The sequence below is a fragment of the Typopeltis vanoorti genome, chromosome 10 (genome assembly GCF_054136105.1).
Source record: "Typopeltis vanoorti isolate ZY-2024b chromosome 10, IOZ_Tvanoo_1.0, whole genome shotgun sequence".
NCBI lineage: Eukaryota > Metazoa > Arthropoda > Arachnida > Uropygi > Thelyphonidae > Typopeltis > Typopeltis vanoorti.
Window position 1 is genome coordinate 47,431,524 of NC_143558.1, and position 878,992 is coordinate 48,310,515.

General features: G+C 35.4%; 4 protein-coding genes, 3 non-coding genes and 2 pseudogenes across 7 annotated transcripts; 5 read left to right on the plus strand and 4 right to left on the minus strand.

Moving 5' to 3' along the window:
* Nucleotides 1-8,548: 8,548 nt before the first annotated feature.
* Nucleotides 8,549-696,441, minus strand: kst (spectrin beta chain, non-erythrocytic 5 kst). The gene is made up of 80 exons (XM_090398802.1): nt 696,326-696,441; nt 587,316-587,469; nt 583,388-583,555; nt 576,166-576,282; nt 564,817-564,893; nt 555,341-555,537; nt 554,256-554,368; nt 547,959-548,146; nt 542,084-542,309; nt 534,543-534,674; nt 531,211-531,293; nt 513,734-513,872; nt 504,674-504,882; nt 500,095-500,272; nt 499,387-499,587; nt 496,024-496,119; nt 490,485-490,601; nt 482,265-482,459; nt 476,784-477,006; nt 469,275-469,381; nt 465,414-465,500; nt 461,670-461,732; nt 454,958-455,088; nt 450,801-450,860; nt 447,154-447,280; nt 441,626-441,690; nt 438,185-438,266; nt 437,932-438,009; nt 430,305-430,432; nt 420,509-420,668; nt 411,542-411,619; nt 401,379-401,518; nt 388,835-388,958; nt 388,366-388,512; nt 384,642-384,905; nt 379,129-379,259; nt 373,351-373,537; nt 365,749-365,949; nt 357,151-357,267; nt 353,359-353,472; nt 349,330-349,512; nt 348,682-348,827; nt 333,011-333,236; nt 318,156-318,335; nt 304,717-304,920; nt 299,687-299,836; nt 299,063-299,167; nt 283,611-283,705; nt 276,840-276,930; nt 276,122-276,280; nt 263,075-263,266; nt 261,028-261,111; nt 258,902-259,020; nt 249,340-249,454; nt 229,575-229,688; nt 223,594-223,715; nt 219,941-220,001; nt 212,846-212,947; nt 194,041-194,229; nt 187,085-187,162; nt 184,510-184,773; nt 178,339-178,623; nt 176,306-176,431; nt 168,798-168,928; nt 162,253-162,439; nt 159,225-159,425; nt 149,729-149,824; nt 139,730-139,864; nt 129,438-129,620; nt 122,145-122,336; nt 109,935-110,090; nt 98,704-98,921; nt 98,311-98,599; nt 86,620-86,802; nt 82,523-82,645; nt 58,466-59,609; nt 45,881-45,985; nt 32,666-32,803; nt 24,548-24,603; nt 8,549-9,238 (listed from the first exon to the last, which is right to left on the minus strand). The coding sequence occupies exons 2-80, from the start codon at nt 587,433-587,435 to the stop codon at nt 9,005-9,007; spliced, it is 12,531 nt and encodes a 4,176-aa protein (XP_090254928.1). The 5' UTR covers nt 587,436-587,469; nt 696,326-696,441; the 3' UTR covers nt 8,549-9,004.
* A 48,516-nt stretch (nt 696,442-744,957) lies between these two features.
* Nucleotides 744,958-760,483, minus strand: LOC150102397 (uncharacterized). The gene is made up of 4 exons (XM_090399482.1): nt 760,335-760,483; nt 752,419-752,527; nt 746,363-746,478; nt 744,958-745,346 (listed from the first exon to the last, which is right to left on the minus strand). The coding sequence occupies exons 1-4, from the start codon at nt 760,386-760,388 to the stop codon at nt 745,308-745,310; spliced, it is 318 nt and encodes a 105-aa protein (XP_090255608.1). The 5' UTR covers nt 760,389-760,483; the 3' UTR covers nt 744,958-745,307.
* Nucleotides 760,484-777,844: 17,361 nt separating this feature from the next.
* LOC150102398 (U2 spliceosomal RNA) lies at nt 777,845-777,927 on the minus strand (annotated as a pseudogene).
* Nucleotides 777,928-781,356: 3,429 nt separating this feature from the next.
* Nucleotides 781,357-824,645, plus strand: LOC150102399 (cytochrome P450 2U1-like). Its single transcript, XM_090398892.1, has 6 exons — nt 781,357-781,758; nt 796,501-796,831; nt 809,218-809,417; nt 813,067-813,327; nt 815,962-816,138; nt 822,911-824,645. The coding sequence occupies exons 1-6, from the start codon at nt 781,413-781,415 to the stop codon at nt 823,087-823,089; spliced, it is 1,494 nt and encodes a 497-aa protein (XP_090255018.1). The 5' UTR covers nt 781,357-781,412; the 3' UTR covers nt 823,090-824,645.
* Nucleotides 824,646-830,178: 5,533 nt separating this feature from the next.
* Nucleotides 830,179-830,411, plus strand: LOC150102400 (U2 spliceosomal RNA; annotated as a pseudogene).
* A 4,621-nt stretch (nt 830,412-835,032) lies between these two features.
* Nucleotides 835,033-835,223, plus strand: LOC150102401 (U2 spliceosomal RNA). Its single transcript, XR_016548978.1, has one exon. It is a non-coding gene; the product is annotated as a U2 spliceosomal RNA (small nuclear RNA).
* Nucleotides 835,224-835,544: 321 nt separating this feature from the next.
* On the plus strand, nt 835,545-835,686 carry LOC150102402 (U4 spliceosomal RNA). The gene has a single exon (XR_016548984.1). It is a non-coding gene; the product is annotated as a U4 spliceosomal RNA (small nuclear RNA).
* Nucleotides 835,687-842,658: 6,972 nt separating this feature from the next.
* Nucleotides 842,659-842,801, minus strand: LOC150102403 (U4 spliceosomal RNA). Its single transcript, XR_016548985.1, has one exon. It is a non-coding gene; the product is annotated as a U4 spliceosomal RNA (small nuclear RNA).
* Nucleotides 842,802-869,236: 26,435 nt separating this feature from the next.
* On the plus strand, nt 869,237-871,055 carry LOC150102404 (beta-1,3-galactosyltransferase 5-like). Its single transcript, XM_090399408.1, has one exon. The coding sequence runs from the start codon at nt 869,588-869,590 to the stop codon at nt 870,716-870,718; it is 1,131 nt and encodes a 376-aa protein (XP_090255534.1). The 5' UTR covers nt 869,237-869,587; the 3' UTR covers nt 870,719-871,055.
* The last annotated feature ends 7,937 nt before the right edge of the window (nt 871,056-878,992 follow it).

Below are 878,992 nucleotides of genomic sequence, written 5' to 3' on the forward strand. Positions count from 1 at the left end.
TTATTTGACTTAAGAATTTGGGCACAATGCCTTACAATCTCTTACTGGATACTTATATAGCACTACTGTATGACATATCTTCTTTTTTATTCACATTCCACTTCTAACTCCTCTGTCACTTTTTCCTTTTGTATCCATCCTCTGAAAACCTACAGCCTTTTATATATACAGTATATTCTCAAAATTCCTTGAATCATGTAATGTGCTTTTCATAGGTGGTGCTGTTTAATCATGTCACCTGGTGTGATTAATTGTTCAAATTAATCTTGCAAGAATTCAGTTCTGTGAAAAGGTTTCAGCCATAGAGCTGAATTCTAACATACTCCAAGTTGAGAAAATGCAGACTCTCAAAGAAAAATTAGAGGTCTTTCATTGTTTATAAATAGTTAATTCTTTTTCTTGCCAAAGTGCATGAGACGTCATAAAGAATTGTCCAAAGATCATGGCCGAGCGTATCTGAATATAGAAACCAGTACCAGTATAGAAAACCTCTCACTCCAACACACTGACATAATGGTCAGTTTTGACGTTTCCTCCCTATTCACTAATGTCCCACTCAAAGAAACCTTAGAGCTCATCCCAGCCAAGTTTCCTCCCTATATCTCAGCCCTATTTCAGTTCACAGTGAACTCAGGCTATTTCGTTTGGCAAGGAAAATTCTACAAACAGATAGAGGGGACATCCATGGGTTCACCACTTTCCCCACCCTTGGCCAATTTCTTTATGGAGACCTTTGAAGCCTTAAGCTCCGCCCCACAAAAACTCACTATTTGGCCTCGATATGTGAATGATGTGTTTGCTATTTGGCCACATGGCTCAGATACACTCCACTCCTTCCTAACACACTTAAACAACCAACACCCCAGAGTCCTGTTCACCTTAGAAAAAGAGGAAAACAACATCCTCCCTAGACACTTTAATCACTCGCCAGCTTGATGGATCTTTGGTTTTCTCTGTTTACAGAAAACCAACCCATACTGGCAGATGCATTCACCAGCAATCCCCCCCCCCCTCACAACAATATGGGGTTATAAAAACACTATATAACAGGGCAAAATTAATCTGCTCAGATGACAAGCCCCTAACCACTGAACTAAACCACATCCTCAACATGCTATAACTCCCAAAAAATCCAAAGAATACTAAAACCAGTAAACCACAAACCCCCCTCCACAATAGAGATTAAGCCAAATCTATCACCATCCCCTACATCCAGGGCACCTCTGAGAAAATAACCAATACCCTCAAAAAATATGACCCTACTTCTTGTTACAGACCATATAAAAAGTTGGCATCCCTTATCCACTCTACCAAAGACCAACCACCTCCCCTAGACCTACCTGGTTTATACCAGGTCCCTTGCAGCTGCAAATTGTCCTACTTTGGCCAAACAGGCAGGACAGCAAATATCAAGATTTCAGAACACAAAGACTACATCTGGTTTCACCAGTACAGTCACTCTGGGCTGGCAGACCATGCCTTAGATACCCACCATAGAATTCGTTGGAAGAAAACTAAAATAATACACTGCAGCAGTACGAAAGATTATTCAAGGAATCATCAGCAGCTCTAAAAAATGTTCCAAACCTCAACAAATTTGGGTGCATGAAACTACCCCAAATTTGGGAGACTTACATTATGAGAACTTCAGCCAAGACAACAAAATTAGCCTGCCAGAGGGCACCATTAGGACTTTAGGAACAATATTAGTTTCTTGCCTTCCTCCTCATTTGCTTTTGTTAGTGCCTGCGTGCACATACCATATCTTTATGTTCCTGAAGATGGCAACGTGACGTTGCCAAAATATAGAAGTTATTCATTAAAGTTGCCTTTAATTAATATCTTTCATATGCGTTGTTAATGCCATAAGCTAATTACCAGTACTGTTTATACTATCTACAATAGGGCATAAAGGTGTACCTTGTTTGTGAATTTTTGGAGCTCCATATATCTTGGGTGTTTTAACATGGAAGGGCTTCAGTTGTTGATTGTTTCTTTAGACTAGGAAGTGACTTTGTTCAATAATTTGCACACCCTATTCTTTTATGACTTGTTGTGATCCTGATCTATAATTTGGTATGTTGACTGTGCATGCATTTTGCTTTCATATTCTGTTGTATCCATCACCTTTGGCTATAATCCTGATAAGATAAAATACTAAATGCCCCCACCACTGTCTACCACAGAAGACTACAACAAAACTGTCACCATCCCATACATTAAAGGCACACATCTGAAAAGATATCTAGAGTGTTTAACAAACACCAACTATGCACCATATTTAAACCTTATGTGAAATTGGCAACTCTCATCCATTCACCTAAGGACAGATTCTCTCCTTTATCACATCCAGGAGTCTATGAAGTGCCCTGTTCATGTCATCAAGCCTACTATGGACATCTGCCTCAGTGAACACAAAAAATATATCCGGCACTTTGCTATGGCAAGTTGGGTCTAGCAGACAATGCTTTGGATACCCCCACACACACTGGATCGATTGGAAAAAAACAAAAGTGCTGCACAGAAGCTTTTCCAAGTTATAGAGGTTGTTCCTGGAATCAACAGAAGCCTTGAAACATACTCCAAACCTCAACAAGTATGGCTGTATAAATCTACCAAAGATTTGGGAAACAGTCATCCTAAGACCAAATTAATACTTCTCTCGTTTTTTTTTTTTCTCTCCCAACTTAGATGGTGCCTAATTGGGACTTTAGTCTGTGTTGCACGCTACAGTTGCTCATACTAGTCCCATTTTTATACCAGATTGTGGTTGTCTTGCTACTGTGACAAACTTTGTGTGCTCTGAAGATGCGGAATAGAATATTAGCAATTAAGTCAATAAATAGTTATTTTCTTATAATCTGTGTTCGAATCTATACCATTAAAATCCAATCAACATCCCATACAGAAGAACCTTAAAGCTGGCAGTCTTATTTATCATGGCTCATAATATTTTTTTTACTTTTTGTTTATTGTGTTTAATCTCCACTCAAAGAATTCTTATCAGTTTCCCAGTAACTACTGTGCTACAAACTTGAGCCACTGTGTGTGTATATGATGATATATTTTCACCCACTATAAGATGAAGGCTTCTCTCATGATAACCCAGTCCATCTTTGGAGAGTGTATACATATTTCTATGTATACACTCTCGAAAGACACCCATGCCCTAGGCAGGATTCAAACCTATGGCCTCTTGGCCGGAAAGCAGATGCACTACCACGCCGGCATGTGTATGCATATCAAGGTCATTTTAAAAGTTCTGCATAACGTATTTCTGTTAAACTTTAAACAAAACAGTTATTTAACAATACATTTACTGGCCTTCAATTCCATTCTATCTGCTGCTTAAAGTTGGGTAAATATTGTATCCTTATCATAAAAACCTGAGTTAGATTCATTTGGAAGTTTTATTTTATACAGCATGAACACGACAAAAAAAAACAAGCATATGCATTTTATCCTAGTAATTATGAATGCACAGAACTTTTGAAATCTATTGTCTTGAGAAAAACATTGCTAATCAGTTAACTAAGTGTAGAGTTACATAATTATTTGATACGCTAATCCCCATTTTAGGATTGAATAATTAAGAGATCATTGTGTGTGTGTGTGTATATATATATATATATACACACACACTCCTGAAAATAGCCTTGACACAAAAGGCTAAAATGTAGAATGCATTTAATTATAATAAACTTACATTTTCTCTCTCTCACAGTCAGATCTTTAAATTATTACAATAATTTACAGGATGGCTTCTGCTACTGCATGAGGAATATACTTGTCTTTTTTCATTCCAGGCATTATCCTATCTCTAAATAATTATCACTTCTATATAGATCACAAAAAAATCCATGCAATCACTGAATACTTTTATCATTTGAGGTAGAACCTCTAAGAGCTTCCCTAGAGAGTGCCTTGAGACATTTGCTCCTTATCAGTTACAACTTGAATTCTTTCTGTAGCAGTCTAATTGAGTGTTGTGTGTGTGTCTTGTAATTTGTACAACACACACACATGTATGTACTTACTCACCAACAAACAGGATGCTGGTTTGAATCCTACTGTGGGCATGGATGTTTGTGATTCCTTTTAGGTGGGAGATTGGGACCATTGCCCTACTTATTGGAAGTGGCTTAAAAATTTGCATGTTTGTTCTAGTACCACATCTTACTCTAGATGAGTGTAGTGGCCCTTCCCTTAATGCATAGTAGTATACATGTCTGCAAGGAGATGTGCTTTGCATTATGGGAGATACTAAGACAAGGAGTGATGAAAGCTTGGTCCACCTTTGCTCGGAGTTGCACAACCTTACCTCAGTCCTGAAGATATTTTCAGGCGCACACTTGGATAAAGGATTAAACTAAATTTATTATAGTCTAACCAAGTGAAAAATAAACTTTCACCATTTCTCACATATTTACTAAGCACTCTATCACAAAGGCATTCAGTTTCTGTTATGTGTATTTTCTGTATATATATTTCTCCCCATGCCACACACTTAGAAAATTTAAGACATAAGCAATAGCTAGCTACCAGCCCTTCATACTTTCAACTTACATTCATTCCCTTTATGTTGCACTGTCTTTTGGTATAACCTTCCTCAGTATTTTATAGGTCAAACAATCTTTTGTGTGTATGTGGAATCATCATAATAAAAATAATATTTTTTAAGAAAACAACATTTTATTTGTAGTCCAAGTGTTACATGACAACATAAATTACATTTACAAGACAAAGGAAGACAGAACGTTTTTGGACCCAATCATTAATAGGCAACCTCTGAAACTCATAACTGTAATAAACATTCAAATAAGTAGTAAACAATCAAGAATTTACAAATTTAAAAGTTAACTATACATGATTAAAGTACATTTATATATATATATAAAAGAGTAACCACTTCAACGAAATTCTAATTTTTCTTCAAAGTTTTTTTTTTTTTTTTTTTTGATAATACAAAAAATATTTGCTCTGGGAAAAAAATGGAATAAACTGGAAATATTAACTAATTCAGTATTTGTATTACAGCATTAATGATATATATATGTATATCTTCACATTTATATAAACTTAATATACTGATTTACATCATATATAAAGTGAAATTTTAATGTAAATATATTTTAACATGAAATTTCAGACCATGACTAGAAAAATTTTGAATATACATCAACATAAAAGATATAAATGGCTTTATTTCTGTATTGAAATGAAATGCTATCCTTCGGCTTTTGACTTTCCGACTGTATGTTTGATTTGAAAATGTGCACAATAAAATCTAATTTATCACCAAGTTAGTTTTTATATATATTAGAACTTCAAAGGTAAAATTAAGTATCTGATATTTAATACTATGGAATTTTTATAAAACATTCATTTCCCTCTTTCTTTTCCCCTTTGTTTTGCTAATAGCTCAACAAAAAAAATCCCCAGTAGTAACATGATGTAAATTACATTATCAAATGCATAGCTGTATAAATAATTGTTCATGTTTGTACAAATTAAAAATTTTGTTCTGAAAAAAATACTACCTTGATTGTGGATTGTAAATAACATGAAGGATGGAAATGTGGACTGTACATAATAAAAAAATCAGCAGTTATATTATCTGTAATGTATTACATAAATGAATCTAAATCAGTCATGTCCGATATTAACAAATTTAGATATATATTTAGATAAACTGCTATAGTAACATCGGGATACATATCACTTTACAATTTATCTAGAAAAATATACTTCCTATCTTTATCCCTCAAAAAATGCATAATTTAAAAATCTTAAAAGAGACTAGACTTGAGAATCTCTTAAGTCATTCTGAAAACAGAAAAGTTGATAATGGCATAAATCATTTTGTGAAACAATTTAAAAAAATATGAGAAGAAACTTTCCTAATATGTATATTTAAAAACAGGTATGCTGGTATAAAAATGGCATATATAAAATCCATCTTATTTATTTAATAGTAATATTTATTGAGTTAGCAGAACAACTTGATAATGGATCACTGCAAAGCTAAATTCTGAGATCTCACTGAATATAAAAATTCAGTGAGATCTCTAAAACAATGCTTTCCCTATACATTTTATGCATACGTCATTATTTAGCATAGTGTTGTTTATTTTGAGTTATTGGACCTGCAACTTGATACCTACCATTCATGCTGTTTTAATTATCATTATGGTAAGAGGTGTTGTGGATAGTGCCAGCTACTAAAGGCTATTTATTTTTACATTTCCTGAAATGCTTAAAAATATTAAATGGACAGTGAAAAGTATATGAAAAAAATTTTGAATTTATTAAATTAGTGTCTGTAGTGATGATATAGTTGGGAAGCTTGGACTTTGAATCTTATCTGGGATACAAGACATCTTTATGAGCACTTTTGTCCACCACTAATATGATAGAGATTCTGTAGAATTATTAAAGATAAAAGGGGGAGTACCCTAAATAAGTTACCAATCTTATACAAAATAACAGGGTTTTCCTTCCTGGAAATACAAATTTCAGTTTCCCAACACATACAAATGGACCAGAGAACAGACATAGCAAATATATAGATAGGATAACTGATCAATTGAGGCATTAATAAGTTATATGAATGCCAAGTTGCTTGGATGTAACAGATTAATATATTGAACCTAATATAATATATTAAGAGAAAGTGAGATATATAACTTATACAATTCTTTTTTCTCTATTTATCTGGTGTGCTCAAAATAATGCTAAACTTACTTACTACAATTAAACACCACTGTGTAATTGTATTATTTAAGAAGATTTATCTCTGATTCCTTTGTCCTAAATATGATGCTATCCTCATACTCATTTTCTTGAATTGCAAGAAGCATATTCACACTACCTAAGGAGAAGAACCCTTGGAAACCCAGTGAAATGAAATTTAGTATTTTTTAGCCAGTCCTTAATGTCATTTTATGATAAATGTACTACTTCCTAGATAGCAGAAAATTCTTTATTTTTAAAAGGGACAGATTTTATCTAAATATAATCTTATATGATTTTGTCCCACACATGGCAACTCGATGAAGAAATCAATTCCAAACAATTTTGGTTTGGAGCAAATGTTAATTTATTCAGTGTGTTTTCCTCAGTATATATTATTCAAACAAACTGGGAAGGTACACTTTCTGGTGCATTGTTTATTGTTTACTAGGAAACTTATTTGCTCTAGTTTTTCAATACATAGTTGGACTAATTCATTCTCATAAGGACTTTAGATTATTTCCTGTCTTGCTAATACAGTATTACATTACTTTTGGTGATCCTGTTATTTCACAGAAATGTATATATTGTTACTAGCCTAATGAAACACTCAGAACCTTTGGGTGTTCTCAGCAGGTGAATGCTTAGATTTGAAAATATTAAATAAGAATTATATTCTTTTATTGAATAACAGCATTTTCTGGTTCAACCCTTGCTTTTGGTGAATTTTAGTAGAGTTTCTTCAAAATGTATTTTATATACATCAATAAAATAATTTGAGATTAAAATTTGGAAGAGATGCAGCATTACCATAATGCATTCTGTTTGCCAATGCTTAGTGGAAAAAGCCAAAAATCCTTTTTTGCTATGGTCTATTAGACAAGAAACAGGAATTACTAAATATTAAAATTTAATCATCTTGAAACTTAATAAATTAATGAAGTTTAAGTGATGTTATGCAATTATTTTTAGCTTGCTTTTTTTTTAAATGAAGAGATTATCTGGTATATATATTTTTGAAGTGCATAGCCCAATCTTCCTGCAAGTTATTCCATTTTTTATTATGGGTGGGTGGGTAGGTAAAGGAAAGGAAAAAGAATAATACTGATCTTGTTCTTTATTAATGTATCCATTTGTAGGATGATAATCAACTAAATAAACAAAATGTTTATTTAGTATAGGTTAGAAATCATGTAGCTCGCAGCTCCAACCACGCTTAAAACACACTTTTGTTTTCTTGAGGTGGGATACTTCTCTCAGATGGTGATAATATAACTTAAATATTCCTTTCTTTTGCCATTTGAAACATCAACAATGAATGTAGAATCTTACTACACTAAGCAAGGTGCCATGTATACACGTTCTGAGGCTCACCCAAACCTTTGTGTGCACAAGGTTGCATTGTATTACAATACATATTCTGTATACAAACCTATGCATGATGGTTGCTTTTTTTTTTCTTTCTATACACTTAAATATACCTGTTTTTAAATTTATAAATTATGTTGCACTTTTATTTTTCTAATTTGCTGCTCTCAGAATTTGTTTTTGCTGTTGACTTATGAATAATGAAAGTTTCAATCTATGGTCCAGGATATCTATAATAACTTTTTTTTTCCTTAAAAAAAAATATAATTTGATAAATTCTAATTTATAAACTTCGTGGTGCATCTTATGCTATTTTTTCATGAGTGAATGCATTAAAAATATATACTGATCAAATGTTATGCTAAATTAGAAATTAACTCATATTTTAATGTAGTAGGAAATGTGAGAAATATTTAACTGGTGCAATGAAATAATTAAATAAACAACATGTAAATTATGTATCCATGTTTTTACTGAAAACTTAATTCTGTACATAGACCAAGCCTTGGCTTTTACTGAAAAAATATTTTCATAACTTACCGGTAAGTAGTTACACAAAACATATGTTAATTAGTCACAAAGATGGTAAAGTTTTTGTATTATCATTTCATTTCCTGCAGGCTTACAACCTAAAAAAGTCAACACTATCAACACTAGTGCAGTGTCCTACTTTTAGGAAATAACAGTACTTCATATTCTGAGATGTGTGTGTGTATGTATATATACACATATCTGTACAGATAATACACACACATACAAAAATAGAATCTCTTGTCTTTATGCGTTGAGTCACTTCACATATACACATGCATCCAAGCTTTAATATCCGTTTTTATGAAAGTAAACTATATATGTACAATAAAACAGGCACTACTTTTCCAGTAACTGTGAATGAATCGAAATGCTACTTTTTCCTAAAAATGCCTAACACGCCGCCTTTCTTTCTGTCTTTTCTTTCTGATTTCTTTTCATTATGAGTATGCTCTCCTTCAGATGACCCTTCTGATGAAGTTGCTCGTGTTGTCCGTGCATCTATGGTAGGATAGTGATGGATAACATGCCCACTTGTAGGAGGAGCAGCATTATAAGGAAGAGAAAGGTGACGAGCAGGAAGTGATGTATCAAAACCAGGATAGGTCTGGAAAGTAAAGAACCAAAAAAAAACTCATTATGTCAAATGGGTTCAAGATAATGTAATGATTATTCTTTAAATAAAGTGTATTTCAATTTTCAAATATACACACACACACACACTGCTTGGAAAGAAGCCAATGGATACAGTTGTGTGAGGAACAAACAGCCATAGCATCGACCCTAATAAGATGCCTCCTTTTGCTGTAATAACTGCAGCGATTTTATGGGACATATGATATTGATCAATGGAAATTTTGGACCATTCTTCCTGCAGGCATAAAATGAGATCCCAGATTTGCATGCTATAACCATGCAGTTACAGCAGCAGCCTTATTGTGTTACTGAAAGAGACAATGGTCAGTTCCATAGGAAGCATTGCATTGTCCAGAATGTTCAGATAACTCACGGAGTTTAATGTTTGTAGCATCACAAACAGAAGTCCAAGGTCAAACCAGGAAAAATGGGACCATACCATCAACACCACCACCTCTGAATTTCATAGTTGGGGTTTATGCATTCTGGTAAGAGATGTTCATTGGGAATCTGCCACACCCATGCCCGTCCATCTGCTCAGTAGTGTGATTAGCATGATTTGTTGCTCCAAAATAGTTTTTCTCAAGCTTCTGTATCCCACTACATGCTCTGTAGGTAATGTGGGGCTTGCATGGAAACCCATGTTGTGAGCCTTGGTTCTGAATTTTTTATTTTTTTCAGATTTGTGTTCTAGTTGATGCCCAGGACTTGTCATTCACTGTGTCAGCCAACAATGGCAGTTTTTACATATTATCCTTCGTAGCACCTTATGGTCACATTTGGCGGGAAGACCCGCCAAATGTGACCATAAGGTGCTACCATACTGACATGCAAGGTAGCACTTGCATGTCAGTATGGCTTAATTTGTCAACAATTTGCCAAACAGATAGGCCTATAAAATGGCATCCTATCACAATGACTCTTTCAAACTCCATCAGTTTCCTTCTAGCAGCCATTTCACATGAACACAGGCACTAACTTGGGAGCATCATAATTCTCCAACTTATACTGGCTACAAACATGACTCGTTACATGGTATGATGCAACCTTCCCCGGGGGGGTCTGTTGACTTCTTTCCAAGCAGTGTGTTATAGAGAAAATGTATTCATGTACCTTTTCCAGATCTACCAAACTTTACTGCACAAATAAACCAACTCAAAAAGAACAGCATTAACAGATACACCCTCTGTCCAAAAAGAAACCAAACTTTTGATAGAAAATAAAAACAAGCCAATTATAATTATTCAAATCATTTATTTCAATCAATATACTCTCCTTCAGCTTCGATACAGTATTTGATAGTCAATTAATTCGTTAAATGAGGTTTTTTATATCATTTTTGGGATACTGTTGAGGGTCGTGGTTACTCTGCTTGAACGTTTTCAATGGTTGTTTTCCTTTCATCAGCAAATGAAGTTGAGAGAAGACAAAGAAGTCACAGGGTGCTAAATCAGGTGAATATGGCGAGTAATCCAACACACAAACTTGGTTTATGCTCAAAAACTGTCTCATAATTTCAGCAAATGAAGTTGAGAGAAGACAAAGAAGTCACAGGGTGCTAAATCAGGTGAATATGGCGAGTAATCCAACACACAAACTTGGTTTATGCTCAAAAACTGTCTCATAATTCGAACGATGAGATGGTGCATTATTGTGCAAAAAGTGACCAGCTGCCTGCATCACGATATTCATGCCGTAAGCGACGAATTCTCACTATCAATCGCTTCAAAACTTCGAGATAAAACTCACCATTGACCGTTTGGCCAGGCGGAACAAATTTTTTGTGGATAATACCCTTGGAATCATAGAAACAAATCAGCATTGTCTTTACTTTTGACTTCTTCTCCAAGTGACTTTTTTTCAGATGCCCCTCTTCTAGTGGTCTCCACTCAGCACTTTGGCGCTTTGTTTCGGGCTCATACTCAAAACACCACGTTTCGTCACCACTAACGATCGGTTTTAATGAAGTCCTTGCATTGTTCAATTCAATACATTTTTTGGTTGTCGGTCAACTTGCGGGGAACAAAACGCAAATTCAATTTACGAAGGCCCAAACTCTTGGTCAAAATTTTGTGCACAGTTGATTTTGGAATCCTCAATTCATCTTCAATCAATCTAGGACAATTTCGGGTTTTCTTTGATGAAATCGCGCACTTTTGGGATGTTAACTTCGCTCAGTCCACGACCTGGCTTTTCGTTGTCCTCAAGCATCTCACGACCACTTTGAAATCGCTTAAACCACTCGTAAACTTGAGTATGGGATGAGCATTCATCACCGTATGCATTTTGGTAAAACTTTTACTAAGTTTAACACAAAAGTAAATCGCAGTCCTCTGTTCAAAACTCATTTTCCAACCGTTCGTCAAAACACACTGTCACTCTTGGCACTATAACTCAGCTTCTAATGAAACAAATGTCATAAACAGTTGAGGTGAACATAATGAATGTTGCTGCTTTCAACAACAAAAAGATACAACAGGTGGTACCATTAGTGTCTTCTATTCTCCAAAAGTTTGGTTTCTTTTTGGACTGAAGGTGTATAATACATTGTTCCTTGCAATATCAGTTATTTCAGCTGTAATTCCAAAAATAAACTACCTTGACTATTTCTCTTAAAGTAAAATATGATCCCGAGAATGTCTATTTGGACAGAATCCATTTCCCTAAGTTTCTTTTCCATAATTCTTCTCAGCTTATGGAACTATTCTAATTTTCACATTCAGTTTTATTTTATTTTTTTAATAGATAATATTTACAGCCTTGGGTGGAGTGGAGACTGTATCTCATAAATATCAGAGTTTTGTAAGGAGGAAAGCAATACATGGAATATCATGAAAACATTTTTGTTCACTACTGTTTAATCTGTGTATTATTATTTTCCCACATGAAAGAGAATTCCTTTCACAGTGAGAAAGAATGACAAATAGTAGTTCCATATACAATTGGATTTCAGAGAAATCCAATTGTATATGGAACTACTAGAAAGAATTTAAAAGCAATTAACAAAAGGTAATATGATTAAGACAAATTACTGAGCACAGCTTATCAAACAGATACTGTTGGAATTTTCCAAAGGACAAAAAAAAAAAAGAGATAAGAAGAAAGAGTTGCATAAGAGTGTGGTAAGAAAGGGAGGTAGAATATGTTTTTTTCATGGAAAAGTAATAATATGGAATGCCATGGTAGAGAGGGCTGTGAGTGCACAGTTAGCAAATGAATTTAGAGTGTAATGTGGTAGATAATGTAGCAGCTAGGTGTAAAAACTCATGCAGTAAGTGTTTTGACTCCATGGAGATTCAAATTTAATAACAGTCTGCTTCAATCTTCAATGACAGCTTTGTCATAGCTTTTAGAGGTATATCTGAATACTGTTTTTCACTAAAATACCATAATGCTGTAACATTAGCTGGATCACTAAGGTCCTATTATATAACTATTGCAATTTATTTCATAGCCATACCCATCACTAGATTTCTCTCTGTGAAATTATAAGACCAAGTTCATATTCCTCTTCAACCAAAAATAATTGAACTGACACAACATATTACCAAGCAACAATCAAGGGAAAAAATGATGCAATCAAAATATCAGATATTTAAAATTTTTATCTAAAGGAATGTTAGTCATCAACATCTCATCATGCTTTCAATGACAGATTATATAGATCATGCAACATGGAAAACTGACTTAGGAATAAAAATAAGACATTTAGATATCTTATAAAAAATGACTGAGTACTCTGCAGTTCATAAAATTTTCCAGAGATAATATATATTTCAAGCAGAAGGCATGCTTCATAGTTCTAATATGCACTCTTCCTAGAAGTTTAAGCATTATTAAAACTAGTATTCTCTTCGAGATGAATGTATGCAGAAAGTTGGCCTGTAGCAACGAAATCCTTTTCACCTTCAGTACTGCTGAAAAGCAGTATTGAAATTAAAACTGTATCTACCATTTTCAAATTACATTAGCCCAGCTAGTTGGAAAATTTATTTGTTTTAAAAATCTAACAGAAACATGACTTATTCTTTTATACCCAATTTGATTGTAATGAGCAAAATGCATCAGCAACATTCTTAATTTACTAATAAATGGAGTACTGTTAACTTATCATTAAAATACCTATGTTATAATATAATAGAAATTTTCTTCATAACAAATTGTATACCAGAATTTGAAAATAACTTTCAGTAACTAACTAACTAAAAGCCATTATTCTGAAGTTATGCAGAACATTACAGTATTCAGAATTTTAAGTATTCCTTGATCATCCAGAGACAAGATAAGATATAGTGATTTGCATGATAACCAACCTCCTAATATGTAACATTGCTAAAACTCTGAATAGTTGATGAATAATCCAAGTAATATCAGTGTCCCTTTATGAAGCTCACATATAAATTCATGCTGGTGCCTTCTGGTTGGGATCCCTCCCCCATTTTTTTTTTAAATACAAATAGGATGATCTAAATAATTTCTATTCCCCTCTTAACGTGATTGAATTATTGCATTAAATCTCTTCCATCTACTCATAAATCATGTAAGCATTTTACATGATGCCATGCAAAAAATCTAGTGTGATTTTTTGCTCCAAATATGCTCTAAATTTCTTGCTGTATTGCCATTTGCCCATCAAAACAAATCTAATTACATAAAATGTAACACCTGCATCACTAAATTATCTAGAATTGATATAAATAATTTTTCTACTTATACACTTGCAACTTCTTTGCAGTTGCAAAGAAGTTAAATCTAAAACTAATTTTAAAAGTCTGAAAACAGAACATTTGTCTTGGGTAAAAATGATAATTATATGTATTATTTCTGGAAAAATTCCCATGCTACTCCTCTAAAATAAACTATTATTTTTAAAAGAAAGTAGGCTATATTAGCCATAAAAATAATAGACAATTATATCTAATTCCTAAAGCTAACAGTAATTCTAACATATAATTTTTTTTTTCCCATTAGAAATTATCTCCAGAGCTTTTCTGATCCTAAATTAGCTATCACCATTATCATTTTACTGATATGTACAAGATACTATGACAGTACTAAATTAAATTACGTGATTAAATTTACATTATTACTCAAGTCCTGTCAACAATATTGGTCCCAATTAGTCTATCAGTTGTCAGTATTACTTTCCAATACTGTCAATCTTATTCCTGACTTCCAAAGCACTCCTGACTGCATCATTTCACCCAGATCTTGGTCTTCCTCTGGATCTTTTTCTTATTATCATGGTCAAATTACCTCTTCCTTTCCTCTTCCATTTGTTAACTAGGAGAGGAAAGGTTAGGAAAACATTGTCAATATTTGACAATTGACATTGTCACATGAATGCAACTTGAATATTGACAATGTCAAGTTGCTTCTTAATCTCAATATCTTTAATATTATTCTGCTATTGATGCCATCTGGTCACTCTCTTAATTTTCTCAGAATTCTATATCTGTGGCATCCAGTATTTGATCAACTGTGTTTCCAACCTAATTCTCAGAGCCACAGTATTAAAACTGGTTTGAAAACTGTCTTGTATATAGATAGTTTAGTGTTTTGACTAATTTCTCTGTTATTTCATATAAATTTGGAGAAGTTGGTAAGATCTCACATACAGAAATGTGTTGACAACCAAGCTATACTCTGCAGGGAACATGGATTCGTTAAAAGGAGATGATGTTTTAGCAGTTTGCTCATATTTCATAACAGTGACGCCACTGAGTTGGATAAAGAATACACCATGATACTGTGGGATTTTGACAAGGCATTTCATATTGAAAGTTTTTTTTCACTTGGTTATACTATAAATTAAAGATACCAAGAAATTAGATTCTTGATTTCATCTTTTATCCAAGTGTAAGCAAACAAAGTTCGCATGTGAAGTTTCTTCACAACAGTGGGCTACTTAGTATATTATAGGGACTAATGACTTCGCATCAAATGCCTTAGTATCCCATAATGCAAGGCACATATTCTTATGGACATGTACAATGCTATGCATTATGAGAAGGGCCACCATCCAGACTAGTTTCGATCTTTATTAAGGTCTCATCAGGGGGGGAGCCACATCCAGAAGAGATACCAAGGTTGAAGTACTTTCAACATCTATCTGCAATCCAGGTATCACACCATTAATAGGGTGTGATACCTTTTGACTACTTGTGTATTGGAAATATATGACTTCTGCATTACCAGTTGAAACCAATCTGTGTAGTGGCCCTTCCCATAATGGTAAGGGCCATATCCTTATGAACATTATACATGTTCGTAAGGATATGTGCCTTGCATTATGAATACTAAGGCAATTAATGTGAAGTCATTAGCCCCTATATACAAATAGCCCAGTCGTGAAGATACTTCATGTCCCAACTTATTTTGCTTACACTTGGATAAAGAATGAAACTAAGAATATAATTTCTTGGCATCTTTAATTTAAAGTTTGATAAGTTACTACATAAAAGGCTGTTGCATAAACTGAAGAATATAAACCCATAAGTGGATGGTTGACAGACAAATATCAAAAAGGTGTATAAGGTTAGGTGTGAATCAGTCAGATTTAAGTTGACCAGTAATGTACACCAGGGATCAGTCCTTGGACCACTATTGTTCAATTTCTACATTAATGACATTAGGAGGGATGTCATACTTAAGGGTCAAAGCTGTATAACTGAGAGGAGATCTCCACATAACTTTTACAGGAATGAGGAGAACTGACCAGGGCTTCTGACCTAATGTCCAATCCTCACCTTTTTGTGGTGCACCCTGTTAGGTATCTACCTGGATACTGAATGAACAAGGGTGAGCTGGCAATTTGGGATTTAGCTGACCAAACTATATTCTTATTGGCTTAAACCAAAATATAAAATGATGGTACAACATGACAGAATTTCATGCTGGCTGGGGTGTTACTTGGTTAAACAAGACCTCCATTGTTTTTTCGCCAGGGAACCAGGATGAACAGTGAAAAGTCAGCTACTGGAACAAATTCTGAAACACACCCCAACTCAACATCACCAGAGTTCAAGATTGGTACTATCAACATACGAAGTACATGAATAGCAAAGAAATGGAGCTAGCTGAGGAATTGGATTAGTACCAGATCGACATAATAGGGGTAACTGAAACAAAAAAAAGACAAAAACTGGTGAGATCATCTTTCTGAGCAATAAATATAAAATGTTATATTCAGGCAATGACAATCAAGGAAAAGAAGGAGTAGCTATAGTATTGAACACTAAATACGAGGCTAATCTTCTTGAATGGTAGGCAATATCAAGTAGAATGATGTGGGCAAATAAAAATGGGGAACTGAACAATAAGACTTATTTGTACCTATGGTCTCACAGAAGGTTCTACGAAGGTAGAAGTGGAGGAACGTTTTGAGGCTTTAGAGAAAGCAGCTCACACAATGAAAAAAGGAAAAGTTGGTCCTTGTTGGGAATCAGAGTAGGAAATTACTGTCAGATATACAAAAATATTTTGGCAAAATTTGGAGAAAAGAGCAAAGGCTAATAATAACAGCAAATACCTGCTGGAATTCTGCTCAGAACATGGACTGGTTATTAATAACACAATGTTCCAACATAAAAATGTGCACAAATTCACATGGAGAGAAGAGGTAAGGAATTAGAAAAGTCTCATTGACTATGTTATTGTTGATAGTGATGTTTTCTCTCTGGTTCAGGACACCAGAGTGTACAGAGGATTTGAAATTGGAAGTGATCATTATTTAGTCTTGAGCAGGATATAATTGAATTTCATATTGAAAAGAACATATAAGAAAGTTTTAAAAGTGAATAAAAGTTGAGCAGCTCTCAGATTTGAATTGTAGACTAAAATACACAAACATTATTCAAGAAAAAATGAAAGAGTTTGAGAACAGGAACCAAACCTTGGAGATTCAGTGGCGAGCCCTGAATAAAACACTGATTGATTCAGCCAGAGAGGCATATGGTGAGGTTGTCTGTAAGGATAGAAAAATCAGAAAAATCCATGGTGGACACAAGAAGTTAAAGAGGTAGTGAAGGAAAAGAAAAAAGCATATCAGAAGTTCCTGTCAAATAAGTCAGCTTGTGCTCTTAGAGAATACAGAGACAAATGTAAGAAAGCTAAACACCGTGTAAAACTAGCAAAACAAAACTCATGGGAAGACTGTGGTAAGAACATAGAAAATAAATATGCAGGTGGCAAGATATTCTGGAGATTGTTGAAGAAGCTCAGAAATTGAGGGAAAAAAGTGCTGTAAAAGGATTTAGAGATGATAAAGGTGACATTAAAATAGGAGAAAAAGATATCCTTGAAGTATGTGGACTTCGAAAAATTGCTAAATGAAACAAGCAGTGATAGCACAAGTGATGCACCCAGATGGGGGGGGGCTGCCTCCTCAAAGAAAAAGGGGAAAAAAAAGACTAGAAAATTTTCCAGAAATCTTTTTCTCATTAAAACTTTTTTTTTTTTTTTTTTAAATTTATGTTGTGTGTCTTCTATTTCTATACTACTTATGAATTAGCAATCATTGCAGATGTTCAGTCATAGATTGTATGCAATGCATAGCGTTTATTCTCAAATCGTCTACATAGCTCGGGCCAAAAAGTGGTAAAAAACACTCAACAGGCATGCAGTCAGGAATACATATCCATACTTGAAATAGAAAAAATCAACCAAATGTGGAAAGGCAGCAGGAGTAGATGATATTCGACCAGAAATGCTCAAGTATGGGAGTATAAAATTCTTACAGTGGCTGCCCTACATATTCAGTGAAGAACAAGCTGGATTCATGCCAAATAAAGGCTGTCAGGATCAGGTCTTCACTTTATGACAAATAGTTGAGAAATCATGGGAATATAACAAAGATCTGTATTTAAGTTTTGTAGATCTGGAAAAGGCATATGACATGGTACCAAGAGAGAGAGAAGCTATTCAATATACGCTACAGTTATATGGTGTCAATGGGGCATTATATTAAGCAATACTTAGTCTTTATTTGAGTTGTAAGTCAGCAGTTAGAATTGAAGGAAGTACAAGAAGATGGTTTAATGTGAAATCTGGTGTCAGACAAGGATGTACATTATCCCCTCTGTTATTCATTATCTATATGGATCACATTATGAAGGAAAATGGTATTAAACCTGATATCAAAATTGGAGATGTTAATCTCAGGTCTTTGCTTCATACCATATGTGGATGATGTTATACTTCTAAATAAATCAGCTAGAAGTCTGCAAGATTTCCTGACTAAATTCAATAACTGTTGTAACAGATATGGTATGAAGGTCAGCAATAACAAGACAAAGACAATGAAAATAGGCAGAACCATTGAAAATATCAACTGCATTGTGAATGGAGAACCTCTAGAAAGTAAAACATTTCAGCTACTTCAGCACAAATTTTAGTGAAGATGGTAAATTAAATATGGAAATAGACAACAGAATCAACAAAGCTGATATGGTAGGAAGTCAACTGAATAAATTTATATGGAATAAGAGAGAAATTAATTAAACACTAAATTAGCTGTATACAAGACAGTGTTCAAACTAATTTTAACGGATCTGAGAGCTGGGTCAGAAGCAAAACAAAAGACTAGAGACTGCAGATATGAGTGCTTAGAAAGATTACTGGCATGCACAGATGGCATCATCATTAAAAACGAGGATATTAGGAAAGAACTTGACATTGTCAGCATCCAGGAATGCGTTAGCAGAGCTAATCTCAGGTGGTAGGGCCACTTAAACAGAATGGGAGAGGAAATATTAGCAAAACAAATGTTCTCTGCCAGGATGGCAGGAAAAAGATCCAGAGGAAGACTAAGATATAGGTGGATTGATACAGTAAAAAGTGCTTTAGAAGATAGAAATATAAGATCTGATAATGTTGTAATCTTGACAGGTAACAGACTGATTTGGAGGAAAATTGTAGATGGGAAGTTAGTAATGATGTAAATTTTTCATGTAGTACTATTGTATCCTGTACACTCCTTGAGGGTACATGGCAGGAATTTGATGATGATGACGACATTAGGAATGCTCTAAGAGGAGATGTTCAAATGTTTGCTGATGATGCAAAGATAGGCAAGGCAAGCAGGTATGCTACTAATATACAGCACTTACAGAACGATTTGTATAGGCAGGAAATTTGGACAAATGGTAATGACCATCAGTTCAACGTTAGTAAGTGTACAGTTATACACATCAGCACAATGAGATTTCTAACAGCATATTATGTTATGTTATGCTCAAGAAACTGATGAGACTTGAGATCTTTGCATTACAGTGGATAGGAATTTGAAGTTCAGTGGTCACAGCAAAAGTTGCAATGTTGAAACAAATCTTGATATATAAGGATAAGGATATCATTTTGCCTCTTTACAAGGCTGTGGTTTCTACTACATGCAGATTTGGTCTCTTGGGTTTGGAGAGGATAAAAGTTTCTCTGTAGAAAGGATGAAAAGATTTAGAAAGATTATGTCAGGATTATGGAATGTAGTGTATGTGGTCTCTGGTTAACAGGAAAAAGAGAGTGATATGATAGAGGTCTATAAACTTCTGAATGAATGTTATGGGATATTGCCTGATGAAATTTTTTGTTATATGGAAGGCAGGGAGAGAACACAGGGGCATCCATGGAAGTTGAGTTTGTTCACAGTTAAGAAAGGGGTAAGAGCTAGATTTTTCTCTCACAGAGCAGTGAGTGGTTTGCCTGTTGAGGTTGTGAGCATATCTAGTGTGAATGAGTTTGCATACCTTGGTTTGGGTGATGTGTTATATTATAATACATCATACCCTTGATGAGTCCTTGATTTCCCAGAGGTCTCAGATAATAATACTAATAATAATTTATTCAGTTGCATTCTTATCATACTACCTATGCTTATTGTGTTACTTATTTCCATATTTAATTTGTGATCTTGATTAAAACTGTGCCTAATTATCTGTAACATTGTATTTGTTCTATACAAGTAAAACATTCTGAATGTGGTTGAAGGTTTCCATGTTTCTACCTATTTTCATAGTTTGATATCTTTACTTTCAGTTTTCATGCCACCTTTATCATCTTTGATTCCTTTCAACTGCCCCCAAAACATTTTACCAGCTTCTTGATATTTTATTTATATATTCCTACCAAAGTGTTCCCATAGTTTTGTTTAGTTTGCTTTTACACATAACTTAGCTATCTTACATTTTTCTCTGTAGTAACTTTCAATATGCTTTCTTCTTTCTAGCACTGCTTCTTTTTGTATCCATCACAGAGCTGTGATTCTGCAAGGATAGAAAAATCACACCTCCATGGTGGATGCCACCACATGCCATTATGACTGAATCAATTAATGTTTTCTTCAGAATTTGCCACTGAATCTCCAAGGTTTGGTTCTTGTTTTCAAATTCGCAATTTTTTTTGGAATAATCTTTGTATATTGAGTCTACAGTTCATCAGTAAAAGCTGCTCTACTTGACATATTTTTCTTTTCAATATGATATTTATTTTTATCCTGCTTAAAACTAAGTGATGATCACATCCAATTTCAAATCTCCACTATACTCTTGTATCCTAAGCCAGAGCGAAAATATCAACAATGTAGTGAAGAAGACTTTTTTTTCTTTCTTGTGTCTTTTCTCCAAGTGAATTTGTGCACGATGAGAGAAGGCATGTTGACATATGGTGTTAGTGATGACTAGTTTGTGTTCTGAACAGAAATCCAGAAGGCATTTGTCATTGTTATCAGCATTGTTCTTTCTCCATTTTTTCCTAAAACATTTCTGTACACTTGGAATTCATTTCTTTCCCAACTGTTCAGATTTCCAACAATTAGAAGCTTTTCTTTGTTTCAGCAGCCTTCTCAAAAAATTGATTTGTCCACTTCTTCCTTAGAAGAACCTTCTGTGGGATCATAGACAAGTAAATTTAATTGTTCAATTCACTATTTTGAAATTTGTCCATATAACTCTATTTGAAATTAAATTAAATTTGGCAAGAAATTATATTCTTGTTTATTCTTCATGTATATGAAAACAAAATTTGCATGTGAAGTATCTCGATAACTAGGCTACTTGTATATATAGAGGCTAATGACTTCACATTAATTGCCTTAATATCCCATAATGCAAAACAAACATTGTCTGCTCATCAACCAGTTTGTCTCCATGTTTGTTGTTGAGCTGTCGCTGCTCAGGAATCTCAGTAACACCAATTATGGCCACGTGGAATTTTTTTTCTTCTTTTCTGTTAATGCTTCTTATGTCGACAGTGCCTGTCTTCAATTGTGCTGATGTTGAATTTGTTCCAGTAGCTCACTTTTTACTGTGCAACCTGGTTCCCTTAAGAAAACAAGGGATTTTATTTAATCACACAATGCCCCAGCTGTTATGCTATTGCATTTATTGGTTTAAACCAATACAGAATACAACTTCATCAGCCAAGTCCTAAATTGCCAGCTTATCTTAATTCATTCAGCATCTAGAAGATACCTACTAATGGATGCATCACATGAAGGTGAGGAGTGGATATTAGGTCAGAAGCCCTAGTTGGTTCTATGCATTCCTGAAAGGTTATGTAGCTTTGATCCTTAAACTACCAAATAATTATTATTAGTTCCTTAAATAAGTCTCTAGCTCCAATGGATGTTTTATAATCAATATAATTCCATTGCCAATATACTGTAGCTTCAAAAATGAATTTACAAGTAAATTAAAATAAATATTTAATAAAACAACTTACAAAAATAAGCATTCGTTTAAGGCAGTGTTTCTCAAACTTCAGATATTCGCATACCCCTTCTTAAATTTTCATTATTACCAAGTATCCCCTTACCAAAATAATAATAATAAAGTACATTTCATTGTAAACATCGATTTTATCTGAATTTATATGCTCATGTAAACAAAAAATATGATTTATTTTTAATAAAACAAAATTTGGAATAGGTTCCTCTTCATTTTCCTTCCATGTAAATTCACATTTCGAGTAATTCATATCATACTTATGAAGATTTTTCATCTTCTTCCTAGTTGGTTCTCTAGAGATGTCAGACGACACACCCTTATCAATTTCATTTGATCCAGATACAATATCAATGTTTTCTTGTTGCTTACAGCTACTTGTATTTGCTATATTGCTTTCTTTTGTGTGTTTTATAAATCCAGTCTTTAACCAATGATCCATACTTAAGAATTTGAAAGCTAAAAAAATTACTATATTTACTCGAATATAACTCGCACTTTTTTCCCAAAATTAAAGCTAAAAAATTGTGGTGCGAGATATATGCAGGGATTTCAGAAACTAAAGTTTTCAGAAAAGAACTGAAACTGGTGTGACTTACCAAGAAGCTCCTATTTGCTATCGCTACTTTTGGCATCGAGAACAGTTTCCTTGTATGCATCATCAAAGTCATCTACCCAAATACTTCATCTTCTTTCCCATTATTTCAAACAAAAATTACCAGATAATTTACTTCACAAATGACTAATGAGAAGTAAAAGCAGAATGTGAAACAGACACCAATGGTAGGCCAGTAGAGATAGAGCAGCTATGAAGTGCATATGATTGGTGCAATATTAACAAAAGACCATGCGAATCAAAGACAAGCCAATAGTTGAGTTGAAATGCTAATTCTCTTCAACCGAATTCCATATATCTGAAACACATTCACTATATATTTCTTAGTTTTAACACGTTCATGACGGGGTGGTGTCAAGCAAAACCATATGTTGCACTGGCAACATATGGTTTTGCTTCAGTCTATACAGCAGTTTCTGTTGGAGGGGAGATGTGATTCATTAGTTAGTGCTGTTTTTATCCTAGTTGTCTCTAATTGCACTATTTGTTGAGATATATATTACACAGACTACAAATGTCTCTGTACCTTATTCAGTGATATAATAAAACTACTTGTTTTTCTTGCATCTTCAGTATAGTGACGCTGTTGGGGAGGGCATGTTGTTTACTGCAGGGAGCGAGTTACTATCGCCAGGACATGAACGTCATGGCGACAGTAACTCGCAATGCAATTCAAGTAGGAGAATTCATACACAATATATAATTTATTGAGAAATATATACATTTAAAATAATTATTTTTTTCTTAATAATGATTCCATGTGTTAATGATGCATAGTCGAAAATTGCCATGTACCCTCTGAAGACTTTTTGCGCACCACACTTTGAGAAACACTGATTTAAGGTAACAGAATTAGCAGTACAGTAATATTAAGCAAATTTGGAGTTGAAAATTAATTGGAACAACAAAAGTTAACAAATGTCAGTACTAGACAGCTTGCTAGTGTGTTTTAAAATAAACAAATAACAGGAATTGAGGAAAGCCCACTTTGTTGAGTGAAATAAATGGGAGAGCTTGTCAAAACATTGATCAAAGTATGCAGTCATTGTTCAGACTAGGGGCATTTTTCAAACCAGCACAAATTCATCAACAGTCTTTTAGAGTTTTTCCCACATAGTACTTGTAGAGCTGCTGAAGGTTTGAGTCTAGATGAGTAGACCTTCTGAGCCAAGATCCAATTCTCACAATACTCTCTCTATTATGACTTAGCTAACCAAACTGTATTCTGTAATGGCTGAAATTATGCATTATATTATGATAATGCTACAACATAATCAGATACCATGCTGACTGGACTATTACCTGGTCATAAAGATCCCATTATTTTCATCTGGCAACCAAGGTGAACAGTGAAAAGTCAGCTACTGACACATCCTCAACATAATTGAAGATAGTGTCTAACTTCAATCACTGGAAAAGATGTGGAACCAGCAGATGAATTACAGAAATACCACATGGACAAAATTGGTATTGTGGAGAGTAAGAAGACTAAAAAAAGAAAACTAGAAGAGTATGTTGGTAAATTAGAAAATGCAATACTTCTGGTTTCAGCTTATGTCCATTCTCTCCCTGCCCCCATCCCTCTCAATAAGGGCTTAGTCTAACATAGGATGATAAAATTCATCTGTCACCTAAAAACATTCACAAAACATTTGTAACCATGGTGGGACACAGCCTATTCATTGGAAAGTGGATATACTGACCACTTAGTCAACCAGCCAGCAGAAAATTATATTTTGTAAGCACAAATTTATAGTGTTAAGAAAGAGGCTTAAATTGCACTGAAGGAAAAAGCAGCAGCAGTAATAGATACTTTTCTTTCTGTTAGCAAAATAAAGATACAGCATTTATTTAAATTCTAAGCAGACAATGATATATTGATCAATAACATGAAATATTAAAATTTAGCATTAAAAAGCATTAATTATAATAAAAAAAAAAAGCTTACTTGTCGATACTTGCCATCCACATCATTTCCCATGGACTCCTTCCTCCGATATATTCCTAAAAGTTTTAATAAGCAAAACTATTTTAAGAAATGAACACTAATCCAATAATAAGTTTAATAATTATTAATAAAAATTTGTTTTAATAAAGAGGAATCAACTAACAAAAAACTTGAAACAAAATCCGTGGATTAATATAAATCTAGCTTAGACCACAAAAAATCACTTTGATTCCAACCTTTAGCATGTATTTTTGTGTTAAAAAAAAGAAATGTATATAGCTATTACTGTTCTATATTTAAGTAACCAGATTAGGAAAATGGGATATGACAAACGTTTTGGCCACAGTTAAGAGTATTCAAATACATTAAGAAAGGTTGGAAAAAAAATCTCTTCCCTCCCCCCTCCTTCCCCTTATTTAAGAGCTGTACCGTTAGAATCAGCAGAAGTAAAGTATGCAAGCAATTATACATAAAAACACTAACATGTAATTATTTGGCATACTTAACAAGACTACTTCCCAAAACTGGAGAAATTTTGAGATGGCCATTCGTATTTAGGTTTCGTTTGATGAGCATAGTATTCTTTAGACATTTGTGATAGTAACTAGAAAAACTAACTTTTAAGGATTTTTAGTTATCCTCCAAAGAAACCTGTGACTGGAAGAAATTACATGCTAAGCATGAAATGACTGATCAGATTTGGTATCTTATAATCTTGATGTTCTTTTAAATGATTCTAAGTTGAGCTCACAGTTTGATCATAATAGACAGACCACACAAACAAGATACCTGATAGACTTCTACATGGGATTTAAGGGGTAGGAATCTGCTAGTCATATACTCCTCAAGTTAACCCATATCTATGCACCTTTTTTGTCTCAGATTTTGATATGCATTCCCTAATCTAGGTTCTCCTATTTTTTTTTCTCCTTCCAGATAAGACTAACTCATCTTTTTCATTATTCTAGTCTTCCAGTCTCTAATTCAGGTCCTATCTATCTATCTGTGTACCTCCAAGTACACAGATCTCAGTCCCTTAACCATTGACTATCCAATACCCTGCACTCAGACAACCTGTAGTGGACACACATTATATGCCCTGATATCTTGTTGGGCTTCACTGTGTGTGTGTGCAGGATGAAAACATGAATAATTCCAGGAGAATAATTCCACTTTCCCCTCTGTATTTAGACCTGCTAATTTACCCTTTGTTAAAAAAAAAAAAATCGTTTTATTTCAGAAGAATGTTTTTTGCATCAGCAACAAGAAAATTTACATCAGATTTTCTCCAACCAAAGGATTGTTTGGAGAAAATCATTTATCTAACTGTACTCTAGAGATGCTCCATCATGAACAGAAGATCAAGTTGGTCTTCAAAAAAATGCAGAAAGGAAGCTATCTCGTGAATGGATTGGAAAGTGATATGTAGATTTATAGAAAGTAAGAACCCGTTGATTTGTCATGAATGTATGAAGTGGAGATTCTACAGATGTCTTTTCAACCTCAATTGCAGAACAAAGACTAAAGATAATAAAGTTATTTATTATCTTCTCTATAGGTTGAGGATTTTAAATATTAGAGAGAGAGAAAAGCAAAAGAATATGAAATAACCTATCTGGGAATTAACAACGTATATAAAGTATATTAATTAAAGGCAACTTTAATGAATAACTTCTATATTTCGGCAATGTCACATTGCCATCTTAATGAACATAAAAATATGGTATGTGCACGCAGGCACTAACAAAAGCAAATGAGGAAGAGAGCAAGAAACTAATATGGTTCCTAAAGCCCTCTGGTGGGCTAATTTGGTTGTCTTGGCCATTGGGCTGAAGTTCTCATAATGTAGGTCTCCCAAATTTGGGGTAGTTTCATGCACCCAAATTTGTTGAGGATTGGAACGTTTTTTAGAGCTGCTGATGATTCCTTGAATAATCTTTCGTACTTAAACTTGCTGCAGTGTATTATTTAGTTTTCTTCCAATGAATTCTATGGTGGGTACCATAGAATTAACAATACATTTATATGCGTTGTTAATTCCGTAAGCTAATTACCAGTTATGCATGACCAACGTATAAGCCTTGCTACTAGAAATAACCTATGTACAAGAAATTTTCTGGTCTTCATGGTATCGTCCCAATTATACTCAAAGCTGTCCTATCAGAACATTTGAAAGCAAGTCTATATTTAACCCATACCAAAAAAAGAGATAAAAGTTTGCTGTCAAACTACCAACTCATTGCACTCAAGCCAGTCCTCTACAAAATGGGGTTCATCAATAATCCAACTTCTCTACTATCTTGAGGACACTGATTAATCAATGCCTACTAATATTGATTCTGCCACTCTAGATCTCCAGTGGGTCTCTTAAACTACATCAACTACCACCTGGACACATGCTCAGTAAATTAACATTATTTGGTCTACCTTCTATAACTGAGTAGCCAGCTTTTTTTCTGGTCAACTGCTGTGTGTCATGGTGCAATGAGTTGGTAGTTTGACAGCAAATTTTTATCTCTTTTTTGGTATGAGCTGAATATAGACTTGCTTTCAAATGTTCTTTAAGGACAGATGTTAGTTCTGGAGCACAGCTTTGAGTACAATTGGGATGATACCATGAAGACCAGAAAATTTCTTGTACATAGGTTATTTCATATTCTTTTGCTTTTCTCTCTCTAATATTTACAATTTTCAACCTATAGAAGAAGATAACTTTATTCTCTTTGAGCTTTGCCACTAATGCATGAGTAGCTCAGAGTTCTGTTCTATCATCTGCCTAATGTCTTCTATACGCAAATGACCCTCTATAACCATAAACCTACCCACTGTTTTGTCAATGACAGAATTCTGTTCCTCTTACTCATTTGATAAACCCTGCAGTGTGCAAACATCCCAAGCTTCAAGATCATCTGCAATCCTAAATACTTATCTCCATACCAATGGGTGAGAATAACCTAGTCATCTTCACTGCTACCAAAATGCAGTTTGCATTTTGTTCCACTCCCCCTCATAAAAATAAAAGTGATCTCAGCTTACCAACCTTTACCTCCAATAATACACAAATTTCAGATCAGATCTCTTCTTTGACTCACATATACCTCCATGCTAATGTTACTGATGTGATTGCCTTTCTTTTCCATAAACACAACACATCAGTAACTTTCTTAGCCTCAAAAAATGCTAGAGTCTGATTGCAAAACCATCCTTTTCTATTCTAGATGCTACTTTTCACCCATCTAGTTACTGATGCTGTACCAATCCGAAATCTGTTCACATGTTTGGAGTGGCACACCAAAAACCTCCCTAAAAATTCTTGCTGTTCGGAGGAAGATGACAGTTAACAGAATGATGCATCTCTCTCTCAATAACAACCAATATCTCAGACTGTTTCAGCTCTGTACCATTCATCATTTCTCCACTTTTCACTGGACTATAATGTTAAAATGCAAACAGCATCTGTCCAACATCCATTCACAGTCCAATTGCAAACCACTGAACCTGCTTCTTCTCTTCCTCTTTTATTCCATCTGCTTCTGTTCCCTGAAATAGCATTCTTTACAAAGTGTTTCCCAATAATAACCACTTCTACTTTTCAAGGAAAATGTCAATAGGCTTTTTCTTTCTCAACCCTCCCTACACCCTTATACACAGCCCTAATGTGCTATAGGTTCTGCCACCTCGTGTGTGTGTGTGTATGGGGGGGGGAAGGAAGTGATATATAAAAACCCAACAGCCTTCCTATATGAAATGTATATAAACAGCTCTAAGTTTGCTATGAAACTAGTGAGTAAACAGTAAATTCAGAACCACCTTCAGCTGCTGAAGGCATCTTGCTTGGTATTTAACTAAAAATGAATAAGATTCTGCCCTTCTAATGCCAGGCTAAAGGCTTCAAAATGCTATTTAATTTTTATTTATTTTTAAACTGCAGTTTTTCAAAAACAGTGAAAGTTATATATATGTGGCATATAGATTCAAAACAGTTGTCTAGTTAGTGAAACTTAAAAAAACATTAGTACATTATACCTGAAAAGTAAATGCAGTCCCAAATCATAATCAAACAATACTGAAGTAATTTTGAGAGAAAATTTGTGAATATTGAGGGAGTGTTGAGAGCAAGCAAGTTCTCTGTTGGCTTAAACAATTTTATGATTACAGAATATCTCTACTTATCGTTATAACATGGTTATATTTTATAATTGTTTTTATAATTTTACATTATCCTGTAATTTTTTAAAACTACTTTAACAATTTTTTTTTAACTTACTCAAGGTCATGATTCATTAACAAGCCTTTAAATGGTCCCCACAAGAAAAGATCAAATGGGTTCAAATCCCTTCAAGAAAACATACATATTTTCCACATAAAAATGTAGAAAATAGGATATTACATCTTGTACTATGTACCTAATCTGATCAAGTGTCACTTGCACAAAGTTTTGAGAGTTCAAAAACCACCATTGTATACAGTAACAGAAATGTCTGCTGAAATAAAATTATGTAAGTGGCTTGTGATATTATTATTATTATTATTACCCCAAGACTCATGGAGTCAAAGACTCATCAGGAAGGTCCTTTTATCACAACAAGCCACTTAGTTTTATTTCAGCAGGCATCTTTTATTTCAGCAAGCATTTAAGTCATTTCTCTTAGTAAATACATTAAGAAACACAAATAAGATTTGTGTTTCTTAATGTATTTACTAAGGATGGTGCTAATGCACAGTGAAAACATCTTATTTTCTCAAAACCAAGACAAAAATTCATTAATCTAGCAATCACTGTTTTATTATTTTTAGTACTAATAATATGACTACTAGTCCCAAAGCATTATCATACACACATTTATTTGATGACTACACTGGTGAAGAATAAATGGTTAACAGTTCATAGTATTTGATTTAAGGACTTGCACCATTTCTGAGAAGGTAACATTTCAACCATTATCGTGGTTTTCTTCAAAAGCAGTATATGATTGTAGATTAGAGATACAAGGTAAAAAAAATAAACCGTAACTGACATATTTGGCTGGCATCTAGTGATTACAAAAGAAAAGGTACAATTGAGAGACCTAATGAATTATCACACTCAATTAAAAGATTGTTTTTTAATACAAGGATGATACAGCTTCAATTTACAGCCTGTCTTGTAAATTATGGTAATTGTATATTCTGATAATCATAATAGTCTACCCTGTATTAGCATAATATGTAATGATACCACAATAAATAATCATCAGAGTATTATTACCATAATAAGTAATGATGTAGCATTTTTGTGTGATTTATATGCAAATGATTGATAACAATCAAAATAGGTATCAGATAGGTGTGGTGTCCCCTAGTATCACAGATAGTTAATGAAACATAGATACAGTGGTTTCCTGAAAATTACATCTGGTGTACATGGAGCCTAGATTGTGTATGTAGCTTACTACAGTGAAATATCAAAATCCTGTGCAGTTTGCTATTGTGTCTGGATCCTTTCCAGTATATCCTTATCACCATGAAAATCAGGGTACCAAATCTGTGCACAATAATCTATGAGGTCTGATCAAGCCCTCATATGGATTATTGTGCAGAACTTGTGTAATATGTATGACCTCTGAATTTCAGATCCTTGTCCACCACCACTACAAGGTCACATGGCTCCTTAACTTCCTCAAAAATTTCCCCACCAAGTGTATGCTTTGTATCCCATTGTTGCCTACCAAATTTCAGAATCCGACACTTTGCAACACTGAAATGACAGTTCCATACTGTTATCCACTTAAATCTGCTTGATTCCTCCTCACTCTCTACACTTTTGAATAATCTACAAAACAGTTGTGCATCACCAGTTAAACCCATCCTAATATTGTTAAATAACAACAGTCCCAAAACCCTTAGGCACACCACTAGCAATATTACTCTTCAAGGATACTGCACTCTTATACACAACTTGCTAATATCTATCTGAGAGCCAGTTGCCTGTCCAACTCACTATCTATCATCTAATCCCATCTGCATCAGTTTAGTTACCAGCTTGTAGTGTGGCAATCTATCAAAAGCCTTTGCAAAAGCTAAGTATACCCCTATATATGCATATCACTTGTCTAATACATTCGTCACCTTGTTATAGTGCATAAGCAAGTTGGTAAAACACAACCTCCCTTTAACAAACCCAAGCACAGAGAATAATGCTTCACTTCAATCCAGTTTTGTATCCTAGCTCTCACCAACCTCTCCAATACTTTAACTACAACTCCAGATATACAGATTGGCCTATAAGTTGTAACCTTATCACCATCTTTGTGAAGTGGAACAATTTTACCTTCCTTTCACTCCTTTTGGGACTTGTGCTGTTGCAAGACTCTTAGCATCAGCCTGGCCTACCTGTTTGACAACTCTCTGGAACATTCCTTTAAATCATGGTGATATATCATAAGTTCTGTCTTAAAGACTTCTAGCTTAGTTGACTCTTCATATACTTCTTTCTCGCTCACCAGTAAGTCTTCTCTCATTTCATTCTCTACACTTCAGCTTCTGATTTCACATGTGGATGAAACATTGTGATGAACTGCTCAATAAACCTTGACTATGTCATCCGCAGCAGTTACTAATTGTTCTTCTTTCTACCTGCCACATATCAAGAAAATTTGCTAATTTCTGCTCGTACTGCACTTTTGCTGTCCTTACCGAGTCACTCTTCTTGCCTGCTCTTTATACTCTTCATGCAATTGATTATTATTATTATTATGTAATACCTCCAGGGAGTCAAAATAATCATCGAGGGAGAGTGTGCCAACAGCATCGAACGATTGATTCCCTTCTAACTACTAACCGTGCTCAAACTTGCTTAACTTTTTGCGAGAGCCATTAGTAGCAGAAACTCTACCAATCGACCAACCTTTACAATTATTCATCTTGTGCTGTCTCCAAAGTGCCTTCTTCAAATTTCACCTACCTTATTCAGTCTTTTGACCTTTGGAATACATTCACATATTCATGTTGTTAAGTATCTCTTTGTCAGTCCCCAAGCAGTGTTTATTTCTTTTCTGCTCAGTCCTTCCTGAAGATAGGATGAAAGTGATGTTGATATGGTCATTCCATGATAGGTCTGTAATGCTCCTTATGAGAATAGATTGAAGTTTTGTGGGTATTTATGGGATTAAAATAGAAAAAAAAAAATTCTATACATGACAGGGAGAGAACAAGGGGTCACCATCACCCCTGAAATTGTGTAAAGATATAGCAAGGACATGAGTACTAGATTTTTTATTTTATTTTTGCATGGAGAGTGGTGAATGGGTGGAATGAGGTTATCAGAGTTGATCATGAGCAATTTATTGATGAATAAGTTCAAACAGAAGTGCAATAAGTATTGTGTGAATAATGGGTAGTGTAGACCTCCCATGATGAGTCTTTGTCTTCAAGGAGATGCCTGAGAAAATAATAATAATAAATCCTGTGATGTGTTTCAAAGGCAAGAGTTCTTTGCATACATGCAAAGAACTCATGCCTTTTATTCCTTCCTCCTCTCAAATTGAAAGAATATCGCCTGTTTATCCAATGCATTGGATAAAAATAGAAGCTAAATATATTCTAGTATATACAGAGATGCTTCATTGACTAGTCATACTCATGATACTATACAGGCCTTTAGATAACCTATTGTGTGGGAGGTCATGCATTAGAAGCTAAATATATTCAGATGCTTCACTGACTATTCATACTCATTATCCTGTACAGGACTTCAGATCCCTATTGTATAAAGCATTACAGCTTCAATTCAAGGTGTGCTAATTCATCATATATCTCAACTGTATTTTTGCTTTACTAGTTTTGAAGTTTTATTTTTAATCGCTAGGTGTTGGTCAACTAGGTATGTGGTTATGCACTTTTTTCTTTAAGAAAACAATACATACTTTGTATTGTTGTCTTACCTGTTTAGCATAATGGTTGAAATGTTAAGTAAAATGTTAAATTAATAAAGTTATTAACTGAAACAGTACAAGAATCGTTCAATCAGTGCAATTGATGACCAGATTTAAAGGTTCGGTGCAAAGACAGTCAAAATATACACAAAAAGCAAGCAACTTTACAATTTTAGCAGTGATATCAAAGCAGCGCATTACTCACCATGCCTGTCATGCTCTCCATCAGATGATACATGCCACCCTTCATCTGAATCTTCATGAACTGGAGCCCTTATTGCATTAGGAGGTGGTGGATTGTGTGGGAGGGGTGGTGGGACAGTGTTGGGGGATGATGGGATATCTGAGGATGCAACAAAATATAACATACAGCCAAGCCAACAAAAACAAAACAAAAAAAGAAAAAAAAGAAATGCAGACTGAACACATGCAGCAAAGTTCCAAATTAAAATATATTCATTATGCTCAATACATACCATTTGGAATATGAGCAAACATAAACATTTGTCTGTAAAAATGTGGGTTCATAATGTGTTTTAAAGATATTTAAAACACATTATGAACACCTTAATCAAATTATCTATATTATTTACATAATATAGGTAATATGATTAAGTTCATTATTCATAAGTGACAGTTTACTCATCTAGCTGCTCTAATATCTCAAGGATCAGTTTGTAGTCATAACTGTGCATTATAATTGAAGTTGTATCCAAACTTAAAATACACAAAAGAACCATGCTTTTCATTTTTATTATCTAATAATTTGATAAATTATTCAACCACTGTAGATGCTAGTTCTCCCATGTGATTTGGTATGTCGGGATTATTACAAAAATTTATTTTGTTTTTTTATTATTATTATTTCTTCTAAATAAGTTAATGAATCTACATAACTTAAAATTGAATTATCAATTGATTTATCATAATAATATTCACAAAAATGGTCTGACAAAGTGTTAGCAAGAACTGATATTTCAATTCTTTTTGTCAGAATTCTAATGTCTGTGATCTCTAGTCTTCTGATGAACTGTTTTATTTCTAACCCAACACACAGATCTATAAATTAAAATTGGTTTATAAGACAATGTTCAAACCAATTTTAATTGGTTGCTGTTTTTTTTAATGATATTATCTCAAAGCACCATATAAGGACAAAATAAGCTATGAACTTATTAAGCTGTTGATATTTTACTGAATTCAAATCCATTTTCTCAGCGCATAAAAGCATATGTCAGAAAACGAGGCACTACATTACAAGAGCTGAAGTCCTAGTAAGCAGACTTTTAACTATTTCCAATATCATTTTGAACTGTTTCCTAGTTACTTGAATGTAGTGTCTTGTGGCTTCTGAAAGGTTGATGTACTCCAGGGATGCAGTTTTGAATCAAGTGAAATATCAGCAGCTTAATACTTCCTTAAATTAAACTTGCCAAGAAATTATATTCTTGTTTAATCCTTTATCCAAGTATAAGCAAACAAAGTTTGTGCATGACATATCTTCAAGATTAGGCTACTTGTATACAGAGGCTGATAACTTTACATTATTGCCTTAGTATTCCATAATGCAAAACACAATTTTTTTTTTCTTCTAGAAATGCATAATGTTATGCATTAAGGGAGGACCACTACCCTCTACCCAGACTGGTTTTGACCTTTATTGAGGTTCTATTAAAGTGCAAGGGGGGGGGGGAGCAATCACATATCCAAAAACTCTGAGTGATGTACAAGAATACTCTAATCTCACTGAGTGACCTGAAAGGATCACTCCTGACTTGTATCACTTCAGGAGAGGAAACTCAGCAAAGGCAAAACCTACCACTGAGCTGAGCTGAACCACTCTACTACAGAGAAAGCAAGCCTGCCATTAATGGGACTCTGAAGATATAGCAAGGTTACGGTTAATAGTTAACACTTCTCACAGAATGGACTCAATCTTTGGTTCTTTATTCCTTTATCGGTTTCTGAAAGAAAAAATGCAAATTAAGTTTGTTTAGTGAGTCTGGCTTGCCCACTGTGGGCTGATTAGCAGCACATTTCTTCATGTGTCTTGAAGATGTGTTTGTCATAGTCCACTGCCTGGCAGCTTAATGGGGTTAGAGTGGATGGCTGCATTTGCAAAAATGTTTGGGCCATTTTGCATAAGGAGGTTGCAGTATCTGGAATATTGGCTTCTTGATGAAGCTTTGCATTCCCCATGAACCACGGAGCATTGAACACCATGCAGATGTACTTGTTTTGTATGATTTGTATTTTTTTGAGTTTGAGTCTGCCATGTGTCCCCCAGATTGGTGATCCATATATCAGTATAGGTTTCATTATTGTTTCATTATTTGTATAGGAGTAGCTTGATTTCTGTGCCTGGCCAACTACATCAATTCAATAATGGGTAAAATTGTCCTATTTATTTGTTTACGTTTTGAGCAGGCATAATCTATATGGAATGAAAAGTAGAGTCCTTTGTCTAGCTGTATCCCTATGTAGTTGGCGACTGACTGCCAGGGGATGAGAGTGTCAAGCATGATTGCCTTCAGGGTGTGCCTGTTTCCTTGTGAAGATGACAGCGACACTTTTGTCTGTGTTGACATTGATGTGCCGTCTCCTAACCAAAGTTCTAATTCTGGGATAACGGTCTATGGCTTTTTGGTTACCAGTCTCAGCCTTAAGGATTGGGCCAGTAGTGCAGTTTCGTCAGTGTATAGAGTCACTGTTGTGGTGGCTGTGTGGTGGACGTCAGCCATATAGATGACAAAGAGCAAAGGTGACAGTAGGGAACTCTGGGAAACTCCTGCATTCAGATGATCTGATTCCCTGTAGTTTCACACAAAGCTTCCAATATTCCAGATAGGAACCGATAAAGCTCGTCAGGCCTAATGAGAGTTTGATGTCAATTAGTTTATCGAGTAGTCCTCTATGCAAAACCTTGTTGAATATGCAATGTCAAGAAAGATGGCACTAGTGTGCTGTTTCCAGTTGTATCCCACACTAATTTGTTGTACAGTGGAGTGATTCTTGTGGAAGCCAAACTACTTATCGAATATGAGTTTTTTTCCCTCATGATTTTTTGAAATCTTTTCTGTATCACTCATTCAGCAATCTTTCCTAAGTAGGAGAGCAGGCTAATTGAACAGTAGTTCTGAAGGAGCCACTTTGATTTCTCTGGCTTCAGGATTAAGATCATGTCAGCCTCTTTCCAGCATGGTAGAAAATAGTGAAATCTTAGCATTGCATTAATGATTGCTACATGTGCATAATGGCTTTGTAAAGTAGTTGGATATATTAAGAAAAAGTCCTTTTTAGGATATCCAGGGTAACAAATGGCAATGCTGTAGCCAATGAAGTTTTAACTGAGGCTCGGCTATTGCCGTTACCCAGCCATGACTAGAGCTTTTAGCTCAATAACACCCCATCCACACAGATTAAGCTTGAATTAATTCAGAAGTCATATATTTCCCATATATGAGCAGTAAATTGGTGTATCATTTATAACTAAAATACTCTGAATCAGAGATAAAGGTAAATTTTTTCCCCTTCATTACAAATTAAATTAAACTTGCTAAGAAATTATCTTTGTGTTTAATCCTTTATCCTAGTTTAAGCAAACAAAGTTTGCACATGAAGAATCTTCACGACCAGGAGGCTATTTGTTAAAGAATAAGTAATACCTCACCTTATGATGCTTTGCTTTATGACAATTTGTTCAGATGACACTTTTCAGTTATGACCAGATAATCTCACATCAATTGCATTTAGTATCCCATAATGCAAAGTACACTTCCATAATGCTATATATAAGTAGCCTAGTCGTAAAGATACTTCATGTGAAAACTTTGGTTACACTTGGATAATGGATTAACTAAGAATATAAGTTCTTTGCAAGTTTAATTTAATTTGTAAACAAGTGAAAAATATTTTTATAATAATTCCTTAGTTTTCATGTGGTGATGTGAGGTAATACCATTAAAGATATTTAATGATTGCCTTCAGGGTGTGCCTGTTTCCTTGTGAAGAGGACAGCGACACTTTTGTCTGTGTGTTGACATTGATGTGCCATCTCCTAAACCAAAGTTCTAATTCTGAGATAACAGTCTATAGCTTTTTTGGTTACCAGTCTCAGCCTTAGGGATTGGGCCAGTAGTGCAGTTTCGTCAGTGTATAGTCATTGTTGTGGTGGCTGTGTGTGGGGTAATACCCCACCTTATGATGCTTTGCTTTATGACAATCTGTTCATATGACACTTTTCAATTACGACCAGTGCCCATGTGTATATGACACTGCATTCACTAATATGGCAGTTTTAGTGACATGATGTTCCTATGACTCAACCAATGCACATTTTTGTGAACTGTTTATTTTATTTTTAATTAATTAATTTGTTTTTACCGCTACAAAAGATCAGGCTCAGCAGGTTAATCAGTTTCAAATAGTATGGCTTTTGGGATATCAGCAGATTATTGAGGAGAGTGAAAGACAATGGTGTGGTAGGAAGGGTAGTTTGTGTGTTGCTATATATATAAAAATCAAAATAATAACAAAAATCATACATGAAACATTTGTTAGAAGTATACAATTTAATAAATAAGTAAGATAACATAAAATTAGTGTAGAAAAACAAATGAAGGGTGCAGGGGAAAAACAACTTCAGTCCACAATATTGACTTGCGAAAAAAACGTAATTAAATCCTTGTTGTCAAAATGCAAGTAAATAGCATAACAAAATAAAAAAATAATAGATATGGTACATTCATGTATATTAAGCATAATTAATTTAAATAGTACTTAAAAATTAAAAAAACAAATGGCAAATAATGGCCTGAAGGCCAAATTGGACTGAAGTTGTTTTTCCCCTGTACCCTTCAAATGTAAAAGATGCATATAAAACAGATGTAAAAAGTATAAAAAATATTAAAATTCTTAAAATGCACATAAATCTGAGGTTTTTTAAAAACATATTTACAAAAACTTAAACTAAAAAGTATATACTTTATATAAGGTGGTAAAGATTAATGCTCTGTAAAACTTAAAAACAATGGTGACAGTTGATGAGCCTGATAAAACCTGCCTAAGTGTGTGTGTAGGGCTCAGACAGATTATAAGGCTAAAATAATGACTGCACTTGTTTGCAAAATAAGGGCAGTTGATCAGAATATGAGTGATAGATTATTTTTTTTTTATTGCTGGTGGATCGATATAGAAGTAAACTGGATCTAGGATTACTTTTGGCTCTGATGCCTGATGTATCTTGCTTGGGCTTGAGCTCATTTGAAAGCAATTAGATTTTTTGTTGTGGGTATCTACAGAAAATACCCAAGCTTTCTTCTGGGATTTTTGGGTTATGTGCAATCATCATTCCATCATGAATTAGGAAAATGTGGGAACCAACTAGATGGTTTAGCAACTGACGTTATAGTTGCTGCTATAATACACTCTGTTACATGTTGCATTGCATCATTGATAGGAGATGATCTGACTGTCAGAATCAAAAACTGCTAATGAGGGGTGGATCAGTCAGTGTGTCCAATTTTCCACCATGATGTAATACATGTTGCCCATGTAAAAAAGTGGATATCACAGCAAAGCAATCGCTCCCAAATAGCTTGTCATCAGTTTCCCACTTAAACAATGGGTGAGCAGATTAGTTAAGTTGATGTCAGTGAATGTTTGGGCAGGCATATGGAAGAAATATTGCTTCCCGTGTTTAAGAGGGAATATTATTGTTGTTATTGAGCATATACTCAACTTTTCCTGTGATGTTTGTTTGGGTGCTACTCCACAGAGTGTTATGTCTATTTAAATCCCCCATTAAAAGTAAAGGAGATGGTAACTGTGATATGACATCATCAAGATGATCTTCAGAAAAGTCTGCAACAGAAGGGAAGTAAATAGCATACTGTTATTATATTTCCAACTGAGAGTCTTACAGTAACTGCTTCTCTGCTGGTGTTAATTTGGATTTGTTGGAAGAGGGGTATGGTTGCCTACAAGGATGATGACTCCTCCTTGAGCAGGTCCATCTGTCCTGTCCTTATGAATAATGGTAACATTACAGAAAGCCAGATCATCACTTAGTTTCAGGTATTTCTCCTGCAAGCAGAAGCATATTGGTTTATACTTCTGCAATAGAGCCTTGATGTTGTCAGAATCCACAATTCCATTGTAGAAAATGTTTCCATTATTTCTTTTTTGGTGATATCATCTGACTTCCTACAATGAGTGGGAATATTTATAATTCATATTTTGTTTTCATTAGTCTTCAATTTTTTCTTTTTTGAGAATTGTAAATGGCTGATATCTATCATTTCTTCTTCTGGAAAAATATTCAAGACATTGTCAAATTCCACTGCCTCTAGTGCACTCAGTGTATTGATTGCTTTATCTTCCTAAAGAAGAGCAGAGGTACCCATGCTATCTGCTGATGGGCTATCTAATAAAGGGTCTGGAGGCATATCTTTGATTCTCTTTGGTGCATGTTCCAATTTATTTTTTTTTTATAAACCAATTTTCATGTAGTAGGACCTTTTTTTTTTGTTGTTTTTGTTTTATATCTTGACGAGTGAGTCCATAAAGATTTCTTTCATTCACTCATAGGAAATAGCAAACAAATCATATCTTTCAGGGATGCTGTAGTGGTGAGAAGGTGGGATTGACATCACTGTCAAACCTTCTCAGCATAAAAGGGTTTAAGCTGATGTTGTTGCTACTATTATAGCATACTGCCTCTTAGCCTCTAGGTGTATGATGCATTGCTCTCTTTTTAACTTTTGTATCTCCTTTTTTGTCCTTCTGCCTTGGGTATGCTCGGGAGTATGCCAGGTGGTCTCCCTTACAGCGAGCATTTTGGTGTTTTGCTCTTGCAGTCTTTATTTTCATGTTTTTTTATTGTCACATTAGGCACAGACAGCAGAGCCATGACACGCAATTTGAGAAGGACCATATTTCTGACATTTGAAACACCATAAGGGGTTTGGATATAGAGCTATACTGGACAGCTGAGATATCCTACTTTGTCAGATGTTGGTGGTTTTGGTTTGTTAAAGGTAAGGATGATGTTTCTAGTGGGAACTAGATACCCATCCTTATGTACCACTATTCTTTTTATGGCTGTCACTCCTTAGTTGCTGTATTTGGAACATCTCTTCTTCAAGATACAACTCAGATATTATACCTCTAGAAAGTGAGGGAGTTAACTGTAATCGGTACTACTCCCCCAATAGATGTGGCATGGAGTAATTTTTCTGATTGTGCTACTGTAGTCGCTTCAATAAGGATCTGAGCCCAGTTACTTTACATTTTTTAGCAATCCTGCCAACCCTTCTGAATAAAGAAGAGTGACATTTTTCCAACTGGAAGTTTATCTGTTGAGTGCATGATTAGGAACAGTGGTATATTTATTGCAGCATCTGATGTTTTATGTTTCTTACTTTCTTTTCCTCCTAATGATTCTATGGTTTCTGTATCTCATTGGGGCTGGTGAGGTCCCCCATGAAAAACAAGAGGATGAAGAAATATTCATTGTCAGGAGAAGCTGGATTCAGCAACAGAGTTCACCACCCACCATGGAGCCACATATGGATGCCTACAGACTGGTAAGCAATGATTACACTCGGAAGTGCAATGCCAGGGCTACTCCAGACACTATATAAGCACCACAGAAAGCCCTGTCATCAGACCATAGGGAAGGAGACTTACTGCAATATCCTTTACCCTTGCATGCAAAGTCCACTATCTGATTGATCTTGGCTGGGTCATCCAGGATTGCCCATCTTGCCAAAGCAGTGCAAGACTACCAGGATCCCCTTTTCCATATGTCAACAGATTGTACCGCACTGCAAACATGGCAGAAAGGCATTATATCCAACTGATGGTTATATAATTTTTGTTCTAGATGTTTAACAGAACTTCCCCCCCCTCCTCACAATTTCCTTCAGGAAGTTGATATTTGAATAGATTTTTGACTTGGACAAAGGAGTGGGGTTGTAGCTTTAATATTAATAAGTGCAAGGTGTTGCATTTTGGACTGCAGAAATATAAAACTGTGTACTATTTTGATAGTGTTATACTGCAGGAAGTGGATGAAATTCGAGATTTGAGAGTGATGGGGGACAGTAGACTGAAGTTTAGAGGGCATATTGCAAGTGCTGCAAAGACTGCACACTGCAGTGCCATTATGATAAGAAGTACACTAACATGTAGGGTTAAGGAGGTGGCTGTGCCACTGTATAAAGCACTGGTCAGACCACACTTGGAGTATTGTGCTTAGATTTGGTCACCTGGTTTTCAGTGTGATGTGGAAACATTGGAGAGGATCCAGATACGAGTGACCAAGACAATATCAGAACTCTGATACTGCATGGATTGCAGAGTTTGGTGGAGAGGAGGTAAAGAGATGATTAACCCAATAAAATCCTCTCACTAACTTAAATGTCTCTATGTTAGTGAGAGGATTTTATTGGGTTAATCCAGGGGGATATTTGGAGAGGATCTTATAAAAAGAGTAGAAGGTGAGAGGAGAAGAACTAGAGGCTATCCCCAGGGCCAGTTTTATCATTAGGCGAACCTAGGTGATTGCCTAGGGGTGCTAAGACTTCGGGTATGTGTAGGTGTACGTATGCTTGTGTATGACAAAATATATATAGAGAGACGATGTATAGGGGTGCATAAATTTTCTTTGCCTAGGGGCATCAGATACTCTTGGACTGGCCCTGGCTATCCCTGGAAGTTATGTAACAGTTTGGTGAAGAGTAGATTTTTTATATGGAGAATTGTGAATGAATGGAGCACATTACTAGAATATGTTGTTAATGCAGGGAGTGTTAAGGATTTTAAGATTCGGTATGATAAATATGTTGTCAGTAGAATGAACTTCCCAAGATGAGTCTGCCAGCTCCATGGAAGGTATAATAATAATATTCAAGACAGTCCTTTATTAAATTCACTGATTTGGTGTTTATTGCATTTAGAGACATTTCAGACTATGCACAACAAAATAATTATGACGATGATAATATATATTTTTGTACTTTGAATGCTGGCTTGGTTCAGCTTGCTTAAACAGCAACATACAAAGTAAGACTATTAAATAATGTGTTTTATCTATTTAATTATAATATAGCAATTTATGCAAAGTTATGTATATGGATAGAATACTTTGCACTTAGTAAGTAAAATAAATAATTTAAATACCATAAATAAATAAACTTTTCATCAATATCTTTCAGACATTCTTTAGGCCATAAAAATACAAATTCTTTTTCTAAACTCATGCAAGCAATGATAAAACTTGTAAAACATTTCTTTTCTTTCTTCTTCATCAGCTGCTCCCACATAAGTGGGGTCACTGTTGATGATGAGTCTCCTCTACATCCTCCTGTCTTGGGTTGTCACCACATCCAAGTTCTTCATCCTCAAGTCCTCTTCTACCAGCTCCCTCCATCGCGTCCTCCTTCCTTGCACATCCATCTGCATGACCCTTCTTCCCACATATTCGTCCTCCCTCCTCATCACATGACCAAACCATCTCAACCTTGCCTCCTGTATCTTTGCTCCAAAGTTCGTAACTTTCACTGTTCCCCTCACATAGTCATTTCTCAGACGACCCTTTCTGGTCACACCACACATAAGCATTCTCATCTCTGCTACTTCCATCCTGCTGATGTTATTTTTCTTCAGGGCCACAGTTTCTATAGCATACGTCATAGCTGGCCTCACTACTGTGCTATAGATTTTGCCTTTCAGATTGATCGGCACCCTCTTATTGCATAACACTCCAGCCATTTTTCCCTCTAGTTCCTCCAACCTGCTTGTATCCTGCATCCCACTTCCTTCTCAGCTCCTCCATCTTCTTCCACTGTTGAACCTAAGTATCTAAAGTCCCTCACCTTCCTGATGACATTTCCTTCCAGCTCCAGATCTGTCTCCTGGCCGCCGCCTACTGTGCAACACATATACTCTGTCTTACTTCTGCTCAGTCTCATACCCCTCTCTTCCAGTACTTTTCTCCATCTTTCCAGTTTAGTTCTTGCTTCTTCTCTTGAATCTGCACACAGCAAGATGTCATCTGCATACAACATTGTCCAAGGCGCATCTTCACTCACCTCCTCCATCACCACCTCCATAATAATGTTAAACAGAAACGGACTTAATGCTGACCCTTGATGCAAGCCAACTTTTACTTGAAAACTTTCTGTCTGTCCCAGACAGGTCTGAACACTTGTCTTCACATTTCTGTACCTCTCCTGCACCAACCTGACATATTTCTCCGGAACCTTCTTCTCCCTCAGACACCTCCAGACTTCTTGCCTTGGCACTCTATCGTATGCTTTCTCCAGATCAATGAATGCCAGATGTAGTTCTCGTTGTTTCTCTCGAAACTTTTCCATCATCTGCTGTAACCCAAAGATAGCATCTGTTGTTGATCTACCAGGCATGAAGCCAAATTGTTCCTTTGCAATCTCCACTTCCTTCCTCAATCTTCCATCAAGAACCCTTTCTAGGATTTTCATTGTGTGGGACATCAACTTTATTCCTCTGTAATTTTTACAGTCTTGTGCATCCCCTTTACCCTTGTAGATGGGGACAAGAGTACTCTCCCTCCATTCCTCGGGTATATTTTCCTGTTGGCAAACTTTCATGAACAGGTCCCACAGCAGGTCAATTCCCTCTTCCCCAGTGCCTTCCATGCCTCCATTAGAATCCTGTCGGGGGCCCACCGATTTTCCATTCCTCATCCTCTTCATGGCCTCCGTCACTTCCACTCTACTGATGTTCTGCACCATCCCCTCAGAAGGCTGCCCATCTTCTCTGCGAGTCCTTGCATTTTCCTCATTCAAAAGCCCCTCAAAGTAATGTCCACATCCCTCCATAATACTCTTCCTTCAGCGTCTTTGATCTGCCTCACATGTAAGATGTCCTTTGCTGCTTTATTTCTACATTTCGCTAGTTGGTAAATTTTTCTCTGTCCTTCCTTTGTTTCTAATTGGTCATACAGATCTTGATATGCCATGGCCTTCGCCTATGCCACAACTCTCTTGGCTTCTTGCTTTCTCTCTCTCTGTACACCACTCTGTCCTCTTCCACTCTTGACTCATCCCACTTCTGCTTTGCCTTCCTCTTAGCTGTCACTGCCACTTGTACATTATTATTCCACCACCAACCCTCCTTCTGCTCCTCTAATCTTTCCAGATGTCTCACCAAGCACCTCGATTGCACAGCTCAGGATTACTTTTGAATTATGTTTCCACCAATCTTGTACAATTTCCAGTCCATCCGAAATCCTCTCTAACACCATCTCCCTAAAACGATTCCTCGCACTCTCTTCTTTTAAGCGAAACCACTTAATTGTCTTCATCCCATGGCTTCCAGAGGTTCTTATCTTCGATCTTATTTTAAAGTCTGCACACAGCAGTCGGTGTTGCTGTGCCACTTGATCTGTTGGAATTACTTTACAATTTGTCACAACCTTAAGATGTTTTCTTCTAGTCAAAATGTAGTCAATTTGTGAACTGTTGTTACCACTCCTAAATGTTATCAAATGTTCTTCCCTCTTGTAGAAAAACGAGTTCACAATTGCCAGATCAAATGCTACTGCAAAGTCCACAACCCTCTCTCCTTCCTGGTTCATCATTCCCACTCCGTGGCCACCATGCACCCTTTCACAGTCTCTATTCTGTCTCCCTATGTGTCCATTCAAGTCTCCTCTGACAATCACCATCTCGTTTTCTTCCAGTTCCCTCATTTCTTCATCTAATACGTTCCAGAACTCATCTCTCATCTTTCTCCTCTGCTGTACAGCCAACTTGCAGGGCATATACACATAATACGATCACCCACTCTTCTCCAAGACCCAATTTCATTCGCATGATCATGTCGTTCCTTCTACCCACTTCCAGTACTTTGCCCTTCATTCTGCCACAACCACAATTCCTACACCAATTCTTCCCTCGTTATTCGCTCCAGAGTAGAACAATTTATATCCATCTCCCAGTTCCTTTGCCTTTCCCCCCTTCCACCTTGTCTCCTGCACACATAAAATGTCCAACTTCCTCTTCGTCATCATGTCTGCCACCTCTCTTCCCCTTCCAGTCATGCCTCCAACATCCAGTGTTCCCACTCGCAACATCCTCTCCACCTGCTGGGCTCGCTTCTTTAACCGCACCTGCCCTTGATGCGGTAACCCTCGTCCACTTCTCGCAGCTGTAGGGCGATGTGGCTGCGCATTGCTTAAGGGGTACGCCCTAGCCCTTATATCATTTTCTCTTTGACTCATATCATAGCTAGAGCTGGCAGTGAAGTTTTACGACTGGATGCCCTTCCTGACATCAACCCTCGCCATTTATCCGGGCTTGGGACCGGCACCTATTGAGGCTAGCTTGCCTCCTTCGGTGGCTGCATAAGACAAAATGACTTAGCAAGATAGATAGGAAATATTCACCCCTAGTCCTCAAATACTCTAATAGCATCAGGGAGAAGGAGCAAGGAGAGGAGAAAGAAGCAAAGAAAGAAGGGGAGGGACCAGTCTACAGAATAATATAAGAGATGTATATTACATGAAGTAAGGCATGGTCCAGCATCTGTACCTCGGGTTTGCCATGCCCGTACTCACTAAAGTGAGCCTCAAGGTGTTTTTCTGATGTTTTTCCACCAGTATTAAGGCAAAGCCTAAGAGTGGTAAGTTTGCAGAGTGGCAAAAAACAGCAAAATTTTATTCCAACCATAAAATTACTGTTCTATTTTTACATATTTTCATGAATTTAGGGGAGGCAAAATAGCATTGCCAGAGGCAGCATATACCCTAATGATGGCCCTGCCAGTGTGACAATTTCATTGTAATCCATTAAACAGCTTGACAATGATTTTTAATTTTGAAGAGTTAATTCTGTCAAAGAATGTCTGCATTAGCAACATTTCTATCATAATATGGAAATTATTAAGTGAGTGAGTGGACTCTATGCTGTTAGTAAGCATAAATATTTGTTTTCCTCACTAAGTTTTCTGAGAGTGGAGAAACAGAACCTTTGGTTCATTGTTCATTTTTTATTTGCCAAGTTCTGACCAGAAATAAAACAATATTGAAACTCTCTTCCATATGTTCACCATATTATTATTTTATATTCTTGGTTCTTTATAATATTAGCAACTTTCTTTTCAGGTATCATGTAAATCTACATGTAACATACTGAATGCTTGAGTGCACTAATCTTTATAAAGAAGTCACTCAGTTTAATATCAGGTTTAAAATATGAGCACACATAAAAATCAGATTAAACCAATCAGATTAAATATTTTATTTGATTCATGAATGGGGGAAAAAAAGTATCGTCATCATCCATGTATTATTTACAATATATTTCACTTGAATGTACTAAAAATGTCATGCTTAAAAACTTGTTAACTGACAGTTAAACAGTCTAAGATATCTTACCATCTGTGCCTACTGAGCTAATGCTGTCATCAGATGTTCTATGAACTAAGTTTCCCTGAAATATCCTTCCACTTGAAGAAATGACACCATTTAAATTTGGATGGCCTTTGAAAACAATGAAAAGGAATACATTTGTGGAAAGTGTTCATTAAAATAAAAACATTAAAAGTGTTAAACATCCTGCTTATGATAAATGACAAATTCCTAAAGTCTGGTTGGCTAAATGAACATTGAAATGGATTCAAATCCCACTATGGAATCGATGTTCATAAACATATTTAAGTAGTAAGTGAATTTTATCACTCAGTGTGAAGCCTTAATAGGCTTACAAGCATAAAAAAGTATTATGCTTGATATCTCGAGCAGGACTTCCAAGTTATCTAATACCTAGTCCACCCACCCATGGAACTAAAATGTACTATACATTTTTTAACTTTTTTGGAATAGGATTTACATAATATATTTAATTGCTTTATAGCATATGCCCACTTTTTAATTCCAAAACTGATCCAGTATAAAAATTCTTCACAAGGTAAAGCTTTTAAAGACTGAAAAACATGGATTCTTTGATTATGTCTTTTAAGTAGTGCAGCATTGAGACAACTTATGCTGAAGGTAATGAAACTTCATAAACCAAAGATCACTTCTGAGACTTTTTTATAGTTTCAAAGTACATATGCTGTTTGCATATACTCAGTAAAATAACAGGAATCCTCTGATGCTTTTCATTCCTCAAAGGGAGAAAATGTAGAACTCTTTAATCCTAACTTTTGGAAACTGGTAGGTAGATGATTTCCACCTTAGCCATCACTAGTAGCTGAGAATTCATGGCTACCAATGATTTGAAGACTTCATGTGCATGATTCCTAAACCCTAACTAGCATATTGTTGCCTGAAATAGAGTAAGTTTTACAATCAATTACTTCAGTTGTATGATTAGAAACCTGAGATTTTCAAAGAGGAAAAACTCTACTTGTATGAAAGATTGAAAATGGGAACTGGAAAAAAATTTCTCTAATTAGCAACTAGAACTGAACTTACATTTGTCTTTCTTCTAGCAATTCCTGCATTATGCATGTAAAAGTGTTACTACACAGTTACTTATAAAATAATAATGGATATTATTATTGATATAATAATGAATATAATTATAGGGGTTGGTCACTAGGTGGCAAGAGAGTCGTGTTTGTCAAGATCACTGTGAAAAGATTAGTTTAAATTTTAAAATTGTGTGTGTGTGTGTGTGGGGGGGGAAATAGCAGTAATTAGTTATTTAAATAGTTGTACGATAGTTGTGATCATTAGGCAGTGTTCAGTATAGTTAAAGTTCTGTATTTATTAAACTTTGTGTTTCTTGTGTGCAGCTTTGAGCATAAGAAAAATGGCAGTGAAATGTAAGACAGCACAAAAGATGAATGCAAGTGGCATGGATGTTTCAAAAACGGTGAAATGCCATGAATGCAGTATGTATGCTTGGGAAGAGATTGAAAATATTTATGTGGACAGAATTAATAGGAGAGAGAAAGAGTTTGGGTGTGCAAGAAGTGTAGCATACTTATGGATTACGAGATATTGAATGTAAGGGGTAGTAGGCAAGAGATCATGGATGTAGCTATGGTGGCAAACAGAGTTGATGGTATGCCAAGTGATTGAACAGTCTCCGTAAGACAGTGGATGAAAGTGGCAATGAGTTAACGATATTGATTGGTAAGACAGTGTGCAGAGATGGCAGCAAGTTAGAAGCAGTGAGCAGTAAGATGGTGGACGTGCAAGGTAATGAAAATGTGATTTGCATAAACGGCATTGAAAAACTAACTGAAGACATGCAAGCAGAGTTGATAAAGTTGAGGCAAGAGATTAAATATATGAGGAATGAACTGAGGAGAATTATGGATTTGTGGGAATGTGGGGAAGAATGGGATGAAAGATTTGAAAGAAATATCGAATGATTTAAAAGCGATAATAGATGGCAATTCAATTATAAGAGGTGTGGCGAGTGAAAAGATGCATAAGGCCTGTTTTCTGGGAGGTAGAATGAGCAGGATGGTTGATGCAATAAGAGGAGTAGGTGAGCAAAAGAGTTGATAGTAGTTGGCATGAATGATTAACAAGAAGAATGTAAGGAGGGATGTCATGAGGCTGTTAAGGAGAGTGAAAGATAACAGTGGAGTAGGTAAGGTAATCAGCATGTTTACCAGGTATGATAATGAGGAGTTGAGCAAAGATCATGAATGATATGCTAGCAGAGTTGTGTGAGGAGAAAGGAGTTCATTTTGTGAATCTGTGGGATGAGTTTGAGGGGCAAACAGAGCTATATAAAAGAGATGTTCTACATTCGAATGGATTTGGGGCGAGTCATTTGGAGAAACTGGAGCTGCAACAGAAAATGACTGAAGTGAATGTAAGACCAGAGGAAGCAAGAAGTGTTGTGGAAGAGCAAGAGAGTAAGGTAGGCAAGTTTGTGAATGGAGAGGTGAGTGGCATGATGAAGAGAATGAGAAAGAAGAAACACAAAGTGAACATGGAAATGGGAGGGGGGGGAGGTCAGGGTGGACAGGGAGACACTGAATGAAAAGTATAGATGATGGTTTCAGAATCCTTACCTTTAGTGTTACACAGTGATCAGCATTAATTTCAGACAAATTATGGAGACAACAACCATGTTAGAATGGCACCTGATCATGTCCTGAATACTCTACATAGAATTGACTGGAAAGGCACTTGTTTACCTCAAACCAAAATGTGGTATGAATGTAAATTTAAGGAGGCCTGTGAAATTATTATCAACCACCCTAATATTAACAATAATGATGGTCTAAAAATCCCAAGAATATGGAAGGCATATATTCTATCCACATAACCTTTTCGTCTAAGAATTAATTGTAAATAGGATTGTAAGTAATCCAGGATCTTAACTCTAATATAACAACTCTCATGTTAAATTAGGACACCACTTTTGATATAATAAAACTATCCATATGAATTTGTTCTCTGATGATATAAATAGAATATACCTTTGATGTAGTTTTTCCCCCCACCAGAGGTCAAGCCAGTAGAATAATGGTTGATCAAATCATCATCTCTTTGGCATACTATTTGAAATGTAATATAGCTTGTCTCTGTATATAAGAGTCTTGTATATGCGTATACTTCAGATGCTGACCTTAATATGAAGGTCAAACATTGGGAAATTAAAGTAATTATTTTTAACATGTTGTAGTCACCATAATTTGTCTGAAATGAATGATGGTTTCAGGAGTAGATGTGTGAGTGCACAAGAAAGGATTAATATAGTCAATGATTTGGAGGTGACATTTAGGTCTGGGGAGGAGTCATATCTGAGAAGTGGGATTAATGGGACTTGTAATAAAAATGAGCTAGTGTGTATGCTTACAAATGCTAGAAGTATTCAAAACGAGGAGAATGAAACTGTAACATTGCTAGAGTTCATTCTCCCAAAAATTGTTGGTATAAGTGAGACATGGTTGAACAAGGATAATTCTGAATGAAGGGATACACAGTCTTTCATGAAGCAGACAAGGCAAAAAGAGAGGAGGAGTGTCGTTGATGATGGCAAAGATGTGCCCATTTAGGCTCCTTGCCCATGCAAGGACAAATACTGGCAGTGGTTTTGAAGCAGTATGGCATTTAGGTGGACAGAGTGAAATATTTAGTAGGGTGTTGCTATAGAACACGGGTATTGACAGCTAACACTGGGCCTAGGGAAAAGAATTCACTGGGCCCTCTGAAATGGGAAAAAAAGTAGAAAAACCTTATGCATGGGTAATTAAAAATGGCAGGCCTGGGGAAACTTACCCCTCCTCCATTCCCGTCAGGGATGTAGTGGACTATATACAATGATATTGCAAAAATTCACATCACATCAAGGAGTTTTGGAAAAGTGAACATTGAAATTTTATAACCGATCACAACTTAATTGAATATGATAAGTGGTGACACATTATATTGTTGGATTCTGAATGAAGAGAAATTAAAGGTATTGGTATTTCTTTCAGAATCCAATATGATCTTCCATAACATAAGCAAGACTTGTAAATTATTATTCATGTAATTGCCTTGAGTTTATTTATTAAATTTTATTAGTTAATCTAAAATATGTGTTAGCAATGATAGGAACTTGTACTGAAATATTATTCTGTTTATTTTGATTATTCCTAATTTAATATTATGAGGAATTGTATATATAAGTTTAATATGCCTTATGTGAATTATAATATTTTGATTTTTTATTTATCACTACCAGTATGCAAAGGTATAATGTTATGCAATATTTCTGTTTTTATTTTAGTTTGTTTGTTACTATGGAGATGGGCTAGAAATAGCTAGCGCGTGCATGGATCGCGAGATATGGTATTCAACTGCAGAGAAGGAATTGACATAAGAGCGCATGAGAAAGAATTTTGGACGGGAAAGAAAGTGAAGGTGAAGGTATGTAAGCGAAAAGCGAGAGTATACAGGGGGATCAGTAGACCAGGAACATTCACGATAGTGCGGTGAAGAAAGGGGGGGGGAAGCACTCAGGACAGTGCGGAGAGGTGGGAAGCAGGGAGCACTCATGGCAGCATGGAGTAAAATAAGAGGCTGTAGTAATAGAAATTAGGTGCTGTAATTAGATTAAAAAGAGATGAGGAGATAGCTTATTAGCAACATGGAGTAAAGTAAGAGGTTGTAGTAATAAGAATTAGGTGCTGTAATTAGATTAAGAAGAGATGAGGAGATAGCTTATTAGCAACACTGAGTAAAGTAAGAGGCTGTAGTAATGGGAATTAAGTGTTGTAATTAGATTAAGAAGAGATGAGGAGATAGCTATTTAGCAGCACGGAGTAAAGTAAGAGGCTGTAGTAATAGGAATCAAGTGCTGTAATTAGATTATGAAGGATCGGGATGTAAATTGGCAACTCAGAATATTGATAAGGAATTCTAAAGTTATGACGAATTCCAGAGCTTTTAAGGAAGATTAGTGAAAAGCTGATTTTATTGCAAAGTAGTAAATGAGGAACAAGTGAATTTTCTAGTGAAAGTGTGTCTACATTTGTGATGTGCAGAGATTAATGATTAAGTTATTTTAAAGAAGATTACTTTTGAAATATGTAGCTCCAGTGTGATAGTTAACTAAAGTTTTTAGTATGCCTCAGTGAATACCATGAGCAAAGGATTTATCCGGTAAGAACTATCCAATTTTATATTACTTCAGTGCAGAGATATATGTGTAATTCCTCCTCTTATTCCCCACATTAACCATAACGTTTTTTGCTGAAATCAGCCAGAGTATGAAGTATGAAAGTGTATACTCATGAAGCAGTTGTTGCCACCATTAATGTATTGAGATTTTACTGACTGTGTGATAATAGTAAAATTTGTTACTAAGAGATTTTGTGATATTGAACTCTATTAAAAGTTATTTTAATAATGTGAAAGCTATAAGTCTGATAGCAGAATGCCCATAGACTGAATCTGTAAGATGTTGTGACCAGTTAAGCTAAGACATTTATATTATCTTGTTCTCAGAATTGAATTTATATGTATAATATATAACCCAGAATTAAATGTTTTGTTTTGATGATTTTAAAATTGTGTTTGCCTGAATCTCCCTTACTGCACCATTCATGAAATTATCGGACCTAGCAGGAGCTTCAAAAATAAGAGATAAACTCTGTCTACGTAAGAAATAATATTGATATAAAATTAGTTGATGTTTGGTTTCACTACATTTCATTAGACTAATCTAAATATAGAGTGGCGCAGTCTAAAAATATAAATTTTTCTATATTTAAATTAGTAATCGACCAGCAACTTATTACTTGTTTAAGAACAGAGTTGAAACAAGATGGCGGATCAAAAACAAGGAAGTACGATCCAACAATATCATATGAAACAAACTGCTTCTTATGATATCATGTATCATATTACGAGATGATACATGAGAGAACAGGTTGAAGATTTGTGGGTTACAGAAACTGGTATAGGCAAAAAAGAGATGATATGACTGAGACATAGAAATTACTGAGGGGTTTTTACAAGATTAATTCAGAGAAAATTTTTCAGAACAGGTCTGGTGGTGGGAGAACTAGGGGCCATCTATGGAAACTGAGTGAGAGTGTAGTTAGCAAGGATGTTACACCCAGGTTTTTTGCCTGGAGAGTAGTGAATGAGTGGAATAGGTTGCCAGAGTATGTTGTGGGTGCCATGACTGTGAATGAGTTCAAAGCAAAGTATGATAGATACTCCGCAAATGTTAGATAGTTCTTGACATGATGTTTAGGACTTCCCTCGAGGAGTCTAAGGACTCCTTGGAGTAGCCCGTAATAATAATAATAATATTATTATTATTATAGAAGTTTTAAAACTTTGCTAAATTACAGAAAGAAGGATTAGTCGATGAGCAGTTTGTTAAGCAGTATAGTATTATATTAGTGTTAGGGCCTGTAATTTCTTTGTTTTCTGGCATGGGTAGGAAACATGCAAACAAATGAAAGCAGTTAATTCTGATAAAATAGAATTTGGGCAGAAAGGTCTGACTGCATGCATACTTCAGCCCTTGACTTATAACCACTTGTACTTATGATGGCCATCCCATTAATATGAATAACCCTTCTCTCCTGCAAAACATGGATCAGGGTGTTATGCTGGCTTCAAAACATTATTTCAGAAATACTTCTACTCAGGCTATAGCTGACACTAGAACAAGAAAACCCTCAGAGACTTTTGGAAAGGACATAATATCTTGCACTGTAAAAAGAATGTAGATGCAGCATAGAGTATTGACAGCAGAGTGTACAATGGTATTTGGATGAATGTAGATGCAGCATGGAAGAAGGTAACAGTAGAGTGTATGATGAATGGAGTTTGTAAAAAGTTGCTGCTGCAACTATATGTTCGTACATTTACAGGATTCAACAAAACCTTAGAAGACTTTAGTGACAAGATAATGCTGATAGCTAAAGAGCTCTCAAATGAAGACAAGTTGAGCTAGAAGCACCGAAATAAACAATGAGAGAAAAACAAAGGAATAATGAGGAGGAGATGGAGCGCCCCAAAAAACAGTCGACAGTGAAGAAAATTAGCAGATGCATTTGCTAATAAGGCAAGAGATTTAGCAAGCAGATAGATTGTGCAAAACTGTAATTGCTCTATAGAGAAATATATAAAAGAAAGAAAAGACAAACTGTTAACTATGTTGGATGTAATGTATGTATGCATTTTTAAAGAAGCTCACTATTGCTACTACCCAATTCCTGGAAATGAGTCTAGACCCACAAAGTATGCATCTGGTTAACCATCCTCAAAATGCTTTGTTGCAATAGCTGAATTGGAAAAATTTGTTGATGACCTCCTATGCCTCCTCTAATGAATTGTCCAATCAATAAAGCAACAGCTTTGAAGAATTACTTTGCTTTCTGTGTTTCTAGCTGATTATTTTACTGATAAGCACACTGAAGCACTGTACACTCATGTTTTATTATTTATTATAGTATGCTACTCTATACAGTAATATAATAACAGTATTTATTATATCATAATATAATAATTAGATTATTATTATATTATAATAATAATTGTAATCATTGTATCATTTCAATCATATGATGGTGATGAAAATGATATTTATCTGTAAGCAATATTTAGAAACATCCAGATTATATAACAAAAAAGTCTGAGGCAGATATTATTTAATCTTGGAAAGAGAATTGAGACTAAGAGGAGAAAGGATAAATTAGAAAACATCAGGAATGAGAATTAAAAACAAAAAAAAAAAAGAAACTTACAGGATAGAATAAAAGACTTAAGCAGAATGACTGGGAGATATTATTTAACAAAACAGACACCTATGCAAAATGAATGACACTGACAGATATCTTGCATAATTGAATGTCTATAGCTAGAAGTACATTTCATAATAAACCTGGAGTCAGCTAGATACATAATCAAGTTCTTAAAGAAATATAAGAAAAAGATATGGAAAAATTATCAATCTGATAAATTAGCTTTAAGTTTGACAGATTACATTACATTATATATATATGACAGATACAGAGCAACAACTGTATATGTATCTGTCATATAGATACAGAGCAACAACTATAATAACTAAATTGTTAATTAAAACTTATAAATCAAAATTTGAATCACACCTAGCTAGGATTTCTAAAATTAATCTGAAAAATCCTTCATAGAAATGTAAAAAAGGATAAGTAATGAAGTAAGAATTATTACTAGCTCCTCTGTAACAACTCTGAATAGCCAGCTGTGGTTTCAGAGAATTTCATAAGTATTTTGCATGGGTATATATGTACACTGATCAGTTAGAAGAAGAAATACTGCTTGAGAAAAAAGTTTTACTGAATTACATATATAATACATGAAGTGGAAATTGCTGATATCTTAAATCACTTGGAAATTGATTTGGTAGATGGGGGGGGAGGATATATCTTCCTCTTTGGTGGTAAGATCTATGTCAGAAAATGGCTTTCCTTTCACTGTCCTGTCTCACTCACCTCAGTCCTATTTCAAGTAATTTCAAGTAACTATCAATTCCCAACTCCTTCAGTACCTTGAAGGCACCCAGATAATAAATGACCACTAGTATGGATTCTGTTGCTGCACATTAAGAGAAGACCTGGTCACGTCACCCATCGCTGAACAAATACCATGTAGAAGTTTGGTGAATCTCAAGTGGTTGCACTCGATATCTCTAAAGCTTTTGACTGAGTCTGACACAAAGGTCTACTAAGCAAATTCTCATCATTTGGTCTGTCCTATGACTTCTGCAACTGGACTGCCAGCTTTCTGACTGGACACGTGCTATGTGTGATGGTGGATGGCTCCTTATTCTTTCATAATTGAATTCAACTAATGCTGGGGGTTAAACAAGTTTCTGTTCTCTCACCAACCCTCTTCTTTCTATCTATCAATAACCTACTTCAATTGACCTCCAACCCAATACACAGATTGCAGATGACAGCATATTGCACTCCCCACCCCCTTTCATTTGACAAACCTTACTCTACACAAATCACTTCAACCTACAGAACATCAACCACTGCCCTAAATTCTGATCTCTAAAGCCATCCTTCAATGGGATTCAGATAACTTTGTCAATGTCAATACTAGTAAAACTCAGTTCTACCTTGTTTCCCACAAAAAAACAAACAAACATTTTCTTCCAGTATTATCCTTGAAAACATTCAAATTTCTAGATAATATGAGATCTCTCTTCTTGGAATCACCCTGACATCAATCACAAATCTGTCTAGCTATTGAATACTGCTCTAACATTTTGGGTGGGACCACTAAGAGCTTCCTCAAAATGCTCGACTCAGTACAGAGGAGGGCAATTAGATTGATTAATAATCCATCTCTTACCAACTCACACCACCCACTTTTGCAGAGGCATATAGTTTCTGCAATATATGTGTTCTATAAATATTTCCATGGCAAATGTTCACACAAAATAGCATCGATAATCCCCCCCCCCCAATGAGTACTAAGTCCACTTGAACACATGCAGCAGCCACCTATTTTATTCCAACATCCATTCACAGTACAACTTGAAACCCACAGAACAAGGTTTAGGTGGATTGATATAATAATTGCCTTAGAAGACAGAAATATAAGACCTGATAATACTGGAGTCTTCACAGATAACAGATTAATTTGGAGGAAAACTGTTGACAATAAGTTAGCAATGATATATTTTTTCATGTAGCACTATTGTAATATCCTGTACCCCCTCTGAGAATACATAACAGGAATTAGATGATGATGACGATATATGTGCAATGTCATCATATTATAGAATATTGAATTATTTGGTAAATGAAATTAAAAAAAAGTATATGATTATTTCATAACAGTAACAATGATTATGTTGTGTGTGCATGTTTTTACAACAATGTTTGATTGATTTTTTGGTGATCCTAAGGAAATAAGAACAGAAATTTTACCCTTCAATTTAATACTAATAAGACAAATTAATTAAAGCTAAGCAGTTGAGGACATCCTGACGAGCAAGGATAAAGAAGTTACTATTCCCCTTTGCCATCATCCCTTCCAGTAGGATTTAGTGGTCTGTTAAGGTCTCAAGCCATCTCTTGGCTGTCTTGACAGCAGTCTCTTCCTCTAGTGATGTATCGAAGAACCTGTTGAGTTATCCTAGTTGTGTCCACATTTGTAACCACTTTTACCTATATTGCTATTTATACTGTATTCCCCCCCCCCTTTATTAGGCTTTAATAAGGCCAATTTGGACTACTGCATGCAGATCTGGTCCCTTGGATACTGTAACATAAAAACGTAATGGAGAGGATCCAGAGGCAAGTGACCAATTGAATGCTCCTTATGAGAACAGATTCAAGGTTTGTGGGCTTCAAAAACTACTTGATAGGGGAACATGACAGAAGCATATACATTATAAAAGGGTTTTTTTTTTTTATAAGACATTGACACAAAAGACTTTTCAATATGTGGCAGGAAAGAAGAGAACAAGGATCATCCCTGGAAATTGTATGAATGTGGTTAGCAAGGGTATAAGATTTTTTTGTTTGGAAAGTGGTGAATGAATAGAAAGGGTTGCCTGAGGTGGTTGTGAATGCTTTGTCAGTGAATAAGTTCAAGGAGATGTATGATAGGCATTTTGTGAAAACTGGTTAGGGTGGGTCTCCCATGATGAGTGTTTGACTTGGAGAGGCCCAAGAAATAATAATAATAACAAGCATACATCACCAGTATATAAAATCCTTCTAAGTTAAATGAAATGAATGATAATTAGAACACATGCCAATTTTTCTTTCAGTGGAGTTCACCTCACCCCTTCTGCAAAGCATTTTTCCAAGTACTGAATTAGTCCCCTTGTGCTTGGAATTAGTTTATCACTTGGTGCTCTGGTTTTCTCTTCATAAGCACGTGGAAACTGACCTTGAACATTTAACAGTGGTATTACACGCACTACAGATATAAAGCATGAATTTGGATATTTATGCTGTGCTATCCTACATAGATTTAAGTCTCTTGATAGAATGCCAACACAGTAATAATAAATAATGTAGGTCAGTTTCCCTCCCAAAAATCCAGGTGTACAAATTATTGTTATTATTATTTTCCTGACCCCTACCCCCCATGGAGTTACAAGACTCATTGAAGGAGGTCAACACTAGTGAACACAAAGTTGATCATACCATAGTTTGCATGTTTACCACCCTCTCAGGTAATGCATTCCATGCTCCTACCACTCTCCATGCAAAAAACTTGCTTCTTATCCTTTTATGCACCACCACCTTTTGCAACTTCCAGGGATGGCCTCTTCTCCTTGTTCCTTTCCCTCATTCCACCATATGAAAAATCTCCTCAGTGTTAATACAATAGTAACCCTTCAACAGCTTAAATGTCTTAATCATATCCCCTCCTTTGCCTTTTATCCACCAAACTGCAGTCTGCATGCCCTCAGACTATCCTCATAATCAACATTATATAGTTCTGACATCATTTTTGTTATCCGTTTCTACACACTCTCTCCAAGGTTACTTCATCTCATTCAAATCCCAGCAACCAGATCTGAGCACAGATTTCCAGATGTGGTCTGATCAAAGCTTTATACAATGGGACCAGCACACTTTTATCTCTTGTGGTCAATGTTCTCCTCAACATTGCTGTAATTCTCTTAGATATCTTCACAACTTTTGCAATATGTCCCTGGAATTTAAATCTCTATCCACAATTACCCTAAAATCCTCTGCTTCCTCCACTTCTTCCAGTATAACTCCACCAAGTGAGTAGGAAGCATCCCATCTGCAGATCCAAAATTTTAAAACCTTACATTCAGTTGCATTAAACTGACATCCCCATGCCTATTCAAATCCTTTTGAAGAACCAAAACATCACCACTATTACTAATAATCCTCCCAAGCTTCATATTATCAGCAAACACCTGAATCTACCTGTAGTCCTGTGACAATATCATTGACATAAAGACTGAACCAGCAATGGTCCCAGGACTGAACCCTGTGGAATTCCATTGTAACCTTCCTACAGCCTGATAAGGTTGTAGGAAGGTTACTCCCCCCATATACAACTTTCTGATATCTATCAGAAAGCTAATCAATCCAATCCACTAATCTAATATCCAAACCCATATAATGCAACTTAAAAATCAAGTTGTCGTGTGACACTTTGTTAAATGCCTTGAAGCATCCAAAAAAAAAAAAAAAAAAAAAATGACAGTGCATTCCTTATCTTCATCCACTGCTCTTGTTACTCTATTGTAAAAGGTAACCAGATTAATAAAACAATAGCAACCTTTGACAAATCCATGCTGGCCTGAATAAATTATTATATCTACATATGTGTATTATTATAATTCTCATTAAGAAATACTGTTACAAGCAACTATTGCAAAAGTTCTGATTAAAGTCTGATCAATGCACTGTTTGTAAGTTATTACAGATAAATGACATATGTAATCTTAAACAATTATAACAATTTTTTTTCTCTTATATAACTATATATCTAATTACAATAAGTTTGCATTAAAAGTTGTCTTACTTTTAGTATTTAATAATATGACTATACCTTGAGGATGGCCAGATGGGGCAGAGATGGATGAATGACCCTGAAAAATTTCAATGCGACTACGAACTGATACTCTGTCATCAGAGGGTGGCGGTTCTGAGACAACTCGAGAAACATTAGTTCGTGGTGGAATTGAATTTTTATTCCTTGAGTTTATGGCTTCATCATATGGAGGAGGATGAGGTGGTTGTAACCTTTGCTGTCCATCACGTGTAGTAGCAGATGGATGTGAAGATATAGATCTTCTTTGTTCAGGTGAAGAACCTTGACTGGATGTACCTGACATAGTATCATGTGACTTGTGATCAGCAACTGGAGTACTGGTAGTGCTTTCTTCACTACCTGGTGATGCTGTCTTTCCCTGACCTGGCACAAATGATTTGCTGCCTTTATGTGTATCATAACTTAACAGTTGCATGCTAGGTGGAAGGGCAGCATGAAAAGCAATTTTATTCATCCAGTCCTGCATTGTCTTTTCATCATGAGCAACAAATAAGAATTCTGCCCCATCTGAGAGTTGAACACGAAACACATGCTTCTTCTTAGTGTAATCAGAAGCCTTGGTGCACTTGGCTTGTAGGAGACTGACCGGTGGAGCTGCTGCATTATTATCCAAAAAAGAAGGTTTGTCCTTAAAAAAACACAATAATTGTCCACAAACCACTGTATAATATGTTTTCCAAGAACGTATGGTAGCCCGTTTACCACCACTTTGTAATTCTTGCTTCCTTTCCAAAAAGCCTTCAATTTCTACAGGTGGAAGATCTGCAGGTGTTTTCTGACGTCGAAAACTCTGGGGCCGCCTTCTTGTTGTGAAACTAGGAGTACGTTTTGGTTTCTTTATGCGCTCATCCAACTTCATACTTTCTGACCTCTTTACCATTGCTGGTGATTCAGGCTTTTTAGGAGTCAAAATATCAACTTTCATACTTTCCACTCTCTTTACCATACTTAGCTTTTCACCATCTAAGGACTTCTGGCTTGCTACCCGAAATAAGCCACCCGGTAAACGAATTTCTGATACATTAAGTGATATGTCATCTTTTCGTTCAGATTCACCATCAATATCAATGGGTCTTTCTTCACCTGGCTTCTTTAGAACAATTTCTTGAGTTCTTCTCCTTTCATCTTCTTTACGCCTCTCCTAAAAATGGCAAAAACCTAATTAACACAAATCCTCATAAAATATATTACTTGTAATTACCTCTTTAAAATATAAAAATAATGATACGAGAGATGGTCTTTTGAAAAGATATAGCCTTCAATCTGATTTTTTTCTTTCGTAAAAGTATGTTCTAAATTGAACTTGAAATTTAGAAATATAAACTGAAAATCAATAACAATAACATAGTGAACAGTTACAATCTCCACCAAATAAAGACTATATCAACACCCTCTTCTACTCCAAAACATAACTACATTAACTCTATATCTGAGGCACATCTGAATACTAAACTGAACATAAGGAGTATACCGATTTCCATCACTACAGCCCATTCAGGACATGAAGACCATGCCTTGGACAGCTGCCACAAGATATGATGGAAAAAAGTCATTGCAACAAATATAAATATAAGAGACTATTCCTGGAATCTGCTTTAAGAAACTATCCAAATCTCAACAAATATGGATGCATGAAACTGCCTTAATTCTGGGAAATGCATATCCTCAGACCATCAGCACAAAGCAAGGAACACCTAATCTAATCTTCTAAGTGACACTATTCAGGAATTTAGGCCTACCCTTGTTTACTCTGCTTCATTCTCACTTATTCAATGTAGTGTCTGCATGCATGGTATTGCCTATATGTTGTTCCCTGATGATCGCAATACATACATACTACATCTTCAAGGCCCACCTTTCCTAATTGGGTTGTGGGGCAACAGCTGCAAGAGGAACATGATCCTCTGCCACCAAGCTCAGGTGTTCTGGTGTGATTCCCAAATGTGTCCACCCAAGGTTTTGGATATAATCTATCCAGCGTGTCCTTGGCTTTCCACGTGGCCTCCCACCCTCTGGCTTGGCAAAGAGGGCCTGCTGAGGAAGCCTCTCTTGTGGCATTCTGACCAGGTGCCCGTACCAACGTAATTGTGATCTCTCAACACGGAGAAGCAGCGGTTGAGTATTGAGGGTTTCCCGAATTGCAGAGCCTCTGACTCTGTCGAGTCTTGTTAGCCCCGTAACCCCTCGAAGGAACCTCATTTCAGCCGCTTGGATTCGTGTCCGCATTCTTTCGGTCATTACCCACTCTCATGACCATAGGTGAGGATGGGGACATAGACTGTATTGAAGACAGCCAGCTTTGCCTTCTAACTTAACTCCCACTTCAATACTACCGAATGGCCAAGCTCCCGCAATATTGAGCTTGCTAAGCCAATTCGAGTATCCAGCTCTACGTCCCATTTTCCATCATTCATGAATATGGACCTAGGGTATTTAAACTTCTCCACCTGCCTCATTGGGACTCCACTTACATGTAGAGTGCACTGGGATGGTTGTCTTGAGACCACAAGTGTTTCAGTTTTGGCCACACCGATCTTCATTCCGGCGCCTGTACAAACAGCTACAAACCTATCCAGGGTCCGCGGAGGTCATCTGTGGAAGAGCTAAGCAGAACTAGGTCATCTGCAAAAAGCAGACATCCAATGCTACATCTTCCAATTCTGACACACTCACTGCCTCAGCTGTGCCTATCAATCCAGTCCATAAATATTATGAAAAGGAGAGGTGACAGAACACACCCTTGGCGGAAGCCAATGGAGACTGTGAAAGGTTCAGACTTTGTGCTGTTTACCCTGACACAAAACTCCGGGCATTCGCACAGGAACTTGATGGCAGCTAATAGTTGGCCATCCACTCCATACTCCTGTACTACTTGCCAAAGCTTATCCCGAGGAACCCGGTCATATGCTTTCTCCAAGTCCACAAAACATTGTAGACATTCTTGGCATATTCCTAAGATTTCTCAAAGACTTGTCTTAAAGTGACGATTTGGTCAGTTGTGCTTCTACCAGGACAAAAGCCACATTCTTCTTCCTGGAACTTTGACTCAGCTATGCTCCTGCACCATCTTTTCAAGCACCTAGCATACACTTTCCCAAGTAGGCTGAGCAGAGAGATGCCACGATAGTCACTGCAATTCTTCTGGTCTTCCTTCTTGAAGACTGGTGTTATTATGCCTGTCTGCCATTGCTTTTGTGCTCGCCCAGATATCCAAGCAGCCTGGCACACTCGAGTCAGACAGAGAACACTGTCCCGATTTAAGGCTTTTAGCATTTCGGGCCAAATTTCATCATCGCCAGCAGCCTTGCCTGATTTTAGCGATTTTATTGCTAAATGGACCTCTTCTGCTGTGAAACTAGTAATTTTCCCGATCTGCACCTCTTGGATGTCCACAACTGCTGAGCCACCCGAGTTAAGAAGGCTCTCAAAGTATTCCCTCCATCTGTGGAGGATATCCTTCTCGGTTGTTAAAAGTGCACCATCAGAGGCCTTAATTGCCCTTGCTGTGCACAATTTCCTCCCTCGAAGGCAGCGGATGGGCTGCCAGAATACTTTGTTTGCATTTGCATAGGATGAGTCTAATCTTTCTCCAAAGGATTCCCAAGCCTTCTGTTTTGCTCTCTTTACTGCCTCAGTAGCAGCTTTTCGTGCCTCAGCATACCGCAAACGCATCTCAGGTGATCTGACCCTAAGCCATGTTAGGTAGGACTCCTTTTTTACCCGGACAGTTTTTTGGACTTCTTGGTTCTACCAAGGTGTCCTTTTCTCACTGACCGTTGCCACGCCGTGCTGCTTTCTGCCACAGCATGAGCATGCAGAGGCAGTGACAGCTGTTCTGAACAGCTTCCACTCCTCAACATCTGCAGTATGCTTGGGAATCTCTTTGAACCTGGAGGAAATGTCATCTGCAAAATTCTTCCTCACAGCCTCATTTTCCAATGCCTCCCATTTCACACGGTATAGCTGCTTAGGCCTACCAGCATTGATGGTAGCATCTGGTTTCTGAAGCCGTAGAGTGCACACAACAAGGTGGTGGTCAGTTGACATTTCTGCCCCTCTTCTCACATGAACGTCCAACACTGAGGAAAATAGGTCTGCTGAGACTATAAAGAAGTCAAACAAGCTGTTAGTACAGCAGAAGTCCAATAATTTCAACCCATTCGTGTTAAGGTCAGGGGTGCTGTTCCTCCCAACCACACCCCCTCCATGTCTGGTCATCTGTTCCAACATGTGCATTAAAGTCACCCATTAGCAGGACTGATTCCATGTCTGCCACCCAGTCAAAAGCAGCATCCACTTCCTCTAGGAAGGCAGGGTATTCTGACTCCAGATTTGGTGCATAGGCTTGCACCACAGCCAAATCATGGTTTTTCATCTGAAGCCTTAACACACATACCCGTCCCCCCAACGGGATCCACTCAACAACACAGTCTGACAGCTGGGGGCTTGTGAGTATCCCCACACCCGCCTGAGCAGACATTGTCGGGCTCACACCAGAGTAGTAGAGCTTCCACCCCTTATCCAAGTCGACAGTTCCGGAGCCTCTCCTCTTGGTCGAAGAAAGCGCGACTAAGTCTAGCTGGTAGCACTTGGCTTCCTCGACCAGTTCCAACTACTTCCCTGTCAGAGAGAAGATGTTCCAGTTGCCTAAAGCCATAGTCTGGTGCCATTGTCGTTGCCATTTCCGTCCTTTTGCAGAATCATTTCTTTGCGCTGCCCCTAAACACCTCCCCAAACAGGTAGCAAGCCCATTGATGAAGTTTCCTCTAGCAGAGTGCTGAGGAGTGGTGTCTAAGGGAGACTGTAACATATTTTTCGAATGGGTCCCTCTGCCTAAAACCCGAACACGTCCCTTGGTAATCCATGCGACGGACGATGTGGTATGAACATTTTTTGATGGCCTGATCGTGTTACAGTGTTTGATAATGTCATGTTAGCACAAGACGAAATGACACAGTAAAACAGGAAAGATTCCCCCCAAATAGTCTAATAGCATTTGGGGGAAGGAGCAAGGGAAGAAGAAAGAAAGAAAGAAGCAAGGAAAGAACCAGTCTACAGATAATATAACAGATGTATATTACATGAAGTAAGGCATGGTCCAGCATCAGGTACCTCGGGTTTGCCATGCCTGTACTCACTAAAGTGAGCCCCTGAGGCTGATGATGGCAATGACTTTGGAAAAATATTGAAGTATTAAATAAATTTCTTTAATTAATATATCTTCTATATATAATACCATTATTAAAAATACCAGTATAAAGGTTAGATAATCAAGAAACGCTACTCTAGAGATTAAATTTTTTTTTTTCAAGCTTCTTCAGACCTCTAATAAGCACAGGTGTTCACACAGCAAGCAATGAAATTCGTTTATCACCTAAAGAAATTTACAAACATCTGTGGCATGTGGAGGGATTTGAACTCACAATCTCTTCAGGGTAAAAGCATTACCTATGTGACCAACCAGTCCAGCATTTACTTAACACCTCAAAGATCCCATGATCACTCCATTGCAACTCATCACCATTCATCCTTACTGAAATTCTGTATGTTCTGTTTATTTATATTTTGATAAAACAAGCAATTCTCAATGAATTTTCAAAAATGCGGTACCAAGCAAATCCAATTGTACATAAGAAGAATCAATGTCAAAACTTTCTGCATTATTTATTCTTATATACAATTGAAGTTAGGCTGTTTGTTATGCCATTTCCAGTTGGGATATAATGATGGTATATTGGCTCTAAGTTGTACAATCCTATTTAGAAATAAGAAACATCAATAATCATTAAATACTGAAGAAAGAAGCCAGAAAGTATATTCAGCTTAGCAATAAATATTATTAAAAGGAAGGTTAAGAAATATCCATTATTATTTTATGCCAAGAAGTCTCCATAGTGCAGTCAGTAAAGACGATAGCCTTTGTTTGGAAAGACCTGGGTTTGAATTTTGTATAGAATGCAAAGAACCTTTATACCTGCTTTTCAATCTTGTGAGTCAACCAGTCTCACACAGATGTTGCAGGTTTTTATTCCCAGATTTCATCCTGACACACAAACTGGCCAAAATAATAGAATATTTGTGAATGTTGTATGACACACATTGCAGACTATACAGATAGAATTAACTGCTCTATCAGAGCATTAATGAGATTTCTATGAAGCCAAGTTACTTGGTTATCACAGGTCATTGAGTCTAACACTTAAGAGGAAGATGAGATTTTATGCTAACTAGGCATTATAAAAATTTGTAAGTTTCAAAATGAATATTTGATAATCAATTTGGTATTAAATCATAATGAATATTCTAAAAAAGAAAAATGATTGGTTCCTTCTCTCTCTTCACAACTTTTAATACATATGAAACTACTATTGTGTACTATAGATTCTATACCTTCATGTGTGAAATTGGCATTAAAAGACATATATATATATATATATCCTTCCTTTAAAGAAATCAATCATTAACATCAGAAAAACACCTCAAAAAGAGCAACAAAAAATTACATTTTACATTACATTAGTAATGGCTTAAAAAGTTAAATATGAGTTAGTTAATAGCTGGTTAGTATATTTTTCAACATGGAAGTGGTCTCAATTCTCAACTGTGAAATATCTTGATGTGGTAACAATATTTCACTGCCCAGTGCAGCACCACCAACCTGCTATCTGATTAAACAGCACAGCTTGAAGTCACAAGTGACTTTGAAAAATATTCTTCTGTGTTTGATTTTTAGAGCAGGGTTTCTGGATTACCTTATCCTTAAAACTTTCTGCTATAAAACTATATGGTAAATATTTATATAAAAACTTTACTATTCAACTAATTTTTGTGTGCCATCAGGTATGCTTCTTCTTGAGGTTTTAACACAAAAAAAGTTAGTGTTAAACCATATTACAGGTTACAAGGATAGAATACAACAGATGAAAATTAAAGTAAACAGTCAACATGTGATGACACATGCACTAGCTATACTAGCACTGTATTCCATCACAAAATGCATCATAGCTCAAGTCTGTATACATGAAGTTTTGATTAAAATTACTAGACTTAGTACAGGATGATCTGGTTTTTATTCAACTAAACAGGCATGTGTAGCATTTCTGAAGCTTCTTTGCTTTCCTGGAAAAACAGTTCCTAAGTACAGAATGTCCTTCACTGGTTGTATGAAATGCTAAACTAGATTTACATTTTCTATTTTTCTCCACCTTTTTTAAATGAGCTAATAAGATCTCTCTCTCTCTCTCTCTCTCTCTCTCGTCCTGGAACATCCCATTTGACCTACATTGCATGAACAGTGTGTCTTGTAGAAACCTGGCTTCTTAAGGGAGAAGAAGACAAAATCTTGAGATTCCATATAGTGGAATGAAAGCCACATTTATGTCATATCATTTAAATATCTGAGGAGTTTTGTCTATTATATTGTGGATGAAAGGAAGGGTGACATCTTTTATAGTCTTGTTTATTTGTCAATATATTTTTATTCATGGAGGGGTAGTGAAATTGTGATGACCATCTCACAACCTTTCATAGTCATACAAAATAAATAAATAAATAAATAAAATTTAAAGTTAATGCAAGAGCTTGATTCAAATACAGCAGTGAGAAGTACTGGGTTATGACAAGGGTGCTGAAGGAATGTGAGAAATACTGCAAGAGAGCAGTGCCTCTGACTTAGTTATTCAACTTGAGTTTCATCACAAGCACAATTCCTAGGAGGAGGATAAGCGAGGACAGAAGCAACTAATATAGACCAATCAATGTCTCTCAAGTGGTCATTAAGATACTGGAGAGACTAATTAAGAGATCTACATCCAGAGCTACATTGGTAGTACCTTGATGAGGATAACATGGCAAGTTGCTCATGTTTTATAAAACAGGCTGCAGAGTTTTATGAGAGAATTTGCCAAGTCATTTAACATGATTCCACATGGGAAGTTATGCAAACTCAAAAGGAAGTATCACGAGTCCAAGAGAAGCTAGCTGACCAGTGGGGGTATCATAGGATTTTGTACTGGGGTCAATGTTAGTTAATTTGTATATTAATAATATCAGGATTGATATGAATAGTAATATGCAATTATTTGCCAATGATGCTAAGAACCTTGATAAAGGATATTTCTAATACAGAATACTTACGGCTGATCTGTACAAACTGTTTCTATAGACAAATGACAATGAATATCAGTTTGATGTTACTAAATGAAAGATTAGGTTATGTATGCATTTTAGAGGACATTGCCAGAGTGTTATATTAATGGTATTTTTTTTACAAGTGTGACAAAGTTTAGGGCTCACTGGTAAAGTCACTGCATTGGATAACTGCAGTGTTGAAGAAAACGTGAACTGGTAGGAAAAGCAAGTTATTTTTCCACTGCATAAGGTTTTAATAACATCACATTTGGACTCCTGCTCAGATATGGCCACCTGGGTTTAGAGGAGATAATTGAAAAGATCTAGTGAATGGTAACCAAGAAATAATATTTAGCATATGGAATTGTGCAAATGAGGACAAATTGTAAGGACATGGTCTTCAAAGTTTGCATAATAGATGGAAAACAGAAGATATGATAGAAAGATATAAACTGTTAAGAGGATCTTATGGCACAGATACAATGATACTAAGCTAAGTTACATTAGATTTTGCAGCTCATGATAAGTTGGAAAAGAACTCAGGGTCATCCTTATAAACTAAGTTGGGGATGTAGTTAACAGCACATGAGATCTGGGTTCTTCTTATGAAATGTAGTAATTGTCTATACGGAATGACCTACCAGCATCTTTGGTGAATATTTACAAAGAAAGATATGATAAATATTTAAGCACAGTATGATCTGGAAGAGATCTTTCCTTGATGTGTTCCTTGACTGCCTGGAGGAGCCTGAATAATAATAATTCCTCCCCATTTTAAAAACCCTGCCTTTCCCAAACACACTACAGAAGAAAGAAAGTTGAAGTCACTGTTTATTATTTAGGTTCCCTCCTTATTTAAACTTATATGGGGAGGAGGGGCAGAAAGTTCTGATAAACACCTAGAACAAAAATGATATTAAAGCAACAGATATAATCACAACAAAGAACATATCTGAAAACCCTTTAACCCCATGTTTCATTTGATATAAGCAACTGATATAACCATCCATATGATGGTTATATCAGTTGCTTTAATATCATTTTTGTTCTAGGTGTTTATCAGAACTTTCCAGCCCCAACTCATATATTTCACTAAATGATTATTTTTAGCACTATGCAGATTTTAATTTCAAATCTATAGTTTTACTAACTATTCTTCATTTCAGTTTAAAGTCTGAAGTTAAAGACTTCAAAGTCTTTAACCTCAAGATATTTGCAATCTATCTATATGAAATCTTAGATTAGATAATTTGCAGAATTGATTTCAAAACAGTAATGATATAAATTTGCAAATTATCCAAAACATTATCCAAAATTTTGAGTATCAACTGAAGATAAATAATATTTATCTTCAGCAGTGGCAAATTCTCCATGCTTGCTGAGCAAGCTCATTAATTGAGAAAGAAGTAATATTTATTTGTTAATAAATGCATGCATTTATAAGCATTCCATTTAGGCTTTTATTTTTGTAGACAGAAGATGTCTTAAGCTTGAGCAGCAATAATTTAGCTTTGCATTGTGTATCGAAGGCTGATGCTTGCTCGTCTAGTTAAAGCTATTGGCTTGCTTGGTTGTAGGAGCTTTCAGGTCCTCGTTGCGGCACTGTGATTTCATGCGCACGCATAACCATTTCCGTTCCCTTCACATCGTCTTAAACACAAGGCCATATGCAGTCAAAGTAGCTCTAGCCAGTGAGCTTCAGCTAGCCTTTACAAGTATGCGTGTTGCTTGGGAAAATTAAGTTACAACCAACTTTTTATGACAATGTTATTGATCAGCTCATAAAGAAGAACCGTAGGGTAGAATTTGTATTCAAGTGGCTAAATTGAAAAAGATAGAATATCATTTGTAAAATAAATGTTGTATTTGTATAATTAAATGTACATAAATTTCTAAATACAGGTGATCCTTGTATAACGCGGATGTTAGGTTCCACAAAAATGCCACGTTATATAAATCGCATTATGTGAGACTCAGATCACATAGAAAAAGTAGGGTTAGGTTCCGAAATCTTTTTTTTTTAAGATTATATAAACAATGACATATCCAACAAAAAAATATTTTTATTTAATTCAGGTTATTCATGTAAGTTAAGAAAACAAATAAACTATGAAACAAATACATAGTATAAAATTATAAAAAATTATAAATTGTACGTAAACTTCATTGCACATAATACATAAAAGTTATTTAAGCAAAATAAAGTGTATATTTTAATCGTCATCACTCTTTTCAAAACTAACATTTTGTAGATGTTCTTTATTTACTAGTGGCCGGACGTCATCATCACTTGAAATCTCTTGGACATCATTTGTATAATTCTCATTTTACTTCGGTTGGTTTAGTTATCAAGAAGTCAGTAATAAGATCTTGCTTACTACTATGTTGCAATTTTTTATTAAGTTCATAAAACGGAGCTAAACAAATATCCAATTGTCTCGTGAATTTTCTGGCGCACGCCATTGGGAGACTATTATCTTGCCAAGTCCAATCCTTCTGCTAATTTCTTTAAACTGAATTCTTTAAGGGATTCATCACAATCAGAATCTTCGGCAGAACTTTTCCCGCCATTTGGTTCGACATTCATCTATTAATTGTACCAGTTCCTCCTCATTTAAATCTATTTCTCCATCAATTAATTCATGCCATTTTCAACCATATTGCAAAAGCGCTCTAAATTGCCATTACTATAAAAATATTTTTTTTTACATAAAAGAAGCATTACATATTATATGTAACTCACCAAAAAATAAAGTGCTCAGCTTGAGATTAACACATGTATGATTTTTAATGCACTTTCCTGGCAGAAAACGAAGACAATTTTCAACAATAAATACTTTATATGGTAAACAATTACGCTAAGAGGTATTTCCCCTAATATATATTTGCTACTTATAACTACATGCGCAATACAGGCAGATGCAAATTTAATGAAGATAAAATTTGATTTTTAAGTCGATTGTTGAAAAATATATGAAAAGATAAAGGGTTACTACAGTTTGTAGACCGTCTTATATCAAAACTGCGTTGTATAAGTACCGCGTTCAACAAGGGTTACTACAATTTGTAGATCGTGTTATATCGAAACGTGTTGTATAAATACCACGTTATACGAGGGTCACCTGTATATAGTTTTAAATGGTCAGTAATTCATTATTCCGCTGATCAGACTTCAATCACACCTCTCACTCCCTGAATGATAACAAGAGCAAGCGTGAATTTCAAGACCAGCATTCGCCCATGATCTTCAGTTGATACTCGAAATTCCAAGTTATGTGTTTATTCCTAGAACAACACAGACTAATTCATATTTAAAAAAACAAATACTTCCTCTAACATCTCCTTATTCTTCAAATGGACTAGACAGCATTCCTCCCCATCCTCCCAACTTTTGAAATCAGTAGGAAGCTGGTCTCCACCTACTACTACTTTTGAGATTAAGTACGTTCCCACAGTGTGCTGGATAAGAGGTAATAATGCTTCCGAATCCTTACTTATATTTCTTCGTATGTACTTGTAGGTTCTATGGTCACTGTTACTGAATTGCTAGATTAAAATCCCAAGTTTCTTCCAACTCAATATTTAGAAGAAAAAGAATAATCCAACTTCAGAAGAACTGAAGATAGGAACCATCAATATAAGGAGTATTAATGGAAAGGAAATCAAACTTGCAGATGAGATCTTATAAGTACAGCATGTCATTTTCAGGCAATATTGATCAAGGAAAGGAAGGCATAGCAATAACATTCAACACCAAAAATGAAGATAAACTTCTCGATTGGAAGGCAGCTTCAAATAGTGATGCGAGCACACTTCAAAATGGGGAAATGGACAATGCAACTTATTTGTGCCAATGGTGGTGGTCCCACAGAAGGTTCTTCTAAGGAAGAAGAAGACAAATTTATCGAGTCATTAGAAGAGGCAGTTGACATAAATAAAATAGAAAAAGTGGTCCTTGAAGAAGATCTAAACAGCATAATATGAAATGAATTCCACCAGGCTTATAGGAGAGCTTTGAGAGAATTTAGCAAAAAAGGGAAAAGCTAATAATAATGGTAAACATATGCTAGACTTCTGCTCAGAACACAAACTAGTTATTACTATAGTATGCCCATGCTTTTGAGATCTCCACTTGGAAACTTGCCAAGAATAGTCGATTCATGCTGAAGGGGAGAAAGAAATGAAGGACGTACGAATTGGCTTGCCAACACGCAAAATCACGTGCTTTATAGGTAAATTTTTCCAACTGTTATACAAGCATAGTTAACTATAATGATCATAAAACAGAAGTTAATTTTCCGACATGTAATAATAAACAACTCATCCCGCAATATGGATTGATTACCCTATTATCGGAATGGATTCTCCTTTTTTGTGACATGTGCAGAAGTGTCGAAGGGTCTCTAATCTGTGGGCGAACTATAACATCATGTTCCAACATGTGCACAAGTTCATGTGGAGAGAAGAAACAAGAAAAGCCTTATTGACTACATCATTATTGATAGTGATATCTTCATGCTGGTTAGGATACACAAGTGTATAGAGGATTTGAAATTATAAGTGCCATTACTTAGGGCAAAGCAGGAAAAAATGGATATTAAATTGAAAAGAATAGTAAGAAAGTTTTAAAAAGAATTAAAGTTGAGCAGCTTTTACAGGTACACTGTAGACTCAACTATTATTGAAGAAAATTTGAAGCAATTTGAAAACATGGAGTTTCAGTGGCAAATGTTAGTTAACTTGTTAACTAACTAAAGTAGCTTTAACAGGTAAACTGTAGACTCAACTATTATTTAAGAAAATTTGAAGCAATTTGAAAACAAGAACTAAACCTTGGAGTTTCAGTGGCAAACTCTGAAGAAGGCATTGATTCAGAGGCATTGAATCAAAATTCATTGATTCAAAGGAGGTATGTGGTGAAGATGTCTGTAAGGATAGAAAAATAAAAACCTTCTTGATGGATACAAGAAGTTAAAAAAGCAGTTCTGGAAAAAAAGAAAGCATACCAAAAGTCTTAGTGGTTCACGGAAAATTCAATGAGAGGAAAAATCATCATGGGGAAAATTCATCACAGAAAAATTAAGTGACCGAATTACTGATTGCGGAAAAAAATCACTGAAAATGTTATTTGCTAGAAAATTGAAATGATACTGCATTAATACCAATATATGAAAAGTAAATGCAGGCCAAGATAAATTTCACAAAATATAATTTTATTATTTATCTACATATTAGTCCTCGTGGTTAGCCGAGTGGCTATGCACTTTGCAACCATATGCTTGGGAAAGGAGTATTCTGGTTCAATTCCCGTTGCTGATGTGAGTAGCTTAGGATCTTTCTCAGACATAGCCAAGTTATCCAGTCTTGGGCGTGGACTGCAAGGCTTTTTTCCCCAGTTTATCTGGGGCTTTTCCTCCCGCAAACAGGCAAACCAGCCTTGAGAACATAATGCTTCTACACACATAGGATACACTGGGTGGCATACGGTTAACCACCTATAACCTCGTATAACAGTTGCAGTTATAAGGAATATAAAACCTTGACACTGTACAGGTATAAGAGGGAAGATTAAGAAGATCTATGTATTGTTTATTTAGATTTTAATTAGATTTTTATTCTTATACAGTGAAAGTAATATTTTATTGATCGGTGAGTTCTGTTTCGTCTTAAAGAGGTATAAATATTCTTTCTTACTTTGATACTACAGGTTCTGTAGTTCTTAAATATCGTGTACTCTTTCTCCTTAACCATCCCATCCCAGTTTTTAATAATTAATGTTTTGTCTACAGAGACTGTAGTAAAAAAGAATATTAATAATTTTATATGGAATAAAAAATTTCACAATGCTACATATAATCGAAATAATACATAAAATATTTCTTTTTTTTTTTTTCATATATGGGAATGATATTAAATAGGATTTCAAATTTTTTTTGTGAAGAATTTTCTCACGATTAATTGTCTCCGCAATGAATTATCTGGACATGGTAAGGATAGAAAAATAAAAACCCCATGGTGGACACAAGAAGTTAAGAAAGCAGTTCTGGAAAAGAAGAAAGCATACCAAAAGTCTTAGCAAATAAGTCTGCAGATTCTCTAAAAGAATACAGAGAAAAATGTAAGACAGCTAAGCTTGTGTAAAGTATCTAAACAAAAGAAAGACTTTGGTAAGAATGCAGAAAAGAAATATCAGGAAGGTGACAAAATGTTCTGGAGGTTATTGAAAAAGCTTAGAAATGGAGGAAAGAGTACTGTAAAAGAGTACTCAAATCATCTGGAATTCACCTTTCTGAATTTAGAGCAGTATAATGACATGAAAACTGAAGATAAGGATATCCTAGATTTCTGGAGTAATTACTTTGAAAGACTTAAATGAAACAAGCAGTGACTGAACCACACTAAAAAAGTTCCAAGCAGAATGCAAAGAGGAGTACACATCAATACTTGAGGTAGAAAAAGCCATCAAAAACTTGAAATTTGGAAAGGCAGCTGGAGTAGGTGATATTTCCAAAAAAAAAAAAAAAAATGCTTATGTATGGAGGTATAAGAGTTCTGCAGTGGCTACACTGAATAATGCAGAGGGCCTTGTCAGAAAGTTGAATTCTAAATGATTTGAGTAGAACTTTAATAGTTTCCATCTATAAAAAAAGGAAATAATGCTGAATGCAAAAATTACAGAGCAATTTCTTTACTTAGTGTTCCAGGTAAGATTCATCAAAACATACTTGAAAAGAGGTTGAGAAAGATTGTGGAAGAGAAACTTGGAAAAGAACAAGCTAGGTTCAGGCGAAATAAAGACTGTCAAGATCAGATTTTTACTTTATGACAAATAGTTGAGAAATCATGCACATATGGCAAGGATCTGTCCTTAAGTTTTGTAGATCTGGAAAAGGCATATGATAAGGTGACAGAAAAGTTTTCCAAAACTACAATTATATGTGATAAATGGTACATTATACAGAGCAGTACATATTTAAGTTGTAAGTCAACAATTAGAATTGAAGAAAATATAGGAAGATGATTTGAGATAAAATCAGGGGTAAGAGAAGAATGCACATTATCCTCAAAGGGATGTCATAGCTGTCTGATGTCTTATTCATCGTTTATATGGATCACATTATGAAAGAAATGGCATTAGGCCTGATGTTAGAATTGGAGGTGTTAAACTTAGTTCTTTGCTTCATGCAGTGATATTGTACTCCTAAAAATATCTACTGCAAGTCTCCAAGATTCTCTAACTAAATTGAATAAAAGTTGTAACAAATTTGACAAGGAAATCGGCAATAAAAAGACCAAAATTGTGAAAAGAAGTAGGAATAGAAAACTTCAGCTGCATTCTGGAATGGAGAGCCTATAGAACAAGTAAAACATTTCATCTATTTATGCACTGTTTTTAGTGAAGATTGGCAACTTAAATTTGGAAACAGACAACTGAATAAGCAAAGCTTGTATGATGGGATGCCAGTTGAATAAATGTGTATGGAATAAGAGAGAAATTAATCAAAACATCAAACTAGCAGTATACAAGACAGTGTTCAAACCAGTTTTAAGTTATGGATATAAGAGTTGGGTTAGAAATAAAGCACTTGATCAAAAGACTATAGACCACAAATATGAGGGTTCTTAGAAAAATTAGGGGAGTCGACAGATGGCATCAACAGCAAAATCATATTAAAAATGAAGATATTAGAAAGGAACTTGACATTGTTAGTATTTAATAATGTGTAAGCAGAGCTAATCTAAGGTGGTATGGCCACTTAAATAGAATGGGTGAACAAAGGTTAGCAAAATAAATGCTAGATGTCAAGGCAGGAAAGACCCAGAGGAAGACCAAGATGTAGGTGGATTGATTTAGTACGAAGTGTCTTAGATACATGAAATGTTAGATACGATAGACTAAATTTGGAGGAAATTGTGGATAGGAGATTAATAATAATGCAAACTTAATCATGTAGTGCTCTCATAGTAGCCTGAACATCCCTTGAGGGTGCACATCAGGAGATTAATTATGATGATGATGGAAAACAATCGAAAGTAATGAAGTACAATTTGGCAATTTGGGATTTAGCAGACCAAATTGTATTCTTATTGGTTAAACCAAAATAAAAAATGATGGTACAACATGACAAAATTTCATGCCGGCTGGGGCGTCGCTCGGTTAAACAAGACCCCGTTGTTTTCGCCAGGGAACCAGGGCGAACAACGAAAAGTCAGCTACTGGAACAAATCTGAAAACACACCCCAACTCAACACCACCAGAGTTAAAGATCGGTACTATCAACATAAGAAGCCTGAATGGCAAAGAAATGGAGCTAGCTGAGGAATTAGATAAGTACCAGATCGACATAATAGGGGTGACTGAAACAAAAAAGACAAAACTGGTGAGATCTTTCTGAGCAATAAATACAAAATGTTATATTCAGGCAATGACAATCAAGGAATAGCCATAGTATTCAACACAAAATACAAAGCTAATCTTCTTGAATGGCAGGCAGTCTCAAGTAGAGTAATTTGGGCAAATATGAGAATAGGGAACTGGACAATGAGACTTAATTGTGCCTATGGTCCCACAGAAGGTTCTACTAAGGTAGAAGTGGAGGAATTTTTTGAGGCTTTAGAAAAAGCAACTGACACAATGAAAAAGGAAAAGTTAATTCTTGTTGGGGATCTAAATAGCAGAGTAGGAAATAATTGTGAGACATACAAAAATATTTTGGGAAAATTTGGAGAAAACAGCAAAGCTAATAATAATGGCAAATATCTGTTGGATTTCTGCTCAGGACATGGACTGGTTATTACTAACACCATGTTCCAACATAAAAATGTGCACAAAATTCACATGGAGAGAAGAAGCAAGGAATAAGAAAAGTCTCATTGACTATGTTATTGTTGATAGTGATGTTTTCTCCCTGGTGCAGGATACCAGAGTGTACAGAGGATTTGAAATTGGAAGTGATCACTATTTAGTCTTGAGCAGGATAAAACTGAATTTCACATTGAAAAGAATAACATATAAGAAAGTTTTAAAGCGAATAAAAGTTGAGCAGCTCTCAGGTGTGAACTGCAGACTAAAATACACAAAGATTATTGAAGAAAAAATGAAAGAGTTTGAGAACAGAAACCAAACCTTGGAGATTCAGTGGCAAGCCTTCAAGAAAGCCCTGATTGATTCAGCTGGAGAGGCATGTGGTTGTCTGCAAGGATAGAAAAATTAGAACTCCATGGTGGACACAGGAAGTTAAATTGGCAGTGAAGGAAAAGAAGAAAGCATATCAAAAGTTCCTAGCAAACAAGTCAGCTTGTGCTCTTAGAGAATACAGAGACAAATGCAAGAATGCTAAACACTGTGTAAAACTAGCTAAACAAAAGTCATGGGAGAACTTTGGCAAGAATATAGAAAATAAATATCAAGAAGGTGGCAAAATATTCTGGAGGTTCTTGAAGAAGCTTAGGAATGGAGGAAAGAATGCTGTAAAAGGAATTAGAGATGATAAAGGTGATATGAAAACGGCAGAAAAAGATATCCTTGAAGTATGGAGTCATTACTTCGAGAAATTGCTAAATGAAACAAGCAGTGATAGCACAGTAGTAAAAAACACTGACCAGACATGCAGTCAGGAATACATATCCATACTTGAAGAAGACTTGAAAAAGCCATCAAAGGCTTGAAATGTGGAAAGGCAGCAGGGGTAGATGATATTCGACCAGAAATGCTGATGGTGGTATAAGAGTCTTACAGTGCTATGGTGGTATAAGAGTCTTACAGTGGCTGCACTGCATAGTTCAGAAAGCCTGGACAGAGGGATGAATTCCCGATGATTGGAGTACAGCTCTCATTGTACCCATATATAAAAATGGAAATAAAACTGAATGTGAGAATTACAGAGGTATTTCCCTAATGAGCGTTACTGGCAAGATCTATGCAAGCATACTTGAGAAATGGTTGAGAAGAATTGTAAAAGAAAACTTTGTGAAGAACAAGCTGAATGCAGGCCAAATAGAGGCTGTCAGGATCAGATCTTCACTTTACGACAAATAGTCGAGAAAGCATGAAAATATAACAAAGATCTGTATTTAAGTTTTGTCGATTTGGAAAAGGCATATGACAAGGTGCCAAGAGAGAAGCTATTCAATACACTACAGTTATATGGTGTCAATGGGGCATTATATCAAGCCAATACTTAGTCTTATTTGAGTTGTAAGTCAGCAGTTAGAATTGAAGGAAGTACAGGAAGATGGTTTAATGTTAAATCTGGTGTGAAACAAGGATGTACATTATCCCCAATGTTATTCATTATCTATATGGATCCAATTATGAAGGAAAGTGGTATTAAACATGATATCAAAATTGGAGATGTTAATGTCAGCTCTTTGCTCTATGCAGACAATGTTATACATATCAATAAATCTGCTACGAGTCTGCAAGATTCTCTGACTAAATTGAATAACTGTTGTAATAGATATGGTATGAAGGTCAGCAATAAAAAGACAAAGACAATGAAAATATGAACTGGCCCTGAAAATATAAACACCCTGGCAAAGTGGGGTGCTTAAGGGTCAAAGCTGTATAACTGAGGGGAGACCTCCACATAGCCTTTAAAGGAATGCGGAGAACTGACCAGGACTTCTGACCTAATGTCCAATCCTCACCTTCTCGTGGTGCACCCTGTTGGGAATCTACTTTGATACTGAACGAACGAGGATGGGCTGGCAATTTGGGATTTAGCCGACCAAATTGTATTCTTATTGGTTAAACCAAAATAAAAAATGATGGTACAACATGACAAAATTTCATGCCGGCTGGGGCGTCGCCCGGTTAAACAAGGCACCCGTTGTTTTCGCCAGGGAACCAGGGCGAACAGCGAAAAGTCAGCTACTGCAACAAATCTGAAAACAAACCCCAACTCAACATCACCAGAGTTAAAGATCGGTACTATCAACGTAAGAAGCCTGAACGGCAAAGAAATGGAGCTAGCTGAGGAATTAGATAAGTACCAGATCGACATAATAGGGGTGACTGAAACAAAAAAGACAAAAACTGGTGAGATCTTTCTGAGCAATAAATACAAAATGTTATATTCAGGCAATGAAAATCAAGGAAAAGAAGGAGTAGCCATAGTATTCAACACAAAATACGAGGCTAATCTTCTTGAATGGCAGTCAGTCTCAAGTAGAGTAATGTGGGCAAATATGAGAATGGGGAACTGGACAATGAGACTTATTTGTGCCTATGGTCTCACAGAAGGCTCTACTAAGGTAGAAGTGGAGGAATTTTTTGAGGCTTTAGAAAAAGCAACTGACACAATGAAAAAGGAAAAGTTGGTCCTTGTTGGGGATCTAAATAGCAGAGTAGAAAATGATTGTGAGACATACAAAAATATTTTGGGAAAATTTGGAGAAAAGAGCAAAACTAATAATAATGGCTAATATCTGTTGGATTTCTGCTCAGGACATGGACTGGTTATTACTAACACCATGTTCCAACATAAAAATGTGCACAAATTCACATGGAGAGAAGAGGCAAGGAATAAGAAAAGTCTCATTGACTATGTTATTGTTGATAGTGATGTTTTCTCCCTGGTGCAGGACACCAGAGTGTACAGAGGATTTGAAATTGGAAGTGATCACTATTTAGTCTTGAGCAGGATAAAATTGAATTTCATATTGAAAAGAATAACATGTAAGAAAGTTTTAAAGCGAATAAAAGTTGAGCAGCTCTCAGATGTGAACTGTAGACTAAAATACAGAAAGATTATTGAAAAGAAAATGAAAGACTTTGAGAACAGGAATCAAACCTTGGAGATTCAGTGGCAAACTCTGAAGAAAACATTGATTGATTCTGCCAGAGAGGCATGTGGTGATGTTGTGTGCAAGGATAAAAAAATCAGAACTCCCTGGTGGACACAGGAAGTTAAAGAGGCAGTGAAGGAAAAGAAGAAAGCATATCAAAAGTTCCTGGCAAATAAGTCAACTTTTACTCTTACAGAATACAGAGACAAATGTAAGAAAGCTAAACAGTGTGTAAAACTAGCTAAACAAAAGTCATGGGAAAACTTTGGAAAGAATATAGAAAATAAATATCAAGAAGGTGGCAAAATATTCTGGAGGTTCTTGAAGAAGCTTAGGAATGGAGGAAAGAATGCTGTAAAAGGAGTTAGAGATGATAAAGGTGACATGAAAACAAGAGAAAAAGATATCCTTGAAGTATGGAGTAATTACTTTGAAAAACTGCTAAATGAAACAAGCAGTGATGACAGCACAGTGATAAAAAACACTGACCAGGCATGCAGTCAGGAATACATATCCATACTTGAAGTAGAAAAAGCCATCAAAGGCTTGAAATGTGGAAAGGCAGCAGGAGTAGATGATATTCGACCAGAAATGCTGAAGTATGGTGGTATAAAAGTCTTACACTGGCTGCACTGCATAGTTCAGAAAGCCTGGACAGAGGGACGAATTCCAGATGATTGGAGTAGAGCTCTCATAGTACCTATATATAAAAAGGGAAATAAAACTGAATGTGAGAATTACAGAGGTATTTCCATACTGAGTGTTCCTGGCAAGATCTATGCAAGTATACTTGAGAAACGGTTGAGAAGAATTGTGGAAGAAAAGCTTGGTGAAGAACAAGCTGGATTCAGGCCAAATAGAGGCTGTCAGGATCAGATCTTCACTTTACGACAAATAGTCGAGAAAGCATGGGAATACAACAAAGATCTGTATTTAAGTTTTGTCGATTTGGAAAAGGCATATGACAAGTTGCCAAGAGAGAAGCAATTCAATATGATGCAGTTATATGGTGTTAATGGGGCATTATATCAAGCAATACTTAGTCTTTATTTAAGTTGTAAGTCAGCAGTTAGAATTGAAGGAAGTACAGGAAGATGGTTTAATGTTAAATCTGGTGTGAGACAAGGATGTACATTATCCCCTCTGTTATTCATTATCTACATGGATCACATTATGAAGGAATGTGGTATTAAACCTGATATCAAAATTGGAGAAGTTAATGTCAGCTCTTTGCTTTATGCGGATGATGTTATACTTCTAAATAAATCTGCTACATGTCTGCAAGATTCTCTGACTAAATTGAACAGCTGTTGTAATAGATATGGTATGAAGGTCAGCAATAAAAACACAAAGACAATGAAAATAGGCAGAATCATTGAAAATGTCAACTGTGTTGTGAATGGAGAACCTGTGAAACAAGTAAAACATTTCAGCTACTTAGGCATGATTTTTACTGAAGATGGTAAATTAAATATAGAAATAGACAACAGAATCAGCAAAGCTGGTATGGTGGGAAGTCAATTGAATAAATTCATATGGAATAAGAAAGAAATTAGTCGGAACACTAAATTAGCTGTATACAAGACAGTGTTCAAACCAGTTTTAACTTATGGATCTGAGAGCTGGGTCAGAAGTAAAACACTTGACCAAAGACTAGAGACCGCAGATATGAGAGTCCTGAGAAAGATTCGAGGCGTGAACAGATGGCATCAATGGCAATATCATATTAAAAATGAGGATATTAGGAAAGAACTTGACATTGTCAGCATCCAGGAATGCGTTAGCAGAGCTAATCTCAGGTGGTATGGTCACTTAAATAGAATGGGAGAGGACAGATTAGCAAAACAAGTGTTCTCTGCCAGGTTGGCAGGAAAACGACCCAGAGGAAGACCAAGATATAGGTCGATTGATACGGTACAAAGTGCCTTAGACGATAGAAATATAAGATCTGATAATGTTGGAGTCTTGACAAGTAACAGACTGATTTGGAGGAAAATTGTAGATAGGAAGTTAGTAATGATGTAATTTTTTCACGTAGTACTGTCATATCCTGTACACCCCTTGAGGGTACATGGCAGGAATTTGATGATGATGATGATGATGAGACAATGAAAATAGGCAGAATCACTGAAAATGTCAACTGTGTTGTGAATGGAGAACCCGTGGAACAAGTAAAACATTTCAGCTACTTAGGCATGATTTTTAGTGAAGATGGTAAATTAAACAGAAATAGACAACAGAATCAGCAAAGCTGGTATGGTGGGAAGTTTAATTGAATAAATTCTTATGGAATAAGAGAGAAATTAGTCAGAACACTAAATTAGCTGTATACAAGACAGTGTTCAAACAAGTTTTAACTTATGGATCTGAGAGCTGGGTCAGAAGTAAAACACTTGACCAAAGACTAGAGACTGCAGATATGAGAGTCCTGAGAAAGATTAGAGGCATGAACAGATGGCATCAATGGCAATATCATATTAAAAACGAGGATATTAGGAAAGAACTTGACATTGTCAGCATCCAGGAATGCTGACAATGTCATTCTGTTTAAGTGACCATACCACCTGAGATTAGTATGGTCACTTAAACAGAATGGGCAAAGAAAGATTAGCAAAGCAAGTGTTCTCTGCTAGGTTGGCAGCAAAACGACCCAGAAGAAGACCAAGATATAGGCGGATTGATACGGTACAAAGTGCCTTAGACGATAGAAATATAAGATCTGATAATGTTGGAGTCTTGACAAGTAATAGACTGATTTGGAGGAAAATTGTAGATAGGAAGTTAGTAATGATGTAATTTTTTTCATGTAGTACTATCATATCCTGTACACCCCTTGAGGGTACATGGCATGATGTACCCTCAAGGGGTGTACAGGATATGAATCAGCCTCAAGTGTAAAATCAGCCAATAGAAGGCCTACAAAATTTTCCTCTAGTTAGTGGTCTCTTGCAGACTAAACATTATGTAGGCTGTGCAAATCTTTTTATAAGTATGAATAAATTTTTTTTAAATTTTTGATTTTTCTAAGATTAATCATTAAATCTTCCAATTTTAAATAGGCACTTATTAATGCTTGTTAATTCTAACTCTAGCAGCAATTTTAAATACTAGATATCGTGCATTATAAGAATAATATTGGTTAGAGCATAGTAATCATAAGCTACTGAAGTGATCCATTCAGCCTCTTCTGTATTTGACTTCCTCTAAAGAGGGTGTAAGTCACTGAAGATGAAGAAGAATCTGAATTGCATGATGCAAAATTAATATCACTGTAATATAATCCTCCGAAATTAGATGATGAAAGACTGTTTCTGAGAAAATCCCTTTCCGAAGAACTGAAAAAATGCAAGACTTTTCATTGGTAGATTCTGTTGTTCAGTAATGATATTATAGGATAAACATATTTAGTTGAAAATTTCAAATATTAAAATCAATGTTTCTCTTCATTTTGAAACCAAAAAGTCATATTTCTCAAACCATTTCCTAAAAAGATTTACAAATAAAAAAGGCTCTATTTTCATGTGACTGATAAAGTAGATAAAAGAAAAAGTAGATAAAAGCCTTTTATGGGTTTCAACTATAATCCTAAAATTTAGATATTTCATCTTAACGAGCATTTCAGGTCAAATTCTCCGTTATGGACAAGTAATTAAAAAAAATACTAGAAAACAGCAGTTAATTCTATTCTACAATCTGCATTTCATATTTTGTGTGTGGAGAGAGTAACATAAGTTTCTGGAATGAAACTTCCAGAAACTTATGTTACTTCATCTCTATTTCATTTCTTGTTGAAAAGTCATTAATTCTGGTATCCATCCAAGACTTTTCCAACCAAAATACATTACACTTCCAAAATGCTCTAAAAATGTGCAATTTACAGTTTATTCTAACTAAAATAAACTCATAGAGACCACAGGAACAGTTTGGTTTAGTTGAGACCATTCAGTAGTTTGTTACAGCAAATGTGTTTCAGCATTTTTTCCTGCAGTGAGAGCCAAATGTACAAATTTCAATACCATAAATGTTATTTGTTTACAGTTAAATAACAATGTCATAACAATCAGAATTAATATTTTATTCTTATTTATTATTATTAACCTAAGGAAACATATTCTAGTTATCTCTTTGGCTTACCTCAAGTATTCGCTTTTGTTCCTTACGTTTCATTGCATCCACTCTTTCTTGTTCACGACGCTGGACTTCTGCTTTACGATTCTGTTCTTCCTCCTCCTTCTGCTTTCTAAATGCTTCTTCAATCTAATAACACAATTTTTTTTGCATGGAATCACTTTTTTAAAACTTTACAGATGTTTATTTTAGAATGATGTATGTATAACTTCAGATATCGGTAGTCATCATGGTATCAGCTATGCTAATATCATAAAATGACTGCTTTCAAACCTACATTGTTCAAGATTATATTTACGTGAACTCATGGGGATCCCATGCTCAAATTTCAAACTACTACACAAAAGTGCATCCAAACAGAAAGTTATTCACATAATGTTCAGAAGCATTATCACAATACCTGAAACTGAGGACTCTATATCTAAAATCTAGAAAAATATTATACATGTTGTTTGAGAGAAGTGATTTTTCTAATTTGAATTATTACAACTTTATCCTTTCTTTTTTTGGGAAAGGATAGTATCTTGTTTCATCATATTCTATCCTTCTCCTTTCCCAAAAATTTTCTATCTTTCACCTTCTTCCTAAAGAATTCATGGTCCACCCTTGAAACCAGAGTTTTAAATTCACATACTTATGTGACACATACTTCACGGGTCTTACATGAAGTGGCTAAAGAATTATCAGTGCCCTTGACCATGTTGTTTAATCCGAGTCTCGGGTCTGGTTTGGTCCCGAAGGTATGGAAAGAGGGGAAAATAGTTCCACTGCATAAAGGAAGATTCAAGACTACTGTTGCAAATTACTGACCAATCAGCATATCAAGAGTCGTTGTCAAGGTCCTGGAGAAAGTAGTCAAGGGAAAAACACAGGAATCGATTGATGAAAATAAGATACTGTATGGGAGACAGCATGGCTTTGTGAAGGGTAGATCATGCCTCAGTAACTTGCTCAAGTTTTATAACACAGTGACGGCTGAACTGGATAAGGGTAATGGGTTTACAGTGATACTGCTGGACCTGGCTAAGGCCTTTGACAGGATACCACATGGAATTCTAATCTGTAAACTGCAACATATGGGAATGAATAAAGGGTGGTTGATGGAGAGATATCAGAGAGTAGTTTATTCATGTGTAGAGTCCAAAAGATGGCCTGTGACTAGTGGTGTGCCGCAGGGTTCTGTTCTTGGACCACTGCTGTTTAATTTGTTCATTAACGATATAGGGAAGGATCTAAGAGGGAACAGTTCATTTGTTCGCTAATGATGCAAAGTTGGGTAGGGCAATAGTGAATGCAGAAGATGTCAAAATCTTGCAGGATGATTTGGATAGATTGGAGGTCTGGGCTAAGGAGAATGGATGTCAATTTAATGTGACAAAATGTAAGGTTATGCATTTTGGGGTGAAAAAATTAGCAGCAGTATACTACATTGGTGGAACTGTACTCCAGGAGACTGATGAGGCCAGGGACTTGGGAGTGTTAGTGGATATAAAGTTTAGGGGGCAGATTGCAAAAGTGGTTAAATCAGCTTATCAAATCACTTGGTTGTTGAAGAATACTTTGATGAGCAGAGATAAGTAAGTTATTCCTCTGTACCAAGCCTTGATAAGACCCCATCTTGACTACTGTGCCCAGATTTGGTCACCTAGGTTTCTTCTTGATGGGGAGGAGGTTGAGAGGATCCAGAGGCGAATGACCAAGATAATAGCAGGTCTATGGAATGATGAGAACAGGTTGAAGATTTATGGGTTGCAGAAATTGGTTGATAGGTGGAAAACAGGAGATATGATTGAGACATTCAAATTGCTGAAGGATTTCTATAGGATTAATTCAGAGGAAATCTATGGAAGCTGGGCAAGAGTGTGGTTAGTAAGGATGTTAGAGCTGGGTTCTTTACTTTTAGAGTGGTAAATGAGTGGAATAAGCTGCCAGAGTCTGTTGTGGGTGCTATGACAGTGAATGAGTTCAAGGCAAGGTATGATAGATACTGTGAGAATGCCGAATAGTTGTGTGGACATGATGTTTAGGGCCTCTCTCGATGAGTCTAAGGACTCCTTGGAGTCTCCAGTAGTAATAGTAATAATACCTTTGTCTTAACTGCAATTCTCCCACATCTCTCTATCTCCACATTTCCAACCTCATCCCTCCTTTCAGTCATACTTCAGCAGTAATATAAATGTTTATCACCAGATGCCGGATGTCACTCAAAAGAAGATAACCAAGAACATCCTACAAAGGTATGTCCAAAACTATTCCTTCCTTATATTCTTCGTGCATCTATGTCTTTAAAACATTAGTAATGTCCAAAAATTAAGTAAAAAGACAATGACATCATAAAAGGGGTACTCCTAATGAAAAATAGGCAAAATAGCAATAAAAATTAAAATTTATTTATTTAGAGGAGTAACATGGAAAATTTTCCAGAAATAATATCTCTTAATGGATTTTTAAGAAATCTATTAAAGGTGTTCCTTAAAGTCTATGAAACATTCCTTAAAAACTCCCCATTTTGATTTTTTTTTATCACTTCACATTATACTGATAACTCAAAATAGTTACTATCAGACCTTAATAGATTCTTAAGGAAAAAAAAAAAAATGGGGAAATTCACTAAATAATTTTATCTAATGCAATGAATGTTTTCCTCATAGAGATGATATTATTATTATTATTACATAACACCTCCAGGGAGGCCAAAGACTCATCAAGGAAGGGCACCTACTCTACAACTCTCCATCTCCACCACTCCAACTACCTTCATAATCTACACCAATGCCATATATCGCCGACCACCACCACCAGTATTTTCACGGACAATCACAAACATCCATGCATTCCCTCAGCCTATCCTCATAACTCCTCATAACTAACATCGGACAGTCCTGATATAATATCAGAACTGTGCGCTCTGCACTCACTCCATGGCTAATTTATCTGCTCCAAATCCTGGGGACCAAATACGATCGCAATAGTCCAGGTATAGTCTGATTAGGGCTTTATACAATGGAATTGAAGTGAAGGTAACCCAGAGGATTGCTGCAACATCTTTGCAATATGTTCTCTGAATTTCAGGTCTCTAATAATCACCACCCTCAGATCCCTTGCCTCCCCCACTTCCTCCAACAGAGAATTGCAACAGAAATGCAACTAATGCAGCCTCCCATCAACGTATTCCAAACTTCAAGACTTTACATTTAGCTGAATTAAACTGACACTCCCATTCATTTGCTCATCTGTCCAGTCTATTCAAATCCTCCTGCAGGGCATTATTGCAGGTCAGCATCCTTCTAAGTATTACAGCAATCCTTAGATATCCAAAATTCAAAATAATTACTAGAGGAAAATAGAGCTGCTTTTCAAAATCTGCTTCAAACTTGTTCTTTCTTACCTGTCATCTGTTTTTGGATAAAGACATGGATCTACTTTTTATGATATTTTTAATATTTAAGAAGCACACAAGATTACATTTATGTTGTTAACAATGCACAAAAAAACACATTTCAACACACCTTTCTAATCCTTATTTTCAAATATCAAAACCTTCAAAATACAATAATGAATCCATTATACAGGGTGGTTCAAAATTCCATGTACAAACTTTGAGGGGAGGTAGAGAACACCAAAATCAACCATATTCACATAGGAAAGCATGACCGGAAACACCACAGGAAGGTACTAACAGGGACACAAAGATACAGAAATAACACAAGACAGTGAGTAGTGTAAAAAACTTTATTAGGCGTAACTGAACAGTTCAATAGTAGTTGGATACATAGTATGGTAAACGAGGCGCATGTTTGCCATCTCAGCATTCGTAAAATGACGCATGTTCTTCGTACGACGTCGAAAGCTTGAATGAGGAAGCCCCAATTGCTAACCTGGAGTGCTGGCGAATAGTGCCACCTATCACTATCAGGTGGCATTTCCGATCATGCTTTCCTATGTGAATATGGTTGATTTTGACGTTCTCTACCTCCCCTCAAAGTTTGTACATGGAATTTTGAACCACCCTATATACATCAACATTACTTTTCGAAGAGGAGTGTTTTACAAATTTATATTTGAATATAATCATTACTGAATTTAAAAAAAGTATCCATTACCTTCGTAATTCTATTCAAAGAAAGAAATTTATCTTCTTGTGCATCAATAGTTTTCTGGAAGTCTTCATGTTTACGTATCAGCTCTTCAACAGAAGAAATAGTGTCTCCGTACTGATCATCATACAAAATTGGTTCTCGACTTTGCAACCAAGATTCAAGCTGCTCGGCATCTCTTTTGAAGATCTGAAATAGTTAAAATTAATGAATTTTAACTATGTAAGAGAATAACTAAAACATTTATAGTTATGCTAATTAAAATCTTACAGACTATATGACATTCCAGAACCAGACCCTGTTTATAACATTATAAAGAGGGGTATTAAAAAATTTTCATGTTATTAAAAAACTATGTCCATCTTAAAAATCTATCATCATCATCATCAAATTCCTGCCATGTACCCTCAAGGGGTGTACAGGATATGATAGTACTACATGAAAAAAATTACATCATTATTAATTTCCTATCTACAATTTTCCTCCAAATCAGTCTGTTACTTGTCAAGACTCCAACATTATCAGATCGTATATTTCTATCGTCTAAGGCACTTTGTACCGTATCAATCGACCTATATCTTGGCCTTCCTCTGGGTCATTTTGCTGCCACCCTGGCAGAGAACACTTGTTTTGCTAATCTTTCCTCGCCCATTCTATTTAAGTGACCATACCACCAGCCTGGTTGGCTAAATAGTTAGCATATCCACTCTCCAGCCAAAAAAGGTGCAGGTTTGAATCACAATAGGATATGAATGGTTGTGATTGTCTTCCACCTTCATACATTCATTTCCTACATATATACACTCTCCCAAGATGGAATGGGTAGCCATGGGAGAAGTAGACCCAACCCTCCTGCAAATGAGAGAGAGGCTTTCATCCAGCAGTGGGTATGATACAGGCTGAATATCAGTTTTAGCTGAAATAAATCAATATAGTTTAAAGATTTCAGTCGGAAATCTGTTAAAGTGCAAACTTCTACTGAGAGAGAGAGACTCAATACAAACTCTTAGATACTACTGATGCAGTAATGCTTAACTTTTCCTTTTCAGAAAGGAAAGTCATCGGCAGCAGGCTTCAGAATTTAAAATTAGCACTAAGAATTATTTTTGCGCAGGATGTGTATGGAAGATGTAAAACAGTTTTACTTAACCCTTTTTAGTCTAATACTTTAAAATTTGATTTAAATTTTTTTAAAATATTTCACTCTAGGCTTAATGAATTTTTATAATAAATTTATGAAATGCTAAAAGGAATACAAAGAAACTATTCAGAAATAAGAATATATGGTGGAAAGATACATACATAAATGGCTTTCTGTCATTTCATTTAACATATTTTAAGTGACGCTATTACTCCTTTAGAATTTCACAACTGGTATAATAGTTTTTTGAATTACTAATTATATGAAGAGCCAAATGCTTCAATTTGGCAACATGAACTTATTTAAATTAAGGGATATTACATCCCATATTGTTTCTTAGTTGAATATAGAAACTATATAAAGTTCGGCGATTCCAAGCATAAGCAAATACCTGGATAGTGCAGCACCTGACCCATTTGGTAGTGCAAACTGAGGCAACTCATAGTAAGAGTGGAGCAAGTTCCGATCACTATTCTTGGTATTTTTACCCATAATGTGAACTTAGCTCCTAGGAGTTGTATTACTCTTCTACATTATGAAAGAAGGTCACTACCCAGACCGGTTTCAACCTTTATTGAGGTCTCAAAATGTTGAAACCGGTCTGGGTAGTGACCTTCTCTCATAATGTAGAAGAGTAATACAGCTCCTAGGAGCTAAGTTCACATTATGAGTAAATACCAAGAATAGTGATCGGAGCTTGCTCCACCCTTACTATGTGTTGCTTCAGTTTGCACTACCAAATGGGCAGATGCTGCACTATCCAGGTATTTGCTTATGCTTGGAATCGCCGAACTTTATATAGTTTCTATATTCGGCATGAAACTCTTTCAGTTCTTATTCGGCTAAGAAACAATATGGGATATAATATTCCTTAACTTAAATAAGTTTTTTAAATTATATCAGTGATACAAATAGGCAAAGGAGATATAAGAAGGGATAAGATGATGCTTATTTCACACTCACACACACACTATAATTCGATTGATAGTGCCCTAGTGCTTTAAATTTTTACTGGATTTATTAAGGAGTAAAACATCATCTGCACAAAATAAAATCTGAGTTGACTAAAAAACTGCCCTAGTGCTGGTGAACCAATACATTTTATTACAAAAATCTGATGATGATTTATGGTATGATGAAGGTATTCTATCTATCTAATCTGATGATGAAGATATGGTATGATCATCAAAGCACTGCTGATATTTACCCTCAAAAGACGTACAGAATAATATGATAGCAATAATATAAACTTATCATGTGGTACTAACTTCCTATCAGCAATTTTCTTCCAAATTAGTCTGTTATTTGTCAGAACTCCAATACTGTCATGTCATGAGTATTGGCATCAATTCATCTAGATATTGGCCTTTCTTTTTCCTTTCATTCTGGCATCAGGTGCCTATTCTGCCAACCTTTGCTCCCCCAACCCCATTCTCTGATGTGACTGCATTACCTTACCTTGCTCTACTCACATTCCTGAATGCTGAGAGTATCTTCATTTATAAATGCCATCTGGTCAAACACCTAATTTTTTCTTAGATTTCTTCTCATATCTCTGGTTTCTATCTTTCTTTGTTCAACAAATTTATTTCTAACCCAACTATCAAATCCATAAGTTAAAACTGGTTTGTATACAGAGCTAGTTTAGATTTGACTAATTTTTCTTTATTCCATATAAATTTATTCACTTGCCTCCCCATGATACCATCGTTGCTTATCTGCTATGTATTTCTGTATTTAATTTGACTTCTTCACTAAAAATTGTGCCTAAATAGTTGAAATACTTTATTTGTTATAGAAGTTCTATTCAGAATGCAGGCGATATTTTCTATATTCCTGCCTATTTGCATAGGTTTGTCTTTTTATTGCCGATTTTCAGAACAAATTTCTTACAACAGTTATTAAATAATAAAGTAACACGTAAAAACCACAGTGAAATCTTTAATTAGTAAAAAGACAGATATTTCGTACTAAAAATAATAGTACATCTTCAGTGTCTGTAACAGTAATAGGAATGGAATACAGGAAAATGTTCGGTGGATCACCTATTAAAATACAATTGTTACTGCGTGCTAGGAAATAATAGAAGTAACAAATTTAATCTATTAAGAAAAATGGTTTTTTACATAAGATAAAAGTCTCCCAGATCTTTGAGAGAGACATACAGTCATTTCTATTTAAATTCGGTCAGTGTAAGATAGTTTCACAACTTTCTTTAAATAAGCGTTCATATTTGAATCTGCATCTATGGAGGAGAACTGCTTTATCCCATTGGACACTATGAGTAGAGTCAATACTGTGTACACCAGACCAGACTTCAGAGGTTTGTTATAATCAATATAATATTGATGTTCTTTTATTCTTTTTTTCCAAAGAACGGCCAGTTTGTCCAAAATAAGAGACATCGCATTTGCAAGGTATTTGGTAAACGTCAGCCAAAGATAGAGAAGACAGTTTATCCTTTGTAGAAGGTAATAAAGAAGAAATTTTGTTGATAGGAATATATGTTGGAATAGTTGATACTTTTCAGAATTCTACCTATAGGTTCTGAGATTCCTGGAATGTACGGAATAGGAACTCTGTAGACTGTTGAAGAAACTGTAGGTGTTTGAACATAAGAGTCAAGTATCTGTTGGATTTGATATTGGAGTTGTAATCATTTGATTCCATTAACTTTTTAATGATGGAAAGTTCTTGTTGTAAGATTATTGGGGAAGAGCAAACTTTATGTGCTCTATGAATTAGAGATTTAAGAATGCCAAATTTTTGAGACATGTGGTGCGCAGACTTTTTGTGAATGTATCTGTAAATGTATCAGTAAAAGTGGGTTTTCGAAAGACGCTTGTAGATAAGGTACCAGAAGACGTTCTAGTAAGGAGAATGTCCAAAAAGTGAAAGGAATCATGACATTTTTACTGGATTTATTAAGGAGTAAAACATCATCTGCACAAAATAAAAAACTGAGTTGAATATTGCCAATTCTGATATTAGGTTTGATGCCACTTTCCTTCAAAATTTTATCAATATAAATTATGAATAACAGCAGAGATAGTGTGCACTCCTGACAACCACTATTTGGCCAGATACAAGTAGTTTCCTTCTTAAGTTTTCTTAACCTCTTCTAAAGTATGCTTGCATAGATCTTATCTGGAGCATCCAGTAAGAAATTCCTCTGTACTAGTCCATTTCCTGAACAGAAATCCAGCAGGTACTCATTATTATTATTAGCTTCCTATTTTTACCAATTTTTTCCAAAACGTATCTGTATGTCTTGTATTAATTTCCTCTCTGCTGTTTAGATCTCCAACAAGGACCAGTTTTTCCTTTCTTCTTTATATGAGATGTCTTCTCTAATACCTTGAAAAATAACCTACTTGAAATTTTCTACCATTCAAGATTAGTTTCATGTTTTGTGTCGAATACTACAGCTACTCTTTCCTTTCTTTGATCTCTATTTCATGAATATAACATTTTGTAGGTATTATTTAGAAGAATCTCACCTTGTTTTTGTTTTATTTGTTTTGAGACCACTAATTATGGTTATGTTGTATGCCTCTAATTCTCCTTCTGGTTTCACTTCTTTTCTACTGATATTTCTTACAATGATAGTGGCTATCTTGAATTCTGCTGATGAAGCATTTGAGTTTGTTCCAGTCACTAACTTTTAACTGTTTGCTCTCGTTCCCTGATGAAAACAGTAAAAGCTTTATTTAAATAGATGACATCCTGACATGACATATCATTTTCTTTTGGTTTCAGCCAACAGAATACAATTGAGATGACTACATCCCTAATTGACAGTCTATCATCTTTGTACAGTATCCAGGGTGGATACTTACTAATGAGTTGCAGGAAAAGAAGGCGAGTTTTGGACATTAGGTCAGAAGCTCTGGTTGGCCCTCCACATCCCTTAGAAGGCTATGTGGAGGACTCCTCCTAGTTAACTAACTTGATTTTGACCCTTGTTTTATTATTATTATTTTTTTTTATGTTGTTCTCGCTCATGGAAGGTTATTTGTAAACCTACAGTACATTTTGTACTGTGGATTTTTTCTATTTTTAATAGTTTTATATATATTTTTCATATTTTTTTTTAAAATTTTAATTTTCCGTAGGCCAAAAACCCTACTCTAGAGACCAAACACGGAACGTTTTCAAGGCACTTAAGGACTTCAATAAGCAAGGTGGTAATCTCACACTACTTCACTTATTGGAGGTCTGAAGTGAATGTAACCTCCAATGAATGTATCCTCTGGTTTTCTTGAGGTAAACCTATTCATGTATGCAGTTTTTTTTTTTAATCTTCAATTATATTCTTGATTTCATCATTCCATATTCAGGGTCCTTTTTTTTTCCTAGACTTTTTTTCTGCTGCCAGATTTTTCTATCTTCTATTTCTTCTGTTCCTTTTAAATATTTATTTATGTTTTTTTTTCTGTTTGTAATAAGAGATTTTATATACATGTTCATTGTCATTCAATTTTTTTTTTTCTTTACCCAGTTTGGTAGTATTGCTATATTTCCAATTACCAAAAGATGATCTGAAACAATATTGTAACCTCTGTAAACTCTCATATCATTTATGAATTTTGCTAGTTTATTATTGCCTATTAAGAAGTTAATTATTGATTTTTGACCCCTAGCTGACCAGGTAATTTATGAGCATCTTTATGTCTCTAAAAGAAACTATTCATTATTCTTAAGTTATTGTAAGGTGCAAATTCTAATAATCTATTTCCATTTTCATTAAGACAATTTTCTCCACAATTACCCATCACAGATGATATTGGTTCATTACCTGTTATTGCATTTATGTCACCTGCTATTAGTATAAATATTGGGTTTATGTCCTGTAATAACTTATAAAATTCTTTACTTTCTTTATCTTCTACTGGGGCATATACTTCTATAACTATTAGGTGATCTCTTTTTGTTTTTGTACTTGTTTCTAATAATCTTTTGCTCCACTCAGCTAAGTAATACCAGCAAAAAAGGATGGGATATGATACTACTGATATAATGTTCACTTGGTTTGGCCTGCCCCTATTGCAATAAAAATCATATATGAAATCATAATTACAATAAAATAGGACGTGTGCAAATTATACTGCTGTACTTTGTTATTGCTTTGGGTTAGCAAAGTCATAGTAAGAGATACTATAACCACAATTTGGAGATGAGGCATTAATTATGAATGCTGAAATACTCAGTTCCTGCAAAAGCTGATCTGAAATGTCTATGTTTATCACAAAATTTTTGAAATTCATATATATATATATATATATATATATAAATTATTTAAAAAAAATTAATTAAGAGTTTGTTTCAAGCTTTCAAACAGAAGATACAGCAATCCCTCGATTAATGCACCTAATGCGTTCTTTAAAACAGGTGCATTAATAGAAAATGCACTAATTGAATATAATAATCAGTGAATATATTATATGCACTAATTCAGTATTAGTGCATATAATAATGCACTAATATTGAATATAAATATAATAATGGGAAAAAGTATAATTCGTTCCTCAAATTTCTTTTTTGACACTTAATTTTTTTATAAATGAATTAGAGTATGTCTCAGGGCCTAGTTAAAGGAAAACCATGAAGCTGAAAGACAATAAAAACATATTCAGAATATAAATTTATTATTCTGATTCTTAACAAAGAATTCAGCTAACATAGTTTGGTGGGCATTCTGTTTCTTTTTTTCATACAACTGACGGTATGACCCTATTGCCTCTTCTGCAAATTTTACTGCTTCTCTCTTTATCAAGGTCAGCCTCTAAGCATTGCTGCTTAAGAACTTTGGTTGCACGAAAAATATTTCAATTTGTTTCTGAGAAATCTCTTTGGGCTTGTCTGTGATGAAATTTTCTTCATATTCTTTGGGATCTTCCTGCTGTGCATCTAAATTTAGCAGGTGGGAATCACTCAGTTTCTTAGAATGAGATTTAATTGGCTTAAATTCATTTGAAAAGCTTCTAAAATCATTTGCACAATGTGGAAGAATGTGTTTCCAAATGGCTCGCATATTGCTCGCAATAATTTCATTCGACTTTGAGACTTTATAACCAGGCTGAGATTTCTCTGATTTGGCCAGAAAAGTTTTGGAAGGCATTCTTTATTGGTCAAAATAACCCCCTTTGTCCACAATTTTCTTCAAAATCTCTGGATAATTTGCAGCCACTTCCTTATCTGCATTTGCAGCTTCACCTGTGATTAGAACACTGTGTAGGCTATTTCTCTTTATGAAACGTTCAAACCACCCAGCTAGCGTGGAATTCTTCTTTTCCATCATTGATAGCCCTTTCTTTTAAGGATGCAAAGAGATGTAATGCTTTTGTGATTTAATAAGGTCAGTGGATCCGTTTTTGGTTACAATCTTCGATCCATGTAGAAAGACGTCTCTCTAATTCAATGATTATAATACTTTGATTTCGGGTGCATGCATGATGAACTTGACGCAACCTTACCTTTCTTTATGTATTCAGCAGTTTTGCTTAAAATTGCTCTTATAGTTGATTCACCCATTTTTGTGTTCTTGTCCTATCTTTGCTCTGGACTCGCCTTGTTCGTTTTCTTTATTATTTCAAGTTTTTCTTCCAATGAGATTACTTTTTGAATCATTTTCACGCTTCCACATTTTTGCTCACTAATTCTTTTACTCATGATAAAAGATTGGGAAAATACTTTAAAATAAAAAAAAGTAAGGGAAACAATTGCAATGGAGGCACAAGATATGATCATCAAAATGCTATGTAATTATTCTAGTAGTAAGACTTATACGTTGGTTAGACATAACTGGTAATTAATTTACGGAATTAACAATGCATATGAAGTATTTAATTAAAGATAACTTTAATGAATCACTTCTATATTTCGGCAATGTCACATTGCCATCTTCAGGAACATAAAGATATGGTACGTGCACTAAGGAACTAACAAAGCAAATGAGGAAGAATGTAAGAAACTAATTTTGTTCCTAAAGTCCTAATGGTGCCCTTTTGCGGGCTAATTTGGTAGTCTTGGCAGTTGGGCTGAAGTTCTCATAATGAAAGTCTCCCAAATTTGGGGCAGTTTCATACACCCAAATTTGTTGAGGTTAGGAACGTTTTTTAGAGCTGCTGAAGATTCTTTGAATAATCTTTCGTATTTAAACTTGCTGCGATGGATTATTTTTGTTTTCTTCCAACGAATTTTATGGTGGGTATCTAAGGCATGGTCTGCCAACCCAGAGCGGCTGTACTGGTGAAACCGGATGTAGTCTTGGTGTTCTGAAATCCTGATATTTGTTGTTCTGCCTGTTTGGCCAAAGTAGGACAATTTGCAGCTGCAAGGGACCTGGTATACACCAGGTAGGTCTAGGGGAAGTGGTTGGTCTTTGGTAGAGCGGATAAGGGATGCCAACTTTTTATATGGTCTGTAACAGGAAGTAAGGTCATATTTTTTGAGGATATTAGTTATTTTTTCAGAGGTGCCCTGGATGTAGGGGATAGTGATAGACTTGGTGTAGTCTTTATTGTGGAGGGGGGGAGGGGGGTTGTGGTTTACAGGTTTTAGTATTTTTTGGATTTTTTTGGGGTTATAGCCATTGGCTAAGAAAGTGTTGAGGATGTGGTTTAGTTCCATAGTCAGGGCCTTGTTATCTGAGCAGATTAATTTTGCCCTGTTATATAGTGTTTTTATCACCCCATATTGTTGTGAGGGGGGGGGGATTGCTGGTGAATGTATCTGCCAGTGTGGGTGGGTTTTCTGTAAACAGAGAAAACCAAAGATCCATCAAGCTGGCGGGTGATTAAAGTGTCTAGGAGGGGGAGGGTGTTGTTTTCCTCTTTTTCTAAGGTGAACTGGATTCTGGGATGTTGGTTGTTTAAGTGTGTTAGGAAGGAGTGGAGTGTGTCTGAGCCATGTGGCCAAATAGCAAACACATCATCCACATAACGAAGCCAAATAGTGGGTTTTTGTGGGGCGGAGTTTAAGGCTTTCTCTTCAAATGTCTCCATAAAGAAATCGCCAACAACGTGAGACTGGATGTAGTCGGTGTTTTCGCTAAAGCCAAACCTCCGAAATCCAACTTATCCAAAAACGAATATACAGCCCTACAAGAATTAAAAAACAACAAAAAAATAGTAATCACCAAAGCTGATAAGGGAAGCGCCACTGTGGTACTCAATCAAAAAGACTACAAAGGTAAGCTAAATTCTTTAATACGAGACCGTACTACTTACCTCCCCATTGAATATAATCCGACCAACTCTCAGATTAGAACTATCCGCAGACTCCTTCAGAAGGTCACTTCTTGGCCTGTGGAAGTCACCAACAAACTTAAACCTTATAACTCTAGACCCCCCCCCCCGATTATATGGACTCCCAAAAATACATAAACAAAATGTGCCATTGCGTCCCATAGTGGATGGCATTGATTCCCCCACATATAAATTAGCCAAACATTTAGCCAAAACGCTCACACACTACACTGGCAACACACCATCACACATAAAAAACTCAGCCCACTTTAAAGCCAGTATAGAAAACCTCACAATCCAACACACTGACATAATGGTCAGTTTTGACGTCTCCTCCCTATTCACTAATGTCCCACTCAAAGAAACCCTTGAGCTCATCCAAGCCAAGTTTCCTCCCGATATCTCAGCCCTATTTCAGTTCACAATGAACTCAGGCTATTTCGTTTGGCAAGGAAAGTCCTACAAACAGATAGAGGGGACAGCCATGGGTTCACCACTTTCCCCACCCTTGGCCAATTTCTTTATGGAGACATTTGAAGAGAAAGCCTTAAACTCCGCCCCACAAAAACTCACTATTTGGCTTCGTTATGTGGATGATGTGTTTGCTATTTGGCCACATGGCTCAGACACACTCCACTCCTTTCTAACACACTTAAACAACCAACATCCCAGAATCCAGTTCACCTTAGAAAAAGAGGAAAACAACACCCTCCCCTTCTAGACACTTTAATCACCCGCCAGCTTGATGGATCTTTGGTTTTCTCTGTTTACAGAAAACCCACCCACACTGGCAGATACATTCACCAGCAATCCCCCCCCCCCCTCACAACAATATGGGGTGATAAAAACACTATATAACAGGGCAAAATTAATCTGCTCAGATGACAAGGCCCTGACTATGGAACTAAACCAAACCCCAAAAAAATCCAAAAAATACTAAAACCTGTAAACCACAACCCCCCTCCCCCCCCTCCACAATAAAGACTACACCAAGTCTATCACTATCCCCTACATCCAGGGCACCTCTGAAAAAATAACTAATATCCTCAAAAAATATGACCTTACTTCCTGTTACAGACCATATAAAAAGTTGGCATCCCTTATCCGCTCTACCAAAGACCAACCACTTCCCCTAGACCTACCTGGTGTATACCAGGTCCCTTGCAGCTGCAAATTGTCCTACTTTGGCCAAACAGGCAGAACAACAAATATCAGGATTTCAGAACACCAAGACTACATCCGGTTTCACCAGTACAGCCGCTCTGGGTTGGCAGACCATGCCTTAGATACCCACCATAAAATTCGTTGGAAGAAAACAAAAATAATCCATCGCAGCAAGTTTAAATACGAAAGATTATTCAAAGAATCTTCAGCAGCTCTAAAAAACGTTCCTAACCTCAACAAATTTGGGTGCATGAAACTGCCCCAAATTTGGGAGACTTTCATTATGAGAACTTCAGCCCAACTGCCAAGACTACCAAATTAGCCTGCAAGAGGGCACCATTAGGACTTTAGGAACAAAATTAGTTTCTTACATTCTTCCTCATTTGCTTTGTTAGTTCCTTAGTGCACGTACCATATCTTTATGTTCCTGAAGATGGCAATGTGACATTGCCGAAATATAGAAGTGATTCATTAAAGTTATCTTTAATTAAATACTTCATATGCGTTGTTAATTCCGTAAATTAATTACCTGCTATGTAATTAGTAGAGACATTAATTAAGCTTTAAATTTGGAACATAGTGTAGATAGAAATAATGTAGTATTTCATTAAAAAATAACTTTGTAAAATGTTTTAAATTGGTAGCTAAATTATTTCAATTTAGCTACCGATTTATTTCAATTATTTTAAATGATTTTTTAAAATAGTTAGCCATAAAAAATGTATAGATAGAAAATTTTTAAAATTGGTAACATTTATTTCTAAGATGTATATAGGCACACTAATCAAATTTTAGAGGTGCACTAATCGAATTTGGGTATAGAAAAAAATTATGCACTAATCGGGGGCACATTAATTGAGGGATTGCTGTATATCTTTAATTATAACAGCAATTATAACAAATTATAAATTTGTTATAATTTGTTATAATTATAACAAATTATAACAAATTAAATTTGTTACAATTATAACAAAAAATTATAAAATTAATTATAACAAAATTACTTAATATAATAATAATTTTGTAGAAGCCAACTGGATATAACTAGTGATTATATACATGAGGAATGTAATATCATATTTTTACAGAAATATCATTTTTACAAATTTTATTTAAATATTAAAATAAGTCCTAATCTCCCACCTGCGCATCCAAATTCTGTTCATAAAGAATCTGCCTTTTGGACCATGTATCCAGAAGAATTTCAAGTGCAGAATTCAATCTCTGTACTTTATCCCTAATTTCATCTGCCATAAAATGTCCTCCAGCAATGATAGCTTCTCCAGTTTCTTGAAATCGTACAAAAGTATCTAGATGTGTATCAATCTCTGCTTTATGTTCTTTATGCCTAATAAGTAAAGTCTCTGCACCAGGTACATCTCTAGCAAGTTCATCTGATGTAACAAGTGCCATCATTTCATTAATCCATGCCCTAAAGGAAACAAAGATCATAAGGATCAAAATCAAGACAATATTTAAAAATTCTGAATTACTGTTATACCATTCCACAACAAAATTACAATCCTTAATACTCACATTAATTCTCTGTATTCATCAAAGTAAGCTTGCAACTTTTCAGCTTGGTGTAATCTGTCTTTTCGTTGCGCTGATTTTTCCAACAACTGATTCCATGTCTCTGCAACCTCTTCATGTTTGGCATCAATGTGCTCCTTTGCATCTGGAAATGCTGCTGCTAAACGTCGGGCCTCTTCTACTAAAGCTACAACCTGTTCTTTTACTGCAGCCAGATCTCTCTGATAGAGTAAATATTAACTGTTAATTATGGTTGTTAATTTTATTGGAGTAACTAAAATAAGCAAATTTATTTTTTATAAAGAAAAACTAGAAACACTGAAGAAATTAAAAAAAAAAAAAAAAAACTGGCAAAGCCATATATTTATTAAGACGTTATAACATAATCAGATGCCATGCCAGTTAGGATGTCACCTGCTTAAACAAGACGTTTGCCATTTTTGTCAGGAAATCCTGTACAGTCAACTATCAAAACAACTTCAAACTCAGAACTGATGATACAGACATCAAATGTGCCTATTTGGTTCATAGAACTAATAGGAGAATCGCAAAATTAGTGGCTACAGAAACAAAGAAGATTAAAACTAGTGAGATGCTTCTGAATAATAAGCATAACACAATTTATGGAGTAATGGTATATAGGCAATGACAGCAGGGATAGTCCAAATATAGTTACCAAGGTTAGAAAAGGCAACAAACTTAAAGAAAGACTGTTTGTGTTGGAAAAAAAATAAGACCTAAGTTGCAAAGTAGGCAATGATTGACATGCCTACTCCTTGTTCCCTACTCTTATACAAGTTTCAGGAATGGTCTCTTGTTCACCCTCCACTCTATGTACAACTCTCTCATTAATACAGAAAGGGATAATCTCCTTACCAACTTAAATGTGATCTCTTTTATACCTATTCACTAAAGTTTGCAATTTGCATTTCCACCTCTCACAACCAACATTCCAAAATTGTCCCAATACTGTCTTAATTAATTCCTTGAACCCTCTCCAGAGTTTCTATATCACAAGAAATTGGGTGACCAAATTTGTGAACACTGCTCCAAGTGGGTTGATTAAGTCTTTATATAGTGGTCAAATCACCTTTTACCTTTATTTGTCAGTGGCATCCTGATCACAGCAACGTGTTATGCAGTCTTCACAACTCATGTAATAAGCTGTTTATACTTCAGATCTCTGTAAACAAATCACCCCATGAACCCAAATCTCGTCTACTTTGTGGAGCACAGTTCCTTCAATATGGTATATTACACCTCAGCATTCTAAAATGAAAAATCTTGAATTTATTAACATTATGACAGCAATCCCACTTATCTATTCAAGTGAAAAGATTTCATTTCCAAAAGTGCCAAACATCAGTTCTTCCATTAAACATGCCAAGAAATTATATTCAGAGTCTATGTAGCTCGGTGGAAGTGGTGTTTGTACCTACAGTGCTAGACCACCTGAAGAAAGACAAAGTTCAATTCTAGTTGCATGACTAGAGGAACTTTTTCTAAGCCTTTCTTTGACTGGCTTAGAAAAAGCCAGTCAAAGAAAGTGATATAATTAGTGATAGTCTTGGGCCTGCTATCGCTGAGAACTAAATTGGCCTCGTCTACCACCTATAGGGAAATAAAAGATAAAAGGCATTAGTGTTTTTTTTTTTTTAGTGGAGAAATTATATTCTTACTTTATCCAAGTGTAAGCAAATAAAGTTTGCATGTGAACTTCATTCACAACTAGGCTACTTATATACAGAGGCTAATAACTTCACATCAATTGTCTTTGTATCTCATAATGCAAAGCACACACCCTTTCAGACATGCATAATGCAATGCGATAATAAGGTAATACACCTCTTTACTACTTGTACATGGGAAATATATGACCTCTACATCAATTCACCTTTGGTATCTCTTCTGGGTCTGGCTCCTACTGATGATATTTAATAATGTTCGTCTTTGGGCTTGCTTGCTTCCTGGGGAGTAGAGTGGCTCTGAATGGCAGTTGGTTTTTGCCTGACACTGAGAGTGAAGCCACTGCCAAGTTTCTGTTCTGGAGTGATCCTTTAGAGTTACTCAGTGAAATTTAGAGCGATCTTGTAGATCACTCAGAGTTTTTGTAGAGGTACCCATGCATTTTATTAGTACCTCAATAAAGGTTGAAACCAGTCTGGGTAGACCCTTCTCATAATGCATATCATTATACACATCCGAAAGGGTGTGCCTTGCATAATGGGATACAAAGGCAATTAATGTGAAGTCATTTAGCCTCTATATACAAGTAGCTAGTCATGAATGTATTTCACACATGAACTTTGTTTGCTTACACTTGGGTAAAGGCTAAACAAGAATATAATTTTTTGGAAAGTTTAATCGATTTTACAACCAACTAAAAAAAAACTTCCAACATTAACATTTTTCCTTATAAATCTCTCCAATTTTTCATTATTAGCAAACACTGAATACCCCCCCCTTCTCCCAATCAATCCACACACAATATCATTAACAAATAAGGTGTAGTGAAGAACACAACCCTATGAAATGCTACTGGTTATCATCCTTTAAGTTGTGACATCATGCAAAGACAAGGCCTAACCTATTGGCATCCTTCTCCTTCAACTTGCACAGTGAGCAGCTTAATTATCTCTGTGGTCTTTCTTCATCAGAAGAATCCTCAACAGCTTGGCTGTCCAAGTCTTTTGATTTTGATGTTATCTCAACTGTGCTAAAAACTTATGATACAGAATTAGCATCCACCCTATATAATTTTTAGTCTTTCATATTTATTTATTGTCTATCCTACTGCACAGAAGCAAGCTTATATTCAAATGATTCCACAGAAGGAAAATGAAGGCCTGCCATTAAGATATCATGTCATTGTCCTCACCTCAATTCTAATAAAAACAATGGAGAAATCATCAATAGGCAACTCCTTCATCACCCAAACGTCCAACCAGATAATCAGCAGTCACCAACATTTATTTTGCTACTTTCAATACACAGCAGATCTCAGTGCCAACATCACCCATCTATGAATAAATAATATGAAAAGGAGGTTTGATGAAACACATGCTCACTATAGACATTTCCAGAGTATATGAATAGAACTGGCATCTAGGTCTCCTTCAAAGATGTCATCTTATAGTTTATCATCCATCCTTTTCAAGTGGATTGCCAATTTCCTTTGATCTTTCATTCATTGTGACTGAAGGCTGCCTTTCTTCAGAGCAGGAGCACTGAAGGACTTTTTTTTTTTGCCTATGCTCTTTCTCTTATTCATAAATGACTAACCTCAAATCCTTTCTCTGTTTTGCTGACAACAGTATATTCCATTTCTCTTTTATATTTGAAAGACCTTTCCATGTTCAAATATCCAAAACAATAAGATCTATTTATTATTGTGCTATCTTCTATCGACGGTCAACGACCATCTTGGCGAACAAACTGCGTTCCTCTGCTAATCTGAGCAGTTGTGCACTGCTCTTTCCTGTCCACGTCTTGATGTTGTCAAACCATGATATTCTTTTTCTTCCTCTAGTTCCTTTGCCATCAATTCTTCCTACCAAAATAGTTTGTAGAAGTTGGTATTTGCTGTTTCTCATGATGTGGGCATGATATGATGTTTTTCGTTTCTTGATTATTTGTACAAGATGTTTAGCTTTGCCAATGAATTTTAAGACATCTTCATTGGTAATTTTTTCTGTCCATGATATCTGTAGCATTCTTCTGTATAGCCAAATCTCAAAGGCTTTGATTTTCTTGATGGTTGTTGCCTTCAATGGCCATGTTTCAACTCCATAGAGCAGAATAGACCACACGTAGCATTTCAGCATTCGGCATCTGACTTCCATGTTTAGGTCTTTATTGCAGAATAGTGTTCTCATTTTCATGAAGGACTGCCATGCAACTTCAATCCTTGTCTTTATATCTATTTCTGGATCCCACCGTTCATTAAGCTAGCAAGATCTATAATCAATCCTTAATACAGATTTCCTTGTTATATTCAATTTGGGTGAGGAAAATCTTGTCACCTTCAATACTATCAAAGTACAGTCATATCTTATTCCATGAGAAAGTTCACACTTCTCCTCCTCTCACCTTTGATAATACCATGAGAGATTAAACTTCTCTTCTTGAACTGACTTATATCTCTAGCCTTTCATGGCATAAGTGCATCATATCACATCAAGTAGTCTCCTCTGCTTCCAAAAAATTAGGTTTCCTTTTTTGCTTAAGACATTACTATTCACCCCTGTACAACTCAGAACAATGTATAAATCCTAAATCCATCCTAAAATGCTTGACGCTATTCAGAAGAGGCTAATCCAGTTAACTGGTGATCCTCTCTCACTGACTCATCAATTACTTTCTCATGGACATTTCTGCATTATGCCTCATCTAGAAGCATTTTCATGGTGCTGTTCCACTGGTTGTTACTATTTCACCAATTTCCCTTAAGCCTGTAAACACATGAGCAACTTCATTCTGTTTCTGCTTTGGTTTTCTGGAGCAGTCTTTCCCACAAAATGTTCTCTAGCAACATCGACCCCCATTTAATCAAAAACCATATAAACAGGTTCTTTCTTTCTTTCTTCTTAACCCCCTGCTCACAAAATCTATAGTACTGATGTGCTATAGGTTTTGCAACCTCTCATGTGTAGGGTTCACGTATAAAAGAAATAAAAAAAAGAAAAATAAATAAAAAGATCTGCTGTTTTAGTACATTTTATGTGCCCTGGAATTATTTTATCTTTCTCCTATTCTTTCCTACTGCAAAACTAAACAAGCAGGTCAAGAAAAGAGTTACCCATCACATGCTACATAAAAATATCTAGTGATATATCACTCTATCTCAGAGCCTTATTAATGTCAGTCTACTCAATACCTAGTTCCTTCTTCTGAGACCTGAAGCATTTGTGTTCCTTCTAGATACTGCAACTTTCATTCACACCAGTATGTGAAAAAGTGATGACTAATAATTCTGCTGCATTATCTGTAGTGATCACTTTGCACCATTAGCATCTACAACTATAATCCTTCCATCATAATTAGTTCCCTTTTGCACACATGCACACACAAAAAAAAAATAATAATAATAACGATTTCCTTTGGCACGATTGACTAATCTCATCTCATACTTTGCTTATTTCCCTATTTTTTAAAAAAATTATGCTTGTCGCTTTTTTTTTTTTTTTTAACTTTTTGCTATTCTTCCATTTCACTCCTACTTATTTGTCTAATACATTGGTTATGAAAATAACAGATTATATGCAATTTGGCATTGCCTTCACAATCAAATATACTTTATCAACTGCTTTCTCTAGCAACTCATCATCTAATGGTACTAATGCAAGGTGACTATAAAACTTTCCCTTTCTTTTGTTTGATTAACTCTTAAGTCAAAGCTTCAGTAATAAAGGGATATATGTAGAAGAATATAAGTTGGATGATTGTAGAACATTTTATAGTCACCTTGCACCAGTACCATTGGATGATGAGTTCATAAATAGAAAATATAATTAATAGGATGTTGTTATAGATCTAGGAATGTAGAAGGTAATCATTTGTAAATATTTAGACAAATTGTCAAGCAAGTGTAAAAGGTAGTGATCCTAATGGGAGGTTTGAATGATGGAAATATAGACTGAAAAGAGGAGATAAAGTTTAGTGAATTTATGAAGTTTGTGAATGACAGTTATTTTAGGCAGCATGTAGAAGAAACATGCATGATGTTTTCTAGTGTTGCATTAAGCAATAACAAACGAGATGTCAGTAACACCTAATGCAACACTAGAAAATATCATGTTGTTTCTATGACTAAAATAACCATCATTCATAAACTTCAGAAATTCCGTAAACCTTGTAATCCCCTCTTTCCAAACTATATTTTCATCATTCAAACCTCCCATTAGGATCACTCCCTTTCTACTTGCTCAACAATTTGTCTAAACATTTACAAGGTCATTACCTTCTACATTCCTAGGTCTATAACAACATCCTTATTAACTATATTTTTCTATTTAATCTAATAGACAAGCTTAGATGTTTAACGTTATTTATAACTTATTTTATTGATATTACAATACCAAACCAACTAAATTATAAAAACATGTTTATTAACTGGCTTATATTTCTCTGGATTTCAAACCAGCATCTTCAAAGCACACTAATGTCACAATTAGCAGATGACAATGAATAAGTGAAACAATTCAAATTGTAATGGACAAAAGGCCTAAAGTCCTATTTTGACACCCTCTAATGTTGTGTGTGTGTGGTGTGGTGTGAGGGGGAATTACAGCTATGTAGGAGTTGATCTTAACATAATAGTCTCCCAAATTTTTGGCAAATTAATGCAACCATACTCGTTTAGGTCAGGAGAATGCTTCAAATACATGGCAGACTCTAAAAATAACCTTTCTGACCTATAACGACCTCTATAAAGCACATTCACTTTTCTTCCATATAATCTTATGTGAATAAGTGATCAAAGCGTGGTCTGCAAGTCCAGACATGCCATAATAATGGTAGCGAATGTATTTTTTATGTTCTCGAAGACGGATGTTAACAGATCTTCCTGTATGTGCATAGTATGCCAAGTCACAGTCGCACTGAACTTGATACACTCCATGAAATGAAAGGGATGGATATTTTTCCTTAGGAGAGTGGATCAGAGTTGCTAATTTAACAGGGTATAGTTCGTCCACCATTTGTAGATCTCTCCTTGGCATTTTGCCAAGAATAGTCGATTCATGCTGAAGGGGAGAAAGAAATGAAGGATGTACGAATTGGTCGCCAACATGCAAAATCACATGCTTTCTTGTCTGTCACTGTACTAGCTTTATTTTTGTTGTCGCTTTTTTGCATTTTTTTTATTATTAATTTGTATGATGGATCCAGTACAGTCAACAAGTTCTGTTGTTAAATGTTTCAGTAGCTCTTGCAAAAGAATATCGAATAATGTGCTGACATTCTGCGAAAAAGAATCGTCTCCTTGTTCCCCTTTCTCAAGTCATAAAACGTGCAAGTGCAATTGCAAGCGTATCGGGGTCGACTGTTAAAAAAATTCGGGAATCAAAAGGTGAAGGTAAGCCAAAATTTAAATCTCCTAAAAAAAAGCACCAGAGTAAAGAAAACCATCGAAACCGTAGCTTTGAATGATTTTGATGTAGACATTATAAGAACTATTCACGAATTTTATGTGGTCGAGAAAAGAGTGCCAACTGTTCCGAAATTGATTCCTGTGCTTAAATAAAAAAATTAATTTTCCTTGGAAAAGAGAAACTTTAAGGAAAATACTTCATAAAATCGGATTTTGTTACAAAAAGTCCCAGAATAAAAGGAAACTTATCATGGAGCGAAGTGACATTGTTTTATCTTGAACACAGTATTTGAGAGCAATAAAATGTTTCAGCGAGGAGAAAAAACCGATTGTGTATCTAGATGAAACTTGGATTGATAGTAATTTAACTTATGGAAAATGTTGGCAGTCTAAAGAAGAATGTGGAGTGCTACAAACCAGAAATGCCTCGCGGCGCATAATAATTTTGTGTGCGGGTGAAGAAATGGGTTTTTTACCGAATTCAAACTTACTATACGAAGCCAATTCAGCTACTGGAGATTACCATGGGCAAATGAATTCTACGATCTTCGAAAAGTGGGCAGAAGAAAACTGATTACAAACCTTCTGAAAAAATGCTGTTGTTATAATTGATAATGCTTCATATCAGTCTATTCGATTAAACAAAGTTCCAAATTGGTCTAATAAGAAGCAAGTTCTTATGGATTGGCTCTCTGCAAATAACATTTCTCATTCCCCAGATATGCGAAAAATTGAATTGCTTAATTTGGTTAAAAGAAACTCACCCACAACTAAACTATCTAAATTCGACACGATGCACAAAGAGCATGGATTTCTAGCTTTGAGGCTACCACCATATCATTGCGATATTAATGCTATTGAGTATGTTTGGGCAGAAGTGAAAAGTTTCATTCGCCATCGCAACGTAACTGGAGATATTGACATGTTGAAACTTTTTAAGCTTTCAGAACAGGCAATTGAAAGTATTACAGTTCAAAACTGGGGAAAATATTGCTCGTGTCACCTCATTGGAAAATATGTATTGGGACAGAGACGGAATTATCGAAGAATTATGCGAACCTTTGGTGATCAGTTTAAGTGAAAGTGATGGCGATTTGGATACCGATTCAGATGACTCTGAAGATTAAAAGGATTTGATAATGGTATTTTTTCCAACATTTTTTTTACATGGGTTTGTTAAAAGAGTCACAACAAGTTATAAATAATTAATCGGTTTAGGACATTAAAGTGTCTCAGTTCTCTCAACTGTAAGTTTAGAATATCTAAGTTCACTTGAAAAAATTTTTTGTTTTTCTGTATAATTATTTTTATTTTATAGAAAACTTTCTTAAAAATAAAAGTTAAATTTTTGTTTTATGCTATACCTTTTTTAATTTTGTTAATACTCTACGTACATTTTTCCAACTGTTACACAAGCAAAATAGTTACGCTTTAAAAACTACAATGTTCATAAAAGAAAAGCTAAATTTTCCGACCTGTAATAATAAACAAACTCATCCTAGAAGACAGATTGATTACCCTATTATCGGAATGGATTCTCCTTTTTCTGACATGTGCAGAAGTGTTGACAGATCTGTAATTGGTGGGCGAACTATACAAAGGTTATATTTTATTAGTAATTTCGCTATCTTTCCAAATGTACCTCAGACACAGACATATAGTAAGAGGGTCATATAGTATCCTAATGTGTAAGTGTTCAAAGAATGCCATACTGTTGGGTTGGATGATGAAGTGATTGTTTATGTAGATATCATCCTCTTGTGTTAGTTTTCTGTAAATGGAAAAAGATAGTGAACCATCTGAAAGCCAGGTGACTAATGTGTCAAGAAAAGGCACTGGATTCTTTTGTTTAGTAGATAACAAAAGAATCCAGTGTCTTTTCCATGGAGCCAAATGGCAAACAGATCATCAAGAAAGCATAACCACACTAAGGGCTTGTATGTAGCCGTTAAGTATTTTGTTTTCAAAGTATTCCATGTAAAAGTTTGCTGGGAGGTGGGGGGGGGCACCCCATAGCAGTACCATTAGTCTGTTTGTAGATTTTTTCTTGCCATGTAAAGTAATCTGTATGTATAGTAAATCTGAATAATTCAAAGATATCAAGAAGGGGAAATTAGACTTATAGAGTGTCTATTGGTGGTACATTAGTAAATACAGATGTGACATTGAAACTAACCATTATGTCTGTATTTTTAAGGATGTGGTTTGAAATGGACAGAATTTTTTTTTATAAGTAGAGGAATTGCCAATAAGGGGGACAAGTAACTTAGCTAACTGTTGAGCAAGTTTATAAGTAGGACTATCTATGCTATCAACTATAGGGCATAAGGGAATATTAGATTTGTGGAGTTCAGGTACTCCATAAATACAGGGTGGTTTAAAAAGAACAGGTTTTATTTTGTTGATGATTTCTTTGGGCCAAGAAGTCACTTTATTCAATAATTTATGGAATTTTTTTATTCTGAGACATAGTAGGATCTCGATCAGTAATTTGGTAAGTAGAATTATCACATATGAGATCCTGCATTTTTTTGTTGTAATCCTCTTCATTCATGATAACTGTGGTATTACCCTTATCAGCTTTAGTAATCACAATATTTTTATTTTTATATAACCTTTTTAAAACAGGTATTTCATTCTGTGGTATATTGTTTAGATGGTTTAGATTTATTTAGGACACTAGCTTTGTCTAAATGCACATTGTTGGCTATTGGAAGTGGAAGATTGTAGTTGCTTCATTCTATGTTCATCATAATTTCTAGTTTTGGAACCTGTTTAGATGTAAGAGCGAAATTATGTCCATGACTGAGAGTGTTCTTAGCTTCTTCTGTAAGTACCTGTGATGGTAAATTTATGACCATGGTCATAAATTGACCATGGGTCAATTAAAAGTCACATGGATAAAATGTTGCAGTCAGAGTATTGCACATTGGGGCTGCTGTTGTAGGATTTGAATTGTTTCACTTATTCATTGTCGCATGTAATGTGCTCTGAAGATCCAGTTATAAATTTAGTTGGGTTAGTGTTGTAATACCATTAAAATAAGTTATATGAGTATTTTTCTATTTATTCAACCTTTCACCAAACAGTCTTAAGTTTCTTTCTATTCTTTCTTGTATATCATTCTCAGTTAACTATATGCCAGTAACTCTTGGATAAACTCAATCAATGTCTTAATCCCCTACCCTTATTTCTAATACACTTTGAATTAGTATACAAACATAAAAGTCCATGTGAAGTCCAATAGGTTATGACCTGCACTGCTTATCAACTCTTGTTCTGTCACATCAGATCACAAACTCGCCAACCTTCACTTCCCTGACTGGCCAAAACAGCTCTTTACGCCTTTTCAACATCTTTTCCTCATCTTCATTTGCAGCCACCAACCATTATTATTTCTGATGCACGATTCTTCCTTTGGTTCCAAGTCTTAGTGATCTGGCATTGTATGGCTATTCAGTTTTAAATGAATATCCATACACAGCCACTTAATCATCCTTTTCCATATTAACTCTCTCTCATATCAGCAAAACACTTTCTTCAAACAACCAATTTCATCCTCCACATACTGTATTCCACTCTTCATTATTCACAACTCTCAATTCTTCCAACCTCCATTATTATGACCAGCCCAGAAATATGTAAAGAACTAAATATAGGCTCAGTATTGGACAAAATATATGAATACTGAAACAAGTAGAGTGAACATATTGAAAGAATGAACAGTTCAAGACTACCCAAAAAAATATTTTTTGTCACATGACAGAAGTCGGGGATGACCAAGGAAAAGATGTAAAGAGACTGGAATGGGCCACCAGGCCTAAATCCCAGAAAGGTTGTTGATGATCTTTTTATTTATTTATTTTTTTATTTTATTGTTCACTCATGGCTACATTGTTCTCTTTCTTGAAGCATTCTATTTTATCAATGCACTTCTTGCATTCCATCACAACCCAAAATTCTTCTATATTTAAGACAGGTATGTAAAGCAATTGTCATGCTGCATCCCTGAGAAAAGTTCAACACAAAACTTAATCTTCAAGTTATTGGTAAGTTGTACCAACATTTGTGTTCAAGCATAAGCAGCCTAACCCAAAACTATAAAATTATTCCCATAAAGTGGATATAAAATCCAAATTCTTACCTCAAAGCCTTCATGATGCCTAACCAAAGCTTGGATGCTTTCAAGGTCATGCCCATAGTCCTCACTTGAGAGAACAGCATCCTTCTCATGAATCCAACTAATAGTCTCATCAGCACTGCGATCAAATGTATGTACTTGTTTTGCTCCTGTCAAAGCCTAAAAGCGAAAAAAAAAGTATATAAGTAATTTTTGGAAGATAATTTCGACATTTTTCTTTATAAATTGAAACGTTAACAGCAACATCAACATCTGCAAGCAAAATGCACAAACAAAGTGATTAAAAAAAAAAAAAACTATTGTAAGAATTTTCTCTTATAAGCCACATCCCTATGGTGTTCACCCCATCAAATTTCCTATCAGGTGCAGAATATATCTTCTACATATGACAGACCTTATCTAGGCCTAATTCACCTAGTTTAATAGCCAAATCTTAAATAGGCCAAAGTGCTAAGTTCTGAAATCTGAAACTGCACATCACAGAGATGTAGCTCATAAGACCTGAAAATTTGGAGTAACTACATATATCACATGTCAACCATGTTTTATTCTGTTTGGCAGAGGTAAGAATTATTTAGTATTAATAGAAAGAATATAAACTTACAGTTATGTTAATATAACTGTATTATATTAATGCTATATTAAATAATTGTATAAGAATATTACTTATACAAAGGACTTCTTTCCTATGTGCTTTCTTCTTCTTCTTCTTTACCATGAGTTCCAATTTAGATGAAAAAGCAAGTGCATTTTACTAACTGTGGATCCCATGTCAAGGTTTACCACAGTTCTTTCTTCTACCTCTAAATCTTGACAGGGATCCACAGTTCAGTAAAATGCAGTTGCTTTGTCGTCTAAATTGGAACTAATAGTGAAGAAAAAGAAAGAACATAGGAAAGAAGTCCTTTGTATAAGTAATATTCTTTCATTCTTTAGCATAACTTAGCATTATCATGTACTACCATTAGCAGCAGTGTCCTTGAATCCACTACGAAGAAGTTTTTGTGATAGTGTTTTTTGCATATCTCAAGCGTAACATTTTTTCTTGTAGCTATAACTGAACTTTCAGAATTACTGAGGCATTTTAGCTACACATTCTCTTTATGTTAGGGAATTTTTTTTATATTGGAGATGAGAAGAATTGCTTTGTATTTATAATTTATAATAATTTAATAAATTACTATGCTTTCATAATTTTTTTTTTTTTATATTTGTCAGAAATTCCTTTGGCTAGCATCTGTTTCTTGTTTGCTCTACACTGATGATATGCTGTTAATTTCAGTATAAAATATTTGAACTACTTTCATTAAAGTTATTTAGTGTTTGCTCTCTCTATTTTGATGTGAGGAGCTTAAGGATCTTTCTCAGACATAGCTAAGTTAGCCGGTCTTGGGTGTGGACAGGAGTGTTTTTCTCCTCAGTTCATCTGATGTTTTTCCTCCCATAAGCAGGCAAACTGGCCCCATGAACACATGCAGCTATAGCCATAAAATATACCAGGAGGCATAGGACTAGTCACCTTATTCTCGTGACTTAGAAGAGCTTAAGATAGCTCTGTAACAGCCCAGCCTAACACGTAGAAGGGAGAAGAAGATGGATCTCTTTATTTTGAAACAACATACTTTTCATAAATAACCAAATATAAAACACAACTGAGTCAAATGTTCAAAACATATTATCCATCTATCATCTATATAGTTTTTGTAACTTTGTCTATTTTCTGTTAATATTCTTTTAGTTGTTGTTGTTATTACCACAACTTTAAAACAGTAGTTGGCATTCATATCTAACTTGTTTGAATACCAGATCTTTGTTTTACTAATTATGTAATTAGTGCCTTCTTGTTAGTGGTATTGGACTTTCATCCACCAAAACCAGAGAAGGTTGTATTCATTACAGTAATAATTAGAGCAGTTTCAGTATCTTTCCACCACTCTAGCTATCACTTGTACCTTAATTGCTTGCCATCTTGTTTCTTGAGTACTGACATTGTCTGCATGTTTTTCAGGTTGTAATCAACTCTTAGAGGAACAGGTCTTTTGCTCCTGTGGCAGGGTTGACAGTCTCTTATGAAGCTATGGCCTTAAGAGAGAAGAAGACAGGAAAGATGAAGTGAAGTGGTCTGTCCTGAAGGAGATGGGGGGGGGGGTTGAATAATTATAGATCATATAGAATTTTTCTATTTAATTTTATTTTTAAGGGACTCTCTCCAGTTTTGGGGGACAGTTTCCCAAAAGTAGATTCTGGCAACTCAATGGACTAGACAGTTTTGTCTTTTTTAATTTGTTTGGTGTTTTCCCTTACTGTTAATGTTTTTGCCTATGTTATATAATTTTATTTTAAGTTATTTTAATTTATTTTTATATTTTAAGTTATTTTAATTTATTTTTATATTTTAAGTTATTTTAATTTATTTTTATATTTTTAGTTTTTAGTTTGATTTTTTATTAATTTTTTAATTGTTTAATTATTTATTTAATGATTATTTAATCCTTAATTTTGGTATAGGATAATGATAACTAGCTTTTCTTCTCTGCATCCAGAGAGTTGCTCAGAAGTTGGTTATTTGGGAATTTTGAATAATTATTTTCATTCCCATATCTCTGCATTAACATTGGTTATTAGGTGTATGTTAGAGGCTTGGGGAAAACACTTCTCTAAAAGTGATAGAGATATTGGTGTGCTTGTTAGCCTAGTTAACATATGCTCTGGTGGCATTATTTAAGAGTATAGTACCATAGGCATTAAGTAAATAATGAACCTAAGAGGTTGATTAAACCTGAGCATGGGGGGCCAGGCTAACATAAAGATATGTTTAGATTAAATTATAATCAATTTTAAAAGTGAGAATTTGGGGATAAAAAAATAATAATGATAATAATAATAGTAAAAAAAAAAAAAAAAGTTGTGGCCATTTTGTTTACTTTTCTTGGAATTGATCATGGGAGTTTCAGAATGATGCTGCCTTCAGATAGGTAGCATAATGCAAGTGGGGAACTCCATCTTTTCCTGAAAAGATTTGGTCCCAGTTCTGCTAACTGTAGTCTCAGGTAGTTTTTGATTGATGCTCTTGAACTTCTTTTAATATCCTCTATTGTTTTCTTTTGTTTTTGATATGTTACAATATTCCTAATTTTCCAAATGTGATATTTAATTTCAATTAGTAGGTAGAGCAGTTGATTTTTCAAGCTTCCTTTCCCTGGTAGGTCTTGAAGGTATAGTGCTTGTTCCTTCCTGAGTGTGGGTATGTTGAAGGTGCTGCTTACATTAGCCCATATTTGTGATGCCACTGCGCATTCATAGAACAGGTGTTCTTGGGTTTCTTGTAGGGTGCAAAAGGCACAATTTGCACTTTGAAGTATTCTCCATTTCAGGAGTTTTGCATTTACCGGTAAGATGTTGTGTAACATCCTCCAGTTAAAATTGTGTCTGGATGGGTAGGTGTACTTGAAGTAACAGTGTTTCCATTTTTCCTTTTCTTGGGGGAGTGTGTTTGTTGGAATGTTGCTAATTGCTTTTAATATGTCCTCTTTTTTAGTTCTTGAAGGTGCTGTTTGTTCTTCTTTGTGGTGATGATTCTTGCTTGTCTAGATATGGTTCTGTAGTATTCTGATGAAATTTTTGCCTTTTCACCACTGTGGGTTTGGCCTGTGAACATTTTGTACTTTACTCCTAGCCAGTACTGGCACATTTCATGGGAAGGGTGTGCAGTTTGCATAATCTTAATTACCTGCATAATTTTCTCTACTGAAAGCATGTCTTTTATTCTTGGGATGTTCAGCCCCCCTTGTTCCTTTCTTTGGGCCAATTTGTCTTTACTGACCTTTGCCTTTTTATTGTTCCAGAAAAAGCTGTAGATAATGTCTTCCAGTCTTTTAGTTTGTACTTTTGCTGAGTGGAAATGGAGTTGTGTAGTATTTTATCAAGGGGATCATTAACTGTTTGATGATTTGTGCTTTTCCAGTGGCAGTTAAGAGTACAGATTGCCAGGTTTCTTTTATACAGATGATTTTCTTAATTAATTCTTCTTCGTTTTCAAGTTGGCCTAAGTGGTTGAAAGGAATTCCTAGTATGGTGATTGGTGCTGGATGTTGTGTTGCACCAGCTCCTAATACTTTTATTTTTGTTTTTGATTTGTTAATCTGAGATCCTGTTATTCTGTTGTACTTTTCTGTTGTCTGGAAGAGAGTTTTAAGGGCAGTATTGTTGGTTATGATGCAAGTGACATCATCAGCATGTAGAACACATTTTATTTCATGTTTCTTTGTTGGTGTTATAAATCCTCTAATTTCTGAGTTCTGTCTGATCATTTTTGCAGGCAACTCAATTTGTGTTACATATAAAGCTGGTGAAACAGGGCAGCCTTGCCTTACACCTTGCATTATGTTGATGTCTTCAGAGAGGTTACCATTGATGCGTATTTTGCTAATTATATTCTAGTATAGACAGTTTATCATACGTTGGAGGTGTGGGCCATAGTTATGTGCTGTTAGGGTTGCTGTTAAGAGTTCATGGTTAACTCTGTCAAAAGCTTTGCTTTGGTCAAGGGAAACCAGTGTTACATTTATTTTTTTTTCTTGAGTGTACTGGATGATGTCTCTGATTAAACTAGTTGTCTGGAAGGTGTGTCTGCCTGGTATAGCACAGGTTTGATTTGTGTGTATTATTGTTTTTAGTGTTGGGCTCAGTCTGTTGGTTATTATTTTGGCTAATATTTTGTAGTCAGTGTTCAGTAAGGTGATAGGCCTCCAATTGCTGACCTGCAATATGTCTGTCTTAGGCTTTGGGATTAGGGTTATAATTCCTAGTTTCTGTGAAGGTGCTAATTCACCATCTTTGATGAGTGTGTTGTAGACTTGTGTCAGGATGGGAGCTAGATTTTTAAATGTTTTGTAAAAGGTACTCCCAAGTCCATCTGAGCCTGGTGATTTATTTACTTTCAGTGTGGAGATTGCCTGCTCTACTTCTGTTTCTGTAATTTCTCTTTCCAAGTCCTCTCTGTCTTTTTGTGGTATCGTAGGTAGGTTACTGATTATTTCCTCCCATTCCTTTTTGTTTGATTGTTTTGTGGCATGTAGTTCTCTGTAGTAAGTTGTGAAGATTTTACTTATTTCTTTAGAATCTGTAACTGTTAGGCCTAGGTGCTGTATTTACTCTATTGCCTGTTCCTGTCGTTTTTTAATTTGGTTGTAGAAGGGCTTCGTGAATTTTATCTCTGCTGTTATGTTGGTCAACCTGCTTTTTAACTGTAGGGTGTTTAGTTGTGTTTCTTTGATTCTTTCTATTTCTGATTCATACTTTTTGATCAGGTCCTTCATTCTGCGCATGTTGTGGTTGTTTGAGCCAGCTTTTAGTATATTGATTTTCTTGTAGAGTGTGGAGGTCATCTGTCTTTGTTCTTTCTTTTTGTTTTTTTTCCATTCCATTATTATTGTACGACATTTTCCCTTTAGGATTTCCCACACTTCCATTAGTGGTCTTTGAGTTCTGCTTTGTTCTGTTTTTACTGTTTCCCAGTTCGCAGATACAGTCTCTTCCAGTGTTGCTAGTAGATCTGGCTCTTTCATTAAAAATGGGTTCATGCGCCAGAATCCAGGCCCATGATTTGGTGGTTTGTAATTTATGTTGATGATTACCATCATGTGGTCTGATAGATTTTTACTGTTATTTACTGAGACTGTATCTGTTGAGTCTAGGAGGTGATGTAGATTTTTACTGAGGTAAAGCCTGTCTATTCTTGTGGATACTCTTCCATTGGTCCAAGTGGGTGGGGGTTGGGTTGTATTTAGGATTTTGTGTTCCAGGCTGTATTTCACACACAGAGTGTTTAAGTCGGTTCTGCCTTGTATTCCTCTATGGGTGTTGCCTCCTATTTTATCCGATTCATCTGTTAAGCAGTTGAAGTCACCTCCAAATATGTGCTCATGGGGCCCTTCCATGTAAGTGTCAAGGTTGCTAAAGAAAAGTGATCTTTGGTGTCCATTGTTGGGTGCATATATATTTGTGAAGTTTACTCTTTGGTTCCCCAGTTTGGTTATTACTGATATTATTCTTCCTTCTTGGTCTCGTGTGCTGGAGATGATTTTTCCTGGAAAGTTTGCTGCCAGGATTATGGCTGTTCCCCTGGCAATATTGCTTCCTCCACTCCAGTACACTGGGATGTTGTGTATTTTCTCCATTTTCTTGATTTCTGTGAGTTTGGTGATATGAGTTTCCTGAAGGAAAATCACATGGATGCCTTTTATTTTCATTTGATTGATTATTTCCCCTTGTTTTTGTGTAGTTATGCAGCCCCTTGTGTTTAGGGTGCCTATTCTGAGAAGTGTTCTAACCATTGTTGAGTTTTAGGGTTTTTTCCCTTCTATTTTGATCTGGTTCCTTTTCCTTTCACTTTCCTGCTATTTTCTTTGGTCTTTTCATTGACGGTAGTGGAGTTGCTGTGACATACTGTTTCAAAAGGCATATCTAGAATGTCAATTTCTGCTATATTTTCTCTGTTTGTTGGGCAGTTTTTTTGCCTGTGATCTTTTGTTTCTGAAAAGGTTTCTGTTGTACTATTAGTTTTAGTATCATCCTTGGTTTCTTGGTTTGAAGGTTGGTTCTGTGTTGCTCTATTGTGTCTTTGTATGGTGAACCGGGGTTGCTTTTGGGTTTGGGTATGCCTCTGTTCTGCTTTTAGTTGTATTATTTTGTTTTGAGGCTTCTCTTGGCTTGCTCTTGATCGAGCTAATCTGTACCTTGGAAGTAGTTGATGGGTTGGACTGTGGGGTAGGCAGTGATTGTGTTCCACTGCTTCTCTTGGTTTTGATTTCATCATCAAGTGGGATACTTCCCCTTTTTTCTCCATCAGTGTCATAGGCATTCATATCTAACTGTTGGCTTATCTTCTCCTATCATGGATCACCCCTCTGAAAGAGAGAGAAAGTGAGAGGTCTTTTTTCTCTTCAGCACAGTTTATTTGAACTATCCTAGAACTCAGTACGAAATTGAAACTATTTATACATGCAAACAGTTTTGACTTCATAATGAAGGTGGTCTTTCATATTTATGAAAAGTTCCAGTATTAAAGAAGAGCATAACTTAATGACTTGATATTATTATTATTATACAGTAACCTTAATGGAATCGGAAGACTTATTGTGGTAGGCCTATTTAACTAGCAACATATCTATCATACTGAACCTTGAAATCATTTGCATCCACATTGATTCTACAATGTGTCTCACTCATTCACCACCCTCCATGTAAAAAATTACTCCTCATACCCTTCTTCGTCACACCTTTACATAACTTCTAGAGATATTTCCTTGTTCTTCCCCTCTCACTCTCCACTCATTTTATAATACCTTCTGTATTAATCTAGTAAAAATCTTCTTGCTAACTTTGTATCCCAAAATGCATAAATTTATATTTTTCCACATTAAATTGACATCCATTATGTTTTGTCCATAGTGTCAGCCTATTTAAATCATCCCACAAAGATTTCTATATCACCTTGATTAACTATTACTATAGCTAATTTTGCATCATTAGCAAATAACTGAATATTTCCTTTCAGTTATTTGCTGATGGTTATTTACTATATCATTTGTGTACAAATTAAAAAGCAGTGATCCAAGCACAGAGCCCTGAGGCACACTACTAGTCATGCCTTCTCCTGGATTTTGTTTCTCCATATACTACTTTTTTGGTATCTTTCCATCAGCTATCCTTTTATCCATATCACTAGTTTCACATCTCTCCCCATTTGTTGAAGTTTGCATAACAGTTCCACATGGTATCCTGTCAAATGCCTCTCCCAAAATCCAGCAGTATTATCATGTATCTATTCCCTTTATTTAACACATTTGTCAGTCTATCATAAACAGTTAGTAGATTACTAAGGCATGACTTACCCTTCACAAAGCTGTGAAGGGTAAGTGCTTCCCCCTTGTAGAGTATGATATTCTTATCCAGACATTACTGAATTCTCTTTTAGAACAAATTTTCCAGTACTTTACCACAACTGCTGATTGGTCTATTATGTGCTGCCACAGATTTAGATCCTCCTTCATGCAAAGAAATTATTTTGCCCTCCTTCCGTCCAAGATCACACATAGGATTACTTGGTTATTGAAGAACACACTAACATCTAGAGATAAAAAGGTTATTATTCCCTTTATAAGGCATTGATACTTCCACATTTGGATTACTGTGTGCTCAAGTCTGGTCCATTGGATTCCTTGGAGATGAGAAGGTTGTGGAGAGGGGTTCAGAGGAGAGTGACCAAGTTGGTGAGTGATGTAAAAAAATGCTCCCTACATTGATAGATTGAGAGTTTATGGATTGCATAGGTTGGTCGATAGGCAGAGAAGAGAGGATATGATAGAAACATTTAAATTACTAAAAGGTTTTTATAAGATTGATGAGGGGAAATATTTCAGCTGTGTGATAGTGATGGAAGAACAAGAGGTCATCCCTGTAAATTAAGGAAAAGTGTGGTTAACAAGGGTGTGAGAACTAGATTTTTCACCTGGAGGGTAGTGAATGAGTGGAATGCATTGCCTGACTCAGTTGCGAGTTCTTTTGTCTGTAAATGAATTCAAGAAGAGATATGATAGATATTGTTCTGATAGTTTGGGTCTCCTATGATGAGTCTACTGGCTCCATGGAGATACCCATAATAATAATAATTCTCTTGGACTTTGCCAGAGCTGAGACTTGCAGCCTAGTCAAAGGAATAGTCTCCTACACATTCTCCTAATATCCCATCCAATACTACAGCTATATTTGCATTCAGATTCTGCAATATCCTAAGTACCTGCAATTCACTAATCTCTGTCCTCACATCAGGCCCTGTCACCTTTGCCATAATAATATCTTCACTCGGATGATATAACTTTTTAAAGTGGTTGCTAAATAATAGCTCAACAATTTCATCTGCCTCTGTTACTTCTCTACCATCTGCACTCATTAAAGTTATCCTTCCATAGTCATTCTCGACTAAATTTAACACACGTGAACCACAGTAGTAGGTTTTTTATTACGTAAATATTTCGTCCTAGGTATCTTAGGACATCATCAGTACAGTAGAACAATACTAGGAATGACCCAAAGGATAGGGCGCGTACGTACAATGGAATCCAAATTGCATGCAGTGGCATGTTGCAGCCTGAACTTAAATGAAATTAAATTGAATTAAAGTACAATTAAGTTGTTTTTACACAATTTTGTATGACAATTTCCCATACTTGAGGGATGGCAAGAACATCACTGCGGTTTAGATTTGGTCTGTGAAGTAGGGCTTCAGTACTTTCTTTACATAAGGGTTCATATTTATATGAAGATCTGTGTAGGAGTTTTGTCTTTTCCCAGTGGATCTTGTGGTTTGGGTTTTCAACTCCGTGTTGAACGAGGCCTGATTTTTGCAGTTTGAAAACCCAAACCACAAGATCCACTGGGAAAAGACAAAACTTCTGCACAGATCTTCATATAAATATGAACCCCTATATAAAGAAAGTACTGAAGCCCTACTTCACAGACCAAATCTAAACTGCAATGATGTTCTTGCCATCCCTAAAGTATGGGAAATTGTCATACAAAATTGTGTAAAAATAACTTAATTGTAATTTAATTCAATTTAATTTAAGTTCAGGTCGCAACAACCGACACTACGCAATTTGGATTCCATTGTGCGTACGCGCCCTATCCTTTGGGTCATTCCTAGTATTGTTCTACTACTGGTAATGTCCTAAGATACCTAGGACGAAATATTTACGTAATAAAAAACCTACTACTGTGGTTCACGTGTGTTAAATTTAGTCATGAATTCTCCACAGGTTTCTCTATATAATCATAGTCATTTTTCTTCCTACTTGCCACATAACAAAAAAATCTGGCATTTTCTTCCACCTGCTTGGCTAACTTCTCTTCATAATCTGACTTTGTCTTCCTAATCATGCTGTTCACCTTTCTTGCCTGTTTCTTGTAATGTTCATGAGTTACCTGACCACCTTTTTCTTTATATACCCTAAACAACATCCTTTTTTGTAGCTCTTACTTAATGGTATTACTCATTCATCTGTAACTCCCACCCAATTTACCTTTCTAATCTTGGGTATACAGTGTAACCTTCTTTGTAGTTCCACATATATCACTTCTTAACTGGAATTTCCACATTTTGCTACCTCCCAAGTGAAGACCACATGATCACTTTCTTTAAGTGAAGAAAGTGAAGACCACATGATCACTGCATAAAGGAGGATTCAAGACTATGGTTGCAAATTACCGACCGATCAGCATATCAGGAGTTGTTGTCAAGGTCTTGGAGAAAGTAGTCAAGAGAAAAATACAGGAATGGATTGATGAAAATGAGATACTGTACAGGGGACAGCATGGCTTTGTAAAGGGTAGATCATGCCTGAGTAACTTGCTCAAGTTTTATAATAAGGTGACGGCTGAACTGGATAAGGGAAATGGGTTTACAGTGATACTGCTGGACCTGGCAAAGGCGTCTGACAGGATACCACATGGAATTCTAAACATATGGGAATGGATATAGGGTTGGTGAGATGGATAGGTGGATGGTTGATGGAGAGATATCAAAGAGTGGTTTATTCAGGAGTGGAGTCCAAAAGACGGCCTGTGACTAGTGGGGGTGCCGCAGGGTTCTGTTCTTGGACCACTGCTGTTTAATCTGTTCATTAACGATATAGAGAAGGATCTAAGTGGAACAGTTCATTTGTTCGCTGATGATGCAAAGTTGGGAGGGCAATAGTGAATGCAGAAGATGTCAAAGTCTTGCAGGATGACTTAGATAGATTGGAGTTCTGGGCTAAGGAGAATGGATGTCAATTTAATGTGACAAAATGTAAAGTTATGCATTTTGGGGTGAAAAGATTAGCAGCAGTATACCACATGGGTGGAACTGTACTCCAAGAGATTGATGAGGCCAGGGACTTGGGAGTGTTGGTGGATAGGGAGATGAAGTTTAGGGGGCACATTGCGAAAGCTAAATCAGCTCATCAACTCACTTGGTTGTTGAAAAATACCTTAACGAGCAGAGACAAGCAAGTTAATGTTCCTCTGTACCGAGCCTTGATAAGACCTCATCTTGACTACTGTGCCCAGATTTGGTCACCTCGGTTCCTTCTTGATGGGGAGGAGGTGGAGAGGATCCAGAGGCGAGTGACTAAGAAGATAGCAGGTCTATGGAATGAACCATATGAGAACAGGCTGAAGATTTGTGGGTTGCAGAAACTGGTTGACAGGCGGAAAAGGGGAGATATGATTGAGACATTCAAATTGCTAAAAGGATTCTATAAGATTAATTCAGAGGATATTTTTGAGATCAGGACTGGTGGTGGGAGAACTAGGGGACACCTATGGAAGCTGGGAAAGAGTGTGGTTAGCAGTGGTGTCAGAGCTGGGTTCTTTACTTTTAGAGTGGTAAATGAGTGGAATAAGCTGCCAGAGTCTGTTGTGGGTGCTATGACAGTGAGCAAGTTCAAGGCAAGGTATGATAGATACTGTGAGAATGTCGTATAGTTGTGTGGACATGATGTTTAGGGCCTCCCTCGATGAGTCTAAGGACCCCCTGGAGTAGCCCGAAAATAATAATAATAATAAAAAAATAATAATAATTAATTTGAAACAATGCGGCCACCTTAATTCAGATTTATTCCATAACTTGGTGTCTCACTGATGAGTTGTCTTGTGGTCAGCTGAAGAGAGTACACGTGATAACTAAACTGAGGATTCACTTCTTTGGTATTCAATATCTCAGATGTGGTCTTCAATGTGTTGCCCAATAGATTTTTCTGTCTGTCCATAGTATGATGTCCTACATTTGCACCACACACACACACACACACACACACACACGTGTGTGTGTGTGTGTGTGTGTGCGTTGTGTGCACTACAACTACAAAAAATACTGCAGGACCCTGGTTGGCAAATATTGTGTTTTCATTCGTTGTTATAGCATTAATGCCATTCTAAAGGAAATTAATAAATCAAGCATTCTGCTATAAGAAAATATTCATTCGGTCTTTACACATTCATCACAGTGAGAGTTGAATCGAGTCTTATTATTATAAAGTCTCAATATATGTAGAATTTTATACATTTTATATAATGTGTGTATGTGCATAAGTGCACATATGCATCCAAAATGCATTCACAGAAAAAATAAATACTAGTCTCGTTTGGCCATTTCCAAATGTAAATACTTACATCTTGTCTTGACTGTGCAGTGTCTTTTAGTTCTTCCCAAAGTTGTGCAACTTCAGCGCTTTTTGCTTTAATCTGCTCAGAATCAAGGTGGTTTTCATTGATTAAGGACTTGGCAATGTTCTGAACTGTGATCACTCTCTCCTCACTAGTATGAAGAGTACTTAAGAAACCTTCAAATTTTTGAATAAGAATCTGCAATAAAACAATTAATTTAAAAAACCTCATAAAACCCAACAAATAGTTGATACAGTCAACTCTCACTATAGCAAACACCAATATAACAAACTATCTGACCAAAGTTCCATAGAAGAAATTCACTATTATAGTGAATAGTTTGCTGCTGTAAACTGATTCCTATGAGATTGCTACAGTGAAAGTTGATTGCATACACATAAAGCAGTTTAGATATTAATTTTTCTTCTTTCACAAAAGAGTATGAAAAATATTGTGCATCAGTGAATAATTATTAAGTATGCTTTGTAAAATGATTATATAGCAAAATAAAAAATTTTTTTTTTTCAAATTAACACAAAAAAAAACCCACAAGGAATAAGTAAACTGTTTATTAATACTATTTATAATATTAATATAAATAATAAATATCACAAATATAAATAGTAATACTATTTATTTATTTATTCAATAGCTTCTCAGAAAGGACTGCACAACAGTTTTTTAATTCCTATAATCCTGGCTCAAATAACAAGGAAACAGTATGTCGAGTTCCAATCCAATACATTTCTTGCATCTCAGAACACGTCCACAATTCTCAAGAAATACAATTTAAGATAAATGGCCTCTTCTAACTCTCCCTGGTATCTACCGAGTTCCTTGTGACTGTCACCATTCTTACTTTGGACAAACTGAATACTCAGTAGAAAAGATAATACAAGAACACCAATCTTATATTAGCAACAGTAAATCAGAAAAATCTGGATTGGCACAGCATGGAATAGATACAGACCACAACATCCTATAATCTGAAACACACTTAATTCATTGATTTGGATATAAATTTGAATGCTTGCTTAAAGAAAGCATTCAAATTCTTACTTCACTATCCAAACTTAAATCGGAAGAAATGTCTCTCTTTAAGATATATAGCAAAGTATTATTTTAATCACACAAGAATACTTATTTTAAAATGAATAATTAATATTGCAATATTTCCTCATATATATCATTGTTGTTTTATGTATAACATCATACTGCTTTTATTTTTTTCAAATCAATCCATTGTTCGAGTTCTACTTTGTAATTAACTATTGTTGCCACTGATGATGGCCTGTAATATTCTAGATGAAATTATATGGTCTTAAATAAATAGTATTACTTATTCCTTGTGTTTTTCATGTTAATTTGAAGAAACCTCTCATGGCACAAGTATCTCTTAAACAACAATTAATAATCCTTCATGGGGAAGAAATAGCCAAGAAGACTGATAAACTTCGAAAATTATTGTTGTTACAAGGTAAGCTGAGAGCTAGGATTTCCTTTTTAAAAAAATGCTGCAATCTCAAGATTATTCAAAACTTCACAAAGTGAATTCATAGTGAAGAATTTATGGAGACACAACATAAGTGTTAGAATAATTACTTTACTTAACATTAAGCAAGTAACAATCGACGTTTTGACCTCTGTATTGAGGTCATAATTAGACATTTTAAATTACTTTCATGTTTATATATTAACACATTCATGCCAAGCTGTGTCTCACACAAGGCTGTATTTTAGTGTTACAATAAAACTTTTACTCTGTTTGGTTTGCAACTAGGTAGCATGTTGTTCATCCCATTTGTTTCCAGTTACACAAAATACTCTAATTACTCTATTTTTCACTAAATACAGTATGCACTGACTGTGAGTACTTTCTTGGTGCAACAATAAAACTTTACTGTTTTGCTTGCATTTGTGTGGTATAGTGTTTGTAGAGGGAGATGTTTTTTACAATACAGAGTCATTTCATTCTAGTGCTAATGAAACCAGATACACATGCAACACACACACTCGATAAATTCTCGCATCCTGCCTCCAGGTCCAACATAACATGAGTTAATTTGTTCTTTCCCTTCGAACATGTTAAATACATCATTTTTACAAAATTTTATCACACTTTCACAGAGTTTCCATTTATTTAATGAGTAATAAAAAAACTGTCATGAACCATAAAGTAAAAAAATGAAAAGAAATGCTAGTCTAGTTTCTATTTCCCTTCCACAGTTTCTCACTTATCACAAGTAAGAAAGTGAGGGAAGCATTAACTACAAGACTGTATAAGACTCTTTTTGTTACCTGATAGTTCTGTATTCAATAGCAAAGAATGACTTCACTCTGAAGTATAACTGGCTAAATTATCAAAATAAGAGACTTGGATGTATATTATGTAAAAGAACTAGCATTCTTGCAGTGGAAAAATAAATGGGCATGAAGATTATTAAGGAATGAGCAAACAACGAATTGTCCTATTTTGGCAAAAGTAGACAGCAACAAATACTATCTTTAAGAAAGAAATCATTATCACACTACGATGTAACAATTAGATGAATGCTTTTTTCTTTTCACATCCTTTTAACCTACAGTTTTTTTTGCTGGCAAGGAATGAGTACCAGCAACTATTTTTTTACAAAAAAAAACACTGCTCATAACACAAAATTATAGTCAGATAGCTGTAAAGAGGAAATTTCATACTATTTCTCTGCTTAAAGTCTTCAATGGAAGCTACACACTTTGTATAGTGTATAGATCAAGACTTCAAAGGCAAGTAACACTAGAAATCTGTCTTCACACCACAGGGTATTCGAGCATAATGGCTGAAACTCAACTGATGTTCATCATATATTAATCATTACCTAGCAGAGTATTCAAAACAATGATGTAAACTACATAAATATTATATTCAGAAGAATGATAAACGAAACACGACCTGATTTGAATAACTAGCAGAAGGAAAAGAGAATCGTGTTCCATTTTCTCTCTCTCTCTCTCTCCATTCTCACTTGTTACCACAAAGTTTTCATGGCCCCCACCTATATGACCTGGGGGGGGCGATGAGAGAGAGACTATAAGTTAGGTTTGGATTCAAAAAAGAATGGTTCAAAGAGAATGGTTTATTATATAGATATTTTTCTTCCTTTGTTGATGTGTGTGACAAAGTCACAAAGAAATTTTTTTTGAGTGACAAATGACAGACTGAAAAATAAAAGTCATGTATGGCAGCATTTTTTTTTTGTCATATTTATTTAGCGTATGGCTCACACATGAAAAGTTACATTACATGAATCCTTAATATATATGAACATAGTAATATGTATAATAATAAGGCATAATACGGTCATAAAAGAGAACTCAAGAATTTCTGTCATAAAAATATTAATTTAAAAATAAATACTTAATTTTTCCCACTAAACTATGAAAAATTCACAAAACAAAAATACTCTGAATTTATGAGGTATTAATTTTCAGAAATACCACTGAAGGAAAGTTCTGCTGATGATGATTTTTAAAATTGTAATTGTAAAAGTTATTTAATTATTATCACGGGCGACACCAGGGAGTCCTTAGACTCATCGAGGGAGGCCCTAAACATCACGTCCACACAACTATTCAGCATTCTCACAGTATCTATCATACCCTGCCTTGAACTCATTCACTGCCATAGCACCCACAACAGCACGTCCACACAACTATTCAGCATTCTCACAGTATCTATCATACCCTGCCTTGAACTCATTCACTGCCATAGCACCCACAACAGACTCTGGCAGCTTATTCCACTCATTTACCACTCTAAAAGTAAAGAACCCAGCTCTAATACCCTTGCTAACCACACTCTTGCCCAGCTTTCATAGATGTCCCCTAGTTCTCCCACCACCAGTCCTGATCTCAAAAATATCCTCTGAATTAATCCTATAGAAACCCTTCAGCAATTTGAATGCCTCAATCATATCTCCCCCTCTTCCGCCTATCAACCAGTTTCTGCAACCCACAAATTGTCAACCTGTTCTCATAAGGTTCATTCCATAGACCTGCTATCATCTTGGTCACTCACCTCTGGATCCTCTTCACCAAGAAGAAACCTAGGTGACCAAATCTGGGCACAGTAGTCGAGATGAGGTCTTATCAAGGCTCGGTACAGAGGAACAATAACTTGCTTGTCTCTGCTCGTCAAAGTATTTTTCAACAACCAAGTGATTTGATGAGCTGATTTAGCCACTTTTGCAATGTGCCCCCCTAAACTTCATCTCCATATCCACCAACACTCCCAAGTCCCTGGCCTCATCAATCTCCTGGAGTACAGTTCCACATTGGTAGAACTGTACTCCAGGAGATTGATCTTTTCACCCCAAAATGCATAACCTTACATTTTGTCACATTAAATTGACATCCATTCTCCTTAACCCAGACCTCCAATCTATCCAAATCATCCTGCAAGATTCTGACATCTTCTGCATTCACTATTGCCCTACCCAACTTTGCATCATCAGTGAACAAATGAACCGTTCCTCTTAGATCCTTCCCTATATCGTTAATGAACTAAACAGCAGTGGTCCAAGAACAGAACCCTGCAGCACACTACTAGTCACAGGCCGTCTTTTGGACTCTACTCCTGAATAAACTACTCTCTGATATCTCTCTATCAACCATCCACCTATCCATCTCACCAACCCTATATCCATTTCCATATGTTGCAGTTTACGGATTAGAATTCCATGTGGTATCCAGTTAAATGCCTTAGCCAGGTCCAGCAGTATCACTGTAAACCCATTACCCTTATCCAGTTCAGCCGTCACTGTGTTATAAAACTTGGGCAAGTTATTGAGGCATTATCTACCCTTCACAAAGCCATGCTGTCCCCCCCATACAGTATCTTATTTTCATCAATCCATTCCTGTATTTTTCCCTTGACTACTTTCTCCAGAACCTTGACAACGACTCCTGATATGCTGATCGGTCGTTAATTTGCAACAGTAGTCTTGGTTCCTCCTTTATGCAGTGTAACTATTTTCCCTCTCTTTCCATACCTTCAGGACTAAACCCGAGAATCAGATTAAACAACATGGTGAAGGCACTGATAATTCTTTAGACGCTTCTCGTATGACACGAGCTGGTATACCACCAATCCCGCAGATGAATTGACATTAAGGTTTTGTAATAGACTACTCACCTCCACTTCATTCACCACAATTCCCATATAAACTAATAATTGCTTCATTCTTTCAATGTCACCACCTGGATGATATACTCTTGCAAAGTGCTCACTCAGTAATTCCACTATATCGACTGATTCAGTGACCTCCTTATCATCGGCGTTCCTTAAAATCATTCTGCCATGTAGGTTTTTTTTTTTTTTTGCTTGCAGCATATTGAAAGAACTGTTTGGGATTCTCTTTAGCCTGCATGGGTAATGTTCTTTCATAATCTGCTTTTGCTTTTCTTACCACACTTGTTACCCTTCTGGCCTGGGCTTTATACCGTTCATGTGCCTGCAGGTCACCTTTCACCTTAAATTCCCTCCACAGTTGTTTCTTTTTTTGCAGCTCAAGCTTAATGGTGTTATTCATCCATTTAATCCCTACTTGATTTAATATTCGGACTCTAGGTATACAGTCAGCCATTGCCTCATGCAAACACTTCTTGACTGCCTCCCATGCACTATCAACATCCAGTCCTTGCAGTTTTACATGCATGGCACTGAACCAATCAAACTCCTAAGCTTGTTATACTTACCAGCCTGATAATTCCACATGTACCCTGTCTTAATTGTAAATTCCACACCTTTAGCCATCTCCCAAGTCAAGACCTTATGATCACTCTCACCAATAGGTGGCAACATGGTCATATTCATTACAGTCAAATTCTGAGATGCTATTACCAGGTCAAGCACTCTCAAACCCCTAGTATTTTCAATTACATGCTGTCTCAGATAGTTATCCTTTAATAATTGACTAAAATCCAGTTCCTTCCTCACATGTGTCCTCTCCTCCTTCCAATCAATGTTACCATAGTTGAAATCCCCCATAATAATTACCCTCACTCATTTCATCAATTTGTTTATGCATACTATCCCCACCATCTATTCCATCCCCTGGTCTATAGCAGCACCCAACTGTATATTTTGTTCTGCCAGTCTCAATCTCACACCAAATAGCCTCAAATGAGCTCTTTTCACTACCCTGCAATACTACTTCAATTCTCCTTGGCTGCAGTTCATCAGCTATCATCAATAACACTCCTCCCCCCCCCCCCCATTTTATTCTCTCTGTCCCTCCTAAACACACTATAACCTACACATTCTATTCCACTAACTATATCATCTTCCATCAGCCATGTTTCACTAATGCAATAACCTTTGGCCAGGAAGAGCCAACCAAGGCCAAAAATTCTTCCTTCTTGTTCCTAATACTCCTGGCAGTATACATGAAATGCAGAGGTCCCTTTGTCCCACCCCTATCTTGATGCGTTATTCTAACTATCTAACTATCCTAACTATCCCATTCTGATTACTTGTCTTGGTACTGGCTCAGGTACATTATATACATTCTTACACTCAACTGTCTCACTGATGTCCGCATATCCACTCCCCCACCCCTGGTAGTTCTAGTTTCGCTGGTTCTGCACATCCATTTTCACTTCATTCAGCAACACTTTTTCCAGTCTCCACACACCAAATCCATTCAAATGCAGGCCATCCATCTTGTATAGATCCTTTCGCCCATCAAACTCATTCCCCACCACACTGTCTGCATAACCTGCGCATAAAGTCATTTGCAATTATGGCCCTCCTTCTAAACTCCTCTCTGTCGTACTGTGGCAACAGACTCACCATTCTAACTCTGTCACTCTTTTCTTTCGCTAACTTTAACAATACTTTCAAGTACTTTTTCATAAAAAATTTATCTCCTTTCAATTCATTCATACCTGCCACGACTATCAATTTTTTCACCCTCTGTATTTGCGCTCTAATACTCTCACTTACATCCTTAAATTTTGCACCCGGTAAGTACGATTTTGTTAAACTCCCATCTACCACACCTCTTAATAACGAGTCACCGTATACAACACTCTTTCCTTCATTTCTGAAACTCTCCCACTCTTACGTTTATTTCCCCCCCCCAATACTTTTTTTAGTACGCATATCACCTTCTGATATAATTTATTCCTGAATAAATACCCCAAGTCAAAAGTGGTGTAAAAGAAATTTTTGTATAATATTATTATGGGGCTCAACTACTGATCACATTTAAATTTTGCTATAGATAAAGCAATGCCACTCAGTTTTAAAAAAAAACTTACCTCTACATGTTCAACATCTTTACCATAGTCTTCAGAACTTGCCACTATAATCTGATCATGAATCCATGTAGCAACTCCATCTGCATCTCTTAGAAATGCAAATAATTTCTTACTTTCTTGTAGCCTATAAGTCCTCTCTTCAGCTAATGTTTTTAACTCTTGGTAACTACCTTCTACTTCTACCTGCATTAATACAAAAATATATATTTATATTCATTTTTCTTTTCTATCATGAACAATATGAAGATCTGTTAGTAGGTATAAAATGAAATAAAATTATATATATGGTAATACCTCACCTTACAACACTTCACTGTATGATTATCTGTTCATTAAACATTTTTCAGTTATGACCAATGCCCATTTATATGTCAACTACATTTGCTCATACAACAGTTTTAGTAACATGGCTGATCAAATAACAAATCAACCAATGCATTTTTTTTGTAGACTAAAAAGTTTGTTCGCATCATCATTGCTCACTGCATATCTCTCTCGATCTCTCTGTGTGTGTGTGTGTGTGTGTGTGTGTGTGTGTGTGTGTGTGTGTGTGTGTGTGTTTTGGTGTTTCGCTGTGAATTATCAACTGTTTATAACTATTATTTTATTTTATTCTTTTTAATAATGGCAGATAAAATTCAAGGTAAAGGTGCAATTATTTCTAGTGAAAAGAATAAGACGCAAAAACCCATTACATTAGATACTAAGATTAAAAATGATTAAATTCAGTAATGATGGTGTATCAGACACTGAGAAAGGCCGCACTTACCTCACACTACTGTTGTTACACTTGTTAAAAACAAAGATAAAGTGAGAAGTGGTACACTAGTTAATACTATTCTTCTTCAACTCATCCACCTCTCAGGGGAAGAAGTAGAGATTCCTGATTAGGAGTTATGGTGAATTAATGCATCAGGCACATAACTCCTCTGCTGCATCCCCTCAGGGCAAGTATTTTGCACTGTAGATATGCATATTCATTGGTCTGATTTGCCTTGTTTTTTAGGGATGAAAAACATGCATTTCTGGGAAAACAAATCCTCCACCTCACTATTTGATTGAAAAGACCTGATAAATATTCCTCATGTCATAGATGGGATTTAAACTCAGGCTGTTCCAACCAAAGGGCTTGTCTATACCAAATGAGCTACCCATAAACATGACAATCTTTTTGCTGAAGTGGAAAAAACTTTTAATGATGAAGATTGATGATGAAACTGGGAATATTTCCTTAAGTCAAGATATTCAGAATAACTTTTCTGTTTGAAAAAAATCTATCAAATGCTTTTGCCAAGTCCAAGAATATCACTATATATGATTCTCCCTTATCTAACACATCCATTACCTTATCATACAATGCAAGTAAATTGCTAAAACAGGAACTATCCTTTACAAATCCATTATTTAAAATTTTTCATTTGCATATCTGAAGTAAATAAATGCTTTACATCATTTATGTCTATATATGATTGCTTAAAAAATACATTATTAAACCATTATATACATCTACAAGTTGGGAAGAAAAAAAGAAAACACATGGATTTGTAATATGATGAAATTCGCTATATGCTGATGGTCTGGAACCTAACATGTCATATGGCAGGGGTGTGCCTGTACAAAAAAAAAAAAAGGATCACATTAAAATATTAACTTTTTTCAGCAGAAATTAATTTTATCTTAGATTATTTTACTATTATTATTATTACTGCATCCTGTATGGAGTCAGCAGACTCACTGTGAGAGGTTCATTCAACTGACAATATATTTATTATACCAAATCTTAAAATCTTTAATACTCCTCATATTAAGAAGACATTCTGGTGATGTGTTCCCATTCACTGACAATTCTCCATGTACAAAATCTACTCCTCATGCTCCTCTTCACCACACTCTTACATAACTTCCAGGGATGACCTCTGGTTTTCTCTCTCTTGCCTTCTACTCTTTTTATAATCTCATCTGGATTAATTTGATAAAATCCTCTCACTAATTTAAATGTCTCTATCATATCACCTCTCTTCCTCCTATCCACCAAATTCCTTAAATCCACAAATCTATTCACATTTTTTCAACCTCTTTCCATAGTCAGCAGTCCTAAGTCCTGATATTGGCTTAGTCGCACATCTCTGGACCCTCTCCTATGTCTTCACATCACACTGAAAACCAAGTGAGCAAATTTGAGCACAACAGTCCAAGTGTAGTCTGACTAGTGCTTTATGCAGTGGTACAACCACTTCCATATCCCTACATGGTAGAGTACTTCTTATCATAGCAGCATTATGATGTGCAGCCTTTGCAATGCTGGCAATATGTCCTCTAAACTTCAGTTTACTCTCAACCATCATTCTCATCCACTTCCTGCAATACGGCACCGTTGATATAGTACACAGTGTTATATTTCTATAACACTGTGTACTATATCAACGTGTACAATGTCAACTCCAGAATGCAACACCTTGCACTTATTGATATAAAACTATAACCACACTCCTTTATCCAAGTAAAATGTCTATTCAAATCTTCCTCAAGAGAATTAACATCAGCAGTGCTACTTATAATTCTTCCCAATTTTGCATCATCAGCAAACAACTGAAGATCCCTAGTCAGTCCACATGATATATCATTTACAAACAAGTTAAACAGCAGGATCACAAAAACAGAACCCTGGGCACACCACTGGTTACCTTCCTTTTTTGAGACACTGCTCCATCATACAAAACCTGCTGGTATTGTTCAGAGAGCCAATCTCTGATCCACCAAATCAATATACTATCTATTCCCATCATCTGCAGCTTGTACACCAACTTATCATGTGGTAATCTAACAAATGCTTTTGTCAAGTCCAAGAATATCACCATATATGATTCTCCCTTATCTAACACACCTGTTACCTTATCATGCAATGCAAATAAATTGCTAAAACAAAACCTATCCTTTACAAATCCATGCTGACCATCATAAAGAATGCTATGTCCATCAACCTAATCCTGTATTCTATTCCTAACCAACACCTTGATCACAACTGCAGTTATACAGACTGGTCTATAATTGGAAACTTCGGTCCTAGAACCATGCTTGTCAGGTGGTACTATTTTGCCTTCTTTCCACTTCTTAGGAACCCTACCCACTGCAGCACTTTAATTAAATAACTAGGTCAAGGGCATAGCCAACTGTGGTGCACATTCCTTCAGAATATGTGGTGATTATGTCACCCATTCCCACAGCCTTATTAACATATAACCCAACCAACACCTGATACACCTCTGATTCTTTCATTTTCAATTCTCCAAATACTTGCCTCCCTTCTATATATTGCACTGTATCATTTATACCAGTATATACAAACAAGTTAAACAGCAGGATCACAAAAACAGAACCTGCTGATAAAGTGCTCATTCAATAATTCCACTATATCTCCTTTACAACTGTTATTCTGTTGCTATGACCATCCACCAATGTCAACCTGCCATAATTATTCCTTCTCTTGCTTGCCATATAGTGGAAAAATTCCCTGAGTTAACCTTGGCCTGACCAGCCAATCTCCTGTCATACTGCACCTTGTCTTTCTTTACCATGCTTGTCACCTTTCTAGCCTGCACTTTATACGCTTCATGGATCCAATCACCACCAACTGTCTCGTACCCTTTCCATAGCATTTTCTTTTCCAGCACAGTTTGCTTGATTTCACTGTTCATCTATTTCACTCCCACTCTATTTACTCGCTTAACCCTTGGTATGCAGTTATGCATTGCTTTTGTCAGATACTGCCTTGTGAGTTTCTATGCATTATCAACATCTTTTCAGCTCAGCTCATCCACCCAACATACTGATTCTAACTGACTACAGAGCTTCCAATAATCACCTGTTTTATATTTTCACATATATCCATTGTTGGCAGTAACCTTTTCTTGTTTTATCACTTCCCAAACAAGTACCTCATGATTACTCTCATCAATTAGCAGCAGTGTCAACACCTCATTAACAATTCATTGCAAAAATTATGGAAAGAACTAATGTGTTAGAGAAAAACTTCAGTTCAATATAAGCTAAAATAATCACTCGATTTGGTTTATATTAAACTGAAGTTTTTCTCTAACATGGAAGTTGTTTCCATAATTTTTGCAATTAATTTCGATCACCATGTAACAATGAAGGAAAGGAATCGCAATCCAAAACATTAAAGCCTCTAGTTGCTTAAGTTATTTATCTCTCAGAAATTCAATAAACTCACTCTCCTTGTTTCCATACACTATCTTCTCCTTTCATTCTATATTCCTGGAATTAAAGTCTCCCATTAGGATCACCTTCTTTTTGCCCAACTAATTTGTCTAAACGTTTCAGAATCAGTATTCTCTGCATTCCCTGGCCTATCACAGCATCCTATCAGATATATTAACCCATTTATTTCAACTTCATACCACACAGATTCAAAATCTGTGCATGCACTATCAACTTCCACACTTTGTGGACACAATTCTTCTGCAATCATTAACAGCACTCCCCCCCCCCTCCTCTTTTCACATTTCTATCCTTTAGGGAAATTATATATCCTTCTATTTCTAATCCTGACATTACATCCTCCTCAGACAACTAAGATTCTCTTATTCCAATTATCTTTGGGAATACTGACTCAATTAATGCAACAAACTCAGCTGTTTTGTTTCAAATACACCTTATATTTGTGCACAAACATAACAATACCTGTGTTTTTGAGGCCATTCTGCCAGCACCGACATTCTCTATTCTAGCTGCTATACCACACACATGCGCACGCGTACATATCTTCAGTCTGACCACTCCCACTTCCCTGATCCTGAGTCTACTTTCCATTCCTACCTGTCTCATCCTCACCTTTAAGATTCCACCATCATGTGCTGCTGCAACAACATCAACCTCAAATCCATCTTCCTCGTGTTGTACAATTTTAAAGAGAAAGGAAAATTTTAAAGCAAAGGAAACAGAGGTATATGGTATTAAGTGCATATTCAGAAAACTATAAAAATTAATAATACTTGATAACATAATAATGAAAATAACCATGGTAAAAATATAATATAATCTACTCTATAATATAAAATGATAAGCTTTTTTTGTAATGTTTTTGTGTCACGTTTTCGTGTCAAGTTATTTGAAACCTTTTGAAACTCAGGGGCTATCCTGAAGGGGGAGGGGGGCACCATAGGAGCCAGGGAGGAGAAACCCCCTCTTTCCAGTTTTCAAAATTCGAGTCATCAGAATTCAAGGAGAACCGGCCTATCAGTCCGGAACTCGAGGGGGGGGGGACAGAACCCCTTTCTGAGTCATCTCCTAGTATGGCATAAAATAATAATATTATTATTATTACGGGTAGCTAAAAGGAGTCCTTAGACTCATCGAGGGAGGCCCAACATCATGTCCACACAACTATTCGGCATTCGCACAGTATCTATCATACATCACCTTGAACTCATTTACAGTCATGGCACCCACAACAGACTCTGGCAACTTATTACACTCATTTACCACTCTCCAAGTAAAAAACCTAGCTCTAACACCCTTGCTAACCATACTTTTACCAAGCTTCTATGGATGGCCCCTAGTCCTCCCACGTCCTATTCACAAAAATATCTTCTGAATTAATCTTATAGAAACCCTTCAGTAATTTGAATGTCTCAATCATATCACCCCTTTTCTGCCTATCAACAATTTTTGCAGCCCACAAATCTTCAACCTGTTCTCATAAGGTTTATTCCATAGACCTGCTATTATCTTGGTCACTTGTCTCTGGATTCTCTCCGCCTCCTACCCATCGAGAAGAAACCCTGGCACCCATATCTGGACACAGTAGTCTAGATGGGGGTCTTATCAAGGCTCGATACAGAGTAATAATAGCCTATTTGTCTCTGCTCGTTAAAGTGTCAGCAACCAAGTGATTTGATGAGTTGATTTTGCCACTTTTGCGATGTGTCCACTAAACTTCAACTCCCTATCCCCCAACACTCCCAAATCCCTGGCCTCGTCAATCTCCTGGAGTACAGTTCCACCAATGCGATATACTGCTGCTAATCTTTTCACCCCAAAATGCAAAACCTTACATTTTTCCACATTAAATTGACATCCATTCTCCTTAGCCCAGTCCTCCAAACTATCCAAATCATCCTGCAAAATTTTGACATCTTGAGCATTCCCTATTGCTCTACCTAACTTTGCATCATCCGCAAACAGATGAACTGTTCCTCTTAGATCCTTCCCTATATCGTTAATGAACAAATTAAACAAAATGGTCAAAGGCACTGACAATTCTTTAGCTGCCTCTCGTACGACACGAGCTGGTATACCATCCAATCCCACAGATGAATTGACATTAAGGATTTGTAATAGACTACTCACTTCCACTTCATTCACCACAATTCCCGTATAAGCTGTTAGTTCTTCCATTTCTGCAATGTCACCACCTGGATGATATACTCTTGCAAAGTGCTCACTCAGTAATTCTACTACATCAACTGATTCGGTTACCTCCCTACCATCAGCATTCTTTAAATTCAATCTGCAATATATATTTTTTCTTTTACTTGCAACATATCAAAAAAACTGTTTGGGATTCTCTTTAGCCTGCATGGGTAATGTTCTTTCATAATCTGCTTTTGCTTTTCTTACCACACTTGTTACCCTTCTGGCCTGGGCTTTATACCGTTCATGTGCCTGCAGGTCGCCTTTCACCTTAAATTCCCTACACAGTTGTTTCTTTTTTTGCAGCTCAAGCTTAATGGTGTTATTCATCCATTTAATCCCTACTTGATTTAATATTCGGACTCTAGGTATACAGTCAGCCATTGCCTCCTGCAAACACTTCTTAACCGTCTCCCATGCACTATCAACATCCAGCCTTTGGAGTTTTACATGCCATGGCACTGAACCAATCAAACTCCTAAGCTTGTTATACTTACCAGCCTGATAATTCCACATGTACCCTGTCTTAATTGTAAATTCCACACCTTTAGCCACCTCCCAAGTCATGACCCTATGATCACTCTCACCAATTGGTGGCAATGTGGTCATATTCGTTACAATCAAATCCTCAGATGCAATTACTAGGTCAAGCACTCTCTGACCCCTAGTATTTTCCATTACATGCTGTCGCAGGTAGTTATCCCTTAATAACCGCATAAAATCCAATTCCTTCCTGCCATTGTCCTCTCCTCCCTCCAATCAATGCTACCATAGTTGAAATCTCCCATAATAATTACCCTCCTTCCACTCATTTCTTCTATTTGCTTATGCCTACTATCTCCACCATCTTTTCCATCACTTGTCTACAGCAGCACCCAATTGTGTATTTTGTTCTGCTAGCCTCAATCTCACACCAAATGGCCTCAAATGTGCTCTTTTCTCTATCCTGCAATTCAACTTCTATTCTCCTTGGCTGCAGCCAAGGAGAATAGAAGTGTGATATATAACATAACATATATCACATACAGTAACTTGCACCATGCACTTATTGAGATTAGTTATCAAATAATTTGTTTTGATTTCATTGGAGATAAAAGTCTTGCATTTTCTTGTCATGATAATTTTTTTAAGACAAAATAAGTAGAGAAGATATCAAGCAGTCATAAAAATTATACATTTCTGCCTATCGATATTTTTTGAAAGCCATCATACTGCTATCAGTTTCAGACACTTGAACATCTTAATGCAAACATCACTTTGACTATATTGTGAGAAAATGAATATTTTATTTAAGTTAAGGGATATTACATCCCATACTGTTTCTTAGCCGAATAAGAAACTCAAAGAGTTTCATGCCGAATATAGAAACTATATAATCCTTTATTTATATAATATTTTATCCTTTAATAATTGATTTAATACCATGATGTTCCTTTTCTCTTCCAATTCACAATCTCTAATCAACAGCAAACTTAAAGGTAAATAACCATTTTTGCGAAATTTATCTACCTTTAAGTTTGCTGTTGATTAGAGACAAGCCACTGCCTCCATGGTGAGAAAGGGACATTTCCTTCTCACCAGTCTTGGTATTTCATGAATTTTATCCCAATCATGAATTAGCAATATAAAAGCCCATGATAATTCTCTGCAGTATAAAGGCTGCTTAAAGTTAATTTAATATTAACTTTAAGCAGCCTTAAAGTTAATATCGCTTTAATTGCTTTAGCATCCAGAGCCTACAAATTTAAATTTGTAGGCTCTGGATGCTAAAGCAATTAAAAAATAATGTAGAATTCCTATAACTTCTTTCCTAAGAATATAAATGCACATTAATATATTTGCTGCCAAAGAGTATTTAATCTATTTCAGTATAAGATGACTGCTCAAACTGAAAAGAAGGTACAGCATAATGCATGATTGGTGTTTAAACGTCAGATTTTGTCTAAATATTATAGCTTTCTGAAACTAATTAAGCAAAAATCTATGCACTCATAACAAATATTAACAAAGCGCTTTAATCACCTAAGTTTTTGAACACAAGTTTGACATGCTCTTAAAAACAACATATATTTTAAATATATATATATATACACAGGTAACCCTCGTATAATACAGATGTTAGGTTCCATAGAAATGCCGCATTACATAAATCGCATTATGTGACACTCAGATCACAAGGAAAAAGTAGGTTATGTTCCAAAATCGTTTTTTTTTTTTAATTATATAAACAACAATGACATATCTAACAAAAATATATTTTTATTTAATTCAGGTAATTCATATAAGTTAAGAAAACAAACTACGAAACAAATACATGGTATAAACTTATAAAATTACAAATTGTACGTAAACTTCATTGTAAACTTCATAAGTAAACTTTAAATTAAGTTTGCACCTCAAGTATCTTCAGGAATGAGGCAACTCGTGGTAAAGGTGGACCAAGCTCTCATCACTTGTCTTAGTAATCTCCCATAATGCAAAGCACATACCCTTGCGAACATGTATAATGCTATGCATTAAGGGAAGGGCCACTACCCAAACAGGTTTCGACCTTTATTGAGGTCTCGTCAGTGGGAGTCAGACCCAGAGGTGGTGATACTAAGGTGGAAGTAATGGAGAAGTTATATTTACCTATATTTCGCAAGGAGATGTGCTTTGCATTATGGGAGATACTAAGACAAGTGATGAGAGCTTGGTCCACCTTTACCACAAGTTACCTCATTCCTGAAGATACTTCAGGCGCAAACTTTGTTTGCTTACACTTGGATAAATGATTAAACTAAATTTATTATAGTCTAACCAAGCGGAACAAAACTTCGAACAACATTTCATAGATGTTCTTTATTTACGAGTGGCCAGACATCTTCATCACCTGAAATCTCTTTTGACATGATTTGTATAATTCTCATTGCATACTTCGGCTGGTTTAATTACCAAGAAGTCAGTAATAAGACCTTGCTTACCACTATGCTGCAATTTTTTATTAAGTTCATAAAACGGAGCTAAACAAATATCCAAATGTCTCGTGAATTCTCGTGAAGAGCGCTCCATTGAGGGATCATTATCCATAAAATAACTTCCTAACTTTCTTGCCAAGCTCAATCCTTCTGCTAATTTCTTTAAACTGAATTCTTTAACGGACTCATCACAATCAGAATCTTCGGCAGAATTTTCCCCACCATTTGATTCGACATCATCTATTAATTGTACCAGTTCCTTCTCATTTAAATCTGTTTTCCCATTAATTAATTCACTAATTTCGTTTTTAACCATATTGCAAAATTTTGCCACTCTAAGCCATTACTATAAAAATAAATTTTTATATAAAAAAGCATTACATATTGGATGTAACTCACCAGAAAATAAAGTGTTCAGCTTGAGATTAACACACTTAAGATCTTTCCTGGCAGAAAACGAAGACAACAATATTAACGTACATGCTTGCTAAAGGGTATTTTCCCTAATGTAAATTCGCTACTTATAACTACATGTGCAATATGGGCAGATGCAAATTTAACGAATTTAATTTAATAAATTTAATTATTTGTTCTAACTCACGGATCTAGTCAGTATATAAAAATATGAACACACACACACACACACACACACACACACACACACACACACACACACACAGGAAACTACATTTTAAAATAATGTGCACTAGTATATAATGTCTGGCTAAAAATTAGCATAAACATTGAAGAACAATTTAATTATTAATATATATCGCCATTTATTAACAGTATTTGAGCAGTTCAAAATTTAATTTGTTCAAATGCTTACATTTATTTATAAAATAAAACAGATTCTACAGCTAAACTTAACAAAACAAAAAGAGAGCTATGCAAATATCATACCTGTTTCTTCTGGATGTTTTCACTATCAAAGTGCCTTCGTTCAATAAGCCCTTGACTCAGCTTAGCTAATTTCATTATTGTATTAGAAAAGTTTTCGATATCCCTTTCAAGTCCATCTAATTTCTTCATCAAAGCCTATATTAGAAATTATATTGATAAATTTTGTTTAAATAGCTCAGATGTTTTTATAATTATTTAACTGCTCACAGCACTCAGTGTTTATAACAGGTTATCTAAGTTCACGATGCTTAATTGCTTTGCCACACATTAATTGGCTTAATGAGGCGAAGCAATGACTGCTAACATTACAGCTAATGAAGTAAACAGGTGAACAAACATAAATATCTTGAGGAAATAACTTCTCATCAATAAATGCTATTTTCACATCTACAATGATGGTTAATATTTATTTTTGTAAAGTCCAAAAACAAACTGTTCCAGACAAATTTCATTCAGATAAGATCATATTAAATTGTAAAGTGCATTTTCTGATGTTTCTTGCTTGCTCCAAGAGGTTGATATCAGTGAAATAATAAGTGATATCAGTGAAACTTGTTATAGATCTAGAAATGAGCTGTTATATTTGCATACAAATGCTAGAACTATCAGAAAGAAGTGAAATAAAATGATTGCATTGATCGGGTGATTTTTGGGTGATCCTTCAATCACCCAAACACTGTTGGAATAAGTCAGACATGGTAGAATGAGAATGACATCCTGACAGAAATAGAGAATGAAGGATACGATGCATTTTGTTAAGACAGAAAGGATAAAAAGGGAGATGGAGTGCTACTGATAATAGAAAAAGAGTTATGTCCATACAAGGTAGAAATACAAAAGGGAAACAGTGGTAGTGGTTTTGAGGCAGTATGTGTTAGCTAGATGAATAGAATGAAATACTTCATTGGATGTTGTTATAGACCTGGTAATGTGGAGGATAGTGACCAAGAATATATAAGCAAATTAGTCAAGAAAATGGGAAAAAGAGTGATCATTATTGGTGATTTTAATTACGGCAATATAGATTGAGATGACAAGATAGTGAACCATAAGTAAAGAAAATAAGTTTTTGAGGAACAGCTACCTCAGGCAGTATGCAACAGAGGACACACAAGGATTAAGAGTCTTAGATTTGATCATTTCATCAGAGGATATCATTATAAGCAAGGTGTCAAATCTCCCTTCAGTTGGGGAAAGTGAACCATGAAGTGATAAAATGGGTGGTTGCCACCAATATGAGGAAAGGGTATATGTGGAACTACAAGGCTGGTGATTATGAGAATATTATAATCACCAGCCTTGCTGTAGTATGGAATGAGGAGTTAGGTGGATAGGAGATCAATGCTGCTTGGGTGATATTCAAGAACTATCTAGTCTAAATGTATTCCAAAAGTCATAAGATTAAATAAGGTAGGTGTGAAAAGATGAATGAAGAAATTAAGGGAAGCAAAAGTTCAGTATGAGCAGCAATTAGCTAATGAAGTAAAAAAAAAAAAAAAACAGAATGAATATTCTGAGTGTCATCAGAATAAGACAAATTTCATTTGTCTTCTTCTGATGACTGTCAGAATATTTTCCCTTTTTCTCCCATCTATTGAGTCAATCAGTTTTCGGACATTTTCATTGGTTTCGTGAGCGGTATAGGGAATTCTCAAAAGTCTTCTGTAAGTTTTCATTTCGAAAAACAGGAGTCTCCTCTCATCTTCCTTCAATAAAGTCCAGGCCTCACAACCATACAAAAGGAGAGAATTCACCAAGGTGTCATTTAGTCTTAGTCTGGTTGTGATTGCTATTCTGTTATCTCCCCACAATGGTTTTAACTTCTGTAGGGCAGAGGATATAGTTGAGATATTTAATGAGCAGTTCGTAAAGATCTTTCATCCTTGTAAATGTGACATCATGAAGATTTTGAGAGCAGTGGATGAGGAGGAGGAGAGATTGACTGTAAGGAAAGGCAAACTTAATAAGGCTGTGGGACTTGATGATATATGTAATATATATAAATTGAAGAAATCTGCTTGAGAGTTGCTATCTGCCTTGACATATTTGTTTAATACGACTCTTACATTGGGTCAAGTTCCAAAGGAGTGGAAGGAAGGCAAGACTGTACCACTTCATAAAGGAGATCACAGAATTCAAGCATCAAGTTATAGGCCAACCTGTGTGTCAGGTGATGTGATTAAAGTATTGAAGAGGTTGGTGAAAATCAGGATCCAGAATTCGGTTGAGAGAAATGGTATTATTTTGATGGACAGCACTGATCTGCTAAAGGGAGTCATGTTTTAGTATCTACTTACTTATTACAATAAGGTGACAACAGCATTGGACATGGGAGATAAATACACAATAGTATAGCTAGACTTGTTGGCAAAGACTTTTGATAGATTACCATATAATAAGCTGATAGCGAAACTATAGCGGATGGGGCTGGATATTAGACTAGTGCAATGGATTGGAGATTGCTGTCTGAGGTATCAACAAGTTGTGTATGGGGAAGCAATATTCCAGAAGAGGAATGGCACTAGTGGTGTACCTCAGGGGTCTGTTTTAGGGCCATTGCTGCTTAGCCTGTATGATAATGATATTGGAAAAGATTTGAATAGGGATATACAACTGTTTGCAGAAGATGCAAAGTTGGGATGAACTGTGAGGAGTAGAGCAGATGTTCTGGCCTTACAAGAAGACTTGAATAGATTAAGTGAATGGGCACAGAAGTTGGGATATCACTTCAATGTTGCAAACTGTATGGTTTTAAAATTCGGAAAACAAAGATAGGATGTAGAATTTACTCTTGGTGGGAATATATTGTATATTTTTAGAGGTGGAGGAAATAAGAAATCTTGGGATGATGGTGGATAATGATCTAAAATTTAGAGGACACAATGACAAAATTGTGAGGACAACACAACGAATTCTGGCAACGATGCAGAGGACACTGATTTGTAGAAGTAAGGAGATTCTGGTTCCATTGTATAAGGCTCTGATTAGGTCACATATGGACTACTGTGCATAAATTTGGTCACCTGTTTTTCAAAAGAATGAAGAGATTTTAGATAAAGTTCAGAGGCGATTGACTAAAATAGTTTCTAATCTGTGGAATGTTGAATATGAAGAAAGGTTGAGACGATGCAAGTCGCAGAGTTTAGTGGGAAGAGGGTTGATATGATAGAGACAAGTTATTAAGGGGTGTTATAGGATTAATATTGAAGAGGTTTTTCATCAAATGATTGGAAATTGGAAGAGAACAAGAGGTCATCCCTGGAAGCTGTATAAGGCAAGTATGAGCAAAAGAGTGAGAAGCAGATTTTTTGCATGGAGAGGTGTGAATGATTGGAATACATTGCCTGAGTGCATGTGGTGTTTGCAGAGAATCTGAATATGTTTAAGGCATGGCATGATGAGCTATATGACAAAAGGGACCTCCTAGATGAGTCTGTGACTCCATGGGGTCTTAGGATAATAATAATAATAATAATAATTATTATTATTATTATATTATTCTTTTACCTTTTTTATATCAAACACACAAGAAAAGCAAAAAAACTACAGCACACTAGTACCCATGTATGGGAAAGAAGTTGATGCTATGTTATGTTTCTTACTTACGTGAGGGTTGTAGCCTTTAAAGGAAGACAAAGGAAGGGAAGTTGTTTCATAGAATAAAGTATAGAGCATAAAAGAATGTTCTATACTTGTATTCTATTAAATATATTCTGGTAACAGAAGGTTTCCAGAATATATTTAATACATCTCCTAAATTTATAAACATTGTCTCAATTCAACTTTCTTCAGGTGGAATGGAAAAAACAAACAACTTTCAGGCCTTGTGATGGGAAGTCTTCTATCTCCTCCATGCGCAGACTTATTCATGGAAAATTCCGAAAATGACATCTTATTACGTACGGATCCTAAACCATCAATGTAGTGGAGATATGTTGACATATTTGTAATATGGAAACACAGTGGGGGTGCTTAGCCGACCAAATCGTATTCTTATTGGCTTAAACTACAATATTAAATGATGGTACAGCATGACAGAATTTCATGCTGGCTGGGGCATCACCTGGTTAAACAAGGCCCCCATTGTTTTTGTCAGGGAACCAGGGCAAACAGCAAAAAATCAGCTACTGGAACAAACCCTAAACAACACCACAACTCAACATCACCAGAGATCAAGATCGGTATTATCAACATAAGAAGCCTGAATGGCAAAGAAACGGAGCTAGCTGAGGAACTGGATAAGTACCAGATCGATATAATAGGAGTGACTGAAACAAAAAAGGCAAACTGGTCTTTCTGAGCAATAAATATAAAATGTTATATTCAGGCAAAGACAATCAAGGAAGGAGTAGACATAGTATTCAACACTAAATATGAGGCTAATCTTCTTGAATGGCAGGCAATTTCAAGTAGAGTGATGTGGGCAAATATCAGAATGGGGAACTGGACAATGAGACTTATTTGCCTATGGTCCCACAGAAGTGGATGAATTTTTTGAGGTTTTAGAGAAAGCAGCTGACACAATGAAAAATGAAAAGTCGGTCCTTGTTGGGGATCTAAATATACAAAATATGAGATTTAAAACATAAAAATGCACACAAATTCACATGGAGAGAAGAAGCAAGGAATAAGAAAAGTCTTGTTATTGTGATAGTGATGTTTTCTCCCTGGTGCAGGACTCTAGAGTGTACAGAGGATTTGAAATTGGAAGTGATCACCATTTAGTCTTGAGCAGGATAAAATTGAATTTCATATTGAAAAGAATAACATGTAAGAAAGTTTTAAAGCGAATAAAAGTTGAAGTTATCTGCAAGGCAAATAAATCAGAACTCCATGGGGGACACAGGAAGTTAAACAGATAGTGAAGGAAAAGGAAAAAGCATATCAAAAGTTCCGTTGTATATTGGCAAATAAGTCAGCTTGTGCTTTTAGAGAATACAGAGACAAATGTAAGAAAGCTAACCACTGTGTAAAACTAGCTAAACGAAACATAAATATCAAGAACGTGGTAAGATATTCTGGATATTCAAAGTAATTATGGAGTAATTACTTTGAAAAATTGCTAAATGAAACTAGCAGTGATGACAGCACAGTGATAAAAAAATCAGGAATACATATCCATACTTGAAGTAGAAAAAGCCATCAAAATTCTGAAATGTAGAAAGGCAGCTGGAGTAGATGATATTTGACTAGAAATGTTCAAGTATGGAGGTATAAAAGTCTTACAGTGGTTGCACTGCATAGTTCAGAGGGGCCTGGACAGAGGAACGAATTCCCGATGATTGGAGTAGAGCTCTCATTGTACCCATATATAAAAAGGGAAATAAAACTGAATGTGAGAATTACAGAGGTATTTCCCTACTGAGTGTTCCTAGGAAGATCTATGCAAGTATACTTGAGAAACGGTTGAGAAGAATTGTGGAAGAAAAGCTTGGTGAAGAACAAGCTGGATTCAGGCCAAATAGAGGTTGTCAGGATCAGATTTTCACTTTATGACAAATAGTTGAGAAATCATGGTAATATAACAAAGATCTGTATTTAAGTTTTGTAGTTCTGGAAAAAGCATATGACAAGGTGCCAAGAGAGAAGTTATTCAAAACGCTACAGTTATATGGTGTTAATGGGGCATTATATCAAGCAATACTTAGTCTTTATTTGAGTTGTAAGTCAGCAGTTAGAATTAAGGAAGTAGAAGATGGTTTAATGTTAAATATCGTGTTAGACAAGGATGTACATTATCCCCTCTGTTATTCATTATCTATATTGATCAAATTATGAAGGAAAGTGGTATTAAATCTGATATCAAAATTGGAGATGTTAATGTCAGCAATCTGCTTTATGCAGATGATGCTATACTTTTAAATAAATCCAATACAGGTCTGCAAGATTCCCTAACTAAATTGAATAATTGTTGTAATAGATTTGGTATGAAAATCAGCAATAACAAGACAAAGACAATGAAAATAGGCAGAAGCATTAAAAGTATCAACTGCATTGTGAATAGAGAACCTTAAAACAAGTAAAACATTTCAGCTACTTTGGCACAATTTTTAGTGAAGATGGTAAATTAAATATGGAAATAGACAACAGTATCAACAAAGCTGGTATGGTTGGAAGTCAACTGAATAAAATTATATATGGAATAAGAGAGAAATTAGTGAAAACACTAAATTAGCTGTATATCAGACAGTATTTCAAACCAGTTTTAACTTATGGATCTGAGAGCTGGGTTAGAAGTAAAACACTTGACCAAAGACCAGAGACTGTAGATATGAGTCCTGAGAAAGATTAGGGGCATGAACAGATGGCATTACGCCCCCAATCTTTCTCAGGACTCTCATATCTGCGGTCTCTGGTCTTTTAATATGATATTAATATGGCAATATCATATTAAAAACGAGGATATTAGGAAAGAACTTGGCTTTGTTAGCATCCAGGAATGTGTTAGCAGAGCTAATCTCAGGTGGTATGATCATTTAAGCAGAATGGAAGAGGAAAGATTAGCAAAACAAGTGTTCTCTGCCAGGTTGGCAGGAAAAAGACCCAGAGAAAGACCAAGGTATAGGTGGATTGATATGGTAAAAAGTGACTTAGAAGATAGAAATATAAGATATGACCATGTTGGAGCCTTGACAGGAAAAAAAACAGATTGATTTGGGGGGAAAATTGTAGATAGGAAGTCAGTAATGATGTAAATTTTTCATGATGTACTATCATATCCTGTACACCCCTTGATGGTAAATGTGATGATGATGGAAACACAGTGTGGCAGAGCAATATGATTTTCTAACTTCCATAAACTTTTCACCATAAACTCAAGTTCACCTTAGAACTTGAAAATGAAGAGAAATTACCTTTTCTGGGCATATTAATTACAAAACAAACAGATGAAAGCATTTGTCTTAATGTGTACTGCAAGCCAACCCATACAGGTCATTACCTGCATTTCACCTCATTACACCATATTTCACAGAAATTAAGTATTATACATATTCTGAAGAACACAGGGTAATATCTATTATAAGAGATGAAAGAATATTAACAGAAGAATTAGATTTTATTCTCCAAATATTAACCAACAATGGATATCCAAAAAAAATAACAAAAAGAATACTATCCTCCAACCCATCTCTCACAGCAAATCCAGGGTTCTCATTACAGGACTTCAATTTTCATTCCTTTTGTTGGCATACTTGCACAAAAAATTGCCAACCTCCTAAGGTCTCAAGACATTCGGGTAGCCTTCAAACAGATTAGGACAATACGGAATATGTTATGCTCACCTAAAAACCAGAATTCTTTCAATAAACACCCTGCAGTTTACAACATTCCTTGTTCTTGTGGCTGAATTACATCGGACAAACTTCAAGAAGTCTAGAAATAAGACAAAAAGAGCACAATGGAGACATAAACAACAACAGAGAGGACAGTCCTGGTTTTGCATTCAATTTTTCCAACACTGAATGGGATAAAAGTACTATGCCATACATAGAAAATGACTACAGCTCTTGCAACATAAAAGAAGCCACAGCAGTAATCTGCTCACAAGGAACCTAGAACAGAAACCAAGGGGATGATTCTCAGTGATATCTGGAAATCACTCATAAGATCTCTCCAAACATTACAGTTTAATTTCACAGCTAATTATTGGACGCACCTGCTTAACAACGACTGACCAAGTGCTAGCATCCACGCTCCACGTATTTGTACTGTGTAACGGTTCCTAAGAATTTGATATTTTTCATTTAATCCAGTGGGTCTTAACCTTTTTTAGTGATCGGCACCCCCTTGAAAAATGTGTTTCTATTTCTTTATTTAGGAAATTACATCTATTGCAAGATAATTTATTTATTGAAAAATAAACACATACATTTACATATACATACAAAACAATATCTCAATTTTTAATGGCTGTGTTGTTGTTATTTATTCATAATAATACTTTTGAAGTGAGGCTCCTGTTTTTTGAAAGAGCCATACGTAAGTCATCACTTGCATTTAAGCGATTTCTGGCTTTTGTTTTTATGTGCAAAAGTGATGAAAATCCCATTTCACACAGGTAGGTGGTGACAAATGGTAAAAGTGTCTGCAATGCATTGCTTTTGCCAGCTGTGGATAAGGTTCTAACTGTGTACACCAGAATTGTTCTAAGTCCAGTTTTTCAAAATTCCATTTGAATACATGCATTGGCTTGTATTTCAATAAGATCATCTTTTATTAAATAGCTGTCATCCATTGAATCTGAGTCTAAATTTAGAAACTTCTCTCGCACCCCTAGAAATGCTTTCTCGCACCCCCAGGGACACACCCCAGGTTAAGAACCACTGATTTAATCTAAACTTGTTTGTTTTAAGCTGTTATATGTATATTCATCTAACCCAGAAGAAGCCACCAGTTAATGTGGCGAAACGAAATTAGTAGGTTACTAGTTGTATCAAATTTCCGACCAATTAAAACCCAATTTTCAGTTATCTTATTTAAGTATTTAGTGGTCGAAAAAAACACTGATCATAATCTTAGCCTATTTTTATTCTGATATGTTTAACTTATGTAGTAATTTTTAGTCTGTCATTTAAACTCATGTTTTAATAATGATAATATTTAACTAGTTGCTGTACTTAAAAATGTGTCCTTCAGGCTATCTTTTATACAATATACATATTCATTGTTAGAAATGGTAGCAAAAAAAAAGCTGAGATATACTACATTAAAGCCAGTTGGTTGGAACAACAACAATATGGAAGCAACTTGACAAATATAACTAGCAAGACAAAAACACTCATTTTTGGTGCTTGTACAATAATTAATATCAGATGAAACTACAATAGTAGTGTGCTCGTTCGAATTAGCAAAAAGTTCGTATTAGCGAATTTCTCCCCCACAAGAGACAACAATAACTAGCGTTTAAGACAAAAATAATCAGATTCTAATGATACATCAATTTAATTCTGTAAATAAATGAAGCTGATAGGAAAAAAGCTACTATACTGTCATATAATGCAAAACTTAAAAAAAATAATATAGTTCACAAATTTATTTTAATAAAAAATGTAGTTTGTACTGCATTGTTGAGGATTCTGATATAAAATTGTATACTTCAGTACATAACATAATTTGCATAAAAAATATCACATTTTTGCACATATAACACAAAAAAAATTTCACAAAATAATACAAAAAAGTTTTTTTATTTCTTTGTAAAAAAGTCACTGATTTTCTTTGTTTCGTGGAAGCTAAACTTTTTTTGAATGCTTCTTCTCAGAGCTGCATTAGCAATAAAATTTTGTGGAATGGCGTATCATTCTGCTTAGCCCATTCTATACGCATATTAAAACTGTCAACTGCCACTTCATGTTTTACTTCTTTTTTTTTTCAAGTTCTTTATCGTCATCATCGTCTTCTAATTCATTCCAGCATCATATTTATAATTTCAGCATCTAATTTGATTCCAAATACACTTTCGGTTCTACCTGTAATCCATTCCGTAACATCTGTTTGTGAAATTTCAACATCTAGAGTTATATTTTTAACCAAATTATGTACGTTTTGAATTTCCTCTTTTTGTGTATCACCATAGTTATACTGTACTGTAATAATAATAAAATAAATAATAATAGTTAAAATAATAATTATTAAATAAAAATAATAGTACACAAAATAATAATACGTAATAAAACTTTTTTTTTTCTTTCAAACCGCAGTTTGGATTACTGAAGGGTTCAGACTAAAGAGGTTCGGATTAGCAAGATACCACTGTATATTCATATATAACTACTTAAGAGAGGCCTCATAAAATACCCTGCATCTTATTCAATTAAAATCTCAACAACTAATCAGCAAAATTAAATGAATATCTTGCATAAATTTCTCTCAAGAATTGAAAAGTAACTGCAATGTGAATTTAATTAGTTCACTACTTGTGAATGCTCAGAGTTTCCTATATATATATATGTTATCAGTATAAATTAAATATATAAACTAATATGCAATTTGCCTCACCTGAACAGAAACCTCATCCTTACCAACATCTGGACTGGTAAGCAAAGGTTTCTTTTCCTTGATCCATGTTTCAGCTTCTATAGCTTCTGAGTAAAACTAACAAGTGAATAAAGATATCATATAGTCAGATTTCATGCTGATGAAATTTGATATTTTCAATATAAATGATCAAAAGACAAATTTGCAAAACAGATAATTACTGTACACTGCATAAACAGAAATGATGTTAGGTTGATCTGGATATCACAAAAAGTTCCACTACGGAACTGGTGAAGAACCAATTTCATATCAGTTGTTCAGTTTATGGCAACTAATCTAACAATTGAGTATCTTCCACAAGTATACAAAGTAGAAGTCTGTTCCACTACCTGGTTAAAGTATTACTGCACACCTGCTAGCTTTGACATTCAGAAGAGTGAAAGACTGAGTTTTCAAATTTAAAACATCAGGTTTTAGTTTTCTTTTGGATATACCAGAGTGGAGAGCAGGTAATCATTATGGGGGATTTCAACTATGGGACTATAAATTGGAAGAAGAAGAGGACATATAGTAGGATACAAATGTAATTTATGCAGTTACTAAGGGATAATTACATGAGATAACATGCGATGGAATATATTAGGGTTTGAGAGTGCTCAATCTAATAACTGCATCTGAGAATTTGTCTATAATGAATATGACTACATTGCTGCCTATTGGTGAGAGTGATCATATGATCTTATTGGAGTTGGGAGGTTATTAAATGTGTGGAATTTTCAGTTAAGATGGGGTATACGTGGAATTACAGAGCTGGTAAGTATGACAAGCTTAGAGATTGCTTGGATCAGTGCCATGGCATGTGAAACTGCAAGGGGCTGGATGTTGATAGTGCATGAGAAGTGGTCAAGGAGTGTTTGAGGGAAGTAATGGCAGACTGACACCTAGAGTCAGGAGTGTAAATCAAGTGGGAGTTAAACGGATAAAAATCATCATTAAGCTGGAGATGCAAAAAAATAAACAGTTGTGGAGGGAATTCAAGGAGAAAAATGACCAACAGACACATGAATAGCAAAGCACAGCTAAAAGGGTAACCAGTGTGATAAGAAAGATAAAAGCAGAGTATGAAAGGAAGTTAGCAATGCAGGCTAACGATAATCACAAACAGTTCCTTCGATATGCTGCAAGTAAAAGAAAGAATGCACATGGCAGAATGATTTTAATAAATGCTGATTGGAGGGAGGTAACTGAATCAGTCGAAATAGTAGAATTACTAAGTGAACACTTTGCTAGAGTATATCATCCAGGTGGTAATATTACAGGAACAAGAGAGCCAAAAGTTTATATGGGAACTGAGGTAAATGAAATGGAGGTGCATAACATATTACAGAACTTTAATGTGAATACAGCTGTGGGATTGGATGGTATACAAGCTTGAGTTTTACATGAAGTGGTGAAAAAATTGTCACTGTCCTTGACCATATTGTTTAATCTAAGTCTCAGCTCTGGGTTAGTCCTGAGGGGGGTAAAAAGAGGGGAAAATAGTTCCATTGCATAAAGAAGGCTCCAAGACTGATATAGCAAATTACCGATCGATCAGCATATCAGGTGGTGCATAAAAGACTTGTCAAAGTATTGGAGAAGTTGGTCAGGAGTAAAATACATGAATGGGTAGATGGAAATGGGATACTGTATGGGGGGGGGGGCAGCATGATTTTGTGAAGGGTAGGTCATGCCTCAGTAACTTGCTCACATTTTATAATACAGTGACAGCTGATTTGGATAAAGGTAATGGGTTTGCAGTGATACTGTTGGACTTTGCAAAGGCATTTGACAGGATACCACATAGAATTCTAATCAGTAAACTGCAGCACATGGGGATGGATATATGGTTGGTGAGATGGATAGGAGGGTGGTTGAATGGAGAGGTATCAGAGAGTAGTTTGTTCAGGAGTAAGGTCCAAAAGAAGGCCTGTGACTAGTGCCCTTATTTGTTTTCTAGAGATAGAATTGGAGCAGCACTGCATCTCCTTATTGCATCCCAAACGTGTTCTATGGATTGAGATCTGGGGAGCTTGCTGGCTACTCAATTCAATTAATATCCTTGGTCTTGAGAAGTATCACAGGCTCTCCACTGCTCATGTACAATGTGGTGTGGCATTGTCATCCTTAAAAATGAATTCTTTGCTTACAGCATCACGGAACAATCGAACATGACACTGAAGACCTTTGTTGCCATATCGTTCACCAGTGATAGTCCATTTTTACCAGCATTTGTAGCTCGATGCATCTATTAAGCATAATGCTTCCCCACACCATAATCCCAGCACTGCTGTATCTATCCCTTTCAAAAACATTCTCGCGATAGTAAGCAGAACCTTCATAACAGATCAGGTGTTATCTAGAATCGGAGGAAAGACTAATTGTATGTAAAGATTACATTCGTGTGTTGGTGTCTTGTCCAATTTTTATGGATACAACACCACTGTAAACGTGTCCTATGATGAGCTGTGGATGAAGGCATGCAGACTACAGGCCTTTGGGCCTATACAGCTACTTATTGCAAATGTCTTGCCAGAGTTTGTCGAAATAGCCACATACTTGTGCTTGAATGGAGCTGACCTGCTGTGGTGCATCGATTACATTTCTGTTATAACCAAAAATCTGTCTTCGTGCTCCATGGTACAGTGAGGGCAACCTCTTAGCAAACATCTGGAATATATTCCATTGGTTTGAAACACTGCCCAGAGCCTTGATACAGTGCAACATGAGATTCCAAACTCTCTGGAAATATCAGTAATTTTGCAGCCTTTTTCAAGCTTTCCAATAATTCTTCCCAGTGAAATTATCTAGATGATGTCTTTGACACATTATAAGACATCCAGTCTTGTAAAAAAAAAAAAAAAAAAAAAAAAAAAAAAAAAAAAAAAAAAAAACATCCAAGTTTGCAACTTAATTCCTTCACAATAAGAGGTGCCTTCCAACACAATTCACTTAGTGGAGCCTTTTGCCTTTTATCCTGTTGAGTGCTACCATGTGACTCCTTTGCATGCAATGTTATATAAATTGCCACAAACCGATTCGTGCGAGTTTGTGTAATCTTCAGAAATGGTGTTCGTCCTTAGGTGTTGGACACCAGTGTATTCACAGCATAGAAAAGTTATTTCATTATATCATTTTTTATGAAACAAGTAGCATTTATAACCTTTCTTCATTTCATAAGGTATATACAATGAGGTGAGTTCACTTAATTATTACAATAGTGACTTTTACTTCGCTTATGAGAGATGGAATTCATTTTTAAGGATGATGCCACACCACATTGTACATGAGCAGTGGACAGCCTGTGATACTTCTCAAAACCAAGGATATTAATTGAATTGAGTAGCCAGCAAACAATTCAACATCTGAGAGCACATACAAAAATATAGTTAAGCTCTAATATCTAACTAACTAAATTAAATTTAGTTCTAAGCAAGACTTCAGGAGCCAAAAATAAAAATTATGTCAAAAAATGTCTTTGCTCACAACATACAAAAAGAAACAAATATTTAACTAAACTTTACAAATACCACAAATATATATCTGAATACAGATATCCTACACAAAACTATTTGTCCTGTAGACAATCCCACTCAAAAGTTAGTGCTGATTTCTTCTCTCATGGAGAAGAAAGCTATGTTTTGAATTATCAGAATACCAAGTAGTAGGATGATTTTTAAGCTTCATTCTCTTGGTTGTATTATTGTTTCCATTTTATGATCCAAACATTTGTATTGAATGCATCACAGAAACAATTCCCACAGGTATGTCCTAGTTTACAAAGTGGGTAGCATCTTCACTCTACAATCTAATAGGCTATGAGTACAAATCCCATGGTGGATGGATATCTGTGAATGCTTTTAGGTGGTAGATGAATTTCATCACCCAGACAAGTCCATAATCCTAGTTATGGGAGAACTGAAGTAGTTTAAAAAAATCCCATGTGTAGTCTCTAAAAGCAGGGTTTCCACACATTTCACTAAATGCACAGATTACCAAATCAAACATTCATCAGTGAGATACACATAAGAAAAGGTAGGACAACATTATTCCTATTTCACATTAAATTCTCTGCCCTTTTCTAAACTTTAGTTCTCCAAGAAGTATGCAGAGGCTATTCAAGAGAAAAATCAAGCTCATCACAAGTGGATTTATTGGAAATCTCCACCTTGCATTTCAGCCTATACTAAAGTTCAAAATAGCTATAAAATAATGATCAATACACATCCAACAACTAACTCTGAAAAGTCCAAAGTCAGGAATCATACATCATGCCAAAATCACAGTTATGCTTTCTAAACCCTTGTCAGAGCTATAATGTTTATGAATACAACACCACTGTATTGATATATAATGAGATGAATCCAGATGGCTCTGTAGAAAAGGCCAACCTTCTAGATTCTTACATTTGCTCCAATTTTTTATTGTCTCCCATTCTAAACATACAACAATCAATGCTCACATTAATATTTTGTATGAAACAATCAGAAGAACCTTATAATCAATTTAGTTTAATCCTTTATCCAAGTGTGAGCAAACAAAGTTTGCACCTGAAAGTATCTTCAGGACTGGGGTAAGGTGGTACAACACCAGGGCAACTCGTTGCAAAGGTGGAGCAAGCAACCAACAACTCCTGTCTCAGTATCTCCTATAATGCAAAACACATCTCCTTGCGGATATGTCTAATGTTATGCATTAAGGGAAGGGCCACCACCCAGACTAGTTTCGACCTTTATTGAGGTAGAAGGGGAGTTCATGCCTTTCATCACTGGCCTCTTTAGATTTAAAAAAAAGTTGTGCTGAGAGTCAGCTTGATAGTGAGAGAGGAGAAGAAAGATAGAGTGGATAGTAGTAGATAGTTAAAAGAGGCCTCAGTCGATCTACTTGGCCTGACTTAAATGTCAGCACCAAGCAGATCTCCGACATTATCGCCCTCCATCCGTTCTTTTCAGCTTTCCCCGGTCAGTCACCTCTTCAGGTGTCTGCCCGAGGAAAGTGGGGAAAAACAAATGAAAGAAGCACCACATGATAAAGAGGAACTAGTAAATAACAATAAAAATTACATATAACAATTTGTAAGAAACTAGGTAAATTCTGAAATTTCAACCTGAATTACCAGTTTAATACTGAGAAGAGCGGGGGCAGAGCCTGGCCTGGGTGATGCAGCCCACAAGGAGCTGCACCGCCTCGGTGTAAGCCTTCGCAGCCCAGGTTCTCAGGATACCCCCTCCTGTGTGGAATAGACATAGACCTTTTTTTACAACAAAAATTCTAATCTGAAAGAGGACAAAAAGAAGAAAAAAACAAACCAGAATTTTTTTTTTTATTCCCCGTCTGGCAGATCTCTACTAGGAATGGACTGACTTGCCAGCATGTTAGGAGAGGTTTGAATCCTCCTGCTGTCTATTTTTGTGGGTTCTAATTATGTGATCGGCTAATTTATCTCCGCGGACGTAGTTTAGCATGTAAAGGCCTCTGTACAATGCTAGTCCCACGTCGTCCCCTGCATCAATAAAATCGTTAATCTGTTCAGGAGTGATTTCATTTATGTCCTCGACAAACATATCGTTCCATTCTGCGCTGACAACTTTAGGCCCGTTTTTTCCTGTGAGTATGAGTTGAATGTCTCCGAATGTTTCTATTGCTGTTCTTAATAGCTTCACATGCTCGAGGAAGTCCTTTAGGAGATGCAGTATTGGTGCATTGGCTTTCGCGTGAGGGAACTTGGTGGGTTCTGAAGTTGCCTTTATATTTCCAACTTGTGCTGGACTTCCTTGTTTCGATTTTTTAATATTTACTTCTTCAGGGCTGGCTGGCCTCTTTTGTGCGGTTTCTGCATTGTTGATTTCCATATCTACTGCCTCCGTGTTCTCTTCTATTGTGACTGCAGTGATAGTTCCGTTTTGTTGGTGCTGCTGGTTATTTTCGGTTGCTACGTCTGTAGTGGCGGTTTGATCGGTGGCCAGTTCCTCCTGCCCTTCATCTCTCCTGGTTGCAGGCTTCTCCACTGGTGTACTTGGCAGTGTTTCGGAGGTGGCGGCATGATTCTTTGTTGTTCCCTCATGCGCAGCCTTCAGGGTGGGGAAATCCTTTGGTTCTGTGCCAATAACATTTTGGGCTGTTGTTTCCGTGTTGGGCATAATAGTGCCTCCCAATTTTTCGGCCAGATTTCTGTCCGGACAGGTGTCTATTTTATGGCCGTTAGTGCCGCATTTTAGGCATGCCGATTGGCACTGTGCTAGTGTATGACTTGCTGTTAGGCAGTTCTTACACATTAACTTCGGGCACTGGGCCCCGAGATGAGTTAGGGCACCACATTTAAAACATTGCCTCTTTACTCCCGGGTAACTCACCATTACCCTGGCCAATCCGATCATTACAAAATTCGGAACTTCTGTTTTCATCGTTAACGAGAACGTGACTTCCCCCGACATCCATTCAGGGTAGTCAGCGTCTTTGCCTACTTGGACATCTCGTACGGTTCCCCATTTTGAAAAGACTTGATTAATTATGTCGTTGCCTCCTAGGTATTCCAGAGGGAATCGCTCTATTCTCATCTTTTTAGAGATGCTACCAACGACAAAAGGATGGCAAAGTTTCCCTTCACACTCACCCTCTTTGAGTAGTTTCTCCCTTGTTGTTGTATTTTTACAAACTACTTGATATCTGCCACCCCCATAGGGGATAAAGCCAGAAATATTATCTGCCCCTACGCAATCAATTAGCGCTTTTGCAAACGTCCTCTTGTGTACACTTGCGTCGATTTCGAACCCGAGGGTTCTTACTCTCGGGTAGAGCCGAAGACATACTTCAAAAAAAAAAAAAAAAGGGAAGAGTAGACCCTTGTACGATCCAAGTCCACAAAAAGACAGACCTGTAGAAAAGGCCAAGTTTTCCCTGTTTGCAGATAAGAAAAACCTGTTAAACTTAGGTACAGGGGGAACACAAAGAACCAAAGAAGAAAAAAAAGACAAAGGGTTCTTACCAAGGCAGCAGGACTGTAATAGGAGCTCTCTCTCGGGGTCTGGAAACTGGAATCCAAGGCTGGGATACTTTCACTGCAGAGTTGGAACATGGAGCTTTCTCTCGCGGCCGCTAAATCTGGGACTTGTCTCATCAGTGGGATCTAGGCTAGAAGCATTAGCAGGTCATCTCTACCTTAATGCATAACATTAGACATATCCGCAAGGAGATGTGTTTTGCATTATAGGAGATACTGAGACAGGAATGTTGGTTGCTTGCTCCACCTTTGCAATGAGTTTCCCTGGTGTTGTACCACCTTACCCCAGTCCTGAAGATACTTTCAGGTGCAAACTTTGTTTGCTCACACTTGGATAAAGGATTAAACTAAATTGATTATACTCTAACCAAGTGAAAAATAAAATTTCAACAATCAGAAGAACCTTGCCTAGTCAAGATATATCAAAAAATTCTCCTGGTCTTGACAGTATTTTTCTGATTATTTTGAAAGTTTGCACTCCAAAGTTGACTCCTAATTTGTGTCTCCTTTTTATATTCTTCTATTTCATTAGTATTTATCCTGCAACTTGAATATTAGTCCATTTCTGATCTATTCTTAAGAATAACAAACCTTTGCCATTAAATTACCATCCATGGCTTCAATTTATTTTTTTTTTCTTAAATAATGAAGACATTTATTTATGAGATTACTTCTAAACCTTAAAGCCTCTCAATTAAGTAGCTGTTCTTAATATCTTCAGGGTTTTTTTTTAATCAGGTATGGCACAAAGGCCTAATAAAGTAACCACTCATCTTAGGATCCTTTTCTGAATTACACAACAAGATTGATAGCTTTCTCTCTAGTTGCACATAATGCTGATTAGATATCACAAGGCTCTGTTTTTCATCTACTCTTTTCCTTCTATATCAGAACCCTGTGACATCTCCATTTGGCAGAAATAAATCTACAGTTTTGCTGATAATACTGCATTGCTCTTCTCTTTTAAACCTTAACTAATAAAGCTTTCAGTACACACACACAATGAACAAAACTTCCCAAGAATAAATACTTTTACACAGAAATTCTGACTTCCAAATCATTTTTAGCATAGGGATTCTGATAACTGCAATGCTAGCAAATTCAATCCAATTTATTTCTCAAAAAACGAACCCTTTCCTTATGACCTTACTTTGGCAACATAAAAATCTCCAGCATGCGAATTCTCTTCTTGGGAATGCTCCACACCTCCAAATGATGAAAAATGTCAGTTCAATGTTGCTAAGTGTAAAAGTATGAATTCTGGACTGAGGACTGTCTATCGTAAACCTACCTTCACTGGTCACTACATACTGCAGTAATCTGCTCATCATCCTTCCCAAAAAAAATTGGAATCATAAAAACTCTATTGCATCATGCTTACAATGTGTGCTCTAATCCACAAGATCTCAAGCAAGAACTTCTCATTATCCAATATGTTATGTAACTGAGTATTTCTCAAAATGGACCTTACAATGTATTTTTGATTCTTACAAACTAACAACCGTGAAACAGTCTGGAGAGCACCAATTCTGTATATATTTCTGGCATTTCCAAACCAATTTCAAAAATCCTTAAGAAATATAACCTAGTGCCTACATTTATTCCATTCAATAAACTCACCTTGTGGTTTCCTTCTAAAGATAAACAACCTCCTCTTCCTGGCATTTATCAAATTTCCTGCCACCTTTCCCATTACAGATCAACCAGATGTGATACAGAAAAGAAGATTACAAGAATGCTAGTCTTACATCATTAATAAGAAATATGAGAAACCTAGAGTAGTGCAGAATGGAATTAACACCAATCACAGAATCTTCTGGTCTAAAACACAATGCAGCTTCAATTTCAAATGTTTATTTAAGGAAACCATGAAAGCTCTGCTTCAACGTCCTAATCTGAATTGAAAGAGCTGCCTCTCCTTAACAGAAATCTGGAAAAAAAAGTTTCATTCTCATCAAACATTAATAATTGTTGATGATGAATATTTCTATGGTTTAGCAAATCTTCATTTAATTTCAGGTATGAAGACCACATGCTTCTAAACAGAAACAGATTTTATTAAAATAAACAATATAACCATATAAGGTTCATAAGTTGTTTGATTTACATTGTCAAAGGTACAAGGCATGTATTAACAAAAATACTACAAAAAATAATTACACGAAGCAGATGTTACATGAACTTCAACATTCTAATACATATAAATATGGTTTTTCTAGTCTGTCGAAGTTTATATGTGTTCACTGTGCAGAAATGTTTTTTACAATTTCATATGAAATCTTTTTCCCTCTATATTTCTGCTACAACTGAGGAACTGTATTTGTTGATTTTGTCATACATCCACTGAGAATTCAGTATGAATTCCTAGTGTATTGAGAGGGAATGCATTCCCTCTCAATACTACTTTTTACTATAAATGTGTTAGTTTAGAATTTTAAGGAGTATTTTACAAAAAAAGGAGATGTAAAAGAGTTATACCATTTGTGACTCCACTGCATCTAGCAACCTTAATCTACGAACACTGGTCAAATCTTTCAGTTGCTGCAAGCGCATCTGCAATTCCTGAAGCTTGGTTTCTACATCAGATGAAGCAAAATGGCCACTTCGGATCATCTGCCGTCCTTTACTGCTCACGGTGGCAATTAAAGGCTCATGAGAATGAATTTCTGCTTCTAAAGCCTACAGGAAAATAATATTTCAAGAATATGTGCAAAGCATCATGTTATCTGAAACTATTTTTTTTTCAAATATTTTTCATCAACAAATAAAGCACCAATTACTAAATATTCAAACTGATTTGCATTTCTGAATTGTTTAAGAATTAAGAAATGTAATAAGTGAATTCTTGTTTATATTCTACAATGTAATTAAAAGCAAGAGGCTTAATACACTACCTCTGTATTAAGTATTTAATACAAAAGGTAGTGTATTAATTGTATACACTACCTTTGTATTTTGTATACAAATCCAAAATTAAATTTTGTATTTAATACCTTCATATTAAATTTATTGGAAAATACTGTCCAATAAATTTAAAATCATCTAGACATGGATTAAATAAAGCTCTTTAATGATGTGTGATAAATTCTAATGACATATATGACTGAATTTAGAAAACTTTTACAGTTTTTAAGATTTCAGGAAATAATTTCTTGAAGAGGAAGTAAGACAGTCTACTCAGAATTTAATTTCAATCTTTCAATCAAGATTGAAATATTCCAATCTTAAAACTGTAAAACTTAAAACATGATGTTTCTCATCTAAAAAATCTGAAGATTATGTTGTATCTTTAGCTAAGTTATTTTAAAATTCATTTTTTCAGAAATCTAAATTAAAAGTAACTTTTGCATTCAAGTCATGTGTGTACATGCAGGTGTACATTCTAATTTTATTATAAATTACATAAAAGGTCAAATTCCAGATGGTTGGAAGAGCTCTAACAGCACTCATATATCAAAAAGAGAAATAAAACAATGTAACTCACTACAGCAAACCTGTAGAAACCATTGGAATAGTTTGTCATAGTGGATAGTTGGGCTGTTGTTAATTTCTTTTAGCATAGCACTGTGCCTGTAGAGCTTTGGTCGGGACTTTTCAGTAGTTAGAGTAATACAACGTTTGCTATAGTAAAATTAATTGTAGACAGAAACGTCCCTAGTGAGTGTTCCAGGTAAAATCTATGCAAGCATATTTGAGAAAAAAGCTAAAAACAAACTGTAGATTTGGTTTAAATTTTGTAGATCTGGAAAAGGTGTATGTGCCAAGAGGAAAGCTGTTCAAAGCTATGCAGTTATATGATATAAATAGTCAGCAATTAGAACTGAAGGACATGTAGGAAGATTGTTTGTCTCTAAAATCAGGCATAAAGAAAGGGAAAACACTACCTTGGCTGTTATTTATCATCTAATATGGATTCCATTGTGAAGGAAAGCAACATTAGACTTGATCCAAATCAAAAATATTAAATTAATTTAATTTCTTTATACAGATGATATTGTTCACTGAAATGAATCCACTACAAGTCTTCATGACTCTTTCATACACTGAATAACTGCACTACCAAATTTGGTATGAAAATCAATAATAAAAAGATGAAAGCCATGAAAATAAGTGTGGATACAGAAAACATTTTCAACAATGAATCTATAAAACAAGCATAACATAATTTAGGAACAATTTTTAAATATGAGAGTGCTGGGAAAACTTAGGAAGTGCACAGGTGCATCAATGGCAGAATCATATTAAAAATGAAGATATTATAAATGAGCTCGACATCAGTAGTATTCAAGAATGCATGAAAAGAATTTATCTAAGGTGTATGATAACTTAAACAGGATTTGGGAGAAAAGGTTAGTAAATTAGCAACTTGATGCCAAGATGGCAAGAAACAGACCCAAATGAAGTTCAAAATCATCTGGATTGATGCTGCTAGTAATACCTTAGACGAATGAAATGTAACATATGACAATATTGGAGACCTCATACCAGACTAATTTAGAAGAAAACTGCTGATAGGAAACTAGCAATAATATAAACATAAATGTATATTACAATTAGAATATCACACCACGATGATATATATATATCAGAAAGTGATGATGATGATGACCCTCTGAAACAGCTTAGACAATTTAAAAATTCAATATGATGGATTGTGAGAAAGACTTAGGTCTATTCATAACAGGTGTTATAGCAAAATCTTATACATAGATCACCTTATTTGACAAATTTTCTTCAAACAAGGATATAATCAAGGCTGTCAATGACTATTTTGCATAATTTGATAAATCCAACTTTTTAGATGGGATGAAAAAATTGGAAACTCGCTGGACCAAATGTGTAGACCTCGATGGAGACTATGTTGAGAAATAAAGGTAATTTTTTTCCAAAAAAATGCATTTAACTTATTTTTTGTACCAAACTTTTCAAACAACCCTCATATATTCTGACCATTTTATTACTATGTGAGATGAATCCTGCCACCTATATATGAGCATTTCAACTTACTAATCTTCAAATGAAAAAATCTCTCTTATACAGAATTTGCATGCCCCAGATAAGAATATGAGGGCATCATGGAGCTACCAAAGCTTCAGCATTACCCACAAAAAACTTCTTTTTTCTTCTTATTTTTTTCTCTACTTTATGTATTAAGAATCATAGTAAATGTTCTCCTTCCATTTTTTTTTTCAGCCAGCTCCCAAGTAAATCACAGAAGTAGAAGTCATTCTATTGACAGCGGTTGCTGTCTCCTGTACTCTTACTTTGATGTCCCTCTAAAATCATTGATAGTCATGGGCTCAGCCACTAGTGACAGCTAAGAGAAGAGACCAGCAGCCTACTGATTTTCAAAAGTGAGGGTTAAAAGACTTTGGTGCCTTTCGATTAAAAAAACAAAAAGAAGTAGATGATTTATTTTATATAGATAACTATCTCCATTTCTCATACTGTCCAAATACAGTTAAAGGATAATGCAATTACTAAAGGGAAAATTAAAATAACTGACCTGATGTTTTTTCTGGAGATTCTGAACTGAAATTAAATTATTGCCCAAGTCTTCAGAAGCAACTAAAGGTTCTTTTTCACTTATCCAAGACATTTCATCATCTACATCTCTGTAGAATTGCTGCAAAAGAAGAGCATCTTCTAGATTTTCCCTTCGAATCTGCACAGGTTCATGGAGAGATTGATATCTATCAGAAAGAAAGAAATAAGAAGAAAAGTTTACTGAATAAATCTGTCATACATAGCTGAAATATATAAATCCAAGCTTTTTTAGGATTCCAAAGGAATTATCATGATAGACTATTTGGAAAAGAGTAAGCCTGTTATGCATTTATATCACTTCTAATTCAGAGGAAATTTCAAAAATATATAGTATACATTAACCAAAAATTAATTTCACAGCTAATTAATTTCTTTCAATTTTACAAGTTTACAAAATTATCAATTTCAAAATTTAATCCTCTATTTACTAAACAGTGTTGTGACGTCTTTCTTCTCCGTTGTGTATTCTGGCTGTTGACTGACTCCACTTTTGAACACAAAGAAAATTTATTTTTAACTGCACCACTCTGCGTTCACATTTGTATGAACAATACTGTGGAATCAATCATCAGCAAGCACAATATTATATAATCTAATTCGGATCAAAACTCTCCTTAGACATTTATCCTTAAATTATATAGCAATCGTAGTTCTCTAGTCTTATATTACTTTCTCATTAAATAGGGTTCCTGCTTAGATTTGAACTATTAAATGAGCGGTGCAATGAAATGAAATCAGGCAAGCACAAGAGTCAAAACAAATGGAAACATTTAATACATTAACACATGAAATTACATTAATCCAAGAAGTTCTAAACATAAATAATATGATCATGAAATAAACAAGTTCTTATTGAGACAATAATAACTTCACTGTAGAGTACACTGAGCACGATTAGATTTTTAATATATAGATTTCTACCCTTATTGTTAAAAGCTTCTAAGCACAAATAATTTTTTTAGACAAGGTTAACTATTCTTTGCATCTTAATAGTTTTCTCTCTCTCAGCTCACATTAGTACGAAAGAACCTTGGTTTTTAGTAGCGGTTTGGTTGGCTCGGGGAACACATGCCTCCTTGCTATAAATTGGCTATCCTTCGGGTTTCCTTGGCAATTCTTGTCATGCCTCTTGTCCTTTACTATTACTGGACGAGGAAATAGAATTCTGGATATGAACAAGAGCCCGAGAAAAGGTAAGTCAAACGACAGAGAGCTCCCTTGTCTCTTCCACTCGGATCCACTAGTTTCTGCTTCGTTCTCCTCTCTTTATCAACAGCGCATGTCTCTTCTCTCCCATTTTCGTGCCAAAATTCGCCTCGTGGTTTCTCTGTTAACACAGCATAGTAACTAGTGCCAAAATGTACACTGGCGGATAACTTCATAATTTCTCACAGCACTTAATTTCTGTTATACTGGCTAAGTCCTTGGCAATGGTTTACACAAACGGATTAAGTTCCGAGTTTCCATGCACTTACATAGGATATATACACTCTACAAAGAATTAGCACAAGATAAATAACTAACAACTATTAGAATATATAATTATTTTATAATTATGGAATATACAGCAATAAGTAATAATTTGATATTTATCTGATGAGCAAATTTGGCTCAGGGAATGGCAGATCATGTTAAATCCTGAATGAAACACTATTATATCATAATTCTCTTCATTCAGAATTTAACAACAGTGCTTACTGTTTGATTAAAACAATAAATACTTTAAATGACTATACATGTAAATTACATAAGCAAAATAAAGAATTTAATGTAAACCACTAATATTTCATGATAAGTATTGCACCACATCATCATCGGAGTGAAAACACGATGGGAACTAAAGCTACATGAAGAAAGAAAGAAATGAACAAAGGTTCCAGAGTGCTTTTGTTCTGCAGTTTTCCAGCCAGTCATATGATGCAATCAAGAACCCATGGGAGCTGAGAACATAGTTATTATCACAGTTGTAAACAGACATAACCAAAAGGCACAGGAGCAAAAGCTTGTTACAAGATGTAAAAGTGCATGACACAAGGCAGGTTTAGCAAGAAAATCGTTAAATTAAAATTAACAATTAAAATTAAGGTATTTGCATATAGAATTTCATATATAGACATAATAAAAAACGATTATTCATGTACAAAGAGAAAGTGTATGTATGACATGCCTAATGAATCAACCTGGGAATACATATATATAATTAAATATATAAAAAAATATATATTTAATCACATATACAGGGTGTTCGGGATAAATTTGACATATTTATAATTAATTATATTTTTCCGTAAGTTACATGTATTAACACACACTTCTCTTCATTTAAAAGTTTGGACCCTTCTTCATTCATATACAAGATGTCAGAAAGGATGGATAGCTGGAACCCACCTGAATCATGGAAGAGAATAACTTGTATCATGATGATTCGTGCCCGCCATCAAAATAAGGATATTACGACTGCTGCCCAATGCTCCCTGAATACAGTAAAAACAATCAGGCATGAACTAGAGACTTGCAATGGTGACTACGAGGATGTAGCAAGAAGAAAGATCCCTAGCAGACGATCTGATTGCGTTCGTACAGCAGAATTCCTCGCAAATCTGCAGGAACAGGTGTTGAAGAACCCTGGCATTGGAATTCCGGCTTTGTTCGTGGAGTTGCTAACTGTAGTCAAGCCCTGGATAACAAGGGTAGCCAATGGCAGGCCGTATGTATGGCAGCAGGATTCGGCCCCTTGCCACACCTCTGGGAAAAGTCAAAAATGGTTGTCTGAAAATTTCTACGACTTCACCAGTCCAAATGTTTGGCCTCCAAACTCCCCAGACCTTAACCCCATGGATTATTTAGTATGGGGCGCAGTTGAAAAAGACACCAATCGCACTTCCAGTAATACAAAAGCCCAGTTAATGGATAAAATTAAAACAGTTTTTGCGGCCCTTCCCAGGGAGACTGTAGCATCAGCTTGTTCGAGGTTCCGAAGCAGAATTGAAGCTGTGATCGATGCTAATGGTGGTTATTTTGAGTAAATCTTGTTGATAGTATTGTAATTAACTCTGCCTGTAATTTTTTTTGTCAATTCATTAAATTTAATAGATACAAAGAAGATTTTCTTTTTCCTTACGAAACTGTCAAATTTATCCCGAACACCCTGTATGTGTATTAATATACATATATTAACCCACAGTTTTTTTTAAAAAAATAGGTGCATGTGTGTAATCTTATATATATATATATATATAAAAGACTCTGTATAAGTATATCAAATATATGTTACAATTTGAATGTATGATTATTGATGAGAGTTCAAAGTCACTAATTTAGAAAATTGTAAACTGTCATTCTGATTAGATTGGGCTGTTGTTTAAGTCTGTCTCAAATTTGAAAGGAGTTGTGTGAAGAATTTTTGCATTGTCCCATTGAATCCTCTGGCTAGTAGAAACATAGATACTCCATGTTCCAAAAGATTAGATTTTTCAGCTTGGAGGAAGTGGATGTTTTTCATATGTTCTGAACATTGGACGTCTACATAGACTAGTAGGACTAGTCTAGCCGAAATAGGAGAGATTGTAGGAACAAGGAATCTGGTACATTCCCAGGTGAGCCAAGCAAGGAAATTTGTCATTTGGGGAAGGCAGAAATGGAAGAAATCTTGTTTATTGATTAGAAGGTTGTCTGCAATTCAGTCATGTCAGTTACTCGATGCATAATCCCACAAATATAACATGGTGTTGGATATCCCATCACATCAAAGTGCAGAACTTGACACTTTATTATCTGACAGTCATTATCGTTTTTCCACACTTCCAGCCTATAACAAATAATCCTGTAAACGATATATATCAGTAGCAACTCTGATTTCCCTGCCTATCTTTGCATCATCAGCAAACAGGTGAAGATCTCCTGTCAGGCCCTTTCCAATATCATTGATATACAGAATAAACATTAATGGTTCAAGGACTGATGCTTGGGATATAACCCTGGTCACCTTAAATCTGGCAGATTCACTCCCTCCATATACCACTTTCTGATACCTGTCCTCAGCCACCCACTTAACCAAGCCAATAGTTTACATTTCAATCCCATATTCTCTAGATTATCATACATTCTTTTCATTTCTGTGGGATCTTTTCTGAGTTAAGATTCAAATTATACAAAGATGTCAAGGACCTGGCCACCAGTTGAACATTCCTTTAGCAATGTGCTGATATCCCATTTGTCCCTGTTGCTGAATTCTTATCCATGCAAGATCTTTATAGCCTCATTGTCATGCACCGCTATCTTTTCATTTCATGTAGTGAAAGGACTGCACACTATGTTACATACATCAGGTTGACAGATCTTGACAAAGTCAGCACTCATTATTCAAATGATCACTTCTAACACAAGGATACTCTGCAAAGTTATTCTTCCACATTCATTCTTTCTTTTATTTGCAGTATAACAATTAAATTATTTTGCGAGCACAGCCAATTTCTTTTCATACTCCAGCTTAGCTTTCTGTACACTAGTCGTAACTTTTCTGGCTTGCACTTTATATATTTCATACTTCATCTCTCATGATATTCCTTCCACATCGTCTTCTTATGGATCTCTTGCTTAATAAGTTTGTTAATGAAATATCCATTTCATTTCAATCTTATTTCTTCTTCTTCAAACTCGAGAGACACATTCAGATATGTCATTCAAGCATCTTTTCAAGGCTTCCCATGCACTGCTGGTATCCTTCCCCATTCAGTTACTGATAACATAGAACCAAAGATAGTATTTTCCTGAGTTTGTCATAATTTATAGTCACAGTACAGGTTATATGCTACATCGTTAACTGAGACCCTTCCCAATACTAAATCCAACACTCTTCGTCCTTGACAAAACTGTTAATTTTTAGGGAAAGACAACGTATACTATTATATTAATTAAAAAATTTTAATTAATACTTCCTATATTTCGGTAATGTTACATTACCATCTTCAGGTAGCATAAAAAATAATGATATGTGCACGCCGGCACTAACACTGAACAAATATGGCTGAAGACAACAACTGAAGTTGATCCTAGAGTCCTAAAAGGTGCCACCTAGTGGGCTAAATTCGGTAACAGTAGTCTTGGCTGTTGGGCTGATGTTCTAAGAATGCAAGCTTCCCATATTTGGGGCAGTCTCATGCATCCAAATTTATTGAGGTTTGGGGAGGTTTTTTTTTTTTTTTTTTTTTTTAGAAGAGTGAGGCTGATTCTAGGAATAATCACTCATATTTAAACTTGCTGCGGTGTAGTAAGGTGGCTTAATTCCAGCATATTTTATGGTGGGTGTCCAAAGCATGGTCAGCAAGTCCTGAGTGGCTGTATTGGTGGAAATGGATATAATCCTTAAGTTCAAATATTCTAATATTAGCTGTCCTGTCTGTTTGGCCATAGCAAGACAGTTTGTAGGTCCCTTGTAGTTGCAAACTGTCTTGCTACAGCCAAGACATATACTGCTAGTTTCTCTTGTATACTCTTGGAGACATATACTCCAAGAGTATATTCCAGGTAGGTCTAGGGGAAGTGGCTGGTCCTTGGGGGAGCGGATAAGAGATGCCAATTTTTTATATGGTTTGTAACAAGTTGTCAAGTCATATTTTTTTAGGATTTTTGTTAACTTTTCAGAAGTACCCCAAATATAAGGAATGGTGATAGATTTAGAGTAGCCCCTGTTATGGAGGGGATGGGGGGGGGGGGTTGAGGTTAATTAGTCTTAATATTTTTTGGATTTTATGGGGGTTGTAGCCATTGTAGAATATATTCCATAACTACAAAGGTGTTAAATTGTAGAACATTTAACACCTTTGTAGAATATACAAAGGTGTTAAGAATATAGTATTAAGTTTAGTAGCAAGGGTATTGTTATCTAAACTGATTAATTTTGCCCTGTTATATAGGGTTTTTATAATCCCATAATTGTTGGGGGGGGGATTTGCTGGTGAATGCATAGGATTTTCTGTAAACAAAAGCCAGGGATCCATCAGGTTTGCGTGTAATTTTTGTCCTCGAGTTGTTTCTATCATATGCTGCTCGAGAAAGTTGTCTCACAACAGCTCGATAAATTCTCCTTCCTTCTTATGAGTTTTTTCTGCTACCCAATCAATATTTGGATAATTTAAGTCACCTATAATAGTTATTCATTTATCACCCACCAAGGTAATTTGGCAATGTATTTATTTCTTCATCCCCAGCAAATGAACCACAGATCTATAACAACACTGTACCATATATTTCATTCTGTTAGCCTCCACATCACACCAGATAGCCTCAAATTCATTTTATTTTTTATTTCAAAAATGAATAGAATGATGTAGCAAAATCTGTTATCTTAACTAGGGCATGTTAAAACTAATGAACAGAAAAAATATAATTTATTTATCAAAGTCTTTTTCCCCCCCACAGGGAATTTTTGTTTCAATTCCCATGATTAAAAACTAACCTTCTGCTAGTTAATAATAATTAGCATCTAATCATGTAATAACTCACCTACTCACCACTCCTTTTGCTCTTTCATCAATCTCCTCCTTCATAAAATGATTACTATGTTGAAAACTACTGGCTAAATCCTTTACTTGCTCTATATTTTCTGCATGATTATTAATATCTGTTTCTAGAAGCTGTAATACAGATATAGATATATATATATATTTTTTTTTTCTGCCATAATTATACAAATAAAATTTTATACAGTATGACATTTATATCGTATATAAAATATACTACATACTATGCAAAAATGTTTACACTAGACATTAAGAAGTGAAGGTAGATATTAATTAAATGGAAATTCAAAATATTTCCATGGCAAAACACCACTGAAATTAGAAAGTGGGAAAAAAACTTAACCAAAATTTAGAATCCAATCAAAACTGTAAATTTTATAAACTAAATGAAAATTGTGACACGTGCATATGTGCATGCATGTGCACAGATATATAAAGTAATACACTGTAAAAAAAATAATATCTGATTTTGATTCCATGATGTCTTACATAATACACTGTTTTCAACAGATGTAGAATATAACTAAGTTACAAAGTAACTGAGTAGCATTTCTCAGAAATGGCTACTCTACAAGAGATCTAGAATGCATGTTAAGTGCCACACCAGCACAAACACACACAAAATGCCACATAAACCAGCAATTTAATAATACAATTTCACAGTAAATTTTGGACACCTTCTCTGAAGTTTTAAAATTAAAACTATGCAGTCTCTTTCGTTAAGCAGAAACACCTGCTCACTAAAACACATAGTAGTTACAGAAATCTTGCACATCATGCAAGAGCATGTTATATTTGTGCAGAGTGTTTTACATAAGTAAAATCAAACTAACCACAGAAGAGAGAGAGAGAGAGTGGGAGGCAATGGAATACAGCACAATAAAAAAATATGTAGAATATAAAGAATATATAGTATCCTTTTCAAATACATTTTAACAACATGCACCTTGGATATCAACAATGGAGTCTAGGAAGAAGAAGGAAAAAATAATTACAGTATCAATCACATTCAAAGATAATTCTGATGGACAAGGAATTTCTACAAACTAAGGTGGATATAAATACAGTCAATTCTCTGATATGAATGCTTAGATGTTAATTATCACTCATGTTCATGTTTAATCAAAAAAGCACACATCCCAAGATAATGATTAACTAAATTTATTTAGCTAATTAGAGTACTAAGCCGATATTTTGCCTTGTTACTTATCTCTACACATCTCAAACCTACAATACTACTATGGGGTGGCATGTTCTCCATTTCCATTTGGCCACATGGCAGGGACATGTTAAAAATGTTTTAGCACATCTCAACATCAGAGGATCCATTTCACAATTAAAAATGAAATCAATAATTGTTTACCCTTCCTTGACACTCTAGTCACACAGCTATCTAATGGATCCTTATCCTTTTCAGTCAACAAAGAACTTACCCACTAGAAGGCACATTTTCAATATAGAAGAAGACTAGAAGGTACTGGATTTAATAGGTAGCCAAGGTTTTGGCCACCAATATTGAAATTATGCAGAACACAAATAGCTGCTGGGTCTTATTTTATATAAATCATGTTCTAAATTAGAAACAAAGTTGTTCCACAATTCTCTGTCTTTTTCTGCCTTCTTTTTACTAGGGCTCTTATTCTTTTATATTCTATTTCATCTTCTAATCTTTTACTGCTTAACCATTTATGATATGCTTCTTTTTTCATTTTGATTATTTCTTTGATTGAATCATCCCATATCTTCAGTTTTTTTTTCTTTTTATTGAATTTTCTGATCTTTTTTTCTGTATGTAGTGTCGTTTTAATATTAAGCCATTCTATATCTATTTCTTCATTTTGTTTTACTTTTTCTAAATATTGGTTAATTCTTTGTTCATATAGCCATTGTATATTTGTATAATTTAATAATCTAGTTTTATAAAAAAAAAAAATTTTTAATTTTCTTTCTGTTCTTGTTATTTGGAGCCATTTAGGTGGTAGTCTTAATTTTATTTTAACGAGGAAGTGATCACCACTTATTCATATCCTCTGTGAACTCTAACATCTAAAGAAAACTTTGATGTCTTTTCATTTAAGATAAAATAATCTAATATTGATTTCCATCCTCTTGCTGCCCAAGTATATTTATGTATGTCTTTATGTTTATAGAAAGAATTAATTATTATAAGATTATTATAAACTACAAAGTCAATCAATTTTTTACCATTCCTGTTTAGGGAATGTTCTCCATATATTCCTATATTATCATTAATTTTCGTGTTTCCAATTCTTGCGTTTAAGTTTCTTGCTAATATTACATAATTATTTTTATTTATTTTATTATATATATTTTGACTGATTATAAAATTCAATATCATCATCTTTTCTTCTTTCTTCTGGGGCATATAAACCAATTATTGTTAAATAACCTCTATCTATTTTTATTCTAGCTTCTATTATTCATTCATTCCATAATTCATAATATTTTGAAAGGGAATTATGAATCCATATCACAACACCTGCTTGTGTTCTTTGGTCTTTGTCGACTCCACTATATATTACATTAAAATTTTCAGTTCTCATGGTTCCTTTTAATTTCTTTTTTGTTCCAGTGATTACTACTATTTGAAAAATTCTTTCATTTAATATTTGATCTAATTCTATTTCTTTATATGCTATTCCTCTTATGTTCCAGTTTGCCATATGTATTATATTTTGTCGTTTCCATTTTCGTTTTACCTTTTTCGTTCCAGGGTCATTTTCCATAGATTCATTTCGAATACCTTTCTCTGGTGGCTTAAAAGTAATATAGTGTTCTCCATGTCAGCTTACTAACCTGGTGATGGATAGTCCAGTGGTAGGGCTGCTACTTTAAGGCTTCTGAACTTGCCTTCTTCCAAATTTAAATCCATAGGAGAAATAAGGTATATTGAAATGGAAAGAGCAGATTTTAGAGGGGAGATAAATTTAGGCCAGAAATGGGAAGACCCTATAGCCCCCGAGTACTCTATATACATTGGGTCTTATTTTATATAAATCATGTTCTAAATTAAAAACAAATTTGTTCCGTGATTCTCTATGTCTTTTTCTGACTTCTCTTTTAGCAATGGCTCTTATTCTTTGATAATCTATTTCATCTTCTAATCTTTTACTGCTTAACCATTTATGATATGCTTAAAATAAGAAGAGTTGGCTGATAAGGCCTTATAAGAAAGATTAAAGTGAGTGGATCTTCCTCAAAGTAAAGGAAGAAGAGGATAGATCCAGCTAGGGGACCATGGGAGTGCCACTAACCTTACAATGATGATGATTGCCCCTTATGGCCCTATTGGTCCACAAGTCCTTATTCAATATATTCGGACCACCCCACCATATCTGGTGGGCTCCTCTATCTGCCACTTAGGGGACATGCTCTCCAGAGGTTAGAGGGTCCCCCGAAAGAGGACTGACCATTTTGATAAAAAATCTTTTTAAAGAATTAAAACCTCTTTTGTAGGCACATTAATAAAGAGAGAAATAATATCAAAACTTGCCATAATTTTTGAATATGCATGTCTTTAACAAATGAAACAAAGTGTTCCGAATTCTTGAGAAAGAAGGTGGTCGAGCCTGTTAAACTTTTTAAAACCTTGGTCAAATGTTTTGAAAGATATTTCAAAGATGTTTCTTCAGGCTGAAGGTCCATCTTAATACTAACCTTAGCTATAACCTATCTGATTGTCACTCTTCATCTATCCAGCTTTGGTGTTCATGAGAGATCATGCTCGAGTGAATGCACCCAACAATACTATGGCATCCAGAATGCTTTCAAATGTCAGTAACACATTTGAAAGGTAACTTATACTTGTTGTTTCTCTTGTAATGTATATTTTTGTATTTGTCTTTTCCTGTTATGAACCCAATTAAGTTTTCTAAGATGAAACTAGTTGTGTGCTCAAATAATAAATTTTTTTCTTCATATTTTGGTATTTCTTGGCTTCTAGTCATTAAATTTATTTAATTATATCATATAGCCTAGTAAATCCATTGCATCAAATACAAAACCTACACACACACACACACAGGTACTTCACAAACTTTCTCATCCCTCCCCTCAACTCCTAGCAATATGGTATTATAAAAACTAATCAACAGAACCTTCAAACTTCTTTCAATCATACTTCTAACCAGGAATCCCTCAGAGATGAACTTAATCATATCTGCCCACATCTCTTTATCTAATGGCTACAATATCAGCAGAAGTAACAAAATTCATTTTCCTCCTTTCCCTAATTCATGACCCTCTCCATATGCAAATTACTGTAGTACTATCACTATTACCTATATGTGGAGTATTTCTAAAAAAAAAACAGCCATAACTTTAAGAAAAGACAATCTCTGTACTGCTCTCAAATCTTGCATAAACTGGCTGCTCTTATCTGCTCTCATTTCCTAGTTGTTTATAAAGTTCCTTGTTCCTGAAAGTTAGCCTATTTTGACCAGAAGATCAGCAAAAATCCAGTTGGAAGAAGAAAAGAAATATATTCACTGCTACAACTATGGTCACTCACATTGGTCTAACAGACTAAACCTTGAAACTACACAGAGAACTGCTTTGTTTCATTGCTTAAATGTGAGGGGATTTTTTTAATTTGCAGTTCCCCTTAAAAACAACCTTTAAATATATGAATATCAATATATATATATATATATATATGGATATTTACAATGAGTTGCCCTGGTGTTGCACCACCTGTAGACTTGAACTACATTCAGGCGCAAACTTAACTGTTTGCTTACTTGGGATTAGGAGAAAAATAACCAAGTTTATAAAATTACTTGGTAACTCTAATATGCATTACCCAAGTTAAAAAAACTTATTTACATATATATATATATATATAAACTTTAAATATCCTGTTTTATAATTATAATTTTTTTTTTTATAATATGGTTGCGAGAAACTACTTCAGATATTCAGCACTGTAATTCTTAGGTGTTACATATAATACCCAAGGCTTCCTACAAGCGTGTACATAGGATGATCTTCCTAATTAGATTATAGACTAAATTTCATTTCCATTTTGTGTTGCTGGGGCATGTGTGTGTTACACACACATGCATATATTTATTCATTTATTCATCTTCAAGGTCCACCTTTCCTAACTGGGTGTGGGGGCAGCAGCTCAAGAGGAACTTCCAATGGTCACGATCCTCTGCCACCAAGCTCAGGTGTTCTGGTGGGACTCCCAAACGTGTCCACCCAAGGATTTGGATATAATCTATCCAGAGAGTCCTTGGCCTCCCACCCTCTGGCTTGGCAAAGAACGCCTGCTGGGGGGAGCCTCTCTTGTGGCATTCTGACCAGGTGCCCGTACCAATATAACCGTGATCTCTCAACATGGAGAAGCAACGGTTGAGTATTGAGGGTTTCCCAAATTGCAGAGCTTATGACTCTGTCGAGTCTTGTTAGTCCCGCAACCCCTCAAAGGAAACTCATTTCAGCTGCTTGGATTCGTGTCCCCATTCTTTTGGTCATTACCCAACTCTCATGACCATAGGTGAGGATGGGGACATAGACTGTATTGAAGACAGCCAGCTTTGCCTTCTGGCTTAACTCCCACTTCAATACTACCGAACGGCCATGCTCCCTCAATATTGTGCTTGCTGAGCCAATCTGAGTATCTAGCTCTTCATCCCACTTTCCATCACTCATGGATATAAACCCAAGGTATTTAAACTTCAACACCTGCCTCAGTGGGACTCCACTCACATGCAGAGTGCACTGGGATGGTTGTCTTGAGACCACAAATGTTTCAGTTTTGGCCACACTGATCTTCATTCCGACATCTGCACAAACAGCTACAAACCTCCAGGGTCCACTGGAGGTCATCTGTGGAAGAGCTAAGAAGAACTAGGTCATCTGCAAAAAGCAGATGTCCGATGCTACATCTTCCAATTCTGACACGCTCACTGCCTTGGCTGTGCCTATCAATCCAATCCATAAATATTATGAAAAGGAGGGGTGACAGAACACACCCTTGGTGGAGGCCAATGGAGACTAAAAAGTTCAGACTTTGTACTGTTTACCCTGACACAAAACTCCGGGCATTCACACAGGGACTTGATGGCAGCTAATAGTTGGCCATCCACTCCATACTCCTGTACTACTTGCCAAAGCTTATCCCGAGGAACCTAGTCATATGCCTTCTCCAAGTCCACAAAACATGTGTAGACATTCTTGGCATATTCCCAAGATTTCTCGAAGACTTGCCTTAAAGTGAAGATTTGGTCAGTTGTTCTTCTACCAGGACGAAAGCCACATTGTTCGTCCTGGAACTTTGACTCAACTATGCTCTGCACCTTCTTTCCAAGCACCTAGCATATACTTTCTCATTCAGGCTGAGCAGAGAGATGCCACAATAGTTGCTGTAATCTCTCTGGTCTCCCTTCTTGAAGAATGGTATTATTATTATGCCTGTCTGGCATTGCTTTGGTGCTCGCCCAGATATCTAAACAGCCTGACACTCGAATCAGCCAGAGAACCCAGTCTCGATTCAAGGCTTTTAGCATTGCGGGCCGAATTTCATCATCACCAGCAGCCTTGCCTAATTTTAGCGATTTTATTGCTAAATGGATCTTCTGCTGTTAGACTAGTGAGAGCATATATTTATATTGTATATAAATACACACATAATTTATGTGTGTTTATATTGTATATAAACACACAATTTATATTGTACCCAGAGACGTCTTTGTGATAGGATTGAAATACTGAAAGCATTAAACTGAAAATTCTGTTTTGGGGACCAATCGTTCGATGCTGTTGGCACACTCTCCCTCAATGAGTCTTTGGACTCCCTGGAGGTGTCAAATAATAATAATAATAATAATAATAATTCCCCTAAATGTTCAACCTGAGTTTTAACCAGGCATCTAAGCCTAAACATACATTTGTGTGTCCAACCTTTCTACATTTAATAAAAAACTGAATTGCCTTTACTTTTTTTTATTTACTCTTATATATTAATAAGTATGAAAATATTTATATGATTTTGCAAATGACCATAAAAAAATATTGATCAATCCATCTGACATTCCATGCATAGGCTAAACTGAAATCTTGAAGTTTGTTATGAATAAGGAAAAAGGAGAAGAGAGAAAACTAAAAGAGGAATTTTAAATTAGAAACAAACACACACACACACACACACACACACACACATATATATATATATATATATATTTTTTTTTTTTTTTTTTTTTTTTGCAGGCATTTGGATTTGAAGTTTTGTATAGGTGTTACCTATATAAAATTATAAACAAGGAATAAAAAAGCAAGTTAATTTCAGTATTACTACAAAATATAATGCATGCAACAAAATTAAATTAATTGATAAAAACTATGTATTATAATTTGACTAAACATTCAAGCATAATTAAGTATATTCTCCTCCCTACTTAATACTGAACAGTATAATATTAACTTTCTAGTATTTTACTGTAACACATAAAAAATCTTATCATATACTTGGTGCTTTTTCAACAAATTTTGTACAGATGTCAGATCTTTCCCATGGTCTTCAGATTGTAACTGATTTTCAACATCATCCATCCAGTAATCCAGATCATCTAGCATTCGGTTGAACTGCAGAGCCTACATGAAAACAACAACAACAAAATTACATAATGAAACAGATGAATGGTTACTACACTACTTTAACAGTTTAATGAATGAAGTTATTTTTGAAGGACACCATTTCTATGATATATATATGAATATTTTTAATATAGGCAGATATTTATGATGAAGATTTTCCAGTAACTGAAAATTATCAAAAAAGCATGCACATAAAGTAACTTTTATGTGCATGCTTTTTTGATAAATATTCATATAATATATATATGAATATTTTTAATATAGGCAGATATTTATGAAGATTTTCCAGTAACTGAAAATTATCAAAAAAGCATGCACATAAAGTAACTTTAAGAAAAAGAAAAAAAAAAGTTTTTTTATAATTAAGTCTATCCTGTTTTATAATTATAAAATAATAATTATACACAGGAATATTGTTAATTAATTATATTACTGTTCAGTCACTATCACTTAAGATGATGTACCATTTATTATATATGATTATAAATATTTTGACTATTATGTAAAAGAAATTTCCTTATGTTTTATAATAATTACAGCATTATAAATGTTATGACGCTATTGAACAATATGGAAAAAATAAGAAAATATACTGATCTCTCATATTCACACAAAAAAAAAAATAAAAAATACTGCATTGATAGTTGCTTTATACTTTTAAATATCCATTTGTTAATGACAGCTAGGATTTCTGGATCATTAAAGTTCACATATCTTCATTTGCAATAAAATTTAGTAAGCATTTTGTTTTATATATCTTATTTTATATGATCTATCCCCAACACAGCTATCCTTAAATTTAGGTTAATAAATCTACAAAATGTTAAAAAGTTTTCTTAGAATTTTCGAAATACAGGTTCATGTTACTCATTTCATACAGCTTTCATACTTGATTTTCAAAATATTGAAGATCTAAGAAACCTTGGCCATTACAACCTATCCTAAAGCTATAAATATCCACTGACCCTACATTATACTAACTAATTTGCAATGAAATCAAATAAAAATAAAATTCGATCTGAAACTTCCATCAAATCAGAATCCATTCCCAATTTTTTGTATCATCTATATAGGGAACATGCTCATCTATATACTCACTCACCCTTCATAATTTGAGGACAACTGCTTCCTCAAATCAGCCATAAAGATTCTTTTCCACTCCCCATATCTCATTATTTATGATCAACTGCATGCTTAGCAAATATTGGTCATCCATAGGTAATTTTAAATATTTTTCTATTCGAGATACCATTCATGATTTTATTCTACCATAATCAATTTGTACAATTATCCAGTATCAGTTTACACATTATTTATTTACTTTTGTTGGTGCTATTTTACACTATTTATTTATTTTTCTATTATTTATATATCAAACAGTTTTTTTATGATCTTGGTCAACTATGATTCAACTCTAAACAAAAGAAGCAACTAAGCCATTCAACATGCTTACAGCTCCTGAGGATAAATCTCATCTTTTACTATCTATGAATATGATATATCAATGATTCAATTTTTAGTCTACAATATTCAATTGAATCCTATGCCTTAATCACAGTAGCCATAAGGATGATTACTTAGGTGCACTCTTAAATGTTAAGCTTGCTATATATACTGTTAAAATGTTTACTTATTAACTTGTACTTATTAAATTTTTCTTGTTAAATATTTTTATCATGATAAAAATATTAAATAACATCTTATGATTATATCCAGGTGTAGAAGGGGAAGTGTATGGACAGCATCTGACAATGTATTACAAAATACAAAATCAAATTTAAATTTTGTGAAAATGGTACCAGAGATGAAAAAAATACAATTACCGAAATAAGCTATGAAAATACTATTCAAAACTATGATAAATAATAACAACATCGGATAAAATTCTGGACAAGCAGAAATACCTGGTAAGCATCCTGCAACCGCTCTCGTTTTAAGGCAGCCTGGTCTAGAAGCTGCCTCCATAATGTTTCCAATTCCTGTAGCTGAGTGTGTATTTCTGTAGAGGCAAAATGACCACCTCCAATAAGTTTCTCACCTTCTTGTGTTACACCATCAACTCTTCCTTTATTAGCTGAAAGTTCAGCTTCAAAAGCAGCATGCTTCTGGATTTTGCTAAGAAGATTAGATGGATCCTGATATGATTCATCAAGTGCAACTTGCATTTTTTCATTAATCCATCCACCAACCTAAAACAAAATAATTATTTAAATTTAAACTCCAAACTTTTAATTTAATGCATACTACATAATTTAATGGATCATTAAAATAACAAATTTGTTTTACTTTAATTTACATCAATTACTTACTAGAAATATAACAAAAATAATTATGCCAGTGCCAAGCATGCAACGAACAGTCATGAGTTAATAATGAAAAGACTACAGAAAGTCTGCAATAAGTTGAAGCATATAATAGGAAGGGAATTATCTCCAAAATGCAAAATAGGTACAGAATTTAATATGAATTGAGAAAATAATGGTTTTGTAGACAATTACTTTCTTTGCATCAGTTTCTATCAGCATCATTTCCTGAAATCCAACCTAAAGAATTCTCCTTTTTTTACTCATAACTCTCAAACTAGTGAAATCCAGTCTTTGTGATCAGTGTTTCTATTATTATTATGTGACACCTCCAGGGAGTCCAAAGACTAATCAAGATCAACCAATTCAAGATTGATCTCCTTCCAACTACTAACTGCATTCAAGCTTGCTTAACTTTTTGCATGAGCCATTAGTAGCAGAGGCTCTACCAATCGACCAACCTTTGCTGGCAAAGGTTGGTCAATTGGTAGAGCTTTATTTCTAGAGTTTTATTTCTAAAATGTTTCATTATGAGCTACTTCCATATTTAATTCCATAACATAAACCACACTTCCATTTGGATATGCATGTATATGGATGTGCATAATGTATAGCATTATGCACATCCATATATTTCACATATATGTATTCATACCTATATATATGAAAATGATATCAACGGATGGTATGTTTTATTATGACAACAATATCATGATAAAAGGTAAGTGAAACACCTTTTATTTTCACATTTATGCCACAGTGCCTTTCATATTCCAGTAATGAAAGAAAAATTATCATTCTCTAAAATTCAGGTGGAAGATTATTTTCATATTACAGAGTGAGACCATCATCCTACTTAATGGAGGCCTGAAGTAGTTTAAAATAGTTCTGTTTGGTTTCTTAAGTAAGATTTCCAGATTATATAACTCTTGGCCCATTCACAGTCAAACTAATGAACTAGTTTACATTTTTGTTGATAGTATTATTACTAAAAAATCTGATTAAAATATGATTATATACCAAAGTTAAAATAAATAAGCTAATCATAAAAAGATAAATTGAAACACTAACCTTGTTTATTATTATCATCATGATAATTTCATCCACAAAAGATCAGAAATCTATAATATATTAGTGTCAGAGTAGGCTAAGAATTAGATAATCTGGAAACCTGCTCTAGAGACTAAACAAGATATTCATGCCACTTACTACTTTCTGTAAGTAGTGTAGTGGTCTCACACCAAACAGTGAAAATCAACTCTCATCTAACAATTCCATGCCACAGTGGGATTCAAACTCTCAGTCCTGTTACTTGCAAATTGGAAATACAATCCACTCAGCCATGCAGGTCAGATAACTAATAGTACTAAAACGTGTACTTTCAACAGTAATGAAAACTTCAGTTATTAAACCATTTTTGTCACTAACAGTGCAGTAGTGATAGTCATTAACTCATTTTAATGAGATGTCTTAAGTGAAATCCATTAAGCATTATGAAATCCATTAAGCAAGCGACTTGGTGGTTGCTTGGTGTCGCACGGATTAGATCGTCGGCTTGTCGAGAGCTCCTGAAAAGATCAGTATTATTTTGTGTTAACATTAGATATTTTACCAGAATTTTAAGTAGTATTGTTTGCTTTTTGTTTCTTGGTGTGTCTGTGCAATTTTTGCGTGTTTTCTGTTATTTTAACTATTATTTTTAAGAAAAGATAGTGTACACATGGCACCGATAAAGAAAAAAATGGCGGCCAGGTCGCCATGCTTGCTTAAGAGTTTTGATGTAAAAGAATTTATGCAATGTGCTGTCTGTGAGATGTATGCCTTGCGAAGAGCGGTAGGAGTCTGGTTAGAAAGTGATAGTGGAGTTAATATGTGTAGAAAGTGTAAAGAGAATGAGGACTTCAAGCGTGTTTCGTGTATCGAGACTGATATCGTTAACGGTAGTCAGAATGCAGAAAATGGCGGTGTACTAGAGAATTGCGTGGTAGTGCCAGATATGTGTGAGAGTGTCGCTGAAAGTGTAAATGAAGGTAGAAACACCGAAGGAATGGATGATTTGATCGATAATGAAAATGGTGAGATAAATGCGAGTAGCGAAATTGCCCGTTTAAATGGCGCGATACACAGAGCCAAACGACAACTGGAGCGTATGCAAAAATGTGTTGAACGTACCGACAAATAACCGGCGGAAGTTTGTGACGGCAAATAATAGAATGTACGTAAACGTCAATAAAATGAAGGAGTGAGTGCTGTATGGGGATTCGCTATTAAGAGGCGTAATAATTGAGAGTTTAACGAAGTCGTACCAGCCGGGTGCGAACATAAAGGACGTCAGCGAATCTATTCGACTGCAAAAACAGAGGGTGAAAGAGATGATAATAGTGGCAGGAACGAATGATTTGAAAGAGGACAAAATGGAAATGATAGAGGATGTGAGGGAGTTGTTTGAGGTAGCAAAAGAGAAGAGTGAGAGAGTTAGGATGGTGAGTATCTTACCGCGGTATGACAGCGAAGTGTTTAGAAGGAGGGCCATAATTGCCAATGACTTTATGCGTGGGTTATGCATGGAGAGTGGTGTGGAATTTGTGGATGTGTGGAATGAGTTCGATGGGCGAAAGGACTTATATAAGATGGATGGGTTACATTTGAATGGAGTTGGTGTACGGAGACTTGAAAGAGTGTTGATGAATGATGTGGAAGTGGATGTACAGAATCAGGGAAACTAGATTTATTAAGAGGGGGGGGGGAGTAGATATGCAGACTTTAGGGGGGGCAGTTAAGTGTATGAATGAGTATATTATGCCCGGGCGAGTACGACGGACAACAAATCAGAATGGGATAATTAGTATAAGGAATCAAAGTAGGGATGGGACAAATGGGCTTCTGCGATTCATGTACACTAATGCCAGGAGTATTAGGAACAAGAAGGAAGAGTTTTTGGCCATGGTTGGCACTTCCAGGCCACAGGTTGTCGGTATTAGTGAAACATGGCTGACAGAAGATGATAAAGCTAGTGGGATTGAATGCGATGGGTATAGCGTGTTCAGGAGTGACAGGGTGAATAAAAAGGGGGGAGGAGTGTTATTGATGATAGCTGATGAGCTTCAGCCAAGGAGTACAGAAGTTGAACTGCAGGATGGGGAAAAAAGCACATTTGAGGCTGTTTGGTGTGAGATACAATCTAGCAGAACAAAATATACAATTGGGTGCTGCTATAGACCGGGTGATGGAGTGGATGGTGGGAATAGTATGCATAAGCAAATAGAAGAAATGAATGGAAGGAGGGTAATTATTATGGGTGATTTCAATTATGGTAATATTGACTGGAAAGAGGAGAGGGCACATGGGAGGAAGGAATTGGATTTTATGCAGTTATTAAGGGACAACTATCTACGGCAACATGTATTGGAAAATACCAGGGGGCAGAGAGTGCTGGACCTAGTAATTGCAACTGAGAATGTGGCTGTAACGAACATGACCATGTTGCCACCAATTGGTGAGAGTGACCATAAGGTCATGACTTGGGAGGTGGCTAAAGGAGTCGAATTTACAATTAAGACAGGGTATATGTGGAATTACAGGGCTGGTAAGTATGACAAGCTTAGGTGTGTGCTTGGCTCAATGCCATGGCATGTAAAACTGCAAGGGCTGGATGTTGATGGTGCATGGGAGGTGGTCAAGAACTGTTTGCAGGAGGCAATGGTTGAATGTATACCAAGAGTCCGAATAATAAATCAGGTAGGGGTTAAATGGATGAATAACACTATTAAGCTTGAGCTGCAAAAAAAGAAACAATTGTGGAGGGAATTTAAGGAGAAGGGTGACCATCAGGTGCATGAACAGTATAAAGCTCAGGCCAGGATGGTAACAAGGGTGGTAAGAAAAGCAAAAGCAGATTACGAAAGGAAATTGGCCATGCAGGCTAAAGAGAATCCCAAACAGTTTTTTCAATATGTTGCAAGTAAAAGGAAAAATGCTCATGGTAGAATGATCTTAAAAAATGCTGAGGGTAGGGAGGTAACTGAATCAGTCGATGTTGTGGAATTACTGAGCGAGCACTTTGCAAGAGTATATCATCCAGGTGGTGGCTTTGCGGAAATGGAGGAACCAACAGCTTATACTGGAATTGTGATGAATGAGGTAGAGGTAACTAGTCTATTACAGAACCTCAATGTCAATACATCTGTGGGATTGGATGGTATACCAGCTCGTGTCGTACGTGAAGCGGCCAAAGAATTGTCAGTGCCCTTGACCATTATGTTTAATTTGAGCCTCAGGACTGGGTCAGTCCCAAGGGGGTGGAAAGAGGGGAAAATAGTTCCACTGCACAAAGGTGGTTCCAAGGCTGCTGTTGAAAATTACCGGCCAATCAGCATAACAGGAATCATTATCAAGGTCTTAGAGAAAATAGTCAAGAGGAAAATACAAGATTGGATAGAAGAAAATGGGATACTGTATCAGGGACAGCATGGTTTTGTGAAGGGTAGGTCATGCCTCAGTAACTTGCTCACGTATTATAACACAGTGACGGCTGAACTGGATAAGGGTAATGGGTTTACAGTGATTCTGCTGGACCTTGCTAAGGCCTTTGACAGGATACCACATGGAATTCTAATTAGTAAATTGCAGCATATGGGAATGGACATAGGGTTGGTGAGATGGATAGGAGGGTGGTTGACGGAGAGATATCAGAGAGTGGTTTACTCAGGAGTAGAGTCCACAAGACAGCCTGTGACTAGTGGTGTACCACAAGGATCTGTTCTTGGACCACTGCTGTTTAATTTGTTCATAAATGATATAGGAAAGGATCTGAGAGGAACAGTTCATTTGTTTGCAGATGATGCGAAGTTGGGTAGGGCAATAGTGAATGCAGATGACGTCAAAATTTTGCAGGATGATTTGGATAGATTGGAGGTCTGGGCTAGGAAGAATGGATGTCAATTTAATGTGGCAAAATGTAAGGTTATGCATTTTGGGATGAAAAGATGGGAGGCAGTTTACTGCATTGGTGGAACCGTGCTCCAGGAAATTGATGAGGCACGAGATTTAGGAGTGTTGGTGGATAAGGAATTGAAATTTAGGGGACACATTGCAAAAGTGGCCAAATCAGCTCATCAAATCACTTGGTTGCTGAAGAATACGTTGACAAGCAGAGACAAGCAGGTTATTGTTCCTCTGTATCGAGCCTTGATAAGACCTCATCTCGACTACTGTGCTCAGATTTGGTCACCTAGGTTTCTTCTTGATGGGGAGGAGGTGGAAAGGATCCAGAGGCGAGTGACCAAGATGATAGCAGGTCTGTGGAATGAACCGTATGAGAACAGGTTGAGGATTTGTGGGTTGCAAAAATTGGTTGATAGGCGGAGGAGGGGAGATATGATTGAGACATTCAAATTACTGAAGGGTTTCTATAAAATTAATTCAGAAGATATTTTTGAGAACAGGGCTGGTTGTGGGAGGACTAGGGGACATCCATGGAAACTGGGCAAAAGTGTGGTTAGTAAAGGTGTTAGAGCTGGGTTCTTTACTTTTAGAGTAGTGAATGAGTGGAATGCGCTCCCTGAGTCTGTGGTGGATGCTGTGACAGTGAATGAGTTTAAGGCGAGGTATGATAGATACTGTATGAATGTCGAATAGTTGTGATGAAAATGATTTGGGGCCTCCCTCGATGAGTCTAATGACTCCCTGGAGTTGCCCGTAATAATAATAATAATAATAATAATAATAATAAATGTAAAAATGCTATAATAAAAAAGTTGCAATATTGCATACCTCATATATATTGCGCAAAAATTGTTGAAGTAATTTTGACTCTTGGAGTTTTTTACGCTTCAGCATGGCATTTTCTTGAAGGCGATCTCTTCTTTGACAAATGGACTGACATCTTGCTTGAACAGCTGAGCTATCATAATGTCTATTGGCAACAAGTTCTGCAGCAAATTTCTCAAGTTGATCTATCTTGTCACTTTGGGCACTCATAGTTTTCTCAAAATTGCCATGTTTACGTATAAGTGCTTCTACACTGCTTATGGATTCCTATAATAAATTAAATCATATGTAAGTTTTCATTGTAACTGGCAATATAAATTATATTTTTGCAACATCAATAGATATTAATACCTATTTTTATAAGCAGGAGTCACTTGATGTAGCAAAGCTAAATAACTAAAGATGCCTCTCCCTATAGCAAACGTCATTATAACAACTCACTCACTATAACAAACATTATTTAGAAATTCTAACCAAAGGTCTGTAGGTCCAATATTATACTAAAAGAAATTCACCACAGCAAAAGTGGAAGGAAAGCAAGATTATACCACTTCATAAAGTGTTGGAGGGGCTGATTAGAATCAGGATCCAGAATTGGGTTAACAACAAATATTATCTTTGATGGACAGCATGAATTTGCTAAAGGGAAGTCATGTTTAAGTGATATACTTACTTATTATAATAAAGTGACAGCAGCATTGGACAGGAAATGGATACACAGCAGTATGGTAAGACTTTGCAAAGACTTTTGATAGATTACCACATGATAAGTTAATAGTCAAACTAGAGCAGATTGGGTTGGATATTAGACTAGTGCAGTGAATTGGAGATTGGCTCTCTGATAGGTATCAACAAGTTGTGTATGTAACTTGTTGATACCTATCAACAAGTGGTGTATGTAAGTACAACATCCCAGAAGAGGAAAGTCACTAGTGGTGTGCCTCAGGAGTCTGTTTTAGGGCCATTGTTGTTTAACCTGTATGTTAATGATATTGAGAAAGATTTGAATGGGGATATACAATCATTGGCAGATGATGCAAAGTTGGGATGAACTATGAAGGGTAGAGTAAATGTTCTGGACTTACAAGAAGACTTGAATAGATTGAGTGAATGGGCATGGGAGTGGGGATGCCAGTTCAATGTTGAAAAATGTAAGGTTTTAAAATTTGGAAAGCAAAGATGAGATGTAGAATGAACTCTTGGTGGGGATATATTGTTAGAGGTGGAGGAAATAAGAGATCTTAGGGTGATGGTAGATAAGGATCTAAAATTTAGAGGACACATTTCCAAAATTGTGAAGACACCACCACAAATTCTAGGAATAATGCAGAGGACACCGACTTGTAGAAGTAAGGACGTTTTGGTTCCATTGTATAGGGCCTAGATTAGGCCACATATGGACTACTGTGCACAGATTTGGTCACCTGTTTTTCAGAAGGATGAAGAGATGTTGGATAAAGTTCAGAGGCGATTGACTAAAATAGTTTCTAATCTGTGGAATGTTGAATATGAAGAAAGGTTGAGATGATGCAATTTACAGAGTATAGTGGATAGGAGAAAGAGAGGTGATATGATAGAGATATATAAGTTGGTAAGGAGTTGCTATGGGATTAACGCTGAGACGTTTCATAAAATGGTGGGAGATTGTGGTAGAACAAGATGTCATCCCTGGAGGCTGTATAAGGAGGGTGTGAGGAAGGGACCAAGGTTTTTTGCTTGGAGAGTTCTGAATGATTGGAATGAATTTCCTGAGAGCATGGTATCTGAAGAGAATTTGAATGTGTTTAAGGTATGATGAGCTGTGCGTATGATTAAAAGGGACTTTCTAGATGAGTCTGTGACTCCATGGGATCTTAAGATAATAAGAAGAAGAAGACTTTGATAACATCACATATGGAGTCTGTGCTTGGATATGGTTACCTATATTCTATGGAGATGGGAAGACAGTCAAGAAAATTTAATAGCAAGTAAACAGAATAATATTAAGCCTATGGAATTTTATATATGGGAACAGACTGAGAGAATATGATCTTTGAAGTTTGGGAAATAAAATAGAGAAGATATAGCAGAAATACAGAAACTGATAAGGAGATATTATATTATATATATATAGACACACAAAGAAGAATTTGTAGCTCAAATTCAAGGACATCCTTCGAAGATAAGTAAGTAAGAACATAGGGTTAGTGTAGTCAATAAGCAGCCAGTGGGGGACTGAAGCAGATCTTCTCTGAATGTGTTCAGGGAGGTATATGTAGGTACTGACCCAGAAGGAGGAGATTCATTTGAAGGACAGTCCTTTAATGAATCCTTGGAATTCTGAAGTCCATATAATAATAATAACAACACAGAAATACTTTGATTCAATCTGAAAGAAACTGTCTTATATAGTTGCTATATAGGAAGTATACCATATAAATTCTCAAATTGATATGACAAATTATCATTTTGTCATCAGAGTTCTAATTAGAAAAAAACTTTCCATTAAATAAATAATGATATTTCCAAAAATAAGTTTATTCATAAATAAATAATTTTAACTACCTCAAGTAAATATATATAAATATATATATTTTACCCCAAGATCTTCATTGTTAAGAAATGCTTCCTTGCTTGACAACCACGAATCAGCCTTTTCCACTTGCTCCTTAAAAACCTGCATGTAATAAAAAATTTTACTTCTTTCAAAATTATATTTCAGTTTGATTTTTTTTTTTTTTTTGAAGAGCATTGTTTGAATTCTATAACCTACTGCACATAAAACTGGTACTATATATAATTTTAACTGTTAAAACATATATTACAACTATGTATTAATATAAAGATTAGTGAAATATACAGGCCTCTCTAAATTATGCTAACACATACAACTTTCCATTTGGTTTGTATGTGTCACATATCACAGGCTTGAGAAAGTGGAAGTCATACAAAAACATGTTTAATGTGTTCACTATTAACACTGAAAACTACTTATAATTTTTACCAAAAAAAAAACAACTATTAGTAGTTTTGGTAGAAATTATAAGTCATTCAGTGATGGTGAAATCCAAAAGTTCATATGAGAAGAAATAATGAGATCGGGTGAGCATGCTAATCAGAACTATCCGTATCTGAATGAACAAAAAATAAATTAAGCAGAACTTGACTTTGAAAATACTAATCAAAGTAAGGTGCCACTCATTTATTCTATGCAACTGTGGTCTATCATAAAAAATATTTCCTAAAAATTCATAACCACATCTTAGAGAAAGAGTAAAAACTATTATGTAAGGACATGCAAATAATAGTCAGCATTCATTGTACTGTAGAGAAAATCTGATTCCAGAACATATGGTGCCCAAAGTAGTGCACTTCTCAGTGGAAAATTGTTTTATAAATTTTAGGAGAGAAATTTTGATAATAAACTTTAACTTGATTACCAGATCAAATTAGTTGATGGAATGAATATCATCTCTGCTCTTCAACAAACAAGACATGAATTCAAATCCCACTGTGGTATGGATATTTATGAAAGTCTAAATTTAAGTGATAGATGAAGTGGTTTGATCATGTTTGGTCTCTGAAACAGAGTTCACCAATTATCTAATCCTTATCTGACCCATAGTATCAAATGTACTATAGGCTTTCATGGGCAGTATTGCCAAAATAAAAAAATAAATAATAAATAATAATTAACACATTCATATTGGGGAGATTGACACTCTCTCTCTAGCCATCACCTTAACTCTCTGACAGGTCAAGAGAAAACACTGTGTTCCATGGAAATTTAGTGCTTGCATTTCAGCAGATGTAGCAAATATGACGGTTCTTTGATTGTAACACAATCTGCATTGGGGGAGGGGTAGATATTGATTGTTATTAGTCATTATTTCTACTTAAATTTTTATTGTGTGTATGGCATTCTAGTTAAAAAAAGAGTATATTTTATAAATGATAGATGTTCCTCAGAGAATTACAATAACACTGAAAATAATACAGTGGAATAGCAGAAACATATGAGTGCAATACAAATGTATGTGCAATGTTAAATTATTCCATTTGAAGTAATTAATCATACAGAAAAATGTATTCTGCACATTAATGTGAAAAGAATCATTGTAGTTTAGATCAGGATAATTAAGGCTTTAATAGCTAGTAGTGTCTCAAAAAATCTCAGATTTAAAATTTCTAATTTATGAATGAAAGCAGTCTTTTTTTCCAGTTGACACACATGACATACCAGCAAGAATATTCTAAGTGAATCACATGATACTGAGCTCCCCACTCTCTGAACTTTAGCAGGATAATAAACACAAGCTGTGAGGGAGGTTGTGGGATGAAAGGTGATAAACTGCAGTTCATGTATACTAATGCCAGAATGATTAGAAATAAGGGAGAAACATTTCTGGCATTGGTGAGTTCAATTTGGCCAAATTATAGGCATTAGTGAGATATGGTCAACAAAGCCTGATATAGCCATAAGGATAGAATGCAAGGGGTATAGTACTTTCAAAAAGGACAGAAGGAACTGGATTGGGGAGGGGATTTGCTAATGATAGCAGAACAACAAAAGCCAAAGAAAGAGCAGGAGTGTATCAAGAGAACAAGGGGATAGTTCAAGAGGATAGTTCATCATGTGTTGTGAGATGGAGGACAACAGGAAGAAATATATAGGTGGTTTCTACTTCAGGCCAGAGTGAACAAGGAAGAATGTGGATACCAAGCATTGGCAAACTGACACAATGAGTACAAGACAAGTAACTATTATGGAAAGCTTCAATTATGGAGACAAAGATTGGAAGGAGGAACAGCCACAGGGAGGGAAGGAAATGGGATTTATACAGCTGCTAAGAGATAATTACCCGAGACAGCATGTAATGGAGGTTACTCGAGGTTCAAGAGTGCTAGATCTCAACAGCATCAGAGAACTTAACAGTAACCAAGGTAGCCACACTCTCTGCTTGGGGAAAGTGATCATGTGGACTTGACCGAGGAGATTGTCAGACACGCAGAATTTTCAGTGAAGAAGGAATATATATGGAATTACAAAGCAGATGATTAGAACAAACTCAGCTTAGAGTCAAGGAATATTTGAAAAAAGCCGTATCAGACTGTATACTCAGAGTCAGGAGAATAAATCAGGGAAGACTTGAATGAAGAGCACAATTAAGCAGCAGTTGCAGAAAAAGAAAGAGCTGCAGAAAGTATATAGAGAGAAGCTGATCCCACAAGTAGTACAAAGCATAGGCAAGAAGGATGACCTAATGACCTGTATCGTAAGGAAGACCAAAACTAATTATTCAAGGAAGCTAGCTGATGAAGCCAAAGAGTTATTCCATATGTAGCTAGTAAAAGGAAGAATGACTATATATGGAATATATAGTCATTCTTCTAGGATGTTAGTCATTCAAGGATGACTAACAAGTGCTGATGTGGTACACTACTAGTCACATGCCTTCTCCCAGACTAAACTCCTCCACAAGCCAATCTTTGATATCTGTCCATCACCCACTCCCTAATCCAAATCGCCAGATTCATATCCATCCCCATTTGCTTTAATTTACGCAACAGAGTTCTACGTGAATGCTGTCAAATGCCTTGCAAAGTCTAGCAATAGCACTGTAGCCAATTCCCTTATCAAACTCCACTGTCACTTTATTATAAAAAAAAAAAAAGTAAACAAATTACTAAGGCAAGGCCTATCATTCACAAAATCCATGTTGCTCATTATAGAGTATCATATTCCTATCCACCCAGTCCTGAATTTTGTCTTTCACCAATTTCTCGAATACCTTAAACGCCACTCAGGAATGGTGATAGTGAGTGGCCTGTAATTTGCTACTTCCATCTAGGTAACTCTTTTATGCAGTGGGACTATTTTGCTCTCTTTCAACTCCACTGGTACCTTCCCTGTACTGAGGCTTAAATTAAACAGCTGGGTCAGAGGAGCTGATAATTCCCTTGAAAATTCTCATAATGCATGGGCCAACATGCAATCTAATCCCATGGCTGCATTTGCATTGGGATTTTGCAATAATTTAAGCACTTCCATTTCTTCAATTTCTCCCATTAATCCTTTCTTTTAGTGTTACACAGTGATCAGCATTCATTTTAGAAATTATGGACTTAAAAACCTCCCATTAATCAATGTTCACATCTGGCACTGCAACATCATCACCTAGAAGGTACACTCCTGCAAAATGCTGACTCAGTAATTCAACTATTTGATTTGGATTTGTTACCTCCCCATCATCAGCACTTTTTAAAGTCATCCCTCCACAGCCATTCCTCCTTTTACTTCCCACATAGCAGAGGAACTCTTTATGATTTCTTATGGCCTCACCAACTAGCTTTCTCTCATAATTGGCTTTGGCTTTCCTTACCATATAGGTCATCCTTCTTTGCCTACAACTCCTGTTTAATGTTGCTATTCATCCATCCAAATCCTATATGATTTATCCTTCTTACTCTGAGTATACATTCTGATACTGCTTTCTTCGAAAATACCTTGACCACCATGGCTCTGCTGAAAACTTACTCAACTAGTCATAGACACCTGCTTTGCAAGTCCATATATCCCTTCTTAATAGAAAAATCTGCATGTCTATCAATCTTCCAGGTCAAGACTACATGATCACTTTCTCCAAGCAGACACAGTGCAGCTAGGTTGGTTAGTGTTAAGTCCTTGATGCTATGATGAGATCCAGCACTCTCAAACCTCATGTCCTCCCCATTACATGCTACCTTAGGTAATTATTTCTCAGCAGCTGTATAAATTCCATTTCCTTCCCTCTCTGTGACCATTCCTCCTTCCAATCTACGTTCCCATATTGAAATCCACCCCCCATAATAATTATTTGACCTGCACTGTGCTAATTTGCCAATGCACATCACTATATTTTCTCTTACACCCCATGAATTATAGCAGCAACCATTTACATATTTCATCCTGTTGGTCTCTATCTCACACCAGAGAGCCCCAAATGAACTGCCCTCTGAATTCCCATTCTCTTGATGTACTTCTACTCTTTTTGGCTTCAATTCCTCTACTATGATTAGCAAAACCCTTTCCCATTCTCTTCTGTCCTCTCTGAAGATACTATATCCTTTGCATTCTATTCCTATGACTATATCATCCTTGGTCAATTAAATCTCACTGATGCCTATAACGTTTCGCCAAGTTGAGCTAACCAATGCCAAAAACTCCTTAACCTTATTTCAAATACATCTGGTATTAGCATACATAAATGGCAATACCCCGTTCATCCCACAACCTCCCTTACATCTTGAGTTGCTTAGCTCACAAAAGTTAAGAATCTAGGGTGCTACATTTAGCATCCTGTGATCACTCTCCCACATACTAATAGGTTGCCTGGATTCACACCCATAATCCACTTAAACATTCTTTCCCTGACTCTTCACTCCTACTGAACAACACTTTCTTGAGCCTCTTAATCCCAAATACATTCAAATGCAAACTTTATCCACACATCCACCAACTCCATACCATTTCTCCTGCACAATCTGTGCATTCATAGCTCTCTGCCTCAGCTCACCTCTATCATACTGTAACAACAGACTCACACCTTTTACTTTCTCACTCTTCTTTTTGCATGCACTAGCAATTCTTTCATATCATCTCACACACCACACTTGTCATCTGCTAAATAATTTTACCAGCCAAAATAAACATCTCTTTCACCATCACTCTCCATTCTTACAGCATCACTGACATCCTTAATCTTGGCACCAGGAAAACATTCTTTTGTCACACTCTCCTCAAGCACTCATCTTATCACTGAATCACCATACAAAATCTGATTCTTATTTTTGCCTTTTGTTTTCTTTAATACTTTGCTTTCTCTCCCTTGCATTTCTCCCTTCTGTGTCATACCATCTGCTAGGCATTTCTCCAACCACATTACGGGATAGTGATAGCATCTTTCCAACTGTATTCAAACATTATGCTCCAGATCTAACACCTATCTTCTATTACCTCTTCAATCTTCTGTACTCAGCTGGCACTTATCCCAACACATGGAAGCAAACATATAATCAAACCTATTCGAAAAGGAGATAAAAGCCTAACATCCAAAGATTAAACAAGACTGTAATTTCTTTGCAAGTACAACTTAATTTGTAACCAAATGAAAAAACTTTCTAAACAGAGGAAGTTATCAGTAGCTAACTTCTTCACTACCTAAAAGCTTGCCAGTTAATCAGCAACCACCAACATGGATTCCACCAAAGATCCATGGCTGAGCTTACATCACCCACTGCTGGACATGCGCCATGAAAAGGTTAGAAACATGCACTGCATTCTTGACATTTCCAGGGCCTTTGATTGTGTTTAGAATCGAGACCTGCTTTGCAAACTGCCTTCCTTCCGTCTACCTGTCACTCTCTGGAATGGAATAGCCAGCTTTATCTGTAGTCATTCACTGCATGCAAAACAGATCTCTCTCTCTCTCTCTCTCTCAGTGAGCTTGGCCACCGATGTAGAAATGCCTCAGGGCTCTCGTCTATTACATATTCTCTTTCTCCTATACATAAATGACCTACTCTCAATTGCCACTAATCTTATCCCCAGCTTGCCGATGACAGCATACTCCATTCTTCTTACTCTTTTGACAAACCATGTGTTCTCAGACATCATGAGCATCAAGGTCACCTACAACCATACCATCCTTCAGTGGGGTAAGGATAACTTGGATAACCAGTGTGAATAGTGGATCAGGTAGGGTTGTGTAGTGTAGAATGATCTCCTGGAATCAGTCCTCAGGACTCCATGGAGATGTCATAATAATAATAATAATATCATATTCATGCATAAATTTTAAATGAGAAATAATAAATTTTAAAAGTTTGTCATTCCTTGTTCAAAATTTATCATTCTCTATTTGCACTGGAATTTGATGATCTCTTGTATGGGATTCTTTCTAAATGAATTATGACAATAAACTTTTTGTGTTTTATTTTTGCAATAAAAAAGACTGGATGTTAAGATGGGAAGAATGAGAGGCCTTCCCTGGAAGTTGTATAAAGATATGGTGAAGAAGGGTGTGAGGAGTAGATTTTTTATGTAGAGAGTTGCTGGTGAGTGGAATGCATTGCTGGAGTGCTTTGTGAATGCAGGGAGTAAAAATAACTTCAAAGTTCATTATGATAGACATGTTGCTGGTTGATTGAGCCTCCCATAATGAGTATATTGACTCCACAGAGAAATAATAATTCATTACTGACTGGTTATTACTGTACATTCATTCATTTATCATATGGCAACATAAAGTTTATCATATGCAAGCCATGTCTGCATGCCTGCCCACTGACGACACCAAGGATCTGAATAGAGACATTAAAATTCATTACAAAAACATGAGTTTAAATTACACAAATAACTTAAATAGCTACTATCCTGATTTTCATGATCATCTCAGACCACATTCTGATTTAGCTCATATAAATTTTAAAATATGGAACACAATACAAGATTAATGAAAGATATGTTTACAAAGAAAAAAAAAAGGAATGAATGAATTCTATCTTCTTTACTACCTGAAGATCATAACACTGGGTTAGCATCTGTCTTCTTTCTTCCCAAGCCTGAATCAAGCTGCGCCTCAATTCTTCTAAATGTTGTAGACTTAGCTCTATTGTTCCTCGTGCTGGATGTTTTTGTTGTAATAAACGATGACCAAACTCCTTCAAAACCTTGAATGACTGCTGCCTTCCATCTATCTCTGCCTATGAACAGATAATTAGGAAAGTAATTTATTATTTATTCTACATATTCAAATTTGCATATTTAATAAGGTATACATATTTCTGTATTTTGCTATACACATGCATACAATACAATGAAGTATCCATTGATATAAGCAGAAATTTAATTGTCAAGATTATGCATTAAAAATATTAACAGAAATGTGTGTGCACAGATTTCTTAATATACACAAATGTAGGAGAAAAGGGGAAAATAACATTTAGTGTGTGACCTGACAGACAGCATCAAGTCTGGTGTTAATTCATATAAAATGCAATATTTTTTTTTTTGAAATATTATTATACAGGTATCTACAAGGAATAACAAGACTCATTGTGGGAAACCATACTAAACTTTATACACACAATACCTATTATACCTCTCCTTCAACTCATTCACTGTTAGGACAATCACAACTCTTCTGGCAATCCATTTATTCACCACTCTCCATGCAAAAAATGTCGTCTACACACACACACCCTTATGAACCATACTCTTACGACACTTCCATGAATGACCACTCGTTCTCTGATTATTTGTCATATATTGAAAAATTTCCTTTGCATCAATTTTATAAAACCCTTTTAATATCTTATAAGTTTCTATCATATCTCCTTTTTTGTCCATCAACTACAATTTGTAACCCACACCTTCAACCTATCCTCGTAGAGAGCCTTCCATAGCCCTGTTACCAGCTTGGTCACTTGTCTCTCAATCCTATCTACCACCCTGATCCCCAAGAAACCCAGGTGACCAAATCTGACCTTCTTATCTTTACTGGTCAATGGATTCCTCAACATCCAAGTAATCATTTGAGATATTTTTCCAACCTTTCAAATATGCCTTCTGAACTTCAACTCTCTATCTACCAATATTTCTAAATCCCTAGCCTCGTCAATTTCCTGCAATCCAGTATAACATCAATGTAACACACAGTACTGTGTATCATGTATCACACCGTATATGTAACCCTTTCATTCTGAAGTGCATAACCATACATTTCGCAACATCAAATTGCCAACCATCATCCTTCACCTACAATGTCAATTTAATTATATCATCCTGCAAGATATCTACATCAACTATTGCCCTTTCCACTTTTACTGCTGCATCAGCAAAAAACACTGAATATCTTCCTATAGAAATCATTTCCTATATCATTAACATGCAAATTAAAGAGTAGTGGCCCTAGTACAGAGCCTTGAGGCACTTCACTAGTGCCTCAAAGCTTTGTCACAACTCTTCACAAGTCACCTTGAAGTTCTCTAGAAAGTTTTTTTTTATATACTACTCTCTGGTGTCTGTCTGTCTATCAGCCACCAGAAATTAGGATATGCTGGGATGTAATCCGAGTCTTTTGAGTCCATGATAGTCTGGTGTTAATAATAATACTAATTTGGTAGAATGAAACTGTATCAAATAGGCTGCATTGTAATTTAATTTAATTTTTATTTTCAGCCAAATAATGTTTTTAACCTAAAGAACTTGAGACTGCATATATAAAGGGATTCTAATGCAATGCATGCAGTGTGCTGTTTTCTTCTGTTTCAAATTCTTTACTGTTGTTCTTCATTCACACTGATGATATCTTATGATATGTAATTCGAAATATTTGTACAATAAATAATTTTTAATGTGGTACATGTGTGATTTTATAATTATATCAACTCTACCAGTCTCACTATACAAGATTCCAAGAAAGTGACCCTACATGGTTCCTGATATACTGTACAGGTTATGCTGCCCAGCCCAGTCAGATATGATGAATTCCTACAGTTCCAGATTTGCTGTCAGTAAATCTGCTATCCAATTTGCTGTAAATTTGCTGTCCACTACTTCTCAAAAGATAGTTGATTGAATTGAGAGCCAGTGACTGAAGAAGGGAAGCAATCTGTTAAAGTAAAGTCACTATCATGATCCTATAACCAATTTTATATGATATATATACCCTTAGAATGTTATCCTGTAGGATGTGTCCAGCACATGCAACAGTAGTTTCCATAAATAGATGCAGCTGGTTGGTAATAATGTTCACATAGACAACATTATTCAGTCCTTAGTATTATGTATGAAGGGATAAAAGGAATGTCAGGAAACATGCCCTAGACCAGGGGTGTTCAACCAGTCAATCACGGAGCGATTTTTGGTCAATCTCTTCTGTATTCCTCCTTACTTACAAATTTAATTAAAACTGAAAACATAATATTTTATTTATCATTATTTTGTATTATTTTTAATTTGCTGATATTGCTATTGTTTATTTTTTTGTTAAAATTGTCAAATCAGTAATTTTCTTATAAGTCCGGGTAAATGAATTAATTTGGATCAGTGAAAATCAAACAGTGAGCCGAATGAATACAATTATAAGCAAAGTGTAAAAACTCAATTGTAGCTTAAATATTAAATATTTCCAAAGCACATTATATCGATTTTTTAGTTAGGTTAAGTCACATGTAAATATTGTAAAAAAAAATAAAATTTGTTTGTCTCGGTACAGTTTGTATTATATGTTTTTGTAAATAACTCTTTTGAAGCTAACTGTATATACTGCTTTAATAAGAATATGTTAGAGTGTTAAAAACAAAGCCAATGTTTTTGTCACCAAAGCTGTACCTGACGGCATTAGAAAGATTGTTATTGAAACGTGTATGTATGAGAAAGGCTTGCAGGCTCTAAGTGTAAACATCTCCAAAGTCAGTCAGAAAGAGTTCAAACAACTTTTTGATGGTGGGCAACTTACAATCAAAAGAAAGTGGAGGAGAACAAAAGGCGTGCTGAACTTGAAACTTAAGATGAAAGACTCATACCAATTCTTTGGGGGTTGCCAAATTTCATGCGAGGTCTCAGAGGAGGCCTAATAAAAAGAAAAGGGACTGAAGCAAGCAGAAGGGGTCCCGGTTCCAGAATTGCTGTCAGAGAGGAGACTACACGGTCCAGAGTCGACGTCAGAGAGACTGCCTGGATCCACGTTGCTTTGAGAGAGGAGTTTCCCACTTCCAGAAAGGAGCTTCTCGGTTTGAGACGTCGCTAGAGAGAGAGACTACTTCTAGGCCACAGACAAGGTTTCAAATTGCCAAAAGGAAGAGTTCCAATTGCCGGAGAAAAGTTTCCAGGCCAGGTTAATGTCAGACATTCACCAGTGTGTTGCATTTTCATTACAATTTGATGAATCAAACGACTTCACTGATATTGTTCAGTTAATGGTATTTATTAGCATGGTATTTCAAGATTATTCAAGTAAAGAAGAACTTTTGAAAATTATAGCATTATTGGGAAGGACTAGGGGAGAAGACATTTTTTTGGCATTTGATGAATTTATAAACACAACAAACTTTTCAAACTTGTGTCTATTACTACTGATGGTGCTCCTGCAAATTTCTTGATGAAAAAGGAGATATTTATCCACAATTGAGTGATAAAAGATGGTTGTTACACTTATCATTTTTAGTAGATTTCTCTACAAAATTAAGCAATTTAAATTTAGAGTTACAAAGTAGAGATAAAAATTTAATCAACATGTTAAGCTCAATAAAAACTTTCCAACAATACTTACTTTTTATTAAAGAAAAATATAAATTACCACAAATTTAGACATCTCCCATATTTATTAAAATTTTTTGAACAAAATCAAGAAATGCTTCACTATGATTTAAAAGAATTTATTTGTAAAATAGAATTAGTTGAGGAAGAAATAAATTCAAGATTTAAAGATTTGAATAAAACTGAAATGATTGTATCTTTTATCAATAATCCATTTCAAGAAAATTTGAACATCACAGAAATTTCAAATAAAATTAGTGGGCTGTTTGATATAAACCAAGCTGAAGTAGAACTTGAGACAATAAACATTCAGAATAGTTTACATTTAAAATCAATAAACAATGAAGTCATTTGTAAGTATGCACATGAAAAATTCCCACTATTAACTGATATTGCGTTAAAAATTCTATTGTGTTTCGGATCGACATACTTGTCAGAATCCGCTTTTTCAAACATGACCGTCGTAAAAAATCAATTAAGAAACCAAATTACAAATGATTGTTTGAATGATTGTCTGCAATTGGCCACTTCTTCATATCAACTTGACTATGAAAATATTGTGAGGTCCAAACAATGCCAAATTTCACATTAACTTTTTTTTTTTTTTTTTAATCGACCAGCATTTCCTGTAACTTGTGAGTTTGTAATCAATCTGTTGTTTTTTCTAACTTTGGTTTTCCAAAATAGAAAAATAAATATTTTATTCCAATATATTTGTTTTTTTTTTGTTGTGTTAAAATATTTTGTATTAAAATAATTAAAAGTGATAAATAAATTTTTAAAATTTTAGAAATAAATATTTTATTCCAATATTTGTTTTTTTTTTGTTGTATTAAAATAATTAAGTGATAAATAAATTTTTAAAATTTTAGAAATAAATATTTTATTCCAATATATTTATTTATTTTTGTTGTATTAAAATAATTAAAAGTGATAAATAAATTTTTAAATATTCAAATAAAGTTATTAGTTGTTTATTTGTACGTAATCAGATATCAGGTTGGGGGAATGTGATATCGCCGAATAACTTTTTATAGAAAAGTAGCTCACGTAGTAAAAAAGGTTGAACACCACTGCCCTAGACTATCACTCTACTACTGTGCCTCATTGCAACAAAAAATGATAGGTCCATGCTTTCATACTACTGTCACCATGCATTTTTCTTGAAGTGGACACAAAATAACATAGATAATTAACACTATAATTAATTATGGATCCAGCAGTCCCCTCCATTTCAGAGGATATAACAATAAAGTGGATTCACAGGCTGGCCACAGTACATGAGACTAACCCTCATAATGGTGTAAAATCTCATATAAAAAAAAAAATAAAAAAATAAAATTTCTATGTCGAATTTACATAGGAATTTAAATTTTACATAATATACTTGTAATTAAAATTAATGTAATAACTCAATTTGCGGTATTAAATGTGGTAACAAATTGTTAGAATATTTTTTTGTAAGAACCACTAGATTTGTGAAAACAAAAGAATAAGCTCAGACAGGATTAGACAAATAGACCTAAGGCTAGTGAAAATCACTGGATTACTAGTTTCCTGCCAAAACTCAACGATAGCGTAGGTGGTGGAGAAAAACCCTCCAGTAAATCCAGGGGACTAAATTTGAAGAAGAGCCAAGGTCGAGAGAGTAAGATAAAAGGCAGAAATTGAGGGCCAAAGGGCTCTCGCTTCGAAGTTTTGTTCCTGTGTCAAGCCTTTCCGAGGATGGGGAGAGTCACGCAGTTTGACGTTAAATAAATATAAATAGATATTATTACAATGCACAGTCGACAGGATTTAAATTCACTTAATAACACAGAAAATATTGTGGATTTTTGAAGCAGTTTTGGTAACAGGTCAGGAAGTTACAAATTTTAACTTTGAAAAAAAATTTTTTGTAAAGTAATAATGGATTGTGAAGTTACAAGTATTGACCAATCTAATAATGCCAAAATGGATGATGTATAGTTCTTTTGTACAATTAACCCTCAACTTGTCATCCCCAAATTTTCTGGTGACGACAACAACAATGTATTAGCATTCTTTAGTTTTGCTGAAGAGCTAAGAAAGGTTTGGAAGGTGGTCAGACTTCCAACTGTTAATTCTACTTAGGAGCAAACTGGTTGGAAAGGCCAAGAACTTCCTGTATTCATCCCCAATACTTAGGGACACCCTGGAATACTCAAAGTTTAAGGAAACCTTGATTACCCAGTTCTCCAAAGTAAGAAGCTTGAGCCCTAACCTTTGGAAATTGCAGAGGTGTGCTCAGGATAAGAAAGAAAGTGTGATAGAATTTTACAACAGACTTCTGACCATTGCAAACAGTCTGAGCATCTCCAAGGAAGATAAACCTCACCTTGACTTGGCAATATTCCACCAGTTTAGATTAGGAGTCAAGGAAGAACTGAAGGAGACTGCTTACAAAAAGCGGATCACAAATCTTGAGGAATGTTACCTCGCTGTGAAGAAGAGAGAGGAGAAGTTTGGAGACATTTGTCCCACTTCTATTAACAGTCAAATTAATGTAATTAAAAAGGCAAATGATTCCTCTTGTGAAAGTAAGTGTGAGAAAGACTCAAGCAAGGATAAGGGAAAGCAAGTTATAGATCGTAAAGAAAAGGAGGATGAAGGAGAAAATTCGTTCAAAATTAAACAAATAACTGACAGTGAGCTAACCATTCCGAAGGACTTAAGACCTACTAACATGGAGGAATTAAGAACGATAATAAGACAAGAAGTAGAAAGGCTAGAACAGCCTATGATGGAGCAATTTGATGCAGTTAATAAGCAGTTGGGGGAAATAACAGCAAGGACCTCTGAATTAACTCCACCTCAAAAGGAGGGAAATAATGAGGCAAAGAACAGAAAGGAGCCTCTCAAATGTTTTGTTTGTAACAAATATGGGCACATGGCTCACAAATGTTTTAGAAATAAGAGAACCCTCCAAGAGAAATGCTAGATATGAGTCTAATCTTGTGCATACTTATCAGGGTTATGCAAACAAACCATGGAAAAGAGAGAAACAGTTCAGAGAATACCCAAGGAAGTCTATAATGACCATAAAGGGAAAAGTTCAAGGAATACCTTGTGATGTTTTATTAGATACTGGTTCCTAGGCCTCTATCATAACTGGAAGTTATTTTCAAGGAATAAAATCCTGTGTATGGAAGGGTATAACTGAACTGAAGAGACCGATTAAACTATTGCATATTTCAACATCCGAGATATGGGCGACAAAGAAAGTGAGAGTTAAATTATACTTACCAGAGTTTAATTTGTGTGTCTGGCAAAAGTTATTGGTCCTTCCTAGGACATCTCACCCAAGTGTACAAATAATTTTGGGAACCGACTTTCTAGAGAAATACAAGTTCTATTGCGATTTTTCTAGAAATGAGATTTTCCTAATGGGTAACAAACATTCAGGAAAGGGGAACAATGTTTTAAAGATTTAGATTTAGTAGATACATAGATCTAGTTTACCAGTATAGGCATGAGTATGTAGCTTAGTTCCTTATAACTTGTATTCTTCCGATGATGACCTCGATACAGGGGTCAAAATGTCAAGTTTTATTTTATTAGTAATTAATAAAATAATCTGTTCAACACATGTGTTTTTGTGTCCCTAAATTTACAAATATGAGTGCTGATCACCATGTAACCTTAAAAGAAAGAATGTTTTAAAGAATCAAGTAGGGGGGAACAAGTGATGAGAGAGAACAACAGAATGACAATAAGGTCAAGCTTACTGAACAGAGAGAGAGAGATAATGAAGAATGTCAAAATGACCATACCGATTCTTCAATATGTTCATCATCTGAAGGGAACAGTCACTCGGAGACTTACTGTATCTCGAACGTCAAGCTAGTGAATGATCAGAAAGAGACAGGAGAGCTTTTAAAGGAAAGTAAGCAAAGTACAATCGAGATAAATATGATTGAAACACCTAGACCTGACCAATGTGGAACAGGCAAAGAAAAAATAGTGTCGATAACCAAGCTCAGCAGAGGCTTAGTTTTACCAGTATCCTCTGTTTTCTTTTTATGATAAGAGAAGCAGTGGAAGGATTGTTAGCTCGGATTTTAGCTATTGCTACAGATGCTGTACACTTGCTAACTGATTTTGCAAACTTTATATTTAGTTTAATAGTTCTTTATTTAGCTTCAAGGCCTACAATAAAGAGAAATAAGTTTAATGCCAAAATTAGAGGATATGTTTTTAAACATGGTACAACTTGAGACAAAGAAAAAAAATGTAGTCATGACTTCTCCAGAAAATGTGCAGGTGAAGAGTTAAGAAAAATTTTTTTGCAAAAAAAAAATTTTTTTTTGAGAGAGTAGGACTTTGTAAAATCTCGTATAGAAAAAAAAAAAAAATATAGTAAAAATTTTCTATGTCGATTTTATATAGGAATTTAAATTTTACATAATATACTTGTAATTAAAATTAATGTAATAACTTACTTTGCTGTATTAAATCTGGTAACAAATTATTAGAATATATTTTTTGTAAGAACCACTAGATTTGTGAAAACAAAAGAATAAGCTCAGACAGGATTAGACAAATAGATCTAAGGCTAGCGAAAATAGCGAGGGTCATCGGATTTAGAGTTTTCACGCCAAAACTCAATGATAGCATGAGTGGTGAAGAAAAACCCTAGAGTAAATCTGGGGGGACTAAATCTGAAGAAGGACCAAAGTCGAGAGAGTAAGATAAAAGGCAGAAATTGAGAGCCAAAGGGCTCTTGCTTCGAAGTTTTGTTCCTGTGTCAAGCCTTTCCAAGGATGGGGAGAGTCACGCAGTCCGACGTTAAATAAATAAATACATACATACATCTTCAAGGCCCACCTTTCCTAATTGGGTTGTGGGGGCAACAGCTGCAAGAGGAACTTCCAATGGTCACGATCCTCTGCCACCAAGTTCAGGTGTTCTGGTGGGATTCCCAAACGTGTCCACCGAAGGTTTTGAATATAATCTATCCAGTGAGTCCTTGGCCTTCCATGTGGCCTCCCACCCTCTAAAGTGAGCCTCAGGGGCTCACTTTAACGAGTACTATCTATCCCAATACGTGTGTAGAGGCTTAAGTGCTGTGAGGACATCATGTTGGAGGCTTAATGGATTTTTTTACAACACTCAAAAAGAATTAAAATAGACTTTAATACTTCCTATATTTCGTCCTAGTCACTAGGACATCTACGGGGATTACAAAAAAATTAATGTAACATATGCACAAATAACAAACAATACTAAGCCCAACCACGTGGGTGACACTAAAGTCCTATCTAGGTAGAGCGCCCTCTAAGGGCAGTATTAGGTGGCCTGGAATGTAAGGTGGGAACTCTGGTGATGAGTGTTTCCCAAATCTTCGGAAGCGTAATGCAACCATATTTATTGAGATTTGGTTGGTTTTGAGAGCTGCTGCTGCTTCTAAGAAAAGTCTCTCTTTCTTGAATTTGCTGTGGTGGAGCATGGTGGTTTTCTTCCATGATACTCTGTGGGTGGTGTCCAAAACATGGTCAGCCAAGCCTGAATGGCCATAGTTGTGTTTGAAGATGTAAGACTTGTGTTCCTCTAGACGGATGGACGCTGATCTGCCTGCCTGTCCAAAGTACGCCAGCTTACAGGAACAGGGTACTTTGTAAACTCCAGGCAGAGAGAGAGGAGGGAGCTGATCTTTCGTAGAACGGATAAGGGTAGCAAGTTTGCGGTGGGGCTTATATGCTGTGTGTAGATTGTATTGTTTTAGTATCTTGGCTATTTTTTCAGATGTGCCATGGATGTAGGGTATGGTGATGGCATTTTTAAAATCTTGTTGACGAGAAGGAAGGGGAATGGGGGAGAAGTTGATTATTTTTTTGATACTGTGATCGCTGTAGCCATTGGAGAGGAAAGTGCTGTGTATGTGGTTAAGCTCATTAGGGAGGGCGGTTTCACTGGAACAAAGATTGTGGGCTCTCTTGGTAAGAGTTTTAATAATGCCATATTGTTGAGAGGGGTGGTGGTGGGAGAGTTTGTGAATGTATCTGCCTGTGTGTGTGGGTTTTCTGTATACGGTGAAGGTAAGTGTATCATTAGGCAGGCGTGTGACTAAGGTGTCTAAGGAAGGGTAAACAATTGTTCTTTTCCTTTTCCATAGTGAACTGGATTCTTGGATGTAGACTATTGAGATGACTGAGGAAGGAGTCTAACGTGTCTGGGCCATGAGGCCAAATAGAGAACACATCATCTACATATCTTAGCCAGATAGGAGGTTTGAGTGGGGCTGAGTCTATGGCTCGTTTTTCAAAATCTTCCATATAGAAATTGGCAAGGGGGGGTGAGAGGGGGGAACCCATGGCAGTTCCCTCTATCTGCTTGTAGATTTTGTTGTTCCACGAGAAATATCCAGAGTTAATGGCAAAGGAAAAGAGATCTAAGATGTCAGAGGGGAAAACGTTTTCTAAGAGAGATAAGGTGTCAATTAAGGGAATATTGGTAAACAAAGAGGAGATATCAAAGCTTACCAATATGTCTGTCTTCTTCAAGGTTAAATTTTCTGCGAAGGCTTTAAAGTGGGTCGAGTTTTTTATATAGGAAGGGGACCTTCTGGTGAGGGGGATCAGAGAGTTGGCCAGCTGTTTAGATAGTCTATAGCAAGGTGCATTGGTAGCATCTACTATAGGCCTGAGTGGAGAATTCGGTTTGTGGATTTTTGGTAAACCGTATATTCGGGGGGGACGGGAGCGGAAAGGTTTAAGTTTTTTCATGACATCTGGGGGCCAGGAAGATACTTTTTTGAGTAAAATTTTTTAAGTTTCTTAACTTGTATTTTTGTGGGGTCGTGTTCTAGCGGGATGTAGGTAGCGCGATCGCAGAGGATAATTTTCATTTTACGCTTATATTCACTGGTATTAAGAACGACTGTGGCATTCTCGTGGAACAACAAAATCTACAAGCAGATAGAGGGAACTGCCATGGGTTCCCCCCCTCTCCCCCCCTTGCCAATTTCTATATGGAAGATTTCGAAAAACGAGCCATAGACTCAGCCCCACTCAAACCTTCTATCTGGCTAAGATATGTAGATGTGTTCTCTATTTGGCCTCTTGGCCCAGACACGTTAGACTCCTTCCTCAGTCATCTCAATAGTCTACATCAAAGAATCCAGTTCACTATGGAAAAGGAAAAGAACAATTGTTTACCCTTCCTAGACACCTTAGTCACACGCCTGCCTAATGATACACTTACCTTCACCGTATACAGAAAACCCACACACACAGGCAGATACATTCACAAACTCTCCCACCACCACCCCTCTCAACAATATGGCATTATTAAAACTCTTACCAAGAGAGCCCACAATCTTTGTTCCAGTGGAACCGCCCTCACTAATGAGCTTAACCACATACACAGCACTTTCCTCTCCAATGGCTACAGCGATCACAGTATCAAAAAAATAATCAACTCCTTCCCCATTCACCTTCCTTCTCATCAACAAGATTTTAAAAATGCCATCACCATACCCTACATCCATGGCACATCTGAAAAAATAGCCAAGATACTAAACAATACAATCTACACACAGCATATAAGCCCCACCGTAAACTGGCTACCCTTATCCGTTCTACGAAAGATCAGCTCCCTCCTCTCTCTCTGCCTGGAGTTTACATAGTACCCTGTTCCTGTAAGTTGGCGTACTTTGGACAGACAGGCAGATCAGCATCCATCCGTCTAGAGGAACACAAGTCTTACATCTTCAAACACAACTATGGCTATTCAGGCTTGGCTGACCATGTTTTGGACACCACCCACAGAGTATCATGGAAGAAAACCACCATGCTCCACCACAGCAAATTCAAGAAAGAGAGACTTTTCTTAGAAGCAACAACAGCTCTCAAAAACCAACCAAATCTCAATAAATATGGTTGCATTAAGCTTCCGAAGATTTGGGAAACACTCATCACCAGAGTTCCCACCTTACATTCCAGGCCACCTACTACTGCCCTAAGAGGGCGCTCTACCTAGATAGGACTTTAGTGTCACCCACGTGGTTGGGCTTAGTATTGTTTGTTATTTGTGCATATGTTACATTAATTTTTTTGTAATCCCCGTAGATGTCCTAGTGACTAGGACGAAATATAGGAAGTATTAAAGTCTATTTTAATTCTTTTTGAGTGTTGTAAAAAATCCATTAAGCATCCAACATGATATCTATCCCAATGGCTTTAACAGGCCTTTAAGGCCCACAACCTTCCAAGCATGCTTGGATTTCGTAACCGAAATACGAGGATAGAATGGTCTCTCCTATGCCTCAAGGTATTCTTGGCTGTATCCCTGTGTGTTCACGGGATCGGTTTGCCTGCTTGCGGGATGAAAAACACCAGATAAACTGGCGGAAAAAACCCTACCTGATGCTGGACCATGCCTTATTTCATGTAATATACATCTGTTATATTATCTGTAGACTGGTCCCTACTCTTCCTCCCTTGCTTCTTTCTTTCTTCTCTTCTTGCTCCTTCCCCAAATGCTATTAGAGTATTCAAGGGAAATCTTTCTTATTTTGCTATGTCATTTCGTCTTGTGCTAACAAGACATTATCAAACACTATAACATGATAAGGCCATCAAATGTTAAATAAATATAAATAGATATTATTACAGGAGATTTCGTGATCAGATAGTGAACAACATTACTGCCACTTACTATGTGCCAAACCATGCCTGGATAGAGTGAGTATAGTGGCATGGAGAAGACACAATCAAGATCACATGCCTACTATTCCTTGTGTAAGAGACATTTCCATGAGTTTTTACTTCACATTGCTCACTCCTGCTCTGTAATTAATTTTTTGAGATGACAAACCATTAAAAATATAGTTACGTTCCAGATGAGAAAAAAAAAGTCTCCCATAAAACAAAAAAATACTAAAATTAAAAACCAAAAATCATTTAGTAGGATGGCCTCAAACACATAGCGATTGTTATGTTTATACACAAATGTAAGGAGTATTCAAAACAAGAGAGCTGAGTTTGTGGCATTAATTGAGACGATATGCCCAAAAGTAATTGGAATAAGTGAACCTTGGTTGTCTGAGGAGGATATGATACTGGGAATAGAATTAGAAGGATATATAATTTTCCGGAAGGATAGAGATGTGAAAAGAGGAGGGGGGGTGCTGTTAATGATTGCAGAGGAAATGTGTCCACAAAGTGTGGAAGTTGATAGTGCATGCACAGATTTTGAATCTGTGTGGCAAAGTTGAAATAAACAGGTTAGTATATCTGACAGGATGCTGTTATAGGCCAGTGAATGCAGAGAATACCAATTGTGAAATGTTTAGGCAAATTAGTTAGGTATGTAAAAACGAAGATGATCCCGATGGGAGACTTTAATTACAGGAACATAGACTGGAAGGAGGAGATAGTGTATGGGAACAAGGAGAGTGAGTTTGTGGAATTTCTGAGAGATAAGTATCTTAAGCAGCATGTGATAGAAGCAACTAGAGGCTTTAACGTTTTGGATTTGGTGATAGCTTCACAAGATGTAGTTATTAATGAGGTGTTGACACTACCGCCAGTTGGTGAGAGTGATCATGAGGTACTTGTTTGGGAAGTGATGAAACAAGAAAAGGTCACTGCCAAAAATGGATACATGTGGAAGTATAAAGCAGGTGATTATAGGAAGCTCTGTAGTCAGTTAGCATCATATGTTGGGTAGATGAGCTGAGCGGAAAAGATGTTGAAAATGCATGGAAACTCATAAGGCAGTATCTGACAAAAGCAATATATGACTACATACCAAGGGTTAATCAAGTAAATAGAGTGGGAGCGAAATGGATGAACAGCAAAATCAAGCAAGCCATGCTGGAAAAGAAAATGTTATGGAGGAGGTACAAGACAGTTGGTGGTGATCAGATCCATGAAGAGTATAAGGTGAAGACTAGGAAGGTGACGAGCATGGTAAAGAAAGAAAAAGTGCAGTATGAGAGGAAATTGGCTGGTCAGGCTAAGGTTGACTCGAGGGAATTTTTCCGCTACATGGCAAGCAAAAAGAAGAATAATTATGGCAGACTAACACTGGTGGATAGTCATGGCAGCAGACTAACAGCTGCAAAAGATATAGTGGAATTATTGAACGAGCAACGTTCAATAATTCAAGTGGAATTATTGAACGAACGGTGGAAAATTTTTTACTTGATAGCGATGTCCACGCGATAACGCGTGATCGGCCGTCTGGTGAGAACTCGCATCACGCGATATCGTGTGATTGGCAATGAACGTGTTAAACAGCACAAAAGAAGATTGTACACATGGATATCACCTGATGGACAATACAGAAATCAAATTGACTATATACTATATACAAGGATGTATTTTATCTCCATACCTGTACCTCTCCATACCTTTTATCTCCATAACTTGAACAGCAAATACATTTTAAGAATGACAGGGCTGGAGGAGTCTTCAGTTGGAATTAAAATTGGTGGAAGAAATATTAATAATTTGAGGCATGCAGATGATACCACCCTGCTAGCAGAATGCAAAGAAGATTTAGAGGAACTTATTATGAAAGTTAAAGAAGAAAGTGCTAAATATGGCCTTAAACTTAACCTCAAAAAGACAAAAGTTATAGCAACATGTGAACTTAATGATTTTGAAGTAGATGGGGAAAAAATGGAAGCAGTTAACAATTTTGTGCTCCTAGGATCCCGAATTGATAAAGATGGGTATTGTACTGAAGAAGTTAGAAGAAGATTATTACTCGGAAAAAAAGCAATGACAAATTTAAGCAAGATCTTTAAAGATATTAGCCTCACAACAAAAATCAGAATATTGAAAACAATGGTATTCCCTGTGGTACTGTATGGATGTAAAAGTTGGACCCTGAGAAAGAGTGAAAGAAGGAAGATAGATGCATTTAAATCATAGGTTTGGAGACGCTTACTAAGAATACCATGGACTGGAAAGCAAACCCATAAATCAGTGATAGACAGAATAAAGCCAGATTGCTCCCTCAAAACTATGATCATAGCAAAAACATTTTACTTTGGACATATTATGCGAGCAAATGGCAGTCTGGAGAAGATGATGATACTTGCTAAAGTTGATGGAAGTAGGAGAAGAGGAAGACCAAGAATCAGATGGGTGGATGGAGTTAAAGACACAACTGGAATGCACCTGGAAATTCTGAAAGATATGGCCAGGGACAGATCTGAATGGAGAGTGTATGTTCATAGAATCACCGAGAGTCAAAAATGACTCGATGGAACCTAACAACAATAATAATAAATCATCCGGTACAATATATAGAAGAGAGGCAAGCATTAGGAGAATTTGAAGAGAAAGAAACAGAGGTGTGTCAGGTGTTGGTTGGGTTATATGTTAATAAGGCTGTAGGAATGGATGACATATCACCATGTATGCTTAAGGAATGTGCACCACAGTTGGTTATGCCCTTGACCTGGTTATTTAATGAAAGTCTTTCAGTGGGTAAGGCTCCTACGGAGCGGAAAGAGGGCAAAATAGTACCACTCCATAAGCATGGTTCTAGGACAGCTGTCTGCAACTATACACCAGTCTGTATAACTGCAGTTGTGGTCAAGGTGTTGGAGAGATTGATAGGGATAGAATACAGAATTGAGTTGATGGACATAGCATTCTTTATGAAGGTCAGCATGGATTTGTAAATGGCAGGTCCTGTTTCAGTAATTTACTTGCATTTTATGATAAGGTGACAAGTATGTTAGATAAGGGAGAATCATATACAGTGATATTCTTAGACTTATGCAAAATTGATAGATCACCACATGATAAGTTATGTCATGTCACCACATGACAAGCTGCATAGAATGGGAATAGACAGTATATTGGTTAGATGGATCAGAGATTGGCTCTCTGAATGATACCAGCAGCTTGTATATGATGGAGCAGTGTCTCAAAAAAGAAAGGTAACCAGTGGTGTGCTCCAAAGTTCTGTTCTTGTCCCCTGCTGTTTAACTTGTTTGTAAACGATATATCATGTGAACTGACTGGAGATCTTCAGTTATTTGCTGATGCTGCAAAGTTGAGAAGAATTATAAGTAGCACTGCTAATGTTAAATCCCTTCAGGAAGATTTGAATAGACTTTTCTTGAACAAAAGAATGGGTTTTAATATTAATAAGTGCAAGGTGTTGCATTTCGGAGTGCAGAAATATAAGACTGTGTACTATATAGATGGTACCGTACTCCAGGAAGTAGATGAGATTAGAGATTTGGGAGTGATAGCTGACAGTAGACTGAAGTTTAGAGGGCATATTGCTAGGGTTGCAAAGGTTGCACATCACAATGCTGCTATAAGAAGTACTCTAACATGCAAGGATAAGGAAGTGGTTGTGCCACTGTATAAGGCACTGGTCAGATCACACTTGGACTACTGTGCTCAGATCTGGTCATCTGGTTTTCAATATGATGTGGAGACATTGGAGAGGGTCCACAGATGAGTGACTAAGACAATATCAGGAGTTTGGAATGTTGGCTGTGGAGAGAGAGATTGAAGAAATGTGTATTGCTGAGTTGGGTGGATAGGAGGAAGAGAGGTGATATGCTAGAGATGTTTAAGTTAGTGAGAGGATTTTATCAGATTAATCCAGAGGGGATTATAAAAAGAGTAGAAGGTAAGAGGGGAAGAACCAGAGGTCATTCCTGAAAGTTATGTAAAAGTGTGGTGAAGAAGGGTGTGAGGAGTAGATTTTTTACATGAAGAATTGTCAGTGAATGGAATGCATTACCAGAATGTGTTCTTAATGCAAGGAATGCCAAGGACTTTAAGATTCTATATGATAAATGTGTTGTCAGTTGAATGAACCTCACACGATGAGTCTGTCGACTCCATGGAGGGTGTAGTAGTAGTAATAATAATAATAATAATAAAAAAATATATTAACAACCAAAAATACTTCTGTATTAACCTCATTAACAATTCATTCATGGGCTTTAACATAAATGATATGGACTACAAGTTACATGCATAAAAACTTCTTGTTATTTCCAACAGAACCTCAAATGGCAGCCTCAACAACTATTCAGCATCAACTATCCCAAATTACACTTTACATGTACATCTGTTGATGGTATATCAGATGCACATGTAGATCTGACATCATGTGTAAGAGAGGGCTGCCCTAGGAGATCCACCTCTTTATGATGTATTGTGGCTAAAAATTTCCTTATAATACTTTGTTGCAAGTAATTGCTGTATTTATCACTCTCCAAATTCCAATAATGATCCCTGCATAGTGACAATTATCTCCTCTTAACCTTCACACACACACTAAAAAGTTAACATGTTATTGTAGCACTAAATATAGTACAGTGTCCTAACAACCAATTCCAAAATAATTGATATTGAAAATTTATTCTAAGAATTTTCATGATTTCACATCCTATCCTATTCCTTTATTATAGCAGAGAAAGGATTTTAGTGTTTGGAATTTCTTTCCAAAAAAACCCATCTTAATTTTTTTTTCCCCCTCTTTGGAAGTCACATGAGGTAAAAAATAAGCTTAATACAAAATCTGCATTTCAAAACTTGTTAGTATATAAGTGCTACTCTATCTGATACAGAAATATATATGAAATGTGATACTATGTGATATTACAGGATTTTCAATTTTTCTTTTGAAATAACATCAAAGAAAGTAAGGATTACTTTATAAAAATAAGACTGCAGTGTGGTGTTTTTAATGCAATGTTTGATTGTATCAATAACTGTAAGGAGATAACAAAGGAAACTGTACCTCCTTTTTAACATTTATGTTCACCAACATAAAATCATCGCAAGTTCAATGAACTGATAATAAGAATGACATATGCACATTTTTCCTCGCAAGAAGCTTGCATCCTCCTCCCTCCCTTTATCAAAGAAACATTTTTTCTCATCTCATCTCCCCTTTTGTGTAAAGCTCAATGGCCTGTCACAGCCTTAGAAACTCAATTCTGCTTATGATAAGGCAATTAATCCTATCTGGAATGTGTACTATGGCTATAAACTGTATGCTCCATGGTATGAAAAAGTCTTTCACCTCCACGTAAGACGCACTAACTCATCTCCAACTGAAAAGTTCTGATAACGGTTCTTCACATCCCAGACGGTATTTGTTAACTCAGATGTTTCCAACCAAAGGAGTTCATTTGTACCAAGTGAGCTACAGAGACTGCATTTTTATTATTAAAAAAAAAACAAAAAAATTTCAGTTGTAGAAAATATGCAATCATGATAGTTCATGCAAACTAGAATTGGGGGATGACTGATTTTAACAATTGTTTTTGTTTTCTTTTGTTATTTTTGTATATAACATAGGATAATTTCTTTTCTTCATGGTTTTCAGAAGGATGAGGAGATGTTGGAAAGGGTCCAAAGGCGACTGACTAAGGTAGTTTCTGACCTCTGGAATGTCGAGTATGAGGAAAGATTGAAAAGATGTAATTTGCAGAGACTAGTGGAGAGAAGGAAGAGGGGAGATATGATAGAGACCTACAAGTTGGTAAGGGGTTGCTATAGGATCAATGGTGGAGAAGTTCTACAGCGAATAGTGGGAGATCAGGGGAGAACCAGAGGTCATCCCTGGAAACTGTATAAAGAGGGTGTGAGTAGGGGAGTGAGAGGCAGGTTTTTTTCGTGCAGAGTTGTGAATGATTGGAATGCCTTGCCTGAGAGTGTGGTGTCTGCAAGGAGTTTGAATGTGTTTAAGACCCGGTATGATGAGATGTGTGTGAGATAAAAGGACCTCCTAGATGAGTCTTTGACTCCATGAGGTCTTGTTTAATAATAATAATAATAATAATAATAATATAATCATCAAAATGAAATATTGCTAGGCATTCGTACAGACTTCACTAGGGTGCAAAAATCAATGTCTCATAGGTACAATGGCCAGCAAAAAGAAATGCATCATAACAAACTATTGTATTATAATAAAACTATCCCAAGTGGTCCCCTTATGAGTTTTATATAGTGAGTATCAATGTATAAATAAAAATGTTGTCATTTTCAATGGTATATTTTTTAACATTAAAAACAAATTTCATTCAAAAACTTTAATTACCTTCCTTTCTTCATGAAGCTGGAGCATACTCTGAGCTTCTGAAATATTGGTAGCTAATTCACCTGAAGTTGCTCTGTTAGTCATATCACAAACCCAAGATTCCTAATATATAAAACAAATTTCAAAAAAAGTCTTTTCAAGATAATTAAATAAATGAAATTTACATTATGGTAAAAACTGAAAAGAGAAATTAGATTGAGAAGGGAAGCTACTTTCCCTATTAACAAACCAAAGCTAAGAAAAATCCTTAGAGCTTTTATGTGGCCAGTAAAAGAAAGCAGATAATGTTGTGGGCTGATGAGAATGGTAGACTGGTTATAACTGCAGAGGATATAATTGAGATATTTAATTAACTTATCAAAGCATTTTACCCTTGTGTTACATTATGTAGAGCTTGAGGACAGAGGGAATGGAGGAGAAGGGATTGGCAGTGAGTGAGTGAGCAAGAGGTATACGAGGAATTAAACTCAATGTCAATAAGGCAACTGGAGACTCAATGACACATCACTGTGTTTCAAAGGAATGTTCCAGTGAATTAAAGGCAGATTTGACATACTTGTTTAACAAGAGCCATGCAACAGGATAAGTCTAAAAGGAGTGGAAGGAGGATAAAACTGTTCTGCTTCACAAAGGAGTAATAATGAGGTTTCAAATTATAACCCAATATGTGTGTCTGGAATTGTGGTTATGGTGTTGGAGAAGTTTATGGGGGCTAGGATCTGGAATTGATAACAGGTTTCTATGATGGTCAGCATGAGGTTGTTAAATGCATATACAATAGTATATTTAAATTTTGTTTAAATTAAACAAGTTAGGTTGAGGTTAGGTTAAATAATAGATAAGATAAAGTGAGTTGTATAGGAGATTGGCTGTCTGACAGGTATCAGCAAATTGTGTGTAAAGAAATGGTATCCTGGAAGAGGATATTACCAGTGGTATGCTAGAGATCTATTTGGAGCCATTACTATTTAACTTATATGTTATTGATACTAGAAGAGGTTTAAATGGAAATATGCTAGAGAGAATATGTTTTAAAAGATACTTGTGTGATGAGAGAGAGAGTTCTTCAATTAACAGACACAGACATACAAAAAAAAAGGGATAAGTAATACTATTTATTTAAGATCATATATTTCAGCCTGAATATTACAGGCCATCATAAGTGGCGACAATAGTTAATTACAAATTAGAACACAAATGGATTGATTTGAAAAAGTAAGAGCTGCGTGATGTTATAGACAAAAATAATGCAATGGTATGATAGCTATTATAGCTATTTAAAAAAATATATACTGTATATATTTTGATGTGTGATTAAAATAGCACTTTCCCATATCTAAGAGAAAGGCAGTCATTCCAACTTAAGTTCGGACAGTGAAATAAAGCTTCAGCGCTTTCTTTAAACAAGCATTCAAATTCATACTGACATTAATGAAGTTAGCGTGTATAAAAAAATATATACTGTATATATTTTGATGTGTGATTAAAACAGCACTTTCCCATATCTAAGAGAAAGGCAGTCATTCCAACTTAAGTTCGGACAGTGAAATAAAGCTTCAGCGCTTTCTTTAAACAAGCATTCAAATTCATACTAACATTAATGAAGTTAGCATGTTTTAGAACATGAGATGTTGTGGTCTGTATCTAATCCATGCTGCGCCAAGCCAGATTTTTCAAATTTACCATTGCTAATGTAAGATTGGCATTCTTGTATTCTCTTTTTCTACAGAGCGTCCAGTTTGTCCAAAGTAAGAACAATGACAGTCACAAGGAACTTGGTAGATACCAGGGAGAGCTAAAGGAGAGAACATTTATCTTTTGAAGATGGAAACCATGCTGATAATTTGTTGGTGGGAAGAAAGGTAATAAATTGTATTTCTTAAGAATTCTGAAAATGGGTTCTGAGATGCCAAAAATGTATGTCGTATTGGATCTCAACATACTGTTTCTTTGTTATTTGAGCTAGGATTATAGGAATTAAAAAACTGTTGCATGGTCTTTTCTGAGAAGCCATTAAGTTTCGTATATTGTTTGATGTTTAAGAGTTGCTGCTGTAATAGTTGAGGTGTAAAACAAATAGTGTGAGTACATTGCAATAAAGTTTTCATAATTCCAGTCTTCTATAATGGATGGTTAGCTGATTGCTGTTGAATGTAGCATACAGTGAAAGTAGACTTTCGAAGGAGTAGAATATCTAAAAAGGACAATTTGTCTTTTTCCATTTCCATAGTAAATTTAATTCGTGGATGTAGATTCTCACTAGATAAAGTGAATAAGTTCCATCCAATGTTGAAAAGGAAAGCTAAGTAAGGTATCCTTTTAGGAACTATGGAGAAATCTTGTCCTATTTTATTTCTTATTTTAATCACAGAGCAATACATTTTTTTAATAGCTAATAATTATCAATATTGCAATATTTCCTTAATTATATCATTGCATTGTTTTATGTATAACATCACCTGGCTCTTTTTCAAATCAATCCATTGTTTGTGTTCTACTTTGTAATTGACTATTATCGCCACTGATGATGGCCTGTAATATTATGGCTGAAATATAGGACTTTAAATAAATAGTATTACTTATCCTTGTGTGTGTGTGTGCGCGCGCGCGCGTGTGTGTGAGAGAGAGAGAGAATACGTATTACTTATTCCTTGTGTTGTATCATAATGGAGGATATTAACATATAAAAGTAAAGAAGTTATGGTTTTATTGCATAAAGTCTTGATTAAGCCACACGTGAATTACTGTATGCAAATTTGGTTACCTGGTTTTCAAGGGAATGAGGATACATTGAGAGGGGTAGTACAAAGAAAAGTAACTCAGATGAGTGTCAGGCCTCTGGAATGTTTGGAATAAGGATGTATTGAGGGACAGGGATTTGCAGTCTTGTGGATGTTAAAAGACAGGGTGATATTACTGAGAAATACAGGTTGATAAGTAGTCATTACTTGATTAATGTGGAAAGATTTTTCATAGACTGTGGGGGAGGTAAGGGTAGAGTAACAGACCACTGAGCAGAAGAGAAAGAAGCAAGTTTTTTTGCATAGAAAGTGAGTGGAATTCATTGTCTGAGAGTGTGGTACCTGAGGAAACAGCAAATGAGTAATGATTTCAATAAATTTTGTGCATGATTGTGAGGATCTCCAATGACTGTATTCAGATGATATGTTATAACAAATTAAATCAAGATCAGATATAAGAAAAAAGTAGAATATGTAGACTATTAAACTAATAAGGAAAGGAATGACACATGAGTCAAGAAACTTTTAAGAGAGTATCAGTAAAAATGACATAAATATAAATTAAGTATCAAAGGGATTGTAAGAAAATGTTTGCAAAAGTCCCATTTAAACTAGAAACCTTAGCACTAGAAAAAAGATGTACAGTGGAATATATACAACTTGTTGAGCCAGTATCCTATTTTTAACCTTTGGTGCTTTGTTTCACTAGGCTACATACATGAAAACTAAGTTTTCTATTTTTATATATGTTACATACTCGTTGAATTACATAACACACAATTGTATATACACAACATATAAAATAAAATTATATTAAAACTATAGCGACTCTTTTACTTGCTCACACACAAACATTCAAAACATAAACCATTAAATCCTTTCCGATGTCAAATGCAAAATATCTGTCTAAGGCAGGAGTCAACATATTTCAGTTAGAGATTCAAGCAGGCATAACAGAAAACTTGGCCAATCTTGCTCTCTGGAAAGTCAAAAACAGATCTTCCACATTAAACAACTATTTTGAGTTAATGGAAGTTCTCTTAGAGAACTTCCATTAACTGAAAGCAGCAACAGATTTCCTTGCACACAATCACACAAGAAAATGACAACTCATACCTATGTGGAATGCATTGTCTGAGAGTGTGGTATCTGAGAAAACAGTGAATGAGTCATGATTTCAATAAGCTTTGTGCATGATAGTGTGGACCTTCAATGATGAGTTTTTCTGAATTTCTGTTTAAAGCAGATGTTAAAAATGTGAATGGTCATAAGCTTGAACTATCCAGTGTTATGTCGTGACATTTCCTTATTATTATATTTTTATTGTGTTCTTCTTCCTATTTTATTAGTCTTAAATTATCACTGTGTAGTGTTATCACTTTAACTAAGCACTTCTATGGTCTATACTCATGAAACTAACATAACACTGCACTCTCGCATTTGCTGTAAAATCTATCCAGACAATTAAGGATAGACCTCTAAATAGAGCCCTATCCTCAGTAATAACGGTCTGGAATCACCTCCTAAATCAGGTTCTGGCAATATTTATTTGATCAAGCTGCACCAGCCAGATCCCTAGGTTAGAAATTCCTCTTAACCAAGGAGTAACCCTCAGAAAATATACTAAGCTAATAAATTTACTAATTGTTTCTTATCTCAGTTTTATCTATGTCACTTAATTTACTTTAGTTTGCAGTCATGGTCAATTAATTCTATCCTGATCAGATTCAGATATTAGCAAGTGGTGCATTAGATTCAATTCAAGGCACAAACCAGGTTAAGATGTTCAAGATACATTTATTAAATTCCTAAGGTTACACATTTACAAGAATAAATTCAATTGGAATATAGGTATCCTAAGTAAAAAGGTTAAGCATAGCAACTGAATTTTATACGACAATTTAAGCATAGGCTAATTCCATAGCACAAAATTTTGTTAGTATCATCCAAATATCCTCACTACTATACACATTCTCTCAAATTAATTCAATCACATTGGTAACTCTATAGATCATTACTCACAACAATTCAAACTATAATTCATTCAATTAATTACTTGAGAAATGGCCCAAAGACTTAAAATACTGCTATTCAATTTTTGCTATAGTCCTTTTCCTACAAGTATAGAGTTCTGAAACATAACATTTCTGTTCTTCTATGTCACAATATTCCTCTCTTTCTTAACAAAGAATTATAAAAGTTATACATTACCATATTTCTGGAAGTATATTCATTCTGTCATCTTATCCTTACTTCATCCCACGGAATGTCCGGTCCTCTTCTAGACGATTGTCTCACAGGCTAGGCTCGGACTTCTTTGTTCTGCCCTTCTTTCCCATCGTGGACTAGAAACAGCATGGCTCAGATCGATCCTCATGGACGTATATGACGGTGAGTTCCTTCAAGCTTGCTCAGAATGCTGCCGATTATCCCCTTGTCAATTCCTTCCATATGACATCTCGAAACGATGGCCATGAATAACTACACGCTATCGATAAGATCCTGAACTCGCCCCGACTTCACAAGAAATTTCAAAGCAGAACAGACGAAAAAGCAAGACTCCTTGAAAGGGGGACAAACTCTTTTTATATCCACTACCTTTGGCACCCTCTTCACTCCCATACCTCTCTGCCTGGCACTCTCTTTTTGCGCACGTGCCATTTTTTCTATTCGCGTCTTCCTGGAGAATTCCGTGCGCATGCCGCGTCTTCCTGGAAAACACCAAGTGCGCCGCCCGCACGTAGGCAATTTTTCGTAGGCTATGCAATTTACCTGAGGTTTTCGTTAGTGGACTTTGAACTTCTATTACATGCCTTAACATATATCTTACAAAGAATACTTCTTCCATTACAAATTCTTACAAAAAATTGACATCGTTTACCTTTAGTAATATTACATAAAATAGTACAAGCATATGATTCATTAAACAATTTGTATAATAAATTTAGTTTAATCCTTTATCCAAGTGTGTGCAAACAAAGTTTGCGCCTGAAAGTATCTTCAGGACTGGGGTAAAGTGGTATCATTATACATATCCGCAAGGAGATGCGTTTTGCATTATGGGAGATACTGAGATAGGAGTGTTGGAGCTTGCTCCACCTTTGCAAGGAGTTGCCCGGTGTTGTACCACTTTACCCCCAGTCCTGAAGATACTTTCAGGTGCAAACTTTGTTTGCACACACTTGGATAAAGGATTAAACTAAATTTATTATAGTCTGACCAAGTGAAAAATAAACTTTCAAAACAATTTGCATCTTTACCTATGTACAAGCATTTTCATTGTTGTTTAGCTAAAACATATTGAATCCTGAATAAATTATTTCTTTAAGAAAATCTTTTCATTCAAGATCCAACACCAGAACTGAAATAGAAAACAATAACTATTTTGGAATGTTCCTGTGTTTTTAGTTGACAGCAGTCAATTTTTTAAACACAGAGAATAACTTTCTACCAAACTTCATTTCAATCAAAAAAAAAAAAAAATCGCAACAGTGAAGATACACTAACTTCTAAAATATGAAGTTAAATCAGCTGTTCATTTCATATCATAATAGAAATTTAGCAGCAACAAGAATAATTGGCAAGATATACATACCTTCCTACATTGTTGGAATTAAAATAAATGTAGAAGTTTTTAAACTAAGTGCATGAAATCATCATCAAGTGGAAAAGAAACTTCATTGAACTGCCAATAAATCATACACTGTATTCTCTGATTTGTGACTGCGTGAATGATGTCAGGCAAGAGTATCACAAACAGCAAAGAGAAGTTTTCAGTAATGGCAGATTGGATATATTTATTGGCAGTTCAATGAAGTTTCTTTTCCACTTGATGATTTCATGCACTTAGTTTAAAAACTTCTACATCTATTTTAATTCCAACAATGTAGGAAGGTATGTACATCTTGTCAATTATTCTTGTTGCTGCTAAATTGGAAAACTAATTCCACTAGTGATTAACCATGAGAAACAGGCTTAATGGCCTTGCAAGTCAACTAATAATGAGAAACTACAAGTGCTGCTGCTATATTCTTATTACAACAGAATGTCATTTTGACAAACAATTTTAGCAATAGAATGATATTAGTAAAGATGTTTAAATATTTTTACACTATCTATTTCTTCGATAACTCAAAAAAAAAAAACATTCATGACCTTTGACTTTCTTTCCTTAAATTTAAAACTGTTCAAATTACCTTCCCAGAAGCAGAGTTATTCTCTTTGGTGACATTAAGAAGCCTCTCCTATTTGCAATGGCCCAAATCACTTATTTAGCCATTAAAATTTCCAATAATTTCTATTCATTTACAAAATACACCAAATTTTTCATAAAAACATAATAATAATAACTTACCAGTTCTTTAAGATCTGCCAAAAATTTATGAAGTGTATAGGAACTGGCCAAACACTGCATCCTGAAAGATTAATGTAATAGTTTAGATATATTTCTTTAAATCATATAAAATATCTTACAGCAACAGGTATCAATTACCTAAGTAGCAACAATTCAGATAAGAATATTTAAAAAAAAAAAATAATTACAGAATGTACTGATATAATACATGGACATAATTGGACATGGATACACACACACACACACACACACACACAGACATACATATATATAACGGTCTCACCATAAAGGAATGCATTAGTTGAACCAATATCCAGTATTCATTTATTCATTAAGGATAAATAACAGACCAAGTCCTTTTTTCTACCCTGGCATGCTACAATCATTGGTTCTGATTGTATTTATGAGATATGAAGAATAATGCCTCATCAAGCTAAGTCTCCATTACTCTTATTCGATTATACAAGGTAAATTTGAATTCAGCAGGATCGCATTTTCATAGGTCCAATTCGTCTGCTCTATGCTCATTATTATAAGAGGATACTGTCTTGAATTGAATTTATGGCCTGTTACTTGACTCTATTCTAAACATCATACTACTGCAGTTCCTAATGATACTGATAATCCCTTTTTTTCACATCGAGGTATGCAGTATATGCATTATTTCAGAATAGTGCTCTTATTTTTACTAAATAGACTAAATGTTTTTTCTGCTTCTGTTGTAAAACCTCTTATGTTATAAATTCTCTTGTTTTCCAGTCTGAATTCTTGTCGCCAGTATACTAATGACATCTATTTACACTAATATTTCAGCAATGCAGCCTATTTTCTTCAGTGGCGAAAAATGTTTTCATTTTCTTAGTTTACAGTAGCATACTAATTAAAGCAAGAGAAATGTAAATAAGAACAATTTTCAATGATTATCATTACTTGACTGAAATTTATGCAATAGGTATATATTACTTTCCCCTCTCTAAAATATCAATACAAAAATAATTTACTGAAAATATTACATTCTCAGATAGAAATGATTAAACAAATATGAGTTACAGCAATTCCCCTCCCCACCTTGCGTTTCAAGAGCTTTTGCTAGGCACGTGATGAATATACTACATTAAATAATAATAATAGTAACAGATTAGATAACATGCAAGAAAGGTGTACATGGATCAAACTGGGAGAAGTTTTGAAATTCATAAAAAAAAGAACATACAGATGATGTTAAAAACAAGTGAGAAGAAAGAAGCAGACTCATAGCACACATCTTCACTGAACATCACACAGTAATTGGCAAGCTTACTCCATGCCATGCCTTACTTAGAAGAGAATATTTTTGTCAGATTGTTCAAGGAGTCTTCTGAGGTTATTTGCTCACATGGCACACGAAACAGAAACCAAGGACTTATACTTCATGTGTTTGTAATTAGTGTTTGTAACATTCACTACCTCTCATCATATACAGAGTTTATATGGAAATGTACAGAATGTGCATGATAAGCCTAATGATGCATGTGATTAAAACTATCAATCCAGTATTTTTCAATTCATAGAAATAATGGCAATTAGAAACATTTGAGTTTCTTTTGTTTGTGTTAAATATCTTCCTGAATATGCTGTAAGCCATAAAGACAGTGAAACATGTTGGAGAAACATTAAGTTTCTCCAACATGAATAAAACGTCTACAAGTCAAACCTGGTTAGTCATTCAAAGTTGGCAAACTACTCATAATGAATTACTTAAAAAAAATGGAATAATTTAGTCAATAATTTGAAAATTATTAATTTTCATCAATCAAAAAAAATAATAAATAAAATTCTAAAGCCTTTTTAAAAGGATAACAAATATAATATATTTACACCACGTAGCAAAGCAATGTTTGTCTTGAAACTTAAAAAGTTTTGAAAGTAACTGTGGCTAAAGACTTAAGGAAATATGCAACCTTCAGCATGAGAGTTGCCTTGGTAATGCACTATTGAAAAGATGACAAACTCGACCCATACATATATTCTACAGCTTTTTTTAATTTATGTGACTTAAATAATTACAACACTTATTTATGTAGAAGATTTTGAAGTCTCAGTTTCTACTAAAAAATCTAATAAAGAATATATAAAGCATAGGTGGCCAACAGCAGGCCCACGGGCCACATGCGGCCCATAACGTGATTTTGTGCGGCCCACGGCAGGATAAAAACTATATTAAATTATAGGTATTATCAATTTAGCTATTAGTTTTAACCACAGATTTTCTGACTGATATACTAGTTATATTCATTATTTCTGATGACGGAAACAATTTATATTTTCAACACAGAATCAAAATTGCTTTAAAAAGATTACTCGATTTATAAAATATACTGCTTCTCTGTGCAAGTTGTAGTACTGGGAGTGGTAGATTTCTATGTGCTCCAGAGTAGCGCATCACTGAAAGTCACTTGCTCTGCTCTGGTTACAGTGATCAGTTTCACACCTAGATGGGTTCATAAGTTGACTGAAGGTCTTTAAATTCATCCTAGTCAGAGGAAACTTGGTACATTTCCCTTCCTGCAGGGAGTTGATGGAGGAGAGCCATGGCATTGACTTCAAGTTTTCTGTGCCAATGTTAGACCAACTTTTGGAGCAATTCAGTAAATGATTTTCTGACTTCAGTGACATGCGGCCACAACTGACATTATTTAACAACCCAATGAAATGTGACATTTCAGAGCAGCATGACATTATTCAATTGGAGTTGTGTGACTTTCAAAGTGATGACCCTTTTTTTCAGTCAAGGGTGGAGATAGGCATTGACTTTTGGAAACTGGTACCAAGGGAAAAATATCTTGCATTGAGTGATTTCAGCTTGAGAATTGCATCTATGTTTGGAACCAATACATATGTGAATGCACTTTCTCAACTATGAGAGCAGTTAAATCATCACAAAGAAGTCGACTGACTGATGACCACCTTCAGGATTTGTTATGAATATAGTCATCATCGTTGAAAATCGACTTTGATGAGCTTGTTGCTGCATATGAATGCCCACAGTGTTCTCATTAAGTTGTGTTACATGTAAAAAACCAGAAATATGTAATTAAATTTAATTTAACAAGATATTTAAATCAATCTAGTATTTTATATTATTCTCCCAGTAGTAAAATGATTTAACAAATATAGTAATTCCATACATATAACTATTGCCTTGAAAAAATGCAGAGTTTATTTTTATTTAAGTTCTGCCTAAAAGTGTGCAGCCCGTAACGCTACCACTCATCATATATTGGCCCTCATATAGAATGAAGTTGGCCATGCCTGATATAAAGTATTCTGAAGTAATTCATTGATGCCATGCATTTTTGGCAAAGACTTTTTTTTTTGCAGTACTTTGTAATACTAAGTAAGTTTAATATAACAGTGCATGATGACTAGCAGCAATTCTGTTCTTAGTTTTTCATACTTTATTATATCTGATATTTATTCTGGTATTGATTTATTTATATGAAAATAAATATATTTACCTGTTATGCATACACTTGTCTCCAATTATCTTGTACTTCTGAAATCTTGAATCTGATAGTCTAGATCTAGATTCTGATATACCAGAATAAATATCAGATAAATATCTGATATTTATTCTGGTATTGATTCATTTATATGAAAATAAATATATTTACCTGTTATGGCATACACTAGTTAATTGTCTCCAATTATCTTGTACTTCTGAAACCTTGAATCTGATAGGTGCAGCCATGTCAGGATATTTTTGAATTAGCTTTCTAGCTTCAGCATCATGTTCCTAAAACACGGAAATAAATAAATGCATGCATTATAGATTAACATTAAATTCTCTTTCAATACAAGAGTGTGAAATTACAAATTGAGTCTTTAAGGATTCAAGATAAGCACTCTCTGCACTTCTGATACACGTACGCATTTGCGCTTAAGTCAAATATGAAATACTTTGAATAATATAAAATGAAGAATGTATTTGGAAATGGAATAAATTAAGACCCCAAGAAATCATATTCTTGGTTTAAAACCAAGCAAAGGTTGCATCTGAAGTATTTTCAGGACAGGGCAAATCGTAGACAGAGGCTAATGACTTCCCACCACTTACCATAATGAAAAGCACATATCCTTACAGACATGTATAATGCTATGCATTATGGGAATGGTCACTACCCAGACTGGTTTCGACCTTTGAGGTCTCATCAGTAGAAGCCAGACCCAAAGTGATAACAAAGTTGAAGTAATGCAGAAATCATATTTCCATATCCAAGTAGCCAAAAGGTGTCACACCTTATTATTAAATTACTCTGGATTAAAGATGGTTGTTGGAAATTTTTCCACTTGGTTATACTATAAATTAAAGAGCCAAGAAATTATATTATTAGTTTAATCCTTTATCAAAATGTAAGCAAACTAATCTATCTCTAATCCAACTATCTCTTATCTATAATCTAAATACCTATAATCATATGTGTAGATATAAAATATCTGTTATCAAACTATCTTCTCTAATCCAGAGTAATTTAATAATAAGGTGTGACACCTTTTAGCTACTCGTATATGGAAATATGACTTCTGCATTACTTCAACCTTGGTATCACCTCTGGATCTGGCCTCCACTGATGAGACCTCAATAAAGATTAAAACTGGTCTGGGTAGTGACCATTCCCATAATTCACAGCATTATACATGTCAGTAAGGATATGTGCTTTGCATTATAGGATACTAAGGCAAGTGATGTGAAGTCATTAGCCTCTATCTATGATTTGCCCTGTCCTGAAAATACTTCAGGTGCAAACTTTATGTGCTTACACTTGGATAAACAATTAAATCAAGAATATAATTTCCTGGCTCTTTAATTTATAGTATAACCAACTGGAAAAACTTCCAACCATTTGTAGATGGTGCTGATCATGAAGGTAATGCACTGTTGTTGCTGCTGAAAAGATGTGCTTTCTTTTAATATTTAGCAGTATATGAGTGTTTTTAATGGAAGTGGTTAGAAGTCAAGATGTACAAGTGACAAAAACCTAGTTCTGAGAAAGTCAAAGTTTGGTACACACAGAAAATTTCAGGTAGCATCTTATAAGCCTATTATTATGTGGTTTCCTTATCCATGCTTATGCTTACTAAATAACTTGAGGAAATTACAACGTACCATAGAATATACATTAAATTAAACTTTAATATATTTCCAATATTTCGGCAACGTCACATTGCCATCTTCAAAGGAACTTACAATAAAGACATGTGCACATAGGCAATAAACACAGTAAATAAACACAGAAACGAAGATGATGCCCCCTAGCAGGCTATGTAGGTATTCTTAGCCGTTGGGCTGAAGGTCTCCTGACATAAGCCTCCCAAATTTGGAGCAGCCTCATGCAACCAAATCTGTTGAGGTTTGGCATGTTTCTTAGGGCCGAGGCTGATTCCATGAATAGTCTTTCAAATTTAAACTTGCTACAGTGTACTATTGTGGCTTTCTTCCACCATATTCTGTGGCGTGTATCCAGAGCATAGTCTGCAAGACCAGAATGGTGGAATGGTGAAACTGGATGTAGTCCTTGTGTTCTGAAATTCTGAAATTCGCTGTCCTGCCTGTTTGGCCAAAGACAACTTACAGCGGCAAGGGACCTGATATACATCAGGTAGGTCTAGGTAGAGTGGTTAGTCTTTAGTGGAGTATATAAGGGATGCCAATTTTTTATATGGTCTGTAACAAGAGGTCAAGTCATGTTTTTTTAGGATTTTTGTAATTTTTTCCAAGGTGCCTCGGATGTAGGGAATGGTGATGGATTTAGAGTAATCCTTGTGGTGAGGGGGGGGGGGGGGGGTTGTGTTTTACTGGTTTCAATATTTTTTGGGAGGGATAGCCATTGACTGAGAAAGTGTTGAGGATGCGATTGAGTTCATTGGTTAGGGCATCGTCATTTGAACAGATTAGTTTAGCCCTGTTGCATAGTGTCTTAACAACTCCATATTGTTCTGAGGGGGGGGAGAGAATGGTGGGATTGTTGGCGAATGCATCTGCCTGTACGGGTGGGTTTTCTATAAACTGAGAAAACCAAGGTTCCTTTAGGCTAGTGGATGACTAGTGTGTCTAAGAAAGGGAGGCTGTTGTTTTCCTCTTTATCCAGGGTGAACTTAATTCTGGGATGTTGGTTGTTTCAGTGTGTTAAGAATGAGAGGAGTGTATCAGAGCCACGTGGCCAAATAGCGAACACATCATCAATGTAGTGAAGCCATATGGTTGGTTTTTGTGGGGCAGAGTTTAAGGCTTTCTCTTCAAAGGTCTCCATAAAGAAATTGGCCAGAGGTGGGGAGAGTGGTGAACCCATGGCTGTCCCCTCTATTTGTTTGTAGAATTTCCCTGCCAAAAGAAATAACCTGAGTTCATTGTGAACTGAAATAGGGCTGAGATATCGGAAGGGAATCTAACTTGGATTAGCTCTAAGGTTTCCTTGAGTGGGACATTTGTGAATGAGGAGATGTCAAAATTGACCATTATGTCAGTATGTTGGAGTGTAATTTTCTATGCTGGCTTTGAAGTGAGCTGAGTTTTTTTATATGTGATGGTGTGTTGCCAGTATAGTGCGTGAGCATTTTGGCCAAATGTTTAGCTAATTTGTATGTGGGGGAATCAATGCCATTCACTGTGGGACGTAATGGCACATTTTCTTTATGTATTTTTTGGAGTCCATAAATACGGGGGGGGGGGGTTATAGAGTTATATGGTTTTAATTTGTTAATAACTTCCACAGGCCAAGAAGTGACCTTCTTAAGGAGCCTGTGGAGTTTTCTAATTTGTGAGTAGGTGGGATTATATTCAATGGGGAGATAAGTAACCTGATCTAATAATAGGGCATTAAGCTTACCTGTGTGGTCCGTTTGGTTGAGTACTATGGTGGCATTTCCTTTATCTGCTTTGGTGATTATTATTTCTTTGTTTTTTCTCATTTCATGCAGTGCTTTATACTTCTTCTTGGATATGTTGATATTTGGTGGTCTTGCTTTGGAGAGAACACAAGCTACATCTAATCTAATATTGTTTGCGATGTGGTTTGGAAGGTGGCGGATTCCGCTTTCAATTTTGGATCATAACATCCTCAGCTGGTATTTTCCTGGGAGCAATGGCAAAGTTATGGCATTTGAAAGCCCATTGAGTGCTTCAGGCTTCAGAGTAATTGAAGAAAGGTTGACTGCCGTGTTGATTGGAAGTTCTGGTTCGGAGGTCAAGTTAGCATAATATCCCTTATCCGCTCCACTAAAGACCAACCACTTCCCCTAGACCTACCTGAAGTATACCAGGTCCCTTGCAGCTGTAAGTTGTTCTACTTTGGCCAAACAGGCAGGACAGCGAATATCAGAATTTCAGAACACAAGGACTACATCCAGTTTCACCAGTACAGCCATTCTGGTCATGCAGACCATGCTCTGGATACATGCCACAGAATACGGTGGAAGAAAGCCACAATAGTACACCATAGAAAGTTTAAATTTGAAAGACTATTCATGGAATCAGCCTCAACCCTAAGAAATATGCCAAACCTCAACAAATTTGGTTGCATATGACTACCCCAAATTTGGGAGGCTTACATCAGGAGACCTTCAGCCCAACAGCCAAGAATACCTACATAGCCTGCTAAGGGGGGGGGGGGGGGGGGGAATCACCATCAGGATTTTTAGGAAAACCATAGCTTCCTCGCTTCGTTTCTCATTTACTGTATTTAGTGCCTGCGTGCACGTGTCTTTATTGTAAGTTTCTTTGAAGATGGCAACGTGACGTCACTGAAATATTGGAATTATATTAAAGTTTAATTGAATGTGTATTCTATTGTACATTGTAATTTCCTTAAGTTACCGAATGTGAGAATTACAGAGGTATTTCCCTATTGAGTATTCCTGGCAAGATTTATGCAAGTATACTTGAGAAACGGTTGAGAAGAATTGTGGAAGAAAAGCTTGGTGAAGAACAAGCTGGATTCAGGCCAAACAGAGGTTGTCAGGATCAGATCTTCACTTCACGACAAATAGTTGAGAAAGCACGGGAATATAACAAAGATCTGTATTTAAGTTTTGTCGATCTGGAAAAGGCATATGACAGGGTGCCAAGAGAGAAGTTATTCAATACGCTACAGTTATATGGTGTCAATGAGGCATTATATCAAGCAATACTTAGTCTTTATTCGAGTTGTAAGTCAGCACTTAGAATTGAAGGAAGTACTGGAAGATGGTTTAATGTTAAATCTGGTGTGAGACAAGGATGTACATTATCCCCTCTGTTATTCATTATCTATATGGATCACATTATGAAGTGGTATTAAACCTGATATCAAAATTGAAGATGTTAATGTCAGCTCTTTGCTTTATGTGGACGATGTTATACTTTTAAATAAATCCGCTACAAGTTTGCAAGATTCCCTGACTAAATTGAATAACTGTTGTAATAGATATGGTATGAAGGTCAGCATTAAAAAGACAAAGACAATGAAAATTGGTAGAATTGTTGAAAATGTGAACTGTGTTGTGAATGGGGAACCTGTGGAACAAGTAAAACATTTCAGCTACTTAGGCACGATTTTTAGTGAAGATGGTAAATTAAATATCGAAATAGACAACAGAATCAACAAAGCAGGTATGGTAGGAAGTCAATTGAATAAATTCATATGGAATAAGAGAGAAATTAGTCGGAAAACTAAATTGGCTGTATACAAGACAGTGTTCAAACCAGTTTTAACTTATGGATGTGAGAGCTGAGTCAGAAGTAAAACACTTGACCAAAGACTAGAGACCGCAGATATGAGAGTCCTGAGAAAGATTAGAGGCACCAATGGCAAAATCATATTAAAAATGAGGATATTAGGAAAGAACTCGGCTTTGTTAGCATCCAGGAATGTGTTAGCAGAGCTAATCTCAGGTGGTATGGTCACCTAAACAGAATGGGAGAGGAAAGATTAGCAAAACAAGTGTTCTTTGCCAGGTTGGCAGGAAAAAGACCCAGAGGAAGACCAAGATATAGGTGGATTGATACGGTACAAAGTGCCTTAGACGATAGAAATATAAGATCTGATAATGTTGGAGTCTTGACAAGTAACAGACTGATTTGGAGGAAAACTGTAGATAGGAAGTTAGTAATGACGTAAATTTTTCATGTAGTACTATCATATCCTGTACACCCCTTGAGGGTACATGTCAGGAATTTGATGATGATGAACTATCCGCTACAATCAACTAACTCTGAGGTACCCATGAGTCTGCTATAGCAAGAGTTAACTCCACAAATTTATAATTACTTCAAATGTTTCAATTCCGTTTTAGGTGCAATCATGGTCATTAGGGCAAATAAACATAAGAACAGTAAGAATACCAATCCAAATTAAATAATGAAGACCTTAATAGTTATTATATCAGATGTGTGTAGTAACAAACATGATTTTTTAAAAATTTAAGATGCAGAATATACTGGTCTACAGTTGATTGTATAGTGTGCACTGCTGCTCTAATATACCTCAGAGGGCAAAATGTAATAAATTTAGTTTATGTATTTTATATACAGGATCGTATTAGCAAATTCCCCTTCCACAGGCTATACTTAAAAATCACCGAGTTTTCCCGAGTCCCTGAAGAAAAATATTCCACTTACTTTAAGTTTTGTCTCAATAGCAGTCATATCTCTTTCTACTGCTTCCTGTTTCCTCTGTAAAGCTTCCACAGCTTGCAAATCTTTACCTTCATCTTCCATTGACAAAGCCAGAGCCTAATTTAAAAAATATAATTATTACTAACTTTTCACTAAAAAATAAAATTAAAGCACAATGCTTGTAAAACAGATTATACATTTCATGTTCTTTCATAATAATTGTTATCTATTTATTTTTGTTTATTCCACTTGAGTGACATTAATTATATGAACTAAGAGACAATTAAAAATTTTTCAGTTGAGCTGATTGTTCTAACACAATATTTATATCATGTTTTCAAATTTACTTCACTAGGTTGTGGATAATGTAAGCATATTTCTTAATCAATATAAACATTATGTAAGTAAAACCCTGAAAGTTTATTAATTAAAAAAAATATTTTTTATTAATTTAGTATGATTATATTTTAACTCATATAATGGTTTAAGAAAATGAATATAGCACAAAGAATGAATTAAATAGGGGCTTAATGATTTTAATATTTTGCCTCTGTCACAAGACATTATTAGAGTACAATATAAAAATTGTAACAGTGTGCATGCACGTGAACACACACACACACACAAAGCTACAAACCAATAAGTGGAAGGGATTAGACTGAAAGCCTGAAGTCCTAAGAGTCCTGCTGTTGGACAGGAGATCTGAGAATTACTGTTTCACAGATGAGTAGTTTCACACAACCACATTTATTGAGGTTCTGTTGTTGTTTTTTTTTATATCTGCTGCTAATCCCACAAAAAATCTTTCATGTTTGCATTCACTGTGGCAAAGCACAATAGGAAATAGAAAAAACTAATTTCCTGCACACCGTGCGGGAAATAGAAAAAATGATAAGAACTGTGCAAGCAGAAATACCATATTAACTCGAATATAACTTGCCCTCGCATATATATATCGCATCCCTGATTTTATTTTAGGAAAAAAGAAATTAAAAAGTTTCGCATATACCTTGCACACGAAAAAAATGTAAAACTTTAAGAAATAGATAGCAAATGTTGTTATGGCAGTTTCAGATATTTTAGAATTTGGTTGAAGAGAATCAGCATTTCAGCTCAACAATTTGTGGCTTGCCTTTATTGTTGATTTGCGCATTCTTTTGTTAATACCGCACCAGTCACATGCGAGACCGGAAATAGCGATAGCGAATAGTAGACTCTTGGTAAGTGATACCCATTTTCAGGTTTTTATTTAAATCATGGTGATCTTATGATTCTGAAATGATAAAAGGACAAGCAATAATGAAACTGTTTAATTTACTTACAGAAGCATTGTCACTAAAGTTCAAATATATCGAATGGTGAAGGCGAGCTGCCAATCACATAAATAATGTTGATAATTAAAATTTAAATTTGTTCATTTTATAAATAATGTGAACAATTATGAATTATAATGAATACAGAGAATTTAATTATAAACATCAATTTAATTTTTTCCTGAAAAACTTTAGTTTCCGAAAATCACCACATATATCTTGCACCATGATTTTTTAACTTTAATTTTGGGGAAAAAATGGGAGTTATATTCAAGTAAATACGGTATTTTTTCTATTCTTCAATATGATATTGGCAGATGATTTTTCAGGATGATATTTGATACTGCATCAAAATATCATCCAGTATGTCCATAATATGACAAACTGCAAAGGATAAGAAACACTGTGTACACCTGGGAATGAAAACAGAGGGAGCTGGTATTGTTAAAAGAGTAAATAATGGCATACGGGATTTTAAAGCAATGCAGAGATATATTTCTTTCAAATTCTAGCCGATTTTTTTGAGCTGATTCCAAATATAAGGAATAGTATTAACATTACATTAATCTGTATGCTAGCAGAGCTATGGAAAAGACAGAGAGAGAGAGAGAGGCACAAGTATTTTTAAAACAATTTTTTGGCATTGTAGAATTAGATAAGAAGATGTGAAATGTAAAGATAAGTTCACCTTAAACATACAATTATATTTTGATTGTTAACACTTAAAAAATGCTATGTCCTCAAATAATTAAAATATATCTAATCATTTAAAATATCAGTTGTTTTAATATTTACATATCTCATTGTTTTTATAATATCTTATATTTAACAAATATATTTAAACATCTACAGAAATGATGACAGGCACTAATACCATCAACATAAGAATATCAATGGCAAGAAGTAAAACTAGCAGAAGAATTATGGAAATAGCATAATTTGTATTACAGAGAACAGAGAAAATTTGGAAAAAACAAACTATGTTCAGACCAAATAAGGGTTGTTTGTCAGGATCGGATTTTCACTTCAAGATAAATCTTGGAAATCATCAAATATAGCAAACATCTCTAATTTACGGTTTTCTGGATCTGGAAATGGCATATGACATGGTGCTAAGAAAAAAGCAATTCAAAATGCCACAATTATATAGTGCAAATTGAACTGAAGGGAATGTGGCAAGATGATATGATGTAAAATTAGGTACAAGTCAAGGGTGCCCACCACCTCAACTCTTATTCATCATTTATGTGGATCACATTATTATGAAGGAAAGTAGCACTAAACCTAAGATCAAAACTAAATCTTTCTCTTTCTTCAAACTAAATCTTCATCTTTCTCTAAATCCAGAGTAATTTATTAAAAAAGGGTGGCACACCATTTGGCAACTCCTATAGGTAGAGATGACCTGTGAATGCTTCTGCCTGGTATCTCAGCTTGGGCCTGGCTCCCACTGAAGAGACCTGTTTGCAGTGGCCCCGAGAGAAAGCTCCATGTTCCAGTCCTTCTTCAAACCTGTTCCAGTAGATTCCAGCAACAGTTTAGGTGAACCGAAAAGAGAGCTCCGATTGAAGTCGTGCCTTAGTAAGATTCCTTTGTTCTTTTTTGTGGTTTTTTTTTTTTAGGCCTATACACGGCATTCTGCTACTTTATAGGAAAGGAATAGACTATCCTTGGAAAGTCTTCTTCCTTTCTTTGTTTAAGTAATGTCTTCGGTTTTGCCGAGGGTAAGAACCCTCGGGTTCGAAATTGATGCTAATATTGAGAAGCGGACGTTTGCGACGACTATAATTAACTATGTTGGGGCCGACAACATTTCTGGCTTTACCCCTTACGGGGGGGGGAGGGTTTCAAGTTGTATGTACTAACGTTGCAACTAGAGAAAAATTACTGACAGGAGTCGAGTGCCAGGGAAAAGTTTTTCATCCTTTTGTGGTAGGAAGTCTTTCCAAAAGTGTAAGAATAGATCGCTTCCCACTAGAATATCTCGAAGAAGACACTGACATCATAACTAAAGTCTTCTCGAAATGGGGAGCCGTGCGTGATATAAAAATTGGCACGGACGCTGACTTCCCTCAGTGGAAGTCAGGTGAAGTCACCTTTTCCATCATGATGAAGGCAGAAATTCCGAATTTCGTCAAGATAGGATCGGCCAGGGTAATGGTCAGCTACCCTGGCGTAAAGCGACAGTGTTTTAAGTGCGGTGCCCTCACGCATCTCGGGGCTCAGTGCCCGAAAATGAAATGCAGGAACTGCCTGACAGCGGGCCATACATTGCAGAATTGCCAGTCGGCCTGCTTAAAATGTAGTAACACAGACCATAAAGTGGACACCTGTCCAAGTAGAAACCATGCAGAAAGAGTGGGAGGTACTATTACGCCCAACACTTCAACACCGGAAAACAATATCAGTGGCATGGAGCAGAACGACTTCCCAACCCTGGAGGCTGCACATGAAAGGGCAGCAACAAAGAATCACACCGCCACATCGCAAAAGGAAGTAACAGAGAAACCGACAGACAAAATTGTAGAAGCAGCCAGGAAAGACACAAAGCATGAGGAGCCAGCCAACGACCAAACCACCACCACAGAAAATAAACAGAAACACCAGCAGGAAGGTCCTATCATGGTAGTTGAAGAAATAACAGAAGAAGAAACAGTAGAAATGGAAATTCATAGCGAAGAAACCACACAAAAAAGGCCAGGCAGCCCTGAAGAAGGTAATGTAAAAAAACCAAAACCAGGGAGTCCGGGCATAGCTGAACCTGGAAAGGTAATAGCAGAACCCACAAAGTACCCTTATGCAAAAGCCAATGCGACAATACTACATCTACTAAAAGACTTCCCCGAGGAAGAGAAGGCTTTACGAAATGGTATAGAAGCATTCGGGGATATCCTACTTATCCTCACAGGGAAAAACGGGCCTAAAGTGGTAAGCGCAGAGTGGAACGATATGTTTGTTGAAGACATAGACGAAATCACTCCAGAACAAATCGAAGAATTTATTGATGCAAAGGATGACGCAGGAGCAGCATTGTACAGAGGCCTAGGAATGTTAAACTACTCCCGCGGAGAAAAGTTAGCAGATCACATCCTCAAAACCCACAACAACAGAAAGCAGGAGGATGTAAGCCTTGCTTAACAGGCAGACAAGTCAGTAGATTCGTCGTACTGAGCGACCAGACTCGGGGGGGGGGGGGGGAATCCCCTTTTTCTCTTTCCATTTCACATTAGAATTTTTGTTATGAAAAGGTATTTGTCTATTCCACAGGAGGGGGTACCCTGAGAACCTGGGCTGCGAAGGCCTACATCGAGGCGGTGCAGCTCCTTGTGAGCTGCATCACTCAGGCCAGGCTCTTCCCCCGCTCTTCTGGTCATTCAGTTTGAAATTCCGAAATTCACCTAGTTTCTTATTTCTTTGGTTCTGTCTTACAAATTGTTATATGTACGTTTTAATGTTATTTACCAGTTTCCTTTTTCATGTGTTGCTTCTTTCATTTGTTTTTCCCCTGCTTTCCTCGGGCGGTCATCTGAAGAGGTGACCGACCGAGGAAAGCTGAAAAGAACGGATGGAGGGAGATAATGTCAGAGATCTGCTTGTTGCTGACATTTAAGTCAGGCCAAGTAGATCGACTGAGGCCTCTTTTAACTATCTACTACTATCCACTCTACCTTTCTCCTCCTCTCTCACTATCAAGCTGACTCTCAGCACAACTTTTTTAAATCTAAAGAGGCCAGTGATGAAAGGCATGAACTCCCATTCGACCTCAATAAAGGTCGAAACTAGTCTCTGGGTAGTGGCCCTTCCCTTAATGCATAACATTAGACATATCCGCAAGAGATGTGTTTTGCATTATAGGAGATACTGAGACAGGAGTGTTGGTAGCTGCTCCACCTTTGCAACGAGTTGCCCTGGTGTTGTACCACCTTACCCCAGTCCTGAAGATACTTTCAGGTGCAAACTTTGTTTGCTCACACTTGGATAACGGATTAAACTAAATTTATTATATGATCAAAACTGGAGATATTATTATGATTTATTATTATGCGACACCTCCAGGGAGTACAAAGACTCATCGAGGGAGGGTATCTACTCTACAGCTGTCTCCACCACTCAATCCACCTAATATAATGACCCGCAACTACACCAATGCCATCACACTAGTATTTTCAAAAACAATCACAAACATGCATGTTCACGGCAGGATTTGAACCCACAGCCTTTTGGCTGGCGAGCAGATACGCTAACCACTCGCCCCAACCAGGCTGCCAAAGAAAATTCTTCATCAGGTGAGTCTCCAATTCATAACCTGGCATCACTCACAAGTACTGTCTTATAAGTACTGTGCGCTAACCAATTGCACCACTGGGGAGTGCTACTTATTTAACTTAGTTTTTGACTTCATATACATGCTGTTATACTCCTCAATATATACACAGTGTGAGTCTACAATTTTTAGAATTTTGGCATTAATATCATCAATAAAAAGACAAACTATAAAAACAATTTGTTTTCATAGTTTATCTTTTCATAGTCCCAAATGAGAATCTATAATAAAGATTCTCATTTGGGAATGTATACAAGATGTTGTCCAAACTAATCAGTTCTAAGAAAAATGGGGAGGGAGAGGTGAAGATGGCAAAATAATATGAAAAAAAAATGAAGTTATTAGTAAGGAAATTGGCACTGTCAGCATTCAAAAATGTGTGTAAGCAGTGCTTATTTAAGGTGGTATGAGCACTTTAACAGAATCGACAAGAAAAGATTAGAAAACCAGTTGTTTGATGTTTTGGAGGCAGCAAAAAAGAGGAAGACCATGCATTAGTGGATTTATGCATTCAGAAGTACATTAGAAAATAGAAAATACAAGATCTGAAAATACTGGAGTCCTGACAAAGAATTAATTTGAAAGAATTATTATTAATAACTTTCTATTATTGACACTGACACAGACATTAATATTTGTTGACATTGACATTAATACACTGACACAAACAGAAAAAATTCAGCATAACACAAGTGAATTAGACGAAAACTCCAGCACCACTCAACCCGTATCGCAAGTCAAGAGTGGTATGAACCAAGGTCACTGGTTCAAAAAACAATAAGAAATATAAATCTGATTTTGAAAGGTCGAAATGCTGTAAACTTGTCTCATTTTCAAATACTTCTGGTCCCTTGCAAGGCCAATGGTGTAATTTCTGCCTATCCATGTGTCATACTCTCATATCTATATGGTAACATTTTCCAAAGACAAGACTTACTGGTATCACTCTGTTTCTCAGAGCAATGTTCCTCTATTCCATATGCAAGTAGCAAATGGTATGTTGTCATATTATTAAAATATTCTATATTAGGGATGGTTGTATAAACTTTTTTCCCCCTTGTACCAGACAAGAAATTGTATTCTTGTTTTAATCCTTCACACAAGCATGAGCAAACAAAGTTTGCACATGATCTTCATGACTAGGCTACTCTTAGATGGAGGCAGATAACAACCATTTTACAGCCAATCTCTATAATAAATTTAGTTTAATCCTTTATCCAAGTGTAAGCAAACACAGTTTGTGCCTGAAGTATCTTCAAGACTGAGGCAACTTGTGGTAAAGGTGGACTAAGCTCTCATCACTTGTCTTAGTATCTCCCATAATGCAAAGCACATCTCCTTGCAGACATGTATAATACTATGCATTACAGGAAGGGCCACTACCCAGACCGGTTTCAACCTTACTTTTTTTCATTGACGAGACCTCAATAAAGATCGAAACCAGTCTGGGTAGTGGCTCTTCCCTTAATGATTAGCATTATACATGTCTGCAAGGAGATGTGCTTTGCATTATGGGAGATACTAAGACAAGTGATGAGAGCTTAGTCCACTTTTACCACAAGCTGCCTCAGTCCTAAGATACTTCAGGCGCAAACTTTGTTTGCTTACACTTAGATAAAGGATTAAACTAAATTTATATTAGTCAAACCAAGTGGGAAAAAACTTCCAGCAATCTCTAACTTAGTGTATTTTAATAATAAAAATAATGGGGTTGGATATTAGACTAGTGCATTGGATTGGAGATTGGCTGTCTGATAGGTATCAGCAAGTTGTGTATGGGGGGCAATATCCCAGAAGAGAAAAGTCACTAGTGGTGAACCCTTGAAGTACATTTAGGGCCATTGCTGTTTAATGGCCCTAAAACAGATTCCTGAGGCACATCACTTGTGACTTAATATGTTAATATTCCAGAAGAGGAATATTAACATATTCCTCTTCTGGAATATGTTAATGATATTACAGAAGATTTTGATGGGAATATTCAGTTGTTTGCAGATGATGTAAAGTTGTGAGAAGAGTAGAGTAGGTGTTCTGGACTTGCAAGAAGACTTGAAGAATTCACTCAACAGATTGAGTGAATGGGGATGCCAGTTCAATGTTGCAAAATGTAAGGTTTTAAAATATAAACAAAGAGGGAATGTAAAATTTATGCTTAGTCGGAATATATTGCTGGAGGTGGAGGAAATAAGAGATCTTAGGTTGATGGAGGATAAGGATCTAAAATTTAGAGGACTAATTGCCAAAATTGTGAGCACAACACCATAAACTCTAGGAATAATGCAGAGGACACTGACTTGTAAAAGTAAGGAGATTTTGGTTCCATTGTATCAAGGCCTTGATTAGGCTATATATGGACTACTATGAACAGATTTGGTAACCTGGTTTTCAAAAGGATGAAGAAATGTTGAAAAGATCCTGAGGCAATTGACTAAGGTAGTTTCTGATCTCTGAAATATTGAGTATGAAGAAAGGTTGAGAAGAAGCAATTTACAGAGTCTAGTAGATAGGAGGAAGAGGGGTGACATGATACAGATGTACAAGTTAGTAAGGGGTTCTTATAGGATTAATGTTGAAGAGGTTTTTCATAAATATAGAGAGTTGTGAATGATTGGAATGCATTGCCTGAGAATGTGATGTCTGCAGAGAATTTGAATGTGTTTAAAGCATGGTATGATAAGCTGTGTGGATGACAAAGGGACCTCCTAGATGAGTCTTTGACTCCCCAGTCTTAGGATAATAATAATATGCTGATGTACTATGTTGTTATTTACATGTGGAAAATATGACTTTAACAGTGATTTAGCTCTCAGTATTTCCGTAACTAGATTCCTGATGTCAAAATTAGTCTAAGTAGTCACCTAGATTAGTCACCCTCCCATAATGTACAGCAATATTCACATTCAAAAGCAAGTATGCTGCACATTATCTGATATCTAGTCAACTACCTCATATACAAGTAGCCTAGTCATGAAGATACTTCATATGCAAACTGTTTGCTCATGCTTGGATAAAGGATTAAAACAAGAATATACTGCATTTTTCAGAAGATAAGATGTACCCCAAATTTATGAGACAATTTTTAGAATAAAATATTTTATTATATAAAGATATTTACAAATTCTTACTTAATTTTTATTTATTGTTACAATCATTTGTATTAGCAATATTCAGTTCATCTTCACTCTTGGTACTATCACTGGTCTCGTTAATGTCACTGTTCATATTACTTTCGTCTGAACTATTGTTGTCACTCCCTTCAAAAACTGCGTCATCTTTGGTACCATCCATTGCATTGCTTATCTCGTATTTCTTAAATGACTTTATAATCGTGTCTTCTTTCACAGCTTCCCATGAATTTTTCACCCAGGTACATACTTCTGAAATTGTTGGAGTTTCATATGTCCTGTTGCTGTAACATCGTGATTTGGCTTTGTATCTATCCATTTGTTCCACTCTTCCCGCATAAAATTTTTGAATGGTTTATTAATAGATCCATCCAAGGGTTGTAATTGACTTGTAAGGCCTCCAGGAATGACAGCTAATTCTGATTCTAATTCTAATTCATTTATTTTAGAAGCTTATTGATTGATTCTGTTTTATGTGCTCTGAATTGATCCCACACTAACATTGCAGGCTTTTTAAACAATGCACCTGGACGTTTTGCCCATATCTTTTGTATCCATAATTTCACTCCTGTTTCGTCCATCCAGCCTTTATCTTGAACATGGATAATAATGCCACGTGGAATTTCATCTCTTGATAAAGTTTTTCTCTTGAAGATAACATGGGGAGTGATTGACATGGGGGATAGTTTTGTTCTGTCCGCGCAACAAGCTAAAACTACAGTGTAGTGAGTTTTTTCATGACCTGTTGTTTGATCACTATTGATTTGGTGCCTTTTGAATCTACTGCCCGATTTGAAGGAACATCAAAAGTTAGAGGCACTTCATCCATGTTCGCAATTTGATTAAGCTCAAAGTTAAATTTTCTTCTCGTTGATATGACAAATCTATGGAATTCTATAATTTTAGCTTCATAGTCAGCCGGCATTTTTTGGGCTAGAGTGGTTTTTGTACACATGCATAACCTGTGTCTTTTCATAAATCTAAAGCACCAAGACGGTGATCTGGTAAAATCTAAAATTCCATTAGCAGTTGCCCATCGTTTCGCTTCAAAAATTATCATTTTCGTAGAAACAGATATTCCCATGTTTCGATGATTTGTTACCCAATTTTTCATTTGTATATCTAATTTTGGCCATTTTTCTAGAAGCGAACGGAATGTTTTCTTGTGTTTACATAGCAGTTTTAATTGTTCCTCTTGTTTTCTCCACTCGCGAACCATTTTTTTCTGTTAGTGGTGGACCAAAATGTCTTTCTGCTGCTCTGTTTCCAGATTGTTTTGCATAATTTATCACATTTAATTTATAACTCACGTTATATGAAAGTCTTTTTTGTTTTACACTCATTTTTTCTAATTTTAAGATAAAAATTTTAACGCCTTATAAAAAATAATTCAAATGAACCTACAAAAGCACATATGTTTACACACTAATGACTACTGAAGCTCTAAATCGGTGATTCACCCACATGCAGCGAGATAACTTAGGTACCTACCTTCAGTGGCGTACTTACTAATTTTATTAACATATTGCACCAGTAATTGAACTTTGCTAACAGCTTCGGTACAGTGTAAAGATTTGTATTTTAATGTTACCTTTGGACCATAAGACGCACTCCAATTTTAAGTTGATTTTTCTAAGTAAAAAAATGTGTCTTATGGTGCGAAAATACAGTATAACTTTTTCTTTAGTATCATTTACTTTGTAATAAAAACAATAAAACTTATTTTACAAAATTTTTGGATGTTTAAATAGAAAAATAAGTATTTGCATATTTTAACTAAAACAAATATATAAAAATAGCATAATAAGACAAGATTTAGCTTATGCAAAAAATAGATAAAATCAAACAGTTAAATACAATTACAGAAATGAAAACAGGAAAATTTGATAACAACAGAATGAATGCAAAATAATGTACAGCAATCTACATCATGTCTTAAAAAGTGAGGGTTTCACTATAATGCAGTTTGTAATTGGTATAAAATGCATTATAATACATTTATTGTAATTTCATCAGAAAGGCAATTATATTGATTACTTTTATGTTAATATAAAATTAAGGTAGAACACATTTCCAAGCATTACAAAAAAAAAAAAAAACTCAAGTGTTCTGCATTCTAAAAGTTCTCAAACATTTTCTTGTTCACATATAACTATGAACAAGAAAATATGTTAAATAAAATCTAGCCACAAATATCATTCAAATATCTAACCACAGTGCAGGATTGCAACAGCAAAGATGTGGCCATTATACAAACTTTATTATTATTATTATTCAGGCCTCCATGGAGTCAAAAGACTCATCACGGGAGGTCCTTCCTAGGAAACACAAAGTGTATCAAGACTCATCGTGGGAGGTCCCTCCTAGGAAACACAAAGTCTACCATACCACTCCTTAAACTCATTGACCGTTCTCACTCTCACTACTCTATCAGGCAATGCATTCCATGGTTCAACCACCGTCCATGCAAAGAAACTACTCCTCATCCTCTTGCTCATGGTTTCCTTTCATAACTTCCAGGAATGGCCCTTGTCATCACTACTTCCCACTTCAACCAAGCGAAAGAACTCCCCAGTGTCAACCCTGTAACCACCTCTCAACAGTTTAAAAGTCTCAATCATATCACCTCTCCTTCTTCTATCCACCAAACTCTGCAGTCTGCATTCCCTCAGCCGATCCTCATAACTAACATTGTACAGTCCTGAAACCATCTTTGTTATCTGTACCCTTTCCACAGTTAATTTATTCCTTTCAAATCCCTGAGACCATATATGAGAACAATAGTCTAAGTGTGGTCTGATCAGGGTCCTATACAATGGAATGATAACTTATCTCTGCAGGTCAGCATCCTTCTCATTATTGCAGCCATCGATGTGTCCCAAACCTCAACACCTTATATTTTGCTGCATTAAACCAACACCCCCTATTCATTTGCCCATCTGTCTAGCTTATTCAAATCCTCTTGCACTTGCAGGGCTACCACATCTGCACTATTACTAATAATCCCTCCCAGCTTCACATCATCCACAAACAACTGAATATCCCCATTCAATCCACTAACAATGTTATTGATATAAAGGTTAAACAATATAGGTCCCAGTAATGAGCCCTGTGGGACTCCACTTGTAACCCTCTGCCTCCTTGAAACTTCCCCCACCATACACAACTCTCTGATACCAATTGGATAGCCAATCCTGAATCCAGTTGACCAACCTGACATCCAAACCCATATGCTGCAACTAAAATATCAGCTTATCATGTGGCACTCTGTCAAATGTCTTTGCTAAATCCAAGAAAATGGCAGTATATCCCTTTCCCTCATCTACTGCTCTTGTAACTTTATTATAAAAGGCTAGCATATTGCTAAAATAAGCATGCCCCTTCACAAATCCATGTTGACTCTCACAGATAACATTACCCTCTCATCTGCCCAATGCTGTATACTGTCCCTAACTAATTTCTCCAAGATCTTAACAACTACTGATGACACACAAACTGGCCTATAATTAAACATTTCCAGTCTGTTACCACCCTTATGCAATGGCACTATCTTACCTTCCTTCCATTTCCTGGGCACTTTTCCCATAGCCAGATTTGCATTGAAAAGCCAGTTCAAAGGCACTGTCAGTTTTTTAGCACATTCTCTCAAAACTCACGGTGAAATACCGTCCCGTCCCACAGCTTTACTGACATCCAGAGTACTCAGTATTTGGAAAACACTTTCCTCCTGCACCTCTAAACCTCGAACCTGCCCTATCCCTCTCGTATTAAAATTTACTCCTCCAGGATGAAATATTCCAATAAAGTGTTCATTGAACAATTCCACTATGTCCTCTGCATCGGTCACTCTATTCCCAGTTTTATCCCACAATGTCATTTTCCACAATCATTTCTCCTCCTACTGGCCACATAGCTAAAAAATTCCCTAGGATTTTCTTTGGATCTTATCTCTTCTCATATTCCAGTTTTGCTTTCCTTACCATACTAGTCACTCTCCTGGCCTGTGTCCTATCTTCTTCATGCATCTGCTCTTCGCCTATCTCCTTATATCTCTTCCATAGCATCTTTTTCGCATGCAATTCCTGTTTAATATTGTTTGTTATCCACTTTACTCCAAATTGTGTCCTCTTCTTCACTTGTGGAATACAGCTCACTATTGCTGCTAACAAATATTCCTTCACAATTTCTCAAGCACCAATGATATCCCGGCCTTCCAATTCCTCCCTCCATGAAACTTCCTCAAGTTGACATCTAAGACTATTATAATCTTATAATCACCTGCCTTATAATTCAACATAAGTTCTTGTCTCTTTGATACTCCTGCATGTATATTAATGCAGGTCAAAACCACATGGTCACTCTCTCCAACTGGTGGGAGAGATGTCATCTCAGTTATTATCAACTCTTCTGATGCTATGACCAAATCCAAAACTCTTGAACCTCTGGTTCCCTCTATTACATGTTACCTAAGACATTTCTCCCTCAAGAATTCTAGAAATTCCATTCCCTTATTGCTACATGCATCTTCCTCTCCCCAATTTATATTGCTGTAGTTAAAATCTGCCATAAAAATCATTCTTCATGCACTTGCCAAGCTCAACTGTCTAAACATCTCCTGGTCCCACCCTCTGTGCTCCTTGGTTTGTAGCAATATCCCACTAAATATCCTGTCTTGCCCACCTCTACCTCACACAATATGCTTTTAAAATCATTAGTGTCACTGCCTTCCAAAGCCTCCACTCTTAGAGGACATAAGTTGTCACTTATCATAAGCAGTACTCCACCACCATGCTTTCCCTTCCTATCCTGCCAAAAAATGCTGTACCCTGCTACTTCTATTCCTGTTATTATATCCTCTTCTGTCAACCATGTCTCAATGATCCCAGTAATCTTTGGCCAGGTTGATGCTATCAGCACCACCAATTCCTCTCCTTTATTCCGGATACTCCTGGCATTAGTATAAAGCATAAAAATGCCAGTTTCTATACCCAGCATTATCCCCCCTCTAGACTCCACTGGGTTCAGCATTACCTGATGTCGTCCCCCTTCTCCCAAGTACCCATTCCCACAAGAGGCCACCCCTGCTACCATCCACCCTGGGCATTCTAGTTTCCCTGCATTGACACACACTGACTCATTCAGAACAGCAATCTCTCCAGATGCCTACATCCTTCCTCATTCAAATGAAAGTGGTCTCTCGCATACAATTCCTTTCTGTCCTTCCTCAGATGCCCTCCAAGCATCCACATATTTCAATCCTCTCTTCTGACACATTCTAGCTATTATGTTATTCAATATTACTGCTCTTTTGCTCAGCTTGTCACTATCATACCTAGCAATTTATGTGATTTAAACAAGTTATGCAATTTATTATCTCGTTACGCACAATTATGAGATAGAAAAGGAAATATAAAGGAGGTGATGGACCTGAAAATGTAAATCGTTAACCAAAGAACGAAAGCTTAAAAAGTATATATCTTCATAACACTTTATAAAATGGCAGACTGTTTATAATGCCTTTAAGGATCTGACTAATCATGATTTTTGCACCAATAAAGTAGCTGTTTGTTTGGAATGCATTACAATTCACTATTTGAGATAGTGCTGTACCTTACAACCAGCAAATTAATAGATAGCAAGTGAAAAATAGAATAATTAAACAAGAAAAAAAAATAATAATAAAGAAAAAATAGAAGGCAAAAACGTGAACAGAACGAAAAAAAAAAAAGGCAGAATAATTAGAATAACAGAAACATGGAAATTAAATACCAAAATAGCAGTTGGAAGACCAAGGAAATGGTGAAAAGATGGAGTGCAGTCGACATTGTTGCAACAGGCTTAAGATCTAAAATGAAAGAAAAGAACATCAACATTCAAGACTCATTAGCATCATCCTCAATGCTATTACATATAACTCTTATAAAACCATGTTTAATATTGAATGAGAAAAATATGAGCAACTAACAAGAACAGCAGACTACTACTATCTTAAGGAAGCAATGTTGTCCCCTACAGTGGATTGCAGATGAAAACTTATCTTAGAACGCTCTGCTCCACCCTGCTTCATTTTAAGCAGGGTGAAAACAAGCATGTTAAAACAAACAAACATAGATCCAGTAACTATCAAATATCAGTCTACATATTAACCACAAAGAGGGCTGTAGTACATTTGATGAACAAAATTGAAGAAAAAACAGACACATCAGAACTTGCAATCCACCAATGCTATATTTGGAATCCCACATTAAAATTCAAGGAAACACTGATTTTTTGGAGTTGTTATGCTACAAATACCATTCATGAAGGTAATGTTGTGAATACAAGGGTGGAAAACAATGCATCCCAATAGCACTCATTGGATCAAACAGGAAAGAAAGCAGAATGCAAATACTGGGTGAATTTTGATAAGATCAGAACTAATTAATACAAATGTTTCAACTTGATACACAGAAGGAGATAGAGACTCCATTATGTGACCATGCAAGTCACATAATGCCAAGAAAATCACCTTCATCATCAAATTCCTAATATGTACCTTAGGGGGGGGGGGTAAACAGGATATTATGACAGTAATAAATGAAAAGTTGACATCAATACTAGCTTCCTATAGACAATTTTCCTCCAAATTAATCTGTCATAAAGTAAAGAGTTGAGACTAACTTATCCACTTTTGACATCAGGTTTAATGTCTCTTTCCTTCACAATGTGATCAATATAGATGATGAATAACAGTGGAGATAGTGTACACCTTTCTCTCATATCTGATTTTATCTCAAACCAACTTCCTGAAAACCTCCTCTATTTCTAACTGCTGACTTGCAATTTAAATATAGGTCATGTATTGCTATGTTAATGTTCCATTTACCCCATATAATTGCAGTGTTCTTCTTATAATGTTTTTATATTTTTAGTGAGATATTTCAATATTAAATACAGATATAAAATGGTGCCAAAAACACACAAGCTGAAGTGGACATCGAAAAAACAAAATGAGAAGTTGTGTCCCACCTGGCATAACTTTTCATCTTTTTGTACCATCATTGTCTTTTGGTTTAAGCCAATAAGACAGAATACAATTTGATCAGCTAAACCCCAAATTGTCAGTTCATCCTTCATTCAGTATCCAGGTAGACACTGAATGAATGAGGCTCAAAACTACATTGTGAGCAGTCAGTGTATTTAGTGCTCAAGTAGAATTGGTGATTTTAATATGTTTTATTGTGTTTTTCCCCTTAGAAAATTAGTGTTTATAGTATATTAACAGTATAGATTTTCTTGTTTTTATATTTTTAGTGAGATATTGCAATATTAAATACAGCTATAAAATGGTGCCAAAGACACACAGGCTGAAGTGGATAGTGAAGAGAATACCAAAAATAATTGACAGTGTAAAATTGCAAAGTTAAAGCAGATTATTAGACAGACAATGCAGGAATTACAGAAAGTCAAGTGGCATTTAAAGGTACATAGGGAGAATAAGAAAGCTAAGCAGCAAAATGGAAAGCAACAAAGAATGCAAATCAGGTAAGTTAGTGCAGAATGAAAATCAGGTAGGTAAAGTTGATTGTAAAAAGTAGGATATTTTGCTGGCTTGGTTGGCCAAGTGGTTAGCGTATCTGCTCTCCAGCCAAAAGGCTGCAGGTTCAAATCCTGCTGTGGGCATGGATGTTTGTGATTGTCTGTGAAAATACCACTTGTGGTAGTAGTTGGCAGTAGATGGCATTGGTCTAGATGATGCAGTTCACTGTAGCTGGTGAGCTGATTTTGACTGGAGATGGAAATTTGTAGAGTAGGTGCCCTCCCTTGATGAGTCTGGGACTCCCTGGAGGTGTCAAGTAATAATAATAATATTATTATTATTTGGTATGGCCACTTTATCATAAAACATGCCACTGATGATGAGTTGTAACAAGTTTTCCCAAGCAAAAATTAAAAATATAGCACAGGCAATTGAAAAACAGAAAATAAAACAAAAGAGATCATAATTCTAGTAAGTACAAATGGCTTAACCAAGAATAAGTTCAGTATGAGAGAGAATACGAAAAGATTGTTGGAAGAAGAGAGAGTGAAAAGTGAGCAAGTCAAAATCATAAGTATATTACCAAGATATGGCAGAAATGAATTAAGAAGGGCTATGATGGCAAATGATTCAATGCATAGACTACACAGAAGGAATGGATGCGAGTTCTTGGATATGTGTGGAGTAAATTTGATGAAAGAATGATCTGTATAAGCCAGATGGCCTATAATTGAATGCATTCAGTATCAGAGTCTTGAGAAATTATTAATCGTCATGAGACCTAACACAGAAATTCAGGAAAACTAAATTATGGTAGGAGAAATGGTGAGAATCTTTGTGTAATTGCAACAATGTTATATACCTGTGTTAATGATGGGAATGGACATTATTATGTAAATAAGTAAGAGGAGAGACAATTTTGTAGACCAGTTTGGACGTATCCAGCATGCACAAGGAGCTCTACATAAGTAAAGAACTAGACAAGAACAGAAATCGGCAAGTTGTTCAACTGTGTCATGTAGACTACAGAGAAGAAGAAGTATACAAAAAAAGGAGACAGGTAACTCTTGAGCAGTCAGATTATAGGCATTAGTGAGATCTTGCTATCAGAAGCATAGGAGAGGAGGGGGGGGTGGTAATGATACTGGATTATTTGAATCCTATTAGAGTTGAGACCTATGACTATAATATCAGTAACAGTTTTTTCATGTGGCAGCGAGTTTGAAGACTGGCGTGAGGCAGAGTCTAACAAGATCAAATGCATAGTGGGTGTTGTCACAGACCTAGTTGATCAGTTGCTAGTGAAGAAATGAATTATCAAATACACATGAGGAGTGCAAAACAAGTAAACATCATGCAGGACTTTAATTATCCAAACATTGATTCGGTAGTGCTGAAATTTCATGAAAAGAATGAAACTGAATTTATTGAGCTGTTGTGATACAACTTCCTCAAGCAGCATGAGAGGGAAAGAACTTTAGGTCAAAGAGTGTTACATCTGATTATAGCATTAGAGAGGATTTCAGTTAAAGACAACTATTCTGCCTCTGGTTGGTGACAGTGATAATGCAATACTTCCTTAGTAAGTGGCTAAGTTTGTGAATGTTCAATTCAGAAAAGGTTACATGCTGAACTACAAAGCAGGAAATTATGACAATCTGAGGAGTACATTGAGTTTTGCACCATGGTATCATTGTTGGATGAGAAGGTATCAACAGTGCATGGACAGCCCTGAAGTAGGGGAGAAAGAGGAGGATTAGATTCCCAGACCCATGGTTTTTAAGGGCCTAGGCATACGTTTTTTTTTTCTTTGTAAATAAAAAGAATAATAAACTACAAAATTCTGTTGTTGTTGTTTTTTTCCCACTTCGGAGGGCTTGGTCAGTTATCTTACGCAGGCTCAGCATTAGCTGTCAATGCCACTGTGCCTGGGAAGCATTGAAAAATTACTTAAACAATGCAATATCAGAATAAATCCCTAGAGTTCAAAGAATAAATAAGTTAAAAGTGAAATGGGTGTGTAATCTTATTAAGCAAGCAATTTGTAAGAAAAAGATGATGTGGAAGGAACACTATGTGCATAAGGATGATGTCAGTTATGAAAATTATAAGGAGCAGGCCAGAAGAGTCACAACTGGTGTACAGACAGCTAAGTCTGATTATGAAAAGAACTTGGCTCTGCAAGCTAAAGACAACTCAAAAGAATTCTACTGTTATGCTGCAATTAAAAGAAAAAATGAGTATGAAAGAATGACTCTACTGGATGCAGATGGTTCTGCACTCATTAGTGTTCCCAATTTTGCTAAAAGTATGGTGTGTGTGAAACACTGCACTCACTGCTATTGCTTCACTAAATGAAGAAACTCAGATGCTTGAAAAGGAGATACCAGAACTGTTCCACAAATTTAAAAATTTGACAATATGGAATGATGGGATATTGGCATGGATACAAAAAGGATGTTCAGAAGAATTGGCTATATAATTTGAGTCTCAGAACAGAGAAAATTCCACAAAAGTGGAAAGAATGTATGGTAATCCCATTGGGATTACCATTATCCAACTATCGACATATCAGTATTTCTGAAGTGGTCGTGAAGAGTTTAGAAAAGTTGGTTAAGACTCGCATACAAAAATGGGTTGACAGAGAATCTTTACTTTGTAATGAACAGAACAGGTTTAATAAGGGAAGGTCATTTTTGAGCAACCTGCTCACATTCTATAATAATGTTACCATCAAGTTAGACAAGGGGAATGAATACACCATGATACTTTTGGATTTTGCTAAGGCTCTTGACAGAATACAACAATATGGGATTGGATTATAAAATACTGGCTTGGATAAGAGGATGGCTGATTGACAGATATCAAAAAGTGGTAGATGGAAGATGAGCATCTGCAAGATTTAAGGGGGTAACCAATGGTGTACTGCAAAGATCAGTCCTTGGTTTATTGACATACAAGTATTTGCTGATGATGCAGTACTTGCAGAATGATTTGAACAGCCTGGAATTGTGGACATCTGAAAATTGCTTCCATTTCAATGTTAGTAAATGTAAAGTCAGGTACTTTAATGCGACGAAATATCCAATGTCATTATTATATTGGTGGAATTATGCTGGAAGAAACTGATCAGGATAGGGATCTTGAAATTTTAGTAGATGGGAAAAGGAAGTTCATTGAGAGTACAGCAAAAATTGCAAATACAACTCGCAGGGTAATTTCAATGCTGCAACGAATCTTGTCATATAAAGATAAGGAAGTCATTTTGCCTCGTTACAATGACTTAATAAGACTTTCCCTTGGACTATTTATTGGGCACAAATCTGGTCTCCTGGTTTCTGTGGTGATTTACTCTATGATTATTTGCACTCTTTTGCTATATCATTATGATATAGGGAAAGAGTGCAAATACAGAGATCCAGAGATATAAAGGGACACAGAGATCCTGACACAAAAATAGTTTTACCTAAATTTCAGGATTACTTACTTTTTCATTAATACGATCATTAGTGTCATCAATATCTCTGTTAAAGGCATGAATTTCAGATGCTCCTCCCAGTCGTTCCCGATACTCTTCAAGAGCACCTTGCAAAGCTTTCCATCTAAAGTATAAAGAAAAGAAATGTACAGGGCCATAATCCAAAAAAGTTGTTTTAGTTTTAAGTTATTATTATTATTTTTTATTTTATATATGTAATGTATGAATGATTACTTAGAAAGTAGAACTGGGAGAGTATGTTGCTGGCAGTGGAAATTTCCTGAAATATTGTTTGACAAGATTGCACATATGCTAGAACAATCTGAGTTTATAGGAAAATATTCATTCTACTCATAGTGTGAATTTTGCAAGAAGTCAGCCACAGTAACAGGTATGTGGGTTACTCTTATTGTGGAAAACACTTGTTATAACCAACTTGTTCCATAACAACCTACCAAAGCCATTCATCAAAACCCCATAAAAGCACAAAGCCATTCTAAAGGAAATGCACTATAAGAATCTATTTGCTACAAACTTTCTGAGGTTCCCATGAGTTTGCAATAGTGATAGTACACTACACTTTCACTATGACTGAAAATAAAAGATCTAAAAATGATTTTGCATAAGATTCAAATGTGCCACAGCATCAGTGAAAGTATTTTTAGTACATTTATTGAAGCTAGTCTTTTGATTTTTAAGATGCTCTTTAAAGATGATCAAGCTGTACTGAGCTATAGAGTACTGAGAAATGAACCTGAATATTAATGATTCCATTGTTTTAATGACTAAATACATCCAGTTTCTTATAATAGCTATTTGTGGTCATATAAAGACCACTTTCAACATTAATAATTCCAGTATTTAATTTCTGTATCTCTGTCATAAAAGACATCATTAAGATTAATATAATAGGATTAATTAATATTAAAATGCATGTCTATCTATCTACACACACACACACAGGCAACACAAGAAGTGAAAATGGTTCAGACTTAGAGCAGATACTCTTGTGCAGGCCAGATGGCTATCTTTATCAATGTTTTCAAGCAAGGATCAATCTAATCTCTAGTTCTAGAAGTAAACAGAATTCCTTTCACTTGTAAGCTTGCCTATTATGGGCAAACAGGTTTGACAAACTATGTGTAGGATACCACCCAAAGAATTAAACAGGGAGTGGGAGGTGCCATACTTCAACACAGCCAATTGGAACAAAACAGACTTTTTCTGGAATTAGCAACTGCTCAAAAGTCATCTACATATAATTAAATATGGAGGCATAAAGTGCTTTCACACCCAACAGCTAAGACCACTTGCTTGTAGAGAAAAACCTTCCTAGAATTTTACATTCAGTCAGAGCCATTTTCACTTCAGCTGTGTGTTGCCAGTGTTCATATTTTAGAGTCTTGCGCTAATGGAATCATTAAATTACGTTTATTTCTCAATGTTGCGTATTAATTTCACTAAACCTGCAAGATAAGTTTTAATAAGAATTTAAGCTATTATATTATATTATAATATATAACGACCTAGGATATTGAAAATATATTATAACAGATATTATATTATATTTGTGACATGTCTACAGTTTTTGCCTCATTGATGATGTAAACATAACCAGAATGTGTGAATATGGATCACAGAATATTCCAACATATTAATAGGAATACAATTACATTTGTAAAGATGCAAGTATGCTGCACTGTTTCAGTCATAGTAACTGTTAGACCAATTGTCCTCATTGATACAATGACAGTATCAATGGCATCATCAGGCTGCCAAAGACTTCATGCACATCTCAAATGCACGAGTATTAAGTTTGAGGAATTATTTTTTGACAAGATCTGAATCAAATTAAATGAACTCTAGATGTTTCCACTGAACATTCCACTCTTGAATCACTTTCATTTCCTAGGATATTGTCAAAAAATATCCTAGGAAATGAAATTTCCTAGGATATTTTTTGACGAAGTATGGTGATGACTGATCACCATACTCTCTCTCTCTCTCTCTTACTCACTCTCACACACACACACACACTCCTATATTAATTTCAATGGGAATATCTGAAAGACAGTGTACAGAAATGATTTAAAACAATTCCTACACAGCTGATGAGCTGAAAAAAAAAGAAACTGCATCTGATGTTATCACTTCCTAACACTGTAGTTAGAGGAGCTATCAATTTTAAAATTCAATTAAAAATGTGGACTTGAATGCTAGTTGTTGATATGTTGAAAACACACATTTTCCAAGGAATATGTTTATCAATACTAAAATTATTCTTGAATATTAATTTTATAGTGAAAATATAAGCAATTTAAACTAAATTATCTATTTACATTATGATATGCACATTAATATTTACTATTTTCAAACAGAATGACAAACAAAGAAATGGTCATACAAGTAAAAACCATTGAAAAGTTTCTTAAATGCTGAAATAAAATAGTTACAGCACACACGGTCCCATTTTTCTTTTGTTTATTCAAATGCAAGTAAACAATTTTTTTCATTTTTAATTACATAAAAATTCTTTTAATAAATCGGATAATTTTTATGTAAGTAAAAAAATACAATTTTTTCCTTTCCATATATGGCTTAGTATTTTTTTTTTCTTCTTCTTTTTCATCTCTCAGATGATAGGTTGAGTTCCCTATGGACAAATTTTTGCAATCTGGTTCTATCTCTGGCCATTTCTGTCATCTCTCTGAAGCTCAATAATCGTGGCCTTTTCTTCAGAGACTGTAGCCAAGTTCTTTTGTTGGTCTGCCTTTCAATCGTCTTCTTCCAGTGATTCCATTCAAGACTATATTTGGTAATCTTTGAAAGGGCATTCTCTGGAAGTGTTCAAACCATCTTAATAACCGTTTAAGAATTATAGCTATGATATTTTCTCCATAGTTTAATTCAGATTTGACTTGCTTATTTGTTTTGTGTTCTTATAAGTAGCCTTATTTTATTTTTCTTAAGCATTCCATTTAGAATGCTCTGATTTTCTGTATTTCTTTCTGAATGAGTGTCCATGTCTCAGCTTAGCACAATGCTGAAAGCAGGTGTAGCATGGAATGAGGAGTTAGCTGGAAAAGAGATCAATGCAGCTTGGGGGATTTTCAAAAAATATTTAGTGGATGCAATGTCTAAATGTATACCACGGGTGAGAAGGTTAAATAAGTTAGGTGTGAGATGGATGAATAAAGAGATTAAGCATGCAATACAGAGAAAAAGGGCATTGTGGAGGCAGCATAAGAGAAGTGGAAGTAACCAATTTCATGAGTTCTACAAAGACCAGGCAAGGAGAGTGACTTGGTTGGTGAGAGTAGCTAAAGAGAGGTATGAACAGCAGTTAGCTAATGAAGCTAAAAAGAATCCTAGGGAGTTCTTTCGATATGTAGCCAGCAAAAGAAAGAATGATTATGGAAGGATGACATTGATTGGAGGAAATGGTATAAAGACAGCTGTTGCAGAATGTGTGGTGGAGATACTTAATGAGCAGTTCATAAAGATCTTTCAATCTTGTGAATGTGACTTCATGGAGAGATTAAGAGCAGTTGATGATGGGGAGGAGAGACTGACTGTAAGTGAGCAAGAGGTGTTTTGGGAGTTGAGTAAACTAGATGTAAATAAGGCTGTGGGACTTGATAATATATCACCACGTATTCTGAAGGAATGTGCCAGAGAGTTGACACCTGCCTTGACATATTTTTTTAATACGAGTCTTGCACTTGGTCAAGTCCCTAAAGAGTGGAAGGAGGGCAAGATTGTGCCACTTCATAAAGGAGGTGATCGAACTCAAGCATCAAACTATAGGCCTATCTGTGTGTCGGGTGTTGTGGTTAAGTTGTTGGAGAAGTTTGTGAGAGCTAGAATCCAGAGTTGGGTTGACAACAATGGTATAATCTTTGATGGACAGCATGGATTTGCTAAAGGGAGGTCGTGTTTTAGTAATCTACTTACTTATTACAATAAAGTGACTGCTTCCTTGGACGGGGGAGAGGGATGCACAGTGGTATACTTGGATTTCGCAGGGGCTTTTGATGGAGTGCCTCATGATGGGTTGACGGTCGGGCTGGAGCAGATGGGGTTGGATATTGGATTGGTGCATTGGATTGGAGGCTGGCTATCTGATGGGTATCGGCGGGTTGTGTATGGGGGTGCGGTGTCCAGGAGGGGGAGGGTCACTGGTGGAGTGCCTCGGGGATCTGTTTTGGGGCCATTGCTATTTAACTTGTATATTAATGATATTGGCGAAGATTTGGATGGAGATATTCGGTTGTTTGCAGGTGATGCGGAGTTGGGAAGAACCATGAAGAGTAGTGGAGATGTTGTGGCCTTGCGGGAGGACTTGAGTGGATTGAGTGATTGGGCAGGCGAATGGGGGTGTGAGTTCGGTGTTGCAGAGTGTGGGGTTTTGGAATTTGGAAAACAGGGATGGGATGCGGAATTTGTGCTTGGTGGGAGTGTGTTGTTGGAGGTGGAGGAGGTGGGAGATCTGGGAGTGATGGTGGATGGGGATCTGGAATTTGGGGGTCGCATCGCCAAAATTGTGAGGACAACACAAAGACTTCTGGGAATGATGAGGAGGACACTGACGTGTAGAAGTAGGGAGATTCTTGTTCCATTGTGTGGGGCTTTGATTGGGCCACACATGGACTATTGTGCCCAGATTTGGTCACCTGGTTTTCAGGGGGATGAGGAGATGTTGGAGGGGGTCCAGGGGCGGCTGACTGGGGTGGTTTCTGACCTCTGGAATGTCGAGTATGAGGAAAGATTGAAAAGATGTAATTTGCAGAGACTAGTGGAGAGAAGGAAGAGGGGAGATATGATAGAGACCTACAAGTTGGTAAGGGGTTGCTGTGGGATCAATGGTGGAGAAGTTCTACAGCGAATAGTGGGAGATCAGGGGAGAACCAGAGGTCATCCCTGGAAACTGTATAAAGAGGGTGTGAGTAGGGGAGTGAGAGGCAGGTTTTTTTCGTGCAGAGTTGTGAATGATTGGAATGCCTTGCCTGAGAGTGTGGTGTCTGCAAGGAGTTTGAATGTGTTTAAGACCCGGTATGATGAGATGTGTGTGAGATAAAAGGACCTCCTAGATGAGTCTTTGACTCCATGAGGTTCTTGTTTAATAATAATAATAATAATAATGGTTTTATAGAGTTTCAGTTTGAGGCTTTTGAAATGCTGTTATTTTTCATACTTTGTTTAATTTATTCATATTAGACCATCCTTTGTTAAGTCTGTATTTTACTGTTTCTGTGTTGTCAAGGTTGTGAGTAATGAGACTGCAAAGATGTATAAATTGCTTTTTGTTCAAGTATGTGATCTTCTAAGTTTACTGAAATTTTGAAATTTTTTTCCTCATCTCTTCCTATTTTCATTGTTTTAGTTTTCCTTAAATTGATTTTCATTCCAAAGGTTTTGCACTCTTCATTTAAAATTTTTATTGTTTATTTTCCAATCGTGATTTTGATTCTGCAAGAATAAAAATATCGTCTGCACATGTAATGTGATTGATATTTGTGTGATTTATTTGTAGATCTGGTTTTTCATTCAGCTATAGTTTTGCATATTTCTTTCAGATAGATAGTAAATAAATTTGGTGAGAGTGAGCAACCTTGCGTGACTCCTTTTTTCTCTTGGAATTTATCTGTTTTTATGTTTTTTAAATATGACAGCTGCTTTGGTATCTTTATAATAATTCATAATAAAGGTTTGTAGTTCTGAATCTAATGTCATAGATTTTAAGATGTTTATCATTTTGTTCCTGTCAATGGAACCAAATGCTTGTTTGAAGTCAATAAAACTGAATTATATAGGTAAGCAGTATGCCCAGTATTTTTCAGCCAGGCTATTAACTATAAAAATATTGTCTATAGTAGAGCTTCCAGGTCTGAAATCTGCTTGATCTTCTATTATATAATTCATTAAAGTCTGAATTCTGTTTTGAATAGTATGTGAATAATAATTGCTATGACTTAGCAGTGTTATGGGTCTATAATTTTCATACTGTCATTTATCTCCCTTTTTGAAAATTGGTATTATAATGCCTATCTTCTAGTTATTTGGAATTTCACCAGTATATAGTATTTGGTTAAAAAGTTCAAGCAGGAAAACTGATGGCTGATATGCCACTATATTTCTGCAGTTCAGTAGGAAATTCGTCATTCTGCTTTATCTTTATACCAGTGACTTAGATAAGTTCGTTTGGTTGACTGCATTCAAAATTTCTTCTTTTATTAAAAATAGTGCGTTTTTTCTCTTTCTGTCCCTTTGTGTTTTTCCAGTCTTCTTCCCTCCAAAAAAGTATCTGGTAATATTCTTTCCAAATTTTTTAATCTCTTGAATTATTCCAGTTTTAATATTATCTTTCAGTTTTAGTGGTCTGTTATGGGATGTTTCTGTTAATTCTTTTATAATTCTGAAAAAGCCAATATAATTGGCTTCACAAATTTTTGCATTTTCTAAAAACCAATTGTTTTTATCAGATCTGCACAGTATCTATTTTGTTCTTCAATTTTTTATAATATTACTTATTTTCCTATGTATTTTCTCTGTTCTAAGTATTTTTTTCAGCTCTTATTTTCTTCTAAAGTTTCCGAAATTTCTGTGGTTATCCACTCGTTTGCTCCAAATGTTGTACCAAGTGTTTTACTTCCAGCATTTATCATAACTGCTTGGCCCATTTTCCATGTATTGCTCCATTGTTAAAGGTTGTTTTCTTTAACTCTATTTCTGTGGTTGCTTTGTATAGTTATGTCTTTCAGTTTTGTTGACAGGATACCCCATGGAATACTGTTGCGCAAATTGGAGCAGATGGGGATGGATACTAAACTGGTGATGTGGATAAGAGAATGGCTCAGGGAGAGACACCAGAAGGTGGTGTATGGAGGGGCAGAGTCCAGGATGAGGCAGGTGACCAGTGGTGTACCTCAGGGCTCTGTGCTTGAGCCGTTATTGTTTAATTTATACATAAATGATATAGGAAATGACTTGAAGGGAGATATTCAGTTGTTTGCTGATGATGCAAAGTTGGGCAGCGCAATAAAAAATCAAGCTGATGTTGAGAGTTTGCAGGATGATTTAAATAAGCTGGTAAAATGGGCAAAAGGTAATGGATGTCAGTTCAATGTGGAAAAGTGTAAAGTTATGCATTTTGGGATTAAAAGATTACCAGCTGTGTACTACATTGAAGGAACGGTACTCCAAGAGATTGATGAGACTAGGGACTTGGGGATGTTGGTGGATAGGGAGATGAAGTTCAGAGGACACATTGCTAAGGTGTCCAAGATTGCAGATAGGATGACTTGGTTATTGAAGAACACACTAACATCCAGAGATAAAGAGGTTATTATTCCCCTTTATAAGGCATTGATACTTCCACATTTGGATTACTGTGCTCAAATCTGGTCACCTGGATTCCTTGGAGATGAGGAGGTTGTGGAGAAGGTTCAGAGGAGAGTGACTAAGTTGGTGAATGATGTAAAAAAATGCTCCTTACATTGATAGATTGAGAGCTAGTGGATTGCAGAGGTTGGTTGATAGGCAGAGAAGAGGGGATATGATAGAAACATTTAAATTACTAAAAGGTTTTTATAAGATTGATGCAGGGGAAATGTTTCAGCCATGTGATAGTGATGGAAGAACAAGAGGTTCTTCCATCACTATCACATCCCTGGAAATTAAGGAAAAGTGTGGTTAACAAGGGTGTGAGAATGAGGTTTTTTGCCTGGAGGGTGATGAATGAGTGGAATGCATTGCCTGACTCAGTTGTGAGTTCTTCATCTGTAAATGAATTCAAGAAGAGATATGATAGATATTGTTTTGATAGTTTGGGTCTCCCACGATGAGTCTACTGACTCCATGGAGACACCCGTAATAATAATAATAATAATAATAATAAATATGTTAATAATATTGCTTAGGATTTTCGGTTTGCTATTTTCAAATTTCAACTTAATTTTTGCAGCTAGTAATTCATGATCAGAATCAAAATCTGTTTTCTTTAGTGTTCTTACATTCTTGATTGAGGATTTCCACTTATTTTTGATCAGAATATAATCAATACAATTTTTAATCAAATCATCTGGAGATGTCCATGTGTATTTGCATGATGGTTTATGGAAAAACATGGTGTTTGAGATGAACAGATTGTTATGTTTACAGAATTCCAACAGTCTTTCACCTCCTTTATTTTCCTTATCCACTCCAAATTTACCCATCACAACTTTCATGTCTAGTGTAGATCTCTTAATCTTGGTGTTGAAGTCTCCCATTACTATTAGGATGCCTTTTTTGTTTGTTTTGTCAATAAAGTTTTGTAGTTGCTGGTAGAAAGTATCTAATTCTTCATCTTTATGTGATTGATTTGGAGCATAAATTGGATAATTTTGAAAAAACAAATCCTTTCTTCTTTATCTTTTAATCTAATTGTTATAATACTTGGACCATTTAGTTCTAAGGTTAAGATGGGGTCTGCAAGTGATTACTGACTAATATTGCGACTCCCTCTCTCTGTGGACATTATTTTCTCTTCCCTTCCATTCTTCAAATTTACCACACCTTCTCCAGGCCAGTGTGTTTTGGCAATGCCTATTATATCCCACTTAATCCTCTCTAGCTCTTTCTCCATCAATTTGATCTTACCTGGTTTAAGAAGAGTCTTTATTTTCAATCTGGAGGTGGATTATTTTTTTGAGCTGACCACATAGCATATTTCTCAACTGTTTCCTGTGATCTAAAAACAGTCGTGTTGGCTTCCCCAAATGCGATAGCATTATCTTGGGTCTATAATGATTCTTTATTCATAAGAGGTTTGCGCAATTTTAATGCAGCCAGTTTGCTACTCTTCTGCTGCATTTGTCTTCTAGCTTTAGCTGGGCATGGTGGGAGAGAAGGCAAACTCCTACTGCACAAGAAGAACAAAGTAAGATATGAATGGTTCATCCCTTGCTAATAGCATTTGGGGGGGGGGGGATAAGAATAAAAGAAAGAAAAAAAGAAAGAAGGGTAGGGACCAGTCTACACATAACATAACAGATCTATATTAAATGAAGGCATGGTCCAGCATCAGCTACCACGGGTTCACTACTCCCATACTCACTAAAGTGAGCCCTTGAGAGTTTAGTATTTTTAGATAAGTAAAAATATTAAGCCATATATGTAAAGGAAAAAATGAATGGAAGAAAGGTTGTCTATCTTTCATACCTGTGACTGTAAAATTATTTAGCTGACAAAAAATGTAGTTAAGGGATAATAAATATGGGTTATTAATACTTTTAGATGCCTATACATTTAGATTTTATCTGAAGAGTGGAGCTTGATTAATTCTACTGTTGTTTTCTACTCCATGTGCTAAATTATTATTTTAAGCTGAGAAAAATTATAACAACATGAGGTGAATTACATGAGTTTAAAATTAGGTACTTGTTATGAACCAAAATAGCTAATTATAGCTTGCCTTTTAAGTTATGATGAAATGGTGCAATAAAGCTATTTATCATTTTCATACCAGTATTTTTTAATTAAACTTAAAGTTATCTGTTCACTCAATTTCAGAAACAAATAAATTACTTACTTTTTATTTAGTTCCTCTCTCCTTTGCTGAACTGATCGAGTGTCAGAGCGACCTTGCCGAATTAATTTATTAGCCAAAGCATTGATGGTTTTCATCCTTGATTCATCAACTCGCATATCCTATAACATCAGAATAACATCATAATTCTCTCAAAATGCTAATGGTCACTACTTTTTAGTAATGTGTCTTGAAATTAAATATTATCACCATTATTATGATTATTAGCCATTTTACAATAAAATTATTTTTTATCTAAAAACATTTCTGTAAAAAGAATAAACTCTTTAGCACTAGCAATCCAAAGAATAAATCAGTTACATGGAAAATAAATATCCAAAACAATTATATCTGCTCTGCATTCTAAAATAGTTTATTTATGAGACCAAAATTATATTTATTAATCATATATCGATAACATATAATGCTTAAATTGCCCCCCCCACACACACTTGTTACTGCTGTTGAAAATGATTGGTTAAAATCATCTAATTTGAGGACTTTTGTGTTATATGTTCAAAACCTATACATACTGCAATCCAAGCAGTCCAAAATATCTGCAAAACAAAAGGACAGAATTTTGTAAAGAACAATGCACTTACGCATGCATTTTTTCTAAAAGAAAGGAACAATGCACTTAACTGATTTTTAAAAAAAAAGTCCAGACAACAAACAAACAAGATGACAAATGTATTCAGCATTACACTATTTCCTGTATAAACTGCTCAACAATCCTTAAAATAAATATCAAACAAACTGCTCTTGAAGAAAAGTGGATGTCCTTCAACAATCTAAATGGACTGACCTGCATGAAGCAGCACTTCTAGTCACAGTAAAAAGTTATTTCTGAACAAGTCATATTTTGCATTTGATGGAATTTTGAAGACTGTAGTCTACTTAAGTTGGTTTGAGAAGGTCACACTCATTCTTAATGTTTCATCCAATACTCAGAATAAGCATTTCACTAAGTGGTAGATGAATTTCATCACCTGATATGAGATTATTGTTCCACTTATTAGTGAACTAAAATGACTTGAAAAGTTTAATTTTGGTCTCCAGAGGTTTTCTGGACTATGTAAAAAATAAACAAAAGTACAAAAAAAACAAAGAAAAATAAATAAATAAAAACAGGAAAAAAAAAGCTTAGCCACCCATGAATGTACTATACATTTATGAAAACTTTTCATGAGTGGGAGTCACATAAAAAGGAGAGACAGCATTAGAGTCTCAATAAGTTGATTCAAGAATGCACACTTTGCAATTTTGAGAGCATAGTCCACTTTAAGCTGGTGCCAGAGTGGTGTATCACTAACAACTTCTATTCTCAATAATTAGAGTAAATACATGCTATACAAGTGCAACCCAAAACTGGTCAACTGAAATTAAGTGCTCCTCCAACAAGAAACACTACATAGAGTAGTTCTGATGTTCAAAATCAAACAGTCAAGATAAAGCATCTTCCTCACCCAGCATGCAGTCTAGACTAAGCACCATCTGATTATCATTTGATCCAATCATAGCTCATTTCTCAAGATTTTTCTCCTCAAGAAGCTTGGTATCTTAGAGGGATTGAACTGCTTGCAGAGAACAAGACCATCAAGCATAATGGCTTACATGTTACTGAATAATGTTTTTCAAATATAATTTAAGGAAGTGTCAAAATGCAAATTCATTCAAAATTTCAAACATATTTGGTTACTCTTATATTTACAAGAATGTATAAAGTGAAAGTGGGCAGCAAAGTTTGACATTAATAAGCTAATGGTTATATATGTTATAAGCTCTTATATGTCATATTTATAAGGATACACAAACTGAAAGGGAACAGCAAATTCTGACATTTAATATCTCAGTTGATGTTATTAATACAATAAGAAGTTTTACTACATTAATAGTAAAATTTCATTGTTCTAAAAAACACCAAAAAAAAAAAAAATAATTTCATAATCACCTGTCATGTGATTGTGATAAGATGTATGATATTATGAAAAAAATTTCCTGCAGCATCAAATAACATATCTCTGTAAATTACATACATGGGTAACTTGCAGAGATATATTTGCTACAATTTTGAGGCCTAATTAATGAAATGTTCAGAAAAAAATTATTTAAACCTCCTCAAAACTTACAGAATCAACATCATCCAGTTTCCTTTGAAGTGCTTGGCAATGCTCATAATCAATGCCAGTTTCACCTGCTTGAACCATCATCTCCTAAAAGAATTAAAATAACTAAAATTATAAACTGTTTTTCTAAAAGCACTAAGAATAGAAATCAATCAATCACTGCAATAATCAAACTACATTACTTACAATGTCATGTTATAAAATTGTCAGCCTTGATAATCTAAAAGCATTACTTATAATAATAATAATATCCATGGTACTTACAGGTCTTTAAGACCTGCAATCTGCCAGATTGGCTTCGGTAAATTGATAATGTTGAATAAGGTAATTAGTCTAATGCCTAAATATATACAGGGCATTTCAAAAGGGGGTACACAACTTTGAATAACAATAGAAGGTAAATAGCAATAGATGAACAATTTTTATTACCATGCAAATGTAGTGTAACACTTGAAGTTTCAACACAGACAGTTAAAGTTCGATATGACTGTCTCCAGTAATTCTGCAGATGTTCCATCTGTAATCAATTTAATGCCACATGCAGCAGAGCATATCTGACATAACTTCAGCAATGAAGGCAGTAATTCTGGAAAACAACTCATCCAAACTGGCTGGTAGTGGTGGTACAAACACTCAATCTTTCGTAAAGTCCTACAAGAAAAAATCTAATGGTGTAAGGTCGGGGAACATGATGGCCATGCTACAGGCATCCCTCTACCAATCCATGTGTCTGAAAAATGGGTGTCAACATACGACCTTATGTTTATTAGGTAATGAGGAGGTGCTCCATTTTGATGGAAATGTAAGCATCCATTGTGGTCATCATAATCATCTAAATCGTGGTATTAGATACCCAATTAGAATGTCCAGATACACACCACCAGTAATGGTAGACTCCGAAAAAAAAAGAAGGATCCATACACTTTCTTCTTGCTTATGGTGCAAAAAATGTTAGCCTTTAGGGTTCTGCGAACATATTCTACAATGGTGTGTGGATTTTCACTTCCCCACATTCTGCAGTTGTGAGTGTTTACTTGTCCACTTACGTGAAAAGTGCACTCATCTCTGAAAATGATCATGTCCAAAAAAGTCCTCATATTGCTCTATTCTACTGATAATTTCCGTACAGAAATCCTGGCATATCTTCTTGTCTTTTTTCAAATGTTGTACAAGAGTAAATTTGTAGGGCCTTAAATGTAGACACTGTTGTAAAACATGCCACACAGTCACATGTGGAATTCCAATTTGACAAGATGCCTGGTTGACTTTCCAGGGCTTCTCTGGAAACTTTCCCAAACTTCTTCCACAACAGCAGCATCGGCCTTCCAGTTGACCTTGGATGACACACAGAACAGCCTTTCCACAAAATTCTTGTGACATGTGTAGATCGTGCACCTACTAAGAAGTTCTGTGCCATATTGTGTGTGGAAATTCCTCTGCACTTGTGTTGCAGACTTCATTTTCTCAAACCAAAATACACAACGTGCTCGCTCTGCACCATTGAAAGTCACCATTTTCAAATAGTGATGTATCATGATATCTAGTGTTGTCATTTGGTAATAAAGTTATGTGACCAAAAGACTGATGTGTTTCACTACATTATGACACTTACTCATTCAGCTTTTGTACATCTTCCAAGTTATTCTCTGCCCTACTGCATAGTTGTGTACACCCTGTATTTTTATGTATGTTCTTTTAACCAGTTTCCCTGATTGTAAGATGAACATTCCAAGTTTTCAGAAGGAAAAAACATCCTGCCACTGCAATAACACTGGCTAACTCACTTTCAACTGAAAAATCCCAATAAAGGTTCTATGTGTCCTAGATGGAATTCACACTTAGGTCATTCCAACCAAATGGTTTTGTTGTAACGGTAAGCACACAGAGGTTCAAAAACAAAAAGCGTTTTAATTGTCAAATAAGTGTTATAATAACACTTATTTGACAGTTAAACTTTCTTTGTTTACATTCACATCTGATATTAATGATAAGAAACTAAATTTACTTTAAATTTATTTTTGTTTGTTGCAACAAAAAAATCAAATAGTACCTTATCTCTTATCCATGCTTCCACTTTCTCAGCTTGATTATTAAACTCAAGAATATCTTGGGCTTCTTCTAATCCTCTGCCTCTACTACTTGATGCTGCAAGGAGTTCATTCCATTTTGCTAACAGTCTTTCTAACTGGTGATGAATTTCACGGGAAGCTTCATGTCTTTTAGACAGCAGCATTTCTCCTTTCTGTGTTAAAAAAAAAATCAATTTATACTACAAATCCTAATTTAATTTAGAAGGATTATTAAAAATTTAAATTATACTAGTCTGTTGTTTTAGAGAGACAGCATATATGTGTTAAAAATCAATTACATATGAAAAACATAATTTGTAGTTAAATTTGTATACATGTAAGATATGTAGGGCAGTACTGTTACAGTTCCCTTATGGATTTATATTAGCAATATCTCTCTAATGCCGGCATTCATCAAAATCCATCTAGTAGTTCGAGAAAAGAAACTTGCTGCTCACTGGGACCATGTAAAACTTTAAAATCATTATTATTATTATTATTATTACGGGTATCTCCATGGAGTCAGTAGACTCATCGCGGGAGACCCAAACTAGCAAAACAATATCTGTCATATCTCTTCTTGAATTCATTTACAGACGAAGAGCTCACAACTAAGTCAGGCAATGAATTCCACTCATTCACCACCCTCCAGGCAAAAAACCTTGTTCTGACACCTTTGTTAACCACACTCTTCTTTAATTTCCAGAGATGACCTCTTGTTCTTCCATCACTTTCACACAGCTGAAACATTTCCCCTGCATCAATCCTATAAAAACCTTTTAGTAATTTGAATGTTTCTATCATATCCCCTCTTCTTCGCCTATCAACCAATCTCTGCAATCCACAAGCTCTCAATCTATCAATGTAGGGAGCATTTTTTATATCACTCACCAACTTGGTCACTCTTCTCTGAACCCTCTCCACAGCCTCCTCATCTCCAAGGAATCCAGGTGACCAGACCTGAGCACAGTAATCCAAATGTGGAAGTATCAATGCTTTATAAAGGGGAATAATAACCTCTTTATCTCTGGATGTCAGTGTGTTCCTCAACAACCAAGTAATCCTATGTGCAATCTTGGACACCTTAGCAATGTGTCCTCTGAACTTCATCTCCCTATCTACCAATACTCCTAAGTCCCTAGCCTCATCAATCTCTTGGAGTACCTTTCCATCGATGTAGTACACAGCTGGTAATCTTTTAATCCCAAAATGCATGACTTTACACTTTTCCACATTGAACTGACATCCATTTTCTTTTGCCCATTTTACCAGCTTATTTAAATCCTCCTGCAAACTTTCAACATCAGCTTGATTTTTTATTGCACTACACAACTTTGCATCATCAGCAAACAACTGAATATCTCCCTTTAAGCCGTTTCCTATATCATTTATATACAAATTAAACAACATTGGCCCAAGCACAGAGCCCTGAGGCACACCACTGGTCACCTGCCTCATTCTGGACTCGGCTCCTCCATACACCACCTTATGGTATCTCTCGCTGAGCCATTCTCCTATCCATATCACCAATTTAATATCTATTCCCATCTGCTCCAATTTGCGTAACAGTGTTCTATGGGGTATCCTGTCAAAAGCCTTAGCAAAATCCAGAAGTACCACTGTGTAGCCAGTTCCTTTGTCCAACATTATATATACTGTTTCTTTTCCATTAAAATAAATAAATAATAAAATTATGTGCCACCATTATATCCTATACACTCCTAAGAGTATATCAGGAATTTGAGGTAAATAATTGAATTCCCTCTCCCCTTTAATGGAGAGATCCCAAACATGAAGACAATGAAGCATTTGAGGATTTATTTACCTTGTCTAATTCTAAAATGGAATCATCCATTGGAGCAAATGATATCAACAACTATTTTGCAAATAGCTGATAAAAAATTATTTCTTGTCATTTATAATCTAAGTTAGTTTATTTATTATTTTTTTTTATTTATATATTTATATATTATTTACAATTTAAGTTTATTTAAGTTGGTATTGTCTTACGAATAGAGAAATATATACCAACATTCATATAACAAAAGTTCATTGAGATAAAGACTTAAATGAAAGTGCGGCAGGTTGTTCTGTTTTGTAACAAATGATAAATATCAGATGGTTCATGAGACTCGTATTCAAAAAGAAATTTGTTTATGTATTGCCAAAACTCTTTGCTTTGTATTCTTCCTTTGTGTCCATTAGTTAGCCTGAGGAGAGCAAAAACAATGAACACAGGTAAATGTAGGTGAAGCTGGTGTCCCAACAACCTCAGCTGACTTTTTTGAATTGTTTGTATTAGGGATCTTTGCTGCCTTTCTTCGAGAATGATCATATTACAAATGTGATCTTGAAATGTGTATACTAGTATAGATTGAAGGCATGTTGTCCCAAAACTATTGATGATATTAATTGTTTGTTGAGTAGTAATATGCCATGTCTAAGCATCATATGTAAATATGGCTTGACTAGTGGTTTTGTACAGACAAATTTTGGTATTTATGGTAATGAGATAAGATTTCCATATATTGTTAGACTTTTATGAAATTGAAGAGCTATGTGCTTTCTTTTCAGTCATTTAGCGTATCAATGTAGGAACCAAGGTACTGAAAAGCACCTTGGTTAATACAAAATGTGGTCATTTAGCCTAAAATGACCACATTTTGTATTAACCAAATGTTTCCTTCTACTCTGCTCTTTAGAACTTGAGTTTTACTGCTATTGACTCCCAACCTCTTTCTACTCTGCTCTTTAGAACTTGAGTTTTACTGCTATTGACTCCCAACCTCTTTCTACTCTGCTCTTTAGAACTTGAGTTTTACTGCTATTGACTGCCAACCTCTTTCTTGTCAGATGTCATCTCCTTCCAGGAGGTTGACTACCATGAGCTTCCACCATGTATGGCTTTGTGCTTCTCTTTTGCATTCTTCATAGGTCCACAGTCCTTGATATTTCCCATCCAATCTGTTCTTTGTCCTCCTCTTCTTCTTTTTCCTTGTATCATTCCTTCTAGAAATGTTTTTTGTAGGGATTCGTGCCTTAGTATGTGACCAAGGTAGGTAGTTTTCCTTTTCTTAATGGTTTTCAACAGATTCCTATCTTCTCCAATCATCTCTAATATTTTTAAATTAGTTTTTTTGGCAGGCCATGGAACTCTAACAATTCTTCTGAAGATTCACATCTCAAAGGCTTTTAGTTTATTTTCACAATTTTTTGATGTTGTCCAAATGTCTGCTCCATATAGACCATACGCAGCATTTGGACAGCCTAATTCTTGTTTTTGTGTGAATTTCCCTTGAGGTCAGAATGTTTTTCATGCTAATAAAGGTTGATCTAGCAATTTCTATTCTTCTTAATATTTCCTTATCACACTTTCCATTCTCTGTAATTAGTTGATCCAAATATATATAACTACTTGATCTAGGGTATTTCCTCTGATCTTAATATTTATATCGCGTATTTTCCCTTTCTCTCTTGTTACCAGCATGGTTTTGGTTTTTTTGAAGTTGAAATTAAGTCCATGTTTCCACTTAGCTTCAGCGTCTCTTCTAGTAGGTTTTGAAGATCTTTTTTATTTTCAGCTAGCAATACTGTATCATCTGCATATCTTAAGTTGTTTATATTCCTGCCTCCTTTAAATTTTTCTAATTGCTGAAAGATATTTTCAGTATTGAGGTTAAACAACATAGGAGAAAGAACACAACCTTGTCTGATGCCCTTCTTTACTGAGAATTCCTCCGAGATTTCTCCTGATATTTCTATTGAAGTAGCTTGCTCCCAATATAAATTTGGTATCTTTACCATTTACTCCTAAATTTCTGATGTGTTTGATTAGTTGTTTATGATGTATATTGTCAAAGGCCTTTGTGCAGTTAATAAAACATAAGTAGACTTCTTTCTGCTTCTCCAGATACCTTTATATAATAGTTCTAATGTTGAAGAGTCCTTCTCTAGTTCCTTTATTTTCCTGGAAACCAGATTGTGTTTCATTAATTTCCATTTTGATTTTGTTTATTTCTTTCTAGGATGATATATAACATAACTTTTGCTATTTGACTGATCAGACTGATTGTTCTGTGTTCTTTACATTTGATTGTCTTCGATTTTTTAGGTATTGGTAGGAACATTGAGTGCTTAAAATCTTTTGGCAGGTGTCCAGTTTCGTATATTTTGTGACATATGTCAGTCAGTGAGCTTGTAGCATTATCATCTAAAGCCTTTAGATATTCTGCCATAATTCCATCCATTATTGGAGCTTTTCCTGGTTTCAGTTTCCTAATGGCATTTGTTACTTCCGAGGTAAGAATAGTAGGCCCCCCTCCAAATCTTCTTGCATTGGCTTATCTATTCTATCATGATTGTAGAGTTCCTTTGAATACTCTACCCATCTATCCCTAATTTTGTCTTTCTCCATTAAGGTGTTTCCACTCGTATCTTCTATGCAATGAGAGTCTACCCTTTTGCAAGATGTGTTAGTTAGTTCCTTAAATTTTGTCCAGAAGTTCAATTTCCTTGCATTTGTTGTTGAGCCATAGTTCTTTTGCAATCCTACATTCTTTCCTGATCTCTTTGTTTAAGTTCTTGTATTCAGGACGATTTTTGTGTTTCTTTCTTTCCTCCATCATTTTCAGTATCTTGTCATTCATCCAGGGTTTACTCATTTTCATCTCAAATTTGGGAATTGTTTGTTTTACTGCCTTTTTTATGCCCTCTTTAAATTTCTGCCATCTATCATAAATCTCATCTTTAGGGTAACCTAATCAGTGCTGAATTTGTACATAAATTATCTAAGTGGTTTTGAGCAGTCTAAATGAGCCAATCAATCAATACAACATCATCTGTAAAACAAACTGTGTGTGTGGAGGTTTGTTTTGTTGAATCCTTTGAGTTTTTCTGTACTATTTCCTGCGAGTCTGAATACATAATCAAGGTTAATAATAAAAAAAAAAAAGATATGGCACCAAAGAGTCTCTGAATGCCAATGGAAATAGAAAAGATCTCAGTCAGCTATTACTTTTTTTTGTTTTTTAAGAGTATAGTATAATAACCGAGAATCTTAAAAATCTTTTGTTTATTGATTGAATTGAAGCCTTTTGAGAAATGTATGAAGTTTAAGATTAAAGAAAGATTTTTATCTCATGCTCCTTCTAAGGAAATGGATGTTGAAAGTTTTTTCACTTGGTTATACTATAAATTAAAGATGCTAAGGAATTATATTATTAGTTTAATCCTTTATCCAAGTGTAAGCAAACAAAGTTTACATATGAAGTATCTTCATGACTGGGCTACTTGTATATAGAGGCTAATGACTTCACATCAATTGCCTTAGTATCACATAATCCAAAACACACAACATCCTTTCAGGTGTGTGTGTAATGTTATGCATTATGGGAAGGTCACTACCTAAACCGTTTTCAACCTTTATTGAGGTCTCATCAATGGGAGCCAGAACCAGACCAGTCATCATCAGCAAATTCCTGACATATTCCTTCAGGGAGTGTACATGCTAGTACTACATGAAAAGTTACATCATTAACTTCCAATCAACAATTTTCCTCCAGATTAGCCTGTTATCTGTTAACATTCCAATATTATCAGATCTTATATATTTCTTTCTTCTAAGGCATTTACTGTATCAATCCACCTACATCTTGGGCTTCCTCTGGGTCTTTTTCCTGCCACTCTGGCAGAGTACACCTGTTTAGCAAATCTTTCCTCTCCCATTCTGTTTAAATGGCTATACCACCTGAGATTAGCTCTGCTAACACATTCCTGAATGCTGACAATTTCAAGTTCTTTCCTAATATCTTCATTTTTAATATGATACTGCCATTGATGCCATCTGTTCAGTCCCCTAATCATTCTCAGGAACCTCATATCTGTGGTCTCCAGTCTTCGATCAAGAATTTTTTCTAACCCAGCTCTCAGATCCATAAGTTTAAAATCAGCTTGAACACTGTGTTATATGCAGCTAATTTAGTGTTTTGACTAATCTCTCTCTTATTCCATATACTGTATTTTTCCATATATAAGACGTTTTGGTCTAAAATTTTTAGACCAAATATTGGGGGTTGTCTTATACATGGGGGTAGTAACCAGTTGAGAGACCCGCAGTTGCTGTGGCGAAACTGCCGGTATCTTGTCACCGTGAACAGGCTTCTGCCAATCACTAGCATTTATTAACTCTGTCAATTGATGTCATTAACAGCTGATTCTGAATAAACCAATCAGAACTCTGAAAGCATTCATACATCTGCAACTCGTTGATGGGATAAGTTAATGCATTAACAATATTTTGAGCACCAGCCTATAAAAATGTCCGAAAATAAAAAACGATATGCCCAGAACTGAGAGTGATGTATAATTTCTTAGTATGTATCTTAAAAATATTACCCAATTACTAAATATACTTTTGAATATTTAAAAAATATATCAAATGTGTTCTTTTATGTTTAAAATATTGATTTCTTAATTTTAGGTTCGAAAAAGTAGTGTTCGTCTTATATGCAGAAAAACATGGCAAATTTATTCAGTTGACTTCCTACCATACCAGCTTTGCTAATTCTGCTATCTATTTCCAAATTTAATTTGTCATCTTCACTAAAAAGTGTGTCTAGAAATGTTTTACTTGTTCCACAGGTTCCACATCATGTTTTCAATGTTTCTAGATATTTTCGTTTTCTTTGTCTTACCAAACTTATTCAATTTGGTCAGGGAATCCTGCAGACTTGTCCTGTATTCATTTAAGAGTATAGCATCATCTGCATAAAGTAAAGAGCTGAGATTGACGTCTCCAATTTTGATATCAGAGTTAATACCACTTTCCTTCATGAAGATACTTCACATGCAAACTTTGTTTGGTTACACTTGGACAAAGGATCAAACCAAGAATATAATTTCTTGGCATTTTTAATTTAAGGCAATGAATGTTCAACAGTGTACTCTGTTTTTCAAGAAGTCTGCTTGATTTCTGAGCTTGAATTGAATTGAACCGTATTGCATATGGTTCAATTCAGTTTAGAAGCATCCTGTTATAGATTTTCAGTGTGGTAGGAAGTAATGTGATTCCTCTATACTTTTTCTGGATTGTTTAGATTATGCAAGTAATAATATCTTGAATAATATCTTTTTTTGGATATTAATATCATCAGGCCTTCTCTCCATGGTGGTAGAATATTGGATGTACTAGCACTATATTACAGATATTTAACAGTTGTTTCCAAAGCATTTTACCCTCCATGTTTAATAGCCTCTACTGTTGTACCATTCAATCCAGGCACTTTCTCATTCTTTTGAGTTTTTAGTGCAGTTTCAAATTCTTGCATTGTAAAATTGTTACACATAATGGAAAGTTCTTTTTTGGATTATGAATTATTCAACAGTTTTTGAAATATTTCTTCCACACTAGAGAGGTCTTCATTTTTGTCTTCAGCTATCTTGCCATTTTTAGCTTTTATCTTAGTCTTTTGGCCTCCTTTTTTGTGATGCACAAGAAATTAGCTACCTGGTACATTTCTCTAGCATGGATATGATTTTCTTTGTTATTTCTATAGATCATATATACTTGATCATTGAGCTCTTTTAGCTGAGTATGTAAGCTGTGCATCAACTGATTCCATGGAGAGAAGGCCTGCTTAATGTTATTGCATTTCCTTAACAATTCTTCAGTGGCTTGTGTTACCCATTTCCTTCTTACTATGCTACAAAAATGCCTAAAAAGTTTAGTAGACCACAAGATTATTCAACATTGATGTTATATAGGATTTGCAGTCTATTATGTGTGACACACACACACAGATAATTTTCAGAATAAAAAGTAGTCTCTGGCATTAAAAAATATAAAAATAAAAAAACTGGACACTCCTGGCCTACAATATGTTCTAATCAACTACCTTGAAGGTTGTAGTTGATTTTTTGCTTTATGTAAACTTGTAATTAAGAAACAGCCCAAAAGTTTAAGGCTAAACATATAAATGCATTTTAGCAATTTTTGTCTTGGAAGAGTCCAGTAGCTTAAGAGATGAGAAAGAACAAATAGTTAATCATGTAAATAATAATAATTTTCATTTTCTGATTGGTGACTGCATAGTCTTGTGACAAGTATGTCTGGTGCAATAATGCTAGACTACCAGAAGAAAGAAATATCACATATGGTTCAATTCAGTTTAGAAGCATCATGTTATAGATTTTCAGTGTTGTAGGAAGTAACGGGGTTCAATTCTAATCATCAACCAGAGGAACTTTTTCTACATTGTTTCAGATGGTTTCTGAGTCAGTCAATCTCTGCCATATACCAGGCATATCTCTGATACCTTGACAAATCAAAATAGTTGTGAGCACAGCTACTGGTGAAAGCTAAGGATGGAGAATTACTGCCTACCAAATTACAAAGTTAGAGCTAAAAGTTGGAGCTAAAAGAGCTCTACTCTGTTTGGGAAATAAAAGGCATTAGATGATTTGTTTTAGTGATGCTTTTCAGCTTGATCTAGAAAGATTGGGGGGGGGGGGGGGGAGTTCAAATGATGATGTCTCAGCAGACATTTTTCCAGCAGAAAAAAAAAAATCTGATATTCATTAGCATTACAGAACTGCAATGCTAATTCAAGTTCTTTAAGAAACTTTTGGTTTCTAGGAGGAAACCTTCCCCCTTTCACTAAGCCTCCCTCCCACAGCAAGGAAGGTGGTTGACTATACCGTGGTACATCTTGCTCCTTCAGGTTCATAGTCCTCTGTGGTGCTGCTTATGGTCTGAAATGATGCAACTTATATGTTACTTCCCAATACTTCATAACTTTATAAGATAAAGATATTTACAGGGCTGGTATTCATCCAGAAAAAGTTTTGACTAGAATAAATTATCTGCTATCTTTGTTTTTACCAATAGTTGGTGAATGATTAAGTGACCCAAATATTACACTCATGGAAGACTAATCATACAGTGAATAAAACTGAATGAGTTACAAAAGAGGATGTGTTCTATGTTATACACTCAAGTAAATTCTTGAAGCAGAGCTACATTTAGCAACTCAGTCAAAAAAAAAACAGATTTCAATTTGTTTCTACTGCAAATGCCTTTCATTTTCTAAAGAAGGCAGTAATTTTTTCTTAATTTGCTTTCAATTCATATAAATATTCCAGCTTTACAAAGCTGGAAAAATATGTAGTTTTGGAAGTTTACTTCCAAAACTACATATTTTTTTGGTTTTTGTTTTGTTACCAATTTCTCCCTGTTGAAGCAAACCATAGAGTTAATAGAAATATTTCTATGGTTTAGCAAATCTTCATTGTGTGGAGATTCAAAGATTGTGTGGAGATCCAAACTATCCACACAATCTATCAGAATTCTCCTTGAATCCATTAACAGAAAAAGCACTCGCAACTGACTCTCGCAACCCATTCCACTCATTCACAACTCTGCAAGCAAAAAATCTAGTCCTCTCCCACTAACCCTATTAAAACATAACCCAGCAAGTTTTGTAAGTCATTGGACTTATATCATCAGGGGTACAAAACTTGTATAAAAGACTAGAAAAAAATTAATTACATATGATTACAATCCATGTGGTAGTTTATGCTTTCCTCGAGCTAATTTTTCTTGTGACATACATAAATGAGCAAAAAAGACAAAAAATTATAGAATTAGTAAGAAAAGTATGGCATAGATAGGGGTTTCCAACTAGTTTCCAAGAAAACACTATCTGATATGTTATTTCCCAACTATTTATCATTTTTAGTGACATATTAAAAAAAATATTGTAACCAAGGACTTATATGAAGAAAGAAAATCCAGTCTTAGGAATAAAAATATGTCATCCACCTGATGAATAATCCTGTCAGAAATAATTTTATGTCTTGTCACTCTTTTGTTGAATTTCACAGAAAGCTTGCAGTTTAAACTATTTGTATACAGTTTCCACTATGAAAATTTTCAGCTAGTCACAGAGTACATATGGAAAAGTTAGTGTTATTGATTACACTGGCCAACAAAAAAAAATTTTTTTTTCTGCTGATTATGATCTGACACTTGTTTTTTTACTAATTTGGGTGTGCTGATTTCAAATATCAAATCCATTTTTCTCTATCACGTCAGGTTTTTTCTCTATGGAATTTTCTTTTTGCTAATTTGTAAGTTTTTGATAGTTTTAAGGAGGCAGTACTATTTAGAGGATCAAAAAAAATCGACTTTTTAATATTATTTTCTGAAAGTATATACTTTTAAAAATCTGTTCCTAACTTTTTATCAAGAAATTCGAAAAATTCCCGAAGATATAGCCTATTATTCAAAGCGGTGTGCAGATCAGAATCGGAGCGCTCACCGCTCTCGCTTGTTAGTAAATGAATAAATGTGTAAGAACCTGCAACGGCACGTACTGGCGCTTTGAATGCGAGAGAGGCCGATAACCAACCTAATACATTTAGGTGATGAAAAGTAGGCGATGACAACTGCCTAAAACAAATGAATGCTATATGCATCATAGCGGACAAAGAACAATCGAAATCAGTCAATCTTTAATCGATCGTGAAAGTATGATGAGCGCTTATAACATTTCAATAAAGTCTCTGGTTTTTTTTGTCTTGTTAATTGCATGTTAGTCGGCAGTGAAGAAAATACATCATGTCTACTACTCGAAATTGTGTCAATAGTGTAGATTCCTTCTGCTACATTTGTGGCAGCTTTACTGTTCCCAGTCAAAGGACAAATATCACTGATTTCATTGAGAAAGTGTACTTTGACGTAAAAATTGCAGATCAGGACAAGTCATGGGCTCCAAATAAAGTGTGTAAGTCATGTGTAGAAAATTTACGACAGTGGAGCAAGAGAAAAGCCAAAAATTAGCTTTTGGCGTTCCAGTGATTTGGCGTGAACCGAAAAATCACGTAGATGATTGCTATTTTTGTTTAGTTCAGACTTCTGGTTATAATAAGAAGAATAAGAAAAAAATTGTGTATCCAAATCTCGACTCAGCAATTCGGCCAGTTGCTCATTCCAATGAAATAGCTGTGCTAATTTATAAAGGACTTCCTTTACTTGAGAACGAGCATGATCGGGATATGCCAGATGTTCTTGAGGAGCAAGACCTGGATGTTGATTTAGACAATGAAAATTTAATTTCTAGTTCTGGACCGCAACGTTTTACTCAAGCGGAATTGAGTTAGGAAGTTAGGAACAGATTTTTAAAAGTGCATACTTTCAGAAAATTATATTAAAAAATCGATTTTTTTGATCCTCTAAATAGTACTGCCTCCTTAGAAAATATCAAAAACTTACAAATTAGCAAAAAGAAAATGCCATAGAGGAAAAACCTGACGTGATAGAGAAAAATGGGTTTGATATTTGAAATTAGCGCACCCAAATTGGTAAAAAACAATCTCATATAAAAGTCAGCAAAAATTGTGTTGGACTGTGTTATTATTAATAATAGCACTTCATTGTTTGAACAACACCAAGAGAGGAATAAAATACATTTATTGAACTTACTAATATTTCACTGGTTTTCTACCCGGGATCTTCAGAGCACAAATTATAACTGTGACAAGAACAAATTCTGAACCAAAGAACTGTGGAAAACAATTCAAAACAGAACTAATATCTTTTGCAAATTAATGCAATCATACTTGTTGAGGTTGTTAGAGTGCTTCGTGCTGATGCTGATTCCAAAAATAGCCTCTCAGACTTATGTCTTTTATGTAATATCAATGCCTTCTTCCATCTAATCCTACTATGTGAAGGAGTGTCCAGAGCATGGTCTACCAATCCAGATTTGCCATACAGATGACCGTGGTTGTAATTTTTGTGTTCTTCAAGGCAGATGTTTGCTGAACTACCGGTCTATCCAAAGTAGGACAAACTGTAGCAGGCACATGGAACGTTATATAATCCAGGATATACAAAAAGGATGAAGTTGATCTTTTAGGAGAATGGAGGAAGGTAGATAGCTGAATGAGAGGTTTCAAAGTGACAGAGATCATATCTGCAGAGAAGTTTTGCTATTTTTTCTGACATACCCTTAATATACAAGATAAGAATAGTTTTGCTGTGATCGCGTGTATGTTAGTTGTAGGAAGGATGGGAGTTTCATGCATTATTTCTATTTTATAGGGGTTGTAGCCATTGGCTAAAAAGGTGTTGTCAAGAAACCTGAGCTCAGATTCAAGGGCTCTGTCATTGGAACAAACAGCTTTAGCTCTGAGTTAGTGCTTTGAGGATGCCATACTGTTGGGAAGGGTGGTAGTGTGTTTTCTATAAATGGGAAAGGATGATGAGCCATTAGGAAGTTGTGTCACTAGAGTATCTAGAAAAGGGAGACAACTGTATCTTATTCTATGGTGAAATTCTTAGGATGTTAGCTGTTAAGATGTATTAAAAGTGTATCCAATGTGTCTGGACATGAGACCAAATAGCAAACCCATCATCAACATAGCAGAGCCAAACCATTGGCTTAAGTGGGGCTGTGTTGAGTGCTTTACTGTTATCTGACCATTATCTGCCAGGTAAGGACATTAATTCTGTTTCAGTTTAATTTGAATTGTTTTCCACAATTTAGTTCAGTGCTGTGTGCTTGACACAGTTATAATCTGAACTCTGAAGATACTAGGTGGAAAATCTGCAAAATATTAGTGTGTTCAATAAATTCATTTTTCCCCTCTCTTGTTGTTAATACTATGAAGTGCTATTATGAACAGTCATTATTTGCAAGTAGCAGATTTTGCTTTCCTTCCTCTCTTTCGTTCCGAAAATAATAAGAAAGGCAAAAAAGAAAAGCCCTTTACACATTAAGGAATCCCATATGATACATTACAAAGTTAGTTTATTTAAGTTATGTAAAACTTTATATGCCAAAATTTTAAATATTTAAAATGTAATAATAAAATATACAATATAAAGGCAAAAATCAGTACTATTTACATGCTATTTACTAATGAATGTCATTTACTATTTGAGCAATGATTTTCATTGTTGCTTGGATAGTTGACATATTTTGTACTACAAAAAATTACACAACACATAATAAAAATGAAAGTCCTACCTGCTTAATACTACAAATACTACTCTCATGAGCTGCTAATTCTGCTTGAAATGCCTGATGTTTCTGAAGTTTCTTCATTTTATCTTCTAAACTAGTCACTTGACTCATGCTTTGTTCAGCTTCAAGCTTTTTTTTTTTCTCTTCGATCCATGCTTCTGCCTAAAAAATAAATATCACCATAATTTTGATACAAAGAAAAAAAAATTCTTTGAGAGCCAGCCTTTTCCAACAAAAGAATGTATACACATGAAATCAGGGGTTTCAGATTCCTGTATCTAGAAGCTGTCATCATAACTGTGTAAAGTGATAAAATTTGATATTAGAATGCAGATTTTTCCCAGTGTGGAACTCCAGATTTCAGAGATCCCTGACTGACTGATGCACTTATTAAAGCTTTTTTTAAAGTGATCTTAATCTTTTCATAGAAAAAGAGTAATAAACTATGAGACTCATTCCCATTAAATATCATAATATAACATATAAATAAGATATAGATATGGGCTGCATATGCTTACAAGATTAAATCAAGCTTAATGGTCCAATAAAGTATGAGATTTCTGTGTAAAGCATTGTTCTGACATCTTTTAAAGAAAAATAATAACCTAAAAAGTAACTGGAAAAAAATAGCACTGTTAAATTAAAAAAGTTTGAAAAATATTTTTAATCACTATAACCCAACAACATAATAGAATTTCAAGATAATGACAGCAATATTTACCTCTGTAGTATCTCTGTCAAACTGTGCATGAAGTAAAGCATCAGCAAGCCTTTGTTTTCTAACAGCACTCATAGCTTTAACTTTACTTCGTCTAAATCATAGAAAAATATGACTGTGTGAAAATTAAACTGACCTTGTTAAAGTTTAGAATGAAACAGTAGCTTAAAATTAAACTTCATAATTAAAGAACTCTCTAAAGCTCTAATAGTGAAAGTCTCTAAAGCTCTAATAGTGAAACCCATTATTCTGACCAAAAGAAAGCAGAAATTATACATTAAGAGTATCTCTGTATTATTCTTACTAGAACTAAACTCAATAACTCAGTATACTTTGTACAACAGATATTAGAAATGAAACATTGTCACATCTATAATTATGGAATGGAGAATAAACTGCATGTGAAGATTATGATTCACATGCAGTATATAAACTGTTTAGTTTATATTTGTGTAAATGTTTTTTCCTCGTGCCACTATGGTGGTTGATACATCTGTTGAGCTGAAACATGTAGTATACTTTGAGTCATAACAGATTAATTTGGCAGAAAATTGTTGATAAGCTTGTAATGACATATAATAATAGTACTATCATACACCCTGTACACCCCCAAAGGCACATATCAGGAATTTGATGATGCTTTGAGCCATCATAAACATTTTCAAATCCAAATATAAACCGTAATAACCAATATTTCAAGTGAACAAACTCTCAGGATGATTCTTCTCCTACAAGGATGGCGCATGTGCCTTTGTATGATCTGATGTCTCATGTTAGAGAATGCCAAATAAAGAATCTTCTATTTTTTGACTTTCTCTGGATTAAGGTTTCCTGATCCCCATTCACTGTTGTCTTTACTTTCCATTAACTATTAAAAAAAAAAAAATCACTCTGATCTCTTCAACTTTCTATCAAGTCCAATTATCGAAAGCACAAAGTCATATTCCTAAGTGACTTCAATTTCCATGATTTAACTGGCTTCCCTATTCCAATTACACTGAGCAAGCTGATAGCTGATAAGTGTTTGCTGTCAGCAATGACCTAATGCAAATTCTCTAGCTTCTTCACTTATCCAACATCCATCTTCTCTTAACCAGTTTACCTTACAAATGTACTGCAGAGGTAACCTCTTTCAGCAACTTATAATCTTGTGCAAGTTTCATTTTCCAAAAAAATGTCCTTCACTTTGCCAGTCTTTGACTTATAATATTATTAGTCAAAGACTTTTGACTATAATTTTTGGACCCTCCAGGGAGTCCAAAGACTCATCGAGGGAGAGCGTGCCAAAAGCATCAAACGATTGGTCCCCTTCCAACTACTAACCACATATTGTCATGTATATTTCATCTCATGTAGACTTCGTGTTCTTTACAACTGCACCAAGTGAGATAACCTCTAGAATTTCTACTTTTCCTTTCCATTATCAGCCGACTGCTACCACTCTCTTAATTTAAACAGTTGCTGTAAACAAGGATCTGAAATTATCCTTGCTGAAATTAAAGGCCTTCATTTCCTACTGAATTCAATATTTCCATCAATTCCCAAAGTCCTAGTTCATCAAGTGTGCCAAGGCAGTCCAAGAGAAAAACTGTGCATAACAAAAGTGATCACAAGAACTTCAGTCTCATTCTCAGCATACACTGAAGCATGCAAAAAAAAAAATACAAATGTGACTCAAGATGATCAAGACTGGTCATCTTTCTGGCATGCTGGTGTAACACAATGGCTGCTTTAAGTGAGAAGTTTTTGCTAAATCATTTAATCAGAATTAGCAATGGGTAGTGTGTACAAAGTACAGCGATGTAATCAACATGAGTTTATGACTTATGCTCACTGGGAATTCCTCTATCTTCATCATGAAGGAGGCATTCATTATTAGAATTAACCAGACAAACTACTTCATCAACTAAGAATGGCCATACATCACCACCCACTGGATTAAGAAAGAGTTTTTCATAGTGAAGAAGTTATGAAGACAACACACGTATTAGAAAAATTACTTTACTTAACATTAAGAAAGTAATATTCGACGTTTCAACCTCTGTATTGAGGTCATCATGAGGAAAACATACATCTGTAATACAAGCTACATGACAATATACTGCACAAAAGTAAGATGTTTGTTAACCATGTCTGTTAATCATTTACCCTAGCCTGACCTCTCGTGGAAAAAAAAAATATTATAATAAAATAAAATAAAAATAAATAAATAAAATACAATAAAAAATAAAATAAATAAAATAAAAATAATAATTACTTAAATTAAGGGGATATTAAATCCCACATAGTTTTAAAACCGAATAAGAAACTCAAAGATTGGAATCAGAGAGTTTCTTTCCGAATATAGTAAATTATAAAGTATCGGCGACACTAGCGTTAGCAAATGCAAGTGATCCTAGTATGTAGTACAATACTGGGCAGCTCGTTGCAAAGGTGGAGAAGTTCATATCGCTATTCTTAGGTATTTTCCTCTTTATATTTAAGTAACTTAATGGTTGCACCTGTTTGGATAACTCGTTCGCAGAGTATATAAGTTCTTTTCGCTATACACTTTGGTATTGTTAGGTCTAGCTACTCACTGATGAAGCCTCAAAAAAGGCTGAAACCGGTCTGGGTAGTGACCTCCCTCCATAATGTAATAACAGCATACATTTCCTAGGAAATGTGTTTTTACATTATGGAAAATACCTAAGAATAGCGATCTGAACTTCTCCACCTTTGCAATGAGCTGCCCAGTATTGTACTACATACTAGGATCACTTGCATTTGTTAACGCTAGTGTTGCCGATACTTTATAGTTTACTATATTCGGCAAGAAACTCTCTGATTCCAATCTTTGAGTTTCTTATTCGGTTTTAAAACTATGTGGGATTTAATATCCCCTTAATTTAAGTAATGTTTTCATTGCCGAAATGAAGCTTATTAGCTCTTTATATTTAAGTAAAAATAATAATAATTTCTAAACTCCTCACATATTAAGATTTTCTTCAGCTTGGGATTGTTCTGGATGTAATACTGGTTGAAGATGGATGACCCTTCCAAATTCTTGGAATAATTAATCCATCATTCTTGTTCAGATTTGGATAATGTTTCAGGATTTCACAGGCTTCTTTCAATTTTCTTTCAAACCAGGTTTTGGTGCAGTGTAGGAACTTGGTGCCTTTCCAGTCAATTCTGTGACATAATTGGAGTGTGTGGTCTGACAGGCCTGTTTTACCATAGTGGAGACATTTTATGTGGTATTTGTGTTCCTCTTTTCTAATTGGGATGGTACGTCCTGTTTCCCCTATGTAAGGTAGGTTACAGGTACAATGAATTTTGTAAACCCCTAGGCAGGCAAGGTATGGAAGAGGATCTTTGAAAGAGCTAAGTAAATTTCCTAATTTTGCAGGGGGTTTGAATGCTGTCTTAATTATTGTATTTAAGTAGTGTTCTGTCTATTTTTTCTGAAATGCCCTTAATGTAAGGTATGGCCATGGCATTCTTGTAATCTTTTTTGCTTTAAATGGGATCTTTTTGGAGGATTTTGTGATGATTTTTTATTGTAGCCATTTTTTTTTTTTTTTTTACAAAAGTTTGGCTAATAATTTCAAATTCTTGGTTCAGAGCCTGTTCACTGGAGCAAATTGTTAGGGCTCTGTATTTGAGGATGCTGATGACTCCATTAAAAGGGGAAGGGGGTACTGAGAGACAGATGACTCATCTTGTAAACAGACAAAGTAAACTTACAGAATCGATAAATAAGGTACAGTACTGTAAATGTATTTTCTCTTCCTTATGATTTTTTTAATATATTTTCATTTCTCTAGCTTACTTTATTGTAAGCATATTGCCTTAATTCTTGCAGATGCAAGATTTAAAGCAACCAGTATATAATTTTCCATATACCACTTTTTGATATCCGTCAGTCTGCTATTCTCTTATTCATGCTAATATTTTAATCCAATCACATTCTCCAATTTGTGCAACAGTTTTCCACAGCTCTAGTGTCTCCTCCTCATACACCTGAGTTTCTTCATTCAGTGAAGAGGTAGACGTGAGATCAATACACCAGGTTAGAAGCTCTTAGAAAAATGGACAATCAATAATTGAATAATCTCTTTTACATCTGTTGCACACATACCATCTACATTCAGCAGAATTTCTCCTTCATACTCATTCTTTGTTTTTCATGCAACATAACAATATAATTCTTTTCAGTTGTCTTTAAGTTGAAGAACCAGTTTCATTTCATACTCAGACATAACTGTCTGGACAACAGTTGCGACTCTTTTGGCCTGCCCCTTATAATTTTCATACCTGATATCATCTTTATGCATACAGTATTCCTTCTACATCATCTTTTTCTTATGAATCTCTCTTGCTTAAGATTACACATCCATTTCGCTCCTGCCCTATTTATTTTTTGAACTCTAGGGACTCATTTCGATATTATCACACTTAAGCATTTTTTTAAATGCTTCCTCTCACTACCCATATCCTTTCTGTCTAGATGAACATCCATAAACTTAGCCACTTCCCAAGTGGCTAAATATACTGCATGATTACTGTCACCAACCAGAGGCAAAACAGTCATGACTTTAACTAAAATCCCTTCTGACACTATAATCAGATCCAACACTATTTTACTTCAAGTTTATCCTTCCTCGCATGCTACTCGAGGAAGTTGTCTCACAACAGCTCAATAAATTCTGTTTTATTCTTCTCATGAAATTTCACCACTACCTAATCAATATTCAGATAATTAAAGTCACCCATGATTATTAACTGTTTCGCACCCATCAAATATTTAGTAATGCATTTCATTGTCGCTAGCAACTGATCCACTAGGTCTATAACAACACCCACTCTTGGAGATGTTACAATGTCCAACTGAGTGCAACAAAAACTCAAGATTTCATCCTAAACCATGTTTGGTCTGCTTTTATATAAGGCCTACAATTCATAATGTTCCTTATAACCTAATTCTAAATTAGGTTATAAGGAACATTACACTGTACAGAACAAAATGAAACCCATGTGACATTGACTATTTTTTTAACTGCAATTCTATTAAGGTTTCTTAATGTTTCAAGATTTATTCTGCTTTTATATGTATTCAATACTTACATATACAGGCAGTTACTGACTTAATGAGTTAACTCATTCCTAGTGTGAGCTCATAAAGTAAAAACTCATAAAGTGGGAATTTATTTCCCATAGAGGTAATGTTAAAAACAAAGGTTAAGTTCCCAACAATGAAATTTGACCATAGTAATATTAAATAAATGTCAACAAAATTATTGTTTATGCTTAAACAATGAATTTATTTATCCAAAGAAATGAAACCATGGCCTTTAAAAATCAAGCAAATTATAATAATAAAGAAATTGAAGAGTGGGGAGGAATATGATTGAGCCATGTAAGCTAGTCAAGGGTTGTTATTGCGTTGATATGGAGGAGATTTTTCATAGAATGGAAGAGAGGGCTAGGACAAGAGATCATCACTGGAAATTATATAAGGAGGGTATGAGCATAGGGATGAAGAACCTACTCCTCATCCCTATAGAGAGTGGTTGGTGAGTGGAATGCATTGCCTGAGTGTGCTGTGGGTTTAGACACACTGAATCAGTTTAAGGCATGGATGGTTGGATGAGCATTGTGTGCAATAGTGTGTACCTCCCACAATGAGTCTCTGACTCCATGGAGGTTAAATGTTAATAATAATAAATTATTTATGCTATAATGTTAAACAATGTTCATTCTTCATCATCAAATACACACTTATTGATGGCTTGTTTTCACTGTTTCTTTTTATTAACATCACATCACTCTATCTATCTCAATGGCTTTAACAGGCCTTTAAGGCCCACAACCCTCCAAGCACGCTTGGATTTTGTAACCAAAATACAAGGATAGAACGGTCACCCCTATGCCTCGAAGTATTCCTGGCTGTATCCCTGTGTGTTCACGGGGCCAGTTTGCCTGCTTGCGAGATGAAAAATGACATATAAACTGGCAGAAAAAACCCTGCTGTACACGCCCAAGACTGGCTAACTTGGCTATGGCTGAGGAAGATCCTTCAGCTCCTCACATCGTTGACAGGAATCGAACCTAGAGCACTCCTTCCCCAGTCATATAGTTGCGAAGCGCAAAGCCACTAGGCTAACCGTGCGGACATCACATCACTCTCCATATACTAATTCATTTTGGCTTACTGTACTGTATTAAGAGGAGAGATACACTGAAATAAGACAAGACAGCAAAAATGAAGAACAACACAACCACTCTATGTAATGTCAGTGTGGTAGTCAGTCAGTTATTTTATATTATATGAGTGAGTGAGGTGCTCTGTCATCTGTCTGTCTGAACAAATGCAGAGTATTACTGTATTATATAACTATATGCATGGTTTAAAATGCTGTAGTTATGAATGTTTAGCATTTATTTATTGCAATTAATGCTCGTATTTTTGATTTTTTTTGTTGATTGATGGGGGGGGGGGGGAGACAAACAATAAAACTAATAAACCCAGAACTTCTAAAGTGAGAACTGCCTGTAATTCAGGTCTTAAAAATATAACTGTTAAAATTTTCTAACCTTCATATTCCTGAAGAAATATGCCACTGTATAGGAAACTAGTACAGTAACAAAACATAAGATTTTATGAGGTATGAATTATTTTAATGGTAATAAACACAGAATATTAACATTCAAATTGTACTGATCAGATGTACTTAATACCATTTTTTATTACTAATGATTTGCATTATTAAAAATACTGTACTTGTATACCTGGAAGCAACTTCATCCATTCTATGCTGAATTGCATTACTATCAAAATGATTCTGCTGGAAAAGTTTTGCACCATGTTCTTGAAGGGCAGTAAGCTTGGAAAAAGAAAGTTAATAATTAGTGATAAAGCCTGAGTAATAGTTGTACATGCACACACACGTGCACTATTATGTGCATGATACACTGATAATTAATACTTAAGGAATTGACAGCGTACACTAGAAATATAAATTAAATTAACTTTAATATATACTTTCTGATATTTCGGTAAAGTCACGTTGCTATCTTCATGGGAACTTAAGATAAAGACACGTGCACACAAGTACCACATAACAGCAAATGAGAACGAAGCGAGGAAATTACCATTTTCCTGAAGTCCTGATGGTGCCCCCTTGGTGGGCTATATTAGGTGTTCTTGGTCTTTGGGTTGAAGTTCTTCTGATGTCTGTTTCCCAAATTTGGGGCAGCCTCATGCATCCAAATTTGTTGAGGTTTGGCATGTTCCTAAGGACTGAGGCTGATTCCATGAATAGTCTTTCATATTTGAACTTGCTGCTGTGTATTACTGTGGCTTTCTTCCACCTTATTCTGTGGCAAGTATCTAGAGCATGGTCTGCAAGCCCAGAGTGGCTGTACTGGTGAAATAGGATGTAGTCCTTGTGTTCTGAGATTCTGATATTTTCTGTCCTGCCTGTTTGGCCAAAGTAGGACAATTTATAGCCGCAAGGCATCCCTTATCTGCTCCACTAAAGACCAACCACTTCCCCTAGACCTACCTGGTGTATACCAGGTTCTTTGCAGCTGTAAATTGTCCTACTTTGGCCAAACAGGCAGGACAGCAAATATTAGAATCTCAGAACACAAGGACTACATCCGATTTCACAAGTACAGCCACTCTGGACTTGCAGACCATGCTCTGGATACTCGCCACAGAATAAGGTGGAAGAAAGCCACAGTAATACACCGCAGCAAGTTCAAATATGAAAGACTATTCATGGAATCAGCCTCAGCCCTTAGGAACATGCCAAACCTCAACAAATTTGGATGCATGAGACTGCCCCAAATTTGGGAAACATACATCAGAAGAACTTCAGCCCAAAGGCCAAGAACACCTAATATAGCCCACCAGGGGGCACCATCGGGACTTTAGGAAAACGGTAGCTTCCTCGCTTTGTTTCTCATTTGCTGTTATGTAGTGCTTGCGTGCACGTGTCTTTATCTTAAGTTCCCATGAAGATGGCAATGTGACGTTGCCAAAATATCGGAAAGTATATATTAAAGTTGATTTAATTTATATTTCTAGTGTATGCTGTAAATTCCTTAAGTATTAATTATCATGTTTAACCAGCGTATAAGCCTTTCTACAAGAAGTAATGATACATTATATAATATTCAGATCAATATTTTAAGTTTGATTAAGACAAATTCATATAAACCATGTCACATGGTTCACATGAAACATCTGAACCATGTGACATGGTTAACCACAAATTATTTACTTATTATATGTGTTGGAAAACTTTTCATCTTAACTACTTGGTTCCCATATCTTTATAGAATAACTTCAAATATTAAGGCATATTTCTGGATGTCAATACTACAAAGACTACACATGTTGAATGACATGATCACAGACATGAACTCAAGATGGATTATTATATATAGAAGGTTTAGTTGACATCAAGTTGGGATAAATTGTAATACACCGATTACACTGTAAGTGTTTTACTGTGCAGAACATATATCTTTAAAACAGAGAAAAATACCCCAGTATGTTTTTGCTATGTATAATCAATGAATGAAAACCTGTACATGCATGTGATCGTTTGATGGACTGATTTGTGTTTTTTTGACCTTTGCTGCAAGGACAGCAAAGGTCATACTGCACCAGGACACAAGTTTTAGCAGTACATGGGGTATTCATAAATAAACAGTTACAAGGAGATAAATTAGTGAATAATATAAAATATATGTACTAAGTTATAAGAAGATAAATAAGTAAATAAAATATATGTACAAAGTTTAGTATCTGCATATAAACAAATCCATAATCAAATGTCTTAGAATAAATTAATGTTTTGTAAAAATCCCAAAAGGTCATGCAATTTGTTCAAGTCTGATAACATCTGGCTGAGTGTATAGGGCTCAGTCAAATAGGCAAAAATGTCATTTCTCTCTATGTGTGTGAAGTGCTGGCACTCCACCAGAATATGAATTATGGTAAGAGGGGAGTTGAAGTTCTCACACATCAGCTCTCAGTAAATAAAATGTGCGAGATGACTGAGCTATTGGCTTTTCACCTGTTGCACAGATGATTAGAAATATTGGTACATTTGTACTGGTATCACATCTTTTGTTTCTAATTTCTGTTACCAAAGTACTGCTGTAAATTTGCTATGGTGCAGTATGACCTTTGCTGTTCTTGTGTCAATAAACCACAAACCAACCAACCAAGCAATCTATTATCAAAAGGTGTATCAATGGTATTGTTACTTGGTTGGGACTTTGTTAGGGCCCTAAAACAATTGAGTATGAAGGATTTATACTTGAGAGGTTTTATTTTTAATCGCACCAGAGCAACACATGGATGTCCATTCACTGGCAAGCAATGACTCTGCTCAGGAGTGGAATGCCAGGGTTACCCAAGATGCTATAAGAGCATCACAGTGTAAAATATCGTGAGAAATAAGTTTTGTTTAAAGAATTTTCGCTAAATATTTTACAATAAATTTTGTCTATAATAATAAAATAAAAGAATGTACTTATTTAGTTGCAATAATATAAAATTGTAAAAGTATAAATGCTGTTGCACCTGCACGGCAGAACTCCAGTGCATATGTCGAAAGAAAATTATCGAGGATTGACCTGATGAAAGTATCTACGTGTATCACTAAAGAAATCAGACTTTCCTCTAGAGATTTGCTAACAAGTAAGCCTTCATTTTGTTTGCAGTATGTAATACAATTGTAACTAAAAATCATAATAGAAAGAAAGAGGTTATTTGTTAACTGGCGGTTATATGTGAACATTTTAATAAGGGAAGGAGTTGTTTTGTTAAGGTTGTCTAATTCATAAGATGCTTGAAGTAATGTCTGAAATAGTCTTATATAAATAGCGAATGTGTTGGAAAAAAATTTAGTGTAATATCCTTCCTAGAATAATTGTGCATGCTTATGAATTCAATTGTGCCATAGAAGATACTTTTATGTCAAGCAAGATTGAGTCATTCTGCTAGTGAAAGTATTACTGTTTATGTTGTTCAGATAACAAATTAATTTGTGATTTAAAGTGCATTTTGTTTAAGTTAATAAATAACCTCTTTCTTTCTATTATGATTTTTTCTATGCTCTGTATTATATCTTTGACTTAAAAATAAATGTTTTGTTTTTATAACTACCTGGTTCTCATTCCTAAGCCACTGCACCATCCCAAAAAATATTGACGAACCTGCGGGAGTAAATTATAACAGCGAACCACGACTTGCATTTTAGAAATTTGTATAGAAGTGTTAGATTAAATTTTGTCTTCTTCTCGCCCTGACTTTCAAACAAAATTATATCAATTAAGTGACACAGTCATTAAGATAAATACATTTCTTAATTGATATTGTGCAATTGCTCAGGGACTATCACATTAGATAGATCTATAAAACGAGGTCTAACTAGCAGCAGAATAAAAGGGGCAAGAAGTAATGCTAAGTAAGGAAATAGATAGACAGATAGATAAAGGAATAGATAAAATGAAGAAGAACGTAGAATATTACAACAGTAAGCCTTGGGTCCTGCCAGTCTTGCCAAAGCAGAAAACAAGGTAGTGCAAGATTCCCCTTCTCAGATATCCATTGGTCACACTGCATAGTAGCAACCACAAACACAGCAGCAAGGCATTGGATTCCAGAGATTGTAGTCTGCAAGATAGGATAGTAAAAAAATACTCAGGAAAAGTAGAGTGAAGAACATGGGAAGAAAAGCAAAGAAAAAGAAGAAGAATGAAAAGGGAAAGTACCATCACTGGGAGATCCCCTCCACCATGAACAGGTGCCTCACAGAGAAGGACATGTCATTGCAAACATACCAGTAGACAAATGAAAACTTGTAAATATATGTGATCACAAACATAACAGTAAATGAATACATTTCATCAAACCACTTCCCTACAGAGCATGAGTATTATTGTCTTCAAGTGTGGTACTTCTTAAACTCCTTTGATAAACTCTTGGATGTAGAAAGTTTTTCACTTGGTTACTGAGTAAATTGCAAAATATTAGAAATTATATTCTTGTTTTAATCCTTTACTCACGTATAAACAAACAGAATATGCACGTGAAGAAACCTTCACTAGACTGCTTATATTCAGCACAATATCCAACCAACAAGATGTGGGTTTGAATCCTACCACAGGCATGGATGCATGCGATTGTCTTTAAGCATTAGATGAATTTCATCACCTGGTACGAGACCACTACCCTGCTTAATGGAGGCCTGAAGTGACTTGAAAAAGGTTTGTTTGATCTCTAGAGCAAGCTTTCTGGAGCAGGGAAAAATGAAAAAAATCCATAGCCCATTCACAGTACTAATGCACAATAGATTTACAATCATACATGGGTAAGAGTTGCATAAAAAATAAAATGAAATAACACACACACACACACACACACACACTGCTTGGAAAGAAGTGAATGGACACCATACTGTCCCACCTTAATAAGATGTAGGAACTCCTTTCACAGCGATACCTGCAGCAAACCTATGGGGGCATACTTTCCACAAGCATATGATAATGATCATTGAAGGCTCTTGGGAGCATCATATTCTTCCAATTTATAATGTCTACAAACATGGTAACGTTCATATCCAAACACCACACAGTTACAGCAGCAGCTTTATGACTTGGTGGTGTCTTGCTGAAAGAGACAATGGTCAGTTTCACACCACAAAAAAACACCACCAAGTAGGAAGCATTACATTGTCCATAATGTTCAGATACCTCTCTGAGTTCAATGTTTGTGGCACCACAAACAAAGGCTTAAGGCCAAACCAGGAGAACCAGGACCACACCATCACACTGCCACCTCTGAATTTCATAGCCGAGGTTATGCACATGCACTCTTGTGAGAGACATTCACCAGGCATAAGCCACAATCCATCCATCAAACCCATCCATCTGCTCACTAGAGGGTGTAATGTGATTTGACACTCCATAACAATAGCTTTCCAAGTTTCCATGTCTCGCCTGTACATGCTCTTTGTACCACTGAAGATGACTGCATATTGGTTCAGGTAATGTGGGCTTGCATATTGCAGTCCCAAAATGGAAATCCATGTTGTGAGCCTTGTGTCTGAGTGTTTTTGTGCATATTCATATTCCAGTAAATACCCAGAATTCCGCATTCAATGTGTCAGCTGATGAACGATGCTTTTTACATATTATCCTTCATAGCACCCTACAGTGACATTCGGTGAATGTGATAGATCATTCACTGTAGGTAGCACTTACAGTTGACCTCCTGCACTTCCATCTGATTATAGTATCACTTATTGTTGAACTGGGATGGGCCATTCGTCAACAATTTGCAGATAGGCCACAACATGGCATCCTATCATCATAACACTTCTTTCAAACTATCAAGTTCCCTTCACCTGGACACAGTTATACTGACTTGGGAGCATCCTAATCCTGTGGCGTCCTCTCTTTGAGAGGGTTGCAACTGATTACTAGGGAGTATGATGCAAGGTGGTTTCCAGTTGTCTTCCTTGCAGTCATGTGTGTTCATGGGGTTTTTAAAATCTAAGTGTGTTCACTTAGATTTTTGAGTGATGAAAAATCTAAGTTACTGGGAGAAAAAATCCTCAAACCCTCCACCTCTGTATGAGACCAGTTAACTCACCTTTAGTCAGAAGAGACCAGATAAAGGTTCCTCACATCATGGACAGGAACCCAGATGTTTCTGACCAAAGGGCTGCGTCTAAACTGGTTGAGCTACGGAGGCTCTTGGGAGCATCATATTCCTCCAATTTATAATGCCTACAAACCTGCCACTCATTACATGGCATGATGCACCTTGCTCATGGGAGTGTCTGTTAACTTCTTTCCAAGCTGTGTGTGTGTGTGTGTGTGTGTGTGTGTGTGTGTGTGTGTGTGTGTGTGTGTGTGTGTGTGTGTGGAGAGAGAGAGAGAGAGAGAGAGAGGTGAGGATTGGATGTTTATACTAATATGCATTATGGGAACAGTCAATAATGCTTTGCATTAAAGGGATATCAAAGAAACTGATGGGAAGTCAACAGCTTCTATGTAGTGAAGACATTTTGCATTCACAAACTATGTTTGCTTATGCTTGGGTAAAGGATGAAAACAAGAATGCAATACCTTGTCCTTGTCTATTGTGTGGCATTCAATATCCAGAAATCAACAGGAGTCAATCAGCAAACATGACAATATCAAAGGTAATGACAATACTTGAAAAATGTTCTAATGAGATAATGTTCACATCACAACCAATGTATGATGGAGCCTCAAAGTGCAGGTAAATCATTTTTTCTAAGGTCTATCTTCCCATAGAGCAAGCATACTGTGGCAACTTAGTAAGTTGTAATGCTAATCTGCTGTATTCATGCATGTTCAGATAATGTTGTTTTTTTTTTAATTTTCAAGAATTTTTAAGAATTTTTGTCTTAATGCTGATTTATTGTAATTTTCATTTCTTCATTTGGCATGAACATTTCTTAAAGTCTTTAGGTGGCAGATCAGTTTCATCACTTATTTAGTATGAGACCATCATGTGACTTACTGTGGCTTGAAAAAGTACTATGGGTGGTCTCTAAAAGGCAACATAATAATAGAATGTAATAAGCTTCTAACTATGTTGGGTAGTTGGTTGTTATATTGGAGGATGAGATGGGGTGGGGTGGGAATGGAAGGTCCAGATCCTATCATAGACAATCTTTTAGACATGAAAAAAGAATTTCATGCAGTGATTCCATGAAAGAGGAGTGCTTTCTAGGTACAAAGATTAATGATGGTAGTAAGGTATTTAGGTTTCTTTTTGCAGGTATGAATGATTTGAAGGGAATATGGTATTAGGAATGATATGAAAAAAGTCACTGAATGTAGCAAAACAAAAGAGTGAGAAAATAAAGATAATGAATCTACCGTGGTAAGAGAGAGAGAGACGAGTTGCGAAGGAGGGCCACGATTGCAAATGAGTCAATGCTGAGTACCAGTAAGGCAACTGGGCATGAGAATGAACAAGAAAGGTAGTACCACAGGTAAAAAATCAGAATGGAACAATTAATATCATGGATAAGGGAAGTTGCAGGTAAATGGAGCAGCAGCATGTGTACACTAATGCCAGAATCAGTCAGAGCAAAGTGGAGGAGTTTTGGGCACTGGTTGCTTCTCCTCGGCATTGGTGAGGCATAGCCAACAGAAAACGACATAGTTAGTGGGATAGAATGCGAGACATAGTATTTTCAGGGATGACAAAGAGAAAAGGATGGAGGATGATAGGTGATGAATTGCAGCCAAAAAAGGATTAGTTATATGCACTACTTTCACAGCAGGAAATCTGTGAAAGTAGTACGTATGAAGCCATCTGGTGTGAGATAGAGGAGAACTGGACAAAATATACAGTTGTTTGCTGCTACAGGCTAGAAAATGCAAATGATAATGTGGATAGTAAGCACCCGCAAATAAGTTCAATGAGTGGAGGGCAAGCAATTATTGGGGGGGGGGCATCAACTCGGGTATATAAATTGGAAAGAAAAATATACACATGGATAGAAGAAAATGGAATTTAGGCTAAGGAGTAATTAATCAAGTCAACATCTGATTGAAGGTATCAGGGGTTTGAGAGTGCCAGGACATAGTAATTGCATCAGAGGATTTGTTTATAACTAAAATATTGCTTCCAAGTAGTGAGTGTGATCAGCAGTCTTGGCTTGGGAGGTAGCAAAATATGTTGAATTTTCAGTTAAGAAGCACATGTGGAATTACAGAGCTGTTAATTATGAAAAACAGAGATTGCTTAAGGCAGTGCCATGCCATAAGAAACTGCAAGGGTTAGATGTTTACAGTGTATGGGAAATGGTAAAGGGAGTGTCTGAAGGAAGTAGTAGAATACTGCATATTTACAGTCAGGAGGATAAATTAAGTGGAGTTAAATGAAGAGTAGCATCATTAAGCATGAGCTGCAAAAACAGGAAAGTTAGTGGAGGGAATTTAAAGGAAAGCAGTTATCAGCAATCACATAAGCAGTGAAAAAACACAGGCTGGAAGAATAACCAATATGGCAAGGAAGACAAAATCTGAGTATGAGAGGAAATTAGCAAGACAAGCAAAAAGTAATCCCAAAGATTTCTTTTGTTATGTGGCAGGAAGCATCATTAGCAGGCCATGAACAATGCACTGTCTGCCTGTTGTGATGAGTGAGAATTTTTAGCTTAAAAATAATAATAAATTCTGTTTCAGTTTAATCATTAGTTTTATTTACATAACACCTATTCTGTTTCGTGTTTTATTTGTAAATAGTTTTTTGCATGTTTACCTACTTATTGCATATATTGGAAAGCTGGATATTACAAAAACTTGTTTTGTCAATAATTAGTGATTTTGCCATAATAGAATATGACCAATGAGAGGATAGGATATGCATGCATCATTTTATCTTTAGACAGTGCTCAGTCACACTGTGGGATAACCAATCAATTGTGATATGAAACAGATGCACAGCAAACAGCAGTAATTAGCTTATTTCTTACCCAGAATTTGATTATTAATAGTAGATATTAAGACTTGGAGAGTTGAGAAAGAAATATTTATTTTCCCAAAACATTTCTTTATATTGATTTGGACCTAAATGTTTTTCAACTGTTTTCTGAGTTACCATTGTGTCATATGACATCACTAGCCCTGTCCATCTGACAATGTTTCGGAACTAGTCAGAATTTTGAAATGCACTAATGTAGAGACATTAGTGTATTTTGTAGACATATGTGGAGAACCTAAGTTTTTTTTTTTTTTTTTATTGAGAGTTGTCATGATAGTGAAAGTTTTCAACCTTACTTATAATGGCAGAGATGAAATTGTTTGCCTCAAGCCCCATAAAAGCAATTCAAGGCATGTTAGAGCAAAAACCTATGACAAATAGAATTATTGATAATAAATGGTCTTATAATGCTTATAAAATGAACAAATTGCTTCAACAGTAATAGTTATACAGAATTTAAATTAGCCATGACATTAACAAAAGCTTATGAACTGCTAAGATCGGGGATTAAACATGTGACTATGATAATAATAGCCAACAATGGTAGAGTACATCCAGGCAAACATCTGAAAAGTGAGGTAGATGCCTGACTGGTAAGCCAGTACAAAATTTTCCAAGCCCTGAACAATATGGTAGAATAATTTTGATAACAGTTGATGGTAGGGAGGTAACTGAAGAAGACAAAATACTTGAATTACTGAGTGATCTCTGCATAAGAGCATATTACTCAGGTATACTACAGTAATAAGAGTGACAAGGGCTGATATGGAAAAAATGAGGTAGATGAACTCGAGATACACAGGATATTACAGAACCTTGATGTGAATACAGCTATGGAATTGACAGTGCCTTTGGTTAAATTATTTACGTCTCGACTCTGGGTGGATCCCAGGGGATGTAAAGAGGGGAAAATATCTCCATTGCACATGGTGGCCCATAAGTCATGAAGGGGATTAAAAGGTGAATAACTCATAACTAATAATAAAAAAAAATCTCCAGATTCTGTATCTCATTATAAAAAAAAAAGACTTAAAAATAATTAATAAATAAAAAAAAAGAGTTATTAAATGTTTAACCCCCTTTGTGACTTCTGAACCGCCCTGTCTAAATCAGACTCCATGACTGAGGCAGCAAGTTATTAACCAATCAGCATCTCAGGAATAATGGTCAAAGTATTCAAGAAGTTGGCTAAGGGAAAAATCCAGGAATGGAAGGCTATATGGGGGGGGGGGAAGCATGGGTTTCTGTGAAGGGTGGTAGGTCATGCCTCAAGTAACTTACTCAATTTTCATAAAAAAAAAAAGAGCTTTAAGATATGTTCTCTTTCTTATGGTTATATCAGTCGCTTTAATATCATTTTTGCTCCAGGTGTTTATCAGAATTTTCCAGACCCCCCCGTAAGTCCATCTAGGTGGCAACAGCATAAAATTACCCAGATTCATACTTTATTGCTTAACAGCAGATGCAGCACTACAACTAAATGCATTCAGTTTGGTTTTAAGCCTATGAAAGGAAACCAGAACATCATATTATTGGACTGTTTTGGACTAAATAAATGATAAATGAGCATATGGGGAATCCAAGCCCACAGTCCAAGACTTGATTAAATTAACTCAGTATTGGAACAAAAATCAAACTACTAATGAACCATATGCAGCCAATTCTCACTATAGCAAAAACAACATTATAATTAACTAACTAAAAGTCTCAACCATCAAAGTCCCATAAGCACAATGCTAAAGGAAATTCACCATAGCAAATTGTTTGCTATAAAAATCTATTTCTGAGGTTTCCACCATCAGTTTACTATAAAAATAGTCTACTATAACTGAGTAATTATCACCATGGTCAAATTGATTCACATAACACAAAATTCCCAATCCTAGATATTTCTTTATATAAAAATTAAGACATTCAGGAAATATGGTTCATAATTAGAAAACAGAAACTTTGAAGTACTTCAATACAATGAAAATTGTATTGAAGTACTACAAATACCTCACACTTTTTTGTCTTGAGAGGCTGGACTTTTTAAATTACAGACAAGCAATAATTCACCACCCTACAATATTATCTTACTAAAGAAATAGTGTTTTGTTAAGACATTTATTATTTATTTAGTGAATATATATATATATATATATATATATATATATATATATATATATGGGGTGCTTAAGGGTCAAAGCTGTATAACGGAGAGGAGACCTCCACATAGCCTTTAAAGGAATGCAGAGAACCAACAAGGGTTTCTGACCTAATGTCCAATCCTCACCTTCTCGTGGTGCACCCTGTTGGGTATCTACCTGGATACTGAACGAACGAGGATGGGCTGGCAATTTGGGATTTAGCCGACCAAATTGTATTCTTATTGGTTAAACCAAAATAAAAAAATGATGGTACAACATGACAAAATTTCATGCCAGCTGGGGTGTTGCCTGGTTAAACAAGGCCCACGTTGTTTTTGCCAGGGAACCAGGGCGAACAGCAAAAAGTCAGCTACTGGAACAAATCTGAAAACATACCCCAACTCAACATCACCAGAGTTAGGGATCGATACTATCAACATAAGAAGCCTGAATTGCAAAGAAATGGAGCTAGCTGAGGAATTAGATAAGCACAAGATCGACATAATAGGGGTGACTGAAACAAAAAAGACAAAAACTGGTGAGATCTTTCTGAGCAATACATACAAAATGTTATATTCAGGCAATGACAATCAAGGAAAAGAAGGAGTAGCCATAGTATTCAACACAAAAGGTGAGGCTAATCTTCTTGAATAGCAGGCAGTCTCAAGTAGAGTGATGTGGGCAAATATGAGAATGGGGAACTGGACAATGAAACTTATTTGTGTCTATGGTCCCACAGAAGGTTCTACTAAGGTAGAAGTGGAGGGATTTTTTGAGGCTTTAGAAAAAGCAACTGACACAATGAAAAAGGAAAAGTTGGTCCTTGTTGGGGATCTGAATAGTAGAGTAGGAAATGACTGTCAGACATGCAAAAATATTTTGGGAAAATTTGGAGAAAAGAGCAAAGCTAATAATAATGGCAAATACCTGTTGGATTTCTGCTCAGGACATGGACTGGTTATTACTAACACCATGTTCCAACATAAAAATGTGCACAAATTCACATGGAGAGAAGAGGCAAGGAATAAGAAACGTCTCATTGACTATGTCATTGTTGATAGTGATGTTTTCTCCCTGGTGCAGGACACCAGAGTGTACAGAGGATTTGAAATTGGAAGCGATCACTATTTAGTCTTGAGCAGGATAAAATTGAATTTCATATTGAAAAGAATAACATGTAAGAAAGTTTTAAAGCGAATAAAAGTTGAGTAGCTCTCAGATGTGAACTGCTGACTAATATACACAAAGATTATTGAAGAAAAAATGAAAAAGTTTGAGAACAGGAAAAAACCTTGGAGATTCAGTGGCAAGCCTTGAAGAAAACCCTGATTGATTCAGCCAGAGAGGCATGTGGTGAGGTTGTCTGCAAGGATAGAAAAATCAAGACTCCACAGTGGACACAGGAAGTTAAAGAGGCAGTGAAGGAAAAGAAGAAATCATATCAAAAGTTCCTGGCAAATAAGTCAACTTTTGCTCTTATAGAATACGGAGACAGATGTAAGAAAGCGAAACACTGTGTAAAACTAGCTAAACAAAAGTCATGGGAGGACTTTGGCAAAAGAACATAGAAAATAAATATCAAGAAGGTGGTAAGATATTCTGGAAGATGTTGAAGCTTAGAAATGGAAGAAAGAGTTGTAAAAGAAGTTAGAGATGATAAAGTTGACATGAAAAAAGGAATAATAGATATTCTTGAAGTATGGAGTAATTACTTCAAAAAATTGCTAAATACAGTCAGGAATACATATCCATACTTGAAGTAGAAAAAGCCATCAAAGGCTTGACATGTGGAAAGGCAGCAGGGGTAGATGATATTCGACCAGAAATGCTGAAGTATGGTGGTATAAGAGTCTTACAGTGGCTGCACTGCATAGTTCAGAAAGCCTGGACAGAGGGACAAATTCCCGATGATTGGAGTAGAGCTCTAATAGTGCCCATATATAAAAAGGGAAATAAAACTGATTGTGAGAGTTACAGAGGTATTTCTCCACCGAGCGTTCCTGGCAAGATCTATGCAAGTATACTTGAGAAACGGTTGAGAAGAATTGTGAAAGAAAAGCTTGGTGAAGAACAAGCTGGATTCAGGCCAAATAGAGGCTGTCAGGATCAGATCTTCACTTCACGACAAATAGTTGAAAAAGCATGGGAATATAACAAAGATCTGTATTTTAGTTTTGTCGATCTGGAAAAGGCATATGACAAGGTGCCAAGAGAGAAGCTATTCAATACGCTACAGTTATATGGTGTCAATGGGGCATTATATCAAGCAATACTTAGGCTGTATTTGAGTTGTAAGTCGCCAGTTAGAATTGAAGGATATACAAGAAGATAAGTTAATGTTAAATCTGGTGTGAGACAAGGATGTACATTATCCTCTCTGTTATTCATTATCTTAATGGATCACATTATGAAGGAAAGTGGTATTAAACATGATATCAGAATTGGAGATGTTAATGTCAGCTCTTTGCTTTATGCGGACGATGTTATACTTCTGAATAAATCTGCTACAAGTTTGCAAGATTCTCTGACTAAATTGAATAACTGTTGTAATAGATATGGTATGAAGGTCAGCATTAAAAAGACAAAGACAACATTGAAAATAGGTAGAATTGTTGAAAATGTCAACTGTGTTGTGAACGGGGAATCTGTGGAACAAGTAAAACATTTCAGTTACTTAGGCATGATTTTTAGTGAAGATGGTAAATTAAATATAGAAATAGACAACAGAATCAACAAAGCTGGTATGGTGGGAAGTCGATTGAATAAATTTATATGGAATAAGAGAGAAATTAGTCACAACACTAAATTAGCTGTATACAAGACAGTGTTCATACCAGTTTTAACTTATGGATCTGAGAGCTGGGTCAGAAGTAAAACACTTGACCAAAGACTAAAGACCACAGATATGGGAGTCCTGAGAAAGATTAGAGGCATGAACAGATGGCATCAATGGCAGTATCATATTAAAAACAAGAGTATTAGGAAAGAATTTGACGTTGTCATCCAGGAATGTGTTAGCAGAGCTAATCTCAGGTGGTATGGTCACTTAAACAGAATGAGAAAGGAAAGATTAGCAAAACAAGTGTTCTCTGCCAGGTTGGTAGCAGAACGACCCAGAGGAAGACCAAGATATAGGTGGATTGATATGGTACAAAGTGCCTTAGATGATAGAAATATAAGATCTGATAATGTTGGAGTCTTGACAAGTAATAGACTGATTTGGAGTAAAATTATAGATAGGAAGTTAGTAATGATGTAAATTTTTCATGTAGTACTATCATATCCTGCACACCCCTTGAGGGTACATGTCAGGAATTTGATGACACACACACACACACACACACACACACACACACACACACACACACACATATATATATATATATATATAGAAAGCAGGAGTTACCAAGAAGGAGTTTTAGAGAGCTTTTATGGACTTCAAATACATATACAAAAGTAGTATTCTATGCTTAAGTAAATTTGGAATTTGTATTGTTGTGCAGAAGTAAAGTAACACCAAGAAATTAATAAACCTAGTTTCTTGGATGCTGAAAGAGGTAATATTTGTAATGACTCTTTTTTTAGAATTTGATCACAAGAAGGGAATCTAATTCTATCTAGCACATCTGGGTATTACTAAAAGTAAGCATGAGGGATCAAAAAAAAAAAAAAAAAAAAAAACCTATTATTATCCTTTTTGTGAAACCAATCAGGACAAGATTCATAAAATTAAAGTTAAAAAAAGTTATACAACTCCACTGAAAAATAGTTGGAAGATAACAGTATTTAAAGAGATAGAGGTAGAGATTATATTTTTATTAATCCGTATGATACAAAATTTATCTAATGGGAAAGAATGTAGTTTTGTTATCAGGGCTATAAGTCCAGTCTATGGACTAATAGCCATGAAAAAGGCTAGTGTCATCATCGAGAGGTATCTGTAGACTAGACTGAACTTACATCTCTCTTTCTCTCTATGTAATCTGTTTACATGAACTGTGTAAACATTTCTTGTATTTTTTTTTTTTAAATGTGAATCCCACAGATGAAAGGTTGTGTGCATATAAAATACAAATTAATTAAATGATAATATATATACTTAAATGTTAACTTCTTCAATATTATCTATCATGTAAATAAACACTGACAAAAAAGATTGTGGTGGTTTGGTTGTGGCTTGGAATTATGGCTGAAGCAACTAAGATGATGAAGTTGGTGCAATATGTCTGTAAATTTTGTGCATTCTTCTGGCTGGTTTGTCTGTTTGTGGAATGAATAACATGACGTTCCAAGAGGGAAAACATTGCTACCTCAAGAGGAAAAAAAAAAAAACATATTCATTTGTAAACATATGAAATTTACCAAGTGAAAAGTATCATGAATATGAATATTATTGCATATAATATTCATATTCATGGAAATTATATGTAAAAATATTCATATTTTTGCATATAATATTCATATTCATGGAAATTATATGTAAAAATATTCATATTTTTACATATAATTTAAATAATTTGAAAATAAAATTTTACTTAACAAAATAAGTCTTAAAGCACCTTATCATCCTGAGTAGAAATTAATTTTTCAAAAGCTTCATGTTTTTTCACTAAAACATCAACATCTTCTACAGTACTGCCCATGTCAGAGCTAGAAAGATACACCTTAAAGAAAAGTAAATTAGAAAAAGTGATCAATGTATTTCAGAGAACAAAACCTTGATTATTTGACTTTAATTCAATTTCCAAGAACCACTGTATACACTAAAGGATTTTAATAAATGGGTTAAAATCAACTTGCTATTCAGAAAGGAAGCATTCAAATAATCAAATTAGAATTTCATTATTTGAATAATTTAGGCATGTTCAGATTAAAGTGAATAGTTAGGGAAAAAACTGCATAAATATAAGGCAATTTGCCAAAAATATTCACTATTATATATATCATTACTGTATAAAATTAAAGAGCCTATTTTTTTTTCAATATCTGAAATATTTAGATTAAATTAATGATTACTAATCTTATTTCTGACTTAAGAAAGCAATAAAAAAATATTTTTTGATTGCTTTTAATTCTTGAAACAGATGGCCTTATTTCGTGCAACTTGTTCAGTTTACACGGAGAGAGTTATCAGTTCCTATTTTCAGCATTTTGCTTATTGTAACGAGAAACTTTCTTCTTACCTCTTGTTGGCTACTAAGAGTATCCAGCTGCTTAGCATCTCTCAGAAAGAACTGCAAATCACATAATTGATCCAAGTATACTTTCTTCTGGTGCCAAATTGTATGCAGCTGATCGCGAACTTGTAATAACTGGTTCAACCTATCCTGAATCTAAAAAAGAAATTTAATTAATGCAAAAATTAAATATATTTTTCAATATTCATTTATAAAAATAATTAGCAATGACCAATAGTGACCTTGTTAACAAATTGTCACTTAGAGTATTACTGATACGCAGGCTGGTAAAAAAAAACATGTTGCAGAAGCATAGGCTTGGGACCCATAATCAAACTTTGGGTGAACAAGTGCACATTAAAGGCAAAGCAAAGACCACTACTCAGCACTCGATTCTGTAGAGGAAAAAGTTGCAAAGGATATTCAATACTCTCTTACACTTTTCTTTTAGTTGAAATGTGTGCAAAGAATGGAAGCTTTCTGTCAAAAATCAGTCCTAAGAACTTTGCTTCTGTTGCTACTGGGATAACAGTTTACTCTACCCTTAACTCTGGGTGAAGAATGTGCTTCCCACTCAAACTGGGAGATTTGGGCTACAGAGAAAGTTTTTAATAAGAATAGAAAGATGCTCCTTCCCAAAAGCTAGATTATAGAGGTCTTTTAATATACTATATCTCCAGACTAAGTTTTTTCCATGTCAAAGAAAATTGAAACCAGGTATTCATATTTCGGGAATGCATCTCTTATGGATGTCTCTAGATGGATCAAATAGTCTCCAATGTCAATCATTGTCCACAAAAGCAACACTGTATATTGGAGAAAAGATCACTACTTTCTAAATACTGTTAAAGTCTGACATTAACCATTTCCATCAATATCCTACAAAGACAGCTGGTCAGAGCAAAAGTGCAGTAATTGATTGTGCTGAACCTTTTTTCTGAGTTTAAGATGGCAACACAATTGACTTATGCCATGAATCCAGAGACTCTTCCTGAATAAGTATTCTGCTGTACAGTAGGAGAAAGAGATCCAGAGAAGATGGTGAAAAATGTTTTATCATCTCATGATGGACATCATCAGGCCCTACTGCACTCGCATGAGAGAGTAAAAGTTCTCACTTTAGAGATAGAGATCCAGAAAAGATGGTGAAAAATGTTTTATCATCCCATGGACAGCAGCAGGCCCTACTCCACTGACATGAGAGAGTAAAAGTCCTATTTTAATGTCTAATGCTCTTTGGCTTTGAGCCCTGTCATCTGCCCCTGGAGAAAGAAGACTCACTCCAACACTACTGACCTTTGCAAGCAAACTCACTAGATCAGTGCTTTCCAAACTTATGGATGTAAAGGTCCCCTTTGGAAAAATCAAAACATTTCATGGCTCCCCATTAAAAAAAAAAAAAAAATCGTAATACAGACATATATTATTAGAATATTTATTGTATTTATATTCAATACTTTGCATTTGTAAGCTTATTTGTGCTTCTTATCAATACCTTCAAAATGAAACTAATATGAATAAGCATATATTTACTAATATTCATTAAGCGACGAAATATGCAGGAAGCAAAATTTGTGAACCAACACCAATGTGCGATTTTTTCCATTAAAATATAAAAAATAACAAAAATAAATAATAAATAATAATAATTAAATATGTTTCTTTTAAGATTAAAAAAAAAAAAGAACTACTTAGTCTTAAAATATTTTAAATTTGTTTTCATTATTTCACAGGCCCCCCCTTCAACAAAACTTGTGGCCCCCAAGGGGGGATGGCACAGCCCACAGTTTGGGAAGCAATGCACTAGATGATTTATTTTGGCTAGCTCATCTAGGATTATCTGTCTTACCAAAGCAGAGACAGCCAAAGTAATGCAAGACTGGATGTGCATAGGTGCACCACACAGCAAACATGGCAGCAACAGTAGCAGGGCATTGGATCCTAGTGGTAGTCTGAAAGATAGGATAGGATCTAATGGTAGTCATGAAGATAGGAGAGTAAAAAACACTCAGAATTAGAGTGAATAATATAGGAAGAAAATATAGAAACAGAGAAAGAATTAAAAGAAAATATGTCTATTATTCACTGGTCGTAGTAAGTTTGAAAATTACCGAAAAGTAATCCATTGTCATGCCTAAGTATATTGATTTTGATATATATATATATATATATATATATATACACACATACATACACGTTTTAACCATTTGATGACATATATATTACTAGAGCAAAATTGTAAATAATTAAAGATGCCAAGAAATTATATTCTTGGTTTCATTCTTTATCCAAGTGTAAGCAAACAAAGTTTGCACATGAAGTAACTTCATGATAGGGAAACTCATATACAGAAATATGACTTCTGCATTACTTCAACCTTGGCTTCACTTCTGGCTCCCACTGATGAGACCTCAAAAAAGGTCAAAACTGGTCTAGGTAGTGGTCCTTTCAATAATGCTATGCATTATAGGATACAAAGGCAATTGACGTGAAGTCAGCCTCTACATACAAGTTGCCCTGTCATGAACTTACTTTATGTGCAAACTTTGTTTGCTTACACTTGGATAAAGGATAAAACTAAGAATATAATCTCTTGGCATCTTTAATTTATATGATAATATAACCAAATGGAAAAGCTTTCACCATCTAGAGCAAAATTGATTATTTTGAAGGTTAGGAATTTATTTTTTAATGTAGATTTCAAATAAATCTAGCCATGAACATAACTTGTTTATGATTTGTTAAACATTGCAAGTAAAAATCAGATTTAAACATGGTGACAGGTGAAAAAGATGACTGTTAAGGAGCCACTAGCATTAGTTTTTACCTCTAGTTCTGATGATGGAAATCAGGCATCTGGTAGTAAAGCAGTAGTCCATTCTAACAGCTGTTCCTTAGAATTGCTTCAGAATATTTTGATTGTACACCAACAAGTCAGGTTGTATTCCATTAAAAAAAGTGAATCATAACACAAAGTACTGAAATAGTGATTACCAGAATAGAAAATGATTGTGTGATAAACCTTGTTAATTATTATTATTATTACATGGCACCTCCAGGGAGTCCAAGGACTCATCGTGGGAGGGCACACTACTCTACTTCGCTAATACATCTCATCCTCTCCACTACTAATTAATTCTCCAACTATGACACTACTACCATCAACGGCATCTATCACCTATCATCACCATCAATAGTATTTTTTGTATGTAAATTACGTGCGTTCTGAAGGCCGATTTGTCTGTGCACGGGATGAAAAACCTGAGTTTCTGGGAGAAAAAATCCTACTACCACCATATGAGATCGGCTAACTCACCTTCAACTGAAAATTATATTCTCATATCGTTTATAAAGTATTGGAAAATCCTTTTTTACTTCCATTTTGAATACAGATAATTTGAAGTCTTCACAAAAAAAAGTAGCATGGCCAAAAAGGATGACCATCAATGTAAACAATCAATGCAAACCTGTTTCAGTTTAGAGAATGTGTTGGGCATGGACTTCTAAAAACCTGAGTTTCTGGGAGAAAAAATCCTACTACCACCATATGAGATCGGCTAACTCACCTTCAACTGAAAATTATATTCTCATATCGTTTATAAAGTATTGGAAAATCCTTTTTTACTTCCATTTTGAATACAGATAATTTGAAGTCTTCACAAAAAAAAGTAGCATGGCCAAAAAGGATGACCATCAATGTAAACAATCAATGCAAACCTGTTTCAGTTTAGAGAATGTGTTGGGCATGGACTTCTAAAAGGATGGTCTTTATTGAGGTTTAACTTGTGGATCATCACAGAGTATTGTGGTCTATTTGGAAAAATTTCATATTAAGTGGTTTTTGGATTTTTATATCATTTTTATTGAAATGCAATATCAGTGCATATTTTAAATCTAAACTTTGATCACCTATTTTAAAAAAATAAGTATTATAGTATTACTTTGTAACACAAAAAATCTGACACATAGCTGCCACCAGCAGGTTAAACATCTGACAATGAGCATATTAAGGCTCATTATCAGAAAAATTCTAACTCTAAACAAGTGATAAAGCAATGTCTTCACTGAAAACGTTTTTTAATATAAAATTTGTAGATCAAAATATACACATTTTTTGGTAGCTAAGCTATATATCGGAGGAGTTATTATCATAAGGTTAACTCCCATCATCCCTTTGATCACCATTGAATGTGACATAAATTGGACCATTATTACTAGTTGAAATATGAACAGAATTCACATAAAAAATTTGTAAGATCCAATTTTTTGACTGTCTAGATAAGACTAAGTTTGGTTAGGCTGTTAGATGTTAAGGAGACAAACGCATGAAATATTGAGCCTAAAATGTTAAGAGGAAAATGAAACATCCACTGATGTAATTGTTGACTCAACACATTCAAATTAAACATAATGATTAAATAAAAATTAACACACAATTCTTGTACTATCTACATTAATTATAGTGCTATCTTAAGAGGCATATAAATGACCATACAAACCCTAAGGAACATACAGAAAGGATTTATTGCATAAAAAAAAAGAATAGAAAATCGACATTTCTAAGAATAATTGCGCAAAAAAAATATGCTGCAATAACACAAAAAATTACAAAGTTAATCTAATGATGCACACATTAAAACATTATGGAAAATCAATTAAGTTTTAATAATGTCACTACTAGCCAGCAACCATCACCTGTATAAATTATGCATTACTGAATCATTGAAATAAACGTTTTTTTTTTTTTTTTTTTTTTTTTTTTTTTTTTTTTTTTTTTTTGTAGTGCAAATAAGGGTCTATTTAATTTGGACCAGGCACTGTACTTTTAAATACGAGCCATTTTGTATTTAAATTAATGAAAATTCAAAATAATTCAAAATTCAAATAAAAATTAATAATGAAAATTTAAAAATTCAAAATTAAAATTTTAATCAACATAATTTATTATTAAAAAAGTATAATGCTTACTTGAAATGTCTGAACAGAATAACACATAAAAATCTATGCAATTATTATTATTTCATAATTAATATTACCTCCTCACTTGCATAGTGCTCTGACTGAATCAGATCCTCCCCTAACTGCACAGCAGTTTTAAAGTTTTCTTCCCGAGCTTCTATCTCTGCTTTTAACTGTTCATTTTCATCTTTCAATGTCTGTGCACCGGCCAAATCTCTAACTTTTTCTTCAGTCTTTAAAGTTGAGCAAAGGCCTAAGGCCCAATTTTCTAGATCTCGAGCCTAAAGGTAAACATTTAAGTTATAAGCAAATCAGTACATTATTAATGCAAAAAAAAAAAATAGTAAAGAAAGATGTTTAACGATATCTACATTCCCATTATTATGAATACTACACCACCATCAAAAAATATATTACAGAAAACTAGCATAAACAATAGAAATGTATAAAAATGGTTATGCAACCAACCAAGATAATAGCTAAGTCAGATTACAGCAGTAGAATGATTTTTTTGCTTTTCACAATGAATGCAGCCATAAGAAATGCATCATTATCACATGCATATGATAATATTCATTTTATTAACTGTTTAATGCTGTCTTTTAAAGCCAAACTCAACATCTTTGTTGAGGGAAGTTGAAGAGAGGCCATACATCATCCACATTGCAAACTAAATACACTCACTACTTCAGCAGGCAAACCATTCCACTCAGTCAAAAGTTTTTTTCACTTGCTTATGCTATAAATTAAAGATACCAAGAAATTATATTCTTAGTTTAATCCTTTATCCAAGTGTCAGGAAACAATGTTTGTATGTGAAATATCTTCACAACTGAGCTACTTATATAAAGAGGCTAATGACCTCATGACGTCTGCATTAATTCAACCTTTGTATCACTTCTGGATTTGGCTCCCACTGATGAAACCTCAATAAAAATTGAAACTGGTCTAGTTAGTGGTCCTTCCCATAATGGATAGTATTATACACATCCAACAGGGTGTGGGTGATCTGCATTATAGGATACTAAGACACTTGATGTCAATAGCCTCGATATACAAGTAGCCCAAGTTGTGAAGATACTTCACATGCAAACACTTGGATAAAGGATTAAACCAAGAATATAATTTCTTGGCATCTTTAATTTATATTCTACTCAGTCACCACTATGTGAAAGAAAAATCTAGCTCTTACCCCTTTCTTGACTGCACACAAACTTAGCATCCATGATGTCCCTATGTTCTGTCCCCACCTTCCATATAGCAAAAAATTTCATCAGAATATCCTATAACACTCATTCAGAAATTTATAGACCTCAATCATATCATTCCTCTTTCTCCTCTTTACTAGTGTCTGCAAGTCCACATACTCTCAGCTCTGTCTTTATAATCTACATTCCATAATATTGATATCATCCTTATTACTTTTCTTTGCATCCTTTCCACAGCTTCTTTATCCCCTTCAAACCCAGGATACCAAATCTACACACAGTAGCCCAGATGCCATATCAAAGCCTTGTAAAGAAGTAAAATACTTTTTATCTTTACATGCAAATATTCATTTCAATATTGCAATTTATCCTCTGGGTTGTATTTGCAATTTATGCAATGTCAACTCTGAAGTTCAAATTCTTATCCACAAGGATATATTGAGAGAGAGAAAGAAGATACTAACTTCAAGATCCAGAGCCTCATCATTTTCATGTAGCATAATCCCATCAATATAATAAGCCAGAAATCTCATCAAGATAAAATGCACAACTTTACACTTACTCACACTGAATTGACAGCCATTATCATTTGCTCACATGTCCAGCCTATTCAAATCATTTTATAAATGCTAGACATCAGTAGCATCAATGTTGTATAGGGATACTACTAATATCATTGGAATAGTTGTATAGTCAACTCTCACTAACAGAGAAGTACTACAGGAATGATTAGTTATAGCAAACAGTTTGATACAGTGAATTTTCTTTAGAACAGTATTATGTCGATGGGGACGTCAGTCAGCACTTCTTAGTAGTGTGTTAAAGTGAGAGTATTAATATCACTACCATACATGAGAAGTCATAAAGCCTATAGCAAATAAATGCTGTTTGGGGGCTAGAACAGGTGTTGGATTGACTGACTGGCTTCAAGTTGGAAAAGGAGTTAGGCAAGGATGTTTACTTTCTCCTCACTTGTTTAGTATATATGCAGAGGACATCATGCGTGAAGTATTGGATGAGCTCAGGACAGGAATTACGATAGGAGGTAGATTGATCAGTAATCTGAGGTACGCTGATGATACAGTACTCCTTTGTAATGACATGGAAGAACTAGGACTAATTCTTGACAAAGCTAACAAGATCAGTAATAACAGAGGACTTCAACTCAATTCTAGCAAGACGAAGATCATGGCTCTCAAAGGAAAAACAAACAGAGAAGCTCTTGAGAAACAAATGTATCTTAATGAAGAAAGAATTGAGGAAGTCAGCAAGTTTCAGTACCTGGGATCCATTATTAATGTGAAGAATTGCTGTTCAGAAGATGTCAGAAAAAGGTTAGGAATGGCTAAAACAACAGTCAGAGACCTGTCTAAAATCTGGAAGGATGGATCTATCTCCATGGGAACAAAGTTGAGGATTTTGGATGCAGTTGTTTTTCCAACAGCAACTTATGGATGCGAGACTTGGAACCTAAAGAAGTCAGATAAGAAATGGATATCTTCTTTTGAGATGTGGTGTTACAGAAGGCTGTTGAGGATATCATACACTGAAAGGAGTACAAATGAATGGGTGTTAGAAAAGATTAGCAGAACTTTAAGGCTTCTTAAGGATAATGACAGAAGAAAATTAAAATATTTTGGACACATAGAAAGGATGGAAGGAGGACTTCTCAGAACAGTAATAGAAGGTAAAGTTCCTGGAAAAAGAGGCAGGGGTAGACCATCAATGAGATGGATGGATGGCGTGTGTGGAGTGACTGATCTTCAGAGAGTTGAGGCTGCCAGAAGGGCAAACAACAGGACTACATGGCAAGGCCTAGTGTGGAACATCATTGAGCATTGGAGTGACCATACGGCGTCTGTAGATGCCCAGTGAACACAGACGCAGACATGGGGGCTAGGGATAACAGCAAAGTAATCTGTTAACATTCTCTGAAGAGCTGGAGGTTGTAGTCCTGGGGGAACATTTTATGAGGAAAGCCAATCACAAAACTGAGGTTGATGGAATGAAAGATGAATAGAAATAGTATATTCTGTGAGTCAGCATTTCAACTATATAAAGATGTTGGAAAGTTGATGCTCAAATTACTGTAGGTTCAGCAGAAATTGGAAGTATGATGAATACCCAGTTCTGATGAACAGTAACAACGGAAATATCTGTAGAAAAGAAACAATACAGAAACTGATCATCTATGAGATATCAACTTTAAAGGAGATCTGTAAGAGAGGGATGATTAATCAGCCAAACAGTTCTCGTATGGACAGCATCAAAAAATTTTACAGGCATTTTAGGTACACCACCCTAAATACGATAGCAGTATTCCAAGGTCAGATGGATTTGTACATAGTAGGTAGCTAGACAGATTAAAAGTAACATCCTGAGTGGAATAACATACTAATTTTTTTGGAAGTCATTAATAGTATAGGCCTCTGATGGTGCACTTTTAACAACTGAGAAGGATATCCTCCACAGATGGAGGGAATACTTTGAGAGCCTTCTTAACCCAGGTGGCCCAGCAGTTGTGGACATCCAAGAGGTGCAGATCGGGGCAATGACTAGTCTCACAGCAGAAGAGGTCCATTTAGCAAGAAAATTTGCTAAAATCGGGCAAGGCTGCTGGCTATGATGAAATTCGGCCCGAAATGCTAAAAGCCTTAAATCGAGACGTGTTCTCTGGCTGACTTGAATATGTCAAGCTGCTTGGATATCTTGGCGAGCACGAAAGCAATGGTAGACAGGCATAATAATACCAGTCTTTAAGAAGGGAGACCAGAAGGATTGCAGTAACTATCGTGGCATCTCTCTGCTCAGCCTGCCTGGGAAAGTGTATGCTAAGTGCTTGGAAAGACTGTGCAGGAGCATAGTTGAGTCAAAGTTCTAGGAAGAACAATGTGGCTTTCGTTCTGGTAGAAGCACAACTGACCAAATCTTTACTTTAAGGCAAGTCTTTGAGAACTCTTGGGAATATGCCAAGAATGTCTACACATGTTTTGTGGACTTGGAGAAGGGATATGACTGGGTTCCTCGGGATAAGCTTTGGCAAGTAGTACAGGAGTATGGAGTGGATGGCCAACTATTAGCTGCCATCAAGTTCCTGTATGAATGCCCAGAGTTTTGTGTCAGGGTAAACAGCACAAAGTCTGAACCTTTCACAGTCTCCGTTTTCGAGTTTTCTTCATTGTTATAACAACCATTTACAACAGTGCTATAGTCAAAGTTGGGGGTAAGAAAATTATTTAAATAATTTCTTCTATGATCACAAACATAAAAAAAGTTAATTTAACAAATTTAATTAAATTGTTAAAATTATATAATTATTAAATAATTAAATATCATAATCATCATAATGTTAATTACGGATATAGACCATATTGATCTGTTCCGGTCTCATTATCCATCCATAATCCTTTTTTTTAGGTCTACCCTGCCTTTTCTTTCCAATTTTGGCTTTTATTTTAGTATTTGTTTGGGATATCAGGTGTTGGCCATTTTATATTATAACATGGTTTACATGTTATAATTTTTGTTTATAATTGTTTAGTTTTTGCAGTTCTTCTCATAAATCTCATTTCACGTGTTTTTATTCTTTGTTTTTCTTGTTTGTTTATTGCCCAAATTTCACTGCCATATAATAATATGGGCAGTGCTAAAGTGTTATATATTTTCAAGCATGTTTCTTTTTGTACTATATTTGGATTGAGTGTTCTATTTATCAGGCTTATAATCTGTAAAAATTTTGAAGTTTTTAATTTTGTCTTTTTCTCCTTCAAATGATATTTCACATCCAAGATAACTGAAAGTATTTATCTGTTCTATTATTTTATTATTAATAACTATTTTACTTCTAACTGGAGTTTGTCCAGAAAATGGTATTGTTTAAGTTTTATCTATGGAAATTTTCATTCTAAACTATTCTACTATAATGTTTAAATTATATATTGCTCTTTATAAATTGTCTTCCTTATCTGATATTATTACCTGATCATCTGCAAAGAATAGCATATTATTTTGTTATTCTGGGAAATTTCTATACCTGAATTGTTTAAGGTGTTCCACTGTATTAATATTTCATTAATGTAAATATTGAAAATTGTTAGAGACAGAGGCATCCCTGTATTACTCCTTGCTTTATAGATGGTTTTTCAGACATTTTTAAATTTATTTTTATTTCATTATCTTTGTATATATTCAATATTGCATATAGTAAAATATTAGGTATATTTATTCTTTGTAATATATCAAACAGTATATATCTTTTTACTTTTTCGTAATCTATAAACAAAAGATGAGTTTTGTTTATAGAATCTAAATTAAATTATCCTCTTTTTTCAATAAGCAGTTTTAAATAGAAAGCTGCATCCATTGTAGAGTGTCCTTTTCGAAATCCATTTTGACATTCTAATAACATTTTTTCACTGTATATTTTCAGTTTTTCATTAAGTATTCTACTATACATCTTGTAGCATGTATTCAATAAACTAATACCTCTGTAGTTAGCAAGTTTTGTTTTATCCCCTTTTTTTAAATATAGGTGTGTTACTATACTTGTATTTCATTCTATTGGTATTTGTCCATTTGTATATATTTTGTTTAAAAATTTTAATAATCTTTGATGAAATTTTTTTCCAGCAAATTTTTACAGTTCAGAATTTATCCCATCTTCTGCTGATTTGCCATTGTTATTATATTATTTAAAGTATTGTGCAATTATTTTTGATGCCAGTATTATCCATCCAAAGATCTGTAAAGTAATCCAAGAATTCTTTTACATCTATTTCACAATTTATATTTACAGTTTCTTTTATATCCACATTCATGTGTTTTAGCATTTTGTAGTATACATTGGTCTTATTTTGTATATGTCATTTTCCAGATATGACACAAATTTTTCCCAGCTTTCTCTGTGTCTCTTTCTGGTTTCTCTTTTGGCTATTACTCATCTTATTTTATATTCAATTTCATCTTCCTGATTTATATTCTTCTTCTCTCCCGTAGTCCTAAATGGACTGTTGGGTCACTCATGGCTGGTAGGCGGTATGCTTTGTTAGCCTCCTCCAATCATCTCGGTCTCTTGTTCTTGATGTCAGTTGAAAAAGGGAGGAATCTGTCCATTTTTTGATGTTATCAGTCCATTTTAATCAAGGTTGGCCCCTAACCCTTGATCCCGGAACGATTACTTCTAGTGCTTGCTTTGGAATGCCATTAGCCCTCTCCACATGTCCAAACCATTTCATCTGTCTGTCTTCTTCTGATGACTGTCAGAATATTTCCCTTTTTCTCCTGTCTATTGAATCAATCAGTTTTTGGATATTTTCATTGGTTTCATGAGTGGTATAGGGAATTCTCAAAAGTCTTCTGTAAGTTTTCATTTCAATAGACAGGTCTCCTCTTATCTTCCCTCAATAAAGTCCAGGCCTCACAATTATACGAGAGGATAGAATTCACCAAGGCGTCAATTAGTCTTACTCTGGTTGCGATTGCTATTCTATTATCTTCCCGCAATGGTTTTAACTTTTGTAGGGCCATGGTTGCCTTAGCAATTCGGTATTTAATGTCGGTTTTTGAGCGACCATCTTGACTCAACGTGCTTTCTAGATAAGTGAACTTGTTTACATTCTCGATTTGTTTATTGCCAATTTGTATCTTTAAGAATTCAATATGTGATTTTGAGGTTATCATTGTTTTTTTGTAGGTTTATGTATAATCCATATTTTTTTTAATGTTCCAAAAACGCAGCTGGTTATCTCTTGTAATTCTTCTTCACTTTCTAACAGAAGATCGATTTTTGTTACTTAACCATCTTTTAAAAGCCAGCTTTCTATTTTTAGTTATTGTTTTTATTTCATTGTCCCATATATGTAATTTTTTATTTTTATGATATTTTTTGTTTGTTCCTAGACTTTTATATGCTGCTGATGTAATAATTTCTTTAACATTATTCCATTCTTTCTCAATGTCTTCATTTTTGTGCATTTTTTCTAAGTCGCTTTAATCTTCTATTGGTATAAATTTCTTATATCATTTAGTAGTCTTAACTTTGCAATTAATTTTGTTCCTCTAGTTTGTTTATTTTTTTTTATTTTTTGTAGCCAGTTTGGTGGAAACCTTAGTTTTGCCTGCACTAAATAGTGATCTGTGTCGATTTCTAGCACTCTTCTAACCTTAACAACTAGGAAGAGGTTTGCAACTTTTTCATGAGCTATAAAGTAGTCTATTATCGATTTTTGTCCTCTTGCACACCATGTCTATTTATGTATATTTTTATGTTTGTAAAATGTATTCATTATTTTTAAATTATTATATATTGTATAATCAACGAGCTGCTTTCCATTTTTGTTTACTCTTGGTTCTCCAAATTTTTGTATATCGTTAATTTTATTCATTCCTATTCTGGCATTAAGATCTCTGGCTATAATTATATGGTCTGTTTTATTTAATTTTTCATATATCCCTTGTAACTCTTTGTAAAAGTAATCATTTTCTTCTTCTTCTTCAGGGGCAAACACTCCAACAACTGTTAAATTTTCTTTATTTAATTTTAATCGCACTTCTAATATTCTTTCATTCCATGAAATGATGAGTATAATGAGTTATTTTTGCTTTAATTGAATTATGGATCCAAATCATTATACCAGCTTTTGCATGTATTTGTTTGTCCATTTCACTATACATGATTTTGTAATTAGCTGTATCTTTTGTTCCTTTAAGTTTCTTTTTTGTTTCTGTAAGAACTGCAATTTCTATATTTTCGGCATCATCATCAAATTCCTGCCATGTACCCTCAAGGGGTGTACAGGATATGACAGTACTACATGAAAAAAATTACATCATTACTAACTTCCTATCTACAATTTTCCGCCAAATCAGTCTGTTACTTGTCAAGACTCCAACATTATCAGATCTTATATTTCTATCATCTAAGGCACTTTGTACCATATCAATCCACCTATATCTTGGTCTTCCTCTGGGTCGTTCTGCTACCAACCTGGCAGAGAACACTTGTTTTGCTAATTTTTCTTCGCCCATTCTGTTTAAGTGACCATACCACCTGAGATCAGCTCTGCTAACGCATTCCTGGATGTTGACAATGCCAAGTTCTTTCCTATTATCCTCGTTTTTAATATGATATTGCCATTGATGCCATCTGTTCATGCCTATAATCTTTCTGAGGACTCTCATATCTGCGGTCTCTAGTCTTTGGTCAAGTGTTTTACTTCTGACCCAGCTCTCAGATCCATAAGTTAAAATTGGTTTGAACACCGTCTTGTATACAGCTAATTTAGTGTTGTGACTAATTTCTCTCTTATTCCATATGAATTTATTCAATTGACTTCCTACCATACCAGCTTTGCTGATTCTGTTGTCTATTTCTATATTTAATTTACCATCTTCAGTAAAAATCGTACCTAAGTAGCTGAAATGTTTCACTTGTTCCACAGGTTCTCCATTCGCAACACAGTTGACATTTTCAATGATTTTGCCTATTTTCATTGTCTTTGTCTTTTTATTGCTGACCTTCATACCAAATCTATTACAACAGCTATTCAATTTAGTCAGAGAATCTTGCAGACTTGTAGTGGATTTATTTAGAAGTATAACATCATCCTCATAAAGCAAAGAGCTGACATTAACACCTACAATTTTGATATCATGTTTAATACCACTTTCTTTCATAATGCGATCCATATAGATAATGAATAACAGAGGGGATAATGTACATCCTTGTCTCACACCAGATTTAACATTAAACCATCTTCCTGTACTTCCTTCAATTCTAACTGCTGACTTACAACTCAAATAAAGACTAAGTATTACTTGATATAATGCCCCATTAACACCATATAACTGTAGCGTATTGAATAGCTTCTCTCTTGGCACCTTGTCATATGCCTTTTCCAAATCGACAAAACTTAAATACAGATCTCTGTTATATTCCCATGCTTTCTCGACTATTTGTCATAAAGTGAAGACCTGATCCTGACAGCCTCTATTTGGCCTGAATCCAGCTTGTTCTTCACCAAGCTTTTCTTCCACAATTCTTCTCAATCGTTTCTCAAGTATACTTGCATAGATCTTCCCAGGAACACTCAGTAGGGAAATACCTCTGTAATTCTCACATTCAGTTTTATTTCCCTTTTTATATATGGGTACTATGAGAGCTCTACTCCAATCATCTGGAATTCGTCCCTCTGTCCAGGCTTTCTGAACTATGCAGTGCAGCCACTGTAAGACTCTTATACTTCAGCATTTCTGGTCGAATATCATCTACCCCTGCTGCCTTTTCACATTTCAAGCCTTTGATGGCTTTTTCTACTTCAAGTATGGATATGTATTATTGATTGCATGCCTGGTCAGTGTTTTTCACCACTGTGCTATCATCACTGCTTGTTTCATTTAGCAGTTTTTCAAAGTAATTACTCCATACTTCAAGGATATCTTTTTCTCCCGTTTTCATGTCATCCCTTTATCATCTGCAGGAATGGAAGAACCAACAGCTTATACTGGAATTGTGATGAATGAAGTAGAGGTAACTAGTCTATTACAGAACCTCAATGTCAATACATCTGTGGGATTGGATGGTATACCAGCTCGTGTCGTACGTGAAGCGGCTAAAGAATTGTCAGTGCCCTTGACCATTTTGTTTAATTTGAGCCTCAGGAATGGGTCAGTCCCAAGGGGGTGGAAAGAGGGGAAAATAGTTCCGCTGCACAAAGGTGGTTCCAAGGCTGCTGTTGAAAATTACTGGCCAATCAGCATAACAGGAATCATTATCAAGGTCTTAGAGAAAATAGTCAAGAGGAAAATACAAGATTGGATAGAAGAAAATGGGATACTGTATCGGGGACAGCATGGTTTTGTGAAGGGTAGGTCATGCCTCAGTAACTTGCTCACGTATTATAACACAGTGACGGCTGAACTGGATAAGGGTAATGGGTTTACAGTGATTCTACTGGACCTTGCTAATACCTTTGACAGGATACCACATGGAATTCTAATCAGTAAATTGCAGCATATGGGGATGGACATAGGGTTGGTGAGATGGATAGGAGGGTGGTTGACGGAGAGATATCAGAGAGTGGTTTACTCAGGAGTAGAGTCAACAAACCTGTTACTAGTGGTGTGCCACAAGGATCTGTTCTTGGACCATTGCTGTTTAATTTGTTCATAAATGATATAGGAAAGGATCTGAGAGGAACAGTTCATTTGTTTGCGGATGATGGAAGTTGGGTAGGGCAATAGTGAATGCAGATGATGTCAAAATTTTGCAGGATGATTTGGATAGATTGGAGGTCTGGGCTAAGGAGAATGGATGTCAATTTAATTTAGCAAAATGTAAGGTTATGCATTTTGGGGTGAAAAGATTGGCGGCAGTTTACTGCATTGGTGGAACCGTGCTCCAGGAAATTGATGAGGCACGAGATTTAGGAGTGTTGGTGGATAAGGAATTGAAATTTAGGGGACACATTGCAAAAGTGGCCAAATCAGCTCATCAAATCACTTGGTTGCTGAAGAATACGTTGACAAGCAGAGACAAGCAGGTTATTGTTCCTCTGTATCGAGCCTTGATAAGACCCTATCTCGACTACTGTGCTCAGATTTGGTCACCTAAGTTTCTTCTTGATGGGGAGGAGGTGGAGAGGATCCAGAGGCGAGAGACCAAGATGATAGCAGGTCTGTGGAATGAACCTTATGAGAACAGGTTGAGGATTTGTGGGTTGCAAAAATTGGTTGATAGGCGGAGGAGGGGAGATATGATTGAGACATTCAAATTACTGAAGGGTTTCTATAAAATTAATTCAGAAGATATTTTTGAGAACAGGGCTGGTTGTGGGAGGACTAGGGGACATCCATGGAAAATGGGAATAAGTGTGGTTAGTAAAGGTGTTAGAGCTGGGTTCTTTACGTTTAGAGTAGTGAATGAGTGGAATGCGCTCCCTGAGTCTGTGGTGGATGCTGTGACAGTGAATGAGTTTAAGGCGAGGTATGATAGATACTGTATGAATGTCGAATAGTTGTGATGAATATGATTTGGGGCCTCCCTCGATGAGTCTAATGACTCCCTGGAGTTGCCCGTAATAATAGTAATAATAATAATCTCTAACTCCTTTTACAGCACTCTTTCCTCCATTCCTAAGCTTCTTCAACAACCTCCAGAATATTTTGCCACCTTCTTGATATTTATTTTCTATATTCTTGCCAAACTCCTCCCATGACTTTTGTTTAGCTAGTTTTTCACAGTGTTTAGCATTCTTGCATTTGTCTCTGTATTCTCTAAGAGCACAAGCTGACTTATTTGACAGGAACTTTTGATATGCTTTCTTCTTTTCCTTCACTGCCTCTTTAACTTCCTGTGTCCACCAGGGAGTTCTGATTTTTTTATCCTTGCAAATAATCTCACCATATGCCTCTCTGGCAGAATCAATCAATGTTTTCTTCAGAGTTTGCCACTGAATCTCCAAGGTTTGATTCCTGTTTTCAAACTCTTTCATTTTTTCTTCAATAATCTTTGTGTATTTTAGTCTACAGTTCACATCTGAGAGCTGCTCAACTTTTATTCGCTTTAAAACTTTCTTACATGTTATTCTTTTCAATATGAAATTCAATTTTATCCTGCTCAAGACTAAATAGTGATCACTTCCAATTTCAAATCCTCTGTACACTCTGGTGTCCTGCACCAGGGAGAAAACATCGCTATCAACAATAACATAGTCAATGAGACGTTTCTTATTCCTTGCCTCTTCTCTCCATGTGAATTTGTGCACATTTTTATGTTGGAACATGGTGTTAGTAATAACCAGTCCATGTCCTGAGCAGAAATCCCAACAGATATTTGCCATTATTATTAGCTTTGCTCTTTTCTCCAAATTTTCCCAAAATATTTTTGTATGTCTCACAATCATTTCCTACTCTGCTATTTAGATCCCCAACAAGGACCAACTTTTCATTTTTCATTGTGTCAGTTGCTTTTTCTAAAGCATCAAAAATTCCTCCACTTCTACTTTAGTAGAACCTTCTGTGGGACCATAGACACAAATAAGTTTCATTGTCCAGTTCTCCATTCTCATATTTGCCCACATCACTCTACTTGAGACTGCCTGCCATTCAAGAAGATTAGCCTCGCATTTTGTGTTGAATACCATGGCTACTCCTTCTTTACCTTGATTGTCATTGCCTGAATATAACATTTTGTATTTATTGCTCAGAAAGATCTCACCAGTTTTTGTCTTTTTTGTTTCAGTCACCCCTATTATGTCGATCCTTATCTAATTCCTCAGCTAGCTCCATTTCTTTGCCATTCAGGATTCTTATGTTGATAGTACCGATCTTTAACTCTGGTGATGTTCAGTTGGGGTTTGTTTTCAGATTTGTTCCAGTAGCTGACTTTTCGCTGTTCGCCCTGGTTCCCTGGCGAAAACAACGGGGGCCTTGTTTAACCGGGCAACGCCCCAGCCGGCATTTAAATTTTATATTTTTAATATTTTCAACATTTAAAATTTTATCTAATTCTTTTCTTTATGTGCTATGCTTCTAATGTTCCATGCAGCATATTTCACTAGGTTTTTCTTTTTCTAAAGTTTCTTAACCTTTTCCAGTTTGTGGACCTTTCCCATGTTTTCTGTCCGGTTTGGGTTTTCGTTGAGACTTGAAAGTAATATTTATTTCCCTATGTCAAGTGACTAGCTTGACGATAAGTATCCTAGTGGTGGGGCTGCAACCTTAAGACAATTAGGCTTGCCTTTTTTTTAGTATATAGTGGAAACTATAGTTTGAGAGGAAAGAGTCACCCCCTCGCCTTCGAATTACTCTAATAGCACTGGAGGGGGGGGGGGGGAGTAAGAAGTAAGAGAGAGTAGAGGAAAGAAGAGTAGAAGACCAGTCTACAGGTATGATATACCAAGTGTATATTGTATTAATTAAATACAATCCAGTCCATCAGAAATAATATTCTGAGTCATATGCCTTTAGCTTCAATTTAAACAAACATGCCATTCAAATATACCAGGGCAGTGGTTAATCAAGTGCCACAACTATGAAGTAAAAGAGTGACTCCAAAAATATTTGGCATTCTTGTGACAATGGGAACAAAAAAAGATGTTACTTATTAACTCATGTCCAAAGAACAGAATTGGCTTATGCAGTTCCTGGAAATTACTCTTTATATATGCTTACTTTTAGCATTTTGATAAAATTCATGAGTATACAATATTGAATGTTTAATTGGAATTTGTTGATCTCTCGTCTTTTTCTTTTATAAGTTCTCTCTCTTCTTTTAAATTAAAAAAAAAGTTTATTAAAAAAAAACATACCGAAGCTAAGAATTTCTGAAGCCCATATGAAGCATCAAGCTCTTCTTTACGTTGATGAGCTCGGTCTCTTAAAGCATTCCAGTTTTCAACTACTATATTTTGTTGTTCTAAGATGTGTTCAGCATTTCCACCAGGATAAGCTGCTTGCAGTCGTGCACTATCATCAATTAGGACTTGTAGCTAAAAGAGAAAATTTAATCATGAATATTTGAGAAACACGAGACTAGAAGAATCATTAAAAATTATTAACATACCTAACTTGTAAACATACCTAATTTGCAAATATCAAAATCTAATGCATATACTTTTACAAATACAATTAAAAAGTTCACACATTTTTTTTTAATAAACACAGATGCCAAGCTACATCAAATATAATTATTTCTTAATTCTTCAAATAATGGAAATTTACAAAAGTGGGGCAAAGAGCCATCCTGGTTGGCCAAGTGGTTAGTGTATTCACTCTCCAACTAACTGGATGCAAGTGTGAATCCCAGCATAGACACGGATGTCTCTTTTGGTGAGAAATGAATTTCATCACCAGGTGTGAAACTACTGCTCCTCTTATTAGAGTCCTGAAGCAGCTTGAAAAAATTGTGTTTGGTCTCTAGAGCTGAATTTCTGGACTATGTAAAAAATAAATAAAAATACAAAAACCATTGTATGAAGTTAATAAAATGCTGAAAAAAAATCCTTAGTCCATTATAAGCTAAAGAAAAAAAGCAATGCAAAGCAAAATAAATTTAATATACAGATATTTGAAACTGCTAGTTATCTATGCTCAGTCATACCTCTGATACAAGATACAATTTTAACAGTTTTGAAACAGAATTTGGAAAAATGCCTGATTGACCTTTAAATCAGACGTTTGGTGACAGTTCCTCATCAGTATTAAAATAATATACATATGTGAATCTTTAGGAGACCAAATAAATAAGTCAAGTTCAATTTTGGCTAGGCCATGTAATTATTGTCCAAACAAACTTTAAAATTTCATGGACAATCTGGTGAGTGGTATGCAATATAGCATTATTATGTTGTAGAGTAATGCTTGATAACTTTTTCTCAGATCTGGTCTTTTTCTTTGTAGGGTGCTTTTTAGGTTTTTTAAGTTTCACAATATTTATTTTTTTTTCATTGTTGCACCTTGATTTAAAAAATCTATAAAAATAGTCTCTCAGGGGATCCCTGTAACCCCTAGAGAGTGTCCCCTGGGTGGCGGATAGGGGAGCCCACCGTGTGTGTGTGTGTGTGTGTGTGTGTGTGTGTGTGTGTGTGTGTGTGTGTGTGTGTGTGTGTACATGGTGGGGTGGTCTGAATATACTGAATAAGGACTCGTGGACCAATAGGGCCATAAGGGGCAATCATTTTGATTGTAAGGGAAGCGGCACTCCCCATGGATCCCTAGCTCTCCTCTCCTTCTACTTTGAGGAAGATCCACTTACTTTAATCTTTCCTATAAGGCCTTATCAGCTAACTCTTCTTACTTTATGACCCTTATGCTATTAGAGTACTCAAGGGCCATGGGGTCTTTTCATTTCTGGCCTTACAACTATGCCCTCTCTATAAATCTTACTATATTTCTTCTATAATCTACTCTTTCCCCTTCAATATACCCTATTCCTCCTATGGGTTTAAATTCGGAAGAAGGCTAGTTCAGAAGCCTTAAGGTAGCAGCCCAACCACTGACCTATTCCATCGTCAGGCTAGTCCCCTGACATGGAGAACATGATCCTACTTGTAAGCTGACAGAAAAAGATAATTGGATTGAATCTATGGGAAATGACCCTGGAATGGAAAAGGGAAAATGAAAATGGAAACGACAAAATATAATACACATAGCAAACTGGAATGCAAGAGGAATAGCATATAAAGAAATAGAATTAGACCAGTTATTAAATGAAAGAAATTTTAAAATAGCAGTAATCACTGAAACAAAAAAGAAATTAAAAGGAACTATGAGAACTGAAAATTTTAATGTGATATACAGTGGAGTCGACAGACCAAAGAGCACAAGCAGGAGTCATGATTTGGATTCATAACTCCCTTTCAAAACAGTTAAAACATTATAAATTATGGAATGAAAGAATAATAGAAGCTAGAATAAAAATAAATAGAGGCTATTTAACAATAATTGGTTTATATGCCCCAGAAGAAGGAAGAGAACAGGATAATATTGATTTTTATAATCAGCTATAAAACATATATAATAAAATAAATAAAAATGATTACATAATTTTAGCAGGAGACTTAAATGGAAACATGAAAATTAATAATAATATAGGAATACATGGAGAACATGCTCTAAACAGAAATGGTAAAAAATTGATTGACTTTGTAGTTTATAATAATCTTATAATAATTAATTCTTTCTATAAACATAAAGACATACATAAATATACTTGGGCAGCAAGAGGATGGAAACCAATATTAGATTGGGATAGGGCGCTAGTGGGTCAAGCGCTACGGACGTGTTTTGAAGAGCTCCTGATTCAGATAAGTTTTACTAGGAATAATTAAGTATATATGCGTAATTGTTTAAGTAAGAGCGGCTGTAAACGTTGTACGCTACCGATATTATTAGTGTGGGGTTTTTTTTCTTGCTTAAACTAAATACGAAAACATTAATATTAGACCTAGTAACCTGCAGTGAAAAAAAAAAAAAACAATGGCGGCGGCATTGTCATTCCATGATTTTAATTTGAATTTCAGTCGGTTTGTTAAATGTGAGGTCTGTTATATGTATTCCTTCGATTACATAAATGATTTGTGGATGTTTAGTGCGGATGGAAGAAGGGTGTGTGCGAAATATGACCTGAATGAGGAATTGATGAATGCGAATATGAAGTTGATGACAGAAAGTGCTAGTACCGATTGTGTCGCGAGTGCACGTTTGAAAGAGAAGGATGGTGAAAAAGACAGGTAAAATTTTTAAAAATCAGGAAAAAAGAAAAAGAGCGATTTGACCACCGTAACGGATGTTAAAAGGGACGAAAGTGAGCGGAAAGAAATGAAATTGAGAGAACGAATGAAAGTAGAAATGGCGTGATGCAGAAATCGCAAGTAAAAAAAATCGAAAGAATGAATGATAGCGAAAAAAGAATGACTGATGGCGAAAGTTGGACGCATGTTGGAACGAAAGTACTGAACCAAAGAAAGATGAATGACAGTAAAAGTGAGAAGAATGATAGCGAAAGTTGGACGCATGTTAGTCCGAAAGTACGGAAACAAAGAAAGATATATGAGAGTGAAAGTGAGAAGAATGATAGTGAAAGTTGGACGTATGTTGGACCGAAAGTATGGAAACAAAGAAGGATGAATGAGAGGGAAAGTGAGAAGAGGGGGTCGAGAGTTAGAAAGTTAGAAAGATTTAATGATAGAGTGAATGTGTCGCGAGGTTCGGAAGGTGAATTGGATTGGATGAAGCAAGAAATGAAATGGATGCGGAATGAAATTAAGAGAATTCAGGTCAAAACTATTAAAATAAATCATGATGGCATGAAAGAGTTAACAAAAGATGAGCGAGTGGCATTGTATGGCGACTCCATTATTAAAGGTGTGCTAGAGGATAAAATGCACAAGGTGTGTTTTCCAGGCGGTAAAATGAGTAGAGTGATTGAGGCATTGAATATTAGGCGGGAACGAGCAAAAGAGTTAATTGTATTAATTGGTACAAATGATTTGAGAGAGAACAAAGAGCATGTCAAAATGAATGTCAGGAGACTGCTTGGAAAGATAAAGGAGAATAGTGTGACAGGAAGGGTGGTCAGTGTGTTGCCTAGGTATGATTGTGGTGAAATGAGGCGGACAGCAAGGATTATGAATGATATTCTGGATGAAATGTGTGAGGAGATGGGAGTACAGTTTGTTAATGTGTGGAATGAGTTTGAGGGACGAAGTGAGCTGTATGGGAGCAATGGACTGCATTTGAGTGGTTATGGTGCGAGTCGCTTGGAGAGACTGCTGCTGGAAAGTGGAGAAGTGAATAGAGAGAATGAATCAGATCGAGAGGGGAGTGATGTGGAAGAGCAGGAGAGTAAGACAGGAGAGATTGAAGGAGTGGAAATGAATGGGGAAGTGAGTGGTATGAGTATATAAAATGAGAGAATGGGTGTGTAAGAGGAGCAGGGAAACAAGGAGGCTCAGGGTGGACAGGGGTACACAGCGTGAGAAAGGTGGATGCTCCAAGAGGAGGTGAGAGCATGTGTAGGCAGGAAAGTAATGGGATGATCAGGGATCAAAAGGAAACAGATGGAATTGCAAAGGGTTCTAAAATGAAGAAGCAGAAAGGGAAATAGCCCCAGTCCAGCATGGAGAGATCATATCGAGTGAGTGGGATCAGTGGAACTAGCTGTAGATCCAGAAATGAGTTGTTGTGTTTGTATACCAATGCTAGAAGTATAAGAAACAAGGCGGATGAAATGGTTGCACTAATTGCGTCTGTGCACCCAGATATTGTCGGAATAAGTGAGACATGGTTAGATGAGGATGACATCCTGACAGGAATAGAGATGGAAAGGTATGATGTGTTTCGTGAGGATAGAAGGGGTAAAAAGGGAAGGGGGGTGCTATTGATGATAGAGAAAGAGTTATGTCCATACAAGGTAGAGATGCAAGAGGGAAATGGGGCCAGTGGTTTTGAGGCAGTATGGTGTGAGATAGAGGTGAATAGAATCAAATACTTGGTGGGATGTTGTTATAGACCTGGTAATGTGGATGGTGGTGATAGTGAAATGTATAGTCAAATAAGCCAAGCAAATAAGAAAAGGGTGATCACATTATGGGTGATTTTAATTATGGCAATATAGACTGGAATGAAGAGATAGCAACTGGAAGTAAAGAAAATGAGTTTCTTGAGTTTTTGAGGGATAACTACCTCAGACAGTATGTAACAGAGGGCACAAGAGGATTAAGGGTCTTGGATTTGGTCATCTCATCGGAGGATGTAATTATCAATGAGGTATCAAATCATCCACCAATTGGTGAAAGTGACCATGAGGTGATTACTTAGGTGGTTGCCAGCAGTGCAAGGACCCCTGTGAAAATAGAGTATATGTGGAACTACAAGGGGGGTGATTATGAAGAGCTCAGGAGACAGCTTGCAGGTGTAGCATGGAATGAGGAGTTAGCTGGAAAAGAGATCAATGCAGCTTGGGGATTTTCAAAAAATATTTAGTGGATGCAATGTCTAAATGTATACCACGGGTGAGAAGGTTAAATAAGGTAGGTGTGAGATGGATGAATAAAGAGATTAAGCATGCAATACAGAGAAAATGGGCATTGTGGAGGCAGCATAAGAGAAGTGGAAGTAACCAATTTCATGAGGTCTACAAAGACCAGGCAAGGAGGGTAACTTGGTTGGTGAGAGTAGCTAAAGAGAGGTATGAACAGCAGTTAGCTAATGAAGCTAAAAAAAGAATCCTAGGGAGTTCTTTCGATATGTAGCCAGCAAAAGAAAGAATGATTATGGAAGGATGACATTGATTGGAGGAAATGGTATAAAGACAGCTGTTGCAGAATGTGTGGTGGAGATACTTAATGAGCAGTTCATAAAGATCTTTCAATCTTGTGAATGTGACTTCATGGAGAGATTAAGAGCAGTTGATGATGGGGAGGAGAGACTGACTGTAAGTGAGCAAGAGGTGTTTGGGGAGTTGAGTAAACTAGATGTAAATAAGGCTGTGGGACTTGATAATATATCACCGCGTATTCTGAAGGAATGTGCCAGAGAGTTGACACCTGCCTTGACATATTTTTTTAATACAAGTCTTGCACTTGGTCAAGTCCCTAAAGAGTGGAAGGAGGGCAAGATTGTGCCACTTCATAAAGGAGGTGATCGAACTCAAGCATCAAACTATAAGCCTATCTGTGTGTCAGGTGTTGTGGTTAAGTTGTTGGAGAAGCTTGTGAGAACTAGGATCCAGAGTTGGGTTGACAACAATGGTATAATCTTTGATGGACAGTATGGATTTGCTAAAGGGAGATCATGTTTTAGTAATCTACTTACTTATTACAATAAAGTGACTGCTTCCTTGGACAGAGGAGAAGGATACACAGTAATATACTTGGATTTCGCAAAAGCTTTTGATAGAGTACCTCATGATAAGTTGACAGTCAAACTAGAGCAGATGGGGTTGGATATTAGATTAGTGCATTGGATTGGAGACTGACTATCTGATAGGTATCGACAAGTTGTGTATGGGGGTGCAATATCCAGGAAAAGGAAAGTCACTAGTGGAGTGACTCAGGGATCTGTTTTAGGGCCATTACTATTTAACTTGTATATTAATGATATTGGCGAAGATTTGGATGGAGATATTCAGTTGTTTGCAGATGATGCAAAGTTGGGACGAACCATAAAGAGTAGTGAAGATGTTGTGGCCTTGCAAGAAGACTTGAATAAATTGAGTGATTGGGTAAGCAAATGGGGATGTGAGTTCAATGTTGCAAAATGTAAGGTTTTAAAATTTGGAAAACAAAGATGGGATGCAGAATTTATGCTTGGTGAGAATATATTGTTGGAAGTAGAGGAAATAAGAGATCTGGGAGTGATAGTGGATAAGGATCTAAAATTTAGGGGACACATCGCCAAAATTGTGAAGAAAACACAAAGACTTCTGGGAATGATGAGGAGGATACTGACGTGTAGAAGTAGGGAGATTCTTGTTCCATTGTATAAGGCTTTGATTAGGCCACACATGGACTATTGTGCCCAGATTTGGTCACCTGGTTTTCAGAAGGATGAAGAGATGTTGGAAAGGGTCCAAAGGCGACTGACTAAGGTAGTTTCTGACCTCTGGAATGTCGAGTATGAGGAAAGATTGAAAAGATGTAATTTGCAGAGTCTAGTGGAGAGAAGGAAGAGGGAAGATATGATAGAGACCTACAAGTTGGTAAGGGGTTGTTATAGGATCAATGGTGGAGAAGTTCTACAGAGAATAGCGGGAGATCAGGGGAGAACCAGAGGTCATCCCTGTTAACTGTATAAAGAGGGTGTGAGTGGGGGGATTGAGAGGCAGGTTTTTTTCGTGCAGAGTTGTGAGTGATTGGAATGCCTTGCCTGAGAGTGTAGTGTCTGCAAGGAGTTTGAATGTGTTTAAGACACGGTATGATGATATGTGTGTGTGAGATAAAAGGACCTCCTAGATGAGTCTTTGACTCCATGAGGTCTTGTTTAATAATAATAATATTACTTCATGTTAAATGAAAAGACATCAAAATTTTCACTAGATGTTAGAGTTCACAGAGGATATGAAATAAGCAGTGACCACTTCCTTGTTAAAATAAAATTAAGATTACCACCTAAATGGCTACAAGTAACAAGAACAAAGAGAAAAATTGAAACATTTGTTTATAAAACTAGACTATTGAATGACACAAATGTACAATGGCTATATGAACAAAGAATTAACCAATATCTAGATAAAATAAAACAAAATGAAGAAATAGAAATAGAATGGCTTAATATAAAAATGATACTAAATGCAGCAGCAAATGAAAGCTTAGGAAAGACCAAAAAATTCAATGCAAGAAAAAAACTGAAGATCTGGGATGATACAATCAAAGAAATAATCAAAAAGAAAAAAGAAGCCTATCACAAATGGTTAAGCAGTAAAAGATTAGAAGATGAAATAGAATATAAAAGAATAAGAGCCATAGCTAAAAGAGAAGTCAGAAAAAGACAGAGAATCATGGAATAAATTTGTTTCTAATTTAGAACATGATTTATATAAAATAAGACCCAATGTATATAAGATTTTGAAACACCTAAATGCAGATACCAAAGAAAACATAAAATTAAACACTGAATTGAAATTAGAAGAATTTCTAAATTACTAACAGAACTGTGGACAGACAAATATTTTAAAAAAGACAACTGGCAAACAATTAACAAAAATGAAAAGGAAATAACTGAAGAAGAATTAGAAATCAGCCTGAAAGAAACAAGAAACGGAAAATCACCTGGCGAAGATAAGCTAGGTTCAGAACTATATAAGTACGCAGGAACAAGATTCAAAGAAAGACTCTTATTATTTTTAAATAAAATTTACTCAACTGGTATCCCCCAAATAGAATGGAAAAAAGCAATTGTGATTCCTATCTTTAAGAAACGTAATAGAGATAACCCTAAAAACTATAGAGGTATCAGTATACTAAATTCCTGTTACAAAATATATAGCAGAATCTTAAATAACAAACTAATGAAATATTCAGAAAACTTTATTCTAGAGGTACAGAATGGATTTAGAAAAGGACGATCATGTACAGACCCAGCCTTTTGCCTAAAATTAATAATAGAGAAAAGAACAGAGTATAATTTAGAAACACATATTGCATTTATTGACTTTGAAAAAGCGTTTGACAAAGTTAAAAGAAACATATTATTTAACATATTAAAACAAAGACAAATACCAAATAATATCCTTAAAGCTATCACAAGTATATATGAAAATAATCAAATACAAATAAGATTAAATCATGAGCTATCATATACAAGAGAGATAAACCAAGGGATCCGACAGGGATGTCCCCTCTCAGCAACTCTTTTTAATATCTACTTAAATGAAATAATAATAAAATGGAGTAAAAATTTACATCAAGGAATTAAACTTTCACCTACAGTTAACTTAAACACTCTCCTCTTTGCAGACGACCAAATACTAATTACAAATTCCGAAGATAACTTACAGAAAGCTATTTTAAATCTAAATGAGATATCCAAAGATTATGGTATGATAATATCAATGGAAAAATCAAAAACTATGGCCTTTAAAGGACAAGATCCAGCAAGAACCAAAATAGTAATAGATAACAAGATCTTAGAACAGGTGAATTTATTTAACTACCTAGGATGTATGATCACATATGAAAATGAAAAAGATATAAACGTAAAAATTGTAAAATATTTAAAAATAACAGGTGTAATTAACTCTATATTTAAACCAAACCTAGTTCAAAAACAAACCAGGCTAAAAGTATACAATACATTAGCCCTACCGGTCTTAATGTATGGAAGCAAAATCTGGACAATAAAACAAAAAGACAAACAAAGATTACCAACAGCAGAAATGAAGTTTATGAGAAAAACTGCAAAGTATACCCCATTTGATCACAAAAGAAATGAAGATATTATGAAAGAATTAAACCAAGAACCAGTAATAGAAAAAATTAAAAAATATAAACATAAATGGATGGAACACGTTCAAAGAATGAAAACAGAAAGATTACCAAAACAAGCCTTAAAGTACAAGCCATTAAGAAAAAGAAAACCAGGACGTCCTCTTAAACGATTCAACGATGACGTCTAAGGCCGGAACAGGCCATGCTAGGCCTAAATCCTTGATACATATGATGATAAAAATAGTGAATTTGGTTCTTGGACTTGGAAAGCATTGGTCTTTTTGATGCAGGTGAAGATGGACTTGCACTTCATTCTTGAGATTGACACCAGCTTGCAGTCAGAAATTAAAGCCTCATTACCAATAATAACAGGGGGAGAAAAATGAGGATTCTTCGCAAAATCAGAAATCTTTCACCTCTCTTTGCAATCAATAATGTTAACAAATTTTCTGCTATCCTATCCTTTCTGCCTTTCTATCATCTGACACATTATTCTTAGAAAACCAAGCCTTAAACAAAGTTCTTTAGCAGCTACACAGCAGTTTTTCTGAACCCATTCATCATTCACCTTTCTATAATTATCAGCTAAGATGACTGGTCCTAGTCTAAGATGACCTGGTCTGAAAGAATTTAGGCAGGTCTTCTAAAATACATTCTCACATTTTTATTTTGCAAACTCATCTTCTTACATTATAGATAAACACCACATATGCCAATCAATTCCTGATTAATTAACAGAGGCTTGTCTTCTCATAAATTTACTAGGAGTTCATCAACATCTCTTGCTACATGTGCACAGATTGGTAATCATTAAAAACGCATAAGAAGAAATACAAATGTAATATTAATATGTTTTATAGAAGAGAAGTTAAAAATTTATAAAAGAACTGAGGTCAGTAGATAGGCATTCAGGATTTTATAAGACAACAGATATGATTTTCAGTCTTATATTTAAATATATATATACATAAGACCCCAAGAGATGATTTCTTTTTTCTCAATGGTCAGATGACAGGCCGACTCCCCTATGAATAAGAAATCTTTGCCGCTGGTTCCATCTCTGGTCATTTCTGTCATCTCTATCAATCTTGATAACTGTGACCTTTCCTTCAAAGACTGTAACTAAGTTTTTTTTTTTTGGTCAGCCTCTTGATCATCTCCCTCCAGTGATTCCATTCAAGACTATATTTGGTAATCTCTGAGAGGGCATTCTTCGGAGGTGTCCAAACCATCTTAATTGTTGTTTAAGAATTATATCCATGATATATTCGCTATGGTTTAATTTGTGTATGACTTGCTCCATGTCATGGATATACATGTTGTCATAGATAGTTTGAGACTTTTTTGAAATACTGTTATTTTTGAACATTTCATTTTGTTTAATTTATTCATATTAGACCATTCTTATATTATCTGTATTTTATTGTTTCTGTGTTGTCAAGAGAACAGTCATGAGACTGCCAAGATAAGTAAATTGCTTTACTTGTTCAAGTATGTAACCTTCTAAGTTTATTGAAATTTTTTCCTCATCTCTTCCTTTTTTCATTGTTTTAGTTTTGCTTACATTGATTTTCATTCAAAAGTTTTACCCTTCAACCTTTTCCAATTGTACTGAAGATTCTGAAAAAATAATAATATGGTTGATATTCATGTTGATATTAATGTGGTTGATATTCGTGCCATTTATTTGTAGACCTGGTTCTTTGGCTATGGTTTTGTAGATTTCTTCAAGAAAGATAGCAAATAAATTTCATGAGAGCAGGCAACCCTGCATGACTCCTTTTTTATACTTTGAATTTGTCTGTTTTTATTTTATTAAATTTGAGAGTTGCTTTGGTATCTTTATAATAATTCATAATAAAGGTTTGTATTTCTGAATCATCATCATCATCATCAAATTCCTGCCATGTACCCTCAAGGGGTGTACAGGATATGATAGTACTACATGAAAAAAATTACATCATTATTAATTTCCTATCTACAATTTTCCTCCAAATCAGTCTGTTACTTGTCAAGACTCCAACATTATCAGATCTTATATTTCTATCGTCTAAAGCACTTTGTATCGTATCAATCCACCTATATCTTGGCCTTCCTCTGGGTCGTTTTGCTGCCACCCTGGCAGAGAACACTTGTTTTGCTAATCTTTCCTCGCCCATTCTATTTAAGTGACCATACCACCTGAGATTAGCTCTGCTAACGCATTCCTGGATGCTGACAATGTCAAGTTCTTTCCTAATATCCTCGTTTTTAATATGATATTGCCATTGATGCCATCTGTTCACGCCTATAATCTTTCTCAGGACTCTCATATCTGTGGTCTCTAGTCTTTGGTCAAGTGTTTTACTGCTGACCCAGCTCTCAGATCCATAAGTTAAAACTGGTTTGAACACTGTCTTGTATACAGCTAATTTAGTGTTCTGACTAATTTCTCTCTTATTCCATATGAATTTATTCAATTGACTTCCCACCATACCAGCTTTGCTGATTCTGTTGTCTATTTCTATATTTAATTTACCATCTTCAGTAAAAATCGTGCCTAAATAGCTGAAATGTTTTACTTGTTCCACAGGTTCTCCATTCACAACACAGTTGACATTTTCAATGATTCTGCCTATTTTCATTGTCTTTATCTTTTTATTGCTGACCTTCATACCATATCTATTACAACAGCTATTCAATTTAGTCAGAGAATCTTGCAGACTTGTAGCAGATTTATTTAGAAGTATAACATCATCTGCATAAAGCAAAGAGCTGACATTAACATCTCCAATTTTGATATCATGTTTAATACCACTTTCCTTCATAATGTGATCCATATAGATAATGAATAACAGAGGGGATAATGTACATCCTTGTCTCACACCAGATTTAACATTAAACCATCTTCCTGTACTTCCTTCAATTCTGACTGCTGACTTACAACTCAAATAAAGACTAAGTATTGCTTGGTATAATGCCCCATTCACACCATATAACTGCAGCGTATTGAATAGCTTCTCTCTTGGCACCTTGTCATATGCCTTTTCCAGATCGACAAAACTTAAATACAGATCTCTGTTATATTCCCATGCTTTCTCGACTATTTGTCGTAAAGTGAAGATCTGATCCTGACAGCCTCTATTTGGCCTGAATCCAGCTTGTTCTTCACCAAGCTTTTCTTCCACAATTCTTCTCAACCGTTTCTCAAGTATACTTGCATAGATCTTGCCAGGAACACTCAGTAGAGAAATACCTCTGTAATTCTCACATTCAGTTTTATTTCCCTTTTTATATATGGGTACTATGAGAGCTCTACTCCAATCATCGGGAATTCGTCCCTCTGTCCAGGCTTTCTGAACTATGCAGTGCAGCCACTGTAATACTCTTATACCACCATACTTCAGCATTTCTGGTCGAATATCATCTACTCCTGCTGCCTTTCCACATTTCAAGCCTTTGATGGCTTTTTCTACTTCAAGTATGGATATGTATTCCTGACTGCATGCCTGGTCAGTGTTTTTTACCACTGTGCTGTCATCACTGCTTGTTTCATTGAGCAGTTTTTCAAAGTAATTACTCCATACTTCAAGGATATCTTTTTCTCCCGTTTTCATGTCACCTTTATCATCTCTAATTCCTTTTACAGCACTCTTTCCTCCATTCTTAAGTTTCTTCAACAACCTCCAGAATATTTTGCCGCCTTCTTGATATTTATTTTCTATATTCTTGCCAAAGTCCTCCCATGACTTTTGTTTAGCTAGTTTTACACAGTGTTTAGCATTCTTGCATTTGTCTCTATATTCTCTAAGAGCAAAAGCTGACTTATTTGCCAGGAACTTTTGGTATGCTTTCTTCTTTTTCTTCACTGCCTCTTTAACTTCCTGTGTCCACCAGGGAGTTCTGATTTTTTTATCCTTACAAACAACCTCACCACATGCCTCTCTGGCAGAATCAATCAATGTTTTCTTCAGAGTTTGCCACTGAATCTCCAAGGTTTGGTTCCTGTTCTCAAACTCTTTCATTTTTTCTTCAATAATCTTTGTGTATTTTAGTCTACAGTTCACATCTGAGAGCTGCTCAACTTTTATTCGCTTTAAAACTTTCTTACATGTTATTCTTTTCAATATGAAATTCAATTTTATCCTGCTCAAGACTAAATAGTGATCACTTCCAATTTCAAATCCTCTGTACACTCTGGTGTCCTGCACCAGGAAGAAAACATCACTATCAACAATAACATAGTCAATGAGACTTTTCTTATTCCTAGCCTCTTCTCTCCATGTGAATTTGTGCACATTTTTATGTTGGAACATGGTATTAGTAATGACCAGTCCATGTCCTGAGCAGAAATCCAACAGATATTTGCCATTATTATTAGCTTTGCTCTTTTCTCCAAATTTTCCCAAAATATTTTTGTATGTCTTACAATCATTTCCTACTCTGCTATTTAGATCCCCAACAAGGACCAACTTTTCGTTTTTCATTGTGTCAGTTGCTTTTTCTAAAGCCTCAAAAAATTCCTCCACTTCTACCTTAGTAGAACCTTCTGTGGGACCATAGGCACAAATAAGTCTCATTGTCCAGTTCTCCATTCTCATATTTGCCCACATTACTCTACTTGAGACTGCCTGCCATTCAAGAAGATTAGCCTCGTATTTTGTGTTGAATACTATGGCTACTCCTTCTTTTCCTTGATTGTCATTGCCTGAATATAACATTTTGTATTTATTGCTCAGAAAGAGCTCACCAGTTTTGGTCTTTTTTGTTTCAGTCAAACCTATTATGTCGATCTGGTACTTATCTAATTCCTCAGCTAGCTCCATTTCTTTGCCATTCAGGCTTCTTACGTTGATAGTACCGATCTTTAACTCTGGTGATGTTGAGTTGGGGTTTATTTTCAGATTTGTTCCAGTAGCTGACTTTTCGCTGTTCGCCCTGGTTCCCTGGCGAAAACAACGGGTGCCTTGTTTAACCGGGCGACGCCCCAGCCGGCATGAAATTTTGTCATGTTGTACCATCATTCTATATTTTGGTTTAACCAATAAGAATACAATTTGGTCGGCTAAATCCCAAATTGCCAGCCCATCCTCGTCCGTTCAGTATCCAAGTAGATACCCAACAGGGTGCACCACGAGAAGGTGAGGATTGGACATTAGGTCAGAAGCCCTGGTCGGTTCTCCGCATTCCTTTAAAGGCTATGTGGAGGTCTCCTCTCAGTTATACAGCTTTGACCCTTAAGCACCCTATTTCTGAATCTAATGTCACAAATTTTAATATGTTTATCATTCTATTCCTATCAAAACAATCGTATGCTTGTTTGAAGTCAAGAAAACTGAAGTGTATATGTAAGTTATATGCCCAGTACTTTTCACCAGGCTATTAACTATAAAAAATATGGTTATCAATCATGCTTCAGACCAAGGAGGTTCTAAAGCATGCTTGATCTTTGCCTATAGTCTCATTTATTAAAGCCTGGATTCTGTGTGTAATGCATGTGAAGATTTTGTAGCTATGACTCAGCAATGTTATGGGTCTATAATTTTCACACCTTTGGTTATCTTCCTTTTTGAAAATTGGTACTAGATGCCAGTCTTCCAGTCATCTAGTCATCTGGAATTTTACCAGTATATAGTATTTGGTGAAAAAGTTCAAGCAGGATGATTTATAAAAAAAGATGATTTATATGCAAGATTTATTTCGATTAGTAAAGAAAATATAATTAAAAATAAAACAAAGACTAAAATAAACCTTACCTGTGCTTCTAAAGCTACCAAATCATTTTCAAATCCTTCATGTTTTCTTTGCAGGTTCTGTACTGAATTTATGTCTCGTCCCAAGTCACTAGGAATACTCGTGTACTTTTCTTGAATGCGAGACAAAGCATCAGCAACATCTCTATTAAAGCGGTGAATTTCTCCTGCAGCATGCAATTTTTGATCTCTAGCATCTATATATTCTAGGAGAAGGTTCCATGCTTGACTGTAATGAAAAATATGCATAATATGTATATAAAAAATATTTGAGATTCTGATCTGATTAAATTAATGTATTCCCTGAGAAAACTAAAAGAAAAACATAACAAAAAGCTGGAAATGTACTTTTTATGTTACAACAAATTTATACAAAGCAAAAATTCATTGAACACAAGCAAACTAAAATATTATAAATTTGTGTTGTGGAACTAGATATCTTTCCAACAGTATTTTTATGAGACATAATGATAAACATGGATTCTATATTTTGGATTTTAATCACATATTATACATTCTAATGTAATAACTACTATGAACTATAAATTAAATATCATGATTAATGCTATGAACTAATATTTACATCATAAATATCTAAATGCTAATAAAGAACACATATATCTAACCTGGTTGGCCGAGTGGTTAGCGTACCTGCTCTCCAGCCAAAATGCTGTGGGTTCGAATCCTGCCATGAGCATGAATGTTTGTGCTTGTCTGTGAAAATACTAGTGGTGATGATGGGCAGTAGATGCCATTGTTGTTGTTGTAGATGATCCAATTTGCTGTAGTTGGTGGATTGAGTGGTGGAGCCTGAGAGTTGTAGAGTAGGTGCCCTCCCTTGATGAATCTTTGAACTCCTTCGAGGTGTCACGTAATAATAATTATCATGCATACATCTCATGCAATCTAAGTCTGAAACATTACAGTTACATATTATTCACCTATATCTTCTCCTTCACATGTTAGGCTCAATTATCTGTCAGTGGTAATTAACTTTGGCTTTATATAAACTAACTTAGAGCTTCAGCAGAAGATTGTAACATAGCAGCCAAGTAAATAGCATTTTCACTTTCAAAACAAAAGTAGTATGTTGCCAATGAAATCATGGATGTTGGTGCATGTCATTAGGTGACAGATGATTTTCATATCTTTATATGAGATACTGTCTTCTTTACTGGAGGATAAAGCAGTTTGAAAAAAAATTTCACATTGATTTCCAGATTATCTAAACCCACCAGCACCACCTGCTTCTATTGCACATTAGTGCAATAGATTTGCAACTTTCCCTGGGTCATTTTCGAACAAGAAAAAGTTAATCCTACTGTGTGTGTGTGTGTGCTCCTAAGTTGGACTGTTTGTTCTGCATGACAACAAAACATGCATTTCTGGAAGGGGAAAAAATCCAACCATCTGTGAACGAGACCAACCAACTCACCTTCAGTTGAAATGCTCTTACAAAGTTTGCACATTTTTGTTTGCAAAAGTTTGTTTACTTCTTAAATGGAAGCAAACTTGGATCTTTGCAACCAAAAGTTATTTTATTTGAGTAAGTTTTTTAATTTTGCAGGAGGTTTAAAGGTGGCTTTAAGGTGTTGTATTTCTGTAGTATTCTGTTTATTTTATTTGATATCCCTTTAATGCATGCAATGATTACAGTTTTATAGTAGTCTAGTTTATTTGTTTTTAAGTGAGGCCTTGTGAAGGATTTTATTGATGGTACTTTAGCTGTAGCCATTTTTAATGACACCTAGTTTTTTGTGTTTGGTAGTGGTAGGAGCTTGTGTATGTATTGGCCAGTATGTGTAGGTTTATGGTAAACAGTGAAGGAAAGACTGCCAGAAGAAAGACACGTGACAAGCGTATCTAGAAAAGGAAGTGTGTTCTGCTTTTCAATCTGAATTGTATGCATTTGTGTTGTTTGTTCAGGTGGCTGAGGAAAGTGTCTAATGGCTGGTGGCCATGGGACCAGATAACGAAAACATTGTCAATGTATCTAAGCCAGACTTTGGGTTTTAAAGGAAAAGACTCTAGATCATGTTGCTCAAAATATTCCATATAAAAGTTGGCAATTGTGGAGATAATGGTGACCCCATGTCTGTGCCTTCCTTTTGGGTAGAAAGTGTTTTGCTACACAAAATAGCCAGAATGTAGTACATGTGCAAAGAGTGCTGTGATATCAGGATGGAATTTGTCCTGTAATAGAAGGATTGTGTCGTTGATTGGGACGTTTGTGAAGAGGATATATAAGAGACAACATGATTTTGTGAAGGGTAGGTCTTGCCTTAGTAATTTGCTCACTTTTTATAATAAAGGGGCAATGGAGTTTGATAAGGGAAATGACAAAATTTCACAAATAATTCTGTTGTGTAAGTTGGACAAATGTAGATGGATGTGAATCTGGTGATTTGGATTAGAGGGTCACTGATAGAGAGATATCAACGATTGGTTTATGGAGGAGTCGAGTACAGGAGAAGGAAGGTTTCAGTGGTGTACCACAGGTCACCTTCCTTTATGATGCTAAACTGGGAAGAGTGATGGAAAATGAAAGTGATGCACAGATCCTGCAGGAAGACTTAAAGAGACTAACAATATGGGCAAAGGTAAATGGCTGCCAGCTTAATGTGGCCAAGTGTAAGGCGATGCATTTTGAGAAGAGATAACAAGATGTGTACTATATTGATGGAACTGAACTGAAGGAAACTGGTGAGGCCAGAGACTTGAGGATAGTTGTGGACAGGGAGTTCAGAATGCATATTGTGAAGGTAGTGTTAACAACACATCAGATTACATAGTTGTTGAAGAACACACTGACAAGCAGGGATAGAGTAGTTATTGTTCCCCTATATAAGGTTCTAATAAGGCCATATGTGGACAGATCTGGTCACCTGGGTTCCGTGGGATGAAGAAATGGTGGAGAGAGAGAGAGAGACAAGTGTCAAAGATTGTTGCAGATCTATAGAATACTCCCTATGAGAAGAGATTGGTCGTCTGTGGTGTTCAAAAACTAGCTGATGGGCAGAAAAGAGGAGAAATGATGGAAGCCATAAGTTGTTAAAGAGAATTTATAGGATTGAAACTTTTTTTTTTTCAGTACATGGCAGGAAGAGATTGAACGAGAAGTCATCCATAGAAACTGTATGAGAACATAGTTAGCAAGGCAAGGGTGTTAGGATTAGATTTTTGACTTGGAGGGTGGTGAGTGGATGTAATGAGTTGCCAGAGATGATTATGAGTGCTTTGTCAATGAATAAATTTAAGGAGAGATATAATAGGTATTGTGTAAATAATGGCTAGTGTGTGAATAATTGATTTCCTGAGTTGAGTCTTCTGACTCCATGGAGAGAGCTGTATAATAATAACAATTTTAGTTTTTATATACCTGGCAGCATTTCTCCTGCTGAAGCTGTTTATAACTTCAACTAAGAAATCTGAAAGATGTGTGTTTGTTGGGGACAGGGGGAGGTAAAAGGGAGAATCTCCCTCTCTCTCCTTCCTATGTGGCACCAGCCAAAAAGTGCTGTCTGTAACATTGTGGGATGGTGTGTGAGAAAGAATCCTGAATTTGGCAATAGTCTTCCCATAGAAGGAAGTGAATAGTCTGTTCAGTCACCTCCTAAATCCTAATGTTTATTCAAAAATAGTCTTATGATCTAATTCACTGTTTTCTTCATACATTTTTGATATAATTTTAATAGCTAGAATGCAAGGCTTTACTTTCCTGCATAAAGAATAGTTCTATGTATATATTTAATGTAATGAACATTGCATGTGTCATCATTAAGTATAAGGTCAGATCATATATTTTAATGTTAATATATATTATAACACAGATGTTTGATCACATCAAGAACTATATATATTATAATGTAATATTTTTAGTTCATAGTTGTGTTAACAAAAACTTAGAATGAAACTACATGTCATTTGAAAATCACTTTTATGAAACTAAGGGTTCTTCATAACACATTTGATAGTTACAACTCGGCCAACCAGGCCAGCTAGCGGCCTGGTTGGCCAAGTGGTTAGCATATCTGCTCTCCAGCCAAAAGGCTGCGGGTTCAAATCCTGCTGTGGGCTTCGATGTTTGTGATTATCTGTGAAAATACTAGTGGCAGTAGTGGGTGGTAGATGGTGTTGGTGTAGTTGTGGTTCATTGTAGTTGGTGGATTGTGGAGATAGAGAGTTCTAGAGTAGATGCCCCCCCTTGATGAGCCTTTGGACTCCCTGGAGGTGTCAAGTAATAATCCACTTCCTCCACTGGCCCACCCTGGAGTATACTGTATCCACTGCACCTGTAATTTGCCCTATATAGGGGAAACAGGATACACAATTCCTATCAGAAAAAAGGAACATAGATGGCACATTAAATTTAATAACTACGGTAAAGCTGACCTTTCTGATCATGCCCTGAATACTTTACATAGAATTGACTGGAAAAGCATCTGTTATTTACATCACACCAAAACGTGGTATGAAAGTAAATTTAAGAAGGCCTGTGAAATTCTTATCAACCACCCTAATTTTAATCTAAAAATCCCAAGAATATGGAAAGCATATATTCTGCCTGCATAACCTTTCTCCCTAAAAGTTAATTATAAATAGGACTACAGGTAATCCAGGATCTTAAATCTAATATAACAAGTCTCGTGTTAAATTAGGGCATCACTTTTGCTGTAATAAAACTATTGAAAATTTATTTTTCACTTGGTTAGACTATAATAAATTTAGTTTAATCCTTTATCCAAGTGTGAGCAAATTTGCACCTGAAAGTATCTTCAGGACTGGGGTAAGGTCGCACAACATCGGGCAACTTGTTGCAAAGGTGGAGCAAGTTAACATCACTCTTATCTCAGTATCTCCCATAATGCAAAATACATCTCCTTGCAGATATGTATAATGTTATGCATTAAGGGAAGGGGCCACTACCCAGACTAGTTTCGACCTTTATTGAGGTCTCTTCAGTGTGAGCCAGGTCCAAGTGAAGATACCAGGCAGAAGCATTAGCAAGATCAATTCTACCTATAGGAGTTGCCAAATGGTGTGCCACGTTTTTATTAAATTACTCTGGATTTAGAGAAAGATGTTGAAAGTTTATTTTTTGCTTGGTTAGACTATAATAAATTTAGTTTAATCCTTCATCCAAGTGTGAGCAAACAAAGTTTGCACCTGAAAATATCTTCAGGAATGCTTCTGCCTGGTATCTCCACATGGGCCTGGCTCCCACTGAAGAGACCTCAATAAAGGTCGAAACTAGTCTGGGTAGTGGCCCCTTCCCTTAATGCATAACATTATACATATCCGCAAGGAGATGTATTTTGCATTATGAGAGATACTGAGATAGGAGTGATGTTATCTTGCTCCACCTTTGCAACGAGTTGCCCGGTGTTGTGCCACCTTACCCAAGTCCTGAAGATACTTTCAGGCGCAAACTTTGTTTGCTCACACTTGGATAAAGGATTAAACTAAATTTATTGTAATAAAACTATCTATGTGAAAAAAAAAATTCTCTGATGTTGTCATAAACAGAATATAGCTTTGATGTAGTTATTTTATTTTACGAGTATTTCATTATTTTATTTTTTTCACTAGAGGTCATGCCAGTAGAATAACTGTTGATCAAATCATTGTCTCTTTAGCATACTATGTGAAATGTAATATAGCTTGTCTCTGTATATATGTGTGTGTATGCTCCAGATCATGACCTTAATATGAAAGTCAAAACATCGGGAAATTAAAATAATTATTTCTAACATTATTTCTAGCCTATATAGACTACGAAAAAGCATTTGATTCAGTTATAACATCTGCAATGCTAAAAGCTCTTGAAATCCAGGGAATTGAGAAACCATATATTGAAACACTAAAACATATTTACAATAATGCAACCTCTGGATGGATAATGAGACTTCTGTAATTAAATTATATAAACACAGTGATAATTTCCCAATACAAAAAAGGCATCCAGCAAGGTGACACCATATCTCCCAAATGATTTACAGTTGCACTAGAGGAAGTCTTTAGAAGCCTTGATTGGGAAACAAAAGGAATAAACATAAATGGAGAAAGGCTGCATCATCTGAAATTTGCAGATGATATTGTCCTAATAGCAGATAATCTTGAAGATCTGGAAGAAAGGCTAAATCAGCTAAATGAAGCCTCCAAAGTAACTGGATTAAAAATAAATAGAGAAAAAACAAAAATAATGATGAATAAATACATAAACCATAGAACTGTCAAAGCCGAAAACCATGAAATAGAACAAGTTACTTCATATGTATATTTGGGCCAATTGTTATCCTTTGAGGATTACCAAAGAAAAGAGATTGAACGAAGAATTCACCTTGGATGGATGGCTTATGGGAAAATGAGAGACATATTCAGAAGTGACAACCCTATGAGTCTAAAATTATAAAGCTTTCGACCAGTTAATACTTCCTGTCCTAACATACAGAGGAGAAAAATGGACTTCAGCAGAAGCCCTAAACAAAAAGCTGAGAACAACACAACATCACATGGAGAGAAGTATGCTAAAAATAACATACGAAGACAAATACCTGGATAAGATCTCAAACAGGTATCATGGATATTGTAAAATACATTAAACAGGCTAAGTGGAGATGGGCTGGCCATATAGTCAGATGAAGTGACGGGAGATGGACTAGAAAAACAACAGAGTGGCTGGAGCAAGACAAAGAGGAAGACCAAGAAGAAGGTGGAGGGATGAACTGAACAAATTGCAGGAGTGAGATGGATGGGAGAGGCAGAAAACTGAGTGGTCTGGAAAATCATGGGGGGAGACCTTCATCCAGCAGTGGACAGAACCAAAAGGTTGAAGATTTCTAACATGGTTGTAGTCTCCATAATTTGACTGAAATGCCTCTTATAGAGTATCACATTCCTATCCACCCACTCCTGAATTCTGTCTTTCACTAATTTTTCCATTACCTTTTAATTACCACTCCTGAGATGAATCATGAGATTATATTTTTGATGAGAGTGGTAAAAGTCACATACTTTAAAATAATAAACAGATTACATTGTTCATTATTTTCACCTAAAATTTGCTATTAATCCACAATTTAAACTTTTAAATATGCCAAATTGTTAAATTCTGTTTAATAATTCCACATATTAATGAAAAATGTCTTGAACTCGACATTTTTTGCAGGAAGAAAAGCATTAAACTTTCCCAACTTCCCCTTACATGTTAGTCTGAATGGCCTCTCATAGAAAAGTAACTTGGCTTCTTTGAAACCTAAATGCTCTAATAGGGTGGGTAATCCTATCTGTATTATGGCTATCAATTGCATGTGTTCTTCTGGCCAGTTTACCCATTTTGCAGGATGAAAAATATGAAATTTCCAGGAGGAAATTCCCTGCCACATCTGTATGAGATTGGTTAATTCCCTTTCAAGTGAAAAACCTTGATGAAATGTCTTCTTATCAAATTATTAAATTAAATTTAAATTCGAATCACTAGAATATGAATTCTAGTGATTCAAACCTGGGTCTTTCCAATCAAAGGACCCAGTCAAAATGATTCAGCTACAGATGCTCAGCATTAAACTTTTACTATCAATATTACATAAAAAAATATTCATTTCAATAAATTACATAGACTACAACTGTGTTAAGAATAATTACTTTAATTTTCCGATGTTTCAACCTTCATATTGACGTCATCACCTGGAGTACACACACACAAAGACAAGCTAAACTACAATTCAAACAGTATGCCAAAGTAATAATGATTTGATTAACTATTGTTATACTGGCCTGACCTCTAGTGGGGGGAAACCCTACGTTAAAGCTAAATCCTATTTATTTATAACATGGTCAGAGAACAAATTCATATTAATACTTTTAATACATCAATAGTGGTGGCCTAATCAATAATTTAACATAAAAGTGTTATATTAAGACTAAGATCCTGGATTACTACAGTCCAAATTATAATATTACATCAAAGTCTGGTGGCCATGGGGCCAGATAAAAAAAAATATTGTCTACATGTCTAATTATAATCTTGGAACAAAAGGTTATGTGGAGAGAATATGTGCCATCCATATTCTTGGGATTTTTAGACATCATTATTGTTAAGATTATGGTCGTTGATTATAATTTCACAGGCCTCTTTAAATTTGTACTCATACCACATTTTTGTGTGATGTAATAAACAGGTGCCTTTCCCATCAATTCTATGCAGGTATTCACAGGGAATGATCAAAAAGGACAGATTTACCATAATTATTAAATTTAATGTAGCGTTTATGTTCTTTTTTCAGATAGAAATTGTACTTCAAGTTTCACCTATATAAGGCAAATTATTACAGGTACACTGAATATGGTCTACTCCAGGGTGGTCCATGGGAGGAAGTGGATCCTTGCAGGAATTAAGCTTCAATTTTGCAGGAGGTTTAAAGGTGGCATTAAGGTTGTATTTCTGCAGTTTTGTTTATTTTATCTGATATTCCCTTTAATGTATGGAATGGCTACATTTTTATTGTAATCTAGTTTATTTTTATTACTGGTACAGTCTTGTGAAGAACTTTGTTGCTAGTATATTTTTTTGCTGGAGCCATTTTTTAGGATGTTATTGTTGATAACTTTTAATTTGTGCTTAAGTGCTTGATCATTAGAGAAAATATTTAAAGCCCTGTTTTTTTAGTGTGTTAGTGACACCTAGTTTTAGTGCTAGGTGATGATAAAAGCTTATGAGTATATATATTGACTAGTATGTGCAGGCTTAAAGTAAACAGTGAAGGAAAGACTGCTGGAAGGAAGATGTGTGACAAGTATATCTAGAAATGGAAGTGTGTTCTGACTTTCAATTTCGATTGTGAATTATATGCATTCGTCTTGTTTGTTTATGTGGCTAAGGAAGTTGTCTAAAGTCTGGTGGCCATGAGGCCAGATAAAAAAAATATTGTCTACATACCTAAGCCAGATTTTGGGTTTTAAAGTAAAGGAATCTAGAGAATGTTGCTCAAAAGCTTCCACAAAAAAGTTAGCAATTGAGGAGGAGCCCATGAATGGGCCTTCTTTTTGCAATGTAAAAAGTATTTTGCCACACAAAAGAACCAGAACATAGTACATTGGCAAAGAGCACCATGATATCAGGTGGAAAATTATTCTGTAAAAGAGGAATTGATCACTGACTGAGACATTTGTGAAAAGGACAGAGAGACATCAACCTGTTTAATTTTAATTTTGTTTACAAAGTCTTATACACACACACACACACACACACACACACACACACACACACACACACGGGAATCTGCCCCCCCCCCCCCCCCCTAGCACCTTAGGACAATATCATCTGCAAATTTCAGATGATGCAGCCTTTCTCCATTTATGTTTATTCCTTTTGTTTCCCAATCAAGGCTTCTAAAGACTTCCTCTAGTGCAACTGTAAATCATTTGGGAGATATGGTGTCACCTTGCTGGATGCCTTTTTTGTATTGGGAAATTATCACTGTGTTTATATAATTTAATTACAGAAGTCTCATTATCCATCCAGAGGTTGCATTATTGTAAATATGTTTTAGTGTTTCAATATATGGTTTCTCAATTCCCTGGATTTCAAGAGCTTTTAGCATTGCAGATGTTATAACTGAATCAAATGCTTTTTCGTAGTCTATATAGGCTAGAAATAATGTTAGAAATAATTATTTTAATTTCCCGATGTTTTGACTTTCATATTAAGGTCATGATCTGGAGTATATACACACATATATATACAGAGACAAGCTATATTACATTTCACATAGTATGCTAAAGAGACAATGATTTGATCAACGGTTATTCTACTGGCATGACCTCTAGTGAAAAAAATAAAATAATGAAATACTCGTAAAATAAAATAACTACATCAAAGCTATATTCTGTTTATGACAACATCAGAGAATTTTTTTTTTTCACATAGATAGACCAATCGCCCAATCCCCCAAGTTCCTGGCTGGTAAGCGGTTAAGAGCAAGTAAGCCGGTAAGACAAAAAAAAGTGACATGAAAACGTTTCAAATTTCGGCTTATCTTTATATATATATATATATATATATATATATATATATATATATATGACTACTACTATTAACTCGGGGTTGGGATATGTTCATTTTTAATATTAACTGACTTAAAACCCGAGAATTATAACAAAATGAGATTTATTTGAAAACGCAACATGTTTTGTCGATATATATATATATATATATAGAGAGAGAGAGAGAGAGTAGTTATATAGGGGGAGAAATGACCTACCTTCTTGAATATTATGCTAGTTTCTTGGCTATATGATAATTCAAGGAGGTAGAAGGTCATTTCTCCCCTACTGGCTGAAGCAGTACACTACTTATGAATCTTGAGCAAACCATAAATTCTAGGGAACAAGCATAGTGTGGAAGTAGTTTTTTAATTTAACTATATATGGGGCTAGGAAGTGACTGATTTAAGTAATTCTAGTGTTTTCTTTTTAATCTGATTAGTTGGGTTATATTCCACAAGTCGATAAGTGCTGTTGCCTGAGACTGATTGATTCACTTTTTTCAAGATATATTGTTTGGCTTAAAATAGTTCAGACTTTGCAGAGTAAATTTGATGATTTCAAATGTAGAATAGAATCTGGATCTGAGCTTGCATCCAGTGGCAATCCATTTGGTGGAGGCACTTAATGGCAATGCCTTTGTGGGCTCTAGTAATTATTACAATATCCTGACTTGCTTTTAAAGATTTCACAGCTGCTAATGAGTTTTGGTGAGACTGCTTGTTATTCCTTTAGTATTATTTAAAATTTTAGAGGTTTCTACTCATATTTTATCAGCTATAGTAGTTGGAAGAAATCTTATGCTTCTTTCAATATGGTAAATAAAATCTAATTTGTTATATGTCCTGGGTGCAACAGCAAAGTTTAGGTCTTTACTAAGTAGCGAGAGTTCATCATTCAGGGAGTGGCTTGGGGGTTAATCGCATGACTTTCAATGAAGGCTATTAGTTGCTATTGGTTACTACTATTCTCTCTTGTAAATAGTTGGGTGCTACTGTTATCAATGGTTGGCTATTTTCAAAGATACTGAATGATGAGAAATTTAAATTGGTCTGTTGGCTGTTTAAATCTTGCCATGGTTTCAACCTAAGAAATTTGACTATAAGTTTTACTTTGTTTCCAGGGTATGTTTAGCTAAGCTGTCAGTAATCCACTCAAGGATATCCCAAATATCTGGATTTAAATAACTGAAAAGTTCTGATTTCCAATTTGGAACCTGATTTTCAGCAAATGCTAAGTTCTTGCTAGTAGTTGAATCTGCATTGCTATCACCATACGGTTGCAAATTTTTAGTGTTAAAGTGCTTTTTCTTCCACTGGAAGTCAGGCCAGTAGAATAACAGTTGATCAAATCATTGTCACTTTGGCATACTGTTTGAAATGTAATGTAGCTTGTCTTGTGTGTGTGTGTGTGTGTGTGTGTGTACTCCAGATGATGACCTTAATATGAAGGTTGAACCATCGGGAAATTAAAGTAATTCTTCTTAACACCATGGTTGTAGTCTCCATAATTTATCAAAATGAATGCTGATCACCAAGTAACATTGAAAAAAGGGATCAAGAAAAAAAAAAAAAAAAAAAATATATATATATATATATATATATATAAGAGTACATCCCCATGGGGCTTGCAGGCACGGGCATGGCTAACCCGGGGTCCTAGAGCTAAGTATGATCTATTTCAAGCTTCTGATCATACTTTTCTCTTATTCTTCCACTCATTGCTTCTACCCTCATACTAACATTCCTCCTAGTGAGGGTTCTTTACTTTAAGCTTTCTATCTATCTCTTGTCTCTCTTACTAACCTCAGAGATCCTCCATTCTCCATGAAGCTATTAGCGTATTTGAGGGCTAGGGGTGTTTCCTCCTTTTCCAACAACCACTAACATACCTAGTAGTGGGCAGCAGCGCTAGTAGTTGTAATCTCTTGTAGTATCACATGCTATATGAGGCAAAGATCCAGAGGACTGACTTGGCTCAAAAATGATAACCTTGGGCTATGACGAACTGTTCATCTCTCTGGCCAGGATACCGTGGTAGAGAAAGCAATGGGAAACCACTCTACTATTATCCCATGATAACCTTCATGCTGATGCAGACTTATAACAGAGGGGAAGCTGCCAGCCTGGCACACCAAGGTGGTACCTCTAAGCACAGAGGGGAAAGAATTGTGCAACAAAGACCAAATCTGACTAGACTGAGGAACTATGACATCAACAAGACTGATGACAATCCTAGCCCAAACTCATCAATCAGATCATCATACAATAACTCTCAGAAAGACTTTCAAGATAGGAACATGGAACATCAGAGGACTCCTGCAAACTGGGAAACTAGACATAATACAGAATGAAATGGAAGACAATAAGATACTAATCTTAGGGTTGGCTGAAACTCACTAGAAAGAAGGTGGTCATTTTACAACACATAAGGGAAACAAGGAGTTTTTCTCTGGTCCAGACCATAACAGTGAAAAGGGAGTTGCCATCATTGTTAATAAAAACATTAGTAAAGCAGTAAAAGGATACAACTCAGTCAATGATAGAATCATAACAGTAAGATTAAACACCATCCCAATTCCAACAACACTGATACAAGTTTATGCACCCACATCGAATGAAGAAGATGAAGTAAGTAAGGAATTCTACAAAGACCTAAATGAAACTATGGATACAATACCAAGAAAGGACATTCGAATAGTTCTAGGAGACTTCAATGCTAAGGTGAGATTCAATACACATGATAATCACTTATATGGAATCATTGGAAAATATGGACTGGGAATTAGAAACAAACGAGGAGAAAAACTATTGGAGTTCTGCATTGAAAGGGAATTAGCAATCACTAACATAATGCACAAATAGCACAAAAGGAGAATATACACATGAGTAGCACCTGGGAATCGATGTAAGAATCAAATTGACTACATTTTAATTGACAGAAGATGGAGGACATTAATCAATAACACCAAAACACTGCCAGGAACAGATTGTGGATCAGACCATCAATTATTAACCTCTAATTTAAAGATCCATCTGAAAGCAAATAAGAATAACAGCAACAAAAGATATGACTTTTCACAAATGAACAACAAATTTACAATGGACATTGAATCAGAGCTCAAGAAACAAAAAAGCACACCTCAGGAACAAAGCATTGAATCATATTGGACACACCTAAAACAAACTTACAAAATCTGCAGCCAAACACATCCCAATAAAAAGAAGAATGGTAGTCTATGGATTACAAAAGAACCCCTAGAACTAATTGAAAAAAAAAGGAAACAAATTAAAATAACAAATTGGAAAAACCAAATTACCTGAACCTGAATTAAGAAATCTTGTTAAAAAGATAAAAATAGCTATATCCAAAACATCTGTAAAGAAATAGAAAGACACTCCAACTCTAATGAAACAGTAGATTTATTCAAGAAGGTTAAGAATAAAACCAAAAAATTCAAAACTTAATATAATTGCAGAGGAAAATGGCAAGATCTTAAATGACACTAATGACATAGCCAGAAGATGGAAAGAGTATTGCACCGAGCTTTACAAGGATCCAGCTATTCAACAGGAAGATGAAGGAGCTATGGAAAACATGGAAACAGAACCAGAGATCCTCATAAGTGAAGTAGAACAAGCAATCAAAAAATTAAGGAAAAACAAAGTCCCAGGTCCTGATTCAATACCAGCTGAAATGTTGAAAAACTTTGGAGAGAATGCAGTCAACCGGATACACGATTTATGCAACAAAATCTGGAAGATGGCTGAATGACTGGACCAATTCCATCATTATCCCAATCTACCAAAAAGGCAATCACAACAACAACAACTGAAAACAACCGCATAATTGCCTTATCTCACATACCAGCAAGATTTTACTACACATTATTAAGGAGAGATTACAAAGTTTTATAGACCATCAGATCCCAGAAGAACAAGCAGGATTCAGAAAAGGTCGAGGGACTAGAGATCATATATCTAACATCAGACAAATAATTGAAAAAGCAAGGGAATTCAACTTAAGCCTTTATCTATGCTTTATAGATTACTCCAAGGCCTTTGACTGCATGAGGTGGGATATCTTATGGGATATCATGCAAGAATCAGGAATACCAAACCATCTAATAACCCTCATAAAGAACTTATATCAAGGAAATCAAACAACAGTAAGAATTGAAAACTCACAGTCCCCTGCATTCCAACTTGAAAAAGGATCAAGACAAGGATGCATATTCTCACCATTACTATTCAGCCTTTACAGTGAAACTATAATGAAAAGATCTCTAGAAAAGTGGAATGGAGGCATTAAATTAAGTGGCCGAACAATCACTAACCTATGATATGCAGATGACACAATGATAATAGCAACAGGCAAACAGGAATTAAAATCCATCCTGAATCAATTAGAATGGGAAAGCCTAAGCCACGGTTTAAGAATAAATCAGGATAAAACAAAAATAATGATTTTAAACAACGCAGAAGAGATAGATGTAGAAGGAATTGAAATTGTCACCCATTTCAACTACCTTGGAGTGATGATAACAAATAAAGATGGATGTAAAAAAGAGATAAGAAGAAGAATAGCACTAGCTAAAAAAGCAATGACTGATTTAACCAAGATCTGGAAAGACAGACACATCTCCAAAAAAAGACAAAAATTAAGCTTGTAGAAATCTTAGTTTTTTTCAATCTTTCTCTATGCTTCTGAGTCTTGGACAATGACAAAAGATGACAGAAGAAGAATTCGGGCGTTCAAGCTCTGGTGCTGGAGAAGATTGTTAAGAGTGTCTTCAACAGAAAAGAGAACAAATGAAAGTATTCTAGAAGAACTGAATATCCACACAAGACTGATAAAGATAATCGAAAAGAGAATACTGCAATATTTTGGACACATGTGCAGAAGGGAAGGCAATTGCCTAGAAAAAGTAATCATCCAAGGTAAACCTCATGGGAAAAGAAAAAGAGGAACCTCCCCCCCCAACAGGTGGATTGACCAAATATCAAGAATCACTGAACTTAAACTAGAACAAGCAATAAGAGAGGCACAGGAGAGAAAGAAATGGTGAAGCATCATCAGGAAGGTCACGAGTCCTCAGACATGAGAAGATCCGAGAGAGAGAGAGAGAGAGAAAGAAAGAGTACAGTGAATTACAAGCTATATGAGATGACACATCTGCAATTAAAAAAAAAAAAACTTGTCTGAAGAAATTAGTAGTTTAAAGTTTAAATTTATGTAACTGTTCATCAGTTGCATGCCTCAAGTGAGTCTTTTAGATTAGGACTTAACTTTTTGTGGCACAGGTAACTCTAACTCTTCAAATATGCAATTATAAGATTTATAAGTAAAATTTCATAAAATGTCAGTTTGTTTTACATGATATGCATTTAACACTGAACAAGAGGCATGCTACCACTTTGAGGTCATATCAAAGACTATGTGGTAAATTATTTATGTGTTGAGGCAAAGGAAAGGAAGCATTTATATATTCTTAAGCTAAAGTCATACAGCAACCCACAAAAAATATAAATTATCAACCAAGCAGCTCAATATTATATAAAAAAAAGTTTATTAGCTGAGAATTTAATTTCTACTACTCTATTTCTAATTCATATGATTCTTAAACTCACGTTAAATGATTTTGCCTTTTCTCAATGTCTCCAGCAAATGGATTGTCGCTAGATGCAAGCTTCTTTGCCAATTCTTCGCACTGAACAAATCGCTCAGATCCAGATTCTATTCTATGTTTGAAATCATCAAATTTACTCTGCAAAAGCTGAAAAATAAATATAAATAAAATTAATGAAAGGAAAACAAAACTGAAACTATATTATGCTATTTATGAATTTATTTTGTTAGAAACATATGCTATCATTCTACTTTAAAAAAAATAAAAAAGAGTAAATTTAGCAAAAGAATATCAAAATGTAGTGCTTAACCATCAAGATAATACTCACTTCAAAAATGAATAATAAAATGCAAACTTCAAAATGCTATTAGCAAAATAATCACTTTTATGACATGCAATTAAAATTTGAGATTAAAAAAAAATTATTAAATCTAGAATAAGAAAATGCTACTTTAAAAAAAGAAAATGTGTTTTCTTTGATATGTTTTTTTGCTTCTACAAAACATGTTATCTGATATAAAAAAGAGATTAAAAAATATAAGAGGCAACAATGAAAACCATGACAAATCATTAAAATTCTGCATTTAGATTAAAATTGCTATGTAAAAATTAAATTTCAGTTTTACAATTTAAACCATCTAACACATACCAAAAGGTGCTCATAATCTTGCCCATATTCTTCAGAAGCTGCCGTAACCATTTGTTCATTAATCCAATTCTCCAAATCTTCTATCTCTCGAAAATATTCAAGACGATGCTTTGATTCCATTAATTTCTGACGTCTAGTTGTAGACAATTTCTGCAGATTTTTCATTTGCTGGTATATTACTTGCTAAAATTAAACAACAGCAAACCATTTAACTGTTTTGATTTTTATATAATTTATATCACATTATTATTAATATCTCAAATTTTAATCAAGTTATCAAAAAAAAAATTACATTTTGCAAACACAGTAACTAGAATAAAAAAAAAATCTATAACAGATGTATAAGTATAGTTTGTTTTTAATTATATTTTAAAGAATCAATTATTGTAATGTAGCTTCTACAGAATGATCAAGATACTACTAGCCACTTCTGGATGAAGATCCTAATTAACCAATTCAACACTTTAATGATTGCTACAGAGAGATTGATTAGTTGTTTCTATCCTAGCTTAACTCCCACAAAATGAAATTATCCTGTCCTTCTTCCACTCCTTATGAATAACGTTTGTGGTAAGACTCAAATTGAATAACCAAGTTAGACAAACTGCTAATTCTATGTGCATTTCTTCTGCACCCTTGCCAATATCCCATCCAACTGCAACAGTTTGAATAGCATTCTTGCTATAATTTGAAAAGCTCTGAATCACCCATCTCTATATGTTTATCTAGTTTTACCTCAACATCCAAATAGCTAATGAGTCTGTCTGGGATGTATACCTTACTAAAGTGATTGCTTAACAGTTCATCAATTTATAAAAACATCTGATAATTTCCCTGCCTTCTGCATTCATTAAGGTTCTTCTCCCATGGTTATTTTCCCCTTATATGGGGAATGTAAGGGGGAAATTAACCATAGTTATTTTCCCCCTATATAGCAAAAAAATCTTGGATTTCCCTTTGCCTTAAGACTAACTTTTCACAGTGTGATTTCATCTTCCTCCTCACTATGGCTGTCTCTCTCACACAGCCTGCTTTTTTATACAACTTTTTTGGCCTAATCAATCAGCTTTCTTCCAGCATTGAATCCATGCTATTTTCTTTTCATACAGCTTTTGCTTCAGTCTTATTCCATCCACGTAACTCTTATTTAATTTGTTCTCTCCTAAGTCTAGGAATGCAGACATCCTTTGGCTACTTTCTTAGCACTACTAATTCCTCTGTCCAGGACTGACTTGGGAGAGGGTAAAATTACTGGGGCCCAGGGTTGATTGTGTTGCGTACATTTTTGCCTTTCTGTGCAATGCCATTATTAGCTGTTACCCCAGCAGGAGCAATTTTCTTTAAGCGTGAATCCCCTCTCATCAGCACTACCTTTACCATGCCAATTCATCACTTAAAGCTATTTTCTCAGTCTATCATTATCACTTCCCATATAGTTCCACACATACACACACACACAAGGTCTGACACAGAAAAAACGAGACTGTGCCTGTATCTCTTTTTATTTAACAAATTGAGAAAATCAACTACACTCTCCTTCAAAATAGTTCCTTTCTGAGGTGATACACACAGCTGCATATGATGCTGTCAACATTCAAAGCAATTCTGCAAATCATTTTCTGAAAGGCTGTTGAGGATCTCCATCGTTTTTGCTTTCACATCTTTAAGTGACAAAAAATGGGTTCCTTTGAGCACCAACTTGATCTTTGGGAAGAGGTAGAAGTTGCAGGGAGGCAGGTCTGGCGAATAGAGTGGGTGCTCAAGCACAGCGATGTTGTGATTAGCTAAAAACTGCTTCACAGACAAAGTGTTGTGGGCTGGCATGTTGTCTTGATACAAAATCCAACCATTTCTCCACAATTCTGGTCATTTCCTTGTCACATGTTTGCACAATTTCGCCAAAACTTCAAGGTAATGCTGCTGATTTACTGTCTGGCTGCTGGGAATCCACTCGGCCATTACAATACCCTGGATATCGAAGAAAACAATCAACATGGCCTTGAACTTCTAAAGACTCATAGGTGCTTTTTTTGGTCGTGGAGATGTTGCTGACTTCCACTGCATTGATTGTCGCTTGGTTTCTGGATCATACGTAAATATCCAAGTTTCATCACAAGTAATTACCGAATTCAACAAATCTGGTTCATCCTTAATGCGTTGCAAAAGGTTCAAACACAGTTCCTTGTGACATTCTTTTTGTTCTGACAACATTTTTGGAACCATTTTCATGTTCAATTCTTCCGTTAAAATGCATCAAACACTTTCCCCGTCCAAATGAACTTTCTCAGCTACAGCTTGAACACCCAACCTTCTGTCTTTTCGAATAACATCTTGCACTTTTTTAATGTTGTCATCGGTAACTGCTGTGCATGGGCAGCCTGGGTGATCACCATCTTTCACACTTTCTCTGCCTTCCGAAAATCATTTGTGCCATTCAAAAATGCATGCATGAGACATGCACTCATCACCATAAGTCTCAGCCAATAATTGAAAAGTTTCCATCATGGATTTCTTCAGTTTCACAAGAAACTTGATGTTAACTCACTGTTCACTCTTGCACTCAACATTTTCCGACTGAGGGCAAGAAAACATCTATATTAGAACAAGCATCCACTCATACTGAGTAAAGTGATGGAGTTGAGCCTTGTCTCACAGTGATAGGTTAGAATATGCTCTATAACCATCTCTTTGTCTCTCCATTCCCAAGCTGTAGGGTTAGTCTTATTTTTTTTTGTGTTGGACCTCATATATATATATATATATATATATATCCTTTTTTTATTCATAGCCCTCACATTATTTATCACCTTCCAACTTAAAATGGCATGATTACTTTCTCCAATTGGAAGCAAACACAGGTATCTTATTTATATACAGATTCTCAGATACTAGTACTAAATTCAATATTTGTGCGCTGCAAGAGTTTCTTCTATCATGGAAGAGATGCTTGTACTCAAAGTAGTTATTCCTAAGTAATTCTATAAATTCTCTTTTCTTGCATGTATTCTCCTCTCTCTACTCTATATCCACATAATGATAGTCCTACTGATATTCATAAAGTTTTTCTATCTATGAAGTTCACAGTCCTTTTCAGATAACTCCTGCAGATGAACCATGTATTTTGTTCTGTTAACCTCAACTACTCTCACATCTAAGTGCCTTGAACCACTTACTGTATCTGCATGTGATAGTCTTAAAAGCTTCTTAATAGTTTATAGTGCATTTTAGAATTATCTAAGCATGAAGTTTAATTTTCAGTGCCTTTTATTTTAATAACAGCTAACTTGTACTAACTCATTTTTGTTGTCTTATCTTGTTTATTAATATTATATTATTATTATTCTATTTAGCATTAGCATCATATTATATCAGAAAACTGCTGCAAAAATAGTCTTGCATTATTATAATGCAAGCTGAACAAAATGCTTTTAAAATTATCACTTCTTTAGTTATAACATCATGTATCAAAGTACTTCTCACAGACTACAACCTTCAGCTCTTGAAAAAGAACAACTCATTCTTTCTTTCTTAACTTCTGCTCATGAATGGCAATAAATCTGGTATAGGTTCCAAAAAATTTTTGTGTATGTGTGGGGATGATATATATGGTGTAATATATATATATATATATATATATATATATATATATATTTTTTTTTTTTTTTTAATAAGCAGATAAATGGAAGAACAGCAATTTGTTTCTTCATATTTTTTTGCCATTAATGAAGGTTAACTGATCTGAAGATAGTTCATGTGTACATAAGCAAATAAAATGTATATTAATAAACATCCAAAACAGTACACACGAAACATGTAAACTTTTACATTGGATAAAGCTACATTACTGAGTTGCACCAGCAGAGCCAACATATGCTTCACCTTGTAGAAATTAAGTAATTTTAAATACTTCACTGTAATAAACTTTCAAGAAAAGTACCAATACATTTCTAAAATAAGCATGCATGAAAAAAAAATAATAATAAAGAAAAAATTATTATCATTGAAAGGGAGAAAAAAATAAAATATTACCATCCTGCTATTAATCATCTTTGCATCAGGATGCTCATTATCTACCATACTTTGTGCTTGGTGACCCATTTCAGTGATTAGTCCTGAATATGTATCTATTTCCAGTTCAACTGCCTTTGAAAGAAAAATGCATTAACAGTCAATATTAAGAAATTCATTCCATTTTGAAAGTAAAAAATAGCACTGAAAAAAAAAAAAAATGCAATCAAGCATACTTAACCACACACATTCAAAGATATATTTGATAATGGTCAATGCATCACAACACAACTCATAAATCCTCTTATAATTTTGCATTCTATTCTCAGCAAATTATGGGTATTACCAAGTTTGAACTCTTAAGCAGAGAATGAAGGAATACTTTGAGGGTTCACCAGATTCTAAGACTATGAGGTGATTGCATTATATCAATCAATTATGCAGACTAGTTGACTGAAATAAACAGAGTTTTTCCTCCTGTAAACCAGAAAGAAAACTCTGCTCTTCTAATCTCAATGATTAACTTAGCAAACTGGAAGTGCCTATGTCCACCCTTGAAGGGATTCAAAAATCTTGATCTTTTACCCAAAGAATACAAGTTATTATTCTGACTGCACTATAAGGGTGTAAAAGAAAGTAAAGATGGTCTATGAAATCTTATTTTGCATATAACCTGAAGTGACCATATCATGCATCAAGTATAACCTCCAATAACTACAAAAAAAAAAATTGCAGAAAAAAGTTAGATAATAATTATATTAATTTCAAGAAATAAAGAAGAAATATCTATGGTATAAAGTTGGCCTTAAAATTTCCAGAAAAACTATCCCATTCATCAAAATAACATACCTGAATGTATATACCATTAGTAAAAGAGTAAGCAGCTAGGTATTGAGTCATCAAGGTTTCTCACCCAAGTACATGACTGATCAAGATAACAATTAGTCAACTCATTTTTCTATTGCCTAAAGTGTGTTCAAGTGACAATAAAAACCTTGAACAAAATGCCTTAAGCCAACAGAGAAATTCTGCTAGGAAATTAATACACAAAAGGATTATTTAATAATAAAAAAAACATGTTCACCCATATTTCACAAGCACCTTCAGTATGAAATAACTGTGTTACAAGTGCATACACATAACAGAAATTCAACAATATGATATAAATTAGTCAGTAGAGCAATAATTATCAAATAATACTAAAGTAAATTAAGCAAAATGTAAAAAATTTAATTAATTATGAAAAGCAGAGTAAAGGAGCACTATTTCCAAATTTCCAACACAAGAATTCTCATAAAGGGGATAAATTTAGTTCAAATCCATCAAACCTGTTAAGATCAGAGTGATATAATAATGTCTCACACCTCTTCTTTTAAACATTGGTGCCCTGCAGGTTAAATATTTCTTGTCAGAAAAAAATCAATCATTCTTTTCCACTGATCAGAGGTCCATTTGCTATGCTCTTTGCACCTATTTAACTGAATCAATCTCATTTTTTTTTGGGTTAAAAAGGGCTTCTTTTTAGGATACTAGGCTATCAGTTCCTGTCAAATGAGTCTTCTTCTGACAGGTACAGAGCTTGCCACAACTCCTGTTCGTTCTTCGTCCCATTTTAATTCTTTGGACAATGCATGTCGATATTTAAGGCAGAGCCACCCTAAAACTTGATCTTGGCATGGCATAGACAGTGGCTGTCTTCCTTTCAGCAGATCCAGTTTCCCTCACTTTTGACAGCAGCCATAGATTGACTACAGGACACCCTTTTAGCTATTTCATGAGAGGAACAGCGTTCTCTGTTCAAAGCTTGAATCAAACTTTTTCTGCAAGGTCTTAACTGCATGTCACTAGTCTTAGCAACCTCAGAACAAAATGCAAAAACTAGCTCTCACTGTCTATTAATAGCATAAAAAATTCTGACACAACAGCAACAACTATTACATCATACAAAAACCTGTGGGAATGATAGATGATGCAATACAATGGAATATCTAATGATAAACTAATGAAAATGACCATTTAACTATTAAAAACTACATTTATGTAAGGTGATGTGGTTTCTAGGAGCCTCCGCAGCTCTCAGTCAGTATAGATGAAGCCCTTTGGTCGGAAAGACCTGTGTTCGATTCCCATGCGTGACATGAGGAACCTTTATCTGGTCTCTTTCAATGAAAGGTGAGTTAGTCGGTCTCATACAGAGGTAGGGGGTTTTTCATCCCCCAGAACAGGCAAACTGGCCCCGTAAATACACATGGATTACAGTCATGAATACATCCCAGCCACATGCCAGTCCCAAGCCCAGATAAAAATGGGGGAGTTGGGGAAAACAATTGTGAACTATCCTGTAAAAATTTCACTAGGAACACTTTGTGAGCATACCTACAAAGTCATCTAGGGTCGGAAATAACTGAAAGGGGAAAAAAAACATGCAGTTTCAATTTGATTTTTTAATGATACTTGTGACATAATGATTAGAAATATATACACGTTTGCACAAGAATAATGTTTAATTTGCCAAATATTTCAGTTGGAATATTACAGACCATCTTCAGTGGCTATATAGGAATAGTTTTAAAAAACAAAGTGGAATACGAACAATTGATCATTCAACACATAGCGATATGACATCACGCAGCTCGTTCTAAGTATTAGAAGAGTAAACATTTTTAAAGTCATAATTATTCATATAATAATCTTAAATAACATTAGACTAATATAGGAAATTTACAAAAAATAAAATAAAAAAATAATGTGTTATCCTGATTAAATAAACTTTCCCAAATTTTTGATATAGATATACAGTCATTATGATTCAAGTTAGGACATTGAAGTAAGGCCTCCACACTTTATTTAAATAAACGTTCAAATTTGTAGTGACATCTGTGTAGGAAGAGAGTCTTGGACCAAAGGATGTTGTGGCTTGTTTCTAATCCAGGCTGAGCTAATCCAGATTTCTCAGGTTTGTTGTGTTGAATTGATGACTGATGCTCTTGAATTCTTTTTTCTATAGAACGTCTAGTTTGTCCAAAGTAGGAAAGAATTCAAGAGTATCAGTCATCAATTCAACACAACAAACCTGAGAAATCTGGATTAGCTCAGCATGGATTAGAAACAAGCCACAACATCCTTTGGTCCAAGACTCTCTTCCTACACAGATGTCACTACAAATTTGAACGTTTATTTAAATAAAGTGTGGAGGCCTTACTTCAATGTCCTAACTTGAATCGTAATGACTGTATATCTATATAAAAAAAGTTTATTTAATCAGGATAACACATTATTTTTTTATTTTATTTTTTGTAAATTTCCTATATTAGTCTAATGTTATTTAAGATTATTATATGAATAATTATGACTTTAAATATGTTTACTCTTCTAATACTTAGCGATATGACATCACGCGGCCCGTTCTATGTGTGAATGATCAATTGTTCATATTCCACTTTGTTTTTTAAAACTATTCCTATGTAGCCACTGAAGATGGTCTGTAATATTCAGACTGAAATATTTGGCAAATTAAACATTATTCTTGTGCAAACGTGTATATATTTCTAATGTAGTTTCAATGAACATGAGTGTACATTCTCAGGATTTATGTATAACAGGGTATGAATAGTAGATGTCACAGCTGTAGCATGCAGTATATTGTAGTGATTCTACTAATAATACTAGCAGTATAGTTTCACAGTACCAAGTGTTATATCAACTAATAAATTTTCACTTGTAACATAATTAAACTAAGAATGCAAACAAATTAGATCTGCAAAACTCCCAATAAATTCAGCATAATACAGTATCTCTAAATTTTAAACGTACCTTATGTTTTGTCAGAAGTTTAACAGCTGCATCCTCATCTTTTCCATAATCAGTACTTGTTAACATATCCATCTTTTCATTCATCCAAGACTCTACCTCATTTGCTTCAGAAAAAAACTGCATGAAAAATACAACCAGAATGTAAACATTCACACAAAGGCCATACAATGTAAATATTACTGTAAGTCTTTAATACTAATAATATGTAATAAATCCTATAGGACTAATTATTTAATTGTTTTGATTGTAACACCAAAGAGTGAAAATTGAAAACTTTTACTACTCAATCTAAACAATGAAAATAAAATTTATGAAGAACTGATTACCCAATCAATTTTGTTAAGTAAAATCAGTTAAAACAACAAAGGCATATTTAAATTAGTTAAATATGTTTACTTTCAGTGAGTGAAAAATATATATAAAAGTATATTAGCATTATTAAATAAAAATTTGCATAATTATTTTTTTTTAATTCAAACTCTTAATATTTTTTTTTTTTTTTTTTATCAAACCTTACTATCTAACTGATTAGTTTATATAAATTTTACATACACTATGCCTCTTTAAGTTTGTGATATAAAATACTTTTATTTTATTTTTATTTTTTTGATTTTCATATAGCTGAATGTGAATATAACTCAGTTCACTAAATGAAGGCAATTTGATGTGCAGATCAACTGTTTGCAGTCGGAAAGGCTCCTGCAATAAAATAATCTATAATGAACCTTAAATATTTTCTGAAAGAAATTAAGGAAAATGCTTAACTAACACAGTTGCGATAATGGCATTTTTAATCATAGGTATTGTTTATGAACATCATGCTTCTAGATCTGGAAAAGGTTTGCTAAAATTTATTTACATAATCAAACTCTCGATTTGTACACTCCAGGAGTATATGCAGAAAAATAAGTACATTCAATCTCTCTCCCCATTTCCCCTTCACGAATAACGTTAATATTTTTCTAACCATTATCATTATTAGTAGTCTGTCTCTTGATAGGTCCAACGATATCTCAGCAAATTCTCTTCCTCCAATTTCCTCTGTCGCTTGCTTCCTACTTCATTTTTCCCTAATTCAATTTTCCCTTCTATCATTCTTTTCAATAGGCTGTTTCCTCTTAATACATGTCCTATCCAGTTGTGCTTTCTTTGTCTTATGGTCTTTAGTAAATTCCTTTCTTCTTCATTGGTAATTTTTTCAGTCCACTTTATTTTCTCCATTCTTCTCCATAACCACATTTCAAATGCCTCCAACATTTTAGCTTCTTTCTTCCCAACTGTCCATGTTTCTGACCCATATAAGATCATACTCCAAATATATCTCTCTTCTACCTCATTTTCATCATGGTCACTTGTGGGCATATATATCTGTATAATCATTATGTCCACACACTTTGCTTTCAGTTTAATCATAATCACTTTCTCACTTTTATATACTGTTTTTTACTGAATTTTTAACCTTTTCAATTCAACACAAATGTTACTCCATCTTTTCCTCATGTTCTACAGAAATATATAATTCTATAACCATCACTTTCAAAATCTCCTATATCTTCCCATCTAACTTCACTTAGACAACCACATCCAATTTATTTCTCTCCATTTCTTTCTTCAAGTTCTCTAATTTATTAGCTCTCAACATTGTTCTTATGTTCCAAGTTGCCACTCGTATAGTTTCTATCTTATTCTCTCCTGGACATCTTATTTTATTCCTATTTTCCTCAATACTCAGGATCCCATCTTCATTGTCCATATAAGGGTTTTGTAGGTTAATGACCTGAGAAGCCCCATTTCTTCACCTGCCGGGCATGACATCCATTGTTTGCTGATAGACACCGTTTTTGCCAGTTGTGGAAACTAAATTTGCTGAGCTCACCATATTTCTTGGAAATGATACTGAGGTGGTTTTCCATTATCTTTCCCAGGAAACCATTATGATATGGTCTCAAATCTGGAAGAGCAACAGACTCCCACTGCTTAGAATAGGCTACACCTCTCACTACTAAAGGTAGAAAATAAAGTAAATAGAAAAGATTCACCCCTAGCCCTCAAATTACTCTAATAGCCCTGAGGGGAAGGAGCAAGAAGAGAAAAAGCATAAAGAAAGAAAGAAGATAGGGACTAGTCTACAGATAATATAACAGATGTATATTACATGAAGTAAGGCATGGTCCAGCATAGGTACCTTGGGTTTTCCACTCCCTAGAAAATGATTGAGCCCTTGAGGTCTCACTAATTTTCTAATTTCACTCCTTCACTTATTTTCTAACAGTAATTCTTTTCCTTGAGTAGAAGCTTATTACAGTCAACTTTCATTATAACAAACGCTGCTATAGCAAAATACCAAAAAAGTCCTGACTAGGGTTTCCACTCGAGAATTCCTGAAAAAAATTCATAATTTTAAAATATTCCCAAATGACAGGAGTAGTAAAAATATTTCCCAAGAAATTTGAAACATTTTATAATATTCTCTGATCTTAAATTCCTCATCCTCATTGCATAAGAAATAAAATAATCAGAGTTTCTCTGAGTTCATCATAATCCCAGTCTCTTCATGAGTGCTGTACACATGCAGCATGAAATAAAGGTTAGTAATATAGATATTTAATTATTAATATTTTTTTTGAATGAACACTAATGTCACTTACTTTATTGTAGTCACTCCAAACAACGAGTAAAATGTACAAGAATGATTTGTGGTATTTAAAAATAAAGATTACAAAAAGCAGACGGCTCGTTATCATGTTCCAAAAACACTGCAGTGCAAAGTGGCATGCATCATCAAAGACTGGACCTCATCACCATCTCAAACATATTAAAGAATGTGAAAAGAAAAATAAGGTAGAAAAGATGCAAATGATATCCCCCTTCAAAAAATAAAGAATTTTTCAATTTGTCAAACAGTACATGTCAGAAATATATGAATTAGTTCCTAAACTTGCAACAATAGATGGAATTTCTAGCATTACTGTAAAAATGATTTTATTAGAGAACGTTTCCCTAAAAGAGCCCTGCAGTTACCAATAAGGATAATAAGTTAATAAGAATTCATGTACTTGTCCTTCAGCAAAGGCCTATTATTTAGTTAAAGAAAGATTGGCAACCTTTAAGATTTGTTTTGAAACAAATGTAATTCTAACTACTTGTCACAGAGCTGCAATTATGAAAATATTCAAAAAATTTTTGCTAGTCTTTCAACACTTATGTTACAACCACATATTTCATCTTGCAGTGATAAAAGTATTTTATGTCAAAAAATCAAAAGATAGCAAAATAGCAATCATAGTTGTGAAAGTGAAAATTACAATGATGTTGTAAAACAGGATAATAAAGAAACACAATGAATTAGATTCATATAATGTAGATTATGCTTTAGAGGATGATGTTTCCTCTTCAATATCTAGTGTATAAAAAATTGTTAAACCGTTTAAAAATTCTTGAACAAAAAATTCTATTTTGCAAAAAAGAAATAATAAGGAGTGAAAAAATAGAGTTACAAGTCATTTTGGACTGCAAAACACATGGAATATGTTAGAAAATATGACTGACATTTTTATGAAACCTCTCTTATTTATGAAAGGATGAATATTCAGAAATTACAGAAAATATATTAAATTGTTCAAAACTCATAAATTTTGCACTTGAAGTACTAGGTAATCATGATGCCAATCCAATAACAAGTGGAGAAATTTTTAGATTCCTCTTTTGTAATTTTGAAAAACAAAATTATGTTTTGAAACTAAACAGCAACTTTAAATGTAAAATCTTAGCATCAGCTCAAGCAAGGTTAATAATGATGTTTTTTATGTTTTTTTTTGTAAAGGAGCTTTACTTTTTATATTTAATACTAATTAAATTTTACTTTTTTTCCTATATATTAAAATATATAATTCATTATTATAACATTTTATCAGTAGAACAAACACAAAATTCTTAAGAGGAACTGCAAATATTAAATCAATAAAATAAATTTTTTCTGAATTCTCGAGAATTGCCATTTCCTGTTCCCAATTACTAAAGATTAAAAAAAATGTTAAGAATTTACAAACCTTAGTCTAGACCAAAGACTTACAGGTATAATGTTATCCTAAAAGAAATTCAGTATGGCAAACTATCCACTATAACAAACTATTTCTGCAGTCCTTATACATTTTCTATAGCGAGAGCCAACCAGGAGGTGGCTAATGGTACCAGGCTTCCAAATGATTCAATTTAATCACTAATTAAGTGTTAGCACTATCTCAAAATAGCTCAAACTTGCAGAGCTTACAATAATGTAGAACTAAACTCTGATCACAGAATTGAAAGTGCACATATAAAACTTAGTCTCAGTGCTTTTAAACCTAAAACAAGAACAGCACATAAAACTAAAACAATACATATCAATAGAATAAATATCACTAGTTCTTCCTACAATACAAACTCAGTATAAAGAAGTACTACAAAACAAACTAACGAAACACTCAATGCCTGAAGAACCATCCCAGACTTTTTGCTAATATCGTACAATCCATCCATGAAGTAATATCAAAATCTTTGGTTGCCAAGACTCATATTCTCAAAGGAAACAGGTAACACATACCATTGAAGAATTGGTAAAAAAACACAATGACATTAATCAGCAATACAGGAATCAGAAGACACACAATCGAAATATTCAGTTAAAATAATTAAATGATCAAGTATATATGGCTTATCAACATTGCAAGGAAAACCATATCCAGGCTATCTGTCAAAAACTAGAACTCTATCAAAATACCCATAAAACCAGAGAAATGCACCAGGTAGCCAATTTTTTTATGTAGCAAAGAAAGGAAGCCCAAAAGACTAAGAATAAAAGCTAAAAATGGCAAGATACCTGAAGATAACAGTGAAGAACTCTTTTGAATAAAACTATTGAATAATTCATCAGTGAACTTCTCTACAGAAACCTTGCTAGAAATAATAATCCAAAAAGAACTTCCCATTACATGTGACAATTTTATGATGCAAGAATTTGAAACTGCACTAAAAACCCAAAAGAATAAGAACACACCTAGATTAGATGGAATAACAGTAGAAGTTATTAAACATGGAGGAAAAGAACTTTTGCAAATAACTGTAAAATATCTGTAATACAGCTCTAGCTACAGCCAACATTTCAACACAATGGAGAGAAGGCCTAATAATATCAATACCCCTCCAAAAAAAGCAATCTGAACAATCCAGAAAATTACAGAGGAATCTCATTACTTCCTACCACACTGAAAATCTATAACAGGATACTTCTAAACTGAACTGAACTATATGCAATGCTTCCACTCAAAATTCAAGTAGATTTCTTGAAAAACAGAAGCATTGTTGAATACATTCACACTGTCTTAGAAGGTGAATTTCATTGGTACCATATCTTTTCATTATTACCCTTCATTATGTATTCAGACTCACAGGAAATGGGTAAGGCATAACTCTCAAAGATTCAGCAGGACAAACCCACATATGCAGTCTGTTTTACAGATGATAATGTTGTATTGATTGACTAACATTTAGACAGCCCAAAACCATTTAGATAATTTATGTAAAAATGCAGCACTAATTGGGTTGGCAGTCAACAGCAGTAAAACTAAAGTCCTAAAGAAGAAACAGAAAGAAATCTTAAGCTAAATGACCACATTCTTCAAGAAGTAAATAATTTTCAGTACCTTGCTTCCTACATTGATAATCTAACTGATATAATGAAAGGAAAGCACAAAGCTCTTGGTTCCATAAAATTCTAACTAATATCTCAAAATCTAATCTCATCACCACAAACACCAAAATTCGTCAGTACAAAACCAGTAAAGCCATATTTACATATGGTGCCCAGACATGGAACATCACTAGTCAACACCATTAATAGCTTTGGGAGAACATGCCTTCAAATACTTATAGGACATACATGACAAGATCATGTTCCTAATAGTCATTCTTGAAGAAAGCAGTGAAACATCACTGAGAAAGTATTAAAAATATTTAATTCTGCCAATATTTCATCTCAGTCACTGAGACATCATCTCGGAGTACAATGAGATTTCTAACACACACACACACACACACACACACACACACACACACACACACACACACACACACACACACACACACACACACACAAAAGCAGCATAAAACAAAGTGAAACACATGGATACTCTACGGATACTGTTGGCAGCCTAGAATGCAGGGGCTGGGATCTCAAAGTATTAGTTTTTCCCATATTTTGGGAAGCTTAATGAAACCATATGTATTTAAATTAAGCTGATTTCTAAAAGCAGCTGCAGATTCCAAAATTAGTCTTTCTCTTCAAAGTTTACTGTGATGGAACATGGTGATCTTTTTGCAACTGATTAATTATCATCCATATCTAAAGCCCGATTAACCATAGTTATGACTACAGATGTATATTTTATGTTCTTCCATGTGGCTGTTGGCTGATCTTCCTGTCTGTCCATACTAGGCCAACTTGCAGGAGCAGGAACAGGTAACAAACACCATTGAAGAATTGGTAAAGAAACACACTGACATTAAGCAGCAATACAGGAATCAGAAGACACAATCGAAATATTCAGTTAAAATAATTCAATGATCAAGTATATATGGCTTATATTTTCCATGGTAAACTGGATTCTAGGGTGAAGACTATTGAAGTGAGAGAAGAAAGTCTAATGTGTCTTAGCCATGAGGCCAAATGGAGAACACATCATCCACATATCTTAACCAGGTAGAAGGCGTGAGATGGGCTGAGTCAAGAGCTTGTGTTTTAAAATATACCATAAAAAATTGGTAAGAGGGGAGTGAGAGAAGTACCTCTATCTATTTATAAATTTTGTGCTTCCAAGAGCAATATTCAGAATGGATAGAAAGGAAAACAGATCAGTAATATCAGGAGGAAAAACTTTCATTATAAGTGATAAGGTGTCATTGAAGGGAATATTGGTGAACAGTAAAGTGATATCAAAGCTAACCAAAATATCTCTATTATTTAAAGTTATATTCTCAATACAAGTTTTAAAATGGATGGAGTTTTTATATAGGAAGTGGTATGACCAGTGAGAGGGGAGAGAGCTTGTTAACTGTTTTTCTAATTTATATGCTAATATAGGCCTTAGGGGAGGAATTGGGTTTGTGTATATTTGGTAATCTGTATATCCGGGGGGGGGGGGGTTGAAAAATGAAAGGTTTGAGTTTTTTCGTGATTTCAGGTCAGGAAGAAACTTTTTTTTTTAAGCAGACCTTTTAATTTTTTTATCTGAGATTTGGTGGATCATAATCTAAAGGCCTGTAGTGGAGTAATCTCTGAGAATGATGCCTATTTTTGTTATTGTATTCACTGGTATTAAGAATAACAGTAGCACTCCCCTTATCAGCTATAGTAAGGTATACAAAATAGGTTTGTGACATGGATAGGAGGGTGGCTGACTGATAGGTATCAGAGAGAGAGAGAGTGATACAGTCAATTCTCACTATAGCAAACTCATAGGAACCAGAGAAATGGTTTGTTAAAGTAGATGGTTTGCTGTACTGATTTTTTTTTTTTTTTTTTTTTTTTTTAAACATAGCATTGTGCTTTTAGGCCTGTGGTTAGGATTTCTCAGCACTTTTATAGTGTTTGTTATAGCAATGTTTGCTATATAGAAAGAGTTGACTGTGCATGGAGATGTTGAGTCTAAGAAAAGGGGATTGACCAGTAAGGCACCACAGCAGTCAATGCTTCGACCACTGCTCTTTAATTTGCATATTAATGAAAAAAGGAGATGGTCTGCAGCGGAATATTCAATTATGTGCTGATGATGCAAAGTTGAATCAGGCGATAAAGGACATATCTGATATAAAACCTTGCAGGATGACTCGAAAAGACTGATGCTATAGAGAAATGTTAATGAGTGTCAGTTTAATGTTGCTAAGTCCAAGGTTATAGACTGAGTAGAATATTGCAGGTGAGTATTATATTTATGTGAATTTGATGCAAAGGGTTGATGAAGCTAGAAATCTAAGGATGACAGTGAATAGTAAATTCTTATTTATTGGTCTTTTTGGTCAGGGTTTAGGTTCTTCTCATGGGATGAATAAATGGAATAAGCAACCAGTGGGCATTGTAAGTGCATCTTCAGTAAATATCTTCAAGGAAAGGTATGATAAGTATTCATGTTTTGTATAATATGCAAAGAGCCCTCCTTTGAGTCTCTGAGAGACTCAAAGGAGGTAGCAAATATAATAATAATAATAGGACAGGCATAAGGACATGACTTGAAAGTGTTGCTTTCAAGTATTATTTTAATTCTCAAATGGAAAAATTGAAGAATTTATTTGAATTGTTAAGAAAATTAGTCAGAATAAATGAATTTTTTCAATATTAGGAAATAATACTGATTTTCACAATTCACATCTGTTTCTGTTATATGAACAGACATAAAAAAATAATAAATGACTGCATAGTACATCTATCATATCTACCAAAATAAACTAAGAGCTAAACCAACTAGGCATACAAAATATACTTTTCATAAATTTAAAAGCTATATTAATTTTTTATAGTATCTTCTATTTAATATCCAGAAAGAGGACACAAAAGTCTAAACATACTAGCTGTGCTTTAAGTGATACTTCAAGTTTCTTCCTTCTGACCCTAGCAAGTTCCAATAATTCTTGCCAATTATCCTTTAGTTCTTGACACTTTTCTTTCACTGATGCCATGGCAAAATGTTGCTGGTCAATTAACACTAGGCCATTTCCTAATGTCTTTTCAATAATTGGTTCATGGCCTTGAATTTCTCTCTCTAGTTTCTAAAAAAAAAAAAGTCAAAATAATTAAAATACAGAGCTTCGAATTTCAATATTTAATCTAAAATGAATTTTCTATCAAAATGTCAAATATTGCAAAAGCTGCTTACTAGCAAAAGTTGTCCTACTGTGAAGCAGATGGCAACTACTTCGCTAGTGCTGAACTGGACATGGAGTGCATTTGCTTATACATACGGCAACTCCTCTATAAGTAGATCCAACCCTTTTTTTTTCATCTGTCCTTATGTAATATACTGTAATAGCATATCAAAGCTGATGTACAATAATATAAGGTTCTCATCAGGTTTCAGTAAGTATCCTACAAGCAAAAGTACACTGCTAATGCTTCTGCAAGAGGAACTTGATGTTGATGATATTTTACTGGAATCTTTCACAATTCCATTGTAAAAATATATTAGTAAATCATGTTTGGTGAACCTTTTTGGCATCTTGTTTTAATTTTGTGTTTTCCTTTTATTGTTTTGGAATTTATTTCTTAAGGAATTGTGAATGGCCAATTTCCATGTCTTCCTCCTCAGGAAAAATATCCATGATATTATTGAACTGTCATCCATCCAGCATACCAGTAATTTAAATAATTTGGGACTCCTCTGCAGATGCAGGGAGTTTTTTTTTTTTCCCTCTAGCAGGGATATCTGGAGGATTTACCTTAAGTGATCATCCTGTGCCATTATTTTAACCAAAAAAATTTAGTGTTTGTTTCAGGAATGAGATCGTATTAATTAGAATCCTTGATTTATTCTAATGAAATGATACTAATTCATAATGTTTTCAGGCATGATATAACTGTGAGAAGATAGGATAGTCCTGCATATTAATATCCCCTTAACTTCTCTTCCCCCCCTTTCTTACCTTCTCAGTGTAAGAGGATTTTCTGTTATAAGCTGCTGCCGTAAACCTCTGCTTAATCACCTGATGTGGAATGCTCTACTCTGTCTTGATCTAAGGAATATACATATATGTATATATATATGGTTTAACTTTTGTTACACACAGTTCTTACACTTAACTTTATATTTGGCTCTCTTTTACATTTTTCTCTCTATCCTCTAAGTGCATTTATCATCTTACTTGCTAACTTTCAATGTGCTCTCTTCTTTTCCAGGATTGTCTCTTTAACTTCTTGTGTCCAACATAGAGTTCTGAATTTTCTATCCTTGCAGACAACTTCATCATATATTGCCCCAGCTAAATCAATCTATGGTTTCTTCAGTCAGGTTGCACTACACAGTTAACATGGTACAAGAAGTTGGATCCCAGTTCACTTGAAACAGCTGCTCAACTTTAAGAATTTTAAAAAATTCTAAACATTTCTCTTTTCAATATGATATCCAATTTTATCCTGCTCAAAATGGTAATCAGTTCCTATTTCAAATCCTCTGTATACTCTGGTATCCTAAACCCATATCACTATTAACAATAATATAGTCAATGAGGCTTTTCTTATTTCTTGGGTCTATTCTCCACATGAACTGCACACCTTTATGTTGAAATATGGTCTTAGCGATGATTATTCCATGTTGTGTTCAGAAATATAGGAGGAACTTGCCATTATTGTTCACTTTCTCTTTTCTCCAAATTTTCCTAAAACATGTCATTATATCTGTTATTCATTTCCTGCTCTGCTGTTTTGATACCTGACAAGAAGCAGCTTTCTAGTTTCTTTATGTCTGTTGCCTTTTTGAAATATTCCTCCACTTCTTTTTTTAGAACCTTCTGCTGGATCACAGGCACCAAAACGTTTTGTGACAAAATTCCTTGTTTTGAAATTTTTCTGATGAAAACAACAGGAGCTATCTTGAAAAATGACGGAGGATTTTGGAGGATGAAAAATTCATCCTCCAAAATCCTATAACCAATTAAAAAAATTACTCTAACATTGACTTTTGTAGATGAATCCGTTAGCCAGAATCTGGATGTCCACAGGTTGCACTACACAGTTAACATGGTGACAACAAGCTCGATCCCAGTGATGGATTTCTGGAGATATGAAAGAAACTCAGAAGTACAGGAAAGAATATAAGATAAAAAAAAGAAGAAGAAGGAGGGAAAATATATATATATATATATATATATTTTTTTTTTTTTTTTTTTTTTTTTTTTCCCAGAATTCATTTATACTCGGTTGGAATATTATGAAAAAGCTTTAATGATATGACATGATATATTTGAAAAGATACTACTAGTTTACTAGTTTCGTTGAATTGATCAACATCTTCAGGTATCACAATCAAAGAAGTATATAAAGAATTACAGAGTATATAAAGAATTACTTAAAATTGTAATAACAGAATTACTAACACCATGTTCCAACATAAAAATGTGCACAAATTCACATGAAGAGAAGAGGCAAGGAATAAGAAGTCTCATTGACTATGTTATTGTTGATAGAGATGTTTTCTCCCTGGTGCAGGACACCAGAGTGTACAGAGGATTTGAAATTGGAAGTGATCACTATTTAGTCTTGAGCAGGATAAAATTGAATTTCATATTGAAAAGAATAACATGTAAGAAAGTTTTAAAGCAAATAAAAGTTGAGCAGCTCTCAGATGTGAACTGTAGACTAAAATACACAAAGATTATTGAAGAAAAAATGAAAGAGTTTGAGAACAGGAATCAAACCTTGGAGATTCAGTGGCAAACTCTGAAGAAAACATTGATTGATTCTGCTAGAGAGCATGTGGTGAGGTTATCTGCAAGGATAAAAAAAATCAGAACTCCCTGGTGGACACAAGAAGTTAAAGAGGCAGTGAAGGAAAAGAAGAAAGCATATCAAAAGTTCCTGGCAAATAAGTCAGCTTGCGCTCTTAGAGAATACAGAGACAAATGCAAGAATGCTAAACACTGTGTAAAACTAGCTAAACAAAAGTCATGGGAGGACTTTGGCAAGAATATAGAAAATAAATATCAAGAAGGTGGCAAAATATTCTGGAGGTTGTTGAAGAAGCTTAGGAATGGAGGAAAGGGTGCTGTAAAAGGAGTTAGAGATGATAAAGGTGACATGAAAATGGAAGAAAAGGATATCCTTGAAGTATGGAGTAATTACTTTGAAAAACTGCTAAATGAAAGAAGCAGTGATGACAGCACAGTGGTAAAAAACACTGAAAGACATGCAGTCAGGAATACATATCCATACTTGAAGTAGAAAACGCCATCAAAGGCTTAAAATGCGGAATGGCAGCAGGAGTGGATGATATTCGACCAGAAATCCAGAAATGGTGGTATAAAAATCTTACAGTGGCTGCAATGCATAGTTCAGAAAGCCTGGACAGAGGGACAAATTCCCGATGATTGGAGTAGAGCTCTAATAGTGCCCATATATAAAAAAGGAAATAAAACTGATTGTGAGAGTTACAGAGGTATTTCTCCACCGAGCGTTCCTGGCAAGATCTATGCAAGTATACTTGAGAAACGGTTGAGAAGAATTGTGAAAGAAAAGCTTGGTGAAGAACAAGCTGGATTCAGGCCAAATAGAGGCTGTCAGGATCAGATCTTCACTTCACGACAAATAGTCGAGAAAGCATGGGAATATAACAAAGATCTGTATTTTAGTTTTTTTTGATCTGGAAAGGCATATGACAAGGTGCCAAGAGAGAAGCTATTCAATACGCTACAGTTATATGGTGTCAATGGGGCATTATATCAAGCGATACTTAGGCTGTATTTGAGTTGTAAGTCGCCAGTTAGAATTGAAGGATATACAGGAAGATAGGTTAATGTTAAATCTGGTGTGAGACAAGGATGTACATTATCCTCTCTGTTATTCATTATCTATATGGATCACATTATGAAGGAAAGTGGTATTAAACATGATATCAAAATTGGAGATGTTAATGTCAGCTCTTTGCTTTATGCAGACGATGTTATACTTCTGAATAAATCTGCTACAAGTTTGCAAGATTCTCTGACTAAATTGAATAACTGTTGTAATAGATATGGTATGAAGGTCAGCATTAAAAAGACAAAGACATTGAAAATAGGTAGAATTGTTGAAAATGTCAACTGTGTTGTGAACGGGGAATCTGTGGAACAAGTAAAACATTTCAGTTACTTAGGCATGATTTTTAGTGAAGATGGTAAATTAAATATAGAAATAGTACGCTAAAGTTATATGGTGTCAATGGGGCATTATATCAAGCAATACTTAGTCTTTATTGGAGTTGTAAGTCAGCAGTTAGAATTGAAGGAAGTACAGGAAGATGGTTTAATGTTAAATCTGGTGTCAGACAAGGATGTACATTATCCCCGCTGTTATTCATTATCTATATGGATCACATTATGAAGGAAAGTGGTATTGAACATGATATCAAAATTGGAGATGTTAATGTCAGCTCTTTGCTTTATGCGGATGATGTTATACTTCTAAATAAATCCGCTACAAGTCTGCAAGATTCTCTGACTAAATTGAATAACTGTTGTAATAGATATGGTATGAAGGTCAGCAATCAAAAGACAAAGACAATGAAAATAGGCAGAATCATTGAAAAATGATTCTGCATTTTTCAATGATTCTGCATTCTGTGTTGTGAATGGAGAACCTGTGAAACAAGTAAAACATTTCAGCTACTTACGCACGATTTTTAGTGAAGATGGTAAATTGAATATAGAAATAGACAACAGAATCAACAAAGCTGGTATGGTGGGAAGTCAATTGAATAAATTTATATGGAATATGAGAGAAATTAGTCGGAACACTAAATTAGCTGTATACAAGACAGTGTTCAAACCAGTTTTAACTTATGGATCTGAGAGCTGGGTCAGAAGTAAGACACTTGACCAAAGACTAGAGACCCCAGATATGAGAGTCCTGAGAAAGATTAGAGGCATGAACAGATGGCATCAATGGCAATATTATATTAAAAACGAGGATATTAGGAAAGAACTTGACATTGTCAGTATCCAGGAATGCATTAGCAGAGCGAATCTCAGGTGGTATGGTCACTTAAATAGAATGGGAGAGAAAAGATTAGCAAAACAAGTGTTCTCTACCAGGTTGGCAGGAAAACGACCCAGAGGAAGACCAAGATATAGGTGGATTGATATGGTACAAAGTGCCTTAGACGATAGAAATATAAGATCTGATAATGTTGGAGTCTTGACAAGTAACAGACTGATTTGGAGGAAAATTGTAGATAGGAAGTTAGTAATGATGTAGTTTTTTCATGTAGTACTATCATATCCTGTACACCCCTTGAATGTACATGGCAGGAAATTGATGATGATGATGTAATAACAGAACAAGTACAAAAAGACAGTAGTGTGTTTGAAAACAAAATGCGAGTTTGAGTTACAAACAAACGTATACTACGCGCTGTCGTGAGTGTGCCAGTACTGAACAGAGGCAACGTGTGCATCAGAGAGATGAAAACTCAGGCTGTTGTTGATATGAGAGGAATCTAGAGAAATTTCCCTAGATTCGACAATCTTTCTCTCGAGTTCATCATAGCACACATGGATGTTAGAAGTTCGAGTCCAGGTCACAACATGTTGGCAACCTTCGTCTGAGTTAGCTGAAAAGAGAACGTGGCTAGAGAGAGTGCTAGTCCTGTTATATGAGATGTCTCGACGATGTTCTTCCAAACGTAGAAGGATGGATTTAGCAGTCTGGCCATAGTATGGCTTTCCACAATCACATAAAATCTTGTAGACTCCTGGAAACTGAGTTGGAAGATGTTTCTCTTTAGATTTGCTAAGTATTGAGCGAAGTTTTGGAAGCATAGTGAAGCAAGTTTTGAAGTTAAACTTCTTGAGAATCTTTGACAGTTTTGATGAAATAGAGCTGATGTAAGGCAAAGAGATGTAGGCTCTTGGGGAAGAGGGATCTTCAGAAGTAGTTGAGTGACTGGGGGAAAGAAATTTGTCAATTTTCTTAGGAGAGAAACCATTATTAATAAAAGTTTTTTTTAAGAAAAAGGAGTTCATTTTCAATTTCTGTTTCTTCTGTAAGTAATGATTTGGCTCGGTGAGCTAAGGTGGAAATAATACCAAATTTTTGTGGGGGATAGTGATGGGAGGAAGCATGAAGGTATCTATCAGTATGAGTAGGCTTTCTAAATATGAAAATAAGATCTACTTACAAAACACAGGTCTGGCCATGAGCAGCCCGCTCTCTCTGATTCTCGCAAATACATTTCTCAACGATTTTGAAGAAAAAGCTATTAACTCCTTCCATCTTAAACCAAAATTCTGGTATCGCTATATTGATGATATTTTCCTCATCTGGGAAGATGGTGTCAACAACCTCAATTTATTTTTAGACCACCTAAACAAGTGCCATGGAAAAATCTCTTTTACCTTGAACTGGAATCAGATGACTGTCTCCCCTCTTTAGACCTGAAACTTACCAGATTCTCAAGAAATTTAACTTCAAAACTTGCTTCACTATGCTTCCAAAACTTCATTCAATACTTAGCAAACCTAAAGAGAAACATCTTCCAACTCACTTTCCAGGAATGTACAATATTTTATGTGATTGTGGAAAGCCATACTATGGCCAGACTGCTAAATCCATCCTTCTACGTTTGGAAGAACATCGTCGAGACATCTCATATAACAGGACTAGAGCTAGCTCTCTCTCTCTCTAGCCATGTTCTCTTTTTAGCTAACTCAGACGAAGGCTGCCAACACATTGTCAACTGGACTCAAACTTCTAACATCCATGTGTGCTATGATGAACTCGAGAGAAAGATTGTCGAATCTAGGGAAATTTCTCTAGATTCATCTCATATCAACAACAGCCTGAGTTTTCATCTCTCTGATGCACACGTTGCCTCTGTTCAGTACTGGCGCACTCACGACAGTGCATAGTATACGTTTGTTTGTATCTCAAACTCGCATTTTGTTTTCAAACACGCCACTATCTTTTTGTACTTGTTCTGTTATTATAATTTTAAGTCTCTAATTCTTTATATACTTCTTTGACTGTGATACCTGAAGATGTCAATGAATTCAACGAAACTAGTAAACTAGTAGTATCTTTTCAAATATATCATGTCATCTTTTTATCTCTTAGTATCAGTCATTAAAGCTTTTTCATATATATATATTAAGACAGATAGATAGAATCATTGAAGATCCCTTCCACAAAGAGGCTCTCAAATGGAGAAGGGTAATTTAATAAATATACTTGAATTATACATATGCAACAATAAACTAAAAGCTACTATTGTAGTTATATGTTTATGATTTCACAAATATACAGAATCATTTTCATAAAGCACTTAGCTTTTTTAATAATAATTTATTTTTTATTTACATAACAATATACAGCTGCTTATTAATATAACTGACTGGAATGAATAAGTATAAAATAGTTTCAAGTGAAAATTTTATGAGTAGTTTTTTACTTATTTAATAAAAAAAAAGTGCTTTCCACCTCCATACCTGATGCTTTTTAAATAGATTCTGAGCATCAATAAGATTCTGGCCAAAGTCTTGTGAAGAAGCTGCAGGCAAGTGTTCTCTTATCCACTGCATTTCTGTATCAACTTCAAAATTAAACTGATGAAGTTTCAGTGATTCTTCCAATTTATGATGTCTTTCTGCTGCAGGAGTTTTTAACTTGCCAAATCTATTGGAATTTATTAAATCACTGAAAACCATTCACCAATGATAAAATTAAAATTTCTTTATATAATTTTTTTTTTTTGGGTTGTTGTTCATTATGTTAACTGTTTCATCTAATGAAAGAATTTTTTCAAGAGAACTAGGGCTAGGCATTTTTTAATCCATAACTAAAACATAAATCTGAAATTAAATAAGAAAAAAATGATATTCAAAACATTACAAGAAAAAATAATTAATTCCGAGGTAAAAAAATACACACACACATCTTATATATATTTTTTTTAAATCTAAGAATTTAAATCATTCCATTATTAGCCTGGATGATGACTAAGAAATATTAAATGTAAACTATTTCACTTGCAAAAGGAGTTAACAAATTATTATTATTGTACAGGCATCTACATGGAGTCTGAAGACTCATCGCAGGAGACTCAAACTATCCACACAATCTATGATACTTCTCCTTGAACCCATTAACAAAGCACTCATGACTGACTCTGGTAACCCATTGCACTCATTCACAACTCTCTGAACAAAAAAATCTACCTCTCCCACAACTACTAACCACACCTTTATTCAACTTCCAGGGATGACCCCTAGTTCTGATTAATCTAGCCAAGCGCTGAAACATTTCCTCTACATCAATCCTATAAAACCTTTTAATCAACTTAAACATTTCTATAATATCCTCCCTTCTTCTCCTATCAACCAACTTCTGCAATCCACACACCTTCAATCTATCCTCATAGGAAACAATCCACAGACCACTCACCATCTTGGCTGCTCATCTCTGAATCTTCTCCACTACTACTTCATCCCAGGAGACCAGATCTGACACAGTATTACTGGTGTGTGAATGCATAAAGGCTTTATAAAGAGGAATAACAACTTCCTCATCTCTACTTGTTAATGTGTTCTTCAATGGCCAAGTAATCTTATGGGCTACCTTAGCAAAATGTCCTCTGAACTTCAACTCTGTCTATCACCACTCCTAAATCTCTAGCTTCATCTATTTCCCAGATTACAGTTCCATCAATGTGGTACATAGCTTGTAATTTACTTATCCTAAAATGCATAATTTTACATTTTATCACATTAAACTGATACCCACTATCTTTTGCCCATACTTTTGCCTATTTAAATCATCCTGCAAGCTCTCTACATAGCCTTGATGCTAATTTCACATCATCAGCAAGCAAGCAACTGAATATTTCCTTTTAGGTTATTTCCTATATCATTTATGTACAAATTAAACAGTAGTGGTCCCAGCACTAAACTTAGCAGCACACCATTAGTCACCTGTTTTTGCCTTGATTCTGCCACTCCATATATCACTTATTGATATCTCTCCAGCAGCCACCCTCTTATCCACATAACCAGTGTCATATCCATCCCCGTTTGTTCTAAGTTACGTAACCAAGTTCCATGTGGTATTCTGTCAAATGCCTTTGTGGAATCCGGCAGAATCATTATGTAGCCATTTCCTTTATCCAACTCAGCTATAACTATTATAAAAAGTTAGTAAATTACTAAGGCATGACCTACCTTTCACAAAGCCATGTTTCCCTTCATACAGTATCATATCACTATACACCCATTCAAGAATTCTCTTTTTGACCAATTTTTCCAGTACTTTTACCACTATGCCTGGAGATACTGATTGGTCTATAATTTGCTACTGCAGTCTGAACTTCCCTTATGCAAGGGAATTATTTTGCCCTCTTTCCACTCCCTTGGAACTCTACCAGAGCTGACTTAAATTAAAGAGCCTAGTCAGAGGCACTGCCACTTCCTTTGCACACTCTCACAAAACCCAAGCTGATATCCTATCTAATACCAAAGCTGTATTTACATTGAGATTCTGCAATATCTTAAGAACCTCCAATTCATCCACCTCTGTTCCTACACCAGTTTGTCACATATGTTAAAGCAATAAACTCACTAGGATGATATACCCTTGCAAAGTGGTCAATTAGTAACTCAATTATTTTATCAGCTTCTGTCACCTTGTGACAACATCGCTATTAAAGTTAATCTTCCACGGTCATTCTTATCTGTCACGTACTCTTTGGGATTTCCTTTGGCCTGCTCAGCTAGATTCTTTTCCTAATCTGATTCTGTCTTCCTTGCCATGCTGGTCACCTTTCTCCTTATATACTCTCCACAGTATTTTCTTTTTCTGCAGCTCATGCTGAATGACACTACTCATCCATGTAACTCCTACCTGATTAACCCTTCTTACTTTAGGTATACAATTTAATACTCTAGATGATCCTCAACTGTCTCCCATGCACTACTAACATCCTTATCCTGCAGTTTTATGCCATGGCATGGATTTAAGCTTCCTCCTAAGCTTGTCATAATCACCTGCCATGTAGTTCCACATGTACCCCTTCTTGGCAGAGAATATTCCTCATGTTTTACAGTCTCCCAAGTCAAGACTCCATGGTCATTGGTGGTCACATTGCCTCCTATTGAAGGCAATGTGGCCACCTTGGTTATGGATAGCTCTTCTGATCCTATGACCAGGTCCAATACTCTCAACTCCCCTGATCACCTCCATCATATGCTTACTCAAGTAACTATCTCTCAGTAGGTTTATAAATTCCATTTCCTTCCTGTCATGTGATCTTTCTTCCTTTCAGTCTATATCTCCATAGTTAAAGTCTGTAATAATCACTCAACCTGTACTAGTACTAATTTGCCAATGCATGTCTTCCAGATCATCCATGGAACCCCCATGCTATAGCAACAACTGACTGTATATTTTGTCTTACTGGCCTTGATCTCACACCAGACTGTTTCAAATGAACAGTCACCAGCCAAGAAGAAGACTTCATTGCAGCCAAGAAGTCTTCTTCTTGGCTGCAATTTATTTGCTATCATCAGCAGCAACCCCCCCCCCCATCCTATCTTCTCTATCTTTCTTGAAAATACTAAAACCTTCACATTTTATCCCTGCAACTACTACATCATCTGCTGTTAGCCAAGTCTCACTAATGCCTATAACGTTTGCACTAACCAATGCCCAAAACTCCTCCCTCTTGTTTCTGATACTTCTGCCATTAGTATATAGAAACTGCAACATCCCTTTAGGCCCCCACCCACCTTTACTTCCTGAATAACCATATTTATTATTTTTGCTTGAGAGCTAGATTCTGCACTTGGTCATTCTCACACTCACTCACTCCAAGAGTACCTTCACACAAACTCGCCTGTTTCTATCTTAATTGCTTAAGTTTTCCTGAATTTGCACTTCAGCATGCTTGGTGAACAAAGCTCTCTCTAGACACCTAATACCAAAACCATTTAGATGCAGTCCATCAGCACTATACAAATCCTTCTTTCTGTCAAATGATGTAGGTTTTGTGATCACAGATCTACAAATCCTACATCATTCTTTCTGCACAACCCACATATTGATTCATTAGCTATCAACGCCCTCCTCCTCAGTTTGCCTCTATCATAGCTTGGCAAGAAACTTACAATCTTATCTTCACATTCTCACTCTTCAGTTTTGCCTCTTTTAACAACTCCTTTATATCCTCCCTCATAGAATACTTCTCGCTTCTCAAATCATTACCAACCAAAATAATCAGTTCCTTCACCTTACCTTTTTACATCCAGATGGCATAACTAATATTGCAAATTTCTGCATGAGGGAAACACAATTTTGTCATACTTTCATTAAGTACTCCCCTGATCACTGAGTCTCTGTAAATAATAATTCTCCTTAACTTGTTTTTCTTTTTTGTTTGCTCAGTCTTTATTACTACCCTGGAGTGCCTGCTTCTTTTTCTTTTCAACCCAGATTATCTCTTGCCACTTCTGCAATTTTTCCAATTTTGTGCTTTGTCCTGTGAAGGATAGCATTCAATTCAAGAGTGCTGTTTCTTTATTTATCTCCATTTCATTCTCCTCTATTTCCACAGCCACACGTTTGACATTAATTCTGATATTTTCTATCCTACCGTTGATACTGTCCACTCTACTAACATTTACTGCATCCTACTCACCTAATGTGTAGGATGCATCCTGCATCCTACACACACACACACACACACACACACACACACACACACACACACTCTTTCTTCAGTTTCAATTTCCTTCGACATATCATATCCTTTAATTTTCTCGACAAATACATTTCACACACATTGCACTGCACAAAATCCCACAAATTCAAATCCCCTGACAATATGGACTTTGCCGTCATTGTTCTACCATGACTACTGTATCGTATGTAAACAAAAAAAATACATGGTTTACTTGCAAACTAATTATCACAGTCAATCACATATCCGTTTAAAACAAAACACAATAAGTTTGCCTAATATTATCAACTAAAATCCTTCTAGAGTGCTAATAACCTCTCTGTATATACCTTGTGCGTGCAGAGAGGTTATTAGTTTTAGTATTAATTTGTTATTAATTTGTACTAATAATGCTTCTTTTTTTTAATACTGTATTACTGTTATTTTTATGGTTAATTCATGAAGACAGATTATTCCATATATAATTTATATATTTCTAAATTTCATTTAGGTAATTATTAAAAGTTACATTACAGAAAAATATATAATAGTAAATAAAATTTTTAAAAAATTAATGCCTACCTGTTACTAAAACTCTTTTGTGGATCTTAACCAAATAGTTCTGTGAGCTTAGATATATTCAAAAATTATAAAATAAAAATAGTAATTGTTAAATTTTTGTTGTAATGGAAATGATTTTAAAAAAATATAAGATCTAGAAAAAATGTCCAACCGGTCAATAAAGAGAAACTATCATGGAAAAATGAAAATGTGAGAATTAATATAATGAGAACCCTTATCTTTATTTTATTTACTTATTTACAACATGTTTAAATCCATCCCATAATCAGAAGTGTGTGTGATGTATTAAACAAGAAACTGAGAAATAGCTTACTGACATTTATGTCAGTTAACATTTCCCAGCAAAAATGGAATTGAAAGAAAGCAGATAATTATGACCTTCTTATGAAATCCATTTTAACATGCATGAAACTTCACCTTATAGTAGAGGAATGAATATTATCATTTTACTCCTAAATGTCTTTGGTTCTGAAAGCAGTTTTAGAATGCAGCAATACACATAGATTGCATTCTAGTAATACAGTTACCATCTGTTAAAAGGATGTTCCTGATTTATCAACAATAAAATCATTAACTGATTTATGAACATCCTATATATTCTGCATATCAAAACATACTCTGACAATATACTTACATTTTCAAGAAAAATTTCTTAAACATTTTTGTTGGACATTCAGCAATTTTAATTAGAACAGAGATTATAAAGTGCATAAAACTAATGTTCAATGCCAACGGTAAAATAACATGAAATATTCAAATAAGTTCAAAAATAATGATTAGGAATAGTAAAGACTGCATATATAAAATAATGCTTCTTATTTTTATATACTGTATTACTATTATTTTTATGGTTAATTCCTGAAGACAGATTATCCCATATATAATTTATACATTTCTAAATTTCATTCAGCTAATTATTAAAAGTTACATTACAGAAAAATATATAATACTAAATAAAAAAAAAATTAATGCCTACCTATTACTAACACTCTTCGTGGATCTTAAGATATTTTGAGCATCAAAATGTCCTTGTTTAGCCATTTCTTCACCAAGTCGGACCAATTCACATACTTTGTTTTCCCAGGTAGCTAACTCAATCTCTAACAACTGAAAGAAATTATTGAGAAAATAATATACTTACAAGTATAAATAAATATAAAAAACAGTATACAAAGTTTGAATGTGTAAAATAAAAATATTTCAATGAAGCAATAAAAAAAATAATTTAAAACAGAACTGATTAACTATTAGAATCCAATAATGCATTTCATAAAAGTATATGATACAGAAGGAATCATTATTTTCAGTAAGCATTCCTAAGAATTTATTAAGTGATATTAAACTACATATAATAACATATTCTTGAAAAATGATCCATCCATTTAACCAGTATGAAAGATCAGAAATAAAAAGATAGACTACTTGTCCAACTAAATAAATAAAAATGCATAATAAAATATACTTATTGATGCAATTCATTAATAAGTAGTTCTCTATTCAACAGCCGGCAGTCTATGATTCTCCCCCCCTCCCAAATGACTAAACTATTAATGTTATCACACAGATGTTCAGTTTCCGCCGCAAGTCTTTTCTATAAATATACCATTGTTCAACAAAACTGGCAGCTATAAATCTGCATTCTCATTAAAAAACCTGTTAACACATAAGTAGTAATGTACATCACTACCCATCCATTCACAGTCAAACTTCAAATTCAAAATAACTTTTTTTTCTCTTCTCATTTGTTACTGATACATCTATCTGAGAAGTCTTCCCCATCAGTATTCATAATAAAATCTACGGGTGTTTAAATCATTAAAACATTAATAGATCTTCCTTCTACCCAGTCTTTAGCATATTCATTTACTAATGTACTATAGATTTTAGAACTTCTGCTTCTACATCAATAATCGTCTTCCTCTTTCCCACAAAACTTGATTAACAAATGTTTCCCACATAAAAGATATAGGATTTCGTGATATAATTATTTGAAAGTATCATAAAATAATCTAATTTGGGCAATCTAGATAAAATAATGCCCCATTACATTAAAAAAAGTTATTTTAAGCTCCCATAATTTCAAAAAATGTTTTTTAAATCCTTAACACATTTTTTAGATATTTTATAACTTGAACTGAAATTTCCAGAGGAATTTTTATATTCTAGGATTCTGATATTAGATCTTGTTCGTAAAAGTGAATCTCTCCTCAGCGTCCTTGATGCCCTTGTTTCAATAAATGAAAGTAATGACAAAACATGATTTTTTTTTTTACCAGCATATATTCATTCAAAATGGCCCTATGAGACACACCATTAAAGACATTTAGAGTACTTGACAGTATTGGCCAGGTTTGCAAATGGATAAGATCATTGGATGAAACAACTAAAATGAATATCAACATCACTACAGATTAAGAAAAGATGCAAAAAAAAGTGTAAGGATAATAATAATAATACAGTATAACAAAGTAAGTGCTGAAAAAATTTATGATGAAGTATTAATGCTATAATGAGGTAGATACTTATATCATTTTTTAAAAATAAAACAAGTGAATCTAAAGTAATTCTTTCATTAATAGCATACAATTGCTTTCTTTTGAATTCCAAATGATTCATACAGAACATGCTGTTCTGGTTGGCCGAGTGGTTAACATATCCGCTCTCCAGCCAAAAGGCCATGGGTTCGAATACCACCGTGGACATGGATGTTTGTGATTGTCTGTGAAAATAGTAGTGGGTGGCAGTAGATGCCATTGGTGTAGTTGAGGCTTGTTGTAGTTGGTGGATTGAGTGGTGGAGACAGAGCTGTAGAGTAGGTGCCCTCCCTTGATGAGTCCTTGGACTCCTGGAGGTGTCAAGTAATAATAACTGCAGACATACAGATCAAGCCACATCCTCATCTTTTATTACTACAATTTGTTCCACTGCGTTCCTTCCATACCCTGTTAGCTTTAGGCTCTCTATTCAAAAATCCTTCTTTATTTGACCCATTCCATTCAATCTTTCTTGGCATTTAAGCTAATGGCCAAGTAACTTAGTTTTTCAAAAATCTAATTGTAATGCAAGGGCAATTAATTCAATCACCATATTTTGTTATGCTTATCCTTGCTTGTGTTCTCTGTCCAGTTTACTGTTTACTATCCCTGAAAGAAACATGGCATTACTGACAAGCCAAAAAATAAAAAATATAGGTATTCATGTTATAGGAGATAATGATAATAAAAAGAAAAGAAAAAAAAAGAGCTTGCTCTTTTATACAACCAATTCATTAGAAGTCAAACTTTTCTTTTGTAGAAAAAGAAATATCCAAATAATGTCCAGAAATATCTTGATATCTATGAAATCTACTGTTTCTGAAACAAGGCTTACAAGCAATGGTCATTGGCTTTGATGACCATTTGAAAATAACCTCCTATCTTGTCTTTTTGAAGTAGGCTAGTTAAGTTTTTTGCTTGCATGTTAGTCATAATAGGAACCAGTTCTCATTCTGCACACCATTTTGAAGTCAATCATCCATTATATAGAACATGAGATCTATATTTCCTATGTCAACAATCACAATGAGCTACACATAGAAAATTTGTTGAATGTATCATGCGTATTATTATTATCATTATTACTATTATTATTATATGGTAACCTCCATGGAGTCAACAGACTCATCCTGGGAGGCTCACTCAACCAGCAACATGCCTATCATAATGGACTTTGAAGTTATTTACACTACCTGCACACTCACAACATACTCAAGCAATGCATTCCACACACACACTAACAACTCTCAATGCAAAAAATCTACTCTTCACACCCTTCTTCACCACATCTTTATACAACTTCCAGGGATGACCTCTCATTCTTCCCATCTTAACATCCACTCTTTTCATAATTTCTTCTGTATTAATCTGAAAGAATCCCTTAACTAACTTGAAGGACTCTATAAAAACATATCATATCTCCTCTTTTCCTCCTATCCACTAATCTCTAATCCATATTCTCTCAAACGCTCTTCATAACCAACACGTCAGAGTCCTGATATCACTTTGGTTATTCAATTTTGGAGCCCCTCTAGTGTTTCCACATCACAATGAAAACTAGGCGACCAAATCTGAGCACAATAGTCCATATGTGGTCTGACCAATGCCTTATATAGAGGTGCCCATCACTTCCTTATTCCTATATGTCAATGTATTTTTTATCATAGCAGTAATAGTGCAGTCTTTGCAACATGTGATGTGCCCCCAGAACTTCAGTCCACAGTCTACCATCATTACAAGATCCCGAATCTCATCCAGTTTCTGAAGTACAGCTCCATCAATGCAGTACGTACACTTATATCTCTGTATCCCAAAGAATAACACCTTGCATTTAGTAATATTAAAACTGCAACTCCACTAATTTGTCCAAGTTAAAAGACTATTCAAATCTTACTGTAGTAAATTAACATCAGCACTAACCCTGATAATTCTACCTAACTTTGCAAACATTTGAAGATCCTCAGTCAATCCACATGAAATATCATTAACAAATAAGTTAATCAGTAGGGGTCCTAAAACAGAATCCTGAGGCATACCACTGGTCACCTTCCTTTTCTGAGACACAGCTCCATCATACACAACTTGCTAGTATTGTTCAGAGAGCCAATGTCCAATCCATCTAACCAATATACTATCTATTCCTATACTCTGTCTCTTGTACACCAACTTATCATGTGGTAATCTATCAAATGCTTTTGCAAAGTCCAAGAATATCTCTGTATATGATTCTCCCTTATCCAATTGTCACCTTGTCATAAAAACATAAGCAGATTGCTAAAACAAGACTTGCTCTTCACAAACCCATGATGACCATCATAGAGGATCTTATGTCGATGAACCCAATTCTGTATTCTATTTCTAACTAATTTTTCCAACGCTTTGGTCATAACTGCAGATATACAGACATGTCTATAATTGAAAACTTCTGTTCTCAAATCATGCTTGGGGAGAGGTATTATTTTTCCCTTTGGGCACCCCTTACTTTTCGTAAAAAACGTAGTTAAAATTTAACCCAAATGAAGGTCCCTATCAAGGTTAAAAAAAAAAAAAATTAAAATTGTGTACTTTGAAACATACATATATGAACAACACAGCAAAAATTGCAAAACATACAAAAATGCATACAGACCAGAATTACAGATACATAAGTTGCCAATTACTGGCTATGAGCTATTATAACTAGAGATGTACAAACTAAAAAATTTGCACAATGACAATAATCATTTAATTTTTAATGGAAAAAGAAATATATGAAAAAATGAAATGATTAAAAGTTTACTTTTCTTGATTTTATGGAAGGAAATTCATCCAAAATTTCACTTGTTTCTAGTTTCTCACAAATATCACCTTCTGTTGTGATCATTAACAGTCCAACCAATCTTTCTAGATCTAGATTTCTAGATTGTAGATATTTTTAATTAGTTTCAGTCTTGTAAATAATTGTTCGCCACTTTATTTTTATTATCAAAAAATATTTGAAATAAAAGTATTCCTGGTATTATTTTTTTAAATACAAAACTAAGATTCCTTTGTCTTCAGAGATTTTTTTATACTTGTTTTCTAGATATTCATCTTGATGGTATTGCCAGATATTTGACATGACGATGAAACACACTGGTGTTCTTTTTATTATTAAAAGATATTTGAAATAAGAGTATTCCTGGTATCATACTCCTTTCTTTGTGATAACTTCCTTTAAAATGTACTACCTAAAGGCAAATACTAAGATGCAAATTGGAACTAAATTGAAATATACTGGAACAAGTAATGAAATTTAAAAGTTAGGAATAACTGCGAACAGTGAAAAATATAACATAGAATGAGGCAAAAGAAAATTCTTGAAGACATAATATATCAGGATGTTTAAGTTTAGCTATATGAAAAAAGTAAAAATCTAACAAAAGAAACAAGAGCAAAGAAACTATAATCAGAAGTCTGGCTACCTATTAACTTATGCATGCAATACAAGAATAGAAACATCAAAAAAATACCACAGATATATATACTATATGTGAAATGAAAATGCTCAGAAAAAAAGTTAAAACAAAATTTGAGAGAATAAAAAATTAAAAGATTTATGAAGATTGGCAATTACAATCCAAATGAATAAATAAAGAAAAGAGAAGATTAGAAAGGAATAAACATGTTAGCAGAAGGGATGTAAAAAAAATAGTAAGAAACTGCAAACCAAATACAAAAAAAAAAAGATCAAGAAAATGATGGACAAACTGTATACATTGAAGTGTTTAAAATGCAACATGCTGAAGCTTAAAAGAAGAGACAGACATCCACAAACATCCATGTCAAAGTGGGATCTGAATCCACACCTATAAGTCTGAAAGCAGAGATGCTATTTATTCAGTTAATTAGACTAGCAATTCAAGGTGGGTCAGTTAATTAATGAACATATGCTGAATATAAGAAACAGAGAATAAGAACAAAAAGGAAATGTTACCTGATGTCGTTTAAGTAACTGCTTGACACTTCGTAAATCATGTCCAAGATCTTCAGATGCTAAAGCATTCTCCAGTTCATCCAGTTTTGTACGTGCATCCTCCAAAGTATGATTATAAGTGTGTTGGGCTACAGCTTGTCTTAGTTTTTGTCCTTTATCTTCTGTTTTGGCACAAAGTTCAGCCCACTGAGCATTCAGCTGATTCAAAATAGAACCAATGTTATCTGCAGCATAATGGTTGCTTGAGATCAATCCACGTCCAGTCTGTAAATATAACAAATCCATATAAAGAGATGTCTATAAAAAATAAGAAGCCATAAAGGATTTTACTGACAAAAAAATCTTGAGTTTATACAAAATTAGAAAATTATTATTATAATGAAATAATCATTATATCCAAAATATGCAGGATTATATTAAAAAAAAATACACAGTATTATCTCTCTTTCTTATTACATAATGTTTACCATTCATTATGAAAAAATATTATAGAGACTAATAGTGTTCCAGTAACAACTTTAATTAACGTAAACTTAGTTACTCAACCTTTCTTTTGATCTTCACATCGATGTCATTGCCTACATGAATTCTATTCTATTCTATTCCCTCAGCCATATGGCTGGTGGGGGTAGCTATATATGCTACCATACTAGGGAAATGATTATGAGCAAGGTGGTTTCCCATTGCCTTCCTTGCCATACTATATCCTATGACTAGCCTGTGTGTTCACGGGGCCAGTTTGCCTGCTTGCGGAATAAAAAAACCTCAAATGAACTGGTGGAAAAAACCCTGCTGTCCGCGCTCAAGACCGGCTAACTTGGCTATGGCTGAGGAAGATCCTTAAGCTCCTCACGTTGTCGATGGGAATCAAACCTAGGACACTCTTTCCCCAGGCATATGGGTTGCAAAGCGCATAGCCACTAGGCTAACCATGTGGACCTACATGAATATATACACAAAAATATTACTTATGAAAACTATATTTAAGTGTATGGGTGTTATGTCAACATAGTCCAGACACTGACACATATAGACTACTTCACATCAAGGTCATAACAACCTAGTATGCATTTGAGATGACCTTAATACAAAGGTCAAAGAGTGGATGAACTGAATTTATTTTAATGTTATTTTTCAAACATGGTAGTAGTCTCCATAATTTTTTTGTTAATAATGAATACATGGTATTACAAATCAAAAGTTCTCTCACTTTCACACACATTAGAGTGAAGGTCTAATTACAGACTGTAATATTACACTTTCAATATACTTCTGCTTTATCAAATATCAGACAAGTGCTCCTTGCAACAAATTCTAATTAAAGACTGCTACCCTGAAGTGCCTATAAAAAATGCCTAATTTAAGATTTCTCTATTTTATGTGGTACATTTATAAACAAACAATAAATAATATTTGCTTATTTCCATAAAATTAACCAAGAATATCTTATAACCAGCAGTTCAAAATGTTTAACACTTCTATGGCTAAGTGAGTTTGTCATGCCACTTGAATTGAGTAATACAAATTCAAATCTTACCTGTTACAAAAGAAATTCTTATATGATAAACTGTCAAAACCCAATATAGCATCACCTCTCCCACCCCACAATGCAAGAAGAAAAAGAATAAAGGAATAGTTAACAAAAGCTTTTTTAAAAGCTGAATTTTTAAAAGCGGTATTTTTTTAAAGAATTGGATGACAATAATATAACTAAATAAACTCTAATTACTATTTCCAATATTAAGCCAAAGTCAAACCAGCATCAACAGAAGCAGTAGATATATGGATATATGCATTTAAGCACTACATGATAAGAAAGACAAATGCAGAGAAAAATGAACCTGGTGGGTATCATTATACACTCAGCTGTAGGATGATGGCCAAAGAATGAGTGTTTCCTAGATATGTGGCAATTTTTTGCATCCAATCTTGAGGTTATGTTTGAGGAAGGTCTTCAAAACAAAAGCATGTTTTTAAGGAAAATGCTTTCAAATTTGTATTTACTTCTTTGAAGTAAGAAAGCTTTCTTCTGGCAAATTCTGTGGTATGTATAACTATAAATGGTTTGCAAGATTCAAATAACCATAACAACAAAATCAGGTGTAATCCTTATGATTAGTAATTATGATGATATCAGAAACCTCACAGTCTGGCCATAATGACCAAGTCTGCAATTGCAGAGCATTTGGTAAATTCAAAAGGATTACAAATGTTCCTTAGGAAAGCAGACAAGGGATGCTAATTTTTCTATATGGGCTAAAGTTAGAAATCATCTTGTATTTTTTTTAAACAGCTGCAGTATTGTAATTAGTTAAGATATATAAGTTGTCATCTGATTCCTTAAATATACCAACATAAAACTATATCTTAGTAGTCTAACATTACCAATGTGTGTGTGTGTATGTCAGTCACGGAACCTTGATGAGCCATTGCTCTCGAGTTATATGTTACTTTACTCCTTGAAACTGTATACTGAAATTTGAAAATATAGAAAGCCTTTGTATCTGGTATGTTTCGTGATTACCCTTTGGTTGGAAAGATCTAGGTCCAAATCCTGTTTGGACCTAGATCTTTCAAAGGTGAGATAGCCAGTCTCATATGGAGGCAGGTCTTGTCCTCTGGAAACTCAAATTTTTGATCTACAAAACAGAAGAAATCATGCAACGGACAGTCATAATTACTATGCAGATAGAATTAACTGCCCTATCAGAGCATTAACCAGACAAATGGCCTAAATGTGTATACATATCAAGTTTCCCATGGACACGAAGTGCCCATTAAAATTGCAATAACATTGATATTCTATTGAAATAACACAGATGAGATGTTTAAGATGACTGATGTATTTCATCCATATGCGTGTTTATGTGGTTATTTTTGTTTCAAAGAGATAATAAAGATTTGTTTGTTGTGTGGGGGTCCCCCCCCCCCCATTTTCCCCATCTGTTCCCCTAAGGACTGGTTGAGGTTGTGCCCCCTAATGGGGGACTTCTATGTTTGAATTTTTGACTAGATCGTGTGTGTGTGTGTGTGTGTGTGTGTGTGTGTGTGTGTGCGCGCTTGTGTTCATGGGGCCGGCGTGCCTGTTCTGAGGGATGAAAAACCTGGGTTTCTGGGAGAAAAAACCCTCTATATCTGTATGAGACTGGCTAACTCACCTTTAGTCAAAAGAGAAGAGATAAAGGTTCCTCACTTCATAGATGGAACCGAACCCAGGTCTTTCCAACCAAAGAGCTTCGTCTATACTGGAGTCAGCAACAGAGGCTCTAGATAATGAAGGTGCAAAGTAGATAAGCAAGATAATATTTGAATTATAAAATGTTGACACTATGAAGATGGATTAAGGGAATGTGAGTTACAAATTTTGGTAAAAAGGCAGAATATAGAGGATATTACCCAAGATGAATAAATTGGAGGAATTTTAGAGGATATGAAAGACAATTTTTTTGAATTTTTTAAAAAATACAGTGACTGGGAAATCTAAAAGAATTTACTATGGTGGAGAGGGAGGAATGAATTATCAGAGGAAAGGCAAGCACATGGAAAATCAATTTAAGGAGAAACATAATAGGCATTGTATGAAGCCCTTGGAACCACTTTCACAGTGAGTCTAAGGTACCAAAATTATAATAAAAAAATCATAAAACTGGCTTAGATCTCATTAAACAAAAAAAAAAAAAGATTAAATTTAACAATTAAAAGAATATTACAATTTTTAACCTACAGCATTAATGGTATCCAATCGTTCTTCGTTAGATTTTAATTCTGCTTCAAAAGCTTCATGCCGTTGCAATTTTCTTTCCAAATTGTTCAAATCTCGATATGATTCATCTGATGCTGTTTTCAGCTTTTCTTGAATCCAAGAAGTTAACTATAAAAAGAAAAAAATACTTTCCTTGTTTAGATATGCATTTTAAAAACATTGCTATCAAAAATCTCAAATTTAGTATTCAACAAAAAGATGTACAAGGAAAAGCAAGCACATAAACTTGCAGGCATATTTACAGACATAATAATAATAATACATCACCAGTAATAGTAATCCATTTCTTACCTAAACCAAAATCTCTTTTTTGTATAGACAATTTTTTTTCATGGATATTTGTATCATCCATGAAAAAAAAAAAAAAAAAAAAAAAAAAAAAAGACAGATTTACACATCATAAAAGTACTTTAAAGAGGAAAAAACACACCTCATTTGCATCAGCTCTAAACTCCTGATATGTATATGAAGCTAGAAGCAGATCTTTTCTATGCTGTGCTTTTTGCTTGACCTCCTGACGCCTTGCCAAAACTTCATCTCGTCTCAAGTCAATTCTAAAAGAAACAAAACTACTGATAATTTCAGTTTATTAAATGATATCTAAAATGTATATTTTAATAATTAAGGAAAACTAAAGTCAATAATTAAAAAAAAAGATAAAATATCCATAATTTCCAATCAAATTGGCATTTCAGGTAAAAAACAGTTTCTGAAAATGATTCAATTCTGGTTTTCATTGGAACAATTCTTTTAGGGCTCCATCCAAATGACAACAATGTTTTGAATTCGGTTTTATTCAAAGGGGCTAAAGCCATTTAAGTTCACACTTTATAAATAACTTCATCAATTCCCTGATATGTATCCTCAAAGGGTGTACAACAGACTACTATGACAGCACTATATGACTGAGTCTGTATTATTATTCATCTCCTATGACCAATTTTTCTTCCAAATTAGTATATTACATGTCAGCACTCCAATATTGTTGTAACTAATATTTTGGTCTTCTAAGGCACTTATGACTGAATCAATCTATTTAAATCTTGGTCTTCCTCTAGTCTTTTTCCTGATGCCTTGACATCAAACACTTGTTTTCTGCCATTCTGTTTAAGTGACCTTATCACCTTAGATTACCACAGCGCACACATACTTGAATGCTAACAATGTTAAGTTCCTGATATCTTCATTTTTAATATGATTCTGCCATTGATGACATCCGTTCAGCCCCCTATATTTTCTCAGAACTCTTCATATCTATGGTCTGTAGTCTCTGATCGAGTACTTCAGTTATAATCCAACTCTGAGATTGTTAACTTAAAACTGGTTTGAACACTTGTATACTGCAAGTTTAGCATTTTGGCAAATTTCACTCTTATTCCATATTAATTTATTCAACTGGCTCCCCAGCATACCAGCCATTCGATTTGCCAAGTCCAAATTTGGAATTGGAAAATGGAATGGCAGAGGAGAAAGGCTCGTCAAATTCTGCAAAAGCCACAACCTAACAATAATAAATGCACTATGTGAACAGATAAAAAGAACCCATGGATTGCTCCAGGCAACAGATAATCTAACTGGCCACAAAGACTAGAGAAGAAACAAACTAATTAATAAATTCCAGGTAGCCACATGGAAAAGAAATGAATGTTGTTGTTGTCTTGTCCTTTGAAGAGTCTTAGATGTTTCCATGCGCTCCTTGAACTGCTTTGGCTATGTCGATTCTTTTGTTTGTATAGAGCCTGTTATTCAGGATTAGGATCTATTTCTTGCAAGGCTGCTGTAATTGCTGGACAGGTAAAGATGTGAGTGGGTGTCAGTTCAGTATTGGGGCAGTTGTTGCAGTTTCTATACGTTCTCGTATCATCTGTATTGATCTTCATTTCTCTATAATGTCCTGTTCGTAGTCTTGCTATCGTGGTGGAGATCTTTCTGTCAGCATTGACTTAGGGAATTTGATGTTGTATCACTGATTTCAATGGAATTAGTTTAGCTTTTGCTAATGCGTTAGCATCAGCAAGAGTTAACACGTGAGTTTCTTGGTTGAGTTCTCTGGCCTCTTTTGCTAATTTATCAGCTGCTTCATTGTAATCAATGCCTACATCAGCAAAAATCCATTGTAAAATGCAACTTTTTTCTAAACACTTTAGTTGATTCAAGAGTTTATGGGTGTCTTGTGTGAGCTTGGTATTGCTATTTTTGATTGCCTCCATAGCTGATCTTGAGTCACTGTAAATTATAATTCCCTCAGATTGTTGAGATGATGATAATTTTAAGTAGACATCGAGTACTTTGTTTATTGAGTAAAGTTCGCTAGTAAAATTGGAAGCAATTCTCCCAGATCCAACTTTTATTGAAAGTTTTTCACCTTTAAGAAGTAGAAGGAGAACACCAGCACCTCCATTAATCATATTGGTGTCTGATGATCCTGTTTGGAGGATTTCTTTGAGCATTTCTTTTGATTCTTTTTTGTAGAGAATATGGCAAGGTTTAGATTTATGGAGGTATTTGAAGGTAAAGGACTGGAAAATAGAGGTTCTTTGTTTATGTGGGCATTTAGCTGATCAAGACCTGCTTCCTTCCTGATAGCGTCATCATATTGTAAAGTTGAGGATCTATGAAGTCTGCATTTTTGATTCCAGTGTTCATAAGCTTGTAGGGAGATATGATCGCTTTGGTAGCTTCTGATATTATTTATGAATTTTATCATCATCATCATCAAATTCCTGCCATGTACCCACAAGGGGTGTACAGGATATGATAGTACTACATGAAAAAATTATATCATTACTAACTTCCTATCTACAATCCGTCTGTTACTCCAAATCAGTCTGTTACTTGTCAAGACGCCAACATTACCCGATCTTATATTTCTATCATCTAAGGCACTTTGTACCGTATCAATCCACCTATATCTTGGTCTTCCTCTGGGTCATTTTCCTGCCAACCTGGCAGAGAACACTTGTTTTGCTAATCTTTCCTCGCCCATTCTGTTTAGGTGACCATACCACCTGAGATTAGCTCTGCTAACACATTCCTGGATGCTGACAATGTCAAGTTCTTTCCTAATATCCTCGTTTTTAATATGATATTGCCATTGATGCCATCTGTTCACGCCTATAATCTTTCTCAGGACTCTCATATCTGTGGTCTCTAGTCTTTGGTCAAGTATTTTACTTCTGACCCAGCTCTCAGATCCATAAGTTAAAACTGGTTTGAACACTGTCTTGTATACAGCTAATTTAGTGTTCAGACTAATTTCTCTCTTATTCCATATGAATTTATTCAATTGACTTCCCACAATACCAGCTTTGCTGATTCTGTTGTCTATTTCTATATTTAATTTACCATCTTCACTAAAAATCGTGCCTAAGTAGTTGATATGTTTTACTTGTTCAACAGGTTCTCCATTCACAACAACACAGTTGACATTTTCAATGATTCTGCCTATTTTCATTGTCTTTGTCTTTTTATTACTGACCTTCATACCATATCTATTACAACAGCTATTCAATTTAGTCAGAGAATCTTGCAGACTTATAGCGGATTTATTTAGAAGTATAACATCATCCGCATAAAGCAAAGAGCTGACATTAACATCTCCAATTTTGATATCATGTTTAATACCACTTTCCTTCATAATGTGATCTATATAGATAATGAATAACAGAGGGGATAATGTACATCCTTGTGTCACACCAGATTTAACATTAAACCATCTTCCTGTACTTCCTTCAATTCTAACTGCTGACTTACAACTCAAATAAAGACTAAGTATTGCTTGATATAATGCCCCATTGACACCATATAACTGCAGCGTATTGAATAGCTTCTCTCTTGGCACCTTATCATATGCCTTTTCCAAATCGACAAAACTTAAATACAGATCTTTCTTATATTCCCATGCTTTCTCAACTATTTGTCGTAAAGTGAAGATCTGATCCTGACAGCCTCTATTTGGCCTGAATCCAGCTTGTTCTTCACCAAGCTTTTCTTCCACAATTCTTCTCAACCGTTTCTCAAGTATACTTGCATAGATCTTGCCAGGAACACTCAGTAGTGAAATACCTCTGTATTTCACTCTCACATTCAGTTTTATTTCCCTTTTTATATATGGGTACTATGAGAGCTCTACTCCAATCATCAGGAATTCGTCCCTCTGTCCAGGCTTTCTGAACTATGCAGTGCAGCCACTGTAAGACTCTTATACCACCATACTTCAGCATTTCTGGTCGAATATCATCTACTCCAGCTGCCTTTCCACATTTCAAGCCTTTGATGGCTTTTTCTACTTCAAGTATGGATATGTATTCATGCCTGCATGCCAGATCAGTGTTTTTTTACCACTGTGCTGTCATCACTGCTTGTTTCATTTAGCAGTTTTTCAAAGTAATTACTCCATACTTCAAGGATATCTTTTTCTCCAGTTTTCATGTCACTTATCATCTCTAACTCCTTTTACAGCACTCTTTCCCCCATTCCTAAGCTTCTTCAACAACCTCCAGAATATTTTGCCACCTTCTTGATATTTATTTTCTATATTCTTGCCAAAATCCTCCCATGACTTTTGTTTAGCTAGTTTTACACAGTGTTTAGCTTTCTTACATTTGTCTCTGTATTCTCTAAGAACACAAGCTGACTTATTTGCCAGGAACTTTTGATATGCTTTCTTCTTTTCCTTCACTGCTTCTTTAACTTCCTGTGTTCACCATGGAGTTCAGATTTTTTTATCCTTAAAGACAACCTCACCACATGCCTCTCTGGCAGAATCAATTAATGTTTTCTTCAGAGTTTGCCACTGAATCTCCAAGGTTTGATTCCTGTTCTCAAACTCTTTCATTTTTTCTTCAATAATCTTTGTGTATTTTAGTCTACAATTCACATCTGAGAGCTGCTCAACTTTTATTCGCTTTAAAACTTTCTTACATGTTATTCTTTTCAATATGAAATTCAATTTTATCCTGCTCAAGACTAAATAGTGATCACTTCCAATTTCAAATCCTCTGTACACTCTGGTGTCCTGCACCAGGGAGAAAACATCACTATCAACAATAACATAGTCAATGAGACTTTTCTTATTCCTAGCCTCTTCTCTCCATGTGAATTTGTGCACATTTTTATGTTGGAACATTTTTATGTTGTGTTAGTAATAACCAGTCCATGTCCTCAGCAGAAATCCAACAGATATTTGCCATTATTATTAGCTTTGCTCTTTTCTCCAAATTTTCCCAAAATATTTTTGTATGTCTCACAATCATTTCCTACTCTGCTATTCAGATCCCCAACAAGGACTAACTTTTCCTTTTTCATTGTGTCAGTTGCTTTTTCTAAAGCCTCAAAAAATCCCTCCACTTCTACCTTAGTAGAACCTTCTGTGGGACCATAGGCACAAATAAGTCTCATTGTCCAGTTCCCCATTCTCATATTTGCCCACATTACTCTACTTGAGAGTGACTGCCATTCAAGAAGATTAGCCTCGTATTTTGTGTTGAATACTATGGCTACTCCTTCTTTTCCTTGATTGTCATTGCCTGAATATAACATTTTGTATTTATTGCTCAGAAAGATCTCACCAGTTTTGGTCTTTTTTGTTTCAGTCACCCCTATTATGTCGATCTGGTACTTATCTAATTCCTCAGCTAGCTCCATTTCTTTGCCATTCAGGCTTCTTATGTTAATAGTACCGATCTTTAACTCTGGTGATGTTGAGTTGGGGGTTTGTTTTCAGATTTGTTCCAGTAGATGACTTTTCGCTCTTCGCCCTGGTTCCCTGGCAAAAACAATGGGGGCCTTGTTTAACCGGGCAACGCCCCAGCCAGCATGAAATTTTGTCATGTCGTACCATCATTTTTATTTTGGTTTAACCAATAAGAATACAATTTGGTTGGCTAAATGCCAAATTGCCAGCCCATCCTCATCTGTTCAGTATCCAAGTAGATACCCAACAGGGTGCACCACGAGAAGGTGAGGATTGGACATTAGGTCAGAAGCCCTGGTCGGTTCTCCGCATTCCTTTAAAGGCTATGTGGAGGTCTCCTCTCAGTTATACAGCTTTGACCCTTAAGCACCCCCTATGAATTTTATAAATAATATAAATAATATCACAAAAATGGCAAATTTTCGTCTATCCTCCAACAGGTCGAGCCCACATTCCTGTTGGGCTCGAATGTTGTTAGTGGATGAGACTGCACCAATGATTATCTTGGATGCTTTTGCTTGTATTTTGTCTAATTTTTCCTTTACCGATAAGGCCAAAGGTGATCAGATAGGTGTTGCATATCCCATTATTAGTCTTATTAGTGTAGTGCAAGTAGTTTTGAGGATTTTTGGCTTTGCGCCCCAATTTGTTCGACAAAGCGTGTTCAATATATTTAATTTTTTTTAGAGCTCTATTGGAAGTGTTAGAGATGTGTTGTGCAAAACACAATTCCTGATCAAGTGTAATACCAAGATATTTTGGATTTGTGACTTTTTCAATTAGCTTGTTGTTGATCATGACTTTGGGATTGTAGGAATATCTATTTTTCCTGTCTGTACTAAGGGTGCTTAGTTTTGTTTTGTCTGGGTTGATTTTGAGTTTAAGTTTATCTGACCATTTTTCTAATCCTCTCATGGATTTGTTGAGATTCTTTGATTTTAGCACTTGTGTGCCAGATGGCTATATCATCTGTGTAGAGCTACTTTGGTGTCTTCTGTAAGGTATGGATGAATCTTATTGACATATAAAAGGAATATGTAAGGGACTGAGTACAGAGCCCTGGGGAACAGCAGCCCAGATTCTCTGCTCTCTTGATATTGCTGCATTGATTCTAATCTTGATCTTTTTTCCTCTAATGAAATCAGCAATCCAGATTAAAGCATTTCTTCTAATTCCAATATCATGTACTGTTTGTATTAATTTTTTGATCCAAACATGATCGAAAGCAGCAGTCATATCAAGGAATATGGCAGTTGTCTTTTTTGTTGGTTTTTCCTGAAATGAGTCTATTATTGTTTGGCAGAAGTGGAATAATTGATCTGTTGTTGAATGACGGACTCTATAGGCAGTTTGGTAGTAGTTAATTTTCTTATTTTTTGTCAGCCAGTGCATGAGCCTGGAGTGTACGATTCTTTCACTAATTTTACAGAGTATGCTAGTTAATGTGATAGGTCTATAGCTTTGACATTCTGCAGCATTTTTGTCAGGTTTCAGGATGGGTACAATAACTGATTTTTTCCATTCTTTTGGAAAATTGCCTGTTCACCAAGAGGTATTGAGAATATCCAGAAATTGTTCCAAGATATTTGACCATGTGACCAAAGATAAGATCATTACCAGGAGATTTATTAGGTGCAGTTTTCTGACAAAGAAGAAAGCACAAAAATGCTTAAAACCAAGAGGAGTATACAACATAAAAACATGGTGAAAAGATACATTTACTTCTAGTTTTTTTAGGAAATGGCAATGTAAACTAATTATAATTAATAACTAACACAGCAATGCCACACTGCCATCTTCAGGGATCACAAAACCAGAAAGGCAACTGAAGTCGATCCTAGAGTCCTAAAAGGTGCCCTCCTAGAAGGCTAAATTGAGTTGTCTTGCATGGGGCTGATGATCTTAGAATGTAAGCTTCCCAAATTTGGGACACTCTCATGCACCCAAATTTTTTGAGGTTTGGGAAGTTTTTCAGAGCTGAGGCTGATTCAAGGAATAATCTTTCATACTTGTACATGCTACAGAATAATAAAGTGGCCTTTCTTCCAGCATACTCTGTGGTGGGTGTCCAATGCATAGTCAGCAAGTCCTTACTGGCTCTATTGGTGGAACCGGATATGTAGTCCTTGTGTTTGGATATCCTTATATTGGCTGTCCTGCCTGTTTGGCCATAGTAGGACAGTTTGCAACTGCAAGGGACCTGGTATACTCTAAGTAGGTCTAAAGGAAGAGGTCTAGGGGAGCTGGTCTTTGATGGAGTGAATAAGAGATGCCAATTTCTTATGTAGTTTGTAACTAGTTATGAGGTCATATATTCTTAGGATTTTTGTTAGATTTTCAGATGTACCCCAGATATATGGAATGGTGATAGATTTAGAATAATCTTTGTTATGAGGGGGGGGGGGGGTGCAGTTAACTAGTTTTAGTATTTTTGAGAGTTGTAGCCTTGTTGTAGGTTGCAGTTAACTAGTTTTAGTATTTTTTGGGAGTTGTAGCTAAGAAGGTGTTAAGGATATGGTTAAGTTCAGTAGTTAGGGCAATGTTATCTGAACCGATTAATTTTGCCCTGTTACATAGGGGTTATATTCCCATACGGTTGGGGGGGGGGGGGGGCTGGTGAATGTATCTACTTGTATGTGTAAGTTTTCTATAAACAGAAAAAGCCAGAGATCCATCAGGCTGGCATGTAATCAGAGTGTCTACGAAAGGGAGAATGTTGTTTTTTCCTTCTCCAAGGTAAACTGGATCCTGGGGTGTTGATTGTTTAAGTGTTTGTGAAATTGTGGAGTGTATCCAAGAAATGCAGCCAAATGGGAAACACATCATCCACATAGCATAGTCAAACCATGGGTTTATGTGGAGCAGAGTTTAAGGCTTTTTCTTCAAAGGTCTCCATAAACAAGTTGGCCATGGGTGGAAAGAGTGGAGAGCCCATGGCTGTCCTCTCAATTTGTTTGTAGAATTTTCCTTTCCAAGCAAAATAGCCCGAGTTTATGGTGAACTGAAATAGATCTGAGATATAGGGAGGAAATTTAGCTTGGATGAGGTCTAAGGTATCTTTGAGTGGAACATTGGTGAAGAAGGAAGAGACATCAAAACTGACCATTATGTCAGTGTGTGTGTGTGTGTGTGTGTGTGTGTGTGTGTGTGTGTGTGCGTGTGTGTGTGTGTGTGTTGGAGTGAGAGGTTAAAGTGGGTCAAGTTTTTTACGTATGAAGGTGTGTTGTCAGTATATTGTGTAAGCACTTTAGCTAAATGTTTGGCTAATTTGTATGTGGGGGAACAGATAAGCCAAGAAAGTAAAATAAAAATGGACTGAACAAACATGCCAGGCAATAGATATAAACATGAGTAGAGGTAACACCAAAAGGGGGCATACAATGATATACAAAAACACTTCAGAGAAAAGATTAAGACACTGAGCATGATCAAGAGTAAGGATGGAAAAGCTAATTGAAGATGATGAAATAATGCAAAGATGGGTATAGTACACTAAAGAACTTTATAGAGGCAGAGGAAGATGAGAAAGGACCACTTTTCTTAGTCAGATTGATAAGGCTCTTAAAGAACTGAAACAGTCTGAAACACAAGAATAAACCAAATCCTAAGAAAAATTTTACAAATACTAGGCGAAGAAGCAAAATGTGAACTATTTAAATGATCAATGAAATGTATGCAACTGGAGAAATAGCAACAGATTTTGAGAAAGCATATGTTAGCAATTCCAAAAAAACCCCAAGCATAAGCATGCAAAAAAATCACTAAATGTTAAGCCTATCATTCCACAGTCTTAAAATCCTAACTAGAATTATTTATTACCATATTTAAGGAATAGCAGAACATTTACCTGATGTCCAGCTTGGCTTCAGAAGAAATAGAGGGACAAGAGAAACTATACTAACTCTCTGAATGATCATAGAAAAAGCACTTAGAATAAACATTCCCATACTCATAGCATTCATTGATATAGAAAAAGCTTTTGACATCATCGACTGGAATATAATGTTCAAAGTCCTCAAAAATCTGAAGGTAGATTACATTGACAGAAGATTAATATATCAACTATATAAAAATCAAACCTGCAGTCATAGGAAAACAAGGGACAGAAGCTAAAATAAGTAAAGGCATTAGACAAGAGTATGGACTATCAGCATTACTTTTTTAATAATTACATAAAAAAGACTCTGAAGGAAAATTGAAGAAAAAAAACTATAAGAATCACTTGCAGAGATGAATAAACTCCTAAATGAAAGATGAAGATTAAAATTAATGAGGAAAAAAACAAAAGTAATAAAATGTACCAGGGATGGAGACCAAATCATAAATGTCACAATAGATGGGAAAAGATTAATGCAAATAAAAGAATTTACCTACCTAGGAAGCCTAATAACATCAGATGGGAGAAGTGAAAGATATTTGAGAACAAGAATATAACAACAAAAAAGAAAGACATTTAACAAGAAAAGAACACCATTAGCATCAAAGAATATGTCATTGAGAACAAAGAAATACTTTATTAAAAGCTCTGTCTGGAGTGTGACCGTCTATGGATCAGAGACATGGACTTTCCAAACAGTCAAACTAACAGCACAAAACAGGTCATTATGAATAGCCCAGTCCATGCTACCCCACCAACCAGCAGGTTAAGGAGAGTGAAGAAGTTGTTCATTATCTATGTGGATCATATTATGAAAGCAAGTGGCATTAGACCTGATATCAAAATGGGAAATATTCAACTCAACTCTACCTTAATCCAGATTATGGTGTACCCCTAAACAAATCCAGTAGAAGTCTGTAGAATTTCCTAACTAAATTGAATAACTGTTGTACCATTTTTATTTTTATTTTTTTGAAAGAAGGCAGGAGTATAGAAAACTTAAGCTGCATACTCAATGGAGAACCTATAGAAGAAGTAAAATATTTTAGTTATTTAGGCTCAGTTTTTAGTGAAGATGGCAAATTATAAGCACAGCTAGTATGCTGGGGAGCCAGTTGAATAAAAAAGTTGAAACTGGAGCAGATGGGATAGGATGATAGATCAGTGAGTTGAATAAGCAACTTGTTCTCAGATAGGTATCAGCAAGTTGTGCAGGGTGCAGTATTCCAGAAGAAGAAAGTCACTAGTGGCATGCCCCAGGGGTCTGTTTTGGGACCAAAGTTGTTTTATTTGTATATTAATGATATTGGGATGGGTTTAACTTGATATGCAACTGTTTGCAGATGATGCAAAACTGGGGAGAACGATGAGGAATCAAGCAGATGTTTTGGCCTTACAAGAGAACCTGAATAAACTGTATAAGTGTGGGCAATGGTATGGAACTATCAGTTCAATGTTGCAAAGTGTAAGGTTCTGAAATTTGGTAGACAACAATGGGATGCAAAGTACACACTTGGTGAGAAAATTTGGAAGTTGAGAGATAAGAGATCTTGGAGTGGTCGCAGACAAGGATCTAAAATTCAGAGGTCATATTGCATAAATCATCACATCAGATTATAGTGATGATGCAGAGGACTTTAATATGTCAAAATAAAGAGGTTTTATTTCCACTCTGTACAAGGACTTGATCAGCCCTCATATGGATTATTGCACACAGATTTGGTTCCCTGGTTTCCATGTTGATGAGAATATGTTGGAAAGGATTCAGAGAAGATTGACAAAGGTGACATCTGATCTTTAGGATATGGCATATGAAGTCAGATTGAGGGAATGTAGTTTGCAAAGCCTTGTGAATATGAAGAAGAGAGGGGATATGATTAATACATTTAAGTTGGTAAAGGGTTGTTACTGGGTTAATGTGGAAGTAATATGTCATAGAATAGGAGAAGGGGGATAGAACAAGGGACATCCCTGGAAGCTGTATAAGGAGGGTGTGAGCAGGGGCATAAGGAGCAGGTTCTTTGCATGGAGAGTGGATGGTGAGTAGAATGCACTGCCTGACACTGTGGTGAATGTGGATATATTGAATAAGTTTAAAGCATGGTTTGAAGGCTTTGCATGGTACATGTGTATGTCACATGATGAATCTTTTGACTCTAAGGTCTAGTGTTAATAATAATAATTACCATTCCCTATGCCTGAGGCATATCAGAAATAATAGCCGTAATCTTAAAGAAATACAACCTATGCACAGGAGACTAGCTACCATTATCTGCTCTGCTAGAGACCAACTCCTCCTCTCTCAGTTCCTGGTGTATATAGACGTCCCTGTTTTTGAAAGTTATCCTACTATAGACAGACAGGAAGATCCACAACATTTACATAAAAAAAATATATCTGCAGTCATGACTATGGTCAACTGAACCATGAAGACCATGGTTTGGATATGCTCATAGAATCAACTGGAAAAAGACTAACATTCTCCATCACCTCAAATTTAGAAGAGAAAGACTGTTTTTAGATTCTGCAGCTGCTGAAAAAAAAAATCAGCTTAACCTGAATAAATACTGTTTCATAAAACTTTCCAGTAATATGGGGAACACCAGTACTTTGAGATCCCAGTTTCCACACTCATTGGTCAACAGGTACCCACTTAATGGGCATCCCACCTAGTATTTTGTCCACATGTTTCACTTGGTTTTGTGTTACCTTTGTGAGTGTTTGTTACAAGTCCCATTTACTCCCTAAGATATCTCTGTGACTGAGATTAAATACTGGAAGAATTAAATAGTATTTTTAATCCTTTCTCAGTGCTGTTTCACTACATCACCTCCAATATGAGCTGATGTATTATTAATAAACAGAAGAGCCTTCTTTGCCAAGGTCATGGTCTGAAGATATTACTCTACTGTTGGTGTAAAATTCACAGACCAATCTTAAAATTTTTCATAGGTTCACCCACACATTTCAATTATTACTATTAAAAATCACTGGGAGTTGAACATTCTTCCATGCTCGAGTTCTCAGAATTATGGATAAGGAGTGATTTCATTTTGAAGTCCCCATCAGCAGTGTTATATGTTCTTTCACTACCTATCAATGGGAAGTTAGCTGAAGTAATTTGCATTCATTACGCATTGAATTCAAGCTATTATTAAGTTTTATTATTTGAGCTAATGTGAGGATATACACGATTCATTCTGAGACTGCATTTTAAACAACTGATTTACCATCACAGACCATCAAAACATTCATGAACAAAATTACACCTCATCACCCAAAAAAGAGGCAACTGTAACCTGATTCAGGTAACAAATCTTTTTGTCACATTGCTAAGATTATTATAAAATCCAACATTTGAAATAATTCTTTAAAAAAGTAACATTAAAAAGCTACACTTACTCTTTGCTAGCATAGTGTCTTGCAGCAATTAATTTGTCTGCCATTTCACTAAATGTTCGAAGTCGTTCATCTTGAGCCAGCAAGGTATTGATGAAGTTTTCATGTCGTTTCAGTAAAGCCTCAACATCATCAAGAGTTGTCTTTAAAAAAATAAATAAATAAATAATAATTAAAAAAATTAAATGCAAGTTTCTGCAAATCTTTACATGCATGAAGTGGAGACCAGTATGAAAATTGGTCATAAATGATCGCCAGTTATTAAAGAAGAGATACTTGCATGGAGATCAGCAACAGTTTTTATCCTGTCTACCATAATTTGTGCAAGTGAGCAAAAATACACAATGCTGATTTTGCAAATCTTATGGTCAGGACTCAACAAATACATTCACCCATGACAAATGTATTTTGTTAGCTAGCAAATAGCTGCAAAGTGAACAACACAAAAGATTCTTTTATTTAATAAAAATATCTTTATTTGCTAAAAAAATAACTTATCCAACCAGATACAATAATTTGATCACTTTATGCAAATCCTGCCACTACCACCACATTATGAAAAAAAAAAAAAATGGTTAGTTTGCATTTAATTTCCAGTATGGAAACCATGTGTTTCTAAACATAATATTTATTAAAATAAACAACATAACTCAATAAGTTTCATAAGTTATCAGACTTACATCATCAGGGGTACAAGACTTGTATATAAAAATATTAGAAAAAAAATTAATTACGTATAACAGATACTATACATCAACAAACTAGTACATATAAACAATGTGACCAAAAAAAAAAAAAAAAAAAAACGTTGTGTTAATTATGTAAAAGCATTTGAACATTGCCAGTTGTTGCTGTCATTTTTTGCATATACCAGTTCTACAGTTGTTAGATTTTTTGAGGAATGCAGACCAAACACATTTGGGAACAGATGTAGGATTTTTGTTGTGGGGAACATTTCTGAGAATTCTTTAAATTTTCTTATAAAACAGTTATGATCAATATATGGCATTTCTATTTTTTGCAAACTGCTTGTTTGGTGGCCTGTATTTGTTGTGTGAAAGGTTGATCCTGATCTACACTTTTTTTTTTGCTCAAAGACCTTTGTGTTCAGACATGTGTACCTCTATAGAATGTCCATGTATAGACTACATAGTAAATGCCAAGAGCAATGAATTTTTTATAATCCTGGTTTCTTTATGAGAGAATGTGGATGTTCTGGAGAATGTAAGAACCTCAAAATCATATAAGTCAGGAAAGAAGTCACTTTAATGTTGTAATTACAATGTTGCAACTTTGTCTGTAACATTCTTAATGTGAGGTAATGTTGTGAAATCTTATTTGAAGGAATGTCAAGGCATATCAAGAATTTTGTTAATTGTCCAGTTCATACCCGCTGAGAGAAAGAGTATGCCTAAGGTAATGCAGTTCTTCATTTATTTTTTCTGACATATGAAAATTTTGAAGGCTCTGTTGTGTAATGCTTTTATCATTATGCCAATCTTTTGTAATAGATGGTGATGTGAAGTAGCATGAAGAATCTTCCAATTATGGTCAGTTTTCTGTATACTGAAAAGATAAAATTTTTTTTGTAAGATTTTTCATTTAAACATGTCAAGAAATCATATTCTTGCTGAATTCCTTATCCAAGCATGTAAGCAAACATAGTTTGTGCGTGAAGTATCTTCCCGACTAGACTACTTGTATACAGAGTATAATGACTTCATATTATTAACTGTTTTAGTATCCCACAATGCAAAGTACACATCCTTTTGAGTGTATGTAATGCTATGCATTATGAGAAGAGCTACTATCCAGACTGGTTTTGACCTTTACTGAGGTAATGTTAAGGTGCAGAGGGTACTTCACCAAAAACTCTGAGTGATCTACAAGATTCACTCTAAATCTCACTGAGTGACTCAAGAGGATCACTCCTAAATTCATCCAACTCTTTTTACCTGTCGCTGTACTCAGTGACAGGTAAAAAATACCACAAGGCAGAACTGCTCTACTTCCTAAAATAAAGCCTAAAGAAGAACATTATTAAAACATCATCAGCATTAGTCAGACCTAGAATGAATACTAAGGTTGGAATAATGCAAAAATCATATTTCCTATATTCAAGTAGTAAAATTTGTAACAATTTATTGTTAAAATACTCTGGATTAGAGCTAGTTGTTGAAAGAGTTTTCACTTGGTTATAAATTAAATTAAAGATGCAAATAAATTATATTCTCCACATTGTGTAATTCCTCTGGAGTTATTATTTTTCTGTTTTCACATACCACACTGCATTAGGTAAGTAAATCAATCAATGCTTTCTTCAAATTTTGCCATACAGTCTCTAAGGTTCAATTATTGTTTTTTGCTCTCCTGTGCTATTTCTCTAATGAGATTTGTATATTTGAGTGTACAGTTCACATCTGAGAGTTTGTTCACCTTTGAACATTTTCAAATCTTCAATATACATGTATCTTTTCAATGGGATACTCAGCCTCTTGTCATGCTCAACACTAAATTCCTATTTCAAATTCTTCTACAATCTTGTATCATACACCAATCTGATGACATCATTATCAACAATAAAATGTTAAGAAGCTTCTTGTTTTGTGTTTATTCTCTTCATGTGACTTTATGCATATTTTTATATTGGAATATGATGACAATATCAATTATCCCACATCCTCATCAGAAAGTACTTCCCATTATTATGAACCTGTAAACTTTTCTCTTAGCTTTTCCCAAATCATTTCCATATGCATGGCTCTTTCCCTACTAGAATCTTCTACAAATAAATCTCACTGTCCAATTTCCCATTTAGAATAATAACTAATATTTAAGGAATTGACAGCGTATACTGGAAATATAGATTAAATAAACTTTAATATACACTTTCCGATATTTCGGCGAACGTTACGTTGCCATCTTCTTGGGAACTTACTAAAAGGACACGTGCACACAAGTACTAATACAACAAATGAGACTGAGGCTAGGACGCTAGCGTTTTCCTAAAGTCCTGATGGTGCCCCCTGGCGGGCTATATTGGTAGTTCTTGGCCTTTGGGCTGAAGTTCTTTTGATAAAAGTTTCCCAAATTTGGGGCAGTTTCATGCATCCAAATTTGTTGAGGTTTGGCATGTTCCTAAGGGCCGAGGCTGATTCCATGAATAGTCTTTCATACTTGAACTTGCTGCGGTGTATTACTGTGGCTTTCTTCCATCTTATTCTGTGGCGAGTATCCAGAGCGTGGTCTGCAAGCCCAGAGTGGCTGTACTGGTGGAATCGGATGTAATCCTTGTGTTCTGAGATTCTGATATTTGCTGTCCTGCCTGTTTGGCCAAAGTAGGACAGTTTACAGCTGCAAGGGACCTGGTATACACCAGGTCGGTCTAGGGGAAGTGGTTGGTCTTTGGTAGAGCGGATAAGGGATGCCAGTTTTCTATGTGGTCTGTAACAAGTGGTCAAGTCATGTTTTTTTAAGATTTTATTGATTTTTTCTGAGGTGCCTCTGATGTAGGGAATAGTGATGGATTTAGAGTAATCTTTTTTGTGAGGGGGAGGGGGTGGTGGGTTGTGGATGACTGGGTTAAGTATTTTTTGGATTTTTTGGAGGGGGTAGCCGTTGGCTGAGAAAGTGTCACGGATGTGATTTAGTTCAGAGGTTAGGGCTTGATCATTAGAACAGATTATTTTTGCCCTGTTGAATAATGTTTTAATAACTCCATATTGTTGTGAGGGGGGGTGGTGGGATTGTTGGTGGATGTATCTGCCAGTATGGGTGGGTTTTCTATAAACTGAGAAAACCAAGGTTCCATCAGGTTGGCGGGTGACTAGTGTGTCTAGGAAGGGGAGGTTATTGTTTTCCTCTTTTTCCAGGGTGAATTTGATTCTAGGGTGTTGGTTGTTCAAGTGTGTTAGGAAGGAGAGGAGTGAATCCGGGCCATGTGGCCAAATAGCAAAAACATCATCAACATAGCGAAGCCATATGGTAGGTTTTTGTGGGGCTGAGTTTAAGGCTTTCTCTTCAAACATCTCCATGAAAAAGTTGGCCAAGGGTGGGGAAAGTGGTGAACCCATGGCTGTCCCCTCTATCTGTTTGTAGAATTTTTCCTGCCAAACGAAATAGCCTGAGTTCATTGTAAACTGAAATAGGGCTGAGATATCGGGAGGAAATTTAGCTTGGATTAGCTCTAAGGTTTCTTTGAGAGGGACATTCGTGAATAGGGAGGAGACATCAAAACTGACCATTATGTCATTGTGTTGGAGTGTAAGGTTTTCTATACTGGCTTTGAAGTGGGCTGAGTTTTTTATGTGTGATGGTGTATTGCCAGTATAGTGTGAGAGCGCTTTGGCTAAATGCTTGGCTAGTTTGTGAGTGGGGGAATCAATGCCATCCACTATGGGACGTAATGGCACATTTTCTTTGTGTATTTTTGGGAGCCCATATATGCGGGGGGGTCTAGAGTTATAGGGTTTTAGTCTGTTGGTAATCTCCACAGGCCAAGAAGTAACCTTCTTAAGGAGCCTATGGAGTTTTCTAATTTGTGAGCTGGTGGGATTGTAATCAATGGGGAGGTAAGTGGAGCGATCTAATAATAAAGCCTTGAGCTTACCTGTGTAGTCTTTAAGATTGAGTACCACAGTGGCGTTCCCCTTATCCGCTTTGGTGATCACTATTTTTTTGTTTCTCTTCAATTCTTGTAGTGCCTTGTATTCACTAATGGATATGTTGGATTTTGGAGGTTTTGCTTTATTGAGAACACAGGCTACATCCAATCTAATGTCGTTGGCGATGTGGGTTGGAAGTTGGCGGATCCCGCGTTCAATTTGAATCATTAATTCCTCGGCCGGTAATTTCCTAGGAGCAATGGCGAAGTTGTGACCACGTGACAGAGCGTGGATTGCTTCTGGCTTTAAGGTAGCTGACGATAGGTTAACAACAGTGTTGGTTTGTAGTTTCGACGCCGAGTTCTTTGTTAGTTTATCAAATTTGTTGATATGTCGGCTTCGTACTCGTTCAAATTCTTTTTTAGCTGCCGTACACGAGACGTCATGTAAGACCGACCAAAGCTCGTGATTCAGCGTATGTGAAAGCTCGTTTTCCAGCGTTGCTATCGCGGTGTTTATATCGGCTAGGGAACCGCGTGTAGCGGTAATTTGTTCCCGAAGTAATGCCTGGCTAGCGCGGTTGTAAATACGGAGAGCTTTCTGTGAGATGAAGCGGTGTTTGAATTTAACACAGTTCGGGATGACATGATTATCCCGGCAGCGTTTTAGGAATGCCAGACGGTTGAGTTGTCTGGATAATTTCAGCCTCAGTTTGCCGTAATGGCGGGCCTTGCGTGCGAAGAGTTTCTCAGTTTATAGAAAACCCACCCATACTGGCAGATACATCCACCAACAATCCCACCACCCCCCCTCACAACAATATGGAGTTATTAAAACATTATTCAACAGGGCAAAAATAATCTGTTCTAATGATCAAGCCCTAACCTCTGAACTAAATCACATCCGTGACACTTTCTCAGCCAACGGCTACCCCCTCCAAAAAATCCAAAAAATACTTAACCCAGTCATCCACAACCCACCACCCCCTCCCCCTCACAAAAAAGATTACTCTAAATCCATCACTATTCCCTACATCAGAGGCACCTCAGAAAAAATCAATAAAATCTTAAAAAAACATGACTTGACCACTTGTTACAGACCACATAGAAAACTGGCATCCCTTATCCGCTCTACCAAAGACCAACCACTTCCCCTAGACCGACCTGGTGTATACCAGGTCCCTTGCAGCTGTAAACTGTCCTACTTTGGCCAAACAGGCAGGACAGCAAATATCAGAATCTCAGAACACAAGGATTACATCCGATTCCACCAGTACAGCCACTCTGGGCTTGCAGACCACGCTCTGGATACTCGCCACAGAATAAGATGGAAGAAAGCCACAGTAATACACCGCAGCAAGTTCAAGTATGAAAGACTATTCATGGAATCAGCCTCGGCCCTTAGGAACATGCCAAACCTCAACAAATTTGGATGCATGAAACTGCCCCAAATTTGGGAAACTTTTATCAAAAGAACTTCAGCCCAAAGGCCAAGAACTACCAATATAGCCCGCCAGGGGGCACCATCAGGACTTTAGGAAAACGCTAGCGTCCTAGCCTCAGTCTCATTTGTTGTATTAGTACTTGTGTGCACGTGTCCTTTTAGTAAGTTCCCAAGAAGATGGCAACGTAACGTTCGCCGAAATATCGGAAAGTGTATATTAAAGTTTATTTAATCTATATTTCCAGTATACGCTGTCAATTCCTTAAATATTAGTTATTATGTCTAACCAGCGTATAAGCCTCTCAACAAGAATAATGATCATCCACGGAGATCTCTTCGCACGCAAGGCCCGCCATTACGGCAAACTGAGGCTGAAATTATCCAGACAACTCAACCGTCTGGCATTCCTAAAACGCTGCCGGGATAATCATGTCATCCCGAACTGTGTTAAATTCAAACACCGCTTCATCTCACAGAAAGCTCTCCGTATTTACAACCGCGCTAGCCAGGCATTACTTCGGGAACAAATTACCGCTACACGCGGTTCCCTAGCCGATATAAACACCGCGATAGCAACGCTGGAAAACGAGCTTTCACATACGCTGAATCACGAGCTTTGGTCGGTCTTACATGACGTCTCGTGTACGGCAGCTAAAAAAGAATTTGAACGAGTACGAAGCCGACATATCAACAAATTTGATAAACTAACAAAGAACTCGGCGTCGAAACTACAAACCAACACTGTTGTTAACCTATCGTCAGCTACCTTAAAGCCAGAAGCAATCCACGCTCTGTCACGTGGTCACAACTTCGCCATTGCTCCTAGGAAATTACCGGCCGAGGAATTAATGATTCAAATTGAACGCGGGATCCGCCAACTTCCAACCCACATCGCCAACGACATTAGATTGGATGTAGCCTGTGTTCTCAATAAAGCAAAACCTCCAAAATCCAACATATCCATTAGTGAATACAAGGCACTACAAGAATTGAAGAGAAACAAAAAAAATAGTGATCACCAAAGCGGATAAGGGGAACGCCACTGTGGTACTCAATCTTAAAGACTACACAGGTAAGCTCAAGGCTTTATTATTAGATCGCTCCACTTACCTCCCCATTGATTACAATCCCACCAGCTCACAAATTAGAAAACTCCATAGGCTCCTTAAGAAGGTTACTTCTTGGCCTGTGGAGATTACCAACAGACTAAAACCCTATAACTCTAGACCCCCCCGCATATATGGGCTCCCAAAAATACACAAAGAAAATGTGCCATTACGTCCCATAGTGGATGGCATTGATTCCCCCACTCACAAACTAGCCAAGCATTTAGCCAAAGCGCTCTCACACTATACTGGCAATACACCATCACACATAAAAAACTCAGCCCACTTCAAAGCCAGTATAGAAAACCTTACACTCCAACACAATGACATAATGGTCAGTTTTGATGTCTCCTCCCTATTCACGAATGTCCCTCTCAAAGAAACCTTAGAGCTAATCCAAGCTAAATTTCCTCCCGATATCTCAGCCCTATTTCAGTTTACAATGAACTCAGGCTATTTCGTTTGGCAGGAAAAATTCTACAAACAGATAGAGGGGACAGCCATGGGTTCACCACTTTCCCCACCCTTGGCCAACTTTTTCATGGAGATGTTTGAAGAGAAAGCCTTAAACTCAGCCCCACAAAAACCTACCATATGGCTTCGCTATGTTGATGATGTTTTTGCTATTTGGCCACATGGCCCGGATTCACTCCTCTCCTTCCTAACACACTTGAACAACCAACACCCTAGAATCAAATTCACCCTGGAAAAAGAGGAAAACAATAACCTCCCCTTCCTAGACACACTAGTCACCCGCCAACCTGATGGAACCTTGGTTTTCTCAGTTTATAGAAAACCCACCCATACTGGCAGATACATCCACCAACAATCCCACCACCCCCCCTCACAACAATATGGAGTTATTAAAACATTATTCAACAGGGCAAAAATAATCTGTTCTAATGATCAAGCCCTAACCTCTGAACTAAATCACATCCGTGACACTTTCTCAGCCAACGGCTACCCCCTCCAAAAAATCCAAAAAATACTTAACCCAGTCATCCACAACCCACCACCCCCTCCCCCTCACAAAAAAGATTACTCTAAATCCATCACTATTCCCTACATCAGAGGCACCTCAGAAAAAATCAATAAAATCTTAAAAAAACATGACTTGACCACTTGTTACAGACCACATAGAAAACTGGCATCCCTTATCCGCTCTACCAAAGACCAACCACTTCCCCTAGACCGACCTGGTGTATACCAGGTCCCTTGCAGCTGTAAACTGTCCTACTTTGGCCAAACAGGCAGGACAGCAAATATCAGAATCTCAGAACACAAGGATTACATCCGATTCCACCAGTACAGCCACTCTGGGCTTGCAGACCACGCTCTGGATACTCGCCACAGAATAAGATGGAAGAAAGCCACAGTAATACACCGCAGCAAGTTCAAGTATGAAAGACTATTCATGGAATCAGCCTCGGCCCTTAGGAACATGCCAAACCTCAACAAATTTGGATGCATGAAACTGCCCCAAATTTGGGAAACTTTTATCAAAAGAACTTCAGCCCAAAGGCCAAGAACTACCAATATAGCCCGCCAGGGGGCACCATCAGGACTTTAGGAAAACGCTAGCGTCCTAGCCTCAGTCTCATTTGTTGTATTAGTACTTGTGTGCACGTGTCCTTTTAGTAAGTTCCCAAGAAGATGGCAACGTAACGTTCGCCGAAATATCGGAAAGTGTATATTAAAGTTTATTTAACCTATATTTCCAGTATACGCTGTCAATTCCTTAAATATTAGTTATTATGTCTAACCAGCGTATAAGCCTCTCAACAAGAAAAATTCCCATTTAGAAATCTACTGACATTACTCTTTTCCATATCATTTTATACTTATGATTTATGAAGATGTCTTCTGTTTGGTTTTCATGTGCTAAGACCAATTAGGTCAACATGGTATTTCACTAATTCCATAATAATAATATAAAATAGAATATAAATTTACGTCATGAAAATTATTATTATAAAATTGCTATTATTGTTGTTGACTCAATAATAAACACACACCCTAAAATTGTTTGACTGGTATATCACTATATTTCTATAATAGTGAAACATCTTTTTACATATTAATTATATGTGCTAAATCCAACCACATGTTATCAGCAATAGTATGTAATAAAGAATTAATGCCTGTTAAAATCTTGTATCACTATAAAATAGACAATTATTAATACTATGCAAGGTTAATTGATCCTTTTTCTTCTCGATTTAATACAGGATCAGGGATTGATTATTAGTTTGTTCAGTAAGAAGATATAATAGTCTTGCTGTATATTTATGAAGTCTTGAAATATTCTTTTTTTTTTTTTTTTTTTTTTTTTTTTTTTTTTTTTTTTAATCAGACTTCTATTTTTATAGAATTTTTTGTTGACTATAGACATAATCCATTAAACTAATTTAAGTAATTTTTTTTAATGTGAATCCACCCATGAGAGTTAAGTCTTCAGTACATTTGTACCATAAGTGTGCTAAGGATTTTTTGTCTCTATTTTTATTAATTTTTACATATTTTCTTGTATTTTTATTTATTATTTATATAATCCAGGCAAGGAAATTCATCACTCACTCTAAGGATAATCATAAACATCCAGACCAACTGGGCTCTCTTTCTCCCACCCCCCTATTGTAGGCCAGTAATGTAAATTCTCATATTTGTATCAATCCTGCATTAAATGCATTAATAATAAATAACAATGAACTCCAGAAGTTTTCATGCTTTTGTTTTTTTTCTCATGTCAATGAAATTAAATTAAACAAACCTTCAGTTTTTCATAACGGGATGCATGCTTTTGGTTGTAACTTGCTTGTTACTTGTTAGACAAAACCTTTAAACCATTGTTTTTCCAATGATTTTTCTAAGGTACAAAATAGTAATGTCTAATATGAAGATCATGCAAAAACATGTTTTTTTTAAATAACATATCAAGAAAACTTACACAAAACATAATGCCTATTAATTAAACATTACGAAATGAAATACTGACTTATGCCAAAACACTTACTCCAAGATCTTCAAATTCTAAAAATGCATCATGGCTGTTAGTGATGCTGTCAATTTGGTCTGCCTCTCTATTGAACACCTGCAATAAAACATGATATTTTTAAATATATTTTTTCAAATGAAAAAATAAAATTGCACATTTAAAAAGAAGTTTCATCTATATATCTCAAACATTATAAAATTATAAAAGTGATTGATTTGATGCCTGGATTACCTGAATCCTGTGCAGTAGAAATTCCACATGAATAGCAAATACTAGTTATAACCTGTCCATGCGGTTAGCCTAGTGGCTGTGCGCTTCACAATCATATGCCTGGGAAAGGAGTGTCCTAGGTTCAATTCTCATCAGTGACGTGAGGAGCTCAAGGATCTTCCTCAACCATAGCCAAGTTAACTGGTCTTGGGCGCCAGCAGTAGGTTTTTTCCCTCAGTTTAGCTAGGGTTTTTTCATCCTGCAAGCAGGCAAACCGGCCCCGTGAACACACACAGACTACAGTCATGAATACTTCCAACAGGGATGCAGCAGAGGAGTGGCATGCCAGCTGCATTATTTCACTGTGACTCCTCATTAGGAGCAGACCCAACTCATCTGAATCAGATGGAAGGGAGAGATAGATAGATAGTTATAACCTATGTAATGTTCTGGAAAACAACAGAACAGTTCTATACCAAAACAGTTTATACCCAAGTGTCTAAGCACTGATGCCTGCGAAGCCAATGCATTACTTAAGTAAATCAAAATTAGTAAGGCAACTGGTGTGCAGAACAGACAATCTGTAGAAATTACTGCGAAAAATTAACGTCAGGACAACCTTGAAACCAGAAAATAAATTTCAGATAGAAAAGATGATCAGAAACTCTTGTTATTCTTTTTTTTCCTGATCCCCATGGAGTCACTAGACTGAATGCAAGAGGTCAACACTAGTAAACACAAAGTCTATCATACCACTCCTTAAATTCATTCATAGTCTGCACATTCACCATCTTCTCAGGCAATGTATTCCATGCTCCTATCATTCTCTATGCAAAAAATTACTTCTTACCCTTTTACTCACCACCTCCTTTTGTAGCTTCCAGGGATGGCCTCTTATTCTACCAAATGAAAAATCTCCTCAGTGTCAATATGATGATGACCATTCAACAGCTTAAATGTCTTGATCATATCCCCCCCCCCTGCCTTCTATCCACCAAACTCTGCAGTCTGCATTCCCACAGTCTATCCTAATAATCACCATTGTGCAGTCCTAACATCATTTTTGTTATCTGTCTCTGCACGCTCTCAAACGTTACTTCATCCCCTTCAAAATCTAATGACCAGATCTAAGCATAGAAATCCAGTGTGGTCTGATCAAAGCTTTAAACAATAGGACCAGCACACTTTTATCTCTCATGGTCAATGTTCTCCTCAACCTGAGATGTCTTCACAACCTTTGCAACATGACCTTGGAACTTTAAAGCTCTATTGCCAATCACCCTCAAGATCCCTTGCTTTCTCCACATCTTCCAGTATAACTCTACCAAGTGAGTATGAAACATCCCTTCTGTGGATCCCAAATTTTAAACCTTACATTTAGTTGCATTAAACTGACATCCCCATGCCTTTGTCCACCCTTCACTATTCAAATCCTCTTGAAGAGCCAAAACATCAGCACTATTACTAATAACCCTCCCAAGTTTCACATCATCTGCAAAACAACTGAACATCTCCCTGTGGTCTTGTGACAATATCATTGATATAAAGATTGAACAGCAATGGACCCAGAACTGAACCCTGTGGAACTTCACTTGTAACCTTCTTACTCCCTGATACTGCTTCCTCATATACAACTCTGATATATATATATATATATATATATATATGAGGAAGCAGTATCAGGGAGTAATATCAGAGAGCCAATCACCCCAATCCAATAACCTAATATTATTATTATTATTATTATTAAAACAAGACCTCACGGTGTCAAAGACTCATCTAGGAGGTCCTTTTATCTTACACACACATCTCATCATACCGTGTCTTAAACACATTCAAACTACTTGCAGACACCACGCTCTCAGGCAAGGCATTCCAATCACTCACAACTCTGCACGAAAAAAACCTGCCTCTCACTCCCCTACTCACACCCTCCTTATACAGTTTCCAGGGATGACCTCTGGTTCTCCCCTGATCTCCCACTATTCTCTGTAGAACTTCTCCACCATTGATCCTATAACAACCCCTCACCAACTTGTAGGTCTCTATCATATCTCCCCTCTTCCTTCTCTCCACGAAACTCTGCAAATTACATCTTTTCAATCTTTCCTCATACTCAACATTCCAGAGGTCAGAAACTACCTTAGTCATTCGCCTTTGGACCCTTTCCAACATCTCTTCATCCTTCTGAAAACCCGGTGACCAAATCTGGGCACAATAGTCCAAGTGTGGCCTAATCAAAGCCTTATACATTGGAACAAGTATCTCCCTACTTCTACATGTCAGTGTCCTCCACATCATTCCCAGAAGTCTTTATGTTGTCTTCACAATTTTGGCGATGTGTCCCCTAAATTTTAGATCCTTATCCACTATCACCCCCAGATCTCTTATTTCCTCTACTTCCAACAATATATTCTCACCAAGCATAAATTCTGCATCCCATCTTTGTTTTCCAAATTTTAAAACCTTACATTTTGCAGCATTGAACTCACATCCCCATTTGCTTGCCCAATCACTCAATTTATTCAAGTCTTCTTGCAAGGCCACAACATCTTCACTACTCTTTATGGTTCGTCCCGACTTTGCATCATCTGCAAACAACTGAATATCTCCATCCAAATCTTCGCCAATATCATTAATATATAAGTTAAATAGTAATGGCCCTAAAACAGACCCCTGAGGCACTCCACTAGTGACTTTCCTTTTCCTGGATATTGCAACCCCCATACACAACTTGTTGATACCTATCAGATAGCCAGTCTCCAATCCAATGCACTATTATAATATCCAACCCCATCTGCTCTAGTTTGACTGTCAACTTATCATGAGGTACTCTATCAAAAGCTTTTGCGAAATCCAAGTATATTACTGTGTATCCTTCTCCTCTGTCCAAGGAAGCAGTCACTTTATTGTAATAAGTAAGTAGATTACTAAAACATGACCTCCCTTTAGCAAATCCATGCTGTCCATCAAAGATTATACCATTGTTGTCAACCCAACTCTGGATCCTAGTTCTCACAAGCTTCTCCAACAACTTAACCACAACACCTGACACACGGATAGGCCTATAGTTTGATGCTTGAGTTCGATCACCTCCTTTATGAAGTGGCACAATCTTACCCTCCTTCCACTCTTTAGGAACTTGCCCAAGTGCAAGACTCGTATTAAAAAAATATGTCAAGGCAGGTGTCAACTCTCTAGCACACTCCTTCAGAATACGTGGTGATATATTATCAAGTCCCACAGCCTTATTTACATCCAGTTTACTCAAATCCCCAAACACCTCTTGCTCACTTACAGTCAGTCTCTCCTCCCCATGAAGTCACATTCACAAGATTGAAAGATCTTTATGAATTGCTCATTAAGTATCTCCACAACACATTCTGCAACAGCTGTCTTTATACCATTTCCTCCAATCAATGTCATCCTTCCATAATCATTCTTTCTTTTGCTGGCTACATATCGAAAGAACTCCCTAGGATTCTTTTTGGCTTCATTAGCTAACTGTTGTTCATACCTCTCTTTAGCTACTCTCACCAACCAAGTCACCCTCCTTGCCTGGTCTTTGTAGACCTCATGAAATTGGTTACTTCCACTTCTCTTATGCTGTCTCCACAATGCCTTTTTTTTCTGTATTGCATGCTTAATCTCTTTATTCATCCATCTCACACCTACCTTATTTAACCTTCTCACCCGTGGTATACATTTAGACATTGCATCTACTAAATAATTTTTGAAAATCCCCCAAGCTGCATTGATCTCTTTTCCAGCTAACTCCTCATTCCATGCTACATCTGCAAGCTGTCTCCTGAGCTCTTCATAATCACCCCCCTTGTAGTTCCACATATACCCTTTTTTCACAGGGGTCCTTGCACTGCTGGCAACCACCCAGGTAATCACCTCATGGTCACTTTCACCAATTGGTGGATGATTTGACACCTCATTTATAATTACATCCTCCGATGAGATGACCAAATCCAAGACCCTTAATCCTCGTGTGCCCTCTGTTACATACTGTCTGAGGTAGTTATCCCTCAAAAACTCAAGAAACTCATTTTCTTTACTTCCAGTCGCTATCTCTTCATTCCAGTCTATATTGCCATAATTAAAATCACCCATAATGATCACCCTTTTCTTATTTGCTTGGCTTATTTGACTATACATTTCACTATCACCACCATCCACATTACCAGGTCTATAACAACATCCCACCAAGTATTTGATTCTATTCACCTCTATCTCACACCATACTGCCTCAAAACCACTGGCCCTATTTCCCTCTTGCATCTCTACCTTGTATGGACATAACTCTTTCTCTATCATCAATAGCACTCCCCCTCCCTTTTTATCCCTTCTATCCTCACGAAAACACATCATACCTTTCCATCTCTATTCCTGTCAGGATGTCGTCCTCATCTAACCATGTCTCACTTATTCCAACAATCTCTGGGTACACAGACACAATTAGTGCAACCATTTCATCCGCCTTGTTTCTTATGCTTCTAGCATTGGTATACATACACAACAACTCATTTCTGGATCTACAGCTAGTTCCACTGATACCATTCACTCGATGTGCTCTCTCCAAACTCAAATGATGCAACTTAGAAATCTTCTACTTCTATTCTTTTTACTTCTTTTCAAAGTTGTCACTTTCAAAAAGTTGTCATATCTTCGAGATCCTTCCATGCTTTTTTTTAAGATGTCATTGAAAGAACTCTCCTTCATAAGTGTATAAATTTCGGGGGGGGGGGGGGAATTCCCACTTATTCTTGAGAACTAGGCATTAAATACAGGAAATCATCACTATTAACATAATTTTTCACAGTGTAACACATGCTCCATATACTGTAGCAGCAACAACTTTTTCAGAATGGATGATGCAAAATACTGCTTTCGAGCCACTAAATTCTATTAAACTCGCTCATTTTCTAACATCATAATGCTGACTTAAGCATAATTAAGTGACAAATATTTCAAGTCTAACTGTATGTTTGTTACAACTGCTGTCGCTGCTATTATCAATGCAAACATTCTAAAAATTTAGTACTCTATTCTGCTAACACTGCATAAATAGAAAGAGAAAAGCACATATTATCCTTTAGTTTGCACTGCCATAGGTATTTCAAAAGCATAGCTTTCTTAGTTTCTTTGATACCACATGACTTTAATATAAGCATTGTACTTTCTTCTTTTTTTTTTTAATGTTTTTTTAATGTTTTTGATATTTCTAGGCTACACAGTTCGTCTGAGTTTTTTCAAATTGTTACAAATCTCAAAAAAATTTTCCAATATATTTATTTTAAAAAAATCCACATGTAATGGTGGTAGATGGTGTTGGTGTAGTTGTGGTTCATTTTGTAGTTAGTGGATTGAGTGGTGGAGACAGTTGTAGAGTAGGTGCCCTCCCTCGATGAGTCCCTTGGACTACCTGGAAGTATCACATAATAATAATAAGCGGACTGGTGCAGTTCAAACCTGCATTTTTCAAGAGTCAGCTGTACTTAGCATACCTCTCCTTGAATTCATTCACTGATACAGCATTCACAACCACCTCCGGCAACCAATCCCACCAAAAAAGCAATAAAAAAATATAGTCCTAACAACCTTACTTACCACACGCTTACACAATTTCCAGGAGTGATACCTTGTTCATTCCCTTCCTGCCAAGTACTGAAAAAATTTTCAATATTAATCTCATAAACCCCTTTTGATAACTCACGTGCTTCTATCATGTCCTCTCATATTTGCCTATTAGCTATTTTTCCTCTATCCTCATAGGAAGCATTTCATAGACCTGCCACAATCTTGGTCACTGACCTCTGGATCATCCTATCAGAATCCAGGTGACTAGATTTGTGTGCAGTAGTCCTACATGTGATTTTATTAAAGCCTCAAAGGGAAATAATAACCTCCCTATCCAGCTTGTTAGTGTGTTCTTATACTAACACATAATCTGATGTGTTGTTTTGGCCAGTTTTGCAATATACCCTCTAAATTTCAACTCCCTACCCACAAAAAACTGATGACACCAAATCACATCTGAGCTCTTCTTCTTCCCAAAGTGCATCACCTTACATTTGCCTACGTTAAACTGGGAGCCTACCTTTGTCCATACTGCCAGTCTATTTAAAGTCATTTTGCAGGATCTCTACATCATCTTCATTGACTATTAATCTTCCCAGCTTGGCATCATCAGCAAAAAACAGAATATTTTTTCTTAAATCATTTTCTATATCATTGACATATACAAATTAAAAGCAAAGTTCAGTCACCTGCTTCCTCCCAGACTCAACCCCCCCCCACTACTCTTTGATAACTATTCATTAGCAACATTTCTAAATCACCAGCTTCATATCCATTCCCATTTGCTCCACTTTATGCAACAGAGTTCAACATACAATCCTGTCAAATGCCTTTGCAAAGTTCAGCAGTACCACTTAACACCCATTTCCTTTATCCAAATCAAGTGTCACTTTATTATAAAAATTAAGCAAATTACTACAGCATAACCAAACTTTCACAAAATCATGCTTCCCCCTCCCCTTATAAAGTATCATATTTCTAACCAGTCTACCCAACCCTGAATTCTGTGTGTTACCAACTTCTCAAATACCTCAGCCACCACTATTAAGATAATGATTGGCCTATAATTTGCAACTTCTGCCTTGGAGCCTCCTTTATGCAGTGTAACTGTCTTACCCTCATACTACCCCCTTGGCACCTTCCCAGAACTGAGTTTCAAATAAACAACTTGGTCAGAGGTGGTGCCAATTTCCATAACACATGGGCTGGTATACCACTTGATACCATAGCTGTTTCACATTGAGGTCTGCACTATCATAAGCACCTCCAATTCTTCTACCTTTATTCTCCAATCAGTCAATGTTACATTTGCATTTAGCACTGGAATATCTCTACCTGGATTGTACACTTACAAAATGATCACTCAGTAACTCAACTATTTTGTTTACTTCTGTGACTTCCCTACCACAATACTCAAAGCCTACCTCCCAAAATCATTCTGCCTTTTAATTGCCACATAATAAAAGAAATATTTGGGATTTCTTCTGGCACCATCAACTAGCTCCTCTCATAATTGGCTTTGGCCTTCCTCATCATCATCATCATCATCAAATTCCTGCCATGTACCCTCAAGGGGTGTACAGGATATGACAGTACTACATGAAAAAATTACATCATTACTAACTTCCTATCTACAATTTTCCTCCAAATCAGTCTGTTACTTGTCAAGACTTCAACATTATCAGATCTTATATTTCTATCGTCTAAGGCACTTTGTACCGTATCAATCCACCTATATCTTGGTCTTCCTCTGGGTCGTTTTCCTGCCAACCTGGCAGAGAACACTTGTTTTGCTAATCTTTCCTCTCCCATTCTATTTAAGTGACCATACCATCTGAGATTAGCTCTGCTAACGCATTCCTGGATGCTGACAATGTCAAGTTCTTTCCTAATATCCTCATTTTTAATATGATATTGCCATTGATGCCATCTGTTCACGCCTCTAATCTTTCTCAGAACTCTCATATCTGCGGTCTCTAGTCTTTGGTCAAGTGTTTTACTTCTGACCCAGCTCTCAGATCCATAAGTTAAAATTGGTTTGAACACAGTCTTGTATACAGCTAATTTAGTGTTCCGACTAATTTCTTTCTTATTCCATATGAATTTATTCAATTGACTTCCCACGATACCAGCTTTGCTGATTCTGTTGTCTATTTCTATATTTAGTTTACCATCTTCAGTAAAAATTGTGCCTAAGTAGCTGAAATGTTTTACTTGTTCCACAGGTTCTCCATTCACAACACAGTTGACATTTTCAATGATTCTGCCTATTTTCATTGTCTTTGTCTTTTTATTGCTGACCTTCATACCATATCTTCTTTGGCCTTCCTTACCATACAAAATCACTCTTCTTGTCTGTGTCTTGCTGAAACTGCTCATGGGTTTGCTGATCATATATCTTTACATTCTTTCTTTATATTTTCTTTATATTTCCTCTACAACTTTTTCTGCAACTCCCACTTAATGATACTATTCATTCATCTAACTCCTAGCAATTTGAATAATGCTGTCTTCAAACACCTCTTAAGAGGACCATCTCCCATGTACTGCTAACAACTCTTCTCCTCCAAATTCTCATAGTACTGCTCTAAGATGATTCCTCAGTTTGTCATAATCACCTGCTTTGTAATTAATTTGACATACACTCCTTTTAACAGAAAATTCTGCATGTCTTGCAGTCTCCTAGATATGATTGCTATTCCCAAACAGAGAGTGTGTGGCCTCATTGGTTACTCCTAAGTTCTCTGATGCCATGACTGGATACAGTATCCCTGAACCTCATGTTCTTTCCATTGCATGTTGCCACTGGTAATTATCTTTTAGCATTAGATTCCATTTTACATGAATCAAACTTAGATTTATTTAGGACACTGGCATGTTACAGAGTAAAATGGGGGGGGAGAGGATTACGTATTATGCATTTTTCTTTGCGTCTTAATTCCAAATTTTTTTTAAAAACAAAGAAGACAAGTAATAAATAAATAATTATATTTTCTTATTATTAAATATTTTCTTAACCTCCAAGCTGTAAATGCATGCATGTACCTGGAATTCAAAATCTCATAATGTTCTTTTCATTTTAATATGAAGTTGTTAATGCATAAAATAAACATTGTGCATACACAATAATTTCCGATTCAAATTAAAAAACAGAACAATTTCAAGTATAGTGAAAATTATGAAAATTACCTGTAAATCCATACACTGTCGGAGCCAATCTCCTTTCTCCTGCCATCCTCTGTGTATTGCTTCTTGCTCTTCCTGCAACTGCACTAGAGTGCCATGAGTTTCATCTCCTTCTGGGTTTTTTCTAAATAGTTTCCTTCCCAGCTCTTGAATATCAGAAAATCTCAAATAAAATTAAAAAAGAAAATTATACTGAAATGTAACTGAACTCATCTGCAACACCAAAAGTAATACAGAAGCAATAGATATAACCAGATAAACAAATTATAAATGTAACACACTTTCTTTGTGGAGATACTGCTTTTTCCCCTAATGATAAATGGAACAAAATATATCTGCCCAAAAGTCAAACAGAATTTTCAGAATGTGGTTTATTGGTACAACAAAAGTAAAGTCATATTGTGACATTTCAAAAGCTATAGCTGTATACAAAGTAATAAAAAATAAATAGGAAACCAGTAAATAATATGCAGAAAAAACAAATTTTAAAAATTAAGCAATGCTGTATCTACACATAAATAGCATTTATGATTCAATGTGTTTGTATAAATTATGTCTCTATAAAAAATTAAAAACTTCATGCAATTTTCCGAAGTCTGACAACATTGCCTCAGTGTATATGGCTCAGCCAAATTAATAAAAAAAAATTATTTCTTTTTTGAGTGAAGTGCTGGCAATCTGCCAGAACATACCAAATTGGTAAGAATGAATGTTGCATTGTTCACATATAAGTAGGTCATCATCCCTCAACAAATAAGAATGCGCAAGATGAATGTGACTTACAATGGAGCCTAGTAAGAACAAATTCCTCTTTTCTATTTCTATGTTGATTAGACTTTTCTATGCTGCCAATGCTTAATTCAGGATTAATCCCAATTTATTTGTCTGTGCTGCTTCTTGCCAAGGACTACCATTTATTAATGAGTTTTGACTTATATATTATCTGTAGTCTGTATACAGGACTGACAAACAGTATGTGGAAAAGCTGACCTAGCAGCTGCATGGGCAGTCTCATTTCCCTTAATTCCAATAAAACTGGAAATCTAGCACAACTGAACATCAAAATTACACATCTTCATTTTATACAATAGTTACAGAACAACATAAAGAACTGGATAAAGACTGTGCACAGGAAAGGATATTATTTGCAAGGAACTCGATGAGTCTATTGTATCCACACAATGCTTCGCAGCCAGTTCACCAGTTCACCATGGGAAAATTCTTTGCAGAGAATATTCTTCACAGGGAAAATTTAAATATTATAACAATACACATGTATGAAAAATAAAAGCAAAACAAGAGATGTTGTAGAAAATATAGTTTCTTTCTGTATTATTCATTGAATTATATTTAACTTTTTTTATATTTTTATTCTGCATAAAGTGAAATTAATATTTTGTATTTTAATGATTGGCGAGTTCCCTAATTTCTATTTATTTCTTAAAATATTTATGTTTTTTCTTACTTAGATACTACACAGTCTATAGATGAGATATTAATATTTACAAAAGTGTCATATAGTGGATAGGGAGTAAGAGAACCAAACTTAAGAAAGTTTATTTATTTTTGTAACCTTTCACTATTTTTCTATGCACTTAAGACACTCGTGCAAGTGTGATTTTTTTTTTTTTTAAAATTACTGAACTAATTCAAAAAATCAGGTACTTTCAATTATAGGATATCTATATATTTTGGAAGTCACTCCACTTTTCCTGCATAGCAAAGAGATTTTGAAGGCTATTATTGTTTTAGAGGGAATAGTGTAACACTATATGTGCACCTCTGAGTAAATTATATTAAAGAAAATAACAGTAAAATTACATAAATTCTTTCATGGTATAAATCAGCTTAAAGCAAAATTCACATCTGCAAATGAAACACTAATATCCACCCTATTTCCCCATTATTAGCATTTTATAAAATGAAGACATTTAAAAATTAATATTCAATAATATTTGTCTTCTTGAATGAAAAAAAAAGTATACATGCTCTTAGAAATACATAGGTAATTATTCTACTGTGAGAATTAATTAACTATATGGTTATAAAGCAGGTATGTTAACCACTCAGCCAACCAAGCCAACTATTCCACCTATTTAGCCAACAATTCCGACAACAGATATTTCTGATTAAAATTTATTTTTGAACTGTTTGCAAGATAATTAACTAATTATGTATTTCCCTTTGGGAGAATACATTTAGGCATTTTTTTTTTCAGTCAAGAAGAAAAAATATTATCAAATATTAATTTTAAACTTTCTTTGTTTCATAAAATACAAGTACTGGGAAATGAGGTGAAGTTAGTTCTAGTAGCAAGGCTTATACATTGGTCATACATAACTGGTAATTAGCTTACAGAATTAACAATGCATATGAAGGATATTAATTAAAGGCAACTTTAATGAAAGTTGCCTTTAATTCTATATATTTTGGCAATGGCAACGTTCAGAGGAAGAGCTTTCAGATACGCGTGGCCATGATCTTTGGACGATTCTTTATGACGTCTCATGCACTGCAAGAAAAGAATTCAAAAAATATGTAGTCAGCACTTGAAAAAATACGAAAACCTGATAAAGAATTTACTTCTTTACCACAGCCACCACTCAACACTGTAGTCAACCTCTCGTCCATAGTTTTAAAGCCTGAAGCACTCACCACACTTTCACATGGCCACAATTTCACCCTAGCTCCTAAAAGAATACCTGCCGAGGAAATCATGATCCAAATAGAATGTGGGATTTGCAACCTTCCTAACCATATCGGCAACAACGTCAGACTGGATGTAGCTGGTGTTCTCACCATAGCAAAATCTCCAAAAACCAACTTATCCAAAGACGAATATGCAGCCCTACTAGAAATGAAGAAAAACAAAAAAATAGTAATCACCAAAGCGGATAAGGGAAACGCCACTGTGGTGCTCAATCAAAAGGACCACAAAGGTAAGCTTAATGCTTTAGTACTAGACCGTACTACTTACCTCCCTGTTGAATATAATCCTATCAGCTCTCAGATTAGAACTTTCCACAGACTACTTAAGAAAGTCACTTCTTGGCCTGTGGAAGTCACTAACAAACTAAAACCTTATAACTCTAAACCCCCCCCCCGATTATATGGACTCCCAAAAATACATAAACAAAATGTGCCATTACGTCCCATAGTGAATGGCATTGATTCCCCCACATATAAATTAGCCAAACATTTAGCCAAAACGCTCACACACTATACTAGCAACACACCATCACACATAAAAAACTCAGCCCACTTTAAAGTCAGTATAGAAAACCTCTCACTCCAATACACTGACATAATGGTCAGTTTTGATGTCTCCTCCCTATTCACTAATGTCCCACTCAAAGAAACCCTAGAACTCATCCAAGCCAAGTTTCTTCCCAATATCACAGCCCTATTTCAGTTCACAATGAACTCAGGCTATTTCGTTTGGCAAGGAAAATTCTACAAACAGATAGAGGGGACATCCATGGGTTCACCACTTTCCCCACCCTTGGCCAATTTCTTTATGGAGACCTTTGAAGAGAAAGCCTTAAACTCCGCCCCACAAAAACCCACTATTTGGCTTCGATACGTGGATGATGTGTTCGCTATTTGGCCACATGGCTCAGATACACTCCACTCCTTCCTAACACACTTAAACAATGAACACTCCAAAGTCCAGTTCACCTTAGAAAAAGGGGAAAACAACACCCCTCCCCTTCCTAGACACTTTAATCGCTCGCCAGCTTGATAGATCTTTGGTTTTCTCTGTTTACAGAAAACCCATCCATACTGGCAGATACATTCACCAGCAATCCCACCCCCCCCCCCCCCCTCACAACAATACAGCATTATAAAAGCACTATATAACAGGGCAAAATTAACCTGCCAGATGACAAGGCCCTAACCACTGAACTAAACCACATCCTCAACACTTTCTTAGCCAATGGCTATAACCCCCAAAAAATCAAAAAAATACTAAAACCAGTAAACCACAATTCCCCCCCCCCCTCCACAATAAAGATTACACCAAATCTATCACCATCTCCTACATCCAGGGCACCTCTGAGAAAATAACCAATATCCTCAAAAAAATATGACCTTACTTCTTGTTACAGACTATATAAAAAGTTGGCATCCCTTATCCGCTCTACCAAAGACGAACCACTTCCCCTAGACCTACCTGGTGTATACCAGGTCCCTTGCAGCTGCAAATTGTCCTACTTTGGCCAAACAGGCAGGACAGCAAATATCAGGATTTCAGAACACAAAGACTACATCCGGTTTCACCCGTACAGCAACTCTGGGCTGGCAGACCATGCCTTAGATACCCACCATAAAATTCGCTGGAAGAAAACTAAAATAATACACTACAGCAAGTTTAAGTACGAAATATTATTCAAGGAATCATTAGCAGCTCTAAAAAATGTTCCAAACTTCAACAAATTTGGGTGCATGAAACTACCCCAAATTTGGGAGACTTACATTATGAGAACTTCAGCCCAACGGCCAAGACAACAAAATTAGCCCACCAGAGGGCACCATTAGGACTTTAGGAACAAGATTAGTTTCTTGCCTTCTTCCTCATTTGCTTTTGTTAGTGCCTGCGTGCACATACCATATTTTTTGAGGTGAAGTTAGTGTTTCAGTCCCATGGGAATTTTGCTTTAAACTGATTTAATATTTACACCATGAAAGGATACAAGACAGTATTCAAACCAGTGCTTTTTTCCTGGTGGTATGCAGTACCGGCACTTTTTTTCTTAAGTTTCTAAAAATTTGCGATTTATTGACAGCAAAATGTATTATAAATATTCCAGTAGGTGGTACTGTGTTCACGAATTGAATTTTCAGTTTTGATTACTCATAAGTTGGTACCCTGCTTTCCTGTTTCATAGGTTGGTACGTAACCAGAAACAGGAAGTTGTGATCACTTCTGATTGCTTCCAATATCAGTTTATCAATTCTATATTCACCCTGCAACAGGCAGGTGTTCACGTGAGTTTTGAAGTAATCTAAGTTAAATCAGTGCAATCATTGTTTAAAATGAGTAAAATAAGTAAGGCTGAAGAAGCAGAAATTGTTGAATCTACCTGTGATCCTGTAAAACAGAAAACTAGTACCGAAAATACACTTGGTGAAGAGAATCACGAATCCAAGATGAAGATCCACGTGGTCAAAAGGAAGCAGCTTCTGATAATGATTGGCCCGAATGTTGGACATTTTTGCAGAAAAATGACTTCTGCGAGAGAAACAAATGGCTGTATATCAAGAATAAAATGTTGGGCTGCAAAGTGTGTTGTGATGTCGGAAGTCTTGTTGTCGATAAACACATGGGAATGAAAATTTCAGCAGAGTAGTCAAATGGTAAAATCAGTCATTTTAGAGACTCTTGCAAACAACAGTTAATGTCATTAAGAAAAAAGATTTATATGATCATATAAATCTTTTTTCAGATATGATCATAAGGAGAGTGCAGCGCACAAAGTGAGATGACGAGGGTATATCAGAGAATATGTTAAAAGCGTGAAAGTTGCTCTAATAACATCTTCATGGTGAGCACTGGCACCTTTTTTTTCCAGAAAAAAAGCACTGGTTCAAACCAATTTTAACTTATGGATCTGAGAGCTAGGTTAGAAGTAAAACACTTGACAAAAGACTAAAGACTGCAGATATGAGAGTCCTGAGAAAGATTAGGGCATGAACAGATGGCATCAATGGCAGTATCTTATTAAAAAACAAGGATATTAGGAAAGAACTTGACATTGTCAGCATCCAGGAATGTGTTAGCAGAGCTAATCTCAGGTGGTATGGTCACTTAAATAGAATGGGAGAGGAAACATTAGCAAAACAAGTGTTCTTTGCCAGGTTGGCAGGAAAAAGACCCAGAGGAAGACCAAGATATAGGTGGATTGACATGGTAAAAAGTGCCTTAGAAGATAGAAACATAAGATCTGATAATGTTGAAGTCTTGACAGGTAACAGACTGATTTGGAGGAAAATTGTAGATAGGAAGTTAGTAATGATGTAAATTTTTCATGTAGTACTATCGTATCCTGTACACCCCTTGAGGTACATGTCAGGAATTCGATGATGATGAAGGATTTATATAATTTCACCATCACTTTCCTTAATATAATTACATATAGTCTTAACAAATGTGCACTAAAAAAGTTCCAGTGCACTATATGTGCACTGGAACTGACTTCACTAAAAAGTGAAGTCAGTTCCAAAATACAGAAATAAAGAAAGAAGCTATAGTTTCTAAAATATTTCTTGTTTTGCATTCGTTTTTCATATATGTGTATGATTACAATATTTCAATTTTCTTGTAAAAAAATTTTCCATGTGATGAATTTTCTGGCAAAGAATTTTCTCGTGATGAATTTTCCCTGAAAATAATATTTTCCATGATGAATTTTCCCTGAAAATAATATTTTCCATGATGAATTTTCTGGCAAAAAATTTCTCTGCAATGAATTTTGCCTGCAAAGAATACTCTCTGCAATAAATTTTCTGATGAAGATTTTCCTGCAGTGAATTTTCCCTGTGAAAAGTTTTCCCACAATGAAATGCCTATGAAAAATTATCTCAAATCAGTGTAAAAACAAACAGACCAAGAAATACTCCAACATTACAATATTGTTTATTGCTTCCCATGCCAATCAAACTGCACTTCTTTTTACATCCATTCTACCTTCAGAAGTCTAGGTTCACATCTATATGAACACTTTCATGACTGCTGGGTTCCCACTCCTGATAATCTTTATAAAATTACAAAACAATAAAAAACATACCAATAAAAATTCCAAATTGCCACTCAATGCCATCAAACACAACCGTGTTCGTTGAATGGAAAAGGACAGCATCCTTGACTTTCAATCAATGAAACTAAAGTATGAAGAAAAGAATCAGCAGCTATCAAGACATATTGCAACAGCATTAATGTCCACCATCCTTACATCATTTCAGAAGATGGGCAGCTCCTCACATAAAAATGAATACAAAACTTTTGAGCAAACAAACAGAATGATCCATGTCCACTGATGTAAACTATATAGGGAGTGCTTTCAACCTTTCTGCTTCCACATTTATGAAAAAGACCACATTCGAAATGGCTCTCAACCCATAAAGTAAATATTAATATCATGATTACTTTCATACCAGTCATCCATTTCTTGTTCAAAACTTGCACATACTTTCTTTTGTTTTATTCTTTTTATCGTAAGGCATTCTTCTAAACTAGGTTTTATGCATTTTTAAAGCTTGGATTTTATACATTACTTTTTATATCTCGGATTACTCATTATTTACATCTTGGGTGTTTATTCAGTACTTTTGTATCTTGCACATACTTTCTTTTATTTTATTCTTTTTTTCATAAAACATGCTTCTAAACTAGGTTTTAAACCTATAATGAATTATATATAATGGTTTTAAACCTAGCAAAAAAAGTAATGAATAAACATCCCAAGTTTATTCATTACTTTTTCATATCTCCAAGTCTTCTTATTACATTTTTTCAAAAAAAAAAAAAATATATATTTATCCTATTTTAAAGGTAACCTACCCCATACTACACAGTTAATCCAGTTTGCATACTGTTCCTTACATCTAGAAGAAGTTTATGCTACCAAGGTAGGTCCATGATAAACGTGTGAGCAGAAAGTATGGTCCATTCAGAATTTACTAGTAAATAAGATATGGGAGAGGGATTGTGCTTATGTATTAGCATAGTGACTCATTAGCTAGCTGTTGACCATTTTACTTTCATTCCATTATCGTTTGTTTCCACAAATAATTTATCATGAGTGCTGTGATAAAAAAATCCTGTCAGTTGTGAAGTTTGTGTGATACCATTTTTGTTGGCAGAAAACATTAGTTCTGTAGAAATTCACTGACAACTGTGTAAGGTTTAAGGGCCTAACATAATGAGTGACTGTAGAGTTAGGCAATGATGTCATTTGTTTAAAGAAGGTTGCAACAATGTTCACGATAAAGAATGCAGTAGCCAGCAAAGTGTGGTAACAGACAATTTGGTGAAAACAGTGAAAATGAAAATTCACGAGAATCGCCATTTCACAATTATGGAACTTTATTTTGAATTCCCAGAAGTTTCACACTCAGTCATTCATGAAATTGTGAGAAAAAAAAAGCTGGGTATAAGAAATTGGGTTCCAGATGGATCCCAAAATTGCTGACTGATGTGCATAAATAGCCACAAATGGGATCAGCTCAAAAATTTTTGGAGTGTTAAAAAAATAAATGAGATGAAGTTCTTTCTCATATTGTGACAAAACGTGGATTTTGTACACAAACGTTGAGTCAAAACAACAATCAATCAATGCACTGGCACCATTCATCATCTCTGAAAGCACAAAAATTCAAACAGGCACCATCGGTCAAAAAATGATGGCCACTGTCTTCTGAGACTGAAAAGAGGTCTTGCTCATTGATTTTCTTCAGGTAAGAACCACAATTAATTTTTGTTTCACTGTTTCCACCAAATCGTCAGTCATGACACTTGCTCTTCATCGTAACATTGTTGTACTCTTATAAAAAAAAAACCATTGCATAACCTTACTGCCACTCATTACATTAGGCCCATAAACATTACAGAGTTGTCCATGAATTTCTGCAGCACTATTGTTTTCTGCCAACAAAAACCATATCACATGGCGAACCTCACAACCAGCGGGATTTTTTTTTTATCAAAGAGTTTTATTAAAGAGTTCAGCACTCATTATTACTGACTATGCTACTACCATGCATGCGTGACCCCTCTCCCATATCTTATTTGGTGGTAAATTCTGAATGGACCTTACTTTCTGGATGTGCCTCATATTGCTATTTTTATTAATCATTAAAATAGATACCTACTCTAATGGAAATTAAGCAAACTATAAATTTGCTTCATTGCTAAAGATGAAAAACGAATTCAAACAGCAGAAATGAGGTTTCTTAGAAAAACAGCTGGATATACCAAGTGGTACCATAAAACAAATGAAGAAATTTTACAATCCCTGAATATAAAACCAATTAATTACTACATAAGACACTATAAACAAAAATGGATAGAACATTTAAATTGAATGGACAACAGCAGACTACCAAAAATATTATACAGATATAAAATAAGTGGAAAAAGAAGAATCAGAAGACCAAGAAAGAGATTGCATGAGACCGGAACAGGCCACCTGGCCTAAAATCCATGTTAGGAAGAAGAAGTTATCACCAGTCATGCTCTTTCCTTTTCACCCACACTCTGCTTACTTTATCCCTTGATGTTCTTGATCATTTAGATGTTACTATAAGGGGGGAGGGAATTTTCACATGCATAGGAAAAACATTAACACAATGCAAGAATTTGTGTGTCTGCTATATATAGCATACGTACTTCATAAGAATAGCATGAGGATTATGACGGGGTGGGGTCTGGAAAGTTCTGATAAACACCTAGAACAAATTATTACAATTTGATGAAACATGGAGGTTAAAGGGTTTTAAGATATGTTCTTTCTTGTGGTTATATCAGTTGCTTTAATATCATTTTTGTTCTAAGTGTTTATCAGAACTTTCCAGTCGCCCCCCCCCTCGTATATGTAATATGTTGTATGGTTTACATATGTATGATACATAAAGATATTTTTTGATTGCTTTGTCTTAAAATATTCTTGCATAACAATCTTTTTTATTCAAACTTCACATTACTGTATTACATTTTCATGAGCTCTATCTATATCACTTTTATATATAATAACATTACCTTGATTAAAAATAATAATAAAAATAAAAGATTTTAACTTACTCATCTTCATGAGCTCTTATATCATCTCCAAGGTCTTGATGGTGTTTTAATAAATTTTCAGCTGTAGTGACATCTTTGGCAGGTTCATCACTATTCAGAGCTTGCTTTACATTAGAGACCCATGCAAGCTACAATAAGAAATATAATTAAAACACTATTACTATAAATTATGATTTTGGCTGCTATGTTTTTTTTTTTTTCTTATATAAGATATGATCAGGAATCTGCTAGGTTGCCCAAAACAGCATTCCTATAGTCAGTAGCCCTAGGTTCCTTTTGCTATATGTAGATAAAGTATGTTGAAACACTTAAAGATTTCATACTTTTTGAATTTTAAAGTGCAGACTGCATTATTGAGAACTAACACTTTGTAAAGATGAAATTGTTTTGTGCCCATATAATTTACACTCCATCAGAAAATGACAGCCTTCAAAGGAAAAAAAAACTAAACTTTGCTTCAAACTAGGAAAACTGTTACAGAAAGCACCTCCATAGTACAATTGGAAGAACAATGGGATATTGCAGCTTTCTGTTGGAAAAGGCATGAGTCCAATTCTCATTGTGATGAGAGGAATCTTTATATGGACTTTTTCAATTGAAGGTGGATTAGCCAATGTCATATAGTAGTAGCGGGGCTTGGTTTTTCCTCCTGGAAACTCAAGTTTTTCATCCTGCATACAGGCAAATCAGTCAAGAGAACACAAAGCAATTTTTTGAGTTGTTAAAATCTATTCTTTCAAAATGCAAAACTCAAACATGCAATTAGTTTGGTATTCCAAAATAAAAAGCAGAGTGGTAACATCTGCTGATCATGATGAACCAACAATGTTCATCAATGAAGAAAAGTTGAAAATGTGGCAAACTAATGAACCTCTCCATGAAAACAGAAATACCACTTGCGAGTTAGCTAATCAGAATACTCATTTGGATCATGCCAAAAGGAATCTTATTACAGATATGTTTTTATTTTATGTTGGGCCCATACACAACAGGTTAGTTGGTCAGCCTACAGTATGTTAGTATTGTGTATGGGAAGAGATTTTGGAAAAGGAGGAATTTGTTCACACTGGATTTAAAGGTCTGTGCATTGAATTCCTTGGGAAACACATGGGAGGTGGGAGACTGTTCCAGAATACAGCAGCAGAAGAAATAAAGAAGGGGAAAGAAAAACTTTCTATGAGTATGGAGTTGGACTGTGAAGGGATGCTAGGTGATAGATGAGTGTTTCAATGGATTTGGTAGAGAGACAGAGAGAGAGGGGAAATTGTTGATGACAGTTTTCCAATGACCATTTACCATGGAAGTATTTATAGAAGATGCATGCAGTACACACTAAATGCCTGTGTGAAAGTGGTTGGAGTGAGATGGTAAGAGATGAGTCATTAATCAGTCTGTTTGCTCTCTTATATATTACACTGAGTGTTTTAAGGGAGCTCTTGGGGGACACCTACACAGATATGTGAGCAGTACTCAATGGATAGTAAGATTTGTCATTTATACAGGGTTAATAACTGGTCAGAGGTAAAGTAATGCTTTGAGTGAAAGAGGAATCTTAATTTTTTGGAAGCTGAGGGGACAATGGTTGTAATGTGTTTATGCCAAGAGAGAGAGAGTCTGATGTCAAGGTAATCCCGAAGGAGAGAGAGAGAGAGAGAGGGATCTCATCTTGCCTAGAGATTTGGGTGTTGTTAAAGGTAAGGCTGGTAGAATATGGTTACTTTTCATTTTTATTTTATTTATTTATTTTTTGGGGGGGGGGGGGGAAATAAGGTAGAACTGATTTGCAGGCATTGAAATTGACAAGGTTATCTGAGTCCCATTGAAGAAAATGGTTTGGAGATCAGAATTTAAGCTTCCAGAGGTTGTTGCTCTGTGAGTTGTGGTAGTTTGATTGACGCAAGGTTTGTCAAGTGAGAAGGAGGACTGTAGTATGCTGTCATTAGCAAAACTGTGTACTGGATTAGTGATCAATTGGAGCAGGTCACTGATGTATAGAAGAAACAGAATGGGTGAGAGGACAGAACCCTGAAAGATTCATTTGTTGCATAGTTAGAAGATAGGGAACCATCCACCATCATGTGCAATGTGCATCCAGTGAGAAAACTAGCCACCTAGCTGCAGAAGTCATGGAACAGAATGAATGACTGAAGCTTACTTAACAGGTCCTTGTGCCAGACCTGGTCAAAAGCCTTGGAGTTATCTAGAGCAACCACCTGGGGTTTGCCAAAATTTTCCATGGTACTAATCCAGAGGTGGGTGACATAGGAGAGCAGATCCCCTGTTAAACAACATTTGTGGAATCTGTACTGGAAATCATTTATTAGTTGAGTACTTTCAAGGTAGGAGTAGAAGTTAGGTGTTGATGCTTCTCTCCATTACTTTGGAGAGGACTAAAGTAGGAGAGAGATTGGGTGATAGCTCGATGGTAAGGATCTGTCACCCTTCTTGGGAACAGGTCGTATATGAACTAAATGCCAGTGGAGTATGAGTGCATAAAGAGGTGACGGTGAATATGAGTAAATACTGGAGTGCAAATTTTCAGGACAACTGAAGGACTGCTGTCAGGGCCAAGGGACACTTCTCATTAAAGGTCAAAGGTGCTAGGCATTGGAAATGTTAGGGGACATTTACCAAAATCATTTATGCAGGCATTTGAGAAAAAAGTTATGATGCTAAGAAATTAGTTTTCTCTGTGGGTGACAATATAATAGATCCATCTGGGTGCAGTTGTAGTTGTTGGAACACTGTTGTGCAAAAATTGTAGCCAAGTGGTTTGGCAAGAGAAGAGACCAAAATGTGTGGCTGCTATTTGGGCATGATGCAAGTTTCCTGCTTTTGGCTCTTTGAAAATCAGTTTTTGATGCACTATTTTTCTTGCAGCAGTTTGGGGCTTTGGTGTAAATAGCAAAGAGAAGGCAGAGGACATTTAGCCAGTTGCAGTATGCTTGGTTCTTCATTTGTACAGCCTTGGCACATCTTTTGGAGAACCAAGGCTCAACTTAAGGGATAAGAATTTAGATTTAAACGGGGAATATATGCTTCCATTCTACTTTTTTTATAAGAACTTTTGGCAGATAATGGCACCACTTTTTTCTTCACCTTTCTTACTCCCCAAATTTAATATTTAACTTTTTTTCCTCCCAAAAAAAAAAATTCGAATTGGTATTGAAGGGATAAAAAGATTTTGCATGATATCATGATTTGGGAAGGTAGAGGGTGAACACAGGCTATACTGTCTCAGTTCAAAATACAATGCTAAGGCTAACAAATGTCTTCAACAATGCCATGAAACTTGCAAGAGAACTACTCTGAGGAGAACAGTATGAAGATAAAGCCATTATCTTAAAAGAAAATTCATAAAATTTTTTTGGATTTATATCACACTTATATTTTTAAAATAAAAAATAAGATATGTTAAGATTAAATAATACACATTTAATTTCATATTTAATTAATAATGCTTATTAGTATATATTTATATCACTTCTATAGTTTCATAATTTCACTTAATTTAGATTTTATATTTAATTATGGTTTAATTCTGGAAAATTTTTCATGTTATTCCTCTAAATAAATATTAATTTTTATGGCTATCTTTGCCTATTTTTGTTTAGGAGTACCACCTTTTATAATGTCATTGGCTTTTTACTCAATTTTTAGAGCATTACTGGTGTTTTAAAGACAGATACATGAAGCATATATGGGAAGAATCATTTTGGACATGCCTATGTAGGATGTTCTTGGTTGTCTTCTTATTGAGTGGCATCTGGTATGGTGATTTACATTTGTATTACAGCTGAAGTATGAATGAAGGGGGGGGGGGGATGTGGAGATAGAGAGATGTGGGAGAATTGTAGGTAAGGCAAGAGGTATATGAATTTTAAAACCCAGGTTTTAAGGATAGCTCCACTTTTCCCACGAGCTCTGAAGACGATGCAAGTCCACTCTTAAAATCCAGGTTTTAAAATTCACATACCCCTCTTATCTCACCTGCAATTCTCCCACATCTCTCTCTCTCTGCACATTTCCAATCTTCCCCCTCCTTTCAGTCATACCCCAGCAGTAATACAAAAGTATTTTGCCATATGCTAGATGCCACTCAATAAGAAGACAACCAGTGAATTGGAAATGAATTATTCTTCCCATATATGTTTCATGTATCTGTCTTTAAAACATCAGTAATGCCCTAAAAATTGAGTAAGTAAAAAGAGAGTAAAAATTGTTAGGAGTACCCCATTATAAAAAGAGGTACTCCTAAACAAAAATAGGCAAAAATGGCCATAAAAATTAATATTTAACTAATATTAATATTTAACTAATATTTAAGGTTCTTAGCTGCAAGCACCACAGTTCTCTATTAAAATAGAGAACTGTGGTGCTTGCAGCTAAGAACCTTAAGGGTTTGTGAACCTTAAAAAGAAGAAGAATATTAAAATAGATACTAAAATATGAGCTGCATTAAAGTTTTATAGATCTGGACAAGGCAGATTATAACATCCCAAGAGAAAAACTATTAATAACACTATTACATGATACCTTCAAGTAGTCAGGACTCATCGTGGGAGGGCACCTTATGCAACTTACCCTCTATCCGCACAATGCCAGTCCACATTCTACATAATTACACACAATGCCATCTATCACAAACAACAATATCCTGTCTTCTTGTTTTACTCCCTTCCCCAATTTAACGAAAAATTATTTCTACATTAACCCAGTAACAACCCTTCGCCAACTTAAATGTCTCAATCATATCCCCCTTTCTTCCTCCAATTCACAAGGCTTTGCAAACTGCATTCCCTCTTACTGATTTTCATAGCTGAAACAGTACTGAAGACTTATAATAAATTTATTCAAAAATAAAAACATCATTTGCAAAAAAGTAAAGAACTACATTTCATATTGCTGATTATGAATACCAGGTTTAATGCCATTTTCCTTCATAATGTAATCTCTATAGATTATGAATAACAGCTGAGACAAATCTTTCTAACTTCTTAATTCATCTACATAATATAATTCCAACTGTTGACTTACAAATTAATATATATTGCTCTGTATAATATAATATATATAATATAATATATATTAGTAATACATATATATTATATAATATAATATACCGTATTTTCCGGTGTATAAGATGCACCCAAGAAATTTAATACAATTTTCTGGAAAAAACCTAAACTTTAAACCATTTCAAAATTGTAATTTTTTCGATGTTGAATCACATATTTATGAAAAGAAATAATTTTGTCTTCATATTCTTTTGGCATTTTTTGACTGATTTTTGTTTTTGTACACATACAAAGCCCACTGCGTTTCATGAAACGGTAACACCATGACGCACCACCTTTAAAATCTTCAATGTTACACTCACAGGCTACTTTGACTGCATGTGTACGAATCAGTTTTGTTGAAATGGCAATGCCATTTTTCCGATTTCCTTGCACCCATTTCAAAACTTCAGTCTCTAGTTCTGGCCCACTTCGCAATTTTTCCACGCTCCGCGTGCTTTTCATTACGCAAATTGTACAAAATCTCCTTCTGACCACACCAAGTTCTAATCATTTTTTCTGTAGGCAGAGGTCCAAAATGTCTTTCAGCTTCCCTATTCCTGTGTTCTTCCGCATATTTTACAACCTGCAATTTGTAGCTTGAAGTATATGAATGTCGCCTGGTTTTTTCCATCACTTTACTATGGGGAAATATCAAACTGAACACAAAATATCTCAACACGTCAACGCAATACTGATAAACATCGGTAACTGATTACTCGGATAAGATATTATGAAACTTGAATAGGGACTCCCCGTTCTTAGCTAATGACGCACAAGAAGTCACGTGAAGGTCACGCATCAATTTGATTGCACCATTAACCGCCTACAAAGATCTTGGAACATAAAAGGGAGTGCGTATGACTTTGAAAAGAGGAAACAATCTTTACCTTCATTATATAAGACGCACCCCATTTTTAAGATGAATTTTTAAGGTAAAAAAGTGCATCTTATACACCGGAAAATACGGTAATAATGCTCTGTATAAGTCTCCAAGAAAGAAGACTGTGATGGTTTGGCCATGTGACCAGAATGGGAACAGAAAGACCACCATATAAAGCACAGAATACAATGATGGAAGGTAAAAGATCCTAAGGACAGCCCAGAATTAGATGGATAGACAAAATAAAAGAGGACCTGAAAACCAAATCACAGCAAGCGACACCAAACTGGACAGAATTGTTCGGACTCTCCCAGGACAGACAGAAGTGGAAAGAGTTCATTTGGCCTCATCATCATCCACATAGATGATGGAAGAGAGAAGAAGCTCTGTATAATTATCCATTTTAAATTATTTAATGGTAGTAATTCTGAAGAGCCTTTCTTTTGACTTATCATATCCCTTTTCCAAATCTACAAAACTTAAATACAATCCTTATTTCACCTGAACCCAACTTATTTTCCATGTTTCTCTTCTATAATATTTCTTAGCATTTTCTCAAGAGCATATGCAGTGCATAAATCCTACCTAGAACACTCATTCAGGTAACTCCTGTAATTCTCATATTCAGAGTTTTATTTGCCTTTTTTTTTTTTTAAATGGCTGAGTACTAAAAGAGCCCTCTTCCAATATCATCCAGCATGTGATCTTCTGGCCAAAACTTCTAAATTATGCAGTGCAGCAGTAAAACTTTTATACCTCCACAGCACTTCAGCAGTGCAGCTGGAAGAATAACAGTAGAGACCCTTCCAGTGAAAATACATGAGTTCAATTCTCTTCATGATATAAAGAATCTTTATATGGAATTTTTTTTCAACTGAAGGTAAGTTAGCCACTCTCACAGAAAGGTAACAGGGGCTTTTCAGAATGCACACAATTAACAGAAAAAATACTCTGTTGATGAAGGTGTAGGGAGATTGTAAATCAAGTAGTGTAAAGGTGGATCATGTTGTAATGTGTAGAGCAGAGGTGTCCTGTCAAATGTCATCTAGGTCGACTATATCATGGATCTCTAAGATCCATAATATAGTCGACTGAAGTGTAGTAGAAAGATAACATGGTGAGGTTCTAATTTCTTCCATATCACAGTTAGTATCCCATGTCTGTAGATTTGTGTGTTCATGAGGCCAGTTTGTCTGTTATGAGGGAGGGAAAAACTCACTACTTCTGTATAAGGCCAGCTAACTTACCATTTGATTGAAAACACCTGATAAAGGTTCCTCTGGTCAAAGACAGGATTTGAACACAGGTCTTGTCAACCAGAGCTTGTCTACACCAAATGATCTACGGAGTGTAGAAGTGGATCATGTTGTAATGTAATGTAGTGTAGATTGCCTCCTGTGATGAATCCTGGCGCTCCAGATTTCTGATCGAAATCACTGAATATCATTCATTTACACATTTTAGATCTCTGATAGTTTTAACTCTACCTCCAACATTGAAATATACTTCTGACTGTGTTTTTCTACCACTGTTCCGTAACTACTTATTTTTTCATTTTATAATTTTTAAAATAATTCAAAAATGATTCAATAAGCATGATTTCTATGGCTAAACATTTTAAAAATAATTTTGTAACAGTGTAAAGGGAGGCAGGAAATACATGCAATTATTAAAAAAATAATCCTACCAGACTTTTGGAACCATTGTTAAAAATTTGTAGACCTAGTGATTCATCTAGCCTTGCTCTTCTTTCAGCAGCTTTGGCCTATAAAAAATAATTTTATGTGACTACATCTAAAAAACTACATACATATACAAGTGATACTAAATAACAGAGAGAGAGTCCTTAAAATAAAAATTTTAATTTTAGTATAAAAATTTAGTCATGTTTATATAATAGGGTGTAACAAAAGTTTTTAAAATGAATACGACTGCTTTACCTTTACTTTATCCCACAATTCCTGAAGTTCTCGTTGCCTTGCAGTAACATTTGCACGCTCACTAGGATATGAAACTTTCACTCTATTAAGTCAAAATAAAAAAAAAAAAACAGTATTTCATTATATAAGTATTTGTATGAAAATTTTATATCAATAATTTTAAGTTTGTCATACTTCATAACAAAGATGAAATTTTTTTTACTACTTTTTAACATCCCACCACCAATTATAACAAACTTTCACCATATCTGGAGTCTACCTTCATCCTTGACAAATTTAATTAGGCTCTTTGGGTCTTGGTACATGCACTGTGCACTTTAAAGTAAACGAAAGCAGAGCAGTTGCAGGAATGCAGGTTACAGAGTTTGGTGAATAGGAGAAAGAGAGGTGATATGATAGAAACCTTCAAATCAGTGAAAGGATTTTACCAGACTAATACAGAAGGGATTATAAAAAGAGTGGAGAGTGAAATTGGAAGAATGAGAGGCCATCCCTTGAAGTTGTGTAAAGATGTGGTGAAGAATTGTGCGAGGAGCAGATTTTTTTCACATGGAAAGTAGAGGGTTGAGTGGAACACGTTGCCAGAATGAAAGAAGTGCAAATGATTTCAAGGTTTAATGTGACAGACATTTTCTAAACCACTATGCATTACTTAAAATATACTTTACTTTACTCAATACACAGACCAACACCCAAAGAGCCTAGTTAAAGCTGCCAAGGGAGTTGAATGAAGGCATAATCCAGATATGAAGTGAAAGTTTTTTATGCGTGGTTGCTAGTTAAGTGGGCCTCCCATAATGAGTCAGTTCACTCCATAGAAGTTACTGTAATAATAATGATGGTGATGATGATGGTAAATAAATGTGAGAGATTGTAAGGATGTCATTGAAAAATTAAATAAGTTTGTCTGCTTTTACAAAAAAAGTTGAATAAAACAGTTTCAATGAGAGAAAGTAATAAATAAATAACTTATAAGATGCATAATAGTTCTGGGTGAACAGATAAAAATTTATAATGTAAGAGTAATCCTGTTACTTTAAGGCTTATAATTATCACTGTTACTCACTTGAAAATTATATTTAAAATTGCAAAATATGATGAGATATCCTGAGAGAAGATATTAACAAACAAATACTAAGCAGATGATAGCTGGTTATGTATGACTTGTTGAAATAGAGAAATTATGAGTATGCTTTTTGAGAAAACAAGAGGAAGGAAATTGGAATTAGAGAAGATGAGAGATGAATGGCAAAATGAAAAGTAGAACACAAAAACGAAGTGGCTTCCAAATATGTTGTTAATATCAGAAGAGTTGGAAGAACAGTTATGGAAACATAGCATCATTTAAACCAACAAATTCCTGGTATGTACCCTCAAGGGGAGTACAGTATTTTATGGAAGTACTACATGAAAAGACTGCATGATTACTGACTTCCCATCAACAATTTTCATCCAGATTAGTCTGTTAACCATCAGGACTACAATGCTGTTAGATCTAACATTCAAATTTTATGTTACAGCATTTCTAACTGCATCAATCCACCTATATTTTTTTTTGTCTTCCTCTGGGTCTCTTTCCCATCATCTTGGCATCAAACACCTGTTGCTAACCTTTCCTCTCTCATTCTGTTTAGGTGACCATACCATCTGAGATTATCTCTGCTCACACATTCCTGAACTAACAATGTCAAGTTCTTTCATATCTTCATTTTTTTAATATGATTCTGCCATTGATGACAGAACTTTGTGGTCTCTAGTCTTTGATGAACTGTTTTATTTCTAACCAAGGCTCTCAGATCCATAAGTTGAAATTGGTTTGAACACTGTCTTGCTATAGTACTTTTACTAATTTCTCTCTTATTCCATATAAATTTATTCAGTTAACTCCCGATCAATACCAGCTTTCTTATTCTGTTGTCTATTTCCATATTATGTTCTTCATGAGAATTATGACTAATTAGCTGAATTTTTTTTTACTTCTTCTGCATACTCTCCATTCAAGATGCAGCTAAAGTGATCATTCCTTCCTCTTTTTGTAGTCTATTTTTATTGCTGATTTTAATACCAAATAGAGATTGTTCAGAATGAGATTTTCACTTTAAAATAAATAGTAGAGAAATTCTAGGAATATAACAAGGATTTGTACTAAGTTTTGTAGATCTGGAAAAGGCAGATGACCTAGAAAAGGATAGCATCGAATTAAAAATATTTAATAGAGAAAAATATATTTTTGGTACTAGGATATAATACACTCCTAAATTTTGAAATTTTTGTATATTCTATTCATGTTACAATTTTTGCTTTCCCAATAGTTGCAGATATTATAACTAAGAATAATATCTGCAACTATTGGGAAAACAAAAATGTTAGAACTATTTGCTGACTGAAAGAGAGAGAGCATGGGTATGAGCGTGAGTGAGTGGGCATGGATGTTTGTGATTGTCTGTGAAAATACGAGTGGTGGGTGGTAGATGGCATTGGTGTAATTGCAGTTAGTTGTAGTTGGTGGGTTGAGTGGTGAAGACAGAGAGTAGGTGCCCTCCCTTGATGAGTCTGTGGACTCCCTGGAGGTGTCGTGTAATAATAATAATAATAATAATAATAAAATGCAAACTTTCAGAGAATTATTTATTGTTCTAACCTACTCTAAATTATGCATTTATGTACTGCAAAAGTAAAATAAATTCTAAATGTACATGTTAAAAAAAAGTCTTCATAGTTCAGTCAGCAATGACCATATCTTTTTGGTAATTTGATGAAGTCTTTTGACTTCAGTTCAAATTTTGTTTTTGTTAGGACCTATTTATTAGAGATTTTCAACTGAAGGTGAGTTAGATAATTTCATAAAGAAGTGGCAGAGTTTCCCTGAAAAACCTGATGCTTTTTATTTTTTTTTCCTTTGCAAAACAGACAAATGTACTTAATAATTAAATCAACTAACAGACATATCAAACCATGCAAGCAGGAGAAAGTACTCTATCATAATCAAATAATTCTAATATATCAAAGAAAAGATAAGAATGATGTATTAAGACATGAAGTTATGACTAATTAATGTACAGTGAGATGATAAATGGCCACACTTGACTTTTTTAATGATATTTTAATGCTCAGCATGTGAACACAAAATTTAATGTATTTTTAAGTTATGCTTTTAACAATATATGAAATTCATTTAATTTAATGGAAGTATATTTGAAAGGAACAACTATTTTCAAGTGCACCTGAAAAAATTTTGATTTGCAAAGTATTAAAAAGTTATAAACTTTTGATGTTTTGCAAATCAAAATTCTTTTAGATAACAGTATATCAAAATCTCACAGAGAGAAAAATATTGATAGTATATATGAACTAAAATAATAAGACTGAAGTTTTGTTATTTGTTTAGTTTGAATTAAGTCAAATAAATAAAAGTCACATTTTACAGAAATAAAAACTTACGAATCAGCTAAAAGGTTGACCCTGTTGAATTTTTCTTCAACTGGTGCCAATTCTCTTTCCAAATTCTAGAAAAATAAAAATATATATCACTGGAATAAATATTATATATGATGATCTAAGAATAAGTTTAATTTTAAAAATGAGAATATTACTTGGCAAAAGTAATATTAATCTTTACTTTTGCCAAGTAAAGATTACAAATCTTTACTTGGCAAAAGTAAAGTATTCTTCTCAGCTTAACTATACTCTTTATAACTTATTTACAATTGACACACTACAAAGAAGTCCAACTGAATCTCTGTAAGCAAATTGCTATTCTAAAAAACTTTGCTATAGCAAACTATCCCTCTGGTTTCGATGAGTTTGCTATAGTGAGAGTTGAGTGTAGGTAAAAATATATATTTCACAGGTTATGAGCTTCCATATCAAAATTTCTTAATTTGTCTGGACACAATCACATTGATGTCATGTGTAAATGGCATCCCTAAGTGACAAATTCTCATTGATCAAAACTTATTTTAGGGAACACAGAACATACTCTATCTTTGATAGAGTATGTTCTGTGTACAGTAAACAGAGTATATGCATTCTAAGGTGCCTCTTGTCCTCCCCCCCCCACAATCCCATAACACATGCACTATCTTCATTTCCATTTTGAGTATATTTTTTAGTGTAGCCTCCTTTCTATTAATGTGTGTATGCGCATGCACGTGCATCATGTAAATCTTCTTATGTCTCTTCTTTTTGGTTTTAATTAAACAAGAATTTATTATTTATTCTACATTATTCTCATCATTCTATCATCATGAAGGCAGCAATGGTCTATGCTCATGGCATTTTAAACACAAGGGTAAGCAGTAGCAAAACAGCATGTGCAGGAAGTGGTAGTTGTTGATAGTATGGAGCAGTAGAGTCTCTCTAGCATAAGCCTAAACAAGTAGCCTAGTATACCTTGGAATCTACCAAGTAGCAAAATGTATTTGTTTCTTTCTCTGTGAGATACATATTCCAAGCCTCACTGTTTTCTGATATCAGTGACCAAATGTCATTGATATTTAGTCTATTCACTAAAAATTTTCTTTATTTTTTTTATATAGCAATCGCAATTATTATTCGAAATCTAAATAGTACAACAATGCTGTGATAAGCCCAAAATTAGATATAGGAAAGGAAAAAAACTTTGTTTTATTATTTTTTTATTTTCCTTATTTTTTCCTTATTAGGTAGGGAGTAACTTTGTTACTCCCTACCTAATAAACAAACTAATCTAGTAAATAAACTGACTTTTTTTTTAATCACTATCAATTATAGTTTCATGGAAATACAGCTAGAAGAGCCTGCTCCACAGAGGTAGGATGAATGAATGAAGAGGAGGCACAGTTACTTTGGAGTGAGTTTAAAGTTTAAATGAAAATATTAAATGCTTATCTACTGGTGCTTGGAGCAATGTGCAGAAGCTGTATATTTAAGAAGAAACAGGAAACATAGGATAAAGCAAGAGAAGGGGAAAAAATTATGTGAATTCTATGAAAAAAGGAGTACTTAACAAGAATGTGACTAAATCTTATTTCTCTGGCACAAAAATTAACAATATTAGTGAAGTTGTCAGGATGTAAAAGAGGTAAAGTGAAAGAACTGATTGTTTTAGCAGGTACTAATGACTTGAAAGGTGAAAAATATTGTAGGAGAGAAGATGTGAGTGTGTTATTGGAAGAAGCAAAAAAGAAGAGTAAAAGGGAGTAAACACAGTGCATCTACTGCCATGCATTAATAGAAGTGAGTTGAAGTGAAGGAGAGAATAATGACTATAAATGAATCAATGAATAGGTTGTCCAGAAGGAATGGTGTGCAGTTTGTGAGCCTATGAACTGAATTTTGACATGTGAAATATATATATAACTGACAGATTGAACTTAAATGGGTGTAGAGTTAAGTATCTCAGAAAAGCATTGCCCACTGAGAATATGGACATGCAAAGCCAGAGAAAAAGTTATTGGGGGGAGGGGGAGGCAACTTTGTGTGTGCAGGTACCCATCAGGCAAGTGAGTGTGTGAGAATGGCCAAAAAAAAAAAAAAAAAAAAAAAAAAATGTGGAATCTAGTCTCATAAATGACAACATTGAATGTAATAGTTAATACATGGTGTAAACATAGTTGTGCACCTAAAAGAATACTGCAGTTTATGTATACTAATGACAGAAGCATCAGGAATAAAAGGAATTTTAGCATTGACTAATACAACCTCATCAACAGCTATTAGAGGCATTAGTGAGACTTGCTTCATAGCAGATGATGTCATTACAGAGATGAAATATGAATAGGTATAGTACTTTCAGGGAGGATGGAGAGAATATGAAGAAGGGGTGCTCCCAATGATAGAGATATGAAAGTAGTTCATTTGAGGCAATCTGGTATGAGATAGAGACCAATACAGTTGGTTGCAGTTATTACAGGATAGGATGCAAGGGAAGGGATGGTAAACATACATTGGTAAATTAGCAAATATGTTAAATAAAACAACATTAAGTGGTGTGCCACATTAAAAAATAACATTTATTTTACAAATATGTTGTTTTATATATTGTAAGACATCAGTGAGTGCATAAAACAACAGTAAGGAATTTGAACAATAAAACAGTATAGTGCATTGGCCATATCTGAATCCCTCTCTACAAGTAGTTGCATGTTTATTGAGTTAAAATTATTGAACTGAAATGATAAATTAAATATTATGATATAATCCATTTAACACAATATTGAGTATAACAATTTCTCAAACTTTTGGGATAGTAAGGTAATAGTTACTATTAAGGTTTGGTTTATGAAGTAGAGCTTCAGTACTTTCTTTGAATAGCCTTTCATATTCATACACAGATCTATATAAAAGCTTTGTGTTTCCCCATTGGATCCTATGGTTTGTGTTTTCAATTCCATGTTGTGCCAGACCCAATTTGTGCCCAATTTGGTGTTCAGAAATACATTTGTAGACTGATCTTTCTGTTTTCTCAGAATAAGACAGACTGCATGAACATGAGACTTGGTATAATCCAGGTAACATCATTGTTGAGAGTATGTGTGTAGAGGCTTAAGTGCTGTGAGGACATCATGTTGGAGGCTTAACGGATTTTTTACAACACTCAAAAAGAATTAAAATAGAATTTAATACTTCCTATATTTCGTCCTAGTCACTAGGACATCTACGGGGATTACAAAAACAATTAATGTAACATATACACAAATAACAAACAATACTAAGCCCAACCACATGGGTGATACTAAAGTCCTATCTAGGTAGAGCGCCCTCTAAGGGCAATAGTAGGTGGCCTGGAATGTAAGGTGGGAACTCTGGTGATGAGTGTTTCTCAAATCTTCGGAAGCTTAATGCAACCGTATTTATTGAGATTTGGTTGGTTTTTGAGAGCTGCTGCTGCTTCTAAGAAAAGTCTCTCTTTCTTGAATTTGCTGTGGTGGAGCATGGTGGTTTTCTTCCATGATACCCTGTGGGTGGTGTCCAAAACATGGTCAGCCAAGCCTGAATGGCCATAGTTGTGTTTGAAGATGTAAGACTTGTGTTCCTCTAGACGGATGGATGCTGATCTGCCTGTCTGTCCAAAGTACGCCAGCTTACAGGAACAGGGTACTTTGTAAACTCCAGGCAGAGAGAGAGGAGGGAGCTGATCTTTCGTAGAACAGATAAGGATAGCAAGTTTGCGGTGGGGCTTATATGCTGTGTGTAGGTTGTACTGTTTTAGTATCTTGGCTATTTTTACGGATGTGCCACGGATGTAGGGTATGGTGATGGCATTTTTAAAATCTTGTTGACGAGAAGGACGGGGCATGGGGGAGGAGTTGATTATTTTTTTGATACTGTGATCGCTGTAGCCATTGGAGAGGAAAGTGCTGTGTATGTGGTTAAGCTCATTAGGGAGGCCGGTTCCACTGGAACAAAGATTGTGAGCTCTCTTGGTAAGAGTTTTAATAATGCCATATTGTTGAGAGGGGTGGTGGTGGGAGAGTTTGTGAATGTATCTGCCTGTGTGTGTGTGGGTTTTCTGTATACGGTGAAGGTAAGTGTATCATTATGCAGGCGTGTGACTAAGGTGTCTAAGGAAGGGTTAAACAATTGTTCTTTTCCTTTTCCATAGTGAACTGGATTCTTGGATGTAGACTATTGAGATAACTGAGGAAGGAGTCTAACGTGTCTGGGCCATGAGGCCAAATAGAGAACACATCATCTACATATCTTAGCCAGATAGAAGGTTTGAGTGGGGCTGAGTCTATGGCTCGTTTTTCAAAATCTTCCATATAGAAATTGGCAAGGGGGGTGAGAAGGGGGGAACCCATGGCAGTTCCCTCTATCTGCTTGTAGATTTTTTTGTTCCAAGAGAAATACCCAGAGTTAATGGCAAAGGAAAAGAGATCTAAGATGTCAGAGGGGAAAAACGTTTTCTAAGAGAGATAAGGTGTCAATTAAGGGAATATTGGTAAAGAAAGAGGAGATATCAAAGCTTACCAATATGTCTGTCTTATTTAAGGTTAAATTTTCTGTGAGGGCTTTAAAGTGGGTCGAGTTTTTTATATAGGAAGGGGACCTTCCAGTGAGGGGGGGATCAGAGAGTTGGCCAGCTGTTTAGATAGTCTGTATCAAGGTGCATTGGTGGCATCTACTTTAGTGTCACCCACGTGGTTGGGCTTAGTATTGTTTGTTATTTGTGTATATGTTACATTAATTGTTTTTGTAATCCCTGTAGATGTCCTAGTGACTAGGACGAAATATAGGAAGTATTAAATTCTATTTTAATTCTTTTTGAGTGTTGTAAAAAATCCATTAAGCCTCCAACATGATGTTAAGAGTATCTTGAGAAGGTATCTGGTACCCTCTCCAAAAGACAAACTCTCAATGATGCTATCTTGAGTATACCAAGTCACATGTTCATACAATCTTGTCATACTATGAGTAAACAGGAAGATCAGTCTACAAATGTATTTCTGAACATCAAGATCACATCTGGCTTATCAAAATGCACATTGTTCAGCACATTGAGCGTGTTTATGCATTCTCATGCATACAGACAAGTCGATACATGGATTTATATTTAGATGTTAAAGATCTAATGCCATTTTTCAACAAAAGGAGGTCCTACATCTTATTAAGGTGGGTGCTATCGCTATTTGTTCCTCCCACTATGGTGTGTCTGTTGACTTCTTTCCAAACAGCATACTTACATAGAAGATAACTGCACATAGTACTATCATAGCAGTCTGTTTACAAAACCTTCCTATACAGCTGGAAACTACAATCCATAAAACAAATGCTATTCATTAATACTATGCTATATAAAATTAAAGGATTACCTTGAACTTGTTCTAAGTGTAAATGCAAGTAAATCTCCAGAAACTAATATAAGAAATATGATGTATATATTATAAGTGTTACAGTTCATATAATATTGCATTTTTTCTTTGTGTTATCCAATGCATAACCAAATATTACCATTTAATATTTCAGAGAAAAAATTTAATTTATACCTGGTGTCTTCTCTGCAATGCTTGCACTGTTTTCATATCCCGGCCAAGATCATCTACATCCATTTTATCTAATTTTTCCATCATCCATTCACATGCATCGTCACAAGTTCTATTAAACAGCTCCACACTTGGTACATGAAAAATTTATAATTATGTTATGCAGCTGTATACTATGAAGATACCAAACCTTAAAATAAATATGTAAATATAATTTAACTAGAACATGCATGCTTATTTGAAGAGGCAATGTTTTGCAGAAAAGATACGATGATTCAAATTTATTCATATGTAGGACAGGTAGTCCTACATGTGAATAACTACATGCAGGACTAACTGTATTATATCAGAAACTATAACAGCTGGTGACAAGGCTAAGATGCTACTGAACCTGCATGAGGTGAAAATGTTGCCAGAATCTGAAGATGAAATACAGTTTAGTTTGTTCATATTCAGATATTCATGCTGGCTTCCAGACTCATGAGCAGAATTATGTATGTACAATTGGAGCTCACCGTATTATTACTAAAGAGCTGCATGTAGGTGAAGAGCCATGGAATTTTACTATATACTCGTATCATTAAACATTGTAAGTGCAATTCCAATCTGTGAAGGATGAATAAGTTAATCTCATGCTTTAAAAAAAAATCTAAAATTTTGTGTACTTTTGCACAATACTTTTATAATTTTTTATAATTTAATAATTTTAGTAATAATACAGTGAAATGAAGCAGCATTATTATCATCCAAGATAGACTTCTGAGAAAAGATGAAATCTAATGAAATTACTGAAGTTAACCAATTCCAAAGAATGCATATAATATTCTAGGATCTATCACCTCCATCATAACCTTTTCAGTCCTTCCAAGAACTGAAAAGATTATTGGACTATCATCATATGAGCATTTGACCATTCACAGAAAGCATGCTGAAAAATGAGTCCACAAATCATATGATATAACTCTCTCTCTCATACACACACACACACACACACACACATATATATATATATATATCACTCTTCTTTTCATCTTTTCCCAGATTGATAGCATTTTCAAAACAGCAGTTCAAGAGAAAATGTTAGCAATCGCTGCAAGTCTCTCTCTCTTAATGAAAGATCAGCAACAATTACATTTCAGAAAAACTCACTGAAATATCTTTTTATAGATATGCTGGATCTATATAATGCACTCAAGACACAGGTCATGTACACACGTACACACACACACACATATATATGGTGTTTATTTTTTTTTAAATTCTATTTGTCTGATCTAAATATTTATGAAGAAAAAAAATCTGTTAATTTATAACCATAACTTCCTCTTTTTCATTTAAACAAGTTCTTATATCCAGGCCTATATGATTATAGTTTCACCAAGTTCACACTTAAACTTCGGATTAAGTTTTCAAATGCAATAAAAAATAAAAACAAAATACTAACTTTTCACAATTTATCATTAAAATATAAGAAATAGCATAAAAAAACTATATAAACTAATGATGTTCTACTCATTCACACATTCTTACATATCTTAAAAAACCTGAAGTCAATAAAGTCATAGTAACAGTACTTTTAAATTATCTAGAATGACACAGATTCATACAACTAGATCTATGGAGTATATTAAAAATAAATAAATAAAATCAAAAATCCTAATTTAGCTCTTTACTGTAAAAAATGTAGATTTTACAAAGCTTTATAGACCATATCATCCTATTTAATGCTGGGGATGCATTCCTTAAAAAAAAAAACACTAACTGAGTCAGGGCTATACAAGGTCATTATAGCAAGTTTTCCGAACATCATCATTAAATTCCTGATATATACCCTCAGGAGATGCACATTATATTATGATTGCACTACATGAAAAAGTTACATCATTTACCAACCTCCAATCGACAATTTTCCTCCTACATACATCTTGATCTTCCTCTGGGTTTTATTTCTGCCAACCAATCAAACAAATGCTTTGCTAATCTTTCCTCTCTCATTCTGTTTAAGTGACCATAGAACCCGAGATTAGCTCTGTTAATATATTAACGAATGCTAACAATATCAAGTTCTTCCTCATTTTAATATCATACTGCCACTGATGTCATCTGTTCACTCCCCTGATCTTTCTCAGAACTCTCATATCTGTAGTCTCTAGTCTCTGATCAAGTGTTTTATTTCTAACCGAACTTTCAGATTCATAAGTTAAAATTCGTTTGAACACTGTCTTGTATACAGTTAATTTAGTGTTTTGACTAATTCTTCTCTTATTCTATATAAATTTATTCAGCTTACTTCCTACCTACCAGCTTTACTACTGCTGTCAATTTCCCATATTTAATTTGCTATCTTAACTAAAAATTGTGCCTAAACAGATGAAATGTTTTACTTGTTCTATAAGTTCTCCATTCAGGATACAGTTGATGCTTTCAATGTTTCAGCCAATTTTCACCGTCTTTGTCTTTTTATTACAAAATTTCATATAAAATTTATTACAAGAGTTATTCATTTTAATCAGGGAATCTTGCAGACTTGTACTGGATTTATTTAGAAGTAAAACATCATCTGCATAAAGGAAAGAACTGAGATTAACATCACCAATTTGATACTGACAGTGTGCTCCTGCACACTGTCAATATCAAATTCATTCATTCATTCCTAAGATTGGCAATTCAACAGTCTCTGGAAACTTCATTCTCTTCAAATCCTCTTCCAGTTACCATTCATATAATCAGTTGTCACTTCCTTCCAGGCTGCAATGATGTTTCTAATACCATTCATAATACCAAAGCCCCTTACCAATCTCTAAGTGGCTGCTTATTGTTAATTTTCTCAACCAGTTCCTTAAAGGGGCACTGCAGGTAGGGCATGAAATTTGAAATGACATTCTGGCCATATTTGGTGGAAAGGAATAGTACTTCTACAGGAAGTAAAGATCATCAGCCATTCAAATTCTTGGTTGGCCATGGACAATGTCAAGCACTAACAATGCTCTGAGCTACGATAATTTATGCAGCACATCACAAAGCATACAGTACAAGAAACCCTATGAATAGGTATAAAAGCAGATGACCTCACTGATATTTCCTCTTGTCAGTAAAAAAACAAGTGGGCACAGGAACAGTGATAGAATACTTGATGGTTTAGGAGTGGGAAACAAAAGTCAGCTGGTCTAATGAATCCTGCTTCTAGTTTTCTATAATGAAAGCAGCATGACTCAATGGACTCAATACATCCTTTCATGCTCATCTTCATTCATCTAGTAACAGTTATGTCCAGCAGGATAATACACAGTCAACAAGCAATGCTCATTCAGGAATAGTTCCAGGAGCATGACAAGTGACTTCGCCTTATTTTACTGGTCTATTCAGTCACAGGATCTCAATGCAACTGAACTGAAAAGAGTTGCTCACAACAGAGATCATCCCACAGTCGAACTCCTCATGTTTAACTCCTCCTGAACATCATACTTCTTCCACCACACTTGGCTTCTCTGAGAAATAACAGGGTTACTGCTCACTAATGAGTAGGTGTAATAATAAACTATCGATGCAGTGTGCAGAGTTCAAATTATATTTGCTGTCACAATCTAAATATTACTAAAAACATAACATAGCTTGATATACATAGAGATATTAAATAATGCTCTTGTTACCTGGTTGCACCTTCCAAGCTTCTTTCTTTTTCATGCTTTAAGTGATTCAAAGCATCCCACCTATTTATATGTTACAAAGAGGACTTTTACTATGAAATATATAATAATGCTAAATGCAAAATAAAAAACATAAACTAATAACATAAATGATTTATTTACATTAATATTACCAAGAACTCTACTTGCTAACTCCAGTAGGAGACTCCTCCTCTTTCCTTCTATACCATTTTGCTAGCAATTATAAAAATGTTGTCTTACCATGTAAAACCAATGCCCAACAATACTCGAACTGCTTTAGCCATATCACAAATTTATACTAGTTTCATCAATATTTTGGAATTGCCATTTGATGTTTTCTCCTAGACCGCCAAAAGTTAGCAACTCATAACTGTATGTGCACATGCATGTGCATGAGCACGTACACGCACGCACGCACACAAAGTAACATTCAATCAATTTGCAGGATCATATTCTAAACAGGACACTGCAAGTTCTGTCAGTGTTGAACTTTCTTAGTGAGCAGATCTTCAACAAATCTTTTATCCAAAATTGTGTGTATATTTCATTCTATGTAACTTCTTTGGCATTCATTCTCAAGACTTTCAATTTCATCCAAAATAAAACTGAATGAAATGGTTTCTGTAGGACAAGAATGTTGTTTGCATCTGTGCAGTATTATGGTGGGAGGTAGATGTTTTTCACCACAGAAGGCCATTTTCATTCCAGTGCTAAGATACCAATATATGTCAGTATTGTTTATTATTAGTTAGTTGAAATATAGTTTCAATATACCAACCAATTACAAAATTTCTCTTAATTACTGGTTTCTAATATGTCCTGAAAGAGATCCCCCCCCCCCCTGCAACACACATCTATATAAATTTGGTTTTGATGGAAGTACATACCACAATTTGTGAAGTGCCCTCCCAAGATCAAATACAGCAAAAAACAATTTGTCCTCACTTGTTGAAAATGAGCAGGTAGGGCAAATTTTGACTTCTGATGTTGGATCATAAAGTCTAATGACAACCACAGTCTCTGTTGTAAGATAACATAACATTTGTACCTTTGTGATTTTTTAGTGGCATTATTTTTTCATGTAAATGGCCAAGTGAAAAAAATGATTCTTCTACTGGTGTGGAAAGGAAAAAGAGAAAAACAACTGATTTAGGAAGAAAGTGAAAATAATACATATATTATTTTCACCTGTTCACCTTATTTTCAGTTGAATTCTAAATTCTTTTGTAATCCTCCTACACACCATGCCAAAGAGAGTATGTGAAAAGTTATATCACCATTCTGTATATCAGCTTTATTTCTAACAATTGACAAAAATCGTCAAGAAATATAAAATTCATACCTTATTCACCCCCCCCCCTTAAGAAAGCTTCAATCCTGGCTTCAACCAGAAAAGCCTAAAGGTAACAACTTGAAGTATCCAGATGTGTACCATCTTTGGTGTGGCTGTAATTCCCCATATTATGGGCAAACAGAAAAATCATTCATGTCAAAGACCATCTTAGAGATATCACCTATGGAAGAATCAGGGCCACAGCCTTATCAAGTCATGTATTTAATTCTTCTGATCCCTGTGACCATCAATCCACTATACATTATACATTCATTAAACTGGGATAGATAGATCCAAAATTATTTACACATGCCATGATGAACATGAAATAAAAATCTTAGAATCAACAGAAATTGCACTAAATCCTGTTCACTTAATGTCTAACTCAGCCACAACCTTGCTGATTGTTACTCCTCTGCTTTTCAGCTATGGCAGTTGCAAGACCATCCTCATGCATGAGAACAACACAGCTAGCCTGTGAATTCATTCTAATATGAGCAATCCATTAATAATTTAGAACTTTGGTGATGTACCCAAGTAATGTTTTTTTATGTATCTCGTTTTTTTCCTCTATGTATTCTGCATCCAATGAAGTCTTCTAGAAAGATGAAACTAGTAGTGCCTTTGAAAATAAATTAGGTATTTTTTATTTTAACATTAAGCTATGAAAACATTTTATATGGGATTATATCAGACCAAGTATTGCCCTACGTGATGACAATATAGCCTGATGGATCTCGACTCTTTCAGAAGATAATGCTCCATGTTGGTTCCCATTGTGCAAGCATTGACTTAGCATTGAAATATCTTCAAAAAGCATATCAAAGCATTTTGTGTGTTTCCTTAGCTGCCTAATTCTCCTGCTTTGGATCCTATTAAGCATTTGTGGGACAGTGTGGAACATAGAATCTGCTGGTTGATGCCAGTGCTTTACTTGGTCACTGACCTTGAGGACATTATTCTGCCTAGTTGGTCCAGAATACTTCAGGATACCTTCTGTGGTTTAGTGGAGTCAATGTCAAGCTGGACTCCACTAAACATTTATCTCAGTCAAAGAAGGCCCAATACACTATTAGGTAAATGGTCATGTTTTGGTTCACAGGTGTGTGTGTGTAAATAAACTCTACACATGGGGAGTGGCACCTGTTGATATGTTTCTTGAACACTTAAACGAATAGTGAACTGTGACATTAGCATACTTTCATTAAATGTGAGGGCAGGTATTTTAGGAAACAGTCTTGTAAGACTGCATGTTCTTCCTAGCAGACTTAAAAGACTTAAGAGAACTGTCAATTAGTTTTCTCCTCATAGAAGTACAATAGTCTCTTGATTTATATCAATATGAATATACACTGGTTTCAGCATTTTCTAGTAATTTCCTTAGTTTTCCTCAAAAATGCTGGAATATTGTATTCATACTGCTGCCACAAAAAGTCACTACAAAGCATTACTGAGCAGACCAAGCACTATGTCTTATGTCTTGGATTACCATGTTGTGTTTGGTAGTAACTCTTTACTTAATGATGAATTTATTTTAAATCTCATTTGTGAACTTCAATACTTTACTGGGTTTATAATATCTATGCTACAATTTATAGAGGTTTACTGTACACTTTAACACTGTGCCTTTTTAATAAATTTGTTCTTTATTAAAAAAAAAAAAAAGGCACAAAATGAAAACTAGAACCATGTCTGGTCATAAGAGCAGAAGTGCAACTTGTAGTGAAAAATACTGCTAAAATACCATGCAAATATATAATTCAAAGAAAAGATTAAAGCCATTAGAAGAATGGAGGATGGACAATCAAGTTCTGCTTTCTGTACATAGCTACAGAAAGTAGAACTTGATTTCCCTGTATAATATACTGGTACTATCACAAAAGGACTGTGAAGGTACCAGTATATTATACAGGTATAAATGTAATTTTAATATATGTATATAATGTTTATGCTTCAAATATTAAAATTTTTATAATATTGTATGAGAGGGTCTCACCTGGAATGCATCTCATTGAAATACATTTATAATTTTGGTTTGATTTACTTTGATTTGGAGGCTGGTACTTGGGCATAAATCAAAGGAATTACTGTACTCCTTTCATTCATTTGATTATGTATCTTTTCAGTATACCACATCTTCTACATCTATACATATATTTTGGACTTTTTCCCAAGTACAATAATCTTATGTTTTTTTATTAAAAGATCGCACTTTCGATGTTGGTGGTTATAATTATAACTATTCTATAACTTTTCATATAAAAAAATTACAATAAATAATTGCAATTTAATTAAACATAAATATAAAGGGGGAGTCTCTGTAGCTCAGTCAGTTTCAAAAATGCTCTTTGGTGGAAAGACATGGAATTGAATCCTATCTACGATGCAAAGAATCTTTATCAGGGCTTTTCAACTGAAAGCAAATTAGCCAGTCTCATAATGGAGATGCCAAGTAAACTATATAAAGATTGATGCCTCAATCTTTATATAGTTTATAAAGATTGAGGCATCTTTATAACAATGCAGAAATATTTCCTCTCTTGTTCTACTATTAATGTGTGTGTTAACCAGAAATGAAAAGAATTACAAAAAAGAAAACACACACAGATGTGTGTTCAGACTGCCTCTTCACTAATGCCATGGAAAATTCACTGACATCTAATACTTTTTTTTATGTTCTATTATTCAATGTTTAATTCATATATTAAAAAAACTCATTTTGAAACTAAACACAAAAAATCCCTTCAGGCTTAATAAATTTCTAAACATTAATTATAATTATATTTGAAACAATATTTATACTGACTGGACATGAATCTGTCTCTGTCGGGCTTTAATGGCATCTAGTTGGCTGTGTCTGCTAACCACAAATTCCTCAACTAAGCGATCAATGTCTTCCACACGTCGACTACTTGCAGAGAGATCAGTTAAGAAATTCTGTAAAAATAATGTCAGCTGTAATCAGTAGTTCTGAGTATAATGATTTTAAGAAATCTGTTTAAAAAGTATATTTTATTTATTATTATGACAGAGAAGATTGTCTGTGAGGGGTTAGTCAAGTTAAACCAAAAGTTGCTGGTCACTGAGTAGTGTTTCATTACTTTGCTATGATGAGCCAATAAAGCTAAAATATGTTTTCTTTTATGTGTAGAAAGGCTTATGTTTTCGTCATATACATGTTGATTAATTTTGATGGTATATATTAGAACACAGACATGAAAAGTAAGTAATTATTTATTGACTTACTGCTGATATTTCGTTGGTATTATAACCAGCCTCTTCAGAGCACAAAAAACAGTTTGTCACAGCGTGCGAGACTACAACAATATAATGTAACAATGGGACTAGTTTGAACAATTGCAGCAAAAGACAGACTAAAGTCCTAATTAGATGCCCTCTATGTTAAAAAAAGAACAGACAGAGAAAGCAGGTACTAGTTATGTCTTAAGATGACCGTCTCCCAAATCTTAAGCAAATTTATACAGCCATATTTGTTGAGATTTGGGGTATGCTTCAATGCTTCTGTTGCTTCTAAGAACAATCTCTCTGACTTGTAAAAGCTTCTGTGCAGTACTTTTGTTTTCTTCCAGTTGATCCTGTGTGCAGGGGTATCCAAAGCATGTTCTGCTAGACCCGACTTGCCATAGCGATAGTGCTGGATGTATTTTTTTTTATGTTCACTGATGTGGATGTCCACAGTTCTTCCTGTTTCACCATAGTAAGCTTGATCACACAAAGGGTACTTCGTAGACTCCTAGATGTGATAATGGAGAGATGCTGTCCTTGGGTGAACAGATGAGAGTTGCCAATTTGACACACAGTCTGAATACAGTGTATAGTTGATGTTTATTGAGCACTCTAAATATCTTTTCCAATATGCCTTTTATGTATGGAATGGTGACTGTTGTGGTTCTCCATGGTGGTGGGTGTGGAGGGGGAGAGCATTTAATATTTTGTCTATCTTATGGGGATTATAGCCATTGGCTAAGAAAGTGTGTGTAAGTGAGCCGGTTCAGCAGTAAGAGCATTGTCACTTGAACAAATTGCTCTCGCTCTGTGGGTTAGTGTTTTTAGGATACCATGCTGTTGAGATGGTGTGATTGTTTATGTAAATATCTCCGTGTATATGTGGGTTTTCTATAAAGTGAGAATGATAAGGAACCATATGGAAGATGTGCGATTAGTGTATCCATGAAGGGTACAGTTATTAGCAAATATTGGATACATTCTTAGCACATTTAAATAGCAAACACCCAAAAATTCACTTTACAATGGAACTGGAAGCTAATAACTGTCTGCGCTTCATAGATACACTAATCACATATCTTCCAGACTGTGACAAATTGTTTTTTTGTGCTCTGAAGATGCTGGTTATAATACCAGCAAAATATCAGCATTAATCAATAAATAATTATTTACTTATCAGTCTGTGTTCTAATATATACCATCAAATTTAATCAATATGTTTTCTTTTATTCTGTGGTAATTTTTAAATAGTTTTATGATACAGGTACATATATGGCTTATTTTATAATTATTATCAGACCTTCACAGAGTCAAAAGACTCATCATGAGAGGTATCATTCTCTCTCTCACACAGTTTATCATGCCATGCTACCTTAAATATATTCCTCCATACACATTACACTCTTAAACAATGTATTTCAATAATTCACTGCTCTCCATGCAAAAAAACCCTCTCTCATCCCCTTGCTCACACCCTCCATATACAACTTTCTGGGATGGCCTCTTGTTCTCCCCCTACCTTCTCGATTCTATGTAAAATCTCTTCCACCTTAATCTGGTAATAAGCCCTTAGCAACTTATATGTCTCCAGCATATCCCCTCCCCTCCCCCCCCTTCCATTATCAGACTCTGCAAATTGCATTTTCTGGATCTGTCTATTCATACTCAACATTCCAGAGGTCAGAAACCACTTTAGACAATCATCTCTGGACTCTTTCTAATACTTCTGAAACTGAGATGCAAAATATACAGTATACGGTAATCCATATGCGACCTGATCACAGCCTTATAAAATGTAACCATAACCTAGCCAATTCAACACATCATTCCCATAATCTGCTGTGCTGTCCTTTCCAGACAATTTTAGCAATGCATTCCCAAAATTTTAGGTCCTTGTCCACCTTCACCCCTAGATCTCTCATTTGCTTTATCCCCCTCCAAGATCTCGCTCCATGAATTGTATCCTCTGCATTTCATCTTTGCTTCCCAAATTTTAAAACCTTATACTCTGCAACACTGAACTGATAGTTCAGACCTTCACAGAGTCAAAAGACTCATCATAAGAGGTCTCACTCTCTCTCACACACACAGTTTATCATGCCATACTTTAAATAATTCACTGTCTCCATATACATTACACTCTTAGACAATGTATTTCACCAATTCACTGCTCTCCATGCAAAATATCCTCTCTCATCCCCTTGCTCACACCCTCCATCCTCAATTTAGCTTTCAATTTTCAATTCAGTGCATTCAAGCCCTCTTGCAAAGCCACAGTATCCACTCTACAACTGATAGTTCTCTCCAACTTGGTATAATCTGCAAACAACTGCATATCACCATTCAGACCACTCCCAATATCATTTACATACAAATCAAACAGGAATGGACCGAAAACAGATCCTTAGGTACACCACTAGTAACTTTCCTCTTCTGGGATATTGCTCCTCCATAGACAACTTGCTGATACCTATCAGACAGCCAATTACCAGCTTTTCATGTGGCAATCTATCAAAGGCCTTTGTAAAATCTAAATATACCATAATTTATGCATCACTTTTATCCAACTCATTTGTGATCCTGTTATAATCTTCCTTTAGCAAATCCATGCTGACTATCAATATCTCTAGCACTTTAACCAACCCTCCAGACAAACAGACCAGCCTATAATTCAAGGGCATAGTCTACCTCCTTTATGAAGCAGAACAATTCTGCCTTCTTTCTACTCCTGTGGAACTTGGCCAAGTATAAGACTCATGTTAAAAAGGAATGTCAAAGCTGTTGTTAACTCCCAGGAACATTCCCTCAAAACACATGGTGAAATGTCATCAAGTCCTACAGCCTTATTAACCTCAAGTTAATTCAATTTCTCATATATACCTCTTACTCACTTACTAATGATTCCTCCTCCTCCTTCCATTCCTACTGCATTCAAGTTCTGCATGATGTCACATTCATAAGAATGAGATATCTTTATGAATTTTTCATTAAATACCTCAACAGTACTTATCATTCTACCATTTTCACATGTTTTTTTAGCCTCATTAGCTAACTGCTACTCGCACTGCACTTTTGCTATTCTTATCAAGCAAGTTGGCTTCCTTGGCTGCTCTTTGTATTCCTCATACAATTGGTTGTTACCACTCATCTTGTGCTGCTTCCATAATACCTTCTTCTCCCAGACTGAATACTTCTTTTCAATAAATTCCAGGCTGTGTTATGTATATTTAATGTCTGCAAGTCAGACAGCCCACACAGTGCGTGCGTGCGTGTGTGCGCGCGCACGTGCCTGTTATTAAGACAGAAATTTCTAAAAAGAAGAAAGAAGGCACTATTCAGTCATCTCTTGATAATTTCTAAGGAAGGTTTAATGACCAAATTAAACATTTTTTTTTAATATTTTTCTATTTTCTCATGTTATTTATAGTATATAATATTACTTTACATTAATAACAACATATTTGAAATGTAATTTGTGTGTGCATCCTCTGAATAAAACTACAAAAATAACTTTTAAAACATGCACTACTGTATACATATGGAAAGGTATACACCATTAATGTGTGGAACTCTTTCATAAGCTTGAGTCTGTCCATGTCTGTTTCACTAGATATTTTGCCAATTTTCAAACAAAATTTAATACACTAGTTTTCATAAATTAATGAGCAAAAAGAAAAAGGCAGACACCCACTATACCTGAGATGTGTTTGTGCCAAGAGAGGCTGAAGGTCAGCCAAGAAGAGAAATCTGGTCGTGTTTTAATACCTGAGTATTATCAAAAGTAAGGGGAAGTTACCTGAGATCATCTTTCTTGTGGGAAATTATACAGGACTGTGTCTTAGTAGTGTTGAAGTTCACAAGGCTTTATCTTTATCCTATTGAAAAATAACAAGGAAATCAGAATTTAAGGCATTAGTTATGGAGGATCTCGAGGCTATTAATGACTGGGCATTACAAGATTTTTCAAATGAGGAGAAAGACTGGAGTGTACAGATATGAATCAGCACAGATATAAATAGGAATTGAAGTCAGTGAGAGGGAGGTCTTCGGCATCAAATGCTGAGAATAACCATGTGTGTTTCTCCATGTCAACCTGTCACTCTTTGGTACCCTTGTGATACCAAAGGACATGAGGTAGAGAATTATTGGGTGGAGGTTGTTCCAAGATGAAGAAAACTTAGATGAAGTTATGGTCTGAGTTATAAAAGAAAAACTGATATCTACACTGCATTTGGAAGGGATATTGTTAAGAAGAGGTCAAGGTCATAGGCTGGATGATGAAGGGAAATCTCGTATTCTGGTAGATAAATGGACTATCTGTATTATGTTGTTGTTAATGGCAAATACCTCGCATCCCTACCTATCAGACGAGTGGAAATGGAGAAGGGAAGCCAATTTGAGTTGTGGACATCAAAAGTTCCTAAAGAAGATGATCTCACTATTTGGGTTTTGACTGCAGAAAATAAAGCTCTGGAAATAGATACTTGAAGGGACCAAAGTGATTATCAGTATTTGGTAAGTGGTAGAGACAGCAAATGAATGCAACATGAGTTGGTAGGGAAATTTGGAGCCAAATCAAATCAATTCTAATGAATGAAAAAGTGTTGCCCTTGTGGCATGCACGGTGCAGTTTGAGCAATGAGGTGACCAGCTAAGGTTCCATTAGGAATAATAAATCTGGTTTTGTTGACTAGATGGTAGCATGCATTGTTTTTATTACTGTTGAGGCCACAAATGTTCATAATGTAAAGATGATTAATATCTGGGTTTTTCTGGTGGGGGAGGATATTTTTGGTAGGATTTTTGTAATTTTTTTTATTAAAAGAATTGGGCTTTTATTGGTTGTTAATAAATAAAAACATTGGAAGATTCATTTAAAAAATAAAATTTTGTAAACCTTGACATTTGATATAGTCATCAAACTTCTCAAAATTCAAAACATCAGAGTAGCAAATAAGCCTATCCTTACCATATGCAACCTTCTTTGGTCTCCAAAGGACAATAACCCTTCTGTAAACATCCAGGGACCTACAGAATTTCTTGTTCTTATAATCTTCTCTACATTGATGAGAGTTGCAGAAGTTTTGAAATAAGAAATAAGTAACATGTTTTATATATATATATATATATATATAAAACAGAGAGGAAAATTTGGGGCTGGCTTACCCTACTTCTAACACATGCCATGACATCGATTGGGACAAAGTTCCTATGCCATATCTTGAAGAAAACTTTCCTTTTAGGATTAAAGAATCTACTGTCATCATTTATTCACATGATTTGCTCAACAAAAACTGAGGACTTATGCTAAATGATATTTGGAAATCACTAATTAGATTTCATAACATATCTGACTTCAATTTTTCAGCCAATCATCTCCAAACAATGCTAAAAAACAAATGATGCATGTCATGCTTCACTGGCTCTACCTGCTTCGATTGTTAATACTATAACAGTTTCTCTTTTTTTTTTTTTACAATAATTTGTATTCTGTTATTTTTATATTTATTCATCCTGAAGAAGCCAATTGTCCTTTCTAGTAAAATTAGTTTCTTTATATGTTTCTATTTGTTAATTACCCATAATAACCCAATTCTTTTCATAAGTGAACTCATGAGTGTCAAGTTTACAATTTTAGGTGTTAGATTTTTTTCTGTTCTGCAGTAAGACCACATTTTAATGTATGTGGGATTAAATAAAGAGTAGGGACATGCAACAGGAGGTGAAAGCATTGCAGATTTAGTGCCCACACAGAATTAAGACTCCCATGCATGACTTGGACAGTTCATAATATTTCCATTTACATATTTCACTATACTTGGACTCTGTCTAGGCACTAACTGGCAGAGTAAGTAGCAGCAGGATTTACTGCTAGCTGATTAGGAAGCCTCCAGATTTGTTATTATCAGGTTCTGTCCCATGTACAGGGGTCAGTATATTTTACTGACAACACAAAAATGAAATACATTTCAGAAAGTTTGTGCCACTTCTGCTAACAGAAAAACAACATTTTCTAATGAAAAATGGAACACCACAAGTAAAATTTGGCTCTGTGACTTTTTATGTATCTAAAACAAAAAAAATGGGCTGTGATAAATGTTAGAACAGTGTCAAAAATTATGAACAAATGGAAAAATCCTGCTGATTTTTTATTCTTTGTAAAATTACATCAATCCTGGTAATTTCTAAACAGATCTCTTAAATTTATTAGCATGCCTTTAAAATAGTAAAATTACGTACTTTTCACAATTGATATAATTTATATTAGTTACCTCAAACTTTTTTTTCATAACCTCAACACCTTCTTTTGGATCTTCAGATGTTAGCATTCTTTCCTAAGAAATAAAGTATTAATCAAAGATCCTTTCAATTAAAGAAAAATACTTTCATCTGTTAATAAACTTGTAAATAATTAATACACTTGATGAAAAATTAATTAAAATCTGTTTAAGAAAAACTCCATGAAAGAAATGTGCTAGCATAATATTTTAAATCATTTTACTTTCTTGTCATGGCTAGGAAATTAAACAAGAAAATAGAATGTAGCTACTATTTAATATTTAATAAAATAGAATGTACTACAGGTTTACAAAAATCTTTCATGAGTGGGAGTAATATAAAAATAATAATAATAATAATAAATATATATTTAATAAGATTAAACAAAAGAACAAAAGAATCATATAGAAGACTGAAAAACTTTCATATTAATAAATAAATAAAAAAAAACATTTGGATTCAGGGCCTTTCTGTTTAATAAAATATATACTTTTGAGATCTATTTCTAATCATAGAATTAATTATTAATTTACTGATTCCCATTATTAATATGCTGTTTTTTTACAAATTAATAACTATTATTACATAGCGATAACATCACAGGGGTTCCTTAAAGATCAAAAATAGATAACTGGAAGAAGACTTCCACATAATTTAAGGAATGCAGAAAACTGACTAGAGTTTCTAACCTAATGTTTAATCTTCACCTTCACTTTGTGTGCCCCATAGTTGTTATACACTGGATACTGAATGAACTGGGATGGGCTGGCAATTTGGGACTTAGCCAACCAAACTGTATCCTGTATTGGCTTACATCAGAGACAAACGATATTTCACAGGCTGAGGCACTGTTAGTAAAACAACACCCCACTGTTTTAGTTAAGGAACCAACGAGAACAGTGAAAAGACAGACTGTAAGAAACTCAGTGTCAGCAGAATTCAAGATAAACAATGTCAACATAAGAAGAATCAATGGAAAGAAGCTGAACTGGCAAAAGAAGTACCATGTGGACATATTCGTACTAACTAGAGGAAGAAGTGTAAAATGAGATCCTGCAGAATAATAAATAAAAGATGATATACTTAGGCAACAGTGATCAAGAAAAGGAAGGATCAAGTTCAGCACCAAACACAAAGACAAATTTCTTGACTGCAGGCAATTTTGAGTTGAGATATGTGGAAACAAATTTCAAAATAGATAATTCAACAATGAGACTTATGTGTGTGCCTATGGATCTACAAAAGATTCTCTAAAGGAAGAAGTGAAGGAATTTTTCAAGTCATTAGAGAAGGCAGAAGATATAAAGGAAAAGCTGGTCCTTGTTAGTGATCCAAATAGCAGGATAGGAATGAATCCCAGGCATAGGTTTGGGAATTTAGAGAAAAGAACAAAGCTAATAATAATGGTAAGTGGCAGCTGGATTTCACTTCAGGTCATCACCTTTCTAGTCATCACTAACATCATGTTTCAACATAAAGATGTGCACAAATTCACATGGAGAGAAGAGAAAAGAAATAAAAAGAAGAAAGCCTTATGGTCTACATTACTGCTAAAAGCAACATCTTCACACTGGTTCAGGACACAAGTGTATGCAGAAGATTTGAAATTGGAAGTCATCATCACTTAGTTTTAAGCAGGATAAAAATGAGTACCATACTAAAAAGAAAAATATGTAAGAAAATTTTAAAGAATTAAAGTTGAGCAGCTCTTTCAGGTGAAATGTAGATTCAACTACACAGTTATTATTCAAAAAAAAAAAAAACTTTGAAAACAAGAACCAAACCTTGGAGACTCAGTGACAAACTCTGAAGAAAACAGTAATTGATTCAGTTATGGGAATATAGAGTTAATCTGCCTAGGAATAGAAAAATCAAAACTTCATGGTCAACAGAAGAAGTTAAAGAAACAGTCCTAGAAAAGAAGAAAGCATATCAAAAGTCCCACCAAGTAAGTCAAACTATTTTTGGTGATTGGTTGCTCCTCTGGGCATGGCATTCAGACTGTCTATTGCCTTTCTTGTTGTTTCAGTCTTTGGAACTCTGCTATTTTCATTGTTTTTAAAAACAAAGAAAAGCAAAGTTTTTCTCTGTTTTTACAAAACACGTGCTTTGCAAAGTCACCTATGATCCTCTCTACTAACAAAGCATTTAGATTTATGTAGTGTCTTTAGATTTAGATTTATGTAGATAAGCTACATGACACTACACTTTTGTGTAGTGTCATGTAGCTTATCCTGTGCATATGTATGTTTTCCATATGATGACTTTGATACAGAAGTCGTAATGTCGAGTGTTATTTTCATAATTATAAGTAAAAGTAATTACTCCTATACGTGTGTTATTATCTCCATAAATTCTTCACAATGGAAAATAAAAATATTCTGGAGTAATTACTTTGAAAGACTGTTAAATTAAAGAAGTGACAGAACCATGATAGAAAATATTCCATTGCTACTACATACTCTCGACTGCATTTGAGGAATGCAGTCAAGAGTACATAATAATGGAAATGTTCAAATACGGAGGTATAAAACTTTTATAATAGTTAAACTGCCTAATTTGAAAGGTCGAATTCAGATTTTTTTTTTTTTATGGTGCAAAGACATCAAACGTTATACTGCATCAGGACACAAGTCACAGCAGTACATATGGTAATTGGTTAGTAGGACAATCACAAGCATCCATGCCATTGGCAGAATTCAAACTCGCAGCCTCTTGGCTGGAGAGCAGATATGCTAATCATGTGGCCAACCAGGCTAGTGTTGAATTCAGATAACTGGAGTAGAAATCTCATAATTCCCACAAAAAAAAAGGGAAATAAAACTGAATATGAAAATTACAGAGCAATTTATCCACTAATGTTTCAGATTTATGCAAGCATACTTGAACAGAGGCTTATAAATAATTGTGAAACAGAAACATGGAGAAGAACAAGTTAGTTCAGGTTTGTCATAAGGTTAAAATCTGACAAACAGGTGAAAACCCTGGAAATATATAACAAAGATCTGTACTTAACTCTTGTAGATCTGGAAAAGCATATGACAAGGAGCCAACAGAAAAGCTATAATTATATGAGGTAAACTGAACATTGTACAGAGTAATACTGTATATTTAAGTTGTAAGTCAGCAGTTTAGACTTGAAGGAAATACAGGAAGATAGTTTGATGAAAATCAGGGATAAGACAAGGATGCACATTATCTCAACTATTCATCACCTATACGGATCACATTATGAAAGAAAGTAGCAATAAACATAATATTAGAATCAGATATATCAAACTTAGCTCTTTGCTTTATGCAGATGATGTTTTATTCCTAAAAATAACATCCAGTGCAAGTCTTAAAGATTTTCTCTAACTAAATTGAATAACAGCTATAACATATTTGACATGAAAATCAGCAATAAAAAGACCAAAACTATAATGAGTCCTTGACTCCCTGGAGGTCTCAGATAATAATAATAATATAGCTCACCTAATGCTAATAATTTAACCTAAATACTAGAGGTAATTAATATGTTTTAATTTTTCTTTAACCAACATAAAACCAAACTTAAGCATTACAATCTCTCCCCCTTTTTTTTTTTGGCAGAATTATTATATTTACTTGGGTATACAGCAGGAAATTGAAAATTCACAGTCTATTGTAACTGCCATCATAGACAGATATATGGCTCCTGAAAGAAGGCTAAAATAATAACAATAATTATCCAATATAACATGTCTGTTTTTGTTTACCTTATCTTTCATCCATGTTTCAAAATCATCACATTCTCTATAAAATCCAAATAAGTGCATTGCATCTTCAAGAAAATGACGACGAGCCTACAAATAAAAATGTTTTTAAGATACCGATATTTTATATTAACTTCTCATTAAATAAACTATATTGAAAATATAATTATCAACTTCACATTTAATAGGAAAGTACAGGGTAACAAATTTTGAATTTGTTTTAAGATAATTTAGTTTGATACTGTTTACATTAAATGCAACCATACGTTTTTGTATGACAGAGACGGTTTTTGAAAGGCAACCGCATAAAAATAATTCAAACCATCAGTATTTAGATTCCTACAAATACTTTCAAATTCACTGCAAGACAGTTAAGTACATATATAGACAATGTTTAGATGAGTGAAAACGAAAATATTCATGAATGCTGAATGCAGTTTCTTAAATATCAAATCTGAATGAGACTGTCATTAAAGGATGCAAAGATATCTGTGGGCCAAATAAAAATTGCATGATAATGACAGAAGCATCAGGAACAAGAGGAAGAAATTTTTGACACTGGTTACCCAAAAATTATAAGCATCAGTGAGCCTTGGTTGATGGAGGAATATACTATTACAGGAATAGCACATAAGGGGGAGGGGAGAGCATGGGGAGGAATGAAGTATTGATAATGATAGCAAAGAATTTTGCAAGGATGAAGTTGTTTAATCTAAGTCTCGGCTCTGGTCCAAGTGAGTGGAAAGAGGGTAAGATAGTTCCATTATATAAAGATGACTCCAAGACAGAAGTAGCAAACTAAAGAACAATTAATATATCAGGAGTAGTTGGAATATTTAACATGTACTCCTCTACTTAATTTTAAATGGGTGATTAAAAAGTGATATTTGTTGTACCTTCTTTGTACATATCTTTTATGAGCTGGATATATACTATTTCTACTCCTTTTTTTATTAAGGCTTGAAATAATGCATTATGTTCAGTGTCACATGCCTTTAAAAATCTATAAAAAGAAAACAAAGTGGCATTGGATAGTCTCTGCATCTTTCTGTTAGTTGAGTAATAGTTCGAATGTGATCTATTGTCGAAAAGCCTCTTTTGAAACCAGCCTGTTCTTTGCAGCTATTTCCATTGATGAAGGTTGTATTCTGTTTAGAATGATTCTGGTAAATACTTTATATGTATGTGATAATAGACAGATGGATCTGTAATTACTGATGTCTTCTTTATTAGCTTTTTTATGCAGAATTACGGTCTTTGATGTTTTCCCATTCGATAAGTGCTTTCCTTAATTGTATATATCGAGTAAATCTTTCTGCTAAAGCTTTAAAAAGTACTTGTCCACCCATTTTTAATTAATCAGATTTTATACCGTCAATTCCTGGTGATCAGTCAGTTTTCATCTGGTGGATAACCATTTTTACTTCTTCAGGTAGGACAGATGGTATTTCCAAATTTTCATCTAGTGCTGGAGCTGTTGCTACTTGTTTAGATGAGTAAAGATTCTCATAAAACAATTTTATTATTTTTTCCATCTCACCTCTATTTGTGTGCCTGTTTCCTTGATTATTTATGAAGGCTAGTGGGTAGTGGTTGCTTTAGACTTATTTCTTTTTTCTATTTTTTTTTAGACTACTATGGAGAGTAACTGCTTCTGCTAATTTTGTCATCCTATATATATCACAGTCATCTTGGTTGTTGAAAAATACCTTGACGAGCAGAGACAAGCAAGTTATTGTACCTCTGTACCGAGCCTTGATAAGACCTCATCTCGACTACTGTGCCCAGATTTGGTCACCTTGGTTCCTTCTTGATGGGGAGGAGGTGGAGAGGATCCAGAGGCGAGTGACTAAGATGATAACAGGTCTATGGAATGAACCATATGAGAAACAGGTTGAAGATTTGTGGGTTGCAGAAACTAGTTGATAGGCGGAGGAGGGGAGATATGATCGAGACATTCAAATTGCTAAAGGGATTCTATAGGATTAATTCAGAGGATATTTTTGAGATCAGGACTGGTGGTGGGAGAACTAGGGGACACCTATGGAAGCTGGGCAAGAGTGTGGTTAGCAGGGGTGTTAGAGCTGGGTTCTTTACTTTTAGAGTGGTAAATGAGTGAACTAAGCTGCCAGAGTCTGTTGTGGGCGCTATGACGGTGAACGAGTTCAGGACAAGGTATGATAGATACTGTGAGAATGTAATCGCATAGTTGTGTGGACATGATGTTTAGGGCCTCCCTCAATGAGTCTAAGGACTCCTGGAGTCGCCCGAAATAATAATAATAATAATATTCTGCCTCAGACATCAATTGTTTACAGATAATTTTATATTCTAAACAGCTTTTCCTGTATCTTTCAGTTTTCTTCTTTTCTTCAATAGTTCTATTGTTCTTGCTGATAGGTGTTTCCCTGGTCTTAGGAGGCTCTTTCTTTGAAATTTAATAAATTATTATTAAAATTTGTTAAATCTGAGTCGATATCATTTTTTAATTTCCAGTCAGTTTCTTCCATATTTTTTTGAAATTCTTCTGAATTTATCTGATTTGAGTGTTTTTTATGGTTGGACTATGCTCGTTTACGTTCTTCATTTTTTCTATATTTTGAGGGTGGCTAATATTGGATGGTGGCATGAATGAATATCACAGTAGGTTTTTCCAATGACTTCAAAATTTTTTACCATCAATTTCGTTTCTTGTCTCTTCATTTGGAGATGGCCAAGTCCATTTTTTTCAGTTCTCTTTTTAAAAAAATCTATTCACAATGTAAAGCCTTTCTGCTTCACCAAATTCTGCCAGGAGTTTGCCTCGTTCATTTCTTTCCCCTTTCCCACGGTCCAATGTGTTTTTCTTCACCAGATCCTGTACTAATCTTTGCATTGAAATCAACACACACACACACACACACACACACACACACACTACAGTGTATGCTGTTTCCTTCTGTAATGTTTCTGATAAGTGTTCATAGTTTTCTTTTTCTTCTTTGTCAGTAGGTGCATAAACTACTATTATTTTTATTGTTACTGATTCTCCAATTTAATTTTAGTGTCCCTAGTTGTTCAGAGTGGATTGTGCAAGAAATAATATATTCAGTTAGCATTTCATTTATGATGAAACCAACTCCTCCAACCGTTGTAGCATTGTCTGAAGCTCCCAGGAAAATTTGGTTGCCATTGTTCCATTTCGCTGTTAAATCAGAGCTTCTTTGGGTTTCACAGATAGCAAGGATATCAAACTTTACATTTTGCAGTTATCGAAGCAGGAAATCAATATGGGAGTCTGAAGACAAAGTTCAGGTGCTGAAAGAACCAATAAATAGGATCAAATTTCCAGATGGTGGTATACCTTCCTCTGCGAGATTCTTAGCACCCCCTGCTCTTGCAAAGAGCTGCACAGGACTGGGGGCCTTCTTCTACTTGCTGACATCTTTACAGTGGTCTACAACAGTTCTCCTGATGGTTCTGAAGTGTGCCTTTGGTCTTTGGCTCCATATTCATTATTCAGAGTGGCCCCACTTGGGCTTCCCTCATCTGCCTCCTGAGGGATGCAGTTGGTAGGGGTCCCTCCCCCAAATGGAAAGTTATGATAAACATCTAGAACAAAAATGAATTAATTTTATGTCTTCTTATATATATCCTAAAAGAAAAGAACTAATAATATCAATTTGATGAAATGTGGGGAAGGGGTGGGGTTAAAGGATTTTAAGATATGTTCTTTCTTGTGGTTATATCAGTTGCTTTAATATCATTTTTGCTCTAGGTATTTATCAGAACTTTCCTGACCCCCCCCCCATGTATAAGTGTGTGTGTATATACAACTTTTAAGTACTACAAATAAATTACCAAATTTTCTGTTATATTACATACTTTTGATAACTGAATCAGTTCAGAATAAGATGTATTAATAGCTTTCTGTCTTTGCTCCACACTTTCACTTTCATGTAATTTATTTGAAGACCGAGCAGGCGAGTTTTCTATGAAAGAAATACTTTAATTATAAATTGGTCATGTGTTTTTATATATAAATTCAGAAACTTATGAAATGATATTTTTATGACAATGGTTCATAAATTCAGAAAAATTATGAATATTATCACTAAACAGAAACCATTAAACTTGCCATTCATGCTTTTTTAAGAATAGTTATATCGAAAAGTTACAGAAAGAATGCCATTTATATTAAATGCAATATTTATCTGAAAAATTGAGATAAAGCAGAACACAAAAACTCTGTGAATGATAGTTTAGAATATAAACTTTTTCCACTCACCCTTTTTTTTTTTTTTTTTTTTTTTTTTTTTTTTTTTACATAACTGTAGACAGAATGTATTCAACGTAAGCTTCATGTTATGTGGCTCAGCATAAGTATATCCAACCTATAATACTCTTGCCATGTGCACTCCAATATTTCTAAAGTAACTGTTGATGCAAAGTCCAATTTTGTCTGTCATGAAGTCACTTTTTTTTTATGTGTAACACATATTTTATGTAACCCCAGAGAAAAAATTTAAGGGTGCAAGATGGACATGAAAATAAGAAGATATTAAATACACTATCACATAAGGAAGCATCCTTGGACTGTTAATTTTTGAACTAAGATATCAACTATTAGTTAAGGAAAAATCTGTTCAATTGCATATTTAAAACAAAAGAGTGACTGATTTACACACACACACACACACACACACACACACACACACACACACACACAGAAATTTAATTATCTGTAAACAACTGTTATTCTTATATGATTTGTAAATAATTTATATTTTTCTTGATTTAATTAGAGCCTAGATTCTTATTATTTTTTTCCAAACAAGTATTTATGCAATTCCGAAACCAGATACAAATCCGATTATGAGAAAATTTTTCTTTGTTATATTAATAATAAAGATTATTGATGAATTGTTATATTAATCATGAAGATTATTATGGACCATGCCTTCCTTCATGTAATATACACCTGTTATATTATCTGTAGACTGGTCCCTCCCCCATTCTTTCTTTCCTTCCTCCCAATGCTATTAGAGTATTCGAGAGCTAGGGGTGAATCTTTCCTATCTTGCTATGTCATTTCATCTTATGCAGCCACCAAAGGGGGCAAGTATACCCAATAAGTGCTGGTCCCAAGCCCTGATAAATGGCAAGGGTTGACGTCAGGAAGGGCATCCGGTCATAAAACTTCACTGCCATCTCTAGTTATAATCAGATGAGTCAAAAAGAAAATGATTCAAGGCTAGGGCGTATCCCTTAAGTGATGCACAGCCACATCGCCCTACAGCTGCAAGAAGTGGACGAGGGCTACTGCGTCGAGGGCGGGTGTGATTAAAGAAGTGAGCCCAGCAGGTGGAGAGAATGTTGCGAGTGGGAACATTGAATGTTGGAAGTATGACTGGAAGGGGAAAAGAGGTGGTAGACATGATGAGGAAGAGAAAGTTGGACATTTTATGCGTGCAGGAGACAAGGTGGAAGGAAGAAAAGACGAAGGAACTGGGAGAAGGGTATAAATTATTCTACTCTGGAGTGAATAAAGAGGGAAGAAATGGTGTCAGAATTGTGGTGTGTGGCAGAATGAAGGGTGAAGTGCTGGAAGTGGGTAGAAGGAACGACAGGATCATGCGAATGAAACTGGGTCTTGGAGAAGAGCAACTCGTCGTCTTATGTGTATATGCCTCGCAAGTTGGCTGTACAGCAGAAGAGAAAGATGAGTTCTGGAATGTGCTAGATGAAGAAATGAGGGAACTGGAAGAAAACGGGATGGTGATTGTCGGAGGAGACTTGAACGGACACATAGGGAGACAGAATAGGGACTGTGAAAGGGTGCATGGCAGCCATGGAGTGAGAATGATGAATCAGAAAGGAGAGAGGATTTTGGACTTCGTGGTAGTTGTGAACTCCTTTTTCTGTAAGAGGAAAGAACATCTGATAACATTTAGAAGTGGCAACAACAGTTCACAGATTAACTACATTGTGACTAGAAGAAAACATCTTGAGGCAGTAACAAATTGTAAGGTAATCACAACAGATCAAGTTGGTTTATCAAAAGTTCTGATAAACACCTAGAACAAAAATGATATTAAAGCAACTCTTCTTATATATCCTAAGAGAAAAAGAACAAATTATTACAATTTGATGAAACATAGGGGTTAAGGGTTTAAAAGATATGTTCTTTCTTGTGGTTATGTCAATTGCCTTAATATCATTTTTGGTATAGGTGTTTATTGGAACTTTTCAGCCAACCCCCTCGTATACCCTCAAGGGATGCTCACAGGCTACTATGACAGCACTACATAGTTAAATTTACCTTATTATTAATCTTCTATCAACAATTTTACACCATATTAGTCGATTACCTGTCAGACCTCCAATATTATCATATCTAACATATTATTCTTCTAAGGCACTTCTGAATGAATCACTCCAACTAGACCATGGTCTTTCTCTAGGTCTTTTTCTTGCTGTCTTGGCATCAAACACATTTTGCTTTCCCCTCCTATTCTGTCTAAGTGGGAGGGGAAAGCAAAACCACCTTAGATTAGCTCTGCTCACACATTCTGAAATGCCAACAATCAAGTTCCTTTTTGATTGTTGATATTTGGTCCTTTTTACTAAATATGAGACATTTTCTTTGGATTTTATTGGACCATGATTTTTTATATAAATATATGTATACAACTGTCAACCAGTTTCGCCAGCTTGGGTCTGTCTGGCTTCTTCAGGACGAGAATGGTTACATTAACATTAAATGCTACAACAGAAGAATGCAGTAACGACCTTAAAATCAGTTAAAAAAATTCAATCTAAAGATATGTAGATGATGTGTTCATCATTTGAAAAGACATGGAAAATGCCTTACATGAGTTCCTTCAAAAAATAAATTCTTTCCACCAAAAAATTAAGTTCACATTAGAGTTAGAAAACAACCATCAATTACCTGTTTTGGATGTATTAGTAAAAACAGGATAATGGACAAATCAAGCACACAATCTACCACAAACCTACAGACACTAGATGTTATCTTCATTTTAAATCTATTCATCATTATGCACAAAAACTTAGCATCATTCATATGCTCAAAAACAGAGCAATAAATATCATACAGAAGAAGAAGATCTACTTGATGAGCTCTCACTAATATCGAAAACGTTATCCACAAAATATAATTCAAAAGATTCTCTATAGAAACAGCCCACGGCGACAACCTCAAGTGACACAGTACACATTGTCCATCGTCATACCTTGTGCAGGCTCAGTCTCCAACAAAATAGCAAAAATCGTGAAGTCTTTCTACATCAGGGTTGCCTTTAAACCTATTTTACCTACACGGCACATGTTAAGATCTCCTAAGGACAGCATTGCTTTCTACAAATAAGCAGAAGTATACAACATCCCAGGTTCCTGTGGACCGAACTACGTAGGCCAAACATCATGAAGCCTAGAAATCCGAAAAAAAAGAACATATCAGAGATGTCAAAAACAACAACAGAAACCTCAGGATTAGCCCATCATTTCTCAATTTCGAACCATTCCATTGGTTGGGACAACAGCTCCATGCCGTACATTGAAGAAGATTTCAAATGTAGAAACTTTAAAGAAGCTGCAGTGGTACTCCGTACAGGAGACAATCTCAACAGAAATCAAGGCATGATATTAAAAGACATTTGGAAAAGCTTAATAAATTCACTATGTTTGGCAGAACTGAATTACGCGAAAAACTATAAAACGCAATCTACTAACAATGATTGATTCTCTATGCTTTATGCTCTTAATGTCGCGCGTCCTTTTCAATTTTTTTAACTGATTTTAAGATCATTACTGCATTCTTCTGTTGTAGCAATTACTGTTAATGTAACCATTCTCGTCCTGAAGAAGCCAGACAGACCCAAGCTGGTGAAACTGGTTGACGATTGTATACATATATTTATATAAAAAATCATGGTCCAATAAAATCCAAAGAAAATGTCTCATAATGTCAAGTTCCTTTCTAATATCTTCATTTTTAATACAATTCTGCCACTGCTGCCATCTGTTCACTTCCCTAATTTTTTCAGAACTCTCATATCTGTTGTCTCTAGTCTTTAATTAAGTGCTTATTTCTAATCCAACTCTCCAATCCATAACTTAAAACTGGTTTGAACACTTTCTTATATACTGCTAGTTTTTGTGCTGGCTAATTTCTCTCTTATTCTAGCTTTGCTTATTATGTTGTCTATTTCAAAATTTAATTTGCCATCTTCACTAAAAGCTGTGCCTAAATAGCTGAAATATTTCACTTGTTCTAGAGCAGTGTTTCCCAAATTGTGTTCCGCAGAACACTGGTGTTCCACAAAAAGTGAATAAGTGTTCCATGAAAAATTATCAAAATTAATATTAATATGAGCCTGGAATGGTTTTAAATGCTGCGACTCTAAATTTTAGCAAAACCAAGGTGTTTCGCTAAAATTTCAGGAATTTGTGAAGTGTTCCATCATAGGAAAAATTTGGGAAATGCTGTTCTAGAGGTTCTCCATTAAGTATGCACCTGAAGTTTTTTTATGTTGCTATCTATTTTCATAATTTTTTTATTGCTAATTTTCATGCCAAATTTGTTACAGGTGTGTAATTTAGTTTGAGAATCATGGAGACTTGAACTGGATGGATTTAGGAATACATCATTTGCATAAGGCAAAGAGTTAACTTTAATATCTCTGAATTCACATATCAGGTTTTGCTACTATCTTTCATAATGCAATCCACACAGATGATAAAAGAGGAGATAATGTGTATCCTTGTCTTACCTCTGATATTACATCAAACCATCTTGCTGTATTTCCTTGGATTCTAACTGCTTACTTACAACTTAAATATAGACTATATATTGCTTTGTATTATGTTCCATTTATCCCATATAGCTGTAGCATTCAGAACAACTTTTCTCTAAGCATCTTGTCTTGTCATAAGCCTTTTCCAGATCTACAAAACTAAAGTAGAGATTCTTGTCATATTCCCATGATCTTGACAACTTCTATTTGGCCGAAACATAGCTTGTTCTCAAAGTTTCTCTTCCACAATTTTTCCCAGCGTTTTTTCAAGAATGCTTGCATATATCTTACCTGGAACACTTAGAGACATTTCTCTGTAATTCTCATATTCAGATTTATTCTCCTCCTCCTCTCCTTTTATTTGTACCAATGGGAACTATGAGAGTGATACTCAAATCATTGGAATTTGACATTCTGACCACACCTTGTCTGAATTACAGTGTGGCCATTGCAAAACTTTTATACCTCCATATTTGGGCATTTCTGGTTGAATATCATCTACTCCAGCTGCTTTTCCACAATTCAAAATTTTGATAGCTTTTTCTACCTCAAATATTGATATGCACTCCTGATTGCATTCCTCTTGAAAATTTTGTACTACTATTCTGTCACTGCTAGTTTTGTTTAACAGTCTTTCAAAATAATTACTCCAGACATCTAGGATATCCTTATTTTCAGTTACCATGTCATCAATCGCTACTCCTTCCTTTCCTTGATCATTATTGCTTGAATATAACATTCTGTTATTATTATTTCGATTAAGCTCTCACCTGTTTCTGTTTACTTTGTCTCAGTAATGCTAATTATGTTAGTATGGTATTTTTCCAATTCTTCTGCAAGTTCAATTTCCTTTCCATTAATACTCCTTACATACGATGGGGTACCCAAAAATAATCAGAATTATTTTTTAAATTATATATTTGGTTTAATCCTTTATACAAGTGTAAGCAAACAAAGTTTGCACCTGAAGTTTGCTTACACTTGGATAAAGGATTAAACCAAATATATAATTGGTAGCATAGCCAAGTGAAAAAACTTATATTTTTTTTTAATTTATTAAAGTTTAAAATACCATATTCTAGTCTCCTTCAAAGTACTCTCCATGTGAGTCAATGCACTTGTTCCAATTTCTTCCACTGCTGGAAACAGTTCTGGAACTGATCAACTGGAATACTGTTTATGGCCTCCAGTCACTTTTCTTTCACTTCGTCAACATCAACAAATCGCTGCCCTTTCATAGTTTTCTTTATCCATGGGAATAAATGAACAACTGCCATGTTGTTTTTCATCAAAACCTGTTGGACAGACAAGGCCATGTGGGCTGGGGCTTTGTCATAGTGCAGCAACCTCTGCTACTCCACATTTCTGGATGTTTTGTTGCATGCTATCACTCAGTCTTCTCAAAACATTTGGCAAACTTTTTCGATGTTTTCATCATTTCTGCTTGTCAAAGGTTGCTTAGATTGTAGTTGGTCTTCAACTGACATGTATCCATTTTTGAAATAGGAAAACCACTCAAACTTGCGTTTTACCTAAAACATCACTTCTTAAAAGCTTGCTGAAATATAACAATAGTTTCACCCAAAAGAAAACAAAATTTCACACACACTCTGTTCTTTGTGGTCAACCATCACAAAATCGCCAAACTTGCTTGTAAGCACTAAAAAAAGAGCAGCCAGAACAACAAACCAGTTCACACAGGATGCTACTAGCCAGACTGCCGTGGAAAACTGCACATTCACAATGCTAGCGGTATCATCCATAACTAGAAACTGCAGGCGCACCAAGTTCAGATTTCGGTTATTTTTGGGTACTCCATCGTATATTGATGGTTCCTGTCTTCAGTTCTTCTGACAATAGGTTTGTTTTTCTTCTTCTTCTTTTAGATGTTGAAATAGAGTATGTTCCTGCAGCTGACTTTTCACTGTTTGGATTGGTTCTCTGATGAAAACAGTAGGGCTTTGTTTAACTGGGCAATACCATAGTCAGCATAAAATCTCATCATGTTGTACTCTCATGTGCACTTGTGGTTTAAGCCAACAGATAGTACAATTTGGTCAGCTATGTCCCAAATGTTACTAGATCATCCTCATTCGTTCAGTTACCATGTGGATATCTACTAATTCGACACAACACGTGAAGGTGGGAGGTGGACATTAAGTCAAAAGCTACTACAGTCATTTTTTACATTCCTTCAAGGCAATACAGCAGTCTCCTCCCAGTTATTTGGCTTTAATCCTTATGAAATAAAAATCTTATCACATAGAAGAATGCTCTTATAATTAAAAAATAAAATAAAATAAACATTTCTGTTAAAAATAAATTAACAGAAATCCAAAGCATATAACTATGATATAGCTAAATGTCTGATATGCTAAAACTATAACATGATTTTAAATCTGTAACCATAAAATAAATTTACATATGCCTAACAAAAATTTTCATGAATTTATCAAACTATGATTAGTAATATTACTTGTTTCTGCAAGAAAATTTCTGCAAAAAGAGGTAGTAATGATAGAGGTCTGCAAAAGTATGGCAATATTTATAAAAAGATCTTTTCAAACTTGCTCACTATTAAGCAGAGATTTTTCCTTCTTTTTCCTAACTACTTGTTTCTTCATTAGTATTTTCTTAACCCTCTGTTTTTCTGGTACCTTGACTGGTCGTTTAGCTATTTTCCTTACTAATTTTGGCTCAATCTCTTTCACATAATTGGCAGGAACAAATCCATCTTGACCACTAGCTTTTCGAACATTCCACCAGTCTAAATTTGTCTTCTGAAGAAGTATCATTACCTAATTAAATAAAGAAAATATTAATAAAAAGAAAATACATTAATGCTGGAATATATGCTCTTAAATATACAGGAATCCCTCACTTTACATGGTCTTGAATAACAAGCTTTTCAAATTAATATGGTTAATAAATTGAAACCAAAATTTATTTAACACAGGTAAAAAATTCACTTATCATGCTCCTTTCATGCTGGTCTGGTTGAAACTTCTTAAAACATTTTTGACGTTGAAGTGATGCCTAGCTTTATCATACCACTAAATATACAGAGACAATTAGAGTCTATGTACCATAATTAGAAAATTATGTAAATGGAAACAGTGAATGAAAAGCACCTCCCCTCCAACTAACAGTATACCACACACATGCAAGCAAAACAAGTTTTTTTGTATATTATGTTTTATGTAACTAAATGCATTGTCCTAACATCCTATTTCAAATTTTCAGCTGCAGAAAAGAAGTGGTAACCCTCTTTATAATATAGTCATTGGGTGCAGAAACCAAACCATTTATGTAAATGGTTTGGTTCTCATAAATCAAAAGCAAATAAGATTTATATACTTCAAGTCATAATTAGATTTGAGATTTTTTATATAATTAAGACAGTTCACAAACAATTTTACAAATAAAATTTAGCTGAAAACATTCAGACTAGCATGACATTTACTGCATATTGAAAACGTAAAAACGTGCCTGCCCTATGTGGAAGGGTTATGATACACTGTCAAGTGAATTCCAACTTGAAGCAAAAAAAATGAAGATGTCACACTATTATGAGCTAATTCTTAAACAAACCATCTTGTTCAAATAGTTCTCATAATTTGCTTTTAAATATATTTGTGTGTGTTTAATTATAAACACATAGTTTCATCCATTTTTTAATAAATTTTCAGCTGTTTCAAACATTATCCTTTAGTTATATCAGTTGAAAAAAAGTAAAAATAAATGTATTTTTAAAAAATTTGAAATATTTGAAAGCCCATAGATATGCTACTTTTTTTTCCATTCCTTAATATATTGAATTAACATTTTTACCTAGGAATGGTGTTTTCATGGGACACATGAACCATAAATGTAAACTGAAAAATTTCTCTCTCTCTCTCTCTCTCTCTGTGTGCACATGTGTATGTGTGTGCATAAAAATATTGTTTCTGTGTGTTATAATAAAATACACATTGCATAATGTATTTAAGTTTCAAAATAAACTATGATGATAAAGTATATTTATTCAGCTGATCAAATAAATTTCTACAACAACCTAACTGGTTACTATACCATAATCTTTTTTCTTTTTTAAATATATCTTTATCCCATACAAAAGAGATACAATAACCTATAGCACATCAGTCAAGTGTAAGGCAGAGATGAGGGCTGAGAAAGAAGAAACTTACTGATGTTTTTCTTAAAGAGCTGTAGTTTGGGGTTGTTGAGAAACACATAATGAAGATGTTGAAAGTTTATTTTTCACTTGATTAGAGTATAATAAAATTGGTTTAATCCTTTATCCAAGTGTGAGCAAACAAAGTTTGCACCTGAAAGTATCTTCAGGACTGGGGTAAAGTGGTACAACACCAGGGCAACTCATTGCAAAGGTGGAGCAAGCTACCAAAACTCCTATCTCAGTATCTTCTATAATGCAAACCACATCTCCTTGCAGATATGTCTAATGCTATGCATTAAGGGAAGGGCCACTACCCAGACTAGTTTCGACCTTTATTGAGGTCTCTTCAGTGGGAGCCAGGCCCAAGTGGTGATACCAGGCAGAAGCATTAGCAGGTCATCTCTACCTACAGAGAGTTGCCAAATGGTGTGCCACACTTTTTTAATAAATTACTCTGGATTTAGAGAAAGATGTTGAAAGTTTATTTTTCACTTGATTAGAGTATAATAAAATTGGTTTAATCCGTTATCCAAGTGTGAGCAAACAAAGTTTGCCCCTGAAAGTATCTTCAGGACTGGGATAAGGTGGTATAACACCAGGGCAACTCGTTGCAAAGGCGGAGCAAGCTACCAACACTCGTATCTCAGTATCTCCTATAATGCAAACCACATCTCCTTGCAGATATGTCTAATGTTATGCATTAAGGGAAGGGCCACTACCCAGACTAGTTTCGACCTTTATTGAGGCCTCTTCAGTGAGAGCTGGCCCAAGTGGTGATACCAGGCAGAAGCATTAGCAGGTCATCTCTACCTACAGAGAGTTGCCAAATGGATGTGGTTTGCATTATAGGAGATACTGAGATAGGATTGTTGGTATCTTGCTCCACCTTTGCAACGAGTTGCCTGGTGTTGTACCACCTTACCCCAGTCCTGAAGATACTTTCAGGCGCAAACTTTGTTTGCTCACACTTGGATAAAGGATTAAACCAATTTTATTATACATAATGAAGAAGGCTGTTCCAGAGGACAGAGGTAGATGGAATAAATGAGGAAGAAGAGAAGCAGGTTAAATGAGTTTGCAATTGTACTGTAAAGGAATGTTGGACAGCATCTGCTCTTGTTTCAACAGGCATAACAGCAAATAGAGGAATGATGTTTGCCAATTCACTGGAGCAGTGACCATAAAAAACTTGTAGAAGAGACACAGAGCTAAAACACTGTGTCTGTGACATAGAGGTAGAAGTAAGTCTATGAGGGGAAGGATCATCTATGAGCTGAACTGCTCTCCTCTGGAAAGCATCAAGAATTTTTAAAAATGTTTTAGGTGCACTAAAGATGGGCGAATTTGGGATTTATATAGGGTTATTAGCTGGGTGGGTGTAAAATAGCTTCTGGAGCAATAAAAATGCCTAGTTTTTTAGAAGCTGGGGAAGTTATGGATGTGACGTGTTTATGCCAAGACAGGTTGGAGGTAAATGACAGTCCAAGGAGAGAGTTCATCCTGCCTGGTGATGTGTGTATTATTGAGGATGAGGGAAGGTGAGATGAGATCCCTTTTGCAAGAGAAAAGGTAGGACTGCATTTTGGCATCATTAAAGGTGACAAGGTTTTCCTTGAACTACTGAAAGATAGTATGGAGATAGTGTTTAAGGCACTAGTTGCAGATTATCTTGATGTAAGGGATGTCTGGGAACTACATGGTTTGTCAAATGAGTAGGATGAGTGGAGACCGCTATTGCCAGCAAAGCTATGAATAGGATTTGTAGTGATTAAGATCAGGTCACTTACATAAAAGAGAAAGAGGGTAGGTAAGAGAACTAAGCCCTGAGGTAATCCTGTATTGGTGGGAAAGCTCGAAGAGAGGATGCCATTCAACATGACACACAGTGAATGACAGAGAGAAATCTGACTATTCAGTTCCAGAGGGTGGCAGGAAGACTAAAGGAAGACCGTGATGCTAAACATGATCAAAAGCTTTGAAAATATCAAGGGCAGCAACATATGTTTCTCCAAATCAATAATATTTAAACAGATGAAACATATACAACAACAGAAATGAAATAGAATTTATAAAATAAAATAAAATGTTTATATCAAATGGAATAGCAAGTTATACTTTATACGGAATGGAAACTTTATATACAACATTTTATATAAAATGGAACAGCAAGTTAAATTCCTTCAACAGTGGTGTGATATGCATAAAATTAAAGGTGAGCTTGGTCTAATCTTCAATTAGAATCCAATAGGTTTAAGCCAAATAATGATAATTAAATGTTTAATCTATAAATTTACCACATCAGTGCTATCTTTAAAAAAAAAAATGGCAGTGATATGGCATAGTTAATGATTCAAATTGAGGAAAGGTATTTTTAGCCATTTCTGTTTAAATCCAGTGTTTATGGAGAATAATTTGAGAACTTTCTTTCTAGAGTCTTTCTAGTCTTCTACTGAAATTTTCTGGAGTTTTCCAACAGATTAGACTGAACTGGACTGAATCCTGATAATGAATACAGTTTTAATTTTCTTCTAGGCAGATACTTATTGCCCAAGTTTGGCTAAAGTATAAGAGGATGGAATGCGACTGTCTTGGGGTAAGTGAAGAAACAAAGCGACTTTCATAATGAATGAAATGAAAGGGAATTCTATACAGTGCAGAATCAGATGATCTTTCTGGAGACATTCTGAACAAAAGGAAATGAAATCCTGTGGACACTGTCAAAAAGTAATTGCAAATGTTGAATAAGGTTATATGTTATTATTATTATTTTTTTCTTCAAATTTATTATTATTTTGATATTTTGGGAAGGATGATAATAAGAACCTGCATCTAGGCACTATCCATTGCCCAAGTTTGCTGCTTACTTTCTGTAGATTATGCACCCAGAAGAGATACTAAACTTTAAGTTATGCGGAAGTCATATATTTCCCATATACAAGTAGTGAAAAGGATGAGCCTCCGTAGCTTAGAGACTATTACTCAGGACTTAAATATAAGAATGTCTAAAAAGTGAAAGAAGCTATTTATTAGATTCTGCTTCTAAGGAAATCTATTTTCTAGGACAGATGGATGGAAATTATCCATGTATGAAGGGATGCAAATCTTTTAATGAGGTATTCTAATCAGTCAAAACTGTCATCTGCATAGCACATTCACAGTGACAGATGGGAAGGAATTGAAAATAGAGCATGAGTTTTTCAAGCAAGAATGAAATAGATGATAAGTGTAGACCAGATGATGAAGCCCATAAAATTTATATCTGCTTATTTAAAAAACTTATTTTTTCATGTAAAGTATAATGAGTTCATTATAAATTCAAATAATCTTAGTATATCTAGGGAAAGTCTTTTTCGTTCATTCAAGAGTGTGTAATGAAATATTAATAATAATAAAAAAAGCAAGACTATATCAAAACTAATTAATGTATTTTAAGGAACTAAGTTAAACTCAAAAATCTTGAAGACTTAAATTTCTTATGTGAGAAGGCATGTTGCCAATAAGGGAGAAGGGTATAAAGACAGCTGCTTTGCCAACTTGTAAATCAGAGCATCTAAATCCTAGTATACATTGTATAACATGATGCACACAGACTTTTTTCTTTCAACTCAATGTTCCAAGAAGCTGTTTTATACAAAAGTTTATTTAGAAAAAAAATTCCTTGTACAACAAGCACAATCACCCAAGACTATGATTTACTAAGATCCAAAATGCTAATATCCCTTCCTCATCCAAGACATGAACGGATATGAATCATCGGTCATGTACCATTCTTTTAGGTGCTCTATAGACATATGCTATACATTTTATATATACTACTAAACTAACAATAAGAAAAAAATGCAAAGCTAAAAAGTTTTTAAATCAAATTAATTAAAATACCTCTCCTTTTTCCATGATCATTCCTTGTCCTATGAAAGGATACAGTGCATGAACTTGTGGTAAACGTCTTTCTTCTACTGTATCTTTCAAAATTTCTCTTTCTACAATTTCTTCCACCCATTCTTCAGTTGGGACCATTACCACTTCTTCAACAATCTCTTCTGTGTCTGGTTCATCAAATGAAGCATCTAAAAGCTGAATGTCGAAAAGTAAAATTGTTTAAAGACTCCTTAAAAACAGGTAATATCCAAGATATTTATAAAAAGATTAATGCTTAAAAAATTAAAACCTAAAAAAAAAAAAATGTTAAGAAACTTCTTAATAAACTATAGATAATTTGACAAAATGTCAATGATAATTATAATTTGTTCTTTTGTAATTAGGCTAAAGGGATGTATCATATATTATACCAGTAAAATGCAACATTTCAAGACTTTCTACCAATTAACAACTTTTTTTTTTTTTCACAAATTGATCTGCTTTGTCAGGACTCTAATTTGATCAACTAAATTAAAGAAACCAAGAAATTATATTCTTGGTGTCTTAATTCTTTATCCAAGTGTAAGCAAACAAAGTTTGTATGTGAAGAAATCTTCATGGCCAGTTTACTTGTATATAGAGGCCAATTACTTCACATTAATTGCCTTAGTATCCCATAAAGAAAAAAAAACATCCACTCAGGTGTATATAATGCTATGAATTATGGGAAGGACAACTACTCAGACTGATTTCGACCTTTGAGGTCTCATCAATAGGAGCCAGACCCAGAAAAGATACTAAACTTTAAGTTATGCGGAAGTCATATTTCCCATATACAAGTAGTGAAAAGGATGAGCCTCCGTAGCTCAACCAGTATAGCCTAAGCCCTTTGGTCGGAAAGACCTGGGTTCAATTCCCATCAGTAACATGAGGAACCTTTATTTGGTCTCTTTCGACTAAAGGTGAGTTAGTCAATCGCATACAAAGGTAGGAGAGTTTTTTCACCTGGAAACCCAAGTTTTTCATCTCCAAGAATAGGCAAACTGGCCTGTGAACACATCTACAGACATAGGACACAGTGGGAGGCATAGGGCTAACCACCTTATCTTCGATACGGCAGCAGTTAAATGTAGAAAAAATCCTCGACTCTGCAAGGTAAAAGAGAAGGGAAGGAATAATAATAAGTAGTATTGAAAAGGTGTATATAGGACCTTAAAATAGTGGGGTTTGGTGCTCACTATAAAACAGAGATTGCATACCAAAGTGTGAAATTTAAGAGAAAAATTCAGACTAAATTTGTTTATTTATCATCATCATCATCAAATTCCTGCCATGTACCCTCAAGGGGTGTACAGGATATGACAGTACTATATGAAAAAAATTACATCATTATTAACTTCCTATCTACATTTTTCCTACAAATCAGTCTGTTACTTGTCAAGACTACAACATTATCAGATCTTATATTTCTATCGTCTAAGGCACTTTGTACCATATCAATCCACCTACATCTTGGTCTTCCTCTGGGTCGTTTTGCTGCCAACCTGGCAGAGAACACTTGTTTTGCTAATCTTTCTTCGCCCATTCTGTTTAAGTGACCATATCACCTGAGATTAGCTCTGCTAACACATTCCTGGATGTTGACAATGTCAAGTTCATTCCTAATATCCTTGTTTTTAATATGATATTGCCATTGATGCTATCTGTTCACGCCTATAATCTTTCTCAGGACTCTAATATCTGCGGTCTCTAATCTTTGGTCAAGTGTTTTACTTATGACCCAGCTCTCAGATCCATAAGTTAAAACTGGTTTGAACACTGTCTTGTATACAGCTAATTTAGTGTTCCGACTAATTTCTCTCTTATTCCATATGAATTTATTCAATTGACTTCCTACCATACCAGCTTTGCTGATTCTGTTGTCTATTTCTATTTTTAATTTACCATCTTCAGTAAAAATCGTGCCTAAGCAGCTGAAATGTTTCACTTGTTCCACAGGTTCTCCATTCACAACACAGTTGACATTTTCAATGATTCTGCCTATTTTCATTGTCTTTGTCTTTTTATTGCTGACCTTCATACCATATCTATTACAACATCTACTCAATTTAGTCAGAGAATCTTGCAGACTTGTAGTGGCTTTATTTAGAAGTATAACATCATCTGCATAAAGCAAAGAGCTGACATTAACATATCCAATTTTGATATCATGTTTAATACCACTTTCCTTCATAATGTGATCCATATAGATAATGAATAACAGAGGGGATAATGTACATCCATGTCTCACACCAGATTTAACATTAAGCCATCTTCCTGTACTTCCTTCAATTCTAACTGCTGACTTACAACTCAAATAAAGACTAAGTATTGCTTGATATAATGCCCCATTGACACCATATAACTGTAGAGTATTGACTAGCTTCTCTCTTAGCACCTTGTCATATGCCTTTTACAGATCTACAAAACTTAAATACAGATCTCTGATATATTCCCATGCTTTCTCGACTATTTGTCGAGAAAGCATGTCGTAAAGTGAAGATCTCATCCTGACAGCCTCTATTTGGCCTGAATCCAGCTTGTTCTTCACCAAGCTTTTCTTCCACAATTCTTCTCAACCGTTTCTCAAGTATACTTGCATAGATCTTGTCAGGAACACTCAGTAGGGAAATACCTCTGTAATTCTCACATTCAGTTTTATTTCCCTTTTTATATATGGGTACTATGACAGCTCTACTCCAATCATCGGGAATTCATCCCTCTGTCCAGGCTTTCTGAACTATGCAGTGCAGCCACTGTAAGACTCTTATACCACCATACTTCAGCATTTCTGGTCGAATATCATCTACTCCTGCTGCCTTTCCACATTTCAAGCCTTTGATGGCTTTTTCTACTTCAAGTATGGATATGTATTCCTGACTGCATGCCTGGTCAATGTTTTTTACCACTGTGCTGTCCTCACTGCTTGTTTCATTTAGCAGTTTTTCAAAGTAATTACTCCATACTTCAAGGATATCTTTTTCTCCCATTTTCATGTCACCTTTATCATCTCTAATTCCTTTTATAGCACTCTTTCCTCCATTCTTAAGCTTCTTCAACAACCTCCAGAATATTTTGCCACCTTCTTGATATTTATTTTCTATATTCTTGCCAAAGTCCTCCCATGACTTTTGTTTAGCAAGTTTTACACAGTGTTTAGCATTCTTGCATTTGTCTCTATATTCTCTAAGAGCACAAGCTTGCATTTGTCTCTATATTCTCTAAGAGCACAAGCTGACTTATTTGACAGGAACTTTTGGTATGCTTTCTTCTTTTCCTTCACTACCTCTTTAACTTCCTGTGTCCACCAGGAAGTTCTGATTTTTTTATCCTTACAGACAACCTCACCACATGCCTCTCTGGCAGAATCAATCAATGTTTTCTTCAGAGTTTGCCACTGAATCTCCAAGGTTTGATTCCTGTTCTCAAACTCTTTCATTTTTTCTTCAATAATCTTTGTATATTTTAGTCTACAGCTCACATCTGAGAGCTGCTCAACTTTTATTCGCTTTAAAACTTTCTTACATGTTATTCTTTTCTATATGAAATTCAATTTTATCCTGCTCAAGACTAAATAGTGATCACTTCCAATTTCAAATCCTCTGTACACTCTGGTGTCCTGCACCAGGGAGAAAACATCACTATCAACAATAACATAGTCAATGAGACTTCTTTTCTTATTCCTAGCCTCTTCTCTCCATGTGAATTTGTGCACATTTTTATGTTGGAACATGGTGTTAGTAATAACCAGTCCATGTCCTGAGCAGAAATCCAACAGATATTTGCCATTATTATTAGCTTTGCTCTTTTCTCCAAATTTTCCCAAAATATTTTTGTATGTCTCACAATCATTTCCTACTCTGCTATTTAGATCCCCAACAAGGACCAAATTTTCATTTTTCATTGTGTCAGTTGCTTTTTCTAAAGCCTCAAAAAATTCCTCCACTTCTACCTTAGTAGAACCTTCTGTGGGACCATAGGCACAAATAAGTCTCTAATTTCCAGTTCCCCATTCTCATATTTGCCCACATTACTCTACTTGAGAGTGACTGCCATTCAAGAAGATTAGCCTCGTATTTTGTGTTGAATACTATGGCTACTCCTTCTTTTCCTTGATTGTCATTGCCTGAATATAACATTTTGTATTTATTGCTCAGAAAGATCTCACCAGTTTTGGTCTTTTTTGTTTCAGTCACTCCTATTATGTCAATCTGGTACTTATCTAATTCCTCAGCTAGCTCCATTTCTTTGCCTTTCAGGCTTCTTACGTTGATAGTACCGATCTTTAACTCTGGTGATGTTGAGTTGGGGTTTATTTTCAGATTTGTTCCAGTAGCTGACTTTTCGCTGTTCACCCTGGTTCCCTGACGAAAACAACGGGGCCTTGTTTAACTGGGCGACGCCCCAGCCGGCATGAAATTTTGTCATGTTGTACCATCATTCTATATTTTGGTTTAACCAATAAGAATACAATTTGGTCGGCTAAATCCCAAATTGCCAGCCCATCCTCATCCGTTCAGTATCCAATTAGATACCCAACAGGGTGCACCACGAGAAGGTGAGGATTGGACATTAGGTCAGAAGCCCTGGTCGGTTCTCCGCATTCCTTTAAAGGCTATGTGGAGGTCTCCTCTCAGTTATACAGCTTTGACTCTTAAGCACCCCCCATTTTTTATTCACATTTTATTTTGAAAAATGAAAAAAAAAAAGGAAAAAAAAAATTGTTTATTTATGTATTATATATATATTTAAATATATATACATGGTTCTTTAATGAAAATATGAAAACTTTTTAAATTCAAGTGTAACATTTATTAACATTTATTAACATAATGAAAAATTAATTAACAAAAAAATTCTATTTGTGTTGCTAATGCCTGATGTTTATCAGGCAATAGCAACACCAATAGACAAAACTGTTGATGGCTCAGAGTAAGCCTATCTTTAGCAGCCTTGAATTCAGAAACAAATTTTTCACTTTGGGCATACGCTTTCAAAAGAAGTTACTTTCATCTCTATTAAACACTTGATTGGATAGATGGTCTTTTATCCATAATTAACTTTCTGATTTCATCCAGAAAACATCCTGCCGCCTTAAAATCTACCCATCAGATTCACACACAAGCTTCACATTGTAGAAATTAATAAGTTTTTAAAATTTTTAAACAACCAGCCTTTGGTGGCTAAAATCTTTATGCCACCCCTGCTTTTCTATAGTGTTGATGAAGTTTTTTGCCTTTTCACTTAGGCCAGTGTTTCTCAACGTGGGGCCTACGCTCCACAGGGGGGGGGGGGGATTTGAATATTTTGGGGGACAATTAGAAAATGTACATGTACATATTTATATTATACTCTTTCAGAATTTGGCTGACTATTATGCTAGAGAGGGGGGCATCAAAATCTTTGAGACGTTAAGGTGGGGCATAATCCAAAAAAGGTTGAGAAACACTGACTTAGGCTAAATAAGCTCAAAAAAAAATTTTTTTTTTTATGTGTCTGATAGTGAATCTATATGCAGTTCCTTTTCTATTATTTTGTGCCATGTGTTACAGAATATACAGTATCTTTGCTGCAAAAGGTGCATGATCTGCAATACTGCATCACATCTTTTCTTCCAATAGATAAGACAGCTGATGCATTGATAGGTTTGCAACTAACACTAAACTCCTTTTGAAAGCTTATCTAATAACTCAGTCTTGCTTAATAAAGTCATAACCTATCTTTAATCTGTACAAATCTGTACAATATACACATGAGAAAACATACATCTGTATGATAAACTTGAAAAAACATTTGCATGATATTTACGATCTGTTTAATTTGTATATTAATGATTATGGAAGTGACTTGAAGAGAAAAAAAGGTATATATTGGTTGATGATGCTAAGTGGAAGGGGGGATAGAAAAACAGATGTAAATATTTCAATAGACTGACACTATGAGTTTACATCCTAGAATCAAAGAATCAAATTTAGTATGGAAAAAGAATCATCAGGAGCAATAACATTTTTAAACATCTACATCAAATGTTCATATGATAGCTCACTTTCAACTTCTGTTCACTATAAAATCTACTTTCACAAGATACTACATTCCTATCTAATCTGCATACCATCCTCAAAAATCAAAAATACAAAATCCTTGGTATTTAGAGCACATAAATTTACTCTTCCAAAGTATCTCATCAAGAAGAACTGGAAACTATCAAGCAATCAGTTTCAGTTTCTATTAAATGGTTACAACCCAAGAATTGCATTTAAAATCATTGACAGTTTCTCTCTCGCCTCCAAGGGAAGAAGGCAATAGAACTATTTTTCTTATTTCATTTCTGAACATGCAGTAAAGATTTTGAAGAAAATACAGCTCACTACCACCTGCAAGCACTCAACCAAATTTGTAATTACCTTCTGCAAAAGACACATTGTCACCATTGCTGCCACCTAGTGGTTATCCAGTTCCATGTCCTTGCAACTTGTTTTATTTTCATCAAACAGGATTATCAGTAAAACATCTTTCAGAACTTCAACCATATTCAACTTATCAAACTTCATAAAATCTAATCTGGCTCAACATGAAATTGACAACACTAGCTACAATTTCCAGTGGGGTAATAATCAAACTCTTGCATAACTGTAATTATAAATTTGAATGTTTATTCAAAGAAATTCCTGAAGCTTAACTACTGTGGACTAACTAAATTCATAATGATTACTTTTCTATTCTAAAAAGGCAGAAATTGTAACCCTCAACTGTATTAAATATATATATTAATAATAATAATAAACATATATATATCCCAATTGAGAGATCACCGTGTACATACGCGCGCACACACACAGTAATCTCTCAATTATCTAACCTGAAGTTCAAATAAAGAAACCTTCAGTTGCCTATCCCTCAACTGGGTTAGGGCATCAAATGATTTCTGGTACAGCACCATGTGATTTTACCATCAGTTATCCGCTCCATATCTCACCTGCAAACTGCTCTCCTGCTGTGGATGGATAACTGAGGGATCACTGCTCATATACATATCCCAATAGTGTGTTATTCTAGCTATTACATGACTATATTATGCATGCATTTCACTTGTATCCAAATTTCTATTACTGTTCTTCAATCCACACAGATGATATTTTACTAGATGGAAAATGAAATATCTGCTAACATGATTAATGAATCAGTACTGTGGCATACGTGTTAAATAAGCAAACCACTGATCTCTATTATAGGCCAAAAAAAGTTGCATACTAGCTGTATCAATTTTCCTGTAATTAGAGGAACATCATATGACTATTAGAAGAATAATGTATTTGCATAGTCCCACAAATCTGTGAGTCCGTGCCCAAATACAGAATTTGATGTTTCTATATTTCTGTGCAGTATGCTAATTTATTTCATGCACATAAAATATACACTAATATATTTTATATTTTTCAACCATAGCTTCTGTAGCTGCGAAAAAACATGGTGTAGTTTTTTGCACAAGACACTACCTCACACCTCCACAACAGCTAACAGTATACAAAGCCCAAAATCCACCTGCTATGGAATATTGCTCCCATATTTGGAGTGGTGCACCAAAATCCTCTCTAAGATTACTCGACTCTGTCCAGAAGAGGGCATCCTGGCTAATTAATAATCTCTCTCTCTCACACACACATTCAGTTTTTGCCTTGTGCCTTCTCTACAGATACTTTTATGAACAGTGCTCTGCTGAATTGGCCACTATTATTCCTCCACTCTCCTTCAAAATCATTAAACCAAGAGCCACTTGCTAACCAACACCCTTTACAGTCCATCTTGAAACTCATGGAACCAACTTCACTGCTCCCTCTTTCATTCCATCTACTTCTGTCCTTTGGAACTTTCTTTCCTCACTCTACCTTTCCCAAAGATTACAACCATCAACTGTTCAAGCAAAATGTGAACAGATTCCTCCTTTCTTCTATTCCTCTTGACCACACATGACACTAATGTGCTATAGGCCTTTTGTTTGTGTGGATCAGATATATATATAATATATATCTATATATATTATAGATATATATATAATATATATATATATACAAATCATGTACATAATTTTGTATAGTACATATTTTAACTATAACAAAACTAAACTAGATACTACTTCACCAGTAAACTGGCTTAATTTTAAAAAATAAAAAAATAAATTAAAAAAATAAAAAGTATACATACACTTAAATTTGCAATTCCTGATGTCACCATCTTTTTAGCTTGATCATTAAGACGTTGAATATCTGAGCCATAAGAATTTATTTCAGTTTCTTGACAAAAATGTCTTTGCAAAAGTGCCTAGAAAGATATTTGATTTTATCAATTAACTTTATTAATGTGATTATTCACAAATTTTGAAAATCATACAGAATGCAGTTATTGTGTACTTATCTTTTTCATAGAATTAGCTCCATAAACAAAAAAAAGTTAAGGACTGATTTTGCTACTTCCAGATAATTAATATCTAGAACAAACACTCTCACCAGAAATAATAAATAATAATGCATCTAGTGAAATAATGTCATGCTCAAATATAGTGTCTGATATTTCACTTGGGGTTGCATTATTCATCTAATTATCAATACTGTGGGATGGCAATATATCCATGTTCAAGGAGGAACAATGCATAAACAAATTGCTATAAAAAGTGACCACAACTCTCCAGTAATCATAATGCAGCACAAGTGAGTGAATGCAAGTTAGATATAACACAGTGAACTTGACTTGTAAATCACAAACTCTCATTGATCACACCTTTTATGAATGAATCGCCATACAACACTCACTCCTGGTTAAGTCCTCATGTTTCTTATCTCATATTTCTTTCTTTCTGTTATCAGATGATTCACCCACCAGACATTATTGCCTAGCCGAGCTATCTCCCTCATCAGCCAACTCTTCATTCTTTACATCGGTCATACTATTCTTTCATTCAACACTTTTACTCTCTCTTTCCTACATTCTTCCTTTCGCTTCTACATTCTTATCCACATTAATATTTTATAATCCAATCTCAAATTCCCCAATTTATGCAGCAGTCTAACATGCTGTATTCTGTCAAAAGCCACATCAAAATCCAAAGGTATCATGGTGCATCCATTCCCCTTGTCTAATTCAACAGTAACATTAGTATATAATGTGAGCAACTTGCTCACAGATCTCCCAGACTAAAGTGTACAACGACTGAGATTGAGATCCCTTCCTTTTAGTGTTGCACGGTGATCAGCATTCATTTTAGAAATTATGGACTTTACAACCGTGTTATAAATAACTCTTTTAATTTCCTGACGTTTCAATCTTCATATTAAGATCATCATCTGAGAGTATATACAAGGACAAGCTGAGTTACATTACACACAGTAAGGTAAAAAAACAATGATTTGATCACCAGTTATTCTACTGGCATGACCTCTAGTAGGGGAAAAAAAAAATTGCAAATTAATTATTTAGAAACTACATGAAAGCTAAATTCTATTTAAGATAACATGAGAAAAACATTATTTCTTATAGATAGTCTTCTTTCAGTAAAAATGATGTCCTATTTTTAACATTACAATTGTTATTTTAGATTTAGGATTCTGGATTATTTACAGTCCTGTTTATGGTTAACTCTTAGAGAGAAAAGTACCATGGGTAGAATATGTGCTTTCCATATGATTGGGATTTTTAGACCATTATTATTGTTCAGATTGGGGGTGGTTGATAAGAATCTCACAGACTTCTTTAAATTTGAGTTCATACCATGTTTTGATGTGATGTAAACAACTGGTGCTTTTTCCAATCAATTCTATGTAAAGTGTTCAGGGCATGATCAGAAAGGCCAGCTTCACCACAGTTATTATATTTAATATGTCATTTATGTTTGTTTTGTCTGATAGAAATTATGCATCCTGTTTCCCCTATATATAGTATATTACAGGTGCAATAAATACGGTATACTCCAGGATGGGCCAGCAGAGGTAGTGGGTCTTTGGATGAGTTGAGTAAGCTTTTTAATTTTACAGGAGGTTTAAAGGTGGCTTTGAGGTTGAATTTTTCTAGTATTCTGTTTATTTTATCTGATGTCCCTTTAATGTAAGGAATGGTTATAGTTTTATTGTAGCCTGGTTTATCTTTGTTTTTTAAAATCTCAATAAAAAACAAAGATAAACCAGACTACAATAAAACTATAACCAAACTGTACAATAATGATGGTCTAAAAATCCCAAGTATATGAAAGGCACATATATTCTACCCACAGAACCTTTCTCTCTAAGAGTTAACTATAAACAGGACTGTAGATAATCCAGAATCCTAAATCTAAAATAACAATTGTAATGTTAAAAATAGGACATCATTGTTACTGAAAGAAGACTATCCATAAGAAATAATGTTTTTCTCATGTTATCTTAAATAGAATTTAGCTTTCATGTAGTTTCTAAATAATTAATTAATTTGTAATTTTTATTTTATTTTTATTTTTTTCACTAGAGGTCATGCCAGTAGAATAACCGGTGATCAAATCATTGTTTCTTTAGCTTACTGTGTGTAATGTAACTCAGCTTGTCCTTGTATATTTATATATACTCCAGATGACGGTTGTAAAGTCCATAATTTCTAAAATGAAGACTGAGATCGAGACATCCACCACTACAATTAGCCCAACAACTACTTCAATCTAACTTTGACCTAAAGCAAAAGTGTCACCCAATGTTATCTTAGAGCATATTCAGGAGACAAACTGGACTTTTTAAGTGCTACTCCCAAAGCTATGACTACTTGACTAATATGAATATAACCTTTTAATTTTATTGGCTTTTAAAATGACAGTTGAACTGCATGTGTTGTTATTTATGCCATATGAATAAATAAATAACTTACTCAAACATGACCTTCCCTTAGTAAACCCATTTCTGAATGCAAGCCCTAATCAACTTTTCCAAAATCTTCACCACGCTCCAGAGATACTCATAGGTCAATAGTTGAATACTTCAGTCTTTGTACTACCCTTCTGCAATGGGATTACCATACATTCTTTCCACTTCTGCAGAATCTCAACTGTTCTGAGACTCAAATTATATTGCATGGCCAAAAGAATAGCCAGTTCCACTGAACACTCCTTTAGCATCTGTGCTGATATCAATCCCTATCGCTGAATTCTTATTCAGTTTGTGCAACAGCTCTAGTACCTCCTCCTCATACACCAAAGTTTCTTCATCCAGTGAAGAGGTAGCAGTGAGCTCAATGTCGTATATACCACTTTGATAACTTTTTGAAAAATAAGCAATCATTAATTGAACAATCTTTTCTGCATCTGTCACCCAAACTCTATCCACATGCAGTAGTTATTCTTTGATATTCATTCTTTCTTTTACTTGCAACATGACAGGATTTTTTGGGGTTGTCTTTAGCTTTTCCAGAGCTAGTTTCTTTTCATAATCAGGCTTAGATAACAATTATAACTCCTCTGACCTGCTCCTTATAATTTTTATAACTGACAGGTTAAGGACATCATCCTTATCCACATGGTATTCTTTCCATTATCTTTTTACAAATTTTTTGCTTAATAAGATTACACATCCATTTGAATCTTATCCAATTTATTTTTAGAATTATCCACATGGTATTCTTTTCATTATCTTTTTACAAATTTTTTGCTTAATAAGATTACACATCCATTTCAATCTTACCCAATTTATTTTTAGAATTCTAGGGACACATCATTAAGTATTTTTTAAATACTTTCCATACACTGTCGATATCCTTCCCATCCAACAATTGATATCATGGCACAGAACCCAGCATATTCCTCAGTTGGTCATAAATATTATTATTGTAATTCTTTTGTTCAGTGGGGGAATAAAGGTTCTCTTTCTCTACATTTAGTCTTTGCCTCTGACACTTCTTATGGGTTGCTGGTGCCATTTTTTAAGACTATCTTAAATTAACAAGGTGTTGTTACGTCTTCACTTTCCATAATTTATCTATTTTATTCATTCTATAGGGCCTCAAAGGTTATCTACTAACTTGATTCCTGTGAGACGTCCCCCTTTTTAATTCAGGCAAATTTGTTTGATTAATTGCTGCGCCAGCCTAAGTCTAAGGATAGAAATATCTTATCCTAGGGAAAGTTCACAGAGATTAAGTGTCACCAATAATATTGAATTAGATCAGGGAGCTGTGGATACCTTAGCTTTGCAGTCGTAGCTCTTTTACTCTTAATTTTCTTTGGATATTCCTCATATGCATAGGTGTGATATTTTTATGAGTGGTGAAGTCAGTCAACATGCTGAGAACACACATATGCATAAATTAGAAAACATGTTTATTTTACAACTAAAGATTGCAAAGAAAAGCACAATGTTAATGGCAATACTAAGATAAAGAATTGTTTAGAATTGCACGCACAACTCTTTCACTTTAAATATACAAATCATCGTTACATTAAAGAATCATTTAAGCAAATACTACATTAATCACATATTATCCGGTGTGTATTTGGCACAAAACATTATTCAGGTTCTTAGATCATATAAGTTCTAATATCAGTTCCATTACAATAACTGTTGCAATCACACAATACTAGGATTCTCAGACAAACAGTCCAACGAGATTTTCGAGTATCCCTGACTATATTAAGTCACCAAAGTTCACTTCCCTTCAGAAAGGATCTAAATTTCTTCCATTCACAAATATCTAAAGAATGTAATAAGAAATTTACAGTACTTATCTACACTGCATAGTCTGCATCGAGATCTTTTCGTTCTGTCGCTTCTAGTGGAATTTCACTGTTGTAACAACATGCTGCCACGTGGGAATCACGTGCACGATACGAATCTGGCACTAGTCTTTGCTATCTAACATTGGTTTGCTCTCGCGGATGGCCCACGATTTGGATCTACCGTTGTCTGGTGCATCGCCTTGCCGGGACTTACGCTAGTCATTTATGGTAACGTAGAGACTGGACATCGCCGTCTTAGCACGATGAGAAAACCGGAACAGAGAAAATAAACGGGGGGGGGGGGGCTATTCAGACCTGCGCTGCCATATTTATTTCATTTCTCATTTCTCAGTGCCCTCTTTTCGACTCCGAATCTCACACACGGGAGTCCCCCTATTCGTTTGGACTGGGTAACGTCATTCTGCCACCTTATGGAGTCTTGTATTTCGGGGACACATGCCCCCGAACATCTTCCACGAATTCTTCAGCCTTGGTCATTGCGTCATAACCATGGTATTTCTGCAACCTTTGACCTTTCGTTGGCAGTGTGTTAACCTTCTTGCATGCACAGTTTTAATTCTACCGGTTAAGTTTTCACATATATTCAAAATACATTATTTCTATTTCATTGTTTTAGATTGCATAAAACCTCAGGCTTAATGTTTCGTCTTTTATCTTATTCTTTCCACGTCAACATAATATTGTTTTCTTGATAAATTTAAGTTTGACTGCTAAAAGGGGCAAGCATGTTCATCCAGTTAAGCACATCCTGTTAGATCCTGTATGGGTGCTCTTTTGTGAATAAAGTTTCCCATTCACGATCTAACAGTGTATACAAAAAATTATTAAATATGCCAAATAAATAAATCTAGTAAAAATTAAAAGCACTAATATACACTATTAACACTACACTAGTTAATCTAAGAAAACTTTCAATAAATAAAAAAAAAAACAGCAGCTATTATACAATATTATAATCACAGTTACTAATGATAGCCATCTTTGTAAATGATAACTTACTTGAGCACTCGGTTCATCTTTCCCATAATCAGTACTTGACATAAGTTGCCTCTTTTCTCTCATCCAAGACTCCGTTTCATTAGCATCAGCATAATACTGAAAATATTAGTATTTTCAATACTAATTTTTAAATTAAAAAAAAAAAAAAAACTATTATAAAAACACTGAGTAAAATTATCAGCAAAAATTTCTCTCACAAGAATGCACAAACTATGAATAAAACACAACCAGACAGCCAACCAAGATGTGGATAAGTCTGTTAAATCATTTACCAAGTTTATTCTGAAAGTACAGAAATTGTAAAAACTGCTCGAAAGCAGCAAGCAATTAAATATTTCCCTCTTCTTAGAAATTTTATAGTGAACTGGAATATACAGCAAAACAATCAGTGAAATCTACCACAGTTTACAAGGCTAAGAAAAAATCGATCACAAAATTCATTTTTATTTTATCTTCCTAATTTCACTTTTTCCTCTTTTTTAAAAAATATGTTTGTGTCCACTCCAATTTGCTTCAAAAGATGTAGTATGCCATATGCATGGTTTGAGAAAGAGAATGCATTTTATTTTTGAAATATCCATTCCTTTATTTTCATTCAAAGCAACTAGTTTCAAGTATTCTGCATAACAAATAAAATAATTTCATTGTTATAGTTTAGTCAGGTTATATATATATTTTTTAAAAAAATGTTCTATCTCTGCCACATGAATGATTTTTGTCATTTCAGAAACTTACTTAATCTTTATATATTCTGAATATGGCTAGTATAAACTTTTATAACTATGATATTTCAGGTCAAATATTGTCTGATCCAGCTGCCTTTTCACACCCTTTAAAAAAAATTTTGGAATGTTCACAAAATGATATTCAATCAGACCACTTTTATTAGCAAAATGATTCAAAGTGAACTGGCTTCACAAGTTAAATGAAATTAGTGTTTAGGATTTATATTAAAATTTATATTATATTTTAAGTTGTGAAGTTGCTTCAATTCTGGTTTCAAATTAGCTCATTTGTAGTGTTAACATTAGGCAAAATAAAATGTCTAGCATACATACAGTAAAAATAAAATGTCATAAACTTAAAACTTTTAATACACTCAGCAGTTTTTTATATATAAGTACTATCGTTTCACGGAGTTCTTTGAGTAGCATAAATCTATCACAGACATTATAATAGTTCTTATGAAAATAACAGAAATATTAAAAACCAAAAATACAAATCTGAATAATTTCCAGTTGTAATGTATGTAAACAATAATAAAAGTTCTGTTAAGCCTCATGTTTACTTGTCCAGGTGTGTATGCTGTAGCTGTAATTTCTATTGTTAAACTAGTTTAGGTTCAAGAGAATGCTTGATGAAAAATTGTTTCTCCCAAAATTAAAATTCTATTTTTATTCAGAGAATGTTTCAATGAGAGAAAATCCTTCTACCTATGATACTAACTTACCTTCAGCTAAAAAAAACATCCCGTAAAAGTTTCTCATATCTTCAATAGGATATAGGATTAGAACCCTTGTCTTTCCAACCAAAGGCATCATTATTCTTCTGAAGTAGAAGTCAAGAAGAGAAAATCCTTCCACCTATAAGACTGTTGAACTCACCTTCGGCTGAAAAAAATCCCATAAAAGTTTCTCGTGTCCTACACAGGATTCGAACCATGGGTTTTCCTAACCAAAAGGCATGATCATTCTTCTGAATTAAAAGTTTAATGTTCAGGTGATTCCCATTTTTGTACTTTCATCTACATATTTATTTGGTGATGTCTTTATTTCCAAAAAATTTTTGAGAACCATAAAAACGAATCTAGTGTAGTAGATTGTGTGGAAACATGGACTTATCAAAAAAGAAACTGTTGCGAACAATTCCCTAGAAAAAACGGTTTGAATTATAAATGAAATGATAACAAATATTCAGAAAACTAAATAATGAACTCCCAAGGTTCAGTGTGCTGGCACCTCTACTGTTTAATATATGCATATATGATCTGCCACAAACTAGTTCTAAAAAATTTATATATGCAGATAAATGGCTAAGACAAAAGTATTACTAATACAGATAAAATCTACACTGAGGATCTTGAAAAACTGACAAAGTATTTTGGAAAATGCAGACTATGTCCTAATGCTACCAAAACAAAAGTCTATTGTTTCCATTTGAATTCTAAAATGGCAAATGTAAAATTTCAGTCAATTATAATAATGCAGAATTTTATCTGCAGCCCAAGTATTTGGGTGTGACACAGGATAAAATAACTCCACTGTATAAGGCATATGTAACAATGCTGCCAGCAAGATAAAGACAAGAAACAATTAATACACAAGTTTATTGGAATAACCTGGAAAATATCTCTGGAAACTTCGAATAATTGGTTCAAGCCTAGCTTATTCAGCTGCAAAATATTGTGCACCAGTACAGCTGAAGAGCACTCACATATGCAACAAAAGTCAACAGAAAACTAAATACAACTATGAGACTGCTAAACTGACTCCTGTCTATTGCTACAGGTCTTACATAGCAGTGCATCGCACAAATTTGTTACTCAACTGCACTGCTAAAAGAATACAACAAAACTATGTCAAATTAAAATATACCAATACATAAGGGTATTGTAAACTGAGTTAAACAAATATTAAAAAAAGCCATGGTTTTCCAATGGCATTTGCCAAAAATTTAGTATCCAATAATCTAATAGAATCCAATAGTATTTATTATCCAATTTAGTATCCAATATCTAATAGAATGAGAGACCCTACAACAACTAACAATCAATATTAATCCCACATAACTTACCACAGGTTTTAATCTTTGTTGCCACATTTGAAGTAAATTAAACAGAGTAAGAATGGGTCATGAAAGATGTGCCTGATTTAATATATAAATGGGGCTACTTTGAGTCACCAGCATGTTTTAACTTACAGTGCCAAACTATCAACCATATTTTTGCTGAATGCCCACTAAAGAATAGAGCAATTCAATAAATGACTTTTAGAAGTTACACCTTCAACTTTGCAGCAGCTGAAGAGTCTAGATATATCACCGTGAAATAAAATCTATGACTAAACATATTAATGTGCAAAATGTATCTCGCCATATTTTTTTATCCTTTTCTCATTACATTATATAACATTCATTGTATCTCTGTGCATCTCATATGAAAAAAAAATATATTAAACTGATAAATAATAATACTTATTAATTTAATTTGGTTCTTTTCAAATTTTTTGGCATTTAATTCTTATTTTCTTTCATGCAAAAATACTCCTCAATTTGTTGACTAGCTTGTATCAAGCTGAATTCAGTTATTAAAAGAAGATTTTACTATAACAGGAATAAATACTATAAGAATGAAAATTAACCTACCTGAAAAGCTTCAGAAGCATCTTCTAACTGCTTTGATTTTAATGTCCATAGTTCGTGAAGTTTTTCCCAGTTGCTTTTAAGGTCTTCGATGCGTTGGCTAACATCACGACTTTCACGATGACCTTGGTTAATCAGATTTTCACCAGCTTGCATTACTTTTTGAGCTCCTGCCCATCGAGATGTTATTTCTGCCTCCAGTGCCTAAATAAATAAATAAATATTATAATTATTATTATTTCGGGCAACTCCAAGGAGTCGACAGGCTCATCAAGGGAGGCCCTAACATCATGTCAAGAACAACTATTCGACATTCACACAGTATCTATCATACCTCGCCTTGAACTCATTCACGGTCATAGCACCCACAACAGACTCTGGCAGCTTATTCCACTCATTCACCACTGTCCAAGTAAAAAAAAAAAAATATATATATATATATATATATATATATATCACTGTTTAAAAGATTTTTTGAATGTCTCTGGGAGAAAAAAAAAAAAGTTCTGCATAAAAACTGTTTAAAATAAGCTTTCTTCCTTTATTTAAAGTTACATTAAACCAATGTAGTAATTTTACTATCCTGTCACAATTCCTTTGATTTATAAAAAAAAAAAAAAATTCACTTGCAGTTAATGTTTATAGATTATGCATCTATAATAACATTTAGTTTTAAGTTGAAAGCTAACTAATAAAGGGAAAAAACCTTACTTTGTGTTTCTGTTGTAAAGATAAAGCACCTTGTAAGTCTTTACCAGAAATCACAGCTTTACAAATTCTTTGTCTCTCTACTACCCATGCATCCTCCTCTTCATGGTCTTGTACAAATTGATAATACATTCGAGATTCTTCTAATTTTGCTCTTCTTGCCATAGCCAGCTGCACAAGACTAAAGAAATATCACAATTTAGTGCTAAAATAAATATTCACAAAATGATACTTATAATCAATAATATTTGGAGATACTTCTTAAAATATGAAGTGTGACAATTAAATTCCAGGAATGCATATATAGAAACTACATTTGCTTATCTGTAGACTAGTGGCAACTCTCATTTTCAAAGTAATCCCCTTGTGCAGCAATGCACTTAGTTAGACTATGTTGCCATTGTTCAAAATATTTCTGGAACTAGTCTTCCTGAACTGAAATGTTTTTTTTTATTACTGTCACCACATTATGCAGGTTGTCAGAAAATCTGCATCCTTTCAACGAATTCATCAATTTTGAGAACCAAAAGTAACAAGAAGCTAACTCAGATGAATAAGGATGATGGTCCAATTTTGTGATTAATATTTTTAGCCAGGACAGATATTGCACTATGTGCAGGTGGATTGTTGTGATAAGTGATCCAATTATTCAGCCAAAGTGCATGTCTCTACTTATAAACATCTTCATGTTTATAAGTAGAGACATGACCTTCTACCATGTAAACTGGTTCACTGTTCATCCTTGTTTAATAAATTCAAAGTGAACTATGGCCTCACAATCAAAAAAGTGCTGTCCTGATCTGCGATTGTGTATACTTTTTTCAGTCTTAGTGAAGACAGCGTTTTCTGTTGCATGCTTTGGTATTTTGTTTCAGGGTAATAACTGAAAGCAGCAAGTTTCATTACTAATAACTCTATGACAGAGCCAGCTGTAAAGAAAGATCAGAAAGATCAAAAGCAGCCACTGCTGCTTTTGATCTTCATTCAAAACTCAAGAAATTATTCTTGCAGAAATTTTTCTAATTCCCAAATCATCCATGAAAATCCATCTTATTGTTTCTCTATCTAAATTTAATTCTTCTGTCATTAACTATACACTTAATAATCTGCAAGACCAAACTAACTGCAGTACCCTTCCACAATTTTACATTTGACAAGCTTGTAGTAGTCACTCAGTTCTTTCATCATTACTCATGTCTTCCCATTTCTCTTTAAATCTCTTATGCCACTCAAATACACTTGACTTTTTCATGACCTCACACAATAAACCACTGTTAGAATGTTCTAGAGTCTTACTTATGCTTTTGTCTAACTTTGCACAAAACTAGATGTTAATGTGCTATTCTAAATTCTCTTCACTCATTTTTCTGCTAAACGCTTGTCACCTAGCAGCTTGAATATTTTGATATGACTCAAGGCTATAGCAGATATATCCAAACATGCACAGTCACTGGAGTTCTGCCTGACTCACCATACATGACTATTCTAGGAAATAGTCACGCTCCAATTTTATATGTTAAACACCAGTTATTTACATTACCACATTTCAAATTTTATTAAAACAAATGACTTAGCAATGAAATTTATTGAGGACTGGTTAGAATTGTTATTATTACCCTAAGACCACATGGAGTCAAAGGCTCATCTAGGAGGTCATACACAGCCCATCATATTGCACCTTAAAGACACAAAAAATTCTCTACAGACACCATCCACTCAGGCAAGGCATTCAATCATTCACAACTCTGCATGCAAAAAACCTATTCTCACTCCCCTGCTCACACCCTCCTTATACAGCTTCCAGGAATGATCTCTGGTTCTACCACCATTTTCTATAAACCTCTTCAACATTGATCCTATAACAACCTCTTCAACACTGATCCTATAACAACCTCTTCAACACTGATCCTATAACAACCTCTTCAACACTGATCCTATAACAACCTCTTCAACACTGATCCTATAACAACCTCTTACTAACGTGTAGGTCTCTATCATATCACCTCCCTCTTCCTTCTATCCACCAGACACTGTAAATTGCATCTTCTCAACCTTTCCTCATATTCAACATTCCAGAGATCAGAAACTACCTTAGTCAGTCGCCTCTGGACCCTTTCCAATATCTTTTTGTTCTTTTGAAAATCAAAGGACCAAACTGAAAACCAGGTGACCAAATCTGTGCATGGTAGTCCATGTTTCTTCATAGTTCATCCTAACTTTACATCATCTGCAAACACCTGAATATCCTTATCCAAATCTTCACCAATATCATTAGCATACAGGTTAAAGAGAAATGATCCTAAAACAGACACCTGAGGCATACCACTAGTGATTTTCCTCTTCTGGGATGTTGCTCCCCCATACACAACTTATGATACCTATCAGACAGCCAGTTTCTGATCTGCACTAATCTAATATCCAACCCCATCTACTCTAGTTTGACATCAACTTATCATGCAGTAATCTATCAAAAGCTTTTGCAAAATCTAAGTATATTACTGTATATCCTTATCCTCTATCCAAGGAAGGAAGCAGTCACTTTATTGTAATAAGTAAGTAGATTACTAAAACATGCCCTCCCTTTAGCAAATCCATGCTCTCCATCAAAGATAATACCATTGTTGTTAACCCGATTCTGTATCCTGGTTCTCACCAGTCTCTCCAACACCTTAACCAACATCTGACACATAGATTGGCCTATAATTTGATGCTGAGTTCTATCACTTCCCTTATGAAGTGACACAACCTTGCCCTCCTTCCATTCCTTTGGAACTCCACCCAGTGCAAGACTCATATTAAATATACTTGACAAACTATGTCAAGGCATGACATAGTTTGTCAAGTATATTTTGTTCACTAACTGAAGTTGCTTATACATTTCTTCATCCCACCATCCACATTTCTTGGCCTATCTGGCCAAGAAATGTGGTAAATATCTGGTCAGCATTCTTATGCTGACCATCCCATACACACATTCACTACTTTTTTTTTCCTGCAACCAATTCATATTATCAATCTTTAATAGAAAAATGTTTCCCTTGGTTACAAAGTAAATTATACTTGCCAAGAAATTATATTCTTGTTTAATCCTTTATCCAAGTATCCTAATTATAAGTTTATAGGAATCCTAATTATAAGTAGCACTCCTGATGTTAATTCTCTTCAGGAAGATTTGAATAGACCTGTGACTTGGGCAAAAGAGTGGGGTTGTAGTTTTAATATTAATAAGTGCAAGGTTTACATTTTGGAGTGCAGAACTATAAGGCTGTGTACTATATCGATGCCATACTGCAGGAAGTGGATGAGATTTGAGAGGGCATATTGCAAGTATTGAAAAGACTGGACATCTATGATAAGAAGTACTGTAACATGTAGGGATAAGTGGTTGTGCCACTGTATAAAGCACTGGTCAGACCACACTTGGACTATTGTGCTCAAATTTGTTCACCTGGTTTTCAGTGTGATGTGGAAACACTGGAGAGGGTCCAGAGATGAGTGACTAAGACAATATCAGGACTCTGGAATGTTGGCCATGGAGAGAGAAAGGTAGAAGAAATGTGGATTACAGAGTTTGGTGAATAGGAGGAAAAGAGATGATATGATAGAGACATTTAAGCTGGTGAGAGGACTTTATTGGATTAATCCAGATGGGATTATAAAAAGAGTAGAAGGTGAGAGGAGAAAAACCAGAGGCTATCCCTGAAAGTTATGTAAGAGGGGAGTGAAGAGCAGATTTTGTACATGGAGAACAGTGAGTGAATGGAACACATGACAAGAATGTGTTGTTAATGCAAGGAGTGTTAAGGATTTTAAGATTCAGTATGATAAATATGTTGCCAGTTGAATGAATCTCCCATGATAAGCCTGCCAACTCCATGGAGGGTGCAATAATAATAATAAGCAAAAAAAGGTTTGTGCATGAAGTATCTTCACAACTGGACTTCATATCAATTACCTACGTACCCCACCTTTCGGATGTGTTTTGCATTCAGACAATGTTTTTCGGTTTTGCTCCCATTGATGATATTTTATATGTTTGTTTGGGAGTTGACTTGGGATCCCTCTCATTCTCTGATGGAGCAGTAGGCCCTTGCACACTGCCAGGCTTTGTCTGCTGCTGCTGTGCAGAGCTGATATGAAGTCATCAGACTCTATATACAAGTAGCCTAGATGAAAATTAGTACCACTTAAAATTTTAAGTGGCACTAAAAAAACTTTTAGTACCACTCAAAACATACAATGCTTTTCAATTATAATTTATTTATCTTTTCTTCAACATGTCCATTTTCCTCTTACCTTTTGCTGAATCACAAACACAAGGGATCTTTTACATCTACTTTCCAGACTTACCAAATAAATATTTACAAATAAATTACACAAAATTTGGACACCCCTTTAATTATGGAAAAGAGATGTAAAATATCTTGTTAAGTTTTTTTTTTTTTTTTTTTTTTTGGGGAGGGGGGGGGCATGTCAGTAATAATTAAATCCATTTCTTATTCATGTGTTACAAGCATCAAAAGTAATATTCTTCATATTTGTATCCCATACTCCACTTCAATAATTAATAAGTATCGATTACCTCTCATATTCATTATTTAATTTATCAAGCCTCTTCTGAAGTACAGCAGCTTCTTTGTGACCATCTCCAATAAAATTATTAGCTTGGTTGTTTAGTTTCCGAATTGTTTCTCCCTGAGAGCTAATATGAGCTTCCACTAGACTATGCTTTTGTAGCAGATCTTCTACTGCCAAAAGATGCCTTCCATAATCATCAGAATAAAAGCTGCCCTTTATTAGTTAAAAAAAAAATTATATGTATGTTTAATCCATTTATATAATTATGTTGATATAATTTGATTAACTGTTATCTATACAGACAACATATTAGATTCAAGTAATGAAGATTAATCTAATTATCAATAAAAATAAATAAATAAATAAACTGATAAAGCCTCCTCCATAAGCACAGAGGAATGATTTTTTTTTTTTTTTTGTGAAAACGAGCTAGATTGAAATAATGTTCAATAGCTAAATGCACAATAGCTGACCTTATATGAAGGTTGCAAGATTTTCCAGTTCAAAAACTGGGATTATCCCCCCCCCCCCTCCCTGCCAAACACAAACACAACTCAATTATGAAAAAATGTGCATAACCATCCCATCTTAATAAAAATTAGGTCTATATTTTAAGCTGCTATTGTTTTGGAATTACAGCTGATCCCTAGGATCCTGAATTGATAAAGATGGGTACTGAAGATGTTAGAAGAAGATTATTACTCAGAAGGAAAGTAATGACAAATTTAAGCAAGATCTTTAAAGATATTAGCCTCACAACAAAAAATCAGAATCGTGAAAGCAATGGTATTCCCTGTGGTACTGCATGGATGTGAAAGTTGGATCCTGAGAAAGAGTGAATGAAGGAAGATATATGCATTTGATTTAAGGGTTTGGGGACTCTTACTAAAAATACCATGGACTGCAAAGAAGCAAACCAATAAAGTCAGACTGCTCCCTCAAAACAATGATCATCGAGCAAAAGCTGTCATACTTTGGACATATTATGCAAGAAAATGACAGTCTGGAGAAGATTATATGCTTGCTAAAGTTGATGGAAGCAGGAGAAGAGGAAGACCAAGAATATGATGGATGGATGTAGTTAGAGAAGCAACTAGAATGCATCTGGAAATTCTGAAAGATGTGGCCAGTGACAGATCTGAATGGAGAGCGTATCTTCACAGAATCACCAGGAGTCGAAAACGACTCGATAGAATATAACAACAAACTGTGGAATGGGAATGTGTGGAATGTATCTATCACATATATTTATACTGAAATCCCTTACTATCTTTTATGTTTCTACTTATTTCCTCTGATCCATCTATTTGAACTTTTAAAGACCACATTCCCTCAATCTGTGATATATACAATTTCATAGGTAAGTTATCATCTGAGTCACCTGTTTCCTGATCTTAACTCTCTCTCTCTATCTCTCGGAATTAAGGTGACCATATCTGCACATAGTGGTCCAGATGTAGTTTTATCAAAGCTTTGTAAAACAGAGAGAATAACATCCTTCTTCTTACAAGTGAGTATTCTCTTTAACAGTGCAATTATCCAATGCAATAACTTAACCATCGTGGCAATGTGGTTCCAAAACTTGTATTGTTCACTATTCACTATAATTCCGAAGTCTCTTTGTCTGTGATGTCCTTCATCCATAATGTATAACCTGACATTTAGAAACATTAAATTGATATCTATTAACAACTGCTCACAGAATTAGACTGTTTAAATTAGCCTGGATTCTGTACTGAATATTATTTGAATGTTAAGTCAGGTGTTGCAACAAGGGTGTACATTATCTCCACTGTCATTCATCATCTGTGTGGATCACATTATGAAGGAAAGCAATATTAAACCTGATATCAAAATCAGAGATGTTAATCTCAGATCTTTACTTTATGCAAATGATGTTATACTCTTAAATAAATCAAGGACAAATATGCAGGATTCCCTGACTAAATTGAATAACCGTTGTAACAAATTTGGTATGAAAATCAGCAATAACAAGACAAAGACAATGAAAATCGGCAGAAACATTGAACATATCAACTGCATTGTGAATGCAGAACCCATGGAACAAGCAAAACATTCCAGATACTTAGGCACGATTTTTAGTGAAGATGGTAAATTAAATATGGAAATAGACAACAGAATCAACAAAGCTGGTATGGTGGGAAATCAATTGAATAAATTCATATGGAACAAGAGAGAGATTAGTCAAAACACTAAACTAGCTGTATACAAGACTGTTCAAACCAATTTTAACTTATGGATCTGAGAGTTGGGTTAGAAATAAAACTCTTGATTATAGACTGGAGACTACAGATATGAGTGCTGAGAAAGATTAGGGGGACTGAACAGATAGCATCATGGCCATATCATATAGCCATGGCCGCTGAGAGGGGGTGACAGCTGAGACTTTTGTCATGGGCCCAGCATTGAAAAGGGCCCGACATGTCACATAACTGTGTTTATAATGCATGGTTTTAATTCTCATAATAATACAACAGTGATAAATAATAATGGCATATCGAGAATGACACTGTGTTTTGTTTTAGACAGCCATCTGTCTAAAACAAAACGGCGCTCTTTAGCTCGCCGTGAGTGTATAAATTGGCAATTAATAGTTGTTAAAGGACTAAAATCTGAATCCGAGTTAAATGATATGATCAAGTTAATGCCAAAAGATTGTAAAGGTAGAAAATTTTCTTCATATTTACTTTATTCTCAGTTATCAAATTGCCGTGATCAGTTAGTTTGAGGCTGGTTATGCTGGAGTTCAAGCAAACAAGCCTTATATTGTGTTACCTGCCTATTATTTAGTAATGATACAAAAAGTAAACTTGTCAGTGATTTAAGTAAATCAGAAGGGTTTTGACCTCTAACACAAAAGTGGAAATGTTATATACACGTTTGCCTCATCATGAAAAATCGTGATCTCATAAAGAGTGCTACTCATCTTGGAGGCAATTAGAATGATCTCTAACTGATAACGAAGTAAACAACAAAATGGAAATTTTAGTTATTAACGAAACAAAAAAATTTTATAAATTGCTTAAAAGGTTGCTTCATGTAATTTTATTTTTAGCGTCCAGAAATTTATAATTTTGTGGTGCTAATCAACAAATTGGTAATCCACATAATGGGAACTTTCTGGGGATATTAGAATTAGTTACGCATTATGATCCCATACTAAAAGAACATTTACAAAATGTAAAAGAATCTCAAAACACTGGCCAACGACTTCAGGCCCATTATTTATTGTGGCAAACTGAAAATGAATTCATTGACATTTGCAGTAATTTTGTATTAAACAAAATTTTAAGAGAGAGAAAGAAGTCCATTTATTATTCAATAATTTGTGACTCAACTCCAGATTCGTCACATATCAAACAAAATGTTTTAATACTATGATATGTTTTCAGAGATTCTTTAACTCAAAATTGGATAATTCTTGAAAGGTTTATAGAATTTCTTGATTTTTATCATAAAACTGGAGAAGAAATAGCAAAAAAATTATTAGAATGCTTCAATCAACTAGAAACTGACATACAAGACTGCAAAGGTCAGGGATATGACAATGCTGCAAATATGAGTGGAAAAATAAAAGGTATTCGATCTTTTATTGAAAAAGAAAATGAAACTTCTCTTTATTCCCCATGTGCAGCACATTCACTGAATGTAGTGGGTGTAAATGCAGCTAAATGTTGTTCGGAAAGTACAATATATTTTGGAAACTTGGAGTGTTTATTTGCATTTTTTAGCTCAAGCCCAATGAGATGGCAAATTTTATTAGAAAAAACTGGCTGTCCTCTTCATGGTCTATCTCAAACTCGCTGGAGTTGTAGAATCGATGCGGTTAAACTGGTTGCTCAGAAGCTTCCAAGTGTTTTAAAAGCTTTAGAGGAAGAAATTTTGACCGGGAAATTATCAAATGAAGGTCATTCTGAATCTGTTGCTCTAAAACGATATTTTTCAAGTTTCAAAGCAATACTTTTTGCAACAATTTGGTTTAAAATTTTAGCTTCCATTGATAACGAAATAAAATATTGCAATCTAGTACTATATCAATTGATATTGCAACAGCAAATGCTGTTGCAATATCAATATCTCTTCTGAAAGAACTTGAACATTTTAGAAAAAGTGGCAAGATGTTCTCTCTGAAGCTACAGTTGTTGCAATTGAATTGGGTATAACTCCAAATGTCAAAAAACGGTCGAAAGCAAAGAGAATAAAGCTAGCAGATGAAGAAAGTGCAGATGGGGATGATACACAAGGACATTTTAAAAGAACTGTATATTTTGTTATACTGGATACAATTATTTCGCAACTTCACATGAGTTTCACATCTTTAAAAAACATTCAGAATTTATTTTCACCATTATTAAATTTTCAAACAATGAATCATCAAGAAATTTCTGACTCGTGCAATAATTTAATAAATAAATATTCGAAAGACTTAACATCATCTCTGAAAGACGAAATCTATCACATAAAAAAGATTTGTAATGCCATGTTTAAAGATGTTATACCAGGACTAGATTTATTAAATACCAATTATAAATTTCAACTACACGGTGTTTTTCCTGAAATATGTACTTCAATCAGAATTTTTAGCACAATACCAGTAACAGTTGACAAAGGTGAAAGAGCGTTTAGTAAACTTTCAGCAATAAAGAGCTTCTGTAGATCATCAATGCTTCAGGAAAGATTAAACAGCTTAGCTTTGCTATCAATAGAACATGACCTGGCAATGAAAATTGATTATGACAAGATGATTAAAGATTTCGCTAACCATAAAGTGAGGAAGTGGATGAGGCAATAAAAATTCTCTTTTTATTTAACGTTTGTATTTTGTATGGAATGTAACGTATCAAATTTTGAATTTATTGTACACTTTTTTTTAAATAAATGTTTAATGTTTTATATGACTTTTTTTATTAAACAAAAGTGATGCACTTTTTTTAAGTGGGGCCTGGACCACAGACTTATCACGGGCCCAAAGGTTTCTCTCGGTGGCCCTGTTGTTAGCATTCAGGAATGTGTTAGCAGAGCTAATCTCAGGTGATATGGCCACTTAAACAGAATGGAAGAGGAAAGATTAGCTAAACAAGTGTTCTTTGCCATCCTGACAAAGAACACTTGTTTAGCTGGTCCTTTTCCTTTACCAGGAAAAAGACCCAGAGGAAGACCAAGACATAGATGGATTGATACAGTAAAACATGCCTTAGAAGAGAGAAATATAAGAACTGATGATATTGGAATGTTGGCAGATAACAGGCTAATGTGGAGGAAATTTGCTGATAAGAAGTTAGCAATGATGTAACTGTTCATATAGTACTATCATAAGATCTACTATCACCCCCGAGGAGATGTATCAGGAATTTGATGATGATTATATAAATATATAAAGGAGGCCTAAAGGGATGCTGCAGTTTCTATATATACTAATGCCAGAAGTAGTAGGATCAACAAGGGGGAATTTTTGGCACTGGATAAAGGATTATATATATATTTATATCATGATGATGATATAAATATATAAAAGGGCCTAAAGGGATGCTTCAGTTTCCATATATGCTAATGCCAGAAGTAGTAGGATCAAAAATGGGGAAATTCTGGCAATGGTAGTGCAACCGTGTTATAGGTTTCAGTGAGACTTAATTAACGGCAGATGATGTCGTTATAGGAGTAGAATGTGAAGGGTTTAATATTTTCAGGGAAGATAGGATAAGGGCACTGCTAATGATAGTGGATGAATTGCAGCCCAAAAGAATAGGGGATAGGTAGGAGGGTGGCTGTTCATTTGAAGCTGTCTGGCATGAGATCAAGGCCAGTAAGACAAAATATACAGTTGGTTGATGCTATAGGCAAGGTGGTTCCATAAATGATCTGGAAGACATGCATGGACAAATTAGTACGAGCGCAGGTCAAGTAATTGTTATGGGGGTCTTCAACTATGGAGATATAAATTGGAAGGAAGAAAGATAACATGGCAAGAAGGAAATGGAATTTATATCCCTAAATGAGAGATAATTACTTGAGGCAACATGTGACAGAGGGACTAGGGGTATGAGAGTACTGGCCTGGTCACAGGATCAGAAGAGGTATCTGTAACTAAGGTGGCCACATTGCCTCCAATTGGAGAAAGTGACTATGCAGTCTTGACTTCAGAGATTGTAAAAAATGAGCAATATTCTGTTAAGAAGGGGTGTATATGGAACTACAAGGCAGATGATTATGACAAGATTAGGAGAAAATTAGGAGAAAGTTCAAAGCTGTGTCATGGCATTAAAACCTTGTAAGGGAAGGATGATAGTAGTGCATGGGAAATAGCTAAGAGACATCTAGAGGGAGCTATATTAAATTGAATACCTAATGTGAGGGTTAATCAGGTAGTAGTTAGATGGATGAGTTATATCATTAAGCATGAGCTGCAGATGAAGAAAATGCTGTGTGTGTGTTGGGGGGGGGGATGTATAAAGAGAAAGGTGACCAGCAAGGCAAGGGAGGCAAAATCAGATTATGAGAAGAATCTAGCTGAGCAAGCAAAAGGAAATCCCAAAGAGTTCTTTCGTTATGTGCCAAGTAAGAGAAAGAATGACTATGGAAACTTAACCTTAATGAGTGCTGACGGTGACGAGGTGACAGAAGCATATAAAATAGTTGAGTTACTGAGTTGCCACTTTGGAAAAGTATATCATCCAAGTGAGGTTATGCTGTAACATCTGCAACAAATAATGTGGGAACAGAGGTGGATGAATTAGAGGTTCTTACGATATTACTCAATTTCAATGTAAATACAGCTGATGGTTTAGATGGGATATCAGCTCAGGTTTTGTGATAATGTGCGAGAGAACTGCTATCCCTCTGACTAGGCTGTTTAATTTAAGTCTCAGCTCTGGCAGAATTCCAAGGGAGTGGAAAGAGGATAAAATAATTACCTTGATTAAGGGAGGTTCTAAGACTTCAGCAGCAAATTATGTACCAATCTCAGGTGTGGTGGTAAAAAGTACTAGAATAATTGGTTAAGAAAAGAATTCAAGAATAGATGGATAAGAACATGACACTCTATGAAGAGTAACATGGCTTTGTGAAGGGGCTATCATGCCTTAGTAATTTACTAAGTTTTTATAATAGAGTGATAGCTGAGTTGGATAAAGGAAATAGCTACACAATGCTGGATTTTGCAAAGGCATGTGACCGAACACCACATGGAACTCTGTTACACAAATTAGAACAGTGAGAACAGATATGATACTGGTTATGTGGATAAGAGGGTGGCTGCTGGACAGATATCAAAAAGTGATATATGGAGGGAAAGAATCAAGGCAAAAACAGGTGACTAGTGGTGTGCTGCAAGGTTCAGTGCTGAGACCACTAATGTTTAATTTGCATATCAACAATATAGAAAATAACCTGGAAGGAAATATTCAGTTGTTTGCTAATGATGCAAAATTAGGTAGAGTAACAGTGAATGAAGAATTGACATCCATTAGCAAAAAATAATGGATGTCAATTTACTGTGGAGAAATGTGAAGTTATGGATTTTGGGATAAATAGATTACAAGCTGTGTAACCACATTGATGCAACTCTACTCCAGGAAAGAGATGAAGCTAGGGATTTATGATGGTGGTGGTAGACAGCGAGTTGAAGTTTAGAGGACATATTGTGAAGGTTGCTAAGGTAGCTCATAAGATTACTTGGATATTGAAGAACACACTAAGAAGTAGAGATAAGGAAGTTATTATTCCTTTTTATAAGGGTATTACTGTGCTCAGGTCTGGTCTCTGGGTTTCTTGGGGATGAGGAAGTTGTGGAGAGGGTTCACAGGCAGCAACCAAGTGAGCATTCTGTGGAATGTTCTCTATGAGGATAGATTGAGGGTGTATGGACTGCAGAAGTTGGTTGATAGGTGGAAAAGAAGAGATATGATAGAAACATTTAAGTTACTTAAAGGGTTTATAGGATCGATGCAGGGAAATGTTTAAGCACTTGGCTAGAGGGTGCATCACATCACAAGAGGTCATTCCTGGAAGTTGAGTAAAACTACAGTTAGTAGGGGCGTGAGGACTACATTTTTTTTGCTTAGAGAGTTGTGAAAATATGGAATGGGTTGCCAGAGTCAGTTATTAGCGCTTTGTCTGTTAATGGGTTCAAGGAGAAGTATGATAGATTGTGTGGATAGTTTTCGGTCTATTTTGGGACTCCCATGATAGGCCTCCCATTTATTTATTAATAATTAATAAATAAATATATATATACATATTCTATATATATAAAAGATAAGCCGAAAGTTTTTATGTCACGCTTTTGTCTTACCAGCTCTTACCGGTAAGAGCTGGTATATATATATTTATACTGCTTTATGTATTCTGTTTCACCTCATTCTCTTACATAAGTTTTTGTTTACTGAAGGATATCAGATGACAAACATTTGGTAATTGTAAAATAATGCATTTACTGAAAAGAAAATGCTGAAGATCAATTAGAAGTGGCACATAATGCACATTTATAACAACTAAAGCAGCATAAGAAACAAGCAAAAGAAAAAATCCAATTCTAACCTGGTTAGCATTCATTTCAGTGAGCAAAGTAATTTTAGTAAGGCTGTTATCATATCTTTGAAGCTTTTTTATGTGTAACACAGGAATGCAGACATCCATATCCAGTTGACAGAACAGGATTGGTAGCTCTTATTCTCAGAGTCAGCTATGTCTGTCAAATCAGGTGCATAAACCTTGTTTTCCTGTTTGCTAGAGAAAAACCTGAGTTAGCAGGAGAGGGCAAAGGAATGCCTTCTCTGTTTATGATACTAGCTAATTCAGCTATGCCTGAATTTCAAAATAAAGAACGTTAATTTATTATCAGTAGTGTCACTGCGCCAGGAGACAACATTAGACCATCTGGAGTAAAAAAAATGCATGAGCTGTACAAATTACCAAATTTTTACTCTATATCCAATTAAATTTATACATGACCTACTACCAATTATGTATACTCTCCATTCATTACAAAAATAAATAAAAAATGTAAACATGAGATGATTAAATGCTAAAGAAAAAAATAACTTACTTCCATGTCTTTGATTTCTGTTGTTATTGTATCAATTTCTCTAAGCATACCCATTAAGTTACTGAGATTTGTTAATGTTGTTCTATGTTTCTTCAAAAGTTCTAGAAGTAATTTCCACCTCAACATAATTTCCTGTTCTCTGTAAACAAAGTTTTAAAATTACTTAGAACAAAAACTGTTCGCTTATTTCTTAGCATACCACTTTTAAAATTATGAGTGAATTATGATACCACTATATATATTTTTTTATGCTGTACTTAACCAGAGTAAAACAAGTTAACAAGTTAAAAAACTTAACAAGTAAAAAATAAATAACATAAATTAAAACAAGCAGAACAGCATATTATATTGCTTTTAAATTACTAGATGTGAATATCAAGGCCAAATAAAAATGAGTTTGAAATTCTAAAAATGTGCTATAACTGATGCAAGTGTGAAAATTGGGAACTTTGAAATAGAGAATGGAAGCAGACCAATTTTCACACTTGCATCAGTTAACTGATTCTGCTGAGATTAATCGTTATCATTCTGGATTTTTGATGATTAATTTTTATCTCGATCTCTTGGTTCTCAACATGATATATCATTTGCATTTACTATGACCACACTGATTTATTAGCCTTTACTGACAACAATCAGATAATGTATTCCAGAGCTGAGATAAAAGGCACTGGAGCTAGACTATCCCATCCCATTCTCCCTTTTATGTTAGGCTGAATGGCCTGGATTTTCCAAATAACTTGGCTTCTTATAAACCTGATTAATTCTATCTGATTGATTAGCATAGACCTAATTGTTATGTTGTAAACTGCATCTGTTCTTCTGAACAGCTTGCCTGTTTTATGGGATTAAAACCAACCCTAGCACCTCCATGTGAGACAGACTAACTGACCTTCGGTTGAAAAAGTCCTGATAAAGGTTCTTTACTTTGCAGCCAAGATTCAAATCCAAATCTTTCCAGCCAAAGAACATCATCAATACCAACTGAGAGCTACAGGGGGTCTAGCTAGAATATCTTATTTTAATCCTTGAGTGTGAAAAGGGATATGTTAAACTGTTTTGTATTTTAACCTATGCTTCTGAGTTATCCTTAGTTAATTTTGTAAGTCTTACTAGCTTATCTGGTATTCCAAAGTGTATCATAATCTCACATAATTTTTCTCTATATAATGCTGCCATATGCTTGTTGTAAATCGACAAAAATTTGATGAATATTTATAACAAACTTCCAAAACTATATGATCTTCATGTTATTCATGTCATTACTATAATATAATTACATGTAATTACTGTAATTCATGTAATTAATGTAGAACAATATATATATATATATATATATATCTGATCAATTGTAACTTGCCTTTTCCTGCTTGGCAGATGCCAACTGCCCTCTCTATAATTCTCTAACGTTCTCAAACCAATTTATAATTATTTTTATATATCAAGCAAATTAGACTTTTTCCATTCTTCTGACATTCACACTTTCTTTTATGTGGTTAAATCATATATTTTGTCTTCTAGTTTCCTTATTTAGTCAGCAGATGCCCTAAATGAATACAGATAAAAGTGGAAGAGAGCTAAGTAATGTGTAAAAGTAGCTTAACAAAAGTTATGGAAAGACTGGTGAGAATATAGAAAATAAATATCAAGAAGGTGGCAGTAGGATGTTCTGGAAGTTATTGAAGAAGCTTAGAAATGGAGGATAGAGAACTGTAAAAGGAATCGAAGATGATAACGGTGTCATGAAAACTGAAGATAAGCATATCCTAGATGTCTGGAGTAATTACTTTGAAAGACTTAAATGAACCACGCAGTGACAGAACCATACTAGAAAATTTTCAAGAGGAATGCAAAGAGGAGTACATATCAATACTTGAGATAGAAAAACCCGCCTAAAACTTGAAATTGCAAAGGCAGCTGGAGTTGGGGGTATAAAAGTTTTGCAATGGCTACACTGCATAGTTCAGAGTGCCTGGACTGAAGGTTGAATCACCAATGATTTGGAGTAGAGCTCTCATAGTACATATCTATAAAAAGAGAATAAAACTGAATGTGAGAATTACAGAGGAATTTCTCTACTACATGTTCCAGGTAAGATTTATGCAAGCATAAATCTTGAAAAGAGGTTGAAAACCATTGTGGATGAGAAACTTGAAGAACAAGCAGGGTTCAAGAACAGAGGTTTGTCTTGAGCCCTGTTAGGATTGAAGGAAATACAGGAAGATGGTTTGATATAAAATCAGGGGTAAGGCAAGGATGCACATTATTTCCACTCTTATTCATCATTTATATGGATCACATTATGAAAGAAAGTGGCATCAAGCCTGATATTAGAATTGGAGATGTCAAATTTTGCTCTTTGATTTATGCAGATGATGTACTCCTAACCACATCTAGTGCAAGTCTCCAGGACTCACTAAATAAACTGAATAACAACTGTAGCAAATTTTGCATGAAAATCTGCAATAAAAAGACCAAAAACTATGAAAATAGGCCGGAGCATAGAAAACTTCAGCTGCATTCTGAATGGAGCTCCTACAGAACAAGTAAAATATTTCAACTATTTAGGCTCAATTTTTAGTGAAGATGGCAAATTAAACATGGAAATGGACAACAGAATTAGAAAAGCTGGTATGGTGGGTAGCCATAAATTTATAAGGAATAAGAGAGAAATTAGCCAAAACAACAAGCTAGCAGTATACAAGACAGTGTTCATACCAGTTTTAAGTTATGCATCTGAGAGTTGGGTTAGAAATAAATCATTTGATCAAAGACTAGAGACCACATATATTAGGGTTTTAAGAAAAATTTAGGGAATGAACCGATGGCATCAATGGCAGAATCATATTAAAAATGAAGATATTAGAAAGGAACTTGACACTATTAGCATTCAAGAATGTGTAAGTAGAGCTAATGTAAAGTGGTATTACCACTTAAACAGAATGGGTGAGGGAAGGTTAGCAAAACAGGTGTTTGATGCCAAGATGGCAGGAAAGAAACCCAGAGGAAAACCAAGGTCTAGGTGGATTGATACGGTCAGAAGTGTGCCTTAGAAGCATGAATGTCAGATATTACAATATTGTAGTGGTCACAAGTAATAGATTGATTTGGAGGAAACTTGTTGATAGGAGATTATTAATAATGTAAACTTAACAATGTAGTGCTGTAATAGCAACCTGAACACCCTTTTGGGGTACAAATCAGGAAATTGATGAAGAAGAAGAAAAAGTTTCCTTATTTCTGCTTTCAACAACTCTGTAATAATTTATCTATTTCTGAGAATTTGATATTCCTGAATAAATGTACTACATCACATCACTCAGTCTCCTTGCCACTCTATGTAATTGAGTAGCCAGCTTTCTCTCTGGTCATCCTCTGCAAGTCATGGTAGATGACTCCTTCTCTTTGAGCTTCACCACCAATGCTGGAGTGCCTCAAGGCTGTGTCCTGTCACCTACTTTCTTTCTCCTGTACATAAATGACCTACTCACAATAACCACTAATCCCATCTACAACTTTGTAGACAATAGTACTCTTCACTCATCCTACTCATTTAACAAACCTTACTCTTACATCCCAAGGTACAAGATCTACAACTAATGCCCTAAACATTGATCTACATACTATCCTCCAAATGGGCCAAGGACAACCTTGTTATGTTCAATGTCATCAAAACACAGTCTTGCCTTTACTAGCACACAAGAGATCTCAGCTCACCTACCCTTACCTACAGTAATATGCAGACTGATACATAAGATCAAATCTCTTTGCTTGGACTAACCTTTACCTCCCGTCTTTCCTGACATAAACACATCAGATAAATAGCCTCCTCAGCATCCAAGAAACTTGGTGTTTCCTTTTGTTCAAGTGCCTATTTTACGCCTAACCAACTCTTCGCTTTATACAAATCCAAAATCTGCCCATGCTTAGATTACTGCTCACATTTGGGGTAATGCCTCTAAAACTTCCCTTAAAATCTTTGATGCCATCCAGAGGCATGCAATTAGGCTCATACAGACTCACTTCATCCTCTAACTCACAGGCATAATGTTTCGTCACTGTGTCTATTCTACAAGTACTTTCATGGTCGCTGCTCCAGTAAATTGGCAACCATCACTCCTTCACTTTCTGTTGTACCTGTTAATAAAAGAGCTGCCCAGCACCCCTTTACTGTGCAACTGAAAACACACTGAACCTGCTTCTATTCATCTTCTTTTATTCCGTCTACCTCTGTCCTCGGGAACAGTCTCAAGAAGTATTCCCAAACAATTACAACCTGCAACTCTTCAAAAAAACATCAATAAACTTCTATCTCAGTCTTAGATTTTGATTAAAAAGCAGGTACAAAATTTTCAAATCATGTACAAAGGGGTCACATGGGTAGCACTCAACATGATAAAAGGCAAAAGGCTGTGCTAAGTGAATTATGTTTGAAGGAAGCTCTTTTTGTGAATTATTGGGAAGAGTTATTGGAAAGCTTGAAAAAGGCAGCCACAGAATTACTGATATTGCCAGAGAGTTTGGAATCTCATGAAAGTGGTACTGCTTTCATGATCTAGCATGAAAGTGGTACTGCTTGCCATTGCAAGAATGTTCTTGAAAGGGATAGATATTGCGGTACTAGGGTCATGGTGTGGACAGACATTATGCTTAGTGGATGCACCAAGCTACAAGTGTTGGAAAAAGGGACTATGACTGGTGAACGATATTGCAACAAATGCAATGGAACGCAATAGGCTGGCATATTGCTGATCGAAAAAAACTTATCCTTGCTCTGAAGGAAGAGTGGGTCAGTCTCCCTCAAGAACTCCTGAATCCCTTTGTGCTAAGATGGTGTAACATTGTGAGAGCTGCATTACAGTTTGGGGTGGACTGAAATGTCTCTCCACATAGTTTTCTGTAAACATTGTACATTAATTCCTTAACTACATCCTTATATTTGTAACTTTTGCCAAAAACTTACTGCAATTTTAATTTGTATGAAATTTTTAAACTTTCTCCTACAGTTAACTTAAACACTCTCCTCTTTGCTGAACCAAATAAGAATTACAAATTCTGAAGATAACTTACAGAAAGCTATTTTAAATCTAAATGAGATATCCAAAGATTATGGTATGATAATATCAATGGAAAAATCAAAAACTATGGTCTTTAAAGGACAAGATCCAGCAAGAACTAAAATAGTAATAGATAAGATCTTAGAACAGGTGAATTCATTTAACTACCTAGGATGTATGATCACATATGAAAATGAAAAAGATATAAACGTAAAAATTGCAAAATATTTAAAAATAACAGGTGTGATTAACTCTATATTTAAACCAAACCTAGTTCAAAAACAAACCAGGCTAAAAGTATACAATACATTAGCCCTACCGGTCTTAATGTATGGAAGCGAAATCTGGACAATAAAACAAAAAGATAAACAACAGCAGAAATGAAGTTTATGAGAAAAACTGCAAAGTATACCCTATTTGATCACAAAAGAAATGAAGATATTATGGAAGAATTAAACCAAGAACCAGTAATAGAAAAAATTAAAAAATATAAACATAAATGGATGGAACACGTTCAAAGAATGAAAACAGAAAGATTACCAAAATAAGCCTTACAAGCCATTAGGAAAAAGAAAACCAGGACGTCCTTGTAAACGATTCAACGATGACTTCTAAGGCTGGAAACAGGCCATGCTAGGCCTAAACCCTTGATACACATGATGATGATGATGATGATGAGAAATTTATAACATATTTTTTGTGTAATATAATTTATTAGTATGTTGTCAATAAATTTATGTTCACATTTGGCTATAGTCAGGAAAATATTTTCATATACAGGTAAAAATGTTAGTTTGTCCTTAGATTTTTGACACCAGTGTATTACGTACATAGTATTCTCAGCCTCTAAAATGCTTGGTGTTCTAAACATTACTTCTCTTTCTCTCAATTCCTAACACTTTATGTCTCAGATCCAACAAACGTTGAAGTATTATTGAAGTGGTCATCTACAGCCAATAGGTTGCATATTCAAATTCCATCATAGGCATGGACTGCTTGTGATTTCACTTTTAAGCTGGAGATGAATTTTATCACCTACTTATGGAGCCTGAAATGGTTTGAAAATTTTCCATGTTTGGTCTAAAGCAGGACTTCTAGTTTATGTAAAAATAAATAAAAAAATTTTTTAAATAATAATTAAAAAATCTCACATCTGCTCACGATACTAATATACTATAAGTTTACAATCTTTTGCAAGCAGACATATATAAATGTCATTATATATGATTGTCAGACAAAGAAAAATACAAAAATATTTTGGGAAAATTTGAAGAAAAGAGCAAAGCTAATAATAATTACTATTACTACGGCCAACTCCAGGGAGTCATTAGACTCATCGAGGGAGGCCCCAAATCATATTCATCACAACTATTCAACATTCATACAGTATCTATCATACCTCGCCTTAAACTGATTCACTGTCACAGCATCCACCACAGACTCAGGGAGCGCATTCCACTCATTCACTACTCTAAAAGTAAAGAACCCAGCTCTAACACCTTTACTAACCACACTTTTGCCCAGTTTCCATGGATGTCCCCTAGTCCTCCCACAACCAGCCCTGTTCTCAAAAATATCTTCTGAATTAATTTTATAGAAACCCTTCAGTAATTTGAATGTCTCAATCATATCTCCCCTCCTCCGCCTATCAACCAATTTTTGCAACCCACAAATCCTCAACCTGTTCTCATACGGTTCATTCCACAGACCTGCTATCATCTTGGTCACTCGCCTCTGGATCCTTTCCACCTCCTCCCCATCAAGAAGAAACCTAGGTGACCAAATCTGAGCACAGTAGTCGAGATGAGGTCTTATCAAGGCTCGATACAGAGGAACAATAACCTGCTTGTCTCTGCTTGTCAACGTATTCTTCAGCAACCAAGTGATTTGATGAGCTGATTTGGCCACTTTTGCAATGTGTCCCCTAAATTTCAATTCCTTATCCACCAACACTCCTAAATCTCGTGCCTCATCAATTTCCTGGAGCACAGTTCCACCAATGCAGTAAACTGCTGCCAATCTTTTCACCCCAAAATGCATAACCTTACATTTTGCCACATTAAATTGACATCCATTCTCCTTAACCCAGACCTCCAATCTATCCAAATCATCCTGCAAAATTTTGACGTCATCTGCATTCACTATTGCCCTACCCAACTTCGCATCATCCGCAAACTAATGAACTGTTCCTCTCAGATCCTTTCCTATATCATTAATGAACAAATTAAACAGCAGTGGTCCAAGAACAGATCCTTGTGGCACACCACTAGTCACAGGCCGTCTTGTGGACTCTACTCCTGAGTAAACCACTCTCTGATATCTCTCCATCAACCACGCTCCTATCCATCTCACCAACCCTATGTCCATCCCCATATGCTGCAATTTACTGATTAGAATTCCATGTGGTATCCTGTCAAAGGCCTTAGCAAGGTCCAGTAGAATCACTGTAAACCCATTACCCTTATCCAGTTCAGCCGTCACTGTGTTATAATACGTGAGCAAGTTACTGAGGCATGACCTACCCTTCACAAAACCATGCTGTCCCTGATACAGTATCACATTTCCTTCTATCCAATCTTGTATTTTCCTCTTGACTATTTTCTCTAAGACCTTGATAATGATTCCTGTTATGCTGATTGGCCAGTAATTTTCAACAGCAGCCTTGGAACCACCTTTGTGCAGCGGAACTATTTCCCCTCTTTCCACCCCCTTGGGACTGACCCAGACCTGAGGCTCAAATTAAACAAAATGGTTAAGGGCACTGACAATTCTTTAGCCGCTTTGCGTATGACACGAGCTGGTATACCATCCAATCCCACGGATGTATTGACATTGAGATTCTGTAATAGACTAGTTACCTCTACTTCATTCATCACATTTCCAGTATAAGCTGTTCGTTCTTCCATTCCTGCAAAGTCACCACCTGGATGATATACTCTTGCAAAGTGCTCGCTCAGTAATTCCACAATATCGACTGATTCGGTTACCTCCCTACCCCTCAGCATTTTTTAAGATCATTCTACCATGAGCATTTTTCCTTTTACTTGCAACATATTGAAAAAACTGTTTGGGATTCTCTATAGCCTGCATGGCCAATTTTTTTTCGTAATCTGCTTTTGCTTTTCTTACCACCCTTGTTACCATCCTGGCCTGAGCTTTATACTGTTCCTGCGCCTGATGGTCACCTTTCTCCTTAAATTCCCTCCACAATTGTTTCTTTTTTTGCAGCTCAAGCTTAATAGTGTTATTCATCCATTTAACCCCTACTTGATTTATTATTCGGACTCTTGGTATACAGTCAACCATTACCTCCTGCAAACAGTTCTTAACCACCTCCCATGCACTATCAACATCCAGCCCTTACAGTTTTACATGTCATGGCACTGAGCTAAGCACCACCTAAGCTTGTCATACTTACCAGCCCGGTAATTCCACATGTACCCTGTCTTAATTGTAAATTCCACTCCTTTAGCCACCTCCCAAGTCATGACTTTATGGTCACTCTCACCAATTGGTGGCAACATGGTCATATTCATTACAGCCACATTCTCAATTGCAATTAAAAGGTCCAGCATTCTCTGCCCCCTGGTATTTTCCACTACATGTTGCCGTCGATAGTTGTCCCTTAATAACCGCATAAAATCCAATTCCTTCCTCCCATGTGCCCTCTCCTCTTTCCAGTCAATGTTACCATAATTGAAATCACCCATAATAATTACCCTCCTTCCTCTCATTTCTTCTATTTGCCTATGCATACTATCCTCACCATCTATTCCATCACCTGGTCTATAGCAGCACCCAATTGTATATTTTGTTCTGCTAGATTCTATCTCACACCAAACAGCCTCAAATGTGCTCTTTTCTCTATCCTGCAGTTCAACTTCTATACTCCTTGGCTGCAGCTCATCAACTATCTCAATAACACTCCTCCCCCCTTTTTATTCACCCTGTCACTGCTGAACACGCTATACCCGTCGCATTCAATCCCACTAGCTTTATCATCTTCTGTCAGCCATGTTTCACTAATACCAACAACCTGTTGCCTGGAAGTGCCAACCATGGCCAAAAACTCTTCCTTCTTGTTCCTAATACTCCTGGCATTAGTGTATATGAATTGCAGAAGCCCATTTGCCCTATCCCTATTTTGATGCCTTATACTAACTATCCCATTCTGATTTGTTGTCCTTCGTACTCATTCATACACTCAACTGCAGCCCTAAAGTCTGCATATCTACCCCCCCCTTAATAAATCTAGTTTCCCTGAGTCTGTACATCCACTTCCACATCATTCATCAACACTTTTCAAGTCTCTGTACACCAACTCCATTCAAATATAACCCATCCATCTTATATAAGTCCTTTCACCCATCGAACTCATTCCACACATCCACAAATTCCACACCACTCTCCATGCATAACCCATGCATAAAGTCATTGGCAATTATGGCCCTCCTTCTAAACACTTCGCTGTCATACCGCGGTAAGATACTCACCATCCTAACTCTCTCACTCTTCTCTTTTGCTACCTCAAATAATTCCCCTCACATACTCTATCATTTCCATTTTGTCCTCTTTCAAATCATTTGTTCCTGCCACAATTATCATCTCTTTCACCCTCTGTTTTTGCAGTCGAATAGATTCGCTGCCGTCCTTGATGTTCGCACCCGGCTGGTACGACTTCGTTAAACTCTCAACTATTACACCTCTTAATAGCGAATCCCCACACAGCACTCGCTCCTTCATTTTATTGACGTTTATGAACATTCTATAATTTGCCATCACAGACTTTCGCCGGTTATTTGTCGGTATGTTCAGCACACATTTTTCCATACGCTCCAGTTGCCTTTTAGCTCTGTGTATCGCACCGTTCAAATGGGCAATTTCACTACTCGTATTTATCTCACCATTTTCATTATCAATCAAATCATCCATTCATTCTGTATTTCTACCTTCATTTACACTTTCAACGATGCTCTCACACCTATCTAGCACTACCACGCAATTCTCTAGCACACCGCCATTTTCTACATTCTGACTATCGTTAACGATATGACTCTGGCACACTAAACACACTTGAAATCCTATTCTCTTTACATTTTCTGCACATATTAACTCCACTATCACTTTCTAACCAGACTCCCACCGCTTATCGGAAGGCATACATCTCACAGACAGCACATTGCATAAATTCGTTTACATCAAAACTCTTAAACAAACATGGCGACCTGGCCGCCATTTTTTTCTTTATCGGTGCCATATGTACGCAATCTTATCTTAAAATTAATAATTAAAATAACAGAAAACACGGAAAAATTGCACAGACACACCAAGAAACAAAAAGCAAACAATACTACTTAAAATTCTAGTAAAATTTCTAATGTTAACACAAAATACTACTAATCTTTTCAGGAGCTCTCGACAAGCCGACGATCTAATCAGTGCGACACCAAGCCAATAATGGCAAATACCTGTTGGATTTCTGCTCAGGACATGGACTGTTATTACTAACACCATGTTCCAACATAAAAATGTGCAAAAATTCACATGGAGAGAAGAAGCAAGGAATAAGAAAAGTCTCATTGACTATGTTATTGTTGATAATGATGTTTTCTTCGTGGTGCAGGAAACCAGAGTGTGCAGAGGATTTGAAATAGGAAATGATCACTATTTAGTCTTGAGAAGTATAAAACTGAATTTCATATTGAAAAGAATAACACGTAAAAAAGTTTTAAAGTGAATAAAAGTTGAGCAGCTCTCAGTTGTGAACTGTAGACTAAAATACACAAAGATTATTGAAGAAAAAATGAAAGAGTTTGAGAACAGGAATCAAACTTTAGAGATACAGTGGCAAGCCTTGAAGAAAACCTTGATTGATTCAGCTAGAGAGGCATGTGGTGAGGTAGTCTGCAAGGATAGAAAAATCAGAACTCCATGGTGGATACACGAAGTTAAAGAGGCAGTGAAGGAAAAGAAGAAAGCATATTAAAAGTTCCTGGCAAATAAGTCAGCTTTTGCTCTTAGAGAACACAGAGAGGGACAAATTCCTGATGACTGGAGTAGAGCTCTAATAGTACTCATATATAAAAAAGGGAAATAAAACTGAATGTGAGAATTACAGAGGTATTTCCCCACTGAGTGTTCCTGGCAAGATCTATGCAAGTATACTTGAGAAAGCTAAACACTGGATAAAACTAGCTAAACAAAAGTCGTGGGAGGACTTTGGCAAGAACATAAAAAATAAATATCAAGAACATGGTACGATATTCTGGAGGTTGTTGAAGAAGCTTAGAAATGGAGGAAATAGTGTTGTAAAAGGAGTTAGAGATGATAAAGGTGACATGAAATGGGAGAAAAAGATATCCTTGAAGTATGGAGTAATTACTTTGAAAAATTGCTAAATGAAACAAGCAGTAATAGCACAGTGGTAAAAAACACTCAATAGGCATATAGTCAGGAATACATATCCATACTAGAAGTAGAAAAAGCCATCAAAGGCTTGAAATGTGGAGAGGCAGCAGGAGTAGATGATATTCGACCAGAAATGCTGAAGTATGGTGGTATAAAAGTCTTACAGTGGCTGCACTGCATAGTTCAGAAAGCCTGGACAGAGGGACAAATTCCCGATGATTGGAGTAGAGCTCTAATAGTACCCATATATAAAAAGGGAAATAAAACTGAATCTGAGAATTACAGAGGTATCTCCCTACTGAGTGTTCCTGGCAAGATCTATGCAAGTATACTTGAGAAACGGTTGAGAAGAATTGTGGAAGAAAAGCTTGGTGAAGAACAAGCTGGATTCAGACCAAATAGAGGCTATCAGAATCAGATCTTCACTTTACGACAAATAGTCGAGAAAGCATGGGAATATAACAAAGCTCTGTATTTAAGTTTTGTCGATCTGGAAAAGGCATATGATAAGGTCCAAGAGAGAAGCTATTCAATACGCTGCAGTTATATGGTGTCAATGGGGCATTATATCAAGCAATACTTAGTCTTTATTTGAGTTGTAAGTCAGCAGTTAGAATTGAAGGAAGTACAGGAAGATGGTTTGATGTTAAATCTGGTGTGAGGCAAGGATGTACATTATCCTCTCTGTTATTCATTATCTATATGGATCACATTATGAAGGAAAGTGGTATTAAACATGATATCAGAATTGGAGCTGTTAATGTCAACTCTTTGCTTTATGCGGACGATGTTATACTTATCAATAAATCCACTACAAGTTTGCAAGATTCCGTGACTAAATTGAATAGCTGTTGTAATAGATTGGTATGAAGGTCAGCATTAAAAAGACAAAGACAACGAAAATAGGTAGAATTGTCGAAAATGTCAAACGTGTTTTGAACGGGGAACCTATGGAACAAGTAAAAACATGTCAGCTACTTAGGCACGATTTTTAGTGAAGATTATTATTATTATTACGGGTATCTCCATGGAGTCAGTAGACTCATCGCGGGAGACCCAAGCTAGCAAAACAATATCTGTCATATCTCTTCTTGAATTCATTTACAGATGAAGAGCTCACAACAAAGTCAGGCAATGAATTCCACTCATTCACCACCCTCCAGGCAAAAAACCTTGTTCTGACACCTTTGTTAACCACACTCTTCTTTAATTTCCAGAGATGACCTCTTGTTCTTCCATCACTATCACACAGCTGAAACATTTCCCCTGCATCAATCCTATAAAAACCTTTTAGTAATTTGAATGTTTCTATCATATCCCCTCTTCTTCGCCTATCAACCAATCTCTGCAATCCACAAGCTCTCAATCTATCAATGTAGGGAGCATTTTTTATATCACTCACCAACTTTGTCACTCTTCTCTGAACCCTCTCCACAGCCTCCTCATCTCCAAGGAATCCAGGTGACCAGACCTGAGCACAGTAATCCAAATGTGGAAGTATCAATGCTTTATAAAGGGGAATAATAACCTCTTTATCTCTGGATGTCAGTGTGTTCCTCAACAACCAAGTAATCCTATGTGCAATCTTGGACACCTTAGCAATGTGTCCTCTGAACTTCATCTCCTTATCTACCAATACCCCTAAGTCCCTCGCCTCATCAATCTCTTGGAGTACCTTTCCATCGATGTAGTACACAGCTGGTAATCTTTTAATCCCAAAATGCAAGACTTTACACTTTTCCACATTGAACTGACATCCATTTTCTTTTGCCCATTTTACCAGCTTATTTAAATCCTCCTGCAAACTTTCAACATCAGCTTGATTTTTTATTGCACTACACAACTTTGCATCATCAGCAAACAACTGAATATCTCCCTTTAAGCCGTTTCCTATATCATTTATATACAAATTAAACAACACTGGCCCAAGCACAGAGATGGTAAACTAAATATGGAAATAGACAACAGAATCAACAAAGCTGGTATGGTAGGAAGTCAGCTGAATAAATGTATATGGAATAAGAGAGAAATTAGTCAAAACACTAAATTAGCTATATACAAGACAGTGTTCAAACCAATTTTAACCTATGGATCTGAGAACTGGCTCAGAAGTAAAACACTTGACCAAAGACTAGAGCCCGCAGATATGCGAGTCCTGAGAAAGATTAGGGGCATGAACAGATGGCATCAATGGCAATATCATATTAAAAACAAGGATATTAGGAAAGAACTTGACATTGTCAGCATCCAGGAATGCGTTAGCAGAGCTAATCTCAGGTGGTATGGTCACTTAAACAGAATGGGCGAGGAAAGATTAGCAAAACAAGTGTTCTCTGCCAGGTTGGCAGCAAAACGACCCAGAGGAAGACCAAGATATAGGTGGATTGATACGGTGCAAAGTGCCTTAGAGGATAGAAATATAAGATCTGATAATGATAATATTGGAGTCTTGACAAGCAACAGACTGATTTGGAGGAAAATTGTAGATAGGAAGTTAGTAATGATGTAAATTTTTCATGTAGTACTATCATATCTTGTATACCCCTTGAGGGTACATGTCAGGAATTTGATGATAATGATGATGACATATATAATTTTTTTTAAAAAAAAGGAAACTGCATAGAACAAGGTGTGAAGATTTATTTGTTTAAAGGTAGCCAAACATCTCAATTTCTCATTAAACTATGCAACACTGTCAGTTCTACAGCCACATCCAACAAAAATACACATATACAAGACTTTTTTCAGCACAATGCAAGATTATGTGCTATCATCATCATCAAATTGTGCACCCATTTCTGTGCCTACAGCAGGGTGCTGTAGGCACAGAAATGGGTGCACATAACCTGACAGCAGGTCCCTGTATCGTTCGCTGGTAGATGTACCAGGGGGCCCACTTCATTCCATGCAAACAGTCCCCCATACGAGGTTACCACCACCACCGGCCTGCACTGTATCCTGCTGGCATGAGGGATCCATCGCTTCATGTGCTTGGTGACGCACTCGTACCCTGCCATCGGTGTGCACCAACATGTACCTCGACTCATCAGTCCAGGCGACCTGTTTCCATGCATCGTGGGTCCAATAGTGGTGTTCCTGCACCCATGCTAATCGTTGTGCCTTGTGACGTGCGGTGAGCAGAGGTACCCTAGTCAGCAGTGGCTTCTATACCTATAGCGAAGAGATGGTTCTGGATGGTGTGGCTGCTCACACCTCATTGTTGTCTAGCATTGAATTGGAGAGTGATCTGTGGCACTGTGGTCTGTCTATCCACTGTTACCATCCGAGCTAGCCGATGCCGTCCCCTGTCATCGACACATTGTACACAATGGCAGTTTACCTGGTGGCTGTGGTCTTACCTGATTCCGTGTACTCGTGGTACACTTTTGACACCGTGGCCCATGAAAAGCCCAGTGTCTGCGCAACTTTGGAGATGGAGTGCCCCATATGTTTAGCTCCGACTATCTGGCTGTGATCGGATTCACTGAGATCTCGAGTCTTCCCCATTCTGTGCTCGACTATTACTCTGACGACACGCCCGTCACGCGCCACATGGCACTATTCCATTCGCCGGGGTGACCGCAGCACCATTCCATTCGCCGGGGCGACCACAGCACCATTTCACCAACACAGCAAATATCTCTAATTTAACTGCTCATGAGTGTAGTTAATAATTCAAACTGTAAGAAATAAACAACCTAAAGTTCTAATATGGCACTTTCTAATGCTGTATACTGTATATTGCAATGTTTTATACCTGTTAGGTTGATCTTAAGATGACTGTTTCCCAAATGTTTGACATATTAATGCAGCTATATTTGTTGAGATTAAGCAAGTGTGTCATGGCCAATGTTGACTTTAAAAAAGTTTCTCCAACTTGTAATGATTCTATATAGCACTCTGGATTTTTTTTCATTTGATCCTATATGAAGGTGTATCTCAAGCACAGTCTGCCAATCCTGACAAGCCATAATGATGATAGTAAATGTATTCTTACCTTCTCTAAGGCAGATTCAACAGATCTTCCTATCTGTCCATATTCACAAGACAATTTATATTTATTCTTTATATTCTGCAAAATATGATAGAGGATGGAGTTTGTCTTTTAGAGACAGCAATGGCCATGAAAAACTAACTTAATTTCAACAAGTATAGCTGCATTAATCTGCCAAAAATTTGGGAGACAGACAATCCTGAGATCAACTCCAATCCAAGTACTATAAAAAAAATTGTTATTTAAATAACATTTGAGGATGCCAAATTAGGACTTCCATGTCTTTTGTCTGTTACAATTTAAACTGTTTCCTATACTCAATGTTGCTTATATTGTAACCAGTAGTTGTGCTCTAAAGATGTTGGTTTGAAATCAAGCAAAATATTAGCCAGTTAATAAACATCTTAGTTTGGTCTTATAATACCAAAAAGTTTACAGTTTACAGTTTACTTTTTGGTATTATAAGTTTACAGTTTACTTTTGTTAACAGATTAACAAAAGTAAAAAAAAATAAATCTTCTTCTTCTTCTTCTTCTGCAGCTTCTCCCACTTAAGTGGGGTCACTGTTTCTTATGAGTCTCCTCCACACCTTCCTGTCTTGGGCTGTCACCACATCCAAGTTCTTCATCTTCAAGTCCTCTTCTACCAGCTCCCTCCATCTCTTCTTTGGCCGCCCACGCTTCCGCCTTCCTTGCACATCCATCTGCATGACCCTTCTTCCCACATATTCGTCCTCCCTCCTCATCACATGACCAAACCATCTCAACCTTGCCTCCTGTATCTTCGCTCCTAAGTTCGTAACTTTCACTGTTCCCCTGACATAGTCATTTCTCAGATGATCCTTTCTGGTCACACCGCACATCCACCTAAGCATTCTCATCTCTGCTACTTCCATTCTGCTAATGTTATTTTTCCTCAGGGCCACAGTTTCTATAGCATATGTCATGGCTGGCCTCACTACTGTCCTATAAATTTTGCCTTTCAGATTGATCGGCACCCTCTTATCACATAACACTCCAGCCATCTCCCTCCAGTTCCTCCAACCTGCTTGTATCCTGCATCCCACTTCCTTCTCACCTCCTCCATCTTCTTCCACTGTCGAACCTAAGTATCTAAAGTCTCTCACCTTCCTGATGACATTTCCTTCCAGCTCCAGGTCTGTCTCCTGGCCACCGCCCACTGCGCAACACATATACTCTGTCTTACTTCTGCTCAGTCTCATACCTCTCTCTTCCAGTACTTTTCTCCATCTTTCCAGTTTAGTTTCCGCTTCTTCTCTTGAATCTACACACAGCAAGATGTCATCTGCATACAGCATTGTCCAAGGTGCATCTTCTCTCACCTCCTCTGTTACCACCTCCATCACAATATTAAACAGAAACAGACTTAATGCTGACCCTTGATGCAAGCCAACTGTTACTTGAAAACTTTCTGTCTGTCCCAAACAGGTCCGAACACTTGTCTTCACATTTCTGTACATTTCCTGCACCAACCTGACATATTTCTCTGGCACCTTCTTCTCCCTCAGACACCTCCAGACTTCTTGCCTTGGCACTTTATCGTATGCTTTCTCCAGATCAATAAATACCAGATGTAGCTCCCTTTGTTTCTCTCGATATTTTTCCATCATCTGTCGTAACCCAAAGATAGCATCTGTTGTTGATCTACCAGGCATGAAGCCAAATTGTTCCTTTGCAATCTCCACCTCCTCCCTCAATCTACCATCAAGAACCCTTTCTAGGATCTTCATTGTGTGGGACATCAACTTTATTCCTCTGTAATTTTTACAGTCTTGTGCATCCCCTTTACCCTTGTAGATGGGAACAAGAGTACTCTCCCTCCATTCCTCGGGTATATTTTCCTGTTGGCAAACTTTCATGAACAGGTCCCACAGCAGGTCAATTCCCTCTTCCCCCAGTGCCTTCCATGCCTCCACTGGAATTCTAAAAAAAATAAAAGTAAAAAAAATAAATAAATAAATAAAAAACACACCCATAAATAACATAAAAAAAACTTGCCTTTTCTTTATTTTATCACTGCTATGGTAATTTTCTTGTACAAGATCATCAGCCATTACACTTAAATTTTGAAACCTTTCTTCCTGTTAAGAAAAAAAATGCAAATTCCATTAAATAAAAAAATACAGGATAACCTCACTTAATAATTCAATAATACAACTGCAAAAAAGTACTGATATGTTATGATTAATAAAACCAAGTTGGCATATTTTTTTTAAGCATTTTAAAATTAGGTATTTTATGCTACAATGGCAAAATGAATTTGACAGACCCTTAATTGGTACTTGGCAGACAAGTACCAATTAAGGGTCTTATAGATTTGTTTTCTGCATTCATATAACAACTCTGCTATAGCTGGCTGGATTTTAATTTGATTTAAGCCATTTCCATTTTGGTTTAAACCACACTATCTCTAGTGATGAAATTAGGCTAACAATTCGAATTGATACACAAATATAATCAAATGCAAATGTTAAGATCAAAAATGATTGAATTATTAAAGTAGACAAGCATAATTAAATGACGGACAAAAAAATAAAAATCTATAAACCCAGTAAGTGAAACCAAAAAATTAAAAAATAGATACAAAACACGATCTGTTTAAATTATTCAAAAACAAAAGAATCCAATATGTTTATATATGAACTACAAAAAATTAGATCTTTCAAGATGATTTGATTCATATGAAAGGACATAGTCAAAAATAAGTACATGTTAATGCTTAAAAGTTGGATGAAGGATAAAATTTTAAGGTCTTATACCTTTGTAATGGAAGTGTTCACATAATTTTGAGATATTCCAAATATTTATAGATGTGGTTTTTGTACAACCACTGCATCTGTTTGCTTAATTATGTTAATGAAAAAGAATAAGATAAAGGAACAAAAACTGTAATTGTAAAGTATAAGAAAATTGAGAGTTGTTAAAAACTTATCAGAAATTGTAATTATAAGCCACTTATTTACCATCATAATGGTTATTTAGGATTTTTCAATATTACTAGTATGTCCTCTCTCTCTCCATCCCTCCCTCTCCTTTAAAAATATAGAGAATTTCTGAGGTAGGTGTGCATATGAACATCTTAAAGGGCAATAAAGTTTGTTACAAATAAGTATGTAAGATAAAACATCCTTTTAAATTAACAGTCTTAGGTTTACTATAAGCATATGTTATACTCTTCTTTCCCTTTTCTATCAATCACTCTTGTTGGGGTCAGCCTATAAGTCAAGTCTTAGTACACTGTAATGGTAAGTACCATAGCTAATTAACCTCTTTGAGGATGAAAAATTTGAGTTGCCAGAATTAAAAATCATGCCGCCTCTGAATTTTTTTTTTTTTTTTTATGAAACTCTCCACAAAAGGTTGTAGACCTACAGTATGCTAGGTAGATGAGGGATTTTTTTGTTCCTTTTTTATTAATTTTCTATATTTTTTGTATTTTTTTACACAATATGGAAACCCTGCTATAAAGACTAAATATGGATCTTTTTCATGGAGGTCTTGTAGTAGTGGTTGTTGTATGGTTTCTCTTCTTGGGTACATTGGTGAACAGATTAACGATGTCAAGGATAGCAAGTAGATCAGTAGAATTTATTGTAAATTCTACTGATCTTTGGTGCATTGGGCTTAGCAAGCTTTCTAGATATTTGGATAGCAATGAAGTTAGAGAATATTTTGCATCAACAATAGGTCTCAGTGGCAAACCCTGGTTATGCACCTTAGAGACCCTATAGATCCTTGGTATGGGGATGGTGTCTTGACTCATGATGGAAAACACAAGAATTCTCACAAAATTAGTCAAGTATTCAATAAAATAGTATTCTATTCCATCTAGTTCTTTCTTGCGAAGTAATACTGGCAAAAAAATATTTCTAATATGTCCTTTCTTCACAGAAACCTACACAATAATAAAGGTGGTTCTAATCCATTGCGGTTCTGTTTTAATAGCATTATCATTCAAGCAAATTGTTATCACTCTCTGTATTTATTATTTCTAGTTTTTGTGTTGGGTGGTGGCAGGAGTCTATATGTACAAACTTAGCAAGTTTTATTTCACACTTGGGCACACTGGATTCCTTATTTAATTAAGGAATCCAGTACTCCAAAAAAATTTGGCTTTATGATTATTATTATTATGTGACACCTCCAAGGAGTCCAAGGAATCAACAAGGGAAGACACCCTACTCTACAATTCTCCACTCCATCCACCAACTATATAGAATGCACTACCATCATCATCATTTACACATAATGCCATCTACTGCCCACCACCACTAGTATATTTTGTCTGTAAATTGCATGTGTTCTCATGGCCAATTTGTCTGTATGCAAGTAGAAAAAAAAAAAATGAGTTTCCAAGAGGGAAAAACCTGGTAACAGATTAACCTGTTAATATATTAATCCTGCTACTTCCATATGAGATCAGCTAACCCACCTTCAGTTACAATAAACCTACATAAAGATTTCTCTCATCATGATGAGAATCAAACTTAGGCCTTTCCCAATCAAAAGGTATAACATACCATTGTTCTTCCGCTTGCATTACAGAGGTGCTTATGGAAAATGTAATCTTTTGTTTCATTACATTCCATCAAATTACAATCAGTTCACATCTATTTTCAATTTAATTCTTATTCCTTTACTTGGTGGGTTTGTAGTTTGCAATTTGTATTCCAAAAATTTCTTTTGTGTTTTATTTTAGTTTCCTTGTTTTATTCTTTTCTCAATCTATAAGTAATTTATTCATAAAGTCAATTACTAGTTCAATCATTCATGGCCTTCACTTCATTTTATATCTCCACAAAATATGAAATAAATTCTGTTAATCAATATAATATTGCAAAGTACTCATATCATATAGTATCTATGAGCCATGATCAGAGCTTTTCACCAGTTTATTAGTGAGTGAATAAGTTGTTTGTGTGGCTCCCACCCACAAAAGGTTTTTGTAAACCTATAGTACATTTGTAGATGTTGAGGATGTACAACAATAAAAGATGCACAACACCTAAAGATGTTAACAGACATCTATGTGACAGTTGGATTTGAATTTATGGCCATGGTAGGTGGGAGTAGAGATGTGCCTGATTGATTAGAAATTAGAATTAGAAAGTGATTAAATGATAAAGTATGTGTGCATGTGCGTTATTATATATGTCAAGAATGAACTGTGTTTTCATCTAATTCCCATTCTAATGGGGGGGGGGATCTTTTTTTGTACCACAGAAATAGTAAACTTTTTTTATCAGTAACTGCATGTAAATTGTTATCTCTAATATAAATTTATATTAATATATATTTAGTACCTATTATTGCATAACTGTGTTTCTTACCCTGGCCAGGATATCTGCACTGATGGCTTCATGCTTTTTCACAGTGGCTTCAACCTGAGCTAAATTGCTGCCATACCTAGGGTCAGACAATACTTGGGTCATTTCTTTCAGGTATCCATCACGCAAAACACTCTAATAAAAAAAACAAAAAAAACATAAATTGGAGTTTTATATACCTTAAAGAAATTTTAAAAAGGAAATGTAGAAAGTTAAATACAGTCACTTAACAAGCAGTTTGATCTGATTTAAGAATTGGCTTGATTAAAAATATTTTAAAAGATTTTTTGAACTCCATCTACAAAGAAAACTTAATTAATAATGAAAAAACTGGAACTAATAAATGAAAATGAGTTGCAATCTCCTGTTATAACAACAACAGGGATATCTACTAAATTAAGTGAAAAGCATATAACTTTACTATATTCACTTTCAAAAAAACATAAGACAAAATTATTTCAGATATAAACACGCTATACAAAGTGACCATGAGGTGATTACCTGGGTGGTTGCCAGCAGTGCGAGGACCTCTGTGAGAAAAAGGGTATATGTGGAACTACAAGGAGGGGGGGTGATTATGAAGAGCTCAGGAGATAGCTTGCAGGTGTAGCATGGAATGAGGAGTTAGCTGGAAAAGAGATCAATGCAGCTTGGGGAATTTTCAAAAACTATCTAGTACATGCAATGTCTAAATGTATTCCAAGGGTGAAAAGGTTAAATAAGGTAGGTGTGAAATGGATGAATAGAGAGATTAAGCATGCGATACAGAGTAAAAGGTCGTTATGGAGGCAGAATAAGAGAAGTGAAATAACCAATTCCATGAGGATTACAAAGACCAGCAAGGCGGGTGACTTGGTTGGTAAGGGTAGCAAAAGTGAGGTATGAACAGCACTTAGCTAATGAAGCCAAAAAGAATTCTAAGAAGTTCTTTCGATATGTAGTCAGCAAAAGAAAGAATGATTATGGAGGGATGACATTGACTGGAGAAAATGCTATAAAGACAGCTGTTGCAGAAGGTGTGGCGGAGATACTTAATGAACAGTGCATAAAGGTCTTTCAATCTTGTGAATGTGACTTCATGGAGAGAGAGTGAGAGCAGTTGATGATGGGAAGGAGAGACTGACTGTGAGTGAGCAAGAAGTGTATGGGGGAGTTGAGCAAACTAGATATTAATAAGGCTGTGGGACTTGATAATATATCACCGTGTATTCTGAATGAATATGCCAGGGAGTCGATGCCTGCCTTGACATATTTTTTAATACGAGTCTTGCACTGGGTCAAGTTCCTAAGGAGTGGAAGGAGGGCAAGATTGTGCCACTTCATAAAGGAGGTGATAGAACTCAAGCATCAAACTATAGGCCTCTCTGTGTGTCAGGTATTGTGGTTAAGTTGTTGGAGAACCTAGCAAGAACTAGTATCCAGAACTGGGTTGACAACAGTAGTATTATCTTTGATGAACAGCATGGATTTGCTAAAGGGAGGTCATGTTTTAGTAATCTAATTACTTATTACAATAAAGTGACTGCTTCCTTGGATAGAGGATAAGGATACACAGTAATATACTTAGATTTCACAAAGGCTTTTGATAGATTACTGCATGATAAGTTGATAGTCAAACCAGAGCAGATGGGGTTGGATATTAGATTAGTGCATTGGATTAGAGACTGGCTATCTGATAGGTATCAACAAGTTGTGTATGGGGGAGCAATATCCAGGAAAAGGAAAGTCACTAGTGGAGTGCCTCAGGGGTCTGTTTTAGGGCCATTACTGTTTAACTTGTATATTAATGATATTGGTGAAGATTTGGATGGAGATATTCAGTTGTTTGCCGATGATGCAAAGTTGGGACAAACCATGAAGAGCAGAAAAGATGTTGTGGCCTTACAAGAAGACATGAATAAATTGAGTGATTGGGCACAGGAATGGGGATGCAAGTTCAATGTTGCAAAATGTAAGGTTTTAAAATTTGGGAAACAAAGATGGGATGCAAAATTTATGCTTAATGAGGATATACTGTTGGAGGTGGAGGAAATAAAAGATTTGGAGGTGATAGTGGATAAAGATCTGAAATTTAGGAGACACATTGCCAAAATTGTGAAGACAACACAAAGGCTTCCGGGAATGATGCGGAGGACACTGACTTGTAGAAGTAAGGAGATTTCTTGTTCCATTGTATAAGACTTTCATTAGGCCACACATAGACTATTGTGCCCAAATTTGGTCACCTGGTTTTCAGAAGGATGAAGATATGTTGGAAAGGGTCCAGAGGCAAATGACTAAGGTAGTTTCTAACCTCTGGAATGTTGAATATGAGGAAAAATTGAGAAGATGCAATTTGCAGAGTCTGGCAGACAGAAGAAAGAAGGGAGATATGATAGAGACCTACAAGTTAGTAAGGGGTTGTTATAGGATCAATGTTGGAGAGGTTCTACAGAAAACAGTGGGAGATCAGGGGAGAACCAGAGGTCATCCCTGGAAACTGTATAAAGAGGGTGTGAGTAGGGGAGTGAGAAACAGGTTTTTTTCATGCAGAGTTGTGAATGATTGGAATGCCTTTACTGAGAGCATGGTGTCTGCAGAGAATTTGAGTGTGTTTAAAGCATAGTATGATGAGCTGTATGTATGATAAAAGGACCTTCCAGATGAATCTTTGACTCCATGGGGTCTTAGGTAATAATAATAACGACAACATGACAGGGTATTACCATAAAATTTTATATATAATAAGCATATGTGATACATATTTTATCTTACTTGAAGGGGATGCATATTATACATATGTATAGTTATGATAATAGTTATATGTGAAATCAAGCAGCACTGAACTCTTTCCCCCACCCCCATATTCTTAAATACTGTGCCTGAGTATCATCAGTTTAAATTCATTTGTTGTGGTAGTCAGTATCAAACAGTATACATTGAATTGCTATAAATGTATACAACAGTATACATTCATAAAATGTATACTGTTGTTTTAATTTTAATAAAATGATCTACTTTGTGACAGCAATGTTATACTCCATGGGAAAAGTTGGCTGTTTTGAAATATGCTGATAGTCACAGCAACCAGGTCAGCATCTGGTAGCATTAACAAGGCCAACATGCAGTTGTGCAGAAAGGGACTTAGATGTTGTCTCAGAATGATGGTGATTTTTAGTATGATGACAACAATAATGAAATTAACACTACAACAATAGTGGAGCTTTTTTTTCTAGCCACAATGACAGTGAAAATGACTTACAGGATTTGCTAGCAATGATTAAAACATTTTTCTTCTCATATATGGCAACATTTAATTGCCACATAAAGATCTAATTTATTGAAAAAATGCTTAAAATTATATATCTTTATCTGAAACTTGACAGAACTATGCCATTAGATGCATATTATAACACACAAACTTCAACTTCATCTTTAGGTCTAAATTAGACATACATATTATATACTAATAAGTATTACACTTGAGATTTTATGGTAAAACACACACACACATAAACATCCTTGTACAAATTAATGTGAGAACAGAAATACATATAAGACAAATGTTTAATCTGCAGTTGCTGAAAATATTTTTCTCTTGGTAATCAACAGACAAGAAATTGTATTTCATTTTAATCCCATACCCAAGTATAAGCAAACAAAGTGTGCATGTGAATTATAATCCATGACTAGGCTATTTGTATAAAGAAGCTGGTGAGGTCAACAGTCTTTACGTACACTGGTAAGTAGTATGGTAACATCCTACTACCCTGAGACCAATTAACTTTCCACCTTTAGTGGAGTAATTTTTACAAAGACATTCTCGCATCCTAGAAGGGATTGAAACTTCAGGTCTTTTCTAACTAAAGGGCATATAGTCATTTTTTCAACTCTCTACTGTGTAGTTATTTTCACTGTGAATCCCATTATAGATATGTGATAAGATTCATTTTCAGAGATAGTGAAAATGAAAACACATTTGGTCTGTCTGGTCTAGATGACTAGGCGATGAGTAGCATATCTGCTCTTCAACTGACAGGTCCTAGGTTTAAATCCTATCATGAGCATGGATACTAATATACTGAGGATTAATAATATGTTTAAGATGTTTTTTGTGCAAAATTTACTTATCCTTAGTACAGGATTAAACACAAGGTTTATAATACCAAGGATTATAATACAATTTTTTTTTTTTAAAATAATAGTTTCACACTTTTAAACAAAAATAGAATTTATTAAATGCTGCTATATATTTTGCTCAATATATCATGAGCATCATTCAGGAAGAAAGCAGAAGAACTAGATTCAATATTTAACTTACGAATACATGTCATACAGCATGCAAATACTTCAACATGTCTCAGCTGCAGCTGTATGAGCAGGAAGAAACAATATTAAGGTTCCAGAGAAATAGGTATAGTTATGTAATTAATTTTTTTTAAAATTATAAACATAATATACAGACTATAAAGCTATTTCAAGTTATAGGAAGTAATTGCTATTAAATGTTTAAATTTTTTAATCACATAATGATACACATTTCCTAATAGTGTTTCCTGCTACTTGTACAGCTGTGACCAAGACACATGGAAGTATTCACATGCTGTATGACTTGTTCTTATGTTCAAACTTAAATGTCAGCCAATCTTCTGATTTTTTCTTGAATGATGCTCATGATATGAGCAAAATATATAGGAGTATTTAATAAATTCTAGTTTCCTTTATGTGTGTGAAACTGTAATTTTAAAAAATTGAATTGTTTTCTATGAATGTCCCTATTAAATATCTGAAACAAGAATATAATTTCTTGTCTATTATAATTTACCTGATTATGAAGTGAAAAAAAAATTTCAACAACTATCACTGATGTATAGCATTTTAAAATTGGTTTGGCACTCCCTTGTATTCTCTTTGATTCATTATGACAGCTGTGGTACATACCCCTATCTCTTTTGGTTATAATCATTTTCAGACTGTTATATAAGCTTTTCAATGCTGCTGTTTTTTTTTTTTTTTTTTTTTTTTTTTTTTTTTTTTGTAGATTGATGCACTTTGGAGATTTGGATTTTATCTAAATATTAGCAATAACCAGATAAATACTGTTAGCCAATGTGGGAGGTAGGTCACAGCTTTGACAATCAATGCTTGTTAATTTCTAAAAATGAGTAGTTGTATACAAGCGATAGTAAAGTTATGACCTTTACTGAGGGTGTTGAATGCTCTTTCAGTGACTATTATATGCAACTTAACTTACTTTGGACAGCCTAACAGACATGCTAACATCTGCCTTGAAAAACATCAAGATTACATTCATTATCACCATTATAGCACATCAGGATTAGCAGACTACAGTCTAGGTACCCCATCACCCAAAATTATATGGAAGAGAACTACTGTGCTGCAGAGAAATTACTGGAAGTCTGAGAGACTATCTTTAGAAATCAGTACTGACTATGAACGAAGCACTCCTATAACCCTGATATGTATTGATAGTCATTTTAAGACCAACTAATCTTTTATCCTTGACTCCAGTTCTAGAGGATACCATGATAGACATTACTTCCTTTTTGTCCCCTCCATTTATAATTTGTGTTACCACAGCTAACTGTGGTAATACAAATGAATGTGTTCTTTAGCTATGCTTGTGATCTGAAGATGCTTGTTTGAAATTGAAAAAAATATAACAACTTAATAAATAATACCTTTATTTTGTTCCTCTGGTGTTGTTAATTTCTAAAAATGATTTTTCTAAAAATTTTTCTAAAAATTGTTAATTTCTTATACCATGGAACACTAATGTGTTCCATGGTATAAGTAATTGTGTTCCATTCTAACAATTAATCCATTTTTCTTCATAAATTTCTTGACTTTTTTTTTTCATTTTTTAAAAATAGTGGAAAGTCTTGTTGAAAAACAATCCTTTGTTCTAGACTGAGCATTCATTTTCAACTAGGACTATGCTTACATTGTAAGAGTGGGGTATATTTGTCATTATTCACTATTGAAAGAAGTGATCCAGTGCTTTTTTTTAAAGGCAACATCCCACCAAAACTGTTTTTAGATGTTTAGTGAACTGATATAAGGTATTCTGTGATGGTTTATTTTTTGTCCCATTCCTCTTTCTTCCTTCCTTTCACACACTGTACCCTTATTCCTTGGATGACTGAAGCAAAACAGACTCACTAGAAAACAGCGCCTTTCATCATTCCTGTATTATTATTATTTTTTTTTTTTTTTTTTTTTTTTTTTTAACAGAATGTAGGTTTTCTTCCATAATTGACTTTATTAAAACGTCTTTCTCAATTTTAGATCTTTAAGCTTTAGATCTTTATATCTGACATTTTTTCCCCCAAGAACATTATGGAAAATAAACATGGTTAAAAAAAAAAAAGGGGGGGGGGGATGAGCTGGCATGGTTGGATGAGTGATCAGTGGATTTGAACCTCCAGACAAAAGGCTGCAGGTTTGAATCCAGTTAGGGCATGGATGTTTATGATTGTCTCTCCCCTTCATATATTTATTCATTTATACAAATATTTGTATAAATATATGAGTATACACTCTCCTAAGATACTGGGTCACCATGGGAAAAGTAGACCCAAACCTCCTGCAAATGGAAGAGCCTTTATCCAGCAGTGGGACTGATATAAGATGAATATCATCATCATCAAGAAAAAAAAGAGATAGAAAACTTTTTCTTTTTTTTTTTTTGATATCCATGATAATATGGATGCCAAAACAGACGTAGGTCTCAGATAAGGTCCAAGACCCATGAATAAATTACTGATAATATAAATAAAAAATAGCAAAATTCCAAAATATAATGGTAGGAACAGTTAAAGAGGTGTGTGGAAGGACAAGCAGAAACTGAAAAGCAAAAGAAACTAACTGGTGGAATAAAAAAATTAAAAGAAGCAGTAAGTCAAAAACTAAAGCTTTTTAGAGTTCAGAAAGACTAATTCAAATGATGACAGAATTGTTTATAATGAGAGAAAGAGCCATGTAGGAACTTTATATTCTTCAGGGAAACACATAAGAGAGAAGGCTGTTCCAAAACAGCAGTACAGGAATGAATGAAGAGGAAGAAAATATAAGCATACGTATTATTGTAAAAGTGTTTTATTTAAGTTAATTCCTTAAAGCTTTAATACATATAATTTCAAGAATGTTTATTCGGTTCAACATAATAATTCATATAATAATATAGTTTGAAAAGACCTGGGCCTGAATCCCATTCCAGGGTATGAAGAAACTTTATAAGGGTTTTTTTGACTGAAGGTGAGCTTTTGATGGAAAAGCAGAATAAAAAATTCCAAACCTGGAGATAACCAGCCAGCAAATGCACAAATTGATATATATAAATAGCACACTCTTTATAGTATTATTTGCCCTAACATAGCATTAATAATGTTTCTGTAACCATTATTTGGCTCTTACAGACTGCTGAGCCTAACATCTGAAGAGGAGATGAAGACAATAATACAGTGAATTCAGAGTCCTGAGATTCAATAAAAACTTATTTGTAATATATTATAACCACTTTAAGTAATAAAATTTATGCTCACCTTCCTTTCAAACCTATAAGCAAGGTTTTCTAGTTTTTCTTGCCTGACTAGTTCCTCTCGTAAAGCTACTTCTCGCCTGTGTTCTGCTTTTTCAAGTACATCCCATGCCTTTTCAATATCGTGAACTAATTTTCCTTCAGGTGGAACATAAAGAGGTTGGCCAAGACCTTTCATTTTGGTCTGGATGGCAAATAGCAGTGCTTCAATTTCACTCTTTTCTTTATACCTGTCATAATAACAAGAAAATTCTATTCTTACTCAACAAGAATATTCAAACCTTTTTATGAAAGATATAAAAAAAAAAAAAAACTTATTAAAGAGAATGTACCTTAAAATATCAACATAATTAACTTTAACAGGCAATAGAAACATTTTAATAGTATAAAAAAATTTATACAATAAAAAGAAAGTAATAGCTTCATTTGATATGAAGAATGCATACAGTATATATTTATATATACTGTGATATAAAATAAAGCAAGTTAAAATAATAATTAGAAGTTAAGGTTGGGTTAGGTTAGTTAAGGTTAGGAAAAATGCTTCATAGCAATTATTGATCTGTAACGACTTTTATATAGCACATTAGTTTTCTTCCATCTAATTATGTGTGATAGTGTCAATACTGCTGGTCCAGATTTGCCATCATAATGGTAGTGAATGGATTTCTTATGTTCGCCAAGGTTGATGTTAACAGATCTTCCTGTCTATCCATAGTACGCTAAGTCATAAGGAACCAAGGGAGAATGCTGGTCTTGAAATTCACACTTGCTCTTGTTATCATTCAGGGAGTGAGAGGCGTGATTCAAGTCTGATTAGTGGAATAATGAATTACTGACCATTTTAAACTATATATTTAGAAATTTATGTACATTTAATCATACAAATACAACATTTATTTTACAAATGATATTCTATCTTTTTCAATTTAGCTACTTGAATACAAATTCCACCCTATGGTTCTTCTTTATGAACTGGTCAATAACATCATCATAAAAAGTTGATTATAATTTAATTTTCCCAAGCAACATGCACACCTGAAAAGGCTGGCTGAAGCTCATTGGCTAGAGTTATGTTGACTGCGTATGGCCGTGTTTAAGCAACAGAGTGAGACAACGTGAAATGGCTGTGTGCGTGCGCATGAAATCACAGTGCTGCTGTGAGGACCTGGAAGCACCTACAACCGAGCAAGCCAAGATAGCTTTGACTAGACGAGCAAGCATCGGCCTTCAATACACAATGCAAAGCTCAATTATTGCCACACAAGTTTAAGATGTCTTCTGTCTACAAAAATAAAAGCCTAAATGGAATGCTTATAAATGCATGCATTTATTAACAAATAAATATTACTTCTTTCTCAATTAATGAGCTTGCGCAGCAAGCATAGCAAGCATGGAGAATTTGCCCCTGTAAGGAACCTCAAACTCCTGGATGTGCTAAAGGATGGAGTTTGTCCTTAGGAGAGTAAAGCTAAGTTGCTCATTTTGATATCTTTTCAGATGTGGTACATCTGAAAAGATAGCCAAAGGACTAATAAAATACTTCACACTACTTCAAAGCACACAACATCAGTGGATCAGCTCAAGTTGAGGCAGTGTATCTAGTCCTGATTAGATGCTGGTTCAATAACAGAGTCCTGCTATTTTGCCTTTGTTTTTGAAATTTGGTAGAATTTCAAGTATGTATTGAGTGCTAGTTGATTAGAACATCAAAGATGGTCAACTTTCAGCCAGCTAAAGTTCTTCAAGTTTTCTAGCAAATCCTTACTTCAGGACTCTAACCAATAATTTCAGCTTTTACTGGCAACCATCTATACTGTTTTGTTCTAATTTATGTGAGAGCATGTTGCTCTCTAGCTTAATGTATCTCTTAATGATTTGTAACCAAATAGATAATAACAGGACTCTAGCTTTGATGTAGTAAGGTTTTTTATTTCACCAGAGGTCAGTAATGGCTGACCTAATTATGACTTTAGCATACGGATTGTAATGTAGCTTGTTTTTTGTATATATGTGTACACTCCAGATGATGACCTTGATATGAAAGTCAAAACGTCAAGTGATTATTTTGGTTTATATTAAACTGAAGTTTTACTAAAACTTCAGTTGTTCTGTGTTTTTTCTTGAAGTTTTAGTAAAACTTTAGGAAAAAACACAGTAGATGTTTCCATAATTTTTAATAATGAAGACTGTTAAAATAAATTATGAATAATGTCCAACACCTAAGCTTGGCCATTAAATTTATAAAAATTTTCCTCACTGTGCATACATTACTAGCACACAACCTAACTGCAATGCTTTGCAAGGTAAATAGCCTATACAGTGTGTGCCTTTTTTACTATTCAACACAGGCATGCTGTGTATTTGTATTCATACACTTGCATAATTTTTACTGTTTGTGTGTGCTGGAATCATGATTAGAAAAAGGAACAGAAGTGAAAAAAGTGTACTCAAGAATAGATGCATCAAAATTGATCTAAAGATGAAAAGTATTAATAAAAAAATAAGTATCTGGTACAACTCATCTGATAATTATCTGTTAAAAAAATTCTGCTCCAGTTAAATGTGTCCTGTAACACATATTTAAAAATTTTCAAACTTGATTTTTGTATCATGTTAAAGATGTTTTAAATGCCTGTCACAAGTTCCCCTTGCCATATACACAAGCAACACTCTTGAATGTGACACTTCCATAACATAATGCTTTTTCATGACAAAAATTTCTGAAGATGTTTTTAACTTCAATTTAAGCATAGACAAAGCAACTGGAGGATGTATCCTAATGCCTCATAGTCTTAAAAATCCAAAGAGAAATAGATGATGCTTTTAGCCTGTCATCAAGAAATCTAGTTCAGTGATAATTTGAACCAGCTGTCATACCTGTTCTTGAATTCATTCATGCTACATGCACACACAACATTCAACAGCAATCCATTCCAATCATGCACTACTCTATGAAAGAAAAAACTAGCCCTAACTCCCTTTTTGACATTCATTTATTCATTCATTCATTCTCCTCACTTTCCATAAAATGAAAAATTCCATCTACTGAAATTCTGTAGAACCCTTTTAGACGTTTGTAAATCTCAATCATATCACCCCCTCTTTCTCCTACTTGCTAGTGTCTGCAGCCTATAAATTCTCAATCTGTCTTCATAATCTGTATTCCATAATCCTGATATCATTTTTGACATTCTCCTTTGCACTCTCTCCACCATATCAATCACCACAGAAACCAGGAGACCAGACCTGTGCACAATAGTCCAAGTGAGGTCTTATCAAGGTCTTGTAAAGAGGTAAAATGACTTCCTTATCTTTACATGTCAAGGTTTGTTTCAGCATTGCCATTATTCTCTTAGTTGGATTTACAATTTTTGCTATATGACCATTGAGAACTTCAACTTCCTGTCTACCAAAACTCCAAGATCCCTAGCCTCATCAGTTTCTTCAAGCATAACCCCATCATATAATATGACACTGGATATCTTATCACACCAAAGTGCATGACTTAACATTTATTAACATTGAAATACCAGTCATTTTCACATGCCCACAATTCCAGCCTATTCAAATCATTCTGCAAGTACTGCATATTATCAGCACTCCTGATTACCCTAGCTATCTTGGTATCATCATCATCAGCAGCAGCAAATAGCTGTATGTCACATCCTTCCCAATATCATTAATGCACAGAAGAATAACAATGGATTGATCCTTGAGGCACACCACTGGTTGCCTTGAATCTTGCTGATTCACCTCCCCCTCCCTTCCATATACTACTTTCTGATATCTGTCAGTCAGCCATCCTCTTATCCATGCCAATAGTTTATAATCCAATCCCATATTTTCCAATTTATGCAGCAGTATTCCATGCTATGTTCTTTCAAAAGTCTTAACAAAATCCAAAAGTATATCATGGTGTAGAAGTCGAAAGTTTTTAACTTGGGTATATTATGTATTCAAGATACCAAGTAATTTTATATAAACTTGGTTTTTAATCCTATTTCCCAAATAAGCAAATAGACAAGTAAGTCAAGTTTGCGCCTGCACGTAGTGTAAGTCTGAGGCAACTCATGGTAGTGCCAGTCTGAGGCAACTCGTGGTAAAGGTGGATTAAACTCTGATCACTTTCCTTAGTATTTTTCTCTTAATGTAAAGCACATCTCCTATGATGCAATGCATTAAAGGCAATGGTCACTACCCATACCGGTTTCTGCCTTTATTGAGGTCAGTGGAAGCCAGACCTCTTGAATACATAATACAGTATATCCAAGTTAAAAAACTTTCTACATCTATCTCTCATCCTGAGATTTTATTTAATAAGGTCAAAGCACCTTGTGGCAACTTGTTTAGGTAAAATTCATAAGCTCTGCATTACTTCAACTTCAGCATTTTCAGGTCTGGCTTCCCTGACGAGACCTCAATAAAGGTCGAAACCGGTATGGGTAGTGACCATTGCCTTTAATCCATAGCACCATACATCTCTGCAAGGGGATGTGCTTTACATTAAGGGAAAAATACTAAGGAAAGTGATCAGAGCTTAATCAACCTTTACCACGAGTTGCCTCAAACTTGCACTATGTGCAGGTGCAAACTTGACTTACTTGTCTGTTTGCTTGGGAAATAGAATTAAAAACCAAGTTTATATTATGGTATATCCATTTCGCTTGTGTCAGTGGTAACATTATTATAGAATGTGAGCAAGTGACTAAAACATGACATCCCCTTAGCAAACCCATGCTGTTCATTGCAAAGTAGAGATTCTCTGTCAACCCATTTTTGAATGCGAGTTCTAACCAATTTTTTCAAAATCTTCACCACCACTCCTGAGATACAGTTTGTGCAACAGCTCTAGTACTTCCTCCTCATCCAGATGAGTTTTCTCACACTGTAAAGAGATAGCAGTGAATTCAATGTTGCATATACCAGGTTGATAGCTTTTAGTAAAATGGCTGCTCATTAGTTGAACAATTGTTTCTGCATCAGTCACCCACATAGCAACTACATTCAGTAGAGTTATTCTTTCAAATTCATTCTTTCTTTTACTTGGAGAATAATGATAGAATTCTTTTGGGTTGTCTTTGTCTTGTAGAGCTGGTTTCTTTTTGTACTTGGACTTAGTTTTCCATATAACACTTGTGACTCTCCTGCCCTGCTGCTTATAATTATCATAACTGACATCATCCTTATGCACACGGTATTCCTTCCACATCATCTTTTTCTTACAAATCTCTTGCTTAATTAGATTACACATTCATTTCACTCCTACTCTATTCTTCTAACTCTAGGGATACATTCTGATATTGCATCATTTAAGTATTTTTTAGTTACAAACCATTAGGAAAAAAAAAAACCAGGACATCCTCTTAAGAAATTCAATGATGACTTCTAAAGCCAGAACAGGCCCACTCTAGGCCTAAATCCTTGACAAGCATGATGATGATAATGAAGTATTTTTAAACACTTCCCACACACACTGTCGATATCCTTCTTATCCAATAACTGATACCATGGCACAGAACCCAGCATACCCCTCAGGTGGTCATAATTTCCTGCTTTGTAATAACTCTTCTCACAAATTCACTCCACTCTTTGACCAGGCAATAAGTTTTTGCATATAATTCCTTCATTCTCTTCTAAATCTGTTAAAACATGCACAGTGTCTTTTCAGAACTCACAGTAAGGGAGTAGTTATGACAGCATTTTAATTCTTAAGTAATTTTTATCATCAGTAATTAATTAAACACAATAAAATGAGAGAAAATTCATTTTAAATACACTAATTTCTAAGGAAATTAGTAGTGTTGCAGAATTTAACACAATTTCTTATTCAAATCATAATGCAAGTATCCACGCTTGAATAACTTAAAATAGCTTACTTTGGTGGTTTTTCAACAGTCCTGTATTCTTTGAATTTCAGTAATTCTTTTTGGATCCCTTCTAATGAGTTTGGAAAATCTCTGTTATCTAGTTCAATAATTTTGGCTTGTATCCACTCTAAAATATTAGTGGTGAAAAATTCATAACTTCCTTTCAATTTATCTATGTCTATTAACTGGCCAACAATCTGAAGAAAAATAAAACAATAAAACCCATTTATTTAAAACTTTTAAAATATATCAAATTTAATATCTGTCTAAGTATTTTGAAAACTATTGAACTCATTTGATTAAAATAACTGAAATTTTAATAAAATATTACAAATTTGATTAATAATTTAATTCATTAATTCCAACATTATATAATAATTCCTATACCAACAAAATTCTTCAGTTACTAACATTTAATTTTATAATTTGTTTGTTGTTTACAAGGTAAAATGAGCTTAAAATCGTATCCATTATAATCATTGCAATAGTGTCTTTGTTGTCATTAACAATTTATTACTTCATTTTAAAGAATGAATAACTGCCAAAGCTTGACCAAATTCTAAAATACTTTTGGCAAAGTGAAAATATGGCTGATGTGCAAAGAAACAGAAGTACAAGAAATTTAGAAGAAAAAAAAAAATTAAAAAAACTGCATTTGCATCACTTTCATTAATTATTGTGATAATTTTTTATCTTCATGCACTTCTGGTTAATAATAAAGACCCAATCTGGCATCTATCAAAAATTTAAATATTGTTGCAAATGGTAAAAGGAGAGGTCATAGAGACAGCCTTCAGTTATCTATCATGAGATAATTAATGATTCATGTGCAGTATTTACTAAAATAAAGAGCCAAAAGAATTCACTTTGGCGATGCAAAATTACAAAAATCAAGTGGATATTAAATCCAGCATTATTTCAAAGCCAAATACAGAAACTATAAAAGTTTCATATGAAATTTGACCAGAGCTTATGGGAATACACTCACCGGTATTTACGAGTTGCCCTAGTAGTTGCCCCGGACCTTATAGGAGACATGCCTGCTATGAAATCATCCATATATTTTAGTAAATACTCTTACACACTGACCGAGAGTTCACTTATGAAAAATACACCTCTCCGATGTTTCAAGTTCCTTAGTAGTGAGAGTTTTTGCTCTCTTAAGGTTTCTGCCTGGTCTCTGACGAAAAACAATCCCAATAGGAGACAAATATACGGACGCTTTCATAGCGGGCATGTCTCCTATAAAGTCTGGCTACGGCAACTCATAAATACCGGCGAGTAAGCTCTCTGGTCAAATTTCATACAAAACTTTTATAGTTTCTGTATTCGGCTTTGAAATAATGCTGGATTTAATATCCACTTAATTTTTGTAATTTTGAATAGCCAAGTGAAGCCTTTTGGCTCTTTATTTTAGTAAATACTCTTACGCACTGACTGAGAGTTCGCTTACGAAAAATACACTTCTCTGATGTTTCAAGTTCCTTAGCACTGAGAGTTTTTGCTCTCTTAAGATTTTTTCTGGAATTTCGCTCCTGGTGAGGGGAACTTAAAATTTTGGGGCTTTGCCTTGAGAGAGCAATTTGAGTCTACTGGGAAAGTGTTTTCCAGTGTGGTCCATGTGGGGCTTTGTCGGTGGATGCTTTTCTCTGGAATATGGTAGGCTCACCTTACCTCAGTAGTAAGGTGAGCCTGTCACCGAATGGAATCAACGCTGAGTTGGATAATCTTTCGGTCGCTTATAGGGAGCGGTCTGAGGGGGGGGGGTCACTTAATTTTTAGAGAGGCCCTTTACTTAAACACCAGTCTCTAATGAAAACCAACCAGTTTGAAACAGCTGTCTGACCAGTGAAACCTTATCAAAAGGGACCAATAGGAGGTGAATATATGGACGCTTTCATAGCGGGCATGTCTCGTATAAGGTCCGACTAGGGCAACTCATAAATACCGGTGAGTGTATTCTCATAAGCTCTCTGGTCAAACTTCATAAGAAACTTTTATAGTTTCTGAATTCGCTTTGAAATAATGATAGATTTAATATCCACTTGATTTTTGTAATTCATGTGCAGGTTTAATAGCTTCAGTTAAACTAGCACATGAAACATGAATGCTTCCAGTGAATCAGGCTCAAATGATCAATTCTTCTGGTATGATAGTTCTTACATAAACAAATGAACAGCAATTTATTATAATACTACTATTTACATTGTCCTATACATATTAAATTATTATATTAAATAAAGAAATGTAAAAAAAAATTTCGCAAGAGAGACAAAATCAAATATGAATCACTTTACAAAATTCAGTGTTGCATACAGACCATATCTTTTCTCTGATAGTGTAATGGGACAAAGTTATCACATTCACATCCACCCGTGTATTGCACATGCTGAACTTCAGATAAGAGTGCACTAGATGCATTTTCTGGATTAGGTGAGCTAATTTTGTAAAGATTGATAAACATTTATAAGATGCAGTTTTTGAACTATCTCAAAGTAACTGCCAAAGTTTGAAATACTTTGGGAAGATGGAAACAGCAGTATAAATGATGTGCTTTCATAGAAAACTGTCACAAAAGTAATATTTTATTTCCAATGTTCCAAGTAAATATATAACTTAAAAATATTAAAAATTCAATTTAAAATAAAATCCTTAGCCTACAACAGTACTAATGTTCTTTGGGTCTACAACCATTCAGTTAAAAAAAAAAAAAACTATTTAATTTTTTAAACATATGATTTATTATTGGAAGCAGCTAATTGCTGCACCTTCTAGTAAAGAAGTACTCATAGTAAGACCAGGAATTTATGATTACAGCAAAGTCTTCACATGGAATAAAAGAAAACTACAATTTTTGCACCAAACAGTATTTTTTATAAGCTGCTGAATGTCAATGTTACCTGAGAACTACAGGTTCCATATGTGCCTCCCTTTCCGAATACCATCAAAAATACAATAAACATAATAAACACAAAAATAACAATCACTGTTATTGTGCATTCACATCTTATTACTTTTTTAAACAATTAGAATCTTTTTTCTCGTGGAAAGGCTTAGACGTTGGTTATGCATTTTTAACTAAGTAATTTAAGGAAATTACAACGTCACTAGGATATACATTAAAATAAATTTTAATATACTTCAATATTTTGGCAATCACGTTGCCATTTTCATGAAACTTAAGAACAAGACACGTGCACTCAGGCACAACAAACAGTAAATGAGAAAGAAGCAGGAAGCTATTATTTCTACTAAAGTCCTGATGATGCCCCCTAGCGGGCAATGTTGGTATTCTTGGGTGATTGGGCTGAAGGTCTTCTGATGTAGGTTTCCCAAATTTGAGGCAATCTCATGCAGCCAAATTTGTTGAGGTTTGGATTGTTTCTTAGGGCTGAAGATCACTAGGATATACATTAAAATAAATTTTAATATACTTCAATATTAAAAATTGAAGCCCTAAGAAACAATCTGAACCTCAACAAATTTGGCTGCATGAAACTGCCTCAAATTTGGGAAACCTACATCAGAAGACCTTCAGCCCAATCACCCAAGAATACCAACATTGCCCGCTAGGGGGCATCATCAGGACTTTAGGAGAAATAATAGCTTCCTGCTTCTTTCTCATTTACTGTTTGTTGTGCCTGAGTGCACGTCTTGTTCTTAAGTTTCATGAAAATGGCAACGTGATTGCCAAAATATTGAAGTATATTAAAATTTATTTTAATGTATATCCTAGTGACGTTGTAATTTCCTTAAATTACTTAGTTAAAAATTAGAATCTTTGTTTCATTTTCTGAACAAAATTTAATATACTCGTTTATTTTTATCTTATCTTTTTATCTTAGGTTGATAGCTTTTAGCAAAATGGCTGTTCATTAGTTCAACAATCACTTCTGCATCAATCATCTGCATACTATTTGCATTCAGTAAAGTTATTCTTTCAAATTCATTCTTTCTTTTACTTGCATCATAACAATAGAATTCTTTTGGGTTGTCTTTAACTTATAGCACCAGTTTCTTTTCATACTCAGACTTAGCTTTCTGTACACTATTTCTGACTCTTCTGCCCTGCTGCTTATAATTATTATAACTGACATCATCCTTATGCACACGGTATTCCTTCCACATCATCTTTTTCTTACAAATCTCTTGCTTAATCAGATTACACATCCATTTCACTCCTAATCTATTTATTCCTCTAACTCTAGGGATATTGCATTCTGATATCGCACCGTTTAAGTATTTTTTAAACACTTCCCATGCACTGTCGATATCCTTCCCATCCAATAACATGTTATGGTACAGAACCCAGCACATCTCTACCTACACAGACAAATACAGTAGCTTATCAGTAACTTTAAACAGCTGTTAACTTAGTCAAATATTTCCAGTCTTTTCACACAGCTATACATTATCTATAAACAATGTGTGCAGTACTAAGAGCGCAGAAAAGTTCACAGACATTATCAACCATTAAAATAATATGCTCTAATATCTACTTTCGTTTAAGAATGTCCCCCTTGCACAAAAGTAGGCTATATTAGCCATTAAAATAATAGTTTATTTTAATGGATAGTAGAGGAGTAACATGGGAATTTTCCCAGAAATTATCAACCACGTTATCAAAAATGTATAATGAATAAAATAATATTTATTATACTAATAAAAAAAATTGTAATACACAAGTAATTCATTATATTTGCTCAAATATACTCAGATGAGAATATAAGGATGAGAGATAAAATAATAGTGGGTACCACATATCAGCAAAAAAAAAAAAAATTATATTTCTTCTATCACTTGTGTACAATAGTGGATTTATTTTTATATGCCCACCCCCCACCTCAACAAAAGGTTTTTTAAACCCATAATACATATGTACCATGGATAAGCTAAAGATTTTGTTTCTACTTTTTGTTATTAATATTTTCTTGTATCTTTATTGTTTTATATGATCTGGAAACTGCTTCAAAGACCAAATATGGAACTTTTTCAAACCACTTCAGGCTTCCAATAAGTGAAATGGTGGTCTCGCACTAGGCAATGAAATTTCATCTTCCACCTAAAGACCTTCACAAACATCCATGTCCATGCCAGGAGCAGAATCCACAACCAGTTGGTTGAGGGTGGATACACTACCACCTTAGCCAAACAGATCAGCAGGTTTCATCTTCAAAGGTGAAGATGAAACCTGCTGATAACTAGTGGTCTGCACTACCATATATCAAACAGAAAATCTGTGATTTCTTCCACTCTGTATGATAGTATATTTATTAGTGTTGAATGTCTCCAACCATCTTCAAAGATGAAAATCAAGCTATAAAGCAGAGAAGAACATGAAAATTTAGCAATCTTTCAACCAATCCAATGCCACTTGAGAGTCTTAAGTACTCTTTATTATTCTGCTTTATTATTTATTTATTATTTTTATCTTCAATGCTGAACTAAGACCAATAGTGATAAGGAAACAATTGAGATAATGAAAATAATGCACATTACAGGCAGTGCAGTTCAACTCTGATATTCCTAATTGAATTTGATAAAGAAGAAGAATGTTCAAATCTTAAAATATACATGAACTAATGCCAACTATGGCACTCCTGAAATTTAGTACTGTAAAATTCACTATAATGAACTGTTTTTCTGATTTTTTTAAAAGTCCATAACATTGCAAGTGTACTCCACTTTTATCAGTGGATGAATATGACTGCAAAACAAACATCAGCAGTTCTTACAGGCAGCCCTAACGCTAAACAATGTGGGGCGGTGCAGATAGGATTAATCCTATCTTCACGCCGTATTATTGCTGTTAAATGTGTGTGTCTTCTTCAGGCTGGTTTGCCTGTTTTGTGGGAAGAAAACCCAAGTTTCTGGGAGGGGGAACCCTGCCATCCCCATATGAGACCAGCTAACTACCTTGAACTGAAAAGTGCTGATAAAGATTCTTTGCATCTTAGATGGGATTCGAACCTGAGTCTTTCCAACCAAAGGGAATCATTAAAATCAAATGAGCAATGGAGGTCCTCGGTAAATATTTGAATTTTTAATTCCTAGACAATATAGTTTAAATAATAAACATTAAAAAACAAAATCCTGAAAACCTGATAATATTAAGAAATTCCTGGTACTCTGTGTTCTGAAAACATTCAGAACACAAGAGTACCAGGAATTTAGGTCATCAAGTAGAATACCATCATCCAAGGCGACTGTCTCAGATAGTGTATGCTGATATTATTTCTAAGTTGTCTAACACATTATTGTTAAGAATACTACATGTATTCGTTAAAAATTGAAACATAAGCTTACATTTGCTATCCGTCTTCCTCCTTTCATTTCATTTTTCATTCGTGCAAAAGTATGATAATAGGAAGCTACATATGTGATCACTGACTTCTCGTCGGGCTTGTTTGTGTCCATATCTAAAAAAGAAAGCAGTAGAGATTAAACAACAAACAAACAAACAATGATTCAAAAAGAGAGTTCAGCAACTTAAGCGAAATACATTTTATTATTATTGGCCTCTATCAGAAACAAGTCCATCTGCATCAGGATTAAAACCAATTCCACAGCCTGAGACCCATTAAATGGGGATGAAGAAAAGATAAATAACATATTAGTTTTATTTAGAGTATTCACTACTATGGCTAAACCAATATACATAACATAGGAGCACCACACCACACGTAGGTTGGCTAAAGTGTATTCACACTTGTAGCTTCGATTTTCTTGTCTTCCATTTTTGAAAGCAAATATTTAAATTATACCATAGTGATTATAAAAATTAAAATCCTGAGTTAAATCATACAAACACTGCAAACAAGATTAATTTTCATTTTTGTTTGTTAAGTTAATGATAATGGATTCCAAAATAAAAGTTAATATGGTTAAAACTTTTCTTAAATGTTGAAAGTTTTTTCACATGGTTATACTATAAATTAAAGATGCCAAGAAATTATATTTTTGGTTTCATTCTTTATCCAAGTGTAAGCAAACAAAGTCTGCGCATGAAGCATCTCATGACTGGGCTACTTGTATATAGATGCCAACTTGAATAAAGAATGAACCCAAGAATATAATTTCTTGGCATCTTTAATTTATGATATAACAAGTAAAAAAACTTTCAACATATATCTCTAATCAAGGGTATTTTAGTAATACAGTGTGACATCTTTTGGCTACTTGTATACAGGAAATGTGACTGCTGCATTACTTCAACCTTGGTATCTCTTCTGGGTCTGGCTCCTACAGGCAAAGATAGTTTTATGAATGAGGTAATTTCAGTGTACTAGAACATTACTACTTTTCGGTTATTACTTTTTTGTTATTACTATGGTTTTCTTTTATTAAAAAAAAGTGAATAAAGGTGCTAAATATTAACTAAAATGTCATACCTTCTGCATCTAATAGTCTTGGAATTCCTAGTTCTCTCTGTGCAACATCAAAGGCATTGTTGAGGTTCTGAATATGGTTGTGAGGTGTAAGAGCACCAAAGTCAATAACATCAGGTCGGTGTGAATGAATGAGTGCATTAAATCCCAATCCACTCCGCCAACTGGCTGAAAAATCTTGAATATTGACTCCTGGATAGCTATGTGAAAATAATAATTTTACATATTTAATCTTATTTGAAAAATGAACTCTTCATTAAATATATATGATCATCAAATGAAAGGACTAAAAGACAATGTAAAATCATTGAATTCAATTTAGCAATATAAAGCTACTGAATGAAAGGATTGTATGTGTGCAGGCATCCCCACACACTCAGCTGTGCCAATGTTAAAGTGCATGCACACTGTAACATTGACACAGCTGAAACTATTTAAGACAGATTGATTACAAATATTTCATTCACTTATTGTGTATCATCATCAGTGTAAAGCAGTTTGAAATCAAATGATTAAACAACAATGAAGATATATGGAGAATGGAATCTCTCCTTATATGCAGTCATGAGACAGCCTGGTAAAAATACTATTAGGATCAGTTAAAGGGTGTGAATAATCAGTTAAGTTTTAAATAATCATATGTGCCATGTGCATACACATACACGCACATGCATATGATTATTTAAAAAAAAAAAAAAAATATATATATATATATATATATATATATATATATAAAATTAAACAGTAACATCATCATCAGCAGTCCTAACAGGCACTTAAGAGCCCACGACCTTCCAACTATTCTTGGACTTAACAACCACAACTTAACTTGAGGATAAGGTGGTAAGCCCCATGCTTCCTGGTGTGTCCTATGTTTTTAGATGCGTGTGTTCATGAACACACGCAGGCGAAAAAACCTCCTACCTCCGTATGAGACCGGCTAACTCACTTTTGTTGAAAGAGACCAGATAAAGGTTCCTCGCGTCAGTGACGGGAATTGAACCCAGGTCTGTCCGACCAAGGGGCTTTGTCTATATCGACTGAGCTACAGGGGCTCGATAATTAAACAGTATAATTCTTAATAATAATTTCCCAAATTTCTGGCATATAGAATCCAACATTAAGGTTGAGATTTGGTTGATGCTGAGTACTTTGGAACTTTCTTTAAAGAGATACTCAAATTTATGGGAACATTATAAACTGGCATCATTCCAAAGTAATCCCATGTTCTGCGAGTCCCAATTTGTTCCGTTTCTTGGAGGAAATGTTTCCTGGTGTTCAGAAAGACAAAGAGAAACAGATTAGCCCATTTGTCCAAAGTAGAATAACTTGCAGTTTCATGAGACCGAATAGACTCCAGGTAGCAATAGAAATGGAATTTTATCTTTTAGAGATGATATCAATAAGCTAATTTAATTTATTATTATTGTGTGACACCACCAACAAAATTAAAACGAGAAATAATATCATTTCACGGCTTGCTTGAACAATCTGGGGTTGTGGTGCTGATGTCTTAAAGTCGTCTGCACTATCCCTCGTATTCTCTGCAGAAGAATACTATGCCACTGTTTGGGAAAGAAGTGCACATTAACATTATAGACACCCAGCTAAATTCTACCACGTGCACAATTAGTGGGACACTGAGAAGCACCCTTCTCCCCAGCTGCATGTCCTATCTAACATTGCTCCACCAAATATACAGAGAAGACAAGCCTCAATTAAAGTATTTAATAAAGTAATGAGCAACCTGCTCCTGCCCCTGCACTAGACTCTCATAAATCCACCTAGTCTTGATTTGAATAAACTCTCTTCAGCTGCCTTACCATCAACACCTGATATGTGGAGAGAACACTAGTCCAACAATTTTCCAATAAATGGTTTCCTGGTTGAAGATCCCTGTTCTCTGCAGTCTGGTTTTGCCCTTCCTAGGAAGATTTAGACATCTATCAACAGGATCAGAACTAACCAGGGCAGAAGTGGCTACCTACTACATAAATGGAGACTGTCAGACCACCCTTATTATGACTGTTCCCCTGTGGCCCAGACGATCACTCATATTGTGAATGATTGCCCAAGGCACCAATTTCATGGTGGTGGCCTCCAGGACATCCACGAAGTGACAGAGGAGGCCCTAGGTTGGCTTTCTGATCTGGACATTGACCTGTAGCTGCTTTTGCCATAAGAATAAATAAATAAACTTCCAAAGAGTCCAAGGATTTATCGTGAGAGGGCATATTACTCCACTCCACTACACACACACATCTAACTGTCTCCCCCACTACACAACTACCATCAACAGCATCTACTGCCCATAACCCTTTAACTGCTGACTTTATATTCTACTGACATTGTCCCATGTGCTGAATTAATTTTGCTAAAAAATTTATAAATAAAATCAATTAAAATTCTTACTGAATAAGAAGTCCGGACAGCATCATACATTCTTGATATACACTTGTTCGCTCACAAAAATGGCAATAATAGTGTTTTATAAAATTTGCATAATCAAGGGGTGTCCATTTGATTATACAAATTACATACATTAATTTATATAGAATCACCAGGATCTTCTTCATCTGAAGTACACAATTCACTTAACTCGGACAATCCTTCTCCCGACTCATTTGTTGTTAACAATTCATCAATTTGATCATCAGTAAGATAATGCGGATATTTACTGGTAGATGCCATAATGTGACATCCCGGAAATCTCCACAGTCACGTGGTTTATACATCGTGCTGCATATTATTATTATTATTGTTCCGGGAAACTCCAAGGAGTCGACAGACTCATCGAGGGAGGCCCTAACATCATGTCAAGAACAACTATTCAACATTCATACAGTATCTATCATACCTTGCCTTGAACTCATTCACGGTCGTAGCACCCACAACAGACTCTGGAAGCTTATTCCACTCATTTACCACTCTCCAAGTAAAGAACCTAGCTCTAACACCCTTGTCAACCACGCTCTTGCCCAGCTTTCATGCATGGCCCCTAGTCCTCCCACCACCAGTCATATTTTCAAAAATATCTTCTGGATCAATCTTATAAAAACCCTTCAGTAATTTGAATGTCTCAATCATATCACCCCTCCTTCGCCTATCGTCCAATTTCTGCAACCCACAAATCTTCAACCTATTCTCATAAGGTTCATTCCACAGACCTGCTATCATCTTGGTCACTCGTCTCTGGACCCTCTCCACTTCCTCCCCATCACGAAGAAACCCTGGTGCCCATAGCTGGGCACAGAAGTCCAGATGGGGTCTTATCAAGGCTCGATACAGAGGAACAACAACTTGTTCGTCTCTGCATGTTAAAGTATTTTTCAGAAGCCAAGTGATTTGGTGAGCTGTTTTAGTTACTTTTGCAATGTGCCCCTAAACTTCAATTCCCTATCCACCAACACTCCCAAATCCCTGGCCTCATCAATCTCCTGGAGTATGGTTCCACCAATGTGATATACTGCTGCTATTCTTTTCACCCCAAAGTGCATAACCTTACACTTTGCCACATTAAATTGACATCCATTTTTCCTAGCCCAGTCCTCCAAACTATCCAAATCATCCTGTAAAATTTTGACATCCTGTGCACTCACAATTGCTCTACCCAACTTTGCATCATCAGCAAACAAGTGAACACTTCCTCTCAGATCCTTTCCAATATCATTGAGGAACAAATTGAAAAGCAGTGGTCCAAGAACAGAGCCCTGTGGCACTCCACTAGTCACAAGACGTCTTTTAGACTCCACTCCTGAATAAACCACTCTTTGATATCTCTCCTTCAACCACCCTCTTATCCATCTCACCAACCCTATATCTATACCCATCTGCTCCAGTTTACTGATTAGCGTTCCATGTGGTATCCTATCAAAGGCCTTGGCAAGGTCCAGTAGTATCACTGTAAACCCATTACCCCTATCCAGTTCAGCCGTCACTGTGTTATAAAACGTGAGCATTATTATTATTATTATTATTCGTGACACCTCCAAGGAGTCTGAAGACTCATCACGGGAGGACACCTACTGTACAACTCTCAGTCTCCACCCGAACTTCTACTACCAATCATCCACATTAACACCCTCCACCACAACTAGTATTTTTGTCTGTAAATTGCTTGTGTTCTGAAGGGCCGATTTGTCTGTATGCAGGCTGAAAAACCCAAGTTTCAAGGAGAAAAAAGCCCTGCTATCTCTGTATGAAATCAGCTAACTCCCCTTTCAAAAAGTCCATACATAAAGATCCCTCCTGTCTCAATGAGAATCGAACTTAGGCCTTTTCCAATTGAAGGGCGCAATGTACCGTCGTTCTTCCAATTGCACGGAGGCACTTAATATGATTAGTTGCACCAGCTCAAATTTTTCTCTTGTCATACAAGGACAGAAACCCAAGTCAAATAAACTTCAATTGGTTGGCAATAGATGGAGGAACCTACCCGCAAAGTTTGAATATCTTATGATGATTCTTTCCATAATAAAAAATTGTCTATGGGAGATGCGCCAACCGTTCAAATGGAGTTAACTCGATCATAGCAAGGTCGCCATTTTTTTCCATGCTCGAGTTAACTCAACTGTAGCAGTTAAAGGGATAACAACACCAACAATATTTTTTATCTGTAAATTGCATGTGTCCTGAAGACCGATTTAACTGTTCACAGGATGAAAAACCGGAGTTTCTGGTAGAAAAAACACTGCTACCTCCGTAAGAGATTGGCTAACTCACCTTGAAATGAAAAAGCCCATATAAAGATTCCTCTCGTAATGATGAGAAATGAACTTAGGCCTTTTGCAATCAAGTGAGGGGGGGGGCACAATATGCCATTGTTCTTCCAATTATGCTACAGAGATCCTTAATTATATGTTTATATATATATATTCATGCACATGCATCTTCAACTGATCCTAATAGTATGAATTTTTTACCTGGCTGTCTCACAACTGCATTTAAGGATTCCATTTTCCATATAACTTCACAGTTGTTTAATTTTCTAATTTCAAACTGTTTTGCACTGATGATGATAATGATCCATGAATCAAAATACAGGTAACCCTCGTATAACGCATACTTATACAATGCAGTTTCGATATAAAGTGGTCTACAAATTGTAGTAACCCTTATTCAACGGGGTACTTAATATAATGTAGTTTCGATATAACACCATCTACAAATTGTAGTAACCCTTTATCTTTTTATATATTTTTCACCGTGCGACTTAAAAATCTAATTTTATCTTCGTTAAATTTGTGTCTGCCCATATCGCACATATAGTTATAAGAAGCGAATTTATATTAGGGAAAATACCTTTAGCATGCATGTACATCAATTGTTTACAATATAAAGTGTTTGTTGTTGAAAATTGCCTTCGTTTTTTGGCAGGAAAGCGCATTAAAAATCATAACTGTGTTAATCTCAAGCTGAGCAATATTTTCTGGTGAGTTACATACAATATGTAAAGCTTTTTTATGTAAAAATTTATTTTTACAGTAATGCCACTTAGAGGGCTTTTGCGATATGGTTGAAAACGAAATTAGTGAATTAATTAATGAGAAAACAGATTTAAATGAGAAGGAACTGGTACAATTAATAGATGACATTGAACCAAACGGGGAAAGTTCTGCCAAAGATTCTGATTGTGATGAATATCCGTTAAAGAATTCAGTTTAAAGAAATTAGCAGAAGGATTGGACTTGGCAAGAAAGTTAAGAAGTTTTATGCATAATAATCCCTCAATGGAGCGCTCCGGAAAATTCACAAGACAATTGGATATTTGTTTAGCTCCACAGTATGAACTTAATAAAAAAATTGCAGCATAGTGATATGCAAAGTCTTATTACTGACTTCTTGATAACTAAATCAACCGAAGTATGCAATGAGAATTATACTAATGATGTCCAAGAGATTTCAAGTGATGACGACGTCCGGCCACTCATAAATAAAGAACATCTATGAAATGTTAGTTTTGAAGACAGTGATGACAATTAAAATATGCACTTTATTTTATGTTGCCTAAAACATTTATGCATTATGTGTAATGAAGTTTACATATAATTTGTATTTTTATAAGTTTATACTGTACTATGTATTTGTTTCATAATTTATATGTTTTCTTAACTTACATGAATTACCTGAATTAAATAAAAAAATTTTTTGTTTGATATGTCATTATTGTTTACATAATATTAAAAAAAAAAAAACATTTCGGAACATAATCCTACTTTTTCTATGTGATCTCAGTCTCTCATAACATGATTTATATAATGCGCCATTTCTATAGAACCTAACATCCGCGTTATACAAGGGTTACCTGTATTTATAATTGATCCATCTTAATTAAATATTTTCAACTGTGTCTATGTGTTACTTATTCAGAACGAATAGCACACAATTCTCTCTTAATAAACATATCTGAAACTTAAGTTTCGAAACTAACCTTAGAGCTCATAAGAATACAACCTTCAGCATTGAAAGAAACTGCCTTTGCAATACCATTGAAATCCCATGTCAGAAAGTTATTTGGCATAAGTGAACCTTTTCACCTTTACAAATTTTAATATCTATTCATTCAATAAATTTCCATCACCAAGTCTTCTTTCTACACTCTTCCTATAATAACTGTAATTCAGATAATGACTGCAAAATACAACTTCTGAATATTGCCTAATTTCTGACGAGAACCCAACAAGTTCAAAACAGCTCTCAAGATAGTGAAAACCTTTTTCACTATCTTGAGAACCTGTTTTGAACTCTCAAGATAGTGAAAACCGAATCCAAAGCATTAATAAAGTGCTAAAGGAAGAGTATATGTCTTTTTCAAAATAGAGCAATATGTGAGAAGATAATGAAGGCCTTCAACTCTGATGGGAAAGATTATATTCTTACAGTCAATTCTCACTTTAGCAAACACTGCTATAACTATAACCAACTTGCTCATTATAACTAATGAAAAGTCCTAAACACAACCGCATAGGTAAAATGCTATGCTAAACAAATTCTATAAAAAAATATAGTAAACTGTCCACTAAAAAAAAACTGCTCCTTGCATTTTCTATAGTGAGAGTTTACTGCATATGCTCTCTGATCAATTTCAAAATTTTTAAATTGCAAACATTTGATGATGAACGAATAATGGATTATTATCTAAGACCTCCAAAGAGATTCATCAAGGGCGGCCACATATCTCACACCAGCTGTCACACCTGCTCTTAAACTTATTCACACTAAATGTATTTACTATTTCGACAGGTAAACTGTTCCACTTGCTCACTGCTCTGTGAGAGAAGAATCTAGCTCTCACCCCCTTTCTTAACTGTACACAAAGTTAACTTCTACAGATACCTTCTCCTCCTTGTCCTCTCCCTGCTTCTCATATAATAAAAAAATTCATTAGATAATATCCTATAACATCCTTTCAGAAGTTTATAAATTATTTTAACCCTCTTTCCCCAGCTTACCTATCTATAGTCCACATACTCTCAATCTGGTCTCAATCTACATTCCATAATCCTGATATAATCTTTGTAACTCTTCTTTGAACCTTTTCCACAGCCTCTTTATCCTCTCCAAATCAGGGAGACTAAATCTATGTGCAGTAGTCCACATGCAGCCTTATCAAGGCCTTGTAAAGATGCAAAATGGCTATCCTTTCATATCAATGTTCACCTAAACATTGCCATTATCCACTGAGTTGTATTTGCAATTTTGCAATGTGATCTTTGAGCTTCAGTTTCCTATCTGCCATAATGCCAAGATCCCTAGTCTCATCAATTTCTTGTAACATAATCCCACCAATGTAATATACAATTAAGGGAAGAGTATATGTCATGATGTATCTTTGACATGATGAAATCTCATCCTGCCAAAGTGCATAACTTTACATTTCCTAACATTGAATGGATAGCCATTTATTATCATTTGCTTCCATTTCCAGTTTATTCAAATCATTCTGCAAGTGCTGATTATCAGTGGCATCCCTAATTGCACCTGCCTCTCTTTGTATCATCAACAAACAAATGAACATCTCCTGTCAGGTCCTTCCCATTCTAAATGTATAGACTGAACAACGATGGTTCAAGAACTGATCACAAGTCACCTTGAATCTGGTAGATTTACACCCACCATATACCACTTTCTGATACTTATCCATCAGCAATAGTCAATAGTTTATATTCCAACCTCATATTCTTCAGTTTATGCGATAGCCTTTCATGTGGTATTCTATCAAAAGCCTTAGCAAAATTCAACTGTACCATAGTGTATTGTATCCATTCCCTTGATCCAATTCAGCCTTAACATTATTATAAAATATGCACAATTGGCTAAAACATGACCTTATGATAAACCCATGCTGTCCTTTGCAAAGTATAGCTTATCTGTCAACCCATTTCTGCTGGCAAGTTCTTACCAACTTCTCAAAAATCCTCACCACCATTCCAGAGATACTGATAAATCATTAGTTAGATATTAGTTTTTGCACTAATATGGTTATATATCAACTAAATACTTTATTTGTTAGTTATTATATCATTCACACTGTTATCTCCTGACTAAAATTACCAACATGAATAATAATCAAAATATAAACTTGAACATTCCCTCCCAAACACACATTTAAGTATATTATTATGAAGTACATAATAATATACTTAAATGTATACTAAACAGTTACACTTTTTTACTTCATGTAATATTACATAAAAGAAAGTACAACATTCAAGTGGAATGATATACAAACTATATTAATTATTATTATATGACACCTCCATGGAGTTCCAAGACTCACTGCAGAGACCCCTCTATTACAGAACACTGCACGATCCATCATCTACACTATACAATCCACCATCTGCACCACACAACACAGCAATTAGTGCCTGTTAACTGCATCTGCTCTTTGGCTGATTTGCATGTTGCAGGAGAAAAAACTCTGCTTTCTCTTCATGAGAATAATTAACTAATTTTCTATAATAAATTTAGTTTAATCCTTTATCCAAGTGTGAGCAAACAAAGTTTGTGCCTGAAAGTATCTTCAGGATAGGTAGAGATGACCTGCTAATGCTTCTGCCTGGTATCTCAACTTGGGCCTGGCTCCCACTGAAGAGACCTCAATAAAGGTCGAAACTAGTCTGGGTAGTGGCCCTTCCCTTAATGCATAACATTAGACATATCCGCAAGGAGATGTGTTTTGCATTATAGGAGATACTGAGACAGAGGTGTTGGTATCTTGCTCCACCTTTGCAACGAGTTGCCCTGGTGTTGTACCACCTAACCCCAGTCATTAAGATACTTTCAGGCGCAAACTTTGTTTGCTCACACTTGGATAAAGGATTAAACTAAATTTATTATACTCTAACCAAGTGAAAAATAAACTTTCAACAAAAATAAAATAACTCATTTTCATTCAAAAAGCTCATATAAACATTCCTCTTGTCATGATAATTCAAATATGAAAAAATATTTAAACTCTTCATCTCTCTACTCACCCAGCAGTCCTCCTTTGGCACCATAGGAGAAGAGCATCCTTAGCAGATTTCTTCTCACTACTTTCATCATCTTCATTCTAGTGAACAATAATTAATTTAAAAATAAGGCTAAACAATTTGAATTTGTACTGAGCAGCAAAATATACTTTGTCCTTCTTTAATTCCATTTAATACCATAGAAAAAGATTTGTAACTAATTAAATAAACTAACTAAATAAATAAAACTTGATTTATTTATTTAGTAAGTTTAAAATAATATAAATAAAAAATAAGTGCTATTTTTCTTAGATGTTGTAAATTAGCACTTATATTTAACAATATGCCATCTATTCAAATTTAATGTTAAAGCAAAAGATAAATTGTTTTTAGATTTCTTTAGGTATTAGCAAGATATATAACACAATGGTAATAACAACACTAATTGCATAATCTGCAACAAAGAAATTACACTGAACAAATTATAACAAACATACTAGTTATCAAATATAAACTGCAGTAATATCTCATTATGAATATTCAAACTTATGTGTTTTGCATTAAAAAGATATTTTTTATGATTTTTTTAACATTTCCGTTTGAGCTGAGTGACTGGTTCTGTGTATATGGAAGTTTCTTTAAGTGTTTATGTGGATATCCTTACAATGTTAGTTTACTTTCAACCTTGGTAAGAAGCTGTTTTCTACACTGCTTGTCTTCAGATTTTAATTTACCTGTTTCATGGTGTGTGTGTGTGTGTGTGTGTGTGTGTGTGTGTGTGTGTGTGTGTGTGTGTGTGTGTGTGTGTGTGTGTGTGTGTGTGTGTGTGTGTTAACTTGTCCTGCAATTCAGTGAACCCTGCAATATGAATTCTAATAAATATTTAAGAAAAAAAAAATCATTACCTTAAAAGAATAGTTTGCTATTGACATGGGAGCAGTGGGGAAAAATATAAAGGATATAAAACTCAATGTGAGGACTTACTGAATCACTGTTTTGCACCATTAGAGACAATGCTAAAAAAATTAAAGAATCGTGTAAAAGTACCAAGCATATGAATATAGCTTGAATTTATGTTTATCATCATCATCAAATTCCTGCCATGTACCCTCAATGGAGTGTACAGGATATGATAGTACTACATGAAAAATTTACATCATTACTAACTTCCTATCTACAACTTTCCTCCAGATCAGTCTGTTACTTACCAAGACTCCAATATTATCAGATCTTATAATTTTGCCATCTAAGGCATACTTTGTACCATATCAATCCACCTATATCTCGGTCTTCTTCTGGGTCGTTTTCCTGCCAACCTGGCGGAGAACACTTGTTTTGATAATCTTTCCTCACCCATTCTGTTTAAATGATCATACCACCTGAGATTAGCTCTGCTAACGCATTCCTGGATGCTGACAATGTCAAGTTCTTCTTTCCTAATATCCTCGTTTTTAATATGATATTGCCATTGATGCCATCTGTTCATGCCTCTAATCTTTATCAGGATTCTCATATCTGTGGTCTCTAGTCTTTGGTCAAGAGTTTTACCTCTGACCCAGCTCTCTGATCCTTAAGTTAAACTGGTTTGAACACTGTCTTGTATGCAGCTAATTTAGTGTTCTGACCAATTTCTCCCTTATTCCATATGAATTTATTCAATTGCCTTCCTACTATACCATCTTAATTGATTCTGTTGTCTATTTCCATATTTAATTTACCATCTTCACTAAAAAGCGCGAAATGTTTTACTTGTTCCACAGGTTCTCCATTCACAATGCAGTTGACATTTTCAAAGATTTTGCCTATTTTCATTGTCTTTGTCTTTTTATTGGTGACCTCTTCATACCATATCTATTACAACAGTTATTCAATTTAGTCAAGGAATCTTGCAGACTCATAGCAGATTTATTGATAAGTATAACATCGTCCACATAAAGCAGAGAGCTGACATTAACATCTCCAATTTTGATATCATTTTCAATACCATTTTCATTCATAATGTGATCCATATAGATAATGAATAACAGAGGGGATAATGTACATCCTTGTCTCACACCAGATTTAACATTAAACCATCTTCCTGTACTTCCTTCAATTCTAACTGCTGACTTACAACTCAAAAAAAGACTAAGTATTGCTTGATATAATGCCCCATTGACACAATATAACTGTAGCATATTGAATAGCTTCTCTCTTAGCACCTTATCATAAGCCTTTTCCAGATCTACAAAACTCAAATAGAGAACATTGTTATATTCCCATACTTTCTCGACTATTTGTCGTAAAGTGAAGATCTGATTCTGACAGCCTCTATTTGGCCTGAATCCAGCTTGTTCTTCACCAAGCTTTTCTTCTACAATTCTTCTGAACCATTTCTCAAGTATACTTGCATATATTTTACCAGGAACACTCAGTAGGGAAATACCTCTGTAATTCTCACATTCAGTTTTATTTCCCTTTTTATATATGGGTACTATGAAAGCTGTACTCCAATCATCAGGAATTCATCCTTCTGTCCAGGCCTTCTGAACTATGTAGTGCAGCCACTGTGAGACTTTCATACCACCATACTTCAGCATTTCTGGTCGAATATCATCTACTCCTGCTGCCTTTCCACATTTCAAGCCTTTCATGGCTTTTTCTACTTCAAGTATGGATATGCATTCCTGACTATATGCCTGTTGAGTGTTTTTTTACCACTGTGCTATTACTGCTTGTTTCATTTAGCAGTTTTTCAATGTAATTACTCCATACTTCAAGGATATCTTTTTCTCCTGTTTTCATGTCACCTTTATAATCTCTAACTCCTTTTACAGCACTCTTTCCTCCATTCCTAAGCTTCTTCAACAACCTCCAGAATATTCTGCCACCTTCTTGATATTTATTTTCTATATTCTTGCCAAAGTCATCCCATGACTTTTGTTTAGCTAGTTTTACACAGTGTTTAGCTTTTATGTCTCTGTATTCTCTAAGACCACAAGCTGACTTATTTGCCAGGAACTATTGATATACTTTCTTCTTTTCCTTCTCTGCCTCTTTAACTTCCTGTGTCCACCATGGAGGTCTGATTTTTCTATCCTTGCAGACAACCTCACCACATGCCTCTCTGGCTGAATCAATCAAGGTTTTCTTCAAGGCTTGCCATTGAATCTCTAAAGTTTGATTCCTGTTCTCAAACTCTTTCATTTTTTCTTCAATAATCTTTGTGTATTTTAGTCTACAGTTCACATCTGAGAGCTGCTCAACTTTTATTTGCTTTAAAACTTTTTTACATGTTATTCTTTTCAATATGAAATTAAATTCAATTTTATCCTGCTCAAGACTAAATAGCGATCACTTCCAATTTCAAATCCTCTGTACATTCTGGTGTCCTGCACAAGGGAGAAAACATTACTATCAATAATAACATATTCAATGAGACTTTTCTTAATGGGATTATATTGATCAAGTGCATATAATAAACAACTATGTTATACCAACTAGTTTCACCAACTAAGGCTGTTGGCATCTTCAGGGTACATAACTGATGTAAGGCACTAAAAAGTAAAAAACTGTTACAAACTATAATCAACCGATTCCAATTATATTAAACAAAGACCAGAGCGCGTACAATACATGCATAGAGTGTGCATGATATCACTTTATTTAGGAATGTTCTATAGTTGGCACTATAATTCAGTTCTGGCAACCTTGAAGGATCTGATAAGGGTCTTCCAGATCACGGGCAAGATTGGTCCTTGGTTCCTGTTAAGGTTTTGTATACAGCAGGCAACCGTTGTGGCCTCCTTAAAAATTCGGGAGCGGAAGTCCTCCTCCATGTAAGGAAGTAAGGAATTGTGCTTCTATCCCACTCTATGGTATGGTTCGTTCTTGAGAAATGAAAAGCTAACCCCGATTTTTCTTCTCTGTTATTATTGACTTCACCTATATGTTCTTTTTGCCTAATTTCAAGGCTCCTTGAAGTTTGGCCGATGTAATTCAAGCCGCACGAGCAGGATATGTTATAAACTACAGCATATTTGGAGAAAGGATGGCATCTTTTGGAGATCTTAAGAGTTGTCTAATTGTTTCTGTGGGTTTAAAGGCCACTCTTATTTTATGTGGTCTGAGGAGTCTAGCAATCTTATTGGAAACTGTCCCTAAGTATGGAACGACGATGGTAGAAATATAACATATATCATCTTGTTGTCTTTGTCGGGGTTCAGAGAAAAGTATCTTGTGGACGAGTCTTCGAGGAAATCCATTCATGTTAAGGTTGGTGGATATCAGGGATAGTTCTTCCTGGAGGTCTTGTTGATCTGTTGTAAGGAGGGAGGCACGGTTCTTCAACATGTGTACAATACTAAGTTTCTGAGAAATGTGGTGGCAGGAAGTGAAATGTAAATAATGTCCTGTATTGGTAGGTTTGCGGTAAACTGAGAGGTTGATACCACCATTCAGAAGCTTCTTAATTAAATTGTCTAGAAATGATAATTGGTTATCTTTTTCAAGTTCTGGAGTGGATTTGATTGTGTGGTGTAGAAAGATGATTTTGTTAAGAAAGTCGAACAGGTCCTTTTTTGTGTGGTTCCAAACGATAAAAATATCGTCCATGTATCTCCACCATACTGTGGGTTTAGAGTCTGTTTGAGTTAATATTTTACTTTCAAAATCCTCCATAAAGAGATCAGCATAATCATTCTTCTCCAACTCCTGCATACACATAACACAGCCAAATTAGCTCCTATTATACCAAAAATGTGTACTGCATGCCTTTACTGGTTTTTCAAAAGAAACACTCAGAACAATCTTGAACAGCTTAGATGAGCGGAATCCACCATACATATTTCAATGAAATGAAAAAAATAGGAATAAATTGATATGAAAATTTTAGAGACAAAATTGTGTATTTGATCATTTTTGTTACTGGTGATTGTTATATCAGTAGTAATAGTCTAGATAGTTATTCATCATGCGCACACATTGCAATGGTTTGTTAACCTTGCACAAAGTACTGAAGGTTGTTCTATATTATAATTAGTGACTAAAAACAATCAACTGATTTTTAGTGCTTCAAAAACAGAGTTAAAAACCTCTCTTTCCACTGATCAAGTGGATCAATGTATTTCAGATTGTGGTATCCATTTGAGATGGCAACAACATCTAGATCTTCATTTCACAGAATATCACATTTTAAAATCCTCAGCAGTAATGGATATATGTCCTGTCCCATACAGAGCATGTGTATGTAAATGAAGATCCAGATGGCTATGTTCATAGCATATCACATTTTAAAAGCCTCAGCAGCAATAGGTATAGGTCCTGTCCCATATAGATCCTGTATATTATTTGCAACATTCAGGAAATACTCTACAGTTAAGCTTTTCATTGCTTGCAAATAAAGCTGTCAGCAATGAAAAGCTTAATTCTTATATAGTTACAGCACATTATTTCTAATATAGGAAATTATAGGCTAGATAATTTGTTTATCTTACTCTAGAAAACAAAAGTTTCTTATCTAAAGCAAGATGCTAATTTTTCAAGCTACTGGTCTTCAAAAAAGCAGACTGGTAGTCCATCTTATGATGGACAGTGAAAATGGTTATATCATTCCATACAAAAATCCATTCACAGTCATGCCACACTAGGATTCAAAACCCACAGACTGTAGGCTGGATAGCAGAGACAATATCTACTAAGCTAACTAGGTTGGAAAGCATAAGAACAAAATTTTGATTATGCTTTTAAAAAATCAGTCAATGACTCAAAGTAGCAATAGTAGAATCAAATGGAACCTATACTCCCTTTTGTAATATGAATCTCCAGAATCAGAAAGAAAATCAAAAAAAGTCTTATTTAATTCCAACTTTTTTTCAGATTACTAGATGGTTTGAAAATGAGAGAAAATTTGTGAAGCAATGGAAATTCAGTATTACATTTACATATGTAATCTCTAAATAACTTAGGGAATTGAAACAAATTAGGGAATTTAGAAATGCATAACCAACGTATAAGCCTGTCTACGAGAATCAACATATGTAATCATTTGTGGTTGCATATGTTTATTGTAAAAGTTGTATATGTAAAATTCACATGAAGTGAATTCACACAAAAAATAAAGAGTGTGAAGATATCACTACTGATTGGGATTTTAACACTGATTCGAGACATAAGAGTATACAGGGGAAACAGTAATCTAATGCCAAAACATATTCATTATTGTTATTTTTAATTACTATGACTACTTGCTTATATCCATTATTGCACAAAGGATGTTCTGAAAAACTTAGTCACATGTTCTTGAAAATAAATCAATTTTTTTTTACCATACCATTAACTGCCATCAGATGCTACAAATATCAAATCTTAATGTCTTTGCATGTGCATTCACCTCTCTCAATAACACTTTCAGTTCCCTCTGTTAACTAGTCCAACAAGGTCTTTTATTTAAATAAAACCACAGCAAACCACTGGCTGTCCTTGAAACAAAGTGTCCTACATTTCAAGATTCTTTGAGAGATACCAAACAAACAAGCTATTTCTACAAACAAGATGTCAAGAAGCTTACAGTAAAATATTGTACAGGCAGGCAGCAAAGATATTCTGGAAAAATTTTCAAATTGAAGTATCTTGACTCATCTGCTGCATTAACACAACCAACAGATAGATTTTGAACTGATATGCAAAAAATATAAAGTACAAATACAGTTAACATTCAAATTAATAATAAGACAATACTACATTTATAAATACAAATTATTTTTAAAATTTTATAGAATAAAAGGATAGTCAATGAAATCTGTAACATTTTCCTAGCAAATAATGAAAGTAATTTTGCTACAAACAGCATTTCATTTGTAGCATGTTTTACTGTACCTATAAAAATATCATATTTCAATACATTCAGAACAGTACAAGAATACATCAAATTTAATTTAACCAAGTGTGGAAATGTGCATTTTCAATACTATAAACAAAGAATCAAAAGAATGAGTTGGCATTTTTTTATAAAGAGCACAAAGCATGGCCAGTTCATTAAAATAAATATATATAATCTTGCAAGCTTTCCAATACCACTTTTGTAGAGGTAAATTATGAATTATAAACTATAAATAAGGAAACTTGTATAACTTAATTTTTCTTTGTGTGGCTCGCACCCATGAAAGGTTTATTTGTAAACCCATGGTACATTTGCACCATGAGTGGGCTAAGAATTTTTTTTTCTATTTATTTTTTATGTCTGAATGTCATATCCCCACGTGTCCTGAGGGCACAGAGGCCTGACATACATAAAGTTAACCCTGTGAGAATGGCCAGTCCTCAGCAGAGTGCCAGCAGCATCAAACGATTGATTCCCTTCCAACTACTAACCATACTCAGATTTGCTTAACTTTTTGCATGAGCCATTAGTAGCAGAGACTCTACCAATCGACCAACCTTTACTGGCACTTATTTTTTTAGTTTGGAAACCTGCTCCAGAGACCAAACATGGAATTTTTCAAGCCACTTCAGGCCTCCAATAAGCAGGGTGGTGGTCTCTCATCAGGCAATAAAAATTCATCTCCCATCTAAACAGTTTATTAATACTAATTTCCAATATTCCTCCAGTATCAAAGAACAATTTCAAGCTAATATTGAGACTAACAACAATATTACCATTTTAGATTTTAGTCCTAACTAACTTTCTGAATTGGGGGGGGGGGGGCGCATGCTAATCTTCACCCCTAGCCAATTACAGATAGTCAGCCCCAGCATATCAGTGATTCTAATTGACATCTTGAGAAGAATATACAGAGCTGCCAACATCTCATGGTCCCCCAACTTTCAAAATGTATATTTATTGTCTGAAATAGTGCGAGTTCTACAGTCAATTTTGATGAAAAAAATTAACCATTTTTTCATCAAAAACAAGCAAGATTTCATGAATAAATGTCAGTGATTAGAATTTTATGCCTGTCTTGCAAAGCCCTTTAATTTCTTCATTAACAGGTTACTTCTCTCGGCATGGGAAGCATAACAGACAGAATGCACCAGAATGTGATCTCAATCTTCAACCAATTACTTTATGAAAAGATATAAACTATACATGGCACCTACTGAGTACTATCACATGCGTCAATCTGGTTATGATCTGTGATAATATTTTTGCCATCTTGCAACCTTCCATTCAGAATTTAAGTCTTTTTTTTTTTTTTAAATATTTATCCCACACACAAAAGGCAGAAGAGCCTATAGCAAACAGATGTCATGTGAAGGCAGGGTCAGGAATACAGTAATCTGTTGATATTCTTCTTGAACTGTTGAAGATTGTAGTCCTTTGAAAATGCTTCATAAAGCAAACTGTTCCACAGAATTGAGGTGGAAGGAATGAAATATGACTGGAAATAGTAGGTGAGTATGCAGTTTTACTGTAAAAGGATGTTGAGCAGCTGTACTACAAGTTCCTGTAGATCTGGCAGAAATATGAGGCATAATGGATGCCAGTTCTGCTGAACAATGGCCATGGAAATATCTGTAGAAGAGACACAATGAAGAAACTGATCTATGTGATAGATCAGGCTGAAGAAAGTCTGTAAGAGAAGTGTTATTTATCAACCAGACTGCCTTATTCTGTACAGCATCTAGAATTTTTAGGTAGATCTTGGGTCTAGATGAGAGAGCAGTAATCAAATGTTGATTGGATTTGAGATTCATACAGAGTAAGTAACTGTTCAGCAGAGAAGAACCGTCTTGACACAGAAAAGGAAGTCAAGTTTTTGGAAGTGGTTGATACTATAGAAGTGATATGATTGTGCCAGTCAGTAGAAGAAGAGATTTGGTCTTGACTGTCGAGCTCAGCATTATCAAAAGTAAGCAAAGAAGATCTGAGGTCTTTTTTACAGCAAAACAAGCAAAACTGCATTTTAGAAGCATTGAGGTTGACTAAGTTGCTCTCACCCCAATCATGAATATTATAATGATCAGTGCTCAGGGTACTTATTATAGAAGATCTTGGAGCAGGAAATGACTGAGCACCGCAAGGCCTGTTATATGAGTAGGACGAGTGGAGTATGCTATCATCAGAAAACTATGAATAGGATTTGCAGTCAATGAGAGTAGATCATTTATATAAATCAGGAAGAGGGTGGGTGAAATGACAGAGCCCTGAGAGATACTGGCATTGACAGGAAAGTCTGAGGAGAGACCACCAACCTCCATTGCCTATAAGGATCAATCTGAGAAAAAATTGGTGATCCATTTATACTAGGACAATTCACTTGAACAGAGTACCTGGAAAGAGAACTAGTTTAAAAAAGATCTCTAGAGTGTTGGATGAGTGAATAGGATTGTCAGTAATTCAGGAAGGGAGATGAATTGATTAAAGCAAAAATCTTTGCCTATATTCTAGCTTGGTCAATGAAATTTGGAAAAGGGAGCCAACTGGAATTATAGACATTGAAATCACCAAGAAGGATGACTTCACTGTCTGGAAATTTGGAGGGTATGAAATCAAGCTTTGAAGATAGGAAGTCAAAAAAGATCAGAGTGATTTTCAGAATTGGGAGAATGGTAGAGGCAGCAGATGAATGAAAAAAAGTTTGGCAAAGAAATTTTAAGCCAAAGGGGGTCAAAAAAAGATGACATTCTAGGTTAGGCTTCCTTTGGCAAGGAATATCAAAATGCACAAAAACACAAGTACCTCCCTTATGGCAGAAGGAGTCATTTATACAGTTAAGATGAGCTGTGGTGAATTTAGTAGCAATTTGAGGGTCAGTCAGAAATGGAACATCAAGTTTGGATGGTGACTGAAGATGCCATGGATGTTGCTAAAGTGAACATGAAAGATTTCTCTGTGTGATTTTTTAATTTATTTTATTTTATTTTATTTTTTTGAATTTAGAGGGAGGTTTATTTTTTTGTTGGGCTGCAGAGACACTATACCTATTTAGAATTAGTTTCATGTTTAATGTTACAAAAACTGAAGAGAAAAAGAGAAGAGAAGCATGCAGTGGGAGAAAATAGACTCTTCAAGATATCACCCCAGAGCATATCCAGTTTCCAAACCACAACATAGCCTCAACAGTGTTCCCTCCAGGTATGACATTGCAGTGCAGCAAAATTATGCACCATATGGTCAGGAAGCCTCCTAAAAGATGCTTACCATCTGGTTCAGCCTCATTCACTAACTGGTAGCCGGCCTGCAGAACTGCTTTACTGTTGTACCCTCAAAGGTGGTGGATCGTCATCCCAGAATATAATTTACTATAGAGGTTGATTCATATGATATCTAATTCCTTTTGAAACTTCAAGGAATTCAAATAATTCAAAACATAATTCAAAAAAGCCTACAGTTCTCTGTCTAATGAAAACAGACATTTACAAAAAACACTGGGCCTTGTATCCACACTTTCAAAAGATCACAATGGAAATTATCTCATATTGCAATAATGCATTGGTATTAATGGATGAATTAAGTTAAAGTGATGTTAAGTCTAGAATGAAGACATCAAGTCATTAAATTAAGTTGTATAGAGGCTTAGTAAAGTAAAGTTAAGCTTGGTAACTCGTTTGAAGCCTTTGTTTTTTTTTACATTAATTACATTAATTGACATTAATGTAAATAATGTCAATAACCTGAGATTTGATATTGATCAACTTAAAATTTTAATGAAAATTTTCAACCAAAACAGAAAAACTGGTTGATTGAAGATGTCAAACTAAAATATTTCTCATTTATAAAAATGCTTATTTACATCATTGTAGAATTAGAAACAAATTATTTGTTATATCCATAAAGTAAACACAAAATTTACAAACAATTATTACTATTATTGCACAAACCTCCTTTCTTTATGCACTGATCGAATGTGGGGCAACCAAACTAACTTGGGCATATTCTTTGTTATTTATTTGTTTATATTGAGAAATACTCTAGAATGTCTATGAAACAGTGTTACAATTATTCACTTTATTAAATATAATTGAATATCACGTTATTCTTTATATTAAATACGTGCTGTCAAATAATCAAAATGCAAACTTTACCAGCTATAACATGTTTTAACATTGATCAAAATACAGATGCAAAGGTTTTAAAATTGAAATATCAGTGAAATAATATGGATAAGAAGATAAGAAGCATGTCTGTCAACAACAATGCTGTTAGGCGATTAAATCAATGTATTATTTATATTATTATTATCTCAAGATTCCCATAGAGTCAAAGACTCCATGGGGATCTTGGGATGTATAATAATAATATAAATATATTATATAATGTATATTTGTAGACATTATAATGTAGATTTGTAGATAATCTATAATGTAGATATAATGTAAATAAATTATATAATGTAGACTAAATGTGTGCAAGGTTCATTCATGGTGACATTATTAACAATGATATTCACTCACCACATCAATTTCTATTTCCTGAATTTGAAACCTTAATATAATTGTCCATATGAGACCTAAAATTAGCCTAGGATTACCATCTACAATGTCCTCAGCACCTATGCTCTCCAGTCGCACCTATAAAAATATTGAAATATTTTATACTACAATACAATAACCAACCATTTCTAATTAAAAGTTCTCATTTATATAAAAAAAAATAAATAAAAAAAATTTAAATTTGATACTTAGATATTTTCATGATTCACAAGTGAATCAAATTTAACTGACTTTTTAATCCAATTTTAACACCACTCAAATATAAATTAATATTTCTAAAAGAGGCTTTTCTTAGTCCATTCTAAAAAATTGTTATTTTAAATATTTTCAATATTTAAGTATAAAAAAACAACAAGCATATATATATATATATATATAAAATGATAAGCCTTTTTATGTCACGTTTTGAAACTCAGGGGCTACCCTGAGTTTCAAAACGTTCACACACACACACACACACACACACACACACACACACACACACACACACACACACACTAGGGCTCTGCCCCCATGGCTCCTCCCCCCTTGAGTTCTGGGCTGGTAAGACAAAAAACGTTTCAAATTTCGGCTTATCTTTTTATATATATAGAGAGAGTAGGTATATGCACACATATGTGCAAACAAACATATACCGTAACTTTAAAGTATTCGGCCACTAGCATTTATCAACAAAATACTAAGCATGTTTATTCAAAATGAATAAGAATGTATGGTCACTTAATGACAATGTAATATGCAACATAAATTTTATCCTAAAGCCTTGCTCTGTGATAATGTACGTTATGTTGTTGTTATGTGCCATCCCATTTTTGACTCTTGGTGATCTTGTGAACAAAGGTTCTACATCCCACTCAGTCTCTTGTCCTTTCTTACAGCAACTGTAATTTCAAGTTGGTAAGTTCTTTTATATTGTCCATCCAATTCTTTTGTGATCTACCTCTTCTTCTCATTCCCTTGATCTTCCCCAATATAAGTGCCGCTTCCAATGATTCATCAGCTCGCATAATATGTCCAAAGTACATCAAATTCTGTTTAGCAATCATCACCTTCAAGGAGCATTCTGTCTTTATACTCTCTAAAACCTTCTATTGGTCATTCTTGTAGTCCATGGGATTCTTAATAGAATTAGCAATTAATTTAATTAATTCATTTGAATTAAGAATTCATTTGAATTCTTAATTCAAATGAATCAATTCGCTTTCTGTCTTTCTTCTTAATAATCCAGCTTTCACATCCATACATCACTACTGGAAATGCCATTGCTTTGACAATTCTAAGTTTCATAGCCTTACTCACACCTCTATCTTTCATAATTTTTATCAGGTTTAACATAGCTTTTTTTTCCCCCACGACTATCCACCTTTTAATTTCATCTTCACATTTACCATTATTTCTTATTCTGGACCCCAGCAAATCATAACTTCAATTATCTCTATTTTATCTTCCTCTATTATAAATTCATTTAAATTGCCAGAAGCCATCACATTTTGCTGATGTTTAAATTAAGCCTATCTTTGTTACTTTCCCTCTTAACCAATAGATCAACCACTCCAAATCTTTCTTAGTTTCTGTTATAAGGGTTGTATCATTTGCATATCTTAAATTATTTATTTTTCTGCACCAATCTTTGTCTAATTTAGCCATCCTCATAATATATTCATTATAAATATTAAAAAGATAGGGCAACAGTATACAACCTTGCCACATCCCTTTTTCCACTTGAACACTGTGTTTCTCCAAAGACTGTTTTTATTGAAGCTTCTTGGTTGTCATATAGCTCTCTTATTAAAAGAGCTAGATGCTCAGGTATTCTCAATGATCTCATTACAATCCGCAGTCTGATCTGTGCAATCAAAAGCTTTCTTATATTCAATGAAACAGATGAAGATTCTGAAATTCTCTTGTTCACTGATACTCCATCACCTCCAGGAACTTTTCCTTTTGGCAGCTGTTCCATTGCTGATATCACTTCACAGTTCATTATCATAGGTTCCTCAACAAATTTTCTCCTTTCAGATTCTCCTTCAATATTATTACCTTTCTTTTACAAAGAAAGATAATAATACATACACTTTCGATCTTTTTTTTCACTTTGAGGGACAAAAAATACCAGTTTCCAAGAGTAAAAAACCTCCATCTCCATATGAGACTGGCTAACTCACCTTTTAATTGATAAGCCCTGATAATGGTGCTTCACATCATGGACAGAACTCAAACACAGGTTTTTTCCATCCAGAGGACCCCATCAAAACCTACTTTGCTACAAGTGCTCCATGCAAAATGTTAAACTGTTATCTTGTCCTTTTCTAATAGTGAGGGAGCTTTGTAGATGACCCTATTTACTGCCATGTATGAATTGTAAATTTTTATGGTAAGCAAATTTAAAAACACGTTATATATTCCTGAACAGATATTGTCGTTCATGATAATTTAAGAAAATAACTTAGAGGAGACCTCCACATAGCCTTTAAAGGAATGCGGAGAACCGACCAGGGCTTCTGACCTAATGTCTAATCCTCACCTTCTCGTGGTGCACCCTGTTGGGTATCTACTTGGATACTGAACGAACGAGGATGGGCTAGCAATTTGGGATTTAGCCGATCAAATTGTATTCTTATTGGTTAAACCAAAATAAAAAAAATGATGGTACAACATGACAAAATTTCACGCCGGCTGGGGCATCGCCCAGTTAAACAAGGCCCCTGTTGTTTTCGCCAGGGAACCAGGGCGAACAGCGAAAAGTCAGCTACTGGAACAAATCTGAAAACAAACCCGAACTCAACATCACCAGAGTTAAAGATCGGTACTATCAACGTAAGAAGCCCGAATGGCAAGGAAATGGAGCTAGCTGAGGAATTAGATAAGTACCAGATCGACATAATAGGGCTGACTAAAACAAAAAAGACCAAAACTGGTGAGATCTTTCTGAGCAATAAATACAAAATGTTATATTCAGGCAATGACAATCAAGGAAAAGAAGGAGTAGCCATAGTATTCAACACAAAATACGAGGCTAATCTTCTTGAATGCCAGGCAGTCTCAAGTAGAGTAATGTGGGCAAATATGAGAATGGGGAACTGGACAATGAGACTTATTTGTGCCTATGGTCCCACAGAAGGTTCTACTAAGGTAGAAGTGGAGGGATTTTTTGAGGCTTTAGAAAAAGCAACTGACACAATGAAAAATGAAAAGTTGGTCCTTGTTGGGGATCTAAATAGCAGAGTAGGAAATGATTGTGAGACATACAAAAATATTTTGGGAAAATTTGGAGAAAAGAGCAAAGCTACTAATAAGGGCAAATATCTGTTGGATTTCTGCTCAGGACATGGACTGGTTATTACTAACACCATGTTCCAGCATAAAAATGTGCACAAATTCACATGGAAAGAAGAGGTTAGGAATAAGAAAAGTCTCATTGACTATGATATTGTTGATAGTGATGTTTTCTCCCTGGTGCAGGACACCAGAGTGCACAGAGGATTTGAAATTGGAAGTGATCACTATTTGGTCTTGAGCAGGATAAAATTGAATTTCATATTGAAAAGAATAACATATAAGAAAGTTTTAAAGCGAATAAAAGTTGAGCAGCTCTCATATGTGAACTGTAGACTAAAATACACAAAGATTATTGAAGAAAAAATGAAAGAGCTTGAGAACAGGAACCAAACCTTGGAGATTCAGTGGCAAGCCTTAAAGAAAACACTGATTGATTCAGCCAGAGAGGCATGTGGTGAGGTTGTCTGTAAGGATAAAAAAATCAGAACTCCCTGGTGGACACAGGAAGTTAAAGAGGCAGTGAAGGAAAAGAAGAAAGCATATCAAAAGTTCCTGTCAAATAAGTCAGCTTGTGCTCTTAGAGAATATAGAGACAAATGCAAGAATGCTAAACAATGTGTAAAACTAGCAAAACAAAAGTCATGGCAGGACTTTGGCAAGAATATAGAAAATAAATATCAAGAAGGTGGCAAAATATTCTGGAGGTTGTTGAAGAAGCTTAGGAATGGAGGAAAGAGTGCTGTAAAAGGAGTTAGAGATGATACAGGTGACATGAAAACTGGAATAAAAGATATCCTTAAAGTATGGAGTAATTACTTTGAAAAACTGCTAAATGAAGCAAGCAGTGATGACAGCACAGTGGTAAAAAACACTGACCAGGCATGCAGGCAGGAATACATATCCATACTTGAAGTAGAAAAAGCCATCAAAGGCTTGAAATGTGGAAAGGCAGCTGGAGTAGATGATATTCGACCAGAAATGCTGAAGTATGGTGGTATAAGAGTCTTACAGTGGCTGCACTGCATAGTTCAGAACGCCTGGACAGAGGGACGAATTGCCGATGATTGGGGTAGAGCTCTCATAGTACCCATATATAATAAGGGAAATAAAACTGAATGTGAGAATTACAGAGGTATTTCCCTACTGAGTGTTCCTGGCAAAATCTATGCGAGTATACTTGAGAAACAGTTGAGAAGAATTGTGGAAGAAAAGCTTGGTGAAGAACAAGCTGGATTCAGGCCACATAGAGGCTGTCAGGATCAGATCTTCACTTTACGACAAATAGTCGAGAAAGCATGGGAATATAACAAAGATCTGTATTTAAGTTTTGTCGATTTGGAAAAGGCATATGATAAGGTGCCAAGAGAGAAGCTATACAATACGCTGTTATATGGTGTCAATGGGGCATTATATCAAGCAATACTTAGTCTTTATTTGAGTTGTAAGTCAGCAGTTAGAATTGAAGGAAGTACAGGAAGGTGGTTTAATGTTAAATCTGGTGTGAGACAAGGATGTACATTATCCCCTCTGTTATTCATTATCTATATGGATCACATTATGAAGGAAAGTGGTATTAAACATGATATCAAAATTGGAGATGTTAATGTCAGCTCTTTGCTTTATGCGGATGATGTTATACTTCTAAATAAATCCGCTACAAGTCTGCAAGATTCTCTGACTAAATTGAATAGCTGTTGTAATAGATATGGTATGAAGGTCAGCAATAAAAAGACAAAGACAATGAAAATAGGCAGAATCATTGAAAATGTCAACTGTGTTGTGAATGGAGAACCTGTGGAACAAGTAAAATATTTCAGCTACTTAGGCACACGATTTTTACTGAAGATGGTAAATTAAATATGGAAATAGACAACAGAATAAATTCATATGGAATAAGAGAGAAATTAGTCAGAACACTAAATTAGCTGTATACAAGACAGTGTTCAAACCAGTTTTAACTTATGGATCTAAGAGCTGGGTCAGAAGTATAACACTTGACCAAAGACTAGAGACCGCAGATATGAGAGTCCTGAGAAAGATTAGAGGCGTGAACAGATGGCATCAGTAGCAATATCATATTAAAAATGAGGATATTAGGAAAGACCTTGACATTGTCTGCATCCAGGAATTCGTTAGCAGAGCTAATCTCAGGTGGTATGGTCATTTAAACAGAATGGGCGAGGAAAGATTAGCAAAACAAGTGTTCTCTGCCAGGTTGGCAGGAAAACGACCCAGAGGAAGACCAAGATATAGGTGTGATATGGTACAAAGTGCCTTAGACGATAGAAATATAAGATTTGATAATGTTGGAGTCTTGACAAGTAACAGACTGATTTGGAGGAAAATTGTAGATAGGAAATTAATAATGATGTAATTTTTTCATGTTGTACTATCATATCCTGTACACCCCTTGTGGGTACATGGCAGGAATTTGATGATGATGACTTCTTTAAGGAAATTTATACATAAAAAAGACTAGTTTACAGCATATTTATAGAACACAAATAGATTATGTCTGCATGTGAACTGTTACAGAAAATGGAACTGGATAAGTCAACAGCCATCTCTCACAGAAAACTCCACCAGTTCTCATCCGATCACTGAAGTTAAACAGTATCGAGATCAGTTGAGGGATTGACTACCTGGTAATACTTAATACTGTTGGCAATTTTTTGTGTGCAAGAGGAGAGGTAATATGATAGAGATATATAAGTTGGTAGAGGGTTCTTGTCGTTTAATGTTGAAGAGGTTTTTCAAAGAATGTTGGGAGAGAGGAAGAGAACAAGAGATCATCCCTGGAAGCTGTAAAAGAAGGGTGTGAGCAAAGGAGCAAAAAAGCAGATTTTTTGAATAGAGAATGGTGATTGATTGGAATGCACTGCCTGAAGAGTGTGGTGTCTGAAGAGAATGTGAATGTATTTAAGGCATGATACGATGAGCTGTGTGTATGACAAGCAAGGGGACCTTCCACGAGGAGTCATAGACTCCTCGTGGAAGGTCCCCTTGAGAGTGTATGTGTGTATATATATATATATATATATATATATATATATATATATATATATATATATATTGAAAATTTTATCTTGGTCTGAGCTAATGCTTGAAGGGTGAAAATTTAGATTTGAGATGGATGTTTCTGTTTCAGCTTTACTCATGGGTTTAGCCTGTGGAAATGTCCATTATCCCTTACATGTGAATATTCACAAAAACTTAACTAAGTAAAAAAGTCAGTATAGCTGTTTTGCTTATTATTCTCGCTAAGAAATTTTTCAGTCATGGATCACCAATGACAATTAAAGATGCCACTGTTTGCAATAAGAAGTTGTTAAATCATAGTGCCAATGCCGTTTTCATGAGAAGCAACATTAATACAATGTGAATAAATGAAAATATGAAAATACAGATTGTTGAAACTATGCCAACAAAAAATAATATAGACTAATATGGTATATAATGAAATATTGCAGCAGTATTATATAAGGATGAAATAAAATTAAATGACATCATACTACAGTATCCAGAGTAATATTTAGATAGAGCAGATGAACACAGATGATTGATGGAGTGCATAAAACAAGCACAGTAGGGGAAGAAACCCTTTTCCCTAGTATATATTTAATTTACTGACTGATTGAAGAATAGCATAAAGATTGCTGTAGTGAGTATAGTTGGGAGGGGGGGGGGGGGGAATCCTCTATATTACTTAAATCATCAAAAAACTGATACATATAATATTAAAAATTTATTTAAATTGCAGAAATAAAAAATGTTGCCCTTGGAAAGTAATTAATTTCTGTTTTGTACCTAAAGCCAGCAGCAGATAGCATAACACAAATGAAACAATTTTTAAATTGTTTCTTTTTTTTAATTTTTACATAAAAATAAAAATGTTAAAACAAACCTTGGTGTGTAAAAATGCTAAACTCTTATTAACGTTTTCAATTTTGTGAACTCTCATTTTGCAGTGATTGGGTTTGCCTAATTTTTCCCCTGAGATTATTTCTAACAGCTTTAGTAACTTTTTTCCATCTGCCAGGTCTGTGAACAAATCTTCTACCTCCATTCTTGCCTGAAAAGTAAAAATAAATAAAAAAAATTTAGCCATTTTAATTTATGCTGCCTTTAACTTCGTACCAATAATACTATCTGCAAATTCATAAATTATTTTCTACTGCTCAATACCACAAGGGAAGTAAAATACAGAAAATTAATTCTAAAATTTCTGTTAAAAAATTGGGCCTTGTTTTTAAAAGTATTTGTGATTCTATTAAGGTAAGTAACAAACAATATTTGCGTACACATTGAAAATTGCTATCAGCCAAACAAGAGCATTCACATAAATCTTAAAACCACTTTCACTAATGCATGATGAAATATAATAACTGCATTCTGTTATTTATTACAATAAATTGCTCTAAATCTTTCTGTAATTCTATTAAGTTTTTTTGTGTTTTTGTGTTAACTTCTGTTAACATCTATCTAATATTTCTGTTATTAAGCGAGTCCTTAATATGTATGTGTGTGGTTCAGCAATTCAAGTTTCTATTAAATAATTGAGACTTTGTATTTAAAAGGATGCTTGAATTTATTTATACACATAAAGAACATTTGAGCATATTGGAAAATACCAACTGCTAAATATGCTTATATGCTAAATAATGAAATCTAGCTTTCTTTTGTATGTAATGAAATATAATACTTGGATTTGTTATTCTTGTTATTATTATTATTATTACGTGACACCTCCAAGGAGTCCAAAGACTCATCGAGGGAAGGCACCTACTCTACAACTCTCCATCTCCACCACTTAATCCACCAACTACAGCAAACCGGCACTACCATCATCACCTACACCAACACCATCTACTGCCCACTACCACCATCACTAATGGTTTTTATCTGTAAATTGCGTGTGTTCTCAAGGCTAATTTGTCTGTATGCAGGATGAAAAACCCGAGTTTCCAGGAGAAAAAATCTGCTATCTCCATATGAGATTGGCTAACTCACCTTCCATTGAAAAAAAACCATATAAAGATTCCTCTTGTGACAATGAGAATCGAACTTAGGCCTTTTCCAATCAAGGGAACCATCATTCTTGCAATTGCACTATGGAGGCACATTATTTATGAATAAAGATATTAATTTTACAGAGGCATTATTCATTATAGTGAGTTTTATAGTTCTTTCTACACATTCTGAAAGTCATGTCTCTACTATTATAATTCCCCACTTAAAACAGATATTTTCAGTGAAATAAAAACAAAAGATACTTTAAAGACTAATTTTATACCTGTTTCCCAAAATAATCTTTACCTGTTAAATACATTTTCTCTACCATGTAAAAAAAAAAGCTTTTCAAAGCTTTTCACTCACAGTAAAATGCTTCATATTGTTTTCAAAACCTCTGCTCTGACCTGCTTATCATTTTCAAAACAGATATCCTTGAGATGTGTCTATTTAGAAAATAACCAGAAGTCTGGTGGAGACAAGTCTAGGCTGTATGGAGGATGTTCTTTAACTTGATTCACTTCAACAGCTGTCATAAAAGATCAGATTTGAAATTGTATAATATCCTATCTACAGTCTGAACTTGATTCCATCATACTTCTAGTTATTTCAGAAATAACCAGAAGTGTGATGAGATGTGTCATCTTAAACTGAAGACATATCTCAAGAGTATACAATTTGGAAAGGACAACCAGATCACAGCAAAGGTGAGAAAATGGTTCCAAAGACAACCTCAGGAGTTTTATCATTGACAAGCCTTGAAAAGCTTTTTACACAGTGGAGAAATTATACTGAAAAGGAAGGAAGTTATGTTAAGAAATAGTGTATAAAAATAAACACCTCAAATTATCTTTTGTTCTTTTAAAGATTGGCATATCTCTTTTGAGTGGGAGTTTTGTTTAAGTGTTCTAGGTAGAAATCAAATGAAGGAAATGGATGGAAACCCATGGAAATCCTCTAATTGCTTGTATATTTTGTTCTATCACGTAAAATAACCACCATAAATAGTGAAGGTGAATCTCTCTTAGTGGTACATTAGAAAAACAAGGATATGATTTCAAAACTGATAGTGATGTCAGTTTTGAAATAAGGCAACGGAGTGTACTGTCCTCAGTAAAACTATGGATAGGATTTAAGATTAAAATGGACAAAAGTGCAGAGCCTTGAGGTATCATGGCACTGACAGAGAAATCTGATAAGAGGATATCATCCATGACACACAATGAATGACCAAAGAGGAAACTGGCAACTCAATCACAAAGAGTAGAAGGCAGACCATAAGATGCTAGCTTGGTAAGGAGGACTCTAAGTTATACTTGATTAAATGCCTGAATATTGTCAAGCACAACCACACAAATTTCTCTAAACTTTGCCATGGCATATGACCAAAGATAACGTTGGCTAGGAAATCTGCTGTAGAATATCCGTATTGGTGATCACTAATTAACTGGTAGGACTCCAGGTAGTGAAGAAGTCAGCTGTTTATGACTTTCTCCATTGTTCTTGAGAGAAATGCAATGAGGGTAACAAGTTGTTGTCTGACTGACTCTCATCTCCCTTTTTAAGGGATGGACTGAATATAAACTTGCGTACATGCCGCTAAATAAATGCAGACAAGTATGACAACTTGTATAAGCAATACAGCGAGAGTTAATTCTAGAGCATGAGTTTATAGCACAACCTGAAGGGTACTATCTGGATCAGGAAACTTATTAGTATCTAGGTTATTAATGATTTCTTTAACATCTTTCTTACTAAATATCAGGTGGCATACAGCGTGTTGTTCATAGTATAGCAAGAGGTATTTTCTTGAGTCATCTACACAAGAGGTGGAGGAGGACCTATGACAAGCAGTTAGCATTATCTTTCAGTGAGTTACTGTGGTACTAATTAGACATGAAAAAGGCAGTAGTATGGAAGGACAGAAGTTGTGTCTAATAATAATAGCCTTAGCAAGGGACTAGAAAGATCAAATGCTATTTGAGCAGGTTGGCCCTTCCAAAGTCAGATTTGGATTTGTTGATTTTTTTTTTTTTTTTTTTTTTTTTTTTTTTTTTTTTACATTTGTTGATTTTTTTATTCAGCCTCACACTTGGCCCACCTAGCAAAGGATGTGTGTGAGATTGAATTTTTTTTTTACTAGAGCCATTTGAGATATGCTGAATTTGTATCTTGGACTGCTTTTATATACTTGTTGGACAAGACTTGGACAGTGGTCAAGGATTTTGTGTGGAGGGGGGGGGGGGGGGGAATGAGGATCCTCATTCTAACAAGGGTTATTCAGTTTTTCAGTTGGAGCAAACATTTTGAATCATCTGATTCAAATGTTTTCTCCAACTGAAATTTGAATAATTGAAATGTGTTCGTGTTGAAGTTCCTGGAACAGAAAACTACTGGAATGCAACTGGAGTGCCAGGAGAACTAAACACCTATGTGGTTTATTTGGGATTTGGGGGGGGGGGGGTAAGAAAAGGACCATTAGGATAATAATGAGGATTATCCAGTTTTCTGGTTGAGAGAATAGTTGTGATGGGGGTAAGAAAATTTGGGAGGAGGTAAGAAAAGGACCATTAGGATAATGATGAGGATCATCCACTTTTCTGATTGAGAGAGTAGTTGTGATGAGAAACCCTTACTAATAGCAATAATTTGGCTTTCCTTCCAGCCTGATTGTGAAATTGGGAAAGAGATAAAAGTTTGCTTGTTATAACTTGCTCCAAGAAATTAAGAATAAACAGTTGCCATAAACAATAACTGCCTAATGATATTAATAAACATACTAAATAACTCATACTATTCACTGAAAAGAAAATCAAATCTACCTTCTGTAAAAAGGAATTCATCCATTTTGTAAATGTTTTCTTTTGAATATAGAGACGTTCCTCCTGTAAAGCCTTAATCCGGTCCGTCTCAAACTTGATGGCATTCTCCCTTTGCGACATTTTACGTTGGACTCATTCCTCCATAAGAATCACCCTGCAAATTAAGAGCAATAGTTGCAGAAATGTATTCATTTATTACTCTAATAATAATAATAATAAATAAGAACATAATTTTTCTTTTCATACCATATTTTAAAGGAAACTATAAAACTAATGTTTCATTATTATATCTAAGAGAAAAAAAATTACTGCAGCCAATCAGGAAATTACTTGGATAATCAGAAATAATTATGAACTCCTAAGACTTCTGTGGTTATGTGAAATTCTTGAGAGTACATATAACCCATAACAAATTAGGAAGAGCCTTTGTAACTCAGTCAGTATAGACAAAGCCCTTTGATCAGAAAGACCCAGGTTCGATTCCCATTCATGATGTGAGGAACTTTTAACTGGTCTCTTTCAACTAAAGATGAGTTAGCCGGTCTCATATGAAGGTAGAGGGTTTTTTCACCAGGAAACTTGGGTTTTCCATCCCTCAGAACAGGCAAACTGGCCCGTAAACACACACGGAGCTACAGTTATAAAATACATACTTGAAATCCCTCATTGGAAGACTCAACCAGTCCTAAGGGACAGTTAAGGAAAATTGGGGATATCCCACAGACAACAACAAGTTTGCATAGTTTCCATACCTAATTAGTGTACAACTTATAATCCCCTGAATAAGCAGCTTCCCAATACTCTGATGGAGTCTTAGGAAGTCTTTGTCTTAGTGAAACCAAGATCAATATAATACCCTATAGTTTAAAACTATGAAAGATTCACTAAACTTCGCATAGCAACTGGTATGAAACATCCCAAGAGAATTGAAAAATCTAAACACTATGCTGGTCAACTGAAAGTAGTATTCTTTTTTTGACAGAGAATGAACAACAGAACCATCTAAACACTGCTTCTGCCCTCTTAAGGTCTTTGGATGATGGTAGAAGAGATTGCTGACATGAAGAAATGAACAACCTCAACTTTACTAGATCAAGTTGCAAGGCTTGTTCACTGCTCTGCAAGAAACGGAAAATCACCTGGAGAAGATAAGCTAGGTTCAGAACTATATAAATATGCAGGAACAAGGCTCAAAGAAAGACTCCTATTATTTTTAAATAAAATCTATTCAACTGGTAACCCCCCCCCCCCCCAATAGAATGGAAAAAAGCAAATCTCTTCATCTCCAGCACACTGCCTTGCCTCAAGATCTCCCATATCATTTGTAGAATTACTAGATGATGGTCCCCAGGACTAGCAAAGAAAACTCTGGAATGAACTACAAACAAGTACCTGATCACAGATCTAACTATCAAACCACCAGGATTCAATCTATCCTGACACCTCTGGAGTCAGCTAAACAGATTCTGGACTAGACTCACTGTGCCCACTTATTACATCTGTGAAAAATTTCATAGTCACCATTTTGTGTGTGTGTGTGTGTGTGTGTGTGTGTGTGTGTGTGTGTGTGTGTGTGTGTGTGTGTGTGTGTGTGTGTGTGTGTGTGTGTGTGTTGTGCAGACTATGAATCACATCACTGACTGCCCCAATAACATCCTTTCTTGGAGGCTTCAGGAATTTGCATTTACTCCCAAGACAGTGCCATCAACTGGTTAACTGAACTCAGTCTGTATATAGTTTTGATCAATGGTTTCTTGTATTTTCCTCATATGCTAAATAAATAAAAGAAATGTGTACTGCATATAAGCTAACTGTGGCATCAATGACTGAAAATGGTTTAACAATGGAAGCCTGATAGCAAATGTACTGATTATTATAATAAATTTAGTTTAATCCTTTATCCAAGTGTGAGCAACACAAGGGTTGTGCCTGAAAGTATCTTCAGGACTGGGGTAAGGTGGTACAACACCAGGCAACTCATTGCAAGGTGGAACAAGCTAACATCACTCCTAAGTATCTCCCATAATGCAAAACACATCTCCTTGCAGATATGTATAATGCTATGCATTAAGGGAAGGGCCACTACCCAGACTAGTTTCGACCATTATTGAAGTCTCTTCAGTGGGAGCCAGGCCCAAGTGGAGATACCAGGCAGAAGCATTAGCAAGGTCATCTCTACCTATAGGAGTTGCCAAACAGTGTGCCACCTTTTTATTAAATTACTCTGGATTTAGAGAAAGATGTTGAAAGTTTATTTTTCACTTGGTTAGACTATAATAAATTTAGTTTAATCCTTTATCCAAGTGTGAGCAACACAAGGTTTGCACCTGAAAGTATCTTCAGGACTGGTGGTAATAAAGGTCGAAACTAGTCTGGGTAGTGGCCCTTCCCTTAATGCATAACATTATACATATCCGCAATGAGATGTGTTTTGCATTATGGGAGATACTTAGGAGTGATGTTAGCTTGCTCCACCTTGCAACGAGTTTCCCGGTGTTGTACCACCTTACCCCAGTCCTGAAGATACTTTCAGGCGCAAGCCTTGTGTTGCTCACACTTGGATAAAGGATTAAACTAAATTTATTATAGTCTAACCAAGTGAAAAATAAACTTTCAACGTGCTGATTATTAGTAGGAATTATGTTTAAAATTATCTAATGTGTATTATATTCACGGTCCATATAAGAATTCTGATGAATGATGACCAAACTTGAAGTCATGGCCCATGGCCTTCCTTCACTGTGTCTCCGGAATACTGTTTCTGAATATTGGAATTTTATATAGTCTATGAATCACATGCAACCATCTGGCTACCTTCACCTGACTTGGACCAGCCTCTAGTCTTACAATGACTTGCCACCTGAATTCATCAGTTAAAATGTCTTGCATTTAACTAATTCTGTTTCATGTCTTGTTCTCACTCCAGACACAAAATGGAAAACCACTCCAAAATGCCTGTTTAATGCCATGGTGCATTCATATATATAGCTAGCACTGATTTGTATATGATAACCACACTAGGCATCACTTTTTAGATAATGTACCTGACTTTTGTTCCCCCCACCACCACCAAATTGTTATTTTTATCTTTGTTCCTTAATTTTATGGAAATCAGTATAATTTGCTATGGACTTATAAACTTTCACAAGAGGGGAATCAACATAAAAATAAAGGAAGGGAAAACTGTTTGAAAAGAACTTAAATGGAGAGGCAACAGTAATAACTGATAATAAACAATGCTAGAGTTATGACAACCAAGTGGTAGTTACAAAACTAATCCTAGTGATACCTCTGCAGATATAGTACCATGACAACTAAGTATATCAATTATCAACTACTGTTTGTTCTATTTTTAACATTTTACATTTCTGAAATTCATAATTATTTAAATAGTAAATTATTCACAGTTATTCATATTTTATAAATCATAATTTAAAAGAGAATTTCCTCAAGTGAGAAAATCAATTATCAAAATAACTACTCTATACAAAATCTATAGGGAATAATCTCCTCTGCATTTTGAGTTTAGAAAGCCTAATTAATATTTTAAAAAAAAAGCTGAAATAGTCCATCAAAGCCATACAAAGAGAACTGGGATTTGTCCCTTGACAAACAAAACAAACAAAAATTGCAGTGAATTGTAGTTAACTTAATCAAAGCGATGCACTTAAACATACTGGCAAAATACCATCTGTTTTATAGTTATCTTTAAGAATGAAATTGTACATCAGGTACATTAAATTTTAAGGGACTCCATAAATGTAGCTTTATTGATATTAATGTTCAAGTACATTGACAACTAACATATCAAACGTTAGTTGATATGTTAAAAAGAAGACAGAAAAATGAAGACAGAAAAGCTAAAAAGAAGACAGAAAAATGAAATACTAGTAAATTTTAAGATTTCCCAACTCTACTTCTCGTCTCACATTTAACCACACTGAGTTTGTTACTGTAAGTAAAACATTACCCACTTTGAATAAGGTGTGTTTTTTTTTCATGAGATAATTTTTTTTGAGAAGCAGGGTAGTAAGAAAAGTCATCAAAAATCAGTTGAACAATATGATCTTAAGCAGTATCAAAGACATTTTACAGCACTTTTCTTCTCCACAGTTTTCATTCTCAAATTCGTTTTGTTCTAATTGTGCCAAAATTGTCAGGGGACCTGAAACAATCAGACTGAAGTCTCGCTAGACTAAAATCTGATTCCCTCTTTCTCAAAATCTCTCCCTACATTTTAAGATGGCAAGGGAGGAGGTTCAAGAAGAGGAAGTCATTTCCTCTACAAGTTATATCATCCAGCTGATTATGACTAAATTTATGGAACAGTTATTTCTTAAGTTGTATTAAATTCACTCCACTCAGAGTTAAATGAAGGAGGAAGGCTTTCTGAGGAGGGATCATATCTTCCACATATGCCTATAGGTCACATTTTAAAGCTGCTGATAAATGTTTAAAATTTTGAAATATAGTCAATTTCATATGTTGCTTTAGGTGCCCTGACAACCCCTACATATATGAACAAAAACTAAGGGCAAAATTGTACAGAAGGAATAAAAAAAATCATCTCTCGTAATTGTGGAAGGGAACCTTACATCACATCTACCATCCACACTAAGCTATCTACTTCTAACAGTACAGTAACGAGGGTATGAAGCACCTGTGGCAGGTATCTAACTTGCACCCCCTAACCCAAAAATGACAAAAATATAAATGTAACAAGTTAAATTTTATTAAATGCAATATGTTAAATACTTACTATTAACACCATCAAAATGAGTTGTAGTGTGTTGCAGAATTTGTGTCTAAAGCAGCGTATTGCCGAAATTTAAAAATACAATATAAAATAGCCGACTTTTATATCTATTTATTTTTAACGTTTTGCGCCTCAAACCTAGTTGAGCCCATGGTGGGCACCTCTTTCGCCATGCCCTCGTTAGGGCATTAACTTCTAATAGTATTTTTGTCTACTCTCTCTCTCTCTCTCTCTGTGTGCGTGTGTATATGTGTGTGTTCTCTTGCCAGTTTTCCCAGACGTAGGATGAAAAATCCTGCGCTTCCAAGAAGAAAAAAAAAGTTCTGCTACTTCCATATAAGATTGGCTAACTCACCTGAGTTGAAAAAGTACATATAAAGATTCTTTTCTTATCATGATAGGATCAAACTCGCATCTTTTTCAATGAAAGAGTGCACTGTCCCACTATTTGTGTACCATAGATGAGATGGGAGTGTTTCTCTGTTCATTGATCTGAATAACAGCATTTCTTCATTTTATCTACATTTTTAAGGAAAATTTCTGTTGATATTAAATTTCTATCTCCTTGGCTTTTTTTTTTTTTTTTAAAGATGTTACTTGTTAAATATCTGTACACATTTTGACAAGCCAAATCAACTTGAGATGGAATGTGCTGGACACAGATTGTTGGTGAATAAAATTACTAGGAAGGGGGGGGAGCTAATGGCTGTATTAATCATACATAAGTAGTTGCACATTAAGTAGTTGGTTGCAATGACACATTAAATGAAAACTAAAAACAGAGAATCTCATGTGCTTTAAATTATTTGTAAAAAGTTACTTGTTCTTAAAACAGTTTCCAATAATTTGTTATATAAAAATCATCCTAGGGTTTAGTGGAATGAAAACAGCAGCACAATAAAATAATTGTCCCAAAATATTGGAACAATTAAACACAGGTTTAGTTGTCCCAATATTTTGTCTCTGTCACAGAGATACCATCTGAGATATATCGAAATTTTAATAACCCACACAAAAAGTAAGTGGAAATTGTCAGGCTAGAAGTCTAATGTCCCAGGAGGGGAGGGAAACCAAATCCTACATACATGTTTAATATTAAATCTTTATTTATATGATAGTATGACTTTGATGAAAAGAAGCTATATATATATATATACACACACACACACACACACACACACACACACACACACGAGTATATATATATATAAATTGTCTCTGTCATAGGAACATCATCTGGGATATAATATTGTAATAAAATTATAATAACACCATCTTAAAAACTTTACTTATACACACGCTTGCCATAAATACTGTTACAACTTCCACATACCACCACTCTGACACAGAATTGTGCGAGTCTGGTTCCATTAGCGGCACTTTGCACAGCCAACTTTCTCGTGTTTATCAGTAGATAGAGCTATCTAGCTGCACAGGGTAGCATGTGAGAAGATTAGAGAACCATATAGCTGTAATAGCACTTCACAAGATTAGAATGCAGCAACCTATTATTTTCAACATGCTAAAAATACACAGGATAAGTAGGGCGTTTGTTTATGACTGCCAAAGAACAGGTTGATTATGCTGCATTAGGACGCAACAGTTTGTGAGGGCTATGAAAGCATGCCTCTGTTGTAATCCCTGCGAGAATGCAGAAAGTGATGTCGCAAGAGATGAACGTTTCTCAGGAAATGACGTCATGTGTACTAACTGATGACCTGGGGATGACAACCTATTGTTGTTCTACTGGACACTTCCTAACACAACTTATGCAGCAGAGGGTGATAAAATCAAAGGCACTTCTCCAGCAGTATGCAAACAACAGCCATAGAGATATCCTCTTCAGAAATGAAATTTTCACAATTAAAGAGTTGTTTAACCTCCAAAACGATTATTCAAAATGGGCATTTGTCCCAGATGGTTGCATAGCACCCAGGATTCAGAGAGTTCATCACCCTCCATCAGTGACGGTTTGGTGTGGGATGACATATCAAGGGTATCGAAGTTGCATTTCTGCAACAACCTGTGATACGGTCCCTAAAAAACACCTTGTTTCACAGTAGGCAGTGGACTTTCCAACAGGACTCAGTCCCTGCACACAAGGCAAGGACCACACAACAGTGGCTGGAAGTTAATGTGCCTGAACACATATCACCATCTGATTGGCCGTCTGGAAGGACAGATCTGAATCTGCTGAACTTCAAATTGTGGTAGGAGCTTGAGAAAGTAGCCTGCAAGAAATGACACCTGAGCAAAGCCAGCCTGAAGGTGGATTTGGAGCAAACAGTGGCAGCATTTATGTTGAATGTTGTGCATGCCACCATCGATTATGTGGCTTCACAGACTTCAGGAGTGAGTGAAGGTAAAAGAGGGACATTTCAAACATTGAGTGCTGTTATATGCACATTATACATGTGGTTTGTATGTGCTAAAAGCTGTAAATGATTTACTGATCGAGTGTTCAAGTTGTAACAGTATTTATGGCTAGATTGGATATTATCGTAAGGCTGTAAATTTTCAAAATGTATTTTAAATCGGCTTCACTACTTCGTTTTTTTATCCGAACAAGATGAAAAGAAAATAAGCTCTGTAAAATAATAATAAAAATAAAATAAAATAAAAATTAGAAACATACGGTTAACAGAAAAGCTCCCACATGGTCCGTGTATACATACATAAATCAATCCTCAATGTCTACACGATACTAAAGTGTTATGGAGAAAGCGAACAAACTATTCGCTTTCTCCATAACACTTCTGAAACCTGTGATGAAATGAGTGTTATTTAATACTGCCAATTCTCTCTCTCTCTCTCTGTTCTAAATCCAAAGAAATTTAATTCCACGTAACAACTGCTGAAAGGACGGGGGTATGTGTTGCCTTTTATGCGCTTAGCATTTTGATACCTCTCAAAGCTTCGGATCACTTTACTATTGTGGCAACAATTTGCAAGATGTTATCAAAGTCATCTCCATAAGCATTTCGTCAAGAATATACAATTACATTTCTATTTCATCTGAACATAAAGCGATCATAAATTATTTGGGGAAACCTGAACATAAAATCGAAACTGGAGGAAGCGATCATAAATTATTTGGGGAAACCTGAACATAAAATCGAAACTGGAGGAAGCGATCATTTTAAGAAGTCAAAGCTAATTTTTACTGAGAAGTGCACAAATAAATATACGATAATGAAGAATTCGACTGTTAAAATATAATTAAAGCGCTATATACATTCTAGAAGGACCATACGTGTAATTTGTTTGGCAGGTCTTTTTAGTCGTTTTTTTAATTATCTCTGTTTTTCTGTTATAAATATTAATATCCTTGACATCTTTTATAACAGATGAGAGCGTGTACCAATCATTTTCGATAAGTGACAGGCGAAGACTTGGAAAGGGTGTGTCACTTCTCGGCATGTCACTCTAAAAACGTAATTAGCATGAGCTGCAAATTACATTTTATCAGGGTATTACATTAAATCCCTGAAAAACAACAGGAGCATAATACAACTGTATTTTCTATACACGTTCTATATTTTCAGTGTAAATATACAAGTCAATAAAGATTCAGTACACAGTAGTTTTAAGTACAGCTAGTTTAACACATCGATTGCTAGTTGCTGTCCTAATTAGCATTCAGCCAAGAAAAAGAAAAAAAAAATCAATGAAAAGAAACTAACCAACCAGTCTACCTTAATCAAGGGTGTGGAGAATCCTGCCTATGTCAAGCAAATATGTTGTCAGAAGGGGTAACTTTAAAAAAAAAATGGCACAGTTAGTGACCATCATAAAAAAAAAATAATAATAATAATAAAATAAAAGCCATTTTGGCCCAGAAACAAGCTATTGCGCAAAGCTGCAATACATGAAATGTATTTTTTGTGACTAAAAAAATAGTCACCTGCACAAAGTCTCGAACAACCTAAATTACAGATAAGCAAATCAGTCATTTGATGTGGTTCACGAGAGGAAAAAAAGCTAAACAATAAACACTTTAATAATTGAATAACTAATAATCATAACAAACGAAAGAAGTGACACTAACGTTATAGGCTTAATAACTCTAATTATCTAAAAGAAATTTTGATGTATGAAAAAAATAATGCTAGCAGAACCAAATAAGGCATTTATTTCCACCAGTACAAAACCTATAGAAACAATCTCGAATTAGGAATTAATAAACTACAAATCCGGAATTAATAAACTACAGATGGCAAATCTGGTTACTTCTCAACTCTTCTATATGTAAAACTAAATACCAATCAGAGCACTAAAACTCTTGTTATTACAACAATTTTTATGCTAGTTTTATAATCAAAATTATTTTTCTTATTTAAAGTACTGACTTTTGTAATGTTTAAAACTAAGTACTTAGACGTGTTAAACTTAAGTATAAAAATTAATATTAAAAAATGGCCAAAAAAAAAAGACAGAAATACCGAGTATAAACAATGCTTTACGACACAATAAGGAAAATGTGGAGCGCCTGGACACATATATAAGTATAGACAGCTTCCTAATATGATCATCATGTTTTTCTAAGCAAACAAGACTCCAACACTTCTTTCTAATGTATCAAAAACCAAGGGTCGAGAACTGCACGTACAACTCGTGATTAAATGATCCATGAACAAGAACCGGTAAGTGTTGCGGGCATACTTCAAGATCTTATCGAACCATCGCATGTGACGAAAAGATTAAAATAAGTGCTAAATTATGTCGGAGAAGAGCTAGCCTAGAAAGCAATACAGTACTAAAAATGTTCTCCCTTTGTAAAATGTGGTCAGCGCTCAAGAATCAGATGAAAAGAACAATTTATACAAAGGCAAAGAACTAAAAAGTTAAAAATTAATCTCAGCTTTAATTACGTTGCTTTTTATTTCAAAATCGGTAACGTATTAATAATAAAGAAGAATAGGTTACGAAATGTTGAACAACCAGATTCCTTCAACGTATCGTAGGTGATAAAGATTGAACAGTCAGAAGAAATTTGTTACTATCTGCTTAATTATTAACTACGCGTTATAATTCTTCGGAAATACTGATGGTAAGGTTGGAATATAGCCGAGGTAGCGTTATGAGATCAGTATATTATGGCAATTAATTCTATGTGTACAGTGTGTTTGCGGGATAAAAACCCAGTTTCTGGAGGGGGGGGGGGGGGAATCGACTACCGCATAAGACAGTTAACTCATCTTCAGCTGAAAAAAAAAAAAGCTTTACTAAAGATTCTTCATGTCTCAAATAGCATTCGAACCAAGGTCTTTCCAACTGAAAATTGTTGGTGAGTAAAGAAGTAATAAGGATGAACGAAGTATATAAGGAGTTAATTTTATCCAGAAACTGAAGTAGTTCTGCTTCAGAGCGAGACCAAATTGCAAAGACGTCATCCACAAAACGTAGCCAAATACGACGTGGAGAAGAAATTGTGTTAGAAATCCAATTTCTAACCATAAAATAATTAGGCAAAGCACGTAATATAATTTGTACACTGCCTTCAAACTAGCCAGAAAATTGACATATTTTTTACCACCTATCAGAGGTACATTATCACCTTTATCCTTGCATGGTGTTTATCAAATACCCAGTTCTTGTCATCTTTGCTACTTTGGGACAGACTGGCACTCTGCTACTATAAGAAGCTAAGAACATGACGATTATATAAGATTTCTGAATTCTGAAGGTAAATGAACACTAGACACAGAGTTCAATGGAACCGTACCAAGATGCTACACTACAATAGATTCAAATATGATCATCTATTTTTGTGAATCGTGTGAAGCACTACGCTACCGTTCTAATCTTAATTGGTCAGACTATGCCTATTTCTAAGTTTTGGGAAGAGATTGCTGTTAATCGTGTATAATTTTTATAATTCTATTTATTTATTATTTTTAAATTAATTACTTAATTATACATCTATTCTCACGTCTCTGAACACTAGTAATGTTTCCGCCTACTGCGCAGCTGTGACCGAGACACGTGATATTATACATGTGCTGTATGACTCGTTCTTGTATTCAGAATTTGAATGTCGTTACCAGTTTTTCTGTGTTCTCTCTGAAAGAAGCTCATAATACGGAGGCTGTTCAATAAGTTATAAGACTATATTTATACAGAAAACAGATTACCTTTAATCGTCATCATTTACATGGTCTTTTTCGAAGTAACTACCGTGAGACGCGATGCATTTGTCCCAACGTTGCATCCACTTCTTAAACACATGTGAAAGTCCATTTTTTGAGAGTTCTTTCAAAACCGCCTCCGCAGCTTTTACACATGCTTTGTTGCTTTCGAAATGGCGGCCTCTTAGTGGTTTATTGAGCTGAGGAAACGGCCAGAAATCGCACGGTGCGAGATCAGGACTGTATGGAGGGTGTGGTAGGATATCTATGTTGTTCTTCTGCAAAACGTCCACTACACAACCAGCAATATGTGGCCTTGCATTATCGTGGTGCAATAAGAAGCCATTCTTCAGCAATGAACGCTTTCTTTTGACGTGCTGTACCATTGTCCGTAAAACATCCGCATAGTATGAGTCGTTTACAGTATTCCCGGGTTCTACAGCGTGTTGGTAAACAATGCCTTCGTAGTCAAAAAACATTATGGTCATAACTTTACCAGCCGATTTTACAGTTTTTGCTTTCTTGGGGGTAGGCGAAGACGGATGCTTCCATTCACTGCTTTGTTGTTTCATTGTAGGGTCATAGTGATACAACCAAGCTTCATCTGCTGTAATTATGCGTTTTAAAAAGTTGTCGCCTTCTTGTTCCAATCTTTCTTTCATTCCGTGCACACATCCACTCGATGCTGCATTTGCTCCAGTGTCAAGAGTTTGGGAATCCATCGGGTGCAAACACGTTTCAGTCCCAAATGTTCAGCCATGATTGAGTGAACACTTCCCACAGAAATATTCAGGACAACATGCAGCTGGCGTACTGTAATTCTGCGATCCTCCTTGTTGATAATTGCTGCTGTGTTGATCATTGTCTCTGTGATGGACGCTGAAGGTCTTCCCTCATGTTCAAGATCTTCCACATTTTGCCTTCCTTCCATAAAAGTTTTATGCCAGCGAAAAACACTTGCCCTCGACACTGCTTCATCGTGGAAAGCTTCGCGTATCATGTTAAAAGTGTCCGATGCCGATTTTTGCAAACGCACACAAAATTTAATCGTACAACGCTGTTCCAAGGACGCTTCCATTTCGACGACTGGTCGCAGCTCGTAGGCGCGCCGAAACAAGCCTGTTTCGGCGCGCCTACAAGTTTAGTCACGTGACACCCTGGCAAATCAGCCCGTATACGCCATCTATCAACCTCTTTTGTTAATACAGACAGCAACATTTCTTTATTCCACAGAAATTAATATTGTGATGAGTGGTTTCGCGACAGTAAAATTAGTCTTATTACTTATTGAACAGCCCTCGTATATTGAGCGAAATATATAGTAGTGATAAATTATATTTAGTTTTCTCTTAAATGTGAAGCCGTTATTCAAACAAACAATATATATATGTTAAAGACACCAAGCTATTTTAAATATATATATATATATGTTAAAGACACCAAGCTATTTTAAATATATATATATATATATATATATGTTAAAGACACCAAGCTATTTTAAATATATATATATATATATATATATATATATATGTTAAAGACACCAAGCTATTTTAAATATATATATATATATATATATATATATATATATATGTTAAAGACACCAAGCTATTTTAAATATATATATATATATATATATACACACACACACACACACACACACACACAAAGATACAAAGCATCATACATCTCCTCCAGGAGATGTGCTTTGCATTAAGGGAAAATATTAAGATTAGTGATCAGAGCTTATTCTACTTTTACCATGAGTTGCCCTGGTCTTGCACTGCGTGCAGGATCAGCTAGACTTGCAACACTTGTAGGCGCAAACTTGACTTGTTTGTCTGTTTGCTTACTTGGGAAATGGAGTAAAAACCAGGTTTAAAATAGCTTGGTATCTTTAACATTTATTATACCCAAGGTAAAATACTTTCTATATATATATATATATATATATATATATATATATATATATATATATATATATATATATATATATATATATATACAGGGTGTTCGGGATAAATTTGACATATTTATAATTAATTATATTTTTCCGTAAGTTACATGTATTAACACACACTTCTCTTCATTTAAAAGTTTGGACCCTTCTTCATTCATATACAAGATGTCAGAAAGGATGGATAGCTGGAACCCACCTGAATCATGGAAGAGAATAACTTGTATCATGATGATTCGTGCCCGCCATCAAAATAAGGATATTACGACTGCTGCCCAATGCTCCCTGAATACAGTAAAAACAATCAGGCATGAACTAGAGACTTGCAATGGTGACTACGAGGATGTAGCAAGAAGAAAGATCCCTAGCAGACGATCTGATTGCGTTCGTACAGCAGAATTCCTCGCAAATCTGCAGGAACAGGTGTTGAAGAACCCTGGCATTGGAATTCGGGCTTTGTTCGTGGAGTTGCTAACTGTAGTCAAGCCCTGGATAACAAGGGTAGCCAATGGTAGGCCGTATGTATGGCAGCAGGATTCGGCCCCTTGCCACACCTCTGGGAAAAGTCAAAAATGGTTGTCTGGAAATTTCTACGACTTCACCAGTCCAAATGTTTGGCCTCCAAACTCCCCAGACCTTAACCCCATGGATTATTTTGTATGGGGCGCAGTTGAAAAAGACACCAATCGCACTTCCAGTAATACAAAAGCCCAGTTAATGGATAAAATTAAAACAGTTTTTTCGGCCCTTCCCAGGGAGACTGTAGCATCAGCTTGTTCGAGGTTCCGAAGCAGAATTGAAGCTGTGATCGATGCTAATGGTGGTTATTTTGAGTAAATCTTGTTGATAGTATTGTAATTAACTCTGCCTGTAATGTTTTTTTGTCAATTCATTAAATTTAATAGATACAAAGAAGATTTTCTTTTTCCTTACGAAACTGTCAAATTTATCCCGAACACCCTGTGTATATATATATATATATATAACGCGCTTGTCTCTGTTAAACGACTAGTAATCTATCGTACCTCTCCTTGAACCCATTAAATAGACGAATAATTAACAACTGACTCAAGCAACCCATTCCATTCATTCATCACTCTTCAAGAGAAAAATCCAGTCCTCACCTACTTGCTAACCACATTCTTACCGAACTTCCAGGGATGATCTCTTGTTCTGCTCTCTTTAAAACATTTGAAGTAGCAAAAGTGGTAAAATTTATTAATACACAACAAAATTATATATCGAGAATACATAAGACAAAAACAGGTTGACCTTTCATAAACTCGGTCTAAGTTTTGACATACTCAGATTTTTTACTTATGCATCAATATTCGATAGAATTCGGTGACTAAGGTAAATCTGACACAGACATCATGAAAATTCTCCTGAAAACGGCAGAAATATCGACAATCAAAAATTTGACTGCTAATTTCAATATCTTTCTATATTTGTGTTATAAAATATGGATAGATAATATCCTCCATTCCAATAGTTTAACTGTTAATAATTTCAGATTGCTTTATATTTATAAATATCCTGCAAATGCGATGCATATTTAATAAATATACATTGTACTATAGAATGTTTAAGTTTTAGGTCCAAATTGATGAACAATTCTTTGCCACCCACCCACCTCTTTCTCTTGGCACATTTTCAATTCTTAGCGATTGAATGGCTGAAGAACGGTTTGCTTCTTGCTATAATTCGGTCGTTTTCATTGGCAAAGCGATTCGAAATTACAATAATAATAATTACTCTCTCGCTATATAAAATTTAATCAAATTTTGATCTCTTAAAATTTGGAATTTTCAATCGGACCATTTTAATGCCAAAACAAAATTATCTACAGTTAAGCTGTTGTGACAATGAGCAGTCACTATACAGAATGCTACTGATAACATACACACGGCACCTTTTCTTTTTTTTTTTTCATTATCTACAATCATTTCCTCATTCATATAATGGCTTTGAAATTTATCTGCGAATGTTGGTTAAAGAAACTGAACTTTGATGTCTTTCGTGATTCTTGCTAAAGTTATGCAAAACCTTTAGAAATCGCCGAAATCAACATTTTCCGGTTGATTAAAATTTGGTCGGAAAGACCTAGGGGTTCGAATCCCGTCTATGAACTGGAGGAACCTTTATCTGGTCTCTTTCGACTAAAGGCGAGTTAACCGGTCTCATACGGGAGAGGAGGGTTGTTCATCCCTCAAAACAAGCAAACCGGTCCCGTGAACACACGGCTACAGTCATAAATTGCATGGTAGCATATAGCTACCCCCCACCAGCCATATGGCTGAGGGAATAGGAACAACAAATTGGTTGCGATAAGAGTGATGTCGGATTAAAGCTCATGAGGATCCAAGAATAAAAGTGAAGTAAAACTGTCCCACTATTAGAAATGTATAAGAATATCATATATGGTACTACTTGTGAGTGTCAGGAAAAGAATAAAAGAAGCAACTATTTTCTACATCACTGATTGGGACTATTAGACTTGTAATGGTTCATATCATGAAAGTGAAATTATCTAGAGGCCCATGCTCTGTCTAGTTGTCTGATCTGATGTCAAGATCTAAATCGTTTTGATGAGATTTGGTATGAGGTTCTTGTTGGATTTTGGAATTACGATCGAAGTAACTAATTACGATTGAAGAAGCTACCAGGCCAGGGTATTAGGTCTTAATTGCATGTGTTCGCTAACTCATCTTCAGTTGAAAAAAAAAAAAAAAAAAAAAAAAAAATCCTTTAAAAATTCGAATGCCTTCAAAAGGATTTCGAACCCAGCTCTTTTCAACCAAAGGGTATATACAATATCCTTTGGTTGAAACGATGAGGCCCTTGCTAAAATGCCTTATGAAAACAAGGTTTTGGCACAGGTTAATTATTACATCCTAATAATTAAATTCCACTAATGATCGCACTAAATGTAAGAAGAAACATTCAAAAGGGGTGAAATATCGCACTACACTTTGCCGTGCTACTTGGGAAATCTGTAAAAGCAAACTCAACTTTAAATTGTTTCGATTTCAATACAACTATTCTGGAATGATTCAAAACAGCAGACTCGATAAATAAATGAGGGCATCGAATCTTCAGTTATCATCCGCACTAATACCAAAACGGAAAAATATTTTTTTAAAAATAATAATATATTGAACTGTTCTTATCCAGAGAGAGAGAGAGAGAGAGAGAGAGAGAAAGAGAAATTATCTGCAAAAATTAACAAATATAGAAAGAGCAATAAGGCGGCATGGACAACGAAATATCGTTAACCAATACTGCGTCTGACAAATTAGAAGTGGTAATTTAAAAACATACTTACAGAAAAGTTTTTTTTTTTTTTTTTTTTTTTTATGAACAAGTGCTGAAGAAGAATTTTGATAACAGCTTTCAGGGATCGATGTGAATACTGACACAGCAATTCGTTAAAATCAAACGCGCGGGCACTCGCGATTCACACTAACTTTTATGCGAAATTTTGCAGTTAAAAATATCCACTCACGTTTCAGGGCCTGAAGAAATCCTCTAAACAATAATCACCCGATTCCACCTCCAACATTATCTTCTTCCAGGCGATAATAAGACACAGTGAAAAAAAAAAAAAAAATCAAAACTACTGTCACAATCCTTATCTATTGGGATTAAACGGGCAAATTTCGTGGCTCCGTTGAAATCAGTCCAAAGAGATAAGCATGGGAGTACAATAAACTCTTTTTGTTATGGATTCCCATTCCGATATCTCTTCGATTACATTCAAGATACCTGACAGTATGAAAATTAGATAAGCATAAGTCTTAATAAAGCTGAAAAACTTCGAGATCCAAAGCTTGACATGCCCGAAGTGCATGTGCTTAAAGACGTGGCCATTTGTTGCTGAATTAATTAGCGTATGATATTTGCCAGCGTAAACTGACAAACTGACATCGTAATGGTGGTTGTAACGTAATTTTTTGTCTGTAAATTGCGTGTTTTCTACTATTACAAGAGGGAGAACTTGCCGCCACCGCATGAGACTGGTTAACTAACCTTCTGATGAAAATCCTTTATAAAGATTGTCCGCGTCCTATCAAATTCGAACCCAGGTCTTCCCAGCTAAAGGGAAACTTAGTCCATAAGGTAAAAAATCCCTTATGGATTTTTTTCTGTTAATGAAGTTCGTGTGATCCGCTCATATTCACAGGATAATCCTTTAAAGTTGGCCATGAACGTTCGCAATGGCTAGGCTGAGTTGGTTTCACCTGGGTGAAAGTGAACGTTCTTCTAATTCCTTGCCAAGTGAAGATAAATTAGCTACTCACAAACGGAGTTAATAAGATATCTGCTCCCTGTGGACTTTCGCTTCTATTACTGTTTAAGCAGTTCCAACTTGAGACCTATTTCGACTGACAAGTCTGCATCTGTTTTAAACTAAGGTGATCTTTCGCTACAAATGAGAGATGGAAAAGTCTCGACCGTCATCTACATCAGTAGTCAAACGACTACAGATATTTTAAGATACTAATCATAGTTGATGAGTTGTGAATAAATGCCCAATCCCGCTCCTTCCGGAAAATAGATTAAACGGGCTTGAGAGCCCAAGAAAATGAGAGATACATTAATTGCTGGCAATGTCTAGAAATTAAGAGCGAAATACACTCCAGTTTGTTTTATAGGACTTGGTTTTGGCATAGATCTCTTCGTTAATGATACCCTTTGGTATTCATACATTTATGAAATCGAAATAATAACATACGGATTCGTACGCTGCAAAATTTAACAAAACTGCAAGCAGCCTCTGTATGAAAATTAGATAAGCATATGAAAATGTGCTTATCTAATTTTTCTCTCCTCTTTTCCAAAATTGTTTTTTCTTTCCCCTCCCTGCCTCTAAAACGCACTTTCATTACGAAGGAATCCAGTTCACAGATTATATAGCTTCGATTCGCTCAAACTGACAAGACAAAAAATTTGATTGCATAATAAGATAAAGTAGACTACAATTGGTAACCCATTTTCAAAAAAAGAACTTTGAGATCTTTGAAACCAAATATCGGTTTCGTAAAAAACGAGTTCAGATAAGGCATTGCATAACTCTATAATCCATAAATAAAGGATGATCTAGAAATAGATCCAGCATTCTAACAACAACTCAAGAAAATATATTTATCGTCTATGTTGAGATCTGTTGTGTTTGAAAACATTAACTGTGAGAATCAGAAGCTAATTTCTATTCTGGTCGATTTCTTTTTATTTCTTTTTTAACAACTCATTGATTCTGCAGTACAGAAATTAGCCCATATTGAAGCATCTCTTTTTTTTAAAAATAATAATAATAATAAATAAAATAAAAATAAGAATTTAATGAATAAGTATTTTGAGAGTGCTCATGGCACAGGCAAGGTATAGGTTTTAGAACTTCGCATGCGAGATTAATAATATTAAAAAACAAAACAAAAATATAATCCAAAAACTTTGAAAATGAGAGAGTGAACAACTTTATTTCAATGTTTTGCAACTCTGCTAAATACATTTAAATCTAGATATGATTTAATATATAAATAATGATAGCCTCAACAAAAAATTGTTAAGATATACGTAGTAAAGGGGAGGATGATACGCATGTTTCAAGTGCGATATTTTCTATTTATCATTGATACTGCTAAATAATGATATTCAAATTTTGAAGCGTTTTAAAGTACGAAATGCGCTAACACTAAACTCTACCAACTAAAGAAACTTCTCTGACTTATTAAGTCTAATTACATCCCATTAACTTTTTAACAAATGCCCTGAAACATTTCGGAGAAACTCGGCTGCTTTTATTATCTCCAGGTCATGTGAGTGGGTATGGCACAAATACGTTCTAAATAATCTCCCAGCCAATAGTTCTGCCTGACAAGTGCATAATCAGTTTCTTTCTTGGTCGTTCACTACATGACAGATCTTTATCAAAGCTGGAGAGCAAGATAAGCCCGATGCGGTGCTTACTTTTGTTATTATATGAAAATATAACTGTACATAACTTTTTTTTAATACTCTAAAAGCTTTAATGCTGGTCCACTGACGGATCCTATTGATGGCAATTGCCTTACCGTATTTGTAGCAAGTGGTAAAAGATCAGTAATTTCCTAAGGTTAAAGTAATTAAAAATGATCTATGATCTAGTATCTTATTAAAAATGGGCCAGTAAGCTGTGATTAGTGATCCAAAGTGTTATTTATAAGAAAATTATAAACTGAAAAACTGCTGAATTTACTCATAGAAAGACATTCTGTAGGATATTATTATTATATAAGCATATGAATTTCTATGGTTTTAATTTTTATTAATTTTTTTAAATTTTAGTTTGCTGAAATTAATAAAATAATAACCTCAATAATATTGAGAACCTGCTTTATCTCTAGGCAACGTTGCTTACGACACTTTTACCCTAAACATATCAACAGTAAACATGGTACAAGTAGAGACAGGAGCACACACACACAAGACTGTTTCTTTCAAACTATCAATCATAGTTCTCAACATAATCTTTTTTTATTATATAAACAATGAAAAAAGGTATTCTGATACAAACAAAGACAATTTTCATAATCACCTTTATTGAGTAACTGATGCATTCAGAGCTCAAAAGCTGTGAAAACTTTTTTTTTTTTCAGTATTTCAGACAAATCAAATTTAAATGCAGTCTGTAAGTGAAAACATATTTGCTGATAGTGTATAATGCTAAATTGAAATGAAGAATGTCAATTAATAAAAACGTCATGCAATGGATGATATCTGGGTCATGATTAAATAACAGAATAATACAAATGAATGGCAATGCATATCCATATCTCGAAGACCAATCCTTTGTTTTAATCATCGCTCTCTAACTCTCGATAACAATTGGATGTACAGTTTCAGCAATCACTTTATGAAAACTCTGGCATAAATATCCTAAAAATCATAAAAACTGGACTAAAATAAATATTAAAATAATGCAATATCGATTAATGAATTCAACAAAAATGGAATGAAATGTAAATAGATCCAGGAGCAGGGAATTAATGTGGAATTTTCCCCCATTTTTTTCTTTTGTTTATTTTATTTTGTTTATTTATTACGTGTAATTACGTATTTGCCATTTTTTTTAATTTAATGAAAATAGCTGTGTCTAAAAAAAGCGGGTGGCCCATGAAATTCGATACAGGACAAGTTAAACACATTTTGCACAACTTCTGCCTTTTTTTCCGAAAATGATTGTTCCGATCTGTATATATGTCAACATCAAGAAAAAACTTTAATCGTTCTCAACAAAAAAAAGTAAAGCAAAATAAAAATAATAAATACTATTTGGGTTTAACGTGCTGAAAACCTTAATTTATCCACCCCTTCCAATTTGCAATATCTCGTTTTAAAATATTGTAATTCGATGTGAATGATGGAAGCACTCCCCCCCCCCACCAATCAAGACGAAAAAATCGACCATGAAACAAGCAACTATCCTGATTTTGTATCCACAATAAAAGCCCAAGTCTACTACATGAAAGATGCCCAATTCACTCTTGAGATACTGTCATTGCTCATTACATTTAAAAATCCCAGCTTCCGACGTCTGTCTAACTTCAGATAGTCCTATCGGCAAAGCAGGGAAATACACGATAACGCCGAGCCATAATTCACTCAGCACTCCCGGATTCACTTGATATGGTTCTTGTTCAACGGCACCTTGTTAAATGACTGAAGGAAAAACACTGAAGTGTGCTGAAGGTCAACACCAACACACTCTTCAAAAAGCTTCGATTATACTTAGAAATCTCACTACAGTCCTACGGGCAGCTCGATGACAAAAACCAGGGATGATGTAAGTGACAGACCCAACTGAAAACAGCAAAAAAAAAAAAAAAAAGAAAGAAAATAATAATAAAGAAAGAGGAGGGTGCAGGTGTGGCGAAGAAAATATTACTATCAGACAAAGAACATATAAAACATTTGCTGTTAGGAAAAAAAAAAAAAGTTTTATTTTCGAACAGCAAATTTTTAAAAGGATGAAAGGAAGCGTTCTTGAAGTGTCCTATGGATTTAAAATAAAAACTATTTATTTCTATTTTATTATGTAAACAAATTAGCTTTCATTCTCATCCTTTGAAAGGCTAGAACTTGTATAATCAGAAGCACTAAAAACCACATTAAAAATCTACAAATTACACAAAACAAAGAAATATGGATACGAATCATGAAATTCAACAATTGCAATATTGCGCATAAAATTTACAGTTTTTCACAAAAATATATTTCCGATCCTAACGATTAGAAATATATATCATACAGTCATAATTGTAAATAGCATGATCTATAAAACTGAATCGGTCAGCTGCTAGCAGCATTGAAAAGGAATTCGTATTCGCTATTGGATTATTTGTTTATTTAGAATTACATCCAGAAAGTATAGTGCAATGAGTTGACGCCATTCGGAGAGCTCAGTGCCAATATGGCTATAATAAGACATGTATTAAAAATGCTGGATTATAATTCATTACATTATTTTGGAGAGAAATAAATTAAACTGGTCAATCATATAAAAGTAATGTGCAATGACGGTACATCGATTTCAAACTATCACACAGAGACATTAAAAAAATAATAATAATATTCAATTCTGTCTAAAGTCGAGGAAGTCTGCAAATAAGACAGATTTTTGTACGAGTCCCTGGAGGTATCCTCACTTAATTTTAAAATGTTAAAAATAAAAAAAGGACGAAAAATGAAGCAATTACAAGGTGCGTCGTGTGTACATAAAAGCATGAAAATATTCTTCATAAGAATTAATATTTTCGTTAATATTTCTAGGTATGGGGCCCAAGTCCAGCAGGCCCATGACTTATATAACAAGGAAGAGTGTTAGCGATACTAAAGAAGGGGTTTTAATTAGCCCAAACGTGCAACTGCCGATTAAACTGTCGGCAACGATCCACAACGATACAAATTTCTTCAAACGGACGAAAAACGATATGATTAATAGTCGGAGAGTTTAAATTATAACATAAACACGAGCTACTTCATTTTGAAAGAAGTGGAAACAAGGAACCAACTACTTAATGAGGCAGTTTGTGACATGAAAAGGATAGCATCAGCTTGTTCAACCACCTTACTATTCAGATCTCATTTTCCGAATGCTTAATTTTTTTCTTTTTTTTCCACTCCAAAGCTGGAGGGGAGTAGCGTTTAAAAAAAAAAAAAAGCAGTGATGCAGACTAGAGGCAGTTACAAAAGTTCAACGAAATGTTTTAAGAGAATCATAGGCCTAAAGTATAAACGAAAGTATAGTTACCCCACTGCTATAACGCATATGTAAAATATATTGAATATGCAGTCATGAAAGTTTTATTTTGGGGAAAGAAAACCTCGAAGGACGCGCGCTTGTTCTTATAATGTAATGATTGTTCGTGAGTCATTCACAGCAAAAGAAGAAGAAAAAATATGTAGAAATAATTTACGATTATTTCTCTCCAGAGGACATTCGCTGCGAGTAGTAGTCCATTTATGGAATGGTCTGCTACGCACGGAAATCGCTAATTAAAATTTTTCGCTTCGCGTGTAGCTCGCATGGGCATCGCTGATTATGAGCATAAGCGAATTCTGACAACCGTATCGTCCTCTCCAATGAGAAAAGTATGTATGAACTGTTTACCTACATATTAGTAATGAAAGTGCCTTAAACACACCCACAAAAATAAAAACTAAAAATGGGCAAAATAAATCTGTTAGTTGTACGTCCAGCGTTACTCTTTCGATCGTTTACATAATCTGTGTGAAAACAACACTTCACGTTTCCAGTCGCAACAGCAATACTACGTGAGGCGGATATCCGGGACAGCTGTTAAATCAAAAAGGCAATCGCATTAATTCGCTTAATGTTGTTACAGTAGTTAAAACGGAAAAGCCATGCACTAACTACCTTTCTGTGTTTTAAAATGACTAAAACAATCCTAAATGACTGCTAAGGGATCCAAATTAACACTTTTATATGTGAATCCCACCCAAGAACAGTTGTAAACCTATAGTACATTTAGTACCATGTAGGACAACGGGTTTCTTTTTTATTTATTAATTTTTATTCATAAAAAAAAATGCAAATCCCCATTACACGTTCCCCATCTACCGATGAATATCAAAATAACAATCACTCAACTAAGCTTTACAGTAATGGACTTCCGCCTCTTTACCAACCTTGTAGGCGTAAGATTAATGGATTACTTATTTATTAATTTTATTAAATTAGAATGGGCAACAAATCAGACATACCTTGATAATTCTGAAGATCGCGATGATGATGTCTAGTGTAGAATTTTAAAACTGAGCCAAAAAATAATGAAAGACTGTGACAACAGAATTTATGTGCAAACTGATCGAATTCGTTTAATGTGTTACTGCCAAGTTCGGTACCGCGTACTAACTAGTGATAAGGTCCTGAGTCTGAACTCTCGCTGCATCACTTAAAGACATTCACAAAACATCCACGCCTTCGGTGGGATTTAAACCCTACGGCCTACTGAATTGTAGAAGGGATATATTAAACATTCGGCCAACAACAGACATGACAGTATGTTATGTCTGTAGGTTTTTCTTATTTTAATAATTCTATCACTGAAAACAATATAAAAAGGCAGAAGGGTCTCCAAGGAGGTTCCAATGTAATTAAATTAATAATCTACCACAAACCTCAACTCAAAACTAATTCCTCGCTCTTACAATGAACATTCGAATAGAGTTCAACTACTTAAGGTTAAGACACACAAACCCTTTTATCTTTCTGAAGTCTCTTAATTCTCAGGCCCTTGTCTTGGCGAGGAACGACTAAGAAATATTTCAAGAAATTTAAAACATATCAACATTAACAACAAGCAGCAATATAGGATGTTTACGACACTATGTAACCGAACAAAAGGTAAAAGTAAATAGGATGCACTTATGCAAAACAAGGTTCTTCGTGGAGTCATAGTTCAGTGGGCTAAAACATAAACACTTCGTCTTTAAGCATGGGAGCAACTCTCCGATACAAGTCGCGACTTAACACTTCCACCAAGAGGGTCAGGTTTTCTTTTGCTGTATAAACAAATTACGGAAACGCTGACATCCCTGTCTGCTCACAACTATGCACTGCAGGCATGCTTAAAGTTATAAGATACTGAAGAGATCAGGAGGGGGAGAGAAGAAATTCAAAATCTTACCTCTCCCTTTCTTTCCTTAGCAGTTACAAAAGTAAGCTTTTACTTGTGTCCACAGGAACAACCTCCCAATACTCTATATATAGCATCATCACTCCATCTTTCTTTGTTTTACTTTACTACAGTTCTCAAATATCCACTAACTCTACACTGTATTAATGTCCAATGTATTAGTTTGGATGCTTTTCAAAGCGTCCAAAGTAATATATTTTGTTACCAAAAATTATCATTTTGGGATGAGGATGAATAATTATGAAAAAAAAAAAAAAGCCTCATTAAAAATGATTAAACTGGCTTCAGTGTTTCCGGTAAATGCTGTTAACAAACAAGAAGATAAAGTTATGATCATATATTCAATGTATTTAAGAGAGAGGGTTTATCTCAAAACTTCAACTGAAACTAATAAAGCAACAAAAATAGAAGGGAAAAAAAAAAAATCCTTTGCCCACTCATAGTATTAATGGACCATAGGGTTAAAGCTTTTTTTTTTTTTTTTTTTTTTCAGGAATTCCTTACTTGTAAAATATATTCCTAGACTAGTCAAGTGAAGCTGCAAGTTTAAGTAGAACTCAAGTGTATGAAATGACCTATTTAATACATTTACTACTTTATCATTGTGCATAAATCTTTCTGCTGGCTAAATGCCAAAAATGAAATATGTAAGTAGTAGAATAATCGACAAGGGCGGAAATTGTCGTGTGCTTAAAACTACATATTTTGTGGACTAAATTGGAAATTTAATCAAGTTATATTCAAATAATATATAAGCAAAGAATACTATTTGTGGTATCAATTATTAACATAATGAATAGCTATTTGTTAATGTACAATACTTATTAATTGTGAGTAACTTTAACAAAAACTGTGGCACAGGAAATTTGACCTTTATTTAATATAAGCTAATAAAATCCGTAAGTTAAATAAAACGTCCAATAAAGTATGCCTTTCAAAGATTTTTTGTTATTATTACGAGTATTTATGAGCAATGCTTGTATATTTGTCCTCCACTAGGAGACATATATACATTTACGAGAGTGATAACGAGATTAAAACTGCAAAATACTACAAAAAAAAAGGGGGGGGGGGGGTATTTCAAACTGGGTTTGTGATAATGAACGAAAAAAACTGAAGTATGGGATAAAAAGCCAAGCCAAACGCAGCTAATTGGAAGCGGGGGGGGGGGACTATACATAGCGTATTTCGAAGACTTTTTTCCCACAGCACTACACGTGATTTAAGAAATAGTTTTGACATTGATATATTATAGACAAGATAATTGCAAAAGAACGTTTTCTTAAAGAAGTGTTTTTTTTTTAAGTTGTATGACCTTTTCTAAAGTAAACAAATACATTCTGATCAATTTCTCTCTCTCTCATAGCACTGATGTGCTAATAGGTTTTACAAACTACGTAATTGAAAAAAAAAAATTACATATTAACTTTAAATTAGGTTTGTTTTCTATGGATAGCGACCAACAGTAGCCTATGGTGGATACTGACAAAACATCTGCAAATGTGTTTCACAAGAATGCAATAACATTTTGGGAGCTAGTAGTATCTTGCATTCATAAAGCCATTCAATTATAATTCATTAGCTGAATTCCGACCACTGGAAATCTGATTCCAGAAAATATGCGTCCTCTAATCTATAAAACTAGGGCGCATTTTAAAATTAGAACTCAATATATACGGCATTTAAACAGGCTTACCTTTTTGATTATATAATAACTCTGTCTAAAGTAACTCTTAGCTGAGTCATTTTTTAGACAAAATAGCACCTGGGCGAGAAGCATACCGTGCAGCTCTCTCTGCCGCTCAATTTACACCCGCAACCCAGAAGCTCTCCCCCCCCCCATCAATAATCAATTTTTCTTTCCAGATTAACGATGAGCTATAATTCAAACAGATATGCTTTAAAACTGTAACCCTGGCTCCTAACTCAGAGGCCGATACTACTGGGGTGCCCAATTTAGTAGAATGAACTCATGTTACATGTCGAATACAAATTCGCCTGACATATGTAATTGCGACCGTGACAAAAATATCACGTTGTGTTCTGGAGGGAAGAAAAATTGGAAAAGAAATAAAAGGAGAACAGGAAAAAAAAGTATCGATGCTGTTATACTTCAGAAAAACTTTCAGAAAAATCCAGAAGGAAAAAAAAAAAATCTCTGGGCACACGTCAACGAGTAGAGGCTTCAATCTCTTTATTATATACATTTTTATATATAAGTGATAGTTTGAGACGTCAAACATACTATTCTTTTACATGGATTACCACTGTAATTTATTTTATCTATATAGAAAATAATGAGTGGATAGGTGTAGTTTCTTTACGCTGTTTTTAAATACGAACAATGATATTTACGAATATCAGAGGAAGGAGGGGAAAACAATCTTTATTGATGAAAAAAAAAATGTCTTCATATATTATTACTGTAGTAATAGTCTTGTACCGGAGGGCTTAGAATCCACCAAACTCGTACCTGTAAGAACATGTAACTTCCACTTAAAAGTACTCAACTTTTATGTTTTGACTATTTAGTACCTTGGGAATGCTGAATTATTCGAGGTCAAAATTACGTATACTATACGAAGATTTATTGGAAATCCTGGTGCTAAAATATTCTGGCGCCTGGAACAAATAAATAATTCTTCGTTTCTTCATATTTTTATGTACCAGTGCCTTTGGTGGTTAATCCCCATTTTGCCATGCCAAGTGCTGGTTCTTGTTTATGCATCTTTTATTGTTTGAGTAAGATACTGTCTGTAAGATAAACGATAATATAGTCATTCCTTTCCTGATCCTGGAAGGTATGGCTAATAATTGTATAACGTTCCTACATTGATACTGATAATTTACCGAATAATCGTAATTAATAATTTCAAAATCCCACAAAACACGCACGTTGCGTAATAATACAACATAATGGCATAAATCTTTTTGCCATTATGTTGTATTATTACGACAATTAAAAATTAATTTAAAAAATAAATTAAAAACCATGTTTTCCACTTAACTGCCTATCTAATGAGTGGGAAAGTGAGAAGGAAGTAGAGGGTGACCCACTAAGATATTTGCCCTCGTAAACTCAGAAAAAAAATCCGTGACAAGTGACGCACATTAAGTGAAATGGAAGCCATTCAAGAATCTTTGCTGTAAATAAAGCGAATAGTTCATACTCGAATTTCCAGCATGTTATAAGAGAACTTTCCTTGCCATATTATCCTGCAGTGCCGTTAAAACAAAACAAAACAAAACAAAACAAAACAAAAACAACAACAAAAAAAAAATATTGTGGTCGGATCAATTAAAACTGTGGAGACAATATTATGCGTGCCTTCAGGACAGTTAATTTGTTTTGAGGGAGAAAACACCATCCTTCCCACGAGATCATCTAAGTCGCCTTCAGTAGAAATATTTTCATTTTTAGACAAAAAATTAAAAAAAAAAGATATATTACATATTCAAATAATTAAAATCTCTTTCATCTCAAAGAGCCTATTTTAGCGCGCGGGAAACATTTCGTGGGCTGCTTAAATGGACTCAAAAATGTACGTCGACGATGCCTTGTTTCCCATTTGCGCAATTTCAACAGTACAATATAATTCCAGCAAACAATTCCATACAGGAAAAGCAATCAATGCAATTTACTAGTTCATTTGCAATCCTGAATGGAAAACTATTGACCAAAGGGAAGACATCCATCTTCCCCATGCAAACTCTTCTTTGTAGACTAAATTATCAGGCACTTTCAGTCCTAAAAAAATTACAAACTCATCAGACTCACGTTGCTGTGTTGCTAAAAATAATCAATCTTTACTTTTAGGCACCTTGTTATTCTAACTCAATTTAACAATTTTGGTTATATACTTGTTTATTCAAAGAATCCACCTCGGAGATGGATTATTTGAATTCGGTTAATTAAAACCCGCTAGAGTGTCCATTATCTGAACGTCAGTTATTTGATACACTAATTATTCGAATTTGATACTGCGGACCAAAACGTTTTCATTTTTATATCATACACCGCGATCTCTTTATATAACTAAATATCCGAACTTGTCATATCATCAATAAATTCAGATAATTAACTTCGCAAGGTTTTTTTTTACTTTTATTAATTTTAAAAAACATTTTCATGTTTTTTTTTAAGTTTTGATATGTCCAACCTCATACCACAAATGTTCAGATTTTTTTTAATAATGTAGCCGCCTTTAATAACATGAAGACTGGATCGCAAAAACTATAAAACCTTTAATTGAGAGAATCGAGAATAATGAGAGAAGGAACCAAAAAAAAAGGCCTACGATCAACAGCTTGTATTTGCCATTCAGTTCAAACTAACTAAATTTAGAAGAAAGAAAAAAAAAACTATTATAGTGGCTACTAACAAAATGATTAGGGTAGGCATTATGTAAAGAAATGGGTTGTTAGGAGAGATACAGCGCTCGTGCATCCTGGAGATAAGTGTACCACCAGAAAAGGTAGACAGGAAGCAATGGGGAAGGTAATCGAGGAGGAGGAGCGACTATTGCACTATCAGACTACACAGCAAGGTGTGGCATTTAGGCTTCCTCAGCCATTGTGAAGGATAAGAATCCGAAGATAGCTGACCTCTTGCATTGCCCATTATTCATCCTTCCTAATCGTCTTACTCAATTTAAAGCAGAAGAAAGGGGGAGGACAGAAATTCCAACTCTTTGTTACAGAAATCCTTTAATGACGGACGAACACTTTAGCGTGACAACGAACACAAAACGGATACAAATCCAAGCAGATAAGTGAACGACTTCTGGAACTTATTCTTCTAACACCATAAAAGCGTTAAATGCACTCTTAGATAAAATTTTAAACGAAGCGTTTCGAACCAAAAAAAAAACCGGCCAGAAGGCATGCACCAAATAAAGTGGCGATTAACGGCTCTTTAAGAATGTGTATTTTACGTTATTGGATGCCCTAGCCACTGGCAAGGACATCATATTCAAGGAAGTATGCATACGGGAAAGGAATAAGATGAAAATATTCAAGGTGATGTAGCCACACCTTTTTTTTTTCCTCCTTTCTCAAAACCACTTAACCTAGAACTACATTTAGAGGCGTACTTCGCACGAGGCAGTGTATGCACAATTCCACGATCCTGAGGAAACTAAAAGCAGTTTGGAGATTGTGTTGATCTTGATTTCCCACCCCATCTCGAAAAACAAGTTCAATTATGTTACGCCTTATTGAGATTTATAGGCGACTAATTGCCGATAGACTGCTGCATGAGTCCTATTATTTTTATGCTCTAATATACACAATTTTAAACGCCATAATAATATTTATAATAATGGTTTGGGAGGGTTTGAGGCGATTCATTCCTAGCATCGACTTCTGTAAGTAGTTTTACTACTCAATCAATAACCGATTACAACAGTGGGCAACTTCATCCGAGATGTTCCGCCAAGATAACAGGAATGATTTCCTGATGCAGACGTTAAAAATTTTATTATCATTACTACATGCCACCTCCAAGACACTCTACATGACACTCCAGGACTCATCGCGAGAGATTAATTTGTAGGACAATGCCAACTTTCTGAGTACACAGATTCGAGGTTCAAAATTACATAATCTTTATTGTTAAAAATCTCTAGATACGATAAAATACTAGATGATCAAATTCATTTTTTTTTTTTTTTTTTTTTTTTTTAAAGAGACGCAGCTTGGTCTACAATCTATAAAGAATATTGGCTAATGTAAAACGTTAGCCAACATTTAATGAGAAAAAGTTTTTATATAATATACCCTTCTTCAATCTCTCCCTCAAAATGCTACTAATTAATTACATTTCACATTAAATAGGAGCAGACGTGTGCAAGGACCACCCACAAAGCAGCCCAAAAGTACTTCAAAATTTCCGATTTCCTGTCGCCAGAAGAGAATTCAAAGTAGCTTCTTGTAATTCACAGCTACTTTTCCTATAATACCAAGCTTGGCTGAAGCGAACCGGACTGGACAGAGGATGATTATTTTGACTGTTCTCAAAACTCGAGCTTTCTTCTTTTTCCTTCTTTCCACTGTTAGGATTGCAGATGCAACGTTGGCTTTGCGTCCGGAAGGAAAGAAAACTAGCTAATATAGGGTTCTACGGAGTTGGTTGGAATTACGGATGACTCAATTAAGACTACGAAGCTATTATGTTTCTCTCTTTCTTTCTCTCTCTCTCTCTCTCTCTCTCACACACACACACACACACACACACTTTAAAACAAGTATCTCGGCTTAGATGATTAAAAAAAAGCTGTTTTGAAACAATGATCACGCAATTTTAATATAAAGAAATATCTGCCATGCATTGGTAAAAATTTTATAACCACATTCCTCTCCCGCCTGAGAACGGTTAAGTTGGGAAAAAAATCTAAAATATTCCTCTCATCATTGACGAGTTCAAACTCAAACTACTCCAACCAGGTCCTTGCATACCGAAGACTGGCTGGTCCTAGCGTTGGATTTCAATATATGACACAAGTGAGAGATCAATGTGGATATAACCCTACGCGAACCAAACGTGAAAACAGTCAGTGCGGTATATTCCTCATTTTCTGACATTTCATAAAATTCATACAATTGTGCTAATCACAACTACTTATTAAGTGATTTATCGTTCTTCTCCACTAAACCTTCTTTGCCAAACAGGATGCTGAATGCTTTCTTTTTTCTTTTTTTTTTTTTTTTCAATATTCACATCTTCGCATATCATTTTCATGATAACCAGTATACTAATTTTAGCGACGCAATCCGGTCTTGCACATAGCAAAATGTGAACTATGCACTTTACGGATATTCAGAAGATCACGAATCAACTAGAAAAGTGAACTACTTCTTAAAAAATATCTCCTCCAGCTGCAGAGGAAGGGAAAGAAAAACTCATTGTAAATGCTGTCGCAATCTCTCTTTCTAATCATTCGAGAGTCGCAATAAAAAAACTTGTTTATGTCTAAAAAGATTACGTTTCGTTTTCAGCATACCAATATACAACGACATCGGAATCCAAAAACATTCCCTTAATAAACAATAAAAAAAAAAAATCTGATATACTCAGAAATCCTGACTGATTAAAATCTCACTAAGTAAACATATCTGTCGATACTCCAGATGCGATATTTGATTTAGAAAGAATGATTCATTTAATGGCCAGAAGTGTGAATAAACTACTTCTAAATCAGAAGAACAATTATATATATTTTATTTATTGATTGAAACAAACTATATGTGCGTGTGTCTTTTGAAAAGAAATTTAAAATGACATTTTTATTTCGCAGAGCAATATTAAAAAAAAAAAAAAAAAAAAATAGTCACCAGAGAATCCCAATCCCGTTCGTTTGGCAATTCCATGCATATAAAACTATAACCAAATAGCCGAGCACAGTTAAGCAGCTGCTTTCATTCCATGCTTGTGGCAGCACACACATGACTTTCTCCAGAGTTTGTTGACCAAAACCGGCTCCATCAAAGCACAGATGGCTCGACGAATGGTGTGCGGAAATGTCAAGAAACCTGCTGCGACCACACCCGTTTAACCAGAGGACGGATAGTATTCAACTATGTGCGTGCTTACGAAAAGCCACGGCTACGAGACAGCAAAATCAAATATGCATGAAAAACAAGTGCCAGACATATTTAGTAATACATCATCTAATTAAAAAAATAAAAATAAAAATTTTTTGAAAGGGAAAAAAAAATTCGCACCTCATATTTGTTAACGACATCTGCTATATATATATATATATAAGCGCACACAGGGAAATGTGGAAACCTGCGAATTAAGCAATCCCAAAAGGTGAATTTATTTAATAGCACTATTTTAAGTCCTATTTTAACAGTACTATTTTATTATACTATTAAAAAAAACTGATATTTTATGAGCATTACACATAAAATTTATCCTCAAATGTCTTTAACTATCCAAGTATATTGTTCTAAATTGAGAGCAGACGAAAATATGGCATTAGCCAATCAGAATAAAAACGTATGATAACACTGACAGTTTATCAACACTTTTAGAATTTTTTTTTCATTTGTGTATATTACCTTTTTAAGATTTACACAATTTTAACTTTCAATTCATTATTATTTAAACACCGTTTTATTATACTACTTAAAAAAACTTCTACTTTTTTATGAGCATTAAACACAAAAATTATCCTGAATCTAAATTATCTAAACTGAGCAGACGAAAACTCGCATTAGCCAATCATAAAAATTACTATGCCAGTGATAATATTAATGGCTTAATAAGGAAAAACTATGGGTTATCAAAGCCACCAAAAGATATTTTTACTGGTACATATTACTTTTTTTTTTTTTTTTAAGATTTAGACAATCTTTTTTTTTTTCCCTTAGCATTTTCAAATATAAAAATAACTCCTCTAACTACGAAAAGCAGATAAATGCTAGCAGTGATCTGGAAACACACACAACAAATAATAGCCATAAGGCATTGCGGAAAAGAGAAATTAGACGACAGCCAATGTGATATCTTTGTTTTCTTTTTAACCGTTCTCTGAATACCTATAATTTCGCAAATGTCCTGTATAATAATAAGGGCGCAATGATGTGATAATAAAAGTGTTTCAATGGAATACGTGCTGACAGCCTACACAAACTGGATAAGCCGGGGTACTGTGGTTTTATTTTCTTGTCAAATTTCATTTCGACTTGCTTAATTTCTGGTGTTACAATAACAAGTTTAGCAAGTTGAGATATCTACTAAATATACGTATTACAACTGGAAGGTAAATATGAGATTATCCTAATAAAACTGTTATACGTTCAACTGAGTGAATTATTCATGAGTTGCCCGACTAACACCAGTTGCAAAATTCCTTGGATAATTTTTCATATAAATGACACGTTTATTTGGTTTCAAAACGTTGAGGCAAGCCTTCCAGCTAATTGATTCAAAAACCTGGCAACTAATATCGGAAAAAGAAAAAAAAAACTTCCGCAACAAAAGGTATTTCAAAATACAGCTACGCAAACAATGTTACCGAATAAAGTAGCATGAAAACAAACGAGGACCTTGGATCCACCTACCCACCCTTCGAAAGCTTGGGTTAAAATGCCGTCACGCTAATAATATGTCGTGTATCGAAGAGTGCATACTTTTCCCCCCAACACATCTGTGTGACTTGCAACTGAATCGTAAACGGAACACCCGATAACAGTGGGTGGCAGTTCATTGTCATAAACAAAGCGACAACTCCGGCTATTCTCCCACCGTGAAACTACGTTTTCCAATCGAAGAAGTCCGTGTTACGCACATGCGCAAAACGAACTTCCCTCTGTTGCTGAAATGAAGTGTCAGCAACAGGAAGTCGTGGTAGGTGAAGTGTAATTAACATCTTCAGTACACGGAAGATTAAGATGGGTCGATGCATCGTTCTACTAGACGCCCTATAAATAGTATGAGAGAAAAAGAATATTACTAGTTTTTATTTTATTTTAGATTAGAGAGAGAACAGAATTAAAATACTGTGATCGGTAGAACAATAAAAAAAATGCTAAAAACTTTCTTTTGGAAAAGCCCCCCCCCCACTTTTTTTTTTTTTTACCAATCCTTGACAAGTTTATAAACCCTATAAAATATATATAACCCAATTCGTGTTACATACAACATACTTACAGATATTAAAAATTTCACAACAAACCATAATAGTAAAATACTCGGCAACGTTATATTTTTATTGTGCTATAAACAGATGATCTAAAAAAAAATATAATAAAATAAAATAAAATAAAAATATTGTTCACAATGATTTTGTTATTATCTCATATGACATTTAATTCTAAAATACGTAAAAAATAAATCCCCTAACGCCTTTTATTCCCAAATAGGAGAGGCTTTAGCCCTAACTAACTTCTGAAGACTGACAGGAGCCAATTTCCACCGTTATCCAATCACAGATAGTTGGCTAAAGTCTAATCAAATGATTTTAATTGGTACTACCATCTGGTGATCCATAACATTATATATCGTACGAAATGCGAGTTCTCCAGCAAATATGTTGGGTAACGGGATCGAAAATCCGAGTTTCGGCCAGGAATAAAAACCTTACTTGCCCGTGGTAGAGATCAACTAACGCGGGAACCAGTCGAAGAAAGGCTTTTAAAAAAAATTTATGTAGTGGTCAGCGACTGAAATCGAACTCATAATCTTCTTTCTTCGGGAAACCTAGCGTTATGGATGCAGGCATCATTTCCACAGGGCTACATATATTTTATTAACAACACACCATCTATGTACAATCTGAATAGAAATAAATATATATACATCTATTTACAATTATATACATTTTGTACATAGTATGCTCCTTTTAATGGGCATTTTTTCTTTGACATTTCTTTATAGTTTCTTTTTCACATTGTGTCTATTATCTGTGTTCATACAATCTTTTTTTACATGATAATCTGCTCAGTGCCTTGAGTTTCCTAAGATCCTTAAACTTCATCTGAGCATTTTTTTTTCTTCAATGTGTCATGCATTGATATCATTCTATCTTAATCACTTATATTAACATTTAAATTACAATTTCGATTAAGGGGATATTAAATCCCACATTGTTTTAAAACCGAATAAGAAACTCAGAGATTGGAATCAGAGAGTTTCATGCCGAATATAGTAAACTATAAAAATATCGGCGAATCGAACTCATGATCTTTAAATTACTATTTCATACATCCTATTTTTCATTTATTTACAATTATGTACATGATGTACATAGTATGCTCATTCTAAATGGCATATTTCTTTGACATGTCTTTATGGTTTCACATTGTGTCTATTTCACATTGTGTCTATTATCTGTGTTCATACAGTCTTTTTTTTTATTTTTGCATGATAATCTGCTCAGTGCTTTCTGTTTCCTATAGTTCTTATGTTTCATCTGAGCTTTTGATTTTTTTTCTAATTTAGTGTGTCATACATTCTACCATTCTATCTGAATTATTGTTGTCATTTTATCTTAAGCACTCATATTAACCTTTTGATTACTATTTCATAAATCCTATTTGTTTCCATATGTAGTTATATTTAATTGTTTGCTAGTAATATATTACGTCTTCCTTCTTGGGTTTGTGCTATTTTTTTTTTTTTTTTTTTGTCGTGTTAGGAAACACTTCTTAAATAATTTCTTCTCTAATAAACCTGTGTAATGCTTGTTTTTAAAATGTAAAGGTTTGGTTCATACATTATGAACTTATCGTAGAACTTTAAGTGCTATTTGCATATATCATATTTAAACAAATACATAATTACTTTACATATCATACATCATTAAAATGTGGTCAAGCTCTTCCATTATATAGATTGTCATTGACATTTTTGAAACATAAAACTAAACTACAACCTCCATAATTGACCATTATTATACACAAAGCAACCAATTATAGTATAAAGTAATTAATATACAGGTGGTTATACAGCTTAATGAGAAAGTATATTATATGTGTTTCTTTTGCTTATGTATATTTGTTTTATTTCTTCGCGTTCTACAAGAAGTTTTATATGATTTTGTTTTAAGTTTTGTATTTATGGTGGGTCTTTTATTTCTATGATCTGCAGTTGTTCTTCGAATTCTGAGATGAGACCCATTTGCCGACATTGGTGTTTGGTTATTTTGTTTCCATTTATGGTATCTGTGATCGTGTCTTTTAATATGTTATTTATTTTCCTGAGTATGTCTGGTCCTGCTTCCCTTCCGTAAATTTTGTCGCATCTGTATGTCCATATCGAGTACATGGGTGTTATGATGATGATTGCTTTAGTTGTGTTAATGGTACCTTCGTTTAACCAGAATAATGTGTGTTCTGTTATGGGTTCTTTGTGTTTTATGAGTGTTTGAACGGTGTTCCATATTCGGGAGGTGTGTGGGCAATACATCATTAAGTGATAAAGTGTTTCTGGTTGGGGGAAAAACTGACATGTGGCGGGGCCTTGAAGCGGGATCCCTTTCGCTGTGCACCATATTTTTGTGGGCAAACAAGCGTGGTGTACTTTGTAGTAGAAGGTTTTTAATTTGGGGTTTATGGGCCGATTGAAAGCTTTTTTAAGTGCATTTGATAGTCTTAATGTTCCTCTTTCAATCTCCCGGTGTTGTGGTGGTGGTGGTATAACTGTGGGCGTGAGTTTGATGTGTGCAGCTTTAGGTCTCATCTTCAAAAATGCGTTTATTCCTATGTATTTATTAATAAAGTTGTAACCTTCCGCGATCTCGTGGAACATTTTTGGTGTTTTACCACTCGAATGCGGAAGGGAACATATTACTTTGTCGGGCATTATCTTCTGCATATAGTATAGTATAGTATAGTATATATGCGCTCCACGCTTTTTCCTCTGTGTAAGCTCTCTCCATGATTTTCGCTCTCGCACTTAGAGTTTTTAGGTGGACGTTTATTAAGCCGAGTCCTCCAGCCTCAATGTCAATTTCCACAGGGCTACACAGCCCTGCATTTACTTTATTATATACTTTATTACTTAATTATATATAAAACTAGAGATTATTAATAAATTTTTGCTTTAAAATACAGCATGCCGTACTGAGTAGATGCAGCATTCATTACAGTGATAAATAAGTTTTGGTAATTGATAATATTATCATTAAATGTATTATTTTAATAAAGAAACCATTTTATTATCTCTCAAGCAAGTTATATTCGCACGCTGTGAATTCGGTCGACAGTATTACATTTTGTTATATGCTGTGCGGTACAGATCTTAATATAATAACTGGATTATTATTATTATTATTATACAGGCACTCCAGAGAGTAGAGGACTCATTGTGGGAAGGCCTCTTCCTAAATCTCACAATGCCTAAATATCTATCATCTCTCCTCTGAAAACATTCAGTGAGGATGTACTCAAAACACACACCTGCCATGGGCAGTAAAAAAATCTCGTCTATATTGCAAGATCCCCTTATCAATTTACGTTTCCATTGTGTCTCTTCTATTTCCCAAACTTTGAAGTCCACATTCCCTTAACCCCTCTTCATATACACAATTACATAAGCCAGATATTAATCTTTGATATCCACTACTGGACATTTCAACTATCTCCTCCGAACCTAGGTGACTATATCTGAATACTGTAGTCAAGATGTGGTCGTACCAAACTTTGTCCAATGAAAGAATAACGTCCTCGTGCCTGCAAGTTAAAATCTTCTATAGAAGATAGCTTTGTTAAAAGCAGGTCAAGAGTGCTATCTACCAACCTCCAGATGCAGATACTAACACTCGTCAACGTTTACCATTCCAGAGATACTGACTAGCCTATAATTGGTTGCGTCTGTCCTGACTCCACCTTTGCATAACGGAATATCTTGGTTTCCATCCACTTATTAGAAACTGTGCTCGTATTGAGACGAAAGCTGAACAATTAAGTCAGAGCCAATGCACATTCCTTCAGCACCCTCAAGTCATCATCCAACTCATCCACTCCATCTAACGAGTCCGCCTGAGATATATATACTTGCTATGTTTAAAGCTGCGGACACTTTTCTACTTTCATTAAGGTTATTCTTCCCAAATCTCAAACAGTGAAAAAGTTTTCACAGGTTTCCCTTTGCCTGCAAGGCTAGCTAACTAACTACTTTACATAGTCCAATTTCGCCTGTCTTAACATGGCTGTCGCTTTCCTAGCCTGCTTTTCATACTGCTCCTAAACATCGCCTTTCTCGCAGTATTGGATCCACAGTATTTTATGTATTCTTGTTTCCAAGTCTTATTCATCCATTAACTCTCGTGCGATTTCTTTCCCTAACTCTAGGGACGCAGTCAGATATGGCTTCTTTCGGATATCTTTTGGCAATTTGCAAGCATTGCTGATTCCTCTTACGGTTAGTTTTTCATGCAAAAGACACCACTTCCACATGTCTTCTCATAATAATCCACCATATATTCCACATACTTTATATCTCTTTATATCCCTGTTTTGCCTCTACTTGGAGAGGCAAAACAGCTACCTCATAAAGATCTTTTTTTGTTGTTGTTTTTCCTAACCAAGAAAAAGCCACTGGCATATGCCAGTGACGAAAACTCGTCGGTTTAACTATCGATATTATCACGACCTATTAAGCCGAGTCTTAGTTATCATTTGTCACATTCGTTATTTGGTCGAAAAATTTACATACTCAATAATACGATGTTGGGCGATGCACTTACCTTATCTTCGAATCAGGAGTGAGTTTTATGGAGGATCGGAAAATAGTAGCATTTAGGTAATTCGTAGTGTTGAGGTCATGGCCATCGTTCGTGGGCTTATTTCTCCTATCAATATATTTTATTAAATATATCAATGTATACAATATTTATTTTATTGTGTCAAGTGGTTTAATGTATAGCTATTTGTTGGCAAAAAGCTGGGAAGAAATGGTTAATACTGTGTGTCTCAATTATACAACAAATTTTACTGTCGAATACAGTTTTCTAATGTATGAAAATTGGCATTAGAAAATCAGTCATACCGAAACAGCCAACGCAAGTAAAAGCAAAAGTTTTTTTTTTTTTTTCCCCTTCCAAATCACCGGTCTAAAAGCAGATGCTAATAACAACAGCTTTTGAAATGAGGTCATCGCCTCCATCATTAGCGTCAGGGTCTTGACACTTTCTAAGACTTCCCTGGGTGAGTAGCATTCAAGTCCGTGGGTGGCTCGCAACGGAAGGCGGAAAGGCCATTTAAACAAGGAGGAGGAATATGAAGAAGAAGCCACTTCTTTCCGTACACTTGATGTCAATTGCTGCTGGCGTCGTCTGCCATGCGTCTGCTCACTCTTGGGAGGAAAAGAAAAAAAAAAAAAATGGGGGGAAAAATACCATTAAGAGCAGCGTGCAGGACGATGCTATTTTATACACGCTAAAATCCTTGAACTTGACCGCCGAATTGCATTTCGAAGAGCGAAAAGAGGTTAAAAGTAGCATCTGGTATAAGTACAATGTTAACGGAAACTGGATTTTCAATCTCAGGCACTTGAGATCCTGTCATACTTGGTGTAACAAGAAGTTTATAAGATTGATGTCGTTAAAATCTAGAAAGTGGTCTGAAAATATCCATATGACGTAAAGTCTCACGAAACTAAACGGAAGCCATTAAATATGGGAATTATTTGGCTTCAAAGAAGAACAAGAAAACTACTCGAGCAAGAAATTGTACAAATTATATTTTTAAGACGATAGTTTTATTACTTGATTTTCGTGTTATTCGGGTTCGTTCCTCAAATGCTCTCAAAAATGAATGGGGTTTCATGGGAGGATTAAAATGAGAGTCAATCAAAAGTAATTTTTACATAATTGTCACTTATTGTTTCTTATATGTAACAACGTGTAACAATATTGTATCGCATTGCACTGCATGAGTACAACAATACGGTATTGTGTAACCGAGCCACCGCAGCTTGGTTTCGACTGAGCCCTTTGTTTGGAAAGAAAGACCGGTTCGAATGCCATCTTTGATGCGAGGAATCTTTAAAGGTCTTTTCACTCCAAGATGAATTAGCCGGTCTCATACGAAGGGTTTTTCCTCCTTCTCTTCTCCCCCTCCCCCCACGAAAACTCGGGTTTTTCTTTCCTCAATGCTGGCAAAACTGGTCCCGTGAACAAACACATATCTAAAAGATATAACTGCGAGAGATGGAAGAGATTAAAGCCTTACCATCTCCTTTTTCTACTGCACATTATGAATCGCGGGTAGAGATTCATGATAGTCAACCTTCTAGATGGAGATGACACTTGGTAGGACAGGGTGAAACAATTTATGAAAGGTAATATTATTATAATCCCCTTTGTTTGAAAATACCGTAGTAATTAATTGACAATTATAATCTCTCAGTCTTATAGTGAAATAATTTCCAGGGTGTCTAATCTGTTTATTATTTCCATATGAAGATTCCACAAGGTGTTTAACTCTGTATTTGAAGAGCGTTCGCTGGCCAAAGGAAGTACATTTAATACGGAAGGTATATATTAGCAATTACTGTTTGGTCAAAAGTTAACGCTGTTGTAGCCGGTGGAAATGTATTGTGTTGCCTTGTGTGTTGACGAACGATGTAAACTGATTCGCATGTTAGTAATAATAATAAAGGAAGAAAGAAATATTTAGAATGTTCTATATTATTGGACTGTTCTACTGGCAATACAGAGTTGTAATTGGCCATTCTGGTGTAACATCATATAGTCAGGTCATATCGGATTATTACGTAATATAGTGATTTCTTTATCAGTATAATAATACTATAAAAATAGTGCCACTTACTGCTATAAATAAATAAAGAAAATCTGTACATTTACCTTCATATCCCGCATGCTCTGGGATATTCACATAACAATTATATTGAGTTCGTCAAAGAAAAACAGAAAGGAGTACAGCTGTCCAAAGAATATGCCAAAATAAAATCAACATACTGCTGTTGGTAAAAAAAAACCGTAATTTACTCTGCATTTATTACTGGATGAATTTACCTAAATCAAATATTTTAAATATAAACATGAATATTTAGACGCTTAGACTTGCAACCATTTGTTGGTTTCGGTCCGCCCGTTTGACAATTTTCTTCTAGAAGGAATCCCAATAGGTGATATTGAAGACCAAGAGTACAAAAAAGACAATCCCTCAATTCTAAAACAGCAGAAATGACAAGACTCCGGAAAAATTAAAACTGAATTTTAAAAAGGCACGCTCTTAAATTTCCACAAGAGTTTTGCAAAATAATAAGAATTATTAAAGTTAAAAATTTCGTCAAATAAATACCGCAATTATGCCGCTTTTATACAGTCATTGAAACTAAGGCGGTGTGCAGACTTCAAGAGTGGTTAACTTGGTTTACTTTTAAACCAACCTCATTTTTAGAACATTCAGCGATGTAATACTTAACAAATCGTGAGGGAAAATCGTCATTTTGAAAAAGTTATTTAAAGTTAGGATTTGTAAGAAAAATATGTAGCTTTGCAAAATGAAGTGAATTTTCTGGCAGATATATTATCCATAGTTTAAACAGATGAACATCTGAACAAATTTATGGAACCAGGAAATTACTAAAAGAATACGAGGATAAGTTTTAAAAGAATGTCGGTGATTTAGTGTAGACAAAAGAATTATATTTAACGTGTAAACAATTATTATTTATCCTTAGTTTGAAATGCGAAGAGAAACGGCAGAATAATCCAAATATGGAACTACAATTTCCGAAAACAATGAAGGGAAAGTCAGAGAGGATGAATAAGAAATAAAATAAAGTCTAGTCTGCAGATGTAAATGAAATCATTGAAAACTGGAAAGAAATGGTTCGATATATGAAGGGGAAAAAACAAACAAACTGAAACATGACCTAGAGAAAAACTGAGGAAGAGGTGCTGAAGGAATCAGCCAGTCTCATAGCAGGATTTTTTTTAATATACAGAAATTCTGTTTTTTCATCCCGCAAGAAAAAAAAAAACGGGGGGGGCCTCAGGGAGAACACACGCAATTAACAGACATAGTACTCTATAGCTTTAGTAGGTGCTAATTCTTTTCCTTATTTTCTAGTTCCTGTACACCACCTGAGGGTACACATCAGGAATTTGATGACTTTTCTATGTTTGGAGAGACGGGTATAGTTGTACCGAGAACGCAGTGCTTCGTAAAAAAGGATTTACTTCATGTAGGATGAAGGCCAAAACTTTTTTGTCAGAATCTTCCACTGCTGACTGAGATAGGTGCAATTCAGGACCAACTAACGTGTACACTTCCACCTCAGTTTCGCAGTTCAAGTCTCAGAATCATTCATACCAACCCAACCTAGAATGCAATTGGGAATACAGATAGCAAGAAAATTTATTTAGATAGATTACTTATCTAACCTATCCAAAATATCGGTGAAAAGGGAGAGAAGCATGAGTCATAAAAACCCTTGAGTAAGAATACATCCAAAGTTATCTATTCATAAAGCCAGCAGACAATTTTATTCGCGGCCCAGGAAAAAAAATGCAAAGAAACAAATTTATAAAATACACGTATCGGCTAATGAATTAGAAACTTCACAGAAATCAGTGGTTTCCGTACAGGCATGCGACAACATACCGATCCTCTTCAATTCCGCGCGCACAGTTCGATGGGTTGGGAACAGCCTTCATTAAATGCTTGTCAATTGCTACATATAGGAAGTTCTGTTTGCCTGTACAAGCCTTCGCGGACGACGGCGATCTCGTTCCTCACGACGTGTCTTAGGACCAGAGTTACGCCAGAGTTATTTTTCTACTGATTAAACATCAGGGATATCTCACCTTTGGAGAAACCAGTCAGCTCTGCTGTTTTCAAATTCGTGGCTTATTGTGGGTGCCAGACGGGCACCCACAATAAGTCCTTTATCGAACGCCTAAAGATCTTTTGTTTTTCCCCATTGTGATCAACACTATTGACCAGCAACTATTTTTAAATAGTTGCCTGCAACACGCACGTGACCTAGTATTTTTCATATACGCTGCGTAAGTGACGTTTGGGTATATCTGCATAAAGGCCGGTATGTGTACCAGTAATGTGACAATTTATTATTTTTTTTTTTTCAGTATAAAACAACTAACGGATAACGACTACCAAAATAACAAAAAGCAATTTTTAATCGACTAGTTTCTTCTGGGCAGAAGAATCAATTTAAAATAAAACTGGGAGAGAATATACTTACATAAATTATTAAACTTGCTTCCAGATTTCTTTAAAAACAATACCGTAACACTAATTATATTGTTCGAAAAATCCTACCCATTACTTTAGCATGCTAAAGTAGGCAATTTCATCTTATCGATGTGACACAAAATTATATTTCACGTGACAGAAAAGCCTCATCATGAAAGCGTTACCAAGCAACCGGAATAATTACCTTCTGCTTTCGTAATTAACACTCGTTGCAAACTGCCAGCACGAAGTCGTGTCAAACCATAAATCTAAGTTAAAACTTCGTTTTTTAATACATAAAATACATTATCAAAATCGTACGAAATATGTATAAATGCATATTACTTAAGATTCTATTCCAAGAAAAATAGGATTCAACTTCGACACTTGTAACATTGACTCAAGTGAACAGCCAACTCCAGTGTTGCGCATGCGCAAAATAGGCTTTGCGTCACGAGAAGTTGCAAAATCTATAGGACATCGGTTAGAACTTTTTTTTTTTCTTCTTGTTTTGCAGTAAATTAACTGCGTATTATGTATTATTCCAAAGATAAATACCACATCTCCAATAAATTTCATTTAATAACAAGCAACTATTTCTACATAGCTCGATAAAATTATGGTCACAGCGATAATCCATGTCCATACGTTATGGATAAATTACTAAGTATGTTTTATAACTCAAATCCGATAAATGATGGGATGATAAAATATTTTCCTCTCGGAGTTCCTCATATTAGTGGTGTTAAATACTCTATGAATTCAAAAGTCCAAAGAAGAAAGGCTCACTTTCATTAGAGATCGACTACCTTTAAAATATTCAACTTTACAAACATGAGTGTAATTCGGTATAAGGAATGAAACAAGACACGAAGAAAGCTAAGCCTTAAAAAGTCACTGTCCTAAAGTTGCTGAATTACCTTAGGCCTCCTGCTTGTTGCACACGGCTCCCTCATTCCCCCCCCCCCCGTCCCCTCATCTCCCACGAGCTCGGGTTGAACGACACTGAACTTGCCTGACCACAGGCGCATTATGCCGATCAAGGCTACACAACCCCACACGGAAGGCTTCCACAAATCAGCAACACCAGACATCGAAATGATGCTACAAAATACAGCAGGTTATGAAGCTTCGAACCTATTGGAGCAACTGATGACGTCAGAAGATGTGGGAATTGTCTTTCTCTCGGGGGTGAATTTCCTGATTTTCCACAGAAAATATCGGGCTTCTGATAAGGTGTACAGGTTCTGTAAAAGTTCCTTATTTCCGCGTAATGTGTGTGCGCGCGCGCGGGCACGGAAAACATTTGGTAGTGATACGAACCGAATACGAAGCTTATGGAAATGCGAGAACTTGAATTTCTTCGACCTGGTCACAAAGTCGTAGCCAATAACGGGTTGTTCGAATTTTGCCGATTTTAATGCCAAAATTGGTGTCATTTGTGGCGTATTATCGCAGAACCAACGGAAATGCTTCGGCGATCATCCTTGAATGCCCCTATAGGCATGAAGCAACAGTGATTTTAATTCGATATGTGGATTCGAAGGTAACTAAGTCAACATTAGTCACACGTAATGAATCGTTACGAAGACTTACATGTAAAGAAGAAAAATAACAGTAAAGAAAGAAGAATGCATGAAGATGTGGGAAAAGTGAATAAATTTGTTACTTCTCGTGAGATTATATATTGATGAGGTAACTGTTTGTTACCCAGACTTATGCCCCTGTATTTGTCTAATACACACACACACACACAAGATTTTGGAAATTTGTTAAGTAAAACTCCAACAAACTGGGTGTAAGGAGGACATGTAGTGATGGCAATTCCTGAAAATTAATTTTTAAACACAAGAAATAGTCTGTGCACAAAACATACAATAAACAATATAAAATTATATAAGTTTCAAAAAAAAAATTACCCATCTTTTATTTGATTAGATAATCCTTGTTTGTAACCAAGTAGTTCAGATAAATAGATTTCGGCCAGGAAAAAAAAAAAAAAAAAAAAAAAAAAAAAAAAAAAAAAAAAAAAAAAACGAATGTGATCATTGTTTCTGACAGTAAACAAAATATCTTTTTTTTCCTTTTTTTTTTGCTTGTACTGTTGAAGGATGGAAATTTTCTAGGCCTTTGCAACCGAGGCTAAATTATTAGCGAATCATGATGTATGATCACATATGAAAATGAAAAAGATATAAACGTAAAAACTGCAAAATATTTAAAAATAACAGGTGTAATTAACTCTATATTTAAACCATGCATTAGCCCTACCAGTCCTATTGCATGGAAGTGAAATCTGGACAATGAAACAAAGAGACAAAGATTAATAACAGCAGAAATGAAGTTTATGAGAAAAACTGCAAAGTATACTCTCTTTGATCACAAAAGAAACGAAGAAATTATGAAAGAATTAAACTAAGAACTAGTAATAGAAAAAATTTAAAAATATAAACATATATGGATGGAACACGTTCAAAGAATGAAAATAGAAAGATTACCAAAACAAGCCATTAGGAAAAAGAAAACCAGGAAAACGATTCAACGATGACTTCTAAGGCCGGAACAGGCCACGCTAGGCCTAAATCCTTGATAGGCATGATGATAAGTTTTCAATGCTGCTAAGTGCAAGGTTATGCACTTCTGGATGATTACGTTACAGAAGGAATATTATATTAATGGAAATCAACTGCAAGAAGCTAATGAAGCCGGAAAATTAGAAGTCATGGCGGACAGGAAGTTGAAGTTCAAGAGTCAACTGCTCGAGTTAGAAAAACAAAGCAGCGAATAACCACGATGATACGGTAAACATCAATTTGTAGGGATAAGGACAATCTTTCGCTTTATAAGGCTTTCATAAGATCATATCTAGATTACTGTACTGAGATTTCGATTAAGAGAATAATAAGAAGAAGAAAATAGGGACACACGTTAATAAAGGATCATATATCATAGATGAGAGCAAATGTTTTAGCATAGCAAGAATTAACTTATTCCACTCCCTCCATAATTTTCATTCAGTTTAAAAAAAAAAAAAAAAAAACGAAAGATTTATTTGTCCAACAAATCACTCATACACTATTTTTTAATATTTGTGGATTAAGTCCCCACACACATACCTTACCCCTGATTTTTTTTAAATTATATAAATAACGACATATCCAACAAAAAAATATTTTTATTTAATTTAGTTAATTCATGTAAGTTAAGAAAACAAACTATGAAACAAATGCATAGTATAAAATTATAAAAATGACAAATTGTACGTAAACTTCATTGCACATAATGCATAAATGTTTTGGGCAAAATAAAATAAAGTGCATATTTTAATCTTTCATAGCACAAAGATGTGAGGATCGGTTAATAAACATTGGTTTTGTCGTGTAATTAATAGCATTGTACATTACTACAAAACAGTAGAGTAATTGTATCTTTGAAAACTTGGAATTCGGGAGCTGATCTTTCATTTTTCGAAATATCGGTAAATTTCTGCATCTTTTTTTTTTTTTTTTCTTCCCCAATATAACCCAGATTCATCCGCATTGAACACCTGGTCTGCACTATAAATAGATACAAAATTAATAACGGAAAATTCACGTACAAAGATTATTTAATAGTATAATTTTCGCCTGTACGTGTCTACTCACGGTTTACCTCTCTTTTAAAACTTGCACTATAAATGTTTATAAACTTTGAGAGCTTTTTGTTTAATAAGATTTCCATCCAAAGAAATCTTCTTTGGAGTGCAATCTTCTATCCAAATAATTAAAGATTTCTTCATTTTTTTTTTCCCTATTAGAATATAGCGTGCACGAGCAACGCGCTTTACACTTGATCCCCGCAATAGTTTTATCGGATTTTATGTTCATTTTGTTTGATGGTTCGAATTGTTGATTCATTCATTCGTCGCAGTTTGTGGCCATTACTATAAAAATATTTTTTTTACATAAAAAAAAGATTACATATTAATTATGTATGTAACTCACTAGAAAATAACGTGCTCAGCTTGAGATTAACACACTTATTATTTTTAATGCTCTTTCCTGGCAGAAAAAAGACATTTTTCAACAAACACTTTGTACGGTAAACAATTAACGTACATGTGATAAAGGGTATTTCCCCTTTATCTAAACGCGTGACATACATGGGCGATACGGGCAGACGTAAATATAACGAAGATAAAATTTGATTTTCAAGTCGCACGGTGGAAAACATATGAAAAGATAAAGGGTTACTGCAATTTGTAGACCGTGTTGTACAAGTACCGTGTTATACGAGCGTTACCTGTATTTTCTTGCATGAGGGTTAATTTTACATTTGAAACAGTGGAGTATTAACCTCTTTGATGTAAACCTACATTTACCATCAAAACATGGCATACTCGTTAAACTCAGGGAGAAGCAAAAGCATATACATGCATACATTCGAATATATCGTAGACAATTTCTTTTATTCAAGATTATCATTTTTCGTCAACTGTGTTCCCAAAAACTGTTTTAAATTTATATTTTTGTATATTTAGATATTTTAAATTTATACTTATTGATATTATACTGCTATATTTAATTAAACGGTGTTATATAAAAAGGCAAACTAATTACAAATAAAATAAGCGTCATTAAGGTTGAGATAAGCTGCTTCCAATTTGATCTTTAGTACGAGATCTTTGTCAACTGAGACATCACTCTGCAAATCGTAGGACTTAAGTGGCTTGAAAAAGTTCCATGCTTGTTTTTCACAGCATGCGAAGATCCTGTTGTGAGATGAGGACAACTGTTTTTAAACTAAAGTTACATACAACCACGTAGGCTCCGTACTTTCATATATCACAAAAATCGAGACGAGAAAAAAAAAAAAAAAAAAACGCATTTGGACTTAGCTCACCAGAGCAGTACTTGCCTAAACTAGCAAAAGTTGCATTATCATAATACAGATGAAAAACTAAATATACACTGGATACTTTTATTATTATTTTTTTTTAATTTTATTTTTGAGTTTACTCGTAAGTGAATGGCACTTTTCTTTCATTTTGATTACTGCTGTATTCCCAACACTATAAAGTAGTCGGTTAGAATAAATTATATTTAACATTATCCTAATTTTATATTTAAATTATATTTATCTGTCACAAAAATATTCTACTCTTCATTTGTATTATATGAATGGTTTCTTACATCTTTATTTTTATCCATCGAACAAAAATAGTGATCGTAAACTATAGCCTGTGAAGTGCAACCACTAGCCTACTTTATCACTTTCATCTTTGCAGAAAACGAATTATTCCACTTTTCAAGCTAAAGTTTAAGTTATTAATTAACTACAAGGGAGGCAGCTATCAAACAGTCCTTGTGACATCCAGGATCTATGTAGCAATTTTCTCGTCCAGCAGGGGTCGTTACCTTACTGGAAGCGATGATTAAAAACATTCGTCACACAAGGTCTACCGAATGCAAAACCATTACCAGTATTTCCTTCAAGTGATGTCTGGTATTTGCTTCTTTTGTTAGTTCCTCCCATTATATTTTCAATTACTCGCATGAGACCGCACACTATGCAAGTTGGATACTACTGAACTATCTCCACCCTTGTTTGGGCGCCACCCTTTGACTGACTTCCCGGTTTTTGCGATGGGGCAGGGGAATCCCCCCTTGATTTCTAAACAGTCTCTGAATTATCGATGTAGCCACAATATTTTACACGAACTATTAATACGTACACAACACATTCTTAAAATCAACAAACCTGTAAATAACAAATGATTAATAAATTGTACCGATCATTACATACGCACAATTCGCTATTAGTACTAATGGTGTACTTTTTATATTAATTATGGGTTTAAATTAATGAACACACACACATACTTAGCTATTAGTCGACTGTCATTGGGTATCATGAATGCTAATAACGTTCCTTATATGCGAACATGCAATAATAAGAAACAAGAGAGTATTTACATTAAATTTAACTTGGGAGAAAAATGAATAAAATTCAGTGGTGTGAACTAATGATAAAAGCTAATCATTTTTTTTTTATACCGATATTAAGACCTGCAACCATCCAATGGCATAACTACTGCACGCATCACCAGACACTTGAGCGAAAGGAAAAAGTATAGAGTAAAAAACTGTATATGAAAAATATACTATAAAATACTAAATGAAAATTGTATTATATAATAAACAAATAATATATATATATATACATACATATACACACACACACACACACACACACAATAACCAATATATATAACGTATCATTTATTCTGCATTTTTTGCATTTAGGGGCGGGTAGAAGCTAAAAATTGTTGCGACGCTACTGACTGACAACTACGATATACACGCAGCATGCCTATGCGCGACAACATACTTAAGCACTGGAGTTGTCTATTGTTTGGTGCCACTTAAAACCTCAAGAAACAATCGTCACCAGGTGGGGTGGGCGTAACCCACACCAAAAGTCTGTCTCTGTTCTTTCGGTACAGTGCGTTTCGTTTCCGTGAGCCTACACCTTCACTGTCCTTCAAGACATTCCATGTACAGCCTGGTTGTCAAGGTTACCACAATGGCCCACCTCCGCTAAGCTACTAGGACTACTTAGAGCCCCAAGTGCGGATGTAACAAACATAAACCGATAGCGTAGACTGTTATGCAATCGTAAAAACATCTAGGGTCAGGCATTACGACGAAAAGTAGGTCGGAGTTATCAAAACGCTAACCAAACTATAAACCGTAGTGGTGACAGAAGGTCGTGGGACCACCTGACACATTAAATAAATCGATGACAACATCCCGTAACCTAAACCAGAAGGAATAGCGCGCTTAGTTGACTTGTAAATTCTGATATTTATATTCTATTTATACAGAAGTTATCAATCCCAAAAAAACATTTCGTGAGTACCAACATTTCACTTTTTCCTTAAATATTTTATAAAAGGGTATTTCCTTTCGATTAAATAGATAGCTACACTCTTAAGTTAAACTAAATAAATAAATAAAAACCCTCTTAAGTAAACCGATATTGTACGTTTAGCGAAACAACAGAACCTGTTCAAAAAGAATAAATTTGCATACACTTAATATAATTAGTCACTATGTTATTGATTATATTAAATAAAAATATTAATAAACATTCTTAATGTCCATATATACAGTATATTGCCTGTGTATCCGTGCGAAAATAGCGCTTGCATCCATACCGCCCGAAGAAAGAACATGATAGGTTGAATTCGATCAGTTGCCGATTGAAGGCAGAGATTGGCTGCCTTTTTGTCTTCAATTTCAATTCTCTCTCTCGCCCCATCGTATAGTTCTCGGGGGTGGGGGGGTGGAAGGGTGAATAATATGTTCAAATGCGTTCTAGGATTTGAATTTTATCTTGATCAATTTATTCAGCATAATGTTTGATGGCATATGAACAAACAATAACTTTGTTATTGATGCTGGCAGGCAGATGGTATTACGCTGACGTTCTCATTGTGAAACTGCGATGTGGTTGTATGGTGATTCTTTCTTATTTAATCACTAATGGATTCCTATTTTTGGTTTGCTTTGTGTCTTGACATAGACACTGAGGTCAAATAAACAATATTATTATTATTAGGAGAGACCTCTAGGGCCTCATCGAAGGAGACCACATACTACCTGCACCAGCTCTCACACCTGTACTTGAATTCATTCACACTCACACAAAAATCCAATGGCAATCCATTCCAATCATGCACTCCAATCCCACGCATAAAAATCTAGTTCTCACTCTCTTCTTCACGGCATTCATTCTCAACTTTGCTCTCTCATCCTTTCTTCAGCTTCCATAAAATGAAAAAATTCATCTATTGGTATCCTGTATAACCTTTCGGAAGTAAGGCTCCGTCATATCACTCTTCTTTTCCCTGTTTGCTATGTCTACAGTCAACAAAACAAATTCTCAATCTGCCTTCATAATCTTATTCCACAATCCTGATATCACTCACCCTCCACTGTATCAGAATTACCACGGAATCCAGACCTGCGTGCAAGTCCAAGTAAGATCTGCTCAAGGCCTTGTAAAGAGGCAAAATGAATTCATTTTCTTTACATGTCAAGATTTGTTTCAACATTGTCCGTTCCCCTTGTATAACTCAACGGTAACATTATTATGCCGGTCTGGCTGAGGTACCCGCTCTCCAGCCAAGAAGCTGAGGGTTCGAATCTCGCCTAGGGCATGGATATTTGTGATGGTCTTTCACATTCATAGGAATATGTATACACTCTCTCAAGATGGGCTGGGTCACCATGGGTGAAGTAGACCCAATTTTCCAGCAGTGGGAGAAACCTTCACCCTATAGTAGGTGAAAATACAGGCTGATCGTCATCAACATTATAGAATCGGAGCAAGTTCCTCAAACATGACCTTCCCTTAGCCAACCCATACTGCTCATTGCAAAATACAGATTCTGTCAACCGATTTCTGAATACGAGCCCTAACGTTTCCAATATCTTCACCACCACTCCAGAGATACTGACTGATCTATAGTTGGATACATCGGTCTTTGCACCACTCTTGTGCAATGGGATTACCATACATTCTTTCCATTCGTGAGGAATATTTCATGTTCTGAGACTCGAATTATACAGCGTGGTTAAAGGAATAGCCAATTCAGCTGAACGGTCTTTTAGCATCCGCGCTGATATCCCATCAGTCCTTATTGCCGAATTCTTATTAAGTTTGTGCAATGGCTCTAGTACCTCCTCCTCATATACGTGAGTTTCATTCAGTGAAGAGGTAGCAGTGAGTGCAATGTTGTACACCAGGTTGATAGCTTTTAGCAAAATGGGCACACATTAGTTGAACCGTCTCTTCTGCATCTGTCACACTCACACCATCTGCATTCAGAAGTTATTCTTTCTTTTACTTGTAGCATAACGATATAATTCTTTGGCATTGTCTTTAGCTTGCAGAGTTAGTTTCTTTTCATAGACTTGGTTGTCTCTCTTCTGGCCTGTTCCTTATACTTTTAATATGCACACTTTATTCCTTCCACATAATCCTTTTCTTGGAAATCTCTTGCGTAATAATATTACACATCAAGGAACACATTCCGATATTGCATCATTGAAGTGTGTCTGTGTGTGTGTGTGTGTATATATATATATATATATATATATATATATATATATTCTGGCCTTCTCCTTATAATTTTCATAACTGACATAATTGTTATGCACACAGTATTCTTTCCACATAATCCTTTTCTTAGGAATATCTTGCTTAGTAAGAAAAAAAAAAAATCAGCTAACGCCTTTTTATTCCCGTATACGGGGAGTAGGCGAGGCCATTTAGCCCTATCTAACTTTTTTGGAGACTGAGTGGGCAGTTCAATCTCCACTGGTACCAATCAGAGATAGATGGCCCAAGGCTATCACTAATTAAGCGGTACTCAGTGAAGAGAGACGGCTCAAATGTGCCGCCATCTCGTGGTCCCTAACCCTAACACAATATATTTTTAATGTCTGAAATAATGTGGGTTCTACGGTCGATTTTCTTGAGTTTACAGGACGAAAAACCCGAGTTTCCGGGAGGAAAAACCTGCTTGCCCGTGCCAGAGATCGACTAACTCGGGAACCGGTCGAAAAAAGGCTTAGAAAAATTTCCTCTAGTCGCCGACTAGACTCGAAATTACACATCAATTTCACTCCTACTCTATTTATTCTTCGAACTCTCGGGACACATTCCGATATTGCATCATTTAAGTATACACACACTTAAAGTGGTGTATACTTAAAATACTTTGTGTGTGTGTAATTCTCTACTAGATCTGCGTTTGTCAAAAATCTGTGTTTTTTTTCGTGCAACAAATATCTGTTTAAATGTCAAATATATTTAATTGCTTAATATTTTATATAAGCTAAATGATAATATAAGTGACTTAGCGTGTCCTGATTCTTCATAGGAAAAAAAAATTAATTCTCACTCCTTTACCTGATAAAAATTCACATTGCATCGCTATCACCTTAGTTATCACACCAAGGAGAATTTCGTGATGTTTTTAATCTATTATTCAATTCACAAAACCAATACATTATTCACAATGGCCATAATATTTGTACAATATTTCAACAACAACCGGTCAAATTAAAATATTCTGAAGCGGATGTTTGTATGGGGCTTCCTATTAATTTACGCCCACATGTTCGGGGGAGGTTTCCGATAAGTGATCCGAGTTAGCCGATTTCACGTTGATAAAACAACTGCATGACATGAAGGTTCAAATGGCAGGCCAAAGGATCACACACGAGTTTATGCACAAATGCAGCAACCAGACGTTTAACACACTATTAAGCATGTTGTATCCCAACAGCTTGTTTAGTTCAGAGTCGTGATCCTCGTGGCTTGGCGGCCTGTTTTTTCCCACAACGACGCCAGCATTACGAGTCTCTGAATCCAATCTTCGTTCTTAGGAGATGAGTAACTTGTAACTAATCGCACGTTGAATAGTTTTCCAATGAACAGATATCCTTAAATATGTAAGAAAATGGGGTATCTGTTCCAACGCAATTTGCTAGGGGGACAAGCGAATTGTTTATAACGTGTTTTTCCTGTTATCATATTCAAGAGATGCCATGCGTTTTCAACAGATGAACGATGAGCCCAACCCCAATTCTTTCCCTTAACGATACTGTTACAAGGCCGTTTTCTATATGCATATATGGTAACAAAGAGCAAGTGGAATTTCCCGTAATTGTCAAACTTCTTTACATGATGCTAAATCCTGCTTTTCTCAATCAAGCAAACAAAAATGAGGAATTTAGTATCACGTAAGGAAGTTTCTGGAATTAAATAAATTCCAAATGATAATTCATAAAAAGTTTAGCGTTTCTTGAACTTCACTGCGGTAGTATTAATATTAAGAAATTAGAGAAATATAACACTACACCTCTTTAGATTATAAACTATGACGTTAAATCTGCTTGCGTTTTCTTCTCGGTGATTTTTAGTTTGCCCTGAAATTGTCCTTTGGTGGTAACTAACACACTGCTTATTCTTCAATACAGAGGTCATAATTTTATACGAAAGTCAGTAAATAAGTTACAAACAAAAAGCAGAACAAATGAATTGAAAGTGACTGGTTCCAGTATGTATCACCAAGTAACAGTACATTCTAGGATGACAGTACATGTAGTAGACCAGTGATGGCGAACCTATGACACGCGTGTCAGCACTGACACACTTGAGGGTTTCAGGTGACACACCTTGGATGTTGAAAAATATTGGTATTCGGATGAAAAAACTGCGATAAATCGTGTAAGATCGCTCTCAGTTAAGGCGAAGGTAGGTTTGTTCATTGAAAGAACTTTCTACCAGTAGTCAGCAACAGAAAAGTCATTAAATGTAATGTAAGTTTGTAATTTCAGTTTATTAAATTAATTGTATAATATGAATTCATAGATTTTATGTCAATGTCCTATTAAATAAATAGCCTAATATGACATGTATAAGTCACCATCTATGATTATGTAGTTACATTTATAATGCATGTATGCAAGTGGTACATCAACAATATCAATATTTAAAAAAAAAAAAAAAAGTTTGCCACGCCTCGGTAAAAAGGTTCGCTATCACTGTAAGTAGACTTTTGTGCTCATGTTTAGTAACTGTTTTCAGCAGTCTAAAATGGCGACCACGGTCAATGCAATGGAAACATCCCACTTCACTGGTAAGCAAGAAGTTCAAGGTTACGCCATCAGCGAGCAACCTTATGCTAACAGTCATTTGGAATTCCCAGGGAGTACTGCTGGCCCATTTTCAGAAGCGTGGTGAAAATGTAAATACCACCATATTGTACTATGAAATTTTATTGAAACTTCGCGATGAAATTCGCCAAAAACGTCTAGGACTACTGACAACAGGAGTATTGTTCCTACATCGCAATGCGAGATCTCACATAGCTACAAGAATCCTGGAGAGAATTCAAGAACTTCAACATCCACCTGACAACCCCGACCTCATCCCAAGCGACTTTCACCTGTTTTGCCCGCTGAAACAGCACCCTGGTGGCAAACGATTTACTGATGATCAAGAGGTTGAAAATTGAGGTGCACGGTTGGTTGAGAAAATAGACAAGAGAATTCCATGTTGCTGATTTTGAAGGCAATGATAAAACAATGGACAAGTAAATGTTTTTCTGAAGTTCGTTTATAACTCCATTTGCGAAGGAAATAGTATACAACTTACATTCATCACAATATTATGTAGCCTTCAGGGAAAAAAAGTGGAAGTTCTGAAAACGAAGTCAAAAATCATATTTGTAGGCTAAAAATTTTTAAAATAGTTCTCATACAGTCTAATCAAAATTCGAGTAATTCAAATAGGCGGACGGACGTGCTCTTAAGGTGTTCACTGCTATCATTCGCTGGAAGAACGCCCAAGAACAATTTATGATGTAATCTAATGATCACGCTCTTACACTAGAAGATTTCTAGGGGGAATTCTAAATTACATGCGTTTAATTAGAACCATAAAAACAAGCGAAAGCATTATAAATAACATGATACTTCAAACCACTACCATTCTCCCTCACGGTTGCTTGTCTGGAACATTTCAGCCTTTTACTTGGTGACCTTGATGAAATGTAACATGTGCGTTGCAACATTATAAAGTACACAAAAGCCAGATTCCATTAGAACTTAATTTCCATTGCTTATACAGAGAGGGAAAGTCAGCCTCCTTGCGTAAGCATGAGTTAGTATAATTACGCACAGATTAGAAATGTAGAAGGTGCATATATTAGATGAAGTCTACCGGTTGAGTAATGTCATAAAAAAAAGAAAACAAGAAAAAAATGCTGACGATGATTTGAAGCTTTTGAGCGAGAGAGAAAGAAGGAGAAAGATAGGTGTGACCATACATTGATTTGTCTTTAACAAACTTGGACATTCACTATTACTACACTAAGTTCGTCAACCGCAATTTGAACTCTAATATCAGTTTCTACAACTCGTGTAGTTTTTTTTTTTTTAAATATGTCGAAAAGGAACAACTGAAAATGTCTTTTTTGCAATCATCTCTTAATTTAATTATAAAAGGTCGATCTGAAATGGTAATACTTTTTAGTGTCTAATTTTACTGAAAGCAGTAATAATTTTCTCTGATAATAAAATATCTCATGTAAGAAGGGAAGAAATACTGAAAAGGAGAAGTTAGCTGCAGTATAAAAGCAGATATTTCAAAGTTTTTTTTTTTTTTTTTTTAAAGATTAGTAATATTATTGTGATGATGTCATGGTATTTATCCAATCGCAGAGCGTAATTTACCTTATTAACAATTAGAGCAATATATTAGTCGAGTATCGCCAGCCTGAATGGTTAGTGTATCTGCTCTCCAACAAACAGCCTGTAGGTTCAAATCCCGCCGTGGGCATTGATGTTTGCAATCGTCTTTAAATGGGAGATGAATTTCATCATCCGGTGCGAGACTACTTCAAAGGAACATGCCTTGCAATAGTCCCCTTTTCTATTTTAGTCTGATTTCGTTGAATTTTTACGGGATACATTTCGTGGTGTAAGAAACAACTATAATCAAGCCGAAATCGGTTGCATAATGCAACCTTTCATCTGCGGATGAAAGGAAGAAAAAAAGACACTTCCATTGACGTTTTTCTAGTTCTAAAAGTGTTCTAAACTTTTCTTTTATGGATTTAACTCTTCTAACAGGGGGGGGGGTTTGAATATCTCTGCCAAATATAAGTGGAGGACCAATAATATTCTACTTAGAAGATACAGCTGGTTGCACTTTGGCCGTAATGATTCCTGTAATAAGAGCATTTTAGTGGCTTGCTACAGTACTTGGCTTACCGTGACTCTTGATAATCAATCATGATTTTGAATTGTAATGGCCAGCAGAAGGAACAACCATTGACCATTACTGGAATTGTCCGTAACAAGGATAGCTATTCTGATAGCCATTGCTGTTACGCGTCTTTCCGCTTCATTCTTTTAAAACAGATTTATGCAAATTTCATGCATCGTTCATTCCTGGTCAGACTGCTTTCCTGTGCGCTAGATATGAACCAAGGTTTATTATGCCTCATTTATTATTATTATTATAATAAATAATAATAATAAAACCAAAGTTTATTATTATTATGCCTAACTAAAAAGAAGCACATATATAGCCTTGTGACAACATTTCTTGTACTATAATGCTGGACGGTAGAGGTCCCCTTCGAAACTTAAGATTTTAATTCCGTATCCATAAAAATTTCGAAAACGTTGGTTAAGAGATCTACCTTCTTTCTCCGAAAGAAAATGAGTTAGGGATTTGTTTTTTTAGAAACTTAGGACACTGGAAAATATCAACAATAAATGGTATACATCAAAATAATAAGATCAGAAAACATCTTACAAAACTGTGAAGTCATATCAAAGCATTAAGTCAAAATACACAAATTATCATCATGGGCTTATATATTTGCACTATCTTCTGCGAAAGATTATATTCACTGTCATTTAATGTATTACTAATTTCAAGTTTGCTTTTTTTGTTCAATGGTTGGTTTTTAATCACGCAATAAAAAAAATAAAAAAAGACAAGACAAACAATTCACTCCTAGGATGAATAGAGATATGAACCAAGATTTATTATTATGCCTAACTTAAAAGAAGAATAAAATATCGGAAATGTTTGGTTTTTTTTTTTTTTTTTCAATTTCGTAAATATCAGAACCTTTGCTATACGAGTCACATTACTCAATACATGTCGCAATATTTATTTTTTCAGATTCATTTGTCAATGAAACTGGTTTCAGTTCGCCAAAATGCTGAGGAAACAGCGAGTTTCATTGAGGTCGATTATGTGTTAAACACTCAGAATTCAGTAGGCTACTCAGAATAGCAATTCTGAGTAGCCTACTGAATTCTGAATAAATCCTGTTGAATAATTTTAGACGATGGAAGTCTTATCCTTTATAAAGCATAAATACATTTTTAAACAAAAACAAAACTGAAAATAAAAAGAGAGAGAAACTGTGTAGAAAACTTGAAAAAGCAGGCATTTGTAAGTGTGAATAAATATACTTCTCAAATAAATACGAGTAAGCCCAATATATGTTTACTAGGTATATTATAGTCAACCACTTCCAAATGCTTATTTTCTGTCAAAAATCAAGCTTGTTAAATAAGCTGTGCAACCACGGTGGATGGCTTCCTCTCTACACTACACCAATCAGAAGTGTCCCACAACTAAGTTCTATCACTTTCTTCTGTATGGGACTTTCTCTCACTGATAACCCCATCCACAGTTTCGCAGAAGGCAGCATATTAATCCCCCATTCTGAATAGAAGTCCTGTTTTGTTTTGTTTTGTTTTGTTTTTACTCGAAATAAAAAAATGAAAATAAAAGAATTTCAATTCGCCTTTTCTTATTCTAGATAATACACAACCACGCGACAGGATCAGATCTCTTTTGGTGGAATGAACCTTATCTTTCCAGGTTAAAAACACATCGCACAGCTTTTTGTCAACTACTAAAAGTTTGGCATCATTTCTGTTCAAGATGCTATTTTCCCACCCGTATACTAAGTCAGTACAAATCCCAAATCTGTCCAACCATGAAATACAGTTGTCATGTTTGAGGTAGTGCACCGAGGAACTAAAAAAAAAATATGGTGTGCAGAAGATGGGTGTGACTGACCAATGATTGCTCTCTTGCTGATCCCTTCAACCAATCGCACAGACGGCCTGTTTAAGTTTCATGTCTCTAAAATGAGATCCAGCGTATCTGTGCGCTCCAACAAAACTATTAAAACATGAGCAGCGGCTATGAAATATCCTCCTGCAGTCTAACTTTAAAGCCACCGATCCTGTTTCTCCTCTTTCATTCAATCCACCTCCACTCTATGGACTACCCTTTCTCACGAAGTGTTATTCAACAACTACAACCTCTAATTCTTCAAGAAAATAGTAACTAATGTATGGATTTTCAACTTCAATATTATTACAAGTTGAAATCCATACATTACATTAGTGCTGGGCTAAGGTTATACGTGTATATTTATTTACGTCATATATAAATTCTTCGTTAGAGACCAAAGCTGAAATTTTTCTAAGCCACTTCAGGCCTCCAATAAGCAAGCTAGTGGGTCTCATGCCATGAGGTGAATTTCATCCCCCCCCAAAAAAAAAAAACATATGCAAACATCCATGTCCACTGCAGAATTCGAATCCGCAGCTAGTTCGTTTGGAAATGATTTTTTTTAATATAAAAAATAAATAAAAATAAAAAAAAATGGACAAATTGTCTGTGGACTGCGTATGTTCTCTAACCGGTCTGCCTGTTTTGTAGGATTAAAAAATCGAGTTTCCGGGTTTTTCATTCCAAATCTCCGTTATGAGATTGGCTAACTGGTCCTCAATGGAAAAGTTCTTATAAGGATTATTCACATCCTAGAAGGGGGGGGGGGGGGAAGAGGATTCGAATCCAGATCTTTTCAAACCGAAGGGCGAACTATCGCATCGTTTTCGCAAATATACTATGGAGGCGTTGAACTTCAAAGGGATGGGGGGGTACACATTCCAAAAAGATAAAACTGCACGAGTGTAATAATGAGAAGGACAGGCGTAGACAAGTCATTGGTTCAATGTATGAGGTCAGGTGACATCCAAACCAGTTGAAAGCCTAGATGGATCAAAAGCGAAAAAACGACGTCAGGGCTATGGATGTCAGCTATGAGAATAAACTAAAGAAATGTAATTGGCAAGAGCCCGGTAAATGGGAAGTATGATATAGAAGCTGAGAACAGCTTACCTGGGATATTTTTGAAAGGGCAAAAAGACGTGAAAAGAGTAAGTCAAGCTCTGGAAATTCTGTATATAGAGGCGTGTGAAGTGGGTTTTTTTTTTTTTTTTTTTTCTTTTTAACATGGAGAGTGGTGGGTGAATGGAATGCACTGCCGGAGGAGACAGTGAGTGCGTAAACAGTGAATGAGTTTTAAGGTGCGGTATGACAGACAACGTGACGGACCTCCCATAATGAGTGTGTGGCTCCAGGAAGCTGGATTTGTAATAAAAATACCGATACGCTGTCCTTTTCAAATACTCATTTTCTTTCCGTGTTGTATTTATTGAGTAGTTTGGGTTTTCATCAATTGTTTATCAAGTGTTAAATACGAAATTTGCACACTTAAATAAAATCTTGCTGCTTAGCGGAACTAATATGATTTGGTGGAGTACAAGTCACAAGATCCTAACAAACCAGAAGCTAAATGAATAGATTTTATTGTACTCATAATGCAGTTTATCAAAACAGCACTGAAAAGAAAGGGGGGGGGGCAAAATAACGCCTTAAATGTATCCCAGTTTGAAAGTGTTGAGGCTCAAACCAAGTTAATGAATACTGCAACGAACTAAAATATGAATTTTAGACCATCTTCATTCACTTCACAAGGAAGTTGCTACCATGTTTTTTTTTTTCTATCTACCCTTCCATTAAGCAATGCTATTCAAAATAAAATAATAAAAAACGTCTTTTCTCTTTGTCAAAAAAAAAAAAAAATTACAAAAAGGTCGGAAAATTGGTGTCAGATTTTCAATGGGAAATTTAAAAAAGGCCACCTACAAACTGTAGAATTTAATTTGCGCTAAGTTCGCCATAGTTTAGTATAAAAGCACATCAGAGGTATCTCCACAACAATCAATTACTTGCTAATATATATATATACACACACACACACACACACACACACACACACACACACACACACACACAGTATATATGTGCAAATACTACTAAATTAAAACGAAAAGCAAGAAAATAGAAGTTATTTGAAATAGATCCGTTGACACTTCAGAAAAGAGAGGACAACGCCGAGAATGACACAAAGTTGAGGGCAACCTACTTTTCACTCTGATAACATCTGCCCCCGGTCCACTTTGGGAGTCAGATGACCAAGTACGGCAAACTTCTCCGGAGAGGAAAGAAAAAAAAAAAAGAGAAAAATAAAAAACACATTACTCTTGTATCCGTCAGTCGACCCTTTTTCTGATTACACTCCCGAGTATTTTAATGACTTGCGACATTCTTCCAGAAATAGTCAAGAACTAAACCGTTCGAAGAAGGAAGTGGCATATCAGGAATTTTTCAGTCTTTCTCTCTTTCAAACACACGCACGTATTTAACCTAAGCCATATTAGCCAGAAGGCATCGTATGAACACATGTACCAATTACGCAAGAAAGAACTATTAGCACACGATTACAAATGTATAATACGAAGAATTCTATGGTTAAGGATAGAAGGACGAGAATGTAAAATTAGAACCAATGACATGTATTTTGATTGCAAAATAAATCGAGAGGGGGAGGGAGGGGTGCTGATTTCCCTGTTTTGCAACTCGAACATCTCGGTTATGATAAAAGTACATGATTTTGTGACGTAACCAGTTGCGTTTCTTATAACGAGAGCGTGCGTCAAGCATCAGTTAATGCTACTGAAAAACCAATACTGTGACGTCCGTATCCTTTTGCACAAAACCATATTCTATAAGCATTCATTCATAATAATCCATTTATTCGAAACTAGCCCAACATAAAAGGTTGCATTTTTTTTTTTTTTCACTGCACATAATCGGATTTCAAAAATGTTTCGGCCTGTCCGTTTCCCCCACCCCCCCCCCCCCCCACCCCCCCCCCCCCCCACCCCCCCCCCCCCCCACCCCCCCCCCCCCCCACCCCCCCCCCCCCCCACCCCCCCCCCCCCCCACCCCCCCCCCCCCCCACCCCCCCCCCCCCCCACCCCCCCCCCCCCCCACCCCCCCCCCCCCCCACCCCCCCCCCCCCCCACCCCCCCCCCCCCCCACCCCCCCCCCCCCCCACCCCCCCCCCCCCCCACCCCCCCCCCCCCCCACCCCCCCCCCCCCCCACCCCCCCCCCCCCCCACCCCCCCCCCCCCCCACCCCCCCCCCCCCCCACCCCCCCCCCCCCCCACCCCCCCCCCCCCCCACCCCCCCCCCCCCCCACCCCCCCCCCCCCCCACCCCCCCCCCCCCCCACCCCCCCCCCCCCCCACCCCCCCCCCCCCCCACCCCCCCCCCCCCCCACCCCCCCCCCCCCCCACCCCCCCCCCCCCCCACCCCCCCCCCCCCCCACCCCCCCCCCCCCCATGAGCGGATTAGACCTAACTATAGCGGAGGAAATTAGCCGGTCTGGAAAACACGTTCTGAAAGCTAACAGAAAACCAGATAAGTCGACATAATCTCAAAACCAAATACCTAGTGAGAATCAAACGAAACTCGAGTGATTTCAATTAAATCGTAGTGTTTCCAGTTTCGAAATCACTTGTCAGTGTTTACAGATTTACTTTCGAGACTTGCCGTTAAGACAGAGAATCGGAAGAATTATTATACAAATGAAGGCAGCTTGAGTCAATCGTATAGGCTTTCAGAAGTTGATACCTCTTGATATTTTTAAATATTCGTTTCACAGGACGTAGTTCATATGCCTGGTTCTGTTGCAATATCCACGTAGGCTCAAACAGAGCTTATATATCATTATGAATTTTTCAATTACGTTCATGGTAATATATCGAAATATAAAGGTCATATGAAACTGCGGGATGAGAGGGGGGGGGGAGAGGTATAAATAAAAAGAGATGTCAAACATGTTGATGAGTCAAGAGGTATGTACACCTGTATACATAATGAACCTGGACAAACCAGATAACAAAGAGGAGAAACGTGGGTGGAGAAAGCCAAATTGAAGCTAATGATGAAAAATATATATTATAAAGCTGGGCGAAGAGAAAGTATGTGAATTCCACACCATTTCGAAATACTGCACCTTGAGGGGAAAGATTTCAATTAACAAATCCGTGATCAACGAAACTGCAGTTAGCAAATGGTGACCCCTTTTTGCATCTTAAGGTGCTCGTCTAGTTTCGCAGCACGGACCACTACATTCGCGGTCACGACACAGATAAAGCTTGACATAACCTTATTAAGGGGCACGTTCTGGAGAGAGACTTGGCGGGTTTCGCAAGTTAAATACCTTTTCTACAAAAAAATAAATAAATAAATAAAACTTCAAAATTGTTTTTTTTGAAATTTTACTATTAGGATTCATGATGATGTAAATGAGGCTGTGTGTGTGTAAGGAATAACCACACAGTAGTTTTACCTTCGAAAACAACATTATCGATCCAGTTGTTTGAAACCCTGCATTTGTAGTAGCTTCAGTTCCGTTTCTTTCCGTGGGTTTCGCACTTTTCATTTCCTAATTATTTTCGTGCAAATAAGAGCAACAAAGCGTCATACAGAACTCGTTTCCTTTCGATCTTTAGCTCACCTGCACAAAGTCGGGAAGACGCTGCAATGGAGTGACCTCCTTAATCGCAAGACACCTGAAGCGACGGCACATGCCGAGTCACGTGTGAAAGTGTGCCGTCCCGCTGTTTCACGCCATAATGAACTTTTCAGTAATGCGGTCGCTCTGTCAATCAGTAACTCAGCGGGAAATGGGGGGGGGGGGAAGAGAAAGGCCAAAAAGAGTTCCACGTGCAACAACAGTAACAAAATAGTAATAAAAGATAATCTGTCAGTTTTCTGACGGACGCCGTAACCCCGATAAATGGCAAAATGATAAACCTGCTGTTACTTTGCCGTTTAAACATTCTATATTCATCAGGATTCAATCAGGGAGAGGGGAGGGAAAATAGTTAATTATTTAAAACATTAAAGGGTCATTCAAAATTAGTTTTCAGTGTTTCACAATATGAGTTATTTGTGTGAGAAAATCTGATTTCTATTCGATCACTATGCAGGACAATTAGTTAATATCAAAATGTAGGCTTTGAGAGATGAACTTTCCTTAATGATTTTTTTTTTTTTTTTTTTTTTTTTTTTTGAGAAATGGCCCGATTTTGTTAGACAAAGGCAGGTCAGTGAAATTATATATTTTTAAGTACCCGGCGGGCTGACTTATGAAGATATAAAGCATAGAGTGTTCAGAATTATTGCCTAGGAAGTCATAGCTATAAGTTAATGTATTACGTCTATCAAAGGCCAAGTCGTGGAAGAAAAATGTCATCCCGCCCATATCTAAGCCCTACTAATTTATCCCTATTCCTTCTCCGAAATTTGAATCTATTTCGTCATGCATCAATAAGCATGCTGTTTTCATTTTGCTAGAGGTAGTTCAAAGAACAGAAGAAATGACCACAGAGCTACAGAAAAGACAGCAGAAACTGGATATTCTGTGTAATAAGTTGAGAAAGGAAACTTCTTTCAAATATCCTTTAGTAGAAATCAAAATTTTAGAACATTTCAAGGAAGTGGATAGCACGAGTGATTTAAAAAACGTTTTACAAGTTAACGGTGTAATTTAATTTCTTTTCGATTATAAGTCAAGACCTGCTTCACTAATTATCTATCTCACATAGGAAACTCATAAGGACTACTTGTTATTTTGATAAGAAACTACAGGAGAAAGTATCCCCCCCCCCACTCAAAAATTACGGTTGTCACTCTCGACTGCTGAGATGATATCATTTGGAAACCAACTAATGAGAAGCGACATCAAAAATATTTCTGATTTTCCTGATATGGAGATGAAGATATAGTTATAAAAATATTCTTGGCGAATGGCTGGAATGAGATGTAAAAAAAAAAAAAAAAACTGGAGCTAAAAATATTCTAAAATCAATCTCCGTTATTTAATAAGCAGATATCATAACAGTTCTTTCAACTTCAAGAGTATCGTAAGAGAGAAAGTGATTACAGAATTCTAGTTTGGATGGCAATTGATCAAAACACTCCAAGGGCTACTAATTAATTTGTACAAGCCAATAAAATGCGCTGTTGATGGGCAGTATTTTTTTTTAAACAAAATTGTGCATTCACAAAGAATCATATGCAGCTAGCCGAAGACAAAACTATTTGCTTTCATAAATTTTAAGAATAAATTGATAAAAATAAATAAAATATTTTTCGCAGTACTCTAATGTTATTGTCAATTTCATGTGTAAGTTTCATTTTAGATACTTGTGTTCCTTACTACATATCACAGTACTACAGCTGCAAAAATGCATTTTGCTAAACTTTGGCTATAAAAAGCAGGTCAGCTGAAAATTCATCCACGTTTCAATAAAGTTGAAAAACTTTCGACAAGCAATTAAAGCAACCTAACTATATACCAAGGAAATGTGCATTAACCGGCACGTGCACACGCACTGACACCAGTCAGGAATCCAAAAGTCCAAGGTGAAACATTCTCTGAATAAAATGAGATTTGTTGAAAATCTGAATAGCAGACGGAGCATAGGCGCGCACACGCACACACACACACAAAAAAAAAACGATGATTTATTATACCAGTGAATGAAAAACTGGTCCGCATAAAATGTGTGTATGCCCGTTTTCCGGCCATCCACCCACTCATCCAAGGTTTTCTATTACTAAAAACATCAAAGCGATAAAAGGACAGGGTCACCGAGACCACAATTTTCAACCGTCTACCGACTTCACTTGTCAAATGCACTTTTGTAATAACTCGACATGTACTAAATTCGGGAAGCCATCGAACCGTGCGTTTGTGAATCGCGACGGCCGAACAATACATCCAATAACATCCAGTCACGGAAGGAGAGGAAGTCCTACAAGGGGAGCTATGATGCGTCAACATCTCAAGGTACTAACAAAACTGCAAAGTCAGTGTCTAAGTCGCTCGGCACAATGAAGAAATCGCAAAACTGAAACCGTATACCGAGTATAAAGAATACTAAAAAGACAATTTCTATTAAAACATATCCCGAAAGATATAAACGCTTTTGCATTATGCAAATGCAGGTTAAGGATACTTTACTGTGTTAGCTATTATCCAGTGGTGGAACTGTAAGACCACTGCTTTATTTGGAAGTCTCGACGCTTTGAAAAAAACTCCATTTTTGTTCTCTAGAGGGGATTTTCAAGATTATCCAACCGATGTGCTATTGATTTACAGCCTGTTCTAAATAGAATTAACACTAAGAGAGTCAGGCAGTTATAACTTAACGAGAAACTAAACCAAGAGGGTCATCTGCTGGCAGTTAAGTTCTAAGAATCCGCCAGTGGTCACTTTATCAGCGTATTTCTCCGTACTCGTCCACACGATCGATAGATGGAATGGGGTGGTGTTGGGGCGGGGGGATAAGCACGACATGTAGCCTTTAATTCACATGTCACCAATAGCAGGCGGTCATACAAGTGCATTGCACCATGCCACTTTCTGCTGTCTCCATGTTACACGCTGTATCGTTTGGTTACTCAGCGTTTTCATTGATCCAACTTTCTCAGAAGTCTATATATCGACGACTATTATTGATGAAGTAAAACAAGAGGTTAATTCGGGTACTAATTATATCAGTTATATCAGTAACGATTTATTTAGCAAAAATAGGTAACCTCCTAACCGTACAAAATCGTAAGGACCTTTAAACTTAAAAAATAAAAATAACTATCCTTTTCAAAATATGGTAAAACTCACTTAGCCTTAATGACAAAATCGTTGAAAATATTTTTTTTTTCCCCAAACATTCTTAAATGCATATTAACCTAAATAACCGAAAACCTATACTACACTAAAGTAACAAATTAACCCTATTTATTATGACAATAAAAGTATCACTATTTATTAAGTCAAAATAATAAGATAATGTTTCTTAAAATGATAAATCTGACAGACAACAAAAAAGTAACATTCCCTTAGTAGCTGGCATATCGGTAGCATGTTCCTTTTTCATTGCTGGTGGAACTCGCCTAGAAAAGCCTATGACAGCTACGGTTTAAGATAAGTGGCATAAGATAAAAGCGTGCAGTTCTCGTCACTCTTATCAAAGCAATAGTAGACGAAAGCTGGTGCCATTGTTTCGGCAATAAGCTACGCATGCCTAATAAACACAGCGCGTGTAGGAGATAACACATATTCGGTCACTTTTATTAGCGTCGCTTAGTATACTTGGTAAGTTTGCTTGTTCGCTCACTGAATGGTAAGGTGTTGAAAGGATGCCAGATTAAAAAATAAATAAATAAATAAATAAAAAATATTCACTCAATTTCTCTGATGTACTAACACATGAGAAAAATCTTCAAAATCCACCCCTCTACAATAGCATGCCCGTTTTCTGAAAGCAAAAACACTTGACACCAAGTCTCGACTTCTTCAACAGGCAAAGTGTCACCTACGAAGCAAGTGAGCCATCGATCGGAATAAAGTGACACTCAGATGGCGCCAAGTCTGGCCTACATGTCAAGAGATAGAAACTCCTCTTGACTATTTGAATTTTTCTTGTGTTGCATCTGAACTACTATATGCGGTGGGGAGGTGTCCTGTTCGAGAAATACTGGCTTCGATCAACCCAGTGCCAGGAAGCGCTTGAAGTTGATAGGCGTCCTTCTGGAACCAACTCCAAATGGATTACACACTTCATATTCCATCAGACGCATAATTTGACCTTGATCTCGAACCTGAAACAGACAGTGCTTCATGTACAGATTCATGTCCTGATTGTTGAACATTTTTTCGCAAGTAACAATTCATGCGATGAAGCATTCTATTCAACCTTGCCAAGCTGGTGAAGATAATGTCCGTTTTCCTTGGAGTGCCGAGTGTCCGGTGGACAATCAACGAGTGGTTGTGGTCGGATCGGTTTTGACAACTTGACGGAATGTCGAGGAATCGATCAAAGGTGGCTGTCTAAAACGATGTTAATTCTTCGCCCATGAATTTCGACCAGTCAAATGCAAAACATTTCTTCAAACACATCATTCGTCTTTTGCTCTGTATATAAATCATATTGTTTTGGCTGCCATTATACCAAACATTCGGACGAAAAGTTTTCGAATTAGAAGAGGAGTTTCTATAGCTCAATCGGTATCGACGAAAGACTTACGCCTGGGTTCGCGTCCCACCTAGGATGCGAAAAACATTTATAAGGGGTTTTTTTTTCATCTGTCCCATACGGAAGTGGAGAATTTTTTTCTCCTTCAAAACAGGCAAAACCAGCCAAAAAACACAAGCAAATTACAGACATAATATACTAGTCTCCATATCCTTAATTGCTATAGCCACAAATACAAAACAGCCAACTGGAACTGGACAATTTGCCACTTACTGAATTCGGATGCAAATCCAGTGCATATCAAGAACCAGTAAAAAAAAAAAAATCAGCTAACGCCTTTTTATTCCCGTATATAGGGAGTAGGCGAGGCCATTTAGCCCTATCTAACTTTTGGAGACTGAGTGGGCAGTTCAATCTCCACTGGTACCAATCAGAGATAGCAGGCCCAAGGCTATCACTAATTAAGTGGCAAGCAGTGAAGAGAGACAGCTCAACAAGTGCCGCCATCTCGTGGTCCCTAACACTGGTATTTAATGTCTGAAATAATGTGGGTTCTACGGTCGATTTTCTTGAGTTTACAGGACGAAAAACCCGAGTTTCCAGGAGAAAAAAACCCGCTTGCCTGTGCCAGAGATCGACTAACTCGGGAACCGGTCGAAAAAAGGCTTAGAAAAATTTCTTCTAGTCGCCGACTAGATTCGAAACCAAGAAGTCTTCCTTCGTGCGGTCAAGCGCCGTGGTGTGCAAACGCCACATCCACTGAGCTACACAGGCTCCCAAGAACCAGTTTACTGTTAAAAAATGACAGCATGTTTTCTAACGTTTGTTAATAATCACAACTTTTCTTCTATTATTTTAACAATTTCGTGTTGTTCTTACTCAATCTTTGATTTATTTATTTTTTTTCACTTTGAATTTCTTTCTCATACAGACGTAAAAATGGAAAGAGCATCTGGAATGTCCGTGCGAGAAATAGATAAGGTAGCAATATTTGGAATAAGAGACTTTTAATTACTTAAAAAAGTATTCAATAAAAGGATTTTTTTTTATCAACGTATGTATAGTATTGATTGTGTAATAATAAAATATTTCAATACAATAGTACTTTATGCAACTTTTAATATTTCTTTAAGCACTTACAAAATGCCACTTATTTAATAAGTCATTTCGAAAAGTATAGCAGATTTTATTCCTATAAATGTGTCATGGGCCACAATAAAACTATTGAGCAGAAAACAGCTTTTAAATATTCAGTGTACGTACAACAGAGCATCAACTCTGTTAATTACAATCCACTGTACAAAGGTTTCTCTTTCTTGAATGCACGCTTCGATTAGGACCAAGTACGTATGCTGTCAACATCTGATATGGAAAGGTATACTGAATGAACTGACATCAGTGTTAAGTAGCGGTTGACTGACGAATGAGCATCTCTAGAACCTAACTGACACGTGCTTGCGCGCGCGAGAGAGAGTCTCAGAGGGGGGGGGGGAGTATTAAAAAGCGACTCAAAAGTCTAATTATGATCGATACAAAACAGATGCAATGCTAACAAATTATAGTTGACACATTTCGGTATAGAAAATCATACCGAAATATTCCAAGAATGTTTCAGACACTTAAATTAATGAAGGGTTACTATAGGCTAGTCTTTAGAAAGTATTTTAATGGCAGAGTAGTTAAGTAATCATCTGAATGAACTTCCCGGACACCTCAAAGAGATGAACATGTATTAAGGGAATAATTTAGTGTGACAGTTAACCCTTTGGAAAGAGAGAGGAATAATATAATCAAACTTTGGCGACTTGTCTAGGTTATTGGATTCCCTAATTTTTTTTTTTTTTTTTTTTTGACGGAGAACCAGAGGAGGACCTAACGAAGTTAGGTGTTAATGGTACTGTGCGAGGTAACTTGCTGTGGCCATTTATGCAGGAATTAAAGTAATGAATGGTGTTAGGAAGTGAGCTTTATCACTGGGTGATGCGATGGAACCATCTGGGTGTGAGCGAGATAAGAGTATGGAAAAGCAGAAGCTCTACCGAATGGTTTAAAAAGGGGAATACGGGTAGATGGCACAACTATCGGTTTGATTAAGCAGGTGGCGAGTTTCGGGCACTTAACTCTCTTTCAATGTCGGGAGTGTAGTGGATTTTTTTGCAACTGTTGTGAGCTGCAATGGGAAGTTAGAACAGGAAAGAAAAAGATCTTGAACAAGTGTGACTTATTGGAGAAACAAAGCGTGGATAGTGGATGAATCATGAGCGGAATGGGATTGAAGGCCTTCGTAAAGAAGAACTGTTTCGGGCTATGTTTCAGATGAAAAGTGACCAGACTGTGAAAATGAAGAGAAGACCACAGAGGTCATCCTAATTGCTACTGTAATGTCAAAGGACACAAGGCTGGAAGTAGTTGAAGAAATCACAATACCTAAAAAAGGAATGCTGGACGAGGACTGCGTTACCAAGAGGAGAGCCGACATCTGCAGTATACTTGACGAAGTAGTTACAGGCTGAGATGGTTGTTGGGACGATTGCAAGGATCATCTCTAGTATTTTCGTGGGTAAAGGGCAATTTGCGTTAGGCCATTCCTAGCCTCAACATTCCTTCCAAGCTAGGTGGGAATTTAAAATGAAAAGCTAGTTGTGTATATTAAAATCTCCCAAAGATGATCTTGCTATCAGAATAGGCAGGCTGCAGAAATTCAAGCTTTAGAGATAAATATTCAGAGGTCGAAGTGCAATCAGAATTAGAAAAGCGATACAATAACACTTAACTAAATGCAAGTAGAAAAATATAAGTAAAAGTCATTCTAGGTTTGGCATTCTCTGCCATGGGATAATTGGTGGGTTGTTGCCGTTGCCAGTTGTGGTTTTTTTTCCAGATATAACAGAACCTCTAATGGCAATAGGCCTGGTTCTCTAACCAACAAATTGCGGTTCGAATTCCGCCGTGAACATCAATATCTTAATGGATGGCCCATGGATGGGTAGGAGATGAATTTCACTTCCAGGTATGAGATCATCGCCCGCTTATTGGAGGCCTGAATCGAAAAATAAATAAAAATCAATGTTTAGTCTCTAGAGCAGTTTCTGGACACTGAATATATAAAATGATTTTAAAAAAAGATTCCTTAGCCCTCCAACGGTACTGATATAGGTTATAATCTTTCGTGGGTGGAAGATGGGAACATACGTTTAAAAATAGTGGTAGAAGCTATTATATATATGAAATCTTTTGCACTTATGATACCTTTAATGGTTGTAGATGGAAGAGTAAATTATACAGCAGGAACATGCAGCGAGGAAGCATAAAAACCTCGTGAGCATGCCACCCACACAGAGCATCCAGTCTGTTGTCCAGAGTAACTGCTGCATACTATTATAGACGAACTCCTTTCAGACGCTCTAGTAGAGGACTAGCAACAGAATGATTCACTAGTTAGTTCAGAAGACTCCTGATGCTACGTCACCATCAGAGGTGCAATCCCTTGTGCTAACCTAGCAGGCAGGTGGAACTGCTTCAGTGCAACCTGGAATTGAGAGGCGAGGGAAGTTCTGAATTTTTTTACACAGTTTAGCATACCTTTGAAATGTGTTACTGGCATTACATGTAAAAAGAGAAGGGAATAGAAAACCAAAACAAATTTATGGTGCCTTTGATTGTTGAAAGTAATCCACCTTCCTTCTATTCGATCAGATGCTAAAAATAACTGATTCTTGATATTATTTACGAAAATTATAATTGGAAAAAATCGGGAAGTATAATGATAAACAGATATGACTGAAAGGTAATAAAAATTAACGTAGTCATTTTTCTCCTCAGTGGCAATATTTGTGTCACGCATGTTAGGCGCTTATAAGCAATACGTTATCGCCTTTAACAGGCCGTTTAACTAACAAGGTGCGTTGTTAGTTAAATAGTGTTGTAATTTATTTCTAAATTAATCAAGAACGCCTGAACATACTTGGATTAATCACACTTTTAATCAACAATCCTCGTGAATTAATTCCTCACTAGCTGATTTCGCGCTAAAAAGTTTCACCCCTGATGCCAAATCAAAAAAGCTTTTAAGCAAAGTAATCAATCTGAATCCAGTAGACAACCATGCATGTACACGAAAACAGAAAATGTCCAGGATCATGTTCATATTATCAGTAATTTCATACTTGATAACAAATCTTTCTTGCCTGATCGTACCGGCAGCAGCTAAATCGAGAATATGTATATATAGCTGATCATGGTATTAAGTTGTAGGCAGGATACCGGAAACTTGTACTGTTTCCTATCAACAAAATGAATAACTGCGGATGATTATATTGTCGAATATTTAAAAAAAAAAAAAAATGACAAGTCTGATAACTGCATGTATCCTACGACCAGTTTGCCTGTTTCTTAGGGTTTTAAAAAACCCAAATTTCCGAGAAGAAAATGAAAAAAAAAAAAAAACTTCCACCTTCACACGAGACCAGCAGGTTTCGAATCCAAGATTTCTCCAACTAAAAGTCAAATATCGCGATGACATCCTTGTGACAGCGCTAAGCTGTTTTTCCGGTGAGCTCTTTCTTAAAACATAGCACTTAATATTAGAAATAATTTTGATATTTTAACTTAGGATTGTTAATTTCATACTTTATACCTTTAAAATACATGTAACTGTGCAATCAAGTATGTGTCGCACTCAATTTATCTCCTTTATCTTCATTCACAAACATCCTCTTACTATACAGTATATATTTCTTTCTTTTTTATATTCATATTTAAACGGAAACATAACCACAATACCGACATGTGTTCAACGGTGCCTAAATTAGATAATCATTATACATCAAACTTTAATTATTCTCTCTCTAGCCACTAACAACAATCTAAATTCTTTCTTCAAGTTACATAAATTCACCGCTTCTATAACCCGTTTATGAAGGCCATTCGACATACTTTCGACCTTAAGAGCAAAGAATGAACTTCGAATATTTGTTCTCCCTCACTATTTTTTTTTTTTTTATTATTATTATGCCTTCTAGGGACCACGTGTAACAAACGCCTGCTATCTATCTTATGTGCCCTGAAGTAACTTATAAACTTCAAATAAATCTCTCCGTCCTGTTAGCTCAATTCAGCAAATTGCAACAACCAACCGATTCTCGTGAGTATCGTGACACAATCCGTCCACAGCCTATAATGATCTGTAATAAATAATAAAAATTAAATAAATACATATTATTTCCTTAGATTTAGTGAGCTATACATCGTTGATCTCCAACATCTAAAAGGTCTTTAGATATTGCGAACAGCTCACAGCATAACAGGAGGCTGCCAAAACTTGCATTTTAGCGGGTAAATGCATTGTAGGTATCGCTCTCATTGTCAAAAGTTCCGTTTTGTAAGAACAGACTTTTTCCTAGCATTAAATTTTATTAAATTATCTTCATCCCATTTGAAAATGGCTGGAAAGATCGGAGTTTAAGGAACTAGCCACGCAGATTTTGAAACTTGAGTCATCTGAGTACTTACCTATTCATCATTCACAAGGTTCTGTGAATGATGAATAGGATGTACTAGCATTAACAAAGCTATGAACAGGGTTGGGTATAGTAAGAGAAAATAACTGATATATATACGAGAAAGAGTGGAGGTGAAGGCATAGAGGCTTGATTTTTTCGCATCACTGATGGAAAAATCAGATGAGGTACCATCCACCATGACACACAATGAACGTATAGAGAGAAAGATGGCAATCCACTCACAGAGAGTTGAAGGGAGAACATAAGTAGTGGTTTGAAAAGAAGATAGCAACTGTAAAGATCAAGAATGACCACACGAGTTTCTCCAAATTTTTTCATGGTCTGTATCCAAAGGTGGATAAGGTTAGTAAGGAGGTTTGCTGAAAATGGCAGAATCCATATTGATAATCACTAGTTAATCGGCCTCTAGGTACTGATGAAACTGGCTGTTGGGACCGACCTCCTCCATCACTTCTAAGAGTATTTGAGATGAGGGAAAGTGGACGATAGTTCGATGGTGGACTTTTATCTCCTCTGAAACAAAAATGACAAGAGCGGCAAGCTGCTATTTTTTGACCGAAAGTTGGAAATGCATTAAGTCTCATTATTATAATTCTTATAATTTATTATAATGAATTTTAAAATTGATAGTTTTAAAAAAGTACCAGGGCGTCGCCCTGCTGTGCCCTGGCCGACTACACCCCTGGTTATAAGGCGATACAAAATAAGTATTAGTTCTTTAGCACAATCTCAGTAACAACTAGAGGACTAATTAGTATCAATGCTAGTGTGTACTTTCGTGATGTCCTTCTGAGAAAAATTCTGGGGCTTACTGGGGTGGTTTGTGGAATGGGGTGAGGTTTCCCTTGGTCGTATAAGCGAAAGCTGGCGACAAAAACTGATTCCAAGCGTTCTGCGCCTTATTTTTAAGAAGATGCTGCCACTGTTCTATCAGGATGACAGAAAGAGAGATGGAAATATAATAAGGCAGAACTTGTGCCCAACAGCCTTCGCAAGGGACTGGAAGTCTCGACTGTCATTTGAACAGGAGATTATATTTACTTATAATTCAATATTTAAATAGTTTGAATTGTTTTTAAAATCCTAAGAACGTAATATACGCCTTCAAATATGCCATATTATACACCAATTACATTTTGACAATGAGCCCTTGGACAGAATCACCTGAGTTATGTGTGCCGAAGGCTACTGGTTGGTTCTTTTGGTTCTTAATAAATAATACGGTTCTTTTTAGATCAATAAAAAAGCTGAAGAAATGCTAATAAAGTTTTGAAGGCTAATAGGAATTCCTGTTGTGTCAATATCAGTTTTAAACATTATAGAGAGTTGTCGCTGTTTGAAGTACAGTCGTAGCAACTAAGGCCACATATGAAACCAGTGTTACAATGATCACTGTATGTGTTCAGTTTATGAGAGAACACCTTCCACCTCTGAAAGTCCACGTAACTTATCTGAAAAGCTTTTGGACATAACTGATTTAAAAACATGACTAAATTGTAAAGAATACTGTATATAAGAAATTCCGTAAAATGTGCGATTTTGCACATTTTACGAAATATGCAAAATTATTTTTTATTATTTTTCTTATTATATATCTCCGAAGTTGAAAATCCATCGTGATAAATAACTAATTAGTAATAATAAAGCAAATCAACAGGCATAAAAGTGGCTGCTAAAAAGTTTATTTTACATATTCAAACTTTAATAATAAATTTTTTTAAAATTTTCGCAATCTTTAAACTTCAACTGTTTTATAACTATTAAAAATATAATTTCTCCATGATTTAAAAAATTATACATGCTACTATTTTATTTACGCGATTGTATTAAATATGTCACATGTTTTGGTACTTTCAGAGTACAGAAGTATACGTGTGGCAATCTTTAAATTAAGAAAATAATATTTAAATCCATTGTCAGAGGCAACCAGCGACATCAACAAACACGTTCGCTCTCTTTTTCTTCCCCCCCCCCCTCTTCATGGACAGAGCATTCAAAGGCAAAGGCGGAAGTGAATCGATGGCCACCTCAAGCACGTCACCTAGAGGCCCTCTGAAGTAAAAACGCCCAGAGGACAGACTACACCACCTTCCGCAAAGCGATGCCACAATATATTCTTTAACCTAAATTTTAAGCCTGGCCGCACACCAAAACAGTCAACCGCCTATAACGAAAAACCTTAGACTTTCAGTATGCAAATGATTATTTCAAATTCTAAAATAGTATATTCACATATAGAATTATATGAATGCTCTTTCTCTCTTCTCGTTTTAAATGTAATTTTACTCTGCCCTATCTTGACAATGGAAATTTTTAAGGAAATGGTAAAATAGCTTATGGTATTTCATGCACTTTTATGTATTTTCTTGTTGTCGCAAGGGTTTTTTTTTTTTTTTTTATAAGGATTACAAGGACCGTCTATGCATGATAAAATTTGAGACCTTGTACTGTCATTTTAAAAAGTAATACAGTTTTGAAACAAGGGATCTTAACTTCGTCAACTATAGCAACAGAAATGGCGTGTGAAGGTGGCGCTAGTAGAGTGAAACAAAGTCTTGCCAATTAAAATGGAATTCATTTAATAAGCACGCGAAGAAAATTTCTCACGGACTACTGCCCCACATCAAAACAAAGCATTCTCGATTAATTTTTGCTCCTCTATTTAAAGAAATTGTGTAAAATAAAATAGTGAGCGATACACAATGTGTATAATGCAGATAAACAGGATCTACAAGACCGCACGTGGGCGACTTGGTTCGCTGCGAGTATAAGACATTAGAACGTCTTCCTAGGAAACAGTGGCGAGCAAAGTGGCCCACATGCGGCCTTTCAAAGACCATATTATGACCTGGGCTGTAATTACACGAACGGGAAAAAAAAAAAAAAAAAAAAAAAAAAAAAAAAAAAAAACAGAGCGCTCACAATTCCCAGCGAACACTTCACTGCAAACCACCGCGATAAGAATAAAATTCCTGCTAGCAACTTGTCTTGAACCCGTTTGGTGATGGAATAGAATGACACGATGTATCTCGAATTTGTGAAAGCGCGCGTAAGATTTACAATAGGAAAGGAAGACTGACCTTGAAGGAATAAGCATATTAACCACCGTAATCGGTGCACAGATAAAGTAAGGCACTGTTTAAACGAGGATCACGAATAAACCTGTAAAGTCATTTTTAAAAAGCTTTCCTAGCATCTAACTGCAGCACGGTGCAAGGGTACCGAATTTACTTCATGGGGAAGTTGACGATTATCTTGTTTCAGATGACGAAATGCATTTATCTGTGTGCGAAAGAGAAACAAGGTACCGCTTCTTACGTACATTGAACGTCATCCATCAACACTACTCGAGGTGCTTGTCACTTCGTGTCACCAGGCACGAATACAACTCCTGGGGTTATGTTAGAATGGTCTGGTTAAATGCACATACGAATTTCTAAATCTAGAGTCAATGCTCGCTTCAAGGCATGACTATAAAATAAAAAATTATCAAAATGTTTCCTTCTCCCTATCACAGTGACACAGAACATGTCTTCGCCGTATGGATATGAAAAGCATGAGAATCCACGTAAATATCAGTTGAAATGTCACGTGAAGCCATTTCAAAGTGTCGAAAAACTTAAAACAGAGTTACATTCCATTTGCAGTATTAAATATGAGTGGATACCATTTGATCCATTCGTGAAAGATTAAACAGAATTTAGATAATACTTTTAACCTTTTTCTAGGACTAAAATTCACGCGACCTTTCAATAAACTACTACTCTGTATACCAACGTTTCGATTCGCAATTTTCGGGAAAGTTGTTCTTGGGAGATCCATCTATTCAGTACAAGCTTAAACGAACTGAATAACCGCAGCACATAGATAGCGGATGTTGATCAGTACTATTCCGTCATTCATGTTTAAACACAGGCGGAATTTTGTCAGTTCAATTAACTCCGTACACTTCCGTCAAAACCTTTATGATTGTAAGAAACAATAATGACAGTCATAGATGACTAATGTTGTGATTGGTTAACATAGCACGTTTACTGAGGCTTAATTCATTGCTGTTCTGAGTTCTTAGTGAAGAACACTATATCATGACTTGTGACGATGGTTCCTGTTTCCAGCCGCCCAAACTGCATAGCTGTCCAGAAACAGCCGGTGGTTGCGATATCCTGGTATGGAGATTATTCTTAAGGGCATCACAAATCCTCTCAATCCCCAATGAAAACATCTTGACCGCTAATTCATACCTGGGGGGATTGTTTTGTATAAGGTATAGCCAGTGGTGTGTTGGTAAATTTTTAACAACCGGCCCGCTTTATGTGACCCAGGGCCGGTTCGAACTGTGTGCGGAGGTAGAGGGGCCCCGCACTGGCAAAGCAAGTGCCCTAAACTAATTATTTTTTTTTTATCTTTGAGGGGCATTGCTATTCTATTTCGAACAGGGCCCTGCAAAGTATAGAACCGGGGCTGATAGAACCCGGTCTATAAGAGGCTCACAGATAAGTAAGCCTCTTATAGACCGGGGAAATATCACGAGAAATTACACTATGAGGCAAATTACAATGAAAATTTAAAGGTGTTTAATTAACGAATATTTCGCGTCGGTCTGTGGCAGGATACATAGTGAATGTTTTCAAATCCTTTCATGAAACAAATTGTGATAATAACAAAACTAAACAATAATCCAGTATTTATTTTTATTGAAAAATATTTTTCCAAAATTTTTATAATAATTTCCAAACAGAAATTTGATTTTCACTAAAATGTTTCTCCTTTTTCTGACGTACCCTCGTATCTGTGGCCAATCTGTAATTTTTATTTATCCACGAATTTACGAAAGGTGTAGCGTCCCATTCTTTGCCCAGTAAATTAATCGTCATGAAATCAGAAATATGTTCAAGCGTTACACTGTTTCTAAGTTTTGAACATATCACGTTCATTAAACTAAAACCTCTTTCTGCTTCTGCGCTACTGACTGCTATAGTGTTAATTATTTTTCTAGCTGTTTTAATTGTTATAGGAACTGATTCAGTTTTTCCCTTTATGTTTTCATCCACAAAATCACGAAAATCATTTTTATTTATCTGGTATTTCAAAACTTCAATTCGTTTCCAAATTCCCGTTCGTAAATTGAGTTTGTGAATTCTTCTTTATGCATTTATTTTTGATGATAATCGGTGCCAATGTGGTGGCCCAGTGGCTCTGGACTCTTCCAACAAGACAACGCCCGGTGTCACAGACTTTCATTGTGCAAGTATAGTCCGAAAAGCATATCCAAGCATTTCGCGTGTGCTCCCCTGGTGGCCTGATTCTCTTGATTTGAATCCCACTAAACATTTTTGGGATCACGTGGAACGTATCATCCCGGTCGTCCCCAGTACCTCACTCAGTCACTGACCTCCGGTATGTTATTCTGTCTAAATGGTTCAGAATACCACAGGACACCTTCTGGGGTCTAGCTGAGTCAATGACAAGTGGGTGCAAGCAGTTACCTCAGCCAAAAGGGGCCGATGCAGTCATAATGTTTTGGCTCATGAGTATAAATTTTATTTATTTATTTATTTTTACAAAATATATCGTAGTATTCCTATCATATATGCAATCACCACTGTACCGTATATCCGAGCTATTTTACAGAGCCTGAAAATGACACGTGACACTGTTTCTAATGGAGTTACTTGGAGGTCTCATGGATGAGTTGAAGATCAGGCAATCTAGTTCTCTTTAGGCTTAGAAATCAAACATGGAGCTTTTTAATGTGCTTCAGGACTCTAATAATCACAGTCTTCACATTGGACAATGAAAATCGTCTTCTACCTGAAAACATTTACAGTTATCCATACTAGAGTGGAATTGGATCCCAAAGTTGGTTAGAAAGTAAAAATGTAGTCTGTTAGGATCAAACATGCCAACAACGTGCCGAAAATTATCCAAAAAAAAAACATCAGTAAGCTATCTCTATCAGTCCTGCGGATTTAGCTTACTGATGTGAGAGGCTGATCGTGCTGTCTCGGAGATGGATATAATCAGACAGGGCTGTGTAATACAAGTGGTTTGCAAAGGAGTAGATCAGAATTGACATGATTCTCATTTCTACACAGTCACCGATGGGATACAGCAGCAAACCTCATCGAGTTCCACTTTCATTAGCTAAAAACAAGCAGCTGCAGATAGAATAGGGATTCCTGAAGAAGAGGGAAAAAATCGTCTGATCCGATGGTTCCACTGTTCCAGACCAATAGCAAGGACAAGATAAGGCGATAGTTGCATGAATCAACAGACCTCACATCTCATATGGAAAGACTACAGGCTTCTGATGTGGGATATTTTCTTAAAGCATGTTTAGGTCGCTTTTACTTGTAGACTAAGGTCTAAAAACAACAGCTTATTTGAACGATGTTGCCAGCCAGCTGCGTGCATCTCTTATAGTTCAAAGTTCATTCTTTTTTTCTGAAAGAAACCTACAAATGGATTAGGTTCCATGTCACGCATAAATCGTCATTGGAGAAGGAATGTAGGACAATGGTAGTGATTTACCATATATTAGGACTGCTCGATCATCGAATCTCAACTCTTAAGTACGAATGTGTGGGATTAACTCTCCATGGAAAGAATTCCCTGCATATGGCAACTGCACGATGCAACCATGTGTAGAGGCTATCATTCTGTGGGATGCTTTTCGTCGGGATATGGATTCGTGGAATCCACAGTCCAAAGGAAAAATGGTGGAATTCATATCCCTACTAGATGAGGCTGTTCAGGCTAAACGGGAAGGACGCTCAGTGATATTAAGTACTGTGCGACCACAGATGTGAGATCCCCCTCGACACTTCTGCGCATGTCAAAAGAAGGCGAATCCATTCCGATAATAGGGAAACCAGTGCGTTTCGTGGGATGAGTGTTTATTATTATACGTCGGAAAATTAGCTTTTCTTTTAAGAAAATTCTAGTTTTTAAAGTGGTAACTATTTTGCTTGTACAACACTTGGAAAATTTACGTATAAAGCACGTGATTTCGCTTATGTTGGTAATGAATTCGTACATCGCCTTATTCCTTTCTCCCCTTCAACATGAATTGACTCTTCTTGGCACATTGTCAGCCGAGGATCTCGGATCTGTGGTCGGACAGTAAGTGTAAATAATGAACTGGCCACTCAAGATATACTGTAAGAATATACTTCTATACTAATAAAGGTAATGATGGCACATGGAAGAATCTTGAAGATATTGTGTGGTTCCTATTTTAGATGTCATGGCCTATTAAAGTTCCTGTTCAAAGGCTTTTTGATGTACCTATTCAGGAATAAACAAATCAAGACAAGATGTGCCATTCTCCCCTTAAAACAATTTCATTCTCAACAATGCCTTGTACGGGTGCTTGTCTCTACTTTTGAGAAGTTTTGGCGTAATTACAAGCAAGCAGAATGAATTAACTTCTGTCCACTGATAAGATGAAAATGCTAGTAGAAAATTAATCTACTAGCATTTTCAAATGCTAGTAGAAAATTAATGGCATGTTCAAAAATAGTAAATGCCATGAGTTCTAACGCGAATTGCATTTTTCTATTTATGGTGTCGAAAAATATCATCTGACGAGACAGACCTAAGCCATATTCAACACAAACTGAATCAAAATCATCGTTTTACCTACACAGAAATTGGCTTTCTTCCTTAGTTCACTAAAATAACTACACCCGCTTGAGAATCCAGGAGTTTACAAAATATGGAGTTCATGCATGGGGCGAATTAATACTTTTCTGAAAAGAAGACAGAATACGGTCAGTAATGCAGAATATCAAATAGATAATCATCGCGCATACTATTAATACCAATTAGAGGGAGGGTTATTCCCAATCTATGCCGTTTTTGTATTCACACCACAGTGGATGGCAGACGTTTTTAGAGTTAACTGAATATTCAATTTATCCCTGTTTAAATAGGAATGGTACTGAACAACGTTAGGATATTATTATCCAAGACCTGAATTTCAACCATTTTTGCAAATTTAAGTGAAACAATTAATATTTAGATTGATCTTATGCACCTTTAAACGAGTTCTGAACTATTCCGATTAGAGACCCAAAACGGTGAAAACTGAAATTGCTAGTGGTCCTATCACATGTAGTAAATCCTTAAGAAGTTTCTCGAAAATATAGAAACGAAGCGTGGTATTTTATTAAAAAAAAGAAGAACTGTCATAGCTCTTGGATGCAATTCTATAGTTAATAGAACAAAATTTGATAGAATAAGAAACGAAATGATTGAAGAATTCAATTCAACAACCTTTAAACCAATGGATAAAGAAGAAGATGAATGAATGAGCATATTAACAGAATTGATTTAAAAAAAAATGAGTAACAAATTAGTAGACCAAAAAATGAAGTATTGAAGCCTACAAATGAAGTACTGCAAGTGCAAACCATACGCTCAAAGCAACAAAAATAAAATAAAAATCTCATACGAACAATGGGTCGGCTACAATATTATTTCCATGAATATTTTTTTATCATTCCATACGAGTAGGTGGACTATTACTGCCCAAAGGAAAAAGGGAGGAATGGTATGACAAAATAGGACTTTCGATAATTCAGTTAGAAATAAGACAGTTATTGAATGTCCCTGAATAGATAATAAACAGAAGGCAAGCAATTCAGATCTTCAGACGTTGACATAGACCTGCCTGAATAACTGCAAGCAGACATGACAAGATAATGATGGGCCCTAGCCTATTGTTGTAAAGATGGCAATACCGGGAATGAGGCAAACACAATGTCTATTGTCACTGAAATCTCTCTCAACGAGGCAGTGATATTATACAAAAAAGTCGATGATAATTTCCATAATAATAAGTACTTATTGGTTTTTTCCAGGAATGAAAAACTACAACAGCTGATGAAAGAACAATGATAAAAATCATACCTAAAAAAAATTATAATTCTGTAACCATGAAGAAGGTATTTCTGTAAACTTCCATTGAATACATTGTGATTCCCACTACGGTTTCCACGACTCATTCATCTCCTTTGGCCATATGGACCTATTCTAGAGGTCACCGCTGTATACTAATATTTCTTCTATCCCCCCAATACTTGTCTTACCTATTTTCATCAGATCTCACAGTTAGCCAATCCCTGCTGGCTAATTCGTTCAAAATGCTTCGAATGAGACCGTTCTTTTGCTAGACACCGGTCTAATTAGCCACTCTCGTACGTGATATATAAGAAAAAAACAAACAAGTAAAAAAAAAACTTTTTAGGGAGGTAAACTGGCTTACGAGATCGAGGGTCGGCCATTGACATTGGAGTACCCTTAGGCGGGTGGAAGAGAAAAGGGGGAAAACAGTGATGAAGGCCTTACACGCGATTCCTTAAGCATAACTTTGTAACGAACCAGCTAGGTGGCCCTTATGTCGCTGCAGAGCAGCCCGGTCATGGAATGCACAGCCCCAGGTGTACATTCCACAGAATCTTTCCTGAAATTCATCAGAACCCGGATAATCCGCAAGAAATCAACCTGTTCTAATCGCAATTTAGTTAAGTAATACACTTTTCAGATGTCTAATTCATTTTTTTTTCTATCATTAAAGCCTTGAAACAAAGATCGATAAATGTATCGTTCAAATTCTTCGAATTTCATACATTTTGACATAAAAAACAGGTACCAAATGTAGCAAGATGATTGTAAGTCTCCAATTAAAACACTGCTCTCATTGTTACATCATGTTCTTCAAAAATAGATCGTTTTACGTACATTTCCCCCAAAAATTTAACTATTAAAAAAAAAAAGGAAATTTAAGCCATGGAGTCTATCTACAGCAATGTATGTAAGTGACAAGGGCTATGACCTCACACACTGTACATAAAGCAGTTTAGGAAGGAACCAGTTTGAAAAACATGAAGTGCAATCTTGTAGGACTGCAGAGAGCCACGTTCTAAGAATTTACAATTCTATAATAAATTCTAAGAAAGCTTCAATTAATTTTTGCACCTGGCTGATGTGAAGGTACGTTCTTCTCCTGTTCTTAACAGCCGCAAGGACACACTCAGTAGTTTTTAATCATGTAATACGCAATGAATAAAAATAAATCAATGCAAAAATGAAACGTACCCCAAGAACTGGCTCATAGATACACCTTCCGCAATTTGATGAATGATACAGTTGATTTACTAGGATCAAATGAAGATGCATTAATGAACTCAGTTCGTCAGTTCATGTTCGGCAACGGTTAAAGTTAGAAATGACAAGAACAAAAGGACCTACCGCCTATTCTGGTTGTTTAGTATTACGTTAGACAACCAAAGAAGAAGTGCATGTTCTGGGAAAATGGAATCGAACCTACTCTTCTTTATACAAAGTAATTCTTCTGAAAGCTCTGTGGAAGCGCCTGTTAAAGACTAGACAGTCCTAACAGCACTGCTGATTATAAGATTAAGCATTGACATTCTTTGGATGCCCGGCCTGGTTGGCCCAGTGGTTAGTGAATCTGCTCTCCAGCCGTTCGAATCCCCAGAGGCATGGCTGTTTGTGATTGTCCTACTAACTCTTTGTAGAAAGAGCATCTACAGCCGTGCCACTTCTACTAGCAGAAGGCTTCACTCCCAAAAACCCAGTGAGGTACGGGAGGGACCATAAAGTGTCAAAATGACGACACATGTGAATTAGTTATCATGTGACAAATGTTCCCTTGGCAACCACAAATTCTGCATATAACAGTAGGACTTGTATTAATCATTGTCGTAATAAAATTATTACAATAACTGTTCCAGTCAGCCAAGTTTAATGTAAACCCAAAATATTCGGAGTTGCACAACAAGTCGTCTATAAACATGCAACGTATTCCACATTCTCTGAAAACTCGTAAATATGGTACTAACAATGTAGACTGGGGGATGGGGGAATGATGTGCATGAATAATATTCAGGATACGTTCGTCTATAGGGATCAATGCACATGTCACCAACTCAAAAAGAAGGATAAGCTAGTATTGCACGTGAAAGTTAGTCTGGCCTTGAGAACATGTCGCAAATAAAATTAAAATATATTTATTTCCTGTTTTGTAATAGTGAAGAAATAAAAAGCACAAAAAGTAGAATAGTAAAACCGGAAGGAGGGGGAGGGGGGATAAGGCCTAGTTTCATTTCAGTGTAGGTATTTACCTGACCTTTTTTTGTGATCTTTTTCTGTTTGCAGTGTTCTTAAACGTAAACTGTTCAAGCGTGAAGTTGTGTTTCTAGCAGGATATCTCGAATTAAAAACAGCAAGAAACAAGTCAAGATTTTCCTGAATCGGCAAACTTCGAGAAAAAGGTAAAGTTAAATCGGGTTTAAAAACATCACGTACCCAAACATATTTAAAAACCTAACATTTTACCATAATGCTTCACATAGTTTTACTGTACCTTTGTATCTATCTTTGCATTTTATGTTACGATTCAGCAAGACTTCGTTAACTAAGGTGTTTTCTCTTTTGTGTCTTTTGGATCACACTTCTTATCAAATATCACCATTTTCTAATCAAACTTGTAAATTTTAATCATATTTGAAATCGGCGTGTTATTTTTCTTCGATACGGTGGTCCAATCCTTTATCAATTTCCTATGTATTCACAAACCAAAAACAACAAAATAAGTTGACGCGGGCTAGCGGAGGTCATAAATCACCACACCCACCTGCACAGGTTTCCGAGATGATGAATGACCAAAGAATTACGGGTCATTCACCTGATTCAATCGTACAGCTTCAGCCCTGATATTGGATAATTACAAGACTCCGAACGTGGTGATTTCCAGTATAGTAATGCGGCTGTTAGGTCGGAGCTGAGAAACATTATCTAATCGTAAGCTGCCTGAAATGATGAAAATCAGACTACTGACTATCGTGACTGCTATTATAATAGTCAGGCATGCAATTTGAGAATATCTCAGCGAGTAATTGAAATTCACTCGTATACTTCAATATACTCTCGTTATCGTGAATGAAATTTGTACCCTTTCCCTCCTCGTTCTTTCCCATAATTTGCAAGAATGACTGCTGTCACAAAGCACGAATAGCACTCAAGTCGAAAGCAAAAAAATAAAATAATCACACGAAAAGTTTCAATATTTTAAAACTATACATGGATGGAGAGGGATAAAATGAATTATTTTGGAAGGGGGAAAATATACAAGTAATCAAGGTTGTTGTGGTCCCTAAGCTATAACTGAAGAGGTCCCCCATACTGAGTAAACTATACTGAAGCGAAGATCTCTTGTAATGTGCGAGGCCTTAAGCTGTAGCTTATGTGTAAATCTGGCCCTACAGTAATGCTGATACAGACCTCTGATACGAAATCAACCTAAGACGTGATAAAATTTTCGTAATTTATTATTTGTAGATTAGTTATCAATAATATCAAATTAAGAGCTCACTTTTTATGACAAGATCCCTTGACAAATGAGAAACATTACTACAGCAAGTGAGTTGAGGATTACATAATCCTAGAAGCCTACCCTAAAGACCAAACATAGAACTTTTTCACTTCTTCAGCTAATAAGCAGAATGGCGGCCTACGCCGGGAAATAAAAATCATTTACTATTTAGACTTTCACGAACATCCATGTCAAAGCGAGCTTCAAATTGATAGCCTGTTTCGGAGACTTCATCCGCCCCGCCATCGAAGCAGTCATTTTCTGTTAACTTTTTATAGGGATTTTTTTAAGAGCTGTCGGAAGTCTCCATAACCCAGTCGGCATCGAAGATGCCCTCTTGAATGGAAAAGACCTGGGTTCGAGTCTTGTTTAGGACACGAAAAGCCAGTCTCATCCAAAGGTAGAAAGTTTTTCCCTCCCAGAAACTCGGGTTTAATACAATGAGGATTGGATTAACCATCCCATCACTTATGATTGGAGGTAATCAGGTTTCAAAAAAGGCAAATTACTTGGCATTGATAGGCCTCTATGTCAACATGAAGGGCGGTAGTATTTTTCTAAATATCTTCTATGTACTAAAGAGGCGTTTCTTAAGTTTCAATCGGAGAAGCAGAAAGAAGTAGGTCAGTCATATTCACAACATTTTTTTCTTAATGGAGAATCATGTGTGTATAGGACTTTTTTTTTTTTTGAGACCATTTTTGCACGCACGTGATTAACGTCCAAGATTCTAGTCTATTTATTCTTTTGCTGAATCAGCGAAGGAATTTTGCTGATTCAGCAAAATTCCTTCGCTGTCATTTTTAATTAAATTCCTATCGTCTTGTATCATAGCAACGAGAGCATTCATCATTAGCATCTTCTCTTCCGTAAGAAAAACATGTCGACAAAAACGCAAGTCTGAACATCGTCATCATTATAAACACAGTTTAGTATCTGAATCATTTCGAAACTTTTTTTTTCTTTTTAAGACAAAGGTTTCTGCGATGGAATGCTGTCAAAACAACTTGACTACGAACGGATCCCAAGTGTGTAGTAAAAAAAGAAAGTAAGAAAACTGTCTCCAGAATAAAATCAGTCTATAGCCAAACTTAACAACTTTCCAATGTACTAATGCGCTATAAGTTTATGACCCTTCAGAGATGATATCATAAAACATAAAATAAAATACACTGCATTTACCGCCCACGGGATAATAAACAAATACAATTTATAAAATAAGTATCGTTATCAACTTCCTGATTACGTGCCCTGTAGGAGGGAGTGTAGAAAATACTATGATAGTATTTCATAAAAAGGTTAAGTTAATAAAATATGCAAGCGAATGAAATTGATTTTATTTAAATATAAATATATATTTATTTAAAAAACAAAAATCTCAATATGCATAATGTTGGTTAATACAATTACAGCATTTCAGACGAATCATTCAGAGAAGACTGGCCTTTCTGTCTATGGGTGTATTAATGCAAAATACATTTAGTTAGTCAGTTTAGGATTGCATAACACTCTCATCCAGTTATGGTTTTGTTAATACACACACTGCTTGGAAAGGAGTCAACGGACACCATAGTGTGAGGAACAAACAGCCATGGCAACCACCTTAATAAGATGTAAGACCTCCTTTCGCTGTGATGACTGTAGCAATTCTACGACACACTTTCCACAAGTGTAAAGGTACAATAGCGATCAATTGGTCGTCCTTTAACCTCATCCGATGCTCCAGTTCATCCCGCAAACGTTCAATAGGGTTGAGATCAGGGCGTTTTGGAGGAAAGCAAGTGTGGTGACGTCCATAAATTACGAAGTTACGGCAAGCAGCCTTGTTACACGGTGCACTGTCTTGCTGAAAGAATGGTCAGTTCCGTAGAAAGACCACAAAGTTGGACGCATTTCAGAATGTTCAGATACCTCTCGGAGTTCAATGTTCGTGGCACCACAGGGGTTCGAGGCCTAACCAGAAAAAACAAGACCATATCATCACACTGCCACCTCTGAATTTCATATATGGGGGTTACGCACTCTGGTAAGAGATGTTCATCGGCATCCGCCACATCCATTCAACTGCTCGGTAGAGATTGCAGGGAGGTCCGCTGACTTCTTTCCAAGGAGTGTATATTCACAAAAAAAAAAAAAAATCATCCACAAATGCCTTATATCTATATATAGACACACACTATACATTTTTATTAAATACTGCATATTTAATGTTATATTGAATATATAGAATAACATTTTAATAATTACAAGCTTATTAAAGTAATGTAATAAACGAAAATAACGAAGCCATGATATAAATTAAATAGATTAAAATAATTCAAAAGTTTTGAACTCGATCAATATTTATTTGGTTATGCCAAGACTGCGATTTGTGATTCCCAGAGGAACTGTTACTTGTTACATAATTTTTGAAGGGAATTATTTTGTGTGACAGCTTGCCCTCGCACGGCAACATCGGTATCATATGTCCTGGGGCTGATAAAAATAGGAGATAGTGAGCGACAAAAAACAAAAAAAAAAAAAATAATCCAGAAAAAGTGTTATGTAATTTATAGACGAGCCCTTAGTTGGGGGTAGTGTGTCCTCCTTTCACTTGTTAATTTTAAACACGTCGTCACTGCGCAGAGGATAAAAATAGACGTAATCAAACACCAACTCGCATCTTCAATTACCATACGTTGGTAATTGGTGCATCCCAAGTTGAATTGGCTGAACTAATAAAAACACCGTTTATGGAATGTCACCATTGTCATCGTTATTATAGCCTTCGTTTATGGTGTTCTACTTGGGCCTGCATGAGATTCGCTTAATCTTTCTGACTCATCCATTTGAACCTGTTAGCCAGTTTGACAAGCCGGGTTTAAAAAAGGAGACAGACGGAAACATTCCAACGTCGAGCATTCGACGCCAGCTACAAGCATACTAAATAATCTACAAAATCAAATACCATTCCCAAAGTTGTCGGAGACAAACTCGTTTCTTCAACTCGGTCATCCGCTTAACACGGTTCTGAATTTTAATTAGTACCAAAGAGGTCTCGGGGAGCTACGAACCTCCGACCTGACATTTCTTCCTGCTCCGGCAGTAGTCGTCATCCCACTAAGAATGGAGGAGATCTTGTAGTGGCTTCGCGTCTATCTACATATGAAAGTAGAAGCCATTTTTTCCTGGATAGTCCAATAGTCACTTGCTACGGTAGCTTCCCTTAGTTCTCTACCCTACCCCCCCCCCCCCACTCCGGCTGCCGACGTCAACCAGCCGAAACACGACAACGTCGAGTAGAGAAGGAGTATCGCCGTTACCGTCGGGTTGTCTGAGCTTATGTTAGAGAGCAGGTCAGAGGCCGCAATTATCGCTAACAATGCAACGAACAAACGACGGCTGATGAATGGATGCGTTCAACTTCGTCTAGTGGTATTTAAAAAAAAAAAAAATTCTGCATATATCACACACAAGCAAAAGTCCTGTTTCAGATACGATTATGAATGGCATCAAAGTTGCGATTATCAATCCGATTTGGAATCATAATGATCACCTCGAAAATGCCAAAAACAAATAAACAAAAAAAAAACAGGCCCGACAACTTTTTTTTTTACTGGTTTACAAATAGCAAAAAACAGAAAATAAATATGCGGATGTGGTTCATTCAAACATCATCTCAAACAGTGATAAAAGAAATACGAAAATTTTGCTAAATTCCTGTACAAGTTTCGCTTATTTTAATTAACATCAAGTAAGTAACTTGTGTCGACCATTTTCTGGACGTATTAGCGGCTATTTATTTAAGCTGCTGGCACAAGTAATCTGGGATCATTATGTGGGTAGTGGTGGCAAACCAAAGTTTTCTTAATACAGTGCCAATTGGAAAAAGTTTTGGCGTATCACAAAAACAGAGTTGAGTTTCACGTTCTTGAAATTAATTAACAGTGCCGTAACGAGGGCGTGGCGAAAGAGGTGCCTGCCACGGGCGCAACTAGGTTTGGGGCGCAAAACGTAAAAAATAAATAGATATAAAAGTCCTCTATTTTATAATGTATTTTTAAATTTCGGCAATACGCCGGTTTAGGCACAAATTCTGCAACAGAATGCTTGCTATTGTGTTGAATACTTAATATTAACCCCATCAAAATGCAACTCATTTTGATGGGGTTAGTAGTAAGTATTTAACTTCTTACATTTAAATTTTTCAAAATTTTTGTCATTTTTGGGTTGGGGAGCGCAAGTTAGAAACTTGCCATAGACGCTTCATACCCTCGTTACTATACTGTTAATTAACATTTTGATATAATCAACAGAAGATATAAATGGAGTGCAAAAAAAAAAAAAAAAAATGCAAACTTTTTTTAAAAACTTTGACAACCAGTGAGTTATGCAAATCGACGGTCAATAGGCATCTCTTACACAGCCAATGGATTATGCAAACAAAGCAATAAAACAAAATAAGGATATACATCTTCCGATTGACACAGCTACGGTACAGTATCATTACACAGTAGCATCAATAATGAACAATCCTATTTGATTTGTAAGAATAAATAAACAATAACACTATTGAAATTAATGTCCGATATATTCGAAGAGTGTTGGTTGAACAAATATGTATAATCTCTACTAGTTTCGTGGGGATTATAGTGCACTTTTGCCTCAGAATGACACAAATCTATCGAATACGACAATGATTGGCCGCTTGCATTTATATCCGATACTTTTATGAATTGGGTTGGTTCAACCAACATTCTCCTTGTGGCAAATTTCAACATGATCTCCATGTACAGAGCATAAAAATGCATTATCGCATGAGTAATTACTGTAGGCAAGCTAAATTAATATTTTTTTTATTAAAATTATTATTTAACTGTTTTAATCCCATCTTACATAAGTCTGATTTCCCAAAGAAAGTATTTTGTTGTAATTTTAAATTACTTCTAAATTATGAAAATATTTATTTCGTTTACAGAGAACGTTTTCTAACAAACCGATTCTAACACCCGTTCAATGTTTGTTAATCCCACTTAGGCAAATAGGGTACCCTACAGCACATATTAGCACGTGAAGATAGCTAAGGGTTTGTCAATCTGGAAATCGTATCGCATGCGATGGTCTCATACCGGCACGACCACAAAATTCGTCTTCTTCCCTCACGTCATTTACAAGCATTCATGTTCGCAGCGGAATTCGAACTCACAACCTACTAGCTGGAGAGCGGATACGCTTACGATATTATGTTAGAGAAGGAATCCCAAAAAATAGCAAGATAGAGTTCTACGGTATTCACGTCCTTCCCTTTGACCTCATTGTATTTAAGAATCAATAAATATCAGTGAGTTCATGATGCATTCTTCTATGAGAGTAAGAAATAAATAAACTGGAAATAAAAACAGAATATTCCACATCCACAACTCTTATTGCTGAGGATTAACAGTCTCCTAAAAGTATAGTGAACAATGTCTATCATTTGGTGGGATAGCTAGCATTGCACATCTTTTGTGAATTATGTAATAATATTCGAATTTTTCGAAGTATTCCCAATCTCTGAGAAATTGTTTGCCAATACTTTCAGAAGGTACACGTTGCATGTGACCGGTCATCCAAGTTCCAAAATTTTCTCATTAATCAAAACTACGGTACAGGATCGTGCCACCAGCGAGGAGAACAAGGCCCTCTACCCTCGGGCGTATTAAAAAAAAAAAAAAAACTCATACTTTGCGTTATTATATTTAAAAATAATAATAATTACTAAAAGAAAAACATACGAGTACGCCATAACATACCATATTTATGATCATTTTACGCCGACCATTGCAATCTATTTTATCTTTTTTTTTTTTCCTGCAAAATAACTACTATGAAACCCTATTATAAATTAAAGATGCCAAGAAATTATATTCTTGGTTTAATTCTTTTTCCGAGCGTAAGCAAATAACCAAGTGAAAAAACTTGCGTCATCTATCTCTAATCCTGAGTAATTTAATAATGAGGCGATACACCTTTTCACTGCTTGTATATGGGAAATATATACGATTTCTGCATTACATCAGCCTTGGTATCTCTTCCGGGTCTGGCTCCCGCTGATGTGGCATTTATCGGGGCCCTTCGATGGATGCTTTTCCCTGGGAGAGGGTGGGTTCTGCTCAGTGGTAGGGTATGCCTGTCACCGAGTAGAACCACGGCTGTGTATTTTTGAGTGATTGAGAATTAATGGATTTAAATTATCCTTCGGGTCACTCGGTGAGGTAAAAGTGATCTGAGGGATCACCTAGTTTTTGGAGAAGATCTTTCTTTATACAAAAGGTCGGGAAAGTGGCCCTTCTGGCCCCATTTTGGGATACTAAGGTAACTGATGTGAGGTTATTAAGCCTCTATATACAATCAGTTAGTCGTGAAGATACTTCATGCGCAAACTTTGTTTCCTTATACCTGGATCAAGGATTAAACCAAGAATATAATCTCTTGGTTCAAGAGATTATATTCTTGGTTTAATCTTTAACTTTTAGAATAATCAGGTGAAAAACTTTCAATATGAAATTATACTGGAGGGAGGGGGGGAGACAAAATAGCTACTTACAGTTCTGCTTCGGTATTCACATTCGCTGTGCAATAGATCATAATTGCAGGGTTTCTTTCTTTCTTTTCTTTTGTTTTCAAGTAAATATATTTGGGCTATTTCCATGAAGGGATATCACTTTCGAAATGTTGTTATAAAAAGTCAGCATAATGAAATAAAAAAACAGAGGAAAAAAAACAAAACAAACGAAGTGCTTGAAATAAACCAATACAAAATAACCTTGACCTTGAGTTGATCTGATGGGATGACTTGCAACTCAAAACCAATTTATAACTCCAGACTTTTAGTACAGACAGATTTTTACTGCGCATGGCGTAACTGCTTTTCAGGTGGGTGTGTTTTTCGAAGCTTTTTTTTTTTTTTTTTTTTTTTATCGTAGTCTGTCAGTTCGAAGCATCTTTATTTATATGTACGCCCCTTAGGCCAACTTGTCAGAATACAAGAATCAATACGGAGTCATCTGAGAAAACTCTTTCGTCTGAAGAAATTAAATTAGGGAGCATAAAAAATCAGAACTCGAAAAGCAAATTGATATGAAAAAAATACAAATAAAACTTCCAAGTGAATTTATTATTCACTTAGAAGTTTAAAAGGACAAACCTTTCATCAGTTCCAAATGCATACAGCTGAGCCTTGAACTATTTTGAAATAATAAACAGCTTTAGATTAATTAATAGGGGGGGGGAACGCGTTTTAACTTAACACGCTCTCGATGATTTTCGAATTTTTTGAATAACGTAACTATCACAGACATCGCAATATAAAAAACAAAAATTTACAAAATGAATTTAAAGACCTTGTTTCGTCTCTCACACCATAACGCGAGAAATTTTTATACAGGCCTTTTCAATGGACGGTGTGTTAGCCGGTCCCATAAGGAGGTGCAGTTTTTTCCACCAGCAAATCGGACAGAAGAAGCACACGATTAGCAAAACTTCGATGATCCGTTAGCGGGAGGTAATTGTGTGAAACTGGTCCTTGATTCAAGACTGCTGAAGGAAAATTTTTTTTCTTCATTATATTTCGTTTTTCGATGGCGGAGCGATTTCAAATTTATTATTGGGAGGGGGAGGTCATTTTAATAGAAATATTAGGCAAAACATTTATTTTAACTACAGTACATATGCCACGGTTTTTGATTCAATTGTCTGCGATCATTTTGTTACTGTTTTTATTTTTCATGAACAGTTTCCCCCCACTCCTTTTTCGTCTCAGGTTCAAAACGTCTCAATTAGTATACTACAAAGAATACTATTATCATCGCTGAAGAGGAATGCGTGTATTTGCACGTGATGTCAGTAGTTAAACTCAGCCGGGGCCCGGCCTCGGAACTTTTTTTATTCACCCGGCACGAACCCGAAACATTTTCCTGTTTTATGACTTTTCTCCCTTTACGGTAATTATGCCTACAATCAAGTGGCGCACTCAGGATTTAATCTTGGAGGGGGCAGAGTATTCATGATTTAATTTTTTTTTTTTTTTTTTTTGGGAGGGGGGGGAGAGTTGAGTAGATGATTTGAGAATACACACTATGCATTGCATACGACCTATGACTGAGTATCTGCAGTCATTGCCAATACATGATACCCGTGATTCTGGCCCAGCTCGGGCAAACAAAGTATCGCCCGAGCACTACTTCGTTCGCCTTGCGTTCACAACGGCCGTGATTCCCGAGAGCCAAAGGGTATTCCCACCTTATGTGACCGCTAATTCATAAGTAGTATAGAAATAGAAGACACGACACAACATAAATAAAAAAATTAATTTTAATTAGGAAAAGATTTTTTGAAAATTTTCTTGTCTTGTTTTCCTTTTTCTTTTCTTTTTTTTTTGGGGGGGGGGAAGCAGGACCCCTCCCTGTGTGCGCCAATGCCTACAATATTGTGCCTACAATTTATATACGCATTCAAAACTGTAAACAATTCAACAATTGTTTACAGTTTTGAATGCGTATATAAAGTCAATATCAACAGTCGCCTGATTACGATTAAGATGTTAGAAGTATTATATTAATTTGTAATTTTGTATTTGTATTTAGTGTTTCTGGTGGTGTGGAAGAGAAGGCCTGATGGCTTCAACTCCACCAGAATAAATAAATTAAATTAAAAAAAAAAAAAGTTGCAACAATCTAGTAATAGCCTCACATTTATGATCCTTACTTTAAGGGCCCCGGAGTTTATTCAATTAGAATTTAACCACTGCGTGGTCTCATTTGGAAAAATCTGTATTCGTGAAAATAAACTTGAATGATCGCTCAAGAATTTAGTTTTTGTCTCACATTCATATCCCTCAGTTCATTTAATTTTAACTTTTAAAAGTGGATACATTTTAGTCAGCCTAGTAAGGGGTCAAACCTATTGAACAATACGGGAGCGAATGGTGCACCCAGGGGGGAAAGGGGCCTGATCCACCCCCCAAAGGAAAAAAAAACACTAGAAAACTTTCCAAAAATCTTTTCCTAATTAAAATTCATTTTCTTAGATTTATGTTGTGTCGTGTCTTCTATTTCTATACTACTTATGAATTAGTGATCATTGCAGATGCTCAGTCATAGGTCGGATGCGATGCATGATGTGTATTCTCAAATCGTCTACTCAACTCGGGTCCCCCCCCCCTCCCAAGATTAAATCCCGGGTGCGCTACTGATATGGGAATCCTCTTCATTCAGGCTGTGATTGTCTATGTGTAGCCATTTAACCGTGGCCTTAAAACCATTTAGAGCACATATGGGCAACCCCCTCAGCCCGTTGGCCAGACCGGCCCTAATCTATTTCAGCGAAGTTTGTCTGATTCATGGTGGGAGAAAACATGGTGTGTTCTATATACTAACTCACATTAAGCTGACGTCATATGACTTGCGCAAAACACACTATGTTTTCTCCAACCAAGATCTCTTTCCCACTTTGACTAGCGGCGTGTGTGAACGTGTTACAACGTATCAGTTCGGTACTTGTGTTGATGTTGTATTCTGTTCGGTGCCTGCGGTGTAGAAGACAGTTTTGTTTGACAGTTCTGAATGTCGCTTATAAATTTGGGACAATGTCAGGGGTTATTGCAAAAAAAAAAGAAAAGTAGATGCAGAGAATCGTCAATTTCAAGACAACTGGACGGAAGATTATTTTATTCTGAATAAAGGTTTGCCTGTATGTTTGCTGTGCAACGAATCCGTATCCATCAACAAAGAATACAACTTGAAGAGACACGTTTCTACGAGACATGCGGATCACCCAAAAATTAATGGACAACTACGAAAAGATGAAATACAGAAGTTGAAGAACTTGTACCCAGCAGCAAATGTTTAACAAGCAAAGAACGCAGCACCACAGCATTGTGGTAAGCGAAAATATCGCTAAGCGACCCTGCATAGGAAGCGGGAATAACGCGTAGAAGAAGAAGAATTCTAAGTCATTTGGTGAAGGAGAATTTATCAAAGAATGTCTGCTGGATGTTGCAAGTATAGTATGTCCTGAAAAGAAAAAACACTTCGAGAATATTCGTTTGTCGAGACGTACTGTTGTCCGACGGATAGAAAATATGGCTGATGATATCAAAAAAAAGTTTAAAAGAGAAGATTGCTAGACTGGAAGCATTTTCAATTGCTTTGGATGACAGCACCGATGCCTCCGATAGAGCCCAACTAGCAATATTTATTCGAGGAGTTGAAGCGGATTTCAACATCACAGAATAATTATTGGCGCTTCGGCCGTTAAAAGGAACACTACCGGTGAAGATATATTTGAAACAGTCAACACAGTCTTAGAGAGATTTGGGCTTAAATGGAGTTCACTATGCACTGATGGAGCCTCTGCAATGGTTGGTGCACAGAAGGGATTTATTGGAATAGTTAATGAAAGAGCAATAGAACTACATCCATCCGGAAAATTTAACAAATTTTCACTGCATTATCCACCAGCAAAATCGATTAAATTCACAAATGTTATGGAAGTTGTAGTAGCCAGTATTAACTTTATTAAGTCACGTGCACTTAATCACCGCCAATTTAAGGAGTATTTGGCAGACCTATTTTCGGATTATGAAGATGTGTCTTATTATTGTGAAGTGAGGTGGTTGAGTAAAGGTAAAATGTTAAAACGATTTTATGATCTGAGACAAGACAGATTTTATGGACATAAAAGGAAAGATGATGAGTGGGTATGATTTAGCATTCCTTGTAGATATCACCGGATGCCTAAACAAACTGAATCTTAAATTGCAAAAACAAGGACAATTGGTTGATGAACTGCATGGACATGTCAAAGCTTTTTGTAATAATCTAAGATTGTTGGAAAGTCAGATAAGAGCTAAAAATTGTTATCATTTTTCCTACTCTAGCAACTCATAAAAATATCCCTTATAATTGTTATGGAGATGAACTGAAAGCACTAATAGAGCAATTGGATACAAGGTTTGCCGACTTCAAAAACAAAGACTCCTCATTCGCTATATTTGCTCGTCCGATGGATGCTGATGTAAATAACGTGCCAGAAAACTTACAGATGGAACTTATTGAGCTTCAGGCGGATTTAGTGCTAAAATCACAATTTAACAACATTGCTTTGACGGATTTTTATAAATTTTATTTGGTGTAAGAAAAATATACAAATTTACGCGCCTTTTCAAGAAAAATCATTTGTCTTTTCGGCAGCACATGTGTGTGAACAGTTTTTTTCGAGGATGAAATACAATAAATCAAAAATTCGGACAATTGTAATTATTCACTTGGAGATTTCTTATACTCTCTTTCCCCAATATTTTCTTAAATTATTATTTTTTTCCCCACTTTTTATTTTAGCTACATATGAGTACTTGAAATATCTAATTCAGGAATGCTTATAGTTAATTTTTCATTCAAACCCATCAGGCATAGAGTTGGGCATTTTGGAACTAATGCAATGCACATTCGCTTTTATATTTCTTCCCGAATACGGCATTTTTCGTTATGAAAAAACAGGATGGCAACCTTCAGAAGAATGCAGTCACATTTGGAAGGCTGCCATCAGGAATAAGTTGATCTAAGTAATTCAAGTATACAGTATTGAGGTTAGCTGTCGTCTCATACATAACTACAGTCAATGTCTTCCAACGTACAAATATTATTTGGCGTGATAAATAAAACGAGCATAATACTTCGTCTTTTGCAAATTAATATTTCTAATTTGCTTGATGAGCTTATTTAAATTTGTGTTGCTTACATATGCTTATTGACACTGAAAAAATAATATCATAATCAGTAACTGAAGCATTTTCAAGGATAAAAAATAGCAGGGTAAATAATTTGAATAAGAATATTATTAAGCAAGCGTTCAAATAGTTTGAGTGACTACATCCCCTGGGGGAACTTAAGTTAGGCGAATTCTATAAGACATAAGGAGATTCCCAGAATAATCTGTCACTTTGTTTTTTTCCATTTAACTGTATTGCAAGGTATCGAGTACATTGTTCATGACTACATAATATTTCCAACTCGAGAATACTGTTTTCTACTGTTTTCAGAAGGTGCGCCAAAAAAATATTACCCCTGCAAACTGAAAATCCTGTTTCTCCAAACAATGCGTTTTGGGTCGGTCTATGCCTTAGCTCAGTTTTTGTACAGTAAGCCGCACTAGGTGCAACTCGGTAGAGATTGTCTAAAATCGATTGGTTAGTTAAAGAGTAGCGCCGTGTGAAATTTATAGAGAACGTATTGCCACCGTGGCAAATAAATATTTCAGTATTTGTATTTTAAACATTTCAGCAAATTCAGCTACTTGATAAAATGCTGTAACAGATCAGAAAAACTTTCGGGTGTGATTCTAATAAAAACAGAATGATTAGAGTTAAACGCATGCAAAAATCAGTAAAATAATATCAGTCCTTTTCGATTACAACATATTGAAAGATATCGTAAATGACCTCCAAAGCGGGGAGATAAGAATTTTCACAAATCAGTCCTGTTGACGAATACTGATTAGTAAAAGGCAGTTAACACTAGATTGCATGCAAACCTGTAGCGAACTTTTCCCCCCCTGAAGTCACTACTGAAATGACCAAGTATTTGGCATTACTGTAAAAGCCGACTTTGTTGTAATTTTCGATATCATGTTTCCAAATATATTTAATGATATATTTGGAAACATGATATCGAAAAGTACAACAAAGTCGGCTTTTACAGTAAGTACAATAAAAATTCAAGTTTTGTTTGATTAATATCACAAATAACCGCATTAATACATCAACAACGAATGACAGCTGTATAAATACGCAATTCAGTACAGTATTTTCTGCTGTGCGACATAGCAAGCAGACAAGTGGCGTACTAGATACAAATATCAATTAATCCTTTGGCTCGATGGCATTTTTTTTTTTTTGGAGGGCGGGGGGGGGGGAGAGGATGTTATCGAAAACATAAACATTAAGATATTAACAAACGAGAAATTTTTTTGGAAATCATCCCCCTCCCAAAAAAAAAAATGCAGGAGAACAAATATGAAACGCCATAAATATTTAATTATTGTACGAAACACTAAAAACAAGGAGGAGAGGAAACTCATTTTCAATTCAAACTGCCACTGTTGGTGAAATAACTAGGAATGTAATATTCAGTTGCGTAGAAAGAGGTCGTGCTGATTACGGGAAACAGTAACAAAGGTCGGTTTTCCATTTCTCTGCAATCCAAAGTGCTGTAGAGGCAGAACATATCAAATATTCAGGAAATTGAATGGAATGTTCTTTTCAACGAAGATTTTTTTTGTGTGTGTGTGTTTCATTACACGGAATACAACAAACACGGACGTACAACATACCTAGAAAATAACTACGTTCATTATAACATATATTACATGATTTGCTTCAGCTATATAAAACCCCTGTTTATTTACAAAGTAAAGTTAATATTAAGATTGTATCGCTAGCACAAAAAAAAAAAAAAAAAAATTGCAGACTGAATTTCCCTTACAGTAAGCACATGCCTTGAGGATTGTTTCGAAAGATTTTTCCTTTCCAGGGGAGAATGCTGGTCTTGAAATTCACGCTTGCTCTGGTTATCATTCAGGGAGTGAGAGGTGTGATTGAAGTCTGATTAGCGGAATAATGAATTACTGACCATTTAAAACTATATTTAGAAATTTATGTACATTTAATCATACAAATACCTTTACTTTACAAATGATATTCTATCTTTTTCAATTTAGCTACTTGAATACAAATTCTACCCTACGGTTCTTCTTTATGAACTGGTCAATAACATCGTATTAAAAAGCTGGTTGTAACTTAATTTTTCCAAGCAACACGCACACTTATAAAGGCTGGCTGAAGCTCACTGGCTAGAGCTACTTGGACTGAGTATGACCTGTGTTTAAGATGACGTGAAGGGAGCGGGGAAATGGCTATGCGCGCGCATGAAATCACAGTGCTGCGGCGAGGACCTGGAAGCTCCTACAACCGAGCAAAGCCAAGGTAGCTTTGACTAGACGAGCAAGCATCGGCCTTCGATGCACAACGCAAAGCTCAATTATTGCCGCGCAAGCTTAAGACGTCTTCTGTCTACAAAAATAAAAGCCTAAATGGAATGCTTATAAATTTATTAACAAATAAATATTAATTCTTTCTCAATTAATGAGCTTGCGCAGCAAACATGGAGAATTCGCCCCTGCCCCTTTCAAGAAAGCGTAAGACGAGTCCCAAAACGTGAAAAATGTTATTGTGTGTGTAAAGCGCCTCTGCCTGTATTAAGTTTCTAAGATTTTTTCCTTACTTGTGTTTCTGTTTCAACTATCATAAATATTTGCTGCACTGATACTGGAAAATTTGGAGCAGCGAGAAATTCTCTATTATGGGATAAAAACATATGGAAAACACTTGTAAATTTATTATGGACAAATTTACGCAAATTTTAAGTTTAAGCACAAATTTGTTTTGTGCTTAACTAAAACACATAAGTTTCAAGACAAATGGGTGGAAAACGGTATTACACATTAAAAAAAAAATCTGTATATAATACAATTGAAAAAACTAAACTTTAATGTAATTTCTAAGATTACACATCGCAAAGCATGTAAAGATCAATTCAGAAAGTTCATGACCAAGACACTGACGCACAGATCTCAGTTTTACCAATGTGGTTTGGACATCTTGATAAAATTTTCAGGAAATTTAGCATGAAACTAAAGTACATTTCTCGCAGTGAAAACATGTTTCAAAATGTCGTTACTTTGTTTGATCATTTGCGGTAAGAACGACCTGTTGATTGATCGCTGATTTGGAGCAGCTATTTCTTTTAAAAGCCAATCTCCACATAAAGGATAACATATGAATATACAATGTAGAGCTACTCTACAGTCAACCCACAAACTGCCTTTACGACTTCAAATATACGTGACTTGAGATTTAAACCATGTCCCCCCCCCCCTTTTTTTCTGCTGGTTTTCTTGGGGAACGGAGATAGTTGACCCTTAAAGAACTGCCAGTTATATAGCAAGAGGAACCTATATCAATTTGTGTCTCTGCACAAAATTTTGTTTAATAAAAACTTACCATAAACTATTTGGCAATCATAAATTTGCCCATTTTATAGAAGGAAAAATACATTTTTATGGAGGGGAGTAGTGGAAATATCACATCTGTGACCAAAGCCTCATGGCTGTGAACAAAACATATCAGCAAAAATCAATGATTTAGAACAGAATGAATGAGAGAGTGGAACCATTTTGCTTTCTTTGAAAGAACACTGCTTCTAATTCACTTAAAATATATAAGAAGCTTATATAGGCTAGAAAGGACTGAAAACAAGTCAATTATTATTTTCCTCGTTTCATTTTCCATTATAATTGCTGCTGCAGAGAAACACCATGAGAAGAATCTTCGTATGTGCTGTTTCCTTAAGATTAGGTCAGCAATGTTCACTGCTTTCTATTGTATACTGAAAACTCTCTCTCTCGTAATTGCAAAAACAGTTCTCTCTTTTATTAGGTCTAAAAATCAATGATTTTTAACATGCAAATAATGAAGCCAACATGAAAGAGAATATGATATTCAACGAGCAAAGATTCTTTTACAGTTTTTATAACAAAACCGAAAAATTGCTTGCTGATTCATCTGTAACTTGAGTCTTATAAACTGATCACAAATGTTGCAGCATTTGGCTAATTTTAAATCACCATTCCAATAAACTTTATAAAAAAGCAGTGAAAACTCCACAAACATCTTGATGTCCTTATTTGACATTGCAAAAACTGTATCATAGGCAAAACAACTGGTATATAAAATAAACAAAAGGCAGGAAGATCAATGCAAGATTATCTATGAGCAACCAAATGACTGACATCCAAGGATAACTTCACTGCATGCATCACTTGCACACAGAAGTTGCTTGCATCACTGATGTAATAAAAAAAAATATTTATTTTGGTCTTCAATGAAGTGGTTATTACAACTTAATTTTAATAAAAATTAAGTGCTCCACAAATTTTCAACAAAATCATTTCACCCATTTGAGTTGTTTCATGCAAAAGACTGGACAGAAATATATGATAAAGCAATAAATACCTGTTTTCTTGCAAATAAACATAAAAATAAATCCAGAGAAGAAGGGGGGGGGAAATGCAATCAGTTCTTAAAAGTTACATGTGCATGTTCTATGTGCAAATACCAAAATTTGACTTCCATTTCTGAACTTGAAAATGTATAAATAATCTATTATAAGCAAAATTCAACCATGGTGAAAGTATAGCACTTGTGTGCCACCTGTTCTATAGTGTTAAAATTATTGAAATACAAGCAATGAAGTTTTTTGTTTGCATATGTTATTTTTTTTTATATAGAGTTGTTGTATGCACTCCTATCCATATGTGAATGTAAATTTATGACACATTAACAGTGAAGGTGAGATAATCCAAAAATTGTATTTCTTCTGAAAAATAAATATTTTCTCATACCATTAAGCAAGGTAGTGGAACGACACCAGGTGATGATGAAAATCATCACCTGGTGTGGTGATGAACACCATTTAAGGTCTTTCACAAACATCAGTATCAACAGTAGGATTGTAAAAATTAAATAAAAACGAAAAAAAAAATACATGCAATTAATAAAAACTAGAAAAAAGAATCCTTAGCCCACCAATATTACTAATGGACTATAGGTTTAAAACCTTTTTGTAGGTAGGAGCCACGGGGGAAAAAAAAAAAAAAAATATATATATATATATATATGAACCTATAGGTAGCAAAGCAGAGTGATAGTCTGAGTAGCCAACTAAATCATTCAGCCTTATTTTATTAAGACAGATATTGGAACATGCAGAAGGTTAATATATAATAATACTTAAAATCATGAATTTCTCCTATGTTGATTTTAATACAAAAGCATTTCTTTAGAAATATGTCGACACTTTTGCCATTACAGTGGTAGTACACAAAGTTTTTGGAAACCATTGCTCAAACTTGTTTTCAATTTTAACAAAAATCTAATCATCTGTGACACAGTTAATTATCTAAAGAGCTGGATGAACAGAAATTTTTAAAACGGATATTAATGAGAAAACAGACCCATCATAATGTTCTCTGAAATCATCTGTGTAATTTCAGTAGCTTTTTAAGCATGCATACAGAAAGACTTCTCTTAATAAATCACTGTTATATGTGTTTTATTAATAAGATTATAAGTAGGTCTTGATATCTAATGTAATAATTATTTTATAAATAATCATTTGCAATTTGTCCAAGTTTAATATTTATGCTGAAAGAACATATTAAGGTAGTACAACACCATATTCTGTCCTGAAGATATTTTCAGGTGCAAACTTCGTTTGCTCACACTTGGATAAAGGATTAAACTAAATTTATTATAGTCTAACCAAGTGAAAAATAAACTTTCAACATCTTTCTTTAAATCCAGAGTAATTTAATAAAAAAGGTGGCACACCTTTTGGCAACTCCTATAGGTAAAGATGACCTCGCTATTGCTTTGCCTGGTATCTCCACCTCTGGGCCTGGCTCCCACTGAAGAGACCTCAATAAAGGTTGAAACTAGTCTGGGTAGTTTCAACGAAGGAGATGTGTTTTGCATTATGGGAGATGGGATAGGAGTGTTGTTAGCTTGGTCCACCTTTGCTACGAGTTGCCCGGTGTGGTTGTACTACCTTACTTTGTTTGCTCACACTTGGATAAAGGATTAAACTAAATTTATTAGCAGTATCAAGAAAGAAGATTAAAGCAATCTAACCAAGTGAAAAATAAACTTTCAATAACATATTTAATGATGTCTTTTTTATATTTGTTATTACCACTCTTTTTAGTCTTATTAATTTTGCAAGTATTAGTTTATATGTATGTATGTATCTAGCTCTCATCCACGAAAGGTTTTCTGTAAACCCCTATAGTATATTTGTACCGCAGATGGGCTAAGGACTTTTTTCCTGTTTTTTTTTATTATTAATTTTATGTATAGTTTTGTATTTTTATTTATTTTTTACATAGTCCAGAAACCCTGCTCAAGAGACCAAACATAGAACTTTTTCAATCCACTTCAGGCCTCCAATAAGCAGGGGAGGGGGTCTCACACTAGAAATGAAATTAATTTCCGACCTAAAGACAATCACAAACATCCATGCCAATAGCAGGAATTCAAACTCACAGCATGTTGGTTGGAGAGTGGATATGTTAACCACTCAGCCAACCAGGCTGGCAATACGTATGCATTGCTGTCCTGCCAGCATATAGATACACAGACACAGAATAAGTTTTTTTTTTCTTTTGAAAAATATGAAAGGCAGCTCACAGTAGATGAAAAGTTTAATACTTAATACAGTAGCTTTGATTTTTTCTTTTAATATTTCATTAGAATATTTAAATTTTTTTTGTCTATACCTTAAAGCAACCATGTGTCCTGATTTTTAGGTCTATGTCCTGTTTTTCTCCAAAAAAAAAGCTGCAGGGACACCAAAATGTCCTGTTTTTGAGTTCACTACTCAGTCATCATAACATACCACCATACATGGCTATACTGAAATGCACAACCTCTCACATATGTAGTAATATATTAACACTGGCTGGCAATCAATCTTGGTAGTTTTTCTGGATTTTCTTTCTTAATGTGAAATGTTTTATTTTAAACTTTAAATGAGTTAATACATTAAATTACATTTTTATTATAAAAATAAATAATTTTCTGTGTACTTTTAATACTGAGTTACAGAAAAAATCTAGTCATCAAATCTAATTTCCATTTTTCAGGTTTAAAATTTCATAAATTTTTAAAGGATTGGCCAAATTTATTGGAGATCTTGTCTTCTGACAAATACTATAATTTATGTATTACATTATTAATATATTTGCATCTTTTATAAATTAAAATGCATCTTTAAGTTCACTGTATGAATTATTAATTTATGCAATAAAAATTATTGCACAACTACACAATGTAGCAATAGTACTTTTTATTATTACAAATTATTAAAAATATCTTGGGGGGGGGGGTCCCTTTTGTGTCAAACAATAACGGTCTTATTAGCCATAACTGTTAGTGCCTGTATTCATTCATATATTTACAGGACTCATTCTACCTTCAAAACCTAAAAAAAAAACATTCAATAATCACTGCTTTATTCAACGAAGACTGAAGAGCCATAAACCCATGTTTATTTCCAGAACAATGGTTCTGCATATTTAAACAGTATCCGACCCGCAATACTAATGTTCTACAGATTTTCAACTTTTCATAGATGACATAAAAAACAAAAAGATAAAGTCCCTTCGTGCAGATTAAAAAAAAAATTATATGTTAGCAATAAGGACAGGAATGATGTACAATATTGTCTGGGGATTATCTAGCTGAGAATAAGTATGGGTAAAAGAAAAATAAATAAATAATATAACTATTTAAAAAAAAGGTATAATTTTTTTGTTAAAATTCAGGGGAAAATATTTTATCATGTAATTTTTTTTAAAGATTTGTATTTGCATTACTATATCTATAAGAAAGTAAACATTGTGTCTATTATACTCACAACGTTTGTTTGATGAGAATCTGAGTGAGAAGAAAGAGATCCAAGTGCATTAGAAAATACATAAACATTCATTAGAGCAGCACACTAAATGCATAAAAATAAATATGATTGACATTAACTAGAAAATTCTTGGTTTTTAAATACTACCATTTATATATATATATATATATATATGTATGTGCTGGACAAGTTTTGTAACTTACTTCCTTCTTAACTCTTTAGAGGATCAGTTCCTAGCTAATAATTCAGAAACAAAATAGTCAGCTGTAAAGTGCTTTTAACTTGTTTTTATCAAAATCATTTATTCCATTTTATGTCCAAAGCTTGTCAACTATATATGTGAGCTGTGTTTTGAAGTAAAAACCTATGTTTTCAGAAGAAAGAAATCTTGGTACCAAAAACCAGTTAAGTCAGCCCCACCTTAAAATTCCTTTACCTCGATGAAATCTAAATGTTTTTTCTAAGCGATCACACACTGCTACACCACACCATACAAGCATTGCAAGCCACTTTAACTTAAATATCATAATATTTAACATGAAATAATATATGTTTGTAAAAGGAAACAATATAAAGCAGTATGAACTGTTTAAAGATTTTTGAAATTTTGAAAAAGATTTTGAAAAAAGATTTTCAAAAGCTATCATTGCACTGATAGCTATTGAAAAAGACAATTTTCTTTAGGAATTTTTGCTTATCTATGTTAAAAATTTGTCAAAAAAATTAGAATATATGTATTCATTGCATTTATCATTCATACACTAAATAACAAACCATCAAATAATAAACTCTGTTTTTCTACGAGCACATTGTTATAACAGAGATCCAGGTCATGGGCATATATGACATAATTTAAGGAAGTAATCAAAAAATTGCTTTTTTTTTGTAATGTAATTATTCATTCATTCATCAATCTATTTATTTATTTCTCTAAACCACAATATAAAAAAATTTTAAAAAAATAATAAAAAATTTAAAGAATATGTACTGTATCAGTCACAAATGAACAGAACAGGTCTGTGATAAAATGCATTCATTAGTGAGACATTGGTAAATGCTTTCTAACATTAGACAACTGAATCCAAAGAATAAGTAAAATTAATGGCATTAATTATAGTGCATCAAATAAGCAAACTGTTAGCCAATAAATACTAGATTAATAGATACAGGGAGAATGTATTCAAAATTTTTTGAGTGGGTCAGGGGCAGGGAGGGGGTGATAGAGAGCATATATGGAAGGACAGAACAAACCCAAAATTTTTTTTAACCTTGAAAAGATACACTGAGTGCATCACATTCCCCAATACATTGCTAAAATAAGTTATACCTTTCTAAGATACAGTATGTATATTATGTTCACTTTATACTATTAGAATATAATAATAAAGTAACAAAAGGGCATAATTATATATAATAGCCAATAATTATATGGAAATGGACAGACCATTAATTATATTAGCCTATCCAACATGAACCCTCAGCCCCTCCCTCTTCAAATACAGAGCTGATAAATATTAATTTAAAAAATATCACTATCAAACTAAAACATGTAGGTAAGAAACTGTGTTTAAACCATTAAATTTCAAATCTTTAGTAATGTCACTTAATCTAAAGTTAAATCTAAACGGTTGTAATCTGTTGTAAAATAAATTCAAATTTAATTTATGTAGCATTAAATTAGGGTTAATAAATTTTCAAACTTTAAGAAAAATTTATTTTTGAATTTTAAAAGAGAATTTTACTGAGAACTGCCCGTTTAAAACTAAATTTCAAGAATACAGAAGCAACCAAAGTCACATTAATATTCATTAGGAGTGGTCTTTCAGGAAAAACTGGAAATAGTGATTATATGTATTAACAAGAATAATTTGATTAAAAAAAACATGGATAATTCAGACAAATGTGAAACAGAATCGTGAATCTGATTTTGAGTGGTTTCCTTTAATTAAAAAATTTATATGTCAGGAAAAAGATGAAATTGGAAATAATTGCTGAATAAATACTATAAAAATAAATAAATAACTGGCACATAACATCTACATTTATCATATGAAAATATTCTTAAACATATTCTAAAATTGGTTTAATCCATTTTTATGCACAAGGGGAAAAAAGGACCTTAAAAATAAGTCTTTGGACTCCAAGTGATGTGATAATGATGATAATAATAATAAATTAGCTAACATTATCTGATCAAATATAAATAAAATTTTATAAAAGTAGTGTTATCTTTGGTTCAGAGTCTCTGATAATAGATTTCCATTTAAATGCATATAGAATAAAATAATCCAAGACAGACAAGGACAAGAGAGACTGTGTGCATGTGCTTTTCTGAAAATAATTTACAGTTGCCTGTGGGACAATCTGGTTTTATTCTGAGACCGAAAATTCAGTGTATTCCTTTAATTAATTGTATATATTAATAAGAATAATTATATGAAACATAGATATTATGCATAATTATTTTAGGAAATTAAAAGGCTCATTATATTTAATCAAGCAGGGAAGACTTTATGGTTGCTTCTAAGAATCCACAGGTGCAACAAAATAATTGCCAACGTGAACTGTTAGAAATATCTAACAAAAATTCTTGATAAGTCTTGTGACTCTATGAAGGTGTCAGGAAAATAATAATAAAATAAATAAACCATTACTAAACATCAGATGGATCACAATATCGTTTAATGATACTGAAAAAAAATCTTCCAATTCTTGCAACCATTTGGAAGACCAAAATAAACACAAAATAATTTTTTTGTTTACAGTACAGTCCAAGTTAATGACAAGCTCTCATATTCGCGAAAAAAAAAAAAATTGACCAATATATGAATACCAACATATACCAAATAAACTTATTTTCAGCAAAATATTTAATATTAAATATATTTATCCTACTACCATTTATAATACTAAACGGTTAGCTATACTGGAAACTCCAGCCTTTTTAAGGACAGGGAATTTTCACTAAAGCAGCGGCCTACGAATTGCAGCTTTCTTAATGTGAAGCAAATGTAAATCGCTGGTAAGGAAGTCTGCGTAATCAGGCATGCTCTCATTTCTGAAATTTAATAAGTATGATTCTGTACCATAGTTTTACACATAGGTGAAATGGGTAGATAATACTAATACCTTTTATTTTGGCATTCGGCAATATTTCCTAAATGTCAATGAACCTAGGTCCCAGTCTTGAAGTTTCCAACCACGATGTTATGAACACCGTGTTCAGCGATTATTTACATATATTCCATTTTGATAAACAAAGTTCCAAAACGGCAACTTGTAGCACCCAAAGTCGCTGAATTATTTATTGGTAAGGGTACTTCAAATGAAAAACGGAAAAACTCAAAACTGATAATTACGATAGCACTGCATGCAAATAGATTTAACTATAAATGCATTAGCCACAATGTGAAAGATTTTAACGCCTCGCACGTGAAATACTGTAGCATTATTTAAATAAAATATTGGGTTGCATATAAATAACAATATCGGACTATTTAATATGCAATTTTAAACACTAACAAATTGTCTTTATTCCCGGCATCGACAGAAATTACTACAGTAACGGTTATTTTGTAAGATTCAAATTAAAGGAAGCTAAAAATGGAATTGTACGCTTGTACCATTCCAGCCAAGTACTGAAAACGGAACACGAACTAAACCGAGAAGTTTCGAAATATTAATTTTGATGGATCAAACAGTTGTACAGCTTCAACTGACCTTGGCATTTCTATATGCATTACTGAGAACAACTACTCAGCTTATTAAATGTTGACAGACCACATTCTTACATAGAAATACGAGTACCGGTAAAATTACAATAAAGAGCCAAGCGATAGTCGCGCTCACAAAACTCCTGTAGCACCCATCACGTGTGAATAGTCTTTGAAATGCTACACTGTTGCCTGATTCCAGTTACTTTAGGCTTAGCCATCTCTTATCTACCCTGACCGCTTAATCGTCACTGTCCGAATATAACTTACCTGTCTAGATACTGGCCTGCGGTTCTTGACGTTGCCTCGTTACTTGCCACGCATCCTCTGAATCGGACGAAATGAAAACTGATGCACTTTACTCGAACTCTACAAAATACCCTTCCAGACTAAAAGCGGAAACCAAGCAGATGATATAAGAAAGGAAACAAAATTCTTGTATCTCCAAATTAATATATTTTTGCACGTCTAATTCATAAGTGAAACAAAACTACCATAGAGTTTCTCAAACACAACTTTTACAACCTGAATGAGCGTCGAGAGGCGGGTATCACCGTGTGCCGCAGGTGTTGGCGATTGCAGCGCCTCACACGTGGAATTCAATAAACCAAATCTAGCCTATGAACTTACTTGAAGCTAAACCTCATTGTTGCATTGCAAAACAAGAGTTTTGTTAACTACCCTTTAAATAAAATATCCTCAGCATGTTAAAAAAGAAAATTTAAAGATAAGTTAAAATTGATATAAATCAGTTATCCATATATCCATATTTATTTAAAGATAAGTTAAAATAACTGTTCGATAGGAGAGATGCATGTAAATCGCGAATAATCAAGCGAAGTTTATTCGCAATATAGCAGTCCTAATAAAATAGCAAAGAATATTTAAAGAAAAAATATGTATAATTCTTAGAAGCTTTTTCAACTTTCACATTGTAATGCAAATATCATTTCTTACAAACGCTCAGAAAATTCAAACATGATAATTACATCACTGCTTTCACCGATGGAAGATAGATGGCGCCTAAAAGCAAAGGTTGATATCACGGCGCCGACTTCGAACAGGTAGAAAGAATTGAAAAGGAAAATAACTATGTATAAAATAAATACGGATAAATTAACTCACTTATGTAAATTTTCCTAAAATTATGTTTAGCTTCAATATTTAATATGAATTCAGTTCAGCAGCTACAGCTATTTAAAATTAAAAAGGTGGAAATTTAGAATTTCATATACTGTATTTCTAAAATAACTGAAATTCAAAATAATAACAGAATAAAAGAAAATGTTTATGTTTATCATTAAGTAAACGTTGCCTTTAAGTTGTTTTTTAAATCTTTATGTGAATGAATAAGTCGTGGATGAAATGTTGCCACATGTGTTGACAGAATGTGCAAACCTGTTTCTGGAATAGTTAAGATTTTTGAAGAGATTAGTTTGGAACAGATTAAATTATATGAGGAAAAGATTTTATATTGAGATCAATATGGATTTGTTACGGAGGTCTTGTTTCAATAATCTTACATATGATGATAAGATAACTAAAGTAGTGGATAAAGATGATACCTATCCGGTAATATTTCTAGATTTTGCAAAAACTTTTGACAGACTATCACATAATAGATTGCTGCATAAGTTACAACAAATGGATTTGAATTATCGTTTAGGTGAGTGAATAGGAAACTAGCTCTGTAATGGATATCAAAGGATATACGAGGAACTGTCTCTGAAAAGGAGAGTTGCTAGCGAGATCCCACATGGTTCTGTTCTAAAACATCTACTGCTTAATCTGTTTATTAACGGTGTTGTAAGTGCTTTGCAAGAAGATATTCAACTGTTTGAAAATTTAAAAAGGTAAGCGAAACTATTGAAAATGACCCTGATGTAGTAGTGTTTCACAGCGAATTGGATAAACTGGCTATTTGGGAAGATGAATGAGGATGACAATTCGTCATTAATAAATTTAAGTGGTTTTGCACTTTCAACCCGCAAATTTAATCATGTGTAGCACATTGGTCAGGAGATGGAGGACGCTAATTATCTTGGGATATTGGTGGGTAGAGAGTTGGAGTTCAAAGGACATATAGCCAAAGAAATAAAAACTGCACAAAGAAATGCCACTATAGTAAGAATTATTGACAAGTAGAGATGAGAGTTGTCATTCTACTGTATACTTCTTTGATTAGGACACAAATGGATTCCAGTGTTCAGATTTGCTGTGTTGGATTTCTAGGAGAGAAGCAAGCTCTGAAAAAAAGGTTTAGAGGCAACAAAAGAAGTATCGGTTTTGTGAAATGCTCTGATGACTGGTTGAAAGTATGTAAATTGCAGTTTGATAAATTGACGGAGAGGGGTGACATGAACCAGACATAAATTGTTAAGAGGAACTTACCAGACAGGTTCAGGATATTTTTCAAAGGGTTCATGAAGAGAAAGGAACTGGGACAAGAGGTCATTCTTGGAAATTGTTTAAATGAGTGGTGAATAAGAGAGTGAGACGTGGCTTTTTTATTTTTTTTACATGGAGAATGGTTAGTAAATGGAATATGTTTCCAGTAATGCACAGACATTGAATTAATCTCGAGTATGACAGATATTACCCTCTATTCACATTGCTTCTTAGAGTTATTCCTTTGGTAAGTCATCACTTTCAGAAAGTGTTTACATAATAATATTCTGTTATTCTCTATCCCCAAGGGGAATATGTTAATTTGGAAATAGGGGAATTTGTATTTTTGTTATTATATTCGATTGTTTGTGTAGTTAATTGTGAAAACATTCATAATAATGATACTGTTCTTAAGTGACAATACCATTTTTAATTTCTCTTAGGCATGAAGATTCTTTTCTATATCTCTGAACAAGACACTCAAAAATCAATAACAAATGTTTGCTTCCCTTACAATAATTTATCTCTACCTTTTGGCAACCGGTAGGCAGCTGTCTCCACCGTGAGTCGTAAGTGGTACTTTGAGTTCATGGCTACTGATTAGTTATTCGCTTACAGGTGACAACAGTACGATAGGCAACTGCCAACATCTCATGTTCTTAATTCTCACAGTTAAATAGATTGCCGTAAAGAGACGGCAGATGAGTATTGCCATTTCGCGATCCCTAACCCTGACACAATGTATTAATGTCTGAAATGGTGCAAGTTTTACAGTCGATTATCTTCACTTTATGTGACAGAAAAAAAAAAAAAAAATGAGCTTCCAGTAGGAAAAAATAAAACGCTTGCTCGTGCTAGAGATCGACTAATTCAAGAACCAGTCAAAGAAAGGATTAGAAAATGTTCCTCTAGTCGGTGACTATAATAGAATCTAGGTCATTCTTCGGGTAGCCTGGAGTTTGGGAGTGCAAACATCACTTCCCTGGGGATACACGGGCCTCTTTTATTATTAGTTATACCACTAAAAAAATTCCATAGTATTTATCATTTGCTATAATGCTTGATAATATCACTCGTTGCTTTTCTGCAACAAGGGATCTTATTCATCATTTATTCAGGAAGACTTCAAGATATTTAATAAGCCTAAGGTGTTTTTTAATCGGGTACATCCTTCAAATTAGGAGAGAAGGGGTTGTAATCAGAAAGCTAATTCTAATTAGTTACAAAATTAATTATAACTTATATTTTTGAGTAATATTTTACAATTGTATTTTGAGTAATTTATATAAATCTTGCATTTTGAAAACTAAAAACTATATATATATCCACTTGAAGGATCCTTTTCTAGAAGTGTGTATATGCTTAAGCTAATATTTTTGTAATATGCTTTGCAGGATTAAGGATTAATCATAAAAGCGAAGAAATTTGTATTATGAGAGTGTTCCATTAATATTCCTTTACTATATGTTTATTCTCTTTTTTTGAAGCTTTGGTTTCCTCTGTCTCTTTCCCTTCATTCTGCCTTAACCAGATTAATAACAGATGTCAAGGAAAGGAATTACATTTACTGGAAAATGACTTGATGTGCTTTTAATTATTTTGAAAAAAAAAAAAAGAAAGAATAGATCTATAAAGAAATATCGTCCTACTGCATAGGCACGAATATATACGATGTCCCAAGTGTAATTAACTATGAAAAATATCGAGAAAAATGTAGAAATTAAAAAAAAAAATAGAAATTAAGAAATGTGACCCATATCTCGAACTTCCTAATATTAACCAATTGAGAAACATTTTACCTTATTAGGGTTATCAGGTTATCTTATCTTGTGTCCTATGCCGAAAACGATTAAGCAGCCTTCCAATATGTCAAATATGTCATACGACCCAATGGGTCATCTCTTCAAGTATGGATGTCATGTTCAAATCAGTTCTTCACTATAAATAATCCTGTAATGAATTGGTTGTACAAAAATTTGAATTTTATATGATATTTTATATTCAGATGACACCAGGGCCGTACTTATGCACAGGAGACTCTAACTGGGGTCTCTAAAAATGAGGGCCACTTTAAGGGCCCCAAAAAATGTGGGAGGGGACCTGGAGCGCTCTAGCTCCTCAGGGCCCCTGCCCTGAATATTTTTTCGATCTCAATGATGTCGGAATGCAGTATATCAAATCCCAAAATACAGGAATGGACTATATATTGAAAAATAAAAGAATAAATAAAATAAATAAATAAATAAAAACATAATATAAATAGACTCTATTTTATTATTCATGGAGCTATTTACATTATGTATAAATGCGTATATAATAGTACACTTAAGCAGCTACATTATTTATATATTTCGTTAGTAGTAAAAATCCTTCAAAAGCATATTTAGAGTTGACTGCATTCTGCAAATTTAGCATCTTATGTTTTTGTCATTTCTCTGCATTCAAAAGATTAGATTTATCGTTTTATACTTTATTTTAAACTGCTTTATCATTCTGCTTATAATCTGCCCAGAATGCATTACCCGAAATGTGTTATTATTATTATGTTTGTTGTTGTTGTTGTTAACCTTTGAGGTTAGATCATTTATTTTTAATAATAACAAGAGGAAGAATAGGAAGTTTTTTAAAAATTAAAATGAGTCATTTTATTCACAAAATTAAGTCATAAAATTTTAATTATAGAAGTGATACAACAATCACAAAAAAACAAAAATTAAAAAAAAAAAAGATTTTCCCAAATGTTGATGTTGTCATTAACACAAATTAAAAGTAAGGATAATAAAAATAATAAAACAATTTCTAAGTAACTGTTAGAGGTTATGTGTTAGGGTTCTTGTTATTTAATATATTCATGAATGATTCAAAATATTAATGATTTCTAATAACGAATTAAAATATTTACGTAACTTCAACTCTTTTCAGACATGATCTCAGAAAAGTAGGGTATAATATTTAATGTGAATAAATGTAAGCATATGAAATTTCGTAAAAGAAACTTAAAACGTAAAAGAAACTTCAATTAAATCTCCTCTTGCATAGCAATCTACACGTCCAACAGAAAGTGTGCTTTGCATTATGGGAAACTGAGGCATTGATGTGACGTCATCTGCTACTATATACACGTGCATATTGTTTGCAAACGTTTCGGTAAAGGATTAAAACACGAATATACGCGAGATGAATATAAGTCGCGTATATTCATGATTTAATCCTTTACCGAAACGTTTGCAAACAATATGCACGTGCATATAGTAGCAGGTGACGTCACATCAATGCCTCAGTATCCCATAATGCAAAGCACACTTTCTGTTGGAGACGTGTAGATTGCCATGCAAGAGATTTTATCGAAGTTTATCATTTGTTTCGGGAGCAAGAGTTTGCTGCATTTGGCTGAACCTTGCTCTGTTAGAGATCATAATAAAAAGATAGTAAAGAAGGGACTTAGAACAAATGTATAACGTTCGTTTTCCAACCTATACATGGAACAGTGAATCTCGAGATACACATATTGGTTTGGTGATGGTGGCAGTTAGTCAATATGTGGTTTACCTACCATTTGCAATACCTTCAAAGGAGTAGTCGCGATGTCATCACAACATATGCCTTTTGAGTGGAAAAAACTTGGTTTTGAATACCATGAGATCCCTTTATAAGTAATTTTTGTTAACAGGAGGTGAGCGGTCAGGCTTTATACGGAGGTAGCAGGTTTTTTTTTTTTTTTTTTTTTTTTACGTCATGATCGAAAACAGGCAAAACGACAAAAGAACAGCAGCATTTAATGTGGTTCCCCCCTCCTTTTCTATATATACACATCTTTCTAACTTCTAAATTTTGAACTAATTATGAAGAATCTAGAATCTGTTATATTCTCTGTTATGGGAACAAGAGTTTAGATCCAGTCGTGTCCTTCCGTTACCTTTGTTTACAGGTACGATATGCCCACAGATGCGAGAAGACCCTTCGACACTTCTGCGCATGTCAGAAGAAGGAGAATCCATTGCGATAATAGGGCAATCGATCCGCTTTGTGGGATGAGTTGTTTATTATTACACGTCGGAAAATTAACTTCTCTTTTATGAATATTGTAGTTTATAAAGTGGTCACTATTTTGCTTGTATAACAGTTCGAAAATGTTACGTATAATTATGATTATTATTATTATTACATCACACCTCCAGGGAGTTCAAAGACTCATCGAGGGAGGGCATCTACTCTACAACTCTTCGTCTCACTACTCCATCAAACTTCATCATCTAACACCAACGCCATCTACCGCCGCCTACCACCACTAATACTTTCACAGACAATTACAAACATTCATGCCCACGACGGGATTCGAACCCGCAATCTTTTGGCTGAAAAGCGGATAGGCCAGCCAGGCCAGCAACGTGATAAAGCACGTGATTTCGCGTGTTGGTGACACCAATTCGAACGTCGCCTTATTTCTTTCTTCCCTTCAACATGAATTGACTCTTCTTGGTACCAAGCCAACTGAGGTTCTCGTATCTGTGGTCGGACATTTCTAGTTCCACTGCCTTCTTCTACCCTTTCTGAAAGTACTGGCTAATTTGTATGTTGTTGTAGAATTCTTTTCCCAGCAAATGTTCTAGGTTACTCATTTCACCAAACTAAGTACGCCATGATTTAAAACTACAGTCAATAAGCATTTCTATGTTGTGGTTCGTGTTTACCGTATTTATTCAAAATTTTCAATATTAAAGATAAACTCTTTGCCGTGAATTATTTTATAACACGTGGATATACTGTTTTTTTTTTTTTAATGGAAACCTATAACGTTAATTTCAAGTTCAGAGAATTGCGTTGCGAAGCAGACGATTTGAGATCATTCGTTCATTTTATCTGGAAACTTTATTTAAAGGTCAGAATTAAAACGACAGTATTGTGTGCGTGTGTGTGTGTGTGTGTGTGTGTCGCTAATCTTCGGAATGTTCGGAAATCTAATCCCACAGTCCCATAATCTAATCCCATAATAAATAATAATATACTATAGGCTTATAACATTTCATTTTTATTATTATAAAAGTATAAATAAATCCTCTAACGCAGTAGGCAGAGTAGCCCTGTCCTTCAGTCTACTAATAGTGAACTCAAGCTATCAATGAAAACGAAAAGATGCCCACCTGAATCTTGGAGGGAGAGTATCACAGGCAACTGTCGCCATCTCGTGGCCCTAAACCTTATATTATTGTCTATAATAATGTGAGTTCTCAGTGGAGTTTTTGAAACTGTGGGATTAAAAATGGTGCGTTTGGGAGAGAAAGAACGCCTTTCATCAGTGTGAACTAAACCCAGGAAGATACTAAGGATAAATTAATTGCCTGCAGTTGAGTTAAGGGTTACTTGTACTTTTTGAGTGGGTACTTTTCAAAAAAGGTATATCAAACGCATTAAATCTTTACAATTGAGCAGACACGTCTTAAAAAGTCTAACTACCGATTAGTCAGAATATTAAGGGAACAGTCACTAATGGTCTGGGTGGCTGTTCCCCTATTGTACGACATTATACATATCCGAACTGTATGGAATACCAAGGCAGTAATACTCTGATCGTGAAGATACTTCGTATGCAGAATTTGTTTGTTTACACTTGGGGTTAAACAAGAATATAGTTTCTTAGAAGCGTGATTTTTTTTTGACAAATTTGAAAATTAAAATATACATTAAAAATTCCAATAATTAAAATAATTATTGGAATTTTGTAAATAACTCCAAATACAACTTAACTTTTTATATTATAATTCTAGTCTTTCCCCATCATGGTTTAAAGAAATTAGTAAAAGAAAAACAAACCAATTAATCTCCATACCAAAGTACATAAGTTCAATAGTATGGAAAAATACTTTAAGATGGCGCCACTGGCATAATTTGCACTTCAAGCGTTATTATTATTATTATTATTATTATCGTTCCGGGAAACTCCAAGGAGTCGACAGACTCATCGAGGGAGGCCCTAACATCATGTTAAGAACAACTATTCAACATTCACACAGTATCTATCATACCTTGCCTTGAACTCATTCACGGTCGTAGCACCCACAACAGACTCTGGAAGCTTATTCCACTCATTTACCACTCTCCAAGTAAAGAACCTAGCTCTAACACCCTTGTCAACCACGCTCTTGCCCAGCTTCCATGCATGGCCCCTAGTCCTCCCACCACCAGTCATATTTTCAAAAATATCTTCTGGATCAATCTTATAAAAACCCTTCAGTAATTTGAATGTCTCAATCATATCACCCCTCCTTCGCCTATCGTCCAATTTCTGCAACCCACAGATCTTCAACCTATTCTCATAAGGTTCATTCCACAGACCTGCTATCATCTTGGTCACTCGTCTCTGGACCCTCTCCACTTCCTCCCCATCACAAAGAAACCCTGGTGCCCATAACTGGGCACAGAAGTCCAGATGGGGTCTTATCAAGGCTCGATACAGAGGAACAACAACTTGTTCGTCTCTGCATGTTAAAGTATTTTTCAGAAGCCAAGTGATTGGTGAGCTGTTTTAGTTACTTTTGCAATGTGTCCCCTATCCACCAACACTCCCAAATCTCTGGCCTCATCAATCTCCTGGAGTATGATTCCACCAATGCGATATACTGCTGCTATTCTTTTCACCCCAAAGTGCATAACCTTACACTTTGCCACATTAAATTGACATCCATTTTTCCTAGCCCAGTCCTCCAAACTATCCAAATCATCCTGTAAAATTTTGACATCTTGTGCACTCACAATTGCTCTACCCAACTTTGCATCATCAGCAAACAAGTGAACACTTCCTCTCAGATCCTTTCCAATATCATTGATGAACAAATTGAAAAGCAGTGGTCCAAGAACAGAGCCCTGTGGCACTCCACTAGTCACAAGACGTCTTTTAGACTCCACTCCTGAATAAACCACTCTTTGATATCTCTCCTTCAACCACCCCCTTATCCATCTCACCAACCCTATATCTATACCCATCTGCTCCAGTTTACTGATTAGGGTTCCATGTGGTATTGTTAAATTGTGAATGAAGCTATGTTATGTAATTTATTATTTTTCATTCACATTTAACATTGCTTATTAAATATTAATCATGGTTTATATAAAATTGTTTATTATTCCTTGATTAAGAATTACTAATTAAATATTTACTCAAAACCTGACCTATTATTAACTTATAAAATAACAAAATGTATAGAATCTTGTATAACTAAATATATATGGTGTAACGTAAAGTGTTATTTTATATTTAACTGTATACGTAATCAAAAAGTTGAAGAAATAGCTTAAATATTATATTGTTCTTATTTGTGAAATATTTAATGTTATGTAATCACTCATGTAGCAGTAATAGAGCATACATTACATTGGCGAAATGTTTACGCTTAGTCTGTTGTCATGGAGACGCACGCGTAAACAACCACGAGTGAAGAGAGCGTGGCGTTCGAACGTAAGGTGGGAGTGAAGGTCATATAGAATAGAGAAGATAGAGCAGAGAGAGAAGGAAGGTCAGAAATAAGACAGAGAGGTAGAGAAGAATTATTATTAAGCGAGGGAGGAGAGAGTTTTGCGGAACCAAGATTATAGAATCCATAGGGCAGAAATTTATGAAAATAGTGTTCGGAAGTGAACCAATAAGTAGTGAATCATAAGGTTTAATATTATAAGTGAAATCAGCTGTCGTTATGAAGAAAGGTTAATGTCGTAATCAGATAAAAGGAAACTGGACAGTCAATGCGAAAATTCTGATTAGTTCCAGTTAATCTGAATTACGATTTTAATTCTATGTTGCCCTAGGAAAAGGTTATATTGATTACTTGGAGAAAAGCGAACAAGAAAAGATATTAGTACCTAATTACTGTTGTTTGGAATAGTGAAGTGCGACTTACAGTAATACAGTTTAAACTGTGGAGAATTTTTATTATGTGTGTTCCGCTAACGTTAATTAAGTTAATTCATAAGTGCTCTCTCAATAATTTGATGTATTGAAGAATTTGTCTGGTAAGAGTAGTTGTATAAGTTTGTCTATTCTAGCATTAACTGTGATATATCTCCGATGCTCAAGGACCGGAATTTATTTGTTTGGAATATTGCTTACATAGAGTATTGCCTGCTGTGAATATAAACATTGAGCTGATAGATTTGTGAAGACTGATTAAATGTGAAGTTGTTATATTAACTTGAAATAAGAAGAATTGTGTTTTTGAGACTGTGAATTGTATATGAAAGTTAGAACGTTGAATTGGAATGAGTGACCTAAGAAGTTGTATTAAGTTAATTGTATAGTTCCATTTTTAAATAGAGTTTTGTATTCGTTAACCATATCATATATTAAATGTTTTATTTTGTTGATCTAAATATTGTGTTTGCCTGAATTCCTTTTTATTGCACCGTTCATAAATATTCGAATCTAGCGGGAACCCCAAGTAAAAATGATAATAATTGATTCGGCCTAATGAGATGACTGCTAACCTAATTTAGAATTGATCCTACTATTTATATAGACTAATCCAAAGAATAGGGTGGCGCAGTATAAATATAAATTTCCCTACTTTTGGATTGGTGATCACTTCGTAATTAGTTATTTTATTCATAAAAGTGACTTAAGACTAGATGGTGAATTAGAACACGACAGAAAAGAGTCGTCACGACAGTATCCTATCAAAGGCCTTGGCAAGGTCCAGTAGTATCACTGTAAACCCATTACCCATATCCAGTTCAGCCGTCACTGTGTTATAAAACGTGAGCAAGTAACTGAGGCATGATCTACCCTTCACAAAACCATGTTGTCCCCCATACAATATCCCATTTTCATCTATCCAATCCTGTATTCTTTTCTTGACTAATTTCTCTAAGACCTTGACAATGATTCCTGATATGCTAATCGGTCGGTAATTTACAACAGCAGTCTTGGAACTACCTTTATGCAGTGGAACTATTTTCCCCTCCTTCCACCCGCTCGGGACTAACCCAGACCCGAGACTCAAATTAAACAAAATGGTCAAGGGTACTGACAATTCTTTAGCTGCTTCTCGTACAACACGAGCTGGTATACCATCCAATCCCACAGATGTATTGACATTGAGGTTATGCAATAGACTACTCACCTCCACTTCATTCACCACAATTCCCGTATAATCTACTGGTTTATTTGTTTCTGCAATGTCACCACCTGGATGATATACTTTTGCAAAGTGCTCACTCAGTAACTCAACTATCTCAACTGATTCAGTTACCTCCCTACCATCGGCATTATTTAAAATCATTCTGCCATATACATTTTTCCTTTTACTTGCTACATATTTAAAAAACTGTTTAGGATTCTCTTTAGCCTGCATGGCCAATGTTCTTTCGTAATCCTTTTTTGCTTTTCTTACCACACTCGTCACCCTTCTGGCCTGCGCTTTATACCGTTCATGTGCCTGCCGGTCACCCTTCTCTTTAAAGCGTTACAGTAATTATTATCTATTTTTGAAAGAAATATCCTCTACAGTTAATTTCGATTGAAATATGAAAATAATATCAAAACACCATTTTGTTGCTAATATAATTCTGCCCATTAATTTGCGCACGGAGATACTTACGGTAGATGATAAAATCCTTCTAGCGTCTAGCCTTTATTTATTTGTTTATATTTTTAAGCCTTTTCTTGTTTAGCTCTCTTTCTCTTAGAGCAGTAGTTCCCAACCTTTTTCCACTTGCGTATCCATTTTAAATCCATTTCTATAAACTGTACGCCTTGTTTTTAAAATAGCTGTTTTTAAATATTGACACTTTTTTTCAGTGCCTATCTTAATGTAAAATGGTTTACTTTACTTATTTTTCCGCCATTACTGATTATTTTTCGTGTACCGCTGAACGGCCAATCACGTACCACCGGTTGGGAACCGATGTCTTAGAGCAGTGTTTCTCAAAGTGTGGTACGCGTACCCCCCCCCCACACACACACGGGGGTACGCGAAAGTCGTTAGTGGATACGTGGCAATTTTCGGCTATGCATAATTAGAGGAATCCTTATATTTTTCAACAAACAGTGCAATTAGAGTCAACCGGGATAAAACGGCACTAACTAATGAATCGCATCCCCTCTCCAACAGAAACTGCTGTATAGACTCAAGCAAAACCATATGTTGCCGGTGGAACATATGGTTTTGCTTGACACCCCCCCCCGTCATTAACGTGTTAAAACTAAGAAATATATAGTAAATGTGTTTCAGATATTATGGAATTCGGTTGAAGAGAATTAGCATTTCAACTCAACTGTTGAAATGCTAATTTGTCTTTGGTTCGAGCGATCTTTTGTTAATACCGCACCAATCATATGCAGTTCTTCGCTGCTCTACGTATCTCAAGTCTTGTAAATTACTGGTAATTTTTGCTTGAAATAATGGGAAAGAAGATAACGCTATTTGGGTAGATAACTTTGACGATGCACACAAAGAAACTGTTCTCAATGCCAAAAGTAGTGATAGCGAGTAGGAGCTTCTTGGTAAGTCGCACCATTTTCAGGTTTTTTTCTGAAAACTTCAATTTACGAAAATTCCCGCACATATCTCGCAACACGATTTTTTAGCTTTAATTTTGGGAAAAAAGTTAGAGTTATATTCCAGTAAATACAGTATTTTTTTAGCTTTCAAATTCTTACGTATGGATCATTGGTTAAAGATTGGATTTATAAAACACCAAAAGAGAGCAATCTAGCAAATACAAGTAGCTGTAAGCAACAATAAAACGTTGATATTGCATCTGGATCAAATGAAATTGATAGGAGTGTGTCGTCTGACATCCCCTGAGAACCAAAATTTAAAAATAAATCATATTTTTTGTTTACATGAACATAAAAATTCAAATAAAATAGATATTTAATTTTAATTAATATTTTAAATTAATTTATTAACTTTAATTAAATTTTAATTAATGAATGAATTTATTTTTACTTAATTAATAAATTTATTTGTTAATTAATTAATTAGGGAATATTTGGTAATAATGAAAATTTAAGAAGGGGTACGCGGATATCTAATTTTTGAGAAACACTGTCTTAGAGCAGTGGTCGGCAACCTTTTTAATATGAAGGGCGCAATACTGCATGCGCCATGACACCGCGGGCGCTATCTCGCCGACTACTCCTGATTTAAATAATCATCATCAACGTCATCAAATCAACGTCATCAAATTCCTGTCATGTACCCTGAAGGGATGTACAGGATATGATAGTACTACATGAAAAATTTACATCATTACTAACTTCCTATCTACAATTTTCCTCCAAATCAGTCTGTTACTTGTCAAGACTCCAACATTATCAGATCTTATATTTCTATCGTCTAAGGCACTTTGTACCGTATCAATCCACCTATATCTTGGTCTTCCTCTGGGTCGTTTTCCTGCCAACCTGGCAGAGAACACTTGTTTTGCTAATCTTTCCTCTTCCATTCTATTTAAGTGACCATACCACCTGAGATTAGCTCTGCTAACGCATTCCTGGATGCTGACAATGTCAAGTTCTTTCCTAATATCCTCGTTTTTAATATGATACTGCCATTGATGCCATCTGTTCACGCCTCTAATCTTTCTCAGGACTCTCATATCTGCGGTCTCTAGTCTTTGGCCAAGTGTTTTACTTCTGACTCAGCTCTGAGATCCATAAGTTAAAATTGGTTTGAACACTGTCTTGTATACAGCTAATTTAGTGTTCCGACTAATTTCTCTCTTATTCCATATGAATTTATTCAGTTGACTTCCTACCAGGTTTGTTCATTCTGTTGTCTATTTCTATATTTAATTTACCATCTTCACTAAAAATCATGTCTAAGTAGCTGAAATGTTTTACTTGTTCCACAGGTTCCCCTTTCACAATGCGGTTGACATTTTCAACGATTCTACCTATTTTCATAGTCTTTGTCTTTTTAATGCTGACCTTCATACCATATCTATTACAACAGTTATTCAATTTAGTGAGGGAATCTTGCAAACTTGTAGCGGATTTATTTTGAAGTATCATATCATCCGTATAAAGCAAAGAGCTGACATTAACATTTCCAATTCTGATATCATGTTTAATACCACTTTCCTTCATAACGTGATCCATATAGATAATGAATAACAGTAGAGATAATGTACATCCTTGTCTGACACCAGATTTAACATTAAACCATCTTCCTGTACATCCTTCAATTCTAACTGCCGACTTACAACTCAAATAAAGACTAACTATTGCTTGATATAATGCCCCATTGACACCATATAACTGTAGTGTATCGAATAGCTTCTCTCTTGGCACCTTGTCATATGCCTTTTCCAAATCGACAAAACTTAAATTCAGATCTCTGTTATATTTCCATCCTTTCTCGACTATTTGTCGTAAAGTGAAGATCTGATCCTGACATCCTCGGTTTGGCTTGAATCCAGCTTGTTCTTCACCAAGCTTTTCTTCCACAATTCTTCTCAACCGTTTCTCAAGTATACTTGCATATATCCTACCAGGAATACACAGTAGGGAAATACCTCTGTTATTCTCACATTCAGTTTTATTTCCCTTTTTATATATGGGTACTATGAGAGCTCTACTTCAATCATCAGGAATTCGTCCCTCTGTCCAGGCTTTCTGAACTATGCAGTGCAGCCACTGTAAGATTCTTCTTAATCCACCATACTTGAGCATTTCTGGTCGAATATCATCTACTCCTGCTGCCTTTCCGCATTTCAAGCCTTTGATGGCTTTTTCTACTTCAAGTATGGATATGTATTCCTGACTGCATGCCTGGTCAGTGTTTTTTATCACTGTGCTGTTATCACTGCTTGTTTCATTTAGCAGTTTTTCAAAGTAATTACTCCATACTTCAAGGATACCTTTTTATGCCGTTTTTATGTCACCTTTATCATCTTTATCTCCTTTTAGAGAACTCTTTCCTCCGTTCCTAAGCAAGCTTCTTCAAAAATCTTCAGAGTATTTTGCCACCTTCTTGATATTTATTTTCTATGTTCTTGCCAATATCCTCCCATGACTTTTGTTTAGCCAGTTTTACACAGTGTTTAGCTTTCTTACATTTGTCTCTGTGTTCTCTAAGAGCAAAAGCCGACTTATTTGCTAGATTTAAATAATTAAACTTAAAATTACAATTGGCATGAATGGTTTCAAAATGTCTTTCTATATTACTTTTTTTAGAAATAGCCACGCTATTATTGCCTAATAAACAAATACATTTGCCATTACGATTGATAAAACAAGGCACTCCCATTAGCATGTATCTGACAGATACATGCAAATTATTAACATGAATATTCTTTTTGTATTCATTTTTTATTTTTATTTTTTTTTATGCTATTTTATTTTATATTCATTCATATGCGACAAAAATATGCTGTAAAAGCGAGGTAAATAAAATCATGTTAAAATTTGAAATCTCATTTTTCTTAAAAACAACTAATCATAGAATTTTTAAGCCTGAAATGAGAGAAAAAATGCCTGTGTCATGAGCCCTCCGTAATTTTCAAATTTTATATTGCACTCTTCATATTAAAAAGGTTGCTGACCTCTGCAAGATGTGCTTTACATTTATGGAAAATACTAAGGAAAGTGGTCTGGAGCTTGCTCCACCTTTATTACCAGTTGCCCATAAGGCAAGACTTATGCTTGCATCCCCCGAAACTTTTAGTTTCTATATATTTGGCACGAAACTCTTGTAGTTTCTATATTCGGCTATGAAATAATATTGGATTCAATGTTCACTTAATTTGTACCATCATGCATTATATTTGCAGTGGTTTTTCTTTATGTTTCCTTGCATTTTAGCACATACTAGTAATGAATGTATCTCTCAGATATACTGCGATCTAAGCTGCAAAATTACCACTGCGAGCTCCAAAGCAGTTTACAATAATCTGTCTGAGGGCGCACTAAAAATTCACTGCGTTGCCGACCTCTAGAGGTTGACTAGAAACTAGAAAATGGAACAGTTTCTTGAATCTCAGGAATATTTTCATTAACTGCAATATGATCTATAATATTTCAGGAGCACCAGAAGACTTTTACTTGGAGTTGATTCCTTGAGTGATTTTAAGCCTTGAACACATTATGAGAGAATGATTTTTTGTCAATAGGTGCTCATAAATCTCTTTGTATGTGTGTATATGCACTTTATTGACTAAAAAGTTACTTGCGATCGCAGTGAATAATTCCCGTAATGAGTACTTGTGGGCTTGTTAGGAACACATTCATCAGAACGGTCATATATGTTCAAGAATCGATCACTGGGGATCTTTACTCTTCGCCGATTCATTTATTTTTATTTTTATTTATTTATTTTGATTTTAGTGTATTAAGGTTAGAAACCACGAGGTAGCAGCAGCAGCTGTCTCCTATACTCGATTCCTCAGATGCCAATTAAAATCATTGATAGTCTTGGGCCAGCTAACATAATTGGCTACAGGTAGAGATTGCCTGTCCTGCAGTTTCCAAAAGTTAGTTAGGTGCTAAACGACACACACACACACACACACACACACACACACACACACACACACACACACACACACACACACACACACACACACACACACACACACACATACTAAAAATTTACTTCGGCTGTAATCCAAGACGAACATTTCGTAACAATCAGAACGTGCTACAAAATTAGTGAAGAGACCTTACTTAAAGACATTCGTTTCTAAGTAATATCGGCAAGTGGGGGTTACCCTAACACTCACGATGGAAGCCTCCATGCTGAAACATATCTTCCCAAGGATATAAGCTATTGGGGGTATAGAAAATGCAATGGATCCTTATTTAAAGGAGTGTCGTCTTTATATATATCAGAATATTTAAATGAAATTGGACTGAATAATTTGAAAGGGCCATTTAAATCCATTTTTTTTTTCTCCTTCCGATTTGTATTTTCTTAGACCCAACAATAAATGCTCTTTACTTTTTTTTTTATTATTATTTTATTTGTGCGTGTTGGACAGAATATTATTTAAGTGGGAATTATATCCAATTTTCATTTATTCCTTTTATCTGTCCTTACTGTTTTTAAAACTGGAACGACGCCTGTCATTTCATCAAAATTCTAATTTTGCTTATTTGAGTTAGTTATGATGAATCAGTTAGTTAGTTATAATGTAACTATGCTTTACTACAATTGAATTAACATTCATTGTTGAAATGGACAACTACTTTTGTGCACATTTCACTTATTGCGGTTTCTGATTATTGAAGTCAGAACGGGCCCCCATGGAATAAATACATCATACCCATCCTGCTCTGGATCATTTGAAAAATATATCCTCTTATTCTGAATGGAACAACAAGAAGAAGAAGAAGATGGAGACGCGTTTAAATGCATGTGTTAACGATATCTTAAAGCGACACTTTAGAGACTTGTGCCTTACAATGCGATACGCATATCAACTGGATCACAGAAAGGAAATAACCACAGTAATAAATCTTTCTAGCTAACTTATCTGGTACGTTCAACATTACATATTTTATTTCTAAAGTGCTTCTTTTTCTGTGTTAACGATAACAAATTTATTTGAATTAGCAGTTTGTGACAAGAGAATCCGATGGTATGGCGTCAGTGATGAGTGTGTGTACATTACGGGAGAAACGAATTTACAGACAAAAAATACTAGTTGTGGTGGTGGACGGTAGATGGCGCTGATGGAGGTGATTGGTAGTAGAGGTTCGGTGTAGTAGTGAAGACAGTTATATAATGGGTGTCCTCCCGCGATGAGTCTTCGGACTCCTTGGAGGTGTCACGAATAATAATAATAATAATAATAATAATAATAATAATAATTTTGCAATAATTGGAACGGTTAAGAGGAATATAAGAGCGAGCACATATTAAGCATTGTGTTAAATATTACAGTAAACAGTGAATCTTAAGAAAGTCGAAGGGCTTTTTTATACTGAGGATCATCTTAAGATAGAATAAAACGAGGAATTTAAGGGATTTTGATTTAAATCCCGGATATTCTATGTCCTGAGGAATTTATAAACTTGATATATTTGGATATATTCATCATATATTTTATTGTATTATGTATTTAATATTCATTCACATAATAATGTCAACATTATAATAGATTTAAGAAAATTAATTATATGTAATTGATGTTTATAATTGTTATACTGTAATAATCATACTTATAGTTAGCATTTCTCTTTCCATTGCTGACCAAAATTACTTCGCTACTTTCTTTTTCTCGTCGCTAGATGGCGAGACTCTAAATTGTTATGGAAGTTGCGATTTGCCGAAGCTACGCACAAACACTGACTTCGCTAGAGTTAGAATTAATTATTTTATTATTATTATGTAACACATCCAGGGAGTCCAAAGACTCATAACCCTTTCCAACTACTAACCGTGCTCAAACTTGCTTAACTATTTTGCTGAGCCATTAGTAGCAGAGGCTCCACCAATCGACCAACCTTTGCTGGCTTACACAAAAACGCTGTCTTATCACTCTTTCTCTTTTTCTAATTAAATTACTTCATTCCGATCGTGAATTTCGTTTTAGCAGTCCCCCCCCCCAAAAAAAAAAAAGATTTAACCCATAAATGCAATTATATTTTATGTTGAAGTTATATTTACAAATAAAATGAAGTAGAAATTGATAGTATTTATAGTTAAAAAAATCTCGGAATTGTCCTTATAGTCCTTATAAGGACTGGCTTAAAGGGGCGAAGCAAGAATGCTTTTCATATTCTCCGTTGTCTGTAGAGGACAGTGTAAGGATAATGTGTTATTGGGCTATTAAAGCTCTGATCATGACAGGAGAGTAACAGCAATACCCGTGCCTCAGTTAAAACTTCATTGGCTACAGCATCGTCATCCATTATCCTCCCTGGATACCCATTTTAGTCGCCTCGCACGACATGCATAAGCTACATTGGTACTATTCTTATCCATGCAGCCACACGGGGTCTCGAAACTGAATTCACAGTACAGATAGTTATAAAATATCGCTTCAATTTCTCAACAGGTGTACCAAATCTATAACAAAATTTTTAATTCTTAAACTTAAGTAATTCTTTGTTTTAAAATTATTTACAATTTGGTTTAAAAATTATGGAAAAATATTTATTCTTATTTGTATGGATTTCACATTATAGTTTATGGTTTCTTCATCAACGAATGAAATCAGATGTACATTTTAAATTATTTCTCGCCAGTTCCTATCATAATTTCCCGAAAATATTTCTAACATTTTTAGTGGTAAAAATATATAAATTTCTATTATAAAAACAATTCTCTTTCAGTAAGAGATGTTTCGTGTAAAATGGAAGCTAAAGTGCTGCCTGTCCATAACCTCAACTATTAAATCCAATCATAAAATATACCAGTCTCGCGCTTTTATTTTTATATCTTCTGCTTTTTCTGCTAAATTTCATCGAATATTTCTTCCCCTGAATACGTCCATGTCTTATGTTTTTCCATTATTATTTTTCAATCCATTAATTCCGCCTTGGTTGTCATTCTAACTTCTTAAACCATTTTGTCCTCATTTTGTTTCTTTGTTTTCATATGAATCTGTTTTTATTATCATTTCTTTCATATGTTTCCTTTTTTGCAGTTATCAGTTTAAGGAAATATTCCGCGCCAATTTTTATTTTGTCTACGAATGGACCAAGGAATAGATAAGTCGAAGACACTGCCCCTGACGATTTTTTTTTTTTAACTTAAGTTCGTAAAGCAGTCTTGAAGACTTCCAAAATGCCATTCATTATGAATAAAAAAAAAAAGTAATAACTTGAGTATTATTTTTTTTAATCGAGCACATTTTCTCCGAAGTATATATTTTCTCAGTTTATTTGTGAAATTTCCTTCTTCTGTATTTTCCAACTTTGTTCCGTCAGAATGGGCTTATTTATAAAAACGCGTTTCATTCTTTAGCAGATTTCTCGTGTTAGTTGCAATAGCCTTGAAGAAAATCTTTTTTTTTTTTTTTTAATTCAAAAAAAAAAAAAAAAAAAGTCCGTGCTGAGTTAAAGAGAGTCAGATGATCATCGGCAGTCATTGATCCGTGATATTCTGGGAACTATTTTAGTTAAACATATGATCATTCTTTAAAATAAAAAAAAAATAAAAAAAAAAAAAAAAAAACAGTTACGTATGTTATAAGAATTTGAAATTAGTTGGATCATCAGTTGGATCCAACTAATTTCATTAATAATGATTTTAAAATACTAATTTTAATAATAATGTTATTTTAATAGCAGCAGTATGTGCTTAAAACGAGAAACACGTGCTTTTGGGATCGAGGATATTTGGTGAACGTCATTGGTTTAACACCGCAAAAAGATAAGTCTTTTTTTTTTTCAATTGTTCACTAATAATACTGATTTAATTTATGGCACTTATTTGTTTTATAAGTACACGGGGTAGACGGAGTTATTGAGAATAAGTAATATTGGTGGCTGTTAAGTTCGTTGATGCTATGATCTGACTTCTATGATACAGCACTGTCAAACTTCGTGTCCCTTCCTTGCATGCTGCTTCAGTTTTCCTCTACATTTCTGTCCCCCCTGATGAATAAGTACTTCTACTCTTTTGGGTTCCAGTCCATATGTTCTTATTAGCAAGCCCTCCTTTCCACTTCTTGTAACCAATGCCAAAAGCTCCTCACCCTTATTTCGATTACTTCTGGCATTAGTATACATAAACTGTATACATAAAGGGTGTCCCAAAATTCACGCAAGATTTAAATTTAGCGCCATTTGTGCGGTAAAGTGTTGCCAACGAGAAAAAAAAAAGACAGCGTGACAGCTGACAGTTCAGGGTTATTAAAAATGGAGCGCTACACGAAAGAACAACGCATTTTCATTGCTGAGCAATATTTTAAAAATAATGAAGGTTTGGCAGCTACAGTTCGCAATTTTCGTACAAAATATGGTCGAAATAGTGATTTAACTTCATCAACTGTGAAAAGATTAATTAAAAAATTCAAGGAAACTGGATCAATTAGTGATCTTATACACTCTGGCCGTCCTTCAGCAAATCGTTCAACAGAAAACATCGAAGCAGTTCGTGAGAGTGCTGCTGAGAGTCCAGGAACATCAATTCGGCACCGTGGTCTTGAATTGGGCATTTCGAGAAGCTCTCTACAGCGTATTCTCACGAAAGATTTGCATCTTTATGCTTACAAAGTTCAATTGACTCAAGAACTGAAGCCTACTGACCACACACAGCGAAGAGAGTTCGTTGGATGGGTTATGGAACAACAACGTGGACGCTTATTTTTCGAACAAAATCATCTTCAGCGATGAGGCTCATTTTCATCTTGATGGCTTCGTTAATCGACAAAATTGTCGCATTTGGGGTTCAGAAAATCCACGAGTGATTGTTGAGAAACAAATGCATCCACAACGTGTCACTGTTTGGCGCGGATTTTGGGTTGGAGACATCATCGGTCCATTCTTCTTAGAAAATGCGGCTGGAAAGGCAATAACAGTTAATGGTGCTCACTATCGCGACATGATTATCCAGTTTATTGTGCCTAAATTGCAAGATATGGATGTGGACGACATGTGGTTTCAACAAGACGGTGCCACATGCCATACAGCCCGAGAAACAATTCAATTACTGCATGAGTCATTTCCTGGTCGTGCAATTTCCCGTTTTGGTGATCAGAATTGGCCGCCCAGATCATGTGACTTAACGCCGTTGGACTTTTTTCTTTGGGGTTTTTTGAAGTCTAAGGTTTATGCCAACAAGCCCACGACCACCCACGCCTTGAAGGAGGAAATTGAGCGCTGTATCAACGAAATTCAGCCACATTTATGCAAAACGGTCATGGAAAATTTCGACAAAATTTCGACAAAAGAGTGCGTATATGCCAGCAAAGCCGTGGAAGCCATTTACCCGATATGTTATTCCATGCATAACCCTATACTGTATACTTTATGAATCAATAAGAAATTACAATTTTTAATTAAAAACCTGTGTTTTCTATCAAAATTACTTCTTGCGCGAATTTTGGGACACCCTATATTTCGACGTGAAGAGGAAATAGATATTTCAAAATTAATATCTATTTCGAAAATCTTCAAGCATTTCATCCTGATAATTTCGAATGATACATCCAAAGGTATCACTGATTTTTCCTACTCCAATATTTTAAGGAAGTAAATGTAAACCACAATCGGGTAAGTTTTGAATTTTATTTATTTTATATAACAATTTAAATGAAGTTTAAAAAAATGTTAAAAATTTTAATCTAGTATATTTTCTTGTCCATGAACATACCAATCTTCTTATCGTATTACAACATTTTGTGGGTAGTACTGTTCGCATTATCTGTGTAGCTCAGTGGATGTGGCATTTGCATACCACGGCACTTGACTGCATGAAGGAAGACTTGGTGTCGGATCTATTCAGCGGAAAGTCTAGTCTAGTAAAAAATTTTTCTAAGCCTTTTCCGAATGGTTCCCGAGTTAGCTGATCTCTGCCACGGGCAAGCGGGTTTTTCGTCCCGTATTTCAGACATTAAAATATTTTGTTAGGGTTAGGGACCACGAGATGGTGGAACTTGTTGAACCGTATCTTCACCGCGTGCCGCTTAATTAGTGATAGTCTTGGGCCAGTTATCTCTGATTGGCTACTAGTGGAGACTGCCCATTCAGTCTCCAAAAGTTAGGTAGGGCTAAAACGGCCTCGGCTACTCTGTATACGGAAATAAAAGGCGTTAGCTGTTTTTTTTTTATGTATATACTGTGTGTGTACGGTAAAACCTCGTTTAACGCGAATTCGATATGCAGGATTGAGTGAAATGATACTATTTCCGCTATAAGCTAGTGATTATCAGTTAACGCGATTTTTTTACGTTAAGCGAAAGTTTTTTGTTCCCAATCTGCAGCGAGCGGAAAAGCTGGAAGTCGAAAGACATGAAAGTAGTGCTAGTAATACAATGATTGTGTGAGACCTGGGACGCAGCGAGTCTACAGTTCTGACTATATGAAATAAGAGCAAAGAATACAAGGAAAAGTTGTTACTGCTTCTTTAAGCATGCAAATCACCCGAAAGAGAAGCCGTTTATTCATTACTATTCAGGTAAAAGCTCTCAGTATTTTTACCTCATTGAATGAAACCAAATTTCGCAAGGAATGTGAAAGCTTTACTGCGAGTTTAGGATGGTTTGACCGTTTTAAAAATCGAACTGGACTGCATAACGTAAGAATAACTGGGGAATCTGCTAGTGCTGATAAAGATTCTGCGGCCAAGTTTCCTGAAGAATTGCAAATATGCAACAAAAGACTTCGTAGCTAAAACTGAAGCATCTCAATCAGGATTCAAAGTATCTAAAGATCGTCTTACGCTTTTTATTATTATGAGACAATCCAAAAGGCGACTCTAAACTGAAGCTTGTGTTAGTTTATCGTGCACAAAATCCAAAATCTAACATTACTGAAGAAATCAGCACAATTGGAAAAGAACTTGGATTTAATGAACTGCATAATGAAGATGGGAGAAACTTGCTCGATTCCCATTCAGAACAGTTAAGCGAGCATGATCGCCTTCAATTTCAGAAGAAAAGCGTGCATATGAAGAAGAAGATAAGGTGTGCGAACAAGAAGAGAATGTTACGACTAAGAAGCTAACTGCAAAAGAACTTGAACTAGTTTTCACTCATATTGAGCATGCTAATGAAATTTTGTTTAATGTTGATCCTGATATGGAGCAAAGTCTCGCAGTCCGCTGAAATCTTAATAAAGCGATCGCCAGCTATCGCAAATTGCATGACAAGATGTAGAAAGTATTTTACCTTGGGTATAATAAATGTTAAAAATACCAAGCAATTTTAAAACTGGTTTTACTCCATTTCCCAAGTAAGCAAACAGACAAACAAGTCAAGTTTGCGCCAGCAAGTGTTGCAAGCCTAGCTGATCCTACAGGTAGTGCAAGACCAAGGCAACTCGTGGTAAAGGTGGCATAAGGTGTGTTTTGGCATTAAGGGTAAATATGAAGATTAGTGATCAGAGCTTATGCCACCTTTACCACGAGTTGCCTTGGTCTTGCACTACCTGTAGGATCAGCTAGACTTGCAACACCTGCATGCGCAAACTTGACTTGTTTGTCTGTTTGCTTACTTGGGAAATGGAGTAAAACCAGGTTTAAAATTGCTTGGTATTTTTAACGTGCACGTCGAGCACGATTCAAACATCTTTACTAAATTTTTTTGTAAAAAGAAGTAGCTCAATCAGATATTTAAACATTTAATAAAAATTTAAGCAATTGATTTTTTATTAACTCTGATGATTTTATCCTCTAATATAGATTATACTGTATTTTTTTTCTAAATTTATACTAACTGATGGATGAATTATAATTATTCCTTATTATTTACTGTATTCGCTTAACGCGATTTCGCTTAACTGGCATTAATTGATGGATTAATTAATCACGTTAAGCGAGGTTTTCCTATATATATATATATATATATATATCAGAAAATATGATATTACACATATAGTATTACATACAAAAACATTACATATGTCTTGGCAGAAGTTCTGCTTAACTTCGGAACTTGATCTCAATAGAGAAGGATTAAAATAGGATAATTTCTTGAGTGGAGTTATGTTCTTTCCTTCCCAGCGAGAAGATTTGCGAAAACAAAATTATTTTCTCACTCTTCAGTTTGTTATTATATTGCACAGCACACACTTGGCATTTACGGTGAACTGCATGTCTGGTCTTGTGATGGGTTTTATAGATGCTACAATAAGAAACAGCGTCGCTGTCAGAAGAATCTTGAACAACCTGGATACAAAAAAGATTTCTGTTCCTTATGAATTCTGACGATAGCTCACTAGATAGCCCGTGAAGCTCTTTAGCATCAATAAAATTCATGACGTTCTGCTAGCGTCAGCATGGAAGCGAGTTCGATTCCTAAAAAAAAAAAAAAACGTGCACGATCTAACTTTGATAAATGGTAGACACGTATCAGAGGTCTTAAGATCGCCTTACGCTTTTTATTATTATGAGACAATCTCAAAGACAGATTGAGATCTTCAAAGATCTCAATCTGTCTTTGAGAAAAGTGGGCGCTACGAGAGAATGTTAAGGTAAGTACCTTAACATTTATCGAGCCATTTTAAATCTATATTGAAAGTTTTATTTTTCATATTTGTGATAACGATAGTAGTACAATGCGGTTCTTCTTTAACATTGCAACAGTAATAATATTAATATAATTTGCATCTCTTAACGATACATATATTAATAGACCTGCATAGCTCAGTAGAAGTGACGTTTGCATTCTACAGCGCTTGACCGCACGACGAAAAGGCGTTCGAATCCAGTCGCCGACTAGAGGAACTTTTTCTAAGCCTTTTCTCGACCGGTTCCATAGTTAGTCGATCTCTGGCACGGGCGAGCGGGTTTTTTTCTCCCAGAAACTCGGGTTTTTCGCCCCGTAAACTCAAGAAAATCGGCCGTCGAACCCACACTATCTTCAGACATTAAAAACATTGTGTTAGGGTTAGGGACCACCAGATGGCGGCCTTACTAGCCGCCTTCTTCACTGCGTGCCGATTAATTAGTGATAGCCTTGGTCCAGCTATCACTGATTGGCTACCAGTGGAGACTGAACTGCCCACTCAGAGTCCAAAGTTAGATAGGGCTAAAAAAAAAACGGCATCGCCTACTCCCTATACGGGAATAAAAAGGCATTAGCTCATTTTTTTTATATTAATAGACAATGAATATAGCGAAGTAGACTTTATTTAATATCTTCTCATATTAAATTTTCATTTTATTAATTTCATATTAAAGAATAACAGGTGGTGATGATACATTAATGAATATTCTTTTTCTGAATATGTTTGTTGCGATATTTTAGATATGACAGCAAAATTCATTTTTGCGAATTATTTTCTGTGTTTGGAAGTAAATTATTTTTTATTTATTTATTTATTTTAGAGCTGTAAATGTAGATCTTGTTTTTCCAAAAATTCTAGTCTCTGTAATTATAATTAAACTTGAATGAGTTCTTCAATCAGCATTATAAACACATATTTTCTAGAATTATTTTTAAAGTGTACCCGCTTTAATTATTCATTTCCAGTACCAAAAATAGTAGAATTCACCTACTTAAATTTGGGTAATTTTTTTTTATGCCTGCGAAATTTTTCTATACTTTTACTCACAACCGGTGGAGGCTCGTGGCTTGAAATTATTGGGGGTGCTGGAACTTTCGAAATATACATACACACACTCTGTAAGAACAGTGTATACGTGTTTGGATAAAACATCAAAATTATGATAAAAATTAAAAATGAAAAAATATTGTTTATTATCGATAAAATTATACACGTTAGTGTAATTCAAAATTACTTCAAACTAAAATCTATTCCTTTAATTGTAATTAAAGGAATGGATTTACAAATTACAATTCAATTTTTAATTGTAATGTCCAAATATTTAAAGAGACGGAGTAAACACGATAAGCACTACGAACACTCTACTACTGGCGCAAACTGCATGTAAACAACAGTGGAACTGAGCCACGGACAGTGCCACATTACGGTAATAGCTGCATCCCACTATGACGTGCATAAGCTTGCGCGCGTAGCAATATGGCACTGTGGTAAACACAGTGCTGCTAGCGTCCTTCTCCCTCCTAAGTGCTACAAAATGGATTTTTATTATTTTTTATACAAAATAAGAGAATTGTATAGGATTGTTGATGATAAAATTAAATAGTACAAGCAAATATAAATAAATTAATAAATATATTTATATATCGAGAAAAATTGGAGGTGCTGCAGTTCCGCAGTGCCTATGCACGAGCCGCCCCTGCACACAATGGAACAACATCTATCACATCTCTTCTTAAACTCATTCACGGACGAAGCGATCACAATCACCTCTGGCAAACGCATTCCACCCATTCACCATTTACCTAGCAAAAATCTAGTCGAAACACCCTTTGCTAACCACACTCTTACAATTTCCAGGGACGGCTCTCCTTCTGTTGATTTTATTTTCAATTATTTTAGTCCATCCCCGCGATATATTTTGTAGTTGTTGTAAATTTAATTTCTCAAAAATATATTATTTCATGTGTGTGCTATTGAAATAATATATTTTTAAGAAATTAATTTTTTTTTATTGTGAGTGTTATTAGGCAATTTGGGATTTAGCTGACCAAATTGTATTCTTATTGGCTTAAACCAAAATGTGAAATGATGGTATAACATGACAGAATTTCATGATTGCTGGAGTCGCACAGTTAAACAAGGCCCCCGTTGTATTCACCAGAGAACCACGGCAAACAGCAAAAAGTCAGCTACTGGAACAAATCGGAAAGCGCACGCCCCAAATCAACATCACCGGAGTTAAAGATCGGTGCTATCAACATAAAAAACATGAATGGCAAAGAAATGGAGCTAGCTGAGGAATTGGAGAAGTACCAGATCGACTGAAACAAAAAAAGGCAAAAACAGAAAAACTGGCGAGATCTTTCTGAGCAATAAATACAAAATGTTATAATCAGGCAATGACAATCAAGGAAAAGAAGGAGTAGCCATAGTATTCAACACAAAATACAAGGCTAATCTTCTTGAATGGCAGTCAGTCTCAAGTAGAGTAATGTGGGCAAATATGAGAATGGGGAACTGGACAATGAGACTTATTTTTGCCTATGGTCCCACAGAAGGTTCTACTAAGGTAGAAGTGGAGGAATTTTTTGAGGCTTTAGAGAAAGCAACTGATTCAAAAGTGCATATCAAAAAGGAAAAGTTGGTCCTTGTTGGGGATTTAAATAGCAGATTAGGAAATGATTGTGAGACACACACAGAAATATTTTGGGAAAATTTTCAGAAAAGAGCAAAGCTAATAATAATGGAAATATCTGTTGGATTTCTGCTCAGGACATGGACTGGTTATTACTAACACCATGTTCCAACATAAAAATGTGCACAAATTCACATGGAGAGAAGAGGCAAGGAATAAGAAAAGTCTCATTGACTATGTTATTGTTGATAGTGATGTTTTCTCCCTGATGCAGGACACCAGAGTGTACAGAGGATTTGAAATTGGAAGTGAATCACCATTTAGACTTGAGGAGGATAAAATTGAATTTCATATTGAAAAGAATAACATGTAAGAAAGTTTTAAAGCGAATAAAAGTTGAGCAGCTCTCAGATGTGAACTGTAGACTAAAATACACGAAGATTATTGAAGAAAAAAATGAAAGAGTTTGAGAACAGGAACCAAACCTTGGAGATTCGGTGGCAAACTCTGAAGAAAACCCTGATTGATTCAGCCAGAGAGTCATGTGGTGAAGTAGTCTGCAAGGATAAAAAAATCAGAACTCTGTGGTGGACAGAAGAAGTTAAAGAGGCAGTGAAGGAAAAGAAGAAAGCATATTGCAAGTTCCTAGTGAATAAGTCAGCTTGTGCTCTTAGAGAATACAGAGACAAATGTAAGAAAGTTAAACATTGCATTAAACTATCTAAACAAAAGTCATCGGAGGACTTTGGCAAGAATATAGAAAATAAATATCAAGAAGGTGGCAAGATATTCTGTCGGTTGTTGAAGAAGCTCAGAAATGGAGAAAAGAGTGCTGTAAAAGGAGTTAGAGATGGTAAAGGTGATATGAAAACTGGAGAAAAAGATATCCGTGAAGTATGGAGTAATTACTTTGAAAAACTGCTAAATGAAACAAGCAGTGATGACAGCACAGTGATAAGAAACACTGACCAGGCATGCAGTCAGGAATACATATCCATACTTGAAGTAGAAAAAGCCATCAAAAGCCTGAAATGTGGAAAGGCAGCAGGAGTAGATGATATTCGACCAGAAATGCTCAAGTATGCACTGCATAGTTCATAAGGCCTGGACAGAGGGATGAATCCCAGATGATTGGAGTAGAACTCTCATAGTTTCTCATATTTCCGCATATATAAAAAGGGAAATAAAACTGAATGTGAGAATTACAGAGGTATTTCCGTTTTGAGTGTTCCTGGTAAGATTTATGGAAGTATACTTGAGAAACGGTTAAGAAGGATTGTGGAAGAGAAACTTAGTGAAAAACAACCTGGATTCAGACCAATTAGATGCTGTCAGGATCAGATCTTCACTTTACGACAAATAGTTGAGAAAGCATGGGAATATAACAAAGATCTGTATTTAAGTTTTGTAGATCTGGAAAAGGCATATGACAAGTTGCCAAGAGAGAAGCTATTCAATACGCTACAGTTATATGGTGTCAATGGGGCATTATATCAAGCAATACTTAGTCTTTATTTGAGTTGTAAGTCAGCAGTTAGAATTGAAAGTACAGGAAGATGGTTTAATGTTAAATCTGGTGTGAGACAAGGATGTACATTATCCCCTCTATTATTCGTTATCTATATGGATCACATTATGAAGGAAAGTGGTATTAAACATGATATCAGAATTGGAGATGTTAATGTCAGCTCTTTGCTTTATGCGGACGATGTTATACATCTAAATAAATCCGCTACAAGTCTGCAAGATTCCCTGACTAAATTGAATGACTGTTGCAACTGATATGGTACGAAAATCAGCAATAACAAGACAAAGACAATGAAAATAGGCAGAAACATTGAAAATATCAACTGCATTGTGAATGGAGAACCTGTGGAACAACTTAAACATTTCAGCCACTTAAACATGATTTTTATTAAAAATGGTAAATTAAATATTGAAATAGACTACAGAATCAACAAAGTTGGTATGGTAGGAAGCAAATTGAATAAATTCATATGGAATAAGAGAGAAATTAGTCGGAACACTAAATTAGCTGTATACAAGACAGTGTTCAAACCAGTTTTAACTTATGGATCTGAGAGCTGGGTCAGAAGTAAAACACTTGACCAAAGACTAGAGACTGCAGATATGAGAGCCCTGAGAAAGATTAGAGGCGTGAACAGATGGCATCAATGGCAATATCATATTATAAACGAGGATATTCGTAAAAAACTTGATATTGTCAGCATCCAGGAATGCATTAGCAGAGCTAATCTCAGGTGGTATGGTCACTTAAACAGAATGGGCAAAGAAAGATTAGCAAAGCAAGTGTTCTCTGCCAGGATGGTAGGAAAAAGACCCAGAGGAAGACCAAGATATTTTTGGATTGATACAGTAAAAAGTGCCTTAGACAATAGAAATATAATATCTGACAATGTTGAAGCCTTGACAGGTAACAGACTGATTTGGAGGAAAACTGCAGATAGGAAGTTAGTAATGATGTAATTTTTTCATGTAGTACTATCATATCCTGTACATTCCTTGAGGCTACATGGCAGGAATTTGATGATGATAATGGTGTGTGCTATTCAGAATGTTCTCTTCTGTATTAGAATGTGACACTGCGAAACCACATATTGAAATATGATTCGTTTGTAGCAGCTTAGTAGAAGTGACGTTTGCACTCTACGGCGCTTGACTGCACAACGAAAGGCGTTCGAATCTAGTCGCCAACTAGAGGAACTTTTTGTAAGCCTTTTCTCGATCAGTTCCAGAGTTAGTCGATCTCTGGTACGGGCAAGCGGGTTTTTTCTCTCGGAAACTCGGGTTTTTCGTCCCCGTAAACTCAAGAAAATCGGTCGTTGAACCCACACTATTTTCAAATATTAAAAATATTGTGTCAGGGTTAGAAACCACGAGATGGAGGCACTTGATAGCCCTTCTTCACTGTGTACCGATTAATTAGTGATTGCCTTGGGCCATCTATCTCTGATTGGCTACCAGTGGAGATTGAACTGCCCACTCAGTCTCCAAAAGTTAGATAGGACTTAAAAACATTTTTTTTGTAGTACACTTTGATTAACGATCCTCTTTATCCAGCCTTAAGATTCAGTTTTCTTTTCCATATTTTGTTCTCTCATATAATCTTTCATGTCTGAAGTACGAACTGAATTTTCATTAAGACTGTCGTGTCATTACTGTAACGATTAACATAAACATTGCACTTTGTAGGCTATTTTACCTTCCTGATAATATCACCTGATCAAAAGGAATTTCTATACTTTCATGGTTATTTAGAGCTATCTTGTATCCCCCTCCCCCCCATGCACACACACACTCACTGACGCACACTAACTCACGCGCGCATATTCCACAACATTGGCTTTTCTCAGTTTTCTTAGCATGTACAGTATAATCGAAATGCTTTGTACATCTGGCGTTTTCCGCCAGGAACTCGGATTCTTCATCGCGCGTACAAGAAAATCGGTCATGAGAACACACGCCATTCACAGAAGAAAAAAATAAATAAATAAAACAAAACATTGTTGTTGTTGTTGTTGTGAGTGGTGATGGACTGTAGCTAGCGTTGTATGTAGTTGGAGAATCACGTAGTAGGGAAGCCAGTGAGATTTATGTCGCACAGTACAGCGCCCTCTCAAGATGAATCCTTGGACTCCTTGGAGGTGTCCCATAATAAGTTTTTTATTTAATTTGTTTTTATTACATATGTAATGTATGTATACATTACATGCATTTGATGCATACTTGATTGCATATTTTTCTTTTAAAAAAAATTCAATCCTTTTTTTTTATTAAAATTTTGATTAATACAGTATTGTGATTACATATTTACAACATAAGATAACCTATTTACAAATACCCTATTTGTAAATAGGTAATCTACAAAAGGTTTAATTCTGTTTTTTTTTGTTTTTTTTTGCAACATTGAAATTCGTACAGGTTTTTTTTTCTTTCTTTTCTTTTTCTTCCTGTATAATGTAATAATAATAATAATATAGCATTTGTTCGTTTAACAATGAGTTATATATATATTTATAATTATTTAAGTGCTGTAACTACAGCACTGAAATGTGATATATGGGTTTGGATTTTTTATTTTTTATTTATTTATTTTTTTAATCTTGGATGAGATGTAATTTCTAAGCTTTCATCCTCGAAGCTTACTTGTAAGCTTATCTGAGGATGACACCAGTTGGTTATTATTTATTGGTTCGTTTGCTGTGTTGGGAAGTTACAAAATCAAACCTATGTTTAATAGGTTTGATTTCCACTGCAGCTGTTGATTGTGAAATTCGCGCGCACGCGCGCACGCACGCACACACACACACACACACACACACACACACACACACACACACACACACACACACACACACACACACACACACACACACACACACACACACACACACACACACACACACACACACACACACACACACACACACACACACACACACACACACACACACAATAACTTGGAATGTATTGATGCGTCGATAAACTGGATGCCTGAACGAATATATTGTGTTTCATTAAGTTTGTATGGTATTTTGGCTGCGTGTTTCTTGTTCATAATATGTCCTTAGAGCTCTTTTCAGGCTATTGTAGTTTATAAGGTTTCTGTATTCAATAGGTAATTTGTTTATCATGTCTGGGATGTAGAAGTTTCGTGTGGCCTTTCCGTAGCGATTATCGTATTTATATGTGATATAATTCCGAGTTGTCCGAGGTCTTGTTATGCGATATGTATTTCTAACTGTCCTGTAGTTGGCATCGAAATAATGTTTTAGCAAGGCTGCATAGTGACATAAATGTTTTGCTGTCAGTATTTTGTGTTCTGCCATTGCAATGTTTATAAGGTCGTGATTTTCTCTTTGTTCCCAAAAGATCAGTTTTGTCATTTTGTACTGTAGCGACATTAATCTATTTAATTTGTAGGGTGCACAGAAAGCGTACGTTGTTATAGCGTATCTTAGTATATTTTAGCATAGTGCTTTGTATATTAGTGTTTTTAGGAGTATGGGAACTATGTCTTTTAATCTGTGGAGTTTGCCACTTATTGTTCGGAGTTTGTTGTGTAGATGGTTTAAGTGGCTATTCCAGTTCATATCTGCATCGAAGTAAATTCTAAAGAATCATATTGTTTCAACCCGAGTGATTGTAATGGTTTTGCTGTTCTGTGTGTTTTTTATGTTGGAGAGTGGATGTTGGATGGTTATATATTTGTTATCAACTGCTCGAGTCAGTGGATTTCTGAATATCATTAATTTTGTGTTATCTGAGTTTAGGTGTATGGAGTTTTTCGTGAGCCAGTCTATGATCAGATTTATATCATGTTGCATATTTGTTTGGGCTATGCTTGCGTTATTATGTATGGAATTTATTGCTGTATCGTCTGCGTATTGGAATATCTTACCTTTGAGTGGTAGCTGATTAATATCGTGCGTGTAAATGTTGAATAGAGTTGGGGAGAGTACAGCTCCCTGTGGCACTCCACAGGTTACTGGTAGCTCTCTGCTTCGGTTTGATCCGATACGTGTGATATGCTTTCTATTTTGAAGGGAGTTTGTAAACAGGGCTGGCGGAAGCGAGCATGCGGTGCATGCGGGCGCCACCCGCTTGGGCACGGTTCATAAGTTCATTTTTAAGAAACAAAATTTTTATCATAAAAACAAAAAAATTCTTAGAATGATCAATATTAAAATAAATAAGGCTGGATACACAGAATAAAAATTAAAAAAAAATTGTATATTGCCGCCCCTTTGATCAGCCGGCTGTTTACAATTTTGCAGCGAGAGCAGGCTAAATGCTTTCCTGCAGAATGTTGTGTCTACTGCAGTCTATCTAAAGTGCAACGGTGAACGGTTTTTATGCGCAGAAACGAATTTTCGTACAAAACATTTGTTGCTAGTTAACCAGTCATATGGTACGCATCTACCGCCCAATTTTTCGGATGGATAATTTAAATATTCAAAACCCTTTTGATATTCTTAATTTTATTGTGTCCAATAATTTATCTTTCCCTAACTTTTCAATTGCTTTAAGAATGCTATTAACTTACCTGTTAGTGTAGCGAGCGGTGAACGTTCCTTTTCCAAGTTGAAAATGATTAAAACCTACTTAAGAACAAGTATGTCACAAAAAAGGCTTGTTAGTTTGGCATTAATATCTATTGAAAATGATGTATGTGTGGAATTAGACGTTAAGACCATTATTTCTAATTTTGTGAATATGAAATCAAAAACCTTAAAATTTTAATTAAAAAAATTTCAAGTATATTTATGTAATTTAATTTATTTTCTGTCATTCTGTGAAGATGTTATTTTTTGAATACTTATATTAAATGTTCTAATTATTTCTGAATTCTTTTCTTATTTTCTCATCTATCTTAGGTTTCTTTTATTTTCCTAAAAGATAGTTCCACTTATGAAAATAATTAAAAAATTTTTACAAGTTACTAAGAATTTAATAACTTGTAAAATGCAAGAATTTTTTTAAACTTTAGTTCAAATTCATTTTAATTTTGTTAGCGATTCGGGTCGGTCAGAAGGCTATAATCCCTGTATCATTATATTCAACGATTAAAGTGAAGTGGCTTTATCAAAATTTGCTTTAACTTTTGAGAATTTTTTGAATATTCGAGTTTTTAACGATTATCCTGCCTAGTCAACACCCCCGGTTTGTTACATTTAGCGAACCAACGTGTGGCTGTTCTGTCAAAATTTATTTAAGAAATTTCAAATCACAAAAATTTTTATTATCGTAAAAGAACCACACACGCCCGGATCGTTACAGGGGCGCTTAGATAGAAATTGCATGCGAGCGGCAAAGACCCTAGCGCCGGTTCTGTTTGTAAATCACCTGTGCAGAGGCCCGTCTATTCCAACATGCCTCAGCTTTTCTAACAATGTTTGATGTGTGAGTGTATCGAATGCTTTAGTTAGATCAATAAAGACTACCATGGCAATTTTGTTTTTGTCTAAGGCGGTATTAATTACGTCTGTAAAGTCTTCCAAGAGAGATATTGTTCCATTATTTTTCTGATAATAATAATAATAATAATAATAATAATAATAATAATAATAATAATAAGCACAAGGGTTGTACAAATATTGATGTATCTAATAATCGACATATCTCTGGAGCGGTGATGAAGATTTTTAAAAAATTGCCACATACAGAAGAGGGTCTACAGAGATTTTGCGCTCTGCGATGAACGCCACTGGTTTACTAAGGGGAAGGTCATGTTTGAGTTATTTCCTCACATAATATAAGTGTCACGGTTGAGTTTGACTAAGTGAATGGTTACACCATGAGAATTTTGGACTTTGATAAAGCTTTTGACAGGAGTTAGCACACTGATGTCTGTTGCACGAATGGACGATATGGAACTAGAGTAAAAATTGCTATTTTGAATAAGAGGATGGCTCTGTGAGAGACATCAAAAAGAGGTGTGTGAGTCTTCAAGATTTAAGGTGACCACAGGTATATTCGGGATCAGTCCATGGTCCGTTGCTATTCAGTCTTAATATTAATCATATAATTTTTTTTCTTGATATGAAAAATGAATATTCATCTCTTTTGTCACAAAATAAATTGACAAATTTTTAAAATGATCAATTCGTGGATTAGGCCTACTGGGGATACCACGTTAAAAAAAAGCGCGCCTGGTACTCTACCTCTGAGGTGGTGTGGAAAGGAGTACACCTTTCATCTCTTTCCTTTTCTATCAATTCTCATTAAAACAGAGAAGTCAACATTATTCAGAGATCCTTTTCTGGCTGCGTGTTTTCTTGTTTTATGCGCAATTATAATAGTTAACTATCCTATCTGCTTTTGTTCCAGTTAACAGCTAATAACCTTCCTTTACAACTCGGTATACTTCAGGGGGGGGGGGGTTCCTACGATTTCTAAATCTCCGAATAATGAGAGAGTGGGACTTGAAAAAACTTTGCATCTTTCTAACTGAAAAACGTGTTAGAAAGAGCACGTGATTATTATACATTCGCGAGTTTACACTGCGATATCGTTTAGTCTTTTGACGAAACTACCTTAACGTTGAGGGTAATGATGGATCATTTTGAACTGCAAAACACTCCTTCAATTTATACACTCAACATTAAGTAGTTTCGCTTGCTTGAAACGATGTTATCTATCTATGGGCCATGAAAAGCGTTGGTCCAATTCTAAGATAAAATAGAAAGTTACCTTGAATAAATAAATAAATTTATTTGAATATTTTAAAATTATATTCAGTAACATAATCAGTCTAAAAATAAATAATCAATCTAAAAATAAAGCTAATTAATACTAACGGAAAGTCCCTGCCGGATTTCTGTTCAGGACATGTATTAGTTATTACTAACACCTCGTTGCAACACGAAGATGTGCACAAATTCACACAATGAGAAGACACGATTAATAAGAAAAGTCTCATTGGTTGTGTTATTGTTGACGGTGATGTTTTCTCCCTGGTGCAGGACACCAGAGTGTACAGAGGATTCGAAATAGGAAGTGATCACCATTTAGTTTGAGCAGGATAAAATAGAATAGAATATTGAAAAGAAGAAAAATTGAACAACTTTCAGAGATAAACTGCAGACTCAAATAAACAAATATTATCCAAGAAAAAAATAGTGAAAGAAACAAAGTTGGGCTCTTTAAACAAGAGACCAGCCTTGGAATTCAATGCATATCAAGATCACGAATAAAACATGGACTGATGAGGTTGTCGTCATTGATCGAAAAATCAGAACTCCACGCTGGACTCAGGAAGTTAAAGATATACTCAAGGAGAGGAAGAAAACTTGTCGATAGTTTGCTATCCAGGAGAATACAGAAACAGAGGTTGTCGTGATCAGATTTTTCAAGAGGTCTCAAAAACTAAGATCTCTTGAGAATATAAAAAGATGTGTAATTACGTTTTATAGATCTGGAAACAGCGTATGACAAGATGTCAAAAGAAAAGCTGTGCAAAATCCTACAATCACATGATATAAGTGAGACATGATATCGAGCAATACGTAGTCTATATTTTAGTTGGAAGTCAGCAGTTAAAAGTGAGCAATTGCTCATTTTTACTGCATGAGCCGAATTGCTCGTCAGTTATGCGACGCAATGCTTCTCTGAACAGCGCGTGAAGAATGTTTAGAAAAATGTTAGGTGCACCATCCCAAACGTGTGAGCAGATTCTAATACATTTGGGATATGTATAAAGTTAAGAGCTGGTTCCGTGTAAAATAATATCTTGAACGGAAGAGGATTTCTGTTTTATGGAATAGCTGAAGAAGCTACTCACGTGATGCGTTTGTTGTGTCAGGAGAGTCTGAAGGGGAATGTTAGAATTACCTTTTTTCCAATTTTGCTTCATAAAAACACACACAGCTCATTTTTTTGGATGGAAAAAAGGATTCCATATTACTCCCCAAGCATGTATTTCTGAAAGTCTTTAAAAAAAAAAAAATGTACTCGAAATGCAGGAAATTCGTAAACAGCAATTTAGCAAACATTCTGGGTTATATCTTAACACAGAGATTTACTTTTCCTTTAACCGTTTTCATAAAAAAAAAATAAAAATCAGCTAACGCTTTTTATTCCCGTATACGGGAGTAGGCGAGGCCATTTAGCCCTATCTAACTTTTGGAGACTGAGTGGGCAGTTCAATCTCCACTGGTACCAATCAGAGATAGATGTCCCAAGGCTATCACTAATTAAGCGGTACACAGTGAAGAGAGACGGCTCAAATGTGCCGCCATCTCGTGGTCCCCAACCCTAACACAATATATTTAATGTCTGAAAATAATGTGGGTTCTACGGTCGATTTTGGACGAAAAACCCGAGTTTCCGGGAGGAAAAACCCGCTTGCCCGTGCCAGAGATCGACTAACTCGGGAACCGGTCGAAAAAAGGCTTAGAAAAATTTCCTCCAGTCGCTGACTAGACTCGAAACCAAGTCTTCCTTCGTGCGGCCAAGCGGCGTGGTGTACAAATGCCACATCCACTGAGCTACACAGGCTCTTTTCCGTTTTCAATTTATGTTGCAAATATAAAATGGTATTCCATATTTATTACCCAAAGTTCCTCTGTCGATGAAGCACAGACGATCTGGTGGGAAAATTGCCTTAGATCGTATTTTGCATCAAATCATTTTCTTATATCTTTTAATTTTAACTGCAGACTTAAATACAGTTATATTGCTCTGTATAATATCCCCATTTACACCATAAAACTGTGTCGTATTGAAGACCTTTTGACATAGCAACTTGTGAAACGCCTTTTTCAAAACTTTAAATTTAGATCCTTATTGTATTCCCATGTCTCCAATATTTTCTTAAAGTGCAAATCGGATTTTGAAAATCCCGGTTGGTTTATGAATATACTTTGTTTTGGAAGTTGCTCTTCCACAATCGTCTTGGTTTCTTTTCAGGTATAAATGTCATTTGGAACGTAAGAGGAAATGTTCTTTATATTTGTAATGTAATGGAAATTGGAGATCAAGATACTAGGGTAGTGATGTGTGATACTCAGGAGTAGAAAAATTTAGATACTTAGGAGTCACGATATAAAGTGAATCGAGTGTCGTGAAAGCGATATAAGAGAAAGAGTGAAGATAAATTAAGCAAAGTGGAAAAAGGTGTTTGAAGTTACCTGTGAAAAAGGATTCTCGTGAATCTGAAAGCCAAAATTTACGAAAAGTGGGATATGGTTGACTCTTGACTCTTGTATAGAGCCAAAAACACAAACTCATATAAGTCAAGAAGAAGAAGAAGAACATTCTTGGGGGACAAAGAAAGGGTTGCAAAGAAGAAGAGATCGTATCCGAAATGTGGTTTCGGATACGATATAAAGGTCAATTTGGTGTAAGAATAATAACCGAAAAAATCAAGAGAAATGCGTTTTAGATTAGCCGAATATTTATGGAATAAGAATAAGATGACAATTAAGAACGCATGAGATGTGATGTTATAGAAGGAAAGCGTTTAAGAAGTCCCGAATGATAGTTGAAAGGAGACCCTTAAGGATGAGATGAAGTAAGTCCTAAAGAAAAAAAAGGGAGCCTCAGATAAGTTCAATTGAGGAAAATAGTCCGATGGGTCATTCCTTAAGATTAAACCGAAGGGGGATATAATTATTCCAGCCTTTCTCCCAGTAGATATACGAATCGTAGAGTTCATGCGATGGGGTTGCAATGGCATGAACTCTACGATTCACCGTATCGACCGTAAATCCTATGAAAAATGTGCTCTGGCTAGGCGTTATGCTAATATCAATCCACTCAGAACTGGTTCTAATGAAACCCTTTTCCCCCTCACATGTAAAACGCTTCCATAGCTTAAACCCAAACGAAGACAGCTGTGAGATAAACAGGACTCCGAACTGAAGGGATATCTGACTCTTTTAAATATTAATTATTTATTTGATTTTTGTTTTTCAAAATCAAAGGACTTCTTTCGTAGAAAGAAATAGGAAATTAAAATATTCTTCGCTCTGGCTGCACGAGTTTTGATGAAATTTGATTCATCTTGGACCATTTTATTGGCTAAATGTTACGAAATGATTCAAACTGTTCTTGCTAGATGAAATTTAAATTTATTTTTGTTTTAAAAATAAATTTTTAAATTTTGTTTTTGGCATATCTCGAGATATGCCAAAAACAAAATAACAAAGAAAAACTAGTTTATTTGAGTAATGGGGGTGGGGGGGGGGGGATATTACTCGATAACAACATGAAACGCCATGGCTGTTTCGAATCATTTCCTTGGTTTCTTGGGCACTCTTGAACCAGAAAGACAGGCTGTTTCCTTTCTGGGATTCCCATAAAGTTTTAAAATAAGAATATGAATAAAAGCAAGAAAATTTTCTTTATTATTAGTTTTTTTTTTTTTTTTTTGTAAAAGTATAATCAAATATATAATTTGATAACTAATTATCCGATACCCAATTAGAGGATTCCTACATAATTGACGAGCAGTTCGTCACTAGAGAAATTGCTCATCAATTTACCTGAAATAAAATAAAATGTAATAAATTAAATATTCATCATTCTTTGTGGTACTTGCGAATGCTTCAAGATGGCGCCACTCTCAATCTCTTATTCAGAGAGCAACGACGTAGGCTGTAATTCTTTAAGTACTCCCAATTTATCAAGAAGATTATGATATCAATTTGTAAATTAAATTTAATTTCGAATTTTTAAAACAAAATTTTGAATGCTTTAATTTCAATAAAAATTTAAAACTGTTAAAACACCATTTTATTAATACTATCTTTCATTTTTCATTTTAGAAAATATTTTTACGATAGTTATAATTAATGGAAACGTTCTGTTTTGCTTTAGTATCGAATGAGAGTTTTACTACCATAAGGTTTCTGCCTGGTCTCTGAAGAGAACCAACCTATTCGAAATAGCTGTCAAGCCAGTGAAACCTTTACCAAATGCACCATCGGCGCACCCAGAGAGGGAGGGCTAGGACCATTCCCCCCCCCCAAAAAAAAAAAAGAAAAAGGAAAAAAAGACTAGAAAATTTTGCAAAAATCTTTTACTAATTAAAATACTTTTTTTTTTATATATATATATATCCTATCGTGTTTTCTGTTTCTATACTACTTATGAATTAGCGGTCACATAAGGTGGGAATACCCTTTGGCTCTCGGGAATCACGGTCGTTGTGAACACAAGGCGAACGAAGTAATGCTCGGACGATACTTTGTTTGCTAGGGATCACGGGTATCATGTATTGGCGATCACTGCAGATGCTCAGTCATAGGTCGTATGCAATGCGTAGTGTGTATTCTCAAATCATCTACTCAATTCTTCCCCCCCCCCCAAGATTAAATCATGAGTACCCGGTCCCCTCCAAGATTAAATCCTGAGTGCGCCAATAAAAGGCGAATATATCGACGCCTGGGCAGCATTCATATCTTTTTGGTAGGGTAAACTATATTCTTATAACCGTATTCTTATAGCCGAAAACTGTATTCTTATAACCTCACCGGTCAAATTTTCGAAAACTTCCGTAGTTTCTACATATATTCGGCTTTGAAATAATGTTGGATCTTTAATATCCAATATTTCTATATATAATAGTCTGTCATCTTTCTTAATTAAAATTTCTATCAATCCATTTTTCCTGTTACATAATATAATGAATTCTGCAAAGTGTATGTGCTTTTATTTCGATCGATTAAAAGAAAATAAAAATAGATATACGTATCTGAATTTAAATATATTTATAATAAATGTGATATAGCATAATAATAAAATGACACAATTTTAGTGCATTTTCAGGCTAATTTACTGTAATAATTTGATAAGTAAAAATTTAAAATGTTGAAAAATAAATAAAAATAAAACAAAAACATTATCCGGCCCATGTTATTAGTAACATGGGCCGGATAATGTGTAAACATTATCCGGCCCATGTGTAAACACATACGGCTACATGTGTAAACACATACTGTACTATATTAGTAATATAGTACAGTATGTGTTTACACATGTACATACTTCATTAGTAAATTTACTTGGGGTCACAAAACAAACAACAACAATAACAAAAAAAAAAAACAGCCAAGGGATAATTCACAGATATATATATATATATATATATATTATGGATCTTAATGAGAATTCATAGGCAGATGTAGGGTCCTACCCTTTAATATCATTGATATTAAATATAATGACTAAGCATGGCATACGTACCAATGCGCTGTGAAAGACCAATGCAATGCTATTAAGCAGACGAACTCTCAGTAAACTACTGCACGTGAGAAATCCACAGCTTATAGCCAATCAAAATCGCCGATTGAAGCTCCCTCCAGTTCTAAAGCAATGAATATTTCAGAATAAATATTTTTCTTACTGGCGGATATTAATTCGTGTTTAGAAAAGTCAAGAGCGAATTAATATTAATAACAAAAAGACATTTGTCTCAAGCTGAAGCCTCTATCTCTGAAATTGATACTGAAGTAAAATACTGAATATGTAGCGAAACTAACACTGTCTAACAGTGAAATTCCATAACTGCTCGTATTCGAAATGGGGAAAATTGGCTATGATGTTTATATAGATGCTTACTAAAATATACAAATATCATTCAAGATGAAAGTGTGAAAATAGGGACCAAACTTGGAGACTCAATGGAGAACGCATAGAACAAGTCAAATATTTCAGCTGTTTATGAACAATTTTTGTTATCTACAATAACATAGTCAATTAGACTTTTCTTATTTCTTGTTTCTTCTCTCCGTGTTGTGTCCATCTTTATGTTGGAAGATTGTGTTCGTAATGACTAGTTTATGTCCTGAACAGAAATTCAGAGGGGGGGGGGGGTGATTACCTTTATTATTACCTCTTTCCTTCAAATTTTCCCATTTTGCACACTTGAAGTGAAGCTTTCTGCATCTTTAATGTGTTCACTTTTGAGATCATTAAGCCCCTTTTTCTTTATTTCTAATCATAATCTATTGTGTTCTTTTATTTACACTTCATCCATATCGGGAATGAACATCTGGTGGAAGAAAATTATTCAAAGGTTCGCACTCCTAAAAGTTCATGAGAAAAAGCTCCGAGAGATTTTACATAATATCATTAAATTTTTGAGGAGATAATTTAGCAGTTTATTTTTTTTATTTTTAGAAGCCACGGTATATTAATTTGAACATAATATCCTCAAGTAACCCTAGTTTTTGAAGAGTTGCAATCACTATTTTAATTTTCAGTAGTTAAACTTATGTCTAGTTACTGTGGTAAGATAGCTGAAGCCCGTTGTGTACCGTACCTTAAGGAGACACTATATTATATTATGCGTACACTATCTAATGCGAATCATGTAACATATACATTAGGTGATGCATGAGTGCATAAGGATATAATTGCGTGTAAGATATTTCATCATACGAAAGAACGCATTTTACTTACTCATTTATAGCTCAATCTACGTACTCGTGTATCGATGATATTCCCCTGTTGTTGAGGTGCACTCGTGATGACGAGAAAAATGATTCAACATTTATTCATTTATTAATATTAAACTTCAGTTATTCAGTATTTATTATTTATATTTATTTATATTTGTTTATAGGAAGATTTACTCGGTTTAGGAACATGTTAAAAGTATTAAGTGACTAAAACACCGAGATTATCGTCAAAGGTTTTACGCACAACTAGTTTCGTCTAAACAGACTTCTTTAAGTGCTAAAAAATAAATATTTATATTTATATAATAATAATAAGCTAACACCTTTTTATTCCCTTATAGGTAGTAGTAGGCCAGGCTTTTAAACCCTATCTAGCTTTTGGAGACTGAGTGGGCAGTTCGATCTCCACCGGTAGCCAATCAGAGATAGCTATCCAAGACTATCACTAATTATAGGCGGCCACCGATGAAGAGACTGGCAAACAAGTACTGACATCTCTTGGTACCTAACCCTAATAGGATGTGATACTGTCTGAAATAATGTGGAGATTCTATGGTCGATTTTCTTGAGTTTATGGGACGAAAACCCGTTTGCCCCTTTCAGAGATCGACTAACTAAGGAACCGGTCGAAGAAAGGCTTAGAAAAGCTCATCTCGGCGACTAGACTTGAACTATAGGTCTATCTTGGGGCGGCCTAGCACAAAAAATGCAAGCGCCACTTCCATTGCTACACAGGCCTCCTTTTATATTTACATTTATTTATTTTTGTTGTTTTCGGCCATAATTTCGAGCAACAATAATTTGCTCGAAATTATGGCCGTGTGTTTTTTTTTTCGTATCTTTAGTCTTCCACATTACCATTGTGGAACTTTTATACCTCATTTTTAACAAGTTAGGTTCATAATTAATAGAATATATTCTGTTCAAAAATTTGTCAGTGCAGCATTTTTGAAATGTTTATACTATGAGCATCTTCTTTACCATATGATATCACTTGTCAGGATAAAAATTACTATAAGAATCTGATGCCTTTAATTACAGTTTTGCCTGACCGGTTTGCCATTCTCAATATTTCTCCACTATAAATAGATCTGTCTTTGTAGTTGTACTGTATACTATCTGTAAGAAATAATTTTTTTCTGTGCAAATTTTTTTTTCTGTTCCATAAACTACCTAATGAAATAAAGTCTGCCTTCATATGCATTTTATGCATTTAAAATAAGACTGAGAAACTATCCCATAGAACTAAATAAAAAATAATAATAAACAAATAAAGCTATTGACTTCTGCTAGCCAAAGATTAAACAACTCTGGTCGGTTGTGTGTGTGTGTGTGTGTGTGTGTGTGTGTGTGTGTGTGTGTGTGTGTGTGTGTGTGTGTGTGTGTGTGTGTGTGTGTGTGTGTGTGTGTGTGTGTGTGTGTGTGTGTGTGTGTGTGTGTGTGTGTGTGTGTGTGTGTGTGTGTGTGAGAGAGAGAGAGAGAGAGAGAGAGAGATCTCACCTGGAAAGCATTAACAATTTTTATAAAGGTTTTAGCTGCATGGCACCAAATGCACAGTGTTCTAAGATAGGGGGATTTGGGATTTATATAGGATTAATATATAGGATTAGTAGCTGGGAGGGTGGGTGGGTGTAAAATAGCTGCATGATTGAAAAAAATGCCTAGTTTTTAGAAACTGTTGACATGTTTGTACCAAGAGAGGTTGGAGATAAATGTCAGTCCAAGGAGAGATACTTTATTTTGTCTGGTAATGTGTGTATTATTGACGACGAGTGAAGGTGAGCTGGGATACCTTTTGCGAGAGAAAAGGCAGGACTGCATTTTGGCAGTATTGAAGGTGACTCGGTTATCCTTGCCTCACTGAAAGATGGCATGGAGATCAGTGTTTAAGGTATACTGGTTGCAGATGATCTTGATGTAAGGAATGTCTGGGAATTAAGTGGTTTGTCAAAGGAGTAGGATGAGTGGAGAGTGCTATCGTCGACAAAGCTATGGGTAGGATTTGTAGTGATTGGGGATACATAAATAAATACATAGAGGGCAAATAATAACAGACAGATAAATAGATGAAATCAATCCATTATCAGGACTATTCAAGGTCCACTGCCATTGCAAAATTTTTCGTTCTGCGCATTCTGATCGATCCGCAACTAAAAGAAGAGTAAAAAACACCAAAATTGCATAGTTATAAATCAACACGGAATAAACAGACTGTGTACTTGATACTTTTCATGCTATGGAGAAAAACAAACGTGAAAAAATCCGCTTCAAAATTGAAACTACTTGAGAATCAATATATTATTATTATTATTATTATTATTATTATTATTATTATTATTATTATTATTATCATCATCATCATCTGAGATCTCCACGGAGTTAAGGACTCGTCGAGGGAGTCTATAATCACCCAAACCAGCTATCATACCTACCCTTGAATTCATTCACACTAGATGCACTCACTACCCTTAAGGGCAAACTATTCCACTCACTCACTCTCTCGGAGAGGAAAACCTAGCTCTTACCCCTTTCTTGACTGCGAACAAATTTAACTTCCATGAATGTGTTATTTCATTTTGTTATTTAATTTATATTTGTGATGTGACAGTTTACAAATTTCTCTCTGAAATATGTTATATAAAATGTTTAAAAAAGTAGACTAAAATAATTATTAAAAGCTTTATTTTAATTTATTTAAATACATTCATTTATTCTTTCATTTGCTACTCAAAGAATGGCTCAAAACACTCATTTGCTAGATATTTGATAATTTGTCATATATGACATAACGATCACGTGAAAGAGAAACATTGAATGAATAATACATGGTACTGAAATGCGTACGGTCACGTGTTCTAAATGAAGGGACATCTCGCATTTTATGAAGATATCTAGTCCAGTGCTTCCCAAACTTCTGGATGTCAGGGCCCCCTTTGCAAAAATTAAAATATTTCACGGCCCCGCTCGAAAAAAATCGTAATAGAGAGATATATTATTATAATATTTATTGTATTTATATTCAATACAAAACATACACAGCGAATATTGCAAAAATCAAATGCATATATTACATATTTTGCCTCTTACCGTTTGGTTCTGAAGACGATGCGGGCTGTTCTGGTAAAATATGAAATAGTGTACTTTTTTTCCTTTGAGTCTGTTTCTGCTTCTTCTGATTGTTCGAGGGAATTTTGTTTTTTATTTTTTATCAACCACTTATCCATCTAAGGGTTAATTTTTTAACATAGAATAGATCAAATAATATCACCACTTACCGATAATGGCACACCACAGACTGATAACATGAAATTAGTGAATATTATCTGAATAAGGGAATCCCCGGAACAGGAACATTTTTCTCTTTTGTGACTTTTCTCCTTTTACTGTAATTAAGCCTAACGCGAAACAGACAGCAAAGGCAGTCTGCTTATTAAAACGTGCATATGATTGGTGCGGTATTAACAAACGATCGCGCGCAGCCGAAAGATAAAAGCATAGCTGACAATTGAGTTGAAAAGCTAACTCTCTTCAACCGAATTCCATATGTGAAACTGCCATAATATTCATTATATATATATTACTTAGTTTTAACACTTTTACGAATCTTAACAGGTTCGGTTGAATTTTATTGCTGCCTTGGGAAATCGAACTCACACACATCTAATTAATAACAATAGTTTTTAGTTAGATGCTGTGTTTGCCCATGCAACATATGGTTTTGTTTCCGTCTATACAGCATAGTTTCTGTATGAGGGGACATGTGATTTATTAATTAGTGTCGTTTTTATACCAGTTGTCTCTAATTGCACTATTTGTTGAGAAATATATTACACAGACTCCTCATACCTTATTCACTGGCATAATAAAAGTACTTGTTTTTCTTGCCTCTGCAGTATAGCGGCTATTAGGGAGGGGTGTTGTTTACCAATGCAAACGAGTTACTATCTCTCCCACATGAACTTGTTTAAGCTTTTTTTCATGTGTGAAGTATATGCGAAACTTTTATTGGTAACAGAAAACTAGCTCGGATGACAGTGATAATATAAAACGAGTTTTGATATGTATATAAAGTCAATATCAACAGTCCCTGATTACGAACGGGTTATGAAAGGGAGAGAAAGATTTGGAACTTCCCTGGAGAGCATTCGAAGTAAATACAATTAACCACTGCTTTGAAATGAAATGAATAAGCAATATTTACTAATATTCATTAAGCGTCGAAATACGCAGGAAGCAAAGTTTGTGAACCAACACCAATGTGTGAATTTTTCCATTAAAATATAAAAAATAACAAAAAAGAAATAATAAATAATAAAAGTTAAATACGTTTCTTTTAAAATAAAAAAATATACTTAGTCTTAAAACATTTTAAATTTGTTTTCATTATTTCACGGCCCCCCTCAACAAAACCTACGGCCCCCAGTTTGGTAAGCGCTGATCTAGTCGATTCCTAGGCCTTTGAATAAGGCCCAAATTGGATTCATTTGCCAGTCAAAGGTTTCAATGTTCTATTTCATTTTGCTTTAACTCTATGACTGTGTGCCAGGTCTATTAGTGAGAATGATTAGGTGTCAATGCCAGGTCTATTTTTCGAAAATAGCTTAAAAATAAATAATAAATAAATATAAAAAAATCAACTTCTTTAAGCTACGATGTGCTGCCATCTGTCGCTGAAATGTGAAAAATTAATAATCACAATGAGTAGTTATGGGGTTCCCTTTTGTTCTGTTGAATAAACAGATATTCACTTTGAATTTTTTTTTACAGAAATTAAAATTGTAGAATGTTTTAGAATTGCTACAAAATTCAAGAATAAATATCCTAAACAGAATTTATAATATAGATGTAGCGAGTTTTTTTCGGTTGGTTACAAAAGGATATACTTGGCAGGAAAATATATTCAACTTCCCATGTAAACTCTGTTTGCTTCCACTTGGGTAAAAGATTAAAACAATAATTTGGTGTCCAGTACAAATCAATGTTAGTTCAGTCGAATATATAGTGGCACGAGCATAAAGAATAGCGACACTATTCTTTATGCCCGTCTCGGATTATTTCCATACTTGTTTCATTTTTCATTCTCATATTTTTACTGTCTCAGCCCAAGCGTGTCATGATGACAGATGTCGTCACTCCATTCCTTCGTGAATGCGGGGGTGTGCGTTTTACATTCAACATCTGTATATGTATGTGACAAGGAGGAAAGAGATTGTTGACCTAATAGGCATTATAAATATGACATAACTGTATAAAATACGATCGAAGCTTTCATTTTATTTATGACATTGTCTCTTTTAAATAAACTAACAAGCAACTACCCACTATGTTTGCACAAATACTTTTTTATTTACGCATATTGTCTGTTATAAGCAGCCTATAATTATTGCAGATAACATGCAGACAGCACGGGAAACTTCTATCTGTAGTTGTCGTTTGGCAATATATTTAAACACGTCGATAGCCATTTTCACTTAGCAAAAAATGATTCCAGCGACATCTCATTGGAATGATTTGTTACACTTGTTTTTTTTAATTTTCTGCATTTTATAAATAAATAATTTATTTGTTATTAATATAATTAAATAATTTATTTGTTATTACTATAATTAATATATTATTAGTTTTAATTTATTTAAAATCAAATATCAATTATCAGTTTTATTTCAGTTTTACACTAACTACGGAACAAATTTCTGCTTTAGAAAGCAGAAATTTGTTCCGTAGTTAGTGTAAAACAGTCTAAGACAAATTGTTAAACTTGCCTAGAATTATTTCTATGAATTTGTGTGATATTATGAAAATTCTGAATCCTAAATAAATAACTGAAACAAATTAAGAATTATTTGTAGTCAATTCAAACTTTTCTTTTCTTTTTTTTTTTTTATTTTGTGCAAGTATACAGTAGTTTTGAGGTATTCTGTGCTGGATATGAAACGAGAGGCTCACATTACTGATAATAACATTAAATCAAGAAATTTAAGGAAAGAAACTAAGAATTGCACAAAATCAGTAAAATCACGTAGATTGGCGAAAGGAGATCTTTTTTTTTTTTTCTTTTTTTTTCATGTCAAGAAAGCAAATGATATTTTTGAATTCGAATTCCGGATTAATTGTAGCACGAACAGATATTATAACGTTTTACGGATAGGCAGTTCCCAAAAATGAATTCAATGGACTTACTTCAACAGTTTACTGTTTTCTGCAACGAGGATCGTTATACTCTGTAACCTAGAAAGAAAATAATGGATCAGTTGGAGTATTTATGATATAATTTCAGATATTGTATTAAGTACTGTACTCAAATTTAAAGTTTGGTTTAAGCTCTTTCGCAATTTGAAAGCCTCCTGAAATTATTTTCCAATTTGATATGGTGTCCCCTCCACACGCTCATTTTGGAAACATTAAGCCAAAAATCTTCCGATGCTCATTTCTCATGTAGGTAGTCGGTAGGAGAGGATGGATTGCCTGTCCGTCTTGTAGTCGAAATCATATCTTACACCTTTAGTTTTTTTTTCATATTTTTCAGTAAATAAATTTCGCAATAATTTTGAAAAATTTTGAAATAAGGACTGGAAATCTCTTCTGTTTAAGAAAGAAAACTTTATACTGTCATAGCAAGTGCAAAAGAATTTAAGGACTTTGAAAACAGATGCTACCGTGGTGCTATTTCCATTTATAATGGTGGATTAACGGAAGGAGAAAGACAGAGCAATGTATAGCATTTCTGGATAAACAGATCCATGCCTCTTTCAACACGATAATGCACTATGTTATATCATTACTTGAAGATGCTAGTGTAGTATGGTTTCGCAATAACAAGGTGATGAAACTTGACTGATTTGCATGCATCCCAATCTCAAACTAACAGAACGCCTGTAGAGTTGAGATGAAATTCGGATGCTTAGACGAGTGAATCCTACAAAACTACAGAACGGTAGTTATGATAAAAAAAAAGTGTGTGTGGTGACCCTCAACCTATTCAGATATGATATTATTAGAACATGCAGTTGGTTGAAAAATTTCTTGGACCACATAATTTGACCATGATCCTCCCCTTCAGAGTATGACCAATCTAGGGATTGGCATTTAATTTTAATTTGATGTCATTCCTTTCTTGAAGAAACAAAACTAATGATGACTGATTGTGTATGTTTTAATTTCATTTGAAACTATTCAAGAAGACGTGCGTGGTAATTTACAATGAACAAAAGTAGAAAAGAAAAAAAACTTGAAGGATTACTCACATATTCATTTTCAACGATACTGGTTGGTACACATTTTAAACTGTAGTCGCATGGACAGGAAGAGAAGTACATGTCTCCAATAGGAGCCTTTTCTGGCTCCACAATGCATGATCCATCTGCAGAAGATAAAAATGCTTGTCATTAGGAACATAAACATGCAACGCTGACATTAAAATAAATAAATAAATAAACACGGAGTACACTCTGATCACGACCTTATTATCGTCGTCATAATTCGAAGTTTTGAATGGTGGAAGAGATTCCTATAATGCATTCAGTAGACCTCACAATTAGAATTCACAGATTTCCAGACTGTTTCTTCAGTATGTATTTATACTTCATTTTTCATATGAATTATGAAGTACTACAGAGATCGGAAACTTTACGTGTAATAATAAAAAAAAGACGGATAATGGGAAACCGTTTTATTCTAGAAAGAAATTACCCTTATATGAATATATGATTCTGTTAACTTCCTTAATTGAGGGACTGAGTCCTTGACTCCTTATCGCTTTATCTGCGTTCTTGTTTGTGGGTGCTTCACCCGCTCTTTGTGTTGTTTCAGCTTTCTTTTGCGATGAAGGCTTTCGGTCTTCTATGTTTGAAGCGGTCTGAGGGTTTGTAATCAGCCACTTGTCGAATTAGCTGATTTGGGTGATTGTGACTGTGAAGAACTTCTCTGCAATACCTGTCATGTGGATCCTGATGTCTGGCAGATTGGCTTCTGGGTGTAATTGAAGGTGAACTAGGGAACGTTTAGCACCATTCTTAGGCATTTGTTCTGGATCGTTTGAAGTCTTTTGATGTGTCTTTCAGTCGTGTGTCCCCAGACTGGTGAGGCGTAGGTTAGTTAAGGTCTTATCACTGATTTGTAGAGGAGAATTTTGTTGTTTATGTTCCTATTCAGGAGTGGATATGGTTGTGCTATGGTCTGATTGGTTTTAGTAGAGACACTATTTATGTGTGTCTTGAAATTTAGGCGCTTATTCAGATGAACTCCTATATACTTGGTAGAGTTGTGCCAAGGGATGATTTTTCCAAACATTTGTATGGTTCTGTTCGGATCTGATTTATGTCTGGTGAATAGTACTGATCTGATCCTGTGGCTTCCTCTCTTTTTGAGAGGGTTGCAGCTGATTACTAGGGAGATAATGACGTAAGGTGGTTTCCCCGTTGCCTTCCTTGCTGTATTTCCATGACTGTAGCCTGTGTGTTCACGGGTCCGGTTTGCCTGCTTGCGGGATGAAAAACCCCAGATAAAGTGGTGGAAAACACCTTGCTGTCCACGCCCAAGACCGACTAACTTGGCTATGGCTGATCCTTAAGCTCCTCACGTCGTCGACGGGAATCGAACCTAGGACACTCCTTCCCCAGGCATATGGTTGCGAAGCGCAGCCACTAGGCTAACCGCGCAGACGGTGAATAATACTATGGTGCTTTTTTCTGGATCGATTGAGATACACCATTTGCTGTACCAATTATCTAATTCGTTGATTGCTATCTGAAGTGTGTTTATGGCCAGTTGTGGTCTTAGAGAGCTGGCTATGATGATTGTGTCATCAGAATTGCGGACGGTGATGGTTGGGGACAACTTGGGTAGATCTGCTATGTATATGGAGAAGAGTAAGGAAGATAGTAGAGAGCTTTGATGGATTCCATCCGTGAGTGGATCTGATTCCATTGATTTTTATCCTAAATTTTCTGTTGTTCAGATTTCATGAGTAGAACTAGTGGTAATGGAATTCCTACTTAGTGTAACTTGTAAAGCAATTCATAATGCCAGATTCTGTTAAATGCCTGAACTATGTCTAGGAACATTGCTCCAGGGCGTTGGTACCATTCGTATCCTTGGGTAATGTATTTTATGATTCTGTAGATTTGTTGAGTTGTGGAGTGCTCTTTTCTGAAGTCAAACTGAGCAACCATGTCTGGTATGACTGATTGTTTTCTGCTGCATTTTGGATACGTACAAGTATTGCGCGTTCGGCTATCTTGCCTATGCATGATAATAGGCTGATGGGTCGATAGGTCTGTGGAAACTGTGTATCTTTCCTGGTTTGGGAATTAGGAAGACGTCTGTAAGTTTCAACCATTCTGGATAGTGATTTAGCCGTAGGATGGCATTGGTGATGGCTACTCAATGCATAATACCTTCGAGTGGGAGCAGCTTGAGCTCCTTGTTCGCGATTCCATAATTCTGGGCCTTCTTGGTATTGAGCTTTCTTATATTTTGGTATATCTGGCGATAAGGGTTTGTTGTTGGATTGGGGTTTGGCGTTCTGCAAATGCCTCCGCTTTTTCATCATCTTTATAGGCTATTCCGTATTCACTTCTGATTGGAGGGAGTGTATCATGTTTTGAGCGAAGCAACCTCATAACTTTCCATATTGACTGTGAGCTTAGGTGATATTGTCGTGACGTTCTATTTTCATGTTGTGTTCTAATTTACCATCTAGTTTCAAGTCACTCTTATAAATAAAATAACTAATTGCGAATTGATCACCGAATCAAAAGTAGGGAAATTTATAATTATACTGCGCCACCCTATTTTAGATTAGTCTATATAAAATAGTAGGATCAATTCTTAATTAAGTTAGCAGTCTTCTCATTAGGCCGAATCAATTATTATTATTCTACTTGGGGCACCCGCAAGATTCGAATTTTTATGAACGGTGCAATAAAAAGGAATTCAGGCAAACACAATAATTAGATTAACAAAATAAAACATTTAATATAAGCTATATGACACATACATAAATTCTACTTCTAATTTTAAACAATACAATAAAGTTAAATATTAGGTCAAGTCAATCACATTAGTTCAATCTTCCAAACATTACAAACACTTTCTCAGTTTCTGAGTCACAAAATTCCTACACTTAATTAAACACAATATAACTTCCCATCTGAATGGTTTCCACACAGTTCTCAGCTATGGTATACACTTAAAGAACACCGCAGGCACTAATTGCTGTAAATATCTCTCAACAATTCTTACTTTCAAATTCTCATTCGTAAAGAATTTCCACAGTTAAAGTTAGGTTAAATGTAGCGTAACTAACATTCAATTCTTCATACATTGAAAATGATCAATATGTCAGTGCTTACCAGAAACAGTTCCTAGTACATCAATTACGTTGCGAATAACTTTCAAAATATATTTGTTGCACTTAAGAACACATTTATAAGACTTCTCCTCAGTAATAACTAAAACACTATTAATCACGTTTCACGACTATGGATATCAACTGTAAGGTACCTTGATTATCCTTGTTACCACTCAATAAATAATTAAACACTGTGCAGTTCTGCTTAGGGCGATTTACAATTAAGTCGCAATTCTAGATTAACTGGGTTTAATCAGAATTCTTTACTGAACGTCCAGTTTCTTCATATTATCTGATTGCGGCATTAAATTCCTTTAATTATCACTGCTGACTTTACCTTCAGCTAACTATAAAATTCACTTCGTCTTTACTCGCTTATAATTATTATCCCGCCCTTGAGAACTTTTTATTTACTTCCACCTCTCTAGTTTATACCCTTGCTTCCTTTCACTTCAAAATTTCCGTTCCCGCTCTCCCTTGTTACCTCTATATAATTTTTTTTTATTATCCTTGTCCTAGCTCATGCTCTGTTCCACTCGCGCTCGCTTCTTCGTGCGTCTCCATGACAACAAATAAAATATAATAAAATTGAGCTATTGCATAACTCTAAACTTCTATAACAGAAATAAATAGAGAATATTTACATTTCAATTAATACGCAGTTAAAATTATCAAGTACAAATTCTATAATATTAACATAGTAATAAATAAAATAACTTAATAATATTTAATACAGTATTTTCATTATTAATACATATATCTTTGATTAATTAATTTAATATTAGACAAAATTAAGGTAGTTATATGAATATTTAATTGTAAAATAAGTGATTTACATTAAATAATATTTACAAGTTTTGCCTATGTGATGGAAGATCATGTTGGATTCTGAAACAAATAATAATTACTCTAATCTCTACATAATCAGAATCCAACAATATATCTTGTTGTTCCAAGTTGGTTTTAGTGGCCTTTTAGTGCATACCGAACCTGGTTCGTTGATCTCTTAACTGCTTGTTTATCTGCAGGATCCTTTGTTCAATGATATTGTCTTCGTAGCCTGTTCTTTTCTCGGATAAGTTGTTTTATTTCCTCTGGAAGTCTGTTTGGCGGTGCACGTGTGATTGTATTTGTTACATAGGATATTTGTTTTTCAAAGGTTGCCACTGCCTTTCCTATTTCTTCAGTGGATGTTATCAACTGGAACCAACTCCCTCAGCTTTCCAGGAAAAACTTGGCCTAGTTTTCTTGGAAAGTTGAGGAGAGTTGGTTCCAGTTGATAAAAATGGTGGTTGTCTTCAGTTAGGTCGTGTATGGTACCTACAGTAGTTGCAGTATGATGGGGTTGTGGTCCGAACTCATGTCGTTGATCGCCTGTATTTGATAGCCGTGTCTTACGATCTTTAGTATTACTATATCAAATACGTCTGGATGGCCGGTGGCTCCGTAGAATGTGGGCTCTGTGGGTCCTATAATTGTCATATTTATTCTAGTAGCATATGAGCTGAGTGTCATGCCATTGCTAGTTGCATTTCTACTGTTTCAAATTGGGTGTTTGGCGTTAAGATCCCCGGCTGTAATGACTACTCTACCTGTCTTCAGTAGTTCTTCCAGGTCTGATTCTAGAATTTTTTATTTGGGGGATTGTAGGCTGTAAATATCTTGAGACTGTTTGTTGTTTCCATGTGGACTTGGATTTCTGTTGTTTCAATGTGTTCTGTTCTGTTTGGGGCTTAGCGAATTCATTGTGTTTTATTCCTCTTTTGATGAAGATTTTTGTTGCTTGGGCACAGATGTGATTCGTTGATGTCCTGTTTGGGGCTTAGCGAATTCATTATGTTTAATTCCTCTTTTGACGAAGATTTTTGTCGCTTGTGAATAGATGTGATTCGTTGATAAGGGTCTTTGCAGTGCATTTCTGTAGTTCTAGGATCTTGTTTGTCAGTCCATTCGAGTTTGTATTCCTTTCAATATACAAGATCAATAATGGTGTGTTATAATATTATTAAAATATTCTGAAGAAGAAATAGCAGAAAGTTTGCTCTTTGTATATCACCTACATTCATTTAGCTTTCAATACCTCCACGAATCTAATTGTTCTCACTGATGAGACCTCAACAAAAGTTGAAACCAGTCTGGATAGTGAACCTTCCCATAATGCATACCAATCAGAAAAGAAATAAGCTTCAGTATCATGATGCTAAAAACCTCTCCATATAAGCACCTAGTTGTAAATTACTTCAAGCGCAAACATTTTGCTGATGATTTTGGTAAAGATAAAAACAAGAATATAAATTCTTGTATAATTTACTTTCTAAGAAAAATAAATAGTTTGAAAGAAATAGTTTGTTAGAAAACAAAAGGACATGATATTTAGACCTAAATGTAGAGGAAAATGAGTGTATTATGTTCGTTTTTAACAGTCTACATTCGCTGGTTTTGGTGCAAGCAATTTCCAATACTAATACGTCAGGAATCGTACATACAACAATTAATACGAATCACATCAGGCATCCGAATAATATCTACTATTAGGCAATTATAATATCAATTAAAAATCCTCACATATAAAAGGCAATTTTAGGCCAAACTTAAAGCAAGCATAAATTTACGTAACCGAATATGATTTTATTTGTATTTAAAGTAATAATTTAATAGCAAAAGCAACAAATTAAAACTATCCCCATGACACTTGACAAAAACATTAGGAACGTTATTATATACGCTTCTAGGTACAATAAAATCATAATTTTAAAATATTGATAATAAACATTAATACAATTATATTTTTATTTTTTAAAAATTATTTAATTACTAGAAATATTAGGAAATTAAATATTTATAAGTAATATAGAACAAAACCATTTTATTATGCATATAATAATCTTATAAAAAAAACTTTCATTGATCATTGATTTTACGTTTATTAATTTTTTTTTCATTTCGTACTTTCTTGAACGAAAGCACGGCAACCACCATATTGGTCCCCAGTAGTTACGCAACATTCTTCGGGATGACATTCTTCGGCTGTCCTACAACGTTTGCCGTTTACAGTTATCTGAAAAACAAATGTGACAGTCCTGAGTATCCTGTCCTGCAATGCTAACTCGATAAATCAAACATTAAAATTCAAATACTTATTGGAACTATGTTATTTGTTGATAACATTTATAAACTGCAGTTGTTTTTTATATTTATTTATTTTTATATTTTCGTTTATGCTTTATTGGCGCAAGAACAGTAAAGGTCATACTGCGCCATCTATAACGAGGACCAAAATAGATCAACAATGTACAGTATTAAGTTTGGAATTATTAATGTCTTTTAACTTAGTCATGTAAAAAAAAGACTGCAGGAGCGAAATAATGAATAGAATGGATGACAACTGAGTTATGTTTATTTTATTTATTTTATTTTTTTATAATCACCTGGTTTTGTTTTTTAGAGCTCGTTCTGAAATATTTTTACCTGGCGATGTTATTATTATTATTATTATTATTATCAAACCCTCCATGGAGTCGACAGACATACAATTGTTAATATTAAAGCATCGCATAAAATAAGCAGAAACATTATCTCAGTTTATCGGTTGATTATTAAACGGTTATCAGAAATTTTCGTGTTAATAGATATTTTCGATTAAGATATTAGTGATAATAAGAAACAAATGAGGAATGACTACAGATAATCATAAGATAGTGCATTTTGTAATAGCACTGTGGTATAGAGACACTAATCACTATCCAATATCAATTTATCTTTGTTTTCGTTTTGTTTAAAATGGTCCAAATGAAATAACACGTTTTAAAAGTCATCTCAAATAGCAAATTCCTTTAAATTTAATTATTTAAATTTAATAAAATAAAAGTAATTTAATTTAAAGGATTTAATTATTAAATACTTTAAATTAAATTTAATTTCATTAAATCCCTCAAGCGAGGGCGGAATTATTATTATTAATATTTCTAAAAACGAATGCATTTCAAATTGTTTTTGCAAAAATAAAATAAAAAATATGAATTATATAAAGGTAAAAAGAAAAAAACAGCGGGAAAAGACAACTGCAGTCTAATACAAAAATATTTTTTACTTACCAACGAACAGCTATGATTAGACGCACAGCTTTCTATGTATTAATTAATTACATATATTAATTGTTAATATTAATATAGCTTTATTTTAGAAGTACAGAATGGGTTTAGAAAAGGATGATCATGTATAGACCCGGCCTTTTGCTTAATAATAGAGAAGAGAATATAATTTAGAAACACATATTACATTTATTGACTTTGCAAAAGCATTCGACAAAGTTAAAAGAAGCATTTTATTTCACATATTAAAAGAAAGACAAACACCAAATAATATTCTAAAAGCTATCATAAGTATATATGAAAATAATGAAATACAAATAAGATTAAATTATGAACTATCATGTACGAGAGAGATAAACCAAGGGGTCCGACAGGGATGTCTCCTTTCAGCAACTCTTTTTTAATATTTATCTAAATGAAATAATAATAAAATGGGGTAAAAATTTCCATCAAGGTATTAAACTTTCTCCTACTGTCAACACATAAACACTCTCCTTTTTGCTGATGGCTAAATAATAATTACAAATTCTGAAACTAATTTACAGAAAACTATTTTAAATCTAAATATGATAATCACTTATGAAAATGAAAAAGATATAAACGTCAGCAGTTTATGAAGTTTATGAGAAAAACTGCAAAGTATACCCTGTTTGATCACAAAAGAAACGAAGAAATTATGAAAGAATTAAACCAAGAACCAGTAATAGAAAAAAATTAAAAAATATAAACATAAATGGATGGAACACGTTCAAAGAATGAAAACAGAAAGATTCCTAAAACAAGTCTTAAATTATAAACCATTAAGAAAAGGAAACCTGGACATCCTCTACAGAGTTCATGCGTAGGTTTCTGTGGTTAAGAAGTTCAACAGAAATATTTAGGTTTTGTGACCACATGTTTATTAGAGAACTGTTTTAAAAAACTAAAGAAGTACTAAAAATAATCCGACAAGTTTCGTTAGTCTTACGACAAGTCGTAAGACTAACATCTTCGGGGGTAAAGAGAACTAACAGTTTAAAGCACAAACTATAAGAAATTACGAAAACTAGTTCATTTGTTGGTATTATGAATATCAAAATCAAAAAATTTTGTTAAAAAACCGAATAACAGATCTATACAACCGTTAAATTTTCGTTAGTCTTACGACCAGGGGCGACTCGTGCATTGACACTACGGAACTGCAGAACCTTCAATGTTTCTCAATATATAAATATATTTATTAATTTATTTATATTAATAAATAATATAATGTAATATTTAATTTTATCATCAACAATCCTATACAATTCTCTTATTTTGTATAAAAATTAATAAAAATCCATCTTGTAGCACTTAGGAGGGCGAAGGACGCTAGCGGCACTGTGTTTACCACAGTATCATATTGTTACGCGCGCAAGCATATGCACGTCATAGTGAGATACGAGCTATTAGCGTAATGCGGCACTATCGTCGCAGAACGCAGAACGTTACTGTCTATAAGGGTGAAGCACAATTCTTTTATAATCCCGGCTATCTGATAAGATTACTGTGTAGGGAAAAATTTATGAGCTAAGTGCTCAGCCCGAGTTGGACAAGTTATAGATCATTAAATGGAACCAGGGGGGCCTCAGGTCTTCTATATTTGCATAATTCCGATTCATCATAATTTGCTGCTTGTTGGACTAATTCATTTGGATGTGAGGACGATTATGAGAAGTTCTTTACTGCGAGAGATTGCAGGAAAGAGTAGATATAAGGGATATTTGTGTCTCGATGAAGTTGAACATTTCTTATGTACCATGGTGCATTTAAGATCATGCGTAAGCATTTGTTTTGCAGTCTTTGCAGTTTAAGGATATTTGAGCTTGAAGTATGGCTCCAGGCGGGGGACGCGTAAGTGATAATGGGACGAATCATCAACTGGTAGAGGAGCAATTTGATTTTAATATCTAGTTTGCTGTTCCTATTGATAAGAGGGTAAAGCTGTGCTATGACTTTTGATGCCTTTGCACATGAAGATTTTGTATGTGGGCTGAAGGTTAGTTTTCTGTCCAGCAGTACACCGAGATATTTGGCTTCTGCTCTTCAGGGAATTTTGATGTTAAATAGAAGATGTCTTCTTTAGGAGATATTGAATTTTTAGTGAACAGCAGAGTACTGCTTTTTTGAGGGTTTAATCTCCAAATGGAGAACCAGTGCTCCAATTTCAGCAGGCTATCTTGTAGTTTCTTGGTAACAAGATGGGGTTTTAAGAGATCTGACCAGTATTGCTGTATCGTCAGCGTAGAGGGCAATGATAGATGACATCGGATTATGCGGGATGTCCGCCATGTAGATCGAGTAAAGTATCCGCGCCAGGAGGGATCCTTGAGGCACTCCAGCCAAGATCCATCGCTGGGTAAATAGATACCGTCCCATTTAGTTTAACTTGCATGTGTCTTCCAGAAAGAAAGAACTTTATGAGGTGGACCAGATTCAATGGTCAATCTCATAAAGTCCACCAGATAAAATCAGCTTGTATAGGAGTCCAAGGTGCCATAGTTTGTCGAATCTCTTTTCTAAGTCCAGAAAGACTGCTTCGGTGTATTGATGCCAGTTGAAGCTGGTGGTAATGTATTCCACATGTCTATGGATTTGTTGAGTAGTGCTGTGGAGTTTACGAAAACCAAACTGCTCGGTAGAAAGGATATTTAACTTGTTTACATAAACTTGAATTTTGGAAAGGATGACTTTTTCAGCAATTTTGCCCAAATTGGAAATCAGACTGATGGATCGATAACGTTGTGACAGCTGTGGATCCTTACCAGACTTATAAATAGGGACCACAACTTCCAATTTCTGCCAACTTCCAAGCATAGGGAAAGTATTTGAATCTAAGCATGGCATTTATTATTGTTGTAAGATGTATGATGGCCTTTTAGGGCAGCAGTTTAATAACTTTATTAGGAATACCGTCAGGTCCAGGAGCTTTTTTTTTTATTCTTTCGATATTGTATGATGTCATAGATTTCGGCTGGAGAAGTAAGTGTGAGTTGTCTGGTACAAGTATCACACCGTTTTAGCACGTATCTGACGTGGCGGTGAATTTTATAAATATGATTGAAGTTCAATGTATCATATGAAGGGCTGCACTGCTTTTCTAAATTTTTAACTACATTTCGGCTTTTTCAGCATCTGAGTGAACAATGCCTAAATCTGATTTGAGAGGGGGAAGAGTTTTATTTTTGTTTTTGACATTTCTTAACAGTTTCCAAACGGTTTGATCACTGGGTGAAATGGAAGCTAATTTATCTTCCCAGAATTTGATTCGGTGGAATTTTAGTGCATCTCTCTGCAGTATTCAATTTGATGAGTAACGTTTTATCTTGGGGAGGCATTGTATTAAGGTATCGCTTTTTTTAAGGCATTGTATTAAGGTATCCCTGATTAAGTTCATAATATCTTCTGGTAGTCGTTTAGGCTAAGAAGCAGGTGTATTTGAGGTGATAGATGATAAGACTGCATTGATTTGTTGAGTAAATTTATTTACTGCAGATTCGATTTCTTCCTTGGAGTTAATATGACGAACAGGGCCAAAGTAGTCTGGGAGCCAATTGGATAATTTTCCCCAAGGTGTGAGGCGGGGGGAACACTCCCTTCTGATTGCCTAATTGGAGCAGAATAGGATTGTGGTCAGAGGTTGATTCGTCTAGTGAATCCAGGTTCTACTGCAATTTGACATTTTGGAGGACAACTATATCTAGGACGTCGGAGGAGCCAATTGGACTGAGATGAGTTGGTACTGAAAGACCAGTCACAGCTATACAATTGGAACTTGAGTAGTTAAACAGTGTGCGGCCATTCTTGTTGGTAAATTTACTGCTCCAGGCCGGATGTTTTGCATTGAAGTCTCCAGCGATAATGACAGGTCCTTTTACTCAGAGGATGGCGTCCAGATCTGAGGTCAACAATGTTTTTGATGGAGGGTTGTAAGCAGCAAACATTTTTAGGTTTCCAACTGAGTTTGTGACGACATCAATGCCTGTGATTTCGAGGTTGGTGTTTGCAGAGTTGGCCACTGAATGATGGTAGTTTTTGATAAGAAAGGCTGTTCCTCCACCTCTATACTCAAGTCTGTCATTTCTCTAAAACTGATACCCTCTGATTTTGGGGTTGTCAGCAGGCCTCGGGTGAGTTTCGTTGATTAGTAATATATCTGGGTTATATCTATTATTGAATTCCTGAATTTCCAACACTTTGTTTTTGAGACCGTTTGCGTTCCAAGCGATAATCCTAAGCGAATCTGGAGTGATTTTTTTTCCAATGCATCAGAGAATGCAGATAATATGGATTGAGTTTGCTGTAAAAATCTTTTGGTAATACTTAGTGATGGATTTGAGTTGCTGAAATCCTGCAGAATATTTGCAAGAGAAGAGGTGATAATAGCTGATAGATTTGAATGTGGATTAGCCAGGTTCTGGTTTGGGACTGTCTGTTTGGAGCGAGCCACATCAGCATATGTTCTCGTTTGATGTTGAAGATTCATTCTCTTAAGGGGCTCAGTTAATGGTGGGTGAGCACCTGGTGCCATGTTCTCACTCTTGGGAGACTGGGGAGCTTCGTCATCTAGAGCTCTCGCACTAAATGACGAAGTAGGTTGACTGTTTGAGTCGTTCCATCTGTTTTTGGGGAGATGAATGCACCCTCTATAGTTAGTGGGGTGAGGACCGCCACAATTAGCGCACTTGGCCGGATGGATTTTGGCTTGGTGCAAGTGTTTGTGGGGTGATTCTCGCCATTTTAAGCATCTGTATTGGGTTTTGCACAACTTCTGGACATGGCCAAATTTTTGGCACCTGTGGCACGGCCAAGAAAATGCTCAGTGGTTCTGGGGTGATTTTAAGCCCACAGATTGCCTTTAGATTGTATCTGCCTTTGTATTATGGATCTCTACTGGAACTAGAGGCATAGGGGTCTTATTTGATCTAAACATTCTACTGACCTTTATGGGAGGTAGATCCTGCAAGTTGAGGTCAGTGAATTTTTATGCCCTCATCTACATTTTTGCCAATCTATAATTTATTTGCAGGTTAGCCATGGTAGTTCTTAGAGTTGTCCATCTTTACTTTTCCCTTATGATGATCGGTAGCACGTTCTCATTGGGGGAGGCAGAGTAGTCTGAATTGGGAGCGTCTTCGTCCATACCAACATCATTTGTTGGTTCAGAAGGGAGAGTTTTTCGCTTTTTACGAGCTTGGGTCTCTCCTTAATCAGAAGGATTAGAGGCAAAGACCACTCGATTGAACTTTTCCTCCATTTGAGGAGAGTCTTCATTCTCCTCATCATCAAGCCCGGGTAAAGAATATAAGTTTAGGTAGCCAGACCATTCTTGTTCAAATTTTTTAAGAAGCTTTTTAACGAAAGTGAGAGTGCTAGCCCCCTTTTTCGAGCAAGTCAATGATGATGTTGGGATCGATCATACTTGCAGACCATTTAAGCTTTAACTTTTTTTGAAGTTTATTTAGGAGTATAAGAGCCGGCTATTCATCGAGCAAGTCAGTGACGGCGTCTAGGTCAGGCACGCTCATATCGATTTAAGTGCGTGTGAACGCAAGTAGAAATCCCGAAGGTCTAGAGACCTGTCAGCAGAACTTCTGTAGAGAATCCCACAGCCACCAAGGACTACCAGCAATAATTTTGGACATTACAATTAAAGGATTTAATTGTAATGTCCAAAAATTGTAAATCCATTCCTTTAATTACAATTAAAAGAATGGATTTTATTTTTAAGTAATTTTGAATTTTACCAAACTGTATCATTTTATCGATAATAAACAATAATTTTTCATGTTTCATTTTTTTTTTTTAATTTTTACCATAATTTTGATATTTTATCCAAACACGTATACACTGTACTTACAGTGTGTATGTATATTTCGAAAATTGCAGCGCCCACACGATTTCAAGACACGAGCCGCCACTGCTTACGACTAACGAAACTTGTCGGTTTATTTTTAGTACTTGTTTAGTTTTTTTTTTAAAGTGCTCTAATAAACATGTGGTCACAAAACCAGAATATTTCTGTTGATCCCCCTAAAGAGAATCAACGATGACGCTTAAACCCTTGACAAGCATGATGATAGATATAGTTTTATTAATTATTATTAATGTATTACCTATGTATATTAATAATAACCTAACAATTACTTACAGTTTGAAATTGTTCAAGGCTGAATTTTCGTTTGTCAATATTTCTCTTGTTTTCGCCACTTGCGAAAATAAGAGAAACTTGTTAAGCCTTTAATGGCGCCCATTAAAGTCTTAAAAAAGCAGACGAACGTGTGAAAAGTTATGTTTATGACACATCGACCAGTCTTTTGGCTTATTGACTCTCCATATATAATTTTGCTTTTTCCACAACAAATGATCCGATTAAAATCAAAATCGAAAGGTTCTATAAATTTAATAAAGCTTTTAAATAAAATTCGTTTATCTTGTACCTAGCTAGTGAGAAATTATTAATATTAGTTCGAAATTTCTCAATAAAAATACGTTAATTGAAAACAGAATCGAACCATACATAGACATGATCTTTCGTCTGCCCGAAATAACAAATTATATTAAATTATCGAATGCGTGTACAAAAACTTTCCATAAATCTGTTAAAGGTTTGTTTTTCAGGTTTAAAAATATCGACATGAAAAGACAAATCGCATTCAATATATAATTGAATTAAATTTGAAATCAAAAGATGATCGTGATGATAAAGATATATTAAAGATTAATATAGAGATATTAAAGATATATTAAGCCTACCATTAGCTGCAAGAAAAGGAATACACATGCAAATGCGAATTTCTTCACAGCCATTATGGATATAAGAGAAAAAAAATTCCGAATGGACGTTTTTCTGTTCTGATCATGTTTTTAAGAGCTTTTGCTTCGCCCACACAGACACACGTGCCCTTTTCTACGGGATAGTAACACCTGTCGTTAGAATTGTTCGTATATCAAAAGTATTTACCGTGATATCACATTCGAAAAGAGAGCAAAGTACAGCCATTGAGATGTTTGCTCAATGGCTTATCACCATTTTGAATATGTTTGCAAATTATATTTATTTGAAAACCTGTTTAAAATTGTGATAAGAACTCATTTATAAATGGTTTGTAAAAAGAGAGCACTGTATATTCTTGTAAAACAAGCCCTCCCTAATCGATAATAAATCATTTATATTCTTTGTTATGTTATTTTATTTGTTATTTTTGATATTCATTTTTTTTTTTTTTTTTTTAATCGGTATCGGTGTAGTTGTAGGATTGTATCTTATAATTAAGACTGATAGTAAGCTTTCTGGGGTCCAGGGGAAAAAATAATTTGGTACGTTCTATAAATTAATGAATCGATGTGAAAAAAACAGAGGCTGATTATAATAAATCAACAGAAATCGCCAAAAGTATTAAAATCAACAAAAAAATCATTAAGAGTAACAAAATCGACAAAAAATAATAACAAATAATAACAAATATACATCACAAATGTCAGAAAAAAGAATAAAAACAATAAAAGAGTATTCTAAAAATACAAAAGTTTGAAACAGCATAAGCAACGAAAAATATCAATAATAATAATAATAATAATAATAATAATAATAATAATAATAATAAAAGCAAGTGAAGATGGAATTACAACAGAATTGATTAAAAATAGAAGAGAAATATTAATAGAAAGAACTAAAATATCTGTTTAATAAACTTCTAAAAGAAAAAGACATATATCAAACAAACGAAACACTTTAAAAAGGGCGATTTAAAAAAAAAAAAGGAAAAGTACAAGTTTATAAGCTTGATGTCATGACGATATAACTATTTATAAGAATAATAACAAACTGAACCACCGGATTATTAGATGAAGCTCAGCTTAATGAACATAATAATATATCCGGCAGGTGGATCCTATTAAACATTTTTTACAGGTATTTGTCGACCGAAAATCAAACTCTCTTTAAAAATAAAATTTTTCAGTATCCAATCTGGAATTTTATGTGCCTTGGAAGAATTTAATGTTTGCATTTATGAATTTTGTGAATGGAAACTTTTTATTTTTTATCTCGCAAGTAAACCTGCTACGCAATTAATAGGTACATAAAATATTAGCCCCACAGTCAAGTTGCTTCTATCATAATTCAAACAACCAATCTAATCACAAACGCTAGTATATAAAAAAATACTGCAACACAAAAATAATCGCAGTGATATTTGATCGTTAATTATGCGATAAAAAATAAGACAAAAGCCTGCACAATTAGTTAATCCATTACTGCGACATTAATTAATTTCTAGTTATACACTTATTCTAAACAAATTATTTGTATTCTTGGAAAAGTTCAAGTACTTCTAGTTCAAGTATTTCTGTACTAGAAAGAACACTGAACAGTACAATATTTACTACAATGTAGAAGCAGCTTGCCGTAGTATCTCTATTTATCTAAAGAATATGTACTAATTTATTTTGTAGATATTTGCAGTCAGTGAAATTGTGATAGATTCCTTACCTGCTTTAAAAATATGTGCCGTAAAACATTTGTATCAACGCGAAATATAATGTTGTTAATGTTGTAACAATTAAGATTTTTTTTATATAAAAAGAAAACTCTGGATAGCATAAATATTATTATGCTGTATACTTCTCTAATATATAATTAACAGCAGGTTATCAATATTTTAATCCTAAGTTGCAGTATTTCAGTTTTCGACTTCCATTCGATGTAGTGAGGACCTGTGTAGCTCAGTAGAAGTGGCGTTTGCACTCTACAACGCTTGACCCCACGACGAAAGGCGTTTGAATCTAGTCGTCGACTAGAGGAATATTTTCTAAGCCTTTTATCAACCGGTTCCCGATTTAGTCTATCTCTGGCACGGGCAAGCAGGTTTTTTCTCCCAGAAACTCGGGTTTTTCGTCCCGTAAACTCAAGAAAATCGGCCGTCGAATCCACACTATTTTCAGACATTAAAAAAATATTGTTTTAGGGTTAGGGACCACGAGATGGGGGCCGATAGCCGCCTTCTTCACTGTGTACCGATTAATTAGTGATAGACTTGATAGCCAGCTATCTCTGATTGGCTACCAGTGGAGATTGAACTGCCCATTCAGTCTCCAAAAGTTAGATGGGGCTAAAACGGCCTCGCCTACTCCCTATACGGGAACAAAAAGGCAAAAAGGCGTTAGCTGATTTTTTTTTTTTTTTTTGATTCGGTGTAGTGTAAAATTATCAGCTTTGCAAATATGATAATTTTATTTGATATCTAGATTCTTTCGTGTAGATGATAAAAAAAACTGGTCCAAGTAATTCAACCGTTTATGGCATTTATTTTCACTGTTTTTACTGATTTTTTGCTTTTCAATCTTTTCAATAAATTCCTACAGCCTCATTTTAATAAAAATCGTGAGATGTGATATCAAAACCTGTGGATCTAGAAAAAAAAAAAAAACGTACAGATAGTTTTTGTTGAGCTTGTAGAATTAGTTCGTAAATTTAGATAAGGAAGATCTCTAAAACGTGGAAGATATTTTCTAGTGAAGATATTCTACAGAAACATTTTAAATGGGATGCCTGCGCGCCCCTGTGGACACGTTTGTTTCCATAGCCGGCCTGCCTCCCTAGATTCGATTTGCTAGTCGCCGACTGGAGGAACTTTTCTAAGTTTATTATTATTATTATTTATTTATTTTCAGCAGGTTCCTGAGTTGGTTCATCATTATCATTTACAAGTAGGGTCTTACCGGAAATTTAAGTTTTTGAACCAGTAACTAAAAAAAAAAAAAAAAAGACTTCAGAACTCTCACTTTTTTACGCATAATATATACATTGATGGCCTGGAAAAACTGAATATCATCATCATCATCATCATGCACTTCGAGGATTTAGGCCTATCAGCAAATTGCTGTCTGCTGCATTATTGTAATATCTTCTGTTATTCTTTATTACTAATTATCGGTGCGCGCTTTCTCTCTTGTAACCTTTCTCACTTACTCTATTGCGTAAGTTTCAGTAAGTGAGAAAGATTACAAGAGAGAAAGAGCGTTAATTAAGAGTTAATTCCGTTATTATAATAGTTAGTAGACATATTATTAACTATTATAATAACGGAATTAACTCACGTAAATTACTCTTTATTCGTAGAATTTTCACCTGAGCATCACAGGCATCATCAGTACAGGTACAAGGCTAATTAAACAATAACTGTTATATTCATAGAGCGCCACCTAAGTAGCTAAGGTTAAATTTCCTAAATTTATTTAATTATTATTATTATTATTTATTTATTTTTAATTATTTAAATTTAATTATTTAGTTATTTAATTATTAAATAATAATTATTCAATTATAATAATTTTAATTTTTTTTTGTTTTATATATATATATATATATGTGTGTGTGTGTGTGTGTGTATACAATTATATGTTAGGAAAGATTTGCTGCTTTATAAAGTAATATCTCCCAAAAGGGGGAAAGACATAGACCATCGGATCTGTTTAGGTTAAGAGAGTGAAGAAACCTTTCACATGTTTCTTTGAATAGCCATTCCATTAGGAACCGACTTTTGTGAGTGACTTTTGTCATTCACAGAAACCACCGGCAAGTTTCTTCAATGTGCTACAAGATATTCTTTTTCCGGATGGTTCACAATGAGCTTGTTTGAATGAATTCTTCACATTCTTTTATGATCAAATAGAGTATTTTTGTTGTTTTCCCCATAAATTTAATTTAATTACCACTAGTCATCATCAAAAAAGGAATATATACATTATAGGATAGCTTAAAACAATGGTGTGTTTTTTTTTTCTATTCCATTTTATTATTATTTCATTTTAATAAATATTAAAAAGAATTTCAGATAGGTGACATCTCTGTCTATCTCCTTAGTTTATTTATCTTTAAGATGATAAATAAAGATACCAAGAAATTATATTCTTGGTTTCATCCTTTATCCAAATATAAACAAACGAAGTTTGTGCGTGAAGTATTTTCCCAACTGGGCTACTTGTATATAGAGCCTCTTAGTAATCCATAATGCAAAGCACACCCTCCTTTCGATATGTATAATGTTTCTGCATTGCTTCAACCTTGGTATCCCTTCTGGGTCTGGCTCCCACTGATGAGACCTTAATAAAGGTCGAAACCGGTCTGGGTAGTAGCCCTTCCCATAATGCATAGCATCATACATGTCTGTAAGGATATGTGCCTTGTGTGCGAACTTATTGCGAATTTATTGGCATCTTTAATTTATAGTATAACCATAACCAAGTGAAAAACTTTCAATTTTAACCCCTTAACGCACCAATTAAAAATCAGAAAGCGGTCGTTTTTCCGCCAATTTTTTTATTCTTTATTTTCTTTATACACAAAAGAACATTAACAAATCTTGGCAAAAAAAAAAAAAAAAAATGTCTCTTTTTGCAAAAAAAAAAGGTTAACTAAACTGCATTTACTTCACTAAACCTTCACTCGAGCAACAAAAAAAAAATCTTGAAAATAATAATGTTTTGGTCAAAATTTACCACTGTGTGGTAAATTCTAAAATTCTAAAGTACAGATATATGTGTACTGATTGTGACGTTCCTCACAAAGAGGAACGTCACAGTCAATAAACATATATCTTTCTTTGCGAATCCTTTTATTGTGTTCATTTCTTTTTCTTGAGCAGAGGAAACACTGGCGAGTTGGATTTTCTTTCTTTTCTGTTGGCGGTATGAAAGATGGAAAATGTCGTGCAGATAATCTCAGTGGTGATGGGATATTTGATGGACGTTCACTTCTTGAAATGCTTGTAGTTTTATATTTTTCAATGGAGAGTTAGATTACTTTGAGGCGAAAATCAAGTGAATCCATCTTACTGCTAGATTTTTGGTAAAGCACGAAAGCGTTCCACAGTGCCAGGTCTAAGAGACGAAAGAAAATCTTTTTATAATACTTCTTGCCTCTCTTTCTGGGTACAACGTACGAAGACAGGTGTTGATCAACGCGATCAACACCACCCATGGTATGGTTGTAATCCAACACAAGTTACGGTTTTTTAATTCTTCCTTTGCGCGTCTCTATATCTACCATTGATGTAGTGTGAATGGCAGAGATAAGGGGGATATCCTTCTTGTCCTTCCATTTCATTACACAGATTTTCCCTCTCTGAAAAACCAATTACTTCTCCAGTTTTCAATTTTTTATTCTTCAATTCGCTGGTTACTTCTTTTCGTGATACGCGTAATGTTCCATGAACATCAGTCTTATTTATTATCAATAGATCCGCTAATCCAGGTGAATTATAGAAATTGTCCATAGTCAAACAACAACCTTTATTCAATAAAGGTTTCATCAAAGTCATCACTACTTGCGAAGACATTGGAAGATTGCTAAAATCTCTGTTCAGAATGGTATTCTTGCCAGTATAGATTTTAAAATTATAGACATATCCAGACATATCTTGTTGTACTGGATACCATTGTCGGACTAAAGCAAGAGTTTCATCATCAGTACTTTCATCCTCTGAAATAGCATCAACTTCTGAATCACTGCCACTGTGTTCTAAAGTTTCATCTTCTGAACTAAATAACCAGTCTTGATCACTATCCATGATAGGGTAATAAATATAACGTAAAAATAAATAATAAACAAATGTTATAAAATATAAACGGCCTCGATGTAAACGGCACTCTAGTGAACAAATGCGCAATTGCAAAACAAAGAATTAACAGATCAGGTGATCATGCAGCAGGCAATAGTGGACAAAAAAATGTGCAAACGCAAACGAAATAGCTGATACACGCGTTTGGCAACTTTTCTTGGCTGAAAGGAAATGGGCACAAAATTGTTTAGCGTCTATATTCGGTTGTATTTATATGTGAAACCAAAATTCACGGTCACACGTATTAACTCGGGTGAGCGGAAAAAATTCAGTTTCTTGGACCGGAGTTAACTCGGTTGAATGCGTTAAGGGGATGATATATATATTTTGTGAGTTCAACATATCTCATCATCTGCGTGTGGAGTAAGACAGGTGCTGAGATTCAGCAGATAGCAGGAGAGGAAGATAAAAAGATAGAGGGATATTGAGTAGAGTAGAAAAAGTGGCCTCACTTGACCTGTTTTAGCGGTTGACCCACCAGGGGTACTTCTAAAACGGTCGTTGATTTTTCACTTTTAGAGAAAAAATTAAAAATCCTAAAAAGGAAACGTAAAAAGAACTGAGAGAACTTAACAGAATGACCTGAAAGGAGAGAAATCATGAAGGTGAACCTGTTGAATAGGAGAAAATGGACTTAGAGATGGGGAGGAGAACCTACCCCGAGTGATACAGCTCACAGGGAGCTGCACCGCCTCGATGTAGGCTTCGCAGCTTGGGTTCTATCAGGCCAACCCCCTTCTGTTGTGAATTGAGTAAGGTCAGAAAAGAGAGACAGAAAATTATTATTTCCCAAGCTTAACAAACATTTTGGCAAAGTTTAGCAGGATCCAGGGACATTCTTCTTCGCGTTCTGATTCCGTCAGCACATTGACAGTGTCGCATAGCTATGCTAACTCCTCCTCATTGAGGTCTATTTGTCCCCTTATTTGGTCAGGCACAACAGTGCGTATGTTTTTTACGAATAATCTGTGCCATTGCATACGAATGTTGTTCTCTAGATTCTTGAGAAAGAGTCTTCTGTCTTGCTCATTAGTGCAAACAGTTTTTCTGCAGTTTCTCTGGGTCCTTTAAACCTTCTTAATAATGCGCTTCCGTTGCGAAAACGTTTATAGAGTTTGGAGGGTTTTGCTGTATCTTCACTCGGTTTCTTAGCATCTTTTAGTAAATCGTTTCCTAGCTTTTCAGTGTTGCTCTCCTGTGGGCTTCCTGGGCGTTTTTGTGTGCCTTCTTTGCTAATTTTCATTTCTTCTGTTTCGCTTTCTTTCGTTGTTTCTTCCTCTGTTCCGATTGGCTCCTCTGTGTCCTCAGTAGGTTGTGTTCCTTCTGTCCTTCTGCTGAGATTACTGTTGTGATGGTTTGATCCTCGGCTGTCTCTGTTTTATCTTTACTGGTTACTTCTGCAGTTGTGGGTGCTTCTTTTGCCTTACGGTGTTTCTTGTTTGATTTTGTTTTGGGTCTTTCAGCGGTAGCAACATGGCTTTCTGTTGTTGGTAGCTCCATTGCATCCTTTAGCTCCATTACTCCATTACTATGGCTGGTATGATAGCACCTCCCATCCTCTCTGCATGGGCACGTGTCTACTTTGTGGTCTATGGCACCACATTTAAGGCAAGCTGCTTCACTTTTTTCTTGGGTATGGCCTGCTTTGAGGCAATTTTTACATTTCAGTCGAGGGCAGTCTGCCCCCAAGATGGGTGAAGGCACCACACCTGAAGCATTGCTTTTTTACACTCGGATCCTATGACGACGAAGTTTGGGACGGCAGTTTTCATCTCTAGAGAGATGATTACTTCGCCTAACTTCCATTCGGGGGTTATCCACATCACTCAGGATTTGTACGTTACGTACGACGCCCCATTTCACGAACACGTCATGGATGACTTTGTCGTCGTTTTCTATGTATTCCAATGGGAATCTGGAGATTTTATGCATTCTTAGAATGTTCCCCACCATGAAGGGAACTATTTTCTTTCCACCACATTCGAAACCTTCAAGTAGTTTGTTCCTGGTCTCAGTGTTCTTTAAAACCACTTGAAACCTGCCACTACCATAGGGGGTGAAAGGTGAAACCAAATATCTGATCAAATACATGTGACACCAAGTATGAATATCAATAATAATTTGTGAGTTCAACGTTTCTCATCATAAGAAGGGGTTGATTTCAATCTCCCCACATTTGAAACCTTCCAGGAGTTTGTCCCTCGTTTCGTTGTTTTTGACGATTATCTGGTACTTTTCAGGCCCGTATGGGGTAAATCCATAGATGTTTGAGGAGCCTACTGCCTCGCATAGTGCTTGACAGATGCGCCTCATTGACAGAGTGGGTTCGGTATCGAACCCAAGCGTTCAAACCCTAGGAAGTAGAGAGGTCATAACTAGTCCTAGGATAAAGTCAAAAGGATGAAAAAGAGTTGGAAACTGTGATCGTGGTGGTAGATCAGATAGAAAAAATCCCGTAGGAAGAGGTCCTACCAGCAAAAAAATTAGACTAAAAGTCTATTAGCAAAAGGACATAGAGTCGCTAAGTGTTCCTTCCCCTTTAGCAGAAATCTCCTACTAGGCAAGCTAGAGGTGGAAGACTACTAAAGGCACCAAGCAAAAAAGAGACAAAAAAAGGAGTAAAAGACAAAGATCTTACCAACCACGATCTGGAAACAGCACTTTCATCTACGGTCGCGTCGACTGGATCCACACTGGACAGTACGCTGAGAAGAGCTGACCTTGACCAGGGGATCAGGGGTTTTGTTTTTGCTGTCATCGTGATCGGACATATTCCTTTACACTCTGCCTAGTTGAATTCTATAAGGTTTTTCGGGAAGCTCGCATTGCACTGGAACTAACACAGTTCGAGACCTATTATCTCCCCCTCTGTATGAAATATTCAGAGGTTTAATGGCCGACAGGCCCCAACCGCAATGAGGACTGGTGGTGGTTGAATGGTATTTTAGGGAGGTAGGTCTTTGTACTGTGTCCAAGTAAGTTCCCGAAACTCCTTTTTCCTTGTTTTTAGGACAGTCACCTATAACAAACTAACCTTTTGCTGGTAGACGCTTACTCTAAGCTGTCTATGGGATTAACTAGTAGACTCCCACTCTACAGGATTAATCGGGAAACCCAAAACCTCTATTTGCTCTCAAGCCAAATTATGGACTCCCTATACGATGAGCTCGATTTTAAGCAGCTCTTGGCAGTCTTCAAACATGTAGGCCTGCTCCAAAGGAAATGGCCAGGAAAGGTAGCAATTCACCAAATAGAAGAGGTTGAATCAGAGGACTGCCAATCCCCTGGCCCTCTCCCCAGCACTTCTGAAGATAACACCAGAGAAAATATCACCGGTTAACGACCACCCCATAGTGGACTCAGATAACTCTATAAACTATCAGGTTGTCAGCAGAAAGAAGCGTAAGAAGGGGTCGCCAGCAGCAGATCCCGAAATAATATATCAATCCTTGGAAAGAACAACTCCAATGGACTTAACAGCACAACCTGATGAAAGAATAGAGACCGAGTCCAGGGCACAACCCAAAGAGAGGATTCCACCAGTAATTTTAAGAACAAAAGAAAAATGGTCTCTAATTACAGCGACGTGAAGAATGCAAATATCAAATTTACATCAGCCAAGAGTACAGATGAAGGAATCCGTATTCAACCTGAAGGAATTTCGGACTACCGCTAGCTCACCAGACTTATGGATGAACTGAAAGTCCCATATCACACGTTTCAGCCTAAAAGCGAAAAAAATTTAAAGGTGGTAATCAGAGGACTGGCTGAGACCATACCAGCCGAAGAAATAGTTACTGACCTGAGATCACAAGGCCTTGAGCCGATTAAGATATCGCGCATGTACCAAGCAGACAAGCGCCCCATGCCTCTGGTCTTGGTCGAGATCAGTAAAGACCATAGAGAAATTTATGACCTTAAAACTGCCTGTAACTTCGTTATCAAAATTGAACCCCTTAGAAGGAAGACATCTGCCAAACAATGCCATCTGCGCATGACGAAGTTTCTGCGCATGACCATGTCAAAAGTATGGTCATGTGCAGAAACTTTGTAGGGCGGAATACAATGTGTGAAGTGCGGAAATAATCATCCCTCGCACACATGTGCCAAACCAAGAACCACTCCTGCTAAGTGTGCTAACTGTGGCGGCCCACATCCAGCTAATTACAAGGGCTGTTCACTCCACCCATCTAACCTGACAAGGACTAGGGAGGCAGTAACCCCGCCCACTCAGAAGCGAGTCACACACCTTAAATCGGAACTTAAAGTGCGGGCTATTACACCTGATAAATCATATGCCTCTGTAGTTTCCTCATGCAACAAATCGGCAGAAACCACACCAAGCAGCCAAAACTCTGCTACAGTGCTTGCTGCTACTTTGGGAGAAATGCTATCAGCTTTTAGCAAATCAAATCCAAACCAGGCTGACACAAACAGATTTCTTAAAAATACTGAAGTCATATTCTCGTTGATTAATGGATAATTCTGCCATCACAATAAATTCTATACAGGTTGCATTCTGGAATGCTAATGGACTCAGCAACAACATTCTAGAACTCCAAGAATTTGCTACCCACTACAAAATTGATATCAAGTTAGTTAATGAGACCCATCTGCGGCCATGTGATAATCCCAAGCTAAGAAATTACTCGTTAATTAGAAATGATATACCTAATGCCAGAGGTGGAGGTACTGCAATCTTTATCAAGAAAAACATCCGTTATAATGAGATCAAAAATATTCCTACAACTAATCTGGAAAACACTGGCATAGAAATTTACATTTACACCATTAATGCAGGCATCTTAAAAATATATTCCGTTTATAACCCTCCAGGCAGAACTTTATTATCCTCTGATCTTTCTCAGCTGCTTGACACTATGGAGGCAACAATAGTTGCAGGTGATCTAAACTCAAAACATCCCTTATGGAATAGCAGGTGTACCAATTACAACGGAAAAATCCTTTCAAATTTTGCTAAGCTGAGAAATATTATCATCGCAGGCCCGATTGAACCAACACACTATGGAATACACGGCAGGCCCGATGTATTAGATATAGTCATATTCAAAAACACATCTCATCAATTCCAGCTGCAAGTAGTTAACGACCTGAGTTCGGACCACAACCCAGTACTTCTAAAACTGGAGAGGATCCGGAACTTATTCCCAGTCAATCATTTACTAATTTCACAAAATTCAAGGCTACAATCAACACTATCATGGATTCAGTGCCGAATATCTCCACTTGTGAAGAAATTGACGCAGCAGTCATCAACCTAGAAAGAAAAATTCAATCTAGCTTAACTGCAGCCTCTTCTATCTCCACTCCAGCTCGAGTAAACCTACTTCCAGAAGAAATCCTTGCTCTAATCAAAAACAAAACTAAAATCAGACGTCGCTTTCATTACACGCTATCTCCTCAAGATCGCCAAGAGCTGAACAGAGCATCAAACTTACTCTTCGCTATGCATTAAAAGATCACAGAAATCTACAATGGGAAAGAAAACTTTGTTCCGTGAAAACTGAAGATAAATCCTTGTGGAAGTTGGCAAAGGCTATCCGTACGGATCGTTCCAATATCTACTCCATTCACGGAGAAAGAGGTATAGTTTATAGGAACGATGAAAAGGCAGAAACCCTCACCGAAGCTCTTCAACTTCAGTGCAGTCCTAATTATGCTCATGCGGAGTTGGTCTTCAGAGAGAAAATTCCCCGTCGAGCCCGTACTGCGCTCCAGCAACCTAACAACTGTGAAAATATCTGTCCCACTTCACTTAAAGTGGTCTACTCAATCATTAGGAAGCTTAATAACAAAAAAGCCCCTGTCCCAAATGAAATTAATAACAAAACAATCAAGGCCCTTCCGCACGAAGCTGTCATGAACTTGGTAGCAATCATAAATGCAATGCACAGACTAAACTATTTTCCAACCGATGGAAACAAGCAGATATAATCCTCATTCATAAGCTGGGAAAAGCGCCTCAGTTGCCGCAAAGTTACAGACCCGTCAGTCTCCTTTCATGCTTGGGAAAAATTGCAGAAAAAATCATCCTCAATCGACTTCAGGATGTGGTGAACAAAAACGCTACAATACCGAAAGAGCAGTTTGGATTTCGAACCGAGCACAGTACTACACATTACGTTCACAGACTGGTCGAATTTATCACTACTGAATTTATCACTATCACCACTATTCAGATGCTTTTCTGGATGTAGCAAAGGCCTTTGATAAGGTTTGGCACAAAGGCCCCATCTATAAATTATTTATGGCCAAAGTTCCGCTCTACCTTATCAAACTTATCGACACCTTTCTAAAAAACCAGAAAATTCAGGTCAAGCTGAGAGGACTCAAATCCTCTTTGAAAAGAATCACTGCAGGTGGTCCTCAAGGTTCGTTGCTCTCTCCGCTGCTTTTTAACATCTTCGTTGCTGACTCCCCTAACACGACATCAACCACCACAGCTTACTATGCGGATGACATGGCAATTTTGAGTAGATCTCTCAGGCCGAACTTAGCTACACAGCGCTTGCAGACTGCAGCAGCAAACCTGGAAATATAACTCAGGAAATGGAGAATAGCTGTGAATGCTGATTCCGTCTTGTGAAGAGTATTGCCATTCTCTTCACAAGACGGAAAACATCCCACTACGGAAAACTCAAAGTTTTCAACACAACTATTCCATGGAAATCCAGCACCAAATATTTCGGTATTCAACTAGACAACCGCCTCAACTTTAACTCTCACATCTCTCATGCCTGCAACAAAGCAAACTCAGCAATAGCTCAACTCTACCCTCTACTCAACCGTAGAAGCAAAGTCAGCTCAGAAAATTACAAATAATCCAAACTAAATGCCTCCGAACGATCTTCGATGCCCCGTAGTTTGTAAGGAACACCATTCTCCATCAAAATAGAAACCTGCCAGACATACCTACGTTTCTCCTCCAGATAGCAACCAAGTACTTTACTCAAGCATCACTCCATCCCAATCTACTCATTCGTGAGTCATCAAATTACGATGAAAAAGACAGATGGAAAAATAAACGCCCAAAGGCGGCCCTCATCACAGATTGAAATCTTTCAACACAGCCCTAATTAGGGCGAGTCAAGTGCTCAAAACTTTCTTCCTTTAAACCGGAAATCATTCATAGCGATGAAGGGATCAGAGTCCACGGGACTGATATCCATCAAGTCACATCAGTTATCCGTTATCACTTTGACCAGGGACAAGAGTTTGGCTGCCGTTTGTATTGGTGTTAGTTTGAGTGTTCATATCGTAAGTTCGCGTAACGATGGCTGATTTGCATCATAGATTGCCTATTTGTCGTTGTGATCGGACGTATTCCGTCTGTCTAGTTGAATTTTATATAAGGTGTTTCGGGAAGTTCGCATTGCGCTGGAACTAACACAGTTCGAGACCTACTGTCTTCCCTCTGTATGAAATATGCAGAGGTCTGATGGCCGGCAGGCCCAACCCGCAATGAGGACCGGTGGTGGACGAATGGTATTTTAGGGAGTTAGGTCTTTGCACTGTGTTCAAGTAAGTTCCCGAAACTCCTTTCCCCTCGTTTTTAAGATAGTCACCTATAATAAACTAACTTTTTGCTGGTAGAAGCTTACTCTAAGCTGTCTACGGGATTTGCTAGTGGACTCTCAAAGTCTACAAGATCACTTTCATACCACTCGGGAAACCCGAGCAACTGCTATTTTCTCTGAAGCCAGATAATGGACTCACCATACGACGAGCTCGATTTTAAGCAGCTATTGGGAATTTGTAAACATGTAGGAGGCCTGCTGCAAAGGAAATGGACGGGAAAGGTAGCAATACACCAAATAGAGGAGGTTGAAACAGAGGACTATCAATCCCCTGACCCCCCCCTCCCCAGCACTTCTCAAGATAACACCAGAGAGATTATGTCGCCGGTTAACGACCAGCCCCTAGTGGACTCAGATAACTCTACAGACTATCAGGTTTTCATCAGAAAGAAGCGTAAGAAGGGGTCGCCAGCAGCAGATCCTGAAATAATATATCAACCCTTGGAAAGAACAACTCCAATGGACTTAGCGGCACAACTTGATGAAAGAATAGAGCCTCCAGGGCACAACCCAAAGAGAGGATTCCACCAGTAATTTTAAGAGCAAAAGAAAAATGGTCTTTAATTACAGAGACGAAAATGATCTTTAATTACATTGAAGAACACAAACATCAAATTTACATCAGCCAAGAGCACAGATGAAGGAATCCGAATTCAACCAGAAGGAACTTCGGACTACCGCCAGCTTACCAGACTTATGAACTGAAAGTCCCATATCACACCTTTCAGCTCAGTGAAAAAAAAATCTAAAGGTGGTCATCAGAGGTCTGGCTGAGACCATACCAGCTGAAGAAATAGCAACTGACCTCAGATCACAAGGCCTAGAGCCAATTAAGATATCACCCATGTACTGAGCAGACAAGCGCCCCATGCCTCTGTTCTTAGTCGAGATCAGTAAAGACCATACAGAATTTTACGATCTTACAACAGTATGCAGTTTAATCATCAAAACCGAACCTCTCAGAAGGAAAGCTTTAGCTGGTCAATGCCATTGCTGCCAAAAGTATGGACATGCACAAAAGCTATGTAAAGCAGATTACAGATGCGTGAAGTGCGGCGACAATCATCCCTCACACACTTGCATCAAATCACGAACCACACCTGCTAAGTGCGCGAACTGTGATGGCTCACACCCAGCCAATTACAAGGGATGTTCACTCCACCCATCCAACCAGCGGAAGGCTAGAAAGGCACTACACCCCGCCCAATCAGAAGCGAACTACAACAGAATTCAGAACGCGGACTGTTACTCCCGAGACATCATACCAATTTGCGGTCTCTACTAGTAACAAACCGGCATCTAGCAGCCAAACCTCTGCAGCAATCCTACCTGCCATAGTAGGAAAGATGTTAACGGCCTTTAGCAAAACAAATCCCAATCAGGCCGACACCAATAAATTTCTCAAAAACACACAAGTCATCTTCTCTATGATTAATGGATAACACAGTCACCAAAGCCAACTCAATACAGATTGAATATTGGAAGCTAACGGACTAAACAACAACCTCCTGGGAACTAAACGAATTTTCTGAAAAATATAAGATAGATATCATTTTAGTCAACGAAACGCATCTTCGGCCTTGTGACAACCCCAAAATAAGGTACTACACACTACTTAGGACAGATAGGGGACGGAACGGCTATATTTGTTTAAAAAAGCATAAGATACAGTGAGATCAAGAAAACATCAACTATAAACCTGGAAGTAACTGGAATTGAAATACATACAAACAACACAGGTAATCTAAAATTATATTCAGTCTACATCCCTCCAGGCAAACCACTCCTAACCTCAGAGCTCTCCCAGCTCCTTGACACAAACGAAGCAATAATAGTGGCGGGAGACCTTAACGCAAAACATCCTGCGTGGAACAGTAGAAACACCAATAATAATGGGAAGAGTCTACACAAATTTGCTATGACAAGAAACATCACCATAGCAGGTCCTTTTAAACCAACTCACTACGGACCAGTGGGCAAACCTGACATGCTAGATATAGCCATTTTCAGGAACACTCCACATCAGTTCCAGTTACAGGTTATTAATGATCTTAGCTCTGACCACAGTCCAGTTCTGCTTACCCTAGTTGGGGAAGCAGAAATCATCCCTGGACAATCCTATTACAAATCTCAAGACGCTCAACGCAACTCTCTGCAACATCACAGGCCCTGTCCCAATCATCTCCTCACCCAAAGAAGTAGATGCAGCAATCAGTAAACTGGAAAACACAATCCAAACTGGTCTTGCAACAGCCTCCACCGTTACTGCTCCAGCACAAACTAACCAACTCCCAGAAGAGATTCTAAAACTTATCCGCAACAAGAACATGATCAGACGTCGATACCATACAACACTATCATCACAGGATAAACAAGAGCTAAACAGGGCAACAAACCTATTCCGATATGCAATCAAAGACCATAAGAATCAACTATGGGAGAGGAAACTAAGCTCCTTAAACAGTGTAGATAACTCATTTTGGAAAATGACTAAAGCCCTTCGCAGCGATCACCCCAACATACAACCAATCCATGGAGAAAAAGGCATGGTCTACCGAGACGATGAAAATGCAGAAGCCTTTGCAGACACCCTGGAACTGCAATTTTAACCAAACCCCACTCATACAGACTTGTGCTTCATTGAAAAAAATCCACAGACATGGACGTGTGCACTCCATCAACCCACCAGCCAAGACAACGCAAGCTATACTACGCCAAAGGAAATATACCAAATCATCAAGAATCTCAACAACAGAAAAGCACCAGGTCCTGATCAGATTTCAAACAAAATTATAAAAGCACTCCCTCACAAAACAATAATGCATCTAGTGGCTATCATCAATGCGATGCTAAGACTCAACTACTTCCCCACTCGCTGGAAGGAGGCAGATATAATCCTCATACACAAACCGGGGAAAGCACCTCAGTTCCCCCAGAATTACAGACCTATCAGCCTCTTGTCGGGCTTTGGGAAGATTGCTGAAAAAATAATACTAAAACGCCTTCAAAAAGAAAGACCTAATCCCAAAAGAACAATTTGGTTTTTTCGAACCGGTCACTTCACAACTCAACAAATCCACAGACTTATAGAATACATAACTATCGGATTTAATTGGACACAGCATACAGATGCAATCTTCCTGGATGTGGCAAAAGCCTTCGATAAAATGTGGAACAAAGGCTTCATCCATAAACTAATAACTGCAAAATACTCACTAAACCTCATCCAAATCATAGACTTTTACCTGAAAGACCGAAAATTTCGAGTGAAACTTCGTGGGCTCAGATCCACTACAAGAAGTATAACAGCAGGTGCCCCGCAAGGCTCCCTATTATCACCACTACTCTTCAACATTTTTATCTCTGATGTCCCAAGCACAGCATCAACCACCATACCTGGGAATCAAACTAGATAATCATCTCAGCATCAACTCCCACATCTCTCATGCCTACAACAAAGCAAACTCAGCAATAGCTCAACTCTACCCTCTACTCAACCGTAAAAGCAAAGTCAGTCCAGAAAACAAACTAAAAATATGCAACTCAATCATCAGACCTTTACTAACCTACGGTTCACCAGCATGGAGCCACACCTCTCCTAGCAACATCAAAAGATTTCAAACAATCCAAACCAAATGCCTCCGAATGATCTTCGATGCTCCGTGGTTCGTGAGGAACACTATCCTCCACCAAGACGGAAACCTGTCAGATATACCCACGTCTCTACTCCAGATAGCAACCAAGTACTTTGCTCAAGCATCACTCCATTCCAACCGACTCATTCGTGAGTCATCAGTTTACGATGAAAAAGACAGATGGAAACATAAACGCCCAAAGACGGCCCTGATCACAGATTGAAATATTTCTATACAGCTCTAATTCGGGCCAGCCAAGTGCTCAAAACTTTCTTTCTGTAAACAATTAAAAATCAAAATACCGATTACGGGATAAAAACCCAAGGGGGTTGATGTCCATCCAGCCATCAACCAGGTGCAAAGAAGACCAGGACACTTCTTTGCAGCAGGACTGGTGCTCTCTCTCTGGGAGAAGCTGGAATTGGAAAATCTGATAAAATTGATCACGAACAGATACTACACTTTGATCTTAGCCAAAAGGCCGAGTAGCGAATATTACTCTGAATAATAAATAATAATTAGTGAGTTCAATGTATCTCATCATTGGCCTGTGGAGTAAGATAGGTGCTGAGAATCAGCGGATAGTAGAAGAAGAGGATAAAGATAGAGTGTAGTAGCAGGGTAGGGGAAAAGAGGCCTCAGCTGACCTGTTTTAGCTGTTGACACTCCAGGGGTGCTTCTAAAACGGTCGTTGATTTTTCACTTTTAAAAAGGAAAAATCTTGAAAAGGAAAAAAAAAGGAGAGACTAAGCAAATTTAACAAGAGTAAATATTTCTAAAGACTATGTGGAAGACAATTCTATAGAGGAATGAGTTTGCCGATAAAACCCAGAACAGTAAAACCAGGAATAAGAACGGAGGTGACCTGGCCCGGAAGATCCCGCCCTGAAAAGGGCTTGGGACCATCTCGATGTTGGCCTTCGCAGTCCGGATTTGTTCAGGTCAACCCCAACCTTGGGACAGAAACATTTTCAACTGCGAAAGGACTAGAGGTACCTGTGGGTTAAACGCTGATCAGGAAGGAAGATCGAGAGAGCGTCGACACCTACAACTTGAAAGTGTTATAAGTGTAGACACAACCGGATTCCCCCTGTATGATCTGGCAGATGGTTGGTGGGTTGCACCATCTTCTCAGGAACCGCTCTTCTCCCCGTAAGTACCTTTCCTGCTCCAGGAAACGACGGAGGTAGGCAGAGAGACAGTTCTTAACACGGAGATAGATGCGATCCTCCTCGTTAAGAAGGTGTTTTTTTCTGATTTTCCAAATGTGATGTTTAATCACATTTATTAGGAAAATCAGGTGTTTCTTGTTTTTGGTTACTGGGGGCAGGAACTGTAGCAAGACTACTTCGGCGAAAGTGAGCGCTGGGATCGCAAGCACCTCAGCCCATCTGTGCCTAACACGCTGTACTGGCGGGCAGTGATAGAAGAGGTGCCCTATGGTTTCTACTGCGTCGCAGAAGGGGTTGCACGGTCGCGAGCTGTAGGCTGATTTTACCAGTTTCACCGGGAGTCTGCCGTATGCGATTCTCCAGGCTAAGTCCCGGTGAAATGGTTGTCCCCAGCTGTTTTTTAGATTGGGAATAGCACCTCTTCGTTTGTGCCCAGATCGGGCTTTTCCCAGTCAAAGTTGTCAAATATTTTCCAGTACAGCTTGTTTGGGATGAGCTGAAGTACTCGAACTCCATCCGTTGCCATTTGCATATTGTGTAGTACCACTGTGGCACCGTCTCCGCACATGGTCCGGCGTGGCCAGTGGTCCCGAAGTAGGGTAAGAAAAATCCTATGAAGTATTTAATCAGATTGCCGGAAGGGTGATTTGATGCCAATGTTTTCTGTATGGTCTGAGCAGTGTTGGTTAGGTGGCAGTATTTGAGGATTGGCAGGGCGAATCCCCCTTGTGTGGGGGGAAGATGGAGAAAGGCCCTGCGCACCTCGTGTTTCCTGTTGTTCCAAAACAAATTAGCGCTATGTTTGTAAATGGCATTGTCTTGTGTGCCTGTGATGTTTGTTAGGTTAATGGTGTATAGTAACATTGGTTTTAGGACTGTTTTGATTATTGTCGCTCTACCCTCGAATGATAGGTAGTTGGGATTAAAGGATTTGAGTTTTTCGCGACATGTTTCTATCAGGTTTGGTGTTTACAACACTGGGGTCGCTAGGAAGGGAATTTCTAGCATTGTTAATGGGCCGGTTGTGGGTTTCAGACCATACGGAAACCACATGGATTGGATTCCCGAGCCAAGGGAATCAAATATACGAAAGCAATTTTATTTTATTTTAGTTATTTATTTTTATTATACCTTTTTATTAACGGTGTATTGATTGAACTGATTAAATAAAATTTTACATTGTTTTAATTTTTATTATTTTATGAAAATAATTAATTTTATTAAATTTACAGAAAATTATTTAATGAAAAGTAAGCTAAACTCTTGCCATTAAGAATTGAATCTCATAGACAGCATACGAATTATAAAATGAAGATTGGTCTGATCAAAACATTCCACTTGAACTAAAATGCCAGTATAGCATTTACATTTTAAATCATTTCTTAAACAGTAAGTAGGGCGGAGAGTTGCTTCCCTTATACAAGCAGGTAAATGACCAGAGAGAACATGCATACTGCCAAGTAGTTAAGGTCAAAGAACAGTGAGGCCTGAATAATGGATCGCGAGTAGATGAGGGGAACGGGAAAGGTAAATCCACAACGGAATACATTAATCACCTAGATGGTTCATGCAGTACCGAGAATAAATGAATAGCGTTACGGGCAATTGCAAACCGCATCTAAATGCAGTCAGTAAGGGGTTAACAACGATGCGTTTTATGTCTTATCAAGTTGTGATCTCATTTCCAAAAAGACGGTTCCGACTTCGGTATGTGCATGCAGAAGACAATTATTTTTAGCGTTCCTCTTCGCTTAATTTTCGCCAGATAAAGGTCATTACCTTTATCTGGCAGAAAGCAAGAATGAATTGCACTAAATAGTTCTCTCCAGACAGCTACTTCTCCAAAGGTGGCCCGCCTCTTCTCGTTCTTCCATCATACTGCTCAACAGTTGCGACTGGGATTCAGTAGAGAGAAGTAACAAGCGACGATCCCTAAAGAATATCATACGTTGGGGAAAAGGAGAAGAGTTCGAAAATTGTTATACTCAAAATTCTATTTTGAGTATAACAATTTTCAACAAAAATTTTCAACAAAATGTCTCATATAAAAAAAATTGTTATACTCAAAATTCTATTTTTTTAAACAATTTTTTTTATATGAGACTTATCAGGCAGAAGATCTTTTCTATTTAGGTAGTAAAAAATGAATTCGCGGATGTTCTAGTCGATTTATCAAATGACAAAAACTTTAAGTATTTAAAGGAGGGGCGGATTGGTAACGTGTCAAGAAAAAGTAAGGTATACAGCTCTGTGACACTTTGTAACAATGAGAGAGAAGATACAAAAGTCCTAAGAGAGTTAAGGCCTAAACACATGATTCATCATTACTGTGTTCTTAGATTGAGTGATCTGTTTTACGATAAGGAAGATCCAGCATGTCCACCAGAGATTGGTTAAATCACCCTCAGCTAAAAAAATTCAGCTTCTACCAGAAGACAGAAGAAAAATGATATTCTGCGCTCTACTCATTTATTTATCTGTATGTGTATGTGTGCGCGACAGTCTTTTGCTAAATAAGGAATCCAATGTTGATTAATTACAGATGGCTGATCTGATAGGCCTCGCAATAATGGTGTGGTATATCTAAACACAGCGTGACCTCTCGTTTTCTCCGACCTTCGCTTTTTTTTTTTTTTTCTTTCATCCCCACGCACTCCCATATGCAAGTGAACATTTGACTCATGAACGTGTGGGCGTAGACAACACCCGGATACCGCAGTGAGGAGGAGGAGTGCTGTTCTGGAAAGAGAACGGGGTTATAGACGGCAGGCACACACACACACGCGAAAGCAGAAGTGCGGCGAACATGACGTTTCAAGTGTCCACTCTTATTATGACGGACGTTTTTCTCTTTGTGGCAACCCTAATAATAGGGTGGTTATTATGGCGTTATTTTCGTGGACGTAAAGTTAACCTGCCACCAGGTCCGATGGGGTTACCAGTTGTTGGTTTTTTGCCTTTCCTAAGTAATGAACCGCACCTAAAACTAGCCAAGCTGGCCGACACCTACGGGGATGTCATGAGTCTAAAAGCTGGTCGGAAAACGGTTATTCACCTCAGCAGTTTCGAAGCTGTGAAGGAAGCGTTTTTGAAGCAGGGAGAACTGTTCTCTGGACGACCACTGGAGTTTCTGACTCTGCTCAATGGACAAGGTGAGTTGGTTTGTTTTTTACTTACTTTTAAAGTTAATCTATACGAGCAGCAAGAAGAGTGATACGTTTGTTGAAGCAGGTGGGTTACTGAATGTATATGATTAGCGTTAAATCATTGTGTGGAATTGTTCTTTTATTTTCGCTAGGCATCTCATCTTAAAATATGTCGGACGATGGGCGCATACGATATTTTAATGCTCCATGCAATACGCATTGCAGAAAAATTGTAATATCCTTATAATGCTTCATTTAACGTCTAATTTAGAAGTATTTAACTCTCAATGTTACTAACGTCTTCGTATACTCATATTATCAACCAAAACACAAGCTTTCTTCGAACTCTGCGAATGAATGACGAAAAATAATTCGGCACTTTTAATTTTTGCTTAATTTAATCAATCATCGTTTTTAAATTATTTTTCTATCCTTCCTCTTTTTAATTTGGATTGAAAAACCAGTCCATTTTTCCATCTCTATTATCGATGTAATTCACAGGCATCTCCAAAACACGAAATGCGTAGTAGTTTCAGCTTGACCCCTCGATTTGCACCGTATAAGGAGTATATTGATTTTTATCAGTTGTTGATTTAATAACAATTAGATTCTTTAAAGATTTTTTTTTCTTAAAAATGCCTTAGAAACTAAAACAAAAAATACTAAAATGCACTAGACAGGAATTATTATCTTACATGTAAATTATATAAATATAAATTTAGTGGTTACGCTTCACCCTGAATAAATCAATCGACCGTGAGATGCGGTGATTGATTCATTCAATCCAATACCCTTGGAGGGTAATGGATGGCAATGCTGTAGCCAATGAAGTTCTAACTGAGGCTCGGCTATTACTGTTACCCTCCTGCCATGATCAGAGCTTTAATTGCTCAATAACACCTTATCCCTACACTGTCCTCTACAGATAACGGGGAAGATGAAAAGCATTCTTGCTTCGCCCCTTTAAGCCAGTCCTTATAAGGACGCTTCACCCAGCAAGCCAGTAACGTTGTTGTTTTTAATATTTCGAAGTTCACCATGTTGTTTTCAAGAAGAAAAGTCTGCAATAAAGATGACATCCTGCGCTCTGGTCATAAGATCCCATGGCATTCAGAGACCAAATATCTTGGGGTATTAATGGATAAGAAACTCCTTTTTAACAAGCACATCAATCTCATTGGATCCAAACCTTCCAAAGTAATAGCACAGCTCTACCCATTAATCAACCGCAAGAACAAATTGAACCTACATAATAAATTGCTTCTTTACCGGATGGTAATACGTCCAGTCATCACCTACGCCTCACCAGCATGGAGTCACACTTCAAGATCAAACATTTCGAAATTGCAGAGAATCCAAAACAAATGCCTTAGGATGATCCTGGATGCACCGTGGTTCATCAGAAATTCACCGAGAAACAGGCATTCCATACATCTCGTCCTTTCTTCGTGATCTTGCAGAAAAATTCTTCGTGAAGTCAAGTTCACATTCAAACCCGCTGATCGTACAAGCTGTCAATTACAATGAAACAGATTACTACAAACACAAAAGACCGAAGGCTATTCTTCTCTCAACTGATCATAGCTAACACAACTGCCCTCAGAGGGCGAGCTTAACTGCTCACAAATCTCCCATTCCCAAACAACTCTCATTACAGATGAAGGGGAATATGAAAAGCACTAGTGCTTCACCCATCCTGTCAGTAATGTTAATGGTAAAAAAAAAAAATAATAAACGAATAGTTCACCATCGCGGAGAAATTCTTTGAACACATTTTGTCTTTCAAATGTGCCAAAATGTATGAATAAATATAAATAAATATATATATAAATAAATAAAATATAAATAAATAATATAATAAATATATATAAAATATATATAAATAATATAATAAATATATATAAAATATATATAAATAAATAGTATATAAATAACATAATAAATATATATAAATAAATAATATATAATATAATATTATATTATTTGTTTTGATTATTTATTTATATTGATTATTTATTTTATTTAAATTATTTAAGTTATTTTATTTATTATATTTATATTTATATTTATTATTTATTTATATATATTTATTATATTATTTATTTATATTTTATTTATTTATATATATTTATTATATTATTTATTTATATTTTATTTATTTATATATATTTATTTATACATTTTGACACATTTAAAAGACAAAATGTGTTCAGGGAAATATAATCAACATTATCCGCAATGGTGAACTACACAAATTTTATTATTATTATTTTTTTTCAACATGTTTTGACAAGTAACAAAACTCAAAACGGCCGAAATTCTGTTGAGAATTGTCTTCATTGCTATTTTGAAGTTCTCAATATTTTGTTGTTTTTAAGTGTAAATGATTTCGCTTGTTGTTTCTCAGATAACCTTAAAGCGTGTAATTCAGGTAACCTTGGACAACCATTTTCTTTTTCCTGTAAAATTTCATTTCAGGTATAAATGAAAAAAAAAATCTATTTTCGGTTTGCTTTTTAATCAATAACTGGACACTATAAACAGTGCATTACTCCTGAAGATGATTCCAGTAATCTTCTCTGATGTTTATATCTTACATTTTTATTTTTATTATTTTTTTTCGCTCTGGTATTCGCTCAAAATCTCCATCGCTTCAAATATTGTATACTACTTAACGATATTAAATATTAATCATTTTTCAATAGCCATAGTATATTACTAGCCACTGGTGTGTGCGTGGGGGGGGGGGTCTCGTAAGAGTCCAGCTAGGTGAGCTTCTTGTATACATTTCGTTTGCAAGATATTTAGATACAAACGTAATTAAGTTGCACGAGAGGGTGCTAATCTATATCGATGTGCTTTTCGGCTGGAACGGATGGTAGTCTTGGAATCCTCCATGGAGCAAGCTGTTCCAAAAAACAGAAGCAGATGGAATCAAAGATGAGCAGAAGTAGCAGATTCGATGAGTTGAACCGTAAATGGATGTTGGGCATCTGTTGCTTGTATTATTGTAGGTTTAGCAGAAAGGTGGAGATTGATAGGTTCCGGTTTGCTGAGCAGTGTCTAAACGTATCTGCAGAAAAGACTCAATGCGAAACATATTTTGGATGGAATATGCAGTTGCATTTCGACAAGCTGGAACCTCCTCAAGTTTCTTCTTCAATAATAAGTTTTATCTCAAACTGATAACGAAGTTCGATTCCCCCCAAGGTATTTTGGTCTCTGAAGAAATCCTGGTATGGTCTGAAACATTAGCTTATAAAAGTTAGTAAAATTGCTTGCATAAACTATCACTTTCAAAAATATCCTTTTTTTTATGCAAATGTTGCGTGTCTTTGGGTAGTACATTTTGGTTACGAGGTCAAGTTGAATCCCATTAAGGCCAAAAAAGAAAAAATAAAATTTTAAACCTTCATTTGGGAGGTCTTTATCTCATATTTGGAAAATACTTTTAATACCGCTGCTATTACAATAACAGCATCAACCATCTGTCCATCGTCCGTCCTAGACTAGTTGAGTCCCTTAATTAGGGGTTTTAGTCAATGCAACCGGCTTGCCGCTCCTCTGCAGAATCCCCTAAAGGCAAGTCCTTTTTTATGACTGTAGACGTGTGTTCACGGAGTTGGTTTGCTTGTTTGAAGAATGAAAATCCCTTCATCCCCTTATGAGGCCCGCTAACTTACCTTTAATTGAAAAGTTCTGATAGAGGTTCTTCGCGTCATAGACGGGGTTCCCAACCAAAGTCCTCCGCTGAAAGCAACTGAGTTACGGAGACTCATAACAACTATTACTACTACTATTGCAATAATAACAACTATTAAAACTACTATTACAATAGTAACAACGACAACTGCTACTACTAGAACAACAAAAATAACCACTCCTTACTATTACAACAACTACTACTAATAATAATAATTAAAGTTTGAATTTGGATCTAGGTTTAAGGTGATATACGAATCTAATATACAGTTTTGTTTTGTTTTTTTAAGGGCAGGGTTTTATTTAAATTACAGTAGTAAATACGAATGCGATATTCTGTAAGGCTATGTAATTTTTATACTTCAATCACATTGATTGACATCCCTACTTAAGCAGAGTTATTCTATTTACCAAAGTCAAGTTTGTGAACGAATTCGTTTATCTCCAAAGAGGAGTAATAAAAAGTTTTCAGAAACAACGACGCTCGTTATGTATGACTGTAAGGCGTTGTTTCTGGAAGCTTTCTATACACTGGATTAAAAGCTGTGCTTTAAAAAAATAAAATAAAAAAAAAAAATAAAAAAATTATTACACGCAATATTGCGAAGTGCTGCAACTTCGTTGGTGAATATCAACGCTTACACTTTTCTGAAAAGGGGAAGCCATACATAATGGAAAGTAATTTAATTACTTCTGATGTAACTAATTACTTTCGCAATAATCCGGATAGCTAATGTGTATTTTACGGATCGAGTGATTTGAACTAATTCAATAACATTCACATGCAAGATCTTTTTATGTTCGATATTTGACATATCGAACGTAAGTCGGAGTAGCTGAGCGTTGACCCTTGAACTCGATATTTATCGAGGATAAATTTGACTCCAAATTTTGGCAAGAAATTATTGTCACAACAAAAATTGTAAACTTTCTCGTTTTCTTAAAAAGTCTATAATTGTATTGGATTAACGTGCAGTTCTTCGAAACGCTCGAGCTAGCAAGCTTTTAAGAGAGATAAAAATCCTAACGCACGTATATAAAAGAAATTTTTAAAAAGACAAAAAAATATTACCTTGTATTTCGAAAGGTTTTTCGAAATGCTTATAGCAGGAAGGAAATTTTTTATAAGACTAAAAGTTGGACAATATGAAAAAAAAAAAAAAAAGAAAGAAAGAAAGAAAAGATGATGAGAGAATGAATATATTGCGGGGTAGCAAAAATTCCTTGATACCTATATGGGTTCGCCTACAAGGTAATTATTCGGTATATGCTTTCATCATTGTACTATGGTGTGGGATTGGTTTCCTCGGGGTTCTCAAGTTTCCCCTCACCCACATAAAATGTAAATTTGTTGGAAATAATTATAACTTTGTTCGTATCGAACAATAAATACCTAATGCATGTAATGAGGTATAAACAGGAGAGAAACAGTAGCTAGATTAAAAGAGGAATGGAAATGTCACAAATAAAGAATAAAGTTATTGTGTACAAATATATACGTACATGGAGAATGCGCAAAGAATGGTCGCTAGTAGGAATTAACGGTTATTGTTAATTCCTACTAGCCCACATTATAGATTATCTGAAACTAAAAATTCACTTTTTTGTTGTCGTGATTGTTTGTCTGACATATCACTTGAAAGACCAAAATTCTATGGGCTCATGTGTGAAGGCCTTTTCTACTGACCAGGGATCTCTTTTTTGTATTCACTGTTACTTATTCCTTAATATTTTAACCGTTACTATTTGGCTAAAGAGAATGCAGTTCGGTTCCGACATATTTAAGTTACTTCCCTGCTTTTGCATTCTCTCCGGCTTCCCAACTACCTATCTCGGAACAGTATGTGTTTCTAAGAAAAATTATACAACTTTCCGATCTTGAATAGATCAAGATCGGAAAGTTGTACCTTAGCTAAGAAAGTTGTACTCTGAACTGCCGCGTGGTGTATACAATTCCCTCAAATTATGTTAATCTTTCTAGATGAATTCAAGGCGCTGAAGTGATGGTAAGTTTTCTAATGTCCTGGGTAGAGAGAGAGAGAGAGAGAGAGAGAGAGAGAGAGAGAGAAGAGAGTTCCCTGGTTTCCATTCCGTGTCCTTGTCTCATATCTTCATCGATCTGTCCTCCCTACGTACTGGAAGCTGGGAGTGGCTTGAAAAGTTCCAGATTTCGTCTCTAGAAAGCAGTTGATTTAACTCAACCCACACTTCGTGTTAACGTGCTATACATTTATAACTTACTGTGGTTGGGAATCACACCAAAAGTGCACTTTTTTCGATTTATCACTAAATATTTTCCTTCAGATTTATAACCTATTTATTCGTTACCGAGGCCTTCCTGAGTAATGATATATATATATATATATATATATATATATAGAGAGAGAGAGAGAGAGAGAGAGAGAGAGATATCTCTCTCTCTCTCTCTCTATATATATATATATATAGAGAGAGAGAGAGAGAGAGAAAAGCAAGATTTTTCTCCCTTTTTCAATTTATATCCTCAATAATTACAATGTATAAAGTAGTACTGGTCATCGTTCGGTATATTGCGGCTTAGATACAGAATGATGACATTTCAGCTTTTATGAGATCACTGGAGAGAGAATTAGCATGCGGCTTTGGATTAAATAAAAGAAATAAATCTTCCATCATGTTTTTATTCACCAAAGGGATACATTTTATTCTTCTCTAGCGCTATTTATGGGGAAACTGGCGGCAGCTGGACTTTATCCTTAGCAATCACCGATAACTGAGATCATAGCTATCAATCGTAAACCCTAATTTTTATTGTTGTCGGAAATATCGTATGTTCTAAGGTCATTTGTTCGAGATTGGGGGGGAACAGAGATCTACAGATTTGGGACATGCAGGAAAAAAAGGCTTAGATGAGGTTCCTTTAGTTGCGAAACAGAATCAATCAAGCTTAAAACCTTTCTTCTGGTCTAGAATTATGTGGGAAAGTAGCTACACATTACACGGGCTTTGATTTTTATTTATTTTATTTTATTTTATTTATTTTTTTTTTTTTTTGTACATCGGCTCTCATGATTTGTCCACATTTGACTGTGTTCAAGAAATTTGCTATCTTCCTATATGATCTCCTTACCCTCCTAATTACAACAGTGTCACCTGGCGGTCAGTACAGATTTATTCTTTCTAATCAGCACATAAATTATTCACGTAATAAATGAGAAAATGCTATTATATGACGTAACTTTAACTTATGATTAAAATTGTTAAAGATTTTCCTGTAATTTACAGTGAAAAAGATTATTTAAATAAATGCGCAGAGCGATATAATACTAGTACACTTTAAAAGAGATCGGAATAAAAGCATTGCTACTAAATACAGTAACATATTTCGTTCAATAGTAGTCCTGTCTGCTTGTAATCAATTCATTTTTAACTTTTGAAACTTCCGCTTCTAACTGCAGAAGCGGAAGTATTTCCTCAAATTTACGTAACATTCAAAAGTTGTTTCGTTTTCGTTATCTTAGATTTTAGAGGAAATAGGTTAGAGAAAGTTGCATATTTTTATCATCAAATTTATATCAGACGTTAAAAGCGTTCTTGCAATAATTTGTTGTTAACCGATTTGAGTTCATGAAATATAAGCCACATTATATTTTCTTTAAAAAAAAAATTACTGTGTGATTTCACAAATTCTCTTTCGTCAAGGACAGAAATCAGTCAGGAGGCCTGAATTGGTTTGAAAAAGTTCCAATGTTTGGTCTCTAGAGCAGATGTTCGGACTATCTAAAAAATAAATAAAAACTACAAAAATATATAAAATTAATAATAATAAAAAAAAATATAGCCCATATATCCAGGAGCAGGAGTGTATTATATGTTTACAAAAATCTTTCATGAACGGGAACCACATTAAAAATATTTTCAAAACTATATGGCAATAAATAAATAACTTTTATTGTGTTGTTTCTGGACTCTAAATATTATTTAATTAATTAAAAAAACAACAGAAAGGCAACCTTCATCGAAAATGATCTGCACTGATAGAGGCTGGTACTTGATTATTGTTAAACGATTATTATAAAACACTTAAGGATATAATCCACCCTATTGCGGACTTCTCAATAAAATTAAAGGGTCTAACCTTAACTTCTGGATCTTTTTCGGCCAATCATCAGTTACAGAAAATAGAAGAGCAATGAATATAAAAGATATAATAATAATTTGTGAGTTCAACAAAACTTCATCATCGGCCTGTAGAGTAAGATAGGCTGAGAGTCAGCAGATAGTAGGAGAGGAAATAAAGATAGAGTGCATAGTGGTAGGGTAGGTTAAAGAGGCCTCAGTTGACCTGTTTTAGCTGTTTGTCCCCCAGGGGCGTTTCTAAAACGGTCGTTGATTTTTCACTTTACAAAACAGGAAAAATCCTAAAAAGGAAACATGTAACAAAACAAAAACAAAAAAGAACACAGAAAAGCAAAAATTGAAAGCTAAACTTAGAAGTGGAGGAAGGATCTGGCCCGAGTGATGCAGCTCACAAGGAACTGCACCGCCTCGCTGTAAGCCTTCGCCGCTCGGGTTCTCAGGTCCTCCCCCACCTGTGGGAGCTAAAAACCGGTGAAGCTGTGTACAGAAACCCCACAAGGTGGTTACTGTGTCTTTCTTTTGTTGTGGGCAGTTATTATTCTTTTGGCCACCTCACCTCCCTTGGCCATGTCTAGTTTGCAGAGAGCTATGAAGAACGCCGAGGCTGCCTCCTCGTCTAAATCCTGGGATACGTCTACTTGCTCAGGGGTGATTTTGCTGATGTCATCAACGAAAATGTCACCCCATTTTGCACTGACGATGTCAGATCCATGTTCTCCTGTGAGAAGGAGTTCAAGTTCTCCTATTTTTTTCATCGCTTCTTTGAATTTTTCTGCCATCCCTGGGATACCTCTGATGAGATGGCTGAGAGTCTCCCCTGCTTTCGCGTGAGGGACTTCTGGGTGGTCGGTCTCAGATACTTTTGCTGTTTTGGGCATTACCAACTCTTCTTCCTGTGGGCTTAATGGCCGTTTGGAGGTGTTAGTGTTCACCTCCATCTTTCCCTCTTCTATGTCTGTATTAGTATCTATATTGGTATTGATGGTTTCAATAGTGACTGTTTCTTCTTGTTGAATTTTACTGCTTGTGGAAGTTTTTTTTTCCCTTACGGTTTTTCTTAGACGTGGAGGTATGGATTTCTGTTATATCAGGAGCAGCCTCGAAAGGAGGAGAGGCTTCCTGTGGTGCATCATTTCCATTGCTTGGTGGAGTTGCTGGCGTGATTGCACCACCCATCCTCTCAGTAAGGGTTCTGGATGGGCATGTGTGGTCGATGACCCCACATTTCAGCAAGCTGACTCACAGTTTTCTTGGTTGTGGCCTGCTTTGAGGCAGTTTTTACATTTCACTCTAGGACAGTCCGCTCCAAGGTGAGTGAAAGCACCACATCTAAAACATTGTTTTTTTAACACCAGGGTAATTTATCATTACTCTGGCGGATCCAATAAAAATGAAGTTGGGAACGGGCGTTTTCATCTCGAGGGAGATGTGGACTTCACCCGACTTCCATTTGGGGTTTTCTGCGTCATTTAGGACTTCCACCTTGTGTATAACGCCCCATTTCCCGAATATTTCGTGGATGATCTTTACATCCGTTTCAATATATTCTAAAGGGAATCTGGGGATTCGAAGTAGTTTGGTAATGCTCCCTACCAAAAATGGAACTATTGTTTTTCCATTACACTCGAATCCTGCAAGTAGTTTGTCTCTTGTTTGCTCACTCCTTACTACTACTTGGAAACGGCCACCACCAAAGGGAGTAAACCCAAAAATCTGCTCAGCACCGACGCTTTCGATGAGGGCTTTGGCCAAACATCGAGATCGTAGATCAGCTTCAACTTCGATATCAAGGGTCCGCGTACGCGGCAAAGCCATGCTGGTGAGGGGGGGGGGGGGGGGCTAAGCTATTCCCACCACCGAGTGTGTTGTTCTTGCCCCAGTCTGGGGTTTATTCGGTATCTGCTGCTGTAGTTTATTATTATCAAGTGCCTCTATGAGACGCTTTGCCGATAATAACTGAGCTAACATAGTATATATACATATATATATATATACTATATTCTACACTACAATTTGTATATACTATATATATACTATATACTACAATTTGCGCTTAGCTAAACAATTTGCTAATCACTATTAAAACTCTGATCATGGCAGGAGGGTAACAGCAAACCATATTAATAATAATAATTTGTGAGTTCAACGTATCTCATCATCGGCATGTGGAGTAAGATAGGCTGAGAGTCAGCAGATAGTAGGAGAGGAAAATAAAGATAGAGTGCATAGTAGTAGAGTAGGTGAAAGAGGCCTCAGCTGACCTGTTTTAGCTGTTGACCCCCCAGGGGTGCTTCTAAAACGGTCGTTGATTTTTCGCTTTTAAAAAGGAAAAATCCTGAAAAGAAAAAAAAAAGGAGAGACTAAGCAAATTTAACAAGTGTAAATAAATCTAAAGACTATGTGGAAGACAATTCTATAGAGGAATGAGTTTGCCGAGCAAACCCAGAACAGTATAACCAGGAAAAGAAGGGAGATGACCTGGCCCGGAAGACCCCGCCCTGAAAAGGGCTTGGGACCACCTCGCTGTTGGCCTTCGCAGTCCGGGTTTGTTCAGGTCAACCCCAACCTGGGGACAGAAAAACTTTTAACTGTGAAAGGACTAGACATACCTGTGGGTTAAACGCTAATCAGGAAGGAAGATCGAGATAGCGTCAACACCTACAACTTGAAGGTGTTATAGGTGCAGACACAACCGGATTCCCCCCTGTATGATCTGGCAGATGGTTGGTGGATCGCACTATCTCCTCAGGAACCGCTGTTCTCCCCGTAGGTACCTTTCCTGCTCCAGGAACCGGCGAAGGTAGGCTGAGAGACAGTTCTTAACACGGAGATAGATGCGATCCCCCTCGTTAAGAAGGTGTTTTTTTCCTGATTTTTCAAATGTGGTGCTTAATCACATTTATTAGGAAAATCAGGTGTTTCTTGTTTTTGGTTACTGGGGGAGGAAACTGTAGAAAGACTATTTCGGCGAATGTGAGCGCTGGGATCGCAAGCACCTCAGCCAGTCTGTGCCAAACACGCTGTGCTGGCGGGCAGTGAAAGAAGAGGTGCCCTACGGTTTCTATCGCACCGCAGACGTCGCAGAAGGGGTTGCATGGTCGCGGGTTGTAAGCTGATTTTACCAGTTTCACCGGGAGTCTGCCGTAGGCGATTCTCCAAGCTAAGTCCCGGTGAAATGGTTGCCCCCAGCTGTTTTTTATGTTGGTGAACAGCACCTCTTCGTTTGTGCCCAGATCGGGTTTTTCCCAGTCAAAGCTGTCAAAAATTTTCCAGTACAGCTTGTTTGGGCTGAGCTGAAGCACTCGAACTCCATCCGTTGCAAATTTTTTAAAAAGTTTACATATTGTGTAGTACCACTCCGGCACCGTCTCCGCACATGGTCCAGCGTGGCCAGTGATCCCGAAGTAGGGTAGGAAAAATCCTAAGAAGTATTTAATTAGATTGCCGGAAGTGTGATTTGATGCCAGTGCTTTCCGTATGGTCTGAGCAGTGTTGGTTAGGTGGCAGTATTTGAGGATTGGCAGGGTGAATCCCCCTTGTGTGGGGGGAAGATGGAGAAATGCCCTGCGCACCTCGTGTTTCCTGTTGTTCCAGAAAAAATTAGTGATATGTTTGTGAATGGCGTTGTCTTGTGTATCTGTTATGTTTGTGAGGTTGATGGTGTGCAGTAACATCGGTTTTAGGACTGTTTTGATGACTTTTGCTCTACCTTCGAATGATAGGTAGTTGGGACTGAAGGGTTTGAGTTTTTCGCGACACATTTCTATTAAGTGTTGTGTTTGCAACACTGGGGTCTCTAGGAAGGGAATTCCTAGTATTGTTAATGGGCCGGTTGTGGGTTTCAGACCATATGGAAGACTGGCAGGATCGAATTTCCCATAAATTTTGATTCTTGTTTTTTCTGGGTTGGTGTGAAGACCACTGAGCACGCTGAACTCTTGCAGTATGCCGAAGAAGATGTAAATCGATTCGGAATCCCTAAGGGTTCCGACAATGTCATCGGCATATGCGACAGTTTTGCTCTGTTTGGAGCCTGTGGGTAGCGGTATTCCTCTTACTGCGCGCGTCTCATCAATTTTTTTTAGAAGAGGCTCTAGTACTAAAGAGAAAAGAAGGGGGCTAAGGGGGCAGCCTTGCCGAACCCCTCTGCGTATGGGAATGGGTTCTGAAAGAAACCCATTAATCGCAATTTGTGTTGTTGTTTTACTGTACATGCTTTTGATTGCTTCCCTTACGCAGGCCGCCACTCCGACTTTCTCTAGGATATAGCAGGAAGTTGTGCTTTGCACTATCGAACGCTTTATCTAAGTCTACTGATACGAGTGCATGTGGGAGTTCCTTGTTCGTCCCATATTACTACTCTCTTGGGACAATTCACGCAAATTCACGCAAATTTAGACCATCACTTCCTAGATGCAATATTATCAATGATAAAGATAAAAAAAAAAAGGTGTATTTCATTTTGTTTATTTTATATGAATATTTATTAAAGCAGATAAATAAATGCATGCATTTCAGAAAGCTAAAATAAAATTTCCATTTTTTATATAATTCTTTTAAAAAAGCTAATATAGAGTGGAAAAATATTTCGATATCATATATTTACATCAAATTATAAGTCTATGTCACTGACAGTGTAAATACTCTCCATGAATCAACGTTTATTAGATGCTACGCGCTATTGGTAATATCAGTAATTACGAAAGCCTAGCTGTTTTCAGCGTGGCAGCAAACTGAATATAACTCTTATGAAAACAAATTAATGAATTCATATTTAAATAGTTAAATAATAAAAAGTTATATTATTTTTAAATTTGAACCTGTATAAAATTTATAAATAATATTTATAAATTTAGCATAGATTAAATTTACTCTTTAAAATATATATAAAAATTATGTCTGTTAAATTTAATTACCGATTCTCTGCTGGTTACTCACCCATATCTGCAGCCCGCAATATTATGATGCAACTAACAAGAAAGTCTTTCATAACATCGTTTGGTTTCTTAATAAACTTTTGTTGCAATCGTTTGGTTTATAAATACGGATTTTCAGTCGATATGGACCAAACTTCCTTATTTTATTATTAAAGAAGCATATCTATAAGTACATATTTATATTTATTATGTTTATTTACTCTTTCTATCATCATGATCTTGCTCCCATAAATTATTTTTCCTTAAGCAAACAAATAATACAAGTATAGTTTTCAAGTTATACTGTGTGAACGAGAGTACATATTGATTTAAAATTCTTTAGCTGTTTGCTTTAATGGTAATCTGAAAATGGCTATTTTCTGGAACCGGTTAAGTATACAAGGCCCACGAACATCGCCTAGAGTGGGCCTTGACAAACTGCCACTAAGTGCAAGTATGTCGAGGAGTTCGAAAAGGAAGGGGGATGTGGAAACAGTATGTGAACATGTCTTCTGTATGATATCATCCTTCGCTCCATTAATGGCAATGACGCTTCTATGGACGGACGATAACAAAATCCTAAATCTTCCAATAACGATTTTTTTTAAGCATGGAATTTTTAGATATTCATCTGCTCATAAAATTTTAGAAATTACTAAATAATGAGCAGAAAAAAATCCACTTTCTCTGTAAACATGTACATCTCTCTCACACACATATTATTATTATTATTATTATTATTATTATTATTATTATTAGTGTTCGGCATTTTTTACTAAATCTTTCTACGTAAATAGAAAATGCAATACTAACACCTCAACTGCATAAATATAAATATTTTGCATTTATAATGATGATATTAATTTAAAAAATTATTATTATATTTTATATTTTCCGAGATTAAAGCTATTTAAATATTAAAATGTTTATATATAAAGTTTTTAATCTTAAAACTCTTAAACAGAAAAGTAGACACATCAGACTTTTATATCATTATTGTAGCAGGCATGAGTGCGAGTAGATTTGGAATAATCTAAAAGCGCGCGCGCACACACATATACAGAGAGAGTCAAAAAGTTTGTCTTTACAAGCTAAAGAATTCAACCTTATTCAATTTGCAATGTAAAACAGTAACCATTTTGTAATTTTGAAACAACAGTTCAAGTATGCACCTGCAAGCGATGTCATCCGCACTCATTTAGTATTATTATTGTATTTTAACACACCCAACACTTAAGTAAATTTACAAACATACACGCACGCTGTTTAGCGCGCTTTGATAATTTATTCGAACTGTGTATTTTCATTAGAATGAGGTGCTCAAATGTTCGGTAAAATTATTAAAAAACAACACAATAAATCTGTTGCATAAATTACACGAATAAATAATTCCATTACCGACGGCTATGTACACGTAGGCTCTTGCGTCATGAGCTACGGCTGCTATGTGACAACAAATCGTGTACAAGTACCTATAAGTCCTCTGATCCCATCCACACCCAGCACATTTGACCTCCGCATATTTATGCAGTGAATCATTTGTGAATTAAGCACACGATTTATGATTTATCTATCACAAATAACAGAAAAACAACACAACATTATTCCCATTGTTATTCTTGTATCATTAGAGATAAAAGACCGCGAAAAATAAGCAGTTGTTTTTATTTGTTTTTTTTTTAATAAAAACGGCTGCTTAATGATGGTTCTTGTGGAGAAAATAATTAATAAATTATTGAATCCCTTCCCACCATTTTTTCCCCAAATAAAGACTACAATTTTAACTACAATCTAGTCTATATTAGCAATTGATATTTATTGATATTTTTATTGATTTAATTTATTAAATTAAAAAAAATTACTACATTTTAACTAACGATTTTAAAATTTATATATTTTTCATATTTTTATTTATTTTTAATAAAATTTATTTTAAAATTTTATTTGATTTTAATAAATTTATTTTTAATTAAACACATTGACTTTTAATTCTACGTTTAATTCATTTCAGGCATTGTACATTCCGAGGATTCGGTATGGAGCGAGCATCGCCGTTTCGTCCTTCACACTCTCAGAGACTTCGGATTCGGAAAGCAAAGCCTCGAGGACAGAATTCTGCGTGTTACGGAAACTCTTTTGGACGCGCTGAAGAAAACCGAAGGCAAACCTCACGATGTCTCCGAGATTTTGATTAACAGCACACTGAACGTTATTTGCAGTTTGTTATTCAATCGGCAATACGAACCCGACGATCATGAATTCCAAGACTTGCGACAACAAATCGATGTAGTCTTGGAGCACATGACAACGGCGAATAGCTTCAACTCGAGTATTTTCGTAAGGTACGTTGGGTTCTTAAACAGCTTTAAAAATGATAACGAAATGTTGATATTTTGGAAGATTAATAGATTATTATAAGTTTGTGTATCCCTATGGAAATTGCTTTTGCAATCATAGCGCTAGGCCGTCCGAAGAAAAACATTCGATTCATGGATGACAGTGCCACACTACATCGTACACCAGCAGTGGAGATACTTCTGGAGACCGAGGATATTAATTTATTAGTATGTTGACAATAAATTTATGTCCACATTTGGCTATGGGCATGAAAATTTTTTCATATACAGGTAAAAATGTAGTTCGTCCTTAGCTTTCGGGTCCTGTGTAATCTTGCGCTAACTTCCTGTGATTGGCTAAAAGTGGGGGTGGCTGCCCGCTAGTTTTGAAAAGTTAGTTAGGGCTAAATGACTTCGCATACTTCATTTGGAGAATATGCATTAGCAGATTCATTTTTATTTCATTTATATCTTTCATTATTAAACATGTTTTTTTTTTTTATCTACAATCGTTTTTGTAGTTAGCCATTTGCTCTTTTAGCAATGAATAACGAGAAATGCAAATTATTCCGGAGAATATCTAAAAAAGTTTGACAAGTGACGTTCCCTCCCCTTATAAAGTATTATTGGAAATTATTATATTTTCTTAAGAAATAACAGTGTACTTTATATTTTATTTTTAGTCTAAAATAAATATTTTAATCAGAAAAAAATATTTCTAAAATTCTATAAGAATTGCAAACACCTTCCAAAGTTCTATATCATAATATTATAATTAAATTATGACAAGCATGTTAAAATTATTTTTTTGATCGCTGGCAAAACTTTGATCTTGAAGGAAGTTTGTTTAGAGTCGACGATTCCCTAGTAAAGTTCCAGGATTCAGCGGACGCGACCCTCTATGAGAGCTGCTCTTTCCGGATCGATCGTGGTTGGTAAGATTGTTTTCTATTTCTATTTTTGGATTCCTTTCACTCCTTTTTTTTTTTTCTCTTTCTGCTAGTAGCTAGGCTTAAGCTACAGGATTTGCTGGTAAGACTTGTTCTTACGGGATTTCTCTCTTTGCTTGTAGAACCTTCCTGTCCTACGGTATTTTTACTAATCTACCACCACGATCCTTCTCTTCCCTAGATCCTATATCCTTTTTTTTTTTTTTTTTTTTTTTTTTTTTTTTTTTTTTGTGTGTGTTCTTTTTTTTTTGGCCGTGGCCAAACTTAAGACCGACATGTCTTCACTACTTCCTAGGGTGAGAACGGTCGGTTTTCAAACGGACCCAGCCCTAAACAAAAGACATATCTGCAAAGCACTTTGTGAGGCAGTAGGTTCCGAAAACATTTACGGGTTTACCCCCTTCGGGGCAGGGAGATACCAGGTAGTGGTAAAAAACACCACAACTAGGGACAAACTGCTGGAGGGTTTTAAATGTAATGACGTAGAAATCACTCCGTTCTTAGTGGGAAGCCTGTTAAGAACGGTAAAAATTGACAGGTTCCCCCTCGAATATATAGAAAATAGCGACGACGTCATCCACAAGACATTCGCTAAATGGGGCACAATTAAGAACATTAAACGGGGCACTGATGTCGACTACCCGGATTGGAAATCAGGAGTGGTCATCTTCACAATGGAGATGAAAACTCCTGTTCCGAACTTTGTCACCATCGGCTCCGAAAAAGTCATGGTAAACTACCCAGGTGTCACAAAGCAATGCTACAGGTGTGGCTCCCACGAACACCTGGGAGCAGAATGTGCCAGGGCCAAGTGCAGCAATTGTGGCGAATCTGGCCATTTACTACCACATTGCACCAACCCCTGCAAGAAATGCCACCAAAAAGACCACAGTTACAATGTGTGTCAACACAGAACAGCAGCAGAACGAATGGGGGGTGCGATACAACCACTTCCCGTTCCTCCCCCCCTTAGCTCTGACAACACAGAACCACCAAAAATACCCACCCCGCCCCCGCCACCGATATCAACAGCCCAACCCAAACGTGGCAAACAAGAGGGGTTCAAACAAGTATCACTGGGTAAAACCAAAAAGTACAGAAGCCAAAATTCAACAGCCAGCGTTCCCCCCACCACCACGAACGCAGATACAACCACAGCATCTGCCACAGAGGAAATGGACACCTCTACAGCAAAACGTCAAAGGGAACAGGTAGAAGACGAACAAGCTTCGTTTAAAAGGTTGCCTATGGGCGGAAACCCTACTACCCTCCCCACGACAGGAACAGAACCCACCCCAGCACCATTCCCTAAAATAATTCCAGGGGGAGCTACTATTCTCCACCATGTCCAAAAAGACCAGGACGGGTTCGAAAGAATCCACAACGCCATAGAGAAAAACGGCGAGCCACACTTCTATGCCCACTACACAAAGGGTTCATCAAAACCCTGTGTTGGCTTGGAATGGGACAAACTTGCCGTGCCAGATATTCTAAATGAGGAACAAAACTCCTTTAGAAACTCCATTCTAGCTGCCAATATGGGCTTACATGACTGCGACATCACAGCGCTATACCAAGCACTAATCAAAATAGTTACCGAAGAGACACTAAAATTCTAATTGTCCCGCCCTATAACTACACCACTAAAATGAACAACACTTTTCGAGTCGCCACTCTCAACATTACCCCCCCCCCCCCCACCCCCCCCCCCCCCCACCCCCCCCCCCCCCCACCCCCCCCCCCCCCCACCCCCCCCCCCCCCCACCCCCCCCCCCCCCCACCCCCCCCCCCCCCCACCCCCCCCCCCCCCCACCCCCCCCCCCCCCCACCCCCCCCCCCCCCCACCCCCCCCCCCCCCCACCCCCCCCCCCCCCCACCCCCCCCCCCCCCCACCCCCCCCCCCCCCCACCCCCCCCCCCCCCCACCCCCCCCCCCCCCCACCCCCCCCCCCCCCCACCCCCCCCCCCCCCCACCCCCCCCCCCCCCCACCCCCCCCCCCCCCCACCCCCCCCCCCCCCCACCCCCCCCCCCCCCCACCCCCCCCCCCCCCCACCCCCCCCCCCCCCCACCCCCCCCCCCCCCCACCCCCCCCCCCCCCCACCCCCCCCCCCCCCCACCCCCCCCCCCCCCCACCCCCCCCCCCCCCCACCCCCCCCCCCCCCCACCCCCCCCCCCCCCCACCCCCAGAGACCTCTATATAGAAAGATTAAGTGAACTAAACTCAGCACAGCTAAAAGGAATCCCTGAACTAAACGAAGCAACGGAAAGGAGGCTGTATAAAGCTCTTCACCAAATAATAAATGGCCGGGAAAAAACAGTAGCTTCTCGAATCTTACAGAAAAATACAACAAAAAAAGAGTTAAGGGCAAACTAAAAACTTGTCCTCCTTTCAAGACCAACTAAATCCTTAATTCTATTGTCCAACTTGTTGGTTTCTCTAGTTCACTAAAGAGGAGGTAGACCTGAGAACCCGGGCTGCGAAGGCTTACGTCGAGGCGGTGCAGCTCCTTGTGGGCTGCATCACTCGGGCCGGGTTCTTCCCCCAACTCTTAGTTCTCTGGTTGATAAAGTCCACCTCAATACGGATTCCGCTTTCGTAGTTTTTTTATTTTTCTTTTTTTAGTTATAAGGGCTAGTTTAAGAATAATCTAAGTTCAAATTTTAACAAACGTTTTTCTTTTTTTTTAGGGGTTACGAGATGACGTCTCCAGACACCTGGATTAATGTAATCTAAAGTTATCTTTTTCGTATAAAGTGAATTGTAAATTTTAAGTTTTTTTTTTAGAACAGGTGTAAGGAGATTATGTTTTACAGACCTTTTAGCCACAACCTCTGGGTTACACAGCTAAATATATATGTATATATATATACATATATATATATATATGTGTGTGATGAATTTCATCATCATCGCTTACACGCCTAAGCATTCATTCTATCAAGTGTGTAGTTTCCAGGTGATTAGTAAATTGTTTAGCTAAGAGCAAACTGTAGTATCTGTTAGCTCAGTTATTATCGACAAAGGGTCTCATAGAGGCACTTGATAATAAACTACAGCAGCAGATACAGAATAAACCCCGGACTGGGGTAAGAATAAAACACTCGGTGGTGGGAATAGTATAGCCCTCCCCCGTCGATCATGTCATCTGCTTTGCCACGTACCCGGACTCTGGGTATAATAGTGGAGGCCAGCATCCCGAAAAGGACGTTAGCAAAAGCTCTGATGGATGCTGTTGGAGCTGAGAAGATTTTCGGCTTTACCCCGTATAGAGAAGGTCGATACCAAGTGGTAGTGAAAGATGCCGCCACAAGGGAGAAACTACTGCAAGGGTTAGATTGCCAAGGAAAGAGAGTGTTTCCATTTATAGTAGGCAGTATTCAGAAGACCTTAAAAATGAATAGATTCCCCCTAGAATACCTAGAGGAAGGGACCGACATAATTAAAACAACATTCTCGAAATGGGGAGTAGTAAGAGATGTCAAAGTGGCAAATGATCCAGATTTCCCAAATTGGAAGTCTGGTGAGGTCACCGCAGTAATCGAAATGAAGGCAGAAGTGCCAAATTTTGTTGTCATAGGATCGGCCAGGGTAATGGTCAATTACCCTGGTGTGAAGAAGCAATGCTTCCGATGTGGATCCTTCGACCATCTCGGGGCAAACTGCCCAAAACTTAGATGCAAAAACCGCCTCGCAACAAGCCATGCATTGGACGAATGTCAAATGGCTTGCCTAAAATGCGGATCCAAGGACCACAAAGTTAACACCTGCCCGTAGAGAACCTATGCAGAAAAGATGGGAGGTACTATCACGCCAGCCACGCAATCATCATCAGAAAACGAAAAAAATTCAAACCAGGAAGATTTTCCGACCCTGAAGGAAAACGCCAATACTGAAACCATAATGGTAACTCCAACAGAAGAAAGCGAAGCTACCAATACGAACCCAGATATAGCCAATCCAGAGAATATAGAAGAAAAAGAAGCAGAGGAGATGGAGGCAAACCCCAACACTTCGAAACCGCCATTAAGCCCACAGGAAGAGGAGTTAACTAAAACAAAAACAGCTAAAGCTTCGGAACCCTCCCACCAAGAATTCCCCCAAAGCAAAAGCAGGGCAAACGCTAACGTTCCTAATAAAAGACATCCCTGAGATCCCAGCCAAATTTAAACAAGCAATGGAGAGAATGGGGGAACCAGTACTCCTCCTCACAGGTAAACACGGTCCCAAGGTTGTTAGCGCCAAATCGGGTGACCTCTTCATAGAGGATATAAGAGAAATCAATCCAGAGGAGATACGGGGAACTCTGGATATAGAAGAAGAGGTGGAAATGGCCTTCATCACAGCTCTCCGTATGCTAGACCTGAACCGGGGAAGCAAGGTGGCCGATCAGATCTTAATAGCCCACAACAAACGGAAGTAAAGAGAATCGACTATTGCTTTTCCTTTCAGTTCTCAGAGAAGGGGGTGGAGCTGAGAACCGGAGCAGCGAAGGCTTACAGCGAGGCGGTGCAGCTCCTTGTGAGCTGCATCACTCGGGCCAGATCCTTCCCCCACCTCTAGGTTTACCTTTTCCATTTCTTTGCTTTCTCTGTACTTCATGTTATTGTTTGTTTTGTTACATGTTTCCTTTTTAGGATTTTTCCTTTTTTTTTCAAAGTGAAAAATCAACGACCGTTTTAGAAACGCCCCTGGGGGGAAAACAGCTAAAACAGGTCAACTGAGGCCTCTTTCACCTACTCTACCACTATGCACTCTATCTTTATTTCCTCTCCTACTATCTGCTGACTCTCAGCCTATCTTACTCTACAGGCCAATGATGAAGTTTGTTGAACTCACAATATATATATATATATATATATATATTTTAGATTTTGTGAATCTTCATTGATAGTGGAATACAAGGTAAGACTTTGACTTTTGATGCAATTTTCCCAGGCCCTTTCCTGTTCTCCTCCAACATCACTATAACACAAAACCGTTTCTTAATCTTTGCTAGTTGACTGTTTGAGTCAACAGGATTGTGCTGGCAGGTCCTTAGGCCTGCGGGAATATATAATCGTAGGTTCAGTGCCCTACTTCGTTGCAGTTTTTTTTTTTTTCGTAGCCATCAGATAACTCCAGGAGACTCCCAATTGATATGAAAGGCGTCAAGGAACAGATCAGGACTCTAAACAAGGAAGAGCCATTAGAAGTGTTAAAGTTTATTATGGCAAAGTTTGAGACTGACTGACCGGGTTATTTAAACTTTTACGCCCAAACAAATGATCCAGAAGGAGAGGACGAAATATCCAAAGAGGAATTTATTACTGTTCCGCCATCAACCCCCCCCCCCTTATGGTCTTATGGAGGATGACTCACCCACACAGGACGCTCCGAAAAATTCGGAGAAGGTCCAGCCAGTTATACTCTGGGACAAGGAGAAATGGACTTCTGTCATATTAGCCCTCAGGGAGCAAAACATCACATAGTCCTGGGCAAAAAACTCAAATGAGGGAGTCAAAATCCAGCCAGCTACTGTCACTGACTACAGGCAGATGACAAGCCTATTGGATAATAAAAATCTTCCTTACCATACATTTGCTTTACTAAGCGAAAAGACCCTAAAAGTGGTGATACGTGGTGTCACAGAAGGAATCACCCCAGAAGAAATCTCAGCTGATCTAAGAAACCAGAGCCAGACCCCAATCAAAGTCAGCAGGATGCTCAGGTCTGATAAAAAGCCAATGCCTTTAGTACTCGTGGAGATGGATAACACCCAGAAGCAAATATATGAATTGGCTGCTGTCTGCGGCCTCAAAATTACTACCGAACCTCTAAGAAAGAGAGCGTCAGCATGACAGTGCCACAGATGTCAGCGGTTCGGCCATGCCCAAAAACTATGGCGGGCCAACTTCAGGTGATTAAAATGTGGTGAAGGCCACCACACCATCATATGCACCAACCAAGATCTATGCCAGCTAAGTGCGCAAACTGCAGAGGTCCTCACCCCGCTAACTATAAAGGATGCCTAGCACACCCAAAGAATCGTGGGTCTCCCAAAACCGCTCATCCATCACCCAGCAGTGACACCCTAGGCAACTGTGTAGATCGCCATTCAGTTCAAATAACCTCCACCTTGACAACTAAGAAAGAAAATCAACCTGAAACCAGGGCCAAAACATATGCTGAGGTTGCACGATCCAAGAATACTTTCTCCAACGAATTTACAAGCTCCAACTTTACATCAGTTCTAACTGCCTCACTAGCTACCATGCTTCAGGAATTCAGCAAAACAAATCCTACGCCATCCTCCACGAAGAAATTCCTTCAAGGCACTCATTCCATCCTGACAGCACTCAACAATGAATAAAACTAAAGTAAACCCCAATTCGCTCCTGATAGCTGCCTGGAACGCCAACAGCCTCACCACCAAAACACTAGAACTACAAGAATTTGCACTCAGACACAACCCTGACATAATGCTGATCAACACTGATACAGAAAAAGCAGAAGCAATAGAAGACAACCTAGAAAAACAAAGACCACCTGAGACCTGGTAACAACCCAAAAGTGAGAAGATACACAATGTACCGCACGAACAGACTCAGCATCAGAGGGGAGGCACTGCCATCTATATCAAACCTCCACCATAATGCCATATCCAACCCACAGACCCCCAACCTGGAGATTACAGGAATCCAAGTCCACACAAACAATGCAGGAAGCCTCAAGATATATGCCGCCTACAACTCACCAAGCAACCCTCTACTGACAGCAGACCTGGATGCCATCCTTGGCACCACAGCCCCCACCATCATAGCAGGAGACTTAAATGCCAAGCACACAGCCTGGTTCAGCACCACCAACAACAGAAGTGGCCGCACACTACACAACACTGAACTCAGTTTTGGTAGCATGACCCATCGAGCACACTCATTGCAGCCCTCGTGACAGATCAGATGTGCTTGACATAGCCATCCTTAGAAACATCAGTTACCAGTACCAAGTAGAGACGATCAATGAATTATCATCTGACCACAACCCAATCCTGATCAAACTTGGCACGCAAGACCAACTGGCTCCCCTGCACACCTTCATATCATGGGACAAGCTAGCCAAAATCCTATCAGAATACACTGACCCTGCACCCATCATCCACATAAAAGAAGAAATAGATGAAGCAGAAAGCAATCTAACAAACCAAATAAAAAAAGCACTAGAAGCAGTCACCAAAACCACAACCAACCACCCAACCAGACGGCTCCCAGAAAACATCATGGACCTCATCAGAACAAAAAACAAAGCTAGGAAAAGATACCACAACACAAGAGCCTCACAGGACAAGAAAACACTGAACAACTTGAACAACCAAGTCAGAAAAGCACTTCAAGACCACAGGAATCAGGACTGGGAAAATAAACTGTCATCACTCAATCCAGAAGATCACACAATATGGAAATTTCTGAAGACTCTGCGCACCAAACGCAACCCACTACCCCCCCCATGCAAACTGCACACACTGATACAGAAAAAGCAATAAAAGACAACCTAGAAAAACAATGCAGCCCATCATATGACAACATAAACATCACCCACATTTATAAAATTCACCAGCAGGTCAAGCGTGCCTTAAGACTGACCACGCACAAGCCAGACAGCATCACTCCCACTACTCCAGCGGAAATAACCAACATCATAAAACATCTAAACAACAAAAAAGCTCCAGGTCCAGATGGAATTACAAACAGAATCATCAGACCGCTTCTTCGAATGGCTATTGTTAACATAACCGATGCAATACTGAGGATACAACACTTCCCCATTGCATGGAAAGCTACCAACATGGTACCAATAAAAAAGCCAGGAAACATTCCACAACTTCTGCAAAGCTACCGTCCCATCAGCCTGCTATCCAACCTAGGAAAGATTGCTGAAAAAATCATCCTCTCAAGACTACAAGAAAAATCAGACAAATTAGGAATAATACCAAACTAACAATTTGGCTTCCGCCGTGTACACAGCACGACGCAACAAATACACCGACTAGTGGAACACATCACACAGGGATACAACTGGAAGCTGCACAGAGCTGCGGTCTTTCTGGATGTTGCCAAGGCCTTTGACAAGGTATGGCATCAAGGCCTACTTCCCCATTCAAACTACAAACTCATACAGGCTAACATACCGACAAACCTCATCCAGCTAATAAAATCATACCTCACTGACAGATCCATGCAGATAAAAATAAATGGCACATCTCAACTAGACGCAAAATCCTAGTAGGAGTACCACAGGGATCCCTGCTGGCTCCGTGGCCGACATCCCACAAAACCCGAGGATTACCATCACAACCCTATACGCGGATGACACAGCCATAACGACAAGATCTCTCCGCCCACACCTGGCGATCAGTCATTTCCAGGACACCATCACAAAGCTAGAGAAATGGTTCTCAGACTGGAGGATACAAGTAAACCCCCACAAAAAAGGAAAAAAGATATCATGGCAGACAGAAACCAGATACCTTGGAGTACAGCTAGACAAAAAACTAAATAAACAGCCACATCAAGCTCATAGACACAAAGACATCCAGAGCCAGAACCCAACTGTACCCCCCCCCGATCAACCGCAACAGCATACACGCAACAAGCTGCTACTATATCAGATGGTAATATGACTAGTAATCACAAATGAATCCCCATCATGAAGTCACACATCCAAATCCAACATCTTGAAACTACAGAGGATACAAAACAAGTGCCTGCGGATGATCCTGGACGCCCCATGGTTCGTCAGAAACACGCATCAATTTTCCACAGACAAACCGAACTCTAGACATCCATTCCCTCCTTCACGAACATGCGGAAAAGTTCTTCAGCAAGGCACACTCTCATTCCAACCCACTAAGCTTCCAGTTATAGTGAACACGACTATCGCAAACATAAAAGACCCAAGGCAATCCTGCTCTCAGCAGAACAGAGCTAATCCCATAGTTCACAATGTGCGAGCATAAGGCTCACAACCCGCCCCCCCCTCCATCAAGCTTCTCGACACAGACAAAGGGGAATACAAAAGCATTTTATGCTTCACCCAGCAAGCCAGTAACGTTGTTGTCGTTTGTTTAATATTTTTCCTGCAAATATTTTTGATTTGATATTGCATTGCTTCACAATTGTTAATTTTTTTTTTTACTTAATAATTTGCAAAATGGATAGTATTTAAATTTTAAAATAATATCGTGGAGGAAGGGTAAAGCAAACTTTTCGTGTCGAGAGCTAACTTTGGTACGTCCAAGAAATGTTTGGTTTATATTATGTGATGACACGTAAAAGTGCACTAACAGTGTCACATTTATGCATTTAGCTGAACATCCCCCCCCCCAGTTTTACGGTGCAGATTACTTATCATTAATATTAAGTAGGCAAAGAAGCGGCTGCTTTCCTAACAGTGTCTGGTTGAAAATTTGTTATGCGATCTCATTCTTTGTAGAGTTCAGTGACATGCAGCCAATACATAAAAAATTACACGAGTATTATGGAGGTTATCAAGTAACGACAGTTCACCAAGAAGTCGCTAGATCTTTATAATTAAATGTGAAATAAATAAAAAAAAGTAGCTTTTCCGCATTTTAACGTAAAATGTATATCACTAGGGCTAAAAACATTAGCTGAGAAATATTTACTAAAATAAAGAGCCAAAAGGCTTCATTTCGGCGATGCAAAATTATATAAATCAAGTGGATATTAGATCCAACATTATTTCAAAGCCGAATACAGAAACTATAAAAGTTTCGTGTGAAATTTGACCAGAGAGCTTATGGGAATACCTCGCCGGCGTAATGTTGGATCTAATATCCAATTGATTTGTATAATTAGTTGTGAAATTTAGGAAATTTTTTCTTTAGACACAATGATTTTTTTTTCACAAATGCAACATAGAGAGACAGACAGAGAGAGAGAGAGGGAGAAAGAGATTAACCAAGACGATTTCGAGTTTTGTACTGCAATCGATGGGAGGGAATATTTTGAATGGCGTCTTATGCTATACAGTATCTAAGCGGCTTGTTATTTGCTTGTTTTAGCTTTACTACAGAGATAGCTATCTCTGCAGAACTCGAAAACAAACACCAAGCCTATCAATTCTGTCGTTCCCCCAGGACGGACTACGTATTTTCTCCCTAGTTACTGGGAGGCAAATTCTGTAACCTTTCTCAGCCTGGTCTACAAAAAAGTTAACGAAATTCTCCTGCTACAGTCAGAATGAATCCATTTTTCCAAGCAAGTGAGATACGAAACCGCAGAAGTTCTCTAAATGTCAAGATTGAGACACAAACATTCAATATTAGAAGTCGCCAATCTGGAGAACTGAGGACATTCCACAAAAATGCTGTGTATAAATTGAAATTAGCAATAAACTAATATGTCACTCTATCAAAAAAAAAAAAAAAATGGCATTCCAAAGGGGGAAAAAATGCTTATTCGAACTAAAATAGGAATACATATAATAAAATAATCAAACACCTCAACAACACGAAGGAGAAACGAATGATATCACCTACCCACAAAAGGCATGCTCTTTGTAGAATTTTCGAATTAGCTATCCATTTCTCATAATAACTTCTACTAGATCTGTAGAAGAAAGATGTAAGTTCCATTATATTCACCAGTTGTCATAACTTTTGTCGAGATTTTTTTTTTTTTTTTTGTGGGGGGGAGATCTGATTACATAGTAAATCGGCCTTAGACAACTGCAAATAGCTTTTTTACCTCATTAGAACACGCGCGCGCCTTTTTTTTTTTCCATTCCCAAAGGACCATATCTGCGATGTGAATTGCAGGTTTAAATTGCTATAATACGCATGCGCGTTATCACAAAGCCAATGGGTAAGGAGATGCACTATAAAAATCGCAGCATCAAGTAGATAAAATACAAGTTAAGCAAGCTTTATTTTATACTTTTCTTCAAGTAAAATATCGTGACTCGGTCATCTTCAGAAATTCGCTATCTTAATACCATGGTTTCGGAAATTTTAGGCTTTTCGTTTTATTTCCGCTTAAAATTTCCTTCCGTTGATTTCCCCCCCCCCCCCCACTCCCCTTGTTCTCCTACTTGTTAAATCGTCATAATCATCTTCCCTTCACCCATTGAAACGATGCTTTTTTTGTCGTTAAAATAATAGTTACATCACATCACGTGACCACCATTCACTTAATTCTTCTCTATCTAGTGCAGTTTATGTTTTCAGGTTTAAGTTTGAATTAAAATCAAGGCGGATTCAAAACTGGCTTTCAGATTTGGATCCATTATGGAATATAAGAAGTATATGCAACTGTCTGATGCAATATATATATATATAATGAGATAGAAAATAAAGTTTAAAATAAAGATAAAGCTGTGGCTATAAATTTTAGTAAGTACAATGTAATTTTTTCATTTTATTTATTTATTTATTTTATTCCTAGAACATTACCATGGAAAACGGCCTCCGATTTCATGGAACTGAATAAAGCAAAAGATGCATTCTACAACCACATGGAGAAATATATTAAAGCGCACGAAGACACCTTCGACAGCGCAAACCTTCGAGATTATTTTGATGTTTATCTTGAGGAGAGACGACGCGCTGAAAAAGAAGGAACGTTGAAAACCAGCACCTTTACCAGTAAGTCGAAAATGCAATCCCCCCCCCAACATTATTTGGTGTTCGGCGAACGAAGTTGGGTTGATAAAATGACCGATACATGGCGGTGTTGATAAATGAAAACAAGGATTTCAATGCTAATTTATAAATAAACAGTCGAATCGAAAAATATAAAGGGGAAAAATATCTGAATGTACAGGCACTACAGTAGATTCTAGAAGCAGACCAAAAGGGAAAAAAAAAAAAAAAAAAAAGAGCGAGACAAAATGATCTTTATTTCAATGAGAACAGTGACATCTAGCTGGGAGCTTGATAAACTAGTTCTGTAAATAGCTTACTTATAATACATATACAGTAAATATATCATTATCTAAGAAAACATATGTAATGAAACATTCACAGATTGCTCGTCTGCATTTCTCAAATATATATATATATATATATATATATATATATATATATATATATATATATATATATATATATATATACAGTATATATATATATATATGATTTAGTTTATGATTTAATGAGAATAATACAACTAGTTTCTAAAATATCCAGGTGTATATAAATTATGGTGCGATTGCAATATCCCTTATTTTGGACAAACTAACAAATCTATTGACGTATAGAAGAGCATAAGAGAGACATCTCTTACAAAAGATCACATGCAACTGCGTTATCCAGTCATGTTCTTTTTCCAAACAATCTTAATGATGATCAACAAATCCACTCCGTTTGCTGGGATAGATCGGAAAATATTTTTCGCTGTGATGATGAGTTTGAGAGAAAAATTGTAGAATCAAGGAAAATCCTGCTGAACCCTGTCCACTTAAACAACAATTTGAGTTATAACATCCCAGATAGCCATGCTGCAGTTATTCAATATTGGCGTTCACGTGAGCCTGCACGCACACTTGCAATAAACAATGGCACGCCTGTTAGATCATCTTGAAAAAATACAACGTTTTTTATGTATCAATTATGTGTGGCAATTTTTACCTGTAATTTCCAGTTTGTTTTAGATACTTCAATGTTTATTACTATTCTTTTCCTTTTATAAGCCGAAACTAGTTGTATTATTCTCATTAAAATCTTTATGTTATCTCGGTTTTCTAAGTCATTAAATCTATGTTTACAAAAAAAAAAAAAAAAATAAATAAATAAATTTAAAAAAAAAAAAAAATATATATATATATATATATATATATATATATATATATTAATAGAAATTACCTCCGTAAAGAAATATTAGAATCCATAACCTCAATAATAGTAAAACATGATGTAAATGATTACACTTTAGAGGGGAGTTCCACTTCCGTAACAACTGCATTTTAAAATTAACTTTTTACACAGTAACTTATTGCGGCAATGGGAACAATACTTCTCTTAGGGAGTATAAATCTGTATTCAAGGATGTGAAGGTAAGGAAGTAATATTCAAATTGAAAGATGCTTAGTGGAGGCCTGAAGTGGCCTCAGAAATTTCAGCGTTTGGTAAAGCAGGGTTTCTGGATTATGTTAAAAAAAATAAAAATACAAAAATGCAAAATTAATAATAAACAGTATAAAATATCCTTACCTCACCTATAGTAATGTATTATAATTAACACTCCTTCATAACAACAGAAGCAAAAACAAACTTGAATCATATAATTTGCAGCGCTCGGAGGAACAGTGTAAATTTCTTTTAAGGTCTCTGACATTTCTTCGTGAATATCAATTTAAACGCATATTAAAGTTTAATTTTCGTTAGCCAGGGAAGCCACTTTAATTCTCAACTTGTAATATTTCAATTTTATGATTAATAAACTAAAGGGGTTTCATTCGCTATTTTAAACGTACTCTTATTAACAATAACAAATATAGATATGAGCATTAACTTCATTCACTATATGTGAATTCTGAAGTTAGAGCATCGTGATTTGACAAAATTAGCCCTGGAAATAAACCCAATTACAATATTTTACGAGTAAAATTGTGCATATAACAAATGTGACTAGTCTTACAGTTGCTATTGGAAAACACTTGATGAATTCATTTTTATAAATTAATTAATATATTAATTTATAATACATTTTAGGTAAGTAAAATACTTATTACGATAATTACTTGACAGAATTTTTAATGAAAAGAAATAAACAGTGAGAATATTTCCGACAAAAATACACAATAGATGTCACTACTATCTAACTGAAAACCAAGCGATTACTGAAGGTTAATATAAGCAATAGAAACGTAGAGATATGGAACTCGCGTTACCTTGTTAATTATTTTTAATCGAAACGTTCCATTGGTTTAAAAATACTGAATATTAAAATTGCATTTATAAATTTGAAAAGAAGTTCTTCTACTTCAATGTTCAGTGAATGAGGGAGTTGAAACTATTATTGTGTGAATAATAATTAGTATGAGACCGTCATGAATATTCTAAATCCATTTACACTGAAACTTCCATAGAGGTTCCCTAATAATAATAATAATATGTATGTCTACTTGACATTCTTTATTATTTGTGATATTACTTTGACTATGAAACATTATATCAATTTTACAAGATTTAATGTTATTGTAAACCATATTATAAGGGAGTAAAAGGCGTTAGTTGATTTTTTTTATTTTATATTATATTATAAAATATTATTATGTAGAACGTGAAAATTTCAAACTCTAAAATGTATCATGATATTTGGTTGATTTTGTCAAAAATAAGCAAATAGAAATACATTTTACGAGTAGATAAGTAGATCGAGTAGTGTAGTGTAGAGAGACCTCCAGCGATGAATCTTCGGGTCTCCATGGAAATGTCATGAATTAATAATAATAATAATAATAATAATAATAATAAAAAGTGTAACATGCATAATGATATAACAGTTGCGATTGCTGCTGACATTCCGTATAGCTCAAAGCAAAGTACGTATTCCTGAATATGGAAAATAAATAAATAAATAAATTGATATTTTAAAGTGCGAAACTAACTCTGTGCAATATTACATCAAATTTACTGACATGAAGTTTTCTTCCACTGTAGAAGTCTTCGGTGACACTGAACTCTTATGTGTGTTTTGGCACTTGGAAGCAAGCAGACGAATATTTATCACACTCTCCTTACGGAAACGTCTGACATGTAACGCGATTTCTTTCAAAAAACATCTATAGTTAGACGTAACAACGTCTTGATTTATGATAAGTATTTTTAGTTGCATAACATACTAAGCAGCTCGCTTCTTTAACTACGTTCAAAAAATTGGAGGTTTTTCCAAACGTGGAACTGTTAGGCTTGAATGTACGTTTATTGTTTATAAAAGTTCCCGGATGTGTAGCTTGAATTGCTTCACGAAGTGTCATCGTTGACAAGTTATTTTATCACTACTGCTGTCGGGTGTCTCTGGATTTGCTGATGTTTCAGAAATTGAAATAAACTGCGAGGATTATACATTGTAAACAAGCCCACGATTTACAATTTTATCACATAGTTTCTGCGCATTCCTTCGGGTTGAAAAATATTAGTGTTAAAAAATAGAAATAAATAGTTTCCAGATAAATATTGTATTATTATATTATAAGCTCGTAATAAAGGTAATATATAATTCCCAAAATATTTTTTAAATGTCTGATTTTTATTTTTATTTTATTTTTGTACATTTGTATTTGTATTTTAGTGGACCGGTTGAAAGCCATTCTACTTGACTTAATTATTAGCGGGGGCCCTACCACTTACAGCACTCTTTACTGGGCTCTGAATATATTAATGACCCATTCAGATGTTCAAGAGAATATCAAGAAGGAACTAGAAGAGGTAGTCGGAGGACGATTGCCTTCCTGGTCTGATCGCGTTTATTTGCCATATACGGAAGCCACTTTGCTGGAGATTCATCGACATGCGAGCATTTTCCCTTTTACTCTATTCCATTCAAATGCAGGTAGGACTTTCGTTTTTAATAAGTATTTTTATTGTATTTCATTAAATGCAATATATATAATAATAATTTCCATATAGTTCCTGAAAGTTATGGCTAAAAGGCTTCGCGTAACTCCGTTTGGGGAATAAAAGGCGTTAGCAAATTTATTTGATTTATAAAAATTGGTGCAGATGATTTTCTTTATCTGATGTGACTTCACCAGGTCTACTGAAGATCTGAAGTCGTATAAAACCTCTTCAAAATAGGATTTTTGTCTCACTTGGATCTGAATGGTATTAATACATCAATTCATTTTCATCACTCTATGGTGGGGAAGATGAGAATGACATCACGTGAAGTCTCGCCTACTGATTATGTCACGCAGCTTATAGTGAATTCAAAGAAAAAAATATGGAAATGATTAAAGACAATGAAATTCATTATTACAACAGTTGAACCTAGAGCAGTGGACAACTGCCGTTAGTATCAGTTTTTTACTTATCCGCAGAACTCTTACTATAAAATATTGCTAATTCTTAAATACAATCAACTAAATTAAATTTAAAAAAAAACTTTAGTAGACAGGGTGTCCCTAACTCAGTGATATGTGTTTATATTAACAGTGTTGCACAAACTAGCCATAGTTATTTGGCAGGGTTTTTGAAAAATAATACAAAAACAGAATCCGGTGGATGGTGATTCTAACGGGAATTTCGTGATATTTTTTTTATTAAAAATACCAATATATACCAATAATAAGACAATACCTTTAGTGGTTTTCGTTAAAAGCACCACACGCCAAAGAAATCAATACAAATAGCCAACACTCGGGAGGTCGCATCTGATCTGACAGATACATGCTAATTGTTAACATGAATATTCTTTAACTTATCTATTGTATAGGTTGAAGATCATGAGTAGCTGTGCATCCATATGTTACGAGCGATATTCCGCACTTTTTTTTGCTGTCAGTTTGGTTTAACACATGTTATGTAAAGGTTTATGATGTTTGACAGTAAATGTTATCTGAGAGATACCGCGACCCCCGATGTCAGTATAGTATAGTTTAGTTTAGTTTTTTTTTTTTTTAATTCTTTGTTCAATAATTTCTAGATTGTAACTGAAAATAAATAAATCATCATGTCTTACTGAAATAGAGAGCCAAAGGCGTATTTTTGTCATACATGTTCTCTAGGAGATGTGCTTTACATATATGGAAAATACTGACGACAGTGCTCATGAGCTTGCCCCACCTTTGCAACGAGTTGCCCAGTATAAGCAAGCATAAGCACTACTTATGCTTGCGTCCGCCCAACTTTTAGTTTCTATATTTTCGGCACGAAATTCTTGAAGTAATGTTGGATTCAATATTATCATACATATTTCTATCATACATATCCTCTAAGAGATGTGCTTTTCGTTTATGGAAAATACTAAGGAAAACTGTCTGTAGCTTGTCCCACCTTTGCTACGAGTTGGCCAACGTTGAACTACTTATGCTTGTTCCGCCGAAACGTTTAGTTTCTATATATTCGGCACGAAACTCTTGTAGTTTCTATATTCAGCTATGAAATAATGTTGGATTCAACATTCACTTAATTTGTACCATCATGTATTATATTTGCAGTGTTTTTTCTTTATTTCTTTTTGCATTTTAACAAAAAAATGCAATAATTGGAATTTTCATACCGAACTACTCGCTGTGAAAAATCGAATGTATTGTGGATGTATTTAATTTTTTTTTTTCTCATAAAATACATGAATAGTGGATGTATTTAAATTCATTCATAAAATACATGAATAAAAAAGAAACATAACTTGGAAGATGAATGACAGCTTTTGGTGTGAGATCACTCACTATCCTGCGTATTGGAGACCTAAACTGTCTTGATTTGTTTTCTAACGCAGGATAGGATTTCTGCTTGTTTATGTTATAAATTGCACAATCTTTTTTTTTCTATTGTGCGCATATATTTGTAATTTTGCTACTCAGAATGGTCCGAATTAATCCAAAATTGAAAGGAGGCGAAACATAATAATAATAATAAAAATCCTAAATAACAAATTTTACGAAATTCCATTCAACTAAAGCGGAAATAATTTTGTTCCACTTTGAAAACTGTTGCCTAATTTCCCCTTACAAACAGCCCGATTTAAACCAAAACAGAGCTCGTGCGACAAATTTGAATAAAAATAGTAAATACCTCATTTTGTTGAATCCCATCCGCCCAGATCAGAGCTATTCCCTCGTATCATTTCGAAATATTTTGCTTGTTTTTGGTCCCACATCTGAACAAAATTTTATAAAATACCGAACTCTCTGCAGAAGGAGAGAGTTGGTGTATGCGTCTGTACGCAGGTGTACTGTCTCACCCAAATGGGTTGGTTTTGGTGTATTTGTTATTTCCGTTTATTGGTTTATAACGCATTATTCGTAATTCTATTTTTAATGTTAAAAATAATATCCTCTTTTGTTCACTGATGAATCGAAAGGATTGTGCTTTTATCAAGGACAAGAGCGTACAAGTTTTTCCATTGCTTCCAGTTGCTGTTTGGCTCTCGTTCAATAAAATGTTACTTTTCTTGCTTATTAAAAATTTCGTTTGCTTTATTTACAGCAATGTATAACAAAGTAAATTAAATCTGTTGTTTCAGAGGAAACCACACTTCGAGGTTATACAATTCCAAAGAGAAGCGTTGTGGTTGCCAACATGTGGGCCGTTCATAACGACCCCAGGTACTGGCCTGATCCCCACGTCTTTGATCCCGCGAGGTTCCTCGGTCCCGATGGGAAACTTGAAAGACGAGAATCCTTCTTTCCGTTTTCGATAGGTAAGTTGGAACACATCCGACAACAGTTTTCACTACGACATGTAATAAAATCAATACAATTAAATTATTTTTTTTTAAAGATAATTCTACCTGAATTTCCAAGCTGTATATCTACGATAAAGAGCCAAGAGGCTATTTTTTTCCGGCGGCGTAAATTAAGTTAAGGGGTTCATAAATCCCTCATTATTTTTTTATTTTTATTTTATTATTTTTTTATTATCCCCTTAACTTAATTTACGCCACCGGAAAAAAATAGCCTCTTGGCTCTTTATCATAGTAATAATATATATTGGTACACCGTTCTGGCATTTCGTATAGTAGGGGTATGTAAGTTCGTTTCACTTAAACCTCAATATTATGCAGGTCTACCTACTCACTGATGAGACCTCAATAAAGGTCGAAACCGGTCTGGGTAGTGACCTCTCCTCATAATGTAAAACAGTAATACATCTCCTAGGAGCTGTGTTTTACATTATGAGACAATATTAAGGATAGTGATGGGGCTTGTACCACCTTTGCTCCGAGTTGCCCTAGTGTTGTACTACCCAGGTGTTGACTTACGCTTGGACTAGCCGATAGTTCTTCGGCATGGAACTCTTAGATTTCGATCTCCGAGTTTCGTATCCGGCTTTAAAAATAATGAGGGATTTATTATCCCCCTTAACTTAAGTACTGTATATCTATCAATTTATCTGGAAGAGTTTTATAAACAGCGTGCCATGATGGGATCTGAGCCCATGTCTACTGGTTGTGAGTTGCTGGCCTTTACCAATTCCTCTTTTAAAGCCTATAATGATTATTATTATTATTATTATTATTATTATTATTATTATTATTATTATTATTATTAGATCGTTATGTATAATATGTAACAATTTCGCTGTAGATTTGTTATCATATATAGATTTTAATCAATTAAAAAAATACGTAGTTTAATAAAGCGAATTTATGCTTGGAATCTTTATCACGCCCTACTTACTTCGAGTCCACTTTTATGCGCCTAGATACCAAAACAATAACATAATAATGATGACTAATGAAAGCCATTTTAGGCACGTTAAAGCAAATTCATTCAAGCTGCTTAAAAAAAAAAGCAAAAAAAGAAAAAAGAAAAACACTTGTGAATATAGACTTGGTTATATGCAGTACTTTAGTTTACTGCATACAACAATCTGTATTGTATTTACTTCTAATGGAACTGAAATGTAGAAATTAATGAGTGCAGTTTTCTCAGGCTATGGCCCACTGGATTCTACCTTTTCCTTACCAACTAAATAAAAATAAAAATTGAAATATCCTAAAATCGAACTCATTGGTTTCTGCCTGCACTTTGATTTTTATTACAAAAAGTATATTACTACAGCGGATAAAAAAGATCCGAAGCGATCTCCAAATCACCAAATCGATTATCTCGTGTCGTTCAAGCGCACATCCCAAGGCATCATAAAACCATATCTAAAAGTGGCCTGTTAAAAACTTGTATAATGGTATCATCATTTCCTTTCTCCTAACTTATTTTAATTAATTAAACCTAGACTCTGCTGCGCTTGACTAGTTGTTTTACCAATATGATTCCTGAACATAGACATTCCCCCTTCTAGCTAGAATAAAAATAGATAGAGGCTATTTAACGATAATTGGTTTATATGCCCCAGAAGAAGGAAGAGAACAGGATAATATTGATTTTTATAATCAGCTACAAAACATATATAATAAAATAAATAAAAATGATTACATAATTTTAGCAGGAGACTTAAATGCAAGAATTGGAAACACGAAAATTAATAATAATATAGGAATACATGGAGAACACACTCTAAACAGAAATGGTAAAAAATTGATTGACTTTGTAGTTTATAATAACCTAAAAATAATGAATTCCTTCTATAAACATAAAGACATACATAAATATACTTGGGCAGCAAGAGGATGAAAATCAATATTAGATTACTTTATATTAAACCAAAAGACATCAAAATTTTCACTAGATGTTAGAGTTCACAGAGGATATGAAATAAGCAGTGACCACTTCCTTGTTAAAATAATATTAAGATTACCACCTAAATGGCTACAAGTAACAAGAACAGAAAGAAAAATTGAAACATTTGTTTATAAGACTAGACTATTGAATGACACAAATGTACAATGGCTATATGAACAAAGAATTATCCAATATCTAGATAAAATAAAACAAAATGAAGAAATAGAAATAGAATGGCTTGATATAAAAACGATACTAAATGCAGCTGCAAATGAAAGCTTAGGAAAGACCAAAAAATTCAATAAAAGGAAAAAACTGAAGATTTGGGATGATACAATCAAAGAAATAATCAAAAAGAAAAAATAAGCCTATCACAAATGGTTAAACAGTAAAAGATTAGAAGATGAAAAGAATATAAAAGAATAAGAGCCATAGCTAAAAGAGAAGTCAGAAAAAGACAGAGAGAATCATGGAACAAATTTGTTTCTAATTTAGAACATAATTTATATAAAACAAGACCCAATGTACATAAGATTTTGAAACACTTAAATGCAGATACCAAAGAAAACATAAAATTAAACACCGAATTGCAATTAGAAGAATTTCTAAATTACTACACAGAATTGTGGACAGACAAATATTTTAAAAAAGACAACTGGCAAACAATTAACAAAAATGAAAAGGAAATAACTGAAGAAGAATTAGAAATCAGCCTGAAAGAAACAAGAAACGGAAAATCACCTGGAGAAGATAAGCTAGGTTCAGAACTATATGAATATGCAGGAACAAGATTCAAAGAAAGACTCTTTTTATTTTTAAATAAAATTTATTCAACTGGTATCCCCATCCCCCCCCCCCAGTAGAATGGAAAAAAGCAATTGTGATTCCTATCTTTAAAAAAGGTAATTAGAGATGACCCTAAAAACTATACAGGTATATATTTTGCTATATATTTTGTAACAGGAATTTAGTATACTGATACAAAATATATAGCAGAATCTTAAATAACAAACTAATGAAATATTCCGAAAACTTTATTCTAGAAGTACAGAATGGATTTAGAAAAGGACGATCATCTATAGACCCGGCCTTTTGCCTAAAATTAATAATAGAGAAAAAAAGATAATACAATTTAGAAACACATATTGCATTTATTGACTTTGAAAAAGCATTTGACAAAGTTAAAAGAAACATATTATTTAACAAATTAAAAGAAAGACAAATACCAAATAATATCCTAAAAGCTATCACAAGTATATATGAAAATAATCAAATACAAATAAGATTAAATCACGAGCTATCATATACGAGAGAGATAAACCAAAGGGTTTGACAGGGATGTCCCCTCTCAGCAACTCTTTTTAATATCTACTTAAATGAAATAATAATAAAATGGAGTAAAAATTTACATCAAGGAATTAAACTTTCACCTACAGTTAACTTAAACACTCTCCTCTTTGCCGGCGACCAAATAATAATTATAAATTAAGATAACTTACAGAAAGCTATTTTAAATCTAAATGAGATATCCAAAGATTATGGTATGATAATATCAACGGAAAAATCAAAAACTATGGCCTTTAAAGGACAAGATCCAGCAAGAACTAAAATAGTAATAGATAACAAGATCTTAGAACAGATGAATTCATTTAACTACCTGGGATGTATGATCACATATGAAAATGAAAAAGATATAAACGTAAAAATTGCAAATTATTGAAAAATAACAGGAGTAATTAACTCTATATTTAAACCAAACCTAGTTCAAAAACAAACCAGGCTAAAAGTATACAATACATTAGCCCTACCGGTCTTAATGTATGGAAGCGAAATCTGGACAATAAAACAAAAAGACAAACAAAGATTAATAGCAGCAGAAATGAAGGTTATGAGAAAAACTGCAAAGTATACCCTATTTGATAACAAAAGAAATGAAGAAATTATGAAAGAATTAAAACAAGAACCAGTAATAGAAAAAAATAAAAAATATAAACATAAATGGATGGAACACGTTCAAAGAATGAAAACAGAAAGATTACCAAAACAAGTCTTAAAGTACAAGCCATTAGGAAAAAGAAAACCAGGACGTCCTCTTAAGAGATTCAACGATGACTTCTAAGGCCGAAACAGGCCATGCTAGGCCTAAATCCTTGATACGTATGATGATGATGATGATTCCTGAACTTAAATTCCCTGTCCACTGATCTATCTAATGTTATCTTTGTACTGAATCGGATATATTTGCATTTGTTTACATTAAATTTTAAATCCCACTTTACCATCCGCTCTTCCAATATTTAAGAACATTCTGTAAAGAATTTAACAGTTAACTGTTCCTCCAAACAACTGACTACTCTGCCTTACTTTACATCGTCAGCAAAGAGAGAAATTTTACTCTTAATATTTGAACCTTTGAATATATTAAACAACAAGGATCCTAAAATCGAAACCTATGGCAACCCCCCCCCCCATACACACACTTCCCCTTTCTGTTGTGTTTACCCCTTTTTTATATCTATAAAAGTCTTTTCAGATTAATCTTAGAATAATAATCACTGTGCAATCTGTCCCTCTATTTTATTACTACCTATCGTGCACTGATGTCTCTTCCATTAAGAGAATTAAGAAATATTAACTGGGAGATTACTTAACCTACAATCAAAGTTAGCTTTCTTTTTTATTCCCCCAATAACGCATTCTTAATTATTATCCCCCCTGTTTTAATTCACCTTCCAAGGTCAAACGATCACTAACACAACACAGAGGAGTTTCTAAGTAATTAATATATCCGTCACTGATTCCTTGGATGGGATTACAAAAATCAACATCCTATCTCTTCTAGTACGTTCCCGTACATGTTGATTTAAATAACTGTCATGAAGTTGCTCCAGGAATTTTTTACTGCTCTTTCATTCTCCTGTTTGCATATAAAAATCCTCATTAATAATATATTCCTTCTCCTTTTCTCTTTAAGCAGCGCCCATTGATATCACCACCTCCACTACCGCAGTGGTTTTCAGGCTGTGGGGCGCCCATTCCCCCTTCTAGAGGGACGCGAAACCCTTTCTAGAAGGGAGCAAAGCAATGATCAATATTATTATTTTCGAGCAAAACTCCTACTTTTTTTTATTTTCTATCCACTTATTTCAGTAAACATAGCAATAAAAACACTTGCAATGTAGTTCTAGTAAGAACATCTTCAGTGTTCTTACTTAATGTTTTACTAGAATAAAATACATGCTATAGGTCAATATTGTTTTATAAAAAGTGTAGGGTGCGCAGGATTTTTTTTTTTTTTTGTACAAAAAAAGGGTCATCTCTTTAAAAAGTTGAAAGCACTGCACCACAGTAGCATACTTCTACCCTCGCAATCTCAAATTCCTGTTTCGAATAGGAATTCAGTTTATCATCAATCTGATAGTGTAAATCTTTACTGATAAGGAGTAACACATCCCTCTTTTTACTTATTTGGTCTCTTTTTGACAACATTATATGCACTACGATATCATGAATCATCGTTAAGGTAAAACTCAGAAATTTCCACAATATGCGGTATAATATCTCCTCGTTTATTTATTTTTTGTGACTCCCGCTTATTAACAAATTAATAAATTAATAAATTACTTCAATTTAACCACAGTCACGTGAAACGCATAATTTACTTAGACTCCAATTAAATGCCATAACTCAATTCATAGATTCTTCGCTATCAAAACCTGACTGTCATATTAATAAAATTCACCTTTTTAACCCTCGACTTAGGAGACATTTTAAGTTTAGGTCATTTATTCCCGCTAACATATATATCTCCGAATGTTTGCCATTTTCCTTACTCATAATGTTATTTAAATCCTTTATTTTAGTGCCAGGCAAACATACTCGAGTTGAGTATGTTTGCCTGGGAAATATTTCATAGGTTAAAACACAAGTTGAGGAGGAGAGAGCACAAGATTGTGTTCTCTCCTCCTTTCACATATTAGGCCTAGGGGTCGCTTACGTTCGTATTAGGCTATTACAATTTGAAACCGCGACCGCTTCGAGGATAAGGTGGTTGGCCCTATGTCTCCCGGTGTGTCGTATGTCTGTAGATGCGTGTGTTCACGGGATCGGGTTGCCTGTTCTGGACGAAAAACCCGAGTTTCCGGGCGAACCCCCCCCCCCCACTGTATGAGACCGGCTAACTCACCTTTAGTTGAAAGAGACCAGATAAAGGTTCCTCACGTCTTGGATGGAATCGAACTCAGGTCTTTCCTACCGACTTCGTCTATACCGACTGAGGTACGGAGGCTCTATCTTGTGTTTTAACCTATGAAATATTTCCCATCTCTCCTATCATAGTCGCCATAGATCTGTGTCTAATACAATTCACATATAGAAATTAAGATTTTTTTACAGTTTTAATAAATCAAATTGATTTTTTTTTTTTTTTCTGAAATGTAATTTTTCTATAATTGTATTTTTTAATGTTCGTGTCCTTTTCACAAAGTCCATACAAATTATTATCTTATTATAATAATTATCTTGTTATATTTTAATTGTCCTAATCTTATTATATTTTTATATGCAGGTTGAAGGTTTGTGGATTACATAGTTTAGTTGATAGGCGCGAAAATAGGGGGGGGGGGGAAGGTAGGATAGAAACTTTAAGATATTAATGGGATTTTATAAAATTGATACAAGTGAAAATTTTCAATATATGACAAATAGAGAACAGGGGGGGGGGGCATCCGTGGAAGTTGTGTAAGAGTTGTGTATATATCATGCAATAATACTACTTTTCTTTCTTTTCAGGAAAGCGAGTGTGTCTTGGGGAATCATTGGCTCGTATTCAATTGTTTTTGATTCTTACATCCATTATCCATCGTTTCAAGATCGAATCTCCTGAAAATCAAAGTAAATCTACAGAAGACTTCATTACATCCAGTCGTAAATTACTACCATATAAATTATGTGCAATAGTACGCAATTAAATTGGATCATACATACACTCACAGAGGGCGCTTTAAAAGCTACTTTTAATTTGTGCTGGTCACATTTGAGGAATTTAAAGCGAATTTGAAAAATAGCTATAAATGCATTAAAAAAAAAAAAGAAGCTATAGAAAGTATATATTAGAAACTACATATTACGTAATAACACGAATACTGCTTTATAAAATGTAAGATTACAAAAATAAGTCAAGTTCGATAATCGAGTAGATTCTGTGATACGTGCGTTTCATTTGCTTGCCTTTTAATCTATTGCACGAGTAGGTTTATTTTTTATTGTATTTTATTTTTTATGAGGCAAGAGTAAACAGTCGCACTTTGTTTGTCTCAAATAGTAAGAACTTCAACTGAAAACAGTGCTGGCCTGTACTGCCATTTGCTAATACAGTGTTTCTTTTTATAAGTCCTTAACTTCTTTAATTGACCTCGAGATAGAGAAGTTCGTTGTTTTTGACACTATATTTTGTAGATGAAATATAATATACAGTAATTCGTTTATTTTTAGTAACTGTCCTTAGAAAAAAGGGGAAAGAAGGCTAAGTAGAGTATAATAATTGTAAATTTAAGTATATCTCCATTTTTAGTATTTACATTACAAATTTTTATATTTTTTCCTTAAAGCACTTACAAATTATAAATAATATTTAATTTTATTTACAAAGACAATACGTTATGCGATATATTAAAAAAGTTGCAAAGTACTATATAATATTTTACTGAACTTAATTTTTTAATATCGTTAAATATTTTAATAATAATGTAATGTTGTAATTAAGACACCTTAGAATTTTAAAAATATGTCATATATGAAATGGAAATGAATTATAAAATAATTCATTACATTGATACAATTTAATTTATTGATACAATTTAATTTAGGAAAGAACCACCATACCCTTGGATGGCAATGCTGTAGCCAATGAAGGCTGTGAGGCTCGGCTATTGCTGTTACCCTCCTGCCATGATCAGAGCTTTAATAGCTCAATAACACCTTATCCCTACACTGTCCTCTACAGATAACGGGAAAGATAAAAAGCATTCTTGCTTCGCCCCTTTAAGCCAGTCCTTATAAGGACTATAAGGAATTATTACATTTTTTGCAAAATTACATTTTGCTTTAATTTGCAAGAAATATTATGTCTCAATGTTAAAATATAAGATCGCATAATAAACATAATAAATAAATAATTAAAATTAATAAAATATATAAGATCGCATAATAAATAATTAATAAAATAGGTTTCTTTAATAAATAAATCATTAATGTTTGTTCCCAAAGTTTTTCAATTTATACGTTATTAAGGCATATACGTTGTTTAATTCTTTTCTGATCTATATGGACCAGAGAAAGTGGGATGACTGCAGCTAAACTAATACTTTAAATTACACATTGAGATTATTTTTACTGTGTTTAACAGTCGACGTAGTTTTTCTTTTTTTACAGTTTTGTTCATAACTCATTAATGCTTATTATGTAAAATGTTTTCAATATATTTGTGATGTAGTTGATTTTTAATAAATAAAAACTGAGAAATCCATGTGAATAAGGATTATTAATAAATTGTTTCAACTAGAAATTAAACACAAACACACACACACACATTGCACCTTCATCTTCAGAAAAAAAAGGCGGAGAAGCGAGACTCCAAGATAGCGAGGTAATACAATATCAGGGCAACTCGTAGTAAAGGTGGAGGAAGCGCCAAACATTTCGCCACCTTCCAAAAGACATTTTAATATCTTGAGTTCGGTGGGGCTCCTCACGATGCACGAAAAGTTTATAAGAAAATCCTTTCTTATCAGCATAAAATCTTATACAGGGTCCCGTATATGAGTTCTTATATACGGGCTCGTAGATTTTATATGACTGCCCCAAGATATTAAACTGATTTTTGGAAGGCAGGGAAGTGTTTGGAGCGTGATCGACCTTTGCTATAAGTGGCATGGTATTGCACTACTTCCTGTCAGCTCACGCTCCTAGGAGAGAAAAGACAAATTCGCTACAAATTTCACAAGTTTTCGTCTCTTGGATTTGCATATGGAGGAACATCTGGGAGATGTTCAGTATAAAAGTGTCCTCACTGCACAATTTTTTTCAGAAAATCATGAAATGGATTGGTTCGCTGCTTCAATGCTTTATTTAAAAGGTAATCTCTTTTCCAGGATGTTTAAGGAATCTGCAGAGGCCAGACGAACCCATGATATCTTAAACAGGGATCTATTTTTTCCCAAAACAAATGAAAAAATATTCTCCCACACAGAAACCATACTGCAAATACAAGAAAATAAGTAGCTTTATTGTATGATTAAACACAGTATGGACATAATTGGAATAAATTGGAGACATCTAGAATGAAAACGACCCAAATTTGCATAATGATGAACAACTCCCACCCACAGATGCTATACATTATCATTAAGACAATAATGATTTTGCAATTAAAATTTAATCGAAAACATCCAAACTAACATACCGCAACTGGCTACTCAGTCTCCAAAAGTTAGATAGGGTTAAAACAGCCTCGCCTTCTACCTATACGGTAATAAAAGGCTGATTTTTTTTTTTTTTCATTTTTAAATGAGCCCGTTCATCGCCGAAGGGTCATAACATACCATCAAACGAGTTCCCTCCTGGAAGGAAACTTGGGATATCACACCGCCCGGTGTGAACGTGTTAAAGCTACAAAATCTGTGAGATAAACTCTAATATTTTATATTTAATTTTTAAAAACATGTTGGTCGCGACCCACTAAACCGATTTCACTGCCTACTAACAGGTCGCGACCCGTAGTTTGAAAATCACTGTTCTCTCTCGTCACTCAGATGCAAACTGTAGACGTAGTCATCGCTAATCAGGCGTAAGCATGGGTACCTTGACTGGAAGCTTACTTTGGATTGTGATGTAGGAAACACCGACATCCCCTTGTTAATGATCAGCCCTTTCACAAGTTTTCGTCTCTGGGTTTGCATATGGAGGAACATCCTGGAGATGTTCAGTGTAAAAGGAAAGATAAAAGTGTCCTCACTGCACAAATTTTTTCAGAAAATTATGAAACGGATTGGTTCAATGCTTTATCTAAAAAACAATCTCTTTTCCAGGATGTTTAAGGAATCTGCAGGGGCCAGATGAACCCATGATATCTTAAATAGGGACCAGAGCCTCATTCTTTGTGATATTTGAAAGTCTCTTATACGTTTATGTAACCTGTCGCACCCGGGAGGGGGCCAAGGAGCCCTACTCCCTCCCCCCCAAAAAAAAGAAAAAGAGAAAAACACTAGAAAACTTTCCAAACATCTTTTCCTAATTAAAATTCATTTTTTTTTTAAATTTATGTTGGGTCGTGTCTTCTGTTTCTATACTACGTATGAATTAGCGGTCACATAAGGTGGGAATACCCTGTAGCTCTCGTGAATCCTGGCCGCTGTGAACGCAAGGTGAACGAAGTAGTGCCCGGGTATTACTTCGTTTGCCTGAGCCAAGCCAGAGGAGATCATAGGTATCATGTATTGGCGATCACTGCAGATGCTCAGTCGTAGCTCGTATGCAATGCGTAGTGTGTATTCTCAAATCGTCTACTCAACTCCCCCCCCCCAAGATTAAATCCTGAGTAGGCCACTGTGCTCAACAATGTGCTTTTTACTCTTCGTGTCAAATGATCCTCGTGATTAATTTTCAGGTTCTTAAAATCCTGAAAAAGAAAAAAAAAAAACAGCCCGGCACGAAACTCTTGTAGTTTCTATATTCGGCTATGAAATAATGTTGGATTCAATATTTATCATACATACCCTCTAGGATATGTTCGTTACGTTTATGAAATAATAATAATAATTTGTGAGTTCAACAAATCTTCATCATCGGCCTGTAGAGTAAGATAGGCTGAGAGTCAGCAGATAGTAGGAGAGGAAATAAAGATAGAGTGCATAGTGGTAGAGTAGGTGAAAGAGGCCTCAGTTGACCTGTTTTAGCTGTTTTCCCCCCAGGGGCGTTTCTAAAACGGTCGTTGATTTTTCACTTTACAAAAAAAGGAAAAATCCTAAAAAGGAAACATGTAACAAAACAAAAACAAAAAAGTACACAGAAAAGCCAAAATTGAAAGCTAAACTTAGAGGTGGAGGAAGGATCTGGCCCGAGTGATGCAGCTCACAAGGAACTGCACCGCCTCGCTGTAAGCCTTCGCCGCTCGGGTTCTCAGGTCCTCCCCCACCTGTGGGAGCTAAAAACCAGTGAAGCTGAGTACAGTAAACCCACAAAGTGGTTACTGTGTCTTTCTTTTGTTGTGGGCTGTTAATATTCTCTTGGCTACTTCACTTCCCTTGACCATGTCCAGTTTGCAGAGAGCTATAAAAAACGCCGAAACTGCCTCCTCATCTAAATCCATAGCTACCTCTACTTGATCAGGGCTGATTTTGCTGATGTCATCCACGAAAAGGTCACCCCATTTTGCACTGACAACATCAGGTCCATGCTTCCCTGTAAGGAGGAGTTCAGGTTCTCCTAATTTTGCCATCGCTTCTTTGAATTTATCCGCCACCCCAGGGATACCTCTAATAAGATGGCTTAGAGTCTCCCCTGCTTTTGCATGAGGAACTTCTGGGTGAGCGGTCTCAGCTACTTTTGCTGTTTTGGGGCGTTACCAACTCTTCTTCCTGTGGGCTTAATGGCCGTTTGGAGGTGTTGATGTTCACCTCCATCTTTCCTTCTTCTGTATCTATTTCATCTGTATTAATATCTATATTGGTATTGATGGTTTCAATAGCCACTGTTTCTTCTTGTTGGATTTTACTGCTTGTGGAAGTTTTTTTCCCCTTTCGGTTTTTCTTAGAAGTGGAGGTATGGATTTCTGTTATATCAGGATCAGGAGCAGCCTCGAAAGGAGGAGAAGCTTCCTGTGGCGTGTCATTTCCATTGCTTGGTGGAGTTGCTGGCGTGATTGCACCACCCATCCTCTCAGCAAGGGTTCTGGATGGGCATGTGTCCACTTTGTGGTCAATTACCCCACATTTCAGGCAAGCTGACTCACAGTTGTCTTGGTTGTGGCCTGCTTTGAGGCAGTTTTACATTTCACTCTAGGACAGTCTGCCCCAAGGTGAGTGAAAGCACCACATCTAAAACATTGTTTTTTTAACACCAGGGTAATTTATCATTACTCTGGCGGATCCAATAAAAATGAAGTTGGGAACGGGCGTTTTCATCTCGAGGGAGATGTGGACTTCACCCGACTTCCATTTGGGGTTTTCTGCGTCATTTAGGACTTCCACCTTGTGTATAACGCCGAATTTCCCGAATATTTCGTGGATGATCTTTACATCCGTTTCAATATATTCTAAAGGGAATCTGGGGATTCTAAGTAATTTGGTAATACTCCCTACCAAAAATGGAACTATTGTTTTTCCATTACATTCGAATCCTGCAAGTAGTTTGTCTCTTGTTTGCTCACTCCTTACTACTACTTGGAAGCGGCCACCACCAAAGGGAGTAAACCCAAAAATCTGCTCAGCACCGACGCTTTCGATGAGGGCTTTGGCCAAACATCGAGGTCGTACATCAGCTTTCACTTCGATTCCAAGGATCCGCGTACGCGGCAAAGCCATGCTGGTGAGGCCTAAGCTATTCCCACCACCGAGTGTGTTGTTCTTGCCCCAGTCTGGGGTTTATTCTGTATTTGCTGCTGTAGTTTATTATCAAGTGTCTCTATGAGACGCTTTGCCGATAATAACTGAGCTAACGTATACTATAATTTGCGCTTAGCTAAACAATTTGCTAATATGGGGAAAGTTCACAAAAAATGAACTACACGCTAACCACACTACAGAAATGATCCTGTGAAGTATGATCTTCAAATACACTAAGGAAAGTGGTCTGTAGCTTGCACCACCTTTGCTACGAGTTGCCCAACGTTGCACTACTTATTACGTTCAGTTTCTATATATTTGGCACGAAACTCTTGTGGTTTCTATATTCGGCTATGAAATAATGTTGGATTTAATATTAACTTAATTTTTACTATCATGTATTATATTTGCAGTGTTTGTTCTTTATTTCTTTTTGCATTTTAGCACATACTAGTAATAAGGCCTTGACTTTTTGATACTTCAAAAATGGAATTATTTCTTCTTGGCACCCTTTGGGACACTTATTATTTATAGTTATGATGTTTTAACTTAGAGGCGTATCCAGGGACAAAACATATCCTAGGGATCTCGTTATTGATTCAAATCATTTTTCTACTAATGAAACCACAGTTGAACTACATATCTCCAGACATTCAGCGTACTACGCTGCAAAATCCCCCCTCCCCCACCTCCTGAGTGTTAAAGTAGTGCAAGCTAGGACAACTCCAAATCCGAGGATTGTAATCTCGTAAGCTCTGTAGTCAAACTTCCGAAACTTTCATAATTTCTACACACGGCTTTGAAACAATGTTGGAACTTTAATATTCACTATTCGTATCTCCGAAACGAAGCCCTATGGGTATTTCTTTATTAATAAATAATATATATTTCCATTGAGAGAATGTGGGTAATGAAGCAGGTGAAACGTGTGAGGTGGAATTTGGTATAAAATGATAGGTAACTCGAAATAAGGATGGTATCAGAGCAATAAACATCTTATCTTCTTGAGGTGACATGCTAAGGATTTTTATTTATTTATTTAAATATAGGATATTGTTTTGCAGAAATAAAGTGAAATACAATTATTTAAAATAAAGAGCCAATAGGCTTCATTTCGGCGATGTAAACATTATTTCAATTAAGGGGATATTAAATCCCACATAATTTTAAAACCGAATAAGAAACTCAAAGATCTTTGAGTTTCTTATCGGGGTGAAATACAATCATTAGACATAAAATGGAAATTGAATGTTTGGTACATGTCAGATATTCGTTATCAACAAGATGGCTTACGTTTTAAGTTTGGTCAAAATCAATGGAAATCAACAGAAATTGTTGACCACCTTGAATCAAATAATTGCTGTTGCTGCAAGTCAAGCATATCAGAATGGTAGAGATAGTTGAGAGCATGAATCCAAGAGAATATTTGACGTTTTCATTTGTCACAGTTTATATTTGATCGCTTCTCGGCCTTTAGGCTAAGATCAAGTGTAGTATTGTATTATGTTATTAATAGAATAATAGTATCCATGCTAATATATGTTTTCTCCTAGAATTACAGCTTTACCAAGGATCTTGCAGTCTTGTTCCAGAGTTTCGACATCTGAAGAAGAAGAAGTGCCTGGAGCTTGCCCCACGACTGACACGAGCCGCCCTGGTGAAGGACTACCTCAAGGATCAGCTCATTCCGGTGCCGTGACGTCATCAGTCCAGTTCCTGACCGGCCATCGACTCTGACTGGCGCACTGGATTGTACGGACGCGGGCGTCGGAGGGAGCTCCTAGGGTAAGACCTTCTTTGTTCTTCTCGACCACCACCCTAACTGGGGGGTTTTCCCCCAACCCATAGAGCTATGACCTCTTTTTCCCCAAGAGTCAGAACCCTTGGGTTCGAGGTGGACAGTGCCATTGACAAGAGAGCATTCGCCAAAATTATTATAGAATGCGTCGGAGCAGACAACATTTCTGGCTTCACCCCCTACGGGGGGGGGAGGTATCAGGTTGTCTGCATGAATGTGGCAACACGTGAACGACTAATGAAAGGAATAGAGTGCCAAGGGAAAATTTTTCATCCTTTCCTGGTAGGCAGCTTTTCCAAAAAAGTGAGGATAGACCGGTTCCCCTTAGAATATCTAGAGGAAGACAGCGACATCATTTACAAGGTCTTCTCTAAATGGGGAGCCATAAGAGACATACAAATCGGTATGGACGCTGATTCCCCCCAATGGAAATCAGGAGAAGTCACCTTCTCTATTATGATGAAGGACGAAATTCCTAACTTTGTGAAGATCGGGTCAGCCAGGGTAATGGTCAGCTACCCTGGCGTAAAGCGCCAATGTTTTAAGTGCGGTGCACTCACACATCTCGCGGCTCAGTGCCCTAAAATTAGATGTAGTAATTGCCTCACAACAGGCCACAACTTGGACAAATGTCAGTCTGACTGCCTAAAATGCGGCGGAAAAAACCACAAAGTGGACACATGTCCAGCCAGAAACTTTGCAGAGAGAATGGGAGGCACTATTGCACCTACCACTCCAACATCAGGGAACAACATCAGTTGCAAAGATGACTTCCCAACTCTGAAGGCAGCACACGAAATGGCAACAACCGCCACATGCGAAGTGCCAACAAAAGAAGCCACCAAGAGAGAGGAAAATCCAACTGACAGCCAAAACGCCACCACAGATAAAGAAGAACAGAACCTGCAAGACACCTCTACTGCTACAGTTGAAGAACCAACAGTAGAGATGGAAAGTGAAGAGACCACCCAAAAAAGGCCAGGTAGCCCTAAAGAAGAAAACGTTAAGAAACAAAAACCAGGGAGCCCAAACGTAGCAGAGACGAGTAAAGCAACGGTTCCGTATGCAATAGCAAATACGCTACTTTTACGTCTGCTCAAAGACTTCGACGAACTGGAAACGATCATGAGTAAGGGTATAGAAACATTTGGGGATGTTCTGCTCACATTGACAGGGAAGAAAGGGCCCAAGGTTGTCAGTGCTGAGTGGAACGACTACTACATCGAGGATATAGACGAAATAACCCCTGAACAAATCAATGAGTTTATTGACGCGGACGACCCTGTGGGTTTGGCCCTATACAGGGGCTTGTACAGCCTGAACTACAAACGAGGAGAACAATTAGTGGAACTGATACTAAAGGCCCACAACAAAAGACAACAGGAGGAATCAAGCAGTGACTAGCCAAAAAAAAAAAAAAAAAAAAAAAAAAAAAAAAAATTAGAATATTTAGTAGTAAAGGCCGGCGAACCCGAGAACCTGAGCGGCGAAGGCTTACTGCGAGGCGGTGCAGCTCCCTGTGGGTTGCATCACTCGGGCCGGGCTCGCCCCCCCTGTTCAAAATTCCAAATTTGTATGTATGACAGTGTAAACATATGTGTATAAAGTAAATGTGTGTGTATAAATGTATATGTGTATGAGTATATGTATGTGTATGAGTCCTCTTTCATTTGTTTTTTCACCCACTTTCCTTGGACAGCCACCTGAAGAGGCGACTGGCCAGGGAAAGCTGAAAAAGAACGGATGGAGGGCGGAAATGTCAGAGATCTGCTTGGTTTCCTACTATTAAGTAAGGCCAAGTAGATCGACTGAGGCCCCTTTAAACTTACTACTACTATCATCTCTACCTTTCTCTCTCCTCTCTGACTATCAAGCTGGCTCTCAGCACAACTTTTTTCTCTAAAGAGGTCAATGATGAGAAGATATGAACTCCCATTCTGTCACAGTTTATATTTGATACCAGACAATATTAAAAGCTAAGAACTTTATAGCAGTGATGTACTCCTGACTTTTCAAAGGAGAAATCTTAACATTCATAAGAGAAGCCTTAACGTTTAATGTTAAGACTTCTTAAATGTACAAATATGCTCTTAGGGCTAGTAACAAAAATTCAATATAATGAAGAAATCCTACAAAATAACCGAAAAGACAGAAACCGAAAAGTGCCAAATAAGTTTATTACTTATTTGGGACTGGAGAGATTTGCCAAGCATTCCAGATCAGATCTCAAACAGAACTTTGTTGATGACAGAACATTGAGTTGTTGCTTATTTCATAACTTGATGATAGACGAAACAAAATCTTTATAAAAACATGTTTAAAAAATAATTATATCCAATTAATTTAACGTCTTTTTCCATATCAGCTTCCACTGGATGAAGGCCTTGACTTTGATACTTCAAAAATGGAATTATTTCTTCTTGGCAACCTTTGGGACACTTATTATTTACAGTTATGGTGTTTTAACTTGAAGGCGTATCCAGGGACAAGACATATCCTAGGGATCTCGTTATTGATTCAAATCATTTTTCTACTAATGAAACCACAGTTGAACTACATATCTTGGGTACTCATCCGAAATTTTATAGAACTTCATCCATCCAGAGCAGATTTATTGCAATATCCCATTATCCACACTTGTTGTCCAAGTGTTGACTGTAAATGATCAAGTTAGAACAAAGCTCAAAATGTATTGACAAATTTTTCTACAGATTCCGATTATGGACATTAGTAAAGCATGCTTAGGGACATTTACGGGGCGGAGGAATCAATTAATATGAAAAAAAAAAAAAATATATATATATATATATATATAAAGGCAGTTCTCGCTTTGCATAGTACTGGAGACCGTAAAAATGACTGTGCGAGCTAAAACCGTGCAAATCGATCTTAAAAATCAATGGTAAGAATTACAATGGTTACTTGATCTTTAAAATTTTTTTGTCGAAACATTAAAAACTCTGTTATTGTCAGTTGTAAAATGTAACTCTCGTTTGACGCGCTTTCGTTATCCGCATTTTTCTTGTCCATGCGGACAAAGGTGGCCCAGGATGGGGAAGGCCTTTGCCCTGCAGTGGGACATTTAGGCTAACAACAACAACACAAGGAATAAAGATACCAAGCAATTTTATAAACTTGGTTTTAATCCTTTTTCCCAAGTAAACCAACAGACAAGTAAGTCAAGTTTGTGCCTGAACATAGTTCAAGTCTGAGGCAACTCGTGGTAAAGGTGGAGTAAGTTCTGATCACTTTCCCTTAGTATCTCCCCTAATGCAAAGCACTTCTCCTTTGCGGACATGTATGCTGCTATGCATTAAGGGAAAGGCCATAATGCATAGCAGCATACTTTGCATTAGGGGAGATACTAAGGGAAAGTGATCAGAGCTTACTCCACCTTTACCACGAGTTGTCTCAAACCGGAAAATACTTCAGGCACAAACTTGACTTCCTTGTCTGTTTGCTTACTTGGGAAAAAGGATTAAAACCAAGTTTATAAAATTGCTTGGTATCTTTAACGTATTGTATACCCAAGGTAATAATAATAATAATAATAATAAACTTTCAACATAAGGATTATCGCTACTCCAGGGTCATGGAAGATTCCATGCATGCGTCCTGTCCATTTTGTGTCCTAACTGCCTCTTTGATCTGTGCTGTATTGTCTTTATCTATAAATATAAATGCTAAGATCTGACGAAAGATGAAAGCAACCGACACTTTTTTTTTTTTTGCTGCAACTTGTGGGTGGTTCGACCGTTCTACGAGTCGCTATACGTTTCACAATCTCAATGATAGTATTGCGTTTCACAAACACAATGATAGTATTGTGTTAATAATAATATATAGTATCTGTGGGAATTTATCATTATGCTGAGTTGGTTCGTTTCATTCCAAATATCTCCAAGTTATACTAATTGTCGCCACAGTACGTAGATTAATTGTATCCATACTGTATTTAGAGGTACAATAAACGAAATCGTTTTTCTTGCATTTGCAACATTTTCATTTTCAATAGTAGTGCAACACCAGGGCAACTCGGAGCAAAGGTGGAGTAAGCTACAGACATGTCGTCGCCTTTTATATACAAAAGCTGACAAGCTGTAGAATGCTAGAACTCACAGCAAAGGTGAATCAGACCCGAAACACTTTCCTTCCTTCCAAAAACCTTTGACATGAAATAAAATATTTCTTTTTATTCTGTGGAAGCTTTTCGCATACATTGCGCGCCTCGATAGAGAAAGCTGACCCTCGTGTAGTGCAACACCACGGCAACTCGGAGCAAAGGTGGAGGAAGATTCAGGCAGGTCGTCGCCTTCTATATACAAAAGGTGAAGAGCGATACACCGAAGGGACAGCTGTAGAATGCTAGAACTCACAGCAAAGGTGGAGCAGACCGGAAATACTTCGCTTCCTTCCAAAAATCAGTTTAATATCTTGGGGACCCGGATCAGATATTAAATTATTTGATCCGGGGATTAAATTATCTGATATGTGTTAATATCCTATACTACACTTTTGCATCTCGGTCTTTTGGCTACGATAAGTGTGTTATTTGTTTTTATCAGCGTAATATTTGATCTGATATGGACAGACAAGATATTTAACTGATTTTTGGAAAGCCACGAAGAACTTGAGGTCTGCTTCACCTTTGCCGTGAGTTGTCTGGTATTGTACAACGTATCTTTTCTGTTGTAATTCCCGGCCTTTATATATAGAAGGCCGCGAAGTGCGTATATAAATAAATGTAGCTCTCCACTCTAATTTTATTTTTCAATTTCATTTGGTGCTCATGACAGTACCGTATTCATATTTCATCCACTTTGTCTTGTCAGGGTGTATTGGTTAATAAAATATCAGAACCACATTATCAGTAAACAAGAGCTGGGAAGTATAATTGTATTCAAAATAATTAGGATAAAATTATAATATTTCTAAAATTATTTAAATAATCTTAAATTGTATCAAACGCACCTCTTTGTTTTCTTCATGTATTTTATAGACATTGCTCAAACGGGAAACTTACGTCAGCTTTGCGCAGAGGCAGTGTTGTAGCCAATGAAGTTTAAACTGAGGCGCGACTATTGCTGTTTGAAAACTTTTACCAATACCCCGCCAGGGCGACGTGAAATACCGTCGGCTTAGGCAATTTTTGCGAGCCTTGTCAAAGAGGCTGATAATTATAATTAAAAAGATATTTTACTTTGACCTTAAAGAACGCGATTCGAACTTTGTGTTTCCACTTATACGCGTTTTCTTTTTTGAATAAATACGGCATATCTATCTATATCGGAAAATATATGGATAATTGCGAGAATTAAAAAAAAAAAAATTCGCAGAGGAACCGCTTAGCCTAGAAATATCGAAAAGGTTAGGTAAGCCATGAATGCCTAAAATAAAATATATATAGACACTAGTCTGTATTATCATTTACTATCATAAAATATACACAAATCTATTATAAAAAGTAAAATTTATCAAAACTTACTAAGGCAAACACTTACAGACCGTACATGGCCATTTGCAGTCGAGAAAAATGTAAATAAACTTAAAGATACAGTATTAAATCATCACTGCATAAAATTAACCGTTATTAATTAAATTAATTATAAAATAAAATTTTTATAACGATTCATTCATTAGTATATAGACTAGTCTACCAAAAAGCAATCCTATTGCCGCTTCTTCGTTATCAATGCACGAATCGTTATACCTGTAAATAAATATGCTTTTCTTTTTCAAATCTTTTGATTTTCGATGTCTAGTGTTAGTAATACGTGCAACATCTACGGTGTCGTCGTCGTCTGAGCAATTCAGGTATAGGCTTTTTTATGTCCTCTTCCTACTCTGCAGATGAAGTTGGTCTTTCCATCTTAGTCTTGGACGACCGCGGTCTCTTCTTCCTGTAGGTTTATATGCTAGTTTGGGGAATCCTATCATGATTCATCCTTTCTATGCGGTGTAGCCAATTTTGCCGATATTCTTCTATTTCTTGTACGATGTTCTTTGTATCTAATCGTTCTCTTATTTCTGTGTTTTTAGTGAGTCCCAGGAGAGGTCTTAGAAACTTCATCTGTGCTGCTTCCAATCTTTGTGTGTATGTGTCTTTGTTTTAGAATCCAGGTTTCACTTCCAATCTACAGTGTTTTGTATCATATAAGACAATATTGATGTAGGTACTGACAGACATACGATTCATCTTGTAAACAGACGACGGAAACTTACGGTATCGATAAATCAGTACTACAAATGTATTTTCACTTCTTTATGATTTTCTTTTCTCTAGCTTACTTTATTGTAAGAATATATAATACATATAACATATAAAATATGTGTTAATCGACTGTTTATGTTATCGGTAAGGCTTCCGGTCAACAGTAGGCTATTAGTTGTTAAGTTTTTGTGGGGAGTCAAAAGTTATACGCGGTTTTTTGAACAACGTAAGGGGTCGGCGCCCCCAATCCCCGCGTTATTCAATGAGGGGGAACTGTATAATAGGTTAACCACTAGTTTCCAACCTTTTTTTTTTTTTTTTATCATGTCCCACTTCAACGATTTTGATGCCCCCTCTAGCATAATAGCTAACCAAGTTCAGAAAAAGTACAAGATGAATAGGTACTATTCAAATTAAGTGGATATTGAATCCCACATTATTTCTTAGCCGAATAAAAAAGCTCAAAGATAGGAAATCGGATCTAAGCGTTTGATGCGAATATAGAAAACTAAAAGTTCGGCGAGTCCAAGCGTAAGCCAAAACGTGGTGCATGCTAGGGCAACTGGTAATAAAGGTGGAGTAAGCTCCGATCACTGTCATACCTTTACTACGAGTTGCCCTAGCATGTATCACGTGTTGGCTTACGCTTGGAGACTCGCCGAACTTTTATAGTTTTCTATATTCGCATGAAACTCTTAGATCAGATTTTTTGTCTTTGAATTTCTAATTCGGCTAAGAATTAATGTGGGATTCAATATCCACTTAATTTGAATACTTTTACTTCGCCGAATTGAAGTCTGTTGGCTCTTACCTCAGTAAATGAATAGGTACTTCGAATAAAAAAGAACACAGATAAAACTGTTTTTAATTTGACTTTCTTCAATGAATATACATTTTATATTACACTTTGTATATTATAAAACATAAATCGAACTGAACTCGGAAAAATAAAATCCAAGTTAATGCGATCCTTGAGCTTGATGTCTGCTGCAAAGAGTTTTTATTTGAGGTACTAACTAGCCATTTTCAATGTCAAATAACCATGGGTTGTGGTATCCAGATGATTTCTTTTTTTTCAGTAGCAAGTCATTTACAGCACTAAAGCCACATTCAACTAAATATGACGACGGGAAGGGCAACGGTAATTTTCTTGCAAGACTACTTGAATTTCGGTATTTCTCTTCTGTCTCGTCACAAAGCCATGCCATTGTTCCTTTTATGTTGAATAAATTTCTAATAGACTCATCATTTTGCATTTCTATGAAGTAATCCAAGAATTCATTTAAACCTATTTCGCAATTTATATTTGCAGTTTCTTTTATATCCGTGTTCATATGCTTTAGTATTTTATATTTATTGGGTCTAATTTTCTAAGTATGATAAAATTTTCCCCAGCTTTCTCTGTGTCTCTTTCTGGTTTCTCTTTTGACTATTGTTCATCTTATTTTTTTATATTCAATTTCATCTTTTTTTTTTTTTTTTTTTTTTTTTTTTTTTTGCTGTTTAACCATTTTTAAAGGCCAGCTTTTTATTTTCAATTATTGTTTTTATTTCAATGTTCCATATATGTAATTTTTTAAAATAATTTTATGTCCCTACACTTTCACATGCTGCTGATGTAATACTTTCTTTTATACTATTCCATTCTTTCTCGATGTCTTCATTTTCTTGTATTTTTTCTAAATAGTTATTAAACCACTTTTGGCATAAATTCTTACACTTAAATCGTTAAGTAGTATTACTTTGTAATTAGATTTTGTTTCTCTTTATTACTTTTGTAAATAATTTGGTGGAAACCTTAATTTTGCCTGAACTAAATAATGACCTGTATCTATTTCTAGCCTCTCCTGAGTTCAACATCTAGGAAGACGTTTGTTGCTTTTTTATTTGTTATAAAGTTTTTTTGCCCTATGTATATCATAATGTGCATCTTGATCATGACCATTTGAAATCTTGGTATCCAGCACACACACACACAGTTATTAATATAGCTATGTAAACTATATATAATATATAAATATATATATTATTAATATAAATATAAACTATATATTAATATATATATTATTAATTTATATATCCCTGGGTGGCGGATAGGGGAGCCCACCATGTGTGTGTGTGTACATGCGCGTGCGTGTGTGTGTGTATATATATATGGTGGGGTGGTCCGAATATACTGAATAAGGACTCGTGGACCAACAGGGCCATCATCTTGATTGTAAGGGAAGCGGCACTCCCATGGACCCCTAGCTGGATCTATCCTCTCCTTCTTCTACTTTCAGGAAGACCCACTTACTTAAATCTTTCCTATAAGGCCTTATCAGCCAACTCTTCTTACTTTATGACCCTTGTGCTATTAGAGTACTCGAGGGCCATGGGGTCTTTTCATTTCTGGCCTTACAACTATGTCCTCTCTATAAACCTTACTATATTTCTTCTATAATCTACCCTTTCCCCTTCAATATACCCTATTCCTCCTATGGGTTTAAATTCGGAAGAAGGTGAGTTCAGAAGCCTTAAGGTAGCAGCCCTACCACTGAACTATTCCATCTTCAGGCTAGTCCCCTGACATGGAGAACATAACTATACTTGTAAGCTGACAGAAAAAGATAATCGGATTGAATCTATGGGAAACGACCCTGGAATGGAAAAGGGAAAACGAAAATGGAAACGACAAAATATAATACGCATAGCAAACTGGAATGTAAGAGGAATGGCATATAAAGAAATAGAATTACACCAATTATTAAATGAAAGAAATTTTAAAATTGCAGTAATCACTGAAACAAAAAAGAAATTAAAAGGAACTATGAGAACTGAAAATTTTAATGTGATATACAGTGGAGTCGACAGAGACCAAAGAGCACAAGCAGGAGTCATGATTTGGATTCATAACTCCCTTTCAAAACAGTTAAAACATTATAAATTATGGAATGAAAGAATAATAGAAGCTGGAATAAAAATAGACAGAGGCTATTTAACGATAATTGGTTTATATGCCCCAGAAGAAGGAAGAGAACAGGATAATATTGATTTTTATAATCAGCTACAAAACATATATAATAAAATAAATAAAAATGATTACATAATTTTAGCAGGAGACTTAAATGCAAGAATTGGAAACACGAAAATTAATAATAATATAGCAAGACATGGAGAACACACTCTAAACAGAAATGGTAAAAAATTGATCGACTTTGTAGTTTATAATAACCTAAAAATGATGAATTCCTTCTATAAACATAAAGACATACATAAATATACTTGGGCAGCAAGAGGATGAAAATCAATATTAGATTACTTTATATTAAACCAAAAGACATCAAAATTTTCACTAGATGTTAGAGTTCACAGAGGATATGAAATAAGCAGTGACCACTTCCTTGTTAAAATAAAATTAAGATTACCACCTAAATGGCTACAAGTAACAAGAACAGAAAGAAAAATTGAAACATTTGTTTATAAAAATAGACTATTGAATGACACAAATGTACAATGGCTATATGAACAAAGAATTATCCAGTATCTAGATAAAATAAAACAAAATGAAGAAATAGAAATAGAATGGCTTAATATAAAAACGATACTAAATGCAGCAGCAAATGAAAGCTTAGGAAAGACCAAAAAATTCAATAAAAGAAAAAAACTGAAGATCTGGGATGATACAATCAAAGAAATAATCAAAAAGAAAAAAGAAGCCTATCACAAATGGTTAAGCAGTAAAAGATTAGAAGATGAAATAGAATATAAAAGAATAAGAGCCATAGCTAAAAGAGAAGTCAGAAAAAGACATAGAGAATCATGGAATAAATTTGTTTCTAATTTAGAACATGATTTATATAAAATAAGACCCAATGTATATAAGATTTTGAAACACCTAAATGCAGATACCAAAGAAAACATAAAATTAAGCACTAAATTGAAATTAGAAGAATTTCTAAATTACTACACAGAACTGTGGACAGACAAATATTTAAAAAAAAGACAACTGGCAAACAATTAACGAAAATGAAAAGGAAATAACTGAAGAACAATTAGAAATCAGCCTGAAAGAAACAAGAAACGGAAAATCACCTGGAGAAGATAAGCTAGTTTCAGAACTATATAAATACGCAGGAACAAGATTCAAAGGAAGACTCTTATTATTTTTAAATAAAATTTACTCAACTGGTGTCCCCCCAATAGAATGGAAAAAAGCAATTGTGATTCCTATCTTTAAGAAAGGTAATAGAGATGACCCTAAAAACTATAGAGGTATCAGTATACTAAATTCATGTTACAAAATATACAGCAGAATCTTAAATAACAAACTAATGAAATATTCCAAAAACTTTATTCTAGAGGTACAAAATGGATTTAGAAAAGGACGATCATGTATAGACCCAGCCTTCTGCCTAAAATTAATAATAGAGAAAAGAAGAGAATATAATTTAGAAACATATTGCATTTATTGACTTTGAAAAAGCATTTGACAAAGTTAAAAGAAACATATTATTTAACATATTAAAAGAAAGACAAATACCAAATAATATCCTAAAAGCTGTCACAAGTATATATGAAAATAATCAAATACAAATAAGATTAAATCATGAGCTATCATATACAAGACAGATAAACCAAGGGGTCCGACAGGGATGTCTCCTCTCAGCAACTCTTTTTAATATCTACTTAAATGAAATAATAATAAAATGGAGTAAAAATTTACACCAAGGAATTAAACTTTCACCTACAGTTAACTTAAACACTCTCCTCTTTGCAGACGACCAAATAATAATTACAAATTCTGAAGATAACTTATAGAAAGCTATTTTAAATCTAAATGAGATATCCAAAGATTATGGTATGATAATATCAACGGAAAAATCAAAAACTATGGCCTTTAAAGGACAAGATCCAGCAAGAACTAAAATAGTATTAGATAACAAGATCTTAGAACAGGTGAATTCATTTAACTACCTAGGATGTATGATCACTTATGAAAATGAAAAAGATATAAACATAAAAATTGCAAAATATTTAAAAATAACAGGCGTAATTAACTCTATATTTAAACCAAACCAGGCTAAAAGTATACAATACATTAGCCCTACCGGTCTTAATGTATGGAAGCGAAATCTGGACAATAAAACAAAAAGACAAAGATTAACAACAGCATAAATGAAGTTTATGAGAAAAACTGCAAAGTATACCCTATTTGATCACAAAAGAAACGAAGATATTATGAAAGAATTAAACCAAGAACCAGTAACTGAAAAAATTAAAAAATATAAATATGGATGGAACGTGTTCAAAGAATGAAAACAGAAAGATTACCAAAACAAGCCTTCAAGTACAAGCCATTAGGAAAAAGAAAACCAGGACGTCCTCTTAAATGATGACTTCTAAGGCCGGAACAGGCCATACTAGGCCTAAATCCTTGATACGTATGATGATGATTATTAATATAAATATAAACCACACGGAATGAACAATCAGAGAAGAGCAAACAAAGGTTACAAACGCGTTCACGTCAACTTCAAAGCGCAAAGCTAAATATATAAATAAAAATATAAATAAAAATAATGGCAAACTGAACGATCCTAATTATTAGAAATAAATAAACCTACCGAAACCTTATTATATTTATATTATATTATTATATAATTATAATTATATTATTATATTATTTAAATATATATAATTATAATTATATTATTTAAATATATATAATTATATTATATTTTATATTATTATATATTATTATATATAATTATAATTATATTATATTATTTAAATATATATATATATATATATATAGTATATATATATATATATAATTATATTATATTTTATATATATATATAATTATATTATATTATTATATTATATTATTTTATTTAAATACTATTAAATTAAACCTCTGATTTCTTCTTTTCATTATAATTGTCAGCCTCTTGACAAGGCTCGCAAAAATTGCCTAAGCCGACGGTATTTCACGTCGCCCTGGCGGGGTATTGGTAAAAGTTTTCAAACAGCAATAGTCGCGCCTCAGTTTAAACTTCATTGGCTACAACATTGCCTCTGCGCAAAGCTAACGATAGCTTCTAGCTTGAGCGATCTCTATAAAATATATGATGAAAAGGAATAGGTGCGTTTGATATAATTTTAGATTATTTAAATAATTTTAAATATATGTTACTCTTTTCTCAAATATTTCAAATAAACTTATACTTACCAAATATTTTCATAGAATTTTCAAAAAGTCTTAATTCAAATGATTATTCTTTTTGATTTATAATTTTTTGTTTAGTGTGCCCGAGTTCATGCAGAACTACTCCATTGTTCTACATATATCACTCGGGAGGTCGCGGTGGTAATTTTGCAGCGTAGGAAGCCGTATATCTGCGAGATTACATTCATTACTACTATGTGATAAAATGCAAAAGGAAATAAAGAACAAACATTGAAAATAAAATACATGATCGAAAATATATAATATTCAATCCAACATTATTTCATAGCTGAATATAGAAACTACAAGACTTTCGTGCCGAATATATAGAAACTAAACGTTTCGGCGGAACAAGCATAAGTTGTTCAACGTTGGGCAACTCGTAGCAAAGGTGGGGCAAGATACAGACCGGTTTCCTTAGTATTTTCCATAAATGTAAAGCACATCTCCTAGAGGATATCTATGATAGAAATATGTATGATAAATATTGAATCCAATATTATTTCAAGAGTTTCGTGCCGAAAATATAGAAACTAAAAGTTCGGTGGACTCAAGCATAAGGATTGCCATACTGCGCAACTCGTTGCAAAGGTGGGGCAAGTTCAAGAGCTCTGTTGGCAGTATTTTCCATAAATGTAAAGCACATCTCCTAGAGCAGTGCTTCCCAAACTTCTGGATGTCAGGGCCCCCTTTGCAAAAATTAAAATATTTCACGGCCCCCTTCGAAAAAAAAATCGTAATAGAGAGATATATTATTATAATATTTATTGTATTTATATCATCATCATCATCATCATCAAATTCCTGCCATGTACCCTCAAGGGGTGTACAGGATATGATAGTACTACATGAAAAAAATTACATCATTATTAATTTCCTATCTACAATTTTCCTCCAAATCAGTCTGTTACTTGTCAAGACTCCAACATTATCAGATCTTATATTTCTATCGTCTAAAGCACTTTGTACCGTATCAATCCACCTACATCTTGGTCTTCCTCTGGGTCGTTTTGCTGCCAACCTGGCAGAGAACACTTGTTTTGCTAATCTTTGCTCGCCCATTCTGTTTAAGTTACCATACCACCTGAGATTAGCTCTGCTAACGCCTTCCTGGATGCTGACAATGCCAAGTTCTTTCCTAATATCCTCGTTTTTAATATGATACTGCCATTGATACCATCTGTTCACGCCTATAATCTTTCTCAGGACTCTCATATCTGTGGTCTCTAGTCTTTGGTGAAGTGTTTTACTTCTGACCCAGCTCTCAGATCCATAAGTTAAAACTGGTTTGAACACTGTCTTGTATACAGCTAATTTAGTGTTCCGACTAATTTCTGTCTTATTCCATATGAATTTATTCAATTGACTTCCCACCATACCAGCTTTGCTGATTCTGTTGTCTATTTCTATATTGAATTTACCATCTTCACTAAAAATCGTGCCTAAATAGCTGAAATGTTTTACTTGTTCCACAGGTTTTTTTGTCTCTTACCGTTTGGTTCTGAAGACGATGCGGGCTGTTCTGGTAAAATATGAAATACTGTCCTTTTTTTGAGTCTGTTTCTGCTTCTTCTAATTATTCGCGATAATTTTTTTTTATTTTTTATCAGCCACTTATCCATCTCAGGGTTAAATTTTTTAACGTAGAATAGATCAAATAATATCACTACTTACCGATACTGGCACACTACAGACTGATAACATGAAATTAGTGAATATTACCTGAATAAAGGAATCCCCGGACCAGAAACATTTTTCTCTTTCGTGACATTTCTCCCTTTACGGTAATTAACCCTAACGCGAAACAGACAGCAAAGGCAGGTTATTAAAACGTGCATATGATTGGTGCGGTATTAACAAAAGATCGCGCAGCCGAAAGATAAAAGCATAGCTGACAATTGAGTTGAAATGCTAACTCTCTTCAACCGAATTCCATATGTGAAACTGCCATAATATTCATTATATATATATTACTTAGTTTTAACACTTTTACGAATTTTAGCATGTCCGGTTGAATTTTATTGCTGCCTTGGGAAATCGAACTCACATACATCTAATTAATAACAATAGTTTTTAGTTAGATACTGTGTTTGCCCATGCAACATATGGTTTTGTTTCCGTCTATACAGCATAGTTTCTGTATGAGAGGACATGTGATTCATTAATTAGTGTGTTTTTATCCCAGCTGTCTCTAATTGCACTATTTGTTGAGAAATATATTACACAGACTCCTCATACCTTATTCACTGGCATAATAAAGGTACTTGGTTTTATTGCCTCTGCAGTATAGTTGGCTGTTAGGGAGGGCGTGTTGTTTACCACTGCAAGCGAGTTACTATCTCCCCACATGAACTTGTTTAAGCTTTTTTTCATGTGTGAAGTATATGCGAAACTTTTATCGGTAACAGAAAACAAGCCCGGATGACAGTGATAATATAAAACGAGTTTTGATATGTACATAAAGTCAATATCAACAGTCCCTGATTACGAACGCGTGATGAAAGGGACAGAAAGATTTGGAGCTTCCCTGGAGAGCATTCGAAGTAAATACAATTAACCACTGCTTTGAAATGAAACACATGAATAAGTAATATTTACTAATATTCATTAAGCGCCGAAATACGCAGGAAGCAAAGTTTGTGAACCAACACACCAATGTGTGAATTTTCCATTAAAATATAAAAAATAACAAAAAAGAAATAATAAATAATAAAAGTTAAATACGTTTCTTTTAAAATAAAAAAAAAATCTACTTAGTCTTAAAACATTTTAAATTTGTTTTCATTATTTCACGGTCCCCCTCAACAAAACCTACGGCCCCCAAGGGGCCCGCGGCCCACAGTTTGGGAACCGCTGCACTAGACTAACCGCGCGGACTGAAAAAGAGATCAAATGTATTTATATTCCAAGCCTGAATTAGAGACTTTAACTCGGCCGACTAGTAGTGATTATAAAAATTATTCCGTTAAAAAATTAAACAGAAATATTGCCAGGAGTTTAAGATGAAAACAGAGGAGAAAATTTGAATATTGTATACGTATAAATGATAAGTACGTGAGAAAAATGAATACGAATCAATTTGCTATTCTGTGCGTCAGTTTTGTTAGCTTGCTACCATCAGATTGTACCGAAACTCATGAGGGTGTAGAAAGAGAGGAATTCTGCATCACTGGGAAGCAGAAAAATGCATACGAAATGAGTATATAAATAACAGAAATATAGTCTCTCAAAGTGACATTGATGTGTTTCGTTTAATGAATGTTCCCCGTTGCATGTTAATTTGAGATACTTGTTCAATGTTGGCTCGGACCTTGAATCAGTAATATTGATTTCGACATGAGCTATCGATATGTGATATCGATAGCCCATCTTCCTATGAGAACAAGCGAGAAGGAAGTAACTAGCAATAATTCAGTAATACAGCTACTCTATCCTAGTAGGAAAAGCAAATGAATTGGAAAAATACAGCTTTCATTTTCTGTTATAATATCTAGGAGGTCGCCCTTGCATGTACACGAGACCCAATTTTTGAATACAATTAAGGATAATTCTTCTATTCACGTTTGGTATTTTTACTTTTATTTTGCCTTTGAAAAGTTTTATTCATTGAGAATGTAATGACATGAATCTCTCTCTTAATCTCTCTCACTCTCTTAGAATAATATGAATATTGAAATGATTATGAAAGCAATAGGATCTGCATAACTATATGACAACTATCATACTTGTATGGATTTTATTGACATCTATATGCTTATACACAACTTCTGTTGCAATCCTTATCTGCACACGAGTGGGAGGGAGCGGGAGAGAGAGAGAGAGAGAAGAAGAAGATAAACACATAAGGGCATATTGCAGGTTCTTCGATTCCTTATGGCATTAATAAAAAATATTCGAAAGAAAAATTGGGTAAAAATAAAAAAGATGTTTGATTTTTCGTGCATTTGTTTATAATGTAACCAAGAATGACAGTAATAAATACATAATATGGTAAGTTTTAATAAATGAGAGTAGAATTATGAATATTTATTATGGCAGAACAGAGAGAGAGAAAGAGAGAGAGAGAGAGAGAGAGAAGACTTATTATGGAGAACTCAGATAGAAACAAGAAGTATTATGGGAAAAAGCAGAAATACGAGACAAGAAATTCAAATGGACGAACTAGGGTATTCCCCCCATTCCTTCTTTCGTCTATTTATTTAGCTTTTAGCTTACAAGAATACATTCATATGCCACCGCGCGCGCACGCACACACACACACACACACACACACAATGTTATAGAAGTACATTCAGTAAACTAAAATATGCAAGCGATGTATAAAAGGATACAATAGTGCGAGGCGACACTATAGTCAATACCTACATATAAAAATATGTATATAAGTCCATAGTCATTGAGATAAATCATGGCATAGAACAGGGAGAAATACAGAGAGAGAGAAAAAAACTTATTATGGAGAACTGAGATAGAAACAAGAAGAATTCTTGTTTCTATATTACCCCATTCCTTGTTTTTTTATTTAGATTTAAGTATGAAGAATACATTCATATGCCAACGCGCGCGCACACACACATACACACCACACACACGTTGAAGAAGGACATACAGTAAACGGAAATATGTAAAAGATGTGTAAAAGGATACGATATTGCGAAGTGACACTATAGTCATGTGTACATATAAAAATATGTATATATTTTTATATGTACACATGTCCCTAGATATTAAGATAAAACATGGCATAGAACAAAGAGAGAAAGAGACCAAGGGAGAGAGACAGAGAAGACTTATTATAGAGAACTCAAAGAGAAACAGGAAGAAACATTATGAAAAAAACGCAGCAGAAATATTGTATAAGACACAAAATTCAAATACATGAACTAGGGTATTCCCCCTTCCCTTATTTTTGATTTATTTATTTAGCTTTTAGCTAAGAAGGATACATTCATATGCCACCGCGCGCGCGCACACACACAAATACTCGTTAAAGAAGAGCACACAGTAAACTAAAATATGTAAGAGATGTATAAAAGCATACAATAGTGTGAGGTGACACTATAGTCATGTATACATACAACAATATTTATTAATTTAATTTAAATGATTAACACTGAGATAATATATAATAAGGTTTAATGAGAAACTACTAGTTTCGTTGGTAATCCATATATACATATTTTTATAAACATATAAAAATATGTATTAGAATTCATATTTACACATAGAAAAACATGGAATTTTTCAATATGTGTTTTGGTATAGGAGATATTCCATTAGAAGGAGAAACAGAAAAGAGAATAAAGAAAAAGGGAAACATAAATAAGTGCATAGGGCCTTTCTTGAGCCAGAAAAGAAATATGCCGCTGTAGAGAGAATATCTACAATATATCTACAAAATCAATAATATTGATGAAACATGTAAGTGAAGACGCTGCTTATCAGATAAAAATAGGAAATAATGTATTAAGAATTTTGAAGTCGGGGATGAATAAAATTAAGATTTCACTAATCGCAAAGTCGAGTGTCAAATAATTGATATATGAAGAATAGGGTGAATATATAGGAATATGATTTAATAGGTGTATATTCATCGTGTAGTTCACAGATGATCAAGTACTAAATGAGCAGTAACTGACTGACAAGAGAAAGAGAGAGAGAGAGAGAGAGATTTTATTCAATCAAAATGGATAAAGAGGAACAGACTTTTGAGCTGAAAATAAACTTTCAATAAATAAGTTATCTAAATAGACATTGAGAGAAGGGAAAACAAGACCTCTCTTAGGTAGGGAAACGATAGAAAGGTGAATATACTCAAGTCTTAAGGATCATTTACACCAAAAAAAGATGCGTCTGTCCAGTAAGTAAGAACAAGCACAGAAGAACAGAACGAAGTCTAAGAATTCCCTTCGTATTGGGAAACATCTCTAGGAAAAATAAGAACTAAATCTCTTTAAAGAGAGAGTCCTTTCACATATGAATTCTAAGTATGCACAACTTGATATTTAAAAATTAATTGAGAGATAAATGTAGTCGAGTGTGATATAAGAAACATTGAGAACTGACCGAGTGAACAATATGATGAAATTTAAAGACCACTCACTGTTGAGGAAGATATATGTTAGATAATAAAAATGGGAAAATGCATATAATGGTTTAGACATATCATTAGGATATAGGATGAAAATATCCAAACGAAATTGAAAAACGGAAACGAACTGGATGAAAAGGAAGTCGGAACATAATAAAGTACACGCATGAATGTTGAAAGAGGCTGATATAAGATTAATTTTAATGAAAGTGGTTTTCAAACAACTCGATTAAGAGAAGAGAGTAAATAACATGGATTCGTAACGACAGAATAACGTCTCTTAATAGTTAAAATTAAGCCCAGATTTTTTTACGGTGTAAAACCTGAAATTAAGAATCTTGAGATCCACACAGCCAGAAATGGCGCCATTTTGAAAGTAAAAACTTATTTTAGATAGAGAAAATAATATATTAGGTATTGTTTATATTTTTAACACTTACATTACATATAATATAATGATAAATGCATATCATTATACTTTTTTTATTAACAGTAGCAGAAATACGCATTAGTAAAATTACTTTTAATTATTTCTATAATTATAACTATTCTTAAAGCTAATGAATGAAAATAATGAAAAATCCATTAAAGGGTATAACGATAATTAGCATCCACCCAGGAAAAGTCACATCGGAGATGCCCTGCCGTTTTATTGTGATAATTAAAAGACGTAATGTCGGCCATGAGCATGAATGTCTCCGACTTTTATTAGTGGTTTTGATTTTCATAGTGCTATTGGAGAGAGTTCGATTGTTGTTTTCTTAAATACAGCAATACAAACCAGAACAACTGAAATATTAAAGGATGTAATATCACTACGCCACATTGTTTTTCGAAGACAAAATAGTTCGAAGACCCAATCATACTTGACCGTGAGGGAGATTGCAAATGCTATTATTTCGTGCAATATTGTACCATATCCTATGCGTATCAACTCAAATGTCATATTTTATAATTTAAAAACAAAACAAAACTTTAGTTTCCCTCTCACTATTTTGCTTCAGTCATATTATTTAAAAAATTGCATGTTTACCATTCACTACGTTTTTCAAATTCATTTGTATACCAATATTACAATAAAGATTAGATTCCTTACTTGTTTATATCAGACAAAAAAGTAAACAGACTTTGTCGGATTTCTCATTTCAGAAAACATGAAAAAATCAATAGAAACAACTAACCATTGTCTGATATTCATAATAATGTATAATATCTGGAGACATTTCAAAGTGAGTGACACCTAAACTTGAGATATGTTTTCCAGGTCTTACTCACCTCTTAAAACATCGAGTAGATGCAGTTTCGTGATTGCAAAGAAATACAAGAGAAAAAAGAACTGTTTCGAAGTTTACTCACTAGGCGGCAGCATATAATCAGGATTTTCTTCCCTCCCTCTTGTTTGTTATCTAGAACAGTGCTTCCCAAACTTCTGGATGTCAGGGCCCCCTTTGCAAAAATTAAAATATTTCACCCCCCCCCTCGAAAAAAAATCGAATAGAGATATATTATTATAATATTTATTATATTTATGTTCAATACAAAACATGCACAGCGAATATTGCAAAAATCAAATGCATATATTACATTTTTTGCCTCTTGCTGTTTGGTTCTGAAGATGATGCAGGCTGTTCTGGTAAAATATGAAATACTGTCCTTTTTTTTTTAGTCTGTTTCTGCTTTTTCTAATTATTCGCGATAATTTTTTTTTATTTTTTATCAGCCACTTATCCATCTCAGGGTTAAATTTTTTAACGTAGAATAGATCAACTAATATCACCACTTACCGATACTGGCACACCACAGACTGATAACATGAAATTAGTGAATATTACCTGAATAAGGGAATCCCCGGACCAGGAACATTTTTCACTTTTGTGACTTTTCTCCTTTTACTGTAATTGAGCCTAACGCGAAACAGACAGCAAAGGCAGTCTGCTTATTAAAACGTGCATATGATTGGTGCGGTATTAACAAGCGATCGCGCAACCGAAAGATAAAAGCATAGCTGACAATTGAGTTGAAATGCTAACTCTCTTCGACCGAATTCCATATGTGAAACTGCCATAACATTCATTATATATATATTACTTAGTTTTAACACTTTTACGAATCTTAACATGTTCGGTTGAATTTTATTGCTGCCTTGGGAAATCGAACTCACACACATCTAATTAATAACAATAGTTTTTAGTTAGATACTGTGTTTGCCCATGCAACATATGGTTTTGTTTCCGGCTATACAGCATAGTTTCTGTATGAGGGGTACATGTGATTTATTAATTAGTGTCGTTTTTATACCAGTTGTCTCTAATTGCACTATTTGTTGAGAAATATATTACACATACTCCTCATACCTTATTCACTGGCATAATAAAAGTACTTGTTTTTCTTGCCTCTGCAGTATAGTGGCTATTAGGGAGGGGTGTTGTTTACCAATGCAAACGAGTTACTATCTCTCCACATGAACTTGTTTAAGCTTTTTTTCATGTGTGAAGTATATGCGAAACTTTTATTGGTAACAGAAAACTAGCTCGGATGACAGTGATAATATAAAACGAGTTTTGATATGTATATAAAGTCAATATCAACAGTCCCTGATTACGAACGGGTTATGAAAGGGAGAGAAAGATTTGGAACTGCCCTGGAGAGCATTCGAAGTAAATACAATTAACCACTGCTTTGAAATGAAATGAATAAGCAATATTTACTAATATTCGTTAACCGCCGAAATACGCAGGAAGCAAAGTTTGTGAACCAACATCAATGTGTGAATTTTTCCATTAAAATATAAAAAATAACAAAAAAGAAATAATAAAAGTTAAATACGTTTCTTTTAAAATAAAAAAAAATACTTCGTCTTAAAACATTTTAAATTTGTTTTCATTATTTCACGGCCCCCCCCCTCAACAAAACCTACGGCCCCCAAGGGGGCTGCGGCCCACAGTTTGGGAAGCGCTGTCCTAGAGGACATGTATGATAAAAATAAGCCTTTGCCTCTTTACTTCAGTAAGACATGATGGTTTATTATTTTCAGTTACAATCTAGAAATTATTGAACAAGGAATTAAAAAAAAAAAATAAACGATACTATACTGACATCGGAGGTGACGGTATCTCTCACATAAAATTCACTGTCAAGCATCATAAACCTTTACATAACATGTGTTAACACTCGGGAGGTCGCAACTGATCTGACAGATACATGCTAATTGTTGACATGAATATTCTTTAACTTATCTATTGTATAGGTTGAAGGTCATGAGCAGCTGCGCGTGAGTATATTATGAGTGCTATTTCGCACTTTTATTGCTGTCAGTTTGGTTTAACACGTGTTATGCAAAGTTTTGTGATATTTGACCTGCGGAGGTCGCGGCAAATCTGACAGATACTTGCTATTTTGTAACAAAAATTTTTATTCTTTATATTTCTTTATTTCAATAATTTCTAGATTGTAACTGAAAATAAATAAACCATCATGTATTACTGGAATAGAGAGCCAAAGGATTATTTATATCATACATATCCTCTAGGAGATGTGCTTTACATTTATAGAAAATACTAAGGAAAGAAGTCTGTAGCTTGTTCCACCTTTGCAACGAGTTGCCCAAAGTTGCCCAGAACAACTTATGCTTGTACCGCCGAAAAACGTTTAGTTTCTATATATTCGGCACGAAACTCTTGTAATTTCTATATTCAGCTATGAAATAATGTTGGATTCAATATTCACTTAATTTGTACCATCATGTATTATATTTTCAGTGTTTTTTCTTTATTTCTTTTTGCATTTTAGCAGTAATGAATCTCTCAGATACCGCTTCTACACTGCAAAATTTCCACCGCGATCCCTCGAGTGTTAATCTGTTTTCCAGATTAGCTATATATAATTTACTAATAATATGTTTACTTCATAAAATCTGAAGATTTTCTATACTTTATTATTGCAATCCTTATTATGATTAAAAATGTTTTTAAAATATTTATACATATTTTAGAATTATTTTAAAAACTATATTATTATAAGCGCACCATGTGATTAAAATCAAAGCATAATATAAAAATGAAACATGTGGAATGTTTTGAAGAGGCTAATTCCTTTTCATTTTCGATTGGAGCTAATTCAGCATTCAGCATTCACCTCCTATTTTCGAGGCTGCTCCTGATAACAGAAATCCATACCTCCACGTCTAAGAAAAACTGTAAGAGGAAAAAAAACTTCCACAAGCAGTAAAATCCAACAAACAGCCATTAAGCCCACAGGAAGAAGAGTTGGTAACGCCCAAAACAGCAAAAGTATCTGAGACCGCCCACCCAGAAGTCCCTCACGCTCAAGCAGGGGAGACTCTCAGCCATCTCATCAGAGGTATCCCAGGGATGGCGGAAAAATTCAAAGAAGCGATGAAAAAAATAGGAGAATCTGAACTCCTCCTCACAGGGGAACATGGATCTGACATCGTCAGCGCAAAACGGGGTGCATTTTCTTTGATGACATCAGCAAAGTCACCCCTGAGCAGGTAGAGGTAGCCCAGGATTTAGACGAGGAGGCAGCTTCGGCGTTCTTCATAGCTCTCTGCAAACTAGACATGGCCAAGGGAGGTGAGGTGGCCAAAAGAATAATAACTGCCCACAACAAAAGAAAGACACAGTAACCACCTTGAGGGGTTTCTGTACACAGCTTCACCGGTTTCAGCTATCACAGGTGGGGGAGGACCTGAGAACCCGAGCGGCGAAGGCTTACAGCGAGGCGGTGCAGTTCCTTGTGAGCTGCATCACTCGGGCCAGATCCTTCCTCCACCTCTAAGTTTAACTTTCAATTTTTGCTTTTCTGTGTACTTTTTTTTTGTTTATTTTGTTACATGTTTCCTTTTTAGGATTTTTCCTGTTTTGTAAAGTGAAAAATCAACGAACGTTTTAGAAACGCCCCTGGGGGGCAAACAGCTAAAACAGGTCAACTGAGGCCTCTTTAACCTACTCTACCACTATGCACTCTATCTTTATTTCCTCTCCTACTATCTGCTGACTCTCAGCCTATCTTACTCTACAGGCCGATGATGAAGATTTGTTGAACTCACAAATTATTATTAATTGAGCAAACCCCAGAAAAAATTCATCATTGTGAATTTTGGTAGCAACTTTAGTGTTCTGTTAGTGATGCCATCAGGGCCTGGAGCCTTTTTGTTGTTCAATTGTGCTTATGATTTTAGTTATTTCTCAATGGGGAGAGGGGTTCTGAGTTATCAGTGAGACGATTTAATGATTTCCTGACCGGGCGATGAACTTTATATAGATGAAGTTAATGTCAAGACTTTTGTACAATGGGCTGCACTGCTCCTCCAGGTTGTCTCTAAGGGCTTCTGCCTTTTCCTTGTCTGTGTGTGCTATTCCTTGTTTGGTTTCTATAGGAGGTACGGACTGCCTTTTGGTGCGTAGATTTTTAAGTTTCCATACGGAGTGATCTTCTGAGTTGATTGTGGTTAATTTGGTTTCCCATTCTTGATTTCGGTGATTTTGTAGAGCTTTTCTGTTCAAATTGTTTAGTGTTGTTTTTGTCCTGTGGGGCTTTGGTGTTGTGATATCTCTTTGTTCTCGGTTCTAATCAGGTCCATAATTTCTTCTGGGATCCTGTTGGTGGAGAGTGGTTTGTATTACTGAGGCTATTGCTTTCTGCATTTGGTTTGTTAGCTTGATTATGGCTATATCTCTCTCTTCTTTTTTGTGTATGATGGGCGGTGGACCAACGTATTCTGGTAGTGTTTTTGCGAGTTTGTTCCAAGCTATAAAGGAATGCTGGGGTGAGAACTGTTCTTGATTGCCTAGCCTGTGCTGGATGGGGTTATAGTCTGATGAAAGTTCTTCTATTGTTTCTAGTTGGTATTGGTATGGGATGTTTTTAAGTATTACAATGTCCAGAACATCTGATCTTCCTGTTGGGCTGTGATGAGTGGGCTCAGTAGGTTCAGCCACGATGGCAGAGTTGTGCATTGCATAGTTGTATAAAATGTGTCCTTTGGTATCAATGGATGAGCTTAACCAGGCTGTATGTTTGGAGCTGAGATCTCCTGCTAAGATTATATCTTTGGATCCGAGGATGGAGTCCAGGTCAAATATCAGTAGTGGGATTGCAGGAGGGTTGTATGCTGTATAAATCTTTAGACTGCCTGTGTTGCTGGTGTGCACCTCCACTCTGGTCACTTCTAGGTTCATAGTTGGGAGGTCAGGTACTGAGTTGTGGTTTAAGTAGCTTTTTATATAGACAGCAGTGCCTCCTCCTCTTGCACCGAGTCGATCCTTTCTGTACATGATAAAGCCTCAGAGTCTTGGGTTATTTTCTGGTCTGAGGTGTGTTTCGTTGACTAGAATGATGTCAGGCTTGTATCTGGATGCAAATTCTTGGAGTTCCAGGATTTTATTTGTTATTCCATTTGCATTCCAGGCTAAAATCTTTAATGAGTTTGGTTTGTGTTTTCTATTCATGGCAGAGGGCTGTTAGGATGGTTTGTGTTCCTTGTAGGAATCTCTTTTGGGAGGAAGGTGAGGGGCTTGTCCTGCTAAATTCTTGCAACATGATGGCAAGCGAGGCAATTAAGATTGTTTCTAAGTTGGAGCCTCGCTGTTCGTAGGATGTGGGATTCTTAGGTCATGCAGCCTCTGCATACGTTTTTGTTATGTTACTTGGCTGTGTTCTCTCCTGTGTTGTTGGGGTGAATTGAGATGGAGGGTGAGTTGCCTGCCTGGTAGTGGAGTCGTTGCAGGGAGGGGATCTCAGGTTAGTTCTTGTTATCGTGAACCCAAAAACCCACCCAAAAAGTCGTGGGTGTATGTCCCACGATTTTTTAGGTGGGACATGCACTCTTTGTAATTGGCAGGGTGAGGTCCTCCACAGTTAGCACAGCGTGCCAGTATTGTTTTTGGCTTGGTGCAGGTGCTAGTCTGATGTTCTTCGCCGCATTTTAAGCATCTGTAGGGTGCTATACAGAGCTTTTGGGCATGCCCAAACTTTTGGGATCTATGGTATTGTCCTGCCGATGCCTTCTTTCTTAGTGGCTCACTTGTGATTTTGAGCCCGCATATATTTTTTAATTCATATATTCTATTTTGGGTGTTGGATATTTCTACCAGTACTAGTGGCATGGGTTTTCTGTCCGATCTCAGCATTCTGCTCACTTTAACTGGGGTCAGGCCTTGGTTGACGTGATCGGCATTGACCTCGTCGGTCGTGATTCCCTCTAAGCACCACTTTTAGGTTCTTTTCACTAGCCAGTGCAAATGTATGAAAAGGCAGCATGGAGTTGTCCAGCATTTTTGTAATCATGTGGTAGTCTGTGACTGTTTCAGTTTGTATCTTTACTCCCTTGTCTGTGTTTCTGGCACAGGAGTAGTTGATGTTTTGTTCTCTGGGCGATTTCGAGACTAGGGTCCACTTTTGCTTGTCTCAGAGAATTACCGGCGGTACCTTTTCTTTATTTCCCGATACTGATTGTGTGGGCGCTTTTTCTTCCGCGGTCCCGCGCCTTTTGCTTGTGTTCTTCTGCTGTTGGTTCTGTCTGTCTGTTGTCTTCGGGTGTGGGGGAGGGTAATGTTTTGTTCTGTGATATCGTCCTCTTCGTCTTCGGGTTCCTCTGCCTGTGTATACGGTTTAAGGTAGCCTGGCCATTCCGTGTCGAACTTTTGTAGGAGTACTTTAAATAGTTCTAAGGCTTCGTCTCTGTTTATGTGTTGCGGAAAGTCTTTAACGTTGTCCATTTCTAGCGTGTGTGTATATTAGTCACTGTGATGTTTGGGTTAGTGGTTCAACAACGATGGTAAATTCACATGGAACTTTCGTAAAAAGCTTAAAGCTTACCTTTACCTGGGTGGGTGCTGGTAGGAACATAGATAGTGTAGTCTTCAGAGTCTCTTCACTATCTCGCTGGTAAGTTCTTTTGGTAAAGAGAAGCAGAGTAATCCAAACTCGAAAGATCAGTTCTTCGTAACTCACGATCAGTTGGCGGCATCACATTCAATCATAATCATTCCATGAGTAATCAGTCAATCGATAAAGAGCACAGAAAATAAACACGTCCGTCCACACTAAATCCAATCAATAAATCTCATGTCATCAATAATATGCATTGTTAACATAACAAATGCAATCATCAGATTTCAGCACTTCCCGACAACCTGGAAAACAGCAGGTATCATACCTATAAAAAAGACAGGCAAGAATCCTCAATCTCCAGAAAGCTACAGACCCATTAGCCTCCTATCAAGTCTTGGAAAAGTCACTGAAAAGGTTATGCTCACAAGGCTACAAGCAATCACTGACAAGCTCGGAATTATCCAAGACGAGCAATTCGGATTCCGCAGAGAACACTGCACAGCACAACAAATACACCGATTGGTAGAATATATAGCAGGAGGCTTTAACTGGAACCTCCACACGCCTCCAGTCTTCATCGACATATCGAAGGCCTTTGATAAGGTATGGCATCAGGGTCTTCTCTATTATACCCTTGGAGGGTAATGGATGGCCATGCTGTACCAATGAAGTTTAACTGAGGTTCGGTTGTTGCTGTTACCCCCCAGGGGCGCTGAGATTCGAGAGTTTTGAGTTCGCTCTCTTAAGGTTTTTTGCCTTAAGGGAGCAATTTGAGTCTCCGGGGAAAGTGTTCTCCGGCACGGCCCGCTGAGGGGTTTTGTCGGTGAATGATTTTCTTCGGAATTTGAGCGGTTCTGCTCGGTGGTGGCGTGTGGGTGGAAGGCCATCACTGAGTGGAGCCAACGCTGAGATGGACGGTCTTTCGCCCACGATTGAGTGGCCTAGGGATCGTCCGAATTTTTAGAGACGGCTTTACCTTTAAATATGGCATCAGGGTCTTCTCTACAAACTTATACAATTTAAGTTCCCAATAAAACTAATTAAAGCATACCTAAGTGACAGACACATGCAAATCGAACTGAATGGAACAGTGTCATCCAAACTCAAGATCCGTGCAGGCGTGCCACAGGGCTCCCTCTTAGCACCTCTACTGTTCTCGATATACGCAGCTGATATCCCCCTAAACCCGAGAAATAGCATCACAGCACTATATGTGGATGACACTGCGATACTATCAAGATCTCGCAGCCCTCAGCTGGCAATTAGAAGGCTGCAAGGCAGCATCCACACACTAGAAACTTAGCTAACAGATTGGAGGATCCAGGTAAACCCCCCTGAAAAGCTCTGCTGTACTATTCTCCAGAAGAAAAGTCACCAGCAAAGATGACATCCAGCTCCACGGATTCAAGATCCCATGGGTAACATAAGTTACGTATCTTGGTGTGCAACTGGATAGCAAACTCCTATTTAGTAATCACATTAAACTAACAGGAGTGAAGACATCCAAAGTAATTGCACAACTCTACTCCCTGATCAACCGCAGAAGCAAATTAGATATAAGAAACAAGCTAACTCTGTACAAAACTGTAATTGGCCCAGTTATCACCTAAGCCACTCCAGCATGGAGTCATACCTCAGAAACCAACATACACAAACTACAAAGAATCCAGAATAAGTGCTTAAGAATGATTCTGGATGCTCCATGGTACATAAGAATCTCCCAGATCTACTGAGAAGTAAACATCCCTTAAATCCACTCTCATCTCGACGACTTAGCTGAAAAATTCTTTTCCAAGGCAAACCTGCACTCGAATCCACTGATCAAACAAACCAACAACTACAGTGAAGCAATACACTGCAAATACAGAAGACCAAAATCAATTCTACTACATATCGAATATCACTAGCCTCAGGCCCCAAGAGAGCGAGCAAAAAGCTCAATAATACCTCATTCATTGTATCACTTACACAGATAAAGGGGAACAAGAAAAGCATTTTTGCTTCCCCCATCCAGCCAGTAACGTTATACGTTATGCATTATAAATTTTATATAAAAGTATATTTTTTATATAAAAAAATATAAAATTATATATATATATATATATATATATATATATAAAATTATATAATATATTTTTTAAAAATATTTGAAAAATATTGTTTATTATCGATAAAATTATACAGTTAGTATAATTCAAAATTACTTAAAAATAAAATCCATTCCTTTAATTGTAATTAAAGGAATGGATTTGCAATTTTTGGACATTTCAATTAAATCCTTTAATTGTAATGCCCAAATATTTAAAGAGACGGAGTAAACACGATAAGCACTATTTAAATCAGGAGGAGTCGGCAACGCAGCGCCCGCAGTATTGCGCCCTTCATATTAAATATAAATTCTCTTCAGAAATAGATATAATTCTCTGTTTCATCTGTTCCTTTTTGTTTTTTTTTTGATTCTGTGATGGTAGCTATCTTAATTTTGTTGTTTTTCGAAGGTTTGGTCTAATTCTTGTATTTTATGGTGTATACTTCTAATATTCCATGTTGCTAGTTCCCCCGCAAAAAAATTTTGTGAGTTCATCAGACTTCATCATTGGTCTGTAGAGTAAGATAGGCTGAGAGTCAGCAGATAGTAGGAGAGGAAATAAAGATAGAGTGCATAGTGGTAGAGTAGGTGAAAGAGGCCTCAGTTGACCTGTTTTAGCTGTTTGCCCCCCAGGGGCGTTTCTAAAACGGTCGTTGATTTTTCACTTTAAAAAAAAAAAAAGCAAAAATCCTAAAAAAGAAACATGTAACAAAACAAAGAGAGAATAAATCTGGAGAAGGAATGGAAAGGTAAACTTAGAGGTGGAGGAAAGATCTGGCCCGAGTGATGCAGCTCACAAGGAACTGCACCGCCTCGCTGTAAGCCTTCGCTGCTCGGGTTCTCAGGTCCTCCCCCCACCTGTGGGAGCTAAAAACCAGTAAAGCTGAGTACAGAAATCCACAAGATGGTTACTGTGACTTTCTTTTGTTGTGGGCTGTTATGATTCTTTTCGCTTCCCTTGGTCATGTCTAGTTTGCAAAGAGCAATGTAGAACGCCGAAGCTGCCTCCTCGTCTATATCCAGGGCTACCTCTACTTGCTTAGGGATGATTTTGCTGATGTCATCAACGAGGAGGTCACCCCCTTTTGCACTGACGATGTCGGGCCCATATTTCCCTGTGAGGAGGAGTTCAGGTTCTTCTACTTTATCTATTGCCTCTTTAAACTTTTCTGCCACCCGGGCATACCTCTAAGGAGATGTTTTAGAGTCTCCCCTGCTTTTGCATGAGGGACTTCTAGGTGTTCGGTTTCAGATACTTTTGAGATTTGTCAGCTCCTCTTCCTGTGGACTTAATGGCCGTTTGGAAGTTTTGGTGTTCGTCTCCATCTCTACTACAACTTCTTCTACTGTATCTGAATTGGCGATGTCTATATTGGCAGTGGTAGCTTCGCTTTCGTCCGTGGGAGTTATCATGATGGTTTCTGCATTGTCAGTCTCTTCTGTTGGGATCGTATTGCTGGTCTCTACAATTCTGGTAGGTTTCCCTCCCTTACGGGACCTTTTCGTTGTCTTAGACATGGCGGCATGATCAGGAGTGGCCTCAAGAGGCGGAAACTCTTCCTGTGTTGTGATCTTTTCATTACTTGGTTTTGTTGCTGATGTGATTGCACCACCCATCCTCTCTGCGAGGGTTCTGGATGGGCAGGTGTCGACTTTGTGGTCAGTGACCCCACATTTCAAACAAGCTGCCTCACATTTTTCTTGGTTGTGACCAATTTTTAGGCAGTTCTTGCATTTTATGCGAGGGCAGTCTGCCCCCAAGATGATTGAAGGCGCCACATGATCAAATGGGGGGGGGGGAGAGCCTAACTATTCCCATCACAAGTGTTTGATATTTCCCCAGTCCGAGGTTTAGGAAGTTCTGTAAATATTAAGTATCTTCTTTTTCCGTTTTTATGTCCTTGTTCATTTAGTCTTCAGCAATTTTTAATTTGATCTTATTCTCGGTTCGAAAAAGGTATCTCCAATAAATAACTGATATAAATAATAAATAAATTGGTTTCAAATAAATAACTCTCAACAATATATATAGACATTTTTTGAAAAAAAAAATTAACGATTTGTTATTATTTTTAAAATCACGTTATTATTTCAAAATTTAAGAGAAAGCTTTCACATTTGTAGAGTTTTCTGCACGGGCGGCTCGTGCATAGGCACTGCGGAACTACAGCACCCCTATTTTTTCTCGATATATAAATATATTTATTAATTTATTTATATTTGCTTGTAATATTTAATTTTATCATCAACAACAATCCTATGCAATTCTCTTATTTTGTATATAAAAAATAATAAAAATCCAACTCGTAGCACTTAAGATGGCGAAGGACGCCAGCGGCACTGTGTTTACTACAGTGTCATATTGCTACGCGCGCAAGCATATGCACGCCATAGTGAGATGCGAGCAATTAGCATAATGCGGCACTGTCCGGCGCGCAATTCCACCTGTTGCTTATATGCAGTTTGCGCCAGTAGTAGAGTGTTCGTAGTGCTTATCGTGTTTACTCCGTCTCTTTAAATATTTGGACATTACAATTAAAACATAACATTTGTTATAGTTTTTATTTTAGAACATTATTGGGGTTATGATAATGGATTTTATTTTTAAGTAATTTTGAATTATACTAAACTGTATAATTTTATCGATAATAAACAATATTTTTTCATCTTTAATTTTTTTTAAATTTTTACATAATATTGATATTTTATCCAAACACGTATACACTGTACTTACAGTGTGTATGTATATTTCGAAAGTTGCTGCCCCCCCCGATTTCAAGCCATGAGCCGCCACTGGTTTTCTGTATTATTTTTATAATGCACATGAATAGGCAAACTCATTTACTATTTTAATAATAATATTCATACTAAATCACAACATGAAAATTCTGATTTGCCAGAAGCAAAACATATTTAATAGTAGAAGGTATTAATAGTAAATGATACAAATTACTACGCACAACGAAAAATAGAACAAAGACACTGCATTATGGAAATAAATAACTTTTCGTAATATTTCTGCGCGTGCGCAAGCATTTGCCATAAGCACTTGTGAATAACATTTGTGAACGTGCATGTATTATGGCTTTCGAAACGTTTCATTATGAAGAAAAAAAAAATGCTTCTGCTCTTCTTGAAAGGTTATCGATCCCGCTCTTACGTCCGTTTAACCTCTAATTGTCTTTCTGCATAAATCATATAACTATAAATAATAATATTATAACACGCACTGCTGCAAATACGTGTGAATAAATAGTATTTGAGTATTTAAACATGTAAGTTTTGAAATGGACAGTGGCGGCTCGTGGCTTGAAATCGTGAGGTTGCTGCTTTCGAAATATACATACACACTTAAGTACAGTGTATACGTGTTTGGATAAAATATCAAAATTATGGTTAAAAATTAAAAAAAAAATTAAAGATGAAAAAATATTGTTTATTATCGATAAAATTATACAGTTTAGTATAATTCAAAATTACTTAAAAATAAAATCCATTATCATAACCCCAATAATGTTCTAAAATAAAGACTATAACAAATGTTATGCCTTTAATTGTAATGTCCAAATATTTAAAGAGACGGAGTAAACACGATAAGCGCTACGAACACTCTGCTACTGGCGCAAACTGCATATAAACAACAGTGGAACTGCGCGTCGGACAGTGCCGCATTATGCTAATTGCTCGCATCTCACTATGACGTGCATATGCTTGCACGCGTAGCAATATGACACTGTGGTAAACACAGTGCTGCTAATGTCCCTTGCCCTCCCGAGTGCTACAAGATGAATTTTTATTATTTTTTGTACAAAATAAGATAATTCTATAGGATTGTTGATGATAATATTAAATATTACAAGTAAATATAAATAAATTAATAAATATATTTATGTATCCAGAAAAATTGGGGATGCTGCAGTTCCGCAGTGCACGAGCCGCCCCTGGAAATGTGGCTTTTGAAATATTTGATTTCTCAAAACCAAAATGCTGTTGCTGCTCCATGAAAGGTTTACGATCTCCTGTTTATGCCACTCTTGACCTCTAAATTGTCTTTCTGCATATGCAATCAAGTTGTTGCCTAGTTAAGTATGATAATCAATATTAGCAGCAGGAAAAAAGTAACTTGTTCGTCCAATGAATATTTTTCAAAATTAATTATCGTGTTTTCCAAAGTGCTTTCGAATGACTAATGCGGTTATTAATGAAAGTATTTTTTTTTAAATTACATTTATTTTTGTTTTCTAACTGGCTTTCAAAGACCTAATGTGGATAAAATAAAATATAAAAAAGCCTTTTCAAAAACACTCTAAATTATAAAATTTACTAAAGTCTGTTTAAAATATTTGTCCTAATCTCGAAGAATTATAATAATTAACTCTTAATTATCAACTCTGCTTTAATTAAAAAAATATTAACTGTTAATAAAATTTTTCAGAATTTTTGCAAGGATGCAATTTCATTATATGTATAGTCGTGCCATCTTGGGACAGCTTTGTACATTATTACCTATTTGTCACCGAAATGGACAATAAGAATTCTCTTTGTTTGGAAAGATTTAATTACTAAAAATCTTTAAAAAATGCACTAATAAAAGGCGAACATACAGGCTCTTGGGAAACGGTCGTGTTCTTTTAAGTAGTGCAAACTAAGGCTACTCTGATGCCGAGGATTATATTCTCATAAGTTCTCAGGTCAAATTTTAAGAAACTTTCATAAGTTTGAACATTTGGCTTTAAAATAATGTTGGATCTTTAATATCCACTTTTCCCATGGAAAGACTTAAGTTTGAATAGGACGCAGAAAACATTTATAAGACGTTTTCAACTGGTGCTGAGGTAGCTGATTTCGCATTCAGGTAAAATTTCTTTTTCTTCCCTTTGTTCTTTCTCTTCCTTCTTATTTCCATTTGGGAAATAAAAGGCGTTAGAGAATTTATTTATGTTACCTAATAACTACCTCAAGGCACCGACATATATATACTTCACGAGGTTCCGGAAACACTACAAAGTATTCTGTCCTGGCTTGACTCGAATGATTCTCTGAGTCTATCAAATTTGTTGCGAGTGAGTCCCTGTCACAAAAATCTCGTCCCAAAGATATTGAATGGGATTACGATCCTGTGACTTAGGAGAGGGTGGATGGAATACTCTGTTAAAATAAGGTAGCATCATGTTCGTGTGCCCTGTTTGAACTGCGTGTATTGCCATATGGGGCGTTATTATGTTGGAAGTGTTCATCAAATGTAAGGGAAAACTACTCGAATTTCTACCAAATATGTTGCAATATCCAATGAGATGAGGTCATTCGCAGCAATTATTTGCCAATGCAGTTCAGCCGCCTTATTCCCCCTTGCATTTAGTATACAAAAGATCCTTTATATAATCCAACAGAGAAATAAATCTAAAAAGATCTAACATAGTGAAATAAAAGGCCATATCATTAGACCTATTCTCCAAATCGCTCTGAAACTGCTTATTCAGATCGATTTGGAGTAGTTTAGTGGGACTGTCATGCTGGTAGAGATACCCTTGTGGTATCTGAAAGACTCAGGGCCGGTTTTATCATCAGGCAAACCTAAGCAATCGCCTGGGGCGTTAAGACTTTGGGGCTTATGTTTGTGTGAGTATGACAATATATACAGTATATATACAGTATATATATAGAGAGAGAGACAATAGGGGCGCCTAAATTTTCTTTGCCTAGGGGCATCAGATACTCTCGGACCAAAGACTGCATATTTTGGCAGTAGATTCTGAAAGTGCCTTTGATGGTTTTTCTTAAGTGAAGAGTTCCAGGTATGGAATTTGAAGTTGGGAGATATACGTTCAACTTGTTATGTTACATTCGTATTTCGTTACAAAATGTGTATACTTTCAGAGGCACCAGGGGCATGATTAATACTGAGAACAAAAAGTAAACACGAATGAAATAAACAAATTCATTGTTCATAAGGTTTGTTAATGCTCAACAATCCTTAAAATTTCAATCTCCTAAAGTCGATGTAACCCTTTGACTTCTTTTACCTCAAAGTTGTGCTTTGATATACCATGCCAGAAGGTCTTCAAATAAACTGATATATGTGTAATCATTGTTCTTATTCTAAAAAAAAAAAAAAAGAAAGAAAGAAATTCCAGCTTTATGAATTATTGTTATTATTCGGGCGTCTCCATGAGTCCAAAAATTCATTGCGGGAGAGAGAAAAAGAAATACCCATAAAACCATTATTCATACTATCCTACTTCTCCATGAAATCATCAGATTTCATGGAGAAGAGGTTTACAAGCAAAACATGTAGTTCTTACATTCGCTAACTACGCATCAAAAATTTCTTCTGTACCAATCCCATAAAAGGATTGATTTAAGTTTAAAAAAACAACAATCACAAATCCTCAATCTATCCTTAGAGGGAGCATTCCATATATCGGTTCCCATCTTGTTCGTTTATCTTTGGATCCTAACCACCATTTTCTCATCATCAAAGAATGGAAACTGTTAGTTGTACTGTTTTTAGCGTAAAATTTATCTTAAAATATATGCGACCACTACTAAGCCAGGTGATCAATCGTAGCTCAGTAATTCAGATGTGGTAGTATGAAGAGGGACGATAATTTCCTTATCTCTACTTGTCTGTTTTTCAACATCCAGATAATTGGATGAGTTCTTTTGGCCATTTTGTAATAGGGTTTTTAACTTCAATTCCCTTTCACGGTTACTCCGAAAGTCGCAACGGTTTTCTGTAGTCTAGTTCTGCCCATGTAGTTCACAGTTTGTACTAAGTTTACATCATGCCACATTAAATTGTCACTCATCATCCTTTGTCCACTGTCAGTCAGTTTAAATTATTCTATGAGATTTTTCATATTAAAAACCAAGGGCCTAATTACAGACTTTTGTGGCACACTTCTAGTCATTTACTTTCTCCTGGATTTCCGCAGATATCAGAAAGGTCCATGTGGTATCCTGTTGAAAGCCTTTAAATAAAGACACAAAGAAAATGGCTACTCCAGATACTACAAAATCTAGCACTATCTTGCGTAGCCATTTTCTTTATTGTCAAGATGTCAATGTTTATGTGTCAACTTATTTAAATCATCCGAAATCTCTCCTCTGTTTCTTTTTAATTTACTATTGCCCTCTTCAAATTAGCATAATAAAACAATTTATTAAATTACATTCAATATTATCAATATAGAGTTAAACAGTAATGGTTCAAGAATCCTTGATTAATCATTGTTTCTACCCCACCCTACATTTCTTTTTGATGTATGCCTGAGAATAATCCCTCTTATCTCACAAACCCTATTTGCTCCAGTTTGCTTAATAGCGGTCCCTGTCAGATGCTTCTGCAAAGTCCAACAATTTCATAGTATAGACATTGCCTTTATTCAATTCTATCGTCACTGTATCATGGAAACAGTCTATAAAGTATTATATTTTTATCTACCCATTCTTGAATTCTGGCTTTAACTAACTTTTCCAAAACCTTAACTATCACTCCTGAGAATTATAAGCAGTGGTGAGCTATAAGGGGCTGCTCGCGCGAGCCCTTTGTTAATTTTTTCTCAAATTTGCGAGCACCCTGTTCTTGTTTAATAATCTTGTACAACTAGAAAATACCACCGCAGAATGTATATGCTACTTAACTGCTACTTTAAATTCATATGGATTTTCTGATAACTATATAAAAAATCATTTCATCGCATTTTGTGCTGATGGAGCCAGTGTAATGTTAGGAAACAAATCAGGTGTTGCAATCAAACTTCTACAAAAATTTCCCAACATTGTGATTTAGCATAGTGTAGCTTATCGTTTACACTTAGCATTAGATGATTACACGATTCGATAAAAAAAACATTAAAGAAATAAATCATTTTGAAAAATTTATGGATAAATTATATGCTTTTTATCATGAATCACCAAAACAATCAAAGAGAATTAAATACGATTGCAAAAGACCTTGATATCGAAATTTTAAAGATCGGCCGTGTGTTTGGACCACGATGGGCAGCTTGCAGTTTACGAACGGCTCTTGCTTTGTGGAGAAATTACCCAGCTTTATGCAAGCATTTTGCATCGAACGATAAATATAGACTTTTTTAAACCGACTTCTCAAATTGGAATTTTTAAAAGATCTAGCATTAATGATTGATATCCTACAGGAATTACCATATCTGTCAGAAGCCCTACAAAGTCGCAATATAAGTATTATAACTTAGCCCTTATATTATAAGGGCTAAGTTAGCCTCTCTCTCTCTCTGTCTTTTTTTTTTTTTTTTTTGCTCGATGATGCGAACCCTTTGTTAAAATTTCCATAGCTCACCACTGATTATAAGTAAATAATTATTTATTGACTTATTGCTGATGTTATAACCAGCATCTTCAGAGCACAAAAACAGTTTGTCAACAGTATGCGAGACTACAACGACATGGTGTAACAAAGGGACTAGTTTAACAAAATTGTAGCAACAACACAAAGACTCAAGTCCTAATTAGGCGCCCTCTATCTAATATATATAAGGTAGAGGATTAGATTATATATATATAAACCAGGAATTAGTTGTCTTAAGACTCTTTCTCAAATCTTAGGCACATTTATATACAGCCATATTTGTTGATTCGGAGTAGGCTTGTGATCCCACTACAGTCAAACAGGAAGAACTGTGGCCATCTGCATCAGTGAACATAAAAGATACATCCAGCACTATCACTATGACAAGTCAGGCCTAGCAGACCATGCTTTGGATACCCCTGCACACAGAATCAACTGGAAGAAAACAAAAGTACTGCACAGAAGCTTTTACAAAGTCAGAGAGATTATCTTAGAAGCCCTGAAACATACTCCGAATCTCAACAAATATGACTGTATAAATTTGCCTAAGATTTGGGAAACAGTCATCTTAAGACATGACTAGTACCTGCTTTCTCTCTCGTTGTTTTTTTTTTTTTAGGACTTTAGTTTTTGTGTTATTGCTACAATATATATATATATATATATTAGATAGAGGGCGCCTAATTAGGACTTTAGTCTTTGTGTTGTTGCTACAATTTTGTTAAACTAGTCCCTTTGTTACACCATGTTGTTGTAGTCTCGGGTACTGTGACAAACTGTTTTTGTGCTCTGAAGATGCTGGTTATAACACCAGCAATAAGTCAATAAATAATTATTCACTTATAATTCTGTGTTCTGATATATACCGTCAAAATTAAACAACCTGAACGACGAACACATAAGCCTTTCTACACGTTTATCACTCCTGAGATAGTAACAGGTTTGTAATTCTCAACCTCTGCTTTGAATCTACCTTTGAGTAATGACACTTATCCTTGGGAGTCTATCAGAGCTGAGGCAAATTAAACTCATAGTCAAAGCTAAGCTAAATTCCCTACATCCTTCATGCAACACAAGCGCCGATATCCCTCTAATTCCATGACAGAATACATATTAACATTTTGCTATATTGTTCGCTCACCTCAAAGTTGATATCAATGATTATCATATCTGGTTCACCTACATCCTAATGATAAACCTTCCCAAATAACCAATCAAAAATATTTTTTAACGAAACCGAAGACTTCAGAGAAAACCCCGTCCAAATTACGAGCCTAATATTCGATTTCCTCTCCTCCAAATATACTGTATATATATAAAAATTGCTAGACATATTTATTGTCTCAAAATAATTCAGATTTCAACTATTGCTACTTTTTATTCTGGTAAATAGAAGCAAACACTTCTTTGGGGTACAGGTAACTCTAGTTATTTCTATATATATACGTATATATATTATTCAGATGCCCAGCAATTTCTATATATATATATATAGAAATTGCTGGGCATCTTTTTTTAGTTCAAAATAAGTGATTCTACGTAGAAACAATAACACAGTTGATTGGCTCGTGTATTATATTTATTCTATTTTGCACGCACGTGTTCGTCAGACAAATATGATGTAAGTAGGCGGTAAGTCAATCACGTGGTTTGTGCTTACATGCTATAATAAACCGGTCTAGACATACACTCACCACCACCAACAGCAGCAGGCGAAGTGTGAGCGGGCGTTTTCTCCCAACAGCTTTTTGCCTTATTTGTCCCAGTCGACTCGCCACAAACGCTGATGCACCTGTAGCCAGTTCCGTTTTTTTAACAACTGATGCAGGTCATTTAAGCAGCTGGTTAAAAGAAGCCGGCTCATGAGGAGAGAAGTTGAAACTGAAAATTACCGCTTTATCAACTTCTGGTTCAAATAGTGCAGCGGTCTCTATCGGTCGAGGACAAATATTTGAATGACGTCGTAGTGAAAAAACCTGTTTGTTGCACAAGTAGGTAAATCAGACGATTGTGATCAATGAACGGTAAAACGTTTCTAAACAGTTATACATCAAGAGACGACTTTTCCTTAAAAGTGTAAGTGGGATAATCTTAGCAAGCACTTTCGTTTTAAATTGTGCTTCATAATATCATCGCTTTGACAGAAAGATTATCAGAACAGTGATTGATATGACGGAAGGCATATATCGGATCATTTCCAAAAGTAGGTCGTAGAAGTAAACTTTTTCTTTAAAAATCATTTGTATGAGCGATTAAATTACCCTTGATTAAATATTTGTTGTTCATGATTTTGAAGAAACGACTAAGACATACTGCTTTTATTTACGTGTTAGCTGTGATCACCATAGTAACTGCAATAAGCACTTGGACAACCCTCCGCTTTTTGTATTCAAAGATAAAGTTGCATTACGGATGTGGACAAAAGTTTTGTCCACAATCCCAACACAGGATTCATTCAAATAAGACGCTGATCGATTTGGAAGACTTTCGATATCTTATTAACAATCCTATATGTGGAAATAGTGATATATTTCTAGTCATCATTATCCATTCGGCTCCCCAGCATTTCCGTCATCGAGATGTTATAAGGAAGACATGGGGGAGAGTAAATGTGGATGGAAAGTCAGTAAAGACAGTGTTTTTGTTAGCCCAAGTCGAAGATCAACGTCTGCAGAACGCACTTCACAACGAGAGTAAATTAAATGGGGATATAGTTCAAGGCAATTTCATAGACGCTTATAGAAACTTGACGTATAAGCATGTAATGGGACTCAAATGGGTTTTTACATATTGCAAACAAGCCCATTTTGTCTTGAAAATGGATGATGATATATATGTCGATATTTTCCAGTTAGTTAAACTCCTTCATCTTAGGTATTTCAATGGTAAGCAATCAAAATTAGATGACTTCGCTTGCTATATTCAAAATAATATGCCTGTTGTTCGGGATCCCACAAGTAAATGGTACGTATCTAAAGAGGAATATTTTGAAGAAATATATGACAGATATTGCTCTGGATGGGCATATGTAACGACTCCCAAAGTAGCTAACGAGCTAGCACAAGTTTCTACTTATTATCCATATTTCTGGGTAGATGATGTCCACGTAACCGGAACATTAGCTCGAGTTGCAGGGGTAACACATAAACGACTGAATGAGTGGTTTACTCTCGAGACACAGGAAATAGTGGAATGGATACGCAATACCGATGACCTTTTGCTGAAATATTTGTTTGCACCTACGTGGGGTGACATGGAACTTATGATCCAGGCACATAAGAAAGCAGAAAAATGCGATAAATTCGGATGTAAATGCTGTTTTAAATCTCAACGGAATATCGAAACAAAAATTACTACTAATTCACCTGCTTCCAGGACGGGAATGGCCAAGTTAGTTCCTCTTTCTGTGGGTTAAAAAAGAAATGAGCGTCTCGTTAGTGAATTTCATAATTTTGATAAACGGTACTTTCTAGACCATTTAAAAAAACGTGGAAGATTTCCGTGTAAGCCAAATGTAAAGTTATTATTGCAAATTAAGTGTCTTTCTCTGTGAATCATTTGTAAATTAATTGTAGCGTGAAAAGTAAGTCATATGCCTAAAGCAAGTTCAGCTATGTATTTAAAAATTTGTCTGGTTCTTTTCATGTCTAGAAATAGTTCCTAATTATTACAGTCATTTCAAACTGAAATTGTGTTTTGATTACACCATTTATGGTACAAATCAAACGTTTTCTGTATTGATATTTCTTTCACCAAAGAATTAATGTTTGATAAAATAAAAAAAAAAAAAAGAGGGGGTAATTTTGGCTCTTTTTGTACAACGGTAAATCGCAAAATAATCCTAGCTAATTTTTAATAATGAGAAACACGAATACATAAGAAAAAATGCTTATTGATAATATGAAATTATTTTAAAATACAACAAATATTTCAGAATAATTTAATAGTCCATCATTAGTGACATAATATGCATAATTCAAAAAAGCAGAAACTACAACATAAGATTCCACGTTCATGACAAGATTCACGAGCCAAAGATATCTGACTAGTTAAGATACGAATACTTTTTTTTTTTAAATTTTATTTTTGATATATAGCATTATTATGAACATTTTAGTATTTACACATGAAAGATGAGTTTGTGGTGTGATGTATATTAGCCATGCTGCCGCTACTTATAATGCAAATGGTTGTGGTTGACATCTCAAACTATTTTAGAAATGTGAAGATAACTGTTCTTGATCTTTACGCATCTGTTGCTTTGAATGACATCACCAGCAATGGGAGTGTTGTTCAACAAGGGGTTGATTAAGGACTGGGGCAACTCGTAGCAAAGGTGGACGTTTCACATCACTTGACTTCTGCGTTGCTTCTACCTTGGTATCACCTATGGGTCTGGCTCCCACCGAAGAGACCTCAATAAAGTTCGAAATAGGTCTGTGTAATGACCCTTCCCATGATGCATAGCTTTATACATTTCTGCAAGGAGATGTGCTTTGCATTATGGGATACTAAGGTAAGTGATGTGAAGTTCTGCTACGAGTTTCCCCCCGTCCCGAAGATACTTCAGTTGCAAACTTTCTCTGCTTATATTTGGATAAAGGATGAAACTAAATATATAATTTATAGTCTAACCAAGTGTAAAAAAACTTCCACGGGATTGATTAAGTTCTCAATCGATCAGACTCTAATTGGCCGAATTTCTTCAGTCAATTTTTAACGTCCGGTTCGAAATTCTGGAATGATAAAAATCGCGCGTCAATGATTTCTCAGGCGTAACGAATAGGCAAAACATGTTTGTAACACCATAACAGACAGCATATTGTTGCCATCTGTTAAAAAAAAAATCGTCCTTATTTGTATTTTCTGAAATGGTTAAGTCTTCATCTATCATACAGTTATTATACAACAATATTATTATGGCCTGTAACCTAGTGGGGGAAACATTGGACGTCCTATAACACTAGATCACCAGAAACTTTTTCTTCAGCTGGTTCCTGAGTTATTGATCTTCGGCAGGTATCTAAGGTTCTTCTCAGAAATGCAGGTTTTTAATCCCGAAATTTATGGGTCTGGCTCCCACTGAAGAGACCTCAATAAAGTTCGAAACCAGTCTGTGTGGTGACCATGATGCATAGCATTATACATGTCTGCAAGGAGATGTGCTTTGCATTATGGGATACTAAGGTAAGTGATGTCAAGCTTTGTCCACCTTTGCTACGAGTTGCAAAGGTGGACAAAGTCAACTTTTGCAACTCGTAGTCCTTGAACCCAAAGTTGAGTACATTTATTATTAATTGTACAATAAATTTAAACTTTTCAAAAGTGGGATTTACGTTGCACTAAAAATGAGAAACAAGTCCAGAAATAATTGACAGAATGGTATTTTGTTTTTAAATAATTCTTGCACTTCTTTAGTTTCAAACATAAGTGATTCAAAACTTGTGAAAAATTCATGCCCGAGTGGCAAAGTTAAGCAGCTGCATTGGCCATATTTAAAAGAAAGACTAACCAGTTGAAAGCCAGAAAAAAGCTATCACCAAAGAAAGTTACTATCAGTCTTCAAAGTTTTGGTGGTGCTGAGTGTAGTATCCTAATTTAGAACCACCTTTTTTTTTTTTCAGTAAACAATATTTATATAAATTTTCCCATGATTACTACTTACCATCAGCAGAACAAGATGCTACCATGACTCATTGGATCAAGATTTTTTTTTTTCCAGTATTCAATCATAGTGTCCCTGATGCCACTGTAGACTAACTTTCCAGCTCATCACAAAAATCGGTGGTTTCTGTATAGGCATGCAACTGCCAACAATACTGATCATCTTCAATTCTCTGTGCATAATTTAGAAATATGGGTCAGGAACAGCCTTCATTAAATGCTTTAGTCAATCTTGTTCCTGACAGACTGTCTTAAGACCACAGTTACATCTATTAGACAAGCAATGTGAGTTATTTTTCCACTGATTAAACACCCAGAATATCTCACCTTTTGAGAAACCAGTCAGCTCTGCTGTTTTCAAAATCATGGCTCCAGCTAGATGAGCACCCACAACATCAAACTCCGAAAGAAAATATCAATCAAGATCCTTTTTTTTTTTTTCATTGTGATCAACAATATTGATGATTACTGACCAGCAGCATTCTTAAATAGTTGCTTAGAACACATCGTGACACACATGCCCAAGTATTTTGCATATACATTGCATAAAGGTTTCTAATTCAGTGGCTGGTATGTGTACGATATTGTAATAAATAAATCCTCTAATGCCTTTTAATTCCCAGAGGGAGTAATTAGAACTCTTAGGTTTAACTAACTTTTGTAAACTGGTAGGCAACCGATCTCCATCAGCAGTCAAAATCATGATTTCGAAGCCCAGTGAGATTTAGGAAAAGACAGTGGCAACTGTCTGCCATATTCTCAGGCCAAAGTCCTAACTAGTATTATAAAAAAAAAAAAAAAAAAAAAAAAAAAAAAAAAAAAAAAATGACCACACTAAGTTGTAGGATTAAGAACTTGAGTTTCTGAAAGGAAAATCCTGTCACATTTGCATCATTGATTTACTCAGAAAACAGCTGAGGGAAAAAAGAAAAAGTTTCTCTAGCTGCCAGAATCAAACATACAACAGTCATTCTCTTCTGGTGAGAGCATTATGGAACTAGAAACATTGCATAATGGCTACACCTGTGGTGGAGGAATATAAAATGTAGAGACTCCATACATTTATGTAATTAACCAGAAAGATTAAAATTTGATTAAAATGGTTAAATTTGATTAAAATATTTTGATTAAAATGGGATCCTTTCTGTGAATTTTTCAGCTTTAGAATATGATCAAGATGAACAGGACAATATCTGGCTGTGGATTGATATTCGAACTTGCCTTTGGACCTCAAATGCCTTAAATATTTTGGCAGTGCACCTTCTATAAGAAGGTGCACTGCCAAAATGCAAAAGCTTTTGACAATGCACCTTCAGTTTTTTGCAACCAAATTATGAAAAACTTAGTCTTTTTCATTAATGCCATGCTACAAAACTCAAAGGATTGCCTAAGTGTTTTCATGGAGGAATCAATTCATAAAACATAGTGCTGATTCCCTGTTCTAAAAATTTATTATTCATTTTTCAACTAATAAAATACTGATTTGAGAAAACATTTATTGCCATTACAAACTCAAATGATTTTATGAGATAATATTCATGATTTTATGGGATAATATTCATGATTTTCATAGCTGCACATTTGAATTTGTGCTCCTCACTAGGGTTGGCATAAATTATATGAAAATCTGCATCAGTAGCATAACTACCACATTGAAAAATTTTGTGATGCAACTCATTAAAAGTCTATTGCAATGTGTGTACATAAGGAAATCATAATTACACTGATTATATACATTTTATAAGACTCTCACAAAAGGTTGTAAAAACATAGTACATTAGTGGATGAAGCTAAGGATTAGATAATCTGGAAAACTGCTTTAGAGACCAAACATTGGTCTCACACGTTCTATGATGAAAAAGATATTCACAAACATCAATATCCATGGTAGGATTAGAACCTACAACCAACCTGTTTGTTGGTTGGAGAATAGGTATGCAATCCTCAGTATTACAGAAAATTACAATTAAGACAATGAAGGCTCAATTTACAATACACAGCTGCCATGGTTCAATGTTCTTCGACTGCAATCTTCAATTTTAGAATAATGATGGTAATAACTATAGTGATTTCTATTTCTGCTGCTTTTTAGAGCAGCAACCATTATAATTCTTTTAGCATTACAGAAATACAGAGGTCAATTTTTCGTAGTTGAATCCCAAATTAATGGGGTACACCTGCTGCTTACTTTTTGATTTGTTCTCAGAATTACAATATTGTACTGAGGTGTTATCCATTGTTACCTGATGAAATCTTTCAAGGTAACTTTGAGATCACTTTGTTTTAGCTTGGATACAATTTTTTGTTTGGATAGCAACATCTTGACATTTTACTACACTAGTATTCACATCATTAGTTTGTAAGATCTGCTTTTCCTATAATCAACCAAAATTACAGAACATGTTTTGTGAAGTCATATAAACTAAATTTGGAAATGGAAGCATTTTAGTCAAAAAGGATAGCAAAACAAGGACAAATAAACATTGCAATTAAGAGACTGAAGTTTCCAAATAACAGTATTTTTGAAGCTCATGTTAAAGTTTAATGGAGAAAAATCATGCCTAGAAATAATAATTACTGACTAAATTTATGTAATTATTATTTCTAGATGTTTTTTCATTAAACTTCAATATGTGTGTGATAACACATGGAATCCATACCAGATTGCATTTTTGAAATCAAACAGAACTTGCACCAGTTGCTTTCATATATTTCTATATTTCAAAGATTGTCTTTATTTAGAAAAGTTTTTTCCCCCCTTATTATAGCACTTAAAATTTTTATCAAGTTGTTAAAATGTTCACTGTTCTTCTCACCAAACCAGCAAAAACCAGAACGGCTCATGAAGTATAGCAAAAGCAGCTTAGTACTTAGTTAAGAAGGATGGAAATCCATAATTTTATGATCAAAGGCAATTGAACATTTGCCTAAGAAATCGATTTCCCAACAAGATAGTTTTTCAAGTGTGATGGTTCGGCTCATGGCAATTTACAGGAAAAACGGATCTGTAAGCTATTACAGATCCGTTTAGAATATAGAAGGAGGTGCACTGCCAAAATCTGTTTAGAATATAGATTCTATATCTGTTTAGAATAATGCAGAATATAGAATTCTATATTCTGCATTATTCAAAAAGCTTTAGTTTATTAGTGAAAACATTCACTTTACTTGAATATTGCATATTTCTTTCCTTCTCAACTAAAATGCCAATCTTCCTCTATTTTTCTGTAGTTTTCAGAGATTTCTTCTTTAAAAAAGAAGGAAAAACGCCAATGCACAGCTGCTTAAAAAAAAGAGGGAGAAAATGTCTTAAATATGAACTCAAATAAGACACATCATAAATACAGGTCTAATCCAGTTCTGAATAAGCTTTTTTTTTTTTTTTTTCTTAATGCAAAATATCCAGTCATTTCTACTATATTAGTGGATGGTTGAACAAACTTTACAGTAATAATCTATTCAAAAATGTATCAAGGTTTACATAATGAAACAGAAACCTAAACTCTTCTATATAAAATGTTAGAATCCACTATTCCATGTAGAATTTAACTAGAATTAAATATAGTCAACACATTTTAGTAAGGAACATTTAATAGCAAACCACTTACACAAGTAGCAGACAAAACAATACTAATTTATGCTGTATAAAAATTTTGTGTAATGCATCTTATGAGAAATATCTGATAGCAATGTACTAAAGGCATTGCAAAATAGATACCTGATATTTTATCAACATACATTGCCAGCAGTAACAAATATTGTGAATAAGAGTTTGGAGAACACATTTTTTATTGAGATGAATGAGTTCGATATGTCCTCCATATGTGATTGTTACAGATATTCCAAAATTCCAGTGCACCTTGACTGCATTTTTTTTTTTTTTGGTTTTAAACTCTTGTAGTGAATAAACTTTTCACCCAAGTTGGATGCAATCCAGCCTGGATGAAAAGTTTATTCACCACCCAGCCTTTCCTAAATAGATGGCTGGATGGAAAATCACCACCTTCTTAGCCACCTTAGAGTCCTACTCTTACAGTCAGATTTTTTTTTTTCTTATGTAGCTATGTAAAGGATGTGTGTATTAAGAGTGAAGTTTTTTCACTCAGCAGGCTTTGGATTTGAGTCGCACTGTGGTATTGATGTTTGCGAATGGCTTCTTCATTCACAAACCATTTTCTGTCTACAGCTGTATGAAGACATTCCCCCAAAGTCTTCCATTCAGTCCTATCATGAGCTTTTCTATGTGCCACTGAGTTCCAGCCATCTCTTTGGTCTTCCCGTAGCTCTCCTCCCATCTCTGGGATATCATTCAGATATCAACTTTGTCCATTTTTGAGTGTTACTTCTTGTGGCATGACGTGCCCATTGCCATTTGAATCTTTTAATGGTTATTATGATGTCTTTTTCCCTAGTCTGAGCTCTGACCCAAGTACTGTGCTTTCTATCTAGAATGATAATACTGAGTAATAATTTCCATTTTTCTCTAAGTAAGCATCTACTTGTTGGTCAATATTTTAGTCAAAGTCCATGTTTTATTTCCATATGTCCAGGGGTGGCTCGTGCATAGGCAGCGCCCCCAATTTTTCTCAATATATACATATATTTATTAATTTATTTATAATATTTAATTTTATCATCAACAATCCTATACAATTCTCTTATTTTGTATTGAAAATAATAAAAATCCATGTTGTAGCACTTAGAATGGTTATTGAGCACTGTGTTTACCACAGTGTCATATTGCTATGCGCGCAAGCATATGCACGTCATAGTGAGATGTGAGCTATTAGCGTAATGCAGCACTGTCCATCGTGTAGTTCCGCTGTTGTTTATATGCAGTTTGTGCCAGTAGTAGAGTGTTCATAGTGCTTATCGTGTTTACTCCTTCTCTTTAAATATTTTACTTAAATTTACAAAATTACTTAAATATTTAAGTAATTTTGAATTATACTAAAGTGTATAATTTTATCAATAAAAAACAATTTTTTTTCATGAAACAAAACAAGAAGAATATGTATTTTTTACCATAATTTTGAATTATACCAAACTGTATAATTTTATCGATAATAAACAATATTTTTCATGTTTAATTTTTACCATAATTTTGATCTTTTATCCAAACACATATACACTGTACTTACAGTGTGTATGTGTTTGGATAAAATATTTCGAATATTTCGAAAATTGCAGCACCCCCACGATTTCACGACACGAGCTGCCAGTGCATGTCGTCATCAAAAGTATACAACTGCTAAACATTTTTCTTTCAAGGCAGATTTGGATGCTTCCTTTGCATGTTTTTCAAAGATTATCCAACTAAATTGAATTCTATGTATAATTTCTTCTCTATCACAAACTCCCTCTACTGTGATCTTTTGTCCTAGATAAATCCAGGTTACAATATCAATTTCCTGCCTGCGTTCCATTTGGTCTAGCTTTTTTGGTGAATTCATTATAAATTATTTCTGTTTTGTCTTTAGGTTTAATCCCTTCTTTTTACTCCCTGCATTCAATTCATTGATCATTTGGTGACGTCCTTCTACAGTTTCCTAAAAGAACAATGTCATCAGCAAATTGTAGGTGATTTAGTTCTTTTCCATTTACTACAATTCCTCTATTTTTCCAATTCAGATTATTAAAAATTTCTTCTATGACTGCTGTATTTCACTTGAATTATATAACTGCTGTATATAATTCAAGTGAAATGGCATATCTCTCTCTCTCTCTGTGACTCCCCTTTTTATAGGAAATTTCATATTTGTTCATGATTTTATAGATGCAGTTGAATTTATATATATATATATATATATATGATTAAGTATATCGTTTTTTTTCCAATTCCTCGATTTTTTTAGGGCTTGTAGGCCTGTGTACAGTGGATCTGGCGTTTGAACCCACAGCACCAGGCCACCCAACGAAAGACCTAAATTCATTTCTAGTCACCAACTAGAGGAACTCTTTTTTCTAAGCTTTTTTTTGAACTGGTTCCCAAGTTAGTGGATCTTTGGCACAGGCAAGTGGGTTT

Coding starts and splice junctions, on each gene's coding strand:
- kst (XM_090398802.1), bottom strand. CDS start 587,435: ATGTCGCAAAGGGAGAATGCCATCAAGTTTGAGACGGACCGGATTAAG. Junction 469,382..476,783: donor GGAAAAATCTCTGCTTAATA/GTGAGCAAGTTT, acceptor TTTCTTTCATAG/AAAACTCGCCTGCTCGGTCT. Junction 447,281..450,800: donor AGCTTGGAAGGTGCAACCAG/GTAACAAGAGCA, acceptor TCATGTACCAAG/TGTGGAGCTGTTTAATAGAA.
- LOC150102397 (XM_090399482.1), bottom strand. CDS start 760,388: ATGGCTGTGAAGAAATTCGCATTTGCATGTGTATTCCTTTTCTTGCAG. Junction 752,528..760,334: donor TCCTTTTCTTGCAGCTAATG/GTAGGCTTAATA, acceptor TTTGTTTTTCAG/ATAACTGTAAACGGCAAACG. Junction 745,347..746,362: donor GTATCGTTGAAAATGAATAT/GTGAGTAATCCT, acceptor TTTTCTTTCTAG/GTTACAGAGTATAACGATCC.
- LOC150102399 (XM_090398892.1), top strand. CDS start 781,413: ATGACGTTTCAAGTGTCCACTCTTATTATGACGGACGTTTTTCTCTTT. Junction 781,759..796,500: donor GACTCTGCTCAATGGACAAG/GTGAGTTGGTTT, acceptor AATTCATTTCAG/GCATTGTACATTCCGAGGAT. Junction 816,139..822,910: donor CTTCTTTCCGTTTTCGATAG/GTAAGTTGGAAC, acceptor CTTTCTTTTCAG/GAAAGCGAGTGTGTCTTGGG.
- LOC150102404 (XM_090399408.1), top strand. CDS start 869,588: ATGATTTTGAAGAAACGACTAAGACATACTGCTTTTATTTACGTGTTA.